Consider the following 1,153,433-nt stretch of genomic DNA (forward strand, 5'->3'; position numbering starts at 1 on the left):
TCAAGAAGGAAAAACACATTTGTCAAAAAGTTTTTCAACGATGTATGAAATGACCCTTGGTGTGAACTCAGTGCCTCCTGAGAGTCTGTGTGCATCTTGCATTTCCTCTCTTCTCTGGATATTCCAGAACAAGCTTCCAGATGAGAAAACCTATAAATACCCCAACATCGAGCTGAGTTATTATGACTTTACGATTTCTTCCCGCTCAAACAGTTACTAAACATCTACACATCTCAGGCCCCAAGCCAGACCCTGGGCTATGGATGTGAAGATAACACAAGCCCTGACCCCCTCCAGCAAGACACATAAACAGACATAAAAAAAGACATAAAAAAGATACATAACAGTGGCAGAGGCTCTGGAAAGATTTCAGGGTTTACTGGGGACACGACTATGTGCTGGGAAATGTGAGGAAAAGCTTGAGAGAAACGAGAGCCCGTTGCTGTCAAGAAACTTGTTGGGGGTCATACAAACCTTGGTTTCAATAGCAATTTCTATGATGGGGTGACCTGGGGCAAATGAGTTAAATACTCCCGGCCTGGATTTACCCACCCGTAATAGAGAAAAGAGAGCTGTATCTACTTCACAAGGCTATTTAATTGGAAGAATTAGATAAGCAATACACACAAAGCATTTAAAATGGTGCCTGCCAAAACATGGAAACAACCTAAATGTCCATCGACAGAGGAGTGGATTAAGAAGATGTGGTACATATACACAATGGAATATTACTCAGCCATTAAAAAGAACGAAATACCAGTATTTTTTGCAACATGGATGGACCTAGAAATGATCATGCTAAGTGAAGTCAGCCAAACAATGAGACGCCAACATCGAATGCTTTCACTGACATGTGGAATCTGAAAAAAGGACAGACTGAACTTCTTTGCAGAACAGATGCTGACTGATAGACAACTGAAAAACTTACTGTCTCTGGAGGAGACAGTTTGGGGGGTGGGGGGATATGCTTGGGCTGTGGGATGGAAATCCTGTGAAATCAGATTGTTATGATCATTATACAACTACAGATGTGATAAATTCATTTGAGTAATAAAAAATAAATAAAAATTTTAAAAAATAAAATGGTGCCTGGAGTTCCCCTTGTGGCTCAGCAGGTTTAGGACCTGACATAGTATCCATGAGGATGCGGATTTGATCCCTGGCCTCCCTCAGTGGGTTAAGGATCCGGCGTTGCCACAAACTGCAACATAGGTCACAGACACAGCTCAGATCCGGTATGTCTGTGGCTGTGGTATAGACCGCAGCTGCAGCTCAGATTTGACCCCTAGCCTGGGAACTTCCATTTGCCACAGGTGTGGCTATGCAAAAAAAAAAAAAAAATTCAAAAAAGATGGCTCCTGCACATAGTCAGTGTGCAATAAATGAAATCATGCTACGTTGACTCTTGAATAATGACTGAATGTTCTCCGTGGGGTGGGAGAAGCGGGGGGATGGGTGGGTACGGGAAACACTTGTGATCAAGAAAGACCCAGAAGCCTAGTGCCTTGGAGAACTGAGAATTGGAGAAGGGCCATTCCTTCCTGGACCCCACCTCACCGCCGCCCACCAAGCTTCTATTCATTCTGTCCTCATTCACTGGAGTCCCCAGGATGTCACCCACCACACTGACCTCCACCTAAAAAAAGCCTCTTCCTGGCCTCACTTGAAGGAAAGCCCCTCCCAGGCAGAGACTGTCTCCTCGACCCCACTTGCCCTGGCTGCCCAGAAACCTGGGCCATCCATCTCCTCCAGCAGCTGGATTTAAGTCCAAACTGGTTCTGCCCCAGCTAAGTGGGTGCTCATACCCATTACGTCCCCACCCGACGGCCTCTCCTCCAGTTGATTCAGGGAACAGGTGGCCTGGAAGCCACAAAATGTGGTCCAACAAGTGATGTCCAAAGAATGTGACCAGGTCAGTAAGGGGAGCCTTGGGGGACAGCAGGACGCCGGGCGGCCCTCCTCCCAGAGAAAATGCCCCTTCCTCGCAGTCTTCGTGGAATGAGAGACTGTTGAGCTGGTGAATAACTTCCCTGAAGAAATTCTTCTGCCACATTTCGCCATCACCAGCTGGTGTTTCTTGGCAGCTGAAGCAAGATAATAACCATGTTGAAATCGCACCCACCGCCTTGTAGGAACAGGGCATGACTTGTTAGCTCTGCACGCCCACGTGGCCACCATCTCGGCTGCCCCGTCTCATCCCCAAGCAGCTGAGGGGGCAGCTCACCCCCGGGGGCAGTTTCTTCAGCTTTCCATCAGATAGGAGGGTGATGGCATGAGCCAGCCCTGAAACAAATGGCCATCAGCTGGCCACCAGCTCCCCCAAATACCAACCCCAGCTCCTCTTCCAGGAACCCCTCCCACCCTCAATTCTACCTCAGTGTACTTGGAGACACTTGAAAAAAAAAAAAATCTGCTTAATAAATTACCTCCTCTACATGACCTGACAATAGCCAGAGATAATCCAGGGCTATTAGAAGGCTTGTTTACAACTCATCTAATTCCAGGTTGTGCACATCCCAGCAAGTTAGGAAACGTGTCAACCTCCCCCCCCCACCCGCCCCGTGAATGGCACAACTTGTATTCACAAATTGTGTGTAATTGATCCAGAGACATTATAGACATTTAAAACAAAAAAGCCGGGCCTGCGCCTTCCCAACCTCTCCCTCTGGGAATTAATCCCTAAGAAAACTACAGGGAACCATGGGCAAAAAAAAAAAAAAAAAAAAAAAAATTAGCACAGGTCTGTTCTTTGCAGTGTTGTTAATAAAAACAAGAACTTTAGAAACAGCCTACTTGCACAACAATAAGGGATTAGCTAAACAAACCTTGGAACATGCATACAACGAGATACTAAGCGGCCACTTATAATAATATTGCAGAAGACAGCACAGTGACATGAGAAGGATATTAATTATCTATCATTAAATGAAGGCGCAAAAGCAGGTTACCGAGCACTAGCTATAGTTAATTCCACTAAAATATTTTATATAAATATATTTACTTGAATAGTGTTTGAGAGATGCGTGTCCTTAACAGGCGGACAGACTGGTTTGGGGTTTGAATCGGATAAGCTTTGTGACCCTGGGCAAGTTATACAACCTCTCACTAAGCCTCAGCTTCTTCATCTGTAAAATGTTGAAACATCCTACTTCATAGAGCTATTGTAAAGATCACATAAAATCACCTATGTAAAGTGTTCAGCTCCATATCTGACCCAAAATAAACATTCCAGACCTGGTGATTCTTGCTATCATCTTTGTTATGTAAAAATACAGGAGCTCCTCTTGTGGCTCAGCGAGTTACAAACCCCGCTAGTGTCCATCAGGATGTAGGTTCGATCCCTGGCCTCTCTCAGTGGGTTAGGGATCCAGCATTGCCACAAGCTGTGGCATAATTTGCAGGTGCGCTCAGATCCCACGTTGCTATGGCTGTGTCATAGGCCAGCAGCGGCAGCTCTGATTAGACCCTACCTAGCCTGGGAATTTCCTTATGCCAGGGGTATGGCCCTAAAAAGACTGGCGGAGGAGCCTGGGGCGTGTCCCTGTAAAAGAGACTATGCTATGAATGGCTCAGAGATCGTGGAGGTCAGTGTATTTCAAAAAACCCAGACTTAAAAAAAAAAAAAGAAGAAGAAAAGAAAACCCAGATTTGATGGCCATCACCTTGGCCAAGGGACCCCAGAAGGTCAGAGACATAATCTCAAAGCTCTAGATGTCTGGGTTACTTGCTACAGCGTTCGAACCCTCCTCACCTGGGCCACCGTCTTCCAGTCCACCTCAGAGTCCAAGGAGGCATCCTGGGCACTTTGGAGCCTCTTTAATTAGACCTGGCCTTCTAGGTCATAGAGGGTGGGGCCACAGGGGCTGGGGACAGGGGAAGGGCTGGGGAACTACTAAATCCAAAACTAGTCTCCCCACAGAGCAGAGTGGAGTCCAGTGATGGGGCCAGAGGTTCCTTCTTCTCAAGACTGCTAGCAGCCCGGGGACCAAATGCTGAGGTCAGACCTAGACCCATGTTGGTGTTGGGAGCCGGGCTTGATTCTTAGACAGAGAAACCCAGAACCTAGGGAAAGCCCTGTGGATGGTAGAGCCGCCTCCCTGGGGCTCTGGAGGAAGGAGAGGATGCTGGGAGGAGGCAGGGACCCTTCCCATCTACATGACATTACCATATTGAGGCCCAGAGGTCTCTTCACTCCCCCGACAGGAACTCAGTAGCAACTGACGGGAGACTCAGGAGTTTTCTACCTGAAACCCTGGCAGCTCCCCATGGCCCTTCACTCCACCCACCACCCTAGGACAGCGACATGGTATGAGGAAAGGAAGGACCAATCCCAGATTCCCTCCAGGAAGTACTTTTAGAGTCCTCAGTGGCCAGTGGAGCTCCTGGTGGCCACTGGAGCACACCTGCCTTCTAGAACCTCCACAGGGAGCAAATGTAGGCCATGCTCAAGAGCTGTTTATGGCTGATCAGCAGGCCACTGGAGCACACCTGCCTTCTAGAACCTCCACAGGGAGCAAATGTAGGCCATGCTCAATAGCTGTTTATGGCTGATCAACATTACAAAGCCATTTTTCAGGACCACTCAGACTCCTCAAACCACCTCCCTCTATGCCACTGCTTAAAAATAAATCATAAGGACTTCCCATCATGGCTCAGCGGTAACAAATCCAACTAGTATCCATGAGGATGCAGGTTCGCTCCCTGGCCCCATTCAGTGGGTTAAGGATCTGGCGTTGCCGTGAGCTGTGATGCAGGTCATAGACACGACTCTGATCCCACGTTGCTGTGGCTATGGCTCTGATTTGACCCCTAGCCTGGGAATTTCCATATGCCGCAGATGCAGCCCTAAAAAGACAAAAAAAAAATTTTTTAAATTAAAAAAAAATCACAAGATACACTTCACTAGGATGGCTGTAATCAAAAAATGGAAAATAATGTGTGTTAGTGAGAAATTGCAAACATCCTACCCTGCTGGTGGGAACAGAAAACGAAACCTAGAATCACCATATAACCCAGAAATCCCACTCCTGAGTAAATACACAAAAGAATTGAAAGCAGGGACACTAGCACATGTACATAGATGATCACAGCAGCATCATTCCACAGCCCAATGGCTAAAACAACCCAAGTGTCCATCAGTGGACATTGTTTTAACGTGGTCTATAAAATGGAATGCTATTCAACCAGGAAAAGGAATGACCCATGCTACAAAAAAAAAAAATCTCGAAAAATCACGCTAAGTGAAAGACACCAGACACCCAAGGTCACATATTGTTTGATCCCACCTATACAAAATAGAATAGGTAAATCCACGGACACAGAAAGCACATTAGTGACTGCCAGGGACTGGAGTGGGCGGGAGCTGGGAAATGACTGCCTCATGGACATGGGGTGATAACAATGTTTTGGAACTTGGTAGCAGTGATGGTTCCCCAACATTTGAAAGTACTAAATGACGCTGAATTTTAAGTATGAAATTTACATGACTTTCAAGTGTAAATTTCATCTAAAAAAACCCCCAAAAACCAAAAAACAAATCTCAGCCTGCAAGGTCTTCATGCTGGACCCTGTGTTTTACCCACACAATCTCATTTCATCCTCAAAACAGCCCCATGAAACAGATTTATGACCCCATTTTACTGATAAGAAAACCGAGGCTCCAGGAGGTGATATAATTTGCCCAAGGCTTCACGGCTCCTCTCGTAGCTCCCTGCATTGAGGCAGTCTCCAGAATTGCCTGGAAATTCTTCAGGGCTGAGTAAGAGAGCTCAGCAGGGTGCTGAGTCAGGCATCCTGACCTGAGGGGCGGTGAGGGGTCAAGCGGTCTCATGGATTCCCCGCAGCGCTGGGTGCTGGGATTCTGAGAATGACGGCAGGCAACTGGCCAAGGAGGGGCTCATGCTGCCTAAAGTGGAGCATGGTCGGTATGAGAACTGGGGGGGGCTGGGGCTGGGGAGGAGGCTGGGGAAATCAAGACCCTGCCCCCGGAGAACCAAGCCTCTCGGCAGCGAACTGTCCTTGGTCTTTCAGACCAACTCTGCCTTCACCTCCAATCCTTGTCATGGAAACCTAACTCATAATAGGGGCCACCCAAAGAAGTCCTTGGATGTCATAGCCACTGAGTGCCCCCCTGGGTCTTTAAAAGGTGCATGTTCTCTTTCTCCTTCTCCGCTTCTTCCTCCTCCTTCTTCATTCTCATAGCTAAGAGTTACTGAGCTTGTACTGTGTGTCACATCCTGTCCCGAACACTGAGTGTGGATCTCAACCCTCTGAGATAGGCTGCTGGTCATGCTTGTTGACTTGACATCATTCAAACCCATTCCTTTCCCCACACACCCCCAAACCCTAGCCCACCCCACTTCACCCCTGCTGTGGCTAGTCTAAACCAGGTGAACCCATTCCTCTTGCTATCTATAGGATCACGGATATGGAGTTCCTGCCATGGCACAGTGGAAACAAATCTGAATAAGATCCATGAGGCCTCTGGTTCGATCCCTGGCCTTGCTCAGTGGGTTAAGGATTTGGCATTGCCATGAGCTGTGGTGTAGGTCTCAGATGTGGCTCAGATCTGGCATTGCTGTGGCTGTGGTGTCGGCCAGCAGCTACAGCTCTGATTCAACTCCTAGCCTCCATATGCCACAGGTGTGCCCCTAAAAAAGCTAAAAAAAAAAAAAAAAGTGCAACCTGATTTCACCAATGAGGCATGGCGGGAAGACTGGGTCTTCTGAGAAAGGTGTCCTTGCTCCAGGAAGAGATGGTCCCTTCTCTTCTCCTAGACATTTTCACATCTGGATATGGTGCCAGAAGCTGCTGCCAAGCATCTTGGGTGCAGGATCTTCAGACCAGGATCCTTCATAGTTAGATCTCCAGCCTAAGGATGAAGTTAATATGAAGTCTGTGCTTTTCACTGTGAATCTGAGAAAGAAAGGAAAAAAAAGGGAAAGAAGGAAGGAATGGAGGGAGGAAGGGAAGGAGGGTGGAAGGAAGGAAAGGAGGGAGAAAGGAAGAAAGAAAGGAAGAGAGAGAGGGAGGGAGGAAAGAAAGGAGGGGAGGAGGGAAAGGATAGAGGGAGGGGGGATGAAGGAAGGAAAAGCTGCATCTGAATCTTAGCTTCAGGTACTGTGACAGGCAGCCTGCCTTTGGGTCATTTGCAACAGCATCTCAAGAAGGGCCCTGGGAAAGGAAAACCCAGGGCATCTGGGGAGACACCGGCCCAAGCCTTTCCTGTGCATTCCCTGATAGAGTCAGGCAGTGCTGATGCCCAGAACCCAGCACTCCCCCAGGTTTAATCTGGGGACTGAGTTTTGGGGCAAGGGGCAGGGGCGGGTGGGGCAGGAAAATCCACACTGAGTCCACTAGCTCTTCACAGTGTCAGCCACTGCTAGAGAAAGGCTTCATGCCAGGATGAGTTGGGTCTTAACAGCTGCTAATTGGTTATAAGGCAAACGGGAGAAGGTGTTAACGAGCAATCCATTTGGCTCCAAGTGAATGGACTATAACCCAGAAGGATTTGATGGGTCTACCTCTGCTTTTTTTAAGAGTTTCCATTTCTGGAGTGGCTTGGTCCTAAAATGGTCTGCTGTGGCCGAGGCTGTGTGATCATGGAGAAAATACCTGAGGAGGCCGGGACTCAAGCACCTGCAGTCCACCCCTCCCATCTCCCTGTCTTCCGCTGAGCATGGGCTCCTCCAAGACCTAAGTCCACCCACCCCGGTCAGTAGCATCTCAGGCCCTTCCTCTTGCCCAACCTACTTACCCTGGCAGCGGAAGTTATCCCACTCTCATTTCTGAGCATCCAGCCTCATTTCTGCCTGGGGCCTTATCCTGAACTCTTCAGAGAATGAAGAGTATTCTTGAACTGAGAAGGATCACGTCTAGCATCTAGAATTTTTTTTTCTTCCTTTCTTAGTTGTTCTTAGAGCAATATATATGACTTAAAAATTCAGCAAGAAGAATCTATAAAATAAAAAATGAAATACCCTCTTCCCCATAATACTATTCCTCAGAAATAATCACCATTAACATTTTGATATAGAGCCTTCCCGATGCCTGGATGGAGAAATCTTATTTTTGCTAGTAAGTATTTCAGGGATGAATGTAATGAGTATCCAAGAAGGCACCACCCATCATAAGAAATACAACATTACAGACAAAATGAAAAGCCCCCATGTCTCTTCCTTGTACTATTCCCTTCCTCCCTCCCCAAAGGTAATCTTTGTCTGGAAATTATTATTTCTATACCCCTGTATACACGTATCGTCTTAAAACAATATATAACACTATTTTATTCAATGCTACTCGTTATAGAAATAGCGTCATAATATATGTATCCTTCTGCAGGTTTTTCCCCTTCTACATTGTTTGCGGACTCTCCATGCAGTTACATTGTGACACTGTTTTATTCTTTTCTAACCCAGTATCATGTTTTATGAAGTCATGGTACCACAATTTATTTCACCATTCTCCTGTTGGGAAATACTGGTGGTGTTCTACTTTTTCCCTTCACAAACAGGGTTGTAGTGACAATCTTGTATCCATCTCCTTGTGCACATGCACATGGTCCTCCAGAGAACAGAGCTAGTGGACATGTCTGTGTCTTGGTATATTCCTCTTTATTGAACATCCGCAACTGGCTCGTCGAAATGGCTGAATCGATCCGTATTCCAACCACCAAATATGAATGAGCAGAATCACTTCAGAGAAGAATGTGGCAATATCCATCGGTGTATGAAAGTTCGCGTTGCTGCACATTCTCCGCCGCCAACATGGTGTTGTCCACACTTAAATTTTTGCTCAATGACTGGGTGTGAACTTATTATCTCATGGTTGTTTTCATTGCGTTTCCATGGTTATGAATGAAATTGAGGGAGTTTCCGTCGTGGAGCGGCAGAAATGAATTCAACCAGGATCGATGAGGTTTCAGGTTCGATCCCTGGCCTCGCTCAGTGGGTTAAGGATCTGGCGTTGCCATGAGCTGTGGTGTAGGTCACAGACATGGCTCGGATCTGGCGTTGCTGTGGCTGTGGTGTAGGCTGGCAGCAACAGCTCTGATTAGACCCCTAGCCTGGGAACCTCCATACGCTGTGGGTGTGGCCCTAAAAAGACAAAAATAAAAAGAAAAAAAAATTTTTTTAACTACTGAAATTGAGTATCTTTTATATGTTTACTGGCTTTTCCTGTTTCCTCTTCTATGAACTGCCTTTTCATACTTTGTTCAACTTCAATGGATAGATAGATGATACATAGATGATAGATAGATAAATGATAGGTAGAGATAGTTTTAAAAATAATTTTCAAAATAGCATGCCATAAAACATTTCCTGACATATAAGAAACATGTGTGCATAATCCATATTCCATATAATATTCTGCAACATGCCCTTTATACCCTTACTACAATTTATACATCTTAGCAAGCTAGTACTTTTTCATATTATTTTACGATAGCATAAAATGGGTCACTTCTCAGTGAATTAGTGATATATATCTATATATACATATATATAAGAAAGAGTAAATGTGAATTCAATCAAAATTCAATGAAATAAATTCAGCATTAAATCTCTTCTAGATTTCATTCCTCCGCTTAAAAAAAAAATTAAGAAAAAATTAAAAAGTTTAACAATCACAAAAGTAACCTGAGAATAATCACTTTGGAAATGTTTGGCCAAACCTACTAAAGTAAACACGCCCCAATCTATGACTCAGCAGTTTGGCTCCGGGGAATCCACCCAACAAAAATACGTTTACAGAACCGTGAAAAGACACATGTGAGAAGGTTCACAGCGGCTTTATTTGGAAGTAACTTAACAGTGGATGTGACCCAAGTATGTACCAGTGGATACGTACAATAATGTGGATGAATCTGAAGACATTGTGTTGAACCAGAGACACCAGACACAAAAGAGTATATATGTTCTAGCATCGCATTTATTTGAAGTTCAGGAACAGGCGAAACTAATCTACGGTGTAAGAAATCAGGAGTTTCTGTTGTAGCTCAGTGGTTAATGAATCTGACTAGCATCCATGAGACACAGGTTTGCTCTCTGGCCTTGCTCAGTGGGTTAGGGATCGGCCTTGCCGTGAGCTTTGGTGTAGGTCACAGATGTGGCTTGGATCCCAAGGTGCTGTAGCTGTGGTATAGGCCAGAAGCTGCAGCTCTGATTCAACCCCTAGCCTGGGAACCTCCATATGCTGCAAGTACGGCCCTAAAAAGCAAAAAAACAAACAAACAAACAAACAAAAAAAACCTATGGTGTTAGAAATCAGGATATTGATGATTTCTAGGAGTGAGAGTATTGAACTGAGTCATAAATATACTCGTACAAATTCATGGAGTTTCATCTTTAAGAGGTGTATACTTTAGGATGGACCAAGAGAGTATTGTGCTTAGTGAAATATAAGTCAGAGAAAGACAAAACTCTGTTATCACTTGCATGTGGAGTCTGAAAAAATAAAACAAATGAAGGCATCGAAGAAAATAGGAGCAGACTCGCAGATATAGAGAACAGACTAGTGGTTAGCAGTGGGGAGAGGGGAAGGGGGAGGGCCCAGAAAGGGGACATGATGAAGAAGTACAACTACCGTGTATAAAATAAATAAGCAACAAGGATATGTTGAACAGCAAAGGAAAATAAAGCCATTATTCTTAATAACTTTAAATGAAATATTATCTCTACCTGAAATAAGTTTGTTATAAACGCTACTTCAATTAAAATTAACCAATTAATTTAACAGAACACTATAATAAATATCATTGCCACTAAAAAAAAAGAGATTTACTTTAGACCTGTTATGCTATAATCACTTTTTTTCTTAAGGAAACCACCTTGTTATTTTAATTTAATGTTTGTTTGGATTAAGCCTCAAAAGGAAGGAAGGAAAGTAGTTTTATCGAGCGTCTGCTAAGTGTGAATCAATAAACTAACCATTTTTTATAAGTTCTTATAATTCTAAGTATAATTTTTAAAACTGCCTCCCAAGACACAGGTATGATTGTCCCTTTGTTTGCAGAGGAGCAAACCGAGGCATGAAAAATATAGGTAACTTGTCCAAGGTCACAGAGTCTCTGAGCTTGTTCGAATTGAAACTATAGCAGCTGACTCTATGTGAGGCATTATTCTAAATGCCTTCTGTGTATTATCTCATGTTATCTGCCATGTGATCCTACACAGTAAACACCATTACGCATTCCCATTTTACAGATGGGGAAATTGCGGCACAGTAAAAAGACGCCCCTGAGGTTGCACAGCCAATAATTGGAGGAACCACGATCTTCTCATTCTGTGGGACACAAGGTCCAGTTCTGAGTTTTCTAGCTCCAAGGCAGTGAGTGGAATTTGCCTCACTCTGGATGACACTGGGGACTCTCTCGCTTCAGTGACTCTGGCAGCTGTTTGCTTTGTTTCAAGATCTTCTGGTGGAAGCTTGTGTTTATGTGTTGACTTCTTTTTCACACTCACTCATCTGTTTAGAAAGTCAGAAAACAGACCCATTATGCATCGAAGCCCAAACATTCCAAGATAAATTAGCAGGAAGGTCCCCCCAAGGCAAAGGGGAATGGGCAGGGAGAGACAGCAGGAGATAGAGAATCCCCACTGGCTGCCTCTGCACGGGGCCAGCCCTCACCACCCCAGACCCCAGGGACCCCAGCACAGATAATAAACTAGCAGCAAGAGGCTCGTGGCTACATGCTGGCTGCAGAATTGGATCGCACCTCGGGACCACAGCTTCCTGGGAGATACAGTTTGATGGAGGTAAACTTTGGGAGGTGGGGAGTGGTGGTGACAAAGAAGTGATCCTTGAGGTCAATGGGACCAGTCAGCCATCCTGGGCAGAGGGTGAGTGATAGAAACATCTCTCTCACACGAGGAAAGAAGAAGGGATCTGGGAGGGGGCGGGGAGGGAGGGAAGATGCTGGAGCGCCCACCTGTGCACTGGCCAATGAGCTATCCTGTTATTCGGCCCGTGATCCTTGGCGCTGCTCTTCCCTAACCACAGCATGCGGCTCTGTGACAGTGGTCCACTCTTTCACATTTCACATCTCACTCAGGGCACCTGTGCACTTCTGTGAGAACACGCCCGGGCCAGCCTCTTGGAGGATGAAAGGTGGAGTAGCACCGAGTCCACCTGCCATCTGAAACCTGTGAGAGAACCCATCCAAGCAAGCAGGCCCCCGCCAAACACAGTCCAGTGAGTGAGCACCTCCCCCCTCCCGCCACCATGAGCTCAGGGCAGCGGAAGCACCCCGCATCCTCTAAGCACACACACAAACACACACACACACACAAATGTTTCTGGGTCTATGCTGCTGGGTTTTGGGTGGTTGTTATGCGGCATCATTGTAATCACAGATAACAGACACACTCCTCCGTATCTCATCAGTCACCCACGGAAGCCCAGTTTGTTTGTTGGTTGGTCTTTCTTTCTTTCCTTCTTTCTTTCTTTCCTTCTTTCTTTCTTTCCTTCTTTCTTTCTTTCTCTCCCTCTTTCCTTCTTCCTTCCTTCCTTTCTTTTTCTTTCTTTTTAGCTGTCCTTCTGCATATGGAGTTCCCAGGCCAGGCATCAGATCCAAGCTGCAGTTATGACCTATGCTCCAGCTGCGGCAACGCCGGATCCTTAACCCACTGTGCTGGGGCTTGAACCTGCATCCCAGCACTCCCGAGATGCTGATCCCATTGCGCCACGGTGGGAACTCTGAGGACCGGTTTTAAGATGACATTAGAACCACGCCTCCTGCTTCCAAATCCCACCCCCGATCCTTATCTAGTCGTGTGAACTTGGGCAAGTTATTTCATCTCTGGGTGCCTCAATGTCCACACTGAAAACTGCTGTTGATGATATAAGAACCTACCTGCTAGAGCTGTGATGATGGAATGAGCAAACTGTGTAGAATGCTTAGAACAGCGCTTGGGCATAGCTAATGCTATAGAAGTATTTGCTCATTAGAGTCCACTGTCTGCTAAATACATTATGAATCCATGTTTCTCTAACCTCTACTGGTATCGCTCTAACCCAGGATGTTTACTGGGTGGTTTTCTGCCCCCATCCTAGTCCCATGAATCCACTCTCCAGAATGAAGCCAGAGAAAGCCTCCCAAAGTGGAGACCCAGTGATGTCACATGTTGATTAAAACCCTTTGTCCTTGGGGTCATCTGAACTCACCAAATGATTACAGGGAGGAGCCAGACCCAGATTAATTCTCTGGCCTCCTGCTTTCCCAGTTGCCCACACTTGTCCTCAGTAATAAGAGTCATGGGAGCCACAGTGAGCCCACTTACTCTATCCGGGCCTGATCCTAAGCATGCTGCTTACATGACATCATGGCAGCCTCATGAAAGAGGTTGTAACCACCTTGCATGATAGATATGATAACCCCTATTTACAGGTCAGGAAACTGAGGCTTGACATGGCCAGTGTCACCCAGCCCACAGCACAGAAAGGGTGCAAAGCCCGCCCCTGACTTCCCGCCCATAGGAGCCAGGCTGCTCTGGAGAGACATCTTCTTCGCAGGAGTTAGAAACTCTCGAGGAGACAAAACTCCTTTCCGTTCTGCCCTTGGCATTGGGCCCAGGCCCCACTTGGGCTTGACTCCAGAAGGCACCGGAGGATGAGGAAACATCCTTGTCATGGTTATGGATTTTCATTCCGTAAAGCACAAGGAAGCTGGCAGATTCGGAGGCATCGCAAAGAGCAGCAGCCGAAGAGCTGAAACGGCGATGCTTGCTGAACCCCCAGCCAAGCTGGCCTGTGACTGATTTTCCTCTGCACCTTGCAGACTGATTCATCATAAGCCTTCAGTGCCACAGGCAACATAATTAAAGCAATGGTTATAAAGAGCTTACTGTGTGCCAAGCAACTTCCTGAAGCATATTCCATATGGACAATTTCATACTGGGAAGTGGGTACCATCATTGTCTCTCTTTTATAGAGAGAAACTGAGGGTCAGAAATGTGAGAACATTTCCTTGGGGCCAGACCCAAACCCAGGAAGTCTGGCTCTAGAATCTGTGCTCGTGACCACTGCACCACATTATATCTGGAGAGACTCCAAGACAAGTTATTCCAAAAGGGGGCCCCACGGAGACACTCCAGAGGGTGGGAGGGTGAGGGAGCCCCAAGGAGGAAGAAGACACCTGGGTTTGAGGAGACCCATACAGAAAGGGCCAAAAGCCTGGGAGCGTCCACGGGGCACAGACACCAGGACCTACTTCTTCTCCACTCCCGGACACAGGAAGGATTATAATTCCTTGCCTCGAGGACTAGTCGAGGCCAATGAGACGTGAGCAAGCTCACTCTCCAGCCATCCCTTCTTCCCGTGCAAAGAACTCTGAAAGATTCTAGGGACGTAATTGGAGCCCCTCCCTCGACGTGAGTCCCTGAGTGACAAACCACATGGAATAGTGTCCCCTCTCTGCTCCACCCCCCCCCATTTCCACACCAACCCACCTCGGACATGAAGCATGAGTGAGTAATAAACCTCCACTTGAAGCCAGGGACATGTGACATGAGGGGCTATTTGTTACTGCATTGTAACCCAGCCTCTCCTGACTGGTATATAAGAGGGCCAGTCATGTGAGAAAGGAGGAAATTTCAGGTCTCTCCTATGCTGGCAAGCTTTAGGGGTTTATGTGTCATAGGGAGGGGGAGGGGGGAATTCTGAGAAACTGCCAGGTCTCGTTACTTAGATTTCAGCGGGAATAGTATGTTCTTTCTGCAGATGAGCAGACAGAGCTTTCCAATCTGACCGGAACACGATCCAAATGTTAAAATTAGAGACAAAACTTAGTGGCAGAGAAAAACAGCAAAACATGATCCTTCATTAGGCCAGGTTGAACTAGAAACTTCCCCTTGCTTCAGTGGTAACTCGCTGGGGAGGGGGAGGGGAGAGAGGACAACAACGTCCTATCAAACATGGAGCTGATTTGGCAGAACCAGGAGGAATGCCCATTTCCCATTCCACCACCAGCCTCTGCTGGGCTGAACCCTGTCTGGCCGAAATCTGGTCTCCTTTGCCCACCAGATCGGCTTCACAAATGCATTTCAAGGTGTGTCTTCCCAAGCTGAACCAAGTCCCAGAGAGAGTTTGGAGATACTGTTCTGAGGCTTATGTCCACCTCCTTAGTAGGAAGAGAGGCCCTGAGTCTTCTCTCCACCCCACCTAGATTCCCAAAGGTTCCTGGATACCCTCCTGTCAGCCAGGTTAGACCCCCAAACCCCTGCTTCCCCATGACAGTAAGAAGCCCCAACCACTGTTACCAGCAGAGCCACATTGGAAACTACGTGTGAAAAATAAGCCCTGCAAGCCTGTGGAAGCTAAATTTTGCTTGTATTTAGGTTTCATATGAGATTCTGGCTGATGCCGGGCCTTCAACCTTTTATGAATTTGGTCCCAACTGGCTGAGCATCCGTGGAACCACCAACAGCTTCCAAGGGCTGCAAATCCAGAGGGAGAAAGAGATAAGAAATCTCTTAAAATGTGCCATCTCTGGGCAATCAATGCCTAAGCAAAGACACAGGTGCCACCATCATTGACTTCCTCTCTATTCCAAATCCTTCTCCGTTTCTGGGGCCAGGGCATACAAATCTGGGTCTTCTCCTGGTCCATGTTTTAATCAGATGAAGAGCTCACCTCTGCCTCAGATGGGGATAAGGAGAAGGAGGCTGAAGATACTGGTGGCCTTCCCAAGGCTTTGGGCTCCCAAACCACAGGAACCTGAGCTGCCTCTTCTTTAGAGGTGCCTAGGGAAGCATTTGTCTAAGGAAAGTCTAAGCATCAGGAGGCTACAGCCAGAGTGATTGGCGTGTGGGTCCCTAGCAGTGCCCTACACACAATGGGCTCAGGACCCCTTCAAGAATCCATGCATCACCAGTCATGGCACAGGTGAGCTCTTTCCTTTTGAATGGTGTGCAGGCACCAGGTATAGCCACCATCTTGGATCTCATATGGATCTCATATGGGAACCAATCTTGACTCAATGCCGTTCCCCCAGCGCCCCGGACACACTCTCCCTGGATATGAAATTGGAGGCTCAGTTCACTCCATCCTTAGAATGAAATGACATTAGAAGAAAAGTTGCAGCTGGAGGGTAGGATGAAAACCAAAAGTCAATAGTTTTTCATGGGAGTTATTCCAGCCCCCAAGCTATCCTGCTTCTCTGAGACAAAGCTGCCTAAGAGGATGACACAAGACCGGAATTCCTGTTGTGGCACAACGGAAATGAATCCAACTAGGAACCAGGAGGTTGTGGGTTCGATCCCTGGCCTTGCTCAGTGGGTTAAGGATCCAGCGTTGCTGTGAGCTGTGGTGTAGGTCACAGACGCGGCCCGGATCCTGCGTTGCTGTGGCTGTAGTGGAGGCCAGAGACTACAGCTCCAAATTCAACCCCTAGCCTGGGAACCTCTGTATGCCATGGGTCCAGCCCTTAAAAAAAGGCAAAAAAAAAGGATAACACAATACATAAATCTTCACATAATCCATACTGAAATGAGCACTTGCTCTATGCCCAATGCTGTCGTGAAAACTGTTAGACACAACCAAACAGACTGGGTTCCCATGCAGGCTATGTGGGCACACTGATGTTAATCAAAGAATCATATCCATGAGATAAACATATAATTAAAAGCCAAAGTTTGCATTATGAATAAACAAAGAATATGTTGCAATTAAAAATGAAAAGTGAGACGTAGCTTTAGGTGGCTGAGGGAGAGGGCATCAAGGCTGGTCCCTCTGCTGAGGCAGTGACATTCTGGAGAAAGCCAGGCAAAGTTGGCCAGCAGAGCCTAAAGGCAGAGAAACCAGCTTATGTGCTGATTCTGACATTAAAAAGCACCTGAGGCTTTAAAGCAAGAAAGAGAAGACCATGGTGGCTCAACAGGTTGCTGAGCTGGGAGAGAGAGTGCAGGTGAGACCAGGGAAATATCAGGAAGTGAAATGTTCAGAATCCTAAGAAGTAAAAATCTGAACTGTAGCCATCAAGGGCCAATGCAGGGCAGATCCTAGAGCCCCACACTGACCTCCAATGAAGCTGCTTAGTTGCCCAAGTGAATTTGTTTCTTGGGGCTTTTGTCTCCTACTGAGTGTCTGAAACCAATCCTTTTTTTTTTTTTTTTTTTTGCTTTTTAGGGCCTCATTTGCAGCATCTAGAAGTTCCCAGGCTAGGGGTCAATTCAGAGCTATAGCTGCTGGCCTACACCACAGCCATGGCAATGCAGGATCCAAGCCATGTCTGCAACCTACACCACAGCTCACAGCAACACTGGATCCCCACCCACTACTCAGGGCCAGGGATCGAACCCGTATCCTCACGGATACTGGTCACATTCATTTTCACTGTGCCATGACAGGAATTCCTCCATTTACTCTTGAGCAAACATGTTGAATGCATATGTGCCAGGCCATGCGCTTCAACAGGAAATAAGGCATTGTCCCTGTCTTCAAATTCCTCCTCAGCTAGTAGCAGAAGTTTTGTCCAAAATTCAGATAATTATAAGACAGTGTGTGAAGTGTGACCATCATGGAAGATCATGGAGGCCTTCCTGGAGGTGGTAATACTTCCACATTTTGGAATTTGTTCTGAGGAAGAAAAGGTCATTCCAGGCAGAGGGTACAAAGCATTTATAGGCATTTGGTTCTAATCTGTGGTTAGCAATCTCTCACACACTAAAATCACCTAGGAAGCTTTGAAAAACTGGGATACATAGGCTTTGCCCTGTAGAGAGTCTGATTTTATTGGCCTGGGCTGGAGCCTGGATGCTGATTCTAGGGTGCAGCCAGATTCGAGAACTCTGTTCCAATTAGTCCTTAATTATAATCACAACCTTGGAAGACATTGCCCATATGTCACCCAAGAAGCCTGTCATTTTGCTACCGGGATGTTTGGGATCTGCCCCCAAGGCCCAGAGCAGTCATGGGGTGACCTCAGGACAACTGCCCCCAATGCCCCAGGCTGGGGCAGGACAGTTTACTCAGCGATCTCATCAGTCATGACAAAGAATTTCTGGCTGGGACAGTGGAAAGTGAAGGCAGATCTAAAGCAAAGAATCCAAGGAAACAGGAGCCGGGCAGAGGGGGTGCCGAGGAGTCTTCTGGCCTTCCAGGCTGCAGGTGCCCACCTAAAGGCTGGTCTCAGCCACGGATGCCCCGACTTCAGGCATTCCCATTCCAGACTGGTGATTTTGCCCTAGCCCTGCCCTGTGTTATTTACCTACTCTCTCTCATGGCTGAGTTAAGTGTATTTCAAGAGAAAATGGTGATTCAAGTGCATCTTGGGACACGAAAAGCCAGTATTCTCTCTCCTCCGTAAAAGGCAACCTTTAGAGTAAATCTGACACTTCCCACTACTGCTCTTCAAGTCTGCTGAGAGGCTATTACCTACCAGCACCCCTGTGTCTGAAGCCTGCTCTGTCCTTGCTTTTGTCTTGTGGTGTTTGGATTGTGGTAAGATGCACGCAACATAAAATGTACCATCTTTCACCCCTTTTTCCGTGTCCAGTTTGTTCAGTGGCATTGTGTGCTCTTGTGCACCTGTCACCCCACTTCATCTCTAGAACGCCTTCCATCTTCCCAAACTGAACCTCCACATCCATTCAACAGAACTGCCCGCGCCCCACCTCCTTCGCCCAGCTCCTGGCAACCACCCGTTTTATTTTGTCTCTATAATCTGTTTTTGTTTAAAGGGAGAGGAAAAAGAGTTGGAAAGGTGGTAAGGGCATCTTAGCACCAAACTGAGATGCTCTTTTTCACTTCATTACAATCAAAAGAGGATTGAAAGGCAACGCAGTTCGCTCTAGAGAATTCTGTGTCCCAGTGTCACCCAGCACAGCCTAAACCCTTGGTATTCATCCCAAGGAGGCAAACACTGGTCCCTGTTCTTTTCTAGATCTGTCACCTTCCAGCAAACACACAATAAAATCGGAATCTAACTCACCATCGAGTACAGGGAGGAGAACGGTCCCTTTAAATGAACCGTCATTTCCTTTCCTGCTCCCAACGAGGTGGAGAAAAATGATTCCCATTTTCCCAAAGAGGAAACTATAGCTCATCCAGACAGTGACTTACCCAGAGAGACACGAGTAGCTGCGCCAGGACTTTCTGATCCGATGCTAAGCCTCTGTCCTTTCCACCTCATCATACTGATCTCCGTGGGCAAGTTTCAGGAGAAACCAAGCCAGAGAATGTGAACAGTGACGGAGACCAAAAGCAGAGTGGCTGCTGGGAGGCTCTGTAAACAACCCTCACTCAGTAAGAGGACTCCTAACCAGCTCCTTAGACTCAATCAGAGCAGTGCATGCCCAAGAAAGGCTCTCCCTGATGCAGAAGCAGTGCTGTCACTTTCTGGCTATGGGGCCACCAAGCTGGCCCTTTGATGAATGCACCTAGGAGAGGCTGGCCACCCAAGGACGTACCCTCTGCACACCCCCGGGGGCGCGACTCTGCTCCTTCAGGGCTGTGCATGCTCGTTCTGCATTTGGGCCTTTCTGCCCAGCGGGTTGCTGATGCAAGTGGATTTGACATAAACACAGCTCTCTCCCAGCTGAGCTCCCCTGTTGGCTGACTGTTTCCAACATCCTCCCTGGACCCATCACCTCCATCTTCTGTGTTTGTTTAAATAACAGCCAGGTAGAGACCTCAGTTCAATATCCTCCGAGATGCCAAGCCTGGAACGGTTTCCTTCCAGCCCGCCCCACCCCCAACAGCAGTTGCTGTGTTTGCAGTGTCTTCCAGATCAGTTCTTTGCCCAGGCTCCATTTATTTGCAAATCTGGGATGGATCCATATGAATAAAGCTTGCCCATTAGTAGGGATCTCATGCATTTTCAGGCTGAGGGATGCAGCCAGGTACCTGGCCTGACCCTTCAGCTGTGTGCAGCCACTTTATAACCAACGCCCTCCCCAGCGTGGACTGGCTTGCACACACGGGCCTCCAAGCCTTCACACACACAAACATCTCAACCAAGAGATCATGATCCTGTCCCTGATGCTGTTCTTATTTTTTCAAAACCTACTACTGCCTTCCATTCATCTTTTGGGAGGGGAGCTCTCCTCAACTATAATAAAAAACTGACTTTCTAAAAATGAGTCTAAAATCTATATTTTGCACAAAGTCAGGCTCCAGTCTGAAGGCCTGGCGTGCCTGCTACAGATGGGGCCTGGGACCATCTGTCTGCTGGTATCTAGGGAGTGAGGGGAGCCTCTTTCACCCCCAACCCTTCCGGGGCTGTTCTGGCCACATATGTATGCCCTGGAGGTGGGGAGCAGGGACCCCGAGTCAAATAGACCTGAGTCCAACCAGAATCCCCTGTTCCTGGGCCCTTCTGAGCCCTAGTCTCCACGGTCCTCTGGCAGAGGTGAGAGGATTCGGGAAATTCTTACAAAGCCCTTAGCCGAACTCCTAACACACAGTAATCACCAGATACCACAGCCAACACTGGAGGATGTCTTCCTCTCACCATCCATCCTGCCCTCTCTCGCTGGCTGAGCGATCTGATTTTGTTCAGGGTGGCCCTGGGTCCGCCACTCCACTAATCATGGCAGGCTGGGTGCTGGAGAGCTGTGCTCCCAGAATGCCTTGCAGCTGGAGGGGGTCATGGGATGTAGATCTGACCAGTGGTACAGAAGGGGGCGTATGCCGCCAGCTTTCTGGAAAACTCTTCCTGCTCAGCCTCTCCCCTTCCTGCCTTTAGGCTGGTGGCCGTGTGGTGACCAGAGTCTAGGAGTGAAAGGCCAGCATGCTGAGAGCAGCAGGAGGGAATAGAAAAAGAGCCTGGGTCCTCCGTAATCAGGTTGGACGCCTTGCCCAAACTGGATCGGCCCTTCTCCAGACCGCTCGTTATGGAATATGATTGGATGGTTGCATTGCTTCAGCCTATTGGTTGGGTCTTAAACTTTATCCTGCCATTTGCAGCTGAAAGCATTTCTACCCATTGTTCACAGACCTCCTCATCCTTACCTTTCTGCCAGGGGATCTGGGAAGAACACTAGCAAAACGGATTTCCACAGGAACGTACTCTACGTTTTTAAGATAATTTTTTGTCTTTTTAGGGCTGCACCCTCAGCATATGGAGAGTCCCAGCCTAGGAGCTGAAAAATGAAAAACTCCCATTTTTAAGATAATTATATTCACGACTCAGTAGTTTCAGTGGTTCTAAGATACCAGCTTCAAAACTGAGAGTAAGGGAGTTCCTTCCCATTGTGGCTCAGCAGTAACGACCCCGACTAGTATCCGTGAGGATGCAGATTTGATTCCTGGCCTTGTTCAGTGGGTTAAGGATCTGGTGTTGCGGTGAACTGTGGTGTAGATCACATGCAGCGTGGATCGGGCAGTGCTGTGGCTGTGGTGTAGGCCGGCAGCTGTAGCTCCGATTCGCCCCTAACCTGGGAAGTTCCATATGCTGCGGGTACAGCCCTAAAAAGAAAAAAAAAGAAAAAAAAAAGAGTAACCCCCAGCCTAGGCTGTGACCACTGAACAGACATGGGCTAGCCCAGGGCATCTCTGTGGGGAGGTGGCCTCCTTCCCACCATGATCTGCCCGGGATTCCAAGGCCCAGTGAGGTGAGCAAGTCCCTTAGCGTCTCCTCTATACACCTCTGTTCCCTTAGCTGCAGAAATGGGAATCACGCTACCTACTTACTAAGTTGCTGACAAGTACCTCCTGCAGATACGGCCCTTCTAGAGCAGCAATCAGCACCTTGCCTACATCCCTGGGTTCCAAAGCCCTCCTTCGCCCCAGCACCTGCTGACCTCCTGAGCCTCATCCCTCTGCTTCTACTGGACACTCCAAAGCCCAGCCCCACGGAATTCCCTCAGCTGTTCAGACGCACCACGCTGTCTCCTCCACGCCTTCACGAATGCCGTCCCTCCTGCCTGAAAAGCTTATTCCCTTGCCCCTCACCTGGCTGGTGCCTGCTCCACTTCAGCCTCAGCTTAAAAGTCACTTGCCCTGGAATCTTTCCTTGATCCCCCCCCACCACCCCCCCACACACATCCTTTTGTTAGGAACCCTCGCTGTGGTCTCACTGTCTACTTGACAGCTACCTTCCCCATGGTCTGGGTGCTAAAGGCAGAGAGGAGATCCCTGGCCTCACCATTGGGCCTCTCCCATCCAGCACAGGCCTGACACATACTAGCCACTTCATAAATAAGTGTTTATTGAAGGAAGGAATACTCCCGGGAAATAACACATGTAAAAAAAAATTAGTACAGTTCCAGGCACTTGACACATGCAAGCAGTAAATTCACATCTACTGAGAGACAGCACCCCAGCAGTTGTTAAGCACCCGTCCCATAAGGCAATCCTGCCTGGGTCTGAATTCCAGCTGAGCCATTTATGAACTGTGTGACACTGGGTAAATCACTTAACCTCTCTGAGCCTCAGCTTCCTCATCTGTCAATGAGAATCCCAGTAATAACAATAGTAGAGAATTATTGTAAAAATGAAATCGGTGATAAAAATTAAGTATCAGGGGAGTTCCTGCTGTGTCTCAGCAGGTGAAGAACCCAACTAGTATCCATAAGGATGAAGGTTCAATCCCTGGCCTCACTCAGTGGGGCTTAAGGATCTGGTGTTGCCGTGAGCTGTGGTGTAGGTCGCTGGTGCGGCTCAGATCCCGAGTTGCTGTGGATGTGGCGTAGGCTGGTAGCTGCAGCTCTGATGTGACCCCTAGCCGGGGAACTTCCATACGCCGCAGGTGCAGCCCTAAAAAAGAAAAAATAAATAAACAAGGTTTCAGTACATAGAAAGTGGTGGCTACTATTGTTATCATGACTGTTATTACGCCAGAGCTATCCAAATGAGTGTTGGAGTGGACCCGTCTGCTAGGGAACCCCTCACCCGGCTTTTCACCATCACCCAGATTCTGCCACCTCCATGGCTGCCCACTCCACCCCCCTATCACTCAGGCCACCTACCCAAGCCAAGGTTTGCCCTCCGCCCACCCCCAGTCTTCCTGTCTGTCCACCAGCAGTCACAGACGCACTCGCCTGATTGATAAAGTCCCTATCTGGTCATTTACGATCTGGCTGCTGCAAAGGCAGCTCCTGCCAGCTCGAAAAGCAATTAATCTGCAAACAAGCTGGGCAACAGCAGGCCTGGGCATTGCAGTCTCGGGCCGCGGCCGCTCCGGAGAGCAGATAAGGCTGCAGTCGGCTATTTATTGTACATTTTAATTAAGTGCTTGTTAACGACAGTTATTTTAACAGTCATAAAATTACTGTTGTAATGCATTTTGTTGGAGGGAGAATGGAGGGGCCGCAGGACTTTATGAAAGCAACCACAGATTGCCTTCACTTTAAATCAAAGAATAAATTCTGAAGAGGAGGGACGGAACTGTGGTCCAGGCCGAGACGCTAATGGTTATTTAATGCCCTCATCAGTGTTTGTAAGTCCCGAGCATACGGCGCGGACACAACAGCCTCCAAACCCTCTTTAACACTTATTTGAGATGACAGGAAAAATGAAACCGTTTGTGCTTTCAATGGAAAAGCAATCATTGGTACATTATATTCGCCTTGCCCTATCATGCTAATGCATGGTAAAAATGTCACCAAATGTATTTAAGGGCCTGATGGACTGTTACCGTTGGATCCCTGGTACTGGACTGATTAATAAAAATCTTCAATTTGTATGTAAATGCAGCGAGGCCTCATATCATCCACATACCTGCACCCAGCGAAAATAATAAACTGAAGTTTAACGCAGCAATTATCAGCATTTATGGAACTCTTAAAGCAGTGGCGGCCCTTGGAAGCAGGCGTGGAGGGAGATGGCTGGGGGTGGGTAAAGATGCTCCTTCTAGGATGCCTGGGCGTCTCCCAGGAGCCAGCATAGGCTAAGCTGGTCGTGTCACACCGTGGTACCCGGCTCTCATCTGAGGGGTGAGCCAAGTGGTGGGTGAATTGAGGCTGCTGGCAAGACAATGTTCCCAGAGGTGGCTTCTGTCCCACTAACACCCCCATCTCAGGACAAGTGTTTGTGACTCTATCTACTCTTATTTGGAAGAAACCCAGCAGAGTGTGAGACCTCCTGCTGGGCCAACCCCCCTCTGCAATACCCCCCCACACACCCCATGTGGTAATGAGAAAGAGATGCACCACATGTTTGCAGGGACATCATAACCCAGGTACAAATGGCAACAGTGACAAGAACAGCCAGGTAAGCCTTGCTCTGTGTCAGGTACAGCGCTAAGCACTTTACATAATATCTTAATTCTCACAATGTCTGTGCCAGAAACTGGCTCGCCAGTTCACCAGACCCACATCTTTCTCCTCCTGGACACACAGATAAACTACATTTCCCAGACCCCCTTGCAGTCAGGTGTAGGTATGGCATTAATTCAGATTGGCTGAGAAGCAGACATCATGATGGGATTAGACAGGCAAGGGTTTTCTTGGGAGGGGGTGCTTTCAGGCCACAGGAGGGTCTGATTCCTGTGGGAATAAATTTAGGAGAAAGGAAGACTGAGGAGGGAAAGCCTCAGCCTGCATCACACCTCCAAGAAAGTTTCTACCAGGCCAACAGGAGGTCTTCTCTTCCAGCAAGAGTTGCCCATTGTAGGAATCCCTTGTCTTTCCAGAATGGGCCTGGCTAAGTCCTCTGCCATGATTAGTCTCTGCCTGGGAGCATCCCAGGAGAAGCATCTCCTCCCTGCCCCAGAATGTGATGGAAAATCCAGAAGGACAACAGCTGGGGACACCTATGTTCGTCACATTAGGAGTCTTGAAAGGTGCAGTTTCATGGCTGAGGAGGCATTTGGCTGAGTTCTAGCCAACGGAATGTGGGCAGGACTGCTGTGTCTAACGCCACCCATGGGCCAGCCTCCATGCGCACTTCTTGTCCAGTTGATACACACAAGTATGGGAACCTTGGAGCCACGTGTTGAAGAACCCAGGATGGGAAAAACTGACCCATCGCCTGCAGAAGAGCTACCCCCCCAATCAGAAATACCCACTTAGGACATCACCTGAGTAAGAAATAATCTTCCAGGTGTTAAGCCACTGAGATTAAGGCTTCCTATTACAGCAGGTAGGTTAAACATTAACTGCATGAATATCACGTCTGCACAAAGCAAATATTCTGGTCTCCATTTTTCAGGCGAGACAAAATCTAGAGAGGTTAAGTGACTTACCCAAACTTATACATTCCGGATAGGGCAGAGCTGGGATTTGAATCCAGATCTATTTGTTTCTGGACCCTGTTTCCTCTCTGCTTGGCCAGAAATACATAGACCAGGAATATGAAAATATTTTCAGCACTGTGCGCCTTCCAGACATTGAGATGCTCTGTTCCCCCCCTCACCAGGGTCCCCCTGAAAAAGGAAAGAGAATGAGCCCCTAAGGGAGCTTCAAGAGGCCGGGAACCTATGAACTTGAGAGTAAGGAAAGGGTAGTGGAAATGGATTTGGGGTGGCCAAGCTGTCTTCCAGCTTACCCCTCTCTCTGGCTCACGGCAGCCCTAGGATAATACCAACCTCCTAGCCAGAGAAAGAAAACCACAAGAGCATAAATCAGGATGATTATTTTGGAGGACAACTGGACAATAGCTACCAGTATTTTAAAGAGAGATTCTCTTTGAGCCAGCAAGTCCATTTCTAAGAGCCTACCCCACAAGAATGGCAGCACCAGGGTGTAAATACTGTTTGCCAACAGACTTACTGTGCATAGTGTATGGTATCAAAAGGCTAGATAGAATCCAAGAGTTCATCCATAGGTCCTCAGCTATATAAAGAATTATCACTTCTCTTATTGATACAAGAAGCAGTTACTCAAAAGAATGGGATAGAGCTGTAAGGACTGCCTCGAGAAAATATACGTTGTAGGAACAGTTACAGAACATTATCGTGATTCTATTTTTTATAATAAAAAGAGTTATCTTTGTTAAAGCATGGAGAAGGGTATGGAAAACTTCCCCAAACAGTTAAGAAGAGTTCTAGCTGAAGGGGCAAGAGTCTGATAGCTAAAGAAACTATCATTTTTGTGACATCGTCATCATTTATAATAAGCAAGAACCACTTCCCTAATGGAATGGTGTTTAAGAGTTCCCACTGTGCCTCAGCGGTAATGAACCTGACTAGTATCCATGAGGAGGCAGGTTCGATCCCTGGCCTCGCTCCGTATGTTAAGGATCCGGCGTTGCCGTGAGCTGTGGTGTAGGTCACAGACGTGGTTGGGATTCCACGTTGCTGTGACTGTGGCACAAGCCGGCAGCTATAGCTCCAATTCAACCCCTAGCCTGGGAACCTCCATATGCTGCAGGGGCAGCCCTAAAAAGACAAAAAGGAAGAAAAGAAAGAAAGAGAAAGAAGGAAGGAAGGAAGGGAGGGAGGAAAGAAGGAAGGAAGGAATGGTATTTAAACATCATTTTTTTCAGGTCCAGTCATAAAAAGAATGAATGGATGAATGAATTTGTTTAAGAAGGCTGAGTAGACACCAAGATGCCAAGATCACCCCAATGCAGGAGTGGGAAGTGAGGCAGTAGATAATGGGTGGGTTGCTTCTGCGCAACCGGGACTTGATCTCTCCTGGGACCCTCTGAGAGCATGAGCAGAGCTCATCAGAGCTGTCCCACCGAGGGGTGAGGAAGCTAGACCATCTCTACCCACCTCACCCCGACCCGTCTTGGGGGTCGCCACTGCTCCTGGAGGTGTTAACTGAAGTGTACGGCAGCACTTATCAGCATGGATGCGACTCAAAGCGGTGGCAGCCCTTGGAAGCCTATCCACCCAGAGATGGAGATGCTCCTCCTGCCAGGAAGAGCCTTCAGGCAGGAAAGGCAGGAGCTCAAGGTAGAAAGCCGTGGCCCCTGGAGGAGGCCCACAGGGGCTGCAGGTGACCTCCGGGGCAGGCTGCGGAAACCTGGATGGGACCCCAACAGCCTCTGCTCCAGTGGGCTTCCTTTGACTTCCACCATGTTCCACGTGGTTCTGAGGCCATGCTAGGACCCAGGAAGCATGTGGGGACTCCAACTATATATGCATAAATTAATAATAGTATAATATATAATAATCATATAATAATAATAGCATATCACCTATAGACATTTTGACTAGCTTAGGAATTCCCCCTTCCCCAATAAGAGAGGGTTTTTTTAACCCTCAGTTCCCAATGCCCAATGACTCCAAACCAGAAACACTAATAGTGTAACTAAAAAAGTGAATGACCATGCTTGGAGAGCAATGATTACGTGCCGCCCCCTGCCAAGCATGATCTAACCCAGTCCTCAGAGCCCACGGCTGGCAAGCATGGTTGTGGTCTTGGCTATGGTCTGGCCTCTTGATGGTTATCAATGAGCAGGCTGAGCTGTGTTTAAGGGATGCACATCACAGCAGCCCCTCAAAATTAGAGAACAGAGTTAAGGCAATTGATCGATGCTATTTCGAAAATCAGTGAGGCAAGCTTGAAAGTCTCCAAGCAGCCCTTGTTGAATTCTCTTAGGCTTTCAGTGCTGGTCGCATGCAGAATTCCATTCCCCTGTCTCTTCCAGAGCTTGGGGCTTCTAAAGGTGGATATGGGGCACTACTTGGCACCCCCCCACTTCTGCCATGGCCATGGAGCTTGGCTCCACGTGGACTTCCGCAAGCTCTATGCAGTTACAAGCAGACGGCCCCTCCCTTGACCCTGCCATATCCTTCTTGCTTCCTACCCTGGGACTTCTCTGACAGGGAAGGCCTTTCCCAGCCTCCAGGAACCCAGTATTTGCCAGGCTTGTGCTCCCCCAAAATACTGGGGGCCACTCATGACCACAGGGGTGGAAACTGATGGGAAAATAAATCTTCCCTTTTGGGAGTTCCCATCATGGCTCAGCAGATAAAGAACCTAATGTGTAGCCATGAGGATGCAGGTTCGATCCCTAGCCTCGCCCAGTGGGTTAAGGATCCAGTGTTGCCATGAGATGTGGTGTAGGTCACAGACACGGCTCAGATCTGGTGGCAGCTGCGGCTTGGATTCAACCCCTAGTTTAGGAACTTCTATATGCTGCAGGTGGAGCCCTAAAAAGAAAAAAAACTTCCGCTTTCATTCCCACAGAGACAGTGCTGATGTGTCCCTGGCTTGGCGTTCCCAGCCTCCTCTCTTCATCCCCACTCTGTCCTGGGCTCCTGTGCCCTGAGATTTTCCCAAATAAATGACCTGCATGCCAGCCTTTGCCTCAGAACCTGCTCTGGGGGTAGTCCAGGCAAAGACAAGATTTTAATCAGAAATAATCAGTTCCCAAAGGGCTACAGGTTGGACCTGGGTTTTTAAGTAGAAAATAGAAATAGCTTGGCAGAGAGAAATGGGACGAGGAACCCCAGAAAGACAGGGAGAGAAATTAAGCCAAGAGAGACACAGAGAGAGGGGGAAAAATCTCAATCTGCCCGTTAGCCCACTGCGTCCCTCTCCTTCCAAGCTCCAAATTGCCTTCACTTTCTCAGAATTCCAATCAAGCCTGCTCTTGAGGAAGCAATTTCTGCCAGGGTCTGGTCTCCCCACCTCCCAACCCAGGAGAAGATCACAAAACTTGAGTTAACAGAACCCCAGCGGACCTTAGCAATTTAGCTGGAAAAAGGAAAAAAAAAAAAAAATTCTACTCACAGGTCACTGTAGTGTGCTGATTCTGAGATAAAAGAGTCACTCACCATAGGGACCTGCAGGAGACTATAGCCAGGACATGGCTGGGAGCTTTGTGACAAAGGAGGAGATGGTCGGGTCTCTACATCAAGAGACCCTCACCCAACCAGTGGGGCAACAGCAAAACCACACACGATTGCTCCCTTTCCCCAGCGACCACAAACAACAAGAAAAGAAGACTTCTTCCCCCCGATGTCAGAAAAGACCCGGCTGCCTGAGCCACTGGCTCCATCAACCTCTCATATCCCTGGACCTTCTTCTCCAGCTTGGAGTGGGAAGGGGTCTTGACTATGCATGGCCACTCCCAGCAGAAGGTCTAGGGCTCACCATTCTTGGTCACCACCGTTACCACACCACAGATTCAGAGTATAAGAGAGGTGGAGAAGTTCCCGCTGTGGCTCGGTGGGTTAAGGACCTGGCATCGTGTCCATGAGGATGCAGGTTTGATCCCCAGCCTCGATGAGTGGGTTAAGGATCTGGCATTGCCATGAGCAGCAGCATAGGTCACAGATGCTGCTTGGTTCCCATGTTGCTGTGGCTGTGGCATACACAGGCCGGCAGCTGCAGCTCTTGCTCGACCCCTAGCCTGGGAACTTGCATAAGCTGCGGGTGCATCCATGAAAAGAAAAGCCGGAGTTCCCATCCTGGCACAGAGGAAATGAATCCAACTAGGAACCATGAGGTTGCCAGTTTGATCCCTGGCCTCGCTCAGTGGGTTAAGTTTCTGGCGTTGCTGTGAGCTGTGGTGTAGGTCGCAGATGTGGCTCGGATCCTGCGTTGCTGTGGCTGTGGGGTAGGCTGGCAGCTGTAGCTCCGATTCAACCCCTAATCTGGGACCCTCCACGTGCCGCGGGTGCAGCCCTAAAAAGAAAAAAAAGACAAAAAAGAGAGAGAGAGAGAAAGATGGAGTCACTGACTGGGTGACTGGGTGACACAGTCCCCAGATGAGCAACAATTTGTGGATTTTTGGGGGATAGTAAAACACACAGAACAAAAAATTTACCACCACAACCATGTCTAAGTCTATAGTTCAATGGCCTTAAGTACATTCACACTGTCATGCGACCATCCTCACCATCCAGCCACAGCATACTTTTCACCTCGGAAAAGTGAAAATGTGTAGCCATTGAACACTAACTCCCTGTTCTCCTCCCCAGTCCCTGGCAACCGGCACTTTGCTTTCTGTCTCTAAGATCTTGACTGTAATTACCTCATGTAAGGGGAATCATGTAGTCGTTCTCGCTTATGACCAGCTTATCTCACTCAGCATCATGTCTTGAAGGTTCCTCTGTGTTATCCTCTATGTCAGAACTTCCTTCCTTTTCAAGGCTGAATCATATTCCATTGCACGTACCTACATTTTGTTCACCCATCATCCATCAACGGACGTGTGCATGGTTTGTACCTCTTGCCAGTGGGAGCAATGCTGTTTTGAGCAAGATGTACAGGAATTTTCTTTGAGACTCAACTTGCAGTTCTTTGGGGCATATGGGGAGGGGACATTTTTGTAACTACAAGAGGCCCCACAGGAAATCCAAAGGAAGCAAGAAGAACAGTTGTTACAAACACATACGTTGCTATCGGAGAGAACTGGCTTCCAATCCAGATTCCACCTATTACTCTATGTACCACAATATAATTGAAAATTTGTTGGGCACTTACCAAGGAAGGATTCGGAGCAAAGAGCTCGTGTGTTCTCCAACTCTTCTAGCATGTTCTTTTGACCAGAGCAAACTTCAAAGGACACGAACATGACTCAAATCCCGCTACTCAAGGGTCATGGTCATTAACTACCACATTGGTGGGAAAAAAAGAGGTCCTCATTTTACAGATGAGGAAACTGAGGCACAGAGAGGTTAGGTGACTTCTCCACAGTTACCTAGAGCAAGGATCCAGGTCCATCTGACTCTAATATCCCTATACTGAAACCCACCACTGCTTCATTCTCTTCCAATCTCTCCAGGGCTCCAGCCACTGGAAGCCACGCTCCTTCTCTGGCATAGATGGAGCAGGTGCTGTTAGCCTGGGAGGGCTGTGCAGCAGGACAGCAATTAATTAAGCACATGCCCTCTGTCCAGGGCAACAGACCCCCCACTCTCCCGCATCCTCACCCTACAGAGCACCTCCTCTCACCAACAAGAAGAAAAGCCAGTGCCTGAAATGACTGCAGATTCACTGACCACCAGCCACAGCCCCATGGGAGGCAGAAAGCAACTCCAGGGGAAAGACACTGGAAGCCTGTCTGTGAGGCTTCACTCCTGCCCTTACAGGAATTTACAAAGCTGTCTGGACAACCCACTTTGTTGTCATCCCTGCCACTTCAGGTTGTGAGCAAAGGACTTTGAAGGCATCAGGAGCACCTCTTCCCAAGAAGCAATCTGTCGGCTACAGCCCCATGTCCATGCTGTTCTGAGCATGGCCACCTGCCCCCAACATGCTTTCCATACAGGCACTCCCGGGGCACTCAGCGTGACCCCAACCTTCCCGCACCAATCTACACTGATGAATTCAGGACCTTGGGAGAGGGGCGTGTGTATACACACACGGAGACCTAAAGGACCCATGTCTATATCTGTAATATGTTATCACTGTGATGAACACTTGTTTTCCCCCCCTCAGCTGTGAGCTCCATGAGGGCAGACATGGTGTCTGGAGTACCCAGTGCCATAGCTTCAGCCCTGAGCACAGATTGCACAGAGTAAGGTGGGAAGGAATAAGCAATCAACTTGCCTTGTCTCCATGTGCTTCCCTCCCTGCCTCCAACTCCCCAGGCCTTTTGTCCCTGGCTCATTATATCAACATTCTGCTCAGCCACGAGCCAACATAGACCTCAAAGCCTCCAGATCACAGAACATCTAGCCTGGTTCCTGCTTTGGGAGAACTTACAATCTGGTTGAAGAGGTAGAACGGAAAATGACATCAAATATTAACCACCTAACATTCAATATATCTGTTGGTTGGATGTCTTAGTTATAAGAAACAGAAATCCAACTCAAACTGACAGAAGCAAATAAGGAAACTCTATGGATTTCAGGCATGGCTGGATCCAGGACATCTAGCAGTGCACAATAATGTCATCAAGCTTATTCTCTCCCTCTCCCTCTCCAACCCTCCTGCATGTCTTTCATCATCTAAGTCTTCCCTTTTTGGTGGCAAGATGGCCATCTTCATCTCCAAGCCTATCTCCCGAAAGTTTTGCTTCCCCTCACCCAAAGAGAATCTCTTTTTCTCAAGAGGTTCAGGGTAGAAAACAACGGCAACAGACTTTAGTAGCATGGGACTAAATGTGTCTTGTGCTCAATCTCAAACCCATCACTGTGCCTTGTGGCAATAAATATACTTATTAGCAAGGTCTGGATCACACTGTCACCCCTGGAGCCAGGCATGATCTATACCATCCCTAAATAAGGCCTGAGGTTGAGAAAGATTGTTCCTCAAGAAAGCGGTGATGCTGATACCAGAAGTGGAAAATGATCTTGGGCTAACAGCAAATCCCCATTAGAGCAGAAATCAACTCCCTGATGCCCCTCCCCCCCACCAGCTTCCCACACTCCCTGCATCCTTATTCTTTTGTCCACTGCCATATTGGAAAAGCAGAGATGTGGGTGTTATTAGCCTAATGCTATTCCACTTAATAGGTGAAAAATCTGGGCCCCTGTCTGGTAGGATGGTTTGCCTAAGGTCACAGAGCAAGGTTCAGCACTTAAGAACGGACTTAGGCTGATGAATGAAGAACCTGGGGGGTGGTCCGGGAGCTCTGGGACTGGCGCGGTAGATCCGAGTTGCCAAGGCAGGGTCTTAACTTAGGTTCCCCAAAGTAGAAAAGCTGCCAAGCGTGAAGAAATGCCAAGGGAAGGTTCAAGAGGACCCTCTACAGCCCAGTTCCTGAGGAAAGGGCTGGGCTGGGCTGCAGAGAGTCCACTGGGGGGAGAGGAGGTGGCCAATCCCAGGAAGCACCAGGGGGAAACTGAGGACAGTCAGGAGAGGGGGTGTCAGGAGCAGAGCAGGTCACCCCTGGGACTCAGCCCCCGGGGCCCTCACAGGAAACATGTAGACCCCCCCCCACTTGAGAATCACCCCACAGAGGGGAGAGAAAGCTGGGCTGCTTATCCAAACGCTCCTGTCCCTCATCAATCAGCTAACCAACTATACATAAAAATACATAATTATACATAAAATCCTAACATAATGGCATTATATGATATTCTGTATGCATTTTTTTTTCTTTTCTTTTTTCCTTTTTTTTTTTTTTATGACCACACCTGCAGCATATGGAAGTTCCCAGGCTAAGGGTTGAATAGGAGCTGCAGCTGCTGTCTATACCCCGGCAACACCAGATCCAAGCCACATCTGCAACCTGTAATGCCAGATCCTTAACCCACTGAGTGAGGCCAGGTTTCGAACCCACATCCTCATGGAAACTATGCTGGGTTCTTAACCTGCTCACTAAGCCACAACGGGAACCCGCTGCATTTCTTAAATGCATTCGCTTGTTGGTGGCAAATGTCTACAGTGAACCGCGGTCCTCTTGAACCTCACCTTGGCATTTCTTCTCTCAGCAATGTTGGAGGGTCTCATGACAATAGAAGGGGCCTCCTCCCAGACTCTGAGGGGCCCATGCAGCTGCCCTGGGCCCCCCCTGCCGGTGGGACTGGGACATAGGGTTTCCTAGGATGCTGGGAACATTCTGGTACACCAGGCCAGGATTTGGATCCTGCCAGAGTCTCAGGTCCTCAGCAGCCACTCTCTGGGCCTCAGGTGGACTTGATGGAATGGCTGGATCATCAAAGCCAACCCAGGGTCTGACTCAGGGCACTAGCCCATCCGGCTCCCCAGAGTTCCCCAGGCAAGCCCTCTGCTGAGGGGCTCAACTTCCCTCCCCGGGGGCTTGAAGTCCAAGGACCCAGCACTTGGACACCCTCTCCTTTTAAAGTGCTCTTCCTTCCTTCCGGCTTTTTCCACAATGGACAAAGCCCCGTTATCATTAATCACCCAGGGGCCTCCAGGGACGGGAACTGCAGGGTTTCTAAGCCTTGAAAAGCTCGCTTCAAAAGCACCCCGCTCCATTTGGATCCCGATTTGCTCTCACGGAAGCCTCAGAGCCAGTTCAGAACTTGTAACGTGCGGAGAAATGAGAGGAGGTCAGTGGGCCGGGGGCGGGGGCGGGGGAGGAGAAGCTGGGAGCATCCTCCAGGCTTCGCCATCAGGCTGTTTCACCTGCAGTTTCTTTGTCCCACATCTCAGAAGAGAGGGTGACCTCAACAGCCTGGTGGAATCAATTACATGGTCCGCAGGACCCAGGGCAAAATGAAAATGTGGGCTCCTGGTTCATGGTTTATAGGACTTTGAGCAGTTCCTGCCATGGCTCAGCAGGTTAAGAATCTGACCAGTACCCATGAGGATGCAGGTTGGATCCCTGGCCTCACTCAGTGGGTTAAAGGATCCGGTGCTGCCACAAGCTGCAGCATAGGTCACAGATGTGGCTTGGGTCCTGCATTACTGTGGCCGTGGCTGTGGCCTAGGTTGGCAGATTCGACCCCTAGCTCAGGAACTTCCATATGCCCCAGGTGTGGCACTAAGAAGAAAAAAAAAAAAAAGGAATTATTAGGACTTTAGGACAGCAATAATAGAGCATCACAGCTAGTACACAGATCTGCTGCCCACCAGGCCAGCCCTGCTCAACGGATATTTTTCTTTCTTTATTTCTATTTGAATGGTCACACCTGTGACTTATGCAAGTTCCTGGGCCAGGGATTGAATCCAATGCTGCAAGGTCAGATCCTTTTAACCTACTGTGCCAAGCTGAGGATCGAACCCCTGCCTCCGCAGCAACCAGAGCTACTGCAGTGGGATTCTTAACCCTCTGTGCCACAGCAGGAACTCCCCCAACAGATATTTTTAACCCAGTGACTGGCGCCCTCTCCCTAGGCTACCTCCAATGCTCCCCCTTCCCAATAATTGCCTTCCCATCTCCTTGTTTTCGTCTATTTTGTTTTTCATTTTCTTATGCCCTGAAAATACTTGTTTCAATTTGCTCACATCTGTGTTTATATATGGTTCCCCCGAAGAATGTAAGTTCAGAGAGGGCAGGGATCCCACTGACCTTGTGTGCCACATGTCCCTGGTGCCCAGCACAGGGTGGGCCACAGAGGGAGTCCTCAGTCGATATTTGGAGACAAGCTGGCTGAGCCACGCCATCATGATTGGTGGATTCCAGGGGCAAGGGGGGCTTGGCGCCAGGTTCACGCCCTTCCTGGGCAGTGTCAGCATCAGCCCCACGGTTGCTTTGCCGTTCAGCTCTCACAGCCGCATCGCAAAACCTGCACGGCGTGCCCTTTCAGCCGACTTTACAGGAAGAGGATATCCTGCAGAAATTAAAGAAATGTGGGATGTTTAACAAAACCCCATAAATAAGCCCCTGGCATGCCTTGACGACTGCCTGCCACTAGGTCCAAATGTCATGTTTTATTTCCACTCAATGGTCAGAAAGGGAAATCACCTACAAAACACCCAGCCCCCAAGCCCGTTCCCCAACACCACCCTACAGTGCCTGCAAAACTTTGGCAGATTGTTTAGCAGTAACTACTGACGCTGAATATATGCCTATCCTAGGTCCCAGTCCTGGGTAGATATGAAACAGAACTGCATACATATAGACACCAAAAAGGTGTGTGCCAGCAGCACTGTTCAGGAAAACTACCAAACGACAGTAGAGTAGATACATAAACTAGAGATGGGATCCTACGCAGTAATGAGAATAAAGAATCTACAGCCACAGCAAAGGGTGTGGATGAATCTTACAAACATGGTATTGAGCATAAGATACTAAGAAACAAAAAATATACAATGTGTGGTCCCGTTTTCATAAAGTAGAAAACTCAGCAAAACTAATCCCTGCTATTCGAAATTGGGCTGGGGGTACTCTCGGAGGGGAGAGGGGTGGGGAAGTGGCGGGGGTAGAGAGTGTGACCAGAAGACCCAGGGGACTCCTGAGGGACCACCCTCTTCCTTTTCCTGATGTGGATGCTGGTTGTGTGGGTGTTTTCTCTTGGTGAAAATAAATACATTGTACATTTATGATACATGCCTTTCATATGTGTGTGTGTGTGTCTGTGTGTAATTTTTCAATAAGATGAAAATGTTACTGAAAAAGGAAACACCCTACATGTCCAGCAAAGCATGAGTTATATGTATGAGCAGATCCCAGTAAGATTTGGCAGCTGAAGCCAGAGGCTTTCAGTGTGAATGTTTCTTCTGCCCCTTACTAGCTGTGACCTCAGGCAAGTGATTCAACCTCTCTGTGCCCCAGTTTCCTTTATCTATACAATGCGGGGAAACGACAGCCCCTACCTTAAAACATCATTTTGAGATTTTGAGGGAGGTAACTCTTGTAGAGGGTTTAAAACTGCATCTGCACATAGCGCGAGTTACATACATTTGTTGCTTTTTATGGATAGAAATATGCTGATGGAGGTAATAATATATCCACACATAATAATAAATGGCAAAGATGTTTAAAATATGTTAAATACATAATGATAGGCCTAAGCACTTAAGTATGTGTTCTAAGCACTTTATATGCAGTAAGTCATTTCATTCTCCTCCTGGCATTTTACAGATGAAGAAACTGGGGCACAGAGAGGGCAAATAACTTTCCCAAGTTTCCTCAGCAAATAAGACGCAAGGCTGCGATTTGCGCCCACGCTCTTATCCAATAAACTGGGTAAAAATGGAACCCGGGTTATAATCCACAGCCACATGGGAGTGCCCGTGGAAGACCCTGTGAAAAAAACCGAAGAGCCATCACTGGTGCCTGATGAGTCAAGAAAACAACCCTCTCCACCAAGTGGTCGATTTAATGAGGAAAAGACACACGCTCCCAGAATCCTTTGCTGGTGAGGAGGTGAGGCCACGGATCTGGGAGGAGGAAAGCCACAGTGACCTAATTAAGAACTCACTTTCAGGAGTAAACCCCAAATGCAGATGGCACAGGTGGGCACAAACCCTGCAAGAGCCTGGGTTTTGCTTTTTTATTTTTTTTTTTTTTTGCCTTCCCTATTCCCTCAAAGCTGAGAGGAGCCAGGGACGGGGCGGGAGGTTGGAACCCACACGCATCCCAGCATGCCAGCCTGTGCCCTGCCGAGCAACTTGACTTGTCTACTGCTTCTAAACAGCTGGAAAAATGTCAAACTGTCATCAGTGATTAAAGTGGGATTTTTCCAAAGGTTTCAAAAATATTTCAGAATTCAAGACCTTATTCCTCTTCCAGACAATAAATCCGAGTAGCCGTCCCGGAACAGATGCATCATGGGACGTGGTTTCCCCGCTGAAGCGCCTCTCGGGGTTGTCAAGATGGAACCGGGCAGGCTCGGCCTGCACTGCACTCTCCTGGGCAGCGTCAAGCAGGTATTCTCGGCTGTATCCACCCACCCTAGATGCGTGGGCGCGCATGTGGCGCCCAATGCTTCTCCCGGCTGGGTATAACCCTGAGCTGTGACTGTGGTGGTTCCATCCGCCCACCCAGCAGCCCTGCAAAAAGCTCGCGAGGACCTGACCTGTGCCTTACCCCCCTCTGTGCAAGATCAATCCGTAATCTTCAGGACTCCACGCAAAACAAAAACACGGGCCCGTTGTTCCACAGCGACTTGAGAATTTCAAGATGGCGTCAGCGGAGCATTAAACCAAGTGCTTCTACGCATGCGGCGCTGGGCACAGGTCACAAGCCTGTGAAACCAGCCCTGTCTGCGTGCGTGGGAAGCTCCTCAGAGCTCAGTACACACTGAACATACGTTTTGCCAGTGTCCTGACCTCCTCTGAGTTACTTCTTCTGGCCCGTGGACTTTTCTTCTAACATTTGCTGAGTGCTTACCAGGTAAAGTCTTATTCTTAGCACTCGTGTTAGTGCTATCCTTGTATTATTATATATAATTAAATCATGCATGTAAACATGTAATTATATCATAAATAATACAAATACAAATTATATCACATTATATAGTATATAGTATATCATATAATTAGTTATATACTATATATATACTATAAGTATATTATACATACTATAAATGTATTAGGTATACTATAAGTATATTATATATTATATATACTACAAATATGCATACTATAAATATATAGACTATAAGCCTATTATAGTATATACATTATAAATATATTAGTGACTTTCTCCTCAGTAAAATGCCATGAGGTGGGGAGTATTATGGTCACAGATGAGGAGACTGAGGCATGGAGAACTGAGTCACTTGCCCAAAGTCAGAAATGGAGTCTGACTGCAGCACAGGAAGTCTGGCTACAGACCCTCCCATGTCTTATTCTTTTTTGCATCCTCTCCCTCTTCCACCCCAGAAAGGGGCAAACATTCAATGCACACCCCTAATTCCATCATGTGGACCACATTGCCGAGTGTCCCCCTTGGCCAGGCCCTAAGGCTGGCCCTGGAGAGCAGTGATGATGGGCCTTCCTCCACACGCCAAGACTAAGGTGGAGCAGTGGCTGGAAGTCAGGGGTCCCTCTTGGGGTGACGTATAAATGCTCAGTCACTGGCGTGACATAGAAACTGACCAATCAGAGAAGACCCCAGAGGCTTGGGTGGGGGTGTATGAGGCCTGCTATGCCTGTCTTATGCTGTTTGGTTGCTGGATCCTGGGGCCCGAGAGAAGGGGGTCGGCTGGGGCAGCAGAAGAGCCCTGGGAGGCTAAGGGTAAGGTGATAGGAGCCTTTTTGTATTTTAATAGCCAACAAACCGTGCAGACACAGAACAGCTAAACATCTGCCTGCTTCTGGCTCATGGCCTCATGATTACAGATTTCTCCATTGTGTTCCAAAAAGTGTCCTTCTAATTCCAATCTCTAAAAGGTAATTTAAATCCATAGATGCTTAGCACACCTACGGTGTACCATCAGCTTAGGAGGTGCCCGAGGGGAAAGTAGATAAAGGAATAAATAAATTCTGGACTGTGATTGAGATTGGGCCTAGCACACAGTAGCTGCTCCGTTAACACCTGTTAGATTGAGCTACATTGAAACCAGAGGCCCCACTCCTCAACATACAAGTCCAGCTAGGACCATTGTTCTGGACCTGAAAGTCACTGTATTAGTTACCTATTGCTGTGGAATAATTATTCCAAAACATAGCAGCTTAAAACAAGGATCAGGAGTTCCCATTGTGGCTCAGTGGGTTTAGAACCCTACTAGTATCCATGAGGATATGGGTTCGATCCCTGGCCTCACTCAATGGGCTAAGGATCTGGCATTGCCACAAGCTTTGGCGTGGGTTGCAGATACGGCTTGGATCTGGTGGTGTTCTGACTGTGGCATAGGCCAGTGGACCCCTGGCCCGCAGGGGAATTTCCGTATGCTACAGGTGCAGCCCTAAAAAGAAAAAAAAAAAACAAGGATCGGCAAACTTTTCCTTAAAAGGACTGATAGTAAATGTTTCAGACTTGTGAACCATACGGTATCCACTGCAACTACTCAACTCTCGGAGCCTGAAAGCAGCCATAGACAACAGGCATTCCCGTGGTCCAATAAGACTTTATTTACAAAAACAGACAGCCTGCCCACCTGCAGTTTGTCAACTTCTAGCTTTAAAGAGCAAACATTCAGAGTTCCCTTTGTGTCTCAGAGGGTTAAGAATCCGACATAGTGTCCATTACGATGTGGGTTCGATCCCTGGCCTTGCTCAGTGGGTTAAGGACCTGGCATGGTCACAAGCTGCGGCATCGGTCGCGCATGTGGCTCAGATCCAGTGTTGCTAGCCCAGGAACTTCCATATGCCACAGATGGGATGGTAAAAAGAAAACTAAAAACAAACATTCTGTGAGTCAGACTCCAGGGGCAGCTTAGCTGGACACTTCTGGCTCAGTGTTTCTGATGAGGTTGCTGTCAAGTGGTTGGACGGGATTACAGTCCCCTGAAGACAGTCCTCTCCAGTCAGCAAGGACTGGAGAACCCTCTTCCACCTCACCCACATGGTGGCCAGCAGGCCTCGGTTCCTTGCCAGGTGACCTCTCCATCAGCTGTCTGAGCATCCTCACGACATGGCAGTTTGTAATTTCAGAGAGAGAAAAAGTGGCCAGGACAGAAGCCATCATCGTTTTACGACCTTGTCTCAGAGGCAGCATCCCATTACTTCTGGGGTCTACTCTTCAGTAGAAGCAAATCGGTAAGTCTAGCCCACTCTCAGAGGGAGGACCCACCTGGCCATGAATCCCAGGAGCTAGGGATCGCTGGGGGCTGTCTTGGAGGCTGGCTGCCACTGCCCATCACCTTGCCCTTCATTCAGCAGCCATCCTTTTTTTTTTTTTTTGTCTTTTTGCCTTTTCTTGGGCCACTCCCAAGGCATAAGGAGGTTCCCAGGCTAGGGGTCTAATCAGAGCTGTAGCCACCGGCCTACGCCACAGCCACAGCAACACAGGTATCCGAGCCACATCTGCAACCTACACCACAGCTCATGGCAACACCTGATCCTTAACCCACTGAACAAGGCCAGGGATCAAACTCACAACCTCATGGTTCCTAGTCAGATTCGTTAATCACTGCGCCACAACGGGAACTCCTCAGCAGCCATTCTTTATGCACCTACCACCCACCACCTTGGCCAAGCACTGGGAATACAGTGAGACGAGACACAGGCTGTCAGTATAAATTTTTTCCTAAAACTGTATTATTTGATAATACAAGAGAGAAAGAAAAACAAATAGGAAAAAAAGTTTAGGAGAGATCCCATTATGATTAAAAAAAAAAAATCTAGGAGTTCCCACTGTGGCTCAGTGGTTAACAAACCCGAGTAGCATCCATGAGGATGTGGGTACAATCCCTGGCCTTGCTCAGTGAGTTAAGGATCTGGTGTTGCTGTGAGCTGTGGTGTAGGTCGCAGATGTGGCTCCGATCCCATGTTGTTGTGGCTCTGGCATAGGCCGGCGGCTACAACTCCAATTCCACCCCTAGCCTGGGAACCTCCATGTGCCACCAGTGCAGCCCTAAAAGACAAAACAAAACAAAAAATAAAAACAAAACAAAGCAAAAATTCTGTGAACACATAAATGTCCACCTAGCTCAACCAAGAATCCCTAGAATAGAGATTGAGTTCCTGCTGTGGTGCAACAGAGTGAGTGGTGCCTCTGCAGTGCCCGGACACAGGTTTGATCCTGCGCTCAGCACAGTGGGTTAAAGGATCCAGCGTTGCTGCAGCTGCAGTGTAGGTCGCAGCTGCAGCTTAGATCTGGGGGGGAAAAAAAGAAAGAGAGGTTAAAACCCAGACGCCTACTGGAGCCAGCCAGGCAGCATGAAAAACTGAGCTGCTCCATGCCACAGAGAACGTGGGTCCCGTCTCAAGGGAGCTACTAATTCCATTCAAGTCCACCCTACTGTAGACCTGCTGGACTTTGGGTCTAATGCTGCCAGAACCGATTTTTTTGTGTGTGTGTGTCTTCTGAGGGCCGCACCCGCAGCACACGGAGGCCTCCAGGCTAGGGGTCCAACCGGAGCCGCAGCTGCTGGCCTACATCAGAGCCATGCAACACTGGATCCGAGCCGCGTCCGTGACCCACACCACAGCCCACAGCAACGCCGGATCCCCAACCCACTGACCGAGGCCAGGGACCAAACCCTCAACCCCATGGTTCCCAGTTGGATTCGTCAGCCACTGAGCCACACAGGAACTCCTGCCAGAACTGATTTTTCAAAAAATGCTCAAAATTAGGATTTTATATTAAATCTAACTTTTAAATATGGGCAATAGCGAGAGATGGTATTTCCAATAACCTATTCCCTGTCTGTCTCAGCTTAGTTTTCCCCAATCTCAGGTCCTGAGGCAAAGGCTTACATGCAGGTGGCTTATACGAGAAATGATCCCGTAAGTGAAAGAGTGAAGAGAAAAACCACAAAGAGATGTACTCTCGGGCTGCTCCAGGGGCTGGATGCTGCCGGGACTTTCTGGGGGTGCTGACAGCAGGCGTCTTGGAACTGCCCGCTCTGGGAATGAAAGAGGAAACATATATCCACCCACTCCCTCCCATTTGGTTAAAGGTGGCCCCACAGGTGTCAGTTTTCCCGCACTTCTCGGTGGCATGTGTGTGGGTGCCGACAGCTTCCCGCTGACATCCCAGGCCCATCCATCAGAAAAGCAAGAGGTCCATAGTGGGGGCTGTCAGGCTTGTCAAAGCAGAGGCTGGAACAGGATAGAGCTGAAAGGATTGGAAGTGATGCACAAGAGGTATCCTCGGTGTGGCCCTCCTGCAGGAGGCAGATGCATCTTCATTCTGTTGAACCCAAGCTTGGTCACATGATTCCTTTGGCCAATTAATAGGAGCAGAAGTAACACAAGACACTTCCGAGCAGAAGCTTTAGGAACTAGCATGCAATTCCCCCTCCTGATCTCTGTCATGACGTGCAGCAACACATGCAGCTCAGTCCCTTGGGTCCTGAAGTGAAGATGACATAGATTAGAGCCAGAGCCAATAACACATAGAGTGGGTGACTCTCGGTCATTAGGGTTTGAGGATTGTTTGTTACTGTAACAAAGTCCAGTCTAAGCTGATGCATGCAACAACCAAGCATAAAAAGAATTTTATTTATTTTTATTATTTTTTATGCTCTTTTTAAGGCCACTCCCTTGGCACATGGAAGTTCCCAGGCTAAGGGTTGAATCGGAGCTACAGCTAGTGGCCTACATCACAGCAACTCAGAATCCAAGCCGCGTCTGCAACCTACACCACAGCTACGGCAACACCGGATCCTTAGCCCACTGAGCAAGGCCAGGGATCAAACCTACATCATCATGGATACTAGTCACGTTCTTAACCTGCTGAGCCACAATAGGAACTACTTAAAAAGAATTTTAAAACAACACAAAAAACAGCAAAAAAAAAAATCCAAAAAATAGCAACCAAAAAAACTATGCAAGATGATCAAAATATGCAGGTGTTAGACCAGGATACCATTTTGTCTTAGAAAAACAAAACTCTAGCTTGATAAATGGACTGACGTGGTCTTTGGAGTTCACTTTGCAAGCTGTGGGTTTGGGGAGGGTGGTCTCTGCTCTGCACCATCACATCTTGACCTTGGTGCCAGCCATCAGCAGACCAGGAAGCTTATGAAACGAGGCCTCCTTCCAACTCCTGCATGTTAACAAGCATGGGGAGAGGGTGAGATGGATGTACCAAGCAGAAAGGATGGGTAAAATGTGTCCCTCAGGGGGGCGGAAAATGGAAGGGAGGCATCAGACTGAAGGGCTGAGTCTCATGACCTCTCTTTCCACCGAGAAGAACAGAGACTCATAGCTTTACTCTTTGTAAATTCAATAGGGCTTGGTCAGCTCCCCAGGTTTAGCAACATCACCAAATAAATATTGACCCACAGGCTGAGTACAGAACTACTGACCACATGAAGCTCCTTCCCTGCCACAGGGCCTTTGCACATGCTATTCCCCCTGTTTAGAACAACACCACGCAACAGAAACATAATCCAGGCTACAAATGTAATTTTAAAATTTTCTGCCTGCCTCTAGAACGTAAAGAGGAGCAGGTGAAATTAATTCTAATAATAGTCTTTATTTAACTCAATCTATCCAAAATATCATTCCAACATGCAATCAATATTTTTAAAGATGAAGGAGATACTTTACATTCTTTTCTTTTCAGACTAAGTCTTTGGAATCTGGTGGGTGTTTTACTCTCTCAGCTCATCTCAATTTGGGATTTCAAGTGTGCTATAGCCACATGCAGTTGGTGGCTACTGTATTGGACAGAGCAACTTTAATTTTTTTTACATTATATTTTTGATTGAGTTTGCTTCTTTTTAGGGCCGCACTAGCGGCATATGGAGGTTCCCAGGCTAGGGGTCCAATCGGAGCTACAGCTGCTGGCCTATGCCACAGCCACAGCAATGCAGGATCCAAGCCGTGTCTACAACCTACACCACAGTTCACGGCAACACCAGATCCTTAACCCACTGAGTGAGGCCAGGGATCGAACCCACCACCTCATGGTTCCTGGTTAAGTTCATTTCCACTGCACCACGTTGGAAACCCCAGTGCAGCTTTAAAACACACCTCCCCCAGAATCTGACACCTGGCTCCATCTCAGCTAAAACATCACCTCCTCCTCACAAATTTGTGACTGTGCCTGTAAAGTAACAGTTCTTTTATTCCCCATCACATCGCTCTCCGCTCTCGATATTCATTTCCTAAGGTTGCTGTAACAAATTATCACAAACTAGATGGTTTAAAATAACAGGAATGTATTCTCCCATAGTTCCTTTTTTTTTTTTTTTTGGTCTTTCCTAGGGCTGCTCCCACGGCATATGGAGGTTCCCAGGCTAGGGGTCTAATCAATTGGCGCTATAGCCGCCAGCCTACAACAGAACCACAGCAACACAGGATCCGAGCCTCGTCTGCAACCTACACCACAGCTCACAGAGATGCCGGATCCTTAACCCACTGAGAAAGGGCAGGGATCAAACCCGCAACCTCATGGTTCCTAGTCGGATTCGTTAACCACTGAGCCACGACAGGAACTCTCTCTCCCATAGTTCTGAAGACTACATGTCTATAATCAAGGTGTTGAAAGGGCTATGCTTTCTCTGAAGGCCCCAGGGGAGAATTCTTTTGTGCCTCTTTCTAGCTTCTGGTGACTGCCAGCAATCTTTGGCCTTCCTTGGCTTATAGAGGCATCATTCCAACCTCTGCTTCTGTGTTCACATCACCTTCTTCCCCTCTGCCTCTATCTCTATGTCTTTTCCCCTCTTCTCATAAGGACAGTGGTCTTATTGGATGACGAGCCCACCCCTACCCCAGGAGGAGAGGCAACTCCAAGATTCATCTTAATTAATTACATCCGCCATGGCCTTATTTTCCAATAAGGTCATATTCTGAGGTTTCGGGGAAAGATATGAGGGTGGGAAAGACACCCACCCTCCCCTTCGGCCCACCCTGTATTGTTTGTGCTGTTTTGTAGAACTTAACACATCTGAATTTATCCTGCTGGTTCTCCTCTTTGGCATCTGATTGCTCCACTAAAATTCAAGCACCACGAGAACAGGGCCCTAGGCTGGCCAGCTCATCCCTCCCAGCACTTTGCACAGCTCCTAGCACATGGAAGGCACATGATGAAGAGCTGTTGCAAAGAGAAAAGGAGAGAGAGAGAAAAGCAGGATGGAAGCCGACTTTGTGGTTTGACGTTTTTAAGATGGTGCATGGGAATCAAGAAAGGGCTGACATGAGGAGGGGGGAGCAAGGGGGTCCCCGGGGGGCTTCCTACCAGTGGCTATTCAGGGACCAGCCTTTCTAGTCTTCCCAGAAGCTTTAGAATTGGCCCGGCTGGGGCTCCTGGACTCTCTCCTCCGGACTCCTGAAAACCTGCCCTCAACCTGGTTAGCTGGCAAGGCCAGCACCAGGAAGAGGGGTAGAGAGAAAAGGGAAAGAAGAGGCATTTACAGCACCTGCCCAGGTCACATTCTGTGCCATTTTCTTCCCATTGGAGGATTGGCATCTCCTGCAAGGGTGTCCCATCCTCACGCCTGAGGATGCAAAAGCAGCGCTGCCACTCAGCTGACTGTGGGTAATGGAAAGAAGTGGCCAGGTCTGGATCGGAGCAAACGGGGATGTGTACAGATAAGTGGGTCGCTGCTCATCTCGAGGTGATTGTGCTCATAAAGGAGTTTCCTATCTCTCAGTCCTCTGGTTTTTCAAACAAACTCTGAGATCTAGATTTTTAAAGAAAATCATCTAATTAGCAAGTGTTGGCAGGCAGTTCAATTTGAAAAAATTCTATGGGGGAGTCCCCATTGTGACACAGCGGAAACGAATCTGATTAGGAACCATGAGGTGGCAGGTTCGATCCCTGGCCTTTCTCAGTGGGTTAAGGATCCAGCGTTGCCATGAACTGGGGTGTAGGTCGCAGATGAGGCTCAGATCTGGGGTTGCTGTGGCTCTGGCGTAGGCTGGTAACAACAGCTCTGATTAGACCCCTAGCCTGGGAACTTCCATATGCCAAGGGTGCAGGCCTAGAAAGACCAAAAAAACAAAAAACAAAAAAAAAAAAAAACAAAAAAGAAGAAAGAAAAAGAAAAAATTCTATGGGGACCAAACTGACTCCCCCCACAATGCCTATGACCAGAAGTAACCGCTGATTTGCAACCTCTGGTGCAAGGCAATTCCTGTTGGCCTTGAAGAATCTGAAATTTCCTAACAGCGTGGATGGCAACAAAGCAGAACGCTGGTCTGTGAACTCATGCAGGTAAACTGAAAGAAAAAAGGCAAGGAACAGGTCCAACATCCGCAGTTCAGTCTAGCAAACCAGAAACCTTCTCCCCAAGCTCCAGCCTGGTCTCTTGCAGGGGTAATGGGCCTTTGGCTGGCTGTATTTGCACCCAAGTCCTCTCCAAATATTTGCATGACATGTGAAGATTAAGGGAAAGGAAAAGCCCAGCAGTCTCATTGCCCTTTTCCTCCAGTCAAACCAGGGACCAGTCTTCCAGTATCCCCCTCCCAAACACCCAATGTCACCTCCACAAATCCCCCCAAAGACCCTGTTCTTCCTCCCAGAGGGAGGAATATCAGATGGAGTTCCAGACTTTGCCAAGCTCTCTAAGCTGCAGTTTCCCCTTCACTAAGATAAGGGCTAGGTCATACTCCAATTTCATGCAAATTAGAGAAATCTGCTTTTTCTCCACTGCTGCCCTGAGCCGAGGAACACAGTTTGATGAGCACAGAATGACTGAACATCAGACTTTTGTAATTCCTCATCTAGGTCTGCTTGCTCAGTGAGTGGGTACTCTTGTTCAGTGAGCAGCCTGCACAACCATACATGGCCACCTTAAGCTAGTCTCTCCCTACCTTAAGCTAGTCTCTCCCTTATAGGTCTATTGTGAGAATTAAATGTGATACTGTCCGTACATGCCACATTACCACAATTTTTTTGGTAAAACAGTAAGAACTCAACATGTTATTTTTTATTCTGACGCAGCTGTTAAGGTCCTCGAATAATTTTAGATGGTGTGGAAAGAGAATGAATTAACATTATTGAATAGTGAGAAACATTCCTTTTTCAATTTTCTCATTTCTTCTAGAAAGATACAGTATTTGACACTCCCAACACTTGCTAATACACACGCATGCGCGTGCACACACAATCAGACCTCTAGAAGTCGTTTCCAAGCAAGCTACATGGATAAAACATATTAGCATTTCTTGGTTGGTATTAGCTGTGTTTATCTTTTAAAATGTCCTTTTATGGTGAGAAATAGCACTTTAATTTACAGAGGTAGTATTAAGTTTTCTGTCCAAAAACATGGATCTAGTTATTTTAAATAAGTCAATCTAAGGAGAAGCTTTAAGCAAATAATAGTAGAGGGGGTACCAGAGGTTTTGAAGTTCTGGGGACTCTTTACACAATTCCAGGCAAGTCCAGGTCTTGACATTTTTACTTTTAAACCAAGAGCTCTCAACTTTCCCAGTATGAAGTTGGAAGAGAAAGGGGCGGGGGGGGGGAGAGAAGATGGGGATTTATGCAAATATTTAACGGCCAGAGGTTCCCTACTCACTGTGTCTAGAAGGAGGGTTCCAGGCCCTTGCACTTCTGGTTTCCCAGCAAGGAGTATGTCCATTCGCTCCCAACCCAACTCAAGAGTTTGCTCCTGCAGAGCTCCTGACTTTCAGAAACCCTCACCTCTCACCTCTCCTGAGGTGTGCCTGGCTCCTGGGTCCTGAGCTTTGCAGATCTTCCCCGGAGGGCCTAGAAGGACTGGGTCCTCTAAGGTCCGCTAAGCCCAGGCAGAATCGGACTCGGGACACAGCCCAGGGGCCTGCCCGCAACTTTCCCCCACCAAGCACAGCCACTGCTGGCTCCAAGATTAACGAGGAGTGAGCGGGGCACCCTACACAATGGGGCTGTTTGATCCCGAGACTCTCGGAATCGCAAACAATTTATTGCCATTAGACGACGTTGTCAGGCGCTAATTTCCTGGTGGCGCTCTATCACAGGCCTCGATACACCAGGGCAGGGGGCTCCGAGGCCCGTGGGCTGGGGGCGCCAAAGGAACTGTCGCGAGCCAGGCGGGGGTTCCCCTAACGAGGCTTTAATGAGAGGAGAGCAGCCGGCCTTTGTGAAGAAGCCCAAGGAGGCGGCGGCGGGACCGTCGCTCTGCGAAGTCACTTCCTTCCCCAAGCCCCGAGCGCCATGAACCCCGCTGAGAGCCAGCTGCGGCCACCAAGCCGGCTGCCCACTTCGGGCACTCTTGAGCCCGGGCCACCCTCGCCGGTTCCGAACTGCAACTTCGGCAGGAAACGCAGCATCTCCATGCAACAATGCAAACGTGCTCATTACCATCTTGTCAATATGCATGAAGAAAATGCGCTAGGCTGGCCGAGCCCCATCGCCCGGCTCTGGCCTCAGCATCCAATAAAGGGACATATTCATCTCCCAAGATGGATGAGGAGGGGGCGCCTCCGGGAAGGCAGATCCACTAGGGGGAGGGGACAGAACCTGGAGAGGAAGAGCAAGCAGAGGAAATAAGCGCGGAGAGGAGAACCTGAGAGACTGACCAAGAAATCGTCGTGGATAATAAATTAGGATGAAAGAGAGGGAGGAAAGAAAGAATGAGAAACGAGGGCGAGGAAGAGCAACACGGAGAGTCAGGGAGAGGGGAAAAAAAGAGACATAAAATAAGGAAAGAGGGAGGGAGCAAAACTGAGAAAAGTGAGCTGTAAAGTGGTCCAGAGGAAAAAAGAAAACAGCGAAAGAGGGAACGGAAGGAAGAGAAGAAAAATCAGGGACCCAGAAATCAAATACAGTAGAAAATGGGAACACAGACGGATAGAGAAAAGCAAAAGACAGGGAGGGAGTGAAACAGCTCGGGTCAGGTGGAAAAGGATGATCCCGGAGAGGTAAAAAAAAATACCATCCCTCGCACCGAGGGCCAGGTTTCCCCATCCAGGCCCTTCTGAGCGCTTCGCTCAATGGCTACTTGGAGACCCAGGGACGCGGGCCAGTTGTGGGAGGCGCAGGGGAGGAGTGGAAGCCAGGGGTCTGCCGGCCGGCCTTGCGCCCCTCCTCGGGCGGCCCGGCCCGCTGCGGGTGCCCGGGCCTGGCTGGGGGCCCACCCCGCCCGTCGCGGCCAGCCTCTGGCCTGGCCATTCCAGGGGCCTCTCCCTCACCGAGAGTAAAGTTGGCAAAGTTTCTCCCAAAGTTTTCCCGTCGCTTCTCTGCACGCAGGGAGGGGCTCCGAGGCCCCAGCAGCTGGTGGGGAGCGGCAGCCTGTTCCGGGGGCGGCTCTGGAGGCCACCGGCCCGCGCTTCCTGGGTACTGAGGTCTGCATTCCTCGCCAAATACATATCCCTCCCGGTGCGGACACCAGGCCACGCACTCGGGCGTCCACGCGGCTGCTAATAGCGGAGAGAGAGAGAGAACGCAGAAGGGAGAGAGGGAGAGAGAGAGAGAGAAAGAAAAAAATATTCTCAGCTCAATTTAAGTCTCATGGAAAGGGCTTACAACTGTAATTAAATCATTAAATTCTTGTCTACGCTTCACAGAGCGGAGAGAAATTAACTTCCCACCAACCTCATTTTCTATTTGAACATGAAATAATGATTTTCTGCCCGTCTAATTACAAAGCCAACATCTGATCAAGCCAGCATCCAGAGGGGATTATCGCATGCACGAGTATTAGACCTCATTACCAGCTTGAGTGCAAAATTATTACATCTTGTAATTGGATGGTGAGATTTATATACAGATCGGCCCGGTTTCTGTAAGATTGTAATTACAAGCTTCGTTGGTTAGCTACTTATCAGAACTTTGCAGGAAAACAAAACAAATGACTGAGGAAAACGAGCATTTCATTAACCTGTAACCCGAGCGCGGGGGGAGGGAGCGGTGGGAGCGTGCGCCGCGGCGTCTGCAGGAAGCGGAGGGATCGCGGGTCTGCACTGGAGCCGGGGGACTCGGGCCTGGAAGGGAAGGACAGAAGATGGGCCTCGGCGGAGAGACAGGGCTACAGAGGCGGCCCCAAAGACGGGCACGCGCGGGCACCTTGGGGCTGGGCCAGGAGGGTATAGGAAGGGGGCCTGCTGGCTCTTGGCTCCTGTACGGAGCGCGGCGCAGCCCCGGAGCCTAGCTGGCCACCAGCCCAGGACATACGTCAGGCCGAGGCTCCAGGTGCGAGACCGGGGAGCGCTGCTGTGTGAGCTAAGCGAGTGGTCTGAACACCCTCGCGCATTCCCCACGCTCTGGGCCGCGTTCAGAGAGTCTGCATCAAGGCTTCGAAGTGCTTTGTGCTCTGAGAATATTGGAAGAGAGCGAGATGGTGGAGAAAGGTTTGCACGAGGCGCGTTTTTTGCGCACAAGCCTTTCCCAAATCAACTTCCCATGCACCTGCCTTTCCTCCCTAAGTGTGTCACTTTGACCCCATCTTTTGAATTACAAATCCCTGTAAAAGCCTTGGCTGTCCTCGGATCCCAGAGCTCAGACGGGAGCCGGGCTTCATTGGCCCGATGGAGGAGGGGAGCGAGCGCCACGTCGGGGCTTGGCTGCCTAGGATTCTGAGTTCCGACTTGGGCCGCGGATTGCCCAGGCCAGGGCAGGGCTGATATCAGCTGGAGACTAGGACAGTGGAGAGGCCGCTTCTGCTCACGATGTAGGACGCCTGGAGGTATCTGATTAATCGAGGTTCTTGGGTCGACATCTGGGTTGGAAGCTCACTTTCTGGGTCACGGGCCCCAGGCCTGGAGTGGCTAGTTCACTGAGAACAGCCTCGCCCCTTTCCTGGCCTCTTTTCCGCCTTCCCGCAGTCCAGCGAAGCCAGGTCGATAGCTGGTTAATGCAGATGGAAGAAGCCTCTGCAGGGTTCATTGTTCTCTCTTTCACTTCTGGAAAAGCTGACTTAAATAGTGGCCCAGTGCAGCCTCAGTTTCCCCACCCCTGAGTCTCCTTAGCCCCACCCCGGTCAGGTGCCGCACTTAGTGCAAACTCTAGTATTTCAGGGCCGTCGAGGCTCTGGGACTGACATCTAGGAAACGCTCCAGGAAATAACGTTACCTTCAACTTTGTAATCCTGAGATTTTTCTCGAGAAGGTGAGCCCATGATTCTGTATGCTTTTTCACTGAAAGGTTTAACTGCAAACGAAATCAGACACCTGGGGAAATATTTCAAACCCAGAGCTTTCCCCTGATATCTGCCCTTCTGGTGAGACTCCAACTAAGGCCAACGTCCAGCACCAGGAAGAAGCAGGTGGGGAGGGAATAAGAGAAACAGCTTGACCCAATTCGAGAAGGCCACCGCTTAGTTTCCCCAATCGAACCCCAATCCTAGCTGCCCCCAAACTTGTGTTCTCCCCAATTTTCTCCGACTCTCAAACCTCCTGGAGTCATGGGCTCGCGGGAAGAATGGTGGAGAGAGGCAGGGGTGGGGTGGGGGTCAAAACTGGGTGCCAGTGGGAGTTCATTCCGGAACGCGGCTCCCCAGAGCTGCTGAGACCGGAGATAAGTCAGGAACAAGGCTTTCCAAGCCCTCCACTCTGGTGGAATTCGTCTTCGATTCCTCTATCAATCAGCGCGCAGCGGGCCAGTTTCCGCCTCTTAGCCCGGGCTGGCAACTCCTAGGCTGTCTACGCCCCGGTGTTGTTCCCGGAGCGTTCCCGCTGCAGGCCTGGCCTCTGCGTCGTCGGTCGCCGTGGCGGCCTAAAGCGTTTAGCCCGGAGCCGCGGCAATACCGAGAATTTCAATCCCGCACTCCCCAAGCCGTGAAGGTGGGCGCCCAGATACGGGGATTTCAGGTTTGATGTAGGGAATATCCCACTGTAAAACTACAAGGCTTGCCTCCCATCCCCACCCAAGCGGGTGGGAGGATCCTCGCCGCAAGAAAACAGGTTGGTCTGGAGGCCGGGGAGCAGGAGAAGGGGTAGTGTCGAAACGAAGAATCTCTACGGACCGAAAATTCCAATATACAAAGTTCTCCAAGCGCTCTCCAAAAGTTCCTGGGGCCTCAGCCACCCAGCTCCCTGCTCCGCCCCCACCCCACCCCACCCCAGCTTTGGGCGCCCGTAGGCTCCACTGTCCTGACGTCGCTCCCCAGATCCCCGGGGAGTCCACCCTGCGGCGCCCACACCCGCGCCGGGAATCCGCCATTTCTAATGAGAGATTCGCACCCTGACAGCCGTGCGGCGTTAACGTGGTTAATTTCAAGGTTTGGTCCTCTGGAGTAGGGGGCTGCTTCGCCTCCCTGGGCAGTGAGATGGTCCTTGAAGACTGGACTAGAACGCACCCCGCCCGTGCACTCGGTAAGCTCCCACCCTCCGCCTCTGAGAGTATCCCGGAGTCAAGAGGTGCGAGCTGGAAAGGGGGCCCGGGCAGAGTAAAACCTCAGCGCCTGCCTGAGACCTGGTCTGGACCCGACCCAGGCCCCGCGCGCTGGAGCCGACGGAAAGGTACCGAGAGGCGGGAAGCTGGAGGGGCGAGCTGACCCTGTTCTAACCCCGTCCCCGCGCCTCTCGCTCCCCCTCCCGCCGCAGGCCAGAGGGGGCGGGAAGGGACTCCGAGAGTCCCTTCCCGCCCCGCCCGGCCCCGCCCTGCGCGCAGTATCCGCGGGGGTGGGCGGCCTAGCCTGCAGGCCGCCCAAGCGATTGGAGACTCGCGAAGGAGACGCAAGGAAAAGTCGAATAAGAGGGCGCAACGTCAGACCCGAGATTTGGGGAAGGGCGAGGGAGGGGGGAAGGGCGGAGACGGACACACGGACACAGATACAGACACGCACACCCCGCACGGCAGGCGCCCAAAGTGTCCGCAACTTTAGGCTGCCTTAGCTCAGGGCGCAGAGGCAAGGGATAGGGGTGCGGGGCGTGTAGTATGAGTATAGAGAAATAGATTTTCAAAAGAAGAAATGGAGTGAAGAGAAGAGAAAGGGGAGAAAAGGGAATAGTAAGAATAGGAAAGAGAAGGAGAAGGAAGAGTTTTGTAGTGTCCAGGAGCGTGAAAGAGCCCGAAGGAGCGGAAGCGGTCCTGGGGGAAAGAGGAGCGCTGAGAGGGAGGGGAGGGGAGAGGAAGGGCGAGGAGGGGGAGTGAAAACTAGAGGAGGGCGAAGGAAGCTCGGAGCGACACTGCTCAGGGAGAGGAGGGCAGTGAGGAGCGTGGCGCGGGCAGAGGCTGCTCCGGCTGCCGAGAGGAGGGAGCGCGGCGCAGAGAGGAGGGGCTTGCGGGCCCGTAGAAATGTCAATCAGAGCCCGGAGCCCGGGGAATCTCCGCCAATCTGTTCGGACCTGACCTGGCTCCTCGCCGCCGCCGCCGCCGCCGCCGCCGCCGCCGCCGAGCAGATCAATAGGCGAACGCGGAGTGCAGCGCAGCGCGGGAGGCAGCGCGGCCCCAGCCCGGCTCAGCCCCTGATGAGCGCCGGAGCCCGCGGGCGGCGCTGAGCTGGGCGGCCCGGGGGGCCTGGCCCCCTCTCCGTCCGTGCCCCGCGGGCCACCATGTCCTTCCCCCAGCTCGGATACCAGTACATCCGCCCGATCTACCCGCCCGAGCGCCCCGGGGCCGCCGCCGGCGGCGGGAGCGCCGGGGCCCGGGGCGTCCCGGGAGCCGGAACCTCAGAGCTGGCCGCCTCGGGGTCCCTGTCCAACGTGCTCTCGTCCGTGTACGGGGCGCCCTACGCCGCGGCGGCCGCGGCAGCCGCCGCTGCCCAAGGCTACGGCGCCTTCCTGCCCTACGCGGCGGAGCTGCCCATCTTCCCGCAGCTGGTAAGTGCCCGGGGAGCCGCGGCTAGGGGGTTGGAGCTGGGGCGCTGAAGGAGGTGAGCCCGCGAGAGTAGATTAGCGGGGCCTGGGCCGGGAGGGTGGAGGCGGCGACGGCCAGCGCTCATTCGCGCTGCCTTGGCGCGTGTCCCTTCCTTCTCCTGTGCGTACAGGGCACGCAGTATGAGCTGAAGGACAGTCCGGGGGTGCAGCATCCGGCTGCGGCCGCCGGGTTTCCGCACCCGCACCCCGCCTTCTACCCATACGGCCAGTACCAGTTCGGGGACCCGTCCCGTCCCAAGAACGCGACCCGGGAGAGCACTAGCACGCTCAAGGCCTGGCTGAACGAGCACCGCAAGAACCCCTACCCCACCAAGGGCGAGAAGATCATGCTGGCCATCATCACCAAGATGACCCTCACCCAGGTGTCCACCTGGTTCGCCAACGCGCGCCGGCGCCTCAAGAAGGAGAACAAGATGACATGGGCGCCCCGCAGCCGCACCGACGAGGAGGGCAACGCTTACGGGAGCGAGCGCGAGGAGGAGGACGAAGAGGAAGATGAAGAAGACAGCAAACGCGAACTGGAGCTGGAGGAGGAGGAGCTCGGGGGGGAGGAGGAGGACACTGGGGGTGAGGGCCTGGTGGACGACGATGAAGACGAGGAGATCGATTTGGAGAACTTAGACGGTACGGCCGCAGGGCCTGAGCTGGCCCTGACTGGGGCAGCGCACAGGGACGGCGACCTCGGCCTGGAATCCATTTCAGACTCCAAGAATAGCGACTCAGATGACAGTTCCGAGGGCTTGGAGGAGCGTCCACTGCCCGTCCTGAGTCTGGCCCCAGTGCCACCGCCGGTGGCCGCGGCTCTGCCATCTCCGCCTTCGCCCTCAGCGGGCCTGGACCCCTGCGCTGCTGCACCAGCGCCCGCCTCGGCCTTGCAGAAACCCAAGATCTGGTCCCTGGCCGAGACGGCCACAAGCCCGGACAATCCGCGCCGCTCGCCTCCAGGCGCGGGGGGTTCTCCCCCCGGGGCAGCCGTCGCGCCCCCAGCCCTGCAGCTCTCTCCCGCCGCCGCCGCAGCCGCAGCTCACAGACTCGTCTCAGCGCCGCTGGGCAAGTTCCCCGCTTGGACCAACAGGCCGTTCCCCGGCCCGCCGCCCGGCCCACGCCCGCACCCGCTCTCCCTACTCGGCTCGGCCCCTCCACACCTGCTGGGACTTCCCGGAGCCGCGGGCCACCCGGCTGCCGCAGCCGCCGCCTTCGCTCGGCCGGCGGAGCCCGAGGGCGGAACAGGTGACTGCTGAGCGCAGGATGCGGAGGGAGGGGGGCGAGTCTGGAGGTCGCGTCAGGGCTGGTGGAGTCGCGCAGGTCCCTGGGGGCGCAAGGCGCCGACCACTCCGCGTCTGCCTCCCCGCGGGCCTGGGCGGCGGAATGGAGCGCTCTAAAAGCCCTCCTTTTTCTTCCCCGCTTCCCTTAGATCGCTGTAGTGCCTTGGAAGTGGAGAAAAAGTTACTCAAGACAGCTTTCCAACCCGTGCCCAGGCGGTAAGAGACCCCGTTCTGGGGAGGGGTGTTGGGACCAGCAGGCGGGGCGGGGGCGGGGGGGGAGAGTGCAGAGGAAACTCGGGCTTTTGCCCGGGAGGGGTTGGTGGGGAGCAGCTAGGACGAGCTTTTAAAAGGGAATGAAATACAACCCACCGTCGGCCCTGCGGGCCCAGAGATGTCTCCACAGTCCCAATCAGGCACCCGGGCTCGGCAACGGGTACCTCGCTTTGGAACCCCGAGCCCGGCCCGTCCAGCAGGCCAGGCCCATGGATCTGGAGCAGGCGGTGGCTCCCGTGCAGCCCACTTTCTTCTCCTCCCGGGACCAAGCGTCCTGACGCCTCCCGCCCATCTTTTAGTGAAACCGGGAGACCAACACCTACAGCTGGACCTCATTTCGCCTTCAGACGCCTCCCTGCCCCGGCCTCAGCCCTGGGTTGGGTCTCTCGGTCCTAGGCAGCTTCAGCGCCCCAACTCGCTTCCTGTGCTACCACTGCCTCTCTCTTGCAGGCCTCAGAACCACCTGGACGCTGCTCTGGTCTTATCGGCTCTCTCCTCATCTTAATTCTTTTTTTAAAAAAAATTTAAATTGTTGTAATAATTGTAAAAAAAATCGCTCTGTATAGTTACGACTTGTAAGCATGTCGTGTATGAATACCTAAAAAGAAAACTCAACAGAAAAAGAAAGAAAAGAAAACAAGTCCCCCGCAGCCCTCCCCCAGTGGCTTCTGTACCCAACAGTAGCTGAGTTTGTGAGGTTTGTTCCGTTGATTTGGGGAGGGGGGTGGAGTTTCCGTGAGAATAGGCGTGTCTGACATTTTTTGTATATACAGAAAAAAGTGTACATATGTGTGATCCAAATTGTACAAGAAAGTATCTATTTTTGGCTAAATAAATGAGCTGTTACCACTTTGACTATATCCTGCCTGTCTGTCGGGGCTGGATCTGTTTGGTGTCTTTTGTCTTTTGTTTTGCTCCCCCCGCCAGCATGTTCGAAGAGTCTCTGGAAGCCGTGGAAAAGAGGGTCAGGCGAGAGTGGACCCCGTGGTCAGAGGAGAGCAGAGGTAGAGGAGAGGCAGCAGTGGCCCAACTATGAGATGACACTGGAGAAAAGGCAGCTGGAGAAGTACCCCAGGGTGCGTGAGAGAAAGGGCAAAGGGGACAGGTGGGAAATGGGTCAAGATTGCCTACAAGGAGCTGGGAAACTGGGCCCGATGCTCCAGTCCACTGGAGCAACCGATGGGTCTTGGGATCACAGAGCAGAAAGACTCAGAGAAGGAGCTGGATGCCCCCCCCACACACACACAATTGAGGCACAATAAGACTTTCTCAGTCTTCTGTAAAGGGCTGGGCATGCTCTGCTTAGGCCCCTGTCCAACCACATGGCACCCCCAGACTGCTTCCTATAGATGCAGGGATGGAGGATGGAAGTGATTTGGGAGGATATGGAGGAGCGGGAAACCTACAGGTACACACCCTTGCCTCTTGGTGACTTCGCCTGGACAGTATTGCCACTTGGGACATTTAGGTCCAGGTAGCATCTGTGTGTCCTGACACCCCCAGTGGGTTGAAAACCCAGTGGGTTTTCTGTAGGTGCCCTTAAAGGGTAACTGTCTGAGTTCCTGGCACTGCTGGGGGTTCGGGCTGCTGCACCCACCCCTCCGGCCTGGATTCCGGCTCCTGGCTGGACTAGGGTGGGCAGGCCAAGGGAGGGAACCAGGAAATTTGGGACTGGAGCTCCCTCTACAGGACAAAAGGGCCGATTGGCGCCTGCCTTTGAGGCCTCTCCAGCCAGGCCTGACTTCTCATGCTCTCCACGCCTTCTTTTTCCTCTTGTGGTTGGCCAGCCTTGCCCACCTTTGCCTTGGAGAAGTTGTAGGGATGTTGGAAGAGTGGCACCTTTGAGTCCAAAGTGGGGGTATCACTTCTGCATCTCCCTCCCCACGGTGAGTTAGTAAATTCATTCATAGGGCAGCCAGATGTCTGGTGCTGCCTGGTGGGGCATGTGACAATCTCTTGGGTCCTTGGGGAGTTTGAGGAGAGCAGGCATGCAGGAAGTCACAAAACAAGGCATGACATTACACACCTTGAAGATTGGGTGGAAGTGGAGGGGGTCTGGCAAGGACTGGTCCATGCAGGCACAGCACCCACTCCCCCAAGGTGACTCCCACTGAGGCTGGGGCAGGTGGGACGAAGGGTCTGTGGGCTGGCATGTCCTTCCGCAGCCTGTGGGGCCCACTGAGGGCTGGTGAAGCAGAAGCAGACAACCAGCACAGACCCTGCAAAGATGAGGCTTGCTCCTCCAGCCCCTTCCCCAGAGGCCAGAGACGTTTCAGGGTTCAGTTTTGGCCCCTTCCCTGGTAGCAGGTGCAGACTGTGGCTCAGCCCTGGCTTTGGGTACAGAGCCCTGACGTGGAGTCTGTTTCAGCTGCCTGGGCCTTGGGCCTTGGAGGCCAAGCTTCAGGAGCCGGGCAGAGGCCTCTGATTAACACGAGTATCTTTACACGGTCGACAGCCTCAGAGCCCCTCAGCTAGTATCTGACGAGCTCCATCACCTTCATCAGAGCTCAGACCGAATTACCCTCTCTACCTCCTGGGAAGCTCTAGGCAGCCAGTTAGCTTCTCTGCACCCTATTTCCTTCTCTGTAAAATGGGAATCATGACTCTTCCCTGGCAGGGTCATTGTGAGGCTGAGACAAAGACAAAGCCTGTCCAGGGCTAGCATGGGGTAGGAGGGGTGAGTAGCTCTAGCCTTAACATAATTCCAGTGTCTCAGACCCCACTACTCAAACTCTGCACAACATTCTGCCCCAGCCCCTTCCCATCACCCATAAAAGCCAAGTGTCTGTGTTTGGGTATCTCGGGACCCAGCTGGACCAGGGAGAAAGGACACTCTCCAGGCAGGAGTCCAGCAGGGGAGAGGGTGGGGACAGAGGCCAGGAAGCCTTTGATCGCCTGTCCTTGGTATCTCTCCAGGGAAAATCCTAGGGTTTGGTCAGTTTTTCAGGCCATCCGATTCTGGCGATAATGGTCCTTGAAGGAGACAAATCCCTGCCCCACTGCAAGGGCGGGATGAGTGATGCTGGAGGAGAGTTGAGGTTCGCCTGGGAGAGGCCCCCATGGGTGTGTATCCTCTTTCCCTTAGAACACACAGCCCTTTCAAGGAGCCTCAAGTTGACCCCAATAAGATACCATGTTCAAAACAAAAAGGATCCCCGTAGGCTTTTCAGCTAAAAGGCGGAAGGGAAGCCCACTTTTTTGCCCCATGTTCATTTCATCAGGGACCAGATTCTTCAGCCTTTTCCCAGGACCTCCTCCCTGAGTCCCCCCCTCATCACCCCTCTTTCAGGGATCCTGGGAACTGCCTCCTCCATCCTTTATTACCTGGTCTTAACATCTAAAAAGGAAAAAGAAAGTTAAAGAAGACTGAGAGAGAGAAGGAAGCCGAGAGAGAATGAAAGAGAGTGAGAGAGCAAAGGAAGCCAGTGAGAGAGAGAGAGAGAGAAGGGAGCCAGAGAGAGATTCTTATCCTTGGTCCTGATGAAGCTTCAATTAGAAATAAAATGTCAATCACTCCGCCTGGAAGGGGTTCCTGCTGTCGGGGCTGGTTATGCAAAGCACCCCGAGGTGTGTGGGATAATCAATTAGGTCAGAGGGAAGAGTATGTGTCCCTGCTTCCCTCATTATCTGCATGGAGCTGGTGGTGGGGTGGGAGTGGGGGTGGGGGGTGCTCACGGGGCGGGGGAGCCTGAGGAGAATACAATTATCTCCCTAAGTGATGGCCCACCTCCGGGACCAGCGAGGTCGTGGTTTCCCATGGAATTTATTCTTGGTGAATACAGCAAGGAGGAAGCGGGGTCCAGCCGGAAGGCAGCATGGAAGGGCCAGAGGGCTATGCAGCAGAGGCTTCGGGAGGAGGAGGAGATTCCTGGAGTTCCCGTCGTGGCGCAGTGGTTAACGAATCCGACTGGGAACCATGAGGTTGCGGGTTCGATCCCTGGCCTTGCTCAGCGGGTTAAGGATCTGGCATTGCCGTGAGCTGTGGTGTAGGTCTCAGACACGGCTTGGATCCTGCATTGCTGTGGCTGTGGTGTAGGCCAGCGGCTACAGCTCCGATTCAACCCCTAGCCTGGGAACCTCCATATGCCACAGAAGCGGCCCAAGAAATGGCAAAAAGACAAAAAGACAAAAAAAAAAAAAGGAGAAGATTCCAGCCACTCACCTGCCCCAGGGGAGGAGTGGGGAGGAGGAGCCACCTCCTGAGCTGCCACTCTCTGGGCACCTGGTGGGCAGGCAGGGCCAAAGGGTCCGCTTCTTAGGCTTTGAGTTCTGGAAGGTTAGAGCGAGGGATTGAATGCTTGGGTAGGAACTGGGTGTCAGACTTGTTCACTAGTTTGTTGGGACTTTTTCTGCCAGGAGCTTGCACTGGGCTTAATTGTTTATAGCCCTCTAGAAATGTCCTCTGCATGCCAGCATTCCTGGTTGTCAGCACCCTCTACCTCCATCAAATGAAAGTGGGCACTTGGGAGTTCCTGTGCTGGTACATCGGAAACTAATCCTACTAGGAACCAGGAGGTTGTGGGTTCAATTCCTGGCCTTGCTCAGTGGGTTAAGGATCCAGCATTGCCGTGAGCTGTGGTGTAGGTCACAGATGTGGCTCGAATCTGGCATTGCTGTGACTCTGGCGTTGGCTGGTGGCAACAGCTTGATGGGACCCCTAGCCTGGGAACCTCCATATGCTGCAGGTACAGCCCTAAAAAGCAAAAAATTAAAATTAAAAAAAAAAAAAAGAAAATGAGCACTTGCAGGTATGTAAAATTGGCGTCTGTGGTTAGAGCCACCTCCAGCTTGAGTGGGGGCAATCTCACCCTCCCTTGAGTTCCCACTTTCACCTTCTGCAACTTGGAGAGGATGGGCTTAGACAAATTTATTCAAACTTTCTTGCAGCTCCAACATTGTCTAGGATTAGGCATGAATGAATGAAGTGTAGGTCTAAAGACAGTTACGGGGATGCGGGGGCCCCATAACCTCTCTAGAGGCCACCTCTTGATCCTAACTGGCCACCGTCATCTGACCAGCTTGACTGCATTAAACATGTCTGTCTATTGTGTGACGAGCTAAGTTCTGAAAGCAGCTGCCACTCCCCCTCACCCCAAACAGAAGCTCCAACCCCTCCAAGGCCATCCTGATGGTCCGGATGGAAAACCCCACAAGGCCCCTCTTCCTGAGCGCAGAAGAGGTCCTAAGAGCGGGTCTCCACCAAGGGGATCCCCTCACTTCCGGGACAGATGGTGATGTCTGGAGACCCTGGTGTCATGACTCGGTAGGGATGCGAATAGCATCTCATGGGGTGGAGACCAGGGATCCTGCTAAAGGTCCCCCAAGGTGCAGGCCAGTCGCTGCCAGGAAGAGTTATCCAGGTCAACACCGAGCCAAGATTGAGAAACACGGCATTGGGGCACGGGGAGAGGTGTCTGGGGCAGTCACCAAAGGTGTTTTCTCCCAGAAACCACAGCTTTGTGGAGGGAAGCATTAAAGCATTAAAGGGAGCGCAAACAGGAAACGAGGCCGGCCTGGGAAACAGAAGGAGCCAAAGAGGAGGGGTCAGCTCAGCCTGGCTGCCCAGGTTGCCCCTGGAAGTGGGACTCTCTCGGGGCCAGAGGGACAGCATCTGCCCCCAAGAGGATGTGTGTCTGGAAAGTTGGGACCTTTCTCCCTGGATATTTATATCAGGAGCAGGTTCCGGAATGGTGTCACTGATGAAAGCCTAACTCCTGGGGGTTTTGCCTCACAGCGATTGCCACCTCTTAGCTGCTGCCAGCCCTTCCACGCCCATCAATGCATCTGTTTATTTAATTGCTTGTGTTACCCCAGAGTGCGTGCATGCGTGTGTGTGTGTGTGTGTGTGTGTGCATGCGTGCAAAGGTATGTGTGTGGATGGGTGGGTGGGTGTGTGGGTCCCACATCAGGGAGCAGGAGGGAGACAAAGCCAGGCGAAGGTCTTACTCCGGAGCCAGAGCCGGCAGCTAGGACACGGGAAGGCGGTGATTTCATGGCTTTTGTCCTGTGTTCTCTCACTGCTCTAGGCCGCTAACAAGTGGGCCCGCGGCCCTCAGGGCTTTGGAGTGCACTCATCTGAGAGATTGTGCTCTTCTCAGCCGCTCAGATTTATTTTGCCAAAGTTACAGGGCAATTATGGAAATGCGCCCTTTGAAGCCGGGCTGATTTCTCTTTATTTCCTTCTCTCTGACAAAGCAGCGCGCTTCCCTGCCTCTTGTGGGCTTTTTTTTTTTTTTTTTTTCTCTCTCATCCTCTCCCTCTCTCTTCCTTTCCTTTTCCCTTCTCCTTTTTTTTTTCTTTTCTTTTCTGATAATTATTAGATAGTGGGAGTTTCCAGGGGGTAATTTACAAAGAATCTTTTAAACGGGGATAAAAATATGTATAGATGAAAAGAACGTCACTCTCATTAAATGTTATGTTGGGGTGTTTTTAACGGGATTTGACGGCCAGGAGGAAAGAAATGAACCCATGAGACGAAGATGGGACCTCTCACACCCAGGTGGTTGTGGGTCTTACACCCTTGCCAGCATGAGGCCCACGGTGGCCTGGCAGGCCACCTGATTGGCCCATAGACTGTTCCAGCCACCTCCACCCCGCCGGGGCTCCTGCCACGCCCCTCGCCTCGAGCTCCCCAAGTTTCGCAGGACAAGCGCTCTGCTCCCCTTTGCTCTCACCCCCATAGGAAGAAGAGGCCCAGACTCGAGAGAGCTGTGTTTTCTGGGTTGTGTACACTATTCATCACTGTAGCTCGGAATCTGGAGTCTCTGTGTGAATTCACCCCACTCACTTCTCTCCTCCCACCCCCACTTGGTTCGATGTGACACTAGGGTGTGCAGAGAACGTGTCTGAAGCCAGATGGGGTCCACCTGGAGAGGTGGCCTGCTAGGCCTTGGGTGGGGGTTGGGGTCCTGGGTATCTATTTTTTAGAGTGGCTTTGAAGCTGTCTCCATCCATCTTTTTGTTTGCTCCTTCCTTCCTCTCTCCCTGTCGTTGAAAGGAATGGCTCATCATCGGTCCACAGACCCTAACAGGAAATCTCAGCGCTTTCAGGAGCCAGGACTGGGCTCCTCCGAAGACACTCTGGAGTGGGGGCCGATTCCATGCTCACTTCCTTTACCCCAATTAAATAAAATACAATTGATTAAATGGAGCGAAGTGCTTACTATGTGATAGGCCCCATGCTAAGCACTTCCCATGCATTTTATTTCATGTTCACACCGAAGGCACAGATGAAGAAATTAAGGCTTGGGGGAGGGGGAGGGAGCTTAAGAACCTCTTCTGGCAACAGGAGCCATCTCCAGGGAGTGAAAAATGTCCAGGCAGAACATTCCATGTGGGCTGCTCCCATCTGAATCAGAAGGGGAATATACATGGGCTTGTGCAGGATGCTGGTAGGAGGGGTCGCCTCCAGGACAGGCCTGGGCAGCTGGGAGTCAAGGACCTGAGGAATATTTTTCAGTTTATATCATCCTTTGGTCCTTGGGAACTCTGCGAATAGGTTATCTCTTCACAGAGCTTCCTTTAAATAACTGAAAGGGGCAGGAGGGAGGGAGGGAAGATGGAAAGGAAGGGGAGAGAGAGAGAGAGAAAGCCATTTCTCTGGATCTCACAGCGGAGCTGAGAATCATCCATCACTCACTGGATACCCATAGATACTCACGAAGCACCCATTTGTGCCGGACCATGCATTTCAGGGGTGGCCGCCCAGTGAGGACAAGTCCTGCAATCAGACCGCCTGGGTTCAAATCCCAGCTCCATCCCTGCCTAACTGTGTGGTGTTGGGCTACTGACTGGACCTCTCCGAGCTTTGCTGCCTTCATTTATTTTTTTTTCCAGGGCTGCACCCGTTGCACATGGAAGTTCCCAGGCTAGGGATCGAATCAGACCTGCAGCTGCTGGCCTATGTCACAGCCCCAGCAACCCAGGATCTGAGCCACGTCTGTGACCTACACCATACACCACAGCTCATGGCAATGCCGGATCCTTAACCCACTGAGCGAGGCCAGAGATCAAACCCGCAACCTCCTGGATCCCAGTCGGGTTCATTACTGCTGAGCCACAGTGGGAACTCCAGCTTCCTTTAAAATAAAAAGGATTATACATTTCCCTGTCCCATTGACTGTTGAGAGAATTAAATGAGTTCATCCACACTTCGCACAATGCATCGTGCGTAAGGATTTGCCTTGTGCATGAAAATTATTTCATACATTTCAAATATTATTTTCATCAATGATAGCAACAACCCCAGGCAATAGGCATGGTGGGCCCCAGTTTATGAATAGGGAAAACCAAGCTCAGCCACTTGTTCCCTTTGGTCAAGCTTTCTGACCCAAGCCTTGGGGACTCCGGGATGTGCAAGCAGCATTCTTCTGTGCTGGGGTCTGCCTCTTGCTTGTGTGTCGGCCCTTGGGATGCTCCGCAGCTGGGGCTGCGCTTTGTTCCCACCCCACCCACCTACCTGATGCACTTGAACCTGACCCATCTTGGAGGGGCCAATGTCCTGTGTAGCCCTGGCACAGGAGCTCTCACTGCAGCCCACCCTCTCCACGGAAGGCAACGGGATGCAGGGGCATGTGAGCGGCTGTGTCAGAGGGATAATGCTGAATCTGTTGCCTTCGATTTTATCCTTTTAAGTAAGAACAGGACAGGATGGCGTTCTCTTTTCCTGTCTCTAATCCTGGAGGAAAAGGCTTTCAGGATCGTTACAAACCAACATTTTGCTGTAAGAGGCCATCCATTGAGTAGAAGGAAAGCGTGTCCCACTTCCAGATCTCTGCTACTCCACGCATGTCACCAGACCAGCGGCCTCAGCATCATCCTGGGAGCTTGCTGGAAATGCAGACAGATTCTCAGGTGCCTCCCAGATCCACCCAATCAGAATCTGTATTTTCCTTGGACTCTCCGGGTGACGAGCGTACATTTTAAAGTGTGAGAAGCGCTGGTCTAGATGCTCTTCAGGAAAACCCGGGGTCCTTTCAGAACAGAGATGGGAATAGGCTCTGAGCCATGGACCTCTGTGGGATGCCCAGGGTGGAGGATGCTGGAGGGAGGCTGTGGCACAGGGAATGGAAGGAAGGATGAGAGATGTCAGGGGAGAAGGAGCCGAAGGCCAAGGGGAGGCTGATTTGCCAGGACCGAAGATGGATTGTGCCCAGTCCTCCACCTTCGCACATGTTTCCTGTCGCTGAGAGTAGCACTGGCTTCCTCATGACCACAACCCCTGCCCACATGCCCTTCCACAGAGTCCACAGCATGGGGACATATGTAAGTAGGAAATGTGGGATTTTATTGATACCAACTGATTCTCTTTTTTTTTTTTTTTTTAGTCTTTTTGCCTTTTCTAGGGTCGCTTCCCACTGCACATGGAGGTTCCCAGGCTCGGGGTCGAATCGGAGCTGTAGCCACCCGCCTAGGCCAGAGCCACAGCAACGCGGGATGTGAGCCACGTCTGCAGCCTACACCACAGCTCACGGCACCGTCGGATCCTCAACTCACTGAGCAAGGCCAGGGATCAAACCTGCAACCTCATGGTTCCTAGTCGGATTCGTTAACGAATGAGCCACGATAGGAACTCCAATACTAATTGGTTTCTTACAGCCTACCTCACAGTTGATCCCCACTAAACCTGGGTCTGTTTGTGAAGAGACAGAAGGAAGAGGAAGCAGGAAAAGAGAGAAAGGAAAAGAGGAAGGAAGGAAAGGATACTGGTCGGGCTTGTTACTGCTGAGCCACAAAGGGAACTGCCTTTTATATCTTACTTTGTATCTTAGAGAGGAGTCGGCTTCTTACCGCATAATATTCCCTGTTTGTCATGCTACAAAGGTAGTTTTTCCCATAAATATCTCCAGATAAAATGGACACTTCAGCACCCCTCTTTATCCTCTGGCCTGGATATCTCCTGGGACACTGCTGAGTATCTTGGAGGTCTGCTGCCTTGATTCAAGAAGCTTGGGCACATGGGTTGATAAGAACTGGACTCCAGGGAGTTCTCTTGTGGCTCAGGGGTTTAAGGATCGGGCATTGTCATGGCAGCAGCTAGGGTTGCTGTTATGGCATGGGTTTGATCCCTGATCCAGGAATTTCCACATGTCGTGGGCATAGCCAAAAAAAAAAAAAACGGAACAACACCCAAAAAAAGAACTAGACTCCAGTGTCTTTGGAGGAATGGGCTCAGATTCTTGGGGACCCATGTTTGCTTAAAGTCAGTAGAACTTTAGAGCTTGACATGTTCCCTTCTCCTTAATTGTCCCTCTCCTTCCTTTTTACAACTTGAACCTGAGCTGGAGGAAGCATCTTTGGGCTGGAGATTACCTTGGTGCCAGGGACATCCCAGGGCCTACGGTTGGTGAGTGCTCAGTAATTGTTCACGGGTTGCACGGCTGCTTTGGAATTTAGCAAACAAATGAGGTTTTCCTAAAAATGGATTTAGGTGGTTAGGAAAATCACTCACAACTGTTTCATAAAATAAGAAATGTTGGCCTTTCTTGTGGAATAGCAGGTTAAGGATCCAGCATTGTCACCTGGATTGGGTTGCTGGGGTTGCTGCTGTGGCTTGGGTTCAATCCCTGGCCCAGGTGTGGCCAAAAAATAAAGAAAATAAAAATATTAAATATAATCCTAAACAGAATTGGGGGAATATTTCAATAGTCATCAAATACAACTTTTGGGGGGGGGGTCTTTTTAGGGCCTCACCTGCGGCATGTGAAGGTTCCCAGGCTAGGGATATAATCGGAGATACAGATGCCGGCCTACACCACAGCCACAGCAACGCAGGATCCGAGCCGAGTCTGCAACCTACACCACAGCTCACAGCAACGCCAGATCCTTAACCCACTGAGCAAGGCCAGGGATCGAACCCACAAGCTCATGGTTCCTAGTCAGATTCATTTCCGCTGTGCCACGAATGGGTACTCCAAATACAACTTTATTTTTATTTTATTTTATTTTTTGCTTTTTACCCACAGCATATGGAAGTTCCCAGGCTAGGGGTCGAATCAGGGCTGAAGCTGCTGGCCTATGCCACAGTTCACACCAACGCCAGATCTTTAACCCACTGAGCGAGGCCAGGGATAGAACCCACATCCTCATGGATACTAATTGGATTCGTTTCTGCTGCGCCACAATGGGAACGTCCTCAAATACATTATATACCATTACAAGGTGTAATCATTATACAAGACGAGGAAGAGTGACCCTTCTTTGGGATTTTGCATGTGTTGGGGACTTGTCCCATTGTGCCATATAAAGTCGGCATGAATGTATGGTTTGCAGGCAGCAGCCACTCCAGTGTTAGTGGTTCTGTGTCCTCTCCCTGCCCTGCCTGAGCACCCTAAATATATACCCAGTCCTCCTGACCACTCATATCTTACGGTGCCATCAGAAGCTTTTATGAGGTCCGTCAGTGCGGTTGGGGCTGGGGTAGTCTGTCACATGCTCTCACTGATTTTCCTAGGATATCCCTTTATTTTCCACCTAACAGTCAGGCCAGGAGGTCCCCACACCGAAGTCTGTCCACCCGGCAAGGCCCCCGACCGTCTACGTCCTGGAATATAGCCGAGGAACAGGATGGCATGGCCCAGATGGAAATAGTACTTGGGCAAAGGCCATAGACTCAACCGCTTGCTCCACAGCACGCAGAAGGGCTCTTGCCAAAAATATAATTATCCAGAAATGTGGAAGGAAGACACTGCGGGAGAGAGGGCTGAGCAGAGAGGGCAGGGGAGGGAGGGACAGAAAGACCGGCAGAAGCTCAGCCCGTCTGATGGCTGGGCAGAGTCCCTCTCCATGACCCGGCCAGCTGCTGCACAGATATGGGGGCTTAGGAGGCACCGGGCACTTGACTGGTCCACAAACTAGAGGCCCCTAAGGATGTTGTGTCAACCATTCCGCCTTTCCAGAAAAGAGAGGGCTCCTTCCATCCCATGCAATTGTGGCCAGTAAGACTCACTCTGCAAAGGGAGGGAGCATCAGATGATCTGCCCCAAAGGGAGACAGAGGAGGAAGCCACCCCCAGCATCGCCCTGGACCTCAGATGGCACACTCTGACGGGAGCATAGCACGGGCTCCAAGTTGGCCTGCGGAGAAGCCACAGTAGAATGGTCTCTTCCTGCTGCCTTGGAGATCTTTGGCTCACAGGCTCTCATGCAACTGCTGAGCTCATTCTGGTCAGGGTCCAGTCTCGTCTAGTCCTCACTGGCATGCTAATGACAGAAAAGCTGGCATTTCTCTTTGCTCGGGCAACACCCCCTCGAGATACAATATGTGGTTATTAATGGCAAGTTACGGGACACGTCTGAGTCGGTATTTGCATCGCCAAGCCAGAGAGTGCGTCACAACACACACCAACACGTAGGTGTAACATTTGAAGTATTTAACAATGGGGTTCAGGAAAGCCATGTGGCCTTCCCGCTGGCTCATCTTCTGCACAGCTGTGCAAAACCGCTGCCGTCACATCCCGCTACCACCTAACATCTGCTTTGATACACACCGAGGGCTTATCTCCTTTAATCTTCAAAACCACCCAGGAAGGTCCATGCCATCATCATGCCTACTCTGCAGGTAGGGAACTGAGGTCCCAAAGTCAGAATGAAGTGCGGAGCCCAGGTGCCCAAGGTTGAGTCCCTTCTGCTTCAAAAGCAGGCACTCTGAAGACAGCCTTACCCACTTTCTTCTCTGGCTACTGCGTTGAATTACCACCGAAGCTCTCGAGAAGCAACATTTCGAAGTATAAGGAGCATCGTCAGGGGAGTTCCCATTGGGGCTCAGCGGGTTACAAACCCAAATGCTATCTGAGAGGATGTGGGTTTGATCCCTGGCCTCACTCGGTGAATTCAGGATCTGGCAATGCCAGAAGCTGTAGCATAGGTTGCAGACGAGGCTTGGATCCTGTGTGGCTGTGGCTGTGGCGTAAACCGGCTGCTGAAGCTCCAATGCAGCCCCTAGCCCAGGAATTTCCATATGTTGTGGGTGCAGCCCTAAAAAGCAAAAAAAAAAAGCACCTAAGGGAACTATCTATCCCTATCCAAGACACGGGGGAAGCATTACTGGGGAAGGACACATTACACTGAAAAGATCTTCCTGCTCGCGCTTAGGGAAGACAGGAGGAGCAGTGGGTGAGGAAGGAAGATGAGTGTGCAGAGCAGCCCCTCGAAGGCTGAGCCCGGCCCCCTCACCCATGTCCACACCAGGACCCAGACAGACATGGCCTCAGCTAGTCCTGGAGAGGTGGTCGAAGCCCCTGTGGAGGGCACCCCCTCCTCTTCTCTCCCCGGTGTGTGATGGACGAGGAGGTGGTTGGGAAACCCATTTGCCCAGCCCTGACCTCCACCAGAGCTTTCTCTGTAGATCCACACTCAGAAGGAAGAAAAGCCTGGGGAAAAAGAAAGAGAACCCTGAAGGCGGCCAGAGGACTGGGTTCCAGTCTCAGCCTCAACACTCACGAGCATGTCGCCTGGCTTGGTGTCTTCCTTTTCATTTTTAAATTTTGACCCACTTTTAGATTTACAGAAAAACTGCAAGAATGGTACAAAGGGGTTCCATTAACCCTACACCCAGATGCCCCAAATGTGAATATTTTACTTTGTTTTTCTCTCACCAGATAGATTTAGACATGTACAAATATTTACCTTACACATATATAAATATATAGATTTGTCTATATTTATAATACCTCTGTATTTATAATATATACTTACAAATATATAGATATATCTATATTTATACATGCATCTATAATTTTAACATATACTTTTAAATATATAGATATGCCTATATTTATACAAGTAATATCTATAAATACAAATATGTACATAAATATTTATATAATTACGTATCTACATAAATACACACCACATATACATGTGTGTATAAAGGTATGTGTGTATGTATATATATATATATATATAAACATTGTCCAATTCCAGTCCAACATGGCAGAGTTGGACTGGATCTTCCTGCTTCTTTTTTTTCTGCTTTTTAGGGCTGCACCTGCAGCCTTGTGGAGGTTCCCAGGCTAGGGGTCAAATCAAAGCTGTAGCTGCCAGCCTACACCACAGCTCACAGCAACACTGGATCCTTAACGCACTGAGCGAGGGAGGCCAGGAATCTAACCCATATCCCCATGGCTGCTATTTGGATTCGTTTCCACTGCGCCACTCCTAGATCTTTCTTCTTTCCATATAGGTAACTCCCTTCTCTGTCTGTGAGTAACCTGGCTCACATTATGCACAATATATTTACTGATCTGCTCAATCCCAGAATATGCAATAAGTCTCCTGAGAATTGCCGACCTCTACCTCTGCAGGAAAGAAATCAACTATGTAGAGTGTAAGGCTCATGCAGGGTTCTCCTGGGTTTCCTTCAAGCACAGGGCTCCAAAATAACGGCAGTCAGCTCTCGGACCCTTCCTTTCAGTGTGGTGGTGTGTTTCATTGGAAAGATAGTTTATTTCATTTGGTTTTACTAATATCTCATTTTAAGATTTGTCCCCAACGTTGCTGATTTTATTCCTTTTTTTTTTTTGAGTCCATATCAACATGGTTCCAAAAGCCAGAAGTGTCCAAAAAAGTATACAAGAGAAACATCACTCTTTCCCTTTCTTTCTCTTCTTTCAGTCCCATTGTCATTCGCTTCCTGCATCTCCTTAGTTTCTGTTTTATCCTTCTAGCACTTTTTTTGCACAAATGAACAAATACATGTATATTTTCTCCATTCTCTCTCTTTTCCCTCTCTCTCCCTCTTTCTCTCTCTCTCTCTCTCTCTCTCTCTCTCTCTCTCTCTCTCTCTCTCTTTTTTTCCTTAGGGCCACACCTGCGGCACATGGAGGTTCCCAGGCTAGGGGTCAAATCAGAGCTGTAGCTGCCGGCCAACACCACAGCCACAGCTACAGCAATGCCAGATCTGAGCCACGCCTGTGACCTGCACCACAGCTCATGGCAACACCGTCCTCATGGATACTAGTCGGGTTCGTTAACCACTGGGCCGCGAAGGAAACTCCCATTCCCTCTTTTCCAAACAAAAGGGAGCAGCCTCCTTTAACAAGATATCCTGGTAATCACCAGCACTAAGTCCATAGATACCAGCCTTGTCAAAATAGAACTTGGGTCCGATCCCTGGCTTCTCTCAGTGGGTTAAGGATCCAGCACTGCTGTGGCGTAAGTTACAACCTCATGGGCACTATATTGGATTCTCAGCCCACTGAGCCACAGTGGGAAATCCATCTTCAACCTTTTCTACAGCTGTATAGAACCCCATTGGGTAAATGCACCAAAAGTATGCAGGTGGTCTCATATGTGTGGATATTCAGATGGTTTCCAGTATTTTGCAATTACAAAAAATATAGCAATGAATACACCTTGTGCGTAAGCATTTTTACATTACTGGGATGCCATCCACTTTTAAGTGTTATGTATCAGGAAGGATAAGATCCAACTGCACGTAATAGAAAATCCAAAATAACAGAACCTACAATGAGTGATTGTTATACACATGAAAGAATACTGAGGTAAGCAGCCCAGGGTTGTCATGGTGGCTCCATGGTCATCAGGGACCCAGGCTCTTCCGGTCCTTCCATTCCTCCAATCTTACTATGTTGTTTCCATCCTCAGAGTAACCTCATGCATTAAAATGACTGCTGATACTCTTGCCATCACATCTATGCCCCAGAAAGGAGAAGGGCAAAAAATGCCTTCCTCAATGGTCATTATTTCTGGAGACATCCTGCAAGTCTCTCCCAACAATTTCTAGCATCTCACTGGCCAGAATTAGGTCACAAGGGAGGTTGGGGAAAACGGCCTTATAGCTGCCCCCACTACCACCCTCAGTGATTAGGGTTTTTTGGTGAGGAATAAGGAAGACTGGGCATTGGCTGGGCAAGTAGCAATCTCTACCATGTGACTACAAGGCACTTTTCAACCCTCCGTCTACCATACAATCAGTAAATCTTTTGTGTGCAAGAGTGAACAAAAAAGTCACCTCTTTCCCTAGGGTACTTGGGACAATTTTAGAAGCATTGTCATAGCCCTGAGCCAGGGCAGGGCCCTCCCCGTCTTGGGGACCAGGAATGGTCCCCAGAGAAAGCAGCCTCTCGGGACCACCCCTGTTATCTGAGCCACTAGGGGGGTCAGGTGTTTTCATGAGAAGAGGAAATACAGTGATCCTTCAACAGGCCCAGGAGATAAGCCCAGAAGCCAGATGCCACTGTCTTTCACCAGAGGCGAAAGTAACAAGGTATTCGATGTTAGCCAGAGAGCCAAATGTATGACAGACATTAAAAAGCACCCCAGTTCATCCCAGGGGGATGGGGATGAGGGGGGGCAGTCATTTGAAGCAGCCTTAAGTACAAACCAAATACTGTCCAGGTGCCAGAAGGGCAGTGTTTGTGTGCAAGTTGGGGAGCAGAGGCTGGGGAGAGATGAGCTTAGCTGGGAAGGAGGAGCTGAGATTGAGCAGCAAGACACAGCAAAGGGCCCCCCCCCCCCCCGCCGCCTCCCAGGGTGACACAGAGAAAGGCACTGGGGTTCTGGAGCCCAGCAGCACTGAGTTCATGTCCCAGCTTGATGGGTAATGACCACAAAGTCACTTCCTCCCTCTGGGGCTCAGTTTTCTCATCTACAAACTGCTTGCTAGCATGGAGCAAGCAGCAGGGATTAAAAGATGGAATGAGGAGCTCCCACTGTGGCACAACAGGATGGGTAGCATCTTGGGAGTGCTGGGACATGGGTTCAATCCCCAGCCCGGCGCAGTGGGTGAAGGATCTGGCATTGCCACAGCTGCAGCTTAGTTTGCAGCTGTGGCTCACATCTGTTCTGTGGCCCAGGAGCTCCATATGCCTCCGAGGCTGCCCCATAAAGAAAGACAGAAAAGGTGGAATGAAAGCAAGGTGCTTATTTCATTCATAGTTACTATCACATCACTGAAGGTGAAGGCTCTGGGTCGATCTCTCCCAGGCGTGTAGGTGCCGAGTTCCCAGACCCTCTCCCACTAGGATGGAGGCTCAGAGAAGGCGGGAGGGCAAGCCTGCCTGGGGAGAGGCTGAGCAGGAGGCCCCGGAGAAGGGCAGAAACCCACAGTAAAGGAGTCTCCTCTCTCTTTGGTTGAGCCTCATCACCCCGACTCCTAGGGCCAGAAAGATGGCCTCGGGGGCCACCAGAGGCCACTTCGCCTCAAGATCCGGGAGGATGTTTTACGTTGCCTTTCTCACGTTTCAACATGTTGGGTCAAAAGGACTTTTGTCCCCAAGGTGCTATTCATTAAGAAGCCACTTTCCTCATTCACAGGCCTCCAGGGATGGTAACATATAATTTGGTATTGTCTCAATGTCCACTGGACATGCAGCCCGGGACGTGTCTCAGCCTCTAGAAACATCCCTCCTTTCCCCCCGAGGGCTGTTTTGAGAAGTTGATCAAAGGTCTGTTCTGAATGGTGAAAGAACATTTCTTTACGTAAACAAGAAAGAAAGGAAGGAAGGAAGGGTGACCATTTCTTGAGCAGCTACTATGTGTGTTTGCTTTACACGCATTGTCTCATCTCACTCCAATAACCACCCCATGGGTGTGGGAAGCAATAATATCACCCCTCTTTTCCTGGAGACGAAGTAAGACTCAGAGAAGGTAAGGGGCTTGTCCACGGTCATGGATCCAGTAAGCAGCAAAGCTGGGATCCAAACATAGTGCCAAGCAACTCAAGCCTAGGGTCTTAAAAAGTTAGGCCCTTTGGCAGGGGGCCTTTCAAAGGCTGAAAAGCAGGGCTTGAGTGGGAGGGTGTGGGGCAAGTGTCCTCAGAGATGGGCCTCCTTCAGGTCCCAGGAGCCCCCTTCTCCGAAAGACCTGGCCCTGTCCAGGGACAGCCTCGGGCACAGGGCAGCCACTGCTTGAAATCCAGACTCCCTGGCTTTGCTTCTCAGCCACAGTAGAACCGGATTATTTTCATTCCCCCACCCCCACCCCCTGTATCCATGTTAAAGGAAAACAAAGCTTGGGCCCCAAATTTCATTCAAAAGAAAGGGTTGCCCTGGGATAGTCCATGATGGAAAAGACTATATATGTATGTAATAGTCTATATATATATAATAGAACGGAGTCACTTTGCTGTACAGCAGAAATTGGCACATTTTACAACTTACATCAACTATACTTTAATACCTTAAAAACAAATAAGGGACTGTTCAATCTAATTAAGATGACTTGGCAGTTTTGAAAGATGTATTTCACACGTGTGAGCATGTGTGCACACACACACACACACCCCCTCTAGGCACACCTACCAGATCATCCCCAGCCATGAGCTCTGAAGCCACCCCAGAGCCACAGCAGCCTCTGCCAGCACCATGGCTCCATCCCAGGGTTCGTGGACTGTCGGCATGTCCTTTCTGAAGCGGCTCATTCACATGTGGTAAGTGAGTCAGTCACTCAAGCCCTCTCTTTCTCCTTCCTGATGAGGGCCTTTTCGTTTTTTTTTTTGTTTTTTGGTGTTTTTCTTTGTCTTTTTGCCATTTCTTGGGCCGCTCCCGCGGCATATGGAGGTTCCCAGGCTAGAGGTCTATGCAGAGCTGTAGCCGCCGGCCTACACCACAGCCACAGCAACGCGGGATCCAAGCTGCGTCTGCAACCTACACCACAGCTCACGGCAATGCCAGATCCTTAACCCACTCAGCGAGGCCAGGGATCAAACCTGCAACCTCATGGTTCCTAGTCGGAGTCGTTAACCACTGAGCCACGATGGGAACTCCTGAGGGCCTTCTTGGACTTCCACTGCTCCCTGGTTCCTTCTATGCTCCAGACAGGAAGGTGATTGCAACCTGGGAGCAACTATGACTCCAGCACTAGGGATGGAGTAAGTGGGGGTGTGGACCATTTATAATACGTATCATATAAACTATGGTGATGATAAAACTGTAACTGCCCATGCTGCCCTGAAAATCCTCACGGCATCCCCCACGAAGATTAGCCAATTGAGGAAGGTGGTCTTTTCAGATCTCCCTTCTCAAAGTGGGGTCCGTGGGCCACCTTGGCCATCCCCTGGGAGCGTATTAGAAATGCAGGCTCCACACTAACACATACATAATAAAGTTTCTGAAACTCTGCTCCAAGATCCGGAAAACCTAGAGGTATCACCCCAGGTCCAAGTAGCTTAACTTTCAGGGCTGAGAACCTCGCAAAATAAATAAACAAACAGTTCTGCAGGAAGATATATCTGAGAAATATTACACGCTATGTGCCTCTCCAGAGTATACAAAACACATCAGCACATTAAAGGTCCTGATAAGTCCTGCATTCAAGAAACAAGTTTACTTTTTCATGTAACTGAACGCCTCCCAAAGTTATCTGACCACAGAATATGCTTTTCACAGACCACCAATCGGTGGAATATATTTTGAGAAACAACAACACCCTTCCTTGAAAGAAAGGCCACCATTATCCCTGACGTTGTCTTTAGGGGAAGGCAGATGGGGTGTGCATACAGCATTCCATTTTTAGTAATCAGTTCTAAGACCTCAGGATGTATAAATCAGGAACCTATTTTGAAGGTGACAAGAAAGCTTACATCAGTTACCTTAACTGGGGCCACACCCTCATTGCTTCAGGACTCCAGTCTGCATTCCCACGGTCCCTGGAACTCCATGTCCCCAGTCAATTTCCTTACACAGCGAGCCTCTCTGCTAAGGACTCTGCTCTTCTCCCAGGCTCCAGAGCAGCGTCTTACCCCCTCCTCCCTTATCATCCCCTCCCACGCCCACTGCCACAAGTTCATCACCTTTTATCTCTGCTGGTTCAGCTCCTCACACCCTGCTCCTTCCCACTCTGACTATCCTGGCCTCCTGCCCTCTAAGCCCCTCCCTGACCTGATTTCTCCAGAACGCATCCTACCCGCCGACCTAGAGGGATTTCTCAATGCACAGATTCGCCGGCTCACATCATAGCAGCAGCAGCGTCCTTGCGGCTGACATGGATTAAGCACTTGCTTTGCTCAAGTTCTTCTTATTATTCCTATTCCGAAGACTTGGAAATCGAAGCCCAGGGAGGCTAAGTGACTTGCCCGAGACCTGGCATTTAGCAAAGGATGGCAGGAGGACTGAAGGTTGGGCAAGACGGCGCCAGGAGCGGAAGGCTTCCCCCTCGGTCCCGCCTCCCTTCGGGCTACCTTGACCTTCCACCAGCCCTGCTTGTACCTTCTGTCCCAGTCACGCCAAGACCATCTCTGAGGTGGAGGATGGCACGGTGACCCGTGTCCACCCAACAGCATCATCTTGAAGTCTTTGCTCAAATCTGTTTCCCCCATTCCCCCCCCACCCCCGCCACAGCTGGGGGTGGGGGTGGGCGTGGGGGGGGATCCTCATCACTGATAGGAGATGGGCAACTTTGAGGCAGGGGGCCAGGTCTCACCCCTCTGTGTCTGCCTGCCCTGGACCACACACAGGGTCCGTGCCCCGTTTCCCCCCACAGCCCATTCTCCCCTCTGCTTTCAAGCATCTGGAGAGGGCTTTAAAACATTTTATTATGGACATTTTCTAACACACCACAAATAGTTCTAATAAACAAAATCAAATGGTTTGGTGAACCTCCATCACCCATCCTCAACCATTAGCAACATTTTGTCAGTCTTAACCCATCTGTTTATCCCCTTCGTTTTTGCTGGAGATTGGAAAAAAATCTCAAACGTCATGCCATGCCACCCGCAATTTCCACAGTGCCTAGCTCTAACATATAAGCACTTTCAAAACTGTAATTATGATCCTGTTATCACTAACAAAGTAATACTAACATATAAAGGGTGTTGACAAGCTTTGGACCTTCAGCCAAATCTGGCCGCTCTGTTTTTATAAATAAAGTTTTATTGGAACTCAGGGACACTCACCTGCTTTCCTATTGCCTGGGGCTGCTTTCAAGCTGCTACAGCAGAATAAAGCAGTTGTGACAGACACTGTACTGTCCACACAGCCTGCGATTTGCTTTCTTGGCCTTATAGAAAGTTTGCTCTCCCCCAATACATAAAATCTGGTCTGGGAAGTTCCCATCATGGAGGAGCAGAAATGAATCTGACTAGGAACCATGAGGTTGTGGGTTTGATCCCTGGCCTTGCTCAGTGGGTTAAGGATCCGGCGTTGCCGTGAGCTGTGGTGTAGGTCACAGATGCAGCTCAGATCCCGCATTGCTATGGCTGTGGCGTAGGCCAGTGGCTACATCTCCAACTAGACCCCTAGCCTGGGAGCCTCCATATGCCTCAGGTGCGGCCCTAGAAAAGACAAAAAAAAAAAAAAAGAAGTTGTATTTGATGACTACTGATCTACAAAAAAAAAAAATGTGGTCTGCTTTGAAATTTCCCGAATTGGAGATCATTTTATTTTTTTTTCTTGAAGCACAGTTGATGTACCATATTGTATAAATTACAGGTGTACAATATGGTGATTCACAATTTTTAAAGGTTATACTCTGTTTAGAGCTATTATCAAGTACTGGCTCTGTGCCCTGTGGTGTACATTACACCCTTGTCCCGTATTTTAAATCTGATAGTCTGTACTTCCCGCTCCCCTACTCTGCGCCCCTCCCCTCTTCGGTCTCCCCACGGTGAACCCTAATTTGTTCTCTATATCTGTGAGTGCGTGAGCTCTATAAATCACAGATCTGATGATATCGCTCCCCTCCTTAATTTTCACTGGCCTCTTGTTGCCCCTGGGGTAGAAGATCAAAGACCTAGCAGAACTTTCCAGGATCTTACTGTCCACTGCTCCTGCCTAACCTTACGTGTCCTTCAAGCCCATGCTCTCGCTCTGTTCCAGCCCGTCAGCCCTCATCCATTTCCACAACGACCCCTTCTCAGGGCCTTTGCACGCACGCTTCCCTGGCCCAGAGTTGTCCCCCACTCCCCAGCCACCATCTTTGCTCAGTTAACCCAACTCTTCCCTGAGTTCTCAACTCACACCCACCTCCTCCAAACTTCCCTGAGTCCCCAGAATCCTCTTCCGTGGACAGGGCTGTTCTTTCGCTCCAGATCATTGCCGCAGTTGTAACTATGCATTTCCTCTTCGGTTGTGTGACCCCAGTCTGTCTCCCCGCTGGACATTAAGTCTGGGAGGGCAGCTAGTGTCCTCTTTCTCGTCCCTTCCCTTGGTGCCCACCCCAGAGTAGATGCTCAATAACTATCTGGCCACTGGATGAGTCAATCCGTTTATATTTGTTGAAATGAAATGTCCCAGGATAAGGAGGCAAACTACTTGAGCATGCCTGGAAAATTTTTCCCATCTTCTCTCTCAAACACAAAGACAGAAGTGGGAAGACAAAGATTTGGGGATCACAAAACAAGAACATGATAGAGCAAAACTGTCATCCTGCGTCAATGGCTTCACTGGATATTTTTATGTTTTATTTGATTTTATGGTAATTTTTAGGGCTGCTCCTGCAGCATATGGACCTTCCCAGGCTAGGGGTCAAATTGGAGCTGCAGCTGTCAGCCTATGCCACAGCCACAGCAATGCCAGATCCAAGCCATTTCTGCAACTTACACTGCAGCTTGTGGCAATGCCAGATCCTTAACCCACTGAGGGAGGCCAGGGCCCAAACCTACATCCTCGTGGATACTAGTTGGATTCCTAACCTGCTGAGCCACTACAGGAATGTCTTTATTTTTATTTTTCATTACAAAAGTAATATAAATGTGTAACAAATGACTACAGAGCATAATAGCAAAGTGCCTCCATTCCAATTCTGAAATCACTGTTAGTGTATTTTTCTAGGCATTTTTATGCACCTATAAATGTACATATATACACATTACAGGGTAGATGCTACATACACACGTATATATACCCACCGGCACTCGCACACACGGGGAGTCGTACAAATAGAGGAGTCCTCTATGCAGGTGCTTCTGAACATATGCTCTCTGCACACAACCATCCACCACTGCATTCTCTAGGATGGCCAGTGCACCTTGCAGTACAGCTGGAACCAGGGTAACACAAGAGAGGCACCCTGAGCTTTCACAACCCCATGACCATCTTTTTAAATTTTGCACCCTAGGCATCTCATTTTTCTCACCCCAGTCCTGGCCCTGGCCCTGCTTTGCAATACAACATCTTCTTATTTAATCCTCAGAGGACATCTGTGTTGTAGGTAGGTATCCTTCTTATGATTCTTCCCATGTCACAGATGGGAAAAACTGAGGTCAGAGAGGTAAAGTGATTTACCCAAGTGGATTCAAGGCTCCCCAATGCCAAAGCCGGCCTCTAAATCACAGAGATCCGTTGGATTCTCTGATGGCTGGAGAGCAGCACACATGAAGTCCGTACCCGGCAGACTGCTCCGCCATCCACGAGAAGGGTGCAACGGCAAGAACACATTCTGGGGAAGAAGGAAGAGCTCCGGGAGGAGGTGGCATTTGAGATCAGACATGAAGGATGGCTAGGATTTCAACAGGTGGCACTTTGGGCAGGAGGAGGAGGGGCAACCGAGAGGAGGACACAGGAGGTGGAGGGCCTGGAGGTGGGAAGGGCAGGGGCCCCTCCAGGTCACCTGCAGGGGAGGGAGTGGAGAGAGGCACCAGCTGAGGGGTGTGCCACCCGGGCTGGGGTGGGAGGGCTTCACCCAGCTGTGCCCAGGTGCACAGTCGGCGCCAAGCCCCCACAGTGCCCGGCAGCTGCCCACATCTGTGGACCTCAGACTGGAACTGGCCATTGCCCCTTCTCCCTGGAGAAGTGGGAAGTGCATCAGGCAAGGACCCCCAGGCTGCCTGGAGAAATCTCTGTTGTATTTTGGCACCAAAGCATTCAGCTGTGAAGCATGACTCAGAAAGTTCTAGTGAGTCACCGGGCAAGGGCAGAGTCCCGGGGGGGGCACCTGGGAGGAGGTATGAAGGGGGTTCGGGGGTTTCTGGGCTCGGGGGGAGGCTCAACAAGGAGGCAGGGGTGAAGGGACCGAGAAGATGGCCCCTCCTCCCCCTTCCCTCTCCCTCTGCAGACGTCTTAAGATCCCCCTCCCCAAAAGCTTAGCAACTTCTGAGGACACCTGGAAGGCCCAGGTTTCAGGAAAACAGGCTCTTTCTCAACGATGTGTGTGCAGAGTGCCCTCCCTATGGATCATCTGTGGAAAATCGTTAATCCCTTAATGGGCTCCAGAGCCACCCAGCTCGTTTCCCAGCTGACTCCCAGCGAGCACCTCCCAGGGCGCCTGCCCGGCACGGCCTCTCTTTTGAGATCGGCGTCCTCAGCCCAGGGAAGCAGGTTGGAACCAGGGTAGAAGCAGCTGGGTCCACACGAGCCCCTTCACCCCTGCTCCTCAGCTCTGCCCGCCGACTGCTTCATCACCCTCCCCTGGCCAGCAGGGGCCCCGGAGCAGACGTCATTGTGACTACCGGGCCACACTGCCTGGCACACAGGAGCCGCTTGATAAATACGACTTCCAGAATTAACCGGACGTCTTTCAAATGGGACCTCTGCTGGGTCTCCTGGCACCTGACGCCTTGATCACCTAAGACTTCTCATGGGCACTTAAAGCCACTCAGTCTTTCCAAGAACCCAACCAAACGACCATGTCTTCGTTATTATAATAAAATGCATATAACATAAAGTTTACCATTTCCCCCTAGAATGTGCAATTCAGTGACATCTCATACATCCGCGATGCTGTACAACCACCCCCACCTCCTAGGTCCCAGAATATTTTCACCACCCCCAAAAGAAACCCCATAGGCCATTAAGCCTTCCCCCCACAGCCCCAGGCAACACGCATCTGCTTTCCACCGCTATGCGTTTGCCTCTTGTGGACACTCCATTCAAATGGAATCATCCACTGTGTCATCTTCTTGATCTCCCTTCTGTCACTTTAGCGTAATGTTCTCAGGGTTCACCCACGATGTAGCCTGTGTCCGCATTTCCTTCCTTTCTATGGCCAAATACTCTTCCATTGTGTGGATATACCCTAGGTCATTTATTCATCCTTAGTGGACATTTGGGTTGTTTGATAAACCTTCGGCTACTTTGATAGAGCTGCTACGAACATTTGAGCACAAGGTTTTGTTCGAATGCCTATTTTCAGTTCTTTGGGGGTAGATAGGGGGGGGGGTGGAGTTGCTGGATTGTATGTTAATTCTACGTTTAACTTATTGAGGAACTGCCAAATCCAATTACCACTTCAGCCCCAAAGGCATAAACATCTTTCTCATAAGACATTCTGAAAACGCATGCACAGACAAGAAAAAGTTAAAATCGCCCACAGTTTGGGCCCTCAAAGATAAGCATTGGCGAAATTGTCCGAATGTTTCCCACCAGGATTGTTTAGAAGGCCTGGATCGATCCAGATTGGTACCTTTTTTAAACATTTTATTTTACTGAAGTATAGTTGATTTACACGGTTATGATAATTTCTGCAGTACAGCAAAGTGATTCGGTTATCGATATACATTTCCTATTCTTCCCCATATTTCATACTCTGTTCCGTCGTGGCTTATCATAGGATATTGAATACAGTTCCCTGGGCTAGACAGCAGGGCCTTGTTTGTTTATCCATCCCATGTCTATATAATAGCTTGCATCTGCTTATATTACTACATGTTTCATTGACATTTACGCAATAACAGAAATGCCATTTTATGCCACTTTCTGGGTGACGAGCCTATTTAAAAAATGGCAGCCTTGCCCCCCTCCCCCCGCCTTCTTCCCTGCGGTACCTTATCCCCTAGCACTCAGCATCACCCGGCAAACGCTCTTGTGTTTATCAGAAACGCTGTCAATGTTGGGACTGCCAGTGGCTTTGTTTCCTGCCCTGCACGCGGGAGAGATGCGCTGAGTGTTTCCTGAATGAGTTAATGTTTGTGAATGAATGAAACATGGCTGCGACTTTAAGACCTAGACTAGGTTTTAAATGCCTTTCCTGGAACACGCAGAAACGGCTGTGCCTTGTTCCCCATTGGTCACCAGCCACACCCCGAGTCTCTGCAGCCCTTGTTTTTGTGATGGAGGATAAGGAAGGCATGGAGGCCGTTCTTGGGCATTCCATGGGCTCGAACCAAGTCCCTGCTCGCCGTCGAACTTTCTGCATACTATTTTTCAGGGAGGTCCCCTCTCCTTTTCATCCCAGGCTCTTGGAAAGGGCTGGAAAAGACAGTCCTGAAAATCTCCTCAGAGTCCAGAGCCCATTTGGTCCTCATTTCAGGACGGGTTTCTTCCGAACTCCAACCAAAGCCAAGGGTCCCCAAGGGGGACCATGTCTCTGCCTCCACCTTCCTGTCCACGTCAGAGCAATTCTCCCAGCCACCTTGTCACAAGCCCGCTGTGCTTCTGATATTAGATACAGATGATGGCAATTAGAGGCCGAATCTCCCTGGCTCCTGGTAGAATATTGAGACAGAGCTACAGCTATTTTAAGATTTTAAGCAGATTTATACTTAGTGCTTCAAAGAAAGCCAGCCAGCAAGGAAAATATGGTAACTGTTGCTTTAAATTATAGCTATCATTACTTCAAAAGGAGATTCAATCAGAAACCACTGAAGACTAAAACTATTTACATCTCCTGACACTTAAAAGCAAGTGAGCAGTTTTAACATGTCAGCCTTGGACGGGTTGGCTGCAAAGGGAGAGGTACCTCATTGGCCTGCAAAGAAAAACATTTTCAAGGGAGCAGGAACTGAGAAGGGATCTTGGGGTCCTCCCATTGGGAGCTTTTCTCCCATCTCTCCTGTGACCCAGAAGGGATGTGGGTGTCTGGGGTATGCGGCTCTGGCCAGGTCTGCAGACGGCAGTCTCCAAACCCCGGGGAAGCCTGACTCTCCCCAAAGCCAGAGGACTGCCATTCTCCGTCTGGCCTCTGGCTTTCAGGTCCCTGCCCTGGGGAAATCCTGCCATATCCTATTAATACAAGTCCCAGGATAGGACCGTGCCTTGCTTCCTCCGAGCTGGACCGCATAGACTGGACAGGAGGGCTGGGTCATATATCGATCAAATCAGAGCGGTAGACAGTGGTCAGAAGCATCAGCTATGGAGACAGACTTCTCTGGGTTAGAGTTCAGGCTCTTTCATTTACTGGCTGTGTGACCTGGGACAAGCCACTTAACCTCTCTGAGACTGAGCTTCCTGGTCTATAAAATGAGGCTGATGCAATCCCACATTTCATAGGATTGTTGAGAAGCTTAAATGAGACTGTAGGTGGGACGCACTTCATTCGTTAGGATGATGCAAGATGCTGGAACAAAGAGTCCTATAATTTCAGTAATGTAACAAAATAAAATTCTATTTCTCACATGACATTCGAGGTGTAATCCACAGGCAGCATTTCTCCCTGCGATGATCTGCAGATTTGGATCCCTCCAGACCATGGGCTTACCGTCTCCTAGGGTTACAGATTCCTCTGCTTCTAGCCTCAAGAAGAGGAAGCAGCAGTGTGCCAGGTCCTGAGGACCCGAACACTTCACAGTTTACAGTTGGAAGATCACTTAAGGCAGCAATCACCCTTGCTCTCTGTGTGTGAGTCACTCCTTCTGAGAAGCATTCCTTTACCCCCTAGTCTGAACTAGAAGTCCTCCCTACATGCTCCCTATCACTTGTGCTTATCTGTATCTCCATCTGTCACATCTCCTGGCATGTAATTTGTGGGCAGAGCCTGGGCTCCTGATGTCATAGCCACATTCCAGGACTTAGCACCCGGCAGGCAAGAGGGGTTCAAGAAAAGTTGGTTGGAAGAATTTAGCAGTGAAAACCAGAACCTTGCCACACGACAGGTGGGGATTAGAAAATGTTATTAAACAGGTGATTAGTAAATGCTACCAACTGGCAAATCTAGAGAAAGGATATACAGGCATTCTTTATATCGGAGGCTAACTATATATGGCCCATGGGCCAAATTCAGCCTACCACCTGTTTCTGCAAATAAAGTTTTATTGGAACCTAGACCCCCTGTATGCAAAGGAGGCTGGGAAATGTAGTCCCTAGGTGGGTTACTGCCTCCTGGGAGAGGAACTCCACACTGAACCAGGAAAAGCTCTCAATTTTGATGGACAGGTAAGGGTCACCAGTCACAAGGACTTATTATACTAATACCCATTAATACTAATATTATTTTAACAATTAATGTTTTCGGATGCAACCTTTCAGTTATAAAAATGAGGTCCAGGGAGATCTCTGACTTATAGGACATTACAGCGAGTAAGCGGCAGAGCAAGGATTGAAAAAGAACTCTCTTGGCTTCTGACCTTGGGAGCTGGGAGAGAGCACAAGAAGCTCCCACTCCAGGATCTTGGCTTTAGATGGTAGGGACTTTAGAAGGTTCCCTCTCCAGGTTTTAGGAAGTTAACATTTCAGGGCTGATGACAATTTTGCAGGCTGGAGGAAGGTCAGCTTTGCTTTCTCCCTAGGTTGGGGAACCAGACCTTAGTACCGTGCACTGCTCATCTGGAGCCCCTAGCCCACCATCACCCCCTGCCCCCCGTCCTCCAAACACTTCCTCCAGCAAGAAAGAGTCACAGCAGGCACAGGGCTGGACCAAGGCCCATGTTCTCCGGCTGAGACTTGGTGCTGGTCCATCCCTGGTGAGACGCTTTTAGAAAAAGGCACCTTCTCTCTGCTCTGACCCGTGGCCCAATCTGCCTCCCATCCCAAGGTGGACGAGGCGTGTTCCTGGTGGTCTTGGGTTCACTCCAGCCCTTCCCTTGCTAGGCAGGCCTTATGCGCAGCCTAAAGGATTGTGGGTGAGGGGAGGATGAGGGGGGAAGGTGTTGGTACAAGAGTGAATTAGATGCTGTGTGTCACCTGGGCGAATCCCTTCCCTCTCCAGGTTTCTTCTCCTCCCCCTCTGCCATAGAGATGATGCCAACTGTTCTACCACCGTCGTAGGGATATAGAGAGTGGGAGTGAAAATCTAGAAACATGGCAATGTCTTAGACATCTGTGGATTTTTCAACCTCCCCTAATAAATCCCATCTTCTTTTACTAACAATACCTTGATTTCCTTCCTTTGGGTGCATTATGTCTCCCCCACAGTGGATAGTCTTGGTGGGACCACCTATCAAGATGCCCCACCCTCAGTGGGTGTGGACTTGACCCCAGCTCAACCAATCAGATTCTTCCCTGGGACTTTGAATCTTAAGTGGAAACATAGAGGATAGAAGCAAAAAAAAGAGAACAGCTGGAGCAGTAGAGGCATCCTGCCCCCTCCACCCACCCATCCCCACACACATGCCCACACACACACTGGCATCTGAATCCTACAGCACCTGCAACTCATCCCTAAAGGGTTAACTTTTCTCCCCAAATAGACCTTTAGCTCTTGAGAGCAGGACTAATATGTTAGAATTCTGGGTCTTTCTGTGCCCCAGCCAAGCCTGCAAAGCAGGGATGGAGATGGAGGAGTACCAGTTTCAGCATCAGGAAGAGCTGGCTTGCACTGCCCACTCCAGCATCACCAGGCTGTGCTGCCTCGGGCAAGTGCCTGAAGCTCTCAGAGCTCACTTCCTTACCTCCACTGACCCACGGAGCTGCTCTGAGGACCCCATGAGAAAACATAAATAAGTTACATAATGCACCAAAAAGGGCTACTGCTACTATCACAATTATTATTGACACTCAAGCCTGAAGGCAAATCAATGTTTTCTTAGTCACAAAATGGATCCTGTTCTTTTCCAGGGGCTGGTGGCATCAGGGAGAACGCCAAATTCAGAGAACTATCTTCGAGGCTTTGCCACTCCGATTGCTCTGACAACTTCTCAGCACCTGCTGTGTGCACAGCAACCCATCCCACAGCCTCATGTTTCCAAAGAAGCTTTTTGGAAGCGAGAAGGTCCAGGCAACAGATAAGTCCCTTTGGGTTCCAGATTTTTTTGGAGAATGACGAGTGGGGCGAGACATCCCATCTTCTCAATGGATATGGTTTTCACCTATTTTTCTGATGGGGCACCTTCGCTGGGGCGGGAACGTATCTTCAGGGTGTCGAGAGGCCCTTAAACCCAAGGAAGCCTCACACTCTGGCTGGGTTCTGGGCATGGGAGCCCTGAGGAAATGTCATCACATGTCCCAAAAGGCAGCCACCCATCCCCAGAAGGCCAAGCCAAGCGTGAGAACCCAGACTGAGTAGAGCGCTGGTCCTGGTCTACACGGAAGAGAGTGGCAGCTCAGGGCCCCCAGGGGACAAAATAGGCAGGGTGGGTGGATTCCCAAACCACAGGGCTCCAGGCAGAACCTGACAGTGTGGCCAGCTGTGTGACCCACCCTCCTCCAAAGCCACCCTCCCCTCATCTCTCCCTGTCCTGTGGCCCTGGGGTCTGATCCAACCCATCAGGATCAAAGCGAGCCCATGCACTTCCTGCTCGCCTCCCTGCTGGGGAATTTATTCTCTGGTTCCCTCCCTGTGGGGCCCGTGGGACTGGCTGTGGCATCAACAGATGGCTCGAGAAGGCTCTTTCTATAGATCCTCTCTCCCGGATTCTGATCACTGCTCCCTCCCCTTGTCCCTATGGGCCTAGAGGTGGCCATAGAGCCACTGAAAACCCTTGCCTTTCTCTGCATCCTTGCACACAGCGCTTTTCAATGGCCTCCTGGAATGATCCAGTTTCTGGCAGGGGGGCCTACCTGCTACCAGCTCATTCCAGGTCCTGTTGGCCATGATGGGGACCCCCCACTCCAACCTCACCAGAGAGGTGACTATGAAATTGACTCCCCTCAAGGAGGGCTTCAGGAGAGACTAGGAACCTCACCCCTGCCAGGCGGTCAGGGCCCCCAGGCAGCCCAGGAAAGCCCACTCTAGAAGTAGCTGACTGCCATAGATCTTTCTAGACAAGATTCTGCAAGTGTCTCAGCCACAGGGAAGATGGGGAGGGAGGAGCAGAGGTAGAGGCGGGGTCAGAAAAGGGCTGAAGGAGGCGGCTAGCCCTTACCTCATCTCCTTACCCCCCCAGGGAATTCTATGTCTCCGTGATCGTAAAATACTCACCTGATTTAGGAGGCATCGGTGACAAAAGAAGTGGCGTTACCACAAGCACTTTGCACAAGACGGTCGTCTTCCTGAGACGCCGTGGTGGATTTAAAAGGTGGCTGACATTTTCCGTTACGTATCTTTTCATTAGAGGCAACTATCCCTTTAAGCAAATTGTTGCAGGGCCTGGAATGTGGCAATTAGTGATCTAATTAGTGTAGGGTGTAATTTGGGAAGGTTCATTATGTCACAGACATTGTGACTCCTGGGTATTACTAAAGGATTCGTGTGTAGCCCTTGAAATGATTTTCTCATGAACACACATCATGTCACCCATCAAACGTGTGTGGAGCCTTAAGATGACTGGACAGATATGAAACGCCAGCTTTCCTGGGAACTAGGCTTCCAGACAGTAATAAACAAGTGAACAGAGAGGAGGAAATCCAGTTAAAAACACTGGACCCTTCCACTCTGTTACCCAACGTCAGAATAGTCACAGAGGACAAATGTGGCATTCGATGAGAACCAAGAAGCCTATGACCCCTAAATATTTTTCATCTCATGGAGCCAGAAAGCCTGAGAAACGGTTGCCTTCGAGTTTTTATTCTTTTCTTTTGTACTCTCAGTCCCTGCAAAGGACGCGCACCTGCGCAATGCACAGTCACAAAAATAAAACATGCTGCCGACCGAATCACCGCTTCATAAATGTGTCACTGGGGTACAGCAGAGGCTAGCTGGTGGCTGTCCACCTACATTTTCCCCTTCCTCCTGGGAGCCCAGCTAGACTACATTTCCCAGACTCCCTTGCAGTTAGGATGGCCATGTGACTGGGTTCTGGCCAGTGGCGCCGAGGTGCATCACTGCCAGGCCTGGCCCATCAAACCTCAGTACCATACACCATGCTTTCTCTTTCTGCTGCCTACTGTCAGATCCATGGGGGCTCAGCAGGTGCAGGGGATGGCAGAGCCACCAGACAGAAAGAACCTAGACTCTGAATGACTAGGGGAAGAGAGTCCCCTCCTATCTGCTGTCAGCAGGATAGGACACAGGTGAATACTAAACTGTGTGCTTTAAGCCACTAAGCATCATGTGCTTTTACAGTAATAGGTAGACCCCTGACTAACACGTGCTTATGGGGCTCCCCATTACATCAGTGTTTCTTGGCTCCATCAGCCAAAATCTTGAAGGTCTCTACTTTCCACAGTTAGTGTTAGAAAAGCAATGGGTTTCTGTTCCAGTCTTTTCAATATTTTTTTTTAAAAGAACTAGAGAAATTTACTAGCTTCCAAAACTTGCAACTTACAAACATTCATGGACATGAATAAAGCTGAGTGCCAGAGTCAAAGATGTCAGGTCCCATGAATGTTAGTGGTAGATATGGTGCCAGGGAATTGAATTGCTTGGCTTCTGATTAGACGGAACTAATTGCTGGAGCTAGAAGAATGTACCATTCTGATTGGCCAGGCCTGGATCACATGGCCATCCCTAAAAGAAATCCACCTCCCTAGAACCAAAGGGACTGAGAATAGGGAAGAGACGGTTCCTCAGGGCAAACCAAGGGGTTGTTATCAAAAGAAAGGAAATTGATCTAGGCAGGTGAAAACTAGAGGTATCAGTTGGACACACATTCAGGCAAAGACACTAAGAAAAAATTCTAGGCACTTGGGTGGTTTCCATGTCCTGAACTGGTATAAGAATTTGTAATATATACATGTGAGATACACACACACAAACACACACAATGGAATATTACTCAGCCATAAAAAAGAATGAAATTATTGCCTTTTGAAGCAACATGGATACAACTAGACATTATCATACTAAGTGAAGTAAGTCAGACAGAGAAAGACAAATATCGTATGATATCACATACATGGAATCTAAAAAATAATACAAATGAATCTCCATACAAAACAGAAAGAGACTCACGGACATAGAAAACAAAATTATGGCTACCAAAGGGGAAAGGGATGAAGGGAGGGAAAAATTAGGAATTTGGGATTAACAGATACAAACTACTATACATAAAATAGATGAGCAACAAAGACCAGCCATGTGGCATAGGGAACAATATTAAATATCTTATAATAACATGTAAAGGAAAATAAGCAGATATGTATATATATATATATACATATGAATTCATATATATATATGAATAACTTTGCTGTACACCTGAAGCTATTATAATATTCTAAATTAATTATACTTCAATTTTTTAAAAGTACAAGAAAAAAAGAAATAAAACAATTCTAGGGACTTGGCCAACATCAAACCAAAGAGCATTCAAAGAGAACAAGTCACCCTCCTCTATGTCAGCCTCCCCCCGCCGCCGCCCCTATGGTAGCACAGGACAGCCTGTCCACAGGGCAGCTGTTTTGGGTGCTGTGACCCTCAACCTGCCAGCAACTGTGGATAATTATAACCACAGAGCAACCGCGTTCCCTAATGCATGGGCCATAAACCTATCGGTTGTCCAGAGGCTGCAGAGGGATTTCTAAAAGGCCATTCATCTAATTAATAACTGGTCTGCTGCCAACTTAAGTGGTTTGGTGCTGTTAACCGTAAGCATGTTTTTAATGTAAGGAACTTACTCCCCTGAGCTGTCTTCTCTTTGGAAAATATGACCAAGTAAAAGGCTGAGATTTCACAAGCTGAGAGAATCACCTGGCATTAGCTGCCTACTGAAGAGTTTACCTGTGCTGCCAAGTTTATTTTCAATATCAAGCCCCAAAGGACTGAACCCATCTTTCATGGAAAACATGTTGGGGGGGAATCCGGACAGCACTGGTCCTTTGGCACTGTATTTTGTTCTGGCTCACAGCATCAGGAGCCGGGGGTGGGGTGGGGTGGGGTAAGACCTCCTGGGTGACAGGGTTGCCTACATCAGTGATTAGCACCCATCTCCTTTGTGCTTCTTAATAAAGAGGCATCTCTAGCAGGTATCATTTTGGGGAGGCGTTAGTGTCTTGGTTTGTGGAATGTTTCGATGGTCTCAAGAGGTACCTTGGTGCTATGAAATAAGCTGTGGTCCTTTAAAATTCATATGGTGAAGCCCTGTCTCCCATTGTGTTCACATCTGGAGACAGGGCCTTTGGGAGGTAATAAGGTCATGAGGATGGAGCCCTCATGATGGGATTAGCGCCCTTTGAAGAAGAGACACAAGAGAAAAAGAGCTATCTTTCTCCACTGTGCAAGAAAACATCTACGAGCCAGGAAGAGAGCTCTCACCAGGAACCAAACAGCCTGGCAGCTTGACCTTCTCAGCCTCCAGAACTGTGAGAAATGTCTGTCTGTTGTGTAAGCCACCCACCCAGCCTTTGGTATTTTGCTATAGCAGCAGGAGCGGCCTGAGACACTTGGCTAAGTCCTTTTCTATCGGCCTGTCACCCCTCTGATGCCCCCGCAGGTGGGAATAAAACTAGCACTTCTTCCTTAGAGAACAATGGCAATAACTTCTTCCCCAACCTTCCCCTTAGGGACACTTGCAAAATAGTCTCAAAAATGTTCTTCTGAGCCAGGCACAAATCAGAATTCCTCCAGCTGAGGGTGATTTAAAAATATGAGTTATTGAAATGTTTAATTTGTTCCAAAACTTGCCTCAGCTGCTTGATCTGATAGATTAAAACAAAAGGAAAAAAAATTTTTTTAAATCCTCCTAGGACTTTTCCAGACTTTTTCTGCTTTTGCCAGGCTGTGATCTAATCCTAGAAACCTCTTAAGGACTGGTTGGGCCTAGTTAGAGTTATTTAAGGCAGGCCGGCCGCTTGCTCTGCAAGTGGCACTCAACACCTACGAATAATCAGATGCCTGGGCCCTGGGCGCTTATATTTAAATAGCAGCTGCACTTTATGACCTCGAGCTGGTTTAATCTGCCCTATAAACATTTGCAAGTTTCAGGAAAACCCTTTGCATAGACAGAATAGAGTTGGTTTGGGGAGAATCGATTCGGACAAAGGCTTTTTCTAAATGGAAATCAGCTTTATAAAGATGCTAAGCATGTTAGCCATTTTCCCTGAACCGTCCAGCTGTTTCGTCTAACTGCTTCCAGAAAAACCAGACCCAGAAATGCTCCAAGAGGAAAGATTCCAGCATGGCTGAGAAACAAAAACAAACCCCGTCCTCCAGTCCCCCACTGGAGGAGCCGCTTCTGGTTGAGCCTTTGCGCAGCCAGCCGGCGGTCACACCTGCTCAGGTGTGCAGTCAGAGAGGTACCTGCCTCTTCCCGAGGCTAACTCGCCCACCGCCCCATCCCACTCACTCTCGCTGGTCCGCAGTCAGACCCAGATGTAAAAGAGATTACAGTGTCTATATTTTTTTTAAGGAGAGGAAACAAAACACCCCCCTTTCTTCAGCGTTCCCTGCAGTGAAACCAAGCAGGTTAAAGAGAACAGAACCCAGGGGAGATTGTCACAGGAAGTCGGTGCCCGACAGCCCGCACGGGGCGATGATGGCTCTGCCGCGCTGGAAACATCTGGAGTGCGGGGATGTTTCTGTCTCTCCGTGAGATGGAAAAACACGCACAGCAGAGCCGGCTGCCAGGGACCGAGGGAAGGCTCCAGACCTCCCAGCTCACCCCAGACTTCCGAGGTTAATATTCCAAAGGGAAGGGCTTCGTTGAAACACGGTGTTCTGTCATAAGCCCTCACTTTGCTGAATAACTCACCTGATGCTTTTTAGCAATTCTGAGGCTGGGGACAGACAAGGCTTGCAAACAGAAGATATTACCCCCAAAGCAGGGACTCTGTTCCTTTGTGGCATCACATACATGGACCAGTGCGTCCAAATGCATGACTCTTAGATGATCTTTGTAATAAAGCTGCCCACGAGGGCAGGATAGTGACCGGCACCCCCATTTAATGGATGAGAAAACTGACACACAGTTTAAGTGGCCAGAAGAAAGACCTTCAGGAAAATCTCCAGCATTGGGCCTGGGGTCCCCATGACACCTCCACGCTCCTGGGATCAAGTAAAGGCGCCTGGTCATTCTTGCTTGTTCCGTCACTTCCTAGGGATCACTTGTGTGATCATTTGGGATCATATCTCAGGTACAGGTCATCCTGTTGCATGTTTCCATGACATGAGGCTATAATTATACTTGCCTCATGAGTCAATATAAAGTCAATTATATAATTATGTAAAACTCTTAGAATAGTGCCTGGTACCTAATAAGAACTCAGTAAATGTTACCAATGGTGATGAGGATTTTGAAATATATCCTAAGTTTCTAGAAAAGACTAGGAGTAAACCTGTCCATCAGAATCCCAGATAAAGGAAGGTTAAGATTAGATGCTACTATGGGCCTTTTATTTCTTCCCAATGTCAACTATTTAAAAAGGTTAGAATGTGACCTTCCCTCTTCCATTTAGAACAGACCGATCACATTGGAAAGAGTCAGAAAAGCTCTTCTGCTCTCCAAATGGCCAGTTAAAGAATCTCCCCCTTTGGCATCATTCAGAGCTAAGGCAAGTAACAGCCCACTTTCTGCTTAGGGAATAAAGAAAATCTGGAAGCCTTCGCCCTACTTCTTTCTCTTGGTATCTAACGTTTGACTGTTTCTTTGTGATCAAGAATTATCCAGAGGCCCAGTGGCAGAGGCAGCTGGCACTCCCCATGTCTGTGTTCTCCTTGTCTTCCTGGGCATGCAGCCATTCTCACTGGTAGCTGTGCCATAGTGCTGACTTCTGGCTGACAGATGTGAGCAGAAGTGATGTGTACCACTTCCAGACCTCCTCTATCCATCCACCCCACATTTCTCATGTACCAGCAGAATGGAAGCACCCCCTGGACAGGAGAAGGGTTGAGATTCCAGATGGAAGGAACCTAGGTCCCCGAGTCACTACGTGGAGGAAAGCTATCCATCAATCAAGAGCTCTTATTTGGGGTCACAAATAACAAATAAACTTATATGACGCCCTTGAAATTTAGGATTGATGGTTTTATTTTTTTTTATTTGACTTAGCTCACATTAAAAATTTTTTTTTTCCAAGTACGTTATCAAGAAAGTGAAAAGAAAACCCACCATGGGTGAAAATATTTCCAAAAGATATATCTGATAAGGACACTTCGAATATATATTTGGAAGATACCAAGAATTCTTACCATTCCATAAGAGACAACCAGATTTTAAAGCAGACAAATGATTTGAGTAACATTTTTCCAAAGAAAATAACCAAAAGACCAATAAGCTCAAGAAAAGATGCTACACACCACTAGCGATCAGGGAAAGGTAAATCAAAACCACAATGAGGTATCATTTCACACCCACTACAATAAAGCAGACAGACAATAATAAGTGTTGTCAGGATGTGGAGAAATCAGAATAAGAGTGATGGTTTTAAAAGTCAGCCTGCCTTTGAGCCAGATAGCCCCCAGTTGTGTCAAACTCTTAAAGCAGTGACTTTAGAGCCAAGGTCACAATGCTAACTGGGGATTTGGCCTCCAACTTTTTGTCCAAAGCTCTCACTGTAGAAAGCCTATTAAAAGATGCTATTTATCAGTGTCTGAAACATAACAGGCTCTCCAAAGTCAGATGGATGGAGGGATAGAGGGATTGATAGATGGATGGAGGGATAGTAGATATCTGTAGGGTTGGGAGAGTGGCAAGGATTGGTGAGTGGATGGATAGATGGATGGATGGATGGTTGGATGGATGGACGGCTGCATAGGCAATAACACGATGGTTACCTATCTGCTAAATTGTCTTCCGTTCACAGAAGAAATGGTCAGTGCACACCCCTCAGAGAGACACACAGTCCTGTCTGGGGCTGAGAGGCCTGACCAAGGGCAGTGGGAGACTTTGGAATCACTAGGAAAATTAACCTTTCAGACTCACAGGGATCCAGCTTCAGTCTTCCAGCAGCCACCCAGCCCCTCAAGACAAGACTGAACATACCCCAGTCTAGACAACAGCTTTCTAGACAGGCATTGGCCAAAGAAGAACACAGCGTCTTTATCACTAGCCCTGGCCCCCTCCCCACTGGCTCACCCCCCTCCCCCAGAGTGCCCGCCTGGCGCCCAGGTGCAGAATGCTGGGGCCCGGGATCCTCCCTGTGCAGGGCTGCAGGGGCTGAGTTCCCAGGTGTCCACGGGGACGGCTGGGCTTCCCTCCTCCCAGGGCCGCGCCAGCCTCTCTGCCTCTGGCAAGCAGGCCCTTGAAGCCTGTCTTTATGTCCTTATCAGGGCTCCACGGCAGGCCCAGGTGCCAGGCCTCATTCACTCAATTACCGTCTGCGCAGGACACAATGCTCTCTTCTGAAAGCCTACACTGGGCGCAGATAGAGACACTTTCATGGCAAGTGTTCAGAGCTAAATCCTCTTTTGATACTGTCAGAAACTCCCTGCCAAGCTGACACTGTATGTTAGAGGGAAAGGAGCTCCCCGGTGCAGAAAGCTGAAATTAAATTAAACAGGATATTAATACCTAGTAGTTAAGGAAATGATATTTCCTTTTTTTGATTCCTCTCTCTGTCAGTGCCAAAGCAAAAAAAAAAGAAAGAAAAAAGAAAAAAGAAAAAAATGCATTCTAGCTTGGCCGAATCAGCCGGGCCAAGGGATTTTAAAGGCAAAACACCAACATGATTTCTCTCAGGGAAGACTCTTCCATGAAGTTCCTTCTCCACCCTACCCCCAGCCAGCCCCCCAAAATCCAGTTTCTCTGTTTGAATGACCTGCCCTCGATTGAATCCCTCTGAAGGAGAAGGAAATTTAAACTCACTTTCGGTCATGGGATTATGGCTGGAGTTTTTCCTCTCTGTTTTCTAAATTTGAAAAATTGGGAAAATAAATAAAAAGTCAGGTCGCGTTACTTTTATGCTAGAAGTTGTGTTTATAGTTTAACAAAGAAAGAAAGAAAGCTCCCTTTGAGCCTGCAGTCCTGTGAAGTTTCTCCATCAGCTGCTGGACTACAGATCATCAATAATAATAACGGCTCTCCTGTTATTGCATCCAGATTGAAGAGTGTTCTTTTGGCATTTTTCGTGTGCCAGGCCCTGCGCCAAGCGCTCGATGTGAATCATTTCATTTCATCCTCAAGACAATTGTGTCAGGTACATAACTACCTTCATTCCTATTCCCCTAACGATAGGCGCGCATTCATGATCACAGCAGCGTTATTTACACTAGTCCAAAGCAGAAACCCCCCAAAGGGCCATCGACAGATAAATAGAACCAAAATGTGGTCGATACATACAATGGCATATTAGTCCGCTTTAAAAACGAAGGGATTCTAACACCTGCTGCAAGTGGATGACCTGGAAGCCACTGGGCTAAATGAAAGGAGCCAGACACAAAAGGACAAACACGGCTTGATTCCACCTGTATGAATTAATTACCTATAGGGTAGTCGAACCCCTAGAGATAGAAAGTGGAAGGAAGGCTGTCAGGGTTGGGGAGGGAGGGGGAGGCGGTTAGTGTTTAATGAGTCCAGGGGTTCAGTTTGGGATGATGGAGAAATTCTGGATGTAGAAGTGGTGACGGCTGCACAACATCGTGAATGTGCTTAATGACACTGAACTGTACACTTAAGAACGGTTAAAAGGATAGGAGTTCCTGTTGTGGCTTAGGGGGTTAAGAACCCAGCTAATATCCATGAGGATACAGGTTGGATTCCTGGCCTCGTTTCAGTGGGTTAAGGATCCGGCGTTGCCGTGAGCTGTAGTGTAGATTGCAGACATGGCTCGGATCCCGTGTCGTTGTGGCTGTGGTGTAGGCCAGCAGCTGTGGCTCGGATTGGATTCCCAGCCTGGGAACCTCCCTATGCAGCAGCTGTGGCTCTAAAAAGAAACAAAAAATGGTTAAAAGGATCCATTTTCTGTATGTACATTTCACCACAGGAAAAACATAAACAAACAAAAAAGAAAGAATACTCAGACTCAAAAAAAGTGAAATGACTTGTCCAAGGGCCATGGTGAGCTCATCTGTGCCAAAGCCATGGGCTCGCCCTGCCAGGACTCCTGCTTGTCCGTGATAAAGCGCAGACGTGATCATGATTAAGTCTCTCTTCTGCTCCAGACCCTCCAATGGATTCCGGTCACTGCCTAAAAAACAATTCAAGTCAGAATACGGTTTAGAAATAAAAGGGGATAAACTACAGATACGAACTACGCCAACACAGACAAATTTCAAAAAACGCTATGAAAGAAGCCAGATGGAAGAGATTCCATTTGCACGGAATATCCGGAAAAGGCAGAGCTATGAGGACAGCAGAAAGTAGACAGTGGTTGCCTGGAGCGAGGGTGGAGGGGAGGGGGGAATTAACAGCAAATACACGTAAGAGATCAAACCGGGGTGATGGAAATGCTTTAAAACAGATTTAGAACAATGGTGCCACCACTCGAGAAATTCACTTTAAAAAGCATTGAGTCGCACACTGGAAAAGGGTGAAAGATACGACAAGAGAACTATGCCTCAATAAAGTTATCTAGCGAGTTCCTGTTGTGGCTCAGTGGTAATGACCCTGACTAGCATCCACGAGGATGTGGGTTCAATCCCTGGCTTGGCTCAGTGAGTTAAGGATCCAGCGTTGCCATGAGCTGTGGTGTAGGTCACAGACTCGGCTCAGATCCCCTGTGGCTGTGGTGTACATCGGCAGCTGCATCTCCAATTCAACCCCTAGCCTGGGAACTTCCATATGCCATGGGTGAGGCCCTTTTTAAAAAGCAAAAAAAAAAAAAAAGAAGTTATCTAAATAGAGTCCAAGTTCTATGAGGCCTTGCAGATGTCTCTCTGATGCCTTTCTCCTACTTCCTTTCCCCTTGCTTGCTCCATTCCAGTCACACTGGCCTCTCCCTGTTCTGTGAATATAGCAAGTACACTTGGGCCCCAGGGCCTTTGCACTGACTGCTCCCTGATTCTAAAATACATTCCCTCAGATAGCCACACTGCTTCCTCACTCCCTCAGAGGCCACCAAATCAGAGGGCCCTTTCCCAATCCCCTATTTAAAGCAGCCCTCCTCATCCCTTTGTCCCCTGAACCAGCTTTAGACTTTGTCGTTAGCGTGTATTGCCACCCCCCGACCTGTTATATCTATGTTTACTTGCCCCACGCAGAAATGTAAACTGCACGAGAGCAGAGGCTCTGTGTTTGTTCAATGCAGGATCCCCAGAGGCTAGAACAATGCCCGGTCTGCAGTGGACTTTCAATATACATATAAATATTTTGTCTTTTCAGGGCCGCACCTGAGGCATATGGAGGCTCCCAGGCTAAGGGTCAAGTTGTAGCTGTAGCCGCAGCAACGCAGGATCCGAGCCACGTCTGTGACCTACACCACAGCTCATGGCAACACCAGATCCTTAACCCACTGAGCGAGGCCAAGGATCGAACCCATGTCCTCATGGATACTAGTCGGGTTCGCTAACCAATGAGCCACGACAGGAACTCTAACATTCAATAAAATAGGCTGAATCAATGGATGAACTATCGATTAAGAAAAGCAACTTTCTCAATAAATAGCTCCATTGTGTTGGGAAAACCAGCTCCTTCCCTCCCTCCCTTCTCCCCTCCCTGGTCTGCCGCACTCTACAGTGCGGGGTGGACATCTCCAGTCACTCCATCTTTACTGAAGTCTTGGGGAACTCATGGACATTAGTAGCTTCCCAGAAAGGCGTGGTCTTTCTGATGAGCCACCCCTTGGCATAACTTCCTGGGCATTCAAAGTCATTATCATCCTGAACATAGACCCCTGTGTTCAGAACTTGAGCCGAAAAATCCAAAGATTCCCCCAGGCCCGTCCTTATCCTGGACAAGCTTGCAAAGTCCACCATTGAATCTATCGGAAGGAAGTCACTGTTTCGGCCAGGGGATTCTCCCAGTCCTGAGGAACTCTGGCTGCCCCCTGACTTCCTGTCCTCTCAGGAGACCCAGAAATGAGCGCAGCAAAGCAGAGCTCATTGCCCCTCGGTGACCCTTGTAAATCACATCCAGGTATAGAAAGACTTTAGAGAAGGGGGGCTCCGAGGTCAGAGAGATTCCAGAAATGCTGAATCTATAAAGGCTCTGAGAAGTCCCGTAAGGGAACTTGATTTGACTGTTTATCTCAACCTTTCCTAAATGAACTTGACCACAGGACCCTTCTTGCCTCTCCCTTTCCTGGTGAACCGTAAAACATGGTAATGTTCTTAGAACCTCAGGGCAAACTTTGAGAAATGCTGGTTCCAGTCTAAGGCTCTCAGTTCCCAGGTGAGAAACCTGAGTCCCAAGGGAGGAGACGAGACCTGCCCAAGGTCACAGAGCTGGGACCAGAAGGCAGATTTCCCAGGTCCCCCTCCCATCCTTTCATGATTAACCTTTGTTTTTGGATGCTCCACAGTTACGAGGCATCCACAGAATAAATGCACCCAGTTTCCCAGAGTCCACCCTTGAAGATGGTGGAAACAGGGAAAGAGATACATGTGACCCTTCCTGCAGCACTGTGACCCTTCTGTATGCACCAGCATTTATTGAGCACCTACTAGGTACCAGGCATTATGCCTATTGCTTCACACACATCAACTCTTTTCCCAGAACACTAGCCCAGCAAGGAAGTACCACTTTACAGATGGGGAAACTGAGGCTTGGCAAGGTCCACTGACTTGCCCCAGACCACAAGGCTAGAGAGTCTTGGAGCCTGACTTTATGCTCTGGCTGACTTCAGAGCCCACGTTCTCAGCTTCCTTGGGACCGGCTGCCTCTTCAGTCCCCACCGGAGCCTTGCTGCCACCCCCTAAAGTTAAGGTCTTTGTGAACAGCCTCTTCGTAAGCTCTCCCCCCTGCGTCTGCAAATGGACAGATCTGGGAAGCTACAGCTTTTGTAGCTTCACTTTCTTTTATGTGTTCCTGGGGGAGGGGGCTGGGGGAGAAGTCAGGTGCCTGGACCAGAGTTGAGGCTTGTTCTGAAAAGCCCGTCGCCTCTCTTGCGGCTGTGTGGCCATTAAACCGTCAACGGTACAGAACGCTGTTCTCTGGACTCCACATCTGCAAGGGCACTCTCACTGTCTCACTGTTTGTTTTCTCTTTTCTAGTAAAATTGAGCTTCTCTGACAGCTTCCTGGCACGCTGGGAACCCTGCGGAACGGAGACCAGCAGAAAGATTGATCCCTCATAAATCAGTACGGTGCAGTCTAACAAGTAATTATGTGATTGCAACAAGCGCTGTCAGAGGGGGCAAACCGCGGCCAGGAGCTGCTCTGTTTGCCTGACACGAGCTTTGTAGGTGTTGCTGGAGCTGGTTTTTTTCAAACGAAAAGCAAATGATTGGAATTCATGAAACATAAAATAAAATACAGCCCCAAGTGGAAGGAAATGTTGCCTCACCTGCCTTCCCTTAGTCTCAGCTGAATGAATGCATTTGTCACAAGACGGTCAGTGCACAGGGCAGCCGGGCCAAATGCTCGGGTCAAGTGCACGGCTATGCTTTTACCACGTGCTTTGCACTGTTCTAAGTGCTGCACGTTCTTCGGCTTGCTGATCTCCTTATGACTCCGTGAGTATATACTCTACGCATGAACCTTACGAAATTGCCATTGACTGTTTCTGATCCACAGGCATGGCAATTGCATGTGGTTGGATCTTATAGCATCGGTCCCATTTCGCTCATGAGTAAATTGAGGTAAGAGAAGGGAAGTCACTTGCCCAAAGTCCCAAGGCAATGGAGCCAGGATTCCAACCTGGGCAGTTTGTGGTTTGAGGCCTTGCTCTGAATTAACGCCCCCCCCCCCCGCCCCCGAGGTCCATCTGGCTGTCAGAGTAGTTCTGTCCCTGGTCAGGCACCAGTGGGCTTTGTTTTGTTAGGAGGATGAATGGTCTAATAGATCAAAGAGAGCTGCCCAGGAGCCTGACCCAACGTAAGGCCAGCAGCCCAAAAAAGGAACTTCCTGATGCCTCTTCCAGGCAGCCTGAAGGATGAGTGGCCTCAGCTGGCTTCCTGACTAAAGAAACGTCTGGCTTCAGGCCCCAACTGAAACCCACCGGCTTCTTTCCTACCGTTCTAGAGGGTTCTAGAGAGTGGATAACTCCAAGCTAAGCCAAGGCCAAACCCCCAAAACCACAGCCTTGAAATCCTCGGGCACCCACTGGCCCCAGATCATCCAAAGAGCGGCTGGGACCAGTACACTGGTCACTTTCAAATGCCAAGCCAGAGGTGAATGATGAACCCAGGCAGAGGACCAGGGTTTGCGCTGCGGGGGCAAAGGGTTGAGTGCTGGATACACCTATTATTACTATTATGACTATTATTATTATTATTTTCAACTCTATCAGCTTGGCAGTGACCATCAGCCATCGGTTCACGAAGCCCTGTGCTCAGCCCCTGAGGTGCACAAGAGCTCTGAGAACCACATTGTCATCCAGGCACAAGCTGGTGACCACAGACCGTTCCAACATTCCTTCCCCATCCCCAAGGGACATCTGGGCCCAAGCACACTCTTATCTGAAGCATCTCAGGCTCCCACACCCACGCTCCACTCTTAACTATTTCTGATTTAATAGTTAACACAAGGCCTCCGAACGCAGCCCCAGTGGGCTGTCGAAAAGGAAGGAACTCTGAACCTCTCCTATTCCCCTTCGTTTTGCACTTTTCTCCCCGGTTTTGGCATCCAGGGGATGGGAGCAGGGCTTCAGGAGTTAATATTTGAAGCACCTTCTCTGGTAGCACCAGCGCCCCGTGTCTCTTTTGTGCAAGTTTAATAAAAATAAATTTTGAATATCAATAAAGTACGGCCTATTTTTCTTGGCATGTCCCAGCCCCGCTCCATCCTTCTCTTGCAGAAGTCATGCTCCAGACAGATCCCTTTTCCACAGATCACTGATGTGGTGCCACAAGGACTGCAGATGATTTGCTAAAATGCTCCAAAGGTATTCAAATTTCTTTAAAGAAGAAATTCAATTTATGTGCATTTATATTACAATGTCTGTCAGGAAGAAAGGTTATAATCACCAGCATATTTTAGATTTACATTTTCTTCTGTACATGAGGTAATGGTATTAGAGGGAAATTCTGAAGCTTAAGAGTTGAATTGGACGCAGGGTCCTATTTTCATTGCTGCTAAAAGCAGGTTTTTGAAGTTCTTGAGGAAAGCATATGTTAGCATATGTTAGGGAAATAGCACGAACAGGAGGCTGGGTGGCTGAGAGTTTAAAACATTTGTCTTTCCTCCTGGCCTCTCCAGGTGGGGCACAGATCGACTTTTTCTCTACGCCTTGAATTCTCGGGAAGCATTTGGGGTTTCAGCACCTGACATAGGCTCAGGAATGCAAAATCAGGGCTGCATGCGTGTATTCCGGGGGCACTAACCTTCCTCACCCTGGGGGTGCTCAGAGAGCCACCACCAGTCTCCAGTGAGGACAGAAAGGGGTGAACCACTAACTTCCCCTGGGTATTTTTAAATTACTTCCAGGGCTTTCTCCTACATGCCTCATAGATGCCCAGGAAGCTTCCAGCTTCAACTCTTTGACCAGCAGATGGACGAGTACAAGCAAAATGGCAGCTGGTCCTGCTTCACGTAAATAAAAGCCTGGAGTCTCCGTTTCCTGTCTGAGATCCAAAGCTGGTAACAGACAAAATCAGGATTTCAATCCAAGAGGTTTGGTTCCACAAGCCCCTGGGTTAATCTAGTTGCCTTGGGCCATCCAGGCGGAGACCACATTTAGATTTCTTGAGCCATGCTCCCTAAGCCAGCATCTGTGGAAGTGGAGTGTCCCTTAGTGATACTGACCTCAGTGATAGCAGGTCCTCAGCATCTCACCCTTCTGCTCCACAGAGGAGACTTGGATACCTGGCCTCACTGCTTCCAGATCATGTGTTGAAAATATTTCAGGGAGAAGTTCCCTGGTGGCTCAGCAGGTTAAGGATCTGGTGTTGTCGCTGCTGCCCTGCAGGCTTGATCCAGACCCAGAACTTCCATATGCCAGGGTGTAGTCAAAAAAAAAAAAAAAAAGAAAGAAAGAAAGAAAGAAAGAAAGAAAGAAAGAAAGAAAGAAAGAAAAAAAGATTAGGCGAGGGAAGGAACATTTCTCCAACTTCTCTTCCATGATTAAAAATATGTATTTGGTTCGATATCTATTTTTAACTAAATATTATCCCTTCTTTTATTGTGTTTCCTCCTAAAACAAGAGTAATAACCATTGAGTGTGGAACACTTGGGAACTATGTAAAATACATAGATAAAAAGCTGAGGGGAGGAAGCTTAAAATAAATCCTAGTTCTATCTCAAGAGGTTAGCATTGTCAACATTTTGGAATATATCTCATTGCATATTTTATGTACATCTACGTTATAGGTATAACATATTTTATATAAATACATATTTTGTAAAAACGAAATCATACTCAGTTGTTTTATTGATATATTGGTTCACAACAGATTTTGAGTATCCTTTTGTGTCGTTGAATAGTCTTCTGCAACAGATTTTTAACAGCTGGAAACCATTCCCTTCTATGGCTACACCTTAAAATATTTAAGGAATCCCCTCTAATTGGACATGTAGGTTATTCCCTATTTTTCACTAATACAATTGTTGCCATGACACATTTCCGGCTTATTTCACTCAGCATAATGTCTTCAAAGTTCATCCATGTTGTAGCAGGTGTCAGAATTTTGTTCCTTTTTAAGTCCAAAAATATTCCTTGTACGTAGATAACACACTTTGTTCATCCATTCCTCTGTCCTTGGACACTTGGGTTGTTTCCACCTTTGGGCTGCTGCGAATAATGCAACCTCATTTCTGCTACATTCTGGAGATGAAAGCCAACCCCAAGGCCAGCCCAGAGTCAAGAGGGTGAAGAAATAGAGCCCATCAACGGAGGGGAGGGCCAGCGACATCACCTTGTGAGGCCCATGGATGCAGGGAGACCTGAGTCCTCAGGGCCGTTGTGTAAGACGCATCAACCAGAGAGGCGGACACTCGCATTGACGGCCAGAGGGAGCTGGACAGGAGCACAGTGACATGTAACAGGTTCCGAGTGCGAAGTCCAGAATGGTTGGTTCGAAGAATAACTCGCACATGTGCAGGAAGGGGGAAGTGAGTGTGTTTGTGGCACGGAGATTTGGGGTGAGAGAACTCTGCTTCCCCCTCATTCGGAGACCTAATGAGTTTAGTGCTGTGCTTATGAGTTGAATAGAAACAACCTCTGTGTAATGAGTGAGCTGGTCTGTGTCGCATTTGAAGTGATGAGACAAGGGGGCTGCCTGGGAGCAGAGAGCCTGACTTCCAGCTTCCCCAAGTCCCAAACAAAAACTAGCCAAACTACCCATCCTCAATCAATCCCACCGTCCCTGTGCTTACGTTTTCTCAACAGTAAAATGGAAATCCTGACATCTAGCTTGCCATGCCTAGATGAACTAATGTTTGTGAAAGTCATTTTAAAAAAAAAAGGAAAAACATTATTTTGTGTCGCTCCTTCCTGCGTTCCCCGGGTGATCGCTTTCAAGCAGCCACATGCTCTTTTTTGGTGTCCAAGTCTCCTTTCTTCCCATCTGGGGTCGCTGACAATGGTCTGGTCTCTGCTTTATCTGATTTCTCTCTGAAGTATGGCCAGGTGCCCCCCAAAGACTCAAGAGCTAAGTTTACCAGGATGCTTCCTGGTACATTTCGATTTCAAAGTGCACGGCAGGTTCTGATGCATGTTAAACAGTAACGAGGACCACAACAGAAGTGGCCCGCGGCCCCGACCTCCTGTCTATCTTCCTGTTTCCCCGCCAGGGGGTGGATGAACAGAGGCCCCCAGGAGGCCGTTCAGAGCAGAATGAAGGCCGCCTGCCTGGTTGCTACCCCTCAATGAGAAGGCCCTAGATGATAAGGCAGGAGGAGAGGCCGTCTCCCTGAACCTCATTTTCTTCATCTGTAAAATGGGGGTGATGCTGGGCCAGGATTAAGGGTGAGGTGAGTGAGGCCGAGTAAGGACAGGGTAGAATGTTGTCTTATTTAAAACATTGGGAGTTCCCGGTGTGTCGCAAGGAGACCTCTGGCATCTCTGCAGCACCAGGATGCAGGTTTGCTCCCCTGCAGGTTCAATCCTGGGCAGGGCACAGTGGGTTAAATGATCCGGCATAGCCGCAGCCACAGGGTAGGTTATAACTGCAGCACTGATCTGATCCCTGGCTCAGGAACTCCATATGCTGTGCGGGGGCCAAGAAATAAATAAAATTGCGATAATACGCTCATCATGAATTGTTTGCATTTGCTCTTTTGAAGTGGCATGAAAACACTTTCTTGATGATTGAGTTTGGGGCACCCCCGTCAATCGGGGGCCCTCTGTGAGTGCCTCACTCGCCTCACCTCAGTGTCGGCCCTGCAGAATAGTGCCAATCTCCTGGGGTGACTACAAGGATTAAAAGAGGTACTGAATGGGAATCAGTGACAGGCACAGTGCCAGAGAAAGGCGATCTGTGGTTCCAATCACTGCGTTCATTTTGTCCATTCCCCTGCCTGGGCCAGCAAATTGTGGCTGAGAGAGATCACACAATGTCCAAGGCAGCCGGCCCTTAAACACTGGCGTACCCGTCCTTTTTCCTCCCTGCAGACTGAGTCACAGAGGCAGGAAAGTCCTTTGTTTTCCCAGTCTAGACAATGTTTTTCTTTTTCTTTTTCTTTTTTTTTTTTAGGGCCGCACCTATGTTATATAGAAGTTCCTAGGCTAGGACTTAAATAAGAGCTGTAGCTGCCGGCCTACACCACAGTCACAGCAACACCAGATCCGAGCCACACCTGTGACCTACACCACAGTTCACAGCAACCCTGGATCCTCAACCCACTGAGCGAGGCCAGGGATTGAACCTGCGTCCTCATGGATACTAGTGGGGTTTGTAACCACTAAGCCACAAGAGGGTGTTTTTCTTTCTTTCTTTTTTTATTTATGTTTTTTTTTTTATTATTTATTTATTTGTTTATTTTGCTTTTTTTTCAGGGCTGCACCCGCAGCATATGGAGGTTCCCAGGCTAGGGGTCAAATCAGAGCTACAGCTGCCAGCCTACACCACAGCCACAGCAACACAGGGTTTGAGCCACATCTGTGACCTACACCACAGCTCATGGCAATGCCAGATCCTTAACCCACTGAGTGAGGCCAGGGATCGAACCTAAGCCTCATGGTTCCTGGTCGGATTCATTTCCGCTGCATCAGGATGGGAACTCCAGGATGTTTTTCATTTCATGTTGCTGCTCCCAGAAATGGACTCTGTCCTGGGATAAGCAAGGTAGCCTCTCCCTACTGCCCCCAAATTGAGGTCAGGTACAACCACCACCATCCGGTCCCCTGGCACTAGTGCCAACGACAGCAGAGGCCACTGTCATGGATCTGATGGGCTATACTTCCTCCCTAAAGGCCCCCACCAGGTGGGGCCCGGGACTTCTCCCCTGCAGGCTCCAGGCCCATCTCACTCTGTCCCTGCAGCCCCAAGCATAGCCTGGCACAGAGCAGGCCCTCCTAGAGCGCTGATGGGATGAAAGAAGTTTCAAGAGCTGGAAGGAAAGAACCAAGGCACACGAGAGCCTTGATTCGAATCCAGCTCTATCTTTTGAATATCACTTTTCTCCTCTGTAAGCTGGGGTCAGTCACCATCCCTAATAAGAGAATTAAATACTTCTCTTTAAATTATCTAAATAAGAGAAACACCAAATCCGGTGTACGGCACCTCAAAAATCCTCAGTACGTAGTCACTTGGATGGGTGTTTCTTTCAAATTTGAGAATCCCAAAGAAACAGCTCAGGGTTTCACAATAGCAGCACTGCTGACATTGGAGGCAGGAGAATTCTTGGTTTGGGGGGCTGTCCTGGGCATCATAAGGTGTTTAGCAGCATCTCTGGCCTCCACCCTCTGGAGACCCAGGAGCAGAGTCCCATGTGATCACCCCCAAAAAAAGTCTCCACACGGAAGCAACCTCAGTGTCCATTAACAGATGAATGGATATGAATGGATAAAGAAGATATGGTACATATATACAATGGAATACTACTCAGCCGTAAAAAAGAACATAATAATGCCACTCCCAGCAACATGGATGGATCTAGATATTATCATACCAAGTGAAGTAAGTCAAACAAAGACAAATATATTATAGTGCTTATATGTGGAATCTTAAAAAAAAAGATACACATTATTTATTTACAAAACGGAAATAAATCCACAGACATAGAAAACAAATTTATGATTACCAAAGAGGAAAGGAGGGGCGGAGGGATAAGTGAGGAGGCTGGGATTAACATACACACTCTACTGTATAAAGGAGACCACCAACAAAGACCTACTATACAGCACAGGGAGCCATACTCAATATGCTGTCATAACCTATAAGGGAAAGGAATCTGGAAAGGGATAGATAGGTAGGAATGTATAACTGCATCACTGTGCTCTACACCTGAAACAAACCCAACCCTGTAAATCAACTATACTTCAATTCGAACAAAGTCTCCAGACATTACCAAATGCCCCCTGAGAGGTGAACTTGTCTCTGGTTGAGAAAAGTGATGTAGCCCACTGACCCAGATTTTTTTAAGAGAAAAAGGGATGATTCTTATGATGTTCTCGTTTTCTCAGGACTCGGCAACAGAAATGAATTAAGATTGGGAGTTCCCATTGTGGCTCAGGGGGTTAAGAACCCCACTAGTGTCCATGAAGATGTGGGTTTGATCCCTGGCCTTGCTCAGTGGGCCTTGCTCACTGGTGTTGCTGTGAGCTGTGGCCTAGGTCACAGATGTGGCACAGAGGCAGCCCAGATCCCGAGTTGCTGTGGCTGCGGTGTAGGCCGGCAGCTGTAGCTCCTATTCAACCCCTAGCCTGAGAACCTCCATATGCCACAGGTGTGGAAAAGAAAGAAAGAGAAAGAAAGAAAGAGAGACAGAGGCAGAGAGAGAGAGAGAGAGAGGAAGGAAGGAAGGAAGGAAGGAAGGAAGGAAGGAAGGAAGGAAGGAAGGAAGGAAGGTAGGAAGGAAGGAAGGAAGGAAGGAAGGAAGGAAGGAAGGAAGGGAAAGGAAGGAATTAAGGTCGAGTGGGAAGACACTAAAATGATAAGAAAAACAATAGTAACAACATTATGAGACTAGACAACATTATCTGAGTGCTCAGCAGGCTTCTAACCCGCTTGATACCCTGTGGGTACATCACCTCTGAGACTGAGCGCATCCCAGCAGGGTAGCTGTTATGTTCAATTTTCCAGATGAGGAGACTGAGGTTGGAAGGATCGGATGACTTGCCCAGAGCCACAGAGCCGTGAGTGGCTGGTCTGGAGTTCCAACCAGGTGGCACTGACTCCAGGAGATGTATCTTTCCCACAACTCCATTTTTGTGTCTTTCACACGTCATTTTTTTTAAAAAATTCACTGTTTCTTAAATTTTTATTTTTTTATGGCCACACCCATGGCATAGGGAAGTTCCCAGGCCAGGAACTGAATCTAAGCCACAGGTGGGACCCATGCCACAGCTGTTGCACTGGACCTGCAATCAGACGTGCACCTCCGCAGCCACTGCATTCAGGTTCTTAACCCACTACGCCACAGCGGAAACTCCTCAAAGGTCTTTCAATCCGTGTTCCAATTCCTAGTTGAATAATCTCCATCTGACCGTCTCTCTCTCTCCCTCTCAGCCCCCCATCCCCCACCGGATGCGCAAGAATGAAAATATCTGGAGAAAAAAAAAATGGGACGAATTTCTAAAAACTTCCAACCCAAAGTCTGGAAGGCTCTTGCCTGGGTGATTAAATTAAGAGAAAGTATGCTTCGCCAGAAAAGGCCCCCGCCACACTGAATTCTTGTTCATCATGTTGTTTTTGGATGAAGAGCAGGGTCCTCTGAGTACGGTTGGAGCTGAGACGATTCTGCCCCCATGAGTCTAGAAGCAGCATCCAGGCTCTGGGGGTCCCGGGGGACAGGAAACCTTCCTCTGCATTTAATTTCTTTTTCTCTTTCTTTCTTTCTTTCTTTTTTTGTCTTTTCTATCTTTTCAGGGCCATAGCCGCATCATATGGAGGTTCCCAGGCTAGGGGTCACATTGGAGCTATAGCTGCCGGCCTACACCACAGACACAGCAACATGGGATCCAAGCCGCGTCTACAAGCTACACCACAGCTCACGGCAACGCCAGATCCTTAAACCACTGAGCGAGGCCGGGGATCGAACCTGTGTCCTTATGGATACTCATCAGGTTCGTTAACCACTGAGCCACAACAGGCACTTCTGCATTTAATTTCTGAAGCTCCCTTAGGAAAGCATCCCTACTGGTGCCCTCCAGGGCCATCCAGCCATCACTCTGCAGTTTCCAGAACACACAGTGACAACCAAGAGGGGCTCGCCAACACCAAGAGTCCTGTCACGCTACTCAGAGTGTGGTTCCTGGACAGGCAACAGCACCCGGGAGCTCATAGAAATGCAGATCCTCAGGCCCCAAGCCCAGACCAACTGAACCAGATACTCCTCTGGCGGGCCCCAGAAATCTGTGTTTTCTCAAGCCTTCCCGGGGATTCCGAGCCAACTGGTCTTGTTACACACCAGCCTTCAGCCCCTCTTCACTTCTCAAAGAAAGAGTCCTCTCCATCTTGGGCCAAGATGAAGAATTTGGGATCCGAGAAGGAGAAAGGAGTTATCTGAAACCTGGGAGTTCCTGCCATGGAGCAGCAGAAGCGAATCCACGAGGAACCACGAGGTTGCGGGTTTGATCCCTGGCCTCACTCCGTGGGTTAAGGATCCCGTGTTGCCGTGAGCTGTGGTGTAGGTCACAAACGTGGCTCGGATCTGGCGTGGCTGTGGCTGTGGTGTAGGCCGGTGGCTACAGCTCCAATTAGACCCCTAGCCTGGGAACCTTCATATGCCGCAAGTGTGGCCCTCGAAAAGACAAAATAATAATAATAATATTTAGCCAGCATCTGGGTCAGGGAGCCCTTATTTTCCGTTGCCTTTTATAATGGGTCTCCACAATCTAACATGTCTTTGAAACGTCATTTTCCAACTTTCCAAACCACAGTGGACGTCTGCCTTGCAGAGGCCATTCACTGTAGCCCAAAGGGGCCAAGCTTTGTAACACCAGGAGTCAGCCACTGACGGCAGAGAACACGCAGTCGTGGATGGCTCCTGATGAACAGGAAGGACCAAAATCCAGGGAAAGCGAACAGCAGAACCCAAATGGTTAAGTGGCAAGGGGGAGGCTGGGTCCCGTGCCAGCTCATGGTGAAGTGACACATGTTTTTGCTTTGCCTGATCAGTTTTTACTTTTAACATTGAAGATTAAAATTAAGTGCATTACCATAGATCAGTTTACAGGGATTTGGTACATCTGTTTTGGAAATGTAAAACAAGACTGAGTAACATCATTATATGTATTACCAGAATTGGGGAACGGTATCACTAACAGCCTGGACCGCCTCCATGCGCCACCTCTCCATTTCAGCCATCCTCACCCTTGGAAGATGTTTGCCCACGGCTGGTAGAAGAGCTCCCCTCCAAAAAATAAAAAATAAAAAAAAAGCAACGAGGCACCGATTCGCAGCCCAGACCCTCCGGGGGCCGGGCCCCCAAAGCAGCCACCTCCCCAGCAGAAGCCCCAGCCAGCACCCCACCCCCAGCCCGTGCCTGGCCTGACACCCCACACGGTGCCTCGGTTGCCAAGAGTTTGATGCTGACCTCTGAGGTCCGGCCCGAAGGGAGAAGGCTGGCAAGTTCGATTATTGCTTCAATAATGAGCGAATGGTTTCTGGTTTGCTATTTACACTGCTCTCCGGGAGAGAAAACAAGTCTTCCAACTGAAGTCCTCCAATTTCTACTATTTATCCAAGATTACACATCTAATCCCATAATAAAACACCGTTCCTGCCCAGAAAGCAGAGTGATTGCCTACAGATGTGCCCAGACCAAACACGTGCACATCCAAAACGGCCACCAGCGGGAGACCTTATCTACCCTGGGCCGGTGACCGAAATGGCTCATTAGCTTCTGGAACTTTCCGAGGGGAAATCCCAGACAGAGAACGAAAAAGGCAGGGGCAGGCTGGCGACAGAGGCCTCATAGCTGGATGGGCTCCCCGGGGGATGGGAGGCCACACTCTGCCTGACTTCAACTAACACCTTGTAGGCTGATGAAGTTTGGCCCCAACTGCGTGCCGTCACTGACACATGAAAATAAAATACTTTCCTCACGTGCCTGGCCCAGCATCAGGAAAATACCTCATCTGAATTTTTATTCCGCTGACAAATGATGTGAGTCCCAGCCTTCATCTGCTTGCTTCGATTCAATATCTGAGTGTGGCCAAGATTTCTTAATTTGCCCATTTCTCTTGGTACCGTTGAGAACGAGAGCTTCGAAGGAAAACATACCAGGAGGCAAAGAGGGATGTCTACCTGCTCATCGCGAAGCCCGGGAAATTTCTGGATCATGTCACATAACCATCTCGCCTGCCCCTTGATTTGTCTCTCAATATGCTGTTTAAAAATCTAACCCAATCACCAAGCCCAACAAGCAGTGGGTTGATTATTACTTTTGATAGAAAGGTTCATAACATCCCGTAATGTGTGTGCATTTTTTATGCCGTTTGGCTACTAGACACTGAAACCATTTGGGACTTTTATTAAAATGCATTCAGCTGCTCTTTAGGATGAGGTTAATGTGGGATTTATGCCTCTGTGGTGTGCGGTGCACAAAGCGGTAATAACGCTTGTTTAGTACTTAGTGCACGTACAAAAACGGTCGGCTATACACATCGAAGGAATATAAAGATGGGCTGAAAAAGCACAGAATGGGGAGGGATTTCTTTAAGTTGGGGGCTTGCCTAGGAAACCAGGCAAGGAGGGGGACTTGATTTTCATGGAAAATCGAATTCTCAGATTCATGAGACAGGCTGGGGAGTAGCAGGTGGGGAACCCCAGAACGAAGCCTGGTTTGATAGACCCAGGCTTGTGAGAGGGACAGAGGGACAAGGGGGCCAGGAAGCCAGGGGCCCAGGGACAGACCCAGTCAGATTTCAGGTCTCAGGCCCCTGTAGTCTCCAAACCAGATGGACCCAAGCAAGATGGGGATAAAAATTGCAAGCAACTTCCTAATGGTCTGCTGGGCATCTGGGCAGCAGGCAGAGCATGTGTGTTTCCTACAAGCATTGGTGACGTGCTGCTTCCAAGAGAGGAAGTGATCCGGAAAACCCCTGGAAACCACCCCCAGACTATGGGATGGCCAGTGTCCTGCTTCTCTGCAGGATCAGAGGGGTTTGGGGGACCTATGGACGGGAGGGGTCCTCCCTCCAGCTGCATCTCAGCCTGCTTCCCTGAGGCCAGGGGGATGCCTGATGAGGACGATGGAGCCCATTCTCCAGCTGCTGCCACTGAGTGTTGGAAGGATTGGACTGGAGGCTCTGCTCTCTGCTTCCCACCCCAAGGGAGGGCAGGCAGGCTGAAAGCAGAGGTCAACAGGGGCAGCCAGCCGCCAGCATCTCTCTGGCAAGACCAGCCCTCTCGCTGGTCTTCCTTCTTCTGCTCTTGCCCTTTGAACCATCATCCCCCAGCAGCTCCAGGGACCATCTGAGACTAAAAATCAAACCAGGTCTCTCTCTCGCCACCTCAGACTTTCCCGGGGCTTCCCGCTGCACACAGAACATCCAGCATCCTTCCCAGAGCCCACGAGGCCCCGCACCATCTGGTTCCTGCCTCTTCCATCCTTCCACTCTCCCTCCCGGCTCACTCTGCACCAGCACCCTGGCCCCCTCTCTATCTCTTCTCTATTCCAGGCTCAGGACCTTTACACAAGCTGGTCCCCTGCCCAGGATGCTGTTGCTCCAGACACTTGCATGGCTGCCTCCTCATTTCCTCCGCATAAAGGTTTCCTCCTGATAGAGACCTTATCTTGCCACCCAGTCAAAAGTAAGCCCCGTCCCTCTCTTTCACAGCACCCTATTTTTATGGTATTTTAATCAGTATTGCATTCAGTGTCACCTTGTTGCCTTCGTTTATTTAGTGCTGTTTTTTTGGCTCTTTTTTTAGTTGAATTTTTTATTAAAGTATAGTTGATTTACAGTGTTGTGCTAATTTCTGCTGTACAGCAAAGTAACCCAGTCATATACATATGTATATACACACATTCCCTTTCTTTGGGGTGGGGGGTGAGCCGCACCCGAGGCATATGGAAGTTCGCAGGCTAGGGGTTGAATTGAAGCTGTAGCCACTGGCCTACACCACAGCCAGATCTGAGCCACGTCTGTGACCTACACCACAGCTCACAGCAACGCCAGATTCTTAACCCACTCAGCAAGGCCAGGGATCCAACCTGCATCCTCATGGATGCTAGTTGGGTTGGTTACCGCTGAGTCCCAATGGGAACTCTTGCATTCCTTTTCTTATATTACCTTCCATCATAGTGCATCCCAAGAGATTGGATATCGTTCTCTGTGCTATACAGTAGGACCTCATTGCTTATCCATTCTAAATGGAATAGTTTGCATCTACCCAACCCAAACTCTCAGTCCATCCCACGTCTTCCCGCCCACTGCCCCCTGGCAACCACAAGTCTATTTTCTTACGTCTCTGCGTCTGTTTCTGTTCTGTACATAGGTTCATTTGTGCCAAATTTTAGATTCCACATATAAGTAATATTATTTGGTATTTGTCTTTCTCTTTTTGACTTGCTTCACTTGACATGAGCATCTCTAGTTGCATTCATGTTGCTCCAAAGGGCATTATTTCACCCTTTTATGGCTGAGTAGTATTCCATTGTGTACATGTACCACATCTTCTTTATCCATTCATCTGTCGATGGACATTTAGAATGTTTCCACATCTTGGCTATTGTGACTAGTGCTGCAATGAACATAGGGGTGCATGTATATTTTTGAGTTCCAGTTGTGTCCAAATACATGCCCAGGAGTGGGATTGCTGGATCATATAGTAGCTCTATATTCAGTTTTCTGAGGACCCTCCCCATGGGTCTCCACAGAGATTGTTGTTGTTCTGTATTCAGCTTCTCTGTTCCAGGACATAAGCCTTTTGAGGGCGAGGGCCATGCCTGCCTTTTTCACGTCTGTGTGCCAGCTTCTGTGTGAGCGGGGGCCAGGCAAGCAGTAGGGCTTAGTAAGTAAAGAGTTGTGGGATGGTTGAAGGGCGGTGGTTACCATGCACCAGGCAGTATAAGTACTTTACAAACATGATCTCATTCATTCCTCATGACGGCTCTGTACACAGGCTGCTGGACAGTTACCACACCCATGTGCTGGACACATACCACACCTCATACAGATGAGGCAATAGATGCAGCCAAACAGAGCATTTACCAAGACCACACAGCCTAGCAAGAGGGCTCGGTGAGGACTCATGCCAAGGGCCGTTTCTGACCCCAGAGCCAGTATGCTTGACCCTTAGGCTATACGACATCCATTTGCGGATGACCCCAAGGAGGCTGTTGTCTGCTGACTGACCCAAGTCAAGGCAAGGCTGTTTTATAGGAGTCCTCGAACCCCCCTCCTCGCTTTCCCAAACTTGAGACTAGTCTGGATCCCCCGCTGCAATGGGTGCCACATATCAATTTAGCTTCAGTGAGATCCAATGAGGCGAGAGCATGAGAGAGCCTTCTCCTCCCTGCCCCTCCTTCTGGGAGCCCCCAACTCACCCCAAACCACCTCCTAGACCAGCTCAGGGGCCCCTCGCTGTACCTTCCATGCCCTCCACCCTCATGCACATACTTCTTCTCTCTCGCCACTCCCATTCCCTCTCCCCACCCTCACCCCCACCCCCTGGAGAATGACTTTCTCTTCCAAACACACACAGTCCACGGCAGGTCATGAGAAAGTGATGGAAAGGGGACTAAGCTTGACTGCCAATCAAACTTTTAAAAACAGGTCCTCTGGCTTCCAATGGCCTCCACTACGTGCCTGTGGCTCATCTGAGGAATTATTCTGGGGCACCATTTGCTCTCCTTGGCACCATATCTCCAGCGTGCATATTAGACACATCCCAGGGCGGGGTGTTTTGCTTGGTTGCACTGGATGACGGATGTTCCCATAGCTGCAAACAAGACACTTTTGCTAAGAAGTTGGGGCTGTCGGAGAAGCACGAGGACCTTATTACTGGTGTTTGAATGAAGAAAGAGGAGGAAGGCAGCAGGGATCCCGCTCGACAGCATCAGGGCAAATGGCATGTCTAAGAAAGACAAATAGAGTAAGCCTCGGCTGGTATCTTAACAGGCAAGGCATTTAACTGGAACTACACCAAATAATTAAATTAAAATTGGCAGAGCCCTGCTATGTGCACCACTCTAAAAACAATGCTAAAAGCCAGCATGGATTGAGGGCTTGCTGTATGCCAGGTATATATATTCCTTCCCTCAATCCTCTGTGAATTTTTCTTTCTTTCTTTCTTTCTTTTTTTTTTTTTTTCACTTTCTAGGGCCTATGGAAATTCCCAGACTAGGGGTCCAATCAGAGTCGCAGCTGCCGGCCTACACCACAGACACAGCAATGCTGTGGGATCCAAGCCACACCTGTGACCTACACCACAGCTCATGGCAACACCAGATCCTTTAACCCACAGAACAAAGCCAGAGATCGAACCCTTGTCCTCATGGATGCTAGTCAGATTCGTTTCCCCTGCACCACAACAGGAAATCCAATCTTTTGTGAATTGGTTATTCTGATCCTTACAGATGAGGACACCGAGGCAGAAGAAGATTAAGTTCCATTCCAGTGCTGGGAATGGAACCGGAGGGCCGAGTGACATCCGTCGTGCTGCCAGCTCCTGTGCTAAAAGCCTCCATCCTTTCAGACGAAGCCATATTTTGAAACCCAACTGCCCCATCACCTGGGGTGCTCTTTAAAAAAAAAAAAAAAAAACACCCCTGCCCAGACCCCTTCTCCAACGAATTAAACCAGAATCCCTGGCAGTGGGCCCCGAGGCATGGGGATTTTTCAAAAGCTTTCAAAAGTGATTTTATGAGCAACCAGTCTTGACGCCCACTGCTCTAACTAGTATGGTCGTTCTCAAAGTGGGGTTCTCAGACGAAGCAGCAGCAGCAGCACCCAGGGACTTGCTAGAAACACAAACTCCAGAACCTACTCTAGACCCTCTTGAGTCAGAAACTCCGGGATGGGAGGGTGTGCGGCAACTGATATTTTAACCACCCCTCCAGGCAATTCTAAAACATGCTAAAAATAAACAACCGCTGCCCTGGACGTGGGTTAATATCTCTCTGGGATCCTGAATTCAGTGTTGTTGGATATACACACAGAAGTGTGACGGCCGGATCATACGGTAGCTTTAGTTTTAGTTCCTTGAGGAACATCCACACTGTTTTCCAGTGCAGCTGCATTATTTAACATTCCCGACAACAGTGCTCAAGTGCTCCAGTTTCTCCACATGCAACCCTTGGTGTCTTCCGGTTGAGGGGTTGTTGTTTTTTATTTTTTATAAAGTCATCTTGACAGGTATGAGGCGATAGTTCATGGTAGTTTGGGTTTGCATTTCCCTGATGATTAGCAGGATCTTTTCACATACCTGTTGGCCATGTGTGCATTCCTAAGAAGGGGAAACAACCTCAATGTTCATCAACAGATGAATGCATCAAAAAAATATGCAGTAGCCGTACAGCGAAATACTATGCTGCCTTCAAAAAGAAGTGAATCCTGCCATATGTAATGACATCAACAAACCATGAGGAAATTTTGCTAGTGAAATAAGCCAGCCACAGGAAGACACGTACTGCATGATTCCACATACATGAGGTATTTAAGAGTCAAAAATCGTAAAATTAAAAACTAGAATTGTGGTTACCAGGAGAGGAGGCAAGAAGGGACAATGGAGAAATATGAATCAACAGGGATAAAGTTTCAGTTAAGTAAGATGAATAATCTCTAGAGATCTGTACAGCATGGTACCTAGAGTCAACAATAACGTACTCGACATTTAAAAATTGAGGGTAGATCTTACATTGTGTTATCACAATTTAACCAAACACTGCTCTTTCTTTTTTTTAAATTTATTTTATTGATGTATAGTTGATTTACAATACGGTGTTCATTTCCACTGCACAGCAAAGTGATTCAGTTATACATATATATATACACATTCTTTTATATACATCCATCTATATACGTACATTTTACCATATTCTTTTCCATTACAGCTTATCACAGGATCTTGAATATAGTTCCCCGTGCTAGACAGTAGGACTTTGTTGTTCATCTATTCTCTATATAATAGTTTGCATCCTCTAACCCCAAACTCCTTAACCGTCCCTCCTCCAACCCCCTTTTCCTTGGCAACCACAAGTCTGGTCTCTCTGTCTGTTTCTAGTTCACTGATGAATTCATGGAACACTGCTCTTTCTAGACTATAAACTCCATACAGGTAAGTTTGGTTCACCTCCGTGTCCCCAGCCACTAGCACCAAATTACAAAATGAATGGTTACTTGCTACACGATGCCGATGATCCTCCCATTACATTCCGAAAACTTGAGCCAGTAAAGATTTAGATCCTATTTGCAAGGTTAATTAAGGATTCCCTTAGTTATCTGTGTATCGTTGCGATTGAAATCGTTGCCCTCCAAAGTGCTTAGTGAGTCTGTGTATTTTTTTCCAAGCAGGCTACAGCCACGAGGAAAGGAACACTGCCCACCGGGGTCATTGCACAGGGGTCTGGTTCCTGCTGCTTTAGTCCTGGTTAAGCAGGTAGATAGCTAATCTCCCAGGCTGTTTTCTTCTCTGCCATCATCACCCATGCCCCCGCAGAGGGTGGAGGGCCACGCATTACTGACAGAGACAGGGGAATTTTTCCTAACAGTTGAGTCAATCCTGCCTTCTTCTGCCCAGCCCAACCCCCAGACTGAGCCATGGCATCATCAGAGAGCATTAACTAGCCTTCCAGCTCTACTCATTAAATGATGGAAATGTGCCCTATCTTTGTGCAGTAGCCTGCGTCTCTCACAAGTCCCTTCCCATAGCCCTACCACAATTTTACTGGCTGTGAAAAATGACCTGGAATTACAACAGGACTGCAAGGGAGCCATGATTAAATTTGTCCCCACAATTAATGTGGCTGTGATTGGCAGGGGGAGGGGTGGGAAGGCTGGGAAAGGGGGTGTTTGGGAGCAATCAACAATCAATGGTGGGAAGGTGACCTGACACCAGCGTCTTCTGCAATTGTAATCAATAGCACTCTGGCTTCCGCCAGCGCCTCTCAGCCTCTGCTGCTTCATCTCGATAGAGTTTATTCTTGTATAAATACCTGAAATAAATAGCGCGAGGAGAACACCCAGGGATATTTTAAATTACATCCGTATCGTGCAAAGGCAAAAGCGAGTTCCACTGGGGAGACTCTGTCTCTCAGAACCAAACAAGCTTCTCCTTTAAAAACCTCGTAATTGGTTATTGACACACTCCGCAACTTTGCGGTTAGGCTGCATCCCGATTATCATAAGCATTTCCAATTTGACAGAACCCGACTACAGTGAATATGCAAGCTCTTCTAATTTCCGACGCGGTGCACTGGAGAGGGTGAGGAGGGATGGTTTCTCCATTTGTGATTTGAATAGGACGGTGCCGTAGCATCTCGCAGCCAGGGCTATTTTCCAGGATCCTGGGCCTGCCCGAAATCCCAGCTGATGATGCTCTTTAGGAATCGTAACAAAGATAAGGGCCAAGAGTTTCGGTGTTGCCCCGTTGTCCCCACCCCTGCATCTGGGAAGTGGAAGGGAGGAGGTTTGGTTGAGCAGTCGTGCTGTGGACAACAACGTGGCCCTGTGGATACGGGTCCGTTTGCAGATTGGCGAGAAGCAGCATCAATTACATGCAGATCAATTCAATCACAAACCCTACAGCAGATGGAAGACAAAGGCACTCCTGGAGAGGCTGGGGCCTGTGTGGGGCCTGTAGGGAGTGCCGGGCAGGCAGAACCCTTAGGGACCCTCTTGGAACTGCTCTTATTGATGAGCTCTGCCCTGCTGGGAAAGCATGCCTGAACTCCTGGCCTCTCCTGCTCCAGGGTGGGGTGAACTGGCCCACTGCTCACTGCTGCCACCAAGCCTGTGTCACCCGGAGCCCCAACTACTGGGAATCCTTCTGGGAGCAGCCTGGTCCCTCCCTGCTTCCTCTCTTGCCCACCCCAATCTGTCCTCCCCAGGACATCAAAATGGTCTTTGAATAGTTGTATGTCAGATCTAGGTGCTCCTTTGTTTAAAAACTCTTCCCGGAGTTCCCGTCGTGGTGCAGTGGTTAACGAATCCGACTAGGAACCATGAGGTTGCGGGTTCGGTCCCTGCCCTTGCTCAGTGGGTTAAGGATCCGGCGTTGCCGTGAGCTGTGGTATAGGTTGCAGACGCGGCTCGGATCCCGAGTTGCTATAGCTCTGGCGTAGGCCGGTGGCTACGGCTCCGATTCAACCCCTAGCCTGGGAACCTCCATATGCCGTGGGAAGCGGCCCTCGAAAAAGGCAAAAAGCCAAAAAAAAAAAAAAAACCTCTTCCCATGGCACCTGGGGTGACAAGGCTCCTGAGGAAGGGGTCCAGCCCACCTCTCCCACCCGTCACAGGCTATGCTCCGACTCAGCCAGCTGTGCCCTTGATCACACCAAGCTGATTCCTACCTCAGGGCTTTGACCAAGCCTATGACCCCACTTGGACCACTCTTTGTGCCCCCCCTGCACCTTCACGTGGTAGGAAGTAAGGTGATGTGATGTCTTATTACATAATATACCATATGTGGTATAATAATATATGGTGTATATACATAATACATACCATATATATGGTGTGCGTGTGTGTATATTTATACCTGTATTTACCTCTGTAGATATCATCTTATACCTGCCTCAGCTCCAGTGTCACCTCTTCAGACTGTCACCTTCCCTGACTTCCTGTCTAGTTCACCTCCCAGCCCTTCCCTCCATCCCCAAGTAGCCATTCCCATCACATCACCATGGCCTATTTCGTTCATAGCATGATCTCAGACTCTGCTCTCTTCCCACCAGAATGTTAGGTCCATGGGGACAGGGACTCCTCTCTCCAGCTCCTTGCTCTGCCCCCAGCCTCTTGAGGGGTGCCTGGCCCACCGTAGGTGCTCAGGAAATAGGTGGTGAATGAATGGATGAATGAATGAATGAGCTCCAAGAAGGAAGCTCTGTGACTAGACACGCATCTGGATGCCCTACGTCCTGCTTCTGCTCTCTTGACTTTCCGTTTCTCCACTTGCGGGATTCTGACCCACCTTCCATGAAACTCCCTGAGCAGAGATGCTGGCCATGCTGAGCACCCACTGCCAGGCCTTTACTTCTGCTTTTTCCTTCCCCTGCCTCCATCCATCTCTTGAACCCTATGCTCTTTAGAGGCCCAACTGAAGACCCAGGAGGCCTCCTCTCTCAATTGCACCATCAAGGTGTCTGGTCCACATAAGAAGGTCTGAACCCTGATCTTCCCAAGCCCTACACAGAGTGGTCCCTGAGCCCTTCCATGGCCTCCACCCCCTCCAGCTCCTTCCAGTCCCTTCCATCCATTTGAGAAGAGCCCTCATGGGGGGAGGAGAGCAGGGCTTCAGGTTTCCCAAGGTGGGGACTCTTCTCCCTTCTTCTGGACGCAGCTTGCGGAGAGGAGAAAAAAGCAAGGATCGTCCCCAGAGTCCCTCCTGCCCAAGCACTGTCCCTGGAACCCAGGCTGGCACAGGTCTCGCAAGCTCCCGCACGGCTCACTGCCCACCCTTCACAGACCCTGGGGACGACCTGTGGTCCCGGTCACCAATCACAGAGAGAGCAGGTAGCCTCGGCAAGCTCGAGAGAGAGGAGCAAAGCCACCAACCAGCACCTACTAAAGATGAGGCTTCGCTGCCAAGGGGCTCTGAATGTGACCCGCGACTGCACTTCAAAAGAGAGCAAAGCAGGACACCCTCCCCATCTTGGGCTGCCACGTAGAACTCGAGCTCACGGGGGTCCATGCAACCTGGGCCAATGCTCAGAGCCCCTGGCTTTTCCACAATTGGGAAGTCACCTCTTACACCTCTGGATGGGCCAGTCCCCTCATCCACCCCCCACAGCCTCAGAACCACCAGTCTCGTTCCCCAGAGTGAACACCCAGCTCTGGCTGGGTTGCTTCTGTTCTCAGGGCACCTGCCTATTACCCTTCCTCTGCCTTTCTGAGGAGGCTACACTCCCTCAATCCAAAGGCATTGTCTGTCCCTGTGCCTGGAGCTCCTCCTGTGAAGAAAAGGGAAAAATACAAGTTTAATTCTTAGCAGGGCATCCTCTTCAAAGACAGGCAGCAGTGCAGATTATGGCAATGTGGGCTTGCCTTGTGAGTTGCAGGGGAACTTTCACCTCTCAAGAGATAAGCGTACCAGCACCACCCCGCCCCAAATACCACCTCCACCTTTCCTATATTTCACCATTAGGGATTCATTCCTTTGTGTTGATCAGGTGCCGTATTAAAATACAAATTACCTGGGGGAGATCCATAAGTCATTCATTCACCCGCGCAAAGGGGAGGAGACCATGGATCAATAGTTCTCCACCCTGGCTATAAATTAGAATCACCAGCTCATGTTCCAGATTAATTGAAACTTCATCTCTTGGAGACAGGGCCCGGGCATCTGGAGTTAGAAAAAGCTGTCCAGGTCACTCTGATGCAGTGTGAGCATCGAGAACTACTTCCTTGGGCCAACTTTCACCTGCTGAAATGTACCAGGAGACACCCCATTGATCAGTGTTTGCAGTCTGCCCACCGGAAAGGCAGCTACTGTTCAGTCTGGGGGCTGCAGTGGTTTTTCCCCGGCTGAACTCTCTCTGCCAGCAGGTGTGAGATGGACGTCTAGCCTACCTGTGGTTTCTCAGTGCTCCCAGCATAGGGACGGGGGTCAGGACTCTGGGTTATATGGGGGAAAAGAGAAGACCTAGGTGGTGATAAAGTGAGCAAGGATGTGTAGCCAGGACACAGAGCAGGAAAATCCCCAGCACGCAGGCAAGATGTTCCAACTTGGGAATCGAGAGCAGGTGGCCCACACCCTGCAGTCCCACTGCCCCAGCCCACAGCCTGCCTGGAAGGGTCCAGGGAAAATGAAAATTAATGGGATGGGGAAGGTAATCAGCAGTGAGTCCCACTTTTGTTAATAACCTCCCTCCATCACAGGTAGAATGAGACAGAGCATCCATTCAAGGCCAGGGTCACCTTCGGAAGGGAGGGTGGGAGTCTTTGAAGGGTTTCTCTCCAGCCTGGGGCTCCCCAGGTCATGGATGGTCTCAGGAATGGAGTGTCCCTTTTGAGCTTTTGTGACTCGAGGGTGTATTCAAGATTGGCCCCATGGGGAGTTCCCACTGTGGCACAGTGGGAATAGAATCTGACTAGTATCCATGAAGAAGCAGGTTTGATCCCTGGCCTCACTCAGTGGGTTAAGGATCCGCTGTTGCCACAAGTTGTGGTCTAGATCGCAGACATGGCTCGGATCCCGCGTTGCTGTGGCTGTGGTGTAGGCTGGCAGCTGCAGCTCCAATTTCACCCCTACCCTGGGAACTTCCATCTGCTGCAGGTGCAGCCCCTAAAAAGCACGTGCGCGCACACACACACACACGATTGGCTCTGAGGACTGAACAAGAATGTCCATCAGGACCCAGCACTGAGAAGTTGGCCCCACCTACCACTCTGCCTTTGCTCCCTGATTCTTGCCCTCAAGTGTTTTTAACCTGCTGTTTCCAGCTCCTGCTGCCTCCTCAACATGGCCAGAGGCAGCAGAAAAACAGATGCTTTGGGATCAAAGCTGCTGCAAGCCGGTGGGGTGGTCGTCCATCTCTAACCCCTGACACGTCCACCTAAGGCCCCCACATCCAGGCTGATGATGATAAATTTCACTGCCAACCACCTCTGCCCTGCCAGGTACCTCAAAGTCACAAGGCCTTGTAGACAAACACCTCTCCCAAGGCAGCTCTTTGTCTCCAAAACCATTTCCATTTCGCCTGTGCTTACTCAGCCTCCCCACAGCACCGTGTTGCTTGGTGATGGGTGAGATGGGCAAACAGGAGCCTCCCTCAGCAAGACTTTGATGTGTACTGTTGGGAGCTGGGAATGGCCTGGGTCCTGCCATGGAAACTCTGCAACGCGGCTAATGCAGCTCTTGCGGGAGTGGGGGGGCGTAATGGCCAACCTTGCCCATGAGGTCACGGAACACCAGGGAAAGGGAGGCACTTCCCTCATTTCCTGTGTGCCAGGCACCCTGAGAAGCCATTTCCAAATAGTATCTTATTCATTCTGCACCCCAAGCCTTGACTAAGTAGGTAGAGTTTTCTGGTGAAAGCTTAGATTCTGGAGCCAGACGGTCTGCTACTTATAAGCTGTGTGACCTTGGGCCAGTGACTTAATCTTTCTGGGCTTCAAATCCCCATAACTGATCTGTAAAATGCAAACAATCTTACATATATGATTGTTGTGATATTTCAATGAGGTAATATATATATACAGAAAGAGGATTTAAAACAAAGCCAAGTGGGAGTTCCCATTGTGGCTCAGTGGTAATAAACCCAACTAGTATCCATGGAGATGCAGGTTCGATCCTTGGCCTCGCTCAGCGGGTTAAGAATCCCACTTTGCCATGAGCTGAGGTGTAGGTTGCAGATGCAGCTCGGATCCGGCATTGCTGTGGCTGTGGCAGCTGCAGCTCTGATTTGACCCTTAGTCTGGGAACTTCCATGTACCATGGGTGTGGCCCTAACATGACCAAACCAAACCAAACAAAACGAGAAACAAAGTCAAGTGTATTCGTCTGCTCAGGCCACCATAATAAAATACATCAACTGGGTGGCTTAGACAACAGAAATTTATTTCTCACGGTCGTGGAGGCTGGGACGTATTAGGTCAAGGCACTGGCCCATTTGGTGCCTGGTGAGGGCTCTCTTCCCGGCCTGCGGCCAGCTGCCTTCTCACCCCCGCCCCATGGCCTTTCCTCTGTGCTCACCAGGAAAGACATGCAATGTCCCTTCCTCTTCTTCTAAGACACCAACCCTGTTGGGTTGGGGCCCCACCCTTGTGACCTCATTTAACTTTTATCTCCCCCGCGCAGGCACTATCTGGAAATACAATCATATTAGGGGTTAGAATTTCAACATATAAATGGGGGGTGGGGGGGCAGACACAACTCCGTCCACAGCAGCAGGCACATAGCACGGTCTCCAGGTGTTACCCCTCTGGGTCATTCCCACCATTTCCCCAGTTGCCGTGAGAATGCAGTGGCCCAGAGAAGCTGCAATGCTTGCCCATAAAAACGGTGGAGTCCAGATCTGAACCCAGCCCTTGGCTGTAACCAGACACTAAATGCTTGACCCTGCCCCCCGGATCTCACGGGCTCTTGATCCCCCGAATTCTCTTGGACCAACGGCCACTCCCATGCACACTAGAGACACTGTCACGCCTCTTGGCCAGCAAGCCGAGATTGCCAGGTTGTGGGCATGGACTGGGTGCCAAGCCCTGAGCCACCACCCTTCCTTGGCCACCCCCCTCCAGCTGCCCCCCCTCTTCGTCCTGCTTCCTTTCCTGGCCCCTGCTTTGTCTGCTGGCCACAGGGTCCACGACATCTGGCAACCTGCTGTTGCTAAGTTCTAGCCTCACTTAACCAAGTTTGTAAAAGGGCACCTGAGAGAAGAAACAGTCTTATCTCGCCAGAGCCCTGCTAAAATCCCAATAAGCCCCCTGCGAGCCGGAGATTGAAGTGCGATTTTGGCATCTCTCCTCTGGTGTGGAAAGAGATTACACTGAGTCATATTTCAAAAAGGCACGCCTGACACAGTATAATCTCTGGTCTTAACTCCCCCTGACCTTGAGAGAGCAGCAATAAAGCAGGGGGGCCGCAGCGGCTGGGAGCAGAGATTTAGACCATCAGGAAGAAGCCAGGGACGAGGGAGCATCCCCTCGGGGGTGGGCCAGCAATACTGCTGTTGTGGGGGGGCAGGGGGCGCTCCTGAACCTGTTCAGAAGTGGCGGCTGTAGGATTTCCTCTCTGACTGCCCCCATCAGGGACGGCTGGGCGGCCCTGTCTTCCTGGGACCCCGGCTCCGCCCCTTCCCCAGCACCTCACAGAGTCAAGCCCGAAAGGACCCACCAGGAACCCCCCTCTCATCTTCCCCCACCATCTGCCTCCCCCCACCCCACCCCATTCCCCCCAACTTTCTCCAGGGACAATACTGAAGCTGAAAATGTGGCCAGAACAGGCATCGATCTGTTTATCTATCACTTGCTAATCAAAAGTTTCCTGCCTCCTGTTAAAATACCAATGATTTCCTTTGCGGAATCAAACAGGTCTGTTCTCAAAGTGGGGACAGTTTAATTACCGCCTTTGACACTCCTTCCCCGAATACCAGCCTTTCCTAAGTTACATGATGAACACATACCAGGGGAAGGATTAAATCAACAAGCAGGAGCTGACGGAGGCAGGGCGTCTCCCAGGGAGGCAGGCTTCCCCGTTATACCCTCCAGCCTTTCCTGGGTCCAAGGAGGCCCATCGTTTTACACTCTGAGTCCCTTTGACACATAGTAAATGCTGTGGTTAGACCTTGGGTTTTTTGTTTTTTGTTTTTTGTGTTTCTGTGTTTTTTTAGGGCCGCACCCGTGGCACATGGAGGTTCCCGAGCTAAGAGTCGAATCAGAGCTGTAGCTGCCAGCCCACACCACGGCCCCAGCAACTTGGGATCCAAGCCACATCTGCGACCTTCACCACAGCTCACGGCAACGCCAGATTCTTAACCCACTGAGCGAGGCCAGGGATTAAACCTGCATCCTCACAGATACCAGACAGATCCGTTTCCCCTGAGCCACGACGGGAACTCCGACCTTGGGTTTTAGAGTCAAAGGCTGGCCTTACACTCCCAGTCTTAGTTCTGGCCGCTTAATTTCCAGGTGCCTCAGTTTTCCTGCATGGGCAGTGGGACTATTAAATGTCCATATGAAAGCCTGCTGTGAAGATTACATCGAATGAAACAGGCCATGGATGGACTTTGAGGGTGTTATGCCTAATGGCATAAGTCAAAGACAGAACTGCCTAATATCACTTATATGCGGAATTTTAAAACTACAACAAACTAGTGAATCTAACGAAAAAGAGGGGAGAGAAGGAAAGAGGGAGGAAGGACACACGAGAGGTGGAGACAAAGAGGTAAAAACTATTCTGTGTAAAACAAGCTGCAAGGAAATATCCTACAACACGGGGACTGTAGCCAACATTTTTAATGACTGTGAATGGAGACTAACCTTTGAAAACTGTGAATCCTTACATTGCACACCTGTAACTTAAATAGATTATATGCCAGCCACATTTCAATAACAAAGTAAAAATAAATTTAAAAATCATTGGCAAGGGAATTCCCCGCATGGCTCAGCAAAAACGAATCCTTGGCCTCACTTGGTGGGTTAAGGATCTGGCATTGCTGTGAGCTGTGGTGTAGGCCAGTGGCTACAGCTCCGATTGGACCCCTAGCCTGGGGCCCTCCATATGCTGTATCATGATAAAAAAATAAAATAAAACAAAATAAACAGACTGTCTCCTTTATGCATTATTGTATGTCCAGTGCCTAGAGCTGTGCTGCCCACAGGAGGTGCTCCAGAAAATTGGAGAATGAGCAGTCATGACAGGCACAGGGAAGGACACGCAGAAACAGGAGAGGAGGCTGTTCCTGCCTGTCTGACTCCGCCTTGGAAAGATGAAATAAACGTGGTCCTTACAAGGGTGCTCACATCTGCCTCATCCGGCCTTGAACTCCCAAGCAGCCCTGCAGAAGGAGGCTGAGCGCATCCACGCCAGTCATGGGCCCGCGTCACAGGCGGGACCAGAGGGGTAGCTCCTTGCTCCCTCTCCCACTGCCAAATGCAAGTGACAGCAAACCAAGGGCTATTGCATGATGCCATTTATGGAAAAGAATACTCATAAAAATGAGCAAGGCCAGGGATCGAACCTGCAACCTCATGGTTCCTAGTTGGATTCGTTAACCACTGAGCTACGGCGGGAACTCCTAGAACTTAACCTTTTTCATATTTTCAGAGAAAAATCCAAATTATTTATAAAAATAGAGAAAAATAATTCCCCACTTCTGGCTGAAAAATAATAAGGTCCACGACCACCACCATCCCCCTGGTCTTCGTTTTCCTCTCTCTCTCTCTCTCTCACACACACACACACACACACACACTCCTCTTCCTGTACAGATAATCTCCCACCTTCCCATGTGGATGGAAAGTGGGTTTCCCCTGCAATTTATCACCTGCCCCTGATGCCAGGCTGGGCTCTTTAGTCAGAGAACCAGCTGGAAGCCATGTCCCCAAATTGCTGACTATCCCCTTTTGTTGTCGGTGACATCAGTAAACCTGACATTGTTTGAAGGTTAAACATGTCAAGCCTGAGAAAGGGGGCCTGGGTCAGCCTTGGTGACCATGATGGTGGCTTCCTGGTCTTCCATGTGTGTCATGAATATGTCAGCAGAAGGAAAAAGGTGCTCCATCTATGCCTGGGTGCTCCCTGCCAGCACCCCTGGGGCACAGGGGACAGGGACCGCTCCTGCGGATGCTCTTCCAATCAAAATGCAACCAGAGGGAACCTGAGATTCAAGGAGTTTCTTCTCTCCCCACACAGAGCCTCCAGTACAAACTAGATGTCCCATTCCTCCAGTCTTTCCCCCAAAACATCACAACCCCCCACATATGAGAATAAGGAGGAAGACGCTTTTCGGGGACTCAGCGAGAAGAGATTAAAACGGTGCCACCCGGAATTCCTGTTGTAGTTCACCGGGTTAAGAACCCAACATAATGTCCATGAGGATGTGGGTTCGATTCCTGGCCTTGCTCAGTGGGTTAAATGTCCAGTGCTGGCATTGCTCGCAGAGGTGGCTCGGATCTGGCGTAGGCCTCAGCAGCAGCTCCAATTCGAGCCCTAACCCAGGAACTTCCCTACACCACAGGTGTGGCTGTAAAAAGAAAAAAAAAAAAATGGTGCCACCCAATTCAACAAATATGCACCGAGGGCCAGGCCCACATGTGTCCATACAGATGGGACAAGAGCATCCATGTAGGTGTAATGACCCTCAGAGCAGGAAGTCCCGTGGGGGAGCAGACAACTTAAAAGGCAACTGCAACATAGCACGAGGCTTCTGGGGAAGGCCGAGGATGATGCAACCCAGAGGGCGTTTTCAGGAATCAGGTGGGACTTTGGGAGAAGGTGGGAGGTTGGCCCGGGAACACTTGCCACTCAAGACCAAAGGGTCGGCAGGGCCGGCTCACCCAGGGCCTGGTGAGCTGCATTGAGAAGCATCCCCTGAGGTCAAGAGCAAGCCTCTTTGAACAGTGATGTGATCTTATTTGCGCTTCACTCTGGCCACCGGGTGGATTATTTGAGAAAGGACTGTGAGGGGAAGATGGTTTGGCTCCAGCAGTGGGAGTGGCCTGCCTCTCTGCCCGTGACTGCCACTGCCACCCATCTCATTAGACAGCCACATGGGGCTGCGCTGGGTCCCTCGAGGCTCTCCACATCCGCATCTCCCTGAGCCTCTTCCTCTTCCCCCATCTCTGGTTCTCTCCCTCTCAGCCCCCTTCTCCTTGGTCTATCTTTCCTGCTGCCCCCGCTCCAACCTCACTCCCCTCCGGCTCTGCCTCTCCCCCTCTCCAGCCACTGTCTCTCCCCTTCTTCATATCCATCATTTCTCTATTCTGAGCCTCCCTGGATTTCTCACCTTCTCTGAACCTCGGGCGGCCACAGACACAGCGAGCTGGATGTCATTTATTTGTGTGAGGTTCCCCCCTCCACTGTTAGCACACACACAATTCCCACCCAGCTCATAATGTAAATATGACCTTTCTGATACTCATTATCAATTAAAGGAACAAATCCTCTTCTCCGAGATGCTCCGAGCCTCACCCAAGACCTTTCCAGCTGAAGAGCACAAAAGGGCTTTCATGAGCTGCCAAAGCATCTCTTTCCCATCCCTCAGAGGCTGCAAGGCTGGGTGGGGAGGCAAGTGCAAACCACAGGCTTGTCAGACGGGGCAGACAAACAGAAACAAGCATGGCCCAAAGCCCTTCAGAAGTGCTCGTGCTTGTGGACTGCCCTGGGCAGCAAACCCCTGGGCCAGGCGCAAGGAGTCAGGGGACATGCGGGGAGTCAGCTTTCTGTGCCTTTTTCCCTCTGTGGCCCTCTGAGGCCCTCTGTGGCCCCACCAGGCCCAAGCCAGGCTTCTCTTCAGGTCCCTGCCTGCCAAGCTCCGACCACTAGAGCTCCAGGTGCCTCTCTCTGGCTCATTCCAGAAGTTCCTTCCTGCCCCCACTGATGGGCTGAGGGCCTACTTTCAGCCAAAGATGGTTCTCAGCCCACAAGAGGAGCAGCTTCTGGCCCAAATTTGCAAGGCAGGCACCTGGCAAATTAAAAAAAAAAATTATACATTTTATATGTGTTTTGACAGCAAGACGTCCGACATGGAACTGTGTCCAGGCAGAGCCGGGCAAAGCCAGGACAACCTGCCAGAATGGAACATGGCCTTTCTAGAAGATGGCCTCAGAGGTTTCCCATGGCTGCATCCCCAGAGCCTTTATCCCAGACTCCCTGACACCCCAGGCCCACTAACCACCCAGGAAGAAACCCTTCAGACACCTCTCCACCTGCTTTGCTGTTACAGCTGCGGATCAGTGGCTGCTTAGTGAGGGGTGACAATTCCCATCTCACCATCTGGGCCCGTCTGGGGCCGTGCATTGTGCATCAGAGGCCCCCAGTCATGCCAATAGCATTGGGTACAGTGGTCGCCCAAGTCTGGTTCCCATTCCTGGAGCAAAGCTCCCACCAGCATCCAGAAGAAGCAGGGGGAGCCCAGACTGCTGGGATGAAGGGCACGGTCCTGATGCAGGCGGATGGAGGGAGGGAGAGGGCGAGAGAAAAAACTCACCACCCGCAAGCTGCTGGACAATTCGGCCTCTGTGTCTGAAACAACCCAAGCTGGCTTAGATTATTCACTCCTGGCAAGCAGTGGATTCTCAAAGCCTAAGCCATCCGAGAAGAAAGGAGGTGACCACTCGTGACCTTGAACCAAATGTCTTCCCGAGCTCTCTGAGGCCACAGCAGCATGGAGCTCCGTGCTCCTCCCGTATCTGTCCCTGCCTTTCCTCCCAGGGGGACAGGAAAGCCAGGTCCACCAGGCCTTCAAGTGCTGCTTTCTAGAAAGGCCCACAGCTCCCTGCAGGTCTTCCGCTCTGGAGGGACATCGCCAGCCCAACCCCAGGCCTCCCTGCTCAGAGTCCAGCCTCTTCAGGCCTTCCCTCCAGGAGACATGCTCTGGTGACCCCGTAAGGCAGTGCAGGGACACTGCAGAGGTCAAGGTCAAACCAGGCTAAGAGGAGGAATGGATACGGGTGGGTACACAGTGCCTGGGGAACACACTTGGACACACACACACACACACACACAGGAGCAATGGTGTGTGGCTGACAAGCTGGCAGAAGCAGCGTGGGCTCCCCCGTCAGGCCACACACCCCCCCAAAGCCCTTCTTTATTTAAAATGGGACATGCATCTGGGAGTAAATGGGGGAAAGAGACTCTGGAAAGGCTTTCCTCCAGCCCCCTGCCTCGGACCAAGATTTCCTCCTAAGGTGCCTACTGCCCGCCCTCCGCATCTCCGCATCTCCCGCATCTCCTGCCCCGACAGCATCTCCCCACATTCGGAACATTAAGAACGAGCTCATTCCACGCAGAGACACACCACCAGGAATTTACCCCATGGACACACCAGATAAAAGGTTCCAAAATATATTCATGGCAGCATTACTTACAAGAGCAAACTAGCTGCATACAGCTTCAGAGTCTGTTACCAGGGTCTGGCCGAGTAGAAGGACATGGAGCCAAGGCATTACCACGAAGCAGGGACTGTGGCTGTAGAAGCAGCGCATCTCAGCCCCACCTCCTCAGGGCTCTTATCGGAACTTTCCTAAGAAGGTAAGAGGAGGCATAGTGCAGCCATTAAAAATCATGCTGAAAAATTTTAGAATTGAACCCTAAGAGCAAAGGGGGGGTTACAAAAGGTGATGTGCAAACTTATTTTGGGGACGTGGGTGGGTACGTGCAACTGCATGTGAAAGAGGATTTGGAAAACAGCCATGAGAGGAGTAAAAGATATTTTTTCTGAACAAGTGAGACTGGGTTTGTTTTTTCTTTCTGCTTCTATTTAAAAAAAAATGCTTTTGTAATAAAAGTCTGTTTTAAAAGTTGTCGCATACCTAGCAAATGTCAGAAGTGGGATTTGAACTTATACTGCTTGCCTGTATCATGCTGCTTTCCATCCTGGCACCAAACATCTTCCCTGGTCCTCCGTTTACTTAGAAAGCACCCCCCCCCACCTCCGGACCCACCATCACCACCCACCTCACTGGGCGACCCACTCATAATTTCAAGTGCTTTAACAGGTCTAGGGAGGCATCTTAGGACTCGTAGGTTGATAAAACCTGAAGTTTTCTCTCTTTTTTAAAATGTTTAAATAAAAATTTATTTTTTTAATAATTTTTTATTGTTTTTAATTTTCTAATTTTTTAAGATTATAGTTGATTTACAATATTCTGTCCATTTCTGCTGAACAGCAAAGTGTATATACATATATATACACACATTCTTTTTCTCCCATTATCCTCCATCGTGTTCCATCAAAGTGACTAGATAGAGTTCCCTGTGCTAGACAGCAGGAGGTCATTGCTTATCCACTCCAAAAAACCCTAAAGTTTTCATCGTTCTGTTGGCTTCCTATTCTAAATGATCTGCTAAGCCAGCCTTAGCTTTTTTGCTTGTAGACACTAAACCTTAACCACCATATCACTCACCAATAAAAAAGCCACTCCTAAGCAGCACCACGCCTGCTCCGTGTCCTCTCCCGACTCCTTCCACTCATCACGCCTGCGAGAACCAAGAATGGTGAGGACCAGTTAAAGCGAGATAGTCTCGTGTCAAATCTGCCAAGGTGTCTGGGCAAATTTCCTCTTGAATTTACCTAATTTCAGCCCCCCTCACTCTCCCCCAAGGGGCTTTTGTCTATCAAACACAAACAGGAAATACGAGTCAGTCAGCTCACTTTGGCCCAAGCCCAAATGAAATTAAATTTAAAAAGTAATAAAATAAAATGAATGATGGTCATCACCTTGCCACAGCTATTTCCCAATAACCAGGTCTGACAAGTAAAAATTCACAGCGCAGTCATAGCCATGCCCAGCCCATGCGACGTGATCCTCACTTCTCAGTTCTATGGACTCAGAATGTCTTCATCCCCGTGAATCTGAAGACAAGTCTGTGAAATGCGAATTGTGCAGTGTCTTCATGAATGAAATTCCACCAGGAAAGGGATTCAGAGAGACGTCAACTGATGCAGAGTTCCCCAGTAGCCTAGTGGTTAAGGACCCAGCATTGCCACTGCTGTGGCTCAGGTTTGATCCCTGGGGACTTCTGCATGCTGTGGGTATGGCCAAAAAAAGTCAACTGAGGGATGGTTCCCCTTGGAATTTGCAGCTTTTAATAATAAAACAAATCTTATCACAAATCTAACCATAAAGAGAAAGCAGAACCCTTGGAAAGGCACACACATCATGAAAGATGCTAAAATCCTGAAATCATTAACTTGAGGAATAACAAAGTTAATGTTTGAGGGGCAGGTCCTTTTCTGGCACAAACTCTGGAATTTCAAGAGGACCTCAGGTTTAGAGCAGTGATACCTTTAGTTAGAAAACTCACTCTGGGTTCAGTAGAGCAGAAAGGGTTATCTTTCCTGGACCTAGGACTTCCTGGGGAAGCTCATGCCATAGAAAATGAGAACCAATCTGCAGACCTATGATGCTAGAACAATGAAATGGGTCAATGTGGGAGAGGAGGGCTGTCGGCCACTCAGATGGGCATCCGGCCTAGCCCGGGAATTGATGCCCGAATTCTAGGAATAAGAAGCCAAATGAAAGCGTGAGTAAAATAAAAAGAGCTAAGGAGTTCCTTCTGTGGCTCAGCGGAAATGAACCCAACTAGTACCCATGAGGCTGTGGGTTTGATCCCTGGCCTTGCTCAGTGGGTTAAGGATCCTGCATTGCTGTAGCTGTGGCATAGGTCGGCAGCTAAAGCTCTGATTCAACCCCTAGCCCGAGAACTTCCATGTGCTATGGGTGCAGCCCTAAAAAGCCAAAAAAAAAAAAAAAAAAGAAAGATAACATTAGCTTCATTAGAAAGTTAATGAAGAAAAGCTTCTTAAAGCTTTGTAAGAGTTCTGTAAAACGTTGAAAGCATAAATTAGACCCTCTCTGTCATTGAGGCACAGAGTGTGGGGCAGGGGGAGGAGCCAATACTAGAGGAATGAAAGAACTTGGGAGACAGGACAGCTCGCATCTACAGTGGAAAAATGGGACAGGACTTCGTGTGGTGGCTTCAGCAGTGGCAGCGGTAGTAAAACCATCAAAAGTAGGAGACAAGGAAAATGGTGGACTCCTGAGGGTAGCTGGGAAGGCTGGGGTGTAAATACAGGTGAGGCACCTCTGGCCACTCCCGGAAGGAGCTGGAATGAGTCTGCGGGCAGGAGGAGGGTCCACAGAATAAGCAGAACCAGACTTAGAGCAAGAAGATCATGGCCCTTCCTGAGACCCTCTCATTAGTACTCTCCTGGCATGAGTAGCCCAGGACCCAAGGGCATTGGCTGAACGCACACACCTGCCCTCACTACAGGACCAAAGATTTGGTTGGGTTCTAGAGTTCCCACTGTGGCTCAGTGGGTTAAGAACTTGGTGTTATCTCTGTGCGGATGCAGGTTCGATCCCCGGGCTCACCCAGTGGATTAAGGGTGGGCATTGCCGCAAGCTGCAGCATAGACTGCAGATGTGGCTTGGATCGGGTGTTGCCATGGCTGTGATGTAGGCCTGCAGCTGTAGCTCTGATTCTAACCCTATTCCAGAAACTTCCATATGCCACAAGTGCAGCCATTAAAAAAAAAAAGTTGGGTTCTATGAGGAGTTCATCAGTCGAAGAACCCAGAAGCCAAGCCAACCATTTTTAATGAAGCACCTCCTGAGACAGGTTAATGAGATTCTCTGGCTGATGAGTGCGTGCTGTCAGAATCACATGTGGGAGGATGTGGGAGAGGAAATAGAGGAGGGTTATGTGAAAGAGAACTCAGTCACATCAAGACACAAAACAAAATAATCCAGAACCCACCTCTTTCAGACCTTACCTCTTCCTTCTCAGGTAGGGATCTGGCCTGCTTCCCTTGGGTAAGGCCAAGTCTTGAAACAATTGGAACATAGTTTTTCTTTCTGTGATACCTTTCTTCCATCCCCCATCCTCCCGAGACTCATTCCAAGCTGTCCCATTACCTGAAATATCAACTGGAATTTGCTAATTAATGGAAGATTCTAAATAGTATAAAATTTTTCCAGATTCAAAGGAGTGGCATTTTTAATGGTGGGAACACACATGGGCAGGTAGCAGTGAGAACGAAACGAGTTGATAGGTGCAAAAACTTGAGGGAACATGTAAGGCAAGACCACAGGATCCAACCATAGGATCTGAACCTCCAGGACCTGTGACCTAAGGATTAGAAACATGAGCTCCAAACACTTTGTTCTAGGTGTTGGACTGTCCCGCTTTACAATGGAACAGATCTGAACCCAATCGGGCTGTGTCTTTCTAAGTAGGTGGCTTTTGAGCCTCAGTTTGCTTTCTGTAAAATGGGAACAATGAGCTTCTGAGAGTTGTTGGGAGACTTGAGCACACAGCCTAGTCCATAGCATTAGTCTCCTTATGGCTAAAATTATTCCCCTTCCCATCACTCTGACACGCACCATTCTCACTTTGCAATTCAAATAGCTTCCTAAGAGAGGAGGTGAAATCTTTCTCCTGGCCTTGCCCCTTTAGTGATATCAGAATATATATTTGTCAAAATTCTTTGGTGGCAACAGCCACCCAAATCAAGCTGGCCTAAGCAAAGCGGGAATTTACCAGTTCATATAACTGATTATTTTAGGGGCGATATGGCTTTCTAGCTTCAGGCATGGCTGGATCCAGGGGCTCTCATGCTATTATTAAGACTTAATTCAGAGTTCCTTGGTAGCCTAGTGTTTAAGGACTCAACATTGTCACTGCCATGACTTGGGTTACTGCTGTGGCTCAGATTAAATCCCTGGACTGGGAATTTCCATATGCCAGAGTGTGGCAAAAAAAAAAAAAAAATTTCTATCTCAACCTCTTAACTCTGTTTTTCTCTGCATTGAATTTATTGTCTACGTAGTGGTTCTACTGGCAGCTCCTTAAGCTAAGAATCTCTGCATAAAAAGAAGTGTCCTTTTTAAAAATAATTGTAGAAGTCCTAAAACCAATACCTGTGGCCAGAGTGGTGGAATGCTCTAATTGCCCAGGCCTCAGTCACATACCCTCTCCCTCTCCCGGAGACAAATGGATGAAAGCACTGGGGGCGGGGGGGGGGGCTCTCCCTAAGGAAATCAGAATTATGTTAACAGGAGAAGGGAAAGTGCTAGAGACATCAATAACAGAGGTGCTCAGTCAACCTCTTGAAAAGAAGAAAAAATCAAGAAATGAAGGAACTTCCAGATTTCCAGGCAGAAGTTGAGGAATAAGCCCACTCTCTCCAGGACGCGTCATGAGATACCAAATAGAAGGAACCAGAGTCAAAGTCCTAAAAGAGCGTGATGTCCACCAGCAAGAACTACTTTTCTTTTCCTAGGAAACACAGAGCTTAAGCTAAGACATCTAGAAGAGAAAACGGATTAGTCAAACCCATCCCAAGGGAAGGCAAGAAAAAGAAAGCAGAAAGGCGGGGGAGAAGCATCATTAGGCACCTGGGACACTGGATTTGAGGCTACCAGCTTTTCCTTTTCTGGAGCCTATTAGAATGTTTGAGACCAAAATATATATATTCATTTGCTCCAAAATATGAAAAGAAAACCAAAAAATTGAAATTAATAGGTGTTTAATGAAAATGTCTGCAAACCCAAATATTATAACAACCTTATTAGTGGCTAAATTTAGCATTCATAAAAATTCCATTATATTTGGACAACGGTTTGAAAGTGTAGAGATCCTTCTTTCTTTGCAGGAATTCCTAGGTGCCCGTGATGACAGCCGAGGCAGCTCAGCCATCAGAAGTGGAATGGGGCACTCACAGCCAAATCATTTCAAAGGCAAAATGATTTTTAAAAATCTGGTTAACCGTCTTAGTGACCAAGGCAGGTGCAGCTGAATACATGTGGTGTGAGGCGGGGTCTCCGTGGGGGTGCCCAGGTGTCGAAAGAGACAAGGAACACTGCAGAGCCAGCGAGGCAGCAGCCAGGGGAATTCTGCTCGGCACCATCCCCCAGTCCCCCTCAGGTGGCCCAGGTGGCCCAAGCCCTGCCCGGCTCCCAGCGCCTCCCTGGCTGAGCCCCCATCTCTCTTTTAAGCTTCGATCATAGCAACAGCCCCGAGCCAGACCCCTAATTGCCAGCTTCTCCTAAGTGCCAGGAAAAAAAAAAAAACAAAAACCCTCTCCAGCCCTCTGCCCCCTCCCCCTCGCAAGCCCAGGAAAAGGGGTGGGGGATGGTCAGGCAGGTTCAAAAGGTGAAATAAATGAATCTTTACACATTATAAGGACCCAAGCAACATTCTCTGTGGCATTAGTGCCTGAAATGGCAGCAAGTAAAAGCAGGTGTGCCGGGCGCCCTGTCAGCTAATGACACTGATAAGCCTGCCATGCCCGGTTCTGCTTCATTTCAAACAGACTGCTGGAAAAAAAAGGAGGGGAAAGCCAGAGCAGAAATAATTGCTGGAGCTTCCAGTGAGCTGAGAGAGCCTGCAGGCAGAGATCAACTCGCCTGATTTCATCCTCTTCCTTTTATTTCTATAACCTTAAACGTTCTGCTATTATAAAAGTCATCATGTCGGCTTTCTCCCCAGCCTCTCCGGCTGCCCATTTTCAAATTGTATCAATTGGTAAGGCTTTGGGGCTCTAGGATTTTCATCTTGATTTATGGTTTCTGTGCTTTAAAGATGAAGCAAACTCTGTTGGCCTGATTTTGAGCATGGAGGCACACTGTCCTGGGTGAGTGTTGGTAATCAGATCGTCCCCAAATGGTGTAGAAACTAGCCTGGTATCTGTCTCTTCTTTCTTTTTTTAAAAAAATAATAGTTATTAAGGCAAACAGCAAGTGAATAGGTCATGAATCTTTGGCTAAAGTGGGTGAAGGGGAGTCTTGGATCCTGGGAAGTAATTTGGGGCTGGGGCAGCAAGCTCTCAGGTCATGAGGCCATTGGTGACCACTGGCTTCAAAACTGGGGAAATAGGAGTTCCCGTCGTGGCGCAGTGGTTAACGAATCCGACTAGGAACCATGAGGTTGCAGGTTCGGTCCCTGCCCTTGCTCAGTGGGTTAACGATCTGGCGTTGCCATGAGCTGTGGCGTCGGTTGCAGACGCGGCTTGGATCCCGCGTTGCTGTGGCTCTGGCGTAGGCCGGTGGCTACAGCTCCGATTCAACCCCTAGCCTGGGAACCTCCATATGCCACGGGAGCGGCCCAAGAAATAGCAACAACAACAACAACAAACAAACAAAAAAACAAAAAAAAAACTGGGGAAATAGTGATGAGAGGTAGGCAGACAGCAGGGACCTCGCCATGGGGTCCTTCTGAACTGCCACTTTCTAAGTCAAGAAAGAAAGGGCCTGAGAAACAAGAGCCATGCTGGGCTTTTTAACCAGAGAAGTCCATAAACGGGAAAGAATAAGAAAATTAAAAAAACACAAGCCTGGAGAGTTCCCGTTGTGGCTCAGAGGTAACAAACCCAACTAGTATCCATGAGGATGCAGGTTTGATCCCTGGCCTCACTCAGCGGGTTGGGGTTCCTGCATTGCCATGAGCTGTGGTATATGTCGCAAACACAGCTCGGATACTGTGTTGCTGTGGCTATGGCATGGGCCGGCAGCCGTAGCTCCGATCTGACCCCTAGTTTGGGAACTTCCATATGCCACGGACGCAGCCCTAAAAAGAAAAAAACAAGCCCAAACTGCCGATTTCAGCAAGTTCACACGCTGGCAGCGAGAGCTCAGGCTTTGCTAAGTACTCGTGCCAGGATGGGGGTGGGGATGGGGGCAGCAAGTGGGTTATTAAAATATTATCGGGGTGGGGTTCCCGTCGTGGCGCAGTGGTTAACGAATCCGACTAGGAACCATGAGGTTGCGGGTTCAGTCCCTGCCCTTGCTCAGTGGGTTAACGATCCGGCGTTGCCGTGAGCTGTGGTGTAGGTTGCAGACGCGGCTTGGATCCCGTGTTGCTGTGGCTCTGGCGTAGGCTGGTGGCTACAGCTCCGATTCAACCCCTAGCCTGGGAACCTCCATATGCCACGGGAGCGGCCCAAGAAATAGCAAAAAGACAAAAAAAAATAATAATATTATCGGGGTACATCCTGGGAGGGCTGCTGAACAAACAGCAACTCCCACAACCCTCTTCATGCACCATCCATCAGGAACTCTAGAATCCATGACCTACTGGCTTGGTCATGCCCCAAAGTGTGCCCAGGTCACACACACACACACCCTGGGGCAGCAGGCAGTAAACTAAAAAAGGAAACAGGAGGCGAGAGAAGAGGTTACCCGGATGCAGAACAAGAGATGGAGTTCTCCACTGGACTCTGACCCAGCATCTTTGGAGTGGGTTTGGAGCCTCAGCGAGCTGGGTGCCATGCGGTGGAGGCACGGGGAAGCCTGCTGCATAGGGATCATGGATCAGATCTGGGCGCCACCTGGCCCAGATGCAGCCAGACACACCTATAAGTTAATCAGAGACTTGTACAATGAATTATCAATGGGACTCTCAGGGATGGAGGTGGCAAAGACCTATGAGCCCCACCATGGGTGTCCCTAGGAACAGTGATGGAAGGTGCCCAGGGTCCCTGCCCGAATTCTTTCCAATTAATCTCAGGGTGCAGACTGCAGGCCTATCGAGTCTCAGCATGGCCTTTCAGAGCCTCCCAAGTCATGCTTTCCTGAGACTTAAGCCTCTTTCAAACGCTTGCTAACAAGGGAGGTGGCCCTCCCGGGTCCAGATAAAGCTGTGGCAAGAACGAAATCTCAGTGCTACCCGTGAGCAAGGAGAGAGATGGAGAGAGAGAGAGAGAGAAGAGAAAGAAAAAGGGAATGCTAATTGTGCCAGGCACGCTGACAGATTTGACAGAAAGTGTCTTCATTGAGAAACTGCGATCTGAAGTTCCCCCTTGTTCCTTCAGAAACCGGAGGAGAGAGGCGTGGGGGAGCCTGACAGGAAGTGCGGATTCTGAGACTTCAAATGCACGCATTAGAAAAAACAAGCAACACCTGCAAACAGTAAGTACTTATTTATATTTTATGGAGTGTGTGTGCTTGGGATTCTGACAGGGTTTTAAACAGAGCCCAGATTAGGCCCATTCAGAGGCGAGAATGTCCCTTTTAAAAATGCATTACCCCGCTGCCCGGGCAGGTCGGCCCTGGGCTCCGCGGGCCTCAGGTGAGCCCTGACCCCGCCCGACCGGGTCTAACAAAACACACATGCGGGGCGGCGCGGGGCGGGCACCGCGCCTGGGCCCCTCTCTCAAGGTCAGCGCTCACGGGCGCTGGAGGGTTAGTATTCCGCAGGCTTCTCCCTCAGCTGACAGAGCCGCTTTGAACTTTTCCCTTTTGAACAAATAGGAAGGGAAACCGCCAAGAAACAAGTGCCGGGAATCATAGAGAAAGAGCGTGTGGCAACTAAATAAATAAGCCGCAAATAAATAAATAAGTGGCCAGCCGTGCGTCCCCCGGCAAATAAAAGGCCTTTCCTCTCTCCGATTTCCAGTGTTCCCCCGCACTGGATCCCGACGAGAAACTTGAAAATAAAAACAATAGGATAAACCTGCTATCTTTTTTTTTTTTTCCCTCCCCTCTGAAGGCTGAACCCTTTCTTTTTGACAACAAATAAGAGGCAGTTGGCAGGTATAGTGTGCTGTGCACCATAAAATATTTAGTAAGGCAATAACGACTCCCCGGACAGCTTAAGAAAACCACGATTATATTCAGAGAGAAAGCCACGAACAAACAGAGGGGGGGAAATACAAAGAAAGATAAAGGAAGGCCTTTCATCCGGACTTCCTGTCCAATAAGGCAGCCAGGCTTGATCCATATGTTTTGAGAAAAATCAAAGTCACAACTATCCAAAATGTCAATTGCTCCGGTAAGGAATATTGTCTAACATTTTCTATTACACCGTTCGAGAATTTGCCTCCCAGCGCAATTTGGAAGAAAAAAACTCTTTTATTCCGAAAACACTCAAAGAAAAGAGGAGGCTGGGGCGGGAGGGAGGGGAAAAAAAAAAAAAAAAAAACCCTCAGAACAAGGCGCGTTTCAGTACGGTGTGTAATACAATAATGCTCTCGGCTCCCAGACCATCCTGAAAGCCGATCCGCTGATGAAAGTGAGTTCTCCTCCACACCTCTCATATGTGCTGTCCTTTCTTTGCAGGCACTCCTGCAAAGGCACTTCCTGGACAGTTGGAGGTAACACAGCCATCTCCGTGCAGCGGGAAACCCGAGAGACCAAACTTTTAGCAGCCTTAATATTTGGATAATCCTGCCTCATGATTTCAGGGTTGATCCTGGAACGCTTTACCAGCTCCTCCACGTTGATAGGTACCTGGACCCTTGGGTGACCCCCTTTAGAAGGGGGCGATGGCAGGACGCTGGCATGTAAACAAACATTTGATTGCTGCCTGGGCAAAATGTAAACAAAAGCCAAGCACCTCACCCAGGAGATGGGGCCGGCAGTGTCTCGTTTGACAGAACTTGCCATTCGGCATCTCCTGGATTTGCCTCCTCCTCCACATCCTGGAAATTCTAGAGGGAAAAATCACGCCTGAGTGACTGCTGTCTGTGGCTTGTGGAATCTTAAATAGAATGAAACAGGCCTCCGACAATCAATATTACTGACATATTAATCTCTGCAAATAAACTGTTGTTTGCGTCAAGGCTGTCTCAGTCCCCCAAATCATTGTGTCACTGCAGTTGAGGCCTTTGTGCCAGTGTGGTGGTATTTTTTTTTTTGTCCGGGTCATTTACCTGTAGGTAGCACTCCGATTGCCCAGGGGGGATTTGGTTTCATAAAATAAAATCAGAGAGCAGGCCTGACCTCGCTCCCTGAATTCTCTGCTAGGGCTTTCTCTCAGCTTTGGAACAAACACTTGCCAAATGCCGAGAAAAGGCCCTTCGCCAATGTGGAGAGAGAAGGCCAGAGGAGGGCAGGTGGTAGGTGCCTACGTTTTTGCCCCAACTCAGAGTTTATCAGAAATAGTTTGGAAGCACAAGAGAAGCCAGGCATTCCACGTCAAGATTTCCAAATTCTCCCCTATTTTTCCTTAAGGAATGGGAAGTGTACATGATACATCCAAACCGCTCCCAAGATTCCTAAAAGTGTGCGTGTGTGTGTGTGTGTGTGTGGACAGACTCCTATCCAGGACTGAAATTCACCCAGTTTGCACCGGTATTAAATACTAGGATATTTTGTACCAGTGGATAAATAGCCATTTTTCCTGCAAGCCCTTTAATGCCCATCGCCCTGCCCTTTCCCTAGGGCCTCCTCCTGACCCTTAATGCAGCACCTAAGGGGTTAGCACCTGGCCAAGCAAAAGGACCTCCTTGATACCTGTCCATGTGCTGATTGGTGGGGCCATTGCCCACCATTAGTAAAGATTTTGCTATCGCCTGAGCTCAGGGCCACCACATTCATCTCCCAGTCTGAGGTCATTCGGCCTGTCCTTGGCTGAATTCCTGCAGAATTTCTTCAGCAGAGCCAGAAAGGCATCAGGTGGGCAGAGCCTGTCTGAGCTCTCCCCTCCTTGGGACCAGGTTTCCGATCGCCCTCCGTCTGAGCCACCGCGCCTGGAGGTGCCGGACACTCAGGAGCCACAGAGCAGGCAAGCAAAACTCAACCACTCCTTTCCCAAGTCACAAGCAGTAAACAGCAGCAGAAATCAACAGCCACAAGGGTATAATTGTCATTAGTATGTAAATTTTAAAAGCTCGGTCAAAAATATCAATACCTCCCACTTAATTTATTACTATATAAAGACGGATGGTAGTGAAGCATGGCATTGATTTTCAGAGCCCTTTAAAAAAAAAAAAGCAAGAAAGAAAATCGTCCAAGACAACTTAACACAAAATGCTGTGTCTCAAAATTAATCACCGAGCTTTTTTCAAAAACACACACTTACAAAAACACTGTACCCACAGCCTCTGCGGTTCAATTTTCTTTGATTGCCTCTCCTGAAAATGAAGCAACGGCGTAGGGCGTTTCTGTAAAGAGCCCTCTCAGAATGGATTAGATGTAAAGATGGGTGAGCATTTTTACTGTATCGACAGCAAACCATTAGGCAGCCACACTCCAGCCCGGCCACTGAGAGGAAATCGAAAGGAAGAGTTCTCTGGCCAGGCAGGACAGCCCGCCAGCTCCCGGTCCCCAGTCCCCCGCCGGCCTGAATGTCACTGCTCTTCCCCCCACCCCCTGCCTGCTGTAATTATGCCATCCACCTCATATTTACCAAAGTGTTAGTAGGGAGAGTCATGACCACTAAATAAATAAGTGGATTCCTCAGCAGGTTTAAAACTGTTCTGGGGAGCCTGTAATCCTGGGAAATGTGTGTGTGTCTGAAATGACGCAGTGCTCAGAACATCGTCGATCGCTGCGCCGTTAAAGGAGGAGTTGTGTCCCTGCTTTTGACAGGTGGAGGTGTGGGCATGCACGCAGAGGGAGAAGCGGGGTGGAGAGAAGACGGCGAGGGAGCAAAAAGGAAAAGAAAGCAATAAAGACGTAGAGACATATTGATGTGGGAATGTCTCTACCGTCAAGCCACTGGGGTTACTTTTGCTGGTTTTTGTTTTTTTTTTCTGGGAAACAAGGCTGCATCTTTGAGCAGTCTCTTGATTAAAATAGGGGTTGTCCTTTTTGCAGCCTAGATAGGGTTGTGTCTCTCTACCTCTCCTAGAGAGCTAAGATTTCTCAGAGAATGGGAACGTCCATGTTTTAAAGTAATAAGATAAGGATATTACTTGGCTCCTATTTCCTGAATGCCAGAGCTTGTTTGCTCACTCTTTTCAACAAACCCTGTGAACTACGGATTATTGTCTCCGGCTTTATGATGGCATCTGAGGGAACATTTTTTATCGAGATGTTCCACCAATAAGCAGGCTTATTGCTTGCTCACAGCCAAGGGCCGTACCTCACAGTCATCAGACTAGAAATATGCACCTTTTCGAGAAGCATTTTGTCCAGAGAACCCCAGGCTCCACCAAGGACTGCTGAGCAGGGTCTGTGCTATCAGGCTGATATTTCTAATTTATCAGGACGCCTCCACCGTCGTTCAGCCAGAACATAGTTCTCACCCTCACTCTGCTTGCAAAGTAGAGGACTGTGGTTCCAAATGAACATGACGTTGCTAGCCGCCTTCCTGCCGTAATTGGATTTAATTCATTATCTTTCATTTCAGTAAAATCACAGGAAAACACAGGGATGCAAATGTGTAGGCTAATTGCTTATGGAAATGCAAGTGCCATCCTCACTATAAATTTACCCCTCTCATGAGGAAGACACAGTTGTGTCATTATCCTGGAATTTTGACAACAATATGTAATTATAGAGAGAAGCAGGTGTAATTAGCAAGTCTTTCCACAAAGCAGGTAGCATTCTTGGTTAAATATTTACAGCTGCGCAAACAGCCGGTAATAACGAGAGTTTTCTCAGCCACACGTTTCAGAGCATCCGACAAATATTATGAAAAGTGGTCATTATCAGCCTGGCGAGCACCGCTTTGCCTTCTTGCTTGTGAGCGATGCTCCTGTGCGGGTTTGCAGGACGGGAATCCAGGCTGAGTCGGCAGTGAGGTTTCAACAGTGATGAATACACAGAGCTAAGACCGTCTCTTCCCTTGTTGCTGCCGAGAGGAGCAATTAGAGCTGCATATTTAGAGATGACATCAGCCAGGACTCCTGCACACAGAGAGGGAACGCATCACGTTTTTTCCCTTCTTTTTTCCTCCGTTCCCTTTTCTGTCCAAAGGAAACCCACGGCAAACTGCAGAGATGCCAAAAGCGGCGGGCTCGCAAACTCCAAATGGCTCACCAAGGGCCAGCCTGGCCTGCAGCTGGCGCACAAAATAAAATCAACGCAGCCCCCCACCCTGGGCAAACACCCTCTGTGGCTCTTTATTACCAAATGATTTGAACTTTGACCCCACCTGAACAAAATTAATATTTTCCTCCCAAATATTTAAAAAATTCCTTCTGGGGCTCTAGAGGAGTCAGGGAGTCTGCGAGCCGTAATTTGACATCCGCATTATTCTGAGGCTAATACGGAAAGCTATTCACAGGCTTATTTGGAGATGTGTCAATCAAGATATCGGGCGAGATGGACGCGGGCTTAGGATTGCAGAGAGCTTTCAGGGAACCACAAGATAAAAGGCAGGCAAGCTCTGATGAGTATGTTACGTCTTCATTCTTGATGACATTTTTTTTTTTTTCCTTGAGAGGGGAATACAAACCTAGGAGATCAGTGTCCCAGGGACGGGCCGTTTTCCACACCTGTAAAAACCCTTTAACGTTTATTAAAAATGATAACCATAGACAACAAACATGGTGTCGAAATGCGCCTCTGTTAATTTCAACACGCTGATTAAGATTTTAAGCAACGCTTCTAAATTAGGCTGTCAGGCCGCCGTCCTCGAGGCAGGGTTGAGGTTCTGATCTGGCGCGGGATTGTCTGAGCCAAACAGCCTTTCGGAGTTCATGGCAAGCCGGGCTAGCCCCGTTCCCTGTCCTTTTCATTCATTTGCGGTGAGGTGGAGGTGATTCAATTAGCCCCGATTGTCCAGGAGATGTGGCCCAAAATAACACGGCTGGGCTCTGATAGCCTCTTCCCAAGGTACTTCCCAGCTGACAAGTAACAATGTTAATTACCCATTGTTGTGATCTGAAAGACACTGGAATTTTAATTATGTATATTTGGAGGCATTTTGTTCATACGAGAAAAAAAAAAAAATCAGCTGACAGTGTTTTCCGCAGAGGGAACTGTCATCCTTGCTTGGAATCTCAGCAAACTTAATGCCTGTGATGTGACAGAGAAAAGTCAATTCCATCCGAGGCCTGAGCAACTTGGGGGTGACTTCTTTTCTCAAGAGACAGAGAATAGGACTTCATCTCTGACACTCCATGTCCCTCAGCATCCTTCTCGGGAGGCCCTGCTAGCCAGCGTGCTTGGCCACGTCTGCTTAAGCAGAGGGGTCTGTAGTCACGGCAAACACACACCTCCAAGTTCAATACCTATGAGGATCAACCCATATGACCAAACAGAAATGACATCAAGCACCTCCGAATGTCCCCCGGATGAGCTGGAAACATGTCCCGCTAGCTCCCCAAACTCGATTTAGAAAAATTCTGCTAGCTGGAAAAATAAAATCAAGTTCTCTTGGAAGCTGGGGAGAATTCAGGGACCCTCCCGTTGCCCAGGAGAACTGTTTATTCCAGAAAGATGTTCTCTACGGCTATTCCTTCATCCCCAATCGCTACGAACCTGTCAAATGTCCAAGAGGCGCATGGTACCCCAAGGAGAGCCTGTGGGTGTTTATGGGGATCAAGTTGGACTTGATCTCAAAGTTGGACTCCGTCTCCAAGTTGGACTTGATCTCTCAGGGGGATCTGGTGGTGTGTCTCAGAGCCTTAGGAAAACTAATGGGGTGGGGAGGAATCATGTAACTCAGCTAGGAAAGAATATAAAATTTTATTATGATGTTAAAATGAACAGTGATATATTATGGACTAGAATTTAAATTTATTGATGTTTAAAGACAACACAGGGGACTTGAAAGAAAATGTTTCCCTGGAGTAATGACCTCACCCTTGCCTGCATCCTACCCCAGACTCTGGGAGGATGGTTTCAGTTTATTCTCCTTTGCTTTGAAAAAGTCTTGGTCCTCAAAGAGTTTACAATCTGCTGCCTTTTTTTTTTTTTTTTTCCCTTGCTTCCTAGTCTGGTAAAAAAAAAAAAATGAACCAAACCAGGTTGCAGAGGACCCAGGCCTGCCAATGGGGTAAATTTTAATGCAAAGAACCAGAATGATGAGCAAGAGAAAGCTCTGGGGTGAGAGGAGGGAGAGCGTATGCTTCACAAATAGATCATGGATACCCGGGCATTCCCGTCATCTCTCAGAGGAAACAAATCCGACTACTATCCATGAGGATGTGAGTTCGATCCCTGGCCTCCCTTGATGGGTCAGGGATCTGGCATTGCCGGGAACTATGGTGTAGGTCACAGACATGGCTTATATCCCATGTTGCTGCGGCTGTGGTGGAGGCCGGCAGCTGTAGCTCTGATTCAACCCCTAGCCTGGGAACTTCCATATGCTGCAGGTGTGGATCTAAAAAGAGAAAAGAAAGAAACAAACCAAAACAAATAGATCACACTGTCAGCCAAACTGAACACATCTGGCCAAACTGAATCTGCAAGGTAAGGGAGCTCCCAGAGACCTCATGTTCAAACCAATCCTATTTGCAGTAAGATTTCGGCAGCTTTGAGAGCAGCCCGAATAAGAATCTACCGATGACTTATTAACAAGCCTGCCACAGGAGGACAAAGGAAAGGAAGAAAAGTAATTACCATTTATTGAGCACGTACTACGTGCCAAAGTTATCTTCTCATTTGATCACAGTCACAAACCCATTTTCCAGATAAGGAAACCAAGGCTTAGGGGAATGGAGCCACTTGCCCAAGTGGGCCCAACTAGCAGGTGACAGAGCCTGTGTCTCCCTCTGCCATACTGCCTGCCTCGAAAGCAGCTGCGTACTCCAGGTGCTTGAAATTTGGGCTGCCTAGAGGTCTCCTTGGAGAAAAGAAAGAAAACTACAAAGAGACAACCGGCAATGTCACCAGTGGGTCCCATGGGATGAAGAAAAGGCCCTGTTGCTTTATAAGTCGTTCATTCATTCATTCAGTCACTGTGTTCATTCTTGCAGATCCAATAGTGAGCAGCAAAGATGCTTCCTACCCTCTGGGAGCTTACAGACCAGCCTCTTCATCAGACTCTGGGCTCCTGCCAGGGACCACATCTTTCACCTCCAAGCCCGGGCCTAGTCCGGAGCCTGGTCCACAGCATAGGTTCCATAAATGTTTTCATAGATAACAAAATTCCATCTATCCCAATGCCTCGGGTCTCACATGAAAGCCCTTCCTAGCAGGTGTGCCCCATTCAGGCCTCAGCCTGGGGTGCTCACCTTCCCTCTTGCCGAGGCCTCGGGGGAAAGGGCCCGGCTCAGCCAGGGAGGTACCGGTTAGGCCGGCATTTGCTCAGGGATTACGGGGCCCCTTCCAGGAGAGGATTACCTTGTGTCCAAACCCACCGGGCAGGGGAACAGCCCTCCAAATATTTGCTGAGAGTTCCTGACCTTTACCTCCTGTCCCACAGGGCGGGCACGTGAGCTGGGCCGCTGGGGTGAGAGGCAGCTCCTCCCTCCCTCTCGCTGCCATCGCTTTGGTATTCAGCTGCAGGGGCAGGGCCTCTGCTTAGTCATCACTCCTATTAAATAGGGATGCCCATGATGAGATCAAGGAGGATTTAGTTTTTCAACAAGTTAAACTGAAGATTTGACCGTGCTTCTGAAGACACAGCATTCTTCATTCAATTAAAGTTTTTTCATAAAATCAACAACAACAATAATAATAAGGATGCCTAATGCCCCCCTGTTGACTCTGCCAGGACCATGAATGCCCTGAGTGGCCTCACTTTCATCTGTGCTCTTTAAGCCAACGTGCTGTCCTAGGAGCCCCTGCTGGGAGGATACTGCTTATGTTAAAGATGAGGGTGGAGGGGAAACCAGCTCTGACCTGCACAGGGCAGCGCGGGGGGCTCCTGACCAGACCTGCCCATCATTGAGCATCTGGAACCAGACACAGGATGTGGAGAGAGGCCCGTGGCTTCTGGAAGCTCAACATTTCCCCTCCCTCCCCCACCTCAAGATGAGCCACTCAACTAGCCCAAAGACATGCTACGAGGATGTCGGCCATGCTGGGGTCCTCCCAGCAAGCAAAGCCCAAGGTAGCCGGGCAACAAGGTCACTGCTGACCAAGAGGCACCACAGAAGAGGAAGAGGCCGGGCAGAGTCTCAGACAGACACTCTCATCCTAGCCTTCATCCTGCAGGTGAAGGGAGGGACCGAGCCGAAGGAGGAGAGAGGCCTCCCCCGTGGGGAGGAGACCTCCAGGAAGAAGGCCCCGGAGCTTCTGCAGCCTTAGGAACTGTGGTGCACCGAGACACAACTGCCCAATAACATAGAGGATGCCCAGTTAAATGTGGGTTTCAGAGAAACCACGCATCATTTTTTGACAACTTTTTTGCAGTACCTTTGATACCTAAAAATTGTGTATGTCTTCGGGCAGACACAAACTGCTATATACAAAATAGATCAACAACAAGGTCCTTCTATATATATATATAGGGAAATGTATTCAATATCTTGTAATAATATATAATGGAAATATATATATATACATATATCTGTATAATTGAATCACTTTGCTGTGTATGGGGAACTAATACAACATTGTAAATCAACTACACATCAATAATAAATAGTAAATAATTGTGTATCTCTTAGATGGATAATTCTTTTTTTATTTTTTATTTAAAAAAATTTTTTTTAAAGTATAGTTGATTTACAGTGTTCCTTCAATTTCTGCTGTATAGCAAATGGACCCAGCCATATGGACATACATATTCTTTTTTTTTAATTTTCATACTATCTTCCATTGCGTTCTCACCTAAGAGACTGAACAGAGTTCCCTGTTCTGTACAGCAGGACCCTATTACCTATCTGTTTTAAATGTCATAGTTTACTTTTAATTTTTTTTTTTTTTTTTGGCTGTGCCCCTGGCAGACAGATGTTCCCAGGCCAGGGATCAAACCCACACCACAGGAGTGGCCCCAACGCCAGATTCTTAACCTGCTGAACCACCAGAGGACTTATTTATTATTTTACTTTTTATTAAAGTATCCTTGATTTACAGTGTTGTGCCAATTTCTGCTGTGCAGCAAAGTGACCCAGTCATACGTGTGTGTGTGTGTGTGTGTGTGTGTAAAATTCCTTTTCTTATATTATCCTCCATCATGTTCTATCCCAAGAGACTGGCTATAGTTCCCTGTGCTGTACAGCAGGACCTCATTGCTTATCCACTCTAAATGGAATGGTTTGCATCTGCTAACCCCAAACTCCCCGTCCATCCCACTCCCTCCCCTCTCCTCCTTGGCAACCATGAGTCTATTCTCTATCTCTGTGAGTCTGTTTCTGTTTCTGTTTGTAGATAGGTTCATTTGTGCCATATATTTATTTACTCATTTATTTTTGATGTTTCCATATATGTAGACCTTGTGAAAAGATCACCGCAATCAAGTTCAATAACCTACCATCACCTCACAGAGTTACCATTTTTGTGTACGTTGAGAAGGTTTAAATTAGAATCTATCTTCTTGGCAAATTTCAAATATACAATACAGTACTGTTTTTTTTTTTTGGTTTTTTGTCTTTTGCCTTTGCAGGGTCCCACCTGCGGCCTATGGAAGTTCCCAGGCTAGGGGTCCAGTCGGAGCTCCAGCTGCCGGCCTACACCACAGCCACAGCAATGCCAGATCCGAGTCGTGTCTGCGGCGACCTACACCACAGCTCATGGCAACACCGGATCCTTAACCCACTGAGCAAGGCCGGGGATCGAACCCACAACCTCATGGTTCCTCGTTGGATTCATTTCTGCTGCACCACAACAGGAACGCCACAATACAGTATTGTTAACTACCATCACCATATTAGATCCTCAGAGTTCAGACACCCTGCATCACTGAATTATTGTACCCTTTGGCCAAAAGAAAATAGCGGTCTATCCATACAATGGAATATTATTCAGCCTTTAAAAAGAAGGAAATCTTGTCTATGTGACAACAGGGATGATCCTGGAGGGATTACACTACGTGAAATAAATCAGACACAGAAAGAGAAATGCCGTGTGATCTCACTTGCCTGTGGAATTTCAAGTGGTAACACCCATAGAAGCAGAGAATAGAAAGGTGATGGCCAGGAGGAGGAGTAGGGGTGAGGCTGTAGAAATGAGGAAGTACTGGTCCAAGAGCACATCTTTTTTTTTTATTGTGGTAAAATACACTTAACACCACAGTCATCACTTTAACCGTGTTAAAATATACAATTCCGTGTCATTAAGTGACGTTCACATTCTGAGTAACCATCACCACTTTCTTTTTTTGGCCGTACCCATGGCACAGGGGAGGTCCTGGGTCAGGGATGGAATCAAGCAGCAGCTGCCACCTATGCCATGGCTGGGTCAACGCTGGATCCTTAACCCACAGCATGGGGCTGGGGATCAAACCCAAACAGCTACAGAGACAATGCATGGGTGTGGCCCTAAAAATATAAGAAGACAAATAAACAAACAAACAAATAAATAAAGGAATGAGATATACCAGTTATCTAGTGCTGTGTAACAAATTACCCCAAGACCTAGCAACTTAAAAATAAGAACTATGTATTATCTCAGGTCAGGAATCCAGGCGAGGCTTAGTTGGGTCTCAGCATCTTTGAGAAGGCTGCACTGGGGTATCAGCCTGAAGAAGACCCAACCTAGACTATTCCTTGGGCCCCAACACCCCCTCCCATGGAGACCCTTTCTCTAAGGTGGGATGTCTCTTCTCTCTGAAGAACAGCAGGCCCTTGTACCAATCTACCTCCCTGCCCACACACAACGGCCTTTCCCCTCCGGCCAGAAGCAGTGGATGTCTCTCTCCAGCTATGCTGGTCCCCCTTGTCTGGCCACCACCATGTCCCTACTGCACCCAGCCCGGGGCTGGGTGCCAATACAGGTGCCTTGTTCCTTCTTCCTTTGTACGCAGGGTTACAAGAGGGCTGGAAGTCAGAGGCCCCGCCAGGGCTGAGGGCTCAGAGCCTCTCATAAGGGGAGGTCAAACAAAATGAAAACCTACCTCCCTTGCCCCATCATCTGAATTCCTACATTGGCTATGACATGGCTAAGGGGGAAATATTGGATTTATTTTTATGAGTTAGTCATCACCCTAAGGCCCTTAAGAGGAACCGCGCAAAGTGAATCCATTCAGAAGGTTGGAAGGTCATCGCTAACTTGTAAAAATAAATCCAATATTTTTCACTCTGTCTTATTAGATTTATATGATGCAGACATCCGAGGGAAGTTTGGTTCTTTTTTTAAAAAATGGTCATTTTCCAGGGCTATTTAGAGTATTTCTTTCTCGACTCAACCAAATACCCATTCCATCTCCAGGCAGAAGCTGATCGTTTGGCCGTCTGGCAATTTCTTGACTTAAAAAAAAAAAAAGGATTTTGAAATGAGTACCTAAGAGTCTTTACATCTCTCCCTTCCATCACTCCACCTCTACAGAGACCAGCACAAATATTTCTAAGCCTGAAATTGCCAACCATGGAAGTTGGAAATAACTGAAAATAGTTGATGGATGGTACCCCATAGGTTCAAAAATTCACTTTTTATCTGAACAACAAAAAAAGGCAGTCATGTAGGATCAATGGCCTCACTGTCATCAGTCAGAGAAACGAGCTGTGGTACCCACATGCTTCTCTCTCAAGTTCCCAGGCTGCTACCACCTTGGCCAGCATCTCTCAAATGAGAATGAGGGGTTATTGGATGCTCAGGGGTTTGTGGGCAAAGTCCATCCTGGCTTCTGGACATTTGCTCAAGCTCACTCCCCTTCTCCTCTCTCCTTCCTCACTGCCCGAATATTTACTCGCTCTAGCAGGAGTCTGACATTTAATTATAACCATTTCCCACACCCCAAACCAGTCTCCTCTGTTTGCTAGAGCTGCCATGACCGAGTATCACAGGCTGGGCGGCTCATACAAGACAAATCTATTTTCTTCCAGTTCTGGAGGCTGCAAGTCCAAGGTCAAAATGTCGGCAGGTTTGGTTTCCTTGGAGGCCTCTGTCCTTGGTTTGCAGGTGGCTGCCTTTTTGCTAGGTCCTCATGTGGTCTTTTTCTCTGTGTTTGCTTGGATCTGACATTAAAACTTCCTCTTTATAAGGCAATCAGATTGGATCAGGGTCCACCCTAAGACCTATTTTTTTTTTTTTTTTTTTAAGGGCCGCAAGTGCAACATATAGAGGTTCCCAGGCTAGGGGGCAAATCAGAGCTACAGCTGCTGGCCTACACTACAGCCACAACCACACAGGATCAGAGCTGTTTCTGTGACCTACACCGCCTCTTGAGGCAACACCAGATCTTTAACCCACTGAGCAAGGCCATGGATCTAACCCACATGCTCATGGACACTATGTCAGGTTCTTAACCTGCTGGGCCACAACGGGAACTCCAGGAAGAGTTCTTTAAAGGGAAAGAGAAAGACTACATTTTCTTCTACACATTGTCTCCCTAGATCCTAGCAAGAGACCTGCTCCATAGGATATTCCATCAGTTTCTCTAGAATGATGGTTTCACCCCAGATACATTTGGGAAACACCAGATGAAAGCCAACAGCAAAGTTCTCTAACTCTGGGCCTTGGCAGCACTTTGGTGAACTGACGTGTCTCAGGAAAGGCCCAGAGAGGGAGCTTCTCTGTAAACAGCTTCTCTGTATTTGTCTGGGACTAATATTCCCAAATGCAGGTAAGAGCCAGACTGAGACGCTCCTCTTCTCCACTGGCGTAGTTTCCTAGATGCAGAGCTTCCTGTGCTGTGCGGAGGAAGAAAACTACAAAAGGGCCTAAGCCTGATGGCAATGGCTGGAGAAGCAGCTATGAAGATGGGGAACCTGGAGGTTTGGGAAAACTGTGGTCCCTCAAAGCCCATTTAAGCGAAGGGCTGATGGAGGGCTCTGTCACTAGAAGGCACCCTATGGAACATGGTTGGGGGAGTTCCCATGGTGGCTCAGTGGTTAACAAATCCGACTAGGAACCATGAGGTTGTGGGTTCGATCCCTGGCCTCGCTCAGTGGGTTTAGGATCCGGCATTGCCATGAGCTGTGGTGTAGGTCGCAGATGCGGCTAGGATCTGGTGTTGCTATGGCTGTGGTGTAGGTCGGCAGCTGTAGCTCCGATTGGACCCCTGGCCTGGGAACCTCCATGTGCCATGGGTACAGCCCTAGAAAAGACAAAAAAAAAAAAAAAGAACATGTTTGGGGAGTTGTCAGTGCTGTCACTTAGGTCGCTGCTGTGGTGAGGGTTCGATTCCAGGCCCGGGAATTTCCACATGCCACAGGTATAGTTTAAAAAAAAAAAAAGAATGTTTTCAGTTACATTGGGGTGGGAAGTTAATTTCCAGGGGTTTGTGACTGGGTTCCCAGCAAATGTCTAGGGCAGGTAAATCCTCCTGGGGCGGGGGCATGAGCAGGAAGTGGGGAAGGACAAGGAGGGACAAGAGACTGTGGAGCAGGGAGTTGGGGCTGGCCGAGCCATAGTGGCTGCTGGGGCTGGGGAGTCAGGGCCCCAAGAAACCCTGAAGACCAGCTCACCTAAATCAGTCGTGCCCAAGCCTGCTCCTGCCCCTGGTGCCACCAGATAGACCCAACCTCATCATCAAGAAGCCAAATCCACTTTTCTCATTCTGGAAAAAGAGAGACAGAGAAAGAGAGACAGAGACAACCAGCTCCCATCTCTGCGGGCTTCATTGCAGCCCTCCCTTTGATGAGTGGCTGGCGAACGTGCACAAAAACAAGGGCAATTTAAAAGTCGGGGAAACTCGGCTTTCAATAATTCCCCGCTAGGTTTCCGGCTGCAGAAGAGTAAATAACACAACGGCTACAAACGCTGGGAGCGAAATCGCCAATAACGGCTCCATGCTTATGATAACTTTCCCAATTTTCTGCAATCTCCACCGTTTCTCTCTTGACTTGGGTCTGTATCCGATTTTTTTTCCTCTCTCTTTATTGAACATCTGCCTTGGGAGCCACTGTCACAAAAAGTAATAAACACATCAATCCAAAAGAAAAAGAGAGGATTGTGCAGTCCCAACTACTTAACCAATCAAATTGGCAGCCGGCAGAATGAAATGGGGGTGGGGGCGGGGGGGGGGGGTGCGGAGGGAAGAGCTAAGAGACCCGCTTCCCAGAGAACATTTCTAATGACGGTACCCACCCGAGGCAGAGGATGTACCCAAGGTGCACCGGGGCTGCGGAATAAGTTAATTGCAGTTTCTAACACTAATTATAGATTTCAACCTTTGTTGAGATTTCAAGCCCTGGGATTAATTTGTAAGTCTTTCATTCAGCCAAAATTTGACAGCTTTTGCTTGCTTCGCCTCTGCCTCCTCCCAAATATAAGGGAACAAGGGGAGGGTTTGTCTTGGAATAGAGAATGCCTTTCCTTAAAACAGAAACTCAAACAATCATATCACCTCTTAAAATCTTACCCGTGGATTCTGCAGATGTGTACTGGAGAAGGCAATTACAAGGTTCACTGTCCCGCAAGGTTCCCCCCCCTCCCCACCCAAATCACAACAACAAAAAATGATGCCTGAAAGGGAAACAAAAGCAATTTATGTTTTCTAGTCATCGTCCCAGAAATAGCCAAAGATTGCTTGCATACGGAACAGATGAAATCAAATCTTTCACTACTGCTTAAAGAAAAAAAAAAATCCTATTACAAATTACATTTAACTCAGGTGTGTATAGTTTGCTAGTTCTTATCCAATTGTAAATTAGACCAGGGCTGCCTGTTGGGAGGGAAAAGTGGCTTTTGAAACATGTCTTATTGACTGAGTATAAATTACCTGCAGCAGATTTGTGAAGCAAATTTGAAGCAGGAGATGCCTCCAGGCAACATCGTATTGATTGTAGATTGATATTCAGCTGATTTTCAGGTGAAAAATAAATATTGTTTTAGCAGCAATTTAATTAACAAATCATCGCCCAAATGGTAAGAATATGCTGTTGTCTAATACAGGGGTTTAAGCTTTTTGAAAAAAAAAACCAATTATCTGATAAGTGCTTTGTTTCCCTTGTAGATTAATTGTCTTTAGTTATTCCTCCAAGTCTCTCTGTGAATCTGCATAAGGTAAAATCATGCTCATGGGCACTCTGTTCATTTTTCTTTAGACTCTAGAAGTGAGATTTTTTTGTTTCTTCCCTGCCCCTGAATGCAATGAACATGCTTCTCTGAAGCACTGGCAAAACCTGAGTTGTGCTGATTTTAGCAGAGCCCTTGTGGGACACTTGGAAGCTGGAGGCCCCAGCTGTCAAACCAGCTCTGTCCTCAAGCTGTCATATGACTTTGGGCAGATTCTCTTCATTTCTGCCAGCCCTGGTTCCTCTGTGGATTAGCTTGTCCCTGAAGTCATGGTGTTCTGATAAACAACCAGCTCTTAGAGGGGGAAGGTCCCTGACTGGTAGTGTCTGCCCATTCCCATGGTGTCAATACGCCCACTGCTGCTGATTTCAAGCTACCAGTTTGACATTACTGAATGCATAGCTGGGACGAGATGCCTCAAGCCACCTCAAGCCAGCTCCAGCTGACCATGGCCCATAAAATCTCTTCTGGTTCAAGAATTCCATCACTTTACCCATGTGACATATATAGATGGCTCACCAGCTTTCCGAGAAGGAATAAAAACAAATTTTAAACGCACATACACAAGAAGAGGATTAGAGCTTTCTTTTCTGATAACTCGGGAATTATTTCAGGGTTATAATTACGAACATCAATGTGATTTCTCATCAAGTATGTTCAGAATATCCAGCTGTTCTCACTTCGGTCTGTTAGAGGGGAAACAAAGTCAGACAATAGCAAAATCATCTAATACGGAGATAATGTCTATAAGGGTTCCCAGAAATTCTCTGATGAACTGATGTTTTTTTTAACTATCTTTTTTCCCTTGATACCAAAGGACTATATGTTATTGAAGAGAATACAAGTGAGTTCAGGACAATGAAAAGAAAAACATTTAAATCTCTGTAGTTAGCTCACCCAGAGAGTCACATACTGCTATGTTATTATTCAGTTATTTCTGTCTCCTTTCTCTCTCTTACACACACACAAACATTATTTTTTATGAAAACGGCATCTAATAAGGTTTTGAGACTTTTTATTTGCTAAACAATGAAAATATTCCCATGTCATTAAATATTCCTTCTTTACGTTTAAAGGCTGCATCACCAAGCTTTCATCCATCAATCAATCCTTTGCTTTTTGGACCTCTAGGCTGCTTCCAGTTGTATGGTAATGTAAGACCACTGTGTATTCAGCATCTTGGACTGAATCTTTGTACACAGCCATAATGATTGCTGATGAATCAATTTCAAGATCAGGAGATGCTGCATCTACTAATGTACTTGTAAAAAAAAAAAAAAAAGGATCAAACTCGTCCCTGAAAGAAACCTGTTATCATGAACTCTGTATGAGATCAGAGAATGCCCATGGCCTAGGGAGAGGCCCCACATTGATTGAGTGATATTGTGTGGTGTGATTCTGTTTCTCCCACAAGGCAATGAGGAATCAGCAGAGTTGGTGGGTGTCATCTTGACAGGTGATATCACTGCTCTCCATAAGGATGACCATGGACATGAGGGAGGGTCCAAGAAGCCAGGTCTCCACTTCTCTTCCCATTTCAGAGCAGCCTGCCTAGGAAGCGGAGGAAACCTTGACAAAAGCCCACAGGACCATCCTTTCTTGGAAGGGCAATGTCAGCAAGAGCTGGCTTCCTACTCACGGGCAGAGGGCTGCAGATACGTTAGAATCTCCTGCAGGCCCAAGAAAAAGACCACCTGAAAGGCATTAGAAAGTCCTCTCAGGCCTTCCCATTGTGGTGCAGCAGTAAGGACCCCAACTAGGGTCCATGAGGACACAGGTTTAATCCCTGGCCCCACTCAGTGGGTTAAGGATCTGGCATTGCCATGAGCTGTGGTGTAATTCACTGATGCGGCTCAGATCCCATGTTGCTGTGGCTGTGGCACAGGCCAGCAGTTGTGTTGTAGCTCCGATTCGACTGGGAACTTCCATATGCTGCAGGTGCGGCCCTAAAAATACAAAAAAAAAAAAAAAAAAAAGAGAGAAAAGAAAGGAAGAAAGAAGGAAGGAAGGAAAAAAGAAACCTCTCTCTTGCCATATAGGCTTCTCTCAAGAAATAGTCAGCTTTAGGACATTTCTGACTTGCTTTTTCAACAATATTCAAAGGACAATGAATCCAGAAACTAGAGCAAGCGGGACGGGAAAGAAACAATCTGAGATAAGGGAAGAGTGAGCGGAGAAAAAACACAATTGATTAATTAAAAACCATCATCCGAACAGCAGGTTGGATACTGCAGAAAATCAATTTAATGAGGTAAAAGACAAATTCAAGACATTTTCTATTATACACATGGGAAAGTTTGAGAGATACCGACTTATAGTGACAGAGAAAAATGATCAAAGATGTGTTTGAAAAACTTAAAAATTTGCCACCACCAGAAGACAAATGGGGTACGTCTCTCTAAATTTTTTTAATAGAAGGAAGAAATTAAGCATTATATTTTTTAAAAAAAGGAACAAGAGGAAATCAACAAAACTTAAAGCAAAATAATAGAAAACCAAACGTTAGTCATTGTACCTAAATGGATTATTAAATACAAAACCAGATAAATGAGTTAACTCTATTAAATTCAGAGATTCTCAGAGTAAAAAAATATGCTATTTAATTAGATAATTCGAAGACAAAAGGACTCAAGAATATTAAATAAGCATATAAAAATTTGAATAATATAATAAGGTGGACTTAATATATATATATATATATATATATATATATATATATATATATATATATCAGGGAGTTCCCATCGTAGCACAGCAGAAACGAATCCGACTAGGAACCATGAGGTTGTGGGTTCGATCCCTGTCCCTGATCAGTGGGTTGGGGATCCGGCATTGCCATGAGCTGTGGTGTAGGTCGCAGACGCTGCTCAGATCTGGCATTGCTGTGACTGTAGCTCTGATTTGACCCCTAGCCTGGGAACTTCCATATGCCACAGGCACAACCCTAAAAGACAAAAAATAAAACAAAATAAAACAAATATATATATATATATCAAATTATAGTCCCTACAAAGAAAGACCATAGTCTTTTAAATTTTCCATAGAATATTTGCAAGAATTATCTTTCAGCTATTAAAAATGACCTTAATCAGTTCATAAACAAATGTATGTAGCTCCTGATAGGTGGTTTTAATATTGAGAATCAAGCCCAACAGTGATCTCCCCCTCCTTTCCAAAATCCCAAGAGAAATTTTTTTTAATTTTTTGGCCACCCCACAGCATATGGAGTTCCCAGGCCAGGGATCACATCTGGGCTGCGACCTACGCCACACCTGTGGCAATGCTGGGTCCTTTAACCCACTGTGCTGGGCCGGGGATTGAACCTACGTCTGCTCAGCTGCAGAGACACCACTGATCCGGTTGAGCCACAGCAGGAACTCCCCAGTGGAAATTTTTGAAGTTAAATAGCTTTCCCCAGAGTCACAGAGTGGTAGAATTGATTCTTGAGTCCAGAACTCTTTTTTTTTTTCTTTTTTTTTCTGTCTTTTAGGGCTGCACTAGCAGCATATGGAGGCTCCTAGGCTAGGGGTTGAATCAGAGCTGTAGCCCCCGGCCTATGCCATGGCCACAGCAATGTGGGATCCGAGCCGCGTCTTTGACCTACACCACAGCTCATGGCAATGCTGGATCCTTAGCCCACTGAGCAAGGCCAGGGATTGAACCCACGTCCTCATGGATGCTAGTCAGGTTCCTTAACCCCTGAGCCACAATGGGAACTCCACTGAGTCCAGAACTTCTAAGTCCAGTGTTTTTGTTCCTTCACCCATGACCGTAAAGCCTTGACCTGACTAATCAACTTTATGAAGGAAGAGCCTTGGCCATATTCACGGGAGCTGAGACTGTTCTAAAAGACGGAGCAGAACTAACAGGAGCAGCTATTACACATGAACTTTTCTGTTGGGGACTCGCCCTGGTCTTTGACTCATTCTTCTCGTTAATTAAACAGGAGAGCAGTGGGAGCTGTCACTGCTCCTGCCCTGTCCCAGCCCAGGGAGCCTGCCTCCTGGTCCATCCACGGGAGCCGAGGAGGGTGCAGCAGGCAGCCCATCACTCAAGCAGGAGCAGCCCAAGTGATGTCACCACGCAGGGGCTTGGAAATGGGTGGGCAGAGGCCCCAGGGAGGGAGGGTGTGTGCCCTCTTAATGCACACGAGGTCTCCAAACCTCTCCCGTGTGACTTGCCTGTGGCTGAGGACAAGGCTCTCTGAACTCCAGAGTTGGTTGGCTTTTTAGTTCGGGGGTTTGGCACAAAGATTTATGTTCCTAGTGTGACCGTACTCACCATCCATCACGATTAGTTACAATAAAATCTCTCTTCGTGTTTTTAAAAGCCCTCTGAGTTACATTCCATTATGCAGTTAACATATCGCAGATGGTCGGGCCATTGTTCAACCAGAGAACCATTTTTTGATCTCTGAAAAGGAGGGCAGGGAACCAGCACTTGACCTCCCCAGAGGCCCTGGAAACCCTGAGCCTGGCGTAGAGGAGAGAGAACAAAGAAGGGGGGGGGGGCCTGGCTCACCCCCGAAGACCCGGTGGTCGGGCTGAAATGAGTGGCTGCACAAAGCAGAAGGGCTTGGGTTACCGGCCTTTTTCTTGAGGGAACTTAACCTGGATGCCCTCTGGTCTCTAGAATATCGAGTCTGTCTTCTCCAAAGCAGCGCCGTGCTGCCTCTGAGCGAGGCTCTCCCAGGCTGGTTCATATCTGACTCATTCAATTAATGTGGGATCAAAGACACCACTGGGAACTGAAGCGACAGTTATATGTTGGTGAAGGGACAGTTATATGCTGGTCCCCCGCCCCAAATCACTCCCTACCTCCTCCACCGCGGCCCACCCTGCTCTCAACAAATGGCATGAGCTGCAGGCCCAGACTTTGTGGTGCATTGTGTTCTGCTCCCAAATAATCACTCCTCTGCAGTAGAAGGATTCTTTGGTCCTTCTCCCCATGTGAGACTCGCAGGACATCTGTGGGAGGAGAATGAAACCTCCCCTTGGAGTTCCCGCCCTGGCTCAGTGGTTAATGAATCTGATTAGCATCCATGAAGACGCAGGTTCAATTCCTGGCTTCGCTCAGTGGGTTAAGTATCCTGAGTTGCCGTGAGCTGTGGTGTAGGTCGCAGATGCGGCTTGGATCCCGAGTTGCTGTGGCTGTGGCGTAAGCCGGCGGCTACAGCTCCAATTCGACCCCTAGCCCGGGAACCTCTATATGCCGCAGGTGCGGCCCTAAAAAGCAAAACAAAACAAAACAAAACAAAACTGCCCTTGACAGGAGCTTGGCCATGTACACAATGATCCAATCAAATAACGCAAACTCACAAAACACCCAGAGCCTGCACTGTGTGGCACACAGTAGGCCATCCGATGGTAGCTACAAATAGCCAGGAGGCTCCCTGTCTTTGGGCACAACTGCTCATTAGAAATAACTGCCTCGGCTCAACTCCCAAGCAGCCAGGGATGTCAGAGGCTCCTGAGAAAAGTATTGATCCACTAACGACCCACCTAAATCGCTAGAAAGCCATCTGCAAACAAAACGCACTTGAGAAGTCAGTTGTCACCAGCTCCTTAACCTTTCTGGCCGGTGGGGTCAGACGGCAAACTTCATTCCCTAATGTTGTGGTCCCCTGCCCCCTTCCTGAGCCTCTGAGCTTGCTGGTTAACAGCTTTGGGGACAGGCTGCTAACCTCTCCAGACCCTCCACCTCCCAGCTAAAAAGGAATAGAGCCCGAGGCGACCCTGGAGAGCTCCCAATCAGATTCATTTTCTCTACGTCCTAACAAACGAGAGGGAGGCAAAGGGCTTCATCTCCCGCTTATCAATTGCATGATCCATCCTGGGGATGCGGCCATGAGGCTGGGAGCGTGACAGATCCATTGCATTAGGCGGTGAATTCATCACACCGTCCATTCAAGCCCAGCCCTGCTCTGCCTCCCAGTCTCTAAGATCTACGCGAGGCCACATCCACTGGCCGAGCCACACAGAAAAGGACTTGAAGGGTCTCACTTGAAAAACCCCCGGGGTCCTTCCTTGAAGGCCTTACTTTTTTTGCTCCTATCACAGATCTGGAAGTCTGGCTGTGCCCAGGTTGCTGGTTAGAAGCTGGTTGGAAGCTGGGAGAGGGAAGTGGGCCAGCAGAGACGGAGGAAAGCAACAGTCTAGCTCTAGATTCCACACATCGGCCGTCAGGGATCTTGGTCATATGAGAATAGCACGGCCTCTGAACAGGCCAGGGAATCGCCCACATGCCAGAGTGCCACCGTCTGCCCAGCACTCCTGTTGGGTCCTTTCTGCTCTGGAGCAGACTGGGCTTCTGAGGGACCCTTTGAGGACTCCAAGTGGCTCTATCCCTGAATTCCATCAGAGCCCAGAAGCAGGCTTTGTCAGAATCCCAAGCCTCTCAGAGGGCAAAAGCTGGTCATTCAAAGAGACGAGGGCTGCTGTGGCCCAGACCATCCGCCCTGCGGAGAGCAGACAGAGGGGCTGCCCCTGCGGCATCAAGACTAGAAGAACCCAGCCCAGGCCTGGGTGCAAGGCCAAACTGGGAGAGTTCTCTGCCACCCAAAGCCCAATCTTTTTTTTTTTTTTTTGTCTTTTGTCTTTTTTGTTGTTGTTGTTGTTGTTGCTATTTCTTGGGTCGCTCCCTCGGCATATGGAGATTCCCAGGCTAGGGGTTGAATCGGAGCTGTAGCCACTAGCCTACGCCAGAGCCACAGCAACGCAGGATCCGAGCCGCGTCTGCAACCTACACCACAGCTCACGGCAACACCGGATGGTTAACCCACTGAGCAAGGGCAGGGATGGAACCCGCAACCTCATGGTTCCTAGTCGGATTCGTTAACCACTGTGCCATGACGGGAACTCCCCAAAGCCCAATCTTGATGGAGGAGAAAACTATCACTCAGTCTAACCTTGACCCAGAAGCCAAGAGGCCAAAGGAAGATTTGAAAAAGCCCACAGAGGAGTTCCCACAGTGCTCAGCCGTGATGAACCTGATTAGTATCCATGAGGACACGGGTTTGATCCCTGGCCTTGATCAGTGGGTTAAGGATCCGGCTTTGCCGTGAGCTATGGTGTAGGCTGCAGATGCAGCTTGGATCTGGTGTTACTGTGGCTGTGGCGTAGGCCGGTAGCTGCAGCTCCGATTCAACCCCTACCCTGGGAACTTCCATATGCTGCAGGTGCAGCCTTAAAAAGACCAAAAAAGAAAAAGCCCACAGAGGAGGACTGAATATGTATCTCTTTTTTAAAGAGTTTTTTTTTTTGGGGGGGGGGTTGGTTTTGTGGTTGTGGGTTTTTTTGTTGTTGTTGTTTTTATTTTGGTTTGGGTTTTTTTTTTCTTTTTTCTTTTTAGGGCTAAACCCATGGCATATGGAGGTTCTCAGGCTAGGGGGCAAATCAGAGCTCCAGCTGCTAGCCACAGCCACAGCCACAGCAACACAGGATCTGAGCCACGTCTGTAACCTACACCAGAGTTCACGGCAATGCCAGATCCTTCACCCACTGATTGAGGCCAGGGATTGAACCTGCAACCTCATGGTTCCTAGTAGGATTCGCTTCTGCTGAGCCATGACGGAAACTCCCAAAAGAGTTTGAAAGCAAATAAGAACTAGTTGCTCCTCTCAAGTAGGTGAGAGGAGCCATAACTGGCTATCCCCCTGACCCAAAATTTATCCCTTGAACGTCTTCCCTCCCCACCCTTGGAAGCGGTTTCCCAGCTGTGTTCTCAGTGTGAACCCTCCACGTCCTCCCTCAAGACAAGAGCATCTGGAGAGCCTCAGTCAGCTCAAACAGAAAAAGATCACAGGACTTCCAGAGTTCCTGTTGCAGCTCAGCAGAAACGAGTTTGACTAGTATCCACGAGGACATGGCTTCCATCCCTGGCCTCATTCTGTGGGTTAAGGATCCAGTGTTGCTGTGAGCTGTGGTGTAGGTTTCAGACACGGCTCAGATCCCGAGTTGCTGTGGCTGTGGCATAGGCCAGCAGCTGGAGCTCCGATTCAACCCCTAGCCTGGGAACTTCCATATGCCGAGGGTGCGGCTCTAAAAAGAAAAAAAAATAAGGATAACAGGACTTCCCATCGTGGCTCAGTGGGGTAAGAATCAGACTAGCCTCCATGAGGATGCATGGGTTGGATCTCTGGCCTCGCTCAGTGGGTTAAGGATCCAGCTTTGCCACATGTTGCCGCGTAGGCCACAGATGTGGCTCGGATCCTGTGTTGCTGCGGCTGTGGTGCAGGCCAGCAGCTGCAGCTCTGATTCAACCCCTAACCTGGGAACTTTCATATGCCGTGGGTGCGGCCCCAAAAGACAAAACAAACAAACAAACAAATAGCAAGGAGATACTACTTCATACCTCTAAGGACAGCTATCCTCCAAAAGATGGACAGTGATAAGTGTTGGCAAAGATGCGGGGAAACTGGAAACCTCGTCTCATAGGCTTCGGATGGGGACATAAAGTGGAAAACACTTTGGCGATTCCTCAAAACGTTCAACATAGAGTCAATCTATGAAGAACAACTCCACCCCTGGGTCTATGTGCAGGAGAACACGAAACACATCCCCACAAAAACTTGCCCACAGAATGTTCCAAGCATCATTATTCATATGACCCCCCACAATGGAAACCAAAAAAATCCATGAATTAATGAATAAACAAACAAAAGGGGGGGTCTATTCGTATGATGCAATATTATTCAACCATAAAAATGATGAAGCATTGATACGTGCCACACAGAGGAGCCTTGAAAATATTACGCTGAGGGAAAGAAGCCGAGCACAAAGGCCACATGCATATAATTCCATTGATATGAAATGTCCGGTGAGGGTAAATCCATAGAGGCATAAAATAGATGCATGGTTGCCCAGAGGCTGGGTGAAGAAGAGAGGAGGTGTGACTTCTAATGGGTACAGGGTTTCTTTTTGGGCTAATGAAAATGTTCTGTTAGTGGCGATGGTTGTACAACTTTGAGAATGTAGTAAAAATCACTGAATGATACAGTTTCAGAGGGTGAAGTTTATGGTATGTGAATTATACCTTAATTAAGAAAAACACTTTGGCAGTGATTGCAAGGATTGAAGTCAACTTAACCTAGAGAAGGATGCACCTGCTCACTTCCACAGGTCCTAAGACGGTGATGGGAGTTACTGTAGGAGCTTGAGTCAGGGTGTGGCCCTCTGGCAGAGCCGCCTCCTGGACCTGGCTTTCAGAAAGAAGACCCAGGAGTTCCCGTCATGGCGCAGTGGTTAACGAATCCGACTAGGAACCATAAGGTTTCGGGTTCGATTCCTGGCCTTGATCAGTGGGTTAAGGATCTGGCTTTGCCGTGAGCTGAAGTGTGGGTCACAGGCTCGGCTGTGGCTCTGGCGCAGGCCAGTGGCTACAGCTCCGATTAGACCCCTAGCCTGGGAACCTCCATATGCCGAGGGAAGCGGCCCTAGAAAAGGCAAAAAAAACCAAAAAACCAAACAAACAAAAAGAAGAAGACCCAGAGCTATTAAGAGCAAATAGATGACCGGAGCTGAGGAGTCCAACCTTCCTGCAGTCCCATTGTCACTGGCTGCAGTTCCAGGCTGTACCTCCCAGCAGTGGCAGGAGGTGGCACCCCCAGTGTCCAAGTCCAAAGGCATCCTGCTCAAGAGCCACAGCACCCCTCTGGTTGTCACTTGGGAGCACTGCCAGAGCCAGCGGCTGGCATACTTGAAGGTGGAATCTGAAAGGCCTGGCTGACCAGGCAGATAATTATGATATGGGCCAATTTCGAAACCTTCCTCAGCCAGGGTCTTCATCACAGAACCTTAGCCCCACATGAGTCCTCAAAGATTCAGACCCACCACTTGGCAAGAGTCCTCAGAACATCTCAGAATGTTAGGACTCCATTTCGGCCCAATTCAAGGCTTAGTCCCAATAAAGATGCTGAGTTTTATGGTTGAGCTTTCCGTGTTCACAGGGAAACTTCTGGATAAAGTCATATAATCATGCCATCATTGAAAGAGCTCATGCAAAAGAATCAAACTCCAAATCCGGTAAAGAGAACAGCAGCACAGTGACTTGATGGAGCCGTGATTCAGGATGCAGCTTGTGGGCACGGGGCCCTCTTTCTGTGAGGCATTCCTGTCTGTGTGATTTCAGGGGTGCCCCACCCCCAAGCATTTTCCTCACTGACTTTTGTACATGTGCCATCAGCAGTAGATTTCTCCGTGTGAGCCCCTCCCTGTGTTTAAACAACAAATACTCCTGGGAGGTCTCCCTCTCTTGTTAGTGTAAATGAGCCCTTTGGTGGGGAAGGGGGGTTGTCAGAAGAGACATTTGGAAAGACACAGGAAGAATAAGCATAAAAGACTGAATTCAGCCATATCATAGCTTTGCTAAGGGCTGTCTTCATATCTACAGCCAAGCTGAATTCATTTTTTCTGATCTGTAGGGTCAGTGACTTCATTCTCCTGCAGCAAAGAATGGGTCAAGAAGAATTTGGGACCACTTTATACCCATTAAGTTGGCTAATGTTAAAAAAAAATAAACAACGGAAAGCAGTAAGTGTTGGCATGGATGTGGAGGACTTGGTACCCTGTCTGTTGCTGATAGGAGTGTAAAATGGTGCAGCTGCTGTGCGAAATGGTATGATGATTCCTCAGAGGTAAAATTAGAACAACTGTATGGTTCAGCAAGTCCACTTATGGGTATATGCTCAAAATAATTGAAGTCAGGTACTGGGACAGATATTCGTATACCAGTGTTCATAGCCGCATTATTCACACTATCCCAGAGGTGGAATCAAATCAAACATTCATCAATGGATAAAGGAATAAACAAAATATTATTCACCCTTAAAAAGGAAAGAAATTCTGACATGTACTACAACATAGGTGAACCTTGAGGACACTATATTGTGTCAAATAAGCCAGTCACAGAAGGACAAATACTATACAATTCCACTTACATGAGATATTTAGAATAGTTAAATTCATAGAGATAGAAAGTAGAACAATGGTTGTCAAGGCTCAGGGGAAAGGGGGATAGGGAGTTATTGCTTGATGGGAACCAAGTTTCAGTGTAAAGAAGATTACAAAGTTCTGGAGCTGGGTAGTACTGATAGTTGTACATCAGTGGGAATGCATGTAATGATACTGAACTGTATACTTAAAAATGGTTAAACTCATAAATTTTATGTGATGTGGTGTGTTTTGCCACAAAATAAAATTTTTAAGGAAAGAAAAAGAATTCAGTAGGATAATGTCCAAAATATACAAAGAGTTCCCAGAAATCAATAAAAAAGGATGATTTGGTTTTTTAATGACAAAGGATAGGAACAAGCTATTCTCAAAAGAAAACACTGAAATGACCAGTATGCATAAACAAATGTTAAAAATATCCTTCCTACATTAATGTCTTAGAAGCAACACTTATTAAAACTTCAGATGCTTGAAAAAAAGAAATCCTTCCTAAACCCTCTCTTTTCTTCTTTTGTCATGCAGATTATTTGAAACAGTAAAATGGTCTACCCACGGTGTTTCCTTTGTCTTTACTCTTAAATCCACGGCAGTCACTCTCCAGTGTAATCTCTCTGGCGAAGGTACCAGTGGAATCCATTAGAAGGACCGGGTGGATGTGGAAAACAGGAAGCGCCATTTGATTGGAACCAGAGGTTTGGCGGATCTCAGGGAGGTGAAGGGTCCAGTGGAGAGATGGGAGATGAGACTAGAGGGATGCTTTGGGACCTGATAGGACTGGATGTGCGTTTACTCTTTAAGAGAAAGCTAGTGCTGGCCACTGCTGTGGATAACAGGTTACAAGGACCAAAACTGGAAGAAAGGCTCATGGGAAAGCTGCCACCATTGTCCCTGGGGAGATAACAAGGAGCAGAAATAAAGGGTTGGCCAATAGATAAAGGATAGGGATTGTGAGGCTATTATGAAGCCACAGACTCATCAAAAGGAAGGATGGAGAGTGGGGGGCGAGGACCAAGAAAGGGCAGAAGACAAGCCCCAAGGAGTGCCTCAGAGGAGCACGTGGTCAAGCCAAGGAGAGAGAGAGAGATGGGGAGAGAGATCTAACCTACGATGGCCAAGGTTAAAAGACACTTTATCCATTCACAAGCCCTTCCTATTAACCCCGGGTGATTTTCAGGTTTTGAAAAAAGACCAAGAAAAGAAAGCATTGTCACTAAATAGCATGGTTTTTTCAAGGGTCTGCCTGCCAATATGCTACAGTACATGAAAAGCTAGATGCCTAAACAGTATTATTTGGGAAGCTATCTGACCAAGAGAGAAATCCAAATGAACTCTCTGATGCCCCATAAAATAAGTCGGTAAATATTTTATGGGATCCCTCTCCCTTCAAACATAATCTTTATAAGCCAGCCGTCTACTTGGCTCCCGACCTCTGTAGGAAACAGTTGCTCAGAGATCACGGCTTGTCTTTGCTGTAGCCTGAGTCCAGTTAATTGTGGATTTGATTCAAATGATAGCATTGCTGTGGCAGAATGAACCTGTCTTCACCGCATTGATTCCCCCCACCCCACCCCTTCTCAGCTGGGAGCCCTCCTGAAAGAACAATGGATTTATAATATGAGCAAAACAAAGGAGTTGGGAATGAACAGCTCTTGGAAATAAGTAGGTCAAGACACAATCAATTTCCAAATCTAAAATTATGTTTGAAAAATGTACCTTTAATACCGGAGTCAGCTTCGGCCCTGTGGGGCAAAACATGTAAAGTTTAAAGTTCCTGAGCGGCTGCTTTATCAGGTAGCCTGAAGTTTACCCTGGAGGTTAAGCAATAAAATGGAAGCAAAAATAATTTAACAGTTTTGCAGTTAGTTTAACCCAGCAAATGGCATGCACCTTCCTGGAGCTTTTGCCATGCTCATAAAGCTGCAAGATGCATTTCAAAGCTATGAATTTGCTAAATAGAACTTCATTTCCTCTTCTTATTAGAGGTAATTAAATTTATTAGACGTCAGTAAAAGCCTTGTAAACAGAAAATATGAACGCTTATAAAAGTCTGCCCTCTCTTTTCAGCCTAGTAATTAAGATGCAAGGAGAAAGCAGCTAATAACAGCTCGTAATTTATGAGGTGTCATTCACCCCCCCCAAAAAAAACTGAGACACATTGTGGAGGTATTAAAGACTGAAATGAAAATAATACCCACTGAAACACATTATTTATTAAATACATAACCACTCAGAGAAATAAACACATCACACAGCGAACTTGATATTTCTGATGGAAACAGTATATACATCACCTCCTGCTTTGGATATATTACCTATCAAGTCAAATCCTTAAATCAAAGTCACAGCTTGTTTAAATGCAAACGGCCCGTGGCAGCCCAGCGAGCCCCAAATTTCCACGAGACATTCACCTTGATGTCAGTTTTCAAAGACTGAGTCACTGTGAAGGTTTTTCATTATGATGGTTTTTAACATTCGCCACAGAAAAGAAATCCCCCGGCAAGCATTAGAGAGAGACACACACAAGAAGGAAGACAAGGAAAAGATTCTAAACAGAAGAGCAGGACTGATCAATTAACAAAAACGTTTCCCACCCTCCAGCCCAGATGAACTTAGAAGCCACTGCAGGATCAGTGCTCCCTCCAAAAGCAATCTCTTTCTATTGCAGCTTAATAATGTAATTTATGTCTTCATCAACAGTCCAGCCGAAGCCTGTACTCTGAGCTCCTTGGAATAAATGGTGATGGGAACTTTAGATGCCATAGTTCATCCAAGGCAAAGAGGCCCTTGGTTCATTATTTTACGTACGGCTACGAAAGAAAAAAGTAAAACGCTGCTCCTTAAACGGGCACGCCATCCTTGTAAGATGCATCCTGATGTCAGAAACATGAAAACGAGGCATTTTAGAATTCACTCAGTACAATCCATAAAACCAGAGGAGGTAAAGATGAACGTCTTTAAAACTAGTATCTTGGTTATAGTATGTGAATTCTAACTCAGTAAAGCTGTTATTTTTCAATGTGAGTTTGGAAATGCTGAAAATCCAAATGCTAAATGGTGTAGAAGGTGGTCAAGAAAGGCCTCACTCTGAAGGTGATAGTTGAAAGAAGGACCTAAAGAAGGTGAGAGCCATGTGGGTATCTGGAAGAAGAGGGTTCTGGCAGAGCCAAGGGCATGTACAAAGGCCCTGGGGTAGGTGGGTGCTGGTGCTGGGAAGCCAGAGTGAATGAAGCAGAGTAAGAATCAGAGGTGGGGGTGGAGAGCGTCATAGGAGATGCGATCAATGAGGCAAGAGCAAAAATAAAAGTTTCCTCCAGGGGAAAAATGTTTCATCCAGTTTTCCATGAAGTTGAACACAAACTTTTAAAGATCATTAAAGAATATTAAGATCCCACTTGGAGTTCCCTGGTGGCTCAGTAGGTTAAGGATCCAGCATAGTCTCTGCAGTAGCTCAGGCCACTGCTGAGGCTTGGGTTCTATCCCCAGCCCAGTGCAGTGGGTTAAGGAGCCAATGGTGCTGCAGCTGTGGCATTGGTCACAGCTGCAGCTTGAATTCAGCCCCTGGCCTGGGAACTTCTATATGCCTCAGGTGCAGCCAAAAAAAAAAAAAAAAAAAAAAAAAAGGAAGAATTGTTTAAGAATCAGGTAAACTGATTCTTATCATTCTTATCATCCCTGCCATCTTTGCAGGTGGTCCCATCCAAAGCCATTGCTGACTTTGTTCAGAAGGGACATGCTCATTGGACCAGCTCCATGCTACAAAGTACTTGAGGTCAAACTGCAGGATCCTTGAGAGGTGCCTTTGCTTTTTCATCAGGGATCAGAAGTTGCTTTTATACAATAAAAGAAAACCTGCTCCCCTTCACTAATTATCCCCCAGCACCGAAGAGCAAGATTTCTCCCTTGAAAACCTAGGTTTCTCTTGTTTGAGCAACTACTCTTGTGTTATGCGTTGTGTGCTTTCTCTATTTTTCTTAACCCTCAGACAATCTTCTGTCGCAGCTGCTGTTAGATGTCACAGGTGCTGTTAGTAGTCCCATTTAATTGAAGGGAAGCTGGGACACAGAGGCTAAGCAACTTGTCAGTGGTCACACAGCTCTGTGTGTGTGTGTTGTGTGTGTGTGTGTGTTGGAGGTCTGCTGGGACTGGAATCTGTCCCCAAAAGCCCAGGTATCTAATCATTCCGCTATAATGCACGGCTCTTATGCAGCTGTGTCTGGAAGTAACTCTGGCTCCTGCATTTACCAGATCTGATATCTTCTATGTTTGGTGGAACCAATAATTTGGATGGCTTTGAGAATGGTGCTGAGGTCAAGCTGGAAAAGCGGTGGAGTGCCCAGGCTCTAGATCTACACTCCGTTGGTTCAAACCCCGCTTCTGCTAACTACCAGCTGTGTGATCTGGGGCAAGTGACTTAGCATCTCTGTGCCTAAATTTCCTCACCTGGAGAAGTAGTAACTGCCAGATGGGGTTGCTGTGAAAATGAGAGGTATTTATGGGAAGCACTTAGAACACTGCCTGGCCCTTATGGTTGTTATTGTTTTGTCCATGGGTTTTATTTTATTTTATTTTTGTCTTTTTGCTATTTCTTTGGGCCGCTCCCTCGGCATATGGAGGTTCCCAGGCTAGGGGTCTAATCGGAATTGTAGCCGCTGGCCTACACCAGAGCCACAGCAACACGGGATCCGAGCCGCGTCTGCCATCTACACCACAGCTCACAGCAACGCCGGATCATTAACCCACTGAGCAAGGGCAGGGACCGAACCCACAACCTCACGGTTCCTAGTCGGGTTCGTTAACCACTGCGCCACGACGGGAACTCCTGTCCATGGGTTTTAAAGGACACTTGGGAGTTCCTTTCGTGGCTCCGTGGTTAACAAACCCTGCTAGGATCCAAGAGGAAATAGGTTCAATCCCTGACCTCGCAGTGAGTTAAGGATTCGGCTGCCATGAGCTGTGGTGTAGGTCAAAGATGCAGCTGGGATCCAGTGTTCCTGTGGCTGGGGTGTAGGCTGGCCAGTATAGCTCTGACTCAATCCCTAGCCTGGAAACCTCCATATGCCACAGGTGTGGCCCTAAAAAGCAAAAAAAAAAAAAAAAAGACCACTTAAGAGCCCGGTTAGGCCACCGTATCCCGACTAGGTTTGGTTGAGAGGTCATTTCAAATGAGTGGAGATGCAGATGGGATTAAGATGGCGGAACAGAAGGACGGGAGTTCAGCTTCTCTCAGAAAAACAACAAAATTCCAGCCGAATGTGGAACCACCTTCACCCAAATGGACTGGAAATGTTCAGAAAGAGACCCTGCTCCAGAAGACAAAGAGGAGGCCACGTCAAGAGGTAGGAGGGGTGATGACGCCATAGAAGCAACCCCATACCTCCCAGGGGGGAAGCCCACAGGCTGGAAAGTAACTGGGTCACAGAGACTCACCTCCAAGAGAGTTCTGAGCCCCATGGCAAGTCCCCACACCTGGGGATGTGGCACTAGGGGCAAGAGCCCACGGAGCATCTGGCATTGAAGGCCAGTGGGACTTGGGCGCAGGAGCTCCCCGGGACTGGGGGAGATGGAGAGCCCACCTTGAAAGGGGCACACGGACTGGCAAGCAACTCTATTGCAGAAGTTCACCCACGGGCGTGAGCGTTCTGAGCCCCACATCAGGTCCCCACGCCTGGGGACCTGGCATAGGGAGAAGGCGCCCCCAGAGCATTTGGTGTTGAGGGCCAGTGGGGCTTGTGTACAATAGCTCCCCGGGACCAGGGGAAATGGAGACCCCACTCTTGAAAAGGGCACCCAGGCTTTCACGTGCACTGAGTCCCAGGGCAAAGGGGAGTCTCCATAGGAACCTGGGTCGGACCTGGCTGCTGTTCTTGGAGGCCTCCTGGGAAAGCAGGGGTGACTGTGGCTTGTTGTGGGGGAAGGGCATTGGAGGCAAAGCTCTCAGGAGTATTCCTCAGCTGTGTTTCTCTGGAGGCGGCTATTTTGGGAAAATCAGGCCCCACCCATCAGCGCGGAGAAGCCCAGGCCAAACTAATCCAGGTGGGCTCCCAGCCCCACGCAGCAGTAAACAAGCTGCCTAAAGAGCCCCCCAGGCACACAGCCGCCTCTCATCTCACCCAGAGACAAAGCCCCACCTACCAGTGGGCAGGCACCAGTCCCTCCCATCACGAAGCCTGCATCAAGCCCCTGCAGCAACATCAGCCCCAAGGGGGGCAGATATCAGAAGGAAGAGAGGCTACAGCTGTGTTGGCTGCAGGTGATTGGAAATGCCTGTGACCTTGTCTGAAAGCGTTTCATCCGATGGAGAGCGGTCTCCTTCCGGTAGGATCCTTGAGGACAAGGCGGCAATGCCCAGGGGAGGCTGGGTCTCGTGGGATGGGTGCGGTTCTAAGCCACAAGCATGATGGAGCTCTGAGTTTCAAGAGGGGCGTCGCCCCTTAGATGTGAGAAATCATGGACGGGGACCTGAGAGTTTCCGAGGGATGTGGCACGTTGGGAATGGGCACAATGTCTTGATCTTTTGTCCAGCCTAGCCATGTCTTAAAAACTTTTCCTTTGGGAATAATTAGGGATTCCCTGGGAGTTGACCCCCAAACTGTACAGCGAGGGCCTCTGTGCCCTCCAGCCAGCTTCCAGGAACAGTAACATCTTAGAGAACCAGACTGCAATAGCAAACTGTCCTATGGTATCAGAACCAGGAAACCTCAACTTGCTACCCTCCATAGAGCTGACTCAGATTTCCATAGTGGTGTGTCTGTGTGTAAGCAGTTTTATACAATGTTATTTTGTGTGTAGATTCATGTGACCCCCCCCCCCCACACACAGCTGCCCCCAGTCAAGATGCAGAACTGTTCCATCCCCGTGAGTCTCCCTGTGCTCCTCCCTGAAGGCCACTTCCCGTCCTTGACCTCTGGCAACCACCCCTCTGCACTGTTGTTAGTTCAGGGGGAGCAGGGGAGTGGTAGATGCAAACTATCACATTTGGAAGGGATAAGCCATGAGGTCCTACTCTACAGCACGGGGGACTCTATCCTATTTCTTGGGGTAGAACATGATGGAAGAGGGTATGAAAAAGAAAAAAAAAATATATATATATATAACTGGGTCATTTTGCCATACAGCAGAAATTGACACAACACTCTAAATCAGCTCTACTGTAATCAAAATTGAAAAAAGAAAGCAGGGAGTTCCCATCTTGCTGCAGCGGAAACGAATCCGACTAGGAACCCTGAGGTTGCAGGTTCGATCCCTGGCCTCGCTCAGTGGGTTAAGGATCTGGCGTTTGCCGTGAGCTATGGTGAAGTTTGCAGATGCGGCTCGGATCTGGCATGGCTGTGGCTGTGGCTGTGGTGTAGGCCAGTAGCGACAGCTCCGATTAGGCCCCTAGCCTGGGAACCTCCATATGCCACGGATATGGCCCTAAAAAGACAAAAAAAAAAAAAAAGAGAGAGAGAAGCAAGAAAGCGCAGGAGTTCTGTCGTGGCTCAGCAGTAACACCAGTGTATTTGTAGAGTAGCCTTATGACCCCAGGGTCAATGGGATGTTAGTCCTGCCAACTCAAATCCATGTCCACTGAGCCCTTCCAGTCTTCCCTCAGCGTCCATTGGCCAAGGCAGTTTGTCTTTGGTGATCTTGCTCTTGGAGCTGCATGGGGCGTGGACCCCATGTGGATGGTTTGTCTGTTCCTTCCTAGGGGTGCTCTCTGCTTCCTTTAATCTTAGGCAGAACCTCTGTAGTCCCTGTTGCCATGCCCTGGCCACCAGCTCAGATGCTTGACTATCGTATCAGTACTCCCTTGGTCCAATGCCCCTTCATGACATCATCTTGGCTGATCAAATACTCCCCAGCTTTGGAGTTCCCATCGTGGCGCAGTGGTAAATGAATCCGACTAGGAACCATGAGGTTGCAGGTTCGATCCCTGGCTTTGCTCAGTGGGTTAAGGATCCAGCGTTGCCATGAGCTGTGGTATAGGTTGCAGATGTGGCTCGGATCCCGCATTGCTGTGGCCCTGGCGTAGGCCGGTGGCTAAGCTCTGATTGGACCCCTAGCCTGGGGACCTCCATATGCCGCAGGAGCGGCCCCAGAAAAGGCAAAAAGACCAAAAAAAAAAAAATGCTCCCAGCTTTATCCTTGTGTCTACTGCTAAGTCCCACTGTGATCAAGGCCAGCTCACCTAGACCCAGGGCCAGAGCCATGAAAGAATTCAGGACTCGTTGCCAACTTAGGCATGGCTGCAACAAGGTGAGAAGTAAGTTTTGGGAGATAAGTTGGAGAGACGTGGCAGGTCAATTTCAAACAGCCCTGGAAGCTGTGGCCAGGAAATCGTAGGGGCAGGGGGCATAGGGGAGATTTTAAAGCAGGAGGTGGCGATCATGGATTTTCGCTTTAGCGAGCAGCTAGCCAGCAGATGTTTATTGAGTATCTATTATGCGTTCCATTTAGCTGGATTGATAGCTAATACATATTAAATGCTTTGGGAGATATGAAGTGATCTTCTGCGTATTATGAAATACAATAAAGTGGAAGTAAAGATGGGATCCTGTGAGCTCTGCCTTCTGGTGTTTTCTAGTCTGATACGGAAACCGAATTTGACAAGTGAAACAGTGTCCATCAACACTCTGCTGTCAGCACAAATGAAAATGCTCAACAAATGAAAACAGAGTGACTCACAAGTGACTCAGGGATTCAGGCAGCAGGTGAGGCCGTGTGACAGTAAAGACCCAGGGCGTTCCTGGAGAGTTTGGACGTGGGGGGGCGGGGGCAGAAATCATAGGCTTTAAGGAGGTAAAACAGAACTGGTCAGCATGCTGCCTGACCGAGGTGAGCCAAGGGACAGCCAGGCTCACCTTGCAGCTTGTTGCAGTGATAACGTTTGACCCTAAATGAGCTGTTGGGAATTCCTTCATAGAAACTCTAAGAGCCAGAGGCTTCTGGGTGGTAAGTCAACCACAGAATAAGCTGCAGCCGTGTTTTACTGGCCCTTTATCATGACACATTAGTCAGCCCTGTGAGGTAGAGAGCTTAGAGCATCTGCCATCTTCCTGCCACCCACCTCCAGAAAAAGAAAAGAAAGCAAAAGGAAAAAAATCAGAGACCAGATCTTCATCTCTCCTAATGAGGCATTAGAATAACGTTAGGATAATCTTAGCGCTGTTAAAGGAGCAGGAAGCCTCAGGAGTGCTCAGAAATGATTCTTTGCCTGTCTGTTCAGGGAAGATCATGCTTGCAGCTCACTCCCCTGCACACCTGCCCTCTGTCCAGAGGTGCCTGAACTGGAAAAGGCAGGCAGCAGCTCCACCCTCTTGGGACGGCTCCCCTTAATCCCCTCCCTGCATCACTCAGGCTCCCTTAATGCGAGAAAAGCCATAGGTTTTGCTCCTATTCCGTTTGCCCCATAATGGACCTGCCCTCGAATGCTTTATACCATGATGCCATATTCCGTGGTCTTGGCATGAGTGTTGGGATTGTGATACCATAATAAGATTTATCATTTTTGTACGTGTGGCGTAATTACTAAGTACTAGACATGATGTGAATTGCTTAACACGAAGGATGGCTGGTGATGGATACAGCAATCCTCTGAGTTGGGCCAGGGGTCAGCAAGTCTTTTCCGAATAGGGCAAGATAGTAAATATTTTAGCTTTTGTGTCTCTGTCACAATTCCTCAACTCTGCCCTGGGAGTATGAAAGCAGCCATGGGCAATGCGTCAACAAACAAGTGTGGCTGTGTTCCAATAAAACTTTATTGACAAAAATAGGCAGTGGACTAGCTTTGGCTATGGACTATAATTTCCTGACTTCTGCACTTGAATTTACTATTGTGACTTTTGCTTGACCCGCCAGTGTTTGGGATGATGAATCTTGGCTTCTGATTTGAGTATTCTACACCACAAATTCCAATGAGTAATTATAACCACCAAAGTTTTGTGGACCTTCATGGCTTGAAGGAAAAGGAATTAATGGCACACAAACTGTTTTCTAGACTCACACAATTTTTCCTTTCTGGGCTGCAGTTGGAGGGATAAACCATTCCTGAACTTGTAAGCGATTTGGAACCATCGTCTTTTTCCACATACTTTAAGTTTATTTGGGAGCTGGGTTGAAGAAAGTTCATATTCTTCCCAGATCTCAAGATATACCGGAAACTTGAAAAAACAATTTCTGTAATTCTTAAATAGCTTAATTTCTTCTCTCCAGGATTTAATTGCCCCATCTGTAAAATGGGTGCAATGCATCCAAACTTTTCTTGGGGATACGTGTCTTTGCAAATATGGTAACAAATGCTTCCTTAACTAAAATACTCTTATTCTTGGGCTCTGTATTAAAATGAGCAAGGGGGCTGAGGCCAGAAATGCCGGTTAAGAACAGGATCCGGAAGGAATTCCCACTGTGGAGCAGTGGAAACCAATCCGACCAGTTTCCATGAGGATGTGGGTTCGGTCCTTAGTCTCTCTCAGTGGGTTAAGGCTCCAGCATTGCTGTGAGCTGTGGTGTGGGTCACAGATGTGGCTCGGATCCTGTGTTGCCGTGAGCTGTGGTATAGTTTGCAGACATGGCTCAGATCTTGTGTTGCTGTGGTGTAGGCCGGCAGCTGTAGCTCTGATTCGACCCCTAGTCTGGGAACCTCCCTGTGCCACAGGTGTGGCCCTAAAAAGAAGGGAAAAAGAAAAAAAGAACAACTTGGAGGACGGGAATTTTGTGTTCCCAGCACCGAGTATTTAGGTATTTAGGAAGGAATCTGTGAATGTTGGAAGAACCCATTTTGGCTGAAGTAGCAGAAGGGTCAAGAGAGGGCAATATGGCAGCTAGAGGCGGGCTCTTTCATGTTCCACTCCACAAACCATGCCCCAGCAAGAATGCCCCAGACACAGCCACACTTCTGTTGCTTGGTGCCAGACAGGGACTTGCGCGGGCCCAGGGCTGTCACATTCACTTCCATGTTGGCCTCAGCTGGGGCTTCATGCTTTCAGAAAAATTTCCCCCACCGCCTTCCACTTGAGGTCCTTGGCAAGGATGCCTCTCCCATGCTGCACACACAGCTCACTTAATGGGCACAAAGAAATGGGAGAAAGCTTGGTCTGGGTTGGGGTGGGGGGAGTGGAGAAAACCCAGAAAAAAAATAAACCACCCAACCCAGTCTAAACCTTGGGAAATCTACCAGGGTCTGCATCTCTTTAAAAACGATATACAGACATTTCTCGTCGAAGTGAAACCATGCTTTTCACAGAGAACTGGAGACAGCGGATGAAGCCATAGTCATACACAGTTAGTTTCAAACTTATGTTGCCGCTCACAGGGAGAAATCAATGTACAGTATATTAAAAACAATCACCGCGGCCCTTCAATGATCCAATAGTTTAGCTTTGAATGCATTCAAGCTAATGGGGGCTTTAATGGCTTCTGACAGATCATGCCATTGATCAAGAGGCATGTATGAGAGACGCTGCCTCCTAAACTCGGTTTTGATTTTGAGGAAAGAAAACGAAACGTCCATGGTAAACAGGGCTTGATTGTTCCGTGTTCAGCGAGAGCCCTCTCGGCCTGACCCTGGCCGAGGAGCCAAGGAGGAAGGACAGGGGGAAACGTGTATACCTGGCTTGCATCTTCCTTGACTCTAATCAGGGCGTAATCATCGGGAAATCTCTGTCTGAAGAGCTGGGGCAGGGGGGTGGTGAGGGTGGAAGGGTGACCAGAAATACTGTTTTCTGTGTTGGGTAAGTTATGAGCCGAGCATTAGCTGCCCTGAGACATTGACTTGGCCCTTTTGAGGCTGTGGGGTTGGTAGGTTAACTGTGCTTGCTCCAAAAGAGAAAGGGAATGTCCTGTTTGAAAGGATAGGAGGCGTCTTCAGGTGGGGGACGGTAGACCTCTCAAGAAACAAAAGACAGCTGCCTCCCTAGATCCGGGTGTCCTCAGCCCCAAGGTTACTTTAGCAAAGGCTGAATATTCCTCTACTCCAGAGAGGTATTTCCTCAGGGTAGGTGGTGTCCGAAAAAGTACATAATATATATAAATGTAATATATATATTAAATATGTAATATATATTATTACATATATAATATACAAATATAATATATATTATTAAATATATAATAAGAGGCTTAGCCATATTCTTTGAGGCAATTCTTGGGCAAGAGGGGTCTGCACTTCCCGTGCTCTGGCTGCTTTGCTGTGGCTCCCAAAGGGAGCCAGATGTCACCGTGTGTCAGACTGGCCTGGCCTGATCAGAACTGATAAATGTATGGAGGAATTCCCATAGAGGCTCAGCGGGTTATGAACCCGACTAGTATCCACGAGGCTGCGGGTTTGATCCCTGGCCTCGCTCAGTGGGTTAAGGATCCAGGGTTGCCTTAAGCTGCAGGGTAGGTTGCAGATGCGGTTTGGATCCCCCGTTTTGTTGTGGCTGTGGCGTAGGCCGGCAGCTGCAGCTCTGATTCGACCCCTAGCCTGGGAACTTCCATATGCTGAAGGTGCAGCCCTAAAACAAACAAAAAAGAAGTGATAAACGTATGGAAATGAAAAATAAATAATAACCATCCTGCTTCCTTGGATTTGCCTAAGACTGTGGCGTTTAACAAAGTCCTTCCATGTGTTGTCCCCTCAGAGAGGCGCTGCCTTTGCAGCGCTGGTGGGTCTTTCCTGTCAACTTCATGCCGCTTGCAGACCCCCTCACTCCCTCCGTGACTTGGAAGCTGAAGGACAAGCAGGGGACCTTTGAAACTGGCACCACTAAAGGATGACCTGGGGTCTCTATTTAATCTTTAGGACGAGACCGGGGACCAGCTTCCAGGGGCGGTCACTCAACCAAGCAGGTTGGAATGGCTCTGAGCACATGGGCTCCAGAGCCACTGAGCTTTTCTTAAACTTCCCAGAGAATGGCCTTGACCTTTTGGTCCCCTTCTGTGGGGCACAGTGCTGTCCTAAGCCAGCACTTACCATCTCTCAGCAGGAAGCTCCAGCACTTTACCAGATTAAAAACAAGGGGAAGATCCGCCTGCTTGAAGCTCTTATTTGTATTGGTGCCATGTTTAGTCAGTGGCTTTTGTAAAATTGATGAATTTTGTCTAAAGGCAAGTGCAGACAGGCAAACAGATCTGTATCTGCTGTTATCCATTTAGCTTGACACACATGTGCAGGGGAACTATTTTACCTCAATTCTTTCAGGACTGATGAAAAGAAAATGCAAGCAAAGTCACGAACTGCATCCATTGGAAAAGAATCACTGAATCTAATGCTGGGAGTTAATTAATGCTTCCCACCCCTGGAAATAGACTGACCCTGGTACTTAGACATTCAGAGTCAATAAACAATTGTTGGACACAGATCATCCATTAAAAGGTGATGGCAAGAATTTTTTTTTAAAGCAAATCTAAAATTGCAAGGGGTGACCTAATCCTGTTTGTAGTAATGGGGAGTACGGAGGGATCATTTTTCATAGTATCTCATTTATAAAAAGGTCCACGCCATCTGCCGAGAGAAAAATGGAAGCTGTGAGAGGCAAATGGGATAGAATGGGGCGGTAACATATTGTTCTTCGACTAAGTAGGAGACAGGACGTGCATCATTAATATGTATGATGGTGGTGACGGACCGGTCGGAGGAGCTAGGCATTATATAAACAAAGACTGGATCACAGAGAGGTCAAGTGCCTTGCCCGCCCGAGTCACGGCGCTACAACTGTTATCACAGGAAACTGGGATAATGGCCATCAGAGCTGGGATTTTACTGCAGACCCCTAGATGCCAGGCTCGCCTGGAGGCATCACCATTCATATGCACATCAACCTAGTTCATCTTCACAACCCCCTTAGGTGGTAGTTACCCACGCTCATTCCCATTTTGCAGACAGGAAAGCAAAGGTGTGAGGGTGTGGCCCTCGGGTCCCACCTAGAACCAGGACTCTGCAGTCCTACCACTGGGGAATCAGAAGATTGCAAAGTGTTGATCAATGGCGACAGGACAGATGGAGGAGGGGTGCCAAGGGGACTAGCTTTCAGTTTCAGGAGGAGGATTTGGGCATGAAAGCTGGACTTTTGTGATGCCTCTACAGGAGGGCGCAGGGAGAAAGGAAGGGGGCACGAAGGGGCAAGGGGTGGGGACAGCCCTGTTCAGAGGCCAGGCGAGGGTGAGGTCCAGTCCTTCTAGGCTGCAGCATGGGGCCAGGGGCGCTCACTCTTTCTCCCTGTTAATGAGGGAGAAACTAGAAACAGATCCTTTGCACACTTTCCTGGAATTCCCAGGCAGAGTGGGAATCTACCGGGGCCTCTTGGGTAAGCGAGAGAGCCAGGTGTACCCCTTTTCCGACCACCCCTACAACCACTCCCCCAGGTGCAGGAGCAGGTTTGCACGGGCACCCTGGCCATCCTGCAGGAAGTCATCCCTGGCTGCCTCTCTGGCCCCTCCCCTCCTCCACCTCTCCTCAGCCTCTTCAAGCTGCCTGGCTCTCCCTGCAGCCGCAATCATTACAACACTCCTGGGCCTTCCCTCCCCCTTTATGGTTGTCAAATTGATTTCACCACCGAGATACCTATGGCTCCCAATGAAACTTAATTAAAAATACCATTTAATCACAAAGTAACAAAGGCAAACTGGATAAACGGCATTACCACTTCAGGGCATTTTAATCCGCACTGCTCCTCTCCTTCTCAATCTGTTTGGATGAGAATTGCCTTTTCAAATAAGAATTCCCCCTGTCTTCCATGGGCTTGCCTCTGACAGATCTCCAAAATAAACAGTATTTAGCATGGCAAGGATCCAAATGTATGCAATTTGCCCAGTGGTAATATCAGCCTTAACTAGAGCAGGAGGAAAAAAAAAAAGTTGCATTCAAAAATACCTTCCCTCGAAACACACAACAAAACCCAAGCGTGGGGTGTCCGTTAGACAGGGATGATGGAATCTCATTTCCAGCATCCCTCGATTTAGTTAGTGGTGGATTTGGGAGCTTATTACTAAAATTGTGTCACGAGCGATGTCATGACCCCTCCTCCCTTCTCTATGGCCAATTCCCCTGGGCTGGGGCTGCCCGTGAAAGCAGGATGGGTGGGCACCAAGCTGTGGGGCTGCAATGGGAGGACGGGGTCCCGCCTCACACTCTTGGAGGAGCTGACAGCACTTCCTCTCCATCTCAAAATCTGGCCCCAGGATGTGTGGACTCCCTGGTTAGAAAGCTGTTCATGCCTTTGGACTGGGACGCTTTGGAATCCAGACAGCAGCCAGAGCCACCATCTAAAAACATAGGTATCTCCTATTAAGTTACTCCCACCCTTCTGCATAGAGCGCTCTGGTGTTTCCTGGAAACTGGACATCAGCGCCAAAGGCTGGTCCTGCCTCCTCTCCAGCTGCATCTCCCTCACTCCCCTTAGTTTGGCCATAGAGGTCCTTTTTTCCCCTCGAGCATCCCACTCTAGCACCTTCATCCTCTGTTCCCTTTCCTGGGTAGCTCTTCTCTGTTACCCCCTTTCCTGACTTCTAATCGAGGCTGCCCTTCATCAGTCCTCAGCCAGACTCCTTCTCATCACCCAGTGGATCCCCTTCCTGGCACTTACAAGAATCTGACACCATCCTGTTATTTATTTGCTGGTTTATCATCTGTCTCTCCACTATAGTTAAGTACCTATCAGGTTGCTGTGTGCCCTGGCATTGGCATGGGGGTGGGCACACAGGAGCCCTGGGAAGCCAGGGACCTGTTCTCCGGTGCCCAGGGCTCACCACGCCACTGCTGCAGTAGGTGGTCAGGGAAGACATGTGGGAGGGGAAGTCGGCAGCATCTTAGTGCAGACGGAGCTGTCTCTACAGGTCACTTTTCATTCATTCTTTCCCCCCTTCCTTCTTCCTTCCTTCCTTATGGCTGCACCTGCAGAATTTGGAAGTTCTCAGGCTGGGGGGGTGTGTGTCAAATCAGAGCTGCAGCTGCAGCCTATATGGCAGTTTGCAACAATGCTGGATCCTTAACCCACTGAGTGAGGCCAGGGATCGAAACCACACCCTTACTAAGACTACATCAGGTCCTTAACCCATGGAGCCACAGTGGGAACTCCTCTTTTCTGAAGACAGCTGGGACTCGGGGCAGGGGAGACTCAAAGGAAATAATGGGGGCTACAGGGTGGTCCTGGGGGCAAAAACTTTCCTTTTCATACACACACACACACACACACACACACACACAGCCCATGTCCCCTGGAACGTCCTTTCCTAGTTCACAGGGAGGAGTAGCCCTCCCGTTGGCCCTGCAGGAACTGAGTTGTCAGCACCCCTAGAAGCCACCCCCACCCCCAATCATCTCTTGTTTCTCCTTCCACCCTCTTGAAATCTCCTGGGAGAGCAGAGCATATGTAACCCTCAGACACACTGGTCTCAGGCTCACTGAAAGCCATGGCCTCTTCCGAGAACACATGGTCCTGACAAGGCTAGAGTAGGCACAGGGGGTTGTGGAAGTCCCAACAGGGGATCATAGATAAGGAGGGAAACCTGGGGGATGTTGGGAGACCACTGTTAAGTTCGAGAAAGCCATCAGAACTAGGCAGGCTTGCTTGACTAGTCTAGCTTGCTTGACTTACGAGAATTGCCTCAGGTCATTTGGTGAGGGATGGGATGAGGCCTGCATTCAGATTCAAACCTAGGGCAAGAGTTTGAGGACAGCTGTTCAGCTGATTTGAATACACTTTACTGGATACTAAGGAGGAGCTACTACTCCCAAAGGAAAGGAAGAGGCAGGCCTTTCCAACCCCCTCTCCCCTTGGATGTTAAAACTGGCCCACTGGATCCTTTTGGCAGAAGCTTCCTTGCCTGCCCGCTTGTATCTCTCACAAGCGTCCTATCCTAATAAGTTTATTTCTTGCCTATCACCTTGTCTCGCTGAATTCCTTCTGCATGGAGGCATAAAGAACCTGAGTAATTCTAATTTAAAACCGTGGGTTTAAGTCCCAATCTGGCTTTAGGTTGGGTTCGAGTCCTGGCATGTGGGTTCAAGTCCCAATCTGGCTTTAGGTTGGGTTCGAGTCCTGGCATGTGGGTTCAAGGCCCAATTTGGCTTTAGGTTGGGTTCGAGTCCTGGCATGTGGGTTCAAGGCCCAATCTGGGTTTTGGTTGGGTTCAAGTCCCAGTGTGTGTTCTGGCTAGGTTTAGGCTGTTAGGGCTGTCAGTTTCAATCTCACGTTTCGTTTCGGAGGCACTCCAGGGAATAGTGTCACCAACTCTGACCACTCCCCCACCAGGAGGACTCTGAGAACTCTCTCCCCCGTGGGCCCCGCCCAGGCTGAGGACGCAGGCCCACCCACCAGGGTGCAAGGAGAAAAATCACAGGACTTCTCTTGGTTTCTTATTGTGTCCTTATAATATTTTTATTATTTATGAATGTTTTACCATGTCCATGACACATGAGTTACAAGCAGTCACAATATAGCTCCATAGTAACACACAGATAATGGGGTACGCACGAAACAGTATCATTTTTTTCTACACTAGGGGTGCAAGCGAGCAGGTTTGGAGCTGACGTGAAGGGGTAAAGCCAATCAGGTTCACAATAAATGTAGAAATAGGGAGAAAGGGGGGCCACAGAGAGTTCATACCTCGCCTGAGAGAGACAGGATGCTACTAGCTCTTTGCCAGGCCGGGGTGGAGGGGTAGGGCTACCAGGTGTTCTGAATTCTAAAGAGAATGCACACAGTTTTCTTTTGTATGAAATCTCCCAATTTTAAAATATTGGTACCCGCTGAACTAGAACAAGGAACAAACGTCGTGGGGGTTAACTAAAACGCTAGGCTGCTCTGCCCTGCCGGTGACCTCTCTGTGCCCCATACGCCTTATCTACATGATTTCATTTTCTCTCTCCAACGATCCTGCTTGGCAGCGCCCATGGCACATGGAAGTTCTGGGCCCAGGGATCAAACCCGCACCTAGCAGTGACCTGAGCCGCTGGGTCCTTAACCCGGTGAGCCACAGGGGAACTCATCTCTCTTTTACTGATCCAGAGATGGAGGCCCAAGGACATCGGGGAATTTATCCAAAGGTCTCAGAGTCTCAAGTCACACGATGATGAAACCTCAGCTGCTTTGCATAATGTGATCTCTCTGGGGCGAACTCCACGTGAATGACTGACTGAACCTCTCCTTGAACCAGTGAGATGCTGACGGTGGGAGGAGTCTGGCTCTCTGGCTTCCCAACTACGGCAAACAACTACAGGAGGAGTCTGGGGAGGGGGGCTAACTCGTCTCAGGATTTCTGAGGGTCCTCAGAGGGTGGGAGTCAGGTCCAAAAGGGAGTGATGTGTTCATGGCATCACAAGACAAGACTGGCGCAAGGATGGAGGAAGGGAGGGGAGAATGCCTACCGCAGCTCAGCTTACTGATAGATAACAATACTAATATTTACTGGGTATCTAACTACGTGTCAGAAGTTGTTCCTAAGTCTGTAGCTAAGTCAGAAGCCATTCCTAAGTCTGTAGATAGGTTATTTCGTTTCCTCTTCACCTTGCGAGTCGGTGGTGCCTGGAGTATCCCCATTACACAGAAGAGGAAACCAAGGCACGATGACACAACAAAGGTCACAAGCTAGTGGGTGTTTGGATCCAGGCACTGGAAAACCAAAGCCCAATGAACCTCTGTATCGTCTCTCTGCTGTTCCAACATCATCGGGATGGGGTACGAGGGTTCTTCCCACCTCAATTCCACCTGTCACTATGTGTGACGGGGGAATTATAGAAAAATACATGGTATGCTGGCTAAATCCCGGAAGCCATGGAAATAGGGCCGTGTCTCTTCTATTAAGTAGATCATGGAAGCTTCCATAAGACAGGAGGTCAACTTTATTTTAATTTTCAACACCTCTCCATTTCTGTGTGTAGGGTACAGGACTCAAAGCCCAGACTTCTTACTGGGGGCTGTCTTAAGAGAAAGAGTTCACTCTTCCATGAGGCAGTTCTCTTAATTTATTTCACCTGTTGGGGGAGCAGCTCCAGACACGTGGAAAACAATCTCCTGCTCTCAAATTTTTGAGAGAAATACTGGCATGGAGGACTTTCTAGAATGACAAAAATGTTCTGTTTCTAGTATGGTAGCCCCTAGCCCATATGCAGCTCTTAAGCATTTGAAATGTGGCTTGTGCAACTGAGGAATTGAAAGTTTTTTTTTTTTTGGTCTTTTTTAGGGCCACACCCATGGCATATGTTAGTTCCCAGGCTAGGGGTCGAATCAGAGCTGCAGCTGCCAGCCTACACCACAGCAACAGGGGATCCGAGCCGCGTCTGCGACCTACACCACAGCTCACGGCAACCCCGGATTCTTAACCCACTGAGTGAGGCCAGGGATGGAACCAGCATCCTCATGGATACTGGTCAGGCTCATTATCGCTGGGCCACCACAGGAACTCCTGAACTTTTAATTATAATTAAAATTGAATTTAAATTCAAGAAGCCACATCAACCTAGTGGCTGCCATATTGGACTGCACAGCCTCTAAAGGGTGTGGTTGAAAAAAATGGGCTAAATGTCTCTGAGTTCTGACTTCCCTTCAGTGACTCCCTGCCGAGTCTCTGAAAAGGCCTGAGAAGGAGGAAAGTAGGTTAGGTGCCACCACAGGCTTCCCAGGCCTTGCAAGCAGAATGCCTCCCATTTAAAAACTAAGTGGGGAATAGTTTGCGGGGAGATTTCTCATTTAATACCAAATCACTGTCACACTGGGTCACTCTTTAAGCATTTGAGTATTCACAGGCCCCGGGCTAGCTGTTTGCCACTGGGTCTCATGTTCTGTAATCGCAAGGCCAAGTCTACCCACACTGCCCTTGCCTAAGCCCTGGACAAGGTTGGAGGAGAGAAGCCAAAACATATCCTTTCCTCCTCCACCTGAGACTTGGGCTCTTTCTCTAGGGTTTGGCTTCCAGAAGCAGACCTCTGAGTTCGGCCACAGTGTCTGTGAGATCAAACGGCAGAGGCATGGAGGGATCATCCTTTTCCCAATACGGCCGGCATTCTGGCTTCTGGTCCACGGGCAGAGTTCGGGCAATTCGGGACTGGCACCTGGGAGAGTAAGAATAGGCAGTTAATCCCTTGGGAGGAAATGCCCGGAAGACCCAAGCCCACGGGTAAATTGGGGCCACACTGGCCAACGCTCCAGGGACGATCCGCCTTGATGGTGGTGGTGATTTGGAGGGATGCGTTTGGGAAGCGAGAGCAGGTGTGTTTATAGGAAGAAAGACGTGTTCTTCATGGCGCTGGAACTTGTTTTTCTTTCTCCCCCCAATTCCCAGATTTGTATTATCTCTAATGGCTTCGCAGAAGCCAATCATCGTGGAAATTCAGTTACTCTGCCTTTAAAATGGTGAATTATTTTTTCATTATCTCGACTGTTATTTAAAGTGTGTGATTAAGCCATTATCAGATTTAAATGTTTGTGGGATTTCCATGTATTACTAGATTACTGGGAAAGATTAAATTGAATTTACTGCATTAAAACGTCCAAGAATAGATTAAACAATATTACAGACCTGGGATTGACTTTGGAGATTCTGGAGATTTACAAGTGTCCCAGCTTGCCGTGCTCAGAAAAAGGCACTCCAAGGAGAGACCGATTTATAAGGATATATGCAAATAGAGGTTAATAATCATTTCCACTGATGAATAGGTGGGGAAAACTTCCACAAAATTAAATTAAGAGGCTAGCCAGAGTTACTCCCTAAGGAAAACACTTAAATCACGGTTTTTATTAAATGGATTATTCATCAATAGTAGAGAAATTAATTATCATATGCAAGTAAATGATAGTCTCGCAGGAGAAAAGTTGGGGCAACATCACGGCACCTCGACAGGCATCTGCCTCTCAGAGAGACCAGCTTAGTGCAAATCGGTCTGGAAAACCCCAGTGGCTTCGGCTTTACTTTTCTGAACAATAAGGAGCAGTGTGAGGAGAACAGGAATTGCAAGAAGAAACCAAGAATTTCTCTATCATCTTGGAGCACGGGGCGTGGGCTCCAAGCACCTCCAGAAGAGCTGCGTGGTCCTTCCCCACCCACACGCCCACCTTCTCAGCCTTGTTCTCTAGAGAAAGTGGCCATGCCCACCGTCTGTCCTCTGCGTGGGACAAACCATGGAGAGACCAGAGGATGGACTCTCTGGGCCCTCTTTCCAAGCCTGATGGGGGAGAGGGCGCCTAACGAAGAGACATCCTCTTCTCTGGGGAATTATTAATGGTGAGCGGATTCCCCACGGGAAAACATACTTCAACTTTACACCTATTTTCTCGGGTGGTTAATTGCTCTACCGGCATCCTGTGCACTCAATCCGTCGTACATTACACATAACATTCCAATATATCTTCAGCTCTCCGCATCAGGCCCTGATAATAGCGTCTGTTAACATGCACTAAGTACTATTATGTAGCACATCACTTCATAAATAATAAGATTAGCTGACCTCAGGGCCCCAAGAAGAGTAATGTGTTTAAATGTTCTCATTATTTATTTAAAACAAGAATTAAGGCAACAGAAGCTGCTTTTGACAATCCTCTTAGCATAAATATTAAACTGTTTGCACTGATAAGCCCACACAGCACCGGAGAACAGAGGGGGCGTTCTGCAGACGACTTCCTAATCCTAGGTGTTCGAGCCGCTGCCGTGGTTCTCCACGGTTCTAGAGGCGGCCTCTAAATCACAGGAAAGGCATGCGGGGAAATTAATATTCAAGGGAAGCTGTGACTCATTACAAAGGAACCCTGCAAAGCTTTTACACTGGTGCTTTCTCTCTGCCTTGGGGAGTAATGCTCAATTGACCAGGTAGGGAGAGTTATTCCAAATTGAGCATTTCCAGCTCACGGTGGATAAATGATGTGTGCACCCATTATCCTGGTTGGCAGATTAAAGGGCTATGATAAGTGTTGATCCACCTCGGATATCATAAGGTTTGTCAAAAGTCAATAGAGATGCTTTTTCACCTGTCGAGTGGGTTTGGCCCCCCTCATTTTGAGAGAGTATTAAAAATGTGAACCCAGAAGTTTGTGTTTGCAGAAGTTTGCTTACGCTGTACTGGACAAGCTTCTCGGTTTTCTTTTGGGTGAAGTTGCTCCGAATTTCTGCCACTGATCTTCCGTGGAAGGACTGGCTGGGGCGGGGACCGGCCTTCTTCTCACACAGGCCCTGAGCGGCTAGGAGTTGCCCATACCCACTGCCTCGCTCCGGGCTTACAGCTAGAACCCCTTGTGGGATTTCTTCGGGGTCTTAATTCAGATCCTTCTGGATCCCTTAAAAAAACTCTTCCTTGAGGCCCAGCCTTCACTGCCAGACTCTCACTGGTCATGAACGGGCCCGAAGGGTGCTCGCTGTTAGAAGAAACGTATTCACCTATGAGAAAGGATAGTCACCCCCCAACGCAAATCCTGGTGTCTGATGCCACATCATGCCACATGGTGGGACTGATAGAGAAAGGCTGTAGAATGACCTGAAGGCATATCCCCCTTTGAGCATTTCTCTGGCTCAAACCATTCTGCCTCTCTTCCATTGGAATGTTCTCAGGTGGAAAAGCACAGTGGTCAAGAGTGGGAGCTGCGGGTACCCTGGGCAAGTTTGTTTCTTTCTCTCTTCCTTCCTTTCTTGTTTCTTTTCTTCCGTCCTTCCTCCCTCCCTCCCTTCCTTTCTCTCTTTCCAGGGATCGAATCTGAGCCACAGCTGTGACCTGAGTCACCGGAGACAACACGGGATCCTTAACGCACTGCACCACAGCAAGCGGGAACTCTGGGCAAGTTTCTTATCTGTCCAGTGGGAATGAGGAGCAGGAGGGGAAGGATGATCACAGTGCCTAACTTACAGGCTGGGTGTGAAGGTTAAATGAATGAATGCATGTGAAGTGCTTAGCACACTGCCTGGCACACGGTAAGCCCTCAATAATTATTACATACAATTGTCGCCACTGTTACTTCTTCTGCGAGTCCCAGTGACCAAGGGAGGCTGCCTGACCCACCTGTGGCCATCCCCTCCCTTCAGCTCTCCAGAGCCGGTGGCTTCTGGACCGGTTCTTGCTAGGGGAAGCGCTGCAGATAACAGAAGCAGCTCTTTCCCGCTTGAATCAAATTGAGTCTGCAGCCGAATCCCATCCCAATGTGACATTCCAGGACGCCGAGGCTTATATATTCAAGCTGCTACAACTCTCCAGGGACGGGCGAAACGGCTCAGATTCAGAAAGACCTAGCGGTTGTTCCCAAGACCCAGAATTCATAAAAGGCGCTGTTGTTGGACTTTCTGAGTGGCGGGCGTTTCAGACCGACTTGGGATGAGCAGGAAATAAAGGTGCACTGTTTCTCAGCACACATACTCCTCAGCTCTCGGTAAAATCAAGGGGCTCCAAGTTGTCTTAAGAAATGTTTTAGGGGAGTTCCTGTCGTGGCGCAGTGGTTAACGAATCCGACTAGGAACCATGAGGTTGCGGGTTCGATCCCTGCCCTTGCTCAGTGGGTTAACGATCCGGCGTTGCCGTGAGCTGTGGTGTAGGTTGCAGACGCGGCTCGGATCCCGTATTGCTGTGGTTCTGGCGTAGGCCGGTGGCTACAGCTCTGATTCAACCCCTAGCCTGGGAACCTCCATATGCCGCGGAAGCGGCCCAAGAAATAGCAACAACAACAACAACCAAAAAAGACAAAAAAAAAAAAAGAAATGTTTTAGGAATCCTGGCAGTGGAGGCCATTCACTGCCTTGTGTCTATTCCCCCTTTCTCAAGGAAGATTCTAATTTTCCCATGGAGGATCCATCCCGTCCCCAAGCTTAGCCACAGGGTTTGGGTGGGACCGGCTGCACCTCCACAGCCAGGGGGAGAGCCTTGACTAGTTTCACCTCATCAGCAACCCCATTCTCCCAGCCCCAGAGAGGGGTTGGGGGGGGGGGGCACATGACCCAGTCCGGGGCAAGACTGAGGGAGTAAATCAAAGGACTGGTCTGGGAGCTAAAGGAAAAGACCTCCTTATCCTATTAGCATGTGGGATCTGGAACCACCACAGTCACTTTGCTACCACGCAGCAAGGAGCTGGGTCCTGGGTCACAAGGTTTGAATAGCTGGATTGAGCCTCCCCTGAAGCCAGGTAGGCTTACTTTTTCATTTATTTTATTTTTTTGCTTTTTAGGGTCACATCTACAGCCTATGGAAGTTCCTAGGCTAAGGGTGGAATCAGAGCTGTAGCTGCCAGCCTACACTACAGCCACAGCAACGCGTGATCCGAACCGCATCTGCGACCTACATCGCAGCTCACGGCAACACGGGATCCCTGACCCATTGAGGGAGGCCAACGATGGGACCCACATCCTCATGGAAACTAGTCAGATTCGTTTCCGCTGCACCACAGTGGGAACTCCTAGATTTTTTTCCGTTTCACGAGCTTGTTATTGTCTGTGTCAGGTTTTACCGGCACTTGCAACCCAAGGTGTCTTGGCTGATATGCCACCCATGCATCCCATCTCTCCATGACCTCTCACCTTTTACAGCATCCATTGTCATGGTCCTGCCTGCCAAGTGGATGCCGATGTTCCTGCTAATGTGGCACTACTGCTGATGTGGTGCAGTGTGTGCAGGGATCATCTGGGTTGGAGACATGAAATCCCTGGCCTTTGTTTTAGGTTGAGATAGTATTTCTATTGGAGCCAAATTTCTACCCAGAAAACAAGAGAGTGCTGGCATCATCTACACTGGCTTTTGCGTGAAAAGAAGCCAGTTTTTTGTTTATTTTGGCTGCACCAGCAGCATGCGGAAGTTCCTGGGCCAGTGATCAAACCCAAGCCACTGCAGTGACAGTGCTGGATCTCAACCCGCTGAGCCACCAGGAAACTTTGAAAAGACGAGTTTTAATGACGAGAGCTGTATGATCTTTCTAAAGAAAGCTAAAAAAGCTTTTCTAAACTCAGTGTTCCAAGGATAGTAGATCATTCTGAAGCCGGCTAAACAGTAAGAAAACTCAGCTAAACATTAAGACAGTTAAAGTTTCCCTCTTTCGATCTTGTCCTTTCCACTCCCATCCTAAAGAAAAATCCTCTCGCGAATGCTTGGGGTTAGCAAATAAACTTGGATCAACTCAGAAAACTCTGCTTCTTTTACGGAATATTACAAGGGGAGCAGAGGCAAATTATATATACTTCTTGCTCCTTCCCAAATTCACATTATTTTTTTTAATAATGATTTTAATTTTTTTCCATTATAGCTGGTTTACTGTGTTCTGTCAATTTTCTACTATAAGCAAGGTGACCCAGTTACACATACATATATGCACATTCTTTTTTCTCACTTTATCCTGCTCCATCATAAGTAACTAGATATAGTTCCCAGTGCTCTACAGCAGGATCCCATTGCTTATCCATTCCAAAGGCAATACTTTGCATCTGTTAACCCCAGATTCCCAAACCATCCCACTCTCCACCACTCCCCCTCGGCAACCACAAGTCTGTTCTCCAAGTCCATGATTTTCTTTTCTGTGGCAAGGTTCATTTGTGCCGTATATTAGATTCTAGATATAAGTGATATCATACGGTATTTGTCTTTCTGACTTACTTCACTGAGTATGAGAGTCTCCTGTTCCATCCATGTTGCTGCCAATGGCATTATTTTGTTCTTTTAAAATTTACATTATTTCAACTCAAAGGACTGTAGAAGCCACCCTCCAGACTCTTGCTACTTAGGAAAGGGTTTCCCCAAAGGACCTAGCGATGTAACAGGAAGCAACTGAAAGGTGTCACACTGGCTGGCCCACCCCTAGATTGCCCAGAGGTCCCCCTTATCTTCTCCCACAGGTGTCACTCCTGCAGGGCCCCAGTGCCGGCTGATTTCCCCAGGGCTACACTTCTATTTGGATGGTCGGGATTGCAGCCACATTAGTGAAGGACGGTGGCCATGCTGAAATTAACCACTTTAGCTAAAGTGTGTGTTAATTATGGGTATGCAAGCAGTCAATAAAAGGTTAATGCAAGAGTCAAAGGATAAATTTCTCCCCTTATTGCATCACTTCACAGCCTAAATGACTAACATTACACTTTGTGTTTTTAATCAATAGGTTTTACAGTAATGTGCTGGTCATTGATTTTAAGAAAACACATACGGGCTTCCTCCTTGTCCCTAAATTTTGCGACAAATAAAGGACAGGTAACCTTTTCATTCCTCTTGAGGAAATGATACAGATTTTGGGAGAAATGGTTCCTGCTAAAAGACTCATGGGGATAAGCAAGCTTAATAAAAAGGACAAAAAACCAGAACTTGATGGAGAAAGATTACCAAATGCAGGCCACAGAGGCGAGAAGAAAAATAAAACCCCGGAGAGAGAATTCTTTAATGCGAAAGAAGAGAGTAACTACTGTTAAAATAAGTTCATTCTATATAAGCATCCCGAAGAATCTCAACCCACAGCACTGTTTCACTCAATGTGCCCAAGAAACTGAGCCAGATGGGGAGGCAGAGGTATCTGATTCTCATTTCTTGTGAGGGCTGCCCTGCCCCGGCTTAATCCAATGGCAGGTGGAGCTTGGGGGAGGTGGAGGGGGGGGCCTGGATTCCTGGCTGGCTGCTTTTTCCACCACATTCCATCTCTCCTAGATTCCTATTTGGACCCAAATGGGCCCTGTCCCTTGACTGCTCAGCTATTCTTGCCAAGTTCAGATAAACCAGGAGATTCCAAACCAATTCAGGGAAGAAGGAAGCAAAATGGTTCTTTCCCCGCCTCCCCCAGCACTTTTAGGACAATTATTCCCACAAGTGAGGGACAAAACTTTTTCTTCTTTGCATTTTAACGACTCTGAGGTTCTCAGAGCATAAGTACCTATTGTCTAGAGGAATAAAAGATACATCTTCATCTCTTAAGAGCATAAACTACTTCTAATTAAACAGCTGGCCATTGTTGTCCTCAGGGCATCAGTTTTAGGAATCCTCTGTGGGTACCAACACCCATGGGAACTCCAGTCCCTTACAGTTGGCCCCCTGTAGCCTCAGGTTCTGGGTTGACAGGAGGGCCAACTGTGTGTTTACTGAGAAAACACTCCATCTATAAGGGGACCTGCTTAGTTCAAACTTTTTCAAGGGTCAACTGTATTTCTGGGGGGACCTTGAGACAAATCCCTCAACCTCTTAGTTTCCTCTGCTGTTGCATGAAGTTGATGTTTCACTGCTTCACTAGATTATATAAAGATAAAATTAAATAATGTATACATAAAAGCCCTTTAAAATATGTAAACTACCAACACAAATGCAGCATCATACCTCAAGAGCCCCTTCCTATGTAACACAAGTCCTATTTTTATTTCTTCCCTTTTTTACAGCCACACCTATGGCATATGGAAATTCCCTGGCTACTATGGGTTGAATGGGAGCTACAGCCACAGGCCTACACCACAGCCACAGCAACACCTGATCTGAGCTGCTTCTGTGACCCAGGCCATAGCATGTGGCAACACAGGATCCTTAATCCACAGGAGTGAGGCCAGGGATTGAACCCGCATGCTCACGGAGACATCAGGTCCTTAACTCGATGCGCCATAATAGGAACGCTACCAGTTCGATTTTTAAAACACAGCCGATTAGGCAACACTGGCTAGGGGGAGTCTATAATGGTTAAAAATAAGTGTGTGTGTGTGGGGGGGAGAATCAACTACATGCATCCAGATAATAGAATACAATGCAGCCATTAAAAATAATGTATCAGTGGAGTTCCCTGGTGGTTTAGTGGATTCAGGATCCAGCGTTGTCACTGCTATGGCTTGGGTTGCTGCTGTGGCATGGGTTCCATCCTTGGCCCAGGAACTTCTGCATGCTGCAGCCAAAAAGAAAAGAAGCTTAAAAAGAATAAATGTGGAAGACATCACAATTCTAAAGATGAACAATTTAGACTCACAACTTCATCAGAAGATAACCAAGGACTGAAACATGGCACTCTTCCTCAAGTCAGCATTTTTTTCTGGAGTTTTAATGTGTGAGGAGGAGTTGACAGTCAAGTTACTTAGGAGCCTCTGTTAGGGTGTCAGCCACATCAGAATACATTCCCCCAAACAGTGTCAACCAGCACGGAGGCCTCACTCGGGCAGAAAAGCCTGAGGTGGTATCACATCAAGTCGACCTTTGACCTGCAAAACCTAACTGCCGGGACAAGCATGAAAAAAAGGGGGAAATAACGATGTTTTAAAGGGACAGCACTCTCCTCAATGGCCTTCCGCGCTCTGGAGGGAGCCGGAGACCACATGGGACCTGGTGTCCTCCAGTCTCCGTCTCTCTGGGCCCAGCAGAGTCGCAGCATCTTGCCACGCAGAGCGATCCCAGGGTTCAATGAAAAGTTACTTTGTTCATATAACACGGGATCTAAATCCCTGAGTGCTTTATGTATGACTTCAAGGATTCCGCGAATGACTCTGAGTCTCCATAGCATCTACTTTAAACATGACACTTCAAATCTCCCCTTCAGAGGCCGCTCCACTGCACCGTGTTCATGGTCTCGCTATGCTTCCCCCGCACAACCTGTCTGAGGGGTGAGAAGGGCGTGCAGTCCCGGTTATAATCATCCACCCTGGACACGCCAAATCCTTTGAGAAGAGACGAGTGAATGGCTTTATCGTTTGTCTTCTTGGACTTTTGGTTACTGCCGTTGTGGCTCTGTGGACCACGTGGCAGAGAAAGAGCTATCCTGTCACACCTATCACCATGGTTTACTCTGACAAAGCTGCTTTTCTAAAATCAGCTTGTGTGATGTGTGTACCTCAGTTTACTTACGGCAGAGCCACGCAGCAAAACCAACTCCTGAGAGCTCCAACAAAGGACACCCTCGCTTTCTCTCTGAAAGGCTTTTCACCGCTTGCCTCTCTGCCACATGCTCGTGTTCCCAGATCAGTAAACTCAACACACATCAGAGTGGGGAAAGACCACACTTTGGCCCATGGGTCAGCTGGTCAGCTTTTTTTTTGGGGGGGGGGGGTGTCAATACACCTTTTTAGCAGGTAGTAGTTTTTCAGCCATGACCACTTGAGAAGCCAGACTTGACTTTCGGTTCTGTAAGGATCTGCTTTTGGCCTCACATTTCAGAGAAGAAGGGAGAAGGCTTAACATAAGAGAGTTTGCCTAGATGCTCTAAGAACCAAACATCCCCCAGATGCTTTTGAACACAGGATAATGCCATGCGGTCACCTGGATAACCAGCCATTTTTGCAACAAACCATTGCGCCCGTTCAGCGTGGAGGACCCTGTGGTCCAGACCTTAGTCAGTCAGCATGTTTATGGAGTACCTACTGTGAGCCCTCAAAGGGAGGAAGAGGGAACAGCCCTGGGAAGAGCTCAGGCAAAGCCGGGCTGTGCAAACAGCCGTGTTCTCCACATTTGTTTGGAACCCAGCATTTTCTTTTTCTTTTTGTCTTTTTGCCTTTTTTCTAGGGCCGCTTCCCGCGGCACATGGACGTTCCCAGGCTATAGGGGTCCAATTGGAACTGTAACCGCCGACGTACACCACAGCTCATGGCAACGCTGGAGCCTTAACCCACTGAGTAAGGCCAGGGATCGAACCCACAACCTCATGGTTCCTAGTCGGATTCGTTAACCACTGAGCCACAACAGGAACTCCGGAACCCAACATTTTCAACATAAACAACAGTTTTCCCAGATCCCAATTCTTCTTGACACCAAAAAGTATCTACCATTTCTCTGAAAGATAGTATTAATATACTATATAGCCCCGGAACCATGAAGAGCAGGGCGTTTGGTTTTGTTGAATGACAATATTTCGAGTTTCAACTTGGGATCCAAGGAGAAATTTCCTCTGACAAGGTTTTTTTTCAGTCATCCTGCATATGGAGCCAGGGCTTCGTCCCATTTCAGATCACTGCTAGGAGCTCCTCCGATCTAAGGCAAAGGCTCCCCCAAAGAGAAGCCCCTGGGGTGAGGGATGAGGGGCTCAGACAGTACCTCCAAGAGGTCGAGAGAGGAAGAGACAAAGTTGAGGGGCTTCTTGCTGGTATAAACAGCAGGGACACTTTTTGGCAGTGGAATGGCTCAAAGGCATCGCTGCTCTGGCAGGGGCCAGGAGGATGCCTCTCTGCTTTCCCCATTATCTGTACTATTTGCTGCCTCCTCTGGGGTATCTTCCCAACCCACGTGACTGTACTGTGTGACCCTCACATCCCCTCACCCCTCTCCTCGTTTTTCAGAGGTTTTCATTGCTACAGGAGATTCTATAAAGAAATTCTATCTGATGCCAATGTGTCCTTGAGGACAACTCCTCTCAGACCAAAGGAATAGCAATGATGCTAATAGAAACATTAAAAAGAGCCTGTATATATGCCAAGTGTCATGCAGTGTCTACGTCTTCTAATCAAATGTTTGTCCTCAAACAGAAAAGGAGGCCCAGAGGATTGACTAACTTGTCCAAGGTTTCACAGCTAAAGAAAGAATAGGGTCTGGATTCAGCAAAATGGTCTGATTCCAAATCTTGAACCCTTTGCACTATTCCAAAATAAAAGCATCTAAAGAATCATTTCGGGTCCTTGCTATAAACAGTTTTCCAAAGGCATCTAGCCTCAAGCTAGGTTCCCCCAGGGAAGTTCCTGTCCATGTGAATTTTCACAAGTGACTCTTCATGAATACGTTTTTTTCTTTTTAGGGCCGCACCTGCGGCACATGGAAGTTCCCAGGCTAGGGGTCGAATCAGAGCTACAGCTGCCAGCCGACGTCACAGCCACAGCAACACCAGATCCAAGCCATGTCTGAGACCTACACCACAGCTCACAGCAAACACCAGATCCTTAACTCACTGGGGGAGACCAGGGATCGAACCCTCATCTTCATGGATACCAGTTGGGTTCTTAAACAGCTGAGCCAAGCAGGAACGCCCACAGGTGACTCTACAGACTGGACCAGTTTGCAAAAACACTGCACCATCTTAACCTGCCACAGAGGACCACGAGGTGCTGCAGGTGGAATGTGGGGGTTGGTGGTGGGCATCTTTGGGCCCATAGAGAATTCACATTAAATTCACCTCCATTTCAGAGGATACTGGAGTTAGGGTCAGTTCTTGTAGATCCTCAACTTGACCCCCTAGGCAGGCAACTGGTGACTTTGCAGGGTCTGGCACGGAGATCAGGCCCCCTGGAGTCCTTCCCCCATCTCAGGCATATGCCGGTAGGCCCGGGGAGCCACTTACCACGTGCGACTGCTTGGCCCACCGCTGCGGTGTAAACCCAGGAGGTGGAGGGTTGAGGACAACTTTATCCCCGGCTTCATTTGTCGGCTTGTCAGTTACATAATGAGAGTGATGAATGGGCTACCTTGACAGCTGAACATTTAGGAGCTGCTGACCTTTGATCCCTGGTCACATGATAGGGTCACCTGAAACTTGCCTGACTTCTACCTGGCCCAGGGTAACAATATAAAGGTCAAATCAGCTGGACGATTATATGAATTGCATCTGAGGCAGCCTGGTTGGGAGTTTTAAGAGAGGCCGGGTTGGGTTCCCCAGCACACAAAGCTGTGGAACCACTGCAGAAATGTGCTCGACAAAAGATATACAATTTCAAAGCAGTCTAGAGTAACTTTCCTTGCAAGGGAATAGAATGAACTCATTATTTTTAAAGGGCAACAATGAAAACAAACACTTTGGAAGAAAATATATTCTGCCTGTGACTCTGCCATTGGGAGAGAAAGCATACAAGCATGTGCCTTAATGAGTGATATTAATGCTATACCTGCAACATGGCAGAAGGTCCAATTTGATGCAATTACGGGAACAAAATCCCCACCGGGTAGTATCAAGCCCTCCTTTCAGCCATGGAATATGGTCTCTCTGCTGTCCTCTGTCAGCACAGGCCCCCACAAAGGACCCTGATGTGCACCAAAGATAACCCTTTCCAAACTTCGTGACTTCCCCGTTGCTTGAAACTTAAGTTTGTACGGGACGGTCACAAACTTCAGAAAGACTCCAGAATAACTCACGGGCAGAAATTCAAGGCAGCTGTGATTTTCAGATGTACCCTAACGTTTTAAAAAGTGTTTCTTCTCGCAGACCTGAAGATTTTGCTTTTTGACTCTCTGGTTAAATTCCATTTACTGAGCATCAGAGAACAGCCATCACCCAGGTAATAAACACGGTTACGAAAACGAAAACTCAAAGGCCAACGCCACTGATTTCCAGCAGTTAGAAACGTCATAACCCATGGAAGAAGCAGACATTACAGGTGAATCTGATTTACATCAAGCGCTTGTTTCCTCCAAAGGATTTTTCCCTGCAAAATCAAAGACCGACAGACAGACTGCCATCGCAGTGTAATCCATTCATACTCTTGAGAGATGAGCAAAGCAAAGGACAATGGCTTACAGAAGAAAAGGCCAGCTGTTCTGCCTTTGGAATGCTCATTTGAGTTGTAAGCTGTGAAATAAATTTGAGTTGATGGTTCTCCCATCTGCTCACCTGTCAGTCTATTTCCACTGTGCTGCTGTTTTTAGAAATACTTCCGTGTAACCTGCCTAATTGGTTTTTGGATGCCGAGAAACATTTCCCAAGTTTATTTTAACCTTAGACAGTACACGAGGCTACTGGGCCTTTGTTTCTCTTCTCTTCTTTAAGAACATTCACTAATAGGTCAAGAGCACTTACACAGAAAACTCGGTGGAGCCCCAAACCAACAGTCAGAATGCAGAATTACAGAGAAGATGGTGAGCCAAAAGAGAATGCCAATTGATCAAGGGCATCCCAGTCTTCTGATGAATTTATGCTTTGCGCTGGTTTGAAAGCTGAGTTCAGGTCAAAATTCTTACAATGGAACAACGTGGTAAATCAACTCTGCTTCAATAAAACTTTATTAAAAAAGGAAGAAAAAAAAATCTTAGGATGGTCCATGCGTCTCTGCATGATCCACCCCTTTTCCCACCCCTATGCCGTGACCTCTCTCTCCACTTGGCCCGCTGTTCACTTCGCGCAGTCCTACTGGCTTATCTGCTCTTCCTTGAACAGACAAAGAACGGTCTCGGGGCTTTCCTATCTCCTGCTTCTTCAGCCTTGAAAACTCTTCCCCTAAGATAACCGTGTGGCCCGCTGCCCTACGCCTTCAGGCCATACTGCCCCAACACCATCCATCCAGTGAGGCCTTCCCTGACTGTCCTACTTAAGTCAGCGACATCTCCCCTTCCTCTGCACCCAACCCCCCACACGCCCCGCTCCCCACCTTCTCCTCCTGCCCCATTTCCTTCACAGTACTTGATACCATTTGGGGGTATGCGTGTGTGTATAGAGTAAGCTCCTCTTTAACTCATTGCTGCTGTATCCTCCAAGCCTAGAGCACTGTAGCCACAGTAAACACAGCGGGATGCACAAATGGCTAAAAGCAACTCACATCTGACCTTGCAACCATGCTTCCTTAACACAGAAGTCATCTCTCCGCAATATCACCAATTTTACGATAATGACAATATAAGTACAAGACACCATCAAAGGACAAATAATAGTATTGTTATTACCCATTGACAAGGGAGACGAGACTGTAGAAAGAAAATCGGTCTGGGAATTCAAGACCCAGCTCTGTCACTACCCTATCCTGTGACCTTGGGCAAAACATTGACTTTCTGCTCATCTGAATCAGATCTATAAAATGAAGGGTTCGGTGAGACAAACATCATTAAAAGATTGGGATTTTATATCTAAATAATTATGGTTTACCTGCACATACTTTATCTCAGGTGACCCTCACTCCTCACTACTCCGGAAGAAAATAAAGGTGTCCCAGCTGGGTAGATTAGAACACGGAGGCCTTGCTCCAGGTCACGTGGCTGGTAAGTCACGTTGCTGGGATGGAACCTTGGGTCATTTGCTAGTTCAGTGTTTTTCCATGAAACTGTGCTTCCTCTGTTGGTAGAACTGGAAGTATATCAGTCACTGTTAACTCTGATTCAAAACCTATTATTGCAGGCAAATTCTAACCCCCTTGAGATAACACATGTGTATCAAAGATCCCACTGGGAACTATTCTACTCTAGCCCAAGAATCCCTGGGTTCTCTAACTGCCGTTTCATTTCAAGATTTTTCATAATAAACGGCTCCATCTGCCTATGGATGTTTTATGACAGGAACAAAATTATATTTCAGTGTAGCTCTTTGGCAGAAGGGCAAGAAGTCTGAGCAACTAACTGTAGCATCACGACTGTTATGCTAACAAGGCCCCTGAACTCCAAAGACATCAGAAATGCCCTCATCTTAAATCCAAAGCAAATCTGCATTTTTTTTTTTTTTTGTCTATTTGCTATTTCTTGGGCCGCTTCCGCGGCATATGGAGGTTCCCAGGCTAGGGGTCTAATCGGAGCTGTAGCCACCAGCCTAAGCCAGAGCCACAGCAACGCGGGATCCGAGCCGCGTCTGCAACCTACACCACAGCTCACGGCAACGCCGGATCGTCAACCCACTGAGCAAGGGCAGGGACTGAAATCGCAACCTCATGGTTCCTAGTCGGATTCGTTAACCACTGCGCCACGATGGGAACTCCGCAAATCTGCATTTTACACCCCTAGGAACTGAATGACACTGTTTCTGCAGCTAACGTTTAGAAATTAAAATGGTGTTTCTTGGAGTTCCCGTTGTGGCGCAGCGGAAATGAATCCGACTAGGAACCATGAGGTTGTGGGTTCGATCCCTGGCCTCGTTCAGTGGGTTAAGGATCTGGCATCGCTGTGAGCTATGGTGTAGGTCACAGATGTAGCTCGGATCTGGTGTGGCTGTGGCTGTGGCTGTGGTGTAGGCTGGCAGCAACAGCTCCGATTAGACCCCTTGACTGGGAACCTCCATAATGCAGTGGGGGCGCGGCCCTAAAAGGACAAAAGACAAAAAAAAAAGGTGTTTCTCCCATATAAATATCTATGCTACTAGGTTCAGTGATCAAGGAGGACAATTCCATAAACTATAATGAAAAGGATTTTTAAAAAAGAATGCATATACACGTATATACATATATATTTATATGATAACAGAATCACTTCACTGTACACCTGAAATGAATACAGTATTCTAAATCAATTGCCCTCCAATTTTTAAAAAGGGATGACAATTCAATGTAGCTCACTAAGGGCCTGCCCGCTGATCAAGCCAGGATTGGGGCAGAAGAGGTTTGGTTATTGCTACCTGTGCACCTGCGTGCAGGGGTGTATTCATTCATCTGCTCATTCATTCAACAAATGTTTACTCAGTACGAAGATCTATAGATACTGGTGTCCCAAAGTTCCAGGTTTGGTGGAGGGTACATTCTAGTGGAGGAAGACAGACAATAAACATGCGTATTAGTTATAAACGCATTGAGGTGCACGCAAAAGGGACTAGAAATTAACAGTGGCCGATGAAGAAGGAAGCTTATTTTTCTTTTGCATTAAAGAAGTTTGAGGAGGTCACATGACAGCAATCCACAGACATCTGAGACCCGGGTCCCTCCATCTATTTTTATGGCTCTGCCATTCTTAGCTGATGGCTGCCATCCTTGAGGTCACCTTACGTTCCAAGTGCCTGACCACCACACCTGGAATCCCAGACAGGAGCAGGAAAAAGGAGAGAGGGGAGAAAATACGCCCATACACCCTTTTTCTAAGGAAGACATCCAACCAATCTTCACCTTTATCTCACTAACTAGAACTCAGTCCCTGGGCTGCAGAAGAGGCTGGGGCGTGTCAGATTTTTGCTTTAGTTATGGTTTTTTTTTTAGGACTGTGAATCAGAGCTGCAGCTGCCAGCCTCTACCACAGCCACAGCAACGTGGGATCTGAGCCACATCTGTGACCTACACCACTGCTCATGGCCATGCCAGATCCTTAACTAGTCAGCTTCGTGACCAATGAGCCGTAAGGGGAACTCCAGGAGTGTCAGTTTTTAACTGGATGTGCTGCTCGCTTCTCTCCTCCATCAAAGCTGGGATTCTATATTCAGGTAGAGGAAAGAATGGGGACAGGATGAGAAACTGGTATTCTCTCCACACGATGTAAGCAAATCGATATTAAGGTAATTTCTGCTAGAGATAAATGCTCTGGAGCAAATCAAACAGGAAATGAATAAGAGAGAGATTGGAGGGTAGGGGAGGGCTCTGGTGGGCATCTATCTGGGGGAAGAGGATTTTAGGTGACAATGAGTCAGGCACGGTCCAGGGACAGTAGGAAGGCCACTGCAGCTGAAGGATGGTGACCAAGGGAAGCAGGACCAGGGTCTTGATGCTACTGCACAGACTGATTTTATTCTAAGTGCGGCAGCAAAGCCCTGCAGGGCTGATTCAGGGCCGTGATGGGATTTCGTCCCCTGCTCTGCAGAAAACCCCTCACTCCTTTACGGACTGGGTCATTTCATGAGAGTGAACTTCTATGTTCAACCTCCTTGCAGTGTTCGGTTCAGGAAGCAAGATACCCTCCTTAAGACCCTTCCCTGGCTTGATGGGCCCTCCCCAGGCTGCGGGGGCGGGGGTGGGGGGGGGAGGACACTGAACTTGACCCTCCTGATAGCTTTGCTGGCTTTGTTCCTCTTTGTGCTGGAAGAGAAATGCAGAAATACTGCCAAAGCCTCCCTGTGTTCCTACGTTCACCGGATGTGAATCTTTGGAACGCAAGGCAACGCAACACGCATCCAGTGTCTGCTGTCCTTTGCCTTGTGGGGGCTGTGGATTCAGCCTGGGGAAGGGTAATACTAGAGGCTGTGGGCCATGGAAGACGGGGCAGGCCTCTGAGTCCACGCGGGGATGGCTTCTAAAATGACTGGGTTGGAAAGAGTTTCTGAAAAATGGCACTTCAATAGAAAGCCGAGTGAATTCTGAAATGCTCCAACTGAAGTTGCTGCTGGGCTGCGGGCAACGCCACCGTGGACAGAGCCCACCGGCGCCTCAGAGAGGAAGGATAAGTTGCCCAGAGACTTGCCTTAGGGCTGCACGTGGCCTCCAAACCACAGGTTAACTGGGTGGGTTGATTCATTAATCATCACAGCCACGGTGCTCCCACCCGGGCGTCTGCACGGAGAAAGCAGGCAGAGAGACCGGCCATTATCTATTTATCGCTTACAGTCTAGCACGTGCTCGTCTTCCAAGGGCTGGCGCAACCTCTCCCGCTCCAGGGCTTTGAAAGCTTGGATCTGGAGTTCCCGCACTGCCTGGGAGGAGCGCATCCCCCCAGCATGAGTGTCTGCTGGTGGGGTGACCTTGGGAAGGGCACTTGGGCAGCATTTTGTCATCTGTCAAGGCGAGACAGTCACAGAGCCCTGGAGTCACGTCTGGCAAATACTCACGCGTGGACCAGGGCTAGCTGCCTCATCTCAAAGCCCCTTGGATCCGGGAAGAAGGCTTTTCCCAACGGGGAAAAAGAGCGAGGCCATGTCCTTGCCTGGTGCCAGTGAGAGATGGAGGAGGAGTGAGGGGTGGAGACAAGTGTCTCTTTGCAGGAAAGACACCCTTAGGCCCTGGAGGCAGATCCCGGGCCCTTTCTCATTTGCCAAAATTCAGAAGGTCACAGGGAATCAAAGGACGACTCTGCTTGTGCAGAATGTCATTAGAGAGGAGGCTGGGAACCAGAGGCCTGTTACAAGTCACCTTTCCGGCGCCTGCAAACAGGCCGATTAATGGAGAAGTTCAGCTCCTGACTGAGCGTTACAGGAGCAGGGTCAGCTGGGAACGGGCCAGGGCTCGGCGGTGAGTCAGGACGGCGCAGCAAGGACCTGATTAGCGGCTGTCACCTCCTGCCCCCCCGTGCCTGGCCTGCCAGGGAGCCAGGCTTCTCAGCAGACTGCTAAGTTAGAATTTACACTTTTTGGAAGAATGCTGCTGCAGTCAGGACCCACATGGGAGCTGGCACAGACCACAGGCCATTACGCTTTCTCGGCAGCCTGAGCTGATAGGTGAGCTCAGAGCAAGAGGGAAGGAACTTGCTGTTCCTAATTTAAATGGCTCTTTCTAGCTGGAGACTGACTTGCCTGGGTCCTAGTGCCCAAAGGCACCCCCCAGTAAGTGACAGGGCTGGGGTCCTATGTGTAAAGTGCCCTCAGCAGGTGGCCTGCCCATGTGTCATGAGGGGACAGGTCTCAGACAGCCTTCCCTCCACAAACAGTTCTTGCTCTGGCCTCCAACCGATGCCACAAAGTATACCATTCATTCGTTTTGCTCAAGTATATGGTGGAAAAAGAGGAAAAGGGCATTTGAAAATGCCAACTGCTTCAGAGTTCCCATCGTGGCTCAGCAGTAACAAACCCGACTAGTATCCACGAGGATACGGCTTCGATCCCTCAACTCCCTCAGTGGATTAAGGATCCAGCGTTGCCGTGAGCTGTAGTGTAGGTCGCAGACACGGCTCCGAGTTGCTGTGGCTGTGGCATAGGCCAGCAGCTGCAGCTCTGATTCATCCCCTCGCCTGGGAACCTCCATATGCCTCAGGTGCAACCCTAAAAAGCAAAAAACAAAAAACAAAACCCAACAAACCAGGTAACTGCTTCTGGGAGGAGAATATTTTAAGTCACTTCTTGGCTAGATCATGCTGCTTCCTGATGGGGCAGAGGAGCATGGGACATCTGCCTTCCCGGGGTGGGGGGCGGTCGTCGGGAGCCCAGTTGTACCTTCTTTACTGGTCCACACAGGGTTGACCACGTGACTGGCCTTCTGGGAGAGATTCGTTCAGGAGGCCAGCAAATACAGACTAGAAGCAATTTAATTGGTTCCAAGTTAATGTCCTTTTCCACTTGGTCTCCTGTAAGCACCTGGGAGTTATGGCCACTAACTTAAAATGATTTATAAAGTTCTTTCCCAGGAGAAAGGTCTTTGGACAGGCAGCGAGTGAGGCTGTGAATTATGCCTCCAGAGCGGGTATAGTACAAGGATGAAGGAACAGGTTCAGCTGTAAAGAAGCCGAAGCTCTCTCTTAAAGAGGGAGGGGAGTCTCATTTTTCAGCAAAGGGATTTTTGACAGTCACGGCTAGCTCTCCTGGACTTCAGATTTGCCAGAACCTCTGTTTCCAGGAACTCATTTCAGCTCATACCTTCTCCATTTTAACACACTTGCTCAGCATTCATGGCAAAGTTAGGAGACTAGAATCCGGGTCTTGGGGTCCCTAGTTCACCCCAAGGTTTGCTTGCTTTTTTTTTCTTAATGTGATCATTGCTAACCACCATTTTTTGAGGATCTGCTTTGTGCCGGCTGGCATGCTAATAAGGGCTTTATTGTAATCCTCATAATGCTCTGAGGTTACAATTTTGATCCCCATCTTACAGATGGGAACACTGAGGCACTGAGGGGTGATGTAATCTGCCTGAGGTCACAGAGATTGTGAGTGTTGTGGCCAAGCTATGAACTTGGCCCCTGTGCTACAGTTCAAACCACCGCCATATATATAGCTTTTTAGAGCTGAACCTGTGGCATATGGAGGTTCCCAGGCTAGGGTCGAATCGGAGCTACAGCTGCAGGCCTATGCCACAGCCACAGCCACATGGGATCTGAGCCACATTTGCCACCTACACCACAGCTCACAGCCACGCGGGATCCTTAACCCACTGAGCGAGGCCAGGGATCGAACCCGCATCCTCATGGATCCTAGTCGGGTTCGTTAAATGCTGAGCCATGAAGGGAACTCCACTGCCGTATGATGTTATTAGAACAGTACACACTCATGGTCTTAAATCCAATGATACAGAAGCGTTTGTATGATGAAAAGGCAAGAGTCTCCCACTCTAGTTCATCCCACTCCTGGCTGTGTTGCCAAGGATGGTTACCTTCTGTCTCTCACCAATGCACACATACCGCCATTCCTTGAATTTCCAACTTCACATATTATCTGTTAGCTTCCTGCAATGTTACATAAGCCTTCAATGTTCCTTACTCGGTGCACGGGCAAACAGTGTTTGCCATAACTCGCCTCCAAACAGACCACGCCTTCTGCATGCATCCATATCCTAAAGCTCTGCTGGTCCTCTTTGGCATTTGCTTTATGCAATAGATTGCAGCACAGGTGACACTAGCACAGTTCCTTTAAAAGGTCCGGCAGCTCCTGCTTTTGTGCTCTTGGGAGCCTTGGGCCTTAACGGAAGGAGTCTGGGTGTCCTTCGGGAGAGGCCACGCAGAATGGCCACGTGGAGAGATGGAGGCCCAGTGATCCCAGAATCCCCAGCTGAGCCCAGCCTTTCTGCTCCAGCCGCTGCCTGACTGCAGTCCCAGGTAAGACCCTCTGCGAGGCCGGCAAAAGAAACTCCTCTCCAGATGAGTTAACCCACAGAAGACCAGGGTCGTATGTAAGAAGTAATAATGACAGCTGTTTTAAGCTGCTAAATTTGGGGGTGATTTGTTAGGCAGCAAATAAAATTAGTGTTTGCTGTATTTTCAGTTCCTTCATTGGACACCGTTGGAACTTTAGGATGTGCTTAAATTCTATATCTGGTTCCATTAACTTTTGCTACCGTGGTCAAAAAATATAACATAAAATCTGCCATTTTACTCATTTTTAAGTATACACTTCGGTGGTATTTACTGCATTCACAATGTTGTGCAAGCGTCACCAGTGTCTATTTCTAAAATTTTCTCACCGCCTCAAACAGAAATTCATTAGGCAATTTCCCATTCCCCCTTTCCCCAACTCCAGTCACCTCTGATTTATTTTCTGTCTCTGAATTTTCCTATTTTAGATAGTTCATATAAGCGGAATCATAATGATATTTGTCCTCTGTGTCTGGCTTAGTTTACTTGGCATGATGTTTTTAAGGCTTGTCTAGGTGATAGCATGTATGAGAATTTCATTCCTTTTTATGGCTGAATAATATTCCATTCCATGCATATAACGCATTAAATTTATCCATTCACCTGTTGATGGATACTAGGGTTGTTTCCACCTTTTGGCTCTTGTGAATGATGTTGTGATGAATACTAGCATACAAGCACCTCACTCCCAGTTTTCAATTCCTTTGGATACATACCTAGGAGTGGACTTGCTGGGTCATATGGTAATTTTACATTTAATTTTTCAAGGAATCGACAAATTGTTTTCCAAAGGCACTGTATGATTTTACATTTCCACCAGCAACATACAAGGGTTCCGATTTCTCCACATCCTTGCCAACACTTCTTGTTTTGTTATTTAAACAAAAATTATTACAGCTATCCTTGTAGGTGCAAAATAGTCTTCTCACTGTGGTTTTGACTTACATTTCTCTAATGACTAAGGATGCTAAGCATCCTTTCAGGGGCTTATTTGCCATTTGTATATCTTCTTTGAAGAAATACCTAATCACGTACTTTGCCCAATTTATTTATTTATTTATTTTTTGTCTTTTTTTTTTTTTTTTTTTTGGTCTTTTCTAGGGCCGCTCCCACGGCATATGGAGGTTCCCAGGCTAGGGGTCGAATTGGAGCTGTAGCCACTAGCCTACGCTAGAGCCACAGCAACGCGGGATCCGAGCCGCGTCTGCAACCTACACCACAGCTCACGGCAACGCCGGATCGTTAACCCACTGAGCAAGGGCAGGGACCAAACCCGCAACCTCATGGTTCCTAGTCGGATTCGTTAACCACTGCGCCACGACGGGAACTCCTGCCCAATTTTTAATCAGGGTTGTCTTTTGGTTCTTGAGTTTTAGGAGTTCTTTATATATTATGGATATTAAACTTTTATTAGATATATGATTTGCAAGATTTTCTCCTATAGGTTGTCTTTTCACTGTCTTCTTTTTTCTTTTTTTATGGCCTCACCTGCAGCATATGGAAGTTCCTAGGCTAGGGGTTGAATTGGAGCTACAGCTGCTGGCCTACACCACAGTCACAGCAATGCCAGATCCGAGTCACATCAACGACCTATATTGCAGCTTGTGACAATGGTGGATCCTTAAGCCGTTGATCAAGGCCAGGGATGGAAGCTGCAGCCTCATGGACACTATGTCAGGTTCTTAACCCACTGAGCCACAACAGGACCTCCCTTTCCACTTTCCTGACAATGTTTTTTGACGTACATAAGTTTTTAATTTTGATGAACCTATCTATTTTTTCCTTAGGTTCTACTAACTTTTGGCAGAATCTCTCAACTCCCCCTTTTAGAAGATAAGGATAAGAGTGCCCAATATAGAATGAAGAGACTGAGCCAGTCAATAACCTGAAACGAAACTACAGGAATAAGATACCCATTCTTTCATGAACTCTGGCGGGATCTTTTCTATCTACGTGCCATGACTAAGTCAGTTGTTGGTTTCCACCCAAGCAAAACCTCAACCTGGCAACACTGTCAACCCAATTTTGAGTTATTCCCTAAACCTAATAGTAATCAATCTGAATTATTTCAAAAATATTTAGAATCTTTACATTCACTCAGATTGGAAGTTTTCATTCTGTTCTTCTACAAATGCATAAAATCTGACCGTGTATATGCCTTACTTCTTCCATTAACCCAGAGGAATCTGGTGGGCATCTCAACACCTATCCAATTCTGGTCCAGAAGACCCAAAGTATCTGAGACCCTTGGTAAAAATGTTCATGAGACTTAGCCCCCAAAACTTCTGCCAAATTTTTTTTTTTTGTCCTTTCAAAGCATTTCCTGCTATTTTCTATTGGATTTGTAGTAGGCACAGGAAATGGTTGTTAAGACCACGCACGCAGGCACATCCTAATTAGCAAACTATCCTTTTCATAATCACTGACACCTCTGTATAGCATGAGTGTTGGTGAACAAGGCAAAGGGAGCACCCAGTACCACTCAGGAGAATTTCCCAGGATGCAGCTGCAGCTCAGGGGATGTGGTCTGACCTTCAGTATAATTCAATCCGTGTAACAAGAAACACACCATGATGACGGTCTCCTTGCATAACAAGCTTTCCTTGGGCATTTCTGACAGCTGATTATCATTCTTCCCCCATTGAAAACATTTAATCCACTGCCATTTGGGATGTGTCTTTATTTGCAGGGCACTTCTGATACCAAATGTCCCATAATTGTTTTGGTCCTTAGCATCAGAAAGGAAACGTGGCTTGGCAGAAAACATTTTTAAAAACTCTTTTGAGCTATCAGGTCATTATAAACATTCTCAAAACTGTATTTGCAAAAGCCAGAAGGCTGATAAAAAAAGACACACTCCATCTCGCTTCTAAACAGATAATGGTGTTTTGCAGAACTGCTTATAATTTGAAAGATTGGAAACAACCGAAATGTCCATTCCTATGGGAAGGATACTCTGGTATGTTCAACCTATGGACATCTCTGCAGCAATGAAATAGAACAGATTTATATTATACGTTCAAACTCGGGAAGATTTCCAAACCTAAGATATATTACTGAGTAACAAAAGGAAGCTGGGTATTGATTGGTAGAGCCAATGGTTATTAGCAATAACCATTTATGTAAAACAAACAAAGAAAACATTTGTCTACAGTCCATATATATGTCGATACATGCAGGGAATGTTTGGAAGGGTGAGAAGGCCTGAGATTGAGAGTAGTGGTCAAAAAGCACTTTATAAAATTTTAATTTTTTTTAACGAAGTCTATGTGTTTGCATATTCCTCATGTAATTTAAAATAGATAAAGACGCAAACTGATGGCGAAGAGAACAAAGCACCTTAGAGCTCGGGATGTGAATCAGCTGTTAAAGAATCTAACTGCCTTCAATTCTAACTTCCTTTCTACCAGTCAGAATTCTGGGAAGTCAGCAAGAAGTAAATTCCTGGCTTAGTCAATGTAGGCATTTGAAGTCAACCAGGTAAAACAATTCCTTTGCATCTTAAGGGAGAATTGACCCACAACATTCTTAGCTGTTTGAGTGAAGGTAGGGTCCTTGGAGGACTGGAGTTGGAAAGGGATTTCTTTCTTTCTTTCTATTTTTTTTTTTTTTTTTTTTTGGCCGCACCCATGGCATGCAGAAGTTCTGGATCCAGGGATCGAAGCTGCGCCCCAGCAGCGACTCCAGCCACAGCAGTGACAACGCCTGATCCTTAACCTGCTGGGCCACAAGGGAACTCTGAGAAGGGATTTCTACAAGACTATCTCATCTTCCCCCACACTTCTGCCATCCCACTGAAAGTGAAGCCTGGCAAGGGGGAGAGGAAAAATAAAGGCCTGGTGGCTCTACTTATTTTAAACACCTAAGCTTTAGAAAACTTCTTTCATCTACGTGTCTTTTAAGAAAACTGTCAAAGCAACAAAGAAGCCAAGTGGAAACAGATGTTCTTCTACCCAAAATGCTCTCAGGAATGGCTGCAGATATTCATGTTTGTTTTCTGAGTAACTGTACCAACCAATCCTTCCGGTCCACCATCACAGCCCCTGGCGTGTCCCTTGGGCCCCTCTGGGCACACGTGCTGGGACAGGGCCTGGTCCCCGCAGCAGCGGAGGTTTCCAGCAAGCCCTGCCCACAGAAGAAGGCCCGGGGCTCCCCGTTTCTACCTAGCTTCAGAGCATCCTGCAAGAGCAGCCCCAAGAAATGCAATGGCATCTTATCCTCTGGCTGATTTCACTTTTTTTTTTTTTTTCCTCTTTGGGGAAAGGGCAGCCCACTTGAACTCCTCTGGGACATGAAGGGTCTCGGGAGCACAAGCTCTCCCCCCTTTCAGTTCACGACCCCTCCCTGAAGTCTCTGCTTTTAGGCACCTTAGTTGCTAAAGGCATTTAACTTTAATTCCATTTGACTTCAATTGTGTCCAAATTACTGTAAAAAGGAAGAAGACAACAAGCTGTAAATATGAAGAGAGACAGAAAATCATTGAGAACCCTGCCTTTATGAATATTTGATGAAGAAAGGTTAGATCCATAGCTGGTAAATTATAAGAAATTATGTCCGTCATGTGACTCTGTCAGCAAAGGTTAATACAAATGGGTTGGGACTTAGTTGGGATGACAACGCAGATTAAAGAAGATTTGTCCTGTCCTCACTGCAATTAGTTTTTCTCCTATTATTAGTGTAATAGAGTTGATCATTAGGATTATGGCAACAGAACAACTGCTCGGCGAAATGATTTTGTTTTTCAGACCAGCATTGCATTTTCACAATAAATTTTTCATCTCTGCTAATCTTGCCCTTAATTGTGTGGTTGCTGTGGGCAGGATCCAATTATTAACTCTTTTGATCCTACAATGCCCTTGCCATCAAGTACACTGATGACATGCAGACTGAACGGGTGAGCCTACATTTTTCTGCAGCTGGATACATGGCTCTCGTGGTTCATTTAGTGCAAGCAGAAAAATGGTTATTTTTGCTCGAATAACAGCGCCAGTCAAGTGTGAAATTGTATATAATTGTGTTATAAGATTCTGCCCAGGTTAAAGGGCTTCTTGGGGCTTCCATGATGAACCTCGTTTCTCAGGTATTTATGATTCGTTTTCCACTTTGAAAAAAAAAATCTGAATTAGGCTTAGCATTCTCTGCTTGGAGGAGGCCTTATTGTCGTCGTCGTTGTTGTTGTCATTTTGCAAAGGGGATTAAAGGCATCATCCTGCACTCTTGGTACCGAGGCGGAGGATGGAATTGATGTCAAGCACAGTAAGCTGGGACACTGAACAAATAGCACCAGAGACCCCAAGAGCTGAAGCGATGGCTTGGGTTTCCAAAGGCACCGAGACGCCCTTTCAACCAGGTTGAAGAGCTTGGAGACAGAAGCCAAAGAGAGGATGTGGTAAATAACAAGTAAAGAAAGACAAACCAGAGGGCAGTCAAGTTTCTAGCTATTCCACACCGGGCTCTAAATAAGCAACTGATAGACCAGCTGCAATGACATGGTGCTAGCTCAAGGTACCATCATCCCGCTCCTTATAGAAAACTCCAGTGCCCTTACCTAAGGTCCCCCTGCCTTGTGAATCCAACACACTGTGCATCCCATACCTTTCATTAAGGTGCTGTGTAGTTTTCTTAAACGAGGGATGTGGCTGATGGAAGGTTTAAAGATGGGGACAGGGTGAGGAGGAAGGCGAGTAGGATTTCTGCCACGGAGGGCGTGTCAAGGAGGGTAGATGTAGAGAATGAAGGGTGCTGACCACAGAAAAGGAAACAAAAGAAATTAAAACCTCCACATAAACATGGGATAAACGCGGATAAATCAAGAGACCCTAGAGGCCCGATGCAGAAGCCAAAGTGTTTTTGCAAGTCGAGAGTAAAGCTGGAAAAAAGCCATGGATGACGAGGGGAACGTGGTCTTGGGAAGGGTTAAGTGTGACAGCCAAAAGAATAATCGACCTGTCATGCCCGGAGCAATCTCACTGTAGAAGCTGTGTCGAAGCAAGGTCCACCGAGACCTCCCCCCAACCAGAGCGTACACTCTGCCCACACTTACAGTCATCCCAAAGTAGGAAATTTAACACATCAGGGAGCTGGCCGGATTATCAGATCAACTAATCAATAGCATCGACAATATTTCTGCCTAAAAGCATGGGGGAGCAGTAAGGAAGGCACCAAAGCAGACAGGATCTTTGCCAATACATTACCTTGGACCTTTGGCTTCTGCCAAGGGCTCCAGAGACACATGACTTTTCTTTCCAAGACCCGGGATTTTCTGCCTAAGTGACTCTGACCTGCTTAAGTTGAGTCCATTGCATCCTTCAGCAGGAACGGGTACCCGGGACGTCTGCAAACGGCCCAGACCCAGTCTCCCAGGTCTCTGAAGCCGCCTGTCGGGTCATGGCTCTCGGCACCTGCTTCTGTAAATCTCAGCTGTGTGTATGTGTCATGTCGTGGGACTCAGTGGAACAAATGGCTTCTCCGCGCATCTGGATGGCTCCTGAGACTTGGGCCACCTGAAGAGTTCTCTTCCCTCTGTGTGACCTACACCTGGCGGCTCTGAAGAGACATTTTGGGCTCTCTCAACGCACTGGATTTAATGCTCCAGAAAGTAACCAGATTTCACTGAGCATGAAGCTAACTCAGACAGACAAAGAAAATACACTCTTCACATCCCCGCGTCTATAAAAGAGCACACGGGGCCATGCAGAATCCAACTCGCTGAACTCATGCCAAACATGCGCCATGGCATCTGACCGTCTCCCCCGAACCATGGCTTTTGATGTACCAGTGTGGACGCCAGCCCCCAAATATCAGGAGGATACTGAGAACCCCAAACTGAGAAACACAGATGGAGCTGATAAAGACTTAGAACAGGACAGCCAAGGGAAGGGGACTGAACATGTACGTCTTTGCTATGGACCAGCTACTTTATTTAATTTTCTTAACTCTGTATAGTCATTCAAAGTTTACTAATGAGGAAGCTGAGGCTTCGAGAAAGAGGCGAAGTAACTTGTCCAAGGACACTGAGCCCGTCCACGAAAGAGAGGGATTTAAATCCAGGCTTGCCAGGCTCCCAACCACTCCCCAAAAGTCTGTGTACCACCCATCCAACGAACAAAAGACAACGTAGCCAGTGCAGGAGAGGCAAATACAAACTGCCACACACACACACACACACACACACACACACACACACACACACACACACACACACACGAAAACTTTCCAGAATCCTAAAGAATAAGATGGCTGGGCAGCGGCATACTTTGGAAGAAACACTGCTTTTGCTGTTTGTTCTGATCTCCGACGGGACATCTAAATGGGATGTAGACATGGGGCTTCAAGAGGTAAAATGCAGAACGTATATGGACACGGAGCCCTGGAGCCCACGTCTGTATCAGTCACTGGGCTCTCGAACTCTGACAAAGCCAAGGTTTTCTAAAACTGGCATATTATTGTAGTCTGCCCGGCTGCGCTGTAACTATTTCAAGGACTATTAAATTAAACCCTGGAGACAGTTTCCCTTAAGATAAAGAGCATGCTTTTTTATTGTGCCATCAAAGGAGACCAGAAAACCTGAAGCTTTCAGCTTTAAAGACAACATAATGAGATCAGAGATTTTGCTTGCAAAGAAATTAACTTTCGGTTAATTAATGAAAGTAACCTTAAACAGCGGGAGTGTTGCCAACAACCAGGACACTATAATAAAAAGGAGGCGGGGAGATAATGGACTGCTTTCAAGGGGCCAGGGCTCAGCAGCCCAGAAGAGAAATTTGATGAGGATGCTGCTTGTAAATTTGATCTCAAATTCTTAAGATGAACAAATAATAGTCTTATCTGTAATAAAGTCTGCTACAAATGCTTTCTTTCCCCCCATAATTTTCTGTTCAATTTAGATAGAAGATTTAATTAGATGTTGGTGAAACACCAGTTATTTAATAAAACCCTTAATAAAAATCTAATCTATGGTACATAGAAACCACTGTAATGTAATCGCAATTTAAAAAAATACATCTTAGAGTATTTACTTTTTACACTTAAGGAAATATATGTATGTGACATGTTCTGTTTTCCACTCAAAATAAGGGCGAAGAAGACAAACCCAATTAAAAAAAAAAAAAGCTCCCCAAAGGGAACTTTCTTCCTTCTCATAAAGTTTGTTTTAAAAGGTTTTCTTTTGTCTTTTGCAACCAAAAAGGGTTCCTGGAGCCTGAATGAAGAATGGTCCCTCCCACCTCATAAAGTTTTTAAAGTAAAATTTGCTTATCCTGAGAAACCAACTTTTAAAGATTCCTAAAACTGCATGGGAAACAATACGGGCCTCTAGACCTGTGACATCTAATTGTAATTTTACTGTTAAGAGACTACGGGAATCCTGAAATTTCCAAAAGAACTGTATCCACTAATGGATCAAGAATCACCCACCGCACACAGGAAGGTGATGTTGAGAACATTTTGAGAATATGCCCGAGCTTCTAGAACCTTCACCAGAGGCAGAATTCTGAACTTGGACACCCGAGGCCCCCCCCGAGTTTTCTACATAAAACTCTTATATCGGTGGGAATGTTGGTTCCCATGTGAAGTTGCTCCTATAAGGTTCCAGCCTCTGCAGCAAGGATGAAGTGGTGTTGGAGCCAACGATTTTGTAACGTTGCTGGCCTGCTTTCTAGAGGTTTACTGGAAGGAGCTGGAGAGCCTGGAGGGAGTGAACTCAACAGTTCAAATCGCATTTCCTATACACCGTGTCTTTTTACCTGATGTTGCATAGATGTAATTTCCCAGATACGCACAGTGGGGATGGAGTTGAGCTGAAGGAGAAGCTCGAACTCCCCCATCTCAGAGGGCACAGAGATGCTGGTGGAAATCAGTCCTTTTTCTGCTGTGTCTCTAACTGACCCCGCACCAAAACTCACATGCCTTGGCAATGAACTCTCTGTGTCCTTGGCCAGCGCCATGTGGCATCTCTACTCATGTCTGATTTGAGAAGGTTGCTGTTTAATGCATCTGGATGTTGTGGTCATCCAGATTTAATCATCAGGATGGGGTTCCAGTGGCTTCCGCTGTATATAAATTTAAGTAATGGCCCCTCCTCTCTCAAAGGAAGGAAAGTCCATAGAATTTGCCCATCTGTTCTGCAGGGCTGTTCATTCTGAGTTTCTGATTAGATGCTTCCTTCTATCCTAGGCATGCCATAATCTCCCAACAACGCCGCAGCGTTCGGGGGCATTTCCTGATTGATAGTGCTTGTTATTTTTGGTTCAAATCTAATTCCTCTTTGGCTACTGACCCCGGGGCAGGGGGTGGCAGGGACTGAACATGGTCAGCACTTATTTCAAAACACTGTGCATAAGAGGCAGTCAGTAGGGGCCTGCAGGGCACTCTGGGGCACACAGCCACTCAAGAATGTGTCCTAATAGGGTGTCAGACTGGCTTGCTTTTTTTTTTGGTCTTTTTAGGGCCGCACCCGTGGCATATGGAGGTTCCCAGGCTAGGCATCGAATTGGAGCTGTAGCCACCAGCCTACACCACAGCCATAGCAATGCCAGATCCAAGCCTCATCTGTGACCTACACCACAGCTCACGGCAATGCCAGATCCTTAACCCACAGAGTGAGGCCAGGGATGGAACCTGCTTCCTCGAGGATACTAGTCAGATTCGATTCCACTGAGCCACCACAGGAATCCCCTCAGAGTGGCTTTCATTTCTGTGTCTGCCACACTGATACCTATGGCTGCCCCAGGTGCTCACACAAGCCCCACCCCAGACTGGACTGGAGCACAAGGGCAAGTGGGGACCTGCCACAGGTTTCTGGAAAATGGAATGAAGCCATAGGGAGAAAACGATCTGAAAAATATCTCATTGACTCCTTTGGGAAGGGGGCTCACAGGACAGCCCCATGAGCCCCTACGACGGTGTCTTTCCAGTGGGCCCCAACTCCCATCACGCACCTTCCTCCCCTCCCCTCCACAAGCTGCTTCTCCTCCTCTGCCGCCTTGCCATACCCAGAGACAAGAGACGCATACTTTTGTTGGAAAAAAAAAAAAAATGTTGATGTGCTTCCAGGTCTGAAAAAGCAGAAGAGGGGGAGAAAAAAAATCGCAAGCCCTTTTTAGGTAGAAAACACAGAGGCCTTTCTGAAGCTTTCTTAAATATTAACATTATAATGAGGAGACATGGTGTTTCGCTCCGCTTGCTGGTTTCACACAACATCCTGCCTCAACAGGATCTTTTGGAGCCTGTGATGCCTCCAAGCCCGAGCTGTTCTTCCAGAGGCATGATGGCTTTTGTGGTCTAATAAGCAAACAATGCATAAGTCAAAGTATATTCTTGCAGGAGAAAAATGACGCAAGTGCTCCAGGCCAAACTGCACTGAAGTCGGTCCCTCGTCCCGTGGATTTTGTTAAAGAGACACCTCCTAACAGGACAAGGGTGATGGCCAGCTCTGGTGTTCAAACAATTACTGCTCAGGTGACAGAAACCACAGTCTCGTTGTCTCTGTGTTGTCCGGGAAGCGGCTGAGGGCCCTGGGTGATGGGCCTCTCAGACAGAGAGTCAAGGCAACCCGGCTCTGGTGTTTTGGGGGTCACTAACAGACACTCCTCACTGCTGGCAGCTCAGTCTCTGTGGTTGAGACCCTGAGCTTTGACGGCCAAGAGAAGCGTGGGGTGGAGGCCTGACCGTGTGACCGAAGTTGGGAAAATGTCGAAATCTGGCTGAATGTCCTCATCTGCATGTGGGATTCGAACACATCTTTGTCATGGAGCTGCAGGGAGGGCTCAGTGAGGTCACGGGTGTAAAGAGTACAGCGATGCAATGCCTGGCACAGAGTAACCAGCTCCATCAGCCACAGCTAGTCTTCGTAGTGTAATATCTACCCTGGCACTTGGTGACTGCGAGCTCTGACTGGTTTTTGTTTGTTTGTTTCTTGTCTTTTTGCCTTTTCTTGAGCCGCTCCAGCGGCACATGGAGGTTCCCAGGCTAGGGGTCGAATTGGAGCTGTAGCCGCCGGCCTAATCCAGAGCCACAGCAATGCGGGATCCAAGCCGCGTCTGCAACCTACACCACAGCTCATGGCAACGCCGGATCCTTAACCCCCTGAGAGAGGCCAGGGATCGAACCCACAAGCTCATGGCTCCTAGTCAGATTTGTTAACCACTGCGCCATGACGGGAACTCCAAGGTCTGACTGTTTTTGTGACAGTCATTCCATCACTGTCTTCAAGTCAAGAGCACTTCGACTCCCTGAAGCATGATTAGCAGCCCTGTGCCCTATTCCGAAGCATGACGACCATCCTGTGGTTGGCCGGGAGAGCCACATGAGAAGGCTTAAGGCTCTGGCACAGAGGGGACAAAATAGTGGGTCAGGGGTGACGTTTTGCTCCCAGACATTTGTTTTGGCCCAAACAGTCTTGGCTTTTGTAATTAAAAAAAAAAGAAGGAAGGAAGGAAGGAAGGAAGGAAGGAAGGAAGGAAAGAAAGAAAGAAAGAAAGAAAGAAAGAAAGAAAGAAAGAAAGAAAGAAAGAAAGAAAGAAAGAAAAGAAAAGAAAAGAAAAGAAAAGAAAAGAAAAGAAATTTTTGCTCAACCACCCAGATTTTCGGCTTTGTCTGAAAAAACTGAAAGATCTGCTTATCTGGGTCAGTGTTCCCCCAGGACCATAAGTGGCAGAAGCTGAGTAGCAGCCCCCCCCCCCCCCCCCGCTTTAGATGGGACAGGCGTGCTCAAGTCTGAAGTAAATCCCACCTCTCCACGCCTGGCCGGCTTCATTCATCTCTATTACCAGGTCCGGCTCCAGTTCACCAGGCTGTAAAAGAGTCAGCCTATTTCTCTGGCCGTTAGTCACCCACTGGTTGTCTGTCTGGCTTTTCCACCAGGCTACCATTTTGTTTTCTAAATTGTCAGTTTAGAAGGGCCTTGGACTTGTGGTTGCCAAGAAGGGGCGGAGAGGAGGGAGGGATTGGGAGTGTGGGATTAGCAGGTGCAAATTCTTATATGGAGAATGGGTAAATCATAAGGTCCTACTATATTGCACAGGGAACTACAGCCAATATCCTGAAATAAACCTTAATGGAAAAGACTATTAAAAAGGAATGTGGATGTGGAGTTCCCGTTGTGGCTCAGTGGTTAACAAATCTGACTAGGAACCATGAGGTTGCGGGTTCGATCCCTGGCCTCGCTCAGTGGGTTAAGGATCCGGCGTTGCCGTGAGCTGTGGTGTAGGTTGCAGACACGGCTCGGATCCCGCGTTGCTGTGGCTCTGGATTAGGCTGGCGGCTACAGCTCCGATGAGACCCCTAGCCTGGGAACCTCCATATGTTGCAGGAGTGGCCCAAGAAATGGCAAAAAGACAAAATAAAATAAAAAATAAAATAAAAATAAGAATGTGTATGTATGTATCTGAATCACTTTGCCGTATAGCAGAAATTGACACAACGTTGTAAATAAACTATACTTCAATAGTAATAATGATAATAATGAAAGTGCCTTGGTTCCGAAGGGCTTTAGTGTTGTCTCCTGAGTCGCCCCGCTCCACAGGGGTTCCTTGGTGCCGTCGACATGCTTTTCCCAGGGTGACCATCAACAGTTGGCTTGCCCATCAATTGTTTTCATTCTCTACCTCCAGTCAAACTGACGGCTGTATTTCCTTCCGTGGTGTCAGCCCCGGCTTCACCTGAAGGCCAGTTCAGATTCCGAGAATAGAGGGAGATATCAGATCATAAAGCCCAGAATCAAGTTCATTCTTGGTTTGGTCATCCTGTGCCTATATTTTCTTATTATCACTGATTACATCAGCAGGCACCGGATTTGCCAGGCACTCATAAGCATTACTCCGTCTCCACGGACACACTTAGCATATCCGACAGCCGAAACAGATCACGTTTCACACCCTCGCCTCTCTATCAGAAAATGTTCTCGATAACAATCATATAGAAATCAGCAATAATAATTTGCTTGATGTAGCCTTCCATTTAAAACAATCAATGAGCCATTAAAGCATACACTTCAACTTCGGACTATTATTCTAATTCAGTCAAATATGTTACATAGGGAACGAAAATTTTCATTTACCAAATAAAAACCACGACACAGAGCAGTCTAGAAACTATTTCACCATTTTGAATTTTAAACAAAAATAACAACTTCGAGTGGTCACATGACAGGGGAGAGGTGAAGTAGGAATGAATGTTTGTCTTAATCACAGTCTAAGGCTGTTCATTTCCAATCTACTGTTTAGAGGGAGGAGTATGTGGCACCATGGTGATGGGAGACACACACCACATGTGAAGCCAGGCTCATTCAAGGCCAAATGGTAATGAACCAACTCCCGAGATGAGCAGGTGCGGCTGAGTCCGTGTGTGTCAGCTGCTGACTGTATACCTGAGAAGTCTCTGAATGAAGGTCTATGCGGAAGACAAGGTTTGCTCTAGTTTCTGGACCCTTTTTGGCCTAGAACCTTGGCCTGAGTCTTTGTCTTTGATCTTCTCTTCCCAAATCCACTCATCTGGATTCTTTTTTGTGCGTGTGTTTGTCTTTTTAGGGCTGCACCCGTGGCATATATAAGTTCCCAGGCTAGGGGTTGAATCGGAGCTGTAGCTGAGGGCTTACACCACAGCCACAGCAACTTGGGATCCGAGCCACGTCTGCAACCTACCCATGGCAACGCTGCCTCCTTTAACCCACTGAGCAAGGTCAGGGAAGGAACCCGCATCCTCACAGATACTAGTTGGGTTCGTTACCGCGGAGCCATGACGGGAACTCCCCCTCTCATCTGGATTCTTGATCCCACTGCCTGCCCTTCTGACCTCCCGTCCTTGTCTGCCTCTTCCTCCCGACCCAGCTCCCCACACCAAACCCCTCACCCACCCGTGCCCTCGCTGTCTGCTTTCCTCAGCTCACCATCCTTTGCCCTTCATGATTTCTGTGAACATGAACCCACACCCGACTGAAGGGCCTTGGTGAGCTTTTGTTCCTGGCTAGCTGAACTCCTGGCTCAAACTCCACAGGGTCTCGCTACGGCCTACATCTCCAAGCGGTGATCCCATGATAAGCATCATTTTGATGGGAGTAGCTGTGGGGTGGGGGTGGAGAGGGGGCAGCTAGGGATGCACCCTTGGCCCCAAGCCTGACTCTGTGGTGCGGACAAACTGCCCAAGGAGTTGGATGGGTTACAGGTGGCAGCCGTGCTTACCAATGTCAAGGCTAAAAGAGGGGACGACCCTGCAGGTGCTGGGCTGGGTCTGGGATGGAATGCTCTGATTCCACACTGTGAGGACAGGGCTCCCAAAGGCAGCTTTGGCATTTGTGATGGCCATTTCTTAGGAGAGTATATTGCCCGATAGCAGAATTTATGGTCTTGGGTTCTGAGATGTCAATAAAATCACCTAGCCACGTGAGGGCTTTCTCCAGGACAGTCTAATATAGAATGCTTATCTTCGTCGGGCACAACAGCAGCTTTTAATATCCCACTAAATCTGCAAATCAATCCATGATTTTTAAGATTTCTTGGGGGGAAGTCTTAGGCGACTTGCAGTTCCTGTGCAAATGCTGGCAGGGATGCTCATTAACCTTATCAGTTAATCACACATGTCAGTAGCCACACAAGCCAGTCACCTGAAATTGTTTTCCTGGGCTTTGGCTTCAAATTTTGACCTATGACTATCAGAAACAGAGCTTTCCAAGAGGGTAGTGGTTGTGCCTCATCATTCTGGAGAACCAAGACAGAGGTTCAATACTTAATTCTAAATCCTCAGTAGCCAATATTAACACGTGGGCCCTTACTCACATGCAATAAGGAATAATGACGCCAGCGTTCATCCCATTTCAAATAATACAAAGGGAGCATTTTAAGGTGTAGCTCTAACAGGCTGCAGGATGACTGTATGCTATTTATTTAGCCCCTAAAATCTAACAAAATATCAGCATCCAATCATACGTGCTAATGCCACAAGATAATTTATATGTACATAATATATACATGGTACACATATATACACACATGGGTTTTATATATATTCATAAACATATGTATATATCAGGACAGAGTTTCAATGGGGGGGTTTACATCAGTGTGTTTGAAGAACAGTATTCAAATGATTTTTTTTAATATTCTTTTCCACACATACTTATTTTGTGCAATTCCAACGTCACGCAGTTCTGTATAGCTGTTACTTGTTTCTAGGATGCTGCATTGAAAAATCTGCGCCACCTTCCAAGATTTTATGAAGGGACTCCTTTATTCTCATAAAGAGGAAAAAGGCAGGTTAATCATCTATTGACTCCTCTGTCTTATTACTGGCATAAAGCTCGGGCTTCGGGAAATTTCCGCTTTTTAGTTACCTAACAAACATACAGCGGCAGGAGGTGCAGATAAAGATCGAAAGATTAAGCTTTGTCACTCAAATGATAATTAAAAAGAGTATTTTAAACACACTGTAAATATACACAAGCCATCATAAAATCATCAAAACCCTGCTAGAGCTTACCACCTCCAGAGTATATGGATTATCAGGAGAGGGATATTGATGTTAAGTCCTGCTTGTCTTGGAAGATTGTCATTAACTGTCCCAAGCCTGCACTCAGCCAGCCACCTGAGCTGGCGGAAGACGGGGAGTCTGGCTTCACACATTCTGGTGGCAGATTAGTGGGATTTGGGACAAGCAGTTTAATATGCATTTAATTGTGATCCTTTTCTATTCCATTCCAAGATGCCTTAAAATAGATTATTCCAAGCACTTCAACCACAGAAATCAAGATTCTGTGGTCCTGCTTTTTTGAAAATAATTTCAAATACAGGAAAGATTCGGTAAAGCAGATTAATTTCTACTAAACATTTCATTTATGACATGTCATAAAAAGACACATGAGCCCATGTATATTAGAAGCATGCAGGAACATCACCTTTCATAAAAAGAAAAGCTTGTCATCACAATCTTATTAGGATGTCATGCATTGTTAAACTGGTAAAATATTTCTGTATATTCCAATTAGTGCGACCATTTACTGGCACAGACATTACAGAGAAAACTATCTTCTTTAAAAAAAAAAAACAAAACTCCTTTCCATTGGGACGAATCCTTTGTTTGACAATTCAGAGAACGTTATTTAGAGATTTTAATTGCTCAGTTGATCTGTGGCTGCATCTCAATAATCAAAACAATAAAATTGTTGGTTTTTTTTTTTTTTGACAACTGTAATAAAATGCTGGTAGTGTCCTGGGATAGTTAACTCAAGCTGGATTGACGCTGTCAGATTCTCTTCCATATATCTTTTTTATCAGAGGCCAACAGCCATTTTTAAAAAAAGTACATTAATAACATTGCCATAAATAAGATACACCAAATACAACGTCTACATGAACCATCTGATTATCTATAAAACCTCACTTAATTATCTAGGAAAAGAGGCGAGATGTATATATATTTTTTTTGGGGGGGGGGCTGTACCATGGCATATAGAAGTTCCCTAGGGATCGAATCTGAGTTGCAACTGTGCCCTATGTCACAGGTACAGCAATGCTGGATCCTTAACCCACTGTGCCAGGCCAGGGATGGAACCCATGCTACTGCAGAGACAATGCCAGATCCTTAACCCACAGTGCCACAGAGGGAGTTCCCAAAAGGAGCCATGATTCTTAAAGAAAAAGAAAAAAATTCTTCAAATCAATGAGAAAAGGCCAAACATTTCAATAAAAATGAGTAAAACACCTGGGCAAATATTTCACAAAAGAAGAGATGTAAATAACCATTTAAACCTAAGAAAACACGTCTACTTCATTAGTAAGCAGAACCATGTAAATGAATCAAGGAGACGCTGTGTTCCTAATCTACTGAATTAAAACAGTTTAACCCCCCCCCCCCCACACACACACACAGACACACAATTACCCCTGTGGTTGTAAAGGTACAGGAAAACAGGTAACCTCATAGACTCCTCAGGGAGGCTCTATAATTGGTTCAACATTTTGGAAGAATCTTTTGGCAAAATGTGTCAAAAGCCTTTAAGACGTGCATATGCTTTGACTCAGTAATTCAATTTCTAGGAATTTATCCTAAGGTGGTAAAAACTCACACAAAATTTTTAGCCAAGGATACCTATCCTAGTGTTTTCTATGAAAATGAAGAAAATAGGCAACAACCTAAATGTTCAATGGCAGGAGAAAAATTAAATAAACATGGCATACCTATATAAGAGAATTCTCGTCGCTCTTAACAACCATGTTCCCGGGGAATGTTTAAAGATATGAAAACCTGCTTAAGATAGTAAGTGAAAAAAATTCTAATTGCCTTTTAAAAAGTATATGCCTAACAGCAAGGACCTACTGTACGGCATAGGGAACCATAATCACTATCTCGCAGTAACATATAACAGAGAAGAATCTGAAAAAGAGTGTGTTGAGAGAGACCGAATCACTTCGTTGTACACCTGAAATTAACAACACTGTAAATCAACTCTAATTCAATTAAAAAAATATATATATATATGGCGTTGCCATGAGCTGTGGTGTAGGTTGCAGACGCAGCTTGGATCCCGGGTTGCTGTGGCTCTGGCGTAGGCCGGTGGCTACAGCTCCGATTCGACCCCTAGCCTGGGAAACCTCCATATGCCGTGGGTGCAGCCCTAGAAAAGGCAAAAAGACAAAAAAAAATTTAAAAATTAAAAAAATTTAAAAAGTATATACGTGTGTAGGTATGCACTGAAAAAAGATTGGGAGAAAATACACTAAAAATATTCATAGCGGTTATCTCCAGGTGCTAGGATTACTGGAGATGTCTGTTCTGTTTTATCCTTTAAATTAGAAAAAAATGATTTCAATGAGTGCAGATTATATGCTAACTTAAAACATGGTCACTGAAAAAGCAAACTCAGAAATACTGTGTTTATTTGAAACTGTTTCTTACCTTGTTTTTGAAATAATTTACCTTACGGAAAGTACACATAGCTCTTCTTTTTTTTTTTTGAAGAGTCTAGGCTGTCTACACCGTGGCGAATTTTACAGATATGTAAAAATAAGCCATTGTGAAAGGCTGGCAAGGGTGTAACTGGCTGTTCGGATTGTCAGGTCTCAGGTCTGAGAAAACGATTTGTTCATGACACAATGTTAAGTGTGCTGGACGGAATGTAGGACGCCCGAAACGTTGACATTTGGTGCCAAGGGAAACTGAGCATTTGGTTTGGCACAAACGACCAGCTACTGCAACAGCCGATAGCACAAACAGAAATCAGCAATGAATGTGCACTTCATTTTGATTTAAAAGTTGTACAGCGGGGGAAATGCTTATTTTAAATACATTCAAAAGAAGAAGAAGAGTTCTTCCCAGCCACCATCGGCTTCCCCACTCCTACCTCTCGACCCCCAAACCCACAAACGGGGATGTCCTGACTTCCTTTCTCAGGAGCCACAGAGCCCTGGCATGAACTTGGGGACCATACGCACTGCTGAAATCCTGGGCCAAACTTGACCGTGAAGATGAAGACCATTAGGACCTCGTTTAGGTGAGATGTTTCAAAGTCTTAGGATTTTTGTTACTCTGAGAGTGCAAAATGCATTAATTGGCTGGCTAGAGAGTCAGAGCAGAGAGACATCCTAACTTAAGCTGCCTCCTGGCCAGCATCCCTGCTTCGACATTTTTTTCTTGTCTGCTGGATCCCATTTGGGAAGAAAGGCATCTTGGCCCTTGAGAAGGCCCTCTGTTCTGGTCGATGTGAAGGATGAGGAGGCAGAGAATATATATATACATGAGAGAGGGACTAGGACATATACCAGAAGAAGAAAAATGAAGCTGAAGCAGGTCAATGGTTATTGGTTGATTGGCTGAGCACCTACTATGCGCTCCGTGCTTTCTCTCACTTGGGTGTTCTCTCATTTGATTTCGCATACCAGAGAACATCCATCGCCAGCCTCCTAAGGTCCTTCTCTCCAGAAACTCCAGCCCAGAGAGTTCTTTCTGACCATCCATATCAAGGCATATTTCAAAACACACCGTTTAAGACCGAGCTCAGCCACAGGATTCTTCATTTTTAATATCAGGGAATGGTTTAGACCCGCATCCAAGCAGAGGGTAAAAGGAGCCAGCTCTTCCTTCTGACCTAAGGAGGTGGGAAGCCCCTCTACAACAGGAGACCCATTGTGGCACCTCCTCCAGCCAGTCTGGCGAGGGGGCTGATTCACGGGTGGGAGGGGGCACGGAGCTACAGCCCGGGCAAAGGAAGATGAACAGCCCGCCTCTGAGCCATGCCTCGTGCGTGTGCATGCACCGGAGACTTCTGAGTTGGCTTTTGTTTCAAAGCTCAAATTTCCAAATTCAGATGCAGAGCAGAACCTGTCTTTCCCTTCCCCCACTGGAGCCTGCCAGTCCCCCCACCCCCCGCCCCCAGCTCGCTAAGCGGCTGCAGTATAAATGACTAGAAGGAATGCTTTATGCTTGGCCACCCCTCCAGCAGGAGACAACTGGCTTTCTCCGTGGTGTTCAGCGAGCCCCACAGAGCCACCGCCGATGCCTCATTAGAACGCAAGACACTCCCGCCAGCCCTGGGCGCTGGATGCTGGCCGCCTGTGGTCTGCATCTGTAGTCATGACAGCCGGCCCAGACTGTTGCCTTCCACTGAAGACCAAGTACATGATCCACTGCAGTTAATCAATAGGATAATGGAATGAATCAATAGGAAAGATTTTTAGAAGGTCTTAATTAAAGAAACACTTGCAGATACAAATGATGTCTTCAATCTATTGATAGTGCCAAGGTGAAGGGTTAAACACAAACAAAACCATCAACTTTATTTTGCCGGCATGGCTTCCACCGGAGAACAACCCAGCAGCCTCCTGGCCCCAGGGTCGGCCCATTAATCAGTCCCTTGTCAATTCCATGGCCACACTGTATGGGAAAATTAGGCTATGATCAAGAATTTTAATTACTAAACAGCGGCTCAAAACAACAATGAAAAATAGATACACACCCCGTCTGGCCTTCCTTGGCCCCTAGAGTAGGCGCAGCATTCCCCCAGAAAAACCAGTTCTGCAGGCAAACTCCCCTTCTGATGGGAGGCACAGAATTAGAATAATTAAAGAAGGCCTAAATTGATGGATCCCATTTAGGCAGGGGAATTCTCCAGTGAGCCTTCTGCTCAAACATGTTACATCAATATTTTTGATTCCCTAGACGGCCCTGCACTAGGTACTGGTTTAAAGAGACATCAATCTGTGATGTCAGCATTTATCTAATGAACCTTCAAAAATCAATGTCCAGGATGGCCTGTTACATGCCGGCACCCCATTTGTCCACTCTCCTAGCCTTGCTGGCGAAAACCTAAAGCCGTAGCAACAGGAATCGTGGACTTCAGTGGTCAGGTGGGCTGGTTAGACCCGAAAAGGCTGGGACTGTAGAATCGGTTTCAACCCCGAGACCTCCAAGGACACGGGAACAAAACCAGGAAGACGAGAGGCCCTTCTAACCTTTCCCCAGGCCTCCCGACTCCAGCCAGGCACACCCGAAATCCATCTGCTGCTTCAGATCATTTCTCCCTCGAAACGGACCCTTCCCTCGTGTCGTTTCCGTTCCCTTTACGGTTGCCTGACAGGATTCTGGTCCCATTTCTGACAGCTCTGGTAATGTTCTGCTTTTTGGGTTACTCGACTGGGATTGCATTTAGCTCCACTCAACAGGAGGCCCGTGCTTAGTTCTTCTCTTGTTAGTGTTTATGCTCAACTCATCCGCACCCTTCTGTTAGCAGGACGCCTTGACACGGATATCTTGACACCCTAACAGGCAGAAGAGAGGGCCTAAGTTTGTTGCACTTCTTTTCGCCTCTTTAAAATAAATTGGCCTGTACGGGCTGCCACGAGGCAGAGCTATTTCAAGGCCGTAACTCCGGGTGACAGGTATGCCATTCACCAGGCCAGCATCCGGCTTGCCTGATCATCTCTGCTCTTATTCGCTGCGGTTCTCTCTCTCTCTCTCTCTCTCTCTCTCTCTCTCCCCTGACCGCCGGAGTCAGTCCTGAGAGCCGAGTGGAGCTCAGAGAGTGGTACGATGCGTTGTGTGGGCTGAATTCGCTGGTGCACGATTCCTGTCTGTCTCCTGGAATCCAGCTTTCAGCAGCCCCCCTCGTGCCAAGTTTGAGTCCAATTAAACTACAATGAGAGGTACCATGATTTCATTTGCTTGGATTGTCACATTTCAGAAGTTCAGTAGCCTGCAAAATGTTCGCTGTCTCTCATTAAGCCGGTTCCAGCAACTGTGTAAAGTCTCTAATTTAGCTGCTTTTTATACTCTGCTTTCAGCCCTGAAGATGGCTGCCTGCAGGGACGGAGTCCTCCTCCCATCCGTGGTATTAGAAAGTGGTTCGGACCACAAAAACGGAACAGCAAAACTCACCCCCTGACAACAATGAGATGATGTGCTCAGAGTTCCAGTTGCATTTTCGAGCGTTTCTCTGGGAAGAGTTCCCGCTTTAGGGAGGAGGTGTGTGTACCTGTGTTTGGGGGAGGGGTACATTCTACACCAAAGGACTCTCTGCTATGGTGATCATGTTTTCAGACCCACAAATAAAGACCTGTAACTTTTTCTTCCCTGGTACGAATGTTCGTTTCTTTAAAAATCTTAGCAAGGAGGTCCCTGTGGAGCAGCTGATTAAGGACCTGGTGTTGTCCCTGTAATGGTTGGGAGTTCAGCCCCTGGCCTGGGAGCTTCTACATGCCACAGGCATGGCCAGAAAAAAAAAAAAAAAAATCCTGGAAAAATATAAAAACAAAATTTCACTCAGATATACATTTAAAATAAATTGCCTTTTTTTGGCCACACCCATAGCACGTGGAAGTTCCTGGGTCAAGGATCGAACTTGTGCCACATCAGTGACAATGTCAGATCTTTAACCTGTTAAGCCACAAGGGAACTCCCCAAAATGAATTGCCTTTAATCAAAGAATGCTCTAGGAAATCAGGTTTGTTTTGGAAATCTGATATGTATTAGACACTGGATAGATCTAATTTGAGTCCTGGTTGGGCTTAAGAGGGAAATAAAAAAACACCACTCCATGCATTGTGAGCATGCTAATTTCCATGATGACTCTAGTTTGATAAGGAAATTGCTACACAGATGCCAAATTGCTATACATAATGACATTTATGGTTTATTAAATTGAGTACTAGATGCCAGGCATTAAGAGCTTACAGACAGAATCCCATTTCATCCTCTCAATCACCCATTTTCCAGATGAGGAGACTGAGGCACAGAGAAAGTCAACTTTCTCAAAGCCATAGCTGGCAAGAGAGAGAACCAAGACTCAAACCCAGACCTGTCTGACCCCAAAGCCCTTCTTCCCAACCATTTTACACTTTCACTTCAGTGGCAAAGGCCGGCTCAACCCCCCATGGATTCACAGAATACACACTGGCAGGTGCGTGGTGACAGGAGTCACGTCTGTCCTACTTCCCTTGGAGCAGAGATTAGCACGGCCACTGAGTCAATTTCCCCCTCGGCTAAAGCACACACTTTGATGGACAGGAATCTTCCTGAGTTCCAATCCTTCAACTAATCTTATCATTCTGAAAAATAACACCTTTGAGTAGGGTTCCTTTTCTAATTCCAAAAGAAAATTTAGAAAATGCAGAAATGCCCAAAGCAGAACATTTAAAGAACCTACAATTCCACCACCCAGATATCACTCCTGGTGCAAATTCTCTATGTCCCTCCCCCCCTTTTTTTTGGGGGGGGGGTCTATGAAACTTATGATTTCCAGTATTATTTGCTCAGTGTTCGGTGTTTATCTTAATGAATACACGAACCCACCCAGATTACACGACATGACTTTCCTATGGATAGATGTGTTTATAATCACCAGATTAAGTGAAACCCCTGCTTCTTTTAAATGAGCCACCATCTCAAGTGGCTCCACAGAGGCAAAACGTGGAACTTTTCTCTTTAGGCCCAGGTGTTGAGAATAGCTCCAGCTGGCTGAGAACCAAAGGACCCAGAGGCCCTGGGTCTGGCTGCATGTGCCAAACTCTGAATCCCAGAAGCTTAAAATGTAAATCAGAGTCCCTCCTACCAGCTCAGGGACCCATGGATCTTCTAATATTCCTTAAGAAAAAAAAATTGATGGGAAAAGCTCAACCTAAAACTGAAGAGATCAGTTTAATGATGTATGCGTAGAAAAAAAATCATCCGGATCAAAAAATGCTTTCATTTTCCTGGGTAATTTTTTTTTTGAAACATATATGGTTGATATTCTTGCTTAGACGATGGAAATGATACTTCAGCCTACAGCCGTCAAGGGTTTACAGAAACGGGGGCTGCTGCTCTTTGCCTGGCCCCGGGAAGGGTGTGATGAACACAGCCTGAAATCAATATCAGGGAACAGTTACTGCATCTCAATATTATTTGCCGAGATGGGCTGTTGGAAGAGGATGGAGGAAGAGAGAGGTTTGTCGATAGCTTTAACGAAGCACTCCACAGCCATGCACAAAGGGAGGTCAAATAACTATCAGCAGACCAATCCCCATTGTAAGTAGTAAAAATGATAAAATCAATATTATTAAATAAAAAGTTAGCACTGCTATTGAACCCTCTCACGATCTTGGCAGCGCCTGGCTGAAAATGAAGGAGGCTATTTTCCAATCTCTTTAAGGGCAAATGTTTAGGATCTTAAGCATGTGCAAAATGTTGGGGGGCCCGAGAGGTGTATTTTTCACATATCACCTGAGCCAGGGGAACATCTGAACAATAGGCCCAGGTAACTGTCACCTCAGAAGACAAGGATTCTTCCCACCCAGGGGAACATATATACTCTGAGGGCCACTAGAGGCTACATCCTTTAGAGCTGGGACTTTGCTCCTCTGTCCTTCAGGGGGACAGAGGTCAGGCTGGCTCAAGGCTTTCCGGGAGAAGAGAAAGGTCCTCTTTGCTGTTCTTTCAAGTCTTGAGATCTGGAAATGCACCAGAAAAAATCATGGAGGAGAAAAAAGAAAAAAAAAAAAAAAGAAAGAAAGAAAGAAAAGAAAGAAAAAGAAAAGGAGAAGGGGGAAGAAAACAAGGGCATTCAAGAGCAGAGGACTGACCCGTTCTTGTCAGCCCAGAGGGCCATGGGGAAGCATCTCGAAGCCAAGGAGGCGTTCTTTGCTGCTGGCGCTGAGTGGTTTAATTGTGTAAACTGAAGGCGGCCTATAGCAGGTACTGAAAAAGATAAATTTAGACGAAAGATAGTCCAGCCAAAAATTCCTGTGAAAGCAGCAAGCTCCAGTCATATCTGGAGGAGGAAATAAAAAATAAAAAAAAAAAAGAAGAAGAAGAGGAGGACGAATGGGTAAAACGGAGTGACAGCCCTTCGGCAAGACTGCATTTGCTGCTCTGACCTGCATTTAAACACAGCGCTGCTTTGAACACCTAAAGTTGGCTCCCTTGTTTGCATTTCATAGAAACTACTATAGAAAGTAAACAAGAACCTTTGGTGAATTATTTAGCATACAAATAAACTGGCAGAGAAGGCTAAGTAGGCCTATATGAACTAAGTGGATTGAAATATTCATCTGTAAATAACCCTCCAATCTGGTGCTTTCACGTACAAATACTACATGGAACATTAGACACAACTAGCTTCTAGGGATATTTAGGCTCACTAGAGAGCAATTTTTATGTCTACTGGCATCTGTGGGTAGTGATATGGACTGACTGTTAATATAACCTACATAAAATTTATGTGAACACTCACGGAAATAAGAACACACTGTCAGACAGCTGGTGTCTGATGCGAAGCACATGCGGATTTTATATGCACTGCGTAAACTAACCTTTGCAATAAAGATTTAGCAGGTTTATTAGTTTAGGAAATCGCTATAATTAAGGATAATTCATAATGGCCGCTTATCCACTCTCCAGCAATAGCTAGCTTAATTTAGGCTCCATTTCTTTGAGCCATAAATAAGTGAGCTGCTATCTTCTGCACAGATGTGGCATTCAACCTGTTCATGTTGGCTGGTTTTGGCTTGTGTTTTAATCAAAAGCATTAGTAGATAAGACTCTAAAAAGCCCAGGGTTTGAAATAAATTAGCAAGAAATGCAGAGGCAAAGTTTTTTTTCCAACTGCTTAAAAAAAAAAAAAAAAGGGAACCTCTCCCTCCAGAGGTAAAACAATTAAAAATAAATAATCCTTTTAAATGTCCTTAAAGGAACTTTCATTTACAAACCCAAGGAGAGAGAAAGTGACGGAGCAATAACGTTAATGAAGGCCCAAGAAATATGAGTGTGAGCTCTCTACAGTATTTCCATTTAACTGTGCATGTAATTAAAGCCTGACCTTTGCAAATGCAGCACACTGCCTTGTTGCGGCTTCCCCCATTCGAGATCCAAGCAAGGGCTCCGGGGATGGGAGCTTTCCACGGTGCGCTAGCCTGCCTTCAGAGTCTGCTCTGAGGGATGGCTGCATCTGTGATCTGTCCCTAGTGACAAGGACCCCTTTCCTATCGGTCCTTAGCAACACCTGACCCTCTTCTTCCATTCATCCACACCATCTCTGCGTTACAGCCCCATGCACTCCGCCAATACTCAGGGTATGAGTCAGCAAAAGGCAAGCAGCACCAGAACGTGGGTCCAGATTATCAGCATCCCCAAAGCCAACTAGTTGGTGAGCATGCCCTAGGCGTGGGGTCCTCTGCTAAGCCCTTCCTGGTCTGGTCTGAACGGCCAGCCGAAAGAGACCTTCTTCTTGCGAGATGTCCCCTGGGGCACAGCAGCTTGATTGACGTGGGAATTTGGAATCCAATGAAGAGTGAAGCTCTACGGAGACTTAAGAGGAGCTTTGTTCTTGAGAATTTCTAGATCGAGGAGTTAATCCTGGTGTCATGGAAAGGGTGTTGGTCTAAGAGTCAGCAGGTCTGGGATGTATTTCCCAGCTGTGTCACTTGTCATCTGCGGTGTCCCCAAGACAGCCAGTCAGCCTCCCTAAGTTTCAGTCTCCCCCTTTGCAAAGTGGGTGATGGGCACCTGTCCCTCCTGGTGCAAGGACCGCTATAGGGACTCTGGGAAACACTGGCCCATAAATCTCCTGTGACAGCAAAAATGGTGAATTCCAGCTCAGCCACTTCGAAGTTGGACCTCTCCATCTCTGAGTTTTCCTGTAGGAAAGCAGAGCCCATGAGAGCTGCCTGGTCACGTCACCAAGTTAAGAGGAGCAGGAGAAATCACTTGCAAAAGTGGTCAGTCGACTGTGAAGTTCAATGCTTTCCAAGTTATTTGAGCCAGGTCTCCTCCTGATGGTTTCCAAAGGTGCCGCTGGTCCATGGGCTCCACATATACCCATGGCCCCTCAGAAACCCTTGGCCAGAGGGGGATGGGGAGGACGATTTGAGGAGGCCGAGGTAATGCCAAGGGTTTGATAGGCACGGTACAACACACGTGGGCTGGGCACATCAGTTTTTAAAAATTATATCTAAATATCAAAATAATTTAATATCAAAATAATTCCGACAGGAGGTCCCATCATGGCTCCATGGTTAACGAACCCGCTAGTGCCCATGAGGATGCATGTTCGATCCCTGGCCTCACTCAGTGGGTTAAGGATCTGGCATTGCTGTGAGCTGTGGTGTAGGTTGCAGATGAAGCTCGGATCTGGTGTTGCTGTGGCTGTGGTGTAAGCCGGCGGCAGCTACAGCTCCGATTCGACCCCTAGCCTGGGAACCTCCATATGCCGTGGGGGTGGTCCCAAACAAACAAAAAAACAAAAAGAAAAGAAAAGAAAAGAAATTTCCGATTCCTGGGAAAGACCTAAAGGCGGCTGAGCTGCCCCTGTGAGTACTGTGACCCAGTGAACCCGGGGTGAGCCTGTGATAAGGTCAGTTTAACTCTTCAGGAGAAACTTCTCCCTTGAAGACTCTCCTTGAGAAGTTGGGTGTGGAGCTAAAACTGAGGAAGTGAGCATATCGGATACATTTTTACCGACAAATTCTAGTAGTCAGTGTCCTGCCCATGAAGTTGGCATAGACACAAAAAAGCAGCAAATACGGAGAACAGAAAGGGGGCCTGGGACAAGCGTTCGAATACCTCAGCTATTTGTGGCCTTGGTGCCCCAAGGACAGTGACTGCTGGGGCCACCCCCTGAGAAGAGGCGGGCAGGAGCCAGCCGGACAACTTGCAGGGGAATCTGTACAAATCCATGTGAGGAGATCTGCAGCCAGGGAAGGGCCCCTGGCTTCCACTTCATGGCCAAGACGCTGAAAAGTCGTGTGACCTTGGCTCCCAAGTTAACAAAAAGAGCTGAGAGTTCCCTTCAGTCTCCTGAGCTCTGGGTATCTGGCAGGCGCACCTGCAGCCCCACGATGCTAAGTGCCCCATCCTCTTTTTTATTCACGTCCAGGCCTATTTAATCAGGTGTGGGTGGTGAGATTTATATCCCATTACAAAAGTGATGTTGGCAAAAATAAAAATCGAATGCCCTGGGCTGTAAAACAGCCCTGGATCATAGGAGGGGGGAGCGAGCGGGGTCAGAGAACGGGCTGGCCCTTCCCCATTCCAGCATTCAGACTGAAAGTATTAGCCCAAAATGAGGAACATATTTATCAGGAAAATCTTTTATTCTTTTAAAATAGAGTTTCCTTGAGGAGTCAAAGTTCACAGGAACATTTACCATTCTGGGGCACAAATTGACATCTTTAATAAGGCTTCTGGAAATTCAGAATTTAAATCATGGTTAGAATCAGAGGGTCAAAACCTGTCACACTGAGAACCTAGGGTCAAAAAAAAAAAAAAGTTTTCATTATAGCTGAATGGCTTTTAAACCTTTTTAGCCTCCAAAAAATTACAAACCAAAATAAAGACTTTTCAAATCAACAAACAGGCCCCAGGGTTTTCTAAAGAAAATATCTGGTTTCAAGGGCTTGCCTGGACAGGAGACTAAGTGTTTAAATACCGAGAGCTCAAACAGAAGGAGTAACAATAAAAAGTAGTAGCAGTGGCATTAATAGCAGGAATAGTTTCAGCGACATTAACCACTTTTGAGGGAACAAGAATTGCGGAAATACCAAGACTCTGTATTAAGCTCCTGAAGTCAAATTAGCAGGGGTGGGTAGAGCTGAGATAAATCAAGTCCATTTCCACCCAGGACAAGGGGAGGTAGCAAAACATGACAGCAAAGGAATAGAGCACAGGACTCATTTGGGGAAAAAAGAAAGCATATTATTGTAATCCTTTCCATTTAAAAAAAAAAAAAAAAAGCATTACGTTAAAACAGAACAAGGACTGGCCAGGTGAGACTCCATACCTGGAATACAACCATCGTACGCATGCCAGCAACTCTGAACAATGTGACTGAAACATGGATGCTCAGTGACAGGTTTTCATCCCTCCCCCGCCTCCTGCCAAAGTGCACCTAAGACATGGGACCCGCTCTGTCTGAAGCCTCTGGATCCCCAGTATGCTTCTGCCCATCCCTGGGGTCAAAACCATCCTTCTAGAGAAAAGAAAGGAAAGAGCTCGAAATGGCTTCTGTCCCGAGCCCTGATGGTGACCGGAGGAGGTTTTTACGTGTGTCCTACGTATCACGTATGCTAATTTTTCACCTCAACTCTCTTGCAGAACTTTCCAGGAAGATGCGCGGGCAGAGCCAGGCACTCATGACCTCACGAATAATTAAAGCAAGGACGGCATAACCTGCACGGTAACGACCACGGAGTGAGAACCGTACAACACCGTGCCGTTTGCAGCTCCGGAGCAGTCCCGGCACAGAGCCGGTTCTTTGTTTTTCAAGCGATTCCCTCTGCGTTTCCTTCGGTGAAGGAAAGCAGATTCCCCACCAGCAATAACAAACCTCTCCGGCACAAGAGATAAATCTGAGGCCCTGCTTCCTCCTGCCCTCTGCCTGGTGCCACTGACACCCGACGGCTTTGCAGTCATATTTTGCCAACTATCAACACTTGGCTTCATTTGATTTGCAGATGGGGACCTCTATTGGTATGAAAAAAATTCCAGGGAAAATGGAAAAAGGAAACAGCCTTCTTAAGCAAATATGCCTGAACTTACCAATAAAAAGACTCAACATCCACAGTTGCATTTCACCCAGAAAAATACCGGCAGAGGGTTGAAATCCTCTCTCCCCACATGAGCCAATGGGTGCGGCAACGGGTCCGCCAACAGGCGGCCCTCTGGGAAAAGCCTCGCCCCCTCCCCAGTGAGGCTCTGAAGTCAACCTCCTGGCACAGCCCGCAGGGGCGCACGTGTGCGCACGTACGCATCCTTCTAGCGGCCGGTGTCACCAGGGCTGCCGTCCATCTCTTGGCTGACAGATCTCCGTGTTGGGCAGGATTTCCAATCCTTCATGACTATCTATTTGTCACTGCAGGTGAGTGGTGGCACTCAGCCTGATCCCCAGCCACTTTCACAGTTACTTATCTGTCTTTATGGATTCATCCTGTGTGTCAAGCCGGCGCATAACAGCATTACTGTCAGGGTGACAAAACTGTCCCCAGAGTGCCACAAATGATTCTCTCTCCTTACGGCTGCTGGTGGGGGGGTGGGGGGGAGTGCGGTGACACTACCTCGCCTTTCCTGTCCTTCTCTGCCCGAGCATCCTGTGGGGAGAGCTGGCCAAGGATGGGGTGAGCGGCTTGTGTGGTCTCTGGAGATTATGGGGGGGGGGGCAGGGCTAGATGTTCACCCCTTCGGGCAAGGCACCCATGTTCTTGTCACCTGCTCAGAGATGAGGCACCCAAGGGTTCAACACCTATCACTGCAGAGGCCTGAGAGGGGACCACCCCTACCCCCCCAACCCCCATCCCCCCAGCACCTTCAATTCCCAAGGCCTGTCACTTGGCCACCGCCCCAGCACGCACACAATCTACAGTGAAAGAACCACAAGGCTGTTTGCTGCCAAGCCTGGAAATCTGAACTACCAGGGCACGCTGAGATCTGAACGCTGTCATTTTTTAGGGCAGAAATATTAACTGGAACTAATAATAAATAAGAACTTCAAGGGTACGCTGGATTTGCCAAATGATTTGTAATCATTTTCGGGAGCTGACGGCTTCAAAAATAACATCTCATTTCTTTTCTGTTTTGAAATGGAGCCCCGGTTCCATTTTCCTCCCCACGCTTCCTTCAGAATGTAATTTTGACAGCAACGTGGTGCCTGTGGCCATGTTAGTCAGAAGGAAGGTTTCGGCTTTTCCTTTATTTTAATCCCACACCAGCATGCCAAAATTAACGCAGCAAGGGGAACACGGAATTTTTATTGCCATCAGGAACTTGCCCGAGGATCCCACGTTAAGTTATGCGAGTCCTAACCCAGGCCCACGATCCTCTCACTGGCCTGCCTAGTGACCTTCTAGTGCCACCCAGCAGTTTCGCAGATCCCTCCAACATCAAGGTCAGTGGGGCCTCACTCTGATCACCAGGGCAGTCGCCACCCTTATGTGGGGGCTTCCATAGGTGCCACCAAAAAAAAAAAAAAAAAAGTCAACAAGATACTCAACTCACCAGGTGGGGTCAGGGATGAAATCTAGTTGGAAGGCTTTGCTTTCCCACTGAAAGGTCAACCGAAATACAAGTGCATCGCGGGGGCGGGGGGGGGGGGGGAAGGTGCGTGCGTATGCGCGATTGCACACACACACACACACACACACACACACACACACACACACACACACGAAGGCTGGGCCAGTTCAGACTTGCCTCATGCTCGGCTTTGTTCTGACCCTGATGAGTGCTCACTGTCTTGAGGGGTTTTTTTTTTGTTTTTTTTAAATAAGTTCAATCTGATTTCTGACACTGGAAAAACAAACCTAAAAGCAATTTAGAAAACACCTGCCCGTGAAGTCAGATGGCAAAATATCTAAAGCTTCTCTCGAAATCTGTGACCTCAGAGGCTGACATGGTTTGATGGGAAATTTAATGTAATAGGCTGCGAAAGCCAAGAGGCCTGTTGTCAGCAATGAAGTCTGAAAGTTAGCAGAATTAATAACACTGTACAATGGAAGAGCCCTCAAGGGACAGGGCTGCGCGAACCAGGGCAGTGGGGGAAAAAAATGACTTTTGAAGTCATTTCACTATGACATTCTGTCATCACTGCTAAACGGAAATAAAAAATCATCCGAATCGCCACATGTTTCTTTGTGTGTCCTTCCCTTATCTAATATAAAGTAATAACACCCCACCCAGGCTGGGAACGGACCCTGAGGGATGCCGAGCGCTCCATCTTGCATCGCTAAACGCAATAAGAATAAATGCAAGTGGGAGTCTGTTTAGCAGAGAGTGATGCCTGGTCCGCTGCCCATCGAAAGCCAATAAATCTCAATGCTTCAACAAGAGATGAAAATAGTTATCTCATCATTGCAGTGCCAGGGCGAAATTTTCTCTGAGCCAGAGTATTTTTATAGATGATTTATGTCCGGGAAGGATAGTTATTTAGCAAAATGGCAGATAATGATGAATAGAAAGTAAATATGAATAGCAGCAAGGGAGTGGGGCTTTGCCGCCGTGATAGACCAAACAAAATACCTCCATAAAGTACATGCCACAGATAATTGCCATTACACTGGAATGAGCATCCCTGGCTGGCTGGCTGGCGGTGAAATACAAATGAGCCCATCTGATTGAGGAAGTGATGGGGTTTTTGTTGTTGTTGTTGTTCTAGAAGACACGCCCCAGGAGTCTGCTAATTTTTCCTGAAAGCGTACTTGGTGTCCTGGGGGTAGCAGTTAGGCGCACCAGCTCCCAGCTAGGTTGACTGGCTTCGAATCTTCCTATTTGTAAGCCTTGGGTCAATTGTTTACCCCTTCTGAACCTCAGTTTCCCCATCTGTAAGATGGAGAGAACAGTAGTGACCTCTTAGGTGTGTCGCAAGGATGAAACTAGGGATTCTTGGGCAGAGAATTAATATTACATAAATATGAGCCATTAGTTGGGGACCAGCCACCCAGAGAACTATCACGCTTTTAATTTTATCCCATCTTCTCCAGTCACTGACTCTCCGTGGAACCCAGAGTCAGCTGGGAAAAAAGGAGAGTTATCGGGGGGAAAATCTGCCCTCCAAAATTTCCGAAAATCACTCCCCTGATTGAGGGGAGGCCAACATTTTTCCAGCCCCTTTTGGGGGTCCTTCCACCATCACAAGCCTTAATTCTCAAAGCATAGGAAATGGTCACATCATCAAGTTGAAAGAGAAGTAGGGGCACAAGAGAAATTATTCATGGGCTTACAACGGAAAGGAAGTCTATTTGAAAAATAAACAGAACTGAATTTTTGGAGCCTTTGAATAAAAGATAAGTTGAGTGCACACAGAATGTCAAAATGGAACGGAAGGTTTTTTTTTTTTTTTTCAACACTTCTTTTCTGTACTGAAGCACTACACGAGGAAGAAAAAAAAAAAACCCAACTAATTATAGTTTTAAATGTCCAAAACGCCATGTCCACCAAAAGCCCGATGCTCATTAGTAGTAGTAATTAACTTTACAACTGTCAACACAAACAGCACACGGGCTGACAGATAGAGAGGAGCTCTGAGGGTGCTAATAAATCCGGAAATAACAACTTGACACACAGATGCACAAAAGGATGCAGGTGATAAAGAAATGTTGACATCAAATCTAATTATCTTCCGAACGGCCAACTACAGCACGAGCCCCAGTAATGCTCTGTTATTGCTGGTGATGAGCCCCACTGGAAAAGGGCTTAACCACTGCCTACAACCCGGCTTTTACAGCCCTTGTCAGAGCTGGTGAGGACAATATCAAACAGGAAATTATGAGTGCCATGACCCCTCCAAGTCAAAAATCCAGTGATGAATATGGGCTCGGCAAGGCATAGCAGATTACCCCCTCACGAGTTCTAAAGCTGGGATGATATATGACATTTTTATCAGGCACTTTCTCAGGAATGTCACCAAGAGGGAAAATAAAGGCCCTGCAAAGAGGCGACTAGGTGAATTATGCAACTGTAATTGCCGATCATAACCTGATATGAGTTGAAATTGCTCTGTTTTCATATTGAGATAGCATAAAATTGTCGGGAAATGCAATGGCTCCTTAATGTGGGCTAGATGAGTCTAATATTCTGATCATTTTTCACTCGGCTGCAAGGTAAATCGAGCTTCCTTAACACAGCCAGTGTGGCCCAGGGCAATCGAGGGGCCCAATTTTACACTTGAATTGAGCAAATATGTGTAAACTACGATTTTTCATATTTTCTGCATGCATAAGAAGATGAAACATCTTTATCATCCGTATTGTCTGGCTGAGCTTATACAAAATATTAGTTTATCTCTCCTACTTTGGTTCATTCCATAAGCGAGACACATAGATCTGAAGGACAGGCAATATCCCATATATAAAACAAGTCCATCTTTCATGCAGTCTCATTTCACAAGTTCTTCTATTTAAAACAACAACCACCACAACGAAAACAGACACTGCCGCAGCGTACAAAGGATGAAATTTTTTTTTTTTTAAGGAGAGGAAAATTATCCAAATAAAGGGCCTACACACAACCAACTGTTTCTTCGTTCTCCTGTTTGTGTACAGGAGGTGGGACGAGCCCAAATAACCCTTGGTTTCTCTCTTAGACCTCTTCCCTTGCCCCACTTAAATCAGTTGCACCTACAAGGGGATGGCATCAGCGTTTTATTGCTTTCCCTGCTGTGGCCTGTGGCAAATGGACAAAGAATGTGATGGCTTTCTTCCTTCTCAGAGTCATCCCTACACCTGGGAGCGTCTTGACAGTATTATTGGCGTTCTCTGGTGCCTCGTCCTCTTCCTTCTCGTTCCTGAGCCCCAGGCCCTGGAGGGTAGAGGACCCAGGCCTAGCAGAACTGCTGCTTCTTTACTGCAATTCGAATTCTCAAAAACAAACAAAAAAAATCCCCCCCCTCCAACCAGGGGAGTTCCTGTTGTGGCTCAGTGGGTGACGAACCCCTCTAGTATCTAGGAGGAGGATGTGGGTTCCCTCCCTGGCCTGGCTCAGTGGGTTAAGGATCTGGTGTTGCCGTGAGCTGTGATATAGGTCGCAGCCACGGTTTGGATCCCACACGGCTGTGGTTGTGGTGTAGACTGGTGGCTACCACTCCGATTTGACCTCCAGCCTGGGAATTTCCGTAAGCCACAGGTGTGGCCATAAAAAGAAGGAAAAGAAAGTGAATTCTTCCCTCCACCTCTGTTACTCATCCTCAGGCCCTGGGCCAGCCAGACACACCATCTAGGTGCCAAATGAGCTGGGTTTAGCCTCGAGGGTGAGGTCCTGGAAATGGGGTCTCGTGATGAATCGGCCATTCTAAAGGCCATTAGGGAAACGGCCCCATGGAGCCGGGCTCTTCCCATTGCGATTTAGTACTGACCATCAGTACATTAGGGCTTTGTGGAGTTCCCTGGCGGTCTAGCGGTTAAGGGCTCGGCATTGTCTTTGCTGTGGCTCAGGTTACTTCTGCGGCTTGGGTTCGATCCTTGGCCTGGGAACTTCTGTATGCCAAGGGCACAGCCAAAAAAATATCTATCTTAGGGCTTTGCTGGCTGATGTCTCTACGCTCTTGTCACTTGCTAGAGGTATGACACTGGCAGACCCAAGACACGACCCTTCCTCCTGCCGTGTTCAGTCTCAAGCCACAGCGACACCAGCATTTACACACCCAGCAAACATACAAAGCATTAACATAATCTCGCGGTTTGGGGTTCTTTCAAAAATAATCAAACCATCTGTTTCTAATCCAGAGACCCCTGGATAAAAGAGTGTTAGTGACAGATCACAGAGGGATGAAGAAAACTGACGGACTGGGAAGAACCATTCAAAATGCGTCAATTCAGCATGGGATGCTGGTACCCCAGGGCCGAGAACTTATGGCACTTCTTCGGTCGTGGCTGACCCACTCTGAAATGGCTCAAGGCTCTACGCATCGATGCTGAACAAGGTTTGCTGGAACCGTCTAAAGGGAGGCTAAGGTAAGGTACAATTGGGAAAGGATGTTTCCTGGGCTGAGCTTGTGTGTGGCTGAGGCCGCTGTGTGCATCCTGGGTGCTCCCCTCCACCCAGTCCCCACCTGCTTTATGGTAAGCCCACCATACATCTGCGGGGACGGCACTTCAGGGTACCCTGTGCACACGTCCATGTCCCTCTCCCAGACTGGAAGTCCTCAAAGGCAGGGACCTTGCCTTATTTGTCTTGCTATTCCCAGCTCTAGCATGGTCCTTGGCAGAGTTGGCATCCACAAGTACATATTGAACATGATGCCCATGCTAATTGTCTAGTCCACTCAATATCTATCTCTGTGTAGCCAATTACCCCTTCAATTAGGGGCTGAAGACAATAAGCATGATGATCTCAGAATTTCCGATGATCCAGACTTTGGTTCAGAGTCTCTCACCCACTGTAGTCAATGTATCAGTGGGTCCTGTGGTCATCGGAGGCTCGATTTGGGCTAGGAGATACACTTCTAGACACTGCCATGGCTGTTGGCTGGAGGCCTCAGTTCCTCACCACGAAGCCTTCTCCATAAGGCTGCTCACAGGCATGGCAGCTGGCTTCTCCCGGCATGAGTGGTCCAGACAGAAACTGCGAGGGACCATGATGCCTTTTAGGACCTTGTTTTCCCCTTTATTCTGTTGGTTAGAAGCAGGTCACCAAGTCGAGCTCACACTGCAAGGGAGAGGATCACATACGCTGTGAGCACCAGGAGCACTGGGGGGCTGTCCTGGACGTCGGCTACCACTGTTAGATTCTACAGTAACAACGGATTCAACCAACATTTAGTGAGTTCCTTCTATGTAACAGATCCTGTGCTAGGGGCTAGGGATGGGATGGTTATTGGAAAGTATACGGCTCCTGCCCTCGCAGAGTTTACGATCCAGGAGGGAAGCTGGGTGTTAAACAATCATGTCCCATACGGGAAGTGAGGAACGGGGATATGGGAGCACAGGGCACCCTCGGCTTAAGATACTAAGCTGGAGCCACAGGCCATGAGACAGACTGTGTTATCATCCATGCTATTAGTATGCCCTGGCCATCATGTTGGCTCCTTCCCAAATAATTATACATTGTCTTGAAAATACAGTGCTCGACTGTAAGGGCAGGGGAGCCCCTCATAGGCAGCAGGCAAGAATCTGAGATGGTTATCAGCTCCCTCTCTCCGGCGAGGAACTTCGGGCCAGGAGGGCAAAGACTTGCTCACTTGCGCCGTAATAACTTTATATCAAAACACCTTCATTCTTCAGAGAGAAAACAAGTCACAGGTGGAGAAAGAAAATCTGCTTTCTGAGCCCTATAGATGCCCCTCTAATCACGAAATAATGGGGGATCGCACTGTGCCTGTAAGTGATGTGAACCCAACTAAACTGAGGCAAAACCTTCCTGTGTCACCTACATGCTATTTGAAATTTTAAAAAATATATATATATATTTTTTTCAAGTAATAGAAGGACAAGTGAGTGAAAGTTATTTTGGGGGGGAAGGGGGATTCTGTTTTTCTTGTTTTGTGTGTGTGTGTGTTTTAATCCAAGGATCGACTTCCTTCTTCCCAGGGAATCTTTATTGAATTGCAACTCACTCGATATTATTAAGAATTCTGATCAGAGGTAAACATGCAAAACACTCAGCTGAGGGGATTAAGACTCTTTGTTAGTGTTTACATTATCTGTTTTTAATTCCTATATATCCTTTCTTTATCTCGGTGTTTCAACACTAATTGCAAAACAGTCCTCACTTGCAATAATGAGTTCCGGACCCGGGCAGACCTCCACACACAGCTCTGCGTGTAGATAAGGCGGCCCCTTAACAAGGCTCCGTATCTGGATCAAGGTCTTTTACTGCTTTTCCACCTTCTTTGGCTCATCTGGCCTTCCCGTGGCGAAGCCAGCTCACTAAATCACCGAGTTCAGGGTGATAGCTTAGTCTGCGGAGTCTCTAAACTCAGCGGACCCTAATGAAATGGAGGCGCTGTTCCTGGCTTCTTGAGATACTTCCTGACTTCAAATGGATCAAGACAGAGCGGCCGCATACAAGAGTAGGGATTCCACCTGGTACCACAGCAGGGCTGAATCAAAACTGGACCCTACCCCCCGGCCCCCTTAATCCCAGTTCCCTGGGAGGAACGAATGCTAAATTAGGCTTGTCCTAGAGATCTCAAGACTCAAGCAAAACGGAATCTCCATCTCTCCCTTCCATGAATTTTCATGCGGCACTTTGGGTAGATCACACTCCCCGAGTTCCGCCTGCATTGGAATCAGAGTTAAGTGCTAAAGAAAGAGGATGAGCTTTCATGTGAATAGGGTTGGTTCGACTGCCACCTACTTTTCTTTTATTTAGCAAGAGAGGAACTAACTTCCGTCGTTTCCCTCCGCTCAGCCACTTCGACGATTACAAATGTATTTTCCTCTTTTTTCATTACCATCTCACCTGCACACTGAAATGGTACCTATTCCATCTTCCTGTCTTGTCTCTTCCTGTGTGCCCCTTCCAGGGACTTAATTCAGAGATGGTTGCTAAGCAACTATACATCATAGCAGCCAGTCACCAATTACTAATTGTCCTCAGCACTTTAGCCTTACAAACCTGGACCATCTGTGACAATGGCAAGGAGTTTCAATGGCCACAAACACACCCAGAGGTTCCTTGGCTCAGTGAAGGCAGAAGCACTGAAAAACGAGGTACCACCCTCACGGCAGTAACACAGACTTCCGGCCACCCCTATCACCAAAGCGCAGAGTTATAAACCCATCAGCTTGGCACTGTGCTCTGGTTCTGCTCAGGAAAGAAATGGGAAGTACAGCTGGAAATATCTGAACACAGGCACTGATGGAAAAGTGGCTACTGGCGTTTCACACTCACTCACCTTCCTCCCCATGGCACCACCCCGGTTCTACAGTTTCTAGTGGAACGGAGGGTCTCTCAGTAATCAAATTTCAGCCTCAATTTTATGGTGAGTGTAATGGAGTTAATTTCTCTAATGCTAGCAGTTCATGGAAGGGGGTCTCTTGTGGCCGCACAGACCTGGGATTCGCAGCAGCTGTCAGAGACGCCGCTAAGGAATTCCTTATTAGCTAAGATGCAACCAGGCAGAAAACTCATTACGCAGTGCTAAATATACTTAATCACATCTATTAGAGAAAAATGAACTTGATAATTACAACAAATAACTAAACTGCAGAAAGTGTTCAAGGAAGGGGGAAAAAAAAAAACCCAACAACAACTAGGTATACAGGGAGTGTGAGCTGTACAAGACTAAAGGGAAACTGGGAACATTCAGCTTTGTGTTGAAGGAGAAACCAGTCTCAAGGTAGGTGGAGCTGATTTAAGTTGCCTACGAAAATGACAAATTTACATTTCAAACGTGCCCTTGTTTATGGCGTATATGTAAAATTTTAATTAGAAAGAAATCCTCCGAGGGTAACTGCTTTGTGTGGAGACTGGTTCCTGGTGCCCTGGTGGAGTGGGCAGGACTGTGAGGGAGCCCACAGTAAATTCCCTTTGACAAACAGAGATCTAAAACAGCGCAGGACACACTGGACCGCCCCAGAGCCTCACGCATGTTGAGGGTCAAATCCGTCTTTTCTTCTGATCACGAAATTGAAGTCCCCGAATTGGGGGAACCTTTGTCATCCCTGGCTGAGGAGTCCACATGAGGAGACCCAGGGGAAATATCATCTACCCATTTTCCAAGTGCCTGACCCCACTCAGGCAGTTACTACCACCAGAGGTGGTTCAGGGCATGACCACGGGACCAAGGTAACACTGAGCTGAGACCCAGCAGGAGATGATCTTTGAAAACCCAGAGAAGGGAGTTCCTGTTGTGGCTCAGTGGTAACGAACCCGACGAGTAACCCTGAGGATGTGGGTTGGATCCCTGGCCTTGCTCAGTGGGTTAAGGATCTGGCGTTGCCATGAGCTGTGGTGTTGGTCGCAGACGTGGCTCAGATCCTGCCTGAGTTGCTGTGGCTGTGACGTAGGCTGGCAGCAACAGTTCCGATTCGACCCCTAGCCTAGGAACCTCCATATGCCGTGGGAGCAGCCCTAAAAAGCAAAAAGCAAAAAGAAAACCTGGATAAGACGGTAGGTAGACTTAGGAAGAGGCAGAAGAAAGACAAAACAGGGGCTCTCCTGTCCTAGGGTTAAGGAGAGCCCCAAGAATGTGTGACAAGTGAGGATCAAAGCTGGCTGAAGCAGGAGGAGTCCCTGACTCTTTCGCAACTTCCTCTCTGCAGAGGGGCAAGGTGGACGCGGTTCTTAAGCACAGAAGTGGCAGGATGGTTTCATCTCCCTCAAATATGCTGAGCAAAAATACACCCCTGTGACCTTTGCCGCTGATGGCTGCAGTAGCAGAGACCCACCCATTCTGAACACGAGGACAATCCAACGTCAGGGCGGTTCATCCACACATAACTGAGCAGCTTCTTATAATTCACCTTTTAGAGGGAAGGAAACGGAAGCAGTGGATGTGATTCCCCTGCGACACTCAAGTGTCGCCATCACAGAGGCCTGCTTCCCTGTCTTACGGGGTTGGTGCACTGGCCTTTGGCATAGGGGAGGGATACTCTTGTTTGGGGGCATCAGCTCAGTCTCTGACCTTGTCCTAGTTGCCGTCCAGGACAGGTCTCCATTCCAGATGCTTAGCCGAGGGCTTCCCGTGCAGCCCACCCTAGCCCTGGCATCATCCCACTCCCCTCGCTTTCATCAAGGCAGCCAGGCTAGGGACGCCCCCAAGGGATGTGCGAGCTGCTGGCACCATGTGGTGACCAAGAGGGGACAGTCCGACTGACCACGAGACCAACACTAAGGAGGCAGAAGCAGCACAGGGAGCAGAGGAACACGGTCACGGTCACGGCCACGGCCACCTCACTGGAACCCAAGGTCATCCTGGACTAAAGCCAGATATTCTTGACCTCTCCAAAGCCATGAGCCACTGAAGTGTCTCCCCCGTGACCTCTCTACACATCTCAGCTGGGCTTTTCACCCTGGTTTTAATGGAAACCCTGATAGAACATCACACACCCACTCTGAACCACCATGGTTCCCACGGACTCAGCCTGCCCTTGACCGAACAGACGAGGGAGAACCACGTGACTTAAGAGGAAAGACTGAAGCCGGGTGACTGAGGACTCTGCACTCGGAATTCTATGTTCCAGATGCCCTGGGAATGAGCATTTTAGAACCTGGGTCCCCGCCTGGTGGGGTCACAGGGCACCAGCCCTTGGAGCTGGTAGAGAGCTCAGAGCATGTGGGAGCACAGCAAAAAAACACCAGCCATCCAGCCCCACTGCGTTTCATCACATATCAATTTTTACTGAAAAGAAAACCATACAAATTTAATCAGCTCTTCATATGGAAATATTTAACTTTTTTTTTTTTCCCCTGGAGTCGTTTGATATTATTGTTTTAAAGAGTTAGGATTAAAAAAAATATCAAGATGTGTGATAGTGGTGGACACAGAAAAAGCATCCATGGCTGGCAAGAATGCAAGTCCCATTTCCAGTAGACTCAAGTCTTAAATGCACTGGCGTCTCCGTCAATTGCCTGGCTCAATGAAGAACATATTACATGCCCATAACCATGAAGTTTAAGACAAGAATGATCCATCTTGCACAGCCCTCACCCGCGGTCAAGGCAGAATGCTATTATCGGTGAGAATAATATGATCTCAGCAAAGCTCCTGTTGCCCACAAGTTTAGGGAGTATTCTGTTTTGGCTCTGAGGTTTCTATTTGCTCCTTCGCCCTTCAAAGATCTTATCAAACAGCCCTGTTCCAGAACTTCTAATCTCCAAAAACCTATAACATGGAACGCTCTTACATACATAACCTATTAAAGAACTATGTTCTCTCCCAGTAGTCATAAAATGTAAAACACCTCTTAAGAGACTTCCTTTGTTTCCCAGCCAAGGGCACAGGAGACAAAAGAGGCTGCCTTTTAAATCTAATTTTAAAACATTCTATTAAATACAATGAAGTATGAACATACAGAGTGACTGAAAAACGAGCATGGCTTTTGAGATCCCGGAGCATTCTTAAGTGCAAAAGTGATGTAAGTTGTAGGCCAAAGCCAAGAAGGTTTCCATCTCAGAAATGGGTCATCAGAAACACAGGGGTGAGGACGAATGACTGCATTGGGAAGATCGGGTACCATCTTCAAATGCACTGGGTACATTTGAAGACCCTGCATGACTTGGGCCAGTTCGTGAGAAGGGCGAGTCAGCTAACCGCAAAGCCTAGCCCAACCCCAGCTGGGACACCTGTCCAAACTGACCTAAGCTGTTCCCAATGACAGGTTCTAACCCTTCGAAACATCCAACTCTGAGATGCCTGCAAAGCCATGACGTGTGCTGGAAATGCAGCTATCAGATCACCGATCCACGTGCTGATTTATTTTCTCAGTGCTATTTTGCTCGATGGCAGGGGGACTCTATTTACTAGATGCCATGGTATCTGCCAGGTGGGCAGAGTTCATCTCACAGGCTCCTGCGAAGATTTCTTCTGGCCTTCATCGTGTTAGTGACATTGACCTCTGCCCTTGAAGGAGAGGTGGTGAGAACTGTTAGGAATGGAAAAGACAGAAGCCTGATCTGGAGAGGAGGAGCGTGGGGAACCCAAAGCACAGCAAATTTTATGTCAACGTTATGGATCACGCTTTTTTCGGGGGGAAAAGAAATCCCATTTCTATTATGCAATCAGGAAATTGAAGATGTCTATCTCCAGATAACCCGCTGCTTGCGGTGCGATTTCAGTTGGAAACTTGCACGTAGCAGAATGTTTTCCTACTGTCTGTCTTGGTGTTTCTGTCACTTCGCATTGACTTTTTTTGCTCTCTGTAGCAAATAAATCAGAAAGTTAATAGTTGTGTTGATTTGTTGGAGCTTTTTTTTTTTTTTTTAACCTTTAAAAAAATAAAGAGAGAAAAAGAATAGCTTTAAAGGGGGGAAAAACTGATCCCAGCGTGTTAACAACTCCATCGCGGTTTCAGGCTGCGGTCATGCCAACTGTCTAGTAAAAAGAGAAATTCCACTGTAGCAGAAGTAATAAAATCTTCTTTTAAAGCACAAATACCATGCAGGGAGGAAACGTAAACCCTTGCCCTGGGACGAGGAAGATGGGGGTGGTACCCAGGAAAATATGGACTGGAGTACTGGGGATTCACGGTCACCGCATCGCTTTGAAGACTCTTTCACCAAAAGCAGCTGTTTCCCTGACCCAGGACCTTCTCTTCCTCTTAATCCATCACCCAGAGGGCTGCAGAAAGATGCAAGCTATTATCTGAAGCTATCTTCATTGTTATTCATATGACAAAATATTTATCACCCAGTCTGCTTTTTCAAAGAGGCTCATCTCTGAGAGGGATAGCTGGGAGAGTCCCATGAGCAAGGCGGCCGGCTTAGGGCAAGCCCTGTGTGACTGCCCTGGGAGAGGCAGGAGGGGACGGAGGAGAAGAAACTTCTACTTCATAGTCACCAAACCACTATCATCCATCCCCAAACCAGAGCGCCGAGCGCACTTAACCAGAGTCTCCTATCTGGATTTCTAGATCTCATAATTGACAAATAATTGACTTGCCTTAAAATCAGGGTCAAAGCTCCCCCAATTACCACCCTCGGTGATGAACACACTGGGCCACTGTTCCCCAGGCAGCCTGGAGGAATCCTGTCCGCCCCACAGGCCCCCACTCAGTTACTCCAACAAAAGGCAGCAGTTGAATGCAGAGAAAAAGTCAAGTGAAAAGAGCTGGGATCCTGTGACACGAGGCATTCAGCAACCAGATTGCTTTCACACAGTCACTAAATATCTCTGATGATGGCCAGACTTAGACGGAGGTAGGGGGTAGGGTGGCGTGGGGTGGGGGCGGGGAATCCATTTGCCAGGTACCGCTTTGACGCCAGCACGCTGGAGGCAGACGGCAGGGCCAAATTCCTATTTCCCGATTCACGCTCTTCCTGACAACACCACCGCAGAATCCTGGGGAAAGAGCAGGCCGAACAAGGAGGGATCTCTAACAGTCTCTCCCCCCTGATGGACCTACCCTCTCCCCTCTCCCGAAAATTCCGCCGGAGGGGAAGGAGGGGCAGCTCCTGCGGAAGCAAAATGCAGCTACAGCAGCAGCAGCAGCAGCAGCAGCAGCGGTGGCAGCAGCCCCGAGCCGCCTGCTTCACACGGGAATGAATTAAACGCCCAGATACAAAGACGTGTATTTCAAGTCATCTGGTCTTTCCTTCCAGCCCTCCCACCGCACGGGCTGTATGTAAACATTACAATTTCCCCCCCTCACCACTTTGGATTTAATTGTATTCCTAATTGAAAATGAAAATTAATTTGCTTTTGATCAATTCCAGGTGGCAGATCAGCCGGCAATGGTAGCAGAGCGGCTTTTTTTTTTTTCTTTTTTTTTTCTCTCCCGCTCCGAGTGACCACATGCACGTGCCCATCAACGCCCGCCTGCGCAAACAGGCGGCGGCCTCTTTTTGCCCAAGATCTTCTCGTGTCTCCCCTCCCTCGGCTGATTGGCACCATTCAATTTTTAATAAAAGATTTACCAAAGTGACGATACTCGTGGAAATAAACTGCTGACAGACTTGCCGAGTTAAGTACATAATTAAGGCTGTGGAGGTACAGATGTTGAACAATGGCGGCCTTACAGCAAGATGCATGCGGCGGATCACAAATAACCCGGCATCTGGTTTCTTTATCTAAGTACCTTTCTTACGGTTTGGATCTTAATTTTTTACAGTTGACAGCAGTGTTATTTGAGCCCTCAGTGGCATCTGGCTGCTGGGGGAGGAAAAAAGGAAAAGAAAGAAAGAAAGAAAGAAAGAGAGCAAGAAGGGGGGGGGAGCCCCCTCCATGCACTTTAATTAATTGTGGAGAAATTACATGGTCCTTCAACCGTGTAGTTTGTCATCAGTACACATTACAGATTTATATTAGATGTTTCTCCACAGTGTCAGGAATAATTAAAAGGGGGTAGGAAATGATGCCAACCAGCAATGCTTTACATCAGTGGTGAAAGTTTTATATTTATTACAGCCAAACAATTTTAGAAGAAGATGTCAACTCAGAGGCTTGACTGTGCGTGGAATACATATCAGGCTGGAGGGGAAGCCAAGGCTGCTGGAATAGTGAGAGAGGGCTCATGTTTAATCCAACAGGCCGACCAGAATTGGTGTGGCGTGCCAGAGTTGTTAATGACACCGCGTGCCCCTTTTTTCTCCTCAAAACATTCACCCCCAACAATAAGTAACATAATGCTTTTTCCCTTGGCCTGAAATGATGTTCCTCTAACTATTCTTTCTGATCCTAATAAGAGGTACCAACTGTACGCAGGTTACTTTTTTTTTTTTTTTTGGCTCAATGAATTTGTGCCACATGCAGGGCTTGGGCAGCGCGGGTGGAATTACTTAGTAAAAAGATATCAAAAGGACTTTGGCCTTCGCTGAGGATGCGATTACCACATCCCTGCCAGGGTCTTCCATGGAGGGGGCCAGACCCAGACGAGGGTCAACAGGAAGGGTGATCACCATCCTGCAAGGCCCCTCTGAGCGTCCTTATTCCCTGGGCCATTGAGCAAACCTGGGACACGCTCATTTACCTTCTCCAGAGATCACAGTCAAGGACAGACAACATTTAGAAACCAAAGGTCACCAAGAAGCTCTTGGGAACATTCTATGTCAAAGGGAACGGTTGTCCTCGAGACATCCGTCTTCCAGTGAGCTCTTCCCATGGAGCAGATTCCCTTTTGCATCATGAGCTCATCAGGCAGCACGTGACGGGGTGATGGTTAGACGCCCTCAGCCATTCACTGAGTGTCTTGCAGGGGAGTCAAATCATCCCCTAATATGCGATGCCTGTCACTTCTCATTTAGTAGCTCCTTGCCCTGGATATTGTCATAATTTCCATTTAGCTTGCGTGGCCCCAGAAGTGGAGACGTCCTGGGAATCACAGCCTCAGAACAGTCTCCCCTCTGCTCCCAGGGACTCAGAGGAGAGCAGAGCGCCAGACCAGGAGTCCCTCCTCTGCATCTGTGGGTCTAAGGGGTGGGAATCCGCTTCCTTGGAGCCCTCATGAGATGTGGCAAAGAGCAATGGAGGCCTTCTGGCAATGGAAGCCTCAAGGACGTGCCAGGTGGGTCTAACCCGGAGCATGTGCTTCTACCATAAAGTGATAACGCCCTCAATTATGTAAACAGTCTAATAACAATATCCTTACATTTACAGTGCTTTAAAATTTTCAAAGCACTTTTGTAAGTACGATTTGATTTTACGAGTATCTGTGTAACTCCACGTGGAGAGAAAACTTTCTTCCTTCAGTCTTTTTTTTTTTTTGTCTTTTTGCATTTTCTAGGGCTACTCCCGTGGCATATGGAGGTTCCCAGGCTAGGGGTCCAATCGGAGCTACACCTGCCAGCCCACACCATAGCCACAGCAACGAGGGATCCAAGCCGCATCTGCGACCTACACCACAGCTCACAGCAACGCAGGATCCTTAACCCACTGAGCAAGGCCAGGGATCGAACCTGCAACCTCATGGTTCCTAGTCGGATTCGTTAACCACTGAGCCACGACGGGAACTCCTTTCTTAAGTCTTAAATGCAACACACCCGTCACGAATTTCCCCTCTGCTGATGGCTTAGCAAAAGTCCATGGGAATATCTCTGGGGGCCCCGCCCTCCTCTCTGACTAGTCCCATCACCTGTCCCTCCACCTTGAACATGGCTCCCGCCCTCCTCCCGTTCTTCTCAGACATCCAGCCCAATCCTAAGAAACTGGAACACTAGCTCCATGTCTTTACGTGGCCGCCTTCTTTTTGTCTTGGAGATCTCAGCTTAAATGTCACCTTTCTGAGGAGCGCTGTCTGACCTCTCTATCTAATATTACCCACCCTTCTCCCCCCATTTCCCAAGTCACTGCCCGAAATGATCTGATTTGTGTATCTGTTTAACACGGGTCTCTCCCGTTGACATGTAAGCATCAAGAAAGCGTGGAGATACACAATGTGAGGGGAGATTTCTCTATGTGCTTTAAATGATTAGTTTCAAATAATCTAGGTGTCAAATTTTTCTTTAATTCAGCAGAAAGTCTTTAATCTGGTTAGGAGAACTGAAATTCTGACCATATAAATGATTTTTCTTCATCCCATTTGGGTTTCAAAGTCACAGATGGAATCCTCCCTTGGGGAGGGGGGTGATCCTAACGGAGCTGACCAAATTTAAAGAGATGCTGACCTGAAACCATTATTATTGCAAAGAAAAGAATCTGAATGAAAGGTCAAGCCACTGCATCCTGGGTCCCTAAAAGGATTATTTTCAAGTCAATTTTTTTTCACTGTTAGTATTAAAGCCGTTCACTTGCTAGTCATGAGGTCTGAACTCTGATTTGGACTGAGCTTTGCAGAGGCTCAACCACATCCCTGCTACAGGCAGCTCCAGGGAGGAGCAGCTGAGTGCAACTGTGGCCACGGTCGGAGCTGCTGGCTCCCGGCGCTCCTGCCTCCAACAGCAGGTACCAGTGGTCATCGCGCACACTGAGGTCTGGCTGGGATCCGAAGAAAGCAAGTTGAGATTAGAACAGGTGGATGGGAGCCTAACTGAGAAAACAAATTCATATAGGAAGTGAGAGGCCTAATAAGTGACTAAGTCTCCAGAGAGATCCTGGTTAGGATCCATCTTCCCGACACCTGCACTTCTTTTTTTTTTTTTTTTTAATGATTTTTATTTTTTCCATCTTAGCTGGTTTATAGTGTTCTGTCCATTATCTACTGTACAGCAAGTGACCCAGTCACACATACATCCATACATTCTTTTTTTCCCCACATCATAAGTGACTAGATATAGTTCCCAGTGCTACACAGCAGGATCTCATTGTTTATCCATTCCAAAGGCAATAGTTTACATCTATTAACCCCAAATTCCCACTCCCACTCCCTCCCCCTCTCCCTTAGCAACCAGAACTCTGTTCTCCACGTCCATGAGTTGCTTTTCTGTGGAAAGGTTCGTTTGTGCTGTATATTAGATTCCCTGATATAAGTGATATCACATGGTATCTGTCTTTCTCTTTCTGACTTACTTCACTTAGTATGAGAGTCTCTAGTTGTATCCATGTTGCTGCCAATGGCATTATTTTGTTCATTTTTACTGCTGGGTAGTATTCCATTGTGTGTGTGTGTGTGTGTGTGTGTGTGTGTGTGTGTATCACATCTTCTGAATCCATTCATCTGTGGATAGACATTTAGGTTGTTTGCATGGCTTGGCTACTGTGAGTAGTGCTGCAATGAACATACGAGTGCAGGCTGACACCTGCATTTCTTGAGGATGGTGTCTGGTTCATCTCTGTGGCTCTTATGAGTACCTAATACACCCAGAACTCAAGATATATGTAGTGGAGTTTGGAGGACAGGTCTCCCTTGTCAGCTCCACGAGGCCAAGGCCATGTCTCTTCACTACCCAGGACAGCAGGAGGTGTGAAAGTTTGCTGAATGAGAAACATCAATCCGTGAATAAAATCAGTCAATGAATGAATGAGCCAGGTCACTTCTGCAGGGCTAAGAGGCTTGATAATCCGGTACAGGAAGAGATGATTCTCCCTTGAACTTTTCATGGTTTCTTTTCAGAAAGCGAGGTGTTTTTCCTTCTCCACCCTCTCTATCAGCTCTGACCCAAAGATTCTCCTGCTTTTGGAGTCGTAGAGGAACCTCAGAGGTTGCTCCTGACAACCTGTCCTCCTCATCAAAGTCATTAAGCGTTACCTTCATTAAGCCACAGCCACACAGCACTCTGTTATGAGCTGGACAAGCAGCTAGAAATAGCAGGTTCCTGAGGTCTGGGAGCTAATGGCTTAAAGGCACCTGACAGGTGTGGTGCATGTAGTGTCAGCTCGGCTCTTGATCCCTTTCCTTCACTTCTCCTGCTCCTTGACAAACCAGTTTGCCCTTTTCAAGTGAAGGAAATGAGCAGTATAAGCAAGAGGCCCCCCTTTCCAAGGTGGGCCCTCCTGCCCTAAAAACCCTGGTGGCTGCTCTTTTTGTTGCATGGACCAGTTATACCTGGACTGTCGTGAGGGTAGATTAAAAATCGGACAGTGCCTATGGGATTTCTCCTCTAGTTTTGCAGACAGGAGTAGATAATGAGGTTTGGGGGCTACAAGGCAACCGAGAGGGTGGGGAGGAAGGCACTTTCCAGGTGGAGCATGATCTTATTTTTTTGACCTCCCCTGCGGCATGCAGTAGTTCTTAAGCTAGGAATCGAACCCGTGCCACAGCAGGGACAACAAACCACAGCAGCGACAGTGCTGAATCCTTAGCCACTAGGCCACCAGGGAGCTCCTAAGTGGAGCACAATCTTGATGCATCCGGTATCACTGCAGAAAGCACTGCAGCGAGTCCACCATCTGGACTGTAACCAAACTGGTGCCTGTAAAGATCTGAAATGTTCCATGCTTCTGTCACAGGCTCTGAAGCTGACAGGGGTCAAGTTACATGCTGTGGGGTTCCCGCCAACTCCTAGATTCTGATTCTATTCGTGCTTGAACACATCTCATCCTCTGATGGACTCTGCTGGGTCATCTTTCTGGGGCCGAGTCTCAGCTTAGACCCTAATTTAGTAGAGCTATAGCCACAGTGACAAGGATTTCAATTTTAATGTGTTCACTAAAGGTCCCAGTGGTGCCTAAAAAACCAAAACCCAAACCAAAAACCAGGCCTTATATTGGAGCAAGTTCACTTTTGTGAGCAAGAACATTAGGTACACAGGTTCAGGAAGCTCCAAGAGAAGAAGAGGAGTAGGGTGTATTCTTAGTAAATATATTTTCCAAAGTTCTAAAAATAACTTAAGGCCAGTTTTAAGGATAATTTAAAAGTATACATAATATGGAGTTCCTGTTGTAGCGCAGCAGAAACAAATCCAACTAGGAACCATGAGATTGTGGGTTCGATCCCTGGCCTTGCTCAGTGGGTTAAAGATCCGGTGTTGCTGTGAACTGTGGTGTAGGTCGCAGATGTGGCTTGGATCCTGCGTTGCTGTGGCTGTGGGGTAGGCTGGCAGCTGTAGCTCTGAATTCGACCCCCAGCCTGGGAACCTCCATATGCTGCGGGTGTGGTCCTAAAAAGAAAAAAAGACAAAAAAATAAAAATAAAAAAATAAAAGTCTACATAATATTACCTTTCTAACAAACCTCACTGACATTCCTGTGCATTTTACATTTTTCTGAACATAAAGACTATATAATCATTAAGGGGCTGTTTTCCTTTCCTGGTACATCATAAGCATTTCCCCATGTTTCCATGTTGACTTCATAAACAGTACCTATGTTTTTTCCAGAGGAGAGGAGTCTATAAAACCTGAAGTAAACCATCTAAATAAGGGACTATAAATATAAATCCCTCATAATTCAGGAACTCCTAGGCAATAGGAAAAAAATTAACATCTGAAGTGTGTCCCGCCGTGATGCAGAGGGAGAAAACAAGTAAAGGATATATTAGATGCTTTTACCTAAAAGCAGGAGCACGGGACGCTATTTCCCAGCTTTAGGAGTTCCGGGAAATTAATCGCTTTCCCTTTGCCTTCGTTTCCTCAACGAGACACAGAGGGTAGGGTTGGGTGAACTTGAAAATCCTTTCCTGCTGTAAAATTTTTCATGCATGCCTTAAAGCAACTTTATTCGGAGGAATACAAGGAACTTTAGGCACTTTAACGTGCTCCTGGAAGGAGTGGTACAGTGGAAATACAGTGGGTTGTGCCCCTCGTTCCTCCTTTATGGGAACTGACCCCTCCAGCGTGCGTGGCTTCCGTGGCGGGATGCTGGCGGCCGTGTTTGTTCAGGGTGACCTCGCCCTCCCACCCTCCATCCCAGCCAGGGTGGACTGTTACAGAAGTGGGAGCCACCTTCCTGCCGTGTGGGCAGAGAAGCAGCAGAAGTGGGTGTGCCGAAAGAAGGGAGCACACAGACGCGGCGAGATGCAGACGTCACAGGCGGAGGACTCCCCGTCTATTCCTACGATCAGGTTTAATGAGACATTCGGTATCGCGGACAAAAGTTCGACCGAAACAATCGCGTCCCTTATTTCCCTGGTATATCTCACCCAGCAAAAAAGCACTCATGGTTGACTGTCTTCATTAAGTGGCCTCAGTATTTCTACACATCTATATACCTCTTGTTAATTTTAAAAAAGAAACAAAGCCATATTATTTGCTCCATCCATGGAAGAGAAACAGAGGCAATGAGTTTGTAAAAACCCAAATAACACAGACATGTACTGGCTGAGCTAGAACGCCATCCACAGACTTGCTCAGCACAAAGACTGTTATTTTTTTCTGATCCCCATAGCTTAACTTCTATTTTACAGGATGGCCAACCATAAGAAAAGGAGCTAGAACACCCAAACTGTAGCGGTTTCAGAAACAAATTCATTTCTGAATGAGCTTGGAGTTCTGGGCAAAAAGAGGCTCAAGGTTTTTAGCTCTGACTCTTGGATTTATCTTCATGACCCAGGGAGCCTCTCAAATCATTCTGCCGTCAATGCTCAGGACGTGGATTCCTGGCCCCAAGAAACGGGGTCTGGTCTCTTGGTGGTATTTGCTCGGTCCGGCCCTAATGAGTGCCCTCTTATGCATGCAGAGATGTTAATGGAGATAGGCAATGTGCAAGCTGGGAACCGAGTCCAGCCTGAATGTTGAAAACATTAAAGAGCTAAATATTAGATTAGGACTAATGTGATAAATTCAGAATACGGAGGGGCAATTGGATCCTTAAAATAGGATAGACAGCTGAAAACACGAGCTTTGCTTGTGCTTCGCCTTAATCTACCAATCCATCTGAGGGTTTAATCTATCAGGTATTGAATCCTATACCAGAGATACTTCCTTCAGTCCTCGGGGGAAGGAGGCAAGGCAGAATTGGCTCCATATGGAACACGTGATCTTTGTCATGTTTCCAAATTCAAGCTTTGCAGCTCCTGGATGTGATAATTGTGTTTGTTCATCACGCCGTCTCCATCACCACACATCCCAACCTCCAAACAAAGAAATTGGAAAGGGAAAGATGTAATGGCCACAGGCCTGGCACCCGGGTATCTACGTACGACTGAGTTCGGATTTAAGAAGAGGAAGTGAGGTGAAGGCACAAAAACCTCTGATGATCCCAGGTATTTAATTTAAAAGCACGAACCTAAACAATGCACTCAGGTTTATCGGCCTCAAAACTTGCTCAAGGTCTCCCATTAGTGGCAGGAAGCTGCTATGTCAAAGACCCTGGAAAATTCTTGCAACGCACGGGGACAAGGATCTACAATTAAGTATTCTCCAGTGGGCCTCAGCAGGACAGACCATAATGGCTCCCAAGGAACCCTTAAAACCGATCACGTCAATGAGCTCCCCCAAGTGTGGGGATTAAGAGTTATGGATCAGACCTCTTAACCCTTCTCCTCCCCTCAAAATATCTTAAAGACCCTTAGTTCCCAGGAGAGGGGCTGTTAGAGCCAGCGTGTGGTTAAGAGATCTTTGTGAAAGACCCCATGCAGACATAGCTACAGGTCATCGGATGGAGACTATGCATTCAGCTGAGACCTCACCCGCCCTCCTCCACGCCGACCATGTAGCATTAGCCAGACAGAAGGGCCAGAATCATAGTGACCCCACCAACATGAAGAAGAGGCCTCGTAGGTAGGGGGGCTCTCATGTCCTTTCTGGATGTGAATAGCTCGGTGGTCTTGGAAAGGACACCTGTCTTCTTGGGGTTTTCATTTTCACATCTGTAAAGGACTGAGGTGGCGAGTCACCTTGCAAGTCTGTATTCCAGAACACCGTGAAACAGAAACAGAGGATTTGACCAAAGAGAATTATCTGTTTTATAGGGACAGGAACAAAACTGACAAATCAGATCCTATCCCATCAATCAGGCCCTTCCTACTGATTATCAGTTCCTTTGAGAGAGGTGTGAATTCTTTCAAACCACAAGGAAACACGTGTCTCAACTGTAACTGTGTGGTTACAGTAACACACAAAAATGCTATCAAACGGATGATCCCAAACTCATATATATATATATATATACATATATATATATATGTATATTTAGAATGGTGACTAAATATACTATTATACTAAATATACTATATACTATTATTTTGAAAAGGATTGATTCCAATTACTCTTTTTTTTTAGGGTTTTTTTTGTTTTGTTTTGTTTTTGTCTTTTTAGGGCTGAACCTGTGGCATACGGAGGTTCCCGGACTAGGGATCTAATCAGAGCTGCAGCTGCCGGCCTACACCACAGCCACAGCAACGCCAGATCCTTAACCCACCAAGCAAAGCCAGGGATCAAACCTGCATCCTCATGGATACTAGTCAGGGTCATTACCGCTGAGCCACAAGGAACTCCCAATTCCAGTTATGTTTTGCTACTGACTCCATGTTCTCCATGCCCTAGGCACACCCTGCCAATGGGAATAGAGTACATGATATACAGAGCTACAGACACCAGCTTACTAGTGAAAATTATCTCAAGCCAATTTATGTGAAAATGTGAAGTCTGTTTGTAAAAAAGTATATACAGCTCCAGAAGAATTAAAGAAAATTTAGTGGCTAGAAAGCATTAATGACTTTTTTGCAAGATCCTAAAACTACTAAACTAGCTCTGATACCTGGTCTTATGTCCACACCATCCTATTGGTCTCAAAAGCTCAGTTCATTCCCCACCTGTGGCTGCACCGGTTCCAGGGTACAGGGCTATGTACAGCACAGCGTTTGGGAAACTTCTGGGATAATGACTGTAACAGAACTGGAAACATTTATTCCCGAATAAAAGCTTCCTTCTCCCAACGTATGCATGCCAACAGGCTACACTGAGACTGCAAAGTGAGGTACATTTTTTCCGGGGGGGGGGATTTTCCATCACCCTTTTTCTTCTGTAGCCAGGGAATTCTTTTCATTTCAGAATCATAAAGCTCTTATACTCTGGTTTTAAGATGGAAAAGCCATGGGATCTTTTATTAGACAAGTGCTGTCGAGAGCGGCTTCATTTCCTTGTTACACAAACATCTGCCTTCCCAGAGAGAGGAAAGCCAGTGTTTATTGTAAAGTCTATTTAAAAAGGTGATTTCCCATATACCACTCAGCAATAGGGGAAATAACCACCTTTACTTTTTTTTTTTCTCTTCTTTTCAGATTTTGAAATGGTTTCAGAATTTGGCGAGCATTGCTATGCCTCCTCTAAGTGCCAGGGGGCCCTTGCAACACAGCTTTTTACCTTTGCCACTCAGAAGAGAGGCTGAGATGGCTCAAATGCGGACAAGGCAACACAATACTGGACACACTGTACGTGAGACACCTGGAAAGTTGTAAGGACTTGAAAGGCGGTTCACCTATTAAAAAGTCACACCCCTCTGGGCTCACAGGACTCAGGTGTTTCTGACCAATATGGAAGCTTCCCGATTCCCTGGAATGGGATGAATGCAAACTTCATCAAGACAGCTTTATACTGGTGCCTGCACTCAATTCAACCTTGCGCCCAGCTCTAGATTCCTAGATCGAGGCAACGGCCTTGGCAGGAGGTACAGGGTTTTTCTGCCCCATTTCTCCTCGCTCTCACGCTTGAGGGTGTTGCCTCAGAAATCCCCCAGCCCCACAGTCTCGACTTCGTTTCTGTGGTGGACAGAAAGTGGCCAATTCTTCCAAGATGACATAAGCTTAGTCACCTCCCTGAAGAAAAGCTCTAGTTCTTGAGAGACAATAGCATCTCTGGGAACAGGTGACAAAAAACCAGTCAGGAATGGACAGGCCATTGGCCAATTCATCAGTTTCTGAAAAACAAGGTGCCAGGAGAACCTTTTAACCGAAATAGGAACAAAGAGGGCATCTGGCTGTTAACTGGTAGGGGCATCAACAAGCTCTGAATCACAAGCCCTGGTAGGAGGATAGAGACGGCGATTACTAACCCACAGTAAAATGTCACCATCACACAAACATTTGGACATCTGTTTTCTTTCAATTACTGGCTTTGGACTTTTAAGTATTCTTCTATCTCAGGTTGCTGAGTTGACATGAAGATTGAAGTAATCCTTCGTGAGATAATGTCATAGTTTTTTCAACCAGGAGAATGTCAAGGCAGTGCTTCTTTCTTTGCATTCTAGGTCTTACCAAGAGCTATTTCTGATTTTTAATTAAGCCTTTTGTTTTGAGATAATTTACATTCGCCTATAAGATACAGGATAGTTATACCCCATATTCCCTTTATCCAGATCCTGCCGACACCATAATAACATATTGAAAACTTGACAGTACGGTAAATGGAGATAGAGAGACAGTGGATAAATGGATGGTATATTATCAATCACGACCGGGATATTGACATTGCTATCGCCAAGATACGGGAGAGTTCCATCACCAAGGAGAATCCTTCCTATTGACCTTTTCTTACAATATCAACCTCTCACTCCCTCCTCCACCCTTGGAAACCAGTGATCTGTTGTCCTCCATTTCTGTAATTGTGTCATTTAAATAATATTAGATAAATGGAGTCACACAATATTAACATTTTAAGATTGGGACTTTTTACTCAGCCTATATTCCTTCGCATCCATTCAAGTTATTGCACATATCCGTAATTTATTCTTTAGGTTTTTTGTTTTTTGTTTCTTTTTTTTTTTTTTTAGGGCCACACCCTGGGGATATGGAAGTTCCCAGGCCAGGGGTTGAGTCAGAGCTACAGCTGCCGGCCTACACCACAGCCATAGCCACGCAGGATCCAAGCCATGTCTGTGACCTACACCACAGCTCATGGCAACGCCGGATCCTTAACCCATCGAGCGAGGCCAGGGATGGAACCACATCCTCGTGGATACGAGTCAGGTTCACTACCGCTGAGCCACAACGGGAACTCCTCTTCTTTTTTTATTGCTGAGTAGGGTTCCATGGTATGCCTATACCACAGTTTGTTTAACTATATGCGACTTACATAGCTGTATCCTTAAAATGTCTCCCTATCCTTAAACTAGTGTCAGAGTACACAACCCCCTCCCTCTAAATGTCTGTTTACTTCCAAGTTTAATATAGAGAGTCACCCTTGACTCTGTCCTCTTCTTCACCTCCATATCCAATTGGTTAGGAAGTTCTCTCACAGTAGAAGTCCTTTGATATTCGTCTCTCTCTTCTGTTCTCACTGCTCTGTCCGCACCCCCCCATCTATGGCCACATCACCTTATTTCAGGAACACTGCTTTTCTCCAAACGCAATCCACTGTACACCCCGCCACCAAATTACTCTTCCTAAAATATCATCAGCATCATGTCATTCTCAGCCTTGGACACCTCTGAAGTCTTCCCAGAACTCAGCCCTCTCTTAGTTCCTCCTGCCTATTTGATTGAAGTTTCCTAGACATTCTATTTCAACCAGGCAGCCCAATATGCTGAACCTGATTTGTACTATCTTATCCTGACCCTCTTAATGAATTCTACCTAATTGGCATGATCTCTCCCCATCTGTCTACATCTTACCCCACCTGAAATTCACCTTTCCCCAAACACCTTTCCTATGTGGCTTGAAAGGAACCTGCCCTTTGAACTTGGACCTCGATAATGAAATGACTGCCTATCTTCTTGAGTCTGTGAGGCTCAAGGGCACTTTCTGTGAGTTTTATGAGAATTTTTAAATCTTATGCCTTCATTTTGCCAGTATCATTGGACCAGATTTCTCTTTCGCCCCGAAATTTTGAACCTGAAAGGCATTTTTATGGAATAATACTTCTTTTCTGAACATTTCAGGGATTCACAACTGGCATCTATAGGAGTATACTGTTAGAAAGGTCTAAGAACATCTTTCTTCTAAGAGAAATCTATAAATGCACCTGACAATCATGTACTGTCACGTGACATATCTTCCCTAGTGTTGTCTTGAACTGTTCTTTAAATCCTTTATTAGAGTTTACTTTTCATGTTCCTAAGTCTTATCTTCCCAAACAGATGGTAAACTCTCTGGGGACAGGGATTACGTCTTAGACATCTTTGGATTCCTGATGCACCAAACATAATCTTGCAAAGAGCAAGTGCTTGGTCAAAACTGTCTGCTTTGGTTTGACTATGGAGGCCTGGATGCTGGAGGGGAATAAAATAATGAAGACACAGTTTCACTGATACCCAAGCGAAAACTGTGGAAAGGAAGGACTCAAATTGTCCGAATGGGTGGGAGCCTCGTGGGCATTGCTGTATTGCTGAATTGCTCGGAAGTATTTCCTCTAGAGTCCCAGGACTCCCAGGTGATTGCCTTTTTATACAACAAAGGTTTTCATTATGCCTTTCTCCCAAGAAGACAATAAAAATCAAGACCATTTATCAAAACCGAAGCCCTTCTTTCTCCTAACTGGGAAGAGGTACCAGAATGAGAAAAAAAGGTGTTGAATCTGGTACATCCTTAATCTGTGTTAATGTCCTGCTAGGGCAGAGAGAACCCCAGAAGTACCGTTCATCTCCCATAGGACCAAGGTGGTCCTGTGTGTCATCCTATAGATGTCATTAGTAGCAAGATGAAGCCAGAGAGAGATGTCAAGGAGACAGGATTAGACGGAGCAGAGAACCTCAAAATGGGATTTTTCCCACTTGAGAACTGCGAGAGGAGTGGAAAATTAATTGGCCACCAGCCATCCACAGTGCTTCATTGATTACCTGAAATCTTTCCTCATGCAAGTATGCAGAGTTGATTTATATGGATTCAGAGAGTGTACTTTATTGTGTTAGTTATGAACTTGGGCAGCCATCGCCAGCACAAACGAAGCCAGAGGCTAATTTACCAGAAGAACGAATATTCTTTAACCAGTGCCTTTCCCGTTGTTATTACCTAGAGACAGGAACAGGATCAAGGGAGGAGGACTCTGGCACAAGACTGCCAAGGGGACGAGAACTAATCCTGTGCTTCAGGGACTGTCATTCGTCATCACAGAAAGGGCCCTGGCCAGGGTCACCGAGAGTCAAAGATCAAGGCTGGAAATCGCTAGGGTTTTACACACTGGTAACAGATAAATATGGAAGTAAATACAGTCACATGTTACTTTGTCAAAGATCATTCCAGAAAATGTGCTGGGGCTTTGGAAGAAAGCTGGGAGGCAGTTAGAAGACCAAGGATGAACTTCTTGCAAAATAGCCTGCCCTGATGCCTCACGTCTCAGTTAACCAAAGGAGACAGGGAAGGTAGCTTTCATAAGAAAATAACTCAAGCTGGGGCAAAGGGGAGAAGCTTTTCTTCCTCCGAAGACTGTTCTTTGTTCAAGGGCTCCTGCATGTTCAGCATGAAAGTTAATTAACACGCAGCACACTGCTGCCTGGAACGCCTTCCGTAATTACACCCGGAGTCTAATTAGGTAACTCTCCACTCTCCCTTGTGGAAATCACCCGGGCCACCCTCTCTCGAAGGGTGGCCTGCATTCATCTAGCGAGGCTTGCAACAGTGCCTGTGAAATTGAAAAGGCGTCACTTTCGCCGTGTGAGATACACTAACAGCCTCAATGAGTTTCCCCTGTGCCTTTGGTGCAGAAGCGGAAACCTTGAGAGAAAGGTGCATCTTCCTGGATTCCTTTGGATTTTCTTGTGGTGTTCCACGCTTCGAGACGAGCATGCCAGGGAGAATGACATGTTACTGATGACAGCGTCAGGCCATCACTCATTGAGGTACCTCCCTGTGCTGTTATTTACTTAACTTTCATAGGATGAGATACTGTTAATATTAACTCTGTTGATGGAATTATGAGAGATTTACATGCACTCCTTAGACTTTTCTGGAATTTTCCAAACATTTGATAACAAGGAACTGTTATCGCTATACTCCCAAAAAGAGAGGAAGGAAAAGAAAACTGGTGAAGGACTCTTCCCCGAAATGCTCCCCTCCTTAATTTCTCCACAGTAATGTACGAATGACTACTACACAATATACTGAGTGTAACGTATTAGTTCGAGATTTAATCCAGACCTTAAAATACTATGTACAATGAAACACGAATCTCCAACAAAAGCTTGCATTTATACTATCAAAATGAACACAACGTGCAAGCTTTGCTGGGAATCACCCCTAAGAATGGACAACTCAGTCGAACAGGGTACAGACTGCAGTGACATGTGACACGACAAGGGTCATCACCAGTAAAGGTTAACAACAGATGACGTTTTTATTTTCCTCTCTGATGACTATTTGTAAGTGACACTATAAACCACCCTTGGGATTTGTCACTTGGCTTGGCACACCTTTGTTCTCACGTGAAAAGGCCAAAGGGAACACCACGTCCTCAAATCTGTTGATCCCACGAATAGGAAGTTCACAGAAGCTGAATACCACCCAACGTATTGTGGAAACTGGCAGGAGGGGAGGGAGGATGCGGGGTAGTGAGAAGCAGAACTTAATTAGCTGCAATGCCTGGGTCCACTGGAAGGATCAGCCGTGCTACCCAACTGGTGGGCCAAGTCAAAGGGATCGGAAACAAGTCTACTGTTGCCAAGTTCACACTCTGCCCGAAGCGACTGTCACCTAATGATAGATTAGACAAATCTGATTGCTCTATCAAAACATTCATCTCAAATCTTGATTAGTAAGCCTATTGAATTATGATTAATTCACAAGGGTGCTGCTGACAGATAAGATACTTTATCTGACAATGTGTACTAGTTGCTTTGCCTGAAGCCAAAAAAGAAACACACACACAAAACAAAACACAAACTCCTGAAGTTGCTGGTAAAATAAACAGTATCGAGGACAGCACAATAAGGATGAGGAAGAGATGGTGCACTTTTAATTTAGTACAGAGCTTGTTTGTGAGAACCCAGCCTGACACAAAAAAAAAAAAAAAAAAGAACAAGAAGGACTGGGAGGCTGGTGGTTCGGCGGGTTAAGGACTTGGCATTGGCACTGTTGTGGCTCAGGTTGCTGCTGTGGCGCTGGTTCGATCCCCAACCCAGGAACTGCTGGCACGCCGTGGGCACAGCCAAAACAAACAAACATGAGGGATTAAGGGAGAGAAATATTCTGGGAACAATATACTGCAAACAAGAGAACCCCAGGGAGCCCTCTTGCCTTTTTCAGTGTGTACGAGCTGGGAACCTGGGGTTGCTAGAGGAGGCATCACCCTCAGTTGAGTTAGTGATATCCCAGTTACGCAGGCCAGAGGCAGAGCAGAATTTGCCAGGCTTTTTCAACGCTACCATCCAGTGACTCTCCTTGTCTCTGAGAGGAAGACTCCTGCACACAGAAATCTTCAGCAGACCTGAACTCTTCAAATGTTCAGAAGGTGGGTTTGCTGTTGTTATCGTGAGGGTTTGAGGTGATGAGGCGGGAAGGGACTAGTACTTCTGCGCTCTGTTTTCTTTAGAACGAGTGCTCTCACGTAGTTTGCTTTCTTTTTCTTTGAGCTTTGTCTGTGGCAAGGAAACCTGCAAACCAATATACGCTCAAGTTTGCATTTCATACTTGATGACGAAATGACTCAGGAAAACCTCTAACAGTATTTCTCATGCCCTTATCAAGCCGGCTCATCCCAAGCCCAGACCTAAACATCATCAATCAGCCCCCATCCATACATAGCTCTGCCAATCCCCCCAATTCAGCTGTTGCTCGGGGATGCGAGGTACATCGTAAGAAGATGCTAAGTATTCAAAATCTCGTGTAACTTTAGAAGGTATCATTATCTTATCCCCACCTTAGGATTTTTCCAAAAGCCTAATGTCCTATAATCATGTTTCTCTTTAGCTAGTGTTAACCTTTCGGTGACTTCTCTCTGTCTCTGTCTCTCTCTGTCATAACTACCCTCTGTTAATCAATTGTGCACTGCAGATGGGGTCAAGGAAACCTACTTCCTCCTTTGATAGCCTCCAATGTTTCTACTCTTGGGGATAAAAGTGCTTTAAATGGAGTTATATTCTAGGAAAATCAATATATGATTACTGCAAAGATTTGTATTGATTGTCCTGTTGCATTGCAAAAAGGCTCAAGAAAAATGGCACGGCACATTTGCCTTCAATTCCCGTTCCGCAGAGTTTGTTGTGAATGTTCTGGGCCAGAAGAAAATGTTGGAACTTTATTTAATGACTTAAAGTTTTCATCATTCAATTCACTTACTTTTCTCTCTACCTGAGAAAACGCTTCATTATAACTCTCCTGGCTGCTCGTCTATCACAACGGGTGACATCAGGGACTCTCAGGAGAAAGCTGAAGAGTGGCTACTCCCCAAACGGGGTTGTGGTTCCCTTCCTGGCATCCATCCTCCTCTTCACCTTCCCTTACAGCATCCGACTTTTGCTGGGCACAGTGCCGTACTCAGCTGAAAAATATTTCTGTTCTCTTTATCAAAAGGTGTGATGGTGTGACTAAGTTTGAGCTAATGGCATCTAGGTGGAGGTTGCTGGGTAAGGGCTTATTGAGGAGGTTCCTTAAAAGGAGGATATGAGGTGACTCAACTGTCAGGCACATTTGTTTTCCCCACTTTCTTTCTTCTTCCAACCTGGAATGTAGATGAGATGTCAGGAACTGGAGCAGTGCTTTTGTGACCATGAAGAAAACCTGAAGCTAGAAGCTACATCAAACGTCTGGCAGAGCAGAAAGACTGAAGGAGCTGTGAACACTGGTGATGTGGTGGAGGCTCCATAATTTGGGGATTTCTCTCACACAAAGGAAATACATAAATCCCTTTTTGGTTGAAGCTCCTGTCTTTCAGGTCTGTAATATCTGTGACCTAATATGAGCCATTTCTCCTACAAAATGCCTGATTATGTGAGTCCTTAATGTCATAATGACCAATAAAAAGGTACTTACGTTTATCTTTAGGGCTGTTGACATAGGCAATGGCTACTGGGTGGTCCAAATATTTCCTGGTGTCTCTGGACCATTTAGCAGCTTTTAAAATCATCAATGTTGAGGAATTACTATAGCAATAGTCTTTAAATAGTTCAGTATACCTTTGCTATTTTTAATACACTAAAAATAGTATATGGTGCAGCCTCGATTTCTTATTTCTTCTTCCCAGTTTTCTTTTGGGAAATTTCTTCCCCGAGTAGTGAGCAGTCTTAGTGGGACAGTCTGTCATCAAAGTTGTCTGGCCTCTCCTAGCCAAGAAGCAGGCACAAGATCCAGCCTGGGCCCCGTGAGACTTTGATTCTTGAGTGGAGTAGAGTTTATTCCTTCCCCACGAGTGTACACACTTTCCTGCTGCCTGGATCCTGCCCCTTCTCCTATCTGCATTATTTTTCATGGGTACTATAAACTACCCTGCAGCCTTTAAAAAAAAGAACCTCTCTCTCCTGCCCCCCACCTTTTTTTTTTTTTTTTTGCTTAAGTTATTAGCCAGTATTCGCTTCTGTCGCTTGCATCCAAAGAATTCTAACTCAGAAATTATCATCAGAAGGGAACTAGGAGGAGTTCCCACTGTAGTGCAGTGGGTTAAGGATCCCGCATTGCCGCAGCTGTGGTATAGATGACAGCCGCAGCTCGGATTTGATTGCTGGTCCAGGAACTTCCACATGCCATGGGTGTAGCCAAAAAAAAAAAGAAAGGGAACTATGAGGCAGCTGCCTTCCTTTTGTTTAAAAGAAAGTCTCAAGAAAGTAACTTCCAGCCTCTGCCTTAGCTAGGTAACACCCAGCTGAGGGCAGAGTCTGAACAGGGGCTCCGTGGTCACACAGGGCAAACTGCTCTGACTCCCTGCTTTGGAAGGCACTGTGCTCAAGTCTCAATAAGATGCAGCAGATGCACTGCATCAAAGCCATCCCATGGAATACTAACTATCCATCAACAGAGGACTGGATAAAGAAGATGTGGTACATATATACAATGCAATATTACTCCGCCATAAAAAAGAACAAAATAATGCAATTTGCAGCAACATGGATGGACCCAGAAAGTATCATACTACGTGAAGTCAGAAGTCAGACAGAGAAAGACAACTATCATAGGAAATCATTAATACATGGAATCTAACAAAAAATGGTGTAGGGGAACTTGAAGAATGGAGGCAGACTCAAGGATTTTGAAACTGGATTTGCAGTTGCAGGGTGGGGGAGGGATGAATTGGGAGGTTGAGATTGACATATACACCCTATTATATATCAAGTAGATAGGTAACAAGGATCTACTGTATAGCACAGGATAACCTACTCAATACTGTGTAATAACCTCTACGGGAAAGGAATCTGAAAAGAAACGGATATATGTGAATGGGTAACTGACTTACTTCACTGTACACCTGAAAGTAATACAACTTTCTAAGTCAGTTATACTTCAATTAAGTTTATTTTAAAAAAAAATACAAAAAAATTAAAAAACAAAAGATGAGATCTGTTCTGTTTCTTTGAAAAAGAAGGAATGTGAAACCAATTTTCCAAAATTAAGGGACCCAGGAAACCAGCTCTTGTCTTAATTCAAAGCCAACAGACACCTGACATTATTTAATCAGAGCCCAATACTTCAAAGTAGGAAACTCGGGTTCTCACTGAATATAAGAATCACAGAATCAACATATCCTAACCTTAAGGTTTCAAGGCCCATTTAGAGAGTTCTGGAATAAGAGGTATTTTATTATTATAAATTGAGAGAAGGAGCTTTCAAAAGCCTCTTCTTTATAGACAGAATACTCATTACTACCAAGTTCTTCCTAATGGCTCATCGCCTAAGCAATGTAAATTTTTCATTGAATACAGACAGAGTTGCTGATTATGGAATCTACTGATGACTTAGTTCCAAAGGACCACTGCAGCATTTCCTTTAAAAATGGCAGCTTAAATAGAAGGTGGTATGAAATAAGGAGAAAAGGGTAATTTTAGTCATAATAATAGGAATACTCATAAAAGGTCATCTTGACTGAGTGCTTCCTGTTCCACAACGTTTACATATATAAAGTAATATAATAATAATCCATGAAGCAAACACAACACTATCCCCTTTATTCAGGTGGGGAAAAAGATGTTCAGCTGAGGCAGAGAGGTTCTGTAACTTCCCCAGGGTCATTTAGTTTGTAAATGGAAGCACCAGGAAAAATCTCACTACTACTGTGATAAAACTGAGTATTTCTCCTACACATAACTAGTCTAGGAAGCTATTTGGGAAGGCAAAAAGCCACACACATTTGCCAGCCGAACTTCACTTCCCTTGATTGGATAAAGAGCCTGGCGTTAATAAGTACACCTTTGTAGTTAATAAGTACACCTCTAATAATATATTCCAGAGAAAGAGTCTAAGTGAAGAAAATACCTCAGGAGATTTTTCTTACAGCATTATTTACAATAATGAAACCAAGGAGAAGTTACCCAACTTTTCAATAATGGGGCATGATTGAATAAAATACACTACTTCAATTGTATGGATTATTACTGTCATTAAAACGCATAATAACTATTACAGGCTCATGCCACATGGGAAACATGGGTGTTAAATCAAAAAGCAGGATACAAAATTATGCGTATTCGACAACGATACCGAAATTAAACACTGTAGTCATACATACAGCTCATGGCTGAAAAGTGACTTTCCAAACACAAATCCTTGTATGTTCAGAGAGTTCGGACCGTGGCTAAGTCCCAGCCCTCAGTTTTTTCTCTGTCATTTACACACTCTCAAGAAGGGTGAAAAATGACGCAGGAAAAAGGCTTCCCAGAAAGGAGGAGAAGTGGCACCCCGTTTCCAGGGCCCCGGGATGCGTCTGGGTCTGGAGTGGGCAAGCCTATCATTGCCCCTTCGCTGTAGATTAACCAGAATGCTCCAAGAAGGAGGGGAAGCTTAGCCACGCCAGGCTCTTTATCCAGTCAAGGTAAATGAAGTTCGGCTGGTCAGGAGAATAAATAAGATTAGTTATGGGCTCCAGGTCATCCGCTCATGGAGGTCAGCGAGTGTGAGATTATTATCCTTGGTAGAAGAGCAGCAAAATAGCATTAAGGAATAAATTAATGAAAAAGGTAGGAGATTATTTGAACTAAAGCCCTAATCAGTTTAGAGATTTCACTCAACTGCTCTACTGGCCATCAGTCAAGCTCACAAAACAAATATGCTTGTTCTCTTAAGTAATGCCAGGAGATCTCCCTTTCTGGCTTCAAAGGCATCCAATCTAAGACAAGTCATGAATAAAGTTACGCCAGTTAGCTGTTACACCTCATACAAAACCCACCGAAGCATTAAGGTGCATGCTCCTAAAAACAGTAAAGCCGACTATTTATCCTAGACGCATAATTGCTAGTCCTATTCGGCCTCTGATTCCAAATAGAACATCATTCTCTATCCATTCAGAAACAGCGAATTCACCAATGTGCAAACTGCATATTTTATTAAATAAACACAAACTGGGAGATAATGACATACATTTGTTTTCATTACAAGGAGTAATGCAATATTTCTCCAAGGCTTACTGCATTAGCATTTCTTGCCACGTTTCAAATGCCTTTGAACTTTCTGAAAAGCTACATCTGTTAGCTCCCGTGTATACAGCCGAAAGTTACTGAGTGAATTAAGTTTTAATATAAATGGCTTTGTTCGCTATTAAGATTGATGTTGGACACACTGTACTGTAAGTTGCAAACTGCAATTACAATTCGTTGCAATTATCTGTGGTTGTTAATAGCACAAGATAGCATGTCACTTTCCACCGAGTGTATAATTTATCATTTGTGTGTTTTTTTCCTTCGTGAACTCTTGCGGTATTCCAAATGTATAATCTTGTTGTATTTATTTCCCAGTGGTCCAACAAAATGCACAGCAAGTGCTGACTAGAACAAACTAAAAAGCACTGCTATTGACAAGCCGTCACTTGAGCGGTAATGAACATTCGGCCTCCACTTTCACCTCAACAAACCGGCAGCTTTAATTTATGATAAAGCAAAGGAGAGGCAACCTCTAGGTTTATTATACCCTCAGTGCTGTTTCAAATAAAGTAATTAGAAGGTCAAGAGACAGGTCTGGAAAGCCAAATATAAATGCAACCCTTCTGTACCGACATTAAAAAAAAAAAAAGCCTAGTGTGTTCAAAGAGCATTTTATCCATCTTTCTTCTCCAGAGCGGGGAAAGTCAATTTTTTTTTCAAGACTACCGTAACCAATCAGAAACAGTGGCAACTCCGTTCTTTCACTCTCTAATTTACTCCATATGGACCACGAGCAGCACACCTAAGAGATGCTGGCCTTGGGAGAACACGACTAACTAGTCCCCCCAAACTGTTCTGAGCTGTAGACTTAGGACAGGGGATTAGGAATTTTATTCTTTTAAGTAAAGAAAAACTCAGTAGGTAAGATGATGGGAAGGTTCTGGAGAAACCCTAGTAACAGGAGTGCATGTGCTCGTGTGCACACACACACACACACCTTTAAAAATTGATAGAAAACTATTTGCTTAAATTTTTTTCTGGGAAAAAACATCTGCGGGAAAGGAGTTGACGTCCAGAAAAATTACCCTTTTGATAGAGTTCGTTTTCAGCGATGGACGAAACAATTAGAATAAAGCAGCAGGCTGTTTCTTAGGCATTGTCTGTAATGCCATTTTTTCGTTTTAAAGGCTCCTAATTTTATATACATCGTAGTCTGTTTACCTTCCTCTCTCTACCTTTTTTCTCCTATATAACAATGACAGTACCCTAAAAAAAAAAAAGAAAAGGCTGTGAGACCCAATGGACCTTGACTTTACAGCCAGTCTCCCCTCTGAGGAGTAAGTTAGAGGATGTTAAGGACCACACTCGCTCTTCTAAGCCAGCTGCTTTCAAACATCTTCATCGGCGCATCCCTTTGGTGAGAGAGAAAGTCCTGGGAATCTATGCCATTTCTGCCCATTCGCCTACCGTTTCAAACACTTCTCCTGGCCCCTAAGTGAATGGAAGGGGGAGGGAGGAAGGGAGGAGGAGGGACGGGGAGGGGGAAGGAAGTACCAAGGGAAGGAAAGAGAGACGGTGAGGGCAAGAGGGAGACCAAAGCAGAACCCAACCAGCTTCTGTACAGGTAGCTACAGCGCAGCTACCAAATGATGCAGATCATTCTCCGTGTCATAACCTATAAAAACTCTACTAGCTACCTGAAAGCTATCAACACTCATCTTGATCCACCCCCCTCTTGGGGGACTGTGGAGCATACACGCTCCCAAAGCCTTTCTGGAATAGCATTTTGCTGTGTCATTTTTGCTTCCAGGACTTTTTTTTTTTTTACACCATTGTCTGTTCAAGGAGTTAGGATAATTACACTTGATTACGTCAGTGGTGGAAATGTATGTAATCTCATAATTAGAACATGTAATTATGTGATAAAAATCCTTATGAAACTGTTAAACAAAAACAAAAAGTGCCTAAGAATAGGAGCTTCTTTTCTTTTTTCTCTCTCTTTTTTTTTTTTTGACCTCCACCCAGAAAAAACAACTGGAGCAATAACTTCCATCATGGTACAGGAGGAAACGGGTAGCTTTGGGGCCCTCATCTACGTGGAAGAAGGAATGGGCAGCTTTGATCCAAGATCACCTTGCTCTCCCTGGTGCCAAGTAGTATTTGCAAGTCAGGCACTAATACAGAGACAACATCTGTATCATATGATCCAACCGTATATATGAAATGCAAAACAGTACTGAATTTCTGAGGCATAGAGCATCTAGGCTCGTTTCTTCAACCCAGGGACATGTTTTCTTCTGCCCTTGCCTTTCAGAATTTTTTTACTCATTTCTTTTAGACTATAACATACTGTTCCTAAATAATCTATACCACTATTGGGGAAAATGTGTGTAGAAATAAACTAGATTATTTTCAAAGTACTCTTTGAGGCAGGAATTTCAGCCATTTCTGCCACGAGCTAAAATAAGAAGTATGCGACTGGCCCGAATTCCTCGTTCCCCCTCTTCTTTCCCTGGAGGTGCTAATGAGCAGTGAAATGTTCACCATGCTGAGCTGCGCGGCGGAATAAGATGCTCGGAGCCTGAGTGGTTTGGACTGTAGGGCAAAGCTTGTTTCATCGGGCTCTAAACCTACAGTCTCAGCAGAAGCCCTGACTACAGTATTACGAGATGTCAAACCTTCTCTCAAACAGGAAATTCTCCAGTTTCTACCTCTTCCCCATAGGAGACCTCAGCATCAAAGGCATATAAAAATAGAAGAGTTACTGGTTTCTGTCTTAGGGGCCCAGGACCGAGGTGGGTTTTTAAGAAAATGTAAAGGAAACACAGAGCATAATCATGGTACCTGGGGACCTTGCGAGTACTGCCCAGCACAGGTCAAAGCCCAGGACCTGCATATATTTTGCATATATCCATTAAATGCATAAACTGTTACTAAAGCATTTTTAATGGTTCCGAGAGTGTGCCAGAGACTGAGGAAAGGAAATCAGGGTGTCCACGGGAGGCACTGTTGGTTACCTCCCCAACAACCACTTCCTACTTCTTCCTTGCTAACAGAACCTCTATTTTATTCAGGCATTCAACACTCAGAGGAAACGGACTCCACTGCCTGCTCAGGAGGAAGTCTTGGTTAATTAGCCAATAATGGTGTTTCCACATCCCTTGCCAGTTTTCGGTTTAGACATTGACCCAGATCTGGGGCAATGAGACCAGCGGGGAGGTCAGGGGGGAGTTCCTATGAAGGATTCTCTCACTCTTAAGAAGGAGACACTGGAGGAGTTGATCTCTTTCCATTGCTGTTGCTTCTACATCTGGATGTGATGCCTGGAGCAGCTGCAGCCATTTGAAAAACGAAGGTAAGCCGGCATGAGGGTAAAGGTTACAATGGCAGAGCTTAAAAGAGAAGAATCCAGATTTTCAATGACACCATTGGGCCTATGATCATCGCAACCTACAGGTGTCCTACTTCTGGACTTCCTGTAACGTGAGATAATAACCGCCCTTGTTTAAGCCGATATGAATCAGAGCACAATTTGATACTGTACCCATTTGTCTCTTGTGGAAGGCTAGCATTTCTGTTTGCTAGCACAAGGACAGATCTGAATCTGCATCTCGTTCGCTAAAACTAAACTGGTATCTGCACATATTACTAGCGGTTTTTTAAAAATTGGTATCATGCTTTAGGAGAGCAGTTTGTCAATATGTACCAAGAGTTTCAAAGAGGCTTGTATGTTTTGATACAGTATTTCTTTCACTTTGGGCAATTGATCTCAGGGAAAACATCGAGACATACATACTCTCTATTTGATAGAGCATTATCCATCCATTAAATATGATGATGAAAACTGCTAGTAAAGTGAAAAATAACTATGACAAATGAAAAAGAAAAGACCGCAATAATAATAACACTAAAACCGCAACAACAAAACTCAACATGTGTGTAGGTTTAAAAATGCAAAATCTACCAAAAAATGGTTACGGAGTTGATGTCGTGGTGGGAGATCGGGAGGGGGGGGAGTTATTTTTTCTTGTTCTTTCATTTCCAAATTTCATATATATATTTCCAGTCTGCATTATTCAGCTGCTTAGTACAATTTGTGGGCAACGTTGATTGAAAACGTCTGGAGAGGGAGATTGGGCTAGCCTGGGGAAAAGACTTGAGGCAGATGCAGAAAACTCATTAGCACTTGGATTTCTTCACAACTGGTTGGATTTTTTTCCCTTTAAATTGTAACTTTTCTTACTTCCTTTCTTTCTCCCTTCTCTCTCTTCCTTTCTTCCTTCCTTCCTCCCTTTCTTCTTCTTTTTTTTTTTTTTTTTTAAAGGAGGTGATTATTCGATGATTTAGGTAAGGTGAACAAGGATAGTTAACAAGTTACCGGATGGTGAGCAACACACCATCATTGAAAGAGGCCCACTGGGGAAAATTCCTATTTCTAAATAAGGGAAAGAAAATGCCAACTGCTTTGATTCAAGTGTTCTGCTTCAGAATAAATTTGCCCAGAAGCACAGCGAGGTACAAGGTGGGGACTGGGAGGTAGGAGGGCATTTTTAAAAAAAATAAAAGCGGGGACATAGATGCTTCTTCTGGTCTAAGCCAACAATGGCACTATTGACAGGCTCCCAAAGAAGCTCACAATATTCCACATAATTAAGAGGGATTGTTGGCATCAGAGGGACCAGAAATGTTCTGCAGATTAACTGCTGACTTCATTGCTAATGACTGCCCGATTTCTTTAGACTAATTGGTGCAATCTACATTTTTTGCAGCAAAGATGAAGTATCAACTTGATTTGGTGTCGATAAAAAATTGATGGATGCTTCTGACTGCTACTTCTCAACAATACACGGATTATTACTACTATAATTATCATAAATGACAAAACATGGGCAAGTGGTGATTACAAGTCTAATTCTATCTTGAGGTTTTAATGGCATAAACCACTCAGGCTTTACACTCATGATTTACTGCATCATCAAAATCCCTGAAAGGATTACCCTTGGGTGAATGGCACTCATTATCTTACCAATAATGCACTGGTTGGGCCCAACATGGAACAAATAATCAAGACGGCACTTGGAAAAGCCCATTTAAAATATTTAAATCTCTAGTTTGAGAAGGAGGTATGTACCTGCCAAAATCTGCTCTTCATTTCTGGATGTTCTAGTTGTACTTTGCTCTGACATGTATAGAGAGAGGCTGGGTACCTCCATGTCCCACAAGAGCCTCTAATCTGTGTGCCAAAGCCTGGAGATGCACTTATCACCTTGGTTATCGCCAACCAAGCACCACCAGAGTGCCACTGACCAGGCACAAACACTGAACCTGCAGGAAGGGTTTCGGGGGGCGGGGGGACAGGGAGGGGGGTATTTGCTGTTATTTGGGAAAAATGCACAGACATCTTATGCTACAGTAAAAGACATTTAGGCTGCTCTGCAGAGACAGCTCCAGTACTGGGGAGACTGTAGCCAGGAATTGCAAAATAAAATGCCCCAAAGCCCACGTGGGCAACCAAAGAGTAAGCACTGCAAAAGAAAGGAGCAGTGGCAACCAGGCAAGCGATAATTACTGCCAAGTGATCGCTACCAGGCAGAAAGTGACCAGTATTGTCTAATCTTCTGTTGTTGTTGTTGTTTCCCCAAGAAAAGTCAGGTGTCTTCATTTGTATGTGAAAAATCCAGGTTTTAAAACGTTGGCAAACAACTGCCTTTTTAAACACAATGGTTAAGAGACTGGATTCTGGGACCAGGCTGCCTGCAGTCAGATGTTGGCTGTGCTAAGATTTGGGACACACTGCTTAATCTGAATGTCACTTTGCCTCACATGTAAATGAGGACAGTAACTGCCACCCACTTCATGGAGTTGTTTTGAGGGTGAAATGAAGGAATAAAAGAAGGTTCATGACACCTGACACACAGTGATTGCTCAACAGCTCCTATTGTTACCCGAGGCTGGATCTGGCTTCCTGGTTCGTAGTTTGTGACCTCTGCTGTAGGAAGAAATGATATGCGAGGCAAGATAGAAAACCGGCCAAGAGCAACCGCTTGAGGCCAACCTCGTGAGCTGGAATTCTGTTTTCCCTACTTGCTGGAGGCTGACCCTAAGTCACTCCGTGAAGCCTCAGCTTTCTCATCCGGCAAATGGGAATAACAGAATACTTGCTTCAGAGGCTTGTGAGGATAAAATTTAAGAATCTACATAAGCATGTAATACAGGATCTGGCACACGATAAACAGCCAAGAAATAGGAAGAGTCGTTATTCACTTTTTTTAAGTTGCATGTTTCCTAAGTCTTAACATCTTTTAACCTTTTGTTAAAAGCTCGCCCGAACTTTCTGCTCTTGTCCTAGTCCCCTGGGTTATGGACAGAGCTTTATTATTTTATTCTTAGTTACCAGCCACAAGAAATTCCCTTTTGAAAATAAATGTCTATTGCTTTTTAAGGTGTTACCTCAGTGATTACAATGGTTACCAAGTGCAAAGAACTGCTCTGTGTGTAAAACAGAAGAGGGGATTACAAGTTCTTAGGAGTGGAGGCTGCTACAACACTTTACATGAAACATAACTGTCTCTGTAATATGGAAATTTCTGACAGCATCCAGTTCAAGGACCTCTGCAGGTGAAATACCCAGGACATTTCTCTCCACTGAAAAACACCTGAAAATTGGAGTTCCTGTTGTGGCTTAGCGGAAATGAATCTCACTAGCATCCATGAGGTTGCAGGTTCAATCCCTGGCCTCATTCAGTGGGTTAAGGATCCAGAGTTGCCGTGAGCTGTAGTGGAGGTCACAAATGAGGCTCAGATCCAGCATTGCTGTGGCTGTGGTGTAGGCTGGTAGCTGTAGCTCCAATTGGACCCCTAGCCTGGAACCTTCATATGTGGTGGATGCAGCCCTGAAAAGACAAAAAAAAAAAAGAAAGAAAGAAAAGAAAAGAAGAGAAAAAAAGCCTGAAAACCCATACGTATCTTAGAGCACATACTTCATGCAAGCTAGACTTGGGCCAATGACATGAAAATGGCATCCTCTAGCTGAGCCATGGGCATAATGACTCATTTCGGTCAACCAAAAACCTCTCACACCCCACACTAAAGGAGGTCCCTCACCACCACCCCGTTTGCCTCCTGGTGCAGCTCACATTGGGGAGCCCCTATAAATTTCCTCTCTAAAACAGAGTTTCAACCGAAGCACTGCAGGCCCCTGAACACCAAAGCCCATCTATCACTAGCAAAGACTAATAAATGCATTTCCTTTCAAATACTTGTCAAATACGATACAGATGATTCTGGAAGTGTCACCAGGTGCACACGGCCCCAAAGCGGACATGCTTCTAGTCACCACAGTCCACTATCACTTCATCATGACTTTGAAATACCCTTGCTAGAGCATCTTATATGTCACAGCTATTTGGGAAGACACATTACGGATATGATCTTGTATCCTAAGACCCACAAGGCTGTCAGGTATAGACTTCTTCCCGATAGCAAGTTGGGCTCTGTGACTCACCTGGAAACCTGTGGGCCTCTCCAAATCTCAAATCATTGAAAGTGAGTCAATTTAAAAAAAAAAAAAAAAAAAGTCTGTGTTGTGCAACTGAAAGTTATTGGAGAAAAAGGATATATATATATATATGTATTTGTATTTATACAAAACTGAGTCACTTTGTGGTACAGCAGAAATTAACGCAACACTCTGTAAATCAACTATACTTCAAAAATGTTTTTAAAGGAGAAAAACAAATACCATATGATATCACTTTTATGTGGAATCTCAAATATGACACAAATCAACATAGCTACAAAACAGAAAGACTCACGGACACAGAGAACAGATTTGTGGTTGCCATGGGGAGGGGGTGGTGGGGGAAAGTTTGGGATGAGCAGATGCAAACTAGTAGACATAGGATGGATAAACAACAAGGTCCTACTGGATAGCACAGGAAACTGTATATTCAACATTCTGAGATAAGCCACGGTGGAAAAGAATCAGAAAAAGAATATACCCACGTCAAACCAAGTCACTGCTGTGTAGCAGAAATCAACATTGAGAAAGAAGGAAGGAAGGAAGGAGAGAGAGAGAGAGAGAAAGAAAGATAGAAAGAAAGAAAGAAAAAAGAAAGAAAGAAAGTTAGTTATTGGAAAGTTTCCAAAAGAAATTTCTCCTTTAAGTAACAATCTCTGTAGCTTTCTTATTGTTTTATATTCCTAGTCCTGGCTATCACAACTGGGTGTAAGTTAACTTTGTTTTCTTGGAGATCACTGAAATAGTAAAGGGAGTCATATTCAGAGTGTCATCCTCAGTGACGTCAGTGTCATCGCCTTGTGAACTCGGAGATCGTCTGAGGCACAAGGGTCAGAGGTGAGTGAGATTAAAGGGAGGTTTCCTCTGGACATACTCTACATACTCTAACCATCCGCCCGCCTTCCTTCCTCGCTCCCTGCTCCAAAAGACTCACGACTTAAAAATGCCCAAATCCAACAAGAGATATCGCTTACTGTCGGGGATGCACATACCAGAGGAAGTGCTGGGGATAAAGGAAATCTGTGAATCAGAGAAAGATGTTGGTATGCAAGATTGAAGATATACCAGCTGGCCCGCTGCTTCAGCTGGTTTCCAGAGGCCAGGAAGAAATTAGTCTCACAGTTCAGTGGAAAGAACACCTGGCCATTCACCCAGAGGCACAAATTCACTCTTGAACAGGGTTATCTTTGTTTCCACACACCAAACACACCTAGGAATTAAGTTATTTAAAATCTCGTGACTCTCCCTGTCCTAAATCGCTTGCGTTCATAAAACGCAGGAGGTGGGGAAGAGGGGGCAAGGGGTTGGTTGTAAAAATATGAGTGTCATCAGGACTCATTTTTAAAGGCTAGGATGGGTCTCTCTCTGACCATTACAACTGGCTTGGGGCATGTCTTATTGATTTCCCATGTCCATTTCACTGAAGATTTACAAATGTGAAGAGCTAGGGCCGAAGGAATTGTATGAAAGCCAAAGAGTGGGCACTCTGCCTACAACCAAAAAGACATTCGAGCCACTGAGGCTGAGAGGGAGGGGGACATTAGCTCAGGGTGCCCCTGTCCTTTGGGGGTCTGTGCAAAGCTCACAGGGACAGTCAGAAATAAACTCAAGTTCCTCAATGGCGTATCCGGGTGGGAAATGTCATTTTACAGCTGAACCTTCAACTCGGACACCAATTCTTCTTTCTCCAAAGAAGGGTCAGGTTGAGTCTTGCCGTGAAGCACTGAGCAGCGTCGCTGGTGGGGTGAGTCATGGAGGAAGCTACGTGTTGGTGGAGATTGCTGGGCTGGATGCACAACAGAAAGGCCAGATGTGTATGTAGGAGGTGGGGGAAGGGGGAGAGGAGGGGACGGGCGATAGCGGAGGAGGTGGCAACTTGTGAAGACAGAATGTACTGGCAGATTCCACTAGCAGACCCAGATTTCCTGAGCAGACCCGAGGTGGAAGGCAGCCGGGGAACTGGGCTCTTGGGAGATACAATCTTGAAACCACTATCAGGTGCTGATCTTGGAGAAAATCCCAGCCTGCTGAGTTTATTGCTTATTTCTTCTTCTTCCCAGTAAAGTTCCATCCTCTTTTCTTGACCTCTTTGTTTCTTTGACCTCCACTTTCCTTTTTGCTCTTATCTCTCAGGCTCACCAAACCTTGAAATCTGTGGGGTTTTTAAATTATTATCAAGGTAGAATTCACACCCTTTAAGAACAGTTTGCATTGAAAGGAATTTTAAAATCTGGAAATCTTTTTGTTTTGTTTTGTCTTTTTTAGGGCCACACCCACGGCATATGGAGGTTCCCAGGCCAGGGGTCGAATCAGAGCTGCAGCTGCCAACCTACACCACAGCCACAGCAACGCCAGATCCGAGCTGCGTCTGCGACCTACACCACAGTTCACAGCAACACTGGATCCTTAACCCACTGTAGAGGCTACGGATTGAACTTGCGTCCTCATGGATAACAGATTCTTTTCCGCTGAGATGGGAACTCCTGGAAATCATTTTTAATGTGCAGAAAAGTTACAAGAACATACCCCCAAATGCCCATCTATTCTGTATCTGAGCCCATCTATCGTTAGCATTTCTCCATAACTGGGGCGGGGGGGATTCTGTGGTCAAATACGCTGGAAAACACTTATTGAGACAATGCTTATCAAGTAGTTTCCTAAATTGCAGTTTTTCCTCAGAGCCTTTAGTGGGCTCTGCTAATGGGCTTAAGCTCCAAGAAAGGGGAGGGGAGGTATAATTCCCCGTTGCCCAAATGACACCAGATTGGATCTCAGGATTGGCGTCACAGGGAACATCCTTTGGAAGCGTGAAAAGAGCTCGTACTCTCAAAGAAGAAGCTAGAAGAATCTGTGAAGCAACATGCAAACAGCTGCAAAACATCATAGCCCAAGTCCTTAAGTACTGATCTGGTATTAAGTAAAAGAGTTGGGATGATTAACCCAAGAAAAATCAGAAAATTTAAGAGGAATAGAGCTTGAGCAGAGTGTTTCTGCAAAAGTGTTAGCAGGTTCATTATTACCCAGAAACCTAAATTAGCTCCCAAACACTCGCTGGATCAGGTCTAGGCTTATCAGCAGTAATCAAGCTGGGAGTCTAACATTTACTGAGTATCTATTAAGGGCCAGGTGCTGCTATCTCTTCAAAAACCTTGTATAATCTCCTTGAAAAGTGTGTAGGGGCCTCAGCTCATTCACTTTGGCCTCCACCATAGCCTTGGTACCAGCAGGTACCAGCATAGCATCTGACACCTAGTAGGCACCCAATGGACCTTTCTGGAATCAGAATGAATCTGTTTCATAATGTGACCATAAATTCCTCAGATTAACTGGGGGCCCGCAGGCTGCAGACCGTGTTTGATTTGGCTCGTCCAAGGTTTGAAAATCAATTGACAAGAATGAAAAGAGTTGGGAGATTTTCCATAAAAATCCAGATTTCCGGTTTCCTCTTCTGAAATATCAGAAGAGAGGGCAACATGGGCACTTCCATGAAGCCGCATCGAGGGCAGCGCAGAGTGGCGGCTGAAGCCGAAGGACAGTTTGCCGCTGTCCCCATCACCCTCTATTGTCTCCATATCACTAGGCCCTGTCTCTGGTGCCAGGGATGCCTGTGCTGGGACTCCCGGGCATTGTAAGCATTTGAGCTTGTGACCTCTGATCTATAATAATAATAATAACAACCAGCTTAGGTGGGGCTTATTGCGTGCCAGACACCGTTCTCAACACCTTCAATTCATTCACAACACCCTCACGAGGCGGGGTACTCTTATCCACTCTTACTGTCTCCATCTCACCGCTGACGATCCAAGCAGAGAAGGGGGAAATCTCTGCTCTCGGTCTCAGATCTAGGATGTGGCCGTAGCTCAGCACGCAGGCATGATGAGCAAACATCAATGTCAATGGGATGTGGAAGAGAGTTCTAGCCAAAGGAAAACCCATCATGGGACACGGTGCTGGACGTGGCCGTAGCTCAGCGCGCAGGCATGATGAGCAAACATCAATGTCAACGGGATGTGGAAGAGAGTTCTAGCCAAAGGAAAACCCATCATGGGACACGGTGCTGCTTTTAACGGCAGAGTGGGCTCTGAACTCAGACCATGTGACTCCAGAGTCATGCCCTTCACCACCACCATCCACTTGCCTCCGTCACACACACACATATATTTTATCACGCAACGGTTTTCGCATTTTTCAATGCGAATTGAAATGTTCCTCTTGTATTTCCACACCCCCCGCGCCAAACTGTACTGGCCTCAATGGCATAAAAGGCATCATATTACTGCTGTGTTTTACTTTGGCAAATTTTTTTTTTTCAAATGCCCTTTGATTTCATTTGCTCAGGATGATCTGTGTGAGTAAATATATTTATATTTCATAATTCCCCTCACCTCCATTAGGAAGCGAGCCAAAGTCTGGGTCCCGGAAAGCAAGCCCAGGATTGGCCAAAACTGCCACCAGCTGTCAGCCCCTGCGTGGCTGAGGATGGATGTCAGCCTTCACACTTCTCACAATGGCCAGCCCCGCGAGCTTGCGTTACACAGACTGTAGGCTGATGGCTGGAGTGCACACGTATTGGGTTTCATTAGTTCCCGCATTCGGTTCAGTGTGGCTTTACCCACACAGCTGGCTGGGAGCCTATCCTTTCACTTAAATTAGTTCTAGTTCTCTGCAGTTTTGATTTACTGACAAAGCCCTCTCTTTATCTAGCAGTGGCATAAGGGTTTCGTCTGGGTGGTAGAGACACACTGTGTTTGTCTGAGTGTACAGAAACCGTGGTTGGTACAATTGGGCCAGTTGGGTCACTTAGCATTTCCACATGGGGCACTGACTAGAGAAGAGCATTTTAATTCCCAATTAGTCCATATCAGCAAAAGAGACGTATGTTCCATTATTTCTTCACTGGGGATTCTGATTCATAAAATATCTTAAGGAAAACACATTTTACGTTAGCACGTCTTTGATTTCTCAAGGAAACTAATAAATAATCAACAAAAATATGATTAAAGACTGCATGAACTACCATCCAAAAAGGAACTCTAGCCGGCAAAGAATCTTTCTGATCCAAACCTTTTTACTCCTAGAAACAGAATTCTTACTTAGCCTTTCAAAAGCCTGATGAAGGCTTTGGCTAAGTTTTGACATAAGATTTTCATATTCAAAATATCTGCTGAAATAAGGGGAGAAGGGATATGAATCTTGAAACTGCATTAGTCTGAAAGAGAGCTTAGTAAGCTAGAAAGGGAAATTACTTCTCTGTAATTGGAATTCTCTCCTAAAAAATCCCTTTGAAATCATGTTCAGCCACTTTCCCATCATGAGTCCCAGAGATGCTAACTTTAACCCTTTCTGGAACTACCCATCATGAAAATCATTCGATGTTTATAAACTGCTCTGGGAAGACATTCCTGAGCAATGGTCTCTGTCATCAAAGAACTTCATGATGAACGAGCAGTTCCCAAGAGTCCTAGACACATTTAATAAAATTTTCTCCATGATATCTTCTCCCACTAGGACACTGATGCTTACATATACGTATCACATTTATCTTGGCCATAGAGTTCTAGGACAGATCCAGAAAACTCCCCAATTTGAGTGCCTTTACCTTTGAAATGACATAACTAAATTCTGCTCTAGCACAACACTGAGCGAGGCCAGGGATCGAAGTTTTGGAAGGCAGGGATTGTGTTTGATCCTTCTTTGTGCCTGTATGTAGTAGTTGCTCGATAAATGCCTCACAAATCACGAATGTGAGAGCTAGCTGGGCAAGCATGGCATGTTATTTAACTTCTATTCTTTTCAGGTTTTCTCATCTGTAAAATGGTAATAACGTCCTCCTCAAAAGAACTCTCACAAGGACTAAATGAGTATGTATACGAGTAATATGCACTACAGGTATGATATTGGTACAGTGCTTGGGAAACAGTTATGTCAAATAGCAATTAGTATATTAATATAGCTAACAATGTAATATAGTAATTACATATACAACATGTATGTGTGTGTATATCTACTCTATCAATACATTCTCCTCCTTTTTACAACTACCTTGATGTGAAGATAAGAAACCTGGCTCTGCCTGGAGATAGCTCTAAATGCTAAGCAGCCACTGAATTTCCATTAGGCAACATAGTTTCAACACATCGGAGTTGGTGCCTGGTATCAGAACCAAATGAGTGTTCATCCCACCCATGAAAAATTCTCATACATGTATGTGACATATCCCTTTTGTATGGCCCTCTCTTGTTAAGGATGCAAATTCATTAAATGATATGTGGTGCCTAACATGGATGTTTCATAACGAGTTAATATCTCTAGCCTACTTCCATGCAGTGGCTCAGTTCATAGTAATGATATGCAAACATCAACTTCCATTTGATGTGGAAGATAGTTCTAGCCAAAGAAAAACCTAACATGGGAAATTCTGCTGCTTTTACTCGCAAAATTTTTTAATAGGGTCATTTCCCTACATGTGACATGCAAAGTAAAGATAATGAGCCTATTTCTTAATTATATTTATTGAAATATAATTCACGTTCAATGTGACTTACCCACTTAGAGAGTATATTTCAGTGACTTTTTTTTTTTTCTTTTTAGGACCACATCCATGGCATATGGAGGTTCTCAGGCTAGGGGTCTCATCGGAACTACAGCTGCCAGCCTATGCCACAGTCACAGCCACGCCAGATCCGAGCCACGTCTGCGACCTCCACCACAGCTCACGGCAACACCAGATCCTTAACCCACGGAGCGAGGCCAGGGATCAAACCCACAACTTCATGGTTCCTAGCTGGACTCATTTCCGCTGCGCCATGATGGGAACTCCTATTTCAGTGACTTTTCGTATATTCCTTTCTGCCCACTCTGGCCTGATAACCATGAATCTACTTTCTGTCTCTTACAGCTTAGCCTGTTCTGGACATTTCACATAAACAGAATCTCACTATATGGTATTTTGTAGCCGACTCCTTTCATTCAGTATGTTTTCATAATTCACCCACATAGCGTATAGCATGTATCAGTACTTTACCTTTTTATTGCTGAGTAATATTCCATTGTCTGGCTAGACCACATTTTGATTACCTGTTCATTACCTGAGGAAGACCTGGGTTGGTTCCATTTTTCGCCTTTAAGAGCAACACTCCTCTGAATACCTCTGTGCAAATTTTGTGTAGATGTATGTTTTTATTTCTTTTGGCTAACTCTGAGTGAAACTGCTGAATCACATGGTAACTCTATGTCAACAATTTAAAGAATTCCTGGACTGTTTTCCAAAGTGGCTACACCACTTTATATCCCCGCTAGCAATATATAAGCACTGCAATTTCCCCCCTATCATCAACACTTGTTATTATTTGTCTTTACGATGACATGCGTTTTTTTGAGAGATCACGGCAAAATTTTTGTGAAGTGTCAGTGCTTTAAAAAATAATTGTAAAAGTCACTGTTTATTAGGAGTTTTAAAGATCCGAAGTGGTTCGGGAATTGTAAGGGGTAATGTGAAAATCAGGGGAAATAGAAAACCCTTTCCATAAACAGCCACCAGGGGAACAGAAGGATGAAAAAGTGGAGTACATGCTTTTGCTTAGAATTTGTTAAAAAATGCAAGTAGTTCATAACCACATGAAGAGACTATAATACTTCTGTTGGTGTCTTCTCCTAGTCTCCTTCCATTTGTTTGCTTTTAGGTGATAAAAAGGATGTATTCAAGTAGAAATTTGTTGTCTTTTCCCTGAAGTATTTGGAACACAATGTTACCAATCATGTGGTCCCAAAGAAACCCTCCCCAAGGCTAAATGCTACTATGGTTTGAAGGCTGAGCATGAAGCTGGTGGCTTATACATTGTCTGAGAGCACAACCTGGTTATCACACGCTGAAAGGCAAGTTCCCAAAGGACACTGAGAAAGATTAAGTCTTGGGAGGCTGGTTCAGATAAAAGTCATAAAGAACAGTGGGTTGGATTAACATGCTTTCCCATTCCTAACTCCAATTTCGTCATTTCACAGCCAAGTGGAAGAAGGGGAAAAGCACAAAATCTAATGGTCTTCAGAGATGAGTCTTATCTTGTGCCTTGGGAGCAGGGCAAAGGGCAGGGCTATCAGATTCTATGGTCATCAGAGAAAGCAAAGATGATGAAGAGTCAAAATTACACTCAAAAATCCATCAAAGTTGAACTCAAATATTTACCTGTCACTTCTAGGTCAATATACCATTTTTTAGCAAGTCCAACACAGCTAGCTTTTCCTCCATCATTGGAACTGATATGGTTCAGTTAAGCACCAAATGTTCAGTTAGGCAACAAACAGTTGCCTGATGTTTTGGGGGCCACATTGCACCAAAAAATGCATAACTTCAAGGTGTCAGAATAGGAGGCTCTGCATCCACTGAGAAGCAGGCATAGATTCCTGACTCCTGCCTCATACTTACTCCAGGGCATGTGCTCATAGAATGGGATGGCAGGGGAAAAACTATTTATGCTGCCATTGCTATTTTTCTTCTCTCTCTTGTATAATATAAGCTAGTTAAAGACAGGAATTGAAATTAGTTGCAAAAATCCACAGTTTAGACAAAAGTCATCTTTGTCACAGATTGCAAAGGAAGAGACTCCATTGCTAAAGAGACTTAAGATCAAGAATTTAGTAATAAAATTCTAGAGTCCAGAAAAGGCTCTGGACTTTTTCAGAAGTGGAAGACTATTTAGATTTAATCTAACATAAACCCCTCATTTTATAGCTGAGGAGAGTGGGATCCAAAGGTATTTCGTGACTTATCCAAGGTCACAAAGCTGATGAGTGGCAGAGCCCAGCTCAGCGTGCAGACGTCCTGACGCCTATTTTATGTTGGTAGAAAGTCTGATGAATCAAAGAAACTGCTCAAAGGTAAAAATATACCTAGTGGCTCCAACTTTACTATTCATCACACATTATACCAATTAAAATGCAATATATGGGTGATTATTGCTGTGCTTTAATCATATTGTGTTGTCTATAACATACTGATGGACATGTGTTTTGGAAAATCAAATAAAACCACAGAGTTGGTTGTCACCGGCTCTATTTCCTTAATTTACATAGTCTCAGCTTGCCTTTGGGGAATTTATAGACCAAAGCAAACCTGTCCCCTAGAGACGCTGTGGAAACAGTTCTTAAAGCAGAGTTATTCTCTTTGTTGTTGCGGAGTCACTTATAATCAGAGAAATCGGAATGGTAGCATGATTCTGCAGGATTACATGCAACTTCAGTCGGACTAGAATCACTCCTGCTTAGCAGTCCCAGGAATCACCAGTAGCTGAGAAAAACATCCATAGTCCAGGATCTGACTTGGGCCCCCAAAGCTAGGAGGATTTTTTTCCTCTTGTAAGTATATCTCTCCTCCACTCTCACCCCAACCCCCCTTCCTTTTCTTTGAAATTTGAGTATGACTTCTACGCCTGGTGACCTGTTGGAATATACTTGCTTGTTTGCTTTGTCTTGTGTTTTTCTTAGTGCAATAAGTTGAAATGTCAACATGAGGTGACAAGTAAATCCTCAGTCAAAATAAGTTTGCAACCAAACAGGAGGAGGAAAAGAGAAAAAAGCATATAGAAAGCTGGCTGTAGAGGCTGTTGAGTGGCGGCCAAATCCATGGCCAAAGCACTAATAGAGCACAGTATTTATCACACAAGATCATTCCTGTTCACTGTTCAGTAGGCTGCATCTGGATCTTTTCCTTTGAGATTCACCATTTATTCTGACGTTACATCTAATGCAACAAGTAGGTAACAAGCGATCATGGCACACTGTCTGGATATAAACTCTGGTGACGTTTCTTGAAGCCAGAGGTACCTCTAGGAAGAATGTCTGTCAATCCGGAGCTGGGGTGGGGTGGGGGGAAGAGTCTATGTGTTGGTTTTTAAAATTTCCTTGTGAGGCAGAAACTTAGCAAAGTAACGACGCCCTCTAGAATTCAGACATGGAGAGAATCCAGACGCCCGTTCTAACCTGCCACAGAGTTGAGGAGAATCCAGCCAATTTATGGCCCAGGCTCTATTGGAGAAGAAACAAAGGTCACAGAGTTGTTGGAGTTCCTGCTGTGGCGCAATGTGATGGGCGGTGCCTTGGGAGCGCTGGGACCAGGTTCAATCCCTGGCCTGGCACAGTGGGTTGAGGCTCCGTTGTTGCCGCAGCTACAGCTGTGGCTCAGATCCGACCCCTGGCCCAGGAACTCCATATGCTGCAGGGTGGCCAAAAGAGGAGAAAAAAAGAAATCAAGAAGGTCACAGAGTTGAAGGTCACAGAGAGGGGACAACACTTGTCACCCAGTAACCAACTGCTTTCATGGGGTCTTTAGCCAAAGCTCAAGAACTACCAAGTGTCCTAAAAACAAAAATGTGTCCAGTGCCATATTATGAAAAAGTCACCCCTTTAAGGAGTTTCCCCATTGTCATCATAAATTCTGCCTCTTTCTTCCTCGGTTTGGTTGTGTTGGTCCCATGGCAGCTATGCTGAGAGGGATGAGTTACAAAGCCAAATCCCAGTGTTTGTTAAGGGGATTTATGCATTAGGTTCTCTGAAACTTTACCCGGAAAGTCTTCCTCATTCCTCTGTCGGGTTTCCGGAAGAGAGCAATCCCCTCGGCGTAGCTCCCTTTGACTCGGTGCTGGATGTGGGCACATATAAATCCTGCTAATGACCGCTGCCCGTGGCTGACAAGTTCTGGTCTTTGGTGAAAGCTGGTTTCTCAAAAACTGCTCTTTGTTTATTTCTGAAGAGGATTTATTGCAGGACTCCTTCAGTAAACATCAGTCAGCGTTCCCCATGAGGGCTGTCAACACCCTTTGTTTGATTGGGTGCTCCAACTAGAGGGATCTAAGTCACTCCGGCAGATGTGGGATCCTAAACATTCCAACATTTAGAATTTAAAATCATCCCGGGTAAAACCTAAGGGCTCTGCTTTGGAAGTTTCCTTTCTTTGGAGATGGGAAGGAGCTACCTTTTTAGCATATTCCGCTCTTGAGACACAGAAGTCTTGGGTTTTCCTTTGGGATTTAATACCATGTAGGGGAAGGGGGTGATGAGGGTGCTTGGGCACTGGCTGATTTAAGTATAGGCCTTATCTTCTGGCTCTAGAGATATTGATTCAGGGATGAACACATAAATCACTCAGACTACGGAGGCACGGTAAGGGGCTGGGGCTTCTGAGAAAAAAAAATTTTTCTTCTTTTGTAGAATCAGTGGTGTGACAGTAGATGGGAAGTCTTGGAGTTGCAACCAGAAGAGGCCAAAGCTGCCACGAGGAACCTGAGAATGCAACCAACTAAGAACTTAAAAGAGTAGAGAGATGGGTCTTGATGATAGGGTTAATCCCTGCACTAAACTATGCCTGGAGCTAGTTACCAGGCACTTTCGATGACATGAACTACTAAACTCTACTTCAGTAAATTTGAGTTGGGTTTTCTGTCTCTTACAAATGAATACCTAAATTCAGTAAGTAGACTCATGCGTGCGTGTGTGTCTGTGTGCCTGTGTGTGTGTATAGATTTAGATAGAAAGAAAGATTAGATGATAGATAGATAGATAGATAGATAGATAGATAGATAGATAGATAGATAGAAAGTCTCTGATCTAGAGCCCTACCTGCTCCTAGAACATGGAACACAGTGCTACAATAATCTTGACATTCTGAACAGAGATCCTGGCAGAAGTCTTTTAAGATTCCACCCTCCTTGTAATCTCAAGCACACCTTGCTTGCCCTCCTATCACCCATGCCTGCTTCTGGATCTAAATCCTCCCTCACCTCCGCCTTTCACCCTTGGCACATACATATGCTCTTGACTTGCGCATCTTGTGAAACGTCTCCCTTTACTCAGACCTCCTTCTAGTTGCCACCCTCTAACTATACGCTCTTTCTCAGGTAAGCTTTCTGAAGGACTAGCCTCTATCCACCCTTCCCAGAGCCTCAGTTCTGCAGGTGGTTAGATCAAAAAGAGGGTCTGGTCAAATATATCGTGGAGAATGCTCCAGGCGGTAGCCTCCTTTTGCATAGTTACAATTAACACGCACGTATGAAGGGCTCTGGAAATTCTTGCAGGAATGAAAACGATTCAATTTTATATAACCCAGTGTTTCCCGAATTTCTTTGACCATGGTAATCACCTCTCCTCCTTTTATTCTGCTTAAAATCATTTAATATCCCAAGGATCTAGAGTTATTAGGGACACACACTGGGGAAATTTTGTTTTATACTTATTGCTTTCATCACTCACTTCCCATTTATTCACTTAAAATTTACCGTAAAATATTTTTAAATACCAAAAGAATACAGAATACGTGTAGCTATCACCACTTTTGCCCAACCTTAATGAAAAAAATCTAGATCAAATGTGGCAAAGGACATGGTTTTCAGATGTTCCATTTCTCTTGTGCCTTTTCACCTTAGCACACGTCCCCTTTGTCCTGAGTGCCCCTTCTCTCCTTTCCCCACCCTTCTTCACCTGCCAAAATCCTACTCCTTCTTCAATACTCAGCTATCAGTACTTCCGGGCAACCCCTCCTGACCTCTCCTGCTCCTCAGCCTGTCATGGTTCCATGGTCTCCTCTGAATGTACCCCTATCAAAAGACAGCAATGCCATTCACAATAGCCAAGACATGGAAACAACCTAAATGCCCATCAACAGATGAGGAGATTAAGAAGATGGGGTACATGTACATAATGCAATACCACTCAATAAAAAAAGAACAAAATAATGCCATTTGCAGCAACATGGATGCAACTAGAGATTCTCCTACTGAGTGAAGTAAGTCAAAAGGAGGAAGACAAATATCATATGATATCACTTACATGTGGAATCTAAAATACGGCACTGATGAACCTATCTACAGAACAGAAACAGACTCAGGGACATAAGAGAACAGACTTGTGGTTGCTAAGGGGGGCAGGGAGGGAGTGCGATGGATGGGGAGTTTGGGGTTAGTAGATGCAAACTATTCCATTTAGAATGGATAAGCAATGAGGTCCTGTTGCACAGCACAGGGAACTATGTCCAATCACTTGGGACAGAACATGATAGAAGATAATATGAGAGAAAATAATGTATATATAACTGGGTCACTGTGCTGTATACAGCAGAAGTTGACAGAATGTTGTAAATCAACTATAATAAAATTTTTAAAAAAAGATAGCAATGGTCACATTCTTATCTCATTGCCTGCTTACTCACCAGACCCCCTTACTAGACTCAAAGTTCCTTATGGATAGAACCTTAGGATCCTCAACATCCTGCCTAGTGCCAGGAGGATCAGAGATCATACTTCCCTGTCTTTTGAATGATGACTGTTGCAGGTCTTCTGGGGGTCTTCCCTGCACTTAATAGAAGGGTACAAGTCAGTCACCAAATTTCTTGACTACGAGGTTGTCAAGAGTTCTCTGTATTTCATCCAATCATTGTCTTTTCTCTTAGGATGCTATTTCCATTTTTATTATTCCCTCTAAAATCAACTGAATCAGCTAGGGTGTGCGCTGCTCCAAGTAGCAGAAAACTGACTCTCAAAAGCTTAAACCATCAGGAAACTTATTGATTTAAGAAGAAGCCTGGAGGTGGGAGGTTTAGAGGTGGGTTGTCCATGGATCCAGGCTCTTTCTGTCCTTCTGCTCCACCAGCACTAGTGTAATAAATAGCTTTTGGGCCTCACACTCATCCTCTTGCGGTTGAAAGCTGATTGCTAAAGCTCCAGCACCGTGTCCTCTCGCTGGGTACCAAGGCAGGAAGCCTCTGACAGTGCAGAGGATAAGGCTCTTTTTCCCAGGAAGGAAGTCCTTCCTAGAAGCCCCGGCAGACTCTGCCTTACATCTCCTGGGTTAGAACTTGTCCCTTGGTCTCCCTATTTACATGGGAGGCTGGGAAAATGAGCAGGTAATGCCTTATTTGCTTAACCCAACTCTGACTTACCCCTGGGGCTGGCAGATTGGCTGATCATCCCTGAAATTAAGGGCTCTCTATCCACCAGCGGAACAAAATTGGATTCTCTTAGTGGGTAAAGAAGCAGGAAAAGAACAGGGGATTGGCTGCTGGATGGGCAATTGCCTGACAGAACAACACTGGTACGGTGGCCAGGGGATCTGGCTGTGAAACCAAAAGACTCACATTTCTAAGCTGAGGCTTCTCACTGGCCAACCACGGGTTCTGGCACAGCTCTTGATCATCCCTGAGTTTAATGTTCATTAGCTCTAACATGAGGTTTCCTCAACAGTATCATGTGGGCTGATTAATGACTTTTAAAACAAGGGGAGAAAAAGAACTTCTATCCACCTTTTTTTTTTTTTTTTTTTTTAAATCTCCCACAGCATGTGGAAGTTTCCCAGGCCAGGGATCAATCCAAGCCACTGATTCTTAACCCAAGTGCCACAGCAGGAACTCCAATCCACCCAAATTCCTGTGAGGCATCTCTTGACATTTCTTTCTTTCTTTCTTTTTATGGCTGCACCTGCAGCATATGGAAGTTCTTGGGCTACGGGTTGAGTCAGAGCTGCAGCTGCTGCTGGCCTACACCACAGTCAGAGCAACGCCAGATCCGAGCCATATCTGTGATGGCACGAATCCTTAACCCACTGATCAAGGCCAGGGATAGAGCCCGCATCCTCACAGAGACTATGTTGGGCCCTTAACCCACTGATCCACAATGGGAACTCCTCTTGACATTTTTTTCTTTTGTCTTTTTAGGGCTGCACCCGTGGCATACGGAGGTTCCCAGGCTAGGGATCTAATCGGAGCTATAGCTGCCAGCCTACACCACAGCCACAGCCATGCCAGATCCGAGCTGCATCTGTGACCTACACCACAGCTCATGGCAACGCCGGATCCTTAATCCACTGATTGAGGCCAGGGATGATGGTTCCTATTCGGATTCATTTCCACTGCGCCACCACGGGACTCCCTCGACATTTCTTAAGGCAAAAAAATCCCACGTGCTCATGTGTTCATTTGAGAGTTCCTGCGCATCTCCCTTGCGCAGTTTGGGTCACAGAGATCATTAAGACAATCTCTGCCCTCAAGAGGCTCACTTTTGGGTGAACGAGACAAATATGGACACAAATAGCTAAGCTTAACGTGATAAATGCAAGAATTAAGAACTGTAGAAAGTTCCATGGACCAGAGAGGAGGCCAGTTTGCTGGTCAGGGGAAGGATGCTCTCCAGGTGGCCGTGTGCCGCTGTGCAGGCTGTGTTTTACACACGCGGCATGGGTGCAGGAGGAAGCCCTAAATACTGACGCTAAAGGGCCCTTTAAAGGAGAAAACCTCTGCACTGGAGGCAAAGAACAAGTGCAGTTTGCTGGGGAGGGGGGGGGCTGGGGGGGGTGCAAGGTAAAGAAGGAATGAAGGGATGCACAGAGCGAGGACATGAGCAGAGGAATGGATGCCTAAACGTACAGGAGATGGAAAATCTGGGAGACGGTAAATGTTTGGGAGCAGACTTACCATTGAGGGAGGGGGGAGGGTAGCAGAGGAAACAGAGAGGAGGCTGGAAGGCAAAAAAATAGCTTTTAAAAACCTGAACCTACCTTACCCCTTCGTTGGCAACTGAAAGTCAATGAAAGTTTTAAAGCATTAAAAGTAACTCTTCCCTTCAAAGGTTAGAGAGGCCAATCCCATTTGCAAATTACACAGCTACTCAACTGCAGTACCCCTAAATTATTACAAACCATGTTTAATAAACAAAGAAGTTATTATAATGTGAGCGAAATAACTGTCCACTGCGTGTCTAGGTTTTTAAGAACCACTGCTGAAAAGAAAACCTGTATTTTGTCCTTCCATAAAACTGAACAGGTTAGGGATAGACCCCATAAATCCTGCAATTATTTCAAGCACAAAGCCTCGCTTTACTACATTATCGCTTTTTAAGTAACACATCACCAGATTCTGGTTCCCAAAACCACTTTGGGGAAAAAGGCTTTCCTAAGTGACATCACCCCATTTTCCAAATAAAATGAAAAACTAAAGGGTCACATTCAGAAGCAGGAGGATTGCTGCACCTTAAGAGCCCGCTCTGGAGCCCCTTATGGCTCTGAGAGAAACAAAGAAATAAATTAAAAATATAAAAACCCCCACCTACACATCGTTGAGCTTAAAAGAGGTGGGCTGGTTTTCCCCAAATCCATTAATAAAATAAATCACCGCATTTCATATTCACAGTCATCTCGGAAAGTTCTCGTCTTAATTGCTCTATGGCATCATGTTTTATTTTAGTAAAGTTCAGGTTTTATGGCCAGGGACTAATGGGCACGGAGTCCCTGAAGAACTTGTTTTAAAACATCGACCAGTCATCCATAAAAGGGATATTAAAACAGCTACAGAGGCTAAATAAGAATTAAAAAGTATAGCCACTTATTTTGAAATTAGAATCCTCTTTCACATTCAGGAATATCATAAAACGTGTCATAAACGTTCTACCTTCATTCCAAAGTATTGTTGTAAGAATCAACGGTGAGGCAGATCTGACCCTTCTACGGTTTAAGCGGTGCTCATTAAAATCAAGTGCTGTTTTTAGGCATTAGGAGAGGCATTTTAAAATTATAAAGGATTACAACATCATGAAAACCTTCCAGGAAGAGAAAAAGAAAAGAAGAAACAGGGGAAGGATCTAAATGAACAAGGCTGTTAATAAACTTATAGCATCGGTGGGTCAAAACCCATAAGCTAGGCAGGGTCAAGTCCTAGTACAGATAGGGGTGGAACTTGTGGTCCAACCGGGGACTGTAAAATGTATTCAGATGAGAGCTGTGTGGGTCTCTGGGGAATCATTTTCTGTCTGCCCTCGTCGGATGGATTCCAATCTTGAACCTTTTTTATAACCAGGTAGCATCCTTCACTTAGTTACTAATATACTACGGTCTTGACAAAGGCTTGGTGTCAATGATTAGTGAAGTAGCCCCATTTCGCAAGTGGGAAACTAGCCAGGGGAGAATAAGTCCAGTCTCGGTCCAGTGCTCAGATAATGGGTTCCCGTCCATCTCTTCATCTGGTGGCCCAGAGAAGGGGAAGGACTGTTCGCCCAGGAGGGAACATCCACTCTGATAAGCTGTGCCGGGCCCATCACACACACAATGTGGAAAGGACCTTTCAGGCTCCCTTTTGAAAGAGGGCACAAAGAGAACGAGGAGGGCTTTTCCCAGCGGGCGCACTCTCTGGCCAAATAGGACACACACAGGATGTGCGACAGAAAGGAACCATCTTTTAGTCAACGTGATCTCTGAAAAGACTGGAAACAGAGATGGCAGGAGAAGCCCAGGTGAGTGCCAAGAGTGAGAGACAGACAGAGATCCTCGGGCCAGACAGCAAGCTCAGCGGCAGGGCGGGCAGAGACCCAGAGGCGACTTTCTTCCTAATTCGGCAGCACCTTCCGTTCCTCTAAACAGTTTTCAAGAAAAGCATCTTGAACTGGTTTAGATTAGTCACCACCAGGCACATTTGTAAAGATAAAAAGAACATGGTTGTTTTCCTTCCTCCGAAAGGGGGTTGGGGGGCGAGGACAGGAATGCGCAGCCCGGTCTCAGGGAGGAGAGACAACAAGAGGCGTCGGGCTGGTTCTCATGCCCACGCTTCCAGACGATCATGCCAGCTGGCTTGGAAACGTCCAACTCTCCCAGGGGTCCTCCTCTTAACCCTTCTTGGTTGCAGAGACAGCAAAGTGGGGGCTGGAGGGGAAGGCGGGTGGCGGCGGAGGGAAGGGTGATTTTTCTGCCCCAATCCTGCAGGGCGTGGCCGCCCACGAGCTTGTGTCAACCTTCAGTAGCGCAGCTGAACCCTCTGCTTTAGAACAAAACAATTTCAGTTTTAAAGTGTTTGAATGACTTTAGCTAAATCTGAGGATTTGCCTATTGAATCTGGAGCTGTTCCCTTTCAACTCTGAATGAAGGAAGAATTATGAGACTGGAGTGATTCAATGAGAGTTATCTGTCCTGGCACTCAATCAAAGGGATTAGGATTTGGAAAGAAAAGCCTACAGGTGATCCTCCAGGAAGCATACCAAGCAGTTATCAAAAACATACAAGTTCAAAGCAGCTCAATTTTCATATGTTAAATGTACTTGGATGCAGCCCCAGGCTCCTTTCTAGGTTAAAAAAAAAAAAAATTGTGTTAAAGCTGTTTGTACTTGCATACTTAGCAGACGAGGGAATGAAAAAGCATGTGGTACTCTAGTGCCGGGTCCACCTCGCCCTCGTGTAACACAATAAATCAATCTTGTTCTCTTGGTGAAACATGATCTGATACTGTGTCCAGGCTTCCCAGACTCATCCCTGACTCCTGCCATCATCGCAGACGCTCACCTACCTCATCAATGCAAATGAGCTGTCACAACACAAACGCCGCCAGCTCAGCCACCCGGCATCAGCAGCTTAACAATTAACAGTGCGGACCAGTCACGAGTCTTGGGCGTTGTTTTCCCAAGTGCCATGATCTGGGTTTAAGAGCATATTACCTGCCTAATAGCTTAGCTTGGGCACAAAAGGAGAAAAAAAAAAAAAAAAAAAAAGGATACACACTGAGATTTAGGTTACATTTTGGGTGGCCTTCCTGTATCAGCAAGTCATCGAGAGATACAATTTGTATTGTTCGTGAATGTTCTGCAGGGCACACACAGAAGGATATGACCGCCTTTGCTGTACCCCAAAGACTCTGGAAAAGTGAATGCCTAATCTCTAAAAGAAAGTAAAGGGAGAAAATATTCACTCCCAAGAAATGTAGGCAAAACATGCAACAGACCCATAATACATGCTCAACAAATGGCCATAACGGGATGAGAAGAGACAGCGCCTGATTCTGCTGTGTCCATCCTCTATGGAAGGGAGGGTCAAGGTCATACCCCCACAAGCCTGACACTGACTAATGGGTGGGCAGTGAGGGGCCTAGAACTTAGCAGGACAGAGCCCGGCACCAAGAAGCAAGAGTGTGGGTCTCTACTCCCCCTGCAAACCCTCACTGAATGAGGACTTTGGAGAGTGACTCTGACTCCCCAGACTTTGGTGGCCTCATCTATAAAATGGGGACAAAAGCCTATTCACCTCAAGTAAGAGGCTGGTAACTGGTCTTTATTTAATGTGCACTATGAGGCATTGTGCTAATAAGCATTCTAAAGGTATTAGCTTTTCTCCAACAACATGACAGGTTAAGGTGGGGTTTCCCTGGTGGCTCAGTGGGTTAAGGATTCAGCATTGTCAAGGCTGTAGCTAGGGTCACTGCTGTGGGTTTGATCCCTGGCCCTGGAACTTCCACATGCCACAGGCACAGCCACAGACATAAAGAAAAAAAAAATTAAGAAGACTACGAAAATAAAGAAATAAAAATAAAAAGATATTAGAGGGTAAGTATTAAGACTAGCTCCATCTCAGAGATAAGGTAGCTGGGAGTGAAACAGGAACCTGCTCAAAGCCACCACGCCAGTAATGGGCAGAGCAGAGAATGAGACCCAAGGCTCTTGGGATAGAGGGTCCACGTTCTAATGTTCTACCCGACTGTGCCTCCCTAACTAGAGGAGCGTTTCTTGAATGTGGTTGCCTTTTATGATGACCACTGCTTCTAGCCTCCTGGGCCAGAGACGCCCAGCACCCTCCTCAAATTCACCCTCTCCCTCCCTCTTGCTAGTGGATTGCAAATCTCATCACCCTGCCTTTGCGAGGTCAGCCTGGGTCCCATGTGGTCTTCCCGAAGGTGCCCAAGTTGAGGCTTCCCTCCTTCTGGCTTTAACTCTTGCAACAGGCCACCTTTCATGTTCTTTTTTCCACATCTTTGCTCATTCTTTTCCTGAAGCTTCGGATGCCACCTGTCTTCCTGGCTTACTACAATCCTCTACATTTCTCCAGGCCCAGGTCAAGTGAAGCCTCCCCTGACCTTGATGGCTCTTTCCGTTGTGTTCTCACAGCATATCAGCTGACACTTTATTCAGTATGTATTCCATTTTCCCTGCCATTCTATTTCTCCAGAAGAAATCCCAAACCCCTCACGAACTCAACTGTAAGTACTGTCAAGCACCATGTCTCATTTATTTTTATATGTGTGGCACCTAGGTCTTTCAAATACAGTCTTTCTTTCCTCCTTTTTTCCTTCCTTCTTCCCTCCCTCCATCCCTTCCTTCTTTCCTTTCTCTTGGCAGCACCCATGGCATGCAGAAATTCCCAGGCTAGGGACTGAACTGGTGCCACGGCAGTGATCCTTAACTGCTAGGCCACCAGGGAACTCCTCAAATGTAGTTTTCTGGACTGGGAAAAAGGGGATGTGGGGAGGAAGCCTACCTTAAGAGTCTTTTTAGGTCACAGGTACTTGATTCGAATGATAGAACAAATAAAAACAGAGATAACAATAACAGCAAAATCCCTAGTATATGAGCCATGGGGAAGTCCAGTGGGTAAAAATCTAGGCCTTGGTGCCAGATTGTCAAGGTTAAAATCCTAGCTCTACCACTTATTAGTCATATAACCTTGGACAAGATTCTTGGTTTCTCTAGACTTCAATTTCTTCACTTCAAAAAGGGGGGGGGGTAGGGGGAGAGATAAATTAGGGATTAAGTATACACACTACTATATATAAAATAGGTAAACAATAATGACTTAATGTATAGCACAGAGAACTATCAATATGGGAAAAGAAGCTGAAAAAGAATCTGAAAAGGTGTATAACACTTCGCTGTACATGTGAAACAAACACAACATTGTAAATTAATTTCAATTAAAAATCATTTAAAAAATGAGGGATAACAACAATATTCCATGAGTTTGCTCTGCATTTAGAACAGCACCTGGCACACTGTAGGTGCTTAGTAAGTGGTACACAGATCATTGCAGAGATGGAAGATTTCCTCTCCTTGCCATCTCAAATACTACCTTCTTAAAACAGGCATGAGGGACATGTGAGCAATATAACCCATGCTCCCTCTTTCAGAATCAGAGAAGAAAAATCTCTAACAAGCTGGACATTGCAAACTCCACCTGATTTTTTTTTTTTTTTCCTTCATAGTTCAGCTTAGGGCCCCCACGTAAAAGAGCAGGGCCATAAAGCTGGCTCCTCCTGGCTTCTTATTGTCTTGGCCCTGAACAATCAATTTGAAAGTACATTAAGTTATTTAACAGGTCACCAAGTAGCAGAAAGCTAAAAGTTTAACCATATTTACAAGGAAGAATTATATGAAAATATTTTTATGGATGCTATAAAAACCGCCATTAAAAATGACTGCATTGAAAAGCTGAACATGCATGCAACAAATGGGCAACTCTTAAAATATTACCTGGTTCCAGACAGTCCAAATTTTGTGTCTCGTTAGCAAATAAGATAAATGACTTTGTCTGAAATGATGTTTTATAAATCCTATTAACAGGCTATAAGGGAGGCAATGGCTCCCAAAACAGGAGAATTAATTTCTGAGTTCAATCCCCACTGTACACACAAAAGTGCGGGGGGAAGGGGGGGCACTTATTGTTGATACTGCTTTCAGACTAACGTGCCAATAACGCTAACAATTATTTTTTGGTCACGCCCATGGCATGTGAAAGTTTCTGGGCCAGGGATCGAACCCGCGCCACAGCAGCAGCCCAAGCTGCTGTAGTGATAACACCGGATCCTTAACCCGATGTGCCACAGGAGAACTAACAACTACATTTCACACTTTTCAAAATACTCGTACTCTCATGATCTCACTTGATCTTCGCAAGAAGCCTATGAGGCAGGTTGAGCAAATATTATTACTCTTGGGTTTTTTTTTAATGTATATAATAGAGAAGGGTTAAGTGGCTTCCCCAAAGTCCGTTAAAGCAGTGCTAAGTTAGAGTCTTGCAGCTCCCTGACAGTACGTGGCGTTCTAAGAGCCAGTGTTTACGAGGTGGAGGTACATGCATCCGTCTGCTCAAACCCACAGAATGGGGGAAGCTCTATTGTCATTTTAAACTCTATATCCAGATAAATTAAAAGGCATTTGTTTGTTCTTTTACTTAAAAAAAAAATTGAAGTGATGTACTCTCACCAGCACATAAATAATGGCACAGCGCTTTGTATACATTATTTTTTTTATTTTTTTATTTTAAGAGCGAGACGTACTCCAATGATTGGGGCAATTTTGTTTTTGCCTTTTCTTGCCAAAAAGAAAATATGGCTTTAATAGAAGTTTACATCTGCGTGGTATTACATGCATGTAAAACAGATGTAACCTAATTACATTTTCATTTAAATTGCTAAATAGCTACTTAAGTAAAAAGCTAAAATAACATACAAACAACAGTTACTATAATAACAAGTGTACTTAGAATTAAATGAAAAGGATCAAAGCTACAGCATATAAAATTTGAGTTGGTCTTTCAAAAAGACAGTGACATAACAACGCTGCCTTCATTTACTCAGTAATTTAATGTCTCTACAGCTCAGCCTAAAGACACAGCGCGGCTCAGCCTAGACCCGTGGAAGAAAATCCATCGAGTTTTTACAAAGGCTCTGGGTTTCATGAAGATTAGACACACTCTACTAGAGATTATATAGCAAAACCCTAAATTGGAAATTAGAATTCCAGGGCAATACAATCAGCCTGATTATAGTTTTAAGCAGACCTGTGTAGGCTAAAATCAGAAATCAGCTCCCAACTTGGAGACCAGAGGCCCTTTTTGTATTTTTAAAAGAAGACATTACATAGCAGGCATTGCATATTCATGACCCATCCCTTCCGTGTGCCACACAAAGGCTCCAGAGAAGGAGCCCAAGCATTTGGGATAATCCTCAGCTTGGGGAGGGGAACACAGGATCACTCTTCACAAAGGAGTAGAGGAAACACCACGTGTCGGTCTGGGACGGCTGAAATCCTAAACGGTGGACTCTGGAAAAACTCAACCTGGTTTAACCTAGATTTGCTGGGTAATGTCCATGCCTAGCTTTTCCTTTTCAATTTCAATCACATTTTTAACTACAGTGAATTTGAAGCCTTTGGAGATGGTGGTTGTTATTTTAAGCAGCCAGGGAGGAAAACTGAACTTTTAGAGTGTTGGAGCAGTCTAAACCTATTTCAAAATTAGAGCAGTCTATCCCGAAAAGCAAAGGATTTGGAGTAGGGCTGCATTTTTCAATTACTCCCCCATTAGCTTTCTTCTCTAAACTAGACCAGCCAGTTTTTCTGAATTTTGCTCAGGAGTACAGAAAATAAAAGACTTAAGATCCAGTCAGCCCTTTTTGATCATGGGTCTAAAATGTTTAAGAAGAATTTAAAAAAAGAAAAAAACACCAAAAACCTAAATGGAACATTCCTGCTAAAACATGAGACTCTTCCATCTGAGAACTTCCTTACCAAAAACAGGGCCAAATTCTTTTTAAAGTGAGCTTCAGGAAGTTCCCACGTGGTGCAGTGCATTAAGGATTCAGCATTGCCACAGCTGTGGTGAGGGTTGCAACTGTGGTGCGGGTTTAGTCCCTGGCCTGGGAATTCCCACATGCCATGGACATAGTGAAAAAAAAAATAAAGAGCTTCAAATTATAATACCCCAATATACTGGACTTTATTAAACACATAATTAGCTTCTGGCTCCCTTTTGCATTTTATTCAGCAAATATACTCTCTAAAGGTGGGAAAGAATGGGAAACCAAGGGTTAGAGGTGACAAACTGATAGGAGGTGTGAAAAAAAGAAAAGTCATCCAGGGCCGACATGTGGTGTCAGCCTTGGCATTTATTTCCTCTATACCACCTCACACATTTCAGTGGGTGAAGAAAGCCCTGACAAACATGCATACTGTCTCTTACGTTCTTCTACAAATGCCCTGTACTTGAATCTTTGTTGTTTGTTTGTTTGTACTTGAATCTTAGCAAGGACTTAAAAGGACTCCCATTCGTTTCACGTTTAGTGAGAAAGACAGTCTTTTGCTTTTCCCTCGCTAGGCCTGCTACATCCACACTGAGGTGGCCCCCTGTCTGAGGCTCCAAAGTAACTGTGAGGTGTGTTTGTGAAGAAGACGGGAAACACTTGGAGAATCTACTTGTTCCATGGCTGTTCCCCAAAGCCGGTGCACTGGCTTGATCTTTTCAGACAGGCTGCTGGTTGCTTTCTGCAAAGAGCAGTTCATCAAGTTTCACAATGTGTTGAGAACAGGTTTGCGAAAGGCAAGTGAAGGCTTGTCATGGTTTTGTAACCAATTATTTCATTTGTATTTTATAAATCGGTCATAAATGTCACTGACTAATTGCTGCCCTTTCCCCCTTCCCCTGCCCAGACATCCCGTGGAACAAACAGGCAACCTTGTATCACTCTTGCCAGAGGCCAAGAATTAATGGCAGGTTTTAAACTAAACTTCATCTGTTTGGAAGGACATCAGTGGCAGCAGAGGACACAGTATAATTTCTCGGCTCACCACCACTCCTCCCTGCCCTGAAAAACAAACATATTTCCATCGCTACACCCTCTGCCCAAGAAACTCAGATGCCAGCAAGACACCCCAAAAGAAACAGTATTAAAATAATCGTCTCACAACATCACTGACTTAGCCAAGGTCTTTTCTCGTCTATCTGATCATTACTAAACCCGCCATTACTCAAAAGCACGCATTAAGGGATGATTTATCTGTTTGACTGTGGTACAAACACTCTCTTCTGTTGATGCTTAGTGGCTCTGGGAAAGGCAATGTGAATAATGTCCTGCCTCTGAATGAACTCTCAAGAATAACCACATTCCAAAGGTTGATGGGCGGGAGGAGGAGAGAAAGTAATTACTTTGCGATGGGTTAAAAGTCAGTAAGAAAAGAAAGCTGAGGGCAGCTCTGCCCTATAAACATTTCTGGAACGATACTCTCTTAAGTCAGTCTGGACAAAAGATCTATGTCATTAAAAAGAAACGACGTGAATGTGACAAGCTGCTCTCAATCTCAGAGGAACTCTGCCTTCTGCACAGAAGAAGCCACCGAACAGTCACAATTCCAAGTGTACCAGCCTATAAACGCCTCCCCGGAAAAGAAGAAGGTATTGCCACTAAGCCTCTAGCTCCACCTTTTGCAATTTCTGAAAGCTGAAATCACAATTGTGTGGCTTGCAGATAATTCCAGCCTTTGGCACATTTAAAAACATTTTAAAAAAACGAGGTACCAAGATTTTCCTGTAAGTCCATTTCATATTTTTTAAAAATCTGGATTTCTGGCTTCTTTTGGAAAAAAAGAAATTGGACCAGTCCACAAGAGTGGGCCTGCACCCCCTCAAGGCAGCTGGTTGTCCTACTGAAACCGAAGGTGTTATTCTTGGCTCTGTCACATGGCACAGGACTCCCTGCAGCATGGCACCTAGTCTGCTTCGCTCCCAGACACTACCTGTTGGTTCCTGTATGGACCTGAACTTACCATTTCCGCTCTTTCGAGTGACTATTAATTAACTGCCCAGCAACTACAACTTTTCCCTACTTGAAGGCAGAGGAAAAGGGATTTCAGAAGCTCTAAGTCCTATCTAGCAATTCCAACTGTGACCAAAATTCCACTCCACTGAGTCAGTGTTTGAGTTTCGGAACAACGTGCCACAGCCCCTGTATGCTCGCCTGAAGACATCCCTGGGCCCTGATCCACTCAGACTGGCTGACCACCAGGCCAGCAGCTCCTCTAAAGAGCACCTAGTTCCCCAGGGCTCTGGAGCATGTTTTAAAGGCAAACTATGAACATGAACCATCCTAAGCTCTAATGGAAAAAAGACACTGTATTCTTATTTATTCTTATTACTCCAAAATTAACTTCGTTCAAAGTTGAACTATCCGACATGCATTTTCAGCCCAACTCTTCTAGAGTTATGATGGAGAAAACCCCATCATTCCTCAGGTTATATTTTTTATAATGAGGGCCACAAGAAATGCAGAGAGAAATCTCAGGATCTTTGGCTATAGAAATGAATGTACATATTTTGCACTAGCTAGCAGTAATTACTTTACCATGTGAGGCTCAGGGTAGGTAGTAATATGCAATACCTTTCAACTTGGAGCCATCTCAAAAACAAACAGAAAAAAAACCTGACCTCTGACCCTGTTTTGAAGCATCACTACCCGCTTGGGTAGTGTTTGCATGTTGAAATATTTATTTCCTTCATAAAAAAATCTATGTGAATATCCAATCTCTCAGCAGTAAAGAGTCTGATTTCCATGTTAGCAGAAGCCTTAAGTAATTTGGGGCTATGATCTAAACACTACAAGCTTTACCCACTTAAAACTTTGCCAGCTCTGAGCTGCATATTTTTCTTACCGGCTCCTCATTTGCAAAACAGTAGAGATGCAGGTGAAAGGTGATGAAGTTTCAACAGCTGCAAAGCCCAGTTAGAAAACTCTGTTTCCTGGGCAGAGCTTCCAAGAGAGTAACATTTCTGAGCCTTCTGTCGCTTGAAGACATGAATTTGTACCAGTGAGGATGAACAAGTTCTCACTAGCAGGTGTGATAATAGTAACTTCTAGATATGCAGTGGCGGAAAATGAAGCCTTCTGACCCCAAAAGGCAAGCCTTTTTTTTCACCGAAACCCCTCCGATTATAACCCGAGAGCACTCGACTACCATGAAGATGAGTTTGACGTCATCTGTTCCCAGGTTACGATGCTTGAAGAAAAAGGTCTAATAAAAATTACTTCATTTCCCCCATGGAAGAAGGAAAACATAAATCTCACATAAAGCACTCTACTGCATCATATTCACAAACTTGGATGGACAAATGAAAAATGGGGCTACCGAGGGGCGCCATGCCCTTTCATAAGAGTGCAGCCCTCAAGGTTGCTCAACAATAAGGTTGAGCTTAACCCCAACACCTCCTTCATCATGCTTTCTAATAACGGAGGGTAGTGGCGTGAGCCTTCGCTTCATTTCTCAATGAGGTTCAGGACTGAAGTATTGAAATGAAGCTCAGAAGGACTCTTAAGAGCAAAAGGGCTTCAGGTTTTCCTTCGTGTCTACTGACGTTATTCAGAGAAAAGTGGCTTCATTTTTCTTGGTGCAACGATTTGGGGAAAACAAAGGGATGTAGACCTTCACCTGTAGATGCCTTTAGAACTTGACCTCCAAATTTAACAGTAGCTCGCCAGACCGAAAACACTGGGGAATCCTGCCTGTCTCACTGTGAGTAGAACTGGGTACACTCTGTTTAGACTTGTGTAGAACATAAATCTGTGGCAGCTGAGAATTCTGTAATTCCAAGATGCAGCAGAAAACAGTTTTCGCATCGAATCCTGTGTTAATTATGGTCGCTTTAGGAAACAAACAAAAACCAAAGTGGCAATAAAAAAATATATACCAATTCTATCTTCAGCTATTTAAATACAGAAGTTTCTTAAGAAACTTTCTCTTTAGAACTTAAGAACTTTCTATTTAGCCTTATTGATAAGAACACACCTAAATAGGAGTTCCCGTCGTGGCTCAGTGGTTAATGAATCTGACTAGGAACCATGAGGTTGCGGGTTCGATCCCTGACCTTGCTCAGTGGGGTAAGGATCCAGTGTGGCCGTGAGCTGTGGTGTAGGTTGCAGATGCGGCTCGGATCCCGCGTTGCTGTGGCTCTGGTGTAGGTCAGTGGCTACGGCTCCGATTAGACCCCTAGCCTGGGAACCTCCATATGCCGTGGGAGTGGCCCAAGAAATGGCAAAAAGACAGCAAAACAAAACAAAACAAAACAAAACACCTAAATAAATATTAGAGCAAAAGTATGTACTCAACAGATGGTATTGCCAGTGACTGCCTAATGCCCACTTTGGATTTACAAACAAAAGGCTAAACCAACAGCTTGGAAGCTTCCTAACCTACTTGGAAGGAGAGGCCCTTCCATAAGTGGTACAGGCTGTTGATCAGGACCTCAACGAGCCTTCTCTGGACCTTTGGGCAAATTAGAAAAAGATGCTCCCTATGGGCAAACAAAGGGTCCAAGTTTCTCTCTCCAAAGAGAGGGGAGTGTGCCTCGCATTTCAGCACACACACACCCCTCCGCTCATGTCGGCGCCCCTGCTTCCCTTTTGCTGGGAGCCTGTAAGCAGCATCTAGCCCATATGCCTAGTGCTGAACCCGAAAACAGCATAAATAGGCCTCTTTTCAGACACTCTGGTTTCCAGGTAACAAAAGTCTTATCAAATAATCTCACCAGGAAGCAGAAGTCAGTGACTATTTCACAACTGTTTGGCAAAATGACCCCAATAGCACCACGCTGGCAGAATGAGGACTAAATCCAGGGATTCTATTCAGAAAAAAATGAGGAGACACAACAGAAAAGAGCAAAGTCATGTGGTTTCACTTCATGACTAACCAGTTCTTGACTAAAGGGTGGGACTGGTTCTATCTTCTTCATATTTTGACTCACGAAGGGCACACACGGAGATGAGATCAGCAGGTTTGGTTCTTTCAGTGGCACAAAGGGAGTCATATGTGCATATTGTCAACCTAGAAGCCAGGCTTCAAGGTCCCGAGATCAGACTTAGGGAGGCAATGTGCTTTGGCCAAACGCTCCCTTTGGAAGCAAATATACTCCCAAGGAGACAGCACCTGAGGGCCTCGCAGAAGACTGCGAGCATGGAAGGAGCTTTAAAATTTACAGAAAGAGGAGTTCCCGTCGTGGCGCAGTGGTTAACGAATCCGACTAGGAACCATGAGGTTGCGGATTCGGTCCCTGGCCTTGCTCAGTGGGTTAACGATCCGGCGTTGCCGTGAGCTGTGGTGTAGGTTGCAGACGCGGCTCGGATCCCCCATTGCTGTGGCTCTGGCGTAGGCCGGGGGCTACAGCTGCGATTCGACCCCTAGCCTGGGAACCTCCATATGCCGCGGGAGTGGCCCAAGAAATAGCAACAACAACAACAACAAAAAGACGGAAAAAAAAATTTACAGAAAGAGCTGGCTAGGAGGCTACGATTACTTATTATAGAATTATTGTTTAGGTACAGTGAACGCTCACCGGATCTACAGAGATGCTTTAGTTCTTTTCTTTACCTCCATATCGGGATTTCCCCCGAGATGAGCTCCAATTGCGAATTATATACCAGCACCTTGATAATGCGTTGAGAGCCATCATAGCTATTTACAATTGACACGTATGTCTCAAAGGGAAGGAGAAAATGGGCAGAAGACACAAGGAATTTGCGCACGCACAAACATGGCCAATAAACATGAAAAAACATTCAACCACAGTGGCAATAAAAAGATGAAATAAGAGGTTACTTTTACTCGAAAATTCTTTCAAATGGCACCATTCCATGCTCCCAAACATGAGAAGGGAGAGGTAGTCTCAAAAGTTGCTGATGAAAAGGTAAATCGGTACATCTTTTTGGAAATCAAATTGGTCATGTTTTATTCAAAAATTTATTGCACACATACTCACGACATACTGTGATTTATTAGGGACTTAAAATGCACATTCCCTTCCACCTTGTAATTCCATATCTGCAAATCTGTTCAACAAAGGACCCAAGATTTTTATATAAGGACATCCTTCATGATATTTAAAAGTGAAAAACAAAACAGATGAGGTTAAATGAATTATTGTGATTTTTGAGGGAAATTATTCTTGAAGTGCAATAGTGAGAAAATGATGATACAATTTGTTCTGTGAAAAAGATAGTGTACCCAAATTTTAAAAACAGAAACATTGCTAATCATAAAACAAATGTTAACAGTTCTGGATAGTAGACTTATGCAGGACGTTTATTCTCTTCCTGTGTGTTTCTATATTTTTGGAATTTTCTATGATAAGCATTTATTACCTTCAAAAGTAATAAAAAGTACTAAGCAACAAAAAAGGAATTAGCTAAAAAGCAGATGTATTTAGAGTCTCAAAAACATAACTGAACAAGAAAAACAATAAAATAGTGGTGTCAAAATTACAGTAGTACATGTGGGTGAAGATTTCCAAAGCCTCGAGATATATACATTTGAAGGCCCTGAAACAAAGTTCAAACCAGAAGGTCCATTAGAGATCACCCAGTTTAATCTCTCCATTGTACAGTTGTGGAAACCAAGATTAAGTATTGCCATGGCTAGACAGGGTACTGCAAGCTAGAGACTAAAAGCCTAAGACTTCTGCCTTCCAATCTATGCTGTTACCTTGATACTAGGACTGCAAATAGGTTTCATCTAAATTACAAGTGCCAGTAGTGGCTGTTTGATGTGTTGTGTTGATAAAGCTCAGGAGGAAAACCAGCATTAATATCAGTGATATCAGCCATGGGCAGGAAAAGAGATGGTGGGGCTAGGTATGACAACTGTTTGACCTTCCTGCAAAAAACTACATAATACTGTCTTCTCCAAACCAGGTGTTTGTATCCAAAAAATAGGAAATGTCCATTTCTAGGGAAACATTTGATATAAATCAGGAATAAATAAAACTATAGCTTTAACAGGGAAAGAATGAAGAGAAAGAAAAATTTCTATTTTCCAACTGAAAAGGGGCAATTACCGGTTTCATAAAGGTGCAGCATCATACTTCAAGGAAATATTTATACTCTCCATAAAGAAGCTGGGAGGCAAAAGCAAAAAATAAATAAATAAATAAAAAAGTTGAAAGAAAAAACTCATGCCTTTCCTCTGGAAAGCTATAAATAGAAATAAAGTTCAAAGACACAGGGACGTGGCATGCAAAAGCCTTGATGCTAAAATAGCCAAAAGCCAATCAAGCCTTGGATAAACTTCAAAAGGGTCAACTTCACAGAAAGGTTAGTAAGGAATGAGTTCTCCTGAGACCTGTTAACTAGGGTCTCTACAGGGGAAAGCCATCCATAGGGAACTCTCACCTATGAAAATGGATATAAAACTAGTAAACACCAGTAAATCAAGTCCATCTGTACATTTACGTCAGAATCAAGTAAGGTCTATTCCAGGAGTGCAAGGATGGTTCAACAATGTAAAATCTAATAATGTCATCTACCACATTTGCAAATTAAACAAATATATGACCATCTCAATAGACAACCTCCTCCTCAAAAACAAAACAAAACAAAACAAAAATAGATCCAATTAAATGCAATACCCATTGAAGAGAACAAAAGTTCTGTTACTTGATTAAGGATAATTACCAGAAATCTCAGCAAATCTCAGACTCGTAAAACATTAGAACTATTATTACTACCAACAACAAAAATATAAAGACACCTACTATTCCCACTACTATTCAATATTATTCTGAAAATTTCAGCTGAGACAGGAAGAAAAATCAATTAAGTATCTCTGCTGGAAAGAAAAGGGCAGCATTATATTTCAGATTACAAAATTCCTTATCTAGAAATTCCAAGGGTATCAACTGAAAAACTACTAGAACTAATAAAAGCATTTAGTAAGCTAACCAAATAAATATAAAAAGTCAACAGCTATCTTACATACTTGTAAATCCACCACAATAGTAATAAATACTATGATATATCTAGAAATAAACTTAGGAAAATGTGAAGAAAAATTTTAAAACTCTACTTAAGGACACAAAAGATGCCATAAATAAATAAAAGATACATCATCTTAATGGGTGAGGAAACCTAATTTTTTAGTTCTTTAACATATAAATTTATGAATTCAATGCACTCATAATAAAAATGCCAACAGAATGTTTTCAGATGGAATTTGACTGATCCTAAAATTCATCTAGAAGAAAAAGGCATGAGAATGGCAACAAAAGTGTTGTTTTTTTGTTTGTTTTTAATGCGGGGGGGTGGGGGGAGCAGGCCCTATAATATATCAAAGCATAAATTTGGGTAACTAGGCAAAAATATAAATCAACTAGAATTGACAGTGCAGAAATTGATAAATACATTTATGGGAATTTAGTATATGAAAAGTGTCTTTTCAAATTAATAAAGAATGGTTTATTCTAAAAATGTTGTTGCACCAACTGGCTTCTCCATTTAGGAAAAAAAAACCAAAGCTAACTTTTACCTAACAGCCTATTATTTCACAGAAGTGAAATTTAGGTAATTAAAGAGGTAAACATTAAAAACAAAACTATAAAAGCACTATAATAAAATAAAAACAAATTTATTTAAACATGATGGAATAAGAAATGTCATCTTAAGAAAGATATAATATGCAAAGACTATAAAGGAAAAGATTAACATATTTGATAAGAATATCTGAAAAGAATAACACATTAAGACACATTTAAGATAAAAGATATAATAAAATCTTCAAAATTAAATAATAAGCGTCAGACTGAGAGAACACATTTGTAATATAGAAAATAGAAAAGAATTGATATACAGAACATATAAAGAGCTAAAAATGAATAGGAGAAAGATATACAATAGAAAAAAGCATCAAGATTATGAACGAGAAATATGAGAAGAAAATTTAAATGTTCAATAATAATGTGAAAAGATGTTCACTAGTGATGAGGAAAATGCACACTAAAACCATGAGATAGGAGTTCCTGTCATGGATCAGTGGTTAAGGAATCCAACTAGGATCCATGAGGTTGTGGGTTCGATCCCTGGCCTTGCTCAGTGGGTTAAGGATCTGGCATTGCCATGAGTTGTGGTGTAGGTCGCAGACGTGGCTCGGATCCCGTGTTGCTGTGGCTCTGGTGAAGGCTGGTGGCTACAGCTCTGATTAGACCCCTAGCCTGGGAATCTCCATATGCCACAGGAAGCGGCCCTAAAAAGACAAAAAAAAAAAACAAATAAAAAAACCCCATGAGACAGAATTTTTCACCTATCCAAGTGGCAAAAATAAAATAATCAATATTGATACATTGCTATCAATTCTTTGAACACGGTGGGAATAGGAATTGGTACAGCTCCTTCAGAGACAATTTAACAGTAACTAAAATTTTAAATGTGTATACACTCTAACCTATTAATACCATTTCCTAAAATCTATGCTATAGAAATAATTTATACATGGACCAAGAGGCATGAAGAAGGGCATTCATTACAATATGGCTTGTGATAGCAAAAAAAAAAAAAAAAAGAAAAGAAAGAAAGAAAGAAAAGAAAAAGAAAAAAATTCATACATCATCAATAGCAAGGTAGTTAAATAAGGTAGACTATACCATCCATATTATGGAATATTGTGCAGCAGTCAAAAGGAATTAATTAGAATTCTATTACTAATATGAACAGTTTTCCAAGTTAGTTTATACTGAATAATCACAAGCTGTAGAACTATATATGGTTTACCCTATTTTGTAAAAAATGAAATGAGAAAGAAGGAAGGAAGGAATAAATGGGGAAAGGAAGAAATAAAGACAAGACACTGCACAGGAAAGAATGAAAAGAATGAGATAATACCATATATTTCCTGTTGCCACATATATGTGTGCGCAAACACAAGAGGCAGATCTAAAAGAGTACACACCAAGCTGATTACGTGACATGTTGCAGGAGAAATGAATACTTTTGGTGGAGAAAACCAAAGGAAGTTTGCTTTCGGAAGAGACAGCATGGAGCAAGGATTACAAGCAGACACTGGAGCAATCAATCTGTGCCTCTCCTATTTCATCTCTAAGTTGGGGTCATAATAGTATCTACTCATCCGATGACTATAATCAGTAAATGAATTAATATACCCTAAGCACATGTCTGGCATTTAGCAACTACAATAGAAATATTAACAGTTAGGGTGAGTTGTATAAAATTGCTGACATGAGAATGTTTTAATGCATAAAAACAGTAATTTTATATGGTTCAACTTGATGCTCTTATTTATATTTTTTGATTCTTTTAAATACACATCACATGCCTTTTTTTAAGGACTGCAGAGTAAGTAGGCTAGGGGTAAGATTAGTAGAGCACCGAAGAGCTGGAGGAAGTCACTATGTAAAGACATATTAAATAGTTTCAGTATCTCTGTGTAGAAAGATTGCATCTTTAGGGAAGAAAACCAATATTTAGACTAACTTTGCCAAGTAAAGCTTGAGATATGCTTCAAAATCTACTTTGCACATTTTTCCATATAAATCGATTGGACCAAACCCTTATACAAATGTCTATCTGCTATGTAGTAATAATTTGATTAAACCTGAAATTTCAAAGAAATATTAAAAATTGAAATAATGCATAAATCAGCACAAAATAAATAACATATTTTCTTTTGTCAAAGTATTAGACACCACTTTATCCTAAATAAATAGCATGTTTTAAATCTGTTATGATTATAACATCCATATAATATTTAGGACACAGATGTAACACACACACAGACACAAAAGAATGTTTACAATACTTGAAACCATACGAAGTGAATCTTTATATTTTAAAAAGGTTAGACTGGCCTTAGTTTTAGTTTTCCAATGCTAATATCAACTTTTCAATGCACTCTCCATAAAAAACTTGTGAAACCACCTCAGCTGAAGTCAATTTAGAAGGAGGAAAATATCCATAAATATAAAAACAAATCTCTAGTATTAAATACACAAACAACTCAAGGAGAGGAGAGATTCCTAGGAAACGTTTCTATAAATAGTTTGACATTATTACACAATCTTCTCTGCATATCTGGTAATGGAAACATTGCTACGGGTGATTGAAGAAATAAGCAACTTTGACATTTCTGGATGTAACTTGAGGAGATTATTTCATCATAAAGGATTGGTATAGAATATACTAACCAACAACTCAATATCAAAACTCCCCTTGCAACTCTAAAACAGTGCAGAATGACATTTAAGATAATCCATTTATCACCATCCAATACAGGCTGCTTGTTCACAAAATGTCAGTGACAAGATAGAGCATTCCGATTCCTGGGCAGTGGAGTGCCTGCGACGAGGAATCTTGAATACAGCAGCCCCTGCATTTCCTTACATGCGACTGCCAGACCTTGGACGGCAGCTCTCAGGGTTTTTGCAATTTATATGAGCAGCTGTACAAATGAAACGCTTTCTCTTTTTGTCACACCACAGAAACAGTCCCCTCCAAAGAAAATGAAAAGTCTGCGTGTTCATTTGGAGGCAAGCAATTGACTCGTGCTGAGTTCTCGGTGTTTTTCTTTTTTTTTTCGCTATTTTTTGGGCTGCTCCCGCGGCATATGGAGGTTCCCAGGCTAGGGGTCCAATCGGAGCTGTAGCCACTGGCCTCTGCCAGAGCCACAGCAACGCTGGATCCGAACCACGTCTGCGACCTACACCACAGCTCACGGCAACGCCGGATCGTTAACCCAATGAGCAAGCGCAGGGACCGAACCCACAACCTCATAGTTCCTAGTCGGATTCGTTAACCACTGCGCCACGACAGGAACTCCGGTTCTCGGCGTTATTAGCCATCCCATAAAAGCTCAATGCTTCAGTTCTCAACAGGAGCAATGCTAAAAACTCCTTATTCATGTTTCGGAGTGGTTTTGTGCAAGGTACCTCTGTGCTTGTCACCGGGTCCCTCTACGATCAGACAGGAATTATCAACATTTTATTGGTGAGGAAAACGGAAGTTTAATTTTCATTTTTTAATTTAAGGTTTAATTTTTTTTGGTCAAGGTCTCATAGCAAAGCCAGAACCGTTCAACGTTGGAGCTCAAATGATCCTTTGGGGTAAAATTAAGAAACCTCTAGTTCAGAGAGCACGAACTGATGATCTGCACGCCCTGAGATTTTCTAAAAAATATCTGAATTTCTGACTGTTCTTGAGAACGCAGCCTCTTTGGGCCCACCTTTGGCAGAGAAGCAACTGGCTGGAGCTCATCACTGTTGCCATTAAATAAATCATGTGTTCCCAGCTTAGGACATCGTCCATTTCACTCATTTGACACTTACTTTATCTACAGCAACAGGCATAGATCTTAAGTAATAAGTGCAATGAGTTTTGAAAAAATGGGGAGCTCCGACTGTGGCTCAGTAGGGTACAAACCCGACTTGGATCCCTGGCCTCCCTCTGAGGGTTAAGGAGCGGGTGTTGCCGTGAGCTGTGGTGTAGGCTGCAGATGTGGCTCGCAACTCACATTGCTGCGGCTGTGACGTAGGCCGGCAGCTGTAGCTCCAAAGCAACCCCTAGCCTGGGAACCTCCATATGCCACAGGTGTGGCCCTAAAAAAACACAAGAAAAATGTATATGCCTGTGTAACCATCACCTAATCAGGATATCCATGTCCACCCCAGTCCCCAAGTTCCCTCATGCTTCTTTCCAGTTACTTTCTTCTTTCTCTTCCCTTCTCACTCAGGTTTGTCACCTGCCCGTCAGCATTTGACTTGGAAATTCCCGACCTACATCAAATCTCTTCGGATTCCATTCAGGGAAACTAAACCCTAAGGAAAGGCAGGGCCAGAAGTAGAAGCGAGGTTCCCAACCTCCTGATTTCTATCTGCCCCATCCTCAGAACGAAGCCCTCTCAACCTGTTGCCCAAGAGTTGACCTGAAAGAAAATGCCAAGATACCATCGTCATGGGCTGTAAAGATACATGCGAGATGGGTGAATAATGAAGGCTGTTTCTTCACTGGGAATGAATCAGGTTTGGAAGTAGCAATTAAGTAGCAAAGGGGAATAAGTTTAGACAGAAACTCTTCTGGGAGGGTTACTGTGACCTAGATTTGAGCAAGTTTATTCCTGGCAGTGGCAATGGGTCTGCTCCATCCCCACCACAGGGAGAGCATCTGGGGTCAGCCTCCTGCTGTGTAGCCTTGCCACTGTGAGACTCTGAAATGGCAGGAGCCCAGAGGCAAAAATAACCTCTGCTCTCTATGCCAGGCCACCTGCTTCTCGTCTAGGGCTGATGATCTTTGTTTAGGAGGCTAAGTGCCATGTGGGATCCTGAACCCCGATTTTTTAAAAAACGATATGGATGAAATTGAGCCTGAATGCATTTCTGCGTGGAGTTGACTCAGTGCCTGTCTTTCTTCATTAATCACTTTGGTTAATTAAGTTTCCACCTGAGGGTAAGGTATATGCAGAAAAATAGAAATAAGGTATATTCTCACTTTAATATTTAAGAGGTCATAGCATCCCCAGGGCCAAAGTAAGCAGTTACATTTGGCTTTAAAATAGCCAGTGGACACCAGTATCTCAACTGCCCCATTAGGAGACTTTTCCTGCACTCGCCGTGCACCTCCAGAGTGAAATTCCTCCTTTTCTTAAAAGTCTGCAACTCCTTCCCAAGAAAAATGGCTCAGAGGGATGGACAGCCCTGGAAGGCAGAGCTGCCTTCAGATGCCGTCATAAGCACAGCCTGGGAGAAAGACATAGGCTATTTTTTTCTCACCAAGATTTGAGTCTATAGCCACTGAAGAGATGCTGGAGCTGAAAGTAACCAATGGAAGTAATCTGGTCCAGCTCCTATGTTTTATAAATGAAGACACTGAGGGCCAGAGAGGTGAACTGGTTACGAACTATACTTTTTTACACGTCCTAGATCTGAATATCCAATGCAATTTAGTAATATAGAGGACATTGTTTTGGTCCCAGGCAAAGAGGTGCAACTCCATTTTGCAGATGAGAAGACTGAGACCTTGCGTAATGCAAAACTCACTTTCATCTAGAAAAATGAAGTCTGATGTGGGAAAAAATACTTCACCTCTCTGAGCCCCCGTTTCCTCACTCCTGTGGGAATAATATTTTTTCCTAGTGGGACTGTTTTGAAGATTCAATAATATGTGAAGAGTGTCAAAAAGTATTTTGATAACCGATACATTTTTGTTGTGGTTTTTAAGCTATTTTTTTAAAGGGCAGAGCCAATAACAGCGCCCTTGTCTCCATATGACTGGTCCAGGGCCCCTTCCATGAGGTGAGGATCCAAGAATCTCCTATACTGTAGTTAGAACATGCACGAAGCACAGCAGTAAAGGACAAAAGGGGGGAGGCGACAGACAGAAACCCTCTAAGACGTGGAGATTAGCTGTTACCAAAAAAGGGCACCAGAGAATCATCATTCAAATTGGTGACTGCATTTCATCATGGAGGAGTGCGGATGGGATTTTATTAGCGGGCTCTGCCAAAAACACATTGGCAGATACAGCCCTGAGCTTGTGGTTCACCAGACACACAAGAGCCCCTCTTCAGGAAGGGGACCCTGTTTGGGCCTTGGCCCAAATCCAAGTTAATGCACAGTTAAAAGCAGCAGTTGCAGCAGAGCTGAGATAGGGGGTCCTCTGGAGGAGGGGCCGGCCAAGAAGGCTCTTCCCAAACTACTTATCAATTGTTAACAGAGACAACTTTAAACAACACACACAAAAGCAAACGAAGCCTCGACAAAATGTAGCCTCAGAAACTACAGATGTTAGAGAACGAACACAATTAGTCAACAGATCCATGGAAAAATCTAAAATAAATGTAAATTCAAACACCAATGGGGTCTAATTTTCACCGACCAATTGGGGGGTGGGAGGGATTTCTAAAACAGAATAATGCTGCCAGGGATATATTGAAAACTCATATACTGCTATTTTGCTGATTGCAGTGCAAATTGGTGCAACACTTTTGGAAAGCAATTTGGCAACACATACTGAAAGCCATAAAAACATTCATATCTTTTGATTCAGCAATCTGCCTTTCAGATTCTAAGAAACTAATCCAAAATAAGGAAAAAGTAGTATGAGTAAACACGTAATGGCTACATTGCTTATAATGGTGTCAGGCCAAAAGCAACTTAAACGTCCAACAATAAGGAATGATTTTGCATATTTAATACATTTCCTTGATGGAATAGCTTGTAGCCATATAAGGAAACTGCCTATAATTCTAAGTGAAAAAAAAAAAAAATAGGGTCCTATGATTACAACTTTTTTTTTTCTTTCTTGGCTGCCCCATGGCATATGGCATTCCCCAGCCAGGGATCAGATTCAAGCCACAGTTGCGACCTACGCCACAGGTACAGCAATTCCGGATCCTTAACCCACTGTGCCGGGCCGGGGATCAAACTTGCATCTCAGCACTCCAGAGATGCCATTGATACCACTGTGCCACGGCAGAAACTCAACAACTATTTTTTAAATAAGCATATAAAATGCATATCTAGTAGACAAAGACTCAAAGGGAAACACCCCCAAAACATTAGTACTGTTTGTGGCTGAGTTTCCTTCCATTTATTAAAAATGTTTCCATGTGGTCAATGTATTAGTTAGGATATATCCACTTTGATAATGTCACTGTATTATGTCCATCAATGTGTGCAAACTAGCTGCCCAGAAAGCACATCTTACTAGAGAGGATTTTATCTGGCCGATACTGTGTTTTTTGTTTGTTTGTTTGTTTGTTTTCTGTTTTGCTTTTTTGGGCCACACCTGTAGCATATGGAAGTTCCCAGGCTAGGGGTTGAATTGGAGCTATGGCTGCTGGCCTACACCACAGTCACAGCAACATGGGATCCGAGCCAAGGCTACACCACAGCTCACAGCAATGCAGGATCCTTAACCCACTGAGCGGGGCCAGGGATCAAACCCACATCCTCAGGGATAGTAGTCAGGTTCATTTTCACGAAGCCACAACAGGAACTCCTGGTGGATACTGTTTTAAAATGGTGAATTATCTGCTGATATTAAAAACTCCAACAGTTTCACATCCATGGCTTCTACTGAAAAACATCTGAGGATTCTCCATATCCCACAAAGTAGAAACTGGTCAGAGTGAAGAAGCAACTGGCCCTCAAAAACAGTGTAAGCCCTGGCCTGTTTGTCATGGCTGCCACAATTCCCATTTGCCCCAAGCCTGTTTCACTCTATCATGTCACCTGCCCGATTCCTAGGCCATATGCCTAAGAGAAGAAAAAAAGAAAAGAAAAGAAAAGAAAGAAAATGATGATGGAAAGTCGTACCTACCTGCGTCCCCTTTTAAAGGTGAGTCACCGCACGGTAAGCTTAAAATTTGGCTGGACCATTACATTACCTGAAAATCACAGTCCAATGTACTACTCTCCCCTCCACGGCACAGGCAATTCCAGAGCCTTACCTACCAAGAAAGAGATGGTTGGACCCACCTCACTTTTCACGCCCAGCCCTGTTCCCGCCCCGTCTCCGCCACTGCAATTGGTCTCCTTTTTTCCTTGAAGCTAGTCCCTGGCAAGACCCTGGGCACCCTCCTTCTCCAAGCTTAATAGGACTACAGAGGCTGACGCACGTTTTAGACAGAAGTTCATAGCCACGCTGCTTTTCCGAGCTGCTTTTCCACATTACAAATCCAAATTATTTTCTGAGTTTCTCGAGACAGAGAGCCAGCAGGCTAAAGAAGATGCTTCCTCTCCCCCTGTATGTATTTGAACTGTGATCTGACAGAACTCTGGCTCTTTTTGCTGCAGGCAGATGTTGGCATTTTTCTTTTCCCAGGGGCAGAGGGCATAGGAACAGAGCCTGTGAAGTAAAATAGAGAAGTGGCATCGGAAGATATAGGTGCCATCATATCCACTGCCTGCAACTATACATACATACATGCATACAGCATGATGAGATCAGGAGCTTACTGTTTGTACATCTCCACCGAAACGTCACAAATTACCACTAACACGACATGTCACACTCACTTACAAAAGCCTCTGCCAAACCTGTGATCTGCGTAGATAAGTTAATTAGAAAACAAACAAAAATTTTTAAGGCGTGTTTTACTATTTTATGTGTCTGATCAAATAAAAGCCGAAGGACTAATTCTGGACCGAGGTCAGCAAACAGGAGGACTCCAGGCAGAATGTCCTTAACTGTTTCCTAAAGCTCAGAAAACTCTTCTTCAGGCTGTAACAGAGAAGATTTATTTCAGAGAAAGGACAAATGCTGTCCTTTAATTAACAACATCTATCTCTGGGACAAGCTCATCAGGTATACAATACAGAAGATTCTTTGAATATAAAAGACAGATGGCAACTTCACTCCTGGGACTTTCAAGGCTGCCCCAGAAAAACACACAATTTTAAAAGGCTTTGAGAATCCTCCAGGGAGAGCCAGGCAGGAGACAAGAACGCTTCATTGCCCTATTTACAAAGTAAAGCAGAAAGTGTCGCCGAACCATCCAGAAACACTTGAAGAAGAGCCGGGCAAAGCTGAAGGAGGAAAATAAGCATGTCTGCCAGGCAGTCAGGCTGTGAGTCTCGTGAAAGGTCCCTTTCCTCTCAGCCTGAATGGCACCTGATGAGAAGGGGTTTTAATGGGAAGGGCTGACAGACACGCTGGCCACGTGATCACAGACACAGCAAAATGCAACTTTCAAAACTCCCCCCCCCTTTTTTTTTTTTTTAATTGAAGTACAGTTGGTTTACAATGTTGTGATAGTTTCTGATACACAGCAAAGTGCCTCGGTCACGTTGAGGGTATAGTTTTTTCAGAACCTTTTCCATCATAAGTTATTACAAGATATTGAATATCTGATGCCCTGTGCTATTCCGTAGGTCCTTGTTGTTCACCTGCTCTATATGCAGTAGTGTAAATACGTTTTGCTGATCCTGAAAATGCCCAACCGGGCCATTGCTACCCAGCTGAGCACCAGGTTTGCGGGGTAAGAAAGGAGGCTCGGATGAGGTCCCCAGCCCGAGTGGAATGTCTCTCCTTTTATGGTTCTCATTAATCTGACTCCACACACACATGTGTCAGTACAAGATTCCTACAGCATGTGTTAGACCGGCCTAACTGGGTGCTAACATTATAAACCACACATCAACACGTCCTGCCCGGGTGTTAATGTCTATTAATGTCCTGCTGGGGAAAAGGCTCTTAGAGCCATTTCAGAGCCACAATTCAAGACGGCCTGCCACAAGTTCTAGTCTCGGCCTGCTGATGTTAGACGGCGTATCTCATTAACAGAATTTCTGGAGGAGGGGGGTTGTGAACCGCGCTGTGCTGAGTTTCAAGTTGCTGAGATGATCGCCATAAAAAAAAGCTTAAAAAGACACATAAATCTGAAGGAATTTAGGGTTGAGGACTTAACCATGTGGAATTTGGCTACGGATACCCCAGATACCAAATTAGGCTTCTCTTCTGCCGCACTGTGATGGCTTATAACACAAGGATACGGGGAGGGAAAGAGCTTGCCAACGCCATGGTGAGTTTCCTTGTCTGCACGTTTTCTATGCTGCCTCTGAAATGGTGTACATTTTCTTCACATTGTATTTCCTAAGTTCCCAAGAGCATATATAATTTGCTTATATATGCAATATGTATATATGTACACCACTGACGGAGGTGAATAAAGTGTATGCTGTGGATTTCTTTTATACAAGGTGGTAAGAATGCACGCACCCATATACACGTTTATGTGAAACCAAACGAATTAAATGACAATTTTAATCATTTTGTGGCATTTCCTCAAGCTTTGCTTGCCATCACATAAAGTGCATATCTAAGCCACACAACTCCATTCCTGGGGAGGAAAAAAAAAAAAAAAAAGACATACACACAAGCACAACCGTCAAAACCGGATTTGCCCTTCTCTAAATTAATCCAATTATTCAAATGTCAGTTATATCTGTCACAGCCTGGCTCCTTGGGCCGAACCAAACTGTTAAAAATTAAAACTGTTTTACTTCGTTTAGTCTTTCTGCCTTTTTAGTGTAAAATCCACGGTCTCGACAAAAAGTTGTGGGATTTGACACCCAGTGCAACACAACCCTATTGCTGTCATCCATGCATAATTCACTTTGGAAATATGCACTTGCTTTAAAATATTACTAAAATATACATGTAACATATGCTAATTTCACTGCGTTGGCTTGTAAGCTCCAGCCACTAGGTTATATGTAAACTTCGCCAAGTGCATACACTGTACATAAAGGGATTATAAATGAAAGGAAATATCTGTGTCCCTAGCTCTCTGTCTCCAGCCTTGGCCAAACTGACAGCCCCAAATCCCAGCACCATCTAACATGCCCTTCCCGTGGAGAAGACAGCCTGTTCTCAGAGTCTTAATTACATCCCAGCTGACTGCCCAGCATTGCCAAAATCAGGCAACAAACGCTGGCCCTTCACTCACAATATGGTCGGCTAAACAGACTCCTGGTCACACAGAAAGAAACTTTCATAACATGGAGAAATAAAGGGACAAGCAGGAGATCAAGGGAGAGCATAAATAGTAACCTAGGGGATGGCAGAGACAGAAACAATTCATCCCCACCACGCAAAAAAAAAAAAAAGGGGGGGGGGGGGAGAGGAAAGAAAAAAAAAAGGAAAACCTTCTCTTCCCAGAATCCTTGGGCACCACCGAGCAGCAGAATTTTAACAAAGCTATCCTTATTACAATGAAATCAAAGCCCTTCTCGTCCAGCCAAGTACTGCTGCTCCTCAAGATGGGCTGCTGATACCAAGACTCAGTAGATTAATGATTGTTAAGCAAGACTCACCCGCCCCACACGGATCAGGCCATTATAATTAACAGAAGAACAGCATGCAACATTCTACCATTGCAAATGGTATCATATGTTTTCCTGGCTGGCTTTTTGGGAAGGGTTTAGCTCATTTGACATGGCCAGAAGGTACTAGCATCTTATGTTCATAGCTACCTCTCCCTCACATCGACCTAACATAAAATGAAGTTTCTTTCTGGTTGTGACTACATCACATGTAGATGACAGCCAGGACGATCACCAAACTTAGATGCTCCTCCTGGTTTGGTCCAACTCTAACTATCGTCTAAGGGCATAAATACAATTTGCTTTAGGAAGCTTTGGAAGGCAGTTGTTCTCCAAACCACAGACACCAAGACCAACAAAAGAGTTTGAAAGAGGGTTAACAGAAAAAGCTCTGCCCTATGTATTAAAATGTTGTATGCTTGAGAAAACAGTAATTTCAAATATGAGCTGCAAATCAGAAGTCACAGAGGCAGGTGCTTGGAATTTGGCTCATTGATTTGAGTACTGAAATTGTGTTTTGGGGGGTACCATGAGTTCAACACAATGGGAACAGTGCCCCCCCTGGCATCCGGTCATGTAGCAACCCTGGTTGGTCTGCAATTAAGCTGCTTCTCACAAGGGCAACTCCAACGTAGTATGTTGCAAGAAGAATAGGGCTATGGATTTAGCCATTTAAAAGATAGAGGAGCCTCCTGAACAAAGCAGGGCCAGAGAGCTAGTCAGCCAGTAAAAATAACTCATATACGATAAGTACAATTTCCAAAGCACTTCAACTCACATCTTCACGAAGTTTCAACTCTGCAAGGTTGGTATTATTCTTCCGATTTTACACAAGAAGACATTGAAGGTCAGATAAGTGAGATGCTCATCCAAGAGAATGTGGGTTTTGACTGCAAAATTCATACCTTCCCAATGCCCTGTGTTATTGCTCCAGAAAGTACAGAAGAAAGACAGAAGGAGGATAACTAAATATTTCAGATGTATCGTGTTGGGTAAACGAGGAAAACACAAGTAATCTTACTCTACAGTAAGAGTAGGAGTCAGCAGGTATGCACTGCAGGCAGGTGGCAAGGAAGCTCAGGTGTTGAAATGCAATCCCTTCTAATACCTTCCCTCCTTCCTACCACAGCTGCCCTTGGGTGGGGAAGATGAGGACACCCCTGATGCCTTTATTAGGAGTTTCAAAGAGAACAGCTAACTACCCAAGCATGCCACCAGTTAAATAATGCTACGGCTATCACTAGCACCACCACTAACTCCCTCTTTGTAAAAGAAGTTGATACCACTAATCCCTATTATATGGTGACAACATGATGGGATGTTTAACAAAAAGGGATCATTATCACAGAAAACAGTGTAACAACAAGGAAACTATTACAATTGTTAGGGTAAATGATTCTGGGACTCAACAGGATTTTCAGTTGTTATTTATTTTTAGTTTTACCTTATGGAAAATGCTTAGTTAAAAAAAAAGAAAAAGAAAAAGCTTCATTATAATAGATCTGAATTCAGCATGGCATAGCTAGAAATCATAATCTAATGCCTCCTATGCAGCCCTAAAATTAAATCTTTATACTGTTTTATCCTTTGAGCTGGTCTAAAGCTATAAGACAAGAAAACAATGGATTCAGTATACCTGAACAGTGCTGAGTAACAGCCATTGCATGATTCATGATTTTCTATGGAACTTAAATGCAGATTTGGAATCCTGCTTCCATTACAGAAACAGACTACATTCAAATTGCATCTTGAGAATTGATACCAAACATCCTTTGGGGATAAATTCACTGCAATTTCAAGTCTGGGAAGGCAACCAAGATATTTAATGGAAAGAACATGGACACATTTAACATGTGCTTCGACAAGAGATTTAAAAAAAAAAAAGAAGAGAAAAGAAAAGAAAAAGAAAGAAAGAAAACAACTTTAAAACCCAAGCCAAAGGGAAGGATTTCCAATTATGCTGAGAGGACGTCTCCCTCCCCCCAGCAATCTCCGTATCACTAATAAATGAAAAGAGAATAAAACATTTGTTGTGTTCTGGTTCCCTTAAACATAAGTCTTCCTCAAGGCTCAGGCCCAGGGTTGGCCAACTATGGCCCATGGGCTAAATCCTGCCACCTGTTTTAGTAAATAAAGTTTTACTGGAACACAGCCCCTCTTATTCATTTATATATTGTCTATGGCTGCTTTTGTGCTTCAACAGCAGAGAAGAGCAACTGTGACAGAGACCATGTGGCCCATGGAGCCTAACATATTTACTATCTGACCTTTTACAGAAAAAGTTTGCCAACCCCTGGCCTTGACAAAGGCCTACTGTGAACCACATGGCAGGGAGCTCGACCAATCCCAAAGAACTCACCCTTATGAAAACTGGTTTTAAGTTGAAATGGGAAGAAATACACTTTGTTTTATATCCTGGCAGGGTCTCATTTTCTTCACCGTGGCGCACAGTGACCGAAGGCCTAGCACGAGTGGGCATTATTATCAGGAACAGCTTTGGGGAATCTCAGCAATCTGCTTGTAGGTCCTTGCTGAAAGTTCTACTACTTTCCAAGATAAGAGCAATTCATCTCAAAGAGGCACACATCTAAAACTGGCAACCATGGCTTTAAAGGCAACAGGTCCGGGTTTGAGTCACACCTTCTGAAATGACTAAAAAATGTTAAATGGGAATCACGACTTTGGCTTTCAGAGACCCAGTTTCTTCACTGGTAAAGTGAGGGGAAAAAAAACCCTCTGAATTAATGTGTGAACGGCGTGAGTTACAGCGTTTGCAAGGCACTTAATGCAACGTCTGACGCTTTCTCTAAATTGACTGTATGAGAGAAGAAAGGAATTATTTTGGGATTTGCAGAATCAACTTCCAAGAGTCCTTCCTTTTTATCCAGGATTCTCACCTCACCCAAACATCTGCCACCTTGAGACTCTTTTTACTCTAGCGACTTTGTCTAGAGGTGTCTGAATTCCTAGTACAACAGAAAAGAGGCTCTGTTGTCCTTTCATTTTGCCTTTTGAGAGCCCAAATCTCCGGCATCTTCTCTGTTGCCCTCGTCACAGGAGTCATCCACATTCTGACTCTTAGTTGATATATATTGTTATAATAACCAGCTGCCAAGCAAGCTCTTATGTAGGCTCACTGGCTCAGCTCACTGCCATGTTTTCCATGCACAAAACAGGTCAAACAATCTAGGCCCCCAGAGTAATTCAAAACATAGAACAAGAAGTCCAGGTAAGATTTGGAGAAAGGAGCTTATCACTCATGCTAGTGAGATACAGGGAGAAGTATGAAGCGAATTCTGGATCTGAAATGCACGTGTACAGCTATTATATAACATCTTTTATTTGTGTCATTGTGGTATCATTAGGATCCTCAAACACCAAAGACAAGAATAAATGTGATTTGGAAGGACCTCTGAGAGCAAGACAATGTTTGCTTGCTAATATATTGCTTAAAAAGACCCCAAGCTGTTGTAGCATACATTTGGTAACTTAAGAAAATACAACAAAGATTAGTCTTGGTTTGGTTCTGATAAAAATGCTAATTTTTCCTAGTGGATTTGAGGCTAAGAAAATAAATCTCCCAGAATTAAAAAAAAAAAATTCTATACTTAATACTGTACATGTATTCTGTACACTGCATATACAAATGAAAGACCAATACTTTTCTCCTCCTCTCACTGGGGAAAGAAAATACATAGTCTTTTCGTGGTGTGCTTTGCTGTCAAATACAGTTAACTCAATTTCAGCAGATTTGAATTTTCAAAGTAGCTTTTTTTTTGGGGGGGGGGGGGGGGAGGCTGCACTTTCAGCTCATAGAAGTTCCTGGGATCCCAGTATCAAACCTGAGCCACAGCAGCGACAACACCGAATCCTTAACCTCTAGGCCAGGGGGAACTCCTCAAAATAACAGATTATTTAAACAAAGCTTATGAATATCTAAAATAATGTGGACCCGCCATGCACTGAGTATGTCTGAGGTCCAATGAGCTAAAAGGTCTTGAACTTGCAATAAGTTCTCCACCATAGATAGTCTGATACTGGCCATCAGCAGTCAAAGGACAGGTGTTACATGAGCAGTGAAAGCACCTGATAACTTCTCACGGGCTTCCCAGGAAGACTTGTATCAGGAGACCCATGAACCAGTCTGCAGACTATCCCCAGGAATGGGGGTAGGATGATGAGGCATAATCACGATAATCACAAAGCCCTAGGTCCATCTTCCAGCACTCTGAGGTTCGGTCTTCTCCCATTTGCCTTCCATGAAAGTACGCCGTGGAGCCTGATTACTGCTTCCTAGTGGGGACAGTGACAAACCCTTTGGATGCTACAAAGATGACTATGTACACATCTAAAAGAGGCTTGCTCTGTCATGGTCTTCAGGGAGAAATTAAAGTGACAACATCACCAGGGTCTCTGTCCCCCCAAACCATTCACTTGAAGGCAAGCACAGGACTTCCATGACTCAGCGGATCCCAATTTTCATTTTGGGTCCCGTCTGAAGCCTTCACCATTAGCTCTGACCCAAAGCTAAGCAAGGAAATGCTATAGAAGAAATGGTCTCCTACGCTAACTACTACAGAAGCGGGGGCCTCAGAGACGGGGGGCACGAAACTCTGAATATGGTTTATATGCTATCACAGCAAGATGACACGTAAATGCTTTCCCCTAACTCTGGGAAGAGACCCAGTGGAAGAGGTTAACAGAAATAAGGAGACAGTGAACATTAACGGGCGGTGAGGACCAGGGATGCAGATGCTTTGGGAGGCTGACAGGCATCATACCGCCACCCTACTTGTCCCGGTAAGTTCTCATGGAAGTGGCTCTACTTGGGGTGTTTGAGAACTATCGGCTCAGAGTGGTAGATTCCAAAGGTGCCCTGTGAGAAGTCTGGTCCCACCCTGCCCTTTACCAAAGTGTACATGATTCAAAAAAGACTCAATGATACCACCAAGGATGTGTCACGAATCAGACCGGTGCAAATCACTGTCAACATCAGTCATCATAACTGGATTCCCCAAGGCCCATTCCAACATATGCTAACTGAATTAATAACAAAAGATTGAAAGACAGATTTCAGGTAAAGCTGATAAATGCCCCAACCAGACCTAAAATTGGCATGTCTCTGATAATAATGAAACACAAGCCAGTGCATCTGGCTAGCAAAATCCATCCTCCCGGCCGCGAAAAGAAGTTAGACTCTACCTTGGAAGAATACACAATAGGACTCCCATGAATTAGCTCAAAGAATTTAATACCTGTTGCAATTTTCTCCAATTTAGTCTATGAAATAATAACACAGACAGCAATTACCATAAAGAAAAACTTCAGGTGCAACAGCATTAGTTCAACAGCTGGGATCAAGTGTCAGCCCAGAAGAACCAATTTCATTCATTTTATCTCCAGCTCTGGAGACATGCTGCTACTGGCTTTAATAGTCAGGAATGTCTGTGGGCTAAATGACTCTGCTGAGCTAGTCAAGTGAGGGCAGCCTGCGACAGTTTAATTGGGCGGCTCGCTAGAACTCTATCTGGGGGTTAGAAGCGGTGGTATACAAACAGGCATAAAGCATAAAGCATCACCCAACGCTGGGCAGGGCCACCTGCAGGAGGAAGGCAAAAGTGGGGAGCTTCTGGCCAGCAGGATCTCTCCTTGACACTGGCATCGGCTTGGTTAAGGTGCGCTGGCACCGCGGAGCTGCTGCCGCAGGAGAAAAGTGGGGTTCAGAGAGCAAGTCATCGTTGATCTTGTATTGATTTCTGGACACTGTGTCCTAGATCCATTCCAAGATAGAATGACAGGTGTCGGTTGTGTGCTTGCGAGAGACACAACAACTAGCGCCAAGCCACCCCACTGTGTTCCGATCGGATTTCCTCTAGAAACATGCCACCCAGATTTTTTTTTTTTTCTCAGACAGGGTGATCCAAACAAGTTTATCATCGAAAAAGAGGGTTAGAGGCTGGTTAATCAGCCATTTGTCTGGCCTGCTCTGCATCTGGGAGTCAAGGGGTTGACATCAAGCACAACTGGGCCCTTTGGTTTTATCTCAGGTAACCCCCCGTCTCTGGTAATTGAACCCATTCCTCTCGGTCAGAGTTCCTGTCACTCATATTCAATGTCTGTCATTACTGAGAAATGCTTCCTGTCATATTACACTGACAGAACCACTACGGCAAGGCCAGCGCGATTCCCTCAGCCCCAGAGCCAAGACAATGGGAGCCTCTTTCTCAGACCAGTGATGTTTAACATTTTATGTGCTGACACCGGGTCTGTAAGCACAATATAATGAAAGTCGAGTCAATGGGAGATAAAAATTCATACTTTCCCCTCCTTCGGGGGCTGCCAGGCGAGATCAGAAATAAAACAAGTTGGCAGCTCCGACCAAACCACCGCACCGGTGCCACGGCAGGCGTCTGCGGAGTGCGCCATGTGGATTTGCACAGCGGCACACTCACAGCCATGCACACGTATGCCCGTTTGTCTCCGATGTGGCTGGTGTAAAAAGTCACTTGTCCCTTGGCGGGGCAGGAACCACTGTCGAGGGGTCGCTAACCTTCGAAATCCAACTCTGCTCTGAGGGGAGGCTGGGCAGCAGGTTGAACAAAGAATGGCTCCATCACTCTGTCTGGAATCTCAGGATGGGTTCTGAGGACGAGGGTACCCCTGATGAGTGCTCTGCAGCTCCTGGTTCACTCTGGAGTGCCATCGACTCCTGGTTTTCAAGGCCTCCAACCTGCCTTTCCAGCCTTGCCGTGTTGCATTTCTTCCCACGCAGTTGACACAGAAATCTCTGTGTTACTCCCGCCTTATCACACTTTGTGCTGTCAGGGCCCTGGGCCTCTGCACGTTGCCGTTCCATTTGGGAAGCCTTTTCCCCCACTCCCTCCCCTCTTCGAGCACCCCCTATTCACCCCCCCACCTCCCTGCTTCCCCCTCCCCCCGGCTCCCAGGCTACCTGCTCTATGGCGATGGCTCACGCCCCTCAGATGCTCATCACCCTCTCGTGGTTAAGAGCTTGGGCGCTGGAATGACACTGGGGGACTCTGACTCCTCCTTCTGGCATTTAAGCAAGTGTGTACATTGTGCCTCAGTTTCCTCAGCTGTGGGATGGGGCTAACGGCAGTCTATCTCACAGGGTTGTTGTGAGGATTCAGCAAGAGAGCCCCTAGTAACAGCTACAGTGCGTACATGGTTTCAAGACACCGCCAGTAAAGAGCAAACGCTCAGTGAGTCCCTGCTTTAATGACAATAATGATGCTGAAACAACAATATGGGTATTCTCCAGGCAGTCTGTTTACATTAGTAATACAATATCTCATTTTCCTTTGCTGGTTTCCCGTGTGCTCTTCCACTTGGCAGAGAGCCGTGGGCACCAGCATCACCTGAGAGCTTGTTAGAAACGCCAATGCTCAGGCCCCACCCGGAAAGGGCTTGCAATCTGTGTTTTACATGCTCGCAAGGTGATCCTGATGCTGATTCTGAGAACACTGGCCCCGGGCTTGGGCTTGGAGACCTGGCGTCCTGGCTCCTCTCTCTGCCAGCCCTGTGACCCTGGGAAAGTTGCTTGACATCGTATTGCCTTGATTTGCCCTCGTTAAAATTAGAGACGCAGAAAAAAAATACTGACCATTGTAAGAGTTGCACTAATTCACAGAAAGGAGTTAAAAAAAATTTCGTGCCAGGCACAGAGAAGCCCTCAGTAAGAACTAGCTAGTACCATTTTTTACTCAGGCTGAAACAGGTTACTGATATGCGTAAAGCACTCGGATGTTTTCGTAGGAGTTTGATGAGTTATTCCTGGCAGTGATATTCATCTGATGCCAAGCCTCCTGAGGGCAGAGACCCTGCCTTATTCATCTCGAACTCCCAGGACCTCCGCCCAGGCTCTGCTCCCTGGAACTCCGTGGTGGATCCAGAGGCCTAGGCGGTGGGCTGGCTGTTTACTTGGGGTTGGTGCTCTGCGGGCCAGAAGGCAGAGAAACAAGACATTTCACTTTGGCTTCAGCGGCTTTCCCGAGGCCACCAGCCTGTGGGCCAATTGTCTTTTGCACAGATCTTTCCTTCCCGGTTCAGGAGGCTGCTTTCACTAAAGGTCGCACCCCCTAAGCCTAGTAACTTTGGATTTAAAAATCATTTTGACTTGATATTTTACAGGGAACATGGCAGGCTTAGTGAGTTTAATCTCTCGCTCTCTTTTAATACACCGGAGGTGGGACACCTTTTAACCTATCTGACAAAGCTTTAAAAAAGCCTCTGCTTAGAAACTGAAGCAGCCTGAAGCAGAATGTAAAAGCTGGCCGCGAGCTCTCCACGCTGGAGGGGGCAAGCCCGCAAAGTCACAATCACTCAGCTCTCCTCTGGCATAAACCAAACTGCACTCACCAGCTCCTCTCCTCCTCTCCTCCTCCCTGGAGAAAATCAAAACCGGCCGAGGAAAAGAACTCTCCTGCCAGGGAGCGGGCCGTCTCTGGACGGTCTGCTTCACTGATCTCTTCAAATAGCCAGGTACGTGCTACACCAAGAGGATTAAGAAAGCTCGTTTTGCAGCAAAGGGATGAACCACCTTGCTTGGGGAAAGTTCCCATTTTAGACGAGTGCCAGGACCGTAATAAATAGTAAAGGCTGGCTGTTGTTTATTAGGAAAAAAACTGTGCTGCTACACTTACTATAAATAGGACTCATATAGCCTGTCCGATAGTGAACCCTGCAAATATTAAGTCTATGAAGATCTGCTATTTAGCTAATCGAAGAGTTCCTCAAACATAGAATCATAAGCTAGAAGCCATGAGCAGTTAGCAGGAGGAAGTGTTTCAGCATCTCTCCAGATGGCATTGCTCATCATCCAGACAACAAAAAGTAGGCAGTGGGGTTTTTTTTTTTCAACAGTTACATGTATCTAATAAATAGATGAACAAACATCATATCTTGATGAATGTTTCTACTATCATTCCTTGTAGCAACAGGTTAGTGGTGACTCCAGATTTTTTCTCCTACCCCCAGGAGTGGAATTGAGGGGGACACGAGAATGGAAGAAGCTATCTTTTGATCTCTGGAAGCAACACCAGCTAAATCCTGGCAATGGGGAGAAAGGCTGAAATGACCATGGCAATAAAAAGCATTCACGTTTCTCTCCAAAGGCATTACTGCTATCAAATTGGGCCCAATAATATGTTCCATGCAATTCCAGCAGCAGCGTCCCACACCCTGTTCCCTCTGCTGTTCTAGAGCCAACCTCAGCTAGAGTCTTAGATTCTGCCTCCTCCTTGCACAGCCCAACAGTAACCATTGTCTGGAGCCCTACAATGAACCACGAAAAATTCACACAGGACAGCTTCAGACCTCAAAGAGCCACGCTCTGAAAAATAAAAATGAATTCCATTCACCCGACCAAGTGGGGGCAGGCCCATCACAACGATATTTCTAATGCTGAAATATTCCATTGCCAAATGTTCCTGTCAAACCATGGTTTAATTACCTTGGCCCCCATGCCTCTTATAATCACCTGTCATTAGCAACAATGCTGGCATCTGTTTACATGGCTGTCAGAAATGCCAGCCCAGCTGAAGCCAGGGGAGAAGAAAACTTTTATGGGGCTATGGCCTCCATTGGGCAGGGGGTGGGGAAGTCACCTTAAGGTTGACCTGTCTACACCCAGGGCGATCGACCCCTCAACAGATAACGTAAGGACAGAACCCCTGAAGCAAATCTACTTCGTATAGACACACATTTTAAATCGGGTTGTTTAGAGATTCTCAGACCAAAGAGGAAAATGTTGGTGATTCATGCCTGTAGGATGTCTCCTTTTATGGTCTTTCTGCTTCCCTCCAGTAAATAACACCAGTGATAATGTGTTCTACATTCCCATGTCTTGGGGCTCTTTCCACCTCTGTGCGCTCCTCAACCCTACAAGGTCACACCTGACACCTCCTTCTTCCATTAATTCTCCTTTTCCTCCTCCGGGGACAAGGTCTGCCTTCCTGACCACTTAGTAGCTGCCACGGCCTACTCGATTTGAGAGGATTTTTCTCCCAGAGACCGCCTGCATCAGAGGCCACCATCTCCCCAGAGTCCTCTTTCTTCCCCACATCCCTAAAAAAAAACACACGGTGCCTTTTTGTTTTGACATTTTAGCACATCAACAGCGAGCGGGCGAGGGAGGCAGCGAATGAATCTCTCAGGGCTGATCAGAAACCCGTCACATTTGTAGGTAGCGGTTAGTGGTTTTCAGGTCTTGATGTTCTTCTAACGGGTTACACTGGTTTGAGGTGAAGGTCTGTGGATAACCATCTTTATTTCATTTTCTCTGAATTCAGTTGTATCATCTCGAAAATGGACACGGGGGCCCTCCACCTCTGGATGACTTCTGGGAGAAGAGACAGGAAAAGACACTCTACAAAGCACCAACACACAGTAGGTGCTCAGTACCTGCTGAGCTCCATTCTGATGCCCTTTCTTCCCATTAAAAACCTTCCCAACGCATATGATTACTTATTTCAAGGAGCTCATGATTTACTTAGAGTTGATGCCATTCCACTCGGCATTTATCTCACAATTGATTTGCATCTGCTTTCTGATAACTACAGTAAACCTTGATTCGAGGACCTATCACAGCCCCGGACACAGGGCGGGGCACTTTCAAAAGGCTTTGTAAGTGGAATTTGGATTCGTTTCTGTGCTCAGGATGGAATGGAATTGTTGCCCCAACCCTAAGGGCTGACCCCTCCTGCTTCTCCAGCCCCATCTCACGTTCTTTCCCCGCTACGAGGTCAAGTTTCCTTAGCTGCCTGAACATTTGCCCCTGCCTTCTCCTTGGTCCACTAATTCTCGGAGCTTGGCTTTAAGCAAGGCCCCTGCTGCCTCCCTTCGGGCTCAGCAGCCTGTGAATTCCACAGTGAAGGCTGCAGGAGGCCAAGCTATACGCCTTACCCCAGCCGAAACAGTGGAGGCTCTTTAATCCGCCTGCGGAAATTTTCAGAATTTTAGCCCCTTCTTTAACCCCTACCGGGGCCCTTCCTGGCCTCACACCCTCTCTGGAGTTCCGAACTTCCTTTTTCAGCCTGCCTCCCTCGACCTTTTTTTCTTTTTGGCTTTCATGTTCACTCATCAGCACGTTCACTGACAAGTATCTCATTACCCCAAGTTTCACGGCTGGGCAAGGTGCATCATCTTACCTTAAATGACAAGATAACATTATTTTGTTTCAGGAAAAGATTCAAAATCCTATCCCCAGAGGTTAACAAAAAAAAAAAAAAATCATGCTTCTTTTCAAATGAAAGTCCCGTCCACACATTGCTACAATTCTAACAACTCCCTTAAAAGAAGACTGTTTCAGGAGTTCCTGTTGTGGCACAGCAGAAACGAATCCAACTAGGAACCATGACGTTTCAGGCTAGATCCCTGGCCTCACTCAGTGGGTCTAGGGTCCAGTGTTGCAGTGAGCTGTGGTGTACGTCGCAGACACGGCTCGGATCTGGCGTTGCTGTGGCTGTGGTATAGGCCGGCAGCTGTAGCTCTAATTAGACCCCTAGCCTGGGAACCTCCAAATGCTGCAGGTACAGCCCTAAAAGGACAAAAAGACAAAAAATAAAAATAAAAATTAAAAAAAAGAAGATTGTTTCAGAGGTCCCTGATGGCTCAGCAGGTTAAGGATCTGGTGTTGTAACTGCTGTGGCTGTGGCGTGGGTTCAATCCCTGGCCCGGGAACTTCCCCATGCTGCCGGAGAACTCTGAATTTCTCTTGATGGTGACTTCAACCAGTCTAGTTACTGACTCCTAATCCTAAAATGTGGTCACGTAGATCCGTACCGCCGCCGCCCCCCGCCCCCCACCCCCCCCCCTTTCCCTCATCTCTTTTATATTTCAAAATGGGTTAGAGAGAAAACTGGGAACCTTCTTCACATAGATCAACAATCTATGAACCCTTTTCCTTGACAAGCATTAGAGCAGCTCCTGGGCCCTACTTTCGACAGGACCCCGGCCTTCGTTACTAAGTTTGACGCTTTGGGTGAAGGAAAAACAGGCAGTTATATTACAGATGTGCACAGGGGGGAGCTACGAAAGGGCATTTTACTAGCTCAATATGGCCAAAGAAATCAGCCATAGCTGGCACCATCACACGTTGTTGTTTCAGAAAAATGTGCTGTGGAGAATTGACGCTGTACCTATAATTTTAAAAGATTTGCTCATTTAAACCAACCGGCAGCATTTGCTGCCACATAATGGAGAAATTCACAGGACGCTGGGCCCCCTCATGGCTTCTGTGGCTATAAATGCCCCTTCATGCTGGATTTTTTATATTTTAGTAAATTAATAGTTTACTGTTCCAAGATTCCTACGTGTTTATATTATTGCTTTTCTGACATAAAAGTTTGCAGTTGTTATGGAAACATATGGGAACATTTGCTGCTAAATTTTAAATGCATTTTCTACCCCTGTTACACACCTGAAATGAAGCCAAAAACTCTCTTTGCTTTACATTAGAGTGAAATTCAAACGGGTCTGGATGACTATAAATGGTTACTGTTTGTCTTGGCTCCTACCTGTATCAGATTTAGACGGAGGAATCTTAGGGAAGAAATTACACGGGATAAAATGGATATTTCTAAATTACAAGGCCTGCAATTCCAGTGGCTCCAAATATCAGCTTTCTGTTTCATCTCAGCCTGCCAGAAAGAAAATGGTGGGGCCGGACAATGAAAGGCCGACAACATTGACTCTCCAGAGCCAAATGCTTCTTGTTCTGATTAGGCTGCCGGAGGAGGCGGCCGATCCTGATCAGCTCAGTCTTGTTAGCAGATTGAATGGTTGTAGATGACAGTGGTCCAAGGCATGAGTTCTAGCCCGTGGCTTCAAATGACCAAAGCACACATTCTTTCAACCCATTTTCTTCTGCAATTTTCCTCTTCGAGCACCTCACGATGCTCAAGTAATTGCTCATGATGACTCTTGGCCCCTGGGGAGGATGGCTGGGAGACACGTATTGGACAGTTTTCTAAGGAGCCCAATTACCCTTTTTGCCTTCATACCCTAACACTTTACCCAAGTGAAGTTTCCTCTCGCAGGTGGGACGAGTCATAGATACCACTGAAAAAGCCTAGGCACTTTGGCCCAGAAAAAATATCAGATGAGAATTCTTGCCTGTTTGAGCTTTTTTTTTTTTTTTTTTTTTTTTTGCCCCTGCAATTTCCAATCAAGACAATCCAAGAGTCATGGAAGAACTTCAAGTGTGTGTACTCGGTCTTGCTCTGGGACCAGGAGGCCTCCTTCCCACCTCTGTCTTGGCCCTGTGGGCTTGATCGTTTATTCATTTCATTTGATAAGACTCAAGATTCATTTTCACAGGGGCATGCTCTTTTCTTTCTGGGACTATAACGAGGCTCTTCACTCTTCTTTTTTCATTAACTGAAAAAAAAAAGGGGGTAATAATCTCCCAGCCCCCACCCCTTGTTCATTAAAGTCAAATAAAGACTTTCAAGTTCTAAGGCATCTGTTCTAACATCCAGGATGCTAGCTGAACCAAGGGCTGGGAATATAGGCAGAGCAGCACAGGTTAGAACCCTCACAAAACATGGATAATGACTGCATTATTATATATATCGTACATATCATAATACGTAAATAATAAATACAAGTTAAACATCATTTATATTATGTATATAATTATATACAGTGTTTCGTGTTTTCATGTTTCTTGACCTTTCTTCTTTATTGAACAGAGGGTACTATTTCTTATCCCAGCAAGATGCAGAAAAATGCAATCATTAAAAAGAAGACACCAGAACCTCACTCAAGGGCTCAAGTCCTGCTTTGGCCACTTACAACCTGTGTTATCTCGGGTACATTCCCTTGCCTGCCTTTCTGGGTCTTAGTTACCTTAACTGAGCTAGCTCCTTAGTTTTAAGATACCTCCATAAGGGGGTTCCTGTCGTGGCTCAGCGGAAATGAATCTGACTAGGAACCATGAGGTTTTGGGTTTGATCCCTGGCCTCACTCAGTGGGTTAAGGATCTGGCGCTGCCATGAGCTGTGGTGTAGGTCGAAGATGTGGCTTGGATCTGGCATTGCTGTGGCTGTGGCATAGGCTGGCGGCAACAGCTCCAACTGGACCCCTAGCCTGGGAACCTCCATATGCCACAGGTATGGCCCTAAAAAGACAAAAAAAAAAAAATACCTCCGTAAAATGGAGAAGAAAGCAGTACTTCCACCCCTAGGTTCGCATGAAAAGTAAGGAAGGAAATATGGGAAAAATTAGAATAGTACACGACATACATATAGTAAAGATTTCTTAGAGGCTAGCTGCTATTATTAATGATAATGATGAGATAGATGTTTCTTAATCCCTTCAGTTTGCAAGGCCAACACTTCCTAAATTTTGATAACCTGATCCGCCATCATGATTTTTAGGGCTACTCATGAACCCACCTACACTACTGTATTTCCGGCATTTTCATTTTATTTATTTTTTTGGCCACGCTGACAGCATGTGGCAGTTCCTGGGGCAGGGACAGAAATCACGACACAGCAGTGGCCTGAGCCACAGCAGTAACAGTGCTGGATCCTTAACCACTAGGCCACCAGGGAACTCCTCAGCATTTTTCTTTAAATCAAGTTAAAACAAAACAAAACAACAAAAACTTGTTAGTCTTGTTTTCAATGTGACTTGGGAATCATGGATCCAAATGCCAATCATACTTTTCTAAATCTAAAGCAAAATACCTAATGTCTAGAAAGAAAAGTAGTCTTTGGCGCATGACAAAGTCGTTTTGTGTGCCACCAGTGCACTCTGTGTTACACTGCAGGGGCCTCGGAGGTAGGCCTTGGCACATTTCGGAAGGACCTACCTATGCATGAACTAGGAGACGGTTCAGATGGGACAGAAACCCACTATCACCACTATCTGTGTAGACAGTCCACAGACTTGTCAAGGGACCCAGTGTGGATGGCTGTCACTACGCTGACTTCACTTAATACATATTCAGGTCTGAAACATGTCTCAGTGCTGAAGGACTCAAAAGAATCCCCTTTCATTAGCCTAAGTTCCTACTAATATGTTGGCGGGTGGTCTACAAACAGGAGAGGACCTTCTTGGGGGAAAAAAAAAAAAGGATACTATATCCAGAGGTCTTGTCCACTCTCTGCAGACCACATTAAATGTAATTTTGACCCATTTTCCTGTGATGCATTTGGTGCAGGAAAAGATTAATTACTTATGAAAAACGAGCAAGCATCTCTATAGGAAATATATTATTGCAGTATAGGATGGGACATAAAGGTTTACACTTGCACCATCAGTTCAGCTATAATAAATGAGATGCTCTATGTGATGTATAATACGGTAAAGAAAACACAGCTGTTTGCTTCTGGAGGAAAGGGCATAGGTGCATCGTACCTGAGTCTGCAAACGCCTAATAAGCCCTCAACAACAAAGCTGCATCCCTCAGAACAGGGATGGCTAAAAACCATTATCCATGGGTAATTAACTATGTCAGGACATTGAGGTCCTAACATGAGGTCCTCATAATTCCCCACTAAGGGAGAGACAGTAAAACATTATTATAATATATAGCTAATATTTAATAAGAAGACTGTTCTATTTGTGTGCTATTAATGCAAGCTGTAAGTTACAGCAGCATTTGAATTACTATTCGTTCTTCTGGGCATTCAATCTTGAAGGGCAAAGCAGCCCTTTGAGCTGAACCGTAAAGAAATACTTCCACTGGGGATTAAAAACATTTTAAGTATGTTTATAATTTGTTCGGTTTATTTTCCCCCGACCCTATGAAGATCTCTGTGATGGACACTTATCATTGGAAAAGCCATCACTAAAATAACCAGCGTTAAGGAAGTTCAAAGCTGCACGCTGGTGAAACATCTCCAGTGTGTTCCTTTGAAATCTGGAGAAGAGTCCTCCATCCTTTTGCTTTCTCCAAGGATCCTGGTCATTTTGAGACTCTCCCCTGTAACACAAAGTATTTAAATTTCTCTGTAACAAGGCACTTTGACGCCTGAAGACAAAAGCCTCTTTCCATTTATTAAGATGACTTCCTACTGTGTGGGGCTGTTCTTTACCTCATAATTAAAATAGCACCTGAACACGACCATCTGTGAATGTGAATTAAGTTTTTACAAAATGTGAAGATGCTGTTCTTTTCCTGCCAAATGCCTCTAAACCTCATATATAATTTGTGTGACATATTCCTCCACCAAAAAAAAAAAAAAAAAAAAGCTTAAATAAACTTTTACTCCAAAAAAAAAAAGGGAAACGAAAGGAGGAAAATAGGGTAAACATTTTGCCCCTCACTGAAAGCATCCACGTATCAATACAACCAATACATTAATGTGCAGCTCTGTAATTTGCTCAAAGAATGAATGAGCTGTCAGGCTTTGCCGTTTCTAGGATTCTGTCAGTTTATGGCAACCGAGAGACACAGTTTGCCACTTAATTTTGCTCTTCCTTTTTCAAATACACACATTTTGGAAAAGACATTATTTATACAAAAGGCTGCCAAGATACTGGGTTAGGATGGATGTGGATATACAGACTATTTCACAAGCTAGTCTTACTTAACCAAAATAAAGTCTCTTTGGGGGTTTTTTGCACAAACTGCAAATCCATAAAAGTGGAGATTATAAACACTGATACAGACATTTCTTCCAGAGGGTTTTCTGACCCGATGTTAACTTGACATTAGAAATTCATGTTTCTTTAGAAACGTGGGCTTATTTTAGTGAAATGGTTCCTCTGGTACAGTTGGGGCTGTGAGGTCAACAGGGCTCCATTCTAATAACCCTTATGAAATATTTACAATTAAATCGAACCACGCATGCGTCGCGACTGATTTTCACAGCCGCCAAGATGTAGGCTTCCCTTTTTCTTTTTATTTCAAGGAAAGAAATCCTTTTTATATTTTCCTCTTCTCTAGACGATCAAACCCGCCTGTATTTAACAACTTCCCAGGCCACACCTCCGTGTGGCCAGCGGTCTGAGAAAATGAGCCCGAAAGATGATGCTGACCACATGACACCCTTGCGCCATCAACGAACAGCTGGGTTCCCCCACGGCAGAGTGGGCAGAAGGCCCAACCCCGGGGGTGTCCTAGGAGAAACGGTGATCCCCAGCTTTGGCGTCCCTGCCCTCCCTCCCTGGGAATCAAACCCTTCATCAGATTCAAACCCGCCGACATTTCTGCAGACACCCTTTTTATAGTGACAGTGAGGACTGTATACACCTCATTCACTTTTGAAAACGCCCACATGTTTCCTCTGTAAAAGGAAAGATGAAAGACTGCCAAGCTAAAGGCATTACAAAAATAAAAGATAATATAAAAAAAAAAACCCACAAATATTTCCTTGAAGCAAGAACCAATATGGAGGAGAACAATATTACAAGGACACAGGAGGTGGTACCCAGTCTGCATCCTGGAGGCATGGATTCACTACCTCTATTCTCGAGACGGGGGAAATGGTTGAGAAGATTTTTCACTCGAAGCAGGCAGGACTTGTGTTCTGTATCAGCATCCTAACGGCCACCAACCAGTCTGCACACATATATTGATGAGCATGAAGGACAGGTACAGGTCTTTGAGTGACTGCTAACATTCAGATCTTCAGGGAACGTCATAAGCCTGCATGCACAATTGGCATTTTCCTCTTCTCTTGCAAAGCAGGAGACCTAGCTAGTAACAAGGATCTAGCCTCCCTGCTGCCCACTTTAGACTGGGTGTGAACTTCTCTGTTCAGCTCAATCCCACCTCTCCGTCTTCATTCATCCAGATTATCTGCCAGGCCCCGTAGACATCTGAGTTTGCAACCTCTTGTCTGAATGCACTAGAAAACTCACAAGCAGCCAAGACTCAAGCCACTGTTCGTTGACAGCTCAGAATAAGACTTCCTTGGCAAAGCCCAGTGGCTCTTTGGGCATGATTTCACCATTTCATATGGCCTTCTAAGCCCTTAAGACCAAGTCCCCAAAAAAGATGAAAACTCTAATTCGAAAAGATCCATGCACCCCTGGTGTTTATAGAACCACTCTTGACAATAGCCAAGACAGGGAAGCAACCTAAGCATCCATCAACAGATGAATGGACAAAGAGAAGGTACACATACACAGTTGAATACTACTCTGGCATAGAAGAGAACAAAATAACGCCATTGGCAGCAACACGGATGGACCTAGAAAGTCTCATACTAAGTGAAGTAAGTCAGAGAGAGAAAGACAAATACCACATGATAGCACTATGTGGAGTCTAAAAAATATATGATATAGGAGTTCCCGTTGTGGCGCAGTGGTTAACGAATCCGACTAGGAACCATGAGGTTGCGGGTTCGGTCCCTGCCCTTGCTCAGTGGGTTAACGATCCGGCGTTGCCGTGAGCTGTGGTGTAGGTTGCAGACGCGGCTCGGATCCCGCATTGCTGTGGCTCTGGCATAGGCCGGTGGCTACAGCTCCGATTTGACCCCTAGCCTGGGAACCTCCATATGCCGCGGGAGCAGCCCAAAGAAATAGCAAAAAGACAAAAAAAAAAAAAAAAAAATATATATATATATATATAAATGAACTAACTCATTTATGAAACAGAAATAGACTCACAGACAGAGAAAACAAATTTATGGTTACCAAAGGGGAAAGGCGGGGGCGGGGGGGGGGGGGGGGAGGGGAATTAGGAGTTTGGGATTAACAGAAACACACCACTATATAGAAAGTAGATAACCGACAGGGACCTACTACACTGCACGGGAAACTATACTCAGGATCTTGCAATAACCTCTAATGGAAAAGAATCTGGAAAAAATGTATATTTACTTATAACTGGATCACGTTGCTGTACACCCGAACTAACACAACCCTGTAAACCAACGGTACTTCACTGTAAAGCAAAAGAATCACAGTAGCTTAAAAAAAAAGAAAAGAAAAAGAAAATGCAACAAAATAAAAAACTCGGTCTCCTCATAGTCACACAACCCAGGTGTGATGGTCTTTGCGGCCCTTGGTGCAAAGGCTGACACAATATGCTCTAAAAACACACAGGGAGAGAAATCTCGGGCTCGGGAAAGGCCCGCTTTACTTCCAGGCAGAGGTGCCCCTCTGTGCCCAGCCGGCACCGAGTGTGTTTGCCTCACTCAAACTCGCCCTCAGATCTCCTCACAGGCACACGTCCTTTTTTCACCCACACTCTGACTTTTCTGCCACCGCCCGTTTCCAGGGCTGCGGGAAAGAGGCTGCGCTTAACACGGCTCCCAATTCTCAGAGGCCCCCTCAAAGCTTTTAAAGCGAGCAGAACATGCAGAATTTCAAATGAAGAACCAACAGCAGAAAGATCATTTACAGTAACTATACAAACAAGCTAAATGAAAGACTTGTGTTCAGTCATTAAAAATAATAATGCCGAAGCCCCGAGGGCTGCGATGTAAAGCTTCTGCTACTTCGTGTGAGGAAACAGAGAGGGAGGGTGTTGATCATGCCGGGTAAGATAACCTGCTCATTTATTTAAGCAGGCGATTTGAAGGGGATGGTCCCGCGCAGCCGCGCAATCTCACGTTATCAGACGAGAAAGAGCCACTGCAAATAAAGTGCCTGTTGAAGCCAAGGGCTTTTGCCAGACGGGAGTCCCTCAGAAAGACCAGCACGGAAGGGCGGGGAGGCCCGGTCCCTGATAACGTCCACCCCTCTCCTCCCTGGGGGTCTCCAGGACCAAGCCCTGTAACTCCAGTTATAGAGCTCTCATCTCCCACTTTGCACATGATGCTTAATATCATGACAACAGAGCAGAGGCAAGGTCTCCGGACCTGCCTACCTACCACAAGTTTCTGTAAAATAATGAATACAGACAGCTTGGGGCCCATCCACCTGTGCGGCTTGCCGCTTCCTGCCTGCAGAGGGAAACCACCAGGGATTGGCAGAAGGTACTTGTCTGACAGGGCCAGGACAGCCTTCCTCCTCCGTGACAGCCTGGGCCTCCCCTCTTAAACTTGACCCACCGTAATTCCTTCACAATGCGGCAGCCAGGCAGCTGACAGTAGCAGCTGCAGCTCCTAAGCGAGATGGATGGAATTTTCATAACTAGTTCCCCAAGTTACATTTTACCTTCAAGATAATTTATGAGCTGCTCCGGAGCCTTGAAGAGACAATATGCTTGCCATAAAATTAACTGTAACAGTCTTGTAGGTTATAATTAACACTGGGAGGGTAGCACCAACTGGATGAAACACATGGCATAATTGATGGTGAAACTGGAAAGGGGGAGAGCTAACAGTATCATTACGGTGCACGCCACCTTAGCAAAAACCCTCTGCTTTCCAGGGGTTAATTACAATCGCTTTCCAGGGCCCCTGTTCTGGTAGGGAAGAGGCCAGAGCTGCCCAGGGCGGGGTGGGGATTTTGCTGGCAAGGCCACGGGGCACCTGGACCGATGCAGAGGCTGGGAAGAGAGGCAGGACCAACCAAGAGGAGGAGGCTGGGCATCTGGCAGGGTGCTCCCCGGGGTTCAGAACCAAGCCTGCCTCCCAGATAGGACTTCATTTTCTCAGTAAACCTCATCTCTTTCTGGTGAAGAAAAACATCTGGATGAAAAGAAGGGAATCAGAACTTCCAAAACGCCCTCCCAAGGTTAGGCTATCCACTCGGAATACGACAGAACGGCAGCCTTCCAACTTAATGCGGGCCTCTCTTCGTAAAAAATCAAGAGGATCCATTTAACCTCAGGTTTAGGAAACCATAAAGTAGCACCCTGTCCAGAAGAGAGGATGGGGAGGAAGCTAATCAGAAAAGGCACGTCAATCATTGCCCTCTTGGAAAGAAACACTCAACTCTTCCTTTCCTGCATGGATACTGAACAGCCTGATCAATACTTGCCACACACACACCCCACCCCACCCCCCGCCGCACCCAAACACTAAATATTCTAAACATACTGGAATCACTTAAATGATTTCAATAAGCGATGTTAAGGTGATTGACCTATTTTTGTTGTTTGGTTTGTTTGTTTTGGTTTTTTGTCCTGGGACAAGAGACGGAAAATCATGCTGATAAATGATGCAACAGTGTCCCCTACAGGCCAACAGAGCTACTCATCACTCCCCCCCCAACCCCCAACTTCCCTAACTGAAAGCCAGAGTTAAACTTTTATCTGTAACCTGGAATATACAGTACAGAGGAAATTTGTAAAATCCACTGGGGACACCCCTGAGATAAAATAAAATTACTGCTCTTCATGTGCGGTAAAATGTTTCCTAGATATAAACATACTGTACAGTGGTGATTAACCCATTATAGAGAAGATAAATGCTACCTGCTTCCCCTAAGGGAACCTACTCCAATCAGCCTTGACTAACCCGGCTCTGAAATTACTCCACTTTAGAGGCTTTACAGATTCTGGGAGGCTAAACTTTGATGTTCTCATCCGTGCCCCTACGCTTCCACTTTCTGAAAGATTGTAACCAGTATAAAGGAGATGACACAGCTATAAAGGTAATCACTTCCCTTTAAACGATTTATGGTCAGGAGACTTATAAAGTATGAGCTGGAAACTACTTCCGTAGAGAGAGACCAATGCACCTACACTTAAAAGGCCTGAAACCCGTTTAGGTACCAGAGGAAGTAAACATTTACAGACACACGCCCTCCTATCTCCACACCAGCAAGGATCCTGGAAGGCCTCTAACCCTTACTTCGTGAGACGTAGGTCAGGCACCAGGAGAACACGTGAGTGGTGGACCACGCGGGAAAGCCTGGTTACTGCTCTGGCTGCGGCCGCACAGCAGAGGTCTGAGCTGGGCTGTCTTGGCTCAAATTCCATCTGGACTGCTTATTAGCTCTGCTACCTTGGGCAGTGACTCTGCATCTCTGCCTCCCTTTTCTCACCTCTGAAAGCATTTCAAACTCTGTCTGGCACTTAGTGAGTTCTCAATGTTAGCCGCTAATACTGCTAAACTGAGCGCCACTACAGATTTCAAGGACAGAGGAGGTGGAAAGGTGAAGCCATCGGGAATGACACCTACCCTCCCCTGGATCTAATTCAGAGGGTCCTGCCTTGTCAGAGCTGGAAGACGCCTTCCAGGTCACCTGGATGAAGCCTCTTCTTTTGTAGATGAAGTTGCTGAGAATCAGTGTCAGTGTGGTGCCGAGTCGACTGTCACCTGGAGACAGGATTCAAACTGGTCTCCTGGCCTCTGTCTGCCAATTTTAGGTGACAGTCCTTACTCAGGACAGGGCCTGACATGGGATGAGCTCTGTCTATTGTTCCTTCCTATACTACCTCGGCAATAGCAAGACCCTCCCATGAGGCCAGGATTTTCCATGTGGACACTCTCTCAAAGGGACAGGCCAGTTTGGATACGTCTGGTGGGAGTCTGCTTCACATTTTTGTTCTGATCTGAAGAGGCGGGGTACTTTGTAAGGAGCACTTCGTATGCACCAGGTATTTGCTCCAGGTGTCCGAACTGGGGTCTGGGCATCAGCCCTACGAAAACCGGTTCAATGCTTATTCCCTCAGGCAGGTTACAAAGGAGACAACTGGGGTTCAGAGGGGTCAAGTGACTTGTCAAGTTGACTGTAACTTGCTGGAGTCACAGAAGTGGACCCAAGATTCCAACCCAGGCCATCTGACTCGGAATCTATGCTCCCAACTTCTAGGCCCTATGAATACAATTTACTCTGAAAGAAATCATGTCTCCCGCATGCAACTCTGAGAACTTGATCTCTGTGGAGAGAAGGCAGCCCAGATTTTATCCTATGACCCATAATCACAGATCAATTTCTCCCCTATTTCTTTTTCTTTTTGTTAGGGTTGCACCATGGCAGATGGAGGGTCCCAGGCTCGGGGGTCGAATCGGAGCTGCAGCTGCCAGCCTACACCCACAGCCACAGCAATGCAGAATCTGAGCCATGTCTGTGACCTGCACCATGGTTCACAAGGCTAAGCCACGCCGGACCCCTAACCCACTGAGCAAGGCCAGGGATCGAACCTGCATCCTCATGGATACTAGTCGGGTTCATTTCCACTGTGCCACGACGGGAAACTCCTCTCCCCTATTTCTCACTCACACTTGGAGTCAACACAGTTTCATAGTGGAGCTGCATTCCTCACAGCGGCCGGGCATTCAATGACTTGCATGAGAGCGCTGCCAGAGAACCTGCCACGTTCACCCCTGGGACAAGGGTTTCCCCAGAATCCCAGCCTACCCTCTTTCGGTGCATCATGATAGTCTATCGTATACTGTATTTCCCCAAGTCGGGTGTTACTCATCTCTGTAACCTCAGGGCCTACATGAGTGCCTGGCACCAGGCAGGCACGAGACAAATATCTGCTGAATGACTACATGACAGACAGCTCGCTCACAGCACCCATAACCACCATCTACTAAGGGCTGGCATGCAGCATCAGGCGTACCCCCGCCCCCAACCCCTGGGAGATACGCAGAGCTTCCCTGGTTCACTTTTAAGAAGTATTTAATGAATCCAATGTGGCCTGAATTTAAGCCTCCCTTTAAGTGAAGGCCAAAACACATACTCTGTTGTGAAGTCCCTGGGACGCAGGGTGTGGACTATCTAGGGAGAAATTAATGCTGTGGACTCCACAGGATGGGGATTTTCAGATTACTGATATTCTATGGATATCTCACAAATCAGGCCCCCCACAATGAGAGCTGCAAGTTTTATAACGACTGATCATCTGATGATGAAGATCAGAAGAGAACATTTTACCTCTATCTCAACCGAATGCCTAGATTTTGGCTCTGCTCAGTGTTACTGAATACACAGGACATGGCAGCTACGTGTATTTTTTTAAAAGTTCGGAAACACTTTTTCTCTGTCGTTCCACTAGAACAGAAGCTCCGTGAGTGGAGAAGTCTCCTCCGTTTTCTTCACGGCTGTGTTTTCAGAAGCTGAAACAGCGTTTGGCAATTAGCTGGCCCTTAGTAGGTATTCGTGGAACAAATAAATGAATGGATCCATGTTTTCTCAAAAAAAAAAAAAAAAATGAAGAAGCACTGCCTTTAGGAAGCAGTCAGCAACCAGTCATGGTCAGCAAGCTGCCAGGAGCAGGGCTCACCCCGAAGCCTATGTGTTGATTTTATAAATAAGCTGCGCAGAAGTCAGTTGGCTTTTGTCCCCTGTAAAACTGTTCTGATAAGGACAGGAACAATGGTCATAACATTAACAACACTTGCCTCCTTAAGATAAGTTGCTGTATCTTGGATAAAAAGGTAACCCTATATCTAGACGCGTTTAATCCTTGCTCTAAATGTATACAATGTTTCAATGCCAACACATTTATGAGGAGGTTTTATGGAGTTATTGGATTTTATGGAGTAATCTGGTTCAGAGATACAAAGGACATTCTTCTGCTCAGGGCAGCAGAAAGCGGGAACTGCAATTATTTAAGGAGATGGGACAGATGCATTAAAAAGAAAAGACATGGATGGCAAGGAGGCGGCTGGTGCCTCCCTGCTGCTCCCCAGAATCGCCTTCCTTGACGCCTCACCCCACCCGGAATGCTGCACACAAATTCAGCCCACTGCAGGGGACAGCTACCTACCGAACTGGAGAGGCCACACCTTGCAGTTTCCAACAAACAGGGCCAGAGGCAGCAGCCGCGCTCTCTAGCATGAATGAGAGCAGCTGACATGGAGAGATGACTCAGGCACGTGTTGTCTTGGAAGATCACGACCTCACTCTCATCATCCCATAGCCCATCCTAAAGTTAACAGTTCTACTCTTCGGGACCACAACTTCCTAGGGTGGGAAACAAATTCTGGACCCAATGCCTAGCTGCCCAGGCTGAGCTCATCACCGCACTGATACCATCAAAGCCACATCAGGACATCAGCAGATACCCGGCAAAAAGCAGCCACCCTCTGAAACGTGGGCTAGAAGCCATATTTAGCTCAGCTTTGCCCCTCTTGGCCTGAAATCTATCTTTTCATCCAGAGGAAGGTCTCCAGGGAGGCCCTTTCCCCTCACTTTGTTCTTCCTTTCTCCACCCATTCTATTTCACTTCCAGGGAAGGGCAGGAACTCAGGAATGGCTTGATCAGGGAGGAGACCATGGCTTTTTGTCCTGGTCCCAGCTCAGTTCCATGCTGTTCACTCCTGGGCTCTTCCTCAGGTACCCAAGTCAGCAGGTACACATGGCACCCTTCCTCTCGCATGCTGGAAGCAAGGGTCAGGTGTGCTGTGCTGAGAGTGAAACACCAGAGACGGACCTATCAGAAATCTCTCCTGATATCCAATTTCCAGGTTTCCACCTCGAATATAACCCCCCTCCCCCCCAAAAAAAGCAACAGGCCAATATCTCAAATGGTCATCCCTCTTCAAAATTAAGAAGGAACACATACATACTTGTAAAAACAGGAATGGGTTGAGAAGAAAGATTTTTTTATTCAATCAGCCACTGAATAAATGTAAGTGCCAGGCACTATTCCAGATGCAGGGGATATGAGATGAACAGGCAGTGAGGACCTGGGTTCACACAGGGCACTGTCCTAGCAGGGGAGACAGCTTCAAGTTACAACGACCTGGGGTTCAGATTTTACACTTGGTGAATAGACAAGATACCCTCCCTCATGAAGTCTACATGCTGAGACCAGAGAGGAAAGTATAAACATAGAATCAAGGGCATATATAATCCATGTGGGGTGACTCCTGGGTTTTTTTTTTTTTTTTTTGGTCTTTTTAGGGCTGCACCTCATGGTATATCGAAGTTCCTAGGCTAGGGGTCAAATCAGCCCTACAGCTGCCAGCCTACGCCTCAGCCACAGCAACACCAGATCCCAGCCACATCTGCGACCTACACCACAGCTCAGGGCAATGCCAGATCCTTAACCCACTGAGTGAGGTCAGGGATTGAACCCGCGTCCTCATGGGTATTAGTCTAGTTCGTTACCACTGAGTCACCATGGGAACTCCAGGGGGTGACTCTTTATAAGCAGAACTGCAAGCTCCTTGGAGCAGACTCCACTGGTAACTCGTCCATCAGTTTCCTACAGCACCCCACACAAAAAAGAAGGAAAGGTACATGCTAGCCCCTGCGTCCTTATTAAGCCCCCCTCCTTCCCTACATTAAACTACACACTGTCTCAGAGCTGAGACTCTTCCATAGCATCTTGCATTTCCCACAACATCAAACACGGTGACTTGTACATAACAGCACTCACTAAATCATGGTTTATCATTGCTACACTGGACTGGGCCACCTTGGCCTCGTGTTGATCCCACGAGTCAAACAGTTTTACTTGTTGCACCCAGATCAGAGTTCTGAAGTTGGTTCGCTTAGAAAAACAAATTCTATTCCTTACAAGATCTGGGTTATAACTAGATTTTGGAGCCCTCACAAAGATGTCCAAAGCAGATCCATCCTGGAGGTGAGTGGTGATGGCTGGGGCTGTGGAGGATACAGGAGGATGGTCCATGGAAGGATGTTTGGTGGTTTTACTTGTCCAGAAACATGCACACTTGGTAGGTTCTGGAGACGCCCAAGTCCAATTTGGAGAAGACGAGTATATAAAGACATGTAGGTCTAGAGAGTGACTTTGAACTGGAAGTAATTCTAAAAGCTTTTCTAAGAAACTGTCATCAACTTTTCTGTCTTTTTTAAACTGTCCTCAGAACCATTTTAAGACCATAGAAAGTGGTTGTCAAGGACTGTGGGGAGAAGGGGACGTAGAGAGGGGTTGGTCACAGGTCCAGGGTTTCATGTTGTGGTAATGAAAATGCTCTGGAATTGGATAATGGTGATGGCTGTGCAAAAGATGAATACACTAAAAAACAAAACGCAACAAAAACCTTTAACCGTATACTTTCAAATGACTGATTTCATGGTACATGAATTACATCCCAATTTAAAAAACCTGAATGATCTAGCTTTCATCTGATTTTTTGAATTTGCACCTCACTCGGCCAAAATTTAAAGGGAGTGCTGTCAAGCTAAAGCTCAGTTCATTCTAGAAGCATTCCTCATCTCCCTGAGTTATCCGTCACCTAGCTTTCTGCTCACCCTCAATCCCCATGGACATACAGTCAAGTGAAAACCCTAAGAAATGCTAAAAATATCCTAACAATATGCTCACTTCGGATGATGTTTAGAAGGTTTTCATCTCTATTTTAAATGTTAACTATTGGGTGAAGCGAGTATTACGTTGACAGTATAGTTCAATATAAGGGGTTTTCAGCAGCACAGCGATCCTAGACCCCAAAGACAGCGACAACTCAATACTCTCCTGGGAGGCCGGAGCACCACGCCGCCCTGTCGTGGTAACAAGGGCGCCACCGCTTTCCTTCCCACTGTCTTCCGCAGGCTCTTTCTAGGAACTTGCTAAATTCTCACCCCCAGATCAATTCCCAAATTGGCTGCCGAGCACAATTTAAGAATTTATCTCATGCACAGCACCTCACACAGTATTTTGTAGAAAGCAGGCATACAAAATACACAAAAAATGCTCCTGGAATAAAATCATTCTCCTTTCAGAAAGGAGCGGCATGGGATGGATGTGCCAACCGTCTCTGCAGAAGGGCACAGAGACTGGTGAACGCCAATGTCACTGGTCAGAAACCGGGACACTCAATGCCCACAGGAAGCGGGGACAAAGCTTTAAATAGATGACGCTTATCAATTAACAAGGAAGGGAACATACAGCTTGTGACCTACCCACTGCTGGCACTAATTCACATCGCTATGATGTTTCTTTGAAAAAGCAATAAAGGAAGGAACACACACATCTACTCAATGAACGTGAGTGCGTTCTTATTTTTACAGAAAAACCTCCAAGTAGCAGTGAGAATAAACCAGCGCCCAAGAGTCATGTGTTTAATTCAGTATCAAAAGACATGAATGCAGGGCGTTCCATGGCCAAATGCTGAAATGGATCACAACTTTTTCTTAAAGCATTTTTGTTAACGCCTGACTGAGTTACATTCTCTAGACTAAGCACGCAAGCAGGAAAAAAAAAATAATTTGCTTCTCCTTCGGACAGGGTCAAGGCAAAGGAAGCCCCTTCCCTGCCTTACGCTGACGACAAATAATTATTCCATAATAAACATGCCCTCAAATTTTTCAGTCATCTAGGAAAGACGCTAGGGATTGGTGTAAAATAAACAAACGCACTGATTCCTACGATTTTTTTTTTTTTTTCACTTAGAGCAACAACTTGGGCCTGGACATTGAACTGTACCTTTTCTTCAGTGCACTTTTCAAATGATAATTTCTTCCACTGTCACCATTAAATCTTAATCCATTCCAGCTCCTTGCATGGGTCATTGAGTCTATATGTACTGCTGTTATTTTAAAATGTTTCCCCTTGGTAGGGAAAGAGGGGGAGAAAAGATGTTGAGGGCCAGATGGGCCTCTTCACAGTTCATTTATCAAACCTAATACGCTGGGCTCCACCCTCCTCTCACTCGCGACTGCGGTTAAACTTCCATATAATTTGGTAATCATTTTCATTATCAGAGAGTGACCCTAAAGCAGCCTATCCTGGGACACCCGGCCCCTGCAGCTGCTCTTTTTCTGCCTTTTCCTACAGTAGACCCTAAGAACCTCCGAGTTTATTAGCTGCAGACTGACCTTTGGGCTGCAGAGGTCAAGAAGGGGTCAGATCAGAGGGCTTGCCCAGTTCTTTAAAAGCTATAACAAGCTGTCCATCAGGCAGAGTGGACTGTATAAACAAAGCCCAATCTTCAGAAATTCTGTACCACTTCTGTTAACACTTACCCTGCATTCACACGGCTTCTCCCGACGTCCTGCGGATCATTCAACTCCGGGGAAGTGAATAGACAGCCCTAATAAGCCTATTTGGAGAGGGTTGTTTATGGGATTACCGGGCTCGGGGAAGGAAACCCGCAGCACTCAGATGTGCCTCTAGAATCCCAGGGTTGGGTGACACTGTGACAAACTCGGTTACCCCCGAGTCAGGCAGAATTGACACTTTCCTCCAAAAGCGAAATTACAGGGAACATATGCTTTCAGTTTAAGAGACTTCAGCGGGTCCCACATAAGGGCTCGGCTCCTGGCCTGAGCTCGAGACAAATATTTTAAAACCAAGTTACAAGTTTCGCTTAAAATCGGCTCCCTAATGTCATTAACATAAACGACCCTGCTGAAGGGAGCCGGCAGGGGCGGGGCGGGGGGGGGGGGGAGTCTTTATTACCGCAGACGCATACTGGAGTTACTGCGGGCGGCGGTGGCGACGGCGTCTCAGGTGACCTGAATTTCTCGAAGTTGTACTCCTCCTAATGCATTCTCTAACGTGCAATAGCGGGTAATTAGAGTCATCTGTATTTAACTTGCAGAGGAAAAAAAAAAATGTCTATTATCTAATCTAACTGATCCCCTGATAGCTTTGATGAGAGTAAAATACTGTAACCCACTGCCTGGCCCTGGGCGAGCGCTAATTATTATCTGTCAAAGCACATTTTTCCTCGTGTAATTCCAGAGTACACACCAGGCCAACCTCGGCAACACAGGCAGCTCGGTGAGCGCTGCCGGGATGTTTTATAACTTTCACCACCGCGCGCCTGATGGCTACGCGAGGTGATGCCTGATTCCAGACGGCCAGAGGAAGCTTTGATGAGGAAAAGAAAGGTGCATGGTAAGCCTCTGTTTATACAGATCATATGGATGGGTCTTTCAGCTGGGTCACCGGGATGGGAAACATCAAATGGGGCTGGGGAAGGATTATGGTTATTTAATACGCTGAGGACACTTCTCTTCTGAGCTCTCAAGACACCACCCTCTTGAAATTTGCTTTCAGGTGTTTAGTTTTAAGGGGGTCTGTGCAGTGTCAGCTGCTAAGCTCCTTCTCGTCTCCTCCTCTGCCACAAAGGGCTCGAGAAGTTGTGTTTCAGATGCTAGACTACATCAACTTCAGCCCTGGCTCCAGCTCCTGATTAAATTGTTAGCAGTTAAGGGCCAGAGAGGCTGAAACCAGACTCCTTTGAAACAGGCCGTCTTGGCCATGCTGTCTGAGGAGCTGGTGTATTAGGAAATTATTGTTACCAAGCCAAAGGCACTCAACAGAAAACATCCATTCTCAACCCTTCATCTGGCTGTGCTGGCTCTGGAGGGGGTGGGGGGTGTGGGTGGGAGAAAGTTTACAGGGGAATTCCTTTCTTTCTCTCTCTCTCTCTCTTTCTCCCTTTCCTATTTACTAAGAATTGCCAAGGGGAAAAGCTAGAAAAGGTCAAAAAGAGAGAGCAAGAAGCCTCTCAGATGTCCCTTCACTGATACTGTTATTTAATGAATGTACATACGTCCAATGGCAACACAAAGAAAATTTAATTATTAAAACTTCGACTGAAAATCATTTCATTACTATAGTTAAAACTATCATTTACCCCGACCCCCCTAGAAAAAAAGGGGCAGGGGGAGAATGTCATTGGGAATTTTTAAATTATGGTTTCAATGCAAGTCTGAATTTAGAGACAACACACGTATTTGAAAAAGCAGCTTCCCAATACCCAGTCAGAATGGATGGTCCACACGCTGAACTGCCCCCTTTCTTGGAAAAGGCTCATCTTCGGCCTCATTCAGGCCAATCTATTTTTATGATAATTGTCACTAGTAAAGCCATCAATTATTGTAAATTCTGTTGCATGAACTCATTTGGAGACTATTACGGCTATCAATAAACGTTCTTAACTCCCAGGCACACAGAATTTTTGAAGCATCATGCTGACAGGAAACCCAGCATCATTTTCCTGATTCCTCTCCCTCTTGCTTAGAGACAGATGGTCATTCAACAATGCACATGACACACCTAAAGGGTAACTTTAGCAGGTGAGGGAACTAGTTCCAGGCTTCTACCCATCTACTGTTTTTCAAAGAAGAGCAGCATAATAGGATATTTAGTCTGCAAGCATAAATTCTGTAAAAGCTGATGATCTGGAGAAAGTTGCTACCCGTAACAGCTTTCTAACCACAGGTTAGAAAGTCCACGTGGAAAGAAACTAGGTGGAAGCCAAAGTCACATCTACTTGGTCAATTCTAAACATGAGGTTGATGAAGAGACTACTTGCAAGCGCTCTGCCTCCTGAGAGGTGTGACAGAACTGCGTGGATTTCCCAGACACCTGCCCCAACTAAATGGCAATACTTGTCTTCTAGACTGTCAATGAGAAGGTTCTTCAGCATCAGGGTCTTACGTTACCCGATGCTCCAGATGCAAACACTGATGCTAAAGGTTAGATTCAGGGATCAATTCATATACACACACAGAGGCCATCATGGATGGTTACAACAAATGAAGGTACCACGTTCAGGAAAGCTACCTTTGGCTGAAAGCATCTGTACCACGCATCTTTCTCAAGGCCCCTCCGATGAGAGGGATGAGACCGGCCCTCAGGAAGGGCTTGGCCACACAAAGCCATGGTTTTCCAGGGACAACAAACCCCGTTTCATGATAGAACTAACCTGGCATGCCACTCCCTCCTCAGGTTCTGGCGAGTGGTGAGCACGGCTAGGATGGCAGTCAGGATGTCACTGCTCTGTTCCACAGGGGCCCCCTCTCTTCTAACTTCACGAAGCACAGCACGGGTCTGGAAGAAATGATGCCCCAAAAAAGAGAGAGAAAAAGTGAAAAATTAATAATAAAAAAAGCCCATAAGCAAATAGGGACAGTAAATCAATGGCTTTTTTATTACAGTTCCCCTGCTAACAAATCAATACAGTAAATGATGGTCAAAAATGGCCAGCATATATTTTGTATGTAATCAATGTACATGGCACATAAGGTAAACTCTAAAGCTCCATTGCCTTAAGTAACACATCAAAGTACTGTGCATTCCTGCTCTCATTTTCCCTGGGAATTGCCGACCAAGAGCTATTGTTAGACATGATTTTCACGTAGGCTTCACTGTGTGTTGTTTGTTTGGCCTTTTAAAAAAGGGCCGTCTCTGACTCTCCCTCTCTCTGGTTCCTGCCACCCAGCTGAGGCTTACTGACTGCACTGCTTCTCTTATTTGAATCCTTAATTTCTATTTCCAACCATGTCAGAATTTTTTTTCTTTTCTTTTTTCTTTTTTTTTTTTGGCTCACTCACTTGCCTTGCTTGTTGCAAACCAAGAGCTTGCAAAGAAAGAAACATTAAGAGCAAAACAAAACAAAATCAAAGAATAGTGCATCTTCCTGCATATCCTTCCAGCTTTGAAAAGCCACTGCATAGTTCAAATATGTACAGGGATTCTTGTGCACAGTAGACTTATGATTTGAGGAAGAATAATTTATTCTACAGTGAAGGCTATGGTCCCTGAAAAAAAACTTAGGCTCACGGGTAAGTACAAAAACACTCATGCCTCCACCTAGCCCTGGGACATGTCAGATGCTGCTTTTTAGAAGCAGTTGAAATCCAAGCATATCCCACCCTGCTCACTCTAACAAGTAGCACTGCATCAAAACTCAAATCTGCAATTGTCATTTCCACTTTATGCACAACTCACCTCTGCAGGCGTATTTTAAACATACAAATTTCTGCAACACTAGAAAAACAATTAAGAAGACAATGGAAAGGACTCTGCTGGGGCTTGAAATCTAAGTCAGAGTTCCCTTGGGGCTCAGCGGGTTAAGGATCCTGCATTGTCACTGCTGTGGCTCGGGTTGGATCCCTGGCCTGGGAAATTCCACATGACACAGATGCAGCACGTGAAAGAAAGAAAGAAAGAAAGAAAGAAAGAAAGAAAGAAAGAAAGAAAGAAAGAAAGAAAGAAAGAAAGAAAGAAAGAAAGAAAGAAAGAAAGAAAGAAAAGGGAGGGGGAGGGAAGGAGGGAAGGAGGAAGAAAGTTTTGATCACGGAACTTTCCATCACATGTATTCATCTTTACGTAACTGGAATAGAAATCTTTAGGCTTTCTATATGTTTTCTTGTTTAAAGAGAGCAGGGCTTCTTTGGAGATGTTATAACAAAACCAAGGTGGTAAAGGGAATAAAATCGCCACTGTCTCTGGTTGCTTGGTGTCTTCCTTATTTAACTGATGCCAATGCCTTCATTTACTTGAAAAGCAGACACAAAATCTGATTGTCACGTATCTTGAAATGCTCCTTCTTTACTCCTTCCTCTCTGCTATTCGGTGGTGTATACCTAATACCTTCGTGACAACCTTGAGAAGAGGTTGTGGTGAGCGTTTGCTGTTCCGGTTATCTTCCATCCATACCCCATCACCCTCTCCTGTAACCACACCCAGATCTCCTTGTGGAGAAGTCTTTTACTGTTTGTAACCTTAGATGGACCATCAACCAACATGCCCTGCTCTCCCCTCATCAAGGATGTGGACCAGGCCAACCTAATTGTCTTTTCCAGGATTTTAGACACTTAAGAATGACAAAGGGAGTTCCTGTAGTGGCACAGTGGAAACGAATCTGACTAGTATCCATGAGGATGTAGGTCAGATCCCTGGCCTTGCTCAGTGGGTTAAGGATCTGGCGTTGCCATGAGCTGTGGAGTAGATCACAGATACGGCTCAGATCCTGTGAGGCTGTGGCTGTGGTGTAGGTCAGCAGCTATAGCTCCAACTCCAATTGGACCCCCAGCCTGGGAACCTCCATATGCTTCAGGTGCAGCCCTAAAAAAAAAAAAAAAAAAAGCATGACAAAGAACAGAGGAAAATGTGGAGGCAATTTATGGATTTCCTTAGTTCCTACCACCTGTGGTTCTCAAAGTATTCCCAGTTTCCTGACCTTCCCGAGTACAGATCCTTCTTTCTTTTGAGACCTTGAGTTATCCAATATCCTTTCAATGAAGTCCCATTTTGTTCAAATCCAGCGGAATCTGTTCCTGGTTGCTTAGAGGCAAACACCCTGATACAGATAAGCCTGGAATTGGTATCTCCATGGTAAAGGATCCAAGAAAGCCTGACGAGCACCAGCCAGGACAAGGACCCTGGTCTCTGCCTCCAAGGCCCAGAATTACAGCCTCTGTACCCGCAATATACCTAGTTGGACACTCAATGAGTTCCTGGGGCGATCACATTTTTGGCCCTCCAGCACAGGGAGGAATGAAGGCTGGGGTTTTCTAGGCGATTCTACTGCAAGAAGCCCAAGCTCCAAATGGCTAAAGCAGGAGTTGCAAGTTCCAATACCCTTGAGCACCAGGAAGGTAACAGGAACGAGTTAAGTAAAATTCCTGAAAAGAGCACACGCTCTGCCCAAAAAGACAGCTGCTATTCAGCACCCACCAACTCTGCTGTTCAAAAAGCTCTTTCCGTGGTGACAGATTCATGAGTTTTCAAAATAAACAAGAAATCTAGTTGTTGTTGTTGTTTAATGTGAAAACTCCTAATAAAATCCTGATAAAATTTTAAATGTTAGATGGAGTTCCCACTGTGGCACAGTGCATTAAGAATCCAACTGCAGCGGCTTGGGTTGCTACAGAGGTGTGGGTCCAATCCCCAGCCATTCGCAGTTAAAGGATCCAGTGTTGTGGCAGCTGCGGCTTGGATTCAATCCCTGGCCCAGGAACTTCCATATGCCATGGGTGTGGCTGTTAAAAAAAAAGTCGGAAACAAAAATGTTTTATGTTTTACTTTCATAGAATTTTTAAAGGTTACGTTCCATTTACAGTTATTATAAAATATTGGCTATATACCCTGTGTTGTACAAAACATCCTTGAGCCCATTTCACACCCAGGAGTTTCGCTACCCCATGTTGGCCCCCTCAAATTTTTACAAAATACTGTATGGCCAGACAAGAAACAACAGTGGCTACACAGAACTCAGGCAGCTGCCAATTTGCGACCTCCACTGTAAAAGATGCCTAACTTCAGATCGGTCCTGTATCAATAGCCTGATGATACCCCTGCTCCTTGCCTGTGATAACCTACTTCGTGTACTTAACGTCCAAAGGGACCTCAAAAAGTCATGCTGTTTATCACTACGTCTGCAGGTACCCAAACACGCTTCAGATAGAGAACAAAGTATGTATCTAGATGGCTCCAAAAACACGATGAAAATAAAATTATTTCTCCATTTGGCCGTATGAAGATAACTTTAAGAAAAGTCATGTATCTCTTCTTTGCCTTTCCAATCGTTTCAGTTTTATCCAGAAGCCCTTGTTTTCCATGGATCTTGAACAGCCTCTAAGGGGGAAGGAGGAAGGACGGAAGAAAGAGAGTTTTGTGAGAGCAGGAGACCGTGTCCATTTGGTTCACCATGGTATCCCCTCTTCTCGCTATTATTAATAATAAATGCTTGTCGAATTAGGAATAAAAGAAGGAACCTGGAGTTCCTGTCGTGGCTCAGCGGAAATGAAACTGACTAGCATCCATGAGGATGCAGGTTCAATCCCTGGCCTCGCTCAGTGGGTTAAGGATCCAGCGCTGCCATGAACAGTGGTGTAGGTCGCAGACATGGCTAGGATCTGTCATTGCTGCGGCTGTGGCACAGGCTGATAGCTATAGCTCTGATTCAACCCCTAGCCTGGGAACCTCCATATGCTTGCTGAAGGTGCGGCCCTAAAAACACCAAAAAAAAAAAAAAAAAGGCACCTGAAAAACAAGTATTACAAAAACTAAGGGCAATAGAGGACTGTCTTAAGAAATTATTATTATATAAGGTTAAAACTCATCAAATAGATACACTAAGAAACAGTTATGAGCTCAGCCAAGAAGCCCTCTTCACTTCACAAAAGGATTCACTTCGGGGTTTATTTAAATAACTCGGTTCCTCTAGTTGAGAGTTTCCCAAACTTCATTCATTCTAGCTCAGTCTCATAAATCTTGCTGGATTTGTGCGTAAGGTATATAATACTTAATATTTTTCTTTGGGAAGTTCCCCAATGGTTTCTGGTTAGGACTCAGTGCTTTTACCACTGCAGCCCAGGGTTTAATTCCTGGTCTGGGAACCAAGATCCCACATCAAGTCGCTGCATACAGCCAAAAAATGCGTATTTTTTTCTTTAAATTGGTCTATATTTTAAAAGAGAAAATGGAGTTCCCATTGTGGCTCAGCAGTAAGGAACCCTGCTAGTATCCTTGAAGATGGGAGCTCACTCCATGGGTTAGGGATCCAGTGTTGCCATGAGCTGTGGTGTAGGTTGTAGATGTGGCTCAGATCCTGCGTTGCCATGGCTGTGGTGTAGGCTAGCAGCTGCAGCTCCATTTTGAACCCTGGCCTGGGAACTTCCATATGCCCAGGTGCAGCCCTAAAGAAACAAAAAGAAAAAAAAAATAGAAAATGAATTCTGTTCAAAAGAAAGATGACAAACCAGTGTTACTGTTCATAAATGAGAAGATAACCGTAAAAATAATATATTAAAAACAAAGTTATATGTTTATTTCATTCTAGATGGATATGCTTGCTTGCTAAAGGTTCTGACTAAAGCTTGCTTCCTCTTTGTAAAAGAAGACACTACCAAGTGCCAGGAGAATGTTAGAGACATATCAGTCTAAATGAAGACCCCCTTGACATAATTGCAGGGATCCAGGGACTGAAAAGGAGCCGAAAGAGGGAACGACTTTCTCCCTGCGCAGGGTCCTAGAGCGCCACCTAGCTTCACCCCAGGTAATGCCATAGTCCATATCCCGGGCTCTGGATGCACTCTCCTATAGCAATGGTTTTCCAACACTTCACAGATAAACCTCTCTTCTCCCTAAATGTATTCTTTTTTTTTTTTTTGTCTTTTTGCTATTTCTTTGGGCCGCTTCTGCGGTATATGGAGGTTCCCAGGCTAGGGGTCAAATCGGAGCTGTAGCCACCGGCCTACGCCAGAGCCACAGCAACGTGGGATCCAAGCCGTGTCTGCAACCTACACCACAGCTCACGGCAACGCCGGATCGTTAACCCACTGAGGAAGGGCAGGGACCGAACCCGCAACCTCATGGTTCCTAGTCGGATTAGTTAACCACTGCGCCACAACGGGAACTCCCCTAAATGTATTCTTAAATAAAACTCAATATACAAAACAAACTGGAGCAGTTGTCACTGAATCTTTGAAGCTATGGAGGACATGGAGGTTCTCCCTCTGTCACGGGGTATCTCTGCAAAACCCCAAGGAGCTAAGAAACATAATTTTCCATCCTCAAGCCAAAAGTCTTTAAAAGAGCAGACAAGTTTTTAAAAGTTTATACACTGCTGGTGGGAATGCAAAAGAGTGCCATTCCAGTAAAGAGTCTGACAGTTTTTTATAGAGTTACATGCACACACTTAATATATCACCAGCAACTCCATTTCTAGGGATTTACCTAAAGACATAGACTTATGTTCATACAGAAACATGTATACAGACTTTTTTTTCCCCCTTGGGGTTGCACCCACAGCACATGGAAGTTCCCAGGCTAGGGGTCGAATCAGAGCTGTAGCCACTGGCCTACACCACAGCCAACAGCAACGCCAGATCCGAACCACGTCTGCAACCTACACCACAGCTCACAGCAATGCCGGACCCTTAACTCACTGAGCAAGGCCAGGGATCGAACCTGCATCCTCATGGATACCAGTCAGATTCATTTCTACTGAGCCACAACAGGATCTCCTATACAGAGGTTAATAGCAATTTTATTCGTAATCGCCAAAAATTAGAAATAACCTAAATGTCCTTCAAAGAGGGTAGGGATAAATTCAGTGATTCAGCCATACAATGAATCGCAAAGTCATTATGCTGAGGGAGAGAAGCTGGTCTCCAAAGATAAAAAACTGCATGACTCCATTTATCTGACATTCTGGAAAAGGCAAATTGTAGGGACAGAGAGAAAACCAGTGAGGAAATTTTTCAAATGATGGAACTATTCCTGTATCCTGATTGTGGTGGTGATTACAGGAGTTTATACATATGTTAACACTACAGAACTGCATATTCAAAAAAGTCGGCTTTATCGTAGGTAAATTTTATGAAATTTAATTTTTAAGATTCGTTTTCATCACAATTTTAGGACAAGAAAAAATTAAAGAACAAGTTGTCATAGAAATACATCTAGGAGTTCCCGTGGTGGCGCAGTGGTTAACGAATCTGACTAGGAACCATGAGGTTGCAGGTTCGGTCCCTGCCCTTGCTCAGTGGGTTAATGATCCGGCGTGGCCATGAGCTGTGGTGTAGGTTGCAGACTCGGCTTGGATCCCGCGTTGCTGTGGCTCTGGCGTAGGCCGGAGGCTACAGCTCTGATTCGACCCCTAGCCTGGGAACCTCCATATGCCGCGGGAGCGGCCCAAGTAATAGCAACAACAACAACAACAAAAAGACAAAAGACAAAAAAAAAAGAAAGAAAAAAAGAAATACATCTAAAAGGTAAGTGGTTATTAAAACTACAGGAAAACACATCTGGATTATAAAACAAATTCTGTTGCAAAAAATTTTAAGATAGTGGAAAAAGATGGGTGAAATTAGATTGAGCATTCACCCTACATTGAGAATGGACCCTAAAATATAAATTATATATAATTTAATTAAATGAAAGATTAAATACAGATTATATATAATTTATCTAAAATATAAACATAAAATATAAATTTCATAAAACTTAGAGTCAAAAGAAGTCCTCACACAAAAGGAAATTTGCCAGCACCAAAGAGCATTCTTTTTAATAAGTATTACATATTTATATATAATATAATATATATGCTTAAAATAGTGTTGGCTCCTCAAAAGTTGACTTTACACAGGAAATGTCACCTTCTCATCAGTGGCAATGCAGAACTGTCTTCAAAAAAGTACCAATTTTTAAATAGTCTCCTATGACCAAAAACACATTCTCCCTCTCCTCCCCCCAAAAATATAGGGAAAGTCAACCACAGGTTTAGGCGTCATGCTCTAGAGGTTAAATTTCACTTCACTAGTCATTCTTTTTCAGCCAAAATCTATGGAAATGCTGGCTTATCAGGAAAAGACTAAGGCTACTCTTAAGAGAGCTAGCTGTCCAAATCCCAGCTGTCGCCTCCTAGTTAGAGCCTTTTCTCTGCAGAATGAGATGACCACAGAACCTGCCAGTGTGTGTGTGTGTGTGGGGGGGGGAATTCCTGAAAGGCCTTGTTCCCCAATACTATGCCACTATGATGGTGATTTCATCTTAACTCACTCACCACCCTTGTGCCAAGCTGTGTGATTTTAGCAAGAGGATTCCTGAGAGTGTCTATGACTTTAAATGAAAACTTTCAAAAGGAAATCGGGCAACCACTGGAACCGCCACAACCATAAGGAGCTTCTTTCTACCAGAAGCCAGAGGCATCCTCTTTTGCCTAGCCCCAGTGGGAGAAAAGCTTTATCCTTCGAGGTTGGGTTTTATTCTTAGAATCAGCCCTGATTTTACTGGACTTCTCTCCATTAGGAGACTCTCTCTTAAAGTGACCACCCAACACCTGCCCTATTTTGTTTTGGCTTGGTTTAGTCTTTCTAGGGCCGTGTGGCATATGGAAGTTCGAATCAGAGCTGTAGCTGCCAGCCTATGCCACAGCTGTGCCAGATCTGAGCTGCGTCTGCGACCCACACCACAGCTCACAGCAATGCCAGATCCTTAACCCACTGAGCAAGGCCCAGGATCAAATCCGCATCCTCAGGATACTACTTGGGTGTTTTCTTTCTTTCTTTTTTTTTTGTCTTTTCTAGGGCCACACCCTCGGCATATGAAGGTTCCCAGGCTACGGGTCTAATCAGAGCTATAGCCAACAACCTATGCCACCGCCACAGCCACGAAGGATCTGAGCCGCGTCTGTGACCTACACCACAGCTCACGGCAAAGCCAGATCCTTAACCCACTGAGCGAGGCCAGGGATCGAACCCACAACCTCATGGTTCCTAGTCGTGTTCATTAACCACTGCACCACGACGGGAACTCCACGACTCGGGTTCTTAACCTGCTGAGCCACAACAGGAACTCCCTGCCCTGTCGTTCTTAGTCTCCTATGAGGGTTCCTCATTCCGGGACCCTCACCTGTGGTTGGCCCAGGTCTCTGCCCTTGGTTCTCCTCTCATCTCTCCTGCTTGCTCTCCCTGTGGGTGATCTGCCCTACCAACGGCTTTATAGGTCTCTGAAGACTGAAGACGTCCACCAGACGTCTCTGCCCAGCTCCAGCCCCTCAGAGCCTACGGCTGGCTAGCTCTCCTCCAACAGCCACCGCAAACATGGCATCTCAACCTCCACCTGTCCGCATCTCAACTTCGGTTTTGCTCTCAATGACCTTCCTCTTCATCAACCTGGTCCTTCTCCCTCTACTGCCCTAGAATGACACACGACACCACGATCAGTGCAATCACCCAACCCAGACATCTAGAAACCGTCCGAGGCTCCTCCCTTTCCTTCCTCTGCACTCCCTATACCCCAACATCAGCTCCTGTCATTCCTCTCTTCAATGGCTCCGACTTATTTCTTCCCCGCTGCCACAGGCTTAATTCAGGCCGTCTCTCACCTGGACCATGAAATGGCATTCAAACCAGTGTGTCTGTGTCAATCTTACCTCTTTTATGAATTTGGCTGCTACAGCAGAAGAACATCAAGGTCAAAAGAGACAAAGAGCTGAGTTCCCGTCATGGCTCAGCAGAAACGAATCCAACCAGCATCCATGAGGATGCAGGTTCGATCCCAGGCCTTGTTCAGTGGGTTAAGGGTCCATGTTGCCATGAGCTGTGGTGTAGATTGCAGACATGGCTTGGATCTGGCGTTGCTGTGGCTGTGGTGTAGGCCAGCAGCTACAGGTCCAATTCGACCCCTAGCCTGGGAACTTCCACATGCCGTGGTGAGGAAAGAAAGAAAGAAAAGAAAAGAAAAGAAAAGAAAAGAAAAGAAAAGAAAAGAAAAGAAAAAAGAAAAGAAAGGAAGAAAGGAAGGAGAAAGAAAGAAAGAAAGAAAGAAAGAAAGAAAGAAAGAAAGAGAGACAAGAAGCTTCAACCTCCAAAACCCCACCTAAGCCAGAGCAGCTCTGTTTATATATCCTTCAGTTATTTCATTTGCGAGACCCCCCCAATTTTTTTTATTTTATTTTATTTTTTTGTCTTTTTTTTTTTTTTTTACTATTTCTTGGGCCGCTCTCCCGGCATATGGAGGTTCCCATGCTAGGGGTCGAATCAGAGCTGTAGCCTCCGGCCTACGCCAGAGCCACAGCAACGTGGGATCCGAGCCGCGTCTGCAACCTACACCACAGCTCACGGCAACACCGGATCGTTAACCCACTGAGCAAGGGCAGGGACAGAACCCGCAACCTCATGGTTCCTAGTCGGATTCGTTAACCACTGCGCCACGACGGAAAATCCCAATTTTTTTTAAAAGTTCATATTCCTTAATCTGGAAAAAAAAAAAAAACAGAATTTTTTTTTTTAAATCTTAACATGGCCCTGCTTACTTCTCAAATCTTAGTTCCTCCTAGCTTCTATTTCATATAAAACTAATTTCAGTTTCCTGAAAATACATGGCTAGTCTATTCTATATACTTACTTGTACCTGGATGGATATCTTACCAGTAACTACCAGTTCTTTAAGAAACATCTCAAGTGACACCGCCTCTGTGACATCTTCCAGGAACCATGACCTTCCACCAAATTAAGTAGAGTGGATCACCCCTTCTTATGTGTCACCCCTAAGCATCTCAAAAACCATGGCATATTCCACTGCAATTATTCATTCCTCCTCCAGCGTCTGAACTCTATTAGAACAAATAGTTGTCCATACCTATTTCTCCTTAATATCTTCCAAGGTGCCAAGTTTGGCACCATATCATTGAAAGCAGACTCTGGCTAGATGCTTGTTGAACAAATGAATGAATAAATGAAACCAAATGACGTGTCAGAGCATGTCTAGTGAAAATGATGACACAAACCAGTCACACAAGATCAAAAACAATATGTGAAACAAGCTTTGGTTTAATTCAAACCGTTCCTGAAGATAAGTCTAAAATTTAAAAAAAAAAAAAAAGTAAAACCTGTTTTAAACAATGGCATCAAGAAAAAACCAGTATATGCAATCAATCCCTAGGTGACGACTTAGATGGGCAATATTCATCTGGATGGATGTCTCTGAAAACATGTAATTTTACCACACCAGGATCACATTTAATCCATGCATACTCTCCTAATAAGCCAAAAGAAGAAGACTCACTTTGTCCATCTCAGTAGAGAAAACTAGTTTGGACTCTGGCAACCCACAACATTCTAAGGACCTCCCAGAATTCCACAGGCTCAAAACTTAAGCATGAAAGATGAAGTTAAAAAATCCAGACCTTTGGGGGCTGGGGGTGGGGGGAATGAGATATTGAGAATGAGGAGAAAAAAAATCAAAACCAAAATTCTCAGGTTCCAGGAAGCCTTGAATTTTAAGTATAAGTTTCGCATCTTTCTTGGGGCAAAATCTCCCTATTCTGAATTCATTCAATTAAAACAAATTAAAGCAATTCACCGAATTCTCGTTGGTTCTATTTTTACATTCAATAACTTTCAGTATGGCCTATTTCTAGGGCACCAGAAAGCAAGCATATGTGGACATATGTGCCACACCCAGAATGTGTAGCCTCTAAGGTTTTCAGACAGGAATCACTCTGAAGTAAAAGCAGAGTTACTGTAGTTATTCACGACTAGTAATGGTACATAAGTCTTCAATTCTTTTGGTTCCTTTGTGATTTGGAGTAACCGCTTCCCACAGGTCTTCAGCTCCAAAACCTGGACTTCATTCATCCTTTGTACAAATCAGAGAACTTGGTCTAAGCGAATGCCCACAAACAGGGGGCAGTCCGCAAATCCGGCTGGTGGTCCCTCCGCTTAGTTCACTGGGGGCGGTGTGGGGGGGGGGGGGAATCTGCTGCTGTTTTGCCAAAATCCACATAAACACCAGGATGCCAGAAGTGCATACCTTTTCCACTTTTCCAACATCTCCCGACCCTCAGCCCCACCAAAAAAAAACGTCCTACAGTCCTGGTGGGAAAAATGCCATTCCTAACACTTTTTATGTGCAGAGCTGCCTCATGTGAGGGTTGTATTTCCCCTCTACACACACGAATTACAAAGATATGCTCGGACTGATAATAAGGGCTAAAGGTTCAACTTGTGAAGAAACTTGGTTTAAGATGTTATCAGCTGGGAAAGCTATTTCCTCACATCGGCATTGCCACGGGCTGTCAAAAACCCAACCCGGGCTCCCCTCTTCAAAAGTCCAGGAACACGTTTTTTTTTTCCTTTTTTTCTTTCTTCCCCCTCCCCCGCTTTTTTTTTTTTTTTTTAAAGAAGAAAGGCACAGAACCCACTGAGATAGCCTTAGTCCCATCAAAGAGAGGTCGATCCCGGGTCTTCCTTCATTTACTGATTGTCAGTTTAGGATGGCCCTTTTGTGAGGCCTCCGCAGTGCAATGCTGAGTGATGCCTTCACATTTTCTAAACTGGACTGGGCACCGCCGACGATTTCCAGCGTGCCTGGATCCACAGCCCAGCAGAACAAATAAACATTCCTCCCAGCCTTTGTGCCTACTTTATCTCCCTCTCCGGGAGCAAGAGGGTTTGGGGGTGCTAATGTTTACACAATGTTAAAACTTTCTTCCCCCTGTTTCCGGAATGTGAGAAGACACATCCTGGATGACCTCGGCTGAGAGATAACACCAAGTCACCACTGGGTGCCCGTCTACTGGACCACTTAAGGCTGCCGTCTTCAACCCTCCCTCCCCCATGCCTCACGGCCTTACCAAGGAGGACGGGAGATAAGCTGGGCTGTCTTGCAAGAGAGGCACAAAGGCAGAGGTCTCCAAACGGCTGCCAAGAAAGCAGCCTTTTATTTCCACCTACAGAGATGTTTGGTCTGTTTATCGCCAAGACCCACTTTCTGTGAATGAACATCTCAGCAAAGTTTACCAAATGCATGCTCAAAAATATACCCACAAGACATATTTTGGTGTTTTTCTCCTGTGTCCTATTTTTTGTTTCTTTTTAGGGCCACACCCGCTGCATATGGATGTCCCAAAAGCTAGGGGTGGAATCAGAGCTGCAGCTGCCAGTCTATACCACAGCCACAGCCAAGCCAGGTCAGAGCTGCATTTTCGACCTATACCACAGCTCATGGCAATGCGGGATCCTTAACCCACTGAGTGAGGCCAGGGATAGAACACGTGTCCTCATGGACACTAGTCGGGTTCACTACCGCTGAGCCATGACGGGAACTCCCCACCTTGTATCCTACCGAGTTGAGGGAGTTGGCTGAGTGGAATCGAGAATGTCTGTGGGAAAAGAATTCAGGGAAAATGTTCCTTTGAATGGTTTCCTCACCTGTCGAAGGGTATGTGTAAGCACAGCACCTAGAGCTCTTGTGACAATGACATGAGATCATCCAGCGAGAGCACTTTGCCCAATGCTTGGCACATACAGAGTCTCAGCACATATTAGAAACTGTTATGATTCATCAGCAGCATTAGATGTTGAAAAAATTGGGGGAAAAGAACACCGAAGTTAAGGGCTACTGATTTTTTAAACCCTGACATACCACAGCCATCAATGTGAATAATTACTTAATGTTTTTCCCAAAGCACTTTCATAGTTCCTCCCATTTTTCACCTCCTACCAGTATAGAAATCACTCTACCTGATGGTTTCACTAAAAGCTACAGAACCACAGCCACCTGCCTGGCACTGCGATAACTCTCAGGACAGTCGTGGCAGTGACCACTGGGATGGTGAGGCCACTGGAGGAAGAGGCCCTGCCCCAGATGTTGAACCTGGGGTGTCAGCCAGTGAGCTGAAGGGTCTGAGGCCTAGACCCTCAGAACCGAGTTGGCAACTTTGATGTGGATGAGGGTGAAAAATGATCCACGTGTGTGTCAGAGAAGGCAAGAAGGGAGGGAGGGAAGGAGAGAGGGAGGGAGGAAGGAAGAAGGAGGGAGGGAAAGAGGAAAAGAAAGAAGGAAGGGAAGGAGGGAGGGAGGGAGAGAAAAAAGGAAGAAAGAAAAGGAAGAAGGAGAGAAAGCAGGAAAGAGAAAGAAGAGAAGGGAAGGAGGAAAGAGAAGAAGTAAAGAGAGGAAAAAAGGAAGCAAGCAAGAAAAAAAAAGAACAAAGCAAGAAAAAAGAAAAAGAAAAAAGAAAGAACAAAGACAAAGGGAAGGAGAAAAGAAGAGAAAGAAAGAAGAAAGAACAAAGCAAGAAAAAAGAAGGAAAAAAGAAGAAAGAAAAAGAAAGAGGGAAAAAGACGAAGAGGGAAAAAAAAAGCGTTGTTTATAGAAGCCAGCTGCTTGGGCCCTGGCGCCAGCAGCTCCTCATCCTGCTATTTTACGCCTGCAACCCCACTGCCCCACTGGCACAGGTACAACTAAATGTTGACTTCAATGCTTCAGAGAGCACTCGACTGATTTTGAACATGATTAATTGCCAAAGACATGGCTGGCCATATGGAACAGAGAAAGCATCAAGTAATTCATACTTCTGTATGTGATCGCTTGGCCCCTGTTGTTTTAATGTACAGGAAAGAGCTAGTATAGCACAGCCCTGGTGTCTTGCCCCTGACAGCCCATTAAGAAATCTCAAAGCACCTAGTCGAAGTTATGCTGTTGGCTTTTCAATAGCAGCCTAATAAAACAGAAGCCAAGCTTTCCAACCAGTCTTAAATCTTTCACATACAGTACATTAACTAGTGGGGCTAAAACAACGGGCTTCTTATGATAGGAAATGGGATTTGATTTCTAGGCTCTGCATACTTACTGAAAGCCTCTTTTTGACCTTTATGGAGTTTGCAACATCATTGTTCTTCCCCCCCGCCCCCATTTTCCAAGGAGCCTAATAGATGCGTGTGTTTCAGCAGCGTCTACACTTAGTCACTATTACATGTAGCCTCTATAAGAAAGCTGATTCAGAGAGGTGAAAGAAACAGTGTAATTATTCTTGCCCAGAGAGCCCGGGAATCATTCCGGCTTCTGAAGCGTGTGCTTTCTTGAGAAACAAGGAGGAAAAAAAAAAAAAAAGAAAGCTATCCAGGAGGGGGAAAAGCCCCACAAACACACCCTCACCTCCCTCTCCCATCACTCTGTGAAATGAATCCCTTCGACGTGGGAAAGAGTATCCATTTATTTTCCAGTTGTTCCACTGCTGGCTCTGGGTGACACTCCACTTCAGGCAAAGGGGGAAGGTGCCAGCCACCTCAGGTGCCATTCTATCCCACCTTACAGCCGCTTGGCTTTATCCATTACAGAAATCTTCGCAGACTGTTCCGTTCTGTCTACAGGGAATAGATATACATTTCCACAATGTTTTCCTTTCAGGGATTTCCAAATGACAGCACGAAAAACTGTAACACCCTCAGTAGTTTCCTTTGTCAGTTCTGACACGGGTTGGTGCGGATGACTCTGTTGGCACTTCTCATTAGAAGATATTTATATAATGTCTCATGTCTCGGGATTTTTAGGTGTTGAAATTATTCTTGCACCAGAAGACCCCATATATGGTCAATTCCACTTGACTGCCTATTCATTAGCAGAGCTGTAATTGCCTCTACTGCTGAAATGAGCTAACAGCCCACTGAGAGCTCTAAGCCAATGGGAAATTCGCTGCCTCCCAGCTACCCTGCCCTGCCTTCGAAGGTGCTGGTGTTTTCCAGAACGAACAATCCAACTGATGAACAATACCGTGAAACACTGAGCCTGAGCAGGACACTTGGAAGAAAGAAGGAGCAAAAGCCTTGAAAGGGACTCAGTGATGTGGCGAGGACACAACAGCAAGATTTCTACAAAGACAAGAGAGTGTTTCCATTGACTGCTGTCCTCTGGGGATTTTGTTGTTATGAGAGCATGCTCTCGAAGGTATGAAGGTAACGCGATTCCCATTTCACAGACGGGAAAACTGAGACTGGGAAGGTGAAATGAGTAAAGGCACATTAGTGGCAGAAGTCCTAACATGCCGATTCTTTACACTTCTAGCTGACTGCTCCCCTCAATAGAAGCCCTAATAGGTAATACATAAAAGGGCTATGGATAATATTTTATATTACATACATACACCTAATAAAAACTAATACACATAGAAGTACCTTTCTCAAGTCTTATCCGTGGAAACAAACCTCCCAGAGCTGCAAAAACTTCAATAGAGAAAACAGAAAGGCTTGACGACAACCACGGCACAGAGCGGCACCGCTCAGATCTAGAATTAAGTTCGGCCACACATATACATCTCACATAATGAATACGACGATGACAGCCAACCTCTCTCTGGTGACTTCCACAGGGCCTTGCCTTATCTCGGTCTTTTCATCAAAAGCTATTCACCCTACAAATAAAAGCAAGAACCCTCCCGATGCCGCCACGAGACACACACACACACACACACACACACACACACACACACACACACACGCCCACAGTTCCCAGCCGCCTCAGACTCTCACTGCGCTCATCTATTCGTTGTGGGAACTGTTCATTGACGGTGAAGAATGACTAGCGACACCAAGCGCTAAGTAATTGAGCCACGGATGATGTTTGGCCTCAAAGTGGCTCAGCGCCTTCCAATCCTTGGGCCAGTGAAAAGTTACCCAAGATCCCCGTCGGATCAGCTCCCTCCTTCCCCCCCCCCAAACATCAGCAGCACAAAGGCCCAAGTGGTCTGTCACGCACACTGGATTATATGAAGTGTAAAACATTGGGGGAGAAGGGGAGGGGGAGGAGGAGCCCTTTGAAAAGGGAACCGGGGCGGGGGGTGGAAAAAGAAATCACACTTGCAAGGGGATCCAGCTGACAGCTCGGTCCCTAACAAGTGAGACAAGTGAATATGTTTGGGAACTTTGTGATGCAGGAAGAGTGCGGGCCTTTTGTCTGCAGCCCTACAGTGTGTCTTTAACCCAACTGCTGCCTGCATCACTGAACATATGTTTTCTACACAGGAACTGAAGCAGAAAAGGCTCTTTGTTATAATTCACTCCTTTGTAGATATGGGTTCCCCCGCCCCGTCAGCCCACCCCTTCTCAGTAACATCCCAACCGCAAGCCCTCGGGAGAGCACAGCCCGAATGCCCAGCTCAGACCCTTCGACGGAACCCAGACTGAGAGCTGCTCCCCACAATGGGAGACTAAGGGCAAGAAGTGCATTTAGTTCGTGCTCACTATGTGTCCGGCATCTCGACGAGCGTTCTATCAACATGGTCGCATGCCATCCAAAACACAACCGTATAAGTGGCACCTTTCTTTTTGACATGAGGTAACTGAGGCATGGAAACAGTAGAGGACTCGCTAAAGCCCCAAGGGAAGGGTCCCATCTTAGACATGTGAAGCTGGAAATGCCTGGGGGACACTTAGTGGACAGGGGTCTGGAGCATGAGAAAAATCTATGTCGGAAGGGAAGATCTGGGGAAACCACACACACACACATATACACATGCGTGCACGTAGGCACGCGTACACACCAACCATTCTGCACTTTATTGGTTTCTTTGGCTGTGCCCCCAGCATGTGGAAGGTCCTGGGCCAGGGAATGAACCTGCGCCATAGCAGTGACCCGAGCCACAGCAGTGGTAACACTGGATCCTTAATCGCTAGGCCACCAGGGAACTCCGATTCGTGCTTTAAATCGTCGCTGTATCTGAGTTGGGATCTGGATGGCACAGAATTTAAGTGAAGCATATACAGCAGGTAACGAAGGAAATACCACGGGTGGAGAATCAGGAGGCCTCTCTTCCCCTGTGGATTTTAGGATGAGGAGAAAGAACGCGGGTTCTGGAGTCCAACAGTGTTCGTAGCTGAATCGGCCATGGGCAAGGGACATACCCTCTCCGTACCCATTTCCTCAGCTGTAAAATAAGGGTATTTCTTTTGTTGTTGTTGTTGTTGTTGTTGTTGTTGTTATTGTTGTTGTTGCTATTTCTTGGGCCGCTCCCGTGGCATATGGAGGTTCCCAGGCTAGGGGTCTAATCGGAGCTGTAGCCACCGGCCTATGCCAGAGCCACAGCAACGCGGGATCTGAGCCGCGTCTGCAACCTACACCACAGCTCACGGCAACGCCGGATCCTTAACCCACTGAGCAAGGGCAGGGACCGAACCCGCAACCTCATGGTTCCTAGTCGGATTCGTTAACCACTGCGCCACGACGGGAACTCCTTTTTTTGTTGTTGTTGTTGTTGTTGTTGTTGTTGCTTTTTGTTGTTGTGTTGTTGTTGTTGTTGTTGAAATAAGGGTATTTCTAGCCCCTGGTCAAAGGGCTGACAGGCTTCAATTTTTACACACAAGGCCCTTATCGAATACTGTCTGACAGGCGGTGAACAAGCGATAAATGTTAGTGACTTTAGAATACGACTCACTCAGAGCCACGGTAAAGCTACCAAGATTGTCATTTTTCTGCTACCTCAGCCTTTATTTTTACCTCTCTCCCTGCTCGATGGGAACCACCTCTACCATGTAAGCGGGCACCTCGAACCCAGATGCCTTCTGGGTGGTGACAATGATGGGGATGGTGATGAGAGTGACGACGAGGAAGGCAATGATGACGATGGTGCTGCCGCAGCAGCTCACACTACTGAGCACTTGCTCCATGCCTCGTACTGCTCCCATGCATTATGTCCCTGAATCCTAAACACAAGTCTATGAGATAAAAGTATTATCATCTCCATTTTGCAGATTAAAGAAAAAAAAAGTGAGATCGAGAAACATTAAGCAATTGGCCAAGTTTTACACCAGGAGGAAGAAAACAGAGCCAAGTCTAACCCAGGCATCCAACTCCAGGGACCAAAGCCAACCTGTGTGTAAACTGACTTGCACTTTACAAAGTGCTTGCATGAACATTATCTCATGTAATCCTCATAAAAATTATGTGAGTTAGGCAGACCAAGTACTATCAACCACCTTATTCCAGATCAAAGCTCTGAGGCTCGGCTACACTAGATAACCCATTCAATATCAAAATTAGTATAGGAAGGTGTTCCTGTCGTGGCTCAGTGGAAATGAATCGGACTAGCATCCATGAGGATACAGGTTCGATCCCTGGCCTTGCTCAGTGAGATAAGGATCCGGAGTTGCCATGAGCTGGGGTCTCAGACATGGCTCGGATCCCACGTTGCTGTGGCTGTGGTGTAGGCCAGTGGCTACAGCTCCGATTCAACCCCTAGCCTGGGAACCTCCATATGCCAGGGGGGCGGCCCTAAAAAGAACAACAAAAAAAAAATAGTATAGGAGTCAAACTATGACTGGAAATCAGGAGTTCCAATGCCAGGCCCAATACAATTACACATACAGAACACACTTGTTCTGAAGGCTAATTCCCACATAATAAATCAATCGATCTGCGTCTCAGCTATAAGGCAGCCGTCTGTAAGGCCCTAGTACCTGGCCATCAGGAGCTTGTAATCCAGGTAGGGAAATGAAATATATACATGGGGTGGAGAGTGACCAAGGGAGTTAGGTAAATTAACTGCCGAATTGAATAAAGCGCTTGGAATTGATGTTGATTTATAAACCAGTTACTCTACTAGACTGTCCTGCTCATGGCCTAGCACAACCTTAACATGATCATTTAATCCTGATCTGCTAAGGACTCTTATCCTTTTCATTTTGAGGCGATGAAAACTAAAACGTGGATCTGTGAGGAGAAAGCCACAGCCAATACATTTCACCGTATACACCTGCTCACCCTTTACAAAAAAAATCATATTTTTCTTAAGATTCCTCAGGTCAGAGCTACGTCTCCCTGAAAGGGAGGAGCTCATGCTATTGACAAGGTGACTATTAAAACTCTAAATGAAGTAACAATCTGGTAAGGGAGATAATTCAGTGATGGTCACGTGGGCGGAGGCGCTGCACTTGTCCTCAGATAACATCGACCTGAGACAAACGCGACCCCCGCCGGGGCCCCTCTCCGCAAACACCACTGTCTGCCAAGGCTTCCATGGCAGCATCACTTGCTAGTTGGCACATACCTACTCAGAGCACGCGCGCACACACACACACACACACACACACATACACACACACACAATTTAGGGATGTAGTTGTCAAATAGAAATTCAGGACCTACTTAAGTGCCTACGAAACCAGCACTTTAAGTACATATTAACGGAAGCATTACTGGTAGCTATGAAAAGGAAAACACATTTCAGTGGCCATGTTAAAATATCATCAGAAAGGGATCAGTAACAATAACGAAAACAACAGCAAAAACTACTGGGATGTTTTTACCATGTGCCAAGCAAGCCCTGTCCTCATCACTTTTCACGGAGATTCCGCATTCCATCCTCAGAACAGGTCGGGGAAGCAGGTTTTATTGCCATCCCAGTTTATATAGAAGAAAATCAGGGCAGACAAATATTAAGTAACTAGTCTCAGGTCACACAGTTAGCAAGTGGCGGGGTCAGGGTTCAGGCCTAGGCGGTGTGGGGGGCAGAGTTTACTCCTTTACCCATGAAACATAAACATTGACATAAATGACGTGGAACACTTTCTAGGCTACAGCATCTCATTTAATTCTTCCAGCAACCCCACAAGGGGTTGCTGGTAATATGAGCAAACTCATTTTACAAGCACTCAATCACTGGCCTGGGGTCTCATTGCCAAGGGTGGCAGAGCAAGGGTGGTTAGGGGAACTGGGGTGAATGAGACTAAATTATGGATGATGATTTCGTAACAGACTAGGGGGTTCAGAGAAGAAACAGTAGAAGAAACAGTGGCTCACTTCCTGACTGTCTGGAGTCCTACTTGGACCTGAGGTCACATGGAAGAGCATCAGTTTTTTGTTGTTGTTGCTGTTTTTTGCTTCTGTTTTTTTGTTTAGGGCCGCACCCGCGGCATACGGAGGTTCCCAGGCTTGGGAGGTCCAATCGGGGCTACAGCTGCCAGCCTACACAACAGCCACAGCAACACAGGATCCAAGCCATGTCTGCGACCTATACCACAGCTCACAGTAATGCCAGATCCTTAACCCACCAAGCGAGGCCAGGGATCGGACTCGAAATCCCATGGTTCCTAGTCGGTTTTGTTTCCACTGCATCACGACCGGAACTGCAAGAGCATTGTTTTTTGAATACAGAGGAAGAACAACACATGGGTGCCGAGCCTCGTCTCTATCAAACTATCTTTCCACCCAGATCTGCCTCAGATATCTCAGACCCTTCCCAGCTATGGTGGCCACGTCAAGGAGGAAAATGACAATATCATTTAGGACTTTTTTCACCCTTTCTCACGCTTATGAACATCACATATGAAAGGAATGTAAGTGTCAGATGGGGACAATAACTTCTGAATGCTCATCTTATCTAGAAGGTTCTTGACAAAAGGCCTCCACTGAGTCTGGCAGATGTGATTCTGTTGACACATCCAGCCGCTGCTGACAGCAGCCATCGTGAGACCTCACGTAGGGCTTAAGCAACTGAAACACAGTTTCTTTCTGCTTAGGAACTCACTGTTCACGTCAGCAATGAGTGTAAGAACATGACTGAGGAAGTTCCCTGGTGGCTCAGCAGGTTAAAGATCCAACATTGTCACTGCTCTGGGTTAGATCACTGCTGTGTGGCACAGGTTCAATCCCTGGCCCGGGAACTTCCACGTGCCTCAGGCACAGCTACAAAAAAAAAATGTTTCTTAATTAAAAAAAAAAAAAAGAATATGACTGGAGAAGCATCTACAAATTCATTAGAATTTGTGCCTGAAGGTTATGGAAACGAGATTTTCAACTCCAGACTTCTCAGGACTTTTAAAAGAAAACTATCACTACACTGCATTCCCTTTCTTAAAGCATTCCAACTCTGATTTGGAGTAAAAGAAACAATCAGGGTAGCGCAACACAAATACAGAGGGACACAGGCATGGGGCATCTGGGACCCACCGTCCAGCCGGTGCAGTCATGGGAACCTGGGCAGTAAGTACTCCGCCTTTGCCCTTTACCTCATCTTTTAGTGCCTTCCGTTTATAGAGAATTCTGCGTTCCAGAGCGATAAGCTACATCTCACTCATTTTTAGGGAAAGAAAGCAATTATTCCACCTTTGCCTATTCGCACCTGGTAAAAAGCTACACCCTCAATGAAACAGGTATAGACTGTGAAGCATTTAACCTTAGCTTTAAAAAAAAGGTAATGTGGTCACTACAAAGTGGCTCTGAGAGCCCCAAGGATAACAACAACAACAACAAAAACCCCACATTTTTGTCTCGAGTGATACCATCTCAAAACCTGCTAATACGACTGCTGTTGGCACGAATTCCTATTGAACTCTAACTGGCTGCGCTCACAACAGTTTTATGCTTTGATAAGCAGATATTATTGGCTCATCTTATAGAGATAATTGCCTCTCCTGCCTTGTGTAGTGGTTATACATTCCATACCCAGAGATTAAACCGTTGTAGAAAACCCGTGATGGGCACAGTCCTTTCATGCTGAAATGGTCTCCGTGCGACTGAGCGGGGACACTTTAACTTCGGGGGTGAGACAATGGGTTTTCTGAAAGGATTAGAAAAATGGGCAACAACTGAACCTCCTCCTCCCTCCTGTTCAAGTCTACCACCTGCTGCGGCATTTTTGTTTCAGCAACAATGAAGCCTTCATGTTGGAGGCTCATATTTAATGTTTGCTGAACTGGCCCCTTTCGTTTTGGTTAACTCTTAAGGAGCAGAAAAAGAAAGATTTCTTGCCTACCCAACAAACAGACCCAACAACGGCCTTTCCTGATTGGCCCCCCAACGAATAAAGGGCCAACGAATACATAAACGTGAATAAATAGACATGGGTCTTCAGCCCGCTTCCCTTCCTATGCCACCCCAGAGTCAGGAGCTACTCTATTTATATTTAATAAAGTATTATGGGTCACTAAGAGCTGCATAACATTTGTGATTTCATGGTCTACTACAGTAACAGGTGCTGCGGTCAACAGGAATGTTAAGTGTTAAAAAAAAAAAAAGGTTGGGGGGGATCATTTCAGAGACATTAAGCAGCTTTCAACACTGACAGCAGAAAGGGAAAAATTTTAAGCAATTTGGTCGGGTCAGTAAAAAGTAACACAGGTCACAGGAACAAAATGGTACCCCCAAATTCTGCCCATTGATAAATGGGCCTACTGTCTCGTGGTTGGGTGCACAGGCAAAGGCGGAGCAACTGTTGTATGAAAACGAAAATATGCTTTCTTTGTGGCCCTCTGACAATAAGTTACTTCAGCTGGGTGAGCGCTTGAGGCCCCCATTCTCCCCGTGTGCGCGGCTGGGGTATACATTAATGAAAACAAAAGGGTCCATTTTCATTGTAACCATGCAGAAGGGTTAAGCATTTGACCTTCAAGTATGGTGTGCTTGTGCTCCGTGGAAAGGTTCTTGACAATATCAACAAGAATTACTGCTGTTCGAGAAAGGGGACACAATTAAAAACAATCTCAGATGCTTGTTGTACAGCTGTTCAAGTTTCAGCTCTGCCTGACCTCTGAGGATGCTTACATGTTTAACGGAGACAATTTAAGATATTTTAGGCAGTCCCTTAACCATTCGCCATCCCCATCGTGCCACTTGGGAGCACCTATCCTTAACCACAAAGCGCTTTTCCAGGAATGAGATTTTACGCTGTGGGGTTTACCCTGAAAGCCGTGCGCCTCCCCGCTCTGTCTTCTCCTTGCTATCTGACCACCCTGAGAAGCAGCCAGGCCAGATCCTACAGGGGACTTGGCAGGGGGCCCAAATGTTTGACTCGAGAAAACGGAATTCCTTTAAAAGAGTTGGTTGGGTTTTTTTCATTCCAAACCTTATCACCCTTGACTTTCCAAAAAAAGATGTTACCCAAGAAGAGTTTTCTTGCTAAGCCATGGGAACACAAAGTATAGTCACCGATTTCCAATCGGCGAGAGAGAGAGAGGGAGCGAGAGAGAGCGAGAGCACGGAGGCATCCCCAACACAGCGAGAAAGAGGTCAAGAGAAAAACAAACCAACAAAATGACACGGGCACTTCTTCCCAGACAGCGGAGAAGAGGGTCTGAAAAGAAACGGCGAGGTGAAACACGAACGCCTTTGTCTAAGCTCAGGGAAACCACTCTCTTCCTGCTGTTTGATCCTCTCACAGGCGGCAAAGGGCTCTGAAAGTCCCCCACGAAGAAGGGGGTCCCTGGGAAGTGACCTCAAGAGGGTGGTGTCCACCGCTGGGCCGGGACAGCGCTGAAGAGATGAGGGCCCGCTGCCAGGACTGACGCCCACCCCAGCCCCGGGCCTGCTCCAGACCTGGGGAGGTGAGAGGGCCCGCTTCTCCGGAGGAAAGGAGGTCCTACGGAGGTGAAAGGAAGGCAAGAGACAGGCCAAAGCTCAGCAAGAGCCGGGGACGGGCAACGTTTTGTTTGTCAAACACCCTCTAACCTCTCAAGCCTCTGGGCTTTGCTGTTGCCCCCCACAGAAAACCTACACGGTTTGCAAAGATTTCCAACATTTCCAGTGGGAACAGTTTCACGGGCCAGGGTTTTTCCTTCAGAGATTAAGGTTTATTTTATCCCTGAGGTCACCGGCTCTGCGTGTAAGGGCCTCTTACAGTCACATCAGACACAGGGACGTGGTCCTGCCCTCTGACTCACCCGATACACCCAACTTGTATTCGTCAAATCAAGTCCGTTTTTTTCAGAGAACAGAGCTGCTGGAGTCTTTCCAAACTGTGGGGTAATAATCACTGTCCTTCTGACAAGACAGACGTGTTTCTTTTGCAGAGTCAGCTCCGAAGAGAGATCACAAAAAGAGACTGAAAAACGGCGGCGCTAATCTTTATTTTCTAAAAGGCCACACCATTCAGTTCTTCAGTTGAAAGGAGGAGACGCAAAACAGACGGGGAAAAGAAACAAATGATCACCTCGGCCCATACACTAGAGCCACCCACCACCAACCCTAGCCCTCGCATAATGATAGGTCGCACAGTCACAGAGGCCAGAAGCGGTTCCAAAAGAAGCTTGAGGTGCAGGTCCCTGGAAAGAACTCAGCATTTCCACTAACTCTCCTTTCTTCTGGCTGGATCTTATGCTTCTGACCTCAGTGGGAGACCTGACCTGTCAGGACAGAACATCAGGATGTACTAGGCCAAGAAGCTGGTGGGAAACTTCAACTGGATCATGCATCACACTTCATCCCAGCTTGACCTAGGAAAATGGCAGGTAGGATCACAGAAGGCATCCTTGCCTGGATGTTGAGATAGCATCTTCTCACCGCCGCACTGCTGCCAACGTTTGGACCCAGGGGCAGGTCATTTCCTGGCTCTCAACAAAAGATCCTACCTTCTGCATCTGCATTCAACCTAACAGGGTCCCTTGCTGATGGCGCTTTTGCCCTGGCAGGCAGGGATCATTTGCTTTTGCCAAAACAAAAGGCACAGCATGGAAATGAATCCCTCCGACACACTCCCTAAAGGGACGGGCTTAACAGAAAAGAAGTATATTCCCACTTCGAGGAATGGAAAACGTAAACAAGCCCCTTGGGTGTCTTATTCATAATGATGCTAATGAAAGACACTCCTTTTCCACTCAAGTATGTCAATGCATCTCTAGAAGCCCTAACATGTAAAACCACAGAACACACTGGGGAGAGCAAGAGACTCATCCTAAGAGAAGCATGTGATTATCGGAGGCTAAAGCATAACCCAGGTATCCTGGCTTCTGGCTGCTCAACCCTTCCAGAAATTACTAGCTGAGGTTTTCCTCGAAATTGCAATAATCTGATCCTGCTGCTAGTAGCCCAGTTACACTCTAATAACAGCCAACCCTTTTCCTCGGCTTTTCCACAACAGACACGTATTTGTGCAATAATGAAGATATGTCTGTCCCTTTGGGGGTCGGTTTCTTCCATGTAATTTGCAACAAAACGCACCCTGGATTTTAAGAGCACGATCCTGTAATTTCGGTATTGATTTTTCGTTTTGCTCCACAAAAACTATCACAACTTTCTAACGGATATCCAGCATGAACAGTTTCCTTGGCCTCAGAGACCAAATTAATCACGAAATCAACAATCCGTTTTTATGCCACAGAGTTCAATGTTCCTTTCCAACATAAATTGCAAAAGCCACAGCCGGTGCCCAGTGCCATTCTGGAGATGCATGGCCAGGTTGCCTCTCATTTGTGATTGAATACAACAATGGCTTTGCAAATTACAATGTTTATGGCTGTCGGTCACCTCTTATTTAGTCAAGCTACTGGGCAACTGAATGTTTACAGGCGGACTGCTGGAGGAACTCAGGAGAAAGCTAACTGCGACGCCCCCATCTGGCTAAAACGTGCCTCTTCTCAGGCACCTCAGGTGGAACTGTAAAGTCCCTGGTGCACAGAACTGCTCTGAGAAATTTCTTTGCACATCAGATCACAAAAATGTACAGACAGGTCCACCTGTCTTCTCCCACCTTGTCCTCCTGCCCTTACCGTCCTGCTGGAATTTTCCATGCTGAATTCAACAGGAGGGTCAGGAGGGGTGATCACTGTCCTTCTTGACAAGGCAGGAGTGTGACTTCCGCGGAGTCAGCTCCTAAGTGGGCTCACACTACTGAATTCTCCGAGGGGTTTGACACGAATGCTCCTTCAGTTCTCCCACCTCCTCCTGGTTGTCTTCGAACCTCTCTGCCGACTCTCCGGGTGTTTCACTGGCGCTCCTGTGCTTGTCTTTTATCTTTCTTTAATTATTTTTTTTGTCTTTTTTTGTTTTTTTGCCATTTCTTGGGCCGCTCCTGCGGCATATAGAGGTTCCCGGGCTAGGGGTCTAATCGGAGCTGCAGCTGCCGGCCTACACCACAGCCACAGCCTCGCCAGATCCGAGCCTCGTCTGCAACCTACACCACAGCTCACGTCAACGCCGGATCGTCAACCCACTGAGCAAGGGCAGGGACCGAACCCGCAACCTCATGGTTCCCAGTCGGATTCGTTAACCACTGCGCCACGACGGGAACTCCCTGTGCTTGCCTTTTATACCGGGTTGGCCCACACTCTGCCTGTGATGCCCCTGACTCTTTCATCCGCGTTCTCTGTCCCTCACTCCACTTACTTCTGCTGTCTCTGTGTAGACGGCTGCCGCGTGCCAGGAGCTTTCCCGCATGGATGAGCACATGGGAGAACTTCGCCTGGCACACGATAGGCATGGCAGGAATGTCTACTGAAGACATGCATCCAAAGCCCAAATTACCACTTGGCTCTGGCATCTCTACCAAGCTCCAAACCTGAGATTTCCAGATCTTCTTAGATGCTCTGCTGGCTCCTCAAACTCAGTATGTCCCTAAACATCCTCCTCTTCTGTTCCTTCGCTTGGGAAGTGGTGTCATCCGCCACCCATCTAGTAACTAAGACTAGACATCTTGTAAAACTGCCCGTGACTCTTCCTCGTCTCGCATCCCTAACAGCCAGTTAGGAAGTGCTAGGTACCTCTTTGAAAACAAAACTCCGGAATTCATCCTTCTTTTGCATTTTCTCCATTACTGCCCTGGGTCAGAACCTCATTATTGCTCGCCAGAATATCTGCAATAGGTCTCCATGCCCCCAGCCTCTCTTCCCTACCATCTACCCACTGTGCTGCTGCCAGTTGTTGTTGTTCATTTTTTAAAGTTTTATGGAAGTAGAGTTGATTTACAGTGTTGTGATCCTTTCTGCTGCACCACAAAGTGACTCAGTCTTACCTACACACACATCCCTTCTCTCTCAGATTCTTTTCCCACACAGATAATCACAGAACGCTGGGTAGAGTCCCCTGAGCTATGCAGTGGGAACCTGTGGGCCACTCATTCCACAGACCTCAGTGTGCACATGCCAATCCCGAACCCCCAGGCCACTCCTCCCCACCCCCCCACTCTGAACCACTTTCCTATTCAAACATCTTTGAAACCAACTCCCACCACGATCTCCAGAATAAAAGGCAAATTTCTCAGCACGTCATGCAAGGCTCGTCATTTGTTGGCTCCCTTCGCTTCTTTTCACATGCTCTCTAGATCCTAGGTGCCTGCCCCTCACTCCTCCATCCCACCGCAAATGGGCGCCGGAAGCACGGGTGACAAGGCACTACATCACTTCTGCAAGCGTGCCCTAGTATCCTAGCGCTGTGCCCGGGTGCCTGCGGTTGGCCCTGCCTAAAATGAGGCCCGTCCCTCCTCGTCACCCGTGAAAACGCTAAGAAAAGTCAGTTCCCGCTTCAAGGTACAATTGAAAGGCACCTCTTCCATGAAGCCTTCCCCAGCTTTCCCAATCTGACTTATTCTCTGGCGCGTGTGCATGACATTTTGTTTTGACCTCTCATTTGACAGTCCACGTCATGTCTTATGTTTATGTGTGTCCTTAATATGCATGTAAGCTCCATGGGAGTAACAACTGTTGATTTTCTCCAATGCCTGACACATAAATTTTTTTTTTTTTTTTTTTTTAGGGCTGCACTCGTGGCATATGAAGGTTCCCAGGCTAGGGGTCTAATCGGAACTACAGCTGCCAGCCTACACCCACAGCCACAGCAACATTAGATCCAAGCAGCATCTGCAACCTACACCACAGTTCACGGCAACGCCGGATCCTTAACCCACTGAGCGAGGCCAGGGATTGAACCCGAAACCTCATAGTTCCTAGTTGGATTTGTTCAGCTGTGCCACGACGGGAACTCTGACACATTAAATCTTTAAAAAAAAAAATTCACTTAGATTGAACTAAAAGCCTTACCTGGATTTTGCACCCCTCTAGTAGATGCTAGCTGAAAACTCTACTAGAAAAGGATGGAACAATTAGGAAATGGCAATCTGGGCACCATCCCAGGCGAGCCGGTCAAAGCAAGAGGGATACGGGTCTCTCAGAGAGGGACTCGAAGTTATCTTAATTTTAGCCCATAGAGAAAACAAACAGATACTCTCCTGGGGGCTCGAAGGTTATCGCATTTCTCCCTCATGCTCGAGACATGTTTATAAACACAGAAGGCTATAATAAAACTCACATGAGAGACAAAACTCAACTCCAGCGAGTGTTTACATTCTAATCAGGACAACAAATCACTTCTCACCAGGAGATTCTAATTCAGTCAGCAGGAGGATTCTTGTACCTGCGCCAAGGATATGATGGGCCAGGGAGCCTCTTGGTCCCTTCAAGCTGGATGGTAACTCTGAGCATCCACACGAGAAGAATAAGAAAGCAAGCCATCTCAGTGACACTCCTTTTTTTTTTTTTTTGTCTTTTTGCCTTTACTATGGCCGCTCCTGCAGCATATGGAGGTTCCCAGGCTAGGGGTGGAATCGGAGCAGTAGCCACCAGCCTACGCCAGAGCCACAGCAATGCGGGATCCGAGCTGCATCTGCAGCCTACACCACAGCTCACGGCAACGTCGGATCCTCAACTCACTGCCAGGGATCAAACCCGCAACATCATGGTTCCTAGTTGGATTCGTTAACCACTGAGCCACAATGGGAACTCCTCTCAGTGACACTTCTAAAACCACTGTCCAGAATCTACAAGAGGAAAGATGGATGGACCCTTGATATTTCCTGATTTATCACATGACTCTCAGTCCAAACAAGCATGGGGTAGTGCCAAGGACAATAGCCTTTGAACCTCCTGACCGGAAAAGGATGGTGGTCAAGATTCTTGGAATTGCTAATATCTGGCAAGGGAGAGAAAAATGTGACCACCCCCTAGGAGCCCTGGCCCTTCTTAAAGCCTACGGTGAATGATTTTGGAAGATAGTGAAATTAGGAAAGGAATATTACAGGGGGTATAACTGAGGTTCAGAAGGCAGCCTTATTGCAGAGAACAGTACCCAAACTAATACTATGGACTGGCCTGGATTCCAATAACTGGGAGGAATCTGTACAAAGAACTGCATGGCTATTCACATTCTAGTTGACAATATGATCAACAGTTCCCAGTTCTTTGTCAAAGGATGATGGTGTAGGAGATACACAAATCAACTACCAAAAATCCCTTCCACTCTTTTTTTTTTTTTTTTGGTTTTTAGGGCTAAAAACCTGCGGCACATGGAAGTTCCCAGGCTAGGGGTCTAATCAGAGCTACAGCTGCTGGCCTACACCACAGTCACAGCAACAAAGGATCCAAGCTGTGTCTGCAACCTACACCACAAACACACAGCAACACCAGATCCTTAACCCACTGGGCAAGGCCAGGCATTGAACCTGCAACCTCATGGTTCCCAGTCGGATTCGTTTCCACTGTGCCACAATGGGAACTCCAAAATATTTTTATCTTTGTCCTAAGAGCAACTGGAACCCATGAATGAGTTGACATAGGAGGGGGCATGATTAGATCTGCAAGGGAAACCATTGCCCTGGCAGCTGTAGCTCCAATGCGACCCCTAGCCTGGGAACCTCCACATGTGACAGATGCGGCCCTAAAAAGACAAAAAAAAAAAAAAAAAAAAGAAGAAGTCTCGAGTTCTCTTTGTGGCTCAGCAGTGACGCAGGGCTCAAAGGAAAGCTCTCCACCCCTCCTTTACTTGGAAATAGAATTCTAACCACTCCCTAACCACCTCAAAGTCCTCCTGGAATAATAACCTCTGACCTAGGAACTGTGTGGGCAGGCGAAAGGCTTCAACTCACAGTTTGATGGCCACGCAGAAAAGGGCCCAGGCCAGACAATGAGGCCCTGTTTCAGTGACCTGAGGAAAAAGACTTACAGGTGAAGGAAGGACAAAGGTGAGCAGGAGACGCCAAGGAGGCTCATTCATGGAAACTCAGACCAGAATCCAACAGGAATGCAACTTTAAACAGAGAATCAGGCAACGTGCCATGTCTCCAGGGACAAGGAAAACCACCCCCACCTTCCCCTTCCACTGATGAAAAGAGCCATAGCATTGGGCCCTATGACTTGGCAGGATAAGGGGCCACCTACCTCTCGTATAAAACTCAAGTCCACTGCAGGATGACATCACTGGAGGCCAGAGTAACTGCTCGGATCACCCGGACTGACTCAGCTGACTTGGCACACGACTCCATGGTGAAAGAACAATTTCCCACATTTACCAGCCCAGGAAATATGAGTGCTCCTTGCGTGAACCTCTAAATCTGTCAGGGGTCTTTGGTTTTAAGTACCAGCAGAGAGCTTTAGTTAAGATTCTTATATGGATTCAGAGGGCAGACTCTGGCCCCAGACTGCCCCTGCTCACTGCAGACCCCAGCTCTGTCGCTCACTACTTCTCTGACCTTCACAATGTCACTTCACCTCCCCGAGTCTCAGTTTCTTCACTGGTGATTCTTCACCCATCACATTTGCAAAAAGTCAAAAAGTCTGTTAATACACTGTGCTGGTGAGCATGTGCGGAAAACAGGCACAGTGTCCCATGGACTCTACCTATGAACACATAACACATAAACATACATACATACATATACACACACATATATAAACTCTGCTACAAACTCCACCTATGGAAAGCAATTTGACCATCTCTCTTACAACTGAAAATACATATTCTTTGATCCAACGATTCTATTCCTAGGTATCACTACAGATGTTATATGTGAAAATCTATGTACAGGGATAGATACCTCATTTTATTGCACTTCACAGATATTGTTGTTTTACACATTGAAGGTTTGTGGCAATCCAGCAGCAAGCAAGCCATTTTTCCAACAGCACTTGCTCACTTTGCATCTCAGTCTCATATTTTGGTGATTCTCTTAATATGTCAAATATTTTTATTATTATATTTGTTACAGGGTTCTAGGATCAGTGATCTTTGATGTAATTACTACAAAAAATTATGACTCATTAAAGGTTCAGTTGATAGCAGTTTTTAGCACTAAAGTACTTTTTAATTAAGGTGTGTACACTCATGGACATTGTTTTAAAAATATTCACATAACAGGAATTCTCGTCATGGCGCAGCAGAAATGAATCTGACTAGGAACCATGAGGTTGTGGGTTCGATCCCTGGCCTCGCTCAGTGGGTTAAGGATCCAGCGTTGCCATGAGCTGTGATGTAGGTCGGCAGCTGTAGCTCTGATTTGATCCCTAGCCTGGGAACCTCCATATGCCGCAGATGTGGCTCTACAAGCAAAAAATAATAATTCACATAACAGACTATGACAAACATAACTTGTATATGCACTGAGAAAACAAAAAATCTGAGTGACCAGAGTTCCCGTCGTGGCTCAGCGGAAAGAAGCCCAACTAGTATCCATGAGGATGAGGGTTCGATCCCTGGCCTCACTCAGTGGGTTAAGGATCTGGCATTGCCATGAGCTGTGGTATGGGTCACAGACGCAGCTTGATCCCACACTGTTGTGGCTGTGCCACAGGCCAGCAACCACAGCTCCAGTTCGACCCCTAGCCCGAGAACTTCCATATGCCATGGGTGCCGCCCTAAAAAGCAAAAAAAAAAAAAAAAATTGAGTCACTAATTTTACTGCAAATTCACTTTATTGCAGTGGTCCAGAACCGAACCCCCAATGTATCCGAGGTATGCCTGTATTAGGATATTTATTATAACATTATTTACAGAAGCAGAAAAGTGAAAACAGCCACGGGCTGGTTAAGTAAATGATATAACCATACAATGAAAAGCTATGCAGTCATTTAAATGAAAGTGCAAATATGAAAAGATCTCTAAGATACAGTGTTAATTCATTTTTTTTAAAAAGCACATAAATATCTGTCAGTATATAGACAGTCTCTGGAAAAATACAACAGACATTTGAAAATAGTGCTCATCTTAGGGGGAGGGGAAATGAGGGGACGCAGAATGAGGAGAGGAAAAGACTTATTTTGCACTGCACATGCTTTTAGGCTTTCCGAATTCTCTACTGTGTGCTTGTGTCAGCAAACAGTCCTGGGAGAGCTGGTCTCAAGGACCTAGCTCAGGTCACATGCTGGTGGAGTAGCCAGACTAAGGTAAAGCACCCCCACCTGTAGCCACTAAAGGAAGCTGGTTCCCAGGAGACCCCCAGAGGCTCTCAGAGAAGGAGGAACAGATACTGGATTAATGAACACAATTGTCTAGCTCAAATGAAAGAGCCTAATATTGACATGCCCGGCTCAAGCACGGGGCAGAGAAAAAGACTCCAGAGAAACACTCATCTTATCATAGGGTGCTACCAGCATCCAGCTGAAGGTTGGTGCATGCGTCAGAGAAGGCCCAGCCCCTGGGAGACTTGGTGAAGGGTGGACAATACCCAACTGGGAACTGGGAAATCTGGGTTCTATGTCCACCACTATTTGGCTCTGCTGGCCCTAGACAAGCATTTTCTATCTCTGGAGCCCTTCCTGAGCCAAAAGGAAGAGAAGGCAGTAACCATCGCGGCGGTCCCTTCCATCTCAGACGTTCCAGGGGTCCACGGTCGTTGACCTCAGCTTGTCAGAGCCTGGCAGCGAGGGTACCACCAGCACAGTCAATAAATAAAGAGCGCAGGCTAAATGCTCCAGCCTGGAAAGTCTAGGACAAATATGAGTACATCTCTGCTGCCAGCTTCCCTGGCATTGTGAGATATGAAAGGAGAAGGCATTCGGAGAAGCAGCAAGTCCACGTGTTCTCTGGGAACGCACCATGGCCTGGGTCTGCCTCTCCTACGGTTCTCTGGTAACGTGAAACACTAGCCCCAGAATATCATTTCTCCATCTCACTGATCGCTAAGGTGGCCTCTACATTAACTCCAGACCGTAGGTTCCAGAGCAGAATCAAAGTTACAGCAATCTTGCAGGAGATCGCTGAACAAACGCACAGGCGTGTTATTAATCACTTGAGAATTAACACCTTGCGCCTTGGAAGTAATAAAACCAGTCACTGGAAAATAGCAACATCGCAGAGAGGGGAAACGTGAGCATCCCGCAGAAATCTCTGCAAAAAGGTGGGAGAGACCGGAACGAAGCCACCTGCTACATTCCCACCAGTGACTCAGCCTTTCAGGTGGTGTGACCGGCATGGCAAAGTGCAAGGGCAAACATAGGACGGCGTGGGGCACACAGTCACTCCCGTGGCGCTATGAGCGAAGAAGGGGGAGACAGGCGTGGGAAAGAAAACGCTCTTTTTCAGCAGTGGAAATGACAGATTACCACGCCCGCTCTCCTGAACCCAAATCAGATCACTCGCGAATGACACTTTGGCTGCTTTTCAAAATACTTTCATGCAAGTACTTAGGTCCTCACGACTGTGGCCTCTCTGAGAGGCAGTAGAGATGTTATTTCCTCCAAACCACAATCCCAACCCCGAAAAGAAATAAAGAAAACGAAACAGACCTAAGGTTCCCAAACACGGAAGAGAATCGCAAATGGTTCACACCAGAGAAGACCTGCCCCCTAACCAAAGCCCAAAATTATTAGGCTGGTGTTCAATTTTTGAGGAAAAAAAAAAAAAAGAAAAGAGTTTGGATGGAAAATGCCGAAACTCATTTGTCATTCGACATCTGAAAATGGAGTGTTGCTTGTTTGCTGTATTTAGGATGCGGATATGTCTTGGAGTTGCACAAATAATACCTTGACTTGTCTCCCAAGCAAAATCTTGGCGAATGCGAGATAATCAAATAGTTTCATTTCATTTCTAGTCGTACATGTTTAGCGCTTTGCTTCCCAGGACTTTGATAGGAAGCCAGTCAGTAAAGGATGAGAACATCGTACCTTCTAGAGAAATGTATTAGAAAAAGACAGTCCTTGCGAACCTTCCCAGTCATGTCTCTCAGTACTGGACTCATCCCAAGCACACTCCATCAAGTCCAAGCAAATCCGTGAGCAGAGCCTGTGTTTCCCACACCAGCATCTCTGATTCTGCCATCTTTGAATATTCTCCACCCAGATCTAGCTCTCAAAATCCTCCGCATCCCCAAAGGCCTCTGTCGGAATCCACTTTCGTCCTTCGTTTTCCCTCCCTCTGAATTACCAACGGCTTGTGCCTTAGCAACTTGGGAGACATAAGTCTTTGCTTTTTATAAAACGTCCCACTCCCTGCCCAAAGTGGAGCAGATGAATGATTAAAAGACGCAGGTGAAGCAAAAACATGCTACTGCTGCTTCTTCACTCTCTTAAAAAAAGTTTTCAAAAATATCATTATTGTCCAATTTTCTAAGGTATCTTTCATAAAACTATCTCAGCCTGGAGGTATAAAAACTGAAATGCAAAAGGGGGAAAATTCTGAATTTCTAGATTTAAAAGCTAGAAGAAACTGTCTTCACACACCGCCCTGTTTATGAGAATATTCAATCAGGTTTTCCAGAACACTCAGCAAAAAGGTCAGGTTCTTTCAGAGTCTTATTTGCCCTCCAAAATACATTCAAGCCTAGTCCAGGCAAGAAAGAAAACAACCCTGCTTAATTAACTCAACTACTAAGCCGGATTCTTTCTCCCATTAAAGAAGAAAAAATTAAAACACGGGACTTGACCTAGAGATTTTCATACTAAATGAAGTCAGAGAGAAAAACAAATATTATATGATATCGTTCTTATGTGGAATCTTAAAAAAAAAAATGATACAAATGAACTTAATTGCAAAACAGAAAATAGACCCCTAGTCATAAAAAATAAATTCATGGTTACCAAAGGGACAGGCGGCGGCAGGGGGGTGGGGGGGTGGGGGGGTGGATAAATAGGAGCTTGAGATTAGCAGATACATACATATAGTCATACTAGTATATATAAAATAGATAACCAACAAGGACCTGCTGTATAGCACAGGAACTAGATTCAATATTTTGCAATGACCTGTAAGGGCAAAAAAATCTGAAAAAAGAGAGACATATATGTATGTATAACTGAATCACTCTGCTGTTCTCCTGAAACTGACACAACACTGGAAAACGACTATACTTCAATTTAAAAAAAAAAAATCAAAAAGAAAAAATTAAAAAACATGTCTTGAGAAGCCCAGCAGACCACCCTGTGCTGGGCCTGCCTGGCTACATGCACACTCTCTACGTTTTTCCTGTCTCGAGATGAGCACGAGATGGGGCATTCCAGAACAGCCAGCCAGAAGACCTGAGCATTGGCAGCAAATATAGACCTCAACAAAGGCAGGGGAGGAGGGGGATGGAGAGGGGAATTTTCCGCCCCCAGTGGCAGGCACCCCCAAAAGCTCAGTACGACTTGCATCCCCCAACTCCCCATTTCACCCAAGGAGCCAGGTCAGCCTCACGGCCTCGGCAACAGCACTTCTGCTGCTTATAAAATTATGACCAAACTTTTCCCTTTGTTCTGGCAAAAGACTTCCTGTGAGAAAGCAGTCATCCTTTAAAGCTTTCCAGTCCAAAGGTCTCTCCTGGTTTGTATTCCCCCCCCCCCCACAGCCCACCCCCATTCCCATCCCCCAGAGGAAAAGCTCAATCACATCACAAGGCATTTTTTTGGTTCCAAGCTGCACTGGGTCTCAAGGACTCCTGGTGAGTCAAGAAAACTGGTCATCTGAACATCCTTTCCTGGGATCTGTCTGAAGTGTAGACAGGCAGCAAAGATGAATATTAATATGCTTTCCATCATCAAAAGCTATTGCATACCCAAAGGATGATAAATATTTTAATCAGTTTTCAGCTTGTCTAGCGGAAGTCAGTTTACTCCTCAGAGATTTCCCTAGTTCTGTGCCCCAAACCTGTCCGGTCTGGGGCGCTTTCCCTATCTTACTTGGGAAATTAGGCTTAACAAGTCTAAGCTTTCTTAAGGAACTCATTGGATTTTATGACAATTGTATTCTATTAAGTTTGTCAAGAATAGGGAAATTTAAAATATGAAGATGGTCAACAAATGAGACAAAAACCCCATGATTCTAAGTTTTAACAGCACTGTTTCTTGGGAAAACTTAATCACCTACTTATGTCTCTCATTTAAAAAAAAAAAAAGAGTTTTCATATTTGCATAAGTCGTCTGCCTATGACTGCTCCATCTTCTCAGTGCAAAGGCCAAAAAGGCACGAAACAGGACGTTCTGGTGCATCCTCTGTGCTCTTGATATTATTATTTCTTTTTAATGTTCAGGATGTTTCAGGGGTATCGCTGGGAGGGTTATGTTGGTTTAAAACTAAAATTAACCCCCCAATATTCCTATAAAGCAGGACCTAACATTTGAGGAAAATGTACAGACTTAAAAAAGAATGTATGAAAGCCCATGCTGTTTAGCCTGAGAACGAGGAAATAGCAGGGCTGGGACCCCTGACCCACCATGAATTCATTTCTTCTTTTTAATCTTCTTTATTGAAGCATAGTTAATTTACAATGTTGTGTTAGTTTCAGGTGGATAGCAAAGTGATTCAGTTATACACGTGTATATATGTATTTGTCTATATGTATATATATTCTTATTCAGATTCCTTTCCATTATAGGTTATTATAAGACACTGAATCTAGTTCCCCGTGCTCTATGGAAGGTCCTTGCTGTTTATCTCTTTTACATACAGTAGTGCGTATCGCTTAATACCAAACCTCTACTTTTGTTAACAAGTGTGGAGCACCTACTATGTATCAGGCACCATCCTAGGAGCTGCGGAAATAACAGTGAATAAAAACAATGTCCCTGGAGTTCCCGTCGTGGCGCAGTGGTTAACGAATCCGACTAGGAACCATGAGGTTGCGGGTTCGGTCCCTGCCCTTGCTCAGTGGGTTAACGATCCAGCGTTGCCGTGAGCTGTGGTGTAGGTTGCAGACGCGGCTCGGATCCCACGTTGCTGTGGCTCTGGCGTAGGCTGGTGGCTACAGCTCCGATTCAACCCCTAGCCTGGGAACCTCCATATGCCGTGGGAGCGGCCCAAGAAAAGGCAAAAAGACAAAAAAAAAACAAAAAAAAACAATGTCCCTGCCCTCCGGAGGATTATAGAAACAGAGTCAGACTGTAAATACATACATGGTATTACGGCAGGTGGGGGAGAACAGCAAGAGGCAAAGTGGCAGTGCCCTGCTCTGTCTGCAGTCAGAGAGAACTTGGTTAAAGAAACTCTCTCCAAGGAGGGACAGGAACAGAGAGATGGGAGGCAAGTGAGTCAAACAAATAACAGAGGAAAGAAAGTGCCAGACAGGGAAACGAATCCGACTAGGAACCATGAGGTTGCGGGTTCAGTCCCTGGCCTCGCTTATCGGGTTAAGGATCTGGTGTTGCCGTGACCTGTGGTGTAGGTCACAGACATGGCTCGGATCTGACGTTGCTGAGGCTGTGGCATAGGCCAGCAGCTGTAGCTCTGATTAGACTCCTAGCCTGGGAACCTCCATATGCCACAGGTCAAGGCCCTAAAAAGCAAAAATAAATAAAATAAAATAAGAAAAAAGAAAAAGAAAGCGCCATACAGAAGCAACAGCAAATGCAAAGGCCCTGGGGCAGGAGGCAGCCGGCCATGTTCTAAAGACAGTAAGGAAGGCGAGTGGAGGAGGGGAAGGGCAAGACTGGGCTTGGGGTAAGGGGCTGGGGGTGGACAGATCCTAGGGGGCACTAGGCTCTTCACAAAGAAGCTGGATTTCTGAACCTGATAGTGAGTTGGGGCCAAGGGACTGAAATAACTGGACATATTTGAAAGGAACACGCTGACAGAGGTAACGTAAGTGGTAGAAGCAGGGAGGTTATTTACACTAAGGTGGTAGCAGAGAGGGTGGTGAAGGGTGGTCAGATGGTGAATCTAGTCTGAACATAGAGCTAACTAGATGCACTGATAAATCAAGAGAACACCAAAGTTTTCGGCTGGGCATCGAGAGGCTGCAAATCATGGAAATGTGCAACACCAGGAGGAAGGCTAGGGGGGAACCAGGGATTCGGTTCGGTTTTGGAATTGTTAAATTTGCGGTACTTAGTACTGATGGCTGAATGGGGCATACCTTTCCCAACCAGGGTTCAGGTGCCCCAAGATATGAGATTTCAGTACCAAGAAAATACTGTTATTATAGACACTGGCATATCCCATTACTTTCGGCCATTAAAAAAGTTCACTGTTAACTGCAGGAAAAGTTGATGACATTAAATAAAATACAAGCCCTCTTAATCCCCCAGTATCTGTTAAAGGAGACCTGATGCCTAAGTCTGGGCATTTCATAATGGCTCATTTAAATTAATAACACCTGGAGTTCCCGTCGTGGTGCAGTGGTTAACAAATCTGACTAGGAACCATGAGGTTGCAGGTTCGATCCCTGCCCTTGCTCAGTGGGTTAACGATCCGGCGTTGCCATGAGCTGTGGTGTAGGTTGCAGACACGGCTCGGATCCTGCGTTGCTGTGGCTCTGGCGTAGGCTGGCAGCTACAGCTCCAATTCGACCCCTAGCCTGGGAACCTCCATATGCCGGAGGAGCGGCCCAAGAAATGGCAAAAAGACAAAAATAAAAAAAAAATAAAAAATAAATTAATAACACCTAAGTCAAAGGGATACATATTATGAAGTTACTACCTGTTCCAGGTCTTTATAACCAGAGCAGGTATGTCTTAAACACTGAGAATTAATTTTGACTATGGCCCTAAGACTCCAGATTTTTATTTGACAGCTAATTTTGTCAATCAATCAAAACCAAGCTGGAGACAATCTGAGATGTTTATACACATCAAGGAAACCTTTATAAATGAGACGGTCACCGGTGGTTCCAGATGGACTGAGACCAGATAAAGACATACGAAAAAAAAAAGAAAAAGTCAGTCATAATTTACATGTTAGGGAAAAGATGGTGTTAAAAATATCATCTACAACTGATCACACAGATATTTCTAGGAAGAATGAAAAGGCAACAGATCAGTTTCCTTTTTTTTTTTTTCAAAGGTTATTTTTTTGCAGATGTCGAGGAGAGCAGGACCATGGTTACATTATCCTTATTGCATACGTTCTGTGTTCCCAGAGCTCTTTGGTAAGTCAGGTTTTTGGCACTTAGAGCACATTTCTCCATAGAGACATCTTTGCAAAATATGGAAAGAGTCCCAGGCGCACACTCCCAAAGTATTTAGCCTTCAAAGTTGAAAAGAAACGTTACCAGAGAGCCCTGAGCTCCAAACCATGGCGAGTCCCTTTTGCTTCAGGGCTGATCCCAGTTCTAGAGGGATGCTGGCACTACGGGAAACTCAGTCCAAGGACCTCTAGGTAAAGGGTCCAAAATTGAGGACCTTCCTTCTAAAATCACTACTGGTGATGCCTGGAGGGTGTATAGTATTTTTTTATATATATAGTTTACAAACTCTCTCATTTGATCATCAAACCACTTTTCTTCAGAAGCTAACAGTTTCAGGGGCCATTCAGTAACCAACGCGGGAAATAAGATCCGAAGATCTTAAAAACATTCTCAACAGCTGGCATACATCCTTGGGAAATCTTGCTTCCCTTTCAAAACTGTAGGTTTGTCGTTTTGTTTAAAATGTGATTTCACTCATCTAGACGGAGATTCTTCTAGAATATTTCAAAGATATTTATAATAGGATGACAGACTGGAGCTGAATTTAATGTCTCATTCCCCACCCCACCCCACCGCCCCAAAATACTGGAGGAAATAAAGTAAACATTTGTTTTAGGCTGTGTCTTTTCTAGGAAAAATGGTAATCTTTACCACCCCAATCTGGCACAAAGGTTTCTGACTTCACATCTGAAATGCTAGGATGGTCTGCTAGTCGAAGCAGTCGGAAATAAATTCCAGCAGCCAAGGCTACACAAGTTCCCCAGGGAAAACTAGCAGAATCTTCATACGTTTACATCAATCTGTTCCAACGTAGTTAAAATCATATAAAAGCACAGGATGTATGTGAAATGTGTGTGTGTGTGTGTGTGTGTGTGTATGTGTGTGTGTGTTTATTAACAAAGGCTAGCAAAATTTAGCCAAAATCTGTGAAGCCGGGCGAAAACAGAAACCTTGACTGTTTATTCCAGTTTTCTCACCACACACAAACACGAGTTAAGAGAGATGGCCGGGCTCTCGCTTGGAATTTCCTAGCGCCTGTCACTTTGTCTCTCCATCGTCTACATTTTTAGCCTTGTTCCCATTGTGTGCTGAGCAGAGGCACTGGAACAATGCTCTTAACATTCCTGGAATGTAACAGGCACATCCTAGTACTTGGTGCCAATAGAGCGCCACTCTCACACTGCTCACGGAAGGGTTAAAAACAGAAAGTCCTACCCACTGGTTTGCTCTGATGTTCCTGGAGATATTGTCACTGGATGTATCCTCAGTAGAATTCTATTCAACACCTCTGTCTTTAAGTACAAAGCTGTAGGCTGTAGCAGCTTTAAGAAACATAAGTATCCCTTTTTTCTGCTGCACAGTATCTGTGTGTGAAATTCTCTAAAGGGGTTTAAGTATTTACCCTGAACACTATCAGACGGTTTCTAAAATTTTCCTTATCCAGTTGCAAAAACACTTCAAAGAGAATCATAAACATCATCCTTTGTGCTTTCCATGCACATCCTGTGTCTAAGGCTGAAGCTTGAATTCTCTTGGAATTGTAAATTTCTTCCCAAAAAGACAGGATTCACAACACTTTGGTTTTTTTCTTCTTAATTCATTATTAAGGCTGCGGCAACACCAGAAAAAATTGGAAAAATCTGAGAGAAATCCAGAAGGCAATCAAAGGAATCAAAATCTATTAGACATTCATTGCTAGATTATATGTAGAATTCTACCCCCCAGATATTTTACTCTTAATAGAACCCAGTGATGTGGAATTGGGGGGTGGGGGGTGGGGAGGGAGGAACATGGAAAGAACTAACTAACCTTCAGTTAACATGTTGAAGATAATACAAAATGTGAGCCACGGATGTTTAGCCACTGTTGCTGAAAAGCAACCTTTTTTCCCTTTTCTCCAAATTTCCACAGAGGGTCCCAGAGCTCATCTCTGATGACATAATTTGAATTTTCGGGTGCTTGGGACTCTTCACCGGCCTCCAATCTGTGCTTCTCCTGAGTCATTCACTGTTCCAGTCATAAAAGGGAATAGGGAATTTAAAGTTTCATTTAAAACCACTAGACATACAACCACTATGGAAAATAGTACGGAGGTGCCTCAGAAAACTAAATATAGAACTACCATATGACCCAGCAATCTCACTCTTGAGCATATATCTGGACAAAACGTTCCTTGAAAAAGATACATGCACCCGTATGTTCACTGCAGCACTAGTCACAATAGCCAAGACATGCAAACAACCTAAATGTCCATTAACAGATGAACAGACTAAGATGTGGTACATAGACACAATGGAGTACTACTCAGCCATAAAAAAGAACAAAATAATGCCATCTGCAGCAACATGGATGGAACTAGAGACTCTCACACTAAGTGATGTAAGTCAGAAAGAGAAAGACAGATACCATATGATATCACTTATATCTGGAATCTTATATATGGCACAAATAAACCTTTCCACAGAAAAGAAACTCGCAGACTTGGAGAACAAACTTATGGTTGCCAAGGGGGACGGGGAGGGAGTGGGATGAACTGGGAATCTGGGGTTAATAGATGCAAACCATTGCCTCTGGAATGGATAAGCAATGAGATCCTGCTGTATAGTCCTGGGAACTATATCTAGTCACTTATGATGGAGCATGATAATGTGAGAAAAAGAATGTATATATGTAGGTGTGATTGGGTCACTTTGCTGAACAGTAGAAAATTGACAGAACACTGTAAACCAGCTATAATGAAAAAAATAAAACTCATTAAATAAAAAAATCAAAAATGTTTTTCATTATTACAGAATAAAAAATAAATAAATAAAACCTCTAGACATCTCACACCAGATCCTAAATTACTATAATATACTCTGCTCCTCTATCAGACATGCTGATTCCGAAAAATAGGAGACAGGATTATATTAGCAAATATAATTTAACATATACATGAACACTAAAGAAGAGAGTTACATAAATATAAAATATATCAATATAATACATATACACATACAGGAAATGTTGGTGACTTCACCACTAACATGGACAAAAATATACATATATTTATACCACTTTCTTCCTCACATCCCCCCAAATCTTTAATCCTGGAAGAAAGTTTAAAATGAACTGAGCTAACTGAACTATGATAGCAAAAACCAGGGTAGGGTCGTATGGATTTTAGCGTAGGAAAAAGCAGCCTTCTTCCTCTACTCAGCTACAAAGAATTTAATCTAAAGCACTGTGATGATAGCTTCATTAATCTCTCCAAAAACAAACAAACTGCTCTTCGTTTGGGCTCCGTCATTCCCCACCTTAGTGTAACTCATACGAAGAAGGGCTCAGCCAGACGGCTACGGGCAGGCCCCCGGCCTGAGCTTTCCCAGATGATTTGCACAGGCCAGAATGACAAGCGAAAAGGCGTGACTCATCTTGAAATTCAGCTATTATAACTAACTTGTAAAGGACAACTTTTACCTGCCTAAGTACCCTTCTCTCTTAAAACTTTAACAACAAGAAACTGGTAACCGTATTAAGCAAAACACCTACGCATTTTCCACATCTCTCTGCTCTCCGGTGCCAAATTTTAACATAAATGGGTAGAATTAAATGTAGCTGATAGCTTGCCTGACATAATTACATGTTGTGTTTTACACTGCTTCAAAACGGATACATTAAAATAATCCAGTCTTGGCTCCCACCCACTAAAGTCAATAAAGGTTATTAAAGCCAACTGCCATGTAAATGCACCCCATCCCAGCGTGAGGAACTGTCAAGACAGGAAATGCAAACATTCAACAGGACCAGGAGCCACCTTTCTCTTCTAGAAGAAAGCAGCAGCAGCAGCAACAACAACAACAACAGCAATGAAAAAAGCAGGAGGAAATTTCTCTCCAGGATAGAAATCACCCATACCTCTGAAAATGTTTATTCTGGAAACTCTTCTAGAATATTTCTAGTGGATTATACCAAATTGACCTTTCCTTTCTTAAGGCCAAAAGGAAATGAATAAATGCCATCAATTTAGAGGACATCACACCTAGCATTCTTTTCTGTATCTCTGTGAACTGGATAGTGTTCAAACATTTTTATAGGTAAAATAAATGTCAGTTTTGCAAAGCGCGATATCAGACCCTAAGAGACAGATGGCCTATCCGTTGCATCTCTGGCTACAGCAAGCTTCGTTCACCTCACAGGACAGTTCGGCTTTTCATATATATATATATATATATATATATATTTTTTACCCAGAAAGCAAAGCTCGTACAGTTTCTTTCAAATGGTAACGCTCTCTTACCCTGAAGAGTCTCCTCATCCTATGCTAATCCTGGATGTGGGGTGGCGGCGGGCTGGCTTTAAAAATAAAATAAAGTAAAAGAAAATACAAATATTTGAATAGTGTCCTCTGTTCTAATACCTTCCTGAAGAGAAAGATGAGAAGAAAGACGAGGCTAAAGTCCTGGGTTATACGAAAGGGTTATGTTGCTTTGGGTTTGATGGCTCATAAATTCATGAGGTAATATTCAGGGAAAATGTGATATTTTATCAGAATGTCATTCAAATATAAGGTTTAACATTTACATCACAAGAGCCTGCCCAGGGTAAAACTATCCTCAGGGAGGGAAATGGCAAGAATAAACAGTGTGATAAAAAAAAAAAAAAAAAACATGGTGCTTGCTTGGATCGGGGGTGGGCAGTAGAGGCGAGGGGATTTTCAGACAGCTGACTAAACTTTTAAAAATATGTGACTGGTTATGACATGGGAAGCAATTATCATTAACAGAAGAGCATTTTCCGTTCTTCTTCTATATCCTACCTGAGACTACGCCGTCCGACCACAAAGGGAAAAAATGAACACAAAGACAGAGAGAAATTACAACCCAAGTCTCTTCCCTGGTACCAGGGCTGTCAAAGGTTGCTTTAATCATAAGCAAAAGGTGAAAAGTAATGTACATATTGCCTGAGGTTTTTTTGTTTTATTTTCTCGCCAAAAGAGATCGATGCTATATTGCAGAACAGACAAACTACATTCATTAGAGAAGTCGTTCCACCACACACACACACACACACACACACGATTTTACAATTCAAAAAATGGATAACGATGGAGAAGAATCATTTGTCTAAAAGGATAATAATTCTGAGTCATATATTCCCTGGAAGCAAAGTGAGTACACTCAGAAAGGCCGTTTGGATTAGTCTAATTCTTCAGAATCAAAATGTGCACCAAACACTGCACTTTTTTATGTTAAATTGCTGTTGAATTTGTTAACCCACAACTGATTTCCTGTGTTATGGAATCTTGGAGATTACAGCTAACTTGAAGCAACAGGGATAATTCTTGACAGTTAATGGTAGATTTGTCTGCATTTTCCTGAAAGGCTTAGCATTTGGGGGCCTCAAACTGGTAGCTCAACATTGCCCCCTAATGGTTACAACTGAAAAAGATAGGAGGTGGGCTAGTACCAAAGTAGGAATTTAACCAGCCAGGGCCAGTGCCACCCCCCGCCCCCACCCCCCGAGTACACAAATACCAGATGGCACTGCAAGAACAGCCACGGACTGTGGACTTTTCCAATGATTATTCTCTTCTGTCTCTTCCAACAGCAAAAGTAAATTATTATGAATTTGTAAGAAGTCATTAAAAAAAACGCTTGAAGCAATGCTTACATTTAATTTAGAAGTGCCATTCTTTTTATCTTGGCCCAAACCTTCACTCCACTGATAAAGATCATCCTGAGACTCGCTGAGACACTAAGGCCATTGATTTCACTCAGAACACTTAGTAATGCCACACCACCCGCAAGGAAACTTGCTCTGGAGAGTTCCCAAGACTGCTCTTCTTTTCGGTCTTTTTACACAAGAGTTATAAAGAGAAGATATTCTATCTAATATGCCATTGCCATCAAATTAAGAAAATACACATAACGAAATCTTTTACGGGCATTCATAATGAACATCACTGGTAAGCTCCCAAAACCAAAGATTTTGCTGAAAAAAAAAAAAAAAGAAAGAAACACTTGAACAAAAGCAATTCACAAAATAAAAATGTGGACAATATCGGTGAGGTTCCTTTCTTATTTGTTTGCCAACTCTAATTCATAGGATTGTCAAATTATAATCCCAAAGTCAAGCTGCTGTCTTAGGGTCAACGTTCAGCAAGTAAAGAAGTTCTAACTCAGGTGTCAATGGATGAAACCAGAATTACACAGTGAAAAAGAAATTCCATGGAACTGAAGCTGTCTTTATGTATCCATCCCATACAATGGAGCATACTCTACATGGGCTAATTTTAGGAACCGAGAGGAAGTTTCAGCACAAACTTTTTGTTACCTCCAACCCAGTTTCACAATGTCCAGTTTTTCACTGATTCATGTCTTTAAAGAAATCCACTTTTGTGATACTATTAGTACACTACAAGGATTAGAACATTCCTCCCCCTGACATATATCCATGAAAAGCCATGGTTTAAAGATTTGAGGAAGTGTCTGGAAAGCAAGGACTTCTGGATTTCTTGACCCAGACGTTCAAACTGAGGCCCCTTCAAGGTTGTGTCTTGCTATTTTTATTATTACAAAATAGGGATTAGCCACCCCTACCCATTTTTGCAAATTAGTTCCCTGTTCTCAGCACATCTCCAAGTCTGTGCAGTGGTCCTATCCCAAGAGTTTAGCAGGCTTTTATCACTTTTCCACTACTATTTAAAGGAAGAACGGTGAGGTGGTGCAGACCCCAGAGCCAGTCTTCCTGAGATTCAACCCCAGCTCCCCTACTTTGTTGTATGACCTTGACGAAGTTAGGTAAAGCTTTTGTGCTTCAGTCTCTTGCCGTGTAAAGTGGGGGGGAAAAAATACCTACTTTATGGAGTTGGCATAAAAGTTAAAGAAATATACATACATTTATATATGGTTTTATATATAAACATAACTGTATACATTATACATAGTTATATATAAACATACGTAAACATAACTATATATGTTATATACATACAACATATATAAATTACATATCACATTAGGAACAGTGTCTGGTACTTAGTAAGTATTTGCTATTATTACTATCATTGAAATTGAGATTTCAATCAAGGCCTCCAAGTGGCCTCAACTTGCCTTCCTACTACATTTCCCCTGAATTCCATGCTTGGGTCACACTGCACTTTCCCTCTTCTGATCTTGTTTCACAGTTCCTGGAGCCTAACGCTTCTCTCTGGATGCCTCACCTGACCCTCCTCTCCCTACCCGAGGGCCCCAAAAGTCATATCTGCTGTTGCACGACAGCCCCAGCTTCTAAATTTAACACTCCCTCCTCTGAAAGGTGCCCTTTTTTTTTTTTTTTTTTTAAATCTCCATTACAGGATTTCATTTTAGCTAATGTAACACCTGGCTATGTTCATGCTTCTCTCCTTGTTCAGCTGAACGGAGTGTTTAAGAGCACAGGCTACAAGAGCCAGACTGCCTGGGTTTCAATCTCGCTCTTGCACTGACTCTGTGACCTTGGGGGAGACATTTAATTTCTCCAGGCCTTGGTTTTCACGTCTATAAATTACGGTTCCTAACAGGTTCTGGACCTCATAGCACTGCTGGAAGAACTTTGAAAGTTAATACAGGGAAAAGCCCTTAGTATAATGCCTGGTACATATAAAAATGCAAATGAAGTTTAGGGATTCTTGTTTCATTGTTCGCATCTTCACTTCCCAGCCCTTGTCCACACAGCACCACCCACGCAGGAAACGCTCAATAAATGTTCTTTGCACGGAACTGAGCTGGTCCTGACAAAGTCCTGGCTGTTCCCATTACCTTATCAAGAGTAACCTGATGCGATAATTTAGAATAATTAAATATGCATTTACCTATGCAAATTAGGCAGCCGAAGCTTAACAGAGCCCACTATCCAGGAAAATCCAGTCCCCAACCTCCCGTACTTACCGCACCTTCCATCTTCTTCCAAAGCTCTTCCAGCTGAGTCATGGGTTGACACCACCAATCCGTGCACTTTTTGTATCGATTGCCTTGAAACCAAAACTGTCTCAGCCACTCAAACTCGACCTGGGGATCATAAAGACAAGACTATGGTTAGACGCCCCCGTGATGGACAATCGAGGACGATAAACTTCGTTGGCTCAATTCTCCTCCAATTAACTTCACAGCCGTAGGATGAGAAAAGGTGAGAAAAGCTCAGCCTAACCAGTTTCCAATAAACCTTGGAGTCTCTGGAGCCTTTCTGCAAAGTCAAGAAGAGAGTAGTCTGAAAGCTTAGTGAGACAACCCAGGGCAGGAGGGGGAGGGGGTTTCCTGTCACTTTCATCCCTCAGACGTGAGAAAACTATAAGTCAATCGACAACAAATCCTGAGATCCTAAAATATACAGCAGCCTGCACTGTATATGATGGGAAAGATATAATCAAACAAAATGTGTTTTCATGAAACATCTTTATTACAGGCTCGTATTAAGAGAAAAGCACGGGCACATATCAATTTTAAGTTTCTTAGATCTAACATAAACAAAGAATTTACCAATGGGCCAGGGGGAGCTGGTGGTCATGTCAACTTATATAACTGTACAACATAAAATTAATTATGGAGGTACACATGAAAACTACAGAGCCATTCAAATTGTCATTTTCAATTCAGTCAAGGCCAATGACAATAGGTGAAAAGAACAGCCGACACACTAATAATTTCTTCTCCTTCCTATAAACCAACAATGGTAAACCTCTATTGTTTGCCTCCCTAGCATTTGTCCTGCCTTTCTAGCCAAACCCCACTATTCCTTTGGCAACCCATTTCCTTCCCCAGTCTCAGTCCATGTGGTCTGGGTAGAGCTCCAGATCTAATGCCTGGCTGGAACATGCAACCCAAGTCTGAGTCAACCAGCCTATCACCTTCTTTAGTCAAGAACTGGATTTAGTGGAAACAAGCATAATGTTCAATCAGAATAAATCTTGAGAGTGTCAGAAGATACAGGAAGAGGATTCTGCAACCATTTTGCAGGATGGGAAAAATGGAAGCAACACAGTAGGAAGCACTGCAAGACGAACAGATAAAAACCAGGCCCTGGTGACATCAACTGACTCTTTATCAAGCTATTCCTGAAGTCCATTTTGCTTAAGCCAATTCAGATTGAGTTTTCTGCTTCCTGCAACTGAAATAATCCCAACATACGAAGATGAGAGGCTGAGTAAAGCTTTGAAAGAGTACAAAATCATTTCCTGTCTAGTCTCTACCACTCATCCTTGACTTGAAAATACAATTGCACTGTCAAAGTACAACTTCGTTCATCCCAAAGCTCTTTTTACCTCTGCCCTCTAAAGAGTTTTCACAGCTTAATGTTGGGTCAGTTTAATGTTCGGTCATCTGGCTTTGCTAAAGCAATCATGTTCCACACACAGGCACAGAGCTATTATAATCTTTACCTGTTACCACAAAGAATTTTCTGGTTTGTTTATCCATATTGAACTTTCTTCAGGCAAACAAAAGCAACTTGTGAAGATTTAACAATGGTGAAAATGGCTCAAATAACTAACCTGAGAACACCAAGTCCTATGAAAGGGTTTTAGTTTACATTAACTAAATGTTTGTTTGATATGTAGAACTGATTGCAGTTAAAGCTGTTTAAACAAAACAAAACAAAAAGAATGTGGGCAATATTCAGACAATGGTTGTTAAACCTTATCTATGGTATTAACAGACAGTGGTTAACAGAGGGAAACTTGACTGCTTTGAAAGGAAAATGAATACGGGTGTAGTTCAACTTCTCTGAAGATACAGGTTTAACAACATTATTTATTACAAGGGGAAAAAAGGAGGTCTATTTAATAGATTTCGCATGAAATGTGTTCGTACTACAGGAACAGCCTCTCAGCGAAGCATCAAGCCCTATTTAGAGAGAGTTGAAAACGTTTTTCTGTCTTTGGGCTGGTTATTTCCTTTATGAGAACAAAACACATAAGCCTTGGCAACCATGACACCCCAGGAAATGAAACAGATTAGCATATGTAATTAGCTCACTCAGTCAGTCTGTAAAGGTACCACCAAGTCTGAGTTTCAGTAAATGAAAACTCTGAAGCAAGGAGAGGGCATACTTGGAAACCTGGCTATTGGGCAAAAGAGCAAAGAAAAACTCTCTCATTTTAATACATTATGACTTTATCGTCTCCCTTAGATGCCCAACTCTCTTGTGAGGCAGAGAGTGTCACAATTAAGATTAAGGGCTCTGGGAGATCCCTTCATGGCTCAGCAGTAACTAACCTGACTAGTATCCATGAGCACACAGGTTGGATCCCTGGCCCCGTCAGTGGGTTAAGGATCCAGCGTTGCTGTGAGCTGAGGCGTAGGTCGCAGACGCGGTTCAGATCCTGCACCGCTTTGGCAGCTACGGCTCCAATTGGACCCCAGGCTGGGAACTTCCATATGTTGCAGGTGCGGCCCTAAAAAGACCAAAAAAAAGAAGAAGGGCTCTGGAGTCAGTTCGGAACTGGGCTCCATACTGAGGAGCTCTGGCATCTGTAAAATAAGGATAATTACAAAATAACCACATAGGTTTGTGGCGAGGATTAAGTGGGTTAATAATGAACAGCCGACCATATGCCAGGCACTTGCTAGATGCTAAGAATACAGACTGAACGAGGCCCTGAGGCCCAGCACTTACTGTCCTGAGGAATCGCACAATCCTATGAAATTTTCTGAGCCAGAAAAGTTTTAAGATCCATGTCGATACACGTTCACCCCCGCCAGAGGCCAGTGAGAAAAAGCTCAATCCTGAAGACTTATTCCCAATGGAGTTAGTTTTTTTTCCCCCCATGCGTTGGGAGTATTGCCCACGAGATACAATCTTTGTGAGCATCAAACCCCTGGCATGCATTTCAGTCAACTCCGTAATCTGACTTTTTCTTTTCAATGTCGTGGGCCAAAAATATTTACAGGATTTTAATCAAATGCTATCCTCCCCAGCTCTCCCACTGCCAAGAGAAGCAGTTGGCTCCTTCCTTAAAATGAATTAAGGAAGCAAAAAATATTTCCAGCTGCTTGATTCAGTTTGAATTACCAAAAGAAAAAAAAAAAAATGTGGTCCACTCCCCTGGCCCACACTGTGGGGATGGGGGATGGGAAAGGAAAGCTGGAGGGGCGGATGCAGCACAAAAACCTAAGGGTCAAGATGCCAACAGAATGGAAGCCTTATTACTTCAAGGCTTAAAAAAAAATAAATATAGGCGTTCCCGTCGTGGTTCAGCAGAAAGGAACCTGACTAATATCCATGAGGACGCAGGTTTGATCCCTGGCCTCGCTCAGTGGGTTACGGATCCAATGCTGCCATGAGCTGTGGTGTAGGTCACAGATTTGGCTTGGATCTGGTGTTGCTGTGGCTGTGGTGTAGGCTAGCAGCTGTAGCTCTGATTCGACCCCTGGCCTGGGAACCTCCATATGCTGCGGGTGCAGCCCTAAAAAAATAAAAATAAAAATAAAGAAATCAAGCTTTTAAACAGAGTCTCGCCGTATTGACTGACTGATAATATTCCAGCCCTGACATGGGAGGGTCTTTATCCCTTCTCCAGAGTATATACCTTCCCAGGAAGCTCACAGCTTCTGGAGTTCTCTCCAGGTGCTCTTGGCATTCCTGATGCTTGTAAACCAAACTCCCAGATTTCAGACATGCACCTGATAGAAATCCACAACTATTCAATCTTTTGTGCCATGACCATCCAAAGATATGTAATGGTCAGGGGTGAGCCGAGAGAGCTTGCAGGATCTTAAGGGTCTTCTGAACCATCCGAGAGAAATGAGAACATGTTCGCCACAGTGTTAGTTACACAGCTGTGACCCATAGAGACGTCTCTAAAACCAGCCTAATTCACCCGCCCCTGCCTTCTTCACGGAAGAGTCAAAAAAGAGGTCAGTCAAGAAAAGCTTTCATTCTAGAAATGTCTAGAAGGGGAAGCACAAACAGAATGCAGCCACCTACCTGAACCTTCATCACTGAGGCACTGGGGAGCAAAGCGCTAACGATTCCAATGTCATATTTCTGAACCAACACAGGACCATAGAGTTGGAAGTCATTTCTGTCACTCTTACAGGTAAGCAAATGTCACCTACTTCTGCCAAGTTAGTCTGGGTCCTTGATTTGGTCCAAGGTCAGTGTATGCATTTCCCTTGAGATGTGGGGCTAATACGCCCACTGAGGTCAATGTCGCACTGTAATAACTGAAATAAGTTATTTCGCAGGGAAAGACATTAGACCAGGAAGAGATGTGAAGGTCCAGTCTACAAAGAGCTAACCTATGAAAGCCCTTCTTTCACAGTAGCTCTAAGGAAGAGGCAGGTCTCATCAGAACCAAAGGAGAACCAAATGGTGACCTCAAATAGGACATTCTCCTGGGGGAAATTTACTAGGTAACAAGACTGAATTCGACTCTTTTTAAAAAGAAAAACAGACTACTTAATAAACACAGAGGAAGAGTCTGCTTACACCTGACCAAAAATCTTTTAAGCATCTTAAATTGGGAAAAAAAAAAAAAATCTTCTTAAGGTACTCAGTTCCAAACCTTCAAGTCCCCAAATTGCTTGGTTAGAAACCATCTAAGATAAGGAACACCAGCTACTTCTTGAGCCATACTGCCCCAAAGTCTGCAGACATAAACCCAAGGGCTTCATCCTATAACTAGTCCAGCAAAGGCCCAAGGCCTTTAAGAAAGAGGAAAGCAAACAGTAAGAACCGCAGGAACAATTATGAACATTCCCGCTCTCACTCAACAAGAGAGCAGAGAAGACAGTGACTGTGCCAGCTTTTGTGGCGAAAGAACTGTATCTGATGATGTGCCCTGACATACGGAATGGCGTTCAGTCTTAAAGGAGCTGACCTTGAAGAATCAGAGATTGGGGTGGTGGAGAAAACCGGCACACACGCTAACCTAGATTCAAGATCTCGCTGTCCAAGCCCAGGCTGGCCTCAAGGGGCTAAGGTTTCTCGTACATCTCCGCCCTCCCCCTTCCCACACAGATAATAGCAAACACAGCCGCTTTCTGAAGCAGATGGGTTCAGATGACAATACTCTCCTGTCAGATACACAGTGTGATTTTACAGATGTCCCCCTGCCCATCACAGTCAGTGACCAAAGAAGGCCAGAAAGGACAGGGGAAAAAAACTGCCCGTATCCATGCTGAAGAACACACCCATTCTGTGAGCCTGGCTCCGACACCTGCACGGTTCATCCAGAAGGCACAGCAGAGTAAGGCAGAACATTGTTAACCGCGTGAGCTCGCGGGACCTACACATGCTTGTCTTTTCTCAGGTTCTAGCTCTCAGCAATGTCTCCAGCAGGGACTGATGGGAGAGAACATCAAATTTGTGAAACACTGACACATGGGATCCACACCCACAGACTCTAGAATCACAAATAATTTCATAAACAAACGGCAAGGCAACCTACTCCTAGGGTCTCCCCTCAATTACCATCAGTACTTGCTGGAAGATTATCCCTCATGGGTCTCTTATATTTCTTTTTCTTTCTTTTTTTGTTTTTTTTTTGGTTTTTTGTTTTTTTTTGGTTTTTTGGGGTTTTTTTTTTTGTCTTTTTAGGGCCACACCCATGGCATATGGAGGTTCCCAGACTAGGGATTGAATCGGAGCTACAGCTGCTGGCCTACGCCACAGCCACAGCAATGCAGGATCCGAGCCGCATCTGCAACGTACACCACAGCTCACAGCAACACTAGATCCTTAACCCACGGAGCGAGGCCAGGGATTGAACCTGCGTCCTCATGGATACTAGTCAGATTCGTTTCTGCTGAGCCATGACGGGAACTCCAGGTCTCTTGTGTTTCGATGAGTCTTGCCTTTTGCTTCAGACTCTCATTGCAAGGATGTCTCTGTAGTGAATACCCTTGAAAGTTAGAGTTTCTCCCTCCAGAACAAAGGGCAGGTTTGCCAACAGACTTCAGCATCAAGATATCTCTTGATCTGGAGCAAAGAACAGGCATTCTTACTACCTATTATAAAAGAGTCAGGTTCCCTCAGCCCAGCCAGGCTCCTCTCCTAGAATGCAACTCCTCCACCTGCACAGACTATCTGACCCATCACCCTGTGAAAACAGAAGCTTGCAGAACTGGCACAAAGATGTGGATGCCCTGGCTACTGCTACTGTTGTAAGTAACGAACTGTCCTTTGCCACTGGCTGAGAAGCCTCGTCCTTACAGTCACAGCGCAATGTAGCCGATTAACTTGTCAGCTTGCCAGTAGGATAGAATCTCTGTAGTTCTTGAAAGCCCTTACCTCGTTGTGGATTTCTTCTCCTTGTTTCAAAACCGCAGGCTCCAAGGATTTCAAAGAGACTTCACCACTGTCGGCCTCATCACGGACATTCTGCAGGGCCAACTGGCAGCGCTGTAAGATGTAATCCAAGGTTCCCGTCGAGCACTGCAGAGACACAACCAGCCCCCAAGATGGTAAGCGGACTCCAAGTGCACCGTGCCTCTCTTCCCAAGGACGTCTATCCCCCTTCCAGGCACTCACCGGTTGCCCTCAGCTCATAACTTAAGAATGACTAGAGTAGCTGTCTCCATGGGCTCTGTGCTGCCAGCCTGGCCTCACCTGGGCTACTCACTTTGCTGCTTTTTATTACATGGGCCTCATATCTCTAAAGCCCAGTTTCTATATAAATATATACTCAACACAGCACCCAGAGCTGAATCCTACATATAAAAGAAATGTAATAAGTAGTTATTGGAAGAATATCTAACGAACCAAAAAGTCAAAGACAGCGACATGATCTCAAGCGCCTTGCACCTAACAATGGGAGAGAAAGGTAACCGGACTGTGGAACTGGTTCAAAAACACACAGAAGAGCAAAGGCAGAAAGAGAAAGAAGTGGAAGTTAAAAACACAGGGCAAAGGATTCATTTTCCTTTTCTGCAAAAAGCACACACTAGACAGATCCAAGTCCTTGGCAGAACAGATTCTTTAAATAATGGAGAATATGGGGCTCATGCCCTCGAGGCATGTTCAAAGGCGTAACTTAGTACCTGGGTATCAGCAAAGGCACAGATAACTAGTCCATCCTTCTCTGAGTCTGTGGGAGCAAAACAGAGGTCAAATGGACAAAGTCCCTCTTTGAATGAGCATATGTCAGAAAAGAAGAGGATGCAGGTGGAGCGTGCATCCGTTTGTTTGGATAATGACATGATTTCCTAGAATGATAAAAAGCAAGCTATAAATATCCTTTAGACCCAATGAGGGGAATGTCTCCCCAAAGTACTTTTATTTTAATATTTAGCATTTAAACGGATCCCTTCAAAATAACCTTGAAGGCTAATCCCCTGGTACAAAAATTCTTTGCACAGTTACTGCCACTTTATACAATGTGACCTGAGGATGCCTGGGGAGAAAAAAAAAAAAAAAAAAAAAAGAACAGTTTTGGTGCCAAAAACAGAAGCCTGACTAATACGTATTTTCATATGAAGATCCCAAAGCACTAGGAGCAGAAGGGCAGCCGCTCCGATTTGCCACAAAGAAAAAATTAAAAAACGGAATTGAATTACCACTTGCTTTTGTCCCACAGGCACCCTTACATTTTTTTAATGACATGCTGTCCAGAAACATTTTCTACTTGAGCCTTTACTTTCCCAAGTATGGAATTACCTACATAAGAGGTAATTAACTGAAATGATATCTACCATAACAAAACACACACACACATACACACCCACAAAACCCCCACAAAATTTCCCACTAAAAAGGGACCAGTTATATGAACAATGGTGGAGCCATACTTGTAACCAAAGAAAAGGAGGAGCGGTGGACACATTCTTCTTCTGGGTGATTAGAGTTCACCTGATGTAAAGAACTTAAAATCAGGCCTAGGGGTTTTTTTTTTGGGGGGGGGGTTCTTGAGACATAATTCACGTGTCATAAAACTTACCCACCTAAAGCATAAAATTCAATGTTTTTTGGTATATTCATGGAGATGTGCAATCATCACTACAGTTTATTTTAGAATATTTTATTACTCCAAGAAGAAGCCCTGTACCTTTTAGCGGTAACCCCCTCCCATTCTACCAGTCTTCCCAGCCCTAGGTAACCACTAATCTGCTTTCTGTGTCTACAGGTTTGCATACTTTGGATGTTTCATAGAAATGAAATCAAACAATATGTGATCTTTTGTGACTGGCGTCTCTCACTTAGCATATTTTCAGAGTTCATCCATGGTGTACATGGGTCTGTTCCTGGCTCCTGTTTATTGCCAAGTAATTACTCAAGTGCATGGATTCGCTGCCTTTTGCTTATCCAGTCACTGGGGGATGAATCTTTGGGCTGTTTCCATTTTTTAGTTACTATGAACACATGTAAGTTTTCATTTCTCTTGGGGAGATACCTAGGCATGGACTGACTGGGCAATATGGTAACTCTGTATTTAACCTGTAGAAGCAGCAGACTATGCTCCAAAGTGGCTGTACCATTTTACATGCGCTCTAGCAATGCATGAGGCTTCCAGTTTCTGCACACCCTCACCAACGCATGCTACTGTGATTCTGATTACAGCTATTCTAGCAGGTATGAAGTGATATGTCACTGTGGTTTTGATTTGCATTTCCCCGATGACTAATGATGTTGAGCTTCTTTTCATGTGTTTATTGGCCATTGGACTATCTCCACCGGAGACATGTCTATGCAAGACCCTTCACCTTTTTAAAAAGTTGGATCATTTATCTTCCTAATCACTGAGTTGTAAGAGTTTTCTAGATATTTTAACTATGGGCACCCTGGAGGATATAGGATTTGCAAATATCTTCTCTCATTCTGTGAGTTGTCTTTTTCACTTTCTTGATGGTACCCTTTGAAGCACAAAAGTTCTTAATTTTGATGAAGTCCAATTTATCAATTATTTTGTCTTTTTAGGGCTGCACCCTTGGCACATGGATGTTCCCAGGCTAGGGGTCAAATTGGAGCTGGCCTATACCACGGCCACTGCAACGCCAGATCCGAGCTGCATCTTCAACCCACACCACAGCTCACGGCAACGCCAGATCCTTAACCCATGGAGCAAGGTCAGGGATCGAACCTGCGTCCTCATGGATACTAGTCAGATTCGTTTCTGCTGAGCCATGACAGGAACTCTTTTTTTTTTTTTTTTTTGATTACTCATGCTTTGGGTATCATATCTAAAGAAAGTTCCCTACTCTAAGAATTGCATATTGATAAGTAATTATCATCAAGGCTTACTAAAATAAACAAAACAAAAAGTGCAGACTAGTATGGAGACTACCATTTATATTAAAATTGTTAATTACATATATGTTTGCTTACATAGGTATTAAATGAGAACAAAAGGAGAACAAAAACCTGCTAACATTGGTTTCCTCTGGGGACCTCACATTGGCTGGCGTGAGGAAAAGGAGACGATAACTGTGTACTCTTGGGTCCTTTTTGAATTTTGAACCATTTGAATAACTATCTATTCAAAATATAATTACGTATACAATTAAATTTTTAAAAAAACAGATATTCTGTGTTGAATCTCAAGCACATTCCATCACAATCAGAAAAAAACCTAAAATCAAATAAAGGTCATGAGTCATCAGGCATAATCTAATCACATGCAACCAAAACCTGAATAGATTGCTTCTCTGATTAACGAAGATGAAATTTAAAACATCATTTCCTTAAGACAATCTGTTTCCTACATATTGTGAAGAGGCAGAAAATAGAAAATCATTTTGTTTGGCACAGAAAAGACATCTAATTTAATGCTGTATGAAGAAAAGGACGTTTGTAGAACAAGTGAAGATGATAAAGTTGCATGGATTTTTCTCCTCTCTATATTGAGGGAGCCGGTAATGTTAACTACAGTGTTGGGAAAAAATCTTTTCCCGCTTCTATTATTGAAAATAATAATATAAGATGAAATTTAAAGTTTTAAATAAGATAAAAACATAACCCTGCCACTCTATCCTATTTTAATTATTTTTATTGCATGTGATTCTTCATCTACACACAACTGTAATCAGTATACACATATCAATAAATATGCTGTTTCTCACTGTTTGTAGATAAGTACTCAAAAAACTATCACTTTCAATGCTGCTCAATGAGGTGGTAATAACAATTTAATTAGCAAGTCCCATAATATAAAGGCATTAAGGTTCTATCTTATTTTTCATTGCTATTAATCATACCAGATAAACAATTTTTTATATCTACTTCTTTTCAATTATTTCCCAGGTGTGATTCCCTAAAACTGTTAGGAGATCAAAGATAGGAATATTTTATGATGTTTTATACATAGCTCCCCACAGAGATCTCAAAAACACATATATACCACTTAGAAAAACTACCAGAAGTATATAAATGCACGATTTCACTAATACTTTACTGGCAATGAATATTATCATTTTTGAGTTTGGGTAGAAATATTTTGGAAGTATAGAAACAAAAGTTAACCCTAAATGACGATTTTTTTAAAAAATTACTTTTAACTTTGAGGTATTTTTAAAGCCTCTATGCACAGGATCATATATAACAGAATCAGCAAACATTTTCCTAAAAGGCCAGATAGTATATATTTTAGGCTTGCAGGCCATAAAGGTCTGTGTTCAACTACTTAACTCCACCATTATAGCTCCAAAGCAGCAGCCATAAACAATATGTAAATAAGTGAGTGTGGCTGTGTGCCAATAAAACTTTATTTACAAAAACAGCTAGCTGATCCACAGGCCAGAGTTTGCTGATCTATAATACAGAAAGCAAGACAGTTGAATCATTCACATTTTATGTGTCTAATTAGCAAAACATCATGTAGCTTAAACTGAAGCAGAGATGATATAAAGAATACAGATTTGAGATAATGTTTTTCTCCTAACAGCATCAGTATACATATCTACCTCTTTATTAAAAGTTAATTAATGCTCAAAAATTTGCACAAATGTTAGAAGATGCCAATACAGGTGTGACTAAACAGAGAAAGCTAAATCTCCAGATATGCTGAGAGCATCGCTACTCTAGTAATGTTGGTCCACTTGGAAAAAGGAAATAAGGCCAGAGGGGTTCTGTTCAACCCGCATTCTGAAGGGCTCCCTAAGGGAACTGCCATGTACATGGGTATTTATTAGAGGAAGTGGAGAAGGAAGAGTTTCCTGATATCTCACATGTTTTAGTTCCAAATTTTCATCTGTCTGCTGGACCTTTCCGCTTGGCAGCCCCAACTCAGTCTGTTCCAAACTGAACAAACTAGAGTTCCTGTTGTGGCTCTGCCAGTCAAGGACCCAAAACTGTCTCTACAAGATGCAGGTTCAATCCCTGGGCTTGCTCAGTGGGTTAAGGATCCAGCATTGCTGTGAGCTGCAGCAGAGGTCACAGAGGCGGCCCGGATCTGGCACTGCTGTGGCTATGGTGTAGCTGCAGCTGCAGCTCTGATTCCACCCCTGGCCTGGCAACTTCCATATGCCGCAGGTGTGACCATAAAAAGGAAAAAAAAAAAAAAAAACCTGAACAAACTATTGTCTTCCTTTGACGTCTTAGATCCCTGTTTCTCCTTACGGTGATGTCTCTCCAAATCACCCAGGCTTGAAACCTCAGAGTCACCCAAGAGCCTGGCACATGACAGGCATCCAATAAAGAGTCAGTTGGCTACTTGTTCATTCATTTGTTCATCTATTCATTTATTCATTAACTCATTCATTCATTCTTACAGTTCTCCCTCCACTTCATTCAGGTGCCAAGTATGACACCATGTCTCCTGCATTAGTCAAGGGAATTTCTTCATTTTTTTTTTTTTCCTGTTGCTATTACCTTAGTTCAGAATGGCAGGTTTAATTGATGTCTCTATCATTTTCACCTTCCTAAAGATATACTATGTCCCTACCATGATAAATAAATCATCAATAACCCCAAGCTGCCAAACAGAAGTTAAAACATATCGAATCTCATATCTGAGATCTTTCACAATCTGGTTCCATTCAGGAATCAGCCTTTATCTGCCAACACTCCCCAGCCGGCATCCTGGAATTCAGTCAAAGCACAACCACTTGCTATTCCCCTTGTTTCCCTGCCGCAGCCCAATCACCAGATTTTCACCTTGAGTCCTAAAACTAAAATGTCCTAAAATCCTCTCACCTAGAGTTCCTATTGTGGCTCAGAGGGTTAAGAACCCAGCACGGTCTCTGTGAGGATGAGGGTTTGACCTCTGGCCTGGAATAGTGGGTTAAGGATCTGGCATTGCCTCGAGCTGTGGCTCAGAGCCCACATTGCTGTAGCTGTAGCATAGGCCTGCAGCTGCAGCTCCCATTCAACCCCTAGCCTGGAAACTTCCATAGGCCATGGGTGTGGCCGTAAAAATTAATTAATTAATTAATTAATTAAAATAAATTCCCCCCATCCCACATGTTCACATCTTCCATGAAGCCTTAATGATGTTTTCTGCTCTCCTTCTGGCATTCTACCTACGCTCAGACTATAAGCATTTTGAAGATACCTAACATGTCACAAGGGCCTAAAAGAATAACTTCAACATCAGGAAGTTCAACACAAGCTTGCAGAATGAATGAATGAACTAAAATCCCTCCTTCTAATAGTAGCTTTCAATCAAGAGCAACTCTTCCCGTGAAGACCCTTTGGAGGCTCCATGCCTCTTGCTTTATTACATACATTCAAGTGTATAAATGGAGACCGAACAGCCTTCCACACAAAGAGCTTTGGTTTTTCTGAACTGAAAAGAAAGTCACTACTAGCAGTAGTAACAGTAGCAGCAGCAGCAGTAATAATAGCAGTGGTAGTAATTTAGTAACAGAAGTAATGGCCAACATCCTTGGAACGCATACTCTATACCAGCCCCTGTTCTAAAGGACTTATGTGTATTAATTCATTTAATCCTCACAAGAACTCTCCGAATTAGATTATCTTCATCAAATGCATTTTCCCAAACTTCTTATTCAGCATTTGGCACCAGCCCTTTGAACACAGCACTAGTCATCCTGTCTACTCTTCCGGCTTGGATGAGGAAACACACAAGGATATACTTCAGTAGCCACGTGCTCGAGAGAATTCTAGCTAGAATGACGAATGTCTGTATCATTTTGCATTATACAAAAATGAAGTCTTTTTGCGTACACTACAGAGCACACGTTAGATGCTCTACAAATGCTTGTTCCCTCCTTCTTGCCTTCCTTCACTCCTCCCTCCCTTCCTAACAGAATTCACGTTTAGGGCTCAAAGATAATTATTTGCGTTTTTATTGATTTCGTACCTTTCTCTCAAACCCAAAGGGAAGCTCAACAAAGCGAGTGGCCATAACTGTCATGTGATGGCTTTCTCTCTCTCTCAAGCCTCTAGTACTGCTGGACACAGAACAGGAACTCAAATATGTAGATGAACAAGAGAATGGGAGAGAAGAAAGAAATAAGAAAGGGGGGAAGGAATGCTTGATGGGCTTGTTGGCATCTTGATTCAGACACGTGTACCCTCTCTGCCATCTAGCAACATGACCAGTCCACTAGAAAAGCTACTTAAATACGAAAAGACACGATACTGCCGTATAGACTTGCACGGTCTCAGGACTGAAAAAGTCTTGTGCTTGTGTTTCCTGCCACTTTCTTGTATCCCTTCTGCGCAACTTTCACATGCTGGTCCCCCTGTAGTACGATGAAAAGTCAAGCTATAAAAGTGAAGCACAGATAACAAGCTTGGACACAAGGTCAACCTATCATCCTTTTCATGATCAGTCCCCTGCTCTCTGGAACCCTTCTTAACGGAGCACACAATACTCCAGGGTGACTACTAAGGGCTTTCCTCATCTCTCAAGTTTCCATTCTAAACCAGTCTAATCAGCTGACTATCAGCCACTGCAAGTGGTGGCAGAATTTAGCAATAAAGCCTGGGTTAGGAACATGATTGTGGAGCTCAGAAATTCCTTGGCACCGCTGTAACTTTCTCCTTAATTTACATTCACATGCCCAGAAGCCTGACCCAAAAGTTAAGGGAAATGTAAATTCTCAACCATCTGAGCCCAGTCACAGCGAACACGTGCACAAGCACACAAATCTACCCTATTTCCTTCTGGCCATACCCTGCCCTTGACCTCGACAGATAAAAACCCCTTAGAAAATCTCTAACCAGCAACACCTGCCCAGGTGCCCTCGCGCTGGCACCTTCTTCAAGAAACATAAATCCGAAGAAGCAAAATATACTTATCCTATGCTGTGGGCACACTTTTAAAAACTGGATCCAACATAAGTCAAAGCGAAAAAAAGCAAGTAAATAGAGGCTAAAGTCTAGTTAGATGGAAGCAATTTTCCTATCAAATATTCTTCCAAAGTTCTATGATAAATTGCTCAGTCAACCACTTCTGTCACATCCAATTAAGTTTGAGTCACATTTTTATTTACACTTACCTCGGCCACTCGGTGGGTGGAACTAAACCGGGGTGGTAAACCAGCCAAAACACAGTGTTGGTGGGTGGCATTGAGATCATCTGCAGGAAAAATACCAACAATTAAAAAGAAAAAAAAAAAACCCACCCAACATGCACTTACTATTCACTAAATATGATTTAACCAAAATACAAAGTAAACAGTAAGCCCACCATTCAAGATGAACAACATTAGCCAAGGAATTAACAATTGCCTGGTATTCTTTAAACCATTCTTTGTAAGTAGGATGACTTCATACACATACATATAGTCACATAGTATAAAACCAATGATGGTATAAAACCATCAAAAACCATGACCTCTTTCAATAGCGAAAAAGGATGTTATTAATAATTATTCCAGGATAAGAGATTTAAACCAGGATATATGGTTACTCTACTTATTTGTAGTCTTATGATACCCACTCACCACTATTTATGGATTGAACTTCTTTCTCATGATATATTGAATCCTATCCATGCCTTTAAAATGAGCCAAAAATTCTTTCACATTATTTGGTGTTGAACATCTTTCATCTGAAAAGCTACCTCTCTCTCTCCCCAATCAAAGTATCAATTTTGCCCTAACAATTTTCCAGGCAGCAAACCAACCGATTCAGCATGTTGCAAAGCCCTGGCTCTCAGAACAGAATTCAAGCCTACAGATTCACAACACAAGAATGGAGTAGGTGGTGAATTCATCAGCTGAGGAATATGCCTAAAACCACATGCAGTGGGAGAAAAACCAATGGCCAAGTTCTTGTGTATTCTAAGAAATGATGACAGATGGGAGGCAAAAATCTGTATCATTTTGGCTTAGGACATCACTTCCTCTCTTAGAAGAGAACTGAACTGCTCCCAGAAACACAAGATTTCCTATATAAGTAACAGAGGCTTCTTAGCAAGATGCCAAGAAAGACAATGACTTAAACCAGAAGGCAAGATGACCATACCCACTACACATCTTCAAAAACAACCTATAAATTTGTCTCTAAACACAGGAAAGGAAATACAAAATATGCCAACTGCAAGACTCCTGCTTATGGACATTACAGAACAACCGTGACAAAGTTTTCCTTCTTACCTTAAATAAATACAAAACAGGCCCAAAAAAAAGAAAAGAAAACAAGGATTTCTGACACAGGAAAACAGAGCATGATATGACCCCAAAGAAGGGAGAAAATAGGTGAGCCCTACAACTGCCGTAGCTTACTAGCTGAAACAGTTTCAAAGCCTCAAAGCAGGGAAGGGGAAGTCAGAACTCAGAGTTCTCAATGTTCCCTCTTGCTGAGTTGTGAAGACAGAGATTAGAGTTTAGGAAGGCCAAGGCAACGAGGATTTGTCAGGCAGAAGACTGGAGCAGAAGAACTTGCACATGGAGAGTACAAGTGGACATCCCAGAAGTGTTCCTTCAAGCCTTTGGCTAAGCACTGATCTGTGCAAATGTGAATGACAACTTGCCACAGGGAGGAAAATAAGTGCCAGAAAGCTGAATGCTGGATGAATCTCAGACCTCACATGGGGCCAGGAATTCTTTGTGTTCTCAGCATCCAGAAGAGCTCCTACTACCAGAAACAATAGTTAGAATCTTTAGAAAAGCACCATCTTAGTAGTCGGGCTAAATAAATCCTACATTAAAGGTTGCCCTGGATCCACCTAAAAGCTTAAAAGTAAGCCTCAAAAGGACCCAAATGATTTCAACTAATTTAATTATTCACTAGAGCAAAGTCCAACATGATTTAAGAGTATAATAAAATCAGGCACCAACAAATAAAATTTGCTATATCCAGATTCCATTCAAAAAATAACAGAGAGAAATGAAAGATATATAAGATATATACATATCTTTCTTTTCTTTCATATATTATAAATAAACAAAATGAAGCTTCTAAAGATGAAAACTATAGTAAATGAAGTAAAAAATCACACTGAAAAAGAGTAACAGCACTTTAGACACTGCAGAAGAAAAGATGAGTGAACTAGAATACACAGAAACAAATATCCAAAATGAAGTGCCAAGAAAAAAAAAAAAAACTATAAAAAAATAAAAGAGCATCCATACACTATGAGACAATGTCAAACAGTTTAACACAAATGTACTTTAAGTCTCAGAGGAGGGAGAATGACAGGAAAAAATATTTTTTAAAATGATGACCAAAGAGAAAAAACAAGAACAAAGAACAAGGGCAACAAATAGGAAACAAGTAAGATAGATATTAACCCAGATATATCAATAATCACTTTAAATGCCAATAGCCTAAATATACCAATTAAATAAAGAGACAGGGAGTTCCCATTGTTGCTCAGCAGGTTAAAGGAACCGCCATTGCCACAAGCTGCAGTGTAGGTCACAGATGAGGCTCAAATCGCGCATTGCTGTGGTTGTGGCATAGACCGGCAGCTGCAGCTCTGATTCGACCCCTAGCCTGGGAACTTTCCTATGCAGTAAATGCAGCCCTAAAAAAAAAAAAAAAGAAAAGAAAAGAAAAGAAAGACAGAGTAGATGAAAAAATAAGACCCAACTATATGTAGGCTCTAAGAAACTTACTTGAAATATGAAGACACATACAGATTAAGAGTAAAGGGATAGGAAAGATATATTATGGAAATACTAATAAAAAACAAAGCCGGAATACATATATGAATTTCAGATAGAGCAGAATTCAAAGCAAGAAAAATTATCAGGATATAGAGAGACATTACATAATGACAAAGGGGTTAATTCTCCAAGAAGATGTAACAATCTCTAAGGTGTATATATCTTAAAAATAAATCATCACAACTTGTGAGGCAAAAACCAATAAAACAGCAAGGAGAAACAGAAAAATTCAATATTATAGTTAGAGACTCAAACACCCCCTAACGTAAGTGAACAGATCCACTGGGCAGAAAATCAGTAAGGACATAGTTGCACTTCTTGAATCATCAATCAACTAAATGGACATCTATAGACCACTTCACCCAACAACAGCAGATTACACATTCTTCTCAAGCTCATGTGGAGCATTCATCAAAACAGATCACATTCTTACACAAAATTCACACCTTAACAATTTTTTAAAAAATAGAAATCATAGCAATGTTTCCTCTAAGACCACAAAGGAATTAAACTAAAAATCAGTACTTGAAAGTAGCTGGAAAATTCCAAAAATACTTAAAGAACAAACAACACAGTTCTAAATAACACATGCTCAAGAAGAAAGCACGAGACATTTTAAAATATTTTTAATCAAATTAAAATAAAAATATAACACAAAAATTCATGTGATGCAGCAAAAGCAGTGCTAAGAGGAAATTTCACAGCATTGAATGCATATGTTGGAAAAGAAGAAGGATCCAAAATCAATAATATAAGCTTCTACCTTAGGAAACTAGAAAGAGTAGAGCAAATTAAATTGAAAGTAAGTAAAATAAAAGAAATATAAAAATTAGAGCAGAAATTAATATAATCAAAACCAGAAATCAGTAGACAAAAATCACTGAAATAGAACTAGTTCTTTGAAAAGATCAATAACATCAATAAGCCTATATCCAGGATAAGAAAAAAAAAAAGATAGAATATACAAATTACTAATATCAGGAATAAAAAAGAGGATATCACTATAGAACCTATGCACTGTTAAAAGAATAAAGTAATATCATGAACAGACCTATGTTCACAAATTTGATAACTTACATAAAGTAGACCAATTCCTTGAAAGACATAATCTGCCAAAATTCAGACAAATAGAAATAGACAAACATTCAAGGTATATATCTACTAAAGTAATTGAATTAATAAGTAATAGCCTTTCGAACCAGAAAGTTCCAGGCCCAGATGAGTTCACTGGTGAGTTCCACCAAATATTTCAATGAGAAATTATACCAATTCTTTACAATCTCTTCCAGAAGGTAGAAGAAAGCACTTTGGCAGTCTTCAAAAATGGTGCTGGAAAAACTACAGCACAACCACATGCAAAAAAATGAATCTGGACACAGACCTTATACTTTCAATAAAAATTAACTCAAAATGGATTATAAACCTAAATATAAAAAATATGTAAGTTTAAAACTTTTTTTTTCCCCACTTTCTTAGGGCTGCACCTGCAATATATGGAGGTTCCCAGGCTCGGGGTCAAATTGGAGCTATAGATGCTGGTCTACACCACAGCCACAGCAGCTTGTCTGTGGCCTACACCAAAGCTCACAGCAACACCAGATCTCTACCCCACTGAGCAATGCCAGGGATCAAAGCCTCCACCTCATGGATACAAGTCGGGTTTGTAACCCGCAGAGCCACGACGGAAACTCCTAAAACTCTCTGAAGACAACATAAGAGGAAATCTAGATGCCCCTGGGGATGGCAATGACTCCTTAGGTTCCACCAAAGGTAATCCATGAAAGACAGAATTGATAAACTGGGACTTCATAAAGGGTATTCTTGTGAAAGACACTATAAAGAGAATAAGAAGACAAGCTTTGGCCTGGGACATAATATTTGTAAAAGACATGTTCAATAAAGAACTGTTATGTAAAATACACAGAGAACTCTAAAAACTCAACAATAAGAAAACAAACAACTCTATTAAAAACTGGGCAAAATCCTGAAAAGACACCCTACCAAAGAAGATACACAGATCGCAAGAAGTATATGAAAAAATGTTCCACCTCGCTTGTCATGGAATCACAAATGAAAACAAATACCAATTACACACCTATTTGAATGGCCAAATTCTGGACCACTGATGACACCAAATGTGGGTGAGGCTATGGAGCAACGGGAACACTCATTCATTGCTGGTGGGAAGGCAAAATAGTACAACCACTTTGGGAGACCGTTTGGTAGTTTCTTAAAAAACTAAACACGCCCTTACCTTAATTAGGCCCAGAAATTGTACTTTTTGATATTTGCCCCAACAGATTGAAAACCTGTCCCCACAAAAGCCTGCAAATGGATATTTTACAGCTTTATCTATAATTGCCAAAACTTGAAAGCGACCAAGCAAGAGTCGTTCAAGAAGTCTAAATGTGGTTACATTTAGACCACGGAATACTGTTTAGCACCAAAAAGAAATGAGCTATCAAGCTATCAAGCCATGAAAAGATATTTAATGCTAAGTGAAAGAAGCTAATCTGAAATGGTACACATTGTACAATTCCAACTACAGGACATTCTGCAAAAGGCAAAACTATGGAGACAACAAAAAGTCGTCGGGAGTTGGGGTGGAAGGAAAAGGACGACTAGGAGGATTACAGTGGGGTTTTAGGGCAATGAAATTATTTGGTATGACCTATAATGTTGGATGCATGTCATTATACATTTTCAAAATCTATAATTTACCACGCCAAGAGTGAACTCTAATACAAATTATGGACTTTAGCTGAAAATGACATGTCAACGTAGGTTAACTGATTGTAACAAATGTCCCACTCTGGTGAAGAATGTTGAAAGTGGGAAAGGTTCTGTGTGTGCAGGGCAGGGTTATCTGGGAACTCTACATTTTCTGCTTAATTTTGCTGTAATCTAAAATTGCTCTTTAAAAATAAGACTTTTTAAAAAATACGTCAACTGAAAAGTCTTTGGAAAATTCTTTAAGACTGCCTAGCTCAGAGTTCCCATCGTGGCTCAGTGGTAACGAACCCAGGAATGAGGATGCAGGTTCAAATCCTGGCCTCACTCAGTGGGTTAAGGATCTGCAGTGGGTAACTGCAAGCTTCAGCACAGATGGCAAATCTATGGCTTGGATCTGCTATTGCCCTGGCTGTGGTGTAGGCCACCACTGCAGCTCCAATTTGACCCCTGGCCCAGGAACTTCCATATGCCACAGGTGTGGCCATAAAAAGAAAAAAAAAAAATTAATGGGGGTACAGAGGGAATAGAGCACCACTTTATATGGAACCATCACTAGTGACACTGAAGCTGAGAGAGATCTGAATGGTGAGGAGCCTGCAATGCCAAGGTCCAGGATAAGCAGATCCAAGCAGAGGAAACAACTAGGGCCAGGGCACTGCCCGGGAATGAGCTTGGTGTAGGTGGGGAAGAAGAGAGGCCAGTGAGACTGCAGCCTGGTGAGCAAGGTGGAGCAGGGAAGGAGCCCAGATTAAGGAGGTCTCTGTTGGTCATGGTAAGAATTCTGGGTTATATTCTAGATACAATGGGAAATCTTTAGAAAATTCTATGCAGAGAGGGGGAAAAGGGGGATCTAAATTGGAATAAACCACTCTGGTGGCTTTCTAGAAAAAAGAGAGGACTGAAAGGGAGTAAGAAGCAGGAAGACTAGTCAGGAAAGCTACTCAGGAAGTTGTGGCAGCCAGCCATGCAGGACTTGACAATGACTTGGTGACAGGAGGGGAGGTGGTGAACAGTGATCAGATGCAGGATGTGTTAGGAGAAAATAATAGGATGTGCTAATGGATAGGGTAAGCGAAGTGACAGAAAGAATGAAATTAAGAGCAACTTTTGGAGTTTCACAGGAACAACAGATGACAATGAGTAAGTCACAAAACACTAGGACACCATATGAACAACAGCACAAATGCAATGAAAGGTGAGGTTAAATATAGCAGTGACACATGAGGAGTACTAAAGGCAAATATAAAGGCAGTAAGGAAAGCTAATATAGCAGGGAAAAAACCAGATCCAACCTCTGCTGACTTGGGTTCAGAAGTGTGGCTTAAGGCCTGAAGAAGACCCTATGTGGCCATTCTCTCTTCTCCTTTGCTCCCTTGGAGGATTCTGGTTAAGGACACAAAATTTCTAGTTGATCTAAACTATTTTATCTAAAGGGCAAAGCCAAACAAACAAGCAAGCAAAACAAAACAAAAAACAAAAAGCAGACAGTAGAGGAGTTTCCCCAGGCCAGATTCCCATAAAGGGTTAAACAATTTCTAAGAAATACAGAGATGTCAGTCTCATTAACCCAAATAAAGCTTTACTGCTCCCAGGTTATTAAGGATCAGAGTACCTACTGTGGTTCAGCAGGTTAAGAACCCAGCATAGTGTCCATGAGTATGCGGGTTAGATCCCTGGCCTTGCTCAGTGGGTTAAGGATCTGATGCTGTTTCTTTCCTTCTTTCTTTCAAGGCCATACTTGCAGAATGTGGAAGTTCCTAGGCTAGGGGTTGAATTGGAGCTGCAGCTGCAGGTCTACACCAAAGCCACAGCTACGTGGGGTCCAAGCTGTGGTGTAGGTCAAAGAAACAGCCTAGAAAGAAAGAAAGAAAGAAGGAAAGAAAGAAAGAAAGAAAGAAAGAAAGAAAGAAAGAAAGAAAGAAAGAAAGAAAGAAAGAAAGAAAGAAAGAAAGAAAGAAAGAAAGAAAGAAGGAAAGAAAGAAAGAAAGAAAGAAAGAAAGAAAGAAAGAAAGAAAGAAAGAAAGAAAGAAAGAAAGAAAGAAAGAAAGAAGGAAGGAAGGAAGGAAAAAATAAAAACATCATAGGGAAGAAAAAAATCATCTTAACAGATTTGTTAACTGCTTTTGTTTAGGGGCAACTAATGGGAGGCAGGCCAAGTGGCAAACACAACATTAGAAGTAGTACTCAGAGGCTGGTACCTTTTTTTAAATCCTTGGCAACTCTCTAATCCACTCTTTTGAAACTGCTCCCGACTGTCTCTTAATCCTTTATGACTTAGAAAGAACCCTGTAATTTTCATTGAAGAGCTTCTAATTTATCTAAAACTCTTAAGTCTAAAAAAGTGGCTCAAGCTTCATGATTTTACCTCTCAAAGAATATACTAAAGACAAGCCCAGCTTTAAAGATTAATACTAAATAATTTTTGGAAAGAAAACATTAAAGAATGCCCATTTGCCAGAGCTATCTCAGAAGACAGCGAAAAATGGACTCTGCATTCAAGTGGAATCAGAGTTCGAAGAATTTATTCAACAAAACAAATGGAAAAGCAGCTCTCCCTCTTTGCAGGCTAGATGCTGTGTGCTCTATCAGCGGGTGAAGAGAACTCTGGACATTCACTGTAGCATGAAATCTCATCTCATATATAAGAGACCAAAGATGCAAAGGCATAATTTACTCTAGGGGAACCAATTCACACCCAGGCCGTTCCTAGTTTTAACACCGAAGTCCCAAATCTTGAGATTCCCCACCCCCACCTCCGACAAACTGCGACAGTTGGTCACCCTAAATTTAACTCAGACCTTATTTCCTTGGTTTTGTTGTCCAATGTGTCACCAGGGCTACTGCATCCCAAGTTTCTTAAAGTAACAATCAGGAGCTTTGCTCAAGGCACTCCTGAGCTAAATAAGCCCAATACTGAAATCCAATCTCCCCACTTTCACACAATCACTGAAGCTTTTCATTCTGACTCACCTGTCCATTCTCATCCCTCAATCTTAATATTTATGACCTTATTTTTCCTTGACATGGGGACATCCATGACTGAGAACATTTTCAGAATTTAATACCCAATGAAAGGGAGGGAGGGGAGGCTTCCCAGCAAGACGACAGCAGAGACCCAGGCCTCTACCTACTGCCATCCCAGATTCCCGATGAGATCATCAATGGAACATTAAAGCAGAGTTAAGACTTCCTTCAGAGCTAAGTATCAGGAAAAGGTGTTCAACAGGCCAGAAATTGCAATGAATTGTGCTGGATACAGTACAAGTGGAATGAGATCAAAGAAGAGAAGCATCCTATTGTAAATCAACTATATATACTTCAATTAAAAAAACAAAAAAAAAACAGAGTTCCCGTTGAGGCTCAGCAGGTTAAGAACCTGACATCATGTCCATGAGGATGCGTGTTTCATCCCTGGCCTTGCTCAGTGAGTTAAGGATCTGGCGTTGCCGCAAGCTGCAGCCTCCGTCACAGATGCGGCTCAGATCCAGCATTCCTGTGGCTGTGGTGTAGGCCAGCGGCTACAGCTCTGATTCGACCCCTAGCCTGGGAACTTCCATATGCCATAGATGCGGCCCTGAAAAAAAAGAAAAAAATACCAACACCCTAACTCAGAGCAGATTAGCTTCATCAGATTTCCAGGGTTGAGGCCCAGGCACTATATTTTTGAAACTTTCCAGGTGATTCTCATGCAGGGAGGATTGAGGGGCACTGCCCTTGGGTAATGCTGAGCCATGCAGCTGCTCACGTACCATGTGGGGACTCTCATTCAGGAGTACTCATTTGGCCCAAATGCATTGAATCTGGCATCTTTTGTGGCAGAAGCTGGACTATGTTCTGGAAGGCAGCGCTGAATGATGTGATCTTGTCCACAAGGATTTTACCATGAGGTGCGCGAATGGTGAGGTTGGTTACATGTTAGGACAGAGCTGGGCACAGAACACGGTGGAGAAACAGAGGGGAACTTTAACGAAAAAAAGTGGGGGGGAGGCAGTATCCTGATCAAGGTATCAAAGTATCAGGCCAAGCCTGAGAGAAGCACACCCCCTCTAGCTCAGAAGGTGAAGAGCAGGACAGGAGAGGCTACCGGGCAGCCGGAGGCTTCCTGCCTCTGCAGAGCAGCACTGAATGCACACAAGCTGTGGGACCCCCAGACTCCCAGATGTGCTGCTGGCACAAGTCGCCACTTTGAGAAGAGAACCAGGCATTGCTGAGGTAACAAACTGGAATGAGCAGGTATGCCAGGGCCGGACCAAAAGCTGCCATGGATTGCTCATGTACATGCATCTATACCACCCACAGACAAAAACAAGTTATTCAGTACGCTTCAGTTTCTTAAGTCTCTCACCTGCCCGTGTAAAGATACATTTCTTCCTTCCTCCTTCAAGTGAAGGATTTGGCCAAGAATCTATATTAAGTTTTCACAGAACCAATCTTTCTCTCTCTTTCTTTTCTTTTCTTTTTTTTTCTTTTTTGGCTTTTTGGGGCCGTGCATGCAGCATATGGAAGTTCCCAGGCTAGGGGTCAAATCAGAGCTAAAGCTGCTGGCCACGGCCACAGCCACAGCAACACGGGATCTGAGCAGCGTCTGTGACCTACATACAGCACAACTCACGGCAATACCAGATCCCCAGCCCACTGAACGAGGCCAGGGATAGAACTCACATCCTCATGGATACTAGTTGGATTCGCTTCCACTGCACCATAGCAGGAACTCCTCACAGAACAAATCTTAACATCTACGTGCCTATCAGCCAGTGCTAGTCCTTTGCTATAAAGGAAAACAGACAAGGACAAATCATCAGACTCTAGCAAAAGTATTACACTTCTAAGGAAAGGAACCAGTTTGACTGAAACGGTCTCTTCTGAAAAAGTGTTGCTCAAGTGGACAGGAAAACATTTTAATAAAATTCTCAATATTCCAAGAAGCCGCTTGATCCAAGGCGGCACTCCACCTGTGAAAGTGGGACAAGCGGCTGGGCGGATGGAACAGCATTAGACTAAGAAAGACTGCTTGGAGTTGATTTGTTTTTTAATAAGCACTGCTTCACTTAAAATGATAATAGATGGAGTGAATAGCAATGCATGCTGTAGAAAAATCAAATTAGCTAAGTGAATGAGAACTCGAGAAATTCTCCTAGAACTCGGAGGGAAAACAAAAATCAGTGACAGAGGAGTTCTCATCGTGGCTCAGCAGAAACAGACCTGACTAGTATCCATGAGGATGCAGGTTTGATCCCCGGCCTGGCTCAGTGGGTTAAGGATCTGGCGTTGCTGTGGCTGTGGTATAGGCCAGCAGCTGTAGCTCCGATTAGACGCCTAGCCTGGGAACCTCCATATGCCGCAGGTATGGCCCTAAAAAGCAAAAAATAAATAAATAAATAAAATTAAAAAATAAAAAAAAATTTCTATGTTCAAAATCTAAGTCAAAAATCTAAGCGTATATTAAAAATACCCGAATGGGTGAATGGGCAGAAAGGTTGAATAAAGTAAATGTCAAAAAAAACACTCACACATCAACAGAAAAATACGCAAAAGATGGTCAACAAACAGTAATAGAAACAAGTATTCAAATGGCGCTGAAACATGGGAAATGCTCAACCTCATCAATAAATAAGTGCACTTTAAAACAGCAGCATGTAATCTTCACTCACTAAGCTGGCAGAAATATTCTTCAGTTGTAACGCCCAGTGTTGTCTAGAGAAAGATAAAGTCGGCTGGTGCAAGTAACCATAAGTGGGAAGGTAAATTGAAAATACTCTTTCTGGTTAACAGTCTGACAATACAATACATACTTCAAACATCGACTCTCTCATCCTGACCCAGGTCTCCCACGTCTAGTAATTTTTCCTGGAGAAGTAATCACAGATGCAGACAAAGACGTAAGTACAAAGATGTTCACAACAGTGATTATATGGTATCAAAAATCAATTATATGACAAAAGTCAGGGGTTCCTATTGAAGGTATTTTTTAAAAATCAGTTTTAAGGAAGATTTAAATAGGAAAAATACTCAAAATATAAGAGTATTGGAAAAAAACAAGATACAAAAAAATTATATCTAACATGACATTAATTTTCTTTAAAAACAAATAAACACATATTTCCAAGTATAGAAAAAAACAGCACTAGAAGTAAACTAAACAGTTACGAATAGTATCTGTGTATGGTGACATTACGATGTATTTTTGTTATTTAATTTACACTTTCTTATAGCTTGCAAATTCCCTACAAGCATCAATTTAGAATTGATACTTTTTTTAGGTATATATTTTTTTCTTCACCTCTAACATCTCTGAAATTAGAATACATCTTAAAATTGATAGCCTCTTTGACTGGATATGTATACTACTTTAGTACTTAGCAATAAAAAATAAAACAAGAGGTATGATTATTTTTAAAAGATACAAATAAGAGAAGACGAGATTCTCAGAAAAGAGATATTCATTTCCCCCACAAAAATGACAGAACAATGCAATCAGTAGGGCAAGAAGGGCTTTGGTTAGGTTTGTAAATTTTCCCCAATATAATTTCCCATGGGACTACAAACTCTTTCATAAAAACAAGTTCAGAGGTGACGATGACCTCAGAGTACACATCTTCCTCCTTTTTTTTTTCTTTTTTTTTTTTGAAATTACCTTTTATGGAATGCTTAGTTTACGGTTGGGCTGTGAAGAGAATAGATTCTTGAGGTTAACAACTCACTCTTGCTTTCTCAATTGGCAAATAGAACTTGAATCCCATGGAGGTAAGGGCTGCCTTTACTCTTCTAGGTTGCAAATTTTCCCAAGAGACAGGAGGGCAGAGAGAGTTGCAGAAATGAAGAGATAAGAAGGGAAGGAGGTTAGGTTAACAGAAAACTTGAATGAAGTCATTTTCTTCTTTTCCTCCTTTGGATAAACAGAGCCATCGTATCCACCCAAGGTTCCAATGAACTGTGGACGCCAGAACTTCCCGAAGTTAATGAAGGAAACAGAAGCAGCCACTTAAAGCTCTCTGTTCCTGCATATACCTTCTTACTTCTTTCTTTATTCACTCCTATCCCACATCTGGTTTCCCACTGGCAAGTGTGGAAGACCGCTATGGTGAGAAAGAAAGACGGTTCTCTCCAGATACTTGGCAAGTTCCTATTATATACAAGGCACTAAGTGCTGCGTGCAGTACAAGAATATATATAATCCCGGCTCTGAAGAAGCTCACTCTAGTAGATAAGACTGCTATATCAATCGCCACAGTCCAGAGGGGAAAAAGAGAATTGTGGCAATCACACTGATGGTTGGTACTCTTGCCACTGTGCGTATTTAATTTTTTTAATGCTACCCTTAAATAGCTGAGTTATACATGTACCTAGATGAAGGGGACAACATGACAAGATGGAAGGAACAGTATGAACAAATATAAGAAGAAGGGTTTGTGCTGGGACCAATTTTAGGGTAAAGGCACTATGATGAACTGACTAAGGACTATATCCATATATCTTTTTAAAGATTTTTAGGGAGTTTCCACTGTGGCACAGCAGAAACAAATCCAACTACTATCCGTGAGGATGTGGGTTCGATCCCTGGCCTCGCTCAGTGGGTTAAGGATCCTCGGTTGCTGTGAGCTATGGTCTAGGTCGAAGACATGGCTCAGATCCTGCATGGCTATGGCTGTGGCCGACAGCTGCAGCTCCAATTTCAACTTCTAGCCTGGGAACTTCTATATGTCACACATGCGGCCCTAAAAAAAACAACACAAAACAAAAAATGTAAATGTTTATTGGTCCTCAAAAAATCATCCCAGGGAAAGAGTTGAATGAATCTTCCATCATGGGGTATATAGTCTGGCCTTGAAATCTGTTGCAGGGACTCATCGATTCAGTCAAACTCATTCCTTGTCTAGTTCTGAGCTCGGTCAACCAAAGACAATTAAAAAATAAACACATTTTTTTAAGGCTTCATTCATGATCATTCTTCCACTATCCTTACAGAAGAGGTAATGAGTACACAGCATCAAATTAAAAGCCTGAAAAATTCCTTCCCACAGCTCATGCTTTTAGGAGTCATGGAAGACAGAGAGCCAGAAAAGGCATGCTAAGACGGCCAGCCAAAGGGGAAAATTCCACCTACCCAGCTCAGATGTAGAATTACCTTCATACAGCATGACCGACTGAATGAAACACAAGAGAATAAAAAGACGTGACAATTCATGGTAACACAACCGTCCGCAGCTTAAAAACCCACAAACACACATTTCCGTTATCCTTTGGTAGTTTTCTTATAAAAAAAAAAATGTGCGGCAGAATGTATAGATGGATCCAGACACTGTCATTTAGGAAGAATCTCGGATGTTACAGGGTTATCTGGATTAGCTATGAGGACAAAAACTGTGGGTCACTGAAGGAACAGAGGGCCGTGGAAGATTCGGAAGGCTGAGCCTGGAGATCACAGAGTATTAGATGAATGGCCATCTGTTTTGAGGAGGACCTTCAAACTCTTTTCCAGCCAGAAGCTTTCAAGGATAGAATAAATATTTCCTTTTGCCCACATGGCCAAGACATACCGCCATGAAGTAAGACGAGGATAAAAAGCCAATCCTTGGTTTGTTCAATAATTGATTCACTCATTGATTCAACAATGATTTATTAACGCACCTACCATATTCAAAGCCTATGTCGTGTTCTGTAGAGGGTACACATTCTCAGGAATCTAAAATACGGTAGATAGAAGGCACTTTTTAGAAAATTCCAAGAAGGACCAAGATAAGGGACCCAAGTAAAAATGGAATCCGCAAAGGAGTAAAATGAGAAGCAATCTCAGTAGGATAACTGTGCCGGGGGGGCTTGACAAAGCTTGTGTTTACCGAAACATTAAGCATGTGGTACGACACAACATCCAGTGGCACAGAGCTATCACTATAGCACGAATCTTCAATCAGTAAGAATAAAGAAAGACCAATTATGAATTCCAGGGGGAGAGAGAGATCGACACAAGAAAGTCATGGTTCAAATACAAAGCTAGCTAAAGAATGCAGCATGAGTCTGAGCCTTTGACGCGGTGTAAAATCTTGACCTGACATTTGCAACATGCCCTTGCCACTGACACAGGTTTTAGTCGTCACAGAGGATGAGGACATCTTCTGTATGTGAATCCAGTCACTCTGTCTGGCTCTACGCTTACTAACAAATACATAAGCACGGTTCAATGCTGGTTTTCAGATTTCAGAATCAATGAATAAAACTGACTGTCTTATTAAAATTATAGATTGGTATGTAAACATTACGAACTTCAAAAACGTGAAAGCAATGGTATGGTTGAAATACTAGAAGTCAAGGGAGAGCATCTACATCTTGGCCTAAAGGTAATCAATTAAGAAAAGAAAAACAGGAGTTCCCACTGGGGTGCAGTGGGTTAAGGATTTTTTTTTTTTTTTTTTTTTTTGCTTTTTAGGGCACCCATGGCATATGGAAGTTCCCAGGCTAGGGGTCAAATTGGAAGTACAGCTGCCGGCCTACACCACAGCCACAGCAACATGGGATCCGAGCTGCGTCTTCAACCTACACCACAGTTCACGGCAACACCGGATCTTTAACCCACTGAACAAGGCCAGGGATCAAACCTGCATCCTCATGGATCCTAGTCAGGTTCGTTAACTGCTGAGCCACTAAGGGAACTCCAATGGGTTAAGCATCTAGCATTGCCACAGTTATGGCATAGGTCACAGCTGCAGCTTGGATTCAATCCCTGGCCCGGGAACTTCCATTTGATGCAGGTGTGTGCCCCCCGCCATCCCCCCACCACAAAAGAAGAAGAAAACTAAAACCAAATGTAAACTAACAAAGTTAGCAAGAGTGTGAGAATGTAAGAGAGCCGATTCCACATTTTTTTTTTTTCCAGAGAAAAACTGATAGTGCTTAAGGTTGTTGGATGAAAAACATAGAAGTATTAAGCACATTAAGAGAATCACTTAAAGAATAAAATGCAAACACAGTGAAAAGTAGTTACTTATAAGAAAGAGACCTTGGGGGGCAGAGGGCGAAGGGTTTTTCACTTTTCATTTTACATGGAACTCAACTGTTTGAATTTTTACTTCTTAACACATATATTATGTGTATAATAATAAAAACAATAATATGAATGAAGAACTGACATGAAAAGACCTCCAGGACATATTATTAAATTTAAAAAGAAGGAGTTCCCGTCATGGCTCAGTGGAAATGAATCTGACTACCATCCACAAGGACACAGGTTCGATCCCTGGCTCGCTCAGTGGGTTAAGGATCTGGCGTTGCGGTGAGCTGTGTGTGCAGGTCGAAGACGAGGCTCAGATCAGATGTTGCTGTGGCTGTGGTGTAGGCCGGCAGCTGTAGCTCTGATTCTAACACTAGCCTGGGAACCTCCATATGCCGAGGGTAAGGTCCTAAAAAACAAACAAACAAAAAAATAGAATATATGCGTATTCATCTGTTAACTGCTCAAATAGTATCCTTTTTTCCACATTTTTCAAGAAAAAAGATCCCATGAAATTAGTAGAGAGAGGATAGTTTCGAGGGAGAAAGAACAGCTCTGGTCTCAGAAAAACCTGGATTCAAACACAAGCTTCAGAAGAAGGTATGTCGCCCCAAACGTGATTTTTTTTCCCTCTCTGAGCCTCAACTTCCTTTTCTAAAAAATTTTATTGAGATTTCATTCGCATACCAAACAATCCACTCATTGAAAGTATACAACTCACAGTATTTTATTATGTTCACGGGATTGTGCAACCATCACCACAGACTAATTTTAGAGTATTTTCATACCCCCCAAAGAAACCATGTACCCACGAGCAGTCAGACTCCATCAATTTTCCTTTCTGGGAAGAAATGGTGATCCGAAGGAGAAGACTGCCTACCTCATAGGCTTGTTATGAGAAAGAAATAAACTATATCAAATCCTCCAGCACAGTGCCTGGCCCTCTGTGGGTGCTTCATCACACGCATTTCAAGTCAAGTTCACAATCGAAGTAATACAGAAATAAGCAAAAAGACTGGATATTATGAGAAAGTATGTGCAAGAGGCAAATCCTTCCAAGTACCTAGGAAGACACTCAGGTTCCTCTCCCCGGCACCTATTCCACCAGAGGTGTCCTCTCCCCCATTCAACTAAATACCAAAAAAAAAAAAAAAAAAATCAGGTTTCAAGACAAAAAGCCCATGCTGGAAAATGTCAGCATTTAGGAGCATATTTAAGTGCAAAAGTTTCCGGAGGAGACACACATCCCCGACCCTGCAGAAAGTGAACAGCAAGAGGCGAATCTTGCAGTTGCTGAGCAGGTAAGAAGATGGGAACTTCACGCTGGACAAGCGGTGGAAACTATCCTGTCATGTTCCTACTTTTCAAAGTGAAAATAAACATGACAGGTGCTCATTTGGCTGTTCAAGCACTTTCCACTTAAATGGCAATTCCTCAAGCTTACCGACGGCAGCCTCAAGTTATAATTTATTACTCTTTCTGTGTTATTCCCTGGCCTTGGCAGAAAGCAGAACACAGCACCTATATTTCAAGACCCATGAGAGGTAATAAAGTATAATTATTTAGAATTTATGATGAAGCCATATATTATTGGCACTTTTGACTTTCCGTTGGTCAGTCAGAGGTGGGGGGGGAGGAAGGGAGTGGGGTCAGAGGAAGAAATAACAAAAGGCTTTTCCTTTGAATGAAATGTCTAAACCCGGGCAGGAGGGAGGGACCCCTGGGAGACTGGCAAAGCTACCACAGTCCCCAGGTGAAGTCCCACAGGAGCCCCAGTGAAGAGACTTGAAACTCCTGGAGGCCTCCATTCTTCCTGCTCAGGGAGCTACAGACTCCAATGAGAGTGCTCGTGTTGGACCCCAAAAAGAGAAGCATGGAGCATTTTCAGGTTAAACCACATCAAACGTCCTTAGGGCGCTGGGTCTTGCTCCCCTAAACCATAGGTATTTCAGAGAAGGTGCATCTAATCTGTTTAATAACCACGGGCCAGGTAAACCTGGCCTCCACCGAGGTTACCGCTCGGATCTGACGATGGCCAGATGTTGACTCTTCTCCGCTCAGATCTGACGATGGCCAGATGTTGACTCTTCTCGCCCTCAAGGATCAATGGGGGAGATTTCCCTTGCCTGTCGCTCCTTGATGTGGCCACGGAAACATATACCTGGAACAGTTAGGTGCAAAGCTGGCCCACGTCAGGGCACGCAGCAGGGTAAGAATACAGCACTCAGCACTCCCCTGTCACCCCCTCCCTCACTGCTTCTCCGATCCGTCACAACCCAGCTCCCTGCCTCCAGCGAGTCCGGATGTTCAAGTCGTACTTTGCACCAGACTTGCCCGTATCCTTTCTGATTTGGCCTTGGGGAGCAAGCATCATGTAGTTTGCCAGGGGAAGCAGAGGCTCAGAGAGGTGCCAACAATGCATGACCAACGAACAAGGGGGGTGGCTGGAACCTGGTCACCTGACCCGGACACGGCCTTCCCATTATTCTACCCATTGGGGAGGGCAAACCGAAGCGAAAAAGAAATGCTGAGCATTTCAATGTATACTGCTGTTTTCTCTTCTTTTCTTTTTTGTTGTGGAATTTTTACTTGGCAGCTGAAGTTTTGAAAGAGCTGACTGCTATAGTAGTGAAAGACAGGTGAAAACAGAGATGTAGCTGGACCTAAGGAAACCAAAGAGATCAGACAGAACAGGGTCATGAAGAGTGACGTGTCAAAATATCATCAAAATAAATGAAAGGTGGGGGAGGAGACTCTGCCCAAAACGTTTACCCGGCACTCACCTTTGCCCTGAACCATCCCACCTCCACACTCAGCTCCTGGTTAATGAACATAATTTGGTTGGTGTCCCTTGAACTGTATCATATGTTCCCCCAAAAAACAAACCCCGAAGTTGGTCTCCAAGCCACTTCCAAGTCCCTAAGTCCCTGGTTGCATTCAGTCTATGGAAAACATCTGTGGCAAAGTAAATCATCCTACTCTGAGAAAGACCAGAGTGTATTTTTTTTTTTTTTTCTTCTCTAAGTGCGTTTTGAAGTCCTGGTTGGAAAATTAGTGAAAATTGTAAATCTGTTTGCAAATCTGGTCATGTCTAACCCAGAGATTAGGGCAAAGATTCCAATTTAAAAGTAAAACCGTGACAACCCCAGTTAAGCGTGTCCTCAGGCACTGCCAGCAGGGCCTTCACTCAATTCCACAGGCAGTGGATTTATTACAGGCACCCGACACGTTCCCCATCAGACACACCCCTGGAGTATTTACTTGAGACAGCAGGGTTCAGTCTGCACTTCCTCTGCAGACCAATATATTATTATAAATTGAGCTAAACTGTTTCCTTTTCATAAGTGCTATGAAGTTCAGATTTCAGATATCAGCACAGGGTTGGGGTCCCTCCGCACAGCTCTTGATAGTATTTGGCTTTTGAAAAGTAAAGAGAAGAGGTAGCTTCAGACCATGGTTGCTTTTATTTTTGTTTTGCTTTGTCTAAGAGGAGATGGAGGGAAATTCATTTTAGAAACGGAATATATATGACCTCTTAATAAGAAAATGTATTCTCCATCCCCAGCTCAATAGCTTATCAGTAATTTCACCTACATCTGAAAGCAGGAACTCGGAAATCAGGACTAGATATTACGTCTTGGATGTCAGCTCCAATAAAATAACAACACTCACTTGTCCCGTTTATCACCTACAACACCTAAAGGGAACCAATGTATATCTTAATATGTATATTCATTATAATGTATGTCAAAAGGACAATGTCATTATTTAATATTTTCATTACTGATGTATTTCTGAGCCAAGAAAAACATAACTTTTAAAAGAAATGAAGAATGTGTGTACATATTCACACACACACGTACATGTGTTTGTATATTTATACACGTATGTATGTATGTGTATATATACATACGCACATACAAATGAATGATTAGGTCACTTTGCTGTACAGCAGAAATTGACACAACATTGTAAATCAACTATAATTTTTTTTTTAATTTAAAAAATTAAAAAATTGGAGGCTCAGTGGTAACAAATCCAACTAGCCTCCATGAGGACAGGGGTTTGATCCCTGGTCTCACTCAGTGGATTAGGGGATCTGGCATTGCAGTGAGCTGTGGCACAGGTCAAAGACACAGCTCAGAGCCAGCACTGCTGTGGCTGTGGTGTAGGCCAGCAGGGTAGCTCCAATTGGACCCCTAGCCTGGGAACTTCCATATGCCGTGGGTGCAGCCCTAAAAAGCAAAAAAAAAAAAAACCTCAACAGAAGAAAAAAATGGGAAAACAGAAGGAAACGACTACATCGTCACACTTCTTTTCTTCCTTCTGAACAACTTAGTCCTAGAGCCTTCAGGGAAGGCAGAAGCATTGAGCTGAGGGAGGGGTAGGAAGGCACAGAAGCCCTGAGCTGGGGGCAAGTGCCCACGTGGGGTGAGGAGGGCACCCATGTGGCGAAAGGAGGGATGGCCTGACATGGGCGTCAGAGCTCAAGCGGATAAAATGACAAGTTCCAATCCGCGCTTCTTTCCGGCTGTGCAACCAGTGCTAAGGAATGACATCAATCTAACCTTCATTTTCTCTTTCTCAGTAGAGCTAGTATCTACCTCTCAGGGTTACTGGGAAAATTCAAAGAAGGCCTGGCCGTGGCATTAGTACCCAATAAATGTAGCTGTTTCTTTATATACCACTATGATTCCGAATACATATATCTGTGCACATAGGAAAGACTGACAAGGACGGTCCTAAAATAGCCATGAACCTGATTTTTATATTCTTCTTTCTGTTTGTACTTTTCAGTACTGTTTCTTTTCTCAGTAATGAGCATGCATTACTTTTACAATCAGAAAAGAGCATGAGATCTTATTACATAAATGGAAAGTAGCTGAGCCTTTACGATGTGTATTTACCACTTTTATGTACAGAAAACTAATAAAGCTATGCCAAAAAAGCACCATTCTGACTCTCACTTCTTTTAAAGATGCAAAATGTGAATAGAAACGTGAACAAAATATCCAAAAGGATATGATGGAAGACAGGAGGAGAAAAAGAATGTTTACATATGTATGACTGGGTCGCTATGCTGTACAGCAGTAATTAACACAACACTGTAAATCAACCATACTCTAATTTTTTTAAAAAATGTCCAAAAGGAAAGTGGTTTATTGGCTGAAATTAACACCCATTTACACTCATGGTAAGTATCCACATCCGGGTGGTATATTAAACAATGAAATAATAGTCTATTTACCTACAAATGATGCTCAACGGTGGGGCAAAGACTTCAGAACAGAAACTTAGAATCTGAGGCAAGAAGGGGAGGGGCAGGTGAAGAGACGACCTTCACCCCCAAAGCATCCCCACATGGAGATTTCAGCGACTCCGGGTCAAGTCTAAAAATGGCCCCTATAAGATTGAGAAAATCATCATATATGAAACTAGCAACCCACACTGGTCCCTGTTCTGTCTCAACTGAGTGACCATGGCCAAATTAACTTAAGAACAGAATGGTCCCTGCACCATGTCCCTCGCAAGGCTGTTTGGAGACTGAATGAAATTGCTTATGTGAAACCGTACTGTAAAGCGACATGCAAAAGGAAGGCAAGGTTGGGAGCTTACTGAGATCAGGGTTCAACAAATGCAGGACTCACCTATGAGAAGAATTTAAAAACTCCCCACTTAATTGCACCGTGAGAAAGTAATTGCCTACCTCATGCTCTGCTAATCTTCCCACTGACATGATGGAGAAAGTCCAAGATTGGCCCCAACTGATACAGTTAACACCTCTCTGTAATAGTTCCCAAGGACAGCGCAGGGCTCAGGCTCGGGAGCCTCAGCAAACAAAAGCAGCAGGCACTTAATCCTGCTGCCCTTTCTCTCTCTACAATGCTTCCTATTCGGTCGAGTGATACTGGTTTCCCCATTAAGACGGCGAGATAAAAATCCCCTTCTAAAATAAATTCATTTCATGACACTGTAAATTAACGATAGTTTCATTAAAAATTTTTTTAAACTTTTAAAAATTTTTTAAAAAGAAAAGAAATTCATTTCAGTGAAAGAAGAGAAGTGAGTTTATCTAGAGAGAAACATTACATAAGTAGTAACAGTACAGGTAGCACATGGATATGGCAAGAAGCTTGAAGCTGATGTGTAAAATGACTGAAATCTGAAAAACACTGAACGAGGTGCTGGCCAAAAGGGCTCTACCAAACCCATGGTTCCTCCAAGGCAAGGACCACGTTTTATCCATCTCTAAAATCTTCTCCAGAACCTTATACAGCACACAGAACTCAGTGGGCCCTCCACAAACAATCTAGTAATTGTTTTTTTCTTTTTCTAGGGTTATACCCACGGGCATACGGAAGTTCCCAGGTGAGGGGGCGAATCAGAGCCGCAGCTGCCAGCCTGCATCACAGCCACAGCAACGCAAGATTCAGACCACATCTGTTCCCTAAGCCACAGCTCACGGCAATGCCGGATCCTGAACCCACTGAGCAAGGCCAGGGATCGAACCCGCATCCTCATGGATATTAATCGGGTTCTTAACCTGCTAAGCCACAATGGGAACTCCCCAAACATTCTATTAATTGGGAAATAAGTCTTATTGTATATACTGGGTTTGAGCCTTGGTGCTTCCTGGCTCTAAAACCCAAGACATGAGTAAACACCTCCAGGCAGGTAAGAGTGAGCACAACCCTAAATAATCAGGAGTCAGAGCCAAGGATGGAAGAAACCATGAGAAGCTTTGTGAGGAACAAAAAGGATATTGTTTGCACACTGCGATCAGAAAACAAACAGAAAGTCTAAAAATAAAGCCAAAAACGTAGAGCAAAGAAGCAAAAAAAACCGAGCTCTACAACCTCCACAGCCTCAGTCAGCCTGACCACAGCTGAAATACTGCTTCCCAAAGAACTAAATGAGGGAAATGAAGGAAGCTCCCTGTGAGGCAGGGGAGGAAAAGGCTGGGTTGTCAGGTCAGCTGTTCCTGCGAAGAAACTCGATCCAAAACCAGAAAAAAGTTTCACTAAAAACCTAAACAGACAGGGACATAGTTCTAAAACGTCACATGGATAAGTTGATTTAGATGATGTAGTGGCTCTGATATTAAAAAAAAAAAAATCTTGAACACGGTTTAGCACATTCGGGGAACTCCATAAACTCTTTTAATGCAAAGAAGAGCAACTCTGGAAGTTGGCAGTAACCTGAGCAACTCCTCAGCGGCTCAGCGCTGAGGAGCCCAGCTAGGATCCATGAGGATGCGGAAATACATAAATAAATACGGTTGGTAGTATCTTTAAAAAGCAAATCCTGGTTACACGTAGAAATTTCACTGTCACTATAAAATAACTAAAGAGTTTCTTTCAAAAGACATATTCAAAATATGTAGCCGATTATCTAAAACTGAGACACCAGAGCATCACTACGGCTTAGATCCAACCAATTACCCAGCATAAAGTAGCAGTCGCCTTGGTGAAGGGGTATCGCCAAACCAGGGGTCTCTATGTCCCATGAGATCTTAAAGCCAACATGCCACACATCGGGATCTCTGCCTTCGAGCTGGGGATCATCCTCGCTTTCCTCTTCAGGGCCTGTCGAGAGAGAAGGGAGTGGTCAGAAAGGAAAGGGTCCATCTGGAGTTCCGGGTTTCATAACACTTAGCGCAGGAACAACTGAAGTTTTAACAAAATACGGAGAAGTGAACGATACGCTCCTTTTATACCCTATTTTTAAAAATGCATTTCTTAGAATATTTTTTAACATGTCATTTCTTTTTGGTTTGTTTTATTTTTGTTTTTGCTTTTGTTTTTTTGGTCTTTTTGTCCTTTAGGGCCACACCCGCAGCATTTGGAGGTTCCCAAGCAAGGGGTTGAATCAGAGCTATAGCCGCTGGCCTACACCACAGCCACAGCAATGTTAGATCTGAGCCGTGTCTGTGACCTACACCACAGCTCACGGCAACGCCGGATCCTTAACCCCCTGAGCGAGGCCAGGGATCGAACCCGAATCCTCATGAATGCTAGGTGGGCTCGCTAACTGCTGAGCCACGACGGGAACGCCTGTCATTTATTTTGAATCAAAAATGCTGAAAATTGGTGAGACAATAACCCTAGACAACAAGAAAAATAAAAGAACCTTGATTATTTTGTTCAATTCCATGTAACTAAATCAGGAAAATATTAATGGCCAAAACTGACCCAGAAGATGTAAAAAAGCTACACAAGCCACAAAAGGTAGAGAGGAAGGTGGCAAAGGACTCTCTTTCAGGAAAACACAGGCCTAGAGAAGTTGAGAAGGAGAATTCTTATCAAACAATTAAGTGGGTAATTTCGATGCACTTTAAACTGTTCAAGAACATAGAAAAAGAAATGTGTTCAAATTCTTTTCACAAAGACAGAATAGATATCAAAATCCAACACACACACACACACACACACACACACGCACACATCAGTCTCACATCTAAAAATAATTGCATAATTCCTAAATATAGACAGTCCCCTACTTTTCAACTTTACAATGGTGTGAAAGGGATATGCATTCAGGTGAAGCCATACTTTGAATTTTGACTTCTGATTCTATGCTGGGCTAGCAAGATGTGGTACAATACTCTCTTAGGATGCTGGGCACCAGCAGCTCTCAGTCAACCATGCATGATGGTAAAGAACCGATATACTTAACAGCCATTCCGTACCATACAACCACTCAAACTTTCACTTTCTGTGAAATATTCAATAAATTACATGAGCTATTCAACACTATTACAAAATAGGCTTCGTGTTAGATGACTTTGCTCAACTGTAGGCCAATGTAAGTGTTCCGAGCATGTATGAGGCAGGTTAGGCTAAGCTATGATATTTAGTAGGTTAGGTGTATTAAACGCATTTTTGACTTATGATATTTTCAGTTTACATAAGTTTTGACTTACGATATTTTCAGGCTTCATTGGGAGGTAAACCCACTGTAAGTCAAGGAAGGAAATAGAACTACAGAAGGAAAGAAAATTCAAATCGAGCAGCATATGAAAAGAACAACACTCCATGACCAAGCAGAACTTATTCCATGAGTACAAGGAGAGTTCAATACGCAAAGGCTTATACTTAAAATTCATCGTATTTACAGACGAAAACAACCGAAAAAATACGTGTCACCAGAGATACACAAAAGTATTTGATAAAAATACATCCTTTCATGATAAAAACCTCAACAAGAGAGCAACAGGTGGCTAGTCCCTTAACATGATATAATATAGATCTACCTTAATTCCAAAGCCAGCGTTATTTTAAGAAGGAATCATTAGAAATAGCTTCAAAGTTGAGACAAAGCCCTTTAGCCCCACAATGACTCATTTAAACAATGTAAAGACATATCATGTTCTTTAGAAACAAGATAAAACATCATGGACATGCCAGTTCTCCCTAAATCATCTATAAATTTGACACGAACACAATAAAAATATCAACAGGATTGATTTTCAGGTAAGTGAGGCTGGTCACCAGACAAGCTGATTCTACAATTCACAAAGAAATATGAACAAGCGAGGGCATTTATTTATTATTTATTTATTTATTACTATATAAAGAGCTTCAGTGTGATGGAAGAGGAGTTTGGGTTTAGTAGATGCAAACTATTCCATTTAGAATGAATAAGCAACGAGGTCCTATTCTATAGGCATGGGCCGGTGGCTACAGCTCCGATTCAACCCCTAGCCTGGGAACCTCCATATGCCGCGGGAGCGGCCCAAGAAATAGCAACAACAACAACAACAACAACAAAAGACAAAAAAGACAAAAAAAAATTTATTGAGCAGTTACTATATCAGGCACTGACCTGAGCCCTTGGGATCCATCAGTGAATGAAATAAAGACCTATGCCCAGTGTAGCTGTCCTTGCAGTGTGGTACCTGTTCATCACTGATTACTAAAAAGGCAACATTTTTTTTTGTCTTTTTGCTATTTCTTTGGGCCGCTCCCTCGGCATATGGAGGTTCCCAGGCTAGGGGTCAAATCGGAGCTGCAGCCACTGGCCTACGCCGGAGCCACAGCAACGCGGGATCCGAGCCGCATCTGCAACCTACACCACAGCTCATGGCAACGCTGGATCATTAACCCACTGAGCAAGGGCAGGGACCGAACCCGCAACCTCATGGTTCCTAGTCGGATTCGTTAACCACTGCGCCACGACCGGAACTCCCAAAAGGCAACATTTTAAATTCCATTAGACTTCAATCCCTGGTCTTCAAGGGTCCATTTTTCTGTTCCACCCACACTTAGAGCCCTAGTAACTGGCATATAAAAGCCATCCAAAGACGGGTACTAAATTGCTTGCTTCAAAACAAAATGTTCTTTCAATTCACGCCATTCTTGGCCCTCACTGTGCTAGGGTGGGAGGAAGGGAAAATGCTAATTAAGGTGGGTAGGGAACCGCAAATTAAGTCAAATAATGTAATAAAGCATGACACTGCTAAATCAGAACAGTGCTCAATATTCAACAGGTCTAGAGGAGAAACAGGTTCGCTGAGGGTTAGACTAGGTAGAGTAGAATTTTCGCAGATCAAACTTGAAACAAGGATGGTTTTGACTCACAAAGGGTAGAATACAAAAGATGCAAAATTTTATGTGATCAAAATGGACAAGAAAGCACATTTTACTGAGGCTGCAGGATCTGCAAGCCACATACACAATCCCAAAGTACACACATCTATACACGGAGGCCCTAAATCCTGAACATCTTACTCTCCTGTAACTATGCACCAGAGTCAGAGACAGTAAGAGAAAGGAAAAAAGGAACACTCCCCTTTATAACTATTCATTTCCATTACTCTGTTCAGCCATGGTGGAAAAAAAAAAAAAAAAGGCAACAGAGTTCCCACTGTGGCTCAGCAGGTTAAGAACCTGACTAGTATCCATGAGGATATGGGTTTGATCCCTGGCCTCGCTCAGTGGGTTAAGGATCTGGCACTGCAGCAAGCTGCAGAGTGGGTTGCAGATGCAGCTCAGATGTGGCATGGCTGTGGCTGTGGTGTAGACCGGAAGCTGCGGCTCTGATTCGACCCCCCAGCCTGGGAACTTCCTTATGCTACAGGTGCAGCCATAAAAAGAAAAAAAAAAAAAAAGAAGAAGAAGACTAGAAATCTAAGTTTATGGTCTCTCAAAGGAGGACTGCTACTAAAAGCTTTAAGGACACCATCTAACCATGAATATTCTTTAATTCCTTAAGTGTGATTCTAAAGTCTAATACGGCCATAAGAATGGAATCTTACCTTTTGTCATACATGTTGTTATGTCTGATACATATTTTCTCAAGTACTCTTTAGGGAAGAGCAATCATTAGCTAGATTTCTTTGAGAATAAGTCATAAAATTAAAAAGTCCAAAGCTATAGGTTAATCCAAAAAACAATTTAAAGAGAATCCTCTGGGACAGGGATGACAAAGACCTTACATACGAGTAGACAAAACTAATTCACTGGTTGTGACCTTTTCTGAGCCCTGATGGAGAATCACTCTGAAACTGTCTCCACGCTCAGCAGGAAAGAATGGTAGGGCTGATTATTGATGTCTGTCTCAGGCACTAGAAGGGGTAGTTAGCAAACTAGATATTTGCTGTCCATGCCTGATGACATTCTCCAGTTAGTTCTCATTTACACATAATACATCATTATACTTGAAAACACCAGGATTTGCAAAACTAGATCCTAGGGACCAGGAAAAAAAATCTTACAAAGGTATACAGCTTGACGTGTAGCATATTTTTTGAACAAATCTAAATGAGTTGCCCACTGATAAAAGTGCTTTGAGTAAAAATACAAATTTCCAGCTATTCTTTTTTTTTTTTTTTTTAATCTTTTTAGGGCCACACCCGCAGCATATGGAGATTCCCAGGCTAGGGGTCTAATTGGAGCTATAGCTGCTAGCCTATGCCAGAGCCACAGCAACGCCAGATCCGAGCCATGTCTGCGACCTACACCACAGCTCACGGCAACGCCAGATCCTTAACCCACTGAGCGAGGCCAGGGATCGAACCGACGTCCTCTCGTGGATGCTAGTAGGGTTGGCTAACCACTGAGCCACGACAGGAACTCCTCCAGCTATTCTTGAATTACAAGATCGGGTATCACTGGGCTAGTCACAAATGGCTGCAGGTAAGTAGGTGTCCTTCTTAGACAAGGCGCTAGTGGCAGTCCCCAGTAAGCCACTTGACTCCTGTGCTACACCTGCCTGGCCCCTACAGACATTCAAATCCATGAACCTTGCTCTAGCCTACAGGCAAATCAGGCCTATCACCTGCTTTTATACAGTTTAGCTGGTACACAGTCAGGCCCATTCATTTATGCACTGCCCATGGCTGATTTCACACATAACAACAAGGTTGAGTAGCTAAGACACAGACCATAAGGCCCATGAAAATCTGAAAATCTTTATTATCTGGGGCTTTGTACAGAAAATGTGTGCCAACCCCTGCTCTAGAGTATTGATATTTGTGATTTGATGAAGATACCTATGGCACATATTAGTGAGGAAGCTGAGGCTGAATCAAATAATGATGATGCAATGTGATTAATACCTACTAATGCCATGTGACTAATACCAGCACAAAACATAATAAAGTAATTCATGTTAAATTATTTAATAAGCAGGTCAATTCAGCAAAAGAATTGATATTAGAAATCAATATTTATATCTGTTATAGCCCAAGGCTTTCAGGCTGCTTCAATCAGATACAGCAAGTACCCGAGAAAAAAGACTAGGAACATTTTAAGAAAGTTCTTCATATGTCCCTCTCTGGTCAAAGCAACCACAACTTAACTTGAAAAAGAAATAATTTTTAAACTACAATGACTTTTGGGTGGTTTTAATGCCACTTAAGTATGGATGTCCTTATAAGGGATCTTTTTTTTTTTTTTTTGCTTTTTTAGGGCCGCACTCATGGCATATGGAAGTTTCCAGGCTAGGGGGCGAATCAGACCTAGAGCTGCCAGCCTATACCACAGCCACAACAACGCAGGATCTGAGCCACGTCTGCAACCTACACTACAGCTCACAGCAACACCAGATCCTCAACCCAGTGTGGGAGGTCAGGGATCCAACTCGCAACCTCATGGCTCCTAGTTGGATTTGTTTCCACTGCGCCAAGATGGGAACTCCCTAAGGGATTATGTTTATAGCCCAGCGGGCTGGTTGACTACATTCGCCTCTAACTTTCATCCTCTCACTCTTCTCAATGTGGCATCAATAAAGTCTGGGATGACAAACAGACAGTAATTGCAATCAGGGTTGCCTGATGCCTCCCATAAATCCAGCACCTTTGAAATGTGCTCATTAAAATAATGTTTTGCTGAAGGTTGGTTTCCTCCGTGGGCTGGGGTAGGGAGGAGGGAAGCTGTACCGTCTGATAAATTTTTTATTGCATAAATACAGTGTTGCTCACTTTCCCAATAAAAGCACCTGTAATTCTCGATAGCAACTGCAATGGATTACAGTTGTCCCGTGTGTTATTTTGGAAACAAGCAGAGGCAATAGGCTCCTACTTGCCTTTAAACCCCAGTAACTTTGAAAGGATTTTAAGTGTCTCAAGGTGTTTGGTGCACTCCCAACTCCTGCTAACCACGCTGCTAAAGAAGTAAAAGATGTGACAGAAATACAAAAGAATGCGAAGACTAAACATTGAGTTTATAATGTCCAACATGTAACCCCCAAGTTAACTAATGTGATGTATTTATGCTAACATTAAAAAAAATTATTTTATTATTTTAGCATAAATAAATAAAATTTTGAGAAAAAATTAATTCCATTTGATAAAAAATAAATGCCATCAAATATTTTGTTTGCATTCTTAAAGCTGTAGGTAAACACTGTTAACATAGAAAACAAAGCTAGAAGCCTGAGCACAAGAGGAAGAGATGCCAGTTCTAATCGAGTAAAATACATCACTTGAATTTTTTCATCAGATTTAATAGCATATACCACTAGTACTGTATTCAATAATTTCCCTGATATGTAAGTATTTATCATCACCACACATTATAAAATAGCCCTATTTCCTGTTCCCTATTCACTTAGCCAAGTGCCAAAATTTCTAAGACCTGGCTCTGGCAACTATTTTCTATCTGGGTTTCATTAACCTCATATCTAGAGGGGCTTAAGTAGCAGGTCCCTTCCCATCTATGTCACAGATTTTGAGAAACCCAGAAGTTGCAGATGGGCAGCTGGTATACGGAGCCTAATGACGCTATCTCTGTCTCACACTAATCTATGACATTCCAGTATCTAGGACAAGGAATCTTTTTTTTTTTTTTTTTTTAATGGAGAATAACAGGAGCTCCTGTTGTGCTCAACAGGTTAAGAACCCACCATACTGTCCGTGAGGATGTGGGTTCGATCCCTGGCCTCGCTCAGTGGGTTAACGATCCCTCACTGGCGCAAGCTGCAGTGCAGGTCACAGATGTGGCTCAGGTCCGGTGTTGCCATGGCTGTGTCCTAGGCCTGCATGTAGCCCAGGGACTTCCAAATGTCACAGATGTGGCCATAAAAATAAAAAAATTTAGGCGTTCCCGTCGTGGCGCAGTGGTTAACGAATCCAACTAGGAACCATGAGGTTGCGGGTTCGGTCCCTGCCCTTGCTCAGTGGGTTAACGATCCGGCGTTGCCGTGAGCTGTGGTGTAGGTCGCAGACGCGGCTCAGATCCCGCGTTGCTGTGGCTCTGGCGTAGGCCGTTGGCTACAGCTCCGATTTGACCCCTAGCCTGGGAACCTCCATATGCCGCGGGAGCGGCCCAAGAAATAGCAACAACAACAACAACAACAAAAGACAAAAGACCAAAAAAATAAAATAAAATAAATAAATAAATGTTAAAAAATGGAGAGGAGTTCCCATCACAGCTCAGCGGTTAACAAATCTGACTAGTATCCATGAGGATGTGGGTTCGATCCCTGGCCTCGAGGATCTGGAGTGGGTGGGTCGGGGATCTGTCACCTATGGTGCAGGTCACAGACACAGCTTGGATCCCATGTTGCTGTGGCTGTGGTGTAGGCCAGCAGCTCCAATGGGACCCCCTCGCCTGGGAACCTCCATATGCTATGGGTGCAGCCCTAAAAAGACAAAAAAAAAAAAAAAAAAAGAAGAAGAAGAAGAGGGACAGAAGGTGAAAGGGAAGGTACAAAGGAAGACATACTCTAGAAGGGAAATAGCACAGTAGTGTATAAGAACGTAACTGACTCTGGGTTGCACGAGTATTGCATGAATGACGTGGATTTGTAAGAGAAAAGGCTGGAGAGGTGGGGAGAGGCCAGGACACAGAGGGTCTACAAACCACGGTAAGGAATCGAGGCTTACAATGAGGGCAACAGTAGATACTGATGACAACCCTTCCATAGATCAGATCTGTTTTTCACAATGATCCCCCTGCAAGGTAGACACTTCTATGTGTAGACTTTGGGTAATTTTCCTGGATAGGTTTGCAAAGTAATGGCAAATGGCATAAGCCTGAGACCATTTGGGAAACACCCTTGGAAAGAAGGGTTAGCCCAGGAGAAGCCTTCCTGGAAGAGCTCCACCATTCAGAAATGCGGTCCATGGGAGTTCCCAGTGTGGCTCAGTGGGTTAGGAACCTGACTAGTATCCATGAGAACATAGGTCCAGTCCCTGGCCTTGCTCCATAGGTTGGGGATCCAGTGTCGCCATGAGCTATAGTGTAGGTCACACACGTGGCTCCGATCCTGCATTGCTGTGGCTGTGACATAGGCCAGCAGCTGCAGCTCTGATTCAACCCCTAGCCCAGAACTTCCATATGCCACAGGTGCAGCCCTAAATTTAAACAAAAAAATAGCAATGCTGTCCTTCGTTGGTTGTGAGGAACCAGCAGTCAAGCCAGCTGCTGACACTGAGCACACTCCTCAGCCACCAAGGAATGAATGGTGTGAAGAAACAGAGTATTCAGAAGTTTGAAGGGAAAGAGAAAAAAAAAAAAAAATCCTAATCAGTCTCAGCTCAGAATCTATAACAAGCCACTCTCAGATGTCTTGAAACAAGCAATTCAGAACCAACGAAGTTCCCTGACACAGATAAATGATAAAATTAATTATAAGTTTTCTGGGATTTTGGAGGAAATACTGAAAACTCTTTACTGAAAAATCTAAAGCCTTTCAACATGATGTCTGGCTCTGTCAGCTTTCAATTTAATCATTTGAAAAGAAATGTAAGATATAAATATTCACATCCATAGGAGAACCTCATTATATCATGTTTCATGGTCTTAGGGGAGTGAAAGTGAGAAAAGGAGAGAAATATTGCTCTGGGGACTCCTGGCTAAAGCTTCAAGACCACGACATTATCTGAAAGGAAATATGAAATGAGAAGAGGAAGTAGAGCTACTTCTCAAATAATACATTCTCTGAAGCAGAGCTTTGAACAATAGGGGCCGCAATTCTGTGGGCAACCTCAGGAAAGTACAGGGAGAGTCATGGAATCTTACAGGAAACCTTGATGTTGTAAATAGCATAGTAGACTTGACCCAAACTGGCTTAATCAAAACAGAACAATTATTTGTTCATCTAGCTTCAGGCAAAGCTTTATCCAAGGTTCACAACACAGGTCTAAGACCCAGTTTCTCTCCTTATCTTTTTAAAGTAAACCTGTTTAAGCTCAAGTATCTGCTATTTCCTATCAAAAGAGCCTAATACTAAACAGAGACTGTAGTTGCAGAAATCAAAGAGGTATTGGACAGTAGCCACAACGGAGTTGAACAGCACAAACTATTCAAGAACAGGAGATACCAATGTGGTGCGGAAAAAAAAAAAAAATTATTGATTTTGCATGACATGCACTTACAGAGAACAATCAAGACACAAACCAGGCCTTGAAAGAGCTTACAATTCTAACTCAAATATTTGTAAAACTCACTACTACAGATAGAATAGATGGGTAACAGGAACCTACTGTATAGCACAGGGAAATTTACTCAGTACTGTGTGGTAACCTCTATGTGAAAAAAAAAAAAAATCTGAAAAGGAATGGATATATGTATACAAAGTATGATTTACCTTGCTGTATGCCTGAAATTAGCACAGCTTTGTTAAGTCAACTATATTCCAAGAAAAATTTTTTTTAAAGATGATGGATGTTTACTGAACTTATTGTGATCATCACTTCATGATGTATATAAATCAAACCACTATGCTGTACACTTTAAACTTACATGGTACTATATGTTAATTATACCCCATAACTGGAAGAAGACGAAGAAAATTTAAAATTTAAAAAAATGTGTAAAACTAAGGTATGGCCTTAGAAGTGAAAATAGTGGTTACTGTTGGGGGAAAGAATACACTGGAAAGGAGCATTTCTGAGGTACTGATCTGGATACCAGCTACGCAGATCCACTGGCTCTATGTTAGCTCACCAAGCTATATGTTTACAGTGTTTGTAATATTTCAGCAATTTAAAAAAGATAAGCCTCGGTAGACCAGCTGGAAGACAAAGTTAAGGAAATCTCTGAGAGCAGATTTTTAAAAGACAAAAAAGATTCAAAATAAGAATATGCAAGAAAATTTGAGGAGCAGTCCAGAAGGTTCAACAACCAAACCATACGGAGTCTAGAGAAAAGAGAAAATTAGAGAGGAAGAAATAATTAACGAACTAATTCAAGAAAATATACCATGTTGAAGGACATGAGTTTCCAGATTGAAAGGACCTATCGATTGCCAGTATAATGGAAGAAAAAAATATCACTGTGAAATTACAAAAAATTAGGAAAAGATCCAACCCATAAAGTCACATAAAGGATAAAGAACAAAATCAGAGTTCTCAACATGAACACTTGGAAGATAAAAGACACTGATGGGTAAAATGTCCGTAAAATTCTGAGGGAAAATTATTTCCTGCCAAGATTCCCATACCCAAAGTACTGACACATGTCAAGGTAGAATAAAGAAAATTTAAAACATTCAAGGTCTCGAAAATGTATCTTCTAAGCACCCTCTCCCAAGAAGCCATCAGGAAAAGGAGACATGGGATGCAGGAATCTGAAACTCCAACACAGGAGACTAGATTACAATGAAGGGATATCACCAGATGGGACATCTGGGCTGGTTGTTTCTGATGAGCCACCTCAAACTTCATACCCCACTTATAATGTGGAATAGATATGCCATGGAATATTACTCAGTCATAAAAAAGAATGAAATAATGCCATTTGCAGCATCATGGATGGACGTAGAGATTATCATACTAAATGAAGTAAGCTAGACAGAGAAAGACAAATACCATAAGGTGGAGGGAAGCTCATTGGTGGGGCTACAAGCTGAGAAAGACAAATATCATATGACATCACTTATACATGGAATCTAAAAAAAATTATACAAATGAACGTACAAAACAGAAATAGACTCACAGGGAGTTCCCGTCGTGGCGCAGTGGTTAATGAATCCGACTAGGAACCATGAGGTTGCAGGTTCAATCCCTGCCCTTGCTCAGTGGGTTAATGATCCAGCGTTGCTGTGAGCTGTGGTGTAGGTTGCAGACGCAGCTCGGATCCCGCGTTGCTGTGGCTCTGACGTAGGCTCGTGGCTATAGCTCCAATTGGACCCCTAGCCTGGGAACCTCCATATGCCGCAGGAGCGGCTCAAGAAATAGCAAAAAGACAAAAAAAAAAAAAGAAATAGACTCACAGAAAACAAACTTATGGTTACCAAAGGAGAAAGAGGGTGGGGATAAATTAGGAGTTTGGGATTAACATATAAACATTACTATATATAAAATAGATGACTGACAAGCACCTACTGTATAGCACAAGATGACTGACAAGCACCTACTGTATAGCACAAGGAACTATACTCAATGTTTTATAATGATCTATAGTGGAGGAGAGTCTGAAGGGGAGAGTGTGTGTCTATGTGTGTGTGTGTGTAACTGAATCACTTTGCTGTACATCTGAAATTAAAACATTTTAAATCAACCATATTTCAACAAAAATTTTTTAAAAAGATCAGTTGAAACCAAGTATGAAAAAAATCTCACTTATAAAACTGCAGACTTTAAATATGTGCAGTTTATCATATGTAAATAACATCCCAATAAAATTACATAGAGAGTTGGAGTTCCCGTTGTGGCTCAGTGATAATGACCCCAACTAATATCCATGAGGATTCGGGTTCAATCCCTGGCCTTGCTCAGTGGGTTAAGGACCCGGTACTGCCGTGAGCTGCAGTGTAGGTCACAGACGCAGCTCGGATCTGGCTTTACTGTGGCTCTGATGTAGGTTGGCAGCTGCATCTTCGATTTGACCCCTAGCCCAGGAACTTCCATATGCCACAGGTGCAACCCTAAAAAAAAAAAAAAAAAAAAAAAAGACAAAACAACAACAAAAAAGGATTATTTAGAGGGGGTACCATCCAGCCATTGCTGTTGGCCTAGCCTTCTCTTGACAACTGGCAGATATCACTGCTGGCCTTCCTTTCTCACAACCACTGGACACGGCCACTCTTTTCTTGTAAAAACACCTAGGACTCTGTATAACCATCTCTCATCCCCTCTGCCTCTCCTGGGTCCACCATCTTCATGCGGATGACCCAACAGCCTCCTGCAGCTCCGCTGCTTCCCTTCTACTCAAAACTGCAACGGCTCCCCATCTCACTCCAAGTACCAGCCCAGTACTCTGTATTACAGCAGCCTCTCCATATCTGCGGGTTTGCTCTTGGGAGTTTCAGTTGCCTGCAGTCAACTGCTGTATGAAAATATTAAATGAAAAGAATCACAGAAACAAACAATCTATAAGTTTTGAGTCACACACCGTCCTGGGCAGAGTGATGAAATCATGGACGATCTAGCTCTGTCCCTCCTGAAAGGTCACTCGCCCCTTTATCCAGTGTAGCCTGCTGGTCACTCCGTAGCCTTCAGATACCAAATCGACAGTCCCAGTATCTCAGTGCTTGTGTTCAAGTAACCCTTATTTTACTAACTAAAGGTCCCAAAGCCTGAGAATAGTGATGCTGAGACAATTTCAGTATGCCCAAGAGAAGCCACCGTAAGGTACTTCCTTCAAGCAAAAAGGTGAAAGGTCTCGACTTAATATGAAAGAAAAAGAACTGTGAGGCTGCTAACATCTATGGGAAGAATGAATCTTCTCTCTGTGAAACTCTGAAGAAGGATAAAGAAACTCATGCTAGGTCTGCCGTTGCATCTCAAACTGTGCAAGTTATGGAGATGGTGTGTGATAAGCATTTAGTTAAGACAGACAAGGCCTAAGTCTGTACAATAAGATATTCTGAGAGAGCCCACATTCACAGAACAGTTATTACGGCATAGGTATGGCTGTTCATCACTTACTGTGTCTAATTTATAAATTCGACGTTATCATAGGTGTGTAGGTATAAGAGAAAACGGTCTGCATAGGGTTTGGTACTGGCCGTGGTTTCAGTCACCCACTGAGGGTCTTGGAACACATCCCCTGTGGACAAGGGGGGACTACTGCACAATATTAAAAGACCCTAACTTCTGCCTCGCCCCACCCTAGTCTCCCCTGTCGGTCATCACCTCTGCTACCTTCCCTCCTCTGCAGATGTGGCACGGATCTGGCACTGCTGTGGCTGTGGCGTGGGTGAGCAGCTGCAGCTCTGATTCACCCCCTAGCCTAGGAACTTCCATATGCCACAGGGCCCTAAAGAGAAGAAGTCCCTGCCAAATCTGACATGTTATCATTTCATAATCACCAGAGCACACCTTACCTCACCTATTCTTTCCAGGCAAGAAGGGCATCTGATTTACCTATGGAGTCTCCACACCGCCTAGGATAGCTTTCTGAACTGCCCTTAGCAACTGTTCCACAATCACGTTCAAGGATGCAGAAAATAGTATAGTTGTCTGAAATTTCCATTCTCTGTGCTCCCTTTGGGCCTTTCCCAAGCCCAATCATGATTTGAACCCACATGGCCCCCTTCAAGCCCACCCTTATATCTCTGGCAGGATTAGAAAGAGGCCAGAGAAATAAACATGTACCTTGTCATCTGGAAGAAATGCACCCACCAAAACATTTCCAGGCACCTGCTTGGTAAACCACGGGACTCAACATCACGCACACAGCCAGAGAGGTTCCCTTTGGTAGAATAAGCTAGTCTCATGCAACTCTATCATCTGAAAGGAGCAGAAAGCTGTGGCAGACGTTGTGGGAAGAGGATGGAGAGATGGCGGGGTGAAGGCAAGGTATTATGACCTGCGAGTAAGAGCAAGAAGAACATTCCCTTAACCTTTCCAGAGATGGTCATTTTAAAAAACAAAATCCCACAGGTAACAGTACTGTGGGCATAGGAAATACTTGTTCATAAGGCACTTAGCTGTTAGGACTCTAAAGCCAGAAGGCCTGAGTTCCAGTCCCAGCTCTGCTCATTCATATCTGTATCACTGTAGAAAAACTCCATCATTCTTCTCTGCCTCAGTTTCCTCATCTGTAAAATGAGGATAACAGTAGCTTTTTGTTCCTACAGTTGTAAAAATTGATGGGTTGATACACCTAAAATGTTTCTACCAGTGCCTTGCACATAGTATGTGCTCACTAAATGGGAGCTCCCACTACTGCTATTATTTATTTATTTATTTGGCCTCACCTGTGGTGTGTGCAAGTTCCTGGGCCGGGGATCAAACCTGCACCACAACAGGGACCCAAGCCAACGCAGTGACAATACAGGATCCTTAACCCACTTCGCCACAGGAGAACTCCAGTGCTGCTATTATTATGAGATAGAGTTCTGGGAACCGCAGGTGGTTAAGAGAACAAAGGAATTATAGTGCTCTTAGAGATTCAAATTCCGCAGTTCCCTCGTCTAGGTGATAGCCCTGCAGATAAACCTTTATATATTTAGGTCTATTTGTATACTAAATCAATCTTAACTACTCCCAACCACAGAAACTATTCATTAAAATTTTTAATCCCTTTCTGCAAGATACTCTAGGTTTCAAAAACTACTTGATCACCCACGCTCTGGGAATACAATAGGACTATTAAACTGAAGGGCCGAGAGTCTGGGGGAGCACAAAGACATCTTTGTAGCTGTCTGAGCTATCACATGCCACCGCCTGGCTTTGAGAGAGTTGCCTCCTTAAGAAAGAAACTAACAAACTCTATTGTGCGTTCACATCAGAGTTCTTGGATGTGATAGTTCTTAAATCCCTGACAAGGCCTTATTAAAGATCAGAGGATTGTGGTTCTTTCCATTAGGACAGCATCAAATCCCCTTTAGGCAATTTTCTTAGGTCAGCATCATTATTTGATGGTGAAATTTCCAACTGCTAAACTAGCTCCCTATTTCCAGCCAAAGACATAAGGTAAAGTTAGAAAACAATTTACAGAATTTTTGAAACTGGGAAATGCTAAGATATTTAGAGAGCAACATGAAAACTGCCTTTTTTTCTCTCTCTCTTTCTCTATGGCCACACCTGCAGCATATGGAAGTTCTCGGGCAAGGGGTCAAAGTGGAGCTGCAGCTGCAGGCCTACACCACAGCCACCGCAATGCTAGATCTGGGCTACATCTGCGACCTAAGCCACAGCTTGTGGCAATGCCACATCCTTAACCCACTGAGTGGGGCCAGGAATCAAACCTCCATCCTCATGGACAATATGTTGGTTCTTAACCCACTGAGCCACAACAGGAACTCCAAAGAGTTGCTTTTTTAAAATCTCTTTTCCAAAAGAGTCATTTTAGTAAATAAGAATGAAATAACAAGATTCAATTTAAAAAACGAGCTTTCAGAAAACAATGACCCTTGAAAGTTTCAGCTGATGCCTTTGGATATCTAGAACTCTGGTTTTCCAGGCATCTTTCGATAAAGAAGAAAAGATAAACGGGCAAGAGGGCTAATACTACATTTTCTTGTGCCAAACAAGCAGGCAGAGAAAGTCGGCAATGGTCACTCTGTCCTCAATACGTCCACCTACTTTTTTAATAATCCTATTCTGAAAAGCAGTGGGGACGCTAAACACACAAGAACCTGAAGAATCAAAAAAGGAAAATTTGGGGAGGCCATGAAAAAGGCAGCCTATGATCGCTGATCCAAAGGCATCAGCCTTCAGAAACTCCAAGAGCAAGCTGGCCATGGCAGCCCTCTCGGGTCTACAACTGCAAAACGGATGGACAGCTGGGGAGTCTCCTGAAAATAAAGGCCGGTCGGCTTACAAAGCCCACCTCAGCTGCTTCTGGTGGGGAAGGACAGTAGTCAGAACCGTAGGAAGCCAAGAACAAGTCTGTATTTGAGAAATCACTCCCTTCAAGACAGTGATGTCAACGAGAATTAAAAAAAAAAAAACTTTTTTGGCAAGCCTGGAAATGTACACCTGTGGGAACCTGGAAAGACGACAGATTTTTGTTTTCCCAGCCCTTTATCGGCAAGTTAATTATAGCAACTGTACGATCTACTCTGAGTTTTAGAGAAAGGCAGCTGGCTGTGTGAAACCAAAATGCTGCTCTCCTGGGCACAGGAAAGACAATGATAGTCGCGCTTATGCAGGAAAATGTTCTGAGTACAGTGCAACTAATGATGAGCCAGACAGCACAGATGGATGAGAAAGAGGCAGGTTCTGCGCTTATATGGGTGTGGCGAACCTAAGGAGGACACACAACACCTGCGTACACAGGCACATGCATGCACACACGTGCCCACACACACACACACACACACACACACACAAGCGATCACATGTATCGCCAGAGCCCACGTGACCCTGGTCATGTTATGTTCCGGGCTGCCTCTTCACACAGCAGACTGTACCTTCACAGCTATAATTGTACACTGCCACCGCTGACCTGTCCACCAGATTTTCATCATGATGCCAGCTCACAGCCATCTTCCCCATGCCAAAGTAGGGCTCCTCTTTCAGGTACGGCATTTTCTGGGGATCCATGAAGTTCAACAAAGTTAGGTTGTACGCGGCTCTGCTCTTCCTGTCCACCTCGTCATGGCCGTCAAAGGATGACCCCATGCCGACCCTGGGGAAATCTGGACCTATACACACCGGCACGGTGTCGATATTGGCTTTCTCCTTGGCAGCGAGTTCCTCCAGCGCCTGGATGGTCTCAATCTGCAGGTAGTCGTTGAGCTTGAGGAAGGTCTGGCAGGCGGCGCCTATCTCGGCCTCATTGTACTTTGCATCAGAGCCCTTCACTGGCCAGGGGACCGTGAAGAGCCTGGTGTTCAGGTACTTGTAGGTGCAGCCGGGGTTACCAATGAGGAGGCGAGATACTGGCGTGAGCAAATCTTTGCCTTGGATCCTGACCAGGTCCCGAAATAAGCAGCCATGCTTGTGCAGCGCGAGGAAGGCTTCTTGAACCTCTTTGTGGAGTCCCTCGGGGACGCTGCCTGCTTCTCGGAGAATTAGCTTAGGATATTTCAGCTGCCACTAAAACAAAACCAGAGCAAGAATATGCGTTTAATGGATAGCCGTAATTTTATTATTTCCAAAAGTATGTCTTTCTTTGGAAATTTTAGAACCAAAAAAAAAAGACGGTCGGGGGGTATTTCTAAACAGGATTCATACCTCTCTTGCCTAAAACAGAAAACAAAATAAAACGAATGTCGTCCACTCTCCAACCAAGAGTTTCAAGTCCAAGCTCAAGCAATTACCAACAATTATATTATACACAAAATAATAAATTTGTGCTTTACTCTCCCAGGCTCCCCCTGTGACCACCTGTCCCCACCCTCAATCTCTCAATCTATCTCCCAGCCTCTGGTCCTCCAAAAAAACACCCTTTGATTAATTAACTGCTCGATATGTATTTTTTACTTTTTTAATTTATTTTTTGTCTTCTTGGGGCCATACCTGTGGCATATGGAGGTTCCCAGGCTAGGGGTCAAATTGGAGCTATCGCTGCTGGCCTGTGCCACAGCCACAGCCATGCCAGATCCAAGCCGCGTCTGCGACCCACACCACAGCTCACAGCAACGCCGGATCCCCAACCCACTGAGCAAGGCCAGGGATCAAACCTGCGACCGCATGGCTCCTAGTCGGATGCCTTTCCGCTGCGCCACAACAGGAACTCCCTCGATATGTATTTTTTACGTGCTTCCTAAGTGATGAGAGCTATTCTAAATGATTTACATACACTAATGCATTTATGTCTCACAACTTGATGCGGCAGTGCTATCATTAGCGTCAGTTCACAGATGAAAAGACTGAAGCAGAGAGACGTTTTAAAACTTGCTCCAAGTCGCACACAGCTGATAAGTATCAGAGCTGGAATGTGAGGCCCTTAGGCTCCAGAGCATGAGTTTGTAACCACGAGACTGCACGGCCTCTCAATAAACGACAAACTGGTTTCTGCCTCAACGCGTTCACCGAGAGAGAAACCCCTTCGCTTTGCAAGGTAGACACTGAGACCCATGAACGCAGGCATGTGAGAGTTTTGTTCCCAACGACACTACTCATGTCCCACAGGTACTCCAAACATTGGATGAAGGATTGAATAAATGAATGAAGGCATGAGGTATCCCACTGCCACTTAGAAAGTCATAATAGTGCTACGAGTGTCCCTGGAGAGTCCTACAAGATAACGTCCTCCTATAATACAGAAACACAGGGATTTACTGACGCCGCTTAGGACTTCGGGACCTTTTTAGTCACCAGTTCTGGCTCTGACACATGAACTGGCATCAGGTCAGAGTTCCCCGACTCTATACCCTGAAATTGACCTGTTTAAGATCAAAGGACAAGATTTTACATTTACCCCCATGACGTGGCATCTGACTGGTTCCTTCTTAGTAATGCGCTGCTCAGCATTTTCGACGCTTTCCTCCTCCGTCTTGATTCAATAATTATCATTTATATGATCAACAGGACAAGACCAATTATTCTTCCATACATTGTTTTTTCATTCAACACATTTCTATAGAGTACCTACCAAACACTAGACAGAGGTAAGGTTCCTACCTTCACAGGGCTTCCTACCAAATCAGGTAAATCAAGAACAGCAATCCCAAATTGTGTTAAGTACTGCGACAGAAACAAACCAGTGGGAAATCTGTCATTAGCGTAAGACTCACTTGCAGCTGGTGTAAACACCAGCCTGAAGGCGGAGCTCTTCAGGAAAAGGAGGCACCAGCCATGTGATAAACCAGAGAAAGACCTTCCAAGAAGAGGGACCAAAAAAAAAAAAAAATACAGAGTCACTCAGGATGGAGATCAGCCAATCTAGAGACAAACAGAAGACCAGTTTTAGCAGAGCCAGAGAGCCGAAGGCAGAGTGACATGCGAGAAGGATGAAGAGGAAGGCAGAGCTGCCTCACACAGAGGCGGGGAGGTCAAAGCCAGGCATCTGGGTTTGACTGTTAAGTACATTGGAGGACTTTGAGAGGCGAAGAGCAATTCGACTGAAATTTTATAAACATCACTCTTAGATAAAATATTGGGCATGATTTGGAAAGAGGCAAATGTCAAAATGGAAAATTCTACAAGGTGCTACTACCACGACCGTCCAGGAGAAAATCAGTGATGGTCTGAATCAGAGACAGAGATAAATGGAGGTAAAAGACACATTTTATAGGCAGAGCGAAAGAATGCGCTACGGATTAGATGTAAGGGATGAAGAAAGGAAAAAGTTAAGGATGACTTCCAGATTTCCGGATTTAATAGCTGAATAAACAATTTACTATTATTTAAATAAATAAGACAATACAAAACATGCAAACAGGAAGGAACAAGGAGCTCTCATTTTGGAAACTGGGGCCATGAAGATGGCCATGAACTTCCACGAGGAGATGAGGAAGCACCTGGCTGGGCACATCGGGGGTTCAGAGCGGACAGTGGGGCCACGGAAATCAAGGTGGGAGTCGTCAGCACACAGCTGGTCTTTAAGAACCTGGAAATGGAGGCGATATCCTAGGGGAACAGCACAAACCCGGAAGGGAGTCCAAAGCCATTTCCTGAGTCACAGAAGGCTCAGCAAAGGAGACCTTTGAGGTGGAAAACCAAGAGAGTGTATTAATACAGAAGCCAAAAGAGAGGAGCATTTCAAGAAGGATGGGAGCATCAACTATGGCAGCTGCCCCTGCGAGGCCAAGTGAGATGAGGACAGAAATTATCTACCAGCTTGGACAGCATGGAAATCACTGATGACAATGACAAGGGCAATTTTGGCAGGGGGATGTGTGGCGGGTGGGGAAGGGATGAGAGTCAGATGGGAGTCAACTGATGATGGAACCAAAGAGGAGGAGGTGGAGACAGCATGTCTGAACATCTGTTGGCATGGTTTCTCTGTGAAAGAATAGGAAAGTGGAGCTGTTGATGCAGGAGAATCCTAGATCAAGGGGCGATTTTTAGCAAGGGAAGATGGATGGGTATCCTAGTGTTTGTCAGCATTCTCATGGAAATGATACAGGAAGAAGAGGTTGACGGTGCAGAAGAGATGGTAATTAACTCCAGGAGCAAAGTCCTTCAGTGTCTAGACCAGGAGAGCTATATGAGGGTGGAAATTCAGGGAAAGTTTCTTTGAGAAAACGAGCTGAGGGATGAGACGGACCTGCCAGGTATGGAGGGGGGAAGAGCCTCCATGAAGGGGAAGGATTCAAGTGCTGGGTGAGGGGGGGGAGGCCTTGAGGCCAACAGGAAAAGGGGCAGATGTGATCAGAGGCAAGAGGGATATGAGTTATCAGTGAAAAAATTTCTTTCTGAATACTTTCCCATGTCATTATCATTTTATTTTTAGAAAGTTGTTTTTAATGTCAAGGTATTTACATGTGATGTTTATATGGTTCTGTGAATTTCCCAGATTCTCAGAGCCATATATAAAAATATCTTCACTAGTCTCCAGACCCAGCCTCTACTGAAAAACAGCAGCAGGAGTGTATTATATGTGTGTGTATTATTTCCAGGCTTCCTCCTCTCTCAGTCCCAGGGCTCTGGGGAATTATCTTACTTCTCTTTAATATTGTCTATTAAGGATTATTTAAAGAACACTGGAAATTGTTGAGAAAGCATAGAGAAAACTCCTTGTTAATCACTGCTGCTAGTTCGATGTGCTTCAAGTATACTGAGGCCTCAGGGACCAGCTCAGAGAATAGCTGGTTTAGTGATAAATTTAGAGTTACTGCTCACGGCTCCAGAATGTTCTGTCTCCTGCTCCCTAGATCATGCTGCACTCTTCATGAGCTGTGTAGACAAACAGGATGGTATTTCCGTGTCTGCTGTTCTGTGGGATAAATGAGCTATAGAAACTAGAAATCCTAAATGGGATCCCTGACAGTCTCAATGATAAGCCATAGTGGTGTCACCTCACTCTGCTCTGTCACTTTATGGTTACACATCTCACATGGGCACTCTGCGAAGCAGGACAGTCCTGCTATGTTCTCTTAGTAAAGCCATTTCCCCGTATTCACACTTGACTCATTCATTTTTCTTCCCCGTATTTCCTCAAACTTACTACATCCCCTCTCCCATTTCCTGCATTCTAGATCAGGCAGGATAAGGCAGATACTGCTGCAGTAACAAATAACCTGCAAATCTCAGGATCTCCGCCCAACAATATTTCTTGTTCATTTTACACATTGTTTATGGGTTGGCAGAGAGTTGATACCCTTTAGAGCAGTAACTCAGGGGTCCTAGCAGCCATCAGGTTCTGGAAGGAAAAGGAATATTCTAGAGGGTCTGGCACTGGCAATGAAATGCACCAGGTTAGAAGTGGCAGCCAACATTTTTCAGGGAACAGAAACAGTCACTATTTCATCCAGTATGAGAAGGCCCAGAAGTGTAATCTCACCTTAGGCCCAAAAAGCTGGCGGGTGGGGAGGGATTGGGAACCATTTGGTAAACAGCCCCAGTGACTGGCACACGCTGTGTTAGCTGGTGATGCATTTTATATTTTTCTGAGAGAAACTGAAGTGCCCTCCACGTTGCCCTCCCAACGGCCCCCCTCAAACTCAGTCATCTGCCTTTTATCAAATTTACAATCTTATCTGAATATATATGTTTTCCCCTTCCAGCCTATTCCAGTATAAGAAGGCTCTTTTTTCCTAACCAGATGGTTGTCAGAAACAAATTTTGAGCATATACAGTGGTGTCCTAATAATGCTCAGCAATTGGATCTCTCAGGAAAAAAAAAAAATTAGCCTTGATATTTAGTGTTTCCTGATATCTGTGATATAAATATATACATATATAATATTTATATCGTAAACTTCCATATATATTTAATACATATTTATAATTAAAGACTATAAGGATATTCACCATATTGTTATTTAAGTCAATTAAAAACTGGAATTCCCTGATGGCTTAGTGGTTAAGTATCTGGTGTTGTCACAACTGCTGTGGCGCAGGTTCAATCCCTGGTCCAGGAACTTCCACATGTAGTGGGCACAGCCAGAAAAAGGGAGGGGTAATATCGAAACATGTGTCTTTCCCTGTGGCCTGTTATCACTAAGAAAGCTGACTCAGTTCATCTGAAGAAAGGAGGAGCTAACAACTTTGGATGTTGAAATCTTGGCTGTTGGTCGCATGTCATTTTTCACACCATCTTTAAATAGACATAAACTAAGAATGATCTTCACTTAATATCTACTTGTTAATGAGGGATATTAAGATAAAAACATAAATAAAATAAAATAATTAGAAACTGAAAACCACCAAAATGCCCAATAGGAGACCAGACGGGGAAAGGGTACATTCATATGATGAAACACTAATGCAACACACTTTAGAAGGATTTTTATAATGTTTTATGGAAAACACTAAGTAGCAAACTACTGCTACACAAGAAATCAGTAACAAGATATTGAGACAATAGGATCATAATTTCATAAAAAGAAAATATATATATATATTTAAATACAGAAAAGAAGATTTGGGAAAAAAAAATATTGCCAAAAGTTTATAACAGTTATCTTTATGTAATGAACTTGGGTGTAATTTTAATTTTCTGCTTTAGACATCTGTATATTTTTCAAATTCTCCAAAATAAATATAAAACACTTTTTAAATCAGAAGAGACTGTCACTTTTGAGAATCCTTAATTTTACAGCATCTGTTGTATATTATCAGGAGATTCTTTTTAATAACCCTAAATTTTCAAATATTTTCTAGATAACTTCTGGTACAATATAAATCTGATTTGGAATGTTGCCCAATGCTCTAGGAAATTTTGATTTTACCATAATAAACACAAATAACAATAACTGGCTAATTTTGTCATTATCTACAAAAAAAATGCAAGAGCGAAAATTCCCAAACATAAATGCCCTCTCTTTTAAAGTAATTAGATTAGTGCCTGACACATAAAAAGGCTACATATTGTTCTTTAAATTTTTCCAGGTAACTCTGGACAAGAAATGAACATTAAATAACGTAATATTAATTCATTTTGTCAAACAAATAAGTTCACTTTCCATTTGGGACAGAAACATGGAGAGCATCAGATATCACACGATAATTTGGAACAGCCGTTGGCAGATCTTCAAATATGTTAGAATTTTTTTGTTGTTGTTTAATCCCGTTAAAGTTTTTCCAGGGAGTATACAGTCATGCAATTATATAAGTAGTTGTCTGGTTACATAATACATTTCTTAAGATCAACAAAAGATTGTATGACATAAAGGACAATTATGTAGTTTAATAAGTTGTAAGAAAGGTGTTCTTTTCAATTGAAGTATAGCTGATTTACAATGATGTATCAGTTTCAGGCACACAACACAGTAATTCAGATTTTTTTTTTTCAGATTCTTTTCCCTTATAGGCTATTACAAGATATTGAATATATAGGTCCCTGTGCTATACAGTAGGTCCTTGTTGGTCATTTATTTTATATCTAGTAGTGTGTATATGTTCATCCCAAACTCCTAATTTATCCCCCTCCTCCTCTTCCCTCTGGTAACCCTAGGTTTGTTTTCTGTGTCTGTGAGTCTATTTCTCTTTTGTAGACTGGAAAGATATTTTAGATATAAAGTACATGCATGCCAGGCCCTTATCAATGGCTAAAAGATACAGAATGTTAGGTCCTCTGGAAAATAAGCTTTATTTGGTACCTATTTTAAACCATTATATAAAAATTCTACTTCTTCCTCTGATATCAAGGGATGAGTCTGAAAGAACTTCATCACACAGGGAAGTCAGACACGGTGCTAAATGAATAAGATACCAGTTTACAGGAAACCCACCTAAATGAAGCCCAATGGAACTCAACCTTCAGTAGAATGAAACAAAATTTAAAATCTTCAAATGATCCCAGCATTTAAGTGCTAGGAAACTGATTTCATAGGAGGATATTTCTAATCTGGCTGATAATAGATCTTGATGGTTAGTGCTTTATATTTTGCACTCCACAGAAATTCACACTGTATTAGTCATAATATGTTCTATATGATTTTCACTGTAAATTGCTTATGACTTGGCAGCCATCCCAAGACAAAGGAGCTAGACATTTACTTGGCCCAGCCCCCAGCTGCAAGATGCTGAGCCGGCTCCCAAAGGAGGCAGGCGCTGTTCTCAAGTCACTGCCCAGACCCTGCTACAGCTCCCACAAGGAGACTTGCGACAACGTGTCGTGTGCTACAAAGTGACACACAACGTGTGTGCATTCATTCCTGCGATAGCTCATTTTTGGTTCTTTTATTTAAAATTTTACTGAATATCAGGAGTTCCCATTATGATGCAGGGGATACAAATTCAATTAGTATCCAACAGGATGCGGGTTCAATCCCTGGCCTTGCTCAGTGGGTCAGAGATCCGGCATTGTCGTGAGCTGTAGTGTGGGTCACAGATGCGGCTCAGATCCTGCGTTGCTGTGGCTGTGGTTTAGGCCAGCAGCTGTAGCTCCAATTCAACCCCCGGGGGGACTTTCCATATGCCACAGGTGTGGCCCTAAAATTTTTAAAAAAAATTTTTAAGCAAAAAAAAAAAAAATTTAAATTTACTGAATGTCCATTTGTACCGAACACTGTATAAAGTGCCATAGATATAATAATAAAAAACAAGTTAGGTCCTATTTTACAGCCATCTCATAGTCTAAGAGTATAAACAGAAATAAGAACCAGGAGTTAGAAATCTAAGACCTCTTACAATAGAAGTATGAATACACTACTATGGGAGCAGGGAATGAATTCCTAGGGAGGAAGTCTGGGACATTCTTATTTATTGAACACATATTTATTGAGCACCTTCTACTTGCAAAGCACCAGGTGCTGGGAATACAGAGAAAGCAAAACTTCTCTACGTTCTCTGGCAGCTCATGGGTATACATATGTAGTATATATGGCTCATTCTATATGCAGTGTTTTATTTATTTAGTATTTACTTATTTATTTAGCAAAATACATTTATTTCAAGTTTTCGATTGTCTATGGTGGTATTACCATGTATTGATGTATCTGAGATGGCGATACGTGCCATGGAGAGAAACAAATCCAAAGAAGCAGGATAGGCGTGCCAGCGGGGGTGGGGGAATGTCGCTATTTTACCCAGGACGGCCTCTGCTAAGGTGACATTAGGAAGGTAAGAAATGAGCACACACGCCCTACAGATACCTGGGAGGAAAAGAGAGCGCCAGGCTGAGCCAACATGAAGTGCAAAGGCCTCGAGGCAAGAGTGTACTTGGTTTATTCTAGGAAGAGCAAGAAGGCCAGAGTGGGAAGAGGAGGGGGTGGGGAGAAGCCGGAGAGGAGGGAGGGAGGCCGCCGCCGGGATCTGGATCTTGTCCTGCTCTCTAAGTGACGCCAATGGCCTAGGCTTCTCCTCTGAATAAGATGGGAAGCCATCGAAGGGCTTTGAGCAAGAAAGTCTAACGACCTGATTTATGTTTTAATACCACAGATGCCATGTTCAAACAGATGGGAGGTGAGGGCAGAAGTGAGGAGTTGCAATTATTGGAGAAAGAGCTGGGGGGAGCTTTGGCCAAAGTGGACACAGCAGAGGAACCGAGGAGAAGGCAGGTTGTTAACATATTCTGAAAGCTGCCCAAGTGGGATTTTCTGTAATCTTCACAGGACAGCGTGTATTTAAGCAAGGTCTGTAAGGTGAGTAGACACTCGCCAGACAGAAAAGGGGATGAGGGGACCTGAGGCCCTGGGAACAGCAGGTATGGAAGCATCACAGGATGAAGGGGCACCTCGGAGCCAAGATGTAGCAAGAAAGTCTGTGTGACAGGTGTTTGAGGCTGGACGCTGAGTTAGGTAACGGGCGGAGACTAGACCAGAGAGGTAGTCTCGGGCCATACAGTCCGTGACCTGGTGGGATATGCCGAGGAGTCTGAACTTTACCTTAGAGGCGAGAGAGACCCAACCAAATGTACAAAGCGAGGAGTACTCGGTCTGCCGTATTTGTAGGAACACAATTCTGGTGGCATTGGGGTGGGCGCAAGGAATGCCCACTAGTGACTAGTAAGACTGTGCTGGTTGCGAATTCCCTATGTGGCTCAGCGGTTAATGATCCCGACTAGGATCCAAAAGGATGCGGGTTCGATTCCTGGCCTTGCTCAGTGGGTTAAAGATCTGGCGTTGCCCTGAGCTGTGGTGTAGGTCACAGGCGAGGCTCAGATCCCAGCTGCAGCTCCAATTCGACCCCTAGCCCGGGAACTTCCATGTGCCTCAGGTGTGGCCCTGAAAAAGCAGAAAAAATAAAAAATGAATTAAAAAACCCAGGAATAATGGTATGTATCTACCTTAAGCACTCCAAGCCTGGAGAAGAGTAGCTGCTGACCACAGATCTGTGGAAGGAACAGAATGAGGCTGCTGGGGGGGAGGATGAAACGTGACAGTGTTCATAAAGCACTGAGCACACTCCCTGGCACACTGAAAGAGTCAATAAACAGACCCGGTATGGAGGCTGCAGAAAGTCTTGTTTTCATGACTGGCAGCTGGGTTGACATTCCTGTGGCTAGGACCTGTTTAAAGGACCCAATGTCAAGTCTAGACTTTCTATTTATTCGTGTCATTAAAAAGTATTTTCACTTCATCTTTGATGAGAAGAGATTTACTTTACTAAGGATTGGTTGAAGCACTTCCTTATTATATGATGCACTTAAAGTGATTAGATATTGGTATCAGGTTTGCTGTGGGTCTTAGCAAGATAAAAGTGAAGCCTTGATAGCTGTTCTGTTTGCTTTGGAGTCTCCTTTGGCGGCTCAGCATATGACTGGCTCAGAGTATCTGGGCTAACTGTGGCGTTTAATTCTTCATGCACTATTTAGCCATACAAAAGCTGAAGTGAATAGTTGCAAATGATGCAACTGACAAGGGGGCTTCACCTCCAAAATATACAAACAATTCATGCAACTCAACAAGAAAGCAAACAACCCAATTGAAAAATGGGCAGAAGACCTAAATAAACATTTCTCCAAAGAAGACATATGGATGGCCAGGAGGCACATGACAAAATGCTCAGCATCACTAATTATTAGAGAAATGCAAATCAAAACTACAGTGAGGTAACACACTGGTCAGAATGGCCATGATTAATAAGTCTACAAATAAAAAATACTGGAGAGTGTATGGAGAAAAGGGAACCCTCCTACACTGTTGGTGGGAATGTAAATTGGTACAACCACTCTGGAAAACAGTATGGAGGTTCCTTAGGAAACTAAATATAGAACTGCCATATGATCCAGCTATCCCACTCATAAGCACATATCTGGACAAAACTTTCACTGAAAAAGATACATGCACCCCTATGTTCACTGCAGCACTGTTCACAATAGCCAAGACATGAAAACAACCTAAATGTCCATCAACAGATGAATAAATTAAGATGTGGTACATAGACACAATGAAATATTATTCAGCCATAAAAAAGACCAAAAGAATGCCATTTGTGGTAACATGGATGCAACTAGAGATTCTCATACTAAATGAGCTAAGTCAGAAAGAGACAAATACCATAGGATATCACTTACTGTGGAATCTAAAATATGACACAAATGAACCTATCTACAAAACAGAAACAGACTCACTGACATAGAGGACTCGTGGTTGCCAAGGGGGAGGGGAAGAGAGTGGGATAGACTGGGAGTTTGGGGTTAGTAGATGCAAACTATTACATTTATAATGGATAAGCAATGAGGTCCCACTCTATAGCACAGGGAACTATATCTAATCTCTTATGGCAAAACATGACGGAACATGAGAAAAAAAGTATATATATATATATGACTGGGTCACTTTAATGCACAGTAGAAAAAGACACAACATTGTGTTTTTTAAAATGTTTTTTAAAACATTTTCAATGTTTTTTAAAAACTGAAATGGCTCAACAGTTGCTATACAACAACATGTATTAACATGTACCAGAAAGCTTTCATCCATGAAACTATTAGCATGGTTTTAAGAACTGATTGCATTTGGAGGGAGTTGACCTGTTTCAAGGATACTTTTTTTATTTTTTTTATCTTTTTTTTTGCTATTTCTTGGGCCACTCCTGCAGCATATGGAGGTTCCCAGGCTAGGGGTCAAATCAGAGCTGTAGCCACCGGCCTACGCCAGAGCCACAGCAACGCGGGATCCAAGCCGTGTCTGCAACCTACACCACAGCTCACGGCAACGCCGGATCGTTAACCCACTGAGCAAGGGCAGGGACGGAACCCGCAACCTTATGGTTCCTAGTCGGATTCATTAACCACTGCGCCATGACGGGAACTCCCGATACTTTTTTAAAATTATTTTTTCCCTGATTACAAAGGAATACATGTTTAGTTAGACAATTGGAAAACTAGAAAAGCTCCAAAGAGAAAACTCTACCATTCTGGCATATAACATTTCGGTATAAATCCTGCAGATTTTTCTAGAGGCCACCGCCCTAGGGAGGATGGTATGTGTGTAAAATACGATTTGAATCGCACCAAATATTATCATATGTCTTGCTTTTTAAATGCACTAATGCATGCATTAATCCATTCATGCATTCAAGCAAACTATTAAATACCAGTGGGTACCAGATGCTATATACAGTATGGGGGACCAGGGAGAGGAGTCTGCAAAGCAATCATTACAACAACCTGGGATAATTCAGGTACCAAAGAAGTACTACAGGTGCACAGGAGGGGGAGCAGAGACAACCCTCTGGGTTGCAACAGTGTCAGGGAAGCATCCTACAGGAGATGACATGTGAGCTGTTACTACCAGGTAACCCAGTTCACCAAGGGAGGGAGACAGAGGGGTTGTAGCAGGATGGCCCAAAATGTAAAACTGCGCAGCTAGTAGGAGGAGGTACCGCCAAAATCCAATGTGGGCAAAAAGGTGAGGGAGTAGGGGAGATGAGGCTGGAAATGCAGGAACCCAGCAACAGACAGCCACCGTGGGTTTTGAAGCAGGAGGCTGAGGGTTTTTGTTAAAACAAAACACACAAACAAAAAGGTATACTGCCGAGTGAAGCATTAAGAAAGAGGGGAAAGAGGAAAACTAGAGAGATCCATAAAAGGACTGATCAGGTGAAAAGCAGTGAAGTTCTAAGGACAACGGAGATGACGGGCGATGCCCTGGAACTGAGAGGCACTGGCAGTCAGGAGACCTGGGCTCTGGATGGGTAAGTCACCCCTTCCTCTTTCTCTCCATGGTTAATGCGAATCGGTATATGCATGACAAGCATATGCTGGGTGTGGAAGAAACCAAGATGATGGGGCCCCATACTTACACTCCGAGAACGAGCATTTTAGTGGCAAAGGAGGGTAAATGGAACTATTTCCTGCCCAGCATGCCTTCCTCTCCTTCCACAGGGCTCCCATTTTCCTTTGGGAAAACCATCCATCTCTGAGTCACAGCCCACGCAGTGGGACTGGGAATGGGCATATTCCAACCTTACCCCACAAGTGGGTGCATGAACTAGGCCAGACAAACAGGAGCAGCTCACCCCTCTGAACACAATGACTGGTTGGCACATAACTGAAACCAGGCCAGTGAGACCACGCCTGGGAGCATTAGAACCAGGACAAAAGCAATCACTGGCTTCTTTTAAGATCCCATGGGCTACAAACCACATCACCCCCTGGCCTGGCAGAGTTCTCCTGTACCGTCAGGTGAGACCCTATAGAGCAGGAAGTCACACAGAGAAAAGCCAGGCCAAGAAGCAGAGGAAAACAGTCATCAGATGGCCTCTTTGGAAACTGGATTCCGCCATGTACTCCTTGACATCGAAGTCAGTAAATTCTCTTTTTTTGCCACAGTGAGTTTGCGTGTGATCCTGCTGCTTGTAATTGAAAGAATGCTGACTAATTCAGGAAGAGAGAGAGAGAATCCCATCGCTGCAATACAGTGTGATGGGCACACCGGAGGCACTTTTAAGGTACACGTCACACAGCAGAGAGGGCCACCAACTCTACTCGTAGGTAAGGTGGGTCGTAGAAACGTTTGTAAGGATGGCGATGTTTAAGTGAAGCCTTGGAGACTGAACCATCTGGCAACAGGATAAGGGGCCAAAGAATACTGTATGCAGAAGAAACAGGATGAGCAGAGGCAAGGAAGTAGGGAAAAAAGTCCGCTGTGCTAAAGCACTAAGTTCACAGCAGGAAGCAGATAGTGCAGGAGTTTATATATTCTGGGAATGATGAGGAGTCACTGGAGGACCACATCAGACCCTTTCACCTCTCATTAAACCTCCCCAGACCACAGTTGCTTGCTTCATAGGTAAAAATAACGTCGATCAGGGAAAAAAAAAAATGCAAATTGACAAAAATATTAAAAGACCTTACCTGCTGATAGAATTCATCATCTTTGGGGGTCAGATAAGGAAGCCAAGTGTCTTCCAGCTCTTCAAGAAGCCTCAGTTTCTGTTGAAAAATAATGGTGATTATAGGTGACTGAATATAAAACGATCCAAAACAGAAAACAATGTCTATTTTTCCAGTAAGAGAATAACCCCCCAAAACTTAGCCAGCTTGAATGTATGAACTTTTCGAGTGAGAAATTTGTTGAAAGTCAGAATGTATTCATTTAACTACACACATTTAAATTATGCATCATAAAAATATTAACTTAAAAATAATACTTTATCCGCTCTCGCATTTCATGAAGCAATTTGCTGCACTCTTGACTTGGGCCTTTAACATCAGGACCTTTTTTTTTCAATCACAAGAGGCACCTTTTGAGTCACTCGATACAGTTTTTTCGGAACAAGTCTTCCTGTCTGTATAACCTGCTTGAGACACAGCAGTTTCTGAATCCGATCTATCACTAGAAACATCAAACAAGCCACAAGTATCCATATGCATAACGCCGGGGTGTTTGGAGTATTTACTCATCCTGTAAACACTTATTTGAGATCACATCCACCTACAAATTACTTTTTTAAAGTGATCGTTCATCTCTAGTATAATTCCTAAATCGATGTTGAGCATCTCTGCTTCTTTTCCAATTTGATGAAGAAATCTTACTAGCACAGCCTGAGGCCATTTCAAGATACTCTGCCTTCCAAAGAGTACCGTGCTGTTCAAACAAAGTAACTAAGAGAGGACCCCATATTATAAAGTACTTTATAAGGAACCAATACATAAATACATATAAGGTGACCGCCCCTCCTTCTAAGGGATTTTTTTTTTTCAAAGAATATCCGACCTTATATCCAAGCATATATGATGTGTATGTATGTGTGTGTCTGTGTGTGGTACATAACTGGCGGATATGTACGTATATAGACACACACACACAGAGAAATTATCCATGTACTATAGAAATTTTCTGAAAGAAAAAAAAAACAGAAAAGGCAGAAACAATTGATTTTCAAGTAAAACTGCAAGACAATGCATAGCCAGTCTGTTATCAGCCACTGAGGCATTTTTCTAAGAATTAGAAAATAGTGTGCCTTACTCTAGATCAATGCAGCCCTATTTCCCAGTGTGACATGGAGAATGCACATTAGATTTTAGCCATTACCTGCTTCATGGGCACTGTGTTTATGCAGTGAACAACCTGCTCAACCAGACCTGGTGGGCCTGAGTATCATCCTCCCCCATCTCTGGGCAGCCTTCTCTCACCACCCCATCACAGAGTAGTCCACAGCAAACATTCTTTTGGGGAGAACTCAAGTTTGTTTCTGGATCTTTTGTACAATTATCCAAAGTACATAAAGAAAAAAGGGAATAGAACAAGAGCAACCGGTTTACCTAAGTGCAGCAAAAGAATGAATTTTACTCTCTAGCAAAATTGTAGTCTGTTTATTTAATGAGAGCTTTTTGTCTAAAGATACTTTCTCATCTGTACTAAGACTGGCTTACCAGTTAAACTATGAAGAGTTTTCCTTTATGAAGGACCTATAATATGAATACAAATCACTGGTTTAGATAAATCATTGGTTAAGGAGTTGATCTGTTTTCAACATTAGCCATTATTGGGGACATAGAAAGAACTAATGCTATTTTCACGCCTATACTTACACATTTATACGCTCCATCAAGAATTTAATCAAAATCTATGCCTCAGTTTTCACTTCAAGCTCAGGAAAGCCTGCATTTTCCTATGAATCTTTTACAAGTCCTTTCTACAGACAGAATATTTAAATGACCAAAAAAAAAAAGTTTTAACCCAGAGTTTTAAAAGCTCTGAATAATTGAAATGTGCATGATATCTCAGACCTTGAAATTACTCCACCTTACAAATACCCTTAAAATCTCTTCAGGAAGAGTCCACAAAGCCAATCTGTAGATAAAAAGGAGCACAAAGGTCCAGGTTCTCATTAGGAATCACACATTCTGCCTTGCCAGATTAAACAGTAAGAGACTGTCTCACAGATGAACATGCACCAAGGGAGGCGGAAATTCTGTTTATAATTAATAGTTCAGCTAAATTATTATCATTTAAGATAACTACTTAGCTCAGTTGAGGTCCAGGGTAGCAGATAGATATAAAGCATTAGAACTTGAAAGGCCACATCGAAAGGATAAAATTCTACAAGACTGTTCCCACCACAGAGCGAGCAGACTATACGTGGTCTTCCTCCACTGGGAATTTTAATTTTAATACTGGGAGCATTGTTATCTCTCTAAGACATCAAAGAACAGGGTCGGGAAGTCACTAAACTTAAGGCCACACAGATGAAATCTGCTCTGTACGTCAACCATCACAACTTGCAATTCTACCAATGAACTAACCAGATCATTATAAATAATGATACCCACCAACTTAAAAAGAACGTTTGGTTATATGTACTTTGGTGAAATCAACCAGGGATGATTATTAGGTTAAAATGGTAGCTCATGAACATAACGCATTTCTTCACAATTAACTCTGCTTTATAAAAAGGCCAAGTCGTCCCGGGTGTGCCGAGGGAGAAACAAGCCCTCTCAAACTCAGGAGGGCAAGAGCACAGTTTCAAAGCAGGGCAACTGGCAGCACGAGAAAATTCCCAGGCCAGGGACTGAATCTGAGCCACAGCAGTGACAACATCAAATCCTTAACCATGAGGCCACATGAGAACTCCTGACAGCTCTTATTCTTTATCCATTTTTCATATTCTACATAATTTTTAAACTACGTATCTCATTTTGCAAGGTTCAGTGAAAATTTAATTTTGTTGCCTGAGTCGTCCAAACACAATCACAAATAAAGGCTTACGCATGTTAGTATAAAAACAATCACCTGTTTTCTTGAAGGTTTCAAATAATAAGTGGGAAAACTGACCTAAGTGCTTAAGGACCCAGTCTTTAAGCAGGTCATGAGTGAATAAGGAAAACCTCCCTGAGGAGTTCCCATCACAGCACAGTGGTTAACGAATCCGACTAGGAACCATGAGATTGTGGGTTCGATCCCTGGCTTTGCTCAGTGGGTTAAGGATCTGGCGTTGCTGTGAGCTGTGGTATAGGTCGCAGACGTGGCTTGGATCCTGCATTGCTGTGGCTCTGGCGTAGGCCAGCAGCTACAGCTCCAATTAGACCCCTAGCCTGGGAACCTCCATATGCCAGGGGAAGAGGCCCTAGAAAAGGCAAAAAGGCCAAAAAGGCCAAAAAAAAAAAAGAAAGAAAGAAAAGAAAACCTCTCTGAGGAAGACACCTCGAACCTAATACCAGAAAGATGAGTGAGAAGCAGCTAAGCCAAAAGAAGTATAAATAAATATTTCATATATTGATATGCCATATTTTCTCTAAAAAGAAAAAAAAACCCTATTTCAATAAAACAGTATTCACTTTGCTATACCCACTGAAAATACAGCATGATTAAAAAAAGAAAAAAAAAAACAGAATTTGGAGAGAAGAGTAGAATTTGCATCCCAACTCTATCACTTCCCAGATGAGGTACCACACCTGAATCAACCACTCCAGACCTCAGTTTCCTCAACTGTAAAACCCTGTTTCACAGGGTATTGTGAAGATTAAAGAAAATTAATCATATCTCCATGCATTTTATTAAACCTTAAAGTATTCAGATACTGGAAAAATGGCATTCAAATGGAGGGAGGGGTCTATAATAAAGCATGAGCTAGGAAACTGAACTGTTCGTTCTAACTGCAGTTCTACCAGCCTAGATATATGATTTGGGACTAGTTTCTTATCTCCCTGTGACATATAAATGAAGCAGTATATAGAGAGATCTAAGAACATTGCTAAGCACATAAGAAAAACCCTCAGTACACTTTGGTAATCACTTGTTACCATCATTTACCCCTTTCTGAGGACAGTTTTATTTACTAGTTATGAATTACCTATAAATAGTCCAATGGTGTAACCCATCAAATTATACTTTATGACATAGATTAATACTACCTAAGAAATTCAGATATTAATTTGCCTGGGTGAACTAGAGTAGAATTGTATAAAAACTCTCCATAAAATTTTATGTATATAAAAAGCCTAGATTAACTATACCAGTGATGAAAATAAAAGTTATTGTGAAATTTTAGGACAGATGAAGAAACAATGGCCCATCCAGAAATACTAAGTGACTGGCAAGAAATTACTACTGGTCACAACTCATAATCTCATTTCCTGTACTCTACCATACAAGCCTAAGGCATGAGAAATCTGATCTTTCAAGAATTGTTCAATTTTTCACTTTAAAAAACATATATAAATGCAACCATTTTAAATAATTTTAATTAAAATCAATCTTATTTTTACCATTTAAAATCAATGCTTATAACCACTACTTTTGGACTCTTAAGTCCTGGCTGCTTTGGTAGCTCTACAATGCTTTCAAGATTTTTTCTTTGGTCTTTTTTTTTTTTAAGGTGCACCCACGGCACATGGAAGTTCCCAGGCTAGGGGTCAAACGGGAGCTTATAGCTCGCCTATGCCACACCACAGCAACGCCAGATCCAAGCTGCATCAGTGACCTACACCACAGCTCATGACAACGCGGGATCCTTAATCCACTGAATGAAGCTGGGGATCAAACTTGCATCCTTATGGATCCTAGTCAGATTTGTTACTGCTGAGACATAACGGTAACTCCACCTTTTAGTATTTCTTCTTCAGTTTCTAATAATGTGAGCCTATGCTGCAGTAGACCGAAGATCCAGCCAGGATAAAAAAAAAAAAAAAAAAACCTCACAATCCACAAATCAGGAAGAATTCTCAGGAGTACTCTTTCTCAATAGTGGTAGAAAATACGCCCTGGACCAGCTGCTCTATTCCTTCACAATAAAGCTTAAAAGTAAGACTGAAAGGATCAAACCAATCACACACTATAAGACATAGATAGAAAGACAAGGCTATAAGGCAAGATAATATGACTGATAATGAAGAGGAAAATCAATCAGTTGGAACTGGCTCCAAAATGACAGAGATGGTATAATTATAGCAGACAAGCACATTAAAAACTATAGTTCATAATTTTAAGAAGTTAGGGAAAGACTGACATGTTAATAGAGAAAAAGAAATAAACAAAATTAAATCAAACCTCCAAACAGGAAAACCACCATGTCTGAGATGAAATATATATTGGCTAAGATTCAAAGCAGATTAGATATAACCAAATAAAAGAATAGTGAACGTGAAGATACAGCAATGAAAATTATCCAAAAGGAAACACAGGCAAAAAATAATTATCAGAGTGTCAATGAGGACGCAGGATGTCTTTAATTATTAGTTTATTAATACATATGATTAGAGTCACCAAAGAAGAGGAGACAGAATGGCAAAAAGAAAAATACTAGCCAAGAATTTTCCAGACTGATGAAAAATATAAATCTACAGATTCAGGTTGTTCAAATAACTCCACACACGCACGCACACACACACACACACACACACACACACACGCCATGAGGAAATAACACTAAGGCACAATGTAATCAAATTACTTAAAATCAGTATAAAAGAGAAAATCTTAAAAGCAATCAGAGAAATACAAAGAGTAGGTACAAAGGAACCGATCATAACATGAAATATCTTGTTGAAACCATGTGACCCAGAAGACAGAGAAGAAACATTCTGAATGAACCGAGAGAAAAAAAAAAGTTGCCAAATTAGGTTTCTATCCCATGCCAAAATATCTTCCAAAAACAAGGCAAAATATTTTGTTCTTTTCTATGGTTGAGTGGTATAACTGTACTCTAATAAAAATAAAATTTTTAAAAAACACAAAATATTTTGTCATCCTACACACACACACACACCCACACACCCAAGGCAAACTAAATTCTTTTTCAGAAGTAGAAAAGTAGAAATCCAACAACAGCATAACTTCACTCTAGGAAATGACAAAAGAAGACTATTAGGTAGAAAGAAAATGACACTAAACAAATCTGAGTCTTCACAAGGGAATGAAAAGCATCAGATATGGTAACTACATGGGAAATTTAATGAAAATAGTCCAAATGATTCAATTAAAAGGAAGACTGTCAGATTAAATTTTAAAAATCAATATCTAACTATAAACTGCCTGTAAGAAATTTACTTCAAATATAAGGAAACAAATAGGTTAAAAGTAAAAGGATGGGTACAACAATGTGAATGTACTTAATGCTATACAACTGCATGCTTTAAAATGGTCAAAAGAGTAATTTTATGTTATGAAAATTTTATGATAAAAAAGACTTTTTAAACTAAAAGGATAAATAATATTTATCAATGTAATTCTGACCAAAAGAAAATTGAAGTAGCTATATTGATATCAGACAAAGCAGGTCTCAGAGCAAAAAAGGAGATGAATCCTACTTCAAGTGCAAAGACAGCAGTATAAAACTTCAAGGAACATGAAAAATCAAGGAAATACGACACCATCAAAGGAAAGCAATAATTTCCCAATGCCTGTCTCCAAAGACATGGAGATCTCTGATTTGCCCAATAAAGAATTCAAAATAGTCGATTTAAGAAAGGTCAACAAGCTACAAGAACACACAGAAAGAAAATTCAAAGAAGTTAGGGAAACAATTCACAAACAAAATGGAGTCCAAGGAGGCAAAGAGAAGGAGAAGGGGGCTGAAAGTATATTTAAAGAAAAAATATCTGAGAACTTCCCAAATATAGGGATGGACTTGGCCATCCAAATTCATAATGCTCATAGGTCCCCAAACAAATTCAACTCAAAAAGATCTAACTCAAAATGAATTATAACAGGGAGTTCCCACTGTGGCTCAATGGCTTATGAACCCCACTGGTATCCCTGAGGATGCCAGTTCAATCCCTGGCTTTGCTCAGTGGCTTAAGGATCCAGCGTTGCCGTGAGCTGTGGTGTAGGATACAGATGCAGCTCAGATCCCACATTGCTATGGCTGTGGTGTAGGCTGACATCTGGAGCTCCTGTTGGACCCCTGGCCTCAGAACTTCCATATGCTTCGGGTGCAGCTCTAAAAAGAAAAAGAAAAAAATTATAGCAAAACTGTCAAAAATCAAAGACAAAGAGAGAAATCTTAAAAGCAACAAGAGAAGCACCCACAAAGCTATAGAAACTTTATAGACCAGGAGAGAGTGGGATGATATATTCAAGGAACTGAAAGAAAGAAAAAAAAAAAAACAAAAACGGCCAACCAAGAATACCAAGAATATTTTATCTGGCAAAGTTGTCCTTCAAAAATGAAGAAAAAATAAAGACTTTCCCAGACAAACAAATGCTGAAGAAATTCACCTTCACTAGATCTGCTTTACAAGAAATGCTGAAACGAACTCTTTAAGCTGAAATAAAAGGACACTAAATTAGTAACACAAAAATATACAACACACTGGTAAAGTAAATAGTAAAATTTAGAACTCTAACATTGTAAAATGATGATGTGCTAGCCAGTTATCTCTAGTAAACAGACTAAAATAGTTCAGTAAAAAATAAAAATATTTTTAAAACTATAGCTACAATAATTTATTAATGAATACACAATATAAAGAGAAGCTATTATGACATCAGAAACATAAAAGGTGAGGAATCCAAGGGTAGTTTCTGTATGCAACTGAAAATAAGTTATCAGCATAAGAAAGATTGTTACAGCTATGTTTTTTTTTTCCTTTATAGGGCCGTACCTGTGGCCTATGGAGGTTCCCAGGCTAGGGGTCAAATCAGAGCTGCAGCTGCCTGCCTACACCACAGCAACAGCAATAATGGATCCAAGCCACATCTGCAACCTACACCATAGCTTGCAGCAATGCAGGATCCTTAACCCACTGAACAAGGCCAGGGATGGAACCCACATCCTCGCAGAGACAATGTTGGGTCCTTAAACTGCTGAGTCACAACAGGAACTCCTACAAGATGTTTTATGTAAGCCTCATGTGAACCATAAAGCCAAAACCTACAGTAGAAACACAAAACTAAAGAGAAGGGAATCCTTTACAGAAATTAAAGGGAATTACCATTACAGAAAATCATCAATTCACAAAGGAAGACAGCAAGACAGGAAGAAAAGAACAAAGGAACTACAAAACAGCCACAAAACAATCAAAAGATGATGTTAGTCCCTTCCTGTTAATAATCATTCTTAGGGTAAATGGATTAAATTCTCCAAACAAAAGACACAGAGTGGCTGAAAGGATTGTTAAAAAAAAAAAATTACACAACTTTATGCTGCCTAAAAGAGATTCACTTAAGATTTAAAAACACACAAAGTAAAAGGATGGGAAAAGATACTCTATGCAAGCGGAAACTAAAAGAGAGCAGGCGTAAATATACTTAATGAAAAAAGACTTTAACTCCAAAGCAGCAACATGAGATAAAAAAGATCATCATATAATGATAGAGGGGTCAATTCATAAAGAGGATATAACAATCATGAATACATATATACACCCAACATTGGAATATCTAAATATAATAAGCAAATACAGTCATCCCTTAGTATCCGCAGGAAACTGGTTCCAGGACCCATCTCAGAAACCAAAATCCAAGTATCCCCAAGTCCCATAGTTGGCCCTCTGTATCCATGGGTTCCATATCCACGGATTCAACCAACTGCAGATCACAAATACAGTAATGGAGCCATGGCTGGTTGAATCTGTGGATGCAGAACTTGTGGCTATAGAGGGCTGACTGTATATTTATTGAAAAAAAATCTATGTAAAAGTAGACCTGTGCAGTTCAAACCCATATGGCTCAAAGGTCAGCTATACTAATAGATACAAAAAGAAAAACAGAAAAGTCAAAAATAGTGGGAGGGAGAGAGGATTAAGATGGCAGAATAGAAGGACTGGAGCTCAACTTCTCTCCTAAAAACAACAAAATTCACAACTAAAGGTTGAGCAATCTCAACCCAAATGGACCAGAAACCTTAAAAAAGATACCCTACTCCAGAAGAAAAAGAAGACGCCACAAGAAGAGGTAGGAGGGGTGATTTCACGATATAAACAACCCCATACCTCCAGGGTGGGAAGCTCCACAGACTGAAAACTAACTGGTTCACAGAAACTCACCTTACAGGAGTGAGAGTTCTGAGTCCCACATCAAATCCTCGCATGCGGGGAACTGGCACTGGGAGAAAGAGCCCCTGGAGCATCTGGCATTGAAGGCCAGTGGGGCTTGTGCACAGGAGCTCCACAGGACTGGGGGAAATGGAGATCCCATTCTTAAAAGGCACACACAAACTTTCACGTGCACTGGGTCCCAGGGCAGATTGAGGTCTCCATAGGAATCTGGGTCAAACCTGACTGTAGTTCTTGGAGGACATCCTGGAAAACAGGGGTGAATGTGGCTTGTTGTGAGGGACGGACATTGAAAGCAAAGCTCTCAGGAATATTCAGCAGCTGTGCCTTTCTCTGGAGGTGGCCATTTTGGGAAAATCTGGCCCTACCCATCAGTCAGTGCTGAGAAGCCCCAGGGCAAACAACAATCCAGGTGGGATCACAGTTCGCCCCTCAGTAAACAGGCTGCCTAAAGACCCCTCAGGCCACAGCTGCCCCTAATCCCATCCAGAGACTAAGCCCCACCCACCAGAGGGATTAGAATCAGCTCCACCTACCAGGGGGCAGGCATCAGCCCCTCCCATCAGGAAGCCTACACCAAGCCCCCATACTGACTTCAGCCACAAGGGGGGCAGACACCAGAAGTATGAGAGGCTACAACTCTATTATCTATAAAAAGGTAACCACACCAAAAACCTATAAAAATGAAAAGACAGAGGACTATAACTCAGATGAGGGAGAAAGGAAAAACCCCAGAAAATCAGCTAAGCGATGAGGAGATTCTCAGCCTCCAAGAAAAAGACTTTATTATTATTATTTTTTTGTTTGTTTGTTTGTCTATTTGCTATTTCTTGGGCCACTTCCACGGCATATGGAGGTTCCCAGGCTAGGGGTCAAATCGGAGCTGTAGCCACCAGCCTAAGCCAGAGCCACAGCAACGCGGGATCCGAGCCGCGTCTGCAACCTACACCACAGCTCACGGCAATGCCGGATCGTTAACCCACTGAGCAAGGGCAGGGACCAAACCCGCAACCTCATGGTTTCTAGTCGGATTTGTTAACCACTGCGCCACGATGGGAACTCCAGAAAAAGACTTTAGATTGCTGATGCTGAAGGTGATGCAAAACATTGGAAATAAACTGGAGGCAAAGACAGATAACTTACAGGAAACACTGACCAAAGAGATACAAGATATAAAACTTAAACAAGAAGAGATGCAAAATACAAAAACTGAAATAAAAAATTCACTAGAGGCAGCTAACAGCAGAATACAGGAGGCAGAAGAACGAATAAAAGAGGTGGAGGACAGATTAGTGGAAATTATGGATACAGAACAGAAAAGAGAAAAAATATTGAAAAGAAATGAAGAGAGTCTCAGAGAACTCTGGGACAACATTAAATGCACCAACATCTGCATTATAGGGGTACCAGAAGGAGAAGAGAGAGAAAAGGGGACAGAAAAAATATTCCAAGAGATAATAGCTGAAAACTTCCCTCACATGGGAAAGGAACCACTCACTCAAATCCAGGAAGCACAACGAGTACCATATAAAATGAACCCAAGGAGGAATACACCGAGACACATATTAATCAAACTGACCAAAATCAAAGACAAAGAAAAAATCCTCAAAGCAGCTAGGGAAAAGAAACAAGTAACATACAAGGGAACCCCAATAAGGTTATTGGCAGATTTTTCAGCAGAAACTCTGCAGGCCAGAAGAGAGTGGCATGATATACTTAACGTGATGAAAGGAAAAAACCTCCAACCAAGATTACTTTACCCAGCAAGGCTCTCATTCAGATTTGTTGAGAAATCAAAACCTTCACAGATAAGCAAAAGCTGAGAGATTTCAGCAACACTAAACCAGCCTTACAACAAATACTAAAGGAACTTCTCTAGGCAGAAAAGAAAAGACAGCAACAGGAAACAAAATTCCACAAATGACAAGGCTCACTAGTAAAGGTATATATACAGTAAAGATATGAAATCATCCATGCACAATTATACCACCAAAATCAGAAATCATGAGAAGAGGTGGGTACAAATGCAGGACACTGGAGATGAACTTACAATTAAGAGAACAACTTAAAACAATCTCATATACATATAGACTCTTATATCAAAACTTCAGAATAACTGCAAACCAAAAATCTACAATTGATACACAAACAAGGAATCTCTGGAGAAGAAATATATCTCATAGTAAATAAGTGCATAATCTACCATGAAGGGGGTCATATGACATCATTCTTGGAATGCTGAAGTCTTCTTACATCTGATTCTGATTTTCTCTCCATCAAAGAATTTATGATAATTATAATTAAATAATGCAACTGTACAATTAAATAATACAGTTCTACAATTGTATTATTAATAACCACTTCTCTCCATGGTACAATGTAAGGTCTATAATGTCTTGTTTATCACATCACCTAGAATGGTGTAATGCCTATATTGAAGAATCAATAAGATGTAACAAATTGTGAGGACATATTTATATAGTTACACTGTTTTTTAACCAATTTATGCATTTTATATTTTACTTATTTTCAGAGGGTGTATTATTTTTGTTATTCTTACCAGTTAAGTTATTCTTTCTATTATGCTATATAAAATATTTAATGGTATATAAGGCTTTCTTCTTTATAAATTTTAGTTGCATAATATACACAATTTCAATATAATGCTAATTTTTAAAGAAAAATTGAAATGTAATAGATAATACTAAATAGTAAAGATGAAAGCCATACAAAATGGGATAAAGTATAGAATAAATTTCCTATTTGTCTCAGCATATTTTCCATTCCAATTCTCCAGAGGGAGTCACTAATCTGTTTCTTAAGATCCATGATATAATAATCTGTGTGAATGTAATTGTGTTTAAATATATGTATTTTATTCTGTAAAAAATATAAAAATGAAATTTCAAAAAAAAAAATAGTGGGAACTTCAGTACCTCACATTCAACAATAGATTATCCAGACCATAATTCAATAAGAAAACGCTGGAGTTGAACTATGCCGTAAACCCAACAGACTTCATAAACATTTACAGAGCATTCTATCCAGTAGCAGCAGAATACACATTCTTCTCAAGGGCACAGAGACAGGACAGGTTTATGTTAGGCCATAAAACAAGTCTTAGCTAATTTAAAAAGACTGAAATCATACCAAGTATCTTTCTCAACTACAATGGTAAGAAACAGAAGGAAAACTGAAAAATACACCCATATGTACAAATTAAAAAACAGACCCCTGGACAGCAAATAGGTCAAAGAAGCTAAAAAATTTTAAAACATCTTGTAAGAAATAGCAACAACAACAACAACAACAAAAAAGACAAAAGACAAAAAAAAAAGGAGTTCCCGTCGTGGCGCAGTGGTTAACGAATCCAACTAGGAACCATGAGGCTGCGGGTTCGGTCCCTGCCCTTGTTCAGTGTGTTAACGATCCGGCGTTGCTGTGAGCTGTGGTGTAGGTTGCAGACGCGGCTCGGATCCCGCGTTGCTGTGGCTCTGGCGTAGGCCGGTGGCTACAGCTCCGATTCAACCCCTAGCCTGGGAACCTCCATATGCCGCGGGAGCGGCCCAAGAAATAGCAACAACAACAACAACAACAAAAAAGAGAAAAGACAAAAAAAAAATTTTAAAACATCTTGAAACAAACAAAAATGGAAACTCAACATACCAAAACTTAGGGATGCAGCAGAAGCAGCTCTGAGAAAGAAGTTTATAGTAATTAACACTTATTAAGAAAACAGAACTATCTCTAATAAACAACCTAACTTTACCCCTAAAGGAGTTAGAAAAAGAACTAAGCCCAACTTAGCAAAAAGAAGGGAATAACCAAGATCAGAGCAGAAATAAATGAGAGTCCAGAGGGGGGGAAAAAAAGTTTCTAAATCAACAAAACTAAGAACTGATTTTTTTTTTTTTTGGTCTTTTTGTCTTTTCTAGGGCTACACCCAGGGCATATGGAGGTTCCCAGGTTAGGTATCTAATCGGAGCTGTAGCCACCAGCCTCCACCACAGCCACAGCAACACAGGATCCAAGACTCTGCCACCTACACCACAGCTCATGGCAACGCCAGATCCCCAACCCAGTGATCAAGGCCAGGGATCAAACCCACATCCTCATGGATGCCAGTTGGATTCGTTTCCAGGGTGCCACAATGGGAACTCCTGGGGGCATTTTTAAATTTCATTTTTATCCATGTGATGCCTTTTCTCATCCCTTTGAATTTCTTGAACATGACTGTTTCAGCTTTTGGCTGACTTTTTTATGAAATTAATCTCATCCAGAATGAATTTTCACTCACATTGTTAATCCTATTTGCACTTGTTTTCTTTTTTAATTACGCTTTTCTTCAAGCATTTTGGTATTTTGTTTCGAAGGCTAATTCTGAGTGGATAGCTTTTTTTTTTTTTTTTGGTCTTTTTTTTTTTGCCCTTTTCTAGGGCCACTCCTGCGGCAATGTGGAGGTTCCCAAGCTAGGGGTCGAATCAGAGCTTCAGCTGCCGGCCTACACCACAGCCATAGCAACGCAGGACCCGAACCATGTCTGCGACCTACATACACCACAGCTCATGGCAACGCTGGATCCTTAACCCACTGAGCAAGGCCAGGGATCGAACCCGCCACCTCATGGTTCCTAGTCGGATTTGTTAACCACTGCGCCGCGACGGGAACTCCCGTGGATAGCTTTTTTGTCTTCACTTTTTTCCTCCTTTTTTTCCCCCTCCTCTCTCCGCAGCTGCTCACCTGTAGCCTCCAGGGTGGATGGTTCAGCAGTTTCCTCCAGGAGGATCCCTGTACCCCCAGGCCAGGACCAAGCCTCACAGGATGGGGACTTGGAGCATCACAATCTCTCTCTTTCCTCCACAATCAACCAGTCCAATGTGATTTGTCCTCTACTCTTCACGGTCTTTTCCTGCCCCTCAAAACCCATAGCTCTGTATAGGCTATGCTCCTCACACAGTCCATTTTCAGTCTCCTTTTATGAGAAGTACAATTTCACCTCCTCTCCTGGCTTCACACAGTTTAAGCCTAGTTCGGGTCCCATCTCAAGGGGTAAACCTTAGTCTCTATTACCCCAGAGGACCTGAATTCCCATTCTGTTTCCACTCCAGAAGTCCTTGCAGGGCCACAGTGTCAACCCAGCTTATCCCTTTAGGTATTATTCTCTATCTGGTCCACAACAATGTCTTCCCTGGAAGCCCAGCTATGACTCTTTTATTAACTTTCATTTTTTTAACGTGTTATCTGTTATTGACAGGTGTTCGGAACAGAAGGCAAACACAAACTGTGAGCTTCACGGCACCATTTAACAAGAAAGCAGAGATGATTTCTGGATGATCAGAAAGTCTTAGCCAGAGCTTCACTAGGTCAAAAGGTACGCTCTTTTAAAACCTCTTGATTCACATTGTGAAACTGCCCTACAGGAAAAAAAAAACAATAACCACTTCATCTCATCAACAGACAATACCCATTCTTCAAATACTCAAATACCACTTATTATCAAACTTCTAAATCTTTAGCAAGTGGAAAAATGAAAAAAGTTCCATTCTAATCTATATTTCTTTGTTACTCAGGTTGAGTAACTTTTCATACACCAATTGTCTTTTGCAAAAGCGCTTTTGTGAAATGCTTTTTCATGGCCTTGTCCTTTTTTTTCTTTTTTTTTTTTTTTTTTTTTTTTTGCTGTTCTAAATCTAAGAATCCATAAATGTGAAGACAATGAATCTGGGTTTTATGCAAGCCGATTAATTAGAATTCATTTCTCCTCCACTATGTATGACCACCCTTCAAACAACTGAGTTAATTACTAGTGGAGTTCACATCTCTTGCATCAAGTTATAACACGACATTTTACAGCACCTTTTTTTTTGTCTTTTTGTCTTTTTGCTATTTCTTTGGGCCGCTCCCATGGCATATGGAGATTCCCAGGCTAGGGGTTGAATCGGAGCTGTAGCCACCGGCCTACGCCAGAGCCACAGCAACGTGGGATCCGAGCTGCGTCTGCAACCTACACCACAGCTCACGGCAACGCCGGATCCTTAACCCACTGAGCAAGGGCAGGGACCGAACCCGCAACCTCATGGTTCCTAGTCGGATTTGTTAACCACTGCGCCATGACGGGAACTCCCTACAGCACTTTTTAAACATCCTCCCTTACACGATACCTTTCCCTACACAGCAAACTTTGCCAAGCAGTCCACAAAGTGAGCCTTCCTTGATCTCATAAATTACTCTTTCAAGGGAAATTATTACAAATAAGTAAAACCATAGGTATAAAATATATATTCTAGCTCCTTGGATAGTAATTTGAATATCAAAACCTATTTCCTCATCAACTTGATCATAAGTTCACACCTACAACGGTCAATTTTAAGAATGTAGCCCAAGTTTCAGAGCTCCTTGGTGGCTCCACAGGTTAATAAGGATCTGGCATTTTCACTGTGGCTCGAGTCGCTGCTGTGGCGTGGGTTCAATTCCTGGTCCAAGAACTTCCACATGCTGCAGATGTGGCCAAAAGAAAAAAGAAAAAAATGTAGCCCAAGTTTTAAAAGGGAAAGAAAACGTCCTGAAGAGAAAAATTTCCATGATGCAAAGCAGCTAACAGGATCCAAAGAGAAATAAAGGCCAGGGATTCCCTGGGGAAATGACTGCAACTTCCAGGGAAGGACAGTTTACACATTTGAAGAATATTAATATCAAAGCAATAAGTATCTTTGATAAAAGGTTGGATTCTTTTCTCAGGGGTAATGACTTAGGAGAATTCTCTATTCTTTTGACGTCTCTATTCTTTTGACTTCATGTGGAGTAACTGTCTTGTAAGCTATAATTTCCTTGAACCACCTCCAAGTGTTCAACTGCAAACAGAGACAATCACTTACTCAAGAGTCTTCTCCACAATCAAACTACTGCCCATGATTTTGTAAATGAATGCAAGGGCAAGGGCAATACCGTTCCAAACCATAAAAGAGAGATACCAGATTAATTAAAACCTCGTCATTGCCACATTCTATTCCAAGGACCTAATAATGGACCCCTCACATTTCCAAGAGGAGAAACACTCTTCGGTGGGCCACACTTGTTTAGACGATAAAGTCAAACCTCCTCAATCATATTTCAATCTTCAGGGAAATTTTCCCCTAGAAATTTTATACCTTAGTGTTCGATTCCAAGGTCAGAGGACAGAGCTCCGTGAGATTTCACCACGTGTCTTGCCCAGCATTGGTCTGATCAAACTGAGGGCTTTCCTGCCAGCAGTCCAACTGTAAATAATAACACTTGAGACCAGTTGGATTTCTGACTTCTAGGTAATTTTACAAAGCTTTAACCACTAAACCATGATCAAGCAACCTGCCATGGGAAAGCAGAGTGTACATGGTGCTGCAGCAAAGACATAAGTAAGTGACCTCAGTGACTGTCCATTTAATTATCCTTAGCTCTCCACTGTCCCTCTCTGGCTCTCTGCTGTTTCCACAGCATGCTGCATAATCAAACACTAAACACTTCCCCTTGTGTAGCCACCACAACTGGATTACATAAGGTGTGAAATATGACCTGAACAACAACCACCGCAATAGAAATCCCTTAGCTGCTGACACAGCTATATCAACTATTAGTTTTGCCTAGTGGGGATGAAAAGTTCAAAAAAAAAAATACCTGAAAGGATAAGTTATTTCAAAGTAGATATTTCTTTTTGTTTTCATTTATCCATTCCCAGGATTCTGGAAAGTCAATACATACTCTTTATTACCAAAATTTCTCGACCGAGGCATTGAGCAAAACTCTATAACCTCAGCAGCATATTTTGAATCTTATTTCAATATGTGCATTTTATGTTTGAAAGTTTCCTTTTTCAATTACATCTCTAGTGAAAAATTACCACTGCTGGCTTGTTGGATAAAAAGGAAATAATAATTCTAATGAAGTTATTCTTTTTCTGCAAAAATGCTAAGGCTGGCAACCTAACCTAATCATCGCATGTGCTAATTTCATTGTGCTATAACATATAAAACTCCAATTTGACATATAATAAGCAGAGGACCAGTCTTCCCACTTAGTTATTCAGATTTTAACTTCAGACATACAGGTAATTCTTTAAGTACCTTCCAAATACAAGACAAAAAAGGTGGCAGGCACAGCCTAAAATAATGGTTAAGAGCAGAGGTTCCAGACCTTATTGGTTCAAATTTTGCCCCTGCCAATTACTAGCTGCATGATCTTGAGTAAGTTACTTAATCTCTCTGTGCCTCAGTTTCCCCATCTATAAAATAGATACAGTAATCATACCTACCTCACAAGGTTGTTATGAAGATTGAATTAAATGGGTTGCCTGGGAGTTCCCCTCGTGGCGCAGTGGTTAATGAATCCAACTAGGAACCATGAGGTGGCGGGTTCAATCCCTGACCTTGCTCAGTGGGTTAAGGATCCAGCGTTGCTGTGAGCTGTGGTGTAGGTCGCAGACGCGGCTCGGATCCTGCATTGCTATGGCTCTGGTGTAGGCTGGCAGCCACAGCTCCAATTAGACCCCTAGCCTGGGAACCTCTATATGCCGCGGGAGCGGCCCAAGAAAATGACAAAAAGACAAATAAATAAATAAATAAATGGGTTGCCTGAAGTCTGGGAGGGTTATGCCTTCTGCTTGGTTTTTGTTCCTCAGGATTGCTTAGGCAATTCTGAGTCTTTTGTTGTTCCATATAAATTTTTGGATTGTTTGTCATAGTTCTATGAAAAATGTCATAGGTAATTTGATAGTGATTGCATTGAATCTGTAGATTGCTTTGGGTAATATGCCATTTTTATGACCATCAGCAGATGAATGAATTCAGAAGATGTGGTATATATACACAATGCTATACTACTCAGCCATAAAAAAGAACAAAATAGGCCATCTGCAGCAACATGGATGGAACCAGAGACTCTCATACTAAGTGAAGTAAGTCAGAAAGAGAAAGACAAATACCATATGACATCATTTATATCTGGAATCTAATATATGGCACAAATGAACTTTTCCACAGAAAAGAAACTCACGGATTTGGAGAACAGACTTGTTGCCAAGTGGGAGGGGGACAGAGTGGGATGGACTGGGAGTCTGGGGTTAACAGATGCAAACTATTACATTTGGAATGGATAAGCCATGAGATCTTGCTGTAGAGCACAGGGAACTATATCTAGTCACTTGTGATGGAACGTGATGGAAGATAATGTGAGAAAAAGAATACATACATATGCGTGTGTGTGTGTATATGACTGGGTCATATAAAAAAAATCCTGTCACCTTAACAAATTAATTGTTAATTAATTCATAATTAATTAGTTAAACACTTGCTTGGCTTTTCCTATTTCCCACCCCAGCTACCATCCCAATGCATTCTTTCTTTCCCTACCAAACTTCCTGAAGAACCGTTTAAGATAAATGACCCAAATGCCCACTGTCTCCTTTTGCCCTAATCCCCATTACAGTCTGGCTTCCACCACTGCCATTCTACTAAAACAATTCTCCACAAGGTCAGTGATCAACGCAGCTTGCTAAAACACAGCATCATCCTCTCAGTCATTTGGGAAGTTCTGGGTAGAGGTTAAGTACCTGCATCTCTTTCTCAACATCCTCTTTTCCCTTGGTTTCTAAAACATCCCTCTCTTTTCTTCCTCTAGCCTATACTCCCTCCTTCTCAGTCTCTGTTTCAGGTCTTTCCTCCTCTGCCCTGAGTAGCAGACATTCCTCACCCTTCTCCTTCTCCCTCTATAAAACATTCTTCCTGTAGGCAATCCCATCTTCTTAAAACGAGCTCATTACAGATAACACTCAAATCCTCATCTCTAACCCCATCCTACATCTAAACTATCTCTCTCCAGGATATTACATGAAAGTCCCCATTAGCATTTGAGATGCAATAAGCTCAAAATCAAAGTCAGCGTTTTCCCTTTCTAACTTCCTGAATTCTGTTTCTCCTATTTTTCATCTTAATGTCAGTGCCAGCAAGAATGAGCCTCTTGGAGTTCTTTTCCCCTGCTTCGCTCATGTTTATTGGCTGTAGTATGTGCTTGTACCTATGCTAACTCATAATCATTACATTCTTATGAGGATGAAGCGGACATCGTTCCCCCTATTTTAAAGACGTGAAAACCAAGACTTAGGCAAAATACATAAGATCTCAAAAAGTCAAAAGCTGAGATCTGAATTCACATGTTTTATCTACCAAACCCAGGCTGCACAATAGAATACCATTGGGAATACTTATTTAAACTTAAAGACGCACATTCCAACCATTGCCTTTACTGAGAGCCAGGTTGAAGGAGACAATAGTGATCATGACAGTTCAAGACAGACATTCCTGCCACCACGGAACCCAACACAGAATTAAACAAGCAAACTATAATCAAATACAGAAAGTTCTATGATACAGGAGGCAAAGATTGAAGCATCTAACTTAAAAGACAGTATAGGGAGCTCTCAGGGAAGGCCTTCTAGAAATAACATCTGCGTTGAGAACCGTAACATTAGCAGGTGTCAGCAAAGCAGAGGGAACAGTGGTCAAATGTGTTTCAGAGACAAAAGCTATTGCAAAAATAATAATAATAAACGTTGGCATAAATGCAGAAAAACTGAAACCCTCATACACGGTTGGTGGGAATGTAAAATGGTGCAGTCCTGATGGAAACCAGTCTGGTCATTCCTCAAAAATTAAAAATTCAATAACCATATTATCCAGCAATTCCATGTCTGGGTACTGAAAACTGGGTTTTAAAGAGATATCTGTACACTCATTTTCAAAGGAGCATTATTCACAACAGCCAAAAGATGGAAGCAACCCAGTGTCCATCAGATGAATGGATAAACAAAATGTGGTCTATTCATACAATAGAATATTATTCATCCTTAAAAAGGATGAAAATTCTGATACATATTATAACATGAAAGACCCTGAGGAACCCTATCCTTTTGAGAACCAGTCCAAAAGGACAACTACTGTATGGTTTCACTTCTATGAGTTACTTAGAAGAGTCCAATTCATAGAAAGTAGAATGGTGGTTTTCCAAGTAGAATGGGGAGGAAGGGGAAATTGGGAGTTACTGTTTAATGGATACAGAGTTTCTGTATGGGATGATGAAAAAGTTCTACAGGAGTTCCCGTCGTGGCGCAGTGGTTAATGAATCCAACTAGGAACCATGAGGTTGTGGGTTCGATCCCTGGCCTTGCTCAGTGGGTTAGGGATCTGGCGTTGCTATGAGCTGTGGTGTAGGCCGGCAATTAGACCCCTAGCCTGGGAACCTCCATATGCCACAGGAGCAGCCCTAGAAAAGGCAAAAAGACAGAAAAAAGAAAGAAAGAAAGAAAGAAAAAGTTCTACAGACAGATGGTGGGTGGTGATGACTGTTGTACAACAATGTCAATGTATTTATGCCACTGAACTGTACACTTAAAAATGGTGAAGACGGTGAATTTTATGTCATGTGTACTTTAACCACAATTTTTTAAAGTATTCCAGACACTATGAACAGTAAAGTGAAGATCAGAAAGCAAAAGAACGAGAATCTGAAGAAATCAAAAAGTTCAGGAAGGCTGGGGGCAAAAAGACCAAAAACACACATTTGCAGTTGACATGACTTCTCAACTAGATACGATCTTTAAGCGTCTGAGGCCATGTACTGTTTTCCAAAGAGAGCAACCATATGTGAGTTTTTGGCATCATGGTATTAGGTCAGGAAAAAAAAAAAAAACATGTTAACAATTGCCTAATCAGAAATGAGAGCCTTCTCAAGCTTCAAAGTTAGGAAACTTTCACCAAATTCCAAGAGCCCTGTAAAGTCTTTCTAGGCTGAGGGTGCAGAGGAATCTTACTCCCATGAAGCCTAAACCACAAAGAGTCTCAGGGCGCCCTCACGGCTCTCGGAAAAGACAAGTAGTACTTGTTGCTTTTGGAGGGCAACCTAGCTCATGAGGGGGAAAAGTGCTTTCGCCTGTGTTCTCTGAATGTTTTGCACATCTTGAGCTTATGTTGCTGATCATTACGGCTCTGCCTGCGAGTAGGATTATACACAAGGTTGTGCCAGTGGTTCCATTTTCAGGGTATCTCTCTCATCCGTAAAATTGAATTCAGGCTAAGAGCTGGCACACAAAGTCCTGGCTCACAGAATATCTTCATTGATGTAGTATGTAAATGAGCATATTCATACTCACACATTGGCATGTGCATACATAAGCATAGACACACATAGGCACATACATACAAAACGTGGGTAATAATGAAAATTTTTAAGGTGTGTAGCTATAACGGATTTTAAGAAGCTTTCATCACTGCCATATATCATAGCTTTACAAAGGTACTGCAGTCTTAAACTAAAATAGTTCATTTCCAATATGAAATTTGGCGTGTGATTAATTTATTCGAGCACCTGGTTCTTATTACTTACTCAATAGGCTTGAATAGGAAAATACAATGTGTTCGCACACTGACTGAGAGAGCAAGCACAGTGTATGTACCAGTAAGAGACACATACCCATCTCTCCCTGCTCCCCAGGAGGTAACTGCTCCCATGAGACTAAAGAAGCATCCAGCACCTAGTATTTTCCAGGAAGACAGGGGAGTGAAAACAGAGATTTAGCCAGAAAGAGGTCAATGTCGTATCAGAAGTAGAAGAGCAGACAGCCAGTGAAGTGGACAGAAAGTCAAGGGTAAAGAGCAAAGATGAAAGAGGAAGGATTTACAAACTTTAGTTACAGTTTAAATTTGAAGAAGACCCATCAGATTATAATTTTCTCAACTCGGGAATCTGTACAGTTTACTCCTCATACAGTGAATGTATTCTATAAATGTTGACAGAAACAGGGAGCTCCCATCATGGGCGCAGCAGAAACGAATCCAACTAGGAACCATGAGGTTGTGGGTTCGATCCCTGGCCCTGCTCAGTGGGTTAAGGATCTGGCGTTGCCATGAGCTGTGGTGTAGGTCACATACGCAGCTTGGATCCTGCATTGCTGTGGCTGTGGTGTAGGCTGGCAGCTGTAGCTCCAATTTGACCCCCAGCCTGGGAATCTCCATATGCCTCGGGTTCGGTCCTAAAAAGCAAAAAAAACAAAAACAAAAACGTTGACAGAACATCACTTAAAAGGAAGGAAACGTGGTCCACTGTGCTTCTTGTTGATCTTCATACCAATCCCGTTACTCTAAACAAGATCGTGGCATGTCTGAATATTCACAATTTATGGGTCAGGGAAGCAAGGAGATTTGTGTGGGGCAGGAAGCAAAGGGGCCAGAATTACCCAATCGCATGGAATCAGCCTAACACATCTCTGGATTTGCTCTGTCACAAACCGGCAACAATGAATAATTCAGTGTCCTTGGCTGTATGAACCTCCACTACTCAACTATGGAGCCTAGACTCAACTGCCTTCTCTCTGATGATATATTTTTTGGCTTGACTGAACTATAATTTCGCTTGACTCACTTAGTCTGCTAGGGACACATTATACAGTCTAAGATGAAAGATGTTTATCCGATTAGTTAATGTATCAGACTTGCAGATGAACTAAAAGAGGAGGGAAAAGAAAAACTTAAAAGCTTAGGGGGAAAAAAAAATGTCACCTGCCAACATAGCATTAATCTCATCCATTCTTCCAGTATCATTCCTCTTTGTATTCAACAATAGGTCTCAAATTTCATCTGCTGAAACTCTGTATGAGTCAGCCTGAAATAAACAATCAGGTTTGTGTGAAATCTAACACAAAAGAAAGTTAATTTTGTTTTTAAATTCTACTTGCTCAATTTTCCTTGGGCCAATGGGTACGTCTATACTTGACGGTCAATGTCAGGCTAACCCTCAGTCTTCTTATCTGTAAAATGTGTGGTAGTAGAGCACCTCTATTTAGGGGTGCTTCTGGGGTGATCTTTTTCTGTTTTTGCTTTTGAGGGCCGCACCTGTGGCCTATAGAGGTTCCCAGACTAGAGGTTGAATTGGAGCTTCAGCTGCCGGCCTACACCACAGCCACAGCAACACCAGATCTGAGCCACGTCTGTGACCTACACCACAGCTCACGGCAACGCCAGATCCTTAAGCCACTGCCACTGAGCAAGGCCCAGGATCGAACCTGTAGCCTTATGGTTCCTGCTGCGCCACGCTGGGAACTCCTGGGGTGATTTTTATGATCACAAAAATTAAAATAAGCTAGCAACGGGGTTCCCTTCGTGACTCAGTAGTTAACAAACCCAACCAGGATCCATGAGGATGTGGGTTTGATCCCTGGCCTCGCTCAGTGGGTTAAGGATCCGGCGTTGCAGTGAGCTGTGGTGTAGGCCAGCAGCTATAGCTCCTAGCCTGGGAACTTCCACATGTCCGGGGTGTGGCCCTAAAATAGCAAAAAATAAAATGAAATAAAATAAGCTAGTGAATATTGGTTGCATCTTCCAATACGAGGAGCCCCCTGTCTGGCTCTGCCTCCTCCAGCAACACTAGGGCCGTTTTCACCATTTCCCCTTTGAGCCCTAAGGTGACGGTGTGGGTGGTCGGCTCCACCCCAAAGGCATGCAGGCTGTAAAGCAAAGGCTGCTGAGCTGGAAACTGAAGGTGTGAGTTTCTCCTGAGGATGATGTTTCTAAAGAATCTGTGCCCAAGTGATACGCAGCCTCTCTGCCATCTTATATTCCCAGATCGGGTCAGAAAGAACCGGCTTAAAGTTAATGGTTTCAGAGTACCAGCTATTAGCATTTCAGTTTGCTTTTATGTGCTCCCCCTCTGTTCCTGACTGTTACATATTAAAACTTCACAGTAACAGAGACTATCCAAATGGATCACTGACTTCACAGCAGTCAAAAGGAATCCAGAAGAAGAAATCAGACATTCTAAATGCATAACCAATGTCTGTGTTTATAAGAGAGCACATTATCTCATAAACTAGATTTAAGATAATCTGTTCTGAATCCTATTTCCTTTAAGAGGCAGGGTTGAATTTTCTGATTTTATTTTCATTATGCTCCGATCTGCCAAAAGATACACAGTGTGTGTTGCCATTCTGCCTCGAATCCACGCTGTCAAAAATGCCTGGGACCGCAGAACCATAGCCATGTACCTCCCTGAATGCTTTCTGCTCTCCTAGGATGCCTCATACTTGGAGTTTTCTCCTTTATGGCCAATAATCTTCTAATCGAACAAATGCTTTTTAAAGAATGTTCATCATGAAAAGAGAGAGAGGGTGTACGTATGTGTGTCAGCTTTCTCATGCAACGCTCTGAGACCACGAAACAATTTTCTCTGTTGCAAAAGACATTCCAAATCCACCCACTTCTCTCCATTTCCACTGCTACCCCCTGGGGCAAGCTTCCATCACCTCTCGCCCACCACACTCCCTAAAAACAGCCTCCTTCTGGTCTTCCTCTTATTCCCCGCCTATGGTCTATTCTCCACAGCAGTCAGAGGAACCTCTTCACATAAGTAGGTCAGATCATGACATTTCTTTGCTTAAAACCTTCTTCCATCTTCCTAATGGGCTCCCAGTGCACACAGAATAGAATCCTAATTCCTTATTACGATCCAGCCCCTGCACGTCTTTTCCAAGCCACAGCAAGCCACCCCGCATTCACAGTTCTCCACTCCCCAGGTCTTCTTTCTGTTCCTTAAAAACTTCCTCCCCAGCTTTGCAAGTCTATCACTTTCTCATCAGTCTCTTCCCAAACCAGCCCACCCCTGGTCATCTTACCCAAAACAGCTCCCTCATTCCAGGCACTATCGATCATATATTCTGCTTATTTATGTGTGCTTATTTTTTGTCTGTAAGCTCCATGAAAGCAGAGATAAAGTATATATTTTCCTTTCAAACCCTCCTACATTGTTGGTGGGAATGTAAATTGGTGCAGCCACTATGGAGAACATAGTATGGTAATTCCTTTAAAAACTAAAAATAGAGCTACCGTTTGATCCAGCAATCTCACTGCTGGGCATATCTCTGGAAAAGACAAAAACTCTAATTTGAAAAGATATAAGGACCCCAGTGTTCATCACAGCACTATTTACAACAGTCAGGACACAGAAGCAACTTAAATGTCCACGGACAGATGAATGTATAAAAAAGATGTGGTACATACATACGATGGAATATTACTCAGCCATAAAAAAGAATGAAATAATGCCATTTGCAGCAACATGAATGGAAGCAGAGACTATCATACTAAGTCAAACTAAGTGAGTCAGTCAAATATCATATGATGTCACTTTTATGTAGAATCTTTAAAAAAACATATACAAATGAGCTTATGTATAAAACAGAAATAGACCGACAGACACAGAAAACAAACCTGTGGTTTCCAAAGGAGAAGGGGGGGAGGGATAAATTAGGAGTTTGGGATGAACATATACACACTATTAGATATAAAATAGATAACCAAAAAAAAAAAAAATAGATGACCAACAAGGACCTGCCATATGGCACAGGGAACTACACTCAATATTTTATAATAATCTATAAGGGAAAAGAGTCTGAAAAAGAGAGTTCACGTTATGGTACAGTAGGTTGAGACTCCAACTGCAGTGGCTCAGGTTCGATTCCCTGGCCCAGCACAGTGGCTTAAAGGATCTAGCATTATGTCACAGCTGCAGCTTGGGTTCAGTCCCTGGCCCAGGAACTTCCATATCCCATAGGTGTGGCCATAATGAAAAAAAATTCTTTTAAGAATGTGAAAAAGAATAGATAACTATGTCTGTATAAATGAATCACTCTGCTCTGCACCTGACACTAACACAACATTGTAAAGCAACTATACTTTTTTAAAAAGTCTATCTTCTTTTCTTCTTTCATTCAGCTCAGATCTTCCTCAACTTATAATGGGAGTACTAAACCCATTGTTAAGTTGAAAACATCATGTCAAAAATGCACTTCATACACCTAGTCTCCCAAATATCATAGTTTAGCCGAGCCCCCCTTAAAATGTGCTCAGGAAACACATCAGCCTACAGCTGCGCAAAATCAGCGCACACAAAGCCTATTTTATCCTCAAGTGTTGAACAGCTCATGTAATAATTTATTGAATACCGTACTTGAACGTGAAAACCAGAATGGCTGTCTAGGTGCGGGATGTAGGTGTAGCGGTTATCCACCCTGGTCGCATGGCTGACTGGGAGCTGCAATTGGCCAGCATCTCAAGAGACGGCCAACAAACCACGTAGGGCTGGCCTGGGAAGAGATCCAAGTTTGAATTCGAATTACAGTTTCTACTGAATGAGTATGGCTTTAGCACCCCTGTCAAAGAGGCTACCTAACAAGTCCCAGGAAAAAACCTGGCTTACCCAGTCTCACCTCTCTTACAGATTCTCCTAAGTTACAACCCTTCTTCACATCGCTCCACTCTGCCACCCCCACCCTGACAGAGACAAGTGAAGCGAGTTTAACAGACAGTTTTGCAACAGTTTTGAGAGGTGTGGACATGTCTTCTAACTCTAAAGAAAGTCTAACTTTTTTTTTTTTCTCATTTATCTACTCCCTGGCTGGTAACGAAACCTGCTTGGCAATTAGCTGTTAGATTTGTCACACCCAATTTAACACTTCCATTAATTATAAAAAGTAAAGTCCAAATGTGAAATCATTTAAGCCTCATCTACTTTTTGCTGGTAGGATGCCCTGAGTCCCACTGGGCGGAGCCTAGCACTGCCAACGCCTTGACAGCTCACCTGCTGTCAGGTCTGCTGAGACAGGCCTGACTATCTTTCTGCCAAGTCAAGGAAGAGGCATCCTGGAAAACCATAAATCCAGCTCCTTTGTTCCACAAAAAAAAACAAAAAAAAAAAAAACGATTCATTCTTAAAAGTCGCCATGTAACCAAGTATATTCAACTCATATCCCGGCATCTAGCCAAACTGAAACAGATTCAAGGACTCAGAGAACAGACTAGCGGTTGCCAGGGGGAGGTGGGAGAAGTGGGATGGACGGGGAGTTTGGGGTCAGTAGATGCAAACTATTACATTTAGAATGGATAAACAATGAGGTCCTGCTGTACAGCACAGGGAACTATATCCAGTCTCTTGGGATGCACCATGATGGAAAATAATATGAGAAAAAGAATGTGTGCGTGTGCGTGTGTGAGACTGGGTCACTACACTGTACAGCAGAAATTGACTCCATACTGTAAGTTAATTATATTCTAATAAAAAATGAATTTTAAAAAAAGAGATAACTCTCCCACATGAAAAGACAAGGAGAGTCAACTGGGGCTATCACTAGTTCAGACATTATTTGTTGGCTGTCTCAGAGTGTAAGTGCACAGACAGCAAATACACTATTTGACTCTTCCAGAGCCCCCTGAAACAGAAGCATGTACGGAAAAGAACATAAAAATCTCTGAAGAAGAAGAAATGTCAAATATCAGGTCTGGGTTCTAAGACAAGTGCTGATGCTCAATGCTCACCTGAAAAGCAGAGGTTTCTGGCTAGATTGTCTGGTCATTTCAACAGCCAATGGAGTTACCATTTTTCTGTACAGCTTCCACGGTTCCAGCCCAGCCCTACTGATTCCAAATCTCCAGGGTTAGGGTCTGGATGCCTCTGTGTGTGTGTTGCTTCTGAGGTAAAGCGATAATCAACCACACTTAGAAACTACTGATCTACAGAACCTGAAACCTGAAATCAAATACCCTCAGAAGCCAGGCAGTTCAATGAGCAAAGCAGATGAGTAAAAGGCACAGGTAGTGATGGCGCATGCATGCAAATTGTATTAGAGAAACAAACACTGCGGGCCACATCTGATCTGCTGCTCTTGACTTTGCTGCTTTTGTATTTCGGTTATAACTTCTTGAAGCTGGGCACCAAATCTCATTCATTTCTGTGCCTGGTATAGTGTGGAAGAGACAGTAGGTTCAATCAATGTTTGCTAAATTATTGACGAAAATGAGGGGAAATCCCAACTCTTCTGATGTGATTAAAAGAAGTGCCAGGGAAACGCCTTCTCATTCATTCATGCAACCAACATGAATTACACACCTACTACGTATATAAGGCTCTAAGGACACTGAATTGAATAAGATAGACAAGACTTCTGTCCATGTGGGGTTGGCACTGGGGCAGAAGGAGAAAGAGACAGGTAATAAAGATGCATAAATAAGCCAATTTCAGACAGTGATGTTATTCAGAATTAAAATAGCTGCATTTAGTCTCACAGGTGGTTAAGCTACACAGAAGTCAGTGGAGCTGAAGAATACCCACTTGATGGGGGGCAGAGGAGGCGTGGGGGTTGAGAATTACATCACCTGAGCTATGCCACCATGCCAGTGGAGGGACAAATCATTTAATCAATCTGGAGGAATTAGGTGAAATGGTCTCTAAGACTTCCCGGCCCTAAGATTTTATATTCTATTAGTAAAGACACAGGAGCAGCATTTCACATACCAGGATGGTCATGCCCAGTCTAGTGTCCAAATACTTTGAGGTCCCGCCCCTTCATGGTTGGCTCAAGATGTTTACACGTTATTATAGACTGAAAATATCTTCCAAGCGTTTCACGAGTCCACCTCTACAGTTGACCTAAGGCAAAACCACAGGCTCAGATATTTACTGCCACAGTGCAATGGCTACCGGCATGCCCAGACGATATTATGAAGCTGGCAGAGTCGCAGGCCCTAGGGCAAGGGAAACCAAATACCAAGTTCAAGGTGATTAAGGAATCCAGAAATTAGTCAAATTCCCTCATTCAATAAACATTTATTAATTAATAAGAGACTGCAGGAAACACTGGTCTGGCTCCTAAGGAAAACACACACACACACACACACACACACACACACAGAGGCTCCTCCCATAATCCTAAGCACTCTGGTCTGGAGCAGAGATACTGAATCTGGGTTTCAGTGGCTCCAGGAACCTCATGAAATTAAATGCCAAATTAAGGAGAGAAACCAGAGTTTTTATTAAATTCCCAACAGGGTCAATGATCCAAACTAGAGACATTACACAAGACACCTGAGGCAAGGACTCTCTTTGACTTATGCGAATCCCCATTATATAAACAAGGAAACTGAGGTTTCGGGAAGGGAACATGACAAGGCACAGCCAAGAAGCGGCCCGGCAAAAACTTGAACCTTGATCTGCTCAACTCCACAGTCTGGTGTTTTTCCCTGCATGCCATGCCCTCGCACACTGTTTTCATGACTTACCAAAAATAAAAATATTTGTCGGCTCTCTGTTCTGTTCCATTGGTCTATATGTCTGTCCTCTTGCCAGTGTCATATTGCCTTTTTTTTTTTTTTTTATGGCCACATCCACAGCATGTGGAAGTTCCCAGGCCAGGGAGTGAACCTGTGCCACAGCAGCGACAACACCACATCTTTTTAACCAGCTGTGCCACAAGGGAATTCAAAAAAATAAAAATAAAATAGAGAAAAAGGATGTTTAAAAGTACGAGTCAGCTGGAGTTCCCTGGTGGCTCAGTAGGTTAAGGAGCCAGCATTGTCACTGCTATGGCTTGGGTTCAATCCCTGCCCTGGGAATTTCCACATCCCATGACTGCAGCCAAAAAAATAAATAAATAAACAGACCCAATAAGTCAGTGAAGGCCCCGCAGAACAAGAATCACCCTCGTGTGCTGTCAGGACCAAAGGCAGAGTCAAGCCCTCTACTTCTAGAAGCTGCCAAAGCCAAAATTTCCATTTCTCAATTTCTGCCTCTATCCCACTAGGACAAGATGACAGAAGAAGTACAAGAGCCCAAAGTAGGGGCTTATGACTTCAGAGATTCTTTCCCCAAAGAGTCAAAGCACATGAATCTCTTCAGGCAGCCCAAGACCAAAGTTGCTGTCCTACACATTCCCAAGGCCGGAGTTGGATAACTTTTTTCCACCCCTAGATTTCAGTGGGTTTGCATACCTTCCACTTTGTGAACTTCCCTCTGGTTTTAATTCTTGGCCTTGACCCCCTCATATTCACACAAATGGTTGTTTCCATTTCATGAGTCATAGTGGGATTTATATAAAAACGGCAACCCCCAAATTATGCATCAAACATGACAGAATTTTGAGTTAAAAGATAAACACATATTGTGGTGTAATGGACAGAACACAGTCTTTGGAATCAGGATCCAGTCTAAATCCTAGGACTGCTATTCAGTAACTGTATAACCCCGGGTAAGTTACTTTACCTGTCGGAACCCTGACTATACACTTTCTAAAAGAGGGACAGTGATGTTTCAGATTCCAATAATCAATGAATTTTTGGTGAGTGCCTCCTTTGCTGTTCTGGGCTCTAGGGGTACATTGGTGAATGTAACAGCTAAGCTTCCTTCCTTCATAAGGCTTATATTCTAGGTAGAAGAAACAAATGGCCCAATAGATAAATCAGGAAATAAAAAAATCATTTTAATAACACTAATCGCATGAAAATAATAATATCTGGAGTTTCTCTTGTGGCTCAGCAGGTTAAGAACACGACATGATATCCATCGAGGATGTGGGTTCAATCCCTGGCCTCGCTCATTGGGCCAGGGATGGGGTGTGGCTGTGGCTGTGGCGTAGGCCTGGAGCTACGGCTCCAATTCAGTCCCTAGCCTGGGAACTTCAATATGCCGCAGGTATGGCCACAAAAAGGAAAATAAAAAGATAAAACAAAATAAGGTAAAGTAACATAAGATAAAATATAGCTAATGGCTCATAAGCATATACAATATGCCAGAAACTATTATGATTATCTCATACTATTGACTTAATTCTCATAATGAAGGAACCTAAGGTCATTATAACCATTTTATAGAGCAGAAAACTAAAGACCCAAAAGGTTAAGTAATGTGCTCAAAGTCACACAGCCAGTAAGTGGCAGGGCCAACCAAGATTGAAACCCAGACAATCTGACAGCAGAACCTCACCCTACAAATGCACCAAGTAAATTAACAAAAACAAAATGAATGATACAAGAGTTCCCTTTTCAGTGCAGCGGAAACAAATCCGATCAGTATCCATGAGGATGCAGGTTCGATCCCTGGCCTCACTCAGTGGGTTGGGGATCCGGCACTGCTGTGAGCTGTGGGTTGTAGACCCAGGTCAGATCCTGTGTGGCTGTGGCTATGGCGTAGGCCAGCAACTGTAGCTCCAATTCGACCCCTAGTCTGGGAATTTCCATATGTCGTGGGTGAGGCCCTAAAAAGCAAAAAAAAAAAAAATAAAGAAGAAAAAAAAAAAAAAGAATGACACAACAGAGGGAGATTACTATAGCTTGGTTGGTCAGGGAAGCTACACTGAGCAGGTGTCATTTTAGGCAGGACTAAAATTACAAGAAAAAGCCATTCCCAGGGTAAAGATCTAAAGAGAGTGTTCCAAGAAGGAAGAATAGCTGGTACAAAGGCCCTGAGGAAGAATCAGGCTGGTGGCTTCCAGGGACAGAAAGAAGGCCAGCTGGTCTGAGCACAGTGGACAAGTTTAGGGAAGTACATTAGATGAGTTTCCAGATACAGGCAAAAGCCAGATCCTTCAGGGCCTTGCTGGCCAGAGCACAATAATTTTTTTTTCTTTTCCTTTTTCTTTTTACAGCCACACCTGCAGCATATGGAAGTTCCCAGGCTAGGGGTCGAATTGGAGCCACAAGCTGAGGCCTACACCACAGCCACGGTAACACCAGATCTGAGCTGCCTCGGTGACCTACCCCACAGCTTGTGGCAACGCCAGATCTTCAACCCACTGAGCAAGAGCAGGGCTCGAACCTGCATCTTCATAGGCACTAAGCTGGGTCCTTAACCCACTGAGCCTCAATGGGAACTCCAGGGCACAAGGATTTTACTCTGTGTGTGCGATGCAGAGTCGCTGAAAGACTTTAAGTGGAGAGGTGATTCAATCTGCTTTCTATTTTTAAAGTCTGAGTCCAACTGACGTGTGGAGAATGGATTATGAGGAGGAGGGGGCTGTGCAAAGCTGACGCAGGGAGACCAGTGTCGGGGCGCAGAAGTCCAGGCAAGAGAGAGACGATGCCTTGGCGCATGGTGGTCGTAACAGAGGTGGGGAAAAGTGCAAAGGTCAGGAGGTGTTGGAGAGGCGACACGAGGATTGGACGAGGATGGCCAAACACCTGGTGGCATATCCGGCACGCAGCAGGCACGTGCAAATGTTCCCTGCCATCCCCGTCCAGCAGTACTGAATAAGAGGCTTGGGATAAAACTATAAATCATACCCCACATCACTAAGCCTCTCTGACGCCCCCCGCCCCAGTTCCTCCAAAGAAGCCCAGCGCTTCAGAGAGACACTGGGAAGGCACCAAGTTCAAAACACAATGGAGAATTGATCTATTAAAGGAGCTGGACTGTTAAATTAAACCCGTTTCTGTGTGCCAAGCCGGAACACAAAGGGACCAGTCTTCTTCAACAATAAAGACCAGTTAAGAGGAGACTCCGGTTACACAATCTCCTCCTCTTCACCGTGAGGCACTTAGATGGAATTTTTTTTTTTAATAGAAAAGACAAACTCTTGGGTAAATGTAATAATTGTTTCAATAATGTGCCCCAACCACCCAAGACGTTTAAAACAAGAAAGAAAGGCGGGGGGGGTGAGGGGGGAGAGAAACTAGAAAATTGGGATTCTTCTATTACAGGATCGGTTCATTGTGGTCTCAAGTGCAGGTTCGATGGGACCATGGGACGATGCTGTTGGGGAGATCTGATGGCCTGATAGCAACTCAAGACGCAGAAGGAAGATTATCTGCCAAGTATTGAAAGAAGCAAACAAGCTACCAAAATAAAACAATCAGAAGCTCCTAAGTTCATCAATGAAACCAACTGAAATAATTTTTCACAGGTTACCTGAAATAGGTTCCTTTTTTTTTTGCTTTTTAGGGCCACACCTGAGGCACATAGAAGTTCCCAGGCCAGGGGTCAAATCGGAGCTACAACTGCCGGCCACAGCAACAGTCACAGCAATGCCAGGTCCAAGTCATGCCTGTGACTTGCACTACAGCTCACAGCAATGCCGGATCCTTAATCCACTGAACAGGGCCAGGGATCAAACATGTGTCCTCTTGGATACTAGTTGGGTTCATAATCCACTGAGCCACAACAAGAACCCACCAAATAGGTTCTTTTTAGAGAAGGCTTTCCTCAAAAATGTCCCAAACAAACGGTCCTATGGTGACTTCAATCCTCTCAAAAACAGCACTTATCATACATTTTTTTCTAACAACAAAAAAAGCCAATTGATCTAAGTTACACACTAATAATCACCCAAAGCTGACAGAGAATCTCCTTGTGCTTCTTAAACTCAAAATAACTCAAGCCCCAGGAATCAGACCCTCGGTTGAGAGCAAGCCCAGAATAGGAGAGAAATGTCCTTCTCTCCACGGCCTCACTCAGGCAGTTCCAGCGTGAAGAGGAAATCACCCGTGAAGCTAAAACCAATGAAACTCTTATTCCAGTCTTTGGATTTTTAACCATTCAGGTCTTCCTCATTGTTCTAGTGCTGTGGTTTCACCAAGGATCTTCAAGACCAATAATACTATTTTCATAATAATGCTATCATTTGCTTTTTTCACTCTGTTGACATTTGCACTGATGGTTTAAAAGAATGGCGGGTGAAACCGCAGGTACCTTGGCCCAAATCAAGTCAGTAGCACCAAAGTGCACTAGGAGTCACCATACATGCAGTCCAGTAAAAAAGAGAAAAAAGACAAAAGTTAATCTCATTTGAGAACATCCCTGATACGGTTCCCATTGTGGCTCAGCGGTAGCGAACCTGACCAGTATCCTTGAGGACGCGGGTTCAATCCCTGTCCTCGCTCAGTGGGTTAAGGATCTGGCATTGCCGTGAGCTGTGGTGTAGGTCACAGACACGGCTGGGATCCTGCGTTGCTGTGGCTGTGGCGTAGGCCAGCAGCTGCAGCTCCGATTGGACCCCTAGCCTGGGAACTTTTAATATGCTGCAGGTGCAGCCATGAAAATCAGGAAAAAAAGAATGCCCCTGATAAAGCAGTAAAAAATATTAAAGCTATTAAATTGCAAACATTTCTGTGAGAAAATGGGCAGTATACTTAAAGCCCTTCAAAGTAAAATGGCTTTCTCAAAGAAAAGCACTTGTGGGACTGTTTCAGTTGGGGACTCCAAGAGCCCCTTTTTTCATGGAACACCATTTTTACGAGAAAATGACTGGCAAAACATGGTTCATCAGACTTTGTACTCGGGCAAACGTTTTCTCAAAAATTAATGCAGTGAGCCTGTCATTTCATCTGGTCATATTTGCTGCCAATGATGAAATTTGAGTTTTCAAGCCAAAATTGGAAATGCTGAAAATCTGTATTTGCCACCTTGGACTTGGCAGCTTCCTAATACTTAAAGACTTTTCTGATAAGATGGGTGGTGATATTAATAAATGTGACTTTTGACACCATGTAATGAGATGTGTCCACATGTGGAAGAACTGTATAACTCAATGAAACAATAATTTTCCAAAAGACTAAAGCCTGATGTTACAAAATCATGCATGAGTAAGAGGTCCATCCCACGTGTAAAATAGATCAACAGGCAATATAACGGAATAGGAAAAGACAACTGATAAGGACTCAGATTCCACATTGAACTACCCTTTAAAAAACTGTGACATCAAATTCTGGTATAATATCAAAGAAGAATATTTACATTTCACAGCTGAAGAAGCAGTTAAAATACCTCCCTCTTCCATGAGTACCTGTGAAAAGGCTGGATTTTGTTCAGATACTTCAACCAAACCAATACATGGCAACAAAACACACTCAGTGAGAAGACAGCTTCTCTGCAGACATCAAAGAGATGTGTAAAAACATAAAACAATGCCACCCTTCTTGCTATTTTTTGGTATAGGAAACATTTATTTTTCATAAAAATATTATGTTACTGTGTGGCAGAGTTTTTGCTATTTTTAATGAACTAGTAAATATTTCTAAATTCTTCCATTTTAGTTCCTCACATGGTAAATATTAATAGATATAGCCCATGTAAACAAAAGCTTTTGGGAATCCTCAATAACTTTTTTTTTTGTCTTTTTGTCTTTTGTTGTTGTAGTTGTTGTTGCTGTTGCTATTTCTTGGGCTGCTCCCGCGGCACATGGAGGTTCCCAGGCTAGGGGTCTAATCGGAGCTGTAGCTGCCGGCCTACGCCAGAGCCACAGCAACGTGGGATCCGAGCCGCGTCTGCAACCTACACCACAGCTCACGGCAACGCCGGATCGTTAACCCACTGAGCAAGGGCAGGGACCGAACCCGAAACCTCATGGTTCCTAGTCGGATTCGTTAACCACTGCGCCACGACGGGAACTCCGGGATCCTCAATAACTTTTAGCAGTAGATCAGCCCTCCATATACATGGGTTTTACACCCATGGATTCAATCAATCATGAATCCAAAACATTGAGTGCGGGGGGGGGGGGGGGAAAGAGGGGGGAATTTCAGAAAGTTCCAAAAGGCAAAACTTGATTTCGCCACATGCTGACAACTATTTTACGTGGCATGTACACTGCATTTACAAGTACTTACATAGCACTTACACTGCAGAAGGCATTATATACTCTAGAGAGGACTGAAAATACACAGGAGGATGTGGCTAGGTTATAAACCTACTCCATTTTGAGAAGGACTTGGGCATCCTTGGACTTGGGTATCTATGGGGAGCCCCTGGAACCAGTCCCCCACAGATACTGGGGGACAACTCTAAGTCCAAAAGGGTCCTAAAGCCAATACATTGAGAATTTTGGCTTAGACCAAATATATAATAGCTGCCTTTTACACACACACACTGCACAAACAAAAAACAGAAAGAAGACAAACTGATTTCTTTGGATTCTATTGTGCAATTTACTTAAGGCCCATGGGCCCTGCTAATTTGCATGTCTGATTTACTCCAAATCCTTTCTTCCTCCTCCTCTCTGGCAAGAAACCACAGACAAATTCCACCGCTATTTCACAACCCCCTCTTAAGCAAACTGCGATGTGGCGGTATAGACATGGAGCTCGTCCAGCCTGGCAAACAGGGAGAAGGAGTTCAGCTCCAGGGCTTCCCAGCCAAGGGCCCTTTTCAAACATTAAATCCACAAAACACAGCATTAGCTTGCTCAAAGCAAATAGTTAATTTGTCCTTTCACTAGAAATCAAAAGGACAAAATCACACAGCTAGAGCGTGGCTATAGCCCCCACACTAACCCTTCACCATCCGCCTTTTCTCAAGTAAGTAAATGACTAAACCATGAAGAATCAACAAGTCAGTCAATCCATAACAAATATTTATACTGTCTACCTGGAAAAAAGGATATATATAGTGACAAATAGAAAATTAACAATACAGGCAATAAAAAAAAGTCTGAATAAACGCTGCTATGTAAGCGTGAAGAAAGGACACAGGAAAAAAAAGACATATATATACTTATGCACTAACATGACAAAGGGCATGAATAAATGAGAGGAAAGTAGAAAATTAAACACAGGTATTAGGGGTAGCAAAGCTGAAAAATCAGTAAAGGGGACAGGACATTCTCAGATATCAGTGATTGGACCTTTCGGCTAAAATTCTATTTCAAAAGGGAGAAAATGGAAGATGACGCTAGAATGATAGATTGTACTCAGGTGATGGAAGGTCCTGAAAGTACCTTCTAGGTAGTCTAGAGTCAACCTAGACACATAATGAGGAGTCAAAAAAGCCTTTTGAAAAGGACAGGAACAAAATGGAAGTGTGCTATTTTATTTGCTGTTTTGGTTCTTAAACACTATTAACAATTCTGTCAAGTTAAAAGAAATCAGGAGTTACTGTAGCCGTGCATTGTAGGAGAGCTGGGACACAGGTTGGATCCCCAGCCGGATACAGTGGGTTAAGGATCCAGCATCGTCGCAGCTGCGGCTTGGGTCACAACTGTGTGGCTGGGATCCAACCCCTGGCCTGGAAACTCCATATGCCATGGACAGCCAAAAAGGGAAAAAAAAAAAAAAAATTCAGTACTAGAGGCCAGGGGACCAGGTAAGGAAACAAAAAGCACAGACAGACATGAGCTGGGCCTGAACTAGAAGATGGTGATGGAAATGAAAATGCATCCAGAGCTACACTGAGGCACAGAGATCTAGAATTTAACCTGGTGCCAAGACTGTAAAAGAAGATGGGGTCAGGCACAGAAATAAAGAAGTCAAGGTCATGAACACATCTACTGAAAGCCTATTAAACTTCTTACTGTGCTAGACTGTACATGACATTCTGATCTGAAGCTAAAAAGATGTGACTTTATTTTTTTTTGGTCTTTTTTTTTTTTTTTTTTTTTTTTGCTATTTCTTTGGGCCGCTCCCACGGCATATGGAGGTTCCCAGGCTAGGGGTTGAATCGGAGCTGTAGCCACCAGCCTAAGCCAGAGCCACAGCAACGTGGGATCCGAGCCACGTCTGAAACCTACACCACAGCTCACGGCAACGCCGGATCGTTAACCCACTGAGCAAGGGCAGGGACCGAACCCGAAACCTCATGGTTCCTAGTCGGATTCGCTAACCACTGCGCCACGACGGGAACTCCAAAAGATGTGACTTTAAACATGCTGAGGGAGAGGGGTATGGAGATGATGGACTGGCACTGAGCATCCTTTCAATCTCCTACGATGGCGCCTTCCTATGCTGCAAAGGCTGGAAAGCTAAGAACTACATTTCCCAGACACCTTTGCAGCCAGGGTTCTGGATGAGGATATGGCTCTACAAATTACACGGCTCCATGCGAGATTTAGACGGCAGAGAGAAATGGGAGGCCATCTTCTCGCTGTTTTGACTTTTTCCAATAGGCAACACAGTCACAGAAACATTTAAGATTTCTGCAACAACATTCCATTAGTTTTGAGGTTATCCAATGCCAGCCGTAATGGTGGTAACTTTCTGTTCCAGGATTGCAGCCACAGCCGTGTGTTTGTAAATATTGACAGTTCTAGTAAATGCTTCCTGATTCCTGGCCTTCTGGAGTGTGAAAGAGTCACAGCCCAATTGGCAGGCCAGTCTATTTCAACAGCCCACCTCCAGAGGCTCAACCTCGAGCCCATTTCTCTGGTCTTCTCGAAGACTTTGTAAGAATTTATTTCCCTATCTTATATAGTTTCTATTTCCCGCAACTAAATGCAGACACATAAATAAAGGCAAAACAACCAAGTGAAAGTATTTGATACACAGTTAAAAAAAAAAAGGATGTAAAACTTAGGAACAAAACCCGGCAGAGCTTAGAAAGGGGGGATTACTGCAGAGATGCAGCATTAAGAGACTCCAAACTATGTTAATCCATTCTCTAAAATTTCCACAACTCATCTTTGGAATCAACAAAGAAAAACTGTCTTAGCTTTCTTAAGGAATTATAACATCTTACATTTATCTGGACTCCGAATGTGAGCAAAGGTTTTTGGGAAGAGTTCTCACTTCATTTTACCTGACAGAGGATACCGAAAGGGTGAGTATCATCGTTTTAATTAACCAAAGCACAGAGAAGGTAAATAGTCCGCCTAAGGTCACAGAGGCGGTAAGTTATTTGGTCCAACTCAAGTATTTCCTGCTTGAAACCTATTTTCTCTTGTTTGGTCTTCTGTCAGTTAACTCTAAACATGTTCTAGAGTAAATGTTAAAATTGTTGGTGTAGAAATATTAGGAGCCTAAGAGGGCTTGTAAAACCACCAAGAATTCAATGGGGCCTAACTGACAACCATGGAAAAAATTAAAAACGCCTGTGTAAATTTCTTCTCCAATTTTAACCTAAAATGTGGTGCCTGTGGCCACCCCACTGTTCCCATGACATGCTTCCAACACACACAGTCGGGGTAGCAAGTGTCATCCAATCATTCAGGCAGCTATTCATTTATTTTCCTATCATCCTAAGAGTTGGAAAATTAACAGTGTTGTGTTTACAAACCTTCACTGGGCTATTACATAAAAGCCCAAATCTGCTTACCTTCCTCACAACTCTGGTTTGAAGAAGCTCAAAAGCAAGTTAATATAAACCTCTTCTGAGCAAACGCGCAGAAAAGTGGCCCTGTTAGAAAGAGGTTAGGCTCTGACCTTCCCAACTTTTCCCGCAGAATGTACAATCCGTCACGTACAGGGAAGATGTGAGGTGTTGGTAAGTACCTCTGTTAGTGAGAAATTCTGCTAATTATTACACCAAATAAGCATAGTTAACAGGCCGTGGCCACAAGGGGGCCATGTTTCAGGACATTAAATAGCTGCCTAGGGTGGAGACGAATATCTTACACGATGCCCTCTACCAATAAAACAATTTCCCTGACACCTAGGAAGCCGGTGGGCTGAAGCAAGAAAACAAAAGTGTGCCAGGGCTTTGCTGTGGGAAAAACGGTGCTTCAGTGCCACCTAGTGACTGGTGCCTTTTAACTCTACAGACCTGGGGCGGCTGGCGGTATCTTTAAGCTTGGAAATAGAGAAAGGAAACAGGAGTTGAAGAAATGGCATTCTGAGGACTTCTCAAATGAAAGCCTTGCTTTTTATATTTTTATAGGACGTTCTTTTTAAAACATGTATATTCTTCTTGTTTTTTTTCTTCACCTCTTAATTTCTAAATAACCACAAAGCAGGAATAGCTCCACATAAACTCCTCCAAAGCCAAATCAAAGCTCCAAAATAATCAACTGCTTTCCAGAAATGTATTTGATTTTTCCAGTCACCTTCTGGCAGATAAATTCTTCGAAATTAAACCTTAAGAATGTCCAAAGAAAGAAAAGATCGCAGAGGGGTGGTAAATTAAGACTAAATAAAACCAACGGTCTTGAACCCATATTTCATATATGAAAAGGAGCACACGCTGCATAATATATTAGCATAATGCAAATGTTTTTTAAAAAGGTAGGAAAACTTACCAGTCTATAGCAAGAGTTATCTGACCATAACTTTGAGAAGTTCCATTCTATCCTTTGAACCAAAATTACTTTTCCCACAGAGACTGTTCCCAGGCTGTTAATTTCAGTGTATCTACTACAGACAGATACACTGAACATTCAATACAAATATACTGTACTCTCGAAATAGTGCCACAGAAATCCATGTCCTTCGCATCCTAATGGTTTGGTGAAAAGAGAGCTGGACTACCTTGCTGCTTATACAGTAATGAACAAAGCAAAGCCACCGTCTCCCAGAGTTCACATTTTATTTATCTATTTATTTATTTTTTGGTCTTTTCGCCATTTCTAGAGCCGCACCCACGGCATATGGAGGTTCCCAGGCTAGGCGTCGAATCGGAGCTGTAGCTGCCAGCCTACGCCAGAGCCGCAGCAACTTGGGATCCGAGCCGCGTCTACAACCTACACCACAGCTCACAGCAATGCCAGATCCTTAACCCACTGAGCAAGGCCAGGGATCGAACCTCATGGTTTCTAGTCAGATTCGTTAACCACTGAGCCATGATGGGAACTCCAGAGTTCACATTTTAATAGAGGATGATAGAGAAACAAAAACAAGAAAATATGTACTACATCAGATAATGGTAAGGGACATCGAGAAAAATAAGACAGCGTAAAGAGAAGAGAAAAAGGCTAGCAGGCAATGAGATGAAGAGTGCTTTTTTTTTTTTTTTTTTTTTTTAATTTTAAGGCCTTCACCTGTGGCATATGGACGTTCCCAGGCTAGGGGTTGAATCAGAGTTACAGCTGATGGCCTATGCCACAGCCACAGCCACAGCCACTCGGGATCTGAGTCGCATCTGCGACCCACACCACAGCTCAGAGTAACACCGCATCCTTAACCCACTGAGCAAGGCCAGGGATCGAACCCACATCCTCAGGGATACTGGTCAGGTTCATTTCCACTGTGCCACAACAGGGTCTCCCGAGAGTGCTCTTTTAGGGTAATCAGAGAAAGCCTCTGGAGAATGAAAGGCTTAAACAGAGACCTAAAGGAAGTGAAGGAGCCAGCCATGCAGGTATCTGGGAGGAGAGGGTTCTAAGACAGAATGGCAAGGACGAAGGCCCTGGGGCAGGAAGCAGTCCTCTTGTCTGACAACAGAATAGATGGGGGACAGATTAGAAGGAAGGTCAAAAGGTTTTGTTTTGTTTTTAAACAGCAGCTTCATTGAGATATAATTCACATACCATATAATTTGCGCTTCTAAAGTTTACGATCCAGAATATATACGCACAGAGTTGTGCAATCATCACCACAACTTAATTTCGGAACATTTTTATTACACCAAAAAGAAAACCTGTACCCATTAGCAGTCACTCCCCATTCCTCTCTCCCCAGCTCCTGGCAACTGCGAATCTACTCTCTGTCTCTGCGGATTTGCTTATTCTGGATATGAAATCATAAGCCCTTTGGTCACTGGCTTTTTTCACTTAGCATAATGTTTTCAAAATTCATCTGTGTGGTAGAGTGTCTCAGAACTTCATTCTTTTTATTGCCAAATATTCCACTCTATGGATATACCACATTTTGATTATCCATTCATCATGCGATGGACATTTGAGGTGTTTCCACTATGGGGCTATCATGAATAATGCTGCTGTGAACTTTTACGTGCACGTTTTGTATAGGCATGGGTTTTCATTTCTCTTGGGTAACGAGGAGTAGAATTTCTGGATTACAGAGTAACCAACCCCATGTTTAATGTTTCGAGGAAGCATAAGAAAGTATGAGCAAAGGAATGATAAGGTATGAATTTTATTTCAAATACTTGCCTTGGTGGCTGCAGGTAGAGAGAGGCAAGGAAAGATGCAGGGAGGCTAGTTAAGAAGACATGGCAATGATGCAGGAGAAGGATGCAAGTAGCTTGGAGAAGCATAGCAGAGGTAGGGGTTCTGAGAAGTGGCTGGATTCTAAAGACATTTTGAAGACAGAGGCGATAAGATGGGAATATAAAAAAAAAAAAAAATGGGTTAAGGATGTCTCTGAGACTGTTGGCCTGAGCCACTGGAACGATGGATTTTCTATGCACAGACGTGGATATGACTGTAGGAGGAAGGAAAAATATGAGTCCCTCCCCACTCCCTTCCTGGAGTGAAGCTCCCCCACACTCCATTCTCAAGGGTCCCTGCAATGCCCCATCGGAAACAACTGTCATATTTCTTAGTTTGTCTATCTCTTTCCAGAAAGTCTATACCGTAGCCCCAACCTACATCAAAGTCTCTTCAGAGCTAGTGTGGACATTTTGCTTTTGGAATTAATGAAGCAAATTCCAACTGGCAGGACTAAGCCAATTAACTGAAGAACCAAAAGCTACATAATGAAACAATCCTCCATAGGATCCATCATAAGAAGTAGTTTTTGGAAAAAAAAACAAAACAAAAAAAACCAAAACCTCCCAGATGCCCATCCAGTAGTGTCTCAGTTGGATGGGTAGGAAAATTCAGGAAGAGGAAACCACGGTCCAAGGATGACTCCAAAGGAACATCATCAAAGTCTATCCTTCAAATATGACCAATGAAAAGGGAGGGCACTTGTCTTTTCTGACATCTCCAAGACCAAGAACCTGGGTTATTAAATGCAGTGTAATTTACGATCTTAGATATCACAGCACAAACGTCTTAGTGGAAATGAAGAGGAGAGAAGAGAAATAAAAACAAAAGGGAAGAGTCAAAGGAGGAAAACATGAGTTCAAAATGCAACATGTGGTTAGTCACCCCATCACACACATTTTCAAAGCAACCAAAATGTGTCTGCATACACTGAGACTCAACAACAGGACTGTGTTATGACCACGTAAGCCACGATGACTGCTACTTCTGAAGGTCCTAACTCAACATTGAAATAAATATATTAAGCTGTACCCATATGTCACATTAAAGTTTCTTTTTTTTAATTACTCAATGAATTTATTCCATTTGTAGTTGTACAATGATCATCACAATCCAAAAGTTTCTGTTTAATAGAAAAAAACATGAACGGATTTTTTAGCATTTTCCATTTGAATTTATTGGACTTTGAGAAGCTCATTGATGACTGACTATAATTTCTCAGCAATCATCAGGCATACTTAGGAATTCTTGAGAAATCAGAAAGTCCAACTTACAATTTAATTTCAAAAGTAAGAACATGTGATGACCACTAAATGGAACCACTTAGGGAGCCGACAGACATTTTATCAACACTGAATTAAACATTTATTCACTTCAATTCTGCAATTTTGTGTTTGGAATTTGGAGTCGATACGTATTTTTCAAGTCTTATACATTTTTACAGACCCCTGAAAAACTGGGGGAGCCGAGGCTGGTAGCTGCCAAGTTCCACCCAACAGAATGTGAACAGAGAGGATGAGTGCCATCTCCAGGCCTGGTCCATACAAAACTCCTACGCACTTTTCTGCAGGCTCTCGTCTCCTTCTGATTGGCTGGAGCAGAGGTAACCACAGGTGACCTTTCAGGCAATGTACCAAAGATGGCAGAGCTCCTTCAGTTTGTATCCTTAAGTGAACACATGCGGGAAGCCGTCCCTCCAACCAGCTTCCCTACTTATTACTGTTACACACCCAAGAGATAGATTTTCATTATGTTCAAGCCATTATACAATATTTTGATATGGTTTTTGTTATAGCAGTAACTTACCGTAAGTTTGCGAGGCTAGACACAATGCCGATAGGTCCTATAGATAAATGGCCCTGTTTAATGATGTACACCTTCATCTTTTTTATTTGTGCAATTACTGATTCCTAATAAAAATAATAGCTAACACGGTACAGCAGTTACCATGTTTTCGGTTCGGTTTTAAATGCTTTACACAAACTCACTCATTTGATCTTCATAACAACCCTCCTTAGAGTTACTGTAATTATCCTCACTTGACAGATAATGAAACTGAGGTCAAAAGAAATTAAGTAATCTGCCCAAGGTTACACAAATAGAAAGTGGCAGAGCCAGGACTCAAGCCTAAGCAGTATATGGAAGTAGCTACCCATGCTTTTAGTCAGAATGCTAATATACAAGGGAAAAAAAGGCCAAAACTCGCATTCCAAAGCAGTTTTCTTCTCTCTTTTGCACAAGAAGGTAAGAAAAATGGACATAACAGAATATTCAATACCACTTCTCCATGTTTATCCCATATATGTTCATTATTAACCTTCAAGAGGACTTCATTTAACTCAGGATGGTTAGGATTTACTCCGTCTAAATCCTGCCTTTAAAAAGGCATCCACTGCATATGTGGGTAGATGGGTCCAAAAGTCAGTGGAATTATATATTCAGTTGCGTGAAAATGCAAATGTCTCTGAAAGCAGCTAATAAGTAAATCTGTACTTTTCCAAAGAAGCAAGGATTAACTTCTTTGTGGGTTAAAAATGAGCTGAACATCAGAAAAAGGACATCCAAAATAAACAGTCGTGTACTGGTGGCGGCCGGGGGTGATGTGACCAAATGCACACTTGAGGAGGAATTCCAAATGTGGTCGTGAACATTTTCCTGATTCAAAGTAAACAAAGGAACAAGGCAAGTTTTGACATGGACAAGACATTTGAGATCATAAAAAAGCAGCAGCCTCACCAGCAGGCCACAAGTCTAGATTAAGTGCATATTTCGGATGACTCATGAACCACCCCCAAAATGCTTCTGCACTCATGAGCCAAACAGAGGCCATATTCTCCACTTAGGAAGCCGCCCGTCCCTTCCACCAAGGCTGTACAACAGAGTTGCTCCTTTGTGCAACAACCAGGTAATTGAAAAGAAGCATCGGACTCCCTTGGTACCAACTACTAGGATAAGAAATAACTACTTCAAAGTTCAAGGTGAATTTAAAAATAAATCTTAAAAATATATAGTCTTGGGCTATCAAGATAAAGGACAATGACGTTAACACTTCACAAAAATCAAAAATAAAGCAAAAAGGGTAGTTTTATTGTGAACATGTGACTGTGCTGCATTCAAGTGTGACCATGTTAATGTTAGAACTCTATTGTGACAACTGACAGTATAAACACGATAAGACCATAGACCAAGAGAATGCATTATTACGCAAATATATTATAAATATACTCATCATGAAAAGGCCAACAACCCAGTAGAAAATGTTCTAAAGACTATGATTAGGTAACTCACAGAAGACTAAATGGAGAGCAGACTTGAGGTTGCCAAGAGGGAGTGGGAGGGAGTGGGAGGGACTCGGAGTTTGGGGTTCGTAGATGCCAAAGATTGCGTTTGGAGTGGATACGCAATGAGATCCTGCTGTAGAGCACAGGGAACTCTATCTAGTCACTTGTGATGGAACATGATGGAGGATAATGGGAGAAAAAGAATATATATATATATATATATATATATATATATGCATGTGTATGACTGGGTCACCTTGCCACACGGCAGAAATTGACAGAACACTGTAAATCAACTATAATAGAAAAAATAAAAATCTTTAAAAAATTAAAGATGCCAAGTATTTGGGGGAAAAGAAAGAAATAACTATTTCACCTTCTGCCTCAAAAGGAGCCACAAGCCCACTTCTCATCACTGTTTCCCTACAGGCAGAATTGACTAGTGGCCACGATGCGAGGTCAAACAGCCTTTATCTAGTCTGTGCCCAGTACAGCACTGAAGTGTCAAGTATCTGCTCTAACTGCCAAGAAAGTAAAACCTGAGCTCCACCTGCCATCCACCAAAGAAGCTATCGAAATGGTCAAAGTTCATGCAGATGCTTTGGTGAGTAACCAGGTGAAGGGTCCAAGGAGTCAGGTACTCAGGTCTCTGTAGAAAAGACATACAATTGGCTGTGACACTGCAAGTGTGGAAGGAAATCCCAAATGCTGGGGACATCAGTCAGTCACGGAGCATCTACCCAAGCAGTGTTGACTGTGTGCCTAGACCTGTGCCAGGTGCCGTGAGTGACAAAAATAGGGCTCTGCAGCGAACATCTCATTCTGGCAGCTAATAAAGCGAACATCAGTGAGCAGTTAGTGTCAGGCCCTATACTAAGGGCCTTAGCCTGTATTAACTCATTTCAACTTCAAATCAACCCTGTGAACAAACCAGCCAGAATTTCCAGACATGGGAGAAAAATAGATGTCTTATTACAGTAGAAAGTCAAAACTTTTAAATAATTTATCCCTTGATGGTTATTAAATTGTTCAATATATCCTCAGAGCCTGACTTGTAAATATTATAAAACCTATCCTGTAAACGGAGTATGCTGAATGTACCACATCACAATAACCACAAGGAAATTACTTTCCTTGATGCAACATGAAAATTGAGGAATCCTGTGGGCTTAATAAAGGCATCTGTAAAAGGGGGACCTTCTCCTGTTTTTTGGTTTTTTTTAATCCATAAAGATAAAGTAAGCCTTACACCAAAGTAGCATTAAGAAAAAAAAAAAAAAAAAAGAGGAAAGTCAGATTATAGCATCTGAATAGGAAGTTTCACAGCAAAAGATTCAAACTGAAATCCACTGCTACTGACAAGAAAACAATTCTAAACAGGGTCCCAATTAGTCTTCATTCCTACTAAGAACAAAAAGTGTTCCTATCTTGAAGGTCAGATTAAAGTAAGAGACGAGCTGGATTAAGCCATCCATCAGGTGAGATAAATGCTTCTGGACAGTGCCTAGACTAAACAGGGCCAAGAATTCCTAAGAAAAACACCACTTGTAACAGGGGAGGTCAGTACAGGGGCCTGACCCAGTGGGGAGACGCCCTGTAGCCACAGGGCTGGAAGGCTACCCTGCAAATTCTCATCAGACGCCTAATCAATATCACGCCTTAGGACTTGAACTGCTACTCCTAAAATCAATATTACCTTTATTTTAAGTCGCAGGAGGAACAATGAGATTATCTTGTTCTTTACAAGTCTGTCATGGAAATTCTGGTTCATGGTGTGTGTCATCTGCTTTTGCCTGGGAGGGATGCGTTTGTTGGGCTTGGAGACAGTCTGGCACCGCAAGCCAAAGACAGGAAAGGTGAAGGGCTAACCCGTTAGCTCAGAACAGCTGGGGCCTCAAAATTCATTACGACCTAAGCAAGAACCAGGATGCAGGAGGAGAGGAGTTCCCAGGCTTGGCCCCATCGGCTCTATGATGCTGACTCTCAAAATGTCCCTCTCCGGCCCTGACCTTCAGATTCTCCCTACTGCGCAGCCTCACGGTCGCCCTGGTCGTGTGAAGGTCCAAGGGGGAGCTCCTGATTTCACCCCAGAGGCTGCTTCTTCCTCCCTCTTCTGATCTCCGTCCACGGTCACGATCCAGTCCATCAAGTGAAAAACGTGCAATTTATCCCTGACTCCTCTTTTCTCTCAAAACCCTTTCAAACCCTGTCAACGTGGCCTCAGGAGTATCTTCTAAATCCTTCCGCCTTCTCTCCACTTCCTTAATGAGTACCTGGGCCAGGCTATCTGCTTAGCTCTCCCCCTGATTCTTCTCTGTGATTCTACTCTGGCCCTCCAGTGTTCCCCACCCAGTGGCCAGGGTGATCTCTACAAAATGCTGATCAGATGCGGCCACCCCCCTGCCAACACACACACACACACACTCCCTCTCTCTCTCCATCTTCAAACCCTCCACTGGGTCGCCATCAGGCTTGGCATAAAACCCAAATCTTTACCACAGTCAAGGGGCCCTAATGGGATCTGGCCTCATTCCTTCCCCCTTTTGTCTCTTTCTCCTTAAGATCTGACCACTGAGCTTCTGTGTCCCTCCTACGTGGCTCAGCCACGTCCCTGCGGCTGGAATGAATGCCCTCCTTATCCTTCAGATCTCATATCAAAAGCCAACCTCAGACCACTCTCCCCACAGCAGGCCCCTCCCCGCAGTCGCTGGACCATACTGCTTACCTAGGAGCAATGGTCTTATTTATTTATCATCTTAAATATTGTGTACTGCCTCTCTTCCTCTAAAAATGTTAACTTCCTTCAGAGGAAGGACTTCGGTCTGTCACCCCTGACTCCCCAGAGTCATCGCTGAGCATATATGGTCAGAGAATTGAAAAACAGATAAACTTCTGACTTGCCCTATATGGGATCAAACATTGCTAACATCTTGTATTTGAAAAGAGCAAGATGTTCAAAAAGATGCAGCAAGAAATAAATTCTCAACGGTGCATATGCCTTCTAGCCTAGTTGTGAGCAGCAAATAATGACAGTGGAAGTTCAGGTGTCGTCTCAAACTACCAATATCACATATGCCTCTACAAATTCCATCTTATCTTTTCCTATCTGTCCATCACAACACACACACACACACACACACACACTCTTCTCACCAATCTCACATAGTTGTCCACAGGCCTGGAGTGCCCTTCTGGCTCACTGCTTCGCTCCCTCCATCAGTCAAGAGCTTCTGGAAGTCTCACTTCCTCACTTTCTAGATAAAACCTTTCTGGCTGAGCTGAAGAGGAAGGGAAATGGAGCTAGTGTTTATGGCGTAGCTCCCACGTACTGAGTGTTATGCTGAATGCTTAGAAGCTTTTTTTTTACTGATATGTACATTATCTTTAGTCCCATGTTTGGAGATGAAAAAACTGAGTCAAACAAGTGATAAAGCAGGATTTAAACCCACATCATTCAGACTCTAAAATCCCAATTCCTGACAAGTCACTTTAGCAACAAAAATAATAAATATGGTGATATTAGCTCACTTCTACTGTTTCAAATTCGGGGATTAATACGTGCTTTCGCAAAGAGGTCCACACCGCATTTCACTGATAATGGATCCTTAAACTACAAACTTTTTGGTATGCCATGGATTCCTGCATTATAAACAGTAAACTCCTCTACAAGTTGCCTTCCTAATAATCTATGGACAAAATATTACAGTTGCAAAGGAAAGCCTCACCAAACTTCCCTCTAACTTTATTGCCTTGACTTTACAAGTGACAGAAATGTGTCCATTTTGGACAATGTGACCTTGGGGACAGATAATTTTGTTTAGCGTAACTCACATCAAACATCCAGGGAGCTCATGACAGGTACCAAAGCCAGGTGATCCCCTTGAAAGGCCAGTGTCTGTGGTCACTCTGAGCTTCCTTATTAATAGGTGATTTGATTCTACTACTGTGAAAAACCAAAACCACTGTATTACAATAACTCCCAAATACAATCTGAGGTGAGGGTGGTTTTTTTTACATACAAATAAAATTAAAGGTAATACATCCAGTAACTTCTTGTCAACATTTATTCATCATCAACAATAAATATTTCAATAATACTGCAGAATACTGTAAAATCTAAAAAGATTTATCACAGAGTTCCCGTCGTGGCGCAGTGGTTAACGAATCCAACTAGGAACCATGAGGTTTCGGGTTCGGTCCCTGCCCTTGCTCAGTGGGTTAACGATCCGGCGTTGCCGTGAGCTGTGGTGTAGGTTGCAGACGCGGCTCTGATCCTTCGTTGCTGTGGCTCTGGCGTAGGCTGGCGGCTACAGCTCCGATTCGACCCCTAGCCTGGGAACCTCCATGTGCCGTGCGAGCGGCCCAAGAAATGGCAAAAAAAAAAAAGATTTATCACTATAAGAAAAATCGACATACAAAATGCTGGCAGAGAGGCAAAACAAAATAGGCTGGCATGTTCATTTTTAGCTCTTTACTACCCTGGAAGTTGTCTGAAATTCTCTAAATACATCAGGTCAGATAATTATCTTCCAAATCTTTCCCAAGTAATCAGACACTTCTTCCACTATATTAATTTTCGCTGTGGATCGTTATTAAATAAATACAACACAAGCCAATTTAAAATAGCATTCCATTAAAAAATAGACAACGCACATATTTTGTTTGAAAATAAGAACATATGAGGCTATTTAATTCTGTGCTCTTCAAGTCTCTGTTTTACAGACCATAAAATGAGGGGTTTTAAGGCATGTTAAATCATGAGGTATCGATTAAATGAAAACCTTCAACGTGTGGGAGCAAGAAGCCATGACTTTTCAGTCTCTTTTAAGGGCCGGTTAAAACTTGGCTCTTTGTAAGGTTACTGTCTACAAAAAGAGTCTTTGCTTTTGTGAAAAGCTACTGCAAACAACAAAATATTGCCAAATCCATACTCTTCTTTCCCTTCTCTATTTTCTTTCTCCTTTCTTCCTTTCTTTCTCCTTCTTTTCTTTCTGTTTTGCTTTTAAGATCATTGAGTGGTGAGTTGTAGGGCATCAGGTTCAACCCCAAACGATCACAACCCCCACGCTCTCCTTCCCACCCGAGCCTGCTCCCCGGGTGTAAATATTTCATGGTATTACCATCATTCACTCGATGCTTATATTGTCTGATCAAGCCTCTATTTCTGTCTGTGAGATACTCTGGAGGATAGCGTTTTTTCATGTCTGCTGCTCAGTCACATAAAGCCCTTGCTTCTCAAAGGTTCTTCAAAGTTCAATAATTTATTAAACACTGTGCTGGGGTCGGGAAGCACTCACAAGTAATGCAAAACTACGGCACACGAGCAACTATTAAAGAGTTTCCTTCATAAAATAAAATAAAAAAAAAAGGGGACTTTGGAGAAAATGACAGCATTGTTACTTACACTGGAGGGGCATCCTCTCAACAACTGAATCTCTCCGGCAAAGAGGTGAGGGCTTAAAATGAACGGGAGAACCTGGTTACAGGTAACAGCCATTAAGCAAGCCCACCGTGGGGGAGAGCGCCACCAAGTCTAAAATCAGAACTCAAGTCCCAGATTCCCCCTTCTTCAGTATAATGACTAGTCAGGTCTCTATTTCTCCTCCTTCTAAATACTACTGAAAACTTGAAATTTTACAGAAAATAGTTTCACTTTTTTTAAGGCCGCACCTGCAGTATATGGAAGTTCCCAGGCTAGGTGCTGAATTGGAGCTGCAGCTGCCAGCCTATGCCACAGCCACAGCAACGCGGGATCCAGGCCCCATCTGTGACCTACACCACAGCTTGTGGCAAGACTGGCTCCTTAACCTACTGAGCGAGGCCGGGGATTGAACCCGCATCCCCACAGACACTATGCCAAGTTCTCCTGAAAATACTTTGGGAGGTGTAGGCTGATGGTATCTTTAACGATATTACTCTCCAAGTCTACTCATTATGGTTATTCCTTTCTTCTGATCTCTGGGAGGACACAGAAACAGAATCATATAAAAGCGAAGTAATAATAATAATAAACACTGAGTAGGTACTTAAAGCAACAAGTTCTGAATTCAAATTCATCAGGAGCTATAGGCAATATCTACACAGACCATGACATCATCCTAGGTTCACAGGCTACAAAACCTAGGAGGGTGACAAAGCACATGCTGAGCGCCTCGAGTAAGAACCGAAACAGTATGAAATCCACTGCTAAACTGGGTGGGAGTCTTCGAGGGCCATAAAACTTCAGAGAAGTGGACCCAAGCCAATAAGAGGGACCGTAGTCAAAAAAGACGTGAAGGAAGAAACTCTGTTCCATATGTTAAATTTTGTTTCTTAATTTGATGTCCAAATAAACCTTAGGAAAAAGACACTCTGATACCCAGATGAACGATGAACACAACAAATGAACTTCCAGTTAAACACGGCAAAACATGCACTTAGCCCCCTCCCCAAATCTCACTAAAATGCCTGTAAAGAAATTGAAACAGACCATGTTAAAAAAGCAAAATCAACAACTACAAAATCTTCAAAGATAAAGAGAATGAGAGAAAAGATAACAGCGGAAGAAAGATGTCAGCCCCACAATCTGGAAGGTGAGAAAAGAGTGTTAACTAAGGTAACAGAACAGGACAATGTGAAGCCTCCTGGGAGGGCAGGGGCTGAAGAAGGAAAGGGGAAGAGAAGGAGGGAGCTGATTCACGCCAGCTCCTGGAGCACCCAGCCCAGTGACAGCTGCATGCCAGCTCTCAGGACCTTCTCTTTTTCTCTGGGCTCCCATAATTTCAAGAAGTGCCATGGTGTGCTAGAGACTCCGTGGGCCTTTCTGATTTCAAAACTTATGTCTCAAAGATCAAGAAAATTGCCTTGGATCATTTCTTTGATAACTTCTTCCTTTCTGATATTTTGGTTCTTACTCTATTCTTGATAGAGTTAGACACTAGACCACTTGCAATGACCCTCTCATTTTGTATTCCTTCTCTAGTTTTCCATTGCATTATCTTTTCATTCTTTCTGAGTTCTACTTTATTTTCTAATGCTATTAAAATTTTTACTTTTGCTATCATGTTTTTAATTTTCAATAGCTCGTTCTTGGCCCTCTAAATGCTCCCTCCTTTTAACATTCAACAACAGAAATTTTCAAACACATAAAAGCAGAGAGAATTATACAATAAGCCCTCATGTACTCATCACACAACCTCAACAATTATCAACATTTTGCTAATCTTAACTCATCTATTCCCTTACCCTACCTTTTCTTCTGAATTACTTCAAAGCGAACTTCAGATAGCGTATTTCAACTGCAATTCTTGGATATGAATTTGTATTAAGGACAGCCTTTTTTTAAAAAATATAATCACAATACATTATTCACTACTAACAAAATACTCTGGATGTTCCTTTTTATTAACAGCTTACTCTTGTTTCATGTATATAGTATCTTTCCTTTTCTCTTTAAGACTATTAATCATACTATGGAGAACAGTATGGAGGGTCCTTAAAAAACTAAAAATAGAGTTAACATATGGTCCAGCAATCCCACTCTTAGGCATATATCCAGAGAAAACCATACTTCAAAGGAATACATGCACCCCAATGTTCCCTGCCGCACTATGTACAACAGCCAAGCCGTGGAAACAACCTAAATGTCCATCAACAGAGGAGCGGATAAAGAAGATGTGGTATACATGCACCATGGAATATTATTCAACTTAAAAAGAATGAAAGAATGCAATTTGCAGCAACATGGATGGACCCAGATTATCATACTAAGTGAAGAAAGCCAGACAATGACAAATATCACTTATGTGTGGAATCTAAAAAAAAAAAGATACAAATGAACTTATGTACAAACAAAAATAAACCCACAGATATAGAAAACAAACTTACGGTTACCAAAAGGGCAAGGGGGGTGGAGGGATAAAGTAGGAGTTTGGGATTAGCATATATACACTCCTATATATAAACTAGGTAATCAACAAGGATCTACTATATAGCAGAACGATACTCAATATTTTGTAATAATGTATAAGGGAAAAGAATCCAAAAAAGAATGTGCGTGTGCGTGCGCGCGCGCGCGTGTAACTGAATTACCGTGCTGTACACTTAAAACTAATACAACACTGTAAAGCAACTATACTTTAATAAAAAATTAAATATATGAAAACAGTAATTATAGCAAAAAAAGAATATGAATCATCATTTGCTTTGAAGTTTTGTCTTCTGTTCTCCATGGTATCCTGTTTTCTCTGGGATCCTTTCCTTCTGTTGTTTCTTCATATGCTGTCACTCTTGCTGGAGGGACTCTGCAGTGTTTGGTGATCCTTGCCTCTCAATCCATGATTTCAAATGAGGCAACACAGTTGAGATCGGAGGCTCTATGTACAGAAACTGAGTTGGTCAACCAGTGGGCCTGGCTCTACAGTGCTATGATGGAAACCTGGCCTTTCTTTCTTTTTCTTTTGGCCCTTTCTTTCGACTTTCCCCCCACATATCAACCTACGTCTTTTTCTTTGGGCTGGTCAGTTTCCTGGAAGAGGAATCCTCACATCGCCTCCTCTGGTGACATTGGTCACAGAACCTCCCTAAGTAACAGAGATCGCAAAAGGCAGACCCTCGGCTGCTTCCAGTCTGAGGAAGTAAATATGGGACCTTTGGACTTTACGGGGTTTAAATTTCAATTAGTAGACTGCTCTTTAAAAGAAAGAGTTTCCAATAAAAAATCCACATCTTCAGCTTCTTTCAAGAAATGGGAGTATCTGCAAACACTGGGCCCACGTTTGCACACCAGAGCTAAGTTACAGCTGGCCCCTTTAGGAGGTACACGTACTTCTTACTCCACCACTGGCACCGCCAGACCCTGCTGTCCCTCCTCGGTAGATAAAGGGTAAGCTTCTTGCTATAACGAGATGTGACTGCATAAAAGGAAAAACACATTCAATTTATTTGATTTGGAGTTATCCTGGAAAAAGGCTCAATGACCCAATGGAACAGCAGTAAGACAAAACAGACCCCAGCACACAGCAACAACAGACAAGTGAAACCTTGTATACTTTGTACTCAGAAAATAAACCTCATTCCAAGATCTAAGTGCCTCACTCACCACAACCAGAAGAAGCTCTTCTCAAAGGGCCAAAGACCTGGATTTCAGCTGCACCAGAGGGGTAGGGGGTTGGGAAAAGGCGAGGGGAGGGCGAGAGATGCCCGAGAGAAAGGAACAGAGGTTTGTGCTTTGAATTCCTAGAGGGAAGGGAAATTTTCAAAATATTTCCCTCTACCAAAAGGCAGAGAGATCATGCTTTATAGGGGTAAAGACAGAGCAAGTTTTGAATTCATAGACTTATAAAAGCCCTAAAGTCTCTTTTCTTAGATAACATATTTGGTATAATTTTATATCTTAACATGTCATATTAAATATGAATGCATATTTTTAATATAGTACATAGATGAATGACATGATCAAGCTTTGAAACATATCAGGAAAACTCTTAGAAGTTTCCCAAGACAGTTTAGCCGTGTTCAAATAACTTTCGCAACCCAAAATGATCATCCATTACAAATATCCAGTGACATCATTTTTTTTTTTTTTTAAACTTGTTGGAAAACAGGTTTGACTCAGTTTCAGACTTACAAGTCCTCCCCGTGACTGCTGGCTATATACCTATTAGCTAAAAACAACAATGCGACAAAACTCGCTTTTGGATTAACAACCCTGTCATTTATCCTTTAAATGTTTATCTCCTTTGGTCACAATTTTATTGTAGTTAAACAGCAACTAGTGTGTGACCAAAAGCATTCAAATGCTCTGAGCACACAAAGAGCGCACTGTTCTGTTTTCCAGCTGGATGGACTTTTACTTGAGTGAACAAAAGACAAGATCCTGCTATTCTTCAAATGAAAAGGCAAGAAACAGCAAGGAAAAACATGGCACAGAAAACCTCTCTCTGGGTTCACTTTGCAAATGGTAATGAGAACAAGTGAACCAAATAGCTGCGGTTTTTTTCTCCTCCAAAAGTTTTTTAAAAATCGTGAAAAAAAAATGATTACAGCATCCCTTTTTTAAGGGTTGTATTAATAATCATTTATGACCCACGATAGCAAATCTAGTGCATGTTATCTGATATAGGTAATGTTAGAGGAAGGATGGCTACATGCAAATATTATGGCCTAAAACCAATGTGTCAGGCAAAATATAAACAGCGGTCTCAGACAAGGGAACTGAAAGCAACAATGAGACTTGACATTGGCCACCTGAAATCTTGAAAATCTCCCCAAGCCCTTAAGAAAGCAGGTGAAGATGCAGCCCTAACAATCTAAAAAAACAAAAGCTGTTGCTGCCACCAACACTGCAAAGTGGTGAGGGCTCCCTGACAGGACTCTTACAAAAGGTCCTTAAGATCAGCCCTCATTATCATTTTCCTGAATTAGCTACATTCTGTTCCAGCCTTTGTATGAACCTATCTCTCATATATCTTTCATACTAATGGATCTCTCCTGTCTTTAGTTCTTAAGTAAGTTAACATTATCATTGTCATAGGTTGTTTTAATTTGTAGGAGTTGAAAGAAAGAAGAGTGAGGGATCTGTTTGAATTCTGACATTAATACTCAGGATGACAGAAGGAAATCTACGGGCTTGGGACTGACTTTCCCTCTTCCGCACTGTGTAGAAACTGTATTATCTAGGATTAGGTTAGGCTGCAAGGGACAGAAAATCCAAAACGGCCGTGGCTTCACCAGGCTGGTAGGGGGGTTCGCGGGCTGTCCTCAGAGACTCAAGCCCCTTCCAGCTCACCTCTCTTGCTCCCCCTAAGGACGGGCCCTCACTCTCAAGATCCAAATGCAGCATTTCCACTCCAGGCAGCAGGATAAAAGCCCTGAGAGGAAAAAGGCAAAGGGCACACACCAGCTTTCTCTTAAGGAAACATCCCAGAAACTACCACAGGTGACAGCCTCTTAGTCACCCAGTCACACCTAACTGCAGAGGGGGCTGGGAAAGTCTATTCTGTCTATTCTGGGTGGCTAATGGCCCTGAAAAGAAGGGCTTTGGGAGTTAAAGTGCAGTCATGACTACAAAGAGATTTCCTAGTTTTATAAAACTAGAAATAGTTGACAATGTCAGGCCAAAAAAAAAAAAAATCTTCGGAGTAAGGAACCTGCAAATGCTCCCAACAGAAGAGCCACAGAAATACATGGACTTGACAACGAAGCCCTGGAACTACTCCCTATAATCTCTTGAGTACACCTCAATGATCTGGATCAGAGAGCTGAATAATCTCAGGTCCTTTTCTCCCCCAGGAGCGAGTGTCCTTGTTCCTGTGACCCCCACAGACCTGCAAGTTTCTCTCCTGGGTCATGTCAACTGTCCCAATTCCTCAGCCTCGCAGCACAATCACCTCCCATCGTCAAGAATGAGAGGCCTTTCACATCCAAGGGGCAAATTTCACACAAATGACATTTGGCCGATGCCCAAAGGTGACAGGGATGAGAGCAGGATAAATAAAGAATAATGTAGAAGCCAGTTGGGGCAGCCTTTCATTATAGCCCTTTCAAGAGCTATTAATCTTGGTCATAGTCAGTCGGCTAAAAATAATTACTTCTTCTAACACATGTTGTACACACCAACTAGCGGTAGTAACAGGCCAGCCCTTTTACCCTAGGAAAGATGTGGCCTCTGACTTGCCTAGAGCCATCTGAGGTAATGGCTGCACAATCGTTCCAGCCCAAGTTCCTCTTCAGTCTTACCTAAGAATAATATCAAAAGAAAGAACCACCACCAGCAATATTGTCAGACTATCATCGTTAAGTTGTAGAAGTACCCCGAAGAATAAAGACTATTAGAAATATTTTACAAGAAGATTTGTCACTCCCTTTGTTTATAATGAAGGTAAATAACATTTTAAGTACTTAAGCATCATGTTTCCCCCAAAGTATTGCATTGTTGAGGTATTTAAATGAAGTGCTGATTGTCCTAATTCACCATGAATTTCCAGAGTCCCCCCCCCCCTTAGGGTTTCTTTGAACTTGTAAGCCAGTTTAGCTAGTAGAAAAAGCTCAGGATCTGGCATTCTAGAGATGCAGCTCTGGAATCAAGCAGTTTCATCATCTCTAAGAAGCCAACAATCTCTGAGTTTTACTGGGCTTCAGCTGTACTATGGGGACGTTTGACTCAAAAAAAGCCATGCAGTTCTTCAGAGATTCAACAGTACCATGGATGGGTTTGTATAAACCCACACTAAGTGATATCACTTAATAATTATCTTTCTAAACATAAAATTCATCAAGAGGACCTACCCAAAAGAGGGATGATAAGAGGATTCACAGCAGGGTTTCTTTGAGTCATGGACACTTCCAAACCCAGTTCACTAACAATACAAAAATCATATAAAAAGTAAAGACATCGATGGCATAAAGGAAGGTGCCCTGTCCTGCAATTAGATCAACTGCAGCAGGAGGAGCCTCTAGCTGTAGGTCAGTAGGTAGCAAGCAGCAGCAACAAAGAAAGCGGACTATCTTTTAAATGAACGCACAGCAGCCAAGAGCTCCCACAGTGGAAAAGCCAGCATGCAAACCCTAGCCTTATGTGACAGTAGAAAGCTTCGGATGTAGGGAGGAGAGCAGCTTCTGCTACGACCCACTTGCCAGCTAAGGAAATGGTGAGATTGACTCCAATGAGCTCTCTTTCAAAGAGACGTCTAAATTATAGTCGTAGGCACTCTGGCAATACTATGGTGAACAGACACCCTCAACTCTGAAGACGGCAGTCTTACCAAGCACGTGCTAAGAGGGGTCCGCTGGAGGAGCTGCAGTAATTAGGAAAGACATGAATCCAAGTGGCACCAAGTAATAAAAAGCAGGAGTTACAGCCAAATTACAGGATCTCCTAGGACCAGGAAAAAAATCCCAGCAAATACTTTGTAAATGACATGAATTCAGCACTATAAAGCATACACACAGATGCGAAACTTGGAAGAACTTTTTCAATTATACCAACAACCAAAAGGTGTTAAATTCCTAGAGGAGCAGCTATAAACCTTTTAACATTTTCACACTTTATTTATCCTTTACTGGCTTCATCAAATAAATGCCTACATTGAAAACCTATTACGGGTTTGTCTGTTTGTTTAAAGCCCTCAATGAAGGATGCTTAAAGAAAACATCCTATCTGACTACGTGAATTTTCCTTGCAAACTCTTTATACCTTAGGGGAACTGGGTTTACTTTTATTATAACTGTAAACTTCATTTATCATTTCAGAGGAGACATTAAAATAATTGTGGGCAACCTGATATTGTCCCTTGCAAGCCACATTCCTGCCCTGCAGATACACAGCTACCCCACAGCTGCATTAGAAGATGGTGTTAAAATTACTCTGGAACCACATAATTGCTCCATCATTAGTGGCTGGGAGGTGGGGTCGGCGGGGGGAGGGGGGGGTGAGTCTTAAAACAAATTATTCCACATGGACTGAAAAGGGACAGTACACAAACAAACATGAGATTGGTTGCTGAGCTGCAGCAGAGAAATTAACTTTTTACAAAATTTTATGATAATATTTATTTTCTTTTTTTTTTTTTTGGTCTTTTTAGGGCTGAACCCGTGGCATATGGAGGTTCCCAGGCCAGCGGTCGAATCGGAGCTGTAGTTGCTAGCCTACACCATAGTCACAGCAACACGGGATCCAAGCCGTGTCTGTGACCTTCACCGCAGCTCACGACAACACTGGATCCTTAACCCACTGAGCGAAGCCAGGGATTGAACCCACGTCCTCATGGATACTAGCTGGGTTCATTAACTGCTGAGCCAGGACAGGAACTCTTTATGATAATATTTCAACACTACCCTCTTGAGTTACAATTCTTAGAATCCAAACCAATTTATATTCAAATCTCCTTTGACCCAGGTCATGCCAACACGGATATACCACAGTTTGTTGATCTGTTCATCAGCTGATGGACATTTGCGTTTTTTCCACTTTTTGGCATTATGAATGATGCTATGGGGGGAAGTATAAAAAAGTCTAACCCTGCCAAAGGCTGTCTCGCTCCTATTAGTGAGACAGTCAAACTTGCCCTCCTCAAGAGGTCACTACTGTTGAATCTTTCCAGAGATATTCTAGCTTCATGTAAGCATATTACACAGAGTAACAAGTACTCTGCACTTTTTTTTTTTTTTTTGCTATTTCTTGGGCTGCTCCCGCGGCATATGGAGGTTCCCAGGCTAGGGGTCGAATGGGAGCTGCAGCCACCGGCCTACGCCAGAGCCACAGCAATGCAGGATCCGAGCCGCATCTGCAACCTACACCACAGCTCATGGCAACGCCGGATCGTTAACCCACTGAGCAAGGGCAGGGACCGAACCCGAAACCTCATGGTTTCTAGTCGGATTCGTTAACCACTGCGCCACGATAGGAACTCCATGCACTTTTTTAATTTAAATATCTTGAAGACTGTTTCATATTGGCCCATAACTGTCTCTTAATGGTACCAGAGCTGCTCATTGGCTGCATCTTCCTTAATATTTTTAACGTGTGCCCTATGGATGGACATTTAGATTGATCCTTATGCTTTACCACTACAATTATTGCCACATTGAATATTCTTGTGCATGTGTCTTTGGACACATGTGCCAGTAAATAAAGTGGAATAAATTCATGTAAGTGGAATAGCTGGGTCAAAGGGGATCAGAATATAAACCAATCTAGCTTCCAGGAGACTTTAAGTCAAGGCAGTAAAATATAAGAGATGCAAACCCTGACTGTTGTAGAATCAGCAGCATTACTAGAAAATGAGCAATCAGCTGCATAATAATTTTTATTAATATCTTTATTGAGATGTAATTCACATAACATAAAATTCACCCATTTATAATGTACAATTCAATGGGCTTTAGTACACGCACAGAGTTTTGCAACTTTATCGCAATCTAAATTTAGAAATTTGTCACCATACCAAGAAGAAACCCCATATCCTTTAGCAGTCATGCCCAACTCCCATCCTAGCCCTAGGCAATCACTAATCCGCTTTCTGTTCTTTATAGTTTTGCCCACTGTAGACATTTCATATAAATGGAGTCCCTCAATATGTCATTTTTTGTGTTTTGCTTTTACTTAGCATAATGCTTTCAAGGTTCACTGATGTTGCAGGATATACCAGTGCTTCATTCCTTCGTGTTGCAGAATGATATTGCATCCCATACGGCCACACAACATTTTGTTTATCCATTCATCAGCTGAGGGTCATTTGGGGTTGTTTCTATTTTGGGGCTATTATGAATAATGCTACTATGACCACTGGTGTATAAGCTTTTGAGTGGACATATGTTTTTATCTCTCGTAGGTATGTATCCATGAGTGAGCAAATGAGTGAAGGAGTGAGTGAACTGATAAAAGCTCGCGTGAAAAGAAATTTTTTTATATGTGAGTATTGCACAGGGAAGAAGAGAAAACAAAGCATTGACACCTAATAGATTAACAAGAAGATTCTAATAATACTTGGATGCCAGACTACAAGTCAGTATCTGTAAAATGACCTTTTTTTTTTTCGGTTTTTTTTTAGGACCACACTCGCAGCATATGGAACTTCCCAGGCTAGGGGTTGAATCGGAGCTACAGCTGCCGGCCTACACCACAGCCACAGCAACTCGGGATCCAAGCCGTATCTGTGACCTACACCACAGCTCATGGCAACACCGGATCCTTAACCCACTGAGCGAGGCCAGGGACCGACTTGCATCCTCATGGATCCTAGTCGGGTTTATTAACCACTGACCCATGAAGGGAACTCCTTAAATGACATTTTAAATAAGATGGCATTTATTTGAAAGTGAAAATTAAATAAATGTCCATACATATTAGGTTTAAACAAACCCAGAAATGTCACCAGCCAAGTGATAAGAGGAGGTAAAGTTCTATTCCTTCAGATCTACGGCCTTCTGTGGTTTCTTCTCAGTTCTCATCCTCTGAAATGCTTAATGCCTGTGGTTCTGTATAAAGAAAACTTGTTCTGAGATTGTACTATGTTCCACACACCCTGCTAGGCAGAAAGACATAGAGATTAATAAACCCTTGAGTTCTCATTCTCCAGGAACTCACATTTTAATGAGTGTGACACTTCTGCATAACAGCATGCAGAGATTTTAAGGGCACAAACCAAGGGAGCCCAAACTCTTTCCTTAAAGGGCCAGTCAATAAATATTTTAGGCTTGGTGGGACACATATGACCTCTTTTGAATATTCTTATTTTTCTTTTTTTCCCCTTTACAATCTTTTAAAAAAGTAAAAACCATTCTAAGCTCAAGAGCCAGTCCCTGGTATAAACTATAAGCAAAGAGAAAATGCGCTGGTTTACTATCTTACCAATCAAACGTGCTGGATACAATTTAAAATTCATTAATGTGGAGTTCCCGTCCTGGTGCAGCAGAAAGGAATCTGACTAGGAACCATGAGGTTGTGGCTTTAACCCCTGGCCTCGCTCAGAGGGCTAAGGATCTGGCGTTGCCATGAGCTGTGGTATAGGTCGCAGGCTTGGCTCTGATCTGGTGTTGCTGTGGCTGTGGCATAGGCCGGCGGCTACGGTTCTGATTCGACCCCTAGCCTGGGAACCCCCATGTGCCGCAAGTGAGGCCCTAAAAGGACAAAGCCAAAAATAAAATAAAATAAAATTTAAGGTGAGTTATAGTAGCTTCAACTGAACTCTGGCTCTTCTTACTACTTATTCTTTTATTTCCATGACTCTGTTTATACCAATATTTTTTTTCTCCCACAGTTGCCTTGGTAATTGACAAAATAAAATCTTTTCCAATCCCTAAATTAGGTCAACCTTTCAATTCCCAACTGAAATTACATTTTGCAGGAGTTCCCATTGTGTCTCAGCAGAAAAGAGCCAACCAGTATCCATCAGGATGTGGGTTTGATCCCTGGCCATGCTCAGTGGGTTAAAGGATCTGGTGTTGTCACAAGCTACAGTGAGGGTCCCAGAGGCAGTTTGGATCTGACATTGCTGTGGCTGTAGTGTGGCCAGCAACTGTAGCTCCAATTCAACCCATAGCCTGGGAACTTCCATATGTCACAGGTATGGCCCTAAAAAGCCAAAAAACGAAAAGAGAAACTACACTTTGCAGAGCTAGCTGAAATCCTGTTGAATACCAGACCCTATATAACACATACATACACACACACACCTCTTCCTGTACTAATCCCTCGGTGTTAGTGAGAATGGTCTAGGCTACACTGTGAATAAACTCCCAAATCTCAGGGACTTAATACAAAAAGGTCTTTCTTGCTCAAGTTCCCTGTTCAATGTGGGCCAATGAGGGCTCGACTCCACAGAGTCATTCTGGGACTCAGCCTAATGGAGATCACACCACCTGGAACACATAGCCCCCAAGGTCACCATGACAGCACAAGGGAAGGCATGCAAGTAGCACACCTGTTATTAGATGTCTTGACAAGGAAATGACACCCATTACTTCTATTGCCATTTCATTGGTCAAAACTAATTATATAATACCTCCAAAATGCAAGGCAGCCAGGAGCTGTGATCTTCCAGCGCAACTTAGAAGAGTAAAAACTAGGAGTTGAATGGAAAAAGCTGAAGCAGATACAGGATGCCAGAAACCACCTCACCAAGGCTGGGTGTGCCTCACTGATCCCACAGTTACCCATTATGCAGTAGGACTGCTTAAGTACAGTATACAGACTACTCAGGCATAAATAAATCCCCATTTGCCACCTTCAAAATCTCTAGGCTAGTAAAGCCAGGTTGTAAGCAGAAATGAACAAGGGTCATTTGTCTGTTGTTTCTGGGGTCATGTTGTAGGGCGGTTCCAAGACTAACCAAATTTTAGATGTATCCAAAGCAATAAAACCTTCATACGACACCATCAAGAGCAAATATGCACTGAAATCCACCTCTGAGAATAGGATGAGAAAATGGTAACTGATCATTTGGACAAAAAGAGGCTGAGCATCCTCCTCTGGGCCTCCATCCCTCTCCTATATACCCTCTGTCCTCTCTGAAGTCACCGTACATAAAATCAACCTTTCCTTGGTATACACACAATGCCACACCCAGTACTTTATGTTGAGTAAGATGCTCAATAAACACTTCATTTGAAGGAAACGCTGAAGGGATTGAATCCATAAGAGTAGAGTTGAATCCTGTGACAGCACTGCCTCTTTCACAGCCACATGTGGGAGCAGAAAGGCTGGGACAGAAAGAGCTGCATGTTTCCCAGAAGAATCAGAGAAGGTCTGTGGAGTGGGTAGTCAAGTTGGACTTTGGCTCACAATGCCCCAAGGACACTGACAAATAGCCCAATAATAACCCATCTGAGTCTCAGAAGTCACTCCTTAGAGCTGCTCTATAAAAGCCAAAAGGAATTATTCATTAGCAAGTGTGAATAACACGAGATGCCACCAGCAGATTGTGTTTGGCCTTGCTGAATTATTCATTAGCATTTGTGAGAAACGTACAATCCAAAGAGTGTTAAACCAATCCAGATTGCTCAGCAGTGTTTGTTTTCCTTTAAAAACATTTAAAAAGAAGGAAAAAAAAAAAAAAAACCACCTCCAAGCTACAGTTCTTATACTGGAGACCGGTTATCAATCTGGCTAAACAAGTAGGTGAGGAGTAGAAAGTTGAGTAAGAAAGGGATCTCTGCGATCTTATTTAATATTCATCATTATAATGACAGGCGGTAGACTGAACCAATGTTTGTTTACCTGTCCACATCCTGCCTTTTTAGATGTTGTATGGTCAAAGACAGGAGGAGCTCTACAATGAGATTCAGATGCGGAGGGGGAACAAACTCCTTTGAGTCCTGTCACAGAGTGGATGCAAATTTAATTACTGCGCGTTAAGCTTGCCATCTTGTCTAGGTGTCCTTGGAAAGCAACTGTAAACAAGAAGCACTCAGCAATCAGGTGTCAGGGGCTCATTTGATCTGCTTGGAAAGATGTCACAAATCCCTGGCAGGAAGTGAGTCGGGAAGGGGAACAAAGAGAGAGGGCTGACAGTGTTGGAGGCAGATCTTGGGGGAGCATCTGTTAGTGCTGGGGACCGCTCCCACTCCCAGCTCCAACTTCCCGGAGAAAGTGCTCCCTGCCTGACAAGGCTCTCTCATCTCACATTTGTTATACATTTTCCTGTGGTCTGCAGAAATCACCAGCACAACTCGGGAGTCAACTGCAGCCTACACGCAATTAAATTATTTGAGACTCAAGGAAACCTTAGCATGAGCTGATTTTTCTTTTTTAAAGACAATTGCAGAAATCTGGAAATTAGTACAGAATCTAAACTCAGGTAAAAGAAATCCTAATCACCCAGGAGTCTCAAAGAAAACCCTAGGCCTAGCTGCACTCCCATCTTTTCAGCGTGCCCCTAATTGAATAGGAAGAATGGTCCAGCCTATGAAGCTCCAGGTCTGAACCTGAGCTGTCAAACACCCCGCTGTTTCTATGATAATGGGTGCTGTCTTTGTAGGCAATTGCAAGGAAGTGATCCCTGAGTGCACTCGATGGGTAATTCTGCAAAGAGCCTGTAGCCTACCTGAAGGGAGCCCACATTCAGAGCACGATGCTTGCCTCCTCAAGACAACTGCAGAAAATGGCTTTCTGCGCTCACAACCGAACCATGCTTCCAGAAGTGCTTGTGGATGAATTATTTTATAGGAATTTTAAATTCTAGTGCTAAGTCAAACTCTCCCCACTGCTATAATGAAGTAACAACTTACAGATGGAAGGCCAAAAAAAAAAAAAAAAAACCCAACCATAACCAAGCCCTATTAAAGTTGGAGTAAATTAACCAATCTCTCTAAGCGTCAATGGTCTCATCTGCAAAATCAGGGGGAAAGCACAACCATGGAGGGAGGACAGATAATACATGTAAGTTATAGCCAGTTTTATTAAAGAATACGGAAATTAATATTAATACTACAATTATTACTTGCCTAGTAATACAAGTAGTCCCCTGATACTAACATTTCCTTAAAATTCTCTGCAAACATGTTACAATTGTTTTATTAGCTGACATACCCAGATGAGCAGAGAAGTTCCCCTCTCCCCACTTTAGTACTTTTATAAGTGAAAAAGAGGCTCATCTCAGCTTTCCAAGAATTAATCTATCACCTAACCATCAGCCTGAGAGCAAGGAGGAGCAGAAATAGAGAGGAAGGGCTGAAAAGTAAAAAGGCATCTGGGACCAAAAGAGTGCAGGTCCCATGCATTTCTGAATCTTCGTGTTGTCTAATCTTCCTTATATCCATTTCAGGATCCTTCTTAAAGAGTGTGACAACAGAAGAAACAGAACCAGAAGAGACACCTAGTGGCCAAGTCAGCTTCCATTCAGACAACAGTAAACAGAAATAATGTTGAATTTTAGAGCCCAAGAAAGCCTCTTTTTCCTATGTAAGATAGCAAGAGATACATTAACTCTGAAAGAAATATAATAATCTATGTACTAAACAAAGCTGCACTTTAACTCCTATTTCAGCCTAACTAAAATCCACTGCTTCTGTAGATTGGGAGGGACGCAGGCAAAGAAAGGAGGCAGGTTTCTGAAGTGATACACACCTGGGTACACGCCATGTACATGTTGATTGAACAATACTTTCTAACCTCTTCCACATCATGAAGCATGTAGAAAATTCTATTTGCAAGGCACACTGGAGTAACCAGAAGAGGCTGCCAGGGCCAGAGTTGAAAGTCCCCAACTACCCACTCCCAAAGCTAAGGGACCATTATCTCCACAACCGATAACCCATTCCAGGCACACCAGGGGGATGTGCTCCTTAAATAATCTACTTAATACCACAGGGCCTTAGTTACCTCATCTGTAAAATGAGGTAAATAATATCTCTTTCACAGATTTATTATGTGGATTAAATCAGATCATATGCATTAATAAAATACCTGGCACATACTAGGTACGCAGTAAATGTTCTTTTTCTTCATTCTATGCTACTTCTTTTAGTAGCAATGCACAAGGATCCCACTGTATCAGCAAGGTAACTTCCAAAACTATATTTTGCAGTTTACAAGGAGGAATAATAATCACAGCAAGTGTCTGGGTGCATGTTATGAACCAGACAAGTGCTGCTGGGTTACCTCACTGAACTCTTACGACCACCTTAGAAAGCATGTAGAGTAGGTATCATCTTTTGCCCACCTCGTACCTATTCTGACAATTTTTCTTTCTTTCTTTTTTTTTTTTGTCTTTTTGCTATTTCTTGGGCCGCTCCCGCGGCATATGGAGGTTCCCAGGCTAGGGGTTGAATCGGAGCTGTAGCCACCGGCCTACGCCAGAGCCACAGCAACGTGGGATCCGAGCCGCGTCTGCAACCTACACCACAGCTCACGGTAACACCGGATCGTTAACCCACTGAGCAAGGGCAGGGACCGAACCCGCAACCTCATGGTTCCTAGTCGGATTCGTTAACCACTGCGCCACGATGGGAACTCCCTGACAATTTTTCTCATTAACAAAATCCCGGTTTTGACCGGGGCAACAATGGGTCCACCCAAAAAGCTTGCTTTTCTGGACTTCCTTGCAGCTGAGGTAGCCATGTGGTACCCTCTTAGTTGATAAAACTGAAGTGCAAGTCTACTATTGATTTTTTTTAATGATTTTTATTTTTTCCATTATAGTTGGTTTACAGTGTTCTGTCAATTTTCTACTGTAGAGCAAAGTGACCCAGTCACACCTACATACATACATTCTTTTTCTCACATTATCCTCCATCCTGCTCTATCATGCGTGACTAGATACAGTTCCCAGTGCTACACAGCAGGATCTCATTGCTTATCCATTCCAAAGGCAATAGTTTGCATCTATTAACCCCGGATTCCCAGTCTACTATTGATTTTAATATTTTTTAATCCTAAAAGTTTACTGACGTATAGTTTTTACACCATTGTGTTAATTTCTGCTGTACAATGTGATTGAGTTACACATGTGCGTATAGCAATTCTTTTTGATTCTTTTCCCATGGATTATCAGAGAATATTGAGTAGACGTCCCTGTGCTATACGGCAGGTCCCTGGTGACCATCCATTCCGTATACAATAGTGTGCATATACCAATCCCAAACCCCCAATCCACTTATTTTTTTTTCCTAATTAAAAAAGCCTTTCTCCCCTCCCCTTTCAGCCTGAACCAATGCCTGAGGGTCTATCCATGACCTTTAATGAAATGCAGAATGATGTGAGCATCCGCTAAGAAGGGTCCTAATAGTCCCTGCCCCCTGGTGCTCATACTCTCACACAGTTCTTCCCCCTGAGTGTTGCCTGGGCCTAGTGACTCACTTCAAACAAAGAGAACACTACCGAAGTGATGGGGTTTAACTTCCAAGATGAGGTTACCAAAAGCCTGTCATTTAAGTCTCTCTATCTCAGAGACACTCTGGGGGAAGCTAGCTGCCATGTTAAATGCTGCCCTATGGAGAAGCCCATGTGGCAAGGAACTGACATCTCCTCCAGCCAACAGCCAGGGAGGCTCTGTGGCCTGCCAAGGCCATGACAGTGAGCTTGGAGACAGATCCCCTCCACCCCTAGTAAGTCTGAAAGTAACCGCAGCTCCAGCAACATCTCGAGTGTTGCCTTAGGAGAAACCCTGAGCTCGAGGCACCCTGCTAAGCTGTGTCTGGGTTCCTGACCCACGGGAATATAACTGTAAGAGAAGACGTATTTGTCATTTCGAGCCGTTAGGCTCTGCAGTCATTTGTCACACAGCAATGACAGTCGAGGCACCAGCTTTCAATGAGATGATAGGCCGAGAAAGGCAGAACAGGAGGCTAAACAGATGCTGGATGCTCATGACCTTCAAGGGCTGCTCCACACCACCAAGCTCGTAATTCAGGAGAGAAAAGGAAACCTTTATTTCAGTAAATAGTCAAAATCAATTCTCAGTGATACAGTAAGAACTATTATTATTGCTGTTCCCTGGTAGCATCTAATGGGTTTATAGAACACAATGCGAAAAGAAAAAAGCAGTGGTTCTCGGATTTTATCTCAGTGGAATAAATAAACAAACAAAAAAAAGACCTCAGCAGAAGTTACTGGTCAACACGATACTCTGTCAGAAGAGCAGACCACAACGGCACACAGAATGATTGCACTGTTTTAAACACTGCACACACACTGGAGTTCCCGTTGTGGCTCAGTGGTAACAAAGCCGACTAGTATCCTTGAGGATGCGGGTTCAATCCCTGGCCTCGCTCAGTGGGTGACAGATCCGGCGCTGCCATGAGCTGTGGTGGAGGTCACAGATGCAGCTCAGATCCTGCATGGCTGTGGCTGTGGTGTAGGCTGGCAGCTGCAGCTCCGATTCGACTCTTAGCCTGGGAACCTCCATATGTTGCACACACAGGACAAAAGACCTGAAGGTTATAGACCAGAATCAGCAAATGTTTTCCTATAAAGGGCCAGAGAGTAAATACTTCAGGCCTGGGAGGCCATGGATTTGTCACCACACTCAACTCGGCCGTCACCTGAGAGCAGGCATGTACAGTATGAAATGACTCGGCAAGGCTGTGTTCCAAGAAGGCTTTATGTAGGCAAACTCAGTTTCAAATTTCACATTATTTCACATGTAACCAAATAGTCTTCTTTTGATGTGTTTTTCAACCATGTAAAAATATAAAGACCAATCTTCACTCAGGGGGCTATACAAAAACAGGTGGTGGGCCAGATCTGGCCCATAGGCCATAGCTAACTAACCTGTTACAGCCTAAAAGAGTCACAGGGCTTCCGGCTGCGTGGGATGTAAGATGAAAGAAGACTTTGACTTTCGTCTTGAAACTGTGTGGCACTGTCTGAATATAAGATCATGTGTTAGCTAGTTAAAATACACAGGGACATTTTGTTCATTTGAGGTGCGTAGGGGAAGGGGGAAAAAGTTTCTCGTGAGACACTGGGATTTTGAGATGCCCTGAAAAAGTCATCGACCCCTGGTCCCACCGGATCAGCAATAAAAACTATCAGCTAAGCCAACATTTTAGAGACAACATTTTCAGTGGCCCTAATGATGAGACAGAGAACTGAGAGGGACTGCGGGCAACTACCATGAAATGTGCACATGTGCCCACAAAACAAAAAACGCTGCCACACTGAGAAGAAACACAAGGAAAAACCTGGAAATATAAAGCTCTTCTTCAATCCTATGTGCACTTTAGAAGTTTCTTAAATTCAGAAAATATTCAATTCATTTAGCAAAAACATGGCAAGGAAATATAATTTATGATACAATTCAGCTTTGCACTTTTGGTCAAACTATATGTAAAATTCTTCAGGACTATAAAACAGATGTAGCTGGTGCCACCCAGTCACTATGCCCAGCTCTTAAAAAAAAATACACTCTAGACCTACCCACGTAGTTACACACGTAACATTGAGCTTTGTAGGCAACATGTCATAAAGCCATTCTAACTGTCACCATTCCTGAAGAAAAACAATACAGTGGGGAAAATACAAGTTCTGGTGTTTTGAGGAGGGGGGCGTTCTTTGTGTGTTTGTTTTTAGCTTTTTAGGGCCGCACTTGAAGCATATGGAGGTTCCCAGGCGAGGGGTCAAACTGGAGCTACAGCTGCCGGCCTACGCCACAGCCACAGCAATGTGAGATGCGAGCCGCATCTGCAGCCTACACCACAGCTCACAGCAACGCCGGATCCTTAACCCACTGAGCGAGGGCAGGATCGAACCTGCGTCCTCAAGGATGCTGGCCAGGTTGTTTCTGCTGAGCCACGACAGGAACTCCAGGTCCTGATGTTTCTTGTTAACATTTACCAGACGTTCCTGGGGTTAGAGATGACGCTGCTAAAAAGTCATGGCAGGACGCAAAGCAGGAATCTCTCTCTAATTTTGAAAAGCCTTCATCTAAAGTATGGAAGAAAGTCAACGTAATTATCTTAAATTATTCAGAGCAGGTGACTTCTGCTTGCCTTCTGGTCCTTCTATTCTTGTTTCTTCTGTACATCGAGGATGGCTCCCTGGAGATCAAACTTTTATTTCTCCCTCTTTTTTTTTTAAATACAAAAAGAGGTAATTTTAACTATATGCAAACATTTTTCAAGACAATATAACTATGAGAAGCACTAAGAAAAAGGCAAAAATAAGTCATCATCTCATATACCTTTAAATCGTAACTTTATGGACTTTCCTGGTGGCCCAGGAGTTAAGGACTCGGCATTGCCACTGCTGTGGGTCAGGTTCAATCCTTGGCCTGAGAACTTCCACATGCTATGGGCGTGGCCAAAAAAAAATAGTGGATTTTATGTTATGTAAATTATCCTTGATATTTTCTTAGTGCAGGCAAAAGGAATACAACCATACTGATTTTTTTAAAAAGTGATCTCCAACGTAAGTATCTAATTCAAAAACTTCTAAACTCTTTCTGGATGATTCACTGTTTTGAAATATCCATGCCTTCCCCCCACCCTCACCCCCCATCTATTCACACACAGACTAGGCATTTCATTTCATCTGTACTTTGACTTGGCAGTTTTCACCCATAAAATAAGAGTAAGAATTTTTTTTTTTTTGGAGTTCCCATTGTGGCTCAGCAGAAACAAACCCAACTAGTATCCATGAGGATGCAGGTTCAATTCGTGGCCCCACTCAGTGGGTTAAGGATCCAGCATTGCCGTGAGCTGCGGTGTAGGCTGCAGACATGGCTCAGATCCCCCGTTGCTATGGCTGTGGTGTAGGCCGGCGGCTACAGCTCTGATTAGACCCCTAGCCTGGGAATCCTCCATATGCCATGGGTGCAGCCCTAAAAAGAAAAAAAAAAAGAGTATTTTCTTTGGCCAACTCATAAAATTATGGAAGTTGAATGAGAGGTAAAAATTGGACAATGACAGAGTTCCCGTTGTGGCGCATCGCAAACGAATCTGACTAGGAACTATGAGGACGTAGGTTCGATCCCTGGCCTCACTCAGTGGGTTAAGGATCTGGTGTTGCTGTGGCTGTGGTATGGGCCGGCAACAACAGCTCCAATTAGATCCCTAGCCTGGGAACCTCCATATGCCACGGGTGCGGCCCTAAAAAGACAAAAAACAAAAAAAAACAAAAAAAACAAGCTTAAAAAAAAACCCAAAAAAACAGAAAATGACAAGTACTGGCGAGGATGTGAAAAAATTAGAACCCTTTCTACATTGTTGCGGGGATGTAATAGGTCATAGTTGCCTTGAAAAGTAGTTTAGCTTTTCTTCAAAAAGTTAAATACAAAATATTGAGTTACCACATAGCTCAATAAAATCCACTCCTAGGTATACACCCAAGAGAAATGAAAACATATCTATATGAAAACTTGTTCACAAATGTTTACAGCAGCATTACTCATAATAGCCAAAAAGTGAAAAGAACAAATGGCCTTTTCTAAGAACGCATGTCCATTTATTATCAGGTGATAAATGGGTAAATAAAATGTGGTAGAGCCATGTAATGGAATATTATTCAGCCATGAAAAGAAATAAAATATTTCTATTCTAGCCGTAACTGAACCTTGAAAACATACAAATTAGATATAGTAAAAGAAGATAGTTACAAAAGACCTCATATTACATGATTTCATTGGGATGGTAATGCTCTAAAATTGGGTTGTGATGATCGTTGTAAAACTATAAATGTAATAAAATTCATTGACTAATTTTAAAAAAGACTAAAAAAAATCAAATGTCAATAATAGGCAATCTCTAAATACAGAAAGTTGATTAGTATTTGCTTAGGGCTGGGCATGGGTGGTGGCTGGTTGATAAGAGCGAATGGGAAATGACAGCTAATGAGGATAGTTTCTTTTAGAGAAGAAGAAAATGTTCTAAAGTTGGATTTCCATGATGAACACTGCACAACCTTGTGAAGAGACCGAAACAAAACACTGAATTACATACTTTTTTTTTTTGGTTGTACACTCATCACATGGAAGGTCCCAGGCCAGGGATCGAACTTGTGCCACAGTAGCTATAGTGACAACATAAGATTCTTAACCTGCTGTGCCACAAGGGAACTCCTGGACTGTATACTTTAATGGGCAAATTGTACATACGCAAATTAAATCTCAACAAAGTTAAAAAAAAAAAAAAAAGAATAGTCATCTCTAAGTGGGCAAGTTGGGGAGGAATAAGGGAGAGAGTTGTTATTTTCCATCACAATCCCTCTGTACCACGTGATTCCATTTTACCTGTGAATGTTAGCAATGTGATGAAAAAATAAAAATAATTGTTGGAAAAAGTACATGCAAAAGTGTACAGACATCACTGAGGACAGATTCTTTCATCACAAAGTCAACCCAAGAGAACCAATATCTGTTTCCCTAGAAGGCATCGCACAAGTCAAATTAATGAAGGGTCCAACCGCTGCTGGGTAATAGGGAGCATCCTTATACGTGTGTGTGTGTGTGTGTGTGTGTGTGTGTGTGTGTGTGTGTATGCATATGAATCTCCCTCACACAGAGAAATAAGTGAAAATAGGCCCATCGTGCAAAATTGAAAATACATTCTCAGGACATCATATCACCGTATCAAAATAGCCCTTTCATTGGCAAAACTGCACTGTGCTCTGTAGAAACACACACTGATGGGGTTCCTGCTCCCAGGGACTCACCATCAAAGAGCCACCACCACGCAATGATGGTGAAGTACAAAGTGATCAGAAACGGAACTGATAAGCAGGCACACAATGGAAGGAAGGATTTGCAGAGGCAGCAACTTTCAAATTAATCTTGAGAAGGTGCTGGATTTTCCCCCCAGTTGAACTGCAGAGGTGGCGTTGGGGGAGGAGAGAGGGTTGGAGGGATGAAGTGAAGCTGAAGGGGGCAGCCCTGACAAAACAAACCGTAACTAGATGGGCCTGGAAGAGGGGAGGCAGAGAGGGGCAGAGCTGGGAGGGGAAGTTAGATTGTGACCTGGAAATAAAAAGATACACAGCCACCCACGACATTTGGACCTCATTCTACCAGCAAAGGAATGCATTTAACAAAGACCTACAGTGAATTAAGACCAGAGTCAAATAATAAGAAATCATGGGGTTCCCTGGTAGCATAGTGATTAAGATTCCAGCACCATCACTACTGTGACTCAGATACCCACTGTGGCTCAGGTTCGATCCCTGGCCCAGGAACTTCTGCATGCTGCAGGTGTGGCCAAAAAAAAGAAAACAGAGGAGTTCGAGTCATGGTGCAGCAGAAACTAATTCAACTAGGAACCATGAGGATGCGGGTTTGATCCCTGGCCTTGCTCAGTGGGTTAAAGGCGTTGCTGTGAGCTGTGGTGTAGGTCCCAGACACGGCTCAGATCTGGCGTTGCTGCGGCTGTGGCAAAGGCTGGCAGCTGTAGCTCCGATTCAATCCCTAGCCTGGGAACCTCCATATGCCACGGGTGTGGCCCTAAAAAGCGAAAAAGAAAAAAGAAAGAGAAGCTATTCTGTTAGTTACGTAAAAGATAGACTGGCAAGAAGAGAGGAGGGATGCTGAAAAGAAGGGAAGGAGAGAGGTGAGAAAGCCAGTTAGGAAGCTTCCAGCCATTCTGCTGGAAGGAGGTATTTTGAGATCATCTAAACTACAGCAGCGGCAGTAGGAATGAGCGAGGGTCAGATTTTAGAGCTGCTGACAAAGTGAAAGACCATCAATGACTGAGGATAGAGGCGAGAGAAAGAAAGGGTAACATAAGACTTCCCAAAGGGAAGTAATACTGGCTTGAGGAAGACCAGAAATTATTCATTGGCACTAAGTTAGGAGTCTGACTTGATCTGCCCACTACGGCGGAGTACAGAAGAGTGTACAACTAACTTCTCAGGTCCCATGTAGAGCAGAGAGTTCAGGAGCCAGACAGCCTGTGTTCAAATCCAGTTCTGCCAGCTACTAGCTGGGGATCTCCGTGCACATGATTTAATCTCTCTGTCCCCAGTCTCTTCATCTGTAAGACAGAGATAATGATAAGACTTATTTTATAAGGATAACGTATTTTTTATTTGTTTTTGTTTTGTTTTGCTTTTGCTTTTTCGGGCCACACCCGAGGCATATGGAGGTTCCCAGGCTGGGGTCGAGTTGAAGGATAACATACATTAAGTGAGATCAAGTGTTGGAAGAAATGTCTTGCACGTGTCAAGTGTCATATTAGCGCTTGCTATTTCTACTATGGCATCTATACAGCAATGTATATCCACTCCACTCTATGGAAGAAGAAACTGAGGCTCAGAGAAACCCTCTTTTTTACACAGCTAGTTGGAGGCAGAATCTTTTATCTGGCTGGCTTCGAAGGCGATGCTATTTCCACTGTGCTATGCTACTGATTCAATTGCCCACCCCCAAGAAGTGCAGGCGATTCTCAAATTCACAAGAAGAGTGGACCGGTTGGTGCCTTGATCGGCAAGAGAAGGCGATCGGTTCATCCGTTTCTGAGATGATGGGAGTCCTGCACTTCAGGGGAGGATGTGACCTGCTCTAGGAAGCCTGCCCTGAGCCCTTGAGTCTGAGTGAGCTCATTTCCACTCACCACACAGCAAACTGTGCTGTCCCCTCTTCTGAGCGAGCAGTCATGGCCCTATTTTGGAGTGATATCCTAATCTCTCTGTCCTACTCGCCTGCGAGCCCTGTGAATTCAGAGACCATCCATCTTATTTGCTGCAATAACCACAGCTTCAAGCCACAACCTGCAACACCCTGACAGTGCTAATTAAACGTACCAAATAATTATGCAAATTTTCAATCCTGGTTTTATAGGTATTTGTCTCAAAAGGTTATATGGTAACGAGGGCCATACTCCTTGGCCATTCTGGAACAAAAGGTAAGTCTTTCCTACACACAGTCACTGAGTGTGGCAGAAACCATGGCTGCTCTCTCACCAGCCCATCCTTCTCCTCACCCCTAACAGGGCAGCAATGACCGCAGTTCCAAGGAAGGGGTCATGAGTGTTTCAAGCCAGGCTTGGCATCTTAGCTTGGGCTGCCACAACAACATACCACAGATGGGGTGGCTTAAACAACAGAAGCTTATTTCTTAGGGTTCTGGAGGCTGGAAGTCCAAGACTGAGGTGCTGACAGAGTATAGGCTTCCTCCTGAGGCTTCTAAGCAGCCCCATCTCACTGAATGCTCACACGACCTCTTCTCTGTGTGTGCAGAGAAAGAGAAAGAGGGCGCTCTCTGAGATTCTTTTTTTTTTTTTTTTTTTTTTGGCCATGCCTGCAGCATGCAAAAAACCAGGAATCAAACCTGCACCATAACACTCACAGCGAGGGATCCTCAACCTGCTGAGCCACCGGGAATTCCTGATTATCACTTCTTATAAGGGTTCTAATCCCATCATGAGGGCCACATCCTCAGGAACTCATCTGACCCTAATGACCTCCTGCAAACTCCATCTCCAAATATCGTTCCACTGGAGGTTATGGTTTCAACATACAAACATCGAGGGGGAGTTCCTGTCTTGGTGCAGCAGAAGCGAATCTGACTAGGAACCCTAAGGTTGCAGGTTCGATCCCTGGCCTCGCTCAGTGGGTGAAGGATCCGGTGTTGCCATGAGCTGTGGTGTAGGTCGCAGACGTGGCTTGGATCTGGCATTGCTGTGGCACTGGCGTAGGCTGGCAGTGCAGCTCTGATTTGACCCCAGCCTGGGAACTTCCATATGCCTCGGGTGCAGCCCTAAAAAGACAAAAAAAGACCAAAACAAAAAACAAAAAAACACTGAGCGGATACAAACTTTTACCAATAGCACATGGAACTATCATTCCCTTTTGCTAGATCCTAGATGTCCCAGCCTCCAAGGCAAGCAGGAATGGCCAGGCAATCCAGATCTGGCGAAAAGGACAAAAATGAAGAATTCTGCTAGGAGCTTTGTCGGAAAGGTTTTCCACCTAAAATAAAAACTCCCTTTTGTCTTCCCATCCTCTTCCTGCCTTGAACAATTACGTGAGGACATGACGTGTGGCACTACGGCAACCGTCCTGTGATCACTGAGTTAAGCCAACAGACCAAAAAGTCCATGTGCTAAAGATGGAGAACAGAACACTGGAAAGTACCAGCACTCCTTGGTTATATTATTAAGCCACTGCTCTTTCAGAAAGTTTATGTGAGAAAAGTCATGTTTAATCCACTGTTCAATGGAAATTCCGTTACTGGCAGCCACCATTTTTCAAATTCATACTGAGCAAATTGCACAAAACTTTAATGCACATCTTCTCTAATGTGATATTGGCCACTCAACCTGAGTTGTAGACATTTGGGAGTTACAGTCAAGTGAACAGCATACTCGTCTATTCTAGGGGGAAAGAACTGTCATTTTGGAAACATTAAAGAGTCCCTACATCACCAAGGAATGTCTGCTCCTCTCAGATTTTGTATGGAAGGTTCATAATACGCAGAACAGAATAGACAGGGTTCGGAATACAAATTACTTCCTTTAAAAAAAAAAAAAAGACTGAATTTCGTCTTCATAAGAAACCTAAATAAATAGATCAGAAATCAGGAATCTGAAGTTGCAGTATTAGCCGGCATTTTCACAACTTGAAAAAAGACCTTAACAAGTGTAAAACTCCAAAGTCTTGAGAAAGAAAGGGTAGGGCAAGGGGCTTCATTGTTAGATGTGACCAGGTAATACCACTACCCTAAAAAAAGGCGTTTTTAGTATTTTTCCGTTCTGTACACCTTAAAAAAAAAAAAAAAAGTTTGTCATGAGTTGATTCAAATGAGGGAATTAAACTTCCAAAAATACCTTCGGTTTGTAGAATCCATATGCTTATACAATGCAGCTTAAGTACTGTTTGTTTTATTGTTGTTATTGTGTGTTTTCTACTTTCTTCTCAAACAGTCTTCCATTAATAAAGACTCTTTTATTTTGGCTAAAGTAAGTTTCATTTTAAGATTGAAAGTTCTAGAGGAAATCCTTATATAACATGCTCAGTAAACCCCAAGAGTTTGCCATGATAGACAAGAGACAAACTCAACCTACTTCCCAGATACCTAAGAAGTGTCACATATCACTTTTTATGTAATCTCTATATAATTCACATTTCAAGATGACAGGTTAAACCACATAATTACTGTCTTAAAAAAGCCCTAAATTACATCAAACATCTCAAAATAACTACAGCTTTTCCCAAGCGTCCTCAGACTCCCCTCAAACTCAAGTAAGTAAAATACATTTAACTGGGGAGAAAACCCTCCACTGAGCAGTGGGTAATTCGCTGTCTAGTTTTCCACAAGGACATCTCCTCCGAGACCACAAACTCTACAGGGAGTCCTGCATTGAGGTCACCTTTAGAGAAGTCAGCCAAGCCATGTTAGAGATCTTGGCTCTACACGAATGAAGGTTAACTAAAACACAGACTGAAAGAGGAGCTCCCTCTACGGCGTGAGGTCCTAAGACTCTGCCCACAGACCGCTACCGGGCTGGGCTTTAGGTCCTGTAGAGTCCTCAAGTCTCTCTTACGAAGCCAGAGTCCTTTCTTGCCTTTTTATTCACTTCTTCCACCACCACAATGGTCCCTCTTCCCCTCAACCCAGCACTATTTCATCAAGAGTCAAAAATGTCAAACATTTCCATGGGAAAACAGAAATCTGTTGGCTTTTTTTTTTTTTTTTTAATGCCTGCTGTTATTACGAGAGGTGACAATGTGATCTGCCTCAGGCACCTCTCTCTCCATCCATGCCAGGCAGGTCATTTTCCTTTTATCAGAAGGGAGGGTAGGTCATCGCATTTCAGTGCATGTTGACACCACTGCTAATAAAAGCAAGAAAGGAAGTCGTTGCCCTTAAGATGCCTTAACCTCTCCCTTGCCTCAAACAGGTATTTCACAGTTCCTCCACGGGATTTGGGACTGGAAAGTGATTTGACCCCACACTGCCTTAACCACGCAGATCTGAACCAGGTAACAGGAGAGCTGTGAAGCGCAGGAGAGTCCCTTCACTCAGGGTACCCCCTCTCCTTGGGCTACAGCAAGATGGTTCCTTTAAGAAAGCAACAGTGAGGGAGTTCCCTGATGGTCTAGTGGTTAAGGATTCCACGTTGCCACTGCTGTGGCTTGGGTTACTGCTGTGGCTGGGTTCAATCCCTAGCCTGGGAAGTTCCACATGCCACGGGGTGGGGGCAGGGGGCAGGTGAAGAAAAGAAAGAAAGCAAGCAACAGTGAGTCAGGACAATGACTTCTCAAATAGCAAGAAGTGAACTTAGAGATCTACTCATCTAGCTTTCAAACTTTTTACTTTTGTTTTTTCTCTTTTTTCTTTTTAGGGCAGCACCTGCAGCATATGTAAGTTCCCAGGCTAGGGGTCGAACTGGAACTCTAGCTGCCAGCCACAGCCACAGTCACAGCAAAGCGGGATCCAAGTCACGTCTGCGACCTAGACTATAGCTCACGCGATGCTGGATCCTTAACCCACCAATAATCGAGGCCAGGAATGGAACCCGCATCCTCATGGACACTATGTCAGGTTCTTAACCCTCTGAGCCACAAAAGGAACACCAAACATTTTATGTTTTAAACCATTACTTTGAAAGAAATCTTAACCCCAAAGTATAAACATAAAAAATACATAAAAAGAAGCCAACCTATTTGCAGACCTCCACTCCTACAGCCGGGTTCTGGGAGAGCCCAGGACACAATCTGCCAATCAGTGCACCAGAGCCTACGACCATTTGAAAGGGGCAAAACTTGAGATTTTTGTTGTTTGTTCTTTCATTCTATCTTCTTCCTCTCTTAATGGCCATAGAGAACGCTCTTCTAGATGACCTCTTAAATTTAAAACCCCCAATGAGATTTCCCATTCACGTGCAGGTAACCTAAGAAACACACTACAAATAAGATATTTTTTACACCTTATCTTGACAAAGTTTACGCACCTTTTCCAGAAGGTAAGCTGGCAAGAGGCATCAAAGGGCCTTAAAAACAGTCTGATCTTTTGACCTAGTTGCTCTCTTTCTAGGAATTTATTCACTAAAAAATAAATAAATAAATCACACATAAGGGCATCTGAACAAATCAGTCAATGCAGCATTATTTATGCTAATAAAAATAAATGAAATAAGTTGAATGGTCAAAAATAAGAAAGTGTTTAATTTTTATAGTCATATGATTGCTCCAACATGCTCTGGCATTAAAATGCCTCTACCATAACAAAAAATGCAAAAATTGGTGCCAACTCTTTACAGTATCATCTGGAAAATGTAAAGATAAATGGATGGATAGACAGACTATAAAATTTACTTACTGATTGAACTGGATACTAAATTTATTACTATCTTCCTTGGCAAAAGACACACAGGCATATTGGATTATTTAAAAAGGCAACATAAAATTTTATCTGGAGCTACCTTGCTCACTGACACTATATCCTAGTATAACTGTAATTATTGGGATGCTGATAAAAATATTCTATTTCCTCATGTGTTCATGCCCTACCCTCCTCTTCCTTTAATATGATGTGCATGATTGAGGCAGGTGTAAGGAAAGACACACCATTAACAATAATGAAATATTTTGACTTACAACATCTTCAAAAGGCATATCTCCCCTCTGATTATATTTAAACCCCACGATAAATCTGTCCCAAAACATGTGCATAGATTATGCCACAACAGGTGACAGTTTACTTAAGTGTCTGTTTTGTTCCAGACACTACGCCAGATACTGAAAATACAACAGACCAACAAAAACACAACCCTTGTGGAGTTCCCATTGTGGTGCAATGAAAACCAATCCAACCAGTATTCGTGAGGATGCAGGTTCAATCCTTGGCCTCGCTCGGTGGGTCGGGGATCCTGCATTGCCTCGAGCTGTGGTGTAGGTCCGTTTAGTTCATGGCTGGGTTCCAGATCTGAGAACACGGCTCAATGCACAGTTAAGAGCTTAAAAAATATTTGTGGAGTGAGAGAAGGAAGGAGAAGGCAGGCAGGCAGACCACTCAAAACTGTGGTTTGAGGGCTTGACTAAAACGTGGTATTGTGAACTAAAATCTGTAACGGTGGCGGGGAGGGGGTGTCGAAGAGCTGAAATGCAAAGACTGACTGTCTTGAGTTCTAGAGTATGTTATCTGCCCAGACAGTGCCTTGATAAATCTTTTCTGCTCAGAAAAGGATAAAGAGGAAACCAGGAAGTGCCTGTGGAGGGCCCAGGGTACTGCACAAAAGCAAGTATTTCTCAAACAGAATCTCTCCTTTCGTCCTCACCACAGGACGGAAGTACCCCTACTTCTGCACATGAAGAAACTGAGACTAAAGGGTGAACTGACCCACTCAAGGTGGCACGGCTGGATGTGGCAGAAGCCAAACTGAAATTCCCACCCCATCCACCACACAACACCAGAAGGAAACCAAGTTTAGTTACCAGAATTTTTCACATACTTTAAGAATATGGTTGGGCTTTCCCTCATCCCTTTCTACTTTGGGATGCTTCTGCATTCAGAGTCTCAGATTTACACGGAGAGATGGCTTTGACGGCCGTATTTTTGTGTATCTAAGAATCTCCTTGCCTAAGCTTGACCTCTGAAGTCTCTAAAACTTGATCACAGCCAATTAAACTCCTTGTGTTTGAACTTCTTTACCATGAAAAAAAAAAAAAAGTCTTATCCTCCCTTCGTTATTTTAAATTTCCCCGATCCCTGCTTTACAAATCATACAAACTGACCTCTCCATTCCTTTGCAAAATCACATAAAAACCAAAGTAAATGTTTCATCTTGTCAGCTCATCCCAGGTACCACTGGGATCCAGTCCCTTAAACCACCCAGTCCCTTAAACCAATGGCTGAAAGCTGAGAGGATGTGCAAGACAAGCCTGAGAGTTTTAACTGGCAGACCTGCTCAGATCCTCATTGTGCTGTTTGAAACTCGGACCACATGAGACAACAGTTCACTTTTTTCACCGTGGCAACAGATTCAACCTCTTGGCCCTGTGAAAGTCATCGGAATATATTCAACCAAAAGAAAAATGAAAAGAGAGAAAGAGAGAGAGAGAAAGGAGGAGGGTGAAACTTCCTATCTTCTGACTGAAGATATATTCAGCACTCTGATTTTTTTTTATGCACATTTGATCATGCTGTTGACAGCCCTGGAAGTTAGGAATATGGACTGTTGCACAGAGGTTTCAAACCTGGATGGAAACCAATGGCAGGCTCCTTTTGACAGTCGAATAATGACAAGCACGTTGCAGGCCAATGCCCGTCATTCACCAACATCTCCGACCTGCTCCAGCCGCTGCACAGCGACTAAGTGGAGGGTCAGAGGTTAAGCTCCAAGAAACCAGCAATGAAGGGCAACTGTCATGCACCGCTGCCCATTGTGAAGCAGCAAGGAGTGGCTGTCTCCTCCAGAACATGCAAAACGTTCTCATTCTGTCCAGGCAGAGACACATCTGAAGGTCCTAAATGAGACCATTGCCAATTCATGAAGCTCCAAACTGACAGCATGCCATTCAAGCTGTCTCCGATTTGACTTTTTTTTTCCCTATTTCAAATCACAAATGCATGCAAAGTATACAGTTAAGCATAACTCTTCAGCCATGGTTTTAAGCATGCTAGGCTTTTAGACACCTACATAGTCTCAGACACATACACACTCTCAGAGCCTAAAAAAAAGGAAAGAAAATGCAAAATTCATTTGGTCTTCTTTAGCGAGTTTCTAATAAAGGACATCATTCAAAATGGCACAGAGGAACCCAGGTGTCAGTTTTCCAGGAAAGTTCCTAAGTGTGTACAAAACAAAATAATCTTAAAGAGGAATTATGTCATATTAATATCATATTAACTATAAGAACACAAGAATGTAACTGTGTATAGAGAGAATTTTATTTAGTGAAAGCCATATAGTTTTAAGGACACGGTAACTTATCTATACATTTTATAATTTTTTTAAATTTATCCCAAGAATATAGTTCACAAATGATTCAGAGTTTAGCACACGACACAAACACATCCTTCTACAATTCTACGTTTGAGATCTTATTGCTTTTTTATACAGTGAAATTGAGTGATCTCCCTTAGATGTGCGTATGAACATATATTAACGAAGAGTCTGCTTCATCTTTATTGAGTAAAAAGAAATGTCTCATCTTATCCAGAAGCCAACAGACTGTCACTGCAAGTGACTGGCCAGGATGGAGAATTAAGGTAAACGGGACTTCTTATACGCTTTTCAGCAACAATAGGATTTCTATCCACAAATAGAGCCATAAGTGGCCCTCATCAGGGACAGCTTTAAAGGTATGAACTCGAAAATGAACCTTTATATAGCTGTTGGTCTACACCAACTGCAGCACTAAAGTCTCTCTTTAAGCCCTGATCACTATCACCCAACCTTCCTTAAGGAAGCCTGGGGAGAGGAGATAACCTATCAACTCTAAGGAACAAAGCTTACAAAGACACCCCATTATTAAAGCTTGTACAGACAGAGGTCAACTAATTGCCCTTTGCTCTAGCAACAAGAACATACAGAGCTAGTCTCCAATACAGAGCTGCAGATAACCAAACATGTTATTTTAAGTAATGTATGAGCATGCGTCAACCTCCCACTCCCAGGCAAAACCAGCAATTATAATAAACTTAGATTATTATAGGTAGCTGGGGTCAAGAAAAATATTTCAAGCCACAAATACCTATTGTTTTTGAAATAAAGTAACCGAGTGAATATTCTGCAATACAAGAGACCAGATGAAAATTTTAATATAAAATGACTTCTCTTTCCTGAGGGATAACTGAAAATCCCTTACTTCATATTTGGGCATGTACGGTACACAAAAAATCACAAAGACGCAATTCGGAGACAGGAACGCCTTCCCCAAATCCTTTTCTTTTGGACTTGGGTTGCAAACCTCAAAGTTTAATGTGAACCAACACAAGACAAATAAAGGAAATACGCCTTGACATAACTACAGAATAAACCAACGGCACGCATATTCTTAACAGATAACACAGAACAAGAACTTAAATGGCTTCAAAAACAGATGAGCTGATTTATCCATCATAGATTCACAACGAGTAACAGAGGTAAACCAAGAATTTAGGAGAGGCAGATCCTTGAGGAGATCCCCCAAAAACCTCACATGGAAAAGTCCAAAGCTCGAATTACTTAATTATCAGCAAAGTCAATACCGTAAGAAAAAGAGGGTCACTGCCAAGCCCAGATTCAGACGGCTGGGCTAAATTCCCTCCTCAGGCCTTCCTGCTCTGTGACATTGCACAACGGGGGCCCTACTTTTGTGCAGATGACACACAGGATATCCACCTATGGTCCTAAACCGATCATTCATTCCCTTCTTCAAATATCTTGGAGGGGGCAGTAACGGCCGTTGGTAGGGGTAAGGCTGGTAGACAAAGGCTGGCAGACACATTTCAGGTGTGACAAAGCTGGGCGTGACAGTTCTTCAGGAATGTTCAAGAAGAAGGGCTCACGCGCATATCAATCACTCTACCCCGGACATAGTAGATACGCAATAAACACCTAAAGAATAAATGAATGGACTCCTTGTCAAACTTTCTACCGGGTTGATGGACAAATGAATGCACTCAAAAGGCAGGTTCTTGAAGAGACTTACATTCGATTCATAACCTCAAAAGAGCAGGCTGGCAACTGCTGTGTTCCACTTTCCCCATTCCCTCCCTATTATTCCCCCCTCACCTTTCCACATATCCCAAATTTCAACAGCTAAAAGGGTCTTTCATACATATCTATAGAAGATTCAAAACAAAATGTTGCCGGATGCAGCAATAATCAGCAGTCAAATTAGAGATTCCTGCTATTTCACAGCTCCACAGATCAGTGAGGGTGAGTAGAACTCCCACAAGGAGGATGAGGGCTGAAGGATGCGGCCTCAGCAACAGTGTCCTGGTATTTGTTCCAGGTGAGGCGAGCAGCGAGAGTCCCATGAGACCTATAGACCAAGGGGACACTCCCTCTTCTGACTCTGTGCCTTTTTGTTAGGTCCTCAGTGACACAGTGACAAAGCAAGGAATGTCATCTTTCTTCCATAATGAAAGCAAAAGCCTAGATACTTAAAGCTCACATAATTTTAGAAATACTGCTACAAGCTGGGGGAGGGGGGATATTAAACTAAATGGAGGCACTGCTCTTTTCTGCGTCTGATTCTGTGTGGAGAGAGAGATGCTTCACTGAAGAGCCTAAATGCTTTGAGATCATTAGTTTAGACGATGAGCTAACCCAAGCCAGAGCCCTGCTTTTCTCCTTTTGGCTGAACAAAAGCCAGACACACTCATTCTACCCGGTTCGGTGTACACTGAACTGCTCTGTGCAAGGAGTACCAGTTGCCTCTAGGTCATGAAATAATACTAAAAACTTTATAATCATTCATTGATTTAGTTTTCAGCATACTATATCATTTGAATCCAATGGGAGCATAAAGAGCTATTTGTGAGGTCAACCACGGTACAGACAGATGCTGACATGCTATTGATGGCAAGGTGGAAAGAAATTGCTAAATACAGCAGATCAATACCTCGTTTCACTGTTACAGCCTTCTGCAGACATAAAATATATATCTTTACAGCTACAAAAATAATAATAATGAAAGTGGGAGATAAATGCTTCCCTCAAGGTAAACTATTTGATTAGCTAAGGGCAAAGGTGACAGCAGCAGTTACACTAAAGTAACTTTATAGTCTTAAATAAAAACAAGAGGAAGAGCAGTAGATGAAATGGCAAAGTGAATCGGGACACATAGCTGGTTCAGATATAACTCTTTTAAAAAACACAGTGATCAGTAAAAGGGCCACCAAAAATCTAAGCTTTTTCCTACCATCCACAAATCCAATTTCCTGAGGTCTATCCTATCATACGGTTTTACACAAAACATTTCTAAACAAAATATTCTCAGTTATTGATGGAGAACAAATCGAGAGCTGACGATAAATAAATGCTCTGTCAAGTTACAAACAAAAACAAAAACCTTCACCTTCTAGTCTATATCTGTTCCATTTGACCCAAAATGTTGAAAGCCAACCCTCTCTTTAGTACCTTGTTAGACACATCAAACAAATGTATGGTTCTGGGCCAGAGGGAACTCATAATCTCCCCAGGAAAAAGAGAATTACATACAACACTGATATAAACAATAATAAAATGTCAAATTTAATACAACCAAATGCCAAGCTGTCAGGTACCACAGGCCAGAAAATGTACCAAAACGTTACCATACGTTTGGATGAAGGAAATGAGGTCATTGAGGGAAGAGATGAAAGTAATGACCCTCCAAAGCTCCACGCAAGGGTGGGAACGCGAGATGGTTCCTCAGGGGCTGGCCAACTTAATACATCATCATCACCTTAGCTTTTGGTTCTCCGAGATGAAACTCTTTTTTTTTTTTTCTTTTTCTTTTTTTGTCTTTTTAGGGCCATACCCATAGCATATGGAGGTTTCCAGGCTAGGGGTTGAACTGGAGCTACAGCTGCTGGTCTACACCGCAGCCACAGCAATGCAGGATTCAAGCCATGTCTGCGACCTACATACACCACAGCGCACGGCAATGCCGGATCCTCAACCCACTGAGCGAGGCCAGGGATGGAACCTGCGTCCTCATGGATGCTGGTCAGATTCATTTCTGCTGAGCCACAAGGCTCCGCCGAGGGAAACTCTTTTTTGTACATCCTCACAGTGTGAGCTTAAAAACAACCAAACAGAATTTGCCATCAATTATTGGAGATATAAAGTCTCATAGGAAACTTTAAAAGTTGCCTAAAGGATATCTGTGTTTTTAAAGTTATACCACCTTTTTCCAGCTGCAATGAACTGTTCTTAAAAATGGGGAGGGAGAGACGGGGAGTGCACAGGAGGGGTACTGCACACTCACACACTCTCCCAGAAACACAGAACTGAAATGTCAGTGGTCCTGTGAAGCCCTTCAGTGAGTACTATTCTTAGAGAGAATATTTAACAATTACACAGAAAAATACCAACACTGTCTTTGGAAGGCCTTTAGCACTTTTTTTTTTTTTTGTCTTTTTGCCATTTTTTGGGCCACTCCTGCAGCATATGGAGGTTCCCAGGCTAGGGGTTGAATCGGAGCTGTAGCCACCGGCCTATGCCAGAGCCACAGCAACACGGGATCCAAGCCACGTCTGCAACCTACACCACAGCTCAGGGCAACGCCGGATCGTTAACCCACTGAGCAAGGCCAGGGATCGAACCCGCAACCTCATGGTTCCCAGTCGGATTTGTTAACTACTGTGCCACGACAGGAACTCCCTTTAGCACTTTTTAAAAGCGATCTCCTCATCTACGACTGGCTTAGACGGCATTCACTTCCCCAAAGAACATGTGAAGTCTTAAGTATAAGAGACAGTGATATAGTATCACTCCTCCACAGCAATACACAAAATAAGTTAAAAATAAAAATAAATCTCAGGGCAAGGGAAGCAATGCAATTGTAATTGTAATGGAAAGGGAAGGAATAACCGTTTTTTTCTTTTGCCTTCAAATAATTTTTTTAAAAAAAAACTGCTCTCAGACTTCTGACAATGAAAGAGAATTTTATAATTTGTTATCAAATGAGTCTACATGTTGGGAAGAAAGTTATGTCTCTAGCTTTCCTCTGTAGAGGAAATAGGAGTGTCCCAAAAGGTTTATGTCCTCAAACAAGGCATATCCATTTATTTTATTTTATTTCATTTTTGCTTTTTAAGGCCGCACTTGTGGCATATGCAAGTTCCCAGGCTGGGGTTAAATTAGAGCTGTAGTCGCTGGCCTACACCCCAGCCATAGCAAAGTGGGATCCGAGCCTCATCTGCTACCTACACCACAGCTCACAGCAACACCAGATCCTTTACCCCCTAAGCGAGGCCAGGGATCGAACCCATAGCCTCATGGATCCTAATCGGGTTCGTTAGCCACTGAGCCACAAAGGGAACTCCCACATCCATTCTATCAACTGCATGTTGATGCAGCTGTGTAGGTCATCACAAGTCAACTAGAAGCCTTTTTTCACAGTAAACTAGAAATCCCATGTTTGGGTACAGGGGGCCTAGGTCTTGGAAAGCTTAAGGATCACTCGGTAGTGAACATTTGAAAAATGAGTCAGGAAATATTCAGTCAACAAATATTTACTGTGTATCTGTCAACAAAGTTCCGTGGTGGATATTTCAAAGGACATAACTTTATACATACATATTTTTAACAGTTTCTGCCCCCCAAAATTTGATAATTTCTATATTGGGAAGTGGGACTGGTGGAGTGGTAGATAAGAGAATACTAAAAGGCTTTTATTTTATTTTTTAATTGACTTTTATTTGGCTGCACTGCAGCACATGGAAGTTCCTGGACCAGGGATCAAACCCGCAGCATAGCAGCGACCCTAGGTGCTGCAGTGACAGTGCTGGATCCTTAACCCACTGCGCCACAGGAGAACTCCAAAAGCCTTTTATTTTAAATCATATTTATCTCTATATAGCTTTTATTAGTGTTCAAAGGTATTTTACATTCATTATCTTTTGACAAGAATTCAGACGAAGCAGAGAGGGAAAGCGATGATCACCCCGATTTTACAGAGACTGAGGGACCCATTCCAGGTACTGAATGCCTAGCAAGTGACAGATGTAAGACCAGATGTCTAGCCTCCTAACTACGAGTGAAGTGCTCCTTCCACTAGGGCACCTAGTACCTCACAGGAAGAGCTATAGAAGTCTACATGATACAAAGAAAAGTTTGGGATTTGGTTAATTTCCTGTGCAGGGTGTGTATATGTGTGTGTGAGGAGAGGGAGGGACTGATATTCATGCAAGAAACATTATTTAGGGAGTTCCGTTGTGGTGCAGTGGAAACGAATCTGGCTAATATCCACGAGGATGCAAGTTCAAGCCCTGTCCTCACTCAGTGGGTCAGGGATCCTGCGTTGACATGAGTTGTGTGTGTAGGTCTAAGATATGGCTTGGATCCCACATTGCTTTGGCTGTGGTGTAGGCCAGCAGCTACAGCTCTGATTGGACCTCTAGGCTGGGAACTTCTATATGCTACGGGTTTGGCCCTAAAAAGCAAAAAAAAAAGAAACATTTTTAATCCATATGTGTTCAAGACTCTATATGAGCTGGAGTACAGAGGCAAATAAACTAAGGAGGGAGGGAGCAAAGAGATTAACAAAAAATCATTATAATACTGAAGGATAAGTGCTATGAAAACATGCACAAATCGCTACAGAAACACAGAAAATTATTTTTAAGATTTTGAAGTGCTTTCTGTATTAAAAAAAAATGACAAACAAAGCCTTCATCTCAAGAATTTAGTGAAATAAAAACAAAAGACTTTCAAGCAAAGCAGAAGGAAGGAGACGGTAAAAACAAAGGTAGAGATAAATGAATGAGCAGAAACAAATTCAAGAGCTCGTTTTGAAACAGGCAGAAATAATTCCTGAAGAGAATACATGTATACAGAAAATTACAATTAAAAGGAGATACAAAGAATGAATATGGAATTTTTACATTATGAAAAGATGCACAACTCTGAGTAAACCGGAGAATGTTGTGTTCAATGCCGTGACTACAAACTTGAAACCTCAATTTCTAAGAAAACATAATGACCAAATTTACTCAAGAAGAAAAAAACAAAATAGACCATTAACTAGAAGATATTGAAAAAGTTATCCAAAAATTCCCCAACATCATATGAAGAGTTTTACAAGTTAATTTAGCTTAAACTTCCAAGGACAAATAATACCGATGTTCTGTAAACGGCTCTAGAGCACAGAAGGGGGGAAATGGTGCAATTCATTTTGTGACACAGGCTTACCTATGTATCAAAACTTGAAAACAAAGCACAAAAAGGAATATTTCTCAATATTTTTACCTCCTTCCATGTTAGCCAAAAGAGCTTAAAGTTTTACTAACTCTAGTATGAATTATGGCTGTAACATGTATATTAAATACTCCTTGGAGCTCCCATGTGGCTCAATGGGTTGAGCCAGTGTTGTCACCACAGTGGCTCGGGTCACTGCTGCGGTGTGGGTTCAATCCCTAGCCCAGGGAACTTAGCCAATCAAAAAAAAAAAAAAAAAAAAAAAAGCCTCACGGAAGTTCCTGATATACCCCCTAGGGGTGACCACCCTCCAGCTTCCTTGGTAATCACTGCTACAGACCCATCTCATTTTCCTAATTGAAATAAAAAAAGGCTGAATTCAGCAAATCTGTTAAAGGCCAGTATAACATGACCAAGTAGGATTTATCACAAGGAACCAATATCGGAAACTATATTAAGAGATTATATCCTATTGGTGAGAGGAAAACATTACCATCTAAACAGATGTCAAAAAATGTTCAATAAAAATTCAACTTCAGTCTTTAGGGGTAAAAAAAGCCAAACTAAGGGTCAAAGATTATTGCCAACAACTATCATTACACTTAATACTAGAATCCCAAAGCATCGCCACTACGGGCATGACTATCTGCTATCCCCACTATTTACAGGCTCTGGCCAATGTAATAACACAAGAGGAAAAAGGGACGAGTGTATAATTACTGAAAGGAGAGAGACCAAATTATATCCATTTACAAATGAGTGAATTATCTACCTAGCACACACCTGGAAAAACCAAGAAAATCAACTGAAAAAAAAAAAATGTTAGATTGATAAGGATACAGTCTGGATTGTGGCCAATTATTAAAGGGGCACACACAAAAAACCTTTCTCACATTCCACTTAAAAAATTTAATGGAGGAGTTCCTGTTGTGGCTCAGCGGCTAACGAATCCGACTAGGAACCATGAGGTTGCGGGTTCGGTCCCTGCCCTTGCTCCGTGGGTTAAGGATCTGGCATTGCCGTGAGCTGTGGCGTAGGTCTCAGATGCGGCTCGGATCCCACGTTGCTGCGGCTCTGGCGTAGGCCAGCGGCTACAGCTCCGATTCAACCCCTAGCCTGGGAACCTCCATATGCTGTGGGAGCAGTCCTAGAAAAAGGCAAAAAAAAAGACCCCTCAAAAAAATTTAATGGAATAAGAAAATCTACTTACCGTAAATATCTCAGTTCTTTCCATATTAAGTTAAAAATTGAATGCAGTAACAATGAAAACACCAAAAGATTGGTGGGATACACAGAAGACCCTGAAAAGTGATTTTTAAGCTTCTCTGGAATAAAATTTAAGTTTTCTTCTCAGTGCAAGAACCAAGGAACTTCTGAAACAAAGAATAATCATGGGGGCCTTGCACTGCCAGACACTGAAAGGTGTCACAAAACGCTAGTCATTAAAATGGTGTGTCGAGAATAACAGACAAAACAAAAGAAATAGAATAAAGAGCAGATCTGAGTATACTGGCAATCAAGCTAATCAATAAATGCAGCAGGAATAACTGGTTAACCATTTGAGAGAAATGAGACAAGTACTCCATATCATACACCACCTAAATTCTAGATGCTTTACAAGAATTACGTGGGAAAAAAGCTAAAATATAAAATACTTCGAAGGACATATAAGTGACTATTCATCAGCTATTTAGGTGGGAAAAGTTCCCCTATACACAAATAAAGGAAAACTTTTGAATAACAAAAATACAAAAGTAAAAGGCGGGCAATAAACAAACTAGGAAAAATATTTGCAGCACCTGATTAACCCATAATAACATCCCTCATCTATGAAGAGCTCTGACAAGTCAATGAGAAAAGACATACAGAAGCAAAATGAATGAAAGCTACATGAATAAACAAATCACAAAAGAACTATATTTGGCCAATAATCATGGTAGGAGGATATTCAACCACGCAGTGCTTAGCAATTAAGGAAATACAAATTAGTTCTCCAATGAGCTCCTACTCATCTCATCCAACTTGGCAAATATTTTTATCTCATGACAGTTCCCAGGGATGAGGAGGATGTACCAAATATGCATTCTCGTGCCCTGCCTGTCAGAGAAGAACAGGCATCAGCCCTCTGGGTGGCTATCTGACAACGCAAACCAAAAATCTTTACAGACGTTAACTTGACAATTCGCCTTCTTTTAATTTACCCTATGGAAAATACCAGAGATTTGCACAGAGATTTATGTGCAAGAATGGTCACTGAGGATAATTTATAATGGCAGGGGAAAAAAATCCATAGGATGAAATATAATACCATAATTGTAATGACATGGAAAAATATTCACAATATACTGGATTCTGGTAAGTTGAAAAAGAGCCGGGTACAAAATGTGCACATCATGATTTCAATTTTTGTCTAAAATATCTCTTGTATAAATATGTACCATAAATATAATCTAGATAAAATTAGGATCATACTGCATACATCACACATATAATAGGCAGAATTATAATATTCTAAGAAAACACCAACACAGTAAGTGACACGGTGGTTATCTTTGGAGAATTAGAGGAGATTTTTTTTCCCCCTGCTTGGTATTTTTCGATATTTTTATATTTTTCTAAGATAAAAAATAATGTAATCGGGAAAAAATAATATTTTAAATAAGAAATGAAATGCTTCACCACTTTACATGCCCTACCTACTGTGGTCACACACAAAGTTGCCTTTCATAACCCACATCTGGAACATACTTTCATTACCTCCAGTCACATCCAGGGTACTAGCAGCTAATTCTTACATACATGGCACTTACACATGGCCACCGCTATTCTAAATGTTTTACGGATATTAAACCATTTAATCCTCACAACTATTATTACCCCCATTTTATAGATGAAGAGTGAGGCTCAAGAAGATTTAGGTGACTTACCCAAGACTGCTCAGCTAGCAAGAAGGAGCGCTAAGGAAAAACAAGCAAAACTGGCCAAAACCCACACTCTTAACCAGGGCGGGCTACTGTCTCTCCTGATGAACTATACCCTAAAGCAACACGACTGGCTTACAATATAATGCCAGAACGTAAGCAAACAAATAAGCACTATCTCCCCTTAAAGTAGTCTCCATGGGAAACTCTATACATATCCAAAGATGTGGTCACTGATCATTACGTTTTTGGAAATCCTTCTTTTCACCATCCCCAGGGGGCAGTAAACAAGCCTGCCATAAGAAAGATGAGATTTCTTTCCAACAGCTGGGAATCATTCAGATGCACGTCTTAAAGTGTGATTAAATTGCACAATTCTGCTTGTGGTCACACCACAAGAAAAATCGATGAGGCTGATTTTGCTATTGTGTCCATAACTTGTATCTGCTCCCAGGAACTACATTCACAAGTGGATTTTAACACTGACTACACTGCATTATTGCAATTATTTGTGCACATGCCTAACTTCCTACTGAACTAAGGTCCTCCATGGCAAAGATGAGATACCTTTCTCATCCGTGAGTCTCCCGTCCTTGACACCCACAATTCCTGGCACAAAAAAAGTATGTATTGTTTCTGAATGAACTTTATGAAGAATGCCAGACAAATGCTTTGAGCAATGACAATACATTAGAAAAAATAAAAAATACTGCCAAGAGGGCATCTGAGTCTGTGTACCAACATATAACGTGCATCTTTTTTTTAAAAGGTCAAAACAAACCCAAATGTTTATTTCACAATGTTAAGAAGACAATCACACTGTGCAACTTCCCTTGGCCAGGTCTGGGAGTCGCCTCTATTGAGACCGTATTGAAAAAAAAATTAAAGTTAAGGAATTCCTAAAATTCTGAATATGAAGGAAGTCAGACCTCAGTTTGTAATAAGCTTTCTTAGAATATGATAATACTAGCTATAGTCATTTCTCACAAAACACAAGGGGGGACTACATATGCCTCATTGCCTGAAAAGCAATCTACCAAACCAAGGATGCAGAAATAACCATAAACTTTCTCAGACAACGATGCAAAAACACATCTGCTACACAGAAGACACCAGGATGCAGCCTGCCTATGGGTTCAATCGACAAAGCACAACCTGGTGCCTGAAATATAAATCAAAGAACCTTCCATCCCTGTTACTTATGGACGTCTGCTACCTGCAAATTTCTAATGTGTGCAAGATGGGCCTATTTTTATTTACAGCACCAACCACAGACTGAATGTAAAACAAGATGCTTAATAAATCCAGGAGAACATAAAACACCAGCATAACTCAGACAGCAAGACAGACACTCACTCCTTAATTAAGTGGGTGATGTTCTGTTTAAAACAAAAAGACAACCCTGGGCCATGGCTAAGATTAAGCACTCAGTGTGGCGAGGGAAACGCCAACCATTTTCAGGGCAGAGGCTTTAAATCATGAAAAATAAACCATCTGATAGTCTGTATTCAATAGTAAGTAGACAGTCGGGACACAGACTGATTTGGATTAACACATTTTCAGTTATAACAAGTAATTTTACAGAGGATTAGTATCTTGATGGGCTGATCAATATGAAGCACGGCTGCTATTACAGATGAAAAGAAAATTGCCCCTCTGGTAATAAAGTGTGCGTGTCTTCGTTCCCCTTCATTTGCTGAGTCCATTACTGTAATGGTTCCAGCATTAACAGCTGGGGCAATTTAAGGAGCAGGGGTCTGATGAATTTAAAAGCTGGGCACCCAGGCTACTCATCCTTTCCTTGCGGGCTGCATATGCAACTCCGCTGCCTGGATGATTCCAGCAATGGAGTCGGGTTTTATGAGAACAATGACTATGATTTCCCAATTATTTGTCTCATTAATAGTGTTCCTGGCCAATAATGGGACTGAAACAAAAACTGCTCAAAGCATATTGGCTGTGGAGCCGGTGAAAAAAATTGCACACCATTTACCTAAATAACAAGATTGACATGACAACGGGCTGGAGTATATAGACACTGTAATGTCTGCATTGCTTTGCCAGGTGCTATTCTCAAGCAAAAAAAAAAAAAAAAAAGAGGCAGGACGTTCATGCAGACAGAAAAAAAAAAAATCAGCAGCAAAATTTTTCCATCTCTGCTTTCAAAAACTGGCAAACATGGACCACTGTCCATAGAAATAGAAAATCCATATTAATGCAGTCTTGAGACTTTAATCATGCCCAGTACAGCAGAGTGAGTTAGGGTTGCCACATCAGCCCATTTTATATTATTATTGGAGAAATGCTGGCCCTTGAGGCTCAGTGTTGAAGGCTTGAATGATCTGGTCGCTAAATGAGGGTGCCAAAGGGCAGACTCAGGGCTAATGCAGAAATCAGAGCTCTGAATTTTCTGATCACAAACAGTTATGGAAACACTCATGCACTGGCAACAGATCTCCCCCCTCAGAACCGATGCAACACAATTTGGTCCTTTAGACTGAGTTTTCCACGTGGTTTCTACCAGCTGATCTCAACCCTGACACTCACCGACGGGGGCGGTTCCTTAACATAAAGGAAGGTGCATCACCTCACAAGCAAGTCACTTCCAAAACTACGGGGCAAAATATGATGGGCAGGGCAACGGGCCAGATGCTTGCAGCATAATCAAAAGTGCAAGCCTATATAGCAGGTACTCAAGGTTCAGCTTTCAAACATGTGCTGGCCTTGCAGAGAAATGCAATGCCAAGGACAAATGTGTGGAGACAAGTAGCTACCAATGCAAATCTTAACATGTTCTGACCCCACCCAACAGCCCCCAAGATTCTTCCCAGCTGACACTGGAAAATCAACTGCTGAGACTATTTTGTAAGATAACCTTACAACCGAAGGTTAAGTGAATGAGGTTAGCAGAACTCTAAATTCACCTTCTTCAAACTGTGCCTTTTTTTTTTTTAGGTTCCAAAAGTACCATCTCAACTATAAAGTTCTTTTCTTCTACAAGTTAGAAAGTCATACTTTAAATATAACTATAATCAAGAAATCTGCCATAAAGAACTAACCTCCACAAAACACCCTCAACCTGGAAAGAAAGCTAGCATTTTGAATTTGAAAGAGAACACTAGAAAACAATTACAGACAGCTGCCTGTGCTAGAGAGTTTTGATTCCCCAAATTACCACCAGTATCTAACGGTATGTTAAGTAATGTGAAATCGAACTGGTGGCCTAGTGGTTAAGGATTCAGTGTTGTCTTTGCTATGGCTCAGGTTTAGTCCCTGGCCCGGGATTTTCCACATGACACGGGCATGGCAAAAAAAAAAAAATTCTTTCTTTAACCAAAAAAAAGGAATTCCCTGGTGGCCTAGCAGTTAAGGAGCTGGTGTTGTTCACTGCTGCAGCTTGGGTCTTTGCTGTGGTACAGGTTCAATCCCTAGACACAGGAACTTGCACATGCAGAAGGTGTGGCCAAAAAAAAAAAAGCAGCAGCAGCAGCTAATGGTTATTTGAAGTGTCTAGGACTTTTTTCCCAATGACCTATTTAGTTTTCAAAATCAACACTAAGATGGTTAAGAAACAGACCTTGATATACTTGAAACTATCACAACAATGTAAATCAACTACAACCAAAAAAGAAAGAAAAGAAACAGACCTGGAAATAATAGAAAGTAACAGGAACTCACTGTGACTCAATGGTTTAACTAACTAATTTTCAAGGAAGATCAAGCAAAAGATAAAGATGGATTTGGGGGAAAATACACAGAATAGAATCTATCAAGCAAAGCTTTGATTTTTTAAGCTTCCTGGTCATTGGTCCACCACCAAAAATGTCCCATATTTATTTTTCTAAATTACCACCAGATAAACTGGTGAAATAACACAGGATGGCCCATGATATAGGTAGGGGCCAAAAGAACCTTCTCAGAACTTGTCTAAAAAAGCCAAATTGCAAAAAAGAAAGAAACAAAGAAACAAAGAAGGAAAGGAAAGAAAGAAAGAAAGAAAAAAAAAGTACCCAGTGAGTACATATATAAATAACAAACTTCCTTTTACTGAGTTATTATAACTCATTAGACCTTATGACTTTAAGGTTTATCTTACTAAATATTAAGACAATTATCACCAAAAACAGAAGAGGTTTTAAGTGACTTTTATTTGAAATACGTTTATCTCTTCTGGATATATTCCTTCACTGATAAAAATGTACTTTTTATCATTTTTATCACTTTATTATGAATTAAATCAACATGACTTATCACCACTAATGATGTTTACCTTGGTCACCTGGCTGATGAAGTGACTGCTAGGTTTCTCCACTGTAGGGTTAAAATGCACATTTCTTAAACAAAATTATTATGCTCCCTTTAAGTATATAGCCCTCTCGGTAATCAATTTAAACTGTTTCTATTCTCCATAATTTAAAAAGAGATGCTGTCACCCAAGCCAGCCTGTGAAACCTTTGAAGCTAACCTGGAATTCAACATCCACATGTTTTCATTCCAGAGCTAAACAGTTCTAACATGACTGAACAACCTTAAAGGAGTCCTGGGCCTCTCATAAGCATACACCCTTAAAAACATCTTAAAGACTCCTTTCCCCGCCATGGCACAGTGGAAACGTATACAACGAAGAACCACGAAGTTTCGGGTTCGATCCCTGGCCTTGCTCAGTGGTTAAGGATCTGGCGTTGCCACGAGCTGTGCTGTAGGTCACAGATACAGCTCGGATCCTGCAGCTGTAACTGCAGTTTGACCCCTAGCCTGGGAACCTCCATGTGCCTCGGGTGTGGCCCTAAAAAGCAAAAAAAAAAAAAAAAAAAGATCTTAGAAGGAATTCCATGACCCCAAACCAGGTTAAACAGACCTTCCTGAGGAAGGAATTAAATGACCTCCATACCACATTAGTCCTCCCTGCTACCACATCCTGGTCCCGGGACCAGGAACACGTCTCCCCTGCTGCTTAATTATCTATCTTCATTCATGGAAAGGCAACAGGTTCCATGGAACCAATTCTGCATCTTTGCCCACTGTTCCCAGGGCTCAGTACCCTACTTGGCACTTAACCAGGTCCCTCATCTGAACCAAGGAACACAGAAAATGGTCTATTTTCTCCATTCTTCCAAGGGCAGTACATGACTACTACCATTTGGAATGAAAGGGAAAGAAGTTAGTGGAAGCCCAGTTGAGAAAATCTACCCATTAGACACTCAATATCAGTTCACTGAATAGCTACTGGGATCAGACAGGTGGTGATGATGCAGACAGTGCTGATGAAATGTTTATTTTTACTGCGTGCCAGCAAAGTTCTAGGTGCTTTACCTATATCTCAGTTAATCCTCACTACACGTGTAAAGAGTGAAACCCCCACCATTTTCAGATAAGGAAACTGAGGTATACAGAAAAGCTGCTTTCCCAAGCTGGTGACAGAAAAGGATTCAATTCCAGAAGTCTGCCTGTAAAACTCCATATTCTCCAACTGGGACTAAATGGGTAAAGCTGGAGTGCAGCATTATAGAAAGTATATTCCCATCATTCTAGCTCTAGTTAGTGAAATGCATGCCCAGGGTTTCCAGATAGGCCTAGTTTTTCAGGAAAGCCAGCTATCCAGATTTTTTTTTTTTTTAATGGCTGCACCCGTGCCATAAGGAAAGCCGCAGGCCAGGGATTGAAACTGAGCCACAGCTGCAACCGATCCCACAGGTGTAGCAACATCAGAACCTTTAACTCGCTGCGCCGGGCCAGGGATCAAACCTGTGCCTCCACAGTGACCAGAGCCGCTGCAGTCAGATTCTTAACACACTGCATCACAGGGGGAACTCCAAGTTTTTAAATGAAATCTCCCAACTTTTAAAGATTAGGAAAAAATTCGGAAATTTTCAAACACGGTTCCTTTGAACTAAATAAAGCACATTTATGGGCAGGATGAACATGTAAATTGTAAATTTATGATCTCTGGTGACCCCTATCTTTCCTCAAAAATATACACATGCCGAAAATGCATAATCTGAATCTAATCATAAGGAAATATCAGACAAATAAGAGTGCAGGGGCAAACGACAAAACAAACAGCCTGTACTCATCACAAATGGTAAGGTCTTACTCATTACAAATGTCAATATCTTAAAAAACAAAGGATGAGGAACCAATTTAAAGGGGATTAAAAGAGACTAGCGACATGACAATTAAAGGTAATGTACAATTCTGGATTGAAGCCTGGACCAGGAAAAAAATGCTATAAAAGATATCACTGGGATATGGAGTTCCCTTCATGGCTCAGTGGTTAACGAATCCGACTAGGAACCATGAGGTTGCAGGTTTGATCCCTGACCTTGCTCAGTAGGTTAAGGATCTGGCATTGCCGTGAGCTGTGGTTTTGTTTGCAGACGTGACTCAGATCCCGTGTTGCTGTGGCTCTGGCATGGGCCGGTGGCTACAGCTCCGATTAGACCCCTAGCCTAGGAACCTCCATATGCCACGGGTGCAGCCCCAGAAAAGGCAAAAAAAACAAACAAAAAAAAGATATTACTAGGATAATCAGCAAAATTTATATATGGACATTGGATTAAATAAGAGTACCTCATCAATATTAACTTTTCTGAAATTGATAATTGGCTACGTTTATATATAGGAGAGTGTCCTTGTTCTTAGTACATACACGCTGAAGCAGGGGTAAAGAGGATTGGTGTTGCCAAATTTACTCTGTGGGGTTCATAAAACATAATAGTTCATGTAAATATATAGGGAAAGAGAAAGAAAGAGCTCTAAAGCATTTGTTGCAAGAAGTAAACAAGTTTTTAATCTGGATGATGGGTCTGTAAGGGCTCTCTGTTCCATTCTTGCAGCTCTTCTATAAATTGTAAATCATTTCAAAACAATAAATTACATCATCTGCCCCAAACAAACATGGCGGCAGCCTCATTGTCAACAACGGGTTCTTTGGGCAACCCTCAAACAAAGCCATACCGGCTCTGTCCTTGGCACAATGGCCAAATATAATCAACTAGATTCTCAGAGCAACTCACGGAAGCAGCTTTTTTTTTTTTTTTTTGTCTTTTTGCCATTTCTTGGGCCGCTCCCGCAGCATATGGAGGTTCCCAGGCTAGGGGTCGAATCGGAGCTGTAGTCACCGGTTCACACCAGAGCCACAGCAATGCAGGATCCGAGCCCCGTCTGCAACCTACACCACAGCTCACGGCAACGCCGGATCATCAACCCACTGAGCAAGGCCAGGGACCGAACCCACAACCTCATGGTTCCTAGTCGGATTCGTTAACCACTGCACCACAACGGGAACTCCGGAAGCAGCTATTCTTGACTCCATTTTTCTGGCTGGACAAACTAAGACACAGGGTACCAGCTCTCCGTCCAAGAGCAAAACAACTGTAGAGGGCATGGTTCTAATTCAATCTATCAAATGCTCATCTGGCCTACTTCACTATATGCCTTATAAAACATTTCATTTTAAAAATGTATCCTCTTAGGCTGTAACACAGATTAAATAAATGTTATCATAAAAAGTTAACTATTTACTCCAACCTTTTTATTCACCCTTCAGACTTGGAAATTATATAAAAGTCTATGGCATAAGCAATCACAAGGAAAAAACATAATCCAAGTTATTTCGAAGAGAAAAGGAAAACCAAAAACAGTTACCCATTATGGGGATAAAAAGTTTAATTCCCTCTGTGGCTCAGCAGTTAATGAACCCCACTAGAATCCATGAAGTTAATGAACCCCACTAGAATCCATGAAGTTAATGAACCCCACTAGAATCCATGAAGTGAGGCCAGGTTCGATCCCTGGCCTCACTCAGTGGGTTAGGGATCTGGCATTGCTGTGAGCTGCGGTGTAGGTCACAGACGTGGCTCGGATCCAGCCTTGCTGTGGTGTAGGCCAGCAGCTGTAGCTTCAATTTGAGCCCTAGCCTGGGAACTTCATATGCCACAGATGTGGCCCTAAAAAAACAAAAAACAAAAAAAAAAGGAAGAAAGAGAGAAAAAGAAGACCCCAGCCAGGCAAAAATGACAGATGTCCTCTGCCAGGATAGACAGGCTGTGTTTAGTTACACTAGGATGGATGATCAACTTGTTAAAAATAGACTCAGAATTCACAATTTTCATGTTTATCATTTTAGGGGAAAACTGTGAGAAATTAGGCCACATTAAGAGACAGTGTGACAGAACAGCTTAATAAATATTTGGACCCTGGAACCAGATTGTGTGGGTTTGAATTCAGCTCTTCTACAAAATTACAAACATCCCAACTTTGGGCAATTAATTAATTTGAAAAATACCATATCCTATACCCAAATATTAAAGATTTATAATACCACTACTTTAAAAGTTCTGAAAATCTTTTAACAAATAAATAAAATTAAAAATACAAAAATAAAAGCAAGCAAGAAATCTTTGTGATATTGGGATAGGTAAAAACTTCATAGATATGACGCAAAAAGCATGAATCATAAAAAGAAATAGCAATACACTGGATCTCTATTGAAATTAAATACTTTTGCTCTTCAAAAGACGATTAAACAAACTACCAGAATGAAAGACAGTAGTCACAATACATATGTCCGACAAAGGGCTTATATTTAGAAAATATAAAAAACTCCTAACATGATATTAAGAATACAAATAGGAGTTCCCGTCGTGGCGCAGTGGTTAACGAATCCGACTAGGAACCATGAGGTTGCGGGTTCGGTCCCTACCCTTGCTCAGTGGGTTAACGATCCGGCGTTGCCGTGAGCTGTGGTGTGGGTTGCAGACGCGGCTCAGATTCTGAGTTGCTGTGGCTCTGGTGTGAACCGGTGACTACAGCTCCGATTCGACCCCTAGCCTGAGAACCTCCATATGCCGCGGGAGCAGCCCAAGAAATAGCAAAAAGACAAAAAAAAAAAAAAAGAACACAAATAATCCAACCAAAAAAAAAAAAAAATGGGCAAAAGATCTGAACTGAGACTTCACAAAAGAAGATATATACCTGGTCAATAAACACAGGAGAAGCAGCTCGGCATCATTAGACATCAAAGAAATGAAAACCAAAACCACAATGAGATACCATGTCACACCCACCAAGATGGCTATTATCAATGAGACAGATGATAACAAGCCTCGGCAAGGATGCTAAGGAACTGGAGCTCTCAAACATGAATGTTGAATGGTACATCCACACTAAGGGACTAATGTCTTAGTCCACTCAGGCTGCTATAACAAAAGACCATACACTAGGAGGCTTATAAACAACAGAAATTTACTGTCACAGTCTGAAAGCTGGAAATCTAAGATTGGGGTACCCGCATGCGCAGGTTCTGGTAAAGGCCCTCTTCCAACTGCAGACTCCCGGCTTAAAGCCTGTATCCTCACATGGCAGAAGGGGTGTGGGAGCTCTCTCAGACCTCTTTTAGAAGGGCACTGATTCCATTCCCACCCATCTAATCACCTCCGAAAGGCCCTACCTCCTAATACTATCATCTTGGGGTTAGAATTTCAGCAAGAGAATCAGGGGGCAACACAAACATTCAGACCGTAACAAACAATACAGCAGTTCTTAAAACATGAGACGCAGTTTACCATGTGGCCCAGCAATTCCATGCCTAGATATCTACCTACAAGAAATAGAAATAGGAGTTCCCTTGTGGCTCGGTAGGTTAAGGATCTGGTATTGTCACTGTTCTGGCCCAGGAACTTCTACGTGCTGTGGGTGTGGCCAAAAATTTTTAAATAGTTTTTAAAATAAAAAGGAAAGAAACAAACATAAAAAGCAGAACACAAATGTTCATAGCAGCATTATTCATAATAGCTAAATAGTGGAAACAACCCAAATATCCATCAACCAGTGAGTGGCTTAAACAAAATGTGGTACATTTGGACAACAGAATACATTATTCAGTAACAAAAAGTCATGACACATGCTACAACATGGAAAAGAGCTTTTTTTTTTTTTTTTGGTCTTTTTAGGGCCGCAAGTGCAGCATATAGAGGTTCCCAGACTAGGGGTCAAATTGGAGCTATAGCCACTGGCCTACACCACAGCCAAAGTGACGCAGGATCCGAGCCTCATCTGCAACCTACACCACGGCTCACTGCAATGCCAGATCCTTACTCACTGAGCAAGGCCAGGGATGGAAGCGGCATCCTCATGGATGCTAGTCAGATTCGTTTCTGCTGAGCCACGATGGGAACTCCGGAAAAAAGACTTTTAAAAGAGATATTCACCCTCATTAGTCATCACTGAAATGCAAATTAAAACCACAATGAGATCCCACCACATGCCCACTAGACTGGCCAGAATGGCCAAAATTTAAAAGACAGACAAGTATCGATGAAGATACAGAGCAACTAGGACCGTCACAGCTGACGGATATGTAAAATGGTGTAGTAGGTTTGAATAGCATCCTCCAAAAAGATAGGTCCAAGTCTTGACCACTGGTGCCTCTACCCTTATTTGGAAAAAGGGGCTTTGCAGATGTAATTAAGTTAAGGACCTTGAGGAATACAAAATAAAGAGCACCCTGGATTTAGGGTAGGTCCTCAAATGCAATGCGTTGATTGGTGTCCTTACAAGAGAAAAGTCAGAGACATCTGAGACAAAGAGAAGGTACCATGGGAAGACAGATGGGAACAGAGGTTCAAGTTATACAGCCCAAGCCAAGGAATGCCAAGAGGCATCAGAGGCTGGAAGAGACAAGGAAGCATTTTCCTCTAGAGCCTTCAGAGGCCCTATTGACAGCCTAATTCCACACCTATCTCTAGACCTATGAGATAATATGATTTTGTTGTTTTAAAACATCCAGTTTATGGTAGCTTGTGCCAGCAGCCCTAGAAAACCAATATAAATGGGAGAACCACTTCAGAAAATTGTTTAGCAGGGTCTTATAAGGTGAAACACAGAACTACTACAGGACTCACCAATGGGCTCCTGGGTATTTATCCAAAAGAAATGAAAACTTAGACTTATCCATGAAGGTCATAGCAGCTTTTTTCATAACAGCCCTCGGCCAGAAACGATCCAAATGTTCAGCAACAAGTAAATAAATAAACAAATGGGGTCGAGCCATACGGTAGACGACTAATCAGCAATAAAAAGGAATGAACTATTGATACAAACAACATGAAAAAAAATCTCAAAAATTATGCCGAGTGAAAGCAGATACATACAGTATACTTCCATCTATATGAAATTCTAGATAATACAGTTTCATCTACAGTCATAGAAACCTACCAGTGGTTGCTTAGGAGTCAAGGTGGAGGAAGAGATTGACTACATATCAGCAAGAGGGAACTGCTGGAAGAGATTGAAATGCTCTCTACATCAACTGTGACGGTGGTTTCACAGGGGTATACATCTGCCATGACTCATCAAATTGGGTCCTACAAATGGGTGCAAATTACCACACGTAAATTACACCTCAATAAAAATGATTAGAAAAAGGAGAAAATAATGCATGTGTAAATGAATATCTTATATTTAAGATTTAAAACTTTATTTCCTGGGAGTTCCTGTCGTGGCTGAGCAGAAATGAATCTGACTAGCATCCATGAGGACGCAGGTTTGATCCCTGGCCTCGCTCAGTGGGTCAAGGATTTGGCATTGCTGTGAGCTGTGGTGTAGGTCAAAGGCTACAGCTCCAGTTCAACCCCCAGCCTAGGAACCTCCATATGCCACAGGTGCGGCCCTAAAAAATTAAAAATTAAAAAACTCCATTTCCTATACTTTGTTCTAGCCAATAATGTTTCATAAATAAACAAATTTTAAATAAAGATCACAGTCAGACAATTAGATGTATGAATTCAACATGTTTCACAAGTAGAAGATAGAAAAAAGCTTTGGAGTCTGGGCCCTAGTTTTGCATAGCAACCAAGTGGCCTTGGGCAAGTTAAAAGGTCTACAGCCTTGGTCTCAAAATCCATTAAATGTGGATGATATATTTTTTCTTTTTTGCTTTTTAGGGCTGCACTTGTGGCATATGGAGGTTCCCAGGCTAGGAGTCAACTTGGGAGCTACAGCTGCCAGCCTGCACCACAGCCACAGCAGCGCAGGATCATCTGCAGCTCACACCACAGCTCACAGCAACGCCAAATCCTTAGCCCACTAAGCGAGGCCGGGATCAAACCTGCATCCTCATGGATCCTTGGTGGATTCATTAACCGCTGAGCCACAAAGGGAATTCCTGGATGATATTAACAAAGACTGCACAGGCAACCGTTATGGTTTCAATAGAGTAAAAGCTTCTTTGTGCAGGGATCTATCTTAGCTAAAATCATAGTCACGTGTCTGGCAATAATAGGTGCTAAATAAATCTTTACAGAAAAAAATGAGTAACTTTAAATGTACACCCAAAAGGTAAGAGACATCAGGCACAGTACCACTGTGTGACATTTCTTTGCACTGCTGCACGTAGACTAACACAAGATCTTTCCTCTTCGTACCCACCTTTACATACTGCCCTTATCACATACAGACTCAATTGTGGAAACTTCAGGTCCCTAGTGAAATGCTGCTATAACCTGGGTCAAAATAGACCTTTTTTTTTTTTTTTTTTTTTTTGCTGTGCTTGCAGCATGCTGAAATTCCCAGACCTGAGATGGAATCTGAGCCACAGCAGTGACAACCCTCAATCCTTAACCCCTAGGCCACCAGGGAAGTCCTATAATAGGACACATTCTATATTATATATGTGTGTGAGTGTGTATACACACATATGTATGTGTGTATATATATATATACATATCTTTTTTTATAGGCTACACCCCCGGCACATGGACATTCCCAGGTCAGGGACTGAATCTATACTGCAACCTATGCTGTAGCTACAGCAACACTGAATGCTTTAACCCACTGTGCCAGGCCAGGGATGGAACCTGCGCCTTTACAGTGACCCCGGCTGCTTCCGTCAGATTCTTTTTTTTTTTTTTGTCTTTTTAGGGCTGCACCTGAGGCATATGGAGGTTTACAAGTTAAGGGTCAAATAGGGCCTACACCACAGCCACAGCAACACCAGATCCAAGCTGCATCTGCAACCTATACCACAACTCACAATGCCGGATCCTTAACCCACTGAGCGAGGCCAGGGGTTGAAACTGCGTCTTCGTGGATCCGAGTCAGATTCGTTTCCACTGAGCCACAAGCGCAACTCCATGCAGTCAGATTCTTAACCCTCTGTACCACAGCAGGAACTCCCACATTTTATATTTTAAATCCATAGAGGTGTTACCCTAAGATAAAGTGAATTCACTTGTAGGACCCTAAATTCTATAAGAGTACAAACGGTGTCTGCTTCACTTACCAATGCTTCTCACTTCCAATAACTACCTAATACAGAGTGAGCAACCAACAGCGTGAGTAAAGACCCTGTAACCAAATAAAGCACAGGAAAGAGGAACTTCTAAGAAGGCCAAAGTGGCTGATGGGCAGAGAGGGAGGGTGTCACGTCCCTTGAGGATGTGGATGATGCAGGTAGGTTCTACACCATGCAAAACACTGTGGGCCATGTGAAGTTTTGTCTTTATCCCAAGAGCAAGGAAAGCCATGAAAGATTTTTAAACAGGTGACTGGCAGAGGAGTTAGGAAGGAAAGGGTCATGATTAGATTTGCATTTTGAAAAGCTCACACACTGCAGTGTGGAGAAGAGACTGGTTGTGTGGGAAGAGCAACAGAAAGGAAGCAAGGTGTAAGGTGAACATGGACCAAGAGACCACTGGAACAGTCCATGGAAGAGGTAATGGTAGCTTGGTCCAAGGTGGTAAAGATGGAAAAAAGTGAACCAATGTATTTAGACAAATCGACACGACTTGATTTGGGGAATGAGGGAAACAGTTCTTCTGAGGCTTAAGTCTTCTTCTGTAAAACAGGATTGATGTTACTCCATCTGTATAATATCTATCTTGCAATCTGCTGTGATAAAAAAATATGAAATAATACAAATATTATGAAAACGCAGAGCCTGACACTAATAAATGATTTTTAAAAAATTCTATTACTGTGACTACTGTCATCCCATGGAACAAGCAACTGTTACAGGATGAACCCCAAAAGGAGAAAATAGGATTGTAGTTAAAGATCCTATCCGCTGTGATGAAGACACAGAACATACACTGTTTGAAAACAGCACAGCTGAATACACAGATATTTCACCTACATCTACCCCAGTCCTCAGAAATCATTACCGAAGAGGAAGCACAACTGTTACGATCACAGGCATATTCGAGTCCGGTAAACTGAGGCACAAGAGTAGCTACAAATTTAACCAAGGAATTAGATGCAGAAGCAGGACAAGGAAAGGGGTGTCTAGATTCTCATGTGAGCTGATCCAACGGGACTAGGCCTGCAAACAGCACGAATTTACAACCCCCAAAGTCTCTGGTTCCCTTGCTAACAAGGCCTTGTCATCCCTTGGCTTAAGATCGTGGGTGCGCTCGCCATCCAACCAAGTCCTTCGGGTTCCCAGCCCCCATTACAAGTGCATGAAAGATCCCAGACTCTGAGGAGCCCAAGATACCTTAGCTTCGCGCTCTCGTTCCTCGGCGGTTGGGGTTCGCTTCATGCTGCTGCTATAGCCTCCTTCGCCACTGCTAGCCGCGTAGATTCCGCGCCCTGGACCCCGCCTCTTCTGTGTAGTTCTCTCGTGATCTTGCTCCCGCCTGGCGCCATTCGCTCTCGGAGCCGCGAGAACTACCACTCCCAGAGCGCACCGCGGCTACGCCGGAATTCGCCTCGGGGTTTGGAGCAAGAGAATTTCCCAGGTCCAACAGCTGGGTGATTGTAGTCCGCGGCGCAGCGAGCAGGAGGGCCACGGCCCGAGGAGAACTACATTTCCCAGGAGTCAACGGAGCCTGCCATGTTTTTTCCCGTGCTCCTCTCGGCCAGCCGACCCACTTGCCGTCGGCGCTATAGCAACGGTAACTAGCGGCTGAGAGAGAGTGGCGGTAAGTATTCTCGGGGAGCACAGGGGAGGAAGGGGGCAGATCTGCAGCACGGGCCACGGTCCTGGGGTCTGCTCTACCATCTGGAGAAGACCCTGGAGTTCTGCTCGCGTGAAGAGCAGCCCGGCCCGAGACACCACTTCCTCAGGCCTGAATCACAGGCAGCCTATGATTCCCACGCCCCGCACCGGTTTGAAATTTTCTATCCTAGCCCTGAAACCTAGCTCTCGAGAGCTAATGCTAATTGCCATGACTAGCTAGGTCCTTCTTTAAGTAGGTCCCAGAAACAGTATGCTCATTTGTCCTGGGTTAGGAGTTCGTTGGGAAACCCTAATAAGCCTCTTGAGTGACATTTTGTTTGCTCAGTTATTTACAATTATTTGTTTATCGTGATTACCCCATAATCTATCAAGGTGGGAATCTTTGTTTACCATTTTAGTCTTAGTGGCAGGTATTCAATTATTCATTCCATAAAACAATGTAGGTGCCCACTCTGTGCTAGGCACTGTTCCGACCAGCTATGACCAGGACTGAAGCGGGTCTTAAGACGCTTATACTTTATTAGTGAAGATGAAATAGTAACGAACTAGTAAATAAGATTATTTCATATCGAGCTGATTGCTATACAAGAAACAAATGGTGCTGAACTTGGGAGGAAGGGTACTCTAACATAGGAAGATCAGGGAAGGCCTCTCTGAGGAAGTGATATTTGAGCTGGACACCAAAGAATGAGGAGCCACCTCATGCAAAGGCCTTGGGCAAGACAAGGATACTGTGAATTCAAAGAACCTAGAGAATAGTGTGAGTGGCGCATAATGAGCCAGGAGGGATTGCCTGAAAAGATATTGGAGAGACATTGCAGCCCCGTGCAGGGTTTCTCAACCTTGGCTCTATTAACATTTGAGGCCGCATAGTTCTTTGTTGTGGTTCCTGTGCACTGTACAATGTTTTAACATCGTCTCTTGACCGCTAGATACCAGTATCACTGGTGCCCCCCACCTTCCCAGTTGTGACAACCAAAAATAGGACCAGACAACTACTTGGAATATGTGTGAACTTGGGCAAAGTACCTAAGCCTTGTCTCAGTTTCTTCATTAGTAGCAAACTTGAGTAACAAGCTCACAAGCATATTGTGAGATATTTCATTAATTTACACAAGCAGAGCACTTAGGAGAGTGCCTAGCACATTTTAGCGAGAATTCAATAAATGTTAACACCGTCATCATCGTTATTGTTATAAAAGCTACCAAATTCTCTCAGGGAAAAGTTATCATTTTCGTGGGAGTTCCCATTGTGGCTCAGTGGGTTAGCAGCCCAATTAAAATTCATGAGGATGCAGGTTTGATCCCTAGCCTCGCTCAGTGGGTTGGGGATCCCACCTTACCGTGGGCTTTGGCGTGGGTTGTGGTTGTGGCTCAGATCCTGTGTTGCTGTGGCTGTGGTGTAACCCGGCAGCTGAGCTCTGATTTGACCCCTGGCCTGGACACGTCCATGTGCCACAGGTGCAGCCCTAAAAAGACAAAAAGGGGAAGTTGTTATTTTCGCAAGTGACCTGTGTTTAAACATCTTGATAATTTGGTTCCTAATTGAACTTTCCTGTAGCAGTGTTTCCAAATGAAGTAGATGATCTCCCAGGCATATGTCTGTGAGCTGTTTATGTCACAGTAAAATGCAGTTGTTCTCAACTTTTGACAAGTTATAATAAAAGTTATTAATCCTCTCCCTAAAACATAATGTATTTCCACATAATGCATACAAGATTTTGGAAACCATCTCTGGATCCACAGACCCTGAAGCCCCAAGGACTCCATTCATCCATTCAACGACTATTTAGTGAATGCCAGCAATGTGCCCAGGGCCCTGTGTCAGCCTCTGAGAGTACAGAGGTGAACACGACAGACCAGCTTGCTACTCTTTCAGACTTTACATTCCGGGACCAACATGCTAGAAATTGGGAACCTCCTCCTTAGGCATCTTCATTGATGATTTGCATTTGGCATCCTGGGTGGATTGAAATGAAATTTTTTTTTTTTTAAATTTTTGGCATTACTAACCGTTGTATGGACTGCTACATTCACTTATAAAACTTAAGTTACTGTGATGCATCTTTGTAAAGACAAGAAACTGTAAAAATGCCAGAATTAGCTGGACAGCCTCTCTATGGAGGTAGGAAGCCCTGGGACCTAGGCCTCATGGCAACAAAGGACACAACAAAAACAAATCCAGCTGATGAGTTTATGAACCCTCTTTGATAAAATTCAGAGCTACCCACTCCTTTTGTGCATCAAGCTGACTATTAATATTCACGTGATATTGACATCCCAGGCAAGTGTGCTAAATGCTTTTAATTTACCATTTCACTAACCTTTAAAATACTCTGTGAGGTAGTATTGTTTTCTGCATTTTGAAAAATTAAGTAACTGCAACTCAAGAGATTAGGTGACCTGACCAGCCAATAAGTAATAGAAACAACTGTTTGAATCAAGTTCCTGCCTTGAGTGTTTTTTTAAAATACCTGCTTTTCTTTGGGGAGCAGAGAAGAGGATGGAGAGGGGGTACTTCTTAAATTTGGGAGAGTTTATTTTGTTCACATAGAGGAATAAGAAGAGAGAAGGAAGAATGATAATCTTACCTCATTTCCTAAGCAAACTATAGGAAATACACTGTTGAAAGGGACTCTGGCTCCATGATTGAATGTAGTATTACTTTTAAAATAGAAGCTTTCATCTTCTTCAAGCAGCACATGTGGGCAATAAGATATCCATTAAAGTTCTAGTGCCTTATTCATTTTATTTGGTTCATTCCATTGCATAGTTAATGTTACAACTTGGAAAGATTTTATTTGAATTTTCTTTTCTCCACAGATAGGCAATGTCTGGTCCAGCTGATGAGACTGCAGGAGACCTGCCTGTGAAAGATATAGGTCTAAATCTCTTTGGAATGGGAAGGTTACAAGGTACGGCCAGCTGTTCTTTATTACAGTTATGAACTTTGATCAGTAACTTCTTTACTTTTAATTTAAAGTATTTCTGATATTCATACAAACAGAGCCATTTAAGTAACTATATAGCTCTTGATTGGACTAAACAAGAAGATGGAGAATTTAGAACAACATATGGTATTTTACTACATGCATCAATTATCAACAGCTCATAGAAAATGTAAAATCCCCCTCTGTTCTGATAAAGAATTGTGATAAATCATCTTTTTAAAATTCCACACATCAGTAGAAACTACGCAGAGAGTATCAAGCCTCGAAACCAAATTGCCTGGTTTAAATCACATTCACCATTAAAATGTTTCTTTATGCTTGAATTTTATATGGGAGGAAATGCCATATTTAAAATTTTTTGCCTTTCAAGTAGAGTAGCTCAAAATGGTTTGTTTATCCAAGTGATACTGGCTTTGTTTTATCAAATTAATACACATTAAAGGTTTTCTTTGTCCTTTTATCACTTAGTGGTTGCTCTAGAGCTAAAAAAGCACTTTCATATTGAGAAAGTGCTGCTTTAAGAAACAATTTAGAGTATAGAGCTATGTTTTTGTTTGTGTGTACAGTGTCTCTGTTATGCCATAGCATTTGTCCCTGAAAAGACTGTGATGCGAAATATGTTCCACTAAGACTTCTTCATGCTCTTGTTAATCAAAGCCCTACAAGTGGTCACCTGGGACTAGCACAGAAAAGTGGTCGGAAGTGGTTCATTGAAAAAGATAAATTTGATTAAAAGTGAAAAGAACGTATAAGATTTTGCTTTAGATCTTTGGTGGAGTATCAGGGATTCAAATACAAATAAATTTTAAGTGGGCAAAGCTATTTTGGGGGGCTTTTTCACCCTAAGTTCCATTCTTGCCTTAAGTAACCCCCTCATAGGGCTTTCATCTTTGCCCATTTGTTCTTTGTCTTTTTTGGAGGGTTGTTGAAAATTGACCAGCTTCACAGGAAAATACCAAATTTATGCATATGTAAGAAAAAAAATCGTACACACGTGCTAAAAGGTGTAAAAGTTCTTTAAAAATACATGATAGCTTATAAATGGTTTGTGAAGGTTTTTATTTATTTGGTCTTACATATTTTATAGTTTATTTTCTATAACCCTATACGCATAGCTCAGGAAACTATCTTAATCATATTGTTGTTGCTATAATTCCTACCTTTGGGGGGAAAAAAATGCTTCCAGATACTCTGACTTTCAGCCTTTTCAACATTCAGCATATAAATTGAAGAATTTATTGACTCAGAGTTCCATCTTACATTCTTAAATGTGGTTATTTGAATACATTTCTGAATGGATACTATTGTTGCTCAGATCCTTAATACTGCATAGAAAGTATCAATAGCAAAGATCTTTTTTGTTCTTACTTCCAATCAGTGAACAATGCTGTAACATTTTCTAAAGTGGTCTTACGGATGGGTCACAAAGAAAAAAAATCTTAGAGGAGTACATCAGAGATCATATTGATATCAACCGTTACTGTTTTTAGAGACTATTTTAAGTAATCCTTCTATTAATTACCTTGGCATTTTTACAGAAACTTCAACAACACGGACAATGAAGTCTCTCCAGGCAGTGTCACGTATCAGTCGTGAGGAACTGGAAGACAGATTTTTGCGTTTGCATGATGAGAACATTTTACTCAAACAGCATGCCCGCAAGCAGGAGGATAAAATTAAAAGGTTATGATAAAAAGCTTTTAGCTTTTTTGTTCCTGACGCTGTAAATTTTGGGGGATGTGCTTTTCTGTAAACTTAATTGAAAACCCCACCTTGAATCTTTTTTGGAACAAGGCAGGTTGTTCATAAATACAGTTTTTAAAAATGGAAAAATCTTACTAGAATAATAAACCAAAAAGATGATGAGTTTTAGTATGTCTGAAGTTGCTATTTGAAAGAAAGAGCTAATAGCTCTGAGTGCCATGAGTATATCATATCTCTAAATAACTTTCACTTTAATATTTATAGTTTAATAAGCAAATAGCCAAACCATCTGTTTTTTAAATGTCCTGTTTTTAAAAATGAATGTTTTAAAAAGTAATTAGCTATTCTAACTTGTTAGAATGCATATTCCCCTAAGATTTGGAGTTTCCTGGTGAAAATGTCACTATCTGGAACATAGATAGACTAACTTTCTAGACTAATTTTGGTTTAGTCTAGAATCTATATATCTTTAATTCAGAGAGTCTACTGTTCTTAAAAAAAAAAACAGCCACTTTTGTATGCAGAATATTTCTGCAGGGATTATGTCTTAAGAGTAGATATCTTGAATTCTTTCCAGTTCAGAAATACTGTGACTATCTGCTGAATGTGTAGCATTAAAAGTTCATTCTTGTTTGTAAGCGTGACCAGAAGCAGATCTGTATTCATATTCATGTTCTAGGTTCAATGGAAAGGTGAGACAGCCGTTGAAGAAAGAAGATAGGGGTTTTTTTTCTGCTTAGAATTTAGCCTGTAAGGTAGTGATTCTAGTCAATTCCTACTCTGCAGACTTTAAACACCCACTGACCTTCTTTGTGTGGGGCTTTTACTTTGAGTTGGTGTTTGAATCATGGTAACATGATTTTTTTTTCAAGACATGTGACTCACCTGCCTGATTCCTTTTCTATCATCTTGTCTGAATGAGAAATTTAGTCTGTGACCACTAGCAGTTTTGTTTTATTTTTCGTAAACCTAATTGGTCGGTAAAAGAATTGAATTCACAACCTTGACCTCATTAGTAATTTGTCCTAGCCAGAAAATGGAAAACAACTTAATGATGAGCTATGTTGTTTAGTGGGAAAAGGCCTGGGCTAGGAGTCAAGTTGTGTGCACGTGTTCTTTTATCTCTCTGCCTATGGTATGTTCAAGCCATTTAACCTCCTGGGATTATATTTTACTCAGCCCTGAGAGTGGTGATCCAATGACCACTATTAGCCAAAGCTCTAAATCCCATCTTGATTTCACATCACTGACGCTACCTAGATGCACGGGTAAAACTACCTTTAAATTTACCCTGAAGAATAATTAGAATCACTTACTTTAATAAAAATGTGCATTTGATAAACCACCCTTCAAAAGAAGCACTCAAACTTTACCCAATCATTTATTTCATTAATATCATGAAATAATCAACGAAAATTGATTGTCTATTGCTAGACAAAACAAATGCAGTCTTCTGTTTCTTGACAAAGTTACTTGACTCTCTTTGAAGGATTTTCAAGCCTGTCTATCAATGTGTTCTTCTTGCCTTAAAAGGTTAGGGTTGTTTATTTTTCTCTAAGATGTTGACTGCTTTTTCACATTAAATCTGTGTCTTTCTTTTGAATGTCATTTCTATCAATGTGTCTAAGTCCTTCCATAACAGAAGATTGAGATAATCAGGTTGACAGCTCGTTTAGATGGCTACCATCTTGCTATGGATAAGCCATTTGGTGGGGTTCAGGCCCTCAACTCATTCATGGGCTAGGTAGAGTGTGGATCTGGTGGGCTATGATACCTGCCCCAAATTTCCCAGTGATACATCCTTCTCTGGATTAGGTGGAAAAGGAACTAATCCATTGATTATTTTACTAGGGTGTTTGTGGTACTCTTGGATCTTGGTTTTTATTATCCTATATCCCTTATAAAGCATGTTTAATGGATGTGCCTCAAGGGAAAGAGAAAACAATCTTAACTGATTATGTTATGCATAGCTCTCCCCGATGCCACATGCTGTAGGCCGAGTAGCCAGAAGTGTAGATAGACATGTATTACTACCGCTTTTACAGAGGACTCTGCTTAGGGCAAAAAAAGGTTGTTCTATGACATCCCAAAACTATTAAGGATTTTTTTTTATTTCACTTTTGTTCTCTTAAGTAAAAGCTTCTGTCCATAACCATGCTAAAATAAAGCAAACCCCGTTTAAAGTAAAATGAAGTGTGTTTTTATTTTCAATCTCCTGTCTGGGTCTTTATAAAAATAGATTCACTATAAACTAGAATCAGCTATTGAAGATGTGCGACCAATTTTGTAAAGTCTTGAACTTGTGTCTCTCATCAAAGCCACCTTTTCTTTCTTGTACTGCCAAGATTTTTCCATTCACTGTCAAGCATGTTTTCTGTACGTGTATATTACATCACCCCCATGTGCCCTTTCTGTCTTTTGTTCTGTCTAACCAGTTTTTATCAAAACTTAAAAGAATCAAAGGTATAAACTCCTGAGATGTCAAAAGCACAATGTATGTCTAAATTTAAAAGTAACATGAAATAATATTTTTTCTATCTAATTATTTTCTGCCATTAAACACGCATGTTTCTTGAGCACTAAGCAACGTTTAATGGTGCGTTTGGGTTTCTTTTGGCTTTTTCATTGGACTTTTAATGTGTGTGTCTCTACACATTCTAACATTTTGTATTTGTAACCTATCTTAATTCTAGAGAGACTGAAAATAATACCTCACCTAAATGCTGCATAGTCTTAACACACTTTTGAAAAGTTTTAACTTACTGTGGCTTTGCAGATATAACCCACCACATCCACAATCTGTAGCTACATTTTAAGTGCATACAGCATTCCTACATAAGGTCATGCGTTAAAAATTGCATTTGAGGAACATATGGAGTAAATATGTGTCCTCTCTTTACTAACCTTAAATGATAAGCCTTAGGAAACTGTTATTTGTCAGTGCTATAAAGCAGATTGTTGCCCAGTGGTTTCAATTATCATCAAAGGATTCTTCACAGGCAGTAATAGTTACATCAAAACCTGAAATTTATTATTCAGGTTCTGCACTGAAGTCTTCACAGTGATTATGTTCCTTTCAACAGAATGCATTTTATGCTGACTTCTCACATTCCTTTTCATCTTTTTATTATTTCCCTAGAATGGCCACCAAGTTAATACGGCTAGTTAATGACAAGAAAAGATATGAGCGGGTTGGTGGCGGCCCCAAGCGGCTGGGAAGAGATGTGGAAATGGAAGAAATGATTGAGCAGCTGCAAGAGAAAGTTCACGAGCTTGAAAGACAAAATGAAGTCCTCAAAAACAGACTAATATCAACCAAACAGCAACTTCAGATCCAGGGTCACAGGCACACTCCATACAATTATGTGCAATCTCGTGTTAACACTGGGCGTAGAAAAGTGAATGAAAATGCAGCCATACAGGAATGCCCCAGGAAAGGTAAAATGAAGCTCACATTAAATTCTAAATTTAAGTCTTAGTACGTTCTTTTACACACACACACAGACACACACACACACACTATTATTTCTATATAATGCAAGTTTTTAAGTATCTTTAGAGAAAAGTTTTTTGACTTTTTGATGAAATCATACTGACCTGAAGGTCATTTTTTTGTAAGAATCACTAGATTACTCTCAAATTTGTTTAGAAAAACATTGAACGTAACTATCCGGATAAAAGAGGCAAATATGAAACTACATAAAATACGAGTTTAAGTTGGTTTTTATATTACAGACGGAAATCACATTGACTCAGGCAAATGGAGAAGCCCCTAGTTTGCTTCTGTGATCATACTGTTATTCTGTGTGATCACATCCAAGTTCTTCGTACAAAGGCCTTCTGTAAATTGTACAGAATTGGTTAAATCTCTATCAGCGTATGGAGGCAGCTTGGCAGGGGAACGTGCACATAACGAGGGGTTTAAAAAATTGGGTTCTTGCTCCTTTACTTACCCTCTGATGACCTTGGACAAGTCTAATCATTCTGAACATGAGTTTTCTTTACATGTAAAATGAAAGGATTTAAGCCAGTGACCATAAAAGGTCTCTTCCATTTCCAAAACAGTGATCATAGGTCAACCACTTTCCTCATCTTGAAAATGAACCACCTAAAATCTACCCAGCTTATAAAGCAATTCAGTTGCATAGAGGAGACTCAATGCTATAGATAGAACTTAAGTATTTCTAATAAAAATTCCCGGTTCTCCTCACCACAAAGTTTATATAACGAAGCACAAAGTCAATAAATATTTTAAGTAATTTTTTCTCAACAACTAGGGAAGGAAATCAAATTTTAGTTCTAATTCCTCTTGGTTTGGAATGTGCCTCACATAAAGACCAAACATTTTTAGGGAAATAAAAAATCATGTAAAACTTTCATTTCAATTCATTGAGGGAAGCAAAAACCCCATCTGAACAGAAAGAGAAAGATTTCTTCTATTTTTTTTCTCTGAGCCAAAATGTTAACACTGTCTGTTCCCTGGACAGAGTTCCTTTGAAGTCAGTAAGGCCTCCATGCAGGCAGGAGGCAGCTGCAGGATGAAAGGGTTTGGCTACTCCTAGCTGTGTGAGATTGGCACTAGACTGTAAATACAACCAAAATAACCGTAATGAATTATGAATCAGCAAGTACATTCTGTCATGAATTAACTTTGTACATGGGAGAGAGTGCTTGACCTCCCAGAGCCTCATTCTCCCCATCTGTAAAATGGAGTGATAACACCGGATTAGAAAAAAGGTCGAAGATGATAGGTCCACAATGATGTATTTTGCCTTTAAAATTTTGCCATTCTTTCTGCACCTTAAATTTTGTCATCTGTGACTGTAGTTGGAGAAATTGATCTCTGTGGTCTGCAAGGTCTTTCATGCTAAGATATATTTTGAATACAAATAGTTTTTTTAAAACTCTGGTAGTGATGTTTAGTTTTTCCATAATTTATGTAGGAAAAGCTTAAGAATTAGTATTACTGCCAAAGTAATATAATTGGCAAATTTTTACTCAGTAAACTATTGTAATGTTTTAAGCAGAGCCTGTTCTATTCTTTAGTCTGGATTATAGCAATAAATGTTGAAAATTTGGGAAATAGCAAATAGTTCCACTATTCCTAATTAAAATTCTCATTTTTTAAAAGTAGACTTTTCAAAAGAGAATGAATTTTTTTCTGTACCTTTATATCTGGGACTATTCTCCATTTAAAAAATCTAAATTATTTGCCATATTTTACCTTAAACTGATGCTTAATTATTCTATTTTTTAACGTATTCTATAATGTAACTCCTATAATTAAAAGTGTGTCAAGGAGTTCCCATTGTAGCTCAGCTGGTTTTGAACCTGACTAGTATCCATGAGGATGTGGGTTCAATCCCTGGCCTCGCTTGGTGGTTTAGGGATCTGGCATTGCTGTGAGCTGTGGTTTAGGTCGAAGATGCCGCTGGGATCCTGTGTTGCTGTGGCCTAGGCCAGAAGCTGCAGCTCCAATTCAACTCCTACCCCAGAACTTCCATGTGTTGCAGGTGCACCCCTTAGGGAAAAAAAAAAAAAAAAAAAGTGAGGGGTGGAGAGAATGTCAAAGTTCCCTTGTAGTGCAGCGAGTTAAGGATCTAGCTTTGCCGCAGCTGTGGTACAGGTTGGAATTGTGGTGTGGGTTCAATCCATGGCCTGGGAACTTCCACATGCCACGGGTGCAGCCAAAAAAGAAGAGTATGTCTCATTTTTAACAATGGGACCAAGCTTGTAAATTACATGTAACTATATTTTTTTTAAAAATTATGTTTTAAGTGTAACAGCAAAACGCTTCATTTAAAGGAATCCTATTGATGATCTCATCTTGAACTGCCTTTGTTTAAATAATGAATTTTCTTATTGAGGTATATTAAAGTACAGGAAGCATTTTGACTTATGCTCATAGGACCTATGAATCACACAAATGAAGATAAGTTTTAAAATGTAAGGTCAAGGGGTATGAATGAGTAATTTAAAAACCAAAAATCCTTTATAAAATCAAAATTTTAAAACCTTTTTCCTTCATACCTCAGTTTATATCGTAAAGACCTGAATTTAAAAATGTTTGATTCTTTCAGAATTTACTTCAAGAGTTCTAAATCTAAGTTGAATAAAACTGCATCTGGGTAATGGTTTCCATAGTAGCATTTGTTTTTTGTTGTTGTCGGGGTTTTTTTTTTTGTCTTTTTGCCTTTTCTGCGGCCGCTCCTGGAACATATGGAGGTTCCCAGGCTAGGGGTCTAATCAGAGCTGTAACTGCCGACCTATGCCAGAGCCACAGCAATGCGGGATCCGAGCCACATCTGCGACCTACACCACAGCTCACGGCAATGCCGGATTCTTAACCCACTGAGCGAGGCCAGGGTTCAAACCCGCAACCTCATGGTTCCTAGTCAGATTCATTAATCCCTGAGCCACGATGGGAACTCCCTCCATAGTAGCATTTGTTAAATGACTAATACTTGGTCCTATGTGCTGTGTTTTTTTTTTTTTTTAATGCCCTTGATGGCTGAGGTCTAACAGTTCCTTTGGGAGTGGATTCTCTGCTTGTAGAGCACACATCTATGAATACTTAAGAAATTTTATTGTATTAAAAATGTCCTGATTATAGCAAATCAAGGGTGCTTCATTTTTAACTTCACTTCTAGAATCTTATTAACTTATTTTTAGGTATTAAATTCCAAGATACAGATGTAGCAGAAACTCTGCAACCCATGCCTGCTGCAAAATATGGCAACAGTTTACTTGAAGAAGCCAGAGGAGAAATAAGAAATTCGTATGTATTCTTTTTGTGATCATTTTCTTTTTTTTTCTTTTGTTTTGTTTCTCTTTTTTTTTTTCCTCTCTCTTTTTTTTCCTTCTCTTCGGCCATGCCCATGGCATGTGGAAGTTCCCAGCCAGGGATCAAACCCATGCCACAGCAGCAACCCAAGTCACAGTGGTGACAACACTAGGTCCTTAACCCACTGAGCCACAGAGGAACTCCTGTGGTCATTTTAGAACATGGTATATTGATCATGTCTTTTTTGATCCTTCCCTTTCCTTTATTTTAAATAAAATTGCTTTGTGCTTATAATTTGCTTCATTAAAATACAGCTAGATCTGTGAGGTAAGAACAGGTGTTATGTAACATTTCCAGTATGGTGAGGAAAATGAACAACATAACCAACTGAATCAATGGAAGTATTTAGAGAATAGGCTTCTTTATTATAATTTCCGCCCCCCCCCCCCAAAGCAATGGCATGAAGCCCAGTAGTTCAAAATAGTATAAGCTTTAGAGGCAACATTTTCATTCTCAGAAGAATTACAGGTAGTTTTTTGTAGGTATTAATTAGTCTTTTTGTAGTTTAAAAAAAAAGGAATTGGAAGGAATGGCTTTAAAGTTTGGAGCTATCAAATACATATGGATTTCAGATTTTGTTTCACTGTGATCCTGCAGTACTGCATTCTTCATCATACTATGGTTTCAGAAAAGTTACTTTTGCCACATTTAGCTTACTTTTCCAGTTAATCAAAGCCTCATGGTGACTCAGTGTCTGTAAGTCACACAAATGAAGATAAGGTTCTTCTACCTTATCTACAAGCCTCCTCCTGGATCATCAAAAAGTGACAATTCTGAATAAGGAAAGAAAACATGAGATAAGGAGAATCATACTTTAGATAGCTGCTTAAGAATAATGTGAGCTGAAGTTTTTTTTTAATATTTTAAATGCCTGTCATAGTAACAATTGCCTGTGAGAGAATAAAACTTAAAAGACTAGACCCTATTACCTGCTAGGTAGCAGAGAAGCCAGGGTTCTGACCAGTTTCCTGAGGCTCATTAATTACAGTGGGAGGTTGCCAGACATGATAGAGGTAAAATATAAGCTTGAGACCATGAAGTTATGTTCTGCAAATTTCTTGGCATTTCTCAATGAAGTGTAATTCGGGTGATATAGGCAGATGTACATGCGAAAGAACAGAGGCACATAAATTATCTGAAGATGGCCAGATCATAGAGTGCATCATAGGTGACCCATAAACACTGCACTGAATTAGCCAAAAGTCCACTCCATTGCCTAGGTCATTATTTTCTATAAAGGAAACCTTGAATTCTTCCATATGTACTTCCAAATCCTCACCTTTAATCTGCTAATGTCTCACTGTGTGCAGAGGTACTTAAGCCAAAATTTTTAACTTTTGCTTGTTCTTTACTATGAAGCACTTGCTTTGTACTGATCTTAAATACTGCAGATTTTTCCTCAAACTACAAATTCTTGTAAAGATTCTTTATTTCAGAGAAAATGTTATTCAGTCTCAGAGATGCCGGATAGAAGAGTTGGAGGACTTGACTGAGCTCCTGAAAACCCAGTTGAGGAGAAAAGAAAATGAAGTTGAGTTATCTCTTCTTCAGCTTCGGGAACAGCAGGCTACAGATCAAAGGTATGTTAAAACAGAAATGTCACTTTGATAAGGTCAAAATTAGTTTAAAATAATTTATCATGTTCTGTGGAAGGATAAGTCTAGTCGTTTTAAAAATCATGGGAGTTTTTTGTTGGTTTTTTTGCTTTTCACGGCCTCACCCACAGCACATGGAAGTTCTCAGGCTAAGGGTCGAATCAAAGCTATAGCTGCAGGCCTATACCACAGCCACAGCAATGCAGGATCCAAGCTGTGTCTGCAACCTACACCACAGCTTAAGGCAATGTAGGATCCCCTAGCCACTGATCAAGGCTAGGAATTTAACCCGCATCCTCATGGATACTAGTCATATTAGTTTATGCTGCACTACAACAGGAATCATGTTTTTACTTAACATATTTCATATAAGCTTTCTCTAGACCTACCAACAACTCAAGTCTAAGGGCATTTTTCCTTAAACTACTCTGCCTCATCTGGTTTCCTCTGCTCATTTGCCCCATTTAGCAAGCCTACAGTAAGTTCAGATACTATTTGATTGTATCTACCAAGAAATATGTGACCAGCACTCAGCGTTGGCCTGCCATGTGAAAAAGTTTTTTTTCAAGCTTAAAAGGTGGTAAATTCCCTAAGTACACATTTTTTCACCCCATAAAGATGTTACCTCTCCTGGTATTCAAAATTGACATCAGCTTCTGCTGATTGATTGGGTGACAGCAGGCCCCTTCAGTAGTCTCCTTGCTGACTCTTCATTTTTGACATTTGATTATATAGTGTTTTCTTTCCCAACCTTCTTTGTCATCTGTTGGTTGCTAATGCCTCTTCTTTCATTTTGTGCCTCCAAGTTGTGCTTCCAAGACTTTATCTTTTTACCATATTCTTTCTTGAATTATTTTCTTCCTTTATGGCCCTTTTTTTTTTTTATTTGGACCAATCATACCCCAAAGTAGGGTAGAATATTGAAATCCCATGCACTCAGCTTTAACAGTTATCAACATGTTAACCAATCTTGTTTCATCTATCCCTTCACCTTCATTTTCTTTAATTAACTGGCCTCTGCCAGACATCATGTCATCACACCTGTAAATTCTTCAGTATATATCCCTGTCTGATAAGGAAATTTTTTTAACATAACCACCATGCCATTATCACACCTAATGATTAACAGCAATTACTTGATATCATCTAATAACTAGTTCATATTCATGAAGATATCTTTTTTCTTTTTTATTTATGAATTTTATTACATTTATAGTTGTAAAACAATCATCACAACCCAATTTTATAGCATTTCCATCCCAAAACCACAGCCCATCTCCCCACCTCCCAACCTGTCTCATTTGGAGACCCTAAGTTTTTCAAAGTCTGTGAGTCAGTATTTGTTCTGCAAACAAGTTCATTGTGTCCTTTTTTTAGATTCCACATGTAAGTGATAGCATTTGATGTTGATGTCTCGCTGTCTGACTAACTTCACTTAGCATTATAATTTCTATGTCCATCCATGTTGCTAAAAATGCCGGTATTTCATTCATTTTAATGGCTGAGTAATATTCCATCATGTACATGTACTACATATTCTTTATCTACTCCTCTGTCAATCAATAGACATTTAGGTTGTTTCCATGTCTTGGCTATTGTATATAGTGCTGCAATGAACATTGGAGTACATGTATCTTTTCGATTCATAGAAGTAGAAGGAGTAGGATTGCTGGATCAAATGGTAATTCTATTTTTAGTTTTCTGAGGCATCTCCATCCTCTTTTCCACAGTGGTCGCACCAATTTACAATCCCAGCAACAGTGTCATAGGGTTCCCTTTTACACACCTGCTCCAGCATTTATTGTCTGTAGACTTTTTGACAATGGCCGTTCTGGCTGGTGTAAGGTGGTACCTCAGAGTGGTTTTGATTTGCATTTCTCTAATAATGAGTGATGTTGAACATCTTTTCATGTGTTTTTTGGCCATCTGTATGTCTTCTTTGGAGAATTGTCTGTTTAGATCTTCTGCCCATTTTTTGATGGGGTTGTTTGTTTTTTTGGTATGGAGCTGCAGAAGGTGTTTATAAATTTTGGAGATGAATCCCTTGTCAGTCGATTCATTGCAAAGATTTTCTCCCATTCTGTGGGTTGTCTTTTCATTTTGTTTAGGGTTTCCTTTGCTGTGCAGAAACTTTTAAGTTTAATTAAGTCCCATTTGGTTTTGTTTTTATTGTCCTTACTCCAGGAGGTGGATCTGAGAAGATATTGCTGTGGTTTATGTCAGAGAGTATTCATCCTATGTTTTCCTCTAAGAGTTTTATAGTATCTGGTCTTATAGTTAGGTCTTTAATCCATTTTATTTTTGTGTATGGTGTTAGGAAGTGTTCTAATTTCATTCTTTTACATGTGGCTGTCCACTTTTCCCAGCACCACTTACTGAAGGGACTGTCTTTTCTCCAGTGTATATTGTTGCCTCCTTTGTCATAGATTAGTTGGCTGTAGGTGCATGGGTTTAATTCTGGGCTTTCTATCCTGTTCCACTGATCTATATTTCTGTCTTTGTGCCAGTACCCATACAGTTTTGATGACTGTAGCTTTGTAGTATAGTTTGAAGTCAGGGCACCTGATCCCTCCAGCTCCACTTTTCTTTCCCAGAATGGCCTTGGCTATTCATCACTGAATATGGTGATCTTAATAAATTGTCAACAGCTGTACTTAAAATTTTTTGTTTGTTTGTTTGTTTGTTTTTTGTCTTTTTTTTTTAGGGCTGCACCCACGGCATATGGAGGTTCCCAGGTTAGGGGTCGAATCAGAGCTGCAGCTGCCAGCCTACACCACAGCAACAGCAACGTGGGATCTGAGCTGCATCTGCGACCTACACCACAGCTCACAGCCATGCCAGATCCTTAGCCCACTGAGTGAGGCCAGGGATCAAACCCGCAACCTCACGGTTACTAGTCGGGTCCGTTAATCACTGAGCCATAACGGGAACTCCTAAAATTTTATCTAAATGTAAAAATTCTGCACTTAGGCCAAGCCCAGCCCTCAACGGTTGAGGACAGAGTTATCAGACTACTTTCTCTGTTGTATTTCTTAAATGCCAAAGAGTAAGATGGACCCTGTGTTGGCCATTCCTTCTTCCAAAGGGATGTGATCATCTAAGAAATGGTGTGTTCAGTGATCCAAAGATTCTTTAGTCCTAGGACTAGAACAACAGAAGAACTAAAAGGATAGGCAGGTCCACATACTTTCTACTATAAATCTTGTCGACAGGAAATGTCAGCATATACACATAGAAGATTTTACCTTAAAAACTAAAGTACATTGTTGTGGCTGTGGTGTAGGCTGGTAGCTACAGCTCCGATTAGACCCCTAGCCTGGGACCTTCCATTTGCTGTGGGTGCTGCCCTAAAAAAACAAAAAAGAAAAAGAAAAAAAGGGAGTTCCCATCATGCCACAGCAGTAATGAACACAATGAGGATCCATGAGGACAAGGGTTCTATCCCTGACCCCACTCAGTGGGTTAAGGATTTGGCATTGCCATGAGCTATGGTGTAGGTCGAAGACACAGCTTGTATCTGGCGTTGTTGTGGCTGTGATGTAGGCTGGCAGCTATAGCTCCGATTCGACCCCTAGTCCAGGAACTTCCATATGCCATGGGTGCAGTCCTAAAAACACACACGTAACACACAAAAAAAAATTAAACTAAGGCCCTCCTGGGAGGGGGTATATTATTTACTCCATAGCAGTCTATTTTTGTCACATCCAGAATTAGAAGTAGGGAAAGAATGAGTATTACATGTAAATAAACTTTTGTTGCAAAGGCCAAAGAAATAAATCAACTTGTACCCTACCTTATAGATTTTATAAAATGGAAAATTACAGGTTATTTGCTTGGAATGAAGGGTACCTATGGTGAATAACTTATTATTTCTTGAAATACAATTGTTGAAAACTGAAGAAATGACTTTTCAAATATTGTCTTCAGGACCTTTTTTCTTATGTGTTTACATATAGCTCAAAATTTTATGTATAACAGCAATTTTTTGAGACTAATGGAAAACTGTTGAAAAATGTTGGGGAGAATATAAAACTTGGTATAATTTACTGTAGAGAAAAATCACAAAATGGAAAACATATTTAAACTTCTCTTCCACGGATACATTATTTCAGATTTGAAATTCTAGAAGTCTGATCTGAATGTTGGACTCCTTGTTCTCAAACATGAACCTAACGTAGTTGTAATCTTAAGAGTGTGGTGCTTGATATTTATGGCAAAGAGCCTTTTCATAGAATATTACAGAAACTCTTCGTAGTATGTGTTTAATAGACCAGTTTGGTTTGGCATCAGCTCGACATAAACTTTTGGTTATCCAAAGCCCTTAATTGCTTTGAAGTAAAAGCCCAGTGCTGCTCTTTTTTATTAAAATCATGTTTTTTCCTGTTATTGTGGTCTATTTTGGAAGACTGAGTTGTGATTTTTGCATATGTTCTACATAATGCCTCATTAGCAAAAAATCTTGTATCATTTACAAGTAGCCTGAATGTCTGTGTTGTTTTGAACAAAAATCCATATTAAAATTTAAACAATATAAAAATGCACATTTTCTGCTTATTAAAAAGCCCGTCTTAAATTAAATGCAAAACAGTAACCAGTGAACACATGTACATGAACATTAAAATCAGGATGATTTTACCTTTTATTGACTTTTTCAACTCCAAAAATATTTATACTCTTACCAAATGTGTAACCAGTTTGTACTGTTTTCTTAAGTAAATGTTAGGGTGTTTACCTTCTTAATTAAAGATCATGTAAGTGCCATAATGTCCCAGTGGAGGAAATTTAACCCATAAATATTTCAAACGCTCTGACTTGCCGTTTTCCGTTTGGTTGACAGCACACTGTCAAATCTTAAAACACAGAGGCCTTCTGCAGCCACGCAGTATACACAGCAGCTTGGCTTTACAGGCTCCATCTTTCCAGCCAGGCACAGATGCCGATTACTTCCTGGCACTCTTAAGTTCCTCCCCAGCTTTTCACTGTGAAAAATAGCAAACCTACAGCAAAGTTGTTAGAATAGTAGTGCGAACACTCACATACCCTCCCTCCCCGGCCTTGGCATGTTTATGAATGACACAGCCCAGTCAGGCACAGGCCTGTCTCCTTCCCTCTTCCTCTTCCTCTCGCTCTCTCTCTCCCATTCTTTCTCTCTCTCTCCCTCTGAGAGTTAGGTGCACGTATCATGTCACCCTCTCTATACTTGTAAGCACCTCCTAGAAACGAGGACATCCTCCTGCATAGCCACAGTACAGCTGTCACACATTCAGGACATTTCACAATGAAAGGTATAGCTGCATCATCAAAGTACACAGTCCATATTCAAAGTTCCCAGTTGTCCCAATAGTGGCCTTTATAGCTGTTTTTTTTTTTTTTTAATGCTATTTTTGTTTTGTTTTGTTTTGCTTTGTTATGATCTCATGTCCAGTCAGATGTCATGTATTGTATTTACTTGTCATGTCTTTTAGGTTCACCTTATTCTAAAGTGGTTCCCTAGTCTTTTCCAGGCCATTCGTGATAGTTGTTTGCAGAATGCCCCTCAATTTGGACTTGTCTGATTGCCCAGCCCCCTAATTTAAAGGGCACATCTGGTTCTCAGACAGAAGGGTAACTGGGGCCAGGGATAACCATGCAAACACATTATTACACCCAGGGAGATTATCTGTCATTTTTTAAAAGTACATCCAACAAGTTCTTCCTATTCTTTTCAATACCTTAGAATTTGTCCAGGGAAAAATATCACACTCAAATATTATTTCTTTTATCCCCATGTTTTTTATTACTAATGTTATCTAAAAGGTTTTTGTGATAGCTGCTTGACCTATTTGCCAAGCACTTTATTTAAACCACAGAAATTATCAAAATTAATAGAAATTGGTGTGCTCATGTATATGTGAGAGTGGAGAGAAAACTAAAATGTAGGAACATCTCAGAGGAAGAAAGCAACTTAGAAGAGGAGGAAGAATTTTCTCTCTTAGACCTGGCTCCCTCACATATGGACTCTGGTCAATTATTTACTTCTCTAAGCCACAGTTAGCTACCTCAGCTGTGAAATGAAGAGATTGAAGTGAGTAAGTGGTCCCTACCCTTTGAACAACAGCTGCTTTTATCCTCAGGAACCTTATGATTCTGAAAGATTTTTGTCTACTAAGTAAGCAATATGGATTAATTTAATAAATTTGTGCTTTTTTTTCCCCCACCTAAGACCTATATCACACTAACCATTGCTTCTGATAATTGTCAAACAGACTATATTATTGCACTGCTTTGGCCTAATTCTATCAAAAAGTAAAATCAGTATAAAACTTTTAATTCACTTTTGTAGCTTAATTGCCAATCATACTTCCCATTGAGCTTTTTGATGTGAATATAATTCTCAGATTCCCATTACTAGTTAGAGTTTATTAAACTGGATCTTCAAAATGGTTCCCTTAAGAAGATGAGCTTGGATTGGGGTTCTTCCTGTCCCCAAACAGCCCAACGGCTGTTTACATGTATCTGCACGTCCATAATCACAAGTGTGGTTACGTACATGTAGAAAGCTCTGCAGAACTGTCTTCCTCCATTACTTGTAGGTGTTGAGCATAAGAAAACACTTAATCTTGAGAGTAAGATTTATATTTTGACCCAACATCACAAGAAAGATGCAATCCAGAGGCAAATAAACATACACAAATTTTTTCCTTTATGTATTCTTAAATCAGAGAGCATTGTTTTCATCTATGAACTAAAGTAAGAGTTTTGAGCAAAGTTGTTACCTCTCATATAGTCTTTGCTATTTTAGTGAAGCTTATTTCTTTTAATTTACTAGCAAACTCCTGTAATCTTATTCAGAAGTGATACATTGGTTGTTATCTGTGTATCCCTAACAAGAGCTATGAATCTATGAATAACCTACGCTTCTTTGTTTGTTTGTTTGTTTGTTTGTTTTTCCCCTGCCTGTGACATGTGGAAGTTCCTGGGCCCCAGCAGTTGCCTGAGCCACTGCATTGACAATGCCATGTTCTTAACCCTCTACACCACAAGGGAACTCCTGACCTATACTTCTTTCAACAATATACTTACAGTATGTCTGCCACTGTTAAAAAAAAGAAAAGAAAAAGGTTTTTTTTAATAATCCTAAGATTGTTTTCAATAAACTTTTACTCAAAAAGAACCTGTTTCTTCTATCTCGTAAATCTCTTACCTAAAAACTTAGGAGAATCATAGCCTAACGTGTATTCTAAAGCCTTCTCCTCTAAATGGTGTTTAGTACTATAACATTTTTGCCTCAAAAAACCAAAGTTTTTTTTTTTTTTTAAGCACTTATAGTCCTTACTGCAACAAAGAATGAAATGTCAGTCGGGGTTGGGGAAGGTGGCGTGTTGTGTGCTTGGGAAATGAAGTGTAAGAAACTTTCACTGAAGCAAAGATTTTGGCTTCTTAAGCTTTAATATTAGACTATACATTACATAGCACCACTGAAAGTTTTCCCTTCTCCACTATATCTGAGGTTTTAAGTTTCTGGATTTATTATGGCACCCAGTAGCAAAGCTGGAGTCAAGTGTTTTCAAGGCTTCCATTAGAAATTCCTCTTTCAGAGTTTATTGCTTGACTGTTTCAAATTATATGAGAGAAACTTGGCACATAGGTTTCTGAGCTGGATTACTTTTTTCAACATAAAATCTAATTTATTTCAGTTTGTTTTTAATCCTAGAGATGGGCCAACAGCTCTTCTCATAGTTCTAGAAGATTTGATCATAATTCTAAATGGTATGTCTTTAAAAAAAAAAAAGAAAAAGAAAAGAAACCACATTTTACAACCTAATTTTTTATAATTTTTTTTTCAAAATCCTTGTTGAAAAATATGAGAAATTTATTTTTACAAAGCCCTTAATTAGTATGCTTGATATCTGTTTGCAGATTATTTCATCATGTGTAATGCAGCATGTATGAATTGGTGCATGACTGTCAGGGTTCATCTGAATGTTTTTCCTATGCCTTGTTCTTGCTGTCCAAATGTCATCATCCTGAAGATTTGATGTTCCCTTCATAGTGCATGAGACAAGGTAGAAAATCTTATGTGAAGGGCACTTAAAATATTACTGATAGAATTAGCACTGTCTCTGTTCTTGAAAGGGAACCAACCTGAGGCCTTGTTCCACATGCAGAGAGGTCTAGGGCAGGCCACTTAGCAATGACTCTAGCTCCCTCTTGCCTCCAACATCCTTCTCACATTCCTTGCACACTTTCATGACATCTCCTTCTCCCCTTCCTCCCTCACACACAGCCTCATTCTTTTACTGTATTTCTTCAGTGTTAAAAGTGTTAATTGGCAGATTTGAGACAATTTTTTCATTGTGTACCTTCCCAAACACCAGACCCCATTCATCACAATGTTACTTTCGACTTTTATGTACTGTATTATATCATTGACTCAGTACTTTAGCTTAACAGCACATCATCCCTTCCTTCTCATTGTTACCATTGAAAATGTTCAACGTAATAGTGACTATTATGTGTAGAGCCCCTAAAATTAACACTTTAAAATAATTATCAAAGGCTTGCAGGTGTTGTGTTGTCTGTCCGAGAATAGATATTCTCTCTAGCAAACTGACTTCAAGTACCACATGGTTATTGCTGTTTTCTGAATACTGCTTCTGCTGTATTTGTGCTTACTGGTTGGGCATCATTAGTATAAAATGCAAAGTCACCTTTCTTGGCAGTATTTTGGAAAGGTTAAACTCCAGGGACTTCAGGAAAATATTGAAGAACGCAACCATCTGTTAGACCACTGAAGGTTTTTGAAAGATATTTACTGGCCTTTGCCTTGCAAAGAAAATTCAAAATTGAAGCCTGCAGTTTCTATGCCCCTATGCAATTGAATGGGTTGTTGGGACTTACTTTTTTGTTAATGCCATTAAGTCATAGTTATTCTTCAAACATATCTCATATATAGATCTATATCTTCTTGAAAATATTAACATACTTAAAAACAAGTAAAATGCCAGGTACAGCTGAAAATCTAAGAAGAGATTTAAAATTATGTGAATAGTATTCTGTCCTTCTGTATCAATAAATGTCACTCACTGTGGAGCAGTTAAACCAGTTGATTCTGGGGAAAACGCATAAATTCTTTTTGGGCTTCTAAACATGAAAAAAATATGAATATTTTCTTCAGACTTATTCAAAATATTTTTTTCCTTCAGATTATATTTTTTAAGTGAGTAATAATAATATTGAGGCGCGTACTGGTGACTGGACCATTGAATATGTGCTCAGAACTACTAGATAACATGTTTTAGACACATAATTATTTTAACATTGTGTTAAGACTGTACCCTGGGCAAGATCCAGGTTCTTGGACTTGTTTATCTTCTGTGTGAGGACAACTAACTGTCCGATGCCAAAATACAATGAACTTTCAAATATCAAAGAGGAAAATTAAGTATTTCAAGTCCTCAGCTGGTTTACAGATGTGTGAGCTTTGTAGTCCATTTTCTGGTTCCAGTAGGGCATTGTGACAATTTTTCCAATATGTGTATACTAGATAAGTTTTGGAAGTAAAATTACTTACTTTAAATATTGAAATAATTTTCTGAACTTAAAGTTTTGTGTTTATTTTTCTTTAAAAAAATGAGGTCTGAAATCAAGCTTTACAATTTTTAAAATGCTTTGAATGTAAAACATTAAATTAAGGAACCTTTCTCTGTCAGGAAAACAAATGCCTTTTGAAAACAGGTATTCATTTAGATCTATGATTAACCTTTAACAAGATCTTCCTGTTAAATTCTACATTGGCTTTAATCTCAGTAGGAAAAATACAAACTAGTATTGCAGCATATAGAGTTTCTCTATACCCTGTGGATGTTAAGTGATCTCTTACAGCTAAAGGCACATCTGCAACATATTTAAATGCCAGCTTTGGGCATTATTAGTATAAAATGCTAAGTCACTTTTTTTGGAAATATTTTGAAAAGTCTGAACTCCAGGAGGAAACGCCAATAAATGGTAATCTTATGATACCATTTGTTTCAAGGGAGTGGTGGAGGATGAGCGGCTGAATTGCATATTTTTCATTTTGTGAATAATAGTGTGATAGTCCTCCTCAAAATGTCCCTGAAATTTGGTGGTGGAATGACGGCTGTGCTAAAAGACTGTCCTTTTGCACCATCTTTCCGGACACTGTAAAAGATTTTAAATTCATATTATCAGTCATGGTAGAAGTGGCACACATCATCACATTTGGGACTCCCTTTAAACTCTGAGAGTCTGGGAGTTTATGAAAGGTCAAGAATGAATATTTGTTGATTTTAAATAATAAATCTATCCTAAGTATATAATAAACTAAAAACCTCAGTGACTGATATCCGAGTGTGTAAATTTTTTTCTAAGTAGCATTCAATGAAAAACTAGTCCCACCACAGATTTATTTTTCCTTTTGTCTTGCATATTTTATTCTCTTTCTCTTTTTCTTAAATACATCATTGAAGGTCAAACATTCGGGACAACGTAGAAATGATTAAGCTTCATAAGCAACTAGTGGAGAAAAGCAATGCTCTTTCAGTAATGGAAGGAAAATTTATTCAGCTTCAAGAGGTAATGTGATAATTTATTTTATTATGATGATACATATATAAAGGTTCAAAAGTAGTATTCAAGGTTTTTTTTTAGTAGAATAGTCTAACACTAGAAAGTAATATTAAAGTTTTTAATGTTATCTTTATTCTTAAGTGTGTATAATTTTACTTCCTATATCGTCAGTTATTTATAACATAACAACTAAAGAAATAACTAGCTGCTTGGACTTTATACCTATCTGTGTCATCTTAAAATAAATAAGCACATTTATCATAAATCATCTCAAGATGATTTATATTTAACTCCTTTTATCTGAAATCATATGGGCACGTAGCACTGAAGGTTTGGATGTATTTGCATATAACTTCAGTTGGAAAGCATTTATGAAATATCCAAGATCAATGTTATGAATAGGACAATAATCAGGGTTTGTTAAATCTTTTTTGACATGTGTTATTTTTTGTATTGTCACTGCCAGTATCAGAAAATATTTGAATACCCATCATGCCTATTGTCAGCATATTTATTTTCAATCCTAACCTTTCAGGTTGGCAATACTTGGGACCCTTATCCCCGTGGTTGTTTTAACAAGGACTGTGGCCCCACAGAAATGTGCCATCAGAGGGCTCCTATTTATTGGCACTGCATAATTAACAATAAGTTCTGGAATTAATGAACTCCAAAACATTCCAGATGAGCAGAATTCATATTAAGCAGTACTTTCTTTGAAGTCCTGAAGCAAGGAAAGTAGTAAATTGATGCAAAGCATAGGGTCATCTGTAGCCTAAATTCACTATTGAATTAGATAAATATTTTTAAACTATACTCTGGATAGCGTTTTCCAAGCTGCAGGAACCTCCTCAATGTCAAGTAATGCACCACCTTCCACATAAATATGAGCATTTATAAAAGAGAGATTAATTAGAGAGTGGGAATGATAGTTCTATCTGCAGATAGATAGAAGAGGGAGATTAAACATACATTTGGTTGAAAGCCATTTCTAAAGGAATGCAGTAAGAAGGGAATTAAAAAGTGATTTGGGGGAGTTCCTGTCATGGCTCAACAGAAACAAATCGCAAGCATCCATGGGGACGCAGGTTCGATCCCTGGCCTTGCTCAGTGGGGTAAGGATCTGGCGTTGCCATGAGCCATGGTGTAGATCGCAGATGGGGCTCAGATCTGGTGTGGCTGTGGCTGTGGTGTAGGCCGGCAGCTACAGCTCCAATTTGACCCCTAGCCTAGGAACCCCCATATGCCATGGGGGCAGCCCTGAAAAGCAAATAAATACATAAAATGGCTCAGATCTGGCATGGCTGTGGCTGTGGTATAGGCCGGCAGCTACAGCTCCAATTTGACCCCTAGCCTAGGAACCTCCATATGCCATGGGGGCAGCCCTGAAAAGCAAATAAATAAATAAATAAATAAATAAATAAAATGTGACTTTGCATTCTTTTATCACTTTGACTTTGGATTTCCGTTTAACATTTATTCCAGGTATTTGTTTAAATACCACAAATAACAAGTGTCTTTGATGACGCAGTAGCTCTTTTGGGATTAACAGTGAGTAGAGATTTGAGAGGTTCAGGCAAACAACTTCAGAGAGGTAGGAAGCCCAGAGAAAGCTGGTTAAAGATAGTGTCCTATAATAATCCCAAAATAAATAAAAATGGACTCAAGTAGCTCCACAGCCATGTTTCTTTTAAACAGTTGAAGGAACCTCAGTAGAATGTTAGTGATTTTAAATAGCAGATAAGGCATTATTTTGTTATGGTCATATAGACTCTATGCAAAGACTTTATTTAGCATAATCACCTTTTTTATTTCTAAAAGAAGTATGTGGTATGTAAGTATATACAATTGAATTTAAAGCATATTCATAAATAGGTCAATTTTTTAAATTAAGAAAACTTCAGTAACTATTTTCCTGAATTGAAATGTTTAACTGAATTGTATTAAAGTTAGAAGTTAACCTTCCAGGCTGTTTATATGGTGTGGTGACAGATCTTTTCAGTTGGATATCTGTGGTCGGTATTTATTTTTAACCTATGCTGCAACCTTTTTAGACAGCATGTCCAACCACCGTGGCCACAACAAAAAGAAAAAAAAATTATTTGCTAAAATTAAGTTACTCACTGGTCACTATCAATCAAAAAGCTAGGAAGAAATAAAGGACAAAAGCAGTCTGCGTTATATGACTCTGTGCTAAAATACTTTCTTCCTCATGATACACTTGGGTCAAGAGTGTCTCCCATGGAGGCATTATACATTGTATAATAAAACCTTAATTCACCAGCACTTATACATTGTGAGGTAAAGAATAACTGTATAACATGAACTTCAGGAGGGAATTCATTTATGGAATGATATTCATTCAAAGCAGAATCCAAAAAGTTTGGAAAGGATTTTCTTTTTGTTTTTCAGAAGCAAAAAACTCTCAGGATCAGCCATGATGCCTTGATGGCAAATGGAGATGAGCTAAATAAGCAACTCAAAGAGCAGCGTTTAAAATGCTGCAATCTTGAGAAACAATTACGTTCCGTGACATTTTCTGAAAGAAGAGTAGAAGAGGTAAGCTCCCAAAGAGTTGAGCCATCAGTTGCATTAAAACTTCTCTGTAACTGTTCTGAAAAAGTAAAATGGAGACATTTCAAATATTATATTGATTTAAAAGTCCTAAACTACGTTCGTGGCACTTTGAGCCCAGCAAAATATATGTGATATGTGCCTAGTGAATCAGTACTTAAAAATAGTTTCAAATGTGCTGAGTCCCACTATTTATCTAAAGGATTAAGGATCCTTGAGGAAAAAAAGAACCTATAACATTTTTAAACAAATACCACATTACCTGTGGAACTTAACTGTCTCAACCTTAACAGCTTATCAGTCCTTTGAGATGTCAAGACAATTAAAGGAATATATCTGTTTCTATGAAGCTCTCCAACATCAGCAATTTTGAGAAAAAAAAAATTTTCTAAGAAATTGTTTGAAAACTCATCTCCCTATTCATGCTGCTTCTCGTGTCTCCAGCTAGCACGATCTTTTTCTGTAGTCTTTTAAACTTGTCCTTAAAGACAATGGAAATGCAGCGAGATGCCCACATTCTATTCTCATCTTGGAAGAGTCTTTTACAGTTTCTCACACTAGCATCAAAAGAGAATTTTGAGAATGGAATGAATTTTAAGATTACTCTGATCCATGGGAAAAGGTTATAACAACAAAATATATAGGTGAATGACTCTTAAACATAGATGCTAGAAATAAATACAGAAGGCTACATTTTAGTCATAACGATGTAATTATTACCCCAATTTTATTTCTAAAATAGTATTGTTATTGGTCTGAAACAAGGTATATAATTTTATTTGTTTATTCATTTAAAGGATGTGGTTCTTTGTAAATTCCAGGTAACATGAGAAATTGTCTTCAGAGTAAATAGAGGTTGACACAATTTGTTCGAACCATGATCCTAAAGAAAAGTTAATGCTTTTAATTTGAGGGGCCAATTGGAAATTAATACAAAATGAATATATTGATGAAATTCACCAGAGAGCAAAGTAAAGAAACATTATGTTTCCCCAGACTTAACAGCAAGTTTTTAGCACATTCTTTATTGAGTTTTGGTACATACTGCCATAAAGCAGCACATACGTTCCTACTAAATTTAAACAGAAATATTAATTTCATGTTTACTCAGCAACTTGGAAAAAATCAATGCTAAATTAAATACAGACAATGTAAATGGACTAGTTCACAGCTGCAATTTAGAAATCAAGACTGACACATGTTAGCCTCCTCGCATGTTTTTTTAAAAACCCCGCATGATTTTATACACCTGATGTGTAATTTTCTTCTCATTTCAGCTGCAGGATAGAATTAATGATTTAGAAAAGGAACGGGAACTTTTAAAGGAAAACTATGATAAACTTTATAACAGGTAAATCATGATTTCACATGCTGTCTCCTCTTATTTGAGATCTCCTCTGTCAAAGCATTGGATGTCAGACTATCTAACATTGATTAAGGAATTAGCAACAGATGATTGCAGGAAGTCTACATATAATCAAAGAAAAGTAAGCTTTTTAGTTTTAGTTTTGTTTTGTTTTGTTTCATTTTAGGGCCGCTCTTGTGGCTTATGGAAGTTCCCAGGCTAGGAGTTGAACCAGAGCTACAGCTGCTGGCCACAGCCATAGCCACAGCAGCTTGGGATCTGAGCTAAGTCTGCAGCCTTCACCACAGCGCACAGCAACACCGGATCCCTGACCCACTCAGGGCAGGGGTCAAACCCACACCCTCATGGATACTATTTGGATTCTTAACCTGCTGCACCACAACAGGAACTCCCCAAAGTAAGCTTTTTTTAAGGCATCGGTATAAGTCCTTTTACCTGTGCCGCAGTCTGTTTTACTAAGAAAACCATGTCACTATGTTGCCAATAACAACTGCTGTCTTTCATTGAACACAAACTGTACGCTAGGAGGCATTATGCTAAGTACTACATACATTGTTATAATTCTGACAACTCAGAAATGTAGGTATTATACATGACCATTCTGCAGGCAATGAAAATAAAACAGAATTAGGTAAATTTGCCTGTGTTCTTAAAGCTGGAAGTAGTAGAGCTTGTATTTGAACCTCTTTTGGTCTCTCCAAGCATTTGTTTCTTCCACTGTGCTACCCAGCCTACTAGCTGAGTGATTGTGTTGGCAGAAAGCAAAGGTGTTCGCCTAACAATTGTTTCTGTTTCTTAAAAAGTGAAACACAAGTATCTTTAAGATAAATTTTAAAGAGCTGCTTCACTTTTCTTTTTTTACCTCCTTCATATTTATGGTATTTTAAAAAATTAATCTCTTCTGATAATGTTAGAAACAATATCCTACCCCATGGCTGAGTTTACTTAAGTGATACAGATATGTGTGTGTGTGTGTGTGTGTGTGTGTGTAAATCTTTTCAGTGTATGATATTGATAAATGATAAATACAGGTTTACGTGACAGTAACATATATATATGGAAATATATATGTGAGAGCTGGATGGTCATCAGTTGCTTCTAATCTTATTCTGAAACATAAGAAAATAGTCATCTGATCTACAGGTATATCTTTAATTTTTTTAATTGTCTTATGTTTGGTATGTTTTGTAAGCTAAATTTATACTTTATAAATTGAACAAATCATACCTAAAGAAGGTAGGCAGAGGCTTTTATCCTGGTTTACTTTGAAAAGATAACTAAATTAAGCGTCATTCCAGTGGTCTGTATCTTCATGTTGCCAGTACCAGCCAGGATGATCTTTCTTTGCACAGTAGTTTATTATATTAAGGGTTACAAATATCAGGTTCAGGACCCCTAGCCTGGGAACCTCCATATGCCACGGGAGCAGCCCAAGAAATGGCAAAAAAAAAAAAAATCGGGTTCAGACATAGGTTAAAGTAGCATCTGGGGCTCTCCAGCAAAGATATGCTGGCTGAAATTTTTTATGCAGAATTTACCTTGGACCTCCTTCCAGATCATTTGGCCCTGGTGCTTTGTTCTGGTCTCTCATCAGCCCTGATTAATTTTACCTAAAGCATTTATTATGCCTCCTGTTTTATTAGAGTATTTCCATCTCTGTAGATTAGAGCCTAGGTTTATATTGATATATACCTACGTTTTCAGTAGTGTGTGTTTGAAAATTTTAAATTTCATCATACTAATCATACAACCACCATATTACATGACAGAAAATAATGTTATCTCCATACCTTGTAAATGAGGAAATTGAGACTTGCACGGAGTCACACAGCATTGTTGAGACTCTAGTACAGACTAAAACTCAATTCTTTGGACTCTTAAAACTTGAAATTTTTCACCTGTGCGTCACTATCGCTCGGATTTTAACTGCAGTGGAAAATGTGTATGTGAAAGGGAAACATTCATGGGGTAACAGAACTGTCATACATTTAGAAGTTTTTATTGATTTAATACTTAATTTCAATATCTTGTAATTCTAAATAATTTAACATGGTCTTAATACATGAAAATAAGTGCCCTTTGGCCATTACTCATACATTTCTACTTGCCCCCCAATTTGAGGATTAATTGAACATACTCTCTTGTAATTAAAAAAAAATTAAGAGAGTTCCCATCGTGGCGCAGTGGTTAACGAATTCGACTAGGAACCATGAGGCTGCGGGTTCGGTCCCTGCCCTTGCTCAGTGGGTTAACTATTCGGCGTTGCCGTGAGCTGTGGTGTAGACTGCAGACGCGGCTCGGATCCCGCGTTGCTGTGGCTCTGGCGTAGGCCGGTGGCTACAGCTCCGATTCAACCCCTGGCCTGGGAACCTCCATATGCCGCGGGAGCAGCCCAAGAAATAGCAACAACAACAACAAAAGACAAAAGACAAAAAAAAAAAATTAAGGTTAGGTGGGAGTAATGCATACATGAAATTTTAAGAAACATATTTTTCTCATATTTACCACCATAAAACTTTACCTTTACATATTAGAAGATGATCTAAGAGCATGGGTCTGACTTTGAAGGGTTTTGTGTTTTTTTTAATGTTTTATGCTTGAGAAACCTTTTTTTTTTTTCCCTGTCACATTAAAAGCAGACTTTTTTATGCTGCTTACCCTTGAGTTTTGTGTGAAGTATATGGAAGTAAATGTATATAATGAGTGTCAAAACATTTGTGAAAAAAAATGTCACTTAGGCATAAAACCCAGCAAGCATACATGATAGTAAATAGAACTATAAAATTCTCTAAAACAGTTTTAAACACATAATATGTTTTCAGAAGCATGGTTGGAAAAACTTTACAAAAATCAACATCCTCCCCAAGATTCTTTACAGCTCTTGTGTTTCATGGCAGTGTTATTAATCATTGCCAATACCTAATGCTCATCACAAACTACATATATTCCCTATTTGGTTAGTCATAGTGATAGCATGTTTTCAAAAGAAGAGCATTTGTTTGTTATTCAACATTGGCTAGTTTTCAGGAGAGAAATGTGATTTGCAGATTGCACTCTCATCTTCCTTTTTCAAGCAGTATTTTGAATGTGTTTATTACTTGACAGATGACATATTAGAGAATCATCTGGTAAGATAAAATCCTCATGTTAGTATTTGGTATGAGCCTTCTTTAATAAGTTAAAACATTTTTGATACAGTGCCAAGACCTAACTGTAACTTTAAGAAATGTTTGTTTTAAAAGTTCACAATAAGTTTTTTGCAATTAAATCTACTTGGTCAGAGAGAAATTCTGTACTATACTGTAAAGCTTTGTCCCATTTTGGAATTAGTATAGAGTTTTAGGGGGATATGGCTGATGAAGGCAACAGTCCTTCTACTGTAATGTATACCAGTAACCTGGAAAACAGTAGAACATAGGTTTCACCAGCCCTCTGAAACCTTCCCACCTGTCCTCCCCAGATCCCCCAACAGCAGCCAGTTCAGGTTCAGTCAGTTTGAGTTTGACTCCAAAGACCCTTTTAAAGATAATTTTAGGGTATTAATTCCCTGACAGACAGTAATCTAATGCATTTTTTTAAAAAGAGTTGGTTCAGTTTTTAAAGATGCCAGTAACCATTTTAAGACTTGGTTGACTCAAGTTTTTACTAACTACGTGAAAGTCATGTAATATCCAAAATTTAAAGGGAGCACTGCTGACCAGCCATGGACTTTCTGTGCCCCATTTCTGTAAAGCAAACACCTGTGACCTGCAGTCTTCTAGGAAAGGAAGCTCATATGATCCTAATTGAGCCCTTCATTCTTCCCAGAAATCAAACAGTACTTTTGGGGTGTCTTTTTTTCTTCAGTGAGCGAACTATCCCCACGTTAACACACATTTAATCTCCACTAGGCCTAATTAAAGTACCTGTGGATTTCTTTATGGATAATTAGAGCTTACTCTTCCTAATGTGTCTCTCACATTAGGATGCCCTTGAACGTTAAAATAAAAAGGAATTCCGTCTGTAAAGAAAAAAGACCTTAGGGTGGAGATGGATTCTTCAGCTCTTTTTTTCAGTCTTATCACACTGTTGATCAAGGGTGTGTATTTACAGTAGGCTGACCCGGGACTACCAGTGGACATGCCAGTGCCCACAGACTCCAATGGGCATTCTACAGCAGATTGATACTTTATCACTCCAGCAACATAATGTAACGGTGCCGTGTGCACAAAGACCAGCTATGATCCCCCCTCAGCTGTCACTGTAGGCAATGTACAAAAACATTTTCATGAATAAAAGGTTCTCAAAGACCGTTCTCATATGCAGATTTAATCATGTACACAGCCTCTACAAAGAAAATGGAGCCAGATGTGGTTTACCATTTATAGTTACACAGATGGCTCCAAGCATAGAGGAATACAGTAAATTCAAAAGGAATTCCTCATGAAACTCCAGTGGAATGTAATCCTAAATTTAGAGGGAAGATAGCAGTGGACTAAATTCAGAGTGACTTATGCTGATTTACACTAGTATTTTGTGGGTTTGGAAAAACCAGTCTGCTAAATTGTTCTTAATTTAAACACATACAGCTTCTGATGTTTCTGCCAGATTAACTGGTGATCTTTTTGCTGGTACTAAATGCTGTTGGAACACTACTGTTTCTAATTTTTAGCGGCTGATACAATGTATGGTTGTGCCTATTTCATCATGCTAATTTTTTTTCCGGGTAGTACATGTTTTTAATATTACGAGACACACACACACACATGCACACACACATATACACTCACATATATGTATATGTGTGTATATGTTTGGTATATATAATTTGACCAGACATAGAAATATATTTGTTCTTTATTAAAATATAAAAATGTAAGGGAAGATGCTTTACTTTAGTATTTCAGGTACATATTTTATTTGGATTTCATTTAAACCTAGGTAACTCTACCTTTGATAAAATTAACCTGAAACATTGATATATCGGATCTATGCATTTTTTTTAAGGTTCCATATGTGAAATGAGAACATTGATAGAAGAAACAGATGTCCTATTTATAGAAACTTCTAGAATTCCATTTATTTTTAAGGTCATGTTATTTTGAATGCAATAAAAAGTCAAACTGTAAAATAAATACACACTTTTGTTCTTTTGAAAGCTATGCCTCCCAGAAAAGTATCTCCTTTGGAATAAAACCTCAGACTAGCTGGGAGCAACATTAAGGGCAATTTTCAATAACAAGTTTCTTTTCCATTTATTTCATCATCAGTATGAAACCAGATTTTGTAAATTTCTGCTTTCTTCACTGAGTTTTAAATAAGTAGAAGGGCCAAAGCTGCTGATAATTATTCAGTCATATCATGCTTCACAGATAATAGTTTTCTGCTGAAATGCAGATCAAGATCAGTTTTTCCAAAACCTGGCTATCACCTGGGGAACATTATGAAACTATGAATTCCTGGGCCCCAGGATCTTCGTTTTTAACCTGGGACCAGTGTTTCATTTAGGCTAGCATTTGGGAACCACTCACCTAAACAAATGTTTACCATTTCCCTACTGTATGCCATTTAGTTATTGTCCGACTGGTTCCTCCGGTATCCTGGGTCTGATCATTAGTTGATTTTAACGATAGTTTAAACTGCTACACTTTTATTGAGGAATAATCATTCTATCCAAATCATTCTTATGAAAATGTTCTTATTTGGGTTTTCAACCCAATCTTGTGTTACAAGTGAAACTGTTCTCAACCTATTGCTCTTTGCTTTATAGGCAAAAATTGCATTATCATTGCTTCTTAGTATCAAAATCACCATCTTGTAGTTCAACACGCTTCATTTTGTGGCCAGTATTTTGTAAATATGTTATTATCACAGACTCTTTAAAAGATTCAGATTCTAGAATTAAAGATCAGGTGGAGAGTTCTTTTTTCTGTATTAAGAGGGTTTATTCGTGGGAGAGATGGTTTTGTCCAATGTCTACTGCTGAGGTTTGGAATTGTGGATTCCTCTGGAGTATGTACAGTATCTGAATTCCTTTACTAGTCCCACAAAAGCTGCACACTGCCAACTTCTCTGACTTTAGAGCTCTAAATTAAGGCCAGTTCCTTTGCTCATCCCACAAACTCTTTCATGTTCCCTAACCGCAGCCTGAGAAAGGCGCCTTGGTTTCAACAGCAGCAGACCAGCATATGTTTACTTAATTCCTAAGACATGATGACAGTGGTCTCTGTGCCACTAAAAGCTTTTCTCTTTATTATTTTCGGTTGAAGCTGATTTCCAAGCTTTCCTTGCGTGTCACGTGTGTTTTGCAGTGCCTTCAGCGCTGCCCAGGAGGAGCAATGGAAGCTGAAGGAACAGCAGCTGAAAGTACAGATTGCTCAACTCGAGACTGCTTTAAAATCTGATTTAACAGACAAAACTGAAATCCTTGACAGACTAAAAACTGAAAGAGGTACAAATAGAATGACTACTGACTTATTCGTTTCAGACATGCATGTTATTCCTTGTTATTCATTGATATGATAAGTACTTACTGTGGTGCCTGCTGTTTTGCCAGACACCTTACTACGGGAGACATAGCCTGGATTAATAGCCACCCACTTTAATGAGTTGACTGATTGCTCAAAATTTTAAATTTCCCTTTACTCCGCTTACAGTATATGCCAAAGGAATTATTTTTTCTCAGCTTTATTCTTGTTTAGGTTGTCTTCAATTTGTTTAATTTTCCTAAATTTATTCAAAAGTCAGCAGGTGTTTATTGAGCATCTGTATGTGCTAGGCACTGTTCTAAGTTCTGGGGATTCAGCAATGGATAAAACAAAAACCTGGTCCTCATGCAGCATAAATTTGATAGGGAGAAACTGACAGTAATTAAATAAATATGTGATACATTAGGTGATGGCAAGTGCATTGGGGGATAAAAAGGCAGTGTAAGACAGCAGAGGGTGGCAGAAGTCTTGCTTGGCTGTTTTTGACCTAGCAAACAAGGAAGATCTAATACTGAGATGCCTAATTCTACTCTGTGACAGAGAACTTAAACACAGAAGCCTTGTCAAGATGTCCCTGCTAAAATAATAATCATTAATAAGTTTCATGTCATGAGTCCCAGATCTCACCCTTCTTGTCTGATAGGAGTAAAATAGTTATAATTAAAGTAGATGCCTGCTTTCCTATATTATACACACATATACACACGAATGCACAACCAGGAAAGTGAATTATTTGCTTCAAGTGTTGTGTCTGTTTGTTCATCCACTAGATAAACCCAGTGATGTGGTAATACTCTGCTCCTTTTGAAAATTCATAATTCAGTTGCATGAGAATATTTAAAAGTTTAAAGCAGTCTCATTTAAAAAAAATTCACATCTAGTCAGTACTCTGTGTATGGATTTAGATCACAAAGCCATATTTCATTAACTCTAAGAAAGATTTTTTTCCATTTTAATATGTCTGAAATTACGAAGCATCTCACAGTGATAACATTTTAAAAATTATGGTCTTGACTTTTCTTAACATTTTTAAGAGGTCTAAAGTTGGAGCACATCATAATCAATGGAGTCAATTTCAATGAAATATGTGTTCAGTATTTATTTACCAAGTGGTTAATTTTGACAGATGGTTTATAAATTTTTCTCTAGATGATTGTGACTAGAATAAAATGGTGACATGATTTCTGACTGGATGGATATTTTAAAGTTTTTATTTCAAAGATAACATAATTCCAGATTTTAATGTATAGTATTGAATAGCTAACAGAATGCTTTGTTTAGTAGTTGCTCAATAAATTATTCGACTGAAGTCAAAGTGCTCTTTATTTCCTTTCTTTTCTTTCTAGAGGAAAGAGAACTGAAATTAGCCTCTCTTGTTTCTGTGCTTTCTCTACTTCCCTAGATATCAAGAATTCCAAAAGTCTTATCTTTACACATTTGTATTAATCTCTGGAAAGTCTGTCCTCTTATGAGGATAGAATCTTGATGGTCTCTTCTTTAAACACCTGTTTATTGCTGCTGAATTAATTCTGGGGGTTCTTTTTAAGTTATTAAAACTACAGTTGCTAAGTTATTTTAATGCAACTAGTCTATTAGTCTATTCCTCTTTTTCTTTTTTTTTTTTTAACTGGTTCTTATGTCTTTTTCAGATTTTTTTGAATAATGAAAATAACTCAAAAAAGAGTCCAGTAAACAAAAAAACCTCAAAAATCACCTAATCCAATAACCCTCAAGATAATTACTATTAATGCTTTTATGTGTGTCCTTCCAGAGTTGTTTCTATGTGTATACATATAATTTTACAACGTGTTTTTCTGTTTACTATATTAAGAAATCGTTTCTTGAGTTATAAATATAAATCCACATCGTCATCGTTTATAACAGCCGACATAGTTTTCCAGTGTGAGGATGTACCATAGATTATTTAGCAATCTTGTATTGATGAATTTTTAAATAACTTCAGTTTTTTCAAGTATCGTGAACGTTTCTACACAAATCTTTACACATTTGTCCAATTATTTTCTTAAGAAAAATTGCTAAAACTGAATCTTTATTTTTTAAAGCAACCATTACTTTAGTTATTTTTGCTTCAATACCTAAAATTTACAGGCGTCATAATTTAAGTTTCTGTATCTTTGTGAAAATGTTACAATAGATTATAAGAAAATTAGCACAGCCTTTAACCAGTTTTTCCAAGGGAATACTAAACAAAAAATTGAAACTATCTATTTAAGGAAACCTTTTACTATTTAGAAAGTTCCTTTTTGTATTACAGATTTCGAAATTGTTTAATTTTACTTTGAAGCCTCTTCACACATTAGCTTTTTTATGTATCAAGTGTTCTCTGCCAGAAGATGTTTCCCCGGCTTCTTGTAGTCATTCATCTAACTGGCAAATTATTTTTAGAGAATACTCACCTCTTTATTCAAGGTACAAATTAGTTTCAGATTGTGTGAATGTGCGGGAAGGATATGTAAATGCAGTTTGCATTTGGTTAATGCTTAAATTAACTGCATGTGTTTAAGGGCTTGCCTTTGAAAGTTCCTTTCTATCTTTAGCTGAAATGCATAATTCAGCATAATGCATATGGTTATATTGATCACAGCTGAAGATATTAGCACAAAGGAGCTCTGAAAATTGTTTAGTTGAATTGTTCTCTGCACTCTGCTTATTAATGCTGTGCTTGAAGAACATAATTTTAAAAGAGTGAAATGTTATCTCATTTGAATAAAATGCTGTTTAGCTTAACCTGATTTTTGTCAAATCATAAGGTAAGGAGTTATTTTTCATCTTGTACAGGGATGCTTTGATTTTTCATATTATAATTCAGCAAGTCATTTTCCTCTTTGAACTGTAATGTCTCTGTACTTTTTAAAGACCCAGGAATTATATCCCCCAATAAGCAGTTTAAGAAAAATATAGTATGTAATTCTACATAAAATTCAGCAGAGAGAAAGTTACTGGTATTCAGTAATATCTTCTCCCATTAATAAGGTATTTTTCTACTAATAAAGTCCTAGTTTCAAAAAATATCAGTGAAATGGGGACATAGTTGTTAAAACAAAAAAATCAGTAAAGGAAGAAACATTTGAATAAGTTTGTTTTTACCAGTAGCATATTCGTCTTAGGACCCTGCTCTGAAAAACTGAAAGAATAGAAAAACAAGCATGTAGAAATAATAATCAAAATACATTGCATCTGGATGAAAGTGAGCACTCACGTCCTGACCGTTTAGGTCCCCCTCAGAACTCCTGAAAGTTTCACTGGCCAGAGAAGGAATTTATATTACCCTCAGGACCTTGGTTCTACATCTTTCAGACTATATTTACCTTCTTTTCATCACTTAATCATTCTATCTAGATGTTGTTTTAATCTAATCAACATAAAACAGGATTTCACTTTCTTTGTCTTTTCTCTAACCAAAAAAGCAAATGTATCTCAGGAGGATACATATTCATTATTAATCCTAATTTAATTCAGAGACAAACATTTGACCTTTACCTTCAAAATGTCCAAGTATTGTTCACACTTGGAAATTCTTCCATTCAGTTCACTGAATGTTAGCAATCTATACTCTGATAACTTTAACCTTTCACCAATAAGAAAAATATTTGTATGTTTGATATGAAAATGGCTGTACATACGTTAGGTTTTTTTTTTTTACCTTTTAGTTTGCCAGAAAATATGTGATATTAAAAATATACAAATTTAGTCCATTTCTTCTCAACCATGTGATTTACACTTTTTACTTACACGTAGCCTTTATGGCTTCGGAACACAAAGCATTATAAATGTCAGAAACATGTTTTTGTATAAAACGCAGGGTGCAAACATATAAAGACTTCTGGCAAATGTGTTGATTTCCTTTTCTTTAAGAAAACAAAAATGTACAACTTGAATTGAGGACTCTTAATAATCATAAATCTTTGTGAGCAGGGTGAAATTAGTGGAGACATTTTGGATGATGTGGTTGAAAACTAGTCCACTGGGAGCCCACAGAGAAGAATCCTTGACCACCCCAATGAACTCTAGTGAAGGGTACCCATAAGAATATGGGACTAAAGAATAGATTTATTAGCTAGCTATTATGCTTTTCTTAAGCATGTTGAATGCAGAGAGTGAAAAATTAGTCTCTATGGACTTGCCGTCTTCTGTAGCTCTTCTCTATACTCTGCGTCTGGGTCATGGCAAATGAGCATATAGGCAAACGTGACCTATATCCATTCTTTACTGATAGCTCTGGGTCCATATCCTAATTAATGGCATAAACTCAATGAACAAAAAGCACACGTGAATTACCATTGATACTGCCATGCACTGGTTGAGAATCCATTTCTCTTACCTTAACAGATTTATTAAAAGTGGGGTTGATTAAAGTTATGGATCCAGAATTATTAACAGAAATTATCTTGTTTCAGTAAAAAGACTTTATGCCAAATTGGGAAAAGACAATTCAAGGAACTCAATTAAAAAAACATTAAAAGACAAAATTTTTTTTTCCACATGCCTTTCAGGACCCTTACTAAGTAAGTAAAAGAAATCATAGACTTAGAAACATATTTTCTTAGGTATTTTAGGTAGAATGTTCCTTTGAAGTCCCAGAGCCACAATTTCCTCATATTAATACTGTGAACCTAAGTCTTAAGTTTTTGATAAGCAAGCGAATCATATGGTAGACACATGATAGTGTTCCTTTGTTCCTCTTTCCCCTGCTGCCTTTGTCTAGGTGCTAGCTCAATTTCCTCTCTGGCCAGAACAATACTAGATGGAGCTGGGTGTGTATCGTGAATTAAGTTAATCTAAAATGTATTCTTATACCTCAGTCTCACTTACCTTTCTAATTGGTGTCGACTTTATTTTTAAGACCAACATGAGAAAATCATTCAAGAAAATAGAGAACTACAGTTACAGTACCTGGAACAAAAGCAACAACTTGATGAACTTAAAAACCGCATGAAGTTTTACAACCAGGTGAACTATTTTCTTATTTAGGAAATGAAACTCCCAATTTTTATCTAAATATTTTGTACATAAAGAAAACACTATACCCCAAAGCAAAAACTACCAATATGTGACTTAGTTTATTAATTCATGTGGCGGCCGATGTTCCATAGTTGGAATGTCTCTAGTACTTTCCATTAATATCTCATTGTGAGCTTTTACTTACTCTGTCTCTTGCAGGAGAGTAATATTAATGCTGATGAATTGAGTGAGGCTCTCCTGCTTATAAAGGTAACTTTCTGAACTTCACCATGAATTTCATGTCTGCATATAACTGTTTCAGCATAATAATGACCCTGATCTATAACCTTTATACTTGGAGAATGAATTATTCAGGAAAGTGGTCAGGTGACATTTAGTTACAGTATATACATATTTCATAATGACATCAAAATTACATTAAAGTAGACCTCAAAAAACTCTTATTTAAAGCACTTTCTCCACCTGTAACAAACATGTTACTTTTATATGCCCCACCATAAAACTAATCAACAATTTTCTGTCCTGAGAGACCTTGGTGCCCCTATTATCTTAAGTAAAATATTGAATTATATATGTCACGAGAAGGGTATTTTTCAATTCTAGGATATTCTGTTATAAGACACAAAAACATTTCTTTTAGATCTTCACAGTGTAGATTTTTATCAAATGTAGAAATAGAAATAAATGTACATGATTCTTTTTTATTTCATGAGGTAATAAACTTTTTTGTTTCTCTGTTTTTATTCCAAATGTCTATCCAAATATGTATTCTGTATTAGGACTGCTTTATTCCTGATGGAAAATGGAAATATATCTGTTTTCAATTAATGATTGTTCCTTGCTATATCCATATTAATTCACATTTAGAAACATTTATTTTAGAAACTCTTATTTTGGCAATAAAACATGTTTTTGTTTTAGGATCAAAAATCACAAAAAAATGGAGACCTTTCTTTTTTGGAGAAAGTAGACAATAAAATTTATAATAAAGATCTAGAACGCTCCATGAAAGAGCTGCAAGCAACTCACGCTGAAACAGTGCAAGAACTTGAAAAGACAAGAAACATGCTAATTATGCAACATAAAATTAATAAAGACTATCAGGTAATATAATACGCTAAATTCAGAGGGTAGGTTTCCTATAATATTCTACCGATGATTTACATTTCTAAGCAGCATTATGTGTTATCATCTGTTATAATCTATTATCATGTTACCGTAAGCCTGGAATTTAACCTTATAGCTAGATGCTTAGAATGAATAGTTTAAAAACAAATCATCTTTTTAAATCCCTGGTTTTAGAGAACAAATTGTGGCAATGAATTCCCCCTTTACTAGCATGAACTCATTCAGCGACTGGGTTAAAGTTCTCCTGATGTCCTGCCGCAACCACATGTGATATTAGCTTTTAACAAATGGGAATATCACCTCCTTAAAAAGAAATCCAGAGTTTTGTGGATTTTACTTCTGACTTACGAACTTTGCCAAGCATAATTTTCTAAACTATAAGCTCTTTGAAGTCAGGAAACAACGGTTTATAGCTCCTGGCATCCCTGGGATCTAGAAAATGCTTGAATCATAGTTGCTTTAAAGAATGAAAATGGAACTAATCAGTCTTAAGTACTGAAACTTACCTCTATTTTTGTAGATGGAAGTTGAGGCAGTGACCCAGAAGATGGAAAATTTGCAGCAAGATTATGAACTCAAAGTGGAACAGTATGTTCATCTTCTTGATATCAGGGCTGCACGCATCCAGAAACTAGAAGGTACAACGTGCCCAATTCTTTGTCCACAGTAACTGGAGGAGTGGATTTTTGTAACAGTTGAGAATGTCATCCAGATATACACTCATCATTTCTTTTTGCTCTTTTTCCCCCCAATTTATTAACTAAAATAGTAATTTACCAGAAAGGCTGTTTTTATCTGATACTTTTCTACTCAAACGTTTTCACTAATTTTCCCTACTGCTTTTTTAATTCGGTATTGCAGGCAAGATTTCAGAGTACTTCATTAAGTACCAGAGAATAAATTTAACCACCTCATTTCTAATTTCTAAGTAAACCATGTATCTCAGCCCAATAGGTCTGGTTGCTCTTTGTGAGATTTCTCCTGCTCAGACCCATCACCAGGCCTTTGTCGGCTCCTTTCTACTCTGACTCTAGGATATACCCTCTCTCCTTCAGAGTCTAACCAAATGCACGCCCATGCCAGGAAGCCGGCTCTGATTGCTCCTGGCCATCCCTCTACTTTAAATGCCCTTACAGTGGTTTTTCAGACTTTAGCAAGCCTGAAAATTACATGGGGAACTTGTTTCAAGGGTGGCTTCCTAGCCGCCCAGCTAGCTCAGTCGGTAGAGCACGAGACTCTTAAGTGTGGCTTCCTAGGCCCTGCCCCTGGAGATCTTGGGGCCTGTGATTCTGTATATTTAGAAATAATTCCAAACAATTCAGATGCAGGTGCAAAACTCTACTCTGAAAAACCGTATCCCAGCACTTACCACTTTTACTCTCGTGTACTCAAACAGCATGTTTAGAGATTGTATTATGTATGTGTTCCTCACTATTGGAGTCTTGCATATTCTCCAAGACTACACTGTAAGTTCTGCAATGCTGAGTGCTTTGTCTCTCTTTCATGCTTTCTGCCACACAGTGCCTAAATTCTGTGATCTGTGCCAGCAGTAATTTTTCACTCTTAAAAATCACTGAGCATCCAAAAGTTTTTTGTATTTATATGGGTTATATTTATGATAGTTATATTAGAAATTAAAAACGAGAAATTTAAAACCTGTAAGTCATGCTAAAATAATATTAATAATTTAATAACACTAATGAAATGATACTATAAACATGTTAGCATAAATTGCAATCTTTATTTTTTAAAATAGTTTTGACCTCACAGACCTCTAGAACCACTTCAAGGACCCTCAGAGGTTCCCAGACCACACTTTGAGAACCACTGCTCTCAGGAGATGTGTTCAATAAATATCTTTATCTGACTGAACGGGATTTTCCAGAGTCCTAAAGAGCTGTGTGTTCCTTTTATTTTAAGTAGTACTCAATAAACATTTGCTTAATGAAATTTTCCAGAAAAACAAGAAGATCACATAGTTTGAGATTTTCATTCCTTTCAAGTCTAAGTCTTTACCAATATATTTTATCTGTCTCCTAAATTCATTGATTCATTCCATAAACATGCTCAAGTTCCTAACGCATCCCAAGCCAAGTGCTAGTCAGTGAGAATACAAATAGGAAAAGAATCTCAGACAACACCCTCCAGGAACTCATAAGATGTGAACCAGTAAGTAGACAGTTATACTTTACTGTGAAGAGTGTGAAGCTAGGAAAATGCAAAAGCCAAGGAAACACTGAGGAGAGAGTGCCTGTTCATACCTGAAGATTCAGGTAAGACTCCACCCAATAGGTTTGGAGTCCTTAAAGATGACAGAATTCACCACTAAGTAAAAGCAGTGGAAGGCATTCCAGGCAGTAGATGAGGCAGTGCCCTCAACATGAAGCACTGCCATTCATTTGACAAACTGCGTGTGGATCCATCATCTCTTTGGACCTCAGGATTAGTAAAGGGAGGAAAACCTGGAGATAAGCCTGAAAAGAACCAAATCCAAAAGGCCCTGTTTGCCACCCCGATGAGCTTACACCTTATTAACCTAGAGAAGCACCAAGGAAATTTTAAATGAGGGAGTAGCACATCCAAAATTATGTTTTGGAGATTATGCTATAGATACTGAGAAGAATGAGTCAAAGTCAAAGGAAACAGTTTGGGTTCCATTAATAATCTATGTAATAAAAGCTGGGGGGTGCTAAGTAAGATAGAATCAGTGGATGTAAAAAAGATGGGGACAGGTTTGATAAAGACTTCGGAAATAGTTTTAGTTGTAGTATCTAGCTTAGGCAACTGGATGAATGCTAACAGCATCACTTGAAATTCAAAGTACAGAAAAAACAAGAAGAGAATATGAGCCATTCAGCTTTGGGTATACGAATTTGATGTGCCTAGGGGATATCTAGATAGAGGACTCAGCAAGGTATATGGGCCTGGAATTCAAGAAAGAAATCTGAATTAAAAATAGGAATAGGGAGTTCCTGTGTGGCTCAGTGGTTAACGAATCTGACTAGGAACCATGAGGTTGCAGGTTCGATCCCTGGCCTTGCTCAGTAGGTTAAGGATCCAGCATTGCTGTGAGCTGTGGTGTAGGTTGCAGATGTGGCTCAGATCCTGCATTGCTGTGGCTCTGGCGTAGGCCAGCGGCTACAGCTCTGATTAGACCCCCTAGCCTGGGAACCTCCATTTGCCGCGGGTGTGGCCCTAGAAAAGGAGAAAAGACCCCCCCCCCCAAAAAAAAGAAATAGAAATAGGAGAGTCTTCAGTATATTGATAGAAACATAAGTCATAAAAGAGGATAAGGGAGTTCCCATCGTGGTGCAGCAGAAACAAACCCAACTAGTACCCATGAGGATGTGGGTTTAATCCCTGGACTCGCTCAGTGGGCAAAGGTTCCAGCATTGCCATGAGCTGTGGTGTAGGTCACAGACGCGGCTCAGATCTGGTGTGGCTGTGGCGTAGGCTGCCAACTGTAGCTCCAGTTTGACCACTAGCCTGGGAACTTCCATATGCTATGGATGCGGCCCTAAAAAAAACAACAACTAAATAAACAAAATAAAAGATGATAAGATTACCCATGAGAATATGTAGACTAAAAAGAGGATAAAAACAGAACCCCAGCAAACTAGCAGAAAAAGAGAAGCCCTCAAAGAATGAGAAGAGAGGTAGGCGGAGAAGTAGAGGAGACAATGATGTGGAAGCCAAGGTAGGACGGAAGTTCACAGAAGAGGAAGTGGTCACACTATCAAGTCAGCAAAGAATGCAAGTAACGCAAGGACCAAAGTCCATTCCATCTAGTAATCAGTTGGTTATTGGTGACCTTTTCTGGAATACTTTTTCTTTTTTTTTTTTTTTAGGGCAGCACCTGCGGCATATGGAAGTTCCCAGGCTAGGGTTTGAATTGGAGCCACAGCTGCCAGCCTACATGACAGCCACAGTAACACCAGATCCTTAACCCAGTGAGCAAGGCCAGGGATCAAACCAGCATCCTCATGGATACTAGTCGGGTTCGTTAACCATTGAGCCAGGACAGGAACTCCTTTTGTGGAGTACTTTCATGAGAAAAGTAAATCAGATGCTTTTTGCAGGAGTCTGAGAAGTGTCAGGTAGATAAGGAATTGGAGACACAGTACATTAAGCTTTTTAGAGATTTGAATGTAACATGGGAAATGTGTATCTAGAAAGAGATATATCTTTTTTTATTTTTATTTTTTTAAGGGCTGCACCTGCAGCATACAGAAGTTTCCAGGCTAGGGGTTAAATCAGAGCCGCAGCTGCCAGCCTACAGCACAGCCATAGCAACACCAGGTACAAGCCGAATCTGCAGCCTACACCGCAGCTCACGGCAATGCTGGATCCCACTGAGCAGGGCCAGGTATCGAACCTGCAACCTCATGGATACTAGTTGGGTTCATTACCATTGAACCATAACAGGAACTCCAAGATAAATCTTTTTATTTTATTTTTTCATCGAAGTATAGTTGATTTATAGTAGACTAGTTTCAGGTATATAGCATAGTGATTCAGTATTTTTGCAGTTTGTTTTCTATATCTGTGAATCTGTTTCTGTTTGGCCTAAATATTTGTCTTATTTTTAGATTCCACATATAAGTTATATTATACACTATTTGTTTTTCTCTGACTTATTTCACTAAGAGTAAAATTATATATGTCTATCCATGTTGCTACACATGGCAGAATTTCATTCTTTTGTATGGCTGAGAAATATTCCTCTGCGTGTGAGTGTGTCTTTGTGTCTGTACATAACACATCTTCTGTATCCATTCATCAATGGAGGGGTAATTGGGTGGCGTCCATGTCTTGGCTGTTGTAAATAGTGTAAATAGTGGCTGTCAACATTGGGATGCATATATCTTTTCAAATTTTATTTACATATATTCTACCCCAGAGTAGAACTGCTGGATCATATGGTAGTTTTATTTTTAACTTTTTGAGGACCTTCCAAAATGTTTTTTATAGTGGCTGCACCAATTTACATTCCTACCAACAGTGTACGGAGGTTCCCTTTTCTACATTTTAGACTTTTAAAAAAATATTTTATTAAATTATAGTTGATTTACAATGTTCTATCATTTTCTGCTGTATAGCAAAGTGACTCAGCCATACCTAGTTGTGTGTGTGTGTGTGTGTGTGTGTGTGTGTGTGTGTGTATTCTTTTTCTCATATTATCTTCCATCATGTGCTGTCGCAAGTGATTGGATATAGTTCCCTGTGCTATACAGCAGGATGTCCTTGTTCATCCATTCTAAATGTAATAGTTTGTATCTAATAACCCCAAACTCCCAGTATTTGTAGACTTTTTGATGATAGCCTTTCTGACAGGTATGAGGTGATGTCTCGTTTTGATTTGCATTTCTCTAATAATCAGCAGTGTTGAACATCTTTTCATGTGCCTGTTAGCATCTAAATGTTTTCTTTGGAGAAATACCTGTTCAGGTCTTCTGCCTGGTTTTTCAATATTGAGTTGTATGAGCTGTTTATATTTTTTGGATATTAACCCTTTATAGGTTGTATCATTTGCAGACATTTTTTCAACCATTCAGTAGTTTATCTTTTCATTTTATCGATGGTTTCCTTTGCTGTCCAAAAGCTTTTAATTTTAATTAGCTTAAATTTTCTTATTTTGGCTTTTATTTCTTTTGCTTTAGGAGGCAGCTCCAAAAAAATACTAATGTGCTTTATGCCTATGTTCTTTTCTAGGAGTTTTATGGTTTCTGGTCTTACATTTAGGTCTTTAAACCATTTTGAGTTTATTTTTGTATGTGTATGAGGAAATGTTCTAATCTAGAAAGAGACATGTCTTTTTAAAAAGCAGCTTTATAATAAACATACTTTAAACTGCACATATTTAAAATGTACAGTTTGGTGAGTTTTGGCCTATGTATATGCATCTGAAACCACCACCATAATCAAGATAATAGACATATTCCTAATCCCCTCAAAGTAGAAAAGTATATATTTTAATAAGCTGAAGGGAAGAAGCCAGTGGAAAGAGAAATTGACGTCATGGGAGAGAAGATAATAGAGCAGAGGCAAGTGAGCGGATGGGATCTAAATGTTTACCTCAGCCTTTCATTCATAAAGGCCGTTTTCTTCTCTTTCCTTTTCACTGGTAGAGCCTGTATTACCCCTTAAGTTGTAATTTTGTTGTTTTAATAAGTGATATAAAAGTAAATGATGAGTTTCTTTATAAGACAGCATTATCTACAGAAAAAAATGTGCAGTCATAGAATTTAAGATTGAATCTATTCACCAAAAGCACTCAGACTTCCCACCACTTCGAAAGGTGGTTTGTATCTTTATATGTCAGTATTTAAAAACCTCTAAACTGTGTGTCTTCTCTTGCAGCCCAATTAAAGGATATTGCCTATGGCACCAAGCAGTATAAATTCAAACCAGAAATCATGCCAGAAGACTCCGTTGATGCATTTGATGAAACCATTCACTTAGAACGAGGCGAAAATCTATTTGAAATCCATATCAACAAAGTAACCTTTTCTTCTGAAGTTTTACAGGCATCTGGAGAAAAAGAGCCTGTCACTTTCTGTACCTATGCTTTCTATGATTTTGAACTACAGACAACTCCCATTGTGCGGGGCCATCACCCAGAATATAACTTTACTTCTCAGTATCTTGTTCAAGTTAATGACTTATTCTTACAATACATTCAGAAAAATACTATCACTCTCGAGGTCCACCAAGCTTACAGCACAGATTATGAAACAATTGCAGCATGTCAGTTGAGATTCCATGAAATTCTAGAAAAAAGCGGTCGAATATTTTGTACAGCAAGTTTGGTTGGTGAGTACAGTCTTAGAAACTTAGGATGTTTGAATCCCTGATGGGTTTATATATTGACACGGCATTCCACATTAGTATCTTATCTTACAGATTCAAGGTGCCTTTAGGGTAAGGACAGTGTTCTCAGACTTAGCTGCCCACAATTAATTGGACTGTCTTAAATGTCATTGATAATGTCAGTACAATGGCTGTTAATTTTTTAAAGGCTTATTAATGCAGATGTTCCTTCACCATACTGATAGCTTTGTTTGATTAAACACTAATTATGGTACATTTAGCAATTTTGTAAAAGAGCTTATCATGTTATTCCTATTACTAGGCACTAGGAAATGCTGTGATCAGTGGTAAATAAGACAGACAAAGCCCATACCCCCATATGCTTACCTTCCGGAGGGGAAGACAGGCTGTAAAACAAATATATATGTCATCAGATATGTAGAACAATGGGCAGGACAAGAGGCTAAAGAGAGAGATAGAAGATTTCTAATTCAGTTAAGGGCTTCCCTGAGGGGTGGCGTTGGTAAAGACCCGAATAAAAATCCATGCTAGGATCCAGAAGAAGGATGTTTCAGGCAGAGGAAACAGCACCTACTAAGGCCAAAGGGAGGAACAGCAAGAAGGCCAGTGGCTAGAGCAGAGATGGTCTTAAAGCCATCGGATCACACTGTAGAACCTTGCAGATCATCATGAGGAGTCTGGACTTCTCTTTTTCTCTGAATGATGCAAATCATTGGACGGTTTTGAGGAGGGAAGTAACGTGATCACACGTAGGTTTTTAGAGAAACCATCCTGGGTGCAATGGGAATAGCCTGTAAGGACCCTGAGGGAAAATAGGACCATTATCAGGCATAATCTGTGGAAAGATGATGGTGGCTTGGATTAGATGGTAATGAAAGTGATGATAGGAAGTGGTTATATTTGATGTATATTTGATTAACTCTTACTTAAAGATTTGCTCATCAGTGAAATGTAGGATAATGAGGAAAACTGAGGCAGTGAAAATTTCTGGTGTGAACAACTAGGAGATCAGTGAGGCCATTTATTGAGATAGACCTGGGAAAGGAACAAATTTGAGGGAGAAAACTAAGAATTGTGTTTGAACAAGTTAAGGCTGACCTTACAGCCAAGTGGAAACATCACCTAAGCAGTTGGGTATACTAGTGTGAATGTCAGGGAGAGAACTACAAAAGTGGGAGTTATTAGCACACAGAATATATTTTGAGCCTTGGGCCTAGATAATATCATATAGAGAGTGAACGTGCATCAAGAAGAGAAGGTGGCCAAGGCCTGAGCCTTGGGAAACTCCAAAATCTAGAGTTCAGGGGAAAGAGAAAGAGCCAACCAAGAAAACTGAGGAGTGGCCCGTGAGGTGGGAGATAAACCAAGAGTATACAGTGTCCTCGAGGCCAAATGAAGAACCCTTTTCAAGAAGGAAGGAGGGTGACCTAGGTTCTAGGGAGGGATTTTATTTTATTGATTGTGTAGATAATATAGTCGCATGGTTCAAAAAGCACAGGAATGTATACCATAAAATGTCTTATCTCTCCCCCTGTCCCCCACCCACCTTGGGTCCCCTCCCCAAAGGCCACCAAGTCTTCCAAAGAAATTTTATGCATATACAAGCAAATATATGTGTGTGTCAATATTCTTCTTTTAGGACTTTTTTTAATGATGTTAGATTTGAATCATGTTTACATGTTGATGAGCATGATCTACTGGCGAGAAAGAAATTGATGAAGTAGAAGAGGATGGGGTAATAGCTTTAATAATATGGTGTATTCAAGAAAGTAGATGTATATGAATATCCTCTATCCAACACATACTGAGTACCCATTGTGTACCAGTCCCCCTGGTAGGGATGTATCCATGGAAACTTGGCCCCTGCCCTCAAGTGTGGTAGAGAAATAGACTGGTGAACAGACCGTGATGCCAGAGCAGTCAGTGCCCGAATGAGGACATAGTCTTCCTTTCTGTGAAGGAAGCACAGAGCCTGTGAGTCTCCTGGAAGCCATAGAGGAAATGGTCACAGAGGGGGATGAAGAGCTGCCTGAACCCTAAGGAGTGCTGAGGCTCTGCCGGGCCAACATGCCAGAGTATACGTTTGGCATAGCTCTGGTGTTTTTCCCTCTACTTGTGGCACAGTAGAAAAATAGGAAGGTGCCAAAGATTCCTTGAAAGTTAAAGTATAAGATGGAACATCACATTTATAATTTTGAGGTTTCGTATTGTATCTTATCGGACTACATTGAGTGCAACTTGTTAAATTTTTGAAAAGTAGCATCAGAAAGGATCTATGGAGTATCTGGTTCAGTGTTGAGCTTTTTCTTTATGTTTCAGAAGGATTGAAATAGTATAAACTGGACTACCTCAAGTCATAGTTTGACATAGTTCTTTAATAATATTTAACATCCACAGTGGAACTCATACTTGCAGAAGTAACTTTATTTTCTTTATCTCTGTTATTTGCCAATCACACGTCATTTGTGTGAGTCATATACTATTTGACTCAATATAAAATTTATAGTTTTAATGCATTATACCATTGATGTGTTTTTTTGCTGGTATATATTTTGACTTATGGGACTGCTTTAACAGTGAGTTATGTATTGGTTTGTAGGAACTAAAGGAGACATCCCAAATTTTGGGACAGTGGAATACTGGTTCCGATTAAGAGTTCCCATGGATCAAGCAATTAGACTTTATCGAGAACGGGCAAAGGCTTTGGGATATATAACATCAAATTTTAAGGGGCCAGAGAAAATGCAATGGGTAAGCTTGTTTGACTTTAAGACTCTTTCATGACACAGAAATTGTACAGTATTTCTTTATGTCATCATGCTTTAAACTGAAATCATTTTTTTCACAACCATCAAGTGGCTTTTTTAAACTTTTTATTCTGAAATAATCATAGACTTAAAGGAAGTAGCAAAAATAGTAAGAGGTCCTATGTAGCTTTCCCAGTTTCTCCCAATTGTAGTATTTTATGTAACTATAGCACAGTATCAAAACCAGGAAATTGACATTGGTACAGTACTATTAACTAAGCTTTTGTAAGTTTTTATGTGCTTTTATCCTGCATGTGTGTGTGTGTGTAGGAAGAAGCAAGGAGCTATGCAGACTTATCATGTGTACATAGCCGTATAACTACCACCACAATCAAGGTGTAGAATTGGTTTCTCACCACAAAGGAACTCCCTTGTGCTCTCTAGGACACTTTTGAAACAGAACTGCAGTGCTATTATTATTCACCAAGTGACTTTCCTTACACTTTCTACTGTTAAGGAAATGAATAGCAATTTTTGGACTTTCAGTTATTCTCCTTCTTTCCAACTTCTTCCCAGCTGTTTCAAAAACTTTTAGATTTCTGAAATGCAAAGTGAAATATAAAATGAATATTCTTTTGCTATGAATTGAAAGTTTAAATGCAATTCCTCAGAGCAGCATTTTCCAAACTATGTCTCATGGAGTCTGAATAGCCATATTTCCAAATGAGTTTCATGATCCAATAAATGCAGAAAACACTGGATTGAGCAAAATTAAATAGGATCCTTGACGTTAGGACTTCTCATGTCTAACATTAATCTCAAGAGGAAGTATAAAGTGTACACTTATGTTAAGTAACAAAGGGATGGAATAGAGTAGAAACATTTTGGAATGTCTGCTCAAGTTATCATTCCCTTTTTTTGTTTAGAACTTCCCTCTCTACTAATCCACATGGCTGGGCTCCCAGTGGCCAGCTTTGCATTTGGCGATCTTGTTCTTTCCCACTCCACCCAATTATAATCAGCAATTCTGCAATATCTACCTGCCCACAACTGAGCCAGTCAAATTCTGCTTTCCGAGATCAAGAGAAAGGAAGACTTTCCATGCCTGGAACGTGTAAAGTTGAGTTTTTATGGGATAGCTATCTTCTACCATGTTAAACAGCAGAGGAAAGAAAATGGGACTGGAAAGAAAATAATAAGCGAGCATACAGAGAAAAATGAAAACTAGATGGAGAGTAAATTCTGGTGGTTTTACAGCCCTTTTACCTTCCTATAAACCAACCATATTTCTGCTATCAAGTTCTAAGAAATAACCCTATAGCCTTATATTAAAGTCTCTTTTCATTGTATCTGCTGGGTGGAATTAGTTTCTATAACTTTGACTTAAAGAACCATGACTAATATAGCATTGATTCCCAACTAAAGAATGGCACCTGTTTTGCAGAGATCATCTTTCTGGACTAGTATTCTACAGAACACACTTTGGGAAATGCTGCTATGGAAAAGGGAATTCGAAATAGAGAAACTACAGTGTTAACTTAGTTTTGTAGTTTAAAGGTTTTTAGCCTCCCAGTTGATGGCTTGAATGAGTCGTTTACTGTTGGAATTTCTGATTTTGTGAGTGGACTTAGAAAGAGACGCGGTAGGGGTATTTTGTAAATCATTCCACTCAGCCTTCTGCAGCCTTCTGCAGCCGGATGCCCTCGGGAAAGCAGCATCGTGATTCCCTCCCTAGACTTCCCATCTCCACACCACCAGATGTCTCCACCAAGGAGACTATGACTACAGTTCTAGTTGTCCTTCTCCAGTAAGCTTCTCTAGAATCAGAGGTTCCAGATGGTTAATCCAGATTCAGAAATGCAGTGAAAGAAGGGTTCCTCTGTGGAGGAAAAAAAAAAAAAACCCTAACACCACATGGCATGGCACTGCATTCTTTGTCCCAGATTGCATCAGCTATGGTAGGCTTAGCAGTTAGTGCAGTTGTTGGCTAGAATACTTATATACTTACTGGCTACCTGAGTAACAGTTCCAAAAGAGCCATAAAGTAGTTTCTGACACTGCCTGATAACTCTCTTTGCTTATCGCTGTTCTGAAATGTCTTCCCAAATCAAGGTTTTACCCCTCCAAGTTTTGTCTCTCACTCTGTTCTCCTGTTCTTATAGCAGTTAGACTTTGATAAGCTAATTGCCTTAGTCTCAGGTATCTGCTTCCCCAGATCCCATTGGTTCAGGATGAGGGCCAACCCAAATATAACAGAAACATTTCTGTGGGTGGGTACCGTCGAATTATTTAGATTCTCACTTAAGAATGGGATATGGGATGGAGTTCCCATCTTGGCTCAGTGGTTAACGAATCCAACTAGGAACCATGAGGTCTGGGTTCGATCCCTGGCCTCACTCAGTGGGTTAAGGATCTGGCGTTGCCGTGAGCTGTGGTGTAGGTGGCAGACGCGGCTCGGATCCTGTGTTGCTGTGGCTCTGGCATAGGCGAGCGGCTATAGCTCTGATTAGACCCCTAGCCTGGGAACCTCCATGTGCCATGGGTGCGGCCCCAAAAAGACAAAAGACAAAAAAAAAAAAAAAAGGATATGATCAGAATAAATGGAATGATTGAAGGATTAGCTCTTAATACATTTGTGAAATGGGGACATTTGTCTTTGAACCCATCTGCTCACTTTACTTGCTAATTATTAGATTGCATTAAAGATCATCAGATTAACTATTTTTTTGGCTTTATTGGTTTTAATAGCAATCTGTACATGTATGCTCAATCTTCTGTGTTTGCTGCTAATAGCAGTTGTGACTCATGTTCCAGAGAATATTGGTTTTGAATATGAGTCAAGAATCTTACTGATATTGGGGAAATAACTATTGAAAAGTTTTTAAAAATTGAAAAAAAAAGAATCTTTTACTGAGAAGTTCACTGTGAAGTGAAAATATGCAGCTTTTTGTCCATTTACAAAATTATTTTGTTTGGGGGTTGGCAGCTGCTGTTTTTCTTTTCATTGTGCTATTACTGTAATATAAAATATGTATGTTTTCACAGTTAAGTCAGCAAGCGCCCAACCCTGCTCAGCTCAGTTCTACTGATTCCACAGATGGCAACTTAAATGAACTTCACATTACAATAAAATGTTGCAACCACCTGCAGTCCCGAGAAAGCCACCTTCAGCCACACCCATATGTTGTGTACAAGTTTTTTGACTTTGCAGACCATGATACAGCCATCATTCCCAGTAGCAATGATCCACAGTTCGATGATCATATGTGTTTCCCAGTGCCAATGAATATGGATTTGGATCGATATCTTAAGTCAGAGACTCTGAGTTTTTATGTATTCGATGATAGTGATACCCAGGAGAATATCTACATAGGAAAAGTCAGTGTGCCACTGATTTCACTGGCACATGACAGGTGCATTTCAGGTAAGCCTGTTTCTTGAATCGATTAAATTGAAAAAAAAAACAAAACAAAACCAAAACACCCTAAATTATACCTCAGTGTTCGAGATATGATCTGTTTATAACTAACCTTCCTAGCCTTCTCAGATAATCTTAAACTTTGGGCCTACAATATTATATATATATTTTTATTTTCTTCATAGTTATTCTAGAGATTATAACATGCACTTCAACTTGCCACAATCAACTCAAATTTAAAACTAATATCTTTATTAAAATTTAGAAGCTCTGTTCCAATATAATTCCATTCCTTCCCTCCTCCTTTGTGATACTGTTGTCATATATGAGCATGTAGTATGACTGTATATGTTATAAACCCAACAGATATACTGTTATAATTATTATTATATAACCTTATGTCCTTTAAAAGAAGGGAGGATACATATAATTACAGGAAAATATAATATTTCTGGTATTCTTTATTATTTCATATGGATTTGAGTTACTGTCTGGTGTCATTTTATTCAGATAGCTCCTTTTCTTCACCAACTTTTGTGCTATTTTTGTCATTTATCTTTACATGTTACAAGTCCCATATTATCATTTTAAAGTTACTGTTTTATGCAACTGTCTTTTAAATTAGTGAAGAGAATAAATTAGGAAAAACATATATTTATACTGTCTTTTCTAATTACCTATGTGATGATCTCGATTCATATCTGTTGTTTCATGTTGACTTGAGTTACCGTCTGGTGTCACTCCTTTTAGCCTGAAGAAATTCTTGTAATATGTCTTGTAAGTCAGACCTGCTGGCAGTGAATTCACTTAGTCATTGTTACCTGAGAGTGTCTTTTATCTAACATTTATTTTCCGAAGGATGGTCTTGGTGGATGTCATATTCTTAGTTGTCAGGTTTATTTTCTTGAAGAGCATTTCATCAGGCATCTGACTCTGGTATCCATTGTCTTTTCTAATGAGGAGTCATCTGTTAATTGTATTACGGTCCCTTTGTACAAGATAGTTTTCAAGATTTCCCTTTGTTTTTCCTTTTTTTCTTTTTTTGGCTTTTAACAGTTCAGCTATGATGTGACTAGATATGGATCACTGTGCTTATTCTGCTTGGTATTTGTTGAGCTTCTTTATGTGCAGGGTATGGTTACGCACCAAATCTGGGAAGTTTTGCACCGCTACTTCTTCAGTTATTTTTTCTGCCCTTTCTTTCCCTTCTTTGACTATCATTACACATATGTTCATAGTTTAATGGTACACTCAGGTCTCCGAGGCTCTGTTCATTTTTCTTCACTTTTCAAACTCTTCACATGGGATAATCTCTATTCATCAATCTTCAGATTCATTGATTCTTTCTTCTGCCAGTTTCTATCTCTCCTACCGAACTCCTCTATTAAATGTTTTCATTTCAGTAATTGTACTTTTCAACTCCAGAATTTCTATTTAGTTCTCTCTTTTTTTATTGAGATATGGTTGATGTACCATATTATATGTTACAGGTGTACAGTATAGTGATTCACGAATTTTTTTTTTGTCTTTTTAAGGCCACACCCACGGCGTACGGAGGTTCCCAGGTTAGGGGTTGAATCAGAGCTGTAGCTGCCAGCCTAAACCACAGCCACAGCAACATGGGATCCGAGCCACGTCTGCGACCTATACTACAGCCTACGGCAATGCCAGGTCCTCAACCCACTGTGTGAGGCCAGGGATCAAACCTGTGTCCTCATGGATGCTGGTCAGATTCATTTCCACTGAGCCAGAATGTGAACTCCGTGATTCACAGTTTTTTAAGGGCTATACTCTATTTATAGTTATTATAAACTATTGGCTGTATTCCCTTTGTTGTAAATATATTCTAGTTCTCTTTTTTATGATTTCTATCTCTTTATTATATTTTGTATTGTATAAGTCATTGTCATCACACTTTGTAATCCTTTAAATGTGGTTCCTTTTTAGCTCTTTGAACATATTTATCATAGCTGCTCTGAGGTTTGTCTACTAAGTCTAAAATCTGGATGCCCTCAGAAGGTATCTGTGGATGACTTTTTGTCTGTGTGTATGTAGCACGTTCTCCTGTTTCTTGGCATACCTTATGAATTTTTGTTTTTGCTGTTTAACACTGGACATTTTGACACTGTATTGCAGGAACCCTGTATTCCAGCCCTCCACAGGGTTCTACTGTTGCTGCTGTTGTTTGTTTGGTGACTTGCCTGGCCTAGTTCTATAGTTTCTTCCCCCTCCCTATAGCCACTCATGTCTCTGCTAAGTTGTTTTAATTTTAAGCCTGAGCATAGTTTAGTGGTCAGCCAGTAGTTATCGAAAGTTGTGTTTAAACACCTTGAGCTAGCAGGCTTCTACCCTGTGCCTATGAGTCAGTGTGTGGCTTGGGTAATACATTCAAAGTTCAGACAGTCTGCAGGTTTCACAGTCAGCCAGGGTCTCTTCTGACTTCTGCTGTTCTTACGGAGGTTCAGTAGGTTTTCTTGAATAAATGCTTCTCAATTTGTTATACTTTGATCAATTTTCAGAGTTCTTAAGAGATTATTTTTGATCACTTTATCCAGTTCTATCACTGCTTTTTATGGAAAGGATTTACTGATCTCTTCACGCAGCCGTTCTGTAAATCCCATCAGACCTATATTAGAAGTTTTTCATCTTCCTATATTCCACCTATACCTTTTTTTCTACCTGAAGTCTAGAGTGGTTTAGTTTTTTCTTTCCTGGCCAGCCATTAAAAGAAATGTCAAACATTTGGGAACCAAGTGAAGGATACCCCTAAAGAAAAGCTAGCTTAAAGTGTAGGTATTTTATTTTTCAAGTCAGGAATTTTCATGCTAAAAACTCTAGTATAATGATTAAAATGTGTGACTCGATATTATAGGTTCAGCTAGGTAATACTTTTTGTGAATGCTATATATTTTGGATGGTTTGTTTACTTAATGGACATATTTTTTGCTGTGCTACTATTAATTTAGAGTAATTTAACAAATCCCAGTAAAATGTATTTAAAATTATAATAGTATTACATCATAATACAAGACTTCTTTAGATACGTAAATTATTTGAAATGTTGAAGTTTTAATATATTTTTCTACAGAGACACGAGAATATCAAGTCAAAATGGAGATTGTTATTTGAGCAATAACCCACATAATATCTTAGAGGAAGGCTAAGAATTCTGAAGAATCTCTGAACTTAATTTCAGTAAATTAAAATATTTATAAATCAATTTTCTCATCTTTGAATGAATACTATCTTTGAGGCTTTAACTTCTGAAAGCATTCTGCTTGACAGATGAACCTATCATAGACCTTTGTGCCTTATTTTCTTCTCTTAAGTCATTTGAGTTGTAAAAGCCAAACTTATTTTTAAAGTTGTGGGTAATTGTCTTTGCTTTTCTTTAAGTCTTATAGCAATAAAACTTCACTCTAGCATTAATTGCAATTACTTTTGTAATTTGACAGGAATATTTGAGTTAACAGATCATAAAAAGCATCCAGCAGGAACTATCCATGTTATACTTAAATGGAAATTTGCTTACCTTCCACCAAGTGGAGCCATAACAACTGAAGACTTAGGAAATTTCATAGACAAAGAAGAGTCTGAAGTTGTTCAAAGACTACCTCCAACATCCTCTGTTAGCACATTAATTGTAGTGAGTAACAGTGACTTTGAATTTCCTGTAACACTTAATAAAAAGCTAGATAAAAGAGAAACGTATCTAAAAGCTATGCTTATCACACTCAGTTTGACGTATTGGTTTATCTTAGGCACCAAAACCTAAACCAAGACGTTTAGCCCCTAAAGATAAGAGGGTGTCTTTTGTGGATATCACCCCACATCAGCATTCTGTAAGTAGTAAACACTCAAAATACTGATTTTCCCCCATAATAAATATTTGAAGTATATGATATAGTATACCTTACCTGATTTAAGTGGAAACAAATAAAATACTTCTTCCTCCTTTAAAATGTTAACTTTGTAATTTGGCACTGTGAGTGTAAGTGTTAAGTGTTCTTACTCTTTGATCTAAACCCTCCTTTGGCTCCGTATCTCTCTCCCGGTACTGTCCCAATCCTCTTCCCCGTATACCAAAAAGCAAAACAGAACAAAACTCTCCAAAAATTTGCCTTACTGCTCTCTCTCTTTCCTCATACTGTTTCTTGCTCCCTCTAGTAAAACGTCACCACTCTTGCTAAGGTCACAATGACGTTTACTGTGCCATATACAGTTGTCATTCTCAGTCCCCATCTTAATCTCCCAGTGACTTCTGACACAGTGGAACACTTGCTCCTTTTTCTCTTGGCCTCCGGGATACCATACCTACGCTACCGGGTCCGTTCTCCTGGACCGTATCTCTAAGTGTTGAAGTACCTCAGACCTAGACCTCTTCTCTTTCTTGATCTGTAACTATGTAAAGAGATCTTGTCCAGAAAAACAAAACAAATGAACAAACATAAGGAAACAGAAACTGAGTTGCAGAGACAGAGTACAACTGTGGTGGCCAGAAGAGAGAGAGGTTGGGGGAGGAAAGAAATAGGAGAAAAAGATCAGGAGGCAGAAACGTGCAGTTGTAAAAGAAATGGGTCGTGGGTATGAAATATGGGGAACATAGTAACTGTGGAATACCTTCGTGTAGTGACGTAACGAGACTTACTGGAGTGATCATTTTGAAATGTAAAGAGATACCAAATCACTGTGTTATGTAACAGGAACTAACATAGTATTATAGGTCAGTTATACTTCAAAACCAGGTAGGCTCATAGAAAAAGAGATAGGTGTGTGGCTAACAGAAGCAGGGGGTGGAGGTGAGAGAACTGGATGAAGATGGTCAAAAGGCACACTCCTCTAGTTATAAAGTAAGTGCTAGAAATGTAACATGATAAATATAATTAACACTGCTATATGTTATGTATGAAAGTTTTTAGGAGAGTAAATCCTAAATGTGTGTGTCTGTGTATATGTAAAAATCTTAGGGTGATTTGAGATTTAATAATAAATACAAAGTAACATACATGTGTGTTTTCACATTAATATAAGGAGACCTCTACTCCTCCTAAAGATATGAAGGAAATTTCACCAGAAGTGGAACATACACCAGAAATAGAAATCAGTATGCCAACTGTTTCACATATTCCCAAGGTACGTGTTTGTATTAAAGTGATATTGGGAGTTCCCTTGTAGCACAGCAGGTTAAGGATCTGGCATTGTCACCACAGCAGCTTGGGTCCCTGCCATGGCACAGATTCAGTCCCTGGCCAAGCAACTTCCACATTTCTGCAGGTGCAGCCAAAAATAAATAAATAAATTTAATTACTTAAGTTATTTTGAAAGGTTTTTTAAAAGACTTTGTCTTTGCATTGACATGGATCAAGAAAGCATATCATTGAAGTTCCCTTCATGGCTCAGTGGTTAACAAACCCGACTAGAATCCATGAGGATGCGGGTTTGATTCCTGGCCTCACCTAGTGGGCTGAGGATCTGGCGTTGCCATGAACTGTGGTGTAGGCTGACCGCTGTAGCTCCAATTCGCCCCATAGCTTGGGAACTTCCATATGCCTCAGGTGCAGCCCTAAAAAGCAGAAAGAGAGAGAGAGAGAGAGAGAGAGAGAGAGAAAGAAAGAAATCATGTCATTGATCATATTTTTGTAAATGACTTCCTTGGAATAGAAAGGTCAAAAAATATGACAAGTATAAAAGCTACAATTATGAAGATATTAGTAGGTAGTAAATACACGTGTGAGTTAAAGTATAATGTAAAATTTATTTTGAGATTATGCTGTTTTATTCTCAGTTTATAATCAGATTTTAATGTATGTACATATTTTCATTTGTACAGCTTATGTGATTATTTTCTAATGAATTATATTTATATTGCATACTTCTATATTTATATGCCTTAATTATCATTCAAGTGCTTCAGCTAGTACACTGTAAATGTGATCTAAACAATAGTATATCAGTATGCTTTTGTTTCTTCAGGTTTCTCAGGAAAACAGTATCGATAAGCTTAAAGAGAAAACTGAGAAAATGCAACAAGTAAAAGATGATGTGTCTTTACTCTCTGAGGGTCAGCTTGCCAGAAAAAGTTTGACTTCTTCTGAAGATGAAACAGAAATAACTGAAGAACTAGAACCAGGAGGTGACTTTCTTCATAAAATTAACATATCTGCTTAACTCTGCTTTATTTACCCTGTTAGAACACGCATGCCTCATTGAACATCTTCACTTAATAGTGACCCTACCTCATGATAGCTGTTTCTTGACAGAAATGATGGAATATGTCTCAGTCTGGTCAGCTAGTCAGGTGGAATTATTGCTTTTCTTATTTCAACGTGGCATACCACAACAAATGCAAGTTATTATTGCTGACCATGTTCCCAGTTTATATTTTAAATGGCTTTATATTCTTTTTGGGCTCAGTACTATTATCTGGGTTATTCTAGAAGACTTGACTCTGTAAAAATTTAAAGAACTCAGACCAAAGAAAGATAACTTAAAAACACAGTTTAGGAGTTCCTATCATGGCTCTTTGGAAGCGAATCTGACTCGTAATCATGAAGACGCAGCTTCGATCCTTGGCCTCATTCAGTGGGTTAAGGATCCAGCATTGCCATGAACTGTGGTGTAGGTCACAGACACAGCTCAGATCCCGCGTTGCTGTGGCTGTGGTGCAGGCCGCTACAGCTCCAATTCAACCCATAGCCTGGGAACCTCCATATGCTGCGGGTGAGGCCCTAACAAACAAACAAACAAACAAACAAAAAAACCCACAGTTTAATTTATATAAATATATAGAAAAGGCAAACTAAAGTATTATGACAGAAAGCATTTAGATGGTTGCCTAGAAAAGGACAATTGAGAATAGTAAACTACAGAAGGAAAAAGATTACAAGGGGGCATAAGGAAATTCGGAGAGTGATAGATGTGTTCACTATCTTAATTGTCGTGATGGTTTCACAGAATTATATTTTTGTCAAAATACGTATTTTCAAAATGTAGATACAAATTTGGCACTTTAAATTTGTGTGGTTTATTATTGTATGTCAGTTTAACTGCAATAAAGCTGTAAAACTTTTCAAAATGTTTTAAAATAATAGGTATAATTTTGCCTTTGCACAGTAGTATTAAGTAGGCTGTTAGAAAACGTTATTACCATGTTCTCTCTTTTAAAAAATTGTTTTTAATTTTGGACTAGAAGCAGCTGTATTTTTATTTCCTTTGTTTGTACTAAAGCTAAACTTGAAATTTTCTTTTTCCTCTTTTCTAGAATGTAATCTAAATGTGAATACCTTTGCTGCTAAAAAAAATCCAGACATGAATATCATATTGTTCTTTTAAGGATGTCCTTCGAATGTATGCTTATTTCTCTCTATTTCATAGGGTACAAATACAGTTGTATATTGCAATGTAATTTTATTTTTTAACAGATGAAGAGGACAAATCAGCTTCTGACAGTGATGAGTGTATTATTCCAGTTCCCATCTCTAAGAACGTCAAACAGGTCAGTAACCTGATACGTTCTAAAATAAAGCTGCTTTTCATTCATAATATATCACTCTTCATATATGAACATCTTGTGTGTGTGTGTGTGTGTGTGTGTGTGTGTGTCTTTTTAGGGCCACGCCTGCAGCATATGGAGGTTCCCAGGCTAGGGGTCTAATCGGAGCTGTAGCCACTGGCCTACACCACAGCCACAGCAACATGGGATCCAAGCCACGTCTGCGACCCACACCAATGCTAGATCCTTAATGCACTGAGCAAGGTCAGGGATCAAACCTACAACCTCATGTTTCCTTAGTCAGATTCGTTTCTGCTGTGCCACGACGGGAACTCCCCATGTATGAAAATCTTAAGGCAAGATATTTCTAGAAAAATTTTAATGTATTATCATAATCTTAACCAGGTAATCATCTAGTACAAGAAAATTTTCTTTACAGTTTCATTATATAATGGGCCATACCATGTAAGCATTATTTTGAGTATATGTTAAGAGTACCTAACACCACTAGCTTCAGCAGTTACTTGCTAAAACCAAATGACTTGGCCAACTTCTTTTCAGAACTATTGTACAAAGATGTATTAAATCTAAACTTTAAAGAACTCAAAATGTGAGATTTCATTTAAAACTATAATAACTTACGTATATGAATTCATAGACTATTCATATCTATATATGTCCAGTGATAAGCTATTAAAGCTATTTTATTCTGCCAAAAAAATAAACCTTCTTAGGAGGTAATTAATTTCATATAGATATACTGTGCTTGTTTTACAGTGCGTTGCTGAAGAGTAGTATGTAAATTGAAATTTTGAAAATTATATTTTAATTTACAAAGGAAGTATACCACTTACCAGAGCATTTTTCTTTGTAAAGAGGGCAATCATTTTTGTAAAGTAAAAAACCCTAGCTTTTTCTATTCATCTATATTGTTTCTTGAAATGATTAAGTGTAATTCTTTTATTAGAATCTCAACTTTATTTATAAGAATTGCAATACTTATTTCAACTCAAAATCTTACACTTAGATTTCTTCTGTGGCAGCAGAATAAGGATCTGATGTTGTCTCTGCAGTGGCATAGGTCGCAGCTGCAGCTGGGATTTGATCCTTGGCCCGGGAACTTCCATATGCCACAGGTGTGGCTGAAAAAGGAAAAAAAAAAATCTTACATTCTTAGCTTTCTCCACAGAACAGACCCACAGAACGAAACATTTCAGTTGTCACAGATGCCTCCACAAAATAGAAAAACCCATTGTTTCTGTGGTAGATAAACACAAATGATTAATAAATACAAACAGAACACTTCATCTGTCCAAAGTTTTATTATCATAATATGATTATTATAACATCATCAAACCTATAGCCTCCTGACATATAGAATCTTTATCGTTCAAAATTGATAAATCAAGGAAGGAATCTTGCGTCTAAGACTTGTAATTGTAGCATTTAGTTCAATTCAGTTTAATCCTTTTGCTTTGTCAAATCTGAAATTGTCAAATTATTTAATCAAAATATATTTATTTCAGTGAATAGAAATTCTCTACCCTCTACTAGGAATTTTGACAATGTAAATCAATAGGAAAATGAGTACCTTGTATGAGATTTAGCTTTCTAGCCATTCATATTAGAGTTTTCCAAAAAAAGCAGACCCAATAGGATAATATATATGAAAGAGGCTCTTTTATAAGGAATTGGCTCGCATGATTATGGAGAGTATTAGTTTCTAAGACCTGCGGTCTATGAGCTGGAGACCCAGGAGAGCCAATGGCTTAGTTCCAGTATAAGTTGAAAGACTTGAGAACTAGGAGAACATATGGTGTGAGTTCCAGTCCAAAAGCAGGCAGACAGGAGACCTAGGAAGAGTAGATGTTTCAGTTCTGTCCAAAGGCCAGAGGTAGGCAGAGATCAGTGTGCCAGCTTAAGGCAGAAGGGTTCCCTGTTTCTCAACCTTTTCAGTTCAGGCCTTCAACTGATTAGATCAAGCCCTACCTACGATAGGGAGTATAATCAGCTTTACCCCAATTCAGATGTTAATCTCATCCAGAAACACCTTCACAGACTTAGTCAGAATAATGTTTGACCAAGTGTCTGGGTATCCTGTGGCCCAATCAAGTTGACACGTAAAATTAACCATCACATCGTTTTACTAAGACTCCATTCATTACATCAAGAAAGAATAGTAAGCCTGCAAGCCTAATTCAGCGATTTTGTTCTCACATAACTCACATTTCTTTCTCATTAATTCTTCTGAAAGACGCTTTGCATACTTTGTCAGGTTTTTTTGAAACCTTATATGATTTAGCCTTTTGAACATACAAATGTGAGAATTATGTACTGAATCAGTCCTCAGGTCTAAGGGATAGCAAGCGATCCCTCCCTAAGATCCTAGGACCGGTACCAAGGGATGTATTTGTCTAGTCAAGCTACAAACAGCACTCATCTCTCTTGTTATAACTCAGTGATTCCCAGGAATTCAGTCTGTGGTTTGTGATCACTCCTCCCTAAGGAAGTAAACATGGTATATTCTGGCCCTGTCCTCAGGGAACATCACATTAATTGGAAAATGTGTTCATGAAAAGTCAGTAATTCAGCAGTTAAATTACAGTATAAAACAATGTCAGGAGACTGTGCCAATAATTAATAGTCAGATATCTGAGCTAAATAATAAAGCTGTTTTGGGCCCATCCTCCTCATTTTCCAAATGAGTAAACTGAGATCTTAAAGTAACTTGCTAACAGTCATGCTACTAATTAAGGAAGTTCAGAAGAAAGAGTGACTTTTTTTAATAGACTTCATAGAGGATATGCCCATGAGCTGAGCCACCCTCTTTCTCATGTGTTTCATGTCTGCTTTTTCTCATTTTAGGCCGACTCTTTCTGTTTCACTTGCTTATTGCCCAAAGATGGCCACACAGAATGCCCAGCATCAAGGAGAAAGCTCTGATTAGCCACACCCAGCCTCTGGATTGGGTCTGTCTCTATCAGTGGTGCACCCTTGACCCATTCAGCTGTGGTCAGTCACATATTAGAAAGGAGTGTCCTCCTTTAACAGTGAAACCTCCAAAATGGGGAGAAAATAATGTGCATTTCTAGTAGTCAGGGATGCACATTATGTTTCAGAAATCAAGAATACATTAAGTGTAATGGAAAAGAACTGAAACATAATACATATATTCACATATATGTATAACCGAATCCCTTTACTATGCACCTGAAATCAACACAAAATTTTAAATCAACTATCCTTCAATAAAAATACAATTTTACTTCAATTAACTAGAACAGCCTTGCTGTATAAAAGAATTGAAGGCTTCAGTTACAATAGAGAAGACCTGGATTTTATGCAGGAGATACTAGGGAGACATTGCAACAGTTAACGTTATTTTCCAAACAGGTATTCATCATCTAAAAGTAACTTACATACTATGGGAAGATGTTACCTAAATATATCATCTTAGACCAATGATTTTCAACTGGGTGCAGTTTTGTCACCTAAAGGACATTTGGCCCTGGAGACATTTTTGGTTGCCACACTGGGGGGGAACTGCTACTGGCATGAAAAGTCAGGTTAGTAGTCAGTTTCTGCTGAGCATGCTGCAAAAGACAGGACCCGCAACAAAGAACTATCTGCCCCAAAATGTCAATAGTGCTGAGATTAAGAAACCCTATATCAGACTTTCAGCAGAATCATGTGAATGTTGACAGCATTGCTAGATCTCAGTGGAATTGTGTGTTACTGTTAACAAAGAATAAAGAACTTTGATTTAACAAAGAAGTTTAGGGAGTTCCCGTCGTGGCGCAGTGGTTGACGAATCCGACTAGGAACCATGAGGTTGCGGGTTCGGTCCCTGCCCTTGCTCAGTGGGTTAACGATCCGGCGTTGCCGTGAGCTGTGGTGTAGGTTGCAGATGCGGCTCGGATCCCGCGTTGCTGTGGCTCTGGAGTAGGCTGGAGGCTACAGCTCCGATTCGACCCCTAGCCTGGGAACCTCCATATGCTGCGGGAGCGGCCCAAGAAATAGCAAAAAGACAAAAAAAAAAAAAAAAAACAAGTTTAGTGAAAGAAATATTCCTTTAAAATGTTCAACTAATTCTGATATACACATATATTTTTCCTTTGGTGTAAACTGGGTTTTTTTCTTATTACTTCCAGAAAAATAATTTATGTTACTTTGCTTCAGCCTAATACAGCCTTCACTGTCATTCAAAATGTGGTTTCCTGTAGTGGTTTTAGATGCTGTCTCAATAGTGTGACTATCATTTAAAGCAAGCACCTGTTCTAAGCAGTGCTTTATGCCTTGGTAGCCACTGATCAACTCCCATGTGCTTTTAATTTTTTTATTATTTAATTAAATTAATTAATTGTCTTTTTAGGGCGGCACCCATGGCATATGGAGTTTCCCAGCTTAGGGTCTAGTCGGAATTGTAGCTGCCAGTCTACACCACAGCCACAGAAACACGGGATCCATCTGCAACCTACACTACAGCCCACAGCAATGCCAGATCCTTAACCCAGTGAGTGAGGCCAGAGATTGAACTTGCATTCTCATGGAAACTAGTCAGATTCGTTTTCGCTGAGCCACAATGTGAACTCCTCAACTCCCATGTGCTTTTAAAAATTCTACTTTTTACGAAGTTTCTGTCACGGCTCGGCGGAAACAAGTCTGACTAGCATTCAAGAGGACACAGGTTCCAACCCTGGCCTCGCTCAGTGGGTTAAGGATCCGGCGTTGCTGTGAGCTGTGGTGTAGGTTGCAGATGCGGCTCAGATCTGGCGTTACTGTGGCTCTGGCGTAGGCCAGCAGCTACGACTCAGATTCGACTCCTAGCCTGGGAATCTCCATATGCTGCCTGGGCAGCCCTAAAAAGACAAAAATAAATAAATAAAATTTCTACTTTTAGTAGAACATACTGACCAGTATCTCATGTTAATAGGTGAAATTTAGTTTTGTTAAATTATATAGCAGATATATAAAAATTTGAGAGAATGCAGTGTGTGGCTTGTCCTAGGAATCAGAATAGTTTTAGGATGGGCCAAACCTATGGCAAAAATGGGCAGCCCCAGGAGAAAATGGTGAAAATATAGCCCTGTCCAGAACATTGAGGCCCCTGTGCATATCAGCTGAGGAGGTGGAAGCCCATCCCGAAGTTCTATGAGTAGCCAGTGAGAATTTTTAAGGGTGAGGGAAGAAGACCACTCATTCATTAAACAGGTAGTTAGTGAGTATTTACCATGTCCCAAGCCTTAGTCTGGGACTGAGATTTAGCAGTGAATGAGAGAAATAAGTCTCTTGCTTTTATGGAGTTTACACTCTTGCATCACATTTTAAAAGATCATGCTATCAGTCATGTCAAGAGTAAATTAGAGACACAGAGACTAGTTTAAAAGTAGTTAAATAACTCTACTCTGTGGTTATCTCCATCTTGTAGAAATTTTTTAAATTGCCTTTACCAATAGCTATAATGTCACAAAATTGAGACTAGAAGTAGTGTCCTAGATAAATATCATTTATGCCAATTACACTATGAATTTGAATTATCTGCTGCACTATGTAAGCAATTTAAGATCATCCCATTTCTTTTTTTCATGTTATAGACTCTGACAGCTCATAGTAATTTCTGAGAAATGTTGATCCTTAAAAGGAATCTAACAGATTTCCCAGGACTTAGACATATTACTTGGTTCTTCCTCTTTTCTTCGTGTCTGTGATGTATAATTAATCATAGATTACTTCATTTTGTTTCATTTCATTTACAACATTTATGAGCTTCACTTTGTCAGAATGAAATGCTTGTCCCCTCCTTTCCTTTCCAAAGTGGCATAATTAGTGTTAGCATCTTTTTTAACAGGCTACATAAAGTTTAGTGGCTGGATTAAATCAAGTCATTAACATAATGTGCTACCCAATTTGCCCCTATCTCTCTTCTTTCCAGGACATCAAAGTGCCACAGAGCACCAGTGTAATTGGGCCTTGCTGGCCTGTCAAATTCCGTCAGCCTGATGACTGCTGCTTTTACTAAAAAGCTTCTAGGCATGATAATTAATGGGGGGGGGGGGAGTCTGAGAAATGTAAAACTTTGGACATTTCTCTATGAATATTTTATTAATTCGAATAATCAGAAGTTAACAGTATCAATTTGATGTATAATACATTGATTAAAACCCTTGTTTTAGGTCCTCAAAATAGACATCAAAACCAAAAATTTGCATCTGCCATGGCATAAAAAAAAGAATTAGCGATCTTCCTTTCACATTATCTCTAATTTTACCATTTAAGCAGCTTTCAATTTTCAAAACTAAACATATTGCCTTCAAGTCACAGATTCCTTAAAGTGTAGCCACAGGTAAGAATGGGAAATCACAGGCTGAAAGAGTAGCAGTCTTTTTTGAGCACTGCATGTTTACATCTTCCTGTTTCGCTATTCCCACTAACAGCAGTTTTGTAAGGGCTGCTATATTCAACTGGACTGAAAAGCAATTCTACCTGGAAGCCAAGTTCTTTTGAACAACATGAGCTGGCATTCTCAGGTGATTGCACTAATGATGCTTAGCAAAATATGTTTTAAAGTTTTGAAAGGCAAAATGCATAAAGCAACTCACTGCTTTTAGCATTCATGTATTAAAAGTTATTAAATTGCTTCAGAATCAAACATGATATTCTATCAGTGGGTAAAGTAAGCCCCTCCCACTCTTTTATATATGGAAATGTTTTAACCAGGAATGTCCAGTTACTCTCCTGATGCTGATAGCTTTTAAAACTATTTTTTATATTTTGCAACTTATCTCTCACTGATATACCACAGACATTTTTCCATAGCAGTTTACTCTATTTTAACATATGCATAATATTACATTGTATATCTATGTGATATTTATTTATAGAAGTGCCTTTTGATAGACCCCTTGACCTCTATAAGTTTTTGCTAATACAAACATTTCCAGTTGGAATGTTTTAATACATAACATGTGGAAATTAGTTTCCTCACATCATGCTTTTTGCCAAACTAATGGATAAGAAATTATCTCACTAATGATTCTATTTTAAAAGAAGCAAACAGAAACGCATATTTGTACATACATAGTATATTTGTACACGCATACATGTGTATCTTTTATATGAGCATGCAGACATAACATTTAGGTTTATGCAAGCAAAGAAGATGTCTGGAAGTATATTATCCGAACATTGTGAGCAGTGAGTATCTTTGGGACATGGGTCAGGACAAGGATCAGCAAAATCCAGCTCTCCACCTATTTTTGTAAATAAAGTTTTATTGGAACACACCAAACCCATCGTTTACATATTGTCGATGGCCACTTCACTCTACAAAAGCAGAGTTGAGTACTTGCAGCAGAGACTGTAGAGCCCGAAGTGTGAAAAATATTTACTATCTGGCCTTTACGGAAAAAAAATTGCTAACCCCTGAGTTAGGGAATGGAAGAAAACAAGAAACTTTTATATTTTACTTTTTAGGATTTATATTGTTGTATTATTTTTAGGGATGAATATAGATTGCTTCTAAAAAGGAAATAATTTTTTAGCTAATTCTGTACTAAAATGTTAAATAATAACTAAAAAAACAGTTCAGTAAATTGTAGATGGCTTTCTATAAATATCTTAGAAAGGGTCAACAAATACAGGGTGAATCTTCTCTGGTCCTCAGACCATCAGCATTAGCATCACCTGAGACTTTGTGGGAGATACAAATTCTTGAGCCCCACCCTAGACCTAGTGAATCAGAAACTCTGAGACGGGAGCCCCGCAACCTCTGTGTTCTCAGGCCTTTCAGGTCATTCTGGGGTTTGAGAACCACAGCTCTAGGGAAAGGCAGTACTTCTCACCTTGGCTGCAGGTTAAACCACCTAGGGAACATTTTTTTTTTTTAATATATCCTTCAAATGTTTATTTATTCAAATAAAAGTTAATGCATATATATAACTTCTACTCATTTATCCCCTTTTATAAAATAGTGACTGCTTATGTTTTAAATGTCATATAATTATTACATTATATTTCAAGGCAGTTTGAAGGTTGTGATCTTTTGTTAATTGTGTTGAATGTAAACACCTTTGTAGTAGATTTCTTTTTTTTTTTTTAATTTTCCCACTGTACAGCAAGGGGGTCAGGTTATCCTTACATGTATACATTACAATTACATTTTTCCCCCACCCTTTCTTCTGTTGCAACATGAGTATCTAGACAAAGTTCTCAATGCTATTCAGCAGGATCTCCTTGTAAATCTATTCTAAGTTGTGTCTGAGAAGCCCAAGCTCCCGATCCCTCCCACTCCCTCCCCCTCCCCCTCCCATCAGGCAGCCACAAGTCTCTTCTCCAAGTCCATGATTTTCTTTTCTGAGGAGATGTTCATTTGTGCTGGATATTAGATTCCAGTTATAAGTGATATCATATGGTATTTGTCTTTGTCTTTCTGGCTCATTTCACTCAGTATGAAATTCTCTAGTTCCATCCATGTTGCTGCAAATGGCATTATGTCATTCTTTTTTATGGCTGAGTAGTATTCCATTGTGTATATATACCACATCTTCCGAATCCAATCATCTGTCGATGGACATTTAGGTTGTTTCCATGTCTTGGCTATTGTGAATAGTGCTGCAATGAACATGCAGGTGCACGTGTCTCTTTTAAGTAGAGTTTTGTCTGGATAGATGCCCAAGAGTGGGATTGCGGGGTCGTATGGAAGTTCTATGTATAGATTTCTAAGGTATCTCCAAACTGTTCTCCATAGTGGCTGTACCAGTTTACATTCCCACCAATAGTGCAGGAGGGTTCCCTTTTCTCCACACCCCCTCCAGCACTTGTTATTTGTGGATTTATTAATGATGGCCATTCTGACTGGTGTGAGGTGATATCTCATGGTAGTTTTGATATGCATTTCTCTTATAACCAGCGATGTTGAGCATTTTTTCATGTGTTTGTTGGCCATCTGTATATCTTCTTTGGAGAAATGTCTATTCAGGTCTTTTGCCCATTTTTCCATTGATTGATTGTTTTTTTTTGCTGTTGGGTTGTATAAGTTATTTATATATTCTAGAGATTAAGCCCTTGTCGGTTGCATCATTTGAAACTGTTTTCTCCCATTCTGTAAGTTGTCTTTTTGTTTTCTTTTTGGTTTCCTTTGCTGTGCAAAAGCTTTTCAGTTTGATGAGGTCCCATGGGTTTATTTTTGCTCTAATTTCTATTGTTTTGGGAGACTGACCTGAGAAAATATTCATGATGTTGATGTCAGAGAGTGTTTTGCCTATGTTTTCTTCTAGGAGTTTGATGGTGTCCTGTCGTATATTTAAGTCTTTCAGCCATTTTGAGTTTATTTTTGTGCATGGTGTGAGGGTGTGTTCTAGTTTCATTGCTTTGCATGCAGCTGTCCAGGTTTCCCAGCAATGCTTGATGAATAGACTTTCTTTTTCCCATTTTATGTTCTTGCCTCCCTTGTCAAAGATTAATTGACCATAGGTGTCAGGGTTTATTTCCGGATTCTCTATTCTGTTCCATTGGTCGGTCTGTCTATTTTGATACCAGTACCACACTGTTTTGATGACTGTGGCTTTGTAGTATTTCTTGAAGTCTGGGAGAGTGATGCCTCCTGCTTGGTTTTTGTTTCTCAGGATTGCTTTGGCGATTCTGGGTCTTTTGTGGTTCCATATAAATGTTTGGATTGTTTGTTCTAGTTCTGTGAAAAATGTCATGGGTAATTTGATAGGGATTGCATTGAATCTGTAGATTGCTTTGGGTAGTATGGCCATTTTTACAATATTGATTTTCCCAATCCAGGAACATGGAATATCTTTCCATTTCTTTACATCTTCTTTGATTTCTTTGATTAAAGTTTTATAGTTCTCAGCATATAGGTCCTTTACCTCCTTGGTCAGGTATATTCCGAGGTATTTGATTTTGTGAGGTGCAATTTTAAAAGGTATTGTATTTTTGTATTCCTTTTCTAATATTTCATTGCTGGTAAACAGAAATGCAGCTGACTTCTGAATGTTAATCTTATATCTAGGGAACATTTTTAAATGCCAGGACTCAGGCTCAGTTAAATCAGAATTTTGTTTAAAGCTCCTCCAGTGATACTAGCCTGCAGCCAAAATTGAGGACCTCTGTATTATAACATCAGTTGTCAGTGATAGTGAAAGCAGAGCAACATATCAGAATACCTGAAAATTAAGGGTCGTTTTTTAAAAAAATTCTCTCCTTCTTTCAAAGTATTGCCATAGTAACCCACAGTTAATGATGGAAATGTGTCATATCCCTCGGGTCTATTAGTACAAGAAAAAATATTCCCAGTGCTTGAGAACATGCAGTAACAAGCTTCTATAGTTTGCTGATGATAGATGTAGCAATGGACACGGTATGTAAGGGAGACAATGTTCCAAAAATGAGCACTCCTAACCCTAGCACTGTTTCGATTTCCATCGCTGAAGTTTTCCCTATTTATAGTATTTGTTCAACACAGGACCTTTTAACAGAACATATGAGAAAAGAAAGGTTCCTGCCACCAGTGAACACTGGGTTGGATTTGTTCTGTTTGTTAAAAACATTATTACCTCGACAGTTTGAGTTTCTCTTGACTCTTATTCTTCTCTACACTTATTTTTTAAAAAATCAAAGACTTTATATGAAGAGTAGATCTGATTCCTAGCCAGAGGAAGCTTTGGCGCCTAGTGTGATGTCTAGGGGACCTTTTTGATTCTGAGATGACTCTGCCAACCCTCAGCCTGAAGAAGGGAAGTTGTAAGAATCACCATTAATCATTATCATTCCTACCCTACTTAATATGGCTCCGTCAATGCAAATGGGGAGTTTGGCTTTTGGGACCAACATTTGGAGCTTGTGTTAGCGCTCGCTTCAGTTAAACTTTTGTTCTTAAAAGGCATAGATGTGGACCATCCCCTTCTATTTCCATTTTGTTATAAAATACCAAATTCTGCATACCTTGGCTCCTATACCTAGGATTTATATGTATTTATTTGTACACATACAAGACATTTTTATGGTAATAAAAGTAATATTCATATAAGTTTATATAACCATTTATAATCCTATGAAGTTGAATTTCTTTTCTTTTTTTTTTTTTTGTCTTTTCGCCTTTTCTAGGGCTGCTTCCCGCAGCATATGGAGGTTCCCAGGCTAGGGGTCTAATCGGAGCTGTAGCCACTGGCCTCCGCCAGAGCCACAGCAACGTGGGATCCGAGCCACGTCTGCGACCTACACCACAGCTCACGGCAACGCCGAATCGTTAACCCACTGAGCAAGGGCAGGAACCGAACCCACAACCTCATGGTTCCTAGTCGGATCTGTTAACCACTGCACCACGACGGGAACTCCCTGAAGTTGAATTTCTCATACCTATCACCCAGCAATTCTGAGAGGACGACTCACATGCATGAGAAAACATAAAAAGATATTCAATGAAACATTATTTATGATAGCAAAAAATTTTAGACAACTTAATTGTTCATTAGTAGAGAAATAGACTATAGAGTGTATGTGTAATATAAATAGAATGCTATACAGCTAGTATTAATGAATTAGATTTTAATTATAATCATGAATCTCGAAAATATCGTATGGAGTGAAAAAATAGCAGAATGATCAATAGAGGATGATACCATTCATATAAAATCTAAAGACAAAGTAATATGTTGTTCATAGATATATACATATGTAGTAGAAAAGATAAAAGCATGTTTGGGAATGACACACACCAACTTCATGATAGTAGTTACCTCTGGGAGAATGAGGAATAAGGAAAGGAATTGGGAGATGAGAGCTTTTCCTTGTATCTGAAATAGCTTATTTCTTCCATAATAACAACAAAAAGATTTGAATCAGATACAGCAAAACCGTAACATCTGTTTAAGATGTTGAGTGCTTGAATATGCCAAATTATTTTCTATATTTCATAGTTTAAAAAGTTAAAGAAAGACTTATTCACTGTAGAATTAAGAATGAAATAAAACTCACATGCAATCTCACCCTAGTGAGATTTAAATCTAACTGACTGAAACAAGTTCCAAACCTTTATCAGAAGCCATTCTCAGTTAAGCAACACTGTATTTAAGAGCTGTCAAATGGAATTAGTTTTTAGAAGCCTAACAGTCTAACCTTAGTGTGGCTACTATGATGGTTGAAACCAGAGGAAGAATTCAGCCTGCTCTTCTAAAGTAAAACATAAAAAATTTAAGCATGCCAATAAAAGCCCAAGTAAATACCATAGAGAAGTATGTCCTAAAATGTGAATTATAGCATCAGTCAGGAAGCAGTAGTGGAATTGAGCCAAAATCATGAGAACTCCTAACTTTTTTTTTTCTCGGAGAGTAATACAAGCTGTCATCACATTTCTAGATCATTCAGTCATATAAAGTGTAGTGTCCATCTATAGAAGCAACTGAAAAGAAGTTACACACAGTTCTTATTTGAGTGACTTCTCTTACTGCTGTTGGCTACAACCAGATTTCAGATTCTCTTTTTATATGCTGATGCTGACATCTTGCTAACTAGCAAAGATAACAGAGCAACTGGTGAACAAGATAAAAAGTACTGAGAGGTAGCATCATGCCTAATGACATGTTCCCACACATAGAAAAGAAACAAAACAGGAACAGCCTAAAGCCTATACCAGCTGGTCAAACTACGGTATATGCAGGGTGCTCATACAGAGATATGACTGGTTATATTGCTCTAGGAATTCTGAACAAACATTATTCAGCATCCATCTGAATGGCTTTGCTTCAGTCACTGCCATTCGAATCAGTATATTGTCCAACTCTCCTAACTGAACTTTTTTTCGTTGTTTTATTCTGAAAATTTTCAAACAGAAAGAAAAGTTGAAATAACAGTACCCTACCACCCAGATTCTACAGTATTGACCTGTCTTTGAAATAGTACTATTCAATTAAAATCTAGAATGATGAGATTTCGACAGTTAGTAATCACCAACTTCGTAAAATGTAGTAGCCACAATAAGTATATGTTTAAAAAGAAAACACTAATAATTGCAGCTTCACATATTTCTGGCAACATATGTATAAAGGATATTCTGAATACATGGAGATACTGAGCATCCCTTGATTCTATATCATTAAGTATTTTTTGACAGCCTCCTATGTGCCACATCCTGGAGAGGATGTGAAATAGCACAGGATGAATAAGGTAGGGTCCTGGCCTCCAAGAACTCCAGTCTACAGAGAGAGACAGATATGGAAGCCAATCTGTGTGACACAGTGTGACTGCAAAGTGCTGTCAGGGCCCAGAGGAAGAATCACCCCAGTCTTGGAAATCAGTAATGGTCTCAGAGAAAGAGTGCAGAATTTTTCCTGATAGAGAAGATTTCGGATGTAAAAGCTCAGCAATATAAACAGTACTCTGCAGGCCCGGGGAAATGGCTAGAGGGTAAGTTTTCAAGCAGAGAGGTGCTAAAATAAAATTAAATTAAACTAAAAAAGAATTCCCTAGAGGCCTAGCAAGTTAAGGATCCATGTCACTGCTGTGGCTCAGGTCATTTTGGTGGCATGGGTTTGATCCCTGGCCTAGGAACTCCCATATGCCATGAGCATGTCCAAAAAAAAAAAAAAAGAGAGAGAGAAAGGTGCTATCTTACATGTTTGGGGTTTTTCTTTTTAGGGCCACACCCGCAGCATATGGAAGTTCCTAGGCTAGGGTTCGAATCAGAGCTGTAGCTTCCGGCCTACACCACAGCCACAGCAACATGGCATCCAAGCTGCGACTGCAACCTACACCACAGCTCACAGCAATGCTGGATCCTTAACCCACTGAGCAAGGCCAGTATCTTCATGGATACTAGTTGGGTTCATTACCGCTGAGCCACAACAGTAACTCCTGATTTGTTTTTAAGAAAAGAATTCTGCCACAGGAAGAATAGTTTAGGCTGTAGGCAAGGCAGAGGGGGCAGTAGTGCTTCACCTTTCTTATAGCCATGAGAATAGAGCCACTTATTTCTTGAGTGTATACCATGTACCACTCTAGTGACAGGTGTTCCCCTCGTAGCTCAGCGGTTAATCAATGCAACTAGCATCCATGAGGATGCGGGTTGGATCCCTGGCCTCCCTCAATGGGTTAAGGATCCTGCATTGCTGTGAGCTGTGGTGTACGCCAGCGGCTACAGCTTTGCTTGGACCCCTAGCCTGGGAACCTCCATATGCTGCAGATGCAGTCTCAAAAAGACAAAAAAAAAAAAAAAGGCATGACAATAGTCCCTTTATCGCTGAGCTTACAGCCTCGTCCCACCCATCTGTCCACCTACGGTTCTACCAACCAGTTATGCTTCATAATTCTCTCTGGTTTCTTCCTCCTTATTGTATAAAACTACTTTCTTTAAAAAACAAAACAGAACAAAAACTCCTTTCTAATATTAGAAAGCATTGTCTTAGTTCCTTCCTCAGATCATATGAGAACATAAAGGAGTTTCTCTTCTTTGTGGGAAAGAAACCACATCTTGTTTTGTCTCTATATCCCCCATAGCTGACAATATTGAAATATCATAAGCTTTCAGTAATTCAGTGAACCGTTGAAATATTTAAGAAGTGAAATGAACAGGAACAAGGGATCTGTGGGATATGGTGAGTGTGAAAATGGAGATGTATAGGAATGGCTCTAGGGTCTCCTGGTTGTAGGTGACCAGGTGGACTGTGGTGTCATCCCCTGCGGTAGCAGATTTCAGAGGATGAATGAGACTGGGGGAGGGGAGCGGAAAGAGGAGAGATCATGAGGTCATTTCTGACACTGAATCGGAGTTGTATATTAATGCAGTTGATGGGCTCCCTAATCTTCAAAAACTTCATATATGATCTAGTTGAGCTTTTGATTCACAGGGACATGAAAACAACCAGAATGGTTCCAATGTTGAAAAATGAGTTGGCTAGCCCCACTAGGCCAAAACTTACAATATTTGGAAATTCTTTATTCAGGATATGCTTCCCTAGATATGTCCTGTTGAGAACTTAACTCTTTTTGGATTTATTTTGATTGTTAAGTTGTACCATTAAAGGAACAAAGAAATGACAACTAGTAACTCTGTCAGTTAAGTTAGAAAATTAAAAAGGACATACAGAGGTAATGAGACTAGGGGAGGGTGTGGATAACCAAAAAAAAAAAAAAAACGGGACCAGAAAGAAGACAGACATCATGAAAAGAATTTTAAAGCTTTTTTTTTTTTTTTTTTTGGTTAATATAGGGTTTTCTTTGGGTTTATTTGGTTTTGGTATTTTGTTTGTTTGACTATAACCCAAGTATCTACATTTATTTAGAGTTATATATTTGGATATAGCCTTATTTGACAGCCTAAGTTCATTCTTACAATAATGCAGATTTTCATATGGGGATTGTAGAGTTAATATATTATTAATTTCGAAAACCACTTAAATAAATTTGATTTCCCCTGCTATTTAAAAGTTCATTTGTCTCATCATTGGCTTCTGTGATAAAAAAATTTTAAATTCCTCTCTTCGCAATGTGGAAATAACCAAGTATACCTATTTTGCCTTTTTATAGCTATTTTCTTTTAGATGTTTTATACAGAAGCAGGAATGTTTTATGTTATTGTCGTAACAATTCTAAATTTGTCAAATTACAAGTTATGTAAAAGACTTAATTATGCATTGTGCTGCATTTGAACCAGAATTATAAAATATGCATGTGTGTGGTATTTTGACAACCACGGTACATTTTAAGAAAAAATAATATCATTTAAAATATTTTCTTTACATATTAGTCTTCAGCAAGCAGAGAAGGGCTTTTCTGAAGTGAGATTAGACAATAGAGCCAACTTCATTTTTTATGCACGTGAACGGAGAGGGCTTGAGGTTATTAGTTGAAACCGAGTAACCTTTCCAGGCTTTCATCTCTTTCTTTTCAAATTTGAATATGAAAAGCATATTCAAGTCAAAGACCATCACTTTAATGACATTTGGCAGTCATTTGATTTATTAGGTTTTAGAAAAAATTTTCCTTTAAATATTTCATCATACTATGCTAATCCTAGTAATATTGCCAGCTGCAGCCTTGTACCTGTATTAGTGGAGACAGAATGGTGTGGAATTTTCTCTGTCATCCTAGTAAAATTTCCATGAATCTACTGAATAATAAAATAACCTTATTGAAATATTCAGATTTGGGTTTTTAGTTAAAGTGTCTTAGAATACATAATAAAAGAAAATGTCTTTTGAAAGAAGGGGGTAAAATTACTTCATCAAATATTGAGGGGGTTTGACAGCAATGGAAATTGTTCTTTATGGGAATATTTTTACAATAGGGTACTTATGCTTTTCAGTTTGATTAATTATACTATATACTTTGAAATATCTAAATGTAATCACTATGGTGAATTTACACATTGATTTATGTTTAACAATGAATTCCTAAAAATTGGTGATATAAGCAAGTCAGTATCAGGATTTTTAATTATTATTTTGTCATAATTTATAGCAGCATGCCTCTGAATTTAATAAAGAGAGATTTAGTTGGGGGAATAAAGAACAAATTTTAAATTGTAAGCACAAACATTTAACTAAGGAGTTATCTTGATATGTTCTTAATTTTTAAGTCATAGTCTATTATTTGTTTTAAATGACTACCCAAGGAAACTATCATTAGCATGTCTGTGACACCAAAATCTATTAAATAAGGATTGTAATGAAAATTACACAAATATATATTTTTAGTTATTCTGTAAAGATGAGATAAAAATAAATTGCAAGAAAATATATGTTAAATTATATAAAAATTTTGTTTCTTTTGTTTGAAAACTTATTACTGAATGAAATATGTTGTGGCAGGATATATAGGAGAATGAACGATAGCCCTAGTTAATATGGATTCATATAGCCACATATATTAGCATCATAGCTCTAAAGTATTCAACAGGCTTTGATCTCTGAACAACCAAAACTTTCTCAGGTACCATGCAGTAAATAAAAGCAGTGATAAACATGTATTTCATTACATAGATTGAAACAAGGCCAACTGATAACATGTCATTCTGAAAGCAATTGGAAATGAAGATCTCACAATTTTCACTCCTGATAGACTACTAGCAGGGTATTTATAGCCTCAAATGTAAATCAGGAGACTATTGCCAGGACACTGTTAACTTCAAACCCTGGGGCATTAGAAGCTCATTCTCTCTCACTCTGTCTTGAATAATCTATCATGTGTAACAAGACAGTAGTGTGCGGTGCCTTCCAAAAAAGAAATCAGTGAAGGCCAATGCCTTCATGTTTTATTTAAAATTGCTAGTGAGGGAGTTCCTGCTGTGGCACAGTAGGTTAAGAATCTGACTGCAGTGGCTCAGGTCACTGAAGAGGTGCAGGTCAGATCCCTGGCCCAGCGCAGTCTGCATGGGTCACAGCTGCTGCATGGGTCACAGCTTAGCCCAGATTCAATACCTGGCCCGGGAGCCATGGGTGTGGCCATAAAAAAATATTTAAAATTTTTAAAAATTGTTTAATAAAATAAAATTGTTAGTGAAAAAGAGTAAAGAATTCTTTGTTCATTTTGTTTCTTTATTGTTTTTTGGTTTTGTTCTTGAACAGTCATCAGAAAAAATTCAGATTGAGATCATAGCTCTAAGCCTTAATGATTCTCGACTAACTGCAGATGACACTATCCAGCGGCTGTTTGTTGAGTGTCGATTCTACACTCTTCCTGCTGAAGAGACACCAGTGTCACTTCCAAAACCCAGGAGTGGGCAGTGGATCTACTATAACTTTAGCAATGGTATGTACAGTTCATTCGTAATGTAACTTTTATTCATGAAGGAAGCCAAAGGAACAAGAAAAAAGTACAATCCTCTAATAGTCACATAAAATCATGAAAGTATTGTCAGAATAGATTAATAAAAGTCAAAACTGCCACTTAAGGATTAAGAAATTAAATTTATGGAGTTCCCGTCGTGGTGCAGCAGAAACAAATTAGGAACCATGATGTTGCAAGTTCGTACCCTGGCCTCACTCAATGGGTTAAGGATCCGGCATTGTAGTGAGCTGTGGTGTAGATTGCAGATGCAGCTCGGATCCTGCATTGCTGTGACTCTGGCGTAGGCCGGTGGCTACAGCTCTGATTAGACCCCTAGCCTGGTAACTTCCATATGCCGTGGGTGTGGCCCTAAAAGACCAAAAAAAAAAAAAAGAAAAAGAAAAGAAATTAAATTTAGTGTACACCTAGCCCTCTGTATCCACAGGTTTTGCTTCTTTGGATTTGACTAAATACAGATGGAAAACACAGGGGGGGGAAGTCCAGAAAATTCCAAGAAGGAAAAGTTGTATATGCCATGCATGGGCAACTATTTCCATAGTATTTACATTGTTTTACATTTATTTACATAACATTCACAATGTATTGGGTTTTATAAGTAATCCAAAGATGATTTAAAAGTATCCAGGAGGATGTGCACAGGTTATATGCAATACTGTGCCATTTTATATAAGGGTCTTAAACATCTTTGGATTTTGATATCTCCGAGGGTCCTGGAACCAACCCCCCTCTGATTCTGAGGGACAATTGCGATACTAAAGTTAAAAGAAAACAAAACAATGGTTTTACATGTTCCTGCTATATCACAGTATCAGTAGAAAAATGCTACCTAGGTCTACAGTTGAATTTAATCGAAAAATATATTTCAAGAGAAATAAAAGTACTGAATATTTTTATCATATGATTCAAACAAATTAATAGCTTAACTTTTTCTATGTTTCTCTTCAGTGTCATTATATAGATGTTTATGTATATCTCTCCCAGTGTCTAGATGTTCAGGATTTGAATTGAGTGATATATGTTTTGACAATATCTTTTCATTTTTTAGTTCACACATCCCTTCATAGCAGGTGGGTTTTCTCTTTTAGGGCTTTATCTATCAGCTAGTTGACATGAAAGCCTGCTGGACCAGTACAGACCCAATAGGCACCCAGTAAATTCTTAGATCAACCAACTCTAAGATGTTTTTAAGTATAGTATGTATCAGTGTGTACTTAGAGAAGAGTAAAAAAAAAAAAAAAAAGTCATATCAAGCTGCCATGACTGTAAGTTAAAACTGCTTATTAAATCTCCAAAAGCCCTATATTAAAACAAACCATAAAGCGGGACTGTTGGATTATCTTTAGCAAAGCAGGCCATCTCGTGCTAGTTGAACACCAGTATTTTTTTCTTATCAGCTTTATAAATTGCATTTTAATTAACATATATAATCATGCTATTGTACCAATAGGATTACAAATACTCATGGTTACTTTGTTTTGCAGTTGGCATTTTTAGAAATACATTTATTACCTGAGATGGTCATCACAAGTATCTAGAGACCTGGTCTAGTCTGTCCCATATCCACAATTCTGACTACTTAAAAAACTTGAGCAAGGTGTTTAAATTTCATGGTTCCCTGTTTTATCTGTTGAGTAAGGTGCTAAGAACTCTTCCAGCTCAGCTTCTATAATTCTATAACAAGTAAGTTGAGAAGTCATATGGGAAATAATTCATGTGGTCAGTTCAAGAATCTGATTCCTCCTTCCTTTCTTTGACTTGATCTAGCAAATATTTCTAAAAATATTTTCTGGGAGTTCCTGTCGTGGCTCAGCAAGTTAAGAACCTGATGCTGTCTCTCTGAGGATGCAGGTTCAATCCCTGGCCTTGCTCAGTGGGTTAAGGCTCTGGTGCTGCCACAAACTGTGGCGTTAAGTCACAGATGCGGCTTGGGTCTGGCGTTGCTGTGGCTGTGGCATAGGCTGGAAGCTGCAGCTCCAGTTCAACTCCTAGCCCAGGAACTTCCATCTGCCATAGGTGCGGCTGTAAAAAGGAAAAAAAAAAAATGTGTTCTTTAAAAAATAAAAATAAATATTTTCCCAAGCTTCCTAGAGATCTTTTAACTAACTGCAAAATATCAGAAAAGGAAGCCATAATTACAATGTTATTAGTAATGAAAGAACTGTGTAGTCAACTAATTTTAATGAACGTATCCCCAAGAAAAAAGACGATCTCTTCTGGCTTTGTATTATTCATTGTAAAAGGTCAGCACTAGACTGGTTGGACTGACAGCAGAATTGTTTCTTAGAGATTGTACATTGAGAAACTTGGCCAGGCAGCAGAATAGATGTTTCTGTTTGCTTAAGGAGCAATGCAAATCATTGTTTGGATGAAACCTGTGGTAAATGTTCAAGTATGCTGAATTTTGTACATCCTCACATGGTAACTTAGGTCTGTTTGGGGCTTTTTGTTAGTTAATTGGTTGGGTGGTTGCCATTGATTTGTTGTTGTTGTTGTTGTTGTTTAATTTTTTCCTTTCACTGCAAGATACACTACTACCTAATTGGTATTTTGAGTTGCTTATGTTTCTGATGAGTTAGTCATTTGATAGCAACAAGAAAACCAATAATCCACTTGAATCAAATTTACTTGATGTCTTATATACCTTTCTGCAGCTTCTTTTCCTACCTATTTAGATTTGACTATATAGAATTTTCAAGATTAATTGAAAAGAATTTTAAGGATATTTATCTGATGAGAGGGGAGAAGAATGTACTTTGTGCTTAGAAGCAAAACAATGCTGTTTTATACCTACTGTATCTGAAAAAATGAAGTCCTACCTCATCAACAAATTTGAGAAATAATTAATATTAACCTTGTAGAAGGTTTATTTCTCATTTAAGTAGGACATGTTGAAAATGTTTATTTTTTAATTATTATGTTTGCATCTCCTTTATTGCAGGGGAATCTCCTTGAATCTTTGGTTAATAAGTAACTATTTCACCTAATTATTGTAATGATTTACAATTCACTTGTTACTTGATATAAAAGGTCAATATAATATAGGCTTACATCTTCCAAATCTTATTAAATGTTAATGAAATTGATTTTATTTCCAAACAGACTTCTTAATTGAGATGGAAAATTTAAAGAACAATTAATACATTTTATCTCCTGTTTGAACACCATACCAGTCAAAAGGTTAAGTGAACCTCACAGTGATTTTTTTTTTTTTTACCCTGTATTATTACTTGAATCTATTCAAAAGGGATTTGTATACTCAGGCCTAAATTAGGTACATAAAATGTGAGGTTTAGATTAGTGATCCCCAGGATTATTCACAACCTAATTCATTCTTTATTAAGAGATGTTAATACCAGTTTTACCTACACAAAATATATATCCTCTTAGGGCTACTAACACTGGCGAAAAAAAAAAACCTAACTTGAATTCACTTGCTAGACATTGGTACAAGAACAAAATATTTGTACTTTATTGGGCTTGAAAAATTTGTTTGAAGAATGCTGAGAAAGCAAGAAAATAGTTTGGGGAAAAAAATAAGATTAATGGTAGGTCTAAAGAATGTTGTCTAGGGCTGAAAAAAGCCTTCTAGGGAAATGACAGTGGAAGAAAAAAGATTAATGAAATCATCAAAAGTTTTTATGAGACTTAGACGGATCTAGGCCTTTAGTCTCTGAGCATTGAACAGTCTATTCTGGAAAAATTAAAGCTTAATTCAGAAGATGAAAAGGATGCAGAACTTTAGATTTGTTACTACTGGGAAGAAAAACTTGGCAAAGATAAGGGCCGAGGGGCTGATAACACTTTAACACAAAAGTTATTTGAGATTCAAGGTTATCAAACCTTTATATGCTTAAACCACCTGCATTTCTTACCTCTGCCAAATGACATTGATAAAGAAAATAAGGATTTTTCCAACCTGCAGAAGGGAGGGGTATGTTTTGTTTTTGTTTTTGCTTTTTTCATTTTTTAAATTTTTATTGAAGTATATAGTTGATTTACAGTGTAGACAATTCAAGACAACTTGAATTGTCTCATGGTAGACAATTGAAGAATCAACTTAAGTATTAGGACTACTGGTTTGCATCTTTTTTTTTTTGGTTATTCACTTTTTTGTATCATTTTTAAGACATATACTTTCCATAAATTTATATCAAAATCTAACAAGTCCTAAACAAATGTGATTTCTGATGAGAATGAAAGGTAAATAGCTTAACTTTTAGAGAGTTCTGATACATTTTATAATCACTGAATCGCTTTTAAAGGATGCCTTTGAAGTTTTGAAATGGTAGATTTTTTTTTTTTTAACCATCTAATTTAGAACACTCCACCCTGGACCACTGAATTAGAAATTAGAAATTAAAGGTAATCTGCATTTTAATAAGTCCTCCAGGGATTCTGATGCACATTAAAGACTAAGAACCATTAGGCTAGATGAAGATGCCCCATCTCCACCTTGTTTTTGCAAGCAGGAGAGCTGTGGCACTTTTGGAGAACTAAGCTCTTCAGTAAGTAGTTTGAGTTTTTTGCAAAAAAGAATTTTTGAGAGTACTCAGTCAAGAGAGTTGTAAAGGCACCTGAACCAGTTGTAACCAAACAGTACCCCTTTAAGAGTGAAAGGAGAATGAAGTGGCTTCTCTTGACAGCGTGATGGAACTCTCTCACGTTCCAGTCTGTGCTAACAAAGTGGTTGCAGCTTAAATGGCAGGAAGAGTTCTGGCCTCATGTGGAAGAAGAAGACAGTACAGCGCAGAGGTTAAGAAGGCAGGCCATGGAGTAGACATTGGCAGGATTCAAATTTTAGCTCTGCTACCTTTCTGACTAGGTGACCAGGGGCAAATTACTTGCCTTCTCTGGGTCTGTTTAATCCTCTGTAAAATGTGGGTCAGCATGGTTCTTAACAGATATGATTTGCAGTAAGGAGAGTATTGAGTATGGTGTGAAGTACATAAATAGCACTCAGATAGTGGCCATCTCTGTGTTTATCTTTGTTAAGAGAATAGCAAATACAGTGTGCTGATCAACTGGATGAAGCAGAAGGAGACAGTGGCCCAACTATATCACTTTTTACCAATTTCAGTGGTAAAGATGATTTTTTTCCTGAAGTTAAATATAGAATCACCAAAGAGCAATTCTACTTTTGGAAACACAACCAAAAGAATTAAAAGCAAGGACTGTGACAGATGTTTGTACACCCATGTCCATTCACAATAGCCAGAAGATGAAAACAGCCTAAATACCCATCAAAAGACAAATGGAGAAACAAAATGTAGCGTGTGTATATGTATGGGTGTGTACATATGTATGTATATACACATACGTACACATACATGCACAGGTACCTCATTCAGTCTTTAAAAAGGAATGAAGTCTTGCATACCACAGATGAACCTTGAAAACATGCTCAATGAAAGAAGCCACACATAAAAGGACAAACATTATATGGTTCTACTTAAATGGAATATCTAGGTAGTCACATTCATAAAGACAGAAAGTAATACGGTGGTTCCGGCATGTTTGGAGGAGGAGGGAATGGGAAGTTACTGTTCAGTGGGTGTGGAGATGATGATCAAGTTAGAGATGATGATAAAATTCTGGAGATGGATAAGTGGCGATGGTTGCAAAACCTTATGAATGTACTTAATGCCAGTAAACTATATGCTTAAAAAGGTTAAAATGGTAAATTTTGTTACATACATTTTCCTACATTAAATTTTCAAGCCATTGAGATTCATCAAAACTAGTCTAATTTAATTGAAAGATTCTTTATTTGGGTGTTAGACTTTGTTTTTGTTTTGTTTGTTTTGTCTTACTTTTTTTAGGGATGCACCCTCGACATGCAGTAGTTCCCAGCTAATCAGAGCTATAGCTGCCGGCCTTTGCACAGCCACAGCAGCACAGGATCCGAGTCACATCTGTGACCTGCACCACAGCTCACAACAATGCAGGATCCTTAACCCACTGAGCAAGGCCAGTGATCGAACCTGAATCCTCATGGTTCCTGGTCAGGTTCGTTACCACTGAGCCACAACAGGAACTCCCTGGATGTTAGACTTTGAATTCAGCCCCCCCCCCTTTTTCTAATTTTTTTCATTTTAGTTGATTTACAATGTTCTGTCAATTTCTGCTGTACAGCAAAGTCTCCCAGTCATATATATATAATACATTATTTTTCTCACATTATTCTCCATCATGTTCCATCACAAGTGACTAGATATAGTTACCTGTGCTGTATACCAGTATGTCGTTGTTTATCCCCACCAGTCTTTTTTTTTTAATCACTGAGATTACCCTTGTCTTCAAGCAATATAGACCACTATAGTTAATAATACTGTAGCGTATATTTACAAGTTGCTAAGAGAGCAAAAGAAATTATAACCATGTAAAGTAATAGATGTTAACTTACTGTGATAAACATTTTGTAGTATATACATATATCAAATGATTACGTTGTACACCTAATACTAGTATAATGTTATATGTAATTTATATCTCAATATAATGGAGAAAAATTATCCCCCTAAAAAGTATAGACCAGAGTTCCCACTGTGACACAGAGGGTTAAGAATGATTAGAGCGGCTCAGGTCACTAAAGAGGCATGGATTCAATCCCCATCCCCGTGCAGTGGGTTCAGGGATCCAGCAATGCCACAGCTGTGGCTCAGGTTCAATCACTGGCCCAGGAACTTCCATATGCCACAACTGTGGCTGTAGAATTTTTTTTTAATTTTCAAATTGTAGACACTATGGCTTAAAAACTGTACACCTCTGAACTCAGAAAGGATATATTCTACCATATCTTGAATGGTAATTAACAGCAAATGCAAAAAAAATAAAATCCCATTTGGAAAAAGGGTCAAATTTAGCTTGGTGTACTGGTGGCCAAAATGAGGTCCCCTCTCCCAGCATTAGTGGAAAAGCACAACTTTTTAGCATTGATATGTGCTAAAACTCTCTCTTTACAGAATTTACAAGAACCTTTGTCTTTTTCAATTCCTGAATAATTGGTCACGTTATATATATTCCATATAATTGGCCACATTTACTTATATGGTACCAGGCAAAGAGTGATAAGCGAAGAGATGCTGTTTGACCTTGGTTCTTCCTTCTCTGTGACTGCTAGCACACCCCTACACAGGCCTTTGTGCCTCTGACCAGCATGTGCCGTCTTTGGCCCTCAGTTAATATTTGCTCAACTCAGCAAACGATTAAATGAGTTGATAGCATCATAATTTGAAACTGAACTCAAACTATCCAGGGAAAGATTGTCAGTGTGAAATATGTTTGTTCCCAGCAGACTCTGGCTTTAGAATTGTCATGGTATCTTTCACTCTTTATATATTTTTGATCAGGGATAATCTCTAAATTGAGATCTGGTCACAAGAGAGACTTGAGCTCCAAAAATGGCATCTGGCAAAGAAATATCTTCAAAAGCTAAGGCATAGCTGAAAGGCTGCCAAGCTGAGAAAAAAATAATCAGGATGAGAACTGGAGTGTTCACACACTTGAGATGCCTTTTTCCCGAAGTGCAGACACTTATTTACAGTTCCACGTGTTCGCCGTCTTCTTCCTGGTGGGAAGAGTGAGTCAGTTATCTTGTATTTCAGCTAAGTAAAGTCTAGCCACATTCCTGCATGCCAACACGTACCTTCAAAATCCAAAGACAAACTTCACACCCTAAAAAGCCTTTCTCTCCCTTCCGCCGCATTTTTCTCCCATACCCCCCACCCAAACACCAGCAAACGTCAGCCTGTGGGTTTCCTCAACCCAGTGCTGTAGGATGCCTCTTTTATTGCATGTTGTGGCAGGAGAGAAGGATTAAATTACTGGGGCTGTCAGGGAGGACAAGCTCTCTGCCATATATTATCATTATCACTCGCTCTTTGGGTGAAAGAAAATGCAGTAAATCCCTCGAATACAAAGCAATAAAGACCGCTGGCTTCTGCTGTCATGACTGCCACTGCCATTAACAGGCAGTGACAGCGATGTGGCACTCTTAGATGTTGCTTGTATCCTTTCTGACAGTGTGCACATAAACCTGCCAGTGACATGACATTAGATCACATGACTATTCAGATTTGATTCTGGTTTCCAGTGCTGCTTTCTTTTCCCAGGCATACGAGTGAGGTGGCATGACTTGCGTCTCTAAAAACAAGTATTTATACAAATACAGAATAGTGCTAATGTAGCATTTTCTTCAGTGACTTCTTTTTGTGGTTTTTTTTTTTTTTTGGTTTAGTGATCTACGTGGATAGAGAAAACAACCAAGCAAAGAGAGACATCTTAAAAGCTATTCTGCTAAAACAAGAGATGCCGAACAGAAGGTAATTTTAAGCATTCTCAATTACCTAATGGTTTATATAAAGTAGATCTCCACAGTATGCTATGGTGGAAAAAAAGCCTGATGAAGAAGCGGAACACCTGGCTTCCCTGAGGCATTCTATGACCTTGAATAAGTATGTGGCTTCTCTGAGTCTTTTTCCTCCTAGAAACATAGTCATCCTGCTACCATACAGAGTATGATCCTACATTGCTTTGCAAACCAAAAATAGTACAGTGTAGTATATCAAGTATCCTGTTAGCATTGTAGTGTAACTGTGGAGCGCCTAATAGTGTGCCAGGAGGGGGCGCTCTGGACTCAATGGCTGGAATATAAGTTGTTCCACCAGCTCCTAGTTATCTGACCTCAGACAGCCACCACGTACCTCACTTTCTGCATCTGTAAAATGGAGACGATAATACCATATAGAGTGATTGTGAGGGTTAAAGGAGATGATAAATGTAAGATGAATAGAATATCACTGGGCATATAATACTTGCACAGCAAGTATTCATAACAGTCATTTTAGGTAGTAGTAATATTATTTGTAGTAGATCACCAGCCTTTCAGACTAATTTTTACCATACATCACAGCTTAATAATTGATCACTTCATATTATTTTTTAATGCTTTGGAGAAGGTATTTGAACAGGACACTTGCACACTTGGCTGGTAGAGAAATTATAGCCTTTTAAGTTTGTGCTTTTGAGTGAATCCCATCCATACAGTCTGAGGAGTTATCTAAATGCTGCCTGTTAACCCCTGAGCTGGGCTTTGCCTGACACCCCTAGGCTGGCTCATCCCCCTTGGCCTGGGTGGACCCTTTATCTTTCTGTTACCCTCTTCTCCTTGCCTTTATGGCCAGTAGATGACATAGCCTCTCACTGCCTCAAAGATGGAGCTTACCCCGCCACCTGAGAAAGAGACTCAGCTTCTTTTTCCCCCTGGAGGTTGTGAAATGAATGTTAAAGACATTATAGAAGTTCCCATCGTGGCTCAGTGGAAACAAATCTGACTGGCATCCATGAGGATGCAGGTTCAATCCCAGGCCTCGCTCAGTAGAAGGATCCAACATTGCCATGAGCTTTGATGTAGGTTGCAGATGCAGTATGGATCTGGTGTTGCTGTTGCTGTGGCGTAGGCCGGCAGCTGTAGCTCCAATTCAACCCCTAGACTGGGAACCTCCATATGCCAAGAGTGCGGCCCTAAAAAGACAAAAAGAAGAAAAGAAAAAAAAAGACACTATAGTTTTTGAAAGAGTTTCCAAACTAGCATTTAATGTTCTGTTTCATGAAAGAAGACTGCAATTCTTAGCTCTTAGGATCCGATAGTAGGTTTTTCATTAACTCCCTGAAATGTATGTAATATTTCCTTGGATCTTACTTAATTCTGAAGAAAGGATGGGAAAACCCTGTTCATTACCTTGAGGTTCTGTTTTTCCCTGGTTGGTAGATAATCACTCAAGTTATACTTACGTTGTAGACTTGAGCTTCTTTCAAGGCTGCCTCAGATACCACCAGTCCCCCGGGGTATCCCAGGTCACTAGTGACTAAACAGCACTGGCCATGTCATCTGCTTCTGTGCGGCCAGCAAACTGGGTCACCACTATCCAGGTCTGAGGTGTAAAATATTTTTTTTAAAATGTAACTGTAATGAACCCCTACTCTCTCATCATTGTTTCCCTAAAAATCTCAACACTCCACAGAGACACAAATATTCATGTCATTTTAGAGAAACACTGCAAGAGAGTGACTGACTCAGGGCCGATGACAGTTGCATGAGTGTCAGCCGTGCTCCTGTGACTGCCATGGCCAGGATTGGGGCCCTCGCGGGAGAGAGTGGCCCTGTCCCACTTCTCTCTCTTGACAGTATCATTTCCTTAAGGAAAAAAAAAAAAAAAGGAATTTACATTTTTCCGCAGCAAAAGACAATTGTTATTCCAGTGAATGTTCTCACCTTTTCTAAATAGTCCAGGGTCACATTACGTAAAGTACCTCCCAGTTTATAAGAATTCATTTTCTCAGACAGCAGCCCTCTTGAATATTGGTGATAACTTGTAGAGCCACCATTAGCGAAGCCTGGCCAATCTTCCCTCCCCATAAAATTATGTGCTTTGTATAGTTCCTTTGCATTCTACCCCCTTGCTATATTTGCAAATATACACGTGTCGCTTTAAAAGGGAGTCAACACATTGAAATAGGAGTTTAAAAATTATTTGGAATGAAGTACTTCAGGAGTCCCCGCTGTAGTGCAGTGGGTTAAGACTCCAACTGCTGCGCTCAGGTCACTGCAGAGGCACGGGTTCGATCCCCAGCCCAGCACAATGGGTTAAAGGATCCCGCATTGCCATGCTGCAGCCAACGGCCACAGCTGTGGCTCTGATTCAGTCCCTGGCCTGGGAACTTCCATATGCTGTGGGTGCAGCCGGCCATTTAAAAAGAAAAAGAAAAAAATGAAGTATTTAAGAATGAGGAAAGAATAAAAAATGTTAAGTGACCTACAGAGTTCAGTTCCTTGTGGTTTCCCAAGTAACTGCAAGTGACGTTTGAGGTCTATATCGTGAGGCCCAGCACAAGACCTGCCTCCTCCAGTCAGCCATCCCCAAATGAGCCAGCCTTTAATGAGGACCTCTGTTTTGTAGTTCACATAATAATTCTACACATATTTGTGTTCCCTACATAAGCATCAGGAGCTACACTGCCGAACAGAAGGACGTCTCTGCACCCCTGGAGCTTACATCCCACTGAGGGAGACAGACAACGAGTAAACACATAAACCAGTTCCATTTTACAGTAGGTACTAGAAGAAAGCTGAACAAGAAAAAATAGGCAAAAGGAAAGCTAGAATAGAAAATTGCAGTGAAGGCAAACCTCAGGCGATGACAGGTAAGCTGGTTAGTGAAGAATCAAGTTATGAGCAGCCCTAGGAAGGTCGTTCCAGGCAGAGGCAATTCCAGGCAGGACGGAAGATGGAGAAGTGTGTTCTTAGGACCTGGCGGGGGAGACCTGCAGGAGGGAGAGGTGGGACGCGGAGGGGCAGCAGCCCGTGGGGCACTTTCTGTGGAGACCTCCATCCACCTGGATGCCAGGCATCCACCGTCTGTGTATGTCCAGGTCCGCAGACTGTACGCCTCAGCACGTAAAGCAAGGTTCTGCCTCTGTGTCTCCGCAGGGCTAAAGGTAAGATAGATGCACCTGTGTGTCTGTGTGGGTGTATGTACAGTTTGGCCTAAGCCAAGCTGTAATTTTTTAGTTATTTTAATGTACCTTTCTCCTTTTGCAGCTCAACTTCAGTTTCTTAATTTTGGACATCTCATTTTGTTCTCTAAACAATTTAAAGCCAGAAATAAATTGTATCTTCTTGTGTTTTGCCCTGTTTCTGGGCATTAGAAGGGTTTCCCCCCCACCCTTTTTTGCCAGAATTCTCATATATTCAGTGGAAATAATAGCCTGCATTTGTAAAGTGATACAGATATGATCCTTAGGGAGTTCACTTCATGGCTCAGCAGTTAACAAACATGACTAGGATCCATGAGGATGCAGGTTCGATTCCTGACCTCGCTCAGTAGGTTAAGGATCCGGCAATGCCATGAGCTGTGGAGTAGGTCACAGAGATGGATCAGATCCTGTGTTGCTGTGGGTGGTGTAGGCCAGCAGCTGTAGCTCTGATTCAACCCCCAGCCTGGGAACTTACATATGCTGCAGGTACGGCCCTAAAAAGCAAAAAAAAGATATGATCCTTAGATATGAAGACATTATATAAAGATAAAATTTATTATTATTACAATCTGTGTAGCCTGTATTTTTTCTGGAAGCCTTGTAGGTGTAATTGCATCAAAGATCACTTCCAATTCCTGTTCTTTTAAGTATATTCATTTTAGGGCAGTTTCTTTCATCATTGTTCTTCTTGATTAATTGACTGATAGAGTCATTGTGTAATTTGGGTGTCTCAGTTTTCAACTGAAGGAAACCTTTCCCATGTCATTGTTATCTCTCCCCTTAGAAATGTGAAACCTGAAGGAGCCCTACCTAGGTTAAAAATAGTCATAATAAGGAGTTCCCGTCGTGGCGCAGTGGTTGACGAATCCGACTAGGAACCATGAGGTTGCGGGTTCGGTCCCTGCCCTTGCTCAGTGGGTTAACGATCTGGCGTTGCCGTGAGCTGTGGTGTAGGTTGCAGACGCGGCTCGGATCCCGCCTTGCTGTGGCTCTGGCGTAGGCCGGTGGCTACAGCTCCGATTCAACCCCTGGCCTGGGAACCTCCATATGCCGTGGAAGCGGCCCAAAGAAATAGCAAAAAGACAAAAAACAAATAGTCATAATAAAAGAGCAAATATTTACTCGATGCTTACTGAGTTCCAGGCACTGTTTCCATGTATCATCTCATTTGATCCTCACAAGAGCCTCTGAATTGTTCCTATTTTACAGATAGGGAAACTGAGATCAGAGAGGTTAAATGATTTGTACAGGGTCACATAGCTAGTTGGTAGGAAGGCAGAAATTTGAACCCAGAATGGATGCCCTTAACCACTCCATCTTAATCCCTCTATTTTATGCATCATATAAAATATCCATCTTATTCACATGCAGCACAGGATCTGCACTCTTCCAATTACACAAGTATTGTGTAAATAAGCATTAACTTTGGTTTCAACCTAAGGGATTTCTATTTTCTAATCAAAATGTATTGCTAGCTAAAAACAAGTACTTAGTTAAGGAATGAAATGTTGACTACTTATTTTTAGCAAATTATTTTAAAATGCTGTCATGTTTACTGGTAAGCGCTTGAAGGATTTTACTTGTGCATATTTTTCAAGGCATGATGTTCTCAGAGACTTAGATTTTTGCCTAAGAATGTTATCTAAGAAACAAGTTTCTTGTTTTGTTTCTGATTTGGGATGGATACATTTTGAAAATGGTTAAAATGGTAGTTTACAAGCATTCATGGTTTAAGCTATGCTGCCAAGACATATCAAAAGAGTACTTAACTGTAAATTCCTGTCATTTGGTCAATCCAAATGTGTTTGGCCTGAACGCAAGCCACTAATTCAAATCAGTTCCATCATAACCCTACAATTATGTGTCTAAAAGTAAAATAAAACTTGGATGCTATGATTGTAAGTTAAAAGATTGCTGAAGTAATACAAACATTTCATATAGCTATTGGGCAAAGCTGTAACATTTATCTAACATAATTCTGAATATATAGAACACAGTTGGAAAAATTGCTTAGTAGTCACTCCAAAGCTGTGCATTCATTTCTATAGAAAATGTTGCACTTAGGTGGAAAATGCTTCCCTAACCTCCATGGTCTTTTTTCACTTGATCCTTTTAGCCTTAGAAGTAGACGTGTCAAAATACGATCAGATAGTGCATAATGGAGTGAACATCTGGTTCTTCTCTTTGCCTAGTAATTTTCTCAGATTCTAGACTTAAATGGTAATCAGTGCTTAGAAAAGTGGATTAGTGTTCATGTGAAGGCTGAGTGTGCTATAATAATTCTAATAGTTCATATAATAACTTATCTAACCTAATATAATTTTCTTTTTATTGGAATAATTGGAAACTTGGAGATTTCACAGTTAGAGATAAAAACCCATTCGGGGGTTTTGTTCCGTGGTGATTTTTTTTTTCCTCACTTTGTAGTGATGTTCTCTGTCCTTCCCCTTCTCAGCGTCCGCTTCACTGTGGTCAGTGACCCCCCAGAGGATGAGCAGGATCTGGAGTGTGAGGACATTGGCATGGCTAACATTGACCTCGCTGACATGTTCCGGGAAGGGAGCGACATCATCGAGCAAAATATTGACGGTACGGGTGGAAGTGTTGCTCAATCTGTGCAACCAGCAATTGCTGAAATCCAAATACTTTATTAAAACCTTTCTGCTGGCTTCAGAGATTTCGAGTCACACATTAGCTGAATCCTTTGCAACGCAAGCTGTCTTTTTGCAAAGCTGGAGTCCCCTCCCTACATCCCCCTCTGACCCTCCCCTTCTGCCTTCCCTTGAATCAACAGAAATTTTAAAATAATTTATTGCATTTCACAAGGAATTATTCATTGTGTGAGTATCGGAGGTTGTGTGTGTGGCAAAAATTCAGCCATTGGATTTTTCTAATGTTGTTTATGGAAGCCTCATGCTGTCAAGCCTTGCTTCAGCTAAGGCATGTTATTCTGAGTGATCATTATAGTGTCTTTTGCAAGGCTTCTCTTTAATTCAGTTTTACAGTTCAGCAATACAGTCACTGCAAATAACTGAGTGGTTTTGGCCACTTGTTTCCCATTGGGATTCAGGGAGGAGTGAGGGATTCCTGATAAAAAGTGCTCTCCTAGGTTTTCACATCACCAAGTATGCGTCCCAGCAATGCCTGATTTCCACCCTTTATCCTTAAGTGCCATATCTAGAACATGCTGAAGGAGTTGTACTTTACGGAATCAAGACAAAAATCATAATCAGGGGTGGCCTAGGCTATACAGTAAGTGGAGAAATGAGACTGAGTCCTCCTCTCATTTGTTAAGTCAGCAGAGCCATCCACCACCGGGAAAATGTACACGGTTTGTTTACTCATTTATCCATGCATTAAATGAACACTTAATCGAACATCTCTTAAGTGCCAGGCACTCTGCTCTCACCGTAGTTGGGTAGTTGGCGTAGTTCAGATGTTAAGCTGCTTGTCAAGCTGGATATGTATCCAGTGCTCCAAGGTTAGGATCAAGCCAAATAACTAACCACATTAGACCAAGGAACCAAATTAGGAACCTATTCTGGGAAATTTTATAAATGATACATATCACATACACAATCACAACTTTGTTTGGCAGGCATAGAAGTAGAAGATGAGAGGATTAAAATATTAGCCTAAATCCTATTAAAGACACCCAGAACCAAGAGAGTCTGACAAAAATGATCAAAATGATCTATGCTTTATATTCTTAATCTTTTCTCCAGTCAGTCCTCTTTGGAAACCCATCTTCTCTTTCTGCAAGACCACATGGGACTACCCTGATTTGATATAAACAGCTCTTGTGGCCTTGTTCTGGGAAACAATCAGAAAATTAAACACTGGTCCCATCAAGTTTTTTATGCTTTGCTCCATGCCAGGTGTAGAAGTGAGACATCCCAAAAAAGAGGTGACTTGGCAGTTCGTTGGGGACCACTTGTGCCCCTGCAATCTTCTTGCTTGCTCATTTATCCACCTAAGTCATTGTATACTACATTTTATCTGAAGGTTTCCTTACAGATTTTCTTGGAATTAAACATACACACAGGAGTTTCCTCCATGGTGTAGTGGGTTAATAATCCAGCCTCAGCGGCTTGAGTCACTGCAGAGGTGTGAGTTAGATCCCAGTGGGTTAAAGGATCCGGCATCGTCGCAGCTGTGGTATAGGTCACAGGTGTGGTTCAGATTCAGTCCCTGGATGAGAAACTTGCGTATGCTGCAGATGTAGCCAATAAGTAAATAAATACACACATACACACACACATTGAAAGTTCTAAGAAAATAAAGAAGACACTATATGGACTCATGAGTGCTATCAGACTTAACAAAGTCGAAAATTCTGGCCTTGAGTCACTAGTAGGTATCACCGTTCCCAGAGGGATGGGATCCCAGGTACTGAATCAGCATCCCATTCGGCCCCCAACACTGTGCTCAGAGGATTATCAAGCAGTCTGCTTCGATACACAAGTTGTGCCCAGAAAAGCCCACAGACACTCAAAATTTTACATCTAATTTCCTGCAGCCTCATTCATAGACCCTCAAGGCTAATCCATAGACCTTAAAGTGTGGGTCTGCCAGTTTAACTTTTTCTAATTTCACATGTAATCTATTTTAAATGGAATGTTTTCCTTAGAAAGATAAATAATCATTCCCAATTACGATCATGTACCTTCTTTACAGGAGGTTGACACTATGCTATTTGTGTTTTTGTCTTTTAAGGCTGCACCCACGGCATATGGAGGTTCCCAGGCTAGGGACCCAATCGGAGCTGTAGCCACTGGCCTATACCACAGCCACAGAAACTCGGGATCCGAGCCATGTCTGCCACCTACACCACAGCTCACATCAACGCCAGATCCTTAACCCACTGAGGGAGGCCAGGGATTGAGTCTGCATCCTCATGGATGCTGGTAGGTTCGTTAACCACTGAGCCATGACGGGAACTCCTGATATTTATTAATAATGCTGTTAGAACAAATTCTTCATTGTCCTATCTTGATCCCTTTGATCTCTTTTAGACTTTATTTCTTGCTAAGAAATTCTGATTCTGTGTGGCAACCATTATCCCATAGCCTTTCCACTAGATAAACTTTTGGATTAGGTCATTAGTTTTAACTCTGCAGGCAGTATGTATACACACATGCAGTGCATCTAAAATGTGTATCTTTATACACACACGGCAAGCTTTAGGTTTTAGATTTCTGAGATACCAGTGAATTTTGGACTTTTATAGAGCTATTTTCATCCTTTTGACTACTGTTGCAGCTAGGCTACCTGAAGAAAAATCTGTTGAATGATATTAACACTTGTCTGCTCTTGTCTCCCTAGTTTTGGACACTCGAGCAGATGGTGGAAGTATTGGCAAGCTCAAAGTAACAGTCAGAGCACTCGATGCCCTACGGTCTGTCTACGAGCAATACAGAGATGACTTGGAGGCTTGAAAGAAACTGGTCCAGAGGCATCGCCTACTCCTGAGTAAATGCTCACATGAAAGCACTCAGACGAGATTTTTGTAATTACTCTGGTGTATATAATCTATAATTCATAGGGATCTGGGAGGGGGGAGGCCTGAGTTTGAAGTGTTCAAGTTTTGTGTACTTTTTCATTTGTTTATTTTCCTAGTCCCTCCTTCCCAGGACTGCCGACCCTCAGGACTTAAGTTCTCCACAGTGGGCAGCACCTTCTCAATAATTTATACCTACATGATAGCATGAGAAAGTCTATTTGCATTTTCAACATTCTTATGAAGAACTGAAATGCAATTCCCATTTTTATTTTTAATAAGCAAAAAAGCATAAATCTTAGAAAACCGATGAAAAAGAAATACTTTTATGTTATCCCTAATTGTCCCCCTAAATGGAATGCCTGTGATTAGCCTCATTAAGAGTTTTATACTGTGAAGATTTTATTAGAAGCAATATATGAAAATTACTTGGATTAATGTGTTAATCTTCCTCTTTAAAATGCTAATATCCATTTTATGCACATTAAAGCTCAGTATGCATTTTCTTTGATGCGTGCCGTTTCCATCAATTAAATATAAAGAATGAGACTTGGCACCAACTTATTAAATTACTGCAAGTTTTTTTTTGTTTGTTTTTCTTTCTTTAAAAGTACAGTTATTATTTTCATGTATTGGTAATGGCAACATAGAGTCCAGGAATGTGGGTATGTAAAGAAGAGATAGATATATACACATGAAACTTACAGTTTGAAAACCTAGCTTATGATGTAGAAAAAAAAAATTAAAAATAAGGCTCAAATTCTGATATGCTTCGTTAGACCTGAAAAGGAATATCTTTTTATCATTTTTTAAAATTTACATCAAGCTTATACAATGCTAGGATGTATCTGGATAACCAGATCCTCGAAAAGCAGCTCAGAAAGTTAATTTTCTAGCTTTTTCTCAATCTCACTGAAGGATTTAATTGATATTTTTAATGGAGCTGTGAATCAATGCTGCAAAGGAATTGTCTCTAGAGGTCTAGGATATAATGCATTTCATTTTTTAATTTACTTTTTTATTTGTCATTTTCTTCAAAGGATTTTTATAGGCCGTAGGTTTTCGCTGTTTGCAAACAGGCTATGTTCCTTCTTAAGCATATGTAAAGTATTCAGGGAGATAAGTAATTTATTAAAATCTACCTAATTTGCCGTGATATATTAAATCTCTGCTTCAGTGATCACAGACCATTTCATTTAGAGAATTAGGCATTCTCTCTTTGTGTGATTAAAGCTCTGGAAAATGAGTTCTTTGCTCCTATTTGTGAACATTCAAAGCCTGCTAATGGCAAGAAGATGGAATAGATTATGAGACAATTCATTACAGTTCAACAGAAAAAAAAAAAGCAGCTATAATGCAAAAATGCAAGTATGAATATCTGCATATAGTTTGAACCATCTGTGCTCTAATGGCTTCAATAATGACTCTCGTCTTTAGGAGACTTTGAAATGACATCCGTACAATATTAATTTGTTGATGTACATTGTGGAACCAGTAGAGTATGATCTGACCACAGAAATCTATAAATTCTCTACCATTGGGCCTCCCTGTCTGGGGCCTGCCATCTCCGAGAAGAATCTTGCTCTCATCAAACTCTGCAAATCTTCACAGCAACTCATTCCTCTGGAACCTTCTAGAGACCGCAAACATCTGCAGACTAAACCTCTCCAATCCTAGTAAACAGCCACATGTTTGTTGTCACTTCAGCTGGCTCTGAGCTCATCTTTTTGGCCTCTCTTTCTAGCTTTCTTTGGCTTTGAGCAGTTACAGTGTCATTAAGGCCCGTAATATTCCCTGCAGTAATTTAAAACAGCCCGATTATACCCTGGGATTAACTGAGTGGTTTTTGAGACATTTATTGTGGTCTTCTCCCAGGAGGTTTGTGTTATTGTTTTAAAACGTTACATCCCAAACTTAATGCCCTCTCTGCAGGGAGAAGACTGGATTGTGCTGACTTCTTGTGATCTTTGAGTGGAAAGAGCAAGTTTTTATTAGAAAACTTCTGCGATCTAGTCAGTGGTGTAGTATGTACACCTCCAGTAACATTAGAGAATTAGCCATATTTCTGTCATGTTCATGTGGACCATAACAGGTTATTAAAGATTCCTTTTCTAGTTCTAAAATACTCGGCTTCAAGCTACATGAGTTTTCACAAAACTAATTCTCATGAGTAGTTGAAGAGCTGCTGACACATTTTGAAGGGGATAAGCGGTGTTGGATGCTTCAGGTGGGTTTCGTGATCTGGTCTGAGAAGAGTTTTTCATTTTTGTTGCGTGATGACCTGAGCTCATTGACACGTTCACCCCCTTTTAGGATACAGAGCAATGGCTTTCTCTTGGCCATCCAAGCCTGATCCATTAAATATGGCTTAAGGGTGGAGGGGGCCTTGCCACACAACACCCCAGTTTAAGGTAATTGCTTATGTGAACATACAGCTGTTGGTGTAAACGTACACTCAGAACTTTGGGGGGCTGAAATGCTTTTAGTTTGGAAATATAAATAGAGATGTGATGTGGTATGTGGGAGAGTGTATTTTACATGTTTTTTGCCTACTGTAGTAGAAATGTTGAATTCCTAGCCACTGTCATGAGAAGCAGTTGACAAAAATAAGTTTTATGGTTTCCAGTGTGGTTTACGCAGAGAACATTTCTCTTCACTCTCAGTTTCAACATGTTTTCTAAATTATCATGGTTTATTGCCGTTTAACTTAAATTAGTTTTTTTTTTTAAGAATAAATAGAGAATATGTTTAATCAAATAAAGAACAGCCACGGTGAAATTCTGCTGTTCCTGCCATTCACTCATTACCACAAAACACAAATAATTTCTGTGTATTATGGAGAAGTGTGGGCTGAGACGCAGTCATGTGACGGTGGAGGTCAGCATGCCCCCACATTCCCACAACAAAACATAAATTATTTTCGTAATCTGACATCAAGAGCTGTGACAATGAAAACCACTTCTTACACATGTTCTAACAAGAATCTAATTAACATTTTTGTGGATATGGAAAATAACTTTTTTTTTTTCAGCCAACCTGGCCCTACTGCTGAATTGAGAATGATTTCCTTATGCTCCCGATAGCAACATGTGAATCGTGTCTGTGAACAAATATACGAATAAAATGTCATCTTTGGGTAGTACAGAGCAACCAAGAGAGAGCTTTGGGGGCATAAACATTCTCAAGTGGCTGACAGTACCAGGATGATCGTTCATCCCCAACTATGAGAGCCCACTTGAATAAGTCACTCATGCCTGAAGGCCTCTGCCCACCTTAACAAAGGAAAGCTACACCCATGATTTATTAGAGATTGCACAACCTGCCTAATTAGATCCATGAATGGGAGCAAATGCAGCTTTACATCCCCTTTGTTCTGAACAAAAACAACCCCCAGGTCAACCAGAAAGAGAGCAAATATCAAAGCCATAGGAACAAGTGTTTTGAAAACTGGAAATACAGAATTAGAAACATCCCCTCATCCTAATCTCTTTGATCTTGCAAGATAGACATCTCACTTCCATTTCAAAGTGCCACCGGTGGACCGCGTCTTCCAGTCTGACCTCCTGGAGAAATGGGCCCGTGTTCCCGGGATCATTACACCTTTTGTTCTCGCCCTTTCATTTTCCATATAACATTGACTAATATATGTAAACCATGTTTCTCCTTCAGTTTTTCTAAAGTAAAATCTGGTTCCCTCCCACTTAGAACATGGCCTCTCTTCTGTGGTGGATGCCTTTGGGCTTTTCTCTGCTTTTCGCCCTTTCTCGCTCTTTGTGGAGATTCGCCTTTCTCATCCCTGTTAACAGCGTCACCTCCCTCCTCCCTGAATATCATCCATTTGCTTTTAAACTCAAATGTACCTCTTGATCTTTACATTTCTGTCATCTGTTCTCTTCATATCTATGTTCATCTGTGGCGTCTCCTCCCACCTCTCTATCCCCTTACTCATTTTCACTTAGTTGAAGCACTTTTTTTTTTCCTTTCTCTTTCCTTGTTGCTACAACCACTTCTTCAAATGCCAGCATTTCTGACAATTCCAGTGCCCTTCCCCAAACATTCATTTGTGTTAAGACCTAATTTAATATGACAGGGGCACCCTTGGTCAGCCATTATGAACCTAAAGAAACAGCAAGCTAATTTTTGTGTCTTTACTTCTTGTACTTTTTTACAGCGAAGTAACAGAGGCTGACACTCCGAAAGCTCTCAGGAATCACGGGTAAGGAGCTGAAGCATAAGGAGTTTTTAAGAAATCTTAAGGAAATGTGTCATTAAAATCAAGCTATATTTGATGTAAATGTGTTTTGTCATAATTACATGTCATCATTAACAAAAGAGAAAATAAGAGAAGTTTTGGAAGAAAACTTAAGAGACTACAATATAGCTTAGGGTTTGGGGAGCCTTTTTTTTTTTTTTTTTTTTTTGCTTTTTAGGGCCGCACCCACGGCATATGGATGGAGGTTCCCAGGCTAGGGGTCGAATCGGAGCTACAGCTGCCAACCTACAGCACAGCTCACAGCAACACGGGATCAAACCCGCCACCTCATGGTTCCTAGTAGAATTCCTTTCCATTGCGCCACCACAGGAACTCCTGGGGAAACTTAATTAACCAAGAGAAGAAAGACAAGTTGTAAAACAAGAAATAGATGTGTTGAATATGTAAACATTAAGGTAGGGTGACAGTTTCAATATCAGGCCAAATAAAATCCAAGGGGAAAAACAAGAGACAGAGATTTTATACTGGTAAAGGGAACAACAGGTCAAAGATGTAGTGAACTTTGGAGTTCCCATCATGGCTCAGTGGTTAACAAATCCGACTAGGAACTACGAGGTTGCGGGTTTGATCCCTGGCCTTGCTCAGTGGGTTAAGGATCCAGCGTTGCCGCGAGCTGTGGTGTGGTCACAGACACGGCTTGGATCTAGCATTGCTGTGGCTCTGATGTAGGCTGGTGGCTACAGCTCCGATGAGACCCCCAGCCTGGGAACCTCCATATGCCGCGGGAGCGGCCCTAGAAAAGACAAAAAAAAAAAGATGTGGTAAACTTGAAGATATATATACCTAACAGTGTAGCCTCACAGTTCATGAAGTAACAACTAATGGCCCTGTTGTGACTATATGGATTTTAATAGAATTTAATTGTCAGAGAGTGATAGATCAAAAAATAGGAAGAAGTCTAGAAGATTTGCTTGTTTTGATTACTAAACTCAAATGAGTACAGAACACATATAGAACCTTCAAAGAAAAATTAACCATGTACTCAGCCACAACAGGTGTGTCAATTTCCAAAGAATCAAGATCTTACAGATATGTTCTCTGAGCAAAACGTAGTGAAATCAGAAATCAGTAGTAAAGGCTAGCTAAAAAATAATTGTATCTAAATGTTAAAAACATGTGTTTTTATTGTTCTGGGTTCTGGTAGGTCAAAAAAATGGCCCACTCCTACAACTTAATAGGACAAGAAATAACCCACTCCTACAACTGGAGACAAAAAATTCTGCAAACTCCACTTTAGGTAAAAGTGGGAAAAATAAATAGACATCAGCTCAGAAGCCCACACCAGAGAGTGAGCAAGACAAGGGCTAAGCACAGGGGAGGAGCCTGTGGCAGGATTCTAGTGGTGGTAGAACACAGATAATATCAACTAAGGTTCTACCAAAAGGAGAAAGTACCCCCCGAGTGAGGAAATACCAAGAATGGGTCTGAGGCCTGGTGATCAGAGTATCGGCTACTAGGGAAGTGAAAGGAAGGTGTTTGGAAATAACATAGGACCAGAGGTAGCAACCTAGGAAAGACACTTTCTTCTGGAAGAAAAAGGCACGTTTTGGAAGGAGGAGGTCTCCCTTGAAGGTATAGTAGTGAAATGAAAGAAGAACCAGCTGAAACTCTGGGGCCCAGAGAAAGAAGATTGTATCATTAAATTGTATCACTATCATAGAAGATCATTTATTAAAGAAACTGCACTCTAACAACAGAAGAGGACCCTCTCAAGCTAAGAAACCTTATAAGCCTCCCCCACCCATATGATTATTTGCCCTGGCTGGTCCAGGAAAATCCAAAATAATTTTTAACTTAAAAAAGAATCCTACATCCATATTCCATAAGAAAACAAAGTCAGAAACCTTTTCAGCAGGCTGCAGTTCTATCCTGGTGATGGTAACCTTGATAGTTTGGATTACCCTTCCGGTTAAGAACAACTTGGGGAGCTTCTCTTGTGGCTCAGCGGATCACAAGCCCAACTAGTATCCATGAGGATGCAGATCCGATCCCTGGTCTCACTCAGTGGGTTAAGGATCCAGCATTGCCGTGCGCTATGGTGAAGGTCACAGATGCAGCTCGGATCCTACATCACTGTGGTTGTGGTTTGTTAGGCCGGCAGCTGCAGCTCCAATTCAACCCCTAGCCTTGGAGCTTCCATATGCTGCAGGTGTGGCCCTAGGAAGAAGGAAGGAAGGAAGGAAGGAAAAGAGAAGAGAAGGAAGGAAGGAAAGGAGAAAGAAAGGGAGTTCCCGTCATGGCGCAGTGGTTAACGAATCCGACTAGGAACCACGAGGTTGCGGGTTCGATCCCTGCCCTTGCTCAGTGGGTTAACGATCTGGCGTTGCCGTCAGCTGTGGTGTAGGTTGCAGACGCGGCTCAGATTCTGAGTTGCTGTGGCTCTGGCATAGGCCGGTGGCTACAGCTCCGATTCGACCCCTAGCCTGGGAACCTCCTTATGCCACGGGAGCAGCCCAAGAAATGGCAAAAAAAAAAAAGAGAGAAAGAAAAGAGAAAGAAAGAAGAAAGAAAACAAACAACTTGGAAAGATGATTTTTACCTAGGCTGTAAGAAATTACAGGAGCTAACTCTGGGAACAGAGGAAAGCCCAGAAAGTGAGCTAGGCTTGAAGGCTGATTTTCTCCTAGATATAGCTGCCATTCTGAAATTATGCATAAGAGGCTCAGAAGCTGAACAGAGCTTCCAACAGCCTCGCAGGAATTTGAAAAATAAAAAGTGTAATTTAGGGTCCACTGAAGACTAGGAGCCCCAGTAAATCCCCCAGGCTCAAATTATTCCTACATTTTTTTATGTGCAGTGTTTGGTACACATAAAATTATCTAGGCACTTAAGACAAGACCGCATAACTGAAGACTAAGACAACAGACAAATGAAACACTCATAGGTAATTCAGATAATGGAATTATCACCTATGAACTTCAAAAAAATGTTTAATATGTCCATAAAGATAATCTTGAAAATTTTGACATAGAATTGAACATAATTTCTTTAAAAACTAGGTGTACACTTTATAAATGAAAATTACAGTAACTGAAATTTAAGAATTCATTAGGTGGGTACCCAACAGCGAATGTGACACAATTGAAGAGACTTAGGAAACTGAAATAAATCAGGAAAATACCAATTCAGATGCATCGAAATAAAAAATGGAAGATGCTGAAGAAAAAAAGGGGGTAGTTAATGAAATTGTGTGGAAAGTTATACAGGCATACCTTGGAGATACTGCAAGTTCGGTTCTAGACTATCACAATAAAGTGAATATCACAATAAAGCGAGTCACATAAATGTTTTGGTTTCCCCGGTACACATAAAAGTTATGTTTACAGGAGTTCCCATTGTGGCTCAGTGGGCTAAGGACCCAGTGTTGTTTCCATGAGGATGTGGATTCAATCCCTGGCTTTGTTCAGTGGGTTAAGGATCCACCATTGCTGCAAGCTTCGGGGTAGGTTGCAGCTGCAGCTCAGATCCAGTGCTGCCTTGGCTGTGGCACAGGCCTCAGCTGCAGCTCTAATGCAACCTCTAGCCTGAGAACTTTCATATGCCACAGGTTCGGCCTTAAAAAAAAAAAAGTTATGTTTACAGTATACTGTAGTCTACTAAGTGTGCAATAATAGTATGTCTAAAAAAAACCTTATTTATGTCTAAAAATACCTTCGTTAAAAACAATTTATTACTAAAAATTGCTAGCTATCATTTGAGCTTTCAGTAAGTCAATCTTTTTGCAACAGTAACATCAAACATCACTGATCACAGATCACTATAACGAATATACTAATAGTGAAAAGGCTTGAAATATGAAAATTAGCAAAATGTGATACAGAGACATCAAGTGAGAAAATCATGTTGGAGAAATGGCACTGATAGACCTGCTCAATATAGGGTTGCCATGAACTTTCGATATGTAAAAGAGAAAAATCTGCAAAGCATAAAAAATTGAAGTGCATTAAATCTAGGTAGGACTATACACATAATGGAAGTCCCAGGAGGGGAAAAAGAGAATTAGAAACAATACTGGTTATGGGTAAGAATTTTCCAGAATACGCATAAGGCACAGATAATAATGTGTGCCCAAGCTGGATAAACACCAAATTACTTAAGGCACATCATAGAAAAACAGTTGAAAACTAAAGACAAAGAGGAAATCTTAGAAGTCAGAGACAAAAGACAGTACCCAGGTATCGCTGACTTAACGGAAACCACAGAAGCCATGAGAAAATAGTACGAAACAGTTCTTGGGCCCTACCTCGTGTTCTCCTTCTCCCAGGGAAATCTTGACCAAAAGGAGTTAGGAGCCAGTGAAGAAATACTCCCCCTTTTCATCCCTCTGATGGATAGCTCTGAAGTGCACTGTTCAGGATTCAAGCAAAAATAAGCCCCATCACTCATAGAGATGAACAACTTGATAATGCAACTTTGCATTGCCCTTTCCTTCTTCCACTTGACTCATCGAAGACTCTCCTTCCTCTCTGGGATCATTTCCCAAATAAAGTACCTTCATGCAACCCCTTGTTTCAGACCCCGATTTGAGGGAACCCAGGCTAAGAGTAGATACCAGAAGTGGCCCTAGGAGAAACATCGGGATGGGACCCTGAAACTGGGTCACTCGCTAATCAAATGGCAAAAAGGATGACATTATTCATGGTAAGTGTTGTGATAAACCCGAGTGCATGATAGATTCTTAATGATGGTGGATTAAGGTGGTGGGGAAAAAGTGAAGCAAGGTTATCAGCCACTTACTTTTCTGAATTCACAAAGTATTTCAATTATTTTTAAGTTTAAGAAAAACTTTTCAGTAGATTGCAAACCCCAGGAGCAATAAATAAAACCAGCCCTGCTGCAAAAGAAAATGTTATTCCATACTCCAACATGAATTAAATATAATTTAAAAAGCAATTGCAGGGAGTTCCTGTTGTGGTGCAGCAGAAATGAATCCGACTAGGAACCATGAGGTTGCAGGTTCGATCCCTGGCCTCACTCAGTGGGTTAAGGATCCAGCATGGCCATGAGCTGTGGTGTAAGTCACAGATGCCTCTTGGATCCTGCATTGCTGTGGCTGTGGTATAGGCCAGTGGCTACAGCTCCTATTCTACCCCTAGCCTGGGGATCTCCATATGCCACAGGTGTGGCCCTAAAAAGACAAAAAAAGACCAAAAAAAAAAAGCAATTTGCAGATAGTGGGAAAAAAACACAGGTCAGGAATTTTAAAACTCAAAACAGACAAACCAGAACTTCTAAAAAGGGAATTGATGTTGGGAAAGAAACTGAAGACAAAATTAATCTTGAAATTGTAGTGTACCTAAGAAAAAATAAATTTGGCTGCAAGTAGACTAAATAAGATAGTGGATGGGAATGAAATGAGCCAAGAAATAGAATTAGCGAAAGAGGTAGAAAGAGTCAGTGAGAAAATGATAGCTATGATAGGCAGACAAACATGAGTAAGTTTTCCTTTTTTTTTTTTTTTTTTTTGTCTTTTTAGGGCCACACCTGCAGCATATGGAGGTTCCCAGGCTAGGAGTCGAAATGGAGCTGAAGTCGAAATGGAGCTGTAGCCGTTGGCCTACGCCACAGCCACAGCAACACCTAATCCTTAACCCACTGAGTGAGGTCAGGGATCAAACCTTCGTCCTCATGGATGCTAGTCAGATTCATTTCCACTGAGCCACAATGGGAACTCCCAAGTTTTCCTGAAATAAAAGAAGATCTGAATCTACATATTGAAAGGTCCCACGATGTATGAAAATTGCCTCAAAATAGTCAACTCTGAAACATATCCTAATAAAACAATGAGGCATTTAGAGTTAAAGAAAAAACATCCTCTGGTCCTCCAGGAAAAAAACAAAAAAAGTTATTTTCAAAAAAAAATCTGGTTGACATTAGATTTCACAAGAGCAACTTACAAAGCAAGACAGAAGTGAAATACTCATCAAAAACCTCAGACAAAGTGTGAACCAAGGCTTTTTTAAATCCAACTCGGCTATCCTTCAAATATCAAGGCTCTAGAAAACCAATTTTTATTATGATGAAATTCGCATAACAAAATTATTTTCAGTGAGCAATTCAGTGGCATTTAGCACATTCACAATGTTGTGCAATAACCACCTCTATCTAGTTTCAAAACATTTCCATCAATATAAAACCCTATATACATTAAGCATTTATTCCCTATTGCCCTCTCCTCAGCCCCTGGCAACCACTAATCTGCTTTCTGTTTCTATGGATTTACCTATTCTGGACCTTTCATAGAAATGGAATCATAAAATATGTGAGCTTTTGTGTCTGGCTTCTTTGACTTCTCATAGTGGTTTTGAGGCCCATCCACATTGTAGCATGTATCAGTACTTCATTCCTTTTTGTGGCTGAATAGTACTCCATTGTGTAAATAACCACAGTTTGTCTATTTATCCATTGATTGACTTTTGGGTTGTTTTGACCTTTTGGCTAATGTGATCATTGCTGCCATGAACATTTTGGTACAAAGATTTCTTTGAGTACCCATGATCAACTCTTTGGGATATATATCTGGAAGTGCAATCACTAGGTCACATGACAGTTCTATGCAACTTTTTGAGGAACTGACTGTTTTCCCTAACAACTGAACCATCTCACATTCTCAGTGTTCAAGGGTTCCGATTTCTCCACATTTGCAACACTTGCAAGGATTTAAACTATTCAATGTTTAATAGTCATTCTTGCGAGTGTAGGGTAGTATCTCATTATGATTTTGATTTGTATTTCCCTAATGACTAATGATGTTGAACATCTTTTCATATGCTTATTTATAGAAAACACTTTTAGGCAAGAATTCAGGGATTATTGTACTAATGAATCCTTCCTGAGGAAGCTACTAGAAGACCACCTTTGTCCAACTAAGAGGTAAATGAGGAAACTGTTTAGAAAGACTGGAGGTAAGCGCTGACTATATTTAACTATAGATTAAGACCAACTAATGGTGGGGATAAGATGAAAAAATAGTATGAAGGTGTTCTGTGCTCTGATAAAATGGATACGACCCTGTTTTTAAAGAAGGGGAAAGAAATGGGAAAGTAGAATAAATTTGTTTCTGTTTCACATAGATTATAGATGAGAGTCAAGAATATCATTTAAAGCAGACAAATCAGATAGTAGAAGCCTAAATAATGAAAACATGGGCGTTATATGAAGATATTCATGGAAAGATAATTACAGAAACAAGAACCACAAATCATTCTAATCACCAATATTTTTTAAAACTAAAAAGCAGTGAAAACAGACCAGTGAATGAAAAACACACAGTAAATATAACATAAAGTAATATGACAGCTGAGATCAAGTATTTAAGTTGTAGCAATAAATGTAAATGGTCTTAACTAACTTAAGAAAAGAGATTTTCAGATTGTCTTACAAGGCAAAATTCCACCCTATACTGTAAAGGACACTCCTAAAACAAAGTGCAATAAAATTAAAAAAATAGATAAAACTCTAACCAGGTAAATGCACATAAAGAAATCAAGGATTGTAAACTTGATGTCTGACAAGATGAAATTCATAGAGGGAATAGGGCTTAATGAGACAAAGAAGGACACTTTATAATACTAAAGATCATAATTCACTTTATAATATAATACTAAAGACCATAATTCACAGTGAAGATGTAAAAGTTACTAATAACTATGCATCAAAAAATATAGCAGCAACCTCCATAGAGAATATAGAAAAGAAATACATGGAAAGACATTTAGAAGAGACTTATAAGATCCGATCTTAGTTCAAGACAGAGAAAATGGGCTAAATAAGTAAATAAAAATGTAGAAAATCTAGACAACACAATTCCAAGGTAGAGCTTATAAATATATATTGAACTATTCACCTTTATTAAAGAGAATATTTCTTCTTTTCAAATACACATGAAACATTCATGAAAATTGACCATATCTGAGGTCATCAAGAAAATATCAGTAAGCTTTTTTAAATAAAAATAATGTAAACCAATATAATAGTCATCACAATACAATAAGACTAAAAATAAATAAAATCAAAAGGCATAGGGTCTTTTCTACCTGGAAAAATTTAAATTATTAAACAGTTCTTTAGTCAAAGAGGAAATATAAATTGAAATTTAACAAATTCTTTTACAAATGATTATGAAGACACTACATATCAGAGTATTTGTTTTTTTATTATGCAATGAATTAATTACATTTGTAGTTGTACAATGATCATCACAATCAAATTTTGTAGGATTTCCATCCCACAACCCCAGCCCATCTCCCCACCCCCCCCAAACTGTCTCCTTTGGAGACCATAAGTTTTTCAAAGTCTGTGAGTCAGTATCTGTTCTGCAAAGAAGTTCATTCTGTCCTTTTTTCAGATTCCACATGTCAGTGAAAGCATTTGATGTTGGTGTCTCATTGTATGGCTGACTTCACTTAGCATGATAATTTCTAAGTCCATCCATGTTGCCAAAAATGCCGGTATTTCATTCCTTTTAAAATGGCTGAGTAGGAGTTCCCGTCGTGGTGCAGTGGTTAACGAATCTGACTAGGAACCATGAGGTTGCGGGTTCAATCCCTGGCCTTGCTCAGTGGGTTAAGGATCCGGCGTTGCCATGAGCTGTGGTGTAGGTTGCAGACGCAACTCGGATCCCGCGTTGCTGTGGCTCTGGCGTAGGTTGGCGGCTACAGCTCTGATTAGACCCCTAGCCTGGAAACCTCCATATGCCCTGGGAGCGGCTCTGGAAAAGGCAAAAAGACAAAAAAAAAAAATGGCTGAGTAATATTCCATTGTGTATATGTACCACATCGTCTTGATCCACTCTTCTGTCAATGGACATTTAGGTTGTTTCCATGCTTGGCTATTGCAAATAGTGCTGCAATGAACATCGGAGGACATGTGTTCTTGCGAGTGGTTTTCTCTGGATAGATGCCCAGGAGTGGGATTGCTGGATCAAATGGTAGTTCTATGTTTAGTTCTCTGAGGCATCTCCATCCTCTTTCCCACAGTGGTTGCACCAATTTACAATCCCAGCAACAGTGTCATAGGGTTCCTTTTTGTCCACACCCTCTCCAGCACTTATTGTCTGTAGACTTTTTGACGATGGCCATTCTGGCTGGTGTAAGGTGGTACCTCAGAGTGGTTTTGATTTGCATTTCTCTAATCATGAGTGATGTTGAACATCTTTTCATGTGTTTTTTGGCCATCTGTAGTCTTCTTTGGAGAATTGTCTGTTTAGATCTTCTGCCCATTTTTTGATGGGGTTGTTTGTTTTTTTGGTATGGAGCTGCAGAAGGTGTTTATAAATTTTGGAGATGAATCCCTTGTCAGTCGATTCATTTGCAAAGATTTTCTCCCATTCTGTGGGTTGTCTTTTCATTTTGTTTAGGGTTTCCTTTGCTGTACAGAAACTTTTAAGTTTAATTAGGTCCCATTTGTTTATTTTTGTTTTTACTGTCATCACTCTAAGAGGTGGATCTGAGAAGATATTGCTGTTATTTATGTTGGAGAGTATTCATCCTATGTTTTCCTCTAAGAGTTTTATAGTATCTGGTCTTATAGTTAGGTCTTTAATCCATTTTATTTTTGCGTATGGTGTTAGGGAGTGTTCTAATTTCATTCTTTTACATGTGGCTGTCCAGTTTTCCCAGCACCACTTATTGAACAAGCTATCTTTTCTCCAGTGTATATTGTTGCCTCCTTTGTCATAGATTAGTTGGCTGTAAGTGCATGGGTTTAATTCTGGGCTTTCTATCCTGTTCCACTGATCTATATTTCTGTCTTTGTGCCAGTACCACATGGTTTTGATGGTTGTTGCTTTGTAGTATAATATGAAGTCAGGGCACCTGATCCCTCCAGCTCCATTTTTCTTTTGGATGTCTTTGGCTATTGTGGGTCTTTTGTGCTTCCAAACAAACTTTAAAATATTTTGTTCAAGTTCTGTGAAAAATTTCCTTGGTAATTTGATAGAGATTGCACTGAATCTGTATATTGCCTTAGGTAGTATAGTCATTTTGATAATAGTAACTCTTCCAATCCAAGAGCATGGTATATCTTTCCATCTGTTTGTGTCATCTTTGATTTCTTTCATCAGTGTCTTATAGTTTTCAGAGTACAGGTCTTTTGTCTCTTTAGGTAGGTTTACTCCTAGGTATTTTATTCTTTTGGATGCCATGGTAAATGGGATTGCTTCCCTAATTTCTCTTTCTGATCTTTCATTGTTAGTGTATAGAAATGCCGTTGATTTCTGCGTATTAATTTTGTATCCTGCAACTTTGCCAAATTCGTGGATGAGCTCTAACAGTTTTCTGGTAGAGTCTTTAGGATTCTCTAGGTATAGTATCATGTCATCTGCAAACAGTGATCGTTTTACTTCTTCCTTTCCAGTTTGGATTCCTTTTATATCTTTTACTTCTCTAATTGCTGTGTCTAGGACTTCCAAAACTATGTTGAAGAGTAGTGGTGAAAGCGGACATCCTTGTCTTGTTCCTGATCTCAGCGGGAATTCTGTCAGCTTTTCACCATTGAGAATGATGTTCGCTGTGGGTTTGTCATATATGGCCTTTATTATGTGGAGGTAGGTTCCCTCTATGCCCACCTTCTGAAGGGTTTTTATCAGAAGTGGGTGTTGGATTTTGTTAAAGGCTTTTTCTGCATCTATTGAGAGGATCATATGGTTTTTATTCTTCAGTTTGTTAATGTGATGTATCACACTGATTGATTTGTCAGAGTCTTTGAGATACAGCTGAAGTGAAGGTTAAAAAATAGAGTGCATGCATTACATATTTATAAGAATGAAAATGAAAGTATAACATTTAATGAATTAAATGTCTATCTCAAAAATTAGAAAAGAGACAAAAAGGAAATCTAGTAAAAGTAGCGAGAAGGAAAGAGCAAAGCAGAAATTTCTGAGTTAAAAAGCAAATAGTAGAAGTAATAAATAAGAAGATCTTTCTTTGAAGAAAACCCCACAAAATAGCTTTAATCATTAGAAAGGAGAGAAAGCACAAGTACAGATTAAAACATGACAGTTGGAGATTAACAATTCTATCAGTGGGTACGCTGAAGTATCAGGAATTTAAGTTGTATGTTAAAATACGTTTGAAATCCTAGATGAAGTAGATGCTTTTCTAGAAAATACAGCCTATCAAAATTAACCCTATTAGAGATAGGAAGTTTAAAAGATCAATTTCCATAGAAGAAACACAGTTATTTAAAGAGTTAATACCGGAGTTCCCGTCGTAGCGCAGTGGTTAACAAACCCGACTGGGAACCATGAGGTTGCAGGTTCAATCCCTGGCCTTGCTCAGTGGGTTAAGGATCTGGCATTGCCGTGAGCTGTGGTATAAGTCACAGACGTGGCTCAGATCCCACTCTGCTATGGCTCTGGTATAGGCCAGCGTCTACAGCTCTGATTAGACCCATAGCCTGGAAACCTCCATATGCCACAGGAAGCGGCCCTAGAAAAAGGCAAAAAGACCAAAAAAAATTAAAAATAAAAAAAAATAAAGAGTTAATCCCCAAAAAGCACTAGGCCCAGAAAGTTTTACAAATGAATTCTAATAGGCCTTCAAAGACTAGTAATTTTAATGCTATTCAAACTGTTTCAGAGATCTAAAGAGAAGGAAAATTTCTGTAATCTTATAAAGTGAATATATCATTTTGCAAACCCAATAAACACTGTGTAAAAATACTCAAAAGAAAATTAGAGACTAATCCCACTTATGAATATTGAAGCAAAAATCTTAAGTAAAATATTAGCAAATAGACTTGAACACCACATTATATATGTAAAATACACCATGATCAAGAGACAGTATTGTAGAAATTCAGTGTGACTCAGAATGTCTAGAAACAGACTCAAATATATACAAGAAGATGGCACAGCAAAAGTGGCTTATCAGGAAGTTCCCGTCATGGCTCAGAGGTAACTAACCCAGCTAGTATCAATGAGGATGTGGGTTCAATCCCAGACCTCTCTCAGTGGGTTAAGGATCCAGTGTTGCCGTGAGCTGCAGTGTAGGTTGCAAATGTGGCTTGGATCCCATGTTACTGTGGCTGTCGTGTTGGCTGGCAGCTGCAGCTCCAGTTTGACCCCTAGGCCAGGAACTTCCATATACTGCAGGTGTGGTCCTAAAAAGACCAAAAAAAAAAAATTTGCTTATTAAATTAATGGCTTAACTAATTAAGCAGACTACTTAGTAATGCTGGAAGCAATAAAAGAGCATCGAGTAAAAAATTAACTGGATTTCTATTCCTACCTTAAAGCAAAATAAATTCTATAATATTTACATATAAAAAATGAAACCATAAATGCACTAGAAGTAAACAGATAATTATTTTTAAAATTTCAAGTGAGAGAGTTCCCGTCGTGGCTCAGTGGAAACAAATCTGACTAGTATCCATGAGGACGCAATTTCAATCCCTGACCTCACTCAGTGGATTAAAAATCCGTTGTTGCGTGAGCTGTGGTGAAGGTCGAAGATGCAGCTCAGATCTGGCATTGCTGTGGCTGTGGCATAGGCTGGCGGCTACAGCTGCAGTTCAACCCCTAGCCTGGGAACCTCCATATGCCCTGGGTTCGGTCCTAAAAAGGCAAAAAGAAAAAAAAATTTTTCAAGTGATGATAGTCTATGACATGAAATCCAGGAGCTATGGAATGAAATAATAATAAATTTGACCATGCAAAAATAAAATTTTATTCATGGCAAAAGAAAAAAAAAATCACAAAGTCAAAAGACAAATGAAAAACTTGGAAAAATATTTGCTAAAAACAGGATAAATAGTAATTTTCTTAATATATAAAGAGCTTCTGAAAACAATAAGAAAAAGAACAACAGGGAGTTCCCATTGTAGCTCAGCAGGTTAAGAACCTGACTAGTATTCATGAGGATGTGGATGCAATCCCTGGCCTCACCTAGTGGGTTAAGGATCCAGCATTGCTTCAAACTGCGGTGTAGGGCACAGATGCACCTTGGATCCCATGTTGCTGTGGCAGTGACTGTGGCCAGCAGCTGCAGGTTTCATTCAGCCCCTAACCTGGGAACATCCATATGCCACAGGTACAGCCCTAAGAAGAAAAAGAAAGAGAGAGAGAGAAGACGGAGGGAGGGAGGGAAGGAGGGGACAACAGCCCATAGAAAAATGGGTAAAGGTTATGAACAATTTATAAAAAAGAAAATTCAACTGACTTAATGAAGTGAATATAACATTATTGGGTGTAATGATATTGATGATGGTATTAAACAGAGAAGATACTCAACATTCTCATCATAACAAAAATGCAAATAAAAAACACAATGAGGCATAACTTTTCAGCTGTCAGATTGACAAGATCAAAAATTTTATGATATATGGTGCTAGCAGGGCTATGGAAAACAGGCACATTTGCATATTGCTAGTGAGAGCACATATTTCCCACAAACGCTGTGATGATCCATTTCACAATTCTATCAAAATTTAACGTATATTTATCTTTTAATCCAAAAATTCCACTTAGAGGACTTTATCCCAGAGACATTCTTGCAAATGTAAGAAATAATGTTGGACAAGTTTATTTCATCATTTGTTTAAAAAAGCAAAACTTGGAAATATTTTAAATACCCAATTAGAAATTCATCCAATAAATCATGGATGTTATGGTCATGAAGCTGAATACTACATCCTTACTTGAAAGAAGGAGTCTACCTTAGATAACTTATATGGACTAATCTCCAAGGTATATTTTTGTTTGATTTTTGGCTTAGCACAACAGAGATTTATTGAGAGTTCTGGAGGCTAGAAGTCTGAAACCAAGGTGTTGGCAGGGCCCTAGCCCCGTGAAGGCTCCGCAGAAGGATCTGTTCCATGCCAGTCTCCTAGCTTCTGGTGGTTACTGGTAAGTTCTCAGCATTCCTTGGCTTGTAGACCCATCACTCTAATTCACCCTTATCTTAATAAGGCGTTCTCCTCTCTGTGTGTATGTCTCCAAAATACATTTTTAGATGAAAAAGTAAGCTAAAGAACAGTGTGTGGTTTATGCAGTAAAAACACATGTATGCATGTGCTTGAATATAAATAAAATATCTCTGGACGCTAAGAAGTTGGTAAGTAGTAGCTTCTGGGAAAGGAAAATGGGAGCTAGGAGAAGAGGTAGAAAAAAAGCTTATTTTGTACTGCATTTCCATTTGTGTACTATTCATAGCTATATTGAGATATTTCACAAACCATAAAATTCATCTACTCAAAGTATGCACTTAAGTGGTTTTTAACATTATATTATAGAGTTCTGCAATGATCGCCAAAATCAAATTTTAGAACATTTTCAGCACTCCCAAAAGAAAACACAAATTCATAGCAATCATTCTCCATTCCCAGCTTCCCTACCCTCAGCCCCAGGTAACCACGAATCTACTTTCTGTCTCTATGGATTTGCCTATTCTGTACATTTCACATAAATGGAATCATAAAATATGTGGGTTTTGAGACTGGCTTCTTTCACTAAATAACATAATATTTTAAAGGTTCCTTCACACTGTAGCATGCGTCAGTATTTCATTTATTTTTGTTGCTAAATAATATTCTATGAGTTCCTGTTGTGGCTCAGTGGAAATGAATCTGACTAGCATCCATGAGGATACAGGTTCAATCCCTGGCCTTGCTCAGTGAGTTAAGGATCAGGCATTGCCATGAGCTGTGGTGTAGGTCAAAGACGAGGCTCGGATCCCGAGTTGCTGTGGCTGTGTCGTAGGCTGGCAGCTGTAGCTCCGATTCGACCCCTAGCCTAGGAACCTCCATGTGCCACAGGTGCAGCCCTAAAAAGACAAAATAATAGTAATAATAATAATCGCGTTGTATGAATATACCACATTTTTAAAATCCACTCATCCGTTGATAGATGCTTATTTTTTTTTCCACTTTTGGTCAATTATGAATAATGTTGCTATGAACATTTGTGTACAAGTTTTTCTGTGGATGTTTGTTTTCATTACTCTTGGGTATATACCTAGCTGTGGACGTTCTACATTATATGGTAACTCTATGTTTAACTTTTTGAGGAACTGCCAGTTTTCCAAAGTGCCTACACCATTTTACATTTATTACTTTTAAAATTTTGAACCATGTTCTAGTATTACCTCTCCAAAACAATTAGTAAAATATCATTAAATAATAAATTAGACTTATACCCATTAACTTGGAGAGATTTTTTTTTTTCCTTTTTTACAGCTGCACCTGCCTCCTATGGAAATTCCTGGACTAGGAGTCAAATCGCTGGATTTAGTCACATGGCTACCTCTAGCTGCAAGGTAAGCTCGGAAATATGAGGAAAGAATTATCATTATTGTGTTGGGCTAATCATGACCCCTTGCCAGGGCTAAGCCCATGGCAATGCAAATAAAATCAGGATTCTACTAGCCAGGAAGAGTGGGAACACTGACACTGTATCTATACAGATGAAAGATTATAGCAGCAGGGAGAAATGTATGGAAGGATGCGTATCAGCATGTAAACAATATTTGGAAGGGTGAAGGGAGAATACAAGGGCACTGGTGGGTGGGAGTATACTAGTGATGCATTAATTAAAGCAACAACTAAGGACTCCGATGAACGGACTTGTGGTTGCCGAGGAGGGGGAGAAGGGAGAGGGATGGACTGGGAATCTGGAGTTAATAGATGCAAACTATTGCCTTTGGAATAGATGAGCAATGAGATCCTGCTGTGTAGCACTGGCAACTCTATCTAGTCATTTATGATGGACCATGATGGAGGATAATATGAAAAAAAGAATGTATATATGTATGTGGGACTGGGTCACTTTGCTGTACAGTAGAAAACTGACCAAACGCTGTAAACCAGCTATAAGGGAAAAAAATAAAAGTCAATAAACAACCACCACCACCACCACCACCACCACCACCACTAAGGACTCAGAAACAGAGCGCAGCAACCAGGACACATTCTAGCATATACTGAACAAAGCCAGCACGAGAAACACTAAAGGAGGATTTATAAGTTATCTCTTGATAACATTGGTTTAGAGTTACCAATTTCTTAAGAATGAGGAATTGGAGACTTGGAGACACTGTCCTTGGATTTATATTGATAAGTAAATGGAACAGATTTCTCAATTTTAAAAACATCGGTAGGAACTGCAAAAGGGTACACTTTGGAGCTCTGAAATCATTCTATAGGAAGACAAGAGGGGATAAAAGTGGGCATTTATATATTAATAAAAGCCTTAAAAGTTGACAGCCACAGACAACAAAGTAAAACCTGTCTAAGGGTTTTAACCAAGGGAAAGTATAATAGGTGTCACATGATTTCTCAATGGCAAGAGATCCTCGGAGGCCTCTTGGTCTGCTTTCCCCATCTGATCTTTGTTTTCTCTAAAAGCTGAGAGAGTCAGGGGCAGAGACTCTACATGAGTTTTGGGTGACAGAACCAAAGCAGATGGGGGTGCCAAGACTTTGGATGCCTCTGGGCCCCACCTGATATCCGCCCTTCCACATCTCAGATTCCAGCTCTGGGTTTGGTGGCTGGTTCCCTGACAGCTTCAATTCACTTCACTCTTACAGCATCCTGTCTCAGGTGTATACCTGATCCTTTGGTGTGTGCCCTGGGACTTCTCTAAAGCCGTGCATACCAGTAGGAGTTTACCTAGCCTCTACACATGCTACCGCAATCCGCTGTGTGACAGAAATGCCACATTCAGGATCAGGCAATCCAGAGAGTGCTGAAAAGACCTACACACAGATGGACAAATTCCCAGGCCACCTGACGGGGTTAGACCAATGCTTTGTCCTTCATTCAAACCTGTGATCCTGTGGAGAGGGGCCTTAGATACCACCAGATATCAGAAAAAAAAATTATTTAATTATTTATGTATGTATGTATTTTGTCTTTTTTGTCTTTATAGGGCCGCACCCATGGCACATGGAAGTTTCCAGGCTAGGGGTCAAATCAGAGCTGTTGCTGCTGGCCTAGACCAGAGCTACAGCAACTCGGGATCCAAGCTACCTCTGTGACCTACACCACAGCTCATGGCAACGGCAGATCCTTAACCCATTGAGCGAGGCCAGGGATCGAACCCATGACCTCATGGTTCCTAGTTGGGTTTGTTTCCGCTGCGCCACGACAGGCATTTAATATCCCACTTTGTGTTAGTCTTGTTATTATCATTGCTTTTGTTATTAAAACCAGTGATACAAAATCAAATGAAAGAAATAATTGATAAGCTGGACTTCATTAAAATTTAAAACTTCTGGAGTTCCCGTCGTGGCGCAGTGGTTAACGAATCTGACTAGGAACTATGAGGTTGTGGGTTCAATCCCTTGCATTGCTCAGTGGGTTAAGGATCCGGCGTTGCCGTCAGCTGTGGTGTAGGTTGCAGACACGTCTCTGATCCCGCGTTGCTGTGGCTCTGGCGTAGGCCAGCGGCTACAGCTCCGATTAGACCCCTAGCTTGGGAATCTCCATATGCTGCGGGAGTGGCCCAGTGAAATAGCAAAAAGACAAAAAAAAAAAAAATTTAAAACTTCTGCTCCGTGAAAGACACTGTCAAGAGAATGAGAAGATAAACCACAGACTGGGGGAAAATGTTTGCAAAAGAGCTATCTGATGAAGGATTCTCATCCTTCAAAATATAGAAGATACTCTTAAACCTCAACAATAAGGAAATAAGCAACCCAATTAAAAAATAGGCTGAATAGACATCTCCCCAAAAGAAGATAGACAGATGGAAAGTAAGCATATGAAAAGATGCTCTCCATCGTATGGTATTATGGAATTACAAATTGAAACAACAACAAGATACCACTCTACACTTATCAGAATGGCCAGAATCTGGAATCCCGACAGCATCAAATGCTGACAAGAAGGTGACATGAGAGCAGCTCTCAAACATTTCTGTTAGAGGTGCAAAGGGGTAACAGCTACTTTGGAAGACAGTTTGGCAGTTTCTTAAAAAGCTAAACATATTCTTACCAGACGCTCTAGCAGTCAAGCTCCTTAGTATTCACCCAAATAAGTTAAAAACTTATGTCCACACAGGAGTTCCCGTCGTGGCGCAGTGGTTAATGAATCCGACTAAGAACCATAAGGTTGCGGGTTCGATCCCTGGCCTTGCTCAGTGGGTTAACAATCCGGCGTTGCCGTGAGCTGTGGTGTAGGTTGCAGGCTCGGCTCGGATCTCTTTGCTGTGGCTCTTGGAGTAGGCCAAGTACTACAGCTCCGATTAGACCCCTAGCCTGAGAAACTCCATATGCCGCAGGAGCGGCCCAAGAAATGGCAAAAAGACAAAAATAAATAAATAAATAAAATTAAAAAAAAAATAAAATAAAACATCCATGTGCTGATTTGTGCGTGGACTAAGTTTAAAAAAAAAAAAGTTATATCCACACAAAAACCCACATATGGATGTTTAGAGGAGCTTTATTTTGGCATTTATATGCCAAAACCTTAGGAAAAACCAAGAGGTTCTTCAGTAGATGAATTAGATAAATAAACTAGTACATTAGGACAATGGAAAGTTATTCAGCACTGAAAAGAAATGAACCATGAAAGCCGTAAAAAAGACACCAAAGAAACTTTAATGCATATTACTAAGTGAAAGAAGCGAATCTGAAAAGGCTGCAGGTACTGTATGATTCCAACTACATGTCCCTTAAAAGACAAATCTAGGAGTTCCTCTCGGGTCTCAGAGGTTAACGAATCTGACTAGTGTACATGAGGATGTGGGTTCAATCCCTGGCCTTGCTCAGTGGGTTAAGGATCCATGTGGCCCTAAGCTGGGGTGTAGGTCACAGAGTCAGATTGGATCCCGTGTTGCTGTTGCTGTGGCTGTGGGGTATAGGCTGACAGCTACAGCTCCGATTGGAGCCCTAACCTGGGAACTTCCTTATGCCGTGTGTGCAGCCCTACAAAGACCAAAAAAAAAAAAGGCAAAACTATGGAGACAGTGAAAAGATGAGTAGTTACCAGCTGTTGGTGGAAGGAGGTATGGATGAATAGATGGAACACAGAGGACTATTAGGGCAGCAAAATTGCTCTGTATGATACTGTCATGGTGGATACGTGTCCCTATACATTTACCCAAATCCATAGAATGTACACCACCAAGAGTGAACCCTAACTGTGGACTTAATGATGTGTCAATGTAAGTTCACCAAATGAACCAGGCAGGGGCTGAATGTGGGTCGCAGGGGATCCCTGCATGTGTGCCAGGGACGGGGAGTGGGGGAAGGCAGGAGAAGGATGTACTCTTCTGTACTTTCCACTCATTTGCAGAAAACCCACAACTGCTCTAAAATGTAAAGTCTATTTTTAAAACTACAAAAGAGCGTTATATTTTACCCTCACATTCAGCTTCTTTGAAGCCCTGGAGCTATTTAGATATTAAGGAGCTCTTTCCTATAAGAGTCTTGGGTGACAGTAGAAAAGTACAGCTGCAAACCAAATGAAAACAGACAAATGAGTCCACTGAATGAGTTCAACACTTCTGCTCCTAACCGACCACATGTCCAAAATTAAGCCACCTTCCTAGGGCCTTTCGCTTCAACCCAAAGATGAACATATTGGACCAGATGGTTCTAAAACCACCTGCACCTTGAGGTTGTGAGTCTTTCATTTTTTATTTTCCATTTTTTCTTTCTTTCTTTTTTTTTTTTTTTGTCTTTTTGCCATTTCTTGGGCCGCTCCCATGGCATATGGAGATTCCCAGGCTAGGGGTCGAATCGGAGCTATAGCCGCGGGCCTGCACCTGAGCCACAGTAACTCGGGATCCGAGCTGCGTCTGCGACCTACACCCCAGCTCACAGCAACGCTGGATCCTTAGCCCACTGAGCAAGGCCAGGGATCGAACCCGAAACCTCATGGTTCCTAGTTGGCTTCGTTAACCACTGAGCCACGACAGGAACTCCTCCATTTTTTTATTTCTGTAGTTAGAAACTGGTAAGGTTTCAGGGCCAGTGTCACAATGCACCCAATTAATCTAGAGAGGACTTAACTTTGGAAGTCAGGCAGTTACTTGTACTGGATAAATAAGAGGAAAGATGTTGCAGGACCAGAGACATCATTGCTGTCAACTTGGCAGCACTCTCCTTCAAGGAGGAGAGATTCAGAGCTGATAGAAGATCCGCTGTGATTTACAGAGAAGTTCTCAAGCATAGACTTCTCCCCCATAAGGGGAGAATTGAATGATTCACTATGGGTTTTCTGAAGGAATACAGCTAGAACACAAGACACAGAGAGAAGATCTTTGTGAAATAGAAGGAAAAGGCACTGTGAACATTTACCAGACTTTATATTCTTAAAAGGTAAGAAGGATTACATTGTGGTGATGGCGGAATAAAAACTAAACTAACCTCTGGATAAAATATAAAAATATAAAAAACAAATATCTGAATGCACTGGAGAAACCCAAAGCAGGTAAAACCTGGAGAACTATCTCTCTTCTCCCTCCTCCAATCCCCAACACACACACAGCTTTTTGCCAGAGGGCAGGCCTTAGTCAGCTACCGTGCAGTTGGCTAATACTCAAACCCTCAGTCTCAGAGGCATGAATAATCAGAGGAGTTTAGGGTGACCAGAGCAGTTAGAAAGCAAAAAGGTTGGAGAATATCATGAAAAGAAGAGATCTGCCGAGGGGAGCCCTAAATTTAGTGTATAAACTCTGCTTGGATCTCTGGCTGCCTCTGACCTACACACGCATGGGGTAGATTTCAAGCAATCCAACTAAGGATACAAGAACTGAACTGAGATTTCAGTTGCTGCCCATCACAGAAGAGATACAGTTTGGAGTTTGAATTCACCCAAATTAACTGCTCATTAAGCAAACAAAAAAATCAAGAATCTTCAGAGGAATAGATTGAATCCAGGGTCTTTACACCATATCATTCGTAAGATTCAGGCAATTATCCAAAATTACTAAACTTACAAAGACACAGGAAAATGTGATCCATATTAAAGAGAGACGGTAACCAATGGAGATACAACCCCAAGATGATCCAGAAGTTGGGATTCTCAGACAGGATTTTAAGGTGGTATTATATCTATGCTCAGTAATATAAAGAAAAATATGCTTGTGCTGAAGGAACAAATAGGAAATCTAGGAAGAGAAATAGAAACTATTAAAGAGAACCAAGTGGAAATTCTAGAACCAAAAATTAAAATCTGAAATTAGTTAAAAATGCAAGGCTGATTGAAGAAACAAAAAAGTTGGTGAGAACAGAAATACATCAACAGATACTACTCTGTGGGAACACAGAAGGGAAAAAAATTCAAAAGTGAACAGAGCCTCAGTGATCTGTGGGAAAATATGGGAAAAAAAAATCTAGTATACATGTAGTTGGTATCCTAAAAAGAGAGGAGAGACAAAATGGAAAAAAAATTTTTTTTGAAGAAACCAAAACAGGATATATAAAAGTAAACTACACAGGGCGTTCCCATCGTGACTCAGCAGAAACGAATCTGACTAGTATCCATGAGGACACAAGTTCAATCCCTGGCCTTGCTCAGTAGGTTAAGCATCCAGCATTGCCATGAGCTGTGGTTGCAGACATGGCTTGGATCTGGCATTGCTATGACTGTGGTGTAGGCTGGAAGCTAAGCTCCAATTCGTCCCCTAGCCTGGGAACCTCCGTATGCCTCAGACACCGCCCTAAAAAAAAAGTAAACTACTCATAGGCATATCATAGTCAATCTGCTGAAAATGAAAAATAAGAATCTTGAGCAGCCAAAGATAAATTCATATTACATGTAGGGAACATGCTACAAATGATCTCTGGCTTATCATTAGGAAAAATGGAGGAATCAAATCTTTTAAATACTGAGGGGAAAAAAATACCAACGCATAATTCTATATCAACAAATATCCTTCAAGAGTAAGGCAAAATGAACATTTTCCTCTAAGTAAAGGTAAGAGAATTTCCACCAGCAGAACTGCACTACAGAGCATCCTAAAGGAAGTTCTTCAGGCTGGAGGGAAACAGTGCTGGATAGAAAGTCTCCATTAAACTTGTCATTAATGATGTAAAAGACTTGACAGAACATCACCATCGTGGAGGTAATAAAATATTACATAATCATTGGTGCTGCTCACCAAATATTTCTGCTTTTCCTCCTTTTAGGAAAACACAGAGATGGCATAGACCCAACCAACCTTCAATGGACATGTAGTATGAATGGGATTTTGGGGGTTGTTTGTTACCACAGCATAACCTAGCCTATCCTGACTGATACAGAAATTAGTACCTAGCAAATGCTAACAACACAAAAGGAAATGCATGGCACTGGCTTACAGGCAGGCATTCAACTGTATAGAAACTGTATAATTGGTGCCTTGAAGGTTGATGTGGATCGGCGTGGCTTGCAATGACAAAACATGGTAACACTAGCTCCTGTGATAATGTGGAAGGTGGATAAATTATCTAATGAAAACTTTTTCCTTCTGACATGGAAACCAGCAGGCAATTTTTAAGATAGTGGTCAAGCTATCAGCACAACCTAACACTGAGGGTATGTGAAACCTGACAGACATGAGAAGTAAACTTTTTTTAAAAACACTGAGATTTGGGCTTTTTGTTATTGCAGCGGAAGTCAACCCATTCCAGGAGTTCCCATCGTGGTGCAGCAGAAACAAATCCGCCTAGGAACCATGAGGCTGCGGGTTCCATCCCTGGCCTCACTCAGTGGGTAAAGGATCTAGTGTTGCTGTGGCTGTGGTGTAGGCCAGCAGCTATAGCTCCAATTCAGCCCCTGGCCTGGGAACCTCCATATGCTGCAGGCACGGCCCTAAAAGGAAAAAAAAAAAAAGGCCAACGTAGTCTGACTGTTAACAAACAGAGAAACAATAGTTGCCCCCTTGGATCATTTACCCAGTCATGCTCAGGAAGATCTGCTCTGGGTGGTGGGTAAACCACTCCGTGTTCTCCTTCCCACCAATGGAGCAGAGGCAGGACTGTGGGACCATCTATCGCTGCTTGCAAATTAGAAATAATCTCACTTCCAACAAAAAGCTGAAAGCCACATTCAGGATTATCCTGGATAAAGAATGAAAGGCAGAGGAAAATCCACCTGACAGGTGTCCAAATTTGATATCTTGAAACTTCTTTTCTCTGTGTTGACAAGAATGAAAATAAGAGCCTACCCCAGAGAGAAGAGACATTGCCCACACTGGTAGGTTCCAGAACAATGATACATTGTGTGAAAAGAACAGACAGGACAGGAGTTCTTTTCATGGTGCAGTGGAAATGAATCCAACTAGAATCCATGAGGATTTGGGACATCTGGCCTTGCCATGAGCTGTGGTGTGGGTCGAGATGCAGCTGGGATCCCAATGTGGCTGTGGCTGTGGTGTAGGCCAGAGGCCGTACCTCCGATTTGAACCCTAGCCTGGGAACTTCCACGTGCCGCAGGTCCAGCCCTAGGGAAAAGAAAACAGGCAGTACAATTGCATAAATCGTGTGATCCCATCTTTGTTGTTAAAATATACCTCTGTACAGATTTATAGTCTTGAAACACACTCTGAAATGTCAGCAGTTGGCTTCCTCTAGGATCATGGGTGATCTCTATTTTTTATCTGTACTTTCCCAGTCTTCAAAAATCAATGCATAGTATTTGTGAAATAAAAGCTTTAAGAAAAACCAAACAAATGCAACCAATACAAAAGGTTGGAAGGGAGGAAGTCAGAAATGTCAGGAATCAAATGAATGTTATCTAGGAAAAAGGCACAACAACCCTTAGAGCCTGGCAACGTTTTGTGAGTACACAGGTAATGACTTTGCCTTCTCTGGTCCTGTGCAGCTACCAAGAGAAGAATATATGTTATTATGAATTATTGAGCAGGACATTTTCAAGATTCAACAGTGTGCAAGACAAACATTTCTGGAGTTCTGTCAGCCTCAGGTCTCTGGACAGCAAGATAGTTCTACCTTAACTTACCTTTTAGTGGCACATAGCATTTTAACACCCAATGTGAGCATTCTTCTTAAGGTTCCCACCAGCCCTGTGCATGAAGTTCAAGTATTTGAAAATACAATGCAGCACTAACCTGGGAGAGGCCAACTTTGGAGGGAAACAAAGATTTGAGTGCTCCTGGGTATTTTATGGGTTACCATCAAAGCCACCTCTTTGGAGTTCCTGTTGTAGCACAGTGGTTAACGAGTCTGACTAGGATCCATGAGGATGTGGGTTCGATCTCTGGCCTTGCTCAGTGGGTTAAGGATCCAGCGTTGCCGTGAGCTGGGGTGTAGGCCGCAGACGCAGCTTGGATCCTGTGTTGCTATGGCTGTGGCATAGGCCGGTGGCTACAGCTCCGATTCGACCCCTAGCCTGGGAATCTCCATATGCCGCAGAAGCGGCCCTAGAAAAGGCAAAAAGACCAAAAAAAAAAAAAAAAAAGCCACCTATTCAGTACTCAATGAACATTGTTCTTTCCAGACTTCAGGAAAAAACTAAAGCAAAGAAACCAAGTCTAGAATTCTAGGTCTTGAATCTTCCTACGGAGCATCTCTTAGACAAGAGTTCATTTCCACCACCAGCCAGCCAACTGTGATCGTGCCTGAACTCCTTCCCCTCAGTCTCAATTTCTTCCCCATAAATGGAGGGGACAGAAGATGACCAAGGAGGGAGTTGTCATGTTGCACTAGTCAACCTTCAAGATCTCATCTGGCTCCAGCATTCTGCACTTTCAGGACCCTGAGAAGTACATACACATCCCTTGAGTTGCCAATCCTGGAATTCTTGTGTGTGTGTGTGTGTGTGTGTGTGTGTGTGTGTGTGTGTGTGTGTGTGTGTGTGTCTTTTGTCTTTTTAGGGCCGCACCTGCGGCACATGGAGGTTCCCAGATGAGGGGTCCAATTGGAGCTGTAGCTGCTGGCCTACTGCAGCGCAGATCTGAGCTGCATCCACCATCTACACCACAGCTCACGGCAATGCCAGATCCCCAACCCACTGAGCAAGGCCAAGGATTGAACCTGAAACCTCATGGTTACCAGTTGTGTTCACCAACCACTGAGCCATGATGGGAACTCCCAGTCCTGGAATTCTCTTTCATAGTTTGCTGATTAAAGAGGGCTTTCAAAAAGCTGCAGTAGGAGTTCCTGTCATGGCTCAGCAGAAATGAATCTGACTAGTATCCATGAGCATGCAGGTTCGATCCCTGGCCTTGCTCCCCAGATCTGGGATCCCGCATTGCCATGAGCTGTGCTGTAGGTCACAGACACAGCTAGGATATGGCGTTGCTGTGGCTGTGGGGTAGGCCGGCAGCTGTAGCTCCGATTCGACTCCTAGCCTGGGAATTTCCATATCCTGAGGGTGCGGCCCTAAAATAAAAAAGCAAAAAATAAAATAAAATAGAAATCTGCAATATGTGATGCTCCCAACACAAGCTTTAATAATTAAAAAGTGGGGCGGAGTTGTGTTGACCAAGATGCAAAACAAAAATCCATTTATAAAAGAAATGGGCCCCATTCACAGACATAAATCATGCTTCCTGCAAATATATTTCCTGCTGCACTTTCCCTCCAAGCTTTGTTGTTCGTTTTTCTCACCATCAATAAGCAAGAATTGTTTGTTACATATGTAATAACTTATAAGCCATTGTGCTCTCTAGTTAAGGGGCACATATTCTTTCCACCTGTTCTGATTGTCATTGGTGTTACTAAAGGGGGAAAAAAAAAAAAGGCTTTCCACGTGGGTTTATTCAGAGAGAGTTAACATCTGATTTTACATGGAACTATTTAAAAGAAAAAGAGCAACATGGCCTGAAGCGCTTCTAGCATAGGGTGTGGAAGTATTTGATGTCCTGGTGCTTGTTCATGAAAGAATGTTGTTTTGAAATGAGCAGTGAAGTCGGAGATGGGGGGGGAGGCGGGGCGGGGGGGAGAAATCCAAAGAAAGTTCCTGTTGAGACAAAATCAAATCAACCCACCACCACCCTCCCCAAACACTTCCCTTTGGACCACTGGCCTCCTTGGCTCTCTGCCCACCATCTGTGCCCAGGGAGGTTCCAGCCTCACTGTCTGCAGTGATGTGTGACCATGGGCTTGTCCGAGTCAGGGCATTGAAAAAGGTCATTCGTGTATTGGGTACAGAGGCCACCCCCTGTGGCCTGGAACACACCTCCCTGTCAGGGCAACTGAACACAAATCACAATCGTCCAACTCAGCTTTAGCTGGCCCACCTTGCCCCCCAAAATAGGACCCCCTCACCTTAGAAGGAACCCCCCCCCCGCCGACCTCCTAGCCAGCTATGCCCTGTCGCCTCTTCTCACCTCTATAAAACTCCCCTGTTGTCCAAAACCCCCTGGGAAGGGTGCCCCACTGCTGGTGAGGCACTGGACTCCCCCAGTCCATGGATTGTTTTTCCCTTGAATAAAGGACGTCCACCTCATTACTAAATTGTTCAACGTTTGTCATTTCACAGCACGGATGGGTAGGAGGAGAGGCGTTGCTCAGTGGCAAACCAGTCACAGAAGGTGCTCTGCAAGATGGCATCACCCAGGTAGCAGGGCTTCCCTGGGAAACCACAGGTCTGTGGGTTATTTTCCTTAAAGCCAAATAAAATGTCTTTCAAGCCCCTAGGTAGGGCCGGGACTGAGACGAAGTGAGCAAGGCACTCCCCTGGGGCACATTTCAGGGTGTGCCCAAAACTCAGCCAGCAAGATGATTCCTATTTTAATGCAGTGTTTTAAGAATCATAAATTAAGGCCAAGCAAGAATCCATGATGAATGAATTATCCACATTTTAAATAAAGACAGGATCCGTCACAATGCACTGGCTCGGTCATGCTGGAGCCTGGGGCAAAAGGAATCATCAGGAATATACCGGCTCTGTCTTTATTTCAAATCTTGGTACTTTGTTCATCATAGGTTTTTGTATTTCGATTGTTTACATCTTGCATTAAAATATGATTTCTCGGAGTTCCCGTCGTGGTGCAGTGGTTAACGAATCCAACTAGGAACCATGAGGTTGCGGGTTCTGTCCCTGCCCTTGCTCAGTGGGTTAACGATCCGGCGTTGCCGTGAGCTGTGGTGTAGGTTGCAGACGCGGCTCGGATCCCGCGTTGCTGGGGCTCTGGTGTAGGCCGGTGGCTACAGCTCCGATTCGACCCCTAGCCTGGGAACCTCCATATGCCGCGGGAGCGGCCCAAGAAACAGCAACAACAACAACAACAACAAAAAATATGATTTCTCTTGATGCGACAGTTTGGGGCTCACCCTGAAATGAGTCCGAGGCAGGGCCTCACCCACCTCACCCTGTCCCAGCCTTGAGTTCCATGCTTTGCACTCACAGGATGGGCCTCCATCCGCCCTGCCACACTTCCAGGAGTCACCTTTCCCAGATGCCGGAGGAACACAGGGCTGTGAAGAACCTGTTCCCTGGTCAGTGGGCACTGCAGCCCGTCCCTCTGCTGTTACTTATCTCCTGTGTGTGTCCGGCCCAGCCTCAGGCCTCTCCCGCATGCCGCAGCCTGAAATCGCACCAGGTTTTCCCAGCCACAGTATTTTTTTTTTTTTTTAATGGCATCACCCTTCACATGTGGAAGTTCCTGGGCTAGGGGTTGAATCGGAGCTGCAGCTGCCAGCCTCCACCACAGCCACAACGCCAGATCCAAGCCATATCTGCAAGCTATGCCACTGCTCATAGCAATGCCGGCTCCTTAACCCACTGAGCCAGGCCAGGGACCAAACCCGCATCCTGATGGATACTAGTCCAGTTCTTAACCCACTGAGTCACAATGGGAACTCCCCAAGCACACCATTGTATGTGGCCAACTTTTACTTACTTAAGGTCTTGGGCAGAGAAGATCAGGGAGGCAGGAGGTGATCACGGTCAATAATTATTGCACTGGCAGGAAACAACTTCATACTGAAAATTTCTCATCCTTAGTTTTCCTAGATCTCAGCCGTTGCCTGCCTCGGGCCTCCACGGGTCCTGGCAACTGTAGACATTCCTGGTGGCGGGAGGAGGGGTTCCTTCACTCCCATCTCTTTCCAGGACTGCAAACTCCTCCTCAACGTCTCAGCAAGTAAGTCCGGACATCCTTTCACTTGTCTGCGGTGCACAGCTGACCTCCTCTTGTCTCAACCTCTTCATCTAGGTCATGCCCCAGGGCCATAGCCCTTCCCCGTCACGCAAGCGCATATAAGGGGTCTCTCCAAATACAAGAAGCTTTTCTCCTCTGTGTGGAAATCTCCCAAGGGGCCAGCTGGCTGCCACCACAGCGACTTTTAAGCCCACCTTCTTTTTCCCTCCCATCAAATATAGGTCTTAATGGCCTGTGCACAGGCCCGAGAGTCATGTGCAGTAGGGGCTGTGTCTAGTTCATCTCTGTCCTCAGCTCCACTGCCAGGCCTGGCCTGGGGCAAATGATGGAGGAAGGGGCTCAAAGCTGCCACATCCATTGCTGCCTGGGCAGGCAGGCCAGGGCTGGGAAGTCACACCCAGGCACACAGCTGCCATGCTGCTGATCCTAAGTTCCCTATTGTGGCAGAGGGGAACCAAACCTAACTAGTATCCATAGGGACTCGGGATCAATCCCTGGCCTCGCTCAATGGATTAAGGATCTGGTGTTGCCGTGAGCTGTGGTGTAGGTTGCAGATGAGGCTCAGATACCATGTTGGTATGGCTGTGGTGTAGGTGGTGGCCGTAGATCTGATTGGACCCCTAGCCTCAGAACTTCCATATGCTGCAGGTGCAGCCCTTAAAAAAACAAACAAACAAACAAACAAAACCCTCTCTGGTTCCAGAGCCCCAAGGGGCTTCCTGGAAGAATCTAGTTCCAGCCCCTCCTCCCTAAATATTGCTTGTGCCCCACCCCCTTCTGCTCCCCCACATCAAGGCTCCTCCCTAGAAGTTGCTCCTGATTCCACATCAGAGCCGTAGCCCCGAGACTGCACGGGCAGAGAAAGGCACGAGGAGAACATGTGTTGGAATCCCAACTCCCCTTGTGCCCGAGGAGCCAACCTGTGCCCGTTTCATCTCCCCAGGCCTCAGTTTCCACCGCTGTGGAGTGAGGAGCATAAATAGTACCCCCTCTGATGTCCTCGCTGTGGGGCTTAAGGGAGCCATTCCACGCTTCACACTCAGCGCAATGCCTGGCACGCGGTAAGCACACATGCACGACAGTCACCTCTCTGACCTCCTGGCCTGCGGGGGCGGGGGGTGGGGTGGGGATATTTTTCTGGATGAAGAGGACAGACGGAGCAGCTGGTCATCAGATTGTGCCTGAGACCCTGGGCTGGGATCCCATTGACACTTGGTTGCACAGGGCCTTTCCATTCCCAGCAGCACAAGAGGGACTGGAATCCCTCTGCTCAGAGAAGGAGAATCTTGAGGTTTTCAAGTGTAAATGACCTTCAAGGCTGGAGCAGTCGAGTCAAATGTGCAAACACACATCGCTTGAAACAGATCCCTGTCTCAGAGGCAAAGCCCCAGCTCCCACCCCCCAGCCTGGGCCCGGACTGGAGTCTGTGTAGTGACAGTAATGCAAAGAGGCAGAAAGCCTGCCTTCTTAAGTGTTTGCATAAAACTTGGGCTTTAGAGCAGTTTTTGTTTCCAGAAAAAGAGCCTTTGTGGATGCGCTGGGTCAAGAATGCCGTTTCAAAACATGCCTCACACCCCGTCTGGAAGAGCGCCCCCAGGGAGGGCGAGGTTCCTGCAGGATACTTCACAGGAGGACGGGAAGGGGAATGCTCTGTCCTCCAGGTTGGTGAGAATTCCTCGATTTACTTAAGCCCCAGGGACCAGCTCCGGCTGTTAGACCCACCTCGTGTTCTATCCCCAGCCCTACCTTCCTGCCCCCCATCCTTTACTGGCTCGAAAGATGCTGTCAGAGTCCAGAGCCTTCACGTGGGTCCCCCAAGGAACAGCTGGGACTCAGCCAGCCAGCACCATCACTTCCCAGGCAGCAAACAGGACCCCAAGACGCCGGCTGACAAGCTTTCCAAAACTCTCCGGAGCCAGCTGGCCTTCCCTACTTCAGAACCAAATGCCAGGAAACTCTGGCTGGCCCGCCAAGTCCCCACAACGGTGGGATGGAGGACTTGCTGACATGTGCCTTCATCCTTCATTGGTCTGCTCCCCTCGCTCTCCGCCCTCCCCACCTGCACTGAGCGCCGCGGCTCAGCAGAGCTGGCTGGGTCCATGCAGCGCTTAACTCGAGGCTGAGAAAGCCAGCTCTGGCAGATTGCTGGGTTCCTGCAAGGCCTCATTCTCCACATGTGGCTGGCAATACACTGGATGGATGGTTCTGCATCCAAGCAGCCATCCCACATCCCGCTCCTTGTCAAAAAGGCAAGGCCGTAGCTCGTGGCTTGGTGAAAGCTGTGCTCCATAGCCTCCCAGGATATACTCTGCTTCTCTGCTCCCTTCTTCCCACGGCTGCACCATCACAACCTCCGTGGCCTAAACAGATCTGGAACACCTTAGGCCCCCGCTTCCATCTGTGTCACAGCCCATCGGTGTCACGTGCAACAACCAAGAGCAATTGAGAGGAAAGCAAAGTCTTCCTCGGCGTCTCCGAGGAAATCGCCGAGGAAATTCCAGGCTTATCGGCGGGAACACTTCTTGACACTCATTCCTCCATCTCTCACCCCACTTCTCGCTTCTCCCTCCGTCTCCCACACCAAAACAGCTTTAAGTTTCTTTCTCCTCTCGATATACTCTCCAAACCTCCCCTGCTACCTTGCCTGATCTGCTTCCACGGATCCAGTCTTTCCTTCCATCCTAAGAATCTTTCCTGCAAAATCTCCCTAGTGAGGGCGGCTCCTGCAGCTAATTCTAATCCCCATATCAAAAGGCTCAAGAGCCTTGACGGCAGGCTCCGAATTTTCCAGCTCCCCACCCCGTGACTCCCAATTTACATGAACAATCTCGCCTGTCTTTACTGCTGTCACCCCTTAACCTGTCATGTACAAGCATGTTTTTCTAATGATGCAAAAAGAGCCAAACACCTCCTTTCTAGAAACTTACGGAAGGTTAAGCATTTGCTCAGCCATTAAAACTGTGTGTTAGAGCAATTTACATTTGTACTTGCAAGGACAACATAACTAGCCTGGTAGAGAGCATTTTACAGCATTTCTCCACTAATTCAAGCAGGCCAAAAGGAAGTACCACTGGCCATCTAGAACGAGTCTCCCTGATCTTTCTCCCTCTACCAAAGAAAAGAAAAGAAAAAAACAAAAACAAAAAACACCTCTACCATCCCAGTCCCAACCTCTGGCTCAGGCTCACTTTAAGAGTCTGGGAAGACCCAGCCTCAGTGAGGAGCAGGGACATCCCAGGACTGAAAGTTTCCATGGCTCACATCGTCAAAGTCTGGTGTTCCTGTGAGTTTTGACTTGAGCTGAGGTCAGTGCAGGATGAGGATGGGAAACATGCGTAGATGCTGACTGCCTGGAAGGTCTTTTCCATTTTGTTGTGTCGGCCGTGGGTCAGAGCGTCTCAGGGAATAAGCTGTAAGTGGAGGTGAGTCTTTCCATATGTCTCACATGAAAATTGAAAATGATCAGCTAATGTAGTCCAGAATCCCTGCGAAAGATTTTTATTGTTTTGAAAGAGAAAAGGAAAAATGTAAGCCAGGTTGAACGTCACGGGCTTTCTAATCCAAATGAGCAAAGGAGAAGAACAAACTCATCCCTGATTTTTTTTTTTTTCTTTTGACTGCAGCATGCAGTGGCTTAATGTGGGACCTAAGTTGCCAGATGAGGGATCAAACCCAGGCTGTAAGAGTGAAAGCACTGAATCCTAACCGCTAGACCACCAGGGAACTCCCCTCAGCCCTGAAATTAAGTCAAAGAGAGAGCTCAGTGGGCAATAAGTGGGGCTTTGAGTCCAAGTTAATAAGCACAATCGGATGGGGGAATAGGAATTCCAAAGCTTCCCTTTGACGGGAAGAGAGGGGCTGGTGAACTCCTGAGAGACCATTTGAAATAATTTTCTCAGTACTAGGGAATTTAATGTATATTGTGCAAAAAGGTTGGGGAAGCCATTCTCTACCAGGACTGGCACTTCACAGTGGACTAGCTGACGATATTCCCCTATTCACCAGCAGAATTCCTCCCACAGATATGATATATTCCACTGTTAGAGATTCTTTCCTTTGGCGTAAACATTGTTAACAATCATGAGTAGAGGAATTCCTGCTGTACCATAGTGGGTTAAGACTCCAACTGCAGTGGCTTGGGTTGCTGCAGAGGTGAGGGCTCAATCCCTGGTCTGGTGCAGTGACTTAAGGATCCAGCATTGCTGCAGCTACAGCATAGGTCACAGCTGAGGCTTGGATTCAGTCCCTGACCCAGAAACTTCCATATGCCTTGAGTGTGGCCAAAACCAAAAAGCAGTCTTGAGTAGAGAACACATTTCTTCCAAATCCCCCAAAGACTAAGAGTTACATTTTATTTTCAGCCTATTGTGGTGCCTCTACAGGAGCATAAGGGGCTATTTAGTTTCAGAATGACTCGGGTAATTATTTTTATTTCTAATTACAAGTGTGATACATGCTATACTGAATGAAATGATGTACTGTCTTGGATTTGCTTTAAAATAAGACAAAGGTGAGAGAGTAGGTGGGGATACAGATGAAACAAGACTGGCTATGAGCTGATAATGGTTGACGCTGACTGATGGGAGTTCATTATTCTATATTCTCTACTCTCGTAATGAAAATGTTTGAAATTTTCCATAACAGAAAGTATATTTTTAGAAAGGAAGAAAATAAGACCACAATACAAAATACACTTTCGTTGCTTATCCAAAATTATTAAAAATTATTGAAAATGTTTTAACCTGGAATGTTAATCATCTATAATACTATTTCCCCTCCCCATCCAGAGATTACTGCTGTAAATAACTAGTATCTGAAAAAAGATTTTTTTTTTCAATCCCAGAATTCTAAAGTCAAAAAGAGCCTTAGGGAATTCCTGTTGTGGCTCAGCAGGTTAAGAACCCTACTAGCATCCATGCAGATGCGGGTTCAATCCGTGGCCCCACTCAGTGGGTTAAGGATCCAGCATTTGCCTTGGGTGGCAGTGTTGGTCACAGACACGGCACAGATCTGGTGTTGCTATGGCTGTGGCATTGGCCGACAGCTGCAGCTGCAATTTGATTCCTAGCCTGGGAACTTCCATATGCTGCAGGGGCAAAAAGAAAGGAAGGAAGGGAGGGAAGAAGAAAAAGAAAGAAAAAGAAAGGAAGAAAGAACCTTAGAAGCTATCTAAGGATGACCAGCATCTTCACCTGTGAGGGAGCCGAGGGCTAGAGGTTAGGGTAGATGAGGGTGAGATGGGCTCCAGAGTGGAGTCCAGGTCTGCCGCCCTGTGCCCAGTCTCCCCTGAGCCTGGCAGAGGTGGTTTTTCCCACACTTGGCTACTTCCCTATCTCACAGTCTTTCTATGCTAAGCAGCAAGAGACATACATGACAGTCAAGCCAAAGGATGAGGGCTTTGCATCCCAAACAGGAAGTAGATTCCACAGAGCCCCGTGATGAAGGCAGGAGACCAGCTCCCATTTTCCTCCATGTGGGGGCTAAAAAGGCTGTTTATGCTCTTTGCAGAGATCAAAGTGTGAACTCATATCCCCACCACAACCCCTGGACACCCGTGAACAGTTCCATTTGGCAGCTGTAGTGATCATTAGCATAAGACCTTTTGAAACCGGGAAGTTTAATTGGGAAGGAAAAGCAAATCCCCACCCTTTGACTCCAAGTGTCCTGATCTTGGGTAAAGAGGAGGAAAAGAGCTAAGGTAAACCTCAGGGTCACCCCACCTGGATGGAGAGACCCAACAGTAGGGGTGCTATCAGTCTTGCTCCCCTGCCACTTCTTAAGTCCACACGACCAGATTCCAGGGCTGTATCTGCCAAAAACCTGAGATTTCAGTAAAGTCGGAAAAGAGCTATCAAGCTCTGTGATATAAAGGCCGCCCCAGAGGTCACCTTGTGCCCCACCTCGCCCCCACGTCATACCAAAGCCAGCTAAAGCTCCCCTCCAGATACGCACCCATGTCTCGCCTCTTAAGATCCAAAGGAGCCCTTCATTCAGTTATCCTTCACTAGCCATCCTCATAAGAAGTTCACATGTGACCTACAGGCTTTGCAGGATGGACAGAAGCACGAAGGGCAATTGCTCTAGAGATTGCATTTCAGCATTTCAGTCAAAGTTGCTACAAACAGTAGCACTCACTGACCATGATAATGTATGTATTAGTTTCCTGTTGCTGCTGTAACAAATTACTCCAAACGTAGTAGCTTAAGTTTATTATCACATAGTTGTAGTTATCTACAACTTCTGGTGGGCTTGACTGGTTCTTCTGCTTCACATCTCTCAAGGCCACAGTCAAAGTGTTGACCAGCCTGGGTGCTTATCTGGAGACTCGAGTTCATACAGTTGTTGGCAGATCAGTTCCTTGCAATTGTAAGGCTGAGGTCCCCATCTCCTTGCTGGCCGTCAGCTCTCAGCTCCAACTTAAGGCTTGTCTTGTCACATTGCCAGGTGGACCAAATCTGCTGCACCAGCCTCCCTGGCAGGAGACACTGGTGGATGGGATGCCACAAGCTGAGCAAGGCCCACTCCCTGCCTTTAAGCGGCTACCATGGAGAGGGAGGCAAAGAGGGACACAGATGGAGGTGGCACCCGCAAACCCAGATGAAAAGAACATGCAGTTTTCCTCTTTCAACAAATCAATTGAATTTAAAGCATAGTACCCCATTCCCTTTCTTCCTGGTGCTCCTGAAGTCTTTTTGTGGGAGAGCTTATGAGACCCAGGCTCTGGGAAAGGGGGCATATCAGGTCCAGGGCATTACCTGCCTGTGATGGAATCACCTGAGAGCGTTCCACTGCCCCACTGGTGTCAGTCCCTGTGGCTTCCTACTGAATCCTTCCTTGTTCCTTCCCAAGAGCCTCTTGTGAGTTTGTATTGGTTTGGGTTTCTCCAGAATTAGACCACACGATAGTTTATTTGGGGGTGATCCCCCAAACCACTAGGGGAGTACAGGAGTGAGACAGAGAAGGGAAGGAAGCTGACACAGAGCGTGTTATCACAGTGCCTGGTGGGCAGGTGGAGCTCAGTCTTGCCAGGGAACTCTGGGAAACCTGTAGAGTGATTCCACCTGAAGGGCAAGAGAGCTGGGGTATTGATCCACCAGCTCCATCAGTCATGTGGTGAGGGCTGCTGTGGTATCAGTTTCCTGGCACACTGACCTGCCACGTGCATGGGCAGAGCCACCAGAGCAATCCCTCTGGCAAAGAGACACGGGGGCTGGCAAGGAGAAGGTACACCCAAGGGCCCCAGGGGCTGGGGGATGCCGACTGCTTCTGCTTCAAGGCCGAATTCTGTGTGTCCCCGAGACTGGAAACTAACTCTGCAAGGCTGTCTAAGGCCTCTTCTGCTTAGACCCTCCTGCAGCTGGTCTGCCACTGGGCTCTCCAAGCTCACCCAGGAAGCCAAGCTCCAGAGCCCTCTGTGTGGGGACCAGAAGTTTCCCACCTACCATGGGTTAGGACCACGGCCCCCTCTCAAGGGCCCATCAGCTTCTACACTTCCATCTTCATCACCTCTCCCTCTGCCTTCCCCCGACCTGGCCTGAGGACCTGCCACCTGACCGCAGGGATGCCAAGACATCCGCTTTCCCCAGTTGCATAGTCATCTGAAGCTATTGCTTTTGCCAGGGACCTGCCCATCACCCCCAGAGGTAGGTAGTCACCTCGGCAACTCAGGATCCAAGTAGCCAGCCCTCTTTCTCCTGAAACACAGAGCCTAGGAAGCATGTACAAGGAAATACAGGAAACCCTTTAGAGGATGTGCCCACAAGTAGCCAGAACCCAAGGCAAATACATCGTGGGCCACCACGAAGTCAGTCCTTCCAGGAGAAGAGTTGAATCCCACCGGAGGCAACCAAAGAAAGCTGCAGGGAAAGAGGCGGGGAGGTGCCATGGGCCTGGAGGGATGCGGGAGCGCCCAGCCCTTCGAGCTAGAGGTGCATCAAGACAGGCACATCAAGGCGCTCTCGCCCTCTACACCCACCCCCCCCCCCCCCCGCCTTCCCAGGCCTGTGCTTAGGGTGCCAGGGCAGGGGGAGCGAGAAGGGAGACCCCACATGCCTGGGAATGTCAGGCCAAGGTCGGACTTCCCAGAATGACGGCAGGGCGGGAGCCATGGAATATTTGGGAGGAAAGAAGTGATGTGATAAGATACGGTAGGCCAGTGGGATGACACAGTGAAAAGGCCTTTGTCCCCAGACGCTGGCTCCAAGGAGCTGTGTGTGCAAAGGGGGGGGGGGTGGAAAAAAGGAGGGGAAAGAAAAGGGGGGGATGGAAATGAAGAGACAAGACAAAAATCAGAAAGAAATCTGAGAGATCAACCAAGCCAGGGAGGCTTTTGAAGCCGTTTAGGGATCCTCCAGTTTCTCAAGTGACAAGGAGGAGGGGGCGCCCGCCCCGCTCAGGGAGGCCCGGGGCGCGGGTGCGGACCCCGCGCTGAGCTCCGCTCCCGCGGCCAGGACGCCAGGTGAGGCCCGCGCCCCTGAGAGAGTGGCTCTTGTGAAAAGATTGTAGGAGATCGCGAAGAGCTCGGCTCGGCCGGCTGTTCTAAATGAATTCACCCGCCCAGGTGGGACTGACAGCGCTGGGATGCCCGCGAGCGGAGAAATTGTCAGAGAGGGAGGTGAGCGGAGGTGATAATTGCTGCGAGAATGGAAGCGGAGTCCGCCCCAAAGCCGGCATCGTGGCTTCGGAGAAAATAAGAAGGTCTGAGTTCACACTCAGAAGGGAAAGCCAGAAAACTTCCAAACATCTGGCTCTCAGCGCACAAAACCCCCACCCGGCTCTCGGGGACCCTATTTAGTAATGTTCTGGCTCCATCTACAGCCTGCAGAGGGATCCTCGCCGCGAGACTCTGAGCAACAGCCGAGCCTGGGAGCCTCCCTCGCTCAGGGCAACGCATGCTAATCAAGCCTTTGCCTGTCTGTGCGTTTATTCAAGGCAGACCTGGAACGATGTTGGAAGTTATTTATTTCAGGCTGCGTCTACAACAGCAGCTGTTCAGATTATTCTAGAGCCCTTTCAGCCAAAATTGGTTTGGAGTTTCTATTTTAAACCACTGTTTGTTATGAATTGAGTTTTTTGTTTTTACTTTTTTATCCTATTTTAACAATGGACCGCGTAAAAGCCCTCAAAATAGCAAGAGCACATTTTCTTTCATTCATTCAACAAACACTCAGCCCCTCCCCTGGGTCAGGTTCTGTGATAAGCACAGGATAAGTCAGGTCTGAATATATCCCATAATTTGCTCATCAGAGAGAACTTTTGCTGCTTCCTCTGAAGTGTTTCTACACAAGTCAAGGAAGAAGAAGAGCCAAGGTCACCAGTGGATGGTGGAACAACTTTCGTACAACAGGGAAAATAAAATCCTTTGGCTCATGACAAAATGGAGGCTGGACATCAGTTCTATAAAGGTCAGTAAGGTTTTTTTTCCCCCATTGGAAGTGTAATTAGCTTTTTTCTTATTAAAAAAGTAATAGGGAGTTCCCATCATGGCACAGCGGAAATGAATCCGACTAGGAACCATAAGGTTTCAGGTTCGATCCCTGGCCCCGCTCAGTGGGTTAAGGATCCGGTGTTGCCATGAGCTGTGGTGTGGGTCACAGACCTGGCTCGGATCCTGCATTGCTGTGGCTGTGGTATAGGCCAGCAGCTGTAGCTCCAATTAGACCCCTAGCCTGGGAACCTCCATATGCTGCAAGTACAGCCCTAAAAAGCAAAATCAGCAGCAGCAGCAGCTTTGTGTAGAAAACTTGGAAAACCAGGAAAAAAGGAATAGAAAAATTGAAGACATTCATAATCCCATTAGCCAAAGATCACCACGGTCACTGTTTAAAGTGGTTCTGCTCTACTGCTATCTTTATAAAACTGGTACTGAATTTTCACTAACCCATCGGAGATAAAGTCTCCTGTGTCCCCCGCGTGTTCTTTGGACATGATTTTGAATGGCTGCAGGTGGTCTTTCATAGGAATGAACTGTAATTTACTGGATACAAGATTTCCAGTTTTTCACAATTATAAGCTTTATACACCTGTTCCTTCAGATGAAACCCTAGCGGTAGAACTTCTGGATCAAAGAAAGTGTGAACCTTCCAGGCCTCTGAGACCCATCCAGCATCATCCTCCTCCCAAAATTTCATATCACATCTGAACCAAAATCTAACTAACTTCAAGGACCCTGAGTGTTGGCCATTCCAGAACCAGTGTGGCGTGATTCTGAGGGGTGCTCCTCTGGGTGAAGGGGGTACTTAGCTGAGCATCCCAGCTGCAGGGATTGAGAGTGATACAGAATAGTTCTTGCTAAAGTCCTGACCTTGTGCGTGATGTAGGCTGGGATGCCTCTGGAAGACAGGCAGCAAGATATGTTTTGGAGCTGGTCCCTATGTGGACCAAAGGCTCGGATTAGGAAGATCGGATCACTGTGTTCCTCTTCATCACCCCAATCCCGCCACCTGCCATGATTTATCATCACCCCTGTTTTGTTTTGCCTTCTCCCGCATTGTGTCCACAGTTTCTTCCCACAGATGCTTTGCCTTGTCCTGCCTGTCTCATCAGGCTGAGCCGGTTCCTCTGGAGGCCTCAGAACAGTGTAAGAGGTAACTGCATTCAGCAGGTCTTTGGGGAAACCCTGCACCCCTCAAACGTGAGGCGCCACCTGCAGGGTCAGTGCCCTGGCTTAGGGAGGACTTGCAGACCATTTTCTTTGGAATCGAAACATGCTGCTTTTATCCCTCGAGTCACTGGGTTCCCATGGGGTGGAAACAATTGGAGGGAAGGTGAAAGGCATCTCTTAGGAGCTGGGAGTGCACAGCCCAAGTTAATTGGGGGTTAATTTGGGAACAAGAAGGGGCAGAAACAACTGGCCTCAGGTGAAAAGGAGAAATTAAACTTTGGTTCTTTGATCTTAGGGCTGCCTAATGGACACCTCAGTCACCAAGAAAAGGGAACAAGCTGGGAACCCCAGACCATCAGAACCAAATATAACGTGAGTGGAGGGAGGCAGAGACAAGAGCTGCCCAAGGCTGTGGCCGGAGATGGGCTGGAGGGAGACCTGCCTTTCTGACTGCCGGCCCAGTCATTCCATGTTGACCGAAAGAGGGTGCTTTTTACTCTGGAAGTAAAATGCGACTGCCCTGGGTGTTGGCGAGTGAGAAGACACCCAGAGAGGGAGGTGGAAAGGGGGAGCCAGGAGCAGCAGAAACCGGTCGGTGCTCTTTTGCGTTGATTCATGCTGCTGGTGAACAGGAGGCGAAGGTGAATGGTTGCTTTCAAACCCACAGTTCCTGACCTGCAGAGCAGGGTGGCATGGGCGTCACCCAAACGCTTCTGTTTTTATTGACTGTTCTTATCGCCTCGACAGCTTTACAGTTTCTTTTTTTTAGGGCCACATGTGGGGCATGTGGAAGTTCCCAGGCCAGAGGTCAAATCAGAGCTGCAGCAACACAGGATCCGAGCCATGGCTGCGACCTACACCACAGCTCATGGCAACGCCAGGTCCTTAACCCACTGAGCAAGGCCAGGGATCGAACCCACATCCTCATGGATCCTAGTTGGGTTCATTACCACTGAGCCACAATGGGAACGCCCACAGTTTCTCTATGATGCACTTGCATCATGCAGAGAGTGAGGGTGAGGCTCTGAGATGGTGTTGCATCTGACCTGCCATGCTGGCCAGCCTCTTCCATGTGTCCCCTTTGCCTGTGGTGGAGCTGGAGGGGTGGCTGGGGGACAGGGCTGCTCACCTGCATGGTGCCCCCCCGCCCCTCCCTGGGGGCCGGGCCCTGAGGCGTAGAGCTTCTTATAGGCTTTCAGTTAATCACTCTCTCTTTTTCATCCCAATGGTGAAACCACTAGGGCGGCTTGAGGTGGGGATAGTGTCCTTATTACAGATGAAAAATCCACACCTAAGTAGCTCACAGGACTCCTGAGCATAGCAGACAAAACAGCAAAGGTCGTAATTACGCTGATAGAACTAACTTACATAGTCACACACCTTCTACCAGTCCATCTCTAAGCCAAATGGCCTTGTACTTGAGGCAACGATGAAAGAAAATATGTTGAAGCTGGCATTTCGATAGCTTCAAGGTTCTGAAGACAGCTGAGCACTCCCCCACTTTTCTGAGCTATCATTTCCCCAGCGGGGAATGAAGGGGAATCATTTTGCCTTATTTCCCGAGGTCCATCACCACCTGCTTCTCAGGGATATTGTGCCAAGAGGTATTCGCAGTGTTTCCCAAACTTGTCTGATGCCAAGCCTCACCTGGGAAACTTGTCGAAATACACACTCCCTGGACTTGATGAATCAGCAGTTCTAGGATGGCCTGGGTAACTGTAGTTTAAGGAAAAAAAACTCCCAGCTGATTGTTGTGCTTGGGTGATTGGGCACGTTTGGGAAGCATTGGGAGAGTTCTTATCAAATCCTTTAATGTTTCAGAAGACACTAAGCTTTATTATCATTATTATCGCAGGCTAGGATCACCAGCATTCACAGATAAAAATGCCGATGTCCAGTTAAATGTGAATTTCAGATAAACATGGAATTTTTTTTTGGTTTTTGTTTGCTTTTGCTTTTTAGGGCCAAACCTGAGGCATATGGAAGTTCCCAGGCTAGGGAGTCAAATCGGAGCTACAGCTGCTGGCCTACACCACAGCCACAGCAACCCCAGATCTGAGCTGTGTCTGCGACCTACACCACCGCTCGTGGCAGCACCAGATCCTTGACACACTGAGGAAGACCAGGGATAGAACCTGAGTCCTCATGGCTACTAGTCGGGTTCATTTCTGTTGCACCACAGCAGGAACTCCCAAGGAATGATTTTTTTTTTTTTTTAAGTATAAGTACCACTCAAGCAATATTTAGGATATACTTAGGCTAAAGCTTTATTTTTTATCTGGCAACATGGTCTGGTGCTGTGCAGCTCATTTATTGTGTAATATGGAAAAGTCTACTTTTCAGAAAAGTCTAAATTTCTCAAAATTTCTTAGAGAAAAGTCTAATTTTTAAAAAGAGCAAACACGTCGGTGACGGAAGTTGGTCTCTTTTGCATCGCTCTCTCTCGCCTCTCAGCTCATCATTCTTTTTCCTTGGTCCCAGCTTGCCTGCCTGCTAGGAAGAGGAAGCCCTAGCAGCTGGCTCTTCATCATTCTGACCAAAAAAAAAAAAAAGAAAAGAAAAGAAAAAGAAAAAGCTCCTGTTACTGATGAAGACAAAGAAACCGCTGCTTTTAAAGATAAAATACAGAGGATTGAAAGCACAGCTTTGCATTCTGCTTGTTTAGAGCTAATGAGACAAGGAGGCAGGTGTACCTGTTAACGCCATTCACTTGCCAGTGAATTGGTTGATTTCAAAATATTTAAGTTCTTCAAAGCTAAACACATTTTTTTCCTCTGGCAAAATTTCCCCGGGGCCACCTAGCACCCCCATGGGGTGGAGGCTGCCTCTGTCAGATGATGACAAGGGGGCAGGTTCTTCCCAACACAGATAGATATGTCCTCACCCTGCAGCTGCAAAGGTTTCCAATGGCACCAATTTGGAAATCCCACTGTCAGTTATAACACAGACCCCCCCATTCCACCCAGGTGAGAGGAGGAGGGAAAATGTAGAGATGAGTCTGAAAATCCCAAGGACTGTATGGTCTAAGAATGAAATGTTTTCTAAATCAAATTAAGCTACCCGGAGAAAATTGAGGAGAAAGTCCTTAAGGTGACTTTTAAATGAAAATGAAATGTCTGCTAGTAAGTTACAGAGGTGCATTGATACCGAGTGGCAGTCTTGTATCTCATTAATTTCAAACATAGATTTTTATGTGAGGCTATTTGATTATAATTTGATTATCTGACCCTGTAATTAAAGTTTATTGCCAATTTGGAAGCTTACATGTAAAATGAACTGGTTTTCTTCAAAGCAATATACAATCCTTCGGACTCATTGACTTCTGGTTTTGCATTTAAATGGAAAAGTCAGTTATAACGTGACAAACAGGTTGGGGTTTTGATCATTAATCCTGCTAAAGCAATATTCATAAATTCAATTCTGAATCAGTTGGAATACTTTTCTTTTATTAGTTTCTGTGTTATTAAATGAGATTGTTTCTGACTAATATATTTCTGGACTCAAACTGTAGCTCCGAGCTGTTATTCAAATCAAATAACATGCCCCTTACTTGTGCCTCACACTAATAAATGCCAACTTGTGATACATTTGCAAGAGACTGTCAGCAATATTAAAGGAGGCAATAACGCCGTGGAGGTCTCGAATTGAGCTGATTTTTCTAAGGGCTGATATTCGTCATTGTTCTTAAAAAAAAAAAATAGATACCCAAACCTTTTAGTCTTAAAACCAAAAGCTTGCTTTGATTCATAGACATATGATTCTCTCATGCTTAAATAGCCAAGATATTAGAATTAGAAAATTCATAACTTTGGGGTCCTAGGTAAGAGAAGTAGGGGGCTGATTTCAGAGCAGAATCTAAGCTATATTGAGGAAAAAGAGTGCCACTTAACCAGGGAAACAGCTGGCTCTTTCTTTCCAATAGTTAAATGAGAAGGAGAGGCTGTGTTGCTTTTGAAATTAGAAAAACTACTCACAAGTCTTTGCTGGGTTTTCATCAAAAAGAAGTCTTGGAGCACCTCTTTTCTGGCCCCATGTTACAGATGAGGAAACCGAAGCCCAAAGAGAGGTCAGCCCGTCAGTGACACAGCAAGTTGGGGGGCAAATCCCAAATGGTAACCCTCTGCAATTTTCCCAACACAGTCCCCACCATCCACCCAACCAAAGGCTCGGAAATATTTGTGGAAACTTCACAGCAGCTGGAATCAGAGGCCCAGCTCTACCACTCCAGCGTTTTGACCTTCAGCAGATCAATCACCTAACACCCTGAGGCTCCGCCGTCAGGCGGAGCTTACACCTGCCCTTTCACCCTGTTTCCAGAAGGTAATGAGACCTAATAAACACAAAGCTCGGGGGACTTATATCCCTTTTTAAAGTTCAATGGCTTTATTGAGATATGATAGGCAAACAATAAACTGTGCATATTTCAAACTTATTATTTTGGACAATTCCCTCCTTCCTGTCTTTAGGCCTCAGATCATCCTCTGGACTGAACAGGCTGTTGGCTGTTCACTCCCTTCCTCTCTCTGGAGACCCTACATATTTGCCTTGTTTTCTATAGTCTGCCCATTTTGCATCAGCTGTTCCGCGGGGGGGGGGGAATCTCGGGGTGGGGGGTGGGGTTGCCCAGTTTCCTCCTGCCCACACAATCACCACCCGGCAGGATTGTCCTTCCTGCTTCAGAAAGACATTGGTCAAGCTGGCTCCTAGAAACCCAGAGTCTGCGTTTCTAGAAACGGGAGATCTTTCCTCTACTTGCAGCTCCCCTCTTTCCACATCCTACCACGGGCCTGATTTCGCACCCACTGCGCCAGCTGGGCTCCTGGATCCCAGGCTGGGGCCGCTGAGTCTCCAAGGTAGGAATTACCTGCCCAACAGGTGCCAGGTGTGGAGGGGCTGACCACGCAGGCGCACCCCCGGCAGTGCCCGTGGCCCCAGCAGGTGCTGCCCACTTCTCGACATCACGAAGCAGGTGCCACTACTGAGCATTTACCCCGGGGCCCACCTCCCACTCCCAGGGATCCGCGTCGTCCCTCCCCTTCCGGTCAGGCTGCCCAGGCCACTGTTGTTAACCTGCAGCGCGGTAAACCGAGGCTGGGAGAGCTGCTTATCGCCGTCTTCCTCCATCCTTCTGCTCTGCAGATTTGACTAAGGTGAGGAGAGCTTCCAGGAAGGGGGCGGCGGGAACCCTTGAGGCGGTAGGTGTGACGCGTGGAGAGGAGGGGTCCGGATGGTGGATTTGGGCTGTCGGTGAACCTGAGTCTACTTGAGCACGAGCCTCTTCCACAGGGCCTGTGGGTCTCCCCTAACCCCCTGCCCCACCCCGGGGAGACCCAGCTTGCACCCTTCCCACTCGGTGGGCCACTCAGGAGCCAGGCCAGGCTGCGCCCCAGGCTGTGGCGTGGCAGCTTCAGAGAGAACAGAGGTGACTGAGGTTCCAGGTCCAGCCCCAGCGGGTCGCTGATACCAGCAAGGCGGGGCCTCTTCCAAAGAGCAGTTGCAGCGTGTCTCTGCCACGTGGTCCTCATTTTGCCGCTTAGGAGGAATGTATTTCCTACACTCAACGGTGTGTCTACCTTACTCTGCGATTATGCACCCTGCTTGATTTTATACGCATATAATTGTCTATAAAAATTCACCATTTGACAGTGTACAATTTAGTGGGTTTTCGTATATTCACAAGATTGTGCAACCATCACCGCTATCTACTGCCGGCTCAGAGTCAAGGTAGACACAGTAGGTCTGGATAATAATAATGATGATCATGGTGATACCAGTGCTACCACTGAGCACTTACTGTATACCAGCTACTGGGCTGAGTACTTTACCTATTATTTCATCCTCGGCTCCCACCCCACCCCACACAGGTGGCCCTAATTGTCATCCTCCTTGTGTGGCTTAGGGAACCGAGGTGCAGAGAGATGGAGCCGGCAGCTCTTCATCGCTGGGTTCGACCCCCGGGGTGATGCCTGCTCTTCCCCTCCACTGCTTCTAAAGGATCTCTTTCCCTGTGGAGTTTGGAAAGACCTCCCAATGCCTGCCACTGAAACTGAGTTTTTTTTTTGTTCTTAATTGTAAGAGCACAAAAGTTATTTTAACTAAAGTAGGTAATTCCATGGCATTGCGTACCTTCAGGGTTTTGTGCAACCATCCCCACCACCATTCCTCTCAAGAACTTTGTCATCTTCCCAAACTGAAACTCTGTATCCATCAAAAATAACTCCCCAGCCCACCCCCCTTCCCCCAGCCATGGGTGACTGCTTCTACATTCTGTCTCTCTGAAGTTGCTCCTTCGAAGTATCTCATGAAAGTGGAACCGTACAATATTTTCCTTTTGTTTCTGGCTTGTTTCACTTAGCATAATGTCTTCAGGGCATGTTGTGTAGCATGCGTCATAATCGCATTCCTTTTTATGACTGAATCATATTCCATTGTATGTATAGGCTGCATTTTGTTCATTCATTGGTGGACAATTCTACGTCTTGGCCGTTGTGAACAATGCTGCTAGGAACGTATGTATACATAGACTTGTCTGAGAAACTGTTTTCAGTTCTTCTGGATGTATATCTAGGAGTGGAATTGCAAGGTTATATAGGAATCAAAGTTAGTTAAACTGAATCAGTTGGAATAGTTTTTTTAGCTTCTGTGTTATTAAATGAGATTGTTTCTGACTAATATATTTTGAGGAGCCGCCATACTGTTTTTCACGGTGCACCATTTTCCATTCCCGCCAACATTGCAGAGGGTTCTAGCTTCTCTACCTCATCACCAGTATTTTTTTGTCTTTTGATAATAGCCGTCTTAATGGGTGTGAAGTGGTATCTCATTGTGGTTTTGATTTGTATTTCCCTAATGACTGTCAAGAATATAGCTTCTGGCTGATTTATTGTTAAAGGTCACAAAATGGAAAAGAGGGAATTCAGGGGGAACAGGGCGTTATCTGGGACAAAGGGTCCGAAGATAGTGGGACCAGACTGGGTGCCAATCTGGCCATGAGTAAGGGCATGCATTGGGCTAAGTCTACCTCTTTGCCAGTTTCCTGAGCCAGTCTTCCCAGCCTCGGCTGCCTCTCAGAATCACTTGGGGCTCTTTCAAAACCATGAAGGCCACCTGCACCCCCCAGAGCTTCGGATGTGAGCACAGGTGGGGCCAGCTTCAGTGGTTCCAGACACTACCCCTGGTGGTTCTCTTGGGCAGCCAGGACTGAGGGCCACTGCCCTAAGAAAACCTTAGCAGAAGGCAACAGCCCCCCCACCCTGGCTTGTTTACAAAGCTATGTTCCCTCCAAGCCTTTTTTTTTTTTTTGGCAACAGCTTTATTATATTACATGCCACATCAGTTTTAGAATATCATCATCACCTCAAACGGAAACTCCATCACCCCTCAATCCTATCCTATCCTGCCCACCACTGGCAGCTGCTAATCTGCTTTCTATGAATTTGTCTCCTCTAGACATTTCATATAGATAGTCATACCACATGTGACCTTTTGTGTCTGCCTTCTTTCATTTAACACAATGTCTTCAAGGCTCACCCACATTGGAGAATGTTCCTTTTTAATGGCTAAATAATATTCTAGCAGATGAATAGACCACAATTTCTCTGCCCATTCATCAGCTGATGGTCATTTGGGTTGTTTCCATTTCTTGGCTCTGGTGAATGGTGGGGCTCTGAGCACAGCTGTACAAGTTATCCTGTGGCCCCTCAAGCCTTTTAAGGCACCTCTTAACCTATGATAACCCACTGCAGGGGAGGCTCAGCTCTAATTTTTCATTAAAAAATTGGAAGCCCTAAACCCTATGTCTTTGCATTTAAAAAAATCCACCCCAAAATGTTCACTGTTTTTTTAAGTGTCTGCTTTGTGTAGCTATTGTTTTGTCTTTTTTAAAAAAAAATTAAAAATTATAGTTGATTTGTGATGTTAATTTCTGCTGTAGAAAAGTGATCCAGTCCAAAAAATATATATATACATTCTTTTTCTCATATTATCTCTGTCATATTCTTTTCTGTTTTATTTTATTTTATTTTATTTTTTGGTCTTTTTGCCTTTTCTAGGGCCGCACCCGCAGCATATGGAGGTTCCCAGGCTAGGGGTCTAATCAGAGCTGTAGCCGCCAGCCTACACCACAGCCACAGCAATGCTGGATATCAGCTGCCTCTGTGATCTACACCACAGCTCATGGCAATGCCAGATCCTTAACCCACTGAGTGAGGACAGGGATCAAACCCACAACCTCATGGTTCCTAGTCGGATTCGTTAACCTTTGAGCCACGACGGGAATTCCTGTCTCTGTCCTATTCTATCACAAATTGCTATACAGTAGGACCTCATTGCTTATCCGTTCTAGGTGTAGTAGTTTGCATCTACTAACCCCAAACTCCCCATCCATCCCACTCCCGCATTCCCTATTTTACAAATTTCAATCTACAAGGAGACTCAAAACATCTCTGAATATGACCTTGAAACAGGACCTGAACTTGGACCAACTTCTCCTTTGGTCCTCGGTAGAATTTCAGACAAATCTCTTGATGTAGTGACAAAAGTAACCTGGACTCAAGTACCACTCCTGGCTGGTGGTGGCAGCTGCTCCCATCTCATTCTCACACCCCCTCGGGGCTTAGCCTGTGTGTGCCAGGTGCCATAAGGCCACTGGAGGAGGCAACGGGGGGGTGTTTGTTAGGGATGCAGAGATGGATAAACTGGAAACTGCCTGGTTTCTGGGAGCTTGGTCAAGGAGGACAAGGGAACCAACCCTGAAATAAGGCATGCCGATTTCAGCCTTTCCCAAAGGATGGAGGGCGTACTGGTATGCAGTGGGAAATGGTATTAGATGGCACACAGACAGGGCATTAAATAACACCAAATCACCAAAGAGCCAGGTTTATTCCCCTTCAGTTATCTTTTAAGCTTTTACATAAAGCACAGTGAATGTCTTGGTTTGGTGCTAATAGGTCCTTAACTCTTCAATCACTTTAAAAATTGAGTATAGACTCCCCCCTTTAAAAAATAAAAATAAAAAAGGTCTTAGAACCAAGTTTCCAGCTGCAGTTGATCACATCACTTTGACTTCACTGAATTTATTTTACAGTTGGCTTCTGCTTGACTAGTCTCACTGATTTTTTTTTCCTCCCACTTGCTATTGTGACATAAAGTTTACTTTTAAAATAAACACACTCAAATTGAAGTTTTTAAGAAGCAAGTTCATTTGACTGAAGAGATTAAACAGTAGAGCAGGTGGCCAGCAGATGTAGCAGGAATCATGCAGGTGGTACCCAAATGGCTCTGGGAAAACGCATGGATATGCTAAGGGGATGCAGGAGGCCCCAGCTCTGCCTGGGAACACGGGAGAGAGCATCACACATGAAGCAGCGTGTCGTTAAATCACAAAATGATGGCTAATAATTTACGGAAGGAAGGAGCCTTAGAGAGTGGGTCCTGGACACAACTTCTGTCCAGAGGGAAGGAAAGGGAAGGAACCTGAGGCTCTGAAGCCTTGAGGGTCAACAGTCCCGCAGATGTCAGTGTGGAACCAGCACTGGGCTATGTCCCTGCTGCCATGGATCATGTCAGCCACATACTGTCTCAGGTGGATCACAGCTATGTCAGTTCATAGGATGGTCTTTTCCCAGCTGACCTGACAAAATAGTACACGTTGCTTACAGTAACGTGACTATCAAGAACCATTACCTGGTTCTGTCTCTGCTGTGTTGCAAGCCGCCACAGGAGAAGCCTATTTGTGAAGAATGGTAGAACTTTCTCTTTTTCTCTTGAGGTGAAATAACATAGTTGCAACTTCTGCTACAGGCTGTTGTCCCACTCATTCAATATTTCCAGTTTTCCTTTCTGAATGTGGTAAGATTATACTTCTCTGCCCCTGCTGAATTTGGAGATGATTTGTTACACAGCAATGGTAATGAATACACTCAGCATGGTGCATCTGAAGTGCACCTGTCTTGTTGCATGGATTGGCCGTCTAAGCCTTTTTATTGCTGAATAGCATGGTTTTAAATGGATGTGCTGCAGCTTATTTTTTTTTTGTCTTTTTTGTTGTTGTTGCTATTTCTTGGGCCGCTCCCGCGGCATATGGAGGTTCCCAGGCTAGGGGTCGAATCGGAGCTGTAGCCACCAGCCTACGCCAGAGCCCCAGCAACGCGGAATCCGAGCCGCGTCTGCAACCTACACCACAGCTCACGGCAACGCCGGATCGTTAACCCACTGAGCAAGGGCAGGGACCGAACCCGCAACCTCATGGTTCCTAGTCGGATTCATTAACCACTGCGCCACGAAGGGAACTCCTGCAGCTTATTTTTGAGGAACACGTGAGTTTTTCCCTATTTGGGAGCAATAATTATTTGTTTCCTTTTTTCTTTCCTCTACTGGAATGCAGATTCTAGGAGGAGAAAGGCTTTGTCTGTCTTGCCAAAGTCTTAGCACATATTCTGGTACTTTTGAGGTATTTTTTTTCCTTTATGTTGTCTTTTTAGAGCTGCACCCGCAGCATATGGAGATTCCCAGGCGAGGGGTCCAATTGGAGCTGTAGCTGCTGGCTTACACCACAGCCATAGCAACACCAGATGACAGCTGAATCTGTGACCTACAGCACAGCCACAGCAATGCGGGATCCTTAACCCACTGAGCGAGGCCAGGGATTGAACCTGCATCCTCATGGATGCTAGTCAGTTTGTTAACCGCTGAGCCATGACGGGAACTCCTTGAGGTATTTTTCTAAGAAATGATTGAATGAGTAAATAAGATTGGGAGAGTCTTACATGTTTAACTTATATAAAGCTTGAGTGCCAGGTTACAAAATTTTCTGTGTGTTGGCCATGGGAAAATAGTGTTGAAAACAGTACCTTGGGAAAATTCTGCTCATTCCAAATAAAATTTTGGTTACTGTGGGCCGGAAAGAAAGCAGAAATTAGTATACATATATTTTATAGACATTAAATATCCTTAGGGTTGGGTTTCCAGTTCTGTTAACAGAAGAACACAGGGAAATAGCAGTTAACATCTAAGATAGAGCTGACTGATTTCATCCTTTGGAATGTCTCAGAATTTAAAGATCTGTTATCCCCCAAAATAGATGACCTTGTTTTTCCCTCAAACCACTAGTCAAAGTGAAATGAGGAATGGTGTTATCAGTGTGTGTATTTTATGAACAGAAGGGCATAAAATATAATGATGGGTGTGGATCTCACTTTTACTAGCAGTACTGGTATGTGTATAAAGACGCAGAATGAAAAGTCATACTCTGGTGTCTTGCCCTGTGAGCTAAACATTTATTTTAAATGAGCTCTTAAAATAGACTCTTGGGGGGAGTTCTCATTTTGGCTCTGTGGGTTAAGAACTACTATCCGTGAGGATGAGGGTTCAATCCCTGGCCCCACTTGGTGGATTAAGGATCTGGCATGCTGCGAGCTATGGTGCAGGTTGAAAGACACAGCTGGGATCCCGCATTGCTGTGGTGCATGCCCGAAGTTGCAGCTCCAATTTGACCCCCAGCCTGAGAACTTCCATGGCCCAAGGGTGTGGCTGTAAAAAGAAATAAAAATAGACTCTTCTAGAACAACAACATATGAGTGATAATGTTTTATTAAAAAGGTTAATAGACAAACCAGAAAGCACTTAATTTGTCTCGGAGGCTTCTGCCTGATTAGGAAATCCACCCAAGGACATAACAAAAAGTGTTTTTGACTTAATACAGTGAGGTGACGTGGTCGGATTAGCCCACTAACAATACTCCCTGGAGCCAGTGCTGGAAATGCGTTGGGATTAGCAGAGGCAAACTATGCTATATCGAACGGATCAACAACAAAGTCTGTCTGTCCAGCACAGGGAACTATATCCAATATCCTGTGATATTCCATAATGGAAAAGAATATGAAAATATATGTTTGAAGCACTTTGCTGTACAGCATAAGTTAATGCAATGTTGTAAATCAACTATATACTTCAATATTTAAATATAGATATTTGTAAAAGAAACACTAGAAGAAATAAGGAAGTTTGGCATTTCTCTCACATAAATCCATACTCACTTACTGTATACAATTTTATCAAGGGCTTGCCTTGTGCCCTGGACACTCTGCTAGGACCTGGGACCAGCCTTGGGTACAGCAGGTAGGTCCTCTGCTCTCTTGGAGCTGAGTCTACAGCAAAGGCAGGGGTAGCCCCCACCTAGTCCCAGAGGAAGGCACCGCCACGCCTTTGACTTGGTTTGGCTTTTCTATAATCTCACATGGACTTGCTCATCAAAGCCAAACGTGGCTCCCTTGGCATCGGGAACCAGGATGTATCACCAAGCAGATTGCTTCAGCTCTGGGTAACTCAAAGTGTGTAGCTTAGGCCCATCGCTACCTGCAGGCAGCTGGCTAAGTGAGGGGAGGGCTTAGATGTGGGGACTTGGCCAAAAAGCAGCCTCTTTGACAATTGGCAGGTGACAGAAGTGCCTTTAGAAATATGAACCACTTCTTCTTTGGCTCGTCCGAATGTGATTTTCTTCCTAGCAGGCTACAAGCATCAATCTTAGGGAGAGAGGAGAGGACCCAGCTGCTTCTGGAAGGAATGCAAGAGAGTTATGTGCAGGGTTTGACATGCAGACATGGTTTTGCCTGGCCAGCCAGACTTGGCTTGGGAAGATTTTCTGGGCTCTTTTTATTCCTCAGTTAGCGTGTCCGAAGGCAAGTTTGGAAGCGGGAAGTGCCTGGCGATCTCCCAGGGCAGAAATGACGCCTGTGGTCCTTGGCATATGTGGCCTGTTGCTCCAGGACAGAGGAACAGAGGGCAGAACTGGGGCTCCCGACATGCTCTTCTGCGACTCACAGGGCCGTATCATTTTACGTTTTAACCAGAACACGCCCACGTGCACGTGTGTATATAATCAAAACAAATTTCAGGAAGTTCCTGTTGTGGTGCAGTGGAAGCGAATCTGACTAGAATCCTTAAGGACACGGGTTCCATCCCTGGCCTCATTCAATGGATTAAGGATCTGGTGTTGCCATGAGCTGTGGTGTAGGTCGCAGACGTGGCTCGGATCTGGCGTGGCTGCGGGGTAAGCTGGCAGCTGTAGCTCCGATTAGACCCCTAGCCTGAACCTCCCTATGCCGCGGGTGCGGCCCTGAAAAGACAATTAAAAAAAATTTCAGGATGCGCCCATCGTGGTGCAGTGGATCCATGAAGATTCGGGTTCAATCCCTGGCCTCATTCAGTGGGTTAAGGATCCAGTGTTGCCATGAGCTGTGATGTAGGTCACAGAGATGGCTTGGATCCTGTGCTGCTGTGGTGTAGGCTTGCAGCTGTAGCTCCAATTTGACCCTTAGCCTGGGAACTTCCATATGCTGAGGGTGTGGCCCTAAAAAGCAAAAAAAAAAAAATTACAGAACAACTTTTTGCCTTGGTATTTTCTCACTTTCAAAATTCTCTTTGCTTTTTTTTGCCCTATGGATGTTCCTGGGCCAGAGATCAGACCCACACCACAGCAACGACCTGAGCTGCTGCAGTGACAACACCAGATCCTTAACCCACTGTGTCACAAGGGAAATCCCTGCTTTTGTTTTTTGATTGATGCTGGTCACGACCCACTTGACTTAGTTTCATCCCCCATCGATGGGTCATGACTCAGCATTTGAAGAACACAGAGGGGGAGGCATTGACCTTGGCAGGTGCAGGAGAAGGAAGGCAGGAGAGACAGAGGCAGGAGACAAGCAGTCTGATGTGTGTCCTTCCGTCTCTGCTGCATACTTTGGCCTAGAAAGGGGAAGGAGTGGGGAGGGGTATTTCTCCCCCAAGTCCTCTTAAGACCCTGGAAAATCCCCCCCCATAAATCGTGCTCTGTACCAAACCGGATGAGGCCACAGCAAGGGGAGGCAGGTGGTGTGTGGTTGGGCAGAGGACTACACCTTCCCGGAGCTACTTTTTTTTTTTTTTTTTTTTTAGGGGTAGGGGGAGGGCCACACCTGTAGCATATGGAAGTTCCAGGCTAGGGGTCGAATTGGAGCTGTAGCTGCCAGCCTAGGGCACAGCCACAGCAACATGAGCTCCAAGCCATGTCTACAACCTACACCTCCGCTCAAGGCAATGCTGGATCTTTAACCCACTGATCGAGGCCAGGGATCGAACCCCCATCCTCACGGATACTAATTGGGTTTGTTACCACTGAGCCACGGCGGGAGCTCCTGGAGCTACCTTCTCTTCCATCCCCACCCCGTGTGGATGCACCAGGAGCGTCCCTCATCCAGGAGGGACAAGTAGGTGCCACAGCAGAAGCTGAGAGGCCCTCGGGTTGAGGGTGGGAGGCTGATTCTGCCTTCCCAAGATGAGGGTGTTGGGGGGAGACTGATCAGGCCTAGGGGAACCAGAGCTCCAGTCCCAACACTTTAAAACGCCAGGTGGGGAGTTCCCTTCATGTCTCAGCAGTTAATGGGCCCAACTCGGGCTCTATCCCTGGCCTCGTTCAGTGGGTTAAGGATCTGGCGTTGCCATGAGCTGTGGTGTAGGAATCAGACATGGCTCGGATCTGGCGTTGTTGTGGTATAGGCCGGCAGCTCTAGCTCTGATTCAACCCCAAGCCTGGGAACTTTTGCATGCCACGGGTGTGGCCCTAAAAGCAAAAATAAAAAATAAAATGCCAGATGGGTGAGCAGGAGCAGCTTCCTCGAGATGGAGGCACTCAGGACCCCGACCTGGCAGAGGACTGGCTGGGCAAAGGGAGGAGGAAGAGGTCAGAGGCCCAAATTCTGTTCTCAAAACAGGGAGAAACTCAGAGTTGCTATTGTGGCCCAGTGGGTTAAGAATCTGAGTAGTATCCATGAGGATGCAGGTTCAATCACTGGCCTCACTCAATAAGTTAAGGATCCAGTGTTACCGTGGACTTTGGTTTAGGTCACAGATGCAGCTCAGGTCTGGTGTTGCTGTGGCTGTGGGGTAGGCTGTCGGCGCAGCTCTGATTCCACCCCTAGCCTGAGAGTTTCCATATGCCGGCCCTAAAAAGACAAAAAAAACCAAAACAGGCAGAAAATTACCTAGAGAGGTTTTTCAAATCATCATGTGAGGAGGGGCTTAATCTAGCCTTGTCCCCTCTCTGGCTTTGCACCAAATGGGGTTTCCCCAAGGCTAGATATTTTCTACATAAGAGATACTATGTTTTACCACTCGGCCATAAAAAGAAAGAAATTTTGCCATTGGCAGCAACGTGGATGGACTTGGAGGGTGTTTTGCTAAGTGAAATAAGTCGGAGAAAGACAAATACTGGATGATCCCACTTATATGTGGAATCTAAAAAATACAAAAAGCTAGCGAATATAGCAAGAAAGAAGCAGACTCACAGATACGGAGAATAAACTGGTGGTTACCAGTGAGGAGGAGGGAGAGGGCAGTGCAGAAGTAGGGGAGTAAGAGGTACACAGCATTATGTATAAAATAAGCTACAAAAATATATTGTACAACATGGGACATACAGCAGATATTTATAATAACTATAAATGGAGTAGCCTTTAAAAAGTATGAATCACTATATTGTATACCTATGACTTATATAATGTTATAAAGCACATGACAGTAAAAACAAATTTTTGGAGGCATACTACAATAAAAATAAATGTTTTAAAACTATATTAGAAAGTTCCCTGGTGACTCAGTGGATTAAGGATTTGGCATTGTCACCTCCGTGGTGTGGGTTCCACCCCTGGCCCGGGAACTTCTGCATGCCGCCAAAAAAAAATAATAATAATAAAGAGAAAAGGAAACATGTCCTATGCTGGTAGGAGCCAGTAAACATAGCAACAACCCAGCTACTGGTGGGAAGGGAAGTCTCCCCATGTGTTGCCATGAGTCAGCCAGCGGATCGCTGCTAAAATGTTTACAAACTGGCTGGTAGAGGGAGAGCCCTGGTTGATAGCGTTTGCCAACTGCCATGGTGGCAACGCTCCACGGGTGGCTGATTTCAGGCTGCCGAGGAGGTCAGGTCTCTGGGACCTCAGGTTCTCTGTCCTCCGGACCTGTGCCTCTGCCCCTGTGATCGGGGGTCAGCCAAACTTTCCAGCAACAAACATGTCCTTTTCTGGACACTGGCTTAGCTCCCTCTGTGGAAATGGCCCTCTCCGCGGTGTGGACAGCCTCTCAATTTTGAGCAGATGTCCGCCCCTGCACCCAGCCACCCAGGCAGGCCAGGATGCTCCAGCGGGAACCAGCCCGGCGGACTCGGAGCACGTCATCCCCTGGAGGGCGCTCCAGAGGTCATCGCAGCCAGCCCCCTGCCTCCAGGCAGGTCTCCCATAAATCGTGCTCGACAGAACCCGCCTGGTGCAGGGCCCTTTGCTCCGAGCGCCCCGAGCAGAGCAGCTGAGGAAAGTTTTGTGCTGACTCCGTGGAGCCGGGTCGGTGGCAGCGCGCGCCGGCAGCTCAGAAGGGAATCATTAGTGAAACGCAGCCGTGTGCGAGGGCCCGAAGGCCTGTGGCAATTAATCACCTCTCCTCCCTGGCAGCCCCAGCTGTCTCAGATGCAGCCATCCTCCAGGTAGCCCTTTAATTGTCCCCGGAGACGGCAGGTGGGTGAGGGGCCACCTGAGCTAACGTCAGCCAGAAATCTTTCCACCAAAAAAAAAAAAAAAAAAAAATTCTGGAGTATTCAAATCTCTCTCTCTTACTTTCCAGAGTCTGTTATTGGTATAAAGGTTGAAGCTCAGGCAGCTTAACTGTTATGTGGAATGACCTTTAGTTTTAATATTAATATATTATCGTAAAGTCTATGCGAATCATGAATGCAATTTTGGTATTCATATAAAATGCCATACGCTGAACCCGTCGCAACTTTTTTCCCCCCCTCTCGTCCTCCGGTAGGCTGCAAACGGGCTGAATTAGTATGCGTCATCTCCTTCTCCCCTTTATTTACCTAGAGAGGGTGGCCGGGCAACTTTATCAAGAGTAACATTATCAAGAGCTTTCCTGCAAGCTTCTTTATCATATTCACATCCGCGTCTGCTCGACACTTGTCAGTGTCAATCAAATCGCAATAATACGCAGATGATTTGCTCATTTGGTTTAATAAAATCTTTCTGCTTATTTGTGCTGCCTCCATTACAGCACATAATTGCTGAGCCGCGGAGGTGAAAGGCAGCCAGTTGCCTGGGGGATAAGAGGAGAGGATTGCTATATGAAGGATTTGTTTCTTTGCCTCTGTCTCTCCCCAGTCACTCATATTCCTAAAATTAATATTGTATTTGAATCCAGCCCTGCTATTCTTATGCAGCCTAACATTGTTATTACTTATTATTTGGATGTGAAGTCATTTATTTTTAGTTTTATGTCCAAGCTGTCAAGCTAAATTTCATTGTGAACTGCCACATACAATTTTTAACTGCCATTTAAAACGAGATTCAAACTCTAAATTATGGAGTGAGCTTGTTCAAAGGGCCGGCCTGACAGCAAGTGCATTAAGAAGACCCGGTTTCCTTGCAAATCAAAGGGGCTCCCGGTGATTATTTTGGTGGAAAGGGAAGCACACAGCCTTAGGACTCAGTACCCAGTGGCGGCCGGACACCCAGTTGGGCATACAGAGCCCAGAGCTGCCCTTGGACTCCCCTGGGCACTTGCCCTGAGCGGGTGCCTCTTGCTGGAGAGAGGCAGCGGGGACCCTGGTGGCCAGCCGAGGCAGGCTCGCAGCGAGGACGCCCCCTGCTGAAGCCAGGAAGTGACTTGATGTTGGGCTGGGAGGTGCCGTGTAACTCCCCCTCCACCCGCCAGGGGGCAGGGCTCTGCACTGTTTTAAAGTTGTGCGTGCTTATGCTTTGGTAGTCCCACAAAGGACACAGTTTTTTCATGGAATACAAGCAAGCATTGGGCGCTTTATCTTGCCGACTTTGCTAGAGCCTGGTCACGTAGGCAGCTGTCATCCCGGGGACCACTTGCCCCTTTGCACGCACTCACGTCCGGTATAACATCTACGTGAGGAGAAACTGCCCACAGCAGCCTTGCAAGGGCAAGAACTTCTTAAGCCCCCGTGGTTGGTGTTTTACATGAATCTGCTCATTAAATGTTTGTGAAGACATCATCTGGGGTACGTATCACGTTTCTCCTGCTGATAAAATGAAGATGCCCTGATAGCTGTGATGAAGGCTCTGGAAGCACCACATTTAGCCCACAGAGGGGCAAAAGAAGGGGCTTTGCCAGGAGGAGACCCCGAGGGCGAGCCAGCGCAGGGAGAAACGGGCAGCTGCCAGCAGCAGCTCTGCAGCCCGAGTCTTCTCACCATGTTGCCAAGAAGGCTCAGCATTCAAGGAAGCCAGTTGTAGACCAGCCCCAGACACCTGCCATCGCCTGGGTCGATAGCACTCGAGGGCTCACAGTTGAGGCCTGGGACTCCAACAGGCTTTCTCTGCCCTTTGTTAAAAGTGTTGGTGCTTGGGGAGTTCCCGTCGTGGCTCAGTGGTTAACGAATCCAACTAGGAACCATGAGGTTGTGGGTTTGATCCCTGGCCTTGCTCAGTGGGTTAAGGATCCGGCATTGCCATGAGCTATGGTCTCAGACGCAGCTTGGATCCTGCATTGCTGTGGCTCTGGTGTAGGCCGGTGGCTACAGCTCTGATTTGACCCCTAGCCTGGGAACCTCCATATGCCACGGGAGCGGCCCAAGAAATGGCAAAAAAAAAAAAAAGTGTTGGTGCTTAGAAATAGACCCAGGAGGGAGTTCCCACTGTGGTTCAGCACTAATGAACCTGACTAGTATCCATGAGGACTCTGGTTCGATCCCTCGCTCAGTGGGTTAAGGATCTGGCGTGGCCACGAGCTGTAGTGTAGGTTGTAGATGTGGCTCAGGTCCCGTGTCACTGAGGTTGTGGCGTAGGCCAGCAGTTCTAGCTCCAATTCGATCCCTAGCTTGGGAACTTTCATATGCTATGGATGGGGCTCCAAAGAAACAAGAAAAACAAAGAAAGAAATAGACCCAGGAGATTGCAACCCTGCATCAGTCCCTGCTGAGCTGGGCTGTCTCAACCAGACCACGTCCCTCAATTCTGGGTCCTGTCCAGTCTCTGGATTTCTGGCCCATGCTCTACAATAACCTTAAGGCAGCACCAGAGAAAGAGCAGGTATTAGGAACACACAGGACTGCACCTGCTGAGTGTGGTCAGGGCAGAGTTGGTGGCGCAGGTGCTATACAGGTGAATGGCTTGATAAGCTGGGATTCAACTTATGTCCATCAAGGTGGCCACTGGGAATTCTGCCTTTCCACAACATGACACAAACTCAAGGAGGTCATCAGTCACTACCCAGATAGCCAGCCAAGTGGGTAATTAACTCATTCAATAAATACTTATTGGAGTTCCCGTTGTGGTGCGGTGGGTTAGGAATCTGACTAGTATCCATGAGGTTCACTCCCTGACCTCGCTCAGTGGGTTAAGGATCCGGTGTTGCTGTGAACTGTGGTATAGGCCACAGATGTGGCTCGGATCCCACGTTGCTATGGCTGTGGTGTAGGCTGGCAGCTGCAGCTCCAATTCGGCCCCTAGCCTGGGAACCTCCATATGCTACAGGTGTGGCCCTAAAATAAATAAACATTTATTGAGCATCTATTATGTATCAGGCCCTGTTCTGAATTCTGAAGACAGAGCAATGAAGAAAACAAAAATCCCCTGCCCTCATGGAGTGACATTCAAGAGGGGGAAAGAGAGAATATGCAAGACAGATAAGTGAAACCCGTGGTTTATTAGATGGTGAGAAGGGTGATGGCCAAGCAGGGGACAGGAGGGTGTTGGTGGCGGTGGGGAAGGAAGGGCTGCGATCGCACAGAGCGTGATGGTGGTGGTGGAGGTCACCAAGGAGGTGGTGTTTGCCTAGAGCCCTGAAGGAAGAGAGTCGAGCCACACCGATGCCCAGAAGATCTTGCCAGGCAGAAGGAAGGGCAAGTGCAAAGGCCCCATGCTTGGCGTCTTTGAGGACGCATGAGGAGGCTTGCTGTGGCTGGAGCAGCCCAGGTGAAGGGGAGAATGGTAGGACGTGAGGCCACAGTGATGGGATGGGGACAGGAGATGGTCCCCCCTAAGGGACCCTGCAAGGACTTTGGCTTTTACTCTGAGATGAGAAAGTGCTGAGAGTTTGGGGCAGAGGAGTGACGTGCTCTGTTAGGTTTTAGCAGAGTCACGTTGGCTGTGTTTGCAGGGTCAAAAGGGAGAGACCCATTAGAAGGCTTGGCCAACAGCACGGGTGAGCCCCGTGTGACATCGATGAGGATGGACCAGGTTGATGAAGCTGAGAAGCCATCAGTTGGATTTAGGGTATGGTTGAAGCAGGAGTGACCCAGGTTTGCTGACAGGAGAGAGGAAGGGTGACTCCAAAGTTCCGACCACTTGTAACACGGAAGCCCGTGGAGGACTCCGTGTGTCACAGCAGGTGAGATGATGCTTCTGGGTAAAGCTATGGAGCAGGCAGTTGGTGGCAGGAGTCTGGAGCCCAAGCGAGAGGTCCAGGCTGGTTCCATCAGTGTCTCCACTGGATGTGGTCATCCAGTGAGTGTCAAAAGAGAGGAGGTCCTGGGCCTGAGGCCAGGGACTTGTGGCGAAGACGGTAGCAGATCGGAGGCCACCGGGGTTAGACATTGTTCCCCATCTGGCTTATCTTGTACAGGGAGAAAAGCGGGGGAGAAGTCCTGCTAACTTATTAACATGACTGAAGTACAAAATGTTCTACCTCTTAACTACAGTGGTGCCGAATCTAGAGCTTAAACTTAAAATTTTTTGCATGGGAGACATATTTACATGGTCCCAAAAGCATAGGGAAAAGTCATCTTCTTACCCTTGTCCCTCGGCTTCTTGACTCCTCACTCAGAGTCAATCAGGTCCCCGATTTCTTCTTCTTCTTCTTCTTCTTCTTCTTCTTCTTCTTCTTCTTCTTCTTCTTCTTCTTCTTCTTCTTTGCCTTTTTAGGGCTGCACTTGTGGCATATGGAAGGTCGCAGCCTAGGGGTTGAAGCAGGGCTCCAGCTGACAGCCTCTGCCACAGCCACACCAGATCTGAGCCACATCTGTGACCTGCACCACAGCTCATGGCAACACCAGATCCTTAACCCACTGAGCAAGGCCAGGGATTAAACCTGCGTCCTCATGGATGCTAGTCAGGTTCATGACTGCTGAACCATGACAAAAACTCTGAAAGTGTCTGTTTGGACACAGTATGTCCCCAAATTATTCAGTCTTTTTCAATCTCAGAGTTTTAAAAACGGAGTTTCTGTTTATATTGCTCTTATTACAAGCGAGATTACTTGTAGCTCTCAACATAGCAGCCAGAAATGCCACTCCGCAGAAGAATGATATGAGCAATGTCTGTACCTGGTTTTCGTTTCTTTGCTTGGCCTCTTTGGATGGGCCAGGCTCTCCCGGGCCCCTTTGCCCAGGAGGGTATCAATTGAGAAATGTCTTCCCTCCAAGGTTTTAGTGCCTGGAAGAGGGATCGTCCCTGAAATTATTTACTTTTGAAACAAAAACAGAGGAGCCATACTTAGCAAAAAAAAAAAAAAAAAAAAAAAAGTGTCTGGTTGATGGTAGTATCTGAGGCTCTGTCCTGGTCATTCATTTATTCAACTCAGCTGCTGACGGAGAGCCTGGAATGTACCAGGCGCTGGGCTGGACTCTGAGGAAATGAGAGCCTTGGCCACACTCAGGGAAGCTTATGTCCTCGCAGGGGCCCAGATGATGACTAAGCAAACAAATGAGGATTTCAGGGGGCTGGTGGATCCTGCAAAGCAAGCGAAGTAGGATGCTGTAGCTGCATGATGAAGCTGAGGTCGGAGACGGCCTCTGGGGAGGCTGCATTTCGTGAAGGCCTGAAGGAGAAGCATCTGGGAAAGGACTTTCCAGGCGGAAGGGACAAGCTGTCCAGAAAACATCCAAGGAGTAGGTGTCAGGCCCGTGGGCTGGCGCAGAGCAGGCGCAACGGGGAGAATTGGCACCTGATGGTGGAGGGGGGGCCCGAGGCCCCCGAGGCAGGATTGTCTCTGGTTGCGGTGTAAAGTGTCAGAAGCTTTGTAGCAACAGTGTGCTGGGGCACATGCAGCCATCAGCTGGGCCTGGGTGGGGGGTGGGGGGGCTAATCGATGGTGCTGGCAGATTTAAAACAATTTTTATTAGACTATAGGTGATTTGCAGTGTTGTGCCAATTTCTGCTGCCTGGCAAAGTGACCCAGTCATGTGATATGTATACATTCCCTTGCGCGGGCAGATTTCAGTGGTGGAAATACTCCCATGGTGACCGATTCCAAGCTACTAAAGTGAGGTCCCTGAACCTGAGCCCGGAAAGAGCCGTGTTCACGAAAGACCATCCACCCGGTGAAGATGATGGTCCTTTGCATCTCAGGACTCATTTTATTGAAAGTATTCTCCTTTTTACACATTAAAGAGTATTTCATAAAACATAGCTGGAAAGAGGGCGCTCCAGCACACAATTGGCTCAGCAGGAGAGCAAGATGCTTTGATTCAAGTCAAGAGTATTCTGGCTGCTGAGGGGATGGGGGAGGACACGCCTTTGGGAGTCCTTGAAATCCACCCCCCTACCCCGTCTATGCCACCTTCACAAGTAGGGCCACCCTCCTGTCACTCCCTTGCACTTCCTCGTCCTGTCCCCTCCTTTTTGCAAAGGTGCGTACCATTGCCTGAGGTCTTCATTTTATTTCAAGGGTGGATCTCATCATTTCGGGGAGGCTGATTCATTCCAAGGTCAAAAGCTACTCCTCTTGGACTGTGGTGTAGAGCACGTGCAGAGCAGCAGTGCAGCCCCCTCTGACTCTCCGTGGGGACCGCCCTCCCGCCATGTGCATACACAGGGGTTCAGGGAGCACCGGGTGGGCTGCTGCCTCCCCTCCCCTCTGCTCCTGGACCCCATCAGACGCTCCTCTGAATATCAGCCGACGGCCTCTGTGCCTGGAATGTCACACGTGGGGACAGGAGGCTCCTTTCTCTTTCATCTCCATGCCGGTTCCATGTCTAATTTCAGGAGGGGGTGAAAAGTGTTAGCGATTTTCCGAGGTCCCGCCATCCTTAACATTCTGAAATGACTCTGGTCTTTGTTGGTCAGCAAAGAAATTAATTTTCACTTGAAGAGACATCATTTTTAATGCCTTTCACTCCGGTCGGGCCTCATCCCATGGTCCAATTACCGAGGTAACTCTCACCAGTGAGGAGACCGTGGGGCCCGTAGATCAGAAATTGTTTACCAGGCTTGCAGGCATCGATTGAGTCAAGCTTCCTGACACAGTTGATCATGTGTTATTTGCCCAAATCTTCTCTCTCAAATTGATTTTTCAGAAAGTTTTTAATGCCGGTTTATTCACCTGGCTAATCCATTTATCTTCAGTTCCACCTGTAAAGTCCAGAAAATCTCGGGGGTGATCTGTGCAAGGAGAGAGACGTTCTGCCTGGGCTTGGCTCTCCGCTCCTACCCTCCCTGACCCTTCCCTGCACGTACACATGTACACACACTGCACACACACTCGTGCATGCACACCCGGACCCACGCACCACCACGTGTGCAGCTGATGAGCTGGGAGACGGTAGACCTCACTTCTCCTTCCTGCATCTCCATTTCTTCTGCAAAATCGGAGGGCTGCACTATTTTATCTTTCATCTTTTTTTTCTTTTTTTCTTTTTTAGGGCCGCACCTGCGGCATATGGACGTTCCCAGGCTAGAAGCTGAATCAGAGCTATGGCTGCTGGGCTGCACCACAGCCACAGCAACTCCGGATCCAAAGCCATCTCTGCGACCTACACTGCAGCCTGCAGGGGCAACGCCAGATCCTTAACCCACTGAGCGAGACCAGGAGTTGAACCCACATCCTCATGGACACTATGTCTGGTTCTTAACCCACTGAGCCACAACGGGAACTCCCTGTTTTAATTTTAAAATACTTTCTGACCTGAGATCTTTAACACTGACAAGTTGAGACCTGGAAGGGGTGAGGGACTCGCAGCCTGTCTCCCCGGCTCACAGTGGGGAAAGCTGAGGCACCTCCTCCAAGAGGTAGGACCCCCTGTCCCAGCTGATGGTGACAATCCTGCAAGATGATGACAGGGATGGACTTCTTGTCCACAGCTCCCCCAGCGCCCACCTCCCTGCAGCCTGGGGTTATTTTTCTGTTTCTCAGGAGTAGACACCAAGTGGTAGAAGCAAAGACCTTTCTCTGGGGACACTCAGGCAAGTGGCCACACTGTCGGGTGTCCTATGGTGGCAGGACGGTGGGTCAGGTGGAGAGACACAACTAAGAAACAGTGTGTCTTGAAAAGTAATACAAACGACACGTGAGGATGGAGGCAGGTGTGTGTGCTCTCACGAAGGGCGTGACCCTGGAGAATCAGAAGCCTGGCTCCAACTCTGCCAGGCTCCTGCAAAGGTGGGTGCCAGGGAATGCCTCTGAACCTAGAGTCCCCCCACCCCTCACTTCAGTAGGTCAAGCTGCAAAGCCACTAACCTATTGGCCCCGCCCAGCCAAGGCAGCAGCCTGGCCTGAATTAGGCAGAAATCAGGCAGGAACTCCACGGGTGGCTCTCTGGAGCCAGGATGGGTCTGATCTGTCCTGATCCTATTGCAGGTGGGGCTGTTCCTCTGACACACAGCCCTGCCCCTTGGACTTCTTGGGTGTGTAGGTAGCAAAGGAAGGGGATGAGCAGAAGTACTTGCTGTCATTGGAAAAATCCTCAGTGTCCTCTGTGGCTGTCAAACCAAACGCGGTGTCACCGAGGGGCTTGTCGTGACCACTGTTTCGTGCTGAAATCATCTCTTTTATGCCCCCCCTTTCCCCACAAGCAGTCAGCCAGCTCCTGGGTGAGCAGAGAGAAGGGCGGTGACCTGCCAACCAGAGGAAGGCCCTGGCAGGCAGAGGCCTCCCTGAGGTGCCACGGTGCTCCTGTGAGCTCCTCCTAGGTGCTGACTCAGAGAAGCATTCATTAGGATTCTCCCAGAGATCAGGAAGAGGTGGCAGAACTGCAAAAAAAAAAAAAAAAAAGAGGATAGAGGCACAGAAGGCCACAGCTGATTGACAGACCCTCTTATTCCTGGCTGGGCTGTTCTCTGGTCTTTTTAACTTATGCTGTAAGTCCTGACAATGGAACCTTCCCCAGGGAGTTGCTGTGCTAAGTCAAAATAAAACGTGATCCTGGAGTTCCCCCTTGCATGCATGAGGATGCAGGTTTGATGCCTGGCCTTGCTCAGTGGGTTAAGGATCCAGCATTGCCACAAGCTGTGGCATAGCTCACATATGTGGCTCGGATCCTGAATTGTTGTGGCTGGGTGTAGGCTGGCAGCTACAGCTCTGATTCGACCCCTAGCCTGGGAACCTCCATATGCCATGCGTGAGGCCCTAAAAAGAAAAGAAGTAATCCTTCTCCTGAGTAAACTAGAGAGTAGTCAGGATGCCTTCAGGAGCCACTCAGCCAAACCCAGAGGACTGTGGCACAAATCCAGGGATGCAGAACATGTGTCCTCATCAAAGGGACGTTTCTCTTTCCTGTCCTGGGTTTCTCACCAGTGCAAGATTGCTGTGCCAAACCATTAAATCTGTGGCCATCCACTTCGGGGGTCTCCAGTACCTTTGGCAGAGTCCAACTTGGCCCATCCAAGGAAGGGACCTGTGCATCAGCCACTTTCTCTCCCATTGGTCCTCTCTCTCTCTCTTGACTAGATTGCAGGCTTTTTTCCTTTTGGCTGCACTTGCAGCATGTGGACGTTCCCCAGCCAGGGATCGATTCTGCACCACAGCAATGATCTGAACCACAGCAGTCATTGTGCCAGCTCCTTAACCCACCAGGCCATCAGGGAACTCCTAGGTTGCAAGCTTTTTGAAGTCAAATGCTACACTTACTACTCTTAATTCCTCACACAAAAAAACAGGTTTTCTTGGTCTCTGTTTTCTTGGTGTTTCCAGCACCCAAAGGCAGAGACTGATGGCTGCTCAGTGGCCCAGGAGTCCTCACAGGAATCTATGCATCTAGACCAGATGGACAATTTTGTTTTTTATCTTTTTAGGGCCACACCCGTAGCATACGGAGGTTCCCAGGCTAAGGGCCCAATTGGAGATGTAGCTGCCAGCCTACACCACAGCCACAGCCATGCCAGATCTGAGCTGTGTCTGCAACCTACACCACAGCTCATGGCAATGCCAGATCCTTAACCCACTGAGCGAGGCCAGGGATCAAACCTGCAACCTCATGGTTCCTCGTCAGATTTGCTTCTGCTGCACCATGGCAGGAACTCCCAGACGGACAACATTTAGCTGCTATGTAGGGATTGCAAACTGGCAGCTTGCATGCTACTTTGGGTCACTTGTTCTTTGGCTTAGTGTTGTTTTAGATGCAATGTAATGAGACAGGTGTGCGGCCCAGCCGTGGCACCAGAAGATTTAGATCTATTGGCTTAGACCTGGCTTGATTCATACAGTTATGTTCCCTGTGGGGCCATTTGCCTGTGCCCGAAGCTTAGAGAAATCTGTAAACAGCAGAGTCCATCCAGGCTAGAGCTGGGTGAGGAGGAGATGAAGTCAGAGGAGGAGTTGGGGACAGGTGAGTAGTGACAGGGGCTAGATTACCTGGGATCTCTTAGGCCTTCAGTCTGCAGGAGATGGGAAACCATTGGATTCTTTTTTTTTTTTTTTTTTTTTTAGAGCCGCCCCTGAGGCATATGGAAGTTCCCAGGCTAGGAGTCATATCAGAGCTAGAGCTGCTGGCCTACGCCACAACCTTAGCAACGCCAAATCCAAGCCACATCTGTGACCTACACCACAGCTCACAGCAATGCCGGATACTTAACCCACTGAGCGAGGCCAGGGATCGAACCCACATCCTCATGGGTCCTAGTCAGATTGGTTACCGCTGAGCCACAATGGGAACTCCTCATTGGGGGTTTGAGCACAGTGACGTGGCCTGACTTGAGGATACCTTGCTCACTCTCCCTGCCAGGTTGAGGACAGACTGAGAGGAGGCAGGGGAAGCCAGAGCGAGCGAGGAGACTGGTGCTGTCATCCAGGTGAGAGGTCAGAGGTCATGGTGGCTTGGACCAGGATTGCAGCCATGGAGGCCTATGCGTGGCTGTGGGATCATCTGCTTTGTGGTGTACTTCTTTGCCCCCCATCTGCTGCATGTATACATGACCCCGCATTCTACCGCTAAGTGATATTCCTGAGCAGGAAGCAATAGCCACACACCTTCTAATCAGCCCAAGGGTTGCATTTGGCACTGATGGCTAAGTGTTAAGTCACTGTAGCTATTCCAGAAGGAACAAGGAAGACTCCCCCAGGCTCTGGTAGCCAGGGCCTCCTAGCACACCCCAGGCTGGGATTTAAGGTAGAAAGACCCAGGTAGGAGTTCCATTGTGGCTCAGTGGTAATGAATCCAACTAGTACCCATGAGGATGTGGGTTCAATCCCTGGCCTTGCTCAGTGGGTTAAGGATCTGGCATTGCTGTGGCTGTGGTGTAGTCCTGGAAACTTCCATATGCTGCAGGTGCGGCCCTAGAAAGATTAAAAAAAAAAAAAAAAAAAAGACCCAGGTAAACCAGGTACAGGTTGTGAAGATGTGGGTGGATGGTGGTTTGGGGGATGGGGGCTGCAGGTTTTTCCCAGATGACCCCAGAGCACTCTTTACCTGGGTTAATCTGCTTTCCAGAAGGATCCTGCTGACACCCTCAGACCAGTGCAACCCGTGCTGCTTCCACTCATCAGAGATTCATGTAAATATTTGTCCTGAGAAGCTGGATCACTGGATCCTCAGGTGATGGTCTACCCACTGAGTGACTCCATCACCAGGAGCGCTGCCCCTGGCTGGGGACACCTCCACCCCGTGCATTTTCACCTGAACACAGACTTGGTCAAAGATACCCGGTGAATCAACCTTTTCCTTATTCATGTGGGCATTTGGGGGGCTGGCCTTTTTCTGGGCAACCCAGTAGCCCTCTAACACGGCGTGGGTGTGGAGCCTTGAAGCAGGGGGTGGGTGAGAACCTGTGCCTCCGAGCCCCTAGCCTCTCTGAATCCCTCCCTTCACCACATCCCCTTATTCCCCAGACCACGGATTTGGTCGCCGTGCTCTGGGTCTGTGCTGGAAATGTTTCCAGAATTTGGCCTTTGCTCAACAGTGCCGAATAGAAACACGGAGACAGAGGTTTTGGCGAAGGAGAAAAAGAGAGCTTTATTGCTTTACCAGGCAAAGGAGGCCACAGCAGCCTAATGCCTTAAGACGGTGCCCCCTTGGGAGAAGTTGGGAGGTGGTTTTATAGTTTGGGAGTGAAAAATAGGGCCATTGATAAGGATCAGGCTAGATGAGAGCTTGCATTGTTTTTCAAAGCTGGTGTCTAGGTGGTCCCAGGATTGGGTCTGAAGGTCCTTCTTTTAGGAGGAAGACTGCTTCATCAACACCTTCCATTTGTTGGGGAGGGGGGTTCAATTCTGTGGAGGCCCTCAAAGATATTGTTATGCATATTCCTTGAGGAGGAACCAGGACCCTGCCCCAAGGCTGCACTGCTCCTCTCTGGTCTCTGCATCCCCTCCTTTCCCTGATGGGCAACTGTCTGAACCTACTTTTTGCAACTTGGGGAATGTCATGGGGGCTGAAGCCCATTCCCCAAAAACCAGAAACGGCAGACACAGAAAAGCTTGGGTGCCCAGGAGCCCCACAGGGCCCCGCTCAGTTTCAGAAACTCTGCTGTTAGTGTTACCTCTCTTTCTTTAGGTTCGAGTTTTGGGTCCTAGAGTGTGTGGAAGGCTTAACCTTTAGTCATCACTCCTGTTCTAGGGGATGAAAATTCTAAGTTCTGGGTTTGATGGAGGTGGGAGGGAGTTGGTTGAAAGGGATAAAGCCAAGTGTGAGAAGAATACCAGCGGGGAGCTGCACAAGGTTAAAGGCATGAACTTTCTTAGGTGGGGCAGCCCTGCGGGATGGCTTCTGAGATAATACTTACAGCGTGTTTAAGGCATCTTAGTGAAAGGCTCCGCAAAAAACATCTCTCTTGAATCCATTCTTCATCTCGGGGTACTTGAACCCCTGGGGGCGATGCTGCCCTGCTTGAGACACTTAGGTGCTTTGTGTAAGAGAAATAGAGCTCTTTTAGCTGTGAATTTGTTTCCACAATGCAAATATAGGCTCAGGGTTTTAAGCGTGTGGGTCTATTTAAAATGTACATTTAATATTTTCTATGAGAAACATCCTCAGGTAAATTAAGTTCTCCTCTGCTCCATGCATTCTTCCCATTGCCCACCAGAGGGCACTCGACCCTGCCTCAGGAGAAGTCAAAATCCACTTCCCTTGGATTATTCACTCAGCCTGCGCTTCTGCTTTAGACACAGGAGGGCAAGGTTTGCCAGTTCGCCTCAATTCAAAGGGAAGGGCCATAGAAATGGGGTCAGAAGACACGGCTGCCTGTTACTGGGAAAAATACAAATACATTCATACGAACCCATCAGGATATCCAGTAATTGTCTCTGCTGTCACATTTGTTTAGAGTCGCATTGCCAAAGAAAGCAACTGTGCACGGGGCTTTAATAATCCTTTAAGCAGTCTCTATTTTCTCTTCTTAACACATTAAGGAATGTCTGGTACCTTGTCACATCAGAGAGAAGGGAAGAAAAAGTGATGGTCCTTAAGATTTACAGTGTAACAGCTTGCCCTGAGGCCGGGGCTCGGCTGCAGGGGGTGGTGTAGAAAACATTCAAGTGTGAAATGCATAAACATCATCCTTGAGACCCCCTCCCTCCCCCACTTCCGCTTTACTAGCCCACCAATCACCTTTCTCTTGTGGTGTCTTCTGAAGCACGTTCAGTTTTGTTTTTCCAACTGGATTCAACCTGACTGACATTAAGTACCCAGCAAGTGGCCACTATAGTAAGTCTAATTGATGGTCTCTATGCTATTGGCGAGGTCAAAGTCATTGACAGGAAGTCAGCCTTAAGAGTGGGAAGTAGCTGCACCCAAAATACCCAACTGGAAACTTCCAAATTCACTACTATTTACAGTGCCAGCTGGTCAAAGGGCTTTGTGTTAGCCCAGACAGTATTTCTGCTTTTAATTGTTGATGCACAACCATCAGGATGCAGTTCTGCTAAATCAATAGTTCAAGGGGTCAAAATAAGCTGCTCCCCTGTGAGGTACACCTGCCAGAAAGGCTGGATCTAATCAAGTGTTCAGACCTCACTGTACACAAGAAATGCTGGGATAGAGGAGCCACTTACACAACATCACAAGAAATCCCACCTGGTCTGTTCAAATGGTCCTTGTCGTAGGGGTGGGGGAAGGACTAGTCTATGACAGAGGTTAAAGAGACGTAACAACGACATGCAGTGAATGACTCGTTTGGATCCTGGCTTTGGAAAATGATAACTATAAAAGCTTTTTATGATGTGTGACAATAAGAGCCTGCAATGAGGCTGGGCATTTAGAGCATTTTCTCAAGTGTGATGGTGGCCCTGTAGGTAAGGGGACAAATGCTAAGGTATCCAGGGGTGAAGTTCATGATGACCCCAACTTGTTCTTTTTTTTTTTTTTTTCCCCTTTCTCTCTCTCTCTCTATGGCCTTGACTGTGGCATATGGAAGTTCCTTGGCCAGGAGTCAAATTGGAGCTGCAGCTGCCACCCTATGCCACAGCCACAGCAATGCCAGATCCGAGCCTTGCGACCCACACCTTGCGGCAATGCCAGATCCTTAACCCACATCCTCACAGACACTTCCATCATGTTCTTAACGCACTGAGCCACAACAGGAACTCCATAACGTGTTCTTTTTAACTGCAGTATATTTTATTTATAATATAAAAGTTTTAGGTGTACAGCATAGTGATTCAACGTTTCTATAGATTATACTCTAAAGTTAGCACAAAATGATGGCTGTATTTCTCTGTGCTGTACAGCAAGCATATCCTCGGTGCTTATTTATTTTATGCACAGTAGTCTGTCTTAACCCCCTACCTTGACCTTGCCCCTCCCCACTGGTAACCACTAGTTTGGTCTCTATATCTGTGAGTCTATTTCTGTTTTTTAATATTCATTCGTGTTATTTTTCAAATTCCACGTATAAGTGTTATAGTATTTTTCTTTCTCTGTCTGATGTATTTCACGAAGCATAAAACCCCCAAGTCCATCCACATTGTTGCCAATGGCAGTATTGCATTCTTTTATGACTGAGTAGTATTCCGTTTATATACACCACATTTTTCAGTGAAAGCATAGTTGATATATACTACATCATCTTTATCCATTCATCTGTTTTCTGTTTTTGTTTTTGTTTTTTTGCTTTTTAGGGCCGCGCTTGCGGTATATGGAAGTTCCCAGGCTAGGGGTCAAATCAGAGCTGAGCTGCCGGCCTACACCGCAGCTCCAGCAACACAGGGTCCAAGCCACTTCTGCGACCTACACCACAGCTCATGGCAACGCCAGATCCTTAACCCACCAAGCGAGCCCAGGGATCGAACCTGTGTCCTCATGGATGCTAGTCAGATTCGTTAACTGCTGAGCTATGATGGGAACGCCCATTCGTCTGTTGATGGGCACTTGGGTGGCTTCCACATCCTGACTCGTAAATAATGCTGCTATGAACATGGCATGTGTGTATCTTTTCAAATAGGTGTTTAAATTTTTTCTACATATATACCCAGGAGTGGAATTGCTGGATCAGGTGATTGTTCTATTTTTTTGTTTTTGAGGAAATTTCAGTCTGTTTTCCATAGTGGCGACACTGATTTACATTCCTACCAACGGTGTACAAGAGGTCCCTTTGCTCCACATCTTTGCCAGCATTTGTTATTTGTAGACTTTTGATGATAGCCATTCTGACAAGTGTGAGGTGATATCTCATTGCGGTCTTGGTTTGCATTTCTCTGATGATTAGCACTATTGAGCATCTTTTCATGTGCCTTCTGGCCATCTGTATGTCTTCTTTGGAAGAATGTCTATTAAGGTCTCCTGTCCTTTTTTTTTTTTTTTTTTTTTTCCTCAGGGCTCACCCACGGCATATGGAAGTTCCCAGGCTAGGGGTTTAATTGGAGCTGCAGCTGCCAGCCTACACCACAGCCACAGCAATGCCAGATCCGAGCCACATCTCTGACCTACACCACAGCTTTCGGCAATGCTGTCCGGATCCTTAACCCACTGAGCAAGGCCCGTGATCAAACCCACATCCTCATGGATACTATTCGGGTTTCGTTTCCACTGAGCCACAATGGGAACTCCACCTGCCCATTTTTAATTTGGGCTGTTTGTTCTTCTGATATTAAGTTGTTGAGCTGTTTATATATTTCAGATACTAATCCCTTGTTCGTCTCATTTGCCAGTATTTCCACATTGGGTAGGTTGGCTTTTGTTGGTGGTTTCCTTTGATGAGCAAAAGCTTTTAAATTTAATTAGGCCCCATTTTGTTTTGTTTTGCTTTTGTTTCTTTTGCCTTAGGAGACAGATCCAAAATCCTATTGTTATCTTTGACATCAAAGAGTATTCTGCCTGTTTGTTTCCTTTTAGGAGTTTTATGGCTTCAGGTCTTATATTTAGGTCTTTAATCCATGTTGAGTTTATTTTTGTATATGGTGTGAGAAAATGTTCTAAAATCATTCTTTTACATGTAGCTGCCAGTTTCCCCATCAACATGTATTGAAGAGACCTATCTTGCCTCCTTTTTGTAGATTAATTGACCACAAGTATGTGGATTTATTTATAGGCTCTCTATTCTGTTTCATTGATCCATGTGTCTATTTTTGTGCCAGTACCATGCTGTTTTGATTATTCTAGCTTCGTTGCATAGTCTAAAATCAGAGACCGTGATACCTCAAGTTTCCTTTTTTTTCCTCAAAATTGCCTTGGCAATTCAGGGTCTTTTGTGCTTTTATATAAGTTTTAGGATTATTTGTCCAGTTCTGTGGAAATGTCATGGGTATTTTGATAGGGATTGCTTTGGGTATGGACATTTTAATTATATTAATTCCTCCAGTCCATGAATTTGGGATAGCTTTCTGTTTCTTTGTATCATCTTCAATTTCCTTTATTAATATTTTATAGATTTCAGACTATAGGTCTTTCACATCCTTGGTTTAATTTGTAGGTATTCTATCCTTTTTGATGTGATTTTAAACAGGACTTTTATCTGTTTTTTTTTGTTTTGTTTTTCTTTTTAGAGCCACATCCATGGAATATGGAATTCCCCAGGCTAGGGGTCCAGTTGGAGCCACAGTTGCCAACCTACACCACAGCAACCTGGGATCCCAGCCATGTCTGCAACCTACACCATAGTTCATGGCAATGCTAGATCCCTGACCCACTGAGTGAGGCCATGGATCAAACCTGCATCCTCATGGATGCTAGTTGGATTCGTTTCTGCTGCACCACAATGGGAACTCCTCTTTTTTCTTTGTTTTTCTTTCTTTTCTTTTCTTTTCTTTTCTTTTTTTTTTTAGTAGTATGTTGTTTGGTCTCCACAAACTATGTTGTTCAGTTTGTGTTCTTCCCATTTTTCTTCCCATAATTGATTTCTAGTTTCATACCATTGTGCTATTAAAAATGCTTGATGTAATTTCTGTCCTCTCATCTTTGTTGAGACTTGTTTTTGTGGCCAAGCACATGATTTATCCTGGAGAACGTTCCATATGCACTTGAAAAGCATGTGTATTCTGCTGTTTTGGGATGAGATGTCTCATAGGCATCTAATAGTCCAGGTGGTCTAATCTTGCCATTAAGACTGCTCTTTCCTTATTGATTTTCTGTTGGATCCTCTGTCCAAGGATGTAAGTGGGAATGTTAAAGGTCTCTACTGTTTTTGTGTTATTGTTGGTTTCCCCCTTGATGTCTGTTAATATTTGCTTTATGTATTCAGGTGTTCCCGTATTAGATGCACGTATGTTAACAAGTGTTATATCCTTTCCTTGTATTGATCCCTTCATCATTGTACAATGACCTTGTCTTTTGTTATAGTCTCACTTTGTTTCAAGTCGATTTTGTTTGATGAGTATATTGCTACTCCCACTCTCTTCCTGTTTCCATTTGCATGAAATATCTTTTCCCATCCCTTCACTTTCACTCTCTGTGTGTCTTTAGCTCTAAAGTGAGTCTCTTTCTTTGTAAGCAGCATATAAATGGGTCTTAGTTCTTTATCTAATCAACCACCTTATATCTTTTGATTGGAGCATTTTTAGTCCATTGACACAGTGATTATAGATAGGTATATACTAATTACCCTTTTTGTTACTTGTTTTCTGGTTGTTTTGTTGTTCTTCTCTGTTCTTCTTTTAGTTTCTTCCTTTGTGGTTTGATTTGTTGATTTTGTTTTGTTTTGTCTTTTTAGGGCTACACCCATAGTATATGGAGGTTCTCAGGCTAGGGGCAGAATTGAAGCTGTAGCTGCTGGCCTATGCCACAGCAACGTGGGATCTGAGCTCCATCTGCGACCTACACCACAGCTCATTGCAACACCGGATCCTTAACCCACTGAGTGAGGCCAGGGATTGAACCTAGTCAGATTCTTTCTGCTGAGCCATGATGGGATACTAGTCAGATTCTTGGATACTAGTCAGGTTCTTTCTGCTGAGCCATGGTGGGAATTCCCCGTTGATTTTTCTTTAATGACATGCTGGTATTACTTTCTCTCTAGCTTTTGTGCATCTATTGTAGGTTTTGGTGTGGTTACCAAGGGGTTCATTCATATATATTGACCTAAAATTATATCTACTTGTTTTAAACTGATAGTCATTTAAATTCAAGCACTTTATAAAAGATCTACACTATTTACTCCTCTCTCACACATTGTGTCTTTTCAATGTCATTTTAAACCTTTATGTTTATACATTACTGATTATTATAGTTGATTTTACATTTTTTGCCTTTCAATCTTTGTACTAGCCTTTTTAAGGGGTTGATCCTTTCATGTATATTTGCCTTTACTAGTGGGATTTTCCCTTTCCTATGGGTGTTTCTTCTTATAGCCTTTTCTTTTCCATTTAGAAGAACCTTTAACTTTTCTTTTAGGGTAGGTTTAGTATTGGTGAACTCTTAGTTTTCATTTGTCTGAGAAGTTCTTTATCTCTCCTTCAGTTCTAAATTATAGTATTACTAGGCAGAGTATCCTAGGTTGCAGGATTTTCCCTTTCAGCTCTTTGAATATATCATGCTACTCCTTTCTAGCCTGCAAAGTTTCTACAGAAAAAAAATTTATCATTTTATGTGGGGGTTCCCTTGTATATGACTCTTTTATTTTTCTCTTGCTATCTTTAGAATCCTCTCTTTATCTTTAAACTTTGTTATTTTAATTATGATATTTCTTGGTGTGGGTGTGTTTGGGTTCATCTTGTTTGGGATATGATGTGCTTCCTGTGCCTGGATATGTTTCCTTCTTTAGGTTTGGGAAGTTTTCAGCCATAATTTCATCAAATACATTTTCCACCCCTTTCTCCAGAGTGTGCTGTTAGCTATCACCTTGATAGGGGGTGAGCTGGAGTTGAAGGGGCTAGAGCCAGCACTAGGTTTGAGCCAGGGCTTCTCTTGTGCTTTGGGGCCAGCAAGTCCCAATTGCTGGAGCAGAAGCCCTAAGAGCCAGGGCTTAACTAGCTCTGTTTCCTTTAAATGTTTCTCTCCACTATCCCAGCACTGATTCCTTGTCCCAGAGGGGAGCGAGCAGTGCTGGAGCAAGAGGAACTGGTGCTGGTGTTTGGCATGAGCCAGGCTGTGGTGGCCATGACCACAGTCAGGGCCCCAGATGGCTTCTGATGCACTACCTCCATGAACACGAGTTCATGGCCTTCCCCTCCCCACTCAGAAGCCATTCCAGGTCCAAGCCACCATCATCCCTCACAGCTGACTCTCCCCTTGGCCAGTGCAGCCCTCACTCACTGTGGCTTTGTGCTGCAGAGCAGGCAGGGCTGGTGCAAGTACTCAGCTCAGGCTGGCTTGTGTGCCACGGCAGTTGCAAGAAACCTGCCAGAATTCCAGGCAGTTTCAATCTGCCCCCTCTCTGCCTTGTTTTGGGAGTAAGCAAGCATGTACATGCTCCTCACAGGCAGAGTACAGGCTTCCCACATTCCTCCTGTTAGTCCTATTGGCTTTCCAGACAGCCTAGGGGATTTATCTTCCCCATGTCAGACCCTACCCAAGGGCTGGTGTGGTCAATACATGGCTTGAACTGCTTGCTCTCCAGGGGGGATCTCTGCCCATGTAATCCCCTTCCTCTTCTGAGTCCCTTCCCTGGGGCTCAGGTCAATCAGGTCTTGACCTGATTGCTGCTTCTTCCCTTCCTACCCAATTCTGTATGGATCTTTCTTATGGCCTTGGTTCTACAAGAGTCATTCTGTCAGTCTCCAGTTAGTTTTCAGTGAAAATTGCTCCACATGTAGAGATGTATTTTTGATGTATTCATGGAGGGTTCGGGGAGGGGTGAGTTCCTCATCCTCCTACTTCACCATCCTGATATCTTTTTGCAATTTATTTTTAAATGATACAGGAAGAAAAAAATAGGAAAAAAAAACCAGCAAGACCATTACACCATTATAACCATTATGGAATCTGGGTGATGAGTATAAGGCTGGTTGCTATACTCTATTTCTTCTGTATGACTGAAAATTTTCATAGTAAGTAGTTGGAATAAGTGATGGTGAAGGTGTCATTTGCTTTGGGTGGCAGCCTTTCAAAATCACTGGAACTTCTTGTCTCACTATTTACCTGCTGTGACAAAGGAAGGTGTCTATGTCAGAACAGTGCCCTGCCTACAGCATACCCTGAATTATTTATCAGTGGATGAATACTGCTTTCTCTCCTTTTGGTTTTCTTTTTCTGAATCTGCCGCTCTAGCTAAAACTAAGCTGAAACCTTTGTCATCCTTCCAAATGCTCGGAAACTGCAGAGCGAGGTGATTTTGCAAAGAATGCCAATCAAAGAGATGGTAGCTCTTGTGGCTGGTATAAGAGTTAGCCACATGCTAAGAGAGCGGGGGTGGTTATTTGTCATGTCATGCCAAGTTCAAAGCCCTGTTTGGTTATAAAAGAAAATCAGCTCTATTCTGGCCTGCTATGAGCTGCAGTGTTGTGTGACACTTCTTTTCTTTGAGACATAATAACTTATAGTGGCCCATCAGCTACTCGGATTTAGATGTGAAATATGCCGTAGTCTGTAAAAGTCATCTTTTCATCTATCTGTCTAATCACCCAACCGTAACTCACTCATTTACTGGAGAGTCAGGAGTTACAGGAACTAGGTCAGGGAAGAAAATGTGATGCAATCTAAAACTGGAAGCACATTTGCGATGTTGTAAGCAAGAACTGTAATGATCATTGAGGATGTAGAAAGGATAAAAGCCCCATCATCCTCTGTAGCGGTGCTTCTCACACTTCACTCGTCAAAAATTCATGATTTCTGCCATATCTGAGGATTTTTATTAATCAAAAGATTAGTACTTATTTAATATCCTTCCTTAAATCCATTCATTAAACAAACAGGGAGTTCCCTTTGTGGCTCGGCGATTATGGAGCCCAACTAGGATCCAGGAGGATGCAGGTTCGATCCCTGGCCTTGCTCTGAGGGTTAAGGGTCGGCATTGCCATGAGCTGTGCTGTAGGTTGCAAAAGCAGCTCGGATTTCACATTGCTGTGGGCTGTAGTGTAGGCCAGCAGTTGTAGCTCCAGTTCGACCCCTAGCTTGGGAAACTCCATCTGTGCAGGTCCCTAAAGAGCAAAAAACAAAAACAATTTCAGTGCCTACTTTAGTATCTTTCTAAATATTACCATCCATAAAGAAATGCTTGTGATGTGTTGCTTCATTTTTCTCTCATGTATAAAATAAATGCAGAGCTTTCTAATCATCTCATGTGTCTTGAACAATAGGTATAATCAGTGATACACTATATCAGTATATAAGAATCTACCTTTCAGAAAAGAATTTAGGAAGCAAATGGATGAAGCTTAAAATACTGGCTCAGGTGTGTGCAGGTGTATGAAACTTAGCATCATTTGTCCCCTTCCTTCTCTTCAGTCCTTCCTTTAGTAGTAAATCAGTGATCTAAACTGCTTTGTACAGGTAATTTATCAAAGACCCAAAGGATGGATTCAGTGAATGTTTTTCTGGTTAGAACATAAGCAGGAGTCTTTAATACTCCTGTAAATCACATATCTGTTATGTCCTGATGCAAGAAGAATTCATCTTTTGACGCAAATATCAGATGTGCTCCAAAAACTTAGAATAATGAATATGAAGTGATTGAAAAGGTTTTTTACAGATAAGGTTTAGTGTCAGGAGTTTTTTCCCCAGTACTTAAAAAAATTTTATTATAGTTGATTTACAATGTTCTGTCAATTTCTGCTGTACAGCAAAGTGACCTAGTTACACAAATACATTCTTTTTCTCACATCCTCCATCATGTTCCATCACAAGTGATTAGATATAGTTAGTTCCCTGTGTTGTACAGCAGGATCTCATTGCTTATCCACTCCAAATGCAATAGTTTGTACTTACTAGCCCCACACTCCCAGTCTATCCCACTCCCTCCCCCTCTGCTTTGGCAACCACAAGTCTGTTCTCCATGTCCATGAGTTTGTTACTTTTCTGTAGACAGCTTCCTTAGTACCATATATTAGATTCCAGAGATAAGTGATATAGAATCTTTCTCTCTCTGACTTGACTTCACTCAGTATGAGAATCTCTAGTTGCATCTATGTTGCTGCAAATGGCATTATTTTGTTCTTTTTTTATGGCTGAGAGTATTCCACTGTGTATATATACCACATCTTCTTAATCCATTCATCTGTCAGCGGACATTTAGGTTGTTTCCATGTCTTAGATATTGTGAATAGTACTGCAATGAACATAGGGGTGCATATATCTTTTTCAAGGAAAGTTTTGTCCAGATATATGCCCAGGAGTGGGGTCACTGGATCATATAGTAGTTCTAGATTTAGTTTTCTGAGATACTTCCATACTGTTTTCCATAGTGGTTGTACCAATTTACATTCCCACCAACATTGCAGGAGTGTTCCCTTTTCTCCACACCCTCTCTAGCATTTGTTATTTGTAGACTTACTAAAGATGGCCATTCTGACTGGTGTGAAGCAGTACCTAATTGTAGTTTTGATTTTCATTTTTCCAATAATTAGTAGTGATCATTTTTTCATGTGCCTGTCAGCCATCTATATATCTTCTTTGTAGAAATGTCTATTCAGATCTATCTGCCCACTTTTCAATTGGGTTGTTTACTTTTTTGCTGTTGAGTTGTATGAATTGTTTGTATATTTTGGAGATTATGCCCTCATCGGTTGCATTGTTTGAAAGTATTTTCTCCCATTCCATAGGTTGTCTTTTGTTTTCTTTATGGTTTCCTTTGCTGTACAAAAGCTTGTAAATTTGATTAGATCCCGTAGGCTTATTTTTGTATTTATTTATTTATTTTTGGCTTTTTAGGGCTGCACCTGAGGCATCTGGAGGTTTCCAGGCTCGGGGTTGAATCAGAGCTACAGCTGTTGGCCTACACCACAGCCTCAGCCATGCCAGATCCGAGCCGTGTCTTCGATCTACACCGCAGCTCTCGACAACGCCGGATACTTAACTGAGTGAGGCCAGAGATCTAACTCACGGCCTCATGGTTCCTAGTTGGATTCATTTCCATTGCACCACGACAGGAACTCCTATTTTTGTTTTTATTGCTTTGGGAGACTGACCTAGGAAAACATTTGTACAGTTGACGTCAGAGGATGTTTTGCCTATGTTCTCTTCTAGAAGTTTCATGGTATCTTGTCTTTAGGTCTGTAAGCCATTGTGAGTTTATTTTTGTGCGTGGTGTGAGGGTGTGTTCTAGTTTCATTGACTTACATGCACCTGTCCAGTTTTCCCAGTACCACTGGCTGAAGAGACTTTTTCCCATTTTATATTTTTGTCTCCTTTGTTGAAGATTAATTGACCATAGATGTCTGGGTTTATATCTGGGTTCTCGATTCTGTTCCATTGGTTTGTACGTCTTTTTTTTTTTTTTGTCTTTTGACCTTTTCTTGGGCTGCTCCTATGGCATATGGAGGTTCCCAAGCTAGGGGTCCAATTGGAGCTGTAGCCACTGGCCTACGCCACAGCCACAGCAACATGGGATCTGAGCTGCGTCTACAACCTACACCACAGCTCACAGCAACGCCAGATCCTTAACCCACTGAGCAAGGCCAGGTATCGAACCTGCAACCTCATGGTTCCTAGTTGTATTCGTTAACCACTGCACCACGACGGAAACTCCTGTATGTCTCTTTTTGTACCAGTACCACACTGTCTTGATTACTGCAGCTTTGTAAAAGTGTCTGAAGTCTCTGAGAGTTATGCCTCTTGCTTGTTTTTTTTTTCCCCTCAGGATTGCTTTGGCAATTCTGGGTCTTTTATGGTTCCATACAAATTTTTGGATTGATGGTTCTAATTGTGTGAAAAATGTCATGAGTAATTTGATAGAGATTGCATTGAATCTATAAGTTGCTTTGAATAGTATGATCTTTTTTTTTTCTTTCTTTTTTTCTTTTCAGGGCTATACCTGTGGCATATGGAAGTTCCCAGGCCAGGGGTTGAATGGAAGCTGTAGCTGCCAGACTATGCCACCACAACATGGCATCTGAGCCACATCTGTGACCTACACCACAGCTCGTGGCAATGCTGGGTCTAAGCAAGGCCAGGGATCGAACCCGCATCTTCATGGATGCTAGTCAGGTTCTTTACTGCTGAGCCACGACAGGAACTCTAAGTATGGCCATTTTAATATTAATTCTTCCAATCTAGAAGCATGGAATATCTTTCCATTTCTTTGTTTTTTATTTTTTGCTTTTTAGGGCTACTCCCATGTCATATGGAGGTTCCCAGGCTAGGGGTTGAATCAGAGCTGCAGCTGCCAGCCTACACCACAGCTGCAGCAAGGCAGGATCCAAGCTGCCTCTGCAACCTACACCACAGCTCAAGGCAACACCGGATCCTTAACCCACCAAGCGAGGCCAGGGATTGAACCACAACCTCATGTTTCCTAGTCGGATTTGTTTCCACTGCGCCACGTGGAGGACTCCTCTTTCCATATCTTTGAATCTGCTTCAGTTTCCTTGATGAATATTTTATAATTCTCAGCATATAAGTCTTTCATCTCCTTGGTCAGGTTTATTCCTAGGTTTTTAATTTTGGGGGCTGTGATTTTAAGAGGTATTGTATTTTTACATTCCTTTTCTAATATTCCATTGTCAGTATACAGAAATGCAACTGATTTCTGAATGTTAATCTTGTGGTCCTGCTACTTCGCTGATACTTCGCTGAATTCCTTGATCAGTTGGAGTCCTTTTTGTGTGGAGTCCTTAAGGTTTTCAATATATAATATCATGTCATTTGTGGAGAGTGGCAATTTTACCTCTTCTGTTCCAATTTGGATACCTTTTGTTTCTTTTCTTTGTCTGGTTGCTGTGGCTAGGAATTCCAATACTATGTTGAATAAAGTGGTAAGAGTGGTCATCCTTATCTTGTTCTAAATTTTAGTGGGAAGGCTTTCAGCTCTTCTCTGTTGACTATTATATTGGCTGTGGGTTTGTCATAAATGGCCTATATTATGTTAAGATATGTTCCCTCTTTACCCACTCTGGTAAGAATTTTTATCGTGAAAGGATTTTGGATTTTGTCAAATAGGTTTTCTGTATCTATTGAAATGATCATGTGGTTTTGGACTTTTCTTTTGTAAATGTGGTGTATGGCATTGATTTGCATATGTTGAACCATCCTTGTGTATTTGGGATGAATCCCACTTGGTCATGGTGTATGATCTTTTTTATATGTTGTTGGATTCAGTTAGCTAAAATTTTGTTGAGAATTTTTGTGTCTATGTTCATCAAACATATTGGCCTATAGTTTTCTTTTTTGGTAGTATCTTTGTCTGGTTTTGGTATGAGGGTGATGGTAGCTTCATAGAGTGTCATTGGGATTGTTCCTCCTTCTTCAGCCTTTTGGAAAATTTAAGAAGGATGGGTATAAATTCCTCTTCGTATGTTTGGTAGAATTCACCTGTGAAGCCATCTGGTCCTGGAGTTTTGTTTGTAGGGAGTGTTTTTATTACATAGTCAAATTCATTTCTAGTAATCAGTCTGTTCAATTGATCTATTTCTTCATGATTTGGTTTTGGTGGGACAAGAAGAAAGTTGTCCATTTCTTCTAGGTTGTCAAATTTGTTGGCATACAATTGTTCATAGTATTCTCTTATGGTTTTTTGTATTTCTGCAGTATCCATTGTGATTTCTCCCTTTTCATTTCTTATTTTCTTTGAGTTCTTTCTCTCCTCTTCTTTGTGAGTCTTTTTTTTTTTTTTTTTTTGGCCATTATCTTTGGTATATGGAAGTTTCCAGGCTAAGGATAAAATTGGAGCTGCAGCTGAGTCCTACACCACAGCTTATGGCAATGCCAGATCCTTAACCCACTGAGTGAGGCCAGGGATCCAACACACATCCTTACAGTGACATCAAGTCCTTATCCCACTGAGCCACAGTGGGAACTTCTCCTTAATACTTTATATTTCAATCTCAAAGGTTATCTCAAAGCTGCCTCCTCATTTGAATAAATCATCCTCATTTTAACAATCAGCTACTTTCTTGGTGTAGAGCTGGGGCTGGCAGGTTGGTACTCTACTTGCTTCTGTCCTTCATTTGTCAAATATTTGTTGCAGACTTACTACACCCAGCATTAGACTGGGTGCTGGGGAGGCCACAAAGAACAAAACAGACATGGCTCCTTCCTCATGGACTTCACTGTGTAGAATGGATATATATATATATTTTTTTTTTGGTCTTTTGTCCTTTTAGAGCTGCATTCGTGGCATATAGAGGTTCCCAAGCTAGGAGTGGAATTGGAGCTGTAGCCATCAGCCTACGCCAGAGCCACAGCAACGTGGGATCCGAGCCACGTCTGCAACCTACACCACAGCTCATGGCAATGCCGGATCGTTAACCCACTGAGCGAGGCCAGGGATTGAACACGCAACCTCATGGTTCCCAGTTGGATTTGTTTCCACTGCGCCATGATGGGAACTCCTAGAATGGATAGATATTAATAAGCCATCTCCCAAATAGAAAATTGTCCAGAGGAGGTGTGTTTGAGCAGAGATCAGTATAGGGGTGGATGGTCCAGGTAGAGGGAACACCCAGTACAAAGGCTTCCTCTTATGGTGGGGCAGAGTGGGAGAGCGTCACACTTTAAATGGGAGAGCCTGGGGCTTGTGGGGGTGGACCCACAGCCACAATAAGGAGCTTGGACTTTGCCCCAAGAGCAATAGGGAACCAGGGAGGGTCTGGACTCCTCCGCAAAAATCAAGGCTCTGTTAGCAATGAAGGGGGGCGGGGGGGGGGGAAGCTGGGGAATGGTTATTAGGTACACAAGCAATAGTGCTTATGGAAACCCCCCAAACGCTGCCTGTCCGAAAGAGACCCTTCTGCCATCTCCCCCATTCCCGCAAACAGTATGGCTTACTCTTTCTCATCTCAGTGAACAGCCTCACCATTCAGCCAGTAGCTCAGCCAAAACCTAAACTTCATCCATGATACCTGCCTTGTCTTCATCCCCTGACCCTCCCTATCTTATCCCTGGCGGAGTCCTGTCCATTCCACCTCTTCAGTATCCAAACTCATTCACTTCTCTGTCTCCACTATCAAATTCACGTGGTTATTTCTCACTGCACTACCGCAGTGATTTCCCGAATGCTCTTGTGGCCCTATAATCTGTTCTCCATACAAAGCAGCCTTTGCAAAATATAAATCCAAGCATGTCACTCCTCTGCCCAAAGTCCAGGGATCAGGGTAAATCTTGCTGATCCCTAGCCGATCGTGGCAGACTCAGTCCACTTGCCCTTGACTGGTTTCGCTGTGGGCAGAGACCCAGTGATTCACTTCTGGTCATTGAAAGGTGAACATTGCTTCTGGTGAGTTTCTGGGAAAGGGTATTTTGTTCTTCAAAAAAGACCCCCAGTGTTCCCGCTGTGGCTCACTGGGTTACGAACCCAACACAGTGTCCGTGAGGATGCGGGTTTAATTCCTGGCCCCTCTCAGTGGCTTAAGGATCCAGTGTTGCCTCAAGCTGCAGCATAGGTCATAGACATGCTCAGATCTGGCATTGCTGGGGGTGTAGGCCAGCAGCTGCAGCTCTAATTTTAAAAAGACCCCTGGAAGAAAAGGATCCTTTTTATTTTGCTAGGCATTGTCATATCTGAGTGTGTCTGGAATGGCAACAGCCATCTTGCTACACCAGCCTGAAAAGTCCAGGCACTAGAAGGAAAGCAGTGCCAGAGCCCAGGGTGCTACCACTGTAACCTGCCCTACCACTTGAAGCAAATCCCCTTGCTCTGCAAGCCGGTTTGAGTTGGGTTTTCCAGCATAGGCAGCTGTAAGGATTCTAATAATGTGTCTGAAGGATCTGGTGCTAAATGGGCAGTTTGGTGTAGGCATCTGACACTCAGTGGAGAGGTCTGAGCTGGAAAAATGATGTGAGTCCTTGGTGAAGCTTAGGGAAGGGATGAGATTGCCAAGGAGGAGAGCAGAGGGTGAGATTGGAAAAAATTCAGAGGATGATGAGTCTACCAAGGAGGTTGGGAAGGATTGGGTTAGAGAAGTGCCAAGGGACACCACCTGTGGCCAGGAGAAAGGATTTCCTGCTTATCTTCCTCTTCATAGTGACTGAGATGAATATTAAGGGCATTAGAGCATTCCTAAGTGTATTCAAACTGGACAAAAGGAAGTGGCTCAGGAATGTTTTTCGCTAGAAGAGGAAAGTGGATCTCAGAACCAACCCTTGGGATTAGAGGCGTTTAGCTGCCTGCCATTTCACAAAGAGGTGGTTTTACCAGAATTTTAAAGGCAACCAAGCAACCCGATCAGAGACTATTTGTCCTTTTCTGGGTATAAGATAGAGTTAGGTGGAGACTGGAAGGACATCCCAAGAGACGAGACCATGGTAAGAAAAGGCTTGTAGGTGTGAAAGCCAAGGGCAGCCGTCACAGAATGAGGCTGGAGAGAAACGTGGGAAATGAAATGGGAGTATGGGAACAAGGCCAGCGTTGGGGGTGCCTTGGAAATCAGGCGGGGTGTAGATCTTATTCGTCTGAAATGGCTCCCGTGGAAGGCTTTTGAGCGCCTTTCTAACTTTACAGTTAGCGTGGGTTAGATGTGCTAAAAATATTCCAGATCAAAGAAGGGGTTTTTGAGGTAAAAATGAAAGTTAAAACTCAGAGGACCAGGAGCTATGTTACCACGAGAGAGGGTCTTTAAACTTCAGTGCATACCAGGACCACCAGAGGAGCTTGTGACCAAGGTACTTTCTTGGTACTTCCCCAGACTCGGGTTCTAGAGATTGGGTCCGATATGGACTTTGCAAACGCTCTTCTGGCAGTGCTACTGCCAAAGGATGACTTAGTAGTTTAGCTCCCCATCCTCCGTGTCCCTTCACTCCTCCATTCCTTAGAAACTGGGCGTTTCTCATGGCACACCTGGTGTTCTACCAGGTTCTCCCAACCTGACAGCGGCCCCAGCCCCTCCCACTGCGGGACGTCTCAACCCAGGTGGACACGACGTGGCGGTCTCCGGCCGCTTGGAGCAGGGGAGCGAACCTGGGGGGCGCCTGGGATGTCGGGAGACTGCCCCGCCCCCAGGCTCCTCTCAGAGGGCTCCTGCCCCGCGGTCCTCCCCGCCCCAGGCTTGGGAAACACCCCGTCACAACCTTCGTGAAACGCAGTGCGGGCCAAGAACAAACCTTGGGGCTGGTTTCCATGGTGACTGGCGGATGCCGTGACCAATTATGTCCAGGCACTTGTTTCCGCCGCCTCCCTGCCCCCAGGCCGAAACTTCTGTGACTGAGGGTTCCCTGTTATGTAAGGGGAGGGTCAAGTGCAGCCCCACCCGAGCCGAGCAGATTTGATTGGCAGGCCCTAGTGTCGCCGCCCCAACGCCCCCGGAAGAACGTCCTTGGCGGACAGGTATGGGAGCCACTCGGCGCTGTGAGGCTGGGCGGAAGCTTCCGGGCCCGGGGGTGGGGGGGAGAGGGGGACGAGGGGCGGAGCTCAAGGCCAAGAGCCGGGCGGGGCGGGGAGTAGGCAGGGTCCGGGCTCGCGCTGCGGCCAGAGATGCTGTGGGGCCGCCACGGCGCTCGGCAGCCGGGAACACTGCGTTAAAAGCACCAAGGTGAGGGGCACTGTCAGGACGGCGGTAGGTTCACGAGGGCCGTGGAGCCCTCAAACCCGGGCCACCTGCGTCCTCGGGTCAGGCATTTGCCTACCGTATGGGGGGCTCTCGACTCGCTAGCGACGGAGGCCGAGCTGGGACACGGGGGCGGGGCAGGGCACCTGTCCGCCTTTGCAGATACCTGATGCCCCGGCGGCTGCGGCGACCCGGACTGGCTTTGGGGGCTCTTGGGGAGCTGGGCCGGGCCGGCCTGAGGAGGGCAGGCGGGCCTGACTGGCTCGCCCGGTCCGGGGCCTACCCTCCTCGGGGCCCCGTCCCCACGCCCGGCTCCAACCCGCTCCCAGGTCGGGGGTGGGGGTGGGGTCCGAGTCTCGAGCCCCCAGCTCCCCCGTCCCCGCCAGTGTTTCGCGGGCCTGGGGCCGGCTTCGCCCTATGCTTGCGAGTCGGGCTTTGGCCCCTGCCTTGCATCATCCCGAGACAGGTTTGTCCAGATTCCCTGCATGCGCAGAAATGGGTTTCCGCCCCAGGCGAGGGTTCCCGTCCCGGGTGTCCCAAGGGGCCGGGGTCAAGGCTGTTTTCATCTTTTCCCCGGGTCCTCCTCCTTCGCCCCTTAAGAAAGAATTTAGGGCTGTTCGGGGTCTTGTGCCTGTTTAGGGTCTATGGTACATAGGAGGAACGCACCGCGCATCCCCTAAGTTTTGGTGCGGATCATTCATGTAGGGCTAGCCGAGAGAGGGCTTCTCAGCTTTACGTTGTAAAGAAAGGCGCTCGTGTTGATGTACGACCAAAGCAGCACAAAGTCTAAAATTGTTTCGAATGACTAGGACTTGTCCTGTGTTTTCTTCTATGTATGTTACTCCTGTTAGAAACTGCTATACTGCGCCTGGGTAGGGTAGACATCTATTAAGTGGTGTAGTTACTCCTGAGAAATGTTTTAAAATTCTCCAGGTGGTTATGTCTTTGCTGGATACATAGAGAGCAGTAGACAGTACCTCTTTTTTAAAGACAGGAGAAGCTGGAAGTCAGTTTTATTTGCTTCTTAAAGGCAAACTTGTTGAATCATTACGTGTTAGACTTGGAAGGGACCTTACAGGTGACTGATCCACCCCAATAAATTTACATGGTGGTGCACAGTGTATCCCAGGAGATAGGTTCCCCTGTTAAATCAGGTCTGTCCTAGATGTCAGTTGGGTGCTTCATATATTACTCGGGACCTGAGAACCACTGTTGTTTTCATACTTGCCCAAAAGGATTATCTATACCCCCACCCAGGTTTTGATGTCCCAAGCGTTTTCACCTGTATCATAGTCACCTTTAAAGGCAGATTTGCAGGGAGCTCTCAGTAGCAAGTTGCTATTTATTGAATGTAAGTCATCAGGTAAGTGGAAGAACAAGAATCCTCCTTCCTTTGATTTAATTATTGGGTGGCATTGTATCTTGGAAAGCAAAACAGCTGTAATGGGCACTGGCAGGTTACAGGGCCCACCTATGGATGTCAAATGATTGGCCCAAAACAAATTTCTGCTGATTAGGGACATTTGGTACATGCTTCTCTAATTATTTGCTTCTCATGAATTTAGTAAAATGTTGCTTAAATTTTGACTCTTTCATGCTCAGACTTTTGACTGTTGCAAGTAGGAGTCTCAAGGAGCTCTGCCTTAAACCTGCTGGAGCCTGGAGGAAGTCACCAGGGCAGACAAGCTGCTGTTCTTACAGCTCCACTTGCTGCTCTTCCTTTGCCTCTTCCTTTGTGTTTTTAGTAAATGACCCACTGACTTTGTGACCTTTGAGACATGCTGTCTTATCCACTTCTTGAAGCTTTGGTGTTTGGAAGACTCGTGTTTGTGAAATCTCTTGTGCCCTCCTGTGTTGCATTTTTACATGTTATTTGGCAGTACCTTAAGTGTGTAATCATGAGGTTTGCACACTTGAAGCAGTTAAAAAATATCATTTCTTGTGGATGGTCCCAAGAGGACCCAGTTCTCTGTCTCATATGCTCTACCTTTGGCTGCTAGTTTTGCTGAGGGAATCATTCAGTACTTAAGATGGCTCATTTAAGACACACTCAAATCGGCCCCCTTGGATATGTAATTCCTATAGCCCTGAGAACTGTGCAAACCCTCTGTGTATGTGGGTACAGTGCATTCTGAACCTGGCTTTCCCCGTAGTCAAATGCCTAGATATTCTGCTAGTAGCAACTGTTATAAGTCCATATCTTCGGCACTTCTGGCACCAGAGCTGAACTGTGTCACTGAATATTTTGAATCCTGTCCAAGGACTCCATACACAGATTCCTGTCGGCATTTAAAGATGGGGAAGAAATTGGAGTCAGAAGAGGGAGGGGGTGTAGAAAGAAACTTTCTAAAGATTCTTTTCCTCTAAAGTTTTTTGTTTGTTTTAGGGCCACACCTGCAGCATATGGAAGTTCCTAGGCTAGGGGTCAGAGTGGAGCTCTAGCTGCTGGCCTGCATCGCAGCCACAGCAACTCAGGATCTAAGCAGCATCTGCGACCTAAACCACAGCTCATGGCAAAGCTGGATTGCCAACCCACTGAGCAAGCCCAGGGATCGAACTCGCATCCTCAAGGATACTAGTCTGATTTGTTTCTCCTGCGCCACAACGGGAACACCCTCCCCTAAGTTTTTATAGCTACATGTTATATAATATTATATTGTATTTCTATTTAGCGCTTTAAGATTTAGCTCTTAACTATTTCAGAAGTCTTAACACTTGGTGTTGGTATATTTCTCTGTTCTCCCATCTCATTTTAAGGTAAAGTGAATTCTGAGGACCGAAGAGTTTGATGACACAGACCACTAAATTTCTTTGTTTGGAATACACGTTATGAACCCTTTCTGGAGCATGTCTACAAGCTCTGTACGCAAAGTAGGTATAGTTGATAAACTCAGTGAGGAAACCCATTCGTGTCAGAACAGAGGCCTAAATAATCATACCAAGGCTGCTCAAAATCTTAACAAAATTATCTTGTTTTTCTCATTTCGATTTTACTTTTGAGAAATAATTATTTCATTGATTAAAGTCAGTTTCTGAGATTGAGATCACATCTCAAATAGAAATCATTCTGCTAATCGCAGTTCTGTTATTTTGACTTAGGTTATGTTTACACATGATGACATTTATGACACATTTCATTGTAGTAGTTTGTCTACAGACTGCAGGATTCCATGATTCCATGGTTAGAGAAATGGTCAGGTGAGATCTGAAAGCACTGGTTTAATTTTTCTAAATAAAATACTTCTTTAAATTAAACATGTTTTAGGAGAGCTTAACACACGCAAACAAAAAAAAATGTAGCCTATAATTCTACCTCCAAGAGAACACTTTTTTTTTCTTTTTTTCTGTACACGATATTTGTATACTTTTTTTGGTGTGTGTCTTTTTTTTGCCTTTTCTAGGGCCGCTCCCGTGACATACGGAGGTTCCCAGGCTAGGGGTCTAATTGGAGCTGCAGCCTCCAGCCTACACCACAGCAATGTGGGATCTGAGCCACGTCTGCAACCTACACCACAGCTCACAGCAACGCCAGATCCTTAACCCACGGAGCAAGGCCAGGGATCAAACCCACAACCTCAGGTTCCTACTTGGATTCGTTAACCACTGCGCCACGACAGGAATTCCCGTATACATTTTTAATACAGCTAATTAACAGCCTTTGACTGTACTTGAGTCAAGGGAGTACCTGTGAGATGGTAATTTAGTTTCTGACTCATGTAGACCTTTGCCTTTGACTAAGGATGACAGTTTACGCTGGTGACAGTCCAAGTGTGAAAACATACCCATTACAGACGAGATCAAAATCAGACTCATGTGATGGAGAGAAGAGCTTCATTCTTAATTTCTTAACTCAAGTGCTGACATCAGGTCATAACTAATTTCAGTCATTTGCACTATTTATTTTGAGATGCTGAGCACCTGACCTAAGTTTCAGGGGGGACTTTTCTTGTCTAATTGCATAGTAACCCCCTGGCCTCTTTCTGGGGCCTCCAGGAGAAACCACTTTTCTCTGTTTCATGTAAATCCTGTAAATACTGGCTTTATAAGATGCAGCAAAGGAATGAATGTTCTTATAGGTCAGTTTTGCTTCAGCTTGTTCTGCTTTTTCTAGTATCCTGCCTGCTCAAAGGACTTTCAGGTCATCTTGATCATGGTGCTAGAATGTCCTTGTAAAAGAGTAATTCCAGCTTTTCAGTCAAGGGCTAAGAGTACATCACATGTACTCTTGTGATTTAAGGGTCATCCTGATAAATGTTCTCACCCCTTCATCTTGAACAGCGATCTGATGGTGAAGAGAAGACATTAACAGGGGACGTGAAAAGCAGTCCTCCTCGCACTGCTCCAAAGAAACAGCTGCCCTCTATTCCCAAAAATGCTTTGCCCATAACTAAGCCTACATCTCCTGCCCCAGCAACACAGTCAACAAATGGCACACATGCATCTTATGGACCTTTCTACCTGGAATACTCTCTTCTTGCAGAATTGTAAGTTCTTAAACTGTCTGATTAAATTTTGAATGACCCTTGAAAGTGATGAACAGTATTCTGATGGACCCGGTAAACAGCAGCCATTTAATCCTAAAGCTCAGACCTATCCCTCTCCAGTATTAGCCTTAATGTAGAGTGATGGAAGCTGTTGCTGGCAATAATTTTTAATCAAGGCCTAAGTGGTGTTATATAAGTATCCTCTTTGAGAAGGAATGATTCTTATTCAGAGCTTGGGTAAATAAGATTTAAAGGCAAATATGTGCTCTAATTGCCATAGTCTGTTTTGGAGAGCAGGAGGAGGAAGAAACTAAGATTTATTAGTAGGTCAGGTACCTCATTTTGATCTACCTTTTATAAGAGGTGAGGAATTCACCTCCTGAAGAGGTTATCATAGAGGCCGGACAGGGAGGACAGCCTTCTGTTCCTTCCTGGGTCAGACCCAGCTGGATGCTTGGGCCCCAGTCTGGTGATCACTCCGTAAGAGGCATCCTGACAGACTAATGAGGAGATGGTCCCAGCAGGCAGGGGCCAGAAGCAACTTGAAGGAACAGGAACTGCTGACTTGGAGAAAACCTAGAAGGTACTTGATAGACCTGTCTTCATGTATTTGAAGGTCTGTCATTAGAAAGGGGATTTGACTTATTCTTGTGACCCCCAAAGGCAGAATTAGACAATGATAGGGAGGTTATGAGTTGGGCTCCATGTGAGTAAGAACTTGGCTAGTCATAGACGTCAAAAATTGGACTGAAGCTACACATCATCAATAGAGTGTAAGGAGATCGATGCCTCTGCAGAGCCTAGTAGTGAGGACACAGCGCCTGGCCTGTCAAAGGGGCTCAAATAGTGAATGAATGCAGATGGCATTCGATTTGACCGTTTGTTACAAGGGCAGGAAGTCTGAGAATTAATGCTTAGCTTCATGTACAAAAGAATTTTTAAATGACTGAAATTATTTAAAAGCATCCTCCTGCCCTCCCTCACTGTACTGATGTGAGGGTCTGAGGCCCCAGTGTAAAGGGCTGAGTTTGATATCAGCGGTCCCTTGAGCTTTATAGTGGAAGCCAGTATTTGAGGCGAGGCAGTGAGTTGGACAGGCTTCTATTGTGGCATTAAATTTGCTGTCTGTGTTAGGACACAAAATTGCCCTCTGGCAAACCTCAGTGTTAGAGATTCATCTGCCAGCCATGCTGCTATTGACATGCTGAATTTTAGTAACTTAAACATGGAATAACTACTTTAAAATGATTAAAAAAAAAAGTATGGTGACAGATAGGCAATAAATGAAAACAACTAAAGTCTAATAAGCTACTTCTCAGCAGAATTGAGAATTGGCAGGCTAATGTGTTTTAAAGGCCCTTGGGCAACATTATTCAAGGTCTGGTCACAGCCTTGTTTAGGCTATAGCTCAGCTACAAGAACAGAGCAGAGTGGCTCTCAGGTGACTGGGTCCCAGAAGAGCCAGTGCAGCCTCCAAGCCAGTGCCCTTATCTCCCCTTGTTTGAGTACCCACCACTTCCCACACCAAGGCACCCAGAGGTCGGGTGTCTGGGAGTAAATTCAGGAGCAGTGGGCAGTGTGAGCACTTCACGCTGCATGCCTTCAACCAAGAACACTGCCACACGGACTGGTTCCACACTTAAAATGACACCCATGGAATTTTAATGTCTTAATTACCTAAAATTGTACTTTAAAATAGTTGCTAAAAATGTGTGAGATCTATTGTCCATGATCATAAAAGCAATAATTTTACAGATAACTCTCACTGACTTAAAATTTAATGTCCAGAATTACCTTCAGGTTGGTTTCCAAGACATTGTTTTGGGGAAGCTGATTTCTGGGAGGAAAACTTAATTGTATGTCCTTGTTAGTTTTTTGGGGAGGGTTTTTTGGTTTGTGGGTTTTTTTTTTTTTTTTTGGTTTTCTTAGGGCCGCACCTGCAGCATATGGAGGTTCCTAGGCTAGGGGTTGAGTCAGATCTACAGCTGCTGGTCTGTACGACAGCCACAGCAAGACGGGATCCAAGCCAGGTCTGCAACCTAGCCACAGCTCAAGGCAATGCTGGATCCTTAACCCACTGAGCAAGGCCAGGAATTGAACCCACAACCTCGTGGTTGCTAGTGGGATTCGATTCGTTTCCACTATGCCACGGCGGGAACTCCCCTTGCTAGATTTTAATTTCTTCATCAGGGGTCTTTTTTGGCTGTGTTTCTATGTGAGCATGTGTTATGAAGCTGATAAACGGGCAGCAGTGGGGGCCAGGTGAGAGATTGTGATGTCTCGGTCTGTGTGGTTAGGGTGTGGCTCCCCTTCGAGGGACTGCTCCTTCTCTCAAAAAATGAATGTGGGTGGTTTTGCCTGTGTCACTTAACATCCATACACTCCCTCTTGTGCTGCTCTGTTTTAGCACCTTGGTTGTGAAGCAGAAGTTACCGGGTGTCTATGTGCAGCCGTCTTACCGCTCTGCATTAAGTAAGGAGGATTCACTCTTTATCGCCTCGTGTATTTGGTTCCTCTGTCACAAACTTAGCCCTTAACAGTGTTTCTTTTTTCTTACAGTGTGGTTTGGAGTAATATTCATACGGCATGGACTTTATCAAGATGGTGTATTTAAGTTTACAGTTTATATCCCTGATAACTACCCAGATGGTGACTGTCCAGTAAGTTGCAGGCATAGTCAGGGTCAGTGAGGACGGCTTAATGGGCTTAAAGATTTCATGGTTCTTTTCCTGACCTAGTACATTTTATGATTTCAGTTTCCAAAAACGTTTTGTCTACTCAGTGGTCTTTCAGGGGGATTTTCGTGCTTTGTTGCATTTTTTGCCATGCTAGCCCCTGCCTTTAGCTTAACTTGTTTCTCTGCTCAGGGTGTGCAAAAGTGAGGCTGGAGGCCAGAGTGCAGCACTTGCTCTGTGAATGGCGACTGCTGTGCTGTGGTAGAGAAAAGCAGCTGTTGCCATGTCACTGCACAATTTAGTGTCACAGGAACATGGTGAAAGTAGTTCAGTGTCCCTCTTGCGGCAGCTCTTTAACTTTAAGCCACATGACTGCCGTGCCCTGAAACTCCTTTTACAGCTGACTGTGTGGGTCTAATAAGCTTCACTGCTTCCATTAAAGGATGTGTCTCTCTTTAAATACAGCGCTTGGTGTTTGATATTCCCGTCTTTCACCCGCTAGTCGATCCCAACTCTGGTGAACTGGATGTAAAGAGAGCATTTGCAAAATGGAGGTTAGTAAATGAGTTTCACAAGGTGACGTAAGCCAGCAAGAGGAAGCCTCAGTAATCCTGCCGTGTTTCCTTTTAGGCGGAACCATAATCACATCTGGCAAGTATTGATGTATGCAAGGAGAGTTTTCTACAAGATTGATACAGCAAACCCCCTAAACCCAGAGGCTGCAGTACTGTATGTTACTTTTGCTTTGTTATTTAAGATAAGCTTGAAAAGATAAAGCAGATTATGTTGGTTGGTGACTTTTTGATTTCAACTTTTAACACAGGTATGAAAGAGATGTTCAGCTTTTTAAAAGTAAAGTGGTTGACAGTGTTAAGGTGTGCACGGCTCGCTTGTTTGACCAACCTAAAATAGAAGACCCCTATGCAATTAGGTAAGTGGTACCTTATCCAGATAAACTGCACTTTGTAGTACTGTGCTTCCATTTTCCAAGTGGTCTCAGAACAGGGATTTAAAAGGAAAGTGTATAATTTGTTAGCCTGCAACCTTGCAAACTTGGTATCAACCTGATTTCTACTTTACATGGAACTGGCACATTGTGCCAAGAGCAAGCTATTTAGTGAGTTTGGTCCCCTCAAGATTCTTGTACTGTGTTCATAGCTGTCAGGACTTTTCTTTCTAGCCGGAGCTCCTCTTAAACTCCCAAACCACATTGATGTGGTGAAAGGAGTGCGTGCTGGGAAGAGTGGGTTCCTCGAGCACTGTGATACTGGGTCTCGGGGAAGAGTGTCTGGGGAGTACTAAGAGCTGAAGAGTTGGTGATTTATTCTTGGGCAGCGCTGCTGTTGCTGGGAGGCAGCATAGTGTAGTGGTCAAGAGTTTGGGCTCTGCGGTTAGACTGGGGGACTTCTGCACTTACTGGCTTTGGTGACCCAGAACAATTGATTTTATTGTAAATTTCTTCATCTTTAATTAATAGGACTTCAGCGTGGTTTTGTGCTCATGCATGTAAAATGCTCTATATGGGATGGTTATGTGAGAAAGTCATTTAGGTAATGTCTAAAACTTACATACTGACAACTGATTAAGGACTATTCCTTGTTAAGTTTTGTGAGGGGATTTAAAAACGTAAAAATGGATGTTAAATTTAGTGAGCTGTTTTTAAAATATTTTTCCTGAAGCTTTTCTCCATGGAATCCTTCTGTACATGATGAAGCCAGAGAGAAGATGCTGACTCAGAAAGTAAGTAGATTACCATTTTGGAAATAGTTAACTCATTGTTTTCTAAAATGTTTTCACTGGATACAATTGAGTTTATACAAATAACTTTTTGGGAAACAAGTTTGTACAGTGCTGAAATCTCACCGGTCATTTTTTAATGTCTGTTTTTTGTTGTGCCCAGAAGAAGCCTGAAGAACAGCACAATAAAAGTGTTCACGTTGCTGGCTTGTCATGGGTGAAGCCTGGCTCAGTACAACCTTTCAGTAAAGAAGAGAAAACGGTAGCAACTTAAGAGCCAGTGAATCTGGTGCACCATGCACTTTCCTGCTGGACTTGGGCTGGTTACAGCTGACCAGTGGCAGAGGACTGCGTGCAGAGTAAAGCGGTGTGAACGGGGACTGGTGTCAGTGTTGTCTGTGTATGCTTAGGTTCTAACAGCAAGTTTTGGAAACCTCTCTTTACGTAATGCATTACTTCTGTCAGAAGTGTCTTTAAGGTGGTTATCTAGTTCAGTACTCCAAATTATTGGGGACCTTGAGGCTTAAAGTATTTTTCTGAATATAAGGTAAGTTGCATTCATTTAAACTAATAGAGTAGGCAGAGTTCAGCACTATCTAATGATTTTTTAAATCAGCGGTTTTAGTTGTACATGGAGAGGAGAGGTAGAGGGGAGCAGTTTCCATAGCTAATAGCACTTTTAAGCGGAAGATCCTTGGAACCTCAGTCTTCAGCCTACTGTGTTACTGATACACAGACACTGTCACTGAGGGACATACTAGGTGAGTGAGAGGAAACCAGAACACTTGTTCATAGCTTTTTTTTTTTTTTTTAAAGCAAATCACTCACTGTATTTTTATGGCTGGAGGGAGAAAAAGTGTTAAAATGGTTTCTAATGAAGTCAGATATTTAAATGATGAATGACTAATGTGTTTTGTAGAGACAATAAACCAATAAATGATTGTTCTTTGTCATTTATCCAGGAAACTGAAAAACCCTTTTCTCAATATAACTAAACAAAGATTAATTTATAAACGCTTTATTGAAAAATACACTTATTTTCATATAAAATTACAGTAGCAGTATCTTGAGAGGTTTTTATAAATATTTTTGCAGAACACTATTCTAGTTGAACAGTGTGAGTTCCGTATTTCTTTCAGAGCAATATGAAGTTACCTAGTAACTTTGTTTATACTGATTCAATTTACAATTGAATTTTCTCCCTAATAAGATTATTCAACTTGAAAACTGCTGGAATAATAATGATTAATAAAGGTGTGTGTGTATATATATATATATATGTATATATATATATAATTCAATAGCTGTTAAATTAGCATTTTCTAATTTGTAAAAACGGTACTATGTACTAATAAAACCCCAAATTCTCCAACCTATTTTTTTTTTTTAACTGCCAGGAACACACCCAAAGATATTTAAAATATTTCACCGTAATAAAGACACGTGTCTTTTGGATAACTGCCTCCTAAAGGAAGAGGTCATAATTTTTCATAATCCCTTAATTCAACTTGATTTAAAGTCTTTACTTAGCCCATTGATCCTTATTAACAAAAAACTGGAGAATTTAAAACACATGCCCAAAAGGTAGCTACTGGGGCTTTAACAGTTTTTAAAAAAAAAGTACAAAAGCATCAAAGAGGACACTGAATTAAGTTCAGCCTAGAAGTTTTGTACTTAATAAAGTTCACATTGTAGAAAGTGCCATTGCAAATATACAGCAAAATCTGGGTTACAAAATCATGCTTCTTACAGCCCTAAAGTGCCACTTCTTAAAGGTTCACTCACACATTGCACACAATCAAGCACTTGTCACACTGCACCACACCTAATGGGGAGAGGAAAGAAATTACACAAAGGGAATGGGAGACTTGGACTAATAACCTAGGACCTCCAAATCGGGCACTATCTTGCTACCTTTTAGGAATGCAAAAATCTTTCACTCCTACCAAATTTTTTCGGACAAAATACCTAGTTTTTGTTTGGCTTTTCATGAGGGCTAGAGCTGACCACAAAACAGGTAGGAATGAATTAAAACACAGTTTCTCTGCTGGAACATGTTAACAGAGACCTCTCCCACAGATATCTGAGTACACTCTGTTCTCTGCGATACTTGTAATAGCTTTGCCAAAGAGTTAAAAAAAATCCAAGTTTGGATTCTCAGCAGCCTTAGTGGCAAGCACTGAGTGGTAGGAAAAAAGGCAGCTGGGATGAGTAAAAATATCCTAAAGATACTGGAAGGATTAAGAAAAAGAGCCCTACATTCTAGCATGCATTAAATGATGCTGCTAAACAGAGTTTGTGAAAAGACAGGTTCAATACAACAGACTAACCTCAGTGGGAACCTCGGTCATTAGCTACATCTTGGAGACGGCGTAATAAGGCAGAATGATTTTCTGGGCAGATTCTTTTTGCGGGTGATTCACTTCCATCTTCCAAAAGAATCCCTCTCTTTTTGGTTGGAGTTTCTCCTGTCCGTATCATACTGTTAATTTCTCTCAGTCTCTGGGGTGGGGATAGATATAAAAATATTAAAATTCTAATATACATAGTTCAATGTTAAGTCAAAGATCCTCCAATGAGTTAAGCAGTTTACCTTGAGGAGTTTAGACATCTTTATAGAGGAAAGAACTACTAAATTTAATATCCTTCCAATTTCACCTCTCAGCTGGCTGAGATTGATAACTCGGATAGAGGCAGAGTATTTGTTTTTTTAAAAAAGCTCCAGAGGTGATTTTGATATACACTTTAACACAGTGCAAAAGTTGACAAATTTGTGGGGTTTTTTTCCTTTCACAAAAGTTAGAGGATCACACTGCTATGCCATATTTAATCAATTTCATACATCTCCATTTTCATTTCTTTAAAAATAGCATGACTTTATACAGTATTATGCCCACCCCCTTTCCAGTCTAATGTTAACTCATTTTTAAAGCAGCCATGGAACTTCACAAGAGAAGCCTTAACTCAAGTATTTGGGGTTAGTAAAGGCCAAGATTTAGATTAGGCTCACCTTTGAAGGACTGTTGCTGAAGTAGTAGAAAATCTTTTCTCGAGGAGAAAGCATTGCTTCACTTTTATGTGGGGAAATGTAGACAGGATGATTTTGAGACAACTGTATTCGGCGAGGTGAGCCTGATCTTATAAATGGATAGGGAGAGAGTGGAGGAGCATCCATCTGTTAAAAAAAATTGCAATTTTTAAGAAAGGTAAAGTTTCTAACTAGTTTTTTTTAAATGGTTTTTACTGTAAGTGTGAAAAGGTGTAATAAACCCATAGCTTTATGAATGGTGGATAGTGATGTATTAGCAACACTTAAAGCCCTACCAGTAGCAAACATTTAAGGGCTTACTTTGCGACGATCACTGTTTTAAGCATCTTTAATGCATTCCGTCATTTAATCTCACAACAACCCTATAAGCAAGGAAGCTCCATCTGTTCCCATTTTATGTATGAGGAAACGAGAGGCACCAAGAAAGTTAAATAATACACAAGGTCACCAGAGCTGGTAAGTTTTGGATAATTTTCTACTATGAGAGAAGCAAAATAAACCCTGTTACTCTTATTTATTAATGCTTCACAACAATAGAAATTGTTAGGCAAATAATTTCTGTTAGAGACTTCCTTAGTCTTAACAAAAGAATTATATGTAAAACTAGTTTACAGAGAAGCAGCTCAAACATAAATGATTCCTCAAAAAAAAAAAAAGGTGATTCCTCATAAGTGAAAAAAGTATGAAATAATTCTCAGCATACTTACTACATTTGCCTGTGAGTACTTCAGGGCAAATGTTTTAATTTGTTTTATGTAGATGCTGTTGTAGAACTGAATAAGATCTCCCCTCTCCTCCTCTTCCATGTCACTGTTGGCACCTGTGAGGCGAGTAGGTGTAGGAGGGGCACTGCTGGGCTGTGGAACAGGCAAGGTGCTGCTTGACCTCATGACAGGACTGGAGTCTCTACTGGCTGCAACCGGTAGAACAAAGTGTTGAAGACTGCTAATGCAGACTATTTTTTTAAAAATTCAGTCAGGAGGTCCTGTTTTGGCTCAGCAGAAACAAATCTGACTAGTATCCATGAGGATGTGGGTTTGATGCCTGGCCTTGCTCAATGGGTTAAAGATCCAGCATTGCCATGAGCTGTGGTGTAGGTCACAGACATGGCTCAGATCCCATGTGGCTGTGGCTGTAGCAGGCAGCCACAGCTCCCATTCGACCTCTAGCCTGGGAACCTCCATATGCTACAGGTGCGGTCCTAAGAAGCAAAAAAAAAAAAAAAAAATTCATTTGGATACACTACCTGTTCTACCTGTTTAAATGGGAGTGAAGCACAGATACTATTAAGTACTAACTTATACTACCATGCTATTACCACAGCAAGGGTTTACTGAGTAGTTTTAACTTGATACCAAGTTTTTTAGGACCTGAGCTTTGCATTGACTGGTGTCAACCAACAATTAAGGATGGTATTTCCATAGCATGGTTTCAGTGGACATGCCACATTTTTCTGGAACTCAGGTCAAAAAAATGCTTCACTTCTCTAATTTCCCTGGAGAAAAATATTATGCACAACGTGTCTCAAAGCCCTGGGATAAAGCATAAACAACTTTGCTACTAAATTTAGAGTTTGGTTTATTGTTCCAACAAATCTTTTGCCAATAAAATACTTTCATGGCTTCCATAACAGTAATTTCATTTAGTAATCCTTAGTCTTCTAGGGCTAAAACAAGAGAAACTCCTAATTTTTTATAAGTTCATAAAGATCCCACTTACTTCTATCTTTATTCAGTTCTGTTGGAGAATTCTGATGACTTCTACTATCACTGCTGCCAGAATTTCTCCTTTTCCTTTTCCCTTTTATCAAAACGCTTCTATACACCTTTAGAAAGATTATAAGAAAGGAACAGAAATGAGTATTTATCAAGCACTTTCTAGACTATTTGATATTAACATGTTATTCAATTCTCACAATTCCATATAGTAATCATTGTCCTACACATGGGAGGTTAATAAGTACACTTAAGGTTATATATCTTAGTAAATAACAGATATTGGATTTATACCAGGGTCTATCAGGCAGTACTTCAAGGTACTGCCTACAATACAATAATAGTATCCAACCATAAAATCAAGTCATTCTAAGTCAAATGCAAAGATCTCACAGTCTTAGGTGCTTATTCTGGAGAAAAGGCCATAGAATCAACTGTAGTTAATTTTTTCATATTCATCAAAGACTTTTATCTTTATTTTCAGCTCTAAAAGTGTAGTTACCTGGCTTCGGGCTTGTGGCTGAGTCCTATAGCAACGCATAATATTCTGGAAGGACTTGTCTTCTTTTGTAACCTGACAAAGAATAAGAGTATTCTGAGAAATAATTTCATTTTTCGCATAATACTTACTATGAGATGTTCCATGAAATGGGTGAAAATTGTATTTAAAACAACCATTTAAAGTGTCTGGAAGGGTACAGGATTTAAGATTTGCAAGGTGAAAAAGTTCTGGAGATCTGTTTCACAATAAAGTGAATATACTTTAAAAATAGTGTCTGGAAATGGCCCTGAAGGCATACAACAAATGAGGAAAAAAATATTCAAGAAAATCTATTAAAATCCAGTTAGCAACAGAAGGAATTAATGGTATGTGAACCCAGACCTAGAATAAAAAATTAGAGTAACAAAAAATTCACTGGAGGATAAGAGATTTGAATTTGCAAAGAAAAAAAAAGCAAACCTGAAGCTAAAGTTGTGCAATCCAAAAGAACAGAGACAAAAAGAAAAGTTAACAGAGCGTCAAAGAAATATGCCATGCCACTAAGCACACCGAGATACACATAATGGGAGTAACATAAGGAAAGCGAAGCAGAAAATAATTATCAAAGGCCAAAACCTTCCCAAACTTATTTTAAAAATAATCTACACATAAGTAGGATAAATGTGAAGAGGTCCATGCCCAGATATAGAGTAAAAAAGCTGAAAGCCAAAGAAAGGGAGAAAAAATCTTGATGGCATCAGGAGAAAAGCAACTTTTTGCTTACTAGGAAACCCCAATAAAGTAACATCTTTTCATTAAAAACTATGGAGGCTATGATGGAGTTCCTGGCATGGTGCAGCAGAAATGAATCCACCCGCAACCACGAGGTGGCAGGTATGGATCCCTGGCCTCGCTCAGTGGATTAAGGATCTGGCATTGCTATGAGCTGTGGTGTAGGCTACAAATGAGGCTTGGATCTGGCACTGCTGTAGCTGTGGCATAGGCCGGCAGTTACATCTCCAATTTGACCCCTAGCCTGGGATCCTCCATGTGCCGCAGGTGTGGGCCTGAAAAGACAAAAGAAACAATGGAGGCTATGAGAGAGCGGACAAGGTAAAACCTAAGAATCCAGCATCCAGCAAAGTTATCTTTCATGACTGAAAGTGAAATCTCAAAGACAGAAAATGTGCTACTGGCACAACCATCTTGCATGAAAATACTGAAAGTTCTTCAAACTAAAAGTGACCCCATACAGTAATTCGAATACACATGAAAAAACAAAGGGCAATGGTGAAGATAACTGTGTAGCTGGAAAGACAGTATAAAGTACATATTTTCAACTGACATTTTAAAAATTATATACATATAATTCATACATATATGAATGTGATATATATTTGCCAAAAACAGCACAAAGACGATGAAGAGCAAAGCTGTACTGTCCTGAAGGAAATGACTATAGATGACAACTCAAATCCCCATGAGCCAATAAAGAGAATCATAAATGGTAAATAAGGTTAATGTAACAAAAGCTATAAATGAATATTTGTATTCATTTTTCTCTCACCTCTTTTAAAACTTATAAAAAATGTATTTTTAAATTTATAACGTTTATGGATAAATGTGTAACAGTATTATCACATAAATAACAAAAAGGAAACAGTTACATAGGAGGTACAATTCTATGTACCACTGAATTCAGTATACATTTGAAGCTGGATTTCATAAGTAAAGATTATACGTGGCAGTTGGAAGAAGTGGGGAGATTGATCAAAGGGGACAAGCTTCCATTTATAAGATGAATAAGTTCTAGGGATCTAATAAGCAGTATGATGACTATAGTTTAACTGTACTGTTTGAGAGTTGATCTTAAATGTTCTTACTACCAAGAAAAAGCTGGGTAATGGATGTTAACTAACCTATAGTGGTAATCATAACGCAACATACATGTGTATCAAATCATCACACTGTACATTTTAACACAACGTGATAGGTCAATTATATCTCAATAAACCTGGAGCAAAAAGAGCACAAAGGAAAAAAAAAAAAACATGCTAAGCCCTAAAGAAACCACTAAGAAAAAAAAAATAGTTAAAAAGTCATTACTCGGAGTTCCCGTTGTGTGGTTCAGTGGTTAACAAACCTGACTAGTAACCATGAGGTTGCAGGTTCGACCCCTGGCCTCACTCAGGGGGTTAATGATCCGGTGTTGCTGTGAGCTATGCTGTAGACTGGCAGCTGTAGCTCTGATTAAACCCCTGCCCTGGGAACTTCCATATGCCACAAGTGTGGCCCTAAAAAGACAAAAGACCAAATAAAAGTCATTACTGAAATTAAAATGCTTCATTATTTACCTGTAGTAAGTGAAAGTAGTAAAGGAGGACTAGAGTATAAGACATGCATAAAAAAAAAGTAAAATGACAGATGTGATAAATCCAGTTAAAACTAATGTTGAATGTGAATGGATTAAACACCACAATCAAAAAGCAGAAATTGTTAGATTGGATTTAAAAAAAGAGATATAACTACACTCTGTCTACAAGAGACACCCTTTAGATTAAGACATACAAAGAGATTTGAAAAAAGGATGACCAACAGCAAAAAAGCCAATCAATCAATGGAAAAATGGGCAAAAGACCTGAATAGACATTTCTCCAAAGAAGATATACAGATGGCCAACAAACACATGAAAAAATGCTCAACATCGCTGACTATAAGAGAAATGCAAATCAAAACTACCATGAGATATCACCTCACACCAGTCAGAATGGCCATCATTAATAAATCCACAAAGAACAAGTGCTGGAGGGGCTGTGGAGAAAAGGGAACCCTCCTGCACTGTTGGTGGGAATGTCAACTGGTACAGCCACTATGGAGAACAGTTTGGAGATACCTTAGAAATCTATACATAGAACTTGCATATGACCCTGCAATCCCACTCTTGGGCATCTATCCGGACAAAACTCTACTTAAAAGAGACACGTGCACCCGCATGTTCATTGCAGCACTATTCACAATAGCCAGGACATGGAAACAACCTAAATGTCCATCAACAGACGATTGGATTTGGAAGATCTGGTATATATACACAATGGAATACTACTCAGCCATAAAAAAGAATGACATAATGCCATTTGCAGCAACATGGACAGAACTAGAGAATCTCATACTGAGTGAAATGAGCCAGAAAGACAAAGACAAATACCATATGATATCACTCATAACTGGAATCTAATATCCAGCACAAATGAACATCTCCTCCGAAAAGAAAATCATGGACTTGGAGAAGAGACTTGTGGCTGCCTGATGGGAGGGGGAGGGATCGGGAGCTTGGGCTTATCAGACACAACTTAGAATAGATTTACAAGGAGATCCCGCTGAATAGCATTGAGAACTTTGTCTAGATACTCATGTTGCAACAGAAGAAAGGCTGGGGGAAAAATGTAATTGTAATGTATACATGTAAGGATAACCTGACCCCCTTGCTGTACAGTGGGAAAATAAATAAATAAATAAATAAATAAAAGAAAGAAAAGGATGAAAAGATACATTATGCCAACAGCAACCTCAAGAAAGGTGGGGTGGCTATTCAACTATCACACTATAAAATAGACTTGAAAACAAAAAAAACTCCGGTTGTGGCTCAGTGTGCTAAGAACCTGACACAGTGTCCTTGAGGACACAGGTGTGATCCCATCACTGGCCTCTCAGTGGGTTATGCATCCAATGTTAACTCGGCTGTGGTGTAGGTCGCAGATGCAGCTCAGAGCCTGCATTGCTATGGCTGTGGTGTAAGCCAGCAGCTGCAGCTCAGGTTCAACCCCTAGCCCGAGAACTTCCATATGCAGCACATGTGGCCACTTAAAAGAATTTACTAGAGATAATGAGAAACATTTCCTAATGATGAAAGTATCAATCTATAAAGAACCTCTAACAATTCACCTAATAACAGAGCGCCAAAAATACATGAGGTAAAAACAGAAATGAAGACAATTCAATAATAGGGCATTCAATACCCCATTTTCAAAATGGAAAGATCAACAAAGAAACAGAAAACACTAGAACACAATTAGACCTTGACATCTGTAGAACAGTGTATACAACAGAATATACATTCTTCTCAAGTGCACACTGAACATTCTCCAGGAGAGACCATATGCTAGGCTATAAAATAAGCTTCAATACATTTAAAAGGACTGAAGTAATACAAAGTGTTTTTTGACAATGGATTGAAATTAAAAATTAACAGAAATTTGGGAAGTTGACAAAACATATATAATTCAAAAACACACTTAGAATAATCAATGACTCAAAAGAGAAATTAGAAATACTTTGAGACGAATGAAAATGAGGATAAACACACCGTAACTAATGAGATGCAGCTAAACATGTTTAGAAGGAAATTTATAGCTATTATGCCTAGAGTAAAAAATAAGATTAAATTACCTAACCATTTTATTTATTTTTTTGCCATTTCTTGGGCTGCTCCTGCGGCATATGGAGGTTCCCAGACTAGAGGTCGAATCGGAGCTGTAGCCACTGGCCTACACCAGAGCCACAGCGACGTGGGATCTGAGCTGCGTCTGCGATCTACACCACAGCTCACGGCAATGCTGGATCCTTAACCCACTGAGCAAGGCCAGGATCGAACCCGCAACCTCATGGTTCCTAGTCAGATTTGTTATCCACTGAGCCACGATGGGAACTCCTACCTAACCATTTTAAGGCACTGAAGAAGAGCAAAATTTAAGCCTAAAGCAAGCAGAAAGAAGGAAATAAAGATGGGAGCATGTAATAATACAAAACCCTAAAGCTGGTTCTTTGACAAGATCAACAAAATTGATAAACCTTCAGCTAGACAAAGATTCAAAGATTGTGGGAGTTCCCGTTGTGATTCAGTGCTAAATCTTACTAGCATCCATGAGAACACAGGTTCAATTCCTGGCTCTAATAGGTTGGTTAAGGATCTGGCATTGCTGTGACATGCAGTGTAGGTCACAGACAAGACTCAGATGCATGGTATGTGGCTGTAGCAGAGGCCAGCAGCTGCAGCTCCAATTAGACCCCCAGCCTGGGAACGCCAACATGCTGCAAGTGCAGCCCTAAAAAGTATAACAAAAAGGAGTATTATGAACAACTGTGTGCCAACAAATTAGAAAGCCCAGAGGAAAGAGACAAATTCCCAGGAAGACACACTACAAAAACTGATTCTAGAAGAAACAATCTGAATAGACTTACAACAAGAAAAAGAATCATCAATAAACTACACAGTGAAAAGCATAGCCCCAAATGGCTTCACTGCTGAATTCTACCAAACATTTAACATTCTACCAAATTCTTCACAAACTCTTCGAAAAAACAGAAGAGGAAGGAATACTTCCTTAAGGCATTAAATGAGTCCAATGTTACCCTGATAATAAAACCAAAGCCGTAACAAGAAAACTACAAATTATTCTTATGAATAAGACAAAATTCATCTATAGAATACAAGCAAACTGAACCTACTAACATAGAAAAAGAATTGTATACCATGATCAATTGGGATTTACACCAGGAATGCAAGGTTAGTTTGATGTGTGAAAAATCATCTAATACACTATCAACAATAAAAAACAAAACCCACAACTATCTAAACAGATGCAAAAAGATCATTTCCAATACCCTTTCATAATAAACGCTTAACAAACTAGAAAGAGAACCTTCTCAACCTGATAAAAGTGTCCTTAAAAAAAAAAAATAGCTAGTATCATACTTTAATGGTGAAAGTCTATATGCTTTCCTCTTAAGGAACAAGGCAAGAACTTCTGCTCTCAACATTTCTACTCAACTTTACCAGAGATCTAGTCAGAGTAAGCAGGAAAGAAAAAAAAAAAAAAAAAAAAGGCATTCAGTATGAACAGGAAGAAGTAAAACTATTTCTATAAGCAGATCACATAATCTTATACAGGAGTTTCCATTGTGGCTCAGCAGTCATGAACCTGACTAGTATCCAGTGGGACAAGGTATTGCTGCAAGCTGTGGTGTAGGTCGCAGATGTGGCTCGAATCTGGTGTTGCAGTGGGCATGGCGTAGGCCAGAAGCTGCAGCTCCGATCTGACCCCTAGCCTCCATATGCTACAAGGTGCAACCCTTAAAGCAAAAAGCAAAAAAAAAATCTTGTACACAGAAAATCCTAAGGAATCTACTAACCCAGAACTAAAAGTGAATGCAGCAGGGTTGTGGGATATGAGATGAACATACAAAAATCAATTGTATTTCTATAAACTTGCAATGAACACATCAAAAATGAAACTGCATTTATAATAGCATCAAAATAAGAATAAAGTTAACAAAAAAGTATAAAAGTTATACTTAAAAACTGTAAAATATTGCTGAAAGAAATTAAAGAGAACTGGAGTTCCCGTCGTGGTGCAGTAGAAACGAATCCGACTAGGAACCATGAGGTTGTGGTTTCGAACTCTGGCCTTGATCAGTGGGTTAAGAATCTGGCGTTGCCATGAGCTGTGGTGTAGGTCGCAGATGTGGCTTGGATCTGGCGTTGCTGTGGCTCTGGCGAAGGCGGGCAGCAACAGCTCTGATTAGACCCCTAGCCTGGGAACCTCCACATTCCACAGGTGCGGCCCTAAAAAGACAAAAGACAAAAAAAAAAAAAATTTAAGGAGAACCTAAATAAGTGGGAAAATATTCTGTGTTCATTGATAAGAAGGTGAAATATGGGTAAGATAGCAATACTCCAAATTGACCTTCAGATTCAACACAGTCTATCAGAACTCCACCTGATTTCTTTGTGACATGATGTCAGAATTGACAAGACGATACTACAAGTCAAAGAATTTCAAGGGATTTAGCCTAGCCAAACAAACCTAAAAAAGAAAAGTTACCAGTTTTAAAATTTAAGCTGTTTGTTTTTAAAATGGGGAATGTTATGTGAGTTTTGCCTCAATAAATTATATTAAAAAACAAACTCACATAATAAAATGTATTGGTGAGAATGTGGAGAAATCAGGACCTTCAGACAATTCCAGTGGAAATGTAAAATGGTGCAGTGATTTTGGAAAACAGTCTGGTAGTTCCTCATATAGTTAAACAGAATTTACCATATGACCCAGCAATCTGCTCCTAGTTATATACAAAATATAAATGAAGACTTCCATGGAGAAACTTGTACACAGATATTCATAGCAGCATTATTTATAACAGCCCCAGAGAGGAAATAATCTAAATGTCCATCAACTGATGAATGAATATCATATATTCATATAATGGAGTATCATGTTCTAAAACTGTGGTGACAGTCACACATGTATAAATATACTAAAATCCACTGGACTGTACATTTTAAATATGTGAATTATATGGTATGTGAATTTTATCTCAATAAAGCTGTTAAGTAGCATATTTCCTTTTTCCTTTCCTAATGGTACTCACTTTTGCCATCACATAAATGGCACACATTAACAACTGGTCCAGATGTCTGTCCATCATAAGTTCAGGACACTGAATTATGGAGAATTCAAAGCAGGTCCAGATTTTTTTTCTCAGTTCATCTGAAATATCCAGTTTAGCACAAAGATCTCGGAGGCGGACACCTGCTAAGTGGTAAACCTAGTAGATAAACAAAAACATCTCAAACTTTATGTAACCCTTATATTTCCCAAGCTCTTATCCTGGTAAGGGTATGTGAAAAATTACCTTTCTAAAGAAAAGCGATAAAGAGCTTGTCTTCCTGGGTCTTACACTGCTGCTGGTTAAAGGCAGGCCTTGTTTCTGCTGTTGTCCACCTGGGGAAATCTGTTGAATGGCCACCTGACCAGGGACTTGCAAGGCTGTTCCTGTCACCTGTTGAGAGCTTAAACTTCCAGCCAGGGCCTGAGCACTGAGGGGCTGGATGGAGCCAGTCACAGCTTGCGCCTGCCCTCCAACATTGACTTGCACTGGAAAGAATGTTATTCCTCCATTTTCATTGGCAATGCCTAAAGTTTGAAAAAAAAAGAAAACACAAAGAAAATTTTTCCCTTCTCAAACCTCTCGTCTCATATTATTCCAACCAAATCTCAGGTAACTTTCTAATAAATGCCACAGAGAAAGAACTCAATATCCAGTATTGACTTCCTTACCTTGTACAGGAATGGTCACTGTTTGTCCATTGTTGGCTGTGACAGTGGCTGTTGCCATGGTGACCAAAGTCTGTCCAGGAACTGGTGTGACAGAAACTGCCTCTCCAGATACATTCTGCACAGGGACAGTATTGACGAGAGGCTGTGGGGGAAGGCGCCCAGGGGTCCCTCCATCAGTGGGGCTATCATTCTCAACAAATAACCGCCTTCTGGTAGAGCTGGCTGTTGGGGAGCTGTACCTATCATATAATGTGGTTGGAGATGTTATGCCTAGGATCAAAAAGAGAAAAAAACTATTTAACTCAAGGAGACAGATCTAACTTCCATCCAAGCTGTTATGTTCAAAAACAGTTAAGTGTTTGAAATACTATAATTCATAAAATTATAGGAGTCACATCATAGCTACATTCAATGAATGAAAATTCAACTGAATACTATTGTGCAAAATTTTATCTTTATTTTATTTTACTTTATTTTTGTACTTTTAGGGCTGCACCCGTGGCATATGGAGGTTCCTAGGCTAGGGGTCAAATTGAAGCTGTAGCCTCTGGCCTCCGCTACGGCCACAGCAATGCCAGATCCAAGCCATATCTGTGACCTACACCATAGCTCACGGCAACACCAATAACCCACTGATCGAGGCCAGGGATTGAACCTGTGTCCTCATAGATACTAATCAGATTCACTTCCACTAAGCCACAACAGAAACTCCCTGGGCAAAATCATAATGAAGAATTTTTCTCTGTCTCACAATGCTCCTTCTTGACTCCTCCTTCTGCTAAATCTACCTGGACCTTGCTCTCCAATACCACAGGGCCTTGATGATTCAAGGGTAATTTAAATAATTTTCTATTTTCCTACCATATTCAATTTCTACCTAACACTCATGTGAGACGTGATTTCACTGTAAAGCCATATCTGATAAGAAGACTTGATGAACTTGATATTACTAAGGTATCACCTGGAAGCACTTACCCCATTTTATGCATTTTCATCTTTGTCACTTTTCATATATAGAAAATTACTAAAATTCAATAACGTTCTTCAGTAAAAATGGACATAGATGTTTTGGATTCAATTAACGTACTTTTTTAAACAACTTTATTGAGATGAATCACATATTTCACACATTTATACAATTCAATGGTTTGGGGTATATTATACTATTAGCTGGTTTTTTTGTTGTTGTTGCTTTTTAGTGCTATACCCACAGCATATGGAAGTTGCCAGGGTTGAGGTCGAATTGGAGCTGCAGCTGCCAGCCTACATCACAGCCATAGCAACACGGGATCTTGAGCTGCATCTGTGACCTACAGCACTGGATCCTTAAACCCACTGAGCAAGGCCAGGGATCAAACCTGCATCCTCATGGATTCTAGTTGGGTTTGTTACCACTGAGCCACGACAGGAACTCCCTGTTAGATTTTTAAAATTTTAGTAAAATATATATATATATATATATATCTCATACAGTTAACCATTTTACCCTTTTTAAGTGTACAATTGAGGTGCATTAGATTCATAATGTTATACAATCTCCATTTATTTCTAAAAGTTTTTCAACATCCCAAACAGAAACTGTTAACCATTATAGCTTAGTCTATTGTACTTAACACCACAGTACACATTCACACCAACGTTAATTGTTAAGAAGCATTTCTTTCCCTCTCCCATGTCTAGCTGTAAAAATTGCACATCAGTGGGTTTTAAATATTAAAATACATAAGGAAGTCCAGAGGATTGATAGGAATAGTTCTGACAGTCTGTGGGCTAACATTTGAATTTCCTGATGATACAAAAGCAAATAAATTTACTAGATTTATATTTGAAACAAAGATGCAGTTAGAATACATTATGACATTATCTCATAAAATATTAAAAGACTTCATCAAAATGGAGACATGATAAGTGCAAAAAAATGAAGTTTAAAGTCAAGTCCTAATCCATAGATTAGGGAAGGAAAAACTCTACAGAAATAGAGTTGAGGAAGACCAGCTATCAGACCTATGGGTCTGAGTGGATAAAAAGCAGAAAAGCAGTTGAGCCATTAAGCCACTACGCCTCCTCTTTCAAAAATGAGTAAGTTTTCATATAGATCATCCATATTCTGAGTATGCACTGACACAGAGTGATTCCTAATTTTAAAAATGATCTTGGGGAGTTCCCGTCGTGGCTCAGTGGTTAACGAATCTGACTAGGAACCATGAGGTTGCGGGTTCGATCCCTGGCCTTGCTCAGTGGGTTAAGGATCCAGCGTTGCCGTGAGCTATGGTGTAGGTTGCAGACTCGGCTCAGATCCCGCGTTGCTGTAGCTGTGGTGTAGGCTGGCGGCTACAGCTCTGATTCGACCCCTAGCCTGGGAACCTCCATATGTTGCGAGAGCGGCCCAAGAATATGGCAAAAAGACAAAAAAAAAAAAAAAAAACCCTGATCTTTCTTCTATAGCCAGTGCTTATCAATTTTATTAAAGTTCATCTGGGAGTTCTCACTGTGGTGCAATGGGATGGGCAGTGTCTCTGCAGCACCACAATGCAGGTTCAATCCCTGGAGCAGCACAGTGGGTTAAAGGATCTGGTGTTGCTGCAGCTGCTACGTAGGCTGCAACCGTGGCTTGGATCTGCTGCCTGGCCCAGGAACTCCATTAGGTGATCTAGAAACAAGAATTTGCTTCCTTCTAATGGGATCCAAGGATTTGGAACTCTCTGGATTTACAGACATGCAGTTTTGGGGGTTTTTTTCTTTTTAGGGCTGCACCTAAGGCATATGGAAGTTCCCAGGCTAAGGGTCAAATCAGAACTGCAGCTGCCAGCCTACACTACAGCCACAGCAATGCCAGATCTGAGCCACATCTGTTTCCTACACCATAGCTCAAAGCAACACCAGACCTTTAACCCACCGAGCAAGGCCAGGAATCAAACCTGCATCCTCATGGATACTAGTCGGGTTCTTTACCACTAAGCCATAAAGGGAACTCCTAGAATTTCTTTTTAAAAGGTAGTTTTATCTTAATTATGTGAACTTAAACCTTGTACCTGGCAGATGTTATAGAGAGCTGCCTAAAATGTACCCAAATGAATAGCAAACTTCCCTTTTCGGTACCACAGGGCCAGTAATGCTGTTATATTAACCAGGTTAGCACAGCTCAACTGACAAGAATCAAAGCTGAACATGCTCAGGCCATTCGGTCCTCTAAACTCACTGGCTCGTCTAATTAGATCATACATTCCATCTTTAAAAAGTTTTTCTGTTCATTTTGATTTTAAAAGAAATACCAAAAAAATAAAAGTAATATGTGTTCTGAATGCTAGTCAGATTTGTTAACCACTGAGCCACGATGAGAACTCAGTAATACATATTGTGAAGTTCCCCTATAGCCTAATGGGTTAAGGAGCTGGCATTGTCACTGCTGTGGCTCAGATCACTGCTGTGGCATGGGTTTCATCCCTGGCCTCGGAACTTCTATATGCTGTAGACACAGTCAAAAAAATTAAAAGTGATATATTCCCCCCAAAATTTACAGAAATCACTTGGAATTCTATTCCCAACAATAATCCTTTTTTAAGGCTGCATGTGCAGTATGTCCAGCATGTCCAGCAAGTTCCTGGCTCAGGGATTGAACTCAAGCCACAGTAGTGACAATGCTGAGTCCTTAACCACTAGTCTACCAGGAAACTCCCAACAATAATCAGTCTTACTAGTTTGGTTTTTTCCATTTTAGCCCTTTTGTGTGCTTACAGATAAAAATACACTTAAAAAAATAGGAACTACAAGTTCCCATCATGGCACAGTAGAAACAAATCTGACTGGGAACCACGAGGTTGTGAGTTCAATCCCTGGCCTCGCTCAGTGGGTTAAGGATCTGGCATTGCCATGAGCTATGGTGTAGGTTGCAGACATGGCTGGGATCTGGCACTGCTGTGGCTGTGGTGTAGGCCAGCAGCTACAGCTCCAATTAGACCCCTAGCCTGGGAACCTCCATATGCCCCAGGTTTGGCCCTAAAAAGACAAAAAGACAAAAAAAAAAAGGAACTGCATTAATATATAGCATTCTATTTTAAAAGACTTATCATGCATTTTCCTGTATTCTTTTTTTTTTTTCTGTCTTTTTGCTATTTCTTTGGGCCGCTCCTGCGGCATATGGAGGTTCCCAGGCTAGGAGTTGAATCAGAGCTGTAGCCACTGGCCTACACCAGAGACACAGCAACTCGGGATCCGAGCCACGTCTGCAACCTACACCACAGCTCACAGCAATGCCGGATCGTTAACCCACTGAGCAAGGGCAGGGATCGAACCCGCAACCTCATGGTTCCTAGTCGGATTCGTTAACCACTGCGCCACAACGGGAACTTTTTTTTTTTTTTGTCTTTTCTGTATTCTTTAATATTCTTCAAAAGCATTATTTTTAAGTGATCCATGTGACACTAAAACGGCACAGAATACTTTCTTGTATATATACTAATTTCACTTTGTACTTTTAGATGGAATTTAAATCTCCAGATGCCAGGCCCCAAAACCGTTCCCCTAGCATCTTAAACTTACTTCTTCCAAGTCCTCCAGTATCAGCACGAACTTCACTCACCCTTCTGGGAGTCAAAGGGGAGCCAGCAATACAGATTTCATCTGCTCTTTCCAGGTTCTGAGGTGGCATGACCTAGAAAGAGATATTTACACAAAATACCATTATTCAAAAAACATCTCAATTAGAAATATAATAATAATCTACGGCAAAAGAAAACTATCCTGGCTTTAGTTATTTCACCTAAATAAACACCTGTTTTTTCCACTTTCATACTGAAGTTATAAAAATTCTGGCAGGATTAAAATAGTCAAACCTAATAACTGGATACTAAATATAAATTGACCTTCATGACTGATTTGGAGAATTAGACAACCAACTATTCTATGGTACAGAAACTTGACTAGGAAATCAAGACAGAATACTGAATTCTCATTCTGTCACTGAAACTTTGGAGGTGTTACAAATTATTTTTGACTCTTGTTTCCTCTTAGATGTAGGGGTAATTTCACCATGTTAAACCCAGCTGTTAACCCTTCCATATGCATGAGGAAGACCCTAAGTTTAACTGCAGTCAGTGAAAGAGAATTCTGAATAGACTAGATAATTTATTTTGTCACAGAAAGATGTTAAGATCTTTTCACAAACCTCTTCACATGAAGGAACTCTGTTTTCATTGTCTCTAATTCTGTCCCAGAGTGGAGACTCTGGTTTCCATGCCAAATGATCCAAGATCTGTTCTTCAATCTGATTAAGGTGTTTTACCACCTCTCTACAAAGGCCATCTTCTGCTCTGATGAATACTTCTATCACCTGAAATTTTTTAAAATGTCATGGTTTGTTTAGTAATAATTTTTTTAAGGAAAAAAACTAAGGGAAAAAGCAAAATGGGTAAACTTAAATTTCTTATATAGTTATAGAAACAACAAATTCAATTTATAAAAAAATCACAAGAGTTTAAAGACTAGTATTATTTTGAAACAGTTGCTCTCCCTTTCAACTGTCATCATAAATCAACTGCATGTATGGAGTTCCTGTTGTGGCTTAGTGGTAACAAACCTGACTAGTATCCATGAAGATACAGGTTTGATCCCTGGCCCTGCTCAGTGGCTTAAGGATCCGGCATTGCTGTGGGCTCTGGTATAGGTCTCAGACGCAGGTCGGATTCCGTGTGTTGCTATGGCTGTTGTGTAGGCTGGCAGCTGCAGCTCAGGTTCAACCCCAGCCTGGGAACTTCCACATGCTGCAGGTGTGGCCATAAATAAATAAATAAATAAACTGCATGTATGAATTATATAACATCTTTTGTTTACTGATACATTTCAAAAATCTTCAAATTAAAAAACATGCCTTATCTATAGAGATTGAAAAACATTACTCAGAGTTCCCCGTCGTGGCTCAGTAGTTAAATGAACCCGACTAGGAACCATGAGGTGACGGGTTTGATCCCTGGCCTTCCTCAGTGGGTTGGGGATCCAGTGTTGCCGTGAGCTGTGGTATAGGTCGCAGACATGGCTTGGATCCTGCGTTGCTGTAGCTCTGGTGTAGGCTGGCAGCTACAGCTCCAATTTGATCCCTAGCCTGGGTGGGAACCTCCATATGCTGCAGGTGTAGCCCTAGAAAAAGACAAAACCCTCCCCCCCCCAAAAAAGAAAAATATTACTCAAGCAGTTTCCACTGTGGCTCAGTGGCTCAAGAACTGTGTATAGCGTCCATGAGGATGAGATTTTGATCCCTGGCCTTGTTCAGTGGGATAAGGATCTGGCATTGCTGTAAGCTCTGGTGTAGGTCACAGATGCAGCTGGGATCTGGCATTGCTGTGGCTGTGGTATAGGCTGGCAGCTGCAGCCCCAACTCGACCCCTAGGCTGAGAACTGCCATATGCCACAGGTGTGGCCTTTGAAAGAAATAAAAAAATAAATAAAAGAAAAACGTTATTCAAAACTTCGTATTTAAAAACTCTGTCATTAAAAATATTACTTTTGACTACTGTATGAAAATTTAATTCATATATTAAGTCAATTATCAAGAAGGAAAAAATTAACAAATCAATGCTGTAACTCTGTGCCTCTATACAACATATAAAAGCAAAGCTGTATTTTTTTAAAAGATACCTTAATTTCCATAAAATAAAAGAAGGTTGCTGTCATGATTAGTTAGTGACATATTTGCTACTTTCCTAAAACTTTCTTATCTCATAAAAATATTCTAAAAGCCTTTATCAGATAAAAACAGGAGTCATGTGAAAGTTTTACACAAAATAGGTTTACATACTACAGTGAAAGAATATATATAGTTCTTAAGACTCTTCTATTTTTTTTTTCCTTTTTTTGGCCACCTTGCAGCAGCATATGGAGTTCCCAGGCCAGGGATCAGATCTGAGCTGCAGTTGTGACCTAAGCCACAGCTGTGGCAATGCCAGATCCTTAACCGGCTGTGCCAGGCCAGGGCTCAAATCTGCATCCCAGTGCTCCAAAGACACCACCAATCCCATTATGCCACAACAGGAATTCCTCAAGACTCTCCTATTTCTTCTCTGCTCCTTATGTGGAGTGGAAATTATTAAATATTTAATTAGAAATAGAAAAAATATACATTAAAATGAGTTAAGATGGCTAAAATAGGAAGTTTATCTTATCTACAATTTCCTCATCAGTATCAGATTTTTAATAATACCTTGTAAAAATGATAAAGTGGCACATCAAATATTTCAGTAATAAATGGAAAATTCCCAGGAGGCTTATAAGAAAAAGTAACGACCTCCAAGCAGCAGGCCAAGAGCGATCTGTGGAATGCATCTTGTTCCAGAATGCCCTATAAAATAACAAAGTTATTAACCTTTAGAAATAGTTATGTATCTATACCTTTCTATATATGTTTCAAAGTAAAATTTGTCCTAAAACAGCTTTTTTACATTCTTACAACCATATGCAGACACATATTATTTTTACTGAAGTATAGTTGCTTTACAAAATTATATTAGTTTCAGGTATCCAACTAGCGATTCAGTGTTTTTGTGGGTTATAATCCAAACATAAGTTACTGCACGATAATGGCTATAATTCACTATCCTAAATATCTTTGTTGCTGATCTATTTTATACATAGTAGTTAGCATCTGTTAATCTGAGACTTCTAATTTGTTCCACGCCACTTCTTCTTTGGTAACCCCAAGCTTATTTTCTATATATGTAAATGTGTTTCTACTTTGCATATTTTTTAGATACCATATGTAAATGATATACAGTATTTGTCTTTCTTTTATTTCACTAAGCATACTATTCTCTAAGTCCATCCATATTGCTGCAAATGGCAAAACTTCATTCTTTTTTATGGCTGAGTAATACTCCATTGTATACACAGCCATATTTTTATACAGAATAAAAGAAGTATAAATAGTTATGAGGAATTAGAATAATTTGCCAATTTTATAGTTTTGTCTAAAATGTCATTTTAAAATTAATTTTAAAAAATTATCTGTATTGATGCCCATTAAAAGTAAATACCACTGGGAGTTCCTGTTGCAGCGCAGCAGGTTAGGAATCTGACTAGTATCCGTGAGGATGTGGGTTTGATCCTTGGCCTCCCTCAGTGGGTTGAGGATTCGGCATTGCCATGAGCTGTGGGAAGGTTGCAGATGTGGCTTAGATCTGATGTTGCTGTGGCTATGGTATAGGCCAGCAGCTATAGCTCCGATTCAGCCCCTAGCCTGGGAACTTCCATATGCTGCAGTGGGGCCCTAAAAAGCAAAAAAAAAAAGAAAGAAAGAAATATCACTAGAATAATCCAGGGAAAACAATTATCTTAGCCAAAGATTAATTGTTGAATATTTATATTAAAGCTCTATATAGTCATTACTCAATTTATTCTCTATAAGGCTTAAATTAAAACTCTATTTTATTTAAAAACCTCAGTCAAGGTTAAGGGCAGAGGTAAGAAGACACAAGACACAAGTTTCCTTCAATGCCAATCTTATTTCCCCAAAGCCATTTTTTTGGTAGGTGGGGCTGAAAATGCTTTTTTTTCAGGTAGGTGGGGCTGAAAGGAAACTACATTTTATTGCGCTATTCAATACATTGGTTATTTACTCACAGATAAATCCATGTCTCCCAGTCTTTTTTGTTCCTGCTCAATAACAGATTCTAATACTTTATAGTAAAGCATCTCTGCAAAACGAAAATGTTTGCTGGCAATTTCTGCATAGATAATAAAAAACACAAAAATCATATGCAAAGAAAATAAATATATATTATGAAAAATAAGGGTCCATTCCATCTCCTACCTGCAGAATAAAATTTAAAAACCAACCCAACACTTCATATAAATGCACTTCTATAGTTGCTTTTCCAATCATCCCTAAGATTCCTTAATTTTTTCTTCAATGGTAACACTAAAATTTTCCTAAAATTGTGAAATGAAATTTGCACATAAAAAATGATGGCATTCTGGAGTTCCCATGGTGCTTCAGTGGTAATGAACCTGGCTAGTATCCATGAGGATGAGGGTTCGATCCCTGGCCTCGCTCAGTAGGTTAAGGATCCGACGTTGCTGTGAGCCACAGATGTAGGTCAGATCCTGCATTGCTGTGGCTGTGGTGTAGGCTGGCAGCTACAGCTCCAATTCAATCCCTAGCCTGGCAACTTCCACATATCACAGTGCAGCCCTAAAAAGATAAATAATAATAATAACAATAATAGCATTCCATCAAGATTTCACACTTTTTTTTGAACAGAGCAGCTCTATGCTAATAGGAATAGAACTGGTTTACTGTTCCACTCTTACTTGGCACTTGCACTTCATGACCTCAAACAACTCCAAGAATGGGTCTGGGCATGTAACAGCTTTACCTTCTGTCCTTGTTCGTAATATTTTGAAGAATCCCTACAGTTCAACACTTAATATCAAGTCTACAAATAAAAACTACAGATTCTAAAAGTGCCAAAAGTCCAACATAATAAAGATTATCAGTCTAAAATTTTTCTGAGAATGGTCTGACAGAAAAGCTGGACATCCATAGTCTAGCACTCAGTCTAAAGTTACAGATCTTTTCTTCATATTTCTGACTCAGCTTCCTAGAAGGGAATCCATGGAGTTAAGATTTCCAAGATGGGAACAATATAGACAATATTAAGCCTAACCTTTAGCACAATTACTAAACTCCTCATCTGGCTGGGAATGCTGAGAATATATTTCATACATTTCTTTCAATCTGTTGGCAATAGCCTGGGTTGGATCTCTGGAACATGTCCTAAAAAATAAGAAGAAATTATCTGATTTAAAGGTCTTGCCAAGTCACAAAGTGATAACCGTTTACAACTCTGTAATTTCAGTAATCCATAAAATACTGCGAACAGAAATGATATACTTCCCAATTAATCCAGAAAGATCCCATACTTTCTCATCAAAGTCTCTCATCAAAGTTTCATCATTGAATGAAAACAATATTTATTCATGGAGCTGTACCTTTTACTACAGTAAAGTTTAGCAACTTTGAATGATGCCCATTTTAGATACATTGACTGACCCCCGCCTACCCAACACAACTTCAGTCACTGATGACAAGCCAAAGTTGCCCTCAATTGTTTCCCCAGAAGGCAGTACAACTCTTACTAAAAACTCCTGGAAAAAAACAGAATGAAGGGGTATATGATCTATACTACAACAAATTCACATAAACCATTACTGGCATTCTACATTTTTTCCTCTAAAATGAACTTCATTTTGTTGATTTTTTGTTTTGTTTTGTACTCAAAAGGCAGTATCTTTTCTTTTCTTTTTGTTTTCTAGGGCTGCACCTGCAGCATATAGAAGTTCCCAGGCTAGGGGTCAAAATCAGAGCTACAGCCACTGACCCGCAACACAGCCTCAGCAACTCAGGATCCGAGCCGTGTCTGCAAACTACACCATAGCTCACGGCAACACCAGATCCTTAACCCACTGAATGAGGCCAGGGATTGAACCCATGTCCTCATGGATCTTAGTCGGGTTCATTAACCACTGAACCACTAAGGGAACTCCTTGAAAGGCAATATATTTTCAAAGCAGAAGCCTAATATAAACGATCACCATGTGGGCTTTTGTAACAACTATGTTTTTGTCTTGATCATAAACATACATATTCATTCTAAGAATGGAGAAGTTTAGAAAAATTTAAAGAAAATGAAAATCAATTACAAACCTGGTAGAGGCGGCTAATGAACATCACATGGAAGCAAAATTTTACTTAAGAACACACACAGACACATTACAAAACAGGCCCCTTCGGTTTTACCTAGTATATAATGGTTATATTTAACCCCAGTAATGGTATTTAAGATTAAAGAAGCTGCTACTTCTAGTTAGAGGACTTTCTGACACCATACCACCCAAATTAAAATGGGTTCTTATAGGGTCTGTCATTAAATCATAAACTTTTAGGAATAGGAGCAGTCTTGGAGGTAATTTTGTCTGATAAATCTGCCAAAAATTATGCACAGGTAATGAAATTCAGTCTATTTTGTTTTTCATTAAAGTTCACTGATATACCTACCAGTCTCAGATCAAAGGAACTAAGGGCAGTTAACTTCTTATTCAGGCTAAGAGTGTTTTATAGAAATTATAGAAGTTACAGAAGTTTTACAGTGATCATGAATCTAAGTAGCTAACTACAAATCTGTCCCACCCTTCAGAAATTTGCTCAGGTCCAATCCTCTTCCTGAAGTCCTTTGACAATGCCCATCTTTACTAATCCACCCTCACCCCATTCCTTGAAATCGTTAAGACAGAATAGTTGGTAATAGTTAGGTGCACCACAGTATCTAGTGTCCTTAGTTCCTGTCTCCTGTGCCATGTTAACCAAATCTGAGTGCTATGGACTAAACGTTTGTGTTGTCCCCCTCCTTACTCCCTGTCCCAAGCTCATGTTGAAACCTAATCCCCAATGTGATGCTGTATGGAGGTGGGGTATTTAGATGATTAGGTTATGAGAGTATAAATCTTTATGAATGGGATTATAGCCCTTATAAAAAAAGACCCTAGAGAGAGCTCCCTTGCCTCCTTCTGCTCCTTAAGGACACAGCAAAAAAGACACTATCTCTGAACCAGGAAGCAATCCTCATCAGACACAATCTGTCAGCATCTTGATCTTGGACTTTCAGCCTCTAGAACTGTGAGTAATTAATTTCTGTTGTTTACAAGCCACTCAGTCTACGATATTCTGTTATAGCAGCCCAAACAGAGTAAGATACTGAGAAAAAGGATTGTTTTTCTATTCATACATTTTATAGTGTTATGTCCTAAGGACTAACAACAGAATGGAACATTCAATTGATATAAAACTGTCAATGGGTGAATTAAGCACTGACGGTAAAAAATTAAAATAGAAAATTGAAAATAGTCAACAATCAAATCTTAGAAGGCAAGAAGGGTTCAAACTAACCTTAGAATCTGTTCCAATTTCTCACTTGGTGCATTCCTGAGGCCTGTGAGCATGGTGTGAAGACGACTCAAGCTATGTGTAGCTGTAGAAACTGGAGTCACACAAGGGCTGTTATCCTTAATGTACCTCACACCAGTAAGTGGTGTGGAGATTCTAAGTGCTTTAGACTAAAGTGGAGGGGAAAAGAACATTATTTCAGATCAAAAAGACTTTTAATCACCTCACAAATGGAAATTCAAGCCAATCGGACTCTATCTTTACATTATCAGTAAATATTAGTGATTCAAATGTCACCATTCTTGGAATTTAAATATAATACCAGCAAGAGTCACCACTATCCATGTGAAATAGTGTGAAAGAACAATCTGCACTTTAGCCAACTAAGAAATTTGTCTCTTCAAAGTTAAATGTTTAAGATAAGGCATTGTTCCCTATTATTCCTCTGTTAAAACTGAAGCTTGAAAGGCAAAAATAAGCATTAAAATATTAAGGCTACATTTGAGAAAGAATTTCACAACTCTTATATACTGCTATTTTTGTAATTACTCAAAGATGACAAAAGAAAGCTGTGAATTAAATCTGGCCAAATGAAATCCATGATTTAACAAAAGGCCATCTAAATAATCAAATTGGCTTCAGAGAGTAGATAGAATCAACATTCCTAGATGAAGAGTACAACCTGATGCAGAGCAGCTTATTCAGTCTTCTTGTCCCTCCTTTACCTTTAATTACTAGACTCTATCACAGTTTCCCCCCCCCCACCAAAGTAGACAGATTTTCAGAAAAATAAGTCAAATTCTTGACCAAGAATATGAAAAAGACATAATAACTTCATGTCAAAAAGTTTAAGCATGTATACATAGGCTAATAAAATATCCTTTCTAATTTGCTCAACAAACTCTGAAAGGCTACGATAGATTAAGAGTGTTTTTAATATTTATAATACACCATATTTCTTCATGTGTTAAATGTGCTTATTCTAGAGAGAGTTGTAAAAATTTTCACCTGGCAACAGTATTATTTAAGTTTCATGAGATGCTGAAAAACACAAAAATTCACCAAACAGAAATAAATCTATAATGCTTTCTCTGTGACTTACACAAGAGTAGAGCCAAGACTTTCACTTTGTTTCAAAGAAATTAATTCTATGATTTTTTTAGGCCAATGAGATGATTTAGATAGATTAACTATATTCAAAAGATTTCTTCCTGTACTTGACAGCTTTTCTTGCAGCCACCTTCTTCCCTGTACATGACCTGGTACCTTGCTGGGAGAAGCAGCAAAATCAGCGAGCAGCATCTCACCACACTGCCCACAGGTAGCAGTGCTTCCACAAAGGAAACGAGGTGTGACGACCACAAACAACTTCCTGCCCACAACCCTCAAGGTCGGCAAGGGCTTCTTTGAGCCCTGTTCAAGTCCTTAGCTTAAAGCTTCCTGTGCACTCTGATCAAGAAGAGTATTTCTTTAACTCCTTAGACTTCTTTCACTCTCTAACAACTCCTCATACTACTAGGTAACCTCTCTTCATTCCATGGCTTTAAAAGCCATCTGTTTCATAATGACTCCATAATACATATACACAGCCCTTACCTACTGTGAACTCCAGGCTTGTATCTCTAAACTGCCTACTCAACTTCTCTACAAGAATGTCTAAAAGACATCTCACACTTAACATGCTCATATGCCAACTTGATTTTCCCCCCTAGACTTGTTCCTTCCCAATAAATGTCAACAGTAAATATTTATGGACTGCCTACTATGTGCCAAGCACTGAATACAGCACTGGTCACAGACCTCATGAAGCTTATGTTCTAACGCAAGGAAACAGATAATAAGCAGTCTATCTATCCTTCCTTCTTTCTTCCTCCCTCTCTCTCCCTCCTTCCCTATCTATCTATTGATCTATCTCTATTTTCAGACACACAATTCCTTTTTTCTAGCTACCATCAGACAGTCATAAACACTAATGGGCAAATTAATTGCAGAGTAAGGGGGAAAGGAAGTCCTGAGGGTAGGGGAGAATGTTGGTGGTTACTATTTTATATAGTAGTCAAGTTATCAGAGACCTGATGAAGTGAGGAAGTAAATCATTCGAGTATCTTGAAGAAACATGCTCTAGGAAGAGGAAACAGCCAGGGCAAAGGCTTTGAGTTGGGAGTGTGCTTGGCATATGCAAAGAATGAAAAGCAGGTTAATGTGGCATGAGTGTAATACGTGAGGAGAAAAGCAGTAGGAGATGAATTGAGAGAGGTAGCAGGGCTAGATCACTGAAGACCTCGTAGGCATTTGTAAGGACTTTAGCTTTTATACACTTACCCAACTGGAGTCATCGCTGTGTTCTTTCTTTCATACCCTAGATCCAAGTCATCAGTAAACCTTGTGGACGCCATCCCCAAAATACCCAAATATCACCATTTCTCTGATCCAAGCCACCATAAACTATTAGTAGCATGACTGAAATAGCCTCTTGATTCCTTACTTCCACCCCTGCCCCCGTGCCACTTCCCACACGACCTTTAAAAATGAAATCAGGGTATGTCAATCACTGTTCTCTATAATACTTTCCTAATGGCTTTCCTCTCAATCAGGCTGAAAGCAAAAATCTTTTTCTTCCTTCTTCTTTTTAAGGCCACACCTATGGCCGCATATGGAAATTTCCAGGCCAGGGGCTGAATCGGAGCTGTAGCTGAGACCAACCACAGAAACAGTGGGTCTGAGCTGCATCTGTGATCTACACTCCAGCTTGCGGTAATGCCAGATCCTTAACCCACTGAGCAAAGCCAGGGATCAAAACTGCATCCTCACAGATCCTGTGTCAGGTTCTTAACTTGCTGAGCCGCAAAGGGAACTCTGAAAAGCAAAAATCTTTACTCTGTCTTCCAAAGCCTATATGGTCTGCCTGTCCCTTGCATCCACCCCCCGACCCCCTGACTTCTTAATCACTATTTCCCTCCCTCATTCAATTCCTGCCACACTGGTATTCTCACTGTTCCTCCAAAAAGCCAATCATGTTCCCACCTCATGGCTTTGCACTTGCTGTTGTCTTGGCTTCCTATACATTTCCCAGCCATTCACTCTAACTTGTGTCCCCACTCCCTTCAGGTCTCAGTTAATATCACCTCCTCAGAGACACCTTTCCCACCACCTCCCTACTCCCAACAGCTCAAGGCCCACCCATTCTCTCTTCTCCCCAGTACTGCCTTCTACTACTCTATTTTTCTTCATATATCATCATCAGATATACTATGTATTTACTTGTATGGTTAATGTCCATCTCCCCACACTAAAATATTAAACAGGGTTTTCATAGCTGTTTTGTTCACTGAGGTATCCCCAGTGTCCAGGACACAACCTGGCTCATAGAATACCTTGAGAATATTTGCTGAATGAATAAGCAAACTAGTCTTAAGTCTGGTCTTGTATGTGAGCTTTGCCCTGGAATTAGCCACAATACCTCTGGAAGGCCTGTCAGAAGCTGCTTATTTTTCTGTGAACACCACACAATAGAAGGGAAACAGTCTCCATCATTTAAGCGTCTGCATGAAGTAACTAACACATGATCCTGAAACTCAGTTTAACAGAATTTCCTTAAAGACTACAGATTCTCAGTTTCTCTAGTCTCTTAGATGAAGGTACCAATCCAGATCAATCAACATTTTCTAAAAATCTACTATATTTAGTATGTAAAGGCTGTATATTACTAGCCCATCTTTTGAAAACCAACAATTATCAGCATGATACATTTGTTTACATTTATATTAAATCCTTATCACAGACCTAATCAAAAATTTTGAAAGTTGATGTCAACAAAAATTAAAACAGTAAACACAGAGACAGACTCTCTGACATGTCTGCTCCTATATTTCTACTCTCTGGCATGGCTCAACTTACTTTGTCAAAATGCTGCTGCAAGATGTTTTTCATCTGCACCCTTTCAGCAGTCTCTGTTCCTGAACCACTGTTCAGACACCTTGAGAGAGTCCCAATTTCCTCTTCAGCATCCTCTCCAAGAAAAATCCGTTCATCTAAATTTCCAACAGATAAAACATACTCCTCATAGGCTTTATTGATGGCTTTACTATAGGAAAAAAAAATAGGCAAAATGTACACTCAAAGAACTGCCATTTTCAGTTGTTTTAGGCTACTTAATTGTTTCATTTTTTTATTTACTAAAAATTCTAATAATTTTATGAAAGTTAAATTTTAGTGGAATCACTATTAATTATCAAACCTGAGGAGTATAACATGCAAGCCTGCTCCACTATGTGTATCCATTGCACAGTAAGTATATTTTGGTGACAGTTTTTCAGGGTGGGTACCCTGTACCAAGCTGCCCTGTAGGTACAGCTTCTGGTAAGAAGCTCAATTATCTTTCCTAGCTGTTCCAGGCACCTTTGAACTACATCATCATTCTTCACTCATGTAGTTCCAAAAAAAGTCTTTATTTCAAAAATTATGATCCAAAAGCTTAACTATTAAAGCTTTAGAGAACATCCATACAATTTTCAATACGTTAAAAAAATATGTGCTTAGAGTAAAGTTGACAGGAGTTTTTACAGCATCCCTATATTCCCCCACAAAATAGTCTACATTTCCAGCATACAAACAATAAAAACATGAAACTCTAAGGTCTCCTAAGTACATAATTTAAAATATTAAAATATTTTTATAACAGAAGTACTCACAAACTCTCTCCAAAATTCCCAGGTTCTAAAAAACCAGTAAGATTTTCTTCTTTTCCCTTAAGGAGCTACGACGAAAGAAAAGATCCGTAAGACATCATGTTAAATAAAATCTTTGCCAAGAAGATATTTTCAAATTATGTTTTTACTACTTACAAACCTTTTTTTCATAAAGTTTCCTAATATATGGTTTCCAGAAATGTTCCTTTATTCCCTTTGCTTCCAAAACAAGGCCATCATGAAAGGAACAGAGTTTCTCAATAACACAAGGTGGATCGGAGGAAGGTTTAAAATCCTTAGCATGAAAGTCTTCGGATAGGCCTATGATGCAATCACAGAACAGAGATAGCATTGAGTAAACCAAACTGTAATAAACTAAAATATAAATAATAGAGTCTAATCAACATGTGAGTTAGCATATGAGTGTATAACAAATAGTATATAAGGACCTAATTTGACTCTATTTAAATAAACGTCAAGGAGTTCCCACTGTGGCTCAGCAGGCTAAGAACCCAACACTGTCTCTCTGAGGATGACGGTATGATCTCTAGCCTTGCTCAGTGATTTAAGGATCCAATGTTGCCACAGGTTATGGCGTAGGCTGCAGGTGTGGCTTGGATCCAGTGTTGCTGGGGCTGTGGCATAAGCCTCAGCTGCAGCTCTGATTCCACCCCTAGCCTAAGAACTTCCATACTCCACAGGTACCGCCATGAAAAGAGAAAAAAATACATATATATATTTGGTATATACACCAAAAATAACAGAGGCAAAGCATATCACTACTTAGAAGATTCCAATTATTTAATTATCTACGTGGTAGCAGTTAAAAAAGAATTTAGTATATTGCCCTAAGATCTAAAAAACACAAAAATAAAATTTTGCAAATAAGCCTTACATTCCAATAAAAAATACTTTGAAAAAATTACTATTCAAAGTACTCTTTTATACTTAGATTTAATTATATTAATTCCATATTAGATGTGTTTACTAATTTATAGCCATCCCTGCCCTAGACTCAAAGCAAGAGGATAAAATAAATAATAAATAAAAGAAGAGGGGAAAAAGATGAAAGGAAGCAGCTATACAGAAATATGAAAGGGAGTTAGGAAGAAAACAAAAGGACAGAATATGGAGAACACTAAATTTACCAAACCAGGGAGTTCCTTCGTGGCTCAGTGGGTTAAGAATCTGGTGTTGTCACTACTATGGCATGGGAACTTTCACACACCATGGGTACAGCCAAAAAAAAAAAAAAATTTACAAAACCGGTAACTAATTCCACTAATATTAAACATCTACCTTGAGAGCCAGACAAGCTGAAATTCTAATTGTAACCACTCCAAAACTGACAATCACTCAGAACCCTACCAAGATATTATTCAAATAGCAGCATTATATTCTAACTCAATCAATACTTTTTAATATTAGCTTTGTAAATCATAATCTGGTCTCTTAGAGTATGTCATTCACAGAAATTACATACCTTAAGGCCTATTAAATGCAATGCCAAAATAATTATCATTTCCACATATCTTTTAGAGTTGAAAATTCATTTTACTCATTTCAGAACCATAACTACTCATATTCTGTAGAAAAGATTTGAAATGGAGATTCTTTCAATAAATCTGTTTTGACCTCGCCGTGTGTGTCAGGCACCAAACTTGCCAAATATAGAAAAACACCATCAGCTCTAATGTCATCTTTGCTACTCCAGGTTTCTAAATTCCTTCTTCTTGTTGAGTATATATTTCAGAAGCTTCTAAAGTTGTCATCTAAGACTTTAAATTTTGTGCTATTTGCAAGCGCTTTTTTGCATAAATATTTTTATGCTCAACTCCTAGTTGTAAGTACTCTGAATGACTATGATAATGAATCCTGTGAAAAGCATTTATGTTCCCTGATGCTAGGAAATCTGTACTGTGTATACAACTCCCAAGAGTAAACAGAATGTAGAAATGTGAATTGTCCAACAGTCTTTTTTTTCTTTTCCAATAGTCTCTGATTTACAAACTTACCTTTAAAATTAGGGTTTACCAGTTCTTTACGATTGGAACACTGAAGGGCATTTCCATAAACTAAGTCCAAAGCACACAGCAGAAGATGATAAGAGTTAACCAAATCATCACTAATCATGGGGAAATTACCTACAGGAGTATGAACAATTCTAGAGTTAAATTTGCATCAGCTTTACAATATTTTAAAACTTTCTTCCTTTAATTAAAACATTATGCTACAGTATACAAAGCTGACTCAAGAGCTACAGAAAGTGTTTAGGCAAATTTACATTTTGAAATATTACTCTTATTGTTTAACAAATTTCCAAAAATTTAATAAAACCCAAAACTTTACCAAAAATGCCATTCATTTAATATTCATTATATAAGCATTTATTAAATGCCTAGTAGCTGACCAAAATTTTATCATCATTGGTTTTTCTTTTGAAAATTCTAAACACAAACAACATCATAAATTATCTCGAACAATTGAACTGTTTTTTATGAAGGTATTTTTCTGTCAAGAAAGCTGGTAGAAGAATGTATATATCTGTATGACTGGGTCACTTTGCTGTATAGCAGAAATTGGCACAACACTGTAAACGACTATACCCTAATAAAAAAATAATAAAGTTTTAAAAAATTAAAGGAAGAAAACTGATAGAAACACTTAGATGGGAAAAGCTGAAAAAGTGATCATTTTTTCATGTAGGCACTTTAAAAAGACCAGAAACTATTGTCAGATTCCTAATAGTAATATTTTAAACACTTTTCAATATAATACAAGCTCATAGAAATGAATGCAACAGGACCACAATTAAAGGTATTTCAGCTCTAGAGTTAATATCCCAGGAATAATTACTAATGCTTGGTAACAGAAGAAAAAATAAACCAAATCTTAAACTTATAGAAACATGCTATTTCTGCAGTGCTGGTTTACTCTAACACTGAAAGCAGTTTTTACAAGCAGTTAAACAGTTTTATTATTCTTAGAAATTAAGAAATATTTCCAGATTTGTCTTCAAACATATCCCTTTCATTAAACACTGAATATATATGCTTCATATTGATTTTACATTCTTAGCATCAGATGAATTAAATTTAAGTAGCTAACATACATCTGAAGAACTATTTCTAAACTTTAACACTGTCACACTAAATGTGTACCCAAATGCATACAAAATGTGCAGGCGCACACATGTGCGTGCACGCGCGCGCGCACACACACACACACACACACTGCTTTGTTTCAGGCTTTTTTCCCTCCCTTCCTCTAAAGAAAGTTACCCCTTACCTTAGCATATCAGGATAAATGATTCTTTTTTTTTCATAGATGGAAACATTCAACAAATCAATTTCCACAGATTAAAGAGAAAAAAAATTTTTCTGTTGCCAGAAAGGCAAATAATTAGGTTAAATTTTGCATTGATAAAACCAAACTACCTTGCTTGGTTTCACTATAAAGATGCTTAATATTAAAATAGACTCAATTCCTCAAATGTAAAACAGGAAGTGGTACCTACTGGTTTCAAGCTACAAAGCCCATCACACTGACAAGCCTAAACTTGTCACTGGTGTGTACTTGCCATAGAAGGAAAAAACCAGCAGCGCGGTTACTTGTAACAAAAAGCTGAAATGCCCCTAAAGATGGGAATCCAGTTTAAACGCCAGGACTCTCCCAACATGACATGCTTTACCTCTCAAATCCTGACTTTAGAAATAAATCTCACTTTGTGAGATATTTTCTTTCAATCAACAAAGATAATCTGTTTAACCTCCAGAATTAACATATTTATCAGGAATGAGAAGACTTGGGATATCAGGTAAAACAGGAAGTGGCACCTAACGGGTCCTCAGGCCACAAGGCCCTTCATGACAACAAGTCCAAACTTGTCACTGGAATGTACTTGCTGTAGGAAGTCAACAAAGACAACTGGGAAAAGTTAGCTTATTTATCAGGAATAAGATAATCTGGGGTGCCCATTACTGCAGACAGAGTCACGAAAAAAGGTGTCTATACAAGAGTACACCTCCTCCCACATAACTAAATCAAGACTTGAATAAAACCAACTAAACTACTGGAAAAGATCCTAGTGAATCATAAAGATCATCATGTTAGACTGTGAGTAGACAAAGGCTCTTCAGATCAAATAATTATAGACTAAATTAATAACAGTAAGGTGAAACTCAAACACTGAGTTAACTGCAGAGCTAAAAAAATGCCACCCCCATTGACCAAATGAGACCAAAACCTAAGTGAGGACAATACACTTCTTTTTAAATAATTTATATAGTACCAAATACTTACTTCCCAGGTATACATACACCATAAGACATGAAACAGATAAAAATCCTAGAAGTCAGATATACCTGTCCAAAATCTACTGTCAGGATTAGTATCACACATAAAACGAGCCACGGTAAGTCAAGGAGCAGCAAGCATCCCAACCACCATGAAAATAGTTCATATGCTCTTAAATCTTTCTAAAGTTCATGCCACTGATCGCACCACCTTCATCGCCACTAAAGAAGCATCCATTTTGGGTTGGAAAATAAAAATAACTAAGAGCTTATTTCTGACAGAAGATTTTTCTTTTCAATCAAATATGTAGCTCTGGGAAGGAGGGATACATTCTAACTTAACCAGCTAGAAAAGACCAGCTACAATCAGACAAATCAAACTCCGACAGCAATGGAGTGACACATCCCTGCCAGAGCGCCTACACATCCAGAATGAAACCAAGGGCTAGGAGAGCAGGATTCAAATCCTAGCTCTGTTTCCAGCAGCTAGCTCCTGGGTCTCAGTTACTTAATCATTAAAGTAAACAACTGGGCAAGTTTATCTAATAATGAGAATCTCATATTTATGAAACACTTTCCAGCTCTATAACTCTTTGTTTACAACTTTGCATTTTACTGGGCTACCTTAATGGCAGAGGCATTCTACATAGTCTAAAGAAAAAACCTATGTAACTAAAGTAACTATACTTTCTTTAAATTGCTAGAATAATTTCTGCTTAGAAACACAGAGAGGACAATAATAATAATAAAAACATATTTCACTGAATGCAGACCTTGGGCAGGTTAAATGAGAAGGTAGAGAAAATGGCATCTAAAAGCATTTGATCAAGTGTATTTATCTGAACAAGTTGTAAAAAGTAATCTGAACTACTCTGAGAATGATCCATTCCATTCAATTAAATAAGACATGTCTTGTGAAAAGTACAGCCCAAGGTATAAGCATAGATAACACTAATGTGTTTTTAGTCCATAATTCTGAGCTAATATGTTTTAGAAAAGATGTTATATAAGAACAAAGTTAAAAATTTTTCCATTTAATAAAGGAAGTTTGGGATATTGTAAAGAAGTTCAAAATACTCTTTTATGGAGTTCCCGTCATGGCTCAGGGGTAACAAACCTGACTAGTATCCATGAGGACATGGGTTCGATCCCTGGCCTCGTTCAGTGGGTTAATGATCCTGTGATGCTGTGAGCTGTGGTGTAGGTCGCCGATAGGGCTTGGATCAGGCGTTGCTATGGCTATGGCGTGGGTGGGCTGCTGCCGCTCTGATTCGACCCCTAGCCTGGGAACTTCCATATGTCTCGGGCGTGGCCGTAAAAAGGGGGAAAAAAAAAACCCTCTTAAGAAAAGGCAATACTTGAAAAGAATCTGAGATTAAAACACTTGAGAAACTTTTCAGTGAGAATCTTTTCCTGATACACATTATAGGTTGACAAAAATAGTAGCTGAACTTTTAAATAAACTAATATTTAAATAAATATTACTCTTTCCTTACCTTTTGCATATATAAAAAGCACCCAACAAAAATGGAAAACTTCAGACACGGTACAGGGTTGTCGCCTTTGGGGAGAAAAAAGTCATGAGATAACAGGAGAATCAGAAAAAGACATGACAAATGACTGTAAACTAGGTTAGAAACAAAACCCACAGTTAGAGGGAGTGACAGCAGATTCATTTCACATGGAAAACGTACAAGAAGTTGTGCTCCAACCAAATACCAGTACGGAAATAGCTAGGAGCAAGGGAAAGCACTCATCTTAGAAGACAATTCTGAAGAACTGTAAAAGCTTTTCCGGGTGAAGATAGGTAAGGTAGAAAATAAAACAAGTAACAATAGTTCTTTTGATGACATCACTAAGCCTAATGCTGCTCTATCTAAGACCCATGTATGCAGTCAGATATTCCTCCAATTTTTCTCCTATCACAGCTGATGAACTGCAAACCCTCTTTCTCTAAAGACATTCCAGATTATATCAAGTCACGAAAGGACATGTTAAATTCTGGGCTTCCTATAAGTCCTTATACTTCTATCATTAAGAGTATCTGTTGCAGGAGAGGAGGGGGAAAAAATAAGAGTACCTGTTGTATTCTGCTAAGTCATCTGCTAAAGGGAGTTTCAGACCAATTTTAAGCTTGGTTTTTGTTACCAAAACCTCTGCCAATGTTTAGACATCTGTTGGCCCCATATCCCAGTAGGCTTCTTCTAACAAGGTGCTTTGAAGAGAAGAATCTGAATACTGGGGTTTAGTCCAGCATTGTCATTAGCTAAGTACCCTTGCTCTCAATGTGCCTTAGTTTCTTCATCTGCTAAAAGACTATTTACTTGGGTATAATACCGCACTTAATTCACCAATCGATGGCAAGAATTAAATGTCAGTGCTTTGTTTTAAAAAGCAGTCTCTTGGGAGTTCCCATTGTGGCTCAGCAGGTAACGAACCTGACTGGCATCCATGAGAATGTGGGTTCAATCCCTGGCCTTGCTCAGTGGGTTAAGGATCTGGTGTTGCCATGAACTGTGGTGTAGTTCAAAGATGTGGCTCAGATCTGACATTGCTGTAGCTGTGGTATAGGCTGGCAGCTGCAGCCTTCAATTAGATCCCTAGCCTGGGAACTTCCATATGCCACAGGTGCAGCCCTGAAAAGCAAAAAAAAAAAAAAAGCCATCTCTCCACTATAAGCATATGATTAATGATCTAGTTTTGATGCCTCCCAAGATAAAAATCAAACTTTTCAGCTTAAACCTGAAAAGGTTAAGCTGATAAATAAGTACTAGGGATATATGATATACGATATATATGATAAATAAATACTAGGAATATAATGTACAACATGATAGATATAATTAACACGGCTGTATGTTGTGTATGAAAGTTGTAAAGAGAATAAATCTTATGAGGTCTGATCACAAGGAAAATTTCTTTTTCTTTTTTTTTTTTTTCCAGCCATGCCCACAGCATGCAGAAGTTCTGGGACCAAGGACTGAACCCGCAGCATAGCAACAACCCAAGCCACAGAAGTGACAAGGCTGGGTGCTTTATCTGCTGCACCACAAGAGAATTCCTCTATTTCTTTAATTTTCTTTAATTTTGTATTTCCATATGAGATGACAGATGCTCACTAAATTTAATGTGGTAATTATTTCCTTTGGCTGTACCATTCTGTATGTCAATTATATCTCTATAAGAATGGAAAAAAGGAGTTCCCGTCGTGGCGCAGTGGTTAACGAATCTGACTACGAACCATGAGGTTGCGGGTTCAGTCCCTGTCCTTGCTCAGTGGGTTAAGGATCCGGCGTTGCCGTGAGCTGTGGTGTAGGTTGCAGACGCGGCTCGGATTCCGCGTTGCTGTGTCTCTGGCATAGGCCGGTGGCTACAGCTCCGATTCGACCCCTAGCCCGGGAACCTCCATATGCCGTGGGAGCGGCCCAAAGAAATAGCAAAAAAAAGAAAAAAAGAATGGAAAAAAAAAACCACTCAAGCAATTCTAAAAACTGGTTCTATAACTTGAGAACTGTGGGAGAAACCTAAGCTACTCAGCCAAATTTCCTTTTGCTTTGGTACCTTCATGCTTCATCCTCTGCAGAGAAGGCTATCTACATCTCCAAAGTCACCTATCAGAATCCTACCCTTCCTTCCAGACCTATTTCCTCTTATTCCATGGAACCTTACCTAACTGGCCCATCCGCAGTGGCTTATTTTTGCCTCAAAAGTTCTACATTCCTATTATCTTTTGTATATACTTGCTGACTATACTAACTGTAAGCTCTCAAAAGACAGTGACTGTGGGTTGTTTTATTTTTTTTTTAATATTTGTGTCCTACAGAATACCCAGCTAAGTAGTTCATATAGTGAGCTCTCAATAAATATTACTCAGTGACAAACTTTCAAAGACTAGTGTGTGAAATCAGTCCTGAGTCGTGGTGAATCACATGGGTTCTGCAAGGCAGACTACTTAAGTTTCAGTAAGAGCTTCACACTCACTGTGTGACCTTGGCCAAATTACTTAACTTCTCAAAGGCTTGTTTCCCCTCACCTGTAACAACAGTATCAACTTCATAAAGCTGTGGTAGTTAACACATGTTTAAGTCTTAGAAGAGTCTCTTCCCCATAATAAATGCTCAGTAAATATACAACATTATTACTCTTACTAGCCAGAGTACTAATACTAAGTACGCAGGGTGAGATACAACACTGTAAACCACTTATATGCTAATAAATTTTTTTAAAGTATACAGGGTGGTATAAATGTAAAATTTTTAGATAAAGTTCTCTTATAATTTCCTTAATTAGAATTAAGTGGTATATACTTCTCTGTAATGAAATAATTTTCTGCAACGCTCCAAAGATATCCTCTATTTTTCTATAAATGATATCAGCCTCACTCAGATTCAGAAACAAGCATCTATCCAAACTTTAGAATACTTATTTCTAAATGGACAATTCCCCCAAAAACTGCAAGCAAACTAGACCAACTGCTTCCATATCAATGGGGTCAACAATGGGGTCAACTACATAAAAACATACAATATTTCTTTTTTTTTTTTGGTCTTTTTTTGCCATTTCTTGGGCCGCTCCCACGGCATATGGAGGTTCCCAGGCTAGGGGTCGAAGCGGAGCTGTAGCTGCCAGCCTACACCAGAGCCATAGCAACGCGGGATCCAAGCCGAGTCTGCAATCTACACCACAGCTCACGGCAACGCCGGATCATTAACCCACTGAGCAAGGGCAGGGATCGAACCCGCAACCTCATGGATCCTAGTCGGATTCGTTAACCACTGCGCCACGACGGGAACTCCCAATATTTCATTTTTTAAAGCTGTTCACTTACTGTAAACATCCTTCACAATTTGGAAACATTTTTATATTGAAAGAGAAGCAAACATTTTCTTCAATTACAATAATTCCCTTTCCCCTACCTTTTTTTTTTTTTTTTTTTGGCCACACCTGTGACATGCAAAAGTTCCCAGGCCAGGGATCAAACCTGAGCCACAAGAGTAACCAGAGCCACAGCAGTGACAATGTCGAGTCCCCAGCCGCCAGGCCACCAGAGAACTCCTTCCCTACCTTTCTTGTCAACATTTTTCTAGTTCTATTTTAAGAATAAATTTCCATTTCTACTTTATGAAAAAACTTTTTGCGATAAAGGTAGAGAATTTGAATCCCATAATTTCCCTTTTCTACCAGGAGAGAGGAAAAACATTGAGCCAGAGTAGTTTACAGCCTTTGCAGACACAGAAGCACAATTTCGTAACAATTTCAGTTCCACTTCTCCCCCAATCCAGTTTCTCGACTTTCACTAGTTGTAAATATCAAAATACAAAGAGATGCCTTTTCAGGGGAACTTTTTTATTACTCAATTTGACATGAAAGTCAAATAAAAAAATAGTTTAGGAGTTCCCGTCGTGGCTGCAATGAGTCTAACAACCACAGAAACGGTCTGGCCAGCATCTACGAGGACATGGGGTTCAATCCCTGGCCTTACTCAGTGGGTTAAGGATCTGGCATTGCCATGGCAGTGGTGTAGATCACAGATAAGGCTCGGATCTGGCGTTGCTGCAGCTGTGGTGTAGGCTGGAGGCTGCAGCTCCAATTCAACCCCTAGCCTGGGAACCTCCATATGCTGTGGGTGTGGCCCCAAAAAGACAAAAAAAAAAATAGTTTATATGTATTATGTACAAAATAACAGAAATAATCAATACAGTCAGTAATAGGAAATTAAGCAGTCAAATTCTATACCTAAGGTGGCTAGTTGGTGAAAGTATCTAAGGTCTGCTTTTGCATTTCTGGTTGTTTAAATGAAAAGGGAAAGTTGATATAAACAAAGATTCCACACATTTTGAAATATTAAAGAAGCCAAATTCTTCAGAGCTAACATACAATGAGAAGCAAGAAATTTTATTAAAAGAAAGATACTGGAGAAAAAAATTTATTTATGAAATCACAATTCTTTCTTCAGACTGGCAAAATAAACTAAGGGACACAAACTGAGGGATCAAAACTGCAGCAGAGACAGACACATGCACATTCCTGCTTAATAAATATAAAAACATACCGCTGTTTTCTTCCTCTTTGTTGACGAGGCTGCTCCTCTTGGGGATATTTAAAAATGTCCTGAAAAATGGGTTCATACTTCTTAAAAATTACAGCAGAAACAGTGAAGTTTCTTTCTAATCTCTCAGTACGTTCTCTGAAATGTGGGGGTAGATTAGCCATGTCTTCCCACTTCTTCATCTTGTTAAAAAATTCAATTAAGCTGTTATTAAAAATAAAAAATGCTATGTTTGTAATTGACACAAAGGTATATCTACAAATATAGATAATAAAAGCAAATCAAAACTAACTCATTAAATTATATTACTTTTAGAAAGTGATATAAAATCACAGCTCATGCCTCTGACTAGCTTAATCTCACAGGCTGGTTGATTTTTTTTCTCATCTTCCAAATCTAATTTTCCTAATCTCTTTTGCTCAGTTTACCTGAAAATTTTTTCAAAAATTATGAATTGTATAATACAAAATAAGTAATTAGAGAACATAACCAACATTCAGGTGCCAATTGCCAGATTTAACAAATATTAACATATCAAATAAATGTTGACATACTTGCTTTAGATTCTATAGAAACAGCCAGAGTTCCCATTGTACTTTTCCCCAATTCCACTCCCCACTCTTGTTCCCCAAAGATAACCACCATTCTACAGTTTGAGTCCTCTCTATCCACGTTTTTACACTTACTATGTGATTATATCTCCATCCCCAAACAGTAGTATCTTTTTTAATGTGTGGTTTTAAAATTTTATATAAATGGTACCATACTGTAAGTAGCATTCTACAACTGGCTTTTTCATTCAATGTTTATAAGATTAATGTTGATACACTTAGATCTAATTCATTCATTTTAATTGCTAAAAATATTCCTTCATATGAACTGCCACTTTTCGTATTCATTCTCCAACTAACAGAAATTGAGGTTTCTGATTTTTCATTTTAATCAAAAATGTGTAATGAACATGCATGCTTGAGTTTCTTTAAGAAATACTCCAAGAGGTAGAATTGCTGAGTCAGAGAATATGCATCTTCAACTTTACTAGCCACTGCCAAATTTCCCACTAAAGTGTGCCAATTTACACTCTCCCCAAGGTACACTAGCAGTACAGAGTCCTTGTCTCCGTACATAGTGACCAAATTTGCTATTATAAGACTTCAAATTTCCCCAATCTGATGAGAATGAAATATTATCTTAAACTTCCTTGGTTATGAGCAAGACTGAACATCTTTGCCTAGATCTATTAGCTAGGTGAATTTAGATCTTTGTGAAATCGTACACCGTTCCCATTTTTTAGCAGCTATTTGTCAATCACTTAACTATTTGTTAGTTCTTAACATAATTCTGGATACTGATCTTTTGTTACATTGTAAATATCTTCCCCCAGTCTGTTCTTTGTTTTTAATCCATTTAGTCCAGCAGAAAAGTAAATAATCTGAACCCATAGGTAAAAATTTTTAAATGAAAACTGAGCTTTTGAAATGGAAATAAAACTGAAGTCTAAGACATTACTTATATTAAAACATTAGATAAGTTTAGTTTACTATAGCTCAAAATGATGATTCCATAATTTGACTTTTGCTTTTAAAGTTCCTTATCTGGAGTTCCTGTTGTGGCGCAGTGGTTGATGAATCTGACTAGGAACCATGAGGTTGTGGGTTCAATCTCTGCCCTTGCTCAGTGGGTTAACGATCCTGCGTTGCTGTGGCTCTGGTCTAGGCTGGCAGCTACAGCTCCGATTCAACCCCTATCCTGGGAACCTCCATATGCCGCGGGAGCGGCCCAAGAAATGGCAAAAAAATAAATAAATAAATAAAGTTCCTTATCGGTCACTTGACTGGATTACTCTGCCTCTACTTTTCTACTTCATAATGATTATACTTTTGTACCTTATTAAAGTCCACTTCTGGGAATTCCTGTTGCAGCTCAGTGCGTTAAGAACTCAATGACACTGTCTCTGTGAGGACATGGGTTTGATATCTGGCCTTGCTCAGGGGGTTAAGGATCCCACATTGTTGCAAGCTGCGGTGTAGGTCACAGAATCAGCTTGGATCCACTGTTGCTGTGGCTACGGCGCAGGCCTGCAGCTGCAGCTCCCAATCAACCCCTAGCCCTGGAATTTCCATATGCTATATGCTGCAGGTGCAGCCATAAAAAAAGAAAATAAAAGAAAGACCACTTCTCTTTTGCAGGTTTACAGCCCAGGTGTTCAACTCTTTATGTACTCCCTCTTGTTCTTAGGCCTAAATATAACTCAGGATGAAGTTCAAGGTTAATAAATAGACTAGATGAAGTTCCCACTATGGGGCAGTGGGTTAAGAACCCAACTGCAGCAGCTCAGGTTGCTGCAGAGGCACAGATTCAATTCCCAGCCCAGTGCAGTGGGTTAAAGGATCAGCACTGCTGCAGCTGCACAGGTCATAGTTGTGGCTTGGATTCAATCCCTGGCCTGGGAACTTCCATATGCCATGGGTGCAGCCATTTTAAAAAAAAAAAAAAAAAAAAAAAGGCCACAGCTAAAAGATTATAGTTCTTGTAATTTATTTTACAAATTTATTGTAAAATATTTTAATAGTAAGTGATTTTTTAAGCCATTAGGAAGATAAATTTTGGTATTTCCTCCAAAATGCCAAACATTCTTTTTCCACCAGTCTTTAATTTGAGAAAATTAACTCAAAAGGCATAAATGATAAATGTAATCAATCAACAGAAAAAGCAGTTTCTACCTCCTCTTTAAAACATCATTTGAACCTTTGTATAATTAACACTGTTGCTTATCCTCCAAAGAGGAAACTAAGTATTTACATGTTCCATATATAAGATACAAGTCTTGTGCATGTAGTTCTTTTTTTTTTATTTTTTTTTATTTTTTTGTCTTTTTGCTATTTCTTTGGGCCGCTCCTGTGGCATATGGAGGTTCCCAGGCTAGGGGTCAAATCGGAGCTGTAACCACTGGCCTACGCCAGAGCCACAGCAACGCAGGATCTGAGCTGCGTCTGCAACCTACACCACAGCTCATGGCAACGCCAGATCCTTAACCCACTGAGCAAGGGCAGGGACCGAACCCGCAACCTCATGGTTCCTAGTCGGATTCATTAACCACTGCGCCATGACAGGAACTCCCTTGTGCATGTAGTTCTAAGTTTAACACCATATAATATTTTATTACCTTTTCATTTTAGAGTATCCTTATTTAGAATTCTCCCAATATTACATAATGATGAGTCATAACCTTTAATAGTAAACACTTTATACAAATGCCCAGTACATTAAAATTTAAGGAGTTCCCATTATGGCTCAGCAGTAATGAACCCAACTAGTATCCATGAGGATGTGGGTTTGATCCCTGGCCTTGCTCAGTAGGTTAAGATCTAGGGTTGCTGTGAGCTGTGGTGTAGGTCGCAGATGCAACTCAGATCTGGCATTGCTGTGGTGTAGGCCACAGCTCCTATTTGACCCCTAGCCTGGGAACTTCCATATGCCACGGGTGTGGCCCTAAAAAGCAAAATAAAGTAAAATAAAATTTAAATACTTTTCGACAAATAAATAACATATAATGGATACTAACTTAGATGTGGTAAAGGAAAACCATGACCTAGCTTCTAAATTTAGCACTCCATAGGTACAAATGCTCAGAAAATAATAAATAAAGAGAATTCTCATGGTCACTGTGATTTATAAGCTTTTATATTAGTCACACTACAAACTCTAACATAGCTGAGTTACCTCTGCTCTGAACATCTCAGGATTCTGGTTAAAGATACATAGTTTCCCTCAACTGTTCCTTTGCTTACAGTTGGCACAGATTTTCTGCAAGCCACGTATAAGGCACATGCTAACCAATGAAGATCATTTCCCTGTAACATAAAAGAAAACTGATTTTAGTTAAATAACACCTCAGACCTTCCCATTCTGAGCCTATTCGCCTACTTGCCATAAACTATAAAATAACTTAAGAAAATCATATGGCCTCCTGTTTAAATACCACTCACACAGGCAAACAGCAGATAAACAATGTAGACTTCCGTGTCACTTCCCATTGGCCCATAAAGGGGAGGTGCCTACAGAGTAGAGCCTCACTGGCTAGAATGGCCATTTTTCTCCTCTGCAAGCCCCGTCCAAAGAAAGAGACAAAACACACCTTGATCACAGCGACTATAAGAGTCCTGTGCAATGTCTGGGGGGACCAACAGGTCCCCAAGGTCGCCCCATTTCTGACTTCCTAGAGACGTGAGTCTATATCTAGGCAGGCAGAAAGCTCGTTTCTTTTGCTCTGCGGAAGATTCGTCTTTGTTTACACATACATAAACACAGCTCGAAACGTTAACAATGTACTCAAACGGATACACTGCCTGAACGAAGGCAATTTGGTACAAGAGGAAAAGAACTGAAGAAGCCTGGAAACGCAGGCGCTAAAATCGGGTTAATCTCGGTGCGAACGTAGGCAAGTCCCTGCACCCCACCCCCACCCCCCCGAGCACGGTCTTGATCTTGACAACTGCACCTGTTCATTCTGCCAACAAGGTGGTTGTGTTTTTGTAATTGAACTCCAGCCCAACCTCAGCCTCGCAGTGCTACTTTAGGGCAAGGGCTGTTCTCCCTTCGGAACCGGAGAGGGAAGAGCAGCGAGTCAGGGTTCACTTTCCGGACCGTCAAGAGTTTTTCAAGAGCCAGGTTTCCAGAACGAAGCTGCGCAGAGAGGCTTCCCTCCCGGCTCCAGGCTGGGGACTCGAAGAGCCGGAGTCGGCCCGGGGGATCCCCCCGCAGGGCGCCCTAGCCGGGGTGAGATGGGGCCCCGTCCCCGGAGGCGAGGCGCGACCACTAGGCCCGGAAAGCCGCTGGTCTCCTCCCCCGGGCTCACCTCCAGCGTGTAGCTCTCGCTCATGCTCCGGTAGCTGTCCCAGGCCTCCGCCCGCGCCGCCTCGTCCATGTTCAGTCGGCTGCACAGCTCTTCAAACCGTTGCTGGGTCTGAGGGGCCGGCGACCGAGAAGGCTGCGCGGCGTCCTCCGCCTCGCCATCGTCTTCCTCCTCCTCGTCCGAGGCCGCCGCCGCCGGAGTGGGAGGAGGGGGCGGCGGCGACTGGTCGCCTCCCGACGGCATAGTGCACACCTGGGCGGCCGGTCCTCAGGTGAGCCGAGGGCCCGGGCCCGCAGCCATTCAAACCGCAAAGCGCCCGCCCGTCCGCCGCCCGCTTCAAGACTGCGCCGCCGCCAACGGCGCTAGACCTCACGTCGGCACCCGTAGTTCCGAGTGAGGCCTGCTGGGAAATGTAGTCCAGGCCGGGGCCCGGGGGATCAAAAATCATATTTTAAAAATCATCTCGTGTCGTCTCCCTCCGTGTTAAATAAAAGGGACTTTTGTATATTTCAGGTACCTCCTCATAGAGAGACCATTTTTTCAGGGCTGTATTGAAGAGAAACCATCCAAGAAACATTGACTTGAGAAGGTGTAGTATCCAAGATGTCCCCAGAATACCCATCACCTGCGCGTCCTTATCTAAAAAATAAATATTATAGTAAGAGTCTGCCTAAATTCAAATTTAGGGGTCTCTTTTAGTTTTTTACTGTTTTTAAATTTCATGTGAGACTTTCAAGTAATTATTGGATTTTTTTTTTTTAAGTATTAATTCTTTTTTCCCCATAGGGTGAATTTATCTTCACCTACAGGTGACCGTATTTGTACTATTCTTAGTCACCCCATTGCTTTAAATTCATTCTTTTATTTTCATTTTGCTATCTCTGTTCAAATCTTTATGAATCCCTGTATTTCCAGTCCTTATGGATTTACAGGGGGTACAGTATAAAACATTTTCATGCACTAGGAGTCTTAAGGCATTGAAGTTTTGTATGGGGTCACTTCTCTCTCTCTCTCCACTGAATCTCTAAACCCAGCCACCATACTGTGAGGAAGCCCAAGTCCCTTGGAGAAGCCTCAGTGAAAGGGATGAAAATATTTTATTCCATCACTACTGACATTAGGGGGAAGAACTGGGTTCTGTTTTGATTTGTGCAGAGATGATTGAGGTTTTAAAGGAGAGATGAAGGAGAAGAGATGGTGCGAGAGCAGAGCTAAAGCAAAAAAAATAGGAAGGATTGGTGAGTATGAATGTGATTAGGCCACCAGGTTCTGCTAGTTGTCAGTTTGTTGAAGTTAGAAGACAGCCCTCCCTGGAGTTCCCGTTGTGGCACAGTGGGTTAAGGATCCCTGGCCTTGCTCAGTGGGTTAAGGATCTGGCATTGCCATGAGCTGTGGTGTAGGTCGCAGACGCGGCTTGGATCCGGAGTTGCTGTGGCTCTGGTGTAGGCCAGCAGCTACAGCTCCAATTAGACCCCTAGCCTGGGAACCTCCATATGCCGAGGGAAGCGGCCCTAGAAAAGGCAAAAAGACAAAAAAAAAAAGAAGAAGAAGAAGAAGACAATCCTCCCACAGAGACTGGGAGATGAGGCCGTATCCTTCCTGATGACTACATTTCAAAGGAATATGTACAGGTCATTAAGAAAAACACCCGTGATATGTAAAAGATGCAGTGGGCCCTCAGTCTGCAAAGGTTGTGCATCCACAGGTTCAATCATTTGTGGATCAAAAATATATTTTTTATGAGTTCCTGTTGTGGCGCAGTGGAAACGAATACGAGTAGGAATCATGGGGTTGCAGGTTTGATCCCTGGCCTCACTCAGTGGGTTGGGGATCTGGCGTTGCCGTGAGGTGTGGTATAGGTTGAAGACTTGGCTCAGATCTGGCCATTGCTGTGGCTGTGGATTAGGGCAGCAGTTGTAGCTCTGATTTGACCCCTAGCTGAGAACTTCCATATGCCGCGGGCGCGGCCCTAAAATATATATATATATATATACATATATATATTTTTTAATTTCCAGAACGTTCAGGAGTTCCCCTGGGGTACAGTAAGTTAAGGATCTGGCATTGTAACTGCAGCAGCTCGGGTGGCTGCTGTAATATAGGTTCAGTCCCTGGGCAGGGAACTTCTGTGTGCCTTAGGCATGCCCATCTTAAAAAAAATTCCAGAAAGTTCTAAATAGCAAAACTTGCATTTGCCACTCATCCTGGCAACTATTAAATAGTATTTACATTATATTTACAACTATTTACATCATAGGTACATTGTATTAGGTTTTATAAGTAATCTAGTGATGATTTAAAGCTTACACAGAAAAGAGTTCCCACTGTGGCACAGGGGTAAATGACCCGGCATTATCCCTTGGCAGCATGGGTTTGATCCCTGGCCTGGGAACTTCCATACGCTGCCAGCGCAGCTGTAAACATGCAAACAAACAAATAAGTAAATAAGTTCTATGTGAGAATATACATGACTTATATGGAAATACTATCACATTTTATATAAGAGGCTTGAGTCTCAGCATATTTTGGTATTTTTAGGACTCCTGGAACCAGTTCCCACAGATACCAAGGGACAACTGTACATCTCAAAAGGAGAGAAGAAAGAATCATAATTGAAAGCCCTTATTAGTAAATGCTGTAAGAAAGAGAGGTCTGGGGCCTCTCATCAGGCATTGGCAAGAACAACCTTTAAATTCCGGCAGCACTGACCTTTCTCAGGCAGGTTGTTTAATGGGGTCTGGAGTCATTCGAGGACACAGCCTTATGCTGCTAGAAGCCATGCTAGAGTTTGAGCATCTCTGAGTACAAGAGTTTGAAGGAGATTTCTGCTGTGCTCATCGTGCACATAGGACCTCAGGCCCCTGGCTCTCAGCCCTCAGCCATGCAGAACGAGCCAGTTTGGAACCAGATCCTCCAGCCTCCAGTCAAGCTGTCCCAGCTTATTCAAGAAGGAGCAGGCATGAACCTTCCCACTGATCTCTGCCCAGCTGCAGATCTGTAGGCAAAAGAAACAGTCACAGATGCGGCTTGGATCGGTTGTTGCTGTAGCTATAGAGTAGGCCAGCAGCTGTAGCTCCGATTCGACTTCTAGCCTGGGAACTTCCATGTGCCATGGGTGTGGCTCTAAAAAAAAAAAAAAAAGGAATGGTTATTATTGTCTCAAGCCACGAAGTTTTAGGATGGCTTGTTATGCAGGAATAATCACGCACCTGTTAAGTGTAAGATGCATCTATCAATTCTCGTGAGAGAAACAAATTGCTTAGTAATTGAAATTTTTTCTTGGTAATATTATATGTCTTCACTAGTCTCCCCAAGAGATTAAAAATTTTAAATTTAAAAAGCTAAAATTACTTCATATTCGATAGGAACATTCCTTTTAAGAAAGATCTAGAATTTAAGTCACTTTTTTTTTTTTTTTTTTTTTTTTTTTAGAGCTGCACCTGTCACTTATGGAAGTTCCCAGACCATGGGTTGAGCTGGAGCTGCAGGCCTATGCCATAGCCACAGCAACCCCAGGCCTGAGCCACAGCCACAGTAACACTGGGCCTGAGCTGCATCTGTGACCTCTGCTGCAGCTTCCAGATCCTTAACCCATTGCGCAAGGCCTGGGATGGAACCCACATCCTCACGGACATTAAGTGGGGTTCTTAACCCGCTGAGCCACAACAGGAACTCTGTGGTCCGAGCCACTTTTGGTGATAGAGATGAACAGATTCGGCCATAGTTTTTGAGCAAGTTGTCAAAAAAAGAGGTGAAATTCGATGTCTAGACTATGCATATCAACCTTGTATTCCCCTTATCTCATCTCCTTCTCCTCCTGGAAGTTGGAGCAGCTGCCTTAAAAACCAGTTCTGCTCACCTCTTTACCCTGTTGTAATGGTTTCTTGCTGCTTTGAAGTTGAAACCCTCCACAGCCTTCAGCTTTGCTCCCACCTGCCTCTTTATCTTCATTGAGCGTCACTCCCCCCACCTCTTCAGTCACTCCTTTCCACCAGTCAAGTACCACCTTCAGTGTCAATTCTCTCTCTTTTTTTTTTTTTTTGTCTTTGTGGGGCCACACCCACAGCATATGGAGGTTCCCAGGCTAAAGGTCAAATTGGAGCTTAGCCGATGGCCTACACCACAGCCACAGCCACACCAGATCCTTAACCCACTGAGTGAGGCCCGGGATGGAACCCTCGTCCTCGTGGATATCAGTCAGTTTAATCGCTGGGCCAAGACGGGAACACTTCAATGTCAGTTTCTCAGATTTCCCTATTAAATATTGCAATATCTAAAAATAAGTTTACCTTTACATTATTGATATCACCCTAAAAAGTATGACTTAACAGTGAAATTTCACATAAACTTTTTATACAGTGAAACACAATGGTCTTCAAACTTTTTGGTTATGTCCTTCTAAAGGAATTACCTCCTAGGGAGTTCCTGCTGTGCCACAGTGGGTTAAGAATCTGATTGCAGTGGCTCAGGTTGCTATGGAAGTGCCCATTTGATCTCTGGCACCACACAATGGGTTAAAGGATCTGGCATTGCCACAGCTGCAGCATAGGTCGCAGCTGTGGCTTGGATTCAATCTGTGGCCAGGAACTTCCATATGCTGTGGGTGAGGTGTTAAAAAAAAATTACCTTCTAGAATATTTTAAAGTTGGCAGCTAAAATTTTTCAGAGTTCCTTGGTGGACTAGTGGATTAAAGATTGGGCATTGTCACTGCTGTGGCTCACGTTCGATCCCTGACCCAGGAAATTCTACGTGACGTGGGAAGGGCCAAAAAATTTAAAAAATTAAAAATTTTAATTTTAATTAAAAGTTTGATCTGGAGCAGAAGATATAATATCCCAAATATAACTATAGATCATTTAAAATAAAATTGTTAGTAAACTTGAAATATATCCAGTGGACACTAAATGTCATAGCAAATACTATCATTGATATATACAATGGAATACTACTCAGCCATAAAAAAGAATGAGGGAGTTCCCACTGTGGCTCAGCAGTTTATGAATCTGACTAGTATCCATGAGGATGTGGGTTTGATCCTTGGCTTCACTCAGTGGGTTAAAGGATCTGGTGTTGCCATCAGCTGTGGTGTAGGTCACAGATGCAGCTTGGATCTGGTGTTGCTATGTCTGTGGCTAGGCTGGCAGCTGCAGTTCCAATTAGACCCCTAGCCTGGGAACCTCCATATGCTGTGCGTGCGCCCCCCCCTCCCCACCCAGAAAAAGAAAAAAAGACAAAAAGGAATGAAATAATGCCATTTGAAGCAACACGGATGGACCTAGTGATTATCATACTAAGTGAAGTCAGCCAAAAAAAGAAAGATAAATATCTTATGATATTACTTGTATGTGGAATCTAAAACATGATACAAATGAACTTATTTACAAAGCAGAAAGAGACTCACAGCCATAGAGCACAAATTTATGGTTATCAAAGGGAAATGGGGGGAAGGGATAAATTAGGAATTTGGAATTAGCAGATAAAACTGCTACATGTATAAAATAGATAAATAACAAGGCCCTACTGTATAGCACAGGGAACTATATTCAGTATCTTGTAATAAACCATAATGGAAAAGAATATGCATAAAACTGAATCACTTACCAGAAACCAATACAACATTGTAAATCATTGTACATCAACTACATGCCAATAAAAATTTAAAAAAAAAAAAAAAGAAAAGGACCTTTTAAGGGCCTTCGGGATTTACCACATCGGCCCACTTCCTTAAGTACATCCAGGGAGTTCCTGTTATGGCTCAGAGGTAACAAACCCAACTAGTATTTATGAGGATGCGGGTTCCATCCCTGGCCTTGCTCAGTGGGTTAAGGATCTGACGTTGCCATGAGCTGTGGTGTAGATCTCAGACACGGCTCAGATCTGGTGTTGCTGTGGCTGTGGTGTAGGCCGGCCTGGGAACTCGACCCCAGGCCTGGGAACTTCCATATGCCGTGGGTGCAACCCTAAAAAAAACAGACAAAGAAAAAAAAAAGCTCATCCATTGCAACCCCACCCCCCACCCCCCAACTCCCACTTCTGCCACTTTAGCCTCTCCACATAAAAATACAGTATACATCCGTTTGTGATGTGTCTGCATAGAGGTGGTATTTTAAAATTCTCACCTTGGTGATGCCGTCGCCAAGGTGGTGAGTAGAGAAGAGAGGGGAGGAGGATCAGGGTAGACACGGAGGAGTGAGGCTTGACGGTGGAGAACCAAGGCAGAGAGGTGTCCTGGCCGCTAAGCGAGGAAAACCCGGCAAAGAGGAGGGAGCGAGCCGCTGCGTCCACTGATAGCGGTGATATAAGATGACTTAACAAATGAATGTTGGATTGGCGCAGCCCCAGGCAGCTCTGTATTTCAGATTACCTGGGAAAGCCTGCCATGCTCAGCCTCGAGGGTAGATGGGTTGCGAAAGACATCAGTTGCCTGACAGCACGATCTTTCCCTTGCTTCCCATTAACTTGAGTCTACATGCTCCTGCCCCGGAGATCCAGGGACCTCATCTCTAAATCCAGTGGCTCTGTGTCTCTCTTATGCACATTTGTCCTCAGCAGCCACCAACGTGCATGACCACTGTCTCCCACTGTAACGCTTCATTTTTCCTCCAACTTCTGAAATCCCATCCTCCCGGTTTCCCTCTGCTGTCTCCTTTCAGCCTCTGTCAGGCCTCTCCCTGGACCTTTCCTTTTTTTCGCCTCTACCTCCTCCCACTAGACAATCTCATCCATTCCCCTGGCTTTGGTCACCGGACTCCATGCAATTCCCAAATTCCTCTGCAGGTCAGACCTATCTTCTTTCTGCATTCCAGCCCCAAAGCCTGCTCAGCATCTTTTCCTGCCTGGCTTGTGGACACTATAAAATAAACATGTCCAGAATACACGCATGCTCTCCCTCCCCCAATCTGCTTCACCTCCAGCCTCATTAAATCTCATTACTGGGACCACCACCGTCTCACTCAGTTGTTTTGAACTGGAAACCTGGGTGCAGTCCTTGAGCCTTTCATGCATTAAGTCTCCAAGCCATCCAGTGGCTTCACTCTTCAAATACACAGTGTACATACTAGAGTCTGTTCTCTTAACAGTGACAAGAGAAGTGCTTCTTCTTCTTCTTCTTTTTTTTTTTTCCCTGCTTTTTAGGACCACACCCGAGGAATATGGAAGTTCCCAGGCTAAGGGTTGAATCAGAGCTGTAGCTGCTGGTCTACACCACAGCCACAGCAACATGGGATCGGAGCCGCGTTTGTGAACTACACCACAGCTCACAGCAATGCCAGGTCCTTAACCCAGTGAGTGAGGCCAGGAATCGAACCCACAAACTCGTGCTAGTGGATTCATTTCTGCTGCACCACAACATGAATTCTTCTGTTTTTGATAGGATGACCAGAGGAGAAATCGCTGATGAAGTGACATTTGAACTGAGACATGAGTGGACATTTTGAGGATCATTTCATGGAGTTCCCTGGCGGCCGAGTGATTAAGGACCCAGCATTGTCACTGCTGTGGGTTGGGTTTGATTCCTGGCCAAGGAACTTCCTCAGGCCTTGGGCATGGCCAAAAACAACAACAAAAAAATCATTTCAGGAAAGGAACTAGTTCATACAAAGGGCTTCAGGTGGAAGGGTGCTTGGCGTGTTTGAGAAATGACAAGGAAGCTGGTGTGTCTTGGAAGAGTGGCAAGATCTGACATCAGAGAGGGGGTGTGAGGGCTGGCCTTGTCGATTCTGACAGCCCAGGTGAGGCTGTTGGCTTTTACTCCAATTGCAGTGGGACGCCAAGGGAGGGTTTTGAACAGAGACCTGATGAGGTTCAGCTTATGAATTTAAAAGATCACTTTGGGGAGTTCTCTAGTGGTGCAGCAGGTTAAGGATCCTGTGTGGTCCCTGCAGTGGCTTGTGTCACCGCTGAGGCATAGGTTCAATCCCTGGACCTGGAATGATCACATGGCCAGCATGTGGCCAGAAAAAAAAAAAAAAAAAAAAAGGATCACATTGTTGCTGTATATAAAATAGACGGCAGGAGGACTGAGGGTGGAGTTTGGCACATCAGTTAGGAGGTTTTACAATAATTCAAAGAAGAAATAATGGTGGCTGGCACCAGAATGGTGATGGCAGAGGGGTTCATGAAGTACCCAGATTCAAGAAATACACACACACACACATTTTACTGTGAAATAATTTATACCTACAGAGGTATATAAAACAAAGTATTTATAGGGAGTTCCCTGTTGGTCTAGTGGTTAGGAACCACTGCTTTCACTGCTGTGGCCCAGGTTCAAGCCCTGGTTTGGGAACTGAGATCCCACATCAAGCCACTGCATGCTGTGACCAAAAACAAACCAAACTGTATACAAACAAAGACGTTGAAAGAATGATAAATAATAAAACCAATACTCATGTAACCACCACCCACGTTAAGAACTATAAAGCATCTTAGAATCTGATGGGCCATCCATGGTAATATCCCAATTGTCCAAGAGGTAAACACTCCCTGGATTTTCTCTGTAGTTTAATTGACTATGTGTGTATCTATAAACAAGACAGTGCCATGTTTTTAAAAAACTGAGTAGCAAGCACAAACATAGCTGTGTCAGGCAAAGGGAGAATCACTTGCCTTCCTGGATGAAGACTCCTGGGAGCAGGGAAGCTGAACAGGGTCTCAGGGATGTGCTGTGGCTTTACCTTCTCTGAGGGTTTCCAAAAGTCCATCTGGGGTGTCAGAGTGAATCCTGGAAATTGCAGGTCTTATCACTGCTGGAGGAAGGGCAGGTGTGAGTCAGGGGCTGGATGTCCAGCAGGAGTATGTTCAGAGGAAGTGGACTGCTCTGGATGTTCAGTTGTAGGCATGCCAAAGGCTCTTCCAGCTCTCAGGACCAGGGCCAGGCTAAACACTCTGTGGGATGGAATGAGTGTCCCCAGCTGGTGGAGCCAGCCGGACACAGCATGGAGAGCAGGAACCTGTGGGGTGGAGGTGGGGGTGCAATGAAGATAAGCCAACTGCAAGGAAGAATCTTAGGTACCTTACCAGGTCATCAAGTCCCACAGGTAAAAAGGGGGTAAAATAGCTCGGAGAGCTTTGTGATGACACACTGGGTTCTGGAGTCACATTCCTCTGAATCAGTCCCTCCTGCATGTGCTCACCACACCTGGAAATATTCTGCCCAGGGTTCTGAAATTACAGGAGGATGTGTTTTGGTGTAAGTTTATTTTCATTCATCGTGCTAGACCTTCAGAAGTAATTTATGTCAAATTGGGGCAAGGGGGTGGAATAGGACTTAAGGTCACCTTCTCTCATGAAAACGCCACAATTAAAACCAACCACTGAATGGCCATAAATAAAACAGACTGGAAACTACCCAAAAAAGATATCCCATACCCAGAGACAAAGAAGAAGCCACGTCAAGATGGTAGAAGGGGCACATTCATGATATAAGCAATTCCATCCTCGCTGGGTGGGCGACCTGCAGACTGGAAAAATAACCACATCACAGAGGCTCTCCCACAGGAGTGAGAGTTCCGAACCCTTGTAAGGTTTCCCGGAGGAAATGAAAAATACCTAGAAGCAAATAACAGCAAAGACACAACAATCCAAAAGCTATGGGATGCAGCAAAAGCAATTCTAAGAGAAATTTTAGCAATACAAGCCTACCTCAAGAAACAAGAAAGAACAAAGGGTGGGGGAAAGAAGAAAAAAAAAGAAAAAGAAAAAGAAAAAAAGAAAAAAGAAAAAGAAAAAAAAGAAGAAAAAAGAAGAAAAAGAAAAAAAAGAATAAAAAAAGAAAGAAAGAAAATGTATACATGTAAGGATAACTTGATCCCCTTGCTGTACAGTGGGAAAAAAATAATTAAAAAAAAGAAAGAAACAAGAAAGAGCTCAAACAATCTAACTTTACATCTAAAGCAACTAGAGAAAGAAGAGCAGACAAAACCCAGAGTTAGCAGAAGGCAATAAATCATAGAGATGAGAGCAGAAATAAATGAAATAGAAACAAAGAAAACAATAGAAAAGATCAATGAAACTAGAAGCTGTTCTTTGAAAAGATAGACAAATTGATAAGCCCTTAGCCAGTCTCATCAAGAAAAAAGAGAACTTAAATCAATAAAATTAGAAATGAAAAAGGAGAAGTTACAATGGACATCACAGAAAAACAAAGAATCATAAGAGAGGACTACAAGCAACTATATGCCAATAAATTGGACAGCCTCAAAGAAATGGACTAATTCTTCGAGTTCCTGTCGTGCCTCAGTGGTTAACAAACCAGACTAGTATCCATGAGGACCTGGGTTCGATCCTTGCCCTCACTTAAGGTGTTGCCGTGAGCTGTGGTATAGGTCATAGACGTGGCTCGGATCTGGTGTTGCTGTGGCTGTGATTCAGCCCCTAGCCTGGGAACCTCCATGTGCTGTGGGTGCAGCCCTTAAAAAGAAAGAAAAGAAATGGACTAATTCTTAGAGAGGCACAATCTTCCAAGACTAAACCAGGAAGATATAGAAAAGATGAATGGACCAATCACAAGTACTGACATTGAAACTGTGATTTAAAAACTTCCAAAAACCAAAAGTCCAGGACATGATGGCTTCACAGGTAAGTTCTAACAAAAATTTAGAAAAGAGTTAACATCGATCTTTTTGAAAATATTCCAAAAAATTGCAGAGGAAGGAACACGCCAAAACTCATTCTATGGGCCACCATCACCCTGATACCCAAGCCAGATAAAGATACCATTAAAAAAAAAGAAAATTACAAGTCAATATCACTGATGAATATAGATGCAAAAATCTTCAACAAAATACAAGTGCAATGAATCCAGCAATACATTTAAAAGATCATACACTGTAATCAAGTGGGATTTATCCCAGGGATGCAAAGATTTTTCAATATCTGCAAATCAATAAACTGAAGAATAAAAACCACATGATCCTCTCAAAAGATGCAGAAAAGGCTTTGACAAAATTCAACACCCATTTCTGAAAAAACCCCTCCAGAAAGTGGGCATAGAAGAAACCTGCATCAACATAAGAAAGGTCATATATGACAAATGCACAAGTAACGTCATTCTCAACAGTGAAAAGCAGAAAGAATTCCCCTTCAGATCAGGAATAAAACAAGGATGTCCACTTTTGCCACTTCTATTCAACACAGTTTTGGAAGTCCTAGCCCTGGCAATCAGAGAAAAAAAAGAAATAAAAGAAACCCAAATTGGAAAGGAAGAAGTAAAATGATCACTGTTTGTAGGTGACATTATTCTGTACCTAGAAAACCCAAAAGATGCTACCAGAAAACTGTGAGAGCTCATCAGTGAATTTGGTAAAGTTGCAGGATACAAAATTAGTAACAGAAATCAACTGCACTTCTATCTACTAACAATGAAAGATCAGAAAGAAATTAGAGAAACAATCCCATTTATCACTGCATCAAAAAGAATAAAATACTGGAGTTCCCCTCGTGGCTCAGTGGAAATGCAGCCAACTAGGAACCATGAGGTTTCAGGTTCAATCCCTGGCCTCGATCAGTGAGTTAAGGATCGAGCATTGCCATGAGCTGTGGTGTAAGTCAGAGACGCGGCTTGGCTCTGGTGTTGCTGTGGCTGTGGCATAGGCCGGCAGCTGTAGCTCCAATCGTACTTCTAGCCTGGGAACCTCCATATGCCACAGGTACAGTCCTAAAAAAAGCAAAAAAAAAAAAAAAAGAAAGAAAGAAAGAAAGAAAATACCTAGAAATAAACCTACCTAAAGAGACACAAAAATCTATACTCTGAAAATTATAAGATGTTGATGAAGGAAATCAAAGATGATAGAAACAGATAAACCATGTTCTTGGATTGGGAGAATGAATATTGTCAAAATGAGTGCACTGCCCAAGGCAATCTACAGATTCAATGCAACCTCCATCAAATCACCAATGGCATTTTTCACAGAAGTGAATCGAAATTTTTTTTTTAATTTGTGTGGAAACACAAAAGACCCCGAATAGCCAAAGCAACCCTGAGAAAGAAAAGTGGAGCTATGGAGTTCCCGTCGTGGCGCAGTGGTTAACGAATCCGACTAGGAACCATGAGGTTTCGGGTTCTGTCCCTGCCCTTGCTCAGTGGGTTAACGATCCGGTGTTGCCGTGAGCTGTGGTGTAGGTTGCAGACACGGCTCGGATCTTGCGTTGCTGTGGCTCTGGCGTAGGCCGGTGGCTACAGCTCCGATTGGACCCCTAGCCTGGGAACCTCCATATGCCGCGGGAGCGGCCCAAGAAATAGCAACAGCAACAACAACAAAAAAGACAAAAGACAAAAAAAAAAAAAAAGAAAAGAAAAGAAAAGTGGAGCTGGAGGAATCATGCTCCCTAACTTCAGACTATACTACAAAGCTACATCAGAACAGTATGGTACTGGCACAAAAACAGAAATATAGATCAATGGAACAGAATAGAAATCCCAGAAATAAAACCAAGTACTTACGGTCAATTAATCTATGACAAAGGAGGCAAAAATATACAATGGAGAAAAGACAAGTCTCTTTAATAAGCAGTGTTGGAAAAACTGGACATGCAAAATAATGAAATTAATTAGAATATTCTCAAACACCATATAGACAAATAAACTCAAATGGATTAAATACCTCAATTTAAGATTACTTTGCTATAAAACTCTTAGTGGAAAACATAGGCCAAACACTCTCTGACATAACTGAAGAAATATCTTCTCAGATCCACCTCCTAGAATAATGACGATAAAAACAAAAATAAACCAATGTGACCTAATTAAACCCAGAAGCCTTTGCACAGCAAAGGAAACCATAAACAAAACAAGACAACCCACAGAATGAGAGAAAATATTTGCAAACGAAGCAACTGACAAAGGGTTAATCTCCAAAATACACAAACACCACCCACAGCTCAATATAAAAATAAAAAATAGGCAGAAGATCTAAATAGACATTTCTCCAAAGAAAAAATATGGATAGCATGGAGTTCCCGTCGTGGCACAGTGGAAACGGATCCAACTAGGAACCATGAGGTTGCAGGATTGATCCCTGGCCTCACTCAGTGGGTTTAGGATTCAGCGTTGCTGTGAGCTGTGGTGTAGGTCGAGACTCAGCTCGGATCTGGTGTTGCTGAGGCTGTGGCATAGGCAGGCGGCAGCAGCTCAGATTAGATCCTTAGCCTGGGAACCTCCATATGAGTCAGGTGCGGCCCTAAAAAGACAAAAAAATATATGGATGGCCAAAAATACATGAAAAGATTCTCAACATCAGTAGTTATTAGGGAAATTTAAATCAAAACTACTATGAGGTACAAACTTATACCAGCCAGAATGGCCTTCATCAAAAAGTCCACAAATAAATGCTGGAGAGGGTGTGGAGAAAAGGGAACCCTCTTACATGGCTGGGGTAGGAAAGCACATTGGTGCAACCACTATGGAAAACAGTATGGAGCTTCCTTAAAAAACTAAATATAGACTACTTTATGATCCAGCAATCCCACTCCTGGGCATCTATCCAGAGAAAACCATTATTATAAAAGATACATACACCCCAGTGTTGCATTCATTGCAACACTATTTACAATAGCCAAGACATGGAACCATCCTAAATATCCATCAACAGAGGAATGGATAAATAAGAAGTGGTGTGTATGTACAATGGAATATTACTCAGCCATAAAAAAGAATGAAATAATGCCATTAGCAGGAACATGGATGGACCTAGAAACTATCATACTAACTGAGGTAAGTCAGACAGTGAAAGGCAAACATCATATGATACTGCCTATATGTGGAATCTAAAAAAAAAGTATGCAAATGAATTTTTTGCAGAACAGAAACAGACTCACAAACTTTGAAAAACTTATGGTTACCAGAGGGGACAGGTGGAGGGAGGGGAGAGATGGACTGGGGATTTGGGATTGGCATATGCATACTGAAGTATATGGAATGATTAAGCAGTTCTGTTGTGGCTCAGTGGTAACAAACCCAACTAGTGTCCCTGAGGATGTGTGTTCAATCCCCAGCCTCACTCAGTGGGTTAAGGATCTGGCATTGCTGTGAGCTGTGGTGTAGGTCGCAGATGCGTCTCGTATCTGGCTTTGGTACGGCTGTGGCGTGGATCGACTGCTGCAGCTCTGATTCGACCCCTAGTCTGGGAACTTCCATATGATGCAGGTTTGGCCCTCAAAAGTCAAGAAAAAAAATTTGAGTTTCCACTGTGGCACAATGGGATCAGCAGCGTCTTGGGAGTGCTGGAACACATGCTGGATCCTTGGCCCAGCAGAGTGGGTTAAAGTTAAGTTGTGGCATAGGTCAAAACTGTGGCTTGGATATGATCCCTGGCACAGGAATTCCATATGCTGCTGGGCGGTCAAAAAAGAAAAAAAAAAAAAAAAAGGAATGATTGGCCAGTGGGAATCTGCTGTAGAGCACAGAGAACTCTACCCAGTAGTCTGTGATAATCTATGTGGGAAAAGATTTTTGAGAGAAAATATATATATATATATATGTCTGGGTATTTGTTGTAAAGCAGAAATGATCACAACCTTGTAAATTAACTACACTTCACTAAAACTTTAAAAAAATAAAAATGCCCATATCTAATTAAAAAAAAAAAGTAACTCATGTCAGAGTTTCCTGGTGGCTCAGTGTGTTAAGAACCAGCATTGCTACTGCAGCAGTGCAGGTCACTGCTGTGGTGCAGGTTCAGTCCTTGACCTGGGAACTCCCACACACTGTGGGTGAGGCCTAAAAAAAAAAAAAAAAAAAAAACAGTAACTCATTTCTACAATTCAGAGAAACTGTCTTGATTATTTAGTTCATGGATATTCTTTTTTCATTTTCTCTATTGTCTCTTCCTGGGATGCCAGTTATCTGAATATTGGACCTTCTAAATTGCTCTTACAATTTTTTCCCTTTTTCTTCTTTTTGCCTTCTTTCTGAAACATTTTCAAAATAATCCTATTTAACATTTCTACTGAGTTTCCATGTTGGCGGTAATGTTTTACTTTCTGACCCTTAGTTTTCTGAATTATATTTGTGTATATTCTGTTGTTATCCATATATATCTATATATGCTAGTCAATACTTTTCCTCTTCTTTTTTCTTCTTATGGATGCAATGTGTTCTCATCTCTTTGAAGACTTTTGGAAAAATTTCTTCTCTCTGCTAAAGTTTTGTTTTTGCTCCATTTCATTTGCCTGTTTAGATTTCTATTTTCCATGTTAAAAGCTTTCCTCTGATGTCTGGTAGATCTTAGCAATCTGTTTATAATTAAAAATTGGGCAGTAAAAAGCTGACAGATGTAAAGGGACACAAGGTTTCTTTTTAGGGTAACATAAATGTTCTAAAATTGGATTGTGGGAGTGCCCGTTGTGGCTCAGTGATTAACAAAGCAGACTAGTATCCATGAGGACCTGGGTTCGATCCCTGGCCTCACTCAGTGGGTTAAGGATCTGGCGTTGCCATGAGCTGTGGTGTAGGTCACAGACACAGCTCAGATCCTGCTTTGCTGTGGCTGTAGCATAGGCTGGCGGCTAGAGCTCTGATTTGACCCGTAGCCTGGGAACCTCCATATGCCATGGGTGCGGCCCTAAAAAGACCAAAAAAAAAAAAAAAAAAAGACCCACAAATAAAATTAGATTGTGGTAATGATTATACAACTCTGTAACTCTGTAATATACTGGAACCATTGATTTCTACATGTATAATGAATGGATTTGTGGTATATATATATCATACATCATAAATCTGTTTTAAAAAAAAAGCTAATAAGAAACTGAGTCGGACTTGATGACTGTAGGGCAAGGTTTTTCAGCCTCGGGACTATGACATTTTGTACCCGATAATTCCGTAATATGGGGTGGGAGATAGGGACCGTGGATTGTAAGATACTTAGCAGCATCATAGGTTATCTACCCAGCAGATGCCAGCGGAACACCCTCCCCCCAAGTTGTGACAACACAAATGTCTCCAGACATCACCCAGTGTCCCCTGGGGGAGAACACTGCCTCCCACTGAGAACCATTGCTGTACAGTCATCAGAGTGTGTTATTTGTTTGGAAACCATGAAAATAGCTCTTAAAGTATTTTCTCAGAAGAAAATTAGTCAGGCTCCCCAGGGAAGTGTCTTTTAGTTTCCATCTGCAAAACAGGAGTTTGGATGCCAGCATTCTAGGAGTAAGTAGGGGAGGAATTGTTCAATATCTGCATTAAGCTTTTAGTTTCAATTACTTCTGTTTTCAAATGATACCCATGTCCTCGACTGTGCCAGGAGTCTCCCAATCCCTTTTACTACTGATGGACCAGTAGACCTCTGCTAATATGAAAGGGGAGAGTCAGTGCAGTGAGTGGCGAAGGGCTCCTGAGATTTCCACATTTTCTGTAAACAGCCACCCTTTTGTCCTCACTTGTAGATGAATTTGGTCTGTTTATTCTTAGAGCTTTTCAGAATACAGAGAGGTAACTTGGACTAGTTTACAGAGTTTCTTTCTTTCTTTTTCTTCTATCCCCCCTCTCTCCCTCCTTCCCTCCCTTCTTTCCTTCCTTCCTTTTGTCTTTTAAGGGCCACACCTGCAGCATAAGGAGGTTCCCAGGCTAGGGGCAAATCAGAGCTGCCATGAATCAACTGACAAGGGATTAATCTCCAAAATTTATAAACACCTTCTGCAGATCCATACCATAAAAACAAATAACCCATCAAAAACTGGGCAGAAGATCTAAACAGACAGTTCTCCAAAGAAGAGAACTGATGGCCAAAAAACACATGAAAAGATGTTCAACATCACTCATTATTAGAGAAATGCAAATCAAAACCACTATGAGGTACCACCTTACACCAGCCAGAATGGCCATCATCAAAAAATCTACAAACAGTAAGTGCTGGAGAGGGTGTGGAGAAAAAGGAACCCTATGACACTGTTGGTGGGATTGTAAATTGGTGCAACCACTGTGGAAAAGAGGATGGAGATGCCTCAAAAAACTAAACATAGAACTACCATTTGATCCAGCAATCCCACTCCTGGGCATCAATCCAGAGAAAACCACAACTCACAAAGACACATGTACTCTGATGTTCATTGCAGCACTATTTGCAATAGCTAAGACATGGAAACAACCTAAATGTCCATCGACAGAGGAGTGGATCAAGAAGATATTGTACATATACACAATGGAATATTACTCAGCCATTAAAAGGAATGAAATACCAGCATTTTTAGCAACATGGATGGACCTAGAAATTATCATGCTAAGTGAGGTCAGCCATACAATGAGACACCAACATCAAATGCTTTCACTGACATGTGGAACCTGAAAAAAGGACAGACTGAACTTTTTTGTAGAACAGATGCTGACTCACAGACATTGAAAAACTTATGGTCTCCGGAGGAGAGTTTGAGGGGTGGGGGGATGTGCTTGGGCTGTGGGATGGAAATCCTGTGAAATTGGATTGTGATGATCATTATACAACTACAGATGTGATAAATTCATTTGAGTAATAAAAAAATAAAAAATAGATAAATAAAAGTCCATGCTTAATAAGGAAAAAAAAAAAAAAATCAGAGCTGCAGCTGCCGGCCTATACCACAACCACAGCAACACCAGATCTGAGCCTTGTCTGTGACCTAGATCACAGCTCATGGCAATGCTTAACCCACTGAGCGAGCCAGGGATTGAACCCACATCCTCAGGGATACTAGTCAGGTTTGTTGCTGCTGAGCCACGAAGGGAACTCCAGTTTACAGCTTTTCTTACTGATGATTTGGGACTCAGCTTTTAGGAGTCATTTATCAATTTTCACTAGTCTGTTTTCTTTTCACTTCTGGAGATTCTGCAATTGTTATGTATTTATTTACTTATTTATGTTTCCTATTCTCCCCGTACTATGGGTTTGTACAGGGAGAACAGGAAGTATTTTAAAAAGTCCCTTTATGGAGTTTCCTTTGTGGTTCATTGGGTTAAGAACCCAACTAGCCTCCATGAGGATGCCAGTTTGATCCCTGGCCTTGGTGAACACGTTAAGGCTTTGCTGCAAGTTGCGGCATAGGCCACAGATGTGGCTCAGATCCAGGGTTGCTGTGGCTGTGGCATAGGCCAGCAGCTGCAGCTCTGATTTAACCCCTGGCCTTGACCCTTCCATATGCTGCAGGTGCAGCTCTAAAAAGAAAAAAAAAATCCCTTTACTACAATTTTGTGGAATATGGGGAATGCAAAATGATGTGCATATGTTCGATCCACCATTCATCCAGAAAGTGGGGATAGAGAATAACCAGGATTTGGAAGGATAAGAGAGGAGAAAGGTGTTAGGTCTGAACAAGTAAAAGTATGGAGGGGAATAAATGACAGCCTGGTTTTAAACAGATTACATTTGGACTATCTCTTGGATATCCAAGTCTAGAAGGCATATAGTCAATTCAATAGTAGGTTAGAGTCTAGGTGGAGGTCCGGGATGAGATATAAATTTCAGAGTCTCATCATCCAGATGAATTTCACGTCAAAGACTGGATGAGATCACCTTGGGAGTGAATGCACAGAGGAGGAAAAGAAGTTCCAGAAGTTCCTTTTGCTTTTGGACCGTAGGGACTGCTCTTAGTCGTAAGAGCTGCTAACTAGTTTGAGTCTCATGGATCAGCAAAAGGGGTAGGTGGAGGGGGCAGAGGTTTCCACGTCTTAGTAGGAGCTCCAGTAGAGGGACAAAGCAGGTATTTATACAGGTTAACAATCTGAATATTTTACATTCACTTTGTACATTTTACTTCCGGTCCGTTTGTAAAGAAAACTTCATTGTGATATAAGCCATATACCATACAATTCACCCATTTAAAGTATACAGTTCATTTTATTTGTGTATTCCCAGTTGCGCAATGAACACAAATCTGTTTAGAACATTTTCCTTATCCCATAATTAAACCTCATACCATGAGCTGTTCAATGCCCCAGCCAGGCAACCACTAATTTACTTTCTATCTCTATAGATTTGCCTGTTCTAGACACTTCATATAAATAGAATCATACGATATGTGGTCTTTGTGACTAGTTTCTTTCCCTCAGCATAATGTTTTCAAGGTTTATCCACGTGTGGGATTACCAGTACTTCATGCTTTATTACTGCTGAATAATATTCTGTTATGTGGATATATGACATTTTATTTAGCCATTCATCATTTGAGGGGCTATTTATACTTTGGGGCTATTATGAATAATACTAATATGAATATGTGAATACAGGCTTTTGTGTGGACATATGTTTCCATTTCTTTGGATATATAACTACGAACAGAATTGCTGTCATAAGGCAATACCTCAGGAATTGCAAAACAGTGTTCCAAAGAGGCTGCACCATTGTGCACTCCTTTCAGCCTGTGTGACAGTTCTAATTTCTCTACACCTTTGCTAGCACTTGTTATTGTCTGTTTTTTTTTTTTTTTTCTTTTTAGGGCTGCACCCCGTGCATGTGGAGGTTCCCAGGCTAGGGGTCTAATTGGAGCTACAGCTGCCAGCCTACACCACAGCCACAGCAATGCCAGATCTGAGGCGTGTCTGTGACCCACACCACAGCTCACAGCAACACTGGATCCTTAACCCATTGAGCAAGGCCAGGGATAGAACCCACAACCTCATGGTTCCTAGTTGGATTCATTTCCATTGCACCATGATGGGAACTCCACTGTCTGTCTTTTTGACTCTGGCCATTTTGAGAAGTATGAAGTTGTGTCAACTTTGGGTTTAGATTTGCATTTTTCTAGTGGCTAATAATGTTGAGCATCTTTTCATGTGCTTATTGGCCATTTGTATATCTTCTTTGGAGAAACGTCTGTTCAGATCTTCTGCCCATTTCACAATTGAGTTTTTGTCTCTACCACTGATTTGTAACAGTTCTTTATATATTCTCATAGAAGTGCTTTATCAGATACATGATTTGCAAATACTTCCCCCAGGTGTGTGGGTTGTCTTTTCACTTTTTTGATTTAGCCTTTGAAAAACTAAAGACTTTAATTTTGATAAAGTCCAAATTATTTTTTCTTTTGGTGCCTGTGCTTTTGGTGTTGTGTCTGAAAAGATTTTGTCTGAATTAAGTTCACAAAGATTTATTCCTATGTTTACTTCTACAAGTTTTATAGTTTTATCTCTTACATTTAGATCTGTGTTCTGAGTTAGTTTTTGTATATAATACACAGAAAGAATTTAAAACCTCACTCTTTTGTATATGGATATTCATTTGTTATGAATACATTTCCCTGCACTGAATCTTCCTGGCACCAGTTTCAAAAATCAACTGGCGTTCCCGCCGTGGTTCAGCAGAAACAAATCTGATTAGTATCCATGAGGACGCAGGTTCGATCCCAGGCCTCAGTCATTGGGTTAAGGATCTGGCATTGCCGTGAGCTGTGGTGTAGTTCGCAGACTTGGCTCAGATCTGGCATTGCTGTGGCTGTGGCATAAGCTGGTGGCTACAGCTCTGATTCCATCCCTAGCCTAGGAACCTCCATATGCCATGGGTGTGGCCCTAAAAAAGACCAAAAGATAAAAACAAAAAATAAAAAATAAAAAATTATACCGACCTTAAGTTTAAGGGTTTATTTCTTCTCTTTTTTGACTGCCCCATGGCATATGGAGTTCCTGAGGCAGAGGTCAGATGTGAGTCACAGTTGCAACATTCACGCTGGATCCTTTAACCACTACGAGGGACCGGGGAGCAAACCTGCATCCTGGCTCTGCAGAGACACCACTGATCCTGTTTTGCCACGGCAGGACATCCTAAGGGTTTATTTCTGAAGTCTCATTTTTGTTCCATTGATCCATATGTCTACTCTAACTGCTATACCTCACTGTCTTTATTATTGCAGCGTTTTGCTAAGTTTTGAATCCAGGAAATGTGAGTCCTCTAACTTAGTTCTTCTTTTAAAAAAATTCTTTTGGTATTCTGAGTCCTTGCATTTCTCTATAAATTTTAGGATTCAATTGAAAATTTTCAGCAAAAAAAGCCAGCTGAGATTTTGATAGGAATTGCGTTGAATCTGTAGATTAATTTATGGAGTGTTGCCATTTATGTGCATCTTTAATTTCTTTCAACAATGTTTTGTAGTTTTCAGTGTATGTTTTACAATTGCATGTTTTGTATGTTTTTTATTAAATTTATTCCTATGTATTTTATTCTTTATGATGCTGTTATGAATAGGATTGTTTTCTTAATTTCAATTACTGATTTTTCTTGCTTGTGGATAGAAATACAATTGAGTTTTCTATATTGGTCTTCTGTTGTGCACCCTTGCTGAACTTGTTTATTTGTCCTAATAGTTTTTTTTTAGGCTGCTCCCATGGCATATGGAGTTCCCAGGCCAGGGCTCAGATCCAAGCTGCATTTGCTACCTATGCCACAGTTTCGGCAACACTGGATCCTTTAATCCACTGTGCCGGGCCAGGGACTGAACCTGCATTCTGGTGCTGTAGAGATACCGCTGATCCCACAGTAGGAACTCCCCCAATCCTTTGTTGTTGTTTTTCTTGTCTTGTTACTCTGGATAGAATCTGCAGAATACTGTTGAATAAAAGTGGTAAGAGCAGACATCCTTAGGAGAACACATTCAGTCTTTAAACACTGTGTTTGGTATTAGTTGTAGGCTTTTCATAGAGGACCTTTAGCAAGTTGAGGAAAGTGTGTTCTATCTCTGTTTTTTTAATTACGAAATGTTGGATTTTTTGAAATGTCTTTTCTGCGTTCACTGAGATACTCTGAGATATGGCCCCCCTTCCATTAACAGTACATTGTTTTGTATATGTTGAACCAATCTTGCATTCTTGAGATTAAAAACTAACTTGGTAATTGAATATAATAATTTTCATATGCTGCTGGATTCAGTTTGCTAGCAATTTGTTGAGAATTTTTTGCATCTATAATCCTAAGAGATATTGGTTGGCAGTTTTCTAATGATGTTTTTGTCTAGTTTTGGTATTGGGGTAATATTGGTCTCATAAAATAGGTGGGGCATATTTCCTTTTCCATTTTTGGAAGAGTATGGGATGAATAGGTGTTCTTTCTCTCTCTCTTTTACCCTTAGCGAAGCTGCCTGATCTAGGGATTATGCTATAGTTTTTTTTTAAATTAGTAATTCAATATTTTTATTAAACTTTGTTTTATTATCGTTTCTATTTCTTGATTGTTTCACTAGTTTGTATCTTTATTGAAATTGCTCCACTACATCTAGGTTTTCTGATTTATTGGCATATAATTTTTCATAATATTTCCTTATAATCATTTTTATTTCTGTAATGTCGGTAGGAATGATGTTCCCTCATATTTATTTGGGTTTTTTGGGCTCCACTTGTGGCATGTGGAAATTCTTGGGCCAGGGATCAAACCTGTGCCACAGCAGTGACCCAAGCCACTGCAACGACAATGCTGGGTCCTTATCCCATTGCACCACAAGGGAACTGCCTCTTTTATTTTTTAAAAGGTTTTATTGATGGATAGTTGATTACAATGTTGTGATAATTTCTGCTGTACAACAAAGTGATTCAGTTATACATATACACACCTCTATTATCTTCAGATTCTTTTCCATATAGATTAATCACAGACTATGATTCCCTGTGCCATACAGCAGTTCCCTGCTGGCCAATCATTCCTTATAACCCAGCGTGCATATGCCAATCCCAAACCCCCAATCCATCCCTCCTGCAACCTATCCTCATCTATTTTTAATTCCAGTAAAATGTCTTTTTTTTTCATTGTTTATCAGTCTACCTAAAGGTTTGTCAAATTTGTTGATCCTTTTAAAGAACTTCCTTTTGGTTTTATTAATTTTCTCTATTTTCTATTTTTAGCAATTATGCTCTAATCTTCATTTCCTTCTTTGGGTTTAGTTTGATCTTTTACTATTCTTCAAGTGGAAAGTTAGGTTGATTTGTGTTTTTTTTTTCATAATATAGACATTTACAGCTATATATTTCACTTTATCCACTGCTTTAGTTAAACCACATATGTTTTGTTTAATTCTGTGTTCGTTTCCGCTCCAGTTTATTTCCAAGATCTTGAATCATCTTTACTATCATTAGTCTAAAGAAAGTTGGTAATTTCTAAATCACTTAGCTGTTTTTCTTTCTTTCTTGTTCCCTTATCTGAGTCATAATTCTCTGCCTTTTCATTTTATATAATTTTTTTGTGTGGTCTCCGTTTTTGCAGGCAATAGGGTGGTAGCCTCTCTTGCTTATGGTGTCTGCCCCTTGTGGCTGAAGTTGGTACAGGGGCTTGCTGCAGGCTTCCTCATGGGAGGGACTGGTGCCTGCCCACTGGTAGGTGGAGTTGATTCTTATCCTTCTGCTGGGTGGGGCTTTGTCTCTGGGTGAGCTTAGAGTGCCCTGTGCCTGGAAGTCTTTAGGCAGGCTGTTTGCTGATGGGTGGTGCCAGATTTTTTTCAAAATGGCCACATCCAGGGAAGTTCACACTGATGGTTATTCCTGAGACCTTTGCCTCCGATGTTCTTCCCCTACTACAAGCCACAGTTGCCCCAGGTTTCCTAAGAGACCCTCCAACATCCACAGGCAGGTTTGACCCAGATTCCTATGGAGTCTCTACTTTGCCCTCGGACCCGGTGCTCACGAAATCCTATGTGCACCTTTCAAGAATGGAGTCTATGGAGTTCCCGTCGTGGCGCAGTGGTTAACGAATCCGACTAGGAACCATGAGGTTGAGGGTTCGATCCCTGCCCTTGCTCAGTGGGTTAACGATCCGGTGTTGCCGTGAGCTGTGGTGTAGGTTGCAGACGCGGCTCGGATCCCGCATTGTTGTGGCTCTGGCGTAGGCCCGGTGGCTACAGCTCTGATTCGACCCCTAGCCTGGGAATCTCCATATGCCGCGGGATCGGCCCAAGAAATAGCAAAAAAGACAAAAAAACAACAACAACAAAAAAACCAAAAAAAAAAAAAAAAAAAAAGAATGGAGTCTGTTTCCCCCAGTGCTGTGGGGCTCTTGTGCACCAGCCCTGCTGGCCCTCAAAGCCGAATGCTCAGTGGGTTCCTTCCAATGCCAGACCCCTCCCAGTTGTGGGAACCTGACATGGGACTCAGAACTCTCACTCCCATCGGTAAGCCTCTGTGATATAGTTACTTTCCAGTCTGTGGGCCACCCATCCGGCAGGTATGGGGTTGCTTATATTGTATAACTGCCCTTCCTATGTTCTAAGTGTGGCCTCCTCTTAGTGTAGGGTATCTTTTTTGGTAGTTTCCAGTCTCTTTTGTTGATGGTTGTTCAGCAGTTGATTGTAAATTTGTTTTTTTCATGAGAGAAAGTGAGTTCCAGTCCTGCTCTGCCATCTTAATCCTGTTACTGATCTCTAATTTCATTCCATCATGGTTGGAGAACATACTTTGTATAATTCAATCTTTTTTTTTTTTTGGCCACACCCATGGCCTGTGGAAGTTCCTGGGCCAGGGATCAAACCTGTGCCACAGCAGTGACCCAATCTGCTGTAGTGACAATACTGGATCCTTAACCTTCTGTGCCATAAGTGAACTCCTCAATCTTTTAAAATTTGAGAATTGTTTTGTGATCCATGCCATGTGTTCCATCCAGGAGAATGGTCCTTGTGTGTATTCTGCTATTGTTGAGTGATGTCCAATTTCTTATGTCTAGTTGATTTATAGTGTCATTCAAATCTGTTTTCTTACTGCCCCTTCGCCTGCTTGCTCTATCCATTAATGCAAATGATCTACTACTCTCCAAATATTGTGTATTTTTTCCTTTCAATTTTGTTAGTTTTTGCTTTATATGTTTCATGGGCCTGTTGTTAGGTGCACAAATGCTGGTAATTGTTATATTTTACTGATTGATGCTTTTTTTTTTTTTGTCTTTTTGTCTTTTCTAGGGCCACACTGCAGCATATGGAGGTTCCCAGGCTAGGGGTCCAATCAGAGCTGTAGCCACCGGCCTACGCCAGAGCCACAGCAACACTGGATCCGAGCCGCATCTGCAATCTACACCACAGCTCACGGCAACACCAGATCCTTAACCCACTGAGTGAGGCCAGGTATCAAACCCACAACCTCATGGTTCCTAGTCGGATTCGTTAACCACTGGGTGATGATGGGAACTCCTACTGATTGATCCTTTAATCATTATAAATGTTCTTTATTTCTAGTAACATTTTTTTGGCTTGTTTTAAAGTCTTTTATATACTTTTAAAATTTATTACTTAGTATTTATTATTTATTCTTATTTATTATTGCTAATATTATTTATTACTCATTTATCACTTTTATTAGTATAGCTACTTCAGCTTTCTTTTTTTGCCTTTTCTAGGGCTGCACCCGAGGCATGTGGAGGTTCCCAGGCTAGGGGTCTAATGGGAGCTGTAGCCACTGGCCTATGCCACAGCCACAGCAACGCACGATCTGAGCCGCATCTGTGACCTACACCACAGCTCACGGCAACGTCGGATCCTTAACCCACTGAGCGAGACCAGGGATCGAACCCATGACCTCATGGTTCCTAGTCAGATTCGTTAACCACTGAGCCACGATGGGAACTCCAAACTTCAGCTTTCTTATGACTACTCCTTACATGACATATCTATGATAGATATGATCTAAATAATCATACATACCTAAATAATTCACATATACATATACATGTATGAATTATTTACATTATGATCAATGCAGGCATGTCAAATTAGTGGAGAGATTATATACTACATGATGCTGGGACATTGCATAACTCTTTGTAAAAATTCAAACTAGGATTCCTATCTTATGTTACCAAAATAAACTAAAACGAGAGTCTACTTTTTTATCAATCAAATTGACAAAGATTTTTAAAAAGTTATTTTGCCCAAATTGCTAAGGAGACACAGGGAAGGAAGTAGTTTTATATTCTGCTGTTGGGGTATAAAATAATACAATCCAACTGGTCTTAAAATTTGCACATAATTATTTCATGCCTAGGTATTTATTCTAAAGAAAAAAATCATAGGTATATGCAAAGATTTAACTATAAACACATTGTTGTTTAAATAGTCCCAAACTGAAAAATACCTAAACGCCCAATAATTGGGTATCAAATTATAATGCATATACATGTGTATCATATAAATATATACATAGAATGAGAAAGCCCTCAAAAATGTTGTGAAATATTCTTTAATGACATAGAAAGATTATTATGATATAGTAAATAAAAGCTTACAAAATTGTATATACATTTTAACTTCACTTATTGAAATAATACATAATATGTATATGCCAAAAAAAAAACAAAACAAAAAACCCAAACCCTAAGGTTAACAATTATGTTTCAGTGTTCAACATTATGGGTTTTTTGTTTACTTTCTTTTTTACTAAGCAAAGTAAGAACAATTTAAAAATTCATTAAGATGTTAAGATTATATACACACACACATACACACAATGTCATATGACTCAGCATAAAAAAGAATGAAATTTTGCCATTTGCAGCAAGATAGATGGATGGACTTGGAAGATATTATGCTAAATGAAATAGGTCAGACAAAGACAAATACCGCATGATATCACTTACACGTGGAATCTAAAAAATACAACAAACTAACAACAAAGAAGCAGGCTCATAGAGAACCAAGGAGTGGTTGTCAAAATGGGAAGAAGGAAGAGGGGAGGAGCAATATACGGGTAGGGGACTAAGAAGTACAAACTATTATGTATAAAATATGCTACAAGGTTATATTGTACAACATGGGGAATATACCCAATATTTTATAATAACTATAAATGGAGTATAACCTGTAAAATTAAAAGTCACTATATTGTACTCGTGTAATTTACATACTATTTTACATCAACTATATGTCAATTAAAAAAAAAAAGGTGTCATTTTTGCCTGTTAGTAGAGGCAGATTACTCCAAATGCAATACACAGTATTGGTAATAATTTGGTGTAAATGAGCATGCACAAAATGTATGCTGCTAATGGTAGTATGGATTGCTACTAACGGCATCATTGTCAACTTGGTAATGCAAACCAAAAGCCTTAGAGACAGAAGTAGAGTTCCCTGGTGGCTCAATGGGTTAAGGATCCTGTGTTGTCACTGTTATGGCATGGGTTCGATCCCTAGCCCAGGGAACTTGTGCATACCATGGGAGTGACCAAAAAACAAGCAAAAAAAATTATTTCCTCTTCTTAGGGACTAAGGAAATCATTAGAGACAGATGCAAAAAATGCACATGAGAACTCAAATATCCATTTTTAGGTTGTTAAATAAATTACATCTGTATGAGCCAATATATGTATGAAAAATTACATTGCAAGATACTAGGCCAGTATATTAAAGGCAAAACAGCAAGTATTATGTCTCCTATAATACTGACTTAATATGAAAAATATTTTAGTTTCCCTAAAGTTACCATAACAAATTACCACAAATTGGGTGGTTTAAAACAACAGAAATTCATCCTACCACAATCGAGGCCAGATGTCCAGAATCAGGGTGTTGGCAAGGTAGGTTCCTTCTGTGGGCTTTGGAGCATCTGCTTCATGCTTCACTCCTAGATCCTGGTGGCTACCGGTATTCCTCGGTGTTCCTTGGCTTGAAGCTGCATCACACCAGTCTCTGCATATTGCCTCATGACCCTCTTCCCTGTGTTTCTTATGTCCTCTCCTCTTCTAAGGACACCAGTCAGTGGACTTAGGGCCCACCCTAATCTAGTAAGACTGCATCTAATTATACCTGCCAAGATCCTATCTCTAAATAAGGTCACCTTCAGAGGTGTTGGGTTGACTTGAACTTTGTAGGACACTATTCAACCGACTATATGTATGCAACATACAGATAATAAGACTGGACAGCTATATGAACAGTTATCTCAGGGCGGGTTTATGGATGACTTAAATCTTTTTTTTCTGCTTTTTAAAGTAAATAGCTTATGTACTGGAGTTGCATTTATGTAGAGATTGAGTTCTGAATTTATTGTATGAGGTGAACATTACTTGTAGTCAAAAATCACTCTTTTCCTTCCTACAGCTCAAAATATACAGAATACATCATTTTAGACATAGGGATCTTCTTTCAAACACATCCAGCATGGGCAATTCTCTCTCCAGTGCTGGAACATATTATTCACCCTCTGGGTGAGTGCCAGATGAAGCCATTGGCTTGTGTTTACTATATTTTATAAAAGAGAAAAAAGTCTTCTAAGCTCGACGGTGTAGTTGAACGAGTTCAAGTTAAATGAGTGTGTGATGAGACTCCACTGTGCTACTTTTGTAATCTGAGGAAAAACAAAGTTCTTTCACATTTACAAAAAACACTACAAACAATAGTGATGATTTAGGAAAGACTAATAAGGCCAAGGGAAAAAAATACTGATTTCCAAAATGGAATTTGTTAAGAGGTTAGGCATATCTCTAAATCTTTCTGGATTATTTTACAGGTCCAGAGAAAGAAAACTTAAGGCAATGATAATATTGTGGATATAATTATAGCCAACTTCTGTCTTTTGAATTTTTTTCCAAGGTATCCTTCTCTTTTAAAGATTAATGACTATGGTTTCTTTCACAACTGGAATAAGATAAATTACATATAAAAATAAAAAAGTATTGTCATGTACAGAGGCTGACATCATGGGTAGTCAAAGAATATGTTTAATAAAAAATAATTAAACTTCCATTTGCTCTATAGAACATCATAGAAAGTAATTTAATAAATTACAAATGACTTTTTAAGACGTTTGCTCAACTACAGAAAGCAAATTCAGACTACACAAAACACAACTGGTAAATATTGCAAGTGTCCAAAAGAAAAATTGGACTAAGACTTGAATCATGAAACCTGAAACAAGGGCTATAAATACAAGGCAATAACAGCTATAATTCTTTTAGTAACTACCAACACGTACTTGGATATCCTTTCGACTGTAACTTTAGTATTATGTAATTCTACTGATTTCTTTTTTTCTTATAACCCTTAACTTTACATAACCATGTCTGCAAGTTTTTTCTTTTTAAGATGACAGCTGGACAACTTTTCCCACATCAGTACTAGATAGACGTGTCCTGAAACCCAAGTTAATATTAGCCTTAATGCTTTGAAAACTGCAATTGCCTTATTACATAGAAAGAGAATCACTAAGATGTTAACCAAATTCATTGATCATAATTAGGAAAATACTTTATCTCATAAATTTGCTATAAATTTGATTTTAGTGACAAGATCTAGGGCTTTTTTTTCTCTTTTTATTTTAAATTGGAGACAGAAAGGAATGAAGATCATGTGGGTAGAACTAGAGGGAGAGAAGGGAAATATGTGTGGTGCTGAAATACTCCAACGGCAAACTAAGTTAACTGTGTTTGAAAAACTTTGGCTATCTCATAGGTGTATTCTAGTTAAACAAAAGTGCAATACTGCAAAGGGAAGATACTAAATACGTAATAGATCATTTCCATGATGAAGAATTACTACCCACTTCTCCTGGATGGGCGTTATAGTGACTATTGCTAAGACATTGCATAAAGGACTATCAATTCAAAGTACTATTTGGGGAGAATACAAAAATCAATACAATCCCAATGGAACTTAGATAATTTTGCAAATACATATAACACTGTTTCTCTAATAAGGGGTTAGTTATTTTACATACAGAAACGTAATTTACTGGTCAAGATCTTGCAAAATCCAATATAATTGCTTAATTCATGACAAAGCAACAGAGTTCTATCAAAACATACTGAAAGTTATTTTTCCTGTGGGAGAGAAGTGGCGTAATTTTCCCTCCTAAATTTATTCCCTCAGAAACTTTATCACTGACTTATATAAGTACCAGAAAAAATGCTAATGCTTATCTCTCCTTAGGATGTAAATGATATTTTATATCCAATTCAGTTCTAATTATTTTAACTGTATATGAAGGTGAACCCGGACCTCTACCTTGTCAGAATAATAGCAGCTTTAGCAGGAGAAATTGTATCACAAATCAAATATGAGACACATTTTACATGGTAAAGGGTTCTAAGATATTGATCAGAAGCCTTGGGCTTCATTTTTGTGGTTTACAGGAATAATGTGTATTCTTTGAGATTATTCAAAGTGCATTTTCAAAATGGGCAACTCAGTATATTTAATATAAACTGATAACCCAACACTGATTCTGGGCAACATTTAGTCTGCTTATAACCTAGAAACTCAAAATGAATTTAGACTATCTGCATATTACTTTACCCTACTATCTGTTAATTTTGGAATATTTTTCAGACATAAAACACAAATAGAAACCTACACAAATAAAGCAAACAAACAATTTCTTTTACATGAAGTATGCTGTGTTGAAAGTTCTTTTCAGTGGCATTTCATGAGTTTGCCTTTTCTGAACCCTGGAAACAGACATTACTCATCTGAGACATAATTATTTCTAATAGGAGGCCAAACTTCAAAGAGTTAAAACTAAGTATGTCAAGAGGGTGCCAAAGTCACATGACACAGGATTATTTTACGACTTATTTTTTTACTGACTTTGGAGTTAAGCTCAGCAAAAAGCAAGTCATATTTCTTGCCAGATTAACATGATATATAGGATGTGTTTAAAAAACCCCTGAAAACAAGTATAGAATTAGAAACGAATGTAAACTTCCTAAACTAACTCAGCTGAGGTAACAGGTAGCCAGTTAAATTGGCTGATTGGGAAACTTATTTCTTCTTTAAAACACACTTGTACCTGAATTGGAAATATCAGCAGTGCATCACAACACTAGAGCATTTTCATGTAATTAAAGCAATGGATGGTGATGTAGATTCTACAGCTTTCATGACATTCATTAGCTGCCCAAATTATTGCTGAGTTTTGATCTGTAAATTATAGGTGTCAAGGAGGCTGTAAAACTATATTCAAATTAAATCAGTAATATGCATAAAGTATTCTGTGTTCACTGCAAATATATTAAATATACAACTCTTATTGAGCATAATTTTCATAAAATTAACCCCCAACAAAATTATAATGCCTTTTGTTGTAATTTTACACCTTTATGTATTTGATAGTACATACGAGTTCGGAAACTTATGAATCTTAAGAAATATTACATGCAAAACGTCTCTGAAAGCAGTTTGCACTTCTAAACAAATAACTGAAATGTTCGGTCAGTAAGTTATTGATGCACTCAACACTGGGGTATTTACAATTAATAATTAAAGAAAAAAAATCCAAAATCAGTTCATAATTTAAGTGCGGTCTGGGAATCAGTCTTCATTACTAGACTCTGAATCCTCGGATGATGATGATGTACTATCAGATCCAGAGGAAGCATCGGCTTTCTCTGAACCCTCATCTGTGCTGTTTTCATTGAGAGGACTCGGTTCAGTTCCTCCTTTGTCTTCCTGATCTCTAGCTCTGGAATCTTCTTCCTTTACTTCTACAGACTTAGACGAGCCTAAGTCATTGTTTTTGTTTTTCTGTACATCAAAAGTATTGGACTGGGACAAAGTTGGAATATGAAGATTAAGGCCTGGAGTGAGAAGCATCCCTGGATAAAGTATATTAGATAGTAAGAGTGGGTTAAGAGCTAAGGGGTTGGCAGCTGCAGCTGTATTTAATGCAGCAGTAGAGGATGTTGAAGGAGAACTTGACACAGAGTTTTCTCCACCATTCTCTGAAGTTTGGTTCTCTGTCCTTTCTTTTTTTCCTTCTAGCTCCTTAGAGTCATTTCCCTTTTTTTCTTCTGTTCCAGATTCTGTAGGCTTTGTCAGGACTCCTCCCATGCCCAACAGATTTGGCAATCCAGTCATTCCTGACAGCAGCATGGGGAACATGGCGGCCACGTTTTTAGCTTCTCCTCCAGAAGAAAGGCCAGCAGGCATTCCCATCAGCCCTGCAGTCACCTGCAGTGACTGCAAGTTTTGTAGGTTTTGTTGTAAGGCCTGAAGCGTTGTGAGATCCACACCTGGAAGTAATCCATTGGCTAACAAAGGATTGCCTGAAATACTGGTGGCAGATGCAGCCGCTGCTGCCGCTGTGGCCTTCGCAATTCCACTTTTAGGCCGTCTCCCTCGCCTGCTTACTTCCTCTCTCACAACAGGACCAGTGAGAATACGTTCATACATACTTTCTGGAAGAAATCCCTAGGAAAAAAAAAAAAAATCCATAATAGCTCTATTAAAATAAAACCAAGACCTATTAGCTTGTGATATAAATAAGCTATTAAAATAGGTTATAATTCATTAACTTATTCTATATTGATATAACATAACCAATTCCTCCATTTCATCTTTTTTTAAGTAGGGGCTTCAAACAGCTTTTCCATGTCTCACTTTATCATAGGAGAGCATAAAGAGGCTTCTGGCCCTCTTTTATACTGTGAGGCATAAGTTTGTACAATAGTTCTGAAAAACAGAAGGTCAAGGAAATTTTTTCATGAGGGTCATTACTGCCATGCCCTTACATTTTTTCACATCACCAACTGCTCTAGGAGACTAAAGAAGCACCCTTCTTCAATCTGGAAGAAGAATAAGGAAAAGACGGAAGAAGTAAGTAAAGATTAAAATGAAATGCTTCACATGACTCTTGTGATGATCGCCGTGGGAATAAAGGAGATGGAGCCAAGCTGAAAAAATATGCTCAACAGGGGGAAAAATCAGTTGGCTCAGAAGAGCAGTGGCACTTGCAGACCGAGAAGCTTGTGATATAAATAAGCTATTAAAATAGGTTATAATTCATTAACTTATTCTATATTGATATAACATAACCAATTGCTACTTTCTTGTAATTGTCCTATGATTTATTTTGGTGGCGGGGGATGGGGACTCAAAACTTCTAGAAGAAAAAAAAAAAGCCCCAACTCCAAAAAGTTTTAGTTTAGTTTAGAATCGCTAGACCATCCCTGTCCAAAATAATGTAAGCCACATATGTCATTTAAAATTTTCTAGTAGCTACAACACAAAAGGTAAAATATGTAATATGAATTTCAGCAACACAGTCTATTCAACATTAACAAAACCATGATAATTTCTGAGTTCCTGTAGTGGCACAGTGGAAACCAAACCAATCAGGAACCATGAGGTTGTGGGTTCGATCCCTGGCCTCACTCAGTGGGTTAAGGATCCAGCATTGCCGTGAGCTGTGGTGCAGGTCGCAGATGCGGTTCAGATCTGGCATGGCTGTGGCTCTGGCGTAGGCTGGCAGCAATAGCTCCAATTAGACTCCTAGCTTGGGAACCTCCATATGCCAAGGGTGAAGCCCTAAAAACACAAAAGACAAAAGTGTAACTTTAATATGTATTCTGTGAATATTATTGAGATATTTTATATATTTTTTCCAAACCAAGTCTCAAAATCCAAAACCAGTGTTTCACACTTAGAACACATCCTACTCCAGGCCAGCCACATTGCATAATTTTCCAATGTATTGATGGATCCTTAGTATAGTCCCAATTTCGTTATTACTACATTATGATGAATGACCTGATATATACATCTTTCCCCATATCTTTGGCTATTTGTTGTAGCATTACTCAAATAGTATCTTAGAGGTTAAAACAAACACAGGTCAGTATATATTGCTTCTGCACTCTAATTCAACAAGCATCTGAGAAATTTATAATATATTCTGCAAAATAAAAATTGGGAACTAAAAAAACACTATTACATATTCATGCAATATTTTATTAATTCTTAACTTAAAATTTAATCTAAGATATCATCACATGGCATCTAATTTTTTAAATGATGTCTGAATTGGTATTTATGAAATACTCACAGACTGCTTAACTACATCTCCCCATTCAGGAGCTACTCCATATTCTGCATTTTCTTTTAGGAATCGACACAAATCTTTCAAAGGGGGAGCAAATGCACCTCCAACCTATAAATGAAAAACAGATTGTTAAGACACTTAAAGGCACTATTAAATATGAAGAGACATTGCTTGCCTTTATGCTGTGATGTAGAGTTTACTCCTTTAAAACACATGCATTTTTTGGCCCACCTCTGACAATCTTTATAATATTAAAAAAAGACTACCACAACCCATAGGAACTATAAATATATAAACATGTGCTAATATAAATTTTAAATGGTTTTAAGTAGAGTTACTAGAACAGTAAAATAAATAACTACCATTTACTGTGAAATACTTATGTTGGATAGGCAGCATAGCCTAGTTAAAAGTATATACTTGGGAGTCAGACTTACCAACTATATGTACTTGGGCAAATCTGTAAATCTCTTTGCGCCTCAGTTTTCTGATCTGCAAATGGGGATAATAACAATACTTCCCTCATAGGACTTTATGAAGATAAAATAACTCAAGTACCTTAGAATAGAGACTTGCACATAATAAATGCCTTATTATTATAATTATATGCCAAGTCTTGTGGTAAGGACTTTAAGTATGTAATTTATTTTAGTACTCGCTACATCCATTTGAAATAGTATTATTTCTATTTTTCAAAAGAAGGAACTAAGGCTCAAAGAAGTTATATAAGTTGCCTAAAGCTAGTCGGTGTTAGGATCAGCTTTCAAACTCAGGTCTCAAAAACTCATGTGTTTATCTGCTATGTAAATAGAAGCCCTAAAAGTATAAAAAATATATATCCTTTAAAATGACTTGGTTTTAAATGATTTGGACCTACCGGTTTAATGTTCCTTTGGAATTTAAAGGTATTTCTTGTATAATTCCTTTCTACACCTTTTTGTATGAATACATACTATACCTTATTAGGACACAGACAGGGTTTAGTATGTCCAGTTATAAGACCTATACTTATTTTTATCTATTTGCTATAGTCTTTAGTCTCTCAGGTTTCTATTGCCATCTCCTTATTATCCCCTTCATTAAGCTCCAGTTTAAACTGGAGGCCCTCTGTGGGGTTCATAGGGATTTAGCAGGTAGATTCTTTTCCTGAGTAACCCATCAATCTGTAAGCTGGTACTCTAGAAACTCTGAACATTAAAGAACTCTACAAACTAAGGGTAACGAACAAGTCTTTATAGGTTAAAACAATTAAAAAAAATTGTTGCCTTTTCTTAAAACTGGCTAAGACAAATTTATTCACACCTAGAAATGCTAATTTTTGTTATAAGATGAAGGGAAAAGATTTGAAACAAAATCTATGCAAGCAAAAAATTAAGTAAAATGCAACTAAAATGTCATCTTGTTCTTTCTCTGCTGTATCTATGATATTACTTTAAAGTGCTAACAAAAGCTGAATAGCTATCTCTACAAAATTGGGGAAAAATCAGTATTAATTTTAATAAACTAGTGCATACAATAATATTAAGATAATATTCAGATATTAAGATATTAAGATAATTTTAAAAATAGTTGTCTTCCAATTTCAGTATTTCTTCTGAGAAATTCAAGTGATTTCATATATTTTTATACTAGCAGTGAGGTCATTTAACAGAGCAAAACAGAACTAGGAAATTAACATGACCTATGTGGGGTAATTTAATTTGTGACAGAACGAACTCAATGAGAAATTTGCTATTCTTACTCTAAGGCCATTTCTTACTCTCTTACGTATTTTGTGGCTTGCTCATCACAATGAAAAACTATAAAAATAGCAAAGCTTATAAACTTAGTAAAGTGTGCCACAAGTGTTTTATCATTTACTTTGAGAGTTGAAAGAGACATATACCACTCTAAACATAAACAGAAAAAAATTGGAGGAAACAGACGTTGAGCCACATTCAGTTCAGAAATAAACTCTGGAAAAACCTGACTCTTATCATTCATCAACCAGTAAAGCAAGATGATAAGTGCAGGGGTACCAGTAGTCTATAAGCTACCTCTGTTTAGAACATTTTGTTTATATCTATCAGAAAATTATGAAACATGCTCATTTTGATAGTACAAGACACTTCACGGCCAAATGATGAAAAATTACATGATAAACAAATCTATGATGCCTGTGATGAGAATAGGGTCCCCTTTCAACAGTTTCGCAACCTTTGCACTACAGATAGTTCCATTGGTGCTGTGGGGATTGTGCTATAGGAGGCTTAGCAGCATTCCTGGCCTCTACCCACTAGGTGCCAAGAGCATCCACCCCCTGCTTACGACCTCCCCGTTCCAGGATTATGACTACCAAAAAAGTCCCCAGCCATTGCCAGATGTCCCCTGGAGGACAAGGTTGCCCTCTCTTGAGAGCCACTGCCTTAGATAGTGCCACTGCTGAGACACAGATATGTGAAGTAACTTGCTTATTTCATTCAACAACTGAGGCAAAAATGTGGAATTGGAAATCAGATTTTATAAAATTGTAGTCCATGTCTTTTCTCACAGATCTGCTAGCTTTAACCCATTTCTAGATCTGTTCTAAAACACTGCATAATGAAATAGTGTTCCAGATATCTCTTAAACAATGACTCAATATGAAAAATTAATTTAAAAATATCAAATACCTTTCTGGCATTTCTTCTGTTAATTAGCTGAACACGTTCTTCTCCAGTGAGACTATTAACATCTAATTTATTGGGGTTTCTGCAACGATGCCTTTTTTGTTTGGGTCTCCCCTCATGGAGCTGCACTCTCTAAAATATATAAAGAAACAGCTTTAAAAGCTTTAACTTTGGAAACAATACAAATAAGCTGATCCAAGTAATTTAGTCCTACGAAATTGAAGCTATATGTTACATATAAGATAAATACATAAATAAATTACGTACAGTGGACTCATTTGAACAATACGGGTCTGAACTGTGCAAGTCCACTTAGATGTAGATTTTTTTTCAATACATACATACTATAGCAATACATAATCTGTAGCTGGTTGAATCTGAGGGTGTGGAACTAAGGAAACAGGTCCAATTGTAAAGTTCTACTCGAATTTTCAGCTGTGGGGGTGGTATATGCCAGTACCCCTAACCCTTGCATTGTTTAAGGGTCAACGGTTTATTATATATTGAGGATTTCTATTATATCATATATATCATATATCTTCAATATATGACATATATAATATTGAAGACTCTACCCATTAGTTATACTTTCAAAATATTTAAAATATGGGAATTCCTGTTGTGGGGCAGCGGAATTGAATCCGACAGGAACCATGAGGTTGTGGGTTTGATCCCTGGCCTTGCTCAGTGGATTAAGGATCCGGTGTTGTCATGAGCTGTGGTGTAGGCTGGCAGCTGTAGCTCCAATTAGACCCCTAGCCTGGGAACTTCCAATATGTCGTGAGTGTGGCCCTAAAAAAGTAAAAAAAAACTTTAAGTATAAATTTTTTTTATATTTTATTTTTTGGCTGTGCCCACAGCATGTGGAATTCTTGGGCCAGGGATTGAACCAGCTCCACAGCAGCGAACTGAGCTGCTGCAATGACATCTGATCCTTAACCTGCTATTAATAATAGTAATAATGTTGTAGTTTCCACTGTGGTGCAGCAGGTTAAGGATCCAGCATTATCTCTGCGGTGGCTCAGGTAGTTGCTGAGGCATGGGTTGATCCTTGGCCTGGTGCAGTGGGTTAAGGATCTGGCATTTCTGCAGCTGTGGTGTAGGTTGCAGCTGTAGCTCAGATGATCCCTGGCTCAGGAACTTCCACATGCCGTGCACATGGCCAACCCCCCACCCCCACCCCAATTATTACCAATAATGCTGGAGCAGCTTCATCAGCTTTTCTCCTGATGAATTTCACCGGAAATATCAGATTTTCTCGGTGCTCTGACAAGTTATATTTATACTGGTGACTTTCATTTCTCTTCATATCACCAACAGACTTTTTTATCTCTCTCATATAATACTCAAAGATCTTATTCTTACTTTACAAATGGGAATCAAGGCCCAGATAGGTTATCTTACTCAAGATAGCTAGCATGTAGCTAGCAACTGGCAATATGTGACAATAAAAACTCTTTCCATTAAACCATGCTGCTCACCTCTGTTAAAAACTGTTAACAAAGTAGGGCTTGATGTTTGTAGTCATTTCTAGCCAAGGAAAAATTCCAAGAGACTAAAAACTTACTCTTTTATCATCCACCAGTCCTATGTCAGCTCTATTGTCTAGCTTTCCCCAAATACTTTACTCTGCCTAGGTGGAGTAATTATTCTTTTATTGTGGCATTCTATACTCACCACTGATAGAGTATATACATTATGTTATAATCACTTTATTGTGGAGATACTACAGTAGAGTGTGAGATTCAAAAAACCATCAATGTAAAGTGCCCTTGGGAAATCCTAATCATCATCTTGTATTCTTTATTCCAACAAATGCTGTTTATAAAAATGTTTTAAAATCTTAATAATAAAGTTATATAGAAGATTTCATAAAAGGTTTATTTGCAGTGAAAATGATGAATGGCTGTAAATTTAAAAAATTAATAAAGATCTGGGAATTCCTGTCAGTGGCTCAGAGGTAATGAACCCAACTAGCATCCATGATGATGTGGGTTTGATCCCTGGTCTTGCTCGGTGGGTTAAGAATCCAGCGTTGCTGTGAGCTGTGGCATAGACTGGCAGCTGCAGTTCTGGTTCAATCCCTAGCCTGGGAACTTCCACATGCCACGGGTGTGGCCCTTAAAAGACAAAAAAAAAAAAAAAGAAAAAAAGAAACTAATAAAGAATCCTTTGCAGAGGCAAGAGAAAGGTATAAAATCTTCAGAGATAAGTCCTTGAAGCTTATATTGTTCATTGTTTTATCCTAAATCCCCTAAAATTGTAACTAACAGAGTAGGTGCTAAATAAAAATTTATTGACTGAATAAATGGTTTGGTTTTTTTTTTTCCTAACATGTTAAGCAGTTATAAGGTTAAAGTAACAATCTTATTATTTTTAGAATTGTAATATTTATTGGGAGTTCCCATCGTGGCTCAGTGGGTTAAGGATATGGCGTTGCCATGAAACGTGGTGTAGGTCACAGGTGCAGCTCGGATCCCAAGTTGCTGTAGCTGTGGTGTAGGCCAGCAGCTGTAGCTCTGATTCAGCCCCTAGCCTGGGAACCTCCATATGCCATGGGTGCGGCACTAAAAAGCAAAAAGCAAAAAAGAATTGTAATACTCATTCTATGATTGCTCATCTTACTGAAAACCCCTCCCCTCATCATTATAAGAGATTTTTTTTTTTGGCTTTTTAGGGCAGCAGGTGCATCATATGGAAGTTCCCAGGCTAGGGGCAGAATCAGAGCTGTAGCTGCTGGCCTACACTATAGCCACAGCAACTCTGGATCTGAGCCAGATCTTCAACCTATACTGCAGTTCATGGAAATGATGGATCCTTAACCCATTGAGCAAGGCCAGGGATGGAACCTGTACCTTCATGGATCTTAGTCAGGTTCGTAACCCGCTCAGCCACAGTGGGAATTCCAATCTGGCTTTTTTTTTTTTTTTTTTTTAAATGGCAATAATAAGCAAAGCATATTGAGAATTTTTGACATCTTTTGAAAAAACTAGGGATATGAAAGGCATTCAAAAGCCCAAAATGAGCCACTCTATTTTAGACTACCAGGTTATCTCTTGGTGACAACTATAGCAATGTAAAATACTAAATATATAGAACATATATGACTGTGTGTGTGTGTGTGTATAAAATAGTCATTTTCTTGGGACTGGAGCTTTTGTGGTTCTTTTGCATGAAAAAAGGTAATTATCTTTTTTCTATTATATAACAACCACTTTATCTTTATACAGCACTTTTTAGTATTTGAAAGATTTTCTTTCTTTTTCTTTTTTTGGCTGGACCTGCAGCATGTGGAAGGTTCCATGCCAGAGACTGAACCCATACCATAGCAGTAACCTGAGCCACAGCAGTGACAACACTGGATCCTTAACCCACTGAGCTACCAGTGAACTGATTTTAATTTTTTAATCACTGACTCAATAAATATTTTTAAGGAGCAAGATACCATTTTCTGAACCAGGAATTATGTTCTAAGTCCTGGGGATACAAAGTGAATAGGACATAGTCCTTAAGAAGCTCATGGGGTAATGGAGAATTTCACTGGTTATCCAATTAATCTTCGTAACAGAGGCAATCAGAACAGGCCTGCTAACGTCACTGTACTGAGGACATGCCATTACTCTTTTACCTTATAAAATGTACAGAAATATTAAGGGAGATGGGCACAAAATTTGGCACATCAGCATCTGAGAGTAAAGTATTACAAAATGAAATGACAGATTTCTATGGGTAAGAAAGCCATATGCCCAGTAAACAGAAAGTACTTCAGAGGATAAGGAAAATGCAAATATAACTGTTCTCATCTTTGACTAATACAAACCATGCATCTGGAGAGAAACAGAAGCTATATTTTTATAACGAATAAAATCATAAGAGTGATCGTTTGGACACTGGATTTAAGGCTTATTAGCTGTGTGGCCTTGCACTATTTAAAGTTCCAGTTCTTTCTTAACAATGCCATTCTGATAAAAATTGGGGGGTGCTAGATGAGATAATGCATGCTAAGTGCTAAGTACAAAGCCAGGCACATGGCTAAGTCTCAATAAATGTGCATTATGATTGTTTTTTATTAATTTAAAATAAACTCCTTGAGAGAAGGGATTGGAAGTTTTATACCTTTATCTTCACGGGGTCTATCATAGTACCCTATATGTGAGAAGTGATTTTTATTACTTTTAACACTTTTTGAATGCAGATGGGAAAATGGACAATGACATTGCATTGTATCATGGGAAAGATGGTCATTATTTGGTTTCTGCTAATTTTCCTAAATCTTGGGCAGAACACATATTTAACGTAATGAGAGAATATACGCTTCATCATTATAGGTGTGACAAATCATAGAAATAAATCACCAAGATTTGTAAGGTATCACCTACAGGAATAAAAGCTCCTAAATCTTCCACATAACCTGGGTGCTCCTTAAGCCATTTTTCCAAATCCTTTCTCTTCGGTGCATCATCGCCTGCAAGTCTTGTCCCATCCTTAAGATTAATAACTGGAACTGGACTTTCTGTATCAGGAATTCCTTGAGATTGTGTATAGGACAGTGCTGGATTTATCCCTGTAGAAATCTGTGAGGTGGTTAAGCCTAAAGCAACCTGTAGAAAAACACCAAATGAAAAAATTTTATTTCCATGCTTTACCTTCTTGATTTTGGTCCAATGAAGCAATTCTTTTTGAACAGGGAAAAGAAAAAACTGTTTAAAATTCTGCTAAATCTTTCAAATTGAAAATTTTCATGCGTCTTGGCCCCTGTTGGATTCTACTGAGATAGAATCTAAAACTCCTAATTTCCTAGTTATCTTTATTATTCCACAAAACAGCAATATGTAACATTAGGCAAGATTGAATTTTAGACATGGTTTTTAAGCATTCCTTTACTTACATGATTAGGTGGTTTATTTCTGTTAAAAAAGAGGATGTCAACACCTTCCACATTCTTCCTCCGTCCTCGCCTTTTTTTGACTACAGGCTGGTTGTCTAATATAACTCCATTGGCACCAAGGGTTGACTGAATAGGAGTACCTAACAAGTTAAAAACACAAAAGAGTGATGAAAATCTAGTTCTTAAAGTAAAAGTAATCACTTTTCTAAACATATAGATGTTCTTACTTTAGATATCCTAAATCAAGCAATTCTTGAAGTAAAAATATCATCCCATTTCCATTTAAAACCTAGGAGATGGAGTTCCTGTTGTGGCTCAGTGGTTAACGAATCTGACTAGGAATCATGAAGTTGCGGGTTCGATCTCTGGCCTTGCTCAGTGGGTTAAGGATCCAGCGTTGCCCTGAGCTATAGTGTAGGTTGCAGATGAGGCTCGGATCCTGCATTGCTTGGCTCTGGCGTAGGCCAGTGGCTACAGCTCCAATTCGACCCCTAGCCTGGGAACCTCCATATGCCGTGGTAGTGGCCCTAGAAAATGCAAAAAGACAAAAAACAAAAACAAACAAACAAACAAACAAAAAACCCTAGGAGAATTGTAATCTAGGCCTCTTTCAACTTTTGACTTGTCTCCTCAGTCTCCCCCCTCCCCCCAATATTCACACATCTTTTCTTCCTTCCACTTTTAGAGGAAGAACCATGCCTTTCTTATGTACAAGACAAACTCCCTTCACCCCCTTTGAACCCATTAACTCCTGATTTTTCTAAAAGTTTGTTTTATCATTTATCCTTGCTTCTTTTGTGCCAAAATATCTTATTCTACATTAGATTCTTATCAACACGATCCAACTCAAACAAAAAATAAACTTCAGTTTTTTTCATAACCTTTGACCTTTCTCACTCATTTCAGTAGGTACTCAATAATAAAAAATGTCTTTAAGTTCCATGCATTTTTTTCCACTAAACATATATTTATCAAACAACTATGTACAAAGAATCACTGTGATAGTTTGGATAAGTAAGACAGTTCCTGTCCTGAAAGAGTACATAATCTACAACCCTCTCAGAAAATATTATTAAGAGTGAGATGTTTGCTTAAAAAATGCTTCACAATTTGCAGTGAGAAATTATTTTCAATCATTCAAGGAGAAAACTGCATATCCCTAAAGACATTTCCCTTCGGCTGGCTGTGGAACCTAGTAAAAATCATTCTTCTCACGTTTCAGTTTCAAAAAGTACCTTAATTCATAGGGAAAGGAATGAATAATTAAAAATCATCCTGGCATTTGAAAGCACTTAGGAATGTGATGTAACATTATAAGAAAAAACAAAAGCTTATTATTTCATTATAATCAGGTTAATTATGAAACTATTTGAAAATACTTTCACAATATTATATAGCACAACTTTCCTAAAGAACTTCTCGTGGCTTCCTATTCCAGTATGGATGAAATGACTTACATCAACCCTCAATCCTGAATGACCGCCAACCCCAATCCCTGTCCCAATTCAATTTTTTTTTTGGGGGGGAGGGTCTTTTTAGGGCCACACTTGACACATATGCAAGTTTTCAGGCTACGGGTCAAACTGGAGCTGTAGCCATTGGCCTATGCCACGGCAATGCCAGATCCAAACCATGTCTGCGGCCTACACCGCAGCTGACGGCAATGCCAGATCCTTAACCCACTGAGCAAGGCCAGGATTCGAATGTGTGTCCTCATGGATGCTAGTCAGGTTTGTTTCTGCTGAGCCACAACGGGAACTCCCAAGTTCACTTTTTGATGCTGCCCATTATTTAGATTCACCTTTCCTAAGCAGGCTCTGATCTTATACAAATCTCTCTCCAGTAAGAATTCACACAGTACCTGGGTTAGTCTTATCCCAAAGCCACACTATTTTTCTGACATCAACTCTCTGGTTCATGCTTCCCCTTGACTTTCTCTCGATGCCATTTTCCAGAAAGACCACTACCTAATATGACTCTTACAAATTCTGTTCAACTCTGCCTCTTCCACCAGACTCTGCCCAGTTTCTAGACAAAAGTGACTTTGCTTTCCTCCAATACTTATTAACTATAATGCTCTGTGGAGCAAAACATATTATTTTGCTTTTAACGTAGCATCTAATATTTAACACACAGATCTAGTCTACCAAGCAGCCGAAAGGCAGAAACCATCTTGTTTCTTTTCCTTTCCCTTGACTGCTGTTACAGTGCTACATAAAAAAGAAAAGTACTTAACTAGAAAGGACATTTTCCTTATTAATAAGAAATGTTCTTTTTTTTTTTTTAAATGAAAGTGTTTGATGACTCTTAAAGGTTAGATGAATATCTTCAGGCGATCCCAGGAGGCCCTCATGAAATCGCTTCCATACAAAGAAGGGACACTCAAGAGTGCTGAGAATCACTAATCATCCCTTCCATCCCTTGCCCTAATCAACCATGGCCATGCGGCTCTAGCTCTTCTGCTCACTGTTTTTCCTCCGTCCATCTCCCATCACGGGGGTTACAGGGAAAAGGTGGAATCCTTGGAAGGCCCATTAGCCTCCAAGAGCTATCAGAGTGTCACTGAATTTAAACTCATTGCACGTAGTCATCAAGAAAGCTGACCTCTGTGGACCTACTGACAATGTGACAATTGTGGAAGACCATCGTCGATGCTTCCTCATGTTTAATCCACTCCACACAGAAACCAAGGGAGACTTTAAGCTGACAGATGAGTACAAATCTGATCTGGCCAGCTTCTTATAATGACTTATCATCACCCTTAAGACCCAATTCCAGATCCCTCTAGTGACTACAAAGCCAAGACTCTGGAAGAGTTTCCCAGCTCAAACTGAGGCCATCAACGTACCCCTCAGGTTTAGGCTTTTCTTCAGTCCACGGAACTCTCCAAGGACCTTTCTCCCTCAGCCTTTTGCAAGTGCCTTGGCTTCTACCAGGAACAGTTTTTCTCCCTCTCTTCACCAATCTAACTCGCCAGTGCTGGCTACCGGGGTTCTTAAAACACAGTATGATCAGACTTTGTAGATCATTATCAGCCTGATGGAAGGAAACCCATATCTCAATGATTTTACTATTTTAATATACTTTTCTATTATCATGCATGAAATTGAGTATCCTTTCAAAGTATTTGTACTCCCACTCCTCTGAACTGCATATTCACAGCTTTTGCAAATTGTTTTTCCTGTTTTTATTGATTCATTATATTGATATGAGGGACTTTTTGCGCTTTAAGTAACTAAAAGTTGCTAAAAAGTTAAAAGTAAAAAAAGTTTAACAAACTAAAAAAAGTTAAAACTAAAAGTTAAAACTAAAGTACTTTGTTTACCTCAAGTAACTAAACTTTTGTTTTAGAAATAGTGTTCCCAGAATACTCCTTGTTTTTGACTTTTTGTGCTTTTTCCACTGCCAATTTCAAATACAGTTTCTATAGTTTTGGATTTTAAAAAATTAAGAAAAAAATAGTTTCTGGATTCTGTACCATTCAAAAAAGGTTCCACGTCTATGAAATTTTAATAAATAAAAGTTTTCCATGTTTAATTGCAAAAAGAAAGTACTTAATATAATTATCTATGTAAAAACATTTGTATATACACCAAAGTATACATTTTTGAACAAGTCCTATTTGGCCATTTACAAATATACCCTATTTGGCCAATTACATACTACAATGGCCTTTTTCTTTCTTTTGGGCTGCACCCACGGATATGGAAATTCCCTGGCCATGGATCAAATCCAAGCCACAGCTGAGTCCCACACCACAGCTGCAGCAACATCTGATCCTTAACCCAATGCACCGGACTGGGATTGAACCCATTCTGTTGCAGAGACAACATCAGATCCTCAACCCACTGTCCTATAGCAGGAACTTCTTTCTTTCCTTAAAAAAATGAAACAAAAAAGCCCCCAGCTACCTTGACCTATTTCTGAGAGTAATTTTTATAAATATTACTGATTTATTTTAAGCTACAATCTAAACTGGAAAATTTAACCTGTTCTAATCTATAAAGTCTACGTTGTCTTTATCGTAGATGTAATTATAACAATATTAAAAATAGCTTCTTTCTATTGAATGCCTACTAGGTGCGCTACATTGAACTAAGTTTTTAAAATACTGTCTTCGATTATCAAAAACAGAGCAAACAAAACACAGAGGTATTAAGCCCATTTTATAAATGTGATCAGAAACATTAGGTCACTGGGCCAATGTCACAACAGCTGGTAAATGGCAGAATTCAACCCCCGGCTGTTAGGCTCCACCGTCTTTTGTTTACTATTCCAGGTGGTTTCTGGAATATGTTTCCTCCTTTCCTCCTTCCTTCTTTTTTCTTTATTTTGCTTTTTACGTCTGGAATAGGTTTCCCTCCTTCCTTCCTTCTTTCTTTTGCTTTTTAGGGCTGTACCCGCAGCATATGGAAGTTCCCAGGTTAGGGATTGAATTGGAGCTATAGTGGCTGGCCTACCCCATGGCCATAGCAATGCTAGATCTGAGCCAAGTCTGCAATCTACACCACAGCTCACGGCAATGCCGGATCCCTGACCCAATGAGTAAGGTCAGGGATCAAACCGGCATTCTCACAGATACTAGTTGGATTTTGTTTCTACTGTGCCACAACAGGAACTTCTGGAAAACGTTCTTTGGTTTTGTCCTCTTTTTGTGATTTATACTATTTTACTGTCCTTTACCAATTAATTTACATTAGATCATGTCTCTTGAAGCTTTTAGATAAAATGAATGGGGTACCAACAAAAACATAAGGGCTTAGGCTTTGGAATATGAAGAATTATAACAGCATCTAATTCTAAAACCTAATTTTAACATCTGTTTAGCATCCAATTACATGCCAAGTTCCGTACCAGCCACTTTACATACATTATTTTATTCATCTAACAATGCTACTTCTCCTCCATTCCTCACTTCACAAACATGAAAAGTAAGGCTTAAGAGTGGTAACACATTTCCTACAAGTCACATAGGAAGACAGACCTAGATTTCACATCTACAATTAAGATGGATGAGATGTAGTGCTTAGGTAGTATCTAGTTTTAATGTTTGAGGCTTTTTATTATTTTGCACAGCTGCGAATTAGTGTTGCTGATACTATTAAAACATTATTATTTACCAAAGAATTACTTATAAGCAAAAGCTGCACAATCTTCAGCTGCAATAGCAATAAAATGTGCAGATGATAGAAGTATCAATCCCATTTTATAGTGGAGTTATCAAAGTATAAGCAGCAGTATTATTAAACCTCAGTGTGGTTGGGGAAAAAAGCCCACAGCTTGTCTTCCCCATCTGTTCCCATTTTCTCATGAAAAGAAAAAAAAAAGTCTCCTTTACAACAACACTGCCACTGTAAAGCACACCAGCATAATCTGGGGGATTTATACTTTAGTAAGAGAAGCATGGCTCATTCATACACATCTGAAAGTTCAATAACTGGAGAATTGCACTGAATGGTTAATGAATCCATAAGAAACCAAAATAAGGCTGATGACTCTAATTTATAATTTAATTATAATTTATAATGAAAAAAGTGGTAATAGCAGCAAATGGAAACAGCAATCAATCTAACACCTATAATAAAGCAGTTCTCAGATTTCAGGAATTCTAAACACTGTGTACATACGCAGGAGTTTTGAAATGTTTCCAAGTACTGTATGGCAATGAGACTTAGGAAAATACTGAAATAGAGCCCTTAGCTTTATGTGTATTAAACACTTTGAGAGGGACACAGACAAATTAAAATACAACTAGATCAGCATAAACAAAACAAAACAACTTCTTTTGAGAGATGTCTCTATCAAGTGCCTATAGAGAACACAACACACGGCACCAATTTGGTATTTCATAAATAATTGTTGATTCAAATTGTCAAAGGGGAGATATGATGATTATCTTCAAAATGTTAAAATCATCAGGCAGACACAGGAATAAGTTAATTCTGTGATGCCTTTAAAGACACAACTTCAATCACTAAGAAGAACCAATTGCAGGCAAAATTTGCTTCCAAATAAGAAGGAACTTTGTGATAATTAGACCTTCCCAATAATAGGAGAGATGTTTAAAGCAGTAACAGGAGTTCCTGCAGTGGTTCGGTGGTAACAACCCAACTAGTATCCCATGAGGATGCGGGTTTGATCTCTGGCCTTGCTCAATGGGTTAAGGATCCCGCACTGCTGTGAGCTGTGGTGTAGGTCGTAGACTTGGCTCCAATCTTGTGTTGCTGTGGCTGTGGCATAGGCCGGCAGCTGCAGCTTCAATTTGACCCCTAGCCTGGGGAACCTCCATATGCCAGAGACGAAGCCCTTAAAAAAAAAAAAAAAAAAAAAAAAAGCAGTAGCAATTGTGTTTTGCAAATGTTCTATAAATAAGTAAGTAAAAGAGGATTTGGAAATGACAGACTATTTCATGCTGAGGCAATGATTACTAGCATATTCACCTGATACTGGCATGGATTTTGGAAAGCTGGCGAGGCTGGTCTCTGACGAACCTTGAAGCTCCCGGAGCCGGGTGAGGTACTGCTGCTGCCCTAGGGTGCCGTCTTCGCTGTCCAGCGGCCTTCTTTGAGCAAGCCCTTGCTTCTGAAATGTCAACTTCAACCCTCCTTCCTGTTAAACACACACCATTATTAAGGAAGAAATGATTAACAACTTCATTGCAGTATATTGAGAATTTTTTTACTCAGAATAAGTGAGGTTAAAAATCCTGAAACATTAATAATCAAGTTCTCTTGTTCATAAATCAACTGGAAAAAAACCATTTAATCAATTTCTATAATGAATCTTAACATTTCTCTCTTAAATGAAAAGTGTACTCTCTCTCTATATATATAATCCTCTACACCTCTGAGCAAAGCAAAGCTTTCACATGATTAGTGTACATCATAACCTTTTCAGCTTTTGACATATGTCTCTGTGTATATTATTCATATGACATTTTACAGGATAGTACCCATTTTTTAGACACCAAGTAATCAATTTAGCTTCAAAAAATCATACTGAAAAATGAAATGTTACTGGCATCTAGGCATGCTAAATGTTTAAAACAGAAAGTGCACTGACATACCATTTGAATACTATATAAAAGAACCAAACAATATGAAATTGTCAGGCTGTTTAAGAAAGCATCTTGATCAGCAGAAGGACTACTGTCAGAAGTATAGGTAGAGAAGCATTATTTAATGGTGATCCCTTTAGTAGAACATTCAAGTTTAATGACCTGGATATCAAAAAGAAAACCATCCAAACACCAGAAAACAAGGATGTGAAGGAAGTAAGAGTCAGAGCAGGCAGCCATGTGCAGGAAAAGCATGCTGCACACCGCAATCGCAATCAGGTCCTAGGGCAATAAAAATAAACATACGTCTTTGATTTTCACTGTAAACTCCTTTTCTCGTACATGCTTCTTCACCTTTGACATCTGTGTTGACTGATCGTGTTCTTCTTTAACCCCGGCACCTGGAGGGGTGGGCACGCTGGGCTCGCTGTACTCTGTGGCTGTGCCAGAGCTGTCCAGCAGCTTTGTGGTATAGAAAGAAGCCACTGTGTTGGCATCGTAACTTCTTCTAGCTGAAGGCCACTTCCCTTTCAGTACTGTTTGACAAATACTGTCCAACCGGTTGATCATCACACGATCCTGGAAAAGCATGAACATCAAAGAGTAAGTTTAACACCTGAGTCAGAACATTGGGGATCACAGCCTTGATGGATTTTAACTCCGGTACCACATATGTGTATTCCGTATGCATATGCATCCTCACATACTTATTACAATTCTGTGCAAACTCCCATTTCACCAATATATATACCAAAAATATTATATTTTTCTGTTTTGTTTTTGTAATTACAAGGATTAATATAGGTTCTTTGTAAAAAATTCAAACAACTCAGAAGTATACAAAGAGTAGAGAGAGAGTTCTCTTTGCCATTTCCCAACCTCACTTCCAGAGATAAGTACTTTTTTACTAATCTGGTCACGTCCTGGAAGAACTGTCTTAAGCCAATCTGAACTTCTACCACTAAATGTACATGTACTTAAACTTTTTTTCTAGGTCACAATTGGCTCAGTAAATTTCTTCAAGGTGACTCATTTAACACTTTACCCCCCCACACCAGCAGCATATGGAAGTTTCCAGGCCAGGGATAGAATCCAAGCCTCTGTGCAACCTATGCCAAAGCTGTGGCAATGTCGGATCCTTAACCCACTGTGCTGGGCCGGGAATCGAAGCCACAGCTCTGCAGCAGAGACTTGAGATGTTGCAGAGACATCACTGGATCCTTAATCCACTGTGCAACAGTGGGAACTCCTAGTAGACCCACTTAAAAACACTGATTTCATAAAGAAGCTCTTGAATATTAACTTGTATGTTTACATAAGCATTCATTATCTTCTAAATAGTCCAAAGTTATGCTGAGAAACAAATGCATTTAAGTAGACCTAATTTACTTGGTGGTACTATTAGATACTTTCACTGATAACATCAACATGTCATCCTAAGAGTTCCCATCATGGCTCAGCGGTAACGGACTTGACTAGTATCTGATGACGCAGGTTTGATCTCTGGCCTCGCTCAGTGGGTTAAGGATCTGGCGTTACTGTGGCTGTGACATAGGGTGGCAGCTGCAGCTCCAATATGACCGCTAGCCTGGGAGCTTCATACACAGAGGGTGTAGCCGTACCCCCTCCAAAAAAAAAAGAAAAGTCATCCTATATTTAACAGCGAACTTTTTTCTCCCACATGATAAGAATATATAATCATTAAAGAAATACAAAACACTCCAAAAATGACCTATTCCAGTAAGAAATCATTCATTTACCTTTGGCCAATATGAAGCTGCCAGCATGTAGCCACCTTGCAGGATGTAGGCAGACTCAGGAGTCCCATTGTTCATCTGGAAACTATCCTGGGTCTCATCCTGGGTAGTGCTCAGTGATGCAACGCTTTCCTCATCATAAGCTTTCATGTGAGAGGTGCCTTCTGCTAAGAACAATTATAACCAGATACAGCTTTTAAAAAGATTGCCTAACACAATTTTACATATGCTTTTCAAATTTTTTTTCCAACTCTTATATAATCATTCAAATATATTTGAAAATGAAAACTTTAAAGTAAAAAAAAAAAATCCACCTAAAATAGTCATTATTTTTAAAATTAAAAGCAAAATAAGTGGCATTAAGGAGTTTAAAGGAAAAAGGTTAACAAAACAGTTAACAAAACATCCCTTTTTACATGAAAACTTGACTCTGGACCAGGAGGACACAGACACCTGATGGGGATGCTATAATTCCCGAAGGAGGGGACTCCCATAATCGGGCATGTCCCCTGTGGTAACCCTGAAAGTGATGCCTATGGAGTTGTTACAAGAGAGGCTAGCTCCTGTGGTTATCAGAATGGCTCCTATGTCTACTTGATGTTGATTCGCTTCCTTGCACTTGAACTGTCAGACTGCCATAAGAACACCTGCAGAACAACAAGCTGAAGTTCCTATCTCAGATTGTTGAGTAGGAACAAGAAGGGCCTGTGATGCTCTTACAAGTCTAAGGGGTAGCGGTTACAGAATATTATCTTTATTTGTTCACAGATCACCTTGTTTCAGGAAAAATATAATACTAAATTTAAGGCAATCACAAAATTGTGCAAAATCTTCTAATCCTGTTTGACTAACCCATTTTGCAATGTGACTACTGAATGCAGAGTGTGAGCCAGTAATCTAGTTGCCTTTTCAATGAACATTCTCTAAGAAAATCTGTAGACATAAAATCTAAACTAACAATTTTAAACATGCTTAAGTGATCTGAATCAATTCTTTTAATTTTCACTTGAAATTCTGTCTTAATATAAAAGCACTTGGTGCATATACCTCGCTTTTGGACTTCCTCCTCTTCACTGTCGCTTTCTTCTGATGAAGACGAAGAGGAGGACGAGGAAGAGGAGGATGAGGATGAGGATGAAGATGACGCTGAAGAACAAGAGGAGGAGGACGAAGAACTGGAGCCTGATCTCGAGTGGGAACAAGAGGAGGAGGAAGACGAGGAAGAAGATGATCTGGAAGAACAGGATGACCTCTCAGAATCAGAGTCAGAATCAGAACTAGACTCTGATCCTCTTTTGTGGACTCTCCGCTTCTTAGAAGCTGGGTTTGGAGTTAGAGGCTCTGTTCTGGCTGCAACCATGCGTCTGTCTGTTTCACCTTTTCCACCAGATTTCTGGTCTCCAGTAGCCTGCGGTAAAACACCATTCTTTGGACTTACAGGCTCAGACTTTATTAGTGTCCTGGTTTCCTCAGAAGACATAGATTCTTCTTCAGAAGACTGAGGCTCCTCTTTCAGGTTTTCACTTTTAACTTTCACATCCTCTAGAATAATACCTTTAGGATCTAGGAGCCTAGGCAAAGAGGTAAGAGGAGAAGCAGAAAGTGCTACTTGATATTGCTGTAAAAGTGGGGTAGAAGTCCTTGAATGAGCCATCTTACTTTGACTGTAGTTCCTTTGAGCTGCCATAAATGAGAGTTCAGGATCACGGAGAATGTGATAGTCTGTTCGGCTCACCCCATGTTTAGCAGCTCCAATGAGCAAGTCCCTATCATGAGGGCCACATTCCCACCAGACTGGTAAGTCTGGATTTGGATGACAAAGCTTCAAGCGTTCAAACAACTGCGGATGTCGGAGGGCCTGTTCCCTTACTTTCCTTAGAAGCTCAATGCGGTACAGAGTCCTAGAAGCACGCTCTTCTGTGATTGGCTGGATAAAAATACTTGGATCCACCAATTCTACAGTGAAATAAGAACAGACATAATTCCCTCAAAAATATTTCATTATAGATTTAAAATAAAACAAAGCAAATTCTAAAATGTACCTCTACTCAGTATCATTACATAGTTACAGAATTTTTTTCCTTTTTTTTCTTTTCAGAGCCACATCTGCGGCATAAGGAAGTTCCCAGGCTAGGGGTCTAATTGGAGCTGCAGCTGCCGACCTAAGGCACAGCCACAGAAACACAAGATCTGAGCTGCATCTGTAACCTACACCACAGCTTGTGGCAATGCCGGATCCTTAACCCACTAAGTGAGGCCAGGGATCAAACCTGCTTCCTCATGGATACTAGTTGGGTTTGTTATAGCTGAGCCACAACAGGAACTCCCAGAATTTCTTTTTAACATTTTTAAATGAGGAGAAATAAGTTTTAGAAATAAGTACTAAAAATCATGTAACATTAAATATACAATGTTGGATCTACAGAAGGTTAAGTAAAAGATTAAATTCTGTAAGTACAGTAATATAACTACGAAGTTGCTTTTAAGAAATTCCCTTATGAGCTATGTCATACTATTCTATGTTTTAATCAAAGAGAAAAACAATCAAACTCACTTATAAGTACAAACTAAAACTATTAAATAACACCCCATAAGCCAACCTAAGTCCACATATCCTTAACTCAGGGCATTGTAGTGAATTCACAGGGACATCAAAGGCTTTCTTAAAATTTGAGAAAAACCTAGGAGCAACTGTCACACACTCTAAGAGGCAGTTCAGTTCCAACATTAGACCATACTCTATTCCTTTAGAGGAAGTCGTATCTTTGTGAGCAGTTGGAAAGTACTCAAAAAAAGACAGAGACTTGTTGACATAATATAGAGACCACTGAAGGAGTTCCTAATGGCTAAATCTGGAATAATTTGAACATCAAAATGAATACTGGTAATACTGGATAATAACCTACAGGAAAAAAAAATACCCATAAAAACAAATACTAAGATGAATAAATAATTAAGTAGACTAGGGAGAAGGAACAGCTCTTTCTTGCAGGAGAATTCCAGGGTAAAAATTGTGGCAGACAAGATCTACTGATGGTTACTGAAATCACTGGGTAAAAGTCAGAGAAGAAACAGGATTTGGGTAGTCTCAAAGTATCTTCTCAAGATATCTGTTAACTACAGGGGAAAAGATAACAATTTTACATTGGAGAAATGCAGCATAAACTACCGAAACCAAACAATCACCGAACAATCAAAGGGCACATCATCAGTAATACGGCATACTGACATCATGAACCCCGCGATACTATGTTTCTGAGAAGGACACATCATTTCTGAAGTACTCTTGCCAAAAGGCATAACCTCAATCTAATCATGTGAAAACACAAGATAAATTCAAATTAAGGAGTTAATGGCAAAACTGACCAAAGGCATTGAAGTCATTAAAGATACCTCCCCCCACTCCCTGGAGGAACTGTTACAGACTGCAGAAGGCTAAAAAGAAATTATAATCAAATACAATGTGGGGGGCCTGGAACAACAAAGGACATCAATGGGAAACCTGGTAAGATTTGAATAGCTATTCAGTTTAGTTAGTGGTGTTGTACTAATGGTAATTTCCTGAGCTGACAATTATACTATAATTAGTCATATAAGATTTTAACATTTGGGGAGGAGGAGTGAGGGATGGATTGAAACTCCCTGTACGGGCTTCAAAAATAATGAAATTCAGCCCAGAACAGTTCCTTAGCTGAGCATTAGCAGCTCTGATTAGTTGTTTCTGCTTTGTTTTGTTTGGGTGTTCCCCCCACCCCCATCACACCACTAAAACACTTTAAAATGTCTTTTGAGTGGAAGCCTCATTCCTTGCAAAAATATTTGTAAAAATAGGCCCTCTAGGGAGTTCTCTGGTGGCCTGGTGGTTAAAGATCTGATGTTGTCACTGTTGTGGCTCAGATCTGATCCCTGGCCAGAGAATTTCCACATGCTGGGGGCATGGCCAAAAAAACAATAAATAACTAAAGAAGCCCTGTAGCACAGTTCCTATAAGATGGACTAAAAACATAAGTTAGTTCTGCTTACCGAAAGCTATCCTTTATCTTCCACCTCCCACAATCATAAGTCTAATTCTATTTTTCTTTTTCTTTTTTGTTTTTTAGGGTTGCACCTGCAGCCTATGGAAATTCCCAGGCTAGGGATCCAATTGGAGCTACAGCTGCCAGTCTATGCCACAGCCACGCTGGATCCAAGCCGCGTCTGCAACCTACACCACAGCTCACTGCAACGCTGGATCCTTAACCCATTGAGCAAGGCCAGGGATCGAACCCACAACCTCATGGTCCCTAGTCGGATTCGTTTACATTGCGCCATGACAGGAACTCCATAAGTCTAATTCTAAATAAAACCATACTACTTTCTCAAAATTCAATGTGAACCTTTCTTCTCTTAAGATCTTATTTCAACAGTAGAATTAAAGAATAGGGTATCTTTAAGCAGAGTTTATTTACAATTCAGAAAAATGGTGATATACTGAATAAGTATTGAAATAAGAGAGTTAGACATTTCTGAATTTCACTAATTTTGCTTCTTTGACTGAAACAAGGAAAACAAAGAAATTTTATACATACCTTCTTTGGAAGGAAGACGACAAACCCTCCGACACATAGACATGAATGCATACAAATATTTCTCCAAACTATCATCAGTTTTCTTATGTAGCCTAGCCATAGCTCTAAATTTTGTCCAATCAAATTGGCCTCTGTCAGGATCAAATACCACTCCAAATGTAGATACAACTCTATAAAAGTCAGCTTCTTCTCTTCTCGTCCATCTATTTTGAATCAGATTAAAGAAAAAGCCACATTTGTCACAGAAATAAATATTTATTAATGCTGAATATAATGACTGTAAAATTTTAAAACTTTTCAAGTACTTAACACTTTAAAGGATTAAATCCAGTATTATTCCTTTGTAAATACATTTTAAAATGCTAGCTGACTGATCTATCCAACCATGCTTTTTTCCCTTCAGACAATAATAGTTTTTTCCCCATATTTATTGTACGAAAAGGTCTGCATGGGATACAAAACAATATAACACATGACACTACCTTCAGGAAAAATATAATGCATTTCAAATATATTTATAGTGTATGATAGTATTTTATACTTATCTGTGTTAAACCAAAAATTTTAGGAAAGCACAGAAGCGAGAAGGATGAGTTCAAACTTGAGTGACAAGAAAGGCATCACAGAGTAAGTGGTATTTAAAATGGAACAAGGTTAAGATAAGGGAGGGAACTAGAAACACAGCAGAGAATATGCAAAGTAGGAAGTAACCTACATTTTAGGAGGATGACTGACTATTCCAGATTGAAAAGGAGGTGGTTCATAATGGGGGCAGATTATAAAACGCTCTAAACGTCTGGCTACACATAGTCTCTATTCAGGAGTTCCCGCTGTGGCTCAGTGGTAATGAACCCAACTAGGATCCATGAAGATGGGGGTTTGATCCCCAGCCTCGCTCAGTGGGTTAAGGATCTGGGATTGCCTTGAGCTGTGATGTAGGTCGCAGATGTGGCTCGGATCCCACGTTGCTGTGGCTGTGGTGTAGGCCAGCAGCTACAGCTCTGATTTGACCCCTAGCCTGGGAACTTCCATATGTCATGGCTATGGCCCCTAAAAGCATTAAAAAAAAAAAAAGTCTCTATTCAGTTGAAAGCTTCTGTTGATACTTTAAGAGGGTAATCTCCTCACACACCATAGCTAAAACACTATTTTTAGAATCTTTCCCCTGGTTAAAATATAAGCCTATGAAAAAGAACTTTGAAAAACATTAACAGGCCATTTTTATTAAAACATTAAGAAGATTAATGATGATGCAAAAATAGGGAAACTGATCAAGTGATATGAACTTTGTACCAGGGTGATAAAGGTAGAAATGGAAAAAAAAGGATAAATTCCAAGATTACATAGGACCGGGAAAAAAAAAAAAAAAAGACACCTACTTCCAAAGAATTTACAGCTTAGGTAAGATATGGAAAAGAAAAGATGAATGTCAGTATCCTATCTTTTATTATTTTGAAAATGAGTAGTTTTATTTAGATAAGTGCAGAGAACAGAAAGAATATTGAGCTACTCCGGTTGAGAAAAAAATCTAATTGAGGGGATAGGACAGGTGTTGAACTCCAGAGGAGTGGTAGGGCTAAGTGTGGACTAAAGAGCAGAAAGAAGGGTGAGAGGAACAACTTAAGTAAGGCACCGAGTCAAGACCAAGTGGGACATTCAGGCTGAGGGAACAGTAGTGAGTAAAACTAGAAACACGTGCTGAAGCCTAAACTAAAGAGACTCGAATTGAAGCTCAAGAAGTTAGACTCTATACCCTTCTACGAAATGAGGAGGCATTGCCTATCATGATCAGACTAGTATTTTAGGAAGATTATCCAGATCTGCCAGACTGAGAGAAAATGTACGTGGTAGATAAAAGATGGCCACAAATTCTTTGCCATCTTCTTTGAAAGATTCCCTGTGATTTTTTTTTTTTTTTTTTAAACAGTAGGTGGCAGAAGTGACACTTTGTAACTGCTGAGGCTGGGCCTTAAGAAACCTGCAGCTTCTACCTTTGCCACTTGGAATGCTCCCAAGATCCCAGCAGGCAGTCAGCAACAACTGCCAGCCATGTGAGTGAGGCCACTCTGAACCTTCCAGCCATCCCTGCACTGCAGCCAAGACCATGGGAAGCAAAAGAACCTAGTCAACCCAAGGAATTGTGACAAACCATAAACTGATGTTTTATGTTATTGTTTTGGGGTGGGTTGTTATGCAACACTACTGAAACAGTATATTTAGTAATATTTGAAGATTTCATCTAGGATAGCTAAAATCTTCAGTGTCAGGCTAACTGACAATGAATTGCTGCAAATGAAATAAAAGCACAATTTATCTTTTAGAAAATAGCCAAAGACCTAGGTTCGACAGGAAGCCAGGAGTTCCCATTGTGGTGCAGTGGAAACGAACCTGACTAGTATACATGAGAATGTGGGTTCGATCCCTGCTCTTGCTCAGTGGGTCAGGGATCTGGCATTGCCGTGAGCTGTGGTGTAGGTCACAGACATGACTTGGATCCTGAGTTGCTGTGGCTGTGGGGCAGGCTGGCTGCTGTAGCTTTGATTTGATTCCTAGCCTGGGAACGTCCATATGCTGCAGGTGCAGCCCTAAAAAGCAAAAAATAAAAATAAAGTTAGAAGAGAAAATAAATCTAAACAAAACAAAAACAGGGAAGCTAGGTTATTGCTAAACATTCTTCTTATTTTGGGGGAAGTTCCCAGGTCTAGGGATTGAACCCTCACCAGAGCAGCAGCCCAAGCTGCTGCAGTGACAATAGCGGATTCTTACCCCTATGTGCCACAAGAGAGCCCCTAAACTTTATTTTTTCCATGTATTTTATCCTTTCTAAGAAGTTAAGTTTCTAAGAAGCTTCTGGGATCAGAGAAGTTGGCCGGTCTTCCTAACAAGGTCTCTTGCAGGAAGTTCCACTACTATTTGTTCACCTTTAACATCACTAGTTTTAAGGGTTCGTCCTCTGTAGAAAGTACAGACGAACGGCCCTTCCACATACCTCCTTATATCTCATTAATGTCATAACGTAAAATAAAATAGAATGGAATCTCTTTCATATAATTTGGATGTATGTTTCACTAATAATTTAATTCCTGAGTTTGTAGCTTCATTTTCCCCCAGACTTTGCTGTTTATAAACGTGCCAAAAGAATGGTTAAATATAAAAATAACTAGTAACTATGAAATGCAATAATCTGTATTAGTTTAACCATATTTACGCGAGTATATATTAATGTATAAGCATTTTGCTTTGACCGATTCTGTATGTTTTTCACAGAGGAAGATAATCATACTATAACAGACCTCAGAATGAACACTATTTAGATACTATATATTAAAAATTTAGTGCTATTGTCTTACCTCTGCTGTCTTTCTATTTTGGCTGCCATTTTAGGATTAAGAGTGGCTTCTTCATAAAGAGGCTGCATTACACTGGCAGGCACTGAGAAAGCAGGTTGTATCTGCTGGATTTGTCTATTTTTGTTAGTACGCTGATACGCAGTGATGAGACGTCTCAAACGTGTGGTTAAAGCTGACTGAGTAGGCCAATAAATTTTATCACCCTCCATCAGTTGACCATCTACATTTAAAGAAACTCATGTCAATGGAAAAAACCAACCAAACTAAAATCAAAACCAAAAAACTGAAGATACTGTCACGAAGCTCACAAAAATCAGCAAAATCTCTCTACTTAAATTTTTTTCTTTCAATCTGATTATGTGAAAACCAAAAACAAATCTTTTATCATAAAAAAGTTTTAACTATAGCTCTAAAAACATTATATCACACTTTAAGAACAAGCTCAAAGTAGGTCACAGTGGAATGAAGAACCACAACGCAGTATATTTAAAAAGAACTTCACTTGCACAGAAAACACGACTCTTGCATTTCCAGGTCTAATACATCTTACTGGCAGGCAAATACTCAGTGCCTTGAATAACGTAAATTCTTCTAATTGAAGCCTTCTGTATTAAATTTATCCCAATTAAATTAGAATGAAGAAAAGTCATTAGGGAGGAACATATACTTAAAAAAAATTCAGTATGACAATGCTGTAACTTTTAAGTTTTCATTCACCTAATAAAGTGCAAGATCTATTTGCAGGGTGTAATATTAATAATCACATATACCAAAATCAAGTGGTAATCAATGCTAAGAAAAGCTACTCCTTTATTCCTAGTTGAACTACAGGAAGGTGAGTCACGCTAGGTGTCAGCTGTGAATGAATATTCTCTAGGAAGAGTATGTTTCTATCCTGATATCAGATGGAAGCAGAAGTAAGATCCTATACAAAAAAGCGTCATTAGAAACCAAGGGATAAAAGAATGGTTTCCAATGTGCATATGAACAAATAAAAGGTCAAAAGGAGTATTAAATTAATACTAATGGTGTGTTTAATGGTGAAATCTCATATACTGTTGTAATAATCAAGCCACAAAATCATCAAAGCTTGTTCTATAAAAAATCAGTGAGTCATTGAATAAATTTTTACAACTAAGAATATTTTTATATTTCCAATAAACTAGTATCTTCTATAATGATTGCAAATGTCTTCAATAAATTTCACGTTCATTTGAAACATTATAGAAATATATTTATTGATCTCATTCTATCCTGCAAATGTAATTTACAATAATACTAAATAAAGAAATAAATGCTATTTACCTCCATCTGCTATAACAAGATCTCCTGGTGAGGAAACATCATCCTTTTAAAAGAAGAAAGAAATCTGTCACAGGATAATTGGGTCAAGAATCGATCTTCTTTACAATAAAGAACTTTCTTTTCCAAAAGGATTCTAAAAATTTATTTAAACTAAAACAAAACAAAACCAAAAACAGTGTTCACCCATTTCTCCCACTTCCCCAACTCCTGCCTCTGGCAACCACAGTCTGTTCTCTTATCTGTCCACTTAGTTAAAAGATTTTTTTGTTTGTTTTTTAGATTCCACATACGTGAGAGAGAGAAAGAGGGCGATATCACAAAGCATTTCCTTTTCTCTGTCTTATTTCACTAAGCATAATGTTCTCACAAGGCCTATCCATGTTGTTGCAAATGCTAAGATTTCATTCTTTTTAAAGGCTGAATGACATTCCATTGTATGGGATACACACACACACACACACACACACACGAATATATGTGTGTGTGAGTGTATCACAATCTCTTTAACCATTTACCCATCAATGGACACTTAAGTTGTTTCCACATCTTGGCTATTGTAAATAATGCTTCAAACAACATGTGAGGGGGGTGCATATATCTTTTCACTCAATCTTAGCCAAAAGGCTGAGAAGCGATGCATATATCTTTTCGAATTATCATTTTCTTTGGATAAATACCCATAAATGTGAATATTGGATCATATGGCAGTTCTCTAATTTTTTGAGGAACCTCCATACTATTTTCCATAGGGGCTGCACCAATTTACATGCTCATCAACAATGCACAAGGGTTTACTTTTCTCCACATCCTAACCAATACATGTTAATTCTAGTCTTTTTGATAATAGCCATTGGAACAGATGTGAGGTGATATTTCACTGCATTTTGATTGACATTTCCCTGATGACTAATAATGTAGAAAATCTTTTCATGTACCTGTTGGCCATCTACATGTCTTCTCTTAAAAAGTGTCTCTATTCTCATCTTCTGCCCATATTTTAATCAGATATTTTTTTTTGCTATTGAGCTGTATGAATTCTTTATGCATTTTGGTATTAGTTCCTTATCAGATACATGATCTGCAAATATTTTTTCCTGTTCAGTAGGTTGTCTTTTTATTCTGTTGATGGTTTCCTTCGGCATGCAGAAGCTTTTCAGTGTGATGAAGTCCCACCTGTTTATTTTCGCTTTTGCTGCTTTTGCTTTTGGCGTCAGATTCTAAAAAATCATTGCCAACACATGTCAAGGAGCTTACCACCTATATTTTTTCTAGGAGTTCTGTGGTTTCAGGCCTTATGTTCAAGTCTTTAAACCATTTGAGTTGATTTTTGTGTATGCTATAAGATAGAGGTCTGGTTTCATTCTTTTGCATGTGGCTGTTCAATTTTCCCAACACCATTTATTAAAGAGACTCCTTCCTCACGGTATCTTCTTGGCTCCTTTGTAGTACATGACCAAATGTGTGTGGGTTTAATTCCAGGCTCTCTATTCTGTTCCCTTGATCTAGGTATCTGTTCTTATACCAATACCATACTATAGGTATTACTGTTTTAATTACTGTAGATGTGCAATATAGTTTGAAATAGGGAGTGTAAGGCCTCCATCTTTGTTCTCTTTTAAGATTACTTTGGTCTTTTATGGTTCCATACACATTTTAGGATTTGGAGGTTTTATTTCTGTGCAAAGTTCCATTGGAATTTTGAGAGACTGCACTGAATCTGTAGAATGCTATCGGTAGTATGATCATTTTAACAATATTAATTTTTCTAATCCATGTGCATGGAATATTTTCCCATTTGCGGCTTTTTTCATTAATGTCTTATAGTTTTTAATATACAGGGTTTCACTTCTTTGGTTACATTTATTTCTAGGTATTTTATTCTTTTTTAATGTAATTGTAAGTGAAACTATTTTCTTAATAGCTCTTAAATGTATAATTATTAATTTGGTAAAAATAAAAATTTTAACTTTTTGTTATCAATTCTTACCCTTTCACCCTTGTTTACTGCCACTGACATTTCAGACCAGTCATTATTTACTAAAATTATTTCCTTTTCTATGATTAGTTTTAGGTCACTTTTTCACCATCCTTCCCCTAACCGTAAATACGCCTCAGGTTTTATTTACAACTTATTTTTTGTTTGTTTACATACACAAACTCAGGTTATTTACTTCGTTCTCATATTTAGTTATTAGACAACCTGCAAACCTTTTCTTTTTCTACCTTGAACAGTTTGCTTGCACTATATGTCTAGTTTTTATCAGTCAACAGAGCACCTTCAATTAGGTATCCCAACATTACTGTAAATGACATAGTCATAACTTTGGTGATTTTATTATAATGACTACTAGTTTCTACTGTTTTAGAAAAGCCCAGAGTTAGAATTATCATTACTCTTTTGTAGGTTTATCTTTTTTCACAGACTGTTTTCAAAAATCTTCTCTTAGTTTGGTGTATCTGTACATGCACCAGGCTATTTCCTGGAGTAGATTAAGCTCCCTTTATCCTGCCAAGATTTACTTTACTTCTTAAATCTGAGGATTCATGTATTTCATCAAGTCCAGAAACATTCAACTTCTAAAATAGGGCTCCTCCTGGAATTCCTGCTGTGGTGCAGGAGAAACGAATCCGACTGGCATCCATAAGGATGCGGGCTCAATCCCTGGCCTTGCTCAGTGGGTCGGCGATTTGGCGTTGCTGTGAGCTGTGGTATAGGTCACAGATAGACCTCAGATCTTTTGTGGCTGTGGTGTATGCTGGAAGCTGTAGCTCTGATTTGACCCCTGGCCTGGGAATTTCCATATGCTGCAAGTGTGGCACACAATAAAAGGGGGGGGGGTGTCCTCCTTCCTTAGGCTCTCTAGTCTTTCCTTCTGGAACGCCTATTAGATATATGCCAGACATTATCATGCTATACTCTTTGTAGTAAAAAAAAAATTTTTTTGTAAATGTATTCTGTTATATTGGATTTTGAGTTGTTGCCTCTCAGTTCTTTTTTTTTTTTTTTTGTCTTTTTGGTTTTTTAGGGCTGCACCCACAGCATATGGAAGTTCCCAAGCTAGGGGTCCAACCAGAGCTGTAACTGCCAGCCACAGCCACAGCCACAGCAACTCGGGATCCGAGCCGTGCGTGTGACCTATACCACAGCTCAGGGCAATGCAAGATCCTTAACCCACTGAGCGAGGCCAAGGATCAAACCTGAGTCCTCATGGATACTAGTTGGGTTTGCTAACTGCTGAACCACAATGGGAACTCCAATGCCTCTCAGTTCTAACTTTATGGCCTCTCATACCTTTTGCCAACTCTAAGAAAACAGCAGATCTAGACTCTTATTTTCCTTAGCCAGTGTGATGTTAAGCTTTGTGAGCAGTGGAAGCCAGAGAAGGGGTTTTATTTCCAGGTTTCTGTGAACTCTCCCACTGCTCAGCTCCTATAGCACATGCCTCAATGTCTAATTCCTGCATTTCAGGCAGTTTCATTAGCACCTCTCAGCTTGCAGCTTCCCCCGAACAACACCCCCTGCCCCCCACCCCGGGGGAGGGGGCGGGTTGTGGTGGAATGCATCCAGTGCGACACTGCCAAGGAAAAACCCCCTTAGCAACCCTAGAAGTTGCTCAAGTGTGGCAGTGTAACAACTTTTCTACATACCCTCCCCAAAAAGTCAGGATTTTAGCCCTGGTAAGGACAGGACCCTTCTTTGGGTGCTATTCTTATATTCTTTAGAGTTCTCTTTACTTCTTTCTAATCAACAATTTCATTATTTTAAAACCCTATTACAGTCAATAATTTTTTACATTAAATTTTCCCTGTTCAAATTTCTACGTGGTTTCTCTCCACTGATTGGCTGAAACTGATTCATCAGGCTACATCATGCATAATTTCCTCTATTTTATAAATAATTTTTCTCATTAACTGTCTAATCTGCTACTCCAAAACAATGTTTAACTTATTTGTTGAGTTTTAAATTTCACTGACAATATTTTTCACTTCTAAAGTTACATATAATTCTTTTTCATATGCTCCTAGTCTTTTAAAACCCTATCTGGGAGTTCCCGTCGTGGCGCAGTGGTTAACGAATCCGACTAGGAACCATGAGGTTGAGGGTTCGGTCCCTGCCCTTGCTCAGTGGGTTACCGATCCGGTGTTGCCGTGAGCTGTGGTGTAGGTTGCAGACGCGGCTCGGATCCCGAGTTGCTGTGGCTCTGGCGTAGGCCGGTGGCTACAGCTCTGATTCAACCCCTAGCCTGGGAACCTCCACATGCCGAGGGAGCGGCCCAAGAAATAGCAACAACAACAACAACAAAAAGACAAAATAAATAAATAAATAAATAAATAAAACCCTATCTGGTATTTCTCTTGTTCCTGCTTCTTTAATGTCTTTAATCTTTAAAAATACATTTATTTTCTATTTCAAGAGATCTAGTATCAGAAGTTCCTAGAGATCTAATCTTGTTCTTTGTTGTATTTGCTAACATTCACTCATGGTAAACTGTTCCTCATAAATTAAAAATGTTTTGGATTTTGACCTCATTTTATGGAGGGCTTTATCTTCAGGACTCAAGTGTAATCTGGATGGAAGTTATTTCTTCTAACAGTTCTTTTGCTTTGTTTGTTTTTACCAGGTACCTCAAGGTTATTACCAGCTTGGGACCTCTTTTTATTGAGGATTCCTGGACCATGCAGATTCAGTAAAAGAAATCAAACTATAAACTCAAGAGAAGGCAGGCCTACAACTACGAATCCTCAAGGGAAACATTTTTCTCCCTACCCATGCTGAGATAAATTTCCTTGTTGTTTCTCTACGCATTTTGGCAGAAAGTACTACCTTTTAAGGGTTCTGACTTACTGGATTTCATTCTCAGTGCCACACAGTGGCCTAAGCCTCATCTTTCTTCCTCATAAGGCATAAATATCCAGGTCCCTTGGCAACCAAGACCAGCAAACCCTCCCTGACAGTCACAGCAGGATCTAGTCTTTACCATTTTCTCACAGTTAACTATAGAAATGCCTCACCTCTTCTTTTTGACCTATAAATAGAACATTTAGAACTATGCTTTAGCAGCTCGGAATTCTTCTAGGCTCCGTTTTCTATATCAAACTGCTTTATGGAGGTCGTTTCTATCTGTTCCCATGTACTTTTAGCATCCAGCTCTCACTCTGCTTTGGGATTTTGTCCCTGACCACTGTTGCCTTTGTTCCTAGTGGTGTAGCATGGTGGCAACCCCCATTTCATGCAGATGTCCAAACTAGCCTCCAGCTTGTCGAGAAGGTGAGATCAAGCAAATGCTGTGATGTCGGTCAACCCAAGTTGGCCACTAATTTAGCTCATTTGAGGAATTATCCATAACGAAAACATATAAAGGAAAACCATATACCCCCATTCCAAAAAGCAAACAAAAGGAAACATGGGTAACTAGACTCGAGGGTTTAAAACTATGATCCAAAGCATACCTCTATGTCATCTTTAAAGATCGCTGGGGCAGGTCTGTATTCTGGATCTTCCACGTCCCTGTTAAATACCAATAAATGCTATGATTATTGTACTGATCTTAAAAAATTCCTGTTGGCAAGACAAACAGATAGAGTATTGTTGGAAGGACTTTTTAGTGTATTTTAAAGGGAGGTCAGACTAAAGTTTCTGTTCTTTAGCCAAAGGAGCCCAAACCTATGGGCATGAAGGCTATTACATTGCAAGTCAGAGAACACTAGTTCTAACCTACTCTTACTCCCAAGTTCACTCATAATATGGTACTATTAACCTCAACGTGGACTCTTACTTTTCTCTTTTGGGAAGCAAAGAAAGATATTTGTAAAAGCCTTATAATAGGTATAATGAACATTATATTTCTCTTCAACCGTAATATGCTTAGCTTTCTTTCTTCTTCCCTTTTATGCCCCTAAAATTTTATGGTCTTAACTGCCATGACCATTAAAAATGTAAAAATGGGGAGTTTCTTTGTGTCTCAGTGGGTTAAGAATTCAGTGTTGTCAATGCAGTAGCTCTGGTTACTACAGTGGTGTGGGTTCGATCTTTGGCTCAGGAACTTCCAGATGCCGTGGGTCTGGACAAAATATACATATATAATAATGTGAATAACATCAAAAAGAATGGGTGTGTGGAAGACCCAGTCTCTTCCTTTATCACACTCTGTTGGACAAATGAATTAGAGTGTCATTGGCTCTTTTGGATTGTAAACTCCAATTCTTTTGCTACTACATTATTTAAAGAAAAACATACTGACATAGAATATGTTGATGTTGATAGAGATATAGGGAGAATTCATGACTCTGAAATGCACGTACCCATCCATATAATCATTAGCTCTCTGTTCTGCAGCAACTGCTTTCTCATCAGGTTTCCCCACTCTTTCCAAGAAGCACAATGCTGGGTCTGCTCGGATAGTGTTATATTTTTCATAACCTGAAGGGATCACCAATTATGAAAGTCAAAAGGATAGAAAGAATTAAAATGTACAAATATAAGCAGTCCTCGTATTTGTGATGGATGATATTCCTAGACTAAAGGGACCATGTATTAAAGTGACATAGGTTACACACCTGTTTTCCAGAAATTATTACAAATATCACATGGTCAGACAATATGTGTATTTAAAAATCTAGATTAAATTTACCAGTTAAAATGAAAAAAAGGAAAAAGTGATCACACCAGCATATCTTATATAAAAACCCTTCCCAAGAGAGGACATTATATGAGACTTGGGTCCAGGAGGGGCAGGTCACATATGCCACCCATTCATGAGGAAATTTAGTGACTGAAACAGTTTGAGAGTGTATATAACAATACAGGTGTCATTGGAATAAAGCTATAAGTGGAAATCAATACATTGAAAAGGAGCTGAATTGTATTCTATGTAGAAAGACTCTACCTACCTTACTTCTCACTTACCATGTTTAAAAACTCCAATAAGGAGTGACTTATCGGCATCAAAATCCCACCATTCAGCAGGAACTTCTGAGTGGTCTGGTTCTGGGACCCAAACATCAATGTCACTTAAAAAATAGAAAATTACGATATGATTTTATGAGTTACTATAAATAAATCCAAGAGAAGGCAAAATTTTACATAGCCTCTAAAAAGTCTTCTGGTATTCAAGAAAAATAGGATAACATTTTATTTCATTTAAAAAAATTTTTCCACAATTACCACCAATTAAAATTACAAAATTGCACAGTAACAACGAAAACCATAAAATGAATTACTATTATTATTATTATTTATTTTACAGCCACACCTCCAGCATATGGAAGTTCCTGGACTAGGGGTCATATTGGACCTTTAGTTTCTGTGTTACAGCCACAGCAATGCCGGAGCCAAGCCACATCTGTGACCTACACCACGCCTGGTGGCAATGCTGGATCTTAACCCACTAGAGAGAGGCCAGGGATCGAACCTGCCTCCTACCAGAGACAAGGTCTGGTTCTTAGCCCGCTGAGCCACAAAGGGAACTCGTAAGAATTAATTTTTTTTTTTTTTGTCTTTTTGCTATTTCTTTGGGCCGCTCCCGTAGCATATGGAGATTCCCAGGCTAGGGGTCGAATAGGAGCTGCAGCCACCGGCCTACGCCAGAGATTCTTAAGCACAACAGGAGAGCTAAGATGCAAAAGGTTTACTTTACTCTTAAGGAATGATACAGTCTTCACTGATTTCCTTCAGATATAGACAAAAGGTTCTATCAGAAATTTGTCTTATGTCAGCAAACAACTTGGCATGAGTCATCTGGTTCAAGTATTTCGTTTTGTGTACGAGGAGACCAAGGCCCTAAAAAAGTAAATGAACTACTCCAGGCTATAAAACAAGTCATGTCTCTTTTAGACCACCATTGCTAGGAAAATCACACTGAAAATTAAGCATTGCTCACAGGTAAAAGAAAATGCAAGTTTCTGACTTGTAATTTGATGAAAATGCTCAACGTGCTATTTTTTGCTGTATATAATACCATTACACAAAATGACAATATCATAAGGTATTAAAAATTAGAATGCTAAATCCATGATGCTTTGGTAATTTGGCTGCTTTCATTAGTATAAAAGAACATAGCACTTATAATTTTATACACACAATTTTCTTTTACTTTGCTTCTCACTTGAAATTTTTGTTTTCCCAGAAACATTCTGCAAGTAACACATACAACACCTCTAACAAGGAAAAGATGTCATGTACAGAAGGACTGAAATGTTCGTTTCTTTACCAGTGATTCAAGCCATTGTCTCCTTTAGTTTAGCATAGAGCTAATAATGTTTGATAAGGATTAAAAAATAGGGATCATTAATTTTTATATAAACTCATATCATTCTTATATTGTATTCAACAGTCAAAGGAGAGGTAGAGATTCGATTGGGTAAATTACCTCAGGGAATCAAATATTCTACCTGAGAATTTCCCCATATCGTTCATGAATTATGGATTTTCAAAGACTCATAGAGATTTAATTTTAAAAATTATACAAATTACGTCAAATAAAATTTCACTCCTTCACCTTGACACCATAAATTTCATAAATTAATTAACAAAGGCCTACAGATGTGAAGAAATGGGGAGTTTCCTACTTACAAGTAATTTGTGTGGCAAAAGTTCATTTGTAAGTTGGTTGTCTTTGGGAATGCAAAATAAATTTTCATACAGATGTAAACTGATAAATGGTCCTAGGCTAGTCCACAAACCCAGTACCTGCCCACTAATATAGTTACAATAAAAGACATCACAACAAAAATAGACTTAGATGTTTTATAAGTAAAATATAAAAAAATGGAAAAAAATTTCTTTATTTTTCATAATGTTCTGCCAGGAGACAAAAAGAAAATTTTCAGTACTTTAATTGAACACTTCACTATATTTTTAAAACAGAAGAGTCATAATCATATTTTTGCTTAGTGCAGCAGAAGAAAAGAGGAAAAGTGATTTTCCTGTGATATGGCAAAAGTTAAAAAATATATAAGGAAAAATAAAGTTAAAAGATATTTACTTTTGACTGCATTCCTGGCTAGCACTAAACAAAGGAGAAAGAGAGAAAGATAAAGGAAAGAGGAAAGAACACTAGAGATGGGCTCCCCAAGGAAGGGAAATAAAGTGGGTCAGATACTGTACTTCTGTTTTCCACCATCAGGTGGCACTCTAAGCACAAAACATAGCGACATCTGAGGTGGAAGGCTTTCTGGCTCCTAGAGAATAAAAGGCTCAGTATATACCGCTTGGTTTAAATGTAAGCCCTATACTCAGTTAAGTGTCTGTTGACTGCTAAGGAAAGGAATACAATAAGGTGCAAATTTCTGTTGGTGATTTCTGTTTTTAGAGATTCAATTTATGTGCTATCTCTTGCATTAAAGTCTTCCTTAAATTCCCCAGGCTGGATGACCCATTCAAAACAGATTTAAAATTATTCAGTAATTGCTAATAATGGCAATAGTAAGACAGACATACCCGTGCCCTTCTAAAGAGGCACTGGCAGTACTGTGTGATGAGTGCTGTGACAGGGTACTCTGAGTCTAACCCAGACTTGAGAGGACAGGGAGGCTGAGTTGATGTCAGCTAAGCAGTAAGAGAGGGAGAATGGAGGACATGGGGAAACACAATGTTCCAGCAAGAATGCAAAGGCCTGGAGGCATTAAAGAAATGCGCACCTTAAGTTTAGAAGAGAGATGTGGGCCAGAGACAGATGTGGAAATCATCAGTACAGAAATAAAAATCAACACTGCAGAAGTGAGAACACCCAAGAAGAGTAAGTGACAAGAAATGAGGGTCTATGTGGAGACACTTAGGAGACAAGTAGAAGAGAAGCCTGAAAATGAAAGGCAGCAAGCAGAAAGTGAAAAGGAAGATCTACAGGAGAATGGTGTTACAGAAGCATTCTAAGAAGGAAGTAGTCAAGAAAGGTAAATAAGACAAACATGATATATCCATCAAATTTAGCAGGAAGGATGTGAGTGAAGAACTTCTTAAAGTAGGTGGAGTGAGGGGGAAGGTGGGTAAAAGCTGGATGGCAGTGGAATGTATAGTGCATGTGAGAGGAGTAAAAGGAGACAGCAAAGACAGTTCTTTAAAAGTCTGGCTGTGAAATCAAGGACAATAATAACATGGTAGGTCCAAAAGTGGTGTGTGGGTGTGTTGAGGGAGATGTAAACATGTTAAAATCCAAATGAGAAGCCAGAGAGGGACAGGTTAATAAAAGGATAATCCCCAGATCACAGTTCCTGGGAAATCACAGGATGATCAAATGCAGTCAGACCAAGGAAAAAGAGCCAATTAGTCAACAAATACTACTCTGTGGTGTTATGACGTCTCAGATTCTAGGGGCTAGGAACACAGTATTCAATAAAACAGCACACGTCACCTTCGATCAGCTTAAATCGTAATGAGAGGAGAAAGACAATTTAAAAATAAATATAATTTTCAAAACTAACAAGGCATCATTAATGAGACAAAATACGGCTAAGTAATAGTGAATGACTGGTGGGCTGCTTTAGCCAGGTGGCAGAGACCGCCTATCTGAGGATGGAACGTAAGGCGTGATCCGTGAGATCTGAAGGGACAGTTCTGTGAAAGATCTGGGGGAAGAGCACAGAATGAGCCTGACCTGCTGGAGAAGCAGAAATGCCATGTAACTGGAGCATTGCGGGTGAGGGGCAGAGTGGAGGAAGAGGTCACAGGGCTATGCAGGACTGGACTTTATTCTAAGAGAAATGAATGAAGTGAGTCATTCAGCAGGGTTTGCTTGATTTTCTCTAGCAATGTTCGACTGCTTAAGCATAGGCAAGAAGTAAGGGGATACGTGAGTTTACAACAAATGGGGGTTGTGTCAGTACGTAAACACATGGAAAAGCAGGCAAAGAATTTTAGTGAGTTAGGGCTAGTCTACAGAACGCAGGTTTATAATGAGGAAAGTGGGGCATGAAAGTGGTGATGGATGGTGAGTACGTGGCAAGATGGGAGACACTGTGATAAAGATAGGGAATCAGAGTGAAAAGCACCCAAGTTAAGCTGAGGAAGTAAGTGATGGTCAAAATCCAGATTGAAGAGATAATGCTGTTATTGGTGATGTAAAGATTAAGTATACGAATGTGTGGCTGTGGTGGAGAGAAAAAAAAAGATGACTGAAGATAACAAAGAACTGAAACACCAGGGTGTTAGACAGATCACATGTGGACAGTCAGTCACTATACACATAAAACCTTTTACACTGCTGGAAGAGGGAGGAAGTTTAAGTTTTAGATTTGTTAATAGGAAGCTGATGTTATTATTCTTACTATTCTTATTACGTTGTCATTTTTTGGTCTTTTTTTTAGGGTCACATCCAAAGTATTTAGACGTTTCCAGGCTAGGGGTCGAATTGGAGCTGAAGCCGCTGGCCTACACCACAGGCACAGCAGTGCCAGATTGGAACCGTGTCTTCAGTTCACAGCAAATCTGGATCCTTAACCCACTGAGCGAGGCCAGGGATAGAACCCGCATCCTCACAGATACCACTTGGCTTCTTAACCTGCTAAGCCATGATGGGAATGCCGTATGTTATCACTTTTAATTACAGGGCCAAAGGTGATTAACAGAGGAAAGGCAATCAATTGGCAAGGGTTACTCTAAGTTTGGTATATTTTTCTTCCTATGAATTTCACTGCCTAAGAAACCACTTAATATGTAAGTTTGGTATATTTTTCTTCCTATGAATTTCACTGAATAAGAAACCACTTAAGGAGTTCCCGTCGTGGCGCAGTGGTTAACAAATTCGACTAGGAACCATGAGGTTGAGGGTTCGGTCCCTGCCCTTGCTCAGTGGGTTAACTATCTGGCGTTGCCGTGAGCTGTGGTGTAGGTCGCAGACGCGGCTCGGATCCCTTGTTGCTGTGGCTCTGGCGTAGGCCAGTGTCTACAGCTCCGATTCAACCCCTAGCCTGGGAACCTCCATATGCCGTGGGAGCGGCCCAAGAAATAGCAAAAAAAAAAAAAAAAGACAAAAAAAAAGAAACCACTTAATATACAATTTTCTGATCATTTAACTTTAACCTCATAATATTGCTGAAAAATAAACATGTTATTTAATTTACCTTGCATCAACTCCATCAAATACTTTCTGACACTCACTTCCAATGACTTCTTGCTTTAGATAATACAGCATTCTTACACGAAGCAAAACTCTGAATATAAGGGGGAAGAAAAATCATTAAACTCATCCATGAGACTAAAATTAAGAAGGAAATTTTTTTTTGTCTTTTTGCCTTTTCTAGGGCCGCTCCTGCACACATGGAAGTTCCCAGGCTAGGGGTTCAAATGGAGCTGTAGCCGCCGGCCTACGCCACAGCCACAGCAACGCAGGATCTGAGCCGTGTCTGAGACCTACACCACAGCTCATGGCAACCTGGATCCTTAACTCACTGAGCAAGGCCAGGGATCGAACCCGCAAACTCGTGGTTCCTAGTCAGATTCATTAACCACTGAGCCACGATGGGAACTCCAGGAAAGAAATTGTATACAGAATTTTCATAATGAAATAGTTACTTCGGACTAAACAGATCTCATATATAGAATGGGTTTCTCTAAAATCTTCACAAATACCATTATTTAATATCCAAGTATAATATAAGATCAATTGGAGGTCAGTTTTATTTCTCTCTGTTGATGAAAACAGTGGCACAAGAGCTACCATGATTTGCTGAAGGATATCCTATAAGATTAAGATTAGGATTGCTCCTAGACCACACTGCCTCTGTACTCAAAATCGGCACGCTTTAAGGTTGTTAATAAATTCAGAAAAGAAAACTTTTAATGAGTTGTGTTAAAAATACCCTAGTACCTACTTATTGCAGTGGTGTTTTATATGCTTTTTGTAGCCTTCATCTTGAAGGAGCTGCTCAGGATTGTATTTTCGAAGCCATTCTGCTTTTTGTATATCAAATGAGCTTGTCTGAGTCTTTACTTTCTTCCCTTTTCGACCTCTGGGTACAGGGGCTGATAGACCTGTTAAAAGGAGAAGGACACATGAAATCAGGGATAATTTGTATAAATATCTTCAATTTGAAATGTTTTTTCAATATAAGAAATTTCTGGAGACTTTCAGAAAACTGTGCAGGTTATGCAGAGATCTTTAAAATACTAATGGTAACAATATTAACCCACTCACAAGATAAATCAACATAACTATACATGTATTAACACAATTTCCCTGAAACACCCAACAATCCCATATCTCTAATTAATCATTCTGATTACCTTTGTGTTCCAATACACTTTTTCCCAAGTCTAAAAACCAAAAGATCAAACCTTTCCCTTTGCTTTACTTTTTGCTTCCTTAGCTACAAAAACCTAAGTTGTGATCTTTTGATTTTCTAAGCTGATTGCTACTAATAACATGGATTAGGTTTTGTGGGTTCCTGTTTAAGAGAGCTAAATTCATTTTATTTCTTTGATATTTTTGTTGTGAAGTATGTCAAAAATAAGAAATGTATTCCCACTCTCTCTTTTTTTTTTTTAAGGGCCACATCTGCAGCATACGGAGGTTCCCAGGCTAGGGGTCAAATTAGAGCTACAGCCTCTGGCCTACACCACTGCCAGAGCTTTAACCCACTGAGTGAGGCCAGGGATCGAACCTGTGACCTCATGGATACTAGTCAGATTCATTACCACTGAGCCACAACAGGAACTCCAGTATTCCCACTCTTAATCTTAACATATTCAATATTTGGTCAATTTTTTTTAATTAAAGTAAATAATACAACAATTAAACTCCATTTCACACCTTCCTTCCCAGAGATACTCACTACCCTGAATTTGATTTTTATTTCACACTTGTGTTGGAGAAATATTTAGTATTTCAGTTTTTAGGCATTATATTATACCTATAATTCTGCAATTTATTATTCTTGATTTTTTTTCTGAGATGTATAAATGCTGATTCATGGAAGCTCTAATTAATCCATTTTAGCTGCTATGTAAAAATCTAGTCTATATCATCTCTTGCTTATTCATCTTTAGTGATATGTGAGTTGTTTCACTTACAATTTCTCACAATTATGAATAACACAGTTGTCATTCTTCCTTTCAAGTCTCACCTTGTGTATCTTCTCCCTTCACCATATTCTACCAGCTAGGAGTTTCAACACAATGATAAACAGAAGCATTATGTAGATTTGTCCTATTTTTCCTTAAGATTTTGGTGGTTTTGCCTTTATATTTTGAGACTATTTTGTTAAGCACATACAAGCTCATATTTGTTATATCTTCTTTTATGGATTGGTCTTTTTTATTAGTAAGTTGTGTCCTTTTTAAAACCCCAATTAACAGCTCCATTTTATTTTATTTTATTTATTTATTTTTTGGGTCTTTTTGCCATTTCTTAGGCCGCTCCCGCAGCACATGGAGGTTCCCAGGCTAGGGGTCGAATCGGAGCTGCAGCCACCGGCCTACACCAGAGCCACAGCAACGCAGGATCTGAGCCGCGTCTGCGACCTACACCACAGCTCACGGCAACGCCGGAACCTTGACCCACTGAGCAAGGGCAGGGACCGAACCCGAAACCTCATGGTTCCTAGTCGGATTCGTTAACCACTGCGCCACGACGGGAACTCCAACAGCTCCATTTTAAAATGCATTTTGTTCTGTTAACAACGTTCTGTCTTCTAGTCCTCCTCACCCTTGTTGTTGTGGAAACTAAACAGTACTTTTTTTTTTTTGTCTTTTTGCTATTTCTTGGGCCGCTCCCGCAGCATATGGAGGTTCCCAGGCTAGGGGTCGAATCGGAGCTGTAGCCACTGGCCTACGCCAGAGCCACAGCAACGCGGGATCCGAGCCGCGTCTGCGACCTACACCACAGCTCACGGCAACGCCGGATCGTTAACCCACTGAGCAAGGGCAGGGACCGAACCCGCAACCTCACGGTTCCTAGTCAGATTCGTTAACCACTGCGCCACGACGGGAACTCCTAAACAGTACATATTTTAAAGCATACACACTGATGGAGTTCCCGTTGTGGCTCAGTGGTTAAAACGAACCCAACTAGCATCCATGAAAACGCAGGTTTGATGAAAAAAGAATGTTCTCTTAGCAAGGTTATGGAGAAAAAACTATGTGCACACATCTCTAAGAGGACTGAAAATTGGAACAGCCACATTTGACAGCAAATTAAAATACTTATAAAAATTTTAAATGTATATCACTATTTTCCAAATTTTAATATACATACGAATTGCTGAGGAACTTGTTAAAATGTAGACTGATTCAGTAAGTCTGTGGCCTATAATCCAGCATTTCCAAGAAGCTCCTTGGAGATTCTGATGCTGTTAATACACAGACCACATTTTTAAGTGCTAATAAAAGAATGTTCTTACCTAGGTGATTCTGTAGTTCTCGGGTCTGCCCATCTTCAGTGGGAGTAATAAGATCCCATATAAAACCTTTAATTTTCTCATCTCCTCGGTAGTGAACAAGGCAATATGCTAAGAGGGCTCGGCAAATTATTTCTACATCATGCTCATTTAGCTGCCTTTTAAAACGGCCATGAGATAGAATCTCTCTCCATCGGCCCCATCTAGTTAAAAAAAAGATATATTTACATTAATATTGGGTGAAATTCTAGAGAAAAACATAACTCATGGATAAAAATTTCAAAAAAACCCCATATTTTGTCATGAATAGCATGGAACTAATAAAGTTTTTTCTATGAATAAAATGCAGAGCTATAATACAGTAATTTCTAGTATATTTTATTCAATAATGGATAACATTACCATTTTGTTACTGAATACGCAAATCTGAGAAAAAGGCATTTGACATTAGCTATACATTTATAATTTAAAAATTTAAGGATATCTCATCATTCTGCTGTTAAACATATTAAATATATAAGTGCAGGGAACTTTAAAAATAGATTTTATTGATGTTAACAAAATATAAGTAAACTAACTAGACTATAGTATATGTTTTCTGTAAATTTATATATGAGACTACAAACAGTAAACATTAAAAATATTTTACCCATAAACGAGCAGATTTTTCTCTACTCTAAAGCATTCAGTTCTTCCATAGCCATTTGAACGCTCACAAGGTCTCCGGAGTTTGGGCTTTTCTTCTCCTTCACTTTCAGGTTCAGATAATTCAGCTAATTCATCTTTTGTCGCACTAAAGGGTCTTGTTTGCTTCCTGATTCTTGGAGTGTCAATAACCAAGCTGTTCTGTAAAATTTAACAGCTATTACTTGAAGGTCCATTTCCTATTTTGCTTTTAATAGTATTCAACCTTTTTACTTTTCAAATTGTACAAATAATAAAATAACTATATAAATCCCCAAAAAAGAAACCACTAACAATTCCACTGACCAACCAAATCGACGTAAAAATTTTTATATTCCTTTAATGTCCTTATCACCTTTTTTATATATACCTATTGATGTAATCTTATGACATTATAGTCATAGGACAAAAAGAATTTAGTATTTGGCTTTATTACTAATATCAAAGTTATTGTGTTGTGCTTCTATAACAATCATATTTTTAAACAATTTATGCATCATAATTTAATTTGCCTAATTAATTCATAATTTAATTTGGATTGTTTCCAATTTTTAATATATATAATGCCAACATAAAGTTTTGTGAGGTAAATTTATCCTAAAGATGAATCCAAAAGAAGTGAAATATCCAGAAATGAAAATAATGGTCAAAGGATAAAATTATTTCATGGATCTAAAATCATGTTTCACTGCTTTCCAAAAGAGTTATACACAACAAGCAAGGTAATAAGTGTATTAACCTCACTATGTTCTACGCAGTTGAATTTAATCAAAACAACTTAAGTTGACACACTTTTACCTTTATTGGGCAATTTCTCTAAGTTAGGCACTATATGATGGGCCTAACTTTGAGAAGTTCAGTCTTGAGGATCAGATTAATTTATAAACAAATAAGTGCTATTCAGGATGTAATATTTTATGACACAAGATGGGTGCAAAGAAAGTGAGAAAGATGAACAAAGTACTGCTAACTAGGAAGAGGTCTTTGAGAACAGATGTAGTTTGCTAGGCATCCAAGGAGGAGATGGCGTTATTGGTAACAAAAAGAGCAACGGACCTGAAAAGATGTTGAGTTCAAGTCCCAGAGAAGGAGAGGGTAAATGGTAGGAGAGGAAGAGCAGGGAGCAGATCTTGTAGGTTCTGCTATCCCACAGAATGTACACCGTGCACTGAATTTAACGGGGTACATAATGTTAATATATTACTGGTGATGTTAACCTTCTCCATTGAGTTTCTCCACTGTAAAGCTATTAATTTTCCTTTTGTGATTTTGGAAGATATACTTTGAACATATATAAGAATTCTGTTTCTCCTTAAATTTTACCCACTAATTTCAGAATTCAGATCTGGCATTGCTGTGGCTATGGTGTAGGCTGGCAGCTTCAGCTCCGTTTCAACCCTTAGCCTGGGAAATTACATACACCAGGGGTGCAGCCTAAAAAAAGAAAAAGTTCCCCCAATATTATGCCAACTTGATATACGCTTACTTAATATTCTTTATTTATTTATTTATTTTTTTGGTCTTTTTGCCAATTCTTGGGCCACTCTCACGGCATATGAAGGTTCCCAGGCTAGGGGTCGAATCGGAGCTGCAGCCACCAGCCTACGCCAGAGCCACAGCAACAAGGGATCCGAGCCAAGTCTGCGACCTACACCCCAGCTCACGGCAACGCCGGATCCTTACCCCACTGAGCAAGGCCAGGGATCGAACCCGCAACCTCATGGTTCCTAGTCGGATTCGTTAACCACTGCATCACGATGGGAACTCCTACTCAATATTCTAATCATGATTAATAACTCCTTTTTCTCTAATACTATTTCTTGTTTTTTATATTGCTATTTCTTTATCTACATTTTTTTTTTTCTTTTTGCAGTTGCACCTGTGGCATATGAAAATTACCAGGCCAGGGGCTGAATCAGAGCTGTAGCTGCTGGCTACACCACAGCCACATCAATGAGGGATCCAGCTGAATCTGTGACCTATGCTGAAGCTTATGGTGATGCTGGATCATTAACTCACTGAGTGAGGCCAGGAATTGAACCAGCATCCCCATGTACATCATACTGGATTCTTAACCTGATGAACCACTATGGGAACTCCTATTTACATCTTATAATTTGATCTTTTTCTGTTTTTATTCTATTCTTTGCTCTTTATATACTTTCTCAGTATCACACTATTTAATTTATGGTTCCTTTATAATGTGTTAATGTTTTTATATTTTAACATATAGTAAGTAACGCTAGTCTATCCTTATGGTACTATTTGTCAGAAAATTAAAAAAATTTTAAAGTATAAATTAGAAAACAGAATTGCACAAGTACTAAATGACTATTTTTATAGGAATCTACATGATTAATTTTACTTACTGCATTAGATAGTACAGATGTAGGAATGAGTTTCTATTTTTTTTCTAAAATGAAAAATGTGGCAATAAACATCACTGTACTACATTATCATTGTACATGTGTGATTGTAGTTGTAAGACAGATTCCTAAAGAGTTGATTTAATATTCTTCACCATTCTTCCAGGGGAATTTTAGATCTTGTCTGGTTATATAAATTAAACTGCTAGCATTTTGATTTGGGTTGCATTTCTAGGTTTATAAACTAACTCTTTAAATGTTTAAAATACATAGTTCTTTCCAACTGACAAATCTCCCAATTAAGTTTGGTAATTCACTTTACTAAAATTATCTACTAGGTATGCCCCAAAGTGTTCTAAATCTTCTTTTCTACTATGAAGTAGATTTCTCCTTCCATTCTATTTTTCTACTTTGATTAGTACTGATATTTAAGAAGGCTAATGGCATATCTATCCTCTCTCCAATTAATTCACTAAACTCATCGATTAAATTTATAGTGGTTTACAGATTCCACTGCCTTTTTAGGTATATAAACATGCCACATACAAATAATAATATTTTATAAATATCTTTTCTAATTTACTTATTTCTTATAGAATTATAAATATTTCCAAAACATATTAAATAATTATTTGGCAGTGGCATTATTCCTCATTGTAAAGCTTTATATCTTAAAAGGTTCTCTAATAAAATAGATTCCATTCAACAATGCCTACTTAATATAAAATTCTTCTATTTATTTTGCTTTTTAGGGCTGCATCTGTGGGATATGGAAGTTCCCAGGCTAGTGGCTAAATAAGAGCTGCAGCTGCCAGCCTACATACACTACAGCCACAGCAACTCAGTATCCGAGTTAAGTCTGCGACCTACACCACAGCTCATGGCAATGCTGGATCCTTAACCCACTGACTGAAGCCAAGGATCAAACCCGAATCCTTATGGATACTAGCTGGATTCGTTACCACTGAGCCACAATGGGAACTCTGATATAAAATTCTTTTAATCATTTAGCAGTTCGATTTTTTTTTTTTTTGGGTCTTTTTGCCATTTCTTGGGCCGCTCCCGTGACCTACACCACAGCTCACGGCAATGCCCGATCCCTAACCCACTGAGCAAGGCCAGGGATCGAACCCACAACCTCACGGTTCCTAGTCGGAATTGTTAACCACTGAGCCACGACGGGAACTCCATTTAGCAGTTATTTCGAGAGTAGGTAAGACTCACAAATATTGACTCCTATAAATTATTAGACAGATGTCTTATAAAGTGAACAGTTATGTTCTTATCAGTTCCATGAACTCTGTTAGCTTTCTGGCCCTTTCTTCCTTAGCTCCAGGGGATGTTATAAAAGAAATAGTTTTAAAATGCTACTTTTTAATTTGTTTTTAAGGCCACATCCATGGCATATGGAAGTTCCCAGGCCAAGAACTGAATGTGAGCCACAGTGGTGACCTTATGCTGTAGCTGAGGCAACACCCAATCTTTTACCCACTGTGCTGCACCAGGCATCCAATGTGCACCTCTGCAGTGACCTGAGCTGCTACAGTCAGATTCTTAACCCACTGGACCATAGCAGGAACTCCAAAAATGCCACTTTCTTGATTGCTGTTTTTCTCATTTTATACTTGACTAGATCATTGATAGGATCCAACACAAAAAAATACAAAAACAAAACAAGATTAAAGAGCAAAATAAAAGCAATCCATTATTCGAAGACTTCTTAAAAATTAAAAACATGGTAATTCTAAGAAAATATATGATATCCAAAGTTAAACTTTCTCTGTAATGTAATTGTCACTGTGGCTCAGAAGGTTAAGGATCCGACATTGGACTCTGTGAGGATGCAGATTTGATCTCTGGTCTTGCTCAGTGGGTTAAGGATCTAGCATTGCCACAAGCTATGGCACAGGTTGCAAATGTGATTCAGATCCAGTGTTGCTGTGTGCCTAGGCCTCAGCTGCAGCTCCAATTTGATTCCTAGCCCAGGAACTTCCATATTCCACAGGTAGGGCCATAAAAAGAAAACAAAAAACCAAAAACCAAACTTTCCTTGTATTATAAGCTATCATGAAAGATATCAGAATAATTAAATTGAAGCAGTAGGGAGTTCCCATTGTGGCTCAGTGGGTTAAAAACCTGACTAGTATCAAAGACAATGTGGGTTTGATCCCTGGCAAGCAATGTTCAGTGGGTTAAGGATCTGGTGCTGCTGCAAGCTGTGTTGTAGGCTCCAGATATAGCTCAGATTTGGCGTTGCTGTAGCTGTGGTGTAGGCCAGCAGCTAAAGCTCTGATTCGACCCCTGGCCTGGGAATTTCCATATGCTTCAGGTGCGACCCTGAAAAAAGTGAAAAAAAAATTGAAGCAATACCTTATTCAATATATGATAATTCTACCACCCCGTATAAATTTACTTATGCAGATAAATTTCAGTAATGACAAAGTTGAATACATTAAAATATTTTAATATTACCAAAATATTCCAAAAGGTAACTTTTTTAAAAAAAGGGAAATACTTACTCTACCACTGATGGCATCTATGTCTATTTCTGCCTTTTTTGCCCATTTTTGCCAGAAGTTGGGATCATCTAAGGAAATATCTGTTCGGTTTCCAGATGCAACAAAACTTGCCTGAAATACATATGGGAATTTTTTAAAATGTTTTGAAGCTTAGAGGAAAGCATATGTAAACCCTTATCTCCTCACATTTACTCCGGATAGAATCTGAGTTTAGCATACACACACATACTCAAAAGATGTTTCAAAGGCCATGGTCTGAAACACAGAGGCAGAAGTCTTGATAACAACACAGGTTGGAGTTTTAGGAACACAGTTAAAATAAGTTATTACTATTAATTCAAACTTTTGAAAATCAGAGATCAAATCTTTTTGGTCAAATAACCACACAGGATACAGATATGCTTTTTAGAAATACTATACAAATATTAAGAAATTGGGTTATAATAATAATTTCAAACCTATTTACCCTATACAGTTCATTTTCTGGCATTATCCTACCTTATTTCTATCACATTTTTACATGGATGCCTTCCAAAGAAAATGCAATACAAGCTATGAGAAATAAAGTAAAAATGAATATCCATCTTTCATTTAGGAACTTTTCCTGACGAGAAAAAAAAAGTATAATCGCTGTAAAAATTTACAAAATTATATCGGAATAAAAGAAGAAAATATAAGTGATTTATCTTTTAAATATTGTAGAAATTATTAAATCTTTTAGTTGGTTCAACACCGTAATTCATAAACTAATTACCATTATTTGCAACTTAAATTCCTAAAAATAGATACGCTGCTTCAAATAAAAGTCATCAAAGCGCTTTATAAAAATATACTATGTAAAGAAGATACATAATGCTTTAAGAAAAGGGTCTGAATATGAATGCTTAACTCTTACAAGAATAAATGGGGTAGTTTCTGTTGTGGCGCAGTGGAAATGAGTCTGACTGGCATCCATGAGGATGTGGGTTCAATCCTGGCCTCGCTCAGTGGCTCAGTGATCTGGCATTGCCATGAGCTGTTGTATAGGTTGCAGACATGGCTTGGAACCTGCACTGCTGTGGCTGTGGCATAGGCCGGCAGCTATAGCTCTGACTCGACTGCTAGCCTGGGAACTTCCATATGCCGCAAGTGCGGCCCTAAAAAGGAAAAAAAAAAAAAAAAAAAACAGAATAAACGGAAGAAAGTAATCACATAAAATGATCTTCAAAGGAGAACATAATTGGTAAATGGCTTCAGGACAAGGCCTAATTATCTGGGATGTAATCAAATGATAGAAATCATCATTAAAGAGCCCATTTTGATGGAATTACAAAATGCAGAAAATTATACATGAAAAAGACAATAAGCAAACAAATTATTTATGACATTCAAGATAACTGGAAGTTTGGGAGTTCCCATTGTGCCTCAGTGGTAACACCCAACTAGTAATCCATGAGGACATGGGTTTGATCCCTGGCCTTGCTCAGTGGGTTAAGGATACAGCTTTGCTGTGAGCCATGGTATAAGCCACAGACGTGGCTCAGATCCCTGCATTGCTGTGGCTGTGATGTAGGCCATCAACTACAGCTTCGATTCGACCCCTAGCCTGGGAATTTCCATATGATATAATGTCCCAGGTTTGCTTTAAAATATAAGAGTTCCCACTGCGGCTCAGGGGGTTAAGGATCTGGTGTTGCTCTGGCTGTGGTATAGGTCTGCAGCTGCAGCTCCAAGGGTCTGAATTGGAGCTGCAGCTGTCGGTTACAGCAGCACTGGATCTGAGTACCATAGATTACAGCAACGCTGGTTCCTTAACCCACTGGGTGAGGCAAGGGATCCCTACATTCTCATGGACACAATGTCAGGTTCTTAACCCACTGAGCCACAATGGAAACTCCTCGAATCTTCATTAATATAAACTCATAAATGTTCATGAACAATGAAAAATTCACTGAAGTTCATAGGGTTTTATTTTGTCCTATAGTCTTCATGATACAAAAGCCTCTTCAGAAGTCATTAAATATGAAATGCGATTAAATATTAAAAGTCACTAAAAGGAAACAATTAGATTTTTTAAACATACTTTATTGTTGCTTACCTTAAAAAAAATTCTATGTCACAGTAGATAATCACTTTTATTCTACTACCAGATAACTGTTGATAATTAAAATAATTTGCCCATGAGAAACTGTATTTCAAAATTAAATGGCTTTAAAATATATACATCATAAATAAAAACTCCCATATATATATATGGAGTTCCCTGGTGGACTACCAGTTGAGGATTTGGCATTGTCTCTGCTATGGCTTAGGTTTGGTCCCTGGCCCAGGAACTTCCACATGCCACAGGTGGGGTCAAATCTATCAAAAAAAAAAAAAAAAATCTTTGGAAAGAAAATGAAAAATTCATTTTTCAAATAAAAACATTTTAAACATTTATAAATAACTCCAAATTTTCTTATTAACTGATCTATAAGCCACTTTCAAGATGACTTACAAAATTCCCAAGATTTCTAACACTGGATTAATACCTCAGAAATGAAATGCCTGCTGTGGAAGATGCCATCAAGTACAGGTTTACCAACTATTTTCAAATGTTAAATCTTAATATCCTAGTTCCCCTCCAAATATTTTTCTTAAAATGCATCCTTTCCATCGTTAAATTCCTTTATTACTTGTAAGGGAAAACTTTTAAATGGTGAAGCCTATCTTCCTACTTAAGAAAGTAGCAGAAAGATCTTAGGTGCCAGAGAAGGGCTCTTACGAATAAGCAATTCAAAGTCTTTTGTCTTATACCAAATTTAAAATCAGACCAGAAACTTTTCTCTTTCTAGGATCCACTTAATGGCTCTTGGGAAAAATCTCTCAAAACAAGGTTTAGGTGATATAACCATTTATAAATGAAGTTACCAACAATGACTTTAATTGATGGATACATGTACCAAATCTAATTAGTCTCATTATGCACCCTGCTCCATATGTGTACCTTATATTACATAGGTAACTATATACAGATGAAATTCCAGTGAAAAGTATAAAATAGTATCAACTTTATTCCTTTGGTGCCATATTCCACTATGCCAAATGTCCACTATATAGTGGCCTTCCCACACAATTACGGAAATAAGAAAATTATAAGACAAGTACAGGCAAACTCTCTGGACTCTGCTCAGCTACTGTGGTACCTTTTCAGCAAGCTCTCTTTTCAAATGCAACAATTACGCCCTGGTCTGAGGGTTTAAAATAGATATTTAAGAGCTTAAGTATTTCATATTCTTAGAGTACAGCTAGTTACTGTTAGCGCATACTTGAGTAAAGCAAGAGAGGTCAAGCATGATCATTACACTTTCCTCTTTCAGGACCAGAAAGACTCATAAAGGTTAAATTAACTGTCCAGGGTCACTAAGCTTACGAGTCAGAATTCAAACCCTGGTGTGCTGACTTTCCATGATTATTATCATTAACACTGTAAATGAGAAAGCATATGCCTTATTAAGAAAAAAAAAAAAGAACTTGAAGGAGAATATCTCTATGCTGAGCCTAGCCAACAAAGGTGATAGCTATGACAAATACCTTTTGGTTAAATTAACCACATTTCAGATAATTTCAGGCACTGAGGGAGAAAATATCCTATATAGTGCCTTGACAACTTGAGTAAGATCAAGGAATCTGAGGGAAACAAGACTTCTCAGGAAAGAAGCTAGAGCCAGGGTATATCTACCCAGTCCTGACTAGCTTTAGGTCTCATCCTTATAATGTACTTCTGCAGATTCCTTTTCTTTCCACAATACTACTTTCTTCTGCTTTTTTCTCTGTTAACTCCCAAATCGATATCTGCGCCCGAGGCAATTTTCCTGGAAATTTTCACTTGAAGGGCTTGTAAATGTCACAAATATTAACAGATCCAATATTTTATTTTCTCCATAAGAATTTCCTTCTCCTGTATTCCCTGTCTTACTAAATGACACCATGACCCTCCTAGCGACTTGGGCCAGAAATCTATCTTCAAGTCATTTTGGACTCCTCCTTCCACAAATTTCTAACTGGTCATTAATTTCTGTCCTTTCAAGTGGATCTCTACTACCGGAGTTCACCCATCGCCACAACCTATCTTTCTCATTTCAACCTCATTCTCTGCACTGATGCTGGAGTTAAACTTCTAAACCAGATTGTATTATGTCCATTTTCTGCTTGAAGGGGTTTAAAAGCTTTTTAACCTTTTTTTTTTAAATGAAATTGTTTGAGCCCTTCACAGTTTGGGTCCAACCTCCCTAACCTTCATTTTCATCTCCATTTAATTTACACTGTGCACCATAAACACTTACGCCAGATTTCCTGAAACCTTCCTTGAAGTTTAGTAACGTATGGTTCATTTATGTGGCATTTCACTTTTTGGAACACAACAAAATTCAAACCTCCTTCACCTCAGCTCAACTGTTATTTTCTCTGCAAAGGTTTTCCTGATTCTCTGTTCTCCCATATTATGCTGAATTAATCATTTTCTCCTTCACTTTTTGCAGGGACCATAGTCATTTCATTTTGGTGTTTTCAGCACTTAGTAAAGTATTTGACACAAGATTTGCTATACGCATGCAAGAGAAAAATTTTCACGTGAACAAATATCATTACTTTTGGTACAGTGTCTGGACTACCTATTATAATACTGTGTTCGCCATAAAGATGAACAAAGACTTTTGGGTTGGAGGTGGAGAGAGGATGAAGGAAGAAAATGCAGAATGGAAGTAGAGCGGAAAGTAGAAAACCTGCATGAATCAGTGCTGGGGGGACAGAATACTGCGATTAAAAAATGCCTAGATGGGGAGTTCCCGTCGTGGCGCAGTGGTTAACGAATCCGACTAGGAACCATGAGGTTGCAGGTTCGGTCCCTGGCCTTGCTCAGTGGGTTAACGATCCGGCGTTGCCGTGAGCTGTGGTGTAGGTTGCAGATGAGGCTCGGATCCCGCGTTGCTGTGGCTCTGGCGTAGGCCGGTGGCTACAGCTCCGATTCAACCCCTAGCCTGGGAACCTCCATATGCCGCGGGAGCGGCCCAAGAAATAGCAACAGCAACAACAACAACAACTACAACAACAAAAGACAAAAAGACAAAAAAAAAATGCCTAGATGAATGCAAGACACAAGTTTACCATGTCTCCTTTGGGAGGAAAAAAAATAAGGACACATATAGACAGTTAGTAAACTTTAAAAATTTTCCCCCAATAGGGCTGATAGACAGTTATTAATATTTCAAGATGAATGTCAGTTCAAGACACAAACGATTTAAATATTTTAAATGAAATTAGAAATCTCTTCTGTCCTTTAAGTACTTTAAATTATTATAAGTTAACATAAAATGATTTATATTCCCACACTATATTACTTATATTTTGCTCTTTGTCATATATGTTCTTTAATTTCTAAATGTGACTTCAAATGTTCTATTCTGATTAATATTTCAAACTATTTCTAGTTATTACCCTTACTACATTTTCAACTAGAATCAGAAAAGTACACGTGATATGAGAGATCAGAAATAAAATGAAGAGTATATATTACCTATGTCTTTCAATTAATTCAGTTTATTTAAACACTACGTAGATGCTCTGCAAATAATCAGTAAAGTAAGACAATTCACCTTTTTTTTGAAGGACAGAATATTACAGGTAAATTTATGAAGCAGCACTCACTGTTACCTTGGCAAATGTTGACCCACGACCTTCTGACTCAATTGTAATGGTTTTTGTACGGCGTAGTAAAATCTGATCGATATCTTCTTCACAGAATTTAGAGCCTTCATCTTCTTCTTCCATAATGGCACCATAAGCACCTCTTCGAAGCAGATCTTCTATTTCCTTTTTGGAAAGCTGCTGAATCTAAAAAGAAAAAATTTTGGTAGTGATAAACTTTTTCTTAAGTTCATAAAATGAAAAAGTATCCCTAAAGAATGTTAAAGAACACAGAAGTCACATTTAAACTGCATCTGGGGCTTGGGATATACCTGAGAGTTCTCTCAAAGTATATAGTAAAGTCATTGATTCTTTATCATCTTTAAAGTAAGATTTGCCATTTGCCTAAAATAACAAAACAAAGCCTTTAGAGCAGTAATCTCTAAAGGTTCTTTTCAGTACTAGGATCTGACAGTTGTTACAAGCACAAGATTTTAAGACTTCAATTTGGAGAAAGTGCCAAAAAACATCATTTATAACAAGACAAAGCCAATGCTAGTAGTTTGGCCCTAAACAATTTGAAGAACTATTTATAGAAAAGTAAAATGCAGAAAAATTCACAAATTCTATTTTGCCGTGGCACAGTACAAATGTCCTAAAAGAATTTCTACTTGAAAACACATTCTTAGAATTCATTGCACTGAAGCTATATAGAAAGAACAGCATTCAAAAGTATTAAGTGAATAAAGCTCTATTCTAAAATTCTTTCTTACATAAAAGTACCTAAAGTAATGTTCAGTCAGTATGGATCAAAATTAAATGATATGCTGTCTGGGGTTAAAATTAAATGCAAACAAAGACAGAAAAACTCCAAGCAAAGAGGAAAGTAAGAAAATATACATACACCGCCAACATTACTTTCTCGTCCACTCATGCTCTGTAACACAGCCTTATCTAGACCCAGTTTCAGACTGGCTCGGTCAAACATCTCTCTCTCATATGAATTACGAGTTACTAGTCGGTAGACTTTAACTGCTTTATTCTGACCAATTCTGTGGCAACGAGCTTGGGCCTATAAGGAAAGAAAAGTATATAGATTCAATTTATTTTATAAAATATCACAAAAGGCATTAGGCATTAAACTATCTTGACAGAATGTAAAAGTATGTGTAAGAACTTTTAGACAATCTTGCTACTGAATTACATAACTTTTCTCTAGAAATGAAGGTAAAGCCTATGAAAATGGGAAATGATTCCAGTTTTTTTTGTTTGTTTGTTTTTTGTTTTTTTAGTTGCTGGCTTTAAACTTAAAATCTAATCCTAAATGTCTAATTTTCTTTCTACTATGTTATCAATAATTTTTCCAGTATAGTTAAGCTGGGTAATTCTGTTAGGGGGAGCGGGGTAAAAACCTAAGGTGAACAACCCAGAGACCAAAATTTTATTTAAACATAGAAAGAACTAATTTTCTAATATGAAGATGTATTGGAAGTAGACCCATGAGATTACATAAGAGCTTCATATTTTATCTCAAGTTCCTACTAAAAATTCGATAAATTTTGAACTAGGTTATACAAATGAGAGGTTAAAACATTACCTTTCGTTAAGCAATGTATATTCTCAAGAATATCAACTGCAATACAACTAAGACTACTATGAACAGTAAAAGAATTTCTCTCATACTGTTCTTTTCTTCTATTTTTCCTAGATATACATCTTCTGCAAACTTTGACTTACTCTGAGCACTGATATCTCAATTCTATGCACAGTATGTTACATAATGATTGAAAAGATGACAGCAGGATAAGTAAGCACTTTTTTTAAGTCAGTAAAATAAGTTATTCTTAAGGCTTAGGTCTTCCTCAAATTTGTATGATATATTTTAAACAATTAAATACTGTAATCAAGTAGGTAAAGCTTTTGTAGAAGATATATAATCTAAATAAGTATATTTTATTATATTCCACTGTTATTAAATTAAAAATAATTTCACTATCTTATCTGGCATAGGTATTTCTGAAGGAAACGTATATCTTGTTTTGTCTATACAAAAAATAAAACAGGTGGATTATCAAAAATACCTATGGGAATTAAAAACATTTTTTTTTCTTAGCCATAGAATTTGTTTACCTGAAGGTCATTTTGAGGATTCCAATCAGAATCAAAAATTATACACGTATCAGCTGCAGTTAAGTTGATGCCCAACCCACCAGCTCGGGTACACAGAAGAAAGACAAATCGATCTGAATCAGGTTTACTAAATCGATCTATAGCAGCTTGTCGAAGGTTTCCTCTGACTCTTCCATCAATTCGCTCATATAAATATCTATCAAATTAATGAAATAAATTTAGATAGATGACTATGATGAAAATGAAGGTATCTGAGCAAATGTTATAGAGACATATCTATCAGATTTCCTGCAACATGATGTTAACTATAAAATTAAGAAGTGATATTACCCCAACTAGTTTCTATGGTTTTATACTTCTCAGTGCTTGTGCTAAATAGGAAACACAAAATCTCTGCATTCCTGGACGTATAGGTAAACGTTATAATGAATATACTTCCAGTTCTCATTATAATAAATGATATATATACATACACAGTTTTGGCAAGAAGCAATGACTTCCTCAGTATAAGAAGCCTGCAAATATTTCTATCTTAATAATGTTATTTACACTCAACCAAAACACTTGCTTGTAAACTATAATTTCTTAAACACAAATGATATTGCTAATTCTTTATAGTCGTTATTACCAAGCAGTTAATTTTGAATTTATTTTATTCTTCATCATTTTACATAAAACTCAGAAATTACTAGACATGGATAAAAATAAAGTACATAAAATTTTTTAGGAACTAGAGGAGGAATACCATGGTATTTACCATACTTCTAGTTCAAGACACTTCTTCCACCTATTTATATAAATACTGATTAGACATTACTTATAACACCATCTTACTGTCATGCACCAAAAAACAAAACTAAAAACCCACATTAAACAAATCAGAAAAGATTAAACTTGAGTAAATATTATACAATGCAAGATAAGATCAAAGTGCAGCAAGATCAGGTTCTAATTAAAACAATGGAAAAGATCTGAAAAGGATCTTAAATCATTTTCTTTAATTTTGAAGGTGTTTATAAATCCATTTAAAATGTCAGTACTACAGGGTTTACAAATAAAGTAAAATGTATAAATGTAATACGAATGGGTATTATTAACCCATTTGTAGGTCAACAAATCCTGTTCATTTGCAAAGTTTTCTGTTTCCTTAGCCCTGACTACTATGGCAACATATGTAGGTTTTTCCTAAACAATCTTTATGCACAGATTTAAATGGATTCTTATCTATATAAAGAGGAATATGTGAGTAAAGTTGGATTACAGTAGAGTGCTGCAAAAACCTTAATAACATATACCTGGCATAATTTATAGTATCATTCAGTGGTGAATTATGCCTTACCTTTTATGTATAAGATAGTCTTCCAGGATATCAAGGCAGCGTACCATCTGAGAGAAGATGAGCACTTTGTGACCTCCTGCTTTCATTTTGGGAAGCAATTTATCAATAAGGACCAATTTACCAGCAGACTGGATCATTGCTTGAAGATGAAAATCAGATGCAGTTGGATTATATGTATCTCTAAATTCTCCAAGTATTTTCTCCTCAGCACCTGTCAAAGAAATAAGAGACAGCATCGGTGCACAAATGCAGGTAACTCCCAACTGCTTTCTTTTTAAAACAGTACTCCTCTGTGCTTCTGTAACACATCAAAATTTTCTGATGGTAGGTATATTCCTTTCTTTTAGAATTATTTATGTGTGTGGCTAAATCGCAACCAGCACCAGCCTGTAATTCCACTGAGGAGATGGACAGTGTCTTAAGCATTTTTTTAATTCTCCTAAGACACCTGGCATAATGTCTTACATAAATTTATGTTTGCTAAATGTTTTAATGCATGCTATTAGGAGAAGAACTAATGAACATATGGTTCTAACCTAGGTGAGTAAACACATTTTTAAACAAACATCTAGATTTTAAACACCAATAGAACAGTGATCGTTACTAAAAGGTGGTCATAATTAACCTGGATGAGTCTAAGGGCATACTGCTGGCCATCAAAACAAATAAACAAGAAAAATTAAAAGGGATGTCGAATTACAGGTCTTTGATGATACATCTTCCAGACAGTCTACATTAGCATTAACGGCTCTCTGCCTTCCCTCAGCCTGTCTGATAAAAGAGTACCAGGACTGCAAGTGAGTTAGGTACTGGGGTAAGAAATTACTTGTCTTGGACAAATTAAGAGTATAAGCTCAGGAATAAGTGAAAAGACCCAAATGTTTACAGAGAGACTGCTAATACAGAACCTGACAAAGCTTTAAAAAGTCATGTTATTAGAACACAAAAATTGAGAGACACTGACTAGGGCACGTGGACAGAGAAGAAATCAGAAAGTAAAATATAAATTTGGAGGCTCAAATATGAGCTTTTCCATCTTTGTTCATAAGGGGGATTAAACTGGAGGAGGTATTAAGAGTACAAATTAGACTGAAGTAAACTCCTGGTTTTGTAACCTGGTAATGCTAACATAGGACCCTGCAACGAAGTGGTTCACAATGATCCTGACTCTGAAACACTTGTAATCCTTTAGAATACCAGGGAGGAGAGTTATAGAATTGCTGCCTTTCCATGTAACAGCCACTATTCCTATAGCGGTATTATTTTGTTCACGAGTATTTGCAGAAAGAAAAGGATTTGTTTGCAATCCTTCTCAGCTACCTTTGATAAGATATGGGTGATTACAACACTTCCTGAGCTCCATCATGGTATTAACCAAGTTGGGTACATTAGTTTGCCCTGCTCCTTTGGATAAAAATGAAAAGTTCTTCTCCAGAATAGCCCGGTAGTATTTCTTTTGAATGTTAGTAAGTTCTACTTCAATGATGGTTTCTTCCTTAGGTGCCAACTTCTTTTCCACATCTTCTTTCAATCGTCTCAACATCATTGGTTTCAGGATAGCCTGAAGTTTTTGCACCTGCATAGAAAATGATGACCATTTGTAGCATATATTCACATAATTACAATGAGAAGAGATTTCATGTACTTATTTACAAAGACCATCAGGATACCTGTTCCTCTGTTTTCAGATCCCCAAATTCTTGCATAAATGTTGATTCAGAAGGAAACCTTAAGGGTTCCAGAAAATGAAGAAGACTGAACAGTTCTTCAACTGTATTTTGGAGAGGTGTGCCCGTCAAAAGCACCTTGTGTTCCTACATGAAGCAAGGATAACTTGTCAATAACATGTTCTGTGATGTTCATATCAAACATCACGGGACTAAAATGATAGGAAAACTGATATAGGTTATCACATGTTTCAGGGTTTGAAAAGCAAATATTTTTCTGACTATGATTTTCAATAGTCAACTCAAAATACATCTTTAGGCATATATCTTCGTGAACTGACTTTCTCGATCACTTTTTTTTAAAAAAACCTCTATCATCATTCTCATAATGCTTCATTTTGCCTGATATTAATTTTTACATATTGCTTTTAGAAGAAAAATTATAAATAATTAAGAAGCTTATTTTAGGTCTCCTCAAAGAAACAGACATCTTAAAGAACAAAGGGGTATTTTTTGGGGGTACTCAACTCTTCTTGGTATGGTAATTTGTGCATAAAACAGTGCTCATTCTTTTTAATTTGGCAGATCATCACTGGACTTTTCACACAAAAATAAATTCTCAAATCATTAAAGCTACAATCCAACAATGTGAAGGGCTGATTGGAATACACTTCTTTTTTTTTTTTTTTCCAGTCTGAGGCGTATGGAAGTTCCGACGTTAGGGGTGGAATTGGAGCTGCAGCTGAGGCCTCTACCTCGGGATCCAAGCTATGTCTGAGCGAGGCCATGGATAGAATCCTCAATGAGCCACAATGGAAACTCCTGGAATACTTCTAAACTGGAATTGCATTATGAATTAAACATAGTAACAGAAGGAAATTAAAATATTCTTAATAATAATAGCACAGAGTATAAGTTAAAATTTGACAGAATACCTCTAAATTCCTAATCTAAATATATATATATCCATATGTCTGCATATGTATTTAATATTAATATACCATCTAGACAGATACATGCCAATTGTAAATACTGGGGTACGGAGTGGGAGAGTAGGGGTGGGTTTGGATGAAGAGTAAAAAGGAGCATTTCAGTATTTTACCAAATGTAATTCTATACTTTTGAATCATTTGTTCCAGCGTTCACATAGTAATTATGTACGTTAATTAAAAATGTTAAAAAATACAAAACATGGGCATTCCCATTGTGGCTCAGTGGCTAACGAATCTGACTATGAACCATGAGGTTTCGGGTTCTATCCCTGGACTTGCTCAGTGGGTTAAGGATCCGGCGTTGCTGTGAGCTTTGGTGTAGGTTGCAGATGCGGCTCGGATCCCGCGTTGCTGTGGCTGTGGCATAGGCTGGCGGCTACAGCTCCGATTAGACCCCCTAGCCTGGAAACCTCCATATGCCGTGGGTGTGGTCCAAGAAAAGGCAAAAACACACACACAAAAAACAAAAACAAAACAAAACACAGAGTTCCCACTGTGGCGGAGCAGAAGTGAATCTGACTAGGAACCATGAGGTTGTGGGTTCGATCCCTGGCCTCGCTCAGTGGGTTAAGGATCCAGTGTTGCTGTCAGCTGTGGTGTAGGTCACAGATGTGGCATTGGTGTGACTGTGGTGTAGGCTGGTGGCTACAGCACAGATTTGACCTGTGAACCTCCATATTGCCACAGGTGTGGCCCTTAAAAAAACACTTTTATTTGAAAGCGAACACATTAATAAGATTTTTAAAATCCCATTAATTATAACAAATATCTGCTAAGCACAAAGAATTATGTAGAAACTTTATCCCTCTATCATAAATGATCTGAACGATACTTTAACTTTGGTGAAAGTGAGGAATTTATGGCTTAAAACTTGTGGTTTTGTTTTCTATTCAACAGGATATACTACAGAGGTTTCTCTTTTTTAATTACAGAAGTTAATTAAATACTAAAGCTTTTTGGAGGAAAGAACTAAAAAAATTCAAGCCTTAATAATAAACAAATCAGATTTTTTTTTCTCCCTAGTTAATTAAAGCAAAACAATCTTAATTATCACAGGTAGAAATCAGGAATAAAATAAGGAATAAGTTTTCAGCATTAGTTCTCTGACTAACCTTTTACTCTATAGTTAAGAAAGCGAATTAAGTCATAAAAAGGACATTAAGTTACTTACCAGATTCATGAGTTTCAGCCCTTCTAGAAGTTTACAATTTTTATTTTTTAACCTATGTGCTTCATCAATAATCACACATCGCCACTCAATTGCATTAAGTTCTCCACAGCCTCCAAGAATCATTTCAAAAGTGGTGATGATGGCTTGGAATCTATAAGCTCCTCGAATGATACGCCCCTAGAAATTTATCATCAAATAGAGTAATTTGCCAGAATAATTTCTAATTCCTGTCAAGTAGCATAAAAATCATTTAATAACATCTGGTAAGACATTTTCCACTGAAATTTTTAGATATGCACAGACACCCTCTTAAGTATGAAGAATTTTAGCATTAAAACTGTTGAATGCTGTGTTTCCAAGAATGTTGTTAAAAATTACGCCAACACAATTACACAATTTGTAATTATATTCAAATAAGTATTCCTTGATAAAACATTTTTTAAGAGTTATAATAACAATGTTAAGTCAAAAAAGAAATGGCCATTATAAAATCTAGGCAATGAAATTTCAGTATTAATGTTTATTACTTATATCCATGACTACACATAAGGCAAATACATAAATAATATAAAAATCAGTCACTTGTGTCATATAGTGAGCAAATATTTATTCAGAGCCTATGTGCCAGACTCTGTTCTAGTTGCTGGAGATATAGAAGTAAATAAGACAGACAAAATAATTATCCAGATGGAACTTACATTCCAATGACTCAAATATATGACATAGCCAATAAAGCAAAACAAAACAAAACAAAAAAACTAAGGAAGTAATAAAAGTCATAGACTAAAATAAACAGGGATGTGGAATAGAGAGTATGGGGTTAGAGGTGACCATTCCAATTTTGTTTAGAGTGGCTAGGAGGCCATTACTAAAAAGTGACATTTGAGCAAAGTCCTGAAGATGAGGGAGGAAGCCATGCTAATATCTAAAAATCTGGATAAGAACATGTTCTTGGCAGAAGCAGAGTGTGAAGGCCGTAATGTGGGAGTATCTTAGGCAGTATTCAAATACTAGCAAGAAAGCCAGAGTGACTGACATCCAGTGAGAGTGGAGGGGATGAGGCTATAGGGTCTTGAAAGCTGTGGTAAGGACTGGCTCTTACTGTGAGCAAGAAGCTGTAGGAGGGTTTTGGAACAAGAAGTGTTATGATTTGACATACATTTTAAAAGAGTCCCTTTGGCTCTTGGAGTAAAAATAGTCTAAAAAAGGCCAAGGGCAGGATCGTAGAAACAAGAGGCTGTTGTAGTAATCCAAGCAAGAGATCATCTATGGAGGTCATGAGAAATGCTCAGTTCTGGATTTAATGTGAAGGTAAACCTGTAAGATTTACTAATGGATAGGAGAGGAGTAAGAGAAAGAGATGACTCACATTTGACTAAACTTTTCGGCTCTAACAACTAAAAGTTGGTTGCTATTTACTACAATGAGAAAATGCAGGATTTTGGTTTTAGATATGTAATGTTTGAGACAGACACTCAAGTGGAAGAGTTGAATGGGGATTTGTATGTGACTTTAGAATTTAGGAAAGAGGTTAGAGTTCGTGACATAGATTTGGGAGTTTCCAGCAGTACAGATGATACTTAAGTTGTGTGACTGAATGATATCTCTGATGGAACGAGTGTGGATATTAAAAAGTCTGAAGACTGAGCTCTGGGTCACTCTCAAGTTTAAATATGGCAAGATAAGAAGAAATCAGTTAAAGTGGGCTTTCAGAAGGAACAGGTGATTATATAGGACAGTATAAAGTCCTGGAATCCAGCAATGAGGATGTTTAAATGGGATTGAAAATTATAAACTATTAGGGATTAAGAGAAATGAAGGGTTAAGAGAGATCGTGTGATTTGGTTTAAATTTTCATTCTTATTAATTTAAATACATTAATTTTAGAATAATCCATATTGATTGCATACATTGGCCATTAACAGCTCCAGTCCAACATAATTAAAATAAGTATAAAGTATAAGTCTATGGTATTTATACAGCTTTAAAAAACTGTGATATGATGCATTCAATGAGAGTGATGGCAGTGTTTAAGAACAAAGGCTCTTGAGTTTAACTGACCTGGGTTTATTTATTTATTTATTTATTTATTTATTTATATTTATTTATTTTTTTGTCTTTTGTCTTTTTTGTTGTTGTTGTTGTTGCTATTTCTTGGGCCGCTCCCGTGGCATATGGAGGTTCCCAGGCCAGGGGTTGAATCGGAGCTGTAGCCACCAGCCTACGCCAGAGCCACAGCAATGCGGGATCCGAGCCGCATCTGCAACCTACACCACAGCTCACGGCAACGCCGGATCGTTAACCCACTGAGTAAGGGCAGGGACCGAACCCGCAACCTCATGGTCCTAGTCGGATTCGTTAACCACTGCGCCACGACGGGAACTCCTGACCTGGGTTTATTAATCCTGGTTTTGCTCTCTGATTGTGGGGGAAACTAGATAACCTCTTTTCATCTATGTTTCCTCATGTGTAAATGAGGGTGATATTATTACTTATTTATACGGTTAATATTACAAAGATTAAGTGAAATACTACAGGTTAACTGTTGAGCATAATGCCTGGCACACAGTAAGTTCTCAATAAATGTATGTGGATATCTCTGTTACTTTTCCAGGGCAATTCAGAAAATTACAACATAACTTTGCTACCACTGTAATTTCAAGCTATTTAATGACTTGGAAAAAGCAGATGTTAAATATTAATTTAATTTATATTAAAATATATTTGAAAGAATTCTGAAAGTTATTTCTATATTTAAAGTATGGATCTATTTATCGCATTAAAAGAGACATCTTTATCTCTTGAAAATTTAAACCAGAGTTCTCATCATAACTCAGTGGTTAATGAATCTAACTGGGAACCATGAGGTTGTGGGTTCAATCCCTGGCCTTGCTCAGTGGGTTAAGGATCCGGCGTTGCCGTGAGCTGTGGTGTAGGTTGCAGATGCGGCTCGGATCCCATGTTGCTGTGGCTGTGGCGAAGGTGGGTGGCTACAGCTCTGATTGGACCCCTAGCCTGGGAATCTCCATATGCTGCGGGAGCGGCCCAAGAAATGGCAAAAAGACGGGGGGGTGGGGGGGAATTTAAACCCTTCACATAATATTATTCTAGAATGTATAACATTTACCATAAAAATATAATTAAATATATAATATTCAGTTTACAACACATCAAGAATCTTTCAGCTTTTTGGCTATCACATTTACACCAAACTCAATGATACATATATTTAAATTTTAACCCTTTTAAATATCTCTTACACTTCCATTATTTTAATGGTACCTTTAAAAAAATGAGATTGAACTAAATAGTTTTAATGATACCATACAGCTTTAAAATTCTGTAATGTGTAATTAAGAATAATAAAACACTACAGAAGGAAATTAAACTACAACCTAAGATGTTATAGGCTCCAAAGGTGCAAAGGTGATAATTTTCAACAGAACTGAGGAATAATTCAAGGATTGAAGAGATGCTTAATTTCATAGAAAGCTGTTTCAACCATGCAAGTAGAAGGGAAATGGGGTTAAAGAATCAAAATAAATAAATATTAATGAAAAGTCAGTTATAATTGGGAGGCAAAAGTAGAGGTCTACGTACTTTATCTTACTTAACCTATGTCACATCCCATGACCTAGCCATATGTTATTAGTGATCCTTATAAAACAGAAGAATCAGTGAAAGCAAATAAAATATCAAGGTGCTATACTGAGGCAGAGTGCCATAAACTTTTCCAGTGAAAAAGTACAATTTTGTGTGAATGGTGTTTTAATTGATTTTGTTGATTTCTTAATAAAACTTTTTACCTAAGAAGAGTCAAACTACCACTCAAAACTGCAATTTGGCACTTCATGTTTTCTAGTCTTCTGCTGGGGAAGTTTTTTCTTATAACATCATCTCAATTTTATGATCTATGTATTTAGTAGAAAAGTAGCTAATTCCCTCCTAAGGAGTTAAGTGGCCAAAGTGAAATAGAAATTGTGTCTCTAGGACATAGGGGAGAAGACAATCATCAGAGCACCAGAGTAATGAAAGAAACCCAAAGGGGAGAAAGATACAGAGGTACGCCTGCATCATTATGCAAAACAAACCCAAAAAAAATTTTTTAAGTCTAAAATCAAAATTCATTCAACACACAAGAGAACCTATGGTTTCATCTCAATAGGCATTCAAACCCATGGTGGTCACTGAAGATGTAAATTTTAAAAATGAAGGAAAATAACTAGAGGATGACCAAAAAGACAGTTATTATTTTTTAAATGAATTTAATGTATATTTGAACACAATCTGTAAAACAATTATTCTATTTGAAAAATTAAGTATATAATCAAATTTATACATTTGTATGTCAGCATACTTGCTTCCAGAGAACTACAGCATGAATTTGGCTACTTTTGTCATTTTTCTCTTTAGCTACTAAAGTTTATTATAAAATAAATATGATGAATAAAGAGATCAAACTAAGCTCCAAGTAGGCAGTTAAAAACTATTATCAATTTGAACATAATTAATATATAATGGTTATCTCTTTCAAACCTGACTTTTTAAACAACAAACAAAATCACCAACAACACACCTGTGAGTCCCTGAAGTACATCTCATATTGCTGTATCATCTGTCTGCTAATCAGGCTCCCATGATAAACCACAACATTAATATCAGTCCACGTACGAAATTCTCTCTCCCAGTTTGCAATAGTAGAAAGTGGAGCAATAATCAGGAAAGGTCCTCTTATACCAGTCAGAAGGATTTCGTAGAGGAATGTAATTGACTGAATGGTTTTCCCAAGACCCATTTCATCTGCTAAAATGCAGTTTCGTCTGAAATACACAAATATATTATCCATGTATATTTTGGGTTTTTCTGTATACTACAACAGTTTAAAAGATAAATATACAAAAATAATCAGAGGTCAAGTAAAAATACTTATATTTTTAGAAATATTTATAGAAACATAAAAGCTGCTGAAGTGCAGATTTGGCTAAAGATTTTAATTTTATTATAAAACTGCAAAGGGAAAAATTGAGTTTTTTTTTAATAGCTCCAAAATAAAGGCACCACCTGTTAGATTATCTAACTTTTTAAAAGAACGAAATGGCAAGAGCAAAGCAAATTAAATATATTATTTATTCACGAAGCATTCATTAAATGCCTTCTATCTCTTAGGGACAGTATGAGAAGACGGGATACAAAAGAAATAGAATATGTTCTCTGCCTTCCAGGGGCTTGTGACTATTAGAAAAGCAGTTATACAAATAAATAAAAAGTCAGGCAATGTGCTTTCACAGAAGCACAAATAAAGAAGCGGTTTTCAACTGTGGATATGCACGGGAACAAATACCCACGGCATTCCCCTTTACCTTCTGATTCAACTTACAAGGAGTAGGATAAAAGCAACTGTCATTTTTACAATAATCTCCACAGATGATTATGACACATGGCTAGTTAAGAATCATCAGTATTAAATTTATTATGGAAGTTTAGAGGAGTAAGCATCTAACTCTGGTCAGAAGAGATGAGAAAAGACTGCCTTCAGAGAGGAGGTCAGTAATGAGTATGATTTTGCCAGAGGGCAGAGCAAAGGAACAGCAGTATAAAGAAGACAACCAATTGGTAGGGCATAAGTTGTTTAATATGGTTTTGAGGGAATGATAAAGAGAAGGCATATTAGTAAGACAGGCAAGTGTCATAATTAAAAGTTAGACATTATTCCATTATGCAATGGGAGGCACTGAACATTTTTAAAGAAACCTGATGAGATTAGGTTTGTACTTGAAGTTTACTCTGGTGCTACTGTGACTATGAGAGGGTGAGGTCACTTGAACTTGGGACAGTAATTGGGAAAGTACTGCAACAATGCAGGAAAGAACAGGTGGATATTCAGACCAAGGTAGGAGGATCAAAAAGAGAAAAGTAATTTCAAAGTTAGTTGAATGATTCTGGACTTGGGGACCAAATAGATATATGCAGTACAAGATGACAGATTGCAGTCTGAGTGAATAAATAAGTCATGTTAATCTTTTTTTTTTTTTTCTTGCTTTTTAGGGCCGCACCTGTGGCATATGGAAGTTCCCAGGCTAGGGGTCAAATGGAAGCTGTAACTGCCAGCCTACGCCACAGCCACAGCAACGCTGGATCGGAGCCGAATCTGTGACCTACTCCATAGCTCTCAGCAATGCCAGATCCCTAATACACTGAGCAAGGCCAGAGTTGGAACTCGCATTCTCATAGATAATAGTCGGGTTCGTTAACCGCTGAGCCACAACAGGAACTCTTAACCAACATGTAAAATATGCAAGAAGAATTAAGTTTTGTATAGAGGAAACAGGAAATGGTAAAGTTAATTTTGAATTTGCTATGTTTAAAGAATCATTGCGATAAGACATTGAGGTAGCAAGAAGCAATCAAACATGGGCTTGAAACTCAAGGCCTTAGTTAAGGATGTTAATGGTAAATGAAGACATGGTGGGAGTGGTATAAGTTTGGCATCAGGAGAACAAACACGTAATGTGAGAAGAAAGGGAAAAACAGAACTTTGGGGAAAACAAACAAAAAGAACACTAAAAGGTAAGCAGAGGAAGAAGAACCAGAAAGACTACTGAAATGAGTTTACAGAGGTACTGGAGAGCTGGGAGAGGCACACTGTGGAAGCTGCTGGGGATCAGAATGGGGGAAAATTTTAAAGAAGGAAGAAGTAGCAACTACTATACCATGCGGCAGAGACAGCAAATCAGGGCCGAAAAGTATCTTGTGGATTGGAAAGCTTCCAAGATGATACAGAATCAAAATCCAAACACAAAATTAAAGAGAACTAGAGATGAGAAAATGGGAAGAGTTCATGAAGCCTACTCTTCCTAAACATTTGTCTAGAAAGTTACAAAGAGGGGTCAAGGTAGCTAGAAGGAAAAACAGAGCTAAGAAAAGGTTTATCTTTTTCTTTATTATTATCGATAGGTTAAACCCAAATTTGTTCATAGACTGAAGGGATGGTACCAGTCTTAAGAGACAATTTGAAGATATAACAGAAGGATGATAACTGATTGCACTGAGGTTCTGAAAAGACCAGATGAGATGCCTGTCAAGAACTGAGGTGACAGCATTATTCTTGGTCCTGGGGAGGGACCACACAACATCTGATACAAGGACAGAGGGAAGAATGGCTAAGATACATTTGGAGGCTTGGGTGTGAAGGCAGGCCAGAATCTGAATGAATTCACCTATTGGCCCTTGGCTTCCCAATGAAGCAGTCTATATATGACTCTATATATGAGAGTGAAGTGGGTAGGGTTGTGATAAAGTGCTTGAGGAAAGCGGTATAAGTTTAAAACAAGCAACGGGAGAGGGTACTAATAAGAGAAGACAAAATAAAATTTTGTTAACTATTTTCCTAGGAAAATTCTCTTGGGAAAATGATTAACATTTAGAAAATATAAACCAGGGGAAAGAGCACTGTATGGGATAACAGGTTCCCATAACTCCATCTGACTGAGTCTCATGACTCACTATTACTAAGTGTAACAATTCAGAAGACGTAAAAACACAGGAAAATGACTGTCATAAAATTTTGCTATTAGTACCAATAATAGTGTCTTCATTTGCTCTTTTATATACAGTCTTAGACTTTTTTCTCAATCAAGATAGCACTTTTTACTTCTTTTGCAATTAATTTCCTATCTCATGAAAAAAAGTATAATATTCCGAAAAGCACTCTGAACAACTTGGAAATTTAATAATAAAAATGGGTAATTCATTACTAGGTTATATTTTATTCCTTATCAACTGCTGACAATCTGTGCCTTGAAGACTTAACATTACAGACCTATCTAATTCTTTATTTTTTACCATGCCCACTGCATGTGGAAGTTCCCTGACAAAGGGTGGAACCCACACCACAGCTGTGACAACTCTAGACCCTTAACCCCCTGTCCTCCAGTGGGTTAAGGGTCCATCTACTTAACTCCTAATAGATTTAATTGCTCATACCTTACTAATTAGATTCAAGTATTAGCAGACAGTACTGTAAGTTGAAAAATAGTCTGTAACATAGCTGATGTTTGATGATGTTAAGAAAGGTATTTCCAATCTCATTAATCAACTTTCTTCTATTCTGACTGGTATATATTTAAAGGAAGCAACAGTTCCTACTGTGGTTCAGTGGCAACAAACCCAAATAGTGTCTGTGAGGACTGTGAGTTTGATCTCTGGCCTCACTCAGTGGGTTGAGGATCCGGCACTGCCGTGAGCTGAGGTGTAGGTCTCAGATGTGGCTCGGATCTGGCATTGCCATGGCTGTGGCATGAGCCTGCAGCTGTAGCTCTGATTCGACCCCTGGCCTGGGAACTTCCATATGCCGCGCACACGTGCAGCCCTAAAAATAAATTAAATAAAGAAAGCAATTGTAATCAAAATTCTAAATTACACTTTACATCGTAACCAAAATTTCACTTTTAATAAAGATTCCATGACAATGATAATGTAGCAACAGCAGTACCAATTATATGTAATATATTTTGGAACATTAAAAAAACACTAAATTTTTTTCTTTTAATATATACTACATACCTATTGTACCAATTGAACAAGAGCCAGTTGAGTCCTTCCAGTTGATATTCCCTGAGTTGATTGCCATTTTTATAATCCCTGGATTGATCTATTTTTTTCCAAATATTAGAAGGAGGACGATCCTTTGTGGAAAAACAAAGAATGAATGATTTATTTCAGATTTTTTTTATCTTTCGTACACCTCCTACAAGGTAAAAGCATTGCTTTAAAAATAATCATAGAAGAATGACATTATATGGTATTATGATAAAATTTATGAACATTTTAAAACCAAATAAGTTCTACACAAACTTCCAGAAAACTGAAGAGGAAAGCATATATCCCAACTCATTCTATGAAATCCTGATTCCAAAATCAGACAAAGACATTACAAGAAAACTACACACCAATATTCCTCATCAACAGAGATGAAAAACTCATAACAAAATTTTAGAAAATGTAATCCAACAATATATAAAAAGGGTAATAAAGCATGACCAAATGAGGTTTTTCCCAAGTATGGAAAGTACATTAAATATGAAAATTAATCAATTTGATCAAAAGACTAAAAAACAAAAATATGATAATTTAAATAGATACAGAAAAAGGATTTGAAAAATTCAAGATCTATTCCTAATAAACACTCTCATTAAATTTTGAATAGAGGGAAACTTTCTTAACTTGACGATAAGGTGCATCTATGAAAAAGTCAAAGCTAACATATTTTATGGTTAAAAAAAGAATTCTTCCTCCCTAAGATTGGAAAAAGACAAGGATGTCTACTGTCATCACTTCTATTCAGCATGTACTGCAGGTTCTAACAGAAGCAAGCAAGAAAGAGAAATAAAGTCATAAAAATTGGAAAGGAAGAAGGAAAACTTTCCTAACTCATAGAAGTCATGATTTGTCTACATGGAAAATCCTATGGAATATAGAAAAAAGATAAACTAAGAAATGATTTTATCAATGCTGCATGATAGAAGATCAATATACAGAAAATTGTATTCTATCTTGTAGAAACAATTAAAAACAAAATTTAGAAATACTATCTTATAATAGCATCCAAATATGAGATATTTTGAGTTCCCATTGTGGCTCAGCAGTATTGAGCCTGTCTAGTATTCATGAGGATTTGGGTTTGATCCCTGACTCTGCTCAGTGGGTTAAGGATCCAGCATTGCCATGAGCTGCAGTGTAGGTCGCAGATGCAACTTGGATCTGGCATTGCTGTGGCTGTGGTGTAGGCCGGCAGCTACAGCTCTGATTTGACCCTTAGCCTGGGAACTTCCATATGCCTTGGGTACAGACCTAAAAACACAAAAGGAAAAAAACCCATAATATTTCTGTAATTACTACTTATAATAATCCACATTAAATAATATTCTCCATGATTTTCTTTTCAGCAATCCAATCACTATTAACATTTCCTTAGTTTAGGCCATTAAGCCCAGAAGAAACTTCATTTCCAGAATCTCTAAAAAAAAAAAAAAAAAAAACTTATCTCCTACACTATTTGACTTTGATAAGCTAGCATTGTTGTCAAATTGATTTTACATTAACTGAGGGGGTTAATTCTATTGGCTGAACCCCTTTACTAAGGACTACATTATATATCTAGGGCAATGGCTCTTCCCAGTCATGTGCATCAAAATAGCCTTTTTAAAAACCCATAAGCCTGGGAGTTCCCATCATGGTGTAGCAGAAACAAATCTGACTAGTATCCATGAGGATGTGGGTTCAATTCCTGGTCTGCTTCCGTGGTTGGGGGTCTGGTATTGTGGTGAGCTGTGGTGTAGGTCACAGATGCAGCTCGGATCCTGTGTTGCTGTGGCTGCAGCATACGCTGGCAGCTCCAGCTCTGAACTGACCCTTACCCTGGGAACTTCCATATGCCACAGGTTCGGCCATAGAAAGCAAAAAAAAAAAAAAAATTAAATTAAATTAAATTAAAAAAACAAAAACACATAAGCCTGGGATCCACTCTCAGATATTCTGGTTCTGGAGCCAGGCATAGAGATCAGGCATCTCTAATTTTGAAAAGTTCCTAAAGCGACTGAGTGATTCTCAGTCAAGCATCTCTGACAGAAACACTGATCTAAAGCAAAAGCTCACTTAATGAGTGAGGCTAAAGATTAGGTTACCACTGAAGCATGGTCCCCACCCTCAAACGAAAATCTTTCCTTTTCATGATATTCCTTGGACTCCTCCTCCCTAAATTAGTGAATTAACATTTTTGTTTCCTGGTTCAAGGAAAGGCACTCTGAAGTCAAAAGGAATGGAGGTGAGCTGCTATTCTCTTGGTAATAGGCTATGGGTATTACTGGGAGATAAATTAAAGAGACCAGAAAATAAAAAGACAACCAGAAAAAAAAACTGATGACAAAAAACAATACTGAGCAGGGCCCTGTGGGACTCCTGAGCACAAAAGCCTTTCTGTGTTCCCCATTTCTTATTTTTAGGAAATGGGCCTCATTCAGCCTCCATGACCTTCCCTGAGTTTCAAGGGGCAGGTTCAGACAGCTGCTGATTAGAGAAGGAAGGGGATGCAGAGACCAGGGAGGAACAGTCAAGCAACAACCGTACAGCCTCGGGGCGGGATCCTGGTTCCCTCTCAAGGGTTACACATAATAATATAAGCATCTTATATAACTAGGAGAAAAGTTATATTCCTTAGACTTCTTTTAGATACGAAATTTAAAATGAACAGCTTGGAGCCCTTCCTTGTGCTTCTCCCTTGTTAGACTGCACCCTAAACACACAATCACCCGAAAGCTAAAGATTAGGCACCCGGAGCACAATTGCCTGTGGGTTAAAGATCATTAGCATATGATGTTTTTCAGGAGCTTTCCTAGTTTGTTCTCATCTCTAATCAATATGCCCCTTTCATTAGTACTGTTATTCTAGGCAATAACCCAGAAGACCATTACCAGGATCATGCCTCGATCTCCTGACGCCAGGTTCAACGACTAAGATTCTCCCAAAGAAAGAAAAGTGCATGTCTGCCGCAAACCTGATTCTTATCTGAAGCACTATTTTTGCTCTTTTAGACTATATAACTCCCTGCAATTCTTCCCAAAGGAAGGGCACAGTCTTTAAGGTATCAGCTTGCTGTGGTCTCCTTTGTCTGGCAAAGCAATAAAAGCTATTTTTTTTATTCTCCTCCACCCAAAACTCTCTCCAAGTCTCTATTCAGCACCAGTACAGAGGCCGAGTTTCTCTAACAGTATGATCTCTTCCGCGCAACAATGAACTAATTTCGTTTTCTTACATCACGTCTCCACATTTTTAATGGCAGCCCTCCTTACACTGGTGCTAATTGAAAAGGGATATCTGTTACTGACTTTTCATGTATGAACTCCCTCTTTAGCGAAGTAAGAAATTTCTATGACCAAATTATATTTGAAAGAAAACTGGCCAAAATATTTAACAAAACTTGATGTGAATTTCTTTTGGTTGGCTCCAAAACTTGATTCACAAGACAATCCTGTGCTTGAAAGAAATGCAAGTAAAAATTAACATAACTATTAAAATGTCATATCTTGCCATAACCTAGAAATCTAGTCTTCTTACTAGAAAAATCAGTAACTGACTCAAGGGTTTTGTTTTTTGTTTTTTTTTTCCTATGTAGGGAAGAGACAGATACATAAATAAGAAATCAGTGTACTTAGTTTATGTATGCCTTTAACAGTATTCTATATAAAAAAGGCTTTTCTAAAAATAAATAGGAGTTCACATCGTGGCTCAATGGTAAAAATTCGACTAGTATCCATGAGATTACAGGCTGGATCCCTGGTCTTGCTCAGTGGGTTAAGGATCCAGTGCTGCTGTGAGCTGTGGTGTAGGTCGCAGACATGGCCTGGATCCCGTGTTGCTGTGGCTGTGGTGTAGGCCAGCAGCTATAGCTTCGATTCAACCCGTAGCCTGGGAACTCCCATATGCCTCAGGGGCGGCCCTAAAAAAATAATAATAATAATAAAATAAATAAATAAAAATAAATAGAAGAATATTTAGTTATGAAGAAATACAGAATACAAGGGAAAAGTGGGTATAAGGATTCTTCTTTGATAAAGAATTAACAACTGTTTAGAACTGAAACACATTCTTGACATTTTTATAAATGACAGGAGAGAAAAAGCAGTGGGAAACTACTTGAGTTAGAAGTATTTGCAACTTTTCTGAAGGGAAATTTTGAAGGAAATACTTACTGAAATTTTAAATGCACATATGTTCTGACCAAATAATTATAGTTCTGATTTATCTTACAGAAATTTGTAGAAGGACTCAATGTTCAATGTAGCATTGTTTATAATAGCAAGAAACTGGAGTTTCCACTAATGGAGGAATAATTACATTAACACTTATATGATACTATGTAGTAGTTTTAAAAATACAGTATTAATTGCATACGAAAGAATAAAAAGTCAAAAATTACGTTAAACCTGTGGAATAAGAAAGTGTTAAGATTTTATGATGTGAAGACATGTTCTTACCAAATGTCTTGTGTCAGGCCGCAAAGCTTGCAATTGTTCAAACTCTTCTATTTTTGCAAGATCTACATCTTCTTTTAGTTCCCAAGTACTATCTTCATATGGTAATGAGCACCACTTTACTAAGTAGTAAATAACAGGCTGTAAAAAATTTTTTTCATTTTACCACTTTGTAAAAGAACAGTAAGAAAGAGTTTCCATTGAGAATCCCCAGAAATAGTTTAAATATATTAACCTACAACAATAAAAACTTGTGAAACTTTTTTTTAGTGTTTTTAGGCCATTAGCTTTAAAAAAGTATTATTTTATTTGGAAGGTTTGAGGGTTTTTTTGAGTTACTTAAGTATTTCTACCAAATATTTACCTCACCAGTATCTTTGTCTTCACAAAAAGAGACTTCTAACACTCTGTCTACTTCAACGTAGTCAGGGTTAAATGGTTCTTCTTCCATCTAAAATTAAAAAGTCATTTAATTGATACTTGACAACGAAGTGGAAAGATGAAAGTGAAATTAAGATAAACTTCCTAGCTATTTACTACAGAACAAAAATGTAAGCCTAATTTTAATTAATTTTCCAAGAAATGGAGTACTTCCATTTTAATCTCCAAAAGGTATGTAGGATATTTGTGTATATTATGAATCACCAAATTACATATAATAAAATTAACTAAGAAATACCAAAACCATACGGTACTCTAGACAAGTAAGTTACTCTAGAAGATAGCTCTTGGATTTCCCGTCATGGCTCAGCAGAAACGAATCTGACTAGTATCCAAGAGGATGCAAGTTCAATCCCTGGCCTCGCTCAGTGGGTTAAGGATCTGGGGTTGCCATGAGCTGTAGTATTCAAGTTGCAAATGTGGCTTGGATGCTGTGTTACTGTGACTGTGGCGTAGGCTGGCAGCTACAGCTGCCATTTGACCCAAGTCTAGGAAACTCCATATACCACAGGTGTGGCCCTAAAAGGAAAAAAAAAAAAAAAAAAAAAAAGACCTGTTCCTTAAAAATTTCCTAAAGGGAGCCTCTGTACCTTTCTTTCACCACCATCCTCAGGTCTAAGGGTTGAAGACCAATCACCAAACCTATAGGCTCCTCTCTTACTTGTACAGAACGCACTTTATCTGCTGATGGTTCTTGTGCTTAAGACCTACTTACTTAACTAAATGCAAACTCTCAGAGCTACCTCAGGCTCTACTGGACTCATTTACCCTTCAACCTATACTTCTTCCTACAGTTTCTAATTGGATTAATGGTAACGGCAGCACCTCCATGCCCTACTCCCAGTTACACAAGTCAGAAATGGAGAAGTCATCTTAGATTCCTCTTTTGTATCCCCCATAGCTCTTAAGTCATCAATTCATACAGATTCTATTTTTATCTGTAACAAACTGGTTCCTCCCTCCTGATTCCCACTGCCTCATCACTTCTTTTTGGACCTTTACAAATACCTTCCTAACCAGTCACTGACTCTATTCAAGTCCACATTACTTTTTGTGGAATTAACAGGCTCATACCTTTTCCTCCAGCCTCATCTCCTATTGCTTGACACAGCTGTACCCTGGATTTCATGCTCCAGAAGTACAAAAACAAATGCTTTTCAAACTCCATGTTCTGTCACACCTTCATGTTTGTTTTCTAATTTTTAACTTTTTAAATTTTTTGGCCATGGCATACAGCAGCTTGAAGTGGAATCTCAGTTCCTAGACCAGGGATCAAACCTGGGCTGCAGTGGTGCAAGTGCTGAATCCTAATCACTAAGACCACCAAGAAATTCCCCTACGCCTTCATGTTTTTATACTTATTTTTCTCTCTTCTGAATAGGTTGCTTCTTGTCTGTCTTCTTTTCTTCTCCTGTCTGCTTCCAAAAGCCCATCTCAGCTCTCTGATGCCTCTCTCCTCTGTTTAATCTCCAAATGTTGTAGTACTCCATGGCTCTGCCTTTAGTTCTCCTCACTATCTCAAACCTTTCCTGAGCTATATTACCATCCCCACATACAGGACACACTTGGTAACAAAGAGCACTGCCAACACTGGACTCGTAATAAGGTACTCTTAAGAAAATCTGCACAGTTCCAATTTATGTTGTTCCTGAGTCATAAGAGAAAAATTAATCTTCATGAAAAATTAAAACATTATTAGTTAAGTACTTCTAAAATCTTCAGCTCATTAGAAACTTTTACATCAGAGTGAAGAAATGAGAAATTTTTGCGGACCTCCCAGCATCCATAAACTAATAGGTCATTACAATTGCCAAAGTTTTGAAAGAAATAATAGTAGCTTCATGGTGGGAAATAAATCTGCCTGATACCCATAACCTAGAGATTAAAGTTAATACTACCAATAATGGGACAAATAGGTATTATGTACATCCTGATATGATTCACTGAGAAAGATACCACAGCATTTCTGAGGTGTTCTTTTAAAAAAATGCATACCGTGAAACTGAAGAAACGTCAGATTTAACCCCACATTGAGGGACATGCTACAAAAATAAACCACCTAAACTCTTTGAAAAATGTCCAAGAAATGAAAAAAAAGAAATGTTGATTAAAGGAGACAGGACAACTAAATGCATTATGTGCTACAGGATTGGATTCTGGACCAGAATAACTCCATGCAGGTGTGTGTGTGCACGTTATCTTTCTCAGTGAATCATATCAGGATGAACATAATACATACATTACTATTTCCGTTACTTGAATAACTTTTTTGCTCATAAAACATTTTAAGATATTAACACACTCAAATTCAACTCTAAAAAGTACTGAAATACATGCTAATTTAAAAATACAAGAGTCATCTACCATTCTGCACTACTAGTATTACTGCTTTAGCTATTTTCCAAGCTAAATTGGGGGGAAGAAAAAACATACAGACAGATTTTGTATACAATTATCAAAAGTAGAAGCCTAAGAATTAAAATGAATACTTAAATTTTTGATACATAATACTACATGTGTTCAGAGTTCAACACATAACAGTCTTTTTTTCTTTCTTACGTCTGCAAAAAAATGTGCTCTTTGTGCTTGTCTCAATTTGAATCGTTTGATTTTCTGCTGGATCCTTTTATCTTTCAGAAGCTGCTGCTCTGTTGCCCACTCACAGTGAAGATAGGAGCTAAAATTTTTATAAAAGCAATATATTAAGATGACATACAAAACAAAGTTTTAGATTTTTAATCAGAGCATCTAAAACAAAATATTATCTTCAACTTTACAAATAGGTAGTTCATCATTTCATTTAATGTCAAGACACTCCAGATAATCTCTAAAATAAAGCTATTGTGATCACTATACACTAAGAGGATTGTAGTGGAAAGGTCTGCAATTTGCCATACAGAAAAATGGTAAACTGAATCACAAGAGGAACAAGATGTGACTTATCATTTATTTCTTCATTGTAATAGTTTTTTCATGATGAGAAAGCTAACCTGTTCTGAAACCAATGTAATTTTATTTAAAACACTTTCACCTAAGTGTAAGAAAAATTGAATAAAATCCGAAAAGTTCTACAATATAAATACAATAAACGTGTATCTTTGTAAAAGCATAATTTATAAATATTCCTGCATTTTAATGTTAATAATTAATGTTTCCTGGGGGGAAAACATTCAAGTTAAACATGCAAGATTTTCAAACCATCTTTGTTTTTTAATGACTTTAAAGTTCATGAAATAATAAATAATAAAAAAGGAGTTCCCATCACTGTGGCTCAACAGAAACGAATCTGACTAGGAACCATGAGGTTGCAGGTTCGCTCCCTGGCCTTGCTCAGTGGGTTAGGGATCTGGCATTGCCGTGATTCATGGTGTAGGTTGGAGACAGGTCTCGGATCTGGCGTTGCTGTGGCTGTGGCATAGGCCAGCAGCTCTACCTCCAATTAGACCCCCAGCCTGGGACCCTCCATATGCCACAGGTGTGGCCCTAAAAAAAAAAAAATCAAAAAAATAAAATAAAATGGGAGTTCCCGTCGTGGCGCAGTGGTTAACGAATCCGACTAGGAACCATGAGGTTGCGGGTTCGGTCCCTGCCCTTGCTCAGTGGGTTAACGATCCGGTGTTGCCGTGAGCTGTGGTGTAGGTTGCAGACGCGGCTCGGATTCCGTGTTGCTGTGGCTCTGGCGTAGGCCGGTGGCTACAGCTCCGATTCAACCCCTAGCCTGGGAACCTCCATATGCCGTGGGAGCGGCCCAAGAAATAGCAACAACAACAACAGCAAAAAAAGACAAAAGACAAAAAAAAGAAATAAAAATAAATAAGTAATAAAATATTTTAAAATGCAGGTAAAATAAAAACCATAATGTAACTTAATATGTTTAAACAGGTTAATGAATATTTAAATTATATCTATTATTCTTCTAACTCAAATACTTACTAATTCTTGTATTTTACAAAAAATTCTTCTGTATCAATCATCACTCCAGGCGATACCTAAGAAAATGAGTTCAATAATTATGACTTTTATAATCAGGACACTGCAGATAAGGTATCAGGTGTAATGTATCATTACTTACTTCCTTTTTTATAATTCTAGAAGATAGTATTTTGTCCACAATTGCAGCATCTTCCTCACTTGGATTCTCCTATGTGAAGGAGGAAAAAAATATGACAACACATTCTGAAAACTCTTTTAGTTGCCACTTAGTATGTTTATGAATACACGAAAATTTAACATTTATTTAAACCCATGTGCCAGGGACCAGGTTAAATGTTAGGAACACAAAAATGAAAAGAAAAAAAAACAAAAAACAAACTATTGTTACTGTCCTTGTCATCACTGGCAGCATCAACATAGTAAATATATTGTGCTTTTTAATTTGTCAGGCATTATTCTAAAGACTTTACATATATTTTAACTAATTTAATCCTTGCAACTACGCTGTAAAGGAGGTACTAATATCATTTCCATTTTGCAGATCAGTAAGTTCAGGCATAGAGGAGTATTTGTTCAAAGTGTCGGATCACTCAGCTAGGAGATGAGTGGCTAGTTTACAATCCAGATATGGAAGACTAACAGAATTGTACAAAGAGGAAAATACATATGCAAAGACACAAATGTGTCAAAACATGCCACTTAGGCAACTATGTTCATGAAACTAGAGGATTGAGGGTTTGGAGAGAAGTGGAAGGACATAAGGCCAGAAAATACAAAGTACTAAAAAGATATCCTTATTTTCTAAGACTCAGGACACCACTGCAGGAGTTTTCATTAGAAAAAAGTGATTAGGCTACTAATTTAGAAATAAGATAGATTTTGGATGGGTTTCAGGAACATATCTATCTAGGAGGTGAAAATGTGGTAAAAAATTGAATGAAGAAGCAAAGACTAAAAAAAAAAAAAAAAGGAAACAAGTTGTTTCCTGGTAGCACAGTGGGTTAAGGATCCAGCATTGTCAATGATGTGGTTTGGGTTCATTCGCTGGCCTAGGGAACTCCCTCATGCCACAGGCATGGCCAAAAAGAAAAAAAAAAAAAAAAAAAGAGGAGCGAGAGAACAAATCCCTAGGTTTCTGATCTGAATAACTAATGGTTCTATTAACTATAATATGGAATCCAGGAAAAAAGTTGGAGCAGGTCTTAGAAGGAAAGGAAGATGAAAATATTTTAAAGAATTGACATTGGTTGAAACATTTTATGAATGGTTTAAAATCTGTCTTATGGAGTTTCCCTTGTGGCTCAGTGCTAACAAACTTGACTAGTATCCATGAAGATGTGGGTTTGATCCCAGGCCTTACCCGGTGGGTGAAGGATCTGGTGGTGTTGTGAGCTGTGGTGCAGTCGCAAACGTGGCTTACATTTGGCCTCGCCATGGCTATGGCTGTGGTGTGGGTCGGCAGCTACAGCTCTGATTTGACCTTTAGTCTGGGAATTTCCATGTGTCGTGGCTGCCACCCTAAAAAGACAAAAAATAAAATAAAATCTGTCTTACCACAAATAATTGCAAAGGCTGTTCACCAGGTAAAGGAGCTGAATTCTTTTTGATTTTCATAGAGCCTTTAACATCTTCTTCTGACTGTTTCCCTTCCGTATCTTCTGCATATTTTTTTCGTTTAATTTGTCGATTTGATCTTCTTTTCTGTAATGAACCATAAGGATCATATTTATATGATTTAAAGGAAAAATAAATACTTAAAGTGTGGCAATTCTGTAACTTTTCAGAAGTGTATTCAATAGACATCTTTTCTCATTCTTCCTTTTAACTAAAGGACTACAAATTTACCCTTTGCCAAAGGTTTACAAACTTTAGTTGTTACTTCCTAAAGTTTCAAATAACAATTATTAATAATACCTTTACTACTTTTCCTGAGAAACTGTTAAGAATAAAAAGATTTCTTTTTATTTAACTATTTCATAGCTTGGGAAACACATTTTAAATTATTAATACTTTAAAAGTTTTTGCCCCAAACCTAAAAAGTACATTGGATGAATATTGGTAAATAATTATTCAGGGATGTAAAACTCAAAGCACAAATTAAAAAATATTTGACATAAAATGAACTTGTGTTGAAAAACAGAAAAAAAATCCAAAGTAATATAAAATGTTTCAAGGGAGATACACAAAATAACAAGGTCCTAAATCTACCAAATAATTAAATGAGAATGGAGGAGGAAGCAGTGTTTTACTACCTTCCCTTAAAAATAAAGACCACCACTATCATAAAACAAGTGAGCTTTTAAAAAAGGATTATGTGTAGTAACATAATTTTAAAATACTCTAAGTAATGTAAAATCAGGTATCAAATGTACATGGCTTTACTTACCTCCCTAAACATCTAATATTTGATGTTCCCACTATAAAAACGAATCTCATAATGGCTTGAAAATCCCCAAGGACGTCTATTTGCTTTTGCTCACCTCCCTAAAATCTCATGTACAGAGGCATCTCAGCCAACTGTTGCTCTACTGCTCCACATTCTTCTTCCTTTTACTATTCTTCTGTGTATTAAGTAACTCCCATGACATTCCCACAATATGCAACCAACAGAATAACCCAAGTGTTCTCCTTTTGGTTTCTGCCAATGTCTTCAATTTGGTAGGTCTTTTGGACTTTCATAGCCATGACAAAAATAGTGAATAGTGTCGCAGTGTGGGGACAAACTGCTACTTGTATCCAGGAAGGCAGCAGTGACCTTTAGTCTGTCTCTTTCTCTTTCTCTTTAGAGTGGTGAAATATTGAAAGAAAGGCACTATTGTGGTGACACGGCTCAGCAAAAAAAATAGTGTTAAACTCCATGCCTCATTTAGGATGGGTCTTAGCCATGAAGACATTTACATTTTCAAAACTCAAGGTAACACTTTTGTCATTATGGGAAACAGGAAAGTGGCATATAAACACTATTAAAAAGGAGTTCCAGAAATCCAAATTTTCCATGTTCTGTTCTAGTCAAGCTATAAAATATTTATTATTCCCTGGGAGGGAATATTCTATGCATCTCTAATACTTGGCTAAAGGAATGTTTGGAGTTAAAGGCATTATATAGCTCTTAATTCTCAAGAAAACTTTAAAATTAAATACCATTCATGACATTTACTATTCTAACAATAACAACGTATTACCAATGTTATGTCTCACTAGGCACAAATCTCCTAGATAATGAAATGTAGGAATAATTCAGTACACTTTTAAAAGATTTTGTAGGTTTTTCAGCATTGAAATTTCCTTTTGGTGACTCAGGCATCTACTGGCACTTGGCAATGCCTCACTTACTCCTTGGTAAGTAGTGAATGAATGGCCTGAAAGAATCCTTTCAACTCACAAAAATGCATATGCAGGTAATTCTTTACAAGATAGAATGAGAAGCCACTTACAGTAAGTGCTCCTTCATCCTATGAAGACTTTATCAGGCTCTGAGTAATTTAAAAAACTCTATGAGTTAGCTGATTATAGCTGATTTCATCAGATTGTATTCCACTAGAGCATATATACTTACATAGTAGGCAAAGCTAAGTAAGGTGCCACTCTCACCAATTATCTTTCTCTGTCATACAACAGTTCTAGCACTTTAAAAAATACAAAAACAATTTTGAAGGTCCATGTCGTAAAATAATGTGATTCTTTTCAGGCTTTCTTTCTCCCTGTTTTTCAAAGCACAACTTAAAATAGTGACAAATACTTTCTTCAAATTTCTTTTTTTCTAGCTTTTTTCTTATATCTTAAAGGCTTTAACTGATCAGTCAGCAGCACTTTACATAAGAGATCAGAAACATGCTTTTAAACGACTAAATACTTCATTACGATAACATATCACTTGTTTCCTATAATACTCAAAAACTGCAGGGGGTTTAAGAAAATGACAAGTCTCTAAATATAGTTAGACTACCGAAGTACTCTCTATTAGGTAAAAAACTAAATATCACAATCACATTTTTAGATTTCCACCTGACTCTAAACCTTAAATTACTTTCATCTTTTTTTTTTTTTTTTTTAGGGCCACACCAGTGGCACATGGAAGTTCCCAGGCTAGGGATTGAACTGGAGCTGCAGCTGCTGGCCTACACCACAGCCACAGCAATGCAGGATCCGAGCTACGACTGTGACCTACACCACAGGTCACAGCAACACTGGATCCTTAACCCACTGAGTGAGGCCAGGGATTGAACCCATGTCCTTGTGGATACTAGTCCAGTTCGATACTGCCGAGCCACGACAGGAGCTCCCCTTAAGTTACTTTTCGAGCCTTCAAATTTTGACAACTCATTTCGGTTGAAAGTTACTTTTATATATTTATATAATAATATATTTTAAAATGAGTCAATAATAGAGATTTACAATTGTTTACTAGAAAATATTTCTTTCCTTCCCCATTAAATTTTTTTGTGTTAAAGCAGCACATCTGTCAAAGCAACCTAATTAAGTACAGTCAAAAGTACAGAAGAAATGTGCATGTTAACCTATTCTATCATTTCACTGCTTGGTAGTTACATAATGGAAAAATGGCCAGCACTATTTGAGCAAAAATTTAAATTTTCTCATATTGAATAAATTAATTGTAAGTCTGCCTAAGTTAAAGATAACATATGAAGAAAAAGCCAGGCCATATAATATTAGGAGCTTCAGTCACTGCCCTTACCTCAACTCTTGCAGCAGCCCAGGAGCCTTGAGCCACTACTCTCCCATTGGATAAGAAGCTGCATAAGGAAGAAGAAAGGCCATTCAGGGGCTTTCTGGCCCCATAATGCAACAAATGCCACCACCCCTATGGCCTAGAGTCGTACTTTAATTATTAGAGAGCAGAGGGTGGCCTGAATTACTATGACCTTCACTATATATATATTTTTTTTTAACTTCGCAAGGTTATTTTGAATATCCACCTATTCAAAAAAAAAAGGCAAAATGCACAGTATTTTTGTCTGCATTAGGGGATTTTTAATAAATTGTTTATCTAGTCTTCAATAGAAGCGGAACAAAGGAATTATCTAGGAATGATTCAACCCATTTACTTTATTATTCGTACGTGACATTAAAAGTTAACATCTTCATCAAGTTAATTCACAAGTACTCTATAAGTAAAGGATAATATCACTAGATATTTCTCCGAGTCAAAAGCCATTAGGGACTTTGGATTGTTACTTAAACTCTCTGGGCTTCAGTTTCATCATCTGAAAACTGAGGGGTTTGGAGAGGATGTGTATGTTTCCTCCCAGGTCTAACATTTTATGGTAATATTATTAGGACCATATTGTAATAGCGCTGTCATATAATTTCTACCATACAATAAAATATTTTTACCACTAAACTATAGTATAAATATCCATAAAGCAATATTATGCTATCTAAATAATTCTGTCAGTGCTCAATTTCTCAGAAAAACTTTTAACACTCACTTGAGAGTCTTCCTCTTTGAATGTATGCTGTGGCATCTGTTCCGCATCAGATATTTCATCTGAAGACTCATTCTTTCTTTTTTGTTTCTTACCCAATGTAATAATGAGTTTGCTGTTTCAAGAGGAAAAGAATAAACAGTAAGATCTCTTTTGTTTTCCCCATGTTTGCTCAAACTGAGATTGCCATGATAAACTTTCTTCCATTTTATATATCACTTGAATCTCCAACCAAAGATGATATTTATCATGAAATCCATAATGACATTTTCAAATAAAAAACTCTTTATTCCTATGGAACAAGTATAAATCAATACTACAGTTAACATATTTCTAAGCACAGAAAGGCAGTCAAGTTCTATCTTTTGTTTCTTAGGCTCAGGATTACTTTCCATGAGAAAAATGTCAGGTAATATAGCTAACAATTACAGGGGTTTTTTGTCTTTTTAGGGCCAAACCTGTGGCATATGGTGGTTTCCTGGTTAGGGGTGGAACTGGAGCTACAGCTGCCAGCCTACACCACAGCCATGGCAACGCCAGATCCGAGCCACGTCTGCAACCTACACCACAGCTCATGGCAACATCAGATCCTTAACCCACGGAGCGAGGTCAGGGATTGAACCTACGTCCTCATGGATGCTAGTCAGATTCGTTTCTGTTGAGCCACGATGGGAACTCCAAGTCTCGAAGTCTCTACATCTCTCTACCCTAGAGTAAATTTTCCCTTAAAAACTTTAACAATTAATTATTCTTTATTTCACTTAGGTTAAAGTTTTTTTTTGGCTGTACTTGATGTTCCTAAAGAGTAAGAACTTCCTTTTTTTATATATATATATATTTCTACAGTGTTTATGTTAAAACACGGTAAATAAGAGTTCCTGCTATGGTGAAATGGGATTGGCAGTGTTTCCAGAGCACTGGGACAAAGGTTTGATCCCCGGCCCGGCACAGTGAGTTAGGCATCTGGCACTGCCACAGCTGTGGTGTACACTGAAACTGCAGCTTGGCTCTGATCCCTGGCTTGGGATCTCCATATGCTGTGGGGTGGCCAAAAAAGAAGGAATAAAAAAATTAAATGTAAATATCTAAAATTAAAATATGTTAAATGCTTTTTCCTTTTTTTTTTTTTTTTTAGCTTCGACCATGGCATGCAGAAGTTCCCAGGCCCAGGATTGAAACTCACCACAGAGCAACCTGAGCAACAGCAGTGACAACAGAGTCCTTAATGGTAAGGTCACCAGGGAACTCCATGTTTTTTCCTGATTAAAGACAGAAGCACTGAGCTCCCGCATTTCTTTATCCGGTTCAACAGCTGAGAGGGCATGATCTTCAAGTACTATACTAGTCTCAAACCAAGTTAATTGCTAACCAGTAAAATCTTACTTTAGATATCTGTACTCCAAACATAGGAAACTTCCAAAATACTTTCAGGTGTGACATATCAGAAATATCTCAAAATTTTCTTCAACAATTATTATTTACTAATGTGGGAGAAGTCAGGGGTTAAGAGGATGCACTTTGAAATCATAGTGTCAAAGATTTAAAAACTGATATCACCATTTACCTATGAAACACTGAGCAAATTACTTGATAGTTTCCTTGTCTGGAAAATAGGGATATTACAAAAGCTACTTCTATTGTTGTTGAGAATTAAATGAGATAATATGTTAGCTCTGAGCGATCTTTACCACATAGTAATTTCTCAACTACATCTAACTATGATATGCTAGGCACTTGCGTAAGTTCAAGGATTTGAAGATCAAGTAGACATGGTTCCTAACCTTAACAGTTCTTTGTTGAAACATGACCTCAGCTAAAATTCTAAAGGGGAAGTTAGTTTAAGAGGTAATGTGAACACAAAGGAAGAAATACTTATGTTTACTGAAGAGTGGAAGAGGTTTCACAGAGAAGGTAAAGTTTGAGATAGGGAAGTGAATAATGAAAGGGGGTCCAACAGGTAGTGAAAGGAAAAGTAGCGTACATTCCAGGCGGGGGGATACCACAGAAGAATGAGACTCTGTGGTGATAAGAGTGTGTCGGGAATGCACAAAGTACTACAGGAGGAGGAAGCAGAGAGATGGTCCTCTGGATGGGTCAACATCACAGAAGGCCTTTGCATTTCATGCAAGGAGTTAAGGTTTTAATTTAAAGCTAGTTAAAGCTAGCAGGTATTTAAAAAGAAATCTGTCTTGTTTACCACTGACAACAAATGGCACTGAAATGTTTTAGAATGAATGAAAAAAGAATAAAGCAATAGAAAGATGTAAGGTTTTGTTGTTGTTGTTGTTGCTTTTTAGGGCTACGGCATATGAAAGTTCCTAGGCTGGGGTCAAATCATAGCTACAGCTGCAGGCCTATGCTACAGCCACAGCAACTCAGGATCCAAGCTGTGTCTGCAAACTACATCACAGTCCACAGCAATGCTGGATCCCCGATCCACTAAGTGAGGCCAGGGGTCGGACTCCCATCCTCATGGATACGAGTTGGATTCGTTTCCACTGAGCCACGATGGGAACTCCCGATGCAGAATTTTAAACACATATAATGTACAGCATCGTGACTATAGGTAATAATACTGAATCATATATTTGAAAGTTGCTGAGAGAGTGGATCTTAAAATTTTTCATCATAAGAAAAATATATATAACTTTGTAAGGTGACAGAGGTTAAGTAAGCTTATTGTGGTAATAGTTTGACAATATATACACATATCAAATCACTGTGTTGTCCACCTTAAACGAATATATTGTGATATGTCAAATACATCTCAATAAAATTGATGGAAAAGAGAATTTTAAAGAGAGCAATGCACCTGGAAGGAAGTGAAATGCAAGTCAGGGAAAACAGTGATAAGATTGGCAGTTCAGCTGAGAGATGAAGAATGAAACTCAGAGCCTTAGTAGTATGGATGAAGAGGGAAGAAAGATACAATTTTTCACTACAAAAGAAGAAACAACAGGATGAGGTATTGATGTGAGGTGAGAAAAAAAAATTCCAAAATGATTTATTCCCAGGCTATCCTTATATTGGTATGATTACAACCTTCAACAGGATAATGGTAATTCTTACTTGGTATCTCACTTGTACTCTTTCACAATAAATGAGAATAAAAACATAGCCTATATTGGAACAAGAAACCAGAAGTGCAAAAGGAAACACTGAAACAACATTAAGGAACCAACCATGATTATAACCTATTCCTTCTCCCTTTTTTCATTGATCATTTCCTTCCTCTTCTGGCCCTTCTTCCTGACTCTGATTTCCCTTCTAAAATAAAAATCTAGCTTGAGGTCGTATTTACTACTAGATATCATGTGATTTTGCTCTTCCTCCTTATCCATGGTTCTCAAAAGTCATCTGTACTGGCTGTGCCTTTCATTCCTCAACCTACTATAATCTGAACTCTTAAACTACTTTTCATACTCACAGCTTCCATTTTATTCAGTGGTTACTGAGTTAGCCTCTGCCAACTTTATATACATTTTCTCACTTGGTGTTGATACAACTCTGAGAAGCAAATACTGTTATTTTAATAAGAAGAGGAAACTGAGGCTTAGAGAAGTTAGATTTCTTGTTTAAAGTCACACCAGGGAGTTCCCGTCGTAGCTCAGCAGAAACAAATCTGACTAGCATCCATAAGGATGCAGGTTCGATCCCTGGCCTCACTCAGTGGGTTAAGGACCCAGCATTACCGTGAGCTGTGATGTAGGTTGCAGACTCGGCTGGGATCCTGTGTTGTTGTGACTGCTGTGTAGGCCGACAGCTACAGTTCCGATTCCACCCTTATTCTGGGAACCTCCATATGTCGCAGGTGCAGCCCTAAAAAAATAAAGTCACACCAATAGTAAGAATTGAGATAGAAATTAAACACATCTCACTCTAAAGTATGAATTCCTAATGTCTAAGGCCATAAATGACCTTTGTAATGCTGAATCCAATGGAAATGTAATTACAGTTTTTATCTACCAACACATAACTAATCACTTTTTCCTTATCTGTACTCTTGAATTCATGACACATTCTTCTGGTTCTACTAAACTTCCTCAGTGCTTCTTCTCTTAGTATGTTGCTTTTCAGAAGAATTCAGTCTTTTCCACCCATCCCTTAAAACCTTGGTATTTCTCAAAGTTCTGTCTTCAGCTTTCTCCCCTCTCTATATACTATTCCCGGGAAATTTAATTTTATCTACTCTTTTTGTTCCTGGCCATGCCCATAGCATGTGGAAGTTCACAGGCCAGGAATGGAACCCATACCACAGCAGCAACCTGGGCTGCTGCAGTGACAACACCTATCCTGAACCACTGTGCCACAAGGGAACTCCTAATTTAATCTATTCTTAACTTACCATTTAGAAACTGAAGATTCTCAAATCTCTTATCTCTAGTCTTGACCTTTACTCAAACTTCGGATTCATATAACCAACTTTTTATTAGACACATCCATATGGATATCATACAGACATTAAAACCTCAAAATGCCCCCAAAGGCAATCCTTCACTTTCCCTAAAACTAAGAATACTAATATTAAAGAATAATGTAGATTCAGAAAAGTGCACACCTCAAGAGTGTAGCTCAGTGAATTTTCTCAAACTGAACATAAACAAGTAACAGCTTCTAGATCAAGAAATAAGACATCATCAGTTTCCCAGAAGTCTCCTGCCATGCTTTCTCTTCAGGTAACAACCTCCTCCTACAGGCAGCCACTATGCTACTTATGGTTATTTAATACCATCTAAGGCAAGGTGAGGGATAACCTCAAGTAAACCAGATTGGCAGAAATAGTTTTCACACACCGCCCCCTTGTTATCCATAGCCAAACCTATACGCATATTTTAGACTAGTTTATAGATGAGGACAACACTGGTGAAAGGAAAGTAGTTATTTAAAACAACTTCCTATGAAAATGGAGATCAAGGCCTGTTAATACCCTTCCACATACTGCTTTAAAAGGTGTTTTCTCAGTGTTTGGTAGGCTAAGTAAATTCTGCATGTGAAATACATATTCTGATACGGTATCTATGTGGCTGCTTAAAGACTCAAATCCCACTGAATAAAAATTTCAATGAAATCAGAAGCAAGGATATTTACATTTTTTTGTATTTATGAATGCCTATGAAGAGATTCTATTTTTCCTTTCTTGTGGTATAAAATAATGAAATGAAAACTCACTAAGTACAGTGGACTAAGCTGCCTAAACATTATTTTTATAAATAAATATTGCCTAAATATTACTAAGTGCTACCAAATTAATATTAAACACCACACCTTTTGGTGGAGGGGGCGTAGGTTAGATAACCTTAGATAAACCTTTATTTTGTTATTTGAAAAAATGTACTAAAAACAAAGAAAATATCTCAAATTTTATTTTTCATATATTCTATATTTTCTTCCAATATTTTCTTTTTCTTTTCTTTTTTTTTGTCTTTTTGGGGCCACACCCACGACACATGGAGATTCCCAGGCTAGGCAGATGTCAAATCAGAGCTGTAGCTGGCAGCCTATGCCACTGTCACAGCAACAGCAACATGAGATCTGAGCCATGTCTGTGACTCACACCACAGCTCACGGCAACACTGGATCCTTAACCCACTGAGCGAGGCCAGCAAATGAACCCATGTCCTCATGGATACTAGCTGGGTTCATTAACTGCTGAGCCACGACAGGAATTCCATCCTTCGAATATTTACTACAGGCCTGGAATAGCAACCTATTTCATAAACTCATTAACTATTTTTAACTCATGCAAAAATATTTTTCAAATTCTAACTTTGTAAGAGATATTTCAAATACAGTAGTTTCCTACTCAACCTCTGAAGTACAAAATGTTTACACATGCCCATTCTGTTAAAAAAAGGGGGGGGGGGTACATTTCCATGGTAGGAAAAAAGTAGATTCTAAAACTTTAAGCCATTCTTGACTGACATAATTATGAGTTAAAATACACACACACACTACGGTTACTTACACAAGAGTGCTAATTTATAGAAATAATGAAGTCATATCAGTGTATTATAAGTTCTAAAATGGTATAAAAGTGATACTACAAGGGGGAACAAACATTTGGTTGTTATTGATCAGTAATTCCTAAATGTGTGAGGCAGGCTTCATAAGGAACTTATTTGTAAAAAATACAAATTCCTGATGAGAAAAATAAGACAAACCGACCTGAGAGTCATTCTACAAAATAATTAGCCAATATGCTTCGAAATTGAAAATGTCATTAAAGACAAAGACTGATGAATTATTTCAATGTGGAGGCATGTAAATAAACATGATAACAAAATGAAATGTGGGATCCTGAACAGGATCCTGGCCAAAAAAATGGAACAATTGACACAATTTGCATGAGGTCTGTAAATAAGCTAGGATTGCGTTGTGTTTACTTCCTGGATTTGATCATTGTGCCCGGGTTACATAAGATGCTAACATTTGAGGAAACTGGGTAACAAGCCTAAGAGAACTCTTACCTATTTTTGCAAGTGTGAGATTAGCTCAAACTAAAATCTAACAAAACAAAACCCCAGATTTGTAGGTTCCAAGTCCAGAATTCTCATCTAGTAAGTGGGACCCCAATCATACTTTAAAGAAATCCCCACCAGATTTGGGAACCAACGGCTCAAAATAATTAGTGAAGAAAACTCTAGGAACAAATACTCAAGATAATAAAACTATTTTATACTTACAGAACACTTAAAATTGCAAAGTGCATTTGTCAGCAATTTCTCAGTTGATCTGAGAAAAACTCATAGGTAGGCAAGGTAGGCATCAGTCCCACTAAACTAATAGGGAAAATTCAGCACACACACACCAAAAAAGGCCAAAAATCCCAAGTCTGGTGGAGGACAATAAAGGCCTCTTTATTCCTACTCTACTATATCCAACACACTTTACTGATTGCATTTTTTTGCCTCTTTTTTAAGGGCCACACCTGTGGCATAAGGAAGTTCCCAGACTAGGGGTAGAATCAGAGCTACAGCTACAGCTTACACCACAGCCTCAGCAACACGGAATCCCAAGCCTTGACTGCAATCTACACCACAGCTCACAGCAATGCAGGATCCTTAACCCACTGATTGAGGCTGAAGAGGCCAGGGATCAAACCCATATCCTCATAGATACCAGCAGGATTCATTTCTGCTGCGTCACAATGGGAACTCCCCTTACTGATTTTAAAATATAATGATACTATACTTCAACCCATCAATCGATATTTAATATCAATAAATACACTTTAATGAACAGAGAATGAAACTACATTATCTTTTAGAAAATTAGGGTTGAAGTTTATTGACATTCAAATGACCAGAAATTTCTGCCTGTACAATGACAACTGATAGCCAAAATGTTGTCTGAAGGAAATCAGATGATCCAAAAGTAGAATGATATAAAATCAGTTAAGTAAAATACCCAATTACCAAAGAACATTCCATTCTTCCATCCTGAATTACAAAGAATTCACTATATTAATTCTAAAATAAAATTTCACTTTAGATACAATCTTCAAATAAATTGATAGTCTGCTATTTGAAACATCACCAAAGTACAACAACAAAATAACACAGAATATATTAACCATAAAGGTTTTATACAAATTTTGTTTTTTAAAATCTTAAAGGGATCTGATATCAATGTTAGCAAAATGCAGCAACAAGTATTCAGGCACGAAGATGAACTTAAATATCAAAACATAGCTTGTTTCACGACTTCCCATGGTGGCTCAGGGGGTAACCGACTAATATCCATGAGGACATGGGTTCTATCCCTGGCACCTTGCTCAACAGGTTAAATGATCTGGCACTGCCAAGAGCTGTGGTGTAGGTCAGCAGATGCGGCTCTGATCTGGCATTACTATGGCTGTGGTGTTGGCCACCAGCTGCAGCTCAAATTCAACCCCTAGCCTGGGAACTTCCATAAGCTGCGGGTGCAGCCCTAAAAAAGACCAAAAAAAAAAAAAAAGACAAAAAAAAACCTTGTTTCAGAAGGGTAACTTCAAACTAAGTATAAATTTGAAATGTTAATTTGTTTGCAGAATACAAGCCCTAGAAAACCTCAGTGTTTATACCTGAAGTTTACATTTGATTTTCAGATGTAACTCATGCACTTAACTAAATACTGCCCACAGGTTTTTAGCAGAGGCTGTGTAACAAGCTGCATTCTACACAGTGTCAATCTGTAATTGCCCCCTGTTGTTTCTCTCGCAATAATTGGGCAAACAATTATTACTTTTTTTTTTTTTAATCTCCCCCCCACAGCATGGGGATCAAGTTACTCTTACGTGTATACATTTTTCCCCCACCCTTTGTTCTGTTGCAATATGAGTATCTAGACATAGTTCTCAATGCTACTCAGCAGGATCTCCTTGTAAATCTATTCTAAATTCTATCTGATAACCCCAAGCTCCCGATCCCTCCCACTTCCTCCCTCTCCCCGTAGGGCAGCCACAGGTCTATTTTCCAAGTCCATGATTTTCTTTTCTGTGGAGATGTTCATTTGTGTTGTATGTTGGATTCCAGTTATAAGTGATATCATATAGTATTTGTCTTTGTCTTTCTGGCTTATTTCACTCAGTATGAGAGTCTCCAGTTCCATCCATGTTGCTGCAAATGGCATTATGTCATTCTTTTTTATGGCTGAGTAGTATTCCATTGTGTATATATACCACATCTTCCTAATCCAATCATCTGTTGATGGACATTTGGGATGTTTCCATGTCCTAGCTATTGTCAATAGTGCTGCAATGAACATGCAGGTGCATGTGTCTCTTTTAAGTAGTTTCAAACATTGAGTACTTAATCCATTTATTCTATTTGCTGGAATCAACACATCCAATTTACAAGTAAAGGAAACAAGCACATGTATTATTTCTCACTATAAATTTTTTTTGCATGCCCAGTGGAAGGCACTAGAGATATTTTTAAAGTCGTTAAACATGTATAATGTAACTTTTTTTTTTTTTAGAAGAAACACATTTAACTTGATGAAATTACTTCAGCTTAAAATTCAACCCAAGACTTGCTTAAACTCATCTGGAAAAAAGAGTCCAGTTTTTTTTGGATTTTATTTTATTTTATTTTTTTCCACAGCCACATCTGCAGCATATGGAAGTTCACTGGCTAGTGGTCAAATCACAGCTGCAGCCAGGGCCTATGCCACAGCTATGGCAACACCAGACTGAGCTCCATCTGCTACCTATGATGCAGCTTGCGGCAACACCTATCCTTAACCCACTTAGCGAGGACAGGGATCAAACCTGCATCCTCACAAAGCTAACATCGCGAGTCCTTAACCTGAGCCACAATGGGAACTAACAATCAAGTTTTAAAGGGATTCTTTATTTTGGTTAATCCTTATATTTATGAAAGTAAAATTATATTGTAAGCTTTTGGTAACTGGGACTATAAATCACTTCCTGTTTAAAGGTTAACTTCATTTTTTTCAAAAAGTTGAATTCACTGAGTTGTTTCATATTCACAGTCATTAATGGCCAAATATTAGCTAAGTATTAATCATAGTAAATATATTTACCAGCATAGTTCAGTTCTTACTCTTTAAAAAATTCATTTTTTTAAAAGAAACTGATGTTTATGCTTAAAAATACTGACAAAATAGTAATCTAAAATCAATACCTTACTTCAGGGTCTCTAAGATACTGTTAACATCTATGAAATCAAGAAATAATCAAAGACATGCCATAGTTTTAACTGGCATTTTCTTAAATGTAAATCTTTTTTTAATTTTTGCTTTTTAGGGCCACCCTGCAGCTTATACGGAAGTTCCCAGGCTATGGGTCAAATTGCAGCTTACACCAGAGTCCCAGCAATGCGGGATCCAAACTGCATCTGCGACATATACCACAGCTCACGGCAATGCTGGATCCTTAACCCAACTAAGGAGGCCAGGGATTCAACCCACATCCTCATGAATACTAGTTGGGCTCATTACCACAGAGCCACAAGGGGAAGCCCGTAAATGTAAATCTTAACTAAATTCATAATGTATACAGCAATTCTTTCAGAGGAGTAGGGTTCAGATTTTCAGTGAATTTAAGTTTATACATAAGGAGTGATATAAATAAAACATTTTACTTCCTTGACATTTAAAAATTTATAGAACTTACATAGAGACTACTAATGGCATGATTAATGATTAAAAATATATAATAAATTTATATCATACATTTTCAAAATGCTTTTTTATCACATGCCAAGAAAAAATTAATTAATATTTTATATTTTATCTAAGCAGATACTAAATTCCTATTATCTTGAATACTTACAATCAGGGTCTAATTTGTTACTTTATTAACATAGACTATAAAGTGCTAATTCCCAATTTCTGATGATTTATCTTATTTTTCCCTCAAATTTTATTTATATTATTACCCTTATATTTTACTATTTAGATGAAAATATCTCTCTCTACATATATGTAGACATATTTACATGATAGTTTTATTTAAAAATACACACATAAATACCTATATATATATATGGTGGTAGGTAATCAACAAATGTTATTTTGCTTCTTTCTTCTTGGGGGTTCAGAACAACAATAGCAAAAAAGGATACAATATAACTTCCAGATCTTAATGTTTTATTGTTTCCTTTATAACATGACATTCTTAATTTTTACTTGGTTGGATAAATATTTCCTGATTTAGATATTTTCTGCCTTAATTAATAAGAAAAGCTACTTTTAGTACCTGGTAACTAACTGACAGTCTCCTAATAAACAGAAAGAATAATTATGAATACAAAAAATTTTTAACTTTTAATCATGAAGTACTTTTACTGATTATATTTATAGGGTCACAAGAGCATTTTTAAGTGTCACAGGCATTCTACTTGTCAGTCTGATAATTTAATGCTAAGAAGTAAATTATAACTGACAGTGTGAAAACATAATTTAAATGTCAAAGTTATAAAACAAGTCTAAAAATTCTTCAGTCAAATCATGTGACGTTTTATTGTACAATCCAAAACCAAATAGCCATAAGAAAATTCTACCAGGAGTTCCCGTCGTGGCGCAGTGGTTAGTTAACGAATCCGATTAGGAACCATGAGGTTGCGGGTTCGGTCCCTGGCCTTGCTCAGTGGGTTGGCGATCCAGCGTTGCCGTGAGCTGTGGTGTAGGTTGCAGACGCGGCTCGGATCCCGCGTTGCTGTGGCTCTGGCGTAGGCCGGTGGCTACAGCTCCGATTCGACCCCTAGCCTGGGAACCTCCATATGCCGTGGGAGCGGCCCAAGAAATAGCAACAACAACAACAAAAAAAAGAAAATTCTACCAGAAGTCTTAGAATTTATTTTGGAATTTAACTTTATTATTACTAAACCATAAGCTTTGTCCTTGTGATTTCCTGAAAGATTTAACTTGCCATTTCTTTTCTTTTCTTTTTTTTAGGGCTGTACTTATGGCATATGGAAGTTCCCAAGCTAGGGGTCAAATCAGAGTTGCAACTGCAGGCCTATATTACAGACATAGCAATGCTAGATCTGAGCAGTATCTGCCACCTACACCACAGCTTACAGTAACACCGCGGACCTTAACTCACTGAGCGAGGCCAGGGATCAAACCCACATCCTCATGGATACTAGTCATGTTCCTAATCTGCTGAGCCACAATGTGAACTCCTGTCATTTCTGGTTTTTGATTAAGCAAATCAAATGCAACCATTTGGTGTCATTTAATATTTAATCTTCCATTCATTAAATTCATTCTATTCCATTCATGGAGCATCTAGTACGTGCTGACTACTTCTAAAGAAATACCTGTTCTTCTACTTGAAAGGCAGCTCCTTAGAACCTGACTGCCAAGATCCTGAAAAAAGTCAAGGTAGAAAAAGTTTGTTTCCAGTCCTACCTCCCACTTCATTTTATACCTCCCAGTTCTGTTTTAACTCACATCTTTCCACATATCCATGTAATTCCTTTCAAATTCCAGGTATATTTCAAACAAAATTTACCTATCCTAAATGCTGCTTTTAGCTAATCTAATAAACATACCTACCCATATGAAAGAAAAAATATTAATGAATTAACCCATTATCCTTCTTACCAGGTAGCAACTGTTTCTATTTTCATTTGTCTGCTTGATTTTTTAAATCGATCTTATTTAAGAACAGAGCCATAGTAGAAAGAGAACCAAGGCAGATCCATGAGAGTTTAGCTATGAAGGCTGGTCTAGACCTTTTCCTTCAAAAGTTATATGCTATTTATGTTTGCAGAAAATAAAGACTAACAGGTATTGTTCTGTATGCTTTAAATATTATTAAATCACTTGATCCTCAAAATAACACTATAAGGTAAGCACTATCATTATCCTCATTTTATGTATGAAGGAACTAAAACTTAAAGACATTAAGTATTTGTCTGGGGTCACACTTGCTAATGAGTGACAATGGGGGAATCTGAGTAAGTGCAACTGGCTCCAAAGTCAAAAGAACTTAACCATGAAGTCTCTGAAAAGGATACTCTATTTCTTGTATTAAAATAATTTATGAAACTGACAGAAACAATTAAAAGGTTGCAAGCATACAAGCAAGCTGAGGTTTGGTTTTCTTCAAATTAGTCTTCCTAGATTACCATCATCACATATGTGGGTTAAAATAAACACCAACTCTGACTATACAACAACCGTAACTTGTTTTTTACAAATTTAGTTACTTTTGAAATTTATATTCCTTTCTTTTTCTAAAGGCCACACCTGCAGCATATGGAAGTTCCCAGAGTAGGGTTTGAATCAGAACTGCAGCTGCTGGCCTATATCACAGCCAAAGCAATGCCAGATCTTTTAACCCACTGAGCAAAGCTAGGGGTCCAACCCACATTCTCATGGATACTAGACTGGTTGCTTAACCTGTTGAGCCACAATCGGAACTCCTGAAATTCATATTTCATATTGCTTATAGTTAAGTTCTAGCACACACTCCCTTTAATTTTATCTTAAATAAATCAGCTGATATTAGCAAAAGTCCAATCTTCTAAACCTAATAGAAAAATAAAATCTCATAAGAAAAAGTTTAATACATCATGAAATACTATTTATTAAAATATGAAAATAAACTTAACTCTTTAAATAATGGTTCTTAACAGAAAAATTAAAAACTTGGCAAATTCAAAACTATAAAATGTGGAGTTCCTGTCGTGACTCAGCAGTTAGTGAACCCTACTAGCATCCATGAGGACACGGGTTTGATCCCTGGCCTCACTCAGTGGGTTAAGGATCTGGCATTGCCATAAGCTGTACTGCAGGTGGCAGACATGGCTGTGGCATAGGCTGGCGGCTACAGGTCCAACTGGACCTCTGGCCTGGGAACCTCCATAAGCTGCGGGTACAGCCCTAAAAAGACAAAAAGACCAAAAAAAAAAAATATATATATATATATGTGTGTGTGTGTGTGTGTGTGTGTATACAAAATGTAGTGGCTTATTGGAAAACACAGTAATGAAATATTTCAAGTGACCAATATGGAACTCTAGATTATAGGTTAATATCATTTCTAATTATGATTTTTTTTCTCCAATGTGGTAGGAATCTTAGGTTGTCTGATAAAGATGATCAAGAAATTGTTTCACTCCAACAGTTTAATAATATATATGCAAGCTTCACTTTTACTTGCCTACAACTTATAAATTCCTTTATCAAAAAGCTATAACTCTCAGTAAGTTTTTTTTCTATCAATTACTCAATATCTTGCCATGTAAATATCTTTCCAATACAATTCTCACCTATTTTCTCAAGGATGCTATCTCTAAAAGCAAATATTAAACTGATCATGCTCTGCAATATTAAAATAATTTATTGTTAATAATCTACCTACTTCTGATGAAAATACAAATATCACAGAATCAGTCAGATACTCCCTCTACTGTAGTATATTACTATTTCCTACCATATTAATTCGCACTTTTTAAAAATCCATGTTTTTTCTATTATAATAATTTCTAATTTTTCCCTTATATACTGTTTTTTCTTAACCAGGTTCACTTGTTATCTTTTGCCTCTAGATAGTCCCTCAAAATTTAAATTTTCTATAATTTTTGAGGTTTCTCTACCTATTTCCTCTATATTTTATGTATTATTTAAAATACCCTTCTCCTAACAGTACCACTACTTTGACCATATCTCTATACAAGCTAAAACTGGAAAACTTTAATTACAGTCACTTTTAACACATTAAAGGATTAAATAAATATGGGGTTTCCTAAATTAAAACTAGGAAAAATATTGAAATAACAAGATACTTCCATACCAAAACCTTTAAATATAAAAGGAGTAGAAATCCAACTTTCAAATTTCATTTTATCTATATGCAAATAAAACACAAAATCAGTAATATTAATTATTACTCTATTACAACAAGAGAGTCCATGTTATTTAACGGTTTGGAGTCAAGCCATCAGGAATGATATATCTCAGTTTGGTGGCTGCATTTAAAATGCGAAGTTAATTATTTACAAAATTATATTAGTTTTAAATACCTATATAATGTACCAATAATTTCTTGAGCAAATGAAGACTTTTATAAGGGTATTTTCCCTTTATTGTGTACTTTTTTTGTGTGGAAAAAAGAAAACAGATTAGAAATGTTATCTAAAATTTCACATAAAGCCTTCAAAAATAACCAAATATTCCTGCAAACACAAGCTTAAACTATTCTGGCCTTAGATTATTTTTACCCCTTACATGTAAAACATACACGTAAAACAAATAATAACACTGTTTCTGATTTTTTGAAAATGTATTAGGTAAGTAGTCAAATAAAAATACCTAGGACTAATGTACCCTCCTAAAGCAATTCTTTGTCTTTATAATTCTCTTGCAGCATTAATCCTCACCTGGCCTCTTTATTACATAAAGTAAATCAGAGAGACTGTAAGGGAGGAAGTCTGTAAGAGCCAAGAGCTGCTTATTGTTAATTTAAATCATCTTAGCTTTTATGTGTTCCATTTAGTCCAAAGTTGTGGGTTTACAAGTAAATACTTCGTTTTCAAACTATAAGGTGCCCAATGAAGTACAACTAAGAGGTAAAGACTGAAAGAATTTCAAGTTCATTTTTATAAAGAAAGTGAACATAGAACTGGCACAGCAATATAGGTTTTGTTTTGATTTTCCTTTTTCTGTTTTATATATAAAATATTTTCCTATTTTAAATTGCTTTTACTAACATTAATACACAAAATGGTATGGTCACAGACTAGCAAAATTTAGTAAATTCTGGATTAACCTAATTCATTCAAAAAGATAGTGAGGTATCTAACAACTTAAAACTCCAAAGTGGGAGTAAACATATCACATGCAAATCAAAAGTAAAAGATTAGACAGACTGCACACTTAAAAAATATCCAAAGGAATGAGATTTAATTCTTAAACAACTTACCCAATTTTCGTCTTCTCTTTTAACTTAGAACAAGGTTTTGGTTTTTTGCCCTCTTTGTCTTTTGGCTTGGATTTCATCCTTCTACCTTTCTTTTCCTCTTTTCCTTCAACTGAAGCACTAGGAAAGTTTTCAGGGCTCATTACTCGTGGAATATTGCGTTCCCCACGCTCCTTTGCTTTTGCTATGGCTTCTGATATTATACGATTAGCCTTTTCTTGCTTGCTTTCTGATTCCACCTTTTTTCTCTGCTTCTTCTCGGACATGATCCTCACCTGGGAATTCTGCAACTTAGTATATGTCCCAGAACCATCACTCTTCTTGGAAGATGGAGGCTAGAGAAATCAAAACAATTTTTACATAATATACCAAGGTACATTTAAACACAATTAACAGAAATAACGAAAAAATCAGAATTAAGCTTAAAGAAGTAAAATATGAGTGTTACAGAATTAAAATTAAACATTTTGCTGATCTAGAAATTAGTGTAGGTATAAAATAAAAAGCTCAACTACTGCTTTTAAAAATGAAGGTTAAAAGAAAGATAATATGGATTCACTGATATTTTCATAGGATTCTTAATTAGCTGATTCAAATTTTGTCCTATAAATAGAGCTAATTCAAATGTAATCATGTAAATATTCTGGGCTTTTGGAATAAATAAAAGTCCTTTCTTTCCTCTTCACTCCGGAACTCTGAAAATTATTAATAATTTTTAAATAGTAATTGTAACTCAGAATGACTACTCCCTACAGTTTGTTATGATTTTTAGAAAAACAAAGCCTCTCTGCTTTGTAAGAAACTGGAACTAGAACCTGAAATCATTCAAATCATTTTAATGTGCAATCTATGCGGCAACACAGCTAGTTAGTAAACACATTCCCATACTTAAAATTAGAGAAAGTTTTAGTTTTTCTTTGAAAGAGTTAAATGAGAATTTTTTCCTCTTTCTGTATTACAATATTTTGCTCAAGCAATTCTGAAAAAAAAAAAAAACCCACCAAGTTTATAGTTTTCACATTAAAATTATTAATATTTTAGCAATATCACAGAAAGCATACCAACAGCATTTTAAAAAGAATATCCTCTTAAAACACGCATTCATCAACATATTCTTAGATCACAGTTTTGTTATGCTCTTACCCGTAAACATGCCTCTGACTACAGCAAGGGAAAAAAACACCAGGAATTTCCAAACACATTTTCATGCTGATTCCAGTGTGCTTCACTGGATATCTTTTCTATACCTGCCTCATCAAAGGTTTCATAGCAGTGCTGCAGCACTGGGAAAGGAAGGAGGGTTTAGAATCGCTCACTAAAATGCCACCTTAAGGCCTACAGGCTATAACAAATAACCAAGACGCGAGAAAACAGCAACAAGCTCAAGATGGCGATGCAGTACGACTCCCGCAGCAGCAGCCAGTAATAAGGAAGGTTATTCAATCCCATTAGCCTTTTAGCCCAAAGAACCCCTCCTCCTCCCACTCATTCAGGCTTTCACTTACCCTTCCTCTTGGCCTCTTCACTGAAGACATTTTTGGCGTCAGACAAAGGCTTGCCCTCTGCTTTTTCACCACCCCAGGCAGTGCTCAAGAAAAAAGCATTGAAAGAAGATTCCTAAATGGCCTATTTAGCAAGCTGCAACCAAGAGATGCACAACCCTCCACAAATACACATTGTGATTTATCAACACATTTCTGCCTTGGCAAGTTTATATCCACTGTTCATCCTATTTAGATATGAAAAAGGCCATAAACCCCTCCTAAAAAGCTGAGTTTCCTCAATAGCTGTAAGCAGATAGCCAGATTCCAACAAAGCACAGAAAGAAATGAATGCACAAAGCATCAAAATGCATCAGCATGAATATTAGAGATGTCGTTAAAAATACTGACTCCTTCTGCGGAAGTAGGCCAGCAGATGGTGCTACCAGTTATTATTCCATTAGACTCTGCAATTTAACCCCCAATGGACTGTTCTTCCCTCCATGTAACAAATTAACTCTCACTCTACCATTTCCTGTAGTAAAGTTTAAAAAATATACGTAAAAACCTGATTTAAACAAAAACCATCTGAAAATGAAAACTGCAGTGAAACAGCTTTATGTAGCTATTAAAAAAACAAAATCAAATGCAATTTTTACCAGAGAAAAACACTTTCCTCCATGCCACTCTAAAATACTTAAAGTAGAAATACAGCTCAAGACCAACAAAGGGTTAAAGAGGAGGTCATGCAAATGAACACATAACAAGTGACTTCTCTTTAAGAAATTAGATAAGGTCTCATTATTGCAACAAAAAGCTAACAATGTTATTTTTTTAAAAAAAGAAATGAAGGTATTTTCGTTTAAATTCTAAAAAGCAGCTTAGGACTTTGACATGAACACATGAGAGCTATCTATAAAGAATAACAAACTATACTTAATTTTTTTTCTTTATTTAAATCTGGATAAATACACTTGTTTTCCTAAGAAAATTCATTAAAAAAAATTCCTGATGTTTACTCTTCACATTCTAATTCAACTGAATTAAGTTTTCCAGATAAAGTTTTAGTTTTAGTCCCTTGTTAAAAATAAATAAGTAGCAAGTCCTCTTGAATTTGGTCATTAATATCTCTTTTCATATACAAAATACTGAGACTGTTTAAGCATGAGATGACCTTAAATACCTAAAACAAAATTTTCACTGCTTCAAAATTCAAGTTTATCGCTTTCATTAATACCATTTTTTTCAATTGGTCTTGGCAAGTCATCTGATATCTCCGTTAAAGAAACTTTTTCAGTTCTGTTTTCTTTTAGGCATCAGAGATCTCAAAATGGAGCAACATTATATGAACAGTCTTAGAAAGACCAATCTACATAGCAGGAGAGGAAATTAAAGGTGTAGGACCACTAACGCAAGCAAAGTTTCTTACTGACCTGAGAGCTCATCTATGTAAAAATCACAATAACCAATAATAAGGGCTAGCACTTACCAAGTGCTTATTAGGTGACAGCACTATTCTGAGCATTTTAAATGTAGTAACTAATTTAGTCCTGAATAATAATAGGGTAACAGTGATAATGGAGAGGAGTAGCAAATAGGAGAAATATTCTTACAAAAGTATTACAAATGAATAGAATAGACCTAAGAGAGCAAACAATTTTAAAAAAATCATAATTATAAAAATAAGAGCTAACACTTACTTAGTCCTCACTATGTTCTAGACACTATTCCTAAAATACACATACATGAACAACATGGATTTAAACTCTTTGAGTCCACTTATATGCAGACTTTTTTTCAATAATAAATACTACAGTGCTACATAATCCTCAATTGGTTTCATCCAAGGATGTAGAACCACAGATACAAAGGAATCAGGAACTGCAAATATAGAGGAATCATATATACAGAGGACTGACTATAAATTATACTCGGATCTTTCAATGAGTCTCTAACCCTGTATTGTTCAGGGGTCAAGGGTATATTAACTCAATTAATCTTCAAAACAATCTTGTGAGATCTGTGCTATTGTTACCTTCATTTTACAGCCAAGGACACTGAGGCGTGGAGAAATAACTTGCCCAAGATCACATGGATACAGAATGATGAGCACAATTAAGAGGCAGAGAACCTAATTATGGAAACCATATTTTTAACTACTATATTATACCATATTTGGCTCAAATGCCATAACTTACAGAGATTAATCTGAACACAAAAGAAAGTAAATGAAAGTAAAATTGCAGAGATAATAATGAAGAATAAAACTCAGTTTTTTTCCAGTGCCCTTTCCAAGATGTAAAAATCAACTAGATACAGCTGGGGTATGGCTGAAGCTCAGGAAGTTTTCTAGACCAAATACTAGTGCAGGAGAAGGTAAAAGAAACAGGAAATTGAATTGAGAAAGGGTGTTTATATGTGCATGGTTAAGTTTAATTCTTTTCACACTGTTTGAAATGACAGCTTTGGCCATTTGGGGCTGGATCCTCACAGAAGGTGGGGCTGGATATAAGTTGTGGATTCTTTGGCTGTTTTCCTTCAATCCCATTATCTCACTGACACTATCCACAGAACCTAGGATGATTTAAAAAATATCTCATGCTGGAAGATAATATGAGAAAAAGAATGTGTATATATATGTACGACTGGGTCGCAGCAGAAACTGACACAACATTGCATATCAACTCTAATTTTTTTTTTTTGTCTTTTTGCCTTTTCTAGGGCTGTTCCCAAGATACATGGAGGTTCCCAGGCTAGGGGTCCAATCAGAGCTGTAGCCGCCGGCCTAGACCACAGCCACAGCAACACAGGATCCAAGCCCTGTCTGCAACCTATACCACAGCTCACACCAATGCCAGATCCTTAGCCCAGTGAGCAAGGCCAGGGATTGAACCCGCAACCTCATGGGTCCTAGTCGGATTCATTAACCACTAAGCCACGACGGGAACTTCTAATAAAATTTTTTTGAATAAAAAATTTTTTTAAATCTCACTGCTGCTATAAAGCTTTTCAATAGATTCCGTTATTTGACTCAAAATCCCAATTACTTAACAATAAATCTTAACAGTAGGCAACAATAGAGAATCTGTGATTAAATATTACTTCGCCTATTAGAACACAACATTTTAAAACTGTATTCCCACAGAACATTGACACTGAGGTGTTAGGTAACTAAACATTTTTTCTTTTGGCTGTACCCATGGCAGGCAGAAGTTCCTGTGCCAGGGATCAGACTTAAGCTACAGCAGTAAAAATGCCAAATCCTTAACCACAAGGCCACCAGGGAACTCCATAACTAAACATTTTTAATACAGGTATATTTCCCACTTCACACGTAGACACAAACCGTATATTAGGGGAATTAATACTAACTTTTCTCAATGTTACAATTATTCTCTTTTCACCTACATAAGCGGCCAAAAAATTCTGTCAAATCTACTTGTTTTATTTTCCTCCTCTCAGTCCCAACCATTCCTGCTGTTGGGTAACTGTTAATTACCCATTCTTTATAGTTACATTACAGTTATGCAGGAAAAATATCCTTCCTTTTCTGTAGGAAATATATCAAGTCTCTAGGGGTGATGAAACACTAGGCTTGCAATCTACTCTCCAAAAATTTCTTTTTATTTCATGGTGATTTCTCTGTAAGTCTGTCAGTTTCAAAACACAAGTTGTTTAAACTTTTAAAACATAGGCAGGAGTTCCCATTGTGGCTCAGGGGTTAAGAACCTGTCAGAGTGTCCCTGAGGATGTGGCTTCAATTCCTGGCCTCGCTCAGTAGGTTAAGGATCTGGTGTCGCCACAAGCTGTGGCATAGGTCTCAGCTGCAGCTCAGATCCCACGCTGCTGTAGCTGTGACATGGGCCTGCAGTTGCAGCTCCAATTCAATCCCTAGCCCAAGAACGTCCATATTCAGCAGGTGTGGCCCTAAAAATAATAATAATAATAAAATAAGGGCAAAGGTCTTGCTCTCCAAGAAGCAGTATGCTAAATGAGACAAAATATACATAAAAGAAAAATAAGTCTAGGAGTTTTCGTTGTGGCATAGTGGTTAACGAATCCGACTAGGAACCATGAGGTTGCGGGTTCGGTCCCTGCCCTTGCTCGGTGGGTTAAGGATCCAGCGTTGCCGTGAGCTGTGGTGTAGGTCGCAGACGCAGCTCGGATCCCACGTTTCTGTGGCTCTGGCGTAGGCTGGTGGCTACAGCTCCGATTCAACCCCTAGCCTGGGAACCTCCATATGCTGTAGGAGCGGCCCAAGAAATGGCAAAAAGACAAAAAAAAAAAAAAAAAGAAAGAAAAAGAAGTCTAGCAAAACATAAAGATGATTTCATATGTGATATACTAATTATTTTGAAAGCAAGTGGAGGAATAAGTGGAAGACCTGGACATCATATTTCAATATTGGAGAAACTCAGGGATTTATGGTCTGAGTGGTTTTCAAACCATAGATCATGACCTAATAGCAAGTTATGATATAAATTTAATGGGTCCAGACTAGCACTAAAAAAATGAAATTTAGAACAGAATGAAAAAGTGGTAACTAACCTTTATGAATGATACTTCTTAAAAGTTAGAAAGTGTTAATACCACCAGTTACTCCTCTTTTCCTTCATGAGAGAAAGCAGCTAAGAGATTTGGGCAAGAAGTTACAGGTATTAAAATCTGTGTGGGGACTCAGTTCTTTCTCATCTTGGTGAAATAATTTTCCCACATATGTATCCATTCACAATGGGGAATTCAGCCATCTCCAATATTTTAGTTGCATACAAATAATTAATTTTTTTTAATCACCAGTGTGTAGAAATGAGCAGAAATTACAAATTTTCAAAAAAGAAGGGGTAAATGATCACATGGCTACCATATGCCTACTACAGAGCACAGATTCCTCTATTGGGGGAAAAATATATATATGCAAAGTTCTACTTCACACATTTTTAAAGCAATTGAAGGAATAAAAGGGCTCGAATAATAAAATGTATATAAAACAAAGAATAATGAACTTCCAACAACATAGTTAAACTTTTTTATAGCTAAAAATCTTTCGACCTGTCTCGGGAGACTCTCAGGCTTCAGAGCTGGGGAGCTAGGTGAATGCAGCTTCCAATGTAAGAGAATATAAAACTGAATAGGGAGAGCAAGCCTCAAGCAAGAATGAGTTTTGCTGCCCAGAGAGACACTACATCGTAACAGAAGAGAACCAAGAGTGAAAACGCAGAACACCAAGTTTTAAAAGCTAGCAGATGAAAAGTTATCAAAGAAGGAAAACAAAAAGAAACTACAAGAATAGTAAGATGAGTATCACGAAAGACTGGAGTCATGGAAGCCAAAAGGAAACAGTTAAAAGCCAAGCTGTCCAAAGGAAAGTAGATATCTGAGAGTAATTTGATGCTATAAAGCTAACTTAGAAGGCATTTTAGTTCTGTTAAATTGTTTATAGTACTTCAGTGCGCTAGTTTTTAATATCTTTATTTTAGGAAGAGTCATATAATTATTTACTTAAATATATTAAACCAATCTCTAAAAACAATAAATTTGTACCTAATTTTAGCATGTATCGAACATTAGTGTGGTGACTTCATTTGCATTTATTGCATGTAACATTTTTTCCACAAAATACCAATAAAGACTTGCTTTTAAAGATTAAAGAAGGGGGTGTTCCCATCTCGTGGTGCAGTGGTTAACGAACCCAACAAGGAACCATGAAGTTGAGGGTTCGATCCCTGGCCTCACTCAGTGGGTTAAGGATCCAGCGTTACCAAGAACTGCCAGTCGCAGATGCGGCTCGGATCCCGCATTTCTGTGGCTCTGGCTGGAGGCCAGTGGCTACAGCTCTGATTCGAAGCCTAGCCTGGGAACCTCCATATGCCACGGGTGTGGCCCTAGAAAAGACCAAAAAAAAAAAGATTAAAGAAGGGGGACGATTGATCCAAGAGCAGTTATTACCTATCAAAGTCTTCTAAGTTTCATCCTCAGGTTTGTTTTCAGAGTTTTGGATGGATGTGAAGCAATCTTTTTACACTTTCCTCACATCTGTGAATTCCCATGTTCACAAATTAAAAGGCTGATTTTCATCTTGTGACCTGTATTAGTACCTCGGTTTCCACTTTTACTAATAACCATGACATTCCTTTTTTAGTGCCATAAAACTTGAATTTTACACTGATTAGACGATACTACTAAAAGTATTCCCTTTATTTAATGACCCACATAGCAGTTGAAACAAATAGGAGATATTCATCAAAGTAGTTTTTTAAAAAATAAGAATTTATTATATGACTTATAGGAAATAGACTTAGAGGATACCATGGGGATGTAATCAGCAAAATCTACAATGTGCGAAGCTCTAAAGGCAAATGACTCTGTTTCCTCAGCAAAGAAATTATGAGAAGCAAAATGAAGAGGAACCACAGATCAAAACAGACTTTAGACTAAAGGGAGTGCCAAAATTTAAAAGAAATAGAAAAAAGAAAAGAAAAACACTTAAAATTCATATCAACTGATGGAGTTCCCACTGTAGTGCACTGGGATCTGTGGTATCTCCGGAGCACTAAGACATAGACATAGGTTCAATCCCCATGACCCAGCACAGTGGGTTAAGGATCCAAGAGTTGCCACAGTTGCAACATATGTCGCAACTGCAGTTCGAAACTGATCCCTGGCCAGAACTCTGTATGCTACAGGGCAGCTAAAAAAAAACAACAGAAAAAAAGAAATTCATATCAACTGAATGCAGTGTGTGGACCTTGTTTAAAGACATGAACATGTCTATTGTAAAACTACATTTATTATACTACTGGGGGATTTTAACTTTGATTATTTGATTATGAAAGAATTAGTTATTTTTTAGGTGTGAAACTGATTTTGCGGTTGTTGTAAAAATCTTTCTCATTTAGATATGTGAACTGAAGTTTGGCACTTGCCATCAGGCTCTACACGGAGTAAAACATGAGCCACTGCAGCTGCAAACCGGCAGCACCCCATGAGTGGAGCTCAGGGTGGAAACCAAGAGTGAGACACTCTCTGCCCTGGGAAAACTGGAAGAACAGGCCTTCAGATAGTCAGATACTTTTAGAAGACGATCTTATGAGCCCAATTCTTGCATCTCGTCATGTCTAGAAAAATACTAAAATCCTTCATGGTGATGTCTGCTCCTTGTGATTAGCAGTAACCTTCAGATCAGCAACAAACTTTTGTAAAATGTGTGTATGCTGCATGCACCTCCCCCTCACCTTTATCATATCCTGATATTCCCCCTTGCCCTCGTTGGGTGGTATTTCAGAGCTGTCTGTAGTTAAGAATAAAAGAATACCACAGTCATCTCTGAATGCAGTCACCTCCAAGAGTGAGAGCCAGTGAATCCAGCAGGCTGTGAAAATTCAGGATACCAGCCCTGAGAGCAGAGGAACATATCAAAGGAATGATTTCCGTGAGCCCAGACCTCTTTTGTTCCTGCTTCCTGTCCTTTGTTGCAGACTCCTATATATCCTCGCTCTTCCCTCACCACATCTGAGCAGTTTCTTGGGGCTACCTGAGATGCTGTCTCCCGGGTTTAAGCTTAAGTCCTAATTTCACCCCAAATAAAACTTAACGCTTTCAGGTTGTGTATTTTTTAAGTCGACACATATATAAATTGAAATGCTTACAGATGAACTGATAGGATTGAGACGTGTCTCAAAATAATCCCTGGAGTGGGTAAGTGTGATAGGTTGTACGTATGGAACACTGCCTATAAACTGATGTTTGCCATATCTGGATGATGGATACTCTATTTCTGTGTCCACCTGAAATGCTATATAATAAAGAAATTTAGGGAGTTCCCGCTGTGGCTTAGCAGGTTACGAACCTGACTAGTATCCATGAGGAGGATGCAGGTTCGATCCCTGGCTTCGCTCAGTGGGTTAAGGATCTGGTGTTGCTGTGAGCTACGGTGCAGGCTGCAGACACAGCTAGGATCTCTGTTGCTATGGCTATGGCGTAGGCCTGTGGCTGCAGCTCCAATTCGAACCCTAGTCTGGAAACTTCCATATGCCTAAAAAAGCAAAAAGAAAAAAAAAAGGTAAATTTAAACAGTTATACTCTGGGAATAACAAGTTGTTTGGTATGACAAGAAAACTAGATGCATGCGAATGAATTATAAGCAATAAGGAATGAAAGGTAATGGGTTTACCAAAAGTGTTATAAAATGTGCTAAAATATCTGGACTTTATGCTGAAATGAATTAGGGAATACAGTACATAATTACATACAGAGAAGTAACAGGATCTGATTTTTAGATGCAGAGCTAAGTGGGTTCAATAAAAACACTTGAATGTGTGATAAAAAATTTTTACTTAAAAAAAGGCCACTCATGATATGAAACCAAGTAATATACGTAACCTGTTTTATATTTGTTTGTGTTGCTTTTTCAATGCCGTACTGTTCAAAAGTTCATCTTCTGCTACCAGACAAATCAAAAGTGTATTTTAAAAACATTAAACCACAAAATCTCACAAAGTTCCTTATTTACTAACAACATTAAATATATTGAATTCTTCAGTCCATAATTACCAATGACACCAACAGCTATTCTCAACATTATGTTGGGATTAGGGGAAAGGGCTTTGGACTCAGCCAGCCCTGTGTTCCAGTTCCATCATTTACTTGGGCTTCAGCTTTCTTATTTGTAAAATGTAGGTAATAATAGTGTCTATCCTCTCAGGCTGCTTTGAGACCTAACAGTGCTTGGTATGGTGTCTGGCACACAAACACTCAGAAATGTTAGGTATTATTATTACTGCTGCAATGTTATTCCACTGTGCCCACCCCAGTGCATCATCATATCAGGGGTACAATGATATCAGTATGTTTCTTATAACTGGTGACATTAACTTTGAGTCCATGGGTAAAGTCTGCCATGACTCTCTACCATAAATTTCTCCCTTTATAATTAATAAGTGTCTTACCAAACTATGCAAATATCTTGTTTCTGATATATATTTGCATAGTGATTTTAACATGCATTGATGGTTCCTGCCTATAACAACTGTCCTTTTTTTTTTTTGGCTGTGCCCTTGGCATGTGGAAATTACCAGGCTAGGGATTCAACCTACACCATACCAGTGACCACAGCACCAGATCCTTAACCTGCTGTGTCACAAGGGAACTACATGCCTGTAACAATTGTTATTGTGGTTATTTGCCTAATGGAAATTTTTTATTTCTGTCATACCTTCCTCGTTTTCAATTAGAATTCTACTACAAAAAAAGGCTGAGTCTTCTCATTTACTTATTCATTCATTAATTCATTCAACTATTTATATCCATGTATAGACTCATGGATATTTTATTCTATGGGTTATGATCTGATACTATGATTATTTATTTGTTTTTCAAATTGTCCCAGCTTTGACCAATTATAGCCGCTTCAAGTTGGTTCCTGAGTCCTATTTACTACTATCATTTTTTTTTTTTTTGGTCTTTTTGCCATTTCTTGGGCTGCTCCCGCGGCATATGGAGGTTCCCAGGCTAGGGGTCCAATTGGAGCTGTAGCCACCGGCCTACGCCAAAGCCACAGCAACGCGGGATCCGAGCTGCGTCTGCAACCTACACCACAGCTCACAGCAACGCCGGATCCTTACCCCACTGAGCAAGGGCAGGGACCGAACCCGCAACCTCATGGTTCCTAGTCGGATTCGTTAACCACTGAGCCACGACGGGAACTCCGACTACTATCATATTTTGAACTCTTCCTTACTTTTGGCACTAAGACATTCCAGGTTCATGATAAGAACAGTTTAATGGAGTGGTTGAAGTAGAAGCCATACTACAGTAGGTTAAGAAGTAAATGGGAGAAAGGAAGTCGATAATAAATGAAGAGAAAATGACAGGTTATGGTGGAATTTCAAACTGTTTATTGGCTATAGAAAAGCAGCCAGTAGACTGTTTGAACATATGAGACAGAAAGAAAGAAAATCTGGAGAGTGAGTTTTGTTTTGTCCTTTTTAGGGTTGCACCCGGGGCATATGAAGATTCCCAGGCTAGGGGTCCAGTCGGAGCTAATGCTGCCAGCCTAGCCACAGCAATATCAGAACCAAGCCGCATCTGCAACCTACACCACAGCTCATAGTAATGCTGGATCCTTAACCCACTGAGCGAGGCCAGGGATCGAACCCGCAACCTCATGGTTCCTAGTCAGATTCTTCTCCACTGCGCCACAACGGAAACTCCTAGAAAGTAAGTTTTATCACCAGTAGAAAATTTAAAGCACTTTCCATACAACCATTCAAAATTATCACACCAATAAAAAATAAAATATATATAAATATCACTTTGGTAAAATGATATGAACTTTATATAGCATCTTTACTAAAATGCTTTTTAGGGAAATTAAAAAAAAACTTTCTTCAATATGTTAATTCACAAACCATTTTCCCTTCCCAAAGGTTTTCATGATTTTTGGTGTATTTTTTAATTTGACTTCACAATATTCCTATGTGGTTAATAAAATCAAATATTAATTACTCCTAACTGCAGATGAAATTTATGGCAGGAATCAAGAGCCTTTCTAAAGCAGTATGTCAAGTCAGTTTTGTCCATTTTTCCCCAGATTAAGAGAGAGGTTGGAGTGTGGCAGTGGCAGTTTGACAAAACCCGTAGGTCAAACACATTTACGGCCTTTAGAGGACCTGATAAAATGGAAGGGCATGAGTGAAAGCAAATTAACCAATGGTTGCATAACTGGCTGGACAACACTAACCACCATATTCTAAATTCTTTTGCCAATGTTTTCAAAGGTATTAATAAAATAAATACAAAAGGAAAAAAAACTCTTTTCAAGGGGAGATTGAGAATTGGTTCTGTTGAAAGACCATTGTTTTTTATATATAATATACTATGAAAAATAAATTTTAATTTTCATAATTCTGAGATAATTTCTAAAAAACTATTTTAACACTCAGGTAATTATTAACCGAAATAAAAAGATGTTAAGAAGAGGCTATTATAAATACATTTGCAATAAGAAAAAATTTTTAGGAGTTCCCGTCGTGGCGCAGCAGAAACAAATCTGTCTAGGAACCATGAGGTTGTGGGTTCAATCCCTGGCCTTGCTCAGTGGGTTGAGGATCTGGCGTTGCCATGAGCTGTGGTATAGATCACAGACATGGCTCAGATCTGGCATTGCTGTGGCTGTGGTGTAGGCCGGCAGCTACAGTTCCGACTGGACGCCTAGCCTGGGAACCTCCATATGCCTCGGGTGTGGCCCTAGAAAGACAAAAAGACAAAAAAAAAATTTACATAAGGCATTTGAACCCGATTTACTGTGTTGGGCAAAAGAAAATCAAATGCTGAAAAGAAGCTATATATAAAAAGTGAAAAGCATTTTAGAAATCACACGGTATACTTTTATCATATTAAAATGTCATCTTGCAGAATGTAAAGGAAGTAATGAGGGAAACTGTACCTCTGGATGTAATTCTGACCACAAGAAAAAAAACCATTTGTGGGAGTTCCCGTCGTGCCGCAGTGGTTAACGAATCTGACTAGGAACCATGAGGTTGCGGGTTCGGTCCCTGCCCTTGCTCAGTGGGGTAAGGATCCGGCGTTGCCGAGAGCTGTGGTGTAGGTCGCAGATGCAGCTTGGATCCCGCGTTGCTGTGGCTTTGGCGTAGGCCGGTGGCTACAGCTCTGATTCGACCCATAGCCTGGGAACCTCCATATGCCTCGGGAGCGGCCCAAAGAAATAGCAAAAAAAGACAAAAAAAAGAAAGAAAGAAAGAAAAAAAACTATTTGTGGAAGTAGAAATGATGAGAATCATATGAAAAAACTAAATATGGACTTTTGGTGTGCATAACATGTTTGGGCATAATAGCTGTATGTCATAAATGTAGGCTTTTTGAAGTTAAAGAATAAAAAAGTATCACTATATGACCTGAAACTTTCAAAAGGATAGACAGATCAATAAAGGCAGGAAATGTAGTTCAACAAGTCAGGACTCAAAAATAAAATTCCAACAATTCAGTAAGAAATGATTCTAAGAACAACAAATACAGTGTATCTAAAATTACTGGTTGCAGCCTTGCAGATTTCAAAAAGTAGAACACAAAAGACAGAATTAAGAAGAATATGAAAGGCAATGATCTGTAAGAATAGTGCTGGGAAGTCCACAATGACTTAAGGTTTGATAAATGATAAAGGGAAATTAAAAACGCTCCACTCGATGTTTTGAACAAGAGGGTTAGGATCTTGAGGGCACAGTGTGTGAGGGTAGGATGGCAAGGAAAAGGAAAAGTAGGAAGGAGGAGGGGATAGAGGAGAGAGAACATAATTCTTCAAGTATTATTATACTTATTTCCAGACTAAATTCCAAGAATAATTTTTAGATAGGAAAAGGTGTAACTCCAACCTGGGGGAAGTTAGCTACATTTGTTTTAAGAATAGGAATAGGCAAACCTATGCATGTCAGTTGAGCTCTTCCAAAATGTGTCCAACAGAATCTACCTCTTCAACTTGCATTAAACCCCTCCAAATGAATATTTTAACTTGTGAACTGGTGCCATCTGGTCAATCTTCTGGGTTCCTACTGGCCTTTCACTTCAGCTTAAAATCTGTTCAGCAACCCTCCAATAGTTCTTAAATTAGCCTCCCCTTCAATTATGCTAAACGCTGATTAAAAAAACTTATGAGGCAGGAGTTATCGGCGTGGTACAGCAGAAATGAATCCAACCAGGAACCATGAGGTTGTGGGTTCAATCCCTGGCTTTGCTCAGTGAGTTAAGGATCTGGTGTTGCCCTGAGCTGTGGTGTAGGTCGCAGACATGGCTCGGATCTGAAGTTGCTGTGGCTGTGGTGTAGGCTGGCAGCTGTAGCTCTGATTCGAACCCTAGCCTAGGAACCTCCATATGTCACAGGTATGGCCCTAAACAGCAAAAAAAAAAAAAAAAAAAAAAAAAAACTTATGAGGCTGAATCTATAAATGGGCATTGCGCGTGTGCGCGCACACACACATGCACACACACACACACACACTCCTTAGGTAAAAAACACCAAAAAAAAAAAAAGTACATGTCTTAATAGCAGCTCAAGTGAAAAATGCCAGGCAATTTTAGCTCACTATAAACTAAATGAGTGTATGTTGTAATGAGCTTGCCAAAAAAGCAAATGCAATCTTACATCGCACAAACAGAAATGTGGTATAATGAACAAGGGAGGTGATAATTATACTCTAGTTTCACGAAGAGAAATGTATTCTGTTTTGGGTTTAAGAGGAACACAAACGAGATCACTCATTTAAGACATATTATTTGAGTACATACTACTTGCCAGACATTGTTTTAACCAGGATAAAACAGTAAACAAGGAAAAGTTCCTGCTCTAATGGAGTTAACATTTTAGAGGAGAGAAGCAAATAGGAAAAAAAATTAGGTAAGGGTAATGGCTATGCAAAGAATAAAAACAGGATAATGTGATTAAAAGTGATAGGGTGACTTTAAGAACGGACTCAATGCAAGTTAAGAAGCCATATATACTGCAATCTAAATGAAAGAACTAGCAATGTAAAGATGTGAGAGGGCAGTCTTGGGACGGCGTTAACTTTGCAGTATGACTCTTAGTAATACTCTTTAATGAAAAAAAATGTGATGAGAGAACAAAGAGAGCTAGATCTGATAACTATCTTTAAATGTTAGCCAACTGGGATAATTTCCAAGTTTTTGTAAGATGTATAAAACTAAGACTGGCAATGATTCCATTCTACTAAGGTCTATCTATAGGATATCTGAACTGAGAAAACTATTTCCTTAAATATTCCAATGTAAAATCTTTTTTTAAAAAAACCTATATATAGGAAAACATCCATATGACAAGAAACTGGGTGAGGAATACACTAGCTCTAGCTACACTATTTTTTATAATTGCATACATATCTGCTATTATCTCAAAATAAAAAGATAAACTGGAAAAAAAAAAAAAAAGGAGTTACCATCATGGCTCAGTGGAAATGAATCAGACTAGTATCCATGAGGTCACAGGTTAGATCCCTGGCCTTGCTCAATGGGTTAAGGATCCAGTGTTGCTATGAGCTGTGGTGTAGGTTCCAGAAGTGGCTTGGATCCTACATTGCTGTGGCTGTGGCATAGGTCAGCAGCTGTAGCTCCAATTCGACCCCTAGCCTGGGAACCTCCATATGCCATGGGTGTGGCTCTAAAAAGACAGAAAGACCAAAAAAAAAAAAAAAAAGAGAGAGAGAGAGAGAGAGAGAGAGAGAGAGAAAGAGATCTTAGGTCTTTCCTAAGCTGAGAGACACTGGCCCTGAAGAAGCAAGCTGGCCCTGAAGAAGCAAGCTGCTATGAGTCCTATAGCTGCAAGGAAGTGAATTCTGTTAACAATCCCATGAGACCAGACAAAACCGCAGCCCCAATGGACTCATCGGTTACAGTCTTGTGAGACCCAGAAAAGAAACCCAACTAAGCTGTGCCCAGACACTTGATCCAAGGAAACTATGAGGTAATAAATGGATGCTGTTTAAGCTACTAAATATGTGATTAATTTGTCACTACATTCACATACCCTACAACTGAACAATTTTACTTCTGGGTACATCAACATAAATACATATAAAGTTCAATAACAGGCAAAACTAATCTCTAGGGTTACATGTAGAAATGGTGATTTCCCTTAGAGTAAGGGCAATCAGGGACTAATAGGAGGCCCGAGGAAACTTCTAGGACTGTGATAACATTCTATTTCCTGATCTGGATATTGGCTAAGTAAATGATGTTTATTCTCTGAAAATTTATCAAAAGGTTCATTTATAATTTGTGTGCTTTTCTGTACGTATATGTCAACAAAACTTACATTAAAAGATTATAACTCTCAGGAGTTCCCGTCGTGGCGCAGTGGTTAACGAATCCGACTAGGAACCATGAGGTTGCGGGTTCGGTCCCTGCCCTTGCTCAGTGGGTTAACGATCCGGCATTGCCGTGAGCTGTGGTGTAGGTTGCAGACGCGGCTCGGATCCCGCGTTGCTGTGGCTCTGGCGTAGGCCGGTGGCTACACCTCCGATTCGACCCCTAGCCTGGGAACCTCCATATGCTGCGGGAGCGGCCCAAGAAATAGCAACAACAACAACAAAGACAAAGACAAAAGACAAAAAAAAAAAAATATTACAACTCTCAGAGTTCCCGTCGTGTCGCAGTGGTTAACGAATCCGACTAGGAACCATGAGGTTGCGGGTTCGGTCCCTGCCCTTGCTCAGTGGGGTAAGGATCCGGGGTTCCCGTGAGCTGTGGTGTAGGTGGCAGACCTGGCTCGGATCCCGCGTTGCTGTGGCTCTGGCGTAGGCCGGTGGCTACAGCTCCGATTCGACCCCTAGCCTGGGAACCTCCATATGCTGCGGGAGCGGCCCAAAGAAATAGCAAAAAGACAAAAAAAAAAAAAAAGATTATAACTCTCACACTGAAAACTATTTGACTTATTATCATTAACCTGAGTAAACAACAATTCATTACATCCAGGTATTTAAGAAAAGACTATCTGTTCTAATGCAACGATGACATGACACTAAAGACAAATTATTTTATTACTTTGGCATGGTATTTTACGTTTTTCATCCAGACAGAAAACAATAAAAGGGAAATATTATGTATTTCCTTCAATACCAGAAGAAATCTACAAAATTCTGAAAGACGTCTGAGTTACTGCAATCAATGTTATCAAGGTTGGTGGAAGGTAGGAGCTGGAAGATAGATAGTTTTTTAAAACCCACAATCAAGGAGTTCCTGTCGTGGCGCAGTGGTTAACGAATCCGACTAGGAACCATGAGGTTGCGGGTTCGGTCCCTGGCCTTGCTCAGTGGGTTAACGATCCAGCATTGCCGTGAGCTGTGGTGTAGGTTGCAGACACAGCTCGGATCCCGAGTTGCTGTGGCTCTGGTGTAGGCCAGTGGCTACAGCTCCGATTCGACCTCTAGCCTGGGAACCTCCATATGCCTCGGGAGCGGCCCAAGAAATAGCAAAAAGACTAAATAAATAAAAAATAAAACCCACAATCCATATGTGAAGGACAGAAAACTGAAACAGAATGGTTTTAAGTCTTTAATCATTTCAGGTTGTTATGCTTCTGAATAACACCATCATCTTCTCTCTTTCCAGTCAATGAGCAATACTGAACTACTTGCAGTTTTTTTTTTAATTATACCAATAACTTTGAAATTACTGTTCTAGTTGTTTAGTGTTCTTTCTCCAAAAAGGTAGCCTAGCAAATATCTATTCAAAACTCAGTATAGATATCACTTCCTTTTTACAATATGTAATTTTACTGCTATATTTGCCATAGCATAGTTATTTATAAGTCAAGGTCATATTCGATTTGTATCTCTAAAACCTAGCCAGTGTTTAATACAGTTGAATCATCTATACAACAAGGACAATCATAACAGGACTAGATTAGTCCTATTAGATTAATAGGACTGCTGTGAATTTAAATGAGACAATTCAAATAAAGGACCACAAAATAGTATTTGGAATATAATAAGCACTCAGTAAACATTAGTATTAATTATTAGGATAAAGATTAACATTCCTTATATAAAGAAGTCTCAAAACTCCATAATATGAAAACAAATGCTCCAATTTTTAAAATGGGCAAAATTTTTGTCTGACACTTTGCCAAAGATGATAAATGGATGGCCAATAAACATAAGAAAAGATGTGCACATTATGAGACATAAAGGAAATGTAAATTCAAACCATATGATATAACACTACACAACTATTTGGTTAAAAAAAACCAACTAACAATACTAATCAGTAAAGATGAAGAGAGGATATGGAGCAAGGGAAACTCACACACTACAAGTAAAAATGCAAAATGGTATTGTCATTTCAGAAAACAAGTGGTAGTTTTTTATAAAGTTAAACATACATTTAATGTATAATCCTTGGCTATCTCACTCTGATTTATCTACCCAAGAGAAGTGAAAACATATGGTAGCACCAAAATCTGTACACAAATGTTTACAAAAGCTTTCTTCATAAATACCAAAAATGACCCAAGTGTCTTTAACTGATAAATACACAATCTTTGGTTCACTCCTATGTTAGAACACTACTTAGTAACATGAAGGCACATACTATTGCTACATATAAAAAAATGTATTATGCAGAGTTCCTAATCCCCGGCCTTGCTGCAGTGGATTAAAAGGATCTGGCATTGCCAGAGCTGTGGCTCAGATTCCATCCCTGGCCTGGGAATTTCCATTTGCCACAAGTATGGCCACAAAAAAAACACCAAAACAAAAAAAACAAAAAACGCATTATGCTAAGTGGAAGAAGCCAGACTAACAAGGCAACGTGATGTATGATTCCACTTGCATAACATTCTCAAAAATGTAAAACGCTAAGGAAAGCAATTAATCACTGGTTACCAAGATCTGGGGTTGAGAGAAAGACTGACCACAAAGAAGCATCACAGAATGTTTTGGGGTGACAGCAAAATTCCTTATATTGACTCTGGTATGGTTGCACAATATGCATGTTTGGAAAAACCCATAGAACTGTTCACTAAAAACGGTGAATTTTAGTAGGTAAATTCTATCTCAATATACCTGTTTAAAAAAAAAAAGATTAATGTTCTTTAGGCCTCAATTCCCATATTAAGAAGCTAATACCACTAGTCTCAAAATATAGGTTAACGTCTTGATATTCCTTTTCCTTAACCCCAGTAGTTGTCCTTGAAGACTTATCCTATGACTGCTATCTAAATCTTTAAATAGTGCCTATTTCTAGATTTCTAGATGCTCTTTTCTCATACATCTGCTTTCAGGAGTCTGGATTATGTGACTAGAACTCCTTAATGCCACAAACTTGTCTAATTAGACTTCTTTCTATAAATGACTGGATCTTACAACTCCTACCTCACCTTTCTTCCCCTTCAAATATAACACTATATAAACACACACACGCACACACGCACACCCTCTTGACCAGGTCTTAGCCACATTAGACATTGATCTCTTCCAGGTCTGGCTGTGCAAAAGACTTCAACACACTCTTCACATAAGAAGAGGTGCATTTTCCCCATGAAAAGATGCACAATCAGGAAAATACAAATTAAAACTATCATGAGATGCAATATGCACACAAGCAAGTGGCTAAAATTAAAAAGACTGACAATACCAAAGAATGAAGAGGAAGGAACACCTGGACTTCTCATGCAATGCTGATGGGAATGTAAAATGGTGCAACCCCACTTCTGAAAACAGTTGGGCAATTTTTTATGAAGTGAGACATATATTCAACGTATGACCCAGCAACCTCATTACCTTTGTATTTATCCAAAAGAAATGAAAACATATGCACACAAAAAAATGAATTCAAATGCTCACAGAATCTGTATATATAATACCCAAAAATGAGAAACAACCCAAATGTCTACCAATAGGGAAATGGACAAACTGGTATATTCATCAAGTGGAATGCTAGTTAGCCATAAAAAGGAGCAACATCACTGAATCACATACGTCTTCTACTGAGTGAAAAAGCCAGACTCAAAAGCCATACTCAGACTATCTACTGTATGATTTTATTTATATGACATTCTCAAAAAAGCAAAAAAATATACATAAGGGCAAAAATCAGTGAGTGCCAGCAGCTGGTGACTGGAGTAAGGGTTCCTGCAAAAAAATTAATTTTGGATATGGAATCATGTGGTATGTTGATTAGTGGTGGTACTTCACATATTTTTGTCAGAACTGTGCACTAAAAACAGTGCTTTTTTAAAAACTAAATTATATTTAAAAAAACATAACCACTGATACATGGAATAACATGGATAAATCCCCAAAACATTATGCAGAGTGGAAAAAGCCTGACCCAAAAAAGTACATACTGTATGATTCCATCGATATGTAATCCAAAACAAGCAAAACTAATCTATAGTGACAGAAAGTATACCAGTGAGTGCCTGGGGCCAGGGATGAGAAGCTAACTGCCTGCATGGGAGAAAAAGGAAACTTTTAGGTGTTATGGAACTGTTCTATACCTTGACCGTGGTAATGATGATATAATCAAAAATCAAATTACTTTCAAAATGGGTACATTTTATCACATGAAAAATATGCATGAACAAGATCAATTTTAAAATGTACTTACAAAGTGAAAATAAATGTAAAAGGATTAATTTTACCCTGACTTTATCTATTTAATAATTCCTCTTATTAGTTTTAATGACTTTACTACAAACTACAATAAGATTGTATTATCTTAATTTCCATAATTTATGCTAGTTTATTGGCTGGTAGTACATAACCAATTTAGAAAATATTTGCTAAGAACATATTATATGCAGGTAATATGTTCAATAACAGACTCTTTGGAGAACACATAAGAAATATGAGATTAAATGCTGTCTAGAAAAAAAGTTGATATGCTTATTGCAGAGATTACAAAGCTATATACCTATGTCACATTTCACATATGACAAAAAGAAGCAAACAATAATTAGTCAGATGTTTGAGGGAACAGTTAAATCACTATGGACCATAAAGGAAAAGTAGACTTGATCTGTGTTGCCTAAGAATGAGTTAATTTTTATAATGAAAAGACGATGAGAAGATATTCAAAGGAGTAAGGTAAACATGAGTAAAAGTATGACAACTGAGGTAAGATTTACACAGACCAGTATTTCACAAGCTATATTCTAAGAAACTGTGAAATATTAAAACACTCAAATTCATAGAAGATTCTGAGAGATTGCCTTGGGTGTTTGTTTTTGTCTTTTTGGGGCTGCACCTGCAGCATATGGAAGTTCCCAGGCAAAGGGTTGAATCAGCTGCAGCTGCTGGCCTACAGCACGGCAACAGCAACCCCATCTACAACCTACACTGCATCTCATGGCATCACTGGATCCTTAACCCACTAAGGGAGGCCAGGGATCAAAGCCGCATCCTCACAGACACTATGTCAGGTTCTTAACCTGCTGAGCCACAACAGGAACTCCTGAGATACTGTCTTGTATTTAACCCTTCTTGGAGTACTATAATAAAGTATTACTTATTAAAAGCTCACACCGAGAAGTCCACAGAGAACTAACAGTAAATGACTGAATAGAATGAATAGGGCAAAATTAAGAAAAGTCCGTGAGTAAACAACATAATTCTTTTGTATCTTTTAAAAGCCATTATTGCTAAAGCACAAAATGTTCTTAAAAGCTGAGAAAGAAATTAGGTTTGTCCCTACTAATTTTCACTTAAAACCCCCTTCGGACTGAATATATTATAAGCTCTGTGGCTCAGCGGGTTATGGACCAGGTGCTGTCATTGCTGCAGCTCTGGTTACTGCTGTGGCCTGAGTTTGATCCTTGGTCCAGATCAAGGCTTTGCAAGGAAGCCTTAAGAAAGAGTTTGAGGAACAATGTGTACCAGAAGTGTGTTGGTTCTATTCTAACTGTGTTTGTGTGTGTGTGCACGCATGCGCATGTGGAGAGGAGGGAATATAAACCATGGTCCAATATGGAACTTTAGGAATAGGCAAGAGTATTTTAAATAAAAGGATAAGGGAATGAAAAAATTTAATATTAACATACACCCCAATAATACAAATAAAAAAATAAAAATACTCAGAAGATCTAAACAGACATTTCTCCAAAGACATACAGACGGCCTATAGGCACATGAAAAGATGCTGAACACTGCTAACAATTAGAGAAATATAAATCAAAACTACAACTAGGTATCACCTGACACCAGTCAGAATAGCCATCATCAAAAAGTCTACAAATAACAAATGCTAAATAGAGTGTGGGAAAAAAAGAAACCCTCCTACATTGTTGGTGGAAATGTAAATTGATACAGCTACTATGGAGAACAGTCTGGAGGTTCCTTAAAAAACTAAAACTGGAGTTATCATATGATCCAGCGATTCCACTACTGGGCATCTGGAGAAAACTCTAGCTTGAAAAGATATATGTACTCCAAGGTTCACAACAGCAAGATGAATGAAGAAGATGCAGTACATATACACAATGGAATATTAGCTATAAAAAGTAATGCCATCTGCAGCAACATGGTTAGACCTAGAGATTATCATACCAAATGAAATCACACAGAGAAAGACAAATATCATAGAGTATTGCTCATATATGGACTCTAAAAAAATGATAAAAGTGAACTTATTTCCAAAACAGAAATAGACTCACACACATAAAAAACAAATTTATGGTTATCAAAGGGGAAAGTGGGGTGAAGGATAAATTAGGAGTTTGGGATTAAGACATACACATTACCACGTGTAAAATAGATAAACAACAAGGACCTACTGTATAGCACAGGGAACTATACTCAATACCTTGTAATAACCTATAATGAAAAAGAATCTGACAAAAGAATATATGTGTGTATGTGTGTACAAAAACATGTAACTGAATCACTCTGATACTTTACTGTACACCTGAACTTAATACAACATTGTAAATCAACCATATGTCAATAAAAAAATTGTAAAGAAAACTGAAAATGAATAAAAATACTAACTGAATATACACCACAGCACAATATATTATCAGCATTAATTTAATCTTTTTTCTTTTTTAGCCACCCCCAAGGCATATGGATGTTCCTGGGCCAGGGATCAAATCTGAGCCAGAGCTGCGACCTACATCAAAGTTGCAGCAACACCAGATCCTTAACCCACTGCACTGGGCTGGGGATAGAACAGAGATAAACTGGATCACTAACCCACTGTGTCACAGTGGGAACTCCAATTTTTAATCTACTTAATTGATCCTAAGTATTTAAAGAAAAATGAGTTTATCTTCATTGATACCTCTTCTATCACCTGTAAGACACAGACTATGAATTACAGTGACTACAAATGCACTATATTCTGACAGAAGCTATACAAATGTTTTGCCAATTGTTCACTTTAATGCAATTACCCAAGATAACCTACTGAAACCAAAATACAAGCCAAAAAAGCAAACACTGGTGTAAATAAGGAATTAAACTAGAGACCAATATCTCTTATCAATACAAACAAAAATATCCTCAACAAAATGATAGGTAAAAATATAAACATAATTTATCCTACCAATCAAGGTTAATATCTGAAAGTCAATTAATGTAACATATCACTAGAATAATGAATTAAAACCACATGATCATATTACACGACACAGAAAAAGCATCTGGCAAAAGCCAGCATCTCTTCATAATAAAATCACTCAAAGAACTGGAAATCAAACAGAATGTCCAAATTTGATAATGGACATCTACCAAAAAATCCACAGCCAATATCATACTTAATGGTAAAAGGCACTTCTAATCAACATTATACTAGAAATTCTAGGCAGGGCAATTGGGAAAGAAAAATAAATTGAAGATTTAAATATTTTGGACAGCAAGAGGCAAAACTGTATTTATTTGCAGAATGCATATATATGACAAGATAAAATTTTTTTAATCCTAAGAAAATATCTGTAAATGGTATCTGATGAAGGATTTACATCTATAATAGATAAAGAATTCCTACAACTCAATAATAAAATGACTAAATAACCCAATTTAAAAATTGGCAAAATGTCTGGAGTTCCCGTTGTGGCGCAGTGGTTAACAAATCCGACTAGGAATCATGAGGTTGTGGGTTCGATCCCTGGCCTTGCTCAGTGGGTTAGGGATCTGGCGTTGCCGTGAGCTGTGGTGTAGGTCACAGATTCGGCTTGGATCTGGTGTTGCTGTGGCTCTGGCGTAGGCCAGCAGCTACAGTTCCGATTGGACCCCTAGCCTGGGAACCTCCATATGCTGCAGGTGTGGCCCTAGAAAAGACAAAAAGACAAAAAAATAAAAAATAAAAAATTGGCAAAAGGTCTGAATAAGCTTGTTCCCTAAGAAGATAAATAAATGGCCAATAAACCCATGATGATATTCAACATCTTTACTATCAGGAAATACTAACCACAACCACAATAAGGTATCGCTTCACATCCACTAAGATGACTATAGTTAAAGATAGATAATAACAAGTGTTGGCAAAGATAGAGAAATGTGAACTCTTATAATAGGTTCCACAATTCTGTGAATTTACTAAAAATTATTGACTTGATTACCTTAAAGAGGGTTGGCTGTTCAATATGTAATTACATCTCAATAGAGTTATTATTTTTTAAAAATAATAAAATCTGTAGAAGTAAAATTATTCTTATTGCTTTCTTGAGGATTATAAAGTTTTACTGGGTATACATTGTTACTCTTATAAAAGACTGTTATGGTCACTTTAATAATCATTTTTCTTTTCTATAATTTATCACTTAAATGCCAAGCAATTTCCCAGTAATTAAAAGATAATGATTCATACACAGAGCCTTTCCACCTAAATTTTATCTCAAATTAAAAGCTGTAACTTAATATATGGTGAGATTTGGTAGACTGCATAAAACATAGAGATTAATTTCTATATAAACAGAGAGTTCCTGTTGTGGATCAGCAGGCTACGAACCCGACTAATATCCGTGAGGATGAGGGTTCAATCCCTGGCCTCACTCAGTAGGTTAAGGATCCAGCATTGCAGGGAACTGTTGGTCATAGATGTGTCTTGGATCCCATACTGCTGTGGTTGTGGCATAGGCTGGCAGCTGCAGCTCCAATTCAACCCCTAGCCTCAGAACTTCCATATGCTGTGGGTGCAGCCTTAAAAAAAAAGACAAAAAAATTTTTTTCTATGTAAATATATCACTATGTTTGTTTTCCCAGTTGGCCAAAATAGTAATCAGAAGCGTACAATGCTGATTTAGTAAACTACGTATCATATTCCTGAAAGTTTATGATACACATATGAAGATTTAAAATACTCATTTCTACTTTCCTCAACTTTTCAACCTTCAAAAATACTTCTTAACTTTTCCTCTCAGACCCAGACATCTAAAGATGAACATTGTGATATTTATGTATAATGATATGGTTACTGAAACATGGTTATCTCTAATGAGTAAAAGAGCAAAAATTTCTCAAGCTTATTATTTTAGAATTTTAATTTTTTGCTGAAAGAGGAAATAAACTGTACTTAACATGCAAAAATTTTTTAGTAACTGTAATTATTCTCATGCAATAATTCATATGATATAATAAGCAAAAATTGGGATGATTTATGAAAGAGTTACAGGAATGAGCAGACCAATATTAATACTAGAAAAGATTAAAACTAAAAGAATACCCAGAATTCCTGATGTGGCACAGTGGGTTAAAAATCCAATAGCAATGAAGTTAGACAGTGAGATAACAAACATCACATGTAATCACTTATGTGTGGAATCTATAAAAGGATACAATGAACTTCTCTGCAGAACAGAAACTGACTTACAGACTTTGAAAAAACTTAGGGTTACCAGACTGGACAGGTTTGAGGGGAGAAGGGCTGGGAGTTTGGGATAGAAATGTTGTAAATTGGGTTGTGATGATGATTGTACAGCTATAAAGTTAATAATAATAAAAAAAAAATCCAACTGCAGCAGCTTGGTCTGCTGCAGAGGTGTGGGTTTGATCCCCAGTCCAGTGTAGTGAGTTAAAAGGATCTAGAGTTGCCGCGGCTGTGGCTCAGATTCAATCACTGGCCTAGGAAGTTTCATATGCCACATGGGTGTGGCCATAAAAAAGCAAACAAACAGAAAAACTAAAAGCATACCTATATTTTTTACTTATTTACTATGTAAACTAAAATTTTTATAGTTGCTCAGATGTACTTTTGAGTGTTACACTGGGTTTAATGTCAGCAAGACAAAATGTTTCTTTAAAATTTTTTCCTGTCTGTAAAAGAAGCTTAATGTCTCAGCATGACACTGGATGAGTTAACATCTCAAGCATTGTTTTATTTCTTTAATTGACAGTAATAATCCTGAAAAAGTTGTTGAGGACTGGTATCTCTAACTAAAAGTAGTACAAGAAATTTTACTATGCATGGTTAATTAAGCATGTACACTCTCATTACAATATGCTATGTTAATTTAGTTATAACAGGGTATTTGCTTTTACTGCAAAAAAAAAAAAAAAAAAGATGAATTTAAAAGGCTTCAGCAGTTCCTTTGTAGCACAGTAGATTAAGGATCCAGCAATGTAACTGCAGCAGCTCAGGCTTGATCCCTGGCTGGGGAACTTACACATGCCACAGGAATTCCTTGTATGGCAAGGAACACAAATTGCCAGCATGTGCATAGTTAAGCCAAAGAGATGGGGAGAGGGAGATGGAGCCTGGATATGCAGGCTGAGAAGTCCACCTGTGTTCATGAGGCTCCTCAAGTACAGGATGGAATCAGGGACGGAAAGAGAAGTAGAATGACCTACCTCTACCATATTCTCTGGACCTCAAGAGAGCCCACAAATTCTAAAATCAAACCAGAGCTTCTATTTGTCAAGGAAGAAAGACAGAATATACTTAGCTTATTGGCTTTATTTATAACTTTTAAATTTTTTGAACACAATTTTTTTTTTTTTGCTTTTTTGCTTTTTAGGGCCACTCCCACAGAACATGGAAGTTCTCAGGTGGATCAGAGCTGCAGCTGCCAGCCTACACACCACAACAACGCAGGATCCAAGCTGCACCTGCGACCTATACCACAGCTCACGGCAATGCCAGATCCTTAACCTACTAAACAAGGCCAGGGATCGAACCACATCCTCATGGATCCTACTCAGGTTTGTTACTGCTGAGCCACGATGGGAACTCCTACACACAATTTAAGAGCTTCCACTTGTACTTTTTCCCTGGGGTCCACAAATATTAGGGGTAAGCCTATATAAAAATGACTTAAACAGTTATGTAGGAAAAAGAACATTAAAAAGGAAATAGAATCTAGGAGTATCTTTTAGATTATGCAACTATATAGATTATATCTGGGCCTCAGTTTCTGCAACTATAAAATTTTTAAAAGCTAACTAATAATTAAAGCTTTTCCTAGTTCTAAAAATTTTTTAAAAATCCTTAAAGCACGGAATCATTAAGCAAGCTGATTTTACAATTGATAAGGCACTTTCAAATTTACTGTCACACTTATTAGACAGAAATGCTAACTATAGATACACACACACACTACAGACAAGAAAACTTCTCTAAGACTGCAATGATAGTAGACATCAAGGCTAGGACCACAGATTAGTTCTCCTCACTATAAATTCAGTGCTTTTCCCATTTTATCAAAGAAACTTACATTTAAAACTCACATGCAAAAGATTTATATTCCAACACTGGAACTGTGAAACAAACGACAAATGCCAAGAACAGAAATGAAAACTATCTAATGCCTCTTCTTCATAAACAGCTCATTTGTCTAATGACAAAAATTCATCAATTCAACTTTCTGGTAATTATTGCTCAATTCAATAAGAGATACAACTACATGAGTAACATTAAGAAAGTGCTGAAAGCACATGACATAAAGGAACAAAGACAGCATTTTTACAAAATAAAACACAGTGACACTTTGGAAATCAGATTTCTTTTTGTTGTTGTTGTTGTTGTTGCTATTTCTTGGGCCACTCCCGCGGCATATGGAGGTTCCCAGGCTAGGGGTTGAATCAGAGCTGTAGCCACCGGCCTACGCCAGAGCCACAGCAACGCGGGATCCGAGCTGCGTCTGCAACCTACACCACAGCTCATGGCAACGCCGGATCATTAACCCACTGAGCAAGGGCAGGGACCGAACCCGCAACCTCATGGTTCCTAGTCGGATTCGTTAACCACTGCGCCACGACGGGAACTCCTGGAAATCAGATTTCTTAATGAAACAAACAAACAGGACTAATCCCTGAAGGACTACAATATCCAGGATGTTTATGAATTTAACTTGAAATTATATAAAAATGCAAACAATTATTAAAACAATTCAGCAAAATATTGGATTGCGTATAACAAAATCATGAATGATTTGTCTTTTCTCGGTATCTAGGTTTCCCAAATCTGTGTTCAAGCCTTAGGTGTGTGACTTATAAACTATGGTACCTTGAGTTTGTTTTTATTCATTTATAAATTAAGATGCCATGACTAACATCATAAGATTACTATGGGGATAAAAATGTGATGACATATAAAAACTATCCAACACAATGCCTATTTCAGAGCAAGAGCTTACTAAATAATTGCTGAATGAATTTTTTTTTTCAAAAACTGTTGAGTTTATTTAAATCACTTAAATATGCATTACTGAGGATTCTAAAACTACAGGTTTTGAACAGCCCAATTCTAAATCATCACAGTCTAGACCGACCACTAGATGATTCCTGGTTTGAGAAGCAGAGAAAAGAGACTAAGCATAAAAATAAGAAGGATATGACACTCAAATAGGTTTTTTCATAACATGAGCTCATAAAGCAATAGAATAGGCTGCTGTCAGGAATACCTTCTAAGTGGTCCCATGGCTTATGGTCAGCAGAATAATGGCCCCCAAAGATATCAACACTCTAACCCCCCCAAATCTGTGAATATGTTAAATAACATGATAAACAGGAATTCAGATTGCAAATGGAATTGAGGTTTTCCACTAGCTGACTCTAAAATAGGGGGAGATGGAGTTCCCATGTGGCTCAGTGGGTTAAGAATCCAGTGTTGTCACTGCAGTGGCTTGGACTCCTGCTGTGGCACAGGTTCAGTCCCTGGCCTGGGAACTTCTGCATGCTGTGGGTGCAGCCCCCCAAATAGGGGAGAAGATTTTTCTAGACTGTCCATAGCACAACATAATCACAAGGTTTCTTATAAGTGGAAGAAAGGAGCAGCAGAGAGTCATGCAATAAGAGAATGACCTGAACTGGCCACTGATGTAAATGATGAAGAAAAACAGGGGCTGCAAGCCACAGAATGTGGAAGTTCCCATAAACTGGTAAGGTCAAGAAAATGTATTTTCCCTTAGGATTTCTAGAAAGGACTGCAGCCCTGCCAACACCCTAATTTTAGCCAAGTAAGATCCATTTTGAACTTCTGACTTTCAGGACTATAAGATAATAAATTTATGTCATTTAAAGATAACAAATCTGTGATAATTTATTACAGCAGCAAAAAGAAACACTTCTTGTTTCAATATTCCTATATTCTATGGCAACAGAGCATAGTGTGGGCTTCAGAGACTAACTGCCTATGTTTGAATCCTTGCTCTGACATTTACAAACTGTATGACCCTGAGCAAGCTCTCTATCCTATACTTCAAGCCTGTGTCTGTAAAAAGAGTAGATGATATCCACTTCATAGAGTTGTTCTGCAGATTAAATGAAAAAAAAAAATGTGAAGTCATGTATGTAAGTATAACTGCTGAATATTTATTGGCTATTTGTATTTTTATTATTACCATAATTAGACAACTCTTCAAAGGAAAGTTTGCACATTTGCCTTAATTTTCTAGCAATCTGTCAAATCACAGGCACACACAGTAACTTACCTACATAGATACTCATTATATTATCCAAGAAAAATAAACTGATTAAATAAATTGCAGTATTTCTGTGTCATAAATTATTATACAGTCATTAAATGGTATTATAAGTCATCCAGTTAAGGCCAAGATGGAGTAATAGGAACTGTATTTACCATTATGCTTAAACCAATTGAAAAGCCAAGCATAATACATAAAACAATAGTTTTTAGACATTGGACATCAGGCCACCCATGACAGTAATCGCTCAGAGAATAGAAACAATTGAGCTAAGGCTATTACCTTACTCCAAGGAGAATGCGTCCAAGCTGCAGAACAGGGAAAGCAGGAAGTCAGGTGGAATCTTACAACCTGAGTTGAGAAGACAGCTGGAAGTCCAGAGGAGGCAAAGCAACTAGTCTTTAGAGCAAAGTTCTAAAGAGGCGAGAGCTTCAAAGGGAGAGACCTCCAGACATCTTCAGAAAGTCTTCTCTCAAGGCTTTAGACTACTGGTTTTTGAAGGAACTGCCCAAGGCCCAGAACAAACCATCTGAAAGCAACTGTAATCTCACACTGAGGCCAGGAATAGCCCATCTTCCCATCAGCCAGTCTGGAAAATCTTATCCTTCATAAGGCACTGGACAGAGAACTCACAAGGCTACTGTATCAGTAGTGGAGGAAAATTAGCCCTAAAGATTGTCTACTCCATCCAAAGCTTAAAAACAGATCTTCTAAAGAAAAACCAATTTCCAAGTAATGTAACCGTATCCCAGGACAAAACTCAAGAATACTTACAGAAATGCAAAACCTTCCATCACTCAACAGAGTAAAATTCACAATGTCTGGCATCCACTCAAAAATTACCAGGCATGCAAAGAAGCAGGAAAATAGAACCTACATTAAGGAGAGAAATCAATCAATAGAAGCAGGCTCAGACATAACACAGATGACAGATTTAGTAGACAAAGATAGTAACATAGCTATTATATTCCAAATGTTCAGTAAATTAGAGGAAAGACTAAGCATGTTAAGTAGAGACACAGAAGGCATAAAATGAATGAAAACAAGAGTTAAAACATACACTGGCTATGCCGTTCCCATCATGGCTTAGTGGTAACAAACCCGACTAGTAACATAAGAATGCGTGTTTGATCCCGGGTCTTGCTCTGTGGGTTTAGAAGCCTGCATCACTGTGAGCTGTGGTATAAGCAGCAGACATGGCTGGGATCCTGCGTTGCTGTGGCTGTGGTGCAGGCCAGCAGCCGTAGCTCTAATTTGACCCCTAGCCTAGGAACTTCCATATGTCATGGGTGTGGCCCTAAAAAAAAAAAAAATACACTGGTTAGAATCAATAGATTACACAACAGAAGAAAAGAATAGTGAATACATATTAATAAAAACTATCTAAATATATAACAACAAAATCTAAAATCAAAGACAGTAAAAAAAAAAAAAAAAAAAAGGCTAAAAAAGAAAAAACACAGAGCATGAGTGAGCTGTGGAACAACTTCAAAGAGCCTAACATACCTGTAAGGGAGAATAGGAAAATATATATTTCAAGGAAAAATTTCCATGTTTGACAAAAACTTTAAGCACAGATCCAAAAACTCATGCACAAGAAACATGCAGAAAATTACACCAAATTGTTTAAAACCAGTAAAAGAAAGAAAAATCATAAAAATTACCAGAGAACAAGTATACATTACATACCGAAGACCAAAGATAAGAATTACAGAAGTCTTCACATCAGAAACAAGGCAAAACAGAAGACCACAGCAGAGTAACTTTTAAAAATAAAAACCACTGTCAAGCTAGAATTCTATATCTGGCAAAAATATCTATCAAAAATATAGGGGAGCTGTATAGCAGAAATTGATACAACACTGTAAATCACTATACTCTAATTTAAAAAAAGGGGGAAATAAAAAGCTTTTAAACATTCAAAAGTTGAAAGAATTCATGATCATCAGACCTGCACTACAAGAAATGTTAAAGGAAGTCTTTCAAGCAGAGAAAATGATATTAGATAGAAACTGGCTTTTACATGAAGAAGTGAAGAATAATGGAAATGGTATACATGTGGCTAAATATAAAATATATTTTTTCTTTTTCTTAAAATCTTATTCAAAGATAACTGAAGGCTTACAGGAAAAATGATACTAATTTAGGGAAGAGTTCATAATTTATATAGAAGTACAATATACAACAACAAAGGCACAAAGGCCAGGAAGGGGGAATGGAAGTATACTGTGATATCACTATGTAATGTATGTAAAAAGGTATATTATGATCGAAGGTAAACTGCGATTTTTTTTTTTGTCTTTTTGTATTTTCTAGGGCTGCACCTGCAGCATATGGAGGTTCCTAGGCTAGGGGTCTAATCGGAGCTGTAGCTGCTGGCCTATACCACAGTGACAGCAACGTGGGATCCCATCTGTGCCTGCAACCTACACCACAGCTCACAGCAATGCTGGATCCTTAACCCACTGAGCGAGGCCAGGGATCAAACCTGCAACCTCATGGTTCCTACTCGGATTTGTTAACCACTGAACCACGACGGGAACTCCCGGTAAACTGTGATTAAGTTAAAGATGTATACTGTTAATCTTAAAGCAACCCCTACAATAACACAACAAAGAGTACTAAATAGTAACTCAACAAGGGCTGACTTTATAGGCCAGTTGTCAACTTATCACCTCTCAGGTCTAAATCCATACTTCATTGCCTACTCTGCAACAATGGAGTTGAAACCTGCATGCATTTTTCCTCTGCCAGTAGCACAATGTTAAACTTTGTTAGCAGGGGTACTGGAAGATTACTGGAAGATGAAGGGGCTTCAATTCCTGGTTCCAGTGTGTTCTCTGCTCATATTACTCTATAGTTTCTGTTTCCTCACTGGACTGTGATTAATACAAATAGAATCATAAAAATTATTCTGAAAATCCAAAAACAGGCAGAAAATAAAGGAAAGAGGAACAAATAATAGATGGGACAAATATAATTAATAGTAAGATGGTAGGTTTAAACATATCAATATAATTAAACACATTAAACATAAATGGTTTAATCACCTCAACCATAAAACAGATTGTTAAATCAGATAAAAAAGAGAAGAATCAACTGTACACTGTCAACAAGAAGGCCACATTAAATATAAAAAAAATAGGTTAAAAGGATGGAAAAGATATACCATGCTAACACAAACATAAGTGACTATATTAACATCAAACAAAGCAGCTATCAGAGCAAAGAATATATTAAAGCCATCAACATAAGCTGTAGGACAAATCTAAATGTAAACAAATTCAAAACATGAAAATGTTTCCTCATCACGATGGAGTTAAATTAGAAATCATTACCAGAAAAGTATCTGAAAAAATAATCATATATTTATAAATTAAATGAACACATTTCTAAATAATGCACAGGTCAAATAAGAAGTCAAAGGAATTCAACAGTTTTTGAAACTGAGTAAAAATAAAATGCAGCTAAAACACTTAATGGGAAATGTACAATATCAATCAAACATCTATATCAGAAAAGAAGAGCTCAAACAATGACTTCAATTTTTGCCTTAAAAAAAAAAGAGTAAAACCCAAAGTAAGCAAAAGAAAGTAAATAATAAATAGCAGAAATCAGTGAAATACGATTTCCTTCCTAAAGCAGGAAAACAAGAGAAAATCAATAAAACTCCATAAAATTGATAAACCTCTAGCTACACCGGTCAGGAAAAAAAAAGATATTAATTACCAACATCAGAAATGTACCCTACAAACTATATAGACACTGAAAGGATAATAAAAAACGTTATGCCAATAAATCTGACAACTTTGATGAAACAGAAAAGCATCGTGAAAGCAACAAACTACCAAAAGCCCACTTATACAAAGATACCTTAAACACAGAACTTCTACATGAAAACTTAAGAAAAAAACTTAACTGTCAGGCCTTAGGCACAGATTTCTTAAATAAGTACAGTCTATAAAAGAAAGAAGTAATGTGTGAGACTTTTTTAAAATTAAAAGCTTTTGCTATTCAAAATACACTATTAAGGAGTTCTGGTTGTGGCTCAGCAGAAACGAATCCTACTAGTAACCACGAAGATGTGGGTTCAATCCTCAGCCTTGCTCAGTGGGTCAGGGATCTGGTGTTGCCATGAGCTATGGTGTGGACTAACAGTTGTAGCTCTGCTTCCACCCCCTAGCCTGGGAATATCCATATGCATTACAGGTGCATCCATATGCATTACAGGTGCGTCCATAAAAAGCAAAAATAAATAAATAATTTAAAAAAAAAAAAGCTATTTGCACTGTGTCTTTAAAAAAGAAACAAACAAAATACACTATTAAGAAAAGACCTGAAAAAGACAAAAAAAAAAAAAAAAGGAGTTCCCGTCGTGGCGCAGTGGTTAACGAATCCGACTAGGAACCGTGAGGTTGCGGGTTCGGTCCCTGCCCTTGCTCAGTGGGTTAAGGATCCGGCGTTGCCGTGAGCTGTGGTGTAGGTTGCAGACGCGGCTCAGATCCCGCGTGGCTGCGGCTCTGGCGTAGGCTGGTGGCTACAGCTCTGATTCAACCCCTAGCCTGGGAACCTCCATATGCCGCGGGAGCGGCCCAAGAAATAGAACAACAACAACAACAAAAAAGACAAAAAAAAAAAAAGAAAAGAAAAGACCTGGAGTTCCCGTCATGGCTCAGCGGTTAACAAACCCGACTAGCATCCATGAGGATGCAGGTTTGATCCCTGGCCTTGCCCAGTGGGTTAAGGATCCAGCGCTGCTGTGAGCTGTGGTGTAAGTTGCAGACGTGACTCAGATCCCGTGTTGCTGTGGCTGTGGTGGCAGCTACAGCTATTTAACCCTTAGCCTGGGAACCTCCTTTTTTTTAGTTGTGGCCATTAAAAAAAAAAAAAAAACACAACGCTACTCGGATCCTGTGTCATTACATAGGATAAATAAAACTAATGAGCTCCTTGAAGAAATAGCCAATTTTAAGCTTGAGGCAGGGAAATTAAATACATCTTCTCATACCAGAAAGTAGAAGTACTTCAAGACTAATGAGGACATATTAAAAAGGTACAGAGTTGGTTTGCAAAGATTCCCACCAGTAAAATATTCAAAAAGAGTAATAATGGCAACAGATTACAACGCATTCAATGTTTTGCTTTTGTTAAAAAAAAAAAAAAAAAATCTATGGGTCCAACTCCCTACAGAAAAGTCCCAACTATAGGGAGTTCCCATTGTGGCACAGGGGGAAGGAATCCAACTAGTAACCATGAGGATGCATGTTTGATCCCTGGCCTTGCTCAATGGAATGGGTATCCTGTGTTGCCGTGAGTTGTGGGGTAGGTTGCAGACACAGTTCGGATCTCACATGGCTGTGGTGTAGGCCAGCAGCTACAGCTCCAATTCAACCCCTAGCCTGGGAACTTCCATGTGTAGCAGGTGCAGCCCTAGAAAGAAAAAAAAAAAGTCCCACCTATAAATTAAAAAGAGGTAAAAATACTTTTACTAAGTGATAAAACTTAGTATAAGCAATAATGGGACAAACTAAAATCATGTCTCCTAATGTGATACTGAAGTGTACAAAATGTACAAAATGTACTTCATCTATGTAGCACTCTTACCAAGAAATATTTAACCTGAATTATGAAGAAAGAATCAAACAGATACAGACAACTAGTCCGGACTATTTAAAAATGTCGATGTCAGGAAAGAACATCAAAAAGGCACAAAACACCGGTATTAACTTAAGATTAAAAAGAACAACTAAATCCAAGACATGACCTTTGGGTTTGATTCAATCCTAGATTTTAAAACAAAAGAACATTTATAAAAATTACTACGATAATCTTTTTTCCAAATATGTAATGATTTTTATTTTTTCCATCATAGCTGGTTTACAGTTACCAGGATAATTTAAGAAACATGAATTTTGATTGTATGATATCCTATTACACATCATGCTGTTTTGTAACTTAGTAAAAGTAACTTTTACTTAAAATAAAAATAATAAGAAAGCAAATGTGACAAAAATTAACAATTACTGAGTCTATTTGAATGGTTTATGGATGTCCACTATTATCATTCTTTCAACTTTTCTGTAAGTTTTGACTTTTTCAAAATAAAATGTTAGGAAAAGTAAATGATACTTTCAATATTAACAGTTTGAAGAAAATCATAATTCTGATATTCCTCACATTGCTGAAGTTGACGTGAAACCATCTTTTTTCTTGTAAAATAACAAAAATATAGATTTGCAGGCCTATCCTTAGCAGTCTCTTTGTATTTGTAATGTCAATATCTAGCGCAGTAGCTGATATATAGGCCGCAGGTGCTCAATGAATGTTGTTTATGCTGCTAGGAGTTGGTATAGTAGAAAACACAATAAATTTCTGCTAAATAATTAGTAGCTGTCCAGTTTTAGACAGGTCACTTTCCTTCAGTAAAGTTTGAGAAACAGTATCAACTTATGTATATCCCAAATTACTACTAAAAGATTTAATAATTTAAGTAAAACCACTTTTCAAAATACTATGCAAATGTTTTACTATTTCTATCTCCAATTACATTCTCAATATTTACCATATTAATTTTTAAAAATTACTTCTGGAGTTCCCGTCGTGGCGCAGTGGTTAACGAATCCAACTAGGAACCATGAGGTTGCGGGTTCGGTCCCTGCCCTTGCTCAGTGGGTTAACGACCCGGCGTTGCCGTGAGCTGTGGTGTAGGTTGCAGACGCGGCTCGGATCCCGCGTGGCTGCGGCTCTGGCGTAGGCTGGTGGCTACAGCTCCGATTCGACCCCTAGCCTGGGAACCTCCATATCCCGTGGGAGCGGCCCAAGAAATAGCAAAAAGACAAAAAATAAAAATAAATAAATAAATAAATAAAAATTACTTCTGTAAGTCTTACTTTCATTTGAGGTATTTAGGGAGAAAAAATCTTAGGAAATTTATCTAACAATATAATCTTTTAAGTATAATATATCTCTCAGAAACTGGCTATTTCTCTTTTGACAAAAAAAAATGTTCAAAGTTGGACCACATAGCACAGTTTTTAAACAGTTTTATAATAGTTTGTAATAAATTTAAGATTAGAAGCTCAACAACAACAATAAAGAGCCTGCTTTCTTAACTCTGGCATTTATAAGAGCCATTGGATCTTAGTTGTATATTTCATGTACATATATTACAGTATGTGTATAAAATATATATGAAGAATCAAGTAATTACAGATTGCTAAAACATCATGAAACAAAAAGCTAATCTAGAAACTTGGAGCAACAGCTTCTTTAAACTGGGTAGGTCAATGAAATTGTACTTATCACTCATTCCAAACCATTTAGTTGGAGAGCCAAAATAAAGCGCTAGAAACCTCTGTCAACTGAAACAGAATCGGAAATGAAATGAGAACGGCTCTGAAATTATAAATAAAAAAGTATGGGTTAATTTTTAATTTGAGTTCTTCAGGCAAAAGCCAGGATCTGGCTCATTTGGGCAACCTCAGTGCTCAGCCAGCATCATCTCTTACACCTGGGAGATATCTAGGAAATACTAAACAAATAAAAGCAGCAAAAATGCAACATTTCCAAAACACAGTTGTTATATAAAATTCAGTCATTCACATGCATACAATTTATATCTACATCATGCAAACACTGTAAGATTGCATTTTTTCACACTAAAAATATAGTTAAAAACTTAAGATACATTGAAAGGTACACAAGCAAAAAACCCCACAAAAATCCAAAAACCTAGCAACTTAAAAACTATTTCTCATTTTAGAGACAACCACATTTAAGTGTACTTTACAATACATTAATTCTAAGTGTCTGGTCATAGTGTGGTATCAGTCTCATTTCTGACCTCCATTAAACACTACAGAATTTAAAATATAAAATGGAATTTGTCAACCAGTTATGTAAACGGTTATATCTACCAGTTAAGTAAAATGACCAAGCACAGTTTTCGCTTTTTGTATAAGGATAGAGCAAAAATCTTACCCAGCTCTAAAATTCTATGGTTTCGCAAAACGTTCAATCTAAACTGTTTTCAGGTGCACAAACATATACTTAAGTAGGGAAAAAAACCTCACTTAAAGATTGCCCTTAGCCAATCATTATCATGTAATAACATTCAAGGAATATAATCCATAAAAATACTCAATAGTTATGCTGTATACCTGAAACTAACAATATTATAACTCAAGCAACTTCAATATAAAAAAAAATTGCCCTCCTTTCATAATTTGTAAGGTATTACTTACATAACATCTGCAGGGTTGACCATAGTAACCACCACACTTTAACTGAAAACTGCAGTTCAAGCTTCCTATGTGCTTATTCTTTCCACATATTACCTACAACATACTGAGTTAAAATATTTCCTTAGTTGAAAATCATTTCCATCCAATTACCTAAATAAAGAAACCTGACCTTCCAGGAGTTCCCGTCGTGGCGCAGCGGTTAACGAATCCGACTAGGAACCGTGAGGTTGCGGGTTCGGTCCCTGCCCTTGCTCAGTGGGTTAAGGATCCGGCGTTGCCGTGAGCTGTGGTGTAGGTTGCAGACGCGGCTCGGATCCCACGTTTCTGTGGCTCTGGCGTAGGCCGGTGGCTACAGCTCCGATTCAACCCCTAGCCTGGGAACCTCCATATGCCGCGGGAGTGGCCCAAGAAATAGCAACAACAACAACAAAAAAGACCAAAAAAAAAAAAAAAAAAGAAACCTGACCTTCCATATTTAAGTATTCCAAAACTATGTGTTATAGTATCATGATAAGAGTAAAGTTTGATGGCTCAGTAGCACCTGACACATTTTTTTTCCAATTTTAGACATTAATTATGATAAGGAAATGCCTGAGTAGTCCTAAGGTATTTCGGAATGCACCTCATCAATTAAATTAAATGCAACATACACCTGTAACTTATACAATATTGAATACCAACTACACTTTAATTTTTTAAAAAGCCAGAAAGAGTAAAAAACAAAAATAAAAAAATTAAATACAATTAAAAAAACTGTTAGACCTACTTTGAAGTAATGCTTCAATCTCACGCTCAACACACACCTGCACTAATCCACAAATTTCTCACCAACTGCTGCCTCTTTCCCACCCCTGGAATTCACTTCTTGTTCACCTCTCACCCTTAAGTATGCATGTCAGAAGTCAATAGCCTTAAAGCTACCGTTAACAATTAGAGTTTCTGCCACTCAGTGCAGAGCTCAATCCTTCTACAATACAGTACACAGTTTAGTCATTAAGATTACATTTTAGAATTAGCTAATATTCCACAAATTACTCAGTCCAAATAAAACATTTTAATCTGGGAGATTTGACAGAAATGTCAAAACCAAAAACCAGTCCAAATTTAACTGGAAAAAAAAACAAAAACAAAACACAAAAACAACTAAAAGGAACATACTTATACAGAATTCCTATCTTGTGTTTTGACTAAGACAACTAAAAATTTTGAAACTTCTTATAAGCAGTACCATGCCAAATGCATAAATATTTAAACAAATTTTGATAAAGAGAGGGATAGTACTTTGTAAAAATTTAAATTACTCAATGAATCGATTTAAATATTACTTAGTTTTTTCTCTTCTTTTTGTCTAAGGCATAGAGTGACAGGATTTTTAATTATTCATTATCTGTTGGTTTTTCTGACTCAGGAAGTTAATACTATTAAAACAAACAAACAAAACCCCCAAAACTCCAAAACAAAAAAACTAGCAAAGAGCTTGGGATCCTCTGAATTCAAAGGGTTTGAGTAAAGTATAGCAAATCCCTGCTTTAGTTTTACATTTAGATGTAGAGGTTTTCCTCTTCTTTTTAACAGTAATTTCACTTACATACAAAATTAGCCATGCTTCTGCACAAGATAAGTTTCAAATATCTAATATATACCAATAAATTCTTACTTAAATGAGTGTGACCCTGGGAGATATAACAATAACCATTACAAATTTGACCATACAAGACCTCCCCTTTTCATCTTTTCCTAACTGAGCATTCTATCAACATCACCTTCTAAGGGGGAGAAAAAAAAAGAGCCATTTAATTAAAGCTTTTAATGTTCAATAGAATACATTTCAACTATCTGGAAAATTTACTCATCTGTAATAAAAAATTCCTTGACATTGCTGTATAGCAGAGAACTTGTCACATTTCTTTACCTTTCTTCATTATTTGTAATTGCCACTTGGGAGCTAAATAGGCAATATGAATGATATATCTTACAATGAAACCCAAAATTACAACCACAGAATCTTAAAGAGTTGAAGAGTATATTAATTTAGTCCATTTTCTACCCACTATAGGAATTCCTTCTGTGACACGCCTGAGCCATTCCATCTCCCTGCTTTCAGCAGAAAAGCTTTATTTCAAACTTGCTTACACTAATCTCCTTTTATGTGACTTCCACTTAGTAGACTTAATTCTGACCTCTAACAAATCCGACTAGGAACCATGAGGTTGCGGGTTCGATCCCTGGCCTTGCTCAGCGGGTTAAGGATCTGGCGTTGCCGTGAGCTGTGGTGGAGGTCGCAGACACGACTCGGATCCCCCGTTGCTGTGGCTGTGGTGTAGGCCCTCAGCTACAGCTAGGATTAGACCCCTAGCCTGAGAACCTACATATGCCGTGGGTGTGGCCCTGGAAAAGACAAAAGAAAAAAAAAAGGAAAGAAAAGGAACCCAAATTGGAAAGGAAAAAGTAGAACTCTCACTGTTTGCAGATGACATGATGACATGATACTATAAATAGAAAACCCTAAAGACACTACCAGAAAACTGTTAGAGCTCAATCAATGAATTTAGTAAAGTTGTAGGATACAAAATTAGTACACAGAAAATTGACTGGATTTCTATATTTTTTTTTCTTTTTTTTTCCCCTGTGCTATCCAGCAGGCCTTCACTGCTTATCCATTTTATTTTATTTTATTTTATTTTATTTTAGTCTTTCTGCCATTTCTTGGGCTGCTCCCACGGCATATCTATTCCCAGGCTAGGGGTCCAATCGGAGCTGCAGCCGCCAACCTACGCCAGAGCCACAGCAACGCAGGATCCGAGCCGCGTCTGCAACCTACACCACAGCTCATGGCAACGCCGGATCCTTAACCCACTGAGCATGGGCAGGGACCGAACCTGCAACCTCATGGTTCCTAGTCGGATTCGTTAACCACTGCGCCACGACGGGAACTCTTGGATTTCTATATATTAACAATGAAAGATCAGAAAGAGAAGTCAGGGAAAGCAATCCCATTTACCATTGCATCAAAAAGAATAAAATGCCTAGAAATTTTATTTCTACCTACCTAAAGAAACTAAAGACCTATACTCTGAAAACTATAAGACAATGATGAAAGAGGTCAAAGATGACACAGAGGAAAGATATATCTAACAATTATCTAATATCTAACAATTCGTATTACTGCACAGTTAGAGCCAAACAGTGTAATAAGCATTCATTTCCTAATAGCTTAGTGGTCATTTTTAAAAATACATTTAAATTGAAGGAAAATCGAAAAGACAACCCACAGAATGGGAGAAATATTTGCAAATGAAGTGAATGACAAGAGATTAATCTCCAAAATATATACAAACCTCCTGTAGCTCAATACCAAAAACAAACAAACAAACAAACAAAAAAATCAAAAAATATCTAAACACGATTCTCCAAAGAAGACACATGGACGCCCAAAACACATAATGTTCAACATCACTAGTTGTTAGAGAAATGCAGATCAAAACTACAGTGCAGTACCACCTTACACCAGCCAGAATGGTCATCATCAAAAAGTCTACAAACAATAAATGCTGGAGTGGGTGTGGAGAAAAGGGAACCCTCTTACATTGTCGGTAGGAATGTAAATTCGTGCAGCCACTATGGAAAACAGAATGGAGAGTCCTCAAAAAAACTAAAAATAGAATTACCATATGATACAGCAATCCCACTCCTGGGCATCTATCCAGAGAAAAACATGACTCGAAAAGATATATGTACCCCAATGTTCATTACTGCAGCCAAGACATGGAAGCAACCTAGATGTCCATCGACAGAGAAGTGGACAAAGAAGATGTGGTACATATACACAATGGAATATTACTCAGCCATAAAAAGAAGTGAAATAATGGCATGTGCAGCAACATGGATGGTCCTAGAAATTATCATACTAAGTTAGACAGTGAGACACAAACACCACATGCTATCACTTATATGTAGAATCTAAAAAGGGGATAAAATGAACTTATTTGCAGAACAGAAACTGACTTTGAAAAACTCATGGTTATCAAAGGAGACAGGTTGGGGTCAGGAGGGATGGGTGGGGGGTTTGGGATGGAAATGTTCTAAAATTTGGTTGTGATGATGGTTGTACAACTGTAAATATAATAAAATTCAGTGAATTAAAAAAAACACATATATACTTTAAAGAAAGGTGAAAGTAGTTAAGACCACATGTAATAGAGTTAAATCAGATTTAAATCCAGTCTGGCCACTGCCTATCTCTATACTGGCTGTGTGATTTGAGATATATCACCTAACTTCTCTGTACCTCAGTGTCCTCAACGAAAACTGAAGTAAATAACTGAATCTAAATAAAAAGACTGCTGTGAAGGCTCAATCTGTTAATAATATGTTAAGTATTTAGAATAGTATTTGGTGCAAACACAGTGTTCTATCGTAGTGCCAGTTATTCCAGTTTTTGCTTATTACTATGCACTTTGAATTATCATGCTAATATACACAACAAAAATATAAAGATATTTTAATTATTTTGATTCAAATTTTTCCAGATCTCAATAATAACTTTATATGGTATTTTAGCAACTTTACAATGGCTATGATTAAAAATCATTTTCAGAAAAATATTAAATGACATGAAAAATCTCTGCAACATATTAACTAGAATGTTAAAAAAGCAATTTGCCAAACAGCATAAACTATATGATTTCAGCTCTGTTTCGTAAAAATGCAATAATACATAGATGGAAGGCTGGAGAGTCAGACAACAGGTCTCACCGGAAACTTGGACAGCAAAATGTCAACAACAGTATCTTTTGCTAGTGATATTACAAGTAAATTATTTATCATCTGTTTTCTATATGGTCTAATTTTTTAATTACTATATATTAAAATTTTTCATCAGAAAAATTTAAATATATAGAAATATTTTAAAATGTCTTACATAGGCTGTTGTCTTTCTCTAATTTTTTTAAAATGATCTTTATTTTTTCCATTATAGCTGGTTTACAGTGTTGTCAATTTTCTACTGTAGAGCAAAGTGACCCAGTCACACACACATACATACATTCTTTTTCTCACATTATCCTGCTCCATCATAAGTGACTAGATAGAGTTCCCAGTGCTATACAGCAGGATCTCATTGCTTATCCATTCCAAAGGCAATAAATTGCATCTATTAACCCCTAATTCCCAGTCCATCCTACTCCCTCCCCCTCCCCCTTGGCAACCACAAGTCTGTTCTAATTTTTTTTTTTTAAGCTTATAAATAATGTAAGTTTCCCTACCTTCAGGGAAAAAAAAAAAAAGAAATTCAAGATGGCAAATAAAGCACTAAGTTCATCAGAATACAAAAGCCAACAAGGAATTACATACATCCCAAAATTCAATTTCCTGGGGTTTTTTTGGGGGGGGGCTTTTTAGGGCCACACCTGCAGAATATGGAGGTTCCCAGGCTAATCAGAGCCACAGCAGCCAGCCTAAGCCACAGCCACAGCAACGTGGGATCCAAGTCACGTCTGCAACCTGTATTTACTGCAGCTCACAGCAACATGGCAATGCCAGAAGATCAGGCCAGGGATTAAAACTGCATCCTCATGGATATCAGTTGGCTTCATTACCACTGAGCCACAACAGGAACTCCTATTTTCTGTGTTGAGTGTAATTTTAGCTGTCCCACATACTTTCACTGCTATAGAACTTTTACATTAAATTTAATATATAAGCATTGAGAGATCACGCAGTGTTCCGTGATTATTTCCACTTTAGAAATAAGACAAAAATGAAAGATTTTGTGTTACAAAATAGCAGTTAATATCTGTCACAAGAGAGCAATGAAAATTAATACTGTAATTTTCTCAAAGTTCCTTTGCTCAGAGTTTTGTTGTGGCACAGCAGAAACAAACCTGACTACTATCCATGAGCATGCAAGTTCGATCCCTGGCCTCACTCAGTGGATTAAGGATCCTGCATTGCAGCAAGCTGCGTATAAACCACAGACACGGCTCAGATCTGGCATTGCTATGGCTGTGGCGTAGACCAGCAGCTGTAGCTCCGATTCGACCCCTAGCCCAGGAACTCCCCTTGGGTTGCAGGTGAAGCCCTAAAATAAATAAATAAATAAATAAATAAATAAATAAATAAATAAATAAATAAATTCCTCTGCTCTAAAAATGAGAGATGAAAATAAGCTAGTATTTTCTCTATTATATTTTTTAAGTGCTTATGTTTTTTAAAACTCTTTTTAAATGGTAAAATTCCGGAGTCAATTATATAAGAACTGTTTTCAGCAATATTCACAGTTTTTAATGACTGACACAGACTCTAAGACATCTGAAATTATACACACAAACACCCGACCTCAGTTGGGGAAGAAGAAAAAGCTTGCTTAGAAATATTCTTTACATATTCAATATTCTCAATGAAGCTTTCTAGAATTCTAAATAGAGTGCCACCCATGAGTTTTCAAACAATAGATTAATGAGTATCTTGTTCTGGATATTGTCCCATGTGTCCTTTTTTATTTTGATAAAGCAAAAATTATGCCACTTTATCATTTTTTAATCTGTTGACTTCTATGCATATATTTCACAATGCTAATTTAGTCTAAAATTAAACTACTGCATTTAAAAGAGTTTTTAAAAAATAAGAAAAAAATTTATTTTCATAGAACCTGGGGAAAACTCTAATAATATAAGAACTTCTTATTAATATAACATTTTGGCCATATAGTAACCATAATCATTCAGAACATGCCAAAAATTACATAGATAAAAAACTTATATGCACTGTCCAAATCTGTCATTTATCATACATACTAAATAATTTCAAACTTCACATATTTAGGATATCTGATTTATAATTCTGTACAAGTAAAACCTATAAGCAATCCACAGTAATCATAATCACAATATTCTTCCTTCTCTACCAATCCATCTCTCCTCTTCACCTCCACAATGAGAAACTCCCAACTCTCTCTTAACACCAAGGTATCATAGGAAACTTAAGAAGAGACTTTCAATAAATCAAGTATTCCAAACCAACTGTCCTTTACCAATTTTTAAACATGTAGAAAAAAGAAGTTAGCAAAACAAAATAAACTCTGAAAAAAAAAAAAAGGTGAGTAGATTTAAATAAAGCCTTATCAGTGTAGATAAGATGATTTATTAAAGGCTGCTGCTGATGGGTATGAAAAGACTTTCTATCAGATAGTACTATCTATATATTATTGGGACTACTTTATTTATAATTATCTTCCATTAATTCCAAATCTATAAAAGTGAGTCTTTACTTAAAGCCAGTAAAACACGTTTAGAAAAACATGAATTTAAAAAAAAAATTTTTTTTTAAAGATGACAAGGCCTGAGAAAAATAAAATTAAGAAATAAAGTTAATAAATTTCAGAGTTCATCATTTCAGTTATATGCTAGACAAAGTAATAAATCAAACTGATCAGAAATCTACGTAAAAGTAGAGAGATGATCTGAATTTCAATCAGTAGGAGTTTTTCCCAGGGCCCTTCTAATTAAGTTGCTTGATCCTCTTCCAGTAGAGGGAGCAAAATCATAATATTCTGTTTGGGCCACAAAAAAGAAGGGGAGGAAGACAGTCTTTTAAATACCTTCAATCTTTCTAGACTATTCAAAAGTTCTGAAAACACCCAAAGGAAAAGATACAGATTTTATCATTTGCAAACACTTCAAGCCTTTGAAATTAAAAAAAAGTCCATAAATATTTAATTTCTTTACCTGCTAAAACTCTCTCAATCCTTACCAAAACCCTATTATTATTCCGTACTTAAATATGAAGCAAATGAGACGCACAGAAATTACTTAATTAGCTAAAAGTCATGCAGCTAATAAATAACATGAGTGAAGATCTAAGCCTGGTAGTCTAGTATCAGACAGAACCTATGTTCTTAGCCACTTTATTGTGATCTTAATTTTGAATTATGCTTTCCCCCATCATTAACATATTCTTAGTGTTAGTCCTCAAAGCCTTCTTAATGCCCATAAGAATCCATCGTATATGGATATGCTAACAAACTGCCGTTTCCAGTTTTCCCTTATAGATACAGCAAGATAAATATCTTTGGGTACATTACTTACGCCATGTTTGGGTTATTGTAATAAAGCATTTTTATACTCAAACATGCCACCAAATTGCTTTCCAAAATATTTGTATCAACTATAAAACTATGTAAGTTCCATATATTTCTCAGCATTAACATTAAAAAATTTTATCTAATTATCAACTGAGATCTTATCAAATTATATGAGCTTCTTAGTGGAATATTAACTCTATGTCCATTATATTTGCAAAAAAAGTTCCCAATCTATTGTTTTCCTTTTAACTATGGCTACTAAGGTTTTCTTTTTTTTTGAAAATAAATCTTTCCATTAAAAGCAATCATAGTTGAAAGTTACAGAAGATGTCTTAATACTTTATAATTTTCTAAATATAGAACGAAGTCTATTGTTTTGTGCATATCAATGAATTGCTTTCAAAAACAAGAATAGTGAAGCAAGAGAAACCTACATCAAATATGCACAAACTGAGACTTACTGAGTTTGAGAAATCTTGAATATGTCTCACAAAATTAACGCAATGAGTAAAAGCCCACCATACCCCTTTCCACCAAAATAAGAGCTACATACCTGTCGCTGTAAACACAGGCGATTTCTGTCATGTAGATGCTGATGATTAGAAAGTGGTGAATGCCAACTCCGAGCCTGACTATGCAACTGAGTTGGAGCCATATCAGAAGGCCGTGTTATAAGATGTGAAGTAAATTGCCGATCAAGGTCATGATCTAAAACATGACTTGGATTATCTTGTCCAAATGCTGACTCATCAAATTGGGGAAGGAGACCCTCCTGAAGGAGGTCTTCTGGGTCAAGTCCTGTGAATGGCTCAGTTTGAGATTCCACTTGATGAAGTAAATTCTCTTCTAAAGATGAAAAGCCATTAGTTTCTACATGATCACTGAAATGGCCCATTTGATTTCCTGAGTCAACAGGATCTGGGAAGTTCATGTGCACAGGAGATAATTTTGAATTGCTATAATTACCCTGAGGATGTGATGAATGCAACATTTGGAAATTATTCGAATTCAGTGATGTATTAGGATTTAGCATATGCTGAGTAGATTCTTGCTTGATTCCCCTATGAGGTGAAAAGGAATTACTTCCAGTAAAATCAGATAACGTCTGATTTGTATGATTAGGTGCAAGAACTGCAGAGGACTGAAGAAGACCATTTGGTGATACGTGATTACTGGAAAAGGAATAATGTGAAGAAAACTGCTGTGAATTACTGACAGAACAAGAAGTCATATTTGGAGAAGGTCCATTAAAATTTCCTTCTTGATGATTGCTACACTTTAGGAAGTGTACTGAAGGATTTGACGTTTGAGAAAACTGCTGCATTGAAAGGGATTGTTGTGAAGTAGATGCATTATTAATCTGTGATGGGTGGTTAACACTGACTCTGTGTGGACCAGAAACATTAACATCCATAAAATTTTTAGACTGGCTAAGAGAGTTTTGCCCTGGGTTAAGATTATTTCTGTTTTGTTGTGAGCGTAGCGAAGTACACTGTGTTTGTTGTTCATTGGCCTGAAATAAGGCAAAGTCATGGTGTGCCACAAAGCTTTTAGTTTGATGCATAGAGTGAGAATGTCCTTGATGAAAAGGAGACCCATTTTGATTTGAAATGCTAGTAGCTGTCTGATGGCCCCACATTGGACTGCCATCTGCTACATCTGGAAACAAACCATTCGGTTGGTTCTGCGGATGGATCGGAGAACAATTAAACTGAGAGTGTGGAGATAACACATGTTCAGCTGGGCTACCAAAAGACTGATTAACTTGATGAAATTTCATTGAGTCAAACTGATTTAATTGTTCATAATCAGTCATCTTCTGATGTGTTGGAGTACCTTGAACATGATTCAGTGAGTCTATGTGCAAAGGTTCAAATTCTGCACCCAAGTTCAGTTCATCAACTAGTGAAACAGGTCCTGGTTGTACAAATGCATCATCTGACAAACCTTCTAAGGTCTCACCGAAAAGATTGGCATCATCAAAAAAGTCCATCATTGGATCTGTCATCTTGAAAAATTCAGTAACAAGCTGGGCTGTTCACTCCAAACGGAGTATATTCAGCTTCTCTGCAGTAGATGTTAATGGATCATTTCCAAAGGGCATCAACTAATCCGAAACAGGTCAATGTTCATTATTGCTCTAGACAATGACATGTCATGAAGTGTCAGAATCCTAGGAAAATAAGAACAAAAACAAAGTTTAATAATGAACATTCATTAAAGTTTTACAAAGTTAATATGTGACGTAAAAAACATAAAATCTCAGGGTACAGCATGTTTTGGTGAAATAATTCATTATAAAAATCTCATTAATATTCCCTACAAGGAAAAAAAATGCTGGCACAGGGGACACGACTATATGCATTTAAAAGTATTTTGAGGAGTTCCTGTCGTGGCGCAGTGGTTAACGAATCTGACTAGGAACCATGAGGTTGCGGGTTCAGTCCCTGGCCTTGCTCAGTGGGTTAGGGTCTGGCGTTGCCGTGAGCTGTGGTGTAGGTCACAGACAAGGCTCGGATCCCACGTTGCTGTGGCTCTGGTGTAGGCTGGTGGCTACAGCTCTGATTTGACCCCTAGCCTGGGAACCTCCATATGCCTCGGGAGCGGCCCTAGAAAAGGGCAAAAGACAAAAAAAAAGTATTTTGAGGTCCACATATTATAATGCCAGAACATAAACTTGAGAATGGAATGTTAGACTCTCTCCTGAACCATGAAACAGCCATCACTGCCAGCAGCTCTAGCATATGCAAAGTATAGAGGTATCACACTTTAAAGTTATGTACTGTTAAGATAACTGACATCAGATCCTCTTGGATTAGCAAGTATGATGTGACCTTTTACTCTAGACGTCTTGAGCAGATAAATCTACTACTTCACAAGGTATATATGGAACTACATCAGGAAGAGTAGTTGAGGAAGTTCCCATTGTGGCTCAGTAAGTTACGAACCCGACTAGTATCCATGAGGATGTGGGTTCAATCCCTGGCCTTGCTCAGTGGGTTAAGGATCCAATGTTGCCGTGAGCTATGGCATAGATGGCAGGTGCGGCTCGGATCCCATGTTGCTATGACTGTAGGGTAGGCCGGCCACTGCAGCTCTGATTCAATCCCATCCTGGGAACTTCCATATGCCCCAGGTGAGGCCCTAAAAAGGAAAAAAAAAAAAAAGTCATTGGGAGTTCCCGTCATGGCTCAATGGTTAACGAATCCAACTAGGAACCATAAGGTTGCGGGTTCAATCCCTGGCCTCACTCAGTGGGTTAAGGATCCAGCGCTGCCGTGAGCTATGGTGTAGGTTACGGACATGGCTTGGATCTGGCATTGCTGTGGCTGTGGCATAGGCTGGCAGCACAGGTCCAAGGACCCCCTAGCCTGGGAACCTCCATGTGCCACGGGTCGGCTCTAGAAAAATGCAAAAAGACCAAAAAAAAAAAAAAGTTGTTGAACGAGGTCAGGATAAGCTGACCCTAAATGAGATCAAAGTTAGCCATCTGGTCAACTGACCAGACATGTAATATGTTAAGAATGTGCAACATATTGCTACCGTGGTCCTCTTGCTCATCTACCATGGAAGCTCAGACTCCTGAGAGTCAAATTATTTAGATATCCATGTAGCAAAACTAAGCACATTTTTTAATAATTAGAGTCCTTACTCTATCCATAAGTACCCTCCTCACCATTGGATAATTTGTATTTATACATGCTGCTTGTTATATTTACCAAACTGTGCAAATAAATATGTACTGACAATCAAGCTAAGGCAAAAAAAAAATCCAGTAGCTTAAGCTAAGCAACAAATTATCTTATGATAATCTCAAGAGAAAAAAATAACATTTGTTGGGCGGGGAGACATACATCTGCAGCATGGGGAAGTTCCGGGCCAGGGATCAAACCCACACTGCAGCAGTGACCTGAGCCACAGCAGTGACAATACAGAATTCTTAATCACCATGCCACCTGGGAACACCTCAAAAAAAATTTGGGAGGGGGGAGGAAATAACATTTATACACACAAATATCACATATATATACATACAGCTGATAGGTAAAAAGGATATAATAGGTTACTTGCTAATAGGAAATGGTTGGCCAATTTTGCTCCAGGCTTGCACCATTCCAAACATTTTTAACAAAGGTAATTTGTGGTTTTGCCCCTATTGTCTTGCAAAGAAAACCACAACGTTTGCTCCTCTACATATCACTTTGAACTTTTTCAGGAGGTCCATATCAAGAAATATAAATTTCCTAAACAAAAATGTCTGCTTATTATTGAAATGTAGAAACTTTTGAAAAATTCTGAGAAGTGAAACTACCTAAATCAATAATAATTTTACCTAGAAATGGACTTATCAATCACAATGGTATACAAGCACTTTAACAAATATATGACCTGAGAAAATAAGTACAGAAAAAGAAATTATTTTTCCAGATTTTATAATTATGAGACTGAGCAAAGTATTATATGTCCTGAATACAGCATTAGCCAGAAAAAAAAAAAAAGAGTGGGTTAAATCACTTCTATGGAACATATCTTATTTTAGCCATAGACGCTAGACTAGGGTATGTATACTTAATCCGTTATCCACAAAAAAAAGGCAATGTCCAATGTTTTTAATGGGTATATGATTATTTACCAAGATGAAGAAAGAAGAAATGTAAGTTACTGAATCTAGTCTGTTATCAAATATAAGGTACATCATTAGTTGATGTAACACGAAGAAACTATGAAACTATATCACTTTGGGTTTTTATTTTATAATCTGTGAAATAACTTTAAAAAATATTTTCAGGCTTAGACTTATTCCAAAGGATCTGATAATTTCTTCTCCCATGAACTATTCTTTTTCATCTGTAAAACACCTGATTGCTGCTTTGTAAGAAAATGTAGAATTGCTGTCATTTACTCAACAACAAATGTGTTTCAGTAATATTAAATTTATGCTGTGTTACTCTGTCCCTGTGCCTCTCTGCAAAATCAATAATTTTTTGGTTAAATGCTGAATGAAAGTCTATCTTTTTAGAGACACTTTAAGTAATTAAACACACGTATTACTGATGTACGTAGCCCAGCTGAAGTAATGGCAATGTAACCCACTGAGCGAGGCCAGGGATTAAACCCACATCCTTATGGCTACTAGTCAGGTTCTTAACTCATGGAGCCACAACAGGAACTCCCAGTTAAAGATTTTTTAAAATGCTGCTCTGAAAATTAGTTTATGATGTTATCAGAGCAGTAATACTCCATTCAGGAAAGAAATGGTGTGGTATCCAAATTTTTGTACATTATGGTAGTTTGTGCTAAAGCAAAGTGTTTTCTACACTTAGGTAACCTGAAGCTTACTGAAAATAAGGGGAGAGGTGGAAATTTTAATCAAGAAAACAATGTGCTATTTGCTCTACCAACAAACATTTACTGGTAAACAACTTCTAGGCACTAGGATGATGAATAATAGCTGACTTCTGAAGGGAAATACAGCCAAGTAAATAAACCATTACCAATACAATACAATACAATATCTGTGCTTTGATAAAAGTATGCACAGAGGAAGAACATCTAATGAAGAAAATGAATATAGGGAGTTCTCATTGTGGCTCAGTGGTAATGAATCCGACTAGCATCCATGAGGATGTGGGTTTGATCCCTGGCCTCGTTCAGAGGGTGAAGGATCCGGCGCTGTGGTGAGCTGTGGTATAGGTCATAGACGCAGCTTGGATCTTGCGTTGCTGTGGCTGTGGTTTAGGCCTGCAGCTGCAGCTCGGATTTGACTCCTAGTCTGGGAATTTCCATATGCCAAGGGTACGGCCCTAAAAACACATACACAAAAAAAGAAACAAAGAAAGAAAATGAATATAGACACCATACTATCTAAGAAGCTATAAATTCATATGAGACAAGATACATGTAAGCAGTCAACCTTAGTTATAAAAAGAGAAACTAAAATCGAACTATGAAAAAATGCCCATAAAATCTAAAAAAAGTTATCTTTTCTGATTTGAAGTTTATTCTACATTTGTCACAAATATTAAGTTCCTCTTTAAGATCTATCATCTTATTTCTTTCCAATAAATGTATCATTTCCCAACTATATAAAGACATCACATCAGTCTAATTTTAACTTTCTATTTAGTTAAGCAAATATTTATGGACTGTCCATTACATCCAAAGCGACTCTGTAGAAACTACACATAAAACCCTTGCTCTTGGAAAGTTCAGAATCTAAATGGGGGAGGTAGGGAATAATGGCACAAGAACAGCACATCATATATTCAATAAAATATGACAGACGTGGCCTAAGAGAGGCACAAGTCTATCTAGAAAGTGATTCATAAAGAGAAGAAAGAGTACACTTGGCAAGTTTTTCAGAAAAAGCTTCTTTCAGAACAATCGGCATTTGAAGGGATCTTATAAATGGGGTTGGAAGGAAAGGCCAGGCAAAGAATTTAGGAATAAAGAGTGGCAGGAAGGAAGTAAATATTTAGGGGCTAGTATGACCACTGCAGAGTATACAAAGGAAAAAAATGGAAAATAAAGGCAGAAATACAAGTTGGGGTACTGCTGGAAGGGGCTGTATAAATTAAGTACATTAAATTAACACATTCCAGGGACAGATTCTTTTTTTTTTTTTTTTGTCTTTTTGCCTTTTCTAGGGCCGCTCCCACGCGGCACATGGAGGTTCCCAGGCTAAGGGTCTAATCGGAGCTGTAGCCACCAGCCTCTGCCAGAGTCACAGCAATGAGGGATCTGAGCCATGTCTGCAACCTACACTACAGCTCACGGCAACGCCGGATCCTTAACCCACTGAGCAAGGGCAGGGACCGAACCTGCAACCTCATGGTTCCTAGTCGGATTTGTTAACTGCTGCATCACAACGAGAACTCCCTCCCAGAATTCTTCTAAAGTTAAGTATTTATATAATCAAAATCAAATTACTTATCTTCATTTTTCTATTTATCTGATGTCAAATATGATGATCATACAAAACGGATTCAAATATCAATAGGACAGAATCCCTGCCTTCAAAAAATTCATAATCTAGAGGGGAAGAAAACACACAAATAATATGGTATATATCTCAGCAGAGATGTATACAAAGCACTATATTATGGTAGCATAGATTAAATAGCAGTTAATTACATGTGGAGAAGATCAGGAGAGGCATAGTGAAGAGGTTACATGTGAATGGGGCCATAACAGTAAAAATAAGGTCTCTAAATATGTGCTCTCTAACAGAATTTATATACATAAATTTACTTCAGTGGTAATATTACTTTCCTCAGTGTCTAATAGTTGCCTTTCCCCCAAGACATTTCCATATTCTCCATATAAGTCCCTCAATATATTTCAACTAAATGAACTGGTCTTCCCAGTAAATTCTATACGTTAATAGCTTTGTCCAATTTAATTTACCCATTGATCCCTACCAAAGTATTCAATCCCCTGGTACAGTCATCACCACAGCATTTCTATACAGCACTAAACTTGTGCTACATTAATTTTTATTTTATGAGCTTCCTATAGCTATTTCATATTCATCCCTGGAGAAAATTCAGCCTAGGATTCACCTCCTTTAGAAGGCCTCTCCCTACTCAACCCTGTCTAATAACCTGTGCATATCGTAAGTAATACTGCACTGTGATAATATATTACCCTTTCTTTACAGTAGACTCTACACCCTTGGAAAAAAGGAAAACTTTCATAATCTTTGTATCCTTAATACGTTGCCTAGCATAGTAGACATGCCAAAATATTTTTGCTAAATCAGAAAATGATTACATAGGAATTAGAAAGGACATGGGGGGGGGGTGAAGAAAAGAACATGACACTTAAAGACAAAAACTAGAACCAAGTCCTGGCTCTTCCACTTTCTAGCTCTATGACCTTGAGAAGATCACATACTTTCTGTTTTCACAATACCCTCAATCTCATACATTGTATGTAAAACTAGCAAGAACACAGAGGGTACACTAAATAAATACCCAGAGGTAAGGCAGGACATGGCATTTCAGGAACCACTTGACAGCATAATGTGGCCAGAACATGCTACTAGCCAAAGAAAGTTGCCGACAGGCAAGCAAAGGTCAAATATCCAGGCCTCTTATTAGCCATGTTAAGAAATCTGGACTTTATCCTAGCGGCAATGGGGAGTTATTTCATAGATTAAAAATTCTTCTCTGGCATAACACTTAACTAACATTATTACAGTGGCTATTAACATTTGAGTTTATTTTTAGATAGCAAATAGTAACTCTTCTAATGATAGTGACCAAAACACTTAAATTTGGACCCAGAAACATTAGAGAGAAGAAAAAAATATACATTGAGGGGGATACTGGTGACTTTAAAGAATATCCTGGGAACTCCTCTCTACTTGTGAAATGGGATGCTGTCCAATTCATGAATCATTTGATAAAGCCAATTAGGTCAAGATTTAAAAAAAAAAAAGAATATTCTTACTAGACACGAAAAAAAGCTGGGAAACCTGAGTTCATCATTTTTTTGTTTTACAAAAAAAAGGTCTATAGACTTCTAGAAACAATTCTTGCTAAGGCATTCAAATGATGCTTGAATACCTGTTAAAAAGTTCTTCACATCAAGTCAAATTTACTCCTGTCTTCCTAAGTATTTACTTTGAGACTGTTTAAAGTAAACCTAATTGTGGCGTTCCTGCTGTGGTTCAAAGGGTTAAGAACCCCACATAGTGTTTGTGAGGATGCCGTTTCCATTCCTGGTCTTGCTTGGTGAGTTAATGATCCGGCGTTGCCACAAGCCGCAACGTAGATTGCAGATACAGCTCAGATCTGGCAATGCTGTGGCTGTGTCAGAGACCTGCAGCTGCAGCTCTGATTCAACCCTAGCCCAGGAACTTCCATATGCTGCAGGTACAGACATGAAAAGAAAAGAGAAGAAATAAAACCTAACTGTGACTCAAATTCCTGAAGACCTGTCCCCCTTAAAGCTTCTCTTTTCAAAGACATAGGTAAAATACACCCAGTTTATTGAAATGTGAAAAATTCTATCCATAATGGTTAAAATAAAAGGTTTAATGTTAAAGGGATAAAACTTCAACTATTAGTTCCATATTACTAACTTTTAGGGTTCCCTCAGGGCTTCTAAGTATTTGACTAGTGGATAGTACAGAATCTGACAAGGATTACTAGCTTAATGCTAGTAAATTATGTGAGAACATACTAATAACTAGGTGAATAACCACATTCAAATAGTATTAATTAATTTTCCAATAGTGCACCAGAGAATTTCTATCATTAGTTTATTTGGCTCAGCTTAAACGAAGGTAACAAGGTGATTTTAAGTTGAAAGATAGAACTAATTATGACAATAAACAGAACCAAGATATAAAAGAATCTCAAGAGAATGGAGCAATGGATCAAATCAAGTAATTTTTAACTATGGGTCCTGATTTCAGTGCTGACCAACTCTACTATAAGTACATTCAGGCTGCAAATATCACAGAGGCCAAGCAGGTGACATAAATGAGTGAAAGTGGCCAGAAGAGAACTATGGTTAGCTAAAAAGTACAAAGGGGCAGCTACCAGTCAACCTCAGTTAATTGTCATGACTATAAAACTTATAGCAGGAGTTCCCGTCGTGGCGCAGTGGATAACAAATCCTACTAGGAACCACAAGGTTGCGGGTTTGGTCCCTGGCCTTGCTCAGTGGGTTAACGATCCGGCACTGCCGTGAGCTGTGGTGTAGGTTGCAGACGCAGCTCGGATCCCGCGTTGCTGAGGCTATGGCATAGGCCAGCGGCTACAGCTCTGATTAGACCCCCTAGCCTGGGAACCTCCATATGCCACGGGAGCGGCCCTAGAAAAGACAAAAAGACAAAAAGACAAAAAAAAAAAAACTTATAGCAAAACTTAGAGGAGTTGGAAATTCATCCAGACTTCTTTGGGAAAATCCTTGATTTTTCAAATGTTGATAACTAATTCAAACTCTTTATGTAAAATGCTCTTAGACAGAAAATTCAATATTATAAACATATGAACTCTTCATATACTATTAGAAATATATGAACTCTCTGTATATCAATGTCTGAAATTAATGTGGTCTCAATAAAAATGCCAACAGGTTTTTTTCAGAGGCAGACAAGGTATTCCTAAATAGACAAAACGGTGGAGACGGTGTAGAGAAAAGAGGATGCTCCTATACTACTGGTGAGGATGTAAACTGGTATAACCATTATGGAGAATAGTACAGAGGTTCCTAAATACGCTACTACCATACAGTTGAGCAATCGAACTCTTGGGCATACAACTGGAAAAAACTATAATTCGAAAAGGTACATGCACCCCAATGTTCACTGCAGCATTACTTACAACAGTCAAGACATCAAAGCAACCTAAATGGCCATCAACAGAGGAGTGGATAAAGAAGATGTGGTACAGACATACAATGGAATATTACTCGGCCGTAAAAAAAAAAAAAAAGAACAAAATAATGCCATTTGCATCAACAAGGATGGACCTAGAGATTGTCATACTAAGTGAAGTCAGACAAAGAAGGACAAATATCATGTGACAGCACTTATATGTGGAATCTATGTTTTAACAGGATACAAAAAATTTTATTTACAAAACAGACACAAATTCATAGATTTTGAGGTCAAACTTACGGTTACATGGGAGAGAAGGATAAACTATAAGGATGGGAATAACAGATATACACTACTGTACATAAAATAGATACCTAACAAGGACCTATTCTATAGCACAGGGAAATCTACTCAATATTCTATAATAACCTGTACGGGAAAAAGAATGGATATATGTTTAACTGATTCAATTTGCTATACACCTGAAACTAATACAACACTGTAAGTCAACTATACTCCAATAAAATTTTTAAAATAACGTAAAATAGACTAGAGTTCCCATTGTGGCTTAGCGGTAATGAACCTGACTAGTATATATGAGGATCTGGGTTTGATTCCTGACCCTAGTCAGTGGGTTAAGGATCTGGCATCACCGTGAACTGTGTTGTAGGTCACAGAGGTGTCCCAGATCCCATGTTACTGTGGCTGTGGCACAGGCTGGCAGCTACAGCTCCAATTCGACCCCTAGCCTGGGAACTTCCATATGCTGCAGATGCGGCCCTAAAAAGCAAAATAATAACAATAATAATAATAATAATAATAGACAAAGAGCAAAGCCAAGAAAGGATGTGAGAAAGAAGAACAACCAGGAAGAACTAATCTACCAAATATTAGAGCATTATAAAATTTCATTTTTCAAAACATTGTGATATCAACACATGAGAAGCCATACAGATATAATATTCAGTAATTTAGTTATCTCAAACTGGGGGGAAGATGAATTACAAAAAAACAGGACAACTGAATGGCCACCTGAAAAAAGCAGAGATTGATACTTAGCTCTCAAACTGAAATTAATTATAAATAGATCGAAGATACTAACGTTAGAAATGAAAAACCATGAAAATACTAGAAGAAAACATGGATGGGACACACCAGTTTCTAATTAAGGAACAAAATCTAGATATCATTAAAGGTTTATTAATTAGATTATATACTTTTCTGAAAAGATTAACAAATTAGACTACAAAAGAAAATATAAAAAACAGAAATATCTGCAACTAATTTACAGTTGATGAAGTGTTTGTTTTTCAACACAAAAATTTTCTATAAAATACTAATAGCCTAATAGAAAAATGGGCAAAGCATACCAACAGTCAGTTCATATTCTCATCCAAAATAATAGAATGTCAATGAGAATGACACTGAGGTACCATCTTTCATCAGACTGACAGTGATTGCAAAGTTTAATAACACATGTTAGAGAAGCTGTTGATAAAAAATACTCTCATATACAACTGCTGTGAAGTCTAAAATGATAAAACCGGGAGTTCCTGTTGTGACTCAGTGGTTAACGAATCCAACTAGGAACCATGAGGTTGCAAGTTCGATCCCTGGCATCTCTCAGCGGGTTGAGGATCCAGTGTTGCCATGAGCTGTGGTGTAGGTCACAGACATGGTTCGGATCCCGTGTTGGTGTAGGTCAAGCAGCTACAGCTCTGATTTGACCCCGAGCCTGGGAACCGCCATATACCATGGGTGCGGCCTTAAAAAGCCAAAAATAAATAAATAAACAAATAAATTAAATAAATAAATAAATAAATAAAAAGACAAAACCTCTAAGAAGTGGTATTTGTCAATACCCATAAATACTTCAGCTGCACACAACCAGTGACTGAGCAAATTCCCTTCTAACAATTTATTCTATAAATATGTTCATACATGAGTGAAATGGCAGATGCAGATATTTATTGCAGCATTATTTGCTCCATAAAAAGACTGAATATATCCTAGATGTCCATCATCAACAGGATGTTGGTTAAATTAAATATTCAGTTATACTAATGGCACCAAATAATGAGTATAACTTTCAAGCCTATATGTCTAATTTAAAGACTATGGATAGGGAGTTCCTGTCGTGGCGCAGTGGTTAACGAATCCGACTAGAAACCATGAGGTTGCGGGTTCCATCCCTGGCCTTGCTCAGTGGGTTAAGGATCCGGCGTTGGCATGAGCTGTAGTGTAGTTCACAGACATTCGGATCCTGCATTGCTGTGGCTCTGGTGTAGGCTGGCAGCTACAGCTCCGATTTGACCCCTGGCCTGGGAACCTCCATATGCTGTAGGAGCGGCCCAAGAAATGGCAAAAAAAGACCGAAAAAAAAAAGAAAAAGAAAAAAAGAACATGAATAAAATGGGACATATTCAGAGGACACCAAACTGAAGTAAACTGAAGTTACTTGAAACCATGTTTTGCAAAGTTTCTCTCCTCAGGAGTTCCCGTCGTGGCGCAGTGGTTAACGAATCTGACTAGAAACCATGAGGTTGAGGTTCGATCCCTGGCCTCACTCAGTGGGTTAAGGATCCAGTGTTGCCCTGAGCTGTGGTGTAAGTCGAAGATGTGGCTCAGATCCCGCATTGCTGTGGCTCTGGTGTAGGCCTGCGGCTACAGCTGATTAGACCCCTAGCCTGGGAACCTCCATATGCCATGAGAAGCGGCCCTAGAAAAGGCAAAAAGACCAAAAAAAAAAGATTCTCTCAATCCTCACCTAGTTCTATATAGTCTCCCTGGGTTAGCCCATCCTCTATCGTCTATATACTGACAATTTTAAAATTTTCACGTCTACTACCATCTTTCCAGTTGCCTCTTGGACTTCTCCGCAAGTATAAACTCAACAGGTCCAATACCAATCCTTCTTCTAAAATCTTTCTCCTACATGCTTTATTTGGGGTCCATGGCATTGTAAAACCCACCTTTCTGCCCAAAGAATCTATTATGCACATTATGACCAGAGTAAGTTTTTAAATTAAAAAGAGATTTGATCATGTAACTTGCCAATGGAAACCCATTGTTCCCTAATGCTGATCATGTGCCCTTCAAACTTTTTCTCATCTATAGTCACCAATCCACCAATCCACCAAGTCTCCATGTCCTCTAAAATCTAATCACACCAAACTACTTGTTACCTAACATGTCTGATTTCATTTCCCATGCTATTATTCATGCTATCTGCAGGACCCCATATGATAGGTCTAGAGTGATAGGTACCAGAAAACTATAAAGGAAATTATGTTTGCTCAGTATAAGAAAGGAATTTGAAATAGGACTATCTAAAAACAAAAACAATGACTGGGTCACTTTGTTGTACAACAGAACCTGATGAAACATTATAAATCAACTATAATAATTTTAAAAATATAAAAAATTTAAAAAAATTTAAAAATTGAGTATAGAGCCGATAACAGATATGAAACAGAAGTAAAGAGATTTAACAAATGCAAAAAAATAAAGAATAAAAACAAAGATGAGTTTTTTATTACCAAAATTACATATTCAAATTTTAAACAAACTAACCAAACCTCAATAGGGACACTATAAAGAGGAGTCCAGTAGCATAGCAGTGACTGACTAAATAAGCATTAAAATTCCTTCTGTTCTTGATATTTTATGAATTTTTGAGAATTCTTGGTTTGTTTGTTTTTTTATTTATTTTTTTTTTTCCCACTGTACAGCAAGGGGATCAAGTTATCCTTACATGTATACATTTTTCCCCCCACTCTTTGTTCTGTTGCAATAAGAATTCTTGGTTTTAATGTAGAACCCCAACGTTATGTATCAGTGGGTTTCAACAAGGTTAATATGTATATAGATCAATCTATACTACATCTTTAATTGATCTAAGAATTCTACAGTAAGTTCTTCAAATCTGAAGATGATGTGAAATTGAAAAAAATTAGGAATTTAAATATATTTCAAAATAATCCTAATAAATCATGGGGAGGACCATCCTATTTTTCAAATGCAATACTAGGAAGGTGAAATTCAAATTGATGTAACCTAGGAACTAAAACTGTCACTTCAACTATAGAATGGAAAATTATTTACAAAGCACAAATTAAACGGAGGGGGAAAATGTAACAGCTAACTATAGTCTAAATAGCATTCACAACATTGCTTTAGGAAAGCAAACATAATAAAGCTATTAGAAAGAATATACTACCTTATAACTACAGGATGACACTGTGTTATGTAATATGCACCAGAAAGTACTCTTGCTATGCTAGCTAAATGGTTACCATAGTTTTTATTTAAGAAAAATGAAAAAAACTGAAAGAAAAATGAGCAACATCATCAAAATTCAGCAAAATTAAAAATTTCTGTACTTCAAAGGACATAATCAGAAAGCAAAAAGACAAACAGCAGAATGAGATATATAAGGTAACAAGGGGAGAAAAATTTTGCAAATCATGTATCTGATAAGACTTAACCTAGAATATATAAAAAAATTCCTACAACTTAATAGAAGACAAATAACCCAATTAAAAAGTGGGCAAATGATCTGAATAAACATTTCTCAGAGTTTCCTTGTAACACAGTGGGCTAAGGATGAGGCATTTTCATTGTAGTGGCTAGGGTTGCTGCTATAGCACAGGTTCGATCCCTGGCCTGGAAGCATCTACTTGCTGCAGGAGCGGCCAAAAAAAAAAATTCTCTAAATAAGATATACAGATGTCCAATAAGCACAGGAGAAGACACTAAACATCATTAATCAACAGGGAAATGCACTATCAAAACCATAGTGATATAACACTTCATACCCTCTAGGATAGGACAAAAATAACAGAAAATAATGTGTTAGGATGTCAAGAAGCTGGAATTCTCATATCCTGCTGTGAAGAGCGCAGCCACTCTGAAAAATAGTCTGGCAATTCCTCAAATAGTATATCGGCAGAGGAATTGAAAGCAAGGACTCAAATAGATACACAACGTTCATTGTAGCATTATCCATAAAAAGAGGAAACACCCCAAATGCCCACCAACTGATGAATGTGAAATTAAAATGTGGTATAACAACATAATGGAATATTATGACAAAAAAAGGAAGTACTAAAACAAGAATAAACTTTGAGAACATGTTAAATCAAAGAAGCCAGTCACAAAGGACTACATATGATTCTATTTACATGAAATGTCAAGACTTTTTTTTCTTTTTTGGCCGACCCAAGGTATATGGAGTTCCCAGGCTAGGGATCAGATCCAAGCCAAAGTTGTGACCTAAGCCACAGATGCAGCAACGCCAGATCCTTAACCCACTAATCCGGTCTGGGGATCAAATCTGCATTCCAGAGCTCCCAAGATGCCGCCGATCTCGTTGCACCACAGCAGGAACTCCTACATGAAATGTCAAGAACAGACAAATACAGAGAGATAGAAGGGAGATCAGCAGTTGTCCAGGAGTGGACTTAGAGGGATGGGGTTCTTTGGGGAATAGTGAAAATGTTCTAAAATTACTTGTGGTGATAGATACACAACTCTATGAATATAATGAAAGTAACTGAATTAGACACTTTGGGTGAATTATTTAGTATCTGAAGTATATCTCAATAAAGTTATTTTATAAAGAAAAATTATGTGAGCAAAGTTATTTTGAGCCTTCTAATTTTGTGTTATTATCTCTTAAATAAAGATGAAAGTTATACTAGTCAATTAAAAATTTATTTTCTTGGAGTTCCCGTCGTGGCGCAGTGGTTAATGAATCCGACTAGGAACCATGAGGTTGCGGGTTCGGTCCCTGCCCTTGCTCAGTGGGTTAACGATCCGGCGTTGCCGTGAGCTGTGGTGTAGGTTGCAGACAAGGCTCGGATCCCGCGTTGCTGTGGCTCTGGCGTAGGCTGGTGGCTACAGCTCCGATTCGACCCCTAGCCTGGGAACCTCCATATGCCGCGGGAGCGGCCCAAGAAATAGCAACAACAACAAAAAGACAAAAAAAAATTATTTTCTTCAACCTAATTATCAACTAATTCTACTTTGGCAAGTATTTGTAAGGCAGATTTGATTATACACTACACAAGTGTTATACTGCATATTAAAATAACTTCCATATAAATGCAACATGTTTTTATTATCACTGATAACTCTAAACGATGTTAGAATTGAGGAAGAGTTTGCTTTAGAATGTCACATGACAATTAGAAAATATTAGTGGAATATTAATGACAATCAGAACTTAAAATTCAGTTTATCTAGAATTTTTAGTCTTAGTTTTTAAAAAGTAGGAAGACTTCAATAAATATTAATAGAAAAGGTGTGAATATTAAATTCGTAAGGAATAAATATTGCTCTTCAATTATTTGGAGCTGATCATTTTTTCATTTTAGGGCCGCACATACAGCCCATGGAAGTGCCTGGTCTAGGGATCAAATCAGAGCTGCAGCTGCCGGCCTACACCATAGTGAGAATGCCGGTTCAATCCCTAGCCTCGATCAGTGGGTTAAGGATCCAGTGTTGCCATGAGCTGTGGTGTAGGTCACAGGCGTGGCTGGGATCTGACATGGCTGTGGCTGGCAGCTGTAGCTCTGATTTGACCCCCCAGCCTGGGAACTTCCACATGCCACAGGTATGGCCCTAAAAAGCAAAAACAAAAAACAAACAAACAAAAACAACCCAGCAGAATGGCAGGAATAAGCTCTTCCTTATCTTTTTATATATTTATTATTATCTTTTTTTTTTGTCTTTTCTAGGGCCGCACCTGTGGCATATGGAAGTTCCCAGGCTAAGAGTCTAATGGGAGCTGTAGCCGCCGGCCTACACCACAACCACAGCAATGCCAGAACCAAGCCATATCTTCGACCTACACCACAGCTCACAGCAATGCCAGATCCTTAACCCACTGAGCAAGGCCAGGGATCAAACCTGCAACCTCATGGTTCCTAGTCGGATTCGTTAACCATTGAGGCACGACAGGAACTCCCCTCACTACTTACTTTAAATGTAAATGAATTAAATTCTCTAATTCAAAGGAAGATACATCAGAATGGTTAAAAACAAAAATACAATCCACTAAGATCCTCAGAAGAGAAGAGAAAAGTAGATCTAGAAATCAAAATAAAAACCTGGTTAGGAGGAGTACAGTTGCCTTCCTCTTTTAATCCTTACTGGATTCAGAACATAGCATTCCTTTTTACCTTTTAAAGGATCAGCTCTTGCAGTCCCCCATCGTGGCTCAACAGGTTAAGACCCCGACACAGTTGTCCATGAGGATGTGGGTTTGATCCCAGCTTTGCTCAGTGGGTTAAGGATCTGATGTTGCCACAATCTGTGACATAGGTCACAGACATGGCTTGGATTTGGCACTGAAGTGACTTATTTTTTTATTTCATTTTCTTTTATTTTTTTTTATCTTTTCTAGGGCTGCACCTGTGGCATATGGAGATCCCAGGCTAGAGGTCTAATCAAAGCTGTAGCCACTGGCCTACACCACAGCCACAGCAATGTGGGATCCAAGCCTACACCACACCTCACGGCAACGCCGGATCCTTAACCCACTGAGCAAGGCCAGGGATCGAACCTACAACCTCATGGTTCCTAGTCGGATTCGTTAATCACTGAGCCACAACAGGAACTCCAAGACTCACTTTAAATATAAAATCACAAAGAGGCTAAAGATGAAAGAATAGAAAAAGACATCCCATGTGAATAATAATCAAAAGAGCTGCAGTGGCCTCATTTTTATTAAACAACAGATTTTAATTCAAAAACACAATACTTTTTTTTTTTCCTCTTTAGGGCCACACTGTGGCATACAGAAGTTCTGGGGCTAGTGATGCAATCAGAGCTGCAGCTGCCAGCTATGCCACAGCCACTGCAACACCAAACCCAAGCCACATCTGTGACCTACTCTGCAGCTTGTGGCAACACTGGATCCTTAACCCACTGAGTGAGGCCACGGATTGAACCTGCATCCTTGAGGATACTAATCGAGTCTTTAACCCACTGAGCCACAAAAGAAATGCCCTAGAGTCACACAATTTATGCAGCAAATATACACAGAATTGAAGGAAGAAACAGTTCTATAATAATAGTTGGAGACTTCAATATCCTATGTTCAATACTGGATAGAACAACCACACAAAAAATAAGGAAACAGGATTTGAACACCATAAACCAATTAGATCTAAAATATATACACAAACACTGCACCCAACAATACCACAACATTAGTCTTCTCAAATGCATGTGAAACACTCTCCAGGACAGACCATATAGTAGGCCACAAAACAATTTTTAATACATTTTAAAAGACAAAGTATACAAAGTATTTTTCTGACACCAATGGAATAAATTTGGGAATCAATAATAGAAACAAAACTGGAAAACTCACAAATATATGGAAACTAAACAAAACACTCTTAAACAACCAATGCATCAAAGAAAAATAATGAGGGAAATTAGAAGATGCTTTCATGTGAATGAAAATGAAAACACAGCAATAGCAAAACTTATGCTATGCAGCAAACAATCAAAACGTGTATCTGTAAACAACTACAATAAAATAGAAAGCTCTTAACTCAACAACCTACCAGTACACCTTAAGGAAATAAAAAAGAAGAGCAAACAAACCCAAAGTCAGCAGAAGGAAAAAAATAATAAAGATTAGAGGAGAGATAAATCATTCAGAGAAGAGAAAAGCAACAGAGGGCGAAAAAGAAAATCAATGAAACTGATAAACCTTTAGCCAGACTGGCTTAGAAAAAAGAGAGAAGATCCAAATACTTAAAACAGGAAAACAAGAGAGGAAATTAGTAAGACTTTACATAAATTATGATTATAAAAGGATAGTATGAACAACTGTATACCAACAAATTGGATAACCTAGATGAAATGGACAAGCTACCACACAAACTACCAAAACTCACACAAAAAGAAACAGAAAATGTAGGGACTTCCCTGGTGGCTCAGCAGGTTAAGGATCCAGCATTGTCACTGCTGTGGCTAGGGTCACCACTGTGGCAGGGTTCAATCCCTGGCCAAAAGAAAAGAAAGAAAAAAAGAAATAGAACATCTAAATAGATCTGTAACAACTAAGGAGATTGAATCTGTAATCCAAAACTTTCCAACAAATGAATTGAGCAAGATAGTTTTAATGGTGAATTTTACCAAATATTTAAAGAATTGAAACCAATCTTACTCAAACTCTTCCACAAAGTAAAAAGGTGGGAACACTTTCTAACTCATTCTAAGATAACATTACCCTGACAGTGGAGCCAAAGACACTATTAAAACAAACAAACAAAAAACAAAAACAAAAAACTACAGTTCTCTTGTGGTGCAGGAGGTAAAAGGATCTGGCAGTGTCACTGCAATGGCTTGGGAAAACAAAACAAAACAAACAAAAACCTACCCAAAAAAAAGAAGACTAATAACTCTCATGAATATAAAGAAATCATCAACTGTTGGAGCAGGAGGGAGTGCGATGGACTGGGAATGTGGGGTTAATAGATGCAAGCTCTTGCCTTTGGAATGGATAAGCAATGAGATCCTGCTGTAGAGCACTGGGAACTCTATCTAGTCACTTATGATGGAGCAGGATAATGTGAGAAAAAGAATGTATGTATGTGTGTGTGACTGGGTCACTTTGCTGTACAGCAGAAAATTGACAGAACACTGTAAATCAGCTGTAACAGAAAAAATTAAAATTATTTAAAAAAAGAAATCATCAACAAAATATCCAGCATATTACACACACTCACATACACATATACAACATACACACACATCATGACCAAGTGGGACTTATCCTAGGTATATAAAGGTAATTAACATAAAAAATAAGTCAATATCATAAGTCATATTAATAAAATGAAGGAAACACACATCATTATCTCAACTGATGCAGAAAAAGCATTTGACAAAATCTAACAACTTTCCTGATAAAAACACTCAGTAAAACAGAAGTAGAAAGGAACTTCCCCAATTTGATAACAGCCACATAAGAACAACTTACAGCTACATCATATTCAATGGAAAAAGAACAAAACCTTTTGTCCCAATATTTGCAATAAGACCAGAATGCCCACTTTCACCACTTCTACTCAACATAGCACTGGAAAATCCAGCCAGACAAAACAGGCAAAAAAGTAAAATAAAAGACATCCAAAGTGGAAAGAAAGAAGCACAACTATCTCTATTCACAGATACCATGATCATATAGAAAACTATAAATACACACACACACAGAGCTACTAAATGTTTTTAAATTGAGGAATACAAATCTATGCAAAAAACAATCAGATGTATTTCTATGAGATAGCAATCACCATTTCCAAAAAGGAAATAAAGAAAACAATTTCATTTACAATAGCATTTTTAAAAATACTTAGGAATAAATTTAATGAAGGCCACATAAGATTTGGATACTGAAGACTACAAAACATTGTCAAAAGGAATTAAAGTACATCTAAATAAATGGATAATGAAATCTAAATAAATCAGGAGTTCCTGTTGCAGCACAGCAGAAACGAATCTGACTAGGAACCATGAGGTTGCGGGTTAGATCCCTGGCCTCAATCAGTGGGTTAAGGATCCAGGTGTTTCTGTGAGCTGTGGTATAGTTGCAGATGTGGCTCAGATCTGATGTTGCTGTGGCTTTGGCATAGGCCAGGAGCTGTAGCTCTAATTCAACCCTTAGCCTGGGAACCTCCATATGTAGCAGGTGTGGTCCTAAGAAGCAAAAAAAGAAAAGAAAACAAATCTAAATAAAATCAAAGACATAAATTGAAACACTTAACATTGTTAGGATGACAATACTACTCAAAGTGACCTACAGATTCAGTGCAATTCTTATCAAAATCCCTACAGTTTTTGCAGAAATTTATATGGAATTTCAAGGGACCCAGAATAGTCAAAACAATCTTGAAAAATACGAACAAAGTTGGAAGACTCACATTTCTCAATTTCCAAACTTACTACAAAACTACAATTATGAAAACAGTGTGGTATTGACAAGTATAGACATTAGGGACCAAAGGAATGTAACTGAAAGCCCAGGAAAAATATCCTCACACCTATGGTCAACTGATTTTTGACAAGGGTGTCAAGACCATGCAATGTGGAAAAATGATCTCTTCCACAAGAGATGCTGGGAAAACTGAAAACCCATCTGCAAGAGAATGAAAATGAACCTATACCTTACACCATATAAAAAAATTAATTCAAACAGACCAAAGACCTAAATTTTATTTTATTTTTATTTTTTGTCTTTTTGCCATTTCTTGGGCCGCTCTCATGGCACATGGAGGTTCCCAAGCTAGGGGTCCAATTGGAGCTGTATCCACCAGCCTATACCAGAGCCACAGCAACACGGGATCCAAGCCGTGTCTGCGACCTACAACGCAGCTCATGGCAACATCGGATCTTTAACCCAAGACCTAAATTTTAAAAGGTAGACATTCCTGCTGTAGCTCAACAGGTTAAGAATATGACTAGCATCCATGAGGATGTGGATTCAATCCCTGGCCTTGCTCAGTGGCTTAAGGATCGGGCATTGCCGCAAGCTGTGGTGTAGGTTGCAGGCACAGCTCTGATCTGGCATGGCTGTAGTTATGATGAAGTCTGGAAGCTGCAGCTCCAATTCGACCCCTAACTTGGAACTTCCATATGCCACAGGTGCAGCCCTAGAAAATAAAAATAATACATTAAATTTAAAAGGCTAAAACTATAAAACTCTGGAGTTTCCCAGATTTAATGCAATCCCTATGAAACTACCCATGACATTTTCACAGAACTAGAACAAACAACCCAAAAATTTATATGGAACCATAAAAGACCCATAATTGCCAAAGCAATCCTGAGGGGGTGGGGGGGGAAAGCAGGAGGACTAGTTCTCCCAGATTTCAGACAATATTAAAAAGCTACAGTAATCAAGACAGTGTGGTACTGGTACCAAAACAGACATAAGAACCCAGAGAACAGAATAGAGCCCAGAAATAAACCCAGACACCTACTGTCAATTAATCTTCAACAAAGGAGGGAAGAATATAAATTGGGAAAAGTCTCTCCTGCAAGTGGTGCTGGGAAAACTGGACAGCTGCATGTAAATCAATGAAACTAGAACACACCCTCATACCATGCACAAAAATACACTCACAATGGCTTAAAGACTTAAACGTAAGGTAAGACACCATAAAACACCCAGAAGAGAACATAGGCAAAACATTCTCTGACATTAACCATACAAATGCTTTCATAGGTCAGCCTCCCAAGGCAATAGAAATAAAAACAAAAATAAACCAAAGGAACCTAATCAAACTTACAAGCTTTTGCACAACAAAGGAAACCATTAAAAAAGAAGAAGAAAAAGAAAAAAGAAAGAAAAGACAAGCTATGGAATGGGAGAAAATACTTGCAAATGATGCAACTGACAAGGGCTGAAATCTCCAAAATATACAAACTCATACAACTCAACAGCAAAGACACCAAACAACCCAGTCAAAAAATGGGCAGAAGACCTAAACAGACATACCCCCAAAGACAACATATGGATGGCCAGCAGGCACAAGAAAAAAGGCTCAACATCACTAATTATTAGAGAAATGCAAATAAAAAGTACAATGAGGTACCACCTCACACCAGTCCTAACTGCTATCATTAATAAGTCTACAAATAACAAATGCTGGAGAGAGTGTAGAGAAAAGGGAACCCTCTTACACTGTTGGTGGGAATGTAAATTGCTACAGCCACTATAGAACACAGTATGAAGGTTCCTCAGAAAACTAAATATAAAACTACCATATTATCCAGCAATTCTACTCTTGGGCACATATTCAGACAAAACTTTCATTCAAAAAGATACATGCATCTCAGTGTTCATTGCAGCCAGCACTATTCACCATAGGCAAGACATAAAAGCAATCTAAATGTTCACTGACAAATAAATGGATTAAGAAGATGTGGTACCTACACACAATGAAATACTATTCAGCCCTAAAAAAGAACAAAAGAGGAGTTCCCATTGTGGCTTAGCAGTAACAAACCAATCTAGTATCAACAAGGACATGGGTTTGATCCCTGGCCTCACTCAGTGGGTTAAGGATCCATTGTTGCTGTGAGCTATGGTGTAGGTCACAGATGTGGCTCGGATCTGATGTTGCTGTGGCTGGCACTGCAGGCTGGCACTGCAGCTCTGATTCCACCTCTAGCCTGGGAACTTCCATATGCCATGGGTACAGCCCTAAAAAGACCACCAAAAAAAAAAAGAATAATGCCATTTGCAGCAACATGGATGCAACCAGAGATTCTCATACTAAGTAAGTCAGAAAGAGAAGGACAAATGCAACATGATTATTACTTTATTTATCCACATATTTTAGATATGGAACCTAAAATATGGCACAGACGAACCTATCTATAGAACAGAAACAGACGCACAGACATGGAGAACAGACTCGTGGTTCCCCAGATGGATGCAGAGGGAGCAGGATGGGGTGGGAATTTGGGGTTGGGAGATACAAACTATTATATTTACAATGGATAAGCAATGAGTTTCTGCTGTATAGCACAGGGAACTCTATCCAATCACTTGTGACAGAACATGATAGAAGATAATATGAGAAAAAGAATGTATACATATGTAAGACTGTTCAGCAGAAATTGAAAGAACATTGTAAATCAACTCTAATAAATTTTTTTAATAAAATAAAAAGCTAAAGCTATAAAACTCTGGAGTTCCCTGGTGGCTCAGGGGCTTAAGGATCTGCCATTGTCACTTTTCTGGCTAGGGTTGCTGCTATGTTGGGGGAATTTCCACATGCCACAGGTGCGGGGGAGGGGGGAATAAAACCAAAAACCATAAAACTATTAGAATAAAACACAGAGCACATCTTCATGACTGGATTTTTTTGCCTTAGTATTAGCTAACATTCTACACATTCTACATATTTATCTTGTTTAATGCCTATGTTCCTCAGAAAACATAAGTTCTAGGGAGTTCTTGTTGTGGCCTAGTGGTTAACGAATCCTACTAGGAACTATGAGGTTGGGGGTTCGATCCCTGGCCTCGCTCAGTGGGTTAAGGATCTGCCGTTGCCATGATCTGTGATGTAGGTCACAGACTCGGCTTTGATCCCGAGTTGCTGTGGCTGTGGGGTAGGCTGGCGGCTACAGCTCCCATTAGACCCCTAGCCTGGGAACCTTCATATGCTGCAGAAGCAGCCCTAGAAAAGGCAAAAAAAAAAAAAAAAAAGAAAGAAAGAAAGAAGAAAACCTAAGTTCTAGGAGGTCAGAAATTTGTATCTGATGTATCCTTATGGTATAGTAAGCAGTCAGTAAATACTTTCTCATGGAATATACACACAAAACTTGCTTTTTGGGTTCAGGAGAAGGAATGCTATAAGGCAGAAACTGTTCTTTTAAAAAATCTTAGGTGAAACTTTCTAAAAAATAGCATTACTGGTTATCTGGACATTAAGCTTACGAACCATCTGAAAAAATACTTTTAACTTTTTCCGATTTTACTGAGATATACCTGACATACAGTTTAAAGTTTATAGCATAAGTTTAAGGTTTACAGCATAATGATTTGGCTTACAAATATTACTAAATGGTTATCGCAGTAAGTTTAGAGATCATTCATCATCTCATATAGAGATAAAAAAAATTGAATAGAAAACCTTTATAGTGACGATAACTCTTAGGATTTACTTTTTAACAACTTTCATATATAACATAGAGAAGTGCTGATCATACCTATTATGCTGTACATTATATCACTAGTGCTTATTTATCTTATAACTAGCAGTCTGTACCTTTCAACCACCTTTATCCAAACCCCCTTCCCCCTGGCCCCAATCCCTGCCTCTGGTAACTGCAAATCTGAACCCTGTTTCTATTTTATTTCATTTTATTTATTTTTTTTATTATTATTTTGTGTGTGTGTGTGTGTCTTTTCGCTATTTCTTGGGCCATTCCTGCAGCATATGGAGGTTCCCAGGCTAGGGGTCAAATCAGAGCTGTAGCCACTGGCCTATGCCAGAGCCACAGCAACGTGGGATCCGAGCCGCATCTGCAACCTACACCACAGCTCACGGCAATGCCGGATCCTTAACCCACTGAGTGAGGCCAGGGACCGAACCCGCAACCTCATGGTTCCTAGTCGGATTCGTTAACCACTGTGCCACAATGGGAACTCCCGAACCCTGTTTCTATGAGTTTTTTGGATGTTTATTTTTGAAGTATAACTGACCTACAACACTGTATTAGTTCCTGTTATACAACAGTGATTTTTTTCCATTCACCTCAAAATGACCACAGTTAAGTCTAGTTATGATGTCATCATACAAAGATATTACTTATTAACTATATTCCCACACTGTATGTTTCTTACCAGTGACATTTATTTTGCAACTGTAAGTCTGTATGTCTTAGTCTCCCTCACCTCCTCTTTCCTCTGGCAACCACCTGTTTTTTCTCTGTATCTATAACTCTTTTTCTGTTTTAGCTGTTTTTTAGACTCCACATAAGTAAAATAATACAGTATTTGTCTTTCTCTGACTTATTTCACTTAGCATAATACCTTCTAGGTCCATTTACATTTTTGCAGAGGGCAAGATGGTATTCTTTTTTATGGCTAATAATACCACATCTTCTTTATCCATTCACCTATTTGGTTGACTATGTCCATGGTACACAGAAGTTCCAGGGCCAGGGACTGAACCAGAGCCATGAAAATGCCACATAGTTATGCTACAGATCACCAGGGAAGTCTGATCCATTCATCTCTTGATGCGTACCTGGGCTGCTTCCATATCTTGGCTACTGTAAGTAATGCTACAATGAACATAGTGCATATTTTTCTAATTCTCAGTCTGTTCCCTCACCAGACCATCACATTGCAAGGTTGTTGCAGCATTCAGAAGAATATATTCGAAGCCTAAAACATAGTGTTAAGTACTCAATAAATATGAATTTCCTTCTCAATGATCTAAAGAATCAGGAACTTAGATCAAGATTCTACAAATGTCCATTGTGGCTCAGCAGTTTAAGAACCCAACACAGTGTCCTTGAGCATGTGGATTCTATCCCTGGCCTCGCTCAGTGGGTTAAGGATCTGGCTTTGTCACAAGCCCCCAGTGTAGGTCTAACATGCAGCTCAAATTCAGAATGGCTGTGGCTGCGGCGTAGGCCTCAGCCATAGCTCCTTATTAGACCCCTAGCCTGGCAAAAAAGATTCTATGCTGACTTACTGAAAAATTACTAAGAGCCTGTTACATCTGATTATACTTAGTTTCCAATTCATTAAAAAAAATATGTACTAACCAACAGTATCATCAATACACCTAAACTTCTCTTTGCCCTCCCCAACATATATGCTTTTATTTTCTTGCAAAAGATATCAATGCCTCTCAGCTCTCATTTGCTTCCATCCCCCATAGGTAATTCATGGTTAAACCACCCTGAAATGTTGCTTGAATTCATCAAATTTTTTTCACATCTCCATTAATAAATACAGAAAGTTCCCTTAGCCTGCAAGATTGCTTCCCACCACCCTCATTCTATCACTTGATAATGCTTCTGATATTAAAGTTCTACCATCTCTAGAAAGCTAGTACATGTATGTACACACACACACACACACACACACACACACACACACACACATACACACACACACACACACACACGCTCCTCTCAAGCATTCATTTTTTTTTTGTATTCAACACCTTAAACACTGTATAATCATCCGTGGTCTACTTTTCTCTTTCTCCTACTAAACGAGACGAGTGCTTAAAACAGTTCTTTTTCATCTTTACCTACTAGTTTAACTCCCAACACATAGTAAACTTAAATGTTTTCAAGAATTCAAGGTCATAGTATAAAACAAAACAAAACCTCTTGAACCTAAGAGTTACCCCCAAAATTGAGATTCAAAAGCATTCTTTTAAGCAACAATGTATCGCTTTTATGCCTCCATTGAACTGTACACTTAAAAATGGTTAAAATAGTAAATTTTATGTAATATATATTTACCCACCATACACACACAAGAATGCCTCAGAGATCCAATCTGAAGCTTAATTTCCAGTTACCCCTCAAAGAATCCTACTTTCACTGATAAGTCATTCCACTAGGGCCCTATAGCATAGTGCTTAAAAGCAATGGTTCTGCAGTTTTCCTGTGGCACAGTGAATCAAGGATCTGGCATTGTCACTGTAGTGGCTCAGGTTACTGCTGTGGCACAGATTTGATCCCAGGCACAGAAACTTCCACATGCCATGCGTGTGGAAAAAAAAAAAAAAGTAAGGGCAAGTCATTTAATCATTTTGAGGCTCAGTTTCTTCCTCCGTAAAGTAGGGATAGTAATAGTACTGATCTTACAGAACTGTAGTAAAATTATCCAAATAAACCACTGTGTAAACTGTGCCCCCTAGATTACTGGGTAATCCTTAGCCAGTGAAAGGAAAAAAGGGCTTTAGACTTCCCTCTCCCACATTTCCTCCTCTACAAAAGATTTTACTCTGAATATTCTTTTCTTTATTTTACAGATTGAGCTTTCAAGATGGATTTTTTAAAAACAAAGGATTTCCTGGTTTAAAAGAACTAAAACCAATAATATAACTAGCACTCAACTAAGGCTTATATTAACATCTCACTCAGTCTGCAGATCATCATTTACTACTACTTATTTTGTTGGCATTCATACATAATTTAGTGCTGCTCTGCATCTCACAGAAAGGGAAATCTTTATAATCTCACCTCCACTCTTGGCAAAAGCTGACTGGGAATAACTAATTTGGGGCTGATACTGAAAATAGATTGCAAGTTTCCTATTTGCTACTGAAGTCAGGTCAAGTTGCTTAATTGAAATTGTCCTGAATATCAATCATACTCATAACCAAATTAAGTATGTATACATACATATATTCTATTAATGTTAAAAACACAAAATTGATTTAAATGTAGAATTTTCCAAAGTTTGAAATATACAAAAATCTGAGACCCAGATCAACTACCACTGTCTATTCTGCAGGTTTGTTGCAGGGTTTAGAAATACATTCAAAGTTCCTAAAATATAGTAAGTGCCTAATAAATGTAGCTTTTCCTCTCATACCTGTCATCTCTTTTCTGAGTTTCCAAGAACCTACAGTCACTCAAACCTTCCCATGGCTGTTATGCTTCTCTAGATTTCCTCAGCTTCTTTCACTAATCATCTCCAATGCTGTTCTCTCATCACATTCAATACCCTTGTGTCCTTTTTCACTCACTCAACCCATAATACTGTATTAACATCACCACTGTAATTTTTATCTTCTTGCCTCAGTCCAATTCGATTAACATTTTAAATATTTGTAATATTTATAATATTTATTATATGCCTAGCACCTAACCATTACCTTCAGTGCAGTCTCTGCTTTTGTTTAATGTTTAAAATAATTTTCTTACACTTCCAGGCTATCTCTTTGCAGTTATTTTGTGTTTTCTCTCCTCAAACCTTCAATCCTAACTTGCCCACTCTCACCCAAGAACCATTCTGCCTCTTAGTTTTCTGAAGTTTTCCAGTTACATTCACCAATCATCTTTTCAGAAGCATGTATCTGTCTTTGCTTCTATCCCCCTTTTTTTTTTCCTTTGCTTCTATCCCTTTCTTTTATTACTATTTTCAGAAGAGGAAGTATGACTCTTCTCCAAAGATAAATCTTTCACATCTTACTACCTACCATTCCATCCAGCCATTCAAAGGGGCTTATACCCACACACATTCCACCTCCTGGAGGACCTTTCATCACCCCCTGCAACTGCCTGTTTCCTTTCTAACTTTAGGCATCAGCAGATCTCTCCTACTTTAACAAAAATGCACAAATAAAATCACCTTCTTTCTATTCTTCCATTCAGACATATTCCAAAAATAAACTATTACCTCCATTTTTCAAATACCCAACTTGCTTGTAACTTCTTATACTTTAGTTTCTACTCCCATAAAATTACTGCGACTATACTTTCAAAAATGTCTAACCTCCTAAACAAATCCAAGTGTTCTCATTCCCTGTCCCTGACCATTAGGAAAACAAGGGCCAGGAGTTCCTGTCGTGGCTCAGTGGTTAACGAATCCGACTAGGAACCATGAGGTTGCGGGTTCCACTCATGGCCTCACTCAGTGGGTTAAGGATCCAGCGTTGCCATGAGCTGTGGTGTAGGTCGCAGACGCAGCTCGGATCTGGCATTTCTGTGGCTGTGGTGTAGGCTGACGGCTAGAGCTCCGATTAAACCCCTAGCCTGGGAATCTCCAGGAGCCACGAGTGTGGCCCTAAAAAGACAAAAAAAAAAAAAAAAAAAAGAAAAGAAAAGAAAGAAAACAAGGGCCATTACTAAACAGAATGACAGCAAAAGCAAAACTCAAATGAAATCTTCCATGTGAAGCCTCCAATCATCAACACATCCCCATCTATAATAAACTATTTAGGCTTTCCATGTTTAAAGAGCAATGCCTATGAGTTATTCACCTCAGATGCCAGAAGCCATTCTGCCTGACCCATAATTAAAACTGTTTAAAAGTTTTCTGAGGGAGCTCCTGCGTTGGCACAGTGGGTTAAGAATCCGACTGCAGCAGCTTGGGTCACAGTGGAGGTGGGGGTTAGATCCCTGCCACAATGGGTTAAAGGATCTGGTGTTACTGCAGCTAGAATTCAATTCCTGGCAGGGAACTTCCATATGCCATGGGAGTGGCTATATATATACGATTTATACTTTCCTGAATGGCCATCATAATCTAATTTTTTAAAAAACCTAACTGGAGCAAGATAAGCATAAGTAAATAAATACTTATAAATCACCATTTAGAGAAAATGCCATACAAAAAAATGCTGGTAGATATAGGATGGTCTCTGAAAGGACTTAAGTAAACTACTGATTTCAACATACATTCACCAAAGTAGAGTAAATATATTCTTACATTTGGATATGCAGTGAACTCACTAAGTTAGGCAACCTTCTTCAGCTATAAAAGAGACTAAATAAGGGCACCAGATCTATGACCTTAAATTCTTAGATTTGTTTTATGTAAAGCTGCTGATCCTGGGATAGAAGAAAAAAATTCAATAAACAGATATTTAGTTGCCTTTTAAAGATAAACATGGCAAAGATAACACAACTGAGAAAATATACTGAGAAATATACCGAATTTGAGTTGGCTAATTTCTTTTCTTTTTCTTTTTTTTTTTTGTCTTTTGTCTTTTGTTTTTTGAGGGCCGCAACCACAGCATATGAAGGTTCCCAGGCTAGGGGTCTAATCAGAGCTGTAGCCACTGGCCTATGACACAGCCATAGCAATGCCAGACCCGAGCCGCATCTGCAACCTACACCACAGCTCATGGCAATGCCAGATCCTTAACCCACTGAGCAAGTCCAGGGATCGAACCCAACCTCGTGGTTCCTAGTCAGATTCATTTCCACTGTGCCATGATGGGATCTCCTGAATTGGCTAATTTCATGAAAAAAAATTAACTTCTTAAAACTGTAATAAAGAACAAAATTTTAAGATGAAACAAATTTTATGCAATATATATGAAACCTAACTATTATCCTAACCATTTTTCCTTCTTCTTATAAAAGAAGCAACAAGGGAGTTCCTCCTCTGGCACAGTGGGTTAAGAATACAGCACAACTGCAGCTCTAGCTTGAATCTGATTCCTAGCCTGGGAACTTCTCTATGCAGGTGTGGCTAAATAAATAAATAAATAAATAGAATTAACAAGATATATTGCAGTTATTTTTCAGAAGAATAGCCATTGATTTCCAATAGAATAAAATTTAGTACACTTTACATGGTTGCTGCCATAAATTGAAATAACCACTGGACAAGAAAAAAAAAAAACCCCGCAATTCAAACCATGTCCCTTCATAGCAATAACAAAGTTTAAAATTACTGGTTAAAAACGTTTTAAAATATAACAACAACAACAAAACCTTTAAATATTCACTTAATTTGACTTAATTATCCTAAATTATAGCTATTTAGAGTTCCCGTTGGCGCAGCGGAAACGAATACGACTTGGAACCTTGAGACTGTGGGTTCGATCCCTGGCCTCACTCAGTGGGTTAAGGATCTGGCATTGCTGAGTTATGGTGTAGGTTGCAGACACAGGTCGGATCTGGCCTTGCTGTGGCTGTGGTGTAAGCCGGCAGCAACAGCTCCAATTACACCCCTAGTCTGGGAACCTCCATATTCAGAGGATGTGGCCCTAAAAAGACAAAAACAAAAACCAAAATACAAAAAAAACCAAAAACTACAGCTATTTGATAAATAATTGCTACTAATGATCTAAGCTATAATTTTTACCCATAAGCACCAGAGGTTTTATTAAAAATAAATTTAATATCAGGCTGCCTACAAACTAACAATTTTAAACATTGCTAATTTCCTAAGAATATCAAGACTACGACTTTTTTTTTTTAGGGACTCACTCCTAGCATATGGAGGTTCCCAGGCTAGGGGTCAAATCAGAGCTACAGCTGCTGGCCTACACCACAGCCACAGCAATACCAGATCTGAGCCGCATCTGTGACCTACACCACAGCTCACAGCAATGCCAGATCCTTAACCCAATGAGTGAGGCCAGGGATGGAACCTGTGTCCTCATGGATGCTAGTCAGATTCGTTTCCACTGAGGCACAAACGGAACTCCTAGACTACAAAACTTTTATATTCTGTACCATCATCCAAGTAATACATAAACCTATCTAATATTACATTCAAGTTAATTTTTTCTCAAACCTCTATATCTAATATAATGTATATTAAGACACTACTCACAAATAGACTTTCGAAAACTGAAGTACACTGTTAAAAAGATCATTTCAGTTACCAATCTTTCTAACATAAATATGAAAACTATTCCTCTCAAAACACATGCAGTGAACATGTCATAGTGTGGTGTCACACACATAGATAAACCTATCCTGATGGAGGCACCTATCACTCAGATAAAAGGAGTCCCCACCTTCTGAAGCACTTGTCTATGGATGGTATTCAAAATTTGACTTCTCACCCAAACTCCCCCCCAACCCCATCTTCTTCATCTCAGTACATGTCACCACCACCTACCTGGTTCCTCAACCCAGGATGTCATTTTTGACACCTTCCATTTACATCCAGTTCATCATGAAGTTGTTTCCCCACCATTCCCATCTTTTGCCTCTATCAGATCAAATTTTATCTGTACAGGAGTTCCTGTTGTGGCACAACAGAAACAAATCCAACTACTATCCATGAGGATGCAGGTTTGATCCCCCTGGCCTTGCTCAGGGGGTTAAGGATCCATTGTTGCCATGAGCTGTGGTATAGGTCACAGATACGGCTCCAATCCTGTGTTGCTATGGCTGCGGCAGAGACCAGCGGCTGTAGCTCCGATTTGACCCCTAGCCTGGGAACTTCCACATGCCACAGATGTGGCCCTAAAAGCAAAAAAGAAAAAAAAGAAACAAGAAATTTACATATACCCATATATCTCCTTTTCTATTCCCTCAACTCACCAGCTATCCTAGTTCCAGTTACCACCATGTCTTTTTTTTTTTTTTACCACCATGTCTTAAGTCAACTGTAATAGGATGCCTTTGCTTTCAAACCTCCTTTCTCCAATCCATTCTCAAGCAAAGAGATATTTTTAAATTTTAAAGTATATTACTCCTCTGCCTCATAATCTTCAGTAACTGCAATGTCCTTAATAAAATCCAAAAGCCTTTAATATGCTCTGTATGATCTGCTCTCTGCCTCTCATTTCAGCTTGCATGGTTTCCCTCTATAATGCTCCTGCCATCCTAAATTTATTTCTTCCAACACATTAACTTCTTTCTTGCCTTCAGAAGTATTTTTCTCCATTCTAAGAAATGCTTTTCCTATGTGGTTTCTTATTCTTTATGTCCTGACTTAAATATCATCACCTGAAAGACCAGTGACCAAACTAAAATCCTTCCCCTTTTTTCTCTCACAGTACTGATCTTGTCCCTTACTGAATTCATCCCAAGTTGTAATTTTACATTTGATTATTTGCTTGTTCACTGTTTCCACTATTAAACTGTAGATTCTACAAAGGCAGGAACATTATATTACATATAATACATTAATAAACAGATTAAGGGGTCACTTAATAAATCACTCCAATGAATGAATTCATGGATATGCATGACCTAGAGTCCAGAAAACAAATTATAGCTCAAAGTGGCTTCCCCTTCTCTAGGTTTCCCATTGTCACTTCAGCTTTCCAATTGTTTCCAAAAGAGAGGAGCAAAAAGTGTTCCCACAATACAACAGAAGGAATGTCAGGAAATTGTATAGGATTTCAAATAATAATGCTATGATTTCACGGGAAGGAAAAATCCTCAAAGGTTTTAATGACAAGAGATGATTTTATTCACAAGGTAGAACTTGACCTGAGTATTCACAAACCAATAAAATTTAGAAGTGGATTGTATGGGAGTGAAGCCCAAATAAGAAGTAGAGATACAAAGTGTTAGAAGATAGCTATAAAACTGGAATGTGGCAACTTATATTTACAAAGTAGCTAAGTGTAAAAAAGGCTGTCTCCCATTTGTATCCTGTTAAAACATGTTAATCATGGTAAGACCACAACTACAAAACATTTGAAAGTTTACAATAAAGTCTCCTCAGTGTCCATAATTGCTTCCAATTCCAATAATTGTCTTAAAGTTTTGCAAATATTTATGACAACATGCTCCCATAGTTTTCACAAATCATTTTCACTCAGATCAACTACCTCAATTTTCCATATTCTTTTTTCTTTTTTTTTTTTTTTGTCTTTTTGCCTTTGCTAAGGCCGCTCCCACAGCATATGGAGGTTCCCAGGCTAGGGGTCTAATCAGAATTGTAGCCGACAGTCTACACCAGAGCCACACCCATGCCACAGCTCAGGCAACATGGATCCTTAATCCACTGAGTAAGGCCAGGGATTGAACCCACAACCTCATGGTTCCTAGTCGGATTCGTTAACCACTGAGCCACGACGGGGACTCCAATTTTCCATATTCTTACCTACATTCTTTATTCATTATACAGATACCCAATGAAATTTCCCCAGTAGATCTGTTATTTCAATTATAATTATTTTCCTTTATAAACTTGGACTTCTCTAGGACTTCATTTTTTTTCTTCTGTCAAAGTATTGACTTCTTTTCTTCCACTATATTTATATCAATGATTTAAACTCTTCAGAAAATCCAAAATGTTCACATGTACCAAGATTTTTTTTTTTTTTACTATTGGTAAAATGTCAATAGTTTTACTTCTAAATCTGTAGTGCCATTTCAGTTTCTGCCTCTTAAATTTATACAAGAAGCCACTCCTTCAATTCTACCTTGTCTACATAGGTAAATTGCCAAGGTCTAGTTTAATGCCTTATGGAAGGCATTCAGTGATATCAGATAAGGGACTTGGAGTTAAAACTGTCTAAAAGTACTTCCAAGTTGAAAGTGCTATGACTTCAATAATCTTATATTGTCATGGGCTTTTCCCACTGATCACACTGCTTTCTTATCTTTATTCATGCCCACTTGAGTTTATTCTAAAAGTTTTCAGGTTAAGGCCAACTTACCTGAAATACCAATATACCATTATTTTTTTCAAAATCCCTGCCTTTTGTTACACTTAAATCCAAGTATAATTTTTGCATTTCAGAGGAAGCTCTCATGGGATACTTAGAATCACAGAATTGCAAAACTAGAGAAAACTAAGGTTCACACTATTTAAGAAACCAGAAGCAAACCTGGGAGGCAACTACTTTTTGTTTTTTCCCAGATCATTTTATGTTTGTATTATATGATCTACCCTCTACAGGAAACTCCCCAAGGACTGAGACCTGCCAATACTTTGTTGCATACTGTAACAATTTATTTATTTTTTCGTTTTAGGGCTGCACCTGCAGCATATGGAAGTTCCTGAGCTAGGGGTTGAATCAGAGCTGCAGCTGCTGGCCTACTCCACAGCCAGAGTGACGCCAGATCTGAGCTACATCTGCGACCTACCACAGCAGCTTATGGAATCGCCAGATCCTTAATCCCCTGAGCAAGGCCAGGGATTGAACTCATATCCTCACGGATACCAGACAGGTTGTAACCCACTGAGCCACAATGGGAACTCAGACTGTAAATATTTAACATGAAGTGTTAAGGCAACAGAAGCATAACAAGAAAAATCTTGGAAGATACATGGTTTTACTTGCTTGGGGCAACAGACATTTTCCATTTAGCAAATATTTATCAAATACCAATCATGTGGAAGGCTGTGCAACTTGCTATTAGCAAAAAGTCACATTCAAGTTCTATAAATCCAACAGAAAAACGTTCATCCTTTTGCACTGCAAAAACAAAACCCAACAAAAACACACACAACACTCCCTTTGCAATGTGGACTCCTCCCTTGAGTTCACCTTCTGTACATTCAAAGTGTTTGTAGACCCAAAGGTTTTAAGTACTTTAACAATTATGCAGAGTTTAGGTAGAGTAACATTACAAAGACAAGCCCTCTATTCTGTTCACGATCCTGTTGCTACTTAAAGTAGAAATGGAGAGTCTGAAATCAGAGAAAAGGAAAGGGTGAAAAAGTAGAATGCAAAACTGAGAAAGTAAATTGTGATGGTGACTGTATTAATGAAGACAAACTTTATTCATTGGGGGGGGACTGTGAGGTAGTTATGAGTATTTCATATAAATGGATACAATTCACAAGTGTCAAATATCAGTCTTGCAAGAAAGTAACCGTGTAACACTGTTAATATCACAATTTTAAAAATTCTTGTCTACTTTGTTCTGAAGTTTTATTTTCTTTTTAAAGGGGGGGGGGCAAAAAAAAGAAAAAAAAACAAAAAAAAGGAACAAACAGAAACCACTCAGAGCTGGCGACTGCGACAAGCCAATCAAACACCCAGGCTTTCAGGGTCATGCCTGGCTTTGGGATGGATGTCGGCAAAGAGAGTCCTGGAACCACCCATTACGTCCCACACCCAGATCCCAAGAAAGCAGCAGTCTCGGCAGAGGCCAGATACGCACAGGGGCTGGGAGGGTCCAGGCCGCTTCAGACGTGGAGGGACCCTCGGGGCTGCCCCTCGGGGCGGAGGTTCACGCAGAGGTAGTGCGGTCGTGATCCCGGCGGCCAGGCCTGGGAAAGCGCCGGGGGCGTCCCGGGCTCGAGGACACCTAGCGCTCGCGCGGGACGCCTTGTCATGAGTCACGGAGGCGAGAAAGCTGGCGGGCGGGGGAAGAGGCTGCAGGATGGAGGGAAGCCCGACCCTCCGGAGGGAAGCGAACAGACCAGGAGGCCCTGACCTCACGCGGGGCTGAAAGGGGGGGGGGGGCCTAACCACCCACGCCCTGCCCTCACCTCCAAGCGACGCAACAGGCGCGGCAGCCGGGTCCCGACCCCGGGGTCTGCGGGTTGGAGGGGCGGGGGCAGCTGCCCGCAGCCATGACAGGCGCGGGGCGGGCCGCGAGCAGGCAGGGCCGCACGTGCGGGCAGCGCCCCCTCCCCGGGCTCCCCGCGCGCGCACGCACGCCAGCCCCCGGGGGCCGGCCCCTCACCTCCTCGGCGGCGGCGGCGCGACCGGGCCTGCCCCGACCCCCCTACCCCGGCCGAGCGGCGGCGGCGGTGGCGGCGGCACGTACTCACCGCCGCTCGCGGGCTCTCGGGCTTCGCCATGACTGAGGCGCCCCCGCCGCCCCCCGCTTCGACCGAGACTGACACGCGCGGCTGGCCGGGCGGGGACGGCCTCAAGCGACCACCCGGCTGACAGAACCCGCCCCCGCCTCTCCCCACCAGTTGAGCAGCGGCCACTGCCCCGCGGCGCCCTCGGGCTTCCTCCCGACGCCTGGGGCGGCGGGTGGCAGCAACGGGCGGCGGCGACACTTACCGGCGGCGCGGCCAGGCCCCCCTGTCAGCGCGGGGCCGGGAGGGAGACGAGGGAGGAGTGAAGGGGCACCGCCTCCCCCGCGCCGCCACGCACCCGCCTGATTGGCCCAGTTCACTCCCCCAGCGCGACCCCACCAGCCCCTGCGAGCGGCACTCCGGCAGCACCGGTGCGCCATTTGCATATTTGTGCCCGCACCGCTGATTGGCCCGGCCTCCGAGGGGCCGCTGACACTGCCGCGGCTGCCGCCGCCGCTCCTGCGGCGTCAGGCGACCCAGGAGGGAGGGTCCCCTTCGCTGCTCCCCTGCCCGCACGGTCCGGCCAGACCTGGGACGAAGGGCGGCGGGAGGCGGGGTCGCCGCCTGGCTCCAACATGGCCCCTCCGCGCCGCCGACCCAATCGCCGGTGCGGTTACTCCCGGAGCCCTGGGCGGCCTCGGGGCGGGGAAGTGTTGGGGCCGGGCGCCCTCTGGCCGGAGCGCGGGGCAGTGCAGTGGCCCGGGCTCTCCTAGCCTCCCCGCCGCGGCCGCCACGTCAGGCCGCACCCTCGCGGCGGCCTCTCCCCTCCCCGCGGCCCCGCCGCCACGTCAGGCCCGGCAGGCACGCCCTGGCCGCGAGCTGACCGGTGGCGGGGTCGGCGCCGAGGTCATTCACACGCTGGGCATCTCCCCGCCAGCCTGGGCAGCCGAGGAACCGCGAGGGTTTCCAGAGCCTCCCTCTTGACACCGCCGTAGCTTTGGACCCGTGTTCTCTTTTCGTGGGACACGCCTGTGCTGCAAAATCGGGAGCAAGGAGATTGTCTCCAGAGATGATGCCGCGATTCAGTCCAGGTGCTTAAGCACCTGCCGCGGTAAAAGGGGCCAGGCTAAGGATAGACCCAGCCTGAGTCCTGATCTAGAGAGAGTGTGCACCTCAAGTGGTGGAGGGCTGGGGTTGACACCTAGTCTTCCGATGCGCAAAGCCGTGTTCTAAATTGTACAGCTGTGGTAGGAAATAAAGAACACATTCTCCTCTCCAAAAAAAAATTAAAAAGGAAGGGAAGAGAGGTGGTGACCCTGGTCCAGGAGTAGGGAGCATACCAGAAACCACTGGCCTGCGAAGGTGTGGGCATACCTGGGTTCCCTGTCGGTCTGTCACTAATTAACTGAGTGACCTACATTAAATCATAACATATCCCAGGGCCTCCGTTTTCCCTTCTGTAAAATGAAGAGGCTGGACACATTTTCTAAAAGCCTTCCGGCTCTAAAATTCTACCATCTCTCTCTTTCAGGCCCTGAGCTGGCTTTATGCCTGATTAAAACGTTCCAATGACAGAATACAAAATAATGGAATGTTAAATCTTCAGTCGGCCTACCTTATGTTTGCTAGAAACTGTTTACCGTTTCAAATCCTTGAACGGTGATATTTAACATTCACCTTACAGTTGACAGAAATCTTCAGTCTCCATGAAGAAACGAGAGCACTATCACTGTGCTTGTTTGTGCCTGACCAGAGTGGACTGGCTGTGGTACACAGAGTGCTAGTTGCCAAGTAATTTCATTCTTTAAAGTCCCGCAGGAAGCTCCCCTGAGTAGATCAACACAACTCTGTTTAACTGAGGTACTGAAGGGGCTGGGAGAAAACCCTGAGAGAGAAGTTACAATTACAGTTTCGATTCCACTAAAGGATACTTACTAACAACCACATACTAGGATAAATGCACAGAAACAGTTCATTTCCCAGATCCTTACACTACTTATTTGAATACCACCTTAGTTTGCAAATTCAACCTGTTGAGTCAAATCCAGGGCCAGTAATACCTCATTTATCTGGCATCATAGGAGAATAAAATATTCCATTGAAATGGGAACTTTACCTATTTATACTACTTTTCTTCCCAAGAAAACTCACGATTTCTTGAATATAGCTCTTTGAAAAACACTTCCACTTGGTGATTAAGGAGCATCATTATCAGAGTTCCCATCATGGCTCAGTGGTTAACCAATCTGACTAGGAACCATGAGGTTGAGGAGTTCGATCCCTGGCCTCGATCAGTGGGTTAAGGATCTGGCGTTGCCATGAACTGTGGTGTAGGTCGCAGACAGGGCTCGGATCCCGTGTTGCTGTGGCTGTGGTGTAGGCTGGTGGCTATAGCTCTGATTAGACCCCTAGCCTGGGAACCTCCATATGCCTCAGGTGAGGCCCTAAAAGACAAAAAAAAAAAAAAAAAGAAAGAAAAGAAAGAAAGTAAGAAGCATCATTATCATTACCAACATTACTGCATTCTAAAATTATGCAGATCTACTTGTCCCTACAATAAGTGACCTGTAAAATGCTTTTTTATGATTAAATTTAAATCTGTTTTTGGTTTTGTTTTCTTTTGTTTGGTGTGTCTCCGTTCTCACTACTGGGCTGACAATTTCCCATTCTTCTACCTAACAATCTTCTTCCCTGTTTTGTTTTGTTTTGTTTCATGATGCTAGTCTACTGTGCACTTAGACACAGATAAACTCTACCAGTTTAGACTCTCAAGTTTTGAGTAAAGATTTGCTGTATGGCTCTCCTGTGAGTTAAGCACATGAGTTTTGTGACCTCTATTTTGTCTGCTCAGCGACTGGTTTTCACTTATTTCTTAAACCTTAGTAGTATTCTTTGTAACTAAGCTTTGTGGATATGTGCACTCTGGAAAAGCCAATTAGAGGAGTTCCCGTCGTGGCGGGAACCATGAGGTTGAGGGTTCGATCCCTGCCCTTGCTCAGTGGGTTAACGATCCCAGCATTGCCGTGAGCTGTGGTGTAGGTCACAGACGAGGCTCGGATCCAGCGTTGCTGTGGCTCTGGTGTAGGCCGGTGGCTACAGCTCCGATTCGACCCCTAGCCTGGGAACGTCCATATGCCTCGGGAGAGGCCCGAGAAATGGCAAAAAAGACAAAAAAAAAAAAAAAAGCCAATTAGACCAAAACATGGCTCTAAATCCGTCGCAATTAAAATTAGCAAAAATCAGTATCATCAACAACATTAAAATCCATCAACGCCGGCCTACTAGTTGCATCAGGCAATAGAAAGTCCACAGACAGGTGGTAGCACTAGCAGATCCTTCTGTCCTACTCCAGAGTAAAAATGGCTACATTCCTACCCAATTTCTTTGCCTTTCAAAGAAAAAGACCCCATATCAGCAGGTACAATGTTTCAGGTCACTAGAAAGCCCATGCTATGTCAGACAGCAGTTCTTCACACCGTGAATGAAGCAGTCTACAAATATATCCAAATAGGTACTTTTTACTGAAATCTAACTAGCACTGTGTAACGGTTGATAAGGGCTTAGTTAAGAAAGCCAGAAATTTTCACCTTTTTTATGGTATTAGATATTTGCTTGTTTCTGTTTGCAAACAAACAAACAAAAATATTTGTTTTTCCTTGTACCCAAGGCATTTGAAAGCTCCCAGGCTAAGGGATCGAACTGCATCCCAGCAGTGATGCCAGATCTTTTAACCACTAGGCCACCAGGGAACTCCAACATATTTGTTATTTCATTCTACCTTCATAATGACTCTGTGAGAAGGGGATTATTTTCCCCATTTTACAGATTGAGAGGGTTCAAAAATTTTGCCCTGGTTACACGATCACTGAGTGGCAGGGATAGGATTCAAATTTAGAATTGATTGGTCCTGGAGTTCCCTTTATGGTTTAGTGGGTTAAGAACCCAACTAGTATCCATGAGGATGTGGGTTTGATCCCTGGCCTCAACTCAGTGGGTTAAGGATCCAGTGTTGCCACAAGCTGCAGCATAGGCTGCAGATGCGCCTTGGATGTGGCATAGCTGTAGCTGTGACATAAGCCAGCAGCTGCAGCTCTGAATTGACCCCTAGCCTATGAACTTCCATGTGCTACAGGTACAGCCCTAAAAAGAAAAAAGAAAAAAAGAAGAAGAAGAATTCATTGGTCCAAAAGGCTGTAGCTCATAACCATTACACTATATCCTTTCCTCAGCCTTAGTTTCCAATTCCATATTTATAGTGTTCGAATCAGAGCTGTAGCCACCGGCCTACTCCACAGCCACAGCAACACAGGATCCAAGTCAAGTCTTTGACCTACACTGCAGCTCACAGCAACACCATATCCTTAACCCACTGAGCAGGGCCAGAGATGGAAACCACATCATCATGGATACTAGTCTGGTTTGTTAACCTCTGAGCCACAATGGGAACTCCCAAGCAAACTTTCATTAACTAATTGGGCGCCTTGTAAGGAGAATTCCCTGTATAGGCATTTTGATTGAGGTTACCAAAAAAGAAACATCTCAAGATGTATATGGTATAAACTTGGTGTTTTCTTGCAAGTTTAAGGTATAGGAACCAATGCTCTGGTACTATTCACTTTTGGGGAAAACTGATACAATCGAGATAATAAAACTGAAAAATGAAGGATTAAACCTTCAGTGAGACCTGCAGAAGTGATGACTGCAGAAGAGTCGAAACAACCTTGAAAAAGAAGAAAGTTGGAGGACTCACACTTCGTGCTTTCAAAACTTACTACACCGCTATAGTAATTGGACAGTGTGGTACTGGTATAAAAAGAGACATATAATTCAATGGAATAGTATTGAGATTCCAGAAATAAACCTTTGCATTTATGGTCAATTGATTTACCATAAGAGTTTAAATTGAGAACGATATTTAAATTGAGAAGGACCACTGTATATTCAAATGCTAGAGAACGAAGTTGGTTCCTTACCCCATACCACATACAAAAAGTAAAAGAAAAAGGATCGTAGACCTAAATGTAAGAGGTAAAACTAGAAAATTCTAAGAAGAAAACAAAAGTAAATCTTCAGGAAGTTGGGTTAGGCAATGGTTTCTATTACATGATATCAAAAGCATAAGCAACAAAGGAAAATATAAATTGGATTTCATTAAAAACTTTTGCACAAGCAACCAAAGAAAAAAATAGAGCAACTGAATATCAAAATAAAAAACATTTGTGTTTCAAAGGCCATTAAGAAGTACAAAAAAAGACACCTGCAAAATGACAGAAAATATTTGCAGATCATACATCTGATAAGGGTATAATATCCAGAATGAGCTCTTACAACTCAGCAATTTAAAAAAAAAAGTCCGATTATAAAATGGACAAAATATTTTTGAACAGACATTCCTCCAATGAATATATACAATGGCCAATATGTACATAAAAAAATGCACTCTAATAATTATTAGTTATTAAAGAAATGCAAATCAAAACCGCAATGAGATATCACTTCATATCCATTAGGATGGCTATAATGAAAAAGAGAGGCAATAGTAAGTGCCTTTTTTTTTTCCTTTTTAGGTCTGCACCCATGGCATATGGAGATTCCCAGGCTAGGGGTCTAATCGGAGCTGTAGCTGCAGGCCTTCGCCACAGCCACAGCAACGCCAGATCCTATCCGTGTCTGCGACCTACACCACAGCTCACGGCAATGCTGGATCCTTAACCCACTGAGCGAGGCCAGGGGTCGAACCTGAAACCTAGTAGGACTCATTTCCGCTGCACCAGGATGGGAACTCCCAACTTCAAATTCTTATCAACAACACTTGTTGGAGTGCCCATCGTGGCGCAGCAGAAATGAATCCGACTAGGAATCATGAGGTTGTGGGTTCAATCCCTGGCCTCGCTCATTTGGTTAAGGATCCGGCATTGCTATGAGCTGTGGTGTAGGTCACAGATATGGTTTGGATCTGGCCTTGCCGTGGCTGTGGCGTTCACTGGCAGCTGTAGCTCCCATTAGACCCTTAGCCTGGGAACCTCCACATGCCAGGGGTGTGGCCCTAAAAAAAAAAAAAAAAAGTATGTGAAGTTGGAACCTACATACATTGCTGATGGGAATGGAAAACGGTGCAGCCTCTTTGGTGAACAGTTCTTCAAAAAGTTAAACATAGTTATTATATGACCCAGAAACCCCTACAAAATGAAAACATATGTCCACACCATAACTTACACACAAATGTTCATAGCAGTATTATTCATAACAGCCCCAAAGTGGAAACAACCCTAATATCTATCAGCTGATGAATGGATGAATAAAAAAGGCGTATCCATACAATAGAGAATTATGCAGCCATAAAAAGAATTGATTAGTATTACATGCTAAACATGGGTGAACCCTGAAAACCACTGGGCAGAATGATAAAAGCCAGATACAAAAGGCCTCATATATGATTCCGTTTATCCAGAGTAAGCAAATCTAGAGAGACAGAAAGTGGATTAGTGGTTGGTTGCCTAAGGCTGGGCTGGAGGGGAGGGGATGAAGACTGGAGAGTGATTGCTAAAAGATACTTTTGGGGGTGATGAAAATGTTCTAAAATTAGATTGTGGTGGTGTTTATACAACTCTGTGGATGTACTAAATACCACTGATGGGTAAATTTTATGGTAAGTAAATATTTTTTCAATAAAGCTGTTTTTTTAAAAAGTAATGCCTTGGAGTTCCCGTTGTGGCTCAGTGGGTAAGGAATCCGACTAGGAACCACGAGGTTGCGGGTTCGGTCCCTGCCCTCGCTCAGTGGGTTAAGGATCTGGCATTGCCATGAGCTGTGGTGTAGGTCGAAGATGAGGCTCGGATCCCGCGTTGCTGTGGCTCTGGTGTAGGCCAGTGGCTACAGATTCAATTAGACCCCTAGCCTGGGAACCTCCATATGCCGCGGGAGTGGCCCTAGAAAAAGCAGAAAGACAAAAAAATTTTTAAATAAATAAATAAATAATAAATAAAAAGTAATGCCTAGCCAGCAACTTCCAACTTTTTTATAGTATTACATTCATTAAATACATATATTCATTATTATATGTATGTACATATACATACACACATGTATATATGAACACATGTGGAGACAAGGAACAGATATATTTTAATCATATTTATCAAATTAATTAAGCAGCTAATAATTTTTTAAATCTGGAGATTGTTGGCGTGGCACTGCTTTTTCTCTATTGGGCTCACTTTGTGACTTTGGTATAACTTACATGCATTTAAATATCCTCACCATATGTGTATGCCAGGCTGGGAGCTGTGTTGGCTAGGGAAGAAGGGATTATTACTCTTATGTAGATAATAATAAATACTGGAAAAATATGTATGGATAAAATACCCTCTCACTCATCTTTATGGACATTCATTCACAGGTCGAGGCAGGAAAGAAAATGTTCTTCCACAGACCAGTAAGTACTTATAAACATTAAGGTATGCTTTTTTAATCTTTTAGACATTTTATGTAGATTCATAATTTAAATGTTTTATGCCCCATTATATTATGGAATATAACATGATTTCCATCTTTCCGCAATAATGAATAGAAGCTTGAAGAGGTCAGATACTTTTCCACTCTAGGAAAAGGATCTGAAAGGAACTTTAGTTGGTTCAGTAGTGAGTGAAAACTAACTTCATATTAGCCCCTAGGAGTTGTGCAATTTCCTTAACTCAGTAGAGAACATACGTTCTTTTTATTTTTTATTTATTTATTTTGCTTTTTGGGGCCGCACCTGCGGCATGTAGAGGTTCCCAGGCTAGGGGTCTAATCGGAGCTACAGCTGCCAGCCTACACCACATTACAGCAGCCAGATCCGAGCTACATCTGCGACCTACACCACAGTTCACAGCAATGCCGGATCTTTAACCCACTGAGCGAGGCCAGGGATCGAATCTGCAACCTCATGGTTCCTAGTCAGACTCGTTTCTGCTGAGCCACGACGGGAACTCCCATACGTTCTTTTTAGAACAAGGGTAAAGGATATCACTAGAAAGTTCTTTAGCCTTCCTTTTCAGGCTCTTATTCAAGCAAACAGAAAAGAGGGCAAGACAGGCCTTCAGTTGTAGCTTAGAGTGCCTCAAAGATCAATGAAAAGCATTTTCAGCACTGTTTTCAAATCTAGAGGCTGCTGATGCTAACGTCCAAAGGATGTGTTCAGCCAGGCAACTAATTCTTCAGACTCTTACTTTTAGGCCTACTTAATCAGGGATGTATTGCGGAGTTGCTAAGTTGTATCTATTTTATCCCCAACTTTTAGCTAGGAATATACTTCAAAGCTTGATCCTCCTTGACAGTTCAAATCTTCCATTGTTTTGCTTTTAGCTATAATTGTTTTATAAACAATTGCTTGTCTAATCTTAAAAGGTCTTCAGGAAAAAAAAGGTTTTGCTGTTTTCCTTGCTAAGACAACCCTGAGCATCTCATTCCCTCTCTGCCCATCTGACTTCTCTTTGGGTAACATAAGTGCTCCTGGAGAAGTTACATCTAAATCAAGTTGGGTGGTGCTGGTGATGAAATGAATAACATGCAGCTGCTATTTAAGAAATTCATTCATTCAGCAAATATTTAAAGAATATCTGTGTCAAGTACAGTGCTGGGTGCTGGGAATACAACCATGAAAAGGACAGGCCTGGGGAGTTCCCATTGTGGCACAGTGGAAACGAACCTCACTAGTTTGCTTGAGGATGGGGGTTCAATTCCCTGCGCAGTGGGTAGGGGATCTGGCATTGCCATGAGCTGTGGTGCAGGCCACATATGTGGTTTGGATCCTGCTTTACTGTGGCTGTAGGGTAGGCCGGCAGCTGTAGCTCTGATTCGAACTGTAGTCTGGGAACCTCCATATGCTGCAGGTGCGGCTCCAAAAAGCAAAAAAAAAAAAAAAAAGATAGTCCTGGTCCTTTTGCCTCATGGCAGATTTGGGGAAGTAAATAAACACCCACTAATTAGTTATTTTATTCATTTATTAATATTTAACTTTCATTTACAGGTGCTGTAATTGGTGTACTTAAAAAAACCAAAAATGCGTATATGCTCCACAGCACAGAGCCTAACGACAAATGGAACCCATGGACATGTATTTTTCTAATCAACTGATTTGTTTTATAGGTGTTACGGAAATCTTATTTCAAGAAGAAACCCATCTTGGTGCAATTTAAATCTTGTCTTGTTTAAGCTTCAAAAAAAGAAAATTGTACAGGTTTTCTCCAAATATTTCTTGACTTGTTTTTCCCCATTAGGTATAGCCATGCCTATAATTTGGTCACCATTTTCCATAATCCCCTTGGCCAGGTTTCACACTTCTTTTTCTGTCTTAAAAAGAGCTTATATTAAGCTCATATATTACTGTTAGGTATAAAATAAGTCCTTTAACAATTACCATAGTCCTTTTGTTTTAATAACTGAGTTTTTTCTTGCTTCATATAGATTTCTTAAGAAGCGCTACCATTCTTATTAAGATCAGCTTTTAAAGCACTCTTATTTTATAAGGGTGTCATACCATCTCCTATGTAAAAGCACGTGGGAATTATTGGAATTCTTGTTGAGGATGCGTATTAGCTATAATTGTTTTCTTTGCACTGAACCCATGGTATGTTTTATAGAGGATGAGCAACAACATGCCAACTAGGAAAATTAATTCCAGGTTATATCATTGAAAAAAAAATTATTTTAATCCAAGAGCAAAGAATATGTATGATATGAAGCACTCTGCTGTATATCTGAAACACAACATTGTAAATCCACCATATTTTAGTAAAATTTTTTCTTCTTTTTAGGGTCTCACCAGAGGCATATGGAAGTTTCTGGACTAGGGGCTGAATTGGAACTGAAGCTGCTGGCCTGCACCACAGCCACAGCAATGCATGATCCCAGCTGCATCCACAACATACGCTGCAGCTTGCAGCAATGCCAGATCCTTAACCCACTGAGCGAGGCCAGGGAGAACCTGCATCCGCATGGATACTATTTGGGTTCTTAACCCACTGAGCCACAATGGGAACTCCTTTTATTTTTTCAATAATTATTACTTTTTTAAATCTAAGAGCAGAAAGGCCTTAGAAAGATTTGCTGAAAATAAATCAGTGTAGCTTTTTTCTCTGGTTACCATTAGATGTTAAGCAGTTAGTGTCCCTACACAATTGAAGTCTTGGTGTGAAAATAAGGAGCTGAGTTGACGTTTCTTAAAACAAGAAATTCATAGAAATTAGGTCTCCTTACAGGCACGTATTTGATTTCTCCAACACTGTAGATATTTTACAAACATGCTACCTTCCAGAAAGTTTGGTTGGGCAGAGACCGCAACAGCAGTATGTCATAGAACTGAATGTCTTCCAAAACGAGGGAAGCCTGCCATGCTGATAGAGTGTATTTGAGTGATGGTTGGCAACAAGATAAAAGACTAAAGAATTAGGCCAAATCCTCTGGATAGCAAATATATAATTGAATTTTCCCTTTTTCATGTTTTATCTCCTTGTCATGGAGGACTGCCTACCTTTTTCTCATAGGCAGCAGTTCTTGGCTAATCCCATGGAGCCCTCTCTGTCCAGCACACAGCACCCTGGCTCCGACACTTCTCTTTGTGTTTTTTTGTTCCCTTTGCAGCGTGTGTAGGATCTGGCAAGCACACACTGAGTGATTTGTGGAAACTCTAAGAAGTGTCAGGCTGGAGCTTGCTCACTCTCTGCCACTCCTCTTTCTAGATAAATGACAGTCACTGCGGTCCCTTCTGTTCCTCAACCAGACGACTCAGGACCTTTTCACCCTCTATTCCCTCTGCCTTCCTGTGGGCTCCAGGTACAGCTGCTCCTTCAGGGGTCTTGCCAAAACGGCTCCTCACACAGGCCTTCCTTGACCCCTCGTTACTCGGTTTGTTTTCTTCTCAACACCATAGTCCTGTTTGTATATTTACGTGTCTCCACCCACTAGAAAGCAAGCATCTGGAGGCCGAGGCAGGCTCAGTCTTGTTCCTGAAAGTACTCCCAGCACCTAGAACACAGATGCTCAAGAAATGTGTATTGAACACGGAATGAATGAACTCTCCGCCCACCATACTGTAATGTTCTGGCAGAAAGAACATTTGAGGTTATCCCTCCTGGTTTTGAACAAGATACTGGAAGCCTCAACGAGAGAAGCTCCAACCTTACTGCATATCAGAATCACCTGGCAAACAGAAACATTACCTTTGCTTAGACCCTGCCCTAGGGGTAATGGGTCTTAGGCATCAGTATGGGATTGTTTTGTTTTGCTTTTTTGGGCCACACCCACAGCATATGGGAAGGTCCCAGGTGAGGGGGCGAATTGGAGCTATAGCTGCCAGCCAACACCACAGCCACAGCAACACAGGATCCGGGCCGCATCTGCAACCTACACTGCAGCTCATGGCAATGCTGGATCCTTAACCCACTGAGCAAGGCCAGGGATCAAACCCAATCCTCATGGAAACTAGTCGGATTTGTTTCTGCTGTGCCACAACGGGAACTCCCAACAGGCATCAGTATGTTGTAAAAGCTCTTTGTATAACTGCTTGTGCAGCCAAGGTAGAAAGTACTGCTCTCAGTGATACAGAACGGAATAATCCCTGACTCCCTGATGTTCTTATCCTCTAGGTGATTCTTTACTGTGCCACTTCTTTTTTTTTTTTTGTCTTTTTGTCTTTTTGCCTTTTTTAGGGTCGCTCCTGCGGCATATGGAGGTTCCCAGGCTAGGGATCCAACCAGAGCTGTAGCCGCCGGCCTACACCAGAGCCACAACAACTCAAGATCCAAGCCGCATCTGCGACCTATACCACAGCTCACGGCAACGCCGGATCCTTAACCCACTGAGCAAGGCCAGGGATCAAATCCGAAACCTCATCGTTCCCAGTCGGATTCATTAACCACTGAGCCACGACAGGAACTCCAGTGTGTCATTTCTGTCTAGGGCAATCCAAAGTGTTATTCAGGTTATTCCAGTGGCATCTGAACACCTGCCTTGTTATCACAAAGGGGCGGAATTAGGCACAAACCAGATGAAAAATTAACCACTCTGGAAAGGAAAAAGACATCCTAGGAACTGAGGTTCATCCATTAGTACCTGCTCTGAAAACCTCAAACTAAAGGGGGAAAGTTCCAGCACGTTTCCCTCTTCCTTTGTAAAGGAAAGTCATCAACAAAGCCCTTCATGTGGCTGCAGGAGTCAGAGGCAATCCATCGATCAATCAGTGCAAACAGTAAACAATGCCCCCCGAAGGATGTGTTCAAATCCCACCCTCTTTCTTGCAGGAAACAGAGACCAAGTAGTGGTGGACTCAGAAACACTTGTCCATGTTTTTGGTTATGGCCAGCTCTAAACTTAAGGCCTCATGTGTAGCTGGGACCTCTACTTTTTTTTTCTTAAAGGGAAACAATGGTTATTGCTGTTTTTTTCTCAAGCCGTGCAATTAATAAACTGGTTCTTATCTTTCTTTTTCAAACTCACCATCAGAGTTGCAAACAAAAACTAGATTCATGCTGAAAGTCAACTGGTTTCCCCTCCAGTTACAAAAGCCAAATGACTGTAGTGAAATGGAGCACACCCAGGAGCAGAGGTAGAAACAACTGTATTACAGTCCAGGCTCTACCATTTGCCAACTGAATGAATGATCAGCAGTTTTTCTGGCCTGTGAAATGAGTATCAAACATTGATGCTGTCTGCCTCACATTTTGGTTATTTCTTATTGATAATGTTCACAAACATTCTCTGAAAATGTTGCAGTATGCAAATGAGAAGTACTGGTCTTCTGTCTTAGAGATGAACTTTTTTTTTTTTCGTCTTTTTAGGGCCGCACCTGCAGCATATGGAGGTTCCCAGGCTCGGAGTTGAACTGGAGCTGTAGCTGCTGGCCTACGCCACAGCCACAGCAACATGGGATCCAACCCACATCTGCAACCTACACCACAGCTCATGGCAATACCACCAGATCCTTAACCCACTGATCAGGGCCAGGGATTAAATTAGCGTCCTCATGGATACTAGTCAGGTTCATTACCACTGAGCCACACTGGGAACTCCTTAAAGGTGAACTTTTAAGAAAAAAAATTCCGGTGACTACAGTTGTTAGAAATATTTACCTAGGACATACTATGTGCTCAGCAGCAACAATAACAACAAACTGTCCACTAGGGAAACTGAATCCATTAGATCAGAACAGCAGGTAGATCACCCAACAGGGAAAGCCGTTTCCTTTGCTACAGGAGAAACCCACCTGAGCCACATACAGAAATAACATGAAAAGTCCACTTATTCATCCCCAAAAGTCTGTTCCCACCCCCAGATCTGAAGTTCTTTCATCTCCTGCTGAAGACATCCAGGTCATGAAGGGGACTCTTTAAACAAGACCCTCTTACTTTATTATTATTTATTATTACTATTTTATTGCCCCTTACAAAATCAGGACAATAACCTTGCATAGCTAGGAGTTAACAAAACCTCCGTTCAGGAGTTTCAGGGGATAAGAGGATCTGCAAAGTTGAAAGCTGAAAGCAGTTTTGCAGTGATCCTAGGACAGCTTAGCACCCCCATGAGGTTGCGGGTTCTTTTGCTTAGCACAAAAGAACTCCCGCCTCCTAATTCTCAAGGTTAGAAGCCACATTAGAGGCTGTCTGGTTGCGAAGATGCTGGGACAGGTGTGGGTGAGGATCCTCTGTGATCCACAGAAGTCTTTAACCTCACCCAGATCGAGTTTCTTTCTTTATTAGTCAAAAAGAGATTAAAACAGAGGTTTACCCTTTGCAGTGTAAATAATCTAAAGCTAAGAGGGGATATACATAAAATCAGCACATACTAGGTTATCAATGAATTACAGCTAATTTTTTTTTGGAGGGGGAGGGTGGGCAATGCCTGTGGTGTATGGAAGTTCCCAAGCCAGGGATTGAACCTGCACCACAGCAGTGACCTGAGCCACAGCGGTGACAATGCCAGATCCTTTACCTGCTAAGCCACTGGTGAACTCCAATTATAACTAATTTTAAAAAGCCAGTTGAGGAGTTCCCGTCGTGGCGCAGTGGTTAACGAATCCAACTAGGAACCATGAGGTTGCGGGTTCGGTCCCTGCCCTTGCTCAGTGGGTTAAGGAGCCGGCGTTGCCGTGAGCTGTGGTGTAGGTTGCAGACCTGGCTCGGATCCCGCGTTGCTGTGGCTCTGGCGTAGGCCGGTGGCTACAGCTCCGATTCAACCCCTAGCCTGGGAACCTCCATATGCCGCGGGAGCGGCCCAAGAAATAGCAACAACAACAACAAAAAAAAGACAAAAAAAAAAGCCAGTTGAGTGATTTTCAGATTTGTTCCAGTGGCAGAGCCCCAGGAAGCTGCAGAGTACTGTGAAATGTTGATAGAATGTATCAAATCATACGACCCAGGACAAGCTTATTTAGTAGCAAATCAATTGTCTATGAGCAATATGGTATCACAACAAGAACCTATCTGTTCACCAAAACAAAGATTTTCTTAAATCCCGCCAAATAAGCTATGGAACTGGCGATGTGTCAGATTGTCCCCAACTATTTGTTGACTTGATTTCTTTATGCCGGAGATGGTTGCTGCCACCAAGTATAACCAGACAAGCACTGGTAGGCGAATGGAGAAAAGCTCTATCATTCCGATGAGCTGCAGGCCCTGTAGAGTTGGCAAACCTCACCTAATAACATCTTAGCGATACCGATAAGCTAATTTAAGGATTTTGAAACTCTTTTGAAGGTGGGGGAACTCTTTCTTTATAAAAAGTTTTCTTTCTTTTTTTTTTTTTTTTTCCAGAAGCTCAAGATCTAAAACACAGAAAAGCAGAAGTTTCCGAGGGAAAAACAGAACAAAGGCTGAGCAGCCTTTTGTGAACTTTGGGATCCCTTGCCCTTCCCCACCCCTCAGAGGCATCTCTGAAGACTTTCTGGGCTTGGAGGGGGACATTCTGAAAATCAAAGAAGTCCAGCTCCTCATCCTATAGAAACGATGTTAAACCACAAGGGGCTGAAGGGATCCACCCAAGGTGACATGGTGAGTTTGTGAAAGAAGCAACACTAGGATCCAGGCCCGGGACATCTCTGTTCAGCATTTTCTCCCGCCCACGCCACCAGGATGACCAGAGGTTACCAGTTTTTCCAGGATAACTGGTTAACTACATGAGGCAGAATCTTGGCAAAGGGGTCAACTCTCTAAAAGTGTGACCTTCTCAAACTGGCAGGTCGACCAGCTGTCCCTCCCCTGCCTACCTTTGCTATCGTGTTCCACAATGGACAAAAATTCTGTTTATATCAGAGCTCATAAACCAGCCTGCACAGTAGATTAACTATCTTGAATTGAGGGCCAGTGTTTAAAAATCAGAAGGTTTGGCCTAAAAATTTGGATTTCCACCTTCTGTTGAAAGATCAGAAATTCGGAGTTCCCGCCGTGGTGCAGCAGGTTAAGGATCCATTGTCTTGGCAGCTGTGGCATAGGTCAAAGCTGTGGCTCTGATTGAATCCCTGACCCAGGAACTTACATATGCTGCGGATGTAGCCAAAAAATGAAAAAAAAATAAAAAAAAAGAAAATAGGGAAATACTAGCAACTTTGAACTCTTGTTCCAAACTGGTAACACTCCCTGGAGGTAAGAGGCAGGGACTCTCCAGTGCTTTTCAGTCCCCACCAGTCCCTACCTGCTAGTGTCAGTTCCCTGTAGGCATCTGAGTATGATGCATGGTCTCAAGCTCCTGTCTACAGAAACATTTTTTTTGTGTGTGTGAATAATTGTACTTTTTAAAATTTTTTTAAATTGTTATTTCCCCAATACAATTTTTTTTTCTACTGTACAGCACGGTGACCCAGTTACACATACCTGTACACATTCTATTTTTGCACATTATCATGCTCCATTGTAAGTGACTAGACATAGTTCCTGGTGCTACAGAAGCAGGATCTCATTGCGAATCCATTCCAAAGGCAATAATTTGCATCTATCAACCCCAAGCTCCCAAACCACTCCACTCTCTCCCTGTCCCCCTTGGCAACCACAAGTCTATTCTCCAAGTTCATGATTTTCTTTTCTGTGGAAAGGTTCATTTGTGCCTTATATTAGATTCCAGATATAAGTGATATCATATGGTATTTGTCTTTCTCTTCTTTTTTTTGTCTTTTTTTTGGCATTTCTTGGGCCGCTCCCTCGGCATATGGCGGTTCCCAGGCTAGGGGTCCAATTGGAGCTGTAGCCGCCGGCCTACGCCAGAGCCAGAGCAACGCGAGACCCGAGCCCCATCTGCAACCTACACCACAGCTCATGGGAACGCCGGATCGTTAACCCACTGAGCAAGGGCAGGGACCGAACCTGCAACCTCATGGTTCCTAGTCGCATTCGTTAACCACTGCACCACAACGGGAACTCTGGTATTTTTCTCTTTCCGACTTGCTTCACTCAGCATGAGAGTGTCTAGTCCATCCATGTTGCTGCAAATGGCATTATTTCAGTCTTTTTATGGCTGAGTAGTGAGAAATATTTTTTGACAATTAAAATAATAGGACTAAAGGTACACCTAAGATACAGACACAGGGGATAATCTCATTTCAAAAGATGAGGTGAATGTCATCATAAATGATGCTGCTTTTCTGCACTGATTAAGGAGGAGACTTTCAGAGTTTCCTGGCTCATTTATTTATTTATTTTTATTCATTTATTATTTATTTTTTTTTGAGAGCTGTTAAATTAACCATAGACTAATAGGGCTGCAAGTCTCAGACTTGCTTTCCTGTGCGTCCCCTTTTATATGACTACCTGCAGCACAACTCCAAACACTCCGAGCCTTTCGGGAGAGACCTTATTAAACCACACATCAGCCTGCTTCCTGCATTCCCAGGGAGCCTGCTTTAATGCTATGGTTGAGAGGAATTGGCTGAGAGCCCCAGGATCATTCCCAGGACTGGGCAACACAGGCGTGGGCAGAGCTGGCAAAATGAGAGCACTTCCCAAGGAACATTCAATGCTGCTCCCAGCAGTGACAATCCTGGCCTTCATGTCAAGTTCATGCTCCCTGCACTTCCCGAAACTGTTACTGTCATGCATACCTCCCCTTGTTCAATCACCTCACTCTCCACCCTTGCTAAAACCTACAAAATATCAGATGAACAAATTCATCCAAAGGTTTTAATACTTTTCAGCTGTCTAGTTTTCATTTTAGGATTTGAACCTACGTGTGTATTACTAATAACAGCATTTTAGGGATCATGATTCGAACATGTGGAGATAAAAAGGGCTTACCCTGAAATTATGCCACAAAGGGGGGGTTTATTTACTTTGTACCTAAAGGGCCACCATGCCACCATTGTATCACCTCCCCTCCTCTATGACTTTCTTCAAATGCTACTCTCTCAGTGAGGTCTTTTTTTTTTCTTTGATCTGATCCCTGGCCACATGGAGTTCCCAGGCTAGGGATCAGATCTGAGCCGAAGCTGCAAACTAAGCTGCAGCTGCAGCAATGCTGGATCTTTAACCCACTGTGCCAGGGCACAGATTAAACCTGCACCCGGCCCTGCAGAGACACCACTGGTCCTGCTGCAACACAGCAGGAACTCCAAAAGAATGACTATGTACTTTAAAGCTGGAAGGAGGCTCAGAAGTTTTGATGTCATCTTTTCCATGTACCTTGTGGAGCAAATGTACACATTTCCTTTCCTAAATATTTTCAAGTATGAGATAGTCTTCTTTTCAAAAAAAAAAAAAAAAAATCTAGACTAGACGGAGGCTAGCCCATCTGGAAAGCAGGATGCTGAATGAAATGACTTCTTTCCAAAATGCTGCAGTGTGAACACACCATATTAAGGTGTGGGGTGTGGTAGTGTGGTGGTGGTGGTGGTGGTGGTGTGTGTGTGTGTTTAGTGTGGCAATTGCACTTTTTTTTTTTTCGCCTTTTCTAGGAGCATACCCACGGCACATGGAGGTTCCCAGGCTAGGGGTTGAATCGGAGCTGTAGCTTCCAGCCCACGCCAGGGCCACAGCATCGAGGGATCTGAGCCGCGTCTGTGGCTTACACTGCAGCTCACGGCAACGCCGGATCCTTAATCCACTGAGCAAGGCCAGGGATCGAACCTGCAACCTCATGGTTCCTAGTCGGATTCGTTAACCACTGCGCCACAATGGGAACTCTGGCAATTGCATCTTTAACTAGATTATGAACCTTTCTTCTTTTCCTCTGAGCTAATAATGATAGAGTCCAGTTCTTTATCTGATATGTGTCCTAGCAAATACATGTAATAAGACCTAGTTTGAAAAAGAATCAGAGGATGTTCCTGGCTACTTAACTTTGCAGCACTGCTTTCCAGCTGTCCTTTGGGAAATCACTGGTTATCTTTTTGTTGTCGTTGTTGGTATTTATACCTTTTTACCATGCTTCTTCAAATTCTGCAAACAGTACCCTGGGGAAGCTTTGATTTATTTCCAAAATACAAACAACATGAAGCCTGATTTTCTGGTTCAAGTGTTCTGACCTGGCACCAAGGTCAGCACACAAATTGTCTGATGGGGCCCAGACCAGTTTAGCTTCGTGGTGGCAACACAAGTACTATTTGTATTGAACTATCTGGCCACTGTGCTGAGCAGAGGTGGGCACAGGAGAACAGTGAGAAACAGACCATTTCAGCACAAGAATGTAACTTCTTCAGGAAAGTTTTTTATCACTGTTGTGACCAGTGAAAATGTTAAGACCTAACGCATGTAAGGTTAGGTTACTAACCGCAGATCAGCCTGTAGAGCAGAGACAAGGAATGACCTGGACTCTTAAGTACCTGAATTTATGAAACCTCCCAGGCATAATCTCATAGGAGAACCTCAATTCTTGTCTCTATTACAATCTACCCTGAGGAATAACATATGTACAAGGTTCTTCATGGCAGTTCCGTCAGCAACAGCAGAAGTTTGGAAACAATGTTAAGTAATCATCTTAGAGGCCTAATTAACCAAATTATGGAACACCCATAAAATGGAACACAGTAAAATCATTTTTTCAAAAAACGAGAATAGAATTTCGGCTGTGGCAAAGTGAGTTAATGATTTGGCTTGTTGCTGTGATGTTGCCCGTTCGATCCCTAGTCCTGCGCAGTGGGTTAAGGATCCTGCATTGCTGCAGTTGTGGCATAGGTTGTAGATGCAGCTCCCAGTTCCCTGGCCTGGGAACTTCCATAGGCTGAGGGTATAGCCAAAAAGGGAAGAAAAAAAAAATGAGAATACTCTTTATGAATGGAATTAGAACAATTTCAAATAAGAAAACCAAGGTGTGGAATAATAGAGTATACCATCGTGGAGAAAAAAGGCAAAACAAGAGTAGAAATATACAAAAAAGGGGGGGAGTTTCCTGGTGGCTGAGAGGTTAAAGTTTCAGCATTGTCATTACCACTGCTATGGTTTGGGTTCCCTGGCCCAGGAATTTCTGCATGCTAAGAGCATGGCAAAAACAAACAAACAAACAAACATACATGCATATATGTATATATATAAAATATATATAAATATACAATTATATTTTCTTGTATACATATGAAATATCTCTAGAAGGGTACATAATAAACTCAACCACTGGCTTCTTCTAGAAAAGGACATTGGGTAATGCAGAAGGTTACGGAGCAGACTTCTCACTGTATATCCTGTTAAATTTTGAACCAGGAGTTCCTGTCATGGCTCAGTGGTTAACAAATCTGATTAGCATCCATGAGGACACAGGTTCGATCCCTTGCCTTGCTTAGTAGGTTAAGGATCCAGCATTGCCATGAGCTGTGGCATAGGTTGCAGACACGGCTTGGATCCTGTGTTGCTGTGGCTGTGGCGTAGGCTGGCAGCTGTAGCTCCAATTCAACCCCTAGCCTGGGAACCTCCACATGCCGCTGGTATGGCCCTAAAGAGACAAAAATTAAAAATTAAAAAATTAAAAAAATAAATTTTGAACCAAACAAATATAACCCTTACTCAAAATAAATAAAGTTAATTTTTTTTTATTTTTATTTTTACAGCTGCACCTTCCTGAGCTGGGAGTCAAATTGCCACAGCCATGGCAATGCTGTGGATCCTTAACCTACTGAGCCCACATCCTCACAGACACTATGTGGAGTTCTTAACCCACTGAGCCACAAAGGGAACTCCTAAAATTAATATTTTAAAGTGAAACAGAATTACATTAAGTAAGATTTTAAAAGTTAATTAAGCTCTTCTTGTAGGGGTGGGGGAGTGGGAGGTAAAAATGACAGGGTTTAAGACGGGCTCAAGGATGTCTTGTGCAACACAGGGAATATAGCCAATATTTTGTAACAACTGTAAATGAAGGATAACCTTTAAAATTGTATAAAAAATAAAATAATTGAAGTAAAAGAGTTCATTAAGCCCTTAAGCTAGGTGTTCATTGTATCATTCTTGCATCATTTCTGTAGGCTTGAAATTTTTTTAAAATGAGATCAAGTTAAAAAAAAAAGAGAAGATGCTCTGGGGTAATAAGTTGGGTGCCTCTAGCTCGAGGCTGTCAAGGAAGGGGAAGAGCCAAAGATAATTTGCTTGCTTCAGGGGGATACTTATATTGGCCTGAGAATGGAGGGCAGAGTGGAAATCCCTTTTTTTGCAGCCATCACAAAATGGGTTTCCAACATGGGCAGTGCAATTTCCGACTATGCCATTAGAAGCAGCACAACCTTCTTTAACTGAAAATGGCCAACTCCCCCTTGGGTTAGCTAAGCAGAAGGGGAAAAAAAGCAAATGTCATGGTTAACCCTTTTCCCCATGCTTAGGCAAGTGAAGCAGATAAAATGCCAAACATGTAGAAAGGGACTTTGATGAAGTCAAAGCTTACATCTTGGTTTTCGGTTGTTTTTGCTGGGTTTTTTTGTTTGTTTGTTTGTTTGTTTTTTGGTTACCTCTGCGAGTGCAGAAGTCCTTTGGACCAGAGATCAAACCTATGCCACACACACAGCAGTGATGATGCCAGGTCCTTAACCACCAGGCTACCAGGGAACTCCTCAAAGCTTAGAAAAAGCTTTGGAGAAATGCTCTTGGCCAACCCCAGGGAAGAGGGGTGGCCCCTTGGGGACTCATAACAGACAAGGTGTTTCCTCTGTGTGGGCTCAGCAAGAGTCAACAAGCAAGAAGGTGGTTTATAATGGAGGGAGCCTGAATGAAAAGGGAGGAGAGCCAACAAATTCATCTCTCAGTCCTGATTCTACCTCAACACTTACCAAAGCGTCTTAATTTCTGGTTTTCTTTTTACAGCCGCTCTTGCAGCATCTGGAAATTCCTGGAACAGAGGTCGAATTGGAGCTACAGATGCCAGCCTACACCACAGCCACAGCAACACCGGATCCGAGCCGCATCTGCGACCTAGGCCACAGCTTGCGGCAACACCGAATCCTTAACCCGCTGAGCCAGGCCAAGGATCGAACCCACAGCTTCATGGACACGATGTCAGGTTCTTAACCCACTGAGCCACAACAAGAACTGCGGGTCTTAATTTTTAAAGCCTGAGTAGCCTCTTCTATAAAACGGAATCATAATCACTGCCTCACCCACCTTCCTAGACTAAATGATAAAAAAGGATACAAAGCATCTTTGAAACTTGAAAGCACTAGAGGTGTATATTGTGTTAACAAACATGACAAAATACCTTTTGATGATAATTATGAAGTTTTCAGAGAGGCAATCATCATCCTTAGGCTCAGAAACATAATTTTCTATGATATGTCTAATGTTCTAGTCATAACCTTTTATCTGCTGTGTGACCTAGGACAAGTTCCCTAGCCTCTCTGAGCCTTAGTGTCCTCACTGCAAAATGCTGTTAAACGGATTGACTTAACAAGGCAGCCAGCTATGAGAATGAAGTAGAGTAATGCATTCAAAATGGAGAACTCACCAATTCCTTTCCCATGTACCTGGGGTCATGGCTCAGCCGAAAAGTATCTGACCAGCATCCATGAGGATGCAGGTCCGATCCCTGCCTCACTCAGTGGGTTAAGAATCCAGCATTGCCATGAGTTGTGGCATAGGTTGCAGTCACAGCTCAAATCGGGCACTGCTGTGGCTGTGGTGTTGGCTGGCAGCTGCAGCTCTGATTCAACCCCTAGCCTGGAAACTTCTATACGCTGCAGGTGCAGCCCTAGAGAGACAAAAAAAAAAAAAAAAAATTAGGTACTGGGCCTTGGAACGCATGCACATGAAGGGCCCTGAAGTTTAAGCATAATTAACTTCCTGGTAAATCCAGCCATGCTCCTACAGTTACTCATTTCCTTCCTCCCTCCATCCCTTCCCTCCGCTTCCCCTTCCATCCATCTCTCCTTCTGTCCATGTCGCTTGCCCCTACCCGGCCCTCTAGCACCCACTGGGCACCAGGCAGTAACTTCCTAAATGTACATGCGGATTAAAACCATGGACATTGCTCCAATCTGCAGATTCTTATCCAAATCATGATCCACACACAGCTTTTCTTGATACAAAATAAAAATCACAAACAGTTAACCTGTGGGTGGAGTGTAATCACACTATGTGGGGCTGCGCCTCAGACGTGATAGACCGCAAGGTTGCCGGAAGCTAAGGTTTTCTGTTTACATTTGTGAACACACCCAGAGGCAGGCTCTGGGGCATTCAGCAAATAAAACGATCCTCTCAGAAGAGAGTGGGGAATGATACAACAATCTAGAGGAGAGAGCATCATATGGTTATGAATAATGATACATGATTTAAAAAGGGGGGGGGGAATTCCTGTTGTGGCTCAGTGGTAATGAACCCGACTAGTACTCATGAGGATGCGGGTTCAATTCCTGGCCCCACTCTGTGGGTTAAGGATCTGGCATTGCTGTGAGCTGTGGTGTAGGCCGCAGACGGGGCTTGGATCCCATGTTGCTGTGGTTGTGGCTGTGGCGTAGGCCGGCAGCTATAGCTCTGATTGGACCCCTAGCCTGGGAACTTGCATCTGCCTTATGTGTGGCCCTAAATGACTATATATATATATATATATATATATATATATATGTTAGACATGATTAATAGACTATTTTTACACACATCTGATCTAATGCTCACATCATCTGATAGATGAGGTATGGTCTTATTAAACCTCTGTCCCCAGTGAGAGATTGGAGATTGAGTCCTATAGTGAAGAAAGTTTGATTCTGAACCCTTCTCCATTAATTCCCCTTCACACAGCATCCCCGTTACCCTCACACCCAGGGGACACAAAGACTGCACAGGCCACAACTGCACAAAGAACCTACAAACACAATAAGTCAGGTCATTTTGCCATTTTTGGATAACTAGGGGACGAGAACTTGCTCCTTGTGAGTGGGGAGAAGACGGGTGCGAGTGGGGGTTGTTTTCTCGGCTGGGATTATCTTGAGGAGTCATCTAGGTTTATCCCAGGATTTGCATGGTTCTCCACCTTTCCCCTCCTGGTGGGCAGCAATTTCACCCAAGCCAGGAGCGCCAGGAGCCAGGATGGCATCGGTCCTCCACTGCTCAGCTTGTCCCCAGCATCCTGCTCAGTCAGGGCCTGGCACAGAGCCACCGGCCCAGAGCTGGAGGGGAGGAAGCGTGTGTCTCCTGGTGGCAGTCAGCTTTCCCAGCTGACTCAACTCAACACCCTTCCTCCCCCTCCACCCGGCACACAGCCTCCTAACTTTCCATTTTTCAAGCCTGTCTGGTGGTTCTCCTTCCTCGGTGGGGGGTGTGGGGGGGTGGGGACACCCCTTCCTACTGCCTCAGAGCTCCTGCTCTGCAGCCTGGGGCTGCCAGCAGAGGCACCCGGGCACCCTGCCCGCTGGCCAGGCGGGCCCTTGCTCAGGACAATCAGAAGCCACGGTGCTGAGGAGTTGGGAATATAGGTCAAGGTGCTCTCCGAAGGGCCCAGGGGAGGATCACCTGACCGGGAGGTGGGTGACTCAGCGGGAAAGGAAGGGGCGGGGGCTGGAACAGGGCTGGGAGGAGGAGGTCAAGTTGTCTGTCTGGCTGCTGGTCAGGGCAGGAGGAAGCAGCTGCTGGAGACTGAAGGGGGAGTAAAATGACCCGCCGTGACCTGACGAGGGTGGAATCCAAATCCTCCCCAGGGCAGGCTGTCACCCTGGAGCCGAAGCCACGCCCAGGTCAAACCGGCCACCCTGGCTGTAAAGACCTCATTAGCTGCCTCCCCCGCCAAAGTGGGCAACCCGAAGACCTGCGCGCTCGTCACTGCAGACCGCGCCGACCCAGGCCCCTAGAAGAAACCCAAGCCGCCGACCGGTCGAGCATACACAGGCGCAGCCCTGCCTCGTGGAGGCACTTTGGTTTCTCCCCCAGTTAATTCTGAATATGAAAATTACTAACCCATTTTATTGTACATCTCCACGCGGCAGGGGCCTCCTTTCAAGGGCGCGGCCGCGGCTGCAGTTTGCTGGAACAGCAGCTGCTCTGTCTGAGCCTCACTTCCTCTGGCTCCAGCTGTAGGTTCCTCCCGGGCCAAGCAGGGAGTTTCCTCATTCTCGAGGCTTTAGGCTTTGCGAGCTGGCCACCCTCACCTCCCACCCCCCAGCTGCTCGCCACCCTCTGTGGGGAGAGTGTTTGGGACTCCCTGGTTCCATGAGTCAGAGCCAGGCTGGAGACAGACAGCAGGCTTCCTTTATTAAATCAGCCTCCTGCCCTGCACACCACAGAGGGAAGCTATAATTACTCGTTGGGCCTGGCTCTGAGAACCAAGCCCCAGATGCTTGCTGAGGAGGGATGTTTCCTGATTCCTGCATTTATGGAGTGCCCCCCACTTTGCAAATAACAGCCAGGGGTTTGGGCCTGTTACATGCATATCAGTGTTTTGCATATATCAGGGTGCACTGGACCTGGACACTGAAGTAGATCGCTAGAAAAATTACCATATTAGAGCTGCCAGGAGTTTTTGGTTTGGTTGTGTTGTTTTAATGACTCCTGCCTTGTTGCTATTTTCATTGGAGGCTGGCTGCTCATTGCTGATGTTGTTGGTTTTCAAGAGAGAAAGGAAAAAGCAGCAAGACATTGTTTTGGGTCCTCAGGACTGTTTTATCCATTAGACACAGAGTTATAAAATCTCTGGCCTCCCAGGCCTACTGAAATGTTTGAAACCTTAAACCCGAAAAAAAAAAAAAAGAGTTGGCTCTAAAAAGAGAGATAAAACTACCAAGTCAAAATAATATAGGCAATCTTCATTAACAGTTCAATTTAGGATTCATTGGCTGATTCACTCACGCCCGCATTCATTCATTCCTGGGAGCGCACATTTCTGGCATTCGCTTATCAAATATCTGCTGAGATCCTTCTTTGGCCAGGCACAGTTTTAGGTACGAGGGCCACATAAGTGCTAAACCCAATGAGACACAGAGCTAAGCAGACAAATATTCCTGCCCTTGTGGGTTAAAAACAGACACAATAATAAGGAAATTGTATGGTATGTTAGAGATAATAAGTGTGATTGATAAGAGGAGAAAATAGAGCAGAGTTAGGGGAATTATTGGTAAAGGAGAAATTCATAAACATCTCATGACATTTAAGAACAATTTGTAGGTTAGAGCTCTCACAGTGAGAGTTCTTAAGCTTGCATAATGATTGCTGAGAAATTATAACCAATCGTAAACTAAATGAGTTGCATCTGACTATAGCAAAATTATAAAACTCCTCTAAGCTTTGTTTATAAGCAAAATGTGGGTACCTGTTAAATATTTTTAATAGGAGATAAAAAGTAAAAGTGGGACTTCCCGTCGTGGCTCAGTGGTTAACGAATCCGACTAGGAACCATGAGGTTGTGGGTTCAGTCCCTGCCCTTGCTCAGTGGGTTAAGGAGCCGGCGTTGCCGTGAGCTGTGGTGTAGGTCGCAGATTTGGCTTACGATTCCGCATTGCTGTGGCTGTGGTGTAGGCTGGTGGCTACAGCTCCGATTCGACCCCTAGCCTGGGAACCTCAATATGCCATGGGTGCAGCCCTAGAAAAACAAAACAAAACAAAATGAAACAAAAAAGTAAAAGTGCCATGGCACCCTACTGCTGGTCACCAGGACTTCATTCAGATATTACTGGGCACCTATAACATAGTGGTTAAGGGGTTCGGTGTCAGTTGCCAGAGTTCAGGTTCAGGAAATGGCTCCACCATTTACTACTTGCGTGATTCTGGGAAAGATAATTAATTTCAGTTCCCCTTCTTTTATATGGGCGTATTATATCACTTACCTCATAGGGTTTCTCAAATGCTTAAATGACATAATGAAAGCAAAGGTGGCACGTGGGAAGTGCTTACTATATGTTAATCTATTATTGCTGTTGTTATGATGATGACAGCGATGATACAATGAGGTACCAGGCACTGCGTTGAGCACTGGGGACCCAAAGTCCAACAAGACAATGACATGGTCCCAACTGGGAGAGGCTTGGCAAGCATCCAGTGTGCTCCATTAAATCTCATGGCCTCAGAGTTCCCATCATGGCTCAGTGGTTAACGAACCCAACTAGGATCCATGAGGATGCGGGTTCGATCCCTGGCCTCGCTCAGCAGGTTAAGGATCTGGCGTTACCGTGAGCTGTGGCACAGGTCACAGATGCAGCTCGGATCCCGCATTGCTGCGGCAGCTGTAGCTCGGACGGGACTCCTAGCCTGGGAACCTCCATATGCTACAAGTGCAACCTAAAAAAAAAAAAAAAAAAATCTCCTGGCCTCCTGGCAGGGGCATTCCCACTGCACCACTGACCATGGGAAACCAGACTTGGATGCGTAATAAAAATGAACAGACCACAATGAGACACCATTTGGTAACCTTTCCGTTGGAAAAAATTTCGAAGACTGATAACGCCAGTGCTGGAGAGCATGTGGATCTATACAACCTTGACATGTTCACTGTTGGTGAGACTGGAAATAGGTACAATCATGTTGTTTTCCAGGAGACATGGGCAAGAATGTTCAGCTCAGCATGCTCAGAGTAGTGGAAAACTGGTACCAACTCAAATGTTCATTGACAGGAGAATAAATATATACTTAGAGGACCTAATACAGAGGACTGTAATAGTGAAAACAAAGCGACTACAGCTACAGGATGGATGAATTTTAGCAAAATAATATTTTGAGAAAAAAAGTATATCCCAGAAGGCTACATACAGCAGGATATTCTTTTTTTTTTTTTTGTCTTTTTGTTGTTGTTGTTGTTGTTGTTGCTATTTCTTGGGCCGCTCCCGCGGCATATGGAGGTTCCCAGGCTAGGGGTTGAATCGGAGCTGTAGCCACCAGCCTATGCCAGAGCCACAGCAATGCGGGATCCGAGCCGCATCTGCAACCTACACCACAGCTCACGGCAACGCCGGCTCCTTAACCCACTGAGCAAGGGCAGGGACCGAACCCGCAACCTCATGGTTCCTAGTTGGATTCGTTAACCACTGCGCCACGACGGGAACTCCAGGATATTCTCTTAAGCAAGGTTAAACACAACAAAATCTAACTAATGCAACTTTGGAGTTCCCACTGTGGCGCCATGGGACCGGTGGTATCTCTGCTGTGCCAGGACGCAGGTTCAATCCCTGGCCTGGCGCAGTGGGTGAAAGGATCTGGTGTCACTGCAGCTGCAACTAGGTCGCTCAGATCTGATCCCTGGCCCTGGGAACTCCTTTGGGCTGCCAAAAACGGAAAAATAAAAAGATATAAATTAATTAAATGAGCAAAAAACATGCAACTTTTAGAAAAAATATATTAAATAAAATTTTTATTTCTAAATTTTTTACTATTTATTCATTTATTTATTTTTTTGTCTTTTGAGGGCCACATCTGAGGCATATGGAGGTTCCTAGGCTAGGGGTCGAATCGGAGCTGTAGCTGCCGGCCTGCACCACAGCCACAGCAATGCCAGATCCAAGAATCAGGACAGGTGAGGGAGGCAAGGTGATGGGAAGGGCGGAAACACACAGGAGGAGTTGCCTGGTGGGTTCACAGGTGTTTACTATAAATAAATAAATAATCAATAACCAGACACATGTTGTGCAAGGTTCCAAATGAAGATGAAAGAATGCTGTGAATCAAAGATTATGAATAACCCTGGTGTGCTTGGATTCAATAAAAGAGAAAATGAAACTCTACTCTGGGGATGGAGGTAGGAAGCACACCTTGGAAGAGGGTGGACGTGTCAAGAAAGATCAAATAAAGAACCCAGAAGAGGGGCAGGGGTGTGAGTTTCCGTGAAGATTGGGGAGTACTGACCTTGGAGGCTGGGGACCTTTTACCAGTCACGTGCTGCTGTGCAGGTTCAGAATTGTCACCTGCGGTCGGACGGTAGGTGTGACCACAGGGTGGTCACTGTGATGGGGTCAGGAAGATGCTCCTGGCAGATCTCTGTTTGGGTCCTGGGTCTCTGCCTGGTGAGGGCCCCTCACCCTCACTGCCTTCTCCCTGGGGTCTTTGCCAGGCCTGCCCTAGACTGACTTTCACTTCCTGTGTGTGTTGTTCTCAGACAGGACCAGCCCTGCCCGGCTGGGGAGATGCTGCATGAATGCAGAGAAACTTGTTCCAGCTGGGAGCTCAGCACCTCCCCAACAAGATGCCGTTTGGTCAAGGAGCCTGCAGTCCTAGCCCTTCTCTCTCTTGCTCGGTGGGGAGTCCAGGGGGGAGTGCTCTCAGACAGCTGAGCTGCCTGCTGTCAAAACCAGACCCAACGGGTCACAGGCTGGAGCAACTGCTTTTCCATTGATAAAATTTGCTCAAGACCCCAGAGGTCAGCACCAGGCAGAGAATGCTTGTTGGGCCCAGTTGATTGACTTCATGGACAGAACTAACTGGGACTCTCAGAGGCACACAGAGGGTGGTCCTGTCTCTCTTTCGTGCAACTGCTGGTGCCTTCAGGGCCTAGGAGTTGCTTAAAAGAACCGTACCCATCCCTACACCCCAGAACAATCACTGGTGCCTCGAGAAACTGGAATCAGAAAGACCCTAGATAGGGTTGTAGCTGGGCAGTTTCTAGCTGTCCTATTAGCTTAATTATCTAAACCTATAGCAAGGGGACAATCACATCATCTTTCTCTGACTAACTGGAATCCGTGAGGACCACATGGCATAACTGGGAACAAAGCGCTTATCAACGAGAAAGGTCCAATACATTTATGTTAGAATACATGTCTGTCGAGGGTGGGAAACATGTCTGACTTCTTCTCTGCTGGGCTCCCAGGATCAAGGACAGTGCCCAGCACATAGTAGGTGCTCAAGAAAAATACTTCTGGAATGAGTGAGTTGGAGTATGACAGACCAGAGTAAAAATAACAATGATGATAACTACTATGTAATGATAACTAATTGCTTTGTGACTATGGACCAGGCAAAAATGCTAAAAGATAATTCCATTCAAGCTTCCTAACAACCCAGTGAAGGAAGAGGTGCTAGTATTACTCCCATTCTGCATGTGAGTTAATGTGATTCAGGGAGGTTAGCGATTTTCCAAGGCTACACCCTGGCTGTTACCCAAGTGATATAATTTAGGGGGTTCGGAGAGGCTCTGGAAGTGGAACGCAGGCGGCCTTAGTGCCTCAGAGGCCACCATGGTGATCATTGGATTCTGACACCTTTTTCATTCTTCAAGATGCCAGTAAAAGTGCAGATGCCTCTGGCAAAGTTACACCTCAATTCCTAATAGGGAATGATCCGGTTTGTCTGTTTGCTTGCTAAGCGTCGATGGTAGGGCTCTTCTGCAGGGAAGTGCCCGAGTGAGGGCTGCTAGGAAGGGGGCTGGGAAAGGGTCCAAGATGCAAGCTGGCTCTTCTGTGAACTGGCCGAACTGGCCGAGGACTTCAAGAGGGCAAAGCGGTGTTCGGGTCCCCTCATGACCTTTAGGGGGCGCCTTCACAGAGCGGCTGAAGGATACTGGAAGGTTATCTTGGAGAAGGGTTGCAGCATTGGCGTGTTATCACAGGGGCCTTGCTTTTATGTTTGAAAGGCCCTGTTTATAAGAAGAATATCTTCACATACTACTTGTGTGGTGAAAAACAGATTTAAATAAATGAAAAACTCAGCAGAGTGAGGGTGAGGTAAGGTTGAGAAAAGGTCACGGGTTGGACTCTCTGAAGGAACACAGCTTCCAAGACTGCACAGCCCGCGCCAGGCTGCAAGCTCTCCAGAGCCTGGCTGATTTACTGGAGATGAACGGCAGCCCCCAGCCCTCCCAGGGCACGACGGCCAATGAGCCTGATCCACAGCTTGGGGGGCAGGGGGGAGTATTTGCTTTTGCAGTTGGCAGCATCTCTGGGCCTCTGAGCCCTCCTCATGAGAGACTCATTATGCAGTTTGGTCACATGCCCTATGCATTTTAATGAATGAGTCAGGGGACAGACTCAATTTGAAAGAGGAATCGCGGCTCTCTCGGCTGGGTGAAGGGCTCTCGAGGGAGGCTCTCACAGCCTGGATGACAAGAAAGGGAACGAGGGAAGCTATTTCCCTTTAGCAAAAGGAAAGGGAGGTCAAAAGGAAGGCAGGGGAGAAGGTAGGAGGGAGGGAAGGATGAGAGGAAGGAAGATGAGAAAGAGGCAGAAAGCACAACTGAGAGTTCAGAAAAACCGTCCACAAACCAAGGCTGCCCACCAGACACTCCCTCGCTCCTGTACCCCCTGCTTATTTACTCAAAACATTTTGTGCTTTTTATGCGCCAGCTGCCACACTAGGCAAGGGAGTTACAGGAAAAATGAGATCGTCTGCAAAAAACCAAACAAGACCGGTCAAGTCAGAGCAACCTACACAGGGGTCTAACTTGGGAGGTGGGGTGGGCAAAAGAAGGTGGCATTCGCTCCCGCCCTGAGCAGGGAGGTGCCCTGCTGCTGCTCCAAGGCTACCGTCTCTTCAGCGCCTCCCCCTTGCCAGACGGGGTGAGAGCTCCACGGTTAGCATCTCACTAAATCCTGCCAATAACCCCATGAGGCAGATCCTGTTACTGTCACATTTTTCACAGAATAGGAAACCGAAGCAGGGAGAGCAGCCTGCCCAAGGTCACCCAGGGATTTGAACCCAGGTCTGTCTGACTCCAGAACTCTTGGCAGCTCGGGTCTCCGCTGTCAGCCAAGCCCTGGATGGGGAATGCTGGGGAAGGCCTTTCCCTTCCCAGGCTTCCTTCCAAGAACACTCTGAACCCCCGGGAGGAAGAGGTTGGTGTGAATCCAGATGCAGTCAGCGCCAGGCAGCCTGGGAGCGGATCTGAAACCTCGCCCGAGCGAGCGAGGCTGTGTGTGACACTCGGAGCCCAAGGGCAGCGGGGAGAGGAAGGAAGCGCCGCCTCACCGCGGTCAGTTGGGGCGGCGTGCCCGTTCCCAGCCTCCACACCGCAAAACACAGGGCAGCAGATGCTCGGCAAATGGGCGTGTGGGAGTAGAGCCTTAGCCTTAGATGGCGGGTGGGCAGGCAGTGTCACCGAATTACTCAACAAAGCCACCTCGGCTTTGAACTTTGTGCCAGGCTTGGCTGGAACAGGGCATGGGGGGAGGAAGGGGGGCTCTCACCACTGTGAAGAGGATGTCTGCCATCCTCCTGGCCCCCAAGTGGGAAAACACGGCCTGGGAAGGCGCCAAGAACTGAAAAGCCACTGACTGCACACCCACATTCTCATGAATTTTTACAGCTGGAGAGAGAGCCATACACAAACACAGCGGGACACAGGGGCCCTGGGCTTCGTGCTGGAGGGAAAGGCAAGGCCGTCTGCCATGAACCTTGACTGTACACAGAGACAGTCAGCTTTTACTGAGCGATTACTACAGGCCCAGGCTGTCAGACACATTATCCCCCTGAATCCTCCCCGCCTCCTAGAGAGGGACGCGCTGTTATTTTCCATTGGACCCAGGAAGGGACCGATGCCCAGAGAGATGAATAACTTGCTGCGGTCACGTGTTTTCCCCACTTTGGGGTTTCCATGAAGTGGGATTTTCCCTAAACACATTTTGGGTCTTGACTCTCACTGCCCATGCCCGGGAATGACATCTGATTGGAAAGCTTGGGGAGGCTATTATCTGCCGCGATCAGCTCTGCTCCCTCCTCCTTCCAGGCTGTCAGGAAGCCAGTTTTGGTCTCACAAGAAGCTACGTCCCCCATGCTAGCTTTTGTGATAATGAAGGTGGTACCCTGGCTCTCTGCCATTCCTTTGTCTGTTTATTCACTGTGTTCAGAACCTGGATGCTGAAGAGGGGTGCTGTTTTCTGGGAGGCTCTTTGGAGATGCCAGTGACACTTAGGAGGATGCTGAGAGACCCGGCCAAATCACCCCCACTGGACCAGGGAATTCTGCTCTCTTTCCACATCTTGGTAAAGGACACTCTTGGCTCTGGGACCAGTTTCCCCTGGGAGAAGTCAGCCCGGCAACCAAGGCGGCCTTAGATCCCTCCCTGCCTTTTTTTGGACTGGCATTTCTTTCTGGGATGAGGAAAACTTCAGTCCTGTACCCATTTTTGTGTTGTAAAGGGAATCCGGTTATGAGGGGGTGTCCCCAGGGGGGCAGTGTCTTAGGCTGTGCACCAGCTCTCTCCCTTGCCACCTGCCAGGGCATCAATGATGGGTACTTGACCCACCCAGACTGCTGCCAGTCTAGACTGCTTACTCTGGAAAAAACCCAGCAGCTGATCCAAACCCCCTGTCAGGCCCTGATTGGCCCCTACACTGTGTATTCCAGTTTCGAGTTCCAGTGGATCTGCCAGGGAGTTCAGAGCCAGTTATGTTATGTGGGACTATCAGCCAAGCCCACACGGCCTTAGCTGTGTGACTGTGGGCAAAGTCTTTCCCTGCTCTGTGCTCTGATTTCCTGATCTGTAAAAGGGGACAGCACCTGTTCCCCTGTCTGTCTCTCAGGATAAGAGATCAATTATGAGATCAAATAAGTAGCACATATTTGAAAACGAAGATGAGCTAGTCATGAGATATATAGCCATATCCATGAGACAGAAGGGAATTATTTTTTACACTAAACATTTAAAATTTCTTTCTTTTTTTAAATTTTTGCATTTATTTTTTGCTTTTTCAGGGCCGCATCTGCGGCATATGGAGGGTCTTAGGCTAGGGGTCTAATCGGAGCTATAGCTGCCAGCCTACGCCAGAGCCACAGCAACACTGGATCAGAGCCATGTCTCTGAACTACACCACAGCTCATGGCCACTGAGCGAGGCCAGGGATCGAACCCACAACGTCATGGTTCCTAGTCAGATTCCTTTCCTCTGTGCCACGATGGGAACTCCTAAAATTTCTTTTCCATTATAGGTTATTACAAGTTATTGAACTACTGAGTATAGTTCTATGTGCTGTAGAGTAGGTCCTTGTTGGGGAACTGTCATTTTTATGAGCTTTGATAATGTGCCCAAAGACTTATGAAGCATTTGCAGTGAGCATCTTCAGTTTTGTCACCAGAGCTGAGCCACCTTCGCTTTGGTAACCACGCCCAACTCTCTCTGCAATTTCCTTCCCAGAATCATGGTTCACCTCCCCACCCCACCCCTGTCTCCTCAGTCATGCAGATCCAGAGACTCTGCCTATGCAAATGAGTGTATCTCCTTACCCTGGACCACAGTGACTGCTTCACAGATGTCACATGACCCAATCAGGATCAGTGAGACTCTTCCTAGGACTCATTTTTTTTTACCACTTGAACCCCCAACTCAAGTTGAAACATAAAAGATGGAGCCAGGAAGTAGAGAGAAACCAAGTCCTGAGTTTAACCTTTCAACACTGAACCCAGCCAGGCTCATCAGTGATAATGTGATTTATAATTGGAAATAAATATCTGGTCTTTCTCCATAGGCCCTGGCACAGAGGTTCTAAAACTCTTGGAACTGCCCAAGTGAACAGGGCAATAAAGGTGTCTTTTGTTACGTTAGTGATGTGGCTTTTGGAAAGCACCTGAGAATGGAGGCTAGTTTCCAGAAGAATCAAAGATCAGAGAGTTGGAAATTGCAGTCCAACCTCCCATGACTTCCCTGGAGGGGAAAGGGGTTGGAGATAGAGTTCCATCTCCAATAGGCAATGATTTAATCCATCATGCCTATGTTCTGAAGCCTCTATAAAAACCCCTAAAGATTACATTCAGAGAGCTTCTGGGTTGATAAACATGTGAGCTGGGGAGAGTGGTGGGCTGGGAGGCGCCACCCCCTTTCCCCATGCCTTGCTCTGTGTGTCTCTTCCATTTGGCTGCTCCTGAGTTATAACCTTTTACAATAAAATGGTGATCTAGGAAGTAAACGGTTTCTCCGCGTTCTGTGAGCTGCTCTAGCAAATTAATCGAACCCAAAGAAAAGGTTAAGTGGGTCTGATTGATAGCTCATTGGTTAGTAGTTCACAGGTAATGACTTGGATTTGTAATTGCTGTCTGAGGTGGAGTGAAGGGCAGTTTTGTAGGACTGAGCCCTTAACCTGTGGGATCAGGTACCATCATTAGGTAGAACTGGATTATAGAGCACCCAGCTGGAACCTTGGAGAATTTCCTTGGTGGTACAGAGAACACTCTCCCCAACCCCCACCCGCAAATGCACATTGGACTAATTAGGTACCGAACCCTTTCACCATCCCCGGACTTCTCAACTTAAGATAAGCTCCCCCAATTCCTTTACTCTCAAAGGCATCTTGGGTTGGATTTTCTGTCCCTCGTTACTAAGAGAATCCTAATGGATACAGCATTATCTTACTTAATCTAGACACCAAGAAGCCCTACTTTACGGATGAGGAAGAGAAACCCAGAGAGAAGAGCCCTGATTCTACTACAGCCAGTGTTTGAGGGAAGACCTAATTCACTCGGTGTCCTCTGCCCCCTTGTGCCCTCTTCCTGGAAGAAAAACACCGAGAGGAGGAACTTAGTCAATTTCTGCAGGGCTTAAGCTTGATGTCAAGAGCCTAGAGGGATCCAAATGGTGCAATATCTTCTTCCCAGGACTGATGCTTCGGTGTCCACCTTTTATTTAGAGTTCTACTCTTTTCTCTGAAGACACATCTGGTAAAATGCAAATATATCTCAGGCCTCAGGAGCTTACAACCTGAGCTGCTATCAGGGGTAATGGTTTTGTAGGAAAAAATGGCTTTGAGAGGGGTTTAGGGTACCGGGGGCATGGGGGGGCTGGCAATGGTGGCTGGCACTCTGGAAGAGGAAGAGGGTAAAGAAAGGGATATCCGAGAATTGGGTACATTTCAACTGGTTGAGGGAACAAGTAAGCCATGTAAGTTTGATAACAGAAACATAATACAATGTCTGGGATTTGCTGCCAAGTAGCAGGAAGATGGGGAAAGTAGGTAGAAATATAGGTGAAATAAAATTGGCCGTTTGTTGATCATTGTTGTTGTTGTTGTTTTTCTTTTTATTTTTATGGCTGCACTTGGGACATGTGGAAGTTCCCGGGCAAGCGGTCGAATCAGAGCTGCCAGTGTATACCATAATTACAGCTGCACCAGATCTAAGCAGCATCTGTGACCTACGAAGGAGCTTGTAGCAATGCTGGATCCTTAACCCACTGAGTGAGGCCAGGGATCGAACCTGCATCCTCATGGATACTAGTCATGGGATTCTTAACCCACTGAGCCACAATGGGAACTCCACGTCGATCATTGCTGAAGCTTGGCTGCGGGTGTGTGAGGGTGTATTCATGAGCATATGTTTGAAATTTTCCATAGTAGTATTTTAACATGTAATGAATATTGTAAAAAAAGTTTCATGCTTCATTCTTTGCAGAGCCCTTGATGCACCTCACGAATGATTCCCCCCCCCCCATTTTAAAGATGATGAAAGGCAGGCTCAGACGGCCATCATCAAAAAGTCTACGAACAATAATCACTGGAGTGGGTGCGGAGAAAAGGGAGTGCCCTTACGCTGCTGGGGGATATGTAAATCAGTGCAACCACTATGGAAAACAGTATGGAGATTCCTCAAAAAACTAAAAATAGAATTACCATTTGATCCAGCAATCCCACTCCTGGGCATCTATCCAGAGAAAAACATGACTCGAAAAGATTCATGCATCCCAATGTTCACTGCAGCACTATATGCAGTAGCCAAGACACGGAAGCAAGCTAAACGTCCACTGACAGAGGAGTGGACAAAGAAGATGTGGTATAGGGAGTTCCCACTGTGGCTCATCAGAAACGAATCTAATATCCATGAGGACGCAGGTTTGATCCCTGGCCTTGCTAAGTGGGTTAAGGATCTGGCATTGCCATGAGCTGTGGCATAGGCTGCAAATACAGCTTAGCTCTGGCGTTGCTGTGGCTGTGGTGTTGGCCAGTGGCTACAGCTCTGATTCAACCCCTAACCTGGGAACCTCCCTATGCCTTGGGGGGTGGGCCTAAAAAGACCCCCCCCCAAAAAAAGGAGAATAAGATGTACATATTACACAATGGAATATTACTCAGCCATAAAAAGGAATGAAATTATGGTATTTGCAGCAATATGGATGGATCTAGAAATTATCATGCTACGTGAAGATAGTCAGACGGTGAGACACCAACGTCATAGGCTATAACTTATATGTGGTATCTAAAAAAGGGATACAATGAACTTCTCACTAACTCACAGACTGAAGAACTTGTGGTTACCAAAGGAGACAGGCTGGGTGGGGGGAAGGATGAGGAGGGGGTTTGGGATGGAAACGTTGTAAAATTGGGTTGTGATGATAGTTGTAAGACTATAAAAATAATAAAATTCATTGGGTTAAAAAAATGGAGGCTAAGTCGCTTATGCAAAGTGGAACTGAGAGCTGAACCTGGGCCTTCCAACTCCTGGATTCCAAGGTTGGTCTGGGGCAGAGGGCAGCACAGGCAGGCTGGCAGCTGCTGCTTGACGGGGGCTGACAGGCAAGGACGGGAACAAGGTGAGCCAGTCTCGTTCATGTCCAAGTCTTGCCTGGAGGCAGCCTGGCCTGTGTGTAATCGGTGTGGCACAGACCCCGGCAGGGCCTTGGGGCATCACTGAGCGCCCAGTGGAAAGCGCCCAGCCACCCATTATTTCACGTGCTCCTTGGTAGTTAAGAAAACACCCAGTCGAGCACAGCAGACTCTGGCTCTGGGCCCTTTCGTGGGCATCCTAAGGACTGCTGCCCGAACATCTGGCTCTGATAAAGCCCACGTGGGCTTCCCTGCCGCCCTTGCCATAACGATTTCCGCACATACCCTTGAAGCTCTGTGCGTGTGGCTGGTCTTTTCTTTCCTTTCCTCCCAAACATATGGATTCCCAGCTCCTATTTCAAACTCAAATACTCCTCTGCTATAAACTCCCCAAAGCTCTCAATTTCCTTTTTCCATTGCTCATTCTTTCCTGAAATGCATGAAAAAGCCTCTCTTAGCTCGGTTCCAATTTCCTTGTTTATGAAAGAAGGGCAAGGAGAACAGTGATTTCCATGATCAAAGTTAGGCACGGCCTGATCCCTTCCTTCGGAGAACACACCTCCACGACCCCAGAGCTCCCAATTTACCAGGTAGGAGAACAAATCACAGGAACGCCCTGGCCCATCCCCCCTGCCCCCGCCCAGAGCACTCGCTCCGCAGGAGGCCTGATACAGCACCATCTGCTTCCTTTATCTGCCTGAAACGTTCCTCTTCGAAAGTCACTAATGGAACAGAAAGAAGAAAAGTCACGGGCAGGATTCCCAGAAGGTTACCGCTGAAATGGGAGTGTGTTGTCTGGGGAGGGGAAAAGCAGGTCCATGCCTGCGCCTTAGCCGGTGGCCTTGTAGTTCTTCGTGGTGACGTTGGCTTACCCCTTCGAGGCAGAAAGAGCCCAGCCCTCAGCCCTGACATCCTAGACAAATCAGCATCACCAAGGTCAGGGAGGAAAAGGGACTCAGTGCATCATCAAGAGCCTGATTGGGGGTGGGGGGTCCGCTGCTGTGGCGACTTGGGAGCACTGGACGTGGGTTTGATCTCTGCCCCGGCACAGTGGGTTGAGGATTTGGCATTGCTGCAGCCGTGGCTTGGGTCACAACTGAGGTTTGGATCTGATCCCTGGGCCCGGGACTCCATCTAGGGGACAGAAGGTCCCCACCCAGGGAGAGACCCTCAGGTGCCTCTAGGGGCTCAGCAGATAATATAAACGACCTGAGGATAAAATGATAAAAGGCAGCAGACACTTGTTTCAGCTGGAGGAGCCATGGGGAAGAGCCGTAGGGCCTGGAGGTAGCAAGTTCTCTTCAGGGGGTGGGAGCGGGGCAGCAGCCCCGGCTGGTTTTTTTTTTTTTTGGCTGCCCCATGGTATAGGGATCAGTTCCCAGCCACAGTTGTGACCTAAGCCACAGCTGCAGCAATGCCAGATCCTTAATGCGCTGTCCCCGGCCAGGGATTGAACCTGCATACCAGCACTCCCAAGATGCCTCAAATCCTATTGGGCCAAAGGGGGAAATCCTCTGGCTGGCTATTCTTGTGAAAGAATGTGAGCCTGATGTTGCCAGATTTTCCATTTTTCCAAAGACATGGAGGTCTGGATTTCCCATGAAGTCTCCTCATTTGGAAACTGATTTTGATGAAAAATATTGCAAGGGCTGACATGGTGAGCTAAATAAGATCTGTCTGGTGGTTCCCCTGAGCAGCCCCAGTTTGCAGCCCTGACCTAGGAACCAGGTCCTCTACACCTGGAGCGTGGTAGGCAGCTCTGGGAGAAGAAGGCAGGAGGAGGGCAGGTGAAGCCATGGGGCAAATGGCTTCACCGGGCACAGGAAGAAGGAGCGCTTTTGTCTGCTGTTCCTGGGCTCATAAAACACCTGGAGGAGTTCCCATTATGGCTCAATGGAAGTGAATCTGACTAGCATCCTTGAGGATGCAGGTTCAATCCCTGGCCTCACTCAGTGGGTTAAGGATGTTGTGAGCTGTGGTGTAGGTTGCAGATGCGGCTTGGAACTGATGTTGCTGTGGCTGTGGTGTAGGCCAGCGGCTACAGCTCCGATTAGACCCCTAGCCTGGGAACCTGCATATGCTTCGGGTTAAAAAACAACAACAACAAAAGAAAAACACTTGGAGGCTTCTGTCATTTTATCACGCTGAATCTGCTGCCAGTGGAGTTCTTACCAACAACCCTCCTACCCCCTTCAGAAGTTCTGCTCCTCTCCATGGTAGCTCAGAACTGGAGGCAACAAGGCAAGCAGATACTTCAGTCTCTGACCACATTCAAGTCAATCTTCAGGACAACTTAGAATTCACCTGCCCACGGAAGATACAGGTGACACCTTCCTTTCTCTCCGGCTCAACAAAAGCATGACCAGTAACTGCGTGTATTAAAGGAGCTCTTCTCCACGCCCCTGCCCCCCCAAAAATCCCACTGCATTTCGAGGACAGCTTCTGCTTCTCATCTCTGTGAGAGAGAAGAAGCACAGAGTTGGGAGCTATTTGCCCAAAGACACACTTGGGAGGACTCTGAATAGTTGGCAGAACCATGCACGAAGCTTTGTTTTGTTTTGTTTTGTTTTTTAAGTTCAGGTTTCTTCCTGATTTGTAAGGTAAGCAGCATCTCCTCGCAATGGGATGATGCCTTCCCTGGAAGGCAGAGAGAGACCTGAAAAGGTTTCAGGCAAAGAGGTGAGCATGGACTTCTTTCCCTGGCATTGCCTTTAACTCTGCCAGTTAGATTCTTTTACTCTTGCAATTCCCTACACACAGGGAATGAGAAAGATGAGTGGGAGGAGATGAGAAGAGGAGAGGTTTCAGAGCAAGGGAAAGTACAGTGCACAAGCAATTGCCTGCAGCAGGGTGTGTGCATGAACCTCTGAGTGAGTGTGTGTGTGTGTGTGGATCTGCATGCTCAGTTTGTATGCAAGCCATTTTGTTAGAAGTGTTGTTCCCATACTTCAGTAAATACAATACCCTCCGAAGAGAACCATCAGGACTCCCGGCTCCAACCATCATGACTCCTGGCTCTCGCTCTTTCTCATCTCGCCAGTACACTGTTGCTAGTCATACTGAAAATATACATTTATTGAGCACCTTCTCAGTGTCCGTTGCTGTCATATGCACTGCGATTACACTGATGAACAAGAAAGACACATCCCTGGTCCTCAGGGGGTCCCCAGTTTAAGAGGGAGGCAGACAAGGGAATGGAAAGCTGTCATTCAGTGGGGCGGGCCCTCAGATAGGGGAAGTGGACATGGAGAGGGCAGGCAGGAGGAAGCGTGACCTGAGAGGCAGAGGGGAGGAGCAGGGTACGTTTTCTAGAAGAAGTGAGGTCTGGGCTGAGATCTGAAGGAGGAGTCGCAACTAGACAAGGAAAAGGGGAGGTGAGGGTTGGAGGCAGAGATGTGGAGATCCAATTCCCCTAGCTTGATATGAACATGTGCTGTTTGAGCGAAGGCGAGTTCCATCCCAGGGAAGGTTTCGGGGGAGTTCTGAAGCCAAGCAGGGGACCAGTGTGGCCCTAGCCATAAGCCACCCTTAGAAATCTTTGTTCTCAGATTTAAACTGCTGAGTTAAAGGCACCAAAAATGCCCCCCAGTCCTTAGGGTGCTCGGAATATAGGGTGGAGAACTAAGTGTTCAGGGGACACGAGTATACTCCCTTCTTGTGAAGAAGGACACAAACACTAAGGGTAAAGCCACAGCAGTAACCTGAGCCAGAGCAGTGACAATACCGGATCCTTAACCCAATGAGCCACCATAGAACTCCCCAAATGGACTTTTAAACTCCAATTTACAACAGAGGCAGAGAATCTTCATACTTTTGTCCCCCCCCCCCCCCCAAACACACTCACCTGGCAAGCTAGGCAGAGTGTCGCCTTTTTTTTTTTTCTTTTTTTCTTTTTAGGGTTGCACCTGCGACACATAGACGTTTCCAGGCTAGGGGTCCTACAGCTGCCAGCCTATACCACAGCCACAGCAACGTGGGATCTGAGCCTCATCTGTGACCTACACCGCAGCTCAGGGCAACCCCAGGTCCTTAACCCCCTGAGCGAGGCCAGAGATCAAACTCCCAACCTCATGGATCCTAGTTGGATTCACTACTGCTGAGCCACAACGGGAACTTCCCAAAGTGACTGCTTTTAAACCCTCACCTATTGCAAGCCTTCCCTCTAAACACTGTCTCATGGAAGCAGGGGTGGGATAAAAGTTCTTTCAAAGCAAAATGGGGGAAGGTGGAGTGAGCAGGGGAAAAGAAGACACCAGCCCCACCCTTCTTCCCCGCACAATTCTGCTGTGAGCCAAACTCAGCCCAGGTCGGAGATGACTGCCAAAACACAACCAGACAGACATCCCTCAAAGATGCCTGGGAGAGGCTGGTGTATCTCCCCAGAGCCTGGGCAATGTTATTTCCTGGGGCAAAGCAAGTCACAAAGGATGAAAGCTGATGACTGAATGTCTGGGCCAGGGTGGGAGGCCTTGCCAGGAGGTGGGGGTGGAGCGGTGGAAAGGGAGGAGGGGTGGAGACTTGGCTGGTTTCACACAGACACATCTCTTCATTTTTCCAGACTGGAAAAAGCTGTTGGGGCTGTGTGCATTTGCAAAGAGTCACGGTATTTACTACGCTTCCTGGCGCGACAGATTTCTTTCTGTCGTTCAGTCAAACGCAGCTTGTATTTTTCAGAGCCGGGGCTGAACAGACCGTGGAGGCTCTTCCCCCACGTTGCGTTCAAAAACACATCACGAGGGACTCAAAAAGCCCGGCTCAGACGGGTGGCGGGAGCAGGTGGGGGGAGCATGTTGGAGGGATAAAGACCCATGTTTAGACAGTGTCTTCCCCTTGCAGGGGTTGAACCGCACTCTATTTTCCCAGCACACATTGCTTTTTGGAGCAGCTGGACTAGAAACTGATTCCTGTACTTTGCATGTGACTCTCGGTTATCTAAATCGATGCTGACGGTGGTTCAGGGAAATGGCAATTTTTTTAAAAAGTGCCTAATAATTATAATAATATTAAAAAATCCCTTCTGACCAAAATATGCCTATCCAGAGACAGTTGTCTGTTGAACCACTGTATGCTAAGACCCAACAGACAGTAGTTAAGCATGTATCATGTGCATGGCACTGTGCTGGGGGTGGAAGTGTCCAGGCTGACCACAGCTTAACATGCTCGTTACCTCTTTGGTGAGAAACAGCGTGTGAGCCCGCCCAATGGCTTCACAGTCAATGCTGGCATTTCAGGCACGTAGGGATGGGCCAGGTCAGCAAGGAAAGTCTTTTGGAGGTGGGGGAGGGGAGATCTTTCCCAAATCCCTTCATATCACACTCCCAGGTTCCTGTATGTGTATTGCCAGCCAAGCCTCAGCACTGGGAGAGTCGTCATCAAATCTTGCTCAAAACCCCAGGGTCATGCTGCCCGAGAGTCGGAATTTCATCTTCAGAGATGACATATTCAGGCAACCTCTGACCTCTCCAGCCAGGGGGCAGGGTAAATAAACAGACAGCCCGGATGACGCAGGTTAGCGTCACCTGATGCAATGGGATTGAACCTCTAACCTCGTCCGCTTCTCGGATTGGCAAAGCACAGAGTGATCGCGCATTAATTTAAAGAGAGAAGGGACTCACACAGACTTCTCAAGCCTGCTTTTGAGCCAGGAGCCATGGGGGATTAGAGGGGTGGAGGCAAGTGGAGGAAAGTAGGGGAGGGTCTTTAGGGGACCGAGGGAGTCGGGGAGGCTAGGAATTCTGCACAGTCCAAGGTGACTATGCCAGATGCAGCGGTTTATTTATTTATTTTTTTTTCCTTTCAAAAGACTATTAAGGGGTTCCTTTCCAAAGTGGAAATGCAGGGATGGAAAAATGAGTTTCAGTTGCTATGGAAATAGGAGTTGGCTGGGGCAGCAGCTGGAATGGAGTGAGTGGCCAGGAACCTGGCCCTGTGACAGATGAGGCTTCCGGCTGGGGATAAGACAACAACAGGCTTTAGCAGGAAGGAGAAGGAGGAAAGAAGCTAGAAAAGGAGACAGAGACCATGTCTCCTGACACTGCAGCCTATGAATTCTGCAGACACTTGGAGTGATACAGACAGGGGTGTGTGTGCGTGTGTGTGGTTGTGTGGTATGTGCATCCCCAAAGGCCAAAAAAAAAACCCCAAAAAGCAAACGAGAAGCAAAATACATCCAGTGCCTGAAAAAGAAGGGAGTTTCGCCAGAGACCCCGAGGTCAAGAAAGCCCCTAGATAGTTGAAGGACTAAAGAGGAGAGGCTTGCCTTTTGGAAGCCTTCCAGGAGGTTGGGGGAAATGCCTGAATGGGGACTTGCCCCCCGCCCCCCCATCACCTTTTGTCTTCACATAACCCTTCAAACTGAAACTGGGGTGGGCCAGATACACAGCTGGCAAAATCCCCATGGGGTTAGCAAGACTATGGGTGTGGGTAAGGTGGTTGTTCTATTTCATCTGTACCTCTGGGTGACTGCTTTTGTTCCAAGTAGAAAGAATCCATGACCCTGGGACTCTGGGGTCTTCTAGCCTGAGGCTTTGAAGGAGTCTGGATGTTCTTAGCATCACATTCTAGGAAGATGCTTTGATTAGGTCTATGATGACGTAAGGCCCTTGGCTGGATCCCTCAGCAGGGCCCACCTGAGGGAATATTATGGCATTCCCACTTCTAGCTCAGAAAGAAGAACCACCCAGGCTCTTTCCTCCCATTGAGGGGGGGGCGGTGAGTAGACAGGGAGACCTCACATTCATGAAGGGACTCAGGCTTTTGACATTATATAATTCTATCACTCTCTGTATATATGCTGTCCTTGAGAAACACTGAGAGGATCATACAGTTTATTTATTTACTATTATTTTTTGGCCATGCCTGTGGCATGCAGAAGTTCCTGAGCCAGAGATTAAGCCTGTGCCACAGCAGTAACCAGAGCCATAGCAGTGACAATGCCAAATCCTTATCCCTCTGAGCCACCAGGGAACTCCCATACAGTTTAATTTGACCACCATTCTGGTATCCTGTTTTGTATTTCTTTGTTTTTAAATATGTCAGGGGCCCCAAAAAGTGGAAATGAGCACAGAAAAGAAGAAAATACTTTGGATGAAACTTAACCAAGGAGGTGAAAGACTTATGTGCCGAAAACTGCAAAACATTGCTGAAAGAAATTAAAGAAGATACAAATAAATGGAAAGACATCCCATGTTCATGGATTAGAAGACTTAATTTTAAGATGACAACACTACTCAAAGTGACCTACAGATTCAATGCAATCTCTATCAAAATCCCAATGACATCTTTTGTAGAAATAGAAATATACATACTAAAATTCATAAGGAATCTCCAGGAGCCCCAAATTGCCAGTCTTGGAAAAGTAGAACAAAGTTGGTGAATTCAAATTTTATGACTTTGAAACTTACTACAAAGTTACAGTAATCAAAACAGTTTGGTACTGGTATACAGACAGACATGTAGACCAGTGGAATAGAGTGCTTAGAAATAAGCCCTCACAGATATGGTCAAATGAGTTTCAACAGGGTGCCAAAATCATTTAATGGGGAAAGGATAGTCTTTTCAACAAGTGGTATTAGGAAAACTGGACATCCACGTGGAGAAGAATGAAGCTGAACCTTTACTTTGTGCCATATACAAAAATTACCTAAAATGGAACAAAGACCTAAACATAGGATCGAAAGCTATAAACTCTTATGAGAAAACATAAAGGAAATGGCTCATGACATTAGAGTTGGCAATGATTTCTTGGTTATGACAGCAAAAGCCCAGGCAAGAACAACAAAAAAATAAGTAAATGGAACTTCATCAAAAATAAAAGCTTCTGTGTATCAAAGGACACCACAGAGTGAAAGGGCAGAATGGGAGAAAATATTTGCAAATCATATACCTGATAAAGGATTAATATCTAGAATATACACAGAACTCCTATAACTCAACAACAACAAAGCAAACAACTCAACGTGATTCAAAAACAGCTCAGTGGGTTAGGAATTTGAATGCAGGGGCTCCGGTCACTGTGGAGGTGCAGGTTCCATCCCCAGCCCAGTAGAGTGGGTTAAAGGATCCAGTGTTGCCACAGCTGCAGTGTAGGTCACCACTGTGGCTTGGATTCAATCCCTGGCCTGGGAACTTCCATATTCTGCAGCTGCACCATAAAATTAAAACAAAACAAAGGCAAAAGACTTGAACAGACATTTTCCCAAAGATATTCAAATGATCACTCAGTACCTGAAAAGATGTCCAACACCTCTAATCATTAGGAAAATGCAAGTCAAATCTACAATGAGATCCTATTAGAGTGGCTGTTACTGGAGTTTCCACTGTCCTCAATGGGTTAGGAATCTGACACGAGGATATGGGCCTGATCCCTGGCCTCAGTGGGTTAGGATCTGGTGTTGCTGAAAGCTGCGGCATAGGTCTCAAATGTGGCTTGGATCCAGCGTTGCCTGGCTGTAGCAGAGGCCAGGAGCTGCAGCTCCGAGTCAACCCCTAGCCCAGGAACTTCAATATGCTACAGGCACAGCAATAAAAAGGGGGAACCCCCCCATAGAATGGCTATTAATGAAAAAAACAAAACAGAAAATAAAAAATAACAACTGTTGGCAAGGATGGAGGGAAATAGGAACCATTGAGCATTGCTGGTAGGAATGTTACATAGTGCAGCCACTATAGAAAATAGTAGGCAATTCTTCAAAAAATAAAATACCAGAGTTACTTTCTGATCTGTTCCGGATAGGTACCCAAAAGAATTAAAAGCAGGGATATTTGTACACCCATGTCCATAGCAGTATTGCTCATAATAACCAAAAGGTGGAAGAAGCCCAAGCAGATAAGTGGATAAACCAAACGCTGTACATGGATGCAATAGAATATTATTCAGCCTTCAAAAGGAAGGAAATCCTGACATATGCTACAACATGAATGAAACTTTAAGACATAATACTAAATGAAATAAACCAGTCACAGAAAGGACAGATATTGAGTGACTTCACCAAAATCCCAGAGACAGAAAGTGGAATGGTAGTTGTCAGAGGCTGAAGGAAGGATAAATGGGGGGGGAAATGAAAATTAATTAAATAATTAAACTCATAGCTTAATGAGTATAGAGTTTCCATTTAGGGAGATGAAAAAATTCTGGGTCCATGTGGAGATGGATCGTAGTGCTGGCTGGTTGTACAATGTAAATGTAAATTAACGCCACTGAACTGTACATTTATTTTTTAATTTTTTCTTTTTTTTTTGCTCTTTTTGTCTTTTCCAGGGCCGCACCTGTGGCATATGGAAGTTCCCAGGCTAGGGGTCGAATTGGAGCTGTAGCCACCGGCCTACACCACAGCCACAGCAACTCAGGATCCAAGCCGCATCTGTAACCTATATTACAGCTCATGGCAACGCTGGATCCTTAACCCACTGAGCGAGGCCAGGGATCGAACCTGCAACCTCATGGTTCCCAGTAGGATTCATTAACCACTGAGCCATGATGGGAACTTTTTTTTAATTTTTAAAAATTAAAAAAAAATTTTTGGATGCAACTGTGGCATGCCAGGCCAGGGGTCGAATCTGCACCATAGCAGTGATTCGAGGAGTGATCCAAGCCATAGCAGTGACAATGCCAGATCTTTAACTTGCTGAGCCATGAGAGAACTTCTGAAACTCCCTCCTGAAGGAGTTAAATGAACTCCTGTACATTTAAAAATGGTTAAAATGGGTAGACCCTCTTTGCCTACCCGCTTGCACCTCTCACAAGCATCCTATCCTAATAGATCTATTTCTTGCTTATCCAAAAATAAAATAAAATAAAATAAAAATAAAAGTGGTTAAAATGGCAGGAGTTCCCCTTGTGGCTCAGCAGGTTACAAACCCAACTAGTATCCATGAGGATGCAGGTTCGATCCCTGGCTGCACTCAGTCGGTTAAGGATCCAGCATTGCCATGAGCTGTGGTATAGGTTGAAGATTTGGCTTGGATCCCACATTGCTGTGGCTCTGGTTTAGGCCCGCAGCTGCAGCTCCGATCTGACCCCCTCGCCAGGGAACTTCCATATGCCGCAAGTGCAGCCCTTAAAAAAAAAAAAAAAAAAGGTTAAAATGGTAAATTTTATGTGCTGTATATTTTACCATAATTAAAAAAAATTATATATACAAAGTGGAAGTGACCTGGGATCAGCATCTTGACCTCTGAGCCGTCCAGTCAGGCCCAGTAAGCACTGAGGAAACGCCTTTCCTCAACTTCCTTTTGTCTTGTCAAAACTTACCACAGGTGCAAACGAGACCACAGGCTGGTGTGGAGGGCCCAGCATGTGCAGGCGGGATAGAAAGATGAACAAAGAACTGCTGAAGGAGGAGGCAGGGTCTAGAGTGATAAGGGCTGACAGGAGGAGGAGGAGGAGGAGTGGGGACTTGGTGCTTGGCTGCTGGGCGGCGTCACAGAGGAAGTGGTGTTTAAGTGGAGGTTTGAGGAAATGGGGATGTGCAGACGTGTGAACTGGTGGAGGGCGCCCTAGGTAGGTGGTTTGCGGTGTGACGGAGAGGCAGAAGTTGGGAGAGAGTGCTGGGTGGGCAGGACAGCAGGTGACCTGGGAGCGGGGGTCCCCGGGAGGGATGTTCTTCCACACCGGCCTGTCGTCTTGGAAGGGAAGTGTTGTCAAGGCCTACTTGGCCTTGATTTGGAACATTCTGGAGCCAGAGGCGTGTGGAATGTGAATGCCGAACTGAGAAGAATAACATCTACTGGCAGAGGACTTACTACCTGCACCTCACTCAGGAACCCTAAGTGGAGGGAGCCATCTCAGCTCCATTTGCAGCTGGGAAAACTGAGGCCCGCGTGTTGAGGCAACCTGCCAAGAGCACACATGTAGCCAGTAAGTGATGGGGCTGGCGTGTGAACCCAGGCCGACATGGGTCCCAGACTCAAATACACATAAAGAAGGCTTTAGGAGCTAGTTTGGAAACACAGATCCCAGAAGTTCCCATTGTGGCTCAGCAAGTTAAGAACCCGACGTTATCTCCCTGAGGATGCGGGTTGGATCTGCCCTGCTCAGCGGGTTAAGGATCCAGCGTTGCCACAAGCTGCAGTGTAGATAGCAGATGTGGCTTGCATCTGCTGTGGCTGTGGCTGTGGCACAGGCCTCAGTGGTAGCTCTGGTGCAACCCCTAGTCCAGGAACTTCCATATGCTGCAAGAACGGCTGTAAAGAAGACATAAAAAACAAAAACAAAAACAAAAACAAAAAAACAAAAAAGAAAACCCTCTCTCCAAATTCCATTTCCAAAACTGGCATAATCTGAGCAACAAAAAAAGTACCATTGGATTAGAGCCCAGGGTGTGAAATAAAATCCATAGTTCCATACTATTACAAATAAAAAGAAAAATTAATCAACGGGAGAGAAGAGCCCAACCTCCCTTGTAGAATTCTCAATAAATTATGCAGACACATGCCCTTAATGGAGAGGGGTTAGAACTGCCTACTCCCCTAAGCGCGGGCTGCAAACAGTGACTCCCTTCCAAGAGTACAGCAAGGAATGAGGGAAACAGAGCAACAATACAGTAGAGAAACCCAACAAATACTCCCTCAGTCAGAGGACCCAGGGCAGCGTCAACACTGCTAGGTCATGGTGATGTTACGGGTGCTTCATGTGAAGTGACGAAAAGGGCACTTTATTTCACTGGTCTTCTTCTCCCCAAAACATGCAACCCTAGTCCAGCCAGGAGAAAAATATCACACCAGTTCCAATACAGGGGTATGCTACAGTATGCCTGACTGGGACCCCTCAAAACTGGCAAGGTCATCCAAAATAAGGGAATCCTCAAACACTGACAACAGCCAAAAGGAGCCTAAGGAGACGTAACAACTGGAGTTCCGATTGTGGTGCAGCGGAAACAAATCTGACTAGGAACCAGGTTGCGGGTTTGATCCCTGGCCTTGGTAAGTGGGTTAAGGATCCAGCGTTACCATGACCTGTGGTATAGGCTGCAGACATGGCTCGGATCTGGTGTGGCTATGGCTGTGGTGTAAGTCGGGAGCTGTAGCTCTGCTTAGACCCCTAGCCTGGGAACCTCCATATGCCACGAGTGCAGCCCTAAAAAGCAAAAAAAAAAAGAGAGAGAGAGATGTAACAACTAAATGTAGTGAAGGACACTGGACGAGATCCTGGAATAGGAAAAGGGCATTTGGAAAACACTAAGAACATTTGAAATAAACTATGGACTTTGGTTTTCATCATGCAGCAGTATCGGTTCATTAATTTTTTTTTCATCTTTTTTTAGGGCTGCACCCTCGGCATACAGAGGTTCCCAGGCTAAGGGTCAAATTGGAGCTATAGTTGCTGGCCTACACCACAGCCAGAGAAATGCAGGATCTGAGATGCATCTGTGTTCTACACCACAGCTCATGGCATTGCCAGATCCTTAACCCACTGAGGGAGGACAGGGATCGAACCCAAGGCCTCGTGGATACTAGTCGGGTTTGTTAACTGCTAAGTCACGACAGGAACTCCAAATTCATTAATTATAACAAATGTACTATAGGTTAACAAATGGTTAATAGCAGGGGACCTGGGTGTGGGGTACATGAGAACTCTCTGTACTATCGTCTCAATTTCTCTGTAAATCTAAACGGGTCTAAAAAGAAAAAATAAAGTCTATTAAAAACAAACAAATTCCTGGGTTGACCCTCAGAACCTCTGGCCTTCTGGTGTGCCTGTGCTCAGATGCAGCTGAGTCGTGAATGAAGCCAGACCCACCACCTGCCTGTTGACAGACCGAGGAGAGGCAGCTGACCCAGCAGTATCTGCAGGGAGGGCAACAGTTCGCTCCAAGGACACTGCCTGCCTCCCGCCTCTCCTCCATCAGATGCCCTGAGGTTAGGGACTGTGCGTCTCTCATTAGACTGGCAGCCTTCCTGATGTGAGAAGTGGATCTCCTCTGTCAGGCTGGGTGGCCCCTGAGGGCAGAGCTCACTTTTCCTCATGAGGAGCTGGGTGCCAAGCCCTGGGTGCCACAAATTCTCTGTATGCATTTATCTTCCTTTTGGATAAGTCAAGGTGGGAAAAGAGGTTATGTATACAACGTACATTTTTATTTTTTATTTTTTTGCCCTTTTTTTGTGGGGGGAGGTGCACCATGGCATATGGAGGTTCCCAGGCTAGGGGTCAAATCGCAGCTGTAGCTACCAGCCTACACCACAGCCACAACAAAGCCAGACCCAAGCTCCATCTGTGACCTACACCATAGCTCACAGCAACACTGGATTCTTAACCCACTAAGGGAGACCAGAGATCAAACCCGAGTCCTCATGGATACTAGTTGGGTTCATTACCTCTGAGCAACCACGGGAACTCCCAAAATGTACATTTTGATTGTTTTTTGTGCTTTTTCTTTTGGCCACATCCTTGGCATATGCAAGTTCCCAGGCCAGGGGTCCAATTGGGGCTACAGATGCCAGCCTACACCACAGCCACAGCAACACGGGATCCAAGCTGAGTCTTCAACCTACACCACAGCTCCTGGTGGGTCCTTAACCCACTAAGCGAGGCCAGGGATCAAACCCAAGTCCTCATGGATACTAATCAGATGCATTACCTCTGAGCCACCACGGGAACTCCCAAACCGTATATTTTTTAATTGAAGTATAGCTATTTTACAAAGTTGTATTTCAGGTATACAGCTAAAGGATACATACATACATACATATATAACACATATATATTCTCTTTCAGGTTCTTTTCCATTATGGGTTATTCAAGATACTGAGTGTAAGTTCCCTGTGCTATATAGTAGGTCCTTGTTATTTAATGAAACGTACTTTTTTAAAGGCTGGCCAAAGGTCTGCTTGCTCCAAAATAATAGGACTGCTAACTCTTTGGATAAGCCTAACCAAGGCTCATGAGCAGAGCAGCAAACTCAGTCATTCATTGGATTTAGTGCCTTAAGCCTCCTCTCCTGCCCCATCCCTCTCCAGCGTTCCTTGCACCCCAGTCCCCAGACACGGACAAATGATAACCATAGGAATAGCTGAAAATTGTGATGCCGCCGAATCTACATTGGAACAAAATTCAACATCCCACAAAACTGCTTTTTGGTTGCAGGAGGCTGTTCTTGGGAGGTACACAGCAAGTCATCCTGAAATGTGGGGACAGTGAATCAGTGGTAGGTACATAAGATGTCTGTGATTACTGATCTGCTAAAGTTCTTAAGGATAGGACAGGATGTGCCTCTGGACAAAGCAGGAAGAGCAAGGCCTGGAAATCAAATTAAGGCTTGACAATGGAAAAAAAAAAAGCCAACTGTATTAACATTAGCTGAAGCAATATTACATAGAGAGAAAGGGTGAGATGTGAGGAGCTGAGGAAAAGCAGTAAGAAGGAGCATGTCTTTGGGAGTTTACCTTGCCTCCCACCAGAGTAATGGGAGCTCTGGAAACCCTTGAGCATTACAGGCAGCTCAGAGCTTCCCCGAATCCTCTCTTGATAAGGATCTTAAAGTTGGTCCAGGGAGCAATGGGAAGGCAAAGATTTGGTAATTGATTAGTCATGTCTATCGTGAGCACAGGGGTGGGCCATTAGACCAGCCCCCCTGCCATTCTGGACCCTTGCACGCCCCTCAGAGGATGGAAATATCTTAAGTCATCCTGGCTATTAAAATCATTCATCTTGCTCACCTTGTTTTGATTCCGTGAATACCAACCTCCTAACTAGATTTTGGCAACCCATGTGACTTTCCTACAGGGGAAAGAATGTGCTGACAGGCTGACATAAAGTTCTCAGGCTGCTTCTCAGTGCTTGTCCCACTGTGATTTAATATATTTGTGGTCTGGCTTCCTCACCAGGCTGCTGTGAATTTGGTTAGCCTGTCCCTTTCAGCCTGATTAGCTCCACGTGCACAAAAGGAGCTCCATCTCTGACCTGCAGATGAGCCTTGCCAGCCTCCAGCTCCCCTGCCATGCTGGCCCTGAGGGGTTCTTCTCTTGACATTGCTAGCCAGCTACTCGGTCATGTCAATCACCCCAACCACAGCCATCTACCCAGAGCCCAGAATGAGCTGTGGGAGGCCTGTGAAAAGAGTGCTACAGCCACCAAAATAACCTTATATGTTCTGCTGAATAAAAAAGAATAAGGAAGAGAGATTGGGGGGAGATGCCAAGAATACGCAATAGAAAACAAGCAGAAGGAGTTGGCAGTGTTTAATCTAGAGCCAGGAAGATCTGGGAGGCCCAACTGCTTCCCTGTCATCAAATATCTGAAGGCCTGCAGTGATGAAAAGGGGATGGATTTGTTCCCTGGGGCTCCAGAAGAAAGTATGAGAACCAAGGGGTGACAGACACAGGGAGATAGATTTCGGCTAGATAAAAAAGAGGAACTTTTAAAGGCAGTTTTCCTCTAATAGCAGTAATTCACTTGTCATCTTCACTTTTTTTCCTTTCTTCTTTCTTTGATCAAATTTGCGAGAAACGGGAGTTCCCGTCGTGGCCAGCAGAAACAAATCCGACTAGGAGCCACGAGGTTGCGGGTTCGAGCCCTGGCCTCACTCAGTGGGTTAAGGATCCGGTGTTGCTGTGAGCTGTGGTGTAGGTCTCAGACGAAGCTAGGGTCCCACGTTGTTATGGCTGTGGCATAGGCCAGCAGATGTAGCTCCAACTCGACTCCTAGCCTAGGAACCTCCATATGCCGCATGACTGGGTCACCATGCTGTACAGTAGAAAATTGGCAGAAAGCTGTAAACCAGCTATAACAGAAAAAAAAAAAAAATCATTGTATTAAAAAAAAAAAAGAAAAAAATTTGAGAGAAGCAGTGTAATCTTTCCATGAGGAACACAAATTGGAGTGGGAATGCCTGGTTCATTTTCTAGTTCTATCACCTACTAGCTACATTAACTTTGGCAAGTTACCTTACTTTCCTATGTCTATTTCCTCTGCTAATATTAGTACCTACATACTTAACCCATGTGATTATGGTGAGGAATAACTAAATTATACTTGTAAAGTGTTTATAAGAGCACCCAGCAATAAGTGGTAGCAACTACTATTTTAAATTACAATTTCATACCACCTATACTATTATTTAATATTTTTCTTTAAATAGACATTATTTATATAAATTTATTTTATTTTAATTTTTTTTGGTCTTTTTAGGGCCGCACCTGCAGCATATGGAGGTTCCCAGGCTAGGGGTCTAATTGGAGCTGTAGCCACCGGCCTACACCACAGCCACAGCAATGGTGGATCCAAGCCACATCTGCAACCTACACCACAACTCATGGCAACGCTAGATCCTTAACCCAATGAGCAAGGCCAGGGATTGAACCTGCAACCTCATGGTTCCTAGTCAGATTCATTAACCACTGAGCCATGAGGGGAACTCCTTTATAAATCTATTTTAAAGGAAACTTTCTATTACTTTTGTAAATGCAAAGCCAGAAACACTTCCCCTGTATAGATGGAAACTGTACAACCAAACATAAAACAATGTTATTAAATTTTAGCTAGCTACTGTTGCCTGTTCCACACCCTAATTTTGAGGACGGCTCTCTTTTCCATAAGAAGGGAGACAAGCAAGTTACAAAAAATAGTCTGGTACTTCACTGAGACTTTTTTGGTTGACTGTAGTCAGAAGGAAGAGTCTGGCAAGTTCAAGGAAGTGAAACACCAGTGCAGCTGCAACTCCTGCTCTGGGGAGAGAGAGCAGGGAGGGCTGGGGAGGGAGACAGGGCAAGATCAAAGGGATGGTTTAAAAAGGAAATACCTCTCCTAGAATGTGACTTTGTGATGTTTTGCACCATGGAACCATCTCACAAGGCACCCAGGGGGTAGGATTAGCACACTTTCGAAAGCAAGGTCAGAGATACTTTGTAGCCCACAGTACTCATCAGCGCCCCCTGGAGGACTCCCACAAGACAGTCCCCCAGACACATCAGCTGCCTCTCACTTCCTACTTGAAGGCATGTTCTGGCTGCAGGGTGTATGCTCCAGGCTGCATGCAGAAGTAGAGGGATGCTGGGGTGCACCATCTCGCCAAGCATCCCCAGAGAGATTAAGCTCTTTGCTCCATGGTAACTCATTCATCAACACATCCTTTACTTGGCCCTCCTCCCCTCCCCGGTCCACTTCACTCTCACCAGGCCCTCCGGGATTACCTCCCAAAGAAATTCCTGGCACTCTAACCCTTGTCTTATGATCTGCTTTGGGGAAACCCCAACTATGGCACAGTTTAAGCTTCTGACAGCAGAATGAGTTGCCCAGTGAGTAAGTTCCATTTTATTGGAGCACTCAAGAATTAGCTGAGAATGTTCCATGAAGATTCATGGATCTGGTAAGAATTCAACTGGAAGGACATTTAGTATCCTTCTGACACTTAGGTCTCATGATTCTAGATCAAGAGTTGGCAAACTACAGCCCACAGCCCACAGCCACTCCACTGCCTGTTTTGATACAGCCCGTGAACTAAGAAAAAAAAAAAAAAAAAAAATATATATATATATATATATTAGCTTTTTAGGGCTGCACCCATGGCATATGGAGGTTCCCAGGCTCAGGGCTGAATCAGAGCTGTAGCCGCCAGCCTACACACCACAGCCACAGCAATACCAGATCTGAGCTGTGTCTGCAAACTACACCACAGCTCATGGCAACGCCGGATCCTTAACCCACTGAGGCCAGGGATCGAATCTGCAACCTCATGGTTCCTAGTCAGATTCATTTCTGCTGAGCCAAGAGGGAACTCCTACAATTTTAAATGGTTGGAAAAAAAATCAAAACAAGATTTATGTGGCCCCCAGATTTCAGTGTCCATCAATAAAGCTTTTTTTATTGATAAAGTTTTATTGGAACATGGCTATACTCACTCATTCCCAAATCATCAATAATAATTTTATTTTTAAAACAACAGAGCATAAGAGTCTACTGTACAGAACAGGGAACTATCCAAGCTCTTGGGATAGAACATGATGGAAGATAGTATGAGAAAAAGAATGTGTATAGATGTATAAATGGGTTACTTTGCTGTACAGTAGGAATTAGCACATTATAAATCAACTATACTTTAATAAAAAGAAAATAAGCTAAAAGGGCATAAGACCTTTTCTTGCCCACCCTCTGACCACTGTCTGAAATGTTCTCATCCATGCTTGATGGCTTCATTCAGGATGGATTCATTCCTCCTCAAACTAAAACAAATATCCAGCCCAGGACCATGTCCTGAGATCTTAGATCAAAACTCAAATGTCTGTTCAACATTGGATTAAGAGGAGGGTGAGAAGGTGGGTGCTGCTGCTTACTGGTGGTGTAACTTGGAACAGGGCATTTAACCGCATGGGGTATCAATTTCATCACCTGTCAAAGGCGGAAATGATGCTGCCCAGCCTGCCAGGATTACTGGACAAGAGAGCTGCCCACAAAAAAACACAGTGCCACCTGGCCCAGCCTCTCTCTCCAGCATTATCATATGACTGGACCTCTGCTTCCTCTGACCACCGCACTCCCTGCACACTGGCTCTCCTTGAGCTCCTTGACTTTGCCAAGCTCTTGGCTACCTCTGGGCCTTTGCACATGATGCTTTTTTTGCCTTTTTCCTCATCCCCCCTCTCCACTGCCCCTTGGCTTGGCTGCTTCTCAGCCTTTCTGACCCCCAATCCAAGACAGGCCCCTTCTGGATGCTGCTCCATCTTTATGCTTGATTTTCTCATCCCATGTGTAGCAATGTCTAATTATAGTCAATTAAAAATTTTTTTTAATTATTATTATTTTTTGCTTTTCAGGGCCACACCAGCAGCACATGGAGGCTTCCAGGGCGGGGGTCAAATCGGAGCTGAAGCTGCCAGCCTTCACCACAGCCACAGCAATGTGGGATCCGAGCTGCATCTGTGACCTATACACCACAGCCCATGGCAAAGCTGGATCTCCAACCCACCAAGCAAGGCCAGGGATCGAACCCACAGCCCCATGGTGGTCAGATTATTTTCTGCTTCGCCACAACAGGAACTCCTAATTATAGTTAATTCTCATCTTCGTAGTGGTTATGTTCTATAAAGTTGCCATGAACACAGAATTAGCAAATACGGAACCTTTGCTCCTAAGGGAAAAACCTAAGGTTAGGTTTCTGCAAGCCTCTGGTCCTATTTTCATCAACAGATTGATACGTAACCTTGTTTTATGTGTGTTTCTGTTTCAAGACCCCTTATTTAAATATATACTGTTGAGTAAATCAACTATAATTAAAAAACTTTTATAAAATAAATATATGCCATTGATTCGTTCACAATGAATTCACAGCCAGTACCACTACAACCCATGCCTGAACAAAGCGTATCTAACATGCATTTTCTCTATAAGGCACATCGCAGCCTTCATGTGCTTAAGGGTGCTAGACACTATATTCGGGGGTGATTTTTAAACAGCAAAGTCACCAACACGAAGCACAAAAATGCAAAACAAAACAAAACAAAAAACCATGGCACTAAACAGACCACAAAAAGGACACTTGTTTATAGTTCTCGGAGCTGAAACAAGAAGGCAGAGTGACATCTTGTTTTGATCTCAGCTGGGAACATGTGTGTTGGCAACTGAAATTTTTGGCCACACTGTTCACATCCATGTATGACCATGAAAAGTGCTACAGATACTGATTTGGGGGTTACAAATAAATTTGAGTGAGTGGGAGAATTCGCAAATACACAATCTGCAAATAATAAGAACCTACTGTACTTTCTTCTCGTTTCTCTCATTTGCTAGTGTGTAAGTACACTGGGGACTGGTTCACCTCTTACCACTTTATCTCTAGCATCTGCAAAATTGCCTGGTACATAGTAGGCCCTCAGTAATCAATAACATTTATGAACACATGAGTCAGTTCAGCGAAAGCGCTTTGGCAGAAATGACAGCTAGTGTTTACGGAGGAGACACCATAAGCTGCCCTGTGTGAAGTGCTTTTTCTATGTTCCCTCCATCAATAAGGGAAACAGCAGATTATTGTACCTTTTTTTTTTTTTTTGGTCTTTTTTGTCTTTTTAGGGCTGCACCCATGGCATATGGAAGTTCCCAGGCTAGGGGTTGAATCGGAGCTACAGCTGCCGGCCTACACCACAGCTACAGTAGCTTGGGATCTGAGCCACATCTGTGACCTACACCACAGCTCACAGCAATGCCAGATCCTTAATCCACTGAGCGAGGCCAGGGATTGAACCTGTGTCCTCATGGATGCTAGTCAGATTTGTTTCCGCTGAGCCATAAAGGGAACGCCCAGATTATTGTACTTTTGCCAGGGGCTCTGGAATCAGACTGCCTGGGTTCAAACACAGGGTCTGCCTCTTATTATTTAACCTTGAGCAAGTCTCTTGGCCTCTCTGAGCACCGGCTCCTCAGCTATGGTGAGGTGTCAGTGTGGCGATGCACAGAAAGTATTTAGCACAGTGTCCGCCACAAGCAGACCCTGGCGGTCAATCATTCCCACAGCAACTCTCAGACCTTTCTGCTCCACTCCCATTTTGGAGATGAAGAAACTCAGGCGAGGAGTGGATCCATGAGTTTTTCAAGGGTCATCTGGCCCAGGAAGGGCTGGCTCTGGGGACTCCAAGCCCATGCTCACAACCGCTTTGCTGTATGCGCAGCATTTACTAAAATTATAATGGCAGCTCCAGGAGGCCCCCTGAACTTTCTGTGGGATCAGGATAAGGAGACACCCCCCCCCCCCCGCAAGAGTCTTCTTTCATATTCTACATCTGTGTCTTTCTGTTCCCTGTCCACTTTCAAGTTCAACCTCTTTAGAACCAGCCCTGTGGGGAGGGAGGATGTTGGTTTGTTATCTTGGGTTTGACAGCTCAAAGGAGATGTTTCCTGTCAAAGGCATGCTGAAGAAGGAGGAGGAGAAGCAGCAGCATTCTTCGCTGCAACAACTGTCGGCCGCTTTATTTTCTACAACCTTTTTAGATCAAGGGTCCTTAGACTTGATGGCTAGTTGGAATCTCCTGGGAAGCTTTAAATTTCCAGATGCCCAGGCCCCAACCCAGACCACTTACATCTGAGTCTCGGAGGAGGGTGGGGTGAGAGGGAAACGGGGCATCAGTATTTTTCAGTGCTTCCCAAGCGACTCCAACGTGCAGGCAAGTTTGAGAAATGGTGTTTTGGATCTAATGTGCACTCAGCTCCAACGCTGCAGTCGCTTTGGGTAACAGAAACTCTTTTTTTTTTTTTCCTCCTAGGACTGGCTCTTCGGGAATCTGAGCAGGCTTTCCAGAGGTACCGGCTAGTGGAGGATGTGTGTGTGCGAGAGACCCGGGGTCCTGCTCTGCCTCTAGGCCTGGCTTGGAGATGCCGGGTCTCCGGGTTCCCGCAGGCACCCACACGTGCGGCCGCGGCGACGAGTCTGGTCATCTGCGGAGACGGCCAGCGGGGCTCGGCGGCCGCCACGCTGCCCACCCCAACCACAGAGGTTCGCAGGAGACGCCCGGGGCTCAGGAATCTTACCTTGGCTGCCGGCGCTGCCCTCCAGTTCCCGGAATCCTGGGACTCGGGTTCGATCTGCCGCCGGGCTCGGCGGTCGCTCTCGTCTGCGCCGGAGAGGCGCCCACCAAGAGCTCAGGCGCCACCTAGTGGGCGCGGGGCGGCCGCGCAGGGAACCGGTTGGGAGGTGGGAGCGCAGGCGGATTCAGGCGGAAATGCAGCCCGGGCTTCCCACGTGGGCGGTTTTCCAACAAGCTGCGCACCCCGGGCACACATCCCGGCTGGGTGGGACGGCCTTCACTCCCTGAAGGGCGCTAGGACCTGAACTTGCTGAACTTTCTGTTGGGAGCTCGGAGGGGCAGCCAGACCCTGGCTGCTGGCCTGAGAGCCATCCTGGGATTTTCCTGGCCCGGGGATCTTAGCCTTTCATCCAGAAGCTTTTCAATTTGGCATAGCCTGCCCTTTAAATATACTGGGAACATCAGAAGATGCAAGGGACCTGGGTTTCTCTGAAGGCCGGGAGGCCTTTTCTCTACTTCTCTACTAGTAACCCTCTTTTTGCCCTGCCTACCCCTCCCCCCTCCCCCCTGTCCCCGCCCCAGCCGTTGCCTTCCTACCCGGTTCCCTCCAGTCTCTTTGGCTGAACTTCATTAATCGCCCAGTCTGTGTCACATTCTGTAGAGTCTGGAGACACAGGTCCCTTAGGAATTGGCAAGTTGATGTTTATGTTTCTGAACCGGATGCCATTGACATTTTTTTGGTTGGGGCCATCCTGGCACTGCAGGGCATTTAAGACCCCTAGAAGCTCAATGCCACTAGCCACCCTTTAGTCACCGAGACAACTAAAACCAACATTTCATATTTCCAATTGTCTCCAGGGTTGGAGGAGCACTGCCCTTGACTGAGCACCTATTAATTGGTTCTCAAGGTCAGGAAAATGGTGGATTATTTTAAATGTGTACATTTCATTTATTTCTTCCTTCAACAAATGTTAACTGAGCACCTACTATGTGCCGCTTTCCTATGCACAAGGGTTATGACGCAGACTTAAGCACCTCAGAATCTCTGCCTTTGTTGAATTCACATTTACGTAACACTTATTAACACTTATTTTTTATTAATTTTTTAGTGATTTTTATTTTTTCCATTATAGATGGTTTACAGTGTCCTGTCAGTTTTCTACTGTACAGCACAGTGACCCAGTCTCTCTCTCTCACACACACACACACACATGCATATATATACACACATTCTTTTTCTCACATTATCCTCCATCCTGCTCCATCATAAGTGATTAGATATAGTTCCCAGTGCTATACAGCAGGATCTCCTTGCTTATACATTCCATATCAACACTTTTAACACACAAAAATGCAAAGCTATGTAATTGAGTTCTTAAGTACATGATTTTTTCTTCTTTTTTGTCTTCTAGGGCCGCACCCCCAGCATATGGAGGTTCCCAGCCTAGGTGTCTAAGCGGAGCTACAGCTGCTGGCCTACACCACAGCCACAGCAATGCCAGATCCAAGCTGTGTCTGCAACTTGCACCACAGCTCACGGCAACACCAGATTCTTAACCCACTGAGCAAGGCCAAAGATCGAACCCACGACCTCATGGTTCTTAGATTCGTTAACTACTGAGCCATGATGGGAAGTCCCATGATTTTTTTTTCTTTCACTTTTTAGAGTTTTATTGAGGTATAGTTGATTTACAATATTGTGCTGTGGACTTGTTTTTCAAAAATATATCAATTTTGGGAGTTCCCATCATGGTGCAGCAGAAGCGACTCTTACCAGGAAACATGTTACAGGTTCGGTCCCTGGCCTCGATCAGTGGGTTAAGGATCCAGCGTTGCCGTGAGCTGTGGTGTAGGTCGCAGATGTGGCTCAGATCCCGAGTTGCTGTGGCTGTGGTGTAGGCCGGTGGCTACAGCTCCGATTAGACCCCTAGCCTGGGAACCTCCATATGCCGCAGGTGTGGCCCTAAAAAAAAAAGACCAAAAAAACCCACCAATTTTAGAGTTCCCATAATGGTGCAGTGGAAACGAATCCAAGAACCATGAAGTTACGGGTTCGATCCCTGGTCTTGCTCAGTGGGATAAGGATCTGGCATTGCTGTGACTCTGGTGCAGGCCAGTGGCCACAGCTCTGATTAGACCCCTAGCCTGGGAACCTCCATATGCTGTGGTGCAGCCCTCAAAAGACAAAAAGATTAAAAAAAAAATCAATTTATATGGCGCCAAAGGCAGAGAATGCCCTGGTGTTGGAGACAATTTTGCAAAAGCAGTTTCTTCTTTTAAGGCAGTTTATCTCTGCGGAGATATCTGGGGGTAAGTTCACCAGTGGAAATATTAGAGACACTTTGTGACAGAGGCCTGTGCCAACCCCTCTACCCCCATCTGCATCTACCTGCTTAATCTTTGTCCTCTCTGTGCTGGTGTCAGGTGCTCAGAGCAGAGGAGGAGGGAGAGGTACATTGCCCACTGTACCTGTGAGCAATGCCAGGAGGGGCAAGGGGTCGGTGTGTGTGATGGACAGGGACCAGGGAACACCTCAGCCTCTTCAGGGCCAGCTGGTGCCCTGGTGAAGGTGAATCAGTCAGACAAGGGTACATGTTCTAGTCTGTCACTTTAAAGTGTCTGAGTCACTTCCAGAATGCTCTTGCCTCAGTTCTTGCGAGGGCTCCCTCCTCCTGCCCACACTCCACCCTACTGTGCCCCAAGGCCTGCCTGGGCAAAGTCCTGGATTATAACCTCTGTGATTCTGATGCCAGGTATCATGTGATGAGGTTAAAGTTTTCCTTAGGACTTGCTCCTCTGAGTTCTCCTAGCATTTGGCTCATTTCACTAATCACAGTCTTTTGGAAACTATAGTTTTGGAAACTATCGATTTCCTTGAGGGTCTGCACCATGTTTGATAGGTGGAAGTAGTGTCAATAATAATAATAATAACTATTATCTATAATGCGTTAGGAAGTAAGTTTTGTTTTTTTTTTTTTTTTTGGCTGTGCTTCTGGCATGCAGAAGTTCCTGGGCCAGAGACTGAATGCATGCCACAGCAGCGATTTGGGCCACATCGGTGACTTCAGCCCCATCAGCAACAACGTCAGGTTCTTAACCCACTGAGACACCAGGAAACTCCACGGCACTAAGAATTTTAGATTGACTAGTTTAATCCTCACAGCAATCCGATGCAGTAACCACTATTATTTCCCCCATTATATTGATAAAGCAACTGAGACTCATAATGCTTAGGTAATTTGCCCTGGGTAGCAGAGTTAGCAAGAGGTGTGGCCAGAACCTGAAGTGCCCACCTGCAAGACATTTGCCTTTAAGCATTAACAACTGTTGACTGAGCACCTGGACAACTATACTGGATACTGTGTTTTTAGATATTGGAGAGGATGGACAAGAGACCATTTTTTTCATCCCTCTGTGCTCTTGTTCCATCTGTGCTTTCCTTCAAAGGGTGAATTTTGTTCGCTGCATTTTTTTTTTTTTTTTTAGGGCCATACCTGTGGCACATGGAAGTTCCTTAGCTAGGGGTTGAATCAGAGCTACAGCTGCCAGCCTATACCACAGCCACAGCAATGCCAGATCCGATCCGCATCTGCGACCTACACTACAGCTCATGGCAATGCGGGATCCTCAACCCACTGAGCGAGGCCAGGGATCAAACCTGCAGCCTTATGGTTCCTAGTTGGATTCAATTCTGCTGCAACACTATGGGACCTCCAAGATAAATATTTTATTTTAAATAAATTCATAATGTTGTGAGATGTAATCTATATAACCTCTTTATATGTAACCTATATAAAGAGGTAGGCAAGAGCTTTTATCTTCTAGAATGATGCTCCATGAAAAAAGGATGAGCACCCTCTATTGTCCATAGTGGATGGAGCTAGAAACGAAGGCACAGGCAGGATGTCAGGACCTGGCAGAAGGAGAAGGAGGGAAGGAAGGAGGCAAGGATGCCAGAGAAGGGGCAGGGTGCCCATCCCAGGAAGTGCACTTGATCTTGTGAGGCTGACCCTGTGGACTGAAGAGCAACCTGACTTGGGAGTGGGTGGGTCATGGTAGGTTTATGATCAGCAGGAGTAAGTCTGGTCATTTTCTGGTCATGAACTGCACCTGCAAACCCTGCCAGATATTATGAAGTGTGTTTGCAGGATGACTTAAATGCTGTCTCACTGATTCTTCCCCAAAGTCCAGGAAAATGAGAGTCAGAGACGTTAGGTAACTTGCTGAAGGGCACACAGCATGTACCCTACGTACCCTGTAGGGTTAGGATTCAATCCCGGGTTCGTCTTACGCTGAATCTGGTGCTTCTAACTGTGACCCTTAGCCGCCTCTCCATAAATGAATGGCGAAGCAAACTGAACTCCTCTGGAGGGATTAGCATTTCTTCCTTTTGGCCGGGATGCCTTTGCCTCCTCTGCCAGCTCATATTCTGCTCGTCCTTCTCGGTCCAGCTCAAGGAAGCCCTACCATATCCCTTCTTCAGTGTGAGCTTTTCTCTGTATTAAAGCACTTACCACATTCTGCCTCATAGTTGAATTCCCTGCAAAGACATCACTTCACTCAATAGATTCTATGATCTTGAGAGAAGGACCCATGTGGATGGGTGCTAGATAGTCTGTTTCCCTCCCCACATCCTCTCTCCTTTTCCACTCTGCTCTGCATCCTGAGAGGCTGACTGAAATGGGCAAGACCAAAGGCCTCTGTGCCCACGGGCTTCAAGCTGGGTTTGGCCAATGGGAGCCCTGGGAGGGCACAGAGGGAGGGAAGAAAATGAGGGTGGGATGCTTATGGCCTCAGCCCCCTTCCTGTAGGTGCCTTGGGCCAGCCACTTCCCTGCCCTCCAGACAGCTGTGAGGCGACCCTCTGCACACCGCCCTCTCTGCCTCCACAGCCAGGCCTCCTTAATTGCATTTCACTAAGGTTCTGGAAACCACACAACACCCCAAATGGAACCTTGTACCATGTGGCTCAATAAACAGCTGTGGAGCTAAATTAGGGGCAGGTGTGTGTGTTGGTTTATTTGTTTGTTTGAATGAAAAGCAAGGGAGAAAGAATTTTAAATGATCTTGAGAACAAGGACCAGATGGCAAATAAGCTTCTGGGCTCCTGGCAAACAGTTCTTATTTATTTTTTTGTTTGGATGATCTTAATTTCTTTTTCTTAAGTTAATATAGAGCAAATTTGACTTTAAAAATTTTTGGTGTACAATTCTATGACTTTCAGGACATGCATAAATTTGTGTAACTGTCACCATAATTAAGACACAGAACACCAAAAACTCTCAAGCTGTCACTTTGTCATGGTACTTCTGATCTGTTCCCATCCTTACATTTTTGTCTTTTTGAGAACATCTTGTAAATGAAATTAAACAGTAGGTAACCTTTTGATACTGGCTTCTTTCACTTATGAAAATCTTTGAAATTCATCAAACTTGTTACATGTAATAACAGTTTCTAATTTTTTTTTTTTGTCATGCCAAGGGATCGAACCTGAGGCAGAGCTGAGACCTATGCCACAGCTGCAGCAATGCCAGATCCTTCACCCACTGTGCCCGGCTGGGGATGGAACCAGTGCCTCCACAGAGACAAGCCAGATCATTAACTCATTGGACCACAGCGGAAACTCCAAAATGCTTTTTTTTTTTGTCTTGGTTGTGCCCACGGCATGTGGAAGTACCCTGGTCAGGGATTGAATCCACACCATAGCAGTAACCAGAGCCACAGTGGTGAATGTCAGGGCCCTTAACCCATTGAGCCACCAGGGAACTCCCTATATTTTGTACATAGTTATAGTTAAGGAAGCATTTTAAAGCTGAAAATATTTTGAAAGTATCCTACAGAGGAGTTCCCATTGTGGCGCAGCGGGAAACAAATCCAACTAGGAACCATGAGGTTGCAGGTTCGATCTCTGGCCTCGCTCAGTGGGTTAAGGATCCAGTGTTGCCGTGAGCTGTGGTGTAGATCACAGACGTGGCTCGGATACTGTGTTGCTGTGGCTCTGGTGTAGGCTGTTGGCTACAGCTTGGATTAGACCCATAGCCTGGGAACCTCTATATGCTGTGGGTGTGGCCCTCAAAAACAAACAAACAAAAAAGACAAAGTACCCTACGGAGATCCCATCCGTCATTGCGTGGTCCATATCTCATTTCTCCTTCCTTGTCTTTCTGCTGGCCTCTTTCTTCCCCCCCGGGCAATGTCCCCTCGGCAGAGCCAGCTAATGATCCAGCATATTAGTCCTTATCAGATCTGAGTCCATTTGAGAAAGCTAAGGAAGAGGTTGTGTGTGGGCAGGTCTGGAAGCGTGGACCTTGTGCTTCATTTAAAGTTCTATTGTCATCATTTTGAAATTCGTAATCTTTTTTTTTTTTTTTCACTTTTCCAATGAGTATTTATTATTAGTTAAACCATGATGCAGGATCCCAGGGTGGGAATCACCAGGAACCCAGTTCCCCTTGCATCACCCTGTGGAGAAGGATGGAGGACAGATGAGGTGGGGGGGCCAGTTCAGATCTTCCCAGGAAACGTGCCTTCCGCCCGGTGGACATGCCAGGCTGACACCCAGAGGGACTTGTACACACGCCGGAACCATTCGCACATGGAGATGTCACCCCCTATAGCAGTCATTGCTTTCTCACAGCGGGGTGGAAGTCCAGGTAGTTCTGCCAGCAGTTCCTGGTCTGGTTCTGGCTGGGGAAGTGGCTTTCAAAATGAGCTGTCTGATAGTTCTTAATTTTGGTCTGGATGTCTTCGGCCATAGTGCTGACTGCTATAGACGCACCTGAAGCTGCTGGAAGCTCAATGTGCCCCCCTAAATTCGTAATCATTTTTGAACAAGGGCCCACATTTTAATTTTACATGGGCCTCTGCAATTATGTAACCGGTCCTGGGTGTGGGTGTCACAGGCAGGGCAAGGCTTCTCACAGTTCACTTAGAAAAGGGCCCTCATCTGTTCTCACCAGTCAGCCCCACCTCTAAACGAACCCAAGCCCAACCTGAGGGTTTACCACCTGTCTCCTTGGTGCCTCTGCTGCCTGCCTTTTGTGTGGATGTGGGGTAAGCATGATTCATTTTGAGGCTTCACAAGTGAATTGTTGGCTTAGGATCCCAGTATCCAAATAGGGATTTGCCTTCATAGGGCCTCTTCATTGGAAGGAGAATGGAACTTCCCTCTTTCACCCTGACACCTCCAAACTCTACTTTGGCCTTTATATGGGGGAGGTAGGACTCCTCTGATGGCTCAGGGGGTTAAGGATCCAATGTTATCACTGCTGTGGCTTGCATTTGATCCCTGGCCCTGGAACTTGGCAGACATGGCCAGAAAAGAAATTGGGGGGGTGTGGGGGGGAATTGACAGTATCATCATGTCTTACTAATTGTCACTTTGCCAGCCAGTTGGCAAGAAGCTCATTCAAAGAAAGGTGATTTATAGGAAAGACTCACCACATTCTTGGGGATGACGAATGCCTCGTCCAGCAGGATGGAAGGCCTTAATGAAAGGCAGTGGGGGCGGGGGCAAGAGGGGACAGGGAGTGGGAAAGTCACAGGCTTTGCAGGCAGCATCCTGAGCTGGCTGCTAACCAGGCACATTAGGCCATTGACCTAATTCCTCTGGACTCAATTATTTCACCTCTAGAGTGGACTTAAAAATTCTTCCTCACAGGACCATTGGATTGTGTGGAGTAAATGCAAGGACTGGTGTAAAATATCCAAGGCTGGCCTGTACCCACCCTTCCATAAGTGGACAGGAGTTGGTGTCACCTTTGGCTGCTCTACGCATTCTCGGGAAATAATACATTCTGTGCCTCTCTGGAAGACTACTTACTGGACCTGCTTGATCCTCTCTCCAGCTTCCTAGGAGCTGAGTCAGAATTATCAGGCCACTTTTTGGAGTTAGGAAGAGGAAAGTGAAGTGATCAGAAGATAGGAGTCAAATACAGAGCACTCATTCACAGCTTTGAAAATCATCCATGTGTCCTGGATTAAAAGAGCCATGACAGGCCTCCTGAGCTGTGGGCATCTAGGATGGTGTGTGAAGATGGCCCGATGGAGAGATTTGATTTGATTTCTATTTTATTTTTGCTTTTTAGGGCTGCACCTGTGGCATATGGAAGTTCCCAGGCTAGGGGGTCAAATCGGAACTGCAGCTGCCAGCCTACACCACAGCCACAGCAACATCGGATCTAAGCCGCGTCTGCAACTTACACCACAGCTCATGGCAATGCCAGATCCTTAACCCGCTGAGCAAGGCCAGGGATCAAACCTGCGCCCGCATGGATACTAGTCGGGTTTGTTACCACTGAGCCACAACGTGACCTCCCTGATGGGACCTTTAAAATAGATACAGTGAGCATAGTGACAGAGCAGAATCTGGATGACATAGGTTCAAATCCCAGCCCTACTGTTAGACCTTAAGTCAATTACCCCATCTCTCTGTGCCTCAGTGTCTCCATGTGTTAAATGAAGATTCAATAACCCAGCCTGCTTCTTAGGGTTCTTGGGAGAAGCTGATGAATGTAAACTGCTTGGCCCAGAGCAGTGCTCGGTACCTGCTAATTAATTTATTTATCTATGTATTTCTTTTCCTTCTAGTTTTATGGAGCTATAATTGACCTACAGCACTGTGTACGTTTAAGTTGTACAGCATAATGTTTTGACTTTCATCCATCATGAAATGGTTATCACAAGAAGTTTAGTGAACATCCATCATCTCTTAAACATGCAAAATTAAAGAGACAAAAAAATACTGTGTGCTTGATGAGAACGCTAGGATTTGCAGTGTTACCAACGTTGGTATATAACTTCTGGCAGTGTTAACGCTGGTTCTTTTCATTACTTACATGTTTGGGTAACTCCTGGTGTCCACGGTCTTAAGGCTTCTTCCCCATTCTTCAGCCTTGGCTGGAGGTGGCCTTCTGGGGCTGGGCAGTGGCCTCCAAGCGGGGGGGGGTCTGTGAGTCCCGGAACTGAGTATGACCCTGGAACACCGGGGCGGGAAAGGGCACAGGTAATTGCTTAGTAACAGGGGCTTCTTTGCGTGCGAAGAGGGCTGGTGTTTACAGGTAACTAGGTTGGGCGGGTGTTGCGATTGTAAAGAAGAATCCTTCAGTGCAATGCATAGGGCTTGGAGTTGGGAACCAGCCGGCTTAGCCGGAAGGGCCCCCTTCCTGGCCCTGCCCCGCCCCCCCCCATGGGGGTGTGTGTCATTATGCAGATTGGCGTCTCCCTGTGACCATAGTAACCGAACCCGTCCCCTTTCGGCCGGGCACTGAGGAAGGGTTATTTAACTCTGGCGCCCTGAGGATCAGCCACACAGACCCTCCTCACCTCGGAACATCCCGGGGCGCTCGCCCTCTGCGTCCAGCTGAGATGGGATGTCACTCCAGCAAGAGCACCAAGGTGGCGGGCGAGTCCCAGAAACCTGCAGAAGAGCCCGAAGGAGAGGAGCCAAATCTGGAGGTCGGCCCCGAGGCGGCAGATGGCAAGGACGCCTCCCTGAAGAATGGCGCCCCTGAGCGGAAGAGCTGAGATGCTTCTCTCAGGAGTCGGACCCTCCCCTCATCTCTGGAACTGCCTTTGGCCCACGAGACAGGCCCCATCCCGAGAGGCTCCGAAGAGAGAGAGGAGAGAGAAATCCCAGCCTTTGGGATTCAGACTCCAGAAGTCCCCTTCATCAAGGCTTTGCTCTGGATCTTTGAGGAAGATGAGGCTGGGGGCGGGGGGAGTCCTATCTCCCCAGCTCTCCCATAGAGACGATGAAAGACATCTTCCCCCATCATGAAACGTTCCCAGAGCTTCTGGAAACGGGGGAGCCCCATAGCTCTAGCCCTGAGGAATCTGCTCAGCCGTGACTTTCCAGCAACCCCCCCCATCCCGTCCCTCCCCCACCCCCTGCCGCCTCACTTTTCTGAGCTCTGAAAGATCTGTGGTCATAGCCTGGATGGGGGTGTGTGGCTCTCAGGTTTTTTGTTTGGTTTTGTTTTGTTTTCCCCCTCTCCTTTTTTCCAATGGCTGGCTGTAGAGCCAGCGTCCCTCACAGGAAGGTTTGGGGTTTGGCTCTGTGCTGTTTGTGTGAATGCTTTAATATTTAACTCGGGGAATTGTTAATGAATTATGGGAACAATCAGACAGACTGTGATCATGGCAATGAAGACAACAAGGCCTTGATCATCCAGTAAGTGGAACACGGAGTACCGCTGGGAAGGAAGGAGGAGGGATTCATGTTCCTGGGTTTTTAATCCCTTTGCTGATGTTTTGGTGTCTCCTCATATCAAAAGTCTGTCAATTTGAACCCTCGAGCATCTGAACTCTGCGGATTCAGCTTTTAGAAATATTTCGCTGTTTACTCACATGTCTGTCAGCCTATTCCCCCCCTTGCATGTGTTTTGTTTTTTAATTCGACTCCAGAGCATTTTAATTTGAAATCAAATAGACATGTTTGCAAATAAATAATGACACAACACATTTGAAAGACAGGATTGGGGGTCTGAGATTAGAGAATCCGCACGGAAGGGTGGGTGGAATTCTGTAGAACACAAGTGAGAAAAGGGGCTCTGGAGCCTTTCCTTTTTCCAGGCATCCCGCTGTGTACTTTACATGTGATTGAGTGTAACTGTGGTTGAATGTAACCGCCACAACCACCCCACTTTATAGATGGGAAGACTGAGTAGGAAGAAGTTAAATAACTTGCATGAGCATGGCCAGCCAGGTCAGGTCAGAACCCCAGTGTGACCCCCAGGTCAAATGGCTGCTGAATGCATGCTATTAACCCTTGCAGAGTCCTGCTTAAAGTGGAGGGTCTTCTCTGTGAATACATGGAAATCAATGTTCTGTTACAGGAGTTCCCGTCGTGGTGCAGTGGTTAACGAATCCGACTAGGAACCATGAGGTTGCGGGTCCCTGCCCTTGCTCAGTGGGTTAACGATCCGGCGTTGCCGTGAGCTGTGGTGTAGTTTGCAGACGCGGCTCGGATCCCGCGTTGCTGTGGCTCTGGCGTAGGCCGGTGGCAATGGCTCCGATTCGACCCCTAGCCTGGGAACCTCCATATGCCGCGGGAGTGGCCCAAAGAAATAGCAAAAAAAAAAAAAAAAAAAAAGTCCTGTTACAGCCTATGTGTGGTGGGGGCCATTTCTCTTTACTCCTTAGTATCTGCCTGCTGTGGAGGTGGCAGTGGATCAGCTCAGAGTCACCCCACTGCAGGCTGCCTGATGCTTTGAGGCACTTCTGTTTATACTGTGGAGGTTTGGGGTGGGGTGGGTAGGGAGAAGCAGGGAGACAGGAATGGAGAGAGGGAGAGGGAGAGGCAGCAGGCTGTTGGAAATGACCCTTGTTTTGGGCCGGCAAAACCTCAGAAACCAAATAGGATTCTTTCGAGATGACAAGGCAAGGGGTCTAAAGAGCAGGAAAGAAGGAAGGACAAGAAGTAAAGCAATTCAGCCTGCAAATTGACCACAAAAAGTTCCTCTGCTTCAGCAGATCCTGACGTCTTCCAAGAAGGGAACAGGAGGGATGGGGCCTCCTCAGCTGGCCCGAAGCCCTGTGCTTTCCTGGGGGGTAGGAAACTTGCAGTGGGCCAGGAAACAGGCCTGGGCTTGCAGCTGGGGATCCGGAAGTTTGGGGCCTCTTTCTACAGTTTCTGGGCACAGGCCAAGCTCTGGTAACTGCTTTCAAAAAAAATTTTTTTTTTTTTAATTATGCAATTCTGTTTTTCTCCCTCTTCCCTCCTAATGGAAATTCACCCTGCAAAACAGAATGGTCTCTGGTAAGAAGCTACTCACCATGTCCACCCTCAGGACTCCTGGAAAAAAGTTCTCAGCTGGTGGTGAGGTTTTGAGGCAGGATGCTTACTTCACCAGCTCCCGAGGGATGGACTTCACTCAGCTTTTTACCAAATTAAACAAAGGAGGCTCCAGGTCCTTAGAAGTTCAGAAACTGGATGGTTTGTTTTGTTTCCTTCTGGGATGGTGCAAAATGCTCCTTTAATTAAATTCAAGAGTGCTGAGGGTTTTTAAAAGCAGGCCTCTTCATCCACCTCCAGCTGTGGCAGACATGCTGCAATTTGCCAGGAAGTTAATCTGTAACAGGAAAGAGCACGCAGTTTCTTTTTCAGGATGTTCCAGTTGTGCCATGGGGGCCCAGGATCAGTCGTCTTTCTCCCTCTGAGGCTCGGGTGCCTGGTGATAGTTGTCAGAATTTTGTCCACTCAAATGAGCTACACAGGTCAGCACAGACTCTGCCCAAGACTTGAAAGCCATTGTTCTGGCCCACTTTCCAAACTACTGGGAGAGGAGGGGTTTGTTTATTCATCAACTTATCTATCCACCTATCCTCCTATTCATCCATCTGTCCATCCATCCATCCATTCATCCATCCATCCTCCCACGCACACAATCCACTGAACGCATCTATCTACCATATGTCTGTCTATCTCTCTATGTACCTACCTACCTAAACATTCAGCTCTTCTCTTAGATTTTTCAGTTATATGAGGCAATAAACTTCCCATTTCAAACCAAATTCATTCATTAAGCAAATATTTATTGAGTTTTTACTCTTCTCTATCACCCATTCATCCCTTGCTTTATCTAGCCATTAATCCCACAGTTACTGGGAGACTACTCTGGGCCAAACTCCTTGTTGTTAATAAAATGTTCAAGTGTGTCAAGCTGGAATGGGTGTTTCAGAGGGATTTTCCCAGCTGAGGTGAGACCTGAGTAGAGTCTTTAAGAGTAAGTAGGAATGGGCTGGAGAAAGAGGATGAGTGTTTCAGGAGAAGGGGATGGGACACATGAGCTGCATCGGGCATGATGTGCAGTGTCATAGGAGCCTGATGGGCACGTCACACAGTGACAGGGAGGTGAAGCTGGATAAGTAAAAAGGATCAGATCATGAGGGCCTTGTAGTTCACACTGAGAAGCTGAGAATTCATCTAATGGTGATGAGGAGTCCACTGAAGGGCTTTAGGCAGAGAAATAATGCCAGGACATCAACTGCTTTTGATTGCTTCATATCTTGCCTTCCAGTAACAAATCCCATCTTCTCCCCTTGGGGAAATTTTTCTTACCCAGTCTCAGTTTATGTGACTTAATGGGGCTGCTTCCATTCTCAGGTTCAAGGCTGAGCACTGTACATGCCTCATCAAAGTGTCTAGTTCACGGAAGGGCATCCACCCCAAACCAGTCCAATGAGTCTTCCAGGAGACTTTTTGTTGATGCAATTAGGAAAGAAGTATTCACTTTCTTTTGGAGTGAATAAAATTGGAATTAGGTTTGGAGCCTCTGAATGGCAATTTTTCCACCAGTGGGGTTGGGGGTGGGGGTGCTGCTTGAGAATGAAGCCACAGAAGAGAGTGGAGCTGAGAGAGGGAGAGACATAGTCTCAACGAACTTGTTTGACAACCGGGTCCTGCCATGCCAGAAGCTATTACCACTTCTCAAAGATTTACATGAGCCAATACATTCTCAATTTTTTTTTTTTTCCTGAGAGTGGTTTGAATTTGGTTTCTGAGTAAATCAGATCAACTCAGATTTGTACATTAGAGTAACTTGGTAGCAGTTTGAAGGATGGAGTTGAGAGAGATAAGGCTAGAGGTAGGTACACCAAATAGGACACAATTGACTGACCTTAGAAAGAGGTATCAGGGGAGTTCCCATCGTGGCGCAGTGGTTAACGAATCCGACTAGGAACCATGAGGTTGCAGGTTCGGTCCCTGCCCTTGCTCAGTGGGTTAACGATCCGGCGTGGCCATGAGCTGTGGTGTAGGTTGCAGACACGGCTCGGATCCCGCGTTGCTGGGGCTCTGGTGTAGGCCGGTGGCTGCAGCTCCGATTTGACCCCTAGCCTGGGAACCTCCATATGCCTCGGGAGCAGCCCAAAGAAATAGCAAAAAGACAAAAAAAAAAAAAAAAAAGAGGTATCAGGGAGCTATTACTATTAATAGCTATTTTGCAACCAGTCTCAAAATCTTAGTGGCACACAAGCATAAGCTTGTTCTTCTATGAGTCACTGTGGCTCAGATGATGTAGGCTCCCTGAGGAGGGTTCACATGACAAAGAGCTGGATCACAAGAGGTGGAGTCCACCTGCTTATCCAGAGTCAAGTCCTCTATTATCCCAATGCCGACGGCAATTCACATGGCCAAGAGCAACAGCAACCAGATGGGGACAAGCCCTTCTTTCTTGGAGGCTGGGTGAGTGAATATTTGCTAAACAATAATCTACGCTGACACGAAAGGGATAAAGAGGACAAATTCAAGCAGCAGGTAAGGGGTAAAAATCAAACAATTTTGGTGGTTGGTTCTTACATAGGGGTTTATAGAGAGCGAGGAGTCAAGGTTTCTGCTTGGGTGACACGGCTGGTAAGGGTGCCACCACATACAAAAGGGATTCTGGGAGAAGGGACAGACTTAGGGGGAAGATGAGGAGTTGAGTTATGGAACGGTTGAGTTTGAGATGCTCATAGGACAAAATAAAAATAATTACACAGCTTGGTGATGGATGTTATCTGACTTCTTGTGGCGATCACTTTGCAATTTACACAAATATTGAATGATTATGTTGTACACTTGAAACTAATATAATGTCATGTGCTAATTACATCTCAATTAAAAAATAATAGCAAACACATCATTCTTACCATGTCCAGTTATTGTTCCAAATGCTTTACATATAGGACTCATTTAATCCTTTCAACCATCCTCTTTCTGCAAATTAAAACACAGAAGAATAAGTGATTTATCCTAGGGCTTTCAGCTTTCAAAGACAGAGCTGGAACATGTGCTCGGCAGTCTGGTTCCACAGGGTGAGACTTGAGGAATTCATTTGGGAGTCGTGGGGATCCTCTTGGATCCCTAGAGTTGGTATAAAGATTATTTTCCTTTTTAATTTTTATTTATTATTATTATTATTGTTCTTTGGTTTTTAGGGCCATGCTCATGGCATATGGAAGTTCCCAGGCTAGGGGTCTAATCAGAGTTATAGCTGCCGGCCTTATGCCACAGCCATAGCAACTTGGGATCCAAGCTGCACCTGTGACCTACACCACAGCTCACAGCAACACCGGATCCCTGAACCACTGAGTGAGGCCAGGGATCAAACCCGCATCCTCATGGATACTAGTTGGATCCCCTTCCATTGTGCCACATCAGGAACTCCCTAAAGATTATTTTAAAGTGGAAACATTTGAGCATAGAAAATGCAGAAACAAATCTTTTGTGAATTTCCCTTAGATGCCTGAATCAGAGTCATTACAAAATACAGCTGCCATTAAACCCCATCCAAGGGAGTTTCCTGCGAATTTAGCTGCCAAAAAGACAGACTGTCCATTCTTATTAGCATCAAGAAGCCCAATGGAACCTTCCACACTCTCTCATTGAAGCCCTAAAAATTCCCCTTTTGTTAAATGGGTATTTACACCTTTCCTTTTGGCTATTACAAGAGTTTTCCATTACTAGGAGCTCCTACATGATCTGGTGTGAAAATAAACTTAGTCTTTTCTCTTGTTAATCTGTTTTTTTTTTTTTTTTTTTCCCTCAGTTAAATTGTCAGGCACCCGGCTGTTAGACAAGAGCTGGAAGAGGAAAAATTTTCTTCCCAATCCTTTTGGTCATAAGGAAGGGATGTTTGGGGCTCCTCACGCTCTGGCTGCTGCTGGGATCCCAGGGCCTCTCGCCATGCCAAAAAAGGTAAATATATTTCACTAGTCAGAATCCTGGATCTCTGCCAGGGTCCAGCCGAGCAAGGACAGTAAGAGCCTCTCCCTTGCCTTTTGGCACTTGATCTTAGCCAAAAGGCCGAGAAGTGATTCCCTTGCCTTTTTTGAAAACTGTTTTCCAAATTTTAGATTTACAGAAGAAAACTTTTTGTTAAACCCAGTTTTTCGGCTCCTGGGACTCTTGTTAGAGGTAGTCCTCCTAGTCATCCTGTCTGTCTCTTGGGCTACTGTTTTGTGTTGTGATGTCTGGAAGTGTTGTTTGTTTCCTGAGAGATTGGCATTGGAAATTAAAGAGCATTCTCTCTCTCTCTCTCTCTTTTTTTTTTGGTCTTTTCTTGCCATTTTCTAGGGCTGCTTCCCGCGGCACATGGAGGTTCCCAGGCGAATCGGAGCTGTAGCCACCGGCCTACGTCACAGCCCCAGCAACTCACGATCCAAGCCGCATCTTCGACCCACACCACAGCTCATGGCAACCTGGATCCTTAACCCACTGAGCAAGGCCAGAGATCGAACCTGCAACCTCAGGGTTCCTAGTCAGATTCGTTAACTACTGAGCCATGATGGGAACTCCGAATTCTGTTTTTTTCCAGCTGGAGGTGGGCAGGGAAGGGTGCAGATTGTCAGGTCTGCTGAGAATTAGGTGTCAAGTTCTGAGAATTGGTAGGCAGCTGGGCAGGAATGTGGGTAGCTTGGGTACCCCATCTGCAGCTGGTGGTCTTCTGACCATTCCCAGCTCTCAGAGGGTTCATCTAAGTCTAAATCCTAAAGGGTCTCATCTTATAAGGACCCTTGTCTCTTTCCCTATTGCCTTTGCTCATCGTCTATGGAGTTTATACACACTTAAAAAGACTAAAGATATTTGGATCTGTTTAATAAACATGTTTTTGGCTAAATTGGAAAATTGTACTGCAAGGAAGCATATGTCTCTGCAAATTGTGAGATGATGTATTCATATTTTTTCTTACCAACTACACAACACAGAGTACGAACCACTATAGGATCACGGCTCTGTATATATATATGATCATGATATACAGAATGCTGGTATATCACAGACAATTCGCAATTGTCTGTTTCCTAGTTCTCTCTGGAAAACGATGGTTACTAATGTTGAAAATTATAATCAGTATATGTAAGTGGAAGTACTGAAAATAAGGGTGAAGGAAAAACTCTATGCAAAATGTGCAAGGAAAGTAGGACACGTTTTGATATGAAAAAAATATACAAGGTATTAAGGATGTGTTTTTGTTAAGGAAAAAAGAGTAATTTTGTCCTAAAATAGTTGTTTCAAGATTGTTTAAAGGTCGTTTCCAGAATGAGAAAGAGAAAAATGTAGGACAAGAACTGGGTTGTTCCAGAAAGTTGTAAAGGGTCTCAGAGAGAGACAGACAGACAGGCAGACAGACAGAGAGAATATTTAATTTCAGATGGTTGAGCTGGATGAAATTAAGTGGATTTATTATAATGTTTTAAAATGAGTTTTAATATCAATAGCATACTGATGCAAAATTAGAGTGTGATTTTCCTCTCAAAATGACAACGTTTGTTGGATTGTTAGTCTATCTTTATTTATTTATTTATTTATTTATTTGTCTTTTTGCCATTTCTTGGGCCGCTCCTGCAGCATATGGAGGTTCCCAGGCTAGGGGTCGAATCGGAGCCATTGCCACCGGCCTACGCCAGAGCCACAGCCGCATCTGCAACCTACACCACAGCTCACGGCAACGCCGGATCGTTAACCCACTGAGCAAGGGCAGGGACCGAACCCGCAACCTCATGGTTCCCAGTCGGATTCATTAACCACTGCGCCACGACGGGAACTCCAGGTTAGTCTATCTTTAATAAGAGATTTTCTTTAAAAAATTTTTGTAATTTCCCAGGCTAGGGGTTGAAACAGAGCTACAGCTGCCCGCCTACACCACAGCCATAGCAACTCGGGATCTGAGCCGCATTTGCAACCTACACCACAGCTCAGCTCATGGCACTTAACCCACTGAGCGAGGCCAGAGATCAAACCCACATCCTCTGGGATTTGTTAACCACTGAGCCACGAAGGGAACTCCAATAAGAGATTGTAAAAGTTTTTCTCTACCTTTTGAATAATCCACCTAGGAAACAAGGTCACTGTAGCGTATCACAAAAATTTCCTGTGTTGCCTTTTCATGTCTTCAGTTATTTAAGAGAAATGATTCTTCTCACTTTTTATAAGAACTGAGCCTTTTTTTTTTTTACAACCATTTTACCTCTTATATTAACTTTCAAAATCTTTTATTGTTATTGTGGTTAAAGTGACAACTAAGTATTGTTGCACAATGATCTATGCTCCTAATTAATCAAGTGTTTAAACCCTTTGACATTTTTGACAACTTGCCTAAATTAAATTCTAAATGAAGTCTTCTTGACCTTGAACTGACTTTGAAATTTTCCAGAGGGCTCTTAGAACATCTCAAAGGATTTGTTGTCTCACTTTGTAAAAAGAGAGATGTTAAACTAATTAGGGTTATTTGATGTGTTAAATAGCATGAAAAGCATCGTCGAATAAGAAGTGATGCTTATCCTTCCCTAGGCTATATTTGTATGGGTATGCATTATTTATGTAAGTACTTCTGAAATTGTATGAAATTCCTAGAAATTTGTCAGTACCCTCACTGTCCATGATCTATCATAATATATCCTCATATAATGTTAACAGTCATACTTTCCGCTATTACTTAAAATATCGTATGTCACAGAAGCAATCAAATTTCCTTTGCCAGATTGTGTTATTTTTATAGGGAACTTTCATCAAATCTTTAGCCACGGTCATTTTAAGCCTTTTTTGTTTTTTTTTTTTTTTGCTTTTTTATCTAGGGCCACTCCCACGGCATGTGGAGGTTTTTGTTTTGTTTTGTTTTTGTTTTTTGCTTTATCTAGGGCCCCTCCCACGGCATGTGGAGGTTCCCAGGCTAGGGGTCGAATCGGAGCTGTAGCCACCAGCCTATGCCAGAGCCACAGCAACGTAGGATCCGAGCCGCGTCTGCAACCTACACCACAGCTCACGGCAATGCCGGATCCTTTAACCCACTGAGCAAGGCCAGGGATCGAACCTGCAACCTCATGGTTCCTAGTCAGATTCGTTAACCACTGAGCCACGACGGGAACTCCCCATTTTAAGCCTTTTATCATTCAGGAATTATTACTGCTATACTCTGATACTTTCCTGAAAGTATTCAGCCACAAGCCAGACTGCTTCATCTTCAACAAAAGGGACTGTCTCAGCCATAGAAAGGACTGATTTCCGAGAGACAGTAGTGAGTGATGACTTGCAGCGAGATCTTAATTCTCTGTTCAGGTATTGAACCTGGGCAGCCTGGATGAAAACCAGGAATACCAGCCACTAGACGAGCGAGAGACTAAACGTAGAATTGCCCCAATTCTTGCCCTTTTGAAAGCAAGAATGTTTCAAGGAGGCAAAGATGGCACAAAGTGTATTGTTAGAAACACAGTACAACATGTGGGAAAGCACGCAGAGAAGCAGTCTATTGATCTAAGGCAGAAACAAAGCAATAATATACACCCCAAAGAGGAGTGTGGGTGCAGGTGTCCTCCTGAATGAGGTGTGTGCCAGAGATGTTTAAATCACTTACATGGGGCAGTTCTGCATCTTTGGCCAATTACCTTTGGCCAATTACCTTGTTTTTTTGTTTTTGTTTTTCTTTTTGGGGGCTGCATGTGCAGCTTATGGAGGTTCCCAGGCTAGGGGTTGAATCAGAGCTGTAGCTGCCAGCCTACACCAGAGCCACAGCAATGCGGGATCTGAGCCACATCTGTGACCTACACCACAGCTCACGGCAACACCGGATCCTTAATCCACTGAGCGAGGCCAGGGATCGAACCTGTGTCCTCATGGATGCTAGTCAAATTTGTTTCCACTGAGCCACAATGGGAACTCCTATCTTGTTTTACTTCTCACACCTGAGCAGACTTAGGGCCCTCGCCTATATGTGTGCCCATCTCTTGGTCAAGATGGATTCAGGACTTATTATAGCCTGGCGCCCCCTCCCTTTTGGAACAGAGGGGTCTTTCTGCTCATGTGTAGAGTCTCCCTGACCCTGAGGAAAGGGACTATGCGGCCTCTTGATCTTTTGTCCAAGCAGGACTTAGCCCCTCTCTGCCCCTACCATTATCATTGTTTAAAGTGTCCACGGAATGGAGTTCCCCTCGTGGCTCAGTGGTTAACGAGCCCGACTAGCATCCATGAGGAGGGGGGGTTCGATCCCTGGTCTCCCTCAGTGGGTTAAGGATCTGGCATTGCCATGAGCTGTGGTGTAGGTCTCACACGAGGCTCGGATCCCAAGTTGCTGTGGCGTACACTGGCGGCTACAGTTCTGATTGAACCCCTAGGCGTATGCTGTGCGTGTGGCCCTAAAAGACAAAAAATAAAAATATAAAGTTTCCACAGAAGACAAATTCCAGTTATTTACTTTGTGCATGTTGTAATCTCTATCTTGAAACATAGAAAGGGGGCTGGTTGTAAACGTCTATCCTGGAGCCCATCTATCTCCTGCCTCAGGACTATGACATATACTCTGGGGTACACGTTTTTGATGGTATTAATAACTTCGACACAATATCACTGGACTGAGTAAAGAATTCTTGTTGAAACTGCTAACCCAAGATCAAGAAGAATAAGAATTAGGAGTTCCTGTCGTGGCACAGCGGAAACGAATCCGACTAGAAACCATGAGGTTGAGGTTCAATCCCTGGCCTCGATCAGTGGGTTAAGGATCCAGTGTTGCCGTGAGCTGTAGGGTATGCTGCAGACACAGCTTGGATCTGGTGTTGCTGCGGCTGTGGTGTAGGCTGGCAGCTACAGCTCTGATTTGACCCCTAGCCTGGGAACCTCCACATGCTGTGGGTGCGACCCTCCAAAAGACAAAAGACAAAAAAAAAAAAAAGAAAAGAAAAAAAAGAAAAAGGAGAATTAATTACATGGGACTGAATGAACTAATGATGAATGATTATAATTTTATGGCTTTTTTGGGAGGAATATTGTCTTTCTTTCTTCTTTTTTTGTCTTTTTAGGGCCACTCCCACGGCATATGGAGGTTCCCAGGCTAGGGGTCGAACCAGAGCTATAGCAGCCGGCCTATACCACAGCCACAGCAATGCCAGATCTGAGCTGCATCTGTAACCTACACCGCCCCTTGCTGCAAGGCCAGAACTTCCACTCACTCAGTGAGGCCAGGGATGGAACCTGCATCCTCTTGGATACTAGTCAGGCTCTTAATCTGCTGATCCACAATGAGAACTCCAACGTTGCTGTTCTTTAATGTTGTATCTTCTGGGTCTAGGGAACTCTTTTCTCTTAAGGTAACTATAACTTAGAACACTTTAGTGTATTATATATTTGTAAACAAAAAAGAAATGTTTGTCTTTTGGAAGATAAGAAATGTATTGCGTCTGCTTTCATGTGAATGATCTTACAGGCATGGCCGGGTCAGTGGAGATACTAGGTCCCTCATGACAGGTGCTAGGTCCCACCCAGCATACTCCAGCTTGGGTTTTGAGTAATGTCAGTGGGCATGAGGAGAAAGCTACTTTGGCCAGGCAAGGCATGGAATCTCCCAGTCAAGGACAGTGCTGACTTCAGGTCTCATGTTGTAGTCGGGTCTCGGAATAAATGCATTGCATACGGAATGCATTTTTTTTTTTTTGGTCTTTTTGCCATTTCTTGGGCTGCTCCTGCAGCATATGGAGGGTCCCAGGCTAGGGGTCCAATCGGAGCTGTAGCCGCCGGCCTGTGCCACAGCTACAGCAATGCTGGATGCTTAACCACTGAGCAAGGCCAGGGATGGAACTCGTGTCCTCATGGATGCTAGTCGGTAACCAATGAGCCACGACAGGAACTCCACATTTCTTGACTATAGGAAATAGCATCCCGTTCAGCCTCCCAGACCTTCCCTGAGTTTCAAAGGGTAGGTTCAAACAGTGGCTTATCCAGAAGGAAGGGACGCAATGCAGAGACCAAGGGCAGACAGTCAAGAAACAGTAGAGAGCAGCCTTGGGGCAGCTCCTGGTTCCTCCTCAAGGAAAGTGCATAGCAATACCGTTGAGTTCTTCTGCAGAAACCCAACCAATTAAAGATGCTAACTATTTGATGAAGCCTTTTTCATTCCAATAAGAAAGAGGACCATCAGAACCAGTCCTGGGGCCAGGAAACACCAGCTTTGAATAAAATGAAAGCTTTCATTTACTCTGATCCTTATCTGTGGCCCTATTTTTCCACTCCCCAAACTATAAAGCCACCTCCTAATTTCTCCCAAGGGAGAGAACAGCCTTTAGGGCATTAGCCTGCTGTGGCCTCCTTTGCCTCCCGAAGCAATAAAGCTATTTTTTTTTTCTCCTTCACTCCAAACTCTGTCTCCACATTACTATTCAGCAGGCTGAGTTTCAGCCACATTTTCATCTGGCTGGTGCAGGGGAGGAACAAAATTTGTTTCCTTCTAAATATCTTAAGTTCATTGTCTGGGGCTCTACCAATGGGAATAACAAAAGATTAATAAGAGGAAAAATATGAACAACTGTTTATTAATGTGTGCTTCATGCAATCACACAGGAGAACTCCGTGATGAGTAACTCACGGCAGCGGTGGGGGGGCCTAGAACTTGGTCTAGCACTTCAACAAAATCCATCATTTTGCAGAGAAGTAACAAGACAAAGAAAAGGACTCTTCTAAGGGCGGTAAATTGTGGGAAGGCAAACACACAGGGAAAAGAATGGTAGATAAGTGTTAGTTAGCAGGGGTTTTTTTTGTGTAGACTTTTTCTCAGGGCCATCTGGTAATAAGGTTATTCCCTTTTTGGTAAGGGAAATGGGCAGGGGAATTTATGTTCTGCTTTCTCTTATTATTATTATTTTCCGTTATCGGTCGCACCCATGACATATGGAAGTTCCTGGGCCACGGATGGAATCCAAGCTGCACGTGTGCAATGCTGGATACTTAACCTAGGAATATACTGGTGGTATGTAAATTGGTGCAACCACTGTGGAAAACAGTATGGAGATGCCTCAGAAAGCTAAAAATAGAATTACCATTTGATCTAGCAATCCTATTCCTGGGCATCTATCCAGAGAAAACTATGACTCAAAAAGACACATGTACTCCAGTGTTCATTGTGGCAGTATATACAATAGCCAAGACATGGAAACAACCTAAATGCCCATTAACAGAGGAGTGGATCAAGAAGATGTGGTACCTATACACAATGGAATATTTCTCAGCCATTAAAAGGAATGAAATACCGGCATTTTTAGCAACATGGATGGACCTAGAAATTATGATGCTAAGTGAAGTCAGTCAGACAATGTGACACCAACATCAAATGCTCTCACTTACACGTGGAATCTAAAAAAAGGACACAGTAGAGTTCCCATTGTGGTGCAGTGGTTAACGAATCTGACTAGGAATCATGAGGTTGCGGGTTCGATCCCTGGCTTTGCTCAGTGGGTTAAGGATCTGGCGTTGCTGTGAGCTGTGGTGTAGGTTGCAGACAGGGCTCAGATCCTGAGTTGCTGTGGCTCTGGTGTAGGCTGGAGGCTACAGCTCCAATTAGATCCCTAGCCTGGAACCTCCATGTGCTGTGGGAGCAGCCCTAGAAAAGATGAAAAGACAAAAAAATAAAAAATACATAAAAAATAAAAAAGTACACAGTGAACTTCTTTGCAGAACAGATACTGACTCACAGACTTTGAAAAACTTACAGTTTCCAAATGAGACAGGTTGAGGAGTGGGGAGATGCACTGAAGGTTTGGGATGGAAGTGCTGTAAAATTTGGTTGTGATCATCATTGTACAAGTATAAATATAATAAAATTCATTGAGTACCTAAAAAAAAAGAATCGAACTGGCAACGCAGAGCCACAGCGGGAACTCATATTTTACATTAGATTTTATTTTATTATATATATATATATATATTAGTCTTTTTGCCTTTTCTAGGGCCGCTCCTGAGGCATATGGAGGTTCCCAGGCTTCCCAGGTTTGAATCAGAGCTGTAGTCACTGGCCCACGCCAGAGCCACAGCAGGTATTAGGCCTCTATTAAAAATGTATGGAAAAGTGAACGTATCATATGCATTCAAGGCATTTCCACGAGCTGATGGATAGTCTTATAAGTTTCTTTTCAGGTTTTGGAATCTTGAACTTGGCTAGAAATGGTGTCTAAAGATAGCTATAGGAAGCGAGCACTAGAGGGCAATAGAGGCAAAGGAATGAAGGCTTGGCTCCAACCGGGCTGTGCTCCAGGAGAGCAGCGGATGCCCTGCAGTTTCTCAGAGGTGCAAAGGATTCTGGGAAACTCAAAGGCCAACCAGACGTCACTCTGGAGGCCAGAGGGCAAAGCAGCCTCCTTTGAGGTGCTCAGCAAGCAGGGAGATGCTTTATTGTTGCTGTTGCCTAACCGAGCTGGTCAGTGCCCTTTAGGTCCAAGGACAGTGTGTGTAGATAAACTTAGGAATATCCAGAGATGTGAAGGAGACAGAAATCTGTCCTAGCAGTCGCATAAAGAGGGTCTCCAAGAATGGGAATGAACTAAAAAATGGTCCGGCCATCCTGTCACCTCTGTTGTACTTATGATTCTTCTGTCTGCTTCTTTTCTGTGGCTTTTTCTCTTCATTCTGCTGCCTTTCTCCAGCCCTTCACTCCCAAATTCTTTACACCACAGTCTGTTTTGAGCTGCTGACTACTAGTGATCAGGTAGTGATCAAACCATGACCCACCGTCCATCCGGTTGTAAGTGACCTTGTGTTTGGACTGCCGTAACGAGCACTGTGGACAGGGGACGGAGCCACGCAACACTAACCACCCTGACTTTGTAGACGGAACCACCGTGGCCTCTTTTCTCAGGAGGATAACAAGAACTGACTTATTTTCCAAAACACTTGAAAATGAGTTAAAAACATTACCAGTCCAGCAGTTCGTGTCATGGCTCAGTGGTTAACGAATCCGACTAGGAACCATGAGGTTGAGGTTCGATCCCTGGCCTTGCTCAGCGGGTTAAGGATCTGGCATTGCCGTGAGCTGTGGTGTAGGTCACAGACGTGGCTCAGATCCCACGTTGCTGTAGCTCTGGTGTAGGCTGGTGACTACAACTCTGATTAGACCCCTAGCCTGGGAACCTCCATATGCTGCAGGTGCGGCCCTAAAAAGACAAAAGCCAACCCCCCCCCAAAACAACAAAAAAAACCTCCCATTACCAGTCCATTACTGACCCAGGCTACATTTCTTTTAATCACTATTCTTATTGGTTCATGAGTCTATACCATCCTCCATTCATTCTCACCTAAAGGACTTCGAGACTAACATTCTGTTTGAGTCTAGATTAGGCTCCTTGCCAACTCTGTGTCCTTGGGAAAATCACTTAACCGTTCTGAGCCCCAGTTTCCAAATATGTACAATGGGGGTGATCATGTCCTTCCTTAGTTAATCCTCAGGATTAAGGTGAGAGCTCTTTGCAAGCTGTAGACCTGGGTCAGTGGCTGTCAACCTCAGCTGCACATCAGAACCACTGTGGTACTTTAAAAACATACAGATGTCCAGTCCCTACCTCAGGAAATGCTGACTTTCTTGGTCTGGCTTGATGCTTGGGTGGCATTTAAAAAATACTCCATAAGTGATTTCACTGCACATGCTGAGTTAAGAATCTCTGCACTTCACCAAAGATAGATGGTATTTTTATTAGCCAGTACAACCAAAGAGCTGAGGCCGTAACTCCTGCCCACTCAGCTATCCCATGCTCATTATTCTTGGCAGAAACTAGCCTGCATTAAAGTACTCAGTTGCATCAGGGCCCCTGCTCTGGAGCATATAGACAAAGATAGACTCCTTGAGGCCAATGACTCTTGTCAGGATGAAAGTCATGGGCAGGGCAGGTCAATGACAGAAGGGGTGTGCATACCTATGAGCAGACATTCGCATCTCAGGCGAGTTGAGGTCCAAGTTCAGGGTCTACCTGTGGAGGGACCAATAACTCTAGGGCAAGTCAAGCTGGGAAGGAGAAGTTTCCACACCCCCAGAACCACATCGACATGTCCTTTCTAAGGAGCTGGCTCAGAAAATCCCGATTTCCACCTGTTAAAACACAGATTAAACAAAAATCAATTCCAATTAAATGCATTCCGATCTTTTCATATTATAGTTGTAGAGCTAATTGCTCCAAATTGTCATATGCTGTAGGGCAGAGAGGCATCATTAAAGTACTAAAAACTCTTTCCATGAAATGGATTGGTGTCAGAGAGAGAAGGCCACTGATGAATTCTTCTTAAGTAGGTTGTTTTGGATGTGGATATATTTTTTTCCTTTTCTTTTTCTTTCTTTTTTCTTTTTTCGTCTTTTTAGAGTAGCACCCTGGGCTTAATGAAGTTCCCAGGTTAGGGACTGAATCAGCGCTACAGCTGCTGGCCTACACCACAGCCACAGCAATGCCAGATTCGATCTGCGTCTGCAACCTACACCACAGCTCATGCAAATGCTGGATCCTTAACGCATTGAGTGAGACCAGGGATCAAACTTGCATCCTCACGGATGCCAGTCATATTTGCTTCCACTGAGCCAGGGATGGGGACTCCGGATGTGGATATATTTTTCAGGTTATCTTTGGGAACAACTCTCAAATTTGCAAGAGGAGGTGCTTTGGTGGCATTTGTATAAGTTCTCAACAGTGGTTGCAGGGGTCAGTGCTCTGGAGGTCTCATTGATCATCCCTTTGTTCATTTTTTTTTTTTAGGGCCACACCCATGGCATATGAAGGTTCTCAGGCTGGGGGTTGACTTGGAGCTGCAGCTGCTGGCCCATGCCGTAGCCACAGCAAGACAGCTATGCTCACCACTATACCACCCATGACAAACACAAATGGTTTGGTTGAGTCAGAATCCAAGCAAAGCTCACATACTGCCTGTGATTGATATCTCTCTTGGCTCTTTAATTTACAGGTTCCTCCTCTCTCTTTTGTCCTTTGCAATTTGTTGAGGAAATTGAGTTATTTGCTCTACTAAATTTCCCTAAAGTGTTTATTTATTAGGTTTTTTTCTTTTTACGGCCACATCTGAGGCATATGGAAGTTCCCGGGCTATGATTCAAATAGGAGGCACAGCTGCAGGTTTGCGCCCCAGCTTGTAGCAATGCTGGATCATTTGCCCACCAAGGCAGGCTAGGGATCAAACCCAAATCCTCACGGATGCTATGTTGTGTTCTTAACCCGCTGAGCCACAATGGGAACTCCTAAAAAATGTTTATTTTTAACATCAGGCTCAGGTAGAAGGAAGAATGGACTTTGGAGTATGGATTTTGGAAAGTCCTGTGTATCTGGGTTCAGTTCTTGGCCCTGTCCTTTCCTTGCTTGTGGCTCTGGGGAGACAACTCCTCCCCCTCAGTGGGCATAGAAGGGGCAGGACATTGGTGTCTAAGTCAGATAATGCATGGAAAGTGCATGATACACACAGGGTGCTCAATAAACCCTCCTCCATGGAATTTCCATTGTGGAACAGTGGAAATGAATCTAAGTAGTAACCATGAGGATGTGGGTTTGATCCCTGGCCTTGCTCAGTGGGTTAAGGATCCGGCATTGCCATGGGCTGTGGTGTAGGTCACAGACGAGGCTTGGATCCCATGTTGCTGTGGCTGTGGTGTAGGCCAGCAGCTGTAGCTCTGATTTGACCCCTAGCCTGGGAACTTCCACATGCAGCAGGTTCGGCCCTAAAAAAAAAAAAAAGTAAATAAACCCCCCTCCTCTACTTCTTATTTATTTTTATATAGTTTCTTTTTTCTTTTTCTTTTCTTTCTTTCTTTTTTGCTTTTTAGGGCCATACCTGTGGTATATGGAAGTTCCCATGCTAGGGATCTAATAGGAGCTGTAGCCACCTGCCTACACTACAGCCACAGCAACATGGCTGTGACCTACACCATAGCTCATGACAACACTGGAAAGCTAATTGCCTTTCCATAAATTCATCCATCTCTCCCTCTCTCCCTCCCTCCCTCTATCCACATATCCACCTATCCATCCCTCCTTCCAGCCATCCGTCTCTCCATCCATCCATTCATCCATTCATTTGTAGCCAACATTTATCTCCTGTGTAGATAAACAGACAAAGCCTCTGTTTTAAATTAGGTCTAATGCCCATGTGGTGTCTTGACTCTGCCCTATACCTGTTTGCAAAGAATCTCCAGCCTGAGTATGAATTCAGGTGTCTCTGGGTGATAGGGAAGTGAGATGACCCTGATTCTTCAACAGAGTCCAGCATTGGACTCTGTGATTTTTTTTTTCTCATCACGTGTTCAGAATACAGCTTCTTTTCATGGCTACTTAATTATTATGGTTCCGAAGACCATAATACTAAATTAAAGTGAAATGTAATTGCTCTGCCGGTGTTCATATCTGCCAGAATTCAGCCGATAACAACAGGATTTCATGTGCATCCCCAAGTAAAAATTTGCTCAGTGACAGGAGGAAGAAAGGAAAAAACCTTTTCTTTCCACATTTGCCCTGCAGCCAGGCTGACACAACAGAAATGGAAAACAATTGGCATAAAATCCTATGACAAAAGGAAAGTTGTGAAATAGAAAAATGGATTTCTTGGGGGAACACATAACTTTCTCTGACAACACTGTATTTAGGAAAAGAATCCTGTAGTCTGAGGATATTAAGGTCATTAAAAGTTTCAGGGTTTTGGAGGGGGGGGTGCTGGGCATGGAAGCTCTTAATATCCTACCTCCCAACATTCTCTTTCAAATCTATATTTAAGTTAATCATCAATTGAAAGCCAGAAATGATATTGGAAAATCATTCTTTTACAAACGGAAACTATTATAATTTAAAAGGGTGCAAATGAAACCATACATTTTCAGAAGGAGATCAATGAAAAGCACTTTATTAGGAAATATAAATCACTTTTTAATTTCAGACGCAACAAGAAAAGAACTCATTTTTTCAGTTTCATTGAAATTGATTGGTACACCTGCAGAGAAAAGCAGCTTTATCATCTTGTTATCAGCCAATTAATATGCAGGTCTAAATGTGAATACTATTCCAGTTAACTAGAAACGGATGATTTTATTGAAGTCTTAATAGACTAGGAAAAGCTGCCTTCCACTCTGCTAAATGAGGTCAGTTTGAAAAAAAAAAAAATCAGAAGTACATTACTTGGGATGGGTGGAATCTAAAACAATTTCTTTAACTCTTCAGACCACAGAGAAATGGAAGCAGAGTGACACTTCTGATACCAGAGGGGCCTCCTGGTATGTGGGAGAAAAATTAGAATATTGAGTTTTCTTTTAATTGGAAAAGAGAGGGATTTGGGTGTGATTCTGAAGTCTGATACTGTCACTACTCAAAATTTCGTTCTTAGCCTCATATTCATTTTGATCTCAGGGCAAGAAAAACTGTAAAATAGATGAAGTCTATTTACCACGTTCCAATTTTTTCCTTTTTGTGCTTGTTTTCTGCCTTGGGGTGTTCTCTCTAACACACAAAAAACTTTCAATTTATCCTCAAGTTCTCTGTACCTTACCCCAATAGCAAAGTGGCCTTGGGATAAACTAATTCACACTGAATGTCACTATTGTCAATGATATTTTATTTTATTTTCATTTTTGGCTGCCTCAAGGCATATGGAGTTCTTGGGCTGGGGATCAGATCTGAGGCGCAGCGGGTGGGTGATCGAACCTGTGTCCTGGTGCTGCAGAGACGCTACTGATCCAGTTGTGCCACGGCAGGAACTACTAACCATATTTCAAAGAAGCATAATCCAACCGGCATCCTCTAGGATACTAGTAGTACACACTGAGCCACAACAGGGACTCCGAAGCATAATTTAAAGGAGAGACTGGCAAACTTTTTCTGTAAAGGACCAGATGGTAAATATTTTCCACCTCTCAAGCCACAGGATCTCTGTGGTGAGTATTCAATTCTGCCATTAGAATGCAGCCACAGACAATAAACAAATGGTGTGGCTGTGTTCCAATAAAACTTTATTTACAAAGCAGGCAATGGGCTGAAATAGGGCTGTGGACTGGAGTTTGTCCAATCCCTGATCTAAAGCAGTGGGGCTGTAAGTGGTGGAATACCGTGTGTCCTGGAAGAGCTGCAGGGAGAGCTTATTTTATTTAGAAAATTAAGGGAGTTCAAATGGCCAGAAGAGTTCTCCGGCATTCTTCAACCGCTTTTGGTTTTCTTGAAATCCATTTGTTCATTGGTTGATGCATTCATTCAACCCTCAAGCCTTTGACTGAAAAAATGCTTTGCCTCGCTGTCAGGGGCCCTGTAAGAAAGAATGACTCTACCATTTGCTTGGGGTCAGTGGCAACAGTTGCTGCCCCTTGAAAGGCTCACTCCTGTAGCTGTACTACAGTTGTAGGTCAATGATACTCCAATGAAATTTAAAAAAAAATAAAAAAAGATTTTTTTGGTTTTGTTTTTGTGTAGCTGCAGCTTTCATTTTACAAGAGACTTACCAATTATTGTAGTTGTGTGAATTTGGGCAAGACACTTATCTTACTAGGACTCAATTTCCCAATGTTTCTAAAGAAAGGGTTCCATTAAATTATCATGGAGTCTCCTTATACCGCTAAAGTTCTTCAATTCTAGAAGTGACCCCCAATAGCCATATCGCATTACACTAGCAAGTAAATGGGAAGTCTAGAATGTCCCAGTCTCAGGACTGGACAGGAGTTAGGTTTTCTTTTTTCCCTTTCTTTCCTTTCCTCCCTCTCTCCTTCCCTTCTTCTCTCTTTTTTTTGCCTGCTTTCCTTCCTTTCTATCTTTCTTTCTATCTTTCCTTTTTTTGGGCAGCACCTGCAGCACATGGAAGTTCCCATGGAGTTCCCGTCGTGGCGCAGTGGTTAACGAATCCGACCAGGAACCATGAGGTTGCGGGTTCGATCCCTGGCCTTGCGCAGTGGGTTAAGGATCCGGCGTTGCCGTGAGTTGTGGTGTAGGTCGCAGATGTGGCTGGGATCCCATGTTGTTGTGGCTCTGGCGTAGGATGGCGGCTACCGCTTGGATTAGACCCCTAGCCTGGGAACCTCCACATGCCGGGGAAGCGGCCCCAGAAAAGGCAAACAAACAAACAAACAAACAAAAAAAACCCCCAAAAAACCCCAAAGCATATGGAAGTTCCCAAGCTAGGGGTCCAATCAGAGCTGTAGCTGCCAGCCTACACTACAGCCACAGCCACACAGGATCGGAGCCACTTCTGTGACCCACACCACAGCCCACAGCAACTCCAGATGCTTAATCCACTGAGTGAGGCCAGGGATTGAACCCACATTGTCATGGACACTAGTCAGGTTTGTCACTGCTGAGCCACAACAGAAACTCTTTGGTTTTATTTCCAAATTTTTTTTTTAAATTTTTGTATAAAAATAATGCCAATCAATGCAGAAAATTTGAAACACAAAGGACAGAAATATTGCAAAATATTGTATGCATACTCAGAACATTGTGTCATTACCCCACTCAGAGATAATCACTACACTTATAGATGAATCTATGTTTACTGAAAAATAATACCAATTTTGTGTATAGATAAGAATAAATAATAGATTTAAAAAATGAAATTATACTTGCTTTATAACCTCCTTTCACTCAGCAATATACTGTGAATATTTCCAGTATTTCTTCTTTTTCTTCTTCTTCTTTTTTTTTTTTTTTGTCTTTTTGCCATTTCATGGGCTGCTCCTGTGGCATATGGAGGTGCCCAGGCTAGGGGTCAAATTGGAGCTGTAGGCGCCGGCCTATGCCACAGCCACAGCAACTCGGGATCTGAGCCACGTCTGCGACCTACACCACAGCTCACGGCAATGCCAGATCCTTAACCCACTGAGCAGAGCCAGGGATCGAACCTGAAACCTCATGGTTCCTAGTCGGATTTGTGAACAACTGAGCCATGACAGGAACTCCCAGTATTTATTCTTCTAATGAATTTTATAAAATATGATTTTTGTAAAAGACTCCAAGGTATTCCATTGGATGTCTAGGACAATGGCAATATTTTCCATATTTTTAGATCCAACTTTTCCCTTTTATAGGGCAAAACGGCTACACCACCACGTCTCCTTTTCTTTCTCCTTCTTCTCTTTTTCCTTTTTCCCTTCTTTCTTCTTCCTCTCTTTCTTCCCCTTCCTCTTTCTCTTCTGTCCCCCTTCTCTTATTTCCTCATCTTTTTTGTTTTGTTTTGTTTTGTTTGGTGGAGATGCAGGGAATCTAATCTGGAGCCCTGTACACTTTATCTTCTTTTGATGTTATAGTTGGGCTGGTCCTTTGCGGAGATTTCAGATCAGTAAATTGTGCGTGCGTGCGTGTGTGTGTGTGTGTGTGTGTGTGTGTGTGTGTGTGTGTGTATGTTTTGAGGGCTACACTTCCAGCCTTGAGTCTGCCAAGGCCCTAAAGGGACATCTTGGAGACCATCTCTGAAAATCAATCTGGGAGTCGTGACCTCATTGGAGATATTCAAGGTGGTAGATAGGGGTCTAATATAGGAAGGGTTTTCTTTAGATTTTTTTGGCTGTGCCTGCAGCATGTGGAATTTCCCAGGCCAGGGAGCAAACCTGTCCCCCAGCAATGACCCAAGCCACCATGGGGAGAGTGCCAGATGCTCAATCTGCTACACCACAGGAGAACTCCTCTTTAGCCTAGGGGGGTATAAGACTGAGTCATCTTGAGTGATCAGTTTCCTGGTTGCATTCAAACAGAGGCTGACTGACCACTTACCGCAGGCATTGTCATGCTCCTAGACAAAAAAAAAAAAAAAAAAAATCATGTCTAAGCTAAAAATTTTGGTCCTGCACCAGATTTACCTTGAAGCTTCCCTAAATATTTTGGTCTGGTTGTTCCTTTAGGTGAGATTCAATGATCTCTAATTATTTCTCAGTATAGATGGCTCCTCACTTACAGTGGTTTGGCTTAAGGATTTTTCGACTTTATGGTAATGCAAAAGTGATGGGAATTCAGCCAAAACTATACTTCGAATTTTGGGAGTTCCCATTGTGGTTCAGTGGAAACAAATCTGACTAGCATCCATGAGGACTCAGGTTTGATCCCTGGCCTCAATCAGTAGGTACATGTATGTGTAACTGGGTCACCATGCTGTACAGTAGAAAATTGACAGAACACTGTAAACCAGCTATAATGGAAAAAAATAAAAATCATTCTCTCTCTCTCTGTATATATAAAAGGACCCAGAATTGCCCTGAGCTGTGGTGTAGGTCCCAGATGTGCCTCAGATCCTGCGTTGCTGTGGCTGTGGTGTAGGTTGGCAGCTATAGCTCTGACTTGACCCTGAACGTGGGAACCTTCACATGCCAGGTGTGGCCCTAAAAAGCAAAAAAAAAAAAAAATTGATTTTGATCTTTTTCCAGTTATCTTATGAGCTGTGCTCCTTTCTTGTGATGCCGGGCAGAGGCAGCGAGTCACGGCTCCCAGTCACCCATGATCATGAAGGTAAAAAACCTACACACTTAAACAACCATCCTGAACCCATATAGCCATTCTGTTTTTCACTTTCAGTACAGTATTTAATAAATTATAGGAGATAGTCAACACTTTTTAAAAAAATAAAATGGGTTTTGTGTTAGATGATTTTGCCCAGCTCGAGGCTATTGTAAGTGTTCTGAGCATGTTTAAGGTAGGCTAGCCTAGGCTCTGAGGTCCAGCAAGATGTAGGTAATACATTTTCAGCTTATGATATTTTTGACTTGCAATATAACCTCATCATAAGTCAAGGATGCTCTGTATTAGATTCTCTGTTCGTAGGACTCTGTGACATAGGCCTTTATCTAAGGTGCTAATATTTAAATTCCTGACATTGATGCTGATTAAAAAAATTGAATGGGAAAAGAGGTTTAACTAATTGCAAATAATGAGATTTCAGTCTATCTGGGAATTTCACTTGTTGAGGCTTTCCCTACCCCTCATTTCTATGGCTACATGATAGGATGTCTTAATGACAAAAGCATTAAATGACAAACGTGGAGGCATGTAAGGGAAGAAATGAAAGTACGTTCTAGACGGACAGATGTTCGTCTCTAGCTGCATGCTTGAACAAGCTGCTAGGTCCTGCCTGGAATGTCACACTAAAGACCCTTTAAATGCATTGACTGAGCAATTTGGCTGTACCCCGTTTTCTCATTTCAAAATGCTTCAGGTTCCCTTTGCTCCGTGAAATGCATGAAAGCTGCTTCTGACCACAGAGACTAATGTGCTGTCCCTTTTATCTGCAAAACGGGCTCCCAATTGGTTCCAGGGAAAGTGATTTCCCCAAACCTGGCTGCCAGCCATAATTGGCTTATATGTGACCCATCCATTTCCTCATGCTTGTTAGAGCTGGAGTCTCTCAGTCCCTCTCAGGCAGCTGGACAGCGGCGGTAGATACCAGCAGGCACATGCTGGTAGAACCCTTGGAGTGGCGAGGTCCTTTCCTGCACTCACTCTCTGTTCAATGGGGTCGACCCTATTTGAAGACTGCCTTTGAAACCAGGAAGATGCTGGAGGAAAAGAGAGGCCATCTTTCTTCTCTACCCTTGGTTTCCCTCTTGCTTTCTCTCTGTCCACTGTCCACAGCATTGAGAGACTCTACCAACTAGAGTCAGATTGCTTGGGTTTGAACCTGGCCCTGCCCTGTTATAGCTTGGCCCCTTGGGACACTACACCACAGTCACAGCAATGCTGCCTCGGTTTTCTCACCTGCAAAAAAGGGACAATAATCGTACTTTCCTTATGGTGTTGTGAGGACTAAACTGGTTAAAGTCAACGCAGCACTGAGAACAGTGCCTGGCAAGCCAAGAGGGGTGTTACAAGTTGGTGTTTGCTGATACTGATTCAAGGGACTTGGTGTCTACTGGGAACTCAGAGGCTGGGTGCGAGATAATCACAGCCCTCAAGAGGTTCAGTCACTGAGATCCAGGAGACATGGTTGACTTCTTCTCTGTCTCCTCCTTCCCTGTATTTCCTTCCCTCCCCTTTTCTTCTTTTATGCAGGAGTTTCCTGTTGCCATGGTAACAAATTATCCTTCTGGCTAAAAACAACGCAGTGTTATGACTGTACCGTTTTTGCAGATCAAAAATGTCCGTGAAGAAAATCAAGATGTTGGCAGGGTTGCGATCCTTCCAGAAGATCTAGGGGAGAATTAGTTTCCTGCCGTTTCTGGCTTCCAGAGGCTGCCCCTATTCCTTGGCTTGAGCTCCCCTTCACATACCTGTGACTTCTGCTTCCATTGAAACATCTCCTCTGACTTCGCATGTAAGTATCCTCATGGTGGTTCTGGGCCCGTTCAGATAATCCAGGGTAATCAGTCTGCTCAAGATCCTTGACTTGATCACATCTGCAAAGTCCCTTTTGCCGTACAAGGTAGCATAGTTACAGGTTCCAAGAACAGGACATGGACACTGGGGCGGGGGAGGGGGGACTGTTATTCTGCTGATGACAATTTTTTTTTCTTTCTCTTTCCCTTCCCTTCCTTTTTTTTTTTTGGTCTTTTTAAGGCCACACTCACAGCACATGGAAGTTCCCAGGCTAGGGGTCAAATCAGAGCTACAGCTGCCGGCCTACACCACAGCCACAGCAATGCTGGATCCGAGCTGTGTCTGTGACCTACACCACAGTTCATGGCAAGGCCGGATCTTTAACCCACTGAGTGAGGCCAGGGATCAAACCTGCATCCTCATGGATACTCGTTGGGTTTGTTAACCACTGAGCTACAATGGGAACTCCGTTTTTTTTTTTTTTTTTTTTTAATAACAGAAGGATTCTCTGTTATAAAAATATTTGAAACCACTGGAGTAAATGATCTCTAGGGCCTCTGTCTGTTCTAAGGTGCACAGTTCTTGTACTTTTCAGCAAGTTCAGCAGCCTTAGGAAGGAACCATTTATTCTCTATCATCTGGTTTTCTATTTAACCAGGATCCCTTGTTAATAAAAGTATCTATACAACATATCCACAGCGCAATAAACTTTGTTCATACCAATTCAGTATATGACCTTGTGAAGCATTAAGCTTTGTCTGTATCTCTTTTTTTTTTCCATGATGTGTTCTTAGATCTAAAACTATTTCTGAAGTTCCCGTCGTGGCTCAGAGGAAACAAATCTGACTAACAACCATGAGGACACAGGTTCTATCTCTGGCCTTGCTCAGTGGGTTAAGAATCCGAAGTTGCCGTGAGCTGTGGTGTAGGCCACAGACTTGGCTCCGATCTGGCCTTCCTGTGGCTGTGGTGTAGGCCAGTGGCTATAGCTCCGATTCGACCCCTAGCCTGGGAACCTCCATATGCTGCAGATGTGGCCCTAAAAAAAAAAAGATAACACTATTTCATTAAAGGGTATGAACATTTAAGCATGATAGAATGCACACATGTACATAGTATCTGTATTTTGTCATGCCTAAATGTTAATGTATAAATATATATCAATGTATGTATATACTGATATATGTATAAAATTATAAATGCAAAGTTATGGGAGAAAACTTGGAAAATACAGAGCAATATAAGAAGAGAATAGGGATGAGATTACCAACAATTCCAGATTGATCACTATTAACATTTGGGGGTCTTTTCTTCTAATATTTAAAAAATTATGTGCACAACATATACACAAATATTAAAACAAAATAGAGGTCATGCAATGTTTGTAGTTTTATGTATTAACTTCAGAAAAATTATCTCATGAACGTTTTTCTCTCATTTAAAAAAGCAAGATTTTAATGAATCTATAAGATTATAATATACATATTCCACAATTTCTTTATTAGTTTCCTTATTACTGGACACTTGAAATGTTTTTGATTTGTCACAATTATTAATAAACTTGTGAGAAACATTCCCACGGACAAATTCTTACTTATATCTCTGAATGTCTCTTCAGATAGATTCAAAGGTATGAATTTAATGAATTAAAGAATGCAGTTCCCCCCTTTCCCCCTCCAAAGGCTCTTGAGACAATTTCCAAAACATCTTTGAAAAACTGTATATCATTTTATGCTTCCTTCAGCTCTGTTGGGATCCTGGTCTCACCACATCTTTATTAAAATTGTGTCAATTGTGGGGCAATTTTTTTTTTTGTCTTTTTAGGGCTGCACCTGTGGCATATGAAAGGGATGGAGTTGGTCCTGGGGATTCAGCTCTCTACCTGGTTTGCTTGAAGCCAAGAACAAGAGGCATTTTTTTTTTTTCCTCCCAGCATACTACAATGTCTATATGATTTCTTTTTTCTTTTTCTTTTTTTTTGTATTTTGTACTTTTAGGGCTGCAATGGTGGCATATGGAGGTTCCCTGGCTAGGGGTCTAATTGGAGCTACAGCTGCCGGCCTACACCAGAGCCACAGCAACACGGGATCCTTAACCCACTGAGCAAGGCCAGGGATCGAACCCTCAACCTCGTGGTTCCTAGTCGGATTCGTTTCCACTGCACCACAACGGGAACTCCTCTATGATTTCTTTTAAAATGCTTTAGGACAATCAGTGGGACAGTAGGCATGTGCCAGGTAACTCACCTGGTGGTCAGGTAACATGCCCGTCAGTGTGCATCATCCGGGGTGAACACAAGGAGCCTGACTTCAGAGGCAGCTTGTGCAAGTCCTCCTCCGTCCTTTCGAGATCACTAGCAATGGAGTTGCTAATTAGCACCCTGGTATAAAAAATGGATTTTTATTGGCAAATGTAGTGACCGTTAATTAGTTTGATGACTGTTCGAAATGAGCTTCAGATAAGCAACTTGGGTTAAAATATGTACTTTAGGGAATGTTCCCCTTCCTTGCAGGAACCTATCAAGTCTTGCAGCCTGTGCCTTTAGGGATGTCACCTGAACTGGATCCTTAATCAGTCCTGTGTCCAGCCATTGCTTTGAGGGTGTCTGACACCACTATTCTAGTTAGCAGTTGTAAAAGTCTGTCCTAATCTGCTCTGAGCAAGACCAAAGATTGGAGCCCCTGCAAAGTCAGAAAACTGGGACTTCATCAGAACTGTCGTGTGAACTGCTTAGTGGCTGCTTTGCTAATGAATCTTTATTTAATTAATGTGGGGAGTTGCGACTGCTGGCAACCCAGGTCAACAGGATACAACTTCAGCCTTTCTTCTGCTAAATCAGAGATCACAGGGGAGTCATTGCGGGGTTAGTTCAAATTAGGCAATGTCTGTTGGCCCTGCTTTTTCTCCCAACACGATAGGTAGCTAGCTGTACAAGATCTGCTTCTGATTTGATGTAGAAAAACTCTTCTGAATTCTGAGAGCAATTCTGATTCTTTAAACTTAAAAAAAAAAAAAGAAAGACAAGAAAAAAGAAACATAGGAGGGGAATGAGACAGGGAGAAAAGAGAGAAAAAAGGAGAGGTTGACTATGATTTTCCAGGTTTCCGGGTATAATTTAAATGTTGACGGATTCCTTCTATGTGAGACACATCCATGATGGATGTAATATGGCAAGACAAACAAAAAAACCCCTGTTCCAGATCATAGAGACACTTGTCCCTGGTGAAGGCTGTGTCAAGTTACTGAAAGGCCATGCTGTCTGTGACACTGAGCTTCTCATTTGCATTTCTACTCTGACCTGAGGGCTCCTGTGATGTAAGAACAGGGAAGGTGGCTTTCAGAATGACATACCCATGACTTTTTCCTGTCACCTCCTCCTGAGAAGATGTTTGGAAAAGTTTTCTAACTCAGTTGGTAAGAAAGACTAGGTTAGAAGAATAAGCCTGAAATATTTCATGTTTCTCCCATTACAGATCTAAATTCAGTGTCTGACACATAGTGAGCAACCAATAGGTGTTTTTTAAATGAATGAGTAAAATTTGTTTTGGAGCTTAATGGACTAAATCTATCTTTTTTTGGTCTGAATTTGAAATATTTGTTTTTTTAAAGTCCAGAAAACGTATTTGTCAATGTCCTATGTTTTGAAACAATTATTGTTACAAATGAATAACACTGGTCGTAGATAATCTACATTGAGCATTTACTGTGTGCTGGGCACTTGACTTTCCATATATTGTGTAACTTAACCCTCACTGTAACTCAATTTTATTATTACTCTCAATTTTAGATTAGGATACCAGACTTCAAGAGATTAAGTAGCTTAATCAAAGTCACATGACTAGGAAGTAGTTGTTTTACTTGAACCCAGGCAGTCTGCCTCCCATACTCTTAATCCCCAAGCCATAGTGCCTCTCTCTTCTTTAGGAATTGTAAATGCTTTCATTCTATAATGTTTTCTTTTTTCTTTTTCTTTTCTTTTCTTTTTTCTTTTTTGTCTTCTGTCCTTTTAGGGCCACACATGCGGCATATGGAGGTTCCCAGACTAGGGGTCTAATCGGAGCTATACCTGCCAGCCACAGCCACAGCCACAGCCACAGCAACATCAGATCCGAGCTGAGTCTGAGACCTACACCACAGCTCACGGCAATGCTGGATCCTTAACCCACTGAGCAAGGCCAGGGATCGAACTTGCAACCTCATGGTTCCTAGTCAGATTGATTTCTGCTGCACCTTCATGGGAATTCCTATAATGTTTTCTTAAAAGAAGCGTTTAGAGTAGCTCTTTATTTTGCAACAGTGTCACTCAGAATTCCTTGTTATTTATAGGGTTTATTGTTAATGTCCAGATTGAAAAAGTTAGTGTGTCTCAATCTTAGTAAAGATTAAATCTGGGAGTTCCCATCATAGCTCAGTGGAAACGAATCTAACTAGTAACCATGAGAATGTGGGTTCGATCCCTGGCCTTGCTCAGTGGATGAGGATTCGGGGTTGCTGTGAGCTGTGGCATAGGCCAGCAGCTACAGCTCCGATTTGACCCCTAGCCTGGCAACCTCCATATGCCACAGGCGCAGCTCTAAAAAAAAAGAAAAAAAAAAGAGAGAGAGACAAAAAACAAAACAAAACCGAGATTAAATCTGTGCATGTCTGATTGTGGTAACAAGAATAATAACCACATATTGAGGGAATACTGTATACCAGACAATTCATACCCATTATTGCTAATCCTGAGAAACTCTTAGTTATGTCATCACTCCCATTTGCAGATGAAGAAACCGAGGTCACGGAGGTTACATAAATTGTTTGGGGTCACCTATCCTCCCACTAGCAAAACTGAGATTTGAACATAGGTCTGTGAGATGCCCACATTTCTCCTGTTCTAGACGATGCTCAAATCCATTCTTAGTCCTGAGGTAGCATTGACATGGGCTGCCATATAGGTTTCCTGTGGGTGATGTATCTTCTGCAAGACCTTTTTTAAAAAACATTTATTTTTATTATTTTTACAGCTGCACCTGCAGCATATGGAAGTTTCCAGACTAGGGGTCCAATCAGAGTTGCAGCTGCAGATTTACAATGAAGCTTGTAGCTATGCCAGCTCTTCAACCTACTGAGTGAGGCCAGGGATCAAACCCACATCCTTGTAGAGACAGTGTCTCAGTGTCTCTAACCCACTGAGCCCCAACAGGAACGCTTTTGCAAGACTTTCTATAGAACACCCAGTTGAATCTGAAAGTGTTCTGTTTAGTTGGAAATAGACTGATATTTGCTATGGACCTGCCTGGGCTATTTTTTCAAACCTTGATTAGCTGTATTTGTACTCACACAAAGAACCCCACTGTTAGGGGAAGGGTGGCCACCTTAGCCTCTATGTAGGACTGGGCAGACCCCAGCTATCATCCTGACTTGGATTAGTACCCTTACTAGTAATAAAAAATTAATTTTAGCACTTGAGCTAATTGGAATAAAAAAAATGTGACACCCAAGCCAGAAATAAGCCTAATGAAGCCCATTAAATAATTTAATGATTACATAATTATGTTCATTTAAAATGCAGGAATTGATTATTCTCAAATTAATTTTACCATCTCTGTACTTTTTAGAGTACATTTATTTTAAACAAAATGAAGAATTAGTTTCATTTCTGATGGGCACTCTGCCATTAATAATCATGTCTCATTATAATGAGAAAATGTTGTGTTTTGAATAAGTTCATGTGACCATATATTTCCAGATAACAGACAAGCTTGTTCAGTGGAGAGATTTAAGCTATTGAAAGGGTCTTACTAATTTGAATCATAAAATGAGTAAGTGGAGGATTGATGTACTCAGCGAGCAGAAATATAGATGAGAAAATCTTGTGCAATCCAGATAATTAGGGGCTGGATTAGGGTGTTCTGGAAAGCTCTAAACCGGCTGCCAAATCAGGCATGATGGGGTAAGAAAGGCTAAAAAAGTTTTAAAAATAAACATATATTGAATGTTTTTCAAGCATCTCTTCCTTCTCCTTTCTCATTGATCCTAATTTCTATTTGGGAATCCCTCTTATTTTGAGGTAGAAGATGCCTTCTCAGGTTTCAGAAGTAAAGCCTATGATCTACTGAGCCAATCACCATGCTTCATCTTCTGGCCACAGTGATTGGGCCAGAAGTGATGGACATGTGACCTAAGGCCATCCAATCAGAATGAATCTCAGGACCATTTCCAGGGATCCTGGGACAGATTTTTTTTTCTCTTTTGTCTATGAATGAAGAAGGAGGCTGGCCACCCCTTGGAGTCCACCAGCGGAGGCAGTTTTAAGATGTAGCTGAACTGGAGAAGGCAGAACAGAGAGTAGGAGGAAACCAAAGCTTGGTGACATTGTTAAACAGCAGGATAAAGCCGCTCCTGAATCTACCTCTAGGCCTTTCCATTTCAGGTGCCAATAAATCCTTCCTGGTGTTGAAGACATTGTTGCTTGCAATTGAAAGGATGCCAGGCAAGGCACGGCCTAATAGGTTATGGGATTTTCCTTTACACTTTATGGCTATGGAATCATGGAGTTTCATTCCTGTGAGAGACTTTAAGGGTCACCAGTTCCAACAGAGGTGCCATGTAACAATCTGAGAAGTTGATTTGTGGTCTTCCATGTGTTTCTTGCATTTGTAGAGCATTTAATATTTTTCAGGGTGTTTTCAGAATGCTTGGGATACTCTAGGACCAAGTTTCTCTCTAAGGGAGGAAGGGCAAAGCCATTACACCATGAGATGCACAGTGTTGGTTAGTGAAGTGAAATGCTTTTTGAGGTTAGAAAGATATGACATCAGGAGTTCCCATCGTGGCTCGGCGGAAGTGAATCTAACCAGTTACCCATGAGGATTCGGGTTCGATCCCTGGCATCTATCAGTGGATTAAAGATCGCACGTTGCCGTGAGCTGTGGTGTAGTTTACAGATGTGGCTTGGATCTGGCATTGCTGTGGCTGTGGCATAGACCAGCAGCTACAGCTCCAATTCCTTCTCTAGCCTGGGAACCTCCATATGCTGCAGGTGCAGCCCTGAAAGAACAAAAAACAAACAAAAAAGAAAGACATAACATAGCATCCCAGCTCTTCTGCTTTTATAAGCTGGGCTCTTTCTGTGCCTATAAAATGGTCGTGATAGCTATTTTGTAAGTTTCGGGTTTTTTTGTTTTTTTTTTGGTGTGTTTGTTTTGCTTCTTAGGGCTGCACCTGTGGCATATAGAAGTCCCCAGGCTAGGGGTCCAATTGGAGCTGCTGCTGCGGGCTACACCACAGCCACAGCAACACAGGATCTGAGCTGTGTCTGAGACCTACACCATAGCTCATGGCAACTGCCAGATCCTTAACCCACTGAGCGAGGCCAGGGATCAAACCTGCATCTTCATGGATACTAGTCGTCGGTTCATTACCCCTGAGCCATGATGGGAACTCCACTTTTTTTTTTTTATTTTAAAGTGTATGTTCAAATTTGAAATGGAGAATGATTATGAAAGGGCCTGATGTGAAGCACAGAAACAGCATAATCCTGGTCAACTTTATCTTTTCCTTTTTTTTTTTTTCACTCTCTGTCCCTACCTGTAGAAACTCAGGGATTTTTTTCCTCCGAAAATGCAAGTACTTCTGGAGGACCCATTGGTCAGTCACACCTCGTGAAAAATTTAAGTCATTAACAGTAATTTGTTTGTTAGGATCCATGACAAATAGAAATATGCAGACTTTGATTAGGGATGAGAGGTCAGAGGGCATGTTACTGTATCCATGAGAAGGTGCTTCAAAGAAAGAAAAAAGGCACAGAGAAGCGACAAATATCTGCTTTTGCAGGCAAATGTTTGGAGCCTTCTTTGGGGCATCTGAAACATACGAATAGCATTGATGTCTCTGTGGAACCACACCATGAATGGTGAGCTTTTCCTTAAAAGTTTAGGATCACAGTATAATTATTACAAAGCAGTCTCTGATCGCTTCTCTGCAGGGCCTGGCAGTGACGGTCTTGTATCAAACATGAAAAGTATATATCATTTTATAAGGCTGACTTACTATGTCATAGGCCCTGGAGAAATTTTTTTGTTTTTTGTTTTCAATTTGTTTTTTTTTTTTTTTGAACCAAAAAGTAAATATATTTGCTCACGTATTTGAAAATTCTAGGGAGTTCAGTCATGGCTGGATCCAGGTGCTTGACAGCACCAGGAACACTATCTCTAGTTTTCTTGGTGTTGGCTCTGTTTTCAAACAGATGTCTGCAAGCAGTGGCAAAGATGGTTACCAGAAGTCCCGGGGTACCAGTTTAGCCAATTGCTTTAAATGTGTAATCTTCCAGTCCTAATGCAAGTTTGCCAGGTATAAGATGAAGAAAGTGAGGCTCAGAGATTTAGTAAAGGTCACACAAGTAAGGACACAGGACCACTCCATTCATATAGTAAAGCCCTAATCCGTAGGACCTCAGAATGTGATCTTATTTGGAGACAGGGTTTTTACAGAGGTAATGAAATTAAAATGAAATCACTAGTACTGGCCCTAATCCAAACCTTGTTTAAAGGGGAAATTTGGAGACAGACATGCACATAGAGGGAAGACAGTGTACAGAGATATAGGGATAAGATGACCATCTACAGGCTCAGGAGGGAGACCAGGAAAGAGCCTGTCCTCTCAACTCTCTGAAGGAACCAACCCTGCTGACACTTTGATTTTGGGCTTCTAGCCTCCAGAACTATGAGACAACCAAAATCCGTTATTTAAACCTACTATTTTGCGATACTCTGTTACGGAGACCTAGGAAACTAACATAGAGCCCACATTTGAATTTAGAACTGACTCCAAAGCCAGTGCTCTTTCTCCTTCATTGCTCCACAGCAGCTGTGGGGATGCGTGTGCTATCTGGGAGATTTATGAGATGGATTCATTTTCTGAATTGACAAAGTATATTTCTGGGTGGGACTCTGTAAGTGTCTTTCTAAAAATAATTTCATTTTAAAAATTTTATTGGAGTAGAGTTGCCTTACGGTGTTGTATTAGTTTCAGGTGTACAGGAAAGTGAATCAGTTATAATGTATTATATATATATCTCCATTCTTTTTTTTTTCCAGTGTACAGCGAAGTGGATCAGTTATAGTGTATTATATATATATCCATTCTTTTTTTCCTGTATATAGTTTATCACAAACTCTTGAGTAGATTTCCCTGTGCTCTAGAGTAGGTTCTTGTTAATAAGCTATTTTCTACGGTAGTGTGTATGTGCTCTTCCCTTCTTCCCAGTTCCGTTGCCTCCTCACGATTTCCCCTATGCTAACACTAAGATTGGCTTTGAAATCTATGAGTTTGTTTCTTCGCAGACCTCTGGAGGAAGGAGAGCATTTTTTACAGGCAGCTGTGCCTGGAAAGCTTCAAACAATTCAGTGCAGGAAGCAAACACATCCTCTTCATACCAGGAAGCTGCTGATTATGATTGAGAGAACATTTCAATTTGTTAAATTAGTAGCCGTTCCCATTGTGGCTCAGCAGAAGCGAATCTGACTGGTATCCATGAGGTTGTGGGTTAGATCCCTGGCCTGGCTCAGTGGGTTAAAGATCCGGTGCTTCTGTGAGCTGTGGTGTGAGTCGCAGGCATGGCTCAGATCTGGCATGGCTGTGGTTGTGGTGTAGGCCAGCGGCTACAGCTTTGCTTTGACCCCTGGCCTGGGAACCTCCATATGCTATTGGTGCGGCCCTAGAAAGACCAAAAAATTTTTTCTTAAATTAAATTTACATGCGTGTGCCCATGATAATAGGAGGTGGCGATCCTGACAAGGAGGAGAATTTCTTCTGCTTTCAATCTAAAGAAGCAGTTTGAGCAGCCTAACTTTTCCCCTCCAGGGTCTTGTCACATGTTATGAGGCTGTGGTTGGATATTTATTTCCTCGTTCCCTTAACAAACATGTATGAAGCCCCTCCTTTGTATGAGTCCCAGTACTTAATGCTATAGAGCATCATGATCCCAAACACAGTGTGAGCCAGAAAAGGAAGCCAGGCAGGCAATTGAAAATTTCCTAGTAAGCACGTGAAAAAAAAAAAAAAAAAAAGAAGCAGGTGACCTTTATTTTAATAATATATCTTATTCGAGTTCCCATTGTGGCTCATTGTGTTGAGAAGAACCTGACATTGTCTCACTGAGGATGTGGGTTGGATCCCTGACCTCACTCAGTGGGTTAAAGATCTGGCGTTGCCACAAGCTACAGCAGAGGTCATAGATGCGGCTCGGATCCAGCACTGCTGTGGCTGTGGCTGTGGCTTAGGCCTGCAGCTGCGGCTCTGATTCCATCCCTAGCCCAGGAACTTCCATATGTCACAGGTGTGTAAAAAAGAAAAAATAAAAATCTTATTTGCCAATCTATCACAGATATTTTCATTTCAATAGGTAATCCATAAAAAATTCTGAATGTGATACTTTATAGTCTTTTTTCCTCACTAAGTCTTTGAAATCTGGTGCATATTTTGGACTGAAAACCCACCTCTACTTGGACCAGCCACATTTCAGATGTATAATAGTGACATGTGCCCAGAGGTTTCTGTACGGGACAGTGCAGATCTAGAGGATAAGGCCATAAAGATGATGGTAGTAAGAGTAAGGATTATATGACTGACTTCCATTATTTTTGTACCACGTGCCATGAGTGTTCCCTCCTCTAACATTGTCTAAGCTTAAGTTTTGATACATTCAGACAACGTCAAATGGACACATATGCAAATTACATGGCACAGTCTCTCGATCTTAGTCACCATTCCCTCAAAAAAAAAAAAAAAAAAAACCCTCCCCCAAGCCAAGAATCCATTTAATTTAATTTAATTTTATTGTCTTTTTAGGGCTGTACTCACCACATATGGAGGTTCCCAGGCTAGGGGTTGATTCAGAGCTACAACTTCCAGCCAACACCACAGCCATAGCAATGCTGGATCCGAGCTGCGTCTGTGACCTACATCACGGCTCAGGGCAACGCCCGATCCTTAACTCCAAGAATCAATTTTAATAGCTTATTGCATATCCCTACATTTTCTTCTTTTTTTCTTTTTTGTCTTTTTACCGCTGCACCTTCAGCATATGGAGGTTCCCAGGCTAGGGGTCGAATTGGAGCTACAGCTGCTGGCCTGCGCCACAGGCACAGCAACGCCAGATCTGAGCTGCATCTGCGATTTACGCCACAGCTCATGGCAATGCCAGATCTTTAACCCACTGAGCAAGACCAGGGATCGAACCCACAACCTCATGGTTCCTAGTCGGATTTGTTAACCACTGAGCCACGACGGGAACTCCTCCCTACATTTTCTTTAAGCAAATACGAATACATATTCTTTTTTTCCCTCCTTTCTTTAACCTAAAATCAGCAGATTATATATATGTTCTGCTTTCTTTGTTTTTCACTAAACAATTTATACAGGAGATCTTTTCGTATCAGTACCTAACTTCTTAGTTCTTTTTCACAACAGCATTGTATGGAGGTACCAAAACTTAATTATTCTTTTATTGATGAACATCTGGGTTGTTCTCAGGTTTGTAACTAAAAGCAATTATTGCAATGAATATTGCATACATATGTCGTTTCACATAAATGCAAGGAGTGTTGTAGGATAAATTCCCAGAAGTAGGATTATGGGTGATCAGGTATAAGGTATATAAAATTTGAGAAGATGGCACCAAATTGTCCTCTATAGGGATTGTACCAATTCATGCTTCTACCATCAATGCATAAGGTGTACATGTTGTCTTATTTAATCCTTAAAAAAACTGTAGGGGATACTTATTATTATAATACCCATTTTTCAGGTAAAGTAACTGAGGACTCAGGCAGGTTGGGTGACCTACACAGTAGTGTTTATGTGTATGGGCAAAGGCCAAGATTCAACCCCAATTCTCTTGTACACATGTGCACGCACGCACACACATCATAATCTCATAACATCATAATCTTAGTAGGAAGTATATTTCAAAGAGCTTTAGCTTTTTTTTCTAAAACATTTGAGAGTAATCTGCCAACATGACCCCACTCCCACAGAGGTGGTTCTTGAACAGCTTGGGATGAATTTCACGGATGGACTCTGAAACAGCACAAACAAAAATAAGCACAGTATAGTGCGTTTTTCCTAAGATTAAATGTATTCAGTATAAGAGATGATACTTTATGGCTTCCCAACTTCTGGTATGCTCATATGTTCTTCCTTTTATAGAATTATGGGTACAATATATATGGTTAATTTTTACACCTCTTATTATGAAAATGACCAGCATTTACAAAAGTAGACTAGTGTAGGGTGTCCAGCACCCAACGAATAGCAACAAATTGTTGTTTCATTGAACCCTCCTCTTGCTCCGTCATATCCTGTTAGGATAAATTTTTTTTTTTTTTGCTTTTTTTGGCTGCACCCTCGGCATATGGAAATTCCCAATCCAAATGTCAAATTGGAACTACAGCTGCTGGCCTACACCACAGCTCACGGCAACACCGGATACTTAACTCACTGATCCAGGCCAGGGATTGAACCCACATTCTCATGGATACTAGTCAGGATTTATTTCCTCTGTGCCACAACAGGAACTCCCAGGATAAATTTAAAACCAAGTGTAGACATTATACAATTTTATCTGTAAAGACTTCAGCATGTTTCCATATAGGACTATTTTTTAAAAGCAATAGATATGTTTTTTTTTTTTTAATTTTATGGCCACATCTGAGGCATATGGAAGTTCCTGGGCCAAGGATTGAATCTGAACCTCAGTTGTGACCTATGCCATAGCTGTGGCAACACTGGATCCTTTAGCCCACTGTGCAGGGCCAAGGATTAAACTGGCACCTCTGCAGTGACCTGAGCTGCTACAGTTGGAATCGTAACTCATTGTACACAGTGGGAACTCCTAGATATGTCTTTTTTTCTCTTCTTTCAGGGCCTGGAAGTTCCCAGGCTGGGGGGGAATGGGAACTGCAACTGCTGGTCTATGCCACAGCCACAGCCACGCCAGATCCGAGCTGTATCTGTGACCTACACTGCAGCTAACGGCAATGCCAGATCCTTAACCCACTGAGGGAGGCCAGTAATTGAACCCGCATCCTCATGGATACTCGTCGGGTTCTTTTTTTTTTTTTGGCTTTTTTGCTTTTTAGGGCCGCACTCGTGGCATACGGAGGTTTCCAGGCTAGGGATCTAATTGGAGCTACAGCTGCCAGCCTGTGCACAGCCACGGCAACACCAGATCCAAGCTGCATCTGTGACCTATACCACAGCTTTGGCAACACCGGATCCTTAACCCACTGAGTGAGGCCATCAATCGAACCCACAACCTCATGTTTCCTAGTCGGATTTGTTTCTGCTGTGCCACGATGGGAACTTCACTAGTTGGGTTCTTAACCCACTGAGCCACACGGGAACTCCAGATATGGTTGTTTTAAATGCTGATTTTTATGGTTTTTTATTTTTAAATTTAGTTCTCAAATAAATGGTCCCCTTGAAGACTTTTTGGAAATATTACTGGTTCATGAAATAGCCCAAGCTGGGAATCAGTACTGAACTCTGCTGCTGGAATGACTCTCCAAAGCTTTAGCTGCGATAATGTCCCATCATGCCTCAGAAGCTTTCAAAATGAGGCTGATGTGGGTTTTCTGAGACCTGATGCTGATACAGTTTTGGAACTCTCTTTAAGATAAATGATACAAAATTAGGAATACAAAATAACATTTGAAAGTGAATATGTCTTTAGTATGCGAAAAGAACTCACCCCAAATGACAAGTTGAAAGCTGACACTTACCACAAACATTGAGGAATCCAGAAAAATAACATAATGTTTTCACTAATGAACTGACTACACCACCCCTGTCACATTTTCCCCCTTAAATTCTTTGTCTGCGTATATGTTGATTGCTTCTCCATATGACAAGGATATTATAATATCATGTTCCATAGAAAGAATACAAGATAATTTAGTTTCTCCGCTAGGATGACTGTTGGAAATTTATGTTTTGTTATTGATGGTGGGTGACTTGACACACGGATAAATTTGTTGTTTGTAGTACTGCTTTGGGTTTGTGACCTTGTCTAATAAACTCTGTTTCTTGAGATTCCGTCAACAAAGGTGCATTTTTCACTCTTGAATATAGTCTTGAAGGGAAAGAACTTCCTTTGTGATCAGGTGTCAATGAGAACTAAACTTCTGCTTTTTTTTTTTTTTAAATTTTATGGCCGTACCTGTGGCATATGGAAGTTCCTGGACCAGGGACTGAATCTGAGCCAGGGCTTTGATCTATGCCACAGATACAGCCATGCTGGATCCTTTAACCTACTGCCTGTGGTCAGGGATGGAACCTGCACCTCTGCAGGAACCTGAGCCCCTGCAGTTGGATTCTAAACTCACTGAGCCATGGTGGAAACGCTTAAACTTCTGCTTATGAATTCACAGATCAGATATTGGGTGAATTTTCTCAAGACTAGCTTCTGGTTCTGTGTATTTAACATTTTGTTAGACTCTTCACAGAGTTCCAGACCTGGACCCCATAGGACATACTCGTATTCCCATTGGACCCCTGGCCGTGTGTCTTTGGGTCAGGGTGCTGAGTGAGTTACAGGAGGATCCCTGGAAGCCCTTCCTACACAGGGACGGCTAGTCAGGGAAGTGACTGTGATTCAAATAAATATATCCCTGTAAGCCCAGTGTCGGTGTATCCCCAAGATAACTTCCTCTTAGCCAGCTCCCCCAAATACCTACAGCCTCTCTAAAGACCCAGCATAAAGGAATATGGGATGGAGAGGTCAGAGTAGAAAGAGAGGGCAACCTTTTTTTTTTTGCTTTTTAGGGTTGCACCCTCAGCATGTGGAAGTTCCCAGGCTAGGAGTCAAATTGGAGCTACAGGTGCTGGCCTACACCACAGCCACAGCAATGGGAGATCCAAGCCATGTCTGCGACTTACACCACAGCTCACAGCAACGTCGGGTCCTTAACCCACTGAGTGAGGTCAGGGATCAAACCTGCATCCTCATGGATACTAGTCAAATTTGTTTCCGCTGTGTCACAATGAGAACTCCCTGCAACCTTAAGAAATTTTGGCTAAACTATCTTACTTTTATCAGATTGTACCCAAACCTGTGACTTTCTGAGTACATGGACTTCATGGTAAATTTGATTCTGTCCTTCGCTGCCTCTCTGATCTCACCTCCAGAAGCTTCCCCATCACTCATTCTGTTCCAGGCACACTGACCTGCTTCTTGTTCCTCAAGTATGCCAGCACCCTCTGCCCCAGGGCCTTTGCACTTGCTGTTCCTTCTCCTTCGAACACTTTCCCCAGATATCCACAGATGGCTTACACCCTCACTTTCTTTCAATTTCTGCTCAAATGCTGGAAAATATATATACCATTCTATATGAAAGAGCACTTCCAGGAAATGCAGCATCCCCAAGTCTAATGAGATATTAAGCGATCCCAAGACCCCAGTATCTAAACAGGAACATGTTAATTCCACCAGCTCCTTCCTTCCCTCAGTTAGTTTCAAGCTGACAGAAGAGGACTTTTCTTGGAATGGATCCAGCTAGTTAAAAACTTTTGATTTGGAACTAAGGAAAATACTGTCATCTATGCATGATTTTCAGCAAATGTTTTCTAGATTGTTACTACAAAATGAAAAATAAAATAGCACTCCTACTCTCTGTACCTTACTTTATTTTTCTTGATAACCCCACCTCTGACGTAGAATATATGTATTCATTTGTTTGTTGTATTTTCTCCTTTCTATTAGAACGTAAAGTCTAAGAGCAGGGACTTTTCTTTGTTGTTCACTTCAGTGTCCCAGCACCTAGATGGAACCTGGATAATTACTCAGTAAATATTTGTTGAATAAATGAAATTTAACTGGCAACTGCTAAGGAATTTTACACCGGAGAGACGGCATGCTTTCCTGGGTCTGCCAGAGCAAATCGATTCCTCCCTTACCTTTCTCCCAAAACATCTTTCCACAATATTCCTTGAACTTTTATCACCCGTCAGTCTGGTTTTCTCTCCTAGATTGTAGAGGGGAGAGATTATGTCTAATTCATCAACAGAGCTCTATCACTAGCACATGTGTTTCAGAATGAACGCTGGCAGAATTAAATGGAATTTACTGTTTCTTTGCACAAGAATTCTTCAAATGCTTGTGTTTGGTTTTCCCAACTAACTAGAGTATAAGCTGTCTCTGAGCAGGGGAAATTTTCCCGGCCATTTATACCTTCTCAGCATCTCTTAGCAACCAATATATTGTGCTTCTTCTTCTTTCTCTCTCTCTTTTTTTTTTTTTTTTTTTTTTTTTAAAGGGCTGCACCCCTGGCATATGGAAGTTCCCAGGCTAGGGGTAGAATTGGAGCTGTAGCTGCTGGCCGATACCACAGCGACTGCAACGTGGGATCCGAACTGCATCTGTGACCTACACCATAGCTCACAGCAGGCCAGATCCTTAACCCGCTGAGCAAGGCCAGAGATCGAACCCACGTCCTCATGGATACCAGTCAGGCTCATTACCACTGAGTCACGATGGGAACTCCCGTTGTGCTTCTTCTTTTTTTTTTTTTTAAATTTTCCCACTGTACAGCAAGGGGGTCAGGTTATCCTTACATGTATACATTACAATTACATTTTCCCCCCACCCTTTCTTCTGTTGCAACATGAGTATCTAGACAAAGTTCTCAGTGCTATTCAGCGGGATCTCCTTGTAAATCTATTCTAAGTTGTGTCTGATAAGCCCAAGCTCCCGATCCCTCCCACTCCCTCCCCTCCCCCTCCCATCAGGCAGCCACAAGTCTCTTCTCCAAGTCCATGATTTTCTTTTCTGAGGAGATGTTCATTTGTGCTGGATATTAGATTCCAGTTATGAGTGATATCATATGGTATTTGTCTTTGTCTTTCTGGCTCATTTCACTCAGTATGAGATTCTCTAGTTCCATCCATGTTGCTGCAAATGGCATTATGTCATTCTTTTTTATGGCTGAGTAGTATTCCATTGTGTATATATACCACATCTTCCTAATCCAATCATCTGTCGATGGACATTTGGGTTGTTTCCATGTCTTGGCTATTGTGAATAGTGCTGCAATGAACATGCGGGTGCACGTGTCTCTTTTAAGGAGAGTTTTGTCCGGATAGATGCCCAAGAGTGGGACTGTGGGGTCATATGGAAGTTCTATGTATAGATTTCTAAGGTATCTCCAAACTGTTCTCCATAGTGGCTGTACCAGTTGACATTCCCACCAACAGTGCAGGAGGGTTCCCTTTTCTCCACAGCCCCTCCAGCCCTTGTTCTTTGTGGATTTATTAATGATGGCCATTCTGACTGGTGTGAGGTGATATCTCATGGTAGTCCGTTGTGCTTCTTAAATAGATTTCAACCTCTATGCATTTCTGTCTATATAATTTCTGAACTTAGCATCTCCCAGTTTTCCATTTTAACAGATTCCTGTGTCCGTTAGGATACTTAAATTTCTACTGATCAAAATTCAATTAAAAGCAGCTTAAACAGGTAAGGGTTAATTATCTCAGGTGGCAAAAGGGCTGGAGGCATGGTGACTTCAGGAATGTTTTAGTCCATATATATATATATATATTTTTTGTCTTTTTGCCTTTTCTAGGGCTGCTCCTATGGCATATGGAGGTTCCCAGGCTAGGGGTCCAATCAGAGCTACAGCTGCCAGCCTACATCACAGCAAGGCCAGGGATAGAACTTGCAACCTCATGGTTCCTAGTCGGATTTGTTAACCACTTAATGCTAAGTGGTTTGTTTAGTTTTATTTGATTTGATTTTTAAATTTTTATTTATTTATATATATATTTTTGCTTTTTAGGACCGCACCTGCTGCATATGGAATTCCCAGGCTGGGGACCGAATTGGAGCTGCAGCCACTAGCCTGCACCACTGCCATAGCAGTGTGGGATCTGAGCAGTGTCTTCAACCTATGCCACAGCTCATGGCAATGCCAGATCCCCAATCCACTTAGTGAGGCCAGGGATCGAACCTGCATCGACATGGATACTAGTTGGCTTTGTAACCCGTTGAGCCACAACAGGAACTCCTAGTTTTACCTTTTTTTTTTTCTTTTTAGGGCCGCACCTGTGTCATATGGAGGTTCCCAGGCTAGAGGTCTAATCGGAGTTACACCTGCTGGCCACAGCCACAGCAACACCAGATCCGAGCTGCGTCTGTGACATACACCACAGCTCACAGCAACACGGGATCCTTAACCCACTGAGCAAGGCCAGGGATCGAATCCACAACCTCATGATTCCTAGTCAGATTTGTTTCCACTGCTCCATGATGGGAATTCCTGATGTAAATATTAAATCAACTATTTTTCAGTCAATTCTCATTATTGTACTTGCCAATTTGCCTACTCACTACATTTATTTGTAACCTCAGTGTCAACACCTGTGGCAATTTTGTGGTCACTCATGGACACGCAGGAAAAAATTTAAGTTGCTCAAGGTGCATATTCCCAGGAGAGGCTGAACAGGGTGACACTGCCTTCTCGTTTTAGCTCTCATACTGTAAATAAGGGTTTTTTCCCACAGTGTGTTTAGTGCCTTTTTTTTTTTTTTTTAGCATTTTCGTTATTTTTCTTGGTGGTTTCACTGTTTATGGTGGCCCTCAGGCACAGTGCTGAAGTGCTGTCCAATGTTCCTAAGCACAAGGAGACAGTGACGTGCCTTTGGAGAAAATACACGTACTAGATAAACTTTACTCAAGCATGAGTTATAGGGCTGTTGGCCATGAATTCACTGTAAGTGACTGAACAATATATGTTAAAAAAGGTGTCTTTACAAATGCCGTGTGATAGCCCCTATGTGGAATCTAAAATACGACACAGATGAACCTACCTATGAAACAGTCACAGACTCACAGGCATAGAGAACAGTTAAGGTTGTCAAGGTGGTGCGGGGGTGGGGAGGGAAGGATTGGGAGTTTGCGATTAGCAGATGCAAACTAGTATATACAGGATGGATAATACAGGGAACTGTATTTAATATCCTCTGAGAAAGCATAATGGAAAAGAATATGAAAACTAATATATGTATGTTAACTGAGTCATTTTGCTGCGGGGCAGAAATTAACATAACATTGTAAATCAACTATACTTCTATAAAATAAAAAAATAAGATGTCTTTAAATACAAACACACATAAAACAAGGCAAGGTTTTTCTATCCAGCAGTCAACAAAAATGTGACCAAAATCTCACAGGAACCTAACTCTATATTTCCCCTAGAAGCTGTGACTTGGAATTCATTAATTCAGTGTTTGTGGGAACTTTATAAAACATGTTTACCATTGATAACAAGAATTAGACATATTTAAAGTGTGTAGGATAGCTTCTGTTATGTAGCAAAAACTTTATAATTGTTTTACTGTTCACCAATATGATAACATTTTTCTCAACTAGAACAATATTAGAACCTTAGAAGATTCTCCAGAGTAAATATGAATTGAGCCTATATTTCGTTCTATTTAATTTAGGTCCTAGTTGAGGTAAATAAATAAACACAAACCAGCCATACACACACAGCTGATTTCAGAGCCAGAGGGCTGCGAGCAGAAGGATTCAATGTCACTCAGAGCTCACAAGGGTGACCATTGCAAAGCCGCCAGGGGTGAGAAGCAAGAGACACTAAACTTTAGAAGCGGCAGATTCGAATTCCATAGCATGACCACCTGTGAAGGAGCAAGAACACTGTCTCCACGAATAGGAGCCCTTGGCTCAGGTCATTTTGTTCCAGCCCCAGCCAAGGGCAGAGGAGCTCTGGCTCCAGCGTCTGCTAAAGAAGGGTGGCTAGGTTCCTTGCAGCCTCATAGAATAGCGGTATATTTAGACACTCATTAGCATCCTTTCAATCTCTTTCTATTTCCTTTTGAGTCTGGGTTGGGGGGAATGAGAGTTGAAGCTTTATTTGAACTTCATCTTTATGAGAGATGACAAGGGTAGAAGAATTTCCAAGCTGGGTTTTGGGGGAAAGGAGTGGATGATTCCATTATCTATATGCTTAGCTTTTAATATTACTGTGACACAACAGTTTCAAACCTATGTATAGAGCTGCCTATTCAAAGCCATTTAGAATATAGGATAACAATGCCACAATAATTTCAGTGTGAGTCTTTGATCTCCTCATTATAATGCCATTACCATACCATTGTTTGCTAAGATTACAATGACAAATCAATTTTAATTGAAGTCTTTGGAGATGCCATTTATAATGCTATTATCATGTGAATTTGCAGTGGAAAAGTTACTTGAGCAAGCTTGTTGAAACAGCTATAATGCCACTATAATGGAAAAATTTGATGGCAAAATTATCCCAAGTCCATAGAGACTGGTGATTATTATATAAAACAACAGACCGTGAAAATGATGCCCCCCTGGCACCCCCCTCCAGTAATATATCATACTATAGTATCTACTGATCAAAGGATATCTTTCTCATAGAATGAGTTCATAAAAATCAAAGAATCTTGATGCAGATAAAAGCTCTCATTTTATAGATGAGAAACCAGACACAAAAGGAGGAGATAAGACTTGCCCAAGGCCATAAAGTGAGTGCCAGAGCCTGGACTTAACCCCAGATCTCTAACTCATAATCTTCAGGTCTTGGACTCCTTGACAAGACTTCAGCACCCCTAACCCTACAGTGTCTTTCAAGAACAGGACTTCAGGGAAATAGTCAGATGGAAAGCTCAGCATTAGGCTGGAACCAGAGGAAAATTTCCAGGTCGGGGAGGGGGTGTGTGTGAGATATTCATTTTGGACTGGAAGGTCCCCTGGAATTTTCAATATATGGTGATTCCATGAGTCTTAGGGTCAGGAAGTTGGCCCCGCAAAGGGTGGGATTTCATCCAGGCTCCATGCTTTCCTATGAGAGAATGCTTCTTTCCTGGAGGAAAAAATTTGAACTCTTTCAATTTTGAGTAGATGAAGACAGAAAGGAAAAAAAATCACATCACACATGTTGCACTGAGGAGTTGCTTAATTCAGACCACCAAGGACTTGGCAAACATAAAAAGTTAGACTAGTTGATTGAAAGAGTGTTTAGTTCCATCACTTTGGGAAGCCACTGCCTCAAACTAGCTTCTCTTTAGAGGTTCCTTTATCCCCAGAGCATGTCTTGTGCTGGCTCCCTTCTTACCTTAATTTGTCTAAAACACAGCCAAGGCTCCTATCACTTGAAGAAGCTTCCTCTATTCCCTGGTCATGGCATCCCTCTCCTCTTATTCTCCCCCTTCTGCTCTGGCCCACTCTTTAGTGGAAGGGGCAGGACTGCGCAGAAGGAATTAGTTCTTTCTTCCACATCCATCACTTCCTTGGGCTATCCTACCAGACTTTCTGGCCCATTGGCTCTGAATTTATTCATTCCTTAGAGTGAGCAATTCACATTTTTGGAGGACTTGCATGTGTCAGGTACAGCATTAACAACTTTATTTAGCAAATCTAGAAGGTATTATTACAATAGGTGAACCTGCAGCCTAGTAGAGTCATTTATCCAGGACCACGCCTGCAGCTGGTCTATGACCTTGGTTTGTTGGATCTCGGAGCCCAGACTCTTAAATCCTTGGTGTTGCAGAAGCTGTTTAGTTTAACACAGCGGCTGAGGGAACCGTCTCTGGAGCCGCACAACCATGCTTACGTCTTGGTTCTGCCACTTACTACCTCTGTAACAGTCAGTAAGTTACTTAACCTTCTTGTGCCTTGATTTCCTCTTTATAGACATGAGGCTGATAACTTAGTCCAGCTGGTGTAAGGTAATTATGTGTGTAACACTTAAAATAGTGGCTGATGCTCAGACACTGTAAGTCTGTAAGTGACAGCACTTTGCTGTTTTTCTTTCAATGACATGACCAGGTTCTCTAGATCCTATCATTTTTGGGCAAGGATGAGAAGGAAGATGCAGTCAATTGGTGATTTTACATGAATGTGCTTTTCCATGCCAAACATAAATGTGTACATTTTTGTTGTTGTTTTCTTAAAAAATTTTAAAAATTAATGTATAGTTGATTTACAATATTCTGTCAATTTCTGCTGTACAGCAAGGTGACCCAGTCATACATATAAAGACAACATTTATCTCATATTATCTTCCATCATGTTCTATCACAAGTGGTAAGTTCCTGATAGGTCCTGTGCTATACAGCAGGACCTCATTGCTCATCCAATGAATGTCTATATTTGACTGCAGTGAACAATTTAAGGAGGAAAGCTGGCCTGTAGGGGAGGCTACCAGCTGCTTTTGGCAAGCAGATGCCAATCTGGAAGGGGCAGGATTTCAGAGGATGAAATCAGTAACCATCCTCAAGTGGGATGAAAACCAGCTTCCTAAAGTCAAGGCCAAAATGTGCATTACTGGCTGTGGGAAAAGTGGTGTAACTAATTATCCTTGGGGGAGTGGCCGTGGCTTAAGCTTCACACTCTCAATAAAATTCTTGAGGACTCTGTCCAGCAGGCCATGGGTTGAACAATGGCTCAGGAATGTCACAATCCTGAGTTTTCATCCTAGCCCTGCCACTGATCTGCTCTGTGATGATAGGCCCTTAATCCCCACATGCCTCTATTTCCCTCCTGCCACATGCCTGGCGGTCTCCCTGGGTGATTTGGAGGGATAACCAAGAAAAAGGATTAGGGACAAGAACCACCATCCAGATTGTTAATAAAAGTGGCATTTTGTACTCAATTATTTGCATCTAAACCCATATATTCTCGGTTTGGCATCTCCCACCCGCTCTCTTTTTTATTCTTAGCCTTTTTCTCCCCATCCCCCATGGAGAAGCAAAACGTGATACATATGGTACAGTATCTTGCAGTGAAATGACAATCTGGATGAAGGGGAACTGGCCCTGCTGTGACATTTCAAGCAGTTGCAGTCTAAGGGACAAATTCACCTAAGGGCTGCCCCCCAGCCCAGCAAACAAAGAAGCAATAGAGAAAATGTCATAGCATCTCTGGGTCCCCCAAGGTGACCTGAGTGCTGCTGTCTGTGTTAGGTTGGCCAGTGCCTGAGCAAAGGTAATACAGAGATTCCGAATGCCAAGAAAAATAATAAAATTGCTGGTGTGTTGGAAATGAAAGTAACTCCATGAGCATAAATAAGGAACACAGCTGATTGAAACAAATGATGTACTTAGCCTCAGGAATGTTATTTGAATAACGGATATTGTATGTTGTCGGGCTGTGGTTTCAAATGCATTCGATTACACATTTTCATGTTTTCCCCCCCAAACAGTCTTTCAAATCAGTATAAATTGCTATATGTAGCAGGCAGGTCCTGATCTTTAGCTGCCATGACAACAGGATACAAGAGAAATGCATTTTCATAACAATTGCTGGCAGTGTTTAGTATCACTGTTACTTTGTGTCAGGGAAGGGCTGGCTCTGGCAAGAAAACAGTGTTGTTTTCCTTAACTTGAAAGCTTTTGTTGTAATAATTGAAAAAAATAAGTGGAGAAATGGTTGTTTAGGGGAAAAATAGGTAGATGGAAGCAAAACCTTGGAAAGAGGGCTCCATCAGTGGGAGCAGAGTGCAAAGCTACCTAGAAAGTATGTAATTGGGTAATCATATCAGCAAACTGAGTCAAATGATGTGAATTTTAGTGATATAATCAGTTTTCACGAACTGGGAGAAATAGGTATGCATTTCCTTCCCCTGTCGGTTTGTTTTAACCCAAATCTTCTAAAATAGCCCAGTGAGAGTGAATCTGAGGAATTTTAGAAAAGAACACTTTTTGGGGAGACAATATACATTAAAAAAATTCCAGGCAAACATGTGCTCCAGCAAAAAAGTAGTTGGGAGGGCTGTTGCCTCCTAGTTCTCTGATCTGTAATGTCTCACTAGTGGCACCACAGCAGACGAGGGCTGTGTAGCCTAGTGGTTAAGGAAGTAGGTATAGCCGTGGGGCAGGCAGAACTGGGTTTATACACTGGCTCTTCTCTATCTGCAGTTGGAGATATTCCCTCACCATCTCAGGTTCTTTTATTTTCTTTTATTAATTAACTAATTTATTGTTTGCTTTTTAGGACCACACCTGTGGCATATGGAAATTCCCCAACTCGGGTTAGGATCCGAGCTGGGTAGCTGCCGGCTTACCCCACAGCCACAGGGAATTGGGATCCCAGCGACGTCTGTGACCTATACCACAGCTCACAGCAATGCCGGATCCTTAACCCACCGAGTCCTGAGGAGGCCGGGGATCGAACCTTCATCCTCATGGATACTGGTTGGGCTCATTTCCACTGAGCCATAATGGGAACTGCTCAGTTTCTTTATTTTACTTATTTTATTTTTTAAAGTTCTTTATTTTAAAATTAGGTTAATTATGATCCCGCAATCCCACTCCTGGTTATATACCCAGACGAAACTATAATTTGAAAAGATAGCCGTATGTTCATAAGAGCACTATTCATGACAGCCAAGACATGGAAACAACCTAAATGTCCACTGACAGATGAATGGATAAAGAAGATGTGGTACATATATACAGTGGAATATCACTCAGCTATAAAAATAATGAAATAATGACATTTGTTGCCACATGGCTGAACCTAGAGAGTCTCATACTAAGAAAGAGAAAGACAAATACCATATGTTATTACTCATATGTGGAATCTAAAATATGATGCAAATGAACACATTTATGAAACAGAAACAGACGTAGAGAACAGACTTGTGGTTGCCAAGGAGGAGAGAGGGCAGAGGAAAGATGGACAGGGGCCTTGGGCACGAACAGCACATGGTCACATGTGTGAATAACGCAAGGAACTGTATTCAATGTCCAGTAATAAACCACAGTGGAGAAGAATATGAAAAAGAATATATATATGTGTGTGTGTATAACTGAATCATTTTGCCGTACATCAGAAACACAATATTGCAAACCAACCATACTTCAACAAAATAAATTTTTTAAATTGGGGTGAATAGACTCATTGGGTTTAGGGAAGGTTTAATGAGATGAAACATGAAAAGAATTTCTTAAAGGACCTGACACATACGAATGTTCAAAATATGGCAGCCATGCCTAGGATGGTTGCAGGATAATTTGACCCATAAAGAAAATCTGGATGGCTCTGTTATTTCCTACATCAAGCTCTCAATGTTCCTTAATATTTGTTTTCAGAGTTATTAGAGGAATTAGATAATTCTCAGATCACTGACGTCTTCCAGTTCTTGGAGCAGTTATGGTCTCGACAGGAAATAGAATTTCCTCCAAAAGGAATTAACTGAAGAGAGTTCAACCAAGGGATCATTTACAGAGGTGTGGACAGAGTTGAGGGACTAGTAAAGGATGTCAAGGCCTCTCGGGACCAGTAATAGGGGGAAGGCTGAAGAGGCAAGAGGAAGAAAGAAAATGACTAAAATACGGGATGGAGCCTTAGAGGAGAGGCCACTGTTGCTAGAGGCACAGCTCTGTGGGGCGGGGCGGGGGAAGAGGGGGGGAAAATGGGAAGAAATCCCCCACCTTTTCTTCTCTCACCAGCTGCTTTCCTGCTGATGCCTCTTACTAGAAGCCAGAGGGCAAGGGATTGGGGTGAAGCAGACCTCAAGGGTCAGCTCCTTGGAGACACAGCACAGGGAGAGGAGGGCAAAGAATGGCTCCTTGGAGGCAAATGGAAATGAGAGCAGCCAGCGGTACAGGCACGTCTCAGAGATACTGCAGGTTTGGTTCCAACCATCTCGAGAAAGAGAATATCCTGAGAGAGTGAGTCTTGTGAATTTTTTGGTTTCCCGGTGTGTATAAAAGTTATGTTGACACCATGCTCTAGTATATGAAGTGTGCAATGGCATTATGTCTTGAAAAATAAGCACATGCCTTAATTAAAAAATAACACTCTTGGAAAAATGACTCCGATGGACTTGCTCTACACAGGGTTGCCACAAACTTTCAATTTGTCAAGAATGCATCATCAGTGAAGTGCAATAAAGCAAAGTGCAATAAAATGAGGTATTCCTTTACTGTGTTTATCTGTACTTTAGTTGATTTTGGGTTTCTAGTGTAGGCTTTTAAAAACTGCCATAGAGGATTTCCCATCATGGCACAGTGGAAACGAATCCGACTAGTATCCATGAGGATGCAGGTTCGATCCCTGGCTTTGCGCAGTGGGTTAAGGATCCAGCGTTGCCGTGAGCTGTGGTGTAGGCTGCAGACACAACTTGGACCCCACGTTGATGTGGCTGTGGTGTAGGCCCGCAGCTGTAGCTCTGACTGGACCCCTAGCCTGGGAACTTCCATATGCTGTGGGTGCAGTCCTGAAAAGAAAAAAAAAAATTGCTATAGAACTGTTTATTTTTTTGTCTGTTATTCCCTCACCTCTCTGGTGAAATATGAAGGCAAAGATTATGGCTTATTTTTCTCCAGTTTCACAAAGCTTGGCACAAGGCAGACAAGCCAGCAATAAATAACTACTTATCTAATTGATTGGGAATAATAATAATAGTTATCGTTATTAGTACACAGGACTTACCATGTACCAGGTGTAAATACTTTATACATTTGAACTGACTTCTTTCTCTTAACCACCCTATAGAAGTTATTACTCTTGCCCCCATTTCGCAAATGAGGAAACTGAGGTCCTGCGTGGTTAAGGAGGAGGAGAATAACCAATATGCTTCTTCTCAACATCTCTGTAGAGGGAGACGGCCTTTCACCAAGGACCCCAAAGACACAGGAAACAAAGGATAAGATAGAAATTTCAGGTGAAGTGAGCTGGGTAGATTTTAGCACTTCTTTTTTCCTAGGGCAGCAGTTCCTAATCTGCTGTGTGAACATGTTAGGTGGTGAGGGAGTTAGGATTCTAGGTGTTGTACATTGACCTAGATGGTGGGAGAGGCATTCCTTTTCAGTTCTCACTCTTTCTCTCTCTCTTTTTTTTTTTTTTTTTGCTTTTTAGGGCCACACCCGCGGCATATGGAGGTTCCCAGGCTAGGGGTCGAATCAGAACTACAGCTGCCGGCCTACACCACAGCCACAGTAACATCAGATCCGAGTCGCATCGGCCACCTACACCACAGCTCATGGCAATGCCAGATCTTCAACCCACCGAGCAAGGCCAGGGATTGAACCCGTAACCTCATGGTTCCTAGTTGGATTTGTTTCCGCTGTGCCACAAAAGGAATGCTTTCAATTCTCTTTTAATCTTTCTGATAATGCTAAGGAAAAAGTTTCAGAGAAGTGCTAGAACACCTAACACCTGCAAAATATTCCTTTTTACAATTAGAGCACATTCAGACTCAGAGCCTTCTCAGGCAGCACGGAATTTTAAACTTTTATTTTTTTACTGTATTTTATGATAGGTGATATTCCTTTTCCCTCTTTAATAGTGAAATACAATTTTCTTTAAAATTGAGTGTTTATGTAAAAAAGAGAATGTCTTTAGTGGAAAATATTAGATAAATAATACCATGGATGCTATGCAGAATAGGTGATATTCCATTTAGGCAAAATTTTGGAAGTGTTGTGTGAATGCACTGGGAAATACTTGCTTTAGGGAGATGCTGGAAAAATTGCCTATGCTCTGGCTCCTTCTAGCCTGATGAACCTAGGCCTGGGATATCATGTAAGTTTATTTCCTTTCCCTTTGTTATTTCTCATTTTTGTTTACTTTGTAGCTAGATTAAAGGAAATAGGAATAAATGAACTCCTTCTGTCCTAAATTCTGAAAGCCACATCAGATCAGTGCATAGCAATCTCAAAAACTGGAGTTCCTGCTATGGTGCAGCAGGTTAAGGATCCAGTGTTGTCTCTGTGGCAACAGGGGTTGGATCCCCAGCCTGGCACAGTGGGATAAGGATAGAGCATTGCTGCTGGCATTGTTGTAGCTGTGCAGAGGTTGCAGTTCTGGCTCAGATTCAATTCCTGGGAACTTCCACACACTGTGGGTGTGGCAAGAAAAGAAAAGAAAAAAAAAGAAGAGAAAGGAGAAGTAAAGTTTTTGCCAAACACTGTTGTAGGATGAACAGTGGTCCCCAAAGAGATCAGGAAATTCCCAGAACGTGTAAATGTTGCCTTATATGGCAAAGATGTCAAAGATTTGATTAAATGAAGAATTTTGAGGTGGTGAGATTATCTTGGATTATGTGTGCAGGTCTTACATGCGAGTACAATTGTCCTTATAGGAGAGAGACGGAGGGAGATTTGTTACACACAGGGGAGAAGCCAATGTGAGAATAGAGCAGAGACAGATCTGAAGATGCTGGCTTTGAAGATGCGAGTGATATGGTGAAAAGCCCAGGAATGCTGGCAGTCACCAGGAGCTGGAAGAAACGAGAAACAGACTCTTCCTTAGAGCCTCTGGAGGGAGCACAGCTCTGCAGACACCTTGATTTCCAGTCATGATACAGATTTCAGACTCCTGGCCTCCAGAACTGTGCACGAATATATTTCTGTTGTTTTAAGCCACCACGGCTTTGGTAATCTGTTACCATAGGAAACGAATCTGTTGCCATAGGAAACTAATACAAAGCTTGCAGCAAGAGCAGAATGACCAAGGTACCCTGGATCCCATGGTAAATGACCTTGAAATCTTCTTTTTACCCTTGTCTAATGCTCTCAAGACTCAAAGACTCAGGTGTGAATGATGGATGGAGTTACGTGTGGGTCACGTCCCTCCCCATCTCCCCCCTCCCCCTCTCCCCCCTCCCCACCTCCCTCCTCCCCACCGTCTTGGGCTGTGGAGAAGGAACTGGAGCTTTTGGTCTCAGTAGTCATGGAGAACTACCCTCCTACGAAGATTGTACCCAACATCAAAGAGGTCTCTCCCCCAGGGAAATTGAAGAGCTTTTTTTTTTTTTTTTTTGGTTGTTGTTGTTGTTGTTGCTATTTCTTGGGCCGCTCCCGCAGCATATGGAGGTTCCCAGGCTAGGGGTCCAATTGGAGCTGTAGCCACCGGCCTACGCGAGAGCCACAGCAATGCAGGATCCGAGCCGCGTCTGCAACCTACACCACAGCTCACGGCATCGCCGGATCGTTAACCCACTGAGCAAGGGCAGGGACCGAACCCGCAACCTCATGGTTCCTAGTCGGATTCGTTAACCACGGCACCACGACGGGAACTCCTGAAGAGCTTTTAAGAAAGAAGGAAAGGATACGGAGCAGCCTCCACATTATCAACATCTATTACAGATATTTTACTACTCTTAGACTAGTAACAATGGTGAACTCTGACTTCTGTAGAGAAACAAAGAAGGAGGGATAAGGTTAGGACTAGAATAGGCAGGAAAAGTTTCATGGAAAATGTGCTATGTAGGGAATTCCCATTGAGGCTCAGTGGGTTAAGAACCTGACATTGTCTCCGTGAGGATACGGTGTCAATCCCTGGCCTCACTCCGTACTCAGTCGGTTAAGGATTCAGCATTGCTGCAAGCTGCGGTATCGGTCACAGGTGTGGCTTGGATCTGGTGTTGCTGTGGCTGTGGCTGTGGCATAGCCCTCAGCTGCAGCTCCCATTTGACCCCTAGCCTGGGAACTTTCATATGCTGCAGGTGTGGCCCTAAAAAGAAAAAAGAAAAAAGAAAAGAAAATATGCTACTTAAGGCCTGGGTCCTGAGACAGGAGCTGGGTTGGGAGGGCAGAGAGAGGAGATGAAGTTACCTCGTCAAAATCTGGTGATCAAGGATGTAGGGGGAAAGGAGCCTTTGTGCCTTAAGGATTTTGGCCAGAACCCACATTCTATGGGTCTTTTATTTTTATTATTATTATTTTTTTTAATTTTCCCACTGTACAGCAAGGGGGTCAGGTTATCCTTACATGTATACATTACAATTACATTTTTCCCCCAGCCTTTCTTCTGTTGCAACTGGGTCTTTATCTTTTCTTTTGGAGCTTCCCAGAACACTCTTTTTACCAGAGGTGGTAAAAAGAACATTGAATGTTGGAAATGTATTTTCTTTCTCTTTTCTTTTTGCATATCTCTTCATGGCATTCAGAAATGGACAGAGAAATGAAGAGATATAAGATTAAACCCCTTTGCTATCAGGGGTTTAAAAAAATCAAAATGATAAAAGGAAGAGAAAATCGATTGACTGATATGCCAGTCCTGATATTTTGGTTTCTATTTCCTCTATAAAAAGATGATCTAAGATTGCATGGCATTCAGTTTTAAGTGACAAACAGAATTAGGAATCAAACAGACACTACCTACTAACCTCAAGTGCTTTTACATAAAGAACAGAGCAATGCCACATTTTGTAACCATCCATACCATTAAGGGAGAATTCAAAAAAGGCAATAGAGTTTAGCCCTAGAGTTTGCCTTCAAGGCTTTTGCAATATCCACATACCACTAATATTATTATATCCTTAAAATGTTTTTTTGAGTTCCTGTTGTGGCTTAGCAGGTTAAGAATCCAACGAATATTCATAAGGATGTGGGTTCTATCTCTGGCCTTGCTCAGTGGGTTAAGGGTCCGTCGTTGTTGCAAGCTTGCAGTGTAGGTTGCAGATATGGCTTGGATCCCTAGCTGTTGTTGCTGTGGCTGTGGCGCAGGCTGTGCTCTGATTCGACACCCTAGCCTGGGAACTTCCAGATGCCACAAGTGAGGCCCTAAAAAATTTTTTTTTTTGGAAAAATCAGCCAACTTTTCCTTTGGCAAGGATGGCAAACAAAAACAGTATCACACTCCAGATAGGGGGATGGTGGAAAGTAGTGTTACCCTTAAAGATCTAAAGATTGGTGATCCCATCATATTTCCATTCACTCCATCAGTCTGGCACCCATAGAAACAAGATGGATCCTGGAGGATGACAGCAAATTTCTACAAACATAACCAAGTACTAGTCCCAACTGTAGCCATCAAGTCAGATGTATACCCTTCCTAGAGCCAAATATTATGGTTTCAGTCACATAGCAGACAGTCATTCATTTGGTGAATGTGTTCTTTTCATCTTCATCTGAAAATAGGATCAGAAATATTTTGCATTCACAAAGGACAGACAATGATGTATGTTTATAGTTTTGCCCCAGGGCTATTTAACTCTCCTGCCCTCTGTCACGATATAGTCTAAAAAGATCCATTTGGGCATCTTACAGAATATCACATGGATTCCCTATATTGATGATATTACGCTAATTGAATTGGATGAACAAGAAATGGCTAGAATGCCAGAGGAAGAGAGCATAAGAGAGAAACTCTATGAAGATTCAGGGGTCTGCCACATCAGGAAAGTTTTTAAGGATCCGGGAGACAAGGGAATGCCAGGAAATTCCCTCCAAAGTAAAAGACAAGTTATTGCATCTTTGTATTATCACATTCTATGATGAAGGAAGAAGCCCAATGCCCTTTAGATTCTGAAGAAACCTGCTGTAGCATGAAAGGCTGCCAACATTGGGTGGTGCCTGGGACAGAAAATGGCTCTGGAGCAAGTCCAGGCTGTAGTACAATCAGCCGTGTGATCATACAACCTGGTGAGACTTATTGGTGGTGGTAGGAAAAAAATGACCCAGCATGAGTCCCTTTGAACTGTGTGCTGTAGCTGCTGCCTGAGCATTTCAGGCTCCTTGTGCTCCAGAGAATGTGAGACAAAGAAAGGAGTCACCATTTGGGTGGGTGCAACGGGCCTTGCTCTCAGGAGCTATCACAACAGGCGGGGAGGAGTAAGTGTGGCCCTCGAAGGGTCCACTCGGATGCATCTTGCTACTCCCTTGCTCAACCGTGGTGGTGAATGGACAAGTGCAGACATCCTGGCTTGAGAAGGACATGGTGACTAGGACCTCAGACCCCTCAGCCGTGAGGTCCTGCCACCACGTGGGCTGCTGAGACCAGCACAGGTGGCACTGGAGTGGGGAGGGTAATCCAGAACGGATCGTGGAGGAGGGAGATGATACGTATCCATGTGGCTCAAGACCTGCTGCAGGGGTGGGGTCTGTATTTCATTCCATTAAACTTCATCTCTAAGTTTCCCCAGGGAGAACCAGTGGAATCATGGAGGAGCAGCTCCTTGAATGACACCGAACTGGATCTGAGAAGTGCCAAGTGTGGACGGTGGTGGAGGCTGACATTTGCCACCCAGACCCTCCTTCTCTGCACTGCTCCCCGCCCCCCCATTGGAAGTTCCCAGGCTAGGGATCCAATCCACCACAGTAGTGTACAAGCCAGATCCTTAACCCATTAGGCAACAAGGAAACTCCCAGACCCTCTTTTCAGGGAAGGACTTGTTTCCCATCTTCTGGGAGTGCTGCTAGCAGACAACCTCTAGCTCTCAGCACTTTCAGCTGCAGAGAGCCACCCTGCCTTTCCCAGGAAAGCTCAGGAGAATAAAACATTTCAGCCCACAGTGGGGCAGCACTGATGGACCATATACCTTCCAAAGCTCCCCATGCTGTTGACCAGGCTCTGATGGGACTGCATTGCTGTTTAACTTCCCTCTCTGCCCAGTCTGCTTCTTTCCTCTTCCTTTCACCTTTCACCGGAGTTCTTTTCTTCTTTTTTTTTTTCCTCTTTCTTTTTAGGCCTGCACCTGTGGCATATGGAAGTTCCCAGGCAGGGGTCGAAATGGAGCTGTAGCTGAAAGCCTATGCCACAGCCACAACAATGCAGAATCTGAGCCGTGTCTGCGACTTACACCACAGCTCACGGCAACGCCAGATCCTTAATCCACTGAGCGAGGCCGGGGATCAAACCTGCATCCTCATGGATACTAGTCAGGTGTGTTACTGCTGAGCCATGATGGGAACTCCAATCTCTGGAGTTCTTTGAGAGCTACAGAAAGCTCCTGGAAACCTCACAATCCCTGCTTCTTCTTCTTCTTCTTTTTCTTTCTTTCTTTTTTTTTTTTTTCTGGTGGGGAGAGGTGGATTCCTAATCCGTGGAGATACTGAACCATCGAAATAAGCAGTGTTCAGTGATGCCAGAGAAACCAGATGATAAATTTCTGCTCAATGATTGAACCTCATTTCAGACAAAATTTGGGCAGTGAGGTCAGCTGATCAGGATTGGTGTCCTAACTGGGATTTTTTTCTCAGCAAAATTGTGATAGGAGAGAAACTTATCATTGGCACCTAAGAGCCAGTGGACTACATTCAACTTTCTGTGAACATGCAGCTGGTGCTGAGGAAAGGCACAGGGGCAGGCTGTCAGTTCCAACCCTGACTCCTCCACTTAGCAGCTGTATGACTGGGCAAGTTACTTTAATTCTCTACTTTAGTTTCCTCATTTGTAAAACTGGCAAATAAATTTCTTTAAAGGGCTATAGGGGTTAGATGGTAATAAAGGCCCCTGTGATTTCTGGTAAGGAATTGGCTGTCAATAAAAGATCACTTAAAAAAGTATTTAATTTCAGGTCCTTTTTTTTTGTTTGTTTGTTTGTTTTTGTTTTTTAGGGCCACACCTATGGCATATGGAAGTTCCCAGGCAAGGGGTCCAATCGGAGCTACAGCTGCTGGCCACAGCCACAGCCACAGCAACGTGGGATCCAAGCCATGTCTCCGACCTACACCAGAGCTCACGGCAATGCTGGATCCCGACCCACTGAGCAAGTCCAGAATGGAACCTGCATCCTCATGGGTACTAGTGGGCTTAGTTTCTGATGCGCCGCAAGGGAACTCCTCCTTCCCTGCATTTTAGCATGTCCAGCCTACGATGTCAGGGAAGACAGCAACTTGATTAATACTTATTCATTAAGATTTTAGGGATTTAATATGTCAGTTCTTCCAGGGAAATTGCATTTTTAAAAGGAGGAGCTATGATATGTGAATAAAGGAATGACATACTGATGATAGGCTTTTTGGGGAGACAGGGGCCCTTCGATTAAATCCGGTAAAGGAAAATGTTCTCCATGTCTGGGTAAGGCTGACTTGCCCAGCTTTCAATAAAGAGGAAAGATAAAATTTTCCACTTAAGGAGGACTATTCACCCCCCTCCCCCTGCCCCCACTAATCCATGTTGAGAAGAGTTTGCCTACATCTTGCTTTTTCAAGTGGGACAACTGAAATATCTTCTAGCTATTTGTTCCAGTAGTTCAATATATATTCTTGGTTATATCAAATATTTGATATTTTAGGAAATCAGCCTTGTTAAATTAAAGTGGATAAGATGGCATTTTAAGGTCACCTTGGTATGATCAAACATGATGCTGACATTTACAATCCATTTCCATTGCTTCTCACATGTTTCCTTGTCAGCTAAATCCAGACTCTTCAGATTTAAAAGCATTTCAAATCTAATAATGCAATTATAAATATTGTACCAGAATCACTAACTGCCCACTGATTTCCATGCAAGTGACAAAATCTTCATAGGTCCTCTTCCTTCATTTAAAAATTTTAAAGTGTTATTATACTGTTCACTGCCCAAGTTAAAAAAAAAACCCATAAATATTAAATGGTGTATATACTCCTTAAATTTATGATTTTTGCTCATATAAAAACCGAAATCAATTTGCACATTATATCAAAAGAAAGCTCCAAAGTAAAAGACATTTTAATTAATTGACAACATTAATTTAAGGTGCTAGAAGACATGGTTTTGGGGGAACCGCATCGTCACACACGGAATGCTTTTGGGCTGCACTGCTACAGTCAGGTTTTGCTTTTTCAGGTAGGGATGCGTTCACTCTTGTGGGCTCAGTGATGACTCCGTTCTCACAGAAGAGAGAACTTACTTCTCCATTATAAGTACTGTGGGACTTTCACACCACAGTTTGCCATGTCACCACTCGCTTTCACGTTGAAAGCAGCTTTTAAGAATGAAGTCTGTCTCTCCACTTTCCTTGATAGATCACTATTAACTTAGTGCCCAAACATCAACCTAGGCACAGGAATTGTGTGGGAATAGTTAGGTTGAAGGTGGTTATCCAGGTGATTGATATATAAAATGTTTAATATGTACAAATGCTTATAAAATGCAACTGAAACTATCATACAGCTATTTAAGGGCTGAGTATATATCCACATCCTCTTCATGAATCCATAGACCTCTTTTTAAGAAATACTCATTATAAATTTATAATGTGTATAAGGACAGTCTCACAGACATAGAAAACAAACACGTGGAGTTCCCGTTGTGGTGCAGTGGAAATGAATCCAACTAGGAACCATGAGGTTGTGGGTTCGAGCCCTGGCCTTGCTCCGTGGGTTAAAGATCTGTCATTGCTGTGAGCTGTGGTATAGGTCACAGATGTGGCTCGGATCTGGCATTGCTGTGGCTATGGTGTAGGCCAGCAGCTGTAGCTCTGACTGGACCTCTAGCCTGGGAACCTCCATAGGCTGCGGGTGTGGCCCTAAGAAGCAAAAAAAAAAAAAAAGAAAGAAAACAAACTCGTGATTACCAAAAAGGATAGCAGGGAGGGGGGAGATAAACTAGGAGTTTAGTATTAACACAGACATACTACTGTATATGAAATAGGTAAATAGTAGGGACCTACTGTATAGCACAGGGAACTATTTTCAATATCTTGTAATAACCTATAATGGGAAATAATCTGAAAAAGGATATATATATATATATGCATATATATACATACATATATGTACAACTGAATTAGTTTACTGTAAGTCTTAAACTAGCTTGTAAATCAACTATACTTTCATAAAAATGGTTAACAAAATTAAAAAAAAAGGAGGAGTTCCTGCCATGGCTCAGCAGAAACGAATCTGACTAGTATCCATGAGGACGTAGGTTCGATCCTTGGCCTTGCTCAGTGGGTTAAGGATCTGGCATTGCTGTGAGCTGTGGTGTAGGTCACAGACATGGCTCAGGTCCTGTGTGGTGGCTGTGGTATAGGCTGGCGGCTACAGCTCCGATTAGACCCCTAGCCTAGGAACCTCCATATGCTGAGGGTGCAGCCCTAAAAAGACAAAAAATATAGTAATACAAAAAGAAATACTCATTATAGAATGTAAAAGGAACAAAATATAGTAACATAGTTCTCAATTAGATATGTAGTGAGAAA

At 42.7% G+C, this 1,153,433-nt stretch overlaps 8 protein-coding genes, 1 long non-coding RNA gene and 1 pseudogene across 24 annotated transcripts; 5 read left to right on the forward strand and 5 right to left on the reverse strand.

The window, feature by feature from the left end:
- Positions 1–46,582: 46,582 nt before the first annotated feature.
- Positions 46,583–51,741, reverse strand: LOC125133181 (translation initiation factor IF-2-like). The gene is made up of 4 exons (XM_047791313.1): positions 51,635–51,741; positions 50,653–50,750; positions 49,463–49,963; positions 46,583–49,001 (listed from the first exon to the last, which is right to left on the reverse strand). The coding sequence occupies exons 1-4, from the start codon at positions 51,739–51,741 to the stop codon at positions 48,580–48,582; spliced, it is 1,128 nt and encodes a 375-aa protein (XP_047647269.1). The 3' UTR covers positions 46,583–48,579.
- Positions 51,227–55,797, forward strand: IRX3 (iroquois homeobox 3). 2 transcript variants are annotated; one of them, XM_047792122.1, is made up of 4 exons: positions 51,227–53,342; positions 53,510–54,629; positions 54,814–54,880; positions 55,237–55,455. In XM_047792122.1, exons 1-4 carry the CDS (start codon positions 53,076–53,078, stop codon positions 55,331–55,333), a joined length of 1,551 nt encoding a protein of 516 aa, XP_047648078.1. In that variant the 5' UTR covers positions 51,227–53,075; the 3' UTR covers positions 55,334–55,455. The 2 variants fall into 2 exon arrangements, with proteins under 2 accessions (XP_047648078.1, XP_047648079.1); XM_047792123.1 differs by having other exon boundaries at positions 51,229–53,342; positions 55,388–55,797.
- An 80,974-nt stretch (positions 55,798–136,771) lies between these two features.
- LOC125134527 (uncharacterized) lies at positions 136,772–138,710 on the forward strand. The gene is made up of 2 exons (XR_007136670.1): positions 136,772–137,059; positions 138,209–138,710. It is a non-coding gene; the product is annotated as an uncharacterized LOC125134527 (long non-coding RNA).
- Positions 138,711–181,089: 42,379 nt separating this feature from the next.
- On the reverse strand, positions 181,090–571,063 carry FTO (FTO alpha-ketoglutarate dependent dioxygenase). Its single transcript, XM_047789791.1, has 9 exons — positions 570,797–571,063; positions 464,690–464,767; positions 450,801–451,428; positions 434,492–434,635; positions 411,716–411,795; positions 403,608–403,751; positions 397,268–397,387; positions 350,208–350,332; positions 181,090–183,787 (listed from the first exon to the last, which is right to left on the reverse strand). Exons 1-9 carry the CDS (start codon positions 570,839–570,841, stop codon positions 183,634–183,636), a joined length of 1,518 nt encoding a protein of 505 aa, XP_047645747.1. The 5' UTR covers positions 570,842–571,063; the 3' UTR covers positions 181,090–183,633.
- Positions 571,064–571,076: 13 nt separating this feature from the next.
- Positions 571,077–667,316, forward strand: RPGRIP1L (RPGRIP1 like). 3 transcript variants are annotated; one of them, XM_047789789.1, is made up of 26 exons: positions 571,145–571,223; positions 574,085–574,176; positions 575,751–575,895; positions 579,056–579,354; positions 582,589–582,694; positions 584,197–584,340; positions 594,825–594,930; positions 597,334–597,480; positions 598,773–598,846; positions 605,152–605,291; positions 610,193–610,299; positions 610,510–610,560; positions 611,233–611,415; positions 611,960–612,077; positions 617,800–618,252; positions 620,870–621,021; positions 624,063–624,441; positions 627,891–628,081; positions 628,197–628,277; positions 629,467–629,568; positions 630,409–630,568; positions 631,857–631,930; positions 649,495–649,678; positions 657,954–658,038; positions 663,708–663,841; positions 666,578–667,316. In XM_047789789.1, the coding sequence occupies exons 2-26, from the start codon at positions 574,092–574,094 to the stop codon at positions 666,688–666,690; spliced, it is 3,813 nt and encodes a 1,270-aa protein (XP_047645745.1). In that variant the 5' UTR covers positions 571,145–571,223; positions 574,085–574,091; the 3' UTR covers positions 666,691–667,316. The 3 variants fall into 3 exon arrangements, 2 of the variants coding, with proteins under 2 accessions (XP_047645745.1, XP_047645746.1); XR_007136258.1 differs by lacking the exons at positions 663,708–663,841; positions 666,578–667,316 and adding an exon at positions 657,067–657,296 and having other exon boundaries at positions 571,077–571,223; positions 657,954–658,005; XM_047789790.1 differs by lacking the exon at positions 628,197–628,277.
- Positions 667,317–755,620: 88,304 nt separating this feature from the next.
- On the forward strand, positions 755,621–765,599 carry AKTIP (AKT interacting protein). 2 transcript variants are annotated; one of them, XM_047788816.1, is made up of 10 exons: positions 755,621–755,747; positions 758,520–758,633; positions 760,041–760,246; positions 762,654–762,718; positions 762,806–762,906; positions 763,387–763,475; positions 763,552–763,650; positions 763,745–763,852; positions 764,601–764,661; positions 764,822–765,599. In XM_047788816.1, the coding sequence occupies exons 2-10, from the start codon at positions 758,592–758,594 to the stop codon at positions 764,930–764,932; spliced, it is 882 nt and encodes a 293-aa protein (XP_047644772.1). In that variant the 5' UTR covers positions 755,621–755,747; positions 758,520–758,591; the 3' UTR covers positions 764,933–765,599. The 2 variants fall into 2 exon arrangements, with proteins under 2 accessions (XP_047644772.1, XP_047644773.1); XM_047788817.1 differs by having other exon boundaries at positions 764,825–765,599.
- A 61-nt stretch (positions 765,600–765,660) lies between these two features.
- RBL2 (RB transcriptional corepressor like 2) lies at positions 765,661–810,188 on the reverse strand. Of its 2 annotated transcripts, XM_047788814.1 has the most exons (22): positions 809,840–810,188; positions 808,705–808,835; positions 804,985–805,185; positions 800,429–800,493; positions 796,653–796,781; positions 794,798–794,958; positions 794,641–794,705; positions 793,847–794,033; positions 789,953–790,119; positions 787,674–787,783; positions 786,628–786,731; positions 785,213–785,350; positions 783,185–783,349; positions 782,560–782,671; positions 778,021–778,290; positions 777,596–777,876; positions 777,332–777,508; positions 769,925–769,996; positions 769,427–769,532; positions 768,415–768,620; positions 767,669–767,833; positions 765,661–767,160 (listed from the first exon to the last, which is right to left on the reverse strand). In XM_047788814.1, exons 1-22 carry the CDS (start codon positions 810,077–810,079, stop codon positions 766,990–766,992), a joined length of 3,423 nt encoding a protein of 1,140 aa, XP_047644770.1. In that variant the 5' UTR covers positions 810,080–810,188; the 3' UTR covers positions 765,661–766,989. The 2 variants fall into 2 exon arrangements, with proteins under 2 accessions (XP_047644770.1, XP_047644771.1); XM_047788815.1 differs by lacking the exons at positions 800,429–800,493; positions 809,840–810,188.
- A 28,213-nt stretch (positions 810,189–838,401) lies between these two features.
- Positions 838,402–1,082,680, reverse strand: CHD9 (chromodomain helicase DNA binding protein 9). 11 transcript variants are annotated; one of them, XM_047793120.1, is made up of 39 exons: positions 1,082,565–1,082,680; positions 987,891–989,510; positions 941,156–941,487; positions 925,780–925,891; positions 921,884–922,030; positions 920,469–920,537; positions 920,330–920,385; positions 918,956–919,073; positions 916,320–916,406; positions 915,959–916,096; positions 911,490–911,611; positions 907,504–907,747; positions 902,928–903,104; positions 900,768–900,911; positions 900,418–900,673; positions 899,098–899,308; positions 897,759–897,954; positions 896,533–896,700; positions 895,656–895,835; positions 889,986–890,096; positions 885,066–885,262; positions 884,420–884,619; positions 881,894–882,053; positions 881,144–881,233; positions 875,994–876,097; positions 875,390–875,507; positions 874,538–874,595; positions 869,087–869,129; positions 867,782–868,001; positions 864,432–864,634; positions 860,911–861,819; positions 859,867–860,027; positions 858,461–858,685; positions 857,490–857,658; positions 851,050–851,189; positions 850,541–850,762; positions 846,165–846,293; positions 843,517–843,621; positions 838,402–841,883 (listed from the first exon to the last, which is right to left on the reverse strand). In XM_047793120.1, the coding sequence occupies exons 2-39, from the start codon at positions 989,343–989,345 to the stop codon at positions 841,005–841,007; spliced, it is 8,655 nt and encodes a 2,884-aa protein (XP_047649076.1). In that variant the 5' UTR covers positions 989,346–989,510; positions 1,082,565–1,082,680; the 3' UTR covers positions 838,402–841,004. The 11 variants fall into 11 exon arrangements, with proteins under 11 accessions (XP_047649076.1, XP_047649074.1, XP_047649073.1 ...); XM_047793118.1 differs by having other exon boundaries at positions 858,413–858,685; positions 1,082,565–1,082,675; XM_047793117.1 differs by having other exon boundaries at positions 858,413–858,685; positions 859,867–860,030; positions 1,082,565–1,082,675.
- Positions 1,082,681–1,088,612: 5,932 nt separating this feature from the next.
- On the reverse strand, positions 1,088,613–1,090,660 carry LOC125133069 (cytochrome c oxidase subunit 6B1-like; annotated as a pseudogene).
- Positions 1,090,661–1,091,818: 1,158 nt separating this feature from the next.
- On the forward strand, positions 1,091,819–1,093,020 carry CHD9NB (CHD9 neighbor). Its single transcript, XM_053743519.1, has one exon. It carries the CDS (start codon positions 1,091,926–1,091,928, stop codon positions 1,092,082–1,092,084), a length of 159 nt encoding a protein of 52 aa, XP_053599494.1. The 5' UTR covers positions 1,091,819–1,091,925; the 3' UTR covers positions 1,092,085–1,093,020.
- The last annotated feature ends 60,413 nt before the right edge of the window (positions 1,093,021–1,153,433 follow it).

The sequence above is a fragment of the Phacochoerus africanus genome, chromosome 8 (assembly GCF_016906955.1).
Source record: "Phacochoerus africanus isolate WHEZ1 chromosome 8, ROS_Pafr_v1, whole genome shotgun sequence".
Lineage (NCBI taxonomy): Eukaryota > Metazoa > Chordata > Mammalia > Artiodactyla > Suidae > Phacochoerus > Phacochoerus africanus.

Bases quoted from the DNA above. Each gene is read 5' to 3' on its own strand.
- LOC125133181 (XM_047791313.1), bottom strand. From the start codon at position 51,741: ATGGCGGATTCCCGGCGCGGGTGTGGGCGCCGCAGGGTGGACTCCCCG. The intron at 50,751-51,634 runs GTGGGGTGGGGG...ATATTTCCCCAG, and splicing joins GCGCCCAAAGCTGGGGTGGG to GTGTCTGATTTCGTTTGCAG. The intron at 49,002-49,462 runs GTTAATGAAATG...CTCCGCTATTAG, and splicing joins CCCCCGCGCTCGGGTTACAG to CAGCCGCGTGGACGCCCGAG.
- AKTIP (XM_047788816.1), top strand. From the start codon at position 758,592: ATGAACCCTTTCTGGAGCATGTCTACAAGCTCTGTACGCAAA. The intron at 758,634-760,040 runs GTAGGTATAGTT...CATCTTGAACAG, and splicing joins CTACAAGCTCTGTACGCAAA to CGATCTGATGGTGAAGAGAA. The intron at 762,719-762,805 runs GTAAGGAGGATT...TTTTTCTTACAG, and splicing joins GTCTTACCGCTCTGCATTAA to TGTGGTTTGGAGTAATATTC.
- CHD9NB (XM_053743519.1), top strand. From the start codon at position 1,091,926: ATGGGATGTCACTCCAGCAAGAGCACCAAGGTGGCGGGCGAGTCCCAG.
- FTO (XM_047789791.1), bottom strand. From the start codon at position 570,841: ATGAAGCGAACCCCAACCGCCGAGGAACGAGAGCGCGAAGCTAAG. The intron at 464,768-570,796 runs GTATCTTGGGCT...ATTTTTCAACAG, and splicing joins AACGAGAGCGCGAAGCTAAG to AAACTGAGGCTTCTTGAAGA. The intron at 403,752-411,715 runs GTAAGTGTAAAT...GTGTCTCTGCAG, and splicing joins CCACCCACCGAGTGGCCGAG to TGCTCGACGGGAACCTTGGA.
- CHD9 (XM_047793117.1), bottom strand. From the start codon at position 989,345: ATGACAGATCCAATGATGGACTTTTTTGATGATGCCAATCTTTTCGGT. The intron at 851,190-857,489 runs GTGAATATGCTA...TTAACTTGTTAG, and splicing joins AAAATCCATGCCAGTATCAG to GTACTCCTATTCAGTCAACC. The intron at 846,294-850,540 runs GTAGGTGATACC...TATATATTTTAG, and splicing joins ATTTAGGAGCTTTTATTCCT to AGAGTGCAGCTCCATGAGGG.
- RBL2 (XM_047788814.1), bottom strand. From the start codon at position 810,079: ATGCCGTCGGGAGGCGACCAGTCGCCGCCGCCCCCTCCTCCCACTCCG. The intron at 805,186-808,704 runs GTAACTCAGCTA...TTTTAATAACAG, and splicing joins CTGAGATGTTCAGAGCAGAG to CTTAATTGAATTTTTTAACA. The intron at 777,877-778,020 runs GTAAGGAAGTCA...TTCAAACTTTAG, and splicing joins AGTGACCATTCCTGTACAAG to GCATTGCCAATGAAAATGGA.
- RPGRIP1L (XM_047789789.1), top strand. From the start codon at position 574,092: ATGTCTGGTCCAGCTGATGAGACTGCAGGAGACCTGCCTGTGAAAGAT. The intron at 579,355-582,588 runs GTAAAATGAAGC...ACTTATTTTTAG, and splicing joins ACAGGAATGCCCCAGGAAAG to GTATTAAATTCCAAGATACA. The intron at 621,022-624,062 runs GTAAGCTTGTTT...ATGTTTTCACAG, and splicing joins GGCCAGAGAAAATGCAATGG to TTAAGTCAGCAAGCGCCCAA.
- IRX3 (XM_047792122.1), top strand. From the start codon at position 53,076: ATGTCCTTCCCCCAGCTCGGATACCAGTACATCCGCCCGATCTACCCG. The intron at 53,343-53,509 runs GTAAGTGCCCGG...CTGTGCGTACAG, and splicing joins TGCCCATCTTCCCGCAGCTG to GGCACGCAGTATGAGCTGAA. The intron at 54,630-54,813 runs GTGACTGCTGAG...CGCTTCCCTTAG, and splicing joins GGAGCCCGAGGGCGGAACAG to ATCGCTGTAGTGCCTTGGAA.